Below are 1,097,476 nucleotides of genomic sequence, written 5' to 3' on the forward strand. Positions count from 1 at the left end.
AAAGTGAGTTATAGGTGATGCAATATATATTTTTTTCGGCTAGTACCCAAATCTATGTATTCAAGCTCAAATAACGAGAAAACCGTGCATTTTATAAAATATATTTACTGAACACTTTTCAAAGTACTTAGAAATATGTATCAAATGAGCTCCCGGAAAAGTTGATACCATTAAACATTATGCTACAAACATTTTTCAAAGTTTAGGCTCCAAAAATTTGGAGATTAATTATTATATTATTTATATAAGTTTTTAAAATTGTTTTAAGACATTTATATAAAATATAGCAAAAATGTATTTGAATATTATGTCAAATGTGCCCATTATTGGACACCCTCAGTCTCTGTCCATATTCAGTTTATACAGGGGCGGTTCTAGACCAAAAAAAGTGGGGGCAAGGGAACACAACCGGTGAATAAACAAGATAACGTGCCTTTTTAACGAAAATTATAGTACAAAAGTACTGTAAAAACTGAAGGGCGGGGCAGCTAAAGTGAAAAATAAATAGTATTTTCAACGAAAATTTTGATTTCGTTTAGAAATTCGCAAAGTCCGTTCGTTCGTTCCTGCGTTGCCACCCCTGCAATATCTGGAGCTTATGTACCGATGTCAATGTAGTTTTGTCTCCTGAATCCAAATCTGAAAACGGCATTTCGATATCTCAAACCATCTTCGAGATAACCGACCTCACAGACAAGTTGCATCTCGGGACAGCAATTTATGATTTTTTAGCAAATTTAGATAGCGAGATAATTCTACAATGGAGACACTGTACGTAAAATTGTTAATGAGTAAAATAAATTTCAAAAATATATTACTTCATATAAACTCTAAAAGAATTGAAATATCAAATAAATAAATATTACCTACTTATTAATTTTAATGTAAGTAATGTTAAATGGCAGGTTACAAATTTTTGGTGCTGTCTACCCAATAATTTATGTATTATGTATATTATATTGTATAGTATACAGTGTGTCTACGTAAGTTGGACACATATATTACGGGACACTTTTTTATTTTTAATTTTACGAAATAAAGTTATAATTCATAAAAAGTTCTGCATCGTCTAAAACCTACGATTCAATCATCAGATAGCAAATTTTATCTATATTATAGGAGGTATTTTAAAAAATATAAATTTCGCTCAAGATTAAAGTACCTTTTTTCACACTGTTGTAAATTATTGTTACTACGAAAAATTGTTTGGAATTAAAAACTGTGTTCTAATATATGCAATACTTGTTATTATAATTAAATAATTAATAATTATTATAATAATGTAACTATTATCTACATTCTTCTAATAAAAAGAAAATATTTAATTTTTTTCTCAAATTAGTGATACCTACCAATCATCATTTTCATTTATAACTCTTTTATTATTAATTTTACGAACAAAAATTATTCTTCATAAAAAGATCTGCACGGTCTAAAATCCAAGATGCAATCATAAACATAAGATTATATAAAATTGTATCGATTTTAGTCGATGTGTAAAAAATATGAATTTTGCTCAGGAAATTCGCTCAGTAAAGTGCCTTTATAGCTCACAATATTTAAATAGTAGGATATAATTGCACATTAAACATAATTTTTAATTCTAAACAACTTTTCATAATAGCAATTTTCCATATTAGGAATTTAAATACATAAAAAACAAAGTTTTCGTTATAATAATGCTCGCATTTTTAACTTGTTATATTTAAATTGTAATAAAACGAACTTGATAATAAATTATAATCCTAACTTCATTCTTGAAATTCCTTTAAAAATTATTTTGTTAACAAATTTCAAAATAAATATATAAATACCGTATGTTTTAATTTTCACTTTTTCCTAAAAACTCGAAACGGTTCTCTTATTTTCATCATCACTTGCTTAGCTTTGGTGTTATAAACTTCATCTGGAGCTCACTTGATAGGTATTCTTGAGTACTTTGACAAGTGTTCAGTAAATATATTTTATAAAATGCACTGTTTTCCCGTTATTTGAGCTTGAATACTTAGATTTGGGTACTAGCTGAAAAAAATATACATTCGATCACCTATAACTCACTTTTTATTAATTCTCAAAGATTTTTCGAACAATAAATCTCTTTTATTTTTTATTACCTTCAAATTTGGTAATCATAAATATTTTGATAAAACTTACAGTTTTTTAATTATTCACGAAAAACCGCTTTACATCATGCATTTATTTCACGAAAAATTCAAATCTTTGATCTTTAATAACTCAAAAAGTATTGATTTATTTTAATAATTAGAAGTAACAAATTTTGCTTAAAATTTGTACCTCTATCGATTAGTGGGGTTATTTTTAATAAAATAGTTTTTACCCACGAGAAGGGGTGGCATCCACCCCCAGGGTAAAAGCGCACGTTGGCACCATATCAGTTTTGTTTCTTGAGTTATGCTCTAACTACTCACCAATTTTCATGCAAATCGATGGAGGTTTAACAAAATAGAAGGTGAAAACATTTAATGACTGCACCAACTTTTCCCTTTCATCCCTTATTGCTACTTCCTGTAACCACTGAGGTGTCAGCCTGAAAGGGGTCATAGTTATCAATATACAATAGACACATTTCACATGCCAAACTCCATATTACTTATGACGATGATTTCTCGCCTCTAGCTCTCCGTCTAAAATCCGTTGATAGCTTTGTAGGCTATTGATTATGTCCAAAACAAGAGGGCTGGCTAAAAGGAACTGCAACGTTAAAGAGGTATTCTTGTTTTATATGTTCAATGAACTCCCAATTATGAAAAAAACCGCTGAGTGCGGTGATCAGCTACCATTTAAAGCGGTGCGTTTTTGAGAAGGGGGTGAATTACTCCTTATGCACTAGGGAGCATTAGAATGAATTCTACGCACTTTTCGTACATACCGGGTGGTGAATCGTAAAACGGGCCATAGGAAACTCAATGTAAAATTCTAAACTGTTGAATTCCTGCTTCCCTAATTATTTTACATCAAAAGTCATGAGAGAATATTTGTAGAGAATTGAAATGTGTATTAATTTAAAAGTTAAAATTGTTCTACGATTTAAATGCATTCCAAAATTTTGAAAAATATGATACATTTGTCATAGTAGGTATGTGTGTAAAAGATAGGCCACACGTTACTATTTAACTGACACCACACCATTGACTGAATAAAAAATCTTTATTATTAATACATTCTCCGTAATTGAGGGTATCTTATCAACTGTATTGTTTTTAAACAATAAATGATAAAATAAAAATATTGACAGTTCAAAAATGTGAAAATAATAACTTCATTGTGACACATTATTGCACTGTATGTGGCCTAATTTTGGGCTGAAAAACTGAAAAATGTATTACATTTTTACAAAATTTTGGAATATGTTTAATTCGTAGAACAATTTTAACAGTTGTTTTTAATTCAGATTTCAATCCTCTACAAATAGTTTCTAATGTCTTTTGATGTAAAATAATTAGGGAAGCAGGAATTCAACAGTTTAGAATTTTACGTTGTTTCCTATGGCCCGCTTTCCAATTCACCACCCGGTATACTTACATCTACAGAAAAGTTGTTCAAAATTAAATTTCGAAATGTCACTTTCTAAAGTCAAAAATAATTTTTCTTGACAAAAATATTCAAAAAACGAAGTAAAAACACCACGAAAGAACGCAATTTTTGCCTCATAACTGTTTTTCCCATATATATATACAGTGCGTCCATAAAGTAACGCATACATTCATTATTTCGTAAACCAACGCCTTTAACGAAAAATCCCGAAACAGGTCGATTTTTGTTTTTAAATTACAATTTTTTGGCATATATGTCACACTAGTGACGTCATTCATCTGGGCTTGATGACGTAATGGGTGATTTTTTAAATGAGAATAGGGATCATGTGATAGCTAATTTGAAAGGTTATTCAATTCTCTATTTAATAATATAAACATATTTATACAGGGTGTCCAAAAAAAATTTTAATTAAATTTATTTAAACAAAAAGAAGAATGTATGTAATTTATTTAATTAAAAATGCATTTTACTGTTATCAGAAAACAGGAAAAACGTGGTTATTGGACAAATAAATAATAAAATAAGAAAATCTACGGTTTCATCGGTTTCAATTAACGGGAAATTCATTTCAAATAAATAATACTTTTCGCTTAAATTCAATATTAAAGATGACGTCCATCTGCCTCTTGGAAATTTGAACATTTCGTTTAAGCAAAAATCAATGCTTACCCTATTTTTTAAATAAAACATTTTTATGTTTTCAGACAGCAGGAAAATGTATTTAGAATTAAACAAATTACATACATTCATCTTTTTGTGTCAATTAATTAAATTTAAAAAAAATTTTACACCCTGTATAAATAATTATGATGATGTTGATATTACCGAATAGAGAATTAAATAGCCTTTTAAACGAGCTATTACATGATCCCTAGTCTTATTCTTATTATTTAAAAACATCATCGATTACGTCATCACGCCCAGATGGATGAAGTCACTAGTATCGTATGTATGCCAAAAAATCGTAATTTAAAAATAAAAATCGACCTGTTTCGGTATTTTTCCTTAAAGTTGCCGGTTTACGAAATAATGAATTTAGGCGTTACTTTATGGACGCACTGTATAGGTATAGTTTTCACAATGACGTTTGGTACAATTCTTTAGGATTTATAGTATCCGAGATACAATTTTGCAAAGTTCACCGCTTACATCATTTTTGGGCCATTTTCCCTATTTTTCATATTTCATATGAAAATTATACAGAGAAAAGAAAAACAATGATAATGAAAACAAAGACACACGCAATAGAATTACGCGGTAAACAACTAGAGCAAGTGGAATATTTTAAATAACTAGGAGTAACAATTGAATCAAATGGTAAACAAGACATGGACATAAACGAGAGAATGGGACGAAAAGGGAGCTATTTACACTATGAAACAACATTTTTGGGAAAAAAAGAGATACAGGAGAAAGTAAAAACGGCAGTCGTTAAATCAGTAGTTAGACCAACAATCATGTAAAACAGCAAGACAAGGACATTGAAGGGGAAACAAAAATCCAGAGTCAATTCTTATACTTACCTCGTTCATTTAAGTATACTTATACATTTCTCAATAAGAAAGGGTCTATTGTAAAAGATTCTAGCACTAACGGCAACTAAAATATGGTTCATCCAAGTGTGATGCATGCAAGATGGTTGGCTGTTTAAGGTTCTCTGCTACAGAGTCTGCAATTCAAGTCTCCATGAAACACCCCCTTTGTATGCACTATGGAGGTGTTCCTTAACTGGCTCATACCCAGTAAAGAAACCTGTTATATCTCTGAGGTGATTCCTGCCTGTTTTCAGCAGTAATTCAGCCCTACTAGCACATGTCCGTCAGATACCTATACATCATGTCATGTCTTTGACCGGGTACACCGTCCCAGTATGAGTTGTGTTGGCTTCGAACCCAGGCTTTTTGACGTTCGCGGACGATGCTTTTTGGAACTCCCACGGCCGGCTCTGTACCCAAGTATTTTGTAGCTGATGCTCTCCTGGCAAGTCCATCAGCTTTTTCGTTACCGTATATGCCCCGGTGACCTGGAACCCATACCAGTGTAACACTGTTATGTTGCACCAATCTGCCGAGTTCCTGTTGACATTCCCACACTAGCCTAGTAATCACATTAGGGCTTATGAGAGCCCCAATGGCTGCGTGGCTATCTGTGCATATGTTAATCCGCTTCAGTTCAAAAGCCCTCCAGTTGTTTTCTCCTGCACACTGCAATATTGCAGAAAACTCTGCTCTTGATTGCAAAAATACAGACGTATATTTTTCATCTTCTTCTTCTTCACATAGCGGAGATTGGAAATCATCATCATGGCCACTGCGACTTTGTTAGCACCGTGCCTAAAAAGTTCAATCGAACTACACACTACACCCGAACCATTCTCGTAGATTGCGAAGATTGCGAAGAGGACAGTGGAATAGAAATCCTAGTGGAATAGAAATGTTGACATTATCATCACTACCAAATAATCCTACGCCTCGACCCTTCTGTAGTTTTAGAACCTTCCATATACCACGTGTAACCCTGCACTCTGGGTTGAGAGTATCCTCGGTCCCATTCATCTCGTGGCAAATGTCAAAAGATACCTCAGGCTTGTATCTGGATGTCATATAGTCAGATATCATCATCCATTCGGCATCTCTAGTTTCGTTTATTTTCTTCTTCTTCTTCTTCTTCTTCTTCTTCTTCTTCTTCTTCTTCTTCTTCTTCTTCTGGTAGCACTACAATCCGGGATGGGTCTTGGCTGACTGCACAACTCGCTTCCATCTCGAACGGTCGTCCATGATAGTTGGGTCAGTGGGTAGCCCCATTGTTCTTAGATCTGACCATATATTGTCGCTCCATCGCATTCGTCGGCGTCCTAAGGGCCTTCTTCCTGTGGGGGCTTCCTCCCAGATCAGTTTGGTAAGGCGGTTATTAGGGAGTCTATGGACATGGCCAGCCCATCTTAGACGCTGAGATTTAATTTCTTGGACTATGTCACTCGCCCTATACATCTGCTTGACCTCAGCATTTGTTCTCATTCGGTATTAGTTGCTAGGGTCGTGATAAGGTCGAAAAATTCTTCTGAGGATTTTTCTCTCAAAACATCTATTCATTTAGACTTCATTTATTTAAACTTATTTAAACAACTTATAATTTATTTAAACTTCATTTATTTTACTAGGTACTATGTCTTGATTTAACCGGTACGTTACTCAGGTTTTCTTGCAGTCTATTAGTGATGTTGATTATAGTTACTTTCGAGTAATCGTTACAAATCGTTACTTTTGTATAAAGTAATTATTTACAGTATTCGTTACTTTGATTACTATGATTACTTTTGTTACTTTTGTATTTGAGTACCGGTAATCATATCGAGAATCGTATTTCTAAGTAGCACCGATCTGTTTAATGGATAAAAATGATTTGATTACTATGATTACTTTTGTATTCGAGTACCGGTAATCATATCGAAAAGCGTATTTCTCAGTAGGTAGGTTTTATTTTTATTTTCATTCTGTGATTTTGTGAATTATCTACTATCTAATCTACATCGGCAAATCGCGTAGATCTAGATAAAAATATAGGGATCTCGCATTCGATTTTTGTTAATGACAATACATTACATATTTTACGTATACCATTATACCTCCCTCTGTTTCATCTTCTATCTTCTCCTCACCCTCACACCCTTAAAACGCTTCATACCGATAACGATATTCGATAACACTCGTAAAATACCGGTCCCGTCCGTTACTCGCTGGGATACGATTGGTAGAAAGTAACGAAGTAATCAAAGTAGATACAATAGTCGTTACTCGCTATGATACGATTGGTACGAGGTAATCAGAGTAATCAAAGTAACGATTTGCCTCTCTGTATAATAATCGTTACTTTCGGTATTCGTAAGTAACGAGTACTTTGTAACGAATAGATACTTTTTCTACATCTCTACAGTCTATTTGTCTTGAACAATTTAGCACCCAATGATATACCTACGTAGTAACTCCACTCTTTTACATTGGTTGGTGTATTGTTCCATCTGACATCTTTTCTTTATTTATTCTTTTTAGCATTTCTTCTTCTTGTGTGTGTTGGCGAATTATCTCTTAAGGTCAGACATCTGTCTTTTCCTTCTTTTCCTTCCTGTCTGTCTTCTCCTCTCCTGCCCTCAATATTTCCTTGGATGATTAGTTGAGGGATTGCGTATTTTTTCCCTCTCAGGATATGGCCCAGGTATGCAATTTTTCGTGCCTTGATCAAGTTGAGCAATTCTCTCTCAGTATTTGCTTTTCTTAAGACTTAATTCACCCCTGTCGCACCTCTCTTTAAATTTCAAATTCCTCTGTGTTCGCTGATTTGTTCAGCCTCACTCGTGCTTTTTGATTCCAATAGAGATTCTGGATAACTCTTATATCTTACTCATCAATATTAGCATTGTGTAGAATTTTTATCATTGCATCGTGTTTTACGGTGTCAAAACGCTTTTTAATAATCGAGGAATGTGATGATTATATTATCCTTTCGTTGGTCCATGCAGTTTTGTACAAACGTATTCGAGCAGAATGCTGCTTCTCCTTGTCCCGAGTCCGTTCTTGAAACCAAATTGTGTCTCGCGTCTCGCCCCTCAGATCTTCTAACTTTCTGAACATTCTTGTGTGGAGTATGCGAAGAAAAAGCATTTCTACCAATCGTATATATTTTTTTCGTAATTCTCCTTTAGAAATTTTAGTTCTAGCTTCTAGTTTAAAGTTATTCTATTACCATTAGTTCTATGCCTATATTAAGTTAGATATTTTTACTTTTGAAGTTTTTGTCACGTGCTGGTGCTGGGTTGCTTTATTCGCTAGGTAATTTATTAGTGAACAAATCTCGTCAATAATAATTGTAGATAATATCAGTTAAACCTGAAATAAAAAATATTTAACAGCACGTGTAATGTGTCCCCAACATGTTGATCGATCGCTTAAAACCCGTGCCTTGCCACTTACGACACCACATCAGCCTAGCCCGTCCTGTAAATGACAAATTTGACTTTGATCCAATCGCATGGAAATTGGAGATCGATTTGTAGTCGCTAATTATTCTGCTCGTCCATGCAAATATCAAATAATATATCGTTCCTTTATATCTCGTTAACATACGAAAACATCGAAATAATCACGAACTAATTTTAATATTACAATAATGATTTATTAATCTTCTTGAATATTTACAATTTGCTAAGAAGCAAATGATGTGTTTGACTAGTAAAATACATCAGAAGTAAGATATTGTTCTGCTACATTACTAGACATTGGTCAGGCCTTCGACAAGGTATGGCATGCTGTTCTCCTATTTAAGCTAAAGAAAAACCTTCCCCATCCTTTCTACCAAATCGTAAAAAGCTATATTTCCAACCTACATTTCCTAGTCAAGCAAGATAATGAATATACAAGCCTAAGACCAATAAAAGTCGGAATACCATAAGAAAGTGTCCTGAATTTTGTATTTGCTCTACACTGCTGAGCTGAGCTACCGATAAGTAACTGAACAACATATGCAACTGTTGCAATCACAGCGTCCATACCCTTCAAAAGACCTTAACAATATCCAACAATAGCGTAAAAAATGGAAGAGATAAGGGCAGATGAGAGTAAAGCCACACATGTAATTTTCACCATGAAAAAACAGACATGTCCAATTGTAACTCTGAACGAAACAAGGCTCCCACAAACCGATAGTATCAGTACCAAGTACCAAGGAATCCACGTAGATGGAAGATAAACTTGGCAAAAGCACACTTTCACAAAAAGAAAACAACTAGGAATAAAATTCCTAGAAATGTAGTGGATCATCGGTCGTAAATCTCAACTATTTCTTGAAAACAAACTACTGATATATAGACCAGGGCTGATCTGTGAAAAAACGTCTATTTTTGGATGTGAGAGGTGGCATTCGGATTTTTGCAGATAAAGTTAGGTGACAACTTCAATAATAATAATTGAAAAAAAAAAATCAATGGGAAAATTCCAGTAGCTGGCTGTATATCATAATTAAAAATCATACAGAACAAGTAAAAACTTCGTTTGTATAATGCTATAATACTCCATTAAAATGTTACATTTTTTAAGCCGTACCTTGCATTTGTTAGAGGAGTCAATTTTATTTCATTAATGTATAGGGGGGATCAGTAGAAGCTTAAGTTCAAGTTTTAGGGGTCGCCACCCTTGTCCCCCGGCCGCCATCTTGGAAATGGTGTGCAAAGGGGTTTCGCGCTATATCTCGTAAACTACTAACCCTACGGAAAATCTAATTAAACATAAAATGTAGCAAATTAAATTTTATACAATTTTATTTCTATTACTCTTTATCGTCAAGTGACCAACAAAAAAGATATAAACAAAAATATGTAAAAAATTTTTAACAAGATTCCTTTTAGAGGTTATAACTTTTTTTCAGTTCATTTTTAAATAAGATAACATTATAGTAATTTTGTAGAGGGTTTTTCAGCGAACAATTTCCACTATAAATTTGTTTAATTCTATTTATTTATATAAGTGTTACAGCGCTCCAAACTTGACCAGATTCTCGAATGCTCATAGGGATATAATAAAAACAAAAGTTAGGGTTACTTTTCTATCTATATATATTTTTTATTCATACAATTTATTATGATTTTAACATTCCTATGCTATTATTAATCTGTTTTGACCTTTCTCCTCACTATAAAACTTATAACCCGAAGCATATATAGAAACGGTCCAAGAAGTTGTTTGAGGACAAATTCGCCGGTTCAGAAGAAGAATGACGCAACCGCATATTGCAAAATTCTTAAGAAGAGCAAAAAACGAATTTTTGTTATCAAAATCATAAAGTATGATAAAAACTAGCCATTCACCACACTGTGGTCAGGATCTTAAGATATAAGCGTTTTTTTGGGGTGTTCCGCTTGTTTATGAAGTAACATAACTTTTTTCCTATTGTATATTTTGACTTAAAATTTTCCAAAAAACTTCTAAATGAATTATATTTTATTGTTGTATTGATTAAAATTATAAACTAAAAAGTTTGTCACTCAACTTTTTTAAGTAAACATGAAACTAACGAAATGTGATGACGAAATGTTTAAAAACTAACAACTCCTTTTTTAATGTGTTTAAACATTTTGGACAAATTTCATTGTTATCTACATACTTCAGATATGACACAGTAAAATTTTCAAAAGGAAATATTTACATCGACCAAAGATACAGCGAGGTAAATTTGAAAAATCATCAAAATTGATTTTCGGCATTTTTGTATAAAATTTGGTTTTTGAACATCTTCCACCAAATCTAGATAAAAATAAACTTCATATTCGGATTTAGCGACCTCGAAAACATAAAAATAGACCAACATTGGTCATTCACCTTAAATTTGATTTTCGTGGTCGGCATAAAGATTGCTGCCACTAATATTAGATAGAAAAGTATTTTTTTTTATTGTATTCCTATGAGAATTCGAGAATCTGAGATTCTGGTCAAGATTGGAGTGCTTTAAAACCTAGATAATAAATAAAATTAAACAACTTTATAGCGAAAATTGTTCATTGAAAAATCCTCTACAAAATCGCTATAATGTTATTTTATTGTGAAATGAACGGAAAAAAAGTTATAACATCCACAAGGAAACTTCTTACAAAATTTTCTGATATTTTTATTTATAACTTTTTTGTTGGTCACTTGACGATAAAAGGTAATACATATAAAATTGTAGAATATTTAATTTGCTACATTTTATGTGTAATTAAATTTTCTGTAAGATTGCTAGTTTAGAAGATACAGCGCGAAAACCCTTTGCACCCCTTTTTCCAATATGGCGACCGGGGGACAAGGGTGGCGACCCCAAAAACTTAAACTTAAGCTTCTACTGAACCCCCTACACATTAAAAAAATAAAATTGACTCCTCTAAGAAATGCAACCTAAATGTAACATTGTAATGGACTATAAAAAGTTTATTGAAAAACTATTAAAAAGTCATCCAAAAGGATTCGCAAAACGTTTTCGATCTAGATCAGATCATCTTCAGTGCGTTCTGCTTAGTAGATGAAACTAGCAACCTTATAGAATAGGTGACATCGAGAAATATGATTTACATTTCGAAAAAATGGTGTTAGTAGCGACTCTAAGTCGATGTTAATAGATGAATTTAAAAGTGCTCAAAGGGCAACATGATTCAATGCTCGATGATATATTGTGTGGTTCTTGCCAGTTGAAGGAGAAGAAGAAATATGCTTTATTGTCACTGAAAATTATACATGTTAGTAGCGACTCTAAGTCGATGTTAATAGATGAATTTAAAAGTGCTCAAAGGGCAACATGATTCAATGCTCGATGATATATTGTGTGGTTCTTGCCAGTTGAAGGAGAAGAAGAAATATGCTTTATTGTCACTGAAAATTATACAAATTTTATGAACAAAGCTTAATATAAAGTCAGAAAAAATAAATAATAACAATAACAATAACAAATACAATTTTCTGAAATTTGATAAATCGTCAATATAAAAAAAATACAAGTTAATAAAGTAAAGAAAAAAAACAAAATCGATATATTGCAACAATTAAAATTACAAAGTGAACATGTAGTTCAATGGACCTGTGTCCAATGGATTGGTCTGTGTTTGTCTTGATTTACACATTACACAATTTTTTTCGGAATTTATTAAAACTTACAATACATCAAGGTAAGATGATTACATTTACTCCAATTATTTTTTTTTGTTAGTTTAATATTAGTTAATATGTTAATTAGTTAATATAATACATTTTATGCAAATTAAACGGTAATTGTGTGGCAAACATAACCAACAAAAATGTGTTTTATTTTTAACGGAAAAATCCTAATTTAAGACACCTGTAGGTTCCAAATTTGAGAGTGTCTCAAATTAGGGCCCCGTGTAAAATTATTATTTTTATGTATTTTTTTTGTTTGTAGATGCCGCCAAAAAATAAAAAATGAAACGCAAATGATATGATGCGTGCTGTAAATACAGTAAGAAATCGAGAGATGGGTTATTTGAAGGCCTCAAAAGTTTTTGGAGTACCAAAAGGTACCTTAGAACGATATGTGAAATCAGACAAGACTCCAGAAGAACTCGTCGGGATATCAATTGGCCGCCGACCTATTCTTCTTTTTTGGAATTAGAAAATGAGTTGGTTGAGTATGCCCTAACTATGGAGCAACGTTATTTCGGGCTAAGAGCGCGTGATATAAAACGACTGGCGTTTCAACTTGCAATACGAAACTCAATACCACATCCATTTAGCGGAGTCAAAAAATCAGCCGGAAAGAAATGGTTGAGATCCTTTCTGAAAAGGCATCCGACGCTTTCAATGCGTACTCCTCAGGGAATGTCATCTGCACAACGTATATTCAATGTAGACGAAACAGGCCTTACAATTGTTCAGCACAAACATAGCAAAGTAATTTCTATGAGAGGGAAGAAACAGGTTTCGTCACTTACTTCAGCAGAAAGGGGCAAGCTGATTACCTACTGTTATTATATGTATGAATGCTGCAAGAGTTTTCGTACCACCATTATTAATCTTCCCTAGAAAAAATATGAAAACAGAGTTGATGCTAGGAGCTCCCACTGGAGCAGTCGCAGAATGCCATATGTCAGGTTGGGTACAGGCCGATATTTTCACTAGATGGCTTCAACACTTCATAAAATTCACTAAACCTTCAGCTGCAGACCCTGTTCTTCTCGTCCTTGATGGTCACTATTCTCATACGAGAAACGTAGCTAATAGATTTGGCCAAACAGAATCATGTGACGATTATTTGCCTCCCACCACATTCTACACATAAAATGCAACCGTTGGATGTTGCTTTTATGGCACCACTGAAAACCTACTATGCACAAGAAATAGAAAACTGGTTTAGAGAAAATCAGTTGAGTGTTGTGTTGCCTTATGCCGCTGCCAGTATTTTTTGTAAAGCGTATAACAAAGCTGCGACGACGGAAATATCTTGCAATGGTTTCCGAAAAACTGGACTGGTCCCTATTTGTCGCCATATTTTTAGGGACTTTGAATTTGGAATTCAAGAGCACTTAGAAACAAAACGAAAGGGACGAACAAATAATAGAACCAAACCATGAACAACCAAATCATCCAATGCGAGAACATAGAACTCCTAGTCCACCACTACCTCATCAACAACTTGTTTCTCCGAAAGACATCTGTCCGATCCCTACATACAAGAGAGATACCAATCAAAAACCACATGCCAGATCAGGAAATGCTTCAGTAATTACTCTAACACCATACAAAGAAGAATTAGAGCAAAGTTTGCAGAAGAAAAAAGCAAAAAACTAGTACCCCAGCTAAACTTGGATTGTGTATTAGCTCCAGAAAAAAACAATTCAACAAAAAGTGTTAAATAAAAAAAAGCAACGCCCGAAGAAGAAATAGCAGATGAAGACGTAGGTCAACCTTCTACATCAAACGTCAAAACATCAACAAGGAAACGAAAAGTTTCTTCGAGTTCAAGCTCATATAGCAGACTTTCCATTAGCTGATTCATCGTCCGACGAAAGTGAAGAAAACGACGCGGAATGTTTATTTTGCACCGGCAAATTTTCCGACGATAGATATGGCGAACGATGGGCAAAGTGTTACCAATGTGGCAGGTGGGCACATGAAGACTGTGGAGAAATAAAGTCCAGCACATTTATTTGCCTTTTCTGCGAAGGAAAGGGCTTTTTTGAATAGTATCTCAAATTGGGGTACCTGTCTCAAGTTTGACCTGGCTATCCCAAATTAGGGCACCTTTTATTTTTAATATTAAATGTCGCAAAAAAAATTAAATGTATTCTTTTGCAAAAAAATATGTTTTATTCTCTTTATTTTTTTTTTGTTGTGTTCTAGAATCATTAAATTTAAGTTTTCGAAATAAATATTTTAAAAACTTTTGAATATTCTGTTTTAAATTTGTTTTCTAAAAAAGTGTCTCAAATTTGGTGACAATTCCTTTACAACTCTCTCTTAAGCCGGGAAGATGGGGTGGTTTTCTTGCGAAGGGGTTGTTGCTCAATAATCGAAATGCACGTGAATTAACAGTTTATTCTTAGAATATATTTATAAGCTATAGGAATTATATCCGCGATACGATATATTTTAATTTTTTTCAGCATGTTTCTCTTAAGTTAAATGAATTAAAGGGTTGTTTGAGGGTGAAGGGGATGAGCTCAAAAATCGAAACTATATCATTTCAAGAGCTCATAAATAGCTCGTAATTCTGCCGCAAAGATTGATTCAATATCCCTGTTTTTAAGGGGGGGGGGCTGAGTCAGCCCCCACTAAAATATTAAATTCCTGCTCAGTGTAACGAGCTCAAAATTTTTAATTTGCGTAGTATGAAAGCTCATAAATCAGCGCTATTTGTTTTTTTAATTTTTGCAAGTGGGGGGCTGCTCAACTGGGGTAAAATAAAGCTAGAATGTTCTGAAAAATTCAAAAATTGGGTAATATACTAATATACAGGATGTTAACATGTATAAAAAATTTTGTTGAAAGAAGTATGTTTTCGGACACGTCCCCATTTATTTGTAATCAAATTTATTTGGCCGATAGACACTGTATGTAATTATAAGTTAATATTCTTTAGCCCTAACACTATGCAGCATCTCCCAAAGTATGCGTTACGTTTTGATAACTATGACGTTTATCTGTTTACAATTGATAGGAGTTTACTTATATCACACCAAGTAAATTATTCAACATAATACATGTCATAGACCTTGAACCGGCATTCGTTTCGTCCTTACTGTTAACTGTATAACAGCCACACCAATTTACAATGCCGAGTACTGATAACATCGCTTATTTTGTAGGTAAGACAATTTATTTACTACCGTCAAGACGTGGAATAAGGTACATATTGAAATAACTCTGGATTATTGTTATTGCAGGAGTGGATGTGGGTACTGGTAGTGTTAGAGCAGCTTTAGTCACGGAATGTGGTGAAATAGTTAGTTCTGCGGTAAATTGCACCAGAACTTGGAATATCCAACCGGATTTTTACGAGCAATCCACTGATGATATTTGGAATGCAGTTGTCACATGTGTCAAAGTAAGTGGAAAACCATATATCTTGTTCTAGCATTTTTTGATATTTTGAATTTTATATCATTGTTTACATGATCTATGATCTATGTGTAGATAATTTACATGCCTTGGTTAGTGGCGTAGCTGAAGATTGCGGGCCCCCCGCGACAATTTTTGTGGGCCCCCGTATTATAAACATAACGACAACTAATAACAGTATAATTACTAAAATAGGTGTAAATAACCATATTTGACCTTTCTTTAATAATTCTTCAGTATTTATTTATTTTATTTATTTAATCAGTTAAGCCCATTCGTAGCTTTCGGTGTTGGGCTGTTTACAACTAGTTCAATATATACATTTCTATACATTTTAATAATTATACAATACTTTTATTTTAACAATACAATTTTAATGAATATAAATTACTTATTTGACCCATCTTTCTGTCCATATATTTTAATCTTGTGGTGCTTCTTTGATAATTCTTTTCCATGCTGTTCTATTTTGAGCTAATTGTTTTGCCATACTCCATTGCAGTCCTCTGCTTCTTGTCTAACTTGTTCTTCCCATCTCATTCTTGGGCGACCTACTTTATTTTTCCCTTGTACTCTGACTTCATATACTTTTTTCGTTATTCTTGTGTCGTTTAGTCTGTGGATGTGGCCCAACCATCCTAACTGTCATTCCCCTATAATTGTCTCTATGGGTTTTATCTTTAGAGCTTGAGTTATTGTGTCGTTTCTTATTTTGTCTCTTCGTGTGACCCCTTCTATTTTTCTCAAGAATCTCATCTCTGTAGCTTTGATTTTTCTTTTGTTGTTCTTTGTTAGCGTCCACGACTCACTCCCATAGACGATTGATGGTCGAACCACTTTTTGGTACACTTGTGTTTTGACTTCTTTGGATACCTCTTTCTTTCCAAAGAACGTATTTCTTAATGTATTATAAATGGTCCCTGCTTTTTCTATTTTATTGTTTATTTCTTTGTCTATTTTACCATCTTCTTCAATAATTGTACCTAAGTAGTTGTAGCTGTTTACTTGTTCCAACACTTGTCCTTATACCTTAATTTTTATCACTTTTTTTGTAGTTGCCATAACCATTGTTTTACTTTTATCGGTGTTTATTTCCATGTTCATTTTTCTTAGTTCTTTTATATAAGTGTTTATTATTTGTTGCAGTTTCTCTTCCGTGTCAGCTAACAATACCATATCATCTGCAAATAGTAATTCTTGTATTTGTACATCGTTCATTTTCCATTTTCCCAATATCATGTCTTTAGATTTCTCCTTGCATTGCTTTATTGCGTCATCTAGTACCATTGAGAAAAGTAATGGACTTAGTACGCAGCCTTGTTTTAATCCTATCTTTGCCTGGAATTCATCAGATTCTTGATTGTGAGTCCTTATTTTTATTTTATTATTTTTATATAAGGCTTTAATTATTTCTATCATATCCTTTTCTATTCCATATTTCTTTAAACATTTCCATATATCTTCCCTTCTTATTCTATCAAAAGCTTTTTTCAGATCAATAAAGCATATGTGTATCTCTTTGCCTTTCATCAATAGTTTTTCTCCTATTTGTCTCAATATGAATATCAGATCTTGGGTACTCCTTCCTTTTCTGAAGCCATGCTGGGATTCTTCTAATTTTATTTCTAGTTTTGCCCTTAGCCTTTTTTCAATTATTCTATTGAATATTTTGGCAGGAACGCTTGTCAATGTAATACCCCTATAGTTTTCGCAATTTCTTGCGTCTCCTTTCTTAAACAGTGGTACTATTATATCTGTTTTCCAATCAGATGGTATTTCCTTTGCTGTGATTATTTCATTTAGTATTTCTCGGAATTTTTCTTTTGAATTGTCACCCATGTACTTTAACATTTCAGCTGTGATTTCATCTTGGCCTGGAGATTTTCCCAATTTTAATTTGTCAATGGCTTCTGCAATTTCCTCTTTTGTTATTTGCTGCATTTCCTCTGTATTTTCGATCATATCTTCCTCTCTTTCATGTTGATATTGTTTCCATTCTGTTAGTTCTTCAAAGTACTGCTTCCATCTTTGCATTATTTCTCTTTCTATAGTTAATATATTTCCTACTTTATCTTTTATGTTTCTTAATCTATGTGTTTTTTTTTGTCTTAGCTGTTTCAATGTACCATAGAATAATTTATGGTTATTAAAATAGTTTTCATTCATTTTGTGTCCAAAATCTTCCCAAGACTTCTTTTTTGCCGTTTTAATTTCTTGTTTAATGTCGTTTCTGGCCATTTTATATTTTTCGAAATCATCCTCCGATTTGGTTTTTAGATACTTTTTCCATACTTTTTTCTTTTCTTTCACTTTACGTTGTATTTCTGCTGTCCACCATTTACTTTTCTTCGAATATATGTTTGTGATTTTAGTTGTTCCGCATACTTCTTTTGCTGTTTTCAATATGATTTCCTTAAATTGCTTCCATTTATTTTCTATTCCTGTGTTAATTGCCTTTATAGTCTCGAATTGTTTGGTTAACTTCTTCTGGTATTCCTCATTACTATCTATTTCTCTTAATTTGTAGCTTTTCATTTTTCCTTTAGTTATCTTCTTTCTTTTTTCTGTTGTGTTATGTGTGTGCACTCTTAGTTCCATTATAAGCAGGTAATGGTCACTGCTTATTTCAGCCTCTCTTTTTACCTTTACGTCTTTTATCATCTTTAGGTCTTTTCTTTTTATTAGGAAATAGTCTATTATGGATTTTTCTTTTCTCGATGAGATTTCTCTAGTATATTTGTGTATGTCTTTGTGCATAAATATTGAATTCGTTATAACCATATCATTTGCTATACATAGGTCTATGATTCTGTTTCCGTTATCATTTTTCATTTCTTCTCCATGTTGCCCTAAGTATCGTTCAATCGCTTTATTGTCTCTTCCCACTCTACCATTTAGGTCTCCCATTAATATAATGTTTTCTCCTTCGTTATCCATCTCTGCTTGTAATATTTCAAAGAATTCATCTTTTTCCTCTTTTTTGGCATTATCATTTGGCCCATATGCTACGATTATGCTGGTTATATTTGTATTTTCTAGTTTTACTTCCACTACCAATAATCTTTCGTTTATATATCTTTCACCTATTATGTTATTTGTCTTTTTTGTTTTTACTATTAGGCCTACACCTCCCGCGCCCCATTCTTTTAAGTCAACTCCTGACCAATATAAGCGGTAATCCTCATTTAGATCTACTATTCCTCTACCTTTATTTTTTATTTCAGTTACTCATAAGTAGTCTATATTTTGTAGTTTCATCTCTTCATTTATTTCCTCTTCCTTACCGTTAATACCTCGCACGTTCCATGTAGCCATTTTTATGATTTCCTTTTCATTTTTCTTATGTTCCGTATTTTTATATATCTCACCATTTTTGTTCCTCGCTATATTTGTAGCTTCATATATATTTTTATTCGTGTCCGTTTTATTTGCCAGGTTCGTTGTGTTTGTTTTCATGTCGCTTTCAATTTCTGCTATTCGTTTTTTGGATTTATTACTTCTAGTTTTTTCATAGTCTTATTCCATTTCCATATCTCGCCATTTATAGTTATTTTATTGTACCCAATTTTCACCTTATTTCCTTTTAATTCTTCTTCTTTTGCCATTTTTCTTATTTGCTTGTTTTTCTCACGCTCCTTTATTGTCATGTCATGAATTCTTCATTAGTTAGTGTTAATAGATTTTTTGGGAATAGACATGAAAACCTATTATACATGTATCTTAATCCGAAAAAGTATTAGTATGTAATTTGTTGCAATATTATATCTAAATTTACATTGAAAACATTAACTACAAAACTTTTTTTGTTATAAGTTATTTTTTCGTCCCAGCTGAGCTCATCGTAAAATTTTTTTATATGTTTTATCCGTTTATTTTTAAATTCCGGTATAATACCCCAATATTATGATATTCCTGCTGCTTTTGCTAAAGTTTCGGAAAACGAATTTCTCATTTCTAGAAAATTATCACGAGTTTTTTCAAAAAGTTGAAGGGCGACCGTTAACTCTGCCGTTTCATATTGCAAAAGTGTTGATGATAGATTAATAAAGTTAAGTATTTTAGATTGAATAGTAACGTTAACGACAAATTCAAAATTATTCATAATATGCTCTAATAATGCATTAACTTATAATTTTTCATCGTTTTTAGATAGCAATGAAATTTTCGTTAAAGATTTCATTACTTGTCGGAAAACTCGACGCAAAGCCATTACAGCATCATGTCTGGATGACCACCGGGTTTCACATAACCTTTTAAGTGTTGGCAAACGCGATGGATTCAAAGTCATAATAGTACATAGTACATCCTATCTTTTAATACTTGCACTGAAAAAACATATTTTTTTCAATTATATCCTATAAAAACCAACTCCTGTACACCAACAACGGCATCATTCAACAACACTAGGTTCGGATTATGGGATGCACAATGAACATAAGTAGCTGTTTTTTCAATATCAGTTAATACGCCTTTGTACGCCTGAATACACACCACTCATAACGCTTGCCCCATCATACCCCTTTCCTCTGCAGTTGTGTACGGAAAGGTGCTTTGATTGTATAAATTTTAAAATTTCATTTATAAGACCTTCTGCACTTTGGTCTAACATGCGAATAAATCTCAAAAAACTTTCAACAACTTCTGCTTTAGAAGATAAATTGTTTTCATCGCAAGTTACACACCGGAAAATAAAATTAATCTAATCATGTTTCGAAATATCTTGATTGGTATCAAGAATTAGGTGAATAAAAACAATTTTTTTAAATTAAATTAATCAATTTGTTTTCAGTTTCTTGATTCAGCAAATTTATAACTTCGTTTTGTATTTGGGGGCTCAATTAATTGTTAAGCTCAAGTAATTGTAAAGTATGTAATAGCACTTTCATCTAAACTACCAACATGTCCACGAAAGTACGAAACGTTAAATTGCACCCGAAAAGAGTAAGAGTTACGTCAATTACCCGCTTCATTATTTCTTTCCAAATTCCCTATTTTGATGTTTATTAGGAAAATATGTTTTGGTCTCCAATTTAAAGAAAGTAGAAGTATTAAGCTTGAAGGCTCTAAGGGGCCCCTCCTAACGTCCCCCCCCCCCCGCCTTGCGTGCCTGTCAGCTACGCCACTGGCCTTGGTGTTACGTTAATTAATAAATAAAGTTTTTACAAAAAATTAAGGAAAAAGTATTAACTTGCCATTAACACCCTTGGTTCAAATTCGTATTTAACACTGCAGCATATTCACTAATAAATAATCCACTGCAGATAGTACCTAAGTATCGAATAAACATCACAACCAAATTTTTTAAAAACTATTATTATAAAGATATCTTATTTATTTTCAAATATATTCTATTATATTATAATCTATTACATGCTATGAGTTTATATTTATTGTGTAATATAATTTTTGATAATTTACTTGAATATTTTTTGGCATTTAAAAGTTTTCTATTTCCTGTTTTTTTTAATTACTCTTGGATTTTCCTCAGTGTTTGTAATATGTGAATGCTATTTCTTCCCTTTTCCATTTCTTACATAAAATGGGATCACAAATGGAATTATGAATGGTAGTTTCATCCAATTACTCTTTCTATCTCTCTGTTCTTCCTCTTTGTACTTTGGAAGAATCTCCGCTTTTATTCGTTTATTCTTGTCTTTATCTGAATCGGTCATGTAAATGTTTTGATTTTAGGTGTGAACTGTTCAATACTATGTCAAATTTATTAATAGATACTAATTAAAATTTGTTAGTAGAATGATATACAATGAAATTTATGAGTACATATTTAAATGGAAGTTTACATTGACAGATTGAATTCAAATTGTCGATGAAACGTCTACTTTTGACAAAGGTTCATATCTAAAAAATATACTCGTAGATGTTACATTGGCTATTGATTATATTCAAAATAAGATAGCTAAAAGGAACTACAACGTTAACGGGGTTTTATTATTTCATATGGTCAATGGACATCTATATATGAAAAACCGCGGAGTGCTACCATTTAAAGGGGTGCGTTTTTGAGAAATGGGTGAATTAGTCCCTGGGCACAGGTTACATTAGGGTGAGTTCTATGCACTTTTGGTACAAACATACCTACATAAAAATTGTTCCTGGTTAAATTTCCTATCTAAATATCACTTTTTAAAGTCAATGATACTTTTTTTTACAAAAATATATTCAAAAGAAAAAGCACAAAGAAACCCAAAAGTAAGAAATTTTGTTTTTTGTCCATAACTTTTGTCCACGAGGATATAGGTATAGACATTGCTTTACAGAAAAAAAACCTACATATTTCTTCTTTAAAATGTTGTTTAGTAGAGGTAATTAGGATTTATAGTTTTCGAAATATGATTTTTCATAATTCGCCACTCACAGCAATTTTTGGCAATTTTCCTTGTTATTTCGCAAATATTGTTCTGTAACTTTTTTCTACGTAACTTTAGGTATATAGGCAATGGTACACGTAATAGAAATAGAAATCAATTACCTTTACAATGGTCTACTGTATAACGTTGTACGACTTTTTTTAAAGAGATCATGGTTTTTCAAGATTTTATACTCTTAACGATTTTTTATAATATAATATAAAAATAAAATAATATTATTATATAATAAATAATATTAAATTATAAATATAATAAATTATTATATAATATATTATATAATATTATATATTATATAATACCTAACATAAAAAAATATTATTTTTTACATTTTTTACGATTATTTCTGAAATTTCTCATTATAACTTTTTTTTTCTTGTACATGAATATACTATATATTGCTCAATAAAGAGGGCTTACTTTCTGTCCTTTAAAATGGTGTATAATATATATTTAAATAATGGAAACCGAGTGATTATTTGATATTTTTTTACCTGTATTATTTAAAATTATTTGTTTTGCAAAAATTACACAAACATTATAGACCAGGGCCCATCTGTAAAAATATTAGTACATTTGGACGTTGAGAGGTGACTCAAATTTTTTTGCAGAAGTTGCTTGAAAATAAATCAAATAATAATATTTGAGTTATCCTCCCTCTCAAAAAGGTCCGGAACATTGTTTAAATAATCAAAATGTCAAAAAATTAAGGAAAAATTCGATTTTTTTCTTGGTTTTTTTATTATAACTTTAAAAGTATTCATTTCCGAGAAAAGTTGTACCAACATAAAAGTTGCGTAATTAAATTTTCTACAATATAGAATTGGTTAAAAATTTAAAAAATAGTCACCCTTGTTGCAAAATAGCAATAATTGTGAAAAAAACATACAAAAACAAGTATTCGTATTTTACGTTTTTCAACCATTTATGCTACACTTAGGACCTTCATATTTCATCCTGAAAAACTTTATGATACAGTAAAACAACACTGTAAATTTCATTAAGATCAGTTCAATAGATTTTGCAAAATAAATTTTGCAATCCGGCTTTCGTAAAAAAAATTCATTTTTTCAAAATGTTACAGGACTGAAAATAAAGCAGATAGCAAGTTGAAATTTTTTTTGCATATAGAAGTGTAGTGTACCTTTCATTTTCAATTTTGCAAAATTAAAATCAATTAACACCACGGCGTCAGGAATTTTTTTAAATAAACATTAATTATTGGTGCTACGCGCAGGACAGCGGATAGTTTGCTCTGATTGGGCATTCCAATGACCTTTCATAATAATTGATACATTTTAATTTTTATTACATTTCGATATAAATAAATAAATTTGTTTATTGCAAAATAAAAACACCTACTTTATCCTTTGAAATAACACTTTTATTAGCAAAAACTTTCTTTGTTCACATATTTTAACTTAAATAATAAAAGTTTATTATTTTTAAACATATGCAATTGTTTAAAGAATATTTCACAAACAATAATAAAATTAGTTTGATTTTTGTGGAATTAAAATATTAAAATACAACAAAATATAGAGTAAGAAAATAATATATTATATAAAGATTGGAAGAAATTTTGGTGGAAATCAACTTGTGTGAATTGAACACCGCTGTCTTGCGCGTAGAGCCAAAAATTATTTTTTATTTCAAAAATTTTCTGACGCGCCGTGATAATTAATCGATTTTAATTTTGAAAATTGCAAATGAAAGGTACAGTAAACTTCTATAAGCAAAAAAAAATCAACTTGCTATCTGCTTTATTTTCAGTCCTGTAACATTTTGAAAAAATGAATTTTTTTTGCGAAAGCTGGATTGCAAAATTTATTTTGCAAAATCTATTAAACCGATCTTAAAGAAATTTATAGTATTGTTTTACTGTATCATAAAGTTTTTCTGGGTGAAATATGAAGGTCCTAAGTGTAGCATAAATGGTTGAAAAACGTAAAATGCGAATACTTGTTTTTGTATGGTTTTTTCGCAAATATTGCTATTTTGCAACTAGGGTGACTATTTTTTAAATTTGTAACTAGTTCTGTATTGTAGGAAATTTAATTACGCAACTTTTATGTTAGTACAACTTTTCTCGGAAATGAATACTTTTATAGTTATAATAAAAAAACGAAGAAAAACATCGAATTTTTCCTTCAATTTTTGACATTTTGATTATTTAAACAATGTTCCGGACCTTTTTGAGAGGGAGGATAACTCAAATATTATTATTTGATTTATTTTCAAGCAATTTCTGCAAAAAAATTTGAGTCACCTCTCAACGTCCATCTCAAAACAGATGCGCCCTGGACTATTAGTCTTAGAAAACATCACTTTAGTTAAAATTATTTAAACGTTGAAATTTAAAAAATTTTCAAAATCAAAGTCCATCTCTTTGTTAGCATTAGCTTCAATATCTTCCTCTGGCACCTCAGTTATCTTAAAGTTCCCACACTTAGTACCCATACACATGCACCCTTTGCAGAATATTGAACAACTAATTCCTATCTTCCTACAACCGCAGTTTTTTGTACATCCTTTCGTACATTTACATGCTATTTTTTCAAGCAAAGCTTGTCGTGTGGTGCAGGAGGTTTGATAGTAAATATTGGAATTAATCCATATTTTGAAGTTTGCCCGGCCGAGTCAAGTGGATCCAAGTAGTATTACCTATAAAAAATAAGATTCAATCATAACACACAATCACATAAAAAAGTTATAATGAGAAATTTAACAAATAATCCTAAAATCAAAAATCGTTGCAAGTACTTATTACATTTTGAAAAAGCATATCTTATTCAAAAATAGTCCTAGAATTTTTTATAATACACCATTTTAAAGTAAACAGAATAAGCTTTCTTTTTTATTATATAATAAATATATACCTAAATGTAGAAAAAAAAAGTTATAATAGGAAATTTAAAAAATAATCGTAAAAAATAACTCGTTAAAAGTATAAAATCTTGAAAAAGATAACCTCTTTAAAAGAAGTCGTACAACATTATACAGTAGAACATTTTAAAGGTAATTGATTTCTATTCCTCTTACATGTACCACTGCATATGCCTAAAGTTGCGTAGATAAAAGTTACAGAACAATATTTGCGAAATAACAAGGAAAATTGCTCAAAATTGCTGTGAGTGGCGAACTTTGAAAAGTCATATTTCGAAAACGGTAAATCCTAATGACCTCTTCCAAACATCATTTTAAAGAGAAAATATGTAAGTTTTCTTCTGTGAAGCAATGTCTATAACTTTATCCCCGTGGACAAAAGTTATGGGACAAAAAACAAAATTTCTTTCTTTTGGGTTTCTTTGTGCTTTTTCTTTTGAATATATTTTTGTAAAAAAAAGTATCTTTGACTTTAAAAAGTTATATTTATATAGGAAATTTAACCAGGAATAATTTTTATGTAGACGTGTTTGTAGGTACCAAAAGTGCATAGAACTCACCCTAATGTAACCTGTCCCCATATTAAATAATAATACCCCGTTAACGTTGTAGTTCCTTTCTATAGTACATAATCAATAGCCTAATATTCGTTGTTTTCCAATGTCAGATCTCCATCATGTTCCCTTGAAGCAGCCTATTTTTCTTCTGGCTGGTGTTATTCGTTTTTTGATTTCTCTGTAATACTTCGCTATTGTATCAAATTCAACTATTAGGAGTGTGTAGGCACAATATGTTCGGCTCTAATCTAAGGCAAACTAGAGGGCATAAGGAGTCTCGCATTTTTCATAATGAAACTATTATCTTCGTCCTCATAATTGATTCGACAATCCTTGGTGGAGGATCTCTGCTTGCAGTGAAGCCACTCCCGTCAATTCCTAGCAACTTCCATCTTCTGACCCTTATAATCTTCTAGGTCGTATTCCACATCTCAATCCATATCAAGAAATACAAAACTTAACGAAAACCACCAAAAAAATAAAGGAAGGATCAAAATTTGGGAATAGGTAGTTAAAATTGTCTATTATTATAAAAGAAAAAGTTTAAAATTCTACATCCCCTCCATTTTACAAAAATGGGGGAATACCCTCTTCTCGGGGGTGAAAATATACATTTAAAATAAGTCCGGAATTGGATAAAATAACTAATTTTAAGCAACTTTTGTTCTATAGAGATTTTTCACTAAGTCAATACTTTTAGAGATATTTGCAAGTGAATATGTTCATTTTTAACAAGAAAAAAACATGCTTTTGGACGGTTTTTCGCAAATAACTCAAAAAGTTAGTATTTTATCGAAAAAAGTATTCTTAGCAAAAATATAGCTTATAAAAAAAATGAAACAAATGGTTTACGCATGAAGTCTGTTGACCCAGTAGAAGCAGAGTTGTAGCAAATTTCAAATCGAATATTTCGACGTGAAATAACTAAAAAACGGAGCACTTTTCAAGGAAAATTAATCACAACTTTTTGAAAGTGTTTAAAAAAAGGTTTATTTTTGTTTTTTAAAAGAACTTCTAACATTAAAAATGAGCGGGTTACGCTCAAAATATTGTTGGTCCTAATTAGCATCCCAAATAAATTTAATCGTTACCGCTTCACACTTTACTTTTCTTATGTATTATTTATATGATCTGTAAGTTTAATCGGTTCAAAGTGCTTCTTTTTGAAAAGGCTGTAGTTAAAATGGCTTGAACAAGTCACTAATCACTTTGAAAAAAAAAAAAGGAATTTTTTCAAAATCAGAAAAAAAATTTATTTTAAAACCAATTTTTTTCAAAACTGAACAGTTTGAACCAATAAAACTTACAGATCATTATAAAGAATACATAAACAAAGTAACTTGTGAAGTAGTGCAGTCACTGAAGGTGGATATGAGCTATTACCTCAGATTTCGTTGAACCTCCATCGATTTGGATGAAAATTGGTGAGTGGTTAGAGGATATCTCAAGAAATAAAGGTGACATGGTGCCAACTTGCGCCTGGGGGTGGATGCCACTCCTTCTCGGGGGTGAAAATTATTTTATTAAAAATAACCCCATAATTCGATAAAGGGACTAACTCTAAGCAAAATTTGTTATATTGAGTTATTGAAATGAGTCATAACTTTTTGAGTTATTAAAGGATTAAAACCTATAAGTTTAAAACCTATTAAAACCTATAAGATAAAAACCTATTTTTTACAAAAAAGTAGTTATTACCAAAATTTAATATAATAAAAAATGAAATAAATTCCTTACTAGAAAAACCTTTTAGTGTTAACTAAAAGTGAGTTATAGGTAATTGATTGTATATTTCTTTCGGCGACTACCCAAATCTAAGTATTCAAGCTTAAATAACGGGAAAATGTCAAATGATGCATTTTATAACATAAACTTATTAAACATTTGTCAAAGTATTTAAAAATATCTATCAGATCAGCCCATGAACAAGTTAATAACATTAAAATTTATGCTCCAAAAATTTTTCAAAAGTTACCTTTTAAAAAATTTTCCAAAAAATGTTATTGTTTTTTTTAAATAACTCCGTTAATTTTGAGACATGAGATTCGCCTAAAAACCATTTGAAAGCTAAAATAAAGAGCTTTTAAACCACGTTGAATTTAATCTTTTAAACCCCTTACTTTTTTAAAAATAAAAGTTTAAATTCGCCGGTTACATGGTTCTCGCAGGCAAAATTTAAGATTAAAACGTTTCTATCTCGGTTATTTTGTACCCTACAGAAATAGTAAAAGGTAAAATCTTTGATACAGAAAAAACTAAAATTTGGATATATAATTTTTTTCGTATATTGACTATTTTTGGAGTTATTAAAAGAAAATGAAAATTGCGATAATCTGAAAAATTCTGATTTTTTTAAATTACATCTTTTTTCAAAAATATGCATTCTAAACCGATCAAAATGGTTGAAATCATTACATATGCTAATATAAAGATACTCTTGTAAGGATTTCTATAAATTTTGATTTTTGTGGAAATGGCAATGTTTCATTTTTCACTTTTTCCAAAAAAATTCCAAAGGGTTCTCTTATTTTCATCATAACTTGCTTAATTTTGATACTATTAACGTCTTATTGAGCTCATTTGATGGGTATTTCGAAGTACTTTGACAAGTGTTTAGTAGGTAATTTTATAAAATGCATCGTTTTCCCGTTATTTAAGCTTGAATTCTTAGATTTGCGTACTCGTCGAAAAAAATGTACCTTCAATTACCCATAACTCACTTTTAATTAATATTAGTGTAGTTCTTTAAATAAAAAATTTATTTAATTTTTTATTATCTTTAAATTTGGTAATTGTAACTTTTTTGTAAAAGCTTATAGTTTTTGAGCTATAAGTGAAAAACAGCTTTAAAACATGCATTTTTTTAAGAAACAATAAAATCTTTGATCTTTAATAACTTAAAAAGTATTGATTTATATTAATAACTTTATATAACAAATTTTGCTTAGAATCTGTCCCTCTATCGATTTTTGGTATCTATTATTTTTAATGAAATAATTTTCACTCTTGAGAAGGGGTGGCATCCACCCCCAGGGTAAAATCGCAAGTTAGCATCATGTCACGTTTGTTCCTTAAGTATCCTCTAACTATTCACCAATTTTCATAAAAATCGATGGAGGTTCAACGAAATAGGAGGTGAAAATCTTCAGTGACTGCACTAAAGCGGTAACGATTAATTTTATTTGGGATGCTAATTAGGGGGTGATTTTCGCGATTGTTTTTACCAAAATATAAAAGGAAGCAACAATATTTTGAGCGTAACTCACTTACTTTTAATGTTAGAAGTTAAAAGAAAAACAAAAATAAACCTTTTTTAAACACTTTAAAAAAGTTTTAATGAGTTTTCCCCGGAAAGTGCTCCGTTTTTTGGTTATATCACTTTGAAATATTCGATTTGGAATTGGACGAATAAGGACCTAATTTTCATTAGTTACAACTCCGCTTATACTGGGTATACAGACTTCATGCGTACACCATTCTTTTCACTATTTATAAGCTATATTTATACTAAGAATATCTTTTTCGATAAAATACTTATTTTTTGAGTTATTTGGGAAAAGTCGTCGAAAAACATGTTTTTTGTTGTTAAAAATGAATATATTCACTCGCAAATAACTCAGAAAGTATTGACTTAATGAAAAAACTCTATAGAACAAAAGTTGCTTAGAATTAGTCATTCTATCAAATTACGGATTTATTTTGAATGTATATTTTTTCACCCCCGAGAAGGGGTATTCCCCTCCATTTTTGTAAAATGGAGGGGGTGTAGAATTGTAAACTTTTTCTTATATAATAATAGACAATTTCAAATACCTATTCCCAAATTTTCATCCTTCCTTTATTTTTTTTTGGGTCAGATTGTTCTCTGATCGGGCTACTACGCGGTCGTCCTCTACTTCTCTTGCCCTCTGGGTTTGAGAATGTCAATATTTTCGTGTAGGTACTCACTATTTAACATCCTAGCAATGTGTCCAGCACATCTTAGTCTCTCCATAATAATAATAATAAAGTTAATACTCTGTATTCTGTATCTGTGTATTGTATAGCTGATATAATCCAAAGTTATATATTTGACGCCATAAACCATTTTTATTTACGGGCCCCAAAAATCTTTAGAAGTATTTTTCTCTCAAAGATACAAGGTAGTCTCATATCGTTTTGAGATAAAGTCGATGTTACAGCCTCATATGTGAAATCCTGTCTTTTTAAGGTATTGTAAATGTTAAGCTATAATGTTCTTTGATGTCTTCGAAGACTATGGAGGGTTCTGTTTGCTATTGCTATGCGTTTTTCTACTTCGTTGCTTGTCGTGTTTGTTGTATTTAGTAGCGATCCAAAATATGTGAATACTTTGATGTTCTCAAAAGTATAGTTTTAAATTACGATTCTCTGTTGAACGTTTTGAGGGTTTTTAGCAACCAACATATATTTCGTTTTTTCCTTTGTAAAACACTGCACTGCACTGTACACTAAACTTTGTAAAACACTGCACTACATTGCTCATACTTCTGCTCACCATAATGACATCATCAGCGAATGCGAGAATTTGTGTCGATCTATTAAATATGCCGGACTGCCGTGTATCTACCGGACTACCTTTTCCAAAGCAATATTAAATAGGACGTCTGCTAGCGCGTCTCCATGTTTTCATCCATTATTAATATTAAAGAACGTAGAGTTTTCTCCTCAGATACGATACGATTTTCTTTACAAAAGAAAATTTAATTTTCACGCAGATTTTCCTAGGAAACCACACAGTGTTCACATATTTTACTCTCCTTGATTTTTTCTTTCAGTACTCTCCAAGGCATAAGAAATAGGCCTGGATCCCGCGTACCAAAAAAAGTTGATTAACAGCTGAAAATTTGTTAATAGCTTAACGGGTGTCTAGTCGAACAAACTGTGATGTATGGGAACACTAGAACAGGGGAAGTTTTAATTGTGGAACGCGATTTTAATTGTGGAACGTGTCATCCTGTCAAGTTTATGATTGTGAAAACTAGCAGGTCGTTTTTAAGTTTATTCAATAGCAAACTTTATGCAATATATGAAAAAAAAAATTGTCCGGCAAATATATGGGGTTTTAATAAGTCCGACACGTAGAACATTTCAAATGACGGGAATTATATTGGTGATAAATAGCAGTCTGATTTTTGCATGAAAGTTTAATGAAACGGTAACAAATCAATTGGAAGTTCTGCCCGACAAAATACATGGGACGTTTTCGTGCAATCTAACGTTCGAAACCTGTAACCTGTTCCAAAATTAAAACTTCCCCTGTTCCAGTGTTCCTGTACATCAAAGTTATTCCGACTAGACACCGCTAAGCTATTAATAAATTTTCAGCTTGCTTCAACTTTTTTTTGGTACGCGGGATCCAGGCCTAAGAGAAAATCGTGACTGGGACAAATAATAATTTGAGAATTAATGTATCATATTTATTCATATACAAAAAGTAAGTTAACCTTATATGCTAGTTTTGTTTGTGTTAAGTGGAAAGTTATTTCTGAAAAGAATTTATAACAGAATTTACAAAAGTGTGAACTACGTTATGTGGGAATCAAAGAGGCATTTAGTTTAGTTTCGTTCTGCTTAATACAAAAATGTCGAGATCAAGAAAAAGATGCATATTTGTGTTTCATAGATTGGGAAAAGGCCTTTGCTGAAGTCAAACAGGAAAAACTAATAGAATGTTTATAAACGAAGAGCAACGATTATAATGGTATAAACATAATACGTGAACTCTATTGGAACCGCAATGCATTATTATTACTGAGATGGGAGACACCGAGACCATAAAAATCCAAAGATAAGTTAGAAGAGGTTGTGTACTCTCGCCATTATTATTCAGCCTGTACTCGGATAAGATATTTGTACGAGCTCTGGATGAAGCACAGGAAGGTATTAAAGTAAATGAGAGTGAAACGAAAAAGGCGATGGACTACCCCAGCTAATTGAAATAATATTCGAAAATATTATCTCAATCATACAAGATAGCCATCGCTACACCCTTAGCTTAGTTCAGTCTCTCAAGGTGTGTGTTCGTCTTGCTCTAATCTTAGAAATGAACTATGAAAATTTGGAATGAAGCAAACAAAACAGTATTTTTAACTAATCATGTTTATTGTTCGATAAAGATATAATAAAAATATGACTTAGTAAATGCATTAACAAATATATTCAAATTCTTGCCAAAAACTAACAATTCTGGATTATACTTATGCATGGCTTGTGGTGTTGGTTCGATCGTAACTTGTTGGTTCGATGGTAACTTCTTGATGTCGAATGGTACTGCTGTAGACTTCTTATAGACCTGGGCAGATGTTCGGCCTCAGATCCCTGCAGCTGAAGATGCTGGGTGCTGTAGTCTAGACGATTTGGTTGCAGTTGTCAGCCTTGTAGTGATGCATCGCCGGCTGTGGGCTTCATTCTCCCGAAAGGAGAAAAGTAGATCTTATCCAAAAACTAGAAGAGTAAAAGACATATCATTCATCAAGAAACTAAACCAAAATTTGCCACGTCTGCCATTCTTTTAAGAAATAATCAAAAAGAGTAGCAGATGACAAGAATAAATTAAATGGAATTAAGATTGAATATTACTTAGTTAAAATTTGATTACTAAACGTCTCTCTCTCCTGTCGTTTCCCCATTACTGAGGATCGTGATTTCTTCCAATATTCCTAGCAATGTTTCTCCATTGGTCTCTATCTTCAGTTGCTCTAAGAGCTTCGCAGAATGAGTTTCCAGCTGAATGCTTTATTTGGTCAGACCATCTATTTGGTGAACGTCCTCTTGATCTTCTCCCCGGAACGTTTCCAGAAACAATTAACCTCTCCAAACTGTCGTCACCTCTGCGAACCACGTGACCAAAGAATTACTAAACGTGAATATATGTAAATTAAAAAGATATATTTAAAACTAAAATATCAGAAACCATGCTTTTAGATGGGAGGTTAGGTTAGATATAAAAAATATTAGAAAAATACAACTACAAATATTAGAAAAATATACGGAGTACGTTCAGTATGATGATTTAGATTTTAGATGAAAAGAGATATAGTAAATAGAAGATTATAAAAGAGGATAATAAAAGAGGGAGCCAACGAGTTTTTAACGAAGAAAACAGGTAAAACAAATAGAAGAAAATTATTACTAAGAAAATATTAAAGAAAATAAAGTAAAATATTTATTTAAAAATAAAATAACAAAGATGTGACGTTTGTAACGTTACAAGAGAATTGTTGGTATTCGCGGTGTGCAAGTACTTGGAAGGGGAAACGAGAAACGACCCTGCGCGAGTCGCGGAGAAATATTGCAACTATCTTAAATAATTCATATTGTCAATTGAAATTGTCAAATTGACGTATATTTCATACCTTCTGTCAGTGAAGCAGAAAAATTATATATTGCTCCACAATATTGATATGATATGCAGTGATTATATAAAGGTAAATTTAATTAATTTTATTTTGCTTGCAGTACTGCATTTTAATAACTAATTTTATTTACTACATACAATTGTTGACGTTTTCATAACATAACCTGAATCTTATTTTTTCTTCTTATTATTTTTTTGGACTATGGCCTTGACAATTATCCAGTAACCAGGACTAATATAATTGGCCAATATAATTAAAAGTGCGAATTTTAGTATAGAGCGTAGAAATAGGGGTCGCTTTGCCGAACTTGCACGGTCCAATACCCTATTCCACGAACATACGCCTGTTTTGGATTACTTCGACAACGAATATTTTACTGTGCAAAATAAGAAGAACGAAAGTAAATTGCAAATTACATTGTTGTTTATTGGAATAATTATTAGCGCCATTTACTTTCGTACTTCTTATGTTGCAAAGTAAAATATTCGTTGTCGAAGTAATCCAAAACAGGCGTATGTTCGTGGAATAGCCCATAGTATCCGTTGTGCCGGCGATGCTATTAGGTCTGGATCCCGCGTATGAAAAAAAAGTTGATTAATAGCAAGCTGAAAATTTGTTAATAGCTTAAGGGTGTCTAGTCGAATAAACTTTGATATGTGTGAACACTGGAACAGGGGTAGTTTTAATTGTGGAACAGGTTAAAAATTTGGAACGGTCACAGCACGAAAACGGCACATTTATTTTGTCCGACAGAACAGACTTAAACTCTTCGAACAGAGATTAAGCTCTCATGCAAAAATCAGACTGCTATTTATCACCAAATGGGCGTTTTAATGAGTGGAACATGTAGAATATGTCAAATGACAGGAATTATGACAGGTAATAAATAGCAGTCTGATTTTTTCATGAGAGTTTAATCTCTGTTCGGAGAGTTTAAGTCTGTTCTGTCGGACAAAATAAATGTGCCGTTTTCGTGCTGTGACCGTTCCAAATTTTTAACCTGTTCCACAATTAAAACTACCCCTGTTTCAGTGTTCCCATATGTCAAAGTTTATTCGACTAGACACCCTTAAGCTATTAACAAATTTTCAGCTTGCTATTAATCAAATTTTTTTTTCATACGCGGGATCCAGACCTAATATTAATTGCGGGAAGCGAACAAGAACTGCGGGATCTGCTGGATAGTGTAGTAAGCGAAGGTGAAAAATATTATCTTAAAATAAATGCCAAGAAAAGAAAAACAATGGTGGCCAGGAGAAAGAATACTCCAAATATAAACATATTAGTAAATGACAAACTAATTGAATGATTTAAAATGTTTGTCTGGGGTACTGGATACATGAAATCGTAGGCTCAGAACAAGAAGTAAAATGTAGGATATAACAGGTCAGAAAAGCATTTCTAAAAATGAAACAGGCCGAGATCTTGATCTAACTATATGATATCACACGATAATATTCTGCATACACAGTATCCTACTACGTGGCAGTGAAGCCTGGGTGCTAGTCTAGGCGCCAGAGGGGTCACCGTGTCCTTTTCAATTCTGATGGACAAACTCAACGGTTTCTTATGGATTTTTGGCTGCTGATTACAGTTTTTAAGGGTGGATATTGATCCGAGTGGTCAAAAACTTGTTATAAACAATTTAATTGTTTATAAATTGTATATAAGGCTCTGGCTCATAAACTAAAAGAGATAAAAAAATGTTTCAAATAAAATTTGTTCCTTAATAAAAAAGGAAGAAAAAACGTTTATTAATCTTAAATCCAACAATTATAACTCAAGATATTGTGAAATTGGTGCACAATGCAAATTGAAAATTGCAAAATAAGTATTTTTCGAAGCTCTATCGATCATAACTCGGATTCTACGCACGAAAATGAGCATTAGAAGGTATCATTTTATAGCTTAATTAATAGGCTTCCAAACAAAGTTTGTTAAATTATTTTATCTTCATTTGTTTTAAAGTTATACCCGCTTGAAGTTATAATTTTCTTTAAAAAATTGTACATTAATTTGTTTGTAAGGGTTTCAAGCAAATTTGAGCTCTAAACATTTATACTTTAATTAACAATAATAATAATAGAACTCAAAAGGAACATTTTGAGCTTAGAAAATGTTCGTAACTTTATTTTTGTCCAAGATATCGATATTTTAATAGCCCAAGCTCTGAGGCACAAGATCGGCTCACAGCGTAAAGTTGTTCTGAAGCCATGTGCCTTGTGGCATTAATTATTCTACATGGGAAATAAGCCACAATTTAACTAAAAAATGATTTTATTACCGTTTCCACGTCCAAATCTGACGTCCTTCTCAAAATACAAAATATTAATAAATTAAACAAAAATGTTCTTGCTTAGAAAAACATTCTTCTAATAATTTAATTTAATCTGACTCAAAAGTCTTTAAAATGATATTGCCAATATTTATGAGTTGCGTTCCTGGGACGACTTTACTGAAAGATAGTTCATTAAATCTTTAATGAAAAATTTGAATTAGGGTTGGTTTCATGTAATCGAATGAACTATCTTTCAGTAAAGTCGTCCCAGGAACGCCACTTATAAATGTTGGCAATATCATTTTAAACTACTCTAAAATGTATATGTCTGAATTCAGTCAGATTAATCAAGTATATTCAAATGGGAAATAAGCCACAATTTTACCTAAAAATGATTTTATTAACGTTTCGACGCCCAAGTCGGGTGTCGTTGTCAAAATACAAAATACATTTTTTGTATTTTGACGACACCCGACTTGGGCGTCGAAACGTTAATAAAATCATTTTTAGGTAAAATTGTGGCTTATTTCCCATTTGAATATACTTGATTATAAAAATGCCACAAGAAAATAGCTTCAGAACAATATTCAGTCAGATTAAATTAAATTATTAGAAGAATTTTTTAATAAGCAACAACATTTTTGTTTAATTTATTAATATTTTTTATTTTGACAACGACGTCCGATTTGGACGTCCAAACGTTAATAAAATAATTTTTTAGTTGAATTGTGGCTTATTTTCCATTTCTAATAATTAATGCCACAATGAAATAGCTTCAGAACAACTTTACGCTGTGAGTCTCGATCTTGTGCCTCAGAGCTTGCGCTATTAAAGTATCGATATCTTGGCCAAAAATAAAGTTACGAACATTTTCCTTAGCTCAAAATGTTCCTTTTGAGTTCTTCTATCATTATTGTTAATTAAAGTATAAATGTTTATAGCTCAAATTTGCTTGAAACCCTTATAAACAAATTAATGTGCAATTTTTTTTAAGAAAATTATAACTTCAAACGGGTATAACTTTAAAACAAATGAAGATAAAGTAATTTAATAAACTTTGTTTGAAAGCCTATTAATCGACCTTTAAAATTAGACCTTCTAAGGCTCATTTGCATGTGCAAAAGCCGAGTTACGATCGATAAAGCTTCGAAAAATACTTATTTTGCAATTTTCAATTTGCATTGTGCACTAATTTTACAATATCTTGAGTTCTAACTGTTGGATTTAAGTTTAGTAAACGTTTTTTTCTTCGTTTTTTATTAAGGAATAAATTTTATTTGAAATATTTTTTTGTATCTCTTTTAGTTTATGAGCCAGAGCCTTATAAACAATTTATAAACAATTAAATTGTTTATAACAGTTTTTTGACCACTCAGATTAAAATCCACCATCTAAATTCGTAATCAGCAACCAAAAATCCATAAGAAACCGTTGAGTCTGTCCATGAGTGAATTGAAAAGGACACTGTGACCTCTATTTGGCGCCTAGACTATGCTGACAATTAGCTCGTTACGACGCCTGGGCAGCTTTGAGATGTGGATACTTCACCGCATTCTAAAAATTTTAAGGACTGACCATGTTAGAAATGAAGAGCTGTAAAGACTCTAAGGTGTCTCTACACGGTGCTCTGAAGAGGGTAAGATTTAATTCGAAATACGTATAAGCACATAGTAGATGCCCTATTCTGTAATCAAATCTGAATCAGCTTTATTCTTCATTATATTTTTTTATTCTGAATAATTATAGAAAAAATCATGTACACTTCTCGCATTTAATTGCCATTATGATGCTCGTATTATATACAACATTCCCCCAATTCCCCGGTTCAAGGCTCACGTCGTATCCGTCATACTCACATCATAATGACCATCATTGAATGCTCGTTGCATAATATACTATTATGATTCTGCAGGTGAATGTTTCCTGCATGATGAATGAAGTATTCTTACCAGATGATGCTTGACTGAATAGTCGAGGAAATAAAACTGAAAAAATGGCAAAACCTCGCAATTTTTTCGTCCAGCATCGATTTGTACAAAAATTTGTGATTAGGCTCATTTCACCCTCTAGCTCATTTTATATATTGAGCCGTTGTACGCTTTTGGTTTTTTAAGGGTGAAAACTACCCCTAAAAAAACTACTTGTAGAAAATTATAAAACAACATTTTAAACTTTAATATTGTCAACATTTGATTCTTATTAGTTACATAATGATTGTTTTATGCTTTAAGATATACTATCATAATATTTCAACCCTTAAAACCACCTTTGTTGGAGCTATATATAAAAAATTACTTATTCAAAAGAATAATTTCGGCTTGCATCGATTTACATAAAAATTTGGGATTAGGATCATCTCACCCTGTACTTCATATTCTATAACATGCTCAAGGGCGTCGATTATTTTTAGGGGTGTAAACTACCCCTTATTGTCAAAAATTATATAAAAACATTGTAAACTTTAATATGGGTAAAATTTGGTTTTGATTGGCTAAAAATAATGATTGTTTTAGGCGTTAGGATATAATATCATAATATTTCAACCCTTAAAAAGCACCCTTAAGAACATTACAATTTTTATAACTAGATAATATAATAATTTATGATTAGGTATACAGAAAAAAAATAGAATTAAAGAATTACAAAAACAATTATTTACACAAAAATACGAATTTACAAATATGTAGAAGTCTAGAAATACAAATACAAATAGTTTTTAAGTCATCTTCCAGTATACGAACCAGTTCTGTGGTATTATACATGCATAAGCGGACTATTCGAATATTTCAAAAAAAAATTCGTTTTATAAACATAGCTCCTTCATTTTTGGCGACAAAAAGTTTTTTTCAAAAATTATTTTGTTAAATTTTTTAAGAACTATAAGACTGTGTAAATTAAATTCCGTTAGAATAAGGGGGTGTTTACTCGTAAATAGAGGTTTTAAACAGATATATCTCGGTAGCTATTCACTGTAATTAAAATCTATGCACAATGTAATTTTAGTTTTTAAAAAAGCTACAATTAAGTAGTTCATCATTTTTTTGGTATCTCCAGTATTTTCGGAGATATTTGGAAGTAAAAGGTGAAAAATACGAAATTGCAAAAAATCAATTTTTCTTTAAACTACAAATTTTCTAAAATTAGGCCTTTTAAATAGGTCAAACTTATTGGGTGTATTGACAATACAAATATACAAGGAACTACAGAAAGTTTAAGACCAATTTTTAATTAGGAGGGTAGTTAGGGGGTTATTTTCACTTATTTTTTCATAGAGAAAAGCAGGTACCGAAATTTTTTTGGTCATAAATCGCTGTATTTTCATGTTAACAATTTTTTATTATTTTTTTTGAAAGGTTTAATTGTATAATTAAAAAATAATAATTTAAGTTTTCCTCTAAAAATGCAAAGTTTTCATGTTATTTGGCTTTGAATATTTCAAATTATGCGTTTGACGAGAAAAGCTAACATTTAACATGCCGTATCTCGGTTTGTATTGGTCTTAAAGATATTGTAGAAAAATAATTTAGTTTGCGTTAGTAAAAGATACAATTTTGCTATCTGTAGTTTTTTTTATTAAATGCATATTTTTCGAGGTATTCTCAAGAAACCATCTAAAAAAGTCGATTTTTTCGACGAAAAACTCTTACTTTCAAGCGCGAATAACTCGAAAAATATTAGTTTTACGAAGAAAATGAAACATTTTTTTCTTAGAATTACTTTTTACATCGATTTACATGGTTAAAATGTAATAAAAAATTCCAACCCCCGAGATGGGGTGGCAACCACCGCGGCATAATATAGAAAATGATCCTTGGACTATTCCCTACCTTCTGTGAAAATTTCAAGTAAATCCATGCTGGACGAAAAAATTGCGAGCCAAAATGCTTCATTTCCTCGACTAGAAGTTTCCTTATAGGGAACGAATTTAAGTCCAGGAAAAAACCCAAACGATTGGTTTCAATATTACAACCAAAAATGAAAATTTTAACCGAGAAATACTTTTTCTTCTTAACGATGTGCCTATCCGTGACGATTGTTGGCGATCACCATGTCAATCTGTATTTTATCTGCAGCAGCGCGGAAAAGCTGCACAGATGTTGTGTTGAACCAGGTTCTGAGGTTCTTTAACCAGGGTGTTCTTCTTCCTGGACCTCGCTTTCCAAATCATTATTCTTGCAGATTGCTTGTAGAAGGGCCCATCTGGATTCATTTCGCGTACTGTGTCCATAGTATTCCAACTTTCGAGATTTGATGGTGGTCATGGTCAGTACCTCTCGGTTCTTCTTCATTCTTCTAAGGACCTCCGATATAGCCGCATCTCAAATGCTTCCAATTTTCTGCACATATCTTCGTTCAAGGTCCACGATTCAACTCCATAAGAAGGACAGGGAAGACGTAGCATCGTAGCATTCTTACTTTTATGCCAAGAGAGAAGTTGTGGCTCTTGAAGAAGGCCTCCATCCGGTTAAAGGTGGATCTAACTTCTCCGTTAAGTGAATTAAACCGACAGAGCAAGTGCAAGTAAAAAAAAACAAGGTTAGATATAAATAAACAGAATAATTAATTGAATTCGATAAGAAAGTAACCGCTGAACAATTTTTAGCGGTGTTGCCAAATCTGAAAAAAGAACTAGGAAATAGGGAAGGGAGAAATAAATAGGCCAGTCTGAGAAGGGCAAGAATCTCCGCGAAGTCGTTTCGAATTTTTGCACTTACCGCAGACATAGCCAAAACTATACGTGTGTAAAAATATACTTTAGTATCCAATTAACTACGATTGAACACAAACTTTATGGAAATTCTCCCTAAATCCACAATCAAATAGTAACAACATGGACGAATTCATAAAAGATTTGCGAGAAAAATTGGACAGAATGAAAGCAAGGGATACGAGGATAGAACAAAAATTGGATGGAATCCAAGAAGAGCTTAAAGAATTAAGAAATCAAAACCAGGAGCTCAAAAGAGAAAATATGCTACTAAAGCAAGAAATAAACCAACAGAGAGATAGAATGGAGAAAATTGAGAGGGAGATGAAGAGGAAAAACTTAATTATATATGGTCTTGAAGAAACAGAAAATGAAGATACCCAAATGTTGTCAAACAAAGTGCAGGAGGTCATGAACAAAATAGAAGTACATTGCAGAGTAGACCAAGAGACAACAGAAATTAGAAGATTAGGCGGTAAAACTAACAACTCGGAAAGACCGGTCCTTGTTGAACTAACAAGTGGAAGTAAAAAAATGGAAATCCTAAGCGGGAAATTAAAAGGAACAAAATGGTTCGTGAATGAGGATTACCCAAAAACCATCTTAGAACAAAGAAAAATACTTTTAAAGCACATGAAAGAAGCAAGAACAAAAGGATATAATGCGAAGATTAAATATGACAAGCTAATAATAAACGGAGATGAATACGGAATAGAAGAAATCAAAACATGGAATACTCCAACGGATGAACGAAGATAGGAAAATATTACACAAACTCCCATAGCTAAAACTGGAGCCAGAACAATGAGTGATAGATCACCACACAGGGAAAATGACCAAAGAGAAAAAATGATAAAAGTAACCCATCCAGCAAAAAACTAAGATTAAAACCAGAACAACATACGGAGACAGGAACGGACAGGAAAGGACATGGAACAACCAGTACTATGAAAGAGCAAACAACGAGGATAATAATTAATAACAAGGAAGAAAAGAAAAATAAAAACAAAAGTCAAACGAGAATAGGTACATGGAATATAACCTCGATAACAGGAAAGGAACGTGAATTAACAGAGGAAATGGAAATATTTGAGCTGCAGTTGATAGGAATAAGCGAGACGAAAAAAGTAGGAAATGGAATTGTCGATATCGGAGGGCAGCACATACTATACTATTCCGGAGTCCAGATAGGGCAAAGGGCAAAAGAAGGCGTGGGAATAGTTGTAACGAAAGAAATGAATAGAAGAATAACCAAATTCAAACCAGTATCATCAAGAACCATATACATAAAAATAGAGTTAGAAGAAGAAGAATGTCACATAATACAGGTATAATAATAAATAATAAATAATAAAATTTATTACACTTAAATACATAAAGTTTACAACAAAAGAAATGTAAAAAGCCAGTCGAAGATACAAGTTTCAAATTATGACATACATAAAAGTAAAAAACAATAATTAGCAAGTGCACTACTTACATAAGTTTATATAGGTACATTTAGATATGTTAGTTCCATGTACTATTCATAAAATCGTTTGTTGTATACGGTTCTAATTTGCACAAAAAGCTTACAATTTCCCTTTTTATCATGGAGATATCATCAGATATCTTCAAGTGTAGAGGCAGGTGGTTGTAGAATTGTATACCTGCATATAAAGCTCCTTTTTCCAGTAATGTGAGCCTATGGTAAGGAATATTGTAGTTGAACTTGTTTCTGGTATCAAAGTTGTGAGATATGTTAAATGGCTGAAAGTACTGCTTGTTGGTATATACAAGTTTGAGACACTCGTATATATATAGAGCTGGTATAGTTAGTAACTTTAGCGATTTAAAATGGCTCCTACATGATTCAGAGTATTTTAACTGCTTCATGACGCGTACTGCTTTTTTTTTGTATTATAAAAACTTCGTTAAAAGAACTACTACCTCCCCATACTATGATATTATATCGAGCTCTCGAATAAAAATTAGAAAAATAAAATGACTTTACTACATTGATGTTAACATTTTTTAATTTTTTACAAGAATTCTCAAACCATAGCAAGCTCGGCTTAGTTCTTTGCATAGATTCTCGATATGATATGTGAAATCTAAGTTTTGGTCAATCCAAACCCCTAAGCATTTGACATACTCAGAAAAGGGTATCAAATGTTGATTTAGGTTAATATTGTCAGGTGTGTCTGGACCTCGGTTTGTTTTAAAGAATACAGCTTTAGTCTTATCAGGATTTAAAACTAGTCTTGAATTCAAAAACCAGTTTTCTACTTCTGACATCAAATAGTTACCTGCCAGAACTAGTTCAGGTAAATTTCGGGCAGAAACCAACAGTGTACTGTCATCTGCATAGTTAATAATTAATTCCTTAGTTTTAGCAACTGATGCCAAATCATTTAAGTAGATAATAAATATTAGCGGTCCCAAAACACTTCCCTGTGGAACACCCCTAGACACTGCCAGAGGCTCTGACCGCACATATTGCATTGTTTTGTCCTTAATTTTTAGTGCATGTGCACGTCCAGTAATGTAGCTCTTTAACCAATTTAACTCCACACCTCTAACCCCGTAGTGTTCAAGCTTCACAAATAAAACATCAAAATCAACGCAGTCAAAGGCCCTGCTTAAATCCAGAAAAATCCCACATGAGACATTCCCAGCATCCAAACAATTATATATCTCATTAGTTAATTCAAATAGAGCAGTCTCGGTGCACCTACCTTTAAAGAAACCGTGCTGGCTATGGCTGAATAATTCTTCTTTAAGGAAAAACTGAAACAGTTGATCATGGACAACCAATTCAAAAAATTTTGAAAATGAGCTAAGCAGACTAATTGGTCTATAATTATCAAAAGAATCGATATCACCCTTTTTTAGGCAGGGTTTAATAATCGCAAATTTCAGGTTGGTAGGAAAGCTCCCAGTTTGAAGCGAAAAATTTATTATATGTCTAAGAGGTTTACAAATATGAGGAAAACATTTTTTTAACAAGTACATGTATACTTCATCATATCCTGTACTCTTTTTCGATTCAATTTTTTGCATTATTTCTGAAAGTAATTCATAAGTTATTTGCTTAAAAATAAAGGTGTTTTTATTGTGCGGAATGTCGCATTTATACGTATCTTGATGTGGAAGTTCATTAGCTATTAATGTACAAGCTTTTTCATTAAAGTAACGATTAAATAAATTTGCACCTATAAGAGTATTCTCAAAATATGGCTGATCATTCTTTGTTTTTTTATGTTGTGTAAGTTCATTTATGATTTGCCAAGAAGTTTTACTTTTATTTTTTGAATTAGCTAATCTATGCTCATAGTGTTTATTCTTCTCTTTTTGTAATAACTGATTATATATTTGTTGAGAATTTTTAAACAGTTGTTTGAATTCTAACGACTGAGCCGATAAGCGCTGAAAATTAATCATTTCATTTTTGGCAGCTATTAGTTCAGGTGTTTTAAATGTAAACTTAGGCTTTTTATTATTTGTGATTTTAAGAGGAAAATGTTTGTTAAAGTACAACAAGAAGGTGTTGATGAATGCATTGTATTTAGCATCTACTGATTGAGCACAGTAAACATTTTCAAAAAGTTCGTTACAAATGTCACAACAGAAATCTTCAATAGCTTCGTTCGACATAAATCGAATTTTATGTTTTGTTTCACTTTTTAGATTGTGCAGATCTAAAAACAGTACCTGGCAATAATGATCAGAAAAATGAGTTTTTAAATTTTTTGAAGAGAAGTCTTCCATTTTACTTATTATGAAGTTATCGAGACAGGAACCGCCACTCTTATTTTCACGTGTGATTTCTTTAAAAACAAGTTTAAGATCAAACGATTCTAATAGGTTAGAAAAATATCGAGAATATTTTGACGTAACTAACATATCTATATTGAAGTCACCTGATATATAAGTCTTTATGTTTTTTTGAAAAACTATAGTAAGTAGTGCATTCAGTTGTGTTAAGAATATATCATTATCACTACCTGATGCATGGTATATACATATGACAATAAAATTTAACTTACAGCTAGTAATCTTCACAGCACAACACTCAAAAATATTACTAATAATTAGATCATCAAACCAATGTATAGCACTAGCCACTATATTTTCATCACAATAAATTGCGACGCCTCCATGTAGATTCGGTGGACGACAAAAACTGGATATCAACTTAAAGTTAGCAATTTTTAATATTTGTATTTGCGAATCCGACAGCCAGTGCTCAGACAGACATAAAATTCGTTTACCTAAAAAATCTTCCAGAAACTCACTTAGTTCATTAACACAGTTATTAATACTCTGGATATTTAAATTGATAATGGATAATGCCGTATTCCTTTTCACTTGTGTCTTTTGGGTCGATTTAGGGAGAGGACCTTCTAAAAATCCTCATTTCGTGGACTATACTGATGGTACTTTTTAAAGTCAAATCTTTTATAGGCTACATTTTTTGGCCATACAGTGGATTTGTAGATCTCGTTTTTTAGTTCGAAATCTACGCCGCACATGAAACATTTATTCTGATTTTCAGTAGTGGGTAGCTCTTTCACAATAATATTAGCGTTTTTGAAAACTTCTTGTTTTTTTAGATAGTCTGAGATTCTTTCAGCGGTTATATCTCGCTTAATTCTATAAAGATAGAGCCATGCTCTTTTTTGGACACCAAAGTCTTCGGATACATTTTCCCCAAAAACTTTTTTCGTGTTAGCTTGACTTTGTTTCTTATTTTTCACTTGCACGTTTTGTTGTTGTTTGTTCGGCACGGAGGTTGAGGTTGATGAGGTTGATTGACTGGATATAGCGTTGGAACTATCAAGGTTGTCATTCTCTGTGTGATTTGAACTACTATGTCGTTTGGTAGCTTCAGAAAAGGACATTTGTATTTTTGGCAACTCTGGGTTCACTTTGAGTGTGTGCTGTGTATTTATCACTTCATCACAATCACAAACTGGTTTAATTATTCGATTATTCACTAAAGTAGGCACTGTTCCTCGATTGTTAGTGTTAGATTGGTTATTAAAATCGATCTTATTTGAGGTTACATTTAAGGATGATATTCTATCAACTAATAGGCGGTTATTTTCCTTTAAGATAAGATTTTTGTCATTCATCTCTTCAATTAATCTATTTAATAACTGCACTTCCTGTTTTAACATATGATTCTCAGATCTTAGTTCGTCTAATTGAGAATTGAATATAATATCCTTGTTGGCATTTTTTTCACAACATACCACATGATTCTTATTTAAAAACTTGATATTTTTCTTCTTTGCACAGCTATCATGATATAATTCATCGCAATTTATGCAGAAAAATGTCTTACATAGTTTTTTTGCACAACACTTATGTTTTTTAATCACAGAACTATTTAAATCGGTTTTAATACTACCAGTATCCGATACCACTTCATCATCCGACGCCATCTTGAATGGGAATGCAGAATATATGCACCGGTAGAAGGAACAGAGCATAAAAAAACAGATATATTCTATGATGAGATACAGAAACTTATTGATGAGATACAAGAGGAAAGCAAAAACATCATTTTACTAGGAGACTGGAATGCAAGAATAGGAAATGACGAAAATATGGCATTAGGCTGCTTGGGAAAGTATGGAGAAGAGACGATAAATAGGAATGGTAGAAGAATGATAAGTTTCTGCCAAATAAATGACTTGTTAATAGGTAATCGTAATGCGAGAAGCATAATTGATTACATAGTATATCCTCGAGACGCAGACCTAACGATACAAAATATAAAAACAGAGAACGAAGCCGAACTTGGTACCCAACACAGACTAGTGACAGCAGAGATAAACATGAAACTAATTTTTTTTTTTTTTTGAGTGAATTTGATGGCCTTGGCCGAGCCAATTAGCCAGACATTTTGTTATTTTAAAAGCAAACAAATTTGATTTTTCAATCAGAGGAATTTTTTCTGTATTTCTAACTCTAAATACATAACAAACTAACATTATTATCTACAATTATTATCTAAATAATCTGTTTTGGTTGTTCATTTTTTTTGTAAATTTTTATTTTTTTTTGTATTTTTTGTTGCATTTTTTTTATATTGTTAATTTGTTTTTTTTATTATTTTTTTATTGTTATTTTTTATAAATTGTTTTTTTTTTACTACGCTAAGACGTAAACCCGATTCATCCTCGCGGAGGTTTACATCTTCTTAGTTTTTTTTTTCTTTTTTTTTTGTTGCTTTTTTTATTTTTTCTGTTTTTTTTTCTTTTCTTTTCTCTTTTTTTGTTCTTTTCTTTTTTCAATTATAATATACAATAATTACTTAAATCTACAGGGTTTAAAACAAAATAACAACAAAACAAACATGTTTGTTTTGTTTTAACAAACACGCCTGCTTTGTTTTAACAAAATTTCTTAAATACAGGGTAAATTTTATTGCTACAATCTATATTTACAGTTTTTGATATGTTCGTAAATTGTTTTTAATATATTAATATCTTCAGAAAATATCAAATTGTTCAGGTAGACGGGAAGTGGAATTTTTAATATATTAAGATTATCATAAAATTTGTTTATATTTACTGATTGATGTGAACATTCGAGGAGAATATGTAGTAGATCACCTTCTTTTCCACACTCACAGTTAGGTGACTCTGTGAGACCCAAACTGTACATATGAAGGGGGGTAAGAGCATGATTACATCTCAATCTATTTATAACTCTTATGAAATGGCGATTTGATACAGAATGAAGCCATCTTTTAATGGGAATTTCAGGCTGCATTTGTTTGTAATTACTACCAGTTCTCGTGTTTCGATAATACCTTTGCCAATTTTCTTTTTGGTGTCGTCTACTAATAATATCAATATCCGAAATGGGTAGTAAGTTCAAGGGAAGTTCTTCGCCTATTTCTAGAGCGGATTTGGCTAGCCTGTCTACTATTTCGTTACCCCTAATGCCTGCGTGTCCCTTTATCCATGAAATAATGATGTTTTTTCCTAAATTTGCAATTTTATTATAAAGAGTCATAATTTCCAGTTCTATATGATTGAGTTGTTGGTACTTATGTACGTTAGTTAGTCTATCAACGACACTCTTACTGTCTGTAAATATTATGCAGCTATAGGGTTCGTTACTAAATATGTGTCTTAAAGCAAAAAGTATCGCTATCATTTCAGCGGTGTATATCGATGATTCACAAGGCAATTTGAATAATTTTTTAAATCCACTTTGAATATTGATTATTGCACATCCTACTTTGTTTTGTACTTTGGATCCATCTGTATAGTAAAACTGTTAATGTGGCCATTTATGACGTATAAATGATTGAAAAACGGCTGGATTTAAATTAATATCCATAAAAAAAGTATTAATTTGTTTTGAGAAAATTTCTTCTAATACATGGGAATACATAGGTGAAACTTGATTTTCATAAGTATAGAAAGTACTTCGGTATTGAGATATTTTCAAGTAACTATCTACAAGAAGGGGACATTTTTTCTTTGTCCAATATTTATGAGTTAGATCTAAAATTGATAACTTATGTATATCCTGCAGATAGTTTGTATTTTTTCCTATGGTTCCAGTAATAAATTTATCACTTAAAAACTGTCGTCGAAATTCCAGCGGTGGTTCTATCGCCTCAACTTCCATTATATTAACGGGTGTAGACTTCAAATATCCAAGACAAAGTCGAAGACATTTATTTTTTGTATTTCTAATTTATTCAAATGTGTGTTTGCAGCAGTTCCATACAGATGACAACTGTAATCGAAAATAGGACGAATCATAGTACGGTAAAATAAAAGTGCTATATTTGGATCGGCACCCCAATTAGTTCTACAAAAGGCTCTTGAAAAAGAGCAAAGAATATTCATTGCATTTTCAGACTTTTTTATGATATGATGCATGTGATCCTTCCATAGAAGTTTTCTGTCTAAATAAGTACCGAGATATTTTATACAATTTTTAATAGGATATTGAATTTGACCTACTGCCAAATGACCTTGTGGAATTTGACGATTTCTGGAGAAAATGCAAATTTCTGTTTTAGATTCTGATATTGCTAAACCAATATTTTGATAGTGATTAACAACAGCCTTAATTGAGACATTAAAATTATTTTTACATATATCCAATGATTTGTGGGATGTGTAAACTACTACATCATCAGCATATTGAATAATCTTTGTTGTGCTATTAATACAATTTTCTAAATCAATATTATATAAAATATATAACATTGGACTTAATATGCTACCCTGTGGTAGTCCTATATTTGTAAGACGTGGAGTGGAGATGGAATTGTTGATTTTTAAAACCGTCCATCTATTAGTGTACAGTGTCCTCAGAAATCTAGCTAAGTTGATGGGAAAACCAATGTCTACTAGTTTTTTATACATAATGTCCAAATTAACGGTATCGAATGCAGAAGAGACATCTAGAAAAGCAGCCATAGTATACGCATTATCAGTAAAGTTTATTAGTATAGATGAGACTAAGGAAGTAATCGCATCTTGAGTTGATTTTGATTTTCGAAATCCATACTGAGATTTTGGGAAAATATCTTCTTGCTCTAACCAGTGTTCAATTCTATTTTTTATTAATCTTTCTAACGTCTTTAGGAAGCAAGAAGCTAGGGATATTGGTCTATATGAACTATAAGAGTTTTCTGGTTTTCCAGGTTTTTTAATAGGTATTAGAATCCAACTCTCCGGAATTTGTGACGTGTCATTCCAAATTCCATTAAAAATATGTAATAATGATATTTTATATTGAAGTGGTATATGGTATATCATGGAATATGAAATATTGTCTTTACCTGGAGCACTGCTATTTTGTTGACTAAGTACTCGATCTAACTCCCACAATTTAAATGGTTGTTCTAAGCCAAACTTATCCCTTGAAACTGTTTCGCTGTATTCGGGAAAATATTGGGAAGGTACCCACTGAGGAGATATTTTATTATGAAATTTATCTAGCCAGCTTGAATTTGGATTTATTGGAAACTTGTTGGACTGTTTGCGGTTTTTAAAGGCGTTTACTTTCTTCCATACTTCACTGATTTTTGTTTTGGAATTAAGGCTTTCACAGTACTCTATCCAATTCTGTTTTTTCTTTTGCTTTAAGAGTTTTTTTGCGACAGCATCAAGTCTCTTAAATTCAAATAAATTATTCCTTGTAGGGTTTTGTTTATATTTTCCGTATGCAATTTTACGGTTATCAGCAGCAGTTTTACAACTTTCGCACCACCATTGGTTTGAAATTTGTCTCTTATGTATGACGTTAGATGAAAACTTCGGTATTGCTAAATTGGCTGCTTTATTGATGTTTGCTATTAACTGTTGATAATTACCGGGAGAATTTCCAGCTTCTAGTACAGAGGTGTATAAGTCCCAATCGGCCTTGTTAAGATTCCAAATCTTGTGAAAGTTTTCAGTTGGAGATGAAGTTGTATTATCTGTTTCCATGTTTATGATAATCGGAAGATGATTGGATCCATGAGGATATTGTAAGACATTCCACGTTAAAAAATTTGAAATATCTTGAGTACAAAATGTTAAGTCAATAGCAGATGGACTGTTACTAGTTGCTAATATGGGTGACCCATCATTCAGACATATCAAATTACAATGATCAATACTTTCTAAAAGTTTTTTACCATAATTGTCTTCAATTTCACAGCCCCATGCTATACTGTGGGGATTAAAATCGCCACCAATAATAAAAGGTTTAGGAATATCTGTAAAGAATTCCAACCATTGTCTTTCAGATATCTGGGTTTTCGGTTCAATGTATACTGAGACAATAGTAATAGGATTTTTGTTTCGAAAAATTTGAACTGAAATACATTTATGAGTGAAAGGATGTCTATTTTTAAGATTTATTTCTTCACATCTTATGTTTGATTTTAATAAAATGGCAGTTCCACCATACCCGTCTGCACGATCTGATCTAAAGCAATTATAACCTTTAAAATTATAATAGTATTTTGATTTAAACCAGGTTTCTGAGAGTAATGCTATGGAAATTTGATTTTGATATAGCAGATATTCTAAATTTACTTTATTAGCTACTGCTGAACGACAATTCCATTGCAGCATATTCATATTTGTGATGTCTGCGAATTTGAAGACAAGGGTTGGTTTACATGATTACTAATTAATTGAACTATTTCTGACTCTGATACATTAAAATTGTTTGTATGTTTTATATTATTTATAATATTGAGAACTACTTCTAAAACTAAACTTATTGTTGAATTTAATTCCTCTGATTGTGATTTTACTCCAACTGAGTTTTTTAAATAATGTTGACTATTAAAAATTCCTCCCGAGACAAAAGATGAGTTTGGTTGAGAAAGAATTTCTTGTCTCGAAATTTCAATGGGATTAGGGCTAATTGGCCTGTGCCTTTTGTTTGGGCTTGAAGATGTAGGAGAAGAAAACATGTAATTAGTAAAATTATTTTTATACGATTTGGGTTGTAAATTCTGGGTCTGCGAGAATTGGGGTTGAGAAGAATGAGACTGTATTATGCTAGATGGGGTAAGTCCAGATTGAATCCGTTGGGGATAATTTGTCGAGGAAATTACACTATTTTCCATGGCAGAGGTATTAAGAGCGACTATGTTGGCGTATGTATTTTTTGGGACCTGTTTATTTGCATCAAAGAAATTAACATTGGAAGAGCTCATGGTTTTCTTCACAATTTTTTGCCTTTTAAATTCTGGACAAGAAGATAAATTAGTTGTAAGGTGATTTCCTTGACAGCTAAAGCAACGTGGTAGGTAGTCAGTACTAGTACAATCTTTTGTGGTGTGGGATTCCTGACATTTACTACATCTCGGTCTACTTCTACACTGACTACCTAGGTGGCCGAAACGAAGGCAGTTATAACATAATAATACCTTTTGTTTGTAGGGTTCTACTTCCTTAATAAGCTTATTAATAGAAATATATTTTGGCAAAATTTGAGATTTAAAAGTAACAATGCAAGACTTAGTGGCTACATATTCTATTGACTTACCTTCATCTGTAATTTTTTCTACTTTACGGTTTATTCTTTTGACGTTAGAAACTTCAAAATTGCAATGTTGATCAAATGGTTTTATTTTATCTTTTATATACGCATCCGAAAAGTCTTGTTCAATATCTCTAATGACGCCCTGTCTATGAAGAATAAATTTTGGAATGTACAATACAAAGTTATTTTTAACAAAAATGTTATCGTTTTTATGAGTTATTAGAAAATTCGCTGATTTATAATCTTTTAACTTGATTCTAATCCTATTCCGACCTATAGAATCAATACTAATAATTTTGTTGTCTATTTGCGGGAAGTTAGAGAAAATTATATCTCCGATTTTAAGAGCATTTAATTTGCCTTTAAATTCAGCTGTATTATTTTCAACAAAAATATGGCATGGCCCTAAATCAGTACTTACATACAAAAATTCCTCTCTTTCTTTTGACATAATATTGTCGATTTTATCATTTGTTGACGAATTTTGATTAATTAATAAATTATTATCTGTACTTACCGGATTATTTTTATTGGAAATGCTATTTTTATTAAAGGTTGTCACCTGTCCGACTGGATAAATATCCATACTTACATCTTTAATTAAACTTATCTTTTTTTGAGGTATATCTGGGGGTACAGGGTCAGGGGGTTTCCCCCCGACTTGCAGGTCCATTTAATTGGTTTTGAACACTCTATCCAAACTTCCTTATATACCACCAAATTTCAACAACTATTTTAAGACACAATTTTAATCGGATACTGTTTAATTTGGTTTTACTCTTGCCGATAAACACGTCTGAATCGTAGGTGAACTACAGTAGAACTTTAATGAAAAAAAAAACGCTAAAAACCAATATTTTCTTCGGAGAAATTTAAAATATTGGTTTTCACTTTTGACGTTTTTTTGACATTGTGATGAAACTAATGGAAATAATAGAGAGTCCTCAATATACAAGATGAGAAATAAATAAGATGAAAAATATGGAAGTGAGAAAGTTATACCAAAGAGAGACAGATAAAATACTGGAACAGCATGAAAACAATGAGGAAATATGGAATATGGAAGAGAGATGGAAAAATTGAGAGACACGATATGGAACACTGCAAAACAAGTATGTGGAATAAGAAATAATGGGATTCCACGATTCAACTCCATAAAAAGGACAGAGAAGATGTAGCATCGTAGCATTCTTACTTTTATTCCAAGAGAAAAGTTGTGGCTCTTGAAGAAGGTCTCCATCCGGTTAAAGGTGGATCTAGCTTCTCCGATGGGCGTTCTTATCTCTTGGTTGTTGGTCCATTGTTCATTTATTATGGTGTTCAGGTACTGTATCACTATTTCTACAGGGGTTTGGTTGATGTAGAGGTGACCTTCTGTTATCTTTTTCTTGCTATGATTTTGAGCTTTGTCTTCTTTCCGTTTATATCGAGTCCTTATTGTTGACTGTAATACGTGATTTTGTTCATAAGGACTTGTAGGTCTTCTAGGTTGTCCGCAAATAGTATGGTGTCATCTGCGTACCTTATGTTATTTAGCCGGTACCCGGTTAGTAGAAAACTTTTTTTAGTTTTGTGCAAAGCTTGGATAAACATTCTTTCAGAATAGAGATTGAAGATTAGAAGAGACAAAATACAGCCTTGCCTCACTCAACGCATGATTTTAATACTAGTATGTACATTCTTTCACGGTTTTTGCTGTAAATTTTAAAGAACCGCTTGGATTGACATGAAATTTGGCATACGCATAGCTAACATGTCCAAGAAAAAAAGTGATATGGTGCCGATGTGTGCTTTTTCCCTGGGGGTGACTTTCACCCCATCTCGGGGGTGAAAAAATATATGTCCAAGATAAGCCCCGAAATGGATAAACTGGCTAATTTTAAGCAACCTTTGTTCTATACAGTTTTTTCACAAAATCAATACTTTTCGAGTTATTTGCAAGTGAATATGTTCATTTTTCAACAAAATACCACGTTTTTAGACGGTTTTTCGCAAATAACTCAAAACGTAAGCATTTTGCCGAAAAAATATTCTTAGCAAAACTATAGCCTATAAAAAAATGAAAAAAACAGTGTATATATTAGGTCTATATACCTAGCAAAAGCAGAGTTATAGCTAATGAAAAATAGGTTCATATTCGAAAAATTTTAAATGGAATAATTCAATGTGAAATATCCAAATACTGAAGCATTCTTGGGGAAAACACATTACAACTTTTTTAAAGTGTTTAAAAAAGCTTTATTTCTGTTTTTATAAAAAAAATTTCTAGCATCAAATGTAAGCAAGTTACGCTCAAAATAAAGTAGGTCCCTTTTGTTTTGGCAAAAAAAAATCTGGAAGATCACCCCCCAATTCTTCTTCTTAAAGTTCCCTCTCCTATCGGAGGTTGGATATCATAATGGCTATGGTCACTTTGTTGGCTGCTGCTCTGAATAGTTGTAATGAACTACAGTTAAACCATTCTCTAAGGTTCCTCAGCCAGGAGATGCGTCTTCTTCCTATGCCTCTTCTTCCTTGGATCCTTCCTTGCATAATAATTCTCAGCAACTCATATTTTTCTCCTCTGGTAATGTGACCCAAATATTCCAGTTTTCTAGTTTTTATACTTTTCATAATTTCTAACTCCTTATTTAAACGTCGTAGCACTTCAACATTGGTAATCCTTTGAACCCACTGAATTTTCAATATTCTTCTGTAACACCACGTTTCGAACGCTTCTATTCTTCTTATGTGTTGTCTCTTCAATGTCCAAGCTTCCATTCCGTATAGCAATATAGAAAATATGTAGCATCTTAGAGCCCTCAATCTGAGAGGCAACTGAAGGTCTTTGTTTGTAAGCAGTGTCTTCATTTTTATAAATGCTTGCCTTGCAGTTTCAATTCGGACTTTAATTTCTTTGCTTTGGTCATTTTTGTCATCAACCCAGGTTCCCAGATATTTGTATGTCTTAACTTTTTCTATTTGGGTTTGCTCTATCATTAACCTTTCATTTCCATGTTCTGTTTTTGAGACAATCATAAATTTAGTTTTTTTCTTGTTTATTTTTAGTCCGTATCGAATGCAATAATCGTTAATTCCATTTAGCAATTCTTGTAGTGATTCCAGGGTGTCTGCCATTATAACGGTGTCATCAGCGAATCTTATGTTATTTACTATTCTTCCGTTTATAGAGATTCCATCACTTAGCTCCGCTATCGCTTCCTGAAATATGGCTTCACTGTACAGGTTAAACAGTAGCGGCGACAGAACACAACCCTGTCTTACTCCTCTCTTTATATCAATATTCTCGGACTCCTGTTCTTCTATCTTTATATTGGCCTTTTGATTCCAATACAGATTGATGATAATTCGTAAATCTCGTCTGTCTATATCTCTGTTTTTCAATAATTCTATTAGTTTTTCATGTCGGACCCTGTCGAACGCTTTTTCGAAGTCGATGAAACAGGAATAAATATCCAGGTTCATATCTAAGCATCTTTGAGAGAGGACATTAAACGCAAACAATGCCTCTCTTGTTCCAAGTCCTTTGCGGAACCCAAATTGGGTATCATCCATATCATATTCTAGCTTTCTGTATAATCTTCCATGAATCACCTTTAGAAATATTTTGAGGGTATGGCTTATTAGTGATATTGTCCTATAGTCCGAACAATCTTTGGCGTATATTGTTTTTGGTATTGTTACAAAGGTGGACACCAACCATTTCTGAGGGATTAGCACTCCCCAATTAGCAACTTAAATGAAATTAATCGTTACCGCTTCACCAGTTACTTTATTTATGTTGTGTTTATATGATCTGTAAGTTTCATCGATTCAAATTGCTTATTTTTAAAAAAATTTGGTTTTAAAATAAAATTTTTAAAAATTTTTATTTTGAAAAAAATGCTTTTTTTTCGAAATACCTAAAAATTGTTAGAGATACCAAAAATCTTAAACAACAAAAAAGTTGGCTTTACTTTTCTGAATATTTTGTATTTTTTTGTTTTTTTGTAAGACAAAAATTGGTTAAGATTCAGTGTTTCTAAATTTGCATTTGAAAGAGCACAGCTCTTTCAAAAACAAGGACCTTGAACCGATGAAACTTACAGATCATATGATCAATACATACGCGAGTAAAAAACTTGTGAAGTGGTAACAATTAAGTTCATTTGAAATGCTAATTAGGGGATGATTTTCCCGATTTCTTACTGAAAAAAAGGGTTCAACTTTATTTTGAGCGTAACTTGTTTACTTTTATTGTTAAAATTTTTTTAAAAAAACAAAATTAAGTATTTTTTAAACACTTTAAAAAAGTTAAAATGAGTTTTCCCCAAAAAATTGCTTCGTTTTTTGGTTATGGTACGTTGAAATAATCGATTTAGAATTTGACGAATATGAACCTATTTTTCATTAGGTATAACTCTGCTTGTACTAGGTATAGTGACCTAATATATACACCACGTTTTTCACTTTTTTACGTGCTATATTTTTGATAAGAATTTTTTTTTCGACCAAATACTTACTTTTTGAGTTATTTGCGAAAAACCGTACGAAAACGTGGTTATTTTGTAGAGAAATTAACATATTCACTCGCAAATAACTCGAAAAGGAATAACTTGGTGAAAAAACTTTATAGAACAAAAGTTGCTTAGAATTAGTCATTTTATCCATTTCCGGGCTTATTTCGAACATATATTTTTTACCCCCAAAAGGGGGTGAAAATCACCCCTAGGGCAAAAGCAGACATCGGTACAATATCACTTTTTTTCTTTGACATGTTAGCTATGTGTATGCCAAATTTCATGTGAATCCAGGCGGTTCTTTAAAATTTAGAGGTTTTGCAATATTTTACCTTTAAAGAACGTACTATATATACAGGGTGTAACAAAAATACAGGTCATAAATTAAGGTACATATTCTAGGACCAAAAATAGTTCGAATGAACCTAACTTACCTTAGTACAAATATGCACATAAAAGAAGTTACAGCCCTTTGAAGTTACAAAATGAAAATCGATTTTCTCGAATATATCGAAAACTATTAAAGATTTTTTATTGAAAATGAACATGTGGTATTCTTATGGCAGGAGTATCTTAACAAAAAATTATAGTAAAATTTGTACACCCCCTAAAAATTTTATGGGGTTTTGTTCTCTTAAACCCCCCCTAAACTTTTGTGTACGTGCCAATTAAATTATTGTTATGGTTATTAGTTAAATTCAATATTTTTAAAACTTTTTTGCCTCCTACTATTTTTTCGATAAGGCAGTTTTTATCGAGATGCTGCTTCTTTTTTAATATGTTTACATAAAAAATTTATGGGGGTTTTGTACCTTTAAACCCCCCAAATGTTTGTGTACGTTCCAATTAAACTATTACTGCCGTACCATTAGTTAAACACAGTGTTTTTAAAACTTTTTTGCCTCTTTTTATTTTTTTGATAAGGCACCTTTTATCGAGATGTGGCTTCTTTTTTAAGATGGTTCAAAATATACCTAAAAATGTAAATCATAAATAAATTTTCATATTATTACTAAGTCTCCATAATCATACTTAACCATATACAAATATGTGGTGGATTTGACAAATATTCAAAATATCTCGAAAGAAACTGACTTTTCAAAAAAGTACTAAGAGGGAAAAAATGTTTTAAAACATTGTGTTTAACTAATGGTACTACAATAATAATTAAATTGGAACGTACACAAAAGTTTGGGGTGGTTTAAAGGAACCAAACCCCCACAAAATTTTTAAGGGGTGTTCAAATGTTACTATAATTTTTGTTTAAGATACTACTGCCATAAGAATGCCACATGTCCATTTTCAATAAAAAATCTCTAGTAGTTTTCGATATATTGAAAAAAATAGATTTTCATTTTGTAACTTCAAAGGGTTGTAACTTTTTTTATGTGCACATTTGTACTAAGGTAAGTTAGGTTCAATCGAACTATTTTTGGTCCCAGAATATGTGATTAAATTTATGACTTGCATTTTTGTTACACCCTGTATATTCGGTGTGTTCATCTTTAACCCTGAGATTTGCGGTCTGATTCCAGTAAAGGTTTCTAATAACTATTCTCAGATCTTATTTGTTAATTCCTGCTTCTTTTAGTATTTGCATCATCTTGGCGTGCCTTACTCGATCAAACGCTGTATACGTCGCAATTGACGTCTCTTCATCTCTGGAATAAGACTTGTATTGAGAACAAAGCCTCTCTCCTACCAACAGCATGTATGAACCCGAACTGGTTGGGAAAAATTTAGGGAAAAACTGTTTAAATATTTTCAAATCCAACCTTCCTTTGTATTTCTACCAATAAGTGGAGAGCTTCGTTTGCAGGTGGCAACATTTCCACCAATATAACATAATAAGATATTTTAGAATAGAATGACATAACATACCTTCATGAGGGGCATAGGAAGAGTAAAGGGTAATTGAACTGAAGTAGTAGAACATCGAAATAAAAAATAATATTTTTAGAAAAAAAAAATACACTCTGGACCAAAATTAACCGGCCACCTTAAAAATGGGTAATTTTTTATGTCTTATATCTCCTAAACCTGTTGTCCGATTTAAGTGATTTTTTTAATATGTTATAGCCTTATTCCTTGACAATATCGTTATAATAATATTGTGGCTAAACAGGTAAATTTTCATTGTATACCGGGAACACGAATCAAACTGTGTTTTTTTCTTAAAGTTTGCATCACCCTGTGGAAAATTCTAGCTTTTGTAGAATACTGAAATTAAAACCTAACTATAGCCTCATGATTTCTCAACATTTTGTTGTTTGATTGATTCGCTTATGTTGGATAATAAAAAAGTTAGGTGCTTTAACAACTAGACATGTTTTTTTATCAATACAGGATATTTTTAAAAAATGTTGGTAAAGTTTAAGGGGTAATTCTGCATGAAAAAATAATGACAGTTTTCTTTATAAACACATGTCCGCAAATGCGTCGTTTTCGAGATATGGGGTGTTGAAATTTTTCTGACAAACTGACGATTTATTTATTACTTTCAAACCGGTTGAGACGGTTATGTACTTTATGCACATAAAATTTGGTGATTAATTATTTATATGGGAAATAAGCCACAATTAAAATGAAAAAAATAATTTTATTAACGTTTCGACGCCCAAATCGGGTGCCGTTGTCAAAATACAAAATATTACTAAAATAAACTAAAGTGTTGTTGCTAAGCAAAAAAATTCTTCTAATAATTTATTTAATCTCACTCATTTATATTGGCAATTCAGACATATATTATACATTTTAAAGTAGAAGACTTTAAAATGATATTGCCAATATTTATGAGTTGCGTTCCTGGGACGACTTACTGAAAGATAGTTCATTCGATTACATGAAATTAACCCCAACTCAAGAATATCCGTCATAAAAAATTATAGCATGTGATATGTCTTTAAAAAGACAACCAAATGCAACGACAGTAAAATTCTCGCGTTAGAGACTTCATAGTAAATCACAAGGGAAAACCAGGAAAAAAACCTGTGATACTATCCCGACATCGTAAGTATTTGGTCTTACATTAATTTACTCTCAAAAAATAATACCAAATTCTGACTTGTAACATGTTTAAATTATAAATAATATTAATAATACTAGATATATAAGTAATACTAAAATATAAAATATGTACTAGCTCGATATTATTGACTTACTAATCTTGGTATTTTCTTTCTATTGACTTCCTCTTTCAGTATGGGTAACCACATCCTACTGCATTCTACCGAGGAATTTGCGACACAATTGGTTTCATTTAGCATAATTAGAGCCGCTTCTTTGATTTTTCTCTTTTTACTATCTGATTCTTTCAGGACTATACTTGAATCTCTCCACTGAACTCTATGTTCATTATCCCATGCGTGTTGACATATTTGAGATCTCTCAAATTCTCTATTTTTAATATAAGATTGATGTTCACTTATTCTAACGTCTAATGGTCTTGATGTCTCACCTAAATAAAATTGTTCGCATTCACAAGGTATTTTATAAATGCAATTCTTTGTTCTTTCTTAATCATTGTTAGGTTTAGTTTTAGATAGAATAGATCTCAATGTGTTTGTTGTTTTGAATGTTGTTGAAATGTTGAATTTATTTCCTATTGTTTTAAGTTTCTCGGATAGTCCTTTTATATATGGTATTGATATTTTCTTCGTATTATTTCTGGTGAATGTTGTAGGATCCCGTTCTAAGTTGTTCTGTTCCATTCGATCCAATCTTGACAATTCCTTATTTATAAACGATAAAGGATAATCATTTTTTAATAAAACAGATGTTAACAATTGTTTTTCTGCTAAAAAGGAATTTTCGTTAGAACAAGTAATTTTGGCTCTATCATATAAGGATTTAATGATTCCCTTTTTAACGTTGATGTTGTGATTTGACTTGTAATTGAGATATCTGTTGGTGTGTGTTGGTTTTCTATACACTTGAGTCTCATATCCAATATCCTTCTTTGAGATCAAAACATCGAGGAAAGGTAGGCTGTTATTGTATTCCTTTTCCATTGTAAATTTTATTGTCTCTTCTTGATCGTTTATAATATTCAGGAACGTATCCAACAATTCTGATCTATGAGGTCATATTGAAAACACATCATCTACATATCTCCACCATACTGTGGGTTTTAAATTTTGTTTAGAAATAATATTAGTTTCGAAATCCTCCATAAATATATTAGCCAATAATGGAGATAAAGAAGAGCCCATTGCTAGACCAAAATTTTGTTTATAGAATTCATTGTTTAGTTGAAAATAGGTATTATGGGTACATAATGTCAATAACTCCATTATAGCTGATACATTTAGTCTTGTCCTAGTTGCCAATGTATTATCATTCTCTAATTTCGTTTTGATTATGTTTAAAGTTTTATCTAATGGTACATTTGTAAATAAACTGTTTATGTCAAAACTTACTAAAATATTATTTGGATTAAATTCAATAGTTGACAATTTGTTTAAAAAATGTTTTGTATTTTTTATAAAAGTGTCATCATTATTAGCAAATGGTTTTAGAATGTTTAATAAGAATTTTGATAGTTCACTACAAGGAGAATTGATGGTACTACAAATGGGTCTAAGTGGTATGTTCGCTTTATGAATTTTCGGCACTCCATAAAAATGTGGTGTCTTACTGTAGTGAGGTGTCATTAATTTTCTTTGATAGTATGTTAGATCATTTTTAAATTTGAATAAAGTTCTATATATTTTGTTTTCCAGTGTCTTCGTTGGATCCTTCGTTAATTTGCTATAAGGTCCATTTGTAATTAGATCTGTAATTTTGTCCTCATATTGTATTTTATTCATTATTACAGTTGCATTGCCTTTATCCGCTGGTAGGATTGTTATGGAGTCATCATTTCTTAAAGTTTTTAAAGCTTTCATTTCCTCTTTGCTGATGTTCTGTTCAATTTGATTAGACTTTTCCAATTCAAGTTTACATAGTACCCTATATTGTTCTTTTTCATGAGTTGGTAGACATTGGGATATTTTCTCCACTGAGCTGATTATGTCTAATTTTGGAATAGATGGATGAGTAACAGCATAGTTTAAACCTTTTGACAATACCAAATTTTCCGTTGCATTTAAATGTCTATTCAGTGGAGAGATTCAAGTATAGTCCTGAAAGAATCAGATAGTAAAAAGAGAAAAACCAAAGAAGCGGCTCTAATTATGCTAAATGAAACCAATTGTGTCGCAAATTCCTCGGTAGAATGCAGTAGGATGTGGTTACCCATACTGAAAGAGGAAGTCAATAGAAAGAAAATACCAAGATTAGTAAGTCAATAATATCGAGCTAGTACATATTTTATATTTTAGTATTACTTATATATCTAGTATTATTAATATTATTTATAATTTAAACATGTTACAAGTCAGAATTTGGTATTATTTTTTGAGAGTAAATTAATGTAAGACCAAATACTTACGATGTCGGGATAGTATCACAGGTTTTTTTCCTGGTTTTCCCTTGTGATTTACTATGAAGTCTCTAACGCGAGAATTTTACTGTCGTTGCATTTGGTTGTCTTTTTAAAGACATATCACATGCTATAATTTTTTATGACGGATATTCTTGAGTTGGGGTTAATTTCATGTAATCGAATGAACTATCTTTCAGTAAGTCGTCCCAGGAACGCAACTCATAAATATTGGCAATATCATTTTAAAGTCTTCTACTTTAAAATGTATAATATATGTCTGAATTGCCAATATAAATGAGTGAGATTAAATAAATTATTAGAAGAATTTTTTTGCTTAGCAACAACACTTTAGTTTATTTTAGTAATATTTTGTATTTTGACAACGGCACCCGATTTGGGCGTCGAAACGTTAATAAAATTATTTTTTTCATTTTAATTGTGGCTTATTTCCCATATAAATAATTAATCATAAAAATGCCACAAGGAAATAGCTTCAAAAATTTCGTGAGTTTTAATACGTAGTGATTACACATTTTTGGCATGCAATTAAGCCTTTAATATTCACCATTGGCGCGCATATGAGTAATATGATGGCTCATACCGTATGCACGCCAATGGTGAATATTATATTCGTATTTGTATGTCAAAAAATATGCAATAACTACGTCGTAAAACCCACCAAATTGCATTTGCATGTCTCAACCGGTTTTAAAGCAATAAATAAATCGTTAGTTTGTCAGAAAAATTTCAACACCCTCTATCTCGGAAACGAAGCATTTGCGGACATAAGTTTATAAAGCAAACTGCCATTATTTTTCATGCAGAATTACTCCTTAAACTTTGCCAAAATTTTTTAAAAACACCCTCTATTGATAAAAAGCATGTCTAGTTGTTAAAGCACCTAACTTTTTTATTATCCAACATAAGCGAATCAATCAAACAACAAAATGTTGAGAAAGTATGAGGCTATAGTTATGTTTTAATTTAAGTATTCTTCAAATGCTAGAATATTCCACAGGGTGATGCAAACTTTAAGAAAAAACACAGTTTGATTCGTACACCCGGTATATAATGAAAATTTATCTGTTTAGCAATAATATTATTATAACCATATTGCCAAGGAATAAGGCTATAACATACTAAAAAAATCACTTAAATCGGACAACAGGTTTAGGAGATATAAGACATAAAAATTACACATTTTTAAGGTGGCCGGTTAATTTTGGTCCAGAGTGTAGTAAAAGAAAATAAAAGTTAACAAATGAACGAAATCTTAAGAAATTTGGAAAATATTCGAAGTTTAAAAATCTATATTTAAAATATCTATCGTTTATGACGTTAAAAAATGATACTTTCAAAACGTCAAATCAAAATAATTTTAAAAAGTAAAGAGACAATGTGGTTGTATCTCAGGTTCAAGATTACCAAATTCCTAAATTAATTATTAATTCTAGATCGTGGTCCAAAAGGTTCAGCCAGACAAAATAAAAGGAATTGGTTTTGACGCTACCTGTTCTTTGGCATGTTTCGACAAAAGTGGAGCACCACTTACTGTGAGCCCAAGTGGTAAGGAAAATATTTTTTTAATTATTGTAAGAGGAAAGTTAATGTATAAATCAGTAATAACAAACTTTGAAGTTTACCAATAGTCTTGCATTGATATTAACTATGTAGATCTCTATAAATAAATACACTAACAATAAAACATTTAAAAAAACTTTGGTTTTTAGTATCTCCACAAAATTTATCATAAGTAAATGTCACTACACCTATTTCGTCAGAGTGCCTGTCTCAAGTGATGTATTTTATTTTTACTGTATGTCTTCACTTTAAAGTCTTTAACTGAATAGGTTGAATAGTGGGGAGCTGTTTGTCTCAAGTTGGTCATTCAGAATTATATCCGTATTTTTAATTTTTTAATTTCCATAACTTCTAATAAAAATAGCTTAGGGCCTTTATTTTGAATATGAAGAATTTGAAAGTGTTCATTAAAAGAATGATTATGACTTAGAAGGTGAAGTGTGTACGTAGAATCTGATTTTCCATTATTGAAATTGTGTTCTGCTTTACATTTGTCAAAGGTTCTGCTAATTTGACCGATGGAACTAGTATATGTATAGTTAATTAAAAATGTTTTTTGAACTCGGGAGCGAACTAGTGAGCTTCGCGCTAGGGCAGTTTATTTCCATTACTTGCTCAATTCTAACTTTCATCCTCCATCAACTTCCAGTTTAGATCTTATTAATTCTTTTTATATTCTCATAATTTAATATGTCAATTATGATTTGACTACTTGTATCATAATGAGCTTCATTGATATGATACAGATTTTCATGATGATACAGAATTTTAACCAATAGAATCACGAGATGACATTTGCGATAAAGGTAACACATGCGCAGTGACCAACTGACCAATGCCGAGTCAAATACATACGAAATAATGGGGAAGAATTGTATGTTTTAAGTGTGTAAATTTATTTTAAATTCACACCCAAAAATCAGAATTGTGCATTTTGAAACTACATATTTGGCTTAAGGCCATCAGTACATAATTCGCAAATATTTTACGGCTATCCCTACTTTTTCTGTCTACACGGCAAAGTACGTGTAGTAAAATTCTCACTGGTATGGATTTGTAAACATTAGGTACTACTTGACCATGTCATCATTAACTTTAAAGAGATGGCTTTTGAATGTTCTTGGATAACTGTTACTTGTATAATTGCAAATTATTAATTCAGTTAATAACAAATATGATTTCACTAATTGTGTATTCAGTGATTGTAATAAGTAATTTATATACTATACAAAAAAAACTAATACTCAATTGAGAAAAGAGGAAAAGTGTTACAGTGATTTTTGAAGTTATACTTCTTTAGGCGCGATTGAGGGTGAAATTTTATTAATCTGCGCGCATGCGCACATAGACAGTATGGAGTTCGTTACTAAATGTTTTAATTTATGTATGTATCAGTCCAGAAAAGGTGTGGAAAGGATATATATTAGTGTTTTTAAATATATTTTTCTATAAACGTGTTAAAAATGCAATTTATAGCACTCCATAGGAGCGTTAAAAATGCTACTTTAAAGCACCAGTGCTTTAAAAATTTTAAGGCACTGCAGTTAAAAGTGAATTATCAAATTGTGAAACGTCAAAATATTTATACTTCATTTATTAACATTAATATTAATAATACAACTTGCGCAATTTGAAAAAGGTGGTTTAAAAGGTTTTTTTTAAATTTAATTTAAACTGTATTATTGCATTTTTAACACGTTTGTAGAAAAAATTTTTATAATTTGTTAGAATATACAAAAATAAAAGTAGATGTTATTCTATAGTTGTTATGATTTACGTATTGACAGTATAGGCAGTTTTGATGTAATGTCAAGAAAAATATAAAAATGGAATATCAGTCAAGTTCAAGTAAAAGTTTTTGTAGGTATTGTCCTGTAATTGAGAATGAATAAATTATAATTGTTGATACATAAGACGTTTGAAAAAAAATATTGTATGATATAGGTGTTAAAAAGTACATTTTTAAGGCACTCATGTGAATTGCAGAATGAGCGAAGCGAATCTTTCACATACGTGCCTTAACCTTCGGAGTACGAAGACTGGGTCAAGCGTGACCCGAAATTCACTTATTTCTTAATATTTTATGAAATAATTTTTTTACAAATCCGTTTGTTCGTAAGTTCTCCTTATTTTTTTCAATCTATTTTTTCGTATATAATTCGTGAACATGCAAATTACAGTTTTTCCTCTACGTAACATATATGATGCCGGGTCAGTCCTGACCCGGTCTTCGGATTTCGAAGAATATTTTCAATATGTTTGTAGGTACACGTAAATCGCAGCCGTCTCTGTTTACGGGTATACGTATTCAAATATATGGCCGGAGCGAATTTACCTATGCCCGTTTTCTGTAAGGTATTAAAATCTGGCCGCCGGAGCGAACTAGTATATGCCCATGGGGAACCATCTTAAAAAATTTAAATACAATAATTTAGGATTATAATTGTTATGTTTGTTTGTTTTTTGTTGAATTAAAATATTGTTTAATAATACTGACTATTTAAAACATCCTTCTAAATAAAATGAGAATGGGTCACGATTGACCCATCATCGTAATCTAAGTAAGTCAAATAATCTTCGTACTCCGAAGGTTAAAATTGTGCTTTTAACATTTATATCATAAATAACTATTATTATAATTTTTGTGTATTTGGACTTGTCTACCTCGGGAATAAGATAATAAGTAATATTTAAAGTATTTTATAATTCACTTCGTATATTTTTCACTATGTCTGAGAAATCTTGTAGCCCGTATAAACAAAATGGTATAGCTCAGTGGTAGAGCATTGGGCTGGAGATCAAGAGGTCCCCGGTTCAAATCCTGGTGTTTTCTAATCTTTTTTTAATTTTTGGTATTGTTTTAATAAAAATTTTTGGAAAGTAGTAAGTAAAAATTAATTTAATCTTTAAATAAAATACAAATAAACTGTCCGAAAGTATATTTATTTCATTGAAATCATATTTAGAAGTATAACTTCTTACGTGCGTAAAAAGTACACACACATTATTTTTTTATTAATATATTGTTACTATGGAACGCTTACAATTGTGAACATCTTTAACAACAAAATACTTGGATCACAGAATATATTATCCTGATGTATTATCTGCTTGCATCTTCCACAAATAATACACAATAAATAATTTTTTATTAAGGGGATAGGTACGTATTTTCGGCTGCAATTCTATTCAAATGGGGCAATTCATTTTTTTCGAATCCTGAAAAAACTAATAAGTATTTTTGAAAAATTTAAACGCAGAATGAAAGATTGCGTTATTAGCGAGGGCCGAAAGTCCCTGAAAACTTCTATAATGTTTATTTTAGTAAATTTAAATGTAGTGTGAAAATGTAGTGTGATTTTTAATTGCAAATATCTCATTCAAAAGAAACTTTTTATTTATTCTACGGCACTTTCGGCCCTATAATTTAGTCTTTCATTCTGCGTTTAAATTTTTCAAAAATATTTATTGGTTTTTTCAGGATTCGAAAGAACACAATGTCCGTGGTAATATTTTCAAAATCTATCTTTGTCTTATAACGTACTCAGTCGAATACAATATTGTCAGCATATTGTCAGGAATCGGGAATATTTTGAGTTGTTGATTAAATAATATTGATATACATATAGTGTATTTGATAAATAATTGATTTAAGACGTGAACTTAATAAAAAGTTATTTATTGTGTATTAATTGTGGAAGATCCAAGCAGAGAATACATCAGGATAATATATTTTGTGATCCAAGTATTTTGTTGTTAAAGATGTTCAAAATTGCAAACGTTCCATAGTACTTTAACACTTTTCCTCTTTTCTCGATTGAGTATTAGTTTTTGTTGTACATATAAATTATTACAATCACTGAATACATATTTAGTGAAAAAATTATCACATTTATTAACTGAATTAATAATTTGCAATTATACAAATAACAGTTATCCAAGAACATTCAAAAGCAATCTGTTTAAAGTTAATCATGACATTGTCAAGTAGAATGACATTCTAGTAATGTTTACATATCCATACCAGTGTGAATTTTACTACACGCAATTTGCCGTGTAAAGACGGAAAAAGTAGGGATAGCCGTAAAATATTTGCGAATTATGTACCGATGGCCTTAAGTTCACGTCTTAAATCAATTATTTATCAAATACACTAAATATCAATATTATTTAATCAACAACTCAAAATATTCCCGATGCCATGTCAAATATTTAAAATTGTCACTGATTGTTACTGTCTGACTGACAATATGCTGACAATATTCTATTCGACTGAGTGCGTTGTGATAGATTTGGAAAATATTACCACGGACAGTGTGTTCATTTTTTTCGAATCCTGAAAAAACCAATAAATATTTTTGAAAAATTTAAACGCAGAATGAAAAACTAAATTATTACCGAGGGCCGAAAGTGCCGTAGAATAAATAAAAAGTTTCTTTTGAATGAGATATTTGCAATTAAAAATCACACTACATTTTCACACTACATTTAAATTTACTAAAATAAACATTATAGAAGTTTTCAGGGACTTTCGGCCCTCGCTAATAACGCAATCTTTCATTCTGCGTTTAAATTTTTCAAAAATACTTATTAGTTTTCCCAGGATTCGAAAAACAACGAATCCCCATTTGAATAGCATTGCAGCCGAAAATACGTGCCCATCCCCTTAAATGTTAATAAAAAAAACCATAAGGCAGTACAAATTTCGATACCAACGAGATGGTACGCGTTTTATATTGACTTACCCTAGATAATTCCAGTTAAAAAATAGCGGCGAGTAATTTTTTCGATTTTTCAAGTAATTTTTCGGCTTCGTTTTGTGGAGTATATACCAATTACCTCTTTGTCATCAAACTTTTTTTACTTTGTCATAAATCATAAAGTATTAACAAAAAAATAAATTAAATTAAATCTAATTTGAAACTTCCGTTAAAGTTATTAATATTTTTAGGAAATAATCAACAGAACGTAATCCTCTGGCTGGACCACAGAGCCGTGAACGAAGCCGCGGAAATTAATAAATTGAACCATCCTGTTCTGCAATATGTTGGTGGAAAGATCTCTCCTGAAATGGAAACGCCAAAATTGCTTTGGCTCAAAAGGAATATCAAGGACACTTGGGACAAAGCTGGTTGGTTCTTCGACTTGCCCGATTTCTTAACATGGAGAGCGACTGGGGCAGATTCAAGGTAGTACCAAGTTTAAACAAAAGTTATTAATCCTTGGGCACACCATTAAAAAAATTATTACCTCCCTCATGAGACTTTCTTTATTCAGTTATTCATGTCAAATCGGACAAGTTTTATATTTTGGAAAATTTTCGGGAGGGGGCGCTTCGTAAATATAGAGGATTCTAAATTTTGGTGCATCCGACAACTGGAGTACCTACCCTTAAAATTTGTCGGACAATATTACCAGTTACTTAATTGTAAATATTTTTATCTAACAATCTTGAAAAATTCTGCTGTAAATCTGCTGAATAATTGAATAAAAAAGGTCTTATGAGAGAGGTATTTTTTTAATGGTGGGCCCAAAGACTATACGTTTATATTAGGTACACTAATATATTTAATGGATCTGGAAACCAATGTTAACGAGAATATTTTCAATTTTGCTTGAAATCATCTAGCAGCGAACATTAATTTCTTAAATATTACGAATTTTTCACATTTTTTGTCATCGTTTATCTTATGCATCCTACGATTCTGTTCTGAATTTATTTATATCTTGTTAAATTTTTATAATATCCAATCATACACAATAAATATGCAACATACAATACACAAACACCCACACATACACAATCGCGTAAAGCGCATACAAATAATTCAGAAACACACAGAATCATAATTAGAATTTGATGTTCCATAGGACAAACAATCCACCCTCAGATCTTTTCAGACAGGTTGTTGCCTACAACACCGCGGCCAAGTAAGTCAATTTTCGATATTGAAAAGACAACCTAAGTATGTGAAGATTATGAGAAACATGTATGAGAGAATCCTAACACGTTTTGGGACAGGTATGGGAGATACTGATAAATTTTATGTGAAAATAAGATTGCTCCAAGGCTCGGTACTTAGCCCTTATTTGTTCTTATAAAATTATTTGTTTGATCAGATAAAAGCAAAACTACAGGTTAGCATTCACTGGTGCTTACTGTATGCTGATAATGTAGTGTTAATAGTAAATACTGAAGGCGATTTAGAACAAAAAGTGGAACAATTTAGACAAGTGCTTAAGGTGATACGGTAGCGATCAACAGGTAGCCAAAACGCGTTCCAAGATTGCGGCTGTAATTTTGAATATTTTTTCGAGATATTTGGCACACGTATTCGTAATATAATAAAGAATAGCGGTACAGAGCCCAATTTTAAAAATATATTAATATGTGGAAATTACTCTCTAATTAAATACAATATTTAAAAAACGAGCCTGTACCGCCATTAAGAAGAACAAAAAAATACACTTTCTTCAAATAAACTTTTTTATCCGATGCATAGATTTTGTGTCATTTTGGAACTACTAATGAAATAAAAAATTTTAGTAGTTCCAAAATGACACAAAATCTAGGCATCGGATAAAAAAGTTTATTTGAAGAAAGTGTATTTTTTTGTTCTTCTTAATGGCGGTACAGGCTCGGTTTTTTAATATTATATTTAATTACAGAGTAATTTCCACATATTAATATATTTTTCAAATTGGGCTCTGTACCGCCATTCTTTATTATATTACGAATACGTGTGCCAAATATCTCGAAAAAATATTCAAAATTACAGCCGCAATCTTGGAACGCGTTTTCGCTACCTGTTGATCGCTACTGTTTCCTCTTAAGGAAAAGTTTAAAACTTAGTACAAAAACAGAGTATTCGGAATGTTCATTTAAAGATTGAGTTACTACTTATTCCAAGTAATATAACTTTGGTGAATACAAATATAAATATTGTGAATAATAATAGTTTTAAGTATCTAGAATCAGTTACGTTATTACAGATAAAGGGGAAACATATGGAGACGCACGCAGTAGAGTTAGGCTGGGGTGGATGAAATGTGAAGAATCGACGGGTGTGTTATGTGAGAGAAAGTTTCCAATAAAACAAAAGACAATTATATAAAACTGCCATAAGACTAGCTGTGATGTACGAAACTAAACGTTGGGGCGTTAAAAAAAGGGAAATAACGAATATATGTGGTGGAAACTAAATTGCTTAGTCTTAGATGGATCCGTGGAGTGACAAAAAAAGTGTGGTACCAATTAATGCCAAAATGAGGGAGTATATGTTAAGATGGTTAGGGCATGTTCAACACCGAGATGCTAATAAACCAATGTGAGAAGTTGCCGAGTTACAATTCCCTTCTAAGAGTAGAAAAGAAAGACCAAAGAAATGGCGCAGACCCTTAGGCACGATACAGTCTATGAAGGGAATTAATATCAATATCACCCAAGATAGAAATTTATAGAGAAATCAAATTAGGGAAACTTACCTGGCATAGAGATGAAGGCAAAGAGACTGATGATACGTGGAGATCTTCTTCTTCTTCTTCTTCTTCTTAACTCAGGCAAGATTCGTTAGTCTCTGGCACTTGGCCATAAGACCTTTGTACCAAACCCTGTTCTTCTCCTTAAACTTTAATAAGTCCTGTGGCCCCAAAGAAAGCCAACAGTTTTCTTATTGGTAGTTTTAGGATCTCTTCTGGTTCAAACCTCATTTGACCAGTGAAGTCCTGCCTTACATCACCTAGCACACTGCAATGGCATAGTATGTGTATGGCAGTTTCTTCTTCCATTTCGCACTTTCTCCACCATGGTTCATTCACCTTACCTAGTTTGTATAGGTGATTTCTTAAACGGCAATGTCCAGTCACCATTTCAGTGACGGTTTTGATCTCTCGTTTATTGAGGTTCAACAAGCTGTTCGAGAGTTTTTTATCAACATTCTTGATTATTTTTTTTAGTCTGGATTTGCCCTTGAGTGGTTCTCCATTTATTTTGATGATTCTTTATCAGCCATTTCTGAACCTCGTTTTTCATAGCATCTTTAGTGATGCCACAGAAAGGTTTTGGGCCTTCAAAAGTTTCTCTCGAGCTTTGTTTCGCTAACATATTTGCTCGTTCGTTCCCATGCACCCCTTCATGACCCGGCACCCATATTAAAGACACTTTATTGTCTTTTGCCAGGTTATTTCTTTGCAGTTTCTCACCAGTTTTGATTTGGTGAGAGGGTTTTTTACAGCCAGAATAGCCGATTGGCTATCTGTGTAAATGTTGATTCTCTTAGCTTTAGGGTCTTCATCAATGATTTCATCAATGCAGGCCACCAAAGCAAAAACTTCAGCCTGGAACACCGTTGTATGTTGACCTAGGCTGTAAGATTTATTATAGTTACATGTTTGCCCAAAGACTCCTGATCCAGTACCATGGGCAGTTTTAGATCCATCAGTGAACCATATTAAGTCCCCATTAATATTTGGGACTTTTTGTTCTCTAGATGGTATAATTGTGTTAATCTTCTCAGTGAAGATTAGTTCTGGTTCATCATATCTGAGTTCATCATAAAGATGGATTCCTCAAGTATAGTCCCAGTAATGTTTGTATGGCTATTCAATACATAATTTGGCCTCCAAGTATTGTTTGCTTTGAGTCTCAGGATGGTCATAAAGGCTACCGCCGAAATATATAATTCCAGTCTTAGATGGATCAGTGGAGTGACAAAAAAGGTGTGGTACCAATTAATACCAAAATGAGGGAGTATATGTTAAGAGGTTAGGGCATGTTCAACACCGAGATGCTAATAAACCAATGTGAGAAGTTGCCGAGTTACAATTCCCTTCTAGGAGTGGAAAAGAAACACCAAAGAAATGGCGCAGACCCTTAGGCACGATACAGTATATGAAGGGAAGTAATAATAATATCACCCAAGATATAAATTTATAAAAAAATCAAATTAGGGAAACTTACCCGGCATAGCGATAAAGGCAAAGAGACTGATGATACGTGGAGATGAAACGTCTCTGAAACTGTGGAGACAGTAACTGTTCAGACAGAAGACTATGGGAAGACCAAGAACCAATATCATTTGGAACTTCAATATAACAACTGTTGTTGGTTCTTGGTCTTCCCATAGTCTTCTGTCTCTTTTCTTAAGTATTGTATCCTCCCTTTTCTTTTTCATAATATTACAGGACTTGTTTAAAATTCTACTAGATAAATCATAATATTTGAATTTAATTTCAGATCCTCATGTTCTCTAGTGTGCAAATGGACTTACGAAATGAATATCGCCGGCACCGAGGCTTGGAATAAATCCTATTTCCAACAAATAGGCCTGGAAGATCTGGCTGAAAACAACTGGCAAAAGATCGGTAGCGTTGTATTAGCTCCAGGATCTGCAGTAGGCAAAGGACTGTCCCAACAAGCAGCTGCAGAGCTCGGACTAGTGGCTGGTACTCCTGTGGGTGCTTCCATGATAGACGCTCATGCTGGTGGATTGGGTTTGATTGGTTGTAGGGTTCCCGGAGTAGACCCTGCGTTTCACACGCGAGTTGGTAAGTTTACAAGTGTTGCTATAATCGAGGAAAGTAGAAGTATACAATGCTAGCCAAAAGTCCCCTCCCCCTTGTATCTTTTAAACAGTTATACTTAAGGGGGCCGGACGTAAAAGGGTTTAAGTGAAGTTTTGATAGTTCTGAGATAATCAGCTTCAAAGTTGTTTGTTTTATACATTCTAGGAGTCAATAAACTAAAATATGTGTAGTGTACAATGTACCTACTATAAAATGATAAAAATATGAGGATATATTATTACTCTTACTATATCCTTCCTTTTTTTTCAATTATTAAAAAAACGTACTTGAATCGGTACATGGTGTTAATAAATGTTACTGGAAAAACGGTATAAGTGCAGATTTTAACTACATATTACTAATCATTTTTGTCCCAGCTGTTATCCACAGTGTAACTACATCTGGCACGTTGCATAATACTTAATTAGTCTTCAAAATTTGTCACAAATCTAATATTTATTTACTTGAAATTAATCATGTATTAACATGTGTTTACACATTACCTACAGAATACTAAAAATAGTTTTGTGGTAAATGGTTCAAGCGCATTTAAACCCGTTTATTACTATTTGTTTTTACAGAATAGTAAAAATAGTTTTGTGGTAAAACGGTTCAAGCGCACGGTTAAACCTATTTACTACCAAAGCAAAATGCAATTGTTTTCAGTGAACTAAATTGAATGGTGATAGATGGCGACTGTAGGGCGAAATATGCTTAAATCATTTTACCACCAAGTTCTAATACCATTTAAGTATGCGAATGTGTACTTAGAGTAAAATTTTAAAAAAGATAACGTACCTAAACCCTTTTACTTCTAACCCCCTCACTTATAATAGTGAAATTTGGAGGGAGGATATAAACGGATGTAGGCTTCTCAAATAGTCATAACAAGTAACGTAATAGTGACATATGACGTTACAGAGCTATAGTTGGTTCGCTAAACTCAGACGCAACTGGCTAGATCTTTCAGTCGATATTTTTTTTTGTTTTTTGCCAATTTTGCAAAATTTGGCAAAATTACTAACTGTTTAGTGATTATTAACTATTTAGTAATTATTTTTTGCCAATTTTACTAAAATTGGCAAAATTACCGACTAAAACATCTAGAAAGTTGCGTCTGAGTTTAGCGAACAGACTATACTTTGACCGATCATTTTAAATGCGACCTTATGTGATATCTCATTTGAAAGGTATTGAAAATAGGTATTCACTCATACTAATTCTGTTTAGGTCTAAGTTGATTTTGAGGAATAAATTAAATAAATACTAATATTATATAAATTAACGCAATAAAACCAGAAGAATGGGTAACTCATTTCGAGAATCTATACAAAGACGATAACGACGATAATAATGAAGTACAAAGAAATGACCTACAAAACATTCACCAAGAAGAAACAGAGAATGACAACATCACCCAAGAAGAAGTAAACGAAGCAATCAACAGATCAAAAAATAGAAAATCACCAGGTCCGGATAATATACCAAATGAATTAATTAAATACGGAGGTACAAAAATAATAGAAGAGATAACAACATTATTCCAAAAAATTGTAAACAACATGACAGTACCAGAGGAATGGAGAGAGAGTATAACAATACCCATCTACAAGAAAGGCGTAAAGACAGATCCTACGAACTACCGAGGAATTACACTACTCAATTCTACATCAAAACTATTGACAAAAATTCTATTCCAAAAAATATATAAGAAAGCCGGTGTATCGGAAGAACAACAGGGTTTTCGCCCAAACAGATCTACAATAGACGCTATTTTCATAATGCGACAATTAGTTGAGAAATCAATAGAATTCGACAAGCCCATGTTCACATGCTTTGTAGATCTGAAACAAGCATTCGACAGAGTACGATTAAAGGACGTGCTCAGTATCCTTGAAAAGAAAAACATAGGTCAGAGGTATAGAAACATAATCAAAGAGCTCAATAGATCCAACAAAACACGAATTAAAACCACACACGGGCTCACGGAAGAAATCAAAATCAATGCAGGCATTAGACAAGGGGACAGCCTCAGTCCATGCCTATTTAATTTAATAATGGATGAAGTTATAGGTAGTGTTAACATAATGAATCAGGGATACAAAATGGGTAACCGAACCATGAGAATACCTTGCTACGCAGATGATGCAATCTTAATAGCCGAAAACGAAGATGACTTACAACGCCTACTACAAAAATTCAAAATAACCGCCGAAAAGTATAACCTGACAATATCCAAAGAGAAAACCCAATCGATGGTAATATCCAGGAACCCAATTAGATGTAAGTTAGTAGTGGACGACCATATAATCGAACAGGTAATGGATTGCAGATACTTAGGTGTGGAAATATCTAGCGACAGGCATCTGTGGCAAGAATCAAAACAGCAGGCAATGAAAGCAGCGAGAATATCTGGTTTCCTGAGGGATATAATCTGGCGGAATAAATATATGAGCACCGAAAGCAAAGTCCGCATTTATAAGACATGTGTTAGACCCGTACTGACATACGCAGCTGAGACAAGGGCCGAGACAACAAAGACCAAACAGATAATGAGAACAACAGAGATGAAAACCCTAAGATCCATAAGAGGTATCACACTCAGAGATAGAGTACGAAACGAAGACACATTGAGAGAGCTAGGCGTTCAGGACGTAGTGAGATGGACAAGAGCGCGACGACGCATGTGGAGGGACCACGTAGATCGGATGGACCCTGAACGTATGGCGCATTGGGCGAAAACACAGAAGCCCAACACCAAGCGACCCATAGGAAGACCCAAAAAACGATGGTACGAGAGTTGGAGCTCCGGATCGCAGCAAAGACTGCAACAGAAGAAACAGGACATAGTCCTATTACAAGAAGAAGAAGAAGAAGAAGAAGACTAATATTATAACTTTGCATTTAATTAATAGAGATCCAAACGTCCACCTGTGGTTATTTGTCGAAAAAGTTGACGTTGCCGTAAAAACAACTAGAGGATTTAAATACCTCAACTTTGTTGACAATTAACCATAGGCGGACTTTTGAATTTTTATTAATTAAATGCGAAACTAGAATTTTAGTCATTATTTAATTTATTCATCAAAATCAACTTAAACTAAACAAAGTTAGTGTGGTCGAATAGGTATTTTCAATACCTTTCAAACGACATATCACTTGTCATTAAGGTTACATTTAAATTATCGGTCAAAGTGGCTCTGTAACGTCATATTATGTCACTATTATGTCACCTATTATAATTATTTGACAAGCCTACGTCCGTTTATTTCCTTCCTCCAAATTTCACTATTATAAGTATAACCGTTCAAAAGATACAAGAGGGAGGTGACTTTAGGCTAGCACTGTATATTTACGAAACATAAATACTAGCCAGAGTTGACAACACATGTTTTAAGCTAAAAATTTAAAATATTATGTACCTACTTTAAAAGTAAAATGTTGACAAAAGTGTTTAAGATAATGTTCGGATACACTTTTAGCAGCGAGTTTAATGCAAAATAAAATCAACCCCTTTTAAAAGTTAACGTCAAATAAAGTCTAATCCTAAAGCCTTAAAGCATATTTTTATCGAGGAAACGAAGGAAGTCTATATACTTCTTCTTCTTCTTCTTTTGACTCATGACTCTGTATGTTTTCAATGTGCCTCTAGTAAACTGTTGTTCAATCGTTTACGTGGTCTTCTTACTAACCATCTTCCTAATGGGGAAAGTCTCTTGAATGGTGGAACAACTCCCCAGGACAGAGACAGGCCAAACAGTTCATCAAAGGACATTCGGCTAAATTTACAGCAGACTTACTTTCGCGCAGTCACAGCACTGTCAGAATGATAGTGGGTCTACTGACTGGACACTGTAGACAATAGACACTTGAGTCTCATAGGCCTGACAGAAGAGGACACCTGTCGGTTCTGTCTGGAAGAAGAGGAAACCGCTCTACACGTTCTGTGTCATTGCGAAGGTCTCGCACGAGTGCGGTTTCTAGAACTCGGGGAGGAAAAACCGGAAGCACCAGGCTACATGAAAGGCTAGGCTCACTATCAAGACTGTTGAGTCTCATTAAGAGGACCAAGCTAGATGAAGTGCTTTAAAAGAAGGGGGAAACACAATAGATCTGCAAAGGTCGCAGTGTATCAGGGGGGATGAATGGCGAATTCTCGGCGCCACAAAACGGGGACCTTTTGGCTATGGAATGGTAACCCAGACAGAAGAGTCCAGATGGAGAAAATCAGCTTTAAAAAAATCCGCAATCTAAGCTGGAAGACATCGCGGCGAAGGATGAATGGCCATGCGTAGTTGGTCGAGAGCGATTCCTGCGAGGAACCAGGCGACACCTCACAGTAATTAGCCTTACTCCGGCATGCGGGGCTCTGGTGGAGTGGACTGCAATTCCCTAGCTACTCGTGGGAACAATATGGACAAAAATATGGAAACCAATATTCACGAACAACCCGTAGTAGAAAGCCCCGAAGGCACTACTACGCAGATAGCGAAACCGACCACAAGGAAGGCAGTCAGAGTCACCTCCTTAGAGGAGGTGGATCTGATGACAGACAAGGAGGTCATTCAGGCCAGGCTGGCTGGGGCCTCCAAGAAGAAGGTAAAAGATCTGGTGGGAAAAGGCCAGGATTACATTGAAGCCAAACGCTCGGTGATCAAGGCCAATTTTACCAAGGTCTTTGGACGACAGGAGGGCAGTGCCGCTAAGTCTAAAGAGAAGGCGGAGCAAAAGCTGGAAATGGAAATGGCTACGCAAAAGCCTACAAAGAAACGGCAAAGGTCGGACCACAGCACGCCGCCAGCGGAAGTCAAAAAGAGGCCGAGAAAGTCAGAAATGACTTTTACACAAGCCCTTTGCTCGGCAAAGGTGGCGGTAGTATGTGATGGCTTCCCCGAAGTCAAGATGGAACCCACAAAGCTTAAGGCAGTGCAAACATCCATCTTGGAGGCTTTGGAGAGAACGCCAGAAGGAGGGCCGCAAATCAGGCTGCTAAAGAGCACGTTCAAACCCGGTTACCTGGTAATGACGTGCGCGGATAGTGCAAGCGCACAATGGCTCATCGACACTGCTCCCGCTCTAAAGCCTTGGGAAGGTGCAAACCTCCAGGCTAAGGACGAGAGTGAAGTCGAGAGGCCGTGTTCTTGCACTGTCTACATCCCAGACGAGGACGGAAAGAGGTTGGAGGCGGAAAGTGTGCTGACTCGATTAAGGGTCAGCAACCGAAAGCTCAACACTCTTTTATGGACCGTTTTGGGCAAAACACCTGCAGGAAAAGGGCAGGTATGGGTCCTCTCAATGGACAAAGAGTCCTTTGAGGAACTCAAAAAACTTCAAATGTGTCCTTACTTTGGCATAGGAAGAATTAAATTTCGTGTCAAGGATGATGGGCACATTGAGAAGGTTGCAGAGGCCGGACCAAGGGGGTTGCAAGGCGTAACTGCCACAACCTCGGCAGTTAAGTCTAAGCAAAAAAGAAAAGAAGTCAAACCTTCAGAGGCGCAAAGCTCTAAAGTAGCGTCAAAGAAGGTTAAGACTTCGAGCAAAAGCAAGGCTCCCCCTAAGGATGATAAGTCAAGGGAAGGAGCAAAAGAAGGAAAAATCCCGGAAGAAGTCCGCACCGACTTGCAGGGGAGTGCTACAGACCCGCCCAGAAGGCTAGAAGCCACTGAGCGTGTGGTCTCTCCCATGGAAGGGGTAGAGGACACGGGAAAACCCGAAAGATAGCCTTCAATTTAGAGGAAGGCAGAATAAAGATCCTGCAGGTCAACCTACATCATGCCAAATCTGCGTCGGCGGTTTTGTGCAGAAGGTTTGATATGGAAGGCCTGGACTTGGCCCTACTGCAGGAACCATGGCTCCACGGAGGGAGAGTTGCAGGCTTAAAGCCGCAACAAGGTAAGTTACTATACGATGCGAAAGGAGAGACACCTCGAGCATGCATTGTATATGGCAACGAAGTAAACTGTACACTGATTCCGGATCTTTGCTGCGGAGACTTTGTTACAGGTATTCTAACCGCTTCCACCGAGGAAGGTAGTAAAAGATGGTTGGTCTGTTCTGCCTACTTCGCTGGAGAGAAGGTCTTCCGCCCAGGCATAGTAGAGGACGTTATAACCTACAGTCGAAGGGAGAACCTTCATCTAATACTGGGATGTGATGCCAATGCCCACCATCTGGCATGGGGGAGTACGAACATCAATAGTCGAGGTGAGTCTTTACTACAGTTCATCTTAAGCATGGGTTTAGAAATAGCCAATATAGGAAATAAACCTACCTTCGTTACGGCCACGCGCAGAGAAGTCTTAGATGTAACACTTTGCAGTGAAAAAACGTATGATACTATAAAGAATTGGCATGTGTCAGAGGAACCTTCATGTTCCGATCATTGGCACATTCGATTCGATTTAGCTACTTCGATTCGAATGGTGGCAAGATTCAGGAACCCGAGAGAGACGGATTGGGAAGGCTATAGAGGCTCACTCGAGAAGTCTCTCGAGGGAGGAATCGGCACCATAAGAGATAGGGAAGATCTCGAGCTGGCAATTGAAACGGTGAGCGGAGCTGTTCTGGCCTCTTACCAGGAGAATTGTCCAGAGAGAGAAAAGAAAGGAAAGAAAAACACACCCTGGTGGAATGAACACTTACAAAAGCTTAGGGCAGATGTAAGAAGGCTATTCAATAAAGCCAAATTCAACCAGGAGTGGTCCATATATAGAGAAAAACTGACGCAATACAATAAGGAGATCCGAAAAGCCAAAAGAGACTCGTGGCGAAAGTTCTGCGAGGAAGTCGAACAGGCTCCCGCATGCTCCAGAATTCACAAGGTCCTGGCTAAGGATGGTATTGTGAATCAGGTCGGCCTCTTGAAGAAAGAGGACGAAACGTATGTGGAAACCCTGGAGGAAAGCTTAATAATGCTCACCAAGGCACATTTCCCCGGCTCATCTATTGACAATAATCCTCCGGTAGAGCTAGCTTATCCCAGAAGGCCTACTAAGGCGGACTGGAAATTAGCTACCGACATCACGAGACCGGAAAAAGTCAGGTGGGCGATCAATAAATTCCAGCCATATAAATCACCTGGAATGGACGGGATCTATCCAGCCTTCCTACAGAAGGGACAGGATGTGATTATCCCGCATCTAACAAAGATCTTTAAAGCTAGTTTGGCATGGAGATATATTCCAACTGCATGGCGAAGGGTGAAAGTCACATATATCCCCAAGGTTGGTAGGGTAATGGACCAGACCCCCAAGTCATACAGACCAATAAGTCTATCCTCTTTCCTAGCAAAAACGCTGGAAAGATTGATAGACAGGTATATTAGGGACGATGTGCTGATGGAAAAACCACTTAGCGATCGTCAATATGCATACCAGCCAGGAAAGTCAACTGACTTGGCACTGGATGATCTTAACAGACTGCTCTCAAAGTCGCTAGATGACACAGAGATAGCGGTGGCGACGTTTCTGGACGTGGAGGGAGCATTTAATAACGTCTCCTTCGAGTCTGTAACGGAAGCGCTTAAAAGGAGAGGAGTTCCTGCCTTCATATGCGAGTGGACAAAGACGACCTTAGCAAATAGGATCATGGTGTCCTCGTTAGGTGAAGCCACCATTGAAGCGAAGGCAGTAAGCGGCTGCCCACAAGGAGGAGTTCTATCCCCATTACTGTGGGCAACGCTTATGGACGACCTACTTAACACGCTGTCCAGGGAGGGTTTTTACTGTCTGGGATATGCGGACGACTTGGTAATTGTAGTTCGAGGACGCTTTACCAAAGTAATTTCAGAGAGACTTCAAGTCGCTCTGAGGATGGTGGACAGCTGGTGTGAGAAAGAAGGCCTGAAGGTTAACCCTCAAAAAACATCCGTTGTTCCCTTCACCAGGAAAAGAGCACTGCAAGGCTTACAGCCACTAGCGCTCAAGGGAGTAGAAATCCCATTCACAAGTCAGGCCAAGTACTTAGGTGTAATATTCGACCAGAGGCTGACATGGAATGCACACATTCAAAAAGTCACACAGAAGGCCATTATGGCCCTGAACAGATGTAGACGAATGTGTGGCAAGAATTGGGGGTTAAATCCTAAAATGAACCTCTGGCTATACACAAGGGTTATAAGGCCCATGCTAACTTACGGTTCAGTGGCGTGGTGGAACAAAACGCAACAGTCCGGGGCGATTCGATTGCTCAGTAGCACACAAAGACTTGCATGCTTGAGTGTTACGGGAGCCATGAGAACAGTCCCAACGGACGCGCTAGAAGTTATACTAAACCTACCACCTCTACATATATACATACAGAGTGAAGCCAGATCAACAGTACATCGGTTGATCCAGGGCCAAGCTCCAATAAGTATGATGCAGGGAACTGATAACTTAAGGCTATACCAGGACATAAAGGCAGACCCCGTTCTAGGAATGCCTGTAGACCGAATGGTTACGAGGTATAGCTTTAACAAAAATTTTCAAGTCACAATACCAAAAAGAGAGGACTGGGAAGCTGGTCCGCCGATAACGGCAAACTCAATATGGTATACGGACGGCTCCAAAACCGATATAGGTACAGGGGCTGGAATATATGGCTTAAAACCAAGGACGGAAGTCCGGGTATGTCTAGGGACATATGCGACCGTATTTCAAGCCGAAGTAGCTGCTATACAAAGGTGCGCTATGGAACTAATCAGTCGGAATCTAGATAACGACTCCATCGTTATCTATTCGGATAGTCAAGCGGCTCTGAAGGCTCTCAGTTCGGTACAGGTCGATTCATGGCTGGTATGGAACTGTTTGAGTGTCCTCTCTCAGGTGGGAAGTCGAAACAGATTGACACTTGCCTGGGTGCCGGGACATAAGGGTTATCGTGGCAACGAGAAGGCCGATGAATTGGCCCGAGAAGGCGCATCTACGCCACTGGTTGGTCCGGAACCCGTCTTTGGAATCGCAAATACGATAAAAAGAGCAGCTATACAAAAATGGGCGCAACAGAGGTCTCTTGAATGGTGGAACAACTCCCCAGGAAACTGGTGCCTCTAGTAAACTGTTGTTCAATCGTTTACGTGGTCTTCTTACTAACCATCTTCCTAATGGGGAAAGTCTCTTGAATGGTGGAACAACTCCCCAGGACAGAGACAGGCCAAACAGTTCATCAAAGGACATTCGGCTAAATTTACAACAGACTTACTTTCGCGCAGTCGAAGCACTGTCAGAATGATAGTGGGTCTGCTGACTGGACACTGTAGACTCAATAGACACTTGAGTCTCATAGGCCTGACAGAAGAGGACACCTGTCGGTTCTGTCTGGAAGAAGAGGAAACCGCTCTACACGTTCTGTGTCATTGCGAAGGTCTCGCACGAGTGCGGTTTCTAGAACTCGGTGAGGAAAAACCGGAAGCACCAGGCTACATGAAAAGGCCACTATCAAGGCTGTTAAGTCTCATTAAGAGGACTAAGCTAGATGAAGTGCTTTAAAAGAAAGGGGAAACACAATAGATCTACTAAGGTCGCAGTGTATCAGGCTCTATTGGCCGCCCCATTTTCTACATTCTACATTCTACATCAGGCTCTATTGGCCGCCCCATTTTCTACATTCTACATTCATTCCTATTAAGGAACGTTCTCTCGCTGTCTTTACTACTTTATTTGTTGTAATTCGAATTATATGATCGTTTCTACTCTTCTCTTCCTTAACATCGATTTACCCGTTTACCCCAGTTAAATCCATTTCTTACCCTGAACGATATCCAAATGGATTCTGAGTCTATACACCTTCATACACCACCCCACAAACCCGCCGACTCCAATGTAATTTAGAAATAACTATGTACTTCTAAACTACACTGCAGCCAGCGGGCCTGTGGGACAGTGTAAGAAGGAACACAGACCCAGAATCCGCCCAAATATCACTCAAGGTGAAAAATGGAGTTAGCAGGTTAATACTCTTAAGCCCAATTCCAAAGACACGTTGAAGTCAGCGGTTTAAAAATTTAAACGTCGGCAAAGAGAGATAGAGAATAATATATAATAGTGCAAAGGAAAGAGAACACGGTTAGCACCCCTTGTTATTGTGCAATTAATAAATATTTATTATTTGATAAAATCGATCGAACCCAGATACACTACCAGTGTGGGCGGTAGAAATTTTATTATTAAGTTAGTTAATTCATACAACGATAAATTTCTTAACACAACGTGGTAAGACCACTACATAATAAAATTGCTATGGCACTGATCGCAGCTCCATTGGAAGGTTTATTGGACGCTTTTGCACCTGTATGTTAAATTTCTTTGAACTGTGGCATTTTACCGACAATTTATGGAAAAAGATTCGACGCTCCATAGGACAATAATGTGGTACCGAGGCCATAAATTAGGGTTTAGTATTATAGGACTGGACCCGCGTGCCAAAAAAAGTTGATTAATAGCAAGCTGAAAATTTGTTAATAGCTTAACGGTGTCTAGTCGGACAAACTTTGATGCATGGGAACATTGAAACAGGAGAAGTTTTAATTGCGGAACAGGTTAAAAATTTGGAACAACAGACTACGAAAACGTCCCATGTATTTTGTCGGACAGAACTTCCAATTAATTAAACTCCCTTTCATTAAACTCTGTTGCAAAAATGAGACTGACATTTATCACCAACTGGGCATTTTAATAAGTGGAACACGTAGAACATGTCAAATGACAGGAATTCTTCTTCTTAAAGTCCGTCTCCTAGCCGAGGTTGGAAATCATCACAGCTATTCTTATTTTACTGGCGGCCGCCCTAAATAGGTCGATGGAACTGCAGCCGAACCATTCCCTCAGATTTCTTAACCAAGATATTCTGCGCCTACCGATACTTCTCTTACCCCTGATTTTACCCTGGATGATCGTCTCAGCAGCGAGTATTTGTCACCTCTCATAACATGGCCAAAGTATTCAAGCTTTCTTCTTTTAACAGTAAGTACATCCTTTTCCGATCCGACGTAAAATTTCGGCATTCGTCACGTGGTCTACCCAAGATACACGTAGCATTCTACGGTACATAACACCACATCTCAAAAGCTTCAATGTTTTTAATGCTGCCCATCTTCATGGTCCATGACTCAACTCCATATAATAAAGTGGAGAAGATATAACACCGCAGCATACGCACTCTCAGATCAAGATTTATGTCACGACTACAGAGAAATATTTTCATCTTGTTAAATGCTGATCTAGCTATTTCTATTCTTGCTCGTATTTCTTTTGTTTGATCGCCTGTATGATCCAGGCAAGCTCCAAGGTATTTATAGGAGGATACCCTTTCTATAACGGTGTTATTGACAACCAAATCATTCCTGGCGTGTGGATCTTTTGTTATTACCATCCATGTAGTTTTTCTGAGGTTTAATGTAGGTAAGTCCGTAGCTGTTGCAGTAGTGGTTAATGCGTTCCATCAGTCGTTGCAGATCTGCAAGATTGTCTGCTAATATCACTGTGTCGTCAGCGTATCTCACATTATTGATTGTATTTCCGTTGATCATTACACCACAACTAACCTCCGACAGAGCTTCTTTAAATATGACTTCGCTATAAAAATTAAACAAAAGAGGAGACAGAATACACCCCTGTCTTACTCCTCTACATATTTTGATCTCCTCAGTCATTTCATCATCGACCTTGACTTGTGCTGTTTGATTCCAATACAAATTAGTTATTATTCTAATATCTTTTTCATCAATGTTCTTTTCGATTAGAAGTTGTCTCAGTCGGTCGTGTCGGACTCTATCGAAGGCCTTCTCAAAATCTATAAAGCAGGCGTATACATCCTGATTGATATCCAAACACCGCTGAAATAGTACGCCCACACCAAAGAGCGCTTCCCTCGTACCAAGGCCGTTCCTGAAGCCCATTTGTGTTTCACTTATATCTTCTTCAAGTTTGCGGAAAATTCTATTATGAATGATTTTTAGAAAAACTTTAAGCATATGACTCATCAAGGCAATCGTTCTGTAATCCGAGCACTTTTTTACATTTGATTTTTTAGGTATTAAAATGAATGTGGACCTTAACCAGTCTTGTGGTATTATTCCAGTATCATATATGTTGTTAAATAACTCGAGTATCATGTTCATCACTTCTTCATCAATAAGTTTGAATACTTCAACCGGTATTTCATCAGGCCCTGATGTCTTACCATCCTTGGTGGTTTTTAAAGCATATTCCAGTTCTTGTTTAAGTATCCTTAAACCCTTCATTTCTTCTCGTTTCACTGTTATTAATTCTCTTTCGTCGTCAAAAAGTTCTTTTACGTATTCTTTCCATCTTGTGAGTTTTTGTTTGAAATCTATTATAATCTTGCCTTCTGAATCATTCACCATTCCACTATGAGGCTTCTTCTTTGTACCAGTCATTTCTCTGATCTTCTTATGCATGCCGAAACTATCGTACCTTCTCTCACATTCCTCAATATCCTTGCATTGTTCTGACAGCCATTTTTATTTTTCCTCAGGAACTATGTTGGTGGACAGGAATTATGTTGGTGCTAAATAGCAGTCTGATTTTTGCATGAGAGTGTAATGAAAGGGTAACAAATCAATTGGATGTTCTGTCCGACAAAATACAAGGGATGTTTTCTAAGTCTGATGTTCCAAATTTTTAACCTGTTCCGCAATTAAAACTTTCCCTGTTCCCGTACATCAAGGTTTGTCCGACTAGACACCGTTAAGCTATTAAAACATTTGCAGTTTGCTATTAATCAACTTATTTTGCTACGCGGGATCCAGGCCTATTAGCGTAAGGATAATAAATAACAAATGAGAGAAATTCGTCAACGTTCCGTGGGATTTCTTTTGAGACCAGGGCGCATCTGTAAAAATATTAGTACATTTGGACGTTGAGAGGTGACTCAAATTATTTTGCAGAAATTGCTTGAAAATAACTCAAATAATAATATTTGAGTTATCCTCCCTCTCAAAAAGGTCCGGAACATTGCTTAAATAATCAAAATATCAAAGAATGGAGGAAAAATTCGATTTTTTTCTTCGTTTTTTGATTATAACTTTAAAAGTATTTATGTACCAGAAAAGTTGTACTGACATAAAAGTTGCGTAATTAAATTTCCTACAATATAGAATTGGTTGAAAATTTAAAAAATAGTCACCCTTGTTGCAAAATAGCAATAATTGCGAAAAACCATACCAAAACAAGTATTTGCATTTTACGTTTTTCAACCATTTATGCTACACTTAGGACCTTCATATTTCACCCAGAAAAACTTTATGATACATTAAAACAATACTGTAAATTTCATTAAGATCGGTTCAAAAGATTTTGCAAAACAAATTTTGCAATCCAGCTTTCGCAAAAAAATTTCATTGTTTCAAAATGATACAGGACTGAAAATAAAGCAGATAGCAAGTTGAATTTTTTTTTTTCGCTTATAGAAGTGTATTTCTTTCATTTGCAATTTGCAAAACTAAAATCGATTAACTACCACGGCGTCAGGAATTTTTTTAAATAAACATTAATTATTGGTGCTACGCGCAGGACAGCGGATAGTTTGCTCTGATTGAGCATTCCAATGACCTTTGATAATGATTGATACATTTTAATTTTTATTACATTTTGATATAAATAAATAAATTTGTTTATTGCAAAATAAAAACACATACTCTATCCTTTGAAATAACACTTTTTTTAGCAAAAACTTTCTTTCTTCATATATTTTAACTTAGAGAATAAAAGTTTATTATTTTTAAACATGCAATTGTTTAAACAATATTTCACAAACAATAATAAAATTAGTTTGATTTTTGTGAAATTAAAATATTAAAATACAACAAAATATAGAGTTAGAAAATAATAAATTAGATAAAGATTTGAAGAAATTTTGGTGGAAATCAACTTGTGTGAATCGAACACCGCTGTCCTGCGCGTAGCACCAAAAATTAATGTTTATTTAAAAATTTCCTGACTCCGTGGTAATTAATCGATTTTAATTTTGCAAATTGCAAATGAAAAGTACAGTACACTTCTATAAGCTAAAAAGAATTCAACTTACTATCTGCTTTATTTTCAGTCCTGCAACATTTAAAAAAAATGAATTTTTTTTGCGAAAGCTGGATTGCAAAATTTATTTTGCAAAATCTATTATACCGATCTTAATTAAATTTACCATGTTGTTTTACTATATCATAAAGTTTTTCTGGGTAAAATATGAAGGTCCTAAGTGTAGCATAAATGGTTGAAAAACGTAAAATGCGAATACTTGTTTTTGTATGGTTTTTTTTCGCAATTATTGCTAGTTTGCAACAAGGGTAACTATTTTTTAAATTTTTAATCAATTCTATATTCTAGGAAATTTAATTACACAACTTTTATGTCAGAACAACTTTTCTCAGAAATGAATAGTTTTAAAGTTATAATCAAAAAACCAATAAAAAATCGAATTTTTCCTTCATATTTTGACATTTTGATTATTTAAACAATGTTCCGGACCATTTTGAGTGGGAGGATAACTCAAATATTATTATTTGAGTTATTTTCAAGCAATTTCTGCAAAAAAATTTGAGTCACCTCTCAACGTCCATCTCAAAACAGATGCGCCCTGGACTATTTTTAGCCAACGATATCAGTCTTTTCAAAAATATAATAGCTTATAAATATGTAACTACTCGTTTTAATTTAATTTTTCTTTACAATAAAATGTTGTATTTATGGTTTTACCTTACCATTGTTTTACCTTACTTGAAAATTTTAATATCGTACTAAAAAACAAGCTTTTTTAAATATTTTGATATATCAGATATAGGTCATTTTCGTTGTTTAATAACATTGAACCAAAAGCGTCGAATTTTTTATTATTTAGGTCATCTGGAACGATGGAAGTGTATGTTCGAGAAAGGCTTTTGTTGCTCCACTTTAGTCCAGTTTTATCAGTCACTGCACACGGAAGCTGTATCTGCACTGATTAACTAATATTTACATGACCCTAATTTTGAGCAAATATTCGCTCTGGCCGTATTCTGCTGTTCGTTTTTCCGTAAAAATTGACTAATTAGATCCACGAAAATGATTACTGACCTTTATTACTTAGTAGAAAATTTCTTGAAATCAAAAGTTTTTTTTTTTTTTTTTTTTTTTTTTTTTATTTAATGTTGTAATATTTACAATCTGTCCTCAACTGAGAACAATAGGTAAATTATTTGACAAAAATTGAAAATTTTGACCTGTAGAGGGAGATCCAGTGATCACCCTCTTTACATAAATTAAATTAAAACAAATTAAAATAAGTTTAGTTATCACAGATTATTCGAATCTTCTTGCTAGATCCACTACTTTGAATCTCTTCAGGCGTCGTACATCATTGTGGTCATCAGTAAGGTTGCTGGCTAACTCATTTGGATGAGATTCTAGTCTCTTGGAATATTTTTTGTAATATTCCGTTATTACTGTTTTTATGGATGGCACATTGAGGTCTTGCTCTATCACATAGTTTGGCACGTACCAAGGGGCATTCAGCATTGTTCTAAGGACTTTGTTCTGGAATCTCTGCAATATTTCTAGGTTAGTTTGACTGGCTGTCCCCCAAAGTTGGATACCATAGGTCCACACTGGTTTTAATATAGTTTTATATATCAGCAGTTTGTTTTCAAGCGATAGTTGAGATTTACGACCGATGATCCAGTACATTTCTCGAAATTTCATTCCTAGTTGTTTTCTTTTTGTAAAAATGTGTTTTTGCCAAGTTAATCTCCTATCAAGATGGATTCCTAGGTACTTGACAGTATCGGTTTGTGGGAGTTGAGTTTCATTTAGTGTTACAGATGGACATGTTTGTCTTCTCATGGTGAAGGTTACATGGATGGATTTACTCTCATTCGCCTTTATCTTCCATTTTTTAAGCCATATTTGTATATTATTAAGGTCTTTCTGAAGGGTTCTGGATGCTGTATTTGGATCATGGTGAGAGGCTAGTACAGCAGTGTCATCAGCAAAAGTTGCACACGTTGTTTTGTTACTTGTGGGTAGGTCAGCAGTGTAGAGCAAGTACAATATCGGTCCCAAGACACTTCCTTGTGGTACTCCGGCTTTTATTGGTCTTAGGCTTGTGTATTCATTATCCTGCTTGACTAGGAAATGTCGGTTGGAAATATAGCTTTTTAGGATTTGATAAAAAGGATGAGGAAGGTTTTTCTTTAGTTTAAAGAGCATACCAGCATGCCATACCTTGTCGAAGGCCTGACCAATGTCCAGGAATGCAGCAGAACAATACCTTTTATTTTCTAGATCACTTCTGATGTGTTTTACCAGTCTATGTACCTGTTCTATCGTTCCGTGTTGTGTTCTGAACCCAAATTGGTGTTGGGGAATTAGTTTCCTTTCTTCTATAACTGGGGATAATTGTTTAAGGAGAAGTTTTTCCAAAATTTTTGATAGAACAGGTAGCAGGCTTATTGGTCTGTATGAAGTCACCTGAGTTTTATTTTTCCCTGGCTTAGGTATGAGAATAATTTGAGCAACTTTCCATTGTTCTGGGTAGTAACCTAGCCTAAATATTGCATTAAATACTTGCGTTATCATTTTCAGACCTTTGCATGTCAATTGCTGCAGTACTTTCCCGTTGATCAGGTCATACCCTGGAGCTTTTTTTGGACTGATTTCATGCTGGATCATATTTCTAACTTCTTTAGTGGTGATTTTTTGTATAGGTAAATCCATCTGGTAGGGCGATTCCAGGAAGTCATTTATTTCTTCCTCTGTGTCACCATCTTCCATGGGATGTGGCTGGAATACATTAGTGAGGTGATTTGCAAATGCTTCGGCTTTTTCCTTATTATTTCTACACCAGTTTCCCTCTTGGTTTCGTATTGGTGGTATTTGTTGTTTCGGGTGTTTGATTTTTCTCGTGGCCTTCCAAAGGGTATATTCACTATCTGCGTTTGCTGATAAACCTGTAAGATATTCTTGTATTTTGTTATTTTTGATATTATGCAATTGTAGTTTAATTTCCTTGGTGATTTTATTTAATTTCGCCTTGTTCTCATGTGTTCTTTTTCTTCGCCACTCTTCCTTTATTTTTCTCTTTCTAGCAATCATTTCCTTTATTACAGTTGGGCAATTCTCTTTCAATTCTGTTTGGTAGCAGTCAGGGGTGAAATCAAAAGTTCTCAAACGCACGGGTAAGGCTTGTGCCTCACATAGGCCTCATTGTAATAATTAATAAACAACAATGCATAGAAAAGTCTTCAGATTCTTCTTTTTCTTTTATATAGACAGTACTGCCTGTTTTCTTCAACGGTGCATTTTATTCTGTCCCTAAATTGTCGTTCCATATTTTCCTTGGGCGTACTAAATATTTCTTTTGCCTAACGGTGACTTGTCCCTGGCTATTCTTACTATCCTTGATTCAGACATCCTGCTTATGTGCTGATCCCACTCTTCTTTTCTGTTTTGTACCCAGGTATTTGTATTGTCTACCCCACATCAGCTTCTAATTTCCTCACTTATTACCCTGTCCTGTAGTCTTTTTCCAGCATACCTTCTTAAGATCTTCATTTCGTTGGTCTCCAAATATCTTTTAGTCTCTCTAATAAATGATTCTTTTGAGAAAGGTAAATTTCCAGAGTGCCTAAAGACGGCCATCATTATTCCTCTTCATAAGGGTGGAGAAAAATCTATTGCCTGCAATTATAGACCTATTGCATTACTACCGGTACTCTCCAAAATTATTGAAAGACTCCTAAAAGCCCGACTTATGTCCTTTCTCGTTGATAACAAGATTTTATCACAAAATCAGTTTGGATTTTTAAATAATAAATGTACCACCGATGCCATGTTTTCTGTACTAAATGAGGTTTATCAAGCATTAAACAATAATCTCCACACTGCCACTGTTTTTTGTGATTATGCCAAAGCTTTTGATTGTGTAAATCACGACATTTTGATAAAAAAAATAGATTTCTATGGAATTCGAGGTATTTCTTTGAACTGGTTTCAATCTTACTTGGAAAATAGGAAACAACTGGTTAGAGCAAATGATACAGACTCTAGTCTCAAAAATGTTGTATGTGGGGTACCGCAAGGTTCAGTATTGGGTCCTCTACTTTTCCTTATCTTTATTAATGACATCACTAGTTTAAAAATCGATGGAAAAGTTTTTCTTTTTGCTGACGATACCAGTATCACTTGGAGCAACTCAAATATCGCAACTCTTCATGCTACTATAACTTCTGATCTACTCACAATAAAATCCTGGTCAGATTCTAATTTACTCTCTTTTAACGTAGATAAAACAGTAGCATTACCCTATAAAGGAACTCTTCAACCCTTACCTCTTCATAACAGCCAGATCAGTATCGTTGATTCTGTAAAGTTTCTTGGTATTTTTTTAGATAGCAACCTTAAATGGTCTCTTCATATCGATGTGTTAAGCAAGAAACTATCCTCAGCTTGCTTTACAATAAGATCTGTCTCTAAGGAAATGGATTTAGCCTCTTCCAAAATAACATACTTTTCATTGTTCGAGTCCCATCTTCGATATGGTCTGCCTTTTTGGGGTTTTGGTACAGCTGCCCAATCCGATGTTATTTTTAAATTGCAAAAAAGAGCAATCAGATATCTGTTTGGCCTCAGAAGAACAACACATTGCAGAAGCTACTTCAAAGATCACAGAATTCTAACATTACCTTCTTTATATATTTTAGAAACTGTTTGCTTAATTCGTAAACATCTACATGTTTTTCCAGAAAGACCTAGACATGACTATTCCACCAGAAATTCTACTTTTGACATCTATTTACCGATCCCGTCCAGTGAGTTAATAAAGAAATCTATATTATATTCTGCAAAAAAACTATACAACCATCTCCCTCTACAACTTAAATCTGCAACATCTTTCCCCAAGTTCCGTAAAATGACTAAAGCCTATTTATCTGAAAGACCATATTATTCAATAGCAGAGTTTCTTAACCAATAACTAAGAAATTACAGTATTGTTATGTATAAGTAGAATCTTAATTTATATTTGAGTGTCATATGCAGCAGCATAACTTATTAAATAACTTATTAAATTTCTTATTAAATTTCTTATTAAATTTCTTAAGGTAGATTACGCAATTTGCAAATTTTTTTTTAATTTTGCAATAGATTGTTACTGATTTTTATTTGACTTTATTATGTTTTATTTATATTGACGATTTGTATAATTTTAGTAAATTGTATTTGTTATTGTTTTTATTTGTTATTGTTTTTATTTATGATTCTTGTAAGCTTTGTCTATAAAATTGTTAAATTTTTCATGACAATAAAGCATATTTCTATTCTATTCTATTCTATAATCGAGGAAATGAAGCATTTTTGCTCGCAATTTTTTCGTCCAGCATCGATTTATTTGAAATTTTCACAGAAGGTAGGGAATAGTCCAAGGATCATTTTCTATATCATTCCGCTGTACGCTAAAACCTTGAGGGTGGTTGCCGCCCCATCTCGGGGGTGGGAATTTTTCGTTACATTTTAACCATGGAAATGGATGTAAAAAGTAATTCTAGGCAAAAAATGTTTGTTACATTTACTTCGTAAAACTAATATTTTTCGAGTTATTCGCGCTGGAAAGTAACAGTTTTTCGACGAAAAAATCTACTTTTTTAGAGGGTTTTTTGAGAATACCTCGAAAAATATGCATTTAATAAAAAAAACTGTGGATATCAAAATTGTATCTTTTAGTAATACAAACCAAATTATTTTTCTGTATTATCTTTAAGACCAATACAAACCGAGATACGGCATGTTAAAAGTTAGCTTTTGTCAAATGCATAATTTGAAATATTCAAAGCCAAATAACGAAAAACCTTGCCTTTTTCGAGAAAAACTTAAATAATCTTTTTTCAAGTATACAGTTAGACCAGTGCTTCCCAAAGTGGTCCAAGTGCACCCCCAGGGGTCCACGAGGGATTCAACGGGAGTTTACGTTGGCGTGAAATAAAAATGGGGATTCACAAGTTGCAAGTGGGGGCCACGAAAATTTTATAGCGATTTGGTATTTATTTAAACAAATTTGCATTTTTTTTATTGTAAAATATCAATGGAAAAATAATATTTTAATAGTTGTGACTCAAAAATGTTATTATAATTCATCATAACAAGTTATTTTGATTAAAAACAAGTTTTTGATCAAATTTTAGTGTAGAAAACTTTAAAATACCGTTTTTTACATTTTCCTCCATTTCCAAAACACATGTCTTTCGATTTGACTGAAAATTTGCTCAAAGATAACCAAAACACAGGACTTTAAGTGGTTAAAAGAATTTGTATCGTTTTCCAATACAAAAAAATACGTGGAATAATATCAGAGTCAAAAATATGGGCGTCTACCGTCTACTGTAAGTACAATTAATTCGGAAAATATCGACCATACTAAAAAATGGTTAAAAAAATTATAATAATTATTGTAAACACAATTTATTTGGATCAATTTAAGTTCCTAACATTTTTGTCGAAAATTTGAGAATTGCGGAGATATTGAACAAAAACCACTGCTATCAAATCAATCAGGGCTTATGCTAGCGCCTTTACTGCATACGTACTAGCTGAAATATTGATTTTAGCAAAAACATGAAAGAAATCAAAATTGTATAAAATTTAATTCTCTCCATTTTTGTATAGGTACATTTTTGTTATAAAACTAATAATAAACGGGATAATTCAATAATTATGCTGTAACTGGCACCCTTTCTTCCATAACTCGGAAAATATCGACGGCACAAAAAAATGTATAATAGAATATATTATATGAAATCATATTTTCCACAACTTCAGTCCTTACACTTGTTGTCGAAAAGTTAAATATGGCGGAGATATTGAGCAAAAACGGTTCTCCTTTATTCGCGATTTTAAATTTACACTACTATTGAACCCCTTAAGATTAGAAAAATAGAATCTTGCTTGGATAGCTCGGCATGTAAGATCAAATGCTAACCCGACTGTACCATATAATTTTGACTCTTTATTGCATGTAACTTTTCTTGTATTGTAAAACTATACAAATTCTTTTAACCATTAAATTCCTGTGTTTTGGCTATCAGTGGGCAAATTTTCAGCCAAATAGAAGAATATGTATTTTGGGAATGGAGGAAAATGGAACAGTATTTTATCGTTTTCTACGCTAAAGTTTGATCAGCAACTTGTTTTAAAACAAAAAACTTGTTATAATGCCTAATAATCACATTTTGGATAACCCTTCTATTAAAACACAATTTTTTCAATTGATAATTTACGATAAAAAATGCAAATTTGTTTAAATAGATTCCAAATTACTGTAAAATCGCTTAAAATGATATTTTGAGAAAAGAAAAGAAGACGAAAAAGACCTTCAATGTTTTATTTTTACCCCCCCCCCCCCCCGCACCCCCACCCACCATGTTTTTCATTGGAAGTATGGTAAACATGTAGCAGCAGGGGGTCCACAAAAACCAGTATATTTTTTAAAGTGGTCTACGAGAAAAAATAGTTTGGGAACCACTGAGTTAGACCTTTCAAAAAAATAATAATAATAATAAGTTTGTAGCATGAAACTTAAGCGACGACTACCCTCCTAATTAAAAATTGGTCTTCACCTTTCTGTAATTCCTTTTATATTTGTATTATCAATACACCTAAGAAGTTTGACCCATTTAAAAGGCCTAATGTTAGAAAAATTGGAGTTTAAAGAAAATTTGATTTTTTGCAATTTCCTATTTTTCACCTCTTACTTCAAAATATCTCAGAAAATACTGGAGATACGAAGAAAATGATGGATTACTAAATTGTAGCTTTTTTAATAACTAAAATTCCCTTGTACATATATTTTTTTTATAGTGAATAGTTAACGAGATATAGCTGTTTATAACCTCTATTTACGAGCAAACACCCCCTTATTCGCGCCTTTTAAACCCACCCCAATTAAAAACTAAGGGATTTTACGGAATTTAGTTTATACAGTCTTATAACTCACAAAACCTTTTTTAAAATTTTTTATCGCCAAAAATGAAGGAGTTATGTTTATAACGATTTTTTTTCGAAAAATTCGAATAGTCCGCTTATGGATCATTTTCAATGTATGTATAATACCACAGAACCGATCCGTTTACTGGAAGATGACTAAAAAACTATTTGTATTTGTATATTTGTACATATTTGTAAATTCGTATTTTTGTGTAAATAAATGTTTTTGTAATTCTTTAATTCTACTTTTTTTCTGTATACATCTATTAAATTATCTACTTATAAAAATTGTAATTGTATAAATGCCTCAGTGGAGGCTGTTCTTCAGAGAGAATGGAAATACCAAATAGTAATGCGAGAATTTATTAATGAGACCTACACTAAGGGTGGTTACCCCGGGAGAACTTTGAGTACTGACTTATGACTTATTCGCGTTTCAGTTGAAAACTCTATGATGCTACATATTGACTGAAGTCAAAGGCACATCTGGTCTGGTTGAATTGATTCTTGAGAATGATTCTAAAATGTGTATTCTTTCTCAGCGGTGGCACTTAATATTGGTGTCAAGCCACGCGCTGAGTATATTTACAAATATTGAGAACAAAGAAATATATTTGATCATCAAATTAAATAATGCAATTGCTCGAATTATTGTTTACAATTTACAATTCGTGAACTAAATTAGAAACCCGTACATGTATTATACCATAAAAAATTGGCTCATGTGATATATTTTTATCACCCCGTATATCACATGAGCCAATTTGTTATGGTATAATACATGTACGGGTTTCTAATTTAGTTCACGAATTGTAAATTGTAAACCCGTACATGTTTTATACCATAACAAATTGGCTCATGTGATATACGGGGTGATAAAAATATACTGTTCAATATCGGATATGAATAATGAATGTTTGATATTGGACAGTAATGTTATATTAAGGGTGATTTTAAGGGTTGAAATATTATGATATTATATCCTAAAGCATAGAACAATCATTATTTAACCAATCAAAACCAAATTTTACCCATATTAAAGTTTACAATGTTTTTACATAATTTTTGACAATAAGAGGTAGTCTACACCCCTAAAAATACTCAACCCCGTTAAGCATGATCTAGAATATATGAAGTACAGGGTGAGATGATCCTAATCCCAAATTTTTATGTGAATCGATGCAAGCCGAAATTATTCGTTTAGGATAAGTAAATTTTTTATATATGCTCCAACAAGGGTGGTTTTAAGGGTTATTATGATAGTATATCTTAAGGCATAAAGCAATCATTATGTAACTAATAAGAACCAAATGTTGACAATATTAAAGTTTAAAATGTTATTTTATAATTTTTCACAATAAGGGGTAGTTTTCACCCTTAAAAAACCAAAAGCGTACAACGGCTGAATATAGAAAATGAACTAGAGGGTGTAATGAGCCAAATCCCAAATTTTTGTACAAATCGAAGCTGGACGAAAAAATTGCGAGGTTTTGCCATTTTTTCAGTTTCATTTCCTCGACTATTTGTGTTTTGCTTGTGTCTGGTCATTGTTTCGACCGTGTAAGTCATAACTGGCCTAATAACGGACATATATTCGGGCATTTGTTTCCACTGTGTTTGTTTTTCCAAATTGTGTCGTTTAGGCATCTGGCCGTTCTACTGGCTTTAATTATTTGGTCTTTTACCTCTTCTTCGATATTGTTGTCGGCTGATAGATTAATTCCCAGATATTTGAAAGTCATTACTTGTTGTATAATTATTTGATTGTCTAACTACAATTTGCATCTTATTGGTTCTTTGGCTATTACTAAGCTTTTTGCTTTTTGGGCTGATATTTTCATATTCGTTCCTTTTGCGGTAATGTTGAATTCGTGCAGTAATCTTTGTAGGTCGTCTTCTCACTATGCTACTAACACGGTGCCATCAGAGTAACAGAGTATTTTTTATCTCTCTATCGCCCATTTTGTACTTTCTTTTTTTCCTAACTTGTTTTGAAGTTTCCTAGCTTATTATTGAAAAGACTTGCTTTATTACTAAAAAAAGTCAATACAGGTAATATTGGTAATCAAATTCGGGCAGCACATTCTCTGCAGCATGCAGTTTTACAGTGTATCAATTTGAAAACATACCATCCTCTATAATTTAAAAATGTGCAAAAACACGTCAAATTTATTTGTGATAAGGACATTTTGTAGATCAGTTTTCAACTAAATTATATCAACCTCTAGCGGGGGTGGACACAGCCTCCAAAATCTTTAATGAAAAGGGGGGTTGAGTGATACCTCATTTTAAAGGTCGTTCAACTATGTTTTCAAAAATGCCCCATACATAATATTTCCTTTCAGTATTTTTGTGTCTTTGTCTGTATAATTTTAGTAAAAATAAACTTATAGAATAATTAACTTTTAACGTGAAGTAAAAACTTCCTGGTGTAGTTGGTATACAATATAAATTTTATACCATCAAATTGGTTTAAAATTTATATTTTAATAAATACTCCAGGGAGTTTTTACTTCATGTTAAAAGTTACTTACAGTAGGAAAAATGAAAGAATACCCATGAACGAACATATAAAACACGCTGTTTTTTCCTGTCACCGTGTCAGACAAAAAATTGGCCAGCGCAAGTACATGTAATAATTATTGTTACATGTACTTGCACTGGACAATTTTCTTTGTGACACGTTGACAGGAAAATACAGCGTGTTTTATATGTTCGTTCATGGGTATTCTTTTATTTTTCCGACTGTATGTAGATGGTATACATCCAACTTTTGAGAACTATCCCGTTTTATTTTTTATTGAATAATCATTGAAGAGCAACGGCCAAAGTACTCCAACCTGTCTCACCTTTTTTAAAATATATTTTATTTTCATTGTTTACTTTTTTATAATATAGTAATATAATATCGAAATGAATTATAATTGCTTATAGGGGATCAGAAAAATAAGTTGGATACACCTAGTAAGTGACCGCTTTTAAAAAGAAACTATTTTTCAGATAATAAAATAAAAAAATTAATTTAGTACCTATTGTTTGTAAAATTTGCGACGAACAGATAAATATTTTAATTTTCTCCTTTAAACATCCTTAAAAAACCAATATTTATAATTTTGAAGTATGCTAGATCCGCCTTTTACATCTTAATTTATTTTAGGTTTGATATGTGGTACATCTACATGCCACATGGCTGTTTCCAGAGAAGCCACTTTCACTCCAGGCATATGGGGACCATACAAAAACGCCATGATACCTGGTATGTGGCTAAATGAAGGAGGGCAGAGTGCAACTGGAAAACTTGTAGACCATATCATTGATACTCATCCAGCTACTCCAGAAATTAAGAAGAAACTTGGTGATATGTAAGTTACTTAAAAGTTTTGGATTTATAGACATATTATAAAGAATTAGGTGATATAAGTAATATTGTTTGTTAGGAGTATTGTTCACATTATTGATTCAATGGTACTTATTCATTATATTTGATCTGTTAGAAGAAGAAGAATTGAAAAGTGTGCTGGAAAAGGAAATATAGTGCAGAAGCTACAATTTTGAGCACTATCACTGCTATATAGTGATGGCATTATTCGATCCATCGAAATAAACAAACTCCGATGGCTGGGTTAGGCGAAAGAAGAAGGAGATGTAGGTCCTTAGCAAGATTTAAAGATCAAGTGGAGAAAACCTCAAGAACATTAAAAGTGTGAAACGGGAAAGCCAAGGCAAGTAATGAAAACTTGTCCTGGAAAAGGTCAAGACCCACAATGGACTGTAGAACAAAGGATGTTGATAAATACTTGTTTGTTTTTATGTTTCCTTGAATTTCAGTTGAAGTCATGAAGTTTTCATTACTGAAAATTATATTTTTTTTTGTCTATTTTAGTCCTGTTGTTTTTTTTTATTCCCATTTTATTTTAGTCCTGTTGTTTTCGTAGCTTTTAAACAAAGTAGAATTTGTAATATGTAACTTCTCGAGTTAATTTTACTTATTTTTCTTCTTTTTTCTCATAATTCTTAGTACCCTTCAGGGCGTCGGGTTCCACCTTTTATCCATTTCTTCCATGCGCTTCTATTGGTGGCAGGTTCTTCATATCTCTTATATCTACTCATGTCTCTCCTTTCACCTATATTCTGGATCTGGTCCATCCATGTCTTCCTCGGTTTTCCCTTTTTTCTTTTGTTTCCCATTTTGGCTACATGTACCTTCTTTGTTAGTCTCTTTTGCTCCATTCGTTGTACGTGGCCAGACCAGCTCAATTGTTTATTTTCGATTGTCCTCATTATCGGTTCTTGTTCCAGCGCTCTCCTTATATCTTCATTTCTGAATGTTTCAAACTTCCTAACTGAAGCTATTCTTCTCATGTATTTCATCTCGGTCGCGTTTATCGATTGATTTATATTTCTTTTGTACAATCCATGTTTCCGACCCATATGTCATGTTATTTTGTCTATTTCTGATTTTCTAAAAATTGTATTATTTAAAGAGTAATACCTTCTTCAGTTTATTACTTATTGCCATGTCCGTTTTCCCATCATCTGTTGTTATTATATTTCCCAAATATTCAAAAGTAGATAGGTACGTGTTCTATTACTTATTCCCTTACTATTATAATATTAGTATTCCTTTCTTTTTTCTCATCTTCATTTATTATCATAAGTTTTGTTTTATTGAGATTAATTTCCATTTTTAAATTCTGTATCTCTTTTTGCTGAATATCTATTAGTTTCTGCATTTTCTCCACTATGTCTGTGGGTCCTTATTGCATTTAAATTTTAGTTCTTACGAATAAAAATTATAAATATGTTCCGTAAATTTCTACTTATATTCTAAAATTTTAAAAAATATTTAGGTATGGTTGACAAACACATAATTTGATTAGCTTAGTTATAGGTCAAGTTATAAAGGCTTATTGTACCTACATTAATTAATTTAAGAAGAGTAAAATATTACTTCCGTTGTTAAAAATTTCAAGCAACTGCATTATCGCATTTCAAGCAACTAGCGAATATTATTCGCTAGTAGTTGCTGAAATACCATACATCTACTGTAGGTTTAACTCCCAGTATTTCTTCCAACATTTGCAGTGTTTATTTCAGTATTTGAAAAACCAATATTTTCTATTAGCATACACTATAATTTCATGCTTTTTAGGCACATTCAAAAATATTTAAGTGACATCCTTAACGGATTAGCCAAAAAGGAAAATCTGAAGTCTGTTGCTTATCTTACTAAAGATCTGCACGTTTGGCCAGACTTCCACGGAAATAGATCTCCAATCGCTGATCCAACACTAAAAGGAATGGTAAGAGTCTTCATAGAAATTTTAAAGTCAAAAGGCAGATATCGAGCACTGAATTTAATTAAATCTTGCCCAAGTATACTTTCGCTCACAAGAGCACCCTCAGGGGCATTTCGTCAATAAAAAGAAGGTATCCTCGAATGTCATTTAATTATTATAGATCATTTTGGTGGCAAACTTAAATTAACAACTAACTCCACACTGACGGTTCTTCGTTCTGCCTCCATATTTAAAATGTAGAACCTACTGGCAATTTAATTTATATGTTTGTCCCTTGTTCAGTGTGTAGTTAGTTGTTAATTTAAGTTTGCCACCAAAATGATCTATAATAATTAAATGACATTCGAGGATACCTTCTTTTTATTGACGAAATGCCCCTGAGGATGCTCTTGTGAGCGAAAGTATACTTGGGCAAGATTTAATTAAATTCAGTGCTCGATATCTGCCTTTTGACTTTAAAATTCATTTATTCGAGCATTCAATAATTTCCTAATCTTCATAGAAATGTTGATTTGGTTGTAAATTATATTTATTATATTCACATATCAAAACTTACCTGGAATCATCTGATATTGTTCTTCCACTCTAACCTTTCCCATGCGTCACGATTCATTTTCAAACAAATTAAGTCAAAACATAAAGTGAAACGAACGTCGATGTGTATATACATTTTGTATACTGTATACCAACCAGCGTTTCACAAACTTATTTTTTCGTGGCCCGGTTATTTTTGTGCTTATCCTTCGTGACCCACTATTTACATACTACATACACTTGTGCGTGTGAGTGTGAGTGTGTGTGTGAATGCGAGTGCGTGGTGCGAGGTGCGAGGTGCAAGGTGCGAGGTCCGAGGTGCGAGGTGCGAGGTGCGATGTGCGAGGTGCTAGGTGCGAGGTGCGAGGTGCGTGGTGCGAGGTGCGAGGTGCGAGGTGCGGCGTGTGAGGTGCGGGGTGCGAGGTGCTAGGTGCGGGGTGCGAGGGGCGAGGTGCGAGGTGCGAGGTGCGAGGTGCGATGTGCGAGGTGCGAGCTGCGAGCTGCGGGGTGCGAAGTGCGAGCTGCGAGGTGCGAGGTGGGACGTGCGAGGTGCGATGTGCGAGGTGCGCGGTGCGCGTTGCCAGGTGTGAGATGATGCCTGCTAGGTGCGAGGGGCGAGGTGCGGGGTGCGAGGTGAGAGAGGCGAGGTGCGAGGTCTGAGATCCGAGGTGCGAGGTGCGCGGTTCCAGGTCCGAGGTGCGAGGTGCGCGGTTCGAGGTCCGAGGTCCGAGGTGCGAGGTGCGCGGTGCGATGTGCTAGGTGCGAGGTGAGAATTGCGAGGTGCTAGGTGCGAGGTGCGTGGTGCGAGGTGTGAGGTGCGAGCTGCGGGGTGCGAGGTGGGAGGTGCGAGCTGCGAAGTGGGAGGTGCGATGTGCGAGGTGCTAGGTGCGAGGTGCTAGGTGCGAGGTGCGAGGTGCGGCGTGTGAGGTGCGGGGTGCGAGGTGCAAGGTGCGAGGGGCGACGTGCGGGATGCGATGTGCGAGACGCGAGGTGCGGGGTGCGAGGTGCGGGGAGCGAGGTGCGAGGTGGGAGGTGTGAGGTGGGACGTGCGAGGTGGGATGTGCGAGGTGCGCGGTGCGCGTTGCCAGGTGTGAGGTGATGCCTGCTAGGTGCGAGTGGCGAGGTGCGGGGTGCGAGGTGAGAGAGGCGAGGTGCGAGGTCCGAGATCCGAGGTGCGAGGTGCGCGGTTCTTGGTCCGAGGTGCGCGGTGCGATGTGCTAGGTGCGAGTTGCGAGGTGCTAGATGCGAGGTGCGAGGTGCTAGGTGCGTTCTGCGAGGTGCGAGGTGCGAGCTGTGAGGTGCAAGCTTCGGGGTGCGAAGTGGGAGGTGTGAGCTGCGAGGTGGGAAGTGCGAGGTGCGAGGTGGGCGGTACCAGGTGTGAGGGGATACCTGATAGGTGCGAGGTGCGAGGGGCGAGGTGCGGGGTGCGAGGTGCGATGTGCGTGGTGCGAGGTGCGAGGTGCTGGGTGCGAGGGGAGAGGTGCGGCACACACACCCACACGCACCTCGCTCCTCGTACCTCTCACCTGCACCTCACACCTCGCACCCCGCATCTCGCTCCTCGCACCTCGCACATCGCACCTCGCACCTCGTACCTCGTACCTAGCACCTCGCACATCGCACATCGCACCTCGCACCTCTCACCTCGTGTGTGTGTGTATGTGTGTTTTTTTATAGAATTATGAGATACGTTTACGTATCATCAGGACTAGATGACCAGCCTGGTATATCGGACTCATGTGTTACAATACCGACTAAAAACCCCTCCCCTTTCTTCTACCTCTGTTTCCCCCGCGGACCTACCGTGAGGTATTACAGCACGGGGGGAGGATCTAGTTTTTTTTATTGCTCTTCCTTCATGCTGTCAAAGTTTTCTTCTAATCGTCTCTATTTTCTGCTCGTGTCCTTTCAATTCGACGAAGTTCTTGGAGAACTTGCATCGCAAAGGTGCTGATTGTTAAAGAAACAGGATATGTGTTATAGAGCAAAAAAATAACTTTTTTGCGACCAGTAGTATCATCTACACCAGCGTTTCCGAAACTTATTTTTCTGTGGCCCGGTTATTTTGTGCTTATCCTTCGTGACCCACTATTTACATACTACATACTCACTACATACACTGGTGTGTGTGTGAGTAGATGCGAGTGCGAGGTGCGAGGTCCGAGGTGCGAGATGCGAGGTGCTAGGTGCGAGGTGCTAGGTGCTAGGTGCGAGGTGCGGGGTGCGAGGTGCGGGGTGCGAGGTGCGGGGTGCGAGGTGAGAGGTGCGATGTGCGAGGTGCTGGGGGCGAGGTGCGAGGTGCGGAGTGCGGGCTGCGAGGTGCGTGGTACGGGATCTTCTTCTTCATGTACCATGTCCTTTCAGAACGTTGGTTACCATCATAGCTATCTTAATTTTATTCACTGCCACCCTAAATAGCATGCTTGTATCAACATTAAACCAATCTCGCAAGTTCTTCAACCATGAGGTTCTTCTTCGTCCTGGACTGCGTTTGCCTGCTATTTTTCAGTCAGTAGTCTTGCTGAGACGTTCTAGTATTCTCCACCCAGGAAATTTTTAAAATTCTTCTATAGCACCACATTTCGAAAGCCTCAAGGCGATTTAGATCGATTTTATTCACAGTCCAGGACTCGACACCGTAAAGTAAGACCGACAACACGTAGCAGCGAAGTAGGCGGATCCTCAATGCCAATTTTAGGTCTCTGTTACATAACACCTTGGACATCCTTCTAAAAGCGGCTCTAGCCTGCTCTATTTACTTTCTGCGTTACAATTTAATTGCTGTCCAAGGTAAACGATTTTATCAAGTTTGGTATTATTTATATATATAGACGGTTTTATATGGTGTTGTTTACTTATTACGAGTATTTTGGTTTTCCGTATGTACAGATCCAGACCTGCCTCCCTACAACTCTCAACGACACTATCAAGTAGTGTTTGCAGATCTTCTTGAGTAGGGTGCGGGATGCGAGGTGCAATGTGCGAGGTGCGTGGTGCTGGGTGCGAGGTGCGATGTGCGAGGTGCGAGGTACTGGGAGCGAGGTGAGAGGTGCGACACGCACACACACTCACACGCACTGCCTCTGTTTCCCCCGCATACCTACCTTGAGGAATTACTGCACGGGGGGAGGATCTAGCTTTTTTTATTGCTCTTCCTTCATGCTGTCAAAGTTTTCTTCTAATCGTCTCTATTTTCTGCTCGTGTCCTTTCAATTCGACGAAGTTCCTGGAGGACTTGCATCGCAAAGGTATTGACTGTTAAAGAAACAGGATACCTATGTGTTATAGAGACAAAAAATAAATTTTTTTCGACCAGTAGTATCATCTACTGTATACTATATCCAGCGATTCTCAATCTGTGGTACATGTACCACTGGTGGTACATATCATTATTTGTGGTGGTACACAAAACGCAAAACAGGCAAAATCAGCAAAACAATAATTATTATAGTTAATTAGATTACCTAGCTAGATAGCTATTTCAGTTAGGTAGTAACAACAATAATAAAGAGTATTGTGTGGTACATGACTCAAAAAGATTGAGAATTACTGCTATATACTATTCACATCGGCGTATGTTTCACTTTATGTCTTGATTTAATTTGTTTGAAAATGAATCGTGACGTATGGGTATGGGCAAAGATAAAATGAAACAACTATATTTCTTAGTATTTCAAGCAAATTTCAAAAAGCCAACATACGAAGTCAAACACTATTTATTTTAAAGCAATACATAGAAATTAAAGAAAAGAATAAAATCTTCAAATATGTACCAAATTGAAACTATTTTTTTTTTAAAGTGATTAGCAAAAAACATTTTAATCTACAACAAATAAATGTTTAAACTGTTTTTATTCACTTATGTTGTTTTAATAGTCAGTGTTACCACCCCTAGCCCTTATGCAAGCTTCAATAGGGAACTTGCAGAAAATTTTAAATTCGAAAAAAATGGTATAAATCACAACAGAACATAATTTAGAACCTGTATCAAAAATAGAAAAGTTTTGTTTGTCTTTCGTTTGGCCCCTAAAGACGACTAAAAATTCAACTTATACCAGCCACCCCAAAACGCGTCGTGACGTCACTGGGTTGTATGTTTACATTCTACACCAATTGTATATATAATTTTGGATTAGACATTATAAACGTCAGTAGAAAATACAGTTATGTGACGTTACAAATGTTTTTGATCGTTTGAACTATTCATAGAAAATTTGTACTTTTACAAAATGGTTTTATTTTCAATAGTAAACCTTCTTTCCTTTCCTTCAAAAACTGTATCAAACTGCAATCTCAACAAACTGGTATATTTTATTACAATGACATACGATAAATGTCATTAGAATATAAATATTTTTTCTTTATTCCCCGACGACGATCTGGCTAAATACCCAAGTAGATGGAGGCCAATAAACTAAAGAAGAAGAATATAGGTAAATATAACCATAAACTGAACCACATAGTCAAACTCTGTGACGTCATGGGTCGTTTGAACTATTTTAAGATAAAGAAGACTTTAAATTTGTACTTCTAAATTATTATGAGTATTTGAAGCGTGAAATTTTCGAAATCTCATTTTTATATAAAACTGAACATTATTATGTAATAAAAAAAAATACGCAAGTTCCCTATTGACGTAGGTATGCTCCTAATCAAATTGTTATCATTTTGTTGTGGTAGGTTGTTCCATTCTTGAAGAGCAGGTTGTACTACCCGTGTGGTATTTTATGGACTATCTCGGCGAGCTCTAATTTTTTTAAGCATACCCCTCAAATGCTCTATAAAGTTAAGGTCGGGTGACACTGCAGAATAGTCATATTTTCTGCCTCATTGAAATCTGTAGACGCTCTGCTGTTATGTGGAGGTGCAATATCATGCATGACAATTAAATTTTCATGCACCTCTTCAGAGCCTAACTACAAGTTTTAGAAACAAATCAACAAACCTGCGAGCTGTTAAAGTTGGTCGGATAAAAATTAAAGGAGTTTTATACCGATCATACGGTCTTAACAGAAAATGACACTTCCTCCTTTATATCTCTGAACAGGTCTGGCAATTTCCGTTCTTGCTCGTTTTCCTCGCCTTTTAAGTACACGAATGCGTCGGTCATTTGATTTTACACAAATCCTGGTTTCATCTTAAAATAGCATATTTTACCAATTTCCAATGTTTCCATTTGGTGTTGAAGACACCAATTTAGGCGATAAATCTTGTGTTGCCTGGATACCTTGAGAACCCGTTTCAACTGAAATACTTACACCTTTAGCTTTCAAAAGCTGCCTTTGGAGCAATGATAATAAATAACAGTAAACATTGTTCTCAAAATATATCACGACTTTTGTTTTATCAGTTAAAAAATTTTTTACCTATATCCAGTTGCTGTTCACCCTAAAGACAATATTCATATAGTTCTTATTCTGTTTCTAGATATGTGGACTTACACTGACAACTGACGAAGAAAATTTGGCTTTATTGTATCTAGCGACTATGCAGGCACTCTCAGTAAGTACCAACTGGTTATTCTTATTATTTTAATCAAGCTATTAGTATGTATCAAACTAAATGCATGTATTTATACTTTTCCCTCGGCTCTGTATCTGTATTAAAATGTTAGCTCTAAACCTGACGGTAATATTCTAATTATAACATACATATTTGTAATGTTGTAATAACTGTACTCCATGTAGTTTGACTTTGTTTTACCCTATATCTATTTGCACTGATGTACGGACAAAAAATCCCCACAAATAATCCCCCGACAAAAAACCCCCACAAAAAGTTCCGGTCAAATATTCCCCAAAGGTTTTTTTGGACAAAATGTCCCCACAACAATTTTTCCGTGAACGCAATCGACGCAAATGTTTTTCAGCCTCAGTTCATAAGAGTATAGCAATCGTCATGAAACCGCTTTTCGGCACGAAAATAATGATTAGCAATTAAGATTAAAAATGAATTGTAATTTCGCTTACCAAATTTCGAATTCCAATTTTCTATTCCAACTGGTTTTCCCCAGTACGGATTCATGCCGAAAACTTCAAATTTTACATGATAAGAAAGTGAAAGTTTTTTCAAAAATTCCCCATGTTTTTTACGATTTTTGAAAAAACTCACATCCTTTTGTCATGTAATTGAAAGTTTTTGGCATGAATCCGTACTGGGGAAAAGAAAATTGAAATTCGGTAATCGAAATTACAATTCATGCTGAATAGTAGGGGAGGAAAGTATGCTAAATTTGCAGTTACTCGAGCGTTATGGGGACCTATTGGGTTGTAAAGAGAAAGAATCAAAATCTACAATAAAAATTTCGGGCTCCTATTTAAGATTTTAAAGTAACCCCCCGCACCACCTCCGTGGGGGGTCGAGTTTGGTGACATTCGATAGATTTTTCAAAAATATTGAATACGTGCATTTTGCAGTTTTTCGATCTGATGTTCATTTCGCGAAATATCGCGGGGTTCGTATTTAAAATTTTAAATGTAGGTACCTATCCCCCATACCTCTCCGTGGGGGGTCGTGGTATCATTCGATAGATTTTTGAAAAATATTGAACAGTATTTATTAGTTTTTGAAGTTATACTTCTTTACGGGCGTAATGACGGTGAAATTTTATATGGGAAAACCTAGCGACCGGGCGCATGCGCATTATAACTTTGTTCTGATTGGATGTTCAAATGACATGAAAAAATTATCCAATATGGCAGTTGTGGCACAGCTGTGGGACTGTGCATGGTTTGGTTATAATGTATGCTTGTTGCGTTTTAAAATTTGTAGGAAGAGAAACAACAAACAAAAAGTTAGTTAATGGTTATACTGCCTTTTTAAATAGTTTTCATATTATATTTTTGGACTTATTTACATAGAAGAGATGATTGTTGCATGCCAATGTGAAAGCTCATCAAACTGTGCCTAGTATGAGTGCCGCAGATCTCGCTTATTCAAAGCTAAAGAATCTTTCACTGGTAAGTGTTTTATAAATAGTTGATCAAATTTTGTTATGATATTTGAACATAGCCACTTTGCACGACGCAAGTGATTGCGAAATTTATTAGTCGTTATACGGGCTCCGATAATTACCTTGAACCTACCAAAATACATAAGTAGTATGTAATACTTTTATTTTACACCTTAATATTCACCTAATATATTGTCGTCTTACTCTATGTTTTGTTGTATTTTTTCAATTCTAAATCATTTCAATTCAAAATCAAAATAATTTGATTTACATAAGTTAAAAATGTCAAAAGGTTAATCTGTTTAGTTAGACGATCTTCGCACATAATGACAAGCTGCCTCTGTGGCGAAGTTTTAATGCGGGTGAATCCCAATACAACGCAAATACCAGCCGCGTGGTAAGTTGGTTCGAATCCCAATAGAAACTTTTATTTTTTTTATTTTCTTTTATACATTTTATGATTGTAAGAATATTTATTATGTAATTTTATTTTCAGAAAATACGTATTTAGTTAAAAATTTTTCCGACAATTAATGTTCAGAAATCATTTGTGGCATTTTTAATGTGTTTTTTGGCACTGTTTTAATAAAAATTTTTGGGAAGTAGTAAGTATAAATTAATTTAATATTTAAATAAAATATAAATAAAAAGTATATTAATTTCGTTTATAATCATATAATCATATAATAGAAGTATAACTTCTTACGTGCGTACAAAGTACACACACATTCTTTTTTGGTCTGACGTTCATTTCGTGAAATATTCGCTTTTTTTTTTGTAAAATTTTTGCCCGCCTATTTCCTTATGCCCCGCTCAAATCGTCAGATTTTTGAAATATACACTCGTTTGCATGTACTTAACTTACCTTATCTTAATCTGACGATTTGGAGTTTTTCTAAGGATATATTTTTATATATTTTTTTCGGACCCTCCTTAACGAACTCCCCTGTATTAAGAGCCAATAATATGGTAGTGGTACATTTACAGGGTACAAGGTTTCTCCCCATGTGATAATCTGACGTGCTCGAGTAACTGCAAAAATCCCCACTTGGGATTCCCTACCATAATCTTAATTGTTAATCATTATTTTCTGGACGAAAAGCGGTTTCATGGCGATTGCTACACTCTCATGCACTGAGACTGAAAAACATTTGCGTCGATTGCGTTCACGGGAAAACTTTTGAGAACTATTCGGTAGCAAATATTTCTTGGGGATTTTTTATCCGGGATTTTTTGTGGGGATATTTTGTCCAAAAAAATTTGTGGGGATTAACTGACCGGAATTTTTTGTGGAGATTTTTTGTCCGGGGATTATTAGTAGAGATTATTTGTGGGGATTTTTTGTGAATATTCTTTGTAGAGTTTTTTCTCTGGTGATTTTTTGTCCAGGAATAATTTGAGGTGTTTTTTGTCCGGGCTTATAAACTTACGTGCATAGAAATCGGCCCACCTAAAAATTTGGTCATTTTTGAAGTCTCGTATTTCCTAAACCTGTTGTCCGATTTAAGTGATTTTTTTAATATGTTATAGCCTTATACTGCAACAATATCGCTGTAATTATATTATTGCTAAACAGGTAAGTGTTATTTTATACCGGGTGTAACAATGATAGTGTGTTTTTTCCTCAAAGTTCGGAACACCCTGTGGAATATTCTAGCGTATGTAAAATATTTAAATTAAAACTAAACTGTAGGCTTAGGATTTCTTAACATTTTGCTTTTTGATTCATTCGCTTATGTTGGATAATAAAAAAGTTAGGCATTTTAACAACTAGCAACGTTCTTCATCAATACAGGGTGTTTCTAAATAAGGGCGACAAACTTTAAGGGGAAATTCTGCATGAAAAATAATGACCGTTTCATTTATAACCATACGTCCGCAAATGCTTCGTTTTCGAGATACGGGATGTTGAATTTTTTTTTACAAACTGACAATTTATTTACTGCTCTAAAACCGGTTGAGATATGCAAATGAAATTTGGTGGGCTTTAAGAGGTAGTTATTGCGCATATTTGACATACAATTAAGAATTTTATATTCACCATTGGCGTGCATACGGGTCATATTACCCGGCCATATTACCCGTATGCACGCCAATGGTGAATATAAAATTCTTAAGTGTATGCAAAAAAATGCCCAATAATTACCTCTTAAAACCTACCAAATTTCATTTGTATATCTCATGCGGTTTTAGAGCAATAAATAAATCGTCAGATTGTACGAACAAATTCAACATCCTGTATTTCTGAAACGAAGCATTTGCGAACATATGATTATAAACCTAACGGTCACTATTTTTTCATGCAGAATTACCCCTTAAAGTTTGTCACACTTATTTAGAAACACCCTGTATTGATGAAGAACGTTGCTAGTTGTTAAAATCCCTAACTTTTTTATTATCCAACATAAACGAATGAATCAAAAAGCAAAATATTAACAAAGCCTAAGGCTACAGTTGAGGTTTAATTTTAATATTTTATATAAGCTAGAATATTCCACAGGGTGTTCCGAACTTTGAGGAAAAAACACACTATCATTGTTACACCCGGTATAAAATAACACTTACCTGTTTAGCAACAATATTATTACAGCGATATTGTTGAAGAATAAAGCTATAACATATTAAAAAAATCACTTAAATCGGCCAACAGGTTTAGGAAATACGAGACTTCAAAAATGACCAAATTTTTAGGTGGGCCGATTTCTGTGCACGTAAGTTTATGTCCAGGGATTATTTGTCCTAGGTTCGTTTCACTACTTAGTTATATCAGAATATATTTTTCATTCCATGGTATATATTCCAGATTTTGAAATCCTGAAAATACTGCTATTGCCATACTGTAATTCTGCAATTTGCAATACTTGCAAAAAATTGCAATATGTACTGCAATTTTGCAGTATGCAAGAGAAATTAGCATGAGGGCTTTCCAACTGAAACGGATCAATATAGGCACAGAAGATCAAGCAGCCATGGAGACACTCATAAGCACCAAGCTGAACTCAAAGGTAGAGAAACTCGACAAACTGACGGTACACACTAGTATGGATTCTAGGTTACCGGGGAATATACGGCAATGATAGATCTGATGCATTTACCCGAAGAGCATCACAAAATACTTCGGTCTAGAGCCGGCCGTAGGAATACCAAAAGGCATCGTTGGCGACCAAAAAATCTTGGATCCGAAGGCAGTCTAACTCTTACAAGGAAATATACCAGGTCAAACATGTGTCAAAATGTATATTTTAAATATTGCGGAAAACAAGCAGGAATTAGCTCAGATTCATAACAGGTTTTCTTACTGGACATGCGCCAGTCACTGGACACCTGCATAAAATGGTTATTTCATGGTATCATGAAGGAATGGAAGATGTGCAATAAGCCAATTGGCTAAAGTACGACCGGTTTATAACAAGCGGCATCAATGTAAAAAGAGAATGTATGTGTACTTTGTACACACGTAAGAAGTTATACTTCTATTAATATGATTTCAACGAAATCAATATATCTACTTTAAACAGTTTTTTTGTATTGTATTTAAATATTAAACTAATTTTAGAAAGAACTAAAAGAATACCAAAAATTAAAAAAAAAGAACATGAATTGTCCGGATTTGAACGCAGGACCTCTCGATCTCTAGGCGAATGCTCTACCAATGAGCTACCACGGTTCTCTTTACGTACGATCATTTCTCAGACATAATAATTACAATCACGGTGACAAATAGATCAATTGAATAAACATTTTCAATATTACTTATTATCTTACTCCTGAGGAAGACAAATCCAAAGACACAAAAATTATAATAAATATATTTACTAAAAACACTAATATATTCTTTTCACGCACACCTTATTTGCGCTACATAACTTAAATTATTTAGCAACTAACACCATACTGTCGGTGTGCGCATGCGCCCAGAATAATAAAAATTCACTCTCGATCGCGCCTAAAGAAGTATAACTTCAAAAATATTTGGAGACTATTATGACAATGCAACACATTATGTATCTATTTATTTGTTGCTTGTTTATTTTATCTAAAAACCCTGTTTAATTTCAAAATTGTCAGTCTTAGAGAATAAGTTTTTGGACTGAATAAACATTACTACAAATTAAGGTCTTCCCACCACCACAGAAAAACCCACTACCTTCTGCTCTTTCACATATTCAGGCAAGATATAACACATAACAAAAAATAGCCAAACACATAAGAAATAAAGGATTAACACCAGCCGTAACAACAACTTGGGCAAATGCATTAAGAACAATAAGATCCAAAAGAAAAAGCAAAAACAGAGTGGTGTACACAAACTGACATGTGGTGACTGTCCAGAAACTTACATCGGACAAACTGGCAGAACCTTTGACTAACACATAGTAGAACACAAATGGGCTTTCAACAATAAAAAAGCAAATTCTACGTAGGCACTTCGCCTTCTAGATCATAATCATTCTTTCAATGAACAGTATCAAATTCTTCATATTGATAATAAAGCCCTTAAGCTATCTTTATTAGAATCTATGGAAATTATTAAATTAAAAAATACAGATATAATTCTGAATGACCAACTTGAGACAAACAGCTATTCAGTTAAAGACTCTAAAATGCAAACACATAGTAAACTAAATCACTTGAGAAAGGCACTCTACTAGTGCAGCCGATATGTGAAACAATTGTGCATTTAATGATAGAAGCATATAATTTGGACCACATATACTACACATATAAAGGTTCAAATTTAGATACGAGGCCATCTCAGATTTTCCCTTTTACAAAAATGGCGGGCATTCAAAATGGCGACTATACATATGTGACTAATAGCACGATAACTTTTGAACGAGACGTCCGATTTCAACCAAAGGACATCGCACACATCTTATGGAAAATATAATGTCACTCAAATTCAATAAAATTTCAATACGATTAGATTCGTTTTAATATAACGATCAATTCTTATCATTGCGCCAACTCTTAATTATGATTAATTACGGCGCAAATTGCAATTAAAGTTTATCGAAATCACATTTTTGGAGTCCATAAAATGTTAGTTTACAATCATTATTGCTCTGAGTGCTATTCATAACAGCTTAAATCCCGCTGGGCCTAAGCGGATTAGTGAAACTAATCCGCTGATTTATGGAGTACCGAAAATCTGGGTATTTTAAAATATTTTTTCTCTCTCTAACTTATGTACCTACCCATTTGATTTCAGATTTATTTATATCAATTTCTGCTCTTATTTTTGAAAATAGAGTTGGCGCAATGATAAGATTTGATCGTTAATTTAAAACGAATCTATTGGTATAAATTTTATTGAATTTGAATGACATTATATTTTCCATAAGATGTGTGCGATGTCCTTTGGTATATAGGTTCTCTTTTTGATGTATAAGATCGAGGTCTTGAACGGGAAGAATCGGTTTACCATAAGTTGTGCTTTTCCTGGTTTTTATGTAAAAATATGTTGTTTTTTTTTCAATTCTTTCACCCTGTATATATTAATTTTTCAAAAAGTTAATACCGTCATTGAAACGACCGTAAAAATATTTTTTAGGAAATATTTTGAATTTTTTAATTATGTTAATTACCATTTAATAAATGCATAACGTATCTTCACATGTACCTATGTGCGGCAGATCCGTGCAAATATTATAAGAATTATTGTGCATTTAATGGTAGAAGCATATAACTTGGACCACATATACTACAAATATAAAGGTTCAAATTTAGATATAAGGCCATCTCAGATTTTGCCTTTTACAAAAATTGAGGGCATTCAAAATGGCGACTTAACTTATATGTGACTAATAGCACGATAACTTTTGAACGAAAAGTCCGATTTCAGCCAAATTTTTCATCAATGTTCTTTTTTTGATGACTAAGATCGAGATCTTGAACCGGAAGAATAGGTTTACCAGAAGTTGTTTTTTACTGTTTTTTATGTAAAAATATGTTGCTGTTTTTTCACTTCTTTCACCCTGTATATATTAATTTCTCAAAAAGGTAATACCGGCATTGAAAAGAGCGTAAACATATTTTTGAGGAAATATTTTGAACTTTTTAGTTATGTTAATTACCATTTAATAAATGCATAACGTATCTTCACATTATGTACTATGTGCGGCAGATTTATTTTGAATGCCCGCCATTGTTGTAAAAGACAAAATCTGAGATGGCCTCATATCTAAATTTGAACCTTTGGATGTGTAGTATGTGTGGTCCAAATTATATGCTTCTACCATTAAATGCACAATAATTCTTATACTATTTGCACGAATCTGCCGCACATAGGTTCATAGGTACATGTGAAGATACGTTATGCATTTATTAATTGATAATTAACATAACTAAAGAGTTCAAAATATATCTTAAAAAATATTTTTACGCCCTATTCAACGCCGGTATTGCCTTTTTAAAAATTTATATACAGGGTGTTTCATTGGGAAAGTAACATACGTTAACTGTAGAAAGAGGACAATTAGGCGGTCTTAAAAATACCATACTTAATGGGTCTTACTCCATTAATAACAAAGATACTGGGTGTTTTATCTATTTTGCCATTTTCTTAATTGGTTCATAACTTTTTAACCACACTGTATATTTATTTTATATTTGGCACGCAAATATCATTTAACGTGTACAATAAATTAATTTATTTACAATTGTAGAAAATCCAGGTCCGGATTAAAAAATATTTGAAAAATGTTCCGACCCAAAAAAATACCCTGTATATTAAATTTTTTTAAATGGATTTTGCATTTGAAAAGATGATGAAAAACTAAATTTAGTGGTATACTTTGAATTTTCGGCAAAATGATTTTTCTGGTAAAATTTTGAATTTGAATTCTGAAACTATGTCAATTGCGAGAGCTCTAAGCAGAAACAATTAAAATGCGACTTAATTTTAATTAATACCATTATTTAATCTAAATTGGTAAAATGTTAACATTTCAGTGTTTTTTAATTATGTGTGACAAATAGTTTATGGCGAATATTCATCTTTAAATAATGAATAAATAATAAAGAGTCAATAAAGAATACATCAATTTAATCAACAAAGTATCTTAAAATTATAACAAACAGCGAAAATTTGCAGTATAATAACTATTCAAAACTAAAGCACTTATTCAAAATTACCACCATAAAAAATTATTGTTATGTGTGCAAATGTTAATATTTTACCAATTTAGATTAAATAATGGTATTAATTAAAATTAAGTCATATTTTAATTTATTTTACTTGGAGCTTCGCAATGCACATAATTTCAGAATTCAAATTCAAAATTTTACCAGAAAAATCATTTTGCAGAAAATTCAAAGTATACCACTAAATTTAGTTTTTCATATTCTTTTCAAATGCAAAATCCATTTAAAAAAAATTTAATATACAGGGTATTTTTTTGGGTCGGAACATTTATACAATACTTTTTAATCCGGACCTGGATTTTTTATAATTGTAAATAAATTAATTAATTGGACACCTAAAAGAATATTCGCGTGTTAAATATACAATCAATATGCAGTGCGGTTGACAAGTTGTAAGCTGTATTTCATTTTTTTTCTACTTACAGCTCTCGCAATTCACATAATTTCAGAATTCAAATTCAAAATTTGACCAGAAAAATCATTTTGCCGAAAATTCAAAGTATACCACTAAATTTAGTTTTTCATCCTCTTTTCAAATGCAAAATTCATTTAAAAAAAATTTAATATACAGGGTATTTTTTTGGGTCGGAACATTTATACAATACTTTTTAATCCGGACCTGGATTTTTTATAATTGTAAATAAATTAATTAATTGGACACCTAAAAGAATATTCGCGTGTTAAATATACAATCAATATGCAGTGCGGTTGACAAGTTGTAAGCTGTATTTCATTTTTTTTCTACTTACAGCTCTCGCAATTCACATAATTTCAGAATTAAAATTCAAAATTTGACCAGAAAAATCATTTTGCCGAAAATTCAAAGTATACCACCAAATTTAGTTTTTCATATTCTTTTCAAATGCAAAATCCATTTAAAAAAATTTAATATACAGGGTATTTTTTTGGGTCGGAACATTTATACAATACTTTTTAATCCGGACCTGGATTTTTTATAATTGTAAATAAATTAATTAATTGGACACCTAAAAGAATATTTGCGTGTTAAATATACAATCAATATGCAGTGCGGTTGACAAGTTGTAAGCTGTATTTCATTTTTTTCTATTTACAGCTCTCGCAATTCACATAATTTCAGAATTCAAATTCAAAATTTGACCAGAAAAATCATTTTGCCGAAAATTCAAAGTATACCACTAAATTTAGTTTTTCATCCTCTTTTCAACTGAAAAATCTATTTTCAAAAAAAGTAATATACAGGGTGTTGTTTTTGGGTCGGAACATTTTTCCAATATTTTTTAATCCGGACCTGGATTTTCTACAATTGTAAATAAATTAGTTTATTGTACACCTTAAATGATGTTTGCGTGTCAAATATAAACTAAATATACAGGGTGTCCAGAAACTCTACCGACAAACGAAGACAGGAGATTCCTTAGATAATTTTAAGACAATTTAACCCAATTCACCTAGTCCGAAAATGCTTCTTAAGGGAGCTAGAGCTCTTTGAAGATGGCATCATGAAATTAGTTTTTCTTAAATACCTCTAGAACGCTTCTGTTTAGAAAAACGAAAATTGGTATGCATATTTACTTTTCAGAGATGAATCGATTCCATCCGTTGCAAATTGCTAGTACCGGTCATAGGCGTCCGTTTTGGGTAGAGCAACAGGTATTTTATCGCATAACTTTTTTGTCCTTAACTTTTATGCATTTCTGACACCGGTTTATTAAATTGTGAGGTATTCTAGTACTAAAGGGTACTCTTGCTTTAAGTCGATAGGACACACCGTTTTCTAGAAAAATCGACTTTAAAGTTTTTCGTTCTTGGAATTTGAAACAAAATTGAAAGACCTTTTCAACAAAAAACGAAGTATTTTACCAACATAAAGTAAGAGTAACTTTTAGTACTCGAATACCTCATAATTTAATAATCTAGTGTCAAAAATGCTCAAAAATTCAAGACAAGAAAGGTATGCTATAAAATAACTGTTGACCTACCCAAAATGGACGCCTATGACCAGTACTAGAAATTCGCAATTAATGAAATCGATTTATCTATGGACTATAAATAAATGTACCAGTTTTCGTCTTTCTAAACAGTTTTTTTTTTAATTTTTTTTTTAATTCATAAAGCGAAAAATTTTCAAATCGATTTTTCTAGAAAACGGTGTGTCCTACGGATTTAAACAAGAGTACCTTTTAGTACTAGAATACTTCACAATTTAATAATCCAGTATTAGAAATGCATTAAAGTTAAAGATAAAAAAGTTATGCGATAAAATAACCGTTGCCCTACCTAAAACGGACGCCTATGATCGGTACTAGAAATTTGCAATAGATGGATTAGATTTATATCTTGAAGATAAATACGCGTACCAATTTTTGTTTTTCTAAATAGAAGCATTCTGGAGGTATTTAAGAAACACTAATTACAAGACGCCATCTTCAAAGAGCTCTAGCTCCCGTAGGAAGCATTTTCGGACTAAGTGAATTGGGTTAAATTATCTTAAAATTATCTGAAGAATCTCCTGTCTTTGTTTGTCGGTAGAGTTTCTGGACACCCTGTATAGTGTGGTTAAAAAGTTATGAAACAATTAAGAAAATGGCAAAATAGATAAAACACCCAGTATCTTTGTTATTAATGGAGTAAGACCCATTAAGTATGGTATTTTTGAGACCGCCTAAGTATCCTCTTTCTACAGTTAACGTATGTTACTTTCCCAATGAAACACCCTGTATACAAGGTGAAAGAATTGAAAAAATAAACAACATATTTTTACATCAAAAATCAGGAAAAACACAACTTCTGGTAAACCGATTCTTCTGGTTCAAGACCTCCGACATCCGTCTTTTCGTTCAAAAGTTATCGTGCTATTAGTCATATATGTATAGTCGCCATTTTGAATGCCCGCCATTCTTGTAAAAGGTAAAATCTGAGATGGCCTCGTATCTAATTTTGAACCTTTATATGTGTAGTATATGTGGTCCAAATTATATGCTTCTATCATTAAATGCACAATTCTTATAATATTTGCACGAATCTGCCGCACTATACCGAAACAGCTGTGTAGTGGCATAATTTATAATAAATTTTGTTGAAGTATTGAAAACAAAAGTTTTTCTGGGTTTTATTGTTAGATCAAGGTTTACTCTATTCCTTTTTATATCGATTAACTTTTATTTGCATACCTTCTTCTTCTTCAGGTGCCATCCCCGCTACGGAGGTTGGCAATCATCATAACTATTTTAATTTTTGAGGCAGTAGCTCTAAATAATTGTTTTGAGCTGCATCACCATTCTCTCAGGGTCTTCAGCCATGAAATTCGTCTTCTTCCGATGCTTCTTCTGCCATCTATCTTTCCTTGCATTATATGAGCCGCAGGATGCCATACTTCTCGTTCTCGCCCCACATCACATGTCCGAGATACCGTAGTTACATACATACATACATACATTACTTGCATACCTATGACATATTAACCCATTGAAATAAATTTTTTAGTATGGAACTCGCCACATACTCGACACCCTGAAGGATTCTGGATATACAGATATCAAGTCAACTTTAATATGTGGCGGACTCAGCAAGAACCCAATTTTCACCCACAGTCAAGCTGACGTTTGCAACTTACCTACGGTGTGTCCCAACGAAGTAGAATCAGTCCTTCTCGGATGTGCCATTTTGGGAGCATGTGCAGCCGGGCATTTCGAAAATATGACTGCGGCCATTATGAGCATGGGTGGCGAGGGAAAAGTAGTGGAGCCGAATAAGGAATTGGTGGAGTACCACAATAAGAAGTACAAAGTATTTTTGAAAATGTATGAAGATCAAGTTGCATATAGAAATGCAATGAACTCCTAATTGTGTGTTAATAAATTACTTGTTTTTTTGTTGAAAGATATATTGGTTTTATTTATTCTTACCAAAGAATCGTATACAGGACTTAAACCTATTATAGCGGGATACATAAATTTAGATAATATCAATTAATTCAGTCTCTTGATTATTTAAAATTATTATGTTCCTTTTAAGTATGCACAGAAACATATAATGAATACAGTTTTTATTTTCGTAATACGGATGTGGTTTGACAATCGAGTCTAAATAAGATAATGCATTTGAATTTTCGTTCAATACCTACACTTGATAAGATTATTTTCCAACTTTTTTTTATTCCCCCCGAAAGGTAATAGGGAACTTGTACATTTTTTTATTACATAGGTAATAATGTTCAGTTTTGTATAAAAATGAGATTTCCAAAATTTCCCGCTTCAAAAACTCATAATAACTTAGAAGTACAAATTTAAAATCTTCTGTATTTTAAAATAGTTCAAACGACCCGTGACGTCACATAGTTTAACTATATGGTTCCGTTTATGGTTATATTTAGGTATATTCTTCTTCTTCTTTAGTTTATTGGCCTCCACCTACTTGGGTATTTGGCCAGCTCGTCGTCGCGGAATAAAGGAAAAATATTTATATTCTAATGACATTTATCGTATGTCATTGTAATAATATATACCAGTTTGTTGAGATTGGAGTTTGATATAGTTATTGAAGGAAATTAAAGAAGGTTTACTATGGAAAATAAAACCATTTTGTAAAAGTACAAATTATCTATGAATAGTTCAAACGATCAAAAACAGTTGTAACGTCACATAACTGCATTTTCTACTGACGTTTATAATGTCTAATTTAAAATTATATACAATTTTGTTTACTTTGTTGGTTCAGAGTGTAGAACATATAGCCCGATGACGTCACGACGCGTTTTGGGCTGGCTGGTATAATTTGAATTTTTAATCGTCTTTAGGGGCCAAACGAAAAACAAACAAAGCATTTCTATCTTTGATACATATTTTAAATTATGTTCTGTTGTGATTTATAACATTTTTTTCGAATTTAAAATTTTATGCAAGTTCCCTATTGTAGAGTGGGTATAAAAGGAGTGGTAGGTAAATACCAAAAGCTAAAAGTTCTTCTTACATTAGGGCGTAGCCTGTTCTTGTCCGGTAGTCTTATTTGAGTATCCTGTCATCTTATAAATGATCCTTCCTGCCTGGTAATCTGGAGCCTGTTGCTCTTAACCCTCCGTTAGTCGCGCGGTCTACAATCGTAGACCACTCTCCTTTGTGGTCGCCAAATGCAGAAAACTGCACATACGCCCCCATATCGCTTAGTAGCTGTCACTAATACTTCCAACTTACTCTTCAGTTTGCTAATCACCGCCGATCTGTTTGCTTTATTTTTATACCATTATTCAAAAAGCACTGGTCTACAACCGTAGACCGCGCGACTAAGCGCGTTCCAGTTTTTAGTTGTATATATAAAGCTAATATGTAGGCTGTGTATATAAAGCTAATAACATAAATGAAAAAGTTTCAGGAAGCGACTTCATTGAAAACTTAGCATGGGAACTAATCAAACCGCAAATTGAATATGGATCAACAACTATGTGGTTCATTCCACGAATATACGACTATTTAGAATGGGAAATAAGCCACAATATTACTGAAAAATGATTTTTATTAACGTTTCGACGCCCAAATCGGGTGCCGTTGTCAAATACAATAGTATTTTGTATTTTGACAACGGCACCCGATTTGGGCGTCGAAACGTTAATAAAAATCATTTTTCAATAATATTGTGGCTTATTTCCCATTCTAAATAGTTAGAATATACGACTGTTTTGAATTATCGCGACAACGAATATTTTAGTGGGGAACATAAGAAGTACGAAAGTAAATGGCTCTAATAATTATGTATTCCAATAAACAACAATGTAATTTGCAATTTACTTTCGTTCTTCATATTTTGCACAATAAAATAATCGATGTCGAGATAATTCAACACAGTCGTATGTTCGTGGAATAGGGTATACATACCTTCCCTGCTAAGAGAACTTAACGAAGAGCTCGCGTACTGCTCGGAGTTCAAGAAGTCGTACCCCTCCCCCTAATATTCCAACAAATTACGTTGGACGATGTTGTATTTGTGCACGAATTTGCAATATGTCAACAAGAGGGGCATGCCAAAGATGTGACAAATTTGCAAGGGATCATCTCAGGGATATTAGCACTGAATGTTTAACGGACTAAAATTGTGCCACTATTTGACCATTTAATAGTTTTGTTCTTTTTTTACTTTTTAGTTCTATTCTTTATTATTCATCCCTATTGGTCATTCTATAAGTTCAAAGATAAAAAATATTTGTGTTTTTTACTAAATTGAGCTTATTTTTGTGACCATTTTCATTTGCTTGCGAATAAACACCCAAAAAATCATGACCTCGTTTTTAATTTTACCACTGTCAAAATGAGAAAAGCCAAGGAACGAAACATAAGCTAATATCAAAGTACGGACATAAACAAGCATGTTATTAACCATTAATTTGTTAATTTTGTCAAAATCCGGTATTATCCAACAAGAAACTATTGGTCTACAACCGTAGACCGCGCGACTAAGCTCGTCAGCAATAACCGCGCGCCTAATAGTCTAGGCGCCAAATAGAGGTCACCGTGTCCTTTTCAATTCTGATGGACAAACTCAGTGGTTTCTTATGGATTTTTGGCTGATGATTACGAATTTCGAGGGTGGAATTCGTTCCGAGTGGTCAAAAAATTGTTTATAAGGCTCTGGCTCATAAACTAAAAGAGATAAAAAAATGTTTCGAATAAAATTTGTTCGTTAATAAAAAACGAAGAAAAAAACGTTTACCAAACTTAAATCCAACAATTATAACTCAAGATATTGTAAAATTAGTGCACAATGCAAATTGCAAATTAAGTATTTTTCGAAGCTTTATCGATCGTAACTTGGCTTCTACGCATGCAAATGAGCCTTAGAAGGTCTCATTTTAAAGTTTAATGAATATGCTTCCAAACAAAGTTTGTTAAATTACTTTGTCTTCATTTGTTTTAAAGTTATATCCGTTTGAAGTTAAAATTTTCTTAAAAAAATTGTACATTAATTTGTTTATAAGGGTTTCAAGCAAATTTGAGCTGTAAACAGTTATACTTTAATTAACAATAATGATAGAAGAACTCAAAAGAAACATTTTGAGCTTAAGAAAATGTTCGTATGTTTATTTTTGGCCAAGATATCAATATTTTAATAGCGCGCTCTGAGGCGCGAGATTGGCTCACCGCGTAAAGGTTCACGCGCTAACTTCTCGATGCAAATTATAATTTCTATGTATATATACGTCATCTTCATTTTTCATTTTTGAAGATCCTAATAAAATTTGATCATATAATTCTTATAATTAAATCATCATACTGTACCTCGCATCACCTTTCATTCTATTTACTTTGTCTTCTATTTTTTGTACTAAATGAGAAAAAAAACATTAAAAACTAATATTTCAGAAATATAACTAAAAAGTAAGTTGATATTATTTATTAGTACTACATATTTTTACAAACATTATCTTTCATGCATCTGCATCGAGATATACAGAGAATCTCAGCTTTTTTACATCTGCATAAGTTGTTAGAGCAATTTTTACAGTCATATGGTGGTCAAGTCTGTTCTTGTAGGCAGTAAAACTAAAACTTTCTGGGGCTTCAGAGTCTAATTTTCTATATGATATCCATATAAAGTGGATCTAGTTCTTTTGCAATATCATCAAGGCACGTCAATTGTGTGTATGCCGCCACAACATAAATGCTTGTTTTATATGCAATGATGATGCTGTAAAAGAACTCGATCCATTTTTATATGGATATCATATATTGGCTCATTTGCATGCGTAGAAGCCGAGTTGCGATCGATAAATCGTCGAAAAATACTTACATACTTGACTGTGAGCCGATTTTGCGCCTCATAGCGCGCCATTAAAATATCGATGTCTTAACCAAAAATAAACTTACGAACATTTTAAAAAGCTCAAAATGTTCCTTTTCAGTTCTTCTATCATTATTGTTAATTAAAGTATAAATGTTTATAGCTCAAATTTACTTGAAACCCTTATAAACAAATTAATGTACAATTTTTTAAAGAAAATTATAACTTCAAACGGGTATAACTTTAAAACAAATGAAGATAAAGTAATTTGACAAACATTGTTTGGAAGCCTATTAACGAAGCTTTAAAATGAGACCTTCTAAGGCTCATTTGCAAGCGTAGAAGTTAAGATACGATCGATAAAGCTTCGAAAAATACTTATTTTGCAATTTGCATTGTGCACTAATTTTACAATATCTTGAGTTCTAACCGTTGGATTTTAGTTTAGTAAACGTTTTTTTCTTCGTTTTTTATTAACGAACAAATTTTATTTGAAATATTATTTTTTATCTCTTTTAGTTTATGAGCCAGATTCTTATAAACAATTTATAAACAATTAAATTGTTTATAACAATTTTTTGACCACTCGGATCGAAATCCACCCTAGAAATTCGTAATCAGCAGCCAAAAATCCATAAGAAACCGTTGAGTTTGTCCATCAAAATTGAAAAGGACACGGTGACCCCTCTGACGCCTAGACTATAACGCAGGGTTAAATCTCCCTGCTAGTTTCTCGCCAACCATTACTTACTATAATATGCTGGTTCCACTTATGTCTTCTTTATATTCTACATCGTACAATATGCTGTATGTATTTTACAAATATCTATTATTTGGTTATTTGTTATTCTGTCTCTTAACGTTTTCCCTGTTTAAAATTAGTTTCGTTAAAATAACAATTGAAGAGTACGAAACAATATCCTTAGGAGAGACAATATCCTTAGAAATGTCAGAAACTAATACAGAAAATAATGGCAGAGAAAAAGAAAATGACTTTTGCAAGGGAAACAGAATGGAATTTAGGAAAACGGTTTAGTAACTGTGTGCGAATGAAGATGGCCATATGGAACGTCAGAGGAACCTACACAGTCGGTGCTTAAAAGAGATATATTAAAACATGAAAATATTTTCTAAACTTGAGGAAATGATAGATAATTGGGAACTGTAGTTTTCGTTGTAAAGCAGCTACAGGAGGAGATTATACATTTTAAGCCTATAAATAAGAGATAATGTGTCTTTTAAGAATAAGTGGAAGAAACTAAACAAAAACATTGTAAATGCACATGCACCGACCTAAGAGAAGGATGATCAGGACAAATGGAAATGGGAAAAAGTCACGCAGTTTCCGAGAAAAAAGATCTACAGAAGAAACATGGTCGTCCCCCGGTGGTAAAACTACTAACTAGATAGACTATGTCTTGATCGATTATCAACAGATATCTAGAATAAATCAGAACAGATACAACATAGTACAACATATCGTTACAAAAGCCAGGAGCTTGAGAGGGACGAACTGTGAATCTGAAAACGAAAAGGATGAAAACATAAGAAAATATGAGAAGCAAACACAATAGAGAACTTGCATAAAATTTTAAATTCGAAAAAAATATTATAAATCACAACAGAACATAATTTAAAACATGTGTCAAAGATAAAAAAGTTTTGTTTGTCTTTCGTTTGGGCCCTAAACACGATTAAAAATTCAAATTATACCAGCCAGCCCAAAACGCCTTGTGACGTCATCCGGTTATATGTTTACATTCTAAACAGACATTATAAACGTCAGTAGAAAATACAGTTAGGTGACTTACAAGTGTTTTTGGTCGTTTGAACTATTCATAGAAAACTTGTAATTTTACAAAATGGTTTTATTTTCCATATTAAACCTTCTTTCCTTTCCTTCAATAACTAGATCAAACTCCAATCTCAACAAACTGGTATATATTATTACAATGACATACGATAAATGTCATTAGAATATAAATATTTTTCCTTTATTCCGCGACGACGATCTGGCCAAATATCCAAGTAGGTATAGGCCAATAAACTAAAGAAAAAGAAGAATATACCTAAATATAACCATAAACGGAACCATATAGTTAAACTATGTGACGTCACGGGTCGTTTGAACTATTTTAAAATACAGAAGACTTTAAATTTGTACTTCTAAGTTATTATGAGTTTTTGAAGCGTGAAATTTTGGAAATCTCATTTTTATACAAAACTGAAGATTATTATGTAATAAAAAAATGTGCAAGTTCCCTATTGGAGTTGCAAAAATACGAATTAAATACAGAAGTAGAAACGAACTGGAAAATGGTGAAATATACAAGGCAGACAAAGAAGTGCTCTAGAAGGGGAGGAAAGTATGCTAAACTTGCAGTTATTCGAGCGTTATGTGGACCTATTAGGTTGTGAAGAGTAGGTCCTAAAACCAAAAAAAGCTAAGTTTTCCATAAAGTGGGGGACTTTCCATTTTTTAATTTAATTTTCCATTTTCAACAATCGTTTTTTCCGATTATAGCGCCATCTATCAATAATTCTAAAAAATGTCTCGAGTAAAAGTTACTTATTTTTACGCAAGGAATCCAAATCTGCAATATGGAGGATCTGCAAAAAATGGAGGCTCCTATTTTAAAGTAAACCCTCACCCCCACCTCCGTGGAAGGTCGTGTTTGCTGTCATTCGATAGATTTTTCAAAAATATTGAATACGTGTATTTTGCAGTTTTTCAATCTGATGTTCATTTCGAGAAATATCGCGGGGTTCGTATTTAAAATTTTAAATTTACCCCCCACCCCTCTCCGTGGGGGGCCGTGTTTGGTGTCATTCGATAGATTTTTAAAAAATATTGAAAACGTATTTTTTTGTTTTTCGATCTGATGTTCATTTCGAGAAATATCGCGGGGTTACTATTTAAAATTTACCCCCTCCCCGTGGGTGTTGTGTTTGGTAGCATTTGATAGATTTTTGAAAAATATTGAAAACGTACTTTATAGTTTTTCGATCTGACGTTCATTTCGCGAAATATTCTCTTTTTTTTTGTGAAACTTTGTGACTCACCCATTTCCTTACGCCCCACTCAAATCGTCAGATTTTTGAAATATGCACTGTTTTGCATGTATTTAACTTAACTTATCTTAATCTGATAATTTCGAGTTTTTCTAAGGATAGATTTTTTTCGGACCCCCTTAACGAACTCCCCTGTATTAAGAGCCAATATAATATGGTAGAGGTACATTTACAGGGTACAAGGTTTCTCCCTATGTGATAATCTGACGCGCTCGACTAAAGATCAACAGAACAAGAAAGAATGTAGAAATTCGAAACCTAAGGAAAAATAAAACATGGGGAACAAATAGAGTCAGTGCGGTGCAGAAATATTAAAAGCAGGTGGAGAGCTATTTAGGAATATTTAGCTGGTGTATTTAAGAATAAGTGAAGATGTCAGTAAAATGGTCCGATGCACGTATTTCAAAAGATATTATTAATGTAAATAACAAAAGAAACGAGACATTACCTGAAAAAAATCCAAGACTAACGTCGTGAATCAAGAAAAATGTACTATTTAGACGAAACTTGGCTAAACAAAGCCACATTGTCTCAAAGGTGTGGCCAGATTTTGCAGTTATAAATCGTCGACAACCTTTTATTGAAGGGTTATCATAGGGTCAGAAAACACCAGCGGGCAAAGACGGAGACTCATTTTACACGCATATGCATACTGATGTAAAATTTCCGGGAAGATTCAAACGCCGCAAATTTTCCGGAAACTTTCCAGGAATATTGGAAACTTTCGGAAACTTATGGAAGTATTGCATTTTTATTAAAATTATTTTAATAAATTATACACATCAGTAGTTAGCTTTACTTATTATTGTGGTATTACGACTACAGAAAAAATCTGGTAAAAATTAAATGTCCAAAATTTTAAAATTTAACTTAATAAAAAAAAATACTCCAAATAGTCGTTATAATTAAAACTAAAAAAGTTATTTTATTTAAAAATATATTAAAATAAAAAAGATAACATACAATAACCAAACCAAAATTGATTACTTACTTCAGGTAATCTGTATTCCTATATAGGAATACAGATTGGAACTTACTTCAGGTAATCTGTATTCCTATATAGTACTAAAACAGGAACTCTTTTTTTTAACAAATAATAACAAGACACTACAAAATTCTAAGGAATTATAATTATAAAATATATAAATAAGTAAGAGTCTATTCTTGTGAGTCAAATAAATTGTCTTCAAACAAGCTGGACTCCATATTATGAAGAGAATAAATGAAGAGTCTCTCTCCGTCTGGATTAATCTTTCATTTTTGATATGGATTTAGAGTCTTGCCCTGCTTCCAACAGAAGAGTTATAGAAATACCATTTTTCCATGTTTATGATCTTTTAGTGAGTTTTTCATTATGAACTATTAACTTCCCTGCTCTATCTATAGTCAGTATATGTATGTATTCTCCTTTTATTATGTATGAAAGAGTATGTGCTATAACTACGATCTGTTTCAGCGTAGGAAGCTGGTAACCCCAGTATTGTAATTGCCAAATCTTTTAAAGAAGTTTTGGTGCACATTCCTTGTCACCAGCTTACACAATCTACTGATCGTGCTGAAAGCCAAATAAAATCCATCGACCAAAGGTCTGCTTTTGCTCAGAACTTTGTTAGTTCTGTAAAATGTATTCTTTTTTGGTAATAAACTTGGGATGATTGGTTAATATCTTGTCTATACACTGCATAGCTAATATATATGGTCTTTACCAGTGAGGCTTTGTCCTGTTAAAGAAGAATCAAACAAGTTTCCAGCATAGTGCACAGCCTTCACTGTCATTTTTTTCTTTTTTCTAATTTAGATAAGCATTCCTTTTCCTCAGACTTATTGATTGGAAGTAATGGAATATTCTCGGTAAAAATATTTTTTGTATCCTTAAATGCCTCGACAACCTGAGATATTTTAAACATATTGCCTTCCAATAAAGTCTAATCCATTTCGCAATTGGCGTTAGCACAACTGCTACTTTTTACAACTTTATCCAAAATATTTCATCATCCAGACAGTTCTGTATGTTATATATACAATTAAGAATTTAACTCCATCTAGTTTTTACAGGAAGCTTTAATGATATAACTTTATTATATATGCATTATACCTATCCTACAATCACAATAAAGATACACTAGAAATAAACAAACCAAAACACATTGAATGTTCGAGGAGGACTCCCAAATCATGATTTGCAAAGTTTATACATTTTAAATCATGATTCGGGACTACTCCTCGTAACATTCAACATGTATTGGTTTGTTTATTTCTAGTGCATCTTTATTATGATTTTAGTATAGCTTTAGGCATTTTAGTATAAAAATAATGAAGTTAATGTTCAAAACAATGTTCCTTTTGTACTTGGCAGTGGTACAGGTTCGTCGGCCGTGTGAATTAAATAGCGCTACCATGTAAATTCAAAATAAGTCACTGACTCTTATGTCCAAAAGGCTCTTGGAAATATTATCAAAAGTTCACGGGAATATTATGGAAAGTTCTCGGAAACATTCTTGAAAGTTCTCGGAAATATTCTCGAGAATTTTCCATTGAAAGTTTCCGGGAATATTCGCGGACAGGGGAATATTTCCATTTTTTATAGGCGAATATTCTCGGAAACTTTCCAATGTTCGCGAATATTCGCTTGGAAATATTCTCGACTCACATCACTACATATGCAGTGATTAGGTTTCTTTGGAAAACGGCCTGTTAGTCTTCGAATCCAAGAAAACCAATAACGATCATGAAGAAATGGACGCCCAAAAATTTGAAAGTTGGGTTTTAAAGATTTTATTAAACTCAGAACCAAATTCACAATAGCCACGACAATTTTACCATAGTCGACAATTCGAGCCATCCCCTCACCAACTGCCTGGCGGAAAGCTGACATGAACTGGCCCTTTCAAAGAAATAAGTTTATCATTTGATGACAATTATGTTGAAAGTGCAATGAAAGTTATTAAATTTTGCAAGGAGGCATATATCAGAATACAAGAAATATGTTGTCGAAAAATTGGTTCGTGATAAGAACATAATTGTTCTCTGCCTCTCTCCTTATAATTGTGAGCTGACCTTATTGAAATTATATGCGGTCAAATAAAAAATTAAGTATAGAAGGGAAAAGTTAACTTTCAAAATGGACGATGTGAAAGATCTGCTAGCTACTGCTATAGAAAACGTCACACCGGACTCATGGAAAAACTACGTTAGACATATTGGAAAAGAAGAATGAAGAATGTGAGATAGTATATACCATAGAGAAATAAAAAAAAGAGAGACGTCAAAGGATAGGGAATAACTGGCACAATCTTTCTGCGCAGGTAAGTAGCACATAGGGGCGCTGCTGTTTCTGAAACTAAAATTTACCCATGGTACAATAAAGTATTTTGATTGTACCGTGAAGAAAATTTACATTTTTGACAATTGACATTGACTTTGTGTTTTTAGGACGCCATTTTGTTGTGAGAATTTGCAATTTCCCGGCCCGGCATAAATAGATAATTTGGCGGTTTGTACTGAATATTACTGAACTGGACATATTTTCATTACTGGATAGTGCCGGAATTGCTGAAATTGAATATCGGTAGGTGAAAATACAATTTTTTATATATTATATAATCGCCTTTTTCTGTATCCTAACACATATCTTCCTTCAAGCCTCTTTCTCTATATGTATAGTTTCCCATTTCCCTATGAATTTCTTCTATCCAGCTTTTCGTAGGTAATCTGTCGTCTTCCGTACGTTGTAGTGGCTTAAAACATCTTAGTTGCTTTGTTTTTATATTGTATGAATTGTATTGTATATCGTATCCATTATCTCCAATATTCTTGTATTTCTGATTTTATGTATTCTTGATATAGGAGCAGTTCTTCTCCAGAATTCGGATTTTCGGATTTTTCTTTTAGTGGTCAAAATTCGCTGCTATATGTTACAATGCTGTTATAGATGTTATGTTTATTTTCTTTGGAGATACTTTTGGTCCCATAGGATTGTGTTTAATAATGCCATAGCTTTCCTTCCTTGCGTGCACTTTTCTTGGCTATTCTTGTCCAATGTTCCATCTTGTGTAATTTTAAGACCCAAGTATTTATATTCCTGACAGTGATTAATAGTTATTTCATTTTCCAATGATAGATCCTGCTGTGTACCTCCAACACACATATATTCCGTTTTGTTGGTATTCATTTCCAAACCCCAGTGCAGGTACTCTTCTAAGATTTTGTGTGTCATATAATATTCAATATCGTTATAACCCTAGGCCGTAAGAATCTGATCATATGCAAAACATAGAGTGTATAGCATGTTATCATCAGTTTTATTTATTGACTTCTTAATTCATACCATTCAAGTTTAAATTATAGGTCTCTATGCATACCATATCTCTTTATTGATTTTTAGTTTTCATTAAAAGAAAATTGATTTGTTTTTTCGTTCTAGGATTGGGAGTATAGACAGACTCGACAAAGACATCAACTTTTGAAAAGGATAATTACGAAGTACAGCAACATTGAAGATAACATTAATGTCATTAGGTAGGTAAATAATTATTTTATTTATAATAAATATTTTTACTTTAATCCACAGAGACATAAGATAAAAAAGAACTTTGTTGGTAGGTAGGTATATGACAAATATTTTGTGTTTTATGGACCTCGATAACTAAAATCTCTGTTTCCTGCAGTGGGTTCGGTGGACTTTTTAAATTAATAACTATGTCCAAAAATGTACCCTTAAAATGGTGGTCAATAAATTTTAATAATTATTGTAAAAAATTTACATACAACCAAATTTTTAAATTACATTCATGTGGTGTTTACAACAAATCAAAATTGGTTTCTTTTATGAGTTAATTTCTCAAAAACTATGATGTGATTAATTACTGCATTCTACTAAAAGTAATGTTAATTCAATATTTTTCAGTAATTAATATTATTTTTTTCTTAGTTGCAAAATGCTATTTGTGTATTCTTAGAAATACTTTTACAAATTTAATAAGAAAATCACTTTACATTTTGAGTTAGTTTAACTCCCTAACCTCGATATTCACGCTCTATATGCATTGTATTAAAATTGCCTTCTGTTTTATTTTCAGGAACTTGGAATTACAGAGAAGTGATATAGACTAATCATCATCATCATCAGTCCCTCTAGATCCACTGCTGGACATAGGCCTCCCATGTTTGTAGACAAGTAGACTAATAGAATAACAAGTATAGTGTAAGTACATGTAAGTAGGTAGGTTAACACCTTGGCTACCGTGTGAGATGCCAGCATTTCACACAAAATATTGACTGTAATACCGTGTGAGACGCTGGCTTCCATTGTTATTAAATGATTTAAAATGCTCTAAAGCGAGAGTTTTTAGTTTCTCATATTGGTTTCAAAATAAGGATAAAATGGTACAAAATTACAGGTTATTAGTTTAAGTGATCGCTAACCAAGGTGTTAAACGTTAATAAAGGTATGGTAGTTATATTGTATGTAGGTACAGTTGAGTCCATGGTTCTCATTAATACCTGGAGAGATAAAACACATACTTTTTACTTAGCACCATTGTGTTCCACACATGACACTAAAGACAAACCAGCTACTGCCTGTTATTAAGTAAACATACATGTTATTTTTATGAACTTTCTAGATTCAGTACATCGAAAAAATAGAGGTGCAAAAAAGACGCTTGGGGACGTTTTCAGATTTAAGTACAATTTGCAACATTTCTGGTTTGTTTATTGTTTGTTTTTCACAACTAATTTTATTTTGGCATTAATTTACATACAAAGTTCACCTTATTCACACAGATTGTCATAACCACTTTCTGCCAATGGACTCAACTGTAAAATTAGTTTATCATTTTATAGTGTAAATACAAATAAAAAACTAGTATTGTAACAAAAGTCAGTGTTTTGTAAGTAGGTAGGTTAAATATCAATAAAGGTTCTGTTTAGTTACAATTTATAGTGGTTATATTGTATGTAGGTAATATTAGTTTATCATTTTGCAATGTCAAATTCTAAATCCAAACCCAGTAAATATGTTCACGGATGTTTAGCTTCCTATTGTAATAACAAGTATTTTCATCCTGTCACAGACCCAGAGTATACAAATAAAAAGTTTTTTAGATTTCCAGATAAAGATTTAAAAAGACGTCATGACTGGTTTGAAATTATTGGTATTGAATTTACTGAAACTAGGTGTTATTTATGTGAAGATCATTTTGAGGAAACACAATTTACAAGCAGTTTAAAAACAAAACTATTAAATAATGCAGTGCCCTCCAAAATAATTCACATATCCAATGTCCATGATCAACTTTTGCCTATACCTGCACATTCTTCTGATGAAATCTCTGTTTCAAATGTACACATTTTTAGTAACAAAGAAATAGTTCCTCCATTAATAACCCAGTCAAGAATAAACGCTCAATTTCCAGTCAGCATGATAATGAGTATAGTATTACACCTAATTTAGACCTAAACACCTAAACTTATTACACCTAAACATTAGAAAAAAAGCCGCAACTCGATAAAACTGCCTTGTCGAAAAAACACTAAGAGCCGAAAAGTTTTAAAAATATTGAATTTAACTAATGGTATCACCATAATAATTTAATTGGAACGTACACAAGAGTTTGGGGGGTTTAAGGGAACAAAACCCCCATAAAATTTTTATGGGGTACACAAATTTCACTATAATTTTTCTTTAAGATATTCCTGCCATAAAAATGCCACATGTCCATTTTCAATAAAAAATCTCTAATAGTTTTCAATATATTCGAAAAAATCGATTTTCATTTTGTAACTTCAAAGGGCTGTAACTTTTTTTATGTGTATATTTGTAATAAGGTAAGTTAGGTTCATTCAAACTATTTTTGGTCAAAGAATAGGTGATTTAGTTTATGACCTGTATTTTTGTTACACTCTGTATATATGTATCCTATTTTTCTAAAAAGTTCTGAGGGAAATGTAGAATAACTTATAAGGTTTTTTAGGCTACTAGACAAATTTGTAATATATATCTGCATTTTGTAAAAGATAAGATAATTAAAGAATAAAGAGCGGGGACATGCATGCATTTTGTGTTGATCTGTGTTTTACATCATTATTTCAAAACAATTTTACTGCATAGATTTTCTTATTTTGTTTTATCAGCACTCCATACATGCATGCGGTAAGTGGGGGGTCCTCGTGAGGATTAATAAAAATATAATATATGTAGTTTTTTTCCCAGTGTTTATATTATTTTCTATTTTTCTGAAAGTTCTGAAAAAAAATATTTTTCTTTAGATATTTTTAGGCTACTAATCAAACTAGTAATATCTGCATTTTGTAAAATATAAGATGAATAAAGAGGTCGCCGTGAAGATTAATAAAAATAAAATGTGTGTAGTTTTTTTCCCAGTGTTTATTCCCATGTTTTACGAAGATCTATTTACAAAACCAACATAACTGTATTTTTAATATTTTTTCTGTAATTTTTTTGTGTAAAAATATAATTTCTATGGAAAAATTTAAAATTGTAATATTATTTATGACATAAATAAAATAATGTGTAAATAATATTACAATTTCCAAATTATTTCATAGAAATTAGGTTTTTACACTAAAACGTTAAAGAAAACTTAAAAATACAGTTATTTTGTTTTTGTAAATTGATCTTCATAGCTAAGTGAAATCTAAAATAATTTTAAATATCCCGCCACGCCCGCTTTTAGCCGTGTAGTTCGGTAAGTAGTTCATCGAGTCGCTAGCGTCTAGTGTGACAATCAAATGTATGCAACCAAGCACTCTCTTCTCTTTTTATTTCTCTATGGTATATACCCTAAAATGGATTTTTTCGTTGAACCTTTAATTATTAATGTGAATAATAGTGACTGCAACAGTTCATCATCTGACGAGTTTTTTTCAGACGATAGTCGATATTTTGACCTTTTCTGGATGTCAAAATACTTTGTCAATATTGCTTCATAAACCAACGAACTGCCAATACTGATGGAATGGCCCAGTCCCATTCATCAGTGAAGCGAGATTGCGGCCAACATACAAGAGAGAGGTCCTAGAGAGAGACAGGGAATGTCAGGGAAAATTTTGCTTCAACTACCACCAGAGTTGCCAGATGTGATTTTATAAATTCCCCACTTTGGGGAAACTGAAGGTTTTATTCCAACACGACCGAGAACCCTCATGTAACGATCACGTTAATATACAGTGAGCACGTACAGGTTGGAATAAATTCATTTTCTCAAGAACGGACGATTTTGGAAAAAAATCCCGAAACAGGTCAATTTTTATTTTTAAATAACCACTTTTTGGCATATATATCATACTAGTGACGTCACCCATCTGGGCGTGATGACGTCATCGATGATTTTTTTTAATGAGAATAGGGGTCGTGTGATAGCTCATTTGAAAGGTAATTCAATTCTTTATTCAGTAATATAAACATTAACATAATTAAAAATGAATAACCATTTTCAATTTCGTTGCAAAACGAAAATACAGCCGAACCATATTCCAGCCCAATCAGAGAGTGCTGCAAGCACCTCTACCGGTTTCGAAACTTATTAGTCTCTCATCAGGAGGCACATATGCTGCTCTCCCTGATCCAACCAAAACAAACCCCAGCGTGCAGTCCCGAATTGCAACGAACGAAATGGCATAGATGCCCTAGCGGCAACTGCTAGCAAAAGACTAAGTTTTCACTCTAATGGCATATAACATATCCCACCAGAATGAAAACAATGGGAACCTTCTCTGGTTACACCTCAGAGGCTTCTACAATTTGCAAGCCATACGGATGCTGAGACTAAGGAAGATGAGGGAATTCTACAATTTACAATTCACGTCACATCTGCATCCGTCTCAGTCTCAGCATCCGTATGGCTTGCAAATTGTAGAAGCCTCTGAGGTGTAACCAGAGAAGGTTCCCATTGTTTTCATTCTGGTGGGATATGTTATATGCCATTAGAGTGAAAACTTAGTCTTTTGCTAGCAGTTGCCGCTAGGGCATCTATGCCATTTCGTTCGTTGCAATTCGGGACTGCACGCTGGGGTTTGTTTTGGTTGGATCAGGGAGAGCAGCATATGTGCCTCCTGATGAGAGACTAATAAGTTTCGAAACCGGTAGAGGTGCTTGCAGCACTCTCTGATTGGGCTGGAATATGGTTCGGCTGTATTTTCGTTTTGCAACGAAATTGAAAATGGTTATTCATTTTTGATTTACATTTACTCTGTGTGGAGTATGAAGGGAACCAGTCTCGTTGGAACTTTACCGCGCTGAGCAGATGTGACGTGAATTGTAAATTGTAGAATTCCCTCATCTTCCTTAGTCTCAGCATCCGTATGGCTTGCAAATTGTAGAAGCCTCTGAGGTGTAACCAGAGAAGGTTCCCATTGTTTTCATTCTGGTGGGATATGTTATATGCCATTAGAGTGAAAACTTAGTGTTCTTATTAACATAAATTTTGTGGCACACAGTGCCCAAAAATTTTTTTTTTTTTTGAATTAAATTTATTGACATAAAAAGGAGAATGTGTGTAAGTTATTTAATTCAAAATACATTTTACTGCTATAAGAAAACAGGAAAACATGTTTTTTTTGCAAATAAATATTGTTTTTTGCTTAAATTCAATATTAAAGCAGCCACCCACCAGCCTCGTGACAATTTGAACATATAATTTAAGCGAAAAGCAATGAATATTTTTCAAATATACATTTTTTCTGTTTTCTGAGAGCAGTAAAATGTATTTTGAAATAAATAAATTACATACATTCTTCTTTTTTATGTCAATAAATTTAATCCAAAAAATTTTTTTTGGACACCCTGTATAAATAATTATGTTAATGTTTATATTACTGAGTAGAAAATTGAATTACCTTTCAAATGAGCTATCACACGACCCCTATTCTCATTTAAAAAAATCATCGATGACGTCATCACGCCCAGATGGGTGACGTCACTAGTATGATATATATGCCAAAAAGTCGTAATTTAAAAATAAAAATTGACCTGTTTCGGGATTTTTTTTAAAAATCGTCCATTCTCGAGAAAACGAATTTATTCCAACCTTTACGTGCTCACTGTATAATTAACGTTCCATGGGAACGAAATAATGCGTTCCATGGTACTGCGCAGGACGGTGATCGTTACATGGACGGTTCTTAGTCGTGTTGGAACAAACCTTGAAATTCCCTCAAATTGAAGCTCAAATAACCCAAATTTAAATTTTTTCCGCATTTTAATAAATTAGTAGTCAAATGTAGAGAGCAGTAAAGCAAAATTATACTACTTATCAACAGAGGGCCCTGGAAATAATTCATAGGTCCTATCGTCTTCGATTATATGAGAGTATAATATACAGTTCAGTAGACAGTTCAGATAAGTAAGAAAGAGCTAACAAAATTAATGAGCAATATAATAAAACAAGCCAAAATTTTTGGTCTTCTCATAAATAAGGAAAAGACAAAGTACATGATAATGGGAGAAACAGATAAAGAAAAAGAAGACAATTTCACATTGGAGATAGAAGGAGAAAATGTATGTGCATTTAAAATAGTTTCAGAATTTACATACCTGGATGTAAAAGTAGATGAAAAGGGACATGGGGAAAGGAAGATAAAAACAAGGATAGCAAGAGAAAACAAAAAGTATGGAGCATTGCGACCATTAATGAAATCTAAATATATGTCTCAAGAAAAACAAAAATAAGAATCTACAAAACAGTTATCAGATCTACAGCTACATATGCATGTGAAACATGGGTGCTAAAAAAATCAGAAATAAGACCTTTTAGAAAGATGGGAGAGGAAAATACAAAGAGCAATATATGGAGGCGTGAAAATAGATGGTCAATGGAGAAGAAGAAATAATAAGAAACTGGAAGAACTATATAATGAATCAAAAATAACGTCAATCAAAGCACAGAAAATCCGATACTTAGGACACATTGAAACAATGGAAAAGGAAAGAATGCCAAAAATGGTTCTATCACGTAAACCAATACAAAAAGAAGAATAGGTAGACCAAGGAGATGGAAGGACAGCGTATATGAAGACTTACAAAAAAAGTAATATTGTAAACTGGAAAGAAAAAACTTTGGACAGAAAACAATGAAAGGAAGTGGTGAAGAAATGTATGGAAGGACTCTAAGATATATTAAGTGTAGTATTAAATGTTTTATATAAACAAATGTAATATTGTATACAGTGAGCACGTAAAGGTTGGAATAAATTCATTTTCTCGAGAATGGACGATTTTGGAAAAAAATCCCGAAAGAGGTCAACTTTTATTTTTAAATTACGACTTTTTGGCATATATATCGTACTAGTGACGTCACTTATTTGGGCGTGATGACGTCATCGATAATTTTTTTAAATGAGAATAGGGGTCGTGTGATAGCTCATTTGAAAAGTAATTCAATTCTCTATTCAGTAAAATAAACATTAATATAATTATTTATACAGAGTGTCGAAAAACAAATTTTTGAATTAAATTTATTGACATAAAAAGAAGAATATGCGTAATTTATTTAATTCAAAATACATTTTGCTGCTCTCAGAAAACAGAAAAAAAAATGTTTATTTGAAAAAAAAATCATTGTTTTTCATTTAAATTAAATGCTGAAATTGTCAAGAGGCAGATGGGTGGCTGCTTTAATATTGCATTTGCAAAAAACAAGATTTATTTGTCAAATAAACATTTTTCCTGTTTTCTGATAGCAGGAAAATGTATTTTAAATTAAATAAATTACACAGATTCTTCTTTTTATGACAATAAATTTAATTAAAAAAAATCTTTTTGGACACCCTGTATGAATAATTATGTTATTGTTTATATTACTGAATAGAGAATATAATTAATTAGGTACCTTTCAAATGAGCTATGACACGACCCCTATTCTCATTTAAAAAAATCATCGATGACGTCATTACGCCCAAATGGGTGACGTCACTAGTATGATATATATGCCAAAAAGTCGTAATTTAAAAATAAAAATCGACCTATTTCGGGATTTTTTTCCAAAATTGTTTATTCTCGAGAAAATGAATTTATTCCAACCTTTACGTGCTCACTGTATAGTAGTATAGGATATAATTATATAGATATGTAATAGTAATTGTAAAGAAAAATTAAATCTTTCAGCCCTAGGCCTTCAAGGCCTATTGAACTTAATACATAAATAAATAATATACAGTTATATGTATATTCATTAGAAAAATTCCCCTGGACGCTTTCAAATAGGGAACTTCCACATTTTTTTATTACATAATAATGTTCACTTTTGTATAAAAATGAGATTTCCAAAATTTCACGCTTCAAAAACTCATAATAACTTAGAAGTACAAATTTAAAGTCTTCGGTATCTTAAAATAGGTCAAATGGCCCGTGACGTCACTCAGTTTAACTATATGGTTCCGTTTATGGTTATAATTAGGTATATTCTTCTTCTTCTTCTTTAGTTTATTGGCCTTCACCTATTTTGGTATACCTCGTCGCGGAATAAAGGAAAACTATTTATATTCTATTAACATTTATCCTATGTCATTGTAATAATATATACCAGTTTGTTGGCATTGGAGTTTGATATATTTATTGAAGGAAAGGAAAGGTTTACTACGGAAAATAAAACCATTTTGTAAAAGTACAGTTTTCTATGAATAGTTCAAACGATCAAAACACTTGTAACGTCAAATAAATGTATTTTCTACTGACGTTTATAACGTCTAGTTTACTTTGTTGGAAAAATGTAAATGTACAACGGAGTGACGTCACGACGCGTTTTAGGCCACCTGTTTTAATTTGAATTTTGAATCGCCTTTGAGGGCCAAACGAAAGACCTAAAAAACTTTTTTATCTTTGATACACTGGCGAAGCGTCCATGTAACCATTGTTACCATTGGTAACAGTTAAAATTTGTAAATAAATATTTTATGACTACTATGAAATAATTCCATTTATATTTTTTAAAAATAGAAATATTTGTTAATAGTATCTACCTAATTCAGTAAAATAGCCAACTAGACGCACGAAAATATCAGCGAGTTTATGTAAAATCGGTTGCACGTTATTATAATACGCCCTTACCACAGTATAAAGAGGTTCCATATTTATTATACTGTGCCCTTACCGTGCGCCGCGCCGTTTACCACTTCTGTGAGTGGCAACGATAGTAGGATCTTTGACTGGATCGTCTCTGAAAATTTTGCGGGGGCGATGGCTCTGAAACCGCGTATTGGTGTTACCAAATTTTAATTTGGTGACGCTAGGTAGGGCCGGTGTCTATCGGGACAGAAAATACCGACCGTAAGAATATCAGACTTAATAAATGCAATTTTAATTATTATTATAATTATAGGTAATAATTATAATTCCATTTATGAAGTCTGTTATTCTTAGGGCCGGTATTTTCTCGATTAAACTCCGGTTAGTTAACCGTACCGGCCCTTTGGATTCGACTATTGCATAATATGCATTATTAATTATTAGTTTATAACTTGTAACTGTACTTGCTTATTATACAGATAATATATCTATACCTTTTTATCCTATATAAATCATATTAATCGATTTTAATTACTTGTCGAAATATATTAATTAACAACATTATTATAATATGACATATAATAATATTGATTATACAGTACATTGTAGTGTATAATCAATAAAATAAAAATTATTTAATATTTTAGGCTAAAAATGACAAATGAATGTACTGATTAGTATACTAATTATACAATTTGGATTTTTTAATAAAGTATAAAGGTGATATAATACATATTTTACCTAAAAACAACAAATATGTTTTTAGTTTGTAGATACTTTATATAATTTCTTAAATTTTTAATCTTTTAATTTTATTTCATCTATTTTTATAATAGACCTGGATCGCGCGTACCAAAAAAAAGTTGATTAATAGCAAGCTGAAAATTCACGGTGTCTAGTCGAACAAACTTTGATGTATGGGAACACTGTATATATAAAAATATTTATAAAATACATTATATATATATATATATATATATATATATATATATATATATATATATATATATATATATATATATATATACAGGGTGCGCCAAACCTCTGGTCTTCTTTGATTACGGCTAAACTATGAGATATACAAAAAAATGTTTATAACAAAACTAATGTGTATCAAAGAGGTCTATAATTTAAAATTATTTTTAATTATACAGGGTGAGTCAGAACGACGGTATGAACCAAAGTTGTATTTTTTTAAATGGAACACCCTGTATATTAAATCATTTTTGAATATATTATTTAAAAATATGAAAAATTTGTATAAGGTCTTATAGGCCTAAAGTTAATAATTTTCGAAATATTTACATTTTTATTGAGAAAAATGGTAATATTTATAGGGTTGTGGATTATGTTTCCAAGGAAATAAAAATTTAGGTGATAGGTCAAAGTTTTTAAAATATAGTGTTATTTTTAAATAATTTAATATTTTTTACTTTTAGCCATAAAATATACAGTGTGATCACTATTTGCAAATACAAAATTTTCTCATTTTTTTTAAATGGGACACCCTGTATATTAGTTTTGCGTTTTGTAGTAAATATTACAACCTTTCTTTTGGTATAAGGTTGTATGTACCTAGCATGTTTCGTTTTGTAGATATTTTAAAAAAACTATAGATTTTACGTGTTTGCGGATTTTTTATTTAATTTTTTTTTTGCAAAAAAAATAATTATAATCTGGTTTTAGAAACATACACTAAAATATAAAATATGAAAATAAAAACGTAATTAAAGATTAAAATAAATCGTATGCTAGTACAACTCAATTGAATTTAATAACTTTAAATTATTTTACAAAAAATATTTTACCATATTAATGAATGCATAAAATAGTTACTAAATTAAATAAACAACCAAATTTTAAATCAACCATAGTAATTTTTCTACTACAGCAACTTTCCTGTACCAAATTAATTGTTAGTTAAATTGTATTTAGTTAAACTTTTAAATTTACTTACATACATCTTGAGAATATAAAAATTATTATAAAGTATGCTTTGAAACAAATGAATGTTAAATGTATCATCCAAATTATTTATTAATATAAATAGTATTTACTGGTGTCACAAAAACTGGTAATACTTTTGTAGTTGAAATTTTGTAACAATTTTTTATATTTTAAATTTTAATTTTTTAACCGAAAAATGTTTGGATATGACATTTGTTTTGGGCGAAACCATTAGAAATTATTACCAGCTTTTGTGACACGAGTAGGTACATAGATACTATTTACTTCTTAATATACTTCCATAACGTTCATTTGTTTCAAAGCATACTTTATACGTTCTCAAGATCTAGGTAAATTAAAAAGTTATTAACTGATCTTACTCGTAAATACAATATAACTAACAATTAATTTGGTACAGGAAAGTTGCTGCGGTAGAAGAATTACTACGATTGATTTAAAATTTGGTTGTTTATTTAATTTAATAACTAATTTATGTATTCATTAATAAGGTAAAATATTTTTTGTAAAATAATTTAAAGTTATTAAATTCAATTGAATTGTACTAGCATACGATTTATTTTAATCTTTAATTACGTTTTTATTTTCATATTTTATATTTTAGTGTATGTTTCTAAAACCAGATTATAATTATTTTTTTTGCAAAAAAATTTTTAAAAAATCCGCAAAAACGTAAAATCTATAGTTTTTTTAAAATATCTACAAAACGAAACATGCTAGGTACATACAACCTTATACCAAAAGAAAGGTTGTAATATTTACTACCAAACGCAAAACTAATATACAGGGTGTCCCATTTAAAAAAAAATGAGAAAATTTTGTATTTGCAAATAGTGATCACACTGTATATTTTATGGCTAAAAGTAAAAAATATTAAATTATTTAAAAATAACACTATATTTTAAAAACTTTGACCTATCACCTAAATTTTTATTTCCTTGGAAACATAATCCACAACCCTATAAATATTACCATTTTTCTCAATAAAAATGTAAATATTTTGAAAATTATTAACTTTAGGCCTATAAGACCTTATACAAATTTTTCATATTTTTAAATAATATATTCAAAAATGATTTAATATACAGGGTGTTCCATTTAAAAAAATACAACTTTGGTTCATACCGTCGTTCTGACTCACCCTGTATAATTGAAAATAATTTTAAATTATAGACCTCTTTGATACACATTAGTTTTGTTATAAACATTTTTTTGTATATCTCATAGTTTAGCCGTAATCAAAGAAGACCAGAGGTTTGGCGCACCCTGTATATAGATAATATATAATATATCTGGTATATATTTAATATCTGGTTTTGGTAACACTTTAGAAAAAGTCACGCGTCGCCACTGCTTTGATACATGTTTTAAATTATGTTCTGTTGTGATTTATAACATTTTTTTCGAATTTAAAAATTTATGCAAGTTCCCTATTACTCCAAAATTGTGGGAAAATACCCCAATCTGGTAACCCTGACTACCACTATCAATTTTTTTGTTTACGAAAGATGGCGATTATCTTCTATCATTCCCTGACTATGCTCTCTCATCCTGGCCGCATTAAATTCGCTTCATGCCCATTCCATCAGTATTGACAGTTCGTTGTTCATATTAGAATTGTTATTAGAATTGTTTACAATTTGTAGTTTTCATAATTAGTAGTAGATTAGGGCTATTGTTAATTAGTCAAATATAGAAAATTCTTAAAGTAATAATAATGTAATAACTTATATTACAATCAAGTAGCCTCTATCCAAATTGGAGATAGTCGTACTGAAAAACTGCCGATAAAACGTGGAGTACGACAATGTTGTGTTTTATCACCCACCCTTTTTAATCTGTACTCTGAAGAAATCTTTAGAGAGGCTTTGGATGACAGACAAGAGGGAGTAAGGCTAGGCGGAAAAGTAATCAACAATATTAGATACGCTGACGATACAGCCATTCTTGCTGAAAATTTACAAGATCTTCAGACACTACTAAATCTAGTCAGTGAAGCAAGTTATCGGAGAGGCCTTAAAATCAACATTTCAAAGACAGAGTGGATGGCAGTTGGAAAGATTAATATAGATCAAGGTCAGCTTTCTCTTGATGGAGAGGAGTTAGAACGGGTAAATCATTTCAAGTACCTTGGCAGCTGGTTAAATGTAAATTGTGACTCTGATGAAGAGATAATAACTAGGATCGAAATATCACGGAAGGCTTTTATGACCTGGAAACCAGTTTTATGTAACAGAAACCTGTCGATGAATATTCGAAAGGTGCTGAAATGTTATGTGTGGTCTATCCTATTGTATGGTTGTGAGACATGGACGTTAAAAGCCACAATGCTAAAAAAATAGAAGCATTCGAATTGTGGTGCTATCGACGAATCCTAAAGATATCGTGGGTTTCGCACACTTCCAATGAAGATGTTCTTCAAATGGTGAATTCAGAACGTCTGCTCATAAGCATCATAAAGAGGAGAAAAACAGAATAATTCGGCCATATAATTAGAGGACCTAAATACCATCTGCTTCGCCTTATAATACAAGGAAAAGTGGAGGGAAAGAGATGGATTGGTCGAAAGAAACTTTCATGGCTGCGTAATATTAGACAATGGTGTGGCTGCACAGTAGAAGAATTATTTCGCGCAGCAGCCGATAGAGATTTCAAGAAATTGTAAACATGATGACGGCCAACGTCTGAATACAGACCCGGCACCTAAAGAAGAAGAATAATAATGTAAAGATAAACTACTGTCATCCCATCAGGAAACGACCTGGATTAGTCACAAGAGGCCAGGTCATTTGTATAGTACTATAAATAAATAAATAAAGTTCGTTGTTCATAATAGGTAAGTTAAAAATAAGCTTCACGTACTTATGTTTCAAATACAAAATAATTTTGGTAAAAATCTCCTGGTCAGCGTGGCCATGTTTTATGAGATACTTTATGACTCTAAGTGAATGCCTCAATTATCATTTCTCATAATTTAGTCTCTACATTTTGATACTCTAATATAGCTGTTCAAATTCCTGTAATGGTGGTTGTTCGGGGTTATCATATGGGAGGAATACTGATCTGAGAATTTGCCTCAATTATCATTTCTCATAATTTAGTCTCTACATTTTGATACTCTAATATAGCTGTTCAAATTCCTGTAATGGTGGTTGTTCGGGGTTATCATATGGGAGGAATACTGATCTGAGAATTATCTCCTTGATTCTTTCTCCCTCTATGATCATCATCTTTACGGTCGTTAAATCTCTGGAACAAAGATTGATTAACCGCAGTGTTTTGATGTAGTTGGACTATTATACAGGTCCTCGGGATTTCGTCTAATCTCGGCTCTATAGGCTTTCCACTAATGCCCGATAGACCTCTTATTATGCCCTTGTAAACCCAGAGATCTTGTATCAAGGCTACATCTAAAAATCGCTTTCTTTCGAGAATATTAAAACTTGACACATACTTTAAGAAGACTTTAAATAACACACAAAAATTTAAAGTGTCTTTTATTTTATTAACATGGAGGTTACAAGTCAGCATAGCTGAAATATAAAATTACATGTTTTCCCGACACATAGTGGGAGAAATAGTTGCTTCTAAAAAATAATCACAGTTCTTTTATTCACCTTGTAAAACGTACATATCTACAGTTTCAAGATTTTCTTAACACAACTGTACACAACGAATAAAACTAACACTAAAAAGTCTGTAACCCTAATTAGGTTACGATATCTTACTAAGTATTTGTCAAGCTTTCTGCACAGCTTTTGCCAATTTATTATCAGACTATCATGATAAAAATTGTACAATTAATTTTTAGGAATCAGTTTAAAAAACTACCACACATTTTTATTAAAAACTAGCCAACATTATGTTATTTTAAAAACAAAATAAGAAGGGTTCAATAAGGTCTCCTAAATAATTCAGATCTAGAAATATTGGTCCTACATATTTATGTGAGGTAATGATACAAGTCCACGTATTCGTTCGATTTTTAACGTGGTCGTACATCGGTTTTTGTTGATCGACGTCCAGGTGGATCTCGTCTTGGCAGAGCTGACACTTCATGAAATTTTTGGATCCTTAGTCCGGATAAGCGCAACCGTAACACCACTTAGGAGTGTTTGACATTGTTTACGTACAATCCGAAGATTTTGTGTTGTTTCGTGACTGACAAAGAAATATGGATCCTATTGTACACACTAGAGACTAAGAAACAGTCGACACGGTGGACTTCACCCGACTAATGCGCTCCGAAGAAGACAAAGTCCCTACCGGCAGGAAAAGTGATGGCCACTGTTTTCTGGGATTCAAAATGTATGATCTACGTCGACTACCTGCAGAGGTACAAGAAAAATTGCAGAAAAACGGCCCCATTTGACGAAGAAAAACATGCTCTTTGAAATTGGGCTAACAACTACGGCCCATCCACCGGATTCCACAGATTTGGCACCGTGCGACTTCTTTTTGTTTTCAAACTTAAAACTTGCTGGTCAGAAAGTTGAGTCGAATGAAATCATCGCCGCTACGGACACGGAAGCCTACTTTGCAAACTTCGAGAAAACGTATTTTTCAGATAAGTTAAAGCAGTTGGAACACCGCTAAGATAAAGCAAGTGTATCGAGCTAAAAAGAAACTATGTTGAGAAATAAATTGCCATTCTTCAAAAATTGAGAATTATTGTCAATAGTTATTCAAGAATTTAGGAAAATGTTTCCCTTACACTAGAGTTCCATGGGTACCGACTCTGACCCTCAAAGTTCTCGAGAAAAACTTGTATTGCTTAAATAGCTTACAATCATCGACCAATATAAATAGTTTTTTATTCTCTCTACATAAAATACCAGTCATTGACACATTAATGGTAATAATTCTTTAATTCTTACAATAATGCCTTCGACTCTGTGATTTTAGGAATAAAATAGTTTAATATAAATTTGTAAAAACAGTAAGATTTAGATATTCATTAACGTAATGAAACATGTGAAGTGTTTAAAAGCAAGTGAAATATATGGCCTCAAAACCGTTTCCTAAGAACTATTAATACATTTTTGTATCCGTAGCCTAGTTATTTCACTTGATATTTACTGGGAGGTTAAAGGTGACATGCCAACCTGTCTTGGATCAGTCGTAGCTGGGGAGTCGATATTTTTTAACAACTGGGACAGCCAATGAGTCGTAGATTTGTCTTCCTGTAGACAAACATTGAAAGTATTGTCCCTCAGCTGGTCTGGGAGGCACTGCCGTAAAGCTTCACGAGCCCTTAAATTTAATAAAACAAGTTATGTATTTGTTATTATATAAAAACGAATAATCCCTATTTCCCAATCTCTCGCCATAACATGAGAACGACTTTACCGATTTCAAGCATTTTTTTCTCAAGTTTTGTAATTTTGTGTAGAAGCTTCTTACAGAAAGAAAATGGCAAAGAAAATTAAAAAATTTCAGGAAACAACAATTATATATAATTTTGCGTTTGACAGGTACCACGATTCAAATGTTGTACTGGATAGTGTAGTGGAGAGTATGCCAGCCTATCATGCGAGGACCATGGTTCGTATTCCTAAGGCAACTGCCGGCTATCAGATCAACCTTATGGAATGAAAATTTGCTAAGAGCGAGAAAATAGGGAAACTCAGGTCTCTGCATTGGCTGAAACGACACCATGTTCTAGTAAACAAATTGTCAATGAAGTAGACTTCATTACAAAAACAAGTAGCTTATAGTAGGAATATTTTGAAAAGGAACACCTATCATTGTTTTAAATTGTGATAGAGATGTGCTACAAACATTAAATTCATTACTTTGGTCTCCTAAAATGAGTTTACGAACAAACATGACAATCTACAAGTTGATTGTACAGGGTGTTCGGTAAAGAATGGGCTATAGCTTAACCTTAGATTCCTGAGGTTAAAATAGGTCAATTTAAGCGAATTTAGTACAAAAATTGATAATAACCGAAATACAGGGTGTCAAAGTTAAACTTTTATTTTATTTATTTTTGAATATTTCCTGACAGGCATGGGACAACAACACGAAATTTGATACGTGGTGCTGGTATTGTACAATCTACTAAATAATGTTAAACAACGTTTCTGGCTACTACCAGAGGCGTACGACGGGGGAACATGAATGGTTGACCCTTCCCAAATTCTACGCCACTGGCGGAATTGCTATTTTAGTGCAATTTTTTGATTCTCTAATACTTTCTATGTAAAAAGCATACTCTTCATTCGTAAATATGAAGCCATTAGTTTTCGAGATATTTGAAGCTAAAAACGAAGGAGCATAATACATTAATCAAAATAAGTGTGCCTTTTCATTTTTAACTTCAAATATCTCGAAAACTAATGACTTTATCGTTACGAATGAAGAGTATATTATTTGCATAGAAAGTATTGCAGAATCTAAAAAATATGCTAAAATAGCAGTTTCATCAGTGGCGTAGAATTTGGGAAGGGTTAACCATTCACTTTCCCCTGTCGTACGCCTCTGGTAGTAGCCAGAAACGATTATTTCGCTGGTACCTATGATTAATGTGATTCCTAATACATTTCCAGTGAAAATAATAACTCTTTGATAAGTGTTGGCGATACAATTCTTTTTTATATGCGTGTCCGCGAAGACTATAACTCCCAAGATATTAGTCTGGGCTGATTATCGGAGAATAGGCCATTTTTGGGAAAAGTTATTTACCAGCAATTTTATTGCTGGAATCGAATCTTATGATTGTATATATTAATAATATAGGTATGCAAAGTCCGCAGATAGTGAGCTACTTTTTTTATAAACAAAATGGCGCCCGAAAATCGTGTTTTTTTTTCAATTTTTGCTCTATAATCCCAAAGATTTTAACTTTACACCAAAAACACTCAAATAAAATTCACCGCAATTAAATTCTGCATAGAGACGTGTTTTTTCCGATTTACTGCGACGAAAACTTTCCCCGGAAAAAGCGGGTTTTTCCAGCAAAATCTTTAATTTTCAACTAAAGTTTTGGATAAGTAATTGTTAATCAATAATGAAATAACTTGGTAATGCAAAAGTCCTTTTCATATAGATTATAATTCCAGAAGCCGATGGAAATTGAATGAACAGTTTAGCAACAATTGAATTGTTAATTAAAAATTTACGCTCGCTATAATAACGAAACTAATTATGATGCATAAGATGATTTTGATTTTTTCATAAAAAGACACCATACTTATCTAATGTACTTTACAGAATTGAAATTGGACAATTTAAGCGGCCTCAGGAATATTTTAAAATTATAAACAATTTTTTTGCTTATAAACAAATAGAATATCTCGGTAAATATTAAACCAAATTAAATTGTAAAAACGGTGTTTGAAAAACAGCGGCAAAACGCTTCTTTAAAAAAAACGTTTAATTATGATGAGTAGTTCCTGATATACAACCGGTCAAAGTTGACCGGAATTTACGGCAAAGATATAAACAATAGGATCATAATTTTCAAACCATCACCTTTTTATTTTTGTCCTCTTTCTTCACACCAATTTTCATATCCTTAAAATACTCATAACATATGTTATTATAATAAAAACTATCGATAATACGTGTGAAAATTGCCAAAAATAGCAAAATTCCAATCAAAAATTAGGTTGGAGAAAATGTAACCCTCAAAGTTCAAAATCGGTATACGTAAAAAAATGCATTTTCTCAGCTTTCCATGGAGCAATTTCCTTCATTCTTTTTTTGTTCCCAGGTAACTCGAGTAGAGCCATCGAACTAATGCATCATTAAATGTCAAACTTGCTTTTGTTTTGTTATAATAAATTTATTTATTTATTATAACACAAAATTTTAATTTGTTTAAATAAAAATTGTTTAAATAATTATACAACTTTCAAATGAGAATATTTATGTTTTTAACTTTAAAAGGTACACTTGTAGTAAGTTTATCTAAAAAAAGCCTACAACTGGAAAAAATATGTAGTTTTCTGTTCATATAAATAACTTAATCTATTATAACAAAACAAAAGCACGTTTGACATTTAATAATGCGTTAGTTCGATGGCTCTACTCGAGTTATTAGGGAACAAAAAAATAATGAAGGAAATTGCACCATGGAAAGCCGAGAAAATGCATTTTTTTAACGTATACCGATTTTGAACTTTGAGGGTTACATTTTCTCCAACCTAATTTTTGATTGGAATTTTGATATTTTTGGCAATTTTCACACGTATTATTGATAGCTTTAATTATAATAATATATATTATGAGTATTTTAAAGATACGAAAATTGGTGTGAAGAAAGAGGACAAAAACAAAAAGGTGAAGGTTTTGAAAATTATGATCCTATTGTTTATATCATTGCCGTAAATTCCGGTCAACTTTGACCGGTTGTATCTCAGGAACCACTCGTCATAATTAAAAGTTTTTCTTTTAAAAGAAGCGTCCTGCCGCTGTTTTTCGAATACCGTTTTCACGATTTAATTTAGTTTAATACTTACCGAGATATTCTATTTGTTTATAAGCCAAAAAATTGTTTATAATTTTAAAATATTCCTGAGGCCGCTTAAATAGTCCAATTTAAATTCTGTAAAGTACATTAGATAGGTATAGTGTCTTTTTATGAAAAAATTATAGTTATTCTTATGCATCATAATTATTGTCGTTATTATAGCGACCGTAAATTTTTAATTAACAATTCAATTGTTGCTAAACTGTTCATTCAATTTCCATCGGCTTAACAATTACTTATCTAAAATTTTAGTTGAAAATTAAAGATTTTGTTGGAAAAACCCGCTTTTTCCGGGGAAAGTTTTCGTCGAAGGGAATCGGGGAAATCAAGTCTCTATGCAGAATTTAATTGCGGTGAATTTTTATTTGGGTGTTTTTGGTGTAAAATTAAAATCTTTGGAGTTATAGAGCAAAAATTGAAAAAAACACGATTTTCGGGCGCCATTTTGTTTATAAAAAAAGTAGCACACTATCTGCGGACTTTGCATACCTATATTATTAATACATACAATAATAAGATTCGATTCCAGCAATAAAATTGCTGGTAAATAACTTTTCCTTGTATTTTGCTAATTAGCCCAGAGTATATTTAAAACGAAAATATTTAGTTCATAATAGATACCGCCGAAAACAATTATTTCCCTTTCTGTGTCTGTTTCTGCCGACGAAAACAATTATTTCTGAGAACTTTTAGTAATTATAATTTTCGTGGACCCAAAAACAAAATGATGTTTTTTGCTGTTACTCCTCAAAAAATAAATTTTTTCGCTAACAATTTATTAGGGATTATAATTTTCACAATCATATAATCAAAAATAATATTCTTCGCGGCGTTCATTGAAAGTTCTACTCTTACCGGCATTTTTCGGAGTTATACTTTTCGTAGGCGGCGGAGATGTAACATAATTTAGTAGGGTGTACAGTGCTTACACTTTCTGCCAAGTATCACACGGATATGTCAAATTATTTTAAAGTATTCTTTTTTTTTTTAAGTAATTTAATCTTTATTTAAAACTTTAAGAACTATGTGTGCCCGGTACTATAAAACTATTTGATATATCCTTATGGTACTTGGCAGAAAGTGTAGGTACTATACACCCTACTAAATTATGTGAAATAATCGTTTGTGGTTAATACCAGAGGCGTACGACAGGGGAAAGTGACCCTTCCCAAATTCTATGTCACTGATGAAACTGCTATTTTAGCATATTTTTTAGATTCTCCAATACATTCTATGCAAATAATATACTCTTCATTCGTAACGATAAAGTCATTAGTTTTCGAGATATTTGAAGTTAGAAATGAAAAGGCACACTTATTTTGATTAATGTATTATGCTGCTTCGTTTTTAGCTTCAAATATCTCGAAAACTAATGGCTTTACCGTTACGAATGAACAGTATGTTTTTTACATAGAAAGTATTGGAGAATCCAAAAATTGCACTAAAGTAGCAATTCCGTCAGTGACGTAGAATTTGGGAAGGGTCAACAATTCACGTTCCCCCGTCGTACGCCTTTGGTAGTAACCAGAAACGTTTGTTTAACATATTTTAGTAGATTGTATAATACCAGCACCACTTACCAAATTTCGTGTTGTTGCCCCATGCCTGTCAGGAAATATTCAAAAATAAATAAAATAAAAGTTTAACTTTGGCACCCTGTATTTCGGTTATTATCAACTTTTGTACTAAGGTAAGTTAGCTTAAATCGACCTATTTTAAGCTCAGGAATTTAAGGTTAACCTATGGCCCATTCTTTACCAAACACCCTGTATAACTAATTTTGACGTAGATTTTGAAGTTTGATTTTTGTAGACGTAGGATATTAATGTCAGCAAATGATGATGAAAGAAGAAAACACTGGAAGTGGTAGAAATGGATAATCTAAAAGGAACGTGTTGGATATCCAGACTTGATCACAACCCAAATGAAGAAATAAAAAGAAGAACAGGAAGGATTTATCAAAACATAGATACAATAGTGTAATAACAACTTCTATGATATGGGCATGTAATGAGAATAAACGACAAATGATGACCAAAACAGGCATGATTAAACTACGTCTCATGGAATAGAAGAAGGAGAGGAAGACCAACATTTGAACAGAGAGAAGAATCAGAGGAATAATGAGAGATAGAGCCATAAATGAGGAGGAATGAACCAATCGAAAAAGGTGGAAATTTAAATGCAGGATGTGGCAGAGGCTGTAGGACGCCCATAGATATATGGAGAATATTTTGTTTACAGACGAGTTATCCTTCACAATTTATAGGAAACATAATCCATATTTTTAGTAAGTTTCAGAACCTTTTTAATAGTTTGTTAACATTGTTGAGCATCTAATGACTGATTCCTCTCACTAATAAAAATCTTTTAAATTTTTGAGAAATAACTAGGTAACTAATATTTCTGTCTAAATATGTTTTTCTCATTTCCTACTGTTAGTTGTAAGTACGTGTAAGGTCATCATCATCAATGGCGCTACAACTCTTCGTGAATCTTTGACGCGTTTACTATTGCCTTCCATGTTTGTCGGTCCTGTGCCACTAATTCCCATTGTCACACTCCCATTTTCTCCAGATATTCTTTGACTGCATCTTTCCACCTTTTTATGCGCCGTCCTATAGACCTTTTTCTTTCTGGCCTTTCCCAGAACACATTGTTTATAAGGCGATTGTCGTTACTGCGTATCACATGCCCTGCTCATCTGAGTCTATTAGCCTTTATACATATCTGACTAGATTTTCTTTTCGGAATAGAGACTCTAGCTCGTTATTGTATCTGCGCCTCCATTCGTTTGTCACGCTGTCTCTGCAAGGGCCATATATCATTCGAAGGATTTTACGTTCACACGCCAGCAATTTATTTACTGCTCTTTTTGTTAGCGTCCATGTTTCGCTTCCATACGCGACTGCTGGTCGTATTATGGTCCTATATATCTGGATTTTTGCACCTCGTGAAAGAAGTTTTGACTTCATTAGATGTTTCATTGCAAAGAAATATCTATTTCCTGCCATTATTCGCGTTTCAACTTCTCGCTCTAATTTGTTGTCATTTGTGATTGTTGCTCCTAGATATTTAAATTCTTTAACCACTTCGAAGTTATGATCGTTTATAGTAATGTTTTGCCTAATTCGTCGTCGTTCTTGTTTTGAGACGGCCATGTATTTTGTTTTGTCTTCATTTATTTTTAGACCGATGTTTAATGCAGCTTCTTCAAAGCTCGAGAAAATATCCTTAATTTCTAATGTTGATTGTGCTGCTGCGTCTACGTCATCGGCAAAGGCGAGTATGTTAGCGCCCCGAGCAGTTATGTCTGGTTTGATTTTTGGATAAATTTTTCGCATGACATATAAGGCCAGGTTAAACAACAATGGGGACAACGGATCTCCCTGTCTCAGTCCAGAATTTACGCAGAAAGCATTTGATATCCCCCCCCCCCCTATTCTAACTTGTGCAAAGGAGTTACTTACACACATTTGTGTTACCGCAGCTAGTTTCTTGGGTACGCCGAGCTCGATCATTGCCTTCCATAATGTTGCACGATTAATTGAATCATAAGCCTGTTTAAAATCTATAAAGATCTAATGAACGTCCTGATTATATTCCCAATACTTTTCAAGCATTTGTCTTATTGTAAATATTTGATCAATAGTCAATCTGTCAGGCCTGAAACAACACTGGTAGTCACCAAATATTTCTTCGGCCTATCGTACTAATCTTTTTAATAATATTGAAGCCAATATTTTATACGCGTGATACAATATTGATTAGTGAGATTCCTCTGTAATTCATGCAATTTTTCCTTTCTTGTCTATTGGGTACAATAATACTACCACACCATTCTTTTGGCTTTATTTCTTGTTGCCAGGCCTTTTCTATTAATTGATGGATTCTACTTATGAGTTCATGACCGGCTGTTTTAATGAGCTCGGCATCAACATTGTGCAGACCAGGGGATTTATCGTTTTTAAGCGTTTTTATGACATGCGTAACTTCTTCCATGCTTGGTGGGGGTATTTCTAATTCGACCGTTTGATACTCATGTTCTCCGTTGTTTCCACCATTTTCATTGTTTTCATCAGTGACATTTTGGATATTCAGGAGCTCTTCAAAATATTCAGCCCATCTTTCATTATTTTGTTTTCGGCAGCCAGCATTTCTCCATTTTTATCTCTCACGAAGTTGGTTGTCCTTATATAGGGTGCGGCAGATAACTGGCCTATTAGACATATCTCGAGAACTAAAGGCAACAGAATCATGAAAATTTGAATAAAGGGGTTTTGAAGCATGATCTATTAAACGAAAATATTTTTATCTCTTTGCAACTTCCGGTTATACCGGAAGTTGCTTATAACTTCGTTTTTTTTTAAATGGGACACCCTGTATATTTTTACATTTTTGGATTCTCTTCGATATCTTCTTTCTTAAAATATGAGGTTTTGTAATATTATACAGGGTATTTTAAAAGATAATTACGTTTTTTTAATAATTTCGTAGCAATATTCACACCCTGTAGAATTGTAGTAGTTTGACATCTAAAACTCTACTTACGCTCAAATGATTTTTAATATACTCTACTATTGTTAAGAATCATTAGTATAGCTAAATTTTTAATTTTAGTATACAGGGTTGGTCGAAACTCGGAATGAGTATTTTCTGAGTTTTCTTAAATGGAACACCCTGTATTTTTGTATTGTAGTGAAATGATATTTTATAGTACTTTTTTATTTCTTAAGCATTCCCTATACCTAACTGCTTTAATTTGTGAGTTATTGGTGATTCAAGCTAAATATTAATTGCAACAAAAAATACGTAAAATGTTATTAGGTTGGCCGTGAAAATACTCAATCCCAAATAATTTTTCAGAATAAATACATATTAATCCAGACTGGTCCTTAAAATTACCAATAATGGTTTAGCTATCAAAATATCTACATAGTTAGTTGGTGCGATTAACAATTAAGCACAAAGTGCGATTAACAATTAAGCACAAACTAAAGCAGTTAGGTATAGGGAATGCTTAAGAAATAAAAAAGTACCATAAAATATCATTTCATTACAATACTAAAATACAGGGTGTTCCATTTAAGAAAACTCAGAAAATACTCATTCCGAGTTTCGACCAACCCTGTATACTAAAATTAAAAATTTAGCTATACTAATGATTCTTAACAATAGTAGAGTATATTAAAAATCATTTGAACGTAAGTAGAGTTTTAGATGTCAAACTACTACAATTCTACAGGGTGTTAATTTTGCTACGAAATTAATAAAAAAACGTAAATATATTTTAAAATACCCTGTATAATATTACAAAACCTCATATTTTAAGAAAGAATACATCAAAGAGAATCCAAAAATGTAAAAATATACAGGGTGTCCCATTTAAAAAAACGAAGTTATAAGCAACTTCCGGTATAACCGGAAGTTGCAAAGAGATGAAAATATTTTCATTTAATAGATCATCCTTCAAAACCCCTTTATTCCAATTTTCATGATTCTGTTGCCTTTAGTTCTCGAGATATTTCTAATAGGCCCTTTATTTGCCTCACCCTGTATACGAGCCTCTCTTATGTTGTCTTACCTCTCTGTAGAAATTTTTACTTTGATTGCCTCTGTGTTCTCCTTCTACTTTTTCAATTTGTTGTAGATATTGTCTCTTTTTGCCTAAGTGTTCTTCTAGCTGCGGCTCTCTCTTTGTGGAATCGTGTACGTTTTTCTTCTGATGGGTTCGACAGATAATCAATTCTTCTTCTGTTTCTTTCTTTTTGTGTTCTTTCACATTCCTCGTCGAACCATTTTTTTCTTTTTTGTTTTTTCGTTCTTCCGATCTGTAATAGTTGTTTTTATGGAGTTCAATCGCTGATCTACATCTTCAGTTTCATTTGCACTTGTTTCCAAAACCTGAAACCTATTTCTTAATTCTACTTGGTACTGTCTTTGGTTATTTTCTTCTTTCAACTTCGCCACATTCCATCTTTCGATCTTTGTGTGTTTATCTATTGTTTGTGTTGAAATTCTTGTTCTGAGCTTGGACTTTACGAGAAAATGGTCTGTGTCGCTATCTGACCCGTGTAAGGTAACCTAAATTATTGTGTATACAGTATGTGTTTAATTGAAGAAAATATTTTTACTCACCTTGGATTATCAGACAAACGTAGATAACACCGCACAACATGTTTTAATAACCGAGCAGATGGTTCTTTGGCTAAAGCGATGACCATTTTGCCCTAAAATATCCATATTTTCATTAAAATATTGTTTAAATATTTGCATGGTAAATATATCTTAATCTAGTGTTTAAAATCTAGTGGAAATTGTTTTATTCATTTATAACAATTACGAATTATAACGGATTCACTGCATAAGACAAATGTTTGTAAATGCTTGTTTTGGAAGTTATATCCCCTACAGTGGCGTAACTAACGCCAATGCAACCAATGCGGTGCATTGGGGCGCAGGCCTTAGGGGGGCGTAAAAAACTGATATTCTGGAAAAATTTTAGCAAAAAAATATGTTGAAGCAAAACTCCCTGTAGCTTCCCGAAAATAAAAAATGTAAAAAAATATTCCTGGTATTTTATTCCGTTAGCGCCATAACAGACGGGCGACTGTGGCCGGGCACTCTGTGGATCCACAAAAATAGTTTCCGATGATTGACCGTGGGTTCTTATGTGGCGTGGACGTTGCATCACAGATGAGCAACTGTGGCCGGCCACAAATACCCCTAGTTGATGGTATAGAAAATAACTTATATTTCAATAATAACTTTGAAATTTCATGTTTCAGGGTCTCTATCAGTCCCAATTACTGCAGCAGTGGAGCTATGTTTTTATTTTCACGGTGCAAGTAGATGGCGCATAAATCGTTTAATTTTCGAAATTTTTTTATGAAAATTATTTTACATGTACTTCTTTTTATAATAAATGCTCATGAAAATTTTCAAAACAATTGGTACAGTTCTTTTTATTTTAGAAATTAACAAAAAAGTATGTGAATTTCGTACTTTTACACTAGGATATCCCCTTAATTTTACTTTCAATTAATTTTTTGAATAATAATGTTTTTTAATAATTAACTTTAAAATTACTGTTATATTTCTTGGAATAATTGTTCTCTGATTGGACATTGCTTGTACAATGTCGTGTGTACTGAAAGTGTAGTATCCCCTGAAAGTACGGAGAAATATCGTTAGTTTCGTAGGAGGTTGTGTGGGGGGGGGGAATAAGTCTGGGAATAGGGGCGCACGAGGAATACTTGCATTGGGGCGCAGGTCAGACTAGTTACGCCACTGCTCCCCTATTGATACAATACTACATAAGCATTAAAACATCTATAAATACATGGTTGTTAATAAATAGGTATTATTTTATCTATATTGTCTATTTATAAAGTAAAACATTAGTGTATTTTTCTTAACAACAACTTAATTGTGGGTTGGCAATTTTGATAATGAACTTAAAAAATATTTTTTTACTCACCAATATCATGGCCACATGACTAAACCTATCATATGTTTGACAAATATATTGTAATCCACTATCATCCAATAATATCTTCTGCAATATAAATGTAGCAACAGTCTTACTTAGTTCAGAACCAGATTCCATAATTCTCAAACACAGTGGAATTATTTCAGTGGTAAGGAGAAAAGTGATCACTTCTTGTTCATCTGTCTATAACAAAGAAAATAGTTGAAATATTTTTTTTAATTAAATTATTTGTAACAAAGGGACCAGCATTATTCTTATTTTTATAATTAATAATAAAATTAACCACAGATAATTCCCCCTATCAAGATCTATGACCAAATCAATTGAAAGAACAATTATCATTAAAGACCTTTAAACAACAGTTGTACAGACCATAACAAAAAAAAACAAACGAAATGAGAATAATTTCTGAGAATCAAAATGTTAAAATTAACATAAGTATGTTCAATTAAATTTGTGGTTTATTCCTATTAAATCAGCTAATAATGTAGTAGAAAATAGAAAGCTTCAGAACGATATTAATTTAAAAAAATCTATTATTAATTGGTTGCTTTTTTTGGTTTCACCAATTTTACAACATTAAAATATGAAAACCTTGAATTATCCATGTCTATCTTTCCATCCGTCAACACAACTCCTCCGTTATTAGAACAGATAGAATGACAAATGAGTGCTTATAATTCAAGAATGGTGTTAAAGGTGAGAAATTTTACGTCAGACTTCTTATCCCAGAGTTGCAACCAGAAGTACTATTTTAGTAAAAATTATTTCGTTTTCCAAATTTCAAAATTTTACCTATACATAATTATCAGTTATATTGTTCTTAACCCAGGAGCAGTCGCGCTCACTTCTGTAACGTAATTAGTCGCGCGTAGAGAAAAAATCTCACAATATAGATTTAAATACGAATTTAAAACAAATTTCTATTTTATAATATTTTTATTTACTTGTTATGTTAAAAATATCTATTTCTAACAATTGCTAATTGGTTCTTACCAAAGCCATAAATTCCACAAAAAACAATAAAAAGAAATTAAAAAAAATTTCCACGCATTACTAAGATCCTCCTCGAAGCACTTATGAGTGGAAAGCAATGTTGCAAAAAATTTTATCAAGTTATCACGGAAAAGGTTAAAATGTGAAATTTTTTCTCACGGCGAGACTGCTCCCGGGTTAATGTGCAAATATTTCTAAAACTTATATTTTTGCATTTTTGAATTTCGATCTGTTCTATAAATAGATCACTGCGATTGCGGAGCTAATTCAAAATTAACCCAAAAAAGAAAACACTGTGGAAAAGATTCAGATGTGAAGCAGGCATTAGCCAAGTGGTTTACTGACAAGAGAAGAGGAATGTTCCGTTGGTGGTTTACGGAAACAATTATGAAATTAAAGTAAGTGTAAAACAACGAACAGTAATATACAGTACGTAAATTGTTCAGCTGGACATAGGAAACATACATCGTATATATTTAGATACATAAATCCATACATTGTATTATATTGATATAATTGTGGCAACTGAGCTACAAATACAAATTGTCAGTAATTGTTTATCCTGGATGTTAGCATTAACTTCAAAATTCGTTAAACGTCAAGTATTATTGGTTTGTCATCTGAACCCCGAAGCGAAGAGTATTGCTTTTTTTTTTCTCTGATTCTGGCCTTGGTTTAGAACTAGAACCTTTAGCCACGTAATTGTATAACTTATCACTAACTCAGATGTAATGTGTAGTGTGTGTGTTGAGTAAGTGTCTTGTTACTTTGCAAATTCGACGTCATTGTCTTTGCGAAGAGACGCTAATTGTATCCGAACGTCTGCGGTCCCTCCGGTGAGTGCCGATCCCACAAGGACAGAAACTATTTTCATTTATTAATTTATAATAAATGAAAAAATTCCTGACCCTGGTGAGATTCGAACTCACTACCATTCGGAACTTTCGATCCAAAGGTTAGGCGCTCTTAAGTATTGTTTAAAATGTTTATTTATACTTCTCCAGAAAATATGAAAATAATTAAATGACATTATCAAGGTAATTCGTTGGCAGAATGTGTAGATCTATTTGCTAATACTTTCGAAACTAGACCCATACCTTGTAGACAAACAATTGTAAATGTTATAAATAGTTTTAAATACAATATTGTTTAAAAGATTTACAAAATGTCACAAAATAAAAGAGATGTCCCCGGAAAGACAGCAGGGGATGAAGATATTTGTTCTACAATTGAGGTAGATAACTGCAGAACCACCAGAAGTGTCGCCAAGGAGTTGGAGGTTTCGCATACCACAGTTCATAAAATTCTAAAAAATATGGCTTTAAGAGTTTCAAATACTCGAGAACCCTGGAGTTATTTCGCGGAGATCGTTATCGTAGAATGAAGTTTTGTCAAGCTACAATGGATGCATCTCACGAAAATGATGATTTTTCAAAAAACATTCTTTTCACCGATGAATCGTCATTTTCTGTACGGGGTCATCACAATCCTTCCAGAACGCGGTATTGGTTTCAGGAAAATGAACATAGAAGCATTGAACATCGGACTCAACGCCCTCAAAAACTTAATGTGTGGACCGGCATTTTGGGTGACCATGTAATTGGTCCATTTTTCATTGAGGGAGTTCTGAATTCAGCTAAATATCTCTTTTACAAGATAGCATTATTCCAGCTGTTCAGAATCTCTCAGATGTACGTTTAGAAGATGTCTGGTACCAACAGGATGGCTGTTCCGTTCATAATGCGCGTATCGTGAAAAATTATTTAAGCACAATTTTTCAAAATCGCATTATAAGCGGAACAAGCAACCAAATTAAATGGCCTGCAAGATATCCCGATTTGGCTCCCATGGATTTCTTTTTCTGGGGACATATTAAATCCACCATCTATGGCAACGATCTCGAGAGGGCACATAGTCTAGAGGATTTGGAAAATAAAATAAGAAACGGTTGTGCTACGATTACGCCACAACAGCTTGAAAACGTGAGGCAAGCATTTTATGATAGACTAGGTTATTGTCTTGCAAAGCAAGGTGGTCTATTTGAACCTTTCATTTAGTTTACTTATTATTTTGTACCGTATAATGTTTTGTTGGATTTTCAATTACTTTAAATTAATTATTTGTTTGTGTTTAACTAGTTTGAATAATAATTTTTCGTTTTTCGTTGGGCATAGTACACAATAAAATTTTTGAAAGGTTTTTAACTGCATTTTAATAACTTTAAATTATTTACGTAGATTTACGTAGGAGAATTACCTCCCTCGATTCACACGTAATAGCGTCTTTTTCATAATTCTACATAGAGTTTAAAAACAATAGGCGTGGTTTCCTGTAGGCCTATTGAGGACGATCTTTCCACAATTGAAAAGATCAACGCACTGGCTAGCTTACCTCAAGTGGTGTGAAAACGGCTAGATATGTTTGTAAAGGAGAAATTTACTTTTCTCAAAGGATTGTGACCGATCAGAGGTCACAGGTCAAAGTATCCTCAAAATACTAAGGTAGCCACTTGAGGACACTTTTGACTTTGACCCCTTACGACACGCAAAGACCGCCGTTCGTGAAGTCACAATCTTCGTTTATATTCATTTCGACTGACACAAATAAACGTCAAAACATGACAATATAGTAGCTGAATATTTTTGGCCTGAGGGAATGAGAAAACTGTGTCTATTTAATTTTGTAATTAGTTTTAAATAAAAAATATTTTAAAAATTAAAGTAAAATTATTAACTCATTAATCATAATCTTTGTTTTTGAGTTATTTATGGACATTCTTGATTACAAATTCACTTATTCTATTCGTTGTAACAACTCTATTGCAAGTTACGCCACTGGATTCTGCAGATTCTAGGATACTAGAATCGCAATAACACCTTATAAATAGAGGGACTTTCATATCATAATAGCTTTTTGCTACTTGTATTCAACTTTTGCTTAACTTAGTTCAGTTTTGTTTAACACTTCTGTTGTTTCACATTTTTGATTTATATTTTGAAAATAAAATACTTTTTTAAAAACTCCTTCTCGAACATCAAATACATAATTGGCGCAGTCAGTAGGATACGTGCGGGATCGGAAAAGACAATTTTACGCATACAGTGATAAAACTTTTTCGGTCTTTGGTGTTTTACATCGCAGCGCGTATCGAAAGAATCTCTACCCTACAGTGGTATCCAGCGAGAAGCAGAGTTCCAGAAGAAGCAAAAGTTCGGAGAAGAGAACCAGGTGCTCCAGATAAACTGTAAGTGCCTTTCCTTTTCGCCTTTCCTTTCATATCTTTGTGAGGAAGGATAGATTAATTTTTTGAATTTTGAAAAAGAATACATTTTTGATACATTTTTGATATATTTTTATACTGTTGCAAATATTGAATTTTATTGAATAATTTTTTGAAATATTTGAAAAATATTTATATTGCATATATATTTTTATTTATTTACATACGTATTATTTTGTTAGATATTTTGAATTTGAATTTATATTTTATCTGACAATATGGCTACTGCAGCTCAAGCTCAAACACAAACTCCCCTTAATTGGGATTTTCTCAAATCAAAACTAAAAAATATAAGACCCTACGACGGAGATTCTAATAATCTGAACAAATTTATCTCAAGATGCGATGAATTAATGCGAACATATACTGTATATAAGGATGCAGATTTAAATAAACATATTTTGGAGTGCATACAGGATAAACTAGTTGGAAAAGCAGAAGCACTAGTAGGAAATCGCATGGAATTAACGACATGGGATAGTATAAAGAAAGCATTACAACAATGCTTCGCAGATAGACGTGATTTAGACTGCTTAATATACGAACAAAACCATATAAAAGTGAAAGCCTCCATAATTTTGGAACAAGGATACAACTCTTAAGAAGTAATGTAGCCCAAAGAATAAGTAACGATACTAGTATAGAACTTGCAGATAAAGTATGCCAAATTAACCATTCTCTAAGTAAGCCATAAGAAACCAAATTCTCTTGAAGATGCCATTGCATATGTCGACGAGTTTCATAATTTTGAAAATTTATATGGACATTCCAGTAATAATTTTCCAAAAAATAATCATAATTTTAAGCCACACAATTCTTTTAATCAATCTAACAGGCAAACTCAGCCTAACAACTATTATCGACCCCTAAGTTCGAACCCCACACATCAATACCAAACAAATCCAAACTTTACCTATCAAAATCAAAACCATTTCAATTCTAATTATTTTAATCGTAATCAAGGTTATCAAAACCAAAATCCTTCAGGACCCCGACATTTTGAAAATCGGTCCACATCTCAGAATCGGTCCACAAACTTTCGACCAGAAAGTAACGTCTTCAGGCCCAACCGAATTCCTAATGATAGGTTGTTGGAAATTGTTGCCTAAGCCACAACCGATGGAAATAGCATCCAGAAATACATTGAATTCAAACGCTAGATCAAATTCCAATAGATACAATAATTATCGAAAAAATTATTTCCCAAGAAGAATTCCCGATACTATAGCTGAAGAGCTATACACAAATAATTATCAAAACGAAAATATTAATTCAAGAGAACCTCAACATGGTAGTCAATTTGACTATTTTAGAAATCCTGAGTATGATGATGATCAAATTTTTTATATGGAAGCATTGGAAAGAAAACCGTCAACAGAAATATATTTCAATAATCCCCTACCATATATTGAAGTAGGAAATTCAAAAATAAAATTATTGATTGATACTGGTAGTTCCAGGTCCTTTATACGACCAAGTATTGCCAAAAAATATTTTCCTAATTGCATCTACCAGTCAAATGTAGATATAAAAACTGTTCTTAATAGTAAGACTATCAAATATCAAGCCGAAATACCAGCATTTCTAGAATTCGGAAGTGACTTTTATATCAATTATGTCCTATATGATTTTCACGAATATTTTGATGGAATCTTAGGATTAGAAGATATGATGAGAATGAATTTAGTTATAGATTTAACTAATAAACTAATTTATAACAACAATGTAATGATACCGATTAATTTATATCACCACAAAATAACGAGTATTAATATAAGAGAAGAAATGTATAATAATAAGAAGAGAAGATACAATAAAAATCAACATAGAAGAAATAATGGAAATAAAAGCAGAACATATAGAGGGTATAATAATTATAACGAAGGAATATATAATCAAAATTATGGTAAATGTAACGATAATGGAAGAAGATATTATAATAATAATGATAGAAGGTATAATGGAAATAAAAGAAGAATATATAGACGATATAACAAAAATACGAGAAGAACATATAGAAGATATAATGAAAATAAAAGAAACATATATAATCATGAAAATTTTCTAGACCAAACTTCAAGAAATATCATTGCAACGAAGAATACGAAGCCATAAGTAAATTATGTAATAAGGACAGATATTGTTTATACAAACTCGGAACGCCCTAGGTTTTACGATTAAAATAAAGCATAAAATAGATTTAACTAATGATACCCCATTTTATACAAGAAACTATAAATATCCAGAAGTTTATAAGAAAGAAGTTAGCAGACAAATAAACGACATGTTAAAAATGGAATAATACAAGAACCAAATCTTACTAACTTATGGAGAAATTAACGAAATAAAAACTAAAAGAGAAAAGATATTCGACAACACAAGACTATTTGTTATCTTACCCTAAAGATATTTACAAAAAGGAATAATAAATTTTGTAAAAGATTATATAGACCCAAGAAAATTATACGCCTTGTATTTTAGAGCACAGCTATCACCTGAAACATTTGTAGTTTCATTACAAAATTATTTTAAAAATTCTGCATTCAAATTTGAACACTGTACAAAAATATTAGATGATATTGAGACTACCGACGAACAAAAAGAAAAACTTAATTATTATCATGTTTATAAAAAAGGACATCGTGGCATGAATGAGCTAAAAATGTCATTAAGTTCACGATACTACTGGCCCAATATGTCAGAAGATATAGAACAGTATGTCAATAATTGTGAAGTTTGTTTAAAAAATAAATATGATAGAAACCCACCAGTCATTTAATTTAATCTTACGCCAACGGCTTCTAAGCCATTTGATCACATTCATATGGATGTATTTAGAATATCCAATACACCATTTCTTACAATAATCGACACATTTTCTCGATACGGACAAGCATATCAAATTCCTAGCATTAGTGGAATTTCAGTAGTCGATGGTTTATTAAATTATATCACACATCATGGATTACCCTATAAAATAACAACTGACTCCGGCACTGAATTCAAAAATTATGACTTAGAAGATTTTTGCAAATTACATAAAATAGAATTACATTTTACCACTCCTAAAAATAGTAATTCAAATTCTCCGGTAGAACGCTTTCATTCTTCCTTAATAGAACATTTTAGATGCCTTAAAGAAACAAATAAAGACATGTCAGTTGAACAATTAATGAAACATTGTATATTATCATATAATAATTCCATTCATTCTGTTACTAAATTTACGCCGTTCGAAATTATAAAAGGGCATATAAATAACCCAGATCCATTCGATAACAATGATCATCTTATTTTATCACAATACGTGCAAAATCATAAAGAACAATGCAATTATACGGGAAAATACACGAAAGGAATGCCAACGTGAAAACTCAGCAGATAGATAAACGCAATTTATCGAGGTCAGAACCTGATGAATACACAAATGAAGACAAAGCCTATATTAAAAGTGGAAACCGTAGCAAGGCACTTCCTAAGTTTAAACAAACAACTATTCTTAAAGACGATAAGCTGACATTACAGACTAATAAAGGAGTTTATCACAAAAGCACAGCTCGCAAACCAAGATCTAATAGAAAAAACTTTTTACAGGTTCAACAAAATGAAGACGATAATCGTGTTGACTCTGATACAAGTGATATACCGGACGTCTCACCAGGTTAAAGGAGATGACATCGACATCAATATAACGCCCCTTGAAAACCTCTTACTCCCAATTAAATTAGGCACATGTAGATTAATTTATAGTAAACATACATTTATCCATTATATTAACTTAAACGAAATAGTTAGGCAAGTAGAATCTCTTAAAGATAATTATCAAATAATAAAAACTAGTGTAGTAAAAGTTAATGCCTCAAATCATATTTCATACCATGGATTGGCAGAAAATATGTTAGAAAGAACAGAAGTTTTAATTAATACATTAGAGAAAAAATTAGAAAATATCTATCCCCATATTCGATCAAAAAGAGGCCTAATCGATGACATAGGTAAAGTTAATAAATATTTATTTGGAAACTTAGATTCAGATGACGGAGATAGATATGATAAAGCGATAGAAGTCCTGGAAAATAATCAAAAACATATTATCCATGAGACGAACTTACAAATATCTTTGTATAAAAAACTAATCGATCACTACAACAAATCTTTAGCCACACTTTGGCAAAACCAAGAAAAACTGCAACGTAACTTACAGAAATTTCAATTAGAAATCCAAAACACTATAAATAGTTTAGGAAACTATATTACTTTTCAAGGTACCATAAGTCAGATAAATTTAGATTGCCAAAATATGATAGATTTTATTGAGAATATCGCAAACGGAATTATGTTCTCCAAATTAAACTCATTGCATAGTTCAATTATTTCAAGTAAGGAAATTCAAGACATGATTGAATATTTGCACAGTATTTATCAACCTTCTCAAATCCCAAAATTTACAAATATTTTAACATATTACATGCTATTAGGGACACAAGTAACTTTTTCAAGTTCAAAACTGATCTTTGCTACTCACATTCCTATCCTAAAACCAAAAGTCCTTGATGTTTATCATATATACCCAATAATCCAAAATAACAAAATGTATACTCCCACATACCCTTATTTGGCACGAACCTCCGACGAAATGCACCTAGAAAAAGACGAATGCCCAATTTTAGAAGAAATATATTATTGTAAAGAAGACACCATACTACAAGACAATTGTACCTTACGTTTCCTCAATGGTCAAAGTTCAACCCAATGTTTTACCACAGAAGTCACTCTTCAAGAATCCATTATCGAACAAGTAACCAATAATGAAGTATTGATAATGCCATCCACATCTGAACGAGTCCAATCAAAGTGCAAGAGAGACCAAATTTTCGAAGTCCACAGTCCATCTCTCATCAGTATACCAGAAAATTGTGAAGTCACAATCAATCAATTGAAATTCAATAATAATATCAAAATACACAGAGGGAAAGCTCTAATTTTACCAAAAATAAAATATTTTTCTACAGAAAATCTACGAAAATTCCAAAGCCATAATATTACCAAAATTGATTTTGAAAATCTTTACGCAATTAATAATATGGCGAAACAATTAGTACCAATAAGAGAAACAAATACTACATGCATACAACTCCATTAGTGACAACCTCAGTCATAGCAGTTATCCTAATCCTGATAATTCTATATATATTATTAAACAAAGAAGACCAAAGCAACGGAACGAGAATGAAATAGAATTACAAGAAGATTCCGGCTTTGAAGAAGAAGATCCAGCAACCAGCAACCAGCATCCCAAAAATAACTCCATTATTTTTCGGACTCAGTGAGGGAGGAGTTACGCCACTGGATTCTGCAGATTCTAGGATACTAGAATCTGCGCAATAATACCTTATAAATAGAGGGACTTTCATATCATAATAGCTTTTTGCTACTTGTATTCAACTTTTGCTTAACTTAGTTCAGTTTTGTTTAACACTTCTGTTGTTTCACATTTTTGATTTATATTTTGAAAATAAAATACTTTTTTAAAAACTCCTTCTCGAACATCAAATACATAATTTGCACCAGAAACTCGAACTCGAACACAAGCTTCAACTAACACAGATTAGCGCAGTTGCCACACTCAACTTAGTGTACATTGCCTATGTCCAGCTGTACGATTTACGTACTGTATATATTTATTATGGGTAAACAAGCGTGCTTCGTTTATATCTCGTAAGGGTTTGTTATTTTAGCGAGGGTGTGACTGAACTGCGTGCCCGCTGTGACGATACTGACCGAGACCACAACACTATTATGTCATCATGTATGCGGTTCTACCATGTGGCCAGAAAAGGCGATAAATTACTAAATCTGGCGTTTTAAAAGCTGAGAACCTTTCTGTAGTTTTGAAGAAGTTGCCGAAAGAGCGTGGCCAATCTGGCAATTTGTGTTTCCCTGAAAAAGCCATTAATTTTATACAATCTGGTTTTGTATTTTAGGAACAAAACAAATGTGAATTTAACATGAGACGTATTCTTTCGTTTTGAGAAAAGTTAATATTTAAAATTAGCAATTAAAAAAATAATTCGAGAGTCCCAAATTAATACGGATGGTACTATCTTTAACAAATCAGTACAAATTGTCGGATACGCAGATGACATAGACATCATAATATGTAGATCTAAAGAATATCTGACTGAAGCATTTCGGTCGTTACGAGCATTTGCACAGAGAATGGGGCTTAATATAAATGTTCAAAAGACCAAATATATGTATTGCACTAGGTCAAGCAACCCGACACCTACAAGAATAATAATTGACGACCTAGAACTGGAATGTGTCGACACCTTCATATACTTAGCTGCTAACTAAAGATAACAATGTCAGTGAAGAAATTAAAAGAATAGTGCTCGCCAATAAGTGCTACTATGGCTTAAGAAAACAGATGGCCTCAAAAATACCTAGAAAAATTAAATTGACTGTCTACAAAACACTAATAAGACCAGTGCTAACATATGGCTCAGAAACTTGGTCACTTACTGAGCGAAAAATTCTAAGACGAATATATGGTGGCATAAAAGAACAAGGTTTGTGGCGCAGGCGTTACAACTTTGAGTTGTATAGAAGTTTTGGAGAACCTGACGTTGTAAAATTCACTAAGGTAGCACGCCTTAGATGGATAGGTCATGTAATCGGACGAGAGGAAGATGCCATAGTCAGAAAAGTTTTTGACTAAAGAGGGCCGATAGGACAACGAACAAGAGGAAGACCGAGACTTAGGTACCAAGACAACATAGAAACTGATTTAAAATCTATTGGAATTAGAGCATGGAGAAGAGTTGCCAGAGACAGTGGCGAATGGAGAATTGTTCTGAAGAAGGCTTTGGCTCACAAAGAGCTGTAACGCCACTGATGATGATGATGATAATTAAAAAAATAATAAATGAAGCGTGTCGCTATAGGAAATATTCCTATCAGCTGACGAGTTTTAGAAGAAAAAGCTGAAGAAAAAGAAGAAAAATTGGGTAATAAAACTTCAAAGTGACTGCAGATATAAAAATCGTTCAAAAATTATGAGCAAAATGTACAATTGTGATTAAACTGCACTTTATTGCCGAGCTACTTTAGATGGCACATTTTGTTTCCCAGCGGACAAAACTGTAGGCTGAAAAATGTTCCAAAGGACAAATTGATGATTATGTATTGAGTTAATTCAGACGGAAGTCATAAATTCTAACGTGTTATGTAGGTACTAAGAGTATAAGTCATAAAATGATTTTTCAAGATTCTTCTATATTTTAAATTATATACATATAAGTGTATTACCACAGTAGAAAGTAAAATAGTTAATTACTACATTATGAATCATATTTCATCACCATTTTGATATTTAGTTGTAATAGTTATTTCATCAGTGGTAAAAAAGACTTTGAAAAGTGCTAATGAAAAATTTTCATTTTTGACTTATACTCTTAGCTGCTCTTAGTACATAGCACGATAGAATTGTTACTTTTTATTATTGGAAAATCAAAAAGTTTAAAGTGTTTTAAATGACAATTAATAATAAGATTTGAATGTTTTTATTGGTTTAGTTAAATTTAATGAATATGAATGGATCTTGTAATGTGTGCTCCTTGGAGCTTGGTGATGATGAGAAACAATCCATAGCTTGTGATAGTTGTCGTGTACGTACGTAGGAGAGTTGCTTTGGATTAACTGCAACAGAAGCCAGAGCAGTGACCCTGCAAAAAAGATTACTTGTGCATTTCTGTGAACAGTGTCGTTCGGCATTTAAGAGTGTACCTATCATGGTTGGGAAGATAACTGCATTTCAACTGAGACTATTTTGTATGAGTCAAATCAAAGAATTTTATGGTCACAAAATCTGATGGTATTCAATGTGCCAGAATCTTATTCTCAGAATCTTAATAACCGTATACTACATAATAAGTCAATAAGATATTTACTAAGTTGGAGATCAATATGGAGTCGGTAAATAAAGTAATACATGTTGGTAAAAGGTTGGGGAATGGTGCAAAAGGGAGACCACTGAAGGTAATATGTAATAGTCCTGATATAGTGAAGACTGCTTTGAAATCTGGTAATAAGTTGCGGAACTCTAATATAAGAATAGCCAATGATCTCACAAAGATGCAATAAGATGCATATATGGCAGCCAAAAAGAATTTAGAAGCAAGAAAATCTGCAGGTGAAGAAAACTTAGTTATTAGGTATAGAAATGGGGTTCCTGTAGTGTTGGAAGCTAAACCAAAAAACTAGCTTCTCTCCCGTTAATGGTGTATTATCAAAATGTTAGATGTTATTAAAAATATTTCATGCTGTTCCTATGACATTATTATTATGGTCGAGAGCAATCTGGATGCTAGCATTGGTGATGGTGAGGATAATTATAAGGGTTTCAGTATCTACAGGTGTAATCGCAACCAAATGACTAGTACAAAGCAGAGTGGTGGTGGAGTAATAATCTTTATAAATATCAGAATTCAGTCTAAGCGTATAACTGTTGATGAAGTTTGAGTTGAACAATTATACATATTATGCCAGTGCAATAACACAGAGTTTGTGATTGGTGGTGTTTACATTCCTTCACAGTCTCCACATGAAATTTACTCTAGGCATTGTCAAACTGCAGAGAGCGTAGTTTTGCAGTATTCATCTTATACTATGTTCGTATTTGGTGACTACAACTTGCCTAATGCAGCATGGGATAATGATGAGTGTGGTGTGTTGGTGCATTGTCCTGGTGGATATCCTGAGGTGGATGTAGCACAAGCTTTTGGTTATTTGAAATTCTTCCAAAATAACAATGTCCCTAACAATGGTAATGTATTTTTAGATTTAGTTTTTTCTAATGTTAGGGAACTGAATGTCATCAAAGCGTTGATCCAAGTTTACACCATGTAGGATATGAATGTTCCATAGGTCTGAACCTAAATGACACTAAAACTAGAAAAGTGATTTATGAAGATTTTTTTATGATTTTAGGAACGGTAATTATTTTGAACCGAATAACTTTCTTTCATTCATTAATTGGGATGGGTGTTTAGATAATAACATTTATGATACTATGTCTCTTCTATGATATCCTTTTAACAGGGATTTCTCTTTTTATTCCTCTGAAAAAATATAGAACATCTACCTTTCCTAAATGGTTCTCCTCAGACCTAAGAAAATTAACAAGGGAGAAAAGATATGCGCACCTTCTTTATCTTAAAAATCATTCTGACACTGAGTATATGAAGTTTTCACGTCTTAGAGCTGAATGTAAATGTTTATCTGAAATATGTTTTAACACCTATATTAGAGGGATTGGGTTAGTCCTAATTAATAGAGAGATTTTGCACCTCTTATTTTGCAATTCCGTTATGGTTATCGTTATACTACGTCTGCGCAGTAGCGAATATATGATCCGTTATCGTTATTAAACATAAGGGATTCCGTAAGTTACGGAGGTTTAAAGTAGTGCTTATTGTTATCGTTATAGTAATGGTTAAATTGCTTTGTTGCCAGAATGTAAAAAAATCAGTAAAATTACATTTACATAGATTCTAATTTTGATTACCTATAAATTAAAATATTAGAAACTGTTCAAGTATATGCTTAAAATTACAATAACGTTGTGAAGTGAAGTTATGTTTAAATAACGATAAAACGATGACACGAAAAACCTACTTTACAGGCTGCAAAAACTCTGCTTTTAATGTTGCTGTAATCGTTATGCTTAATAAAGTTAACCATAGCGGAGCCAAAATGAATTGAAGTATTTATCTGAAATTGTCGATAATGGCAGTGTTGATTGTCTGTGCTAGTTTTTATTGATTTCATGTGGTTGGAAGTCGTTTAAAAATTTCGCTATTTCGCCAGTGATTTCTGTAATATTTTCTTCACTGGTCAAAAGAAAATTTATACATATTTATAGTGGTTATACAATACTGTTTTTGAACATATTTCTATCACTTTTTGCAATAAAAAGTGCAAAAACAAAACAATAAGCAAAACAGCTGATAACAGTTAATCACTTTATGGTTTTCTGTAATAGTCCAGGAGATAACTTATAATTTGTGACCTAGGCTGATTGATTCGCTGTAAATGGCTGACATTTGTTACTGCTGCAGGGACAAACTTGGGGATAAGTATGTCGCTTGTGACAGTTGTCATGTAGTCTCACATCCAACTGAAGATTGCACAGGATTAGCCGCCTCTGAACTTCGTGCAGTTATACTGCAGAAAAGAACTCTTATCTATTTCTGCAATGAATGTCACTCTTCTTTTAAAAGTGTACCGAAGATTTTACGTGAAATGGAAAGCCTTAAAAAGGAAGTCACTACTTTAAAAAGGGACATCTCTAAACTCAAGGAAAAAGCATCCTTCTCGATGGAGGAAGTAACATATGAATTTCACGAACGTCAAAAGAGATCAAACAATTTACTCATATTTAATCTTCCTGAACCAAACAATACTCCTGAAGACGTTGAACAAGTGAAAAATATTCTATCTACTGCTGATGATTCTGTTAAATTGGATGGTATGAAAATGGTACGTTTTGGCAAGAAAAACAAAAATGGGCATCGACCACTCAAATTAATATTATCTTCAAATGAGGATGTTCATTTGATAATTAAAAACAAGATAAAGGTTAGTCGAGAGAAAAAGATCTTCATATCTCTTGACCTAACACCTACTAATCTTAGGATACTGTTTGACACCATCAAGACTGAACTACTAGCCCGTCAAGATGCAGGTGAACAAGATCTAATGATTAAATATATCAATAACGTACCAAAAATTGTCCAAAGGAACCAAAAAACCACTAAATCCGGGCAAGCTATCTCTTTATTACCAAAACGTTAGAGGACTCCGTACCAAATTAACTTATTTAAGTATTAATGTGTCAAACTGTGTCTACGATGTAATCATTTTTACAGAAACTTGGCTTACTGCCGATTTCAATGATGCTGAACTTGGATTGACAAATTACAACATTTTCAGACAAGATCGTACACCTGAATCTAGCAAATTTGTAAGAGGAGGAGGAGTTTTAATAGCCACTAAGAAGAAATTTTCCGTAAAAATTATTCCGTCAGATTCCTCCATTGAGCAACTTTTTGTTCACTTGTGTGGTAAGTTTATCTTGGGAGCATTGTATATTCCACCAAAGTCTACACCTAACAAGTACCAAGTGCACTTCGATCAGCTTATTAGTATAGGTGAACAATATTCAAATTCTAAATTTTACCTCTTTGGTGACTACAACCTGCCATCAGCTGATTGGGAACTTGAAGACTTTTGCTCATCGGCAACTGCTATACCTAATACATCGTTTGCAGAAACGGAGGCGATTGGTGTTATCTCAAATATGTGTGCTCTTCATAATCTATTCCAATCAAATAACATTGTCAATTCTAGAGGCGCTATTCTAGACCTTGTTGTCTCATCAGAAGAGCTTGTGATAACCTCGGCAGTTGATATATTGATTCCTCCAGACTTATATCATCCTCCACTTGAAACTATCTTACAGCTACACTTTGATCAGAACACTACTGCAGGTGATGGTGAATACTACTATGATTTTCATAAAGCTAATCTTCCTTGCATTTATCAATACTTAGAAGCAATTGATTGGGACAGTCTTATAAGTGATAAAGAACTTTCCGAGATGACAGGTACTTTCTATGATATTCTTTACTGTGTGCTTAATATGTATGTTCCATTGAAAAAAGTTTGTACAAAGAAATTTCCTGGTTGGTATTCTAGTGAACTTACACAATTAATACGTGACAAAAGGACTGCCCATTTAATTTACAAGAGTAACAGGTCTCCTGAGAATTATGCAGGTTTTAGTCAACTTAGAGCTCAGTGCAAAATTTTATCAAAAAATTGTTATGCTAATTATATACATTCAACTGAGATTTCGATCCAAGCTAATCCACAAAATTTTTGGGAATTTGGAAACAGTAAGAAAGAAAATAATAGTATGCCTGTCTCAATGTCACATAACAATACACTAACCTCTAATGGCAACAATATTGCAAATTTATTTGCTAGCCATTTCTCTTCAGTTTTTAGTAATAAAACTCTTAAGCATAATGACAATTTAATACAGTCTAAGGCAGGGGTGGGCAAATACTTTTAAGCGCGGGCCAAAATGGAATTTTCAAAATGTCTCCCGGGCCGGAGACCTATACCATACCCAGTATGTACGCTGCGCACACGCTAATGTTTTTGGTGGATGTTTTTCTCTTCTCAAGAAATTTTTTTGTCAACAATACTATAAGTATCATTTTAAAGAATTTGGACAAAGACATTTGACTGTTAATAATAGATAATACTAATAATAAATTGTCATAGTTGGGTGTGGGTGTACATGAGAACCATTTGTTCCCAGTAAAATTACGAAATTTTTAATGTGGTCCATTATATTAAGCCATAGCAAGGATTTAGATAAAAAATGAAATTCAGAAATTCAAGAGCAGCCTTTATGAAGATAATGAAATTTCTGAGTAACCAAAGATTCAATCTGCAAATCTGATATTGCATGGTAAAACGTTATGTCAAGTCAACCATCATTGACGAAATTTAAAGGAGACAACTGATCTGGTATGGTCATGCAGAAAGAATGGACGACGACAGGCTGCCAAAACAAATTTTAAAATTGATGCCAAGGGAAAGAAGAGAGGAAGGCCGAAACAATCCTAGCTCTGTGGCGTTCAGAAGGTAATGTCAAGTCAAAAAGAAACCTTCACCCTGGCGAACGCAACGACGGACGAAGTAAGCTGGAAACTGGGAACCGGAAGGCAGAGAACCCTATAAAAAACCGGGATAATAATAAAAATGGTATGTCCACTCTATTCTCGTTTATTGGATTGTTAATGCTGACTTAATGAGAAAGCTGGAAGCTTTTGAGATGTGGCTTTTTAGGAAAATTTTGAAAACATCATGGACCGATCACATATTACGAACGAAATGGTGAGAAATCATTAAAAGGAGAAAGACAGCAAGGAGAACGGGCACATACTTAGAAATGATAAGTACGTTGTTGTAAGTTGTTGCAGCAGCTGATTATGAAGGGTAAAATCGAAAGAAAAGGGTCCTGGTAGACAACAAATACCCTGACCGAAAAATATTCGCGCCTGGACTGGATTAAACATAGATGCTTTTAAGAAAAGCAGAAGATAGAGATTCATTTCATTGAACACTACGAACACTAATACTGTTTATTTCAACAAAATCGCATAAAAGAGGTGAAGAGCGTAGGCGCAAAATTTCGGACCAATGCTTTTTAAATGCATTCCTTTTTTTCAAATCCTGAGAAAACGAAAAAATCTTTTTGAAAAATTTAAACACAGAATGAAAGATTACATTATTACCGAGGGCCGAAAATCCCTTAGAATAAACAAACAGTTTCTTTTGAATGAGATATTTGAAATTAAAAAACAAAAAAAATTTCCTCTTTTTTTTGACTTCTGTGACTTATTAAAATAAACATAGAAGTTTTCAGGGACTTTCGGCCCTCGGCAATACATAATGTAATATTTCATTCAGCGTTTAAATTTTTCGAAAATACTTATTAGTTTTCTCAGGATTCGAAAAAAATGAATGCATTTAAAAAGCATTGCGCCTATGCTCTTTAAAAAAATTGCTTGCGGGATTTCTCAACGGGCCGGATAAAGTAAGCAAAAGGGCCGGATCCGGCCCGCGGGCCGGCTTTTGCCCACCCCTGGTCTAAGGTCTGTGTATCTTCCTATATTATACCAATTTCAAAAATATACCAAAAACTTTCAACTCTTAATGTCAATAAGGGACCTGGGCCAGATGGTATTTCTCCCATTTTTCTTAAACGATTCTCTTTTATTCTGTCTCGGCCGCTTTATCATATTTTTAATAAATCCCTTCAGTTGGGGGAATTTCCTGACTTTTGGAAACTATCCTATGTCACTCCAATTTACAAAGCAGGTAATAAAGCTGACATAACGAATTATTGTCCTATTTCTATTCTCGGCACAATTCCCAAGGTATTTGAGAGTATTGTTACTGATTACCTTAATTATGACTGCTCTTGGATACTAAATTCTCAACAGTTCGGATTTTCTTGTGGTAAATCAGCAGAACTTAGTTTGTTGCTTTATGTTGATACCTTGTCTGAAGCTTTGGAGAGGGGGTTGCAGATTGATTCAGTGTATACTGACTTCTCCAAGGCTTTTGATAGGGTGAACCATGATCTTTTGTTACATAAGCTCAAATTATATGGCATAGAAGGTTCTGTGTTGAAGTGGTTGGGCAGTTACCTAACAAATATAACACAGCAGGTTAGGGTTAATCATCATTACTCCAACACTTTTCTAGTAACCTCTGGTGTACCTCAGGGCTCTCATTTGGGTCCACTTTTGTTTAACCTGTATATTAACGACATCGTCACCTGCTTCTCTAACACTTCTGCTCTCTTATTCGCTGATGATCTTAAATGATGATCTTAAATCAGATTTAGATAATTTAGCCAACTGGTGTCTTGATAATGGGATGGATTTGAATGTCAACAAGTGTCACATTATCCGGTTTTGTCGGAATCATCATTTATCAGTATTTAATTATACCATAAATGATCAATTATTGGATATGGTAGACTCAATTAAAGATTTAGGTGTTGTTCTTGATTCCTCTCTGAGCTTTAACCATTACATCAACAATATTACTCAAAGATCCATGAAAATGCTTGGCTTTGTTAAAAGGACAACTCGTGATTTCACGAATGTGTTCGCTATTAAAATGCTCTATTGTTCTTTAGTCAGGACGCACCTTGACTACTGTTCTCCAGTTTGGTCCCCACATTATTTACACCTCAAGAACAAACTTGATAGTGTTCAACATAATTTTCTTAGATATATTGGGTTCAAAAAACACATCAATTATAATTATACAGATATGGAACGATTTTTGAATCTCTTCTCTGGATGTCTGTAGGAAGCGTAAAGATCTTACAGTATTGTTTAATATTATCAATGGCATATATTACTGCCCTGAACTCCTTGCTAAAATATTGTTGTTTGTTCCACCACGATCAACAAGACAAATTCAAACCTTTCATATTTCTTTTCATAGATATAATTACTCATATTTTACTTTTGTTCCTATAACACTAAGACTTGCTAACTCCCTAGGTGACCTTTTACTTTTTGGTAACTCTGTTGATGTTTTTAAGAACCATTTAACCAAATTAAATATTTAGCAATGTTAATAACAAATAACCTTGTTATTTGTTAGTAATTAATGTTTTGTAATTATTTTACTTTGTCATGTCTTTTTAAATGTTTTGTACTCTCTCATTTTATTCTTATATATTCAACACTGTAATTATCAATATCTTAATAATGTATTACCGAATTGGGCTTGCCCATATAAATAAATAAAATCAGCGGCTATTTTAAGAGGTGCAAAATCTCTCTATTAATCCTAAATCCTTTTGGAAGTATGTTAATGACAAAAGGTCAGGTCATCATTTACCTAATTTCTTATTTTACCAAGAACATACAGCTTGTAATGGTCTAGATATAGCCAAGTTGTTTATGAATTTCTTTCAGACAGTGTACATACCTAACAACAATCACTCTCAATTGCCTACAATTTCCGCAATTAAAAACTCAAATGTAAGCATTCATACACATCCTATTTCTGTTTCTGATATTTTTAATTGTATTTGCTCGATTCCTAATAAGCTCACGATGGATCCAGATGGTGTCCCAAATTTCTTGCTGAAAAAGTCGGAATGGGACGTTTCGATGCCGCCGGTTCATCGCCGGCCGTTTCGATGCGGCCGGTTCATCGCCAGGTCATTTCATCGCCGTCATATCTCGCATTTCCTAGAATTCCTAATTAATACTAAAAATAACTAATAATTGTAACTGTCGAAAATTCGGAAATATATCAGATAGCGATTAATTGACTGGCGATGAATCGGCCGGCATCGGCATCGAACTGGCGGCATCGAAACGGCGGCGATGAAACGTCCTAGACCCTGAAAAAGTGTGTTTGTACGATTGTTGTGCCATTAATTTTATTATTTAATAAATCCTTGGAAACTTCGACGTTTCCGATGGCCTGGAAGGACAGTTATATTGTACCTGTATTTAAGAGTGGTCTGAAGGATAATGTTGAAAATTACTGTGGTATCTGCATCCAATCTGCTATTCCTAAGCTGTTTGACTGCCTTGTAGCTAAGCAGCTTTCTTGGTCTTGTCGATATTTACTATCTGAATCACAACATGGTTTTTGCAAAAATAAGTCCACTGCGACAAATTTGGTATGCTATCGATGCAATATACACAGATTTCTCTAAGGCCTTTGATCGTATGGATCATCAAGTTCTTTTGTGTAAGTTGGTCTTGTTTGGTTTTCATGCTGAATTTGTGGAGTGGATAAAAAAATTACTTAACGGGTCACAGTCAAAGGGTGAAGATTGGTAGTCATCTCTCCGATGAAATAAAAGTAAGCTCTAGAGTTCCTCAGGGTGGTCATACTTCACCTCTCCTTTTTAACATCTTTGTTAATGATATAATTGACTGCTTTCGTAATAGTAAGTGTTTAATGTTTGCTGATGATTTAAAATTCTGGAGTTATAGAAACGAATACAGACCAAGATTTGTTACAGGAGGATTAACACTGTCTACATGCCTGGTGCATTCAAAATAGACTTAACTTAAATACCAATAAGTGCTCTTTCATAAGTTTTACACATAAGGTTAGGAGGGTTGACACAAGTTATTCTATATGTAACCAACCACTCAATCACGTTTCTTCAATTAAAGGCTTAGCTAAGCTTCTAGGTTTTGTTATGAGAAATTGTAAGTGTTTTTCTGTGGTAGCAACGAGATTGGTTTATTGCTCAATTGTTAGATCCTTGTTGGAGTACTATTCGGTAGTTTGGTCCCCTTACTATCAAAACCATATCAATACAGTTGAGACGATCCAACATAAATGTTTACGTTACTGTGCATTCAAATCTTATCTAACCATAGTTAACCATCATTACTCACTGTAGAATCCCATCTCTCTCTAATTCCTCTCAGATTACATTGTGACATCTCTGGTGCGATCTTTCTACATATAAGTTGATTATCGCACAAATTGATTGTCCAAGTCTCTTGAGCCAAACTGATTTTAATGTTCCCTATCGAGCCCTGTGCTATCATAAAACGTTCAGTGCCTTTTATCACAGAACATCTTATGGTTTTCGTAGCCCAGTCAACAGGTATATTATGGAATTATTGAATAGTAGTAATGTTAATGTTTTCAATATTTCACTGGATCAACTGAAGAAATCTCTGGCTTTATGATGTTCATTGTTGTAAAAACGTCTGTTTCATTATTGTTAAATTGTTACGTCTTGTTAAATTTAGTGTTATATGTGTTACATTTTATATTTTAGGTATATTGTGATTGTTTGTATTATTGCATTGTATCTTCTTATGACTACTAGTTTTATTGTGTTGAGTGTTGATGCTAGTTATTATTATTATTTACTTTATAATTACACTATTAATGGAGGTTTCCTGTATGATTAATAAATAAAAATAAAATAAAATGAGTAAAATCATTGCCTGTAAAATACAGTTTCAATAAAAATGATTGAATGACCACAATCCTTATACTCCACCTTATATTCAGTAATTTTCATTTGGTGCCACTATGAAAAGAACCCTATTTACAGGTTATGAAAGCCTAGAGGCATTAGTAGCACCTGACTCATGCATGCAAAACACCTTTTGGCATCAGATGGCACCACATGTGTTAAGGTTGGTAAAATATGTATAACCATGAGATTACATTTTTTTAGTCTGTGTTACGAATAACATTACATAATACAAATAAATATTAACATTTTCAGTTTCAAATCAGAGACTGTTGGCCAAATATAAATTCTTAATTTAAAAAAAAAACTTACTTTGACTAATGCTCCAATAACTCCTAAACTTGTCAAGCGGAGATATTCAAATGACCTAGTTTTTGACGAAGTGTGTAGGAAAGGATACAAAAACAATGGTACATGTGCAAGTAGAAACTGTGATCTAGTTTCAGCATGAGACGCTACACACTGCAAAAGGGCAAGAGCATTGCACACTCTGAAAAGAGATAAATTTTTATGGTTATGCTAATTGGTTGATTTATGATATAATTACCTATTTGATTGATGTGCAGTAAGTGTGGGGGGATTGATAGCTGGATAAATGTTTATAATTTCTTGTAATAAGGCGGCAGTTGTTCCAAAACTGTTCCACAACATTGGTGCCAAATCTGGGACCACTTCTCTTTTTTTACTAAAAATATATGTTTAATGCTGTAATTTCTGTTAAAATATTTGTAAAGTAAATTTACCTGAGTTCCAATAAAGCATTTTCTCTAGTTTCTGGATTAGTTAGTTCCAAAATCCACATATAAACCTTCTCTCTTTCAACTGTTTGGTTTGCTGGACTAGGTTGGGTGCTCATACTTATAGTTGATGAAAAATTACGTATTATTCACAATGTTTTTGTTTTATATTAATGCACCAATCTAAACTACATAAAAAAATATTTATTTACTCTATTTTGTATTTTATAAGCTGTAATTTGTAATAATAATTACAATTTCGTTAATATGAAAGGTAAGTGACATTTGACAGCAAATTGACAGACAGCCCTGTCAATGACGTATTACGTCATGACGTCATTAGTCCTAACGCCATTGACCCTATCACGTGCTATCACTCTTTCGGACGGTTTCCTATATTTTTTTTTAATAAAAAACTAAAAATACAATTTACTTAATTGACTTATAATAGTCACTTCTTCTAAATAAATAAAATGTAAACAATATTGAAATTCTCTGTTATACCTTACAACAAAATGCCTAGATCTTAATTTATGACTTTGACAACTAACTGACAGTTTTGTGTTTTTCTTTTCTCCTCCATAACAGTTCTGTTTTCCTTTTGTGTAGTAGTTGCTGTGTCTCTGTTTTTATTTTCTAATTTTATAAACTCACTTTAATGAAAAGGGTGTATACTTAAAATGATTATTTAGTATTAAGATGTTTAATAAGTGCTAGTGATATTAATCAGTTCATTATTTAATCAATATACCATTGCCAAATATATACTGGAGCTTTTGTCTGGATTAGTATAAGAATATAAAATATTGTTATGTGCGATAATTAGTTATCCTTAAAGTCTGAATTAATTATGTTAACGCCGGGCGTAAGGGTTGTTAGAGGACCTGACTGGTGCTGGAATAATCAAGGTAAACAAACATTTAAATTTATCTATAATTTGTATAACTACTGGTCATCAAAACACCAGATTTTTATTTATTTATATTTGATCCCTGTGATATTATATATTTCTAAAGTAAAAATGTCTTGATTTGGGAACAAAATTAGAAATAAATGATAAAATAAACCTAAAATGTGTCTAAATAAATGAAAACCAGTACATTGTTTATTATCAATTTTGTCATTAATTTATTATTATTTGTTAAATATTATGACATGACTTATTTAGCTTCACTGGCATTAAAAAATATACTTCATATTACAAGTAGGATAGGATTATATTTTTATTGATATTTTATCACTTAAAACAGCCTAAGGTGTTTAGATAAGCATTAATTAAAAGTATTAAAATATTTCTTCATTTTGTATTTTGTACAAGTGAGCAATATAAAAAATTATTTTTGTTTTGCATGTTAGGTGGTTATGGCAATTATAGGTAGGTATCTGTAGTTACCTTTTATTAGCTTAAAAAAAATAAGTTATAGTCAGAAAAATGAAAGAATACCCATGAACAAACATATAAAACACGCTGTATTTTCCTGTCACCGTGTCACAAAGAAAATTGTCCAGTGCAAGTGCATGTAACAATAATTATTACATGTACTTGCGCTGGCCAATTTTTTGTGTGACACGGTGACAGGAAAATACAGCGTTCGTTCATGGGTATTCTTTCATTTTTTCTACTGTACGCTCTGAGCTTCGCTGGTGGCGCTCCTAGCGGATTACTGGAATTATCTTTCACCGGTAATTTTTAAATTTATTATTTAATTGTTATCGCTTAACATTTACAACGCAAAAATTAATTAAATTGTAATCGATTTTTTTAAGATTTTGCTAATCATCTTGACGTTCTATTGATAAAATATGAATTTCTTACTTCGGATACTTTCACAATTATCGTGTAGATGGCGCTAAGATTTTTAGATTAAATTATAATTACATATTACAGAACATTAAAAAAACTTAAATTCAGTATTTAAAACGTAAGTATATTTAAGGTAAAAATATATACCACAGCTTTGACCAACTAATATTTTTTATAATTAATGTTTTTAATTTTAATTTTACATTAATCACTTTGACATTTATGTCAAATTTCCGGTAAACGTTTACAGACTTGCCGCTACTGGCGCTCGAGAATTTGTAAATATCCCCTCTACGTACGAGCTCACAGCGGATAGGGGAGCCTTAGATGCTAAATTTGCAGTTACTAAAGCTTATTGGGTTGTGAAGATCAGTGGCGGATCCAAGGGGTGTCACGGGGATCGTAACCTCTCCCCTAGATGAAAATAAATATCGATTCATCTATCTATATAAGGATTTTTACAGCTATCGCTGCCTTACTTCTTTCAGCCAACATCTCCAGTTGTTTCTGTTCTGCCATTCTCCGTCTCTAATGTCTCGTCTTTCCATGGCCTCATCTACTTCATCCCTCCATGATCTTCGGGGTCAACCCCTTCTTCTCTTTTCTATTGGGCTCCAATCCAAAATCTGTGATATCCACCTTGTACAATCTACTCTTCTCACATGTCCATACCAAATTAAACTTTTTTCTTCGATATAGCTGAGCATGTCTTGTTCTACTGCCATTCTTTGTTTTATCTCCTCATTTCTAATGTGATCTATTCTTGTCACTCTGCAGCTTCTTCTCATGAACTCCATTTCAGTTGCTGTAATTTTGGACCTGTTTCGTTTGTTTGTTTGTTTTTTGACAAATCGAGGGGTTCGAGCGAAAACCTGGTAACTAACAAAACCATTATTTAGAGATAATCGCGATTAAAGATTTTAGGAAGTTTGAAGAAGATTTAAAATCGTCATAGGAAGTTTTATTAAATATTTGTTATAGCCAAATGGCATAGAATTTAATATTTAGTTAGAATAATTTATTGTAAGTTAAATTTATAAAAACGTATTTACAAAAAAAAATAAAACGTGATATTTATCGGGTTTTACCTCGTTGAGTGGATATAACATTTGACTTTATTGGTTTTTATTTTGAATTTTTTTAATTATAAAATAAAAGTTAATTGTATATTATTCGAACAAAAATAAATTAATCTGCATTCTTTTTAGAGAATTAAAAGGTAAAATGTGTCTCCTCCGATTCTTCTCACATCATTACGTCTGGAATTCAATCTACGATATAATTACCGGTTTTTAAATTTGTTATTCAAGCATGCACCTCTTCTGGAAAATATTTTCTTGGCACATCTTTATCAAATCTGATTTCTTTGCTTCACTTATTGGAAAGGTACTTTTATATAATTTTGGCAAATTGCCCGGAGTTGGTAAGTCTATGGTTGCTTTTTGGGATGAAATTTGTTTTAGCTTTTTATTGCGTAGAGTAGGAGTTTTTTTAATTCAAACCAATATCTTCTGATGTATTTATTAACTGGTTACTGTTTTCCGCTATGGTCTTCTTTAGAATATCATCCAGTAGAATCACTGTTAGCTACAGCATTTATAATATCATCTGAGAATATACACAGTGTTTTTTTAAAAACTTTTGACACACTGGAATTCATTCATGGTAAGCTAGTGGAAAGAAACATTTCTTACTAAATATTCGTTCCTTTCTTTGGGAAGTTTTAGGGACAAGTCTAGTCCTAATTAGTTTGACAGTTATATTGTACAAAATAAAAATTTTTCTAGACTAGACTACTACTACTAGATTCCAGTAATTTCCATATAGTTTCAATAATCTTCAGACAACTTTTCAGTACACTGAAATTTAAATTTACTACTTTTAGATTTACTGTGGTACCTTGGAAGCTCTGAGTTTGTTTTTCATTATAAATATGGGCCCCATTCTAACCGCTTTTTTTTGTTTTTGTAATATTCAGTTGTCAATTTAAGCCATATTTTACTGGGCTTTCACAGGAAAAAAGTGTGCTGAAATTTAATAAACTATCATAGTCTAAAATTCTTTACCGGATTTTCGCATGAATATATTTTGTCAAAATGAACAATTTTGTAATCTTCATCTCCGATAAAATTAATTATCAGTTTTTACTTTATACAGGAAAAAGAAGATAAATGATTCTACCGGATTCTCATATTGTAAATATGTTTACAACAAAGTATTTTTTATCAGTAAAGTTATATATCGGGTTGGTGTTATTTAAAAATATGAGTTAACGGTTTTTACCATGTTTGGTTTTTATAGGTTATTGTGCTTAAAAATGTTAATATCAAATAATAACATTTACCAGTGGTAAGAGACATGTTTTTCATCATCATCAGTGGTGTTACAGCTCTTTATGAGCCAAAGCCTTCTTCAGAACAATCCTCCATTTGCCCCTCTCTCTGGCAACTCTTCTCCATGCTCTAATTCCAATAGATTTTAAATCAGTTTCTATGTTGTCTTGGTACCTAAGCCTCTGTCTTCCTCTTGCTCGTTGTCCTATCGGCCCTCTTCGATCAAAAACTTTTCTGACTATGGCATCTTCCTCTCGCCTGATTACATGACCTATCCATCTAAGGCGTGCTACCTTAATGAATTGTACAACGTCAGGTTCTCCAAAATTTCTATACAACTCAAAGTTGTAACGCCTGCGCCACAAACCTTGTTCTTTTATGCCACCATATATTCGTCTTAAATTTTTCGCTCAAAACGTTTGAGCAGTTCTTGGTCATTCTGAGTAAGTGACCAAGTTTCTGAGCCATATGTTTATTTATTTATTTATTTATTTATTCACGGGCAAGCCCTATTCCGATATAAATTTTACAGTGTTCTAAATTATATAACATAATTATACAATTATATAACATTAATGTTAACCAATTATATAACATAAACTATCGTAATATAACATATAACCAAGTGGTTTGAGAAAAAATAACTCGTATGAGTAATACAGTTACAAAAAAGAAAAAAAAAAGAATAAGATAACATTAGGTCAATACAATTACAAACAAAAGATATCACCTAAATCAATTCGGAAATGTTGTAAGGTATAACGGTTTTAAGTTATCTAATACATACAGGTCATGTAACACTAATCACAATACAAAAGCTCTGGCCGAAAATATTAAAAAGTTAAAAAGTTAGGGAAGAAATTAGGTTTTTAAAGCGGGAAACTGATATATTAAAAATTTCGAGGTTATTTAATGAGTTAGCTAATCGAAGAGTTCTAGGAATAAATGTGTTGTAAGAATAATTGAATCTATGAAAAGAGACATAAAAGGTTTGCACCTGCCTAGTCGAAGGACTGGGGACAAATAGAGATATTTTGGAGAGAAGTTCGGGGCAGTTACACAGCCCGTTGATAATTTTAAATAAAATAATTAAGTCTCTTTGTTTTCTGCGTACCTCAAGAGGAGGTAAGTTCAGTATGCGCTCTAATACAGAATAGTCATAGTATACATGCAACTTACTGGCAGTATATCTCAGAAAATTGTGTTGGACAGCCTCAATCTTCAGTTTATGAGTGAAGTAATAGGGGGACCAAATTGTGGAACAGTAATCGAAATGAGATCTAACCAGGGAGAAATAAAGAGATTTAATAGCTGAGATGTTTGTAAAGTCTCTAGTGGTTCTTTTTATAAAGCCAAGCATCTTCATAGACTTCTGTATTGTACTGTAAATGTGTGATTTATAGCTAAGGGCGGAGTCAAGGATCACACCTAGATCCCTAGTTTCAGAGGCAGAATGTAAGGTCAGATTATTTATACTATATTCGAAGATGATTGGATGATGAGTTCGGTGGAAACGAAGAATATGGCATTTGGATGCATTCAAACACATACCATTTTGCATACACCAGTTAGATAGGCGATCAATATCACCTTGTAGCCTAAGTGAATCAGCCTCAGATGTGATTATTTTAAAACATTTTAAATCATCAGCGAATAACAAAGTTTCACTTACTTGGAAACAGGGTATTAGATCATTGATAAATATATTAAACAACAGAGGTCCCAAGTGTGATCCCTGTGGTACACCTGAGTTAACAGAGATGGTATGAGAATAGTGATGATTAACCCTGACAATTTGCGATCTTTGCGTAAGATAGCTCTTGAGCCACTTCAATATAAGGCCATCAACTCCGTATAAATAAAGTTTATGAATCAAGAGCTCATGATTAACTTTGTCGAAAGCTTTGGAAAAGTCAGTATACACAGAGTCAACTTGTAAACCCCTCTCAAGAGCATCTGTCAAAAAATCAACATATGTTATGAGACCCAATTCTGCTGATTTTTTGGATGTAAATCCAAATTGTTGGGCCCCTATAATTGGCGAGAAGTCATAACTTAAATAATCGGAAATAATGCTCTCAAAAACTTTAGGAATAGCACTAAGAATACAAATGGGACGATAGTTACCTATATCCGATTTTCGACCTGATTTATATATTGGAGTGACATAAGAGTTTTTCCAGTAGTCTGGAAATTCCCCTGTTGATAAAGACTTATTAGTGGGGGGAATTCCATCAGGACCTTAGCACTGTCTTATTATTACCAGTTAGCACTGGTCTTATTAGAGTTTTGTAGACAGTCAATTTAATTTTTCTAGGTATTTTTGAGGCCATCTGTCTTCTTAAGCCATAGTAGCACTTATTGGCGAGCACTATTCTTCTTTTAATTTCTTCACTGGCATTGTTATCTTTAGTTAGCAGCGAGCCTAGTATATGAAGGTGTCGATACCTTCTAGTTCTAGGTCGTCAATTATTATTCTTGTAGGCATCGGGTTGCTTGACCTAGTGCAACACATATATTTTGTCTCTTGAACGTTTATATTTAGCCCCATTCCCTGTGCAGATGCTCTTAACGACTGAAATGCTTCAGTCAGAGATTCTTTAAATCTACCTATGATGTCTATGTCATCTGCGTATCCGACAATTTGTACTGATTTGTTAAAGATAGTACCATTCGTATTAATTTGAGGCTCTCGAATTATTTTTTCTAATGCCAGGTTAAATAAGAGACACGATAGTCCATCACCCTGTCTTAGTCCATTTTTGCAATGGAAGGGTCTTGAGAAATTGTTCTGGATCTTTACCACGCTCTCTGCTCCTGTGAGCGTAAGTTCAGTTAATTGGACAAGATGAAGCGGTATTTTAAATTCTACCATAGCAAGTAGAAGTTTACCTCTGTTAACTGAGTCGTATGCAGCTTTGAAGTCCACGAATATGTGGTGGGTGTCGACGCCGAACTCTAGGGTTTTTTCAAGGATCTGCCTCACTGTAAATATCTGGTCCGTTATTGATTTATTAGGACCGAAACCGCGCTGATATCCTCCTACTATTTCTTCAGCATAGGGTAGAAGTCTTTTGTACAATACGTTGGACAACACTTTATATGCCATATTGAGTAGAGTGATGCCTCTATAATTATCACACACCATCATGTCTCCCTTTTTGTGTAGAGGACACAGTACACCCAACTTCCAGCCTGTGGGTGTTTCTTTCTGTTGCCAAATTGCAACAGAAAGGTTGGTGTTATTTAAAAATATGAGGTAACGGTTTTTACCATGTTTGGTTTTTATAAGTTATTGTGCTTAAAAATGTTAATACCAAATAATAACATTTACCATTGGTAGGAGACGTGTTTTTACTACAGCAGAAATAAAAATACCGGATTTCATAATTTTGGTATTTATGGGGTTTTCGCTCGAACCCCTCAAAATATCAATTCAATAATCCTAAAAAAAGAAAAACCGAGAGCCGTCAAAATATTGGAATAGAAAATTATTAGTGGTTAAAACAAGAAATTTGTTGTTTGTTTGCCCAATATCAAAACATACTATATCCGAAACTGTTTTACGACTTTACTGTTTGATGCCGAAACTATTTGATGAGATTATTACAATAATTATGTCCAACTTATCTAAATAATTGAACATTTTCTTGCATTTTCGAAATGTATTCTTGTCTGGAACCATTCTATTAGTTTAGTTGTAATAAAATATCTTTTTGTTTACAGATGGAGGAGAGGGACATGTAGGGACTGTATGTGAAATTGGCGAGCCTGGAAATGTATCTCCAGAGAAAACAGTTGTTGTTCAATGGGATAATGGTACTAGAACCAATTACAGAGTTGGTTATCTAGGAAAATATGATTTGAGGGTATTTGACAATGCCCAAATAGGTAATTAAAATTATTTAAGTATTTAATTAGGTAATTGTATACTTACTTATTTATTATTTCCATTGTTAAATAAACATTAGTCCATTAGTAATTATCATTCTTGTAAATTTTTTAATGGTAGCCATCTGAAATAATGGTGAATAAAGTAAATAAAAAAAACTGTAAGAAACAATTGAAATATTATTGGAAATCGTAAATTAAATTTCAAATTATGGAACTGAATAAAGAAAGGATATATAGTGCAACACCCAAGGGGACGTCCATTCGTACACAAATGGTAAAGATGGAAATAGGGAAAACATCTTCTCCATCTCAATGATTAGATCCTACCATAAAGGAGAGTTACACAAACCCAAAAAGATGGGACATAAAATCAACTTGGTATAGCTTACAAAGAAAATTAAACATCTTAAAACCATAAAAAATGGAAACAAAAGAGTTGAGTGGAAAGCTGAGGTTAAATAACTTAATAACTGTGCATCCTTGATAATACACCCATCTAGGGAAATCATGAAAGTAGAAACTTATGCATATATGATTCCACTTAAACATGGACAAAAGATATCAGAAACACAAGATTCTCATAATGTCCACTAGTAGAGATGTCAAAATGGTATGGGAATGTTTAGAGAAATTAAATTAAAATCAAGTAAAATTTAGTTAGCCTCCTATTCGTTCCGGAAGGCAGAGAAAGAAAGGGAAAAGAGAAGGAAAGGCAGACCAAGAAAAAGATGGAAGGAAACGAAGGTCTACGAAGACCTGAAGAAAAGTAACATTGAGAGATGGAAAGAACTAGCATTGGACAGAAAGAGATTGAGGGAGTTGGTGAAGGAGTTTATAAAAAGACTGAGGTGTAATTAAATAAAGTTTATAAGACTAAAATAAAATATAATCAGAAATGTAAACGTTTTAGCCCAAGGCCTACAAGGACTGTTGAGCTTAATAAATATAAATATATATTTCCTTAATGGCCCTATTCACATGCGGATCTGTCCGGCGGGTATGTCGGACGGACAAATCCGTTGTTAGCTATATACAGGCAGATGTGTCTTCAGACAAATTCATTGGTGCTACACATTCACGGACAAATCTCTCAGTTCTACTGGTTCCGCGTTGTGTGTTTACCTGTTTCCCACTGTGCTATGAATAATAATAAGCAACTAGCAATAATTGGAGGATATATAGTTTTATTTGATGATAGAAAGAAAAAAAGACTTGATGTGTCCGTAGATGACCCAGTTCTCTTACTCTTCCTCATTTCTCTTAACTCACGTCGAAATACAGCATGCAAGGAATCTACATTCTTTCTTACACATTTCTTCATATGCGTTTTTCGCAATTGCCTGTTACAATATTCTTTACTTTTTACATTCCACAAGCATGGCTTCAACTTATACAACAAAATAAAACGTTCCCAAAATACTTTATTATCCGCGAATATCATTTTAATGTAATACAAATACACATTTACTACCGTGGCTAGAATATAAAATGATACAAATTCAACAGGTACTCTTCGTCCGGCAAACAAATCCTCGGAACTATTCATACACGCGCGTATATGTCTGGCTCGCTGTCCGTGTTCGTCGTCTTAAACCACAGACGGCGACCAAGACACATCATGGATACACACATGCGGATCTGTCCGAAGGATCTATCCGTCGGACATATCCGCCGGACTATGGACCGGTTTATTTACATCTTTACTTGAAGCCACGAGATCGTCACAGTCATAGCCACAAATCCTTAATTTGACGTTGTCATATTATTTTGTTTTCAAGTCAATATTTAAAATAATTTTCAATTTTTAGTATAATTTACTTTTAATTTATAAATCAAAATATATTACTTAGTTACTAGAAACCATTTCTAAATATACTTATTCCGCAACCAAGGAATTAAAAGAAAAACATTAATTTTTTAATTATTAAATGAAACTATATTCTAATAATTTCAACTACAGTGGAACCCCGTTAACTCGGATTAATTGGGACCGCGGCCGATCCGGGTTATCGAAAATCCGGGTTAGCCGGAGAAAATGGTAAAAATTAATAAAATATGGTATGCTTACAGATAAACTCAGTTATAATTGTCACACAGACACTGGTAAACCACGTTCGCATTCCACACAAAACCACACATACAAAGCGTCGTCAAATGTCTCATTCTTAGCTTTATTAGCTTTGCACCGATTGTCCAAACTGTCTTTTGTTATCATTTTGAAAAAAAATTCTTCGATTTTAGTTCTATTTTTCTTCCAATCCGATACTGTAGATGTACCGACACCATAATTTAATGCTGCAAGATTCACCTTTATCAATTCTACTTAATGCTTCTAGTTTCTTTTCCATTGTCACTACAACATTTTTACGTTTTGTTGCCCTTATAGACAAAAGACACGCAAACACAAAATCTGAATAAATTTACGAACGATTACAAAACCGAAGCGAACAAAACGACTTTACTACACACAATACCGTCTCTGATGTTATGTTATTTAATAACAATGATAACTAGGACCATTGTTAAAAAAAGAATTTTAATAGTCTTTTCTAAACAATGCTAAGAAAGTTTCAAATAAATAAACGATAATACAGGTGCCTGTTTTCGATAACACCACAATGAATGTGGTGTGCCATGATGAGTCATTTTTACTATGGTATATGTAGTTCAATCCGGTTCCATTATCTCTCAAATATTATATTACATAGAGTTGGTACAAAACCTCGTGAACCTTGAAAATGCGTATGTATAACCGAAATAAAATGAAGCAAAAAACATACGACTATTTTATTTGCTGCGAATTGCGCGACAGGGTCCCATCTGCACCCTGATATTTTCAGTAATGTCGGATTCAATCGTTTCGTTCGTATATTGACGTCACCAAATGAATGAATTAGGTTCACGAGATTTTGTAACAGCAATACATTTTTATTGTTGAAATGTTTGTATGATAAAAATCAGTCCGGGTTAGCCGGAGTTCCGGGTTATCGGGGGCCGACTTATCGGGGTTCCACTGTATTTGTGAAACTTGGCACCACTGGTAATATCAACCAATCATAGTGCTTCAAGAAGAAGGAACGTGGCGTCTCGTGTTGTTTACGTTTATTTTGATAATTTCAGAATTTCCTTTTGTGTCATTTGAGTGAATTTGTTAGCGTATTTTGACTTTGAATTGAACAATCGTAATCGTTAAGTGTCTTAATCATGGTGCGTAACTGTGTCGTATGCAGGAAAACTGCATATTTACATCCACAACTGTCATTTCATTGGTAAGTAAGTAGATAGGCAAAGCGGTTTCTGGCGCAACCCCTAAATCGCAACCCTTAAATAGCAACCCCCGGTCGTAAATGCCAAACGGCTTAACGTAGGATGACGTGTGACGTATCGTTGGAAAGGGGATGAAAAAGGGGGTTGAATGCAGTATGTGGCGTGCGCATCAGAATATGCCAAAAGGGCATTACGTCATATCTTCGTTTCTATTGGTCCGATTGTGACGTAAGAGGGCTCGTTGGAACGGGGAGGGGATAACGAACACATAAAAAAGATGGCGGCAGTGCCAAAAGGGCATTACGTCATATCTTCGTTTCTATTGGTCCGATTTTGACGTAAGAGGGCTCGTCGGAACGGGGAGGGGGTAACGAACACATAAAAAAGATGGCGGCAGTGTCAAAAGGGCATTACAGCATATCTTCGTTGCTATTGGTCCGATTTTGACGTATGGGGTGTCAAATGAAAGCGGTGGCGACACAGAAGCCAACTGTCAATTCTTCTTCTTCTTTTCGTTTGTCAATTCTTCTTCTTCTTTTTTCGTCCGTTAAATCTTATGTCAACGATTGCGTGGAAAAGCCAACTGTCAATTCTTCTTCTGTCAACGTTCAATATTAACTGTCAGTTCTTCTTCTTTTCCGTATAGTGCCTAACAGAACGTGAGATTTGACGTATGACGTGACATTTATGTGTGACGTGGCAAAGCGCTGACATTCGACGCAGAACGTGACATTTGACGTAGATATGTGACATTGTTCAGTTTTCCGTCCGACATTTGACGCAGAACGTGGCATTTATGAGACATTGTGACACTGAGCATGTTCAGTACTGATATGAATCCCACCGAGTACATACATAGGGTTATGGAATTTCAAACTAAACTTAATCAGTTAAATAAAGATATTAAATCATATGAGGATATAAAACAAATTAAAAGACATTTCGATAGTTTGCATATTGAGGACAAAACGTGGAAGCCTGAAGAGTTGAATTTACAGCAGCAGCAGCAAGGTCTTTACGCTTTTAGAAAACTACCACAAGCTACATATCCATTGAGACGTATTCAGCCTACACCATGGGTGCCAGCAACAACACCAGCGAGTATGTGAAAAGTGAAATAGACAATGTCTTTGCAATGTCTTGTGTAATATTAGCATCTATATTTATCTTAATTTTAAAAATTATGTTTGAAATTGTAAAGAGAAAATTTGAATCTTCATGTAATATAAGACTTGATCAGTAAATAAGGTGTTTAAATAAAAAAGCAAAAATCTCTCTCTAAAAATATTTATTTATACATAGAAAAATTACAATGGTAATATTGTATAAGAAAACCAGTGACGTAGACGATCCACATTTCTTTCTGTACACGAAAATAGTCCAACGGCGTGACAGGGGTTTGTAGCAGGACCAACGTTTCCAGTAGCAAGAGGCGTGCCATCAAACTTGCAAACATCAATAATAAGGGGAAAAACTCCAAAAATGTGACATTTCTTGCTTAAAAATTCTGCTTTTTGTTCTCCTCGAACGTATATGTAATCGGCTGCATACAACAACTTGGTTTCTAGTATTTCATTTATTTTGGACAATTCTACTGCTCCATCAGAATATCGAATGCCAAGCAGTTTTTTCTCCACGTATGATGCTGTCTTCTTATCATCATTACTTAGCGCATTGAATGGTTTCGGAGGTAAAAAGATGTAATGACTTCGTTTAAAACCTATTTCGATGGTAAGTTCTTTGGGAACAAACCACCCGTCCACAGCGAATCCCTGAATATCTACGAATGCTACTCTCATGATGACTGCTCTTGTACTACTGACACTTTATGCGTCTAATTTAGACTTTTTACAATTTCGGTAAGTGGGTAGTACTCCATTACGCAGTCGTGAATTATAATGCAGTAGGCCTTGGTATTTTCGGGAAAACCATTATGTGCTTCAATATCTAGTTTTACGTCAACAGTGGATGCTTTCATGCTTTCTTCTTCTTGTTTTGAACAGTCGATGACGAACAATGCACGATTCTTGAAAGCTGAGAAATCGAGTAGAGGTCGCTTTTGGTGGGAATGTACGTAGCTGGGATAAAATCCGGTATAGTTGAAATAGGCCTCGTTGTAGTCAGTTTTGCTGAAATCCAACTGCATTCTCTCGTTTGGCCAATATTCTCCATTTAAGGATAATCTAATACTTTGGATGCTAACATTGTCAAATAAGGTAGGATCAGCTGTAATCGTGTTACGTTTGCCTGTTTGAAAGAAAACAATGACATAACGTGGTCTTTCAACTGATGTGCTAGTTTTGACGGCCCAAACTTCACGCCTAGCACCTTTGGTAATGGTAGGCAATTCGTGCAATTCCCACTTTCTAAATGGAATAACTATAGGTTGATCTTGTTGAATGGACTTCATTAGTTCTAGTTTAATTTCGTCATTTGGAAATATGTGCTTCACTCTGAGTTCAATGTTGGTGATGTTAATCTTTGCTTTTGTAGTTTCATCAGTAATAATTAAACAATCGTTGTCGTTTCGAGCTCGAACTAGTCTTATTGTTTGACGACCACACGTAATCATTGGATAATCGTTGAAAATGTTAAAAATATGCTTAAGAGGTATCTGTATGTTGAATGAATTATCTGCATCGTGTAGAATGGGATCATTAGGGTAATTCCAACCCGCCATAACCATATAATGGGAATCTTCTTGATTGTAACACGTCATGGCACGTACAGCACTTACGATACCAGGATCCCGCACTGTTTCCATCTCCCGTGCGCTTTCGCTGTACGTACACGAATCGAAAAGAAAAGCACCCACATTGTTGGCTAGTTTGACTACGCCAGATCCTTCTTTATCGACGAGTGATCCTTTAATGCACAACAAGGTTTCGCTCATTGCAAAAAACGAGTCAACTTGATTAATGCTAAATTCTACAATATCATTACAGTTGAATGATTTGATGAATGGTGCATAAGTTCGGTATTCGGCCTTTCGAATCGACTCATCAAACATTGGCTTACGATAAATATCGAATATTGGAGGCATTACGCTGCTGTCGTTTGAACGAGCTCGTTTTCCATACATTGTTGTCATTTTTTAGTTTAAAACCAAGTGATTGTAAAAACAATTTTTTTGCGAACGTAAGAGGTTTCCGCTTCGACACAACTAATGGTGTTCTTTTAATACGATATTGTCGCTTGGACGGTTGCACAACTAATGGTGTTCTTTTAATACGATGTTGTCGCTTGGACGGCTGCACAACTAATGGTGTCCTTTGAGCAGTAGATGACCTTATTACTAGTCCCATTTCCCTCTTGATCTAAGTTCCAGCACCAATGTGCTCTCTTCTCCTCTAAAGTTTACAGGTCGTCCTTCTTGATCGAGAGCCAAGACAGTGATATTGGTAAGTTCACGCTGCGGCACAACGGGTAAATACAACAAATTGTGAGGAGTTTCGTCAATTGCGTACCCAGGATTTGATTGTATGACAAATTCGTAGATCGTATGAGCAGGTCTGTTACCGTCGAAGGCTCCAGTACTAATGTTACATTCAAAGCGTATGCTAGATACTTTAATAATCCTAACAGGTAGATTCGAAGTATGTATCCGTCCAGGATTGAGTATTGCCGGAGAAAATCCCAATACTGTACCAAGGCTATCAGGTTGCTTAAACGAAATCCTATATTTGCTAAATATTTGACACTGCAACGTGTTGTGGTTAGGTTTTAGACTAAATATCGATTCTGGTTTAAGCTCATTGTCAGCACCCAGTTTCTTTTGTATGTATTCTTCAATATCGGCAATTTCATAACATCCATCGGGAAAAGCAAAGTTTTGCCATTTGTTTTTGTCATTGCAGTAATAAAACTTGTTATTTTCAATGTTCGGTATACTGTTGTAGGAATGGAAGGCACGAAGAGCTATTTCGTAATCTTTTTTCGGATCCAACACGATTGGTGTGGGTGGTTGAAATGAAAATGTATAAGTGGTGCTAACTACTCTCAACAACTGCGACATGATGACTGATTCAAGTCGATAGATTAATAGGTTTATATATATAGTTGAATAAACACCAATTTTTTTTTTCACATATTTTTTATTTGTTCTAAAGCAAGTTTACATAAATGACAAGATGCTTGAGAATCGGGTGGTCCATCCCAGTGAGTCCTCCAATCTGGTCTGTTGTAATGTACGAAGCACGGAAGTAGTATCTGCAAGTTAAATTCTCCTCGATATTCCCCAGGTAATTTATGCCATATACTTAACAATTCTGAAGGTCTAACAGTCCGTATAATATACTCTAGCGGTATGTGTTTTAGTTCTTCTTCACTATATTCCGTAAAACATTTTTCGCGAAACATATGGGACATAAGCAATCTACTACTGTCCATTATATAAAAATTTTAAGCATAAATGCCCACAAACGATTTGATTGTAAGTTTGATACTGGTGATTATTGTAGAAAATTCTGGCACGTGCACCCAGATATTTCACAAGTTCTTTGGTCGGCTTCAAATTACCAAATGAATCGAAATATTCCACGTCGTTGTTTATCTTTCTATATGCTACCCAATGTGTTCCGTTATGCGCGGACACATCCAAGTTAACTATTGCACATTCTCGTTGTCGAGGACCGTCTCTAGGCAGAGCGTCATTCATGAAAACTCCTCGAAAATGTGGTATGTTAAGTATTTTCGCGTAATGTGCAATGTCCAAGTCGTACAGCGGACGATTGGGCAGCTTTATTGGAAGTTTTTTTTCAAATACAAGCCGAATCCGCCTCTGGGTTTCTTACGTAGGTACAGACCCGAACCGATATGTTCCATTGCCTTATTATGACGTATATCCTCCTCCAATTTCTTTTGGGCATTTTTTGCGTCGACCACAGTTTTTGCCACCCCCGCAGCACCTCCTGCTAAAGCCCCCAGTGCCGAAAGACCAGCAAAGAGAGGTATGAGGGGTAGGAAACCTCCAGATTTTAGTGGTAGTACGCGAGGAACATCAATTTCTTTTCGGCCGCCAAGTCTTTTGATTATGGATTTTGCAATTCGTACAGCAGTCAAAGCAGTATCGTGTAACGATGCTCCTCTCTTCATGGACTTTGCAATTTTTGAGACAACATCGCGATTGAAAGAGTAACGCCCCTTTCTTCCACGACGTAACTGACATCCCATTCCCAATTTTCTTTTCGTCTTCATTCCACCGGTTACAAGTAAGGCAGCAGTTTTTTCACCAAAGCTAGCGTCTTTCGACTTGAATCGCTCCCAGGCTCTATTTTCCAATTCTTTATCGGCCTTGTGACGTTCTTCGAGAGATGAATGCTGCGAGTAAGCGATATCGTGTTGTTTACAATATCATGCAATATCATGTTACAGGTGTAATATGAGATTGGGAATGTGCCTTGCTTCCGCTGACACATTCGTTTTGTGTGACTAATGAAATTCTATTTAATACTTAGTATTAGATGTGAATTTTATGAATAATAAACTCGTATTTAATTTCTTCTTCTTCTTTGTGTCAAGCCATCTGTCAATTCTTCTTCTTTTCGGTGTGTCACTTCTTCTTCTGTTTTCCGGTTTGTCAATTCTTCATTGTGCTGTGCCATTGTTACTTCTTCTTCTTCTTTTCGTTTGTCTTGTTGCTATCAATTCTTCTTCTTTTCGGTTTGTTAATTCTACTTTGGGTCGAGCCATCGTCACTTCTTCTTTTCGTTTGTCACGTCACCTTCTTCTTCTTCTTCTTTTCCGCAGCCGTCAATTCTTCTTCTTTCCGGTTTGTCAATTCTTCTTCATTTTGTTAAGACATTGTCACTTCTTCTTTTAGTTGTCATGTTGCTGTCAATTCTTCTTCTTCTTTTCGTTTGTCATGTCAACTCTTTTTCTTTTCCGCAGCCGTCAATTCTTCTTCTTCTTTCCGGTTTGTCAATTCTTCTTCATTTTGTTAAGCCATTGTCACTTCTTCTGTTAGTTGTCATGTTGCTGTCAATTCTTCTTCTTTTCGTTTGTCATGTCAACTTCTTCTTTTCAGTTTGTCATGTTGCTGTCAATTCTTCCTCTTCTTTTAGTTTGTCATGATGCTGTCAATTCTTCTTCTTATTTATTTCGTTTGTCACGTCATACGTCAAATGTCACGTTCTGTTAGGCACTATACGGAAAAGAAGAAGAATTGACAGTTAATATTGAACGTTGACAGAAGAAGAATTGACAGTTGGCTTCTGTGTCGCCGCCGCTTTCATTTGACACCCCATACGTCAAAATCGGACCAATAGCAACGAAGATATGCTGTAATGCCCTTTTGACACTGCCGCCATCTTTGTTTTTTGTCTCAACTTATTCGTTATCCCCTCCCCGTTCCAACGAGCCCTCTTACGTCACAATCGGACCAATAGAAACGAAGATATGACGTAATGCCCTTTTGGCATATTCTGATGCGCACGCCACATACTGCATTCAACCCCCTTTTTCATCCCCTTTCCAACGATACGTCACACGTCATCCTACGTTAAGCCGTTTGGCATTTACGACCGGGGGTTGCTATTTAAGGGTTGCGATTTAGGGGTTGCGCCAGAAACCGCTTTGCCTATCTACTTAAGTATTTATCAAGTACATATTATAAACAACATCCATTGACGTAGCACAGGGATATGATATTACGTTATCCTTGAATTGAAATAAAATAAATAAATAAATACAACTTAATAATTTTGTGAAATAAAGTAAATTTTGTAGTATTATAAATACATTTATTTATTTATTCGAATCTACAATATAATTTCTATAAATTTTCTTGTATGTTATTATATTACCTATATAATAATGTAAAATTAAGGTTTAATGTGTTTTATACATTGTTGTATATAGGATTTGTTGTTTTGTTGTTTATGTACTGTTCAATAATAGTTTGTATGTTTTCTTACGTTTATTAATATTTTAATAATTAATATGGTTGACCATTCAACCAATTATGCTCCGTTTTTAAACCAGGAGGAGTAATTCAAATTTACTGCGCCGTAATCCTTATTTGAATTAGGTCCAATCGCAGGCAAGTGTACTCCACTGTTACGAAATTTTGACACTATTTACATTTATGAAATTTTAACACTATTGGCATTTTATAGGTTAATGTAGATATATTAGCGATTTTTTGTGTTTTCTGCGTTACTCCTTTAACTTTTGAATTTTTAGTCGTCCTTTTAAAAACACATATTTTTTTACCATAGCAGCCAAGTTTACTCCACTGTTATGAAATTTTGACACTATTTACATTTATGAAATTTTGACACTATTGGCATGTCATAGGTTAATAGGTGTTTTCTGTGTTACTCCTTTAATTTTTAGATTTTTAGTCTGCTTTTTAAAGCAGATATAAAAAATACATATTTATTTGCGACATCAGCTACCAGCTATACCTACCGTTTCTCTTTGTTCTTAAGAGTGTGAAACAAAGTTATCTATCTATACTATACATGTCAAACTCGTATTGTTCTATATAAAGTTATGTAAGATTTTTGTTTAATACATATTATAAATGCGTAGGTATATTAATTTGTAAAATATATTGGTATAATTATATACGGGCAATGTATAAATAACCTGCGATACCCTGATGACCCGGTTATTCTGCCAGATAATGCTGAAGCACTGCAACGCCTAATGGACCGAGTAACGACAGCCTGTAGAGAATTTGGAATGAAATTGAATACAAAGAAGACAAAAACGATGGTCAGCAAGCACCAAAACAGAAGGGTGAAGATCAATGTCGACGGAACATCTCGCCAGAGTGACAAGAATAACTTACCTTGGAAGTAATCTTGATGAAACTTGGGACCACTCACTAGAAATAAGAACACTTCTGGAAAAGTCACGTACAGTATTTTACAAAATGCAAAAAGTTCTATGCAACCGCCAGCTGGGTATTTCATTGTGAACTAGAGTACTTAAGTGCTAAGTTTTCTCCACCTTGCTCTATGAATGAAATCAAAAGTGAATGAATTGCTCCCACTTATAATCTAAGGCAAAATCAATAGCAAAAGAGGACCATGACCATAAGAGACATTTGCAATTGACAACATTTTAAGTTTTCTTTAATTGATCTCAGATCGAGTTATCACATATTTTATTCCAAATAAAATAAATTGAAATTTACATAAAAATCAGAAATTTAATAAAATTCAAGGTCGTTGGGGAGGCAGAAAATTTGTATAAAAAAAATAAAAATACTATGTAATATGCTAAAAAATAACACTAGCAACTTTTTCACACTATAAAGGCGGAGATACATATGCGCTCTGCTCGGTGTGCGAGCCGCTCGCGCGCAGCGTATTCGTCAGATTAGTACGTGTTTTCAAGTGACGCACAAACGGCACGCACACGGCGCACCACGATCTAAATTCTGTCGGTTTTTCAACAAACGCTTTGATGGTTCGCAATACGTATTTGGACGGGTTTGCGAGTGGTTTGTTGGTTTTGGCGCGCATGAGTTGAATATTTGTTAGTAATGGAATGGTCGGAACTGTCGGAAGGAAATTTATGTTTACCGTGGAAAATCATTATTGTGGGATCCTCAATAAAGAACCATTTAATTTAAAGAAACAACTTAAATCCGATCTGAACGGAAATAGAAGCTGAAATAAAAAAAATGTACATGCGGACCTTTTTAAAAAATGTTAGTTCATTGTTGTACTAAAAATAACATGTATTAAAAATAAGATTTACTATTTTATTTGGGCATAAGCCACAATTCGAGTTTGAAATCAAGTTTACTTGACCTTTCGACTTTCACTTCGGAAATAGTTATCAATATCAAAAAAACATTCATAAGCAGATATATTTTATATATTATGTGTCACCGGAAAGCGAAATAGGTAACGCACGACTTGGAGAACCTATAGTTTTCTAACTTCGTGTCTGGTGAAGCAACGCAGTTGAAACAAGCGGATATATTATAATTGTGTCACCGAAAAGCGAAAAAGGTAAGGCAAAACTTGGAAGACCCAATAGTTTTCTAACTTCGCTTCTGGTGAAGCAACAGAGTTGGAACAAGCAGATATTATAATTGGGTCACCGGAAAGCCAAAAAGGTAACGCACAACTTGGAAGACCCAATAGTTTTCTAACTTCGCTTCTGGTGAAGCAACGGAGTTGTAACAAGCAGATATTATAATTGGGTCACCGGAAAGCCAAAAAGGTAACGCACAACTTGGAAGACCCAATAGTTTTCTAACTTCGCTTCTGGTGAAGCAACGGAGTTGTAACAAGCAGATAGATTATAATTGGGTCACCGGAAAGCCAAAAAGGTAACGCACAACTTATAAGACCCAGTAGTTTTCTAACTTCGCTTCTGGTGAAGCAACGGAGTTGGAACAAGCAGATATATTATAATTGGGTCACCGGAGAGCCAAAAAGGTAACGCACAACTTGGAAGACCCAATAGTTTTCTAACTTCGCTTCTGGTGAAGCAACGGAGTTGGAACATGCAGATATATTATAATTGGGTCACCGGAGAGCCAAAAAGGTAACGCACAACTTGGAAGACCCAATAGTTTTCTAACTTTGCTTCTGGTGAAGCAACGGAGTTGGAACATGCAGATATATTATAATTGGGTCACCGGAAAACGAAAAAGGTAAAGCACAACTTGGAAGAGCCTATAGTTTCCTAACTTCGCTTCTGGTGAAGCAACGGAGTTGGAACAAGCTGATATATTATAATTGGGTCACCGGAAAACGAAAAAGATAAAGCACAACTTGGAAGAGCCTATAGTTTCCTAACTTCGCTTCTGGTGAAGCAACGGAGTTGGAACAAGCAGATATATTATAATTGGGTCACCGGAAAGCCAAAAAGGTAACGCACAACTTGGAAGAGCCTATAGTTTTCTAACTTTGCTTCTGGTGAAGCAACGGAGTTGAAATAAGCAGATATATTATAATTGAGTCACCGGAAAGCCAAAAAGGTAACGCACAACTTGGAAGAGCCAATAGTTCTCTAACTTCGCTCCTGGTGAAGCAACGGAGTTGAAACAAGCAGATACATTACAATTGTGTCACCGGAAAACGAAAAAGGTAACGCACAACGTGGAAGAACCTGTAGTTCTCTAATTTTGTTTCTGGTTGTAGGAACAAGCAGATATATTATGGTAGGGGAGCAAAGTATGCTAAATGTGCAGTCACTCGAGCGCTTTGGGGACCTATTGGGCTGTGATTATTAGGTCCTAAAACCAAAAAAAGTTAAGTAAAATTTTCCATTTCAGTGGGGACTTCCCATTTTTTAATTTAATTTTCCATTTCCTACAATCTTTTTTCCGATTACAGCGCCATCTATCCATAATTAGAAAAATTGTTTCGAATAAAAGTTGTTTAATTTTTATACAAACGATCCAAATCTGCAATAAGAAATAAGATTTTAAAGTAAGCCCCCCACCTCACCTCTGTGGGGGTCGTGTTTGGAACCATTCGATAGATTTTTTAAAAATATTGATAAAGTGTATTTTGCAGTTTTTCGATATGATGTTTATTTTGCGAAAGATCGCGGGATTTGTATTTAAAATTTTAAATTTACCCCCCCCCCCTCCGTGGGGGTCATGTTTGGTATTTTTCGATAGATTTTTGAAAAACATTGAACACGTAGTTTTTAGTTTTTCAATCTGACGTTCATTTCGCAAAATATTCGCTTTTTTTGTGAAACTTTTTGACTCACCCATTTCCACTCAAATCGTCATATTTTTGAAATATAGACTCTTTTGCATGTACTTAACTTACCTAATCTTAATCTGACAATTTCGAGTATTTTTAAGGATAGATTTTTTTTTCGGGCCCCCCTGAACGAACCCACCTGTGTTAAGAGCCAATAGATGGTGGAGGTACATCTGCAGGGTACAACGTTTCTCCCCATATGATAATCTGACGCGCTCGAGTAACTGCAAAAATCCCCGCTTGGGCTCCCCTACCATTATATTTGTGTCGCCGGGAAGCGAAAAGGTAGTTCCCGAAATGTTCGCAAACTGTGGCTTATTCCACATAAAATAGTAAATTGCATAAGATGACACAAGAAAATAGTTTCAGAATATGTAATAACAAAATAAGATGTAGTAGAAGTACAGGACAGAGACATGATTATCTACAATTACTAAACGTTCGTATGTTTCCTCTGGGTCGTCAAAATGAAAAATTTTAACGAACAATAACCGCGCCTCAAACGCTCGGCGCTCACACGGCGCGGAGTTCGCGGCGCGGATATGTATTTCCGCCTTTAGATATAACATTTCAAACTTTTATTTTTTCGATGCATCCTATTATGTATTATATTAGTTTGAATAAAATATTGTATAATATAGCATAATAGTAATTTGTGATTTTGAATACTAACTCATCTTTATTCTTTTGTGTAAAACAATGTTTGTAAATATATTCTATACATTGAAAATTAAAATTATTTATTTTTCGTTGTTTCTCACTTCTTTCAAATATTGTATATGTTTACGATACTAACAATACCATTAGTAATCATTTATTCAAATAAAAAAATTGTTTCAAATACCGTTCAATTATTGGAAGGTACGCCACTGACTATGAAGGAAATGTCACAGTCTATCACCTCGTCCCCTTCCTCGCGCCTATAAACTGTTTGGCTTCAAATTTCGGTGTTCATCTTTAGTCCATCTTTATTTATACGTCCATGCGCCGGACAGATCCGCATGTGAATAAGGCCCTTTAGTCGTCTCAATCTGACGTGATCTATATTTCCCTGGTTTCTTAAATTTGTTCTGCTGTTCATTACATTTTTTTATTTTCTGTTCCAATTTTTCGTTTCTTTTTTTTTGGCACAGCTTATTTTATGTTCTCTAGATTAATTTTTGACTACTAAACTGTTGAGAGTGTCTCGTGATTTATAATTTTTCCCGAGAACTATTAGTTTTTCTAGATCAATTTATACAATTTGTCTAGAACAATTTTACATTTATTGAATTTGTCCACGCTGTACCTCGTTTATTGTTTATCATCTTGTACTTCTCTGTTTTGGATGGTATTCTTACTTTTCTCTCACTATTTGATTATCGCTGTTCGTATTAAATCGACTGAGCATTGTAACATTATTGAACATTTTCTATTGTATCTGTTTCGAAGAAATAATAATATCGTATGGCATTTTTGTCGGGGAGATCGTTTCGAGTTTACTTAACTTTACTAACTTGTAGCTAGTGTCGATGCACACTAGCTCAGGGGGACCAATGGCTTTACATGTCTTCCGAAGCACGGTGTCGAGATACGGTCCTCGTATCGTTTTTAGAAATGAAAATGTTGTTGGTGCCGAGATTCGAAATGGAAACGAAACATTTGCGGACATAAACATATTTAGCAAATTGCCATTATTTTTTCACGCAGAATTTCCCCCCTAAGTTTGTTGCAGTTAGTTATGTATGCTTATGGTTTGCTAGATAGATATATTTAAAGAGGTGGCCTTCTAGCCTATTCCACTGCGACCTTTTCAGATCTATTGTGGTCCTCTAGTCCTACATTTCATTCTGTAGCCTGACTCTTTTTAAATAGTCTAATAGAGCCGCACATTTGCCAGACTGTCACACTGACATAGAATGTGCTCTGCTGTTTCTTCTTTCAGGTGACAGAATCTGCACAGCTCAACATCTGAGCTTCATCCATCAGCTTCAAGTGACTATTCAGCTTACAGTGTCCTGTTAGCAGACCTACTATGACTTTGACTGTTTTCCTGTGTTTGCTTATTAGGTCTGCCGTAAATTTTGGCGAATGTTCTGTAATGAACTCTTTCGCCTGTCTTTGTTCTGGTGAATTCCTCCAATTCCGCACTTCCAAAGATTTGTGAGCTACCCACTCTTGTATCCGTTCTTGTTACTGTCTTTGCAACGCCGCAGAAGGGTTCCGATCCAACGAATGCAACCACTTATGCTCTCTGGTACCCAGGATACCGTAACCTTGCTAGGGTCTCCTAGTTTATTTAGGGCAGTGTGCGTCGAGAGTGTTGCCAAGGTATATGTTAAAAGCTGATTGGCTCCGCCATTTTCAGGTATTATTTCCGTTTTAATGTGGAAGAAGTGAACAGATGATCAGTGTTGATAAATGTTTTGTTTATTTTGCGTTTACACTGGTTTTACTTCACTTTAGTTGAAAATAATTCATTAGACATAATATGTATTAATACTATAAATATACAGTGCTAGTCAAAAGTCCGTTGAACGGTTATACTTATAAAGGCTGTATGACACTATACATTTTCTTGTATCATTTCTAATATCGTTTCTGATATATCAAAAAAATGCATAGTGTCATACACAGATACAAGAAACGATATCAGAAACGATACAAGAATTTGAGTCAGACACAGATTCTTGTACAAGAACTGCGCCAATTTCTGCGCAAAGAGCAAAAACGTAAAACCTGCTGGTAAAACATCTAAAATGTCATAATTACTTACTCATAATGGCGGCTGAAATGAAAATGGGATCATGTATTGATGAATTTATTTCTGTTTTTGTAGGTATTATTTATAAATCTTATATTGATACTTAATATACCGTTTGGTATGGACTACTGTTCTACTAATAACCATATATTTAGCTCCTAGTAAAGTTCAAACTATAAATTTAGGTTTCATGGTGCATAATTTTTTACAAAATACAATAGCTCCTAATTTGGATCAAATTGAAGATAATTCTAATGCAAATATTTTAGCACAAATATCAAAACAAAATAAAAACACAAATAATCAACCTCAAACAGTCAACGTAAAATTCTGGTTAACATTAAAATGTTAATTAAAAGTTTATAAATTTTATAAAATCCTTAAAATCAGCTGTAGATGTAGATGCAGTACTACCATAACGTGACACGGGGTGACAAACAAAATATCGACCAATCACGTGCCGAATTTCATACAATTTTCGATAGAAGAACTTGCATAGTGTCATACAGGGCACAAATGTACGTACAAGAAATGATACAAGAAAATGTATACAAGAAACGATATCAGAAACGATATTAGAAATGATACAAGAAAATGCATAGTGTCATACAGCCTTAATAGTGAAATTTAGAACGAGGAAATAAACGGACTTAGACTTCTCAACTAGTCATAATAGGTGATGTAATAGTGACATATGACGTAACAGAGCCACTGTTACCGATAATTTTAAATGGGACCTTATGTCCAGTGATACCTCGTTTGAAAGGTATTCAAAATCCCTATTCATTCATTCTAATTTTTTATGGGTTTAAGTTGATTTTGATTTTAAGTATGGTCCGCATAAGTCCGCTTATGGTTTTTTTTTGCCAAAAAAGTTGACGTTTTTCAGTTCTCTAGCAGTTTTTACGTCAATGTCAACCTCTTTGCCAAGTAACCATAGACAGAAGTTTGATTTTTTTATTAATTAAATGCGAAACTACAATTTATGTTTATTTCATTTATTCATCAAAATTAGCTTAAACTCCAACAAAGTTTCTTCGCTCTGCACTTTTATTCGCTCTTTTAATTATATTGGCCAATCATATGGTCCTGGTTACTGGATAATTGTCAAGGCCATAGTCCAAAAAAAATAATAAGAAGAAAAAATAAGATTTAGGTTATGTTATTAAAACGTAAACAATTGTATGTAGTAAATAAAATTAGTTATTAAAATGCAGTACTGCAAGCAAAATACAATTAATTAAATTTACCTTTATATAATAATTGCATATCATATCAATATTGTGAAATAATCTATAATTTTTCTTCTTAAATGACAATAGGTATGAAATGTACGTCAATTTGACAATTTCAATTGACAATATGAATTATTAAAGAAAGTTGCAATATTTCTCCGCTACTCGCGCACGATCGTTTCGCGTATCCCTTCCGAGTACTTGCACACCGCGAATAGGTAGAAACGTTCAAAAGATACGAGGGAGGGGGGAACAGACTTTTGACTAGCACTGTGTAATAAAATTCTATAATAATGTAAAAATAATATCTAACAATAAAACACTGAAAAACCTTTGTTTTCGTTACTTCCACAAAATTTATTATAACTATGTGACTACAACTGTCTCGGCAGAATGCCTTTCTCAAGTGTTTTAGTTTACTATGTGTTTGCATTTTAAAGTCTTTAACTGAAGAGGTTGAGGAGTGGGGAGCAGTTTGTCGCGAGTTGGTCATTCAGAATTATATTTGTATTTTTCAATTTATTAATTTCCATAGATTCTCATAAAGATAGCTTAAGGCCTTTATTTTGAATATGAAGAATTTGAAACTGTTCATTAAAAGAATGTTTATGGTCTAGAAGGTGAAGGGCGTATGTAGAATCTGTTTTTCTATTGTTGAAAGCCCTTTTTGTTCTGCTATCCGTTTGTCAAAGGTTCTGTTCTGCCAGTTTGACCGATGTAAGATTTCGGACAGTCACCACAAGTTAGTTTGTAAACACCACTCTGTAATTGCTTTCTCTTTCGGCTCTTATTGTTTTTAATATATTTGCTTAAGTTGTTGTTAGTTCTGAAAGCTGGTGTTATTCCTTTCTTTTTTATGTATCTGTTTATTTTTGTTGTTATCTTGCCTCTTTATGTGATAAAGCAGAAGTACTGGGTTTCTTTCTGTGGTTGTGGATAGACTAATTTCAGGGCTTTCTTATGGAGTTTTTAGTTTAGAATTTTGTTAATTGTTTGTTCATTATAGCCATTGTTTACTGCTATTTGTTTAATGATGTTCAGTTCTATCTCGAAGTTATTTTTTGACATGGGAATTTATGTCAGTCTATGTATCCTGCTATGGTAGGCTGCTAATTTGTGTTGTGTAGGATGGGATGATGAATTGTGTATAGTTGTGTCAGTGTGGGTAGGTTTATGATATACAGAGAACTCATGTTTGTTGTGTAGTCTGGTAATTGTTACATCTAGAAAGTTTATGGACTTATTCTGTTCTGTTTCTATTGTAAACTTAATATTACTATGAAGTGAATTAATGTATGATAGAAATTGGTCAAGTTGCCTGTTAAAAACTGTTAGATATTATTGTAGAATACACTAAATTTTCACCTAAATTCACCGTAAAAAATACACCAGAACTAGTTAATAAAATACAACATTACAACTCCAGACTAATTTCATTTGACGTAAAAAATCTTTTTCCTAGTGTTCCTCCTACAGAAACTTTTGTTCTAGTTAAAAATCTTTTAGACCATAATAATAGTACAAAAAGCCGATCATTGCATCTGAAATTTTACACCTTCTTGAAATTTGCATAAATCAAACCTATTTTGAATTTAATAATCAAATATACACAAACAACAGTGCAGGACTTATTAAGCCTAAGCCCATTGCTATCAGATATATTTATGAATCAGTTGAAACAACAATTTCTAAACATCCCTTATTTAAACAGTTCTTATATTGGTTGAGATACGTGGATAATATACTAGTATGCTTTACATTAACTAACATGCAACTTGACCAATTTCTATCATACATTAATTCATTTCAGTGTAATATAGAGTTTACAATAGAAACAGAACAGAATAAATCCATAAACTTTCTATATTTAACAATTACCAGACTACACAATAAACATGAGTTCTCTGTATATCATAAACCTACCCATACTGACACAACTATACACAATTCATCATCCCATCCTACACAACACAAATTAGCAGCCTACCATAGCATGATACATAGACTGACAGAAATTCCCATGTCAAAAAATAACTTCGAGATAGAACTGAACATCATTAAGCAAATAGCAGTAAACAATGGCTATAACGAACAAACAATTAACAAAATTTTAAACCAAAAACTCCATAAGAAAGCCCTGAAATTAGTCTATCCACCACCACAGAAAGAACCCAGTACCTTCTGCTCTATCACATATACTGGCAAGATAACAACAAAAGTAGCCAGATACATAGAAAAGAAAGGAATAACACCAGCTTTCAGAACTAAGAACTTAGCAAATATATTAAGAACAATAAAATCCGAAAGAGAAAGCAACTACATAGTGGTGTTTACAAACTAACTTGTGGTGACTGTCCGAAAACTTATATCGGTCAAACTGGCAGAACCTTTGACAAACGGATAGCAGAACACAAAAGGGCTTTCAACAATAGAAAAACAGACACTTCTACATACGCACTTCACCTTCTAGACCATAATCATTCTTTTAATGAACAGTTTAAAATTCTTCATATTCAAAATAAAGGCCTTAAGCTATCTTTATTAGAATCTATGGAAATTAATAAATTGAAAAATACAGATATAATTCTGAAGGATCAACTCTAGACAAACAGCTCCCCACTCCTTAACCTCTTTAGTTAAAGACTTTAAAATGCAAACACATAGTAAACTAAATCACTTGAGAAAGGCACTGCCGAAACAGCTGTAGTCACATAGTTATAATAAATTTTGTGGAAGTAATGAAAACAAAAGTTTTTCAGTGTTTTATTGTTAGATAAAATGAACTTCCATTAAGTAACGGTAGAATCCATCAATTATAAAAATAATAATTAAAAATAGTATGAAAATATGTAATTAAAACATAAATTTGAATAATTTTTGCAATGTTATCTATATAACCTCAATCTTATTTTTACAACTGACAGTTAAGTAAAATATATATTTTCGTGACGTCAGTCGCGCGACTAGGGCAATATGGCGCTGTTTCCGGGATTGGCTATACTCTTCCTAGACGCACACTGATTTAGGGCACACACACAATCGCATACTAGCTTAAAATTGACCTCTACAGAATTGAGTGCCTTAAGCGCTGCCTGACTATCTGTGAAGATGGCAACTGAACGGAACGTTCTTTCCTGTTTCCTATTTTTTTAATGTCCTTAGATAGACTTACCGGGAATGGTAAGTCTATCTAAGGCTTATGGTTTGCTAAATAAAAGATATTTTAATTAAATAATTCGTTTTAGGTGTTAAACATCCAAATGTTATTTGTGATAGCTGTACTAGAGGACATGTAAGCGGAATGAGATATAAATGCACAATATGCTATGATTATGATCTATGCCAGTGGTGTTACAGTAGAGATGAACATGATATGACCCATACTTTTAAGAGATTTGATTCGACCACATCGTTGGGGTACGTTGTTCACATGAGAATGCCATTAATATTTACTTATATTGTTTTTGTTGTAGGGTTGATTTACCAGCGAGATCAGGCAGTCGGAAAGCTGAATTGCGTGGAATATTTTATGGAGCCAAAGTTGTGCGGGCACACAGTTGGGAATGGGGAAACCAAGACGGTGGAGAAGGTAACACAATTTGAATGTCATTACATTTTTTAAGAAAAATGAAATTTTGTGAAAATTTCCACTTAAATCAAAAGTTATTACCAAGATAGGTATAAGAGTAAAGAAATGTACAAATGTTCAGATATGTACCACCATTAAATCGAATCTAATCTAAAAAAAAGCCCCATTCAATAAATTTAAAATTATGAAATTATTTATGTTAATACATTTCCAATGTTTAATATGGAATGACAGTTACGACATTAGTGACTCACAAATTCGAGTAGGTAATAAATGTACAGGGTTATTCACTATATTTTGACCCCCCTGTAAACTGCTTTATTTACAGAATTATATAAAAAAATGTAAAATACAAAAGTTATTCTATTTTTAAATTAGGATTTTTTTCACATATACAGGGTGTTAGTAAATAAGTATGAAAAATTTTAAGGGCTAATTCTACATGAAAAATTAATGCCAGTTTGCTCTATAAACATAATATGCATAAATTTTTATTTCAAACTGCCAATTTATTTATTGCTCTAAGACCAGTTGTGTTATGAAAATGAAAGTTGGTGAGTTTTAAGAGGTAGTTACTACGAATTTTATGACATACAATTAAGAATTTTGTATTCATCATTGGCGCGCCTACCAGCAATGGTCTGAATTATTTTAAAGAAAAAAATAGTACGGCACTGAGATATTTCGAATTAGAAATTATTTTTAAATTCCACGTCTAATTTATGATAAAAAACCTTTCTTACCTTTTTTTCATATGATTCACCGTTTTTATGCAGAAAAATAAAACATCTTGGCGCATATTTTTCATTTCTTAATACGTCATCAAGAACTATCCAATATAATAATACTAAACTAGAACAATAACAGAAAATATTACTAATACCATTTCAACTAGGTACAAAGCTGCAAGAAATGTTTAAAATGATATCCTTTACAGGTAACAGAAGAATTTTATATTCATCATTGGCGCGCGTACGGGTAATGGTCTGAATTTTTTTAAGAAAAAAATAGTACGCCACTGAGATATGTCAAACTAAAAATCATTTTTGAATTCCTCGTTTAATTGACGACAAAAAATCTTTGTTGCCTTTTTTTCATATGCGGCGCCGTTTTTATGCAAAAAAATTAAACATCTTAACGTTTACAAAGTATTTGAACTAAGTTTCTATGCATATGGAAACTACCTCAAATACTTGGTAAGCGTTAAGATGTTTTATTTTTTTTGTATAAAAATGGCGCCTCGTATGAAAAAAAGGAAAGAAAGATTTTTTGTCGTAAATTGAAGGAGGAATTCAAAAATGATTTTTAGTTTGACATATCTCAGTGGCGTACTATTTTTTTCTTCAAAAAATTCAGACCATTACCCGTACGCGCGCCAATGATGAATATAAAATTCTTCTGTTATCTGTAAAGGAGATCATTTTAAACATTTCTTGCAGCTGTGCACCTAATTGAAATCTTATTAGTAATATTTTCTGTTATTGTTCTAGTTTAGTATTATTATATTGGATAGTTCTTGATGATGTATTAAGAAATGAAAAATACGCGCCAAGATGTTTTATTTTTCTGCATAAAAACGGTGCATCATATGAAAAAAAGGCAAGAAAGGTTTTTTATCATAAATTAGACGTGGAATTTAAAAATAATTTTTAATTCGAAATATCTCAGTGGCGTACTATTTTTTCTTTAAAAAATTCAGACCATTGCCCGTAGGCGCGCCAATGATGAATACAGAATTCTAAATTGTATGTCAAAAAATTCGTAATAACTACCTCCTAAAACTCACCAAATTTCATTTTCATAGCTCAACTGGTCTTAGAGCAATAAATAAATTGGCAGTTTGAAATAAAAATTTCAACACCCCGTATCTCCGAAACTAAGCATTTGCGGACATATGTTTATAGAGCAAACTGGCATTAATTTTTCATGTAGAATTAGCCCTTAAAATGTTTCATACTTATTTACTAACACCCTGTATATCATACTAGTAGTGACGTCATGCATCTGGGCGTGATGACGTAATCGACTATTTTTTAATGAGAATAGGGGTCTTGTGCTAGCTCATTTGAAAGGTTATTCAATTCTCTATTCAGTAATATACACATTAAGATAATTATTTATACAGGGTGCCCAAATAAAATTGTTTTTTTACTTAAATTAATTGACACAAAAAGAAGAATGTATGTAAGTTATTTAATTCAAAATACATTCTACTGCTGTCATAAAACAGAAATCAATGTTTATTGAACAAATAAACATTAATTTTCACTTAAATTCAATGTTCAAGCTGCCACCCATCTGCCTCTTGGCAGTTTGAACATTGAATTTAAGCAAAAAGCAATGTTTATTCGTGCAATAACCTTTTATTTCTGTTTTCTAACAGCAGTAGAAGATATTTTGAATTAAATAAATTACATAAATTATTTTTGTGTCAAATAATTTAATTAAAAAAACAATTTTTTGGGCACCCTGTATAAATAATTATCTTAGTGTTTATATTACTGAATAGAGAATTGAAGAACCTTTCAAATGAGCTGGCACAAGACCCCTATTCTTATTTAAAAAAATAGTCGATTACGTCATCACGCCCAGATGGATGACGTCACTAGTATGATATATATGTCAAAAAATCATAATTTAAAAATCGAATAACTTTTGGACTTTACATTTTTTTCTAATTGTGTAAATAAAGCAGGTCAAAATATAGTGAATAACCCTGTACAAATGTACAAATATTAAAATGATTTTAGAACAAACCAAAGTTAAAAAAATGTAGTAAAGTTATTTTTTACGTTTATATGAATCACTTTGTTTACGGAATTTTATTGTATCATCGTCAGACGATTGAAAATTTTTACTAATGAATGAAACAGAAAAATATTAGATTTTATTAGGGTTACATAGCCACGCGCCTTTACATCCGCGGCAATCCAGCCTGGCATTGTTCTTACTTAGGATTGACACAAGTCAGGGTTGAAACTATCCCGTAATTCGCCTAATTTTCTCTTCTAGCCGGCGAAAGTTCTCTTCTCTGCTGATCATTACGCAATTTAATTTTCATCTTTCGTCACAATATCCCAATAACATTAAGGTCTGGACTGTTCGAAGGCCATGAAAGGAGTTTAAGAGCACCCGAAGTCCCATTTAACGACAATGTTAACATTATGTCACATAGCTCTGTAACCAAAGCACTTAGAGACCTAATTTTTGTTTTATTTTGAAACTAGATGTATTGTTTAGTCCCTCGTAGATGTTTGTAAAGTTAGAGTAAAGGTAACATTTATTTTAAAATTTTTGAAAATACTCTTACAAAAAAGCTCAAAAATGTTTAGGTTTTATTTTTTATTTTACTTGTTTTTGTACATTTTTCAATAAAACTTTACGCGGGACTTGATATTATCTATCTACAACTACTTTAAAAATTTGGACCTTCTATCATCTAACGATCCAGAGATATTTGACATCAAAAGTTAAAAAACCTAGTATTCGGGAAATTGCAAAAATATAAAACACTCTAATAGACTATAAAGAAAGCTACCGGTACCAGTGGCGTAACCAAGAAGGGTTTTGGGGGTTATAACCCCTCATTGGCATGTACTTTGAGCTTAATCCATACCCCCCAGAGACCCTCCAGTAGTTTTAACTTCCCCCCTTCCCCTTAGATCATCCTGGTTACGTCATTGACCGGTACACGGTAAGTTGAGTGCGGATGTTCAAAAAACAAAAAATTTTGTAACCATATTTTTGGATATTTTCTACTATAATGTGTTATATATCGTTGGAAAGAGAAGATTTCAGAGAATAATTTTCAGTCATAACCCGAAAAAAACTTAAAAATTCAATTTTTGGACTTTGGCTGTCCTTAATGTTATTGTCTCCAAACCATTTTTTAGTTGTTTTAGCTGTATGGTTTGCAGTACCGTCCTGCTGGAATATAAAATTGAATACCGGTATAAGATTATTTTTCAACATTTCTTGATACTTTCTTTGTTAATTGTGCCTTACACCACCTCTTATCTTCCTAGATCCGCTGATGACATGCAGCCCCAAATCATAATTCCTTTGGGAAACTTTATAGAATGCTTCATTTTACTTCCGATAACTCGTTTTCGAAGGTTCCCCACGCAAACATCAAATTTCGATTTGTCATTAAATATGATTCTACATCAGTTATCAACGGTCCACGAAATCTTCGATCTTGCCCAATTGAAGCATTTTTTTGCGTCTTTGTTAACAGCGGATTTTCTTTCGCTTAAAAGGAAAAAAATACACATTCAATAAAAAATTACGATTCAACCTTATAAAAACTGAAACCTGATTTGTGTATCCATTTCCTCAACACTCTCTTGATACATTTTTTCCTGCTTCTGCGTTCCATTGTGCTGTGACAGCTCGTAAAGTGTTGGGGCGACCAGGTTTGCCATGACCAGGACCAATTTTCACTAATAGTCGTCGATCCCTATCAGATACATTTCCCGGTCTACCCTAATTTTTGAGTGTTTGCCAGATCTAATTTTTCAGCAATTTCCCGTATTTTTTACCCTAACAATATTTTTTAATTATCAATTTCAAAATGTAGTATGTGTCGCACTCCCTTTGGCCATTTTTGAATAAATATTTTTTCAGAGTTTTTCGCTGGAGGATTGTTACTGTTTTTAGTAATTGATGAGAAACTTACTACCTATGATGAGTTAGAGCCTCTGCAAACTGCAGACTTTTATCGGCCGATAGTTTGATGGGCTTCTTAATCAGGACAGAGAGGTATGCAGATGCGCACATTACACCGATTCAGTCTCGGCCGACAAAAAAGTTTGATGGGCATTCAATAGGCGATTGCATTCAAACTAAAAAGTCGGCCGACTGTTTAATCAATATTGGCTAACTACGACGTGCGCACACACGACATTTGTTTTATCGGCCGATAGTTCAGTTTGGAGAATTCTGGAACAATTTTCGGATTCGGGATGTAAATGACGCATGACGGTATGAATTTTTGAATACAGTCATGTTTAAGACAAGAAAGGAAGGAAGGAAGGTGACCTTTTGTTATCCTTTCAGAGAAGTAGAGAACTACAGTAATGTAAACAAAAATGCAAATATCCTAATATCCATTCCATTGTTGTAAGTCACGTACGTTAACAATATAAATAGAAATAGCCTTTCTTTAGAAAATATATTAGCGTATTTTGCTTTGACAATATAATTTGGTATTTCCATGATTCCACGCCAAAATTCCCATTAAATTTTCGTAGAAAAAAGAATAGAAAGATGGTTTAGGGCAGTGTTGCCAGGGCTACCGAAATTTTGGTAAGTCTACCGAAGTTGGCTCCTTCTTCTTCTTTAAGTGCCGTCTTCTAATCGGAGGTTGGATAGCATCATCACTATCTTTACTCTATCTACCGCTGCTCTAAAGAGTTCTATAAAACTGCATTTAAACCAGTCCCTTAAATTCTTCAACCATGACACTCTCCTTCTTCCTACACTCTTTCAGCCTCTTATCGTTCCCTGTATTATCAGTCTTAGCATTTCATAACGCTGTCCCCTCATTACGTGTCCCAGATATTGTAACTTTCTTATTTTTTATTGTGTTTATTATTTCGCATTCTTTGCCCATTTCTCGCAATACTTCCGTGTTCCTTTTCTTCTGTGTGCATGGTATTCTAAGCATCCTTCTGTAACACCACATTTCAAATGACTGTAGCTTATTTATGTGTTCTTGCTTCAATGCAATGTCCAGCATTCAAGTCCATATTGCAGTATCGAGAACACATAGCATCTCAAAGCTGTTACTCTCAGTTCGAATCTAAGGTCTTTGTTGCAGAGAATTGTTTTCATTTTTACAATCGCATTTCTTGGCATTCCTATCCTGGTCCTTATTTCTGTCGTTTGATCATTTTTCTCTGAAATCCAGGTTCCTATAGGTATGTGTCTTTGTCAACCCTTTCCATCGGCACATTTCCCAAATGTATGCTTGTTTGTATGTTTGTTTTATTGTTAGTTATTATCATGTATTTGGTCTTTTTTATATTCATTTTTAGTCCATATTCTTCACAGAAACTGTTTGTTTTGTTTAGCAGTAATTGGAGTTGTTCAGCAGAGATTGCTATAATGACGGTGTCATCTGCAAATCTTATGTTGTTAATAGATCTTCCATTAATTATTATTCCTTCACTAGGTATAGTAATGCTTCTTCAAAAATGACTTCACAATATGCATTAACGAGTAATGGAGACATAATACATCCCTGCCTAAGCACCGGACTCCACTTGCGATTTGTAGTCGCGCGATTGTTTTGTCGCGAAAATTGAACACATTGTTTCAAATACAAGTCAATCCACTTGCGACTAAATAATCGTGGATTGACTTGTATTTGAAACAATGTGTTCAATCTTCGCAACAAAACAATCGCGCGACTACAAATCGCAAGAGGAGTCCGGCGCTAACTCCTCTTCTGATTTCAATTTCTGGACTGGGCTCGTTATCTATTACATTTTGTGCTCTTTAATTCCAGTTGGCTCCAGTTTAACGATATACCGAAATGAAACAAAAATCTACCGATATTTAATAATGATATAGAAACTCAAAAAATCTACCGAAAATGAAAATATAAAACTTTTAGTAAGGCAAAATAAATAACTCGTTTCCAGAACAATGCATAAGAAACAGAGATGTTCGATACGTATCGATACAATGAGGTATTGATATTTTATATATTTCAATACTCGAAATCATAATATCGTATCGAAAATCTAACGATGCATTATGCAATTATACCTTTGCAACCAATTATACCTTTTGCAGCACCGGTTTAGGGTTACTTTTGTAAATTACTGCTTGGTATTTCCAGATTAATTACCTAAAATTTGGAAGGGGTTAAAAAGTAGTTGAAAATTCTAGATTCAGTCATTTAGTTAGTAGCTATCATTAGTTCAGTTTGCTCCCAGCTTTGGTGTAAGATACTGGTGCTGTGCGAATATTTTTGGATATTTTTGAGAGAAAATGGCGTCTAATTCACAATCGTTGATTGTAGAAAACTGCGTTGTGAAATTAATAGAACAAGTCGAGCAAAGACCTGCGCTTTATAAAAAAAGTTTGAAAGAGTCACATAAATAATCACATTTCTGGACAATTTTTTCATTATGCAACCACTCACTTCAACAGTCAAATACGAACTTTATTAAATCGTTCGAGAATAGTTGATCGACAGTTGTTGCTAGTCTGCGCCCCCTTCACCAACCCGACTCTTTAGTTGGCTCGGTATGCGCACTAACAGCCCAACCCGACCAAACTATCGGCCGATAAAAAGTCTGCAGTTTGCGGGGGCTCTCAATGTTAAAATTATTTATTTTATAGGCGGTATTAAAATAATTCCTAACATTTAGCTGCCATGATATTATCCAATATTTTCGTTATTTTTCCACCAACACTGCAATTTAAATTTTGTAGAAACCAAGACAGTTCAATATTTTATTATTTTTATTATAGACTGTTATTGTTTATCTCGTACTTTAATTCAATAAGTAAAGTTGTAAAAGATGAACGTATTCAATCAATTTTCGTTTGTCCGAACATTTAGTTCTTAGGGCCCGTAGTACAGTGGGAATCAAATTGTTAAAGCCACGTGATACAATTTAACTGTATTTTTAAGGCGTATATGGTTGAGCTAATTTTTGAGCTATGAAGCTCATAAGTACAAATGTAATTTATCAATTATAGTAGTTTACATCTGTTAAATGTGTATTTAACTGGCTGGTTTTATACAGGGTGTTGATAAATAAGTATGAAAAATTTTAAGGGCTAATTCTACATGAAAAATTAATGCCAGTTTGCTGTATAAACATATGTCCGCAAATGCTTAGTTTCGGAGATACGGGGTGTTGAAAGTTTTATTTCAAACTGCCAATTTATTTATTGCTCTAAGACCAGTTGAGTTGAGCTATGAAAATGAAATTTGGTGAGTTTTAGGAGGTAGTTATTACGAATTTTATGACATACAATTAAGAATTTTGTATTCATCATGGGCGCGCCTACGGGCAATGGTCTGAATTATTTTAAAGAAAAAAATAGTACGCCACTGAGATATTTCGAATTAGAAATTATTTTTAAATTCCACGTCTAATTTATGATAAAAAACCTTTCTTGCCTTTTTTCATTTGTATTTTTAAGTATTTTAAGTATTTTTAATAATACTAAACTAGAACAATAACAGAAAATATTACTAATACCATTTCAACTAGGTGCAAAGCTGCAAGAAATGTTTAAAATGATCTCCTTTACAGGTAACAGAAGAATTTTATATTCATCATTGGCGCGCGTACGGGTAATGGTCTGAATTTTTTTAAGGAAAAAATAGTACACCACTGAGACATGTCAAACTAAAAATCATTTTTGAATTCCTCGTTCAATTGACGACAAAAAATCTTTCTTGCCTTTTTTTCATATGCGGCGCCGTTTTATGCAAAAAAATTAAACATCTTAACGTTTACAAAGTATTTGAACTAAGTTTCTATGCATATGGAAACTACCTTAAATACTTAGTAAGCGTTAAGATGTTTTATTTTTTTGTATAAAAACGGCGCCTCGTATGAAAAAAAGGAAAGAAAGATTTTTTTTGTCGTAAATTGAACGAGGAATTAAAAAATGATTTTTAGTTTGACATATCTCAGTGGCGTACTATTTTTTTCTTTAAAATAATTCAGACCATTGCCCGTAGGCGCGCCAATGATGAATATAAAATTCTTCTGTTATCTGTAAAGGAGATCATTTTAAACATTTCTTGCAGCTTTGCACCTAGTTGAAATCTCATTAGTAATATTTTCTGTTATTGTTCTAGTTTAGTATTATTATATTGGATAGTTCTTGATGATGTATTAAGAAATGAAAAATACGCGCCAAGATGTTTTATTTTTCTGCATAAAAACGGTGCATCATATGAAAAAAAGGTAAGAAAGGTTTTTTATCATAAATTAGACGTGGAATTTAAAAATAATTTTTAATTCGAAATATCTCAGTGGCGTACTAATTTTTTCTTTAAAAAAATTCAGACCATTGCCCTAAGGCGCGCCAATGATGAATACAAAATTCTAAATTGTATGTCAAAAAATTCGTAATAACTACCTCCTAAATCTCACCAAATTTCATTTTCATAGCTCAACTGGTCTTAGAGCAATAAATAAATTGGCAGTTTGAAATAAAAATTTCAACACCCCGTATCTCCGAAACTAAGCATTTGCGGACATATATTTATAGAGCAAACTGGTATTAATTTTTCATGTAGAATTAGCCCTTAAAATTTTTCATACTTATTTACTAACACCCTGTATTTTATGACGAATAAGTTAAAATACGAATTTATCAATTATTTGTATAGCGTGTGTGTATATAAATAATTATGATTTTACGCTACCTTTGATGACTTCTGCCTCTTTTTTCTCTCAAACGCGCTGGACTGTATCTTGTGGTTGGACCTTATCGAATTACACTGTGGTGGTGGGTTATGTAAAAAATTAAGTGCTACTCTCGCGGTTGTTAGACGAATACTGAATGTGTCTATGCAGACCGAATATGTTTCTTATACGTATCCCTTAAGAATATTAGGGCGGTGTCTACACGACCGTATTAGGTTAAGTAATATAGTGCAGACATACACATACTGTAATTAAAATAAATATAAAAAAATAATAAAACATATTTAAAAAAAAAGTGTGTGTGGAGGGACGGAACAACCGTTTTGACAATACTTTTTGATTTTGTAGAAATCAAACCCATATGATTCGGCACCAAAGATGAATGCACTGACGTGTGAGCTACCTAGCTAGACCATTGTATAAATAAATGATAAGTAATTTGCCTATTTTCAGGTAATGTTGGTGTTGTTTTGGACATACGAGGATGGGACAACGAAAGTAGTAGGTCAGTAGCTAACGTCCGATGGTATTCCGGTTCAACAAATGTATATAGAATAGGTCATAAGGGCAATTGTGATATAAAATTTGTAGAAGCTGCCTCCGGTGGTCAGTATTATCCAGAACATCTTCCTATTCTAGGTAAGCATTAAATTTACGTTTTTAGGATAGATTTTAGTTGTTTCTTCTGACTTTAAATGGCTCAAAAAATGTTACCAGGACTCTGCTCCGTCGATTACAACCAGTAAACGATGGTTTGCTGAATTGAAACGCGATGGTAGCGACACCAATGATGCTGAGCGCTCCGAAAGACCAAATGATGCAGGTATTCCCGATAACTTCGAAAAAATGGTGAAAATTATTATGGAAAACCGTAATGTGAAGTTGTAAGAGATAACTGACACACTAAAGCTATCAAAGGGTAGAATTTTGACTATTTTGGGTATGGGAGAGCTGGTTTTCTAAATGGGTGCCCCGTTTTCTCACCCCAGAGCAAAAACAATAGCGAATTGATGAATCTCGGCGCTGTGTGGACATGTTTAATCGCAATAAGTCAGAGCTTTTGGGTCGGTATGTCATAGTCGATGATCCATGTTCACTTCACTCCGGAATCAAATCGGTAATTATCTGAGGGGACAGCATCCGCAGAAAGTCGTTTAAAGTGATCAAACACGCAACAAACCGCCGGAAAGATTATGGCATCTGTATTTTGGGTCCCGCAAGGAATTATTTTCATTGACTATTTGAAACATCAGCGACAGCAACAATCAACAGCGAATACTATATTGGTTTATTGGAGCGATTGATAACCGAAATCATAAAAGAAGATCTCATTTGTTCAAGAAAAAATTGTTGTTTCACCAAGACAATGCACCGCGTCACAAGTCGATGAAAACGATGGCAAAAATGCACGAGTTGGGTTTTTGAATGGCTTCCACACAAACCGTGTAGTCCATATCTGGCACCCAGCAATTACCACTTTTTTCCAATCTAAAAAAATCCATTCCAAGGGATTTCGCTCCAATGAGAAAGTAATCGCTGAAACTGAAGCCTATTTTCAAGGCAAAGTTTTACAAGTGCGGCATCGAAAAATTAGAAAAGCGTTGAAATTATTGTATCACCGCTAAAGGAGATTATTTTGATGAATAAAGAATATTGACGGACGGGTTATGAAGAGATAAGAAGAGCCTGGACAAGCTATAATAGAACTTAAGAGGAAAATATGCTAGCGAACATAAATATTACAAAGATTAAAATTAAATATTTTGTCAAAATTTTCAATTTTTGTATGTACATATGTATTTATAAGAAAATATTTTTAGGCCAAAACGTAGATCCAGTAGTTCAACCAGGTAGGCCTGGTCCATGTCCATTTAATGTGGGAGATAAAGTACGATTCAACGCTTCTGTAGAACAATTGAAGATCATGCAACAAGGTCATGGAGGATGGAATCCTAGAATGGCTGAGGTGAGTTATATTTTTACTCGATTTTTTTACGGCCATGAACTATTGTTTGTATTTTGAATTTTAATGTTGTCTAAAGGGATTCTAATTATTTTCAGATTTTGTTTGTTAATTCCAGCTTCTTTTAGTATTTACATCATCTTGGCGTGCTGAACTCCTTTAATCCCTGTAATTGACATCTCTACATCTCTGGAATAAAGCCTCTTGTACTGAGAAGCAACCTCTCCAACAGCCTCTCTCGTACCAACAGTTACCTCTTCTTTTAGCTCATAGGAGTTATATATTTGCTCTTCAAACAGTTTCTCTGGGTATTCTTTCCACGTTCTTCTTTAACTCTGTTTGTACAAGATGATGTTTTCGTCAGAATCAGTTAGATATCCTCTCAGTCTCTGTCTTAGTCGACCTGTGAGTTCTTTAACGTTCCTATGTACATTGTGACTATCGTACTTTGACTGTAGTCTCAATTTCTTCGCATCTTACTATTGTTTCTTTTTCTTTCACTTTTCTGATTTTCCTTCTTATTGTTATATTTATCGTTTTATATCTGTCGTGGCCATTTTTGTCTTTTCTTCTTTCGTCCGTTAGTTTTAGGATCTCATCTGTCTTCCATGATTTTTTCTTGATTGATTTATCTGCTTTTAAATGTTTATCCTTTACATTTTGAACTATTTGTGTAATCTTTTTGATCGTTTGTTCTTCGTCCGATTTGTGTCTAATTGCAGTCACTTGCTCGTTTAACGTAGCTTGCACCCTCATTTTTGTATTAAGGTCTTTTAGCATCGTAGATCGTATGATAGTAAGAATCAACCTAGCTAATGGTTATGATTTTCGAATGTTGCCGAGAAGTGGTTGATAGGTGATTTTCTTAACAAAGTATCGTGTCCTGATTGGTGTCAACACTCTTCTAGTTTAAACGGTACGAAAATGAGAATATACGCAGGTTTTTATTTGCTGTTGCTCACTATATAAACATGTATACTAGCCATGTAGCCATAATGGTATATATCACTTTTAGTATATGGGTAAGATAGGAATGGTTCACAGAGTAACTGATAAAGGGGACATTAGAGTCCAGTATGAAGAATGTAATAACAGATGGACTTTCAACCCCGTTGCTCTGCAAAAAGTCGACAGTTTTGCTGTAGGAGACATCGTTACACTAATAACTGACGTTGAAAAGGTCAAAGAACTTCAAAAGGGTCATGGGGAGTGGATAGGTATCATGCGAAAGGTAAGTTGATGTTACTAATTAAAAACCTTAATATTATTAAAAATAAAAGCAAAAAGATTCCCCTCCAAACAATAAACAAATATTTAAAAAAATACTAGATTTGTTGTAAAAGGTATATTTTAAAAATACCCTAAATAAGGGTCACATTAAAACAAAACGTTTTCGGATTAAGAAGTCCATCATCAGTGTTTCTAAAAGCCAAAAAATAGCATGCCTGAGCCACCAAAATGTTTTGAGTAAAAACCCTTTAAATGTGAACAATTATGTTATGTTACATGTTATTATAACAGTTTAAGGATATTGCAGATATGCCTGGATATTACCCAGGGCAACACAAGACTCTTCCCACGTGGTTGGAATTTTTTGGAGTTGGCCATTGAAATCCAATATGTGAGGTTTAATTCTCCAAAAAATTCCAACCACGTGGGAAGAGTCCTGTGTTGCCCTGGGTAATATTCAGGCATATCTGCAACATCCCTAAACTATTATATTAACATGTAACATAACATAATTGTTCACATTTTGGTGGCTCAGGCATGCTATTTTTTGGCTTTTAGAAACACTGATGATGGATTTCTTAATCCGAAAACGTTTTGTTTTAATGTGACACTTATTTAGGATATTTTTAAAATATACCTTTTACAACAAATCTAGTATTTTTGTGATTTATGGTATACAGCCAGCTACAGGAAGTTTATTTTCCTCGTGGAAACAAATATTTGTTATAGAGTTAAACATATCAAAAACACAAATCATGGTAGTGGACAGGCAACAAGGCAATCATCCACACGTATCCAAAATTGACCCGTTTGATGTTGTAAACTCATACTTGTATAAGGCACATTGATCACAAATACAGGGACACTGCAGGAGAAGATGAAACATAGTGATCTAGTAAATATCGTCATGGGGAAGATGACAAAAATATGGAAAGATATCTAAACTTCATTAACCCTAAAAATAAGATTGGTCAACTCTTTAATATTCTTAATAGTAACATATTTACGGATGCAACTCTTGGATACTAAGACAACCAGAAATGAGGAAGATGGATACCACCGAAATCTTCTGTTGAAAAAAAAATAATGTGTGTGTACTTTGTACGCACGTAAGAAGTTATACTTCTATTATATAATTTCAACGAAATAAGTATACTTCACAGTTTATTTGTATTTATTTAAATATTAAACTAACTTTAATACTTACCTACCACTTTCAAAAAATTTTTATTAAAACAATACCAAAAATTATAAAAAAAGAATGTGTGTGTACTTTGTACGCACGTAAGAAGTTATACTTCTATTATAATATAATATAACTTCATATTATGATTTCAACGAAATCAATATACCTATCTACTTTAAACCAACGAAGAATGCTCTACCAACGAAGCTATCAAGCCCTGTGTAGGTGACTTCTCGGATATAATTACACATCACGGTGACAAATAGATCAAGTGAAGGATAAAAATGTTCTAATAGATACTTTGTCTTACTCCCGAGGAAGACAAATCCAAAGACACAAAAATTATAATAAATAATATATATATATATATATATATATATATATATATATATATATCGGTTTTAAAACGTTCTCCTACGTCTTCCGATGCCTAGTCGCCATTCACTTCGGTCCATCCAAAGGCCTTCATCCAATTCTCTTTCTCTCATTTCTCGATTTATGCCTTCTCTCCAACTCAGGCGGGGTCTTCCTCTTTTTCGTCTACCATGAGGGGTCCACGTTAGGATTTGTTTCGGGAGTCGTTCTTCGGACATTCTTTGTACGTGTCCATACCATCTAAGCTGTTTGGTACTAATGTCATCTACTATTGTGTGTTTCACATTCATTATTTCCCTAATTCTGTTGTTGGTTACCCTTTCTAATCTTGATTTTCCTGCTGAGCGCCTCCAGAAATCCATTTCTGTTGCTTCAAGTTTTCTCTTGTATCTTTCTTTTATTTGCCATACTTCACTGCTGTAAGTGATTATACTCTTAACAATTGTATTGTATATTCTATGTTTGTTGTTGTTTGATATTGACTGGTCCCAGAGGATGCTATTGAGAAGGGTAATTGCTTTTCTTCCCTGGTTGTTTCTTTCTTCTATCGTCCGGTCTACGCTTCCTTCTTGTGTGATGGTCATACCAAGGTATTTATATGCGTCGCAATGTTTAATAATTTCGCCATTCCCCAGTGTAAGGTCCTGCTGTGTCCCACCGATACACATATATTCGGTCTTCTTTATGTTTATTTCCAAACCACCTTTTTTGTACTCCTCTATTAATTTCCTTGTCATATATTCTATATCATCGTAGTCTTGCGCTAGTACAAGTTGGTCGTCTGCAAATGACAAAGTGTATATTGTATTGTTGCTGATCGGTAATCCCATGTTCTTGCATTTGCGTTTCCAAAGTTTTAGAGTTTGTTCGAGGAAGATCTTAAATAATGTCGGTGAAAGGCAGCACCCTTGTTTTAGGCCTTTGCTAATTTGGAATCCTCTCGATAGCCTGCTTCCAACTTTCACCCTTGATGCAGTTTTGGTATACAATTGTTTCGTCGCTGTTATTAAATTTGCGCTTATATTGGTTTTCTCTAATGCTTCCCATAGTTTGTTTTGTGGGATGCTATCATACGCTTTTCTTAAGTCCACATATAACAGATGCACCTCCTGGTTGACGGCCAGTTTCTTATTACCATCGGCCAGACGGTTATTAATAAATAATACATTTACTAAAAACACTAATATATTCTTTTAATGACTTATTTGCGCTGATACATACATAACTTAAAAGATTAGCAACGAACTACATACTGTCTGTGTGCGCATGCGCCCAGAATAATAAAATTTCACCCTCGCGCCTAAAGAAGTATAATTGTATTTGTTTGACCGGATTGTGCAAGTAACTCATTTCAATTCGTAAACTTTTGTAAAAGTCAATATTGTCGACCGTTATATTTAATTTGGTCACACACTTTTCAGTGTCTTGGGAAGCGCGGAAGAGTTTTAAAAGTATATTCAGATGGTGATCTTCGAGTGCAGATGGACGACCATGCATGGACTTTACATCCACAATGTGTCAAAATAGTACCGGGAAGTGCTGCTGAGTTGGCAAACACAATGCACCCTGTCAAAAATCCGAGACAAGAACCGTCAAGTAAGTGGTTTTAATTGACATTTATTGAAAATCTCGTTCTTTGGTGCTCTCGTTTTGCATCATAGTGTATTCAGTTTTGGATTCATTATTGAGTAAATTGTACGGCAATTGGCGTTATCAATTACACAGTAACGCCAATTACAAGAGGTGAATAAAATATGAACCGACCTTTGCTAATAACTTTTGATTGATTGATAATTATTACAATAGTGGGGGAGGCAAGGATGATAAATTTGAAGTTACTAAAGCGTTATGGGGACCGATTGGGTTATGAAGATTAGGTCATAAAACCAAAAAAGTTAAGTTTTTCATTTTAGTGGGGATTTTCCATTTTTTAATTTAATTTTTCATTTCTACAAATCGTTTTTTCCAATTATAGCACCATCTATCCGTAATTCGAAAAAATGTCTTAAATAAAAGTTACTTATTTTTACGTAAGGAATCCAAATCTGCAATAAAAAATGGGGGCTCCTATTTAAGATTTTAAAGTAACCCCCACCCCACCTCTGTGGGTGTCGTGTTTAGTGTCATTCGACAGATTTTTAAAAAATATTGGAACACCTATTTTTCACTTTTTCTTCTGATGTTCATTTCGCGAAATATCGCGAGGTTTCTATTTAAAATTTTAAAGTTACCCCACCACTCTCCGTGACGAGTCGTGTTTGATATCATGCGATAGATTTTTGAAAAATATTGAACACATATTTTTCATTAACTACTCTAATTGGGAAATAAGCCACAATTTAACTTGAAAAAATAATTTTATTAACGTTTTAAGACCTGATTTCAAGGTTTCAAGGACCTGATGACAAGGTTTCTCCCCGTGTGATTTACTGACGCCCTCTATCACAACAATTAAACAATAAAATGAAGTATGTAGGTTTAATGCTCGAATATGTGGAATTTATAGGGATAAAAGGCAGATTTCGAGCATATAGTTTAATCAAATCTTGCCCAAGTATACTTTCGCTAACTTAGCATCATCAGGGGCATTTCGTCAGAAGATATCCCAGCAAAATTTAGATAACATTTGTATGGCAAGAACGTAATTCAAAGAATTTTGCAACTAATAAATTAATAACATTAAACACACACTGGACGAAGGACAAACAGATCAAAAATTAATTAAAATTTGCCGGATACTACATCTTGGCAAATTTTAATTAATTTTTGATCTGTTTGTCCTTCGTCCAGTGTGTGTTTAATGTTATTTATTAGTTGCAAAATTCTTTGAATTACGTTCTTGCCATACAAATGTTATCTACATTTTGCTGGGATATCTTCCTCTTTTGACGAAATGCCCCTGATGATGCTAAGTTAGCGAAAGTATACTTGGGCAAGATTTGATTAAACTATATGCTCGAAATCTGCCTTTTATCCCTATAAATTCCAATTAAACAATACTTCATTTTTCTATATATGTTCCTTCCTTCTGTATACATTTTTCCCAGCGGCTAGGAAGTTTCTGCATTATGTTTTCATAAATAGAATGAGGGCGGGTATCTAACCAATTTGATTATCATTACCCAACCATTTGATTATCATTATCAAAGGGCGCTCCGCCTAGTGCATCTTTTAATGGACCGAACATGAGGTAATCACATGGTGAAAGATCAGGACTGTATGCAGGATGTTCAATGACAGTCCAATGCATATCTGCTACTTTTTCTTGTGTTAGGGCAGTTGTATGCTGTCGGGCGTTGTCATGCAAGAGCAACACATCTCGTATAGGACATCCCCATCTTTTTGACCTATAGGCAGCTCGAATACGGTCCAAAAGATTACATTAATAAGCCGTATTAATGGTTCTTCTCTCATGAAGAAAATCCAGCAACAAAACGCCACGATAATCTCAAAACATTGTCACTACAACTTTGCCTACAGACAAACGAGTTTTTGCCTTTATCGGACAATTTTCACTTTTTTTTTTCTCCACTCTTTACTTGCTCTTTTAAACTCAGGTGTACAGTGATGTACCCAAGCCTCATCGCATGTCGCTATACACTGTAAAAATGCAATTCCTTCTGCTTCGTAATGCGTCAGCAGTCTTTGAGGAATTGCGTAACTGGAAGTTGTTGAACTTCGTTCGGAAGCCTTGGAACCCACCTTGCCGAAATTTTTCGAAACCCAAGTTTTGTTCTGATGATTGATTGGACACAACCATAGCTTATTCCTAATGGTTGTTGAATTTGTGGTATGGTTAGTCTACGATCTGTCGCAATAAGGTCACGAATGGCATCAATATTTTCCTGAAACGTGCTTGTTTTTGGACGTTGTTGATGACTTTTGTTTTGCACGGCATCTCATCCTTTACGAACCTGTCTATGCCAAAATTTCACTTGTGGACTGGACAGTGTTGATTCCCCATATTGACTTTTTAATCTTCGCCAAATTTCAGCGGGACCAACATTTTCTTTTGTAAAGAATTTGATGACAATGCGTTGCGTAACCGAACAGGGCACTACTCTCTCGCTCATCGCAACAGTAACTGACTGCACGTCATTAGAGAACAGGCGGTAGCGTGCAGTCACACATTAGACTATAACCTCCCAATACATAACTAATTTAGACATATAGCCAGTTTAAATGTTAAATGGTTAAATATCGGTTCATATTTGCACGTATTATTGATTCAGCTTTTTCTGAAATGGAATCACGGCTAAATATTGCTCGTGCTGCCGAGCTTGGTAACTAATATTCATTTTCTCTGCGATTTTGAAGGAAATGATTTACAATTGTTATCAAGAAACGAATAGCTTCGATTCCAAGCTCAGTAATAGGCTAGTAACCAGGCCCAAATACTGTAACACAGTAAATTTACTTTTTAGTATGGACCTCGCCCGCTAATCAAGCGGACATCCCTGGCAATGATTTGGCAGATAAGCTAGTTAGAGCGGCGGCGCAAGGTCATTCAGAGGCAGTTCAAAAACTTCTAGAGACTGTTCCTCGAGAAGCCATGGATGCTGGAAGTAGTGGAAAGACTGCTGGGCAAGTGGCTGCGCATCAGGGCCACGTACACATTGTCGGATTGCTCTTAAAACATGGAGCTTCTGTTAACGTTGTTGATAATGAGGGAGATACTTGTTTGCATTATGCAGCGTTTGGAAATCAGCCAGAGGTAAGTATGGTTAAAACTTTTTTTATTTTCATTTTTTGAGACAATATTTAGTATCATGTTTTGTGTATCCAGCTTCAAGGAATAGTGTCGAAAATTTCAAAGTTGAAGAGAGAGACGAATGAAATGAAAATCGTCGAATTTCAATGAGAGCAATTTCAGAGAATGTTGGTGTGAGTCTGTAATGTGTAGAAAAACCAATATTCTAAATAATCTATTTTAAAGGATACCGTTAATAACCCGATCAGGGAACACAAAATTTTACGAAAACCTTTAAAAAAATAAAGGAAGGATGAAAGTTTGGGAATATGTAGTTGAAATTGTGTATTATTATATAAGAAAAAGTTTACGATTCTACATCCCCTCCATTTTACAAAAATTGGGAAATACGGGGTGAAAAATATTTTCTCGGTAGTGAAAAAATATATGTTCAAAATAGGCCGGGAATTCGGTAAAATGACTAATTCTAAGCAACTTTTGTTCTATAGAGTTTTTTCACTAAGTCAATATTTTTCGAGTTATTTGCGAGTGAATATGTTCATTTTTAACAAAAAAAAAACATGTTTTTGGACGGGTTTTCTTAGATAACTCAAAAAGTAAGTATTCTAGCGAAGAAAATATTATTAGTGAAAATATAGCTTATAAAAAATTGAAAAAAATGGTGTACGCTTGAGGTCTGCAGGCCCAGTAGAAGCAGAGTTGTAGCTAATGAAAAGTAGGTTCTTCTTCGTCAAATTCCAAATCGAATATTTCAATGTAAAATAACCAAAAAACAGAGCACTTTTCGGGGAAAATTCATTATAACTTTTTTAAAGTGTTTAAAACAAGGTTTATTTTTGTTTTTTAAAAAAATTTCTAACATTAAAAATAAGTGAGTTACGCTCAAAATATTGTTGGTCCCTTTTATTTTTTTGATACAAAAATCGCGAAAATCACCCCCTAATTAACTTCCCAAATAAAATTAATCGTTACCGCTTCACAAGTTACTTGACTTATGTATTATTTATATTATCTATAAGTTTCAGTGGTTCAAAGTACTCATTTTTGAAAAAAATTGTGTTTAAAATAAAACATTTTTTTTTATTTTGAAAAAAAAATGGAATTGTTCATGGAAATAACTTAAAAATTATTAGTAATACCAAAAATCTTAAAGAGTAATAAAATGTATGTTTTACTTTTCTGAATATTTTTTATTTTTGTTTTCGTGTTAGACAAAAATTGGTTATGCTATGGCTGTTCAAAATTTGCCTAAACTCGTGATTAGTTACTCGTTCAAGCCACTTTAACTACAGCTTTTTCAAAAATAAGCACTTTGAACCGATGAAACTTACAAATCATATAAATAATACATACGCAAAGTAACTTGTGAAATGGTAATGATAAAATTTATCTGTGATGCTAACTAGGGGATGATTTTCGCGATTTTTTTACCAAAAAATAAACGGGACCAACAATATTTTGAGCGTAAATCACTTACTTTTAATGTTACAAGTTTTTAAAAAAAACAAAAATAAACCTTTTTTAAACACTTTAAAAAAGTTGAAATAAGTTTTCCCCGAAAAGTGCTCCGTTTTTGGGTTATTTCACATTGAAATATTCAATTTGGAATTTGATGAAGAAGAACCTACTTTTCATTAGCTACAACTCTGCTTCTACTGGGTCTACAGACCTCAAGCACACACCATTTTTTTCAGTTTTTTATAAGCTATATTTTGCTAAGAATATTTTTTAGCTGAAATACTTACTTTTTGAGTTATCTCCGAAAAACCGTCCAAAAACATATTTTTTTCTGTTAAAAATGAACATATTCACTTGCAAATAAATCGAAAAGTATTGACTTACGGAAAAAACTCTATAGAACAAAAGTTGCTTAGAATTGGTCATTTTATCCAATTCCGGACTTATTTTGAATGTATATTTTTCACCTTCGAGAGGGAGTATTCCCCTCCATTTTTCTATTCCCCTACATTTTTGAAAAATGGAGGGGATGTAGAATTGTAAACTTTTTCTTATATAATACCAGACAATTTCAACTACCTATTCCCAAATTTTCATCCTTCCTTTATTTTTTTTTTGGAGTCAAATTGTTCTTTGATCGGGCTATAAGGGTCGTCCAAGAATATTTCGGTCAAAATTCAAAAACGGTACTTTGGACAGACAATGTTTTGTGTGTATAAAAGCATCCACCCTTTTCATTTATTTTTATTTTCGTGTTTGGTATCAAGATATGAACGACGATTCTATATGTGTTCCGGACACCTTTTAGGGTAAGATCTTTTTTGTACCTTTTGTTTTTTCGCATATTTTATTTTTGCATTTTCTCATCTAATTCATCAAAAGGAAGTAGGTCGGTTATACTGAAAATGGGTTTCATACTGAATGGTCTTTTTATTTTTACATCAATTTCCAAGTCGGGAGATTTTCGTGCTGATATGAATGCGGAAAATAGCGACAAATGCTAAAAGAACCGTCTTACTCCCCTAATTGCCTTCAGAACCAGTAAGAAAGTCGAGCCATCTTTGCTCACTATTGTTAGCGAACGTTTTTTTGTCTCTTTATATGGTGAACATAAAGATGATTCTCCGGACAGCATGGCGTACAAATCATTCGCCAAGACAGTGACCAAAAATACATTTAACTTATCATCGCTTTCTACAACACAAGATGCAGCTCATTTCCGTAGTCTCAGATTTTATTACCAGCTTCGGTCATGGCTCGTCAAATACTGCGATCCTAAAGATTAGGCTGGAAAAAGCATTGAAAAATTTGGATACCAATCAAAACAGCACCCTTCTGCAGATACAACGGAAACTGTGGAAGTATATGAGGTTAAAAGCAGACCTCAAATGCTCTGCTCTGCAGTATGCCTCAATTGTTCTGAGAAACCTGCAGTATAACAGCATGGAACTATCGAAATGAATTGAAGAAAATTAATTCGAAGATGAATTACTCTCAATGACGCCCCTCCGATACTGAATTATATACTGAACCGGAGCCTAAACTATCAAAGAAAATGAAAAAACAATAGCTGTAAAAAACTTTTTAAATATATAATTGTGCTCAGTATTATCTTGCCCTCATGCTCAGTATTATCTCGCAATCAAATCTGCCAAAACATATCCAGAAGTCGATGTGTCAACAGACCATAATCCAGTTGTATGCAAGCTCGAAGTAAAACTGAAGCGTGTCAAGAAAAAAGCTTTAAGTGAGAGAATATAGGTCTGGATCCCGCGTATGAAAAAAAAGTTGATTAATAGCAAGCTGAAAATTTGTTAATAGCTTAAGGGTGTCTAGTCGGATAAACTTTGATATATGGGAACACTGGAACAGGGGCAGTTTTAATTGTGGAACAGGTTAAAAATTTGGAACGGTCAGACCACGAAAACGGCACATTTATTTTGTCCGGCAGAATAGACTTAAACTCTCCGAACAAAAATTAAACTCTCATGCAAAAATCTGACTGCTATTTATCACCTGTCATAATTCCTGTCATTTGACATATTCTGCATGTTCCACTCATTAAAACGCCCATTTGGTGATAAATAGCAGTCTGATTTTTGCAAGAGAGTTTAATCTCTGTTCGGAGAGCTTAAGTCTGTTCTGTCGGACAAAATACATGTGCCGTTTTCGTGGTCTGACCGTTCCAAATTTTTAACCTGTTCCATAATTAAAACTGCCCCTGTTCCAGTGTTCCCATATATCAAAGTTTATCCGACTAGACACCCTTAAGCTATTAACAATTTTCAGCTTGCTATTAATCAACTTTTTTTTCATACGCGGATCCAGACCTAATAGACATTAGGAAACTCTCTAATCCTAATATTAGAGAAAAAGTGCAAGAATCCCTACACAAAGAATTAAACAGGATAAAGAGAATATATCTGAAGTAAATAATGGGATGAAATTGAGCAGGCTATATAGACAACAGGTGCGCAGCTATTAAAACAAGAAAAAGTGAAGAAAAGGGAATGGATGACTGAGTATATCCTTGACATGATGGAAGAGCGACGGAAGTACAAAACCAAAAACGAACCACAGTATCGAGAAATACACAAAAGAATAAGGACAAAAATCAGAGAAGCTATAAACAGGGATTGGGACAGGACATACGAAAAGAAATACGATTACCAAAACATGCCCAAGAAGATAAAAGAAATGACAAATAAAAGAAAATACACATACACACACACATGCTCGTATCAACCCCAGCCCCAGGGGACATGTATGTTCCAATGGAAAAGTGGAACCCACATGTCCGAAGATCAAACCGGTCACACCCCGTAATAGAGTGGTACCTATCTGACCCCCAAGCTATACCTCCACCCCTCCCCATCGAAGGACATACCAAATGGGGAGGCGTTGACCTTAACGTTACTTTGGATGCCCTGGGTAATGGGACATCCTTTGTATTACTTCATGTGGTTAAGCCACCTGGTTTTAGGGGTAGCTAGAAGAGCTTTTCTCCCTATTAATGACTAAATTAATTTTTTACTTTACTTTGGACTTGTGTCCTAAAAAAAATGTGTTCCGGACATCAAGGCACCGATCTAAATCGGTGTCTCGCTGTCCAGACCGTGTGTGCTCGGTCACTCAGCCGGCGAATTGACAAAATAAATTTTGTTCTCCTCGACGGCTGAGCGCCCGAAAGGTGTGGCCATCAAGCCCACGTCTGTCGGTACGTGACCTCGATGCTCACATTCCGCGGCTATGGTCCATTTGACCTACCTGAAGGGTACTTAGTGCCTGAAGGGCGACATTTGTCTTTCGATATCATGTGGCTATCTCAATTTTTCATTGTTAAGGGTTTCCTCTATATCCAGCTAACTGCTGTGTAGGCCGTCTATGTACCGTTCTTTGGTTTTCGTCGTAATTAGTCAATTCTCTTAATAATCTGCTAGGATGGTTCCTGATATTATTAAATATTTCTTGTGCTCTTTCGATTATCATTCTCAGGACTTTCTTTTGTTGCGTATGTCCAAATACGTATATTAATGAGACATATCTAGGTATATTCAGAGCTTCTCTGATCATGTGATTTTGGATGGTTTGTATTTTTTTCTTGTTGGTATTACACGTGTGTCCCCATGCGGCTGAGGCATATGTTAGTGTTGGCAAAATTATACAATTTGCCATCCTAATCTTTGTCTTAAATCTCAGTTTACTCTTTCGACCTATTAGCGATGAGAGTTGACTCCTAAGGGCTTTAGCTTTGTTGATTGTTTGTTTTACGTGTTCTGTAAAGGTCAGCCTTTTGTCCAACATTACGCCTAGGTGTTTGGCTTGATTTGACCATTCAATTTGGGTATCAAATAGGGATAGTACCTCATTTGGCCTGCCTCTTCTTTTTTGGTACATGACGGCCAGTGTTTTGTCAGGATTGATAGCTATTTTCCACTGCACACACCATTCTTGTAGTCCATCAAGAGCTCTTTGTAGATGTCTTGTTGCAAAATCTGGGTGGGTACTGCTAAAAGCTATCGCTGTGTCATCTGCGTATAGACTTAGCAACGATCTGGGTTCAGTTGGGGTGTCTGCCGAAAAGAAAATACAACAGCTTAGCAACGGACATACTTGATACAAACGGAATTTTAATCGCAGAACCAACAGAGATTCTAGAAACAAACAAAACCAACACCAATGCTAACATTATCGAGATAAACACTTGACTCTCCGTCGCCGAAAATATTAATGTTCCTTTGAAAATATGCCGCCATTTAACGTTTGCCACAACGAAATGGGAATCCTCAAAGATAAAATATAAAGAAATATTCATATACACATCCTAATTCAGATATGAACTGTGAGAAAATTTACGGTTTTCAAATGGGAACCAGTAGGCTAATAAGTAAAACTTCCCTTATACCGGGGGGCGTTCAATAAATACGGTCTTATAAAATCGGATATAATTAAAAAGAAATAAGTAACGATAATTAAAAAAAAAAATAGGTGGAACGATCGTATCTTTGGCACCGTTTCAACATTAGTAACACCATGAAACTAGTTTCGCCGAAATCCACGAGAGGTCGTCATTGTGACTTACATCGCGAATAGATGGACCACCGATCGACTGCCCGCGCGTTACACTACTTTGCTCACTGAGCAATGCTAAGTATACCTATTAGGTCTCTCTGTAAAACCCAGAAAAATTAATTAAATTAAACAAATTTGTAGTTAAAATTATTTATTGAAAGACCCTCTTGATGTTATTTTATTGGAAATGATCAGAAAAGAAGTTATAAAGCCCTAAAGAAAATTTGTTCAAAAATTTTTAGTTACTTTTGTTAATTTTTTTATTTTTCCATTTTGCTACAAAAGTAATAGGAATAAAGTAAAGAAATAATGTCATAAAATTTCTGCAGGGTTGCTAGTTTGCGAGATACAACAGGAAAACCATGTGCACCCCTTTTTTTCAAGATGGCTGCCGGAGAACAAGGATGGCGACCCCATAAACTTAAACTTAATCTTATACTTGTACCCACACTTAAATAAAATTGTGACCTCTGAAAAATGGAGCCCAAGGTCTAAAAAAATATAACATTTCTGGACGTTATTTTTGGAATTACTGTTCCGAGGTATTCTCGCCATTGCATTTGAAACCAGTTATATTTTATTCAGATGTTGTTATAAGTATTAAACATTTATCATCGATGAATGTTTTTAATTTGACATTTATACACTAGATTACATAAATGGCCTTGTTAGATTTTAGAAATGTTGGTGAAATCTGGAATGGATGTGAACGTAAATGCAGTAAACCGCAGCGGATGTACAGCTTTACATATAGCAGCTCACAAGCAATCTCCAAAATGTATACAGATATTATTGGCAGCAGGTGCGGACCCCAATTGTCCTGATCTCTATGGAGATACAGCTCTTCACGACGCAATTGGAAAAGATGACCGACAAGTCATAGAATTACTATGTGAAGCACCAGGTGAGTCATTTTTTAAGTTGTAATTATTGTTGACAATTCTTTAATATTCAGATTATATTGATGATATTGAAACAACAGAAATGAACGGGAAACGATTATTGACAAATATCGAGAAATTGTGGTACGCATGGAATTTCCAACGAATAGAATATACATTGTCATGCCATCGTCAGTAATAGTTATTTATGTACCAAGTCAGTAATGTGACTCTTTATCGAAGCGTAGCGAGCGAGACGAGTTCGATAAAGAGTCTTTACTGACGTGGTGCATACAAAATTTTATCGCCAACATAATTTTATATTGGTTTTAACACTTACTTGCAATTTATAATTGAAGAACTTTTGAAATTTTAGACGTAATAATAATTTCATGACAGTGATGACAGATAACTTTTTGAAGATGGCCGCTTTTGATTTTTAATCGATAGTTAGCAATATTGAGTAATTACTAAATTGGTAAAGTAAAATACCAGCTTTTCGAATACGTAAAAATATTTTTTCTACCGATAATATTTTTATATGAATATAATTACAAAATACTACAGAATTTCACTTTTTGACATAAATTTAATTGATAATATCGCAAATTTTGTACAATATTTTTTAATAAATAAAGTAAATAAATGTTAAGTTCATTCAAATAAATAATCGATTACTGCCATCGACCACTTTACCTTAGGTTTGTTCCAACTCATCGAGAACCGTACAATGTACGGTAACGCTTCTGCGCAATAGATAAAATACGTTCCAATTGAAAATGGACCGTTCTTGTACCGTCCCTTTGTCGTTTTAACCCAACTTGGGATCGCCCGACGTACGGTTTCTGAATCGTAATTTCAGTACCTGGTCAAAAGCTATTACCGTTTAAACTGACCGGCGCATTATGCAGTACCTCCAAAAATTCTCATTTTAGTTCAGTGCTTTCAGCCGCACTTTTATATTATTTATTGTTAACATTTTATTATTATTAAATTATTACCCTTCTTTTCAATTATTAGATTATTTTTGCTTTAATTTGATTGATTCTTCTTTTAATTTGTTGTTTGTTTTTTTTAAGTATTTCTCATTATTGGTCAATCGTTAATTATCTATAATATTTCACACAATTCTAATTTGACAGATTTATTTGGTGTTTATGTACATGGAATTTCTTTGTTCTGTTTTATTATCATTTAAATATTGGGGTATTTTTATCCTCAGTACTTTGGTATTTTTGATTTCTGAAGTACCAAGTTTGCATTATTTATAACCGAACTTGATGTTTGTGTTTTGTGAAGATGGTTGATGGTTCTGGCATGGATGGATAAACAATTACGTATTCTCATAAATATAAATAGGTATTACGTATTCCTATGCACAATGTTTCAACTATATAGGTAACTATATATATTTTTCAAATTAATTAAGAAAAATAAATCACTATTTCTGGTTAAAATACAGAAAAATGAGACAAAGTGGCAAACAAACAAATGACAAGAAACCAATTGTTGTTTTTATATTTATTTTTTGGCCTATTTTAAACAAATGACCAGAGCCTTCAAACAAATAACCAGTACTTAGGATAGTGTCAAAATCCGTTCCAACACGTCTCACCTTCGCCACAGCCTTCTTCTTTCAGTACAATAAAGTGTTACTTTATTGCCGCAAATGGCGTCAAGTGAGTACAATAATGAATGACTTTAGTGACGGTTGGCGATAATAGTTATTTATGTACCAAGTCAGTAAAGTTACTCTTTATCGAACGAGTCTGATATTATGAGCAGAGCGAGCGTTAGCGAGCGAGGCGAATAACAGACGAGTTCGATAAAGAATCTTTACTGACGTGGTGCATACAAAATTTTATCGCCAATCATAAAAAACGTTAACACTTACTTAATTACATCCTAATGAAAGAAGAGTGTGTGTACTTGTTACGCACGTAAGACGTTATACTTCTATTATTATAATTTCAACGAAATAAATATATTTTAAACAGTTTAATCGTATTTTTATTTATATATTAAACCAATTTTAACACTTAAAATAAAATACAAAAAAAAATACCGTTAATAGTTACGTTATTGTTTATGAAGTGTAGCCTTCGCAGCGCAGTTGCTTTTCCCTTGATGAATAGTAGAAAATCTAAATAAATATATTTGCTAACAAATTATCATTAATATCGGTCACCGTCCTATATCGAATTAACAAAAACACCATTTCATAATATATTTGCATTAATACAAAACTTAAAAGATTTAAGAATTTTATTAATTTTAGACGAAATAAAAATTTCGTATGACAGTAATGACGATGACAGTTTACATGATGGCCGATTTCGATATTTAATCGATAGTTGTTCAAGTAATCAATATTGAATAAGTACCTAATTACTAAATCTGTAAAATTTCGATTTATGTTTTATGAATATAATTGCAAAATTCTACAGAATTTCACTTTCTGACATAAATTTAATTAATAATAACGTAAATGTTGTACAATATTTTTAATAATTAACGTAAACAAATTTTAAGTTCACTCAAATAAATAATCGATTACTGCCATCGACCGCTTAATCGCGGCAGGTAAAGTAAAATTCTTCTTTCAGTACAATAAAGTGTTACTTTACTGCCGCAAATGAGGGCAAATGAGTACAATAATGAATGACTTTAGTGACGGTTGGCGATAAAATTATTTTATACGTTTTGATGTCAAAATTTAGAACTATAAATGATTTCACTGTACGATGCTATTTGTCAAACCATGTACAGTGGAACCCCGATAAGTCGGCCTCCGATAACCCGGAAGTCCGGCTAACCCGGACCGATTTTTATCAGACAAAACAAACATTTCTTCACTTTGACTGAGTTTTTTACCAAGAAATAAACAATACTGTATACAACTGTACGTAATTTAGATGTATATATATAATGGATTTCTACGGCTGTCGCCGCCTCTCCATACCCAGCTTCCAATTTTTTCTATCGTAACACGTATCTTCATCTAATTGCCTCGAATCCATTGCGTCCTGAATATTGTCCCTCCAGCTTCTCCGTGGTCGTCCCCTTCTTCTTCTCTCCAGTGGGACCCACTCTAATATTTTTCTCGGCCAGCGAGTCTCATTCATTCTTTTAACGTGCCCGAACCATGTCAGCTGTCTCTTTTCAATATCGTCCATTATAGTTTTTTCCACCTTCATACGTTCTCTAATTGTTTCATTTCTTACATGTTCTAATCTGGAAACCTGACAACTTCTCCTCAAGAAGTCCATTTCTGTACTAAGTAGCTTCTTTTTATTTCTTGCACTTATGTCCCAAACTTCTGCACCGTAGATTGTAGCGCTCTTCATTATACTTTCATATATTCTTTTCTTTGTTTCCTTTCTGATATCTTTGTCCCATAAAATTGAATTGAGGGATCTAGTGATGCTTCTACCTTTATTGATCCTGTGTTGTATTTCATCTTCACTATTTCCTCGTTTGCTAAATATAGCTCCCAAATATTTGCATTGTTTCACACCAATTTAACAATTGATGTACTGTGTTATTACAATTTGATGTATTAACAATTGGTGTGAAACAATTTAGATGTACTGTGCATAATATATTCCATGTTTTTGCAATTATAATGTGTATTTTTTTATTATTTATATGTATTTTATTAATTTTTACCATATTCTCCGGCTAACCCGGATCGGCCGCGGTCCCGATTAATCCGACTTATAGAGGTTCCACTGTACTTAGTATTATAACATTATTACTTCCATTCCTAAATATGCGCTTACATGGACAACAAAAAATTGCTCAATTATGAGCAGTAATGGTCGATTGCGAGGTGACAAAATATCAAGCAATTTACGGCAACTGAAACAAATAACAATTTGGAAAAGTGTTTAGCAACTACAATATTGAGCAACTACCGATTGAGCAACTCAAAGAAATTAGACAATACTTTCATACATGAAAACAGTACATACGATCAATCCAGTTAAAAAACTTCGCTCGGCATGCAAGAACGACATTTTTGCAGCGGTGGCTGCAAGAATTTCATTTATTTTCATGAGTCAAAAGCAAAAAAGGAAGAAAAGGAATAGACGTATGTGCCGAACTTTTTTAGCAAGACGGCAGCAAACTTCGTTGTGTAGTGAATTATATATTTGATTCAAAAACTTTATTAGAATGTCCCTAACTCATTTTGAATTTCTTTTGAATAAATGTAATTACGACACAGACGACCAATATGAGAGAACGACGTCCTGCATCAATAAAATTGCCTTAACCCTTCGATTCGTAGCAAGTGGAGATTCATACAAAAGTTTAAAGCATCTGTTTAGAATTTCTGATAGTTACATTGTACTATTCATCTCCACTTAGTGAATTTATAGAGCTAGGGAATTTTGGAATGGACTGGGAACCCGGGAAACTCTTTGCACTAAATGTATTATTGCAGAAATACCGAAATCAAAGGAAATACCTCTTTGCTGTATTTATTGACTATTAAAAGGCCTTTGAGCGTGTACAGCATCACTAATTAAAATATTAAAGAATAAAGGAGTTGATAATCAAGAAATACGAATCATAGAAAAATTATTACGAAGAAATTAAACACTGCGATGAATACAAGTACCTGGGCATGAAGATAACTCAAGATGGAACACTCGACGCTGCTATAAAAGACAGAAACATACAGGGTAGAAAAGCCATATCCATGATGAACGGCATTCTGTGGGACCAGACAATATCTAAAGCGAACAAACAGCTCATATACATTAGCATACTTAAAAGTATAATCACATATGGCAGTGAAGTTTGGCCACTGAAACAAAGAGCTCAGAAAATGTTACTAGTAACAGAAATGGACTTCTGGAGAAGAGCAGCAGGCAAATCAAGAAGAGATCGGATACCGAACGAGAGAATACGAGAAATGATGGGAGTAACACATACAATAATTGATGACATAAAAACAAAACAACTGGTGTGGTACGGCCATGTACAGAGAATGCCAGACGACAGGATCCCTAAACAGATTTTGGCATGGACACCACAAGGGAGAAGAAAAAGAGGAAGGCCGAGAAGAAGCTGGAGGGAGGGAATTGAAAAAGAACTAGAGGAAAGAGAAATCCCTCCAGGTCTATGGTTAAACAGAGAAGAATGGCGGTTAGGAGTCGGAAGGCGTCGGAGAACGCTGTAAACCGATAGTAGTAGTAGAAAAATTATACTAGCGTCAAACAGCGACAGCTTGCATAAATGGAAAATCAACAGAAATATGTAAAATTTAAAGAGGTGTCAGACAGGGTTGTATACTGTCCACAGTGTTATTCAATCTATATTCAGATAGAATATTTAAAAAAGCGCTGTATAATTTGGAATGAGGCGTGAAAGTTAATGGAATCCTGATAAATACAATCAGAGATGCAGATGATACAGTTATTTTAAGTAATGACATGAATGGATTGCAATGCCTTTTAAATGCCATTGACACAGTAGGAAGAGAGGTTGGCCTAAACATAAACTGTTCTTCAGAAACAAAATACATGGTGTTTAGCACATCAAGATTCACGGTTATATGTTGATGGTCATATAATTCAAAGAGTACCAAGTTTTAAATATCTTGGTTGCCATATTACTGAACAATTAGATCCAGATAAAGAGATAAAATGTAAAATCGAGATAGCCCGCACATTTTTAAAAATGAGGTCATTCTTTTATAATGACAACTTACAACTTCAACTTCGAAAGCGTATGATTAAATGTTACATTTGGTCAGTCCTCTTATACGCTGTCGAAGCATGGACATTAAAAATATCTACCATTAATCGTTTAGAGACCTTTAAAATGTGGCTGCACAGACGTTCACTAAAAATACCATGGACGGCTATGCTGACAAATGTGGCAGTCCTTAAGAGAGCAAATGCTACTCGCGAGCTGCTTGATAATATGAAATGTAGAAAGATGGCCTATTTTGGACACGTAGTAAGGGGAGACCGATATAATATTCTTCAATTTATTATGATGGGTAAAATCGAATGACAAGAGGAATTGGTAGAAAACAGGCCGCTTGGTTGAAGAATATCAGGGAATGGACAGGTATAAAGAAAGCAGAGCAACTATTTAGAAGAGCTCGAGACAGGAGACAGAGACAGTTTCGCCATGTTAATCGCCAACGTCAAGGGGACTTTATAAGGCACGTTGAATTTTGACTCGATTGTATATATATATATATATATATATATATATATATATATATAGCTTAATAGGTCTTAAAGACCCATGGCTTGGAATTTCTCCAGTTTTCCTCCATTTTCTTCTGTCCAAGGCTGCAGTTCCCCAATTTGATATCCCGATTGTTTCCATTCGATTCTTCCTTATACGCTTCTAGCCTTCCTTCAGCCATTCTCGCAAGATATCCTAACCAAGTCTCTTTGTTCTGACGATCTGGTTAATTGCTGGCATTCTCGCAAGGTGGCCTAACCAACTAAGTCTCTTTGTTCTGACGACCTCGCTAATTTCTGGTTTCCGGTACAACTCTCTGATATCTGCATTTGTTCGTCTCCTCCAAATGTCTGGCATCGACTTTTACTCCCCTGAATATCTTCCTTAGGACACTCCGCTCTCAGATGTTCAGCATATTTTCTTTGGTTTTTGTTTATAACTCATATTTTGCTTCCGTAAAGGACTGTGGACTGGATCACAGTTCGGTATAGTCTCAATTTTGCCTCTCTGGAGATGTTTTTAGTTAAATAAAATTAACATGAAGTAAAACTCCCTAGTGTAGTTGGTATATTTAATAAAAATTATAAAAATTTTTAAAAATCCAAACGGATTACGTTCAAAACGTTTTCGGACTTATCAGTCCATCATCAGTGAACCTAAAAGTAAGTAATCTCACTTAGTAAAATTGAAAAGGGTGAAATTTTGAATGTTAAAAATTGAAAAGTGTGGTTACGATTACTTACTCTCTGTCCTTGCTAAATAGCCACAATGCCAAACACTGGTCAAGATGTATGTTCTAACTACATGGTGAAATCTGATCTACAATTTGGCTTACATTGGATGCCAACGGATTAGTACTAGGAACATGATGCTCTACTCCATTAATTAAGAGATTTTTTTATAATTAGGTCTACATTGAACTACGTTTAGTCTGTCAATGATTTAGAAGGAAGTTGAAATACTTCAAATGTCAGTAACATTGACATCCAGGAAAGGGAATTTTTAAGGTATTAACCAAGGTCAAGATCCAATGTGGTTACGGAACTTTAAGTTTAAGACTGTGTTGGAATTTTAATTTTTAATATTAGAATTTAAAATTTACTATTTTTATAAAAATATTACAACCATTACCATAAACTTGACTATAAAATTAAATTTGATCGAACTTATTGTCATAATATTGTAATGAAAAAAATGTAGGATAGAATTATTGGTTAATGAAAGTTAATAATTTTTTTGGCCTAAAATAGCCTTGTGGGTGAAAGTTAAAACGTTGAAGTGATACAACCGTTGTTTAGTGTGTATAGAAATATAAATTTGTTAACTGTAATGTTGGTTGTATAAGTCTAGTAAGATATTGATTCTGTATGAAATTAACCAATTAAAAAATTTGGTGAGAATTGAGGTAACTGATATAAGATTGTTAAGTGAAAAATATAAATAATTGACGGGATGTGAAAATGTGTTAGTTATAGTCAAAAATATAGGAAGTATTATAACATTATGCATATAAAAGAAAATGGAATTATTTGATTGTTAAATTAAAACTAAGTTGATAAAATGTGTAAATGAACAAAAGATTCAAAAGAAGTGCGTCAACCGCATGCACAAGACACAAACTGTATTTGGAAAATAATTAAAAGTTAAAAATAGTAAAATAAGAATAAAGTTGTAAAGTTAGAGATTAGAGTGGCTAGAAAGATAGATGCAACATATTAAAATTTTTTGAATTTTTAAGAAAAAATGTTTTTTAAAAAAGAAGAAAAATGAAAAATAAAAGAAAAAGAAAGAGAAAAATAAACTAAAAAGGAAAAAGGACCTGTATGAAAAAGGAAGAATTAAATGAATAGCGTAGTAAAACATTTTGGAAAAGATCAAGGAACGAAGTAAAGACCCAAGCGGCGAATAGACAAATAGATAAGGTCAATGATTTATGAAGGGAAAAGTAGGGTGAGAAAATGGCAAAGGGTGAATTAGTTGTGTTGGTGTTACTGGGGGTTATAGAGTAAATGATTAGTATGAAAGGAGATTTTGGAAATAGAAGGAAGTGAAGTATGAAAAAGAATGAAAAAGAAGGTTAAGTTAAAGGTTTTGGGTGAGGTCAGGAAAGTTGCTAAGAGTGAAGGATAAATTGAAAAAACAAGGAATTTAGGAAAAAAGTTGACGGTGAATGGGAGTAAAATTGCGATTAAGGGAGGTTTGTCTATTCACACAATTGGGACTGGACCTCAAGTCTCGGACAATCTCCAAATCCTCATACAAGTCCAATCGGAGTGTGTTTTTCTGCTGTATATTGTGCACCAACTGGACACCCTCAGGAATCTTAAGTTCATGTCTATTGACTTTAAGGTGATGTGAGAAGGAGGAAGTAGTATCTCTCTTACTATGTTCTAGGGATCTGGTGGCAAGAGATCTACAAGTTCTACCGATGTAGGTAGCATCACAATCTGAGCAAGAGAGTTTATATACACCACTACGGTTCATGTAGTTGATTGGATCCTTAGTATTGGTCAAACTCTTGTTAAGGGTGTTATTAACTTTAAAAGAAATTTTTATATTATCACAGGAGTTGGTAATAATGTATTTAACTCTTTCAGATAGATTAGGGTTATGGAAAGGCAATGAAGCATAAATCGGAGTTGTTGTAGATGAAGTAGAAGAAAAAGCTGACTGTTGAAGTAATCTGAGCTCTCTTTTATGTTGGAGTTTATTGATGATATCAGGGTCATAACCATTGTTTATAGCAATCTGTTTAATGATGTTTAATTCTTTGTTAAATTCTGTTGATGAAAGAGGAATAGAATTTAATCTGTGGATAAAACTACGGAATGAAGAAAGTTTGTGGGAAAGAGGATGATTAGATGATGAATGAATTACCTGATCTGTTTGAGTAGGTTTACGGTAGATCCCAAAGCTGAAATGGTCATCTAGTCTGGTGATAGAAAGGTCTAAGAAATTAATGGAGTTAGAAGTTTCTAGTTCCATAGTGAAAGTGATTTTTGGATGAATTTGATTTATTTTATGAAGTAAATTCTGTGCTGAGTTGGAATCGCCTGAGATCAGAAGTAAACAATCATCTACAAAACGGAACCAGTGTAAAATCTCAGTATTTTTTATGATATAGTTGGATTCTATTTTGTTGGATTTTAGAATCCAACTATATCATAAAAAATACTGAGATTTTACACTGGTTCCGTTTTGTAGATGATTGTTTACTTCTGATCTCAGGCGATTCCAACTCAGCACAGAATTTACTTCATAAAATAAATCAAATTCATCCAAAAATCACTTTCACTATGGAACTAGAAACTTCTAACTCCATTAATTTCTTAGACCTTTCTATCACCAGACTAGATGACCATTTCAGCTTTGGGATCTACCGTAAACCTACTCAAACAGATCAGGTAATTCATTCATCATCTAATCATCCTCTTTCCCACAAACTTTCTTCATTCCGTAGTTTTATCCACAGATTAAATTCTATTCCTCTTTCATCAACAGAATTTAACAAAGAATTAAACATCATTAAACAGATTGCTATAAACAATGGTTATGACCCTGATATCATCAATAAACTCCAACATAAAAGAGAGCTCAGATTACTTCAACAGTCAGCTTTTTCTTCTACTTCATCTACAACAACTCCGATTTATGCTTCATTGCCTTTCCATAACCCTAATCTATCTGAAAGAGTTAAATACATTATTACCAACTCCTGTGATAATATAAAAATTTCTTTTAAAGTTAATAACACCCTTAACAAGAGTTTGACCAATACTAAGGATCCAATCAACTACATGAACCGTAGTGGTGTATATAAACTCTCTTGCTCAGATTGTGATGCTACCTACATCGGTAGAACTTGTAGATCTCTTGCCACCAGATCCCTAGAACATAGTAAGAGAGATACTACTTCCTCCTTCTCACATCACCTTAAAGTCAATAGACATGAACTTAAGATTCCTGAGGGTGTCCAGTTGGTGCACAATATACAGCAGAAAAACACACTCCGATTGGACTTGTATGAGGATTTGGAGATTGTCCGAGACTTGAGGTCCAGTCCCAATTGTGTGAATAGACAAACCTCCCTTAATCGCAATTTTACTCCCATTCACCGTCAACTTTTTTCCTAAATTCCTTGTTTTTTCAATTTATCCTTCACTCTTAGCAACTTTCCTGACCTCACCCAAAACCTTTAACTTAACCTTCTTTTTCATTCTTTTTCATACTTCACTTCCTTCTATTTCCAAAATCTCCTTTCATACTAATCATTTACTCTATAACCCCCAGTAACACCAACACAACTAATTCACCCTTTGCCATTTTCTCACCCTACTTTTCCCTTCATAAATCATTGACCTTATCTATTTGTCTATTCGCCGCTTGGGTCTTTACTTCGTTCCTTGATCTTTTCCAAAATGTTTTACTACGCTATTCATTTAATTCTTCCTTTTTCATACAGGTCCTTTTTCCTTTTTAGTTTATTTTTCTCTTTCTTTTTCTTTTATTTTTCATTTTTCTTCTTTTTTAAAAAACATTTTTTCTTAAAAATTCAAAAAATTTTAATATGTTGCATCTATCTTTCTAGCCACTCTAATCTCTAACTTTACAACTTTATTCTTATTTTACTATTTTTAACTTTTAATTATTTTCCAAATACAGTTTGTGTCTTGTGCATGCGGTTGACGCACTTCTTTTGAATCTTTTGTTCATTTACACATTTTATCAACTTAGTTTTAATTTAACAATCAAATAATTCCATTTTCTTTTATATGCATAATGTTATAATACTTCCTATATTTTTGACTATAACTAACACATTTTCACATCCCGTCAATTATTTATATTTTTCACTTAACAATCTTATATCAGTTACCTCAATTCTCACCAAATTTTTTAATTGGTTAATTTCATACAGAATCAATATCTTACTAGACTTATACAACCAACATTACAGTTAACAAATTTATATTTCTATACACACTAAACAACGGTTGTATCACTTCAACGTTTTAACTTTCACCCACAAGGCTATTTTAGGCCAAAAAAATTATTAACTTTCATTAACCAATAATTCTATCCTACATTTTTTTCATTACAATATTATGACAATAAGTTCGATCAAATTTAATTTTATAGTCAAGTTTATGGTAATGGTTGTAATATTTTTATAAAAATAGTAAATTTTAAATTCTAATATTAAAAATTAAAATTCCAACACAGTCTTAAACTTAAAGTTCCGTAACCACATTGGATCTTGACCTTGGTTAATACCTTAAAAATTCCCTTTCCTGGATGTCAATGTTACTGACATTTGAAGTATTTCAACTTCCTTCTAAATCATTGACAGACTAAACGTAGTTCAATGTAGACCTAATTATAAAAAAATCTCTTAATTAATGGAGTAGAGCATCATGTTCCTAGTACTAATCCGTTGGCATCCAATGTAAGCCAAATTGTAGATCAGATTTCACCATGTAGTTAGAACATACATCTTGACCAGTGTTTGGCATTGTGGCTATTTAGCAAGGACAGAGAGTAAGTAATCGTAACCACACTTTTCAATTTTTAACATTCAAAATTTCACCCTTTTCAATTTTACTAAGTGAGATTACTTACTTTTAGGTTCACTGATGATGGACTGATAAGTCCGAAAACGTTTTGAACGTAATCCGTTTGGATTTTTAAAAATTTTTATAATTTTTATTAAATATACCAACTACACTAGGGAGTTTTACTTCATGTTAATTTTATTTAACTAGATGGTATACAGCCAACCTTCGGGTATTATCCCGTTTTATTTATGTTTTTAGTTCTTAGTAGTTTGTTTCAGTTCTCCGACAGTCTTCCTTCCTCTCGAAATTCGCTTCTCAATTTCTTGGCTTTGTTCACCTTTACTTGTTAGAGTTACTCCTAGATACTCAAATTCCTTCACATTTTTTAAGCAATACTCTTTACTTTCGTTGTTTGTGGTAGTTTTCAGATGTGGTCTGCCATATTTCCATATACTTCGTTTCTTGCTCATTGATACTCAGTCCATCCTGCTTAGCCTTCGCTTCAAAGAGTTTAAATATCCTCAGCAGTTCCCTTTCAGTTCTTGCCATTAACACTACGTCATCCGCAAAGGCCAGAATCTGGCTTCTGTTGTTATAGAGCATACCTTTCGTTTGTATTCCACTCTTTCTTAATATTTGTTCCAACCAGAAGTGGAGTATTGTGGATAGCGGATCTCCCTGCTTTAATCCCCTTTTAACTTCGAATTTTCCTGTTAAACTTCCTTATATCCTTATTCTATTGTCGGTCTTCATTAAGGTCATTTTTACTAGTTTGAGCATCTTTTCCGTAATTCCAAGTATTATTAGGGCTCAAATATAATGTTAAATGTTGGGTCTAGGGAAAAAACAAAAACCCGACTGCTAAAAAACAAATTAAGTGAAAAGAAGAAATTTTGTGCTGCCAAACAAAAATCACTTCCATTCGCTGTCCGCGCGGAAGCGACGCGTTGCCGCAGACAAGATCTGTAATACAAGATATAAACAAAGTACACCGCACAAACCTTATAGAAATTAGGTCCCAGTGGATTTAGTTCATATACCCTATTCCACGAACATACGCCTGTTTTGGATTACTTCGACAACGAATATTTTACTGTGCAAAATAAGAAGAACGAAAGTAAATTGCAAATTACATTGTTGTTTATTGGAATAATTATTAGCGCCATTTACTTTCGTATTTTTTATGTTGCACAGTAAAATATTCGTTGTCGAAGTAATCCAAAACAGGCGTATGTTCGTGGAATGGCCCATACTTTGGGAAAATACTCTTTGAAGCATTGTGATAAAAAGTTCTCATGGACACAACTCGACTGTATGGAGGATTTTAGAGGCACAAACTCGGAAAATTATAAGATTTACTGGGTATTCCAATTCCCTGAGTTACTGGTTATCTGGCAACATGTAGAAGTTTGGATCAAAGAAAAGTAATTGTAGTCTAGGATTTTTTCCTGGCTATCCAATGGCGACCTTTACTTTGACATTGACCTTCAACGGACATCATCTTCTAGAGTTTCGAGGGTTTCCGGCATTAAATTGATATAAACAGATTACTCATGGGTTTTTGGGATCGCTAAACACGAATATGCCATCAGAATTGACCTCAGGAGCACGTGGTGGCCAGGGCCACTGCAAGGGACGTCATCTTCTAGAGTTTCGATGGTTTTCGGCATTTAATTGATGCAAATGAATTACTGGAGGGTTTTTGAGGTCGCTAAACACGAATATGTCACCAAAACCGACTCACGGAGCACCTGGTGCCTAAGGCACGTCATCTTCTGGAGTTTTGAGAGTTTTCGGTACTAAATTGATGCAAACGGATTGGTACACACTGAGTACTCGGTTGTTTCTGAGTTGCTGTTCAAAGAAAGCGTACAAATTGGTGAAAAGTTTTTTTTGCTATTTGTAGATTTTTATTAAAATAACTATGTTGTGCTATTCAGTTGTTTTAATTATTTATAAATATAAACTCAATTTATATCTGACAATGTTTTTGCTTCATTTATTTTAAGATCGATTTACTATATTCTATTTTGATAGTGTTATTCATCGTGGTCACTAGATACTCTAGAATCTTTTATCTAAGTCATATTCGTGTTTAGCAATCCCAAAAACGCAAGAGTAATCCGCTTGCATCAATTTAGTACCGAAAACTCTCGAAATCCCAGAAGATGACGTGCCTTAGGCACCAGGTACCCCGGTGTCTATTCTGATGGCGTATTTGTGTTAAGCAGCCCCAAAAACCCATGAGTAATACCCATCTGCATCAATTTAATGCCGAAACCTGTCGAAACTCCAGAAGAAGACCTGCCTTATGCACAAAGGTGCTCCGTGGGTCGGATCTGATGGTGTATTTACGTTAAGCAGCTCCAAAAACCTGTGAGTAATCAGTTTACATTAATTTAGTACCGAAAGCTCTTAAATGTCCAAAGCAGACGTGCCTTAGGCACCAGGTACTCCGATGTCTGTTGTGATGGGGTATACGTGTTCAGCAACTCCAAAAACCTATGAGTAATCCGTTTGCATCGATGTAGTACCGAAGACCCTCGTAACTCCAGGAGCGCCTTTCATTGACCTTGGAAACTAGGTGCTCCGGGAGTCGGTTCTGGTGGCATATTCGTGTTTAGTGACCTCAAAAAACCCTCCTGTAATTCATTTGCATCAATTAAATGCCGAAAACCATAGAAACTCTAGAAGATGACGTCCCTTGCAGTGGCCCTGGCCACCACGTCCTCCGGAGGTCAATTCTGATGGCATATTCGTGTTTAGCGATCCCAAAAAACCATGAGTAATCTGTTTATATCAATTTAAAGCTGAAAACCCTCGCAACTCTAGAAGATGACGTCCGTTAAAGGTCAAGGTCAAAGTAAAGGTCGCCATTGGATAGCCAGGAAAAAATCCTAGACTACTAGTACTTTTATTTAATCCAATCTTCTACATGTTGCCAGATAACCAGTAACTCAGGGAATTCGAATACCCGGTAAATCTTATAATTTTCCAAGTTTGTGCCTCTATATCTTAAAAATCCTCCATACGATCGAGATGTGCCCATGAGAACTTTTTATTAGGATTCTTCAAAGAGTATTTTCCCAAAGTATGAACTGATTCCACTGGGACCTAATTGCCATAAGGTTTGTGCGGGGTACCTAATAGCAGCGACATTGAGCAATATGGAATATTACCACATTTTTTTGACATTGCTCCATATCGATTATATCATATTGTCGAGCAATGATTGCTAAAAAATTGCTCGTATAAGCGCACTTTAAGGTTTGTTAAAATTTATTTTTTTTTGTTTTTTTAATATTTTTTAGGATTCGACTTTACTATTCGGAATAAGCGCGGTTTTAACGTTCTACACCACGCGGCACTAAAGGGTAAAACTTTCGCCACCAGGAAGTTACTGAGTGTCGCAAGGCAGCTGGTAGACGTGAAAAAAGACGACGGATTTTCCGCTTTACATTTGGCTGCCTTGAATGGTCATAAGGATGTGGTCGACACATTGGTTAGAGTAGGCCAAGCTGATATCGATTTAAAAAATAACCGAAACCAGTCTGCTTTGCTTTTAGCTGTGAGCCAAGGTATGTTCTTTATCAATATAGTGTTAATTATTTTTAAATTGAGTTGTATGGTTTATAGACCTGGATCCCGCGTAAAAAAGTTGATTAATAGCAAGCTGAAAATTTGTTAATAGCTTAACGGTGTCTAGTCATACAATGGCTGCGAAACATGGGTGGTGACACAAAAATCTGCCAATGCATTAGATGTGTTTGAAAGAAAAGTATTACGTAGGATACTGGGCCCAATAAGTGAAAATAACAACTGGCGAATTAGGTATAATAGAGAAATATACGAGCAATATAGCGAACCAACTCTAGCACAACACACTAAACTGCAGAGATTACGGTGGGCAGGGCACGTGGTCCGCATGCATGAGAGTAGAATCCCCAGAAAATTGCTGAATGCAAGAATGCAGGGAAGAAAACCTGTTGGAAGACCTAAAAAGAAATGGGAAGACGAAGTCGATGAGGATGCCAGGAACTTTCTGGGAACGCGTTCATGGAAAAGAACAGCGGTAAATCGAAATGATTGGAGAAGCTTATTGAAGGAGGCCAAGGCTCGATTTGGGCTGTAGTGCCATTGGATGGATGGTCTAGTCATACAAACTTTGATGTATGGGAACACTGGAACAGGGGAAGTTTTAATTGTGGAACAGGTTAAAAATTTGGAACGTCAGACAACGAAAACGTTCCATGTATTTTGTCGGACAGAACTTCCAATTGATTTGTTACCATTTCATTAAACTCTCATGCAAAAATCAGACTGATGTTTATCCTGAATAAAACTTTTATTTCTACTATACTCTATTTCACGTTAAGAATAGAACGTTACGCTTATGGAGATCAGTGTTGACAAACTTCTTAGGCACGGGTGGCTACTCGACTGCCGATATACGATTCATTTTAATCAGTACGGCATGGCATCGGCGCGCTTCTATCGTTCATAAGAAATGCATGGGGCTATCTTCGCAATGTTCTATTCTTAACGTGAAATAAAGTATAGCAAAGATTTTAGTTACAATTCAAGTATACAAAAATCAGACTTTAAAATAACATTTTCAATCAGACTGAAATAAATGTGGTTTTTACATGATCTTTTATAATTTTTACAATTGCTGATAATGCTGTTCCAGTACGTCGCGATTAGTGTTGTAAGAGTTCAGAATGTTAAACGCTAACAGGCGGTAGCCTCAGCGGTAGCGGTCATTGTACTGTAAGCGTCATACCCGGTAGTTAATATATTGCTTTTTGTTTCCTTTTTTGTTGATTGGTACAATATCTCCTTATTTTCATTGATCTGTCATTGTGTCTTCTTGTCATATACCTTAAATTAGCTTATATATAGATCTGCATAGTGCTTCTTCTCCGTGTTTTAGACACTGCAGGTATGCCATCGCTGTCTGGATCCTTATTATTTTTAAGTTTTTTAATTGCTTATGTGACTTCCTAATGTAGTGTTGGTCTTCTATTTCAGCTGTATGCACCTCTATATTTGGTGATTTGAAATAAACTGTTCTCCAACTTAATATTGTCGCCTCTCGGATACTTTTTAATTATCGATATTTTTTTTGCAGTGCACATGAAACGCTAATAGGTACAGTCGAACCCGCTTATTGGAATAGCCTTCGTGCCCAGCAAAAGTATTCTTATTACCGGGATATTCTAATAACCGATCATTGGTGGCTAGTAAATAATTTCGGAACCTCAAATTTCTATTCCTTAAACCGGGATATTCCTTTAAGAGGTATTCTTATAAGCGGGTTCGACTGTATATTCATTTTTTAGGTCATTGCGGCGTTATAGAAGTACTTATCGAACTGAAAGCTAACATAAATGCCAAAGATGAAGACGAAGACAACGCTTTGCATATAGCATTAACAAAGAAGAACCAATTAACCGGGGAAGTTTTACGGGAAGAGAGCCCAGCGATCCATTCTATTTACAAGAATCTCGGACAGTTTCAAGAATGTCGTCTAGCTCTTGCTATAGGATGTTATCTAGTACAGAGAGGCATCGATCCAGACGGGGCTAATAGTAAAGGACAGTCTGCTTTGAGTTTGCTTCAGGTAAAGATAATTTCTTATCTAGGATTTAAGAAATTTGTGTCATCTAGTAACATTGTGGGACATCAGTCTTGTTAAAATGTTCGATGCAATCATTTTAAATCATCAATTTTGGCTATATATTTTCAGACATTTTCTGCGGGTGTCCATACCAGCTCAGTATTTTAGCTCAAATTGTGTCTAAGATGTCTAGCTCAATTTCTAATTCTCTCAGAATATCTTCATTCCTCACCCTGTTGAGTCTAGTGAGCCGCCAACATCGTCTCCAGAGTTCATATCCATGGCCCTGATGTTTTACTTGTTTCTGTTCGAATAAATCCATTCCAACATGCAAAACAATTTAAATATATTTTTATGCCTGGTTGCACCAACATATCTTAAGCTTAAGACGTGCCTTAAGGGGATGGGTAAAATTTTCGGTTGCAATGGTATTCAAATGGGGATTCATTTTTTTCGAATCCTGAGAAAACAAGTATTTTTGAAAAATTTAAACGCAGAATGAAATATTACATTATTACCGAGGGCCGGAAGTCTCTGAAAACTTCTATAATGTTTATTTTAATAAATTACAGGGGTGAAAAACTAAGAGAAAATGTAGTGTGATTTTTAATTTCAAATATCTCGTTCAAAAGAAACTTTTTATTTATTCTAAGGGACTTTCGGTCCTGGATAATAATTTAGTGTTTCATTCTGCGTTTAAATTTTTTAAAAATATTTATTAGTTTTTTCAGGATTCGACAAAAATGGACATCATGTCCGTGGTGATATTTTCCAAATCGAACATTCGCTATCTTTGTCATACAACGCACTGAGTCAAATAGAATATGATGACAAGGCAGTGTCAGTTTTAAATATTTGACATGGCATCGGGAATATTTTGAGTTGTTGATTAAATAATCAACAATAATATTGATAGTGTATTTAATAAATAATTGATTTAAGACGTGAACTTAAGGCCATCGGTACATAATTCGCAAATTTACGGCAAATTACGTGTAGTAAAATTCACACTGGTATGGATATGTAAACATTACTAGAATGTCATTCTACTTGACAATATCATCATTAACTTTAAAGAGATGTCTTTTGAATGTTCTTGGATAACGGTTATTTGTATAATTGCAAATTATTAATTCAGTTAATAAATGTGATAATTTTTTCACTAACTATGTATTCAGTGATTGTAATAATTTATATTTACAAACAAAACTAATACTCAATCGAGAAAAGAAGAAAAGTGTTAAAGTGATTTTTTAATAATATATATTGTTACTGTGGAACGCTTACAATTTTGAACATCTTTAACAACAAAATACTTGGATCACAGAATATATCCTAATGTATTCTCTGCTTGGATCTTCCCCAAATAATAAACAATAAATAACTTTTTATTAAGTTCACGTCTTAAATCAATTATTTATCAAATACACTATCAATTTATTTAATCAACAACTCAAAATATTCCCGATGCCATGTCAAATATTTAAAACTGTCAGTGTCTTGTCATCATATTCTATTTGACTCAGTGCGTTATATGACAAAGATAGCGAATGTTCGATTTGGAAAATATCACCACGGACATGGGGTCCATTTTTTTCGAATCCTGAAAAAACTAATAAATATTTTTTAAAAAATTAAACGCAGAATGAAAGACTAAATTATTATCGAGGGCCAAAAGTCCCTTAGAATAAATAAAAAGTTTCTTTTGAATGAGATATTTGAAATTAAAAATCACACTACATTTTCTCCTAGTTTTTCACCCCGGTAACGGGTCTAGGACGTTTCATCGCCGCCGTTTCGATGCCGATGCCGGCCGATTCATCGTCAGTCAATTAATCGCTATCTGATATATTTCCGAATTTTCGACAGTTACAATTATTATTTATTTTTAGTATTAATTAGAAATTCTAGGAAATGCGAGATATGACGGCGATGAAATGGACTGGCGATGAACCGGCGGCGATGAAACGTCCCATTCCGCCTGTAACTTATTAAAATAAACATTATAGAAGTTTTCAGGGACTTTCGGCCCTCGATAAAAACGTAATCTTTCATTCTGCGCTTAAATTTTCAAAAATACTTACTACTTTTCTCAGGATTTGAAAAAATGAATCCCCATTTGAACAGCATTGAAGCCGAAAATACGTACCCATCCCCTTAAGGGATGGACTTATGGTTTGAAATCAACGAATCAAGCACATTTTTGTGAATTTTTTTCGAAGCTATGGTACAATTATTTTATTTTTAAATTAAATAGGCATATTAAGTACAATTCAAAGAATATTTAGAAAAAAATTAAATCCAAAGTATTGAAAAATAAGCCATTGGTGACAAATTTTGACAGGCAGCTCACAAATAATGGATTTTGCGATGGACATCAGAACTCGACACTCGATCATACGAAACAAAAAATTCAAAAAGATTTAATTAGCTTATGAGTTTCACGAGGTCACAACGTCGAGTTTTTTTTTTTATTTTTAATGATTTTTGAATTTTTGGTATCACTCAGAAATCAAAAAAATGAAATTTTTGGTAAAAATTTTGTGAAAATCAACAGATTTATTATTGTTGAACAAAAAATAAGCAAAAAAAGAAAAATATCTCGACGTTGTTACCTCATGAAATGTCTAAAGAAAATCTGTGCAAAATATGAGGTAGATCGGCCGAGTAGTTTTTCAGTTACAATGCATTTGAAAAAGCAGTTTTGAGAAAAATGCGTTTAAAGTTTTGACAACTGCATCTTCATCTTCTTATTTGTCTGCCAAATCGTAAAGTGATGCACATTGGAATATGTTTTTTGAATCGAGGAGTAATCTACAAAAGAGAAGACGAACAGTTGTTTAACGTTTCTCACTACGCTCAAGCGTAGTCGAAGGTAGGGATATTCAACACCCTGTATCTCTGGTAATCTTACTCCGATTATTTTGAAATTTTCAGAGTGTATTCTTGAAAGTATGCACTTTTATTTTAAATAATAAAAAAAATTAAATATTTCAAACCATACCCCCCCCCCCTTAATAAAAAGTTATTTGTTGTTTATTATTTATGGAAGATCCAAGCAGAGAATACATCAGGATATATTCTGTGATCCAAGTATTTTTTTGTTAAAGATGTTCAAAATTGTAAGCGTTCCATAGTAACAATATATTATTGAAAAATCACTAACACTTTTCCTGTTTTCTCGATTGGGTATTAGTTTTTGTTGTACATATAAATTATTACAATCACTGAATACATAGTTAGTGAAAAAATTATCACATTTATTAACTGAATTAATAATTTGCAATTATACAAAAATAACAGTTATCCAAGAACTTTCAAAAGCCATCTATTTAAAGTTAATGATGACATTGTCAAGTAGAATGACATTCTAGTAATGTTTACATATCCATACCAGTGTGAATTTTACTACACGTAATTTGCCGTTTAAAGACAGAAAAAGTAGGGATAGTCATAAAATATTTGCGAATTATGTACCGATGGCCTTAAGCTCAGATTACTAAACATACGCGTTGCACCATTGAGTCTTAGACCAATCTTCAGCTTGAGACAATGGATGGCCACGTCGATTGCATCTTAAACTTCGTCTCAGTTAAGACGAGCTTAGATAAAAATTGAAAATTATTGATCTATAAGCTGAGCTTAGCTAAGCTGGAGCTAAAGATGTGTTGGTGCCACCAGGCATTAATTTAGTTATAAATACGTAGAATGTAGAAAATGGGGCGGCCAATAGAGCCTGATACACTGCGACCTTAGTAGATCTATTGTGTTTCCCTTTTCTTTTAAAGCACTTCATCTAGCTTAGTCCTCTTAATGAGACTTAACAGCCTTGATAGTGGCCTTTTCATGTAGCCTGGTGCTTCCGGTTTTTCCTCACCGAGTTCTAGAAACCGCACTCGTGCGAGACCTTCACAATGACACAGAACGTGTAGAGCGGTTTCCTCTTCTTCCAGAACCGACAGGTGTCCTCTTCTGTCAGGCCTATGAGACTCAAGTGTCTATTGAGTCTACAGTGTCCAGTCAGCAGACCCACTATCATTCTGACAGTGCTTCGACTGCGCGAAAGTAAGTCTGTTGTAAATTTAGCCGAATGTCCTTTGATGAACTGTTTGGCCTGCCTCTGTCCTGGGGAGTTGTTCCACCATTCAAGAGACTTCTGTTGCGCCCATTTTTGTATAGCTGCTCTTTTTATCGTATTTGAGATTCCAAAGACGGGTTCCGGACCAACCAGTGGCGTAGATGCGCCTTCTCGGGCCAATTCATCGGCCTTCTCGTTGCCACGATGAATCTTATGTCCCGGTACCCAGGCAAGTGTCAATCTGTTTCGACTTCCCACCTGAGAGAGGACACTCAAACAGTTCCATACCCGCCATGAATTGACCTGTACCGAACTGAGAGCCTTCAGAGCCGCTTGACTATCCGAATAGATAACGATGGAGTCGTTATCTAGATTTCGACTGATTAGTTCCATAGCGCACCTTTGTATAGCAGCTACTTCGGCTTGAAATACGGTCGCATATGTCCCTAGACATACCCGGACTTCCGTCCTTGGTTTTAAGCCATATATTCCAGCCCCTGTACCTATATCGGTTTTGGAGCCGTCCGTACATCATATTGAGTTTGCCGTTATCGGCGGACCAGTTTCCTAGTCCTCTCTTTTTGGTATTGTGACTTGAAAATTTTTGTTAAAGCTATACCTCGTAACCATTCGGTCTACAGGCATTCCTAGAACGGGGTCTGCCTTTATGTCCTGGTATAGCCTTAAGTTATCAGTTCCCTGCATCATACTTATTGGAGCTTGGCCCTGGATCAACCGATGTACTGTTGATCTGGCTTCACTCTGTATGTATATATGTAGAGGTGGTAGATTTAGTAGAACTTCTAGCGCGTCCGTTGGGGCTGTTCTCGTGGCTCCTGTAACACTCAAGCATGCAAGTCTTTGTGTGCTACTGAGCAATCGAATCGCCCCGGACTGTTGCGTTTTGTTCCACCACGCCACTGAACCGTAAGTTATCATGGGCCTTATAACCCTTGTGTATAACCAGAGGTTCATTTTAGGATTTAACCCCCAATTCTTATCACACATTCGTCTACATCTGTTCAGGGCCATAATGGCCTTCTGTGTGACTTTTTGAATGTGTGCATTCCATGTCAGCCTCTGGTCGAATATTACACCTAAGTACTTGGCCTGACTTGTGAATGGGATTTCTACTCCCTTGAGCGCTAGTGGCTGTAAGCCTTACAGTGCTCTTTTCCTGGTGAAGGGAACAACGGATGTTTTTTGAGGGTTAACCTTCAGGCCTTCTTCCTCACACCAGCTGTCCACCATCCTCAGAGCGACTTGAAGTCTCTCTGAAATTACTTTGGTAAAGCGTCCTCGAACTACAATTACCAAGTCGTCCGCATATCCCAGACAGTAAAAACCCTCCCTGGACAGCGTGTTAAGTAGGTCGTCCATAAGCGTAGCCCACAGTAATGGGGATAGAACTCCTCCTTGTGGGCAGCCGCTTACTGCCTTCGCTTCAATGGTGGCTTCACCTAACGAGGACACCATGATCCTGTTTGCTAAGGTCGCCTTTGTCCACTCGCATATGAAGGCAGGAACTCCTCTCGTTTTAAGCGCTTCCGTTACAGACTCGAAGGAGACGTTATTAAACGCTTCCTCCACGTCCAGAAACGTCGCCACCGCTATCTCTTTAAGATCATCCAGTTAAGATCATCCAGTGCCAAGTCAGTTGACTTTCCTGGCTGGTATGCATATTGACGATCGCTAAGTGGTTTTTCCATCAGCACATCGTCCCTAATATACCTGTCTATCAATCTTTCCAGCGTTTTTGCTAGGAAAGAGGATAGACTTATTGGTCTGTATGACTTGGGGGTCTGGTCCATTACCCTACCAACCTTGGGGATATATGTGACTTTCACCCTTCGCCATGCAGTTGGAATATATCTCCATGCCAAACTAGCTTTAAAGATCTTTTTTAGATGCGGGATAATCACATCCTGTCCAGGTGATTTATATGGCTGGAATTTATTGATCGCCCACCTGACTTTTTCCGGTCTCGTGATGTCGGTAGCTAATTTCCAGTCCGCCTTAGTAGGCCTTCTGGGATAAGCTACCTCTACCGGAGGATTATTGTCAATAGATGAGCCGGGGAAATGTGCCTTGGTGAGCATTATTAAGCTTTCCTCCAGGGTTTCCACATACGTTTCGTCCTCTTTCTTCAAGAGGCCGACCTGATTCACAATACCATCCTTAGCCAGGACCTTGTGGATTCTGGAGCATGCGGGAGCCTGTTCGACTTCCTCGCAGAACTTTCGCCACGAGTCTCTTTTGGCTTTTCGGATCTCCTTATTATATTGCGTCAGTTTTTCTCTATAAATGGACCACTCCTGGTTGAATTTGGCTTTATTGAATAGCCTTCTTACATCTGCCCTAAGCTTTTGTAAGTGTTCATTCCACCAGGGTGTGTCTTTCTTTCCTTTTTTTTCTCTCTCTGGACAATTCTCCTGGTAAGAGGCCAGAACAGCTCCGCTCACCGTTTCAACTGCCAGCTCGAGATCTTCCCTATCTCTTATGGTGCCGATTCCTCCCTCGAGAGACTTCTCGAGTGAGCCTCTATAGCCTTCCCAATCCGTCTTTCTCGGGTTCCTGAATCTTGCCACCATTCGAATCGAAGTAGCTAAATCGAATCGAATGTGCCTATGATCGGAACATGAAGGTTCCTCTGACACATGCCAATTCTTTATAGTATCGTACGTTTTTTCACTGCAAAGTGTTACATCTAAGACTTCTCTGCGCGTGGCCGTAACGAAGGTAGGTTTATTTCCTATATTGGCTATTTCTAAACCCATGCTTAAGATGAACTGTAGCAAAGACTCACCTCGACTATTGATGTTCGTACTCCCCCATGCCAGATGGTGGGCATTGGAATCACATCCCAGTATTAGATGAAGGTTCTCCCTTCGACTGTAGGTTATAACGTCCTCTACTATGCCTGGGCGGAAGACCTTCTCTCCAGCGAAGTAGGCAGAACAGACCAACCATCTTTTACTACCTTCCTCGGTGGAAGCGGTTAGAATACCTGTAACAAAGTCTCCACAGCAAAGATCCGGAATCAGTGTACAGTTTACTTCGTTGCCATATACAATGCATGCTCGAGGTGTCTCTCCTTTCGCATCGTATAATAACTTACCTTGTTGCGGCTTCAAGCCTGCAACTCTCCCTCCGTGGAGCCATGGTTCCTGCAGTAGGGCCAAGTCCAGGCCTTCCATATCAAACCTTCTGCACAAAACCGCCGACGCAGATTTGGCATGATGTAGGGTGACCTGCAGGATCTTTATTCTGCCTTCCTCTAAATTGAAGGCTATCTTTCGGGTTTTCCCGTATCCTCTACCCCTTCCATGGGAGAGACCATACGCTCAGTGGCTTCTAGCCTTCTGGGCGGGTCTGTAGCACTCCCCTGCAAGTCGGTGCGGACTTCTTCCGGGATTTTTCCTTCTTTTGCTCCTTCCCTTGGTCGCATATTGTTCCCACGAGTAGCTAGGGAATTGCAGTCCACTCCACCAGAGCCCCGCATGCCGGAGTAAGGCTAATTACTGTGAGGTGTCGCCTGGTTCCTCGCAGGAATCGCTCTCGACTAACTACGCATGGCCATTCATCCTTCGCCGCGATGTCTTCCAGCTTAGATTGCGGATTTTTTAAAGCTGATTTTCTCCATCTGGACTATTCTGTCTGGGTTACCATTCCATAGCCAAAAGGTCCCCGTTTTGTGGCGCCGGGAATTCGCCATTCATCCCCCCTGAGGGTAAGGGCTAGTCGGTGATGCATGCTGATATGCAGTTGGGCTGGTCTTCTCTTCTACTGGTATTTATCGGGGTCACTTATTTGGCGTCAGTGATCCCACCATTGCCCCGCCGACAATTTCCGAGCTACGAGCTCCTGTGGGGTATGGGGGGGGGTGAAGTTGGGTTGGGTGAGACATGTCGGCTACTCCTAGATAGTGCGTTGAGAAAGACTCGAAAAAGTGTGTGTGTGTCGGGGGCGAGGGCGGGGGCCCGCGCACCGACAGATGCGGCCAATGCGCGGGACCCCACCGCCGCTCCCGGCGGCTTGGTTTTGGAGCTTGGCGACTGAGATTAGGGTGATTTGGAGTAGCCGTAGGGAAGTTGGAAGGGTAAACTAAAAGCTGAAGGCGAAGGCGCCGCAACTGTTCGCCTCAATTGCCACGCCTTTTTGCGTCCAGCGGCGGTGTCCGGCGGCCACCCGGTGCACAGGCGCTGGACGCTTAGGGACTGCGTTTAGTTTCACTGGTCGTGCTCCCCTCACAATTTCAAGGACCAAGACCAGTTACTCGGCCCTCCCACCGACGTCGAGGAAAAATTGCAGTCCCGGGGAGGGTAATAAATACGTAACTCCACCTTTGACAAAATTTGCCAACGTGGCAAAACACATAAATATGTAAATGGCAACAGTGTAGTGTTCCGTTTGCATAAAAGAGATATATCGTCGGTGATGTGACAATACCTCCTATCCAGGCGCGGATACAGGGGGGTCAACGAGTCCATGGACCCTCTATTGTATTTAGTCTATAAGTATTTTTTTATTATTTATTATTTTTTTCTGTTAACTCTAAACTTTAAGTCATCAGTACAAACTAAATTACACGACAACCGCTTCCAAAGAATTGAAAGAAGCCATAAAATCTAATAAAACACTCTTCTCTGAAAAATAATCTGCAGGCGCATTTGTTTGGGTACCGATGGAACCATAAACAATGGAAATATTTTTCTCAATTCAAAGAATAACAAAAATTATATTTTAAAATGCAAATACATTACACTGGGTATAAACCTTATCTTATGAAAAGTCACGTTTCAAATTTGCGATACAATAAAGATATAAAAATTTGTATTTTACTAGATACCATGCATACCTACCCATTGATGGTAAAAAGGTTAATCTTTATGGTAAAGAACGACCAGTGAGATTAATAGTCGTGAATTCTCTATCAATCCTTTTGATACCGTGGGTATCTGGGATTATATATTGTATTTTATCCTTAGAGTAAGTGTGAGTCGTATGGCTAAATCTGAAAAATATAATATTGGAGCAGTGTTGCCACAGGTCTTGGGCAAAATTTCGGGAGACTGCTCCTATTTTTCGGTAGAAATCGTCAAATTTCGGTAGATTTCATTTTTTGTTTCTTTTGCTATCACATTGCAAAAAAATGATATTTTAGGTACGAGTATTCAAAAATAAACTACATTCATCATCATATCATGATCAATAATCACCATTCATCATAAAAATCATTCAAAGTTCAAAATCGGTATACGTTCAAAAAATGTATTTTCTCGGCTTTCTAGGTATTATAGAGCAATTTTCTTCATTTTTTTTAATCCAAAGTAACTCGAGTAGAGCCGTCTAACTAACGCAATACTAAATATCAAGGATGCTTTAGTTTTGTTATAAGGAATTAATTTATTTATAATAAAATAAAACTGCATATTTTTTCCTGTTGTAGACTTTTTAAAAAAACTTACCACACGTGTACCTATTAACGTTCAAAATACAAATATTCTTATTTGAAAGCTGTATAATTGTTTAAACAAGTTAAAAATTTTTGTTATAATAAATAATAGTTATAAGTTATTAACATTTATAAATTACTGCAAAAATAAGGGTTTTTTGCAATTATCTCCAATTGTTTATGTATTTCAAATCAGAAACTATTAAGATCTAGAATATTTATTTGAAACATTTTTCTCTAAAATCTACTAGGAATGTTTTATAGGCAAAAACATGAGTTTTTACACTTTATAATCGTTTAAAAACAAAACAATGTCGGATATTGAAGTAATTGAGAACGAGAAAAAATTTTAATGTTCTTTAGTTATGTCGAAAAGGTGCAAAATAAATTTCTCCTGTTTTAACATTTTAATATAAATACTATTTTTAGTTTGGAATTATCTTCTATATCAAAATAAGCCACAGTCCTTTAGTATTCACTATTCAGATTCAGGTAGATACATTTTACTCCCAAAATCATAATATAAAAGGACAAAGGACTGGTCATAAAATTGATATTTGTGTCACAAGCTAGTAAAAGCAATTCAAGAATTCTTGAAAATGGACTAAACACTGTTGCCAAATCTATCCCCTAAAAAAAATTTCTAATAATTTTGATTTTTCGGTAGAAAAAAAAATCGGCAGATTAATTTGAAAATTAGGAATTTTGATTTTTCGGTAGAAAAAAAAGGCTAATTAGGTACATCGGTAGATTTGACAGGTATTCGGTAGATCTACCGAAAAATCAGGTAGCTGTGGCATCACGTATTTGAGGTAAGTCTGGCCCCCCCTATTATGAATTTCTAGATCCGCGCCTGCTCCTATCTGCTTTTTCATGAATTTTGCAAGAGAGATTTCAAACTTTTCTTAGGGTCATCTAAAACAAGTCATTTTGACTTGTTTTGTAGTAAATTCAACTATTTATTTACTACAAAACAAGTAAAAACTTACATATGAAAACAGCAGGTGTCCCTAAAAAATTTTTGAAATCTCTCTTACAAAATTCATGAAAAAGCAGATAGGATATATTGTCACATCACCGACGATATGTAGTTTTAAGAAAGACTCAAAAAACACTAGGCATCCGCCTATAGATCAGAGCAAATTAAGACTTGGACCAAGCCAGGTAGATTTGGTTTGGATTCAGAGCACACCACAGGCTGTTCCAAGGGGTTGGATGATACCAAGCGTTGAACCATATTTAAACAGATGGTGATGGTGGTGGGTTTATTTACCTTCGTTCTCACTCACAAAATGAGTACTAGGAATCAAAATTGGTTGATCTTTACCTATATAAATTGACGTATTGTGGGATGCATATTTTAAATCCTCCATGTCTATGCATTTATCGCCCTTTTTCCTTGCAAATTATAGAAGGATAGGGTATAGGTGATAGGTGACAGTGAGAATTTGTTTCCGACCCAAAAAGTCTTTTAGATCTTTGTTTTTAAATATTATTTATTTAGAAATGTAGTCTCTTTAAGTGTCGCCTATAAAATGACTAAATATTTTATAATTTAAAACATTTTACTCATCAGTTAAAATTGTTTAATTAAAGTTTCAAAATCATATCCACCGCTGTTCGAAATTACGACGAACATTTTGAAGCATTTCAGGGCTTACTAAACTACATTCATTCACTATTCATCGTTTTAGTTGTTCCAATGAAGCAGGAATGGTATTATAAATTTTGCTGTATAAATAACCCCATAGAAGTCCAAGAGTGTTAAATCGGGAGATCTTACTGGCAGGCAACGTTTAATAGCAAACGAAATCATAATAGAGCCGATTTTTTTCTTTGCCATCAATTGATTCTGTGGTTATTCGAAAATATTCTTTATACCTTAAATATTTTAGGAAGAAAATTTGAAGGAACTAGTAAAAAGCTACAAACCCGCCATCGAAGACAGTAACCAAATTGATTCGAATATACCGAACATTATTAATTTGGAAAACTTATCATTAGATGACCAGAGAGAAGGATATAACTTGACTGGTACTCCCTCTAAAACTAACCCCGGATCTGATGGAAGTAGAAGAAGTCGAGCAAAACAAGATCGAGGTAAGTCGGGTTTTCATATCGTCTCATTTCAAATGGTACTTCTTCTTCTTCTTTAGGTGCCGTGTCTGTATTCAGACGTTGGCCGTCATCATATTTACAATTTCTTGAAATCTCTATCGGCTGCTGCGCGAAATAATTCTACTGTGCAGCCACACCATTGTCTAATATTACGCAGCCGTGAAAGTTTCTTTCGACCAATCCATCTCTTTTCCTCCACTTTTCCTTGTATTATAAGGCGAAGCAGATGGTATTTAGGTCCTCTAACTATATGGCCGAAGTATTCTGTTTTTCTCCTCTTTATGATGCTTATGAGCAGACGTTCTGAATTCAGCATTTGAAGAACATCTTCATTGTAAGTGTGCGAAACCCACGATATCTTTAGGATTCGTCGATAGCACCACAATTCGAATGCTTCTATTTTGTTTAGCATTGTGGTTTTTAACGTCCATGTCTCACAACCATACAATAGGATAGACCACACATAACATTTCAGCACCTTCTTTCGAATATTCATCGACAGGTTTCTGTTACATAAAACTGGTTTCCAGGTCATAAAAGCCTTCCGTGATATTTCGATCCTAGTTATTATCTCTTCATCAGAGTCACAATTTACATTTAACCAGCTGCCAAGGTACTTGAAATGATTTACCCGTTCTAACTCCTCTCCATCAAGAGAAAGCTGGCCTTGATCTATATTAATCTTTCCAACTGCCATCCACTTTGTCTTTGAAATGTTGATTTTAAGGCCTCTCCGATAACTTGCTTCACTGACTAGATTTAGTAGTGTCTGAAGATCTTGTAAATTTTCAGCAAGAATGGCTGTATCGTCAGCGTATCTAATATTGTTGATTACTTCTCCGCCTAGCCTTACTCCCTCTTGTCTGTCATCCAAAGCCTCCCTAAAGATTTCTTCAGAGTACAGATTAAAAAGGGTGAGTGATAAAACACAACCTTGTCGTACTCCACGTTTTATCGGCAGTTTTTCAGTACGACTGTCTCCAATTTGGATAGTGGCTACTTGATTGTAATATAAGTATTTCAGCAGTCTTATATCGTAGTGGTCAAGTCCTGCTGCCTGCAGGCAATCGAAAAGTGTATCATGTTGTACTCGGTCGAATGCCTTCTCGAAGTCGATGAAACAAACATAAACGTTCTTTCGAATTTCACAACTTGTTTGTAATAGAACGCGCATACAAAATAGTGCTTCTCTAGTTCCTAGACCATTTCTAAATCCAAATTGCTTATTACCCATTCTAGTTTCGCACAGAAGGAATACTCGGTTTTGTATAATACGTAAAAGTATCTTAAGTGTGTGACTCATCAAACTGATTAGTCTAAAATCGCTGCATTTGGTGGGCCTGCTTTTCTTTGGTAATGTTATAAACAGTGACTCCAACCAATCATCTGGTATTTTTCCTTCGTTGTAAATTTTGTTAAAGAAAGTAGTCAAGTAGGTAATGTTTTCCTCATCTAAAAGTTTAAGTAGCTCAACAGGGATTTGATCTGGTCCAGGTGCTTTATTGTTTTTGGCTTGTTGTATTGCTTTTATGACTTCTGACTTCAATATACTGGGACCTCTGTCTAATTGGTTGTCACAGGTAGTATTTGGAGTATTTTCTCGAGAAGCATCGTCAAAAAGGTCACTTATGTATCTCTCCCATTCTTTGCACTGTTGTTCGTGATCACTAATTTTTCCGTCTGCGGTTTTAAGTACGTGAGCATTTTTCTGTTTTCTAATTCCGGAGGTATATTTAAGTTTCTTGTGGAGGTTGAAACTGTCATGCTTTTTTTGGAGGTCTTCTATTTCTTTACATGAATTCTCGAGCCAGGATTCTTTGGCCTGTTTAATTTTTCTTTTTATGAGTTTGTTGATTTCACGGTATTTGATAATATTTCTATTTTTGTATTTTCGTCGAACTTCCATCAGGTCTAGAATTTCTTGGTTCATCCAGTCATTGTTTGCCAACATTGTAGGTGTTTTTAAAGATTCCCTTACGTCCTCTAAAATCGGGTTTTGAATATCGTACCAACATTCGTTAATAGTTCTGTTTTCGTTTGATATATTTGATTTTACTATTTATCTGCTGTGATATGTGTTCGCGCGTTTGGGTGTTTTTAAGGGGGTCGAGGTATATCTTACTAGGCTTAGTTGGCTTTGTTAGTTTCTTTAATTTAATTTGTATTTTGGAGCAGAGTAAATTATGATTTGAGTTTATGTCGGCGCCGGGGTAAGTTTTTACTTCTTAAATATTGTTCCGAAATCGATGGTTTATTAGGATGTAGTCTATTTGATTCCGTACTATTCTACCTTGATGTCCATCTTGAGGGGATTTCCACGTGTAGAGACGCCTTTCTGGAAGTTGAAACCAGGTATTTGTAATTACGAAGTCATTTTCTTGGCAGAATTCTATTAGTCGCTCACCTCTTTGATTTCTCTCTCCCAAGCCAAACTTTCCGGTGATGTTTTGTGTCATCTTTTGCCCAACTTTAGCGTTAAAGTCTCCCATAATTATTGTTGTTTCGTGTTTCTTTGTTGTTTTTAGCACTTCTTCTATTTGATGGTAGAATTCTTCAATTTTCTGCTCATCTGGATGATATTTATATTTACAGGTTTAGCATTCAGCTGTATTAAAATTACTCTGTCTGACATTGGGTTGAAGTTAGTCACATATTTACTAATATGCTGTTTCATAATTATTGCTAGTCCGTTTCGATGTATATGGTCTTGATTTCCAGAAAAATAAACGGTGTATCCGTCTGCTATGAATTTCCCTGTATTTGGCCATCTTGTTTCACTCACCCCCATGATAGTAATGTTTAGTCTGTCCATTTCAGAGAGTAGATTTCTCAGCTTACCGGCTTCATATAAAGTTGTTACATTCCTTGTAGCTATTTTATACGGATTCTTCATTTTCATCTTATGTCTGGTGATGTTTTGCTCACAGGGATTTCGCTGGCTAGCGACCTGGGAAGCCCTGTAGTTTAATTTTGTATTCCTTCCCCTGCCGGATCTTGAGTTCCGCAGCCCATGATCAGTAATGTTATTCGTTTCACTAATTGACTTCATGAGAACTTTACTAGGGATTATAATGGGGTGGTTTCCCGTTGCCTTCCCCATCGCAGTGTTTTAGCCGTATCAATCTAATATAGTAATTGTCGCCTAAAAGTGTCCGTATTAAACTGTTCCGAAACTTTTTCTCCACCTTAACACAGTAATGAAAATGCTGCTTCCCATTTCCATGTGTTAGATTTTATACTAACCCTAAAATCCGGGGTCGCCACTTCCGCCATCCTCGCCGTACCGAAGGCTTCCCTCTCCGCCGTGCCTGCCGTTGTGGTCTTCATCCGTAACCCTGGACAAGGGACCCTAAGCAGGTACTAGTTTCCCGGGCCAAGAAACACCTGGAATCTGTGGGGGGCAGGGAATGATTCAGTTTCCCTGATAGGACTATCCAAGGAGTTCCAAGGAGTTCCTACCCACTACCCGTACACACATGTACACATTAAAAAATGGTACACATTAACAAAACTCCTGCATCTATCAATTATAAGGCTGCCACGGACCATTTGAGAAATATGTACTGCAACATTATTACTCACTTAATCTCTTAGTTCTTCTTCGTGTGCCTCATCCTCTAAGGACATTGGCGATCGTCATCGCCCATTTTACTGTGTGTAGCAGTTCTGAAGAGTTCTATTGTTGTTTTTCCACTCGACTACTTTACATTTTTCAACCAGGACGTGCGTCGTCACTTCGACGGACACTTTGCACTATCGGATCCACAAAGTGCAAATCTTGAGTTATCAATAAAAAGGATATTAGCCCAGTCGTTAATATCCCAATCGACATATTCTGGTGCAAAACTTATACGTGCCATACGGTGTGTCCTTGTTAACAGTGGAGCAGTAGCAGACATTCTGTCTCTGATTCCAAATTCCCTGCATCTATTTCTAACCGAATTGGCACTTCATCAATTGGAAATAACGTTCATCTACGGGGTTCGTGCATCTGGGACGTCCTAAAACTGGTCTTCTTATATATCCTCCACTTTCTCTATACCTTCTTAAACACTTGAAACGCTGGATTTGTGGTTTCTCATAACATCAGCAAGGTTTTGCTGCGATCGTCCATTTCCAATTAAAGCTACAATATGGGCTGCTTGTTCTGACATTATGTATATGTATTACTAATTTTTTGTAAGAACGCACCTCCTCATTGTAAACTCAATCAGACATATCGCACAGATCAAATTCTCGAACACAGATGTCCAAATATTCTCTTTTAACAACGTTTTGTTTACTGTTTTTGTTTTCTGCAAAAACACGCTTTAACTTGAAATGTTATGGGTTTGTAGATACCTAAAGAAGGCGATAGATGAATACTATAACATTCTGCTAAAAATAAAAAAAGAATGTGTGTGTACTTTGTAGGGACGTAAGAAGTTATACTTCTGTTATATGATGTCAACGAAATCAATATACTTTAAACAGTTTATTTATATTTTATTTAAATATTAAACTAATTTTAATACTCACTACTTTCCAAAAATTTTTATTAAAACAATACCAAAAATTAAAAAAATAAAAGAATAAAACACACGCAAACACATTGAAAAATGAAACAAAGAAATGATTTCTGAACAATAATTGTTGACAAAATTTTTAACTAAATACGTATTTTCTGAAAAGAAAATATAATAAATATACTTACAATCATAAAGTGTATAAAAAAATTAAAAATAAAAATTTGCATTGGGAATTGAACCTGCGTCTATAAGGTTGTTAGATTTTGAACTCACCGCACGCAGAACTTAGCTAGCAAGACATTTGAATGATGTGGGAAGATATAGCAACTAAACGTTTTAAACTTTTTTGACAGTTACTTATTCTCTTAGTTTAATTAAATAAGTTTGATTCTTGCGGAATTAAAATATTAAAATACAACAAAATATAGACTAAAAAGCAATTTATTAGATATGCAGATTGGTAGAAATTGTATTGGTAATCAAATAGCTAGGTACTAGGTAAATAATAGCTAGGTACCTACATTTTCCAAATAGGTATGTAGGTCCTAATCTTTTATTACAATACTGAAACATTAAAAATTACTTACCTGTTGCTTTTAAAAACTATTTAAAAGTCACTACAATTATAAACTTGCTTTTTGTGTCTGTCCTCACAACAATAAAAACTAATATACTACATATAATTTGTTTACCCATAACCATTGACGTCAAAAGTTGTCAGAAAAACGTCAAAGTGAAAACCGATTTTTTAAATTGCTCTTTAAAAAATATTAGTTTTCGACTTTATTTTCTACAGTTTATAGTAGTAATCATAGAAATCGGACGTACCTTCAGTACAACGATAATTGAGACTACAGATAACCCCCATTGTCTTAATTTAGTTTAAATTTTTTACGGCTGCAATATCGTTTGCTGAACGTTGTAAAACTACAATATGAGTTTTAATAGCGGAGGTACACCGCCTGATCCACCACCCATAAAATCTAATATATTTGATAGTCAAAGTGATGCAGAAATGGAACATTCTGTAAGTACTCCCATTCCTATAAGTTTGACAACCAAAAACAACAACCAGTATCCAAATACACCGAATATGAATGTTTGTAATGAAACAAAACTGATCTCAAAAGAGGTAAGGCAAGCATTTTTATTTAATAGTAATGACCTAGGCCCATATCACGTTTATATCGAAAATAGTTCTACGGATTTTAAAGGTAAACTAAATTCTTTAAAAATTGGTGAAATTATTTTGTCTAACTTTCCTGAAGCAGACAATATGATTTCCAGTATAGACGCCATCGGCGGAAATAGAATTAGAGTCAAATGCAAAGATTATAAAACTGCAAATAATCTTATTAAAAACAAATCTCTGGAAATTTTTAGATCAAATAATTTAGATCTTTATATTCCAAAATTTATTTTACACAGACAAGGAGTTATTAGAGACATAGACATAGATTTCTCTGAAGAGTATATAAAAAATAAAATAAAACAGTATGATAGTCATTGTGTATTTGAAATTGCAAACGTTAAAAGAATTACGCGTAAATTAGAAAAAATTGTGAAATAAGGAAAAAATTTTCGAATATGTCCCTACTAAATCTTGTATTGTGACCTTTAAATCGCAAACGTTACCTAAATATGTAGTCATAATTAAGGTTATTAAAGAAATTGAAGTGTATAAGCAGAAAGTTCTGTTATGTTTCAACTGTCTTAGGTACGGCCACTTAGGAAATCAGTGTAGGAGTCAGCCAAGATGTAACAGATGCCAAGAATCTCATAATTCTAAGAATTGTACTAAAGTTGAGTTCACACAAGTATGTTTCAGCTGTAAGGGGAATCACTTGACTACGAATTTAAGCGCGTGTCCAGAATTCACACGACAAAAGTTAATAAAAGAGACAATGGGTTTAACAAACGTTAATTTTTACGATGCAAATAAAAATATACCAAAGAATTCTTATGCTAGTATTGTTAGAACCAATGTAACAAACAATGATACAAATTTTTCACAAAATTCACGACCTACTTCTGCCCAAGGAAATAACTTTGTTAAATTTATATTTAGTCCTCACACCAACACCAGTAGGCCAAATAAAAGGCAGAAGCCAAATAGTCCAGATCCAACCGATATAGCCAGAAAAGAAATAATATCTGTAGTTTCCCCCAAAACATTCTGAGGGAATAGTTAAAAGTCAATTCTACCAACAAAACTTAAACGTTGCAGATTCACAGTCAGAAGAGTTAGATTATTCTGTAATAAATGTCATTTTAGAATCAGTTCTTACAATTTTTAATTCAATTAAACAAAATAATAATTTTAATATTTCAAAATCTGATGTAATTCAGTTAATTAGTGACCATTTTAACCAAAATCTAACATCAAATCGCAGGCCTAACTAAAATAAACATATTACAATGGAACTGTCGTTCGGCAGTTGCTAATAAACAGAATTTAGAATATTTACTTCATCAGAACGACATCAGTATAGCTCTATTATCCGAATCCTGGTTCAAACCGGGAAAATATTATAATTTTAAAGAATTTAATTGTTTTCGAGCTGATCGCTCTGATGGATACGGTGGATGTGCCATCCTTTTGAAATTCAACATAAAATGTGAAGAAATAATTTCTCCAAATACGTATTCGTTTACATATAAATGTATTTCAATTAAAATTTCACCTTTCAGAAAACCTTTACATATAATTTCTCTATATAATGAACCCAATATAATAAACTTGCTGGACTAAATTGCGAAATCACCCACTTCTTCTGAACAACACTTTATGTTTATTGCATTAATATGATGATATGTTTTAGACAAAGGTGGTACTTCCCAGGATAACCGCACTGCCAACTTAATTCCCAACAAACCAGTAGAATGCCAAGTATGTTCCGAATTATCCGAAGAAAACGTATTACTAGAACCCTGCAATCACAAACCAGCGTGTGAAGACTGCTCTTCCCGAATGAAGAAATGTCTGGAATGCGGCCAACCCGTCCAAAAGCGGGTCACCAAAGACGGGCGTGTGATTCCTCCGAAGAGCCGTCAGCCCAGCGCCGAACGGATGCGGTATTTGGAGTGTAAAATTCAAGAGATCGAAGAAAGTCACGCTTGCAGCATTTGTATGGAGAGAAAGAGGAATGTCGTGTTTCTTTGTGGGCATAGCACTTGCTCGAGATGCGCCGATACGTTGAAAATCTGCCATATGTGCAGGAAAACTATTACCAAGAAGATTCCTATTTATTAGTGGACTGTAAGAGTGGTTCTATAGTTTATTTCGATTAATGAACAGGAGTGTAGGAGATTATTTTAGGTATGGGGTTTTTATATAAAGTTGAGAATTTTACAAATAGCAGATGGCAGCGTTTACAAATTCGAAGACCACTGCGGTTCCAAATGCTGAAAACGTGGTTATTAGATAAAACCCTATCTAAAGGATTTTTATGTTTACAGTTTACAGTCGTTATGTAGGTATAAGGGTCAGACTGGATGTGCTCTTATTCATAGTTCTGGGACAAGTGAGTCTTGGTCGGCAGTGAAAAAGAACGCGTATATTTTAACCTTTTCACTGCGGGAACCGGACATATACGTAAAATAATTTCGGGCCCGTACAACGGGAACCGGCTAAATACGCGTAGCCTTTTTCGGCATTCGCTGCGGCAACCGCATGAATCAGATATTGTTTGCGTATTGTATGTTGCCCATAGAAGAGAGTTTGGCATGTTATATCAAAATTTACATTACATTTAAAAATTCATACATTTCAAGAATCGAACACTTAACAGTCACAACCGGGTTGATCAGCACAGGCATGAAACAGCCGTACCAAAGATCATACTACTTTTATAACTAGCCGCAGTGAAAAGGTTAAACGCTGTAAAACGTTTTGTAGTTCATCAATTTTATCGCTATAAAGCAGATTCTTCTTTTTCAACTATATATTAATGTAAGATAATAGCTGGCTTAAGATTTTATAACAAATGCATAAAAATTTTTAATGAATAAAAAATATTCTTGAAATAATAAAAATTTTGCAAAAATACATTCAAAAGGTACATAATTCTGCAATTAACTTTTATTAATCTCAAAACGTATAGTGAAAAGGTACAGAATCACATTGGTTTAACTGTCTTTGCATTGAATACAAAAGTGTGAAATGTCGCTGTCAGTATATGTAACGTTACGTTTACATATTAGTTTTTAACTACCAAATTTCAAAAAATTCTTTTATTATATATTTCGAAAAATTTCCGCCATATTGGATTCGCCATCTTGTTTTTTCTGAGAATGACAGATTCGTAATCATAGATCTTAAAAAGCTCTTAAATTAGCAAACTTCAAAAGAAATTATGCATTTTAATTAGTATTTTTAATTCTTTTCGATATACTGGATCCGCCATTTTGTTTTTATTTCAAAAAGAATTTTTATTCTTAATCAGCTATTTCAAAAATCTGTTATATTATAAAATTTTAAATTTCATATTGGATCCGGTATTTTATTTTTCAAAATATACTGACAAATTTGTAATCAGCGATCTTAAACCCTTTAGATTATAAAATCAAAAAAAATATATTGCGTTTTTATCGATATTTCCAATTTTCCGCCATTTTGTTTTTCAATAAATAATTTCAGATTTGTAATCAACGATCTTAAAAACTCCTTAAATTACCAAATTTGGAAAAATATTGCTTTTTGATTGGTATTTTCGATGTCTTTCCGCCATATTGGATCCACCATTGTAACAAAACAAAACCCTTAAGTACGAAAGTAACACCGAAGTGTATGAACAATTTACTCTTTTAAAGTTTCGTGACCATGTTTTTGGCATTTGGAACCACAGTGAGACCGTATGTCGAACTTTCTGAGACTCATAGGGAATATATCGAGGTTTTTTTTATAATTGAGATTTGCAAGCAAGTACTGTTATTTTTGTCACTGGTTACAGTCGATACTTTTATTTTAACTAGTTTAATAGTTCTCACACATTTACATAAAAACCTTATACTTTATTTATTTTATACATAACATAATTGAAAGTACAATTTTATAATCAAAATGTTTTTTTACTTTTACAGATAAATATTATATTTAAAAAAGTGTGGTAACATATCGATATATTAATAAGGTTTGTTTATTTGTTAAACTGTATTTACACTAAACTTTTTACTTCTTCTTCTTAAGGTTCCATCTCCTAGCGAAGGTTGGATATCATAATGGCTATGGTCACTTTGTTGGCTGCTGCTCTGAACAGTTGTAATGAACTACAGTTAAACCATTCTCTAAGGTTCCTCAGCCAGGAGATGCGTCTTCTTCCTATGCTTCTTCTTCCTTGGATCCTTCCTTGCATAATAACTCTCAGCAGCTCATATTTCTCTCCTCTGGTAATGTGACCCAAATATTCTAGTTTTCTTGTTTTTATACTGTTCAAAATTTCTAACCCCTTATTTAAACGTCGTACCACTTCAACATTGGTAATCCTTTGAACCCACTGAATTTTCAACATTCTTCTGTAACACCACATTTCGAACGCTTCTATTTTTCTTATGTGTTGCCTTTTCAATGTCCAAGCTTCCATTCCGTATAGTAATATAGAAAATATGTAGCATCTTAGAGCCCTCAATCTGAGAGGCAACTGAAGGTCTTTGTTTGTAAGCAGTGTCTTCATTTTTATAAATGCTTGCCTTGCAGTTTCAATTCGGACTTTAATTTCTTTGCTTTGGTCATTTTTGTCATCAACCCAGGTTCCCAGATATTTGTATGTCTTTACTTTTTCTATTTGGGTTTGTTCTAGTATTAACCTTTCATTTCCATTAACTTTAATTTCTTTGCTTTGGTCATTTTTGTCATCAACCCAGGTTCCCAGATATTTGTATGTCTTTACTTTTTCTATTTGGGTTTGTTCTAGCATTAACCTTTCCATTTTGTGTTTTTGAGACAATCATAAATTTAGTTTTTTTCTTGTTTATTTTGAGTCCATATCGAATGCAATAATCGTTAATTCTATTTAACAATTCTTGTAGCGACTCCAGGGTGTCTGCCATTATAACGGTGTCATCAGCGAATCTTATCTTATTTACTATTCTTCCGTTTATAGAGATTCCATCACTTAGTTCCGCTATCGCTTCCTGAAATATGGCTTCACTGTACACGTTAAACAGTAGCGGCGACAGTACACAACCCTGTCTTACCCCTCTCTTTATATCAATATTCTCGGACTCTTGTTCGTCTATCTTTATATTGGCCTTTTGATTCCAATACAGATTGATGATAATTCGTAAGTCTCGTCTGTCTATATCTCTGTTTTTCAATAATTCTATTAGTTTTTCATGTCGGACTCTGTCGAACGCTTTTTCCAAGTCGATGAAACAGGAATAAATATCCAGGTTCATATCTAAGCATCTTTGGGAGAGGACATTAAATGCAAACAATGCCTCTCTTGTTCCAAGTCCTTTGCGGAACCCAAATTGGGTATCATCCATATCATTTTCTAGCTTTCTGTATAATCTTCCATGAATCACCTTTAGAAATATTTTGAGGGTATGGCTTATTAGTGATATTGTCCTATAGTCTGAACAATCTTTGGCATATATTGTTTTAGGTATTGTTACAAAGGTGGACACCAACCATTCCTGAGGTATTTTTCCGGTTTTATATACTTCATTAAACAGATCCAGTAGTACAGGTAGAGTTTCATCGTCTAGATATTTCAGTAATTCTGCAGGTATTTCGTCTGGACCTACAGTTTTTCCGTTTTTTGCGTTTCGTATTGCTTGTTCGATTTCCTCCATTATGATCTCTGGTCCCGTTTCGCTATCGATTTCTTCCGGTTCTTGTCTATTATCTTCAAACAGATCTGTTATGTACGCCAGTACGCCTTCTACTTTTTTAATTTCTCTTTGACTTCTATAATAAGTTTTCCATTTATGTCTTTAATAAGGCCATCTTTCTTTTTTCGCTGTGTATTTGTGATTTCCTTTATTTTCTTATGCATATTAAAGCTATCATGTTTTTTAGAATATTCTTCTATTTCACTGCATTGATTTGTCAGCCAGGTGGATTTGGCCTCTTTTATTTTCTTTATTATTACCCTCTGTATTTCTTTGTATTTTGCCTTATTCCTGCCTTTGTTTCCTTCTTTCCTCCATTAACTCTAGGATTTCTGAAGTCATCCATCTCTGTTTTTTTCTTATTTTTGTCTGTAATCTTTTCTTTCCTGCCTCTACTAACGTTTCTTGTATCATGTTCCATTTGTCATTAACATCTGTTGTCTTTATCACGTCTTGTTTGATTTTCTTTAAGTTATCATTTATTTCTTGTTTTAAACTCTGACGTATAGGTTCTTCTTTTATCTTTGAGACATCGAATCGTGGTATATTTGTTTGTTTTTGGATCTTTTTTAATTTTATCTTCATTACGCCTACTAGTGGATTATGGTCTGAATTTATGTCAGCTCCGGGGTATGTTCTCACAGACTTTATAGTGTTTTTATATCTGGATTTGATTAAAATGTAATCTATCTGGTTTCTTACAATGTGATCTTCCGAATCCGCCGGTGATTTCCAGGTATAAAGTCTTCTTTTTACACTTACAGACTAATATGTTGTTTGCTCTTGTAATTTTCACATTACATAAAACATTCACATTACTAATAACCAGTGATATGCCATATGGTGGATAAAAGAAGAAGAATTTTAAAGACGAATGTTTAAGACTCAAGTTTTCAATCTTCTTCTTCTTTTAGTGCCTATTCGTTTCGAATATTGGCGATCATTCTGGCTATAATTATTTGATTAACTGATGCTTTAAATAGATTATTTGGACGGCGTTATGCATAACTCGACCAAGCGCCATTTCTTTAAAATCGAGATAACAGCGGATTCTGGTGACACATAACTAAAACTATCTTGGAAAATATCCCTGTTATTGTCACATTAACGGTTACTAAGAAAAACAAAATTAAACCAAGCGACATTCTGTCTATTGAGGGTTTTTAGTTTTGCATAACAAGACTATATCCATAACGACCATTCTTAGTTTCGCAATAGTAGACTAAGCGTCTTTGGTCTGGTTATGCTAAACTAAGCGTTTGACCAGAATAACATTTTTGTACCCCTTAATGTACACATTAAATTTGAAGTTTCGGTCAAAAAATTATCGAATTTTTTTAAAGTGAAAATGTTGTGTTTATGTATAATTAAATTGAAAAATACAAATAATCTATATAAATATATAAGTAGTGTGACCAACTAGCCCGAAAAATCCCGGACATGGCCCGAATTACGAAGTCGTGTCCCGGCGTCCCGGACAAGGCTTCCGGGCCATCCGAATTTTCAACGTTTTGGTAAAATTTTATTTTTAAATTTTGAATATGTTATTCTTTTAAGAATTCAAATCAAATTGAATTGGTGGGACGCAAAAAAGTCGACAATTTCTAGAATGTAATACTATTTTTTTTTCTTCTACGGCACTATAGCCCAAATTGAGCCTTGGCCTCCTTTATTTTTTGCCTTCACCCTTGTTTGTCTGTGGCTGCTCTTCTCCATACACGGACTCCTAAAAGTGCTTGTGCGTCGCTGGTGTCTTCCCAGAGCTTACTTGGCTTTCCAACCGGTCTTTTTCTCAGCATTCTAGCGTTCAGTGCTCTTTGTAATACTAGTATCTAGTATCACATCAAAAATTTCCTTTTTTGAGAACGATTTCCAGATTGGAAGTCGGAACGTCAAAAACCAAGAAAAATGTAATTATTATTACGACCATTTGTCGCTTAATCCCAACAAAAATGTCATTGTCAACATAAAAATGTTAAATAATCGATAAAATGATGGTATTAAAGTTCCATATATTTAAAAAAATGGCCCGATTTTCATTGAAAAGTCCCGGATTTTAGATATTTTTTTCAGCTTTGTCCCGAGTTCAAATGAATTCTAGTTGGTCACACTATAATATAAGGCATAAAATAGTTCTAAGAATAAAAAAAACACGATTCACTTCAGACTGCTTCAAATACCCTAACGCTTTGTATAAAAACAAAATACTGAAAATTCTACAAAATTCAATTCATATCGATTGTCAATTGTTGGGACTGCAAGTTATTAAACAATAAATCTCATTGGCTGAGCCATAAAAAAGGTATCTATGTACTGCTATTTAGTACACTAACGCTTCGAATAACAACAGATTTTTAACAATTCAACAAAATTCAATTTATGAATTGTCAATGGTCCCTACTGCAAGTTAATAGCTAAATAAATATCATTTTACAACGACAACACAGTCTTGGCAATAAAAAAAGGTACAGATGTAAAATTAGAAGAAGAAAAAATGTAGAAAAAATTTTACGTATTTAGATATTTATATGCTTTTATACAAATAGCAACATCTTTTTTTTTATTTTTCCCCTGTTTAAAAACTCTGTATACTCCAATTTTTTATTGATATAATTTTAACTGCATTGGAATTAACGCTATTGAATGGTAAAATAAATTTAGAGCAATAAAATGCAAAAAATATATTTAATGATAATTGAATGGATTATGTTGTAGCAATATACGTTTAATATATAAATTAAAAAAATACTAGTTTATTAATTTAGTGTTTGCAAGAGGCATATCGCAAAATTTTGTTTTGCATTAATAGACCAAATGACATAAAAATGGTAGTTGGTCTAGTAATGTATATTAGCTAAACTTCCTAAAATATATTTAAAGCATAAGTAGACCAAGCGACATTTTATTTTGTTTCTAGAATATGGTAGGTGCGATTATATTGAAACTTTGCAACCAAAAAGAGTTATAGGTGATCATTCTTCTGTTAAAATTTTGTGCAAATATGTTAATAAATGCATTTTTAAGAAACGAAAAACTTTAAAGCCATTTATCCCAAAACTATGTTTTGGCGCTTGGTCGAGTTATGCATAACGCCGTCCAGTTGTTGTTGTGGAGAACCATTTCCTCAGGTTCTTTAACCATGATGTTCTTATTCTCCCAATTCCTTGCTTTCCGAATACTTTACCTTGAAGGATTACCTTCAGTAATCTGTATTTAGTGCCGTTTCTCATTATGTGTCCGAGATATTCTAACTTTTCTAAAAATGTGCTAAAAAGTTCTGCATGGTACGGTCCAAAACTTATGATACAACTATCAGATATGAAATATTATCAATCTTGTAGGAGGTATGTTAAAAAATGTGAATTTTTAAAGCAAGAATCAACATCAAATATGATTATGCGAATAAAACGTCAGATTTTGCAGTGAATATCTCAACCACACATACATTTATTTATTTTTCCTTAATCTGCAAAATAAACTATACAACTATAAATAAAATGCCTAAAAAAATATAGAATAAATAGTATTAAAAAAATATAACAAATCATTGAATTTATCATAATAAACCTCATATTTGGTTCATATTCATAATATATGCTGATAATTCTCCATACAAAATGTTATTTATGCTGATCATTGTCAATAATTTCCTACCAACATAAAAGAAATAAAACAAAACCCCTGTTAACTGACCATAACTGAATCTGTGGATGTGAAACAGCAACTGCCAGTTAGACTGAAAGATTGGTTAACCCCTAGTAAACTAGAAATGTTAGTTAACCCCTAGGGTTAACCACTGTTTGTGAAACTGACCGTTAGGTGGCCTAACCAAGAAAACTATTTTTTTGACAAAATACAGCAAACGTCAATTCTTTTTGTTTGAATTCGCAGCGCAGGTTTCAAGCACCATATTTTAATGACATATAATGACAATTTGCCCTATAATAAAACTATCCACATAAACTAAGCCGTTGTCGATCAACTGAGCTCTCTCGTTTGGTACCTGACAGTATGTCAAATATACGCTGACACTTGGTCCTATTGATATTAGGCTTCACCTACGATGCGCAGTCAAAAGCAACAATAATTCACCGAATGCGTTCCCACTTATTTTTCATACGCAAGTATACAAAATCTCCACGTGTCACTGTATATTTGACAAGCTGTACGAGGTTTGTTAAAAAATATAAACACAAAATTCATATTTTTTGACAAACTACGTATATGGCTAAAAAATTAATATATTCTGATAATTGCATTTTAGGTTTTAGATCATTCAAAACTTTTTATGACTTTATTACTTTTTTTCATAAAATTAAAACTAAAAAAATGAATTGTCCAATACAGTCTGCACCATATGGAAAACATTTTTATTTTTAATTTTATGAAAAAAACTTATTTTTTTATCAAACGTTCTGACTGATTTAAAAGCTAGAACTTTTTTATTAATCATTTTATGAAAATAATATTCTTCATAAAACGTTTTGCATGGTCCAAAACTTATGATGCAACCATCAGATATCAAATTTTATTAATCTTGCAGGAGGTATGTTATATGAATTTTTAAAGCCAGAATCAACATCAAATATGATTATGCGAATGAAACATCAGATTTTGCAGTGAATATCTCAACCACACATACATTTATTTATTTTTCCTTAATCTGCAAAATAAACTATACAACTATAAATAAAATGCCTAAAAAATATATACAATAAATAGTAAAAAATATAACAAATCATTGAATTTATCATAGTAAAACTTATATTCGGTTCATATTCATACTATATGCTGATAATTCTCCATACAAAATGTTATTTCTGCTGATCATTGTTAATAATTTCCTACCAACATAAAAGAAATAAAACAAAATCCCTGTTAACTGACCATAACTGAATCTGTGGATATGAAACAACAACTGCCAGTTAAACTGAAAGATTGGTTAACCCTTAATAAACTAGAAATGTTAGTTAATCCCTAGGGTTAACCACTGATTGTGAAACTGGCTGTTAGGTGGCCTAACCAAGAAACCTATTCTTTAACGAAATACAGCAAACGTCAATTCTTTGTTTGGATTCGCCGCGCAGGTTTTAAGCACCATATTTTAATGACATATAATGACAATCGGATCGGCCCTATAGTAAAACTATCCACATACACAGCTAAGCGGTTGTCAATCAACTGAGCTCTCTCTTTTGGTTCACATGTACAGTATGTCAAATATACGGTGACACACTTGGTCGTATTGATATTAGGCTCCACCTACGATGCGCAGTCAACAGCGACACAATTCACCGAATGCGTTCCCACTTATTTTTCATATGCAAGTATACAAAATCGCCACGTGTCACCGTATATTTGACAAACTGAGTACCTATATGGCTAAAAAATTAATATATATGATTATTTCATTCATAGGAGATTCTGGCCAATAGAAAGCTACAGAAATACAAATTAAACTGATAATTTTTGATAATTTTCCGTCGTCGAGTATATTACGTCAGATGCCCTTCGTTGTTATGAAAAAATACATTCAGTGACATTAATGACAATTAATGTTTTAAAAATTATAAAAGTGATGACTTTCAACCGTCAAATATTTATAACAACTGTGTGTTTAATTGTACTAATTTGTACTTACATAAATAAATTACAATAAAATTTTGGTTTTTTGAACAGTTTTATTCATGAAATAATCGCAACAAATTGCACTCGATCTCTAAAATTAATATAGAATTTTAGAGCTCTTGTGCAATTACTACTGATAATTGCATTCTAGGTTTTAGATCATTCAGAACTTTTTATGAAGAATAACTTTTCTTCATAAAATTAAAATTAACAAATTAATTGTCCCGTTAAGTCTGCACCATATTATGGAAATCATTTTTATTTTAAATTTTATGAAAAAATTTATTTTTCATAAAACGTTCTAATAAAAACTAGAATACTGAGCTAAATCCTATAGTGTTTGTCACTCTAGGTTTTGTGAGAGTTATAGAGTTGTCAGTGCGGCTTGCATATGGGAATGCTTTTCAAATGAGAAGTAAAGAAACCGTGTTGCCACATAATCGGTACGGACACCAGAGGTGGATTTTAAATACAAGAATTTAACCGGTGCACTTCGCTAGACGCTTACTAAGACGCACGATCTTCAAAGCTCGCTGATTCTTCGAACTGGCATCGTTGCGCTTCGTAAGAACCTGTACTAACTTCTCGGAGTGACAAACGCTATAGAATAAAATCATCACATATTAAATTTTTTCAGTCATATACTTGGTTTGTCAAAAAATATGAATTTTATGTAAGAGTAACAATATTCATACGTAAGAAATTTTTAGATCTCCGGATCTGTGGATTTCGACAAAGTTCCTTTGTTATATTAATTAAATATAATGTTATTATACGATTAAACCACAAAATTGTAATAGATATGTTACGATGTGTACTCCTGTTCATTATTATAAATTACGTGATATTTTGTGTGTATATAATTATATAAAGTATGATATCGAATTTATATTATATTGTGTACTTTAGTTGATGTCCGTACACATTGTTATTTTTTTTTATGATAGACTTCTACCAATGATTTATAAAAATCAAAATTTATATACTGATAGCTGAATGTATATTCTTAGAGGAGTTCATATTTAAATACGTAGAAATTAAAAAATCTTTTTCATTTATAATTTTTTTTATTACCAAACATAGAGAACGTCCATAATGTGGACGTATATGAATATGGACGTATGTAATTTAATATGAATTACATTATAATCAGCATTCCAGGATCATACTGGATAATGAAAACCAAGATAAGGATCAACAAAAATCATACCATCAACTATCAATTATTTTAAGCAATGAGAGACTAGCTAGAGTTCAGATTTACACATATCTGGGCTGAACGAAGATCGGGATCACTCGCGTGACATCCATATTAGAATCGGGGCATCCAGAAGAGTGATCTTGAAAAAGTAACTATTCGTTACAAAGTACTCGTTACTTACGAATACCGAAAGGAACGATTACTATCCAGAGAGGCAAATCGTTACTTTGATTACTCTGATTACTTCGTTACTTCATACCAATCGTATTAGAGCGAGTAACGACTATTGTATCTACTTTGATTACTCTGATTACTTCGTACTTCGTGAAGGTCGTTATTATATCGGAATACCTATACAAAATACCTACCTACTGAGAAATACGATTCTCGATATGATTACCGGTACTCAAATACAAAATATGTACTCTAAATACAAAAGTAATCATAGTAATCAAATCATTTTTATCTCTTAAACAGATTGGTGAAGGTCGTTGTTATATCGGAATACCTATACAGACCTACCTACTGAGAAATACGATTCTCGATATGATTACCGGTACTCAAATACAAAAGTAGTCATAGTAATCAAATCCTTTTTATCTCTTAAACAGATTGGTGAAGGTCGTTGTTATATCGGAATACCTATACAGACCTACCTACTGAGAAATACGATTCTCGATATGATTACCGGTACTCAAATACAAAAGTAGTCATAGTAATCAAATCCTTTTTATCCCTTAAACAGATCGGTGAAGGTCGTTGTTATATCGGAATACCTATACAAAGTACCTACCTACTGAGAAATACGATTCTCGATATGATTACTGGTACTCAAATACAAAAGTAATCATAGTAATCAAATAATTTTTATCCCTTAAACAGATCGGTGAAGGTCGTTGTTAAATCGGAATACCTATACAAAATACCTGCCTACTAAGAAATACGATTCTCGATATGATTACCGGTACTCAAATACAAAAGTAATCAAAGTAACGAATACTGTAAATGATTACTTTATACAAAATACCTACCTACTGAGAAATACGATTTTAGATATGATTACCGGTACTCAAATACAAAAGTAACAAAATTAATCATAGTAATCAAAGTAACGAATACTGTAAATTATTACTTTATACAAAAGTAACGATTTGTAACGAATACTCGAAAGTAACTATAATCATATAATTGCGTATGTCGGTAAAGTCAGCAGCACCATTTTATAAGACTGAATTCAGACTAAGACTATATTTTATTGCTAATTTATTACGCAAAGAAAAAATTTATTGCTGTAGCCGTTTCCGAGAAACAGTGGGTGCTACTAGCTTTACGGTAAAGCTAGCAGCACCCACTCTATATCTCGGCAATGAAACGGAGTACAGGGATAATTTTAACGGCATATTTTATTGCTATTTAATTGCTCTTGATTGGTATATTAACCAATCCTGAAAAACTACCCCATCATCCCCTAGCGTAAAACTCACCCCCAAAAAGATGATGAAAATCAAAAATTCAAGCCCAAGGAATTACTTGCTAATTTATTACGGAAAGAAAAAATTTATTGCTGTAGCCGTTTCCGAGAAACAGTGGGTGCTGTCAGCTTTACGGTAAAGCTAACAGCACCCACTCTATATATCTCGGCAATGAAAAGGAGTACAGCAGGGAATATTTTAACGGCATATTTTATTGCTATTTAATTGCTCTTGATTGGTATATTAACCAATCCTGAAAAACTACCCCATCATCCCCTAACGTAAAACTCACCCCCAAAAAGATGATGAAAATCAAAAATTCAACCCCAAGGAATTAATTGCTAATTTATTACGGAAAGAAAAAATTTATTCCTGTAACCGTTTCCGAGAAACAGTGGGTGCTGCCAGATTTACGGTAAAGCTAGCATCACCCACTCTATATCTCGGCAATGAAAAGGAGTACAGCAGGGAATATTTTAACGGCATATTTAATTGCTCTTGATTGGTATATTAACCAATCCCAAAAAACTACCCCATCATCCCCTAGCGTAAAACTCACCCCCAAAAAGATGATGAAAATCGAAAATTCAACCCCAAGGAATTAATTGCTAATTTATTACGGAAAGAAAACATTAATTACTGTAGACGTTTCGGAGAAACAGTGGGTGCTGCCAGCCTTACGGTAAAGCCAACCTATATTTCGCCAATGAAAAGGAGTACAGGCCCCAATTTAGCTCTTGATTAGTATATTAGCCAATTCCGAAAAACTATCCCATCATCACCTAGCGCCAAACTTACCCCCGAAAAGGTTCTTTGGTATTAAGAAATAAAGATGTAGATGGAAAGCAGTTTAAATGTTTGGATAAAAGGTGGCTTCGCCATGATACGGAATTTGGAATGGTTTCTTACAAAGAGACCTTACAAATGGAATCGGAATTTCATAAGATAAATTTGAGATGGAGGGCTCATTTATACCTAGTAACATCCCAGTTATATCATTATTGCCTTAACTATATCAAAAGAAAAAAAAGATAACTTAGTTTCTCTACTGACATCAATAATAAGAAAAAGGTTTTCCGTAAATATTTAGATTTGCTTAGTAAGGAAAATGTAGCTAGTATATTGTTATATTGCTAGTACATAGTAGTAATATTGATCCTGATATCATAATGTGTGTTCTTTTGAATAATTCGGGAAAAACAATTTTTCATACTTTTTTATAAAGTCATACTTAGCTACTAGTAAGTAGTTTTACACACTCTCATAACAAGCAATACGAAACGCAAAAAACGGGAAAAACTAGGTTCAGACGAAATACCTGCGGAATACTGAAATGTCTAGACGATGAAACTCTACCTGTACTACTGGATCTGTTTAATGAAGTATATAAAACCGGAAAAATCCCTCGGGAATGGTTGGTGTCCATCTTTGTAACAATACCAAAAACAATATAATATGCCAAAGATTGTTCAGACTATAGGACAATATCACTAATAAGCTAGAAGATCATATGGATGATACCCAATTTGGGTTCCGCAAAGGACTTGGAACAAGAGAGGCATTGTTTGAGTTTAATGTCCTCTCTCAAAGATGCTTAGATACGAACCTGGATATTTATTACTGTTTCACTGTCTTCGAAAAAGCGTTCAACAGGGCCCGACATGAAAAACTAATAGAATTATTGAAAAACAGATATAGACAGAAAAGATTTACGAATTACCATTAATCTGTATTGGAATCAAAAGGCCAATATAAAGATAGAAGAACAAGAGTCCGAGAATATTGATATAAAGAGAGGACTAAGACAGGTTTGTGTTCTGTCGCCGCTATTGTTTACCGTGTACAGTGAAGCCATATTTCAGGAAGCGATAGCGGAACTAAGTGATGGAATCTCTATAAACGGAAGAATAGTAAATAACATAAGATGAAACGTGGAAATGAAAGGTTAATGCTAGAGCAAACCCAAATAGAAAAAGTAAAGACATACAAATATCTGGGAACCTTGGTTGATGACAAAAATGGCCAAAGTAAAGAAATTAAAGTCCGAATTGAAACTGCAAGGCAAGCATTTATAAAAATGAAGACACTGCTTACAAACAAAATAAATACCTTCAGTTGCCTCTCAGATTGAGGGCTCTAAGATGCTACATATTTTCTATATTACTATATGGAATGGAAGCTTGGACATTGAAGAGACAACACATAAGAAAAATGAAGCGTTCGAAATGTGGTGTTACAGAAGAATATTGAAAATTCAATCATTCAAAGGATTACCAATGTTGAAGTGCTACGACGTTTAAATAAGGAGTTAGAAATTATGAACAGTATAAAAACAAGAAAACTGGAATATTTGGGTCACACTACCAGATGAGAAAAATATGAGTTGCTGAGAATTATTATGCAAGGAAGGATCCAAGGAAGAAGACGCATCTCCTGGCTGAGGAACCTTAGAGAAAGGTTTATTAACTGTAGTTCATTACAATTGTTCAGAGCAGCAGCCAACAAAGTGACCATAGCCATTATGATATCCAACCTCCGATAGGAGATGGAACTTTAAGAAGAAGAGGAACTCTCATAAAGTGCAATAAATGTTTTAAAGAAATATTGAATTATTTTTTTATATACCTAGTTTTATTCAATTTCTGAAAATCTATAGTTTTTGACTTATATGCTGGTCTGCCGACTCTACAATTTATTGTTTCAACCGTTTACAGATTAATAAATAGTTTACAGTTTAATAGTCGTGAGACAAGCAATAAAGAATGACAAATGTTTTTAATGTAAACGATTGGTATTGGTGACTGCTAACGTAACGTATTCTCAGGTCGCGCTGACTGCTGATACTGCAAATGCAGGAATTCTTATCTCTCCAAGTTAGAATCTGATACCCTGGGAATATGTAGTCCTTAAAGTCACATTTGTTGACACAACAAATATTATTATATTATTGGCTTCTCGTTTATTTTAAGTCATTCTCTTAGCAATTGGCATTATTTAAAGACGTCTTATTGCTTAAATTGTTTAAAATTACGTTCACTATGAGACGCGGGACGCGGTAGACCTGCAAAAGTTTTAAAAGAACTTTTTATAGAAAAAGTGTTCCCATTTTCTAATTTTATATTTATTAATAATGACATTACATAATCAAATTATTTCAAAATCGAACGAAGTGTGGAGTGAAATTAGTTTATAGAAGGAATATACCTAATACAGCAAGTTTTATACTAAAACCAGGTTTCTCGCCAGATTTATATCTCGCCCAGAGATAGATTCCGGCGATAGTTCGAAAAAAGCGAATAACTTGACCGCTAAGGTCAAATGATAGTAATTTTTTATAAAATCTATAAGGAATATTTCGCTAGGGATAAGATTTAGGTCCTACATTATGGGAAAAACCTAGCCGTTATAGCTTAAAACCGGTTTTATTAATTCACAACCGGTTTTACCGGTTGTTTTTTGTCCCGGTTATAACCGGTTTTTCTTTTTAAAGTAATAACCGGTGAAAAATCGAATAAGCTACCTCTGGAAAAAATAATTAATTCAGAGAAAAAATGAAGAGATTTCTATCTTTTTTGGATCCCGACCATATCTATTATAAATAATATGCGAAATAATTAACCCAAACAACCATAATTCAAATGTTATTTACTAATAATAATCTGGACGAAAGTGCCACATCAGCTTTTATGAAACAATTAAGTTTTAATAGTTTGGGAATAGTTATTTAGAGATGATAAAATTGATCTTCTTGAAATCGATGTTCCAACCATCATCTAATAATACAATTGTTTATATGTATTTGAGTACTTGAGACTCTTGTCTTGTATGTTATGATTGTGAATACCAACAAAATGCGATTATTATTAGGAATCTCCATTATGTAATTTATAAACAATACATAATTCTTAGGAATTAAAAGGTGTTGTACAAACGTATTAAAGATACTACTGAAATTTTTCTGATGGTAGTAGAAGGAAAAGATGAACTGGGTTATCGAATTTATTTTTAAGTAAAATATCAGTGCAATATTTGGATATTTTTTTAAACTCGGTAGATCCAAGGGGCATTTCGGTAGATCGGTAGCGACGAATTCGCTCAATTTTAGGGTAATTTGATAGCGCCTGGGAAAACTCTTATATGTTGAAATGGTTGTGGAATTTGTCGGGAGGAAATTTGAGCAAACTAAAGTCCAATATAAATTTACTATAAAAGTATTTTAACCTACTATCTATTAATTAAAAAAATCGAAAACCGCTTTTGGGAATAACCGGTTTTTTGACCGGTTATAACCGCCAGATTAAACCGTAAGTAAAAAAGGTATAAACGAAAACCGGTTTTTGTCAACAACCGCCATCATTTACATTGAAGATTGATGGAAACACTTTAGTGATAAGTTGAAATTAATTAATTAGCAATAGGTAGGTAGGTACAATGTGAAGCTAAAATAAGTTCAGTAATCATTATTTTGCGAAAACGGTTACAGCAATAAATCCTTGACATAAAACTTCAGCAATAAATGCAATAATTAATTTTTTCCCGTTCAATTTTTTGGTTGCAACTTTTTTGTACGATATCTCGATTTTCTCAGAGTAAATTTGTAGTTAGAAGATTAATGGGGTAGTTTTGGATACCATACTAATCAAAGAAATTAAATAAATATACCGCTTAGATGGACACTGTACCCCTCATCCTTGCCGGGATATAGTTTGGCGGTGCTAGCTTTATTGTGGGTGCAGTACCCACTGTTTCTCGGAAACGTCTACAGCAATGAATGTCATCAATCAATCAATGCAATCATCTTTTTGGGGTGAGTTTTACGCTAGGGGATGATGGGGTAGTTTTTCAGGATTGGTTAATATACCAATCAAGAGCAATTAAATAGCAATAAAATATGCCGTTAAAATGATCCCTGTACTCCTTTTCATTGCCGAGATATAGAGTGGGTGCTGCTAGCTTTACGGTAAAGCTGGCAGCACCCATTGTTTCTCAGAAACGGCTACAGCAATAAATTTTTTCTTTCCGTAATAAATTAGCAATTAATTCCTTGGGGTTGAATTTTTGATTTTCATCATCTTTTTGGGAGTGAGTTTTACGCTAGGGGATGATGGGGTAGTTTTTCAGTATTGGTTAATATACCAATCAAGAGCAATTAAATAGGAATAAAATATGCCGTTAAAATTATCCCTGTACTCCTTTTCATTGCCGAGATATAGAGTGGGTGCTGATAGCTTTACCGTAAATCTGGCAGCACCCACTGTTTCTCGGAAACGGCTACAGCAATAAATTTTTTCTTTCCGTAATAAATTAGCAATTAATTCCTTGGGGTTGAATTTTCGATTTTCATCATCTTTTTGGGGGTGAGTTTTACGCTAGGGGATGATGGGGTAGTTTTTCAGTATTGGTTAATATACCAATCAAGAGCAATTAAATAGCAATAAAATATGCCGTTAAAGTGATCCCTGTACTCCTTTTCATTGACGAGATATAGAGTGGGTGCTGCTAGCTTTACCGTAAAGCTAGCAGCACCCACTGTTTCTCGGAAACGGCTACAGCAATAAATTTTTTCTTTGCGTAATAAATTAGCAATAAAATATAGTCTTAGTCTGAATTCGGTCTTATAAAATTGTGCTGCTGACTTTACCGACATGATTTTTTCGACGAAAAACTGTTACTTTCAAGCGCGAATAACTCGAAAAATATTAGTTTTACGAAGAAAATGCAAAAAACATTTTTTTCTTAGAATTACTTTTTACGTCGATTTACATGGTTAAAATGTAATAAAAAATTCTCACCCCGAGATGGGGTGGCAACCAACCCCAAGGTTTCAGCGTACAGCGGCATGATATAGAAAATGATCCTTGGACTATTCCCTACGTTCTGTGAAAATTTCAAGTAAACCCATGCTGGACGAAAAAATTGCGAGCCAAAATGCTTCATTTCCTCGACTATAGAGGCACATTGAAAAAAGACAGTCATGTCCATACAAAAAGAAGCTGAAGAAGAAGACCTACATGATTCATATCACAAGTTCATTTTTCATGGTCTTATTTTTCGTTCATCATCATTATAATTGGCTGAACAATCCTCTGATTCCTAGCAACTTCCCTCCATATTCTGACCTTTAGAATCTGAAGGTCTTTTTCCATATCATCAATCCATCTTCTACACGGTCGTCGTCTACTTCTTCTGCTCTCTGGGTGTGAGAATGTCAATCTCTTCGTGTACTCATAATCTGACATTCTAGCAATATGTCCAACCCATCTCTGCACATTAATAAATTTCACAATATATGGATCTGTGCATAGTTGGTAAAATTCAAAGTGATATGTTCGACGTCATAGACCATTTCAATTTACGGCCCCAAAAATATTAAGTATTTTTCTCGCAATGATAGTCTCTCGTTGTTTTTGGATAAAATCCATGTTTCATCAACCGTATATCAGAACCGGTAATAATATTTAGATCTTATAAAGGAATGTTAAGCTTTACTATACGTTTTAGGTTTTTATTTCTCAGATGTTTTTGAAAATCATGGAGAGAGAGAGAAAACTCTGTTTGCTATTGCTATGCGCCTTTTTAGTTCGTCGCTTGTCCTGTTTATTGGATTAAATAGCGATCCAAATGCAAATGAGTGAATATTTCGACTTGTTCAAAGGTACCTATAGTTCTTCAGTTATTTCAATTATATACTCCATCTAATTTACTTACCGTTGCACGTCATCCGCGTCATAGCCCGTGACGTCACATGATACCAACACGAAATATTTAGGCGGTAGGTGTGTTCTTTTTTAGAATCACTTTGCCGAGTACACTGGCATTAGAGCCTCTAGACATATTTTATTATATACGGGTAGAAATAATATTTAAAGATTTCTGTTAATGTCAACTTAAAGAAATACACAATAATATGTTTCATTTAATTTGTATAAATGGATTATAAAGCGTTTTTATGAAGCACATTTGTTCGGAATACAGTAACTATAATCGAACGCAGGTGATATTTTGGCATAAATTGGTAACATTTATTTGACAGTTGCGGTGATGACACTTCATATTTGTTTATATTCTTTAGTATAAGTATTTGTTTCATTATATGTATTTACTGTTTTTATTATGTACTTTAACGAAAGCTTATAACTTAATTCTTGTTTTCTGTTTCTAAAGTTTTTATTTATTTTCATTGAATATTAATTTGTTTTTCTGTATAATCTACTTCCGCAAAAATTGTGTGATGTATTTGATTTAAAATGAATTCAAGAATTTTTTGTAATTGGGCAACAATGTCAACTTAGATCTCTAACGTAGATAATGACGTGCAACGGTAAGTAAATTAGATGGACTGTACATTTCGTTGTTTTTTTAGGCAAGCCGCACACCAAAGAAACATGAAACGTAAAACACGTTTCATGAAAATAAAACACAGGTAAACAAATCTTGAAGTCCGCCTACCAATGAAACGAGTGTGATTCATGCTCATGCTCATAAAACATTTTTATTTTCGGACAGTTTCATAAATGGCCGGACGTCTATTTGTTTAGCAGTGTTTTATTTCCATGAAACGTGATTTACGTTTCATGTTTCTTTGATGTGCGGCCTGCCTTAAAAATACTTGTTATTCTATTTACTTTTGTAGGTAATTGTCAGTTTGTTTGTTAATCAGTTAATCAGTTTGTTCTTCTGTATCGTATACTTCATCTGAGCTTTCTTCTTCATCTCTGTTCAGTGGCGTTTAAAAAAAATCCAATTCTAACGTTTCTTTTGGTTCGCTGACTAAATTTTTCTCTTTGTTTTTAGGTAGTGGATAGGTAGCCGGTACCGGTGGCATCTAAACATTCCGTATATGTATTTGGAACCTAGGAGTTTTCTATTGGTTCGTTGCAGCACGCGGTAATATTTTAACCAATAGGCGGCGAGGTTCCAAACGCATATACGGAATGTTATTCGGTCTAAAAATCCATATACGGAATGTTAAATATTCGTACATCGAAAAAGATAAGTTTTTATTGGGGTCTGTTAAAAGGGGATTGATTTTAAAATACTTGTTACTGTATTATTTAATAAAAATAAAACACCTATAGTATTTGGAATGTTATTTGGTGCGAAATTCATATACGGTATGTTAAATATTCGTAGAACAAAAAGACGATTTTTATTAAAGCCAGTTAAAATGAGACTGGTTTTTAATAGTATATTATGTAACGAGCATTTAATGATGGTCGTTATGAAGCGAGTATAAGGGATACGAAACGAGCCGCCTAGCGGCGAGTTTCGTATAGAGTACGAGCGTCAGAATGATAATTAAATGCAAGTTGTATACACGATTTTTTCTATGATCATTCACAAAAAAAATATATTAAAATTTATTAATTTTGTAACGCAAACAAATTAAGTAGTTTGTCAGACTGACAGTTTGTTTACATATTGAGAACTGTCAAAGCGTATATATTTGACTCGCCATTGGTTACTGCGCTTGTGCCACCTTTATCGCGAATGTCATATCGCGATTCTATTGGTTAAAAATCTGTATCTTAATGAAAATCTCATCTTAATGAAGTTCATTATAATACAGGTAGTGACATCATAATTGATATATTATAGTATGAGAATAGAAAAATTATTGTTAATGTATTATTAAAGATCCACAAGGAAAAAGGTTTTCCTGTAGTTGGCTGTATACCATATAATATAAAAAAAAACGAATAAAGTCCTTTATAAAAGGTATTTAAAATCCCTAAAAAGGGCTACATCACAGAACTAGTTTTCGATTGGTTGACCAATCATTAATCAGTGCTTTCCTGAAATGAATATTACCTGATAAAATGATGCAAAGGTTTTAAAATTTTGACTACGGTTAAAAAAGTTGTAGGTTATACTCACGTGACCTTACCATGCTAACCACCAAATTATAATATTACAAATTTTATTTACATATATTACATAATTACAAATATTTTGGTGGTTAGCATGTAAGATCACGTGAGTATAACCTACAACCTTTTTTGACTGTAGTCAAAATTTTAAAACCTTTGCACCATTTTATAAGGTTAAATTCATTTTAGGAAAGCACTGATGATGATTGGTCAAACAATCGAAAACTAGTTCTGTGATGTAGCCCTTTTTAGGGATTTTAAATATAGACCTTTTATAAAGGGCTTTATTCGTTTTTTTGTATTATATGGTATACAGCCAACTACAGGAAAACCTTATTCCTTGTGGATCTTTAATAATACATTAACAATAATTTTTCTATTCTCATACTATAATTTTATATCAATTATGATGTCACTACCTGTATCATAATGAACTAGACAAAATCGTGTATACAACTTGCATTTAATTATCATTATGACACTCGTACTCTATACGAAACTCGCTTCATAATGACCATCATTAAATGCTCGTTGCGTAATATACTATTAAAAACCAGTCTCATTTTAACTGGCTTGAATAAAAATCGTCTTTTTGTTCTACGAATATTTAACATACCGTATATGAATTTCGCACCAAATAACATTCCAAATACTATAATTGTTTTATTTTTATTTAATAATACAGTAACAAATATTTTAAAATCAAAAGTTTTACTTCAACTTTGAGTTAATTATTGTGATCTGTTTTATTACTTTTTCATGTGAGCGGCCGTGGAGTAACGGTATAATCGCTGGCCTCATACGCCAGTGCACGTGGGTTCGAGTCCTGCCAAAGACAAACCATTTTCATTTCCAATAATGACACGAGCCGTCTTACTGTGCCTCAGAGAGCACGTTAAGCCGTCGGTACCCCTGGGCTAGTGTACATCGGCACTAGTTACTTGAAACAGGGTTAAAGATGTAAATGGCGCCGGAACTGTCCGAAAGGATCTCCCCGGCAAAAATGCCATACGATATTATTATTATTATTATACTTTTTCATAAAAATGCAGACTACTTGAAAATAATTATTTAAAATAAAATGCACTTATTTCGCACAATCATTGAAAATGTGTAATGTAAATGCAACTATTTTGTATAATTTTCGTAATTAATACACATGGTAATACATCATTACCTAATGTATTACCGGTGCCGACTACCGGCAACCAACTCATTTATTGTTCAAGCAATCTATATAGTGTAATAGGTAAGATTTGTAGCTTTCTTTGGGTTGTTCTTCTTTAATATTAGGCCGACAGCTGGTGTTTTCTGGTAATTAAATATGTAGTTAAAAATATTTATTTATACTTAGGTAAATACCGTTAAAGCAGGACATAATATTGTGTGTGTTAAAATTAATTTTATCAATTTTTTATTAACATTTAATCTCACAGGGACCTCCTTCTTACCGCATGCTTGCATTAATAACTGATGTAGAATAGCTTTTATAATTAATCTTGTTATTGTTAGAATTACTGATACTAAAAGAACTTTATAAAAACACAGTTAGATCTAAAATTACTTTAGGTATACAGTTCAAAACTTTTAAAATTCAGCACAAAATGCAAGCATGTCCCCGCTCTTTTTTTTATTAAAAATACAAAATCTAAAAATATTTTTATAACCGAGTCTTTTCATTAGTACACTTATGCTTGGAAAATGAATTGCACAACACAACAATTAAAATACTGATACACTTAACTCATTTTCTCCTTCTTCCGTAATTTCTTCGTCACTATCATCGCCCAATTCAATAATAAATTTATTTCCACCATTAATGTGGAAGTGCCCAATCTTCTTATAATATTCTTCCACTTTGATCACTTTGGCGATTCTTTTCTGCCAGTCTACTTTGGTAATATTGGCTACTTCTTTTTTAATTATCTCAATTACCTTTTTGTCAAATTTAGGAAATTTATTTGAACGCCTTATACTTGATTTTAATTGTCCCCAAATTAACTCAATAGGATTGAAAACACAAAAGTAGGGGGGAAGTCTCAATATAGTGTGTCCATGCTTTTCGGCAATACTCTCTAGAGCGTATAATTTTCTAAATTGCTTCGTGTGTAGAACTTCAATAAGTTGTTTTTTTGTGTAAAAATCTTCGAAATACAAATCATTTTCCATTAAAAAATTTTGCAGGTCAGCTTTCTTTGAAGATGTATTTGGTATTTTAGTGAGCTGTCGGGAATGATAGGAAGCGTTGTCAAGCACTATTACGCTGTTTTTCTCCAAGTTTGGGATCAGCGAGTTTTCAAACCAATCTTCAAAAATGTCAGCTTCCATATTCTTGTGGTAGTCAACGTTACAATCTTCCATTTTCTTCCCACATAATTTTAAAGCATTCGGAACCCATCCCTCACTTCCTCCGCAATGTACAATAATTAGTCGCGAGCCTTTATTTGCAGGCATTTCTGGTATGCACATTCTTGAACCATCTGTCCATCCTTTCTTTACTGTATCGTGGGTATCATACCAAGTTTCATCTAAATAATAAATTCTCCTATTTTCTTGCCTATATTTAGTAATTTCTTCTAGGTACATATTACGTCTGTTGACTATTCTTTGGCTTTCCATAATTGCTTGACGTTTATTCATTTTTTTGAACTTAAAGCCCATTTTTTATCCAATTTTGAAGAGTTTTCTCACAGCAGTTCATATTTCGACCGGTTGTTTCCAATTTCTTTCTTATTATTTCTATTGTAGGTATTTCATTGCTTTTGTAGCAGTCGTATATTGTGGTTTTCAATAGTTTTACAAGTGAAGTATTTAAAGGTCTTGAAAATTTGTAGTCACATCGTTTCTTGCGATGATAGGGTTCATTTTTAACTATTTTATATACAGTAGAAAGTGGAATTTCTGTTAAATCAGAGGTGGCTTGTGCCAATAGTGTTTCATCGAAGCCGAATTTCGTACGGTGATTTTTGTATACATTCAAACATACTTGCTGTGTTTCTGCATTTAAATGCATTCGAATCTTCTTTACGATCTCTTTTTTTTTAGTAATTACATTCACACTAGCACTGGCAATTTCTACAATATCAGCGTTATCGTACGCGATATTTACATTATCCCACGGGCGCCACATCACTATTCACATTAATTAAATTACAATAATCCACACTTGACACTCTCCAAACGAAATACTAAACCAATATTCAAAATAATTACAGCAAACAAAACACTCGTATCACTTAACACACGTACACTCCAGTACTAATACACTGCTAGGCTACCGAACTAAAACTAATGTTTTGCACGAAACTTGTGAATAGATATGCGGGAGGTCTGGCCGTAAAAACACAGATGCTTTCACAAAGGGCCGCTTCTTAAACGTTTGACCTAACATCTATATTTGAAGAATATCATATTTCACCGGCTTAAAGCTATTCTACAGTATTTTTTACTTGGACAATACCGGTAGTTCCGCCCACCCGGCGCTCACTTAATCGCTTACCCAATAAAAGTCAACTACCGGCTACGGAAGAAGTCACCGATACCGGCTACCTATCCACTGCCTTGTTTTTAATGTATACTATACGTCAGGGGTGGGCAAACTTTTTTTAGTAAGGGCCACAGTATATTACATACCTAGCGGGAAAGTACTCTATTTCAGCCGAGCGGCAAGGTAGTTTACCGAGGTGCGAAGCACCGAGGTAAACTACAGACGCGAGGTTTGTATACTATTTTACTCACAATCGGTTAGTAGTTTATGGATTTCTAATACTCACAATCTACCAATAATAATTTCGTTTCAAATATCTGTATCCATTTTCATTATGTGATAAGATGAATTATTTTAAGTAATTTTAACCTGTGAGATCGTTGCTAGGTAACAAAACAAGTTTGTTGAATCTGACATTTAGGCGATACACGACGCCATTAATTGTACATATAACCAAATTGTGTTTATTTTACAAAAATGTCTAATAGTGAATTTGAATGTACGCCACCAGAACTGCGGGTAGCTGCAGAAAAAGCTACTGAAGGAATAATTCCTGAAAAAAGCAGGAAGAGGTATGAAAACACCTATGAACTATACAGTAAATGGTGCGTGGTTAAAGGTGTGCTAATGTAACTATTAATATTTATAATTCCAAATAGTTTTCTTTTTGTTATTGTTGTTTTTGTTTCTTATTTAAATAAATGTTGAGTGGATTCTATTCTTTCTAAACCATCTTTTAATCAAAAATGACATTGACATTTGCAGGTAGAAAAGTGACAGATGCTAGCCGGGAAAGTACTTTCCCGGCTAGCTGGGAAAGTAAAGTAAGTAATAAGTCGCTTCCTGATTACTTCAAAGGTTAGAAATCCATAAATTACTAACCGATTGTGAGTAAAATGTTTTTAGTCTATTACCGAGGGCCGCAATATTTGTTACCTTAACACATGTTTTCGAATTTTTAAATTTTGTTTAAGGGGGGGGGGGGTGTGGTTTGAAATTATCATTTCAGGCACCTTTTTTAAATTTCCTTTGAAACTATGGTAGAATTATTTTATTTTTAAATTTAAATAACCATATTCAGTACAATTCAAAGAATACTCCAAAATAATTTCAAGACCAAGTATTGAAAAATAAGCCAAAGGTGGCAAATTTTTACCAACATCCAAAAAAATGGATTTTGCAATAGACATCAGAACTCGTCAATGGATCATATGAAACAAAAAAATTAAAGATATTTTATTAGCTTATGAGTTTTGACGATTTTTGAGTTTTTGATATCACTCAGAAGTCAAAATACCGAAACTTTTTGTAAAAAATGGTTAAAATCAACATACTGGTTATTGATAAACAAAAAATAAGCAAGAAACAAAAAAATCTCGACAGAGTTACTTTACGAAATGTCGAAAGAAAATATATGAAACATTTCAGGTGGATCTGTCAAGTAGCTTTTGAGTTACAATGTCCACCGCCTTTGAAAAAAGCAGTTTTGAGAAAAACACGTTTAGTTTTGCGAACTTTTATTTTCAATTTCTTTTGTCTATCAAATCGTAAAGTGATGCACACCAAAATATGTTTTTGAATACCTAGCAGGGTAATTTACAAAAGGAAAAGGGACAACTGCTGAACGGTTCTCACTGCACTCAAGCTGCCGCAAAGCGAGTCGAAGGTAGAGATATTACACATGCTGTATTTCTGGTAATTTTCCTATAGGAAACTGAAATTTTCAGAGAGTATTCTTGAAGTTATGTTCTTTCATTTATAAAATAATAAAAGAATCGAACTTTTCGAAATTTTCAAACCATACCTCTTCCTATTAAATAACATTCGCACTTATTTAAGCATGTTATTTCCCTGATTTATGCAAGAGTATGTAATTTATTTATTTTTAGTTTATCTATGAACCTATTTCTTTTTTCACTAATATTGTTCTGAAGCGATTTCCTTGTTGCATCTTATCCAATTGACAATTTTATTTGAGAATATGCCACAATTTAAGTTTGAAATTAAATTTACTTGACGCTTCGATTTCCCTTCGATTGATCTTGATTTCTTTCATTGTTTTTGTTTTCTTTGAAATAATTAAACAATAAAAAGATATTTACAAAAAATGTTCTTCATAAATTCTAAACTTATTTTCTGGTACATTATTTAATGATTTTAATGAGCGAAATAATTGAAATAATTATTTCTTTTTTATATGATCAATGAATAGTTTGAATTTCATTTTAAAAGTTCATTTTGCGTTCAAAACTTGTAAATTTAGCAAATTTCTAGCAGTTTTTCATTTCTAAAAATATAGCAATTTCCTCCCCTAATTCACAGCATCTTTTAAGAACCTTTTCTAAACTTAACCTTCGAATTATAATTGAAATGACGTTGTCTACTTTCAAAATATTTTTGCATAATACCTGTTCTGGAAATTGTTCATGAATGTAATCTTTAAGTTTTCTCAACATTACAATATGTATTTGCTCCTCTAAATTTGGTGCTCCGTCAGGTGTTACACTTACTAGGTGGTTACGGGTTAATTTAAAAATTTTCAAACAGTTTCTGATTACTTCAAAAATATCGTTTCCATTTGTTGAAATTTCATGGATTTCATTGAGGGAGCCGACAAAATTCTGTACCGGAAACCCAAAAAATTGCCCGCGTTATGTTGAAAATTTGCGGAAAAATCACCCGCTGCGAAAGGGTTAATTAATAACTGCATTATCAATACCTATTTAATTATTAATATTAGCAATAATTGAAAAAATCTTTAAATGAAAATAATTCACTTTTTTTCGCGGGCCGCATGCGGCCTGCGGACCGCACTTTGCCCACCCCTGCTATACATACTTTATGCCCTTTTTAATGTACATGTTACAGTTCAAGTTGATTATCCAGTTGGAGTTGACTCCAACTAGGTTGACTCCAACTAGTTGGAGTCAACTCTAACGGCTGGTTTCAGTAAAAGTTGAATATAAATATAAAATGAAGATTTATATTCAACATTTACTAGTAAAAGTAGACTCCAACTAGGAAAAGTATACTCTTCCCAATGCCATTTAGTAAAAGTTGATTCTGATTCACACAAACAGCCGATTCTAGAAATTAAATGTTACTGAATATGTTCAAATTAGTCTAGGCTGTATCGTCGCCCCCGTTAGTTAAATTACTCCGATGCGAATTTTTTGCACAAACTTACTAAAAAAGAGGTCCTTATAACAAATCTACTGGGTGCCAGGCAGTACCTTGATCGATAAATTGTTTAAACAATTTTTTTAGACTCTTCTTCTTCGGGTGCTATGTCCGTTTATCGAACGTTAGCGATCATGTTGGCTATCATAACTTTATTCGCAGCAGATCTGAAGAGCGATTCCGAAGTGTGACCAAACCATTGCCTCAAATTTCTTAACCAAGATGTTCTTCTTCTTCCTCGACTTCTTCTGCCTAATATTTTACCCTGCATAATTAGATGTAGAATGCTATATTTTTTCGGACGTCTACAAACATGCGCAAAATACTCGAGTTTTCTAGACTTTATCGTTTTTACCAGTTCTCTGCCTTTCTTCATCCTGCTCAGAATAATATCATTACGCACCCTGTCCATCCAGCTTACTCTCAGCATTCTTCGATAGCACCATAATTCAAAGGATTCAACCATCTTAAGCATTCTTCCTGTTAAGGTTCATGACTCAACTCCGTAGAGAAGAACGGAAAACACGTAAAACTTTAAAATTCTTGTCCTAACACTCAAATTTATGTCATGACCGCATAGAATTTTCTTGTAACGGAAAAATGCTGATTTGGCTTGAGCAATTCTGCAACGTATTTCGGTGGATGGATCCCAATTATCAGTGATTCTGCTTCCCAAGTATATTATAGCTTCAACTCTCTTAAGTTGTACATCATTAACGTGAATTCCAGCATCGATGACATTATCCTTACTGACGACCATATATTTTGTTTTTTTGATGTTAAGGTGGAGACCATAATTACTGCACTGTGCTACCACAGAATCCAATAGATATTGTAATTCGGTATCACTACTGGCAATCAGTACAGTGTCGTCTGCATATCGGGCCCGATCAAGGCCCAAGTCAATCAAGGCCCGATCTTGTCGTAACACACCCACACATTACAGGGAAGACCAGTGTAACCCTCCTGGACGACGCAGCAGGCTGTGGTCACCGCGCTCTGCTAGTGACATGCAAACTGGCAAAGGACAAAAAAGCCCAAAATCGCGCCCCGCGCTGGAATTTTAAAAAGGCGAATTGGAAAAAGTACAGGGAATGCACAGATGAAGTCCTTACTCAACTAACACTACAAGAACCAGAAGAAGCAGCAAAGAAAGTAACCGAGGCCATACTTAGATGTGCAAAAGAGTGCATACCGCGAGGTCAAATTAAGGGATATAAGACTTTCTGGTCCCCAACGCTATCCAAATTGAAAGCTGCCAGAAATAAAGCCAGGGGCAAAGCTGAAAAATCCAGGCAAATGAACGATTGTGTAGAGCTTCGAAAGAGACAAGCGATCCTAACTCAAGCCATTAAGTCAGGGAAAAGAGAAGCTTTCAAATCCTTCCTTGCTAAGCTCGACTTCCGAAAAGACGGCGTCAAAGCGCACAGGTTCGTTACTACGCTAAACAATGATGGAAACAAGCAACAGCAAATGCCAATGAGAGGCATGGCTAGAGAACTCACCACACATGCCGATATAGCAAACGAACTCTGTAAACACTACACAAAAGTGAGTAATATTAAGATAAATAAGAGGGAGAGAGCAAGACTGTTGCGCTATCCCCCTCCCCGGCGGATGAGCAAAAGTATAAAGGACATCTGTACAGAAGATTTCTCGATATCGGAGCTGGAAGCGGCTCTCTCTGACACAAAAACGAAAAAGGCAGCAGGGATTGACGAGTTGTACCCGGAAATGCTTAAATATCTGGGAGCCGCAGGCAAAAACACCATTCTGAGCTTGATTAACCTAACATGGAATTCAAGAGTCCCAAGTCAATGGAGGAAGAGCGAGGTTATACCCACCCTAAAGAAACAAAAAGACCCGAGCCTGACTGATAGCTACCGGCCAATATCCCTCACAAGCTCCTTATGCAAAGTAGCCGAAAAAATGGTTCTGGACAGACTGAACCGAGCCATAACCCATCTTGAACTGATTGACGACGCACAAGCTGGCTTCAGGAAACACAGGAACACCATGGACCATGTAGTCGAGTTTGCTCAAAAAGTCAAGGATGCTCTCCACCGTAAGATGTCAATAGTTGCAGTGCTAGTAGACCTCAAAGCTGCATACGACACAGTATGGAGAGGTTTGCTGTTACACAAGATAGCGAAGTCTGGAATTGACGGTAAACTGTTCAATTGGATAAAATCTTTTCTCGGTGAAAGGTATCAGAGAGTCAAATTTCACAACCATTGTTCCAAATTCAGACTACAAAGACAAGGGCTGCCACAAGGAGCTGTCATCAGCTGTCAATTGTTCAACCTAATGATAAACGATGTGCTCGCAATGATTAGAAAGACACCTGGTGTTGATGCCCTCCTGTATGCCGATGACCTCCTAATATGGGCATCAAGTAGCAGTCTGAAAGCGCTCGAGGGAGTAATGAACCAGGCTCTCAAAAATCTAGAAAAATGGGCAGATAAAAACTGCCTAACTGTCAGTACAACCAAAACCGTATATCAAGTACTTACCCTTTCAACAAAGCAGACTGCTGTCAAGCTGACATACAAAGGAGTCGACCTGGAAAGAGAGGATGTAACAAAATACCTGGGGGTGTATATAGATAAGAAAATGACGTGGAAACCTCAAATCGACGACATTGCAGAGAAAGCCACAAAGAGATGTCGACTGCTCAAACGTCTCACAGCAACAAAATGGGGCGCCACGCAAGATGTCTTGGTAGCAACATGCAAAACCTATGTCCGGCCGATACTAGAATATGGGAGTGAAGCTACAATAACTGCGAGTGCAAACACCACCTCCAAGCTTGAAGTCGCCCAGAACACTGCCCTTCGCGTCATCACCGGTGCTCCAAAATCAACACCGATTACATCAATGGAAGCCCAGACCGGTATTGAACTAATACAATGCCGCAGAGAGCAACACGCGTTAACCTTCTGGGAAAGGCAAAGACGAATACTTCCACAAAAATGGGACGAATATAGACAAGCAGCCTCACGTCTTAAAACACAAACCACTCCGCTTACAGTAGCAAATCAAATTATGGAAAAATACCACATTGACCTGTCGAAAGCCGCCCCCTTCCCAGCGCAAACTACACTCGCCCGCTGTCTACCAAACACAGAATTGCGTCTTGAAAACCATAACGACCCGAAGCACTTATCGTCAGACATTGTCCTAAGGAAAGCCGCCCTAGAGACGATACACACCAATTACCCAGCGCATGAGTGGCTCCACATCTACTGCGATGGCTCCTCGATGCCGGACTCGGGAAGAAGAGGAGCAGGATATGTCTCAACGTTCTCCAAAGGCTCCGTAGCTGTGGGTGCCCCTCTCACCAACTATGATGGCGAAATTGCTGCTATACACGAAGCCGCTAAAAGTCTCGAGAATCTCCAACACCCCCAAAAAGTTGCCTTCTTCATCGACTGCCAAGCCGCAATCCTCGCCCTGTCGACAAATCGATATACCGACTGTGCCCAAACAATATCTTGCCGCGTCCAACTATCGAACTTGCTGCAAAAAGGGTGGCTGATTACTTTACAATGGATCCCTAGTCATGTCGGTGTTGAAGGGAATGAAGCGGCGGATGAACTTGCAAAAGAAGGCACTACTCTTCCACAGCCCCCTAGCTTCCAATCGTACACATCAGCAAAGTCTACCATTAAAAGAGGAATCAAAGCGAAGATAAAAGACCAGCAAATACAAGCCGGTGCTGGAAAATCTTGGGCCCACCTAATAGAGTCACCAATCCCTCACAACTTGCCGAGACCCATCAGTGTAGCCGCGTTCAGAACAACTACGGGGCATGACTACCTGGCCTCCCATCTACATCGCATCGGCGTCCGTGAAAATGACAACTGTCCACTATGTAATCAGCCCCAGATGGATGCTGCTCACCTCCCAGAGTGCCCAGCCCTGATAACAGACCCACCCGAGGAGGATGAAGATCGCCTACGAGAAACGGCTCGTCTATACTGGTCAGCGCGCCGCCAAATGGCTAACATGCCAAGGGTGGGCGTTGGCTAGTAAGTAAGTAAGTAAGTAAGTCTGCATATCGGAGATTATTTATCAGTTTCCTTATCACAACTCCACCTTGTGTAGTACTGAGTGCCTCTTCAAACATCTTTTCTGAATAAATGTTAAAAATTAATGGTGAAAGAATACATTCCTGTCTTACTCCACGTTGAATTTAAATCTCTTCTGTGTGATCACCGTCTACTCTAACTGTGGCTTTTTAATTCCAGTACAAGTTAGCAACGATTTTTAGATCTTTATCGTCAATATTAGTTGACCTTAGAACATCTAACATCTTAGTATGTGATACTTTGTCAAATGCTTTTTCGAAATCAAGAAAACATAGGTACACATCAGCATTTACATCTCTACTCCTTTGTACTAATACCTGCAACCCAAACAGGGCCTCTCGTGTACCTAGTCCATTTCTAAAGCCAAATTGAGTTTCGCCCAAATGTTCTTCGATTCTTTTATATATTCTCGCATGGATCACACGCAGAAAGACCTTAAGTACGTGGCTCATTAGGCTAATGGTTCGATGATCATGACATTCTTTTGCCTTCGCTTTCTTGGGAATTGGTATAAAAGTAGATTTCAGCCAATCATGTGGTAAGTAACCATGATTATATATAGCATTAAACAAGTCAACCAATACTTTACTTCCGCAATCTCCTAGCAGTTTTAGAAACTTTGTGGGTATTTCATCAGGTCCCATGGCCTTCTTTGATTTTGACAAGCGTATAGCATCTTCCACTTCGCTTTTAGTTATAGGTGGTCCACTATTCGCGTCCGTTATGTTTAGACAAATTCACAAAAATAATTTTTTCACTTCGAGTAATTTTTTTTAGATCATTTGGGTTATTCTGAGCAAAAAAAGGCATTTTGTGATTTTTCTCTAAAATTGATTGTTGTCGAGTTATACGCGATTTAAAATTTGAAAAATGCGAAAATAGCCATTTTCAAGGCTTAATAACTCGGTTAAAATCCATTATTATGAAAGTCAGAAAGTGACCAAATCAAAGTTTATAGCCCCCTCTACAAGATCCAGCAGAAATTTTTTGTCACTATTTTATTACTAAGCTTTATCTATAATTATTAACAATGAGCGCTAAGTGCGTATTAGGCGGCCGTCAATGGTGAGTGCTAAAGAGATGAACCATTCCGGCCGTCCAATGGTGAATCTCACTCGCACTCACATTGACGGCCGCCTCAATACACGCTTAGTGCTCATTGTTGATAATTAAAAATAATATCTTATTAATCAAATAATGACAAAAATTTCTTCAGGATCTTATAGAGGTAGCTTTAATCTTTGATTTTTTTTAGTTTCTGACTTCACTAAAATCATTCATTATTGTACTCATTTGCCCTCATTTTCGGCAGTAAAGTAACACTTTGTTGTATTGAAAGAAGAATGTTACTTTACCTGCCGCGATTATTAGGCAAATTAACCGAGGTTGAATGTAAGTGGTCAATGGCAGCAATCGATTATTTATTTGAGTGAAATTAAAATTTATTTACTTTAATTATTAAAAATATTGAACAAAATTTATCTTTAAAATATATGTCAAAAAGTAAAATTCTGTAGTGTTTCGCAATTATATTCATATAAAATAGATTGTTACTTCAGACACACTTTAAACCCTTCATGTACTACTATCTATATTTACAATTTTCACACAATAAAACCTTTACATCAGCGGTTCCCAATCTTTTTGAGTCATGTACCTTCTAAAGTTTCTTTTATTATATTTGTATATTTTTAGATTGTATAATCAAGACTTACTATGTACTACTATTTTAAGTTTTTGTGTGTTTTGTGTACCACCGCAAATAATGATATGTACCACCGGTGGTACATGTACCACAGATTGAGAACCGCTGCTTTACATAATATGAGATAGAGTAGATAAAAATTATTTTTGTGAATTTGGTTAACAAAAATTGGTTAAACAATTTTTCGACCGCGGTACCGCGTGACCCCCTGTGTATTTGTTATAAGGATTGTTATACGGATGTATTTCTTTGAGTAAGTTTGTGCAAAAAGTCGAATCAGAATAACTTACCTAACGGGGGCGACGGTACAGCTGGACTAATAAGTAGTTGAAACGGTCAAAACAAAGAAACGCACACTCGTCAAAAATGCACTTGAGATTCTCGTATAATCAACATTTACTGAATCGATCCAGGAAGAGTCAACTCCAACTAGTAAAAGTTGATTTAAATTTTTAAAATCAACTTTTACTGCTCGTTTCAGTTGGAGTTGACTCCAACTAGTTGGAGTCAACTCTAACTGAGAATCAACTTGAACTGTAACATACATATATCTAATGAGAATGATCTCTTTACATTCGACAACCAGCAATACGCCACTCACAGTCCCACAGATAAGTAAGTATGCGCTTGATTATCTTTTTGCAGCGTTTTGATCCTTGATAGAACTACATTATCCCTTCTTTTTTTAAATTTACCTTCAATTTCCTTTAGTTTTGTTTCACTGTATTTTTTTACGTCTGCATGTATTTTTCAATATTTTTCTTAGTTGTTTATACGTTGTGCTAGATAATGTTTTGTTTGTACTCTTAGTTTTTTTTTTTATTTTTTCTACTAACGATTCACACTCTTCTTAGAAACAAACAAATTAGCGAGTTATTAATCCAGGGTACCACATGTTTGGCTGAAAAGTACAAAGTGCCTATCAGAAAAATACTTTTCTTATTCTTCTCGTAGCACTATCTGGGGTGGGTCTTAGATGACTGCACAACTCGCTTCCATCTCGCACGGTCGTCCATACTAGTTAAATCATTGGGTAGCCCTATTGTTCTTAAATATGACCATATGATATTTCTTTATCACATTCGTGGATGTCCTAAGGGGCTTCTCCATGCCGATGCTTCCTCGTAAGGCGGTTATTAGGGAGCCTATGAACATGACCTTCTTCTTCTTCTTTAAGTTCCATCTTCTATCGAAGGTTGGAAATCATCATGGCAATGCGGACCCTGTTGACTGCCGCTCTAAATAGCTCTGCACTACTGCATTCGAACCATTCCCGTAAGTTCTTAAGCCAGGATGTTCTTCGTCTTCCCACATTTCGCTTTCCTCGGATTTTGCCTTGCATAATAAGTTGTAATAATGAGTATTTTTGCCCTCTCATCACATGTTCCAAGTACTCAAGTTTTCGTCTTTTGATAGTTAGTATTATTTCCGGTTGATTTCCGGTTGATTTAGATGAACATGACCATACCAGTCTTAAACGTTGGAATTTAATCTCTTGGACTAAATCACTAGCCCTATACATCAGTTAAACCTCGATATTTGTTCTCATTTGATATTGGTTATAACAGACAAAAGGGACGAGATAGAATACGACAAAATGTTACGATACACCCATAATAACTTTGAAAGAGTGGAGAGTTTTAAATACCTCGGAGCAACAATCACTGCAGATAACGATATCACGAAAGAGATTAAAGGGAGAATTCAGGCAGCAAACAGATGTATGTATAGCCTCCACAATACTATTAAATCTAAGAGCCTAACACCAGCATCAAAGATCAGAATATTTATATAAAACAGTGATTAGACCGGTGGTCATGTATGGGTGTGAGACGTGGACTCTGACCAAAGCAATTGAAAGTAAAAGAAAACTTAGATGTTTTGAGAGAAAAATCCTCAGAAGAATCTTTGGACCTTATCACGACCGTAATAGCAACCAATACCGAATGAGAACAAATGCTGAGGTCAAGCAGATGTATAGGGCGAGTGACATAGTCCAAGAAAATAAATCTCAGCGTCTAAGATGGGCTGGCCATGTCCATAGACTCCCTAATAACCGCCTTACCAAACCGGTCTGGGAGGAAGCCCCCACAGGAAGAAGGCCCTTAGGACGCCCACGAATGCGATGGAGAGACAATGTATGTTCAGATCTAAGAACAATGGGGCTACCCACTGACCCAACTATCATGGACGACCGTTCGAGATGAAATCGAGTTGTGCAGTCAGCCAAGACCCACCCCGGGTTGTAGTGCTACCTACCAGAAGAAGAAGAAGAAGATATTCGTTAGTATTCTGGTCATGATCATATTTCGGTCTGGGATTAAAGATTCTTTCAATTCAATTCAAATTTCTTGTGTCAGCGTCCACGTCACACCCATACATGAGCACCGGTCCAATCACTGTTTTATTATCTATCCTGATTTTTTTATTCGTGTTAGGCTCTTGGATTTAATAGTGTTGTAGAGGATATACCTACATACATTTGTTTGCTGCCTGAATTATCCCTTTTATCTCTTCCATGTGATAATATGAAGTAATTGTCGCTCCGAAATATTTAAAACTCTCCATTCTTTCAAAGTTATGGGTCTATTATTACATTTTGCCCTATTCTATCTCGTTTCTTTTGTCTGGTAATGCAAATATATTTGAGGCCATGAGAGCCAGAGTGGCCTAACTGATTTTAACATTATATATTTTACATAATCAATGAAAATGATCAGACGCTAACAATGTCCGATTGTTTTAGTAGTTTTGTTGTAGTTGTTGTAGTTTTGTAGTAGTAATGTTGACCAAGAATCATTATTGGTCAACATACAATTACTAAAGCAATCGTACATTGATAGATTTTGATCATTTTCTTTGATTATGTGAAGTAAACTGGCGAAGCGTTCATGTAACCACTGTTACCGTTGATATCTAACAGTTAAAAAAACTTACAAATAAATATATTATGACTACTGTGAAATAATTCCATTTTATTTTTTTTTTAAATAGAAATATGAGTGTTAATAGTAATTCAGTAAAAAGCCAACTAGACGCACGAAAATATTAGCGAGTTTATGCGACTGCAGTTCGAGGTTACTATGTTGTTACCACTTTCAAATGTGGATACATACGCAAAATGGTCTATCGACTATCGCTCGAAAATTTTGAAAGGCGACGACGCGACGTGGGCGCGATGTGGTGCTGTGGATTAGTTTCTTGGTACCACTTTTTGTATTGGTAACTACTTGAGCAATACCATACCTAACAGTGGATGAGTGTCGTCTTTTTTTTTGGAATTTTTGACATTATGATTATTCAACTTTAAAATAAGTTTTATAATTTAAAGCATCTAGAGTGTTTGGCACTATTTATGATTTTGACAAAGGTCAAGGTTACTATGTTGTAATTAAAAATTATACAAAAAATTCCCAGATCGGACCTTTCATCAATTATTTGTAAAGCTATATAGACAAAAATTTGACACAGTAAAGTTAAAAACAGAATTGACAGTTCTCTATAATATTCCAGATTATATTAAAAAAATGTACAAGAATTGTATCAATATTAAAGTCTTCAGGACTTAATAATCCATTTCAGGAAGCTATTTTTAACAATCCCGGTTACAAGTGCACCCGTTGAAAGAAGTTTTTCAACAATGAAGTGGATTAAAACATGCCAAGTACATACCCAATTGCAAGCTCGAATGTCGTCATTTTCTTTAATTTCCATTGAGAATCCCTTTTTAAATGGATTAATAATAAAACCCAAGGCCGCCGCTACCATGTGTGCAAAGTGTGCATTGCACACAGGTGGCCAAAAGCAGGCCACTGATGATACTACTTTTTTTAAAACGCAAATAAGTTTAAACAATTGATGGATTCGACCGTTACTTGATGGAAGTTCATTTTATTTAACAATAAGCTTTATTGTTAGACAAACCATAATTATTATTATTATTACCTGATAATACTAAAATGCGCTTCACTTAACATTTATAGTGCTTTTTTTGCGAATCTAAATATTTTTTTATTATATTAGATTGTAGCCCAGATATAACGCACGTAGAACAAATAAATAACAATAAATTATTGTAGTAAGATGTGTTTCAACTTCAACGCCAGTTCGGATATTTTTTTCTCCTGAAACTGACGTAACTGGACAAGGTCTCTTTGAATTTATAGAGAATAAACTTGAAGAATTAAATATAAATATTATGGATGATATGCGTGGACAGGGTTACAATAATGGAGCCAATATGCTTGGTAGACACATTGGACTGCAGAAAATCCTCGAGAGAAATATCCTCGATCATTTTTTATTCCCTTTTCTGCACATAGTTTAAATCTGGTGGTGAATGATGCAGTAAAATTAAGTTTTGAGTGGGTGGAATTTTTTAATACTGTAGGTACAGGAACTATATGTATTTTTTTCTTCTTCGAATATTTGAAGGAAAATTTTATTAAAGCACCTTCCAAAGTGGACATTAAAAGCATTGTTGGACATGCGATGGGAGAGTCTGATCGATGTAATCGCACTAATAAAAACCCAGATAAGTAAAATATATGATGCTTTAGAAGAATTGCAAAATGATAACAAAAGGGATATGAATTTGGAAATTCAATGGATAAACATATTCAATTGTAAGAAAGTGTATAAAGTCCTTACAGACATTAGACAGCTCGGAGACTGACATTAGTGCAACCGATTTATATGAAGAAATTAAAGCTATTCCACCATATGTTACCGCAGAAAAACGTCCTGGTAATATTCTTGAATACATTTATGAAATAATATATCAACATTTCCAAACTTAACTATATATACATATAATCGTACCAGAGGCGTGCGGTCCATGGAAGCGGGGGAAGCACCGCTTCCCTATACTTTCATATAAGAAAATACATATATTATTAATTAGTATTTAATTATCAACAATGTTTCCCTAATCTAAGTAATCTACATATTATGTAGGCAATAGGCATTGAAATATTATTAAAAATTAATCGCATACTCAAACGGACTCAAATAATCACACAATTCAACGACTCAGTCCGCTCCTGACGGAAGCGCATCTCAAAATCGCTGCTTGTCATGCATTTGTCCCGTTCAAAAATTGGTCAGTGTTTAATACCCTCACCCGCTAGTCATGTTCCTTTTACGCGAATTTTGAAACCCTGTGGAAGCGATCGTCCGACCGCCTTCCGATTCCGAAAACGAGATGCGGAGACTGTTACTGCTGCTATAAGGGGTAGGTATTTAGGTACAATGGCTTAAAGAAAATGTCGATTTCAATTTTTTGCTTAATATTTTTACTAATATTTTATTTAGTTGGCTTTCACCTTTCTCTTTGTGAAGACAGAGAAATCAACTCAGCCACCCACATACACGTGGTAGAGTCATATAATGCTGTGAGGTATATCTTTTTCATTTTCACCCATCACCAGGGTTTAACATAATACACGCCAATGTAAGACTTTTGGTCGGCGTTTTAAGGGTTTTAACCTATGTATTTTTGGTGGCTTAGCATGTAGAGCTTGCTTAGAACACTGATGATGCTCTCTTTAGAGCGAAAACGTTCTGTCTTTTAATGTAGCCCTTTATTGGGGTTTTAATAAATATACCTTTTACACAGAAGTCTTTCTTCAATTTTTGTAATTAATGGTGTACAGCCAGTTTTTTTCCTTATGGATTTTAAAATTTTATTTGACATTTTGAGATTTTTCCTTTTACTGCTATTTTATAATACCTACGAAATTTTACAGACGAAGTCTGTAAAAATTTTGTATAAGACAATTTGATGACTTATGATGATTAAAAAATGAGCTGTTTAAAAATAATTCGGATAAAGCTGAAAATATAGGCTTCGAACGTAAAAGAAAAATAATGATGATTGATAATGTCGGCGAAAGAGAGACCTATCGACGATTATACATCGAAATTTTTGATAACATTCTACAACAAATGAATTATCGCTTTGAAAATTTTAAAGAAATCAATTATGTAGAATTATGTAATTTTAATATGTCTAATTATAATTCATCAAAATCTCCCACAGGGGTGTTTAATTCAGTACGATTAAATTTTTTTTGATATCCTAGCTTTGCATTCTCAGTTAAATGTCATTTATAAAACACCTGAAATTAGTGATAAAGAAATACTTAGGAATCGGTTGAATTTTTTGAATACTACTGGTTTAAATAAGTCTTTGTGTGAAGTGGTCAAGTTGTGTGAATTAGTAGGTACTAACTATCCCAGCTACAAGTGCATCAGTTGAACGAAGTTTTTCGGTATTAAAACGCATTAAAAGTTTTACAATAAATTTCACAAGCGAAGTCGGACTTTCCAAGTTAGCCCTATTATCCATTGAAAAAGAGTGCATTAAACAATTATCAGAAAATCCAAAATTTTACGACGATGTTATCAACAAAGAATTTGCATTGGTTGGTAGGAGGATAGGACTCAAGTATAAGTAAATAAGTGTCATATTGTTGAAAGTTGTGTGTTGTGGAAGGTGATTCGAAATCGGAATATAAAAACAATTTTGAATAGAATTCTTCTTTTTAAGTTTAAAGAAGCCAAGCCTGGAGCAGGGACTCGAGCCTGAGCAAGCAGTACAGATCGATGATAAGTCACTAGATATACGATATACTGTCACTAGAGTCACTAACCTGCATTGATTGGAGTAGGAAGTGGATGGTATGGAGCATTGGGGCGGGATGGAGTGACACCCGCTTATGAGAGTAAATCCTCCTTGCCTCAATGAATTGGTATCACCCGAATCTCATTCTCAAGGCGTGTGCATGTCTCTCAGACTGGGTTAAACACTATACCTAATTTTTTGTAGTTTTTGTTTTTAGTCGATAAAAGTTAACAGGTAATACATTAGGTACCTATATACCTATTAAGTAGGTAGATATATATTTTGATCTCGACCCTCGTAAGAAAATATTTGTTAGACCCTTATTGAATCGCTTCCTCTTCCGAAAATGTCACCGCACGCCACTGAATCGTACGTATATTCCTAACTCTACCCTTTACTGCAGCTAAGGGTGAGCGGTCGCTTCAAAACTTAAAATTATTAAAAATTATTTGCGATTTTCAATGAAGCAAGATAGACTTTCTGCTTTAGCAATGTTATCTATCGAACATGAAGTGTGTGCGACATTGGATATTAAAAACAAAGACATTGTCAAAATTTTTCCCGAAACGGAAGCCAGAAAAGTTTGTTTTTAGTTTCTTTATATGTTTATGTTATATTATTCACGGTTTATTTTAATTAAATGGAAGTTTAAATTAGGATATACAATATACATAATGGGCGTTTGATGATGGATATTACTCAAATTGTTCAAGTAGTTATCTATTTACAACTTATTATTGTTATGCATCTTCTGCACATTTCTTTAAATACTAGTATGTACAAATTTCTAAAGTGTTGGAAGGGGGGCGGCAAATATTAAGTTGCACACGGGCGGCCAACATCTCAGCGGTGGCCCTGATAAAACCCTCTTTATATGATTCTGTTATTCACATTTTTGCCAATAAAGTAAACAAAAACTTATATTTGGGAGGTTCAAAATATTTTGTTTAAATAAGATTTTTTACATCTGGTTTTGGTAACACTTTAGAAAAAGTCACGCGTCGCCACTCTGAAGTAATAATAATATCAGTTAAGCCACTCTGGCTCTCATGGCCTCATTTGGTTTTCTCTTCATTGACCATTAGACCAGTTTTCTGCCTCTATCTCTAATTTATTGAAATGCTAGTAGTAATTTTGGTCTATTTACTGTGAGTCGTACTATTCTAATTTGTGTTGTTCTTACTATTTTTTCCAGGATTCTCTTAAAAAGGAGAGGTGACAGCCCGTTCCCTTGTTTCAGGCCACTGTTTAGTTCAAATGATTCTGAAATTTTTTTATCCGTACTCTGGATCTACAGTCATTTACACATTTTATCGAGCTGGATAAGTTTTTCTGGAACTGAAAATCTTGCCATTATGTTCCTCATCTGATCCCTTTTAATGCTGTTGTATGCTAGTCTTTGCTGTAGTTCTTTTGAATTCCCTTCCTATTTCAAGCAGCTGCCTTAAAGTAAAAATCTGATTTATGGTCGATCTATCTTTACTGAATCGGGCTTGTTATCCCCCTATGAAATTTTCTACAATAGGTGTTAGCCAGTTAATAAGATGTTCGATAAGATTTTATACGCCGTGTTAAGTAGGGAGATGCCTCTTTAATTAGAACACATGGTTTTGTCGCTCTTTTCATCAATAGGGATTATTACACTTTTGTGTCATTTTGTTGGTATTTATTTTCTCTTCGTTCCATATAAGTTTTATTACTTTGTGGAATTGTCTACGTAAAATTTCTAGTTTCGTGTTAAGGAATTTGCCCGGCATATTGTCGGAGCCTGGGGCTTTTGCGTTCTTCAATTTGTTAACTGCTTGCAATGTTTCTTCTATTTTTGTGTCCTCTACCGGTAGATCCACCTCAAACTACATATATATTACCTCCATGTTCTTCCAATTGATGTATGTTTAGTACATTTTTGAAATTCACCCAGAAGAAGAATCCGAACAAAAAAGGGCTACCAGGAGCCAAACGATGATATTAAAAAGAAAACAGTGCAGATACGTAACGAAAAAAATGAAATTTAATAAATTGTAGGTATGTAATACTTTTTAAACCTTAACTACAGACGTCCCATTATTTTCACGGAACAACAGATCCCCGGTATTTTTTACTTTTCATCCTCATGGCCTATTTTACCACTAGGCCCATGAGGCCCTGCCTCGAGCCCGCATTTTAACGGGGCCCGAAAAGATCACTAAAAGAAAATTTTGATTGGAAAACAAAATAAATTTTCAAAATTATTTCATTTTACGAACAGGAAATGATAAATGATAACAAATTAGGTTAGATCATAAAGCATAAACCGTTATTATCATAAAACTGCAATAAGGATAAGGTAGGTTGCCTTGTCGGCATATACAATAAGCAAAATTTAGACACCACTCCGAAGGATTAACAAGAGGTAGGATTAACAAAAGGTATCGTCACGTATTAATTATCATGATTTTTATTCAAAATGCACTTTAATATTTATTTTGATGTTCATGCCGTTTTCTGCAAATATAACGTATTGCTTGCTTATGCTTGTATTAGTTTTCAGTCCTGTACTTTTTAAGTTAGTTCAACTAATATATTCATTAATCATTAGCCGTTTTATTAAATTCCTTTAAACACTTATTTTCGTTTCGTTATTATTCTGAGTTAAAAACATTTAAGTGGCAGTGAAAAACGAAAAAAGCAAAAATTAAGAGAACAGGAATGGCAGGCACAAAAAGATGCAATATTATCATATCTTACACCCCACAACAGTACGCAAAAAGAAATTTCGTCCTCCCATCCTGTTCTTCTTCTTCTTTCACGGCACTACAGCCCAAATTGAGCCTTGGCCTCCTTTATTTTTTGCCTCCACCCTTGTTTATCTGGCGCTGCTCTTCTTCATACACAGACTCCTAAAAATGCTTGTGCATCACTGCTTATTGTGTCTTCCCAGCGCTTTCTTGGCTTTCCAACCGTTCTCGTTTCCTGCATCCTAGCATTCAGTGCTGTTTTTGGTAGCCTATCCTCTCCCATTCTTATCACATGTTCGGCCCATTGCAATATTTGTATTCTAATGAAGTCTGACAATATCTTGGACATGTGATTCGGGGCGAGAAGTATGGCATCCTGCGACTCAATGCAAGGAAAGATAGATGGCAGAAGAAGCATCGAAAGAAGACGAATTTTATGGCTAAAGAACCTGAGAGAATGGTTTGGATAAAGCTCAAAACAACTATTTAGAGTTACTGTCTCAAAAATTAAAACAGCTATGATGATTGCCAACCTCCGTAGCGGAGATGGCATCTGCAGAAGAGAAGAAGTCTGACAGGGGTGTTTCCTTACAAAGTTGATAAAGTTCGTTGTTGTAACGAATTCTGAAGATTCCGTTTTCCCTCATAGGTCCTAGTATTCTCCTCAGTACTTTCCTTTCGAATGTGTCGAGTTTGTTTTTTGATGATTCTTTCAGGACCCATGCTTCCCTGCCATAGCATGCTATTGGTCGAATTAAGTTTTTATAGATTCTCATTTTTGTATTTCGGTGGACAATTTTATACCGAAATATATGGGAGAGGGCAAGCTCTGTTTACTGGGGTTATTCTCTTCTGTATTTCTCCATCTTCTGATCCGTCGGCATATATTTCTACTCCCAGATATGTAAACTTTCCAACCGTTTCAATATCATCTTCATATTTAATGTTTTGTGGGACTATATTTCTTCTCGTCTGTACCATTATTTTTGTTTTTTCTTTGTTAATTTCAAGACCTAGCCTCTTCGTTTGCGTTTTTAACTCTGCGTATGTTTCATGTGCTCCTGTTGATGTTCTACTCATGATATTAATATCATCGGCACATTCGGCCGGTTGAACGGTTCTGTTGGTCAGTAGGTTTCCTCGTACAGTTTGCATTTGCCTAACCGCATACTCCAGTGCCAGGTTAAACAATGTTGGGGCCAGTCCATCTCCCTGCTTCAATCCCTACGAGATTTTGAAAAAGTCTCTCCGGTGGTTTTGTACTCGTACAAATGCCTGAGTTTCATCCATTGTGGCTTTAATGAGTCTAAATAGCTTGTGTGGTATGCCAATTCAGCCAATATACAGTATAGTCTGTTCCTTTTGACTGAGTCGTATGCCTGTTTGAAGTCTACAAACACATTGTGAACATTAATGTCGTGCTCCCATGATTTGCTTAAGACCTGCTGGACTGTAAATATTTCATCCATTGTCGGACTTCCCCGTCTGAAGCCCGTCTGATACTCTCCAATAATATTTTCTGCTAGTGTTTGGAGACGGTTTGAAACCATCAGCGAATAGTGGACCAGCGCGAGTAGAGGAGATAGTACTGGTGACTGTATTATGTTCTCTCACTGACCAACTGTTTGCTGACGGTTTCTGACTAGTTTGACTGTTTGCTAGAACAAACCTAATATTACTATTAAATTTTGGTTAGGGGCCCGAAAATTATGTAGTGCCTCGGGCCTGATTTGAAGTAAAATAGGCTCTGGTCATCCTAAACAGAGTCAAAATATAAAGTTAATAATAAAAAACGAAAAAATATGTGTTATGTGTTTTTCTGGAATCTCTAGATATGAGAAAAATGGTAAAATAAGTGATTTTAATAATATAATACAAGATTTTTAAAGAATAATCTATTAAACGAAAATTTTGGTAACATTTTTGGTCTATTGAAACAAACGGCCATAAATGCAATGAACAAAAATTTTGACTTTTTTTAACAAATAAACGTAACATGGAATCACAAAGGAAACATAAAATAGCATTACGAAAATTTTTACATCCATGAGAAAAAATCTGCAAGGGGTAAAATTGTCACAGAATTAAATGGCAATTCCATTTTTGCAAAGTTGCCTCAAAATTTTTATCTTCAAATTTAACCTTCATTGAAGGTCCAGGATCAGCTTTACACCTAAAGTTAGAAAGGCTTAGGACTAAGTAAGTAAGTAAGTAAGGTCCAGGATGACTACCACAGTCTATTTCTTTACTTTTTCCCTAAAAAACACAAAAAAAATAATATAAACATTTCACATTTACAAATATAGTACCCACATAAGAATACTTACTTAAAACAGACTTCCGGTAATTTTTTCCGGTTAAGATTTTTTATGTGTGCTACAAAAGAAAATATTGATAATACCCACTACACGCTTTGACTAGCACTGTTATAGAAACTGCCCGAGAGGTACTAGACGGAGAGCTAGAGGCGAGAAATCATCGTCATAAGTAATATGGAGTTTGGCATGTGAAATGTGTCTATTGTATATTGATAACTATGACCCCTTTCAGGCTGACACCTCAGTGGATACAGGAAGTAGCAATAAGGGATGAAAGGGGAAAGTTGGTGCAGTCATTAAATATTTTCACCTTCTATTTTGTTAAACCTCCATCGATTTGCATGAAAATTGGTGAGTAGTTAGAGCATAACTCAAGAAACAAAACTGATATGGTGCCAACGTGAGCTTTTACCCTGGGGGTGGATGCCACCCCTTCTCGGGGGTGAAAACTATTTTATTAAAAATAACCCCACTAATCGATAGAGGGACAAATTTTAAGTAAAATTTGTTACTTCTAATTATTAAAATAAATCAATACTTTTTGAGTTATTAAAGATCAAAAATTTGAATTTTTCGTGAAATAAATGCATGATGTAAACCGGTTTTTCGTGAATAATTCAAAAACTGTAAGTTTTATCAAAATAAATATGATTACCAAAATTGAAGATAATAAAAAATAAAAGAGATTTATTATTTGAAAAATCTTTGAGAATTAATAAAAAGTGAGTTATAGGTGATGAAATATATATTTTTTTCGGCTAGTACCCAAATCTAAGTATTCAAGCTCAAATAACGGGAAAACGGTGTATTTTATAAAATATATTTACTGAACACTTGTCAAAGTACTCAAGAATACCTATCACGTGAGCTCCAGATGAAGTTTATAACATCAAAGCTAAGCAAGTGATGATGAAAATAAGAGAACCCTTTCGAGTTTTTAGGAAAAAGTGAAAATTAAAACATACGCTATTTATATGCATAGGGATTTCGGGAATGAAGTTAGGATCAGAATTTATTATCAAGTTCGTTTTATTACAATTTAAATATAACAAGTTAAAAATGCGAGCATTATTATAACGAAAACTTTGTTTTTTTTGTATTTAAATTCCTAATATGGAAAATTGCTATTATGAAAAGTTGTTTAGAATTAAAAATTATGTTTAATGTGCAACTATATCCTACTATTTAAATATTGTGAGCTATAAAGGCACTTTACTGAGCGAATTTCTTGAGCGAAATTCATATTTTTTACACATCGACTAAAATCGATACAATTTTATATAATCTTATGTTTATGATTGTATCTTGGATTTTAGACCGTGCAGATCTTTTTATGAAGAATAATTTTTGCTCGTAAAATTAATAATAAAAGAGTTATAAATGAAAATGATGATTGGTAGGTATATCTAATTTGAGAAAAAAATTAAATATTTTCTTTTTATTAGAAGAATATAGATAATATTTACATTATTATAATAAATTATTAATTATTTAATTATAATAATAACAACTATTGCATATATTAGACCACAGTTTTTAATTCCAAACAATTTTTCGCAGTACCAATAATTTACAACAGTGTGAAAAAAAGGTACTTTAATCTTGAGCGAAATTCATATTTTTTAAAATACCTCCTATAATATAGATAAAATTTGCTATCTGATGATTGAATCGTAGGTTTTAGACGATGCAGAACTTTTTATGAATTATAACTTTATTTCGTAAAATTAAAAATAAAAAAGTGTCCCGTAATATATGTGTCCAATTTAAGTAGACACACTGTATATTATACAATATAATATACATAATACATAAATCATTGAGTAGACAGCACCAAAAATTTGTAACCTGCCATTTAACATTACTTACATTAAAATTAATATTAATATTATTTGATATATATATATATATATATATATATATATATATATATATATAATATTATATATATAATATTATTTGATATTTCAATTCTTTTACAGTTTATATGAAGTAATATATTTTTGAAATAATATGAAATTTTCATTAACATTTTTACGTACAGTGTCTTTATTGTAGAATTATCTCGCTATCTAAAATTGCTAAAAAATCATAAATTGCTGTCCCGAGATGCAACTTGTCTTTGAGGTCGGTTATCTCGAAGATGGTTTGAGATATCGAAATGCCGTTTTCAGATTTGGATTCAGGAGACAAAACTACATTGACATCGGTACATAAGCTCCAGATATTGCAGGGGTGGCAACGCAGGAACGAACGAACGGACTTTGCGAATTTATAAACGAAATCAAAATTTTCGTTGAAAATACTATTTATTTTTCACTTTCGCTGTCACATTCACTAAAATCGCTATCATAATTATTTTCATCATTTTCGCTATTATGAATGTCATCATCAGCTTGCTCATCATCCATCTCATCGTCTGTTTCATTCTCAAAAATAATATCTCTAACAATCTCTGGCATTTGAGGCCCTTCAAACCATTTGAATTTATATGTGTTATCTTCAGCAAGTTCCCAACCATTTTGTTCAATAACCAGATCTGTTGGATTTTTTTTATAGGCGTTCAACCAAATACTTGTAATGTATCGTGCTCGTAAAAGATGTTGATATAGCTCAGATTGAGATGGTGGTAAAGTTGATGCATCAAAATTTTTCAGATATTTTTAAAAAAATGGTTCATTTACGTCTTTTAGTTTATATCGACGATTAAATATTGTAAGCCGTATGTCATTGACTTTTCTTTGGAGAATTATTTTTGTAATCCCTGTACCGTATATGTGACAAATATATGTTTCTAGAATTTCAAAAACCGTCTCTTCGTCAAAATTGATATCTCCAAGAGCATAAAATGCTTCCTTATATTGCTCAAATGATTTTATAATATTGAATGGTCTCTTTTTTCCCTTTCTATGAAAACATGGATTATAGTCACAGCCAGTTAGAGCGTGGAAACCAGCTAAAGCTTTGCATATTGAATCTCCAAAATGTTCGTAAATTTTAGAGATATCAATATAATGTTTTTTTCCTGCTGTTCCAGACTGTATCCAAATGTGTAAATTACTGTTCAAGTCATGCATATTACTTAACATAATAACCAGAATATCTGTATCTGAGCACTTTATGATTACATTGGCATCTTTCTGTAGTTGACATACGTGGTATATTATTTTAGTGTCTGCCTCCTCATGAACTGGACAACTAAAATGTGGAGCTTCGTCTTTCTGCACTTCTCCATTTTTACTAACGAAAAACTTGTGACACTCAACAAAATTAACATATATTATTTTACCTTGCAGAAAAGGTGCTATTTCGTTATCAGCCCAATAAGTCAAAAAAAAAATCGAACCAAAGCCTCTTTGAATTTGTTATTTCTTAACTCTTTAATAAAATCGACTCGTCTCTTTTGATTGGGTCCTGATATACAGAAAACGCGATCGGCTTCTTTGTTACCTCTTGAAGATCTTTCATAGTCTTTAATTGACGGTTGGAAATATTGATCAAATATCATCAATCCGTCAGTTTAAGAGCACATGCGTGAAGTTACGAATGATAAAAAGAACATATTATTATTAATTAAATGTATGTTACTAAAATATTATTTTTATATTATTTCGATATTTAATTGAATTTTTTCTATCGATATAAACTTAGTGGCGGTTCTAGCCAGGGGCAGGGGGGCAGCTGCCCCCCTTCAGTTTTTACAGTACTTTTGTACTATAATTTTCGTTAAAAAGGCACGTTATCTTGTTTATTCTCCGGTTGTGTTCCATTGCCCCCCACTATTTTTGGTCTAGAACCGCCCCTGTATAAACTGAATATGTACAGAAACTGAGGGTGTCCAATAATGTCCATTTGACATAATATTCAAATACATTTTTGCTATATTTTATATAAATGTCTTAAAACAATTTTAAAAACTTATATAAATAATATAATAATTAAGCTCCAAATTTTTTGAGCCTAAACTTTGAAAAATGTTTGTAGCATAATGTTTAATGGTATCAACTTTTCCGAGAGCTCATTTGATACATATTTCCAAGTACTTTGACTAGTGTCAGTAAATATATTTTATAAAATACACCGTTTTCCCGTTATTTGAGCTTGAATACATAGATTTGGGTACTAGCCGAAAAAAAAAAATAAGTTCCATCACCTATAACTCACTTTTTATTAATTCTCAAAGGTTTTTCGAATAAGAAATCTCTTTTATTTTTTATTATCTTCAATTTTGGTAATCATAATTATTTTGATAAAACTTACAGTTTTTGAATTATTTGCGAAAAACCGCTTTACATCATGCATTTATTTCACGAAAAATTCAAATCTTTGATCTTTAATAACTCAAAAAGTATTGATTTATTTTAATAATTAGAGGTAATAAATTTTGGTTAAAATTTGTCCCTCTATCGATTAGTGGGATTATTTTTAATAAAATAGTTTTCACCTCTGAGAAGGGGTGGCATCCACCCCCAGGGTAAAAGCGCACGTTGGCACCATATCAGTTTTATTTCTTGAGGTATGCTCTAACTACCAAGCGCGGCTCCTCCTTAGGGTCAATTGGTCAATGACCCCCCTAAAATAATCTCATAAAAATACCAATTTTATTAAAAATATCTTTTATCTAAAACTTCACTCTGAAATATAAAATTCTCTCTCAGCAGTCTGCATTGGCAAAACAAATATAATAGATATAATAACGTCGCGCCTCGCGCTATACACAAGCCCGTGGCTGGGCCGTATTTTAAATTGTCTATATACAGTTCTTATGGCTTATGGACAAATGCATGTAAAATAGAAAAGAGACGGCAGATAGCAATTTCGTGGGCGAGAGTGGGAGTGACCTTTCCGTCGTATACCTCTAGTAGAGTCGACGGCCTCACGTTTAGTTAGTTACCGTCTGCTGACCGCACTTCACGGCAGGTCTATATCGATCGCGGCGTATTTGCGTAATTTATTTTGTTTTGTTGGATTTTTTTGTGATTGTAACAAAAACAAGATGAGTGTTGTTGACGAAATAATTGCCTTAAAATCTGCTGGAACACTAAATTATGAACGGCGGCTTGAGAAAAAAGAAAGTGGTCGACCAAAACCAAACATGAATTTAAAACAAACAACAAAGGATAGGGGTAAGGACATTCAAAGATATTTTAAAGAATCAATGTACAATTTGTGTGATTGGATTTGTGGCTGCAGTGTGAGAAATGCATTTTTTTGCTATCCGTGTTTACTGTTTTCGAATGACGCTGTATGGGCGAAAAATGGAGTAACTGACATTAAGCATTTAAAAGTGAAAATTACAAAACATGCCTCTTCAACTACTCATATAAATTCATCAATGAGTTACGCAAGTTTAGGACGTGTTAACATAAGACAGCAACTTGATAGTGTATATCGTAAATCTGTGCATGACTTTAATGAATTGGTATCTAAAAATAGGTATATTTTAAACAAACTAATCGACTGTGTAAAATTTTGTGGAGTTTTCGAAATTGCATTGCGCGGTCATGACGAAAGTGACAGCTCCAATAATCGTGGAATTTTTCTGGGCCTTATCGATTTTGTTTCTGAACTGGATTTAATGTTTAAAGAACACATTGAAAAAAGTACAGTATTTAAAGGAACATCGAAAACAATTCAGAACGATATTTTAGAATCAATGTTAGCCATTGTGCATACTCATATCATGAAGGAGATTGGCCAGACAAATTTTGTGGCCATTCAAGTAGATGAGACCACAGACAGCTCCAATAAAACGCAGATGATTATCATATTGCGATATGTATTAACTGGTATTGTACATGAAAGATTTTGGAAATTTGTTAACCCCCTAGGTACTACAGCACAACATTTAACTAATGTAATATTGGAAGAACTTCAATTATTAAAAATTAATGAAGCACCTGAAAAATTGATTGCCCAAAGTTACGATGGTGCATCAGTCATGAGCGGTAAACTGGGAGGAGTACAAACAAAAATTAAAGAAATATACCCAAATGCACACTTCATTCACTGCTATGCCCATCAATTTAATCTTATCCTCCAAAAAGCGGCGAGTCAACACAAACCGATAAAAATATTTTTTGCAAATTTACACGGATTTTCGTCCTTTTTCGGCCGATCTCCAAAACGTACGATGGTTCTGGATAGAGTGGTTAAAGTAAGGCTACCTAAAGCTGCGCCTACTCGATGGGCTTTCAATACAAAATGTGTTGAAATTGTATACACTTATAAAGATGATTTAAAATCTTGCTTAGAGGAAATTATTGATGAGGAGCAAGATGGTAACAATATAAATCAAGCAACTGGTTTAAAAAGACATTTGGAAGATGAGCATTTTTTATTTTGGTTAAATTTTTTCCATAAAATAATGCCCCATGTTGATATATTGTTTAAACAATTGCAAATGCGAGACATTGATGTTATATCTGTCAAAAATTGTATCCTGTCTTTTAACAACAATATCCAAATAATTAGAAATACTATTTTGGAATCAGAAGTACCAAGCACATCAACAGCAAAAAAAAGAAAAACTACTGCAGAGGATCCAAAGCGACGAACTGCACTTGAAATTTGTGATATTATTATATCTGAAATAAATCACAGGTTTAGTTTCAATGATCATCTCATGATTTCACAGTTATTCTACATAGAGAAATTTGAAGCATACACTACCAACTTTCCGCAAAATATTTTAAAAATGGTGACGGCTAATTATCCCACAGTGAATATTTCCAAACTAAAATCGGAACTTGAAGTCTTATATTGTCGTGAGGATTTTCGCAATAGTGCTGGTGCAGTAGCCATACTTCAGCTTTTTATTAACATGAATTTGTCTGAAACATTTTCTGAAGCAGTGAAGTTATTAAATATTTTGTGCACACTCCCTATGACAACCGTGGAAAGTGAGAGATGTTTTTCTACTTTAAAAAGAGTAAAAACATTCCTGCGTAATACGATGGGACAACCTAGACTTAGTGCCTTGTCTATGCTGAGCATCGAGAAAACGCTTGTCAAGAGCATTCCAAATTTCAATGAGAAGGTCATAGACTATTTTGCAGAACTAAAGGATAGAAGAATTGACTTAAAATATAAAAATATTTAAAGTAAGTTTCGTTTTAATAAATTTACAATTTATTATACTATAAATATTCCTATCTATATATCAGTCAATAACCTGTTCATACCATTTTTCCTATATTTTTTAAAAGATTTACTCTAAAAAAAGACAAATTTAATTTTCGGAAAACTAGGGTAAATAGTATTGAGTTTTATCTAAGTCTGTATTTTTTATCTAAAATATAAATGCTAAAAGATCTTTTAAATACTTTAAAAAATCAACAGTTTGAAGTTTTCAAACCAAAATGACCCCCCTGAAGATTGACCCACGAGCCGCCGCTGCTAACTACTCACCAATTTTCATGTAAATCGATGGAGGTTTAACAAAATAGGAGGTGAAAACCTTTAATGACTGCGTTAACTTTCCCCTTTCATCCCTTATTGCTACTCCCTGTATCCACTGAGGTGTCAGCCTGAAAGGGGTCATAATTATCAACATACAATAGACACATTTCACATGCCAAACTCCATATTACTTATGACGATGATTTCTCGCCTCTAGCTCTTAGACTATACAGAGACACATGAACTTGTAAGTGGTGAGGTTACCACGAAATCCGCATTTTGGGAATGCCCACCGGTAAAAAATACCGGATCTCTGTACTTAGTTAAGGGTTAAGAAAACACGTGGCTATAAATATTTTTCTTTTTTTTTTTAATTTCTTTTTTTGGTATTAGTAGTCCTTTTTCTCCCAATAATTTGTCATTTCACCATGACCAGTAAATTACTGTGTTTACCAGTTATCAAAGTGTTTTGTTGTTTTCAAATAAATGGTTTGTATATTTCTCCCCCTTCCTGTCGGAATTTTAATACCCTATTGATTTTATTGTAAGGATCTAAGTGGCAGTTGATCAAATTATTCACCCTCTAAGAACAAAGAGATTTTTTTCTTCGGATCCTGTTAATAGCTTAAAAAATTATTACACGAAATATTCCAGAATACTCGTAGGACATTCATGCCTAACTGTCCATCTTGCGAGTCTGACTATTGATTTCTAGAAACATCTCCAGCCAACCACCTCACCATAAATCTAAAATTAAGTTAATTCTGACTGGGAGTATATATTTTTATTATATCTATATTCCCACCCTCTCACTTTCTCAAATTCGGTGTGTATATTTTTATATATTAATTAGCAACTTTTCCTTTCGGTTATAGTAAGCACCACCTCTAACACAGAACAAATAATCGATATAGAGTGGCTTATATCCGAACACAACCACAAACGAAAAAAGGGAAGGCCACAAATGCGATGGTCAAATGACGTGAAGAAACCCGGGTTAAAATAGATTCAAATGCTCAAGATAGAGAGGAATGGAAGAAGGAAGAGGATACCTATGTCCAAGCATGGATGTTTAAAGCTGATTAGATAGGTATCCAAATACTACAGATAAAACCACAATTAGAAGAGGAATTTCCTTCTATGATATGGCAACAAGGCAACATGGTATATTAAATTGATCTATGTCATAGCATATATATAATTTTATAGATATTTTTGTAGAATTTTTTTTTTTAATTAAAAAAAATTATAGTTCATTTAAAAAGAAAATTAAATTTATATCAAAGACCATTAGATCATAGATTCTCATCCCAATCTAATTTAGCTATTAGACAGTGTTTCGGGAAAGTGAAAACGATTAGTGATAATGATTCGACGAAATGAATTGGTACACTAACAAACGATTTCGGGTTTAGAAAGTGGACATATAGTTTTGGCGAGAACAATAATGTTTTGAAAATGTTTCCGGGAAGGTTTGATGATTGTAAACACTTTGTTTTAGTTTTTAGAAGTAAAAGTATGTAGGAAAAATCTAATTATGATATTTCTTAAAATGTGACAAATTGGAAAGTTATATAGAAAAATATTTGGTTCTTGAGAAATGGGTAGGAAAGGTTTTGAGAGAGTCTTGTTTTTGATTGGGTGGAAAAGAACGGTAGAAGGGATAAGAAAGTTGGAGTCTGAATTTGCGAGAGAAGAGAGGGTAACTGTATAATGGATATCTAAAGAGAGCAGTCGAGTTTCCAAAAGTGAGAGATCAGTGTATAGTGTTGTGATCGGCCTTTGCGAGCAGAATCAAGTTGAAACCGAATTGTCGACCGGTTGAAAAGTTAGTTTTTCCTGGTCCGAGGGAGATTCCTTTGTTTTGTCTAGAACGAGTAGCTGATTGATATCTATTTGCACAAGATATCGAGCAAGGAGAAAATTGAGTAACAGAATTCGAGCAAGTTCCTGTTTGTTGTTTTGGAAGCGGTTTGGACGAGAGGGACCTTTTCGCAACATCCAGAGAGTACGTTGGGAGAATCGAGAACCACGCAATCCGGAAAAGGAGGAAGTGAAGAAACAAAAAGGTTATCAAATAATTTGTCGGAAGGGAGAGAATTTGTTTATATCAGAACCATATTTCCTTAATTTTTTATTAAACATTACTATAACGCAGTTAGTCATTTCAAATTTAAGAATTCAATTCAAATAAATAAAAGTAAAATTTATTAAATTTAATATGAGAAAATAATAATTTATTTAAATAAAATTTTTGTTAAAACAAAGAGATATCAGAATTAAAGTTTGATTTATTAAGAAATTGTTGCAACAAAGTTAAATTTAGTAATCAAGTATATTCAAATGGGAAATAAGCCACAATTTTACCTAAAAATGATTTTATTAACGTTTCGACGCCCAAGTCGGGTGTCGTTGTCAAAATACAAAATAATACTAAATAAATAAAAATGTTGTTGCTTAGTAAAAAATTCTTCTAATAATTTATTTAATATATTATTTAATTAATTTATTTAAACTTTAATACTAAATTTGTTAAATTTAGTATTTTTGAATCATATGTACACGGCTTATTTGGTAAATGAATAATATATTACATTTATATGATATTGAATGTTTTTTAATTTCCCTGTTTCCATCCTGGAAGAAGTAAGCAACTAGAAATACTAGAAGCCACAAATCATAGGTATTGTATCAAACACAGAATTAGCCCTGAGAATAAAATTTATTGGAATATTTAATTTGAATTTAGTTTTTGTTTTACATAGGCAGTGATTAAAGTAATTGAATAATTAATTGAATTAAGAATTTGCCAATCAATATAAATAAATAGTTAAAGTAGAGCATAACAATATATAGATATATCTATTAACCTATACCATATTAAAATGATCGATGTCATGCAGAAAATCTAAAATAATATCCCTGTTAAAACTAGGAAATGATGACGAAAGTCCCAATAGCTCCAGACGTTTTCCCTGTTGTTCACTATTTAGTAGATTATCCTTAAAGCTAGACATCGATAACCAGGTGGTAAGTTGATATTGTTACGAAAGTTCCGTAAGATTCATTCCATAGAGAAAAAGTCCCTTGACGAAAAAGAAGAAGTTACATGAGAAGATAGGTATTCTCGTTTTTAAGAAATTGAAAATAACAGTATAGCATTGCTTCGAGCAACACGATCTGCAATATAACCAAATGTACTGGAAGATGCACAAGAATAAAAGCAAATAAAAAGAGAAATAAAGAAAGTAATGGCGTTTTTAAAGGCAAGTTAGTCATTGAGTTAAAGTTGTAATACTAGTTGTGTTTCAATAAAAGTAATTTAAAGAAGTGTAACAATATGTTAACTTTTCATTATTTATTTGGTTTATAGTGTCGATCTTTTTGGTCTGAACCCACATTTCAAGTCTTTTGTTTTCCCTTCTTTTACATAGAATTTCGAATTTCCAGTCCTCTGGGATGACTTTTAATTTCCATATATTACAGATTAATCTGTGGATACGCTTCCATAATTTTTTATTACGATATGCGGCAAAATAAACAGTACTGAACTGCGTATGTCTCAAACTTGTATGTGTCATGCATCGAAACGTACTGAGTGGTTTCCAAACGAAGTTATAACGTAGGTACCTATATGAACCTCGGCGTCGTGTTAATCTTAGGTGCACTAGACTAGAGAGGGACTATTTTGAACGTGCGTTCTCTTACAAAAAATTTGTGTGTTCCGAAATATCGTTTATGTTTGTTTCATCGATTTGAAGAAGGCATTCGACCGAGTCCAAAACTATACACTATACACCTTTCGATTGCCTGCGGGCAGCAAGACTTGAACACTACGATATAAGCTAATAATACTTATGTTGTACTGAAAAATTACCCATCAAACGTGGAGTACAAGTGTGTTTTGTCACCCAGTGACATTTTTAATCTATTCTCTGAAGAAATCTTAATAGGCGCTTTGGATGACAGACAATGCGGAGATTTAATCAAAATATTAGATACCCTGACCATACAGCCGTAAATATAGTCAGTGAACCTATTTATCGTAGAGGCCAAAAAAAGACAAAGTGGGAAAGTTCGAAAGTTTAATATAGATCAAAGTTTGCTTTCTATTACTGGAGAAGAGATAGAACGCGTAAACCATTTTAAATACCTTGGCAGCTGGTTGAATGTGAATTGTGGCTGTGATGAAGATATCATAACCAGGATCGAGATATCATGTATGGCTTTTATGATAGGGAAACCACTTTTATGTAACATAAAACCTGTCAATGCATATTCGCAATACAGTCCTGAAATTTTAATGTTATATCCTGACATAGACATTAAAAATCACAATGCTTAACAAATTAGAAACATATCACAAGGAAAAATAAGGTTTTTATTTTTTGTAAATTAGAAACATTCGAATTGTGGTGCTATTGGCGGATCCTAAAGATATTGCGGGGTTTTCAGAATTCCAATGAAAATGATGATGAAGATGAAGAAAAACAGAATACTTCGGTCGTATAATTAGAGAACCTAAATACCATTTACGTATGTGTGTGCATATCTAGGTATAATATACATATTTTTATTATGTTAGTTAAATATATGTATACTTATATCATATACTTATTCTAGTTATGTAATATTATACTTAGATGTAAAAATTGTCTGGCTAATTGGTCTTTACCAAAGCCATAAAATTAAATAAAAAAAAAGAATGTGTGTACTTTGTACGCACGTAAGAAGTTATACTTCTATTATATGATTTCAACAAATCAATATACTTTAAACAGTTTCTCTACTACTTTCCAAAAAATTTTATCAAAACAATACCAAAAATTAAAAAAAATAAAAGAATAAAACACACACAAACACATTGAAAAATGCCACAAATGATTTCTGAACAATAATTGTTGTCAAAAATTTTAATTAAATACGTATTTTCTGAAAAAAATTATATAATAATATACTTACAATCATAAAATCTATAAAAAAATAAAAAAATGATATAACTTGCATTGGGCTTGAACCTACTTTCCGTGTATCCCGCCGTACGAGAGTCGAAGCGATTTCAAACTGCACCACCTTCGCGTATACGTCATGTGGGAATATACACAAACTGAACAACTTTCTGACATTTTGTTTATATGAATTTTTATTAGTTTGATTTTTGTCGAATTAAAATACAGCAATATATAGAGTAAGAAAACGATACATTAGATGAAAATTTGTAGAAAGTTTGTTCGTAATCAGATTATGTAAATTAAAGCATTGCCTACTAGGGGTATAGCATAGCAAGTACTAGGTAAGTACATTATTTTTTTTACATTTTCCAAATAGGTATGAAGATAATTTTTTATTGGAATACAACTGAAACATTTAGAATTAGGTACCTGTGGCTTTTCAAAACTATTTAAAAAGTCACTATAATTATAAATTTGATTTTATTTCTGTCCTCACAACAATAAAAACTAATATATTATACAACATTTTTGTTTACCGATAACCTCCATATTGAACAATTATTGACAGATCATTTCAACACCCAATCAGAGCTCGTATAAAGACTAATACCAAACTGTCGGTGTGCGCATGCGCGCAGATCAATATAAATTTACCCTCAATCTCAATCGCGCCTAAAGAAGTATAACTTCAAAAATACCATTTACTTCGCCTTATAAGGAAAGGAAAAGTGAAGGGAAAGAGATAGATTATTCGAAAGAAACTTTCTTGGCTGAGTAATATTAGACATTGGTGTGGTTCCACAGTAGAAGAATTGAAGAAGAAGCAGAAGAAAAATGTCACAAAATCTATTTGTGACAAAACAAAACCCTATCGTACTCCACTTTTGATGGGTAGTTTTTCAGTACAACTATCTCCAGTTGGGACACAGGCTACTTTATTGTAATATAAGTATTTTAGCAGTCTTATATCGTAGTGGTCAATTCTTGTTACCTGCAGGCAAATGAAGAGCGTATCGTGTTGTACTCGATCGAATGCCTTCTCGAAGTCGATGAAACAGACATAAAGGTTCTTTCGGAACTCAAAACTGTTTTGTAAGAGAACGCGCCTACAAAATAATGCCTCAATCCAAAAAACTTATTACCCATTCTACTTTCTCACAGAACGAATACTTGGTTTTATTTAATTCGTAAAAGTATCTTAAGTGCGTGACTTATCAAACTGATTAGTCTAAAATTGCTGCATTTGGTGGGCCTGCTTTTGTTTGGTAATGTCATAAACAGTTATTCTAAAGCTATTTCCTTGTGGCATTTTTATGAGTAACTATTTTTATGGGAAATAAGCCACAATTAAATTGAAAAAAATTATTTTATTAACGTTTTGACGCCCAAATCGGGTGGCGTTGTCAAAATACAAAATACTACTAAAATAAACAAACATGTTGTTGCTAAGTAAAATATTCTTCTAATAATTTATTTAATCTGACGCATTTATATTGGCAATTCAGACATACATATATTATACATTTTAAAGTAGAAGACTTTAAAATGATATTGCCAATATTTATGAGTTGCGTTCCTGGGACGACTTTACTGAAAGATCATACCATAGCATTTCACAAAAAATCATAGCATGTGATCTGTCTTTAAAAAGACAACCAAATGCAACGATGTCAGTAAAATTCTCGCGCTAGAGATTTCATAGTAAATCACGTGGGAAAACCAGGAAAAAACCTCGTGATACTATCCCGTCATCGTAAGTATTTGGTCTTACATTTAATTTACTCTCAATACCAAATTCTGAGTTTAATATGTTTAAATTATAAATACTATTAATAATACATAGATCTACAATAAGTAATACCAAAATATAAAATTTCTACTAACTCGATATGTTATTGACTTACTAATCGTGGTATTTTCTTTCTATTGACTTTCTCTTTCAGTATGGGTAACCACATCCTACTGCATTCTACCGAGGAATTTGCGACACAATTGGTTTCATTTAGCATAATTAGAGCCGCTTTTTTGATTTTTCTCTTTTTAACAAATGAACATAGAGTTCATTTGTTAAAAAATGTAAATGTCAACATTCATGGGATAATGAACATAGAGTTCAGTGGATAGACTCAAGTATAGTTCTGAAAGAATCAGATAGTAAAAAGAGAAAAATCAAAAAAGCGGCTTTAATTATGCTAAATGAAACCAATTGTGTCGCAAATTCCTCGGTAGAATGCAGTAGGATGTGGTTACCCGTAGTGAAAGAGGAAGTCAGTAGAAAGAAAATACCACGATTAGTAAGTCAATAACATATCGAGATAGTACATATTTTATATTTAATATTACTTATTGTATATCTATGTATTATTATTATTATTATTTATAATTTAAACATATTAAAGTCAGAATATGGTATTAGTTTCTTAAGAGTAAATTAAATGTAAGATCAAATACTTACTATGACGGGATAGTATCACGAGGTTTTTTCCTGGTTTTCCCTCGTGATTTACTATGGAATCTCTAACGCGAGAATTTTACTGACATCGTTGCATTTGGTTGTCTTTTTAAAGACAGATCACATGCTATGATTTTTTGTGACGGATATTCTTGAGTTGGGGTTGATTTCATGTAATCGAATGAGCTATCTTTCAGTAAAGTCGTCCCAGGAACGCAACTCATAAATATTGGCAATATCATTTTAAAGTCTTCTACTTTAAAATGTATAATATATGTATGTCTGAATTGCCAATATAAATGCGTCAGATTAAATAAATTATTAGAAGAATATTTTACTTAGCAACAACATTTTTGTTTATTTTAGTAGTATTTTGTATTTTGACAACGCCACCCGATTTGGGCGTCAAAACGTTAATAAAATTATTTTTTTCAATTTAATTGTGGCTTATTTCCCATAAAAATAGTTAGTCATAAACAGTGACTTCAACCAATCATCTGGAATTTTTTCTTCGTTGTAAATTTTGTTAAAGAAAGTGGTTAAGTAAGTAATGTTTTTCTCGTCCAAAAGTTTAAGTAGCTCAGCAGGGATTTGAGCTGGTCCAGGAGCTTCATTGTTTTTGGCTTGCTATAATTATGTGGAGCATCGTCACAAAGGTCACTGATGTATCTCTCCCATTCTTTGCACTGCTGTTCATGATCACAATTTTTTCCGTCTGCGTTTTCAAGTACCTACGTGAGCATTTTCCTGTTTTCTATTCACGATCACGATTCTGGTGGTGTGTTTCTTGTGGAGGTTGAAACTGTCATGTTTTTTGCAGGTCTTTGGATGATAATCATACGAGATATTAAAAAGATTTGAAAACATTTTAATCTATGACATTCTATTAAATTTTAAATCAAATAGATTTAAGTACATACCTATAAAAAAGCTATAAGACTGACATCTATATTTTCTCCATAATATTTTGTCTTCCAGATGGCACGGAGTATATTTAGTTTCACTTTCAGTTTGTAGTACGCGTACGATAACCCTGCGTCGTCGTCGGGGTGGAATCGACCCCTCGATCGCCTCCCCTACAACCCCTGACGCGCCCCTTCTCCTAGGTGCGCCAGGAGCGGAGGGAGAGGCGGCCATTACAAAACGGGCGGGAAGGTATAGTCATTCACCCCGAGTCGAGACGTCTATAATTTAAAATATCTTTGTATTAAACCAAATGAATTTGGGTTTGAATTCGGGTGCTCTCACTATTTTTTGCCGCTCTTTCGACGACTACTGCGTTTTAGTAAAAAATATATCAAATTTTAGATATGGGAGGTGGTTAATGTAATTAAAATCGGGATGGAGAGTTGGGTTTTTTTTGTGAAATCCCTTTTTTATGAGTAATTAAGAGGATTACATGATGGCACCAAATCATTCCACCACAATACCAAACAAAACTAATCCAACCTTGTGAATTTGTAGGAAGTAAAGAATATAATATTATTATTTATGACTATTTCCCATTTTCAATAAGCACTTTAATTAGGTGTACATAATACACTTTATACAGAGTGTCCCGAAAAGATTGGTCATAAATTCTACCACACATTCTATGGTCAAAAATAGTTCGATTGAACCTAACTTACCTTAGTACAAATGTGCTCATAAAAAAAGTTACAGCCCTTTGAGATTACAAAATGAAAATTTTGTACACAAACAAACGTTTGTGTACGTTCTAATTAATTCATAATTGTAGTACCATTAGTTAAACACAACGTTTTCAAAACTTTTTTGTCTCTAGTATTTTTTAGATAAGCCAGTTTTTATCGAGCTGCGGCTTCTTTTTTAATATATTTACATAAAAATTGTATGGGGGTTTTATTCCTTTAAACCCCCCAAATGTTTGTGTACGTTCCAATTAAACTATTATTGTGATACCATTAGTTAAACACAGTGTTTTTAAAACTTTTTGGTCTCTTAGTCTTTTTTGACAAGTCACCTTTTATCGAGAGTGGCTTCTTTTTCAAAATATACCTTAAAATGTAAATTATAAATAAATTTTCAGATTATTAACAGGTCTCTATAAAATCGTACTTAACAATATACAAATATGTGGTGGATTCGAGAAATATTCAAAATATGTCGATAAACACTGGCTTATCGAAAAAGTACTAAGAGGCAAGAAAGTTTTAAAAACATTGTGTTTAACTAATGGTGCCACAATAATAAATTAATTGGAACGTACAGAAAAATTTGGGGGGGGGGTTTAAAGGGAACAAAACCCCCATAAAATTTTTATGGGGTGCACAAATTTCACTTTAATTTTTTTTAAGATGTTGCTGCCATAAGAATGCCACATGTCTATTTTCAATAAAAAATCTCTAAGAGTTTTCGATATATGAAAAAAAATCGATTTTCATTTTGTAACTTCAAAGGGCTGTAACTTTTGTTGTGTGCACTTATTGTATAAAGGTAAGTGAGGTTCAATCAACCTATTTTTTACCCCAGAATCTGTGGTATAATTTATGACCAATCTTTTCGGGACACCCTGTATAATGTAATGGTAATTGACTATAGAAAGGAGAAATCCAGAAGCAGTTATAAAGAAAATCCAGTGGCGGATCTATGGGGAGGGAAAATGGGGAAATTTCCCCTCCTAAGAATGTCAAAAATTAAAGAAAAAGTTGTTGAAATATAAAAATATATTAGCTGACGTGAAATTGAAACCACATACAGACAAATTCAATCCAATAAACACGATAAATTGGAAAATTAAGGGAACTTAATGCATATGGGTTATCATATTATCTCTTTTATGTAAAGTTTGGGTTTATCTTTTATACATATATGTCTTTTGATTGGTGTTTCAATGGAAGTTCCCCCTAAGACAAATTTCCCCTCCCAAGGCAAATGACTAGATCCGCCACCAAGAAAATCAGCAAATGGAGACCGGTATCAGGCAGACTACGAGGAAGACCCAAAACCAGATGGGACAACCAGATAGTCGTGGACCTTAAGATGATGGGACTTAGATAATGGGTAACCATAAGCAAAATCAGGAATGAATGGAGAAATATTGTAGAAGATGCCAAGCTACAAAACCAATTGAAAAATCAAAATGTTAATGCGGACATATTCCCGATAAGAAGGCGACAAATCACTACGCTAGGAGTGTAGATGCCACAATGATAATATATTTGAGAGATCCTTGATGTTTGTCTTGTTATTGATACAATTTTGATCTTTATATTTGCATTATCTCCAATGTGCATCTTTTGTTGTAATTCTGTTCATTTTCAAAATCGAAAAGTATGGTTATTTACTATAGAATGCTTATCTATGGCTGTAGTATTTAATTTGTTGGTTTGTACATTATGTTTATGTGCAACAATCCTTCCATGTAGATATTGGTCTGTTTGTTCAATATATTATGTTGAATTATTGCAGTATTTACAATTTACTTTATAAACAACATCCGACTGCTGATCTTGAGTAATATTGGATTTAAATTTTGAAAAATAATTTCATGTCATATTTTGCCAATATTTTCGACACTTGTTCCGAGAATCCATTAATGTATGGTAGGTATATGTAGTACAGTAGATTTCCTCTATAACGAGAACTGAAATGGCGGACCAATTACCTCGTTATAAGCGGATCTCGTTATATCAGACAACAATAATATTAAAATATTTTGATGCCTCTTACGTAGTTTATTAGGTGACAATGGTCGACCTGAACTATGAGCGCCATTGTAAATTTCTTACAATGTTCAATATCGGTCGATAAACAGGATAACAGGCGGCAGAGTTTATTACAGCATGGCCTCGATAATAACACAGATGTTGGGCATTTCTATATGCAGGCAGTTGGGGTATTTATTTATAGCCATTACTGCGCTAATAACAGCTAAAAAACATATTCTTCGATTTCATTTTTCCTCGTTATAACCAAATATGCCTCGTTATAGAAATAGTTTAATAGGAATTTCATGGGACACCTAATGTACCTCGTTATAAGCGAAACCTCGTGATATCCGTGTTCGTTATAGAGAGAGTCCACTGTATTTATTTGAGTTGGTGACATTATTAAGTATGTACTATTATTATTGTTAAGTTTAGTTTGGGTTTGTTTTGGATTGGTATAGGAATTAGATTGATTATTGATAAAGCAGTTTCGTTTTTTAAATAGACCTTTGTAACATTCTGGTGGAGTGGATAATTATTTTTTTCTAAAATATCGTTAATTTTTTTACATCTTTGGAACGGTATTGTGGTCTTTCGTCTTTCGTGGTTACCAATCTAAAACTAACCCAAACGGGTCTACCCCAAAATCCCGACAGCCAAAATCCCGATGGCCAAATACCGAAACGTCAGAATCCCGACAGACCAAAATCCCGACACGCCAGAATCCCGACATGTTTGATAAGTTCCTTTTTAACATATAATTACATTTATTTCTGGTTTTTTGTTTATGGCCATCTGTTTTTTATTTTTTGTAACTAAACAAAAGTATTTACCATTTAATATGAACTAATTTTCTAAATAAAATTTCTAACATGGGTATATGAATTAAATTATTTTTTTTGCCAATATATAGTCCAATAATATATGTATAATCAAATCCTGAATTCGAGTTTACTTTCATATAATAGATATTATCATATCACTTACAGCCTTCCATTTCAGTAAGTACAGCTTTTATATTATAAAATGAAGTGTTTAATGATTTTTTCTTTTAAAATACATAATAATTAGTACCCGTACTTATTAGTATGTAATTAATTTTTCAATTTCAATACTGTATCTGTATAATATGATTTGGTATTGCATTTGAAAAGGAAACAATAAATATTCAAAATGTAGTGGTCGGGATTTTTGGTTATGCGAGGATTGTTGCATGTCGGGATTTTGGCCTGTCGGGATTCTGGCGTATCGGTGTTTTGGCCGTCTGGATTTTGGCTGTCGGGATTTTGGCTGTGGGGATTTTGGCTGTGGGGATTTTGGGCGCCACCGAACTCAAACTATGCCCATCAATAATAATAGTAATGTCACCAACTCAAACAAATACTAGATGCATATCTGTATAATACATTATGGATTCTCCGAACAAATGTCGAAAATATGGTAGGTATACAAAATATCTTGTAATAAATAATAAGTTCTACGGACTACACACTCTATTACAACAAAATAAGGAAGACTCATTTGTCATGTATTTCTGTGTTTATTTCCTACCAAACAACTAAGCCCTATAAATATAAATAACAAAAGTAAAAAAGACAAAGAAAATTAACAGCAATACAGGGAATTATGTATTTAAATAAGTGTAGATAGTATGTTTGTACGTATAAATAACAAATTGTAGAGTTAAAGATGTAAACCAGGACATCTATGTCTGCTTCCTAGATTATAACAAGGCATTCGATACGATGAAACATAATCCGTTAATAAAACTACTGAGAACAAAGAACATCGACACACGGGATATAAGAATAATAAATAATCTGTATGTTGCAACCAGTGAAAAATTTGGTCTGTCACTAAACATAAAGAAAACAAAATTCATGGTTATGTTATATCAAAGAAAAATATTGGGAACATCAATCTACACGTAAATAATAAGATGATAGAACGAGTTCAGAATTATTACTATTTAGGGACAAACATTAGTGAAACAAGCGAAATCAGAATTTGAATAGAAAAGCTAGAAGTGCATTCACTAATATGAAACAACTAGGTATTATGTAGTAGAGACATCAGCGTAAATCTTAGAAAACGAGTACTAAAGTGTTATGTATTTTCTGTTCTTTTGTATGGTGTGGATACATGGACTATTAATAAACAATGTCTCAATAGATTGGAAGCATTTGAAATGTGGACATATCGAAGAATGCTGAGAATCTCTTGGAGAGACAGAATAATTAATGAAGAAGTACTAAAAAGAATAGAGAATAGCATGGAGATACTAGATTCCATAAAAATAAGAAAACTGTAATACTTGGGTCATATAACACGTGGTGACAGATATGAACTCGTAAAATTAATAATGCAGGGAAAGATTCAATGAAGTCGCAGCATAGGTAGAAGAAAAATGTTCTGGCTGAGAAATCTCAAAGAATGGTTTGGATGCAACTCAACTGAACTCTTTAGGGATGTAGTGTCAAAAGTTAGAATAGCAATGAGGATTGCCAATCTTCGTCGCGGAGATGGCACGTAAAGAGGAAGAAGAGTTAAAAATACAGAAAAAGTCCTGTGATTGCAAAAAAAATATTTTTTTAATATCAAAACGTCTGGCTAATTGGCTCGGCCAAGGCCAAGGCTATCAAACTCAGAAAAAAATTATTGCGTGTTGTAGACCATGCAGAGGCGCACGTAATAGCTCTCGTTAATGATGCTCAAGCCACCGTTATGTGGTTTATTTGTTAGGCGTTAAACCGTCACCAATAAGTTGACCAAGTAAATGTTTTTATGACTCGTCGGTATACTACGAAAACCAGGTAAATGTCGAAATACCGAAATCGAGAAAAAACGTTTTTAAAGTTTAGTGCTTTATTTTGAACTAAGCGTACCAGTTGTGTTTGATATTCGATATGCTAGTGAAAGATGCATATATCAGAAATGATATTCTATCATTAGTTTGAAATAGTTAAGAGACCTAGCTGTTTAAACCTAAATTTAAGATCGAGGTGCGATCATTTACCTGGTTTTACCTGTAAATCAAAATAAATCACACTGTATTAAAGACACTTATCACCTTTTTACTGAATATGGTAGATATACAGCAGTAGAAATATATTGTTGCCCGGCAAATATATATGTGCTCTTAGTTGGTTTTACATGCAACAGAACTTTGATTTTATGGAAGTAAGTAATATATTGTTTTATTTGAAAATGAAAAGTTGGTTAGGTGTAACTTATTTGTTTATTACACAAATTATCTGCTGAATGGTAAGTCGTATCATTTATTGGGTTTTACCTGTATGTAGAGCGTAAAAAGCTGAGAATTTTGGTATACATAATTCAAAATTTTAAAATTTGTCATTTATCTGGTTTTCGCAGTATACCGACGCTTTGTTCTTTTGAAAAAGACAAAATATCTAAAATTGCCGGTGATGATAGATTTCTAGGTAACGTCGAGTGGCTAAATTGGGTTTTGCTAGAGTTCATGCAAACTGTTGATAACTGGAAACAAGTTGTAGTATTTCAAGATAAAATACTACTACAAATAGAAAAATAAATACAGATTGTAATTGTTATATAAGGAGTGTTTTCCAAAGAATATTCCGGTCACCATATGTATAGCCCAGTAAATGAACGGGTAATACGACGATACCGTGTAATTTTCATGGTCAACTCCGAATTGCATGAAAATTTGGATTTAGGTTCTACTTACTCTCTACTTCAAAGTTGATCTTGTGTCGTTGGTTCCTTTTACTTGGGGGGGGGGGGGGGGGCGGTGTGACAATCAGTCACCCTTCTCGGGCGTGAAAAAACCTGCGTTTAAAATAAGACCAGAAATGGATAAATTGACTAATTCTAAGTAACTTTCGTTGTATACAGTTTTTTAACTAAGTCAATACTTTTCAAGTTATTTCCGATTGAAGATGTTCATTTAGCAACAAAAATAAACATGTTTTCAGGCGGTTTTTGGCATATAACTCAAAAAGTAAGTATTTTATCGAAAAAAATATTCTCAGCAAAAATGTGGAAATGGTAATTTTGTCAAGATATTTGCGATGGGCAAATAAGCAAACACTGCAGAAATAAATATAAATGGTATAATATTTTTAACAGTCGTTCCTAATTTATTATGGATTTGTAACAATTGTAATTAGTAATGGTTATTTAATTAAAGTGCTTGTTGAAAATGGCGAAGATCGCCGAAACGTTTAAGCAATAATAAAGTAAAACAAAAACAACTGAATTAACAAACCCACCCACCAGACAGGAGATAATGGATGCCATTAAAGCACTGAAGAATAATAAAGTCCCAGAGATTGACAACATAACAGCTGAGATTCTCGAAATTGGAGGACACACACTGATTGATTCTACAACCTAATAGACCTGGATCCCGCGTACCAAAAAAAAGTTTATTAATAGCAAGCTGAAAATTTGTTAATAGCTTAACGGTGTCTAGTCGGACAAACTTTGATGAATCGGAACACTGGAACAGGGGAAGTTTTAATTGTGGAACAGGTTAAAAATTTGGAACGTCAGACTACGAAAACGTTCCATGTATTTTGTCGGACAGAACTTCCAATTGATTTGTTACCATTTCAATAAACTCTCATGTAAAAATCAGACTGGTGTTTATCACCAACTGGGCATTTTAATGAGTGGAACACGAAGAACATGTCAAATGACAAGAATCATGTTGGTTAGTAATAGCAGTCTGATTTTTGCATGAGAGTTTAATGAAAGGGGAACAAATTAATTGGATGTTCTGTCCGACAAAATACATGGGACGTTTTCGTAATCTGCCGTTCCAAATTTTTAACCTGTTCCACAATTAAAACTTCCCCTGTTCCAGTCTCCAGTGTTCCCGTACGTCAAAGTTTGTCCGACTAGACACTGTTAACCTATTAACAAATTTTCAGCTTGCTATTAACTTTTTTTTTGTAAGCGGGATCCAGTCCTATAATACTAATAACAGACGTGTGGAACACAGAAGAAATTCCACGAGACTGGAAAAATGCAATTATATGCCCAATCCACAAGAAGGGAAACAAACTCAGCTGCAAAAACTATAGAGGAATACCTTTTTCAAATCTGTCGTTTAGTTTGCCAAATTTAAATTCATAGTCAAAGATTATTTTCAATAACTAAATATTAAATAATCGTGTGGAGAAAAAATAAAGATGCCACTTTATTTGCTTATTTGTCTAATTTGTAAAATTCTTATTAGAGCTTTCAAAAACCGTATGCAGGGTCAAATTTTCGCTATGAACAAAACAAAATTTTAAAACCGGAGCTATTTTTTTTAGTTTGCATAAATGCCTTGATAACGTTTGATCAAAATATGAGACACATCGAATTGACCGTTCAAAAGTTATGACGAATAGAGATCTCAGCCAAAATCTACTCTCGTCAACTCACCACTCACCATGTACATTATAAAGCAAATGGTGCAGATACCTCTTAATGGTCATTTGTTATTCCTAATCTGCTAATAGGGGCCTCCATACGAAGTAGGAGTATGTACAGGTCCTCATGACCTCGGAAACAGCTTGCACGATTTTTATAGGTTTTAGTGAGTAAGGGCCTTGTGTTGCGGCCGATATTATGGTGGTATTTACATTGTTGTCAGATCTTCCGTCTTTCTGGAAATCTAATGAACTTTCTAATTTCAAATGGAGCACCCTGTATAATTTTTGCGTATTGCGTATATGTTCCCTATAGCTAAATGACATAGATTTGGAGTTATTGCTACATTTATTTAAATAATTTTTTAATAATTTATAAAAATCAATTTTTTTGGTCCAGGCAGAAATTATTTTAGATTTTTTGGATTATTCGGAAAAAAAGACCTCTTGTAATGTTTCTCTAAAATTGAACGTTTTCGAGTTAAATTGTTAGTAAAAGGTTACGATCAACTTAAGAGAAAAACTACAAGAGACCTTTTTTTGTTTCGAATGATCCAAAAACCCTAAAATAATATCTGCCTGGACCAAAAAATTTGATTTTTTTAATTTGGTTAAAAAATTGTTTAATTAAATGTCAGCCATAACTCAGAAATTATGGCATTTAGGTATAGGAAACATTATATACTGTCCCCACTGTTATTCAATTTATATTCAGATATAATATTTAAGGAAGGGCTGCATAATTTGGAATGGGGTGTGAAAGTTAATGGAATTCTGATAAATACAATCAGATATGCAGACGATACAGTTATTTTAAGTGATGATATGAATGGATTACAACACCTTTTAAATGCCATTGACACAGTGGGAAGAGAGTTTGGCCTAAATATAAACTGTTCAAAAACAAAATACATGGTATTTAGCCGTTTGGCCCATCAAGATTCACGGTTATATGTTGATGGTCATATAATTCAAAGAGTACCCAGTTTTAAATATCTTGGTTGCCATATTACTGAACAACTAGATCCAGATAAAGAGATAAAATGTAGAATCAAGATAGCCCGCACGACATTTTTAAAAATGAGGTCATTCTTCTGTAATGATACCTTGCAACTTCAACTTCGAAAGCGCATGATTAAATGCTACATTTGGTCAGTCCTCTTGTATGGTGTCGAAGCATGGACATTAAAAATATCCACCATTAACCGTTTGGAGGCCTTTGAAATGTGGCTGCACAGACGTATTCTGAAAATACCATGGACGGCTATGCTGACAAATGTGGCAGTCCTTAAGAGAGCAAATGCTACCCGCGAGCTGCTTGATAACATCAAATATAGAAAGATGGCCTATTTTGGACACGTAGTAAGGGGAGACCGGTATAATATTCTTCAACTTATTATGATGGGTAAAATCGAAGGACGCAGAGGAATTGGTAGAAAGCAGGTTTCTTGGTTGAAGAATATCCGGGAGTGGACAGGAATAAAGAAAGCAGAACACCTATTTAGAATAGCTCGAGACAGAGACAGTTTTGCCATGTTAATCGCCAACCTCAAGGGGACTTGATAGGGTACGTTAAGAAGAAGAAGAAACATTATATGAAAAATAATCAGTATTTCTTAAGTACTTCAAAACGCAAAATATATAGGATGTTAAATTTGAAATTAGAAAGTTTATTAGATTTCCAGAAAAACAGAAGGTCTGATAACAATGTAAATATCACCATAATATTGGCCGCATCACAAGATCCTTACTGATTAAAACCTATAAAAATCGTGCAAGCCGTTTCCGAGATAGTTAAGGAATTCCATTATACAATAAAACTCACTCTGTATACTACAGGCAACAGGTAGAGGAGACCGGGGCAGAACGGGATACTTAAGAAAGAAAAAATCATAGAAAGGAAACTAAACTGTATTAAAAAATAAAAAAAGTCAGACAGGATCACTTGCTATTAAACTTCACATAACTTACTTTATTTATAATCCAAATTGCTTAGTTATTTGGTTATAAAGAACTTAACATATCAGTCCGAACGGGGCAAAATAGAAATGTACTTAAGTCAGGCTGGCAGAGTTTACAAATATGAGCACCGTCGTCTCCATCCTCAATACCTGCGCAGGAATTATGAGCCCATCCATTGCAGACACTACAGACTTCCCATCCTTCAGTTGACTGCAAATATAAGTATCCACAGTAGATGCAGCCACAATCTTCATCATCTTCTGATGAGTTAGTGTCCATCTCGTTTTCTTCTTTAGTTTTCTTTGATTTTTTTTTATTAGTTTCAGTTTTAGTCAGATTCTTCTTACAAAGTTTAAATGCTATAAAGTAGTGGCAATTTAGGAGAGAGGGGCAAGATGGGATAATATCCCGTCTTGCCCCGACCGCTTTTCCCCAACAGACATCATTTCAAATAAAATTAGTAATTTCTAACGTAAAAGATATAAAACGGTTCACAGCACGCAATATTAAAATTCAGTAACATATCTATGATATTTGAATGAAAAACGTGATAAAACTTGCTTACTCACCTTATAGTTCTTCTATTAATATCACCAAAACTTTTAACAAAATAAAAGAAAACGGATTTTATGTCTGTAGAGAAGCACACTAGAAGTTTCTTTCTAATGACTGGAGTGAGTCAACCCCAGTGTTGCCAATCGCATTTCTCTAGATTATCCGATGATCGCTCGAAAAATATCCGATTTGTCAGGAAAAGGTACGCTAGGTTAAAAATTTGTTATTAAAATCAATGTTGCCAATGTTATTCTTTTAGTCCACTTAACAACCATCAAATAACAAAATCCATTGTTCGTACGCCAATCAGTTGATTGTTATCAATTATCATTATGATAATTAACATAATTGATTGATTCATTAATTATTAATTATCAATTAACGTAACAATTATTAACATAATTGATTAATTAATCAATTAATCTCATAATTGTAATCAATTATGTTTTCAGCAACCCAATCGAAGTTGACATTGACAGTAAGTAAATATTTGATAATGATCAGTTGATTCCATTTCTGATTAGCGTTCGAACAACCGGCCCTTTAATCTACTGGATTCTCTATTTCACAGTTTAAAAAATTTTGTTTATAGATGAAAATCTCGTATCCTAGCTGATTATTACCTAATTCATGTATGTAAATACTATTTACTATTAAGTATTATATTATTCGTATTTTGTATTATCGTAAGTGTTAAATTCAAATAAATAAATAAATCTAAATATTTCATTATTTGGATCCTTATATTAATTTATTATAATTATTTAAGTAAAAAAAACATTTTTAATATTATTTTATTAAAACGTAATAACTACCTAAAACTAGGTACCTACTGGAAAAATAAATAATAAATAAATCAATACAAAATAAAATACAGCTACATTAATTGCATAGGCGCAAAATTTCTGGGCAATGCTTTTAAAATGCATTATTGTTTCGAGTCCTGAGAAAGCTAATAAGTATTATTTAAAAATTTAAACGCACAATGAAAGATTACATTATTGCCGAGGGCCGAAAGTCCCTGAAGACTTCTATAATTTTTATTCTAATATGTTACACGGGTAAAAGGAAAAGAGAATATTGAGTGTGATTTTTAATTTCAAATATCTTATTCAAAAGAAACATTTTTTTTATTCTAAGGGACTCTCAGCCCTCGGTAATAATGTAATCTTTCATTCAGCGTTCAAATTTTTAAAAAATATTTATTAGTTTTCTCAGGATTCGAAAAAAAAAAGAATATGTTTAAAGATTATTGGTCCGAAATTTTGCACCTACGCTCTTTTAACAACTAAAGATTTATTACAACTAAAACAATAGAAATGTATTTGACAGTCTTGTAGTTATTAAGGTATCAAAGTTATTATCCATAATACCCGTGGTGCGTTCAACGTTAATGCCCGACTCAATAATTTTTATAGGCAAAAAATTTGAAGGATTTTTGAGTTTATTAGTAGACATCTAGCTACATATTACTAGTTTCAAATAAGTAGATTTTTCTACAACCACTATTCCAAATGCATTTTTCTGCACAATTTTATGTTAACAAACTTAATATTTTCTCACAGAATAACTGACAGTAGTGTGCAGAAAAGTGACGTTTCTGTGCCGGAAAGTTCTTTTCTGCATAGTACCTTACCCACCTTAACGTTTTTTATTAACCATTTATCCATTATAAAAAAGTATTTTCACAAACCAAAACTTATTTCAACAGACGAGACGTTTACTTAAGCACTGCACTATACCCGTGTTGAGCTGCCCCCCCCCCACTTGCAAAAATTAAAAAACGAATAGCCCTGATTTATGAGCTATTTATGAGCTCTCATATTCCGCAAACTAAAAATTTTGAGCTCGTTCCACTGAGCAGGAATTTAATACTTTAGTGGGGGGGGGGGGCTGAGTCAGCCCCCCCACTACTTAAAAATAGGAATATTGAATCGGTTTTTGCGGCAGAATTACGAGCTATTTATGAGCTCTTGAAATTATATAGTTTCGATTTTTGAGCTCATCCCCTTCACCCCCAAACAACCCTTTAATTGATTTAACTTAAGAGAAAAATGCTGAGAAAACTTAAAATATATCGTATTGAGGATATAATTCCTATAGCGTATATACTCTAAGAATAAACTATTAAATCACGTGCATTTCGATTATTGAGCTACAACCCCTTCGCAAGAAAACCACCCTATCTTCCCGGCTTAAGAGAAAGTTGTACTTGAAATGCATTAAATTAATTATTTGGCGACTACATATCATTTAATAATTTATAAGCTTTCAAATTACGCGCATTTAAATCAGTAAATTGCAATTTATTTTATATAGTGCAGTCACTGAAAGTAAAAATCAACGATTACCTTCAATTTCGGTGAACCTTCATCGATTTTCACGAAAATTGGTCAGTGGTTAGAGGATATCTCAAGAAACAAAGGTACATGATACCACCTTGCGCCTTTACCCTGAGGGTGGATACCGCCCCTTCTCGGGGGTGAAAAATTATTTTATAAAAAATAACTGCACAAATCTATAAAAGAACAAATTATAAGCAAAATGTATTATATAAACTTATTAAAATAAGTTAATACTTTTTAAGTTATTAAAGATCAAAAATTTTCATTATTCGTGAAAAAAAATGCATGTTTTGAAGCGGTTTTTCGTAAATCACTGAAAAACTGTAAGTTTTTACAAAAAAGTTAATAGTAGTTTTATTCGTATAGCTTATATTCTAAGAATAAACTCTTAAATCACGAGCCTTTCGATTATTGAGATACAACCCCTTCGCAAGAAAACCATCCCATATTCCCGGCTTAAGAGAGAGAGTTGTACTTAAAATAATTAAAAATTAATTATTTGTCGACTAGATATCGTTTAATAATTTATGAGCTCGCAAAATATACGCATCTCAATTATTGCATTGTCATTTTCTTTCTATAGTGCAGTCACTGAAGGTAAAAATCAACTATGACCTTCGATTTCGGTAAATCTGCATTCATTTTCACGAAAATTGGTGAGCGGATTTTGATGCTATCAACTTTTTCTGGAGCTCATTTTGGATAGGTATTTCTAAGTACTTTCATAAGTATTTAGTACCTAAGTGTTATAAAATGCATCTCTTTCCCGTTATTTAAGCTTGAATCCTTAGATTTGAACAGTCACAGAAAAAAATATACATTTAATTACCAATAACTTACTTTAAATTAACATTAAAGGGTTTTTCAAGTAAGCAATTTATTATATTTTTTATTGGCTTCAAGTTTAGTGATGAACACTTTTTTGTAAAAACTTACAGTTTTTGAGTTATTTATGAAAAATCGCTTTAAAACATGCATTTTCTTTCACAAAAATTAAAATATTTGATCTTTAATAACTCAAAAAGTATTAATTTATTTTAATCACATTATATAACAAATTTTGCTTACAATTTGTCCCTCTCTCGATTTGTGGGGTTATTTTTAATAAACTAATTTTCACCCCCGAGAAGGGGTGACATATACCCCAGGTTAAAACCCAAAGTTGTTATTGTTAATTCGTGAAAATGAATGGAGATTTACCGAAATCGAAGGTCATAGTTGATTTTTACCTTCAGTGACTGCACTATAGAAAGAAAATGGCAATTCAATAATTGACATGCGTATATTTTGCAAGCTCATAAATTATTAAACGATATGTGGTCTCCAAATAATTAATTTAAATTATTTTAAGTACAACTCTCTATTAAGCCGGGAATATGGGATGGTTTTCTTGCTAAGGGGTTGTAACTCTATAATCGAAAGGCGCGTGATTTAAGAGTTTATTCTTAGAATATAAGCTTTACGAATTAAACTACTATTAACTTTTTTGTAAAAACTTACAGTTTTTAAGTGATTTACGAAAAACCGCTTCATAACATGCATTTTTTTCACGAATAATTAAAATCTTTGATCTTTAATAGCTTTTTTAATGATCTTTAATAACTAAAAAGTATTGACTTATTTTATTAACTTTATATAATAAATTTTGCTTTTAATTTGTTCTTTTATTGATTTGTGCAGTTATTTTTAATAAAATAATTTTCACCCCCGAGAAGGGGCGGTATCCACCCTCAGAGTAAAGGCGCAAGGTGGTACCATGTCACCTTTGTTTCTTGAAGTATCCTCTAACCACTGACCACTTTTTGTGAAAATCGATGAAGGTTCACCGAAATTGAAGGTAATCGTTGATTTTTACCTTCAGTGACTGCACTATACAAAATAAATTGTAATTTACTGATCTAAATTCGCGTAATTTGGAAGCTTATAAATTATTCAATGATATGTCGTCGCCAAATAATTAGTTTAATGCATTTTAAGTACAACTTTCTCTTAAGCCGGGAAGATAGGGTGGTTTTCTTGTGAAGGGGTTGTAGCTCAATAATCGAAATGCACGTGATTTAATAGTTTATTCTTAGAGTATATAAGTTATAGGAATTATATCCGCAATACGATATATTTTAAGTTTTCTCAGCATTTTTCTCTTATGTTAAATCAATTAAAGGGTTGTTTGGGGGTGAAGGGGATGAGCTCAAAAATCGAAACTATATAATTTCAAGAGCTCATAAATAGCTCGTAATTCTGCCGCAAAAACCGATTCAATATTCCTATTTTTAAGTAGTGGGGGGGGGGGGCTGACTCAGCTCCCCCACTAAAGTATCAAATTCCTGCTCAGTGGAACGAGCTCAAAATTTTTAGTTTGCGGATTATGAGAGCTCATAAATAGCTCATAAATCAGGGCTATTTGTTTTTGATTTTTGCAAGTGGGGGGGGCCAGCTCAACACGAGTCTGCACTACATAAAATGAAAATAAAACAAAATCGTGCGTGAATTAGCTTTCATAAGTTTAAAGACTAAAAACTAAAAACTCATAAATAACATCGGACGGCAGACGGTTTTTGAAATTTGAATTGGATTAGTATGCCTTAAGTGGATGCACTTGTGCATTTAAATTCTAAACAAAAGAATCGGCACATGTCCCTTTTGTCAAAAGATGAAAAGTATCGGATGTCACTAACATTCATCCAGTATAGGCTATTTATAAAAATTTGGGTGGAACCAAACAAAATTAATGTGTTGTTGGTGTTGGGAAAGTTTTAGTAGATGGTAGATACACTGAAAAATATCCGCAAATATCCGATTAATTTAAAGATACGAAGAAGATACGTCAACTCTCAAAATGGTACGCAAATCGGATAATTATCCGCTGATTGGCAACACTGGCAACCCACGTTCGTTCGAATGGCGCTATTATCGATATTATGACGACTATAAGTTATGCACACCGATACATTTCCCGTTCCGCCCCGAGCCTCGTTTTGCCCTGGTCTCCCCTAATACTAAAAACTCAAAATATCTAGTTACGTAGACAGAATCACCAACGAACAATTATTTTTATCAATAAATAGAAATATAAAATATAACAGATATAATCGATAGAGATGTAAAGTGGCGTTTAGACGCAGCGATAAATGCTAGCAATTTATTGTGACGATAAATTGCTACGATTTATCAATTTTTTTAAAGATGTTAGACGCTGCGATATATTGTCGCGATTGATTAAAAACTGAAACAACTCGATCGTTACAATAAATTGGTGCAATCCGAGACCAACTCCAATCCAACTCCAATTCCGATAAATCGCTGCTATGTACCGTTTACACACAACGATAAATTGAAACAACTCAATCAATATCTATAAATTGCTCGGATTTATCGTGGTGTCTAAACGCTGCCTAACAGACAAAATTGTAAAAGATTTACATAGATTATTACGTGACGAGAAGCAGATCGTAAATGCTTATAATATAACGCTTGTTATTATATGTATAATATTAATATTAGATATAACGCTTATTATGTATAATATTGGAGGTGATCGTATTGCAATAAAAAGGGGAGTGTGTTACCTAGGGCGTTTAAAAAAGGGATTCAATATTGGTCTTTAATAAATCACAGCTTTTCATGAAGCACAAATAATAATTTATTAGAAAACTACATCCCTTCACTTGTTTCAGCTTGGCGTTAAACTTTCCTCCAAATTTCTATTGTTTATATTATCCAGATATCTTCCAAGTTCCAATAGTACTGTTATTTTTATATTGTGGTTCAATTATATCAGCGAAAATGTTCAAATAGATACAAGGATTATATAAAAATTAAATAATAATCTTTGTCTGTTATCTGCACTACGAAAAAGCCTTCGACGAAGTAAACTATAACAAACTGTTCGATACTCTCAGAAAACCGCAGATAAGAGAGAAAGTTAAAATGATTATAGCAACCTTAGATGCACAACACAAATTAATTGCTATCCGATATGCTGTTAAGACTATCCTACAATTGCAGATTGCATCCTATAATTATTGCAGATATTACAGAAAACTTTAAATCTCTAGTTAACCAAATCAAGATGTTTAACGCGTAATTAATCGAATCACAGTGATTACCAGAAATGTGTAAAACGAAAACCAAAATAATCAGCAATAATCTTAATGTTAATTATCGTGTCTTCATAAACGGGAAAACAGGAAGATTTCATATATCTGTATTCTCATATATTTGGAATGGAAATTAATTTGAATTGGGATTACTATAGAGTAATTCGTATCAGTATTGAGTAAGCCAGAAATATGTGTTGCTTTATGCACATACGATGACCTCTATATTAACATATGGGCACATGAGAAAGAGAGTCTGGATATGACAATTCCATCTAGAACACGCTGGTTCCTCTCTTTCGACTTGATTATGTATATTACGGTATACAAAGAAAATAAGCAAGTAGACTATAAGTAAACTCTATTTAAATCAAGTGAAATAAAACGGAGATAATATATATACATTTAATTCTAAATCATTAAAGCCTACAAAATTCAAATATGCGATGTACTCAAAGATATGAAAACAAATATTTATTTATAGTCGAGAATAAGGCTACAAAAGGTAGTTAAACAAATGACAATAATACAAAACAGTCAAAATCTTAAAAATTAAACAATAGCTTAGAAAGGAATAGATACCCATCGCAGGACGTGAATAAATTAACCACCAGGTGAAGTATGTCGATGAATAGGCGTTGAAAACACATAAGTGATAAAGGAATTAGAGAAATCGGTTATTATGGTTGAGTAGCGTAAGAAATGATAGCATAAAATAATATTATACACGTTAAAATGGTAAAAAATATCCATATATTATATTAAAGCTTGTGCTTTCCTCCTCCGCAGAATGAAAGCTAAAGAAAAACTCAAAATTGGTGGAATTTAAATATATTACTACACTCAGCAAAACCTAAAAATTTTGGAGTAACTATAGAGCAGTCCATCACAGCGTCACAGATAATATGTTTCTCGATTGCTAAATATGCGTCCCTCATTGGGAACAGATCTATCCACACCAAACGAGTAGAGATAGTGAGTAATCACATTTGTAGGATAGTATTGATATTCACAAAACCGACACCACGAACAAATCTATAGGTATAAACCTGAAATTACCCGAAAATGTCTCTCTTCTTCAATTTCCATAGACTGGCCATACTTTAAAATAGGAAAATCATTAATATAATAAGAACAAGGATTCCTCCAGTTAATACAAATTATAGTAAAATGGGGAAAATAGACCGAGAGAATGAAAACTGTGGTATGGTTTCACTCCCGAGAAGGGATATACTCACCACCAGGGCAAAACACACATCGACACAATATCATTTTTTTTTTCACTTTGACATGTTAGTCAAAATTGCATGTCAATCCATGCGGATCTTTAAAATTTAGAGGTTTTGCAATATTTTATCGTGAGTGAATGGACTACTATTAGCGAACCAGATAGAGACATAAACCATTTCGTGGTAAATCATAAATCTTATTAAAATAATATCTAAATAAGTAGAGGAAAATCGAAAGATTAACTGAAGCAAAATTGGATGAAAAAGAGATGGAAAACTAGAAAAACTAGTAATAGGATAATATATTCCAGATTTTGAAAATAAATTAAAATGAATGTAAAGATTTATATTCGAAATGACACTCCATAAAAGGAACTAAAATAAAATGTACTGGAAGAGAAATGAAACCAAAATGGTTCATGAAGAATGAAAAATAGTTCTAAGAGCAATAAACAGAAGAATGGATTACCTATCGAACACACCTCAGATAAAAATTCACAATTCAACAAATAGACAGCCGCAGCTCGAAGAATACTACGGTCAAAAGAGGGGACACCCAATTCTGTGAGGAATAAAAATGAGGAAATGCTTACTGTCCCCAATGTCCAAAATACCACAGATAGTTAGAACGGAAATAATTAATATCAAACTATTTAAAAATCTATAAAAATGAAAGATAAAAATGAAGCTAAAAACACATGGAAATAGGACCTTCGAGATGGTCAAATAATTCGAATACATAGAAGCAAAAATCACCAATCACAACAAAGTAAAACCGAAAGTTGAAACGCGAATACTGGTGGGAAACAGATCGTTCCATCCAATTCAACATCCAATGAGGATTCTCTAGAGAATTTTGAATTCTCTCACGAGGTGTGTAAATCAAAATCTACAATACGACCATCATAACATCCATGTACGGAAGCAAAACATGGACGTTAACAACAAACCATAAATAAATTGTGTGCCTCCTGATGAGAGACTAATAAGTTTCGAAACCGGTAGAGGTGCTTGCTGCACTCTCTGATTGGACTAGAATATGGTTCGGCTGTATTTTCGTTTTGCAATGAAATTGAAAATGGTTATTCATTTTTGATTTACATTTACTCTGATTGGAGTATGAAGGGAACCATTCTCGTTGGAACCTTACCGCGCTGAGCAGATGGGACGTGAATTGTAAATTGTAGAATTCCCTCATCTTCCTTAATCTCAGCATCCGTATGGCTTGCAAATTGTAGAAGCCTCGGAGGTGTAACCAGAGAAGGTTCCCATTGTTTTCATTCTGGTGGGATGTAGAATAGCATTATGTTGTTTTATATGCCATTAGAGTGAAAACTTAGTCTTTTGCTAGCAGTTGCCGCTAGGGCATCTATGCCATTTCGTTCGTTGCAATCCGGGACTGCACGCTGGGGGTTTGTTTTGGTTGGATCGGAGAGAGCAGCATATGTGCCTCCTGATGAGAGACTAATAAGTTTCGAAACCGGTAGAGGTGCTTGCTGCACTTTCTGATTGGACTAGAATATGGTTCGGCTGTATTTTCGTTTTACAACGAAATTGAAAATGGTTATTCATTTTTTTCTCATAAATAAATTATTCGTATCGGAACACAAAATCCTACGAATTATCTCTGATCTTTTTAGAGATAGTGTGACAAACTATAATAAATACACATAACAACGAATTACTCTCTTCCTCTTCGTAAAGGAAAATCTGGTTATATACATAATAAAGGCCAATAGAGTAAAATAGACAGGTGTCGTGTGGTACTGACAACCGTCTTATAATTTATACAATCACCAGAAACCAAACAAATGAAAAGCGGATTTAAGGAAAACTTTCTAATTAATATAAAGAGAAAAATCTTCAATCAGTTTGTGCTGTGGTATCAGACAAGGTTGTGTGTTATCCCCAACTTTGTCTAACGTGTATACAAGGAAAGAATATTCAACGAAGCCTTAGGCTTTAGGGGAGAAACTATTAACAATATCAGATTTGCAGATGACATAGCGATCATGGCTGAAAGTATCGAAGATGTTTAATTTCTTATAAATCGAGTCACTAGAGAATACTAAAAAATTATTAAAAATTATTGAGAGGCTCATAAAAACCCGACTTATGTCCTTTCTCTTTGATAACAATATTTTATCACAAAATCAGTTCGGCTTATTAACTAATAAATGTACAACTGATGCCATGTTTTCTGTACTTCACGAGGTTTACCAAGCACTAAACAATAATCTTTATACTGCCACTGTTTTCTGTGACTATTCCAAAGCTTTTGATTGTGTAAATCACATTTTGATTAAAAAACTTAATTTCTATGGAATTCGAGGTATTTCTTTGAATTGGATCAAATCTTACTTAGATAATAGGAAACAACTGGTTAGAGCAAATGATACTGACTCTAGTCTCAAAAACATTGTATGTGGAGTACCACAAGGTTCAGTATTGGGTCCTCTACTTTTCCTTATCTTTATAAATGACATCACTAATTTAAAAATCGATGGAAAAAGTTTTCTTTTTGCTGATGATACCAGTATCACTTGGAGCAACTCAACTATTGCAACTCTTCATGCAACTATAACTTCGAATCTTCTTACGATAAAAACCTGGTCTGACTCTAATTTACTCTCCTTTGACGTGGATAAAACGGTAGCATTATCATATAATGGTGCTCTTCAACCCCTGCTTGTGAATAGCAGCCAGATCTCTACCGTTGATTCTGTAAAATTTCTTGGTATTCTTTTAGTTAGACAGCAACCTCAAATGGTCCCTTCATATCGATTTGTTAAGTAAGAAACTCGCCTCAGCCTGCTATGCCATAAGATCTGTTTCGAAGGAACTCAATTTAGCATCTTCTAAAATAACATATTTTTCTATATTCGAGTCTCATCTTCGATATGGTCTTCCTTTTTGGGGGTCTAGTACAGCTGCCCAATTTGACGTTATTTTCAAATTACAAAAAAGAGCAATAAGATATCTGTTTGGCCTCAGAAGAACAACCCATTGCAGAAGTTACTTTAAAGATCACGAAATTTTAACCCTTCCATCTTTGTATGTTTTAGAAACTGTTTGCTTAATTCGTAAACACATGCATGTCTTTCCAGCAAGGCCTCATCATGACTACTCCACCAGAAATTCAACTTTGGATGTCTATTTACCGATCCCGTCTTCTGAGTTAGTAAAGAAATCTATACTATATTCCGCAAAAAAACTATACAACCATCTCCCTTTACAACTCAAATCTGCAACATCCTTTCTCAAGTTCCGTAAAGTGACAAAAGCTCATTTATCTAAAAGACCATATTATTCAGTAGAGGAGTTTCTTAATGACTAACTAAGAAATCACAGTAATGTACAAGTAACTAAAGTGTATTTATCTATATTTGGGTGTCACATACAGCAGCTTAAACTTATTAGTTCCTTTGTTTGTGTTTTATTATATTATGTTGTATGTTCAATTTTGCAATTTATAGTAATTTTGCAATATATTGGTTTTTGTTTTTTTACTTCACTTTTTTAACTTGTTTATATTTTTTTTATTGACGATTTATCTAATTTTATAAAATTGTGTTTGTTATTGTTATGTATATCTTTTTCGTGACTCTATGTTAAGCTTTGTCCATAAAATTGTATAATTTTCAGTGACAATAAAGCATATTTCTATTCTATTCTATTCTATACTCCAATAACGGTATAAACACATCAAAGACAGAGTTGTTCGTGTGTGGTTAATGCAATTAATTGTCAACAATGAGCCTATTACAAAAGTTAACCATTTTAAATAACTAGGATGTTGGATAAACGAGACACTAAATCCGAATGAAGAAATTAAAACTCGTATAGAAATTGCAAGATGGGCATTTATAAAACTTAGATCTATTCTGAGCAACTCTCAGCTGAATTTACAACTAAGAATCAAATTCCTAAAATGTTATGTGTATCCTGTATTACTGTATGAATGTGAAACCTGGATCTTGAAGGTGAATATAATGAACAAATAATTAAAAGCCTTAGAGATGTGGTCATATCGTAAAATGCTTAATAACTTATGGGTTCAACGCATTTCAAACATAGAAGCCTTAAACAGAATAGGTCAAGGCGAAGGTGACTCGATGAAAATAATAAAAAACGGAAAACTTGAATATCTAGGGCATATAATGAAAGGTAGCAGATACTGGATACTAAGGATACCTACTGCATTTAATACTCAATGGAGTGATCGAGTACAACAAAAAAACAGGAATTGATAGGAAGAAATGTTCATGGATTAGAAACCTTCGTCAATGGACTGGCTTAACAGAAGATGAATTGTTAGGTACACCCACGCTTAGCACGAAGCTACCCACGTCTAAAATTTTTGCACGATACTTAAAGAAGAAGAAGTTTGTGCTGCCAGTAATGATCTATCTATGGTGTAAAAAACTCACATTTAAATATATTTTACTCAAGAAAAAAATGGTTTCAGGACTATAGGTATTATAACAGTAATACAAACAAGAATGGACCGATCAGTGAAATATGTTACGCTAGAAAACAAAAGCAAAACCGAAAATATGGCAATTTTGAAAAATTTGAAATGAATTTCAATAGACAATAGAAAGGGTTCATTCAGTCAATGAGGACTACGGCCTGAGCCTCAACTTCAAGAAGACAAAATGAATACTGATAAGCAAAAAGCAACAACATGCCCGAGAGTTACGGACTACGGATAAATAACATACATACTAATTGACCGTGTAGAACCTTCTGCATATCTTGGCATCAACGTAAATGCAAAATGGGATCAGGCCACAGAAATAGCCACCAAGCTACTCATAAAACTACGACTAGTACAGAGACTTCGTCTCTGCATCTAAAACTACGACTAGTTAAATTTAAATATTTTCCCAATCTTACTATATGATGTGGAGGCCTGGACGCTGACAGAGATGCTCATGTGGTTGTACCAACGCATTATTCGTATATCCTGGACCGAACATTTCACCAACATAAGTAATCCACATTTAGAAAAGGAAAATGTATCATGCATGAGTACAATTCGTGAAACAAAGCAAACCGGTACAGTGAAGAAAAAGAGGATACCAGAGAAAGACATGACTACTTTGAATTTAATATAATCAAATAGGTATACACAAACAACAGTACATGACGTATGATAGGCAATCCTCTAAGCCCATTGCTATCAGATATTTTTATAGAGCATCTATTATAGAAGCAACGATTTCAAACCACCCCATATTCAATTCAAACAGTTCTTATATTGGTGGAGATACGTGGATGATAGAACAGTATGCTTTACAGGAACTAACAGGCAACGTGACATATTTTTTTCATACATTAGTTTACTCCATAGTAATATTGAATTTACAATAGAAACAGAACAGAATCATTCTATAAATTTTCTAGATTTAAAATTTATTAGACTGCAAAACAAACAAGAGTTGACATACTGACAAGAGACATACTGACACAACTATGTATACACAATTCATCATCCCATCCTATACAACATAAATTAGCAGCCAACCAGAGCATGTTACATAGATTGGCAAAAATTCCCATATCAAAAAATAACTTCGAGACAAATAGAATTTAATATCATTAAATAAATAGCAGTAAATAATAAGTACAACAAACAAACAATTAACAAAATTTTAAACCAAAAACTGCATAAGAAAGCCCTGAAATTAGTCTCCCCATCAACACAGAAAAACCCAGTACCTTCTGCTCTATTACATATTCAAGCAAGATATCAACAAAAATAGCTAAACACATAAAAAAAAAGGAATAACACTAGCTTTCAGAACAAACAACAACTTAAGCAAATACATTAAAAACAATAAGAGCCAAAAGAAAAACCAAGTACAGAGTGGTGCATAAGTACAAACTGACGTGTGGGGACCGCCCAAAAACTTACATCGGCCAAACTGGCAGAAACTTTGACTAGCGTATAGCAGAACACAAAAAGGGTTTCAATAACATAAAAAGAGATTCTACGTACGTACTCCACCTTCTAGGTTATAATCATTCTTTTAATCATCGTCATCATCAGTGTCGTTACAGCTCTTTATGAGCAAAGCCTTCTTCAGAACGATCCCCCATTCGCACCTGTCTCTGGTATCTCTCATTCTTTTAATGACCAATTTCAAATTCTCTATACCTATTCAGAACAAAGGCCTTAAAAGGTTTTTATTTGAATCTATGGAAATTAATAAATTAAAAAATACAGATATAGGTAATTAAGGTAATTCTGAGTGACCAACTTGAGACAAATAGCTCCGCACTCCTCAACCTATTCAAATAGATATTTAGAGATAGAAAGTGCACACACATAGTAAAACAGATATAATTCTTCCACTCTAACTTTTTCCATGCGTCACGATTCATTTTCAAAGAAATTAAGTCAAAACATAAAGTGAAACTAACGTCGATTTGTATATACATATGTATCTACATTTTGTATACTGTATACCTACTATACCTATACTATACACATCGGCGTACGTTTCACTTTATGTTTTGATTTAATTTTTTTGAAAATGAATCGTGCTACATTGGCAAAGATAAAATGGAATTAGTCCTATAACTGGAAGTTATACATCACTTGAGAAAGGCACTCTACCGAAACAGCTGTGCAGTATTAACTTATGATAAATTTTGTGGAAGTACATACCTATCTATTAAAAACAAAAGTTTTAGGTGCTTATAATAACTGTTCCTTAAATTTTTTCACTCAAAATATAAGACATTTGTCTTTAATAATCTATGAAACGCATATTCATCTACTTCGATACCTTTATATTCCACGTGTTGTATATTTTTTACAGTTTATTTAAATATGTATCCCAATTGATACCTTTCGAGTGTCATATACAGAGTTAAATAGCATGCTCATGCTAAATAATGAGATATAATTAGTATTGAAGGTGTAAAATTGAAATAAGAGTCGGGTAACCATTACGTAAAGTGCATCACTTGCACATGTATTACACCGCGTGCATAAAAGCGTAGCGGTGATTGGTGGTCGCGCCCGCCAATCGGCGATTGCAAGTACTGCAATTCGCGTGTATGACTCGAAATGCACACTCGCCAAAGCCGAGATACACGTAGATGCGTGGATTGCAATTTGCTATTGCCCGATGCAATTATTTGCAGTTATTGCACTTGGAACGTGCAATAAGGGAGTGACGGACGGGATGTCGCCGTAATGAGTGGTTAGTTCGCCGATGCGATCTCAAATGTGCAATTGCATTGGTTGGAAACTTTCGATTTTTATTTATACGCGTTCTCCACTTCCACTTGCTCTTAACAAGGGGTGATTTTTCACTCTTCTAAAAGGTTTTACTTGTTTCAAATTCTCACAAAATTTGTTTAAAAACTCACAATTTCTGGTTAAATGAGAATAAATATTTCTTACAAAAGTATTTGAACATCTACTCTATATACACAGTATTAAATAGTTTGTAAGTCAAAAGGTGAGTTAGCGTCCGTGATCTTTCCCTAAGTATTATTGTGGTAGGTCGTCTGGCCATACTCTCTTCAGTCTTCTTTCAGCAAATGGTTGAGTGAATAAATTATTTATCAGTTTGTTGTTGTGGTCAGTGGTGCGATTTTTATATTTTATTGAACTATTCTTTATTATGTTCTTGATTAGTGGGATGTCCAGAACATCGTGTAAAGATAGTGTACCATAGTGTATCATGGAGCTTTACTTATAGTCCAGGGTAATAAGCTAGGAATATACCATGTTCGGGACACTCAAAGATCCAGGTAGCTGACTACTTTTTAAGTTATTGTATACCTATAGGATGAAAACCTACCTGTTTCCTGCCTAGAGTTCGCGTCCGTTTTTTAATTATTAACAATTTAGTGCAAAAATCGCGATTTTTTCTATTTTTTGCACCCCATTCAAAAGTTAAACAGTTGACATAAAACTACAAAATTTAATTTTTTAGAACATTGAAAAACCTTCAAAATGCCGATTTTTGAAAGTTAAAAAGTTAATTTGTTGCTACGCAAACTGCAAAATAAGTGAAAATCGTTATTTGTTAATAAGTTTTACTAAAACTACTTTAGAATTTTAGTGTTTCACCCAAAGTTGTGTATTGGGGTACTTAATAAACCCTCAAAATTTGAGACCGATCTATTAATTAGTTTAAAAGTTATTCTATTTGTTTATCCCACACAGCTTTATTTTGAAATAACAAAAGACCGAAAATCATGAAGATAAGGCAATTCTGCGTATGTCAAATGAAAGTAGAACAGTGAATGACAGTGATACTATCAAAATGTACTAAAAAACGATAAAAAAATTATCTCATATAGTCAAAAATACTAATGCCAAATTTTTGAAATTTTGTAGTTTATAAACATTTAGAACAACTTTAAAAATATTGTCCGTAGAAAAATCATTTTACATATTCGAAAAGTTGGCATTTTACACGAATTTTTAAAAATATTGTTCAGTTGGTGACTAGTCGTGGTAAATGAAGGGGGAGCTGGGAGCCGACAAATGCACGAGTTCAAAAACTAAAAAAGGCAAACTTACAACTACTATCATTTTCTATATCTCGGGATCTGCTGAATATATTTTGATCTATCTTTTTTTAATTTGTATGTAATTTTTCTATACATTACAAATATGTAATTCGTCTATTTGCAATTTGACATTGATTAATTAATAAAAAGTTTAATTTGTTTAAACAATTTTTGAAAAAATTATTTTTTCCCAAAAATCCATGTTTTTAATCAGACTATCATTATTAATCATACAAAAAGTTAAGGTATACTTTAATAAATAAATTACCTTCAATAAATAATTATCTAATAAAAATATTTTATTTATTAAAATGAACTTTAACTTTTTGTATGATCATTAATGATACTATGATTAAAAAAATAGATTTTTGTAAAAAATATTTTATCAAGTATTGTTTAAACAAATTAGACTGATTATTAATTAATAAATTTATAAACAAATTGCATATTTGTAATGTATGTACATAGAAATTACATACAAATTAAAAAAATCCATTAGATGAAAATCCATTGAGTTCATCCGGAGATACAGAAAATTGTATTACAGTAGAACGTCGATTATCCGAACGTCGATCAACCGAACGCTTATCCGAACTCCCAACTTGTGTAAAAACTCGATTGAAAACGCCTAAACGAAAGCGTATTGTCCTTTCTATGAAATTTTTTAATGCTTAAAAATCTTCATTTCGTTGCAAATACAGCACTTTTTTTTTTAATTTCTATCCTATTTGTCACTAAAAACATATAAATAAGGCTTTCATTCAAATATGGATAAATAATATTGCTATATCAATACAGTTCGATTATCCGAAAAAATCGATTTTCCGAACACCCCTGTCCCCCAATTAGTTCGGATAATCGACGCTCTACTGTAGTTTGAAATTGCTTTTTCGGTATTTTAACTCGGTGGATTCGTAGGTTCCGTTTGAACTACAATTTTGAAAAATCGTAGAGGGTGCTGTTATAATACAATGTTTATGCAAATTTTTTAACAAAAAATACAAATCCCATTATTTAAAATGGCATCAATGAAATTCCTTAATTATTATAAACAAATTAGCTGTGAATTAAAAAAAACACATGGCTAACTTTGCCCTAATGAACTCAGGCTATTTTTTTATTTGAAAATTCGTGTTAAAATACTAGCTTTTCGAATATATAAAAAGATTGTTCCTACGGACAATATTTGTAAAGTTATTCTAAATGTTTATAAACTATAAAATTTCAACAATTTGGCATTAGGATTTTTGATTATATTGATTAATTTTTTTATCTGTTTTTAATACATTTTGATACTATCACTCTTCTACTTTCATGTGGTATACTTAAAATTGCTCTATCTTCATTATTTTCTGTCCTATGTTATTGCAAAATAAAGGTCTCTGAGATAAACAAATAGAATAACTGTTAAACTAATTAATGGATCGGTCTCAAATTTTAAAGGTTTGTTAAGTACCCCAATACCCAACTTTGGGTGAAACACTAAAGTTCTAAGATAGTTTTAGTAAAAGTTATTAACAAATAACGATTTTCACTTATTTTTCAGTTTGCGTAGAAACAAATTAACTTTTTAATTTTCAAAAATCGGCATTTTAAAAATTTTTCAATGTTCTAAAAAATTGAATTTTGTAATTTTATGTCATTTGTTTAGCTTTTAAATGGGGTGCAAAAAATCGAAAAAATCGCGATTTTTTCATTAAATTGTTAATAATTAAAAAACGGACGCGAACTCTAGGCAGGAAACAGGTAGGTTTTCTTCCTATAGGTCTACCATAACTAAAAAAGTAGTCAGCTACCTGGATCTTTGAGTGTCCCGAGAAAATCCTTATTACCCTGGACTATTATCATACGAAGTATTTTGGATTGGAATGTTTGGAATATCTTCGTATTCGAAGGTTTACTGCAGCCTCATAGTTCTATTCCGTATGCCCAAACTGGTACGAGTACAGCTTTGTATAGAAGCAGTTTATTTTCAAGAGATAACTGAGACCTTTTGTTAAATAGCCGTTCATGTTTTTTCGTTTAAGATCTACTTAATTGATTCCGTTTAGTTTTAATGTCCGTTTTCCATATGAGTTTTTCATCCAGATACGATCCCAAGTAAGTCAACAGGTTTTATGGGAATCGGGGTATTATTTATAGAAACTTGAGGACATGCAGATTTTCTTGTTGTAAAAGTATTTTGTACTGATTTGCTGGCATTAACATTTATCTTCCATTGCTTAAGCCAGTTTTGTAATTGGTCTAAATGATTTTGTACTTTTTGTGATGCTACATTAGGGTCAATATCTACTGCTAAAATTCCCGAATCACCGGCAAAAGTAGCTAAGAAGGTATCAGTTTTGATTGGAACGTCGACTGTTAATAATATCTGTTAGAAACTTGGAACATCAGACTACGAAAACGTTCCATATATTTTGTCGGACAGAACTTCCAATTGATTTGCTACCATATCATTAAACTCTCATGCAAGTCATGCAGTCTGATTTTTGTTTGAGAGTTTAATGAAAGGGTAACAAATCAATTGATGTTCTGTCCGACAAAATACATGGAACGTTTTCGTAATCTGACGTCCAAATTTTTAAACTGTTCCACAATTAAAACTTCCCCTGTTCCAGTGTTCCCATACATCAAAGTTTGTCCGGCTAGAGACCGTTAAGCTATTAACAAATTTTCAGCTTGCTATTAATCAACTTTTTTTGGAACGCGGGATCCAGGTCTAATAAGTACATTACATAACTAACCGAAATCCTTCTTCAGGTATTAAACCATATATACTGGAGCTTTTTTAATGTTCAGATTTTTAACTACATCTTTAATTTTATTAATTTTGCTATTTTCTATAGGAGTGGGCATCTGATAGGGTGCATCTAAGTTTTCGTGAATGAATTCTTCTTCTTCTATTGGGGATGCATATGTCCAACATTAAATGTTTCAAGGCTAATAGATATAGCCTTAACTAATAGATATAGAGGCTTATTATTAATAGCGGTTACTCAAAATATGTAAAAGTCGAAATGCTAAAACTATTATAACTTTTTCGGTTAGTTTAATCAATCTATTTTTCACATTATCTGCAAATATACTATTTAAACAGGGAGACTGTTTACTTAGACGTCTTGGATTATAAAACCATAGTTATATGTATAATAGTATTTTACGTGCATCTGCGTCACGTTCACATGAGAAACTTTCTAAAAAAAATGTAGTTGTGGTTGGGGTCCCGTTTGGGAATAGAAATATATACGTACGTATAGGATAGGGCGGTTAGTCACATATAAGACACAATAAGGGATTCTTTTCAACAAAACTCGCTGCAGGTAATTCGAGGGTGAGTGCTCTCGATGCCATTAAAAAATTAACGGTTTTCTCTTTCTAAACTTGGATCATCAGCTGTACACTGGTTAAGCTGCATTCGGAAAGACATTCGGCACTTTTGATTAATTTGAAAGTCTTTAAAAAATAATAAAGGCATTTTTCTAAAGAAATATATGTGATACTTAAATATATGCTTAATTTAAATAGACTAATATTGAAGACGAAACAATCTTTAGGAGCCTATTAGGGCAGTCAATGAGGATATTTGGCTCCGAATTCCCTCTTACTACATCGATTTACTTGATATTTTCAGAGTAAGTAGGGAATAGATCAGGAAATAAAGTCTACCCCATGCCGATATGTGCTTTTATTTTGGGGGTGGTTCCCACCCCATCTCGGGGGTGGAAATTTTTTTGGTTAAAATAACCACGGAAGTGGCTAGAGAACCTAATTCTAAGCAAAAACTGTTCCATATATTTTTTTTAAAACTCAATAATTTTTGAGTTATTCGTGGTTGAAAATTGGCCATTTTTATTGAAAAATTACACCTTTTCGGACGGTTTTTTGCACCTTAAAAACTATGCATCTAACGAAAAAAACTATATAAAATGTTTTTGTAGCTTATAAAAAAACAAAGAGACTCGTTCCTTCATAAATCTTCTAGATATAATACAAAAGGAGATATGGTAGGTGAGAGAAGTTTGTTTTTTTGGTGAATGCTCAAATCGCTGTATTCAACTTGAAATAACAGAGAAACGGTAGATTTTAGGTGTATAATAATAATAATACCTTTTAGAGTGCTTAAAAAGACATTTAAAGTGAGCAATATTAAATGTCGATTACATTCAACCTAAGCGAGATATGCTGCAAAATATTGATGGCTAATGTATATTAAGAAAAACATGGGAAGTATATTTTTCACCCTCATCCTTCAGAGTTTAAATACATCGTTTTCCTTCTACAATACTTTTATTATAGTTTTATTTCTATGTTTAAAAAGTTAGACGGGATTAATATGGATGATTTTAAAAAAAAATATGCTCAAATGATAGAGGGCATTTTCAAATTTTCATAAAAAATCTTCCTTTTTCTCCATGTAACTCGAAAATGATAAGAGATACGAAAAAAATATGTTAAACATAAACGTAGGGTTTTTTTAGCGAAAAATTGTGTTTTTGCTTTTCATTACTGTATCTCTTGTTTTCAAGTTACAGGGAGAAAAAGGAAGGATTTTATTTTATTTCAAAAACCATTCATTTTAAACCCGTCCAACTTTTTAAACATAGAAATAGCACTATAATAAGAAGTATTCTAGAAGGAAAACGATGTATTTAAATTCTGAAGGATGAGGGGTGAAAAATATACTTCCCATTTTTTCTTAAAATACGTTAGCCATCAATATTTTGCAGCATATCTCGCTTAGATTGAGTGTAATCGACATTTAATATTGCTCATTTTAAAGGTCTTTTCAAGCACTCTAAAAGGTATTGGTAGCATTATACACCTTAAATCGACCATTTCTCTGTTATTTCAAGTTGAATACACCGATTTAAGCATGAACCAAAAAACAAACTCTTCTCACCTACCATATCTCTTTTTGTATTATAATTAGAAGATTTATGAAGGAACAAGTCTCTTTATTTTTTATAAGCTACAAAAATATTTTATATAGTTTTTTCGTTAGATGCATAGTTTTTAAGTTATTCGCAAAAAACCATCAAAAAATGTGTCATTTTTCAATGAAAATGGCCAATTTTCAACCACGAATAACTCAAAAACTATTAAGTTTTCAGAAAAAATTATAGAACAGTTTTTGCTTAGAATTAGGTTCTCTAGCGACTTCCGTGGTTATGTTAACCAAAAAAATTTCCACCCCGAGAAGGAGTGGGAACCACCCCCAAAATAAAAGCACACATCGGCATGGGGTAGACTTTGAATAAGGAGATAAGTAGAGGCTATTCCCAAAATTTCATTCGTCTAATTACAGATTTTTTAAAAATTCAGTATTGATACTGTGGTATAGAAATATTTTTAATATTTCTTCTGCTATATTATCACTGTAAGGTAAGAAAATAATAGACTTCAAAAAGTCTGTTCCGTTATGATCCAGAGTCTAGAAAACAATATGTAGATTGTCTCTGTAATAACAAATTTACCAACGTTTTTTATTATGAACTAAGTATTCTGAGTTATGATTATGTTAGGTACTGGCTTAACAAGCTGTAAGGCCAGGGTTGGATTCTCGGCACATACACCAGAAATTTTTCAATTTCTAATTTAAATGAGCCGCTCGATGCTTTGGAATGCATGTAACGCCATCTATATTGTAATGGTGATCCTGACAGGATCGCCATATCATATACTTTTATACCTATTATTTTATTTTTTAACTGAGTCTGATTCTATTAGCAGGTTTCCAGGAATAAATATAAAATACATTGACTTACATTATTTATTAATCACTACATCACTTAGGTCACTACTTATACAGGAGATAACGTACATTGTGAAATAAACCAAACGGGCATACGTCAACTCTTATCTTCGAATAAATACTACAATGTCATATATTTCTTAATTAAAAACAGCTTATGTTTCATTTCAGTTCAAAGATGATCCACCATCCCCATACGTTCGTCTCGGTCTCTCCAGACCTCTGAACTGAAATGAAAGATAACCTGTTTATAATTTTTTATTTTACTCATATTTTGAGTACACGGAATCAACTTTCGTTGGATTTTTTTCTAGAAGAATAGACGGAATTTGACTGCATATTGTAGAGTCTCTTTCGTCTCCTTTATTCGTTATAGTCTATGTGGTGAGACCGCTCCCGTCTGAAAAACATTTCTAATTCGGTTTCTCTGCGGATTCATATTCAAAAATGTCCCCTTTAAACAAATCTGAAAGGTGCCGGACGGAATTTTTGGGCAGAAATTGTTTAAACAATTTTTTTAAACAAATACATAAGCTCACCTTTTATTGCTCCAAAAAATATACATATTTTTAGGTTTTTTGGGTCATTCTAAACAAGAAGGTATCTTGTGATTTTTCTCAAAACTTGACAGTTTTCGAGTTATAGACGATTTAAAATCTAAAAAATGCGAAAATTCGCATTTTCGAGGCTTAAATACTCATATTTAATTAAATTAGTATTTTTAAGGGTGCCAATACTGACCGATTGCACGGCTGAGCTGTGTCTATGAACTGTTGGAACCTTAATCCACATCATAATTAGTGACACCATATTGGGGGTGATAACTATTGAGCAAGCAGGGTTCAGACCTAACCGCAGCTGCACAGATCAGATCCTATCCCTAACAACACATATTGAAGCAGGTTTTCAAAGAAAGCAAAAAACATCCGTTGCTTTCATTGACCTATCAGCTGCATACGACACCGTCTGGAGACAAGGACTAATCTGCAAACTGATCCGTGCCATCCCATGCCAAAAGGTAACCAAACTCATTGATAGCATGCTCACCGACAGACCTTTTCACGTCACAATGGGCAACTTAAGAAGTGTCCAAATGAAGCTCAGCAATGGACTGCCACAGGGATCTGTTTTGGCACCCTTACTCTTTAATTTATACATCGCGGACTTACCTAAGACAACTTCGCAGAAATTTGGCTACGCTGACGATTGGGCCATTGCAGCAAGACATAATAACATGAATGTTACAGAAACAATACTGACGGATGACCTTGCTGTTATGGGTGAATATTTTCGCAAATGGAGGCTACAGCTCAATGCAACGAAAACTGAAGTGTGCTGTTTCCATCTGAATAATGCCCAAGCCAACAAAAAACTCTCCGTTCACATTGAAAACAGACTACTCACTCATAACTCAACACCAAAATATCTTGGAGTGACTCTTAACAGAACCTTAAGTTTTAAGGAACACATACAAAGAACGGCAGAAAAACTGAAGACGCGAAATAATATAATCCAAAAGCTATGTGGCACCACATGGGGGTCCTCAGCCTCCGTACTCAGATCATCCGCTCTCGGACTCGTATACTCGGCGGCTGAATATGCTTTGCCGGTATGGCTCAATAGCAAACACACGAAGATCATTGACATCCAATTAAACCAGACAATGCGAATGATCTCAGGTACAATTCGACCAACACCGAACTATTGGCTTCCCATTCTGAGTCACATTCCACCGCCGAAACTAAGAAGAAGTCATTCTCTTCTCAGAGAATAAAATCGAGGCTAACCATCAACTACCCATCCACCATGATAAGCTTGCTATCGAAATGAACAGACTGCGCTCCAGATATCCCCATTGTTAAGGACCACCTCCCTACATCAGGAACATTTCGACCTCACCAACGCTTGGAGAAGACAATGGGAGAGCGACTCACCACAGGAATCACACCAAATGGCCTGTATCGATCAGAAACCGCCAGGCTTTGAACTGTCCCGCAATACATGGACGGCGCTGAACAGAATAAGAACAGGTACCGGTAGATGTGCTGACAGCTTGCATAGATGGGGAAAGGCCCTTACTCCTGAGTGTGACTGTGGTGCGCAACGGCAGACAGTCCGCCACATTATTGAGGAATGCCTCCGAAGGCGGTACCCTGGAGTTTTCGATGAGTTCCTGAATGCGACCGAAAATGTTTTAATTATATTAATACATTAGATGTTCGTTTGTGATACTTCATGTAATGTTTTATATACTTTTTTTAAATTATGTGTTCTTATTGTATCTATGCCATACGATAAATAAATAAAATAGGGTGCCAATAACTTGGATTAAAGTTTAAACATTCCTTTTCAAGATTCCGAAGAGTGATCGGGTCTAACTTCAATTTATACCGTAGTTTTTAATTGTTAATTATGCGTGTCCATCCGGTTTTTTTGCCGGTGCGGCGCGCACTATTTTCAAAAATCTCCTATTTTCCTCCGAAAAATATTTTTTCTAGATTCTTTGGGACATTCTAAATAAAATAAGTTTCTTGACATTTTTCTCAAAAGTTAATAGTTTTAAAGTTATAAGAGATTTAAAATCCGAAAAATGACAAAAAAAAAACAAAATTCTCGCATTTTAAATTGCTTATAACTTTAAAACTCACTTTGACTTTTATAGACGTCAACTACAGTCATATAAAAAACAGCTCCTGAAAATTACTATTTAAATAGTGAAATAATATATTTTGGGCTTGTAAAACTCGATCTATTACATCCTTAATAGTTTTTTATTCCCCGTGACCAAGAAAAACCTAGAAGTTAATTGTATTTGAATTTATTTTACCCCATTGGGGGTTTCCGTTTGGAGACGTCAATAATTGGAAGTGACAAAGTGTTCAGCAGTGGCGTAACAAACTCCGTCGGGGCCCCCCCGCAGAATTGGAAATGGGGCCCCTTTAAAAAATTACTAAATGCGACATGTGTAACAAATAATACCTATATGTGTTACAGCTCAGTAAATGAACGTAAAATATGGCGATGCTGTGTAATTTTCAGTGTCACCACCGAAGTGGTCAACTCAAAACTTTTTGAGTTTTATTTATGAGTAAAAATGTTTATTGTTCAACAAAAAAAAACACATTTTTAGAGTAAGTATTTGATCGAAATAGTTATTTATGAAACAGTTCGTGAAGTATGCTTTTTGCGAACGCACGCGATGTTTAGAGCACGAGCGACAACGGAGTGAGTGCTATACATCGCGTAAGTTCGCAAAAAGTACTTCACGCACAGTTTCATACAATATTTTATCTACGATAAACAAATAAAAAAACTAACTCTTCGTCACTGGAATTCATTTCTATTCTACAATTTTTAGAACTTTGACATTTAAAATTCTAATTTCTTTCAAACCACAAAACTGTCAAAATTTTTGTTGTAATTTATTGCTCATTATGTCGTCACCATGACAACGCGAAAGTTAAGGATATTTGATTATATGAAAGTGTGTCAAAAACAGTGCGAAAAAGTAAATCCCATTTAACATACATTGTTACTTCACGCACACTTTAAACCCTTCACGCACTGCTATCTATAATGACAGTTTTCACAAACTAAAAACTTATACATAATATGACATAGAGTAGAGTATATAAAGAATATTGTTAGCAAAACTGTAGCTTATAAAAAAATGAAACAAAAATAAAGTCTATCGACCCAGTAAAAGAAATATTGTAGCTCATGAAAATTTTTCTTTTGCGTCAAATTATAAATCGAATATTTCAACGTGAAATAACCGAAAAATTAAATATTTTTAGGGGAAAACTCATTAGAGCTTTTTTAAAGTGTTTAAGTAAAAAAAGTTTTACTTTTATTTTTTACAAAAGTTTTTAGCATCAAAACTAAGCCAGTTACGCTCAAAATATAGTTAATCCCATTTTTTGGCAAAATGTGAAAATCTCCCCTTATTTAGCACCCCAAATGAAACTAATCATTATCGCTTTACAAATTACTTAAGTTTTTTATATGACCTGTAAGTTTCACCGGTTCAAAGTGCTTATTTTTGAAAGGGTTCTAGTTGAAAGGGCTTGAATGAGTTACTAATCACGAGTATATGCAAATTTTAAACAGCCACATCTTAACCAATTTTTGTCTTACAGAAAAACAAAATAAAGCCAAATTAACAGCAAAACCTACATTTCTTTACTCTTTGAGATTTTTCGTATCACTAATACTTTTTAAGTTATTTTGAAAAAAAGGCATTTTTCCAAAATAAAAAAACTTTTTTTACTATGAAACCAAATTATTTCAAAAATAAGATCTTCGAACCGGTCAAACTTACAGATCATATAAACAATAAATATTTAAAGTAAATGGTAAAGCGCTAACGATAAATTTTATTTGGGGTGGGAAATAGGAGGAGATTTTCACGATTTTTTTTTACCAAAAAAGGGGCCAACTTTATTTTGAGCGTAATTCGTATAGTTTTAGTGCTCGAAACTTTTATAAAAAATAAAAATAAAGCTTATTTTTTGAAACATTTAAAAAAAGTTTTAATGAGTTTTTCCCGAAAAGTGCTTTATTTTTTGGATATTTCAGGTTGAGATATTCGATTAGGAATTGGACAAATAAGAATAATTTTTCATGAGCTTCAACTGGGCTTTATTGTGTCGATAGACTTCATGAATAAGTACACCATTTTTTTGTATCTTATAAGCTATTTTTTTGCTACCAATAATAATTCGATAAAATACTTATTTTTGAGTTATTTGCGAGAAACCCATCTGAAATCGTGTTTTTTTGTTGACAAATAAACATTTTCACTCGCAAGTAACTTGAAAAGTATTAACATAGATAAAGAAACTCTATAGAACAAAAGTTCTTATAGTCAATTTATACATGCCTGGACTTACTTTAAACGTATGTTTTTCACCCCAAGATGAGGTGTCAACCCCCGAAGTAAAAGCAACCAACAGCATAAGTCCAACTTTGAAGTGGAGTGTAACTAGGACCTAAATCCAAATTGTCAAGCAAATATGTCCGTCGTGACGCTGATGATTTCACTCCAAAACTGTCATTTACTGAGCTATTAGTGTATTCAGCCATTGTTTATGATGACTTACATTTTTCATCTTTATTAGTAGAGAATAAAATAGAACAAAAATTACTAAATTATTACATTAGTACATAGTATTATTCCATGAGATGAACAACTTACTTCGTGCACTACTATCAGCGAATATAAATATCTACAATTTTATTAATTCGGATGGGCAACTTCAATTTCAATACTGCACTGCTTAAAAAACTTATGCATGCGAATAATATAACAACACAGTTTTACATACTTACATATATTAGGTAACAAGATGGAGCCCCTAACATATTGCCCCCCCCCCGTAAGCTTCATGCTGCGGGGGCCTCTGGTACGCCTCTGGATAATTGTATCCAAATACTAAACGTAGGTAAAGATTAAAGAGAAAACCCATTTCTAGATTTAGAAATATTGTTCTAAAATTCGACAAATTACAATTCTCAAATCTTTCAATAGTCACGTATAAAGCATTATAGTTTATTGTCGTCACCATAAAAGTTCGGGAGACCAGAAAGCATTAAGTTTCTAAATATGAGATGATTCACTTGCCGAATACGCCTATTTAGAAATTTACGTTTTTAAATTTAAACACACAACGTAAATAATATAACAATAACAGATTTTTACATAATATCAGACGACAAGATGGGGCCCCTGATCGATTGGGGCCCACCCGCAAGCTTCATGCTACGGGGGCCTTTGTTACGCCCCTGGTGTTCAGTTATTAAAAACTTTAAAATTTAATATGGACTATGCAGGGAGACCTCCAGATAAACCTCCAGATATTAACAGGATGGATCAAGATGATAATATAGAGAAAAGTAACATCAATATAAATAACACATGGGACGGTAAATCAAAAAATAAAGGAGAAACTGTAAGTAATAAATCTGATATTTCTACAGACAATTTAAGAGAACATTTCCTATACGTAGGACCTTTCCATATATATATATATATATATATATATATATATATATATATATATATATATATATAGAAAATAATACTCCAAACTTTAAAGGTCAGATTAATGCTATCAAAATTGGCGACATTATAATCTCTAATTTTTCGAATTTAGATAACAAAATTACTAGTATTGATTCAATAGGCAAGAATATAATTAGAATTAAATTTAAAGATTATCAATCAGCCAATTTTTTAATCAATCAAAAAACTTGCTCATTGTTTACAAACAACAATTTAGATGTTTACGTTCCGAAGTTTATACTCCATAGACAGGGTATAATTAGGGACATAGATATAGAATTTTCAGAAGAATATATCAAAAATAAAATTAAACAATACGATATGCACTGTAAGTTCGAAGTAGTTTCGGTTAGAAGAATAAATAGAAAGGTAGAGAAACATATCGAAGATAAAACAATAATAGACAAAGTTCCAACAAAATCATGTATTGTTAATTTTAAAGCACAAACTCTTCCTAAATATATCACAATTAATAAAGTGATCAAAGACGTTGAACCCTATGTTCAAAAAGTTCTATTATGTTTCTCTTGTCTTCGTTTTGGACACCTTGGATTTAATTGCAAAGCACGTCCCAGGTGCAACAAATGTCATGATTTCCATAACACAAAAGATTGTACAGTAAATGAATATACTCCAACTTGTTTCAGCTGTCAAGGTAATCATTTGACTACACACCTAAGTTCATGTCCTGAATTTTCTAGACAGAAACAAATTAAGAATACGATGTCATCATTAAATCTAAATTTCTTTGATGCATGTAAACAAATTCCGAAAGTTTCATATGCCAATATTGCTGCCAGAAATAGTAGTTCTTCCTTGCCAACCAATTCTAATCAGAATGAGCAATCTTATCAAGTAATTCCAAATCAATCAGCTTCATCCGCAAAGAAATTCTCCTCACAAATGTTCTTCAGCAGTAATAACCCAGAAAAAATAAATTTTAAGCGACACCGGCCAAGTTCTCCCAATACTTTGGAATCAGCTAGAAAAGAAATACTTTCTCAAGAAAATATTCCTAGACAAAAAGGTGGTATTTATAATACGTCTAAATATACAGAGCATACACATACAACAAACTTGAAAACACAAGGAGTACCATCACAATTAAATAATGTAATTTTAGAATTGGTTCCTAATATAATTAGTTCATTAAAACTCACTGAAAATTTAGACAAATCAAAAACAGAGATTATACAACAAATTAATAGATACTTAAGTACGGCAGCGATCTCACAAGAAGACTTACTATCTCAAACATCATGTCAGACACAACTAACCCTTTAAACTTTTTACAATGGAACTGTCGCTCAGCAGTTTCTAATAAACCAAATTTAGAAGCCTTACTCATTCAAAAAAATGTATATGTGGCCATGTTATCAGAAACATGGTTTAAACCAGAAAAATTTTATAACTTCTCAGGATATAATTGCTTTAGGTCTGATCGCACTGATGGGTACAGAGGCACAGCAGTTTTAATTAAAAATAAAATAATTACAGAAGAGATAAATTTATTGGATAATTATAATTTTACTTATACTTGCATGGCTGTTAAAATTTCGTGTATCAAGAAACCAATACATATAATATCCGTATATAAAGAACCAGGTATTAGAGTAACGGTTGAAGAATGGGTCAATTTTTTTCAAAACATTCCTTCTCCATTCATCATTGGAGGGGACTTCAACGCTCACAACATGGCATGGGGTTGCGAAAATAATGATACTCACGGTAAAGTTTTATTAGAGGCGATAGAACAATGTAATCTATTATACTTAAATGATGGTTCTCCAACTCTTGCACTAACTTCCAGCCCATCAGCAATCGATAAAACAATATGTACCCAGGACATTTTATCTAAATTAACTTGGTCTGTTATTCAAGATCCACATGGTTCTGATCATCTACCCTTGATCATAGCCTTGGAAAACTCGGAACAAGCAATACAACCTGGTGACAATACACACAAAAGATGGAATTTACATAAAGCAGATTGGAATTTGTATTCATCGAACTTTTATTCGGGAAAACAACCACAAACTTATGAAGAATTAGTTACCGAAATAAACCGATGCGCAATCATTTCAATTCCAAAATCATACAAAAATAACACATATCCTACAAACAAGATACCAAAACCATGGTGGGATAATAACTGCGAATCAGCTGCAAATAACCGCAAAACAGCATATAGACATTATAAAACCAATCCTAATCTTCACAATCTAATTGAATACAAAAAATTAGATGCCTTAGCAAAGAAAACTTTTAAAATTAGAAAAAAACAAATTTGGATAAATTACTGCGAAAGCTTAAACTCCAACACTCCAATCAGCGACGTCTGGAAGAAAGTAAATCGATACAAAAACCGAAAGCAGTCCAATCAACTTCCGATAAACACCGAAGCTGCATGGATAGAAGAGTTCCATTTCAAGATTTCACCTCCTTGGGTTCCAAGTCAGATAAATGAAGCTACAGTTACCGTACCCAGAGAAAACTTCAATCTAGAGAAACCATTTGAATTATGGGAATTAAATCATGGACTCAAGCAAAATAATAGTTCATCTCCAGGGATGGACTGTATATCATATTCTATGCTATATTTTCTACCTACAGAATATAAACTATTATTACTACAAATTTTTAACACTATATGGCAAAACAAAAATTTAATTCCCAAAGCATGGAAGGACTATATTGTATTACCTATAAAAAGCCAGGAAAGCCAGATAACAAAGTTGAATCTTACAGACCTATATCTTTAAGTTCCTGTATACTAAAAACTCTAGAGAGATTAATCAAAAATCGGCTTGAATACTGGCTTGAGTCCGAAGATATCCTTCCCAAATCTCAGTACGGCTTCCGAAAATCCAGGTCTACACAAGATGCTCTCACTTCCCTAGTCTCTTCTTTACAGGTCAATTTTACAAATCAGACGTCGACGGCTGCAGCATTTATAGATGTAACTTCAGCGTTTGATAACATAAATTTAGATATTCTTTATAAAAAATTAGTAGATCTTGGAATGCCACTTAAAATTTCAAATTTCATTGTATCCTTGTACAAGAATAGATGGACTTACTTAAAAATAAACGAGAACCTTTTACCACCAAGGTTAACGAGTATAGGTATACCACAGGGTAGTATTTTAAGTCCACTTCTCTTTTCATTGTACAATATAGATTTAGAACATATAGTACCTCCACACTCTAATATTTTACAATTTGCAGATGATGTTGTGTTGTACACCTCCCATTCTTCCCTAGACATTTGTAGACGTCAACTTGAATTTACATTAGATTGTGTAAAAAATGATTACCATTCTCTAGGCTTATCCATATCAACCACAAAGACTGAAATTTGTTTTTTCTCCAAAAAACGCCAAATTCCTCAAGGCACCTTCAAATTAGGTAGAATAGAATTTCCGATAAAAAATTGTGTTAAATATCTTGGGACGTATTTGGATCGTAAATTGTTATGGAAGGATCAAATTCATTCTATTATAAAGAAATCAGAAAATTCTATGAATATCCTTAGAGCTTTTTGTAGAACCGGTTGGGGAGCTGACCCGAATATTGCATTGCTATTCTATCGCTCAATGATTCGACCAATTTTCGACTATAGTTGTCATTTATATGGGTCTGCGTCAACAGGATATCTTAATAAAGTTGAAATCCAAAGGAATAAATGTTTGAGACTCTGTCTCGGTTACTTAAAATCTACTCCTATTACTATTATTGAGATTGAAGCTAAGGAACCACCACTTACTCTACGTAGACAGTTTTGTACAGATAAGTTTGTAGCTAGAGCTATCTCAAAAAACGTCAGCTACTTAAGGACTATTGGTAACTTGAATATATTAGATTTAAGCCATAAATATTGGTGTACTAAAAAAACCCCCATATACGTTGAAAGCTACAGGAAGTTGACAATGAATGAAAACCAAATGTACAAAAATAAAATACCTTTAATTTACACTAAACCTCATGAAACTCTCTTTTCCAAGGTAATACAAACAAACTACATGGATTCAAACCTTCCAGGCAATATTATCAACAAAATAATTAAAGACAGGTGGCCTATGTTTCAATATATTTTTACTGACGGCTCCAAAATTCAAAATAAAACCGGATGTGCAATATATCACTGGAATTCTGAATACAAAGAATCATGCCGATTGCCTAATGAAGCTTCAATATATACTGCCGAATTATCAGCTTTATTACTTGCGTTAAAATATATAGCCTCTGTTGGTATGGACAATTATATCATTTTCACCGATTGTAGAAGTATTGTGGACAAACTCACTTCTATCCAATCGACAAAAAATCTAAACTACATTGAGATAGAAATTAAGAGTCTATATTAAGATTTTACTTCCTCGTTTAGTTCAATTATTATTTGTTGGGTGAAAGGACATTCTGGAATATTAGGAAATGAAGAAGTCGACAAATTAGCTAAATCTGCAGCTTTAACCAAACAAAACATAAGCAACATACTTCTACCAGTAACCGATATAGATAATATCAGTAAAAACCATTGCAAACAAAATTGGCAACGTGTATATAACCAAAGTACAACGGGAATAAATTTTAGAAATTGCCAGCCACTAATTCCCAATGAGAGATGGTTTAAACAAGAATCAAATAGGCTATTTATAAAAACAATAAACAGAATGAGGTCAAATCACGCACTAACCCCAGCATACAAACACAGCATAGGTATCAGTGATAACCCATATTGCGCCTGTGGTGGAATGGGAGATCTACAGCACCTCATATTGGAGTGTGGACTGTACAGACAAAATATTAAAGTAATGTATGAAAAGTTAATTGATCTAAATTGTCCTTTACCTGTCAATTTAAACGAAATTCTTTTTCCAAAAAATAAGCAGACGTTACAATGTCTTTACGAATATGTAACGTCCTGTAAATTTAAATTTTAAATAGGCTTAGATAATAAAATTATAAAATTGTAAAAATATCACACAAAATTGAAAAATGTATCCATTAAGATAGTATAACACTCTGTAAATTTAGATAATAAGTAGGCTTAGATATTAACTTAAAATTGTTATCGTAATACCATACAAAAAAACACAAATAGTCTGGCTAATTGGCTCCGTCAAAGCCATTAATAAAAAAAAAAAAAAAAACTTTAAAACTAGTAACTTTTGTGAATAATGTCAAGAAACTTATTTTATTTAGAATATCACAAAGAATCTAGAAAAAATATTTTTCGCAGGAAAATACTAGATTTTTGAAATAGAGCGCGCCGCACCGGCCGAAAAATCGGATGGACATGCATAATTAACAATTAAAAAACTACAGTCTAAATTGAAGTTAGACCCGATAACTCTTCGGAATCTTGAAAAGGAATGTTTAAACTTTAATCCAAGTTATCGGCACCCTTAAAAATACTAATTTAAATATGAGTTTTTAAGCCTCGAAAATGCGTATTTTCGCATTTTTTAGATTTTAAATCACCTATAACTCGAAAACTATCAATTTTTGAGAAAAATCACATATCTTTCTTGTTAAGAATGACCCAAGAAACCTAAAAATATATTTTTTGGAGCAATAAAAGGTGATCTTATGTATTTGTTTAAAAAAATTGTTTAAACAATTTCTGCCCAAAAATTCCGTCCGGCACCCTTCAGATTTGTTTAAAGGGGACATTTTTTAATATAAATCCGCAGAGAAACCGAATTAGAAATGTTTTTCAGACGGGAGCGGTCTCACCACATGGACTATTATAAATTGTAAAAGGCAGAGATTAAGGATAGATTGTAGGATGTTACTAGAAAGTGGTTCCACGAGAATTTTCAGATTTATTGTTTAGATCTGGGACTTCTCATTTCTCTCATATATTTCTATATTCTCTTCGTCAGTTTAAATATGTTTGATTAAATATCAGGTCACATAAGGTTACACTAACTATACTTTTTACTACAATCCTTGCTGATTTGAAGAATAAATATAATGTGTTAACTTAACAAGTAACTTCAAGTGGATAATCGATTTTCTATACGTGAATTATCTTATTTCCCCATTCTTATTTCGCGAAAAAGGAAATGTAGGTACGCCTGTCGGATACAAGCATAGCTTGTAGCTGATTGATAAGGTTTCCCGGATTTGACTTTATTTTATTTTATGCTTTCTGAACAGTTCTATTAAATTTACATCGACTCTTGCCTGCTGCTTTCAATACTTCCCATAGTTTACTGCAATTAAAATTTTCAATTTGAACTTTGGAAATCCATTAATGAGATTTCCTTAATCCTACGTCAAAATTGACAGTGAGACTTAAGTTTTATAATTATTTCATTATTGAACTGTGCCTTTCAATAAAGGTATTTCCAAATATTGTTTGGACAAATATGAAATTGAGATAAATGGGTGTGTGTTCCAAACATATTTGACCCGTGTTGAGCTGCCCCCCCCCCCACTTGCAAAAATTAAAAAACAAATAGCCCTGATTTATGAGCTATTTATGAGCTTTCATATTCCGCAAACTAAAAATTTTGAGCTCGTTCCACTGAGCAGGAATTTAATACTTTAGTGGGGGGCTGAGTTATTTAAAAATAGGAATATTGAATCGGTTTTGCGGCAGAATTACGAGCTATTTATGAGCTCCTGAAATTATATAGTTTCGATTTTTGAACTCATCCCCTTCACCCACAAACAACCCTTTAATTGATTTAACTTAAGAGAAAAATGCTGAGAAAACTTAAAATTATCCGTATGTCCGTATTGCGGATATAATTCCTAAAACCACCCTATCTTCCCGGCTTAAGAGAAAGTTGTGCTTAAAATGCATTAAATTAATTATTTGGCGATTACCTATCATTTAATAATTTATAAGCACCCAAATTACGCGCATTTAGATCAGTAAATTGCTATTTATTTTCTATAGTGCAGTCACTGAAGGTAAAAATCAACGATTACCTTCAATTTCGGTGAACCTTCATCGATTTTCACGAAAATTGGTCAGTGGTTAGAGGATACCTCAAGAAACAAAGGTGACATGGTACCACCTTGCGTCTTTACCCTGAGGGTGGATACCGCCCCTTCTCCGGGGTGAAAATTATTTTATAAAAAATAACTGCACAAATCAATAAACGAACAAATTAAAAGCAAAATTTATTATATGAAGTTATTAAAATAAGTCAATACTTTTTAAGTTATTAAAGATCAAAGATTTTAACTATTCGTGAAAAAAATGCATGTTTTGAAGCGGTTTTTCGTAAATCACTAAAAAACTGTAAGTTTTTACAAAAAAGTTAATAGTAGTTTAATTCGTATAGCTTATATTCTAAAAATAAACTCTTAAATCACGCGCCTTTCGATTATAGAGCTGCAACCCCTTCGCAAGAAAACCATCCCATATTCCCGGCTTAAGAGAGAGTTGTACTTAAAATAATTTAAATTAATTATTTGGCGACTACATATCGTTTAATAATTTATGAGCTCGAAGAATATACGCATCTCAATTATTGAATTGCCATTTTCTTTCTATAGTGCAGTCACTGAAGGTAAAAATCAACTATGACCTTCGATTTCGGTAAATCTCCATTCAATTTCACGAATTGACAATAACAACTTGCGGTTTTAGCCTGGGGTATATGTCACCCCTTCTCGGGGGTGAAAATTACTTTATTAAAAATAACCCCACAAATCGAGGGAGGGACAAATTTTAAGCAAAATTTGTTAAATGTCATTAAAATAAATCAATACTTTTTGAGTTATTAAAGATCAAATATTTTAATTTTTGTGAAAGAAAATGCATGCTTTAAAGCGATTTTTCATAAATAACTCAAAAACTGTAAGTTTTTACAAAAAAGTTTTCATCACTAAAATTGAAGCTAATAAAAAATATAATAATTTGCTTAATAATCTGCTTACCCTTTAATGTTAATTTAAAGTAAGTTATTGGTAATTAAATGTATATTTTTTTCTGCGACCCCCTTTGGGGGTGAAAAAATATACGACCAAAGTAAGTCCAGAAATCGATAAACTGACTAATTGTAAGTAACTTTTGTTCTATAGAGTTTTTTCGTTAAGTCGATATTTTTCGAGTTATTTGCCAGTGAATATGTTCATTTTTTCAACAAAATAGCCACGCTTTTAGACAGTTTTTCGCAAATAACTCAAAAAGTAAGTATTTTGTTGAAAAAAACATTCCTAGTAAAAATATAGCCTGTAAAAAATTTAAAAAATGGTGTATATATCACGTCCTTATACCTAGTAGAAGCAGAGTTATAACTAATGGAAAATAGGTTCATATTCGTCAAATTCCAAATGGAATACTTTAACGTGAAATAACCAAAAACGAAGAACATTTCGGGGAAAACTCATTACAACTTATTTAAAGTGTTTAAAAAAGCTTTATTTTTGTTTTATAAAAAAAAATTTTAGCATCAAAAGTAAACAAGTAAACGCTCAAAATAAAGTTAGTCCCTTTTTTTTTGGTAAAAAAATCGGGAAAATCACCTCCTAATTAGTATCTCAAATGAACTTAATCGTTACGACTTCACAAGTTTCTTGACTCGTGTATGTATTGTTTATATGATCTGTAAGTTTCATCCGTTTAAAGTCCTTATTTTTGAAAGGGCAGAAAAACAAAAGAATACAGGATATTCAGAAAAGCAATGCTGACTTTTTTTGTTTTTTGAGATTTTTGGGATCTCTAACAATTTTTAAGTTATTTTGAAAAAAAAGCATATTTTTCAAAATTAAAATTTTTCAAAATTTTAATTTGAAACCAAATTTTTTCAAAAGTAAGCACTTTCAATCGATGAAACTTACAGAACATATAAACACAACATAAGTAAAATAATTTGTGGAGCGGTAACGACTAATTTCATTTAAGTTGCTAATTAGAGGGTGGTCTTCCCGATTTTTTTTTGCCAAAACAAAAGGGACCAACTTTATTTTGAGCGTAACTTGCTTAAATTTGATGCTAGAAACTTTTTATAAAAACAGAAATAAAGATTTTTTAAACACTTTAAAAAAGTTAAAATGGATTTTCCCCAAAAAGTGCTTAATTTTTTGGATATTTCACGTCGAAATATTCTATTTGAAATTTGGCGAATATGAACCTATTTTTCATTGGGTATAACTCTGGTTCTACGAGGTCCAGAAACCTCACGCGTACACCATTTTTTTTACTTTTTTACAAGCTATATTTTTGCTAAGAACGTTTTTTTCGGCAAAATACTTACTTTTTGAGTTATTTGCGAAAAACCGTCTAAAATGTGGTTATTTTGTTGAAAAATGAACATATTCACTCGAAAATAACTCGAAAAGTGTTGATTTGGCGAAAAAGCTCTATAGAACAAAAGTTACTTAAAATTAGTCAGTTTATTCATTTCCGGACTTATTTTGGACATATAATTTTTCACCCCCAAGAGGGGGTGAAAGTCACCCCCAGGGCAAAAGCACACATCGGCACAATATCACTTTTTTTTCTTTGACATGTAAGCTATGCGTGTGCCAAATTTCATGTCAATTCAAGCGGTTCTTTAAAATTTAGAGCAAAAACCGTGAAAGAATGTACTACACGGCCAACCAGTAAGGAAGGTACTAAACAATTTGGAAGCGCATAGACTACCAATTTTTTTTTGAGCTTACCGAGTCTCTCCAAGGCTGAGCATTCGGATCAAAAACAAAATCAAATTCAGGAAGATCATGCCAACAGGATTTAACCACTTTAACTCAGATCAAAAAATGTTGACATAGCTTGATGAGCTGGAATGCAGTACGGAAAAAAATATGCATAAATGATATTAAAGAGAAATGATTACATGGACACCCTGTATAAATAATTATCTTAACGGTAGGGGAGCCCAAGCGGGGATTTTTGCAGTTACTCGAGCGCGTCAGATTGTTACATGGGGAGAAACCTTGTACCCTGAAAATGTATCTCTACCATATATTGGCTCTTAATGCAGGGGAGTTCGTTAAGGGGGGACCGAAAAAGAAAATCTGTTCTTAGAAAAACTCGAAATCGTCAGATTAAGATAAGGCAAGTTAAGTACATGCAAAATAGTGTACGTATATTTCAAAAATCTGACGATTTGAGCGGGGCGTAAGGAAATGGGTGAGTCCCAAAGTTTCACAAATAAAGCGAATATTTCGCGAAATGAATGACAGATCGAAAAACTAAAAAATGCGTGCTCAATATTTTTTAAAAATCTATCGAACGATACTAAACACGACTTCCCACAGAAAGGGGTGGGGGGTAAATTTAAAATTTTAAATACGAATCTCGCGATATTTCGCGAAATGGACATCAGATTGAAAAACTGAAAAATACGCTTATTCAATATTTTTAAAAAATCTTTCGAATGGCATCAAACACGACCCTCCACAGAGGTGGGGTGGAGGGTTACTTTAAAATCTTAAATGGGAGCCCCCATTTTGTATTGCAGATTCCTTACGTAAAAATAAGTAACTTTTATTCGAGACATTTTTTCGAATTATGGATAGATGGCGCTATAATCTAAAAAAATGATTGTTGGAAATGGAAAATTACACTAAAAATGGAAAGTCCCCACTAGGTTAACGGATATCAATTTAAGGGAACAAATAATAGAAAATCAATTAAAGCACAGTTTTTGTCAGTTCACACAAAGAAGTTATATTTTGACATTTATACCACCTTTCTTTTTCTTCGTTTTCTTTTGCATCATAGTGTTTTAAGATTTTTGCCTTCTATTGCGTAGTCAATACTTTTTCTTTTTCATAATCCTTAATGCCCTTTAGGGCGTCCAATGTAGGGTTTCGGCTCTTATCCATTTCTTCCATGCACTTCTATTGGTGGCCAGGTTCTTCATACCGCTTATATTCATGTCTATCTTTTCACCTATATCATGGATTTGGTCCATCCATGTCTTACTCGGCCTTCCTTCCTTGGCTTCATGTACCTTCTTTGTTAGTCTCTTTTGCTCCATTTGCTCCATACATATTCAACACAATTGAAAATAAATGACATAAGCTAAACGCGTCAGCAAGAAGACATAATGTTTCTCAAACCTTAAATTCATCATCTGTAGTATGTTTGATTGAATCGGAAACGAAGAAGAAACCAAATGACAAGTGGAAAATCTTCTTATTCAAGTGCTATCTCTGCGACCGAGGTCGGCAATCATCATAGCTATTTGGATTTAATGGACGGCTGCTCTACGGTGTAATAGCTGAATTGTACTGATTTATCTACATCAGTACTATTCTCTTAGATTGCGCAGCCATGATATTCTACGTCTTCTTATGTATCCTTTTCCTTAAATCTTTCCCTGCAAAATCAGTTGGAGAAAGTCGTATCTCTCTCCACGTATAATATGTCCGAGTCCGGCACTCAAAAAAATTTAGTTCGTAATATTGATTAACAGTGATTATTGAATAGTATTTCGTTCTCACAACAATTTAATTTGTTGTTTCAACGAACTTTTAGACATTGACGAATGTACTTGGTTATTGTCACAATGATTGAATAATAATTGTGAGAATAACTAGAGTACATTAATCAATAACACTCAATTTATTCAGCCAATAACTTAGTTTCGTATATTTAATAAATACTGTTAATTGTGGCAGCAACTCACGTTCTTGATTTCGTAGATGACAAGCAATTACCTTGGTTTATCGTGACAACGTACAGATTTCATTAAAACAATGTACAAATGTTGTTAATATAGAGTAATATATGATTATTGAATAGATGTACACTGATTGTTGTGCCAACGAATGCATTAATTAATCTACTACTGCCTTTAATTCCCACAATCAATGCGTTAATTGTGACAATAATCGTGGTTGTTGAGACAATAAATGTTTTGCTTGACCATTTGAAATGTAACGGCTTTTCCTTAAAGGTGCCGAATAATAATTGCATTGTGTTTCCAAGTGTAGTCCGTAGTAGAAGGAAGATAAGGATAAGATATTACTTATTTTTTATATTTGAATAAAAGTAAGTTTTTTCTGATAAGGTAAATACGGGAGAACATTCTAATTAAAAATAAACTTGTCAGTGTCTTATGTTTGTAAGTGTTTACTTTTAATATTGTCTTGTGATGTTATTTATAAGATGAACTGAAAATGAATTTTGGAATCCTGAATGAAAAAAATCATTAGTATTTTTGAAAATTTAAACGCAGAATAAAATATTACAGTATTATCGAGGGTCTGACGCCCCTGAGAACTTCTATAATGATTATTTTAATAAGTCACAGGGGTGCAAAAGAGAAAATTTAGTATGATTTTTTTATTTCAAATATACTATTCAAAAGAAACTTTTTGTTTATTCTAAGGGACTTTCAGCCCTCAGTAATAATGTAGTCTTTTATTCTGCGGTTAAATTTTTCAAAAATACTTATTAGTTTTCTCAGGATTCCAAAAAAATGAATGCGTTTAAAAATAATTCGATCGAAATTTTGCCCCTGCGCTCTCAAAAATGATTAAAGTGTTATACATTTTTGAAATCACCATTTCAAACATTTTTAATTGAGCTGTCACATGATGTACTTTCCCATTAAAAAAATCAAAGTTACGCCTGTCACCTGAAGAGGGATCGTGTAAAGTTCGAAACATTGATGTTATAATATACTTTGATAATTTTAAAAATCGACCTATCTGAGCGTTTTGCTTATGTGCTAAAAATGAATAAGTTAATAAGGGGGGGGGGGAGTGTAACACTTATTCCAGTGCACTGTATAAGCGATATAATAATTATGAGAAATCAAACAGTGTAAAGTCCTAAAGGTTAAGGACAAAAAAGGGGATTTAAAAAATTATTATTAATCAATTAATATGATACATTGGGCTAATGCATTCAGTAATTATTAATATAAAATACGTTCATAGTAGGAATGAACGAAACTGATTGTAAGAATGAATAGAATTGGTTGTAAGAATAACCGTATTTATTGTGCCAATGAACGGAATTAATTGTAACAATAAACGGAAATAATTGTAGAAATAAACGAAATACGTTAGGAGAAATAACACTGTTATTGGCACAACGAATTGTCTTCGTCGGTCAATTAACGACGTTGTTGTGTCAATAAATAGTGTTCGTTGACTCAATGAACTGAGTTCGTAATATCAATAAAGTGATATTATGGTATACATAATGAATGTTCGTCCATTCAATAAACGTAATACATTGGCTCAACTAACGAAAATAATGAATTGATTAACATCGCTTTGTTGTTCCAATAAAACCAAGAATTGGACAAATTTTAAGAATTGCGTTTGTTGTCTGAATTAAAATTTTTATTGATATTACGTACCTTTTTCGTTGAGTGGGGATATTCCAATTTTCTTTTTTTGATTGTATTTAAGATTTCCATTTCTTTATTCATATTTCTCATAACCTCTTTTTTTGTGACGTGTTCTGTCCACGATATTTTCAGAATTCGTCTACATATACACCTACAACTCGAATGATTCCAGTTTTTTCATAGATGCCTCATTTAAGGTCCAAGCTTCCACTCCATAAAACAAAGTCAAGAAGACGTAGTACTAGCTAACCTAATTCTTAGCTCCAACTTAACATCTCTTGAGCAGAGCACTGTTCTCATTCTACTAAAATTTGATCTAGCCTTCTATTCTAATTTTAATTTCTTGGAAGTAATCATTTGTGGAGTTGATCATTGTTCCAAGATATGAATATTGGTCTACTCGTTCGACATTGGTTCCGTTTTTGAGAAGATTCTTGTTATTTCTTTGAGTTTTGGATATTCTCATAAATTTGGTCTTCTTGGCGTTCATTGTTAGACCATATCTATTCTTGTCCATATAGTCCAGGGCGCATCTGTTTTGAAATGGACGTTGAGAGGTGACTCAATTTTTTTTGCAGAAATTGCTTGAAAATAACTCAAATAATAATATTTGAGTTATCCTCCCACTCAAAATGGTCCAGAACATTGTTTTAAATAATCAAAATGTCAAAATATGGAGGAAAAATTCGATTTTTTTATTGGTTTTTTGATTATAACTTTAAAACTATTCATTTCTGAGAAAACTTGTACTGACATAAAAGTTGCGTAAATATATTTCCTACAATATAGAATTGATTAAAAATTTTAAAATAGTCACCCTTGTTGCAAAATAGCAATAATTGCGAAATAGACCATACAAAAACAAGTATTCGCATTTTACGTTTTTTAACCATTTATGCTACACTTAAGACCTTCATATTTTAGCCAGAAAAACTTTATGATATAGTAAAACAACACTGTAAATTTCATTAAGATCAATTTAACAAATTTTGCAAAATAAATTTTGCAATCCAGCTTTCGAAAAAAAATTCATCTTTATTAAATGTTGCAGGACTGAAAATAAAGCAGATATCAAGTTGAATTTTTTTTGCTTATAGAAGTGTACTGTACCTTTCATTTGCAATTTGCAAAATTAAAATCGATTAATTACCACGGCGCGGCGTCAGGAAATTTTTTAAATAAACATTAATTTTTGGTGCTACGCGCAGGACAGCGGTGTTCGATTCACACAAGTTGATTTCCACCAAAATTTCTTCCAATCTTTATCTAATATATTATTTTCTTATTCTATATTTTGTTGTATTTTAATATTTTGATTCCACAAAAAACTAATTTTATTATTGTTTGTGAAATATTGTTTAAACAATTGCATATGTTTAAAAATAATAAACTTTTATTTTTTAAGTTAAAATATATGAACAAAGAAAGTTTTTGCTAAAAAAAGTGATATTTCAAAGGATAGAGTCTGTGTTTTTATTTTGCAATAAACAAATTTATTTATTTATATCGAAATGTAATAAAAATTAAAATGTATCAATTATTATCAAAGGTGATTGGAATGCCCAATCAGAGTACCAAACTACGCCGTGGTAGTTAATCGATTTTAGTTTTGCAAATTGCAAATGAAAGGTACAGTACACTTCTATAAGCAAAAAAAAATTCAACTTGCTATCTGCTTTATTTTCAGTCCTGTAACATTTTGAAAAAATGAATTTTTTTTGCGAAAGCTGGATTGAAAAATTTATTTTGCAAAATTTATTGAACCGATCTTAATGAGATTTACAGTATTGTTTTACTGTATCATAAAGTTTTTCTGGGTGAAATATGAAGGTCTTAAGTGTAGCATAAATGGTTGAAAAATGTAAAATGCGAATACTTGTTTTTGTATGGTTTTTTCGCAATTATTGCTATTTTGCAACAAGGGTGACTATTTTTGAAATTTTTAACTAATTCTTTGTTATAGGAAATTTAGTTGCGCAACTTTTATGTCAATACAACTTTTCTCGGAAATGAACACTTTTAAAGTTATAATCAAAAAACGAAGAAAAAAATCGAATTTTTCCTTAATTTTTTAACATTTTGATTATTTAAAGAATATTCCGGACCTTTTTGAGAGGGAGGATAACTCAACTATTATTATTTGAGTTATTTTCAAGCAATTTCTGCAAAAAAATTTGAGTCACCCCTCAACGTCCAAATGTACTAATATTTTTACAGATGCGCCCTGGTCTAATACTCCACTTTTCTGATCACCGGTCTTGTAAAAGAATAGCCGTTCAAAATATTGAAAAATTGTATGTAAATATAAATCTGTTACCCAAAAAAGTATTTTTTACTGCTAAAAAACACCCTAGAATGGAAAAATCAACCAGAAGTAAATTTCTAGAATATTTCAAATTTATACGAAATACTTGATAAAAAATTTAAACTGGTAAGTAAGGCTATGTTTTACGAGATTAAAATTATCGTGTTAAAAAACAAACTGGTTAAAGAGCCTCTTATTGAATGTTTATAAAGATAAACCAGTAACAAAAAGCACTCTACATGAAAGACCTTAGAAATATCAACCATAAAAAAATAGTAAGCTAGTGATTATTATTCCTATTAGATTTGCAAATTTTTTCAACATATAATTTTACCCCTTTTATAATAGCGCCCATGAATAGATCCTACTTTTATTGGCCTATTTACTAACTATATATTATCTAAATATATTCCTTTACGAAGAATAGTAGAATAGAAATAAAAACTAGATTCACAGGAAGCCTATTGTAACATTGGACATTTAATCTACATATTTCATCATCCTGTATTGTATTTATTTGACCACCTGGCACCTACGTCTTCATCTGCTGATTAATTTGCAAATTTGTAAGACATTTTTAATATTGTTAAAAAATTGATAACAAATGTTGAAGGAGGGAACCATTTGGCCGTTGATTATAGTGGGTTTTTATTTTTTATGAAGTGTCTGTTGCAGTAGGTGATAAAGATATATTTTTTGTTTATTTCTGCATAAATCAGCAGTTTCTGAATATTCTATTAGGCCAGGGTACTAACACAAAAATATACCCTGTTCGTGACAATTCAGCAGCCAAAGTACTGAAGCGTTTTTTCGACAGGTAATACCTATAGGAACAAATTATAACTATTTCCTGCGTAGGATCTGGCGGCCATTTTTATTTATAAACAATTAACTGTCAAAAAATGGCATTTTCTCATTTTTTCTCAAATCAACGAAAAACAGTTAAACTTATGATTTTTTTAGTACAAATATCTTCGAGATTATGGAAAAAGCTTTAAAATGACGTATTACAAAGTTTGATATACTCATTTATTGTTAATATAATTGCGAGAAAAGGTCGGAATTGCAAAAAAAATATTTTCTCAATAACTGTTGTAAAAATTAGTGTACAGCTTTGAAATTTTTGTCAAATGAGGGTTCTTTGGTGCTTAATATGTGATAAAAATTTCAAAGCGATTCATTCAATTGTTTAAATTTTATTCAAATTGTTTATCCCAGAGAGCATTTTTTGTCAGAAAAGTCAGAAAAAAATGACCTTAGAACCATTCCACAGGTGTCAAATGAAAGAGCATGAGCTACATTTTCAACATGGTTTAAAAAAGTGAATAAAAAATGCATTTATTAGTCATAAATAATTATGCAAAAGTATCGTCAATTTTTCTTTATAAACTTTTTGAATAACTTTTTCCAAAAAAAAAAAATAACTTTTTTACCCTGTTTTAGGTGCACAACTACCAAGTAATGTTATCTACACTGCGCTTCATAGAAAACGGGCACCCTAAAAAATGGGTCATTTTTGATGTCGCGTATCTCCTAAACCTGTTGTCCGATTTAAGTGATTTTTTGAATATGTTATAACCCTATTCTTTGCCAATATCCCTGTAATAATATTTTTGCAAAACAGGTAAATTTTCATTGTATACCGGGTGTACGAATCAAACTGTGTTTTTTTCTTAAAGTTCGCAACACCCTGTGGAATATTCTAGCATTTATAAAATACTGAAATGAAAACCAAACTATAGCCTTAGGTTTTCTTAACATTTTGTTTTTGATTCATTCGCTGATGTTGGATAATACAAAAGTTATGTACTTTAACAACTAGGCATGCTCTTTATCAGTACAGGGTGTTTCTAAAGAAGTACGACAAACTTTAAGGGGTAATTATACATGAAAACATAATGACCGGTTGCTTTATAAACATATGTCCGCAAATGGTTCGTTTCCAACATACAGGATGTTAAATTTTTTCTTACAAACTGACGATTTATTTATTGCCCTAAAACCGGTTGAGATATGCAAATGGAATTTGGTGGGTTTTAAGACGTAATTTTTGAACATTTTGTTGACATACAATTAAGAAGTTTTTATTCACCATTGGCGTGCATACGAATAATATGATCGGTCATATTACCCGTAAGCGCTCCAATAGTGAATACAAAATTCTTAGTTGAATGTCAAAAAATTTGCAATAACCATCTCTTAAAACCTACCAAATTTCATTTGCATATCTCAACCGGTTTTAAAGCAATAAATAAATCATCAGTTTGTAAGAAAAAATTTAACATCCCGTATCTCGGAAACGAAGCTTTTGCGGCTATATGATTATAAAGCAAACTGTCATTATTTTTAATGCAGAATTACCCCTTAAAGTTTGTCGAACTTATTTAGTCCCTAAAACCCTTTAGACTTATAACACCCTGTACTAATGAAGAACATGGCTAGTTGTTAAAGTACATAACTTTTGTATTATCCAACATAAGCGAATGAATTAAAAAACAGAATGTTAAGAAAACCTGAGGCTGTAGTTAGGTTTTAATTTCAGTATTTTATAAATGCTAGAATATTCCACAGGGTGTTGCGAACTTTGAGAAAAAAACACAGTTTGATTCGTACACCCGGTATACAATGAAAATTTACCTGTTTTTCAAAAATATTATTAGAGGGATATTGACAAAGAATAGGGCTGTAACATATTCAAAAAATCATTTAAATCGGACAACAGGTTTAGGAGATACGCGACATCAAAAATGACCCATTTTTTAGGGTGCCCGTTTTCTATGACGCGCAGTTTATATCATAATTGATAAGAAATTGTAATAAATATGTATAATTTCTTATATAACAAAATAAAAAGTTTATAAGGAAAGATTTACCATACTTGTGCATAATTATTTATTACTAATAAATGCATTTTTTATTCACTTTTTTTAAACCAAGTTAAAAATATAGCTCATTCTCTTTCATTTGACACCTGTGGAATGGTTCTAAGGTCATTTTCTTCTGACTTACGTTATTGCAAAAAAAATGCTCTCAGGGATAAACAATTTGAATAAAATTTAAACAATTGAATGAATCGTTTTGAAATTTTTATCACATATTAAGCACCAAAGAACAAAGAACCCTTATTTGACAAAAATTTCAAAACTGTAGACTAATATTTACAACAGTTATTGCGAAAATAATTTTTTTTGCAATTTCTACCTTTTTTCGCAATTATATTAACAATAAATGAGTATATCAAACTTTGTAGTACGTCATTTTAAAGCTTTTTCCATAATCTCGAAGATATTTGTACTAAAAAAAACCATAAGTTTCCCTGTTTTTTCACTGATTTGAAAAAAAGTGAAAAATGCCATTTTTTGACACTTAATTGTTTATAAATAAAAATGGCCGCCAGATCTTACGCAGGAAATAGTTACAATTTGCTCTTATAGGTATTACCTGTCGAAAAAACGCTTCAGTACCCTGGCTGTTCAAGTGTCATGGAAAAAACCTTATTACCCTTGACTATATGTAAAATACATAAATACAACTGTTGCATGAGTTAATCCATTTTAACTGGTTCTTTTATTTTTAGTGCTATTAATTGAACTCTTTGTATGTTCTCCAGGGAAATAAGCAAGAAATAGACCATGTTTGGTACACTGAAATATCCAGGAAGCTGATAATTTTAAGTTATTGTAGACCTATAGGATGAAATTTATTGCAAGAATCGGGATTTTTTCGATTTTTTGCACTCCATTAAAAAGCTAAATAGTTGACATAAAATTACAACTTAAAACTACTATCATTTTCTATATCTAGGGATTTTGAACTACTCAATGGATTTTGATCTTTTTTTTTTTAATTTATCTGTACTTTTTGTATACATTCTTCTTCTTCTTCTTGTATACCGCTTCTCTATTCTACCAAACCGGCAAAGTGTATATTTTTGTCAGAAGTCCTGAGGTCATAGTATATAATATACGGAACCGGAACTTGTCTCGGTAACAATCAGATCGCCAAAAATGAAAAACAAAATTTTACCCAGCACTGTTGCGGATCAGATGCGATATGCCCTTCATTACATAGAGAACTGGTGTCTGAAAGAGAACCTCTCCGTGAACATTTCCAAAACTTTTTGGTAACATTTACAAGTATTGATAACCTTTACAAATAAGAGGAAGCTTACTGGACTGAGTGAGCTGAAATTATTTGGAGAGGTATTGAAAAGAACCCATAAGGTTAAGTATCTAGGGGTAATCCTGGATTCGAAGCTTAATTGGAATACTCATATTAACAATATAACCAATAGGGATAAGTGATTCTTCTGGAACTGCAGAAGAGCTGTAGGTAAAACCTGGGGATTGAAACCAAAGGTAATCTGTTGGTTATACACATTAGTGATACGACCAACAGTTACTCATGGTTCAGTACTATGATGGAGAAAGACAGCTTTGCAATCTTGTGTGACCACTTTCACCACCCTACAAAGACAAACGCTTCTAAATATAACAGGAGCCTTGAATAGTACAGGAACGGCTTCATTAGAGGTTGTCACAGGTCTCCCTCCGCTGGAATTATATATTTCGTCGGTAGTATTTATGACCATCCTGAGACTCAAGGCAAACAATACTTGGAGGCCGAATTATGTATTGAATAGCCACACAAGCACTACTAGGACTATACTTGAGAAATCAATCTTTAAGATGAACTCAGATATGATGTCACCAGACTAATCTTCACTGAAAAGAATTATACCATCTAGAGAACAAAAGTCCCAAATATTATTGGGGACAATATGGCTCACTGAGGGATCTAAAACTACCCATGGACTGGATCAGGAATCTTTGGGCAAAGATGTAACTATAATACATCTTCCAGCCTAGGTCAACATACAACTGTGTTCCAGGATGAAGTTTTTGCTTTGGTGGCCTGCATTGATGAAGACCCTAAAGCTAAGAGAATCAACATTTACACAAATAGCCAATCGGCTATTCTGGCTGTAAAGAACCCTCTCACCAAATCAAAACTGATGAGAAACTGCAAAGATCTCCTCAACCACCTGGCAAAAGACAATACAGTGTCTTTAATATTGGTGACGTATCATAAAGGGGTAGGAAAGGAAGATATAAACAAGGACGTAGCTGGTAAGGAAACTCTCCACACAACTACGAATACTAATGGGAGAATGCTTTGTAACCTAGCAGCAGCAACAGACACATTTATAATGAGTACACACTTCAAACACAAAAAAGAACATAAGGTAAAAAGGCTAATACCAGGATCAACGGAGGGTAATCAAATCGATCATATTTTGATTTCAAAAAGTGGAGGAGAACAATTCAAGATGTCAGGTCGTATCGTGGTGCAAATGCAGATTCTGACCACTTCCTAGTAATAGGAAATATGGAAATGAAAATAATTAAAGACACAAAGAAATTCACGAAAAGAAATAATTGGAACGTAAGGAAACTTGATTCGGATACTGTTCAGAAAGATTATTCTAAAGAGTTTGAAGCAAATTTAAAAATTTTGAACGCTAATAACATAGAAGAAACGTGGAAAGAAATAAAAGGCCACATTTTGATAGCAGCAGAAAAAGTAATAGGATACAAAGAAATAAAAAGGCAAAAAGAATGGTATGACGAAGACTGCGAAACAGCAACCAGGGAAAAAACCTAACCCGAAAGAAATGGCTGAAGACAGGTAGACAAGAAGATCTGGAAGAGTATATGAGAAAAAAGAAAGACTCAGACAAATGCTGTACAAATAAAAAAAGATATGGACTGATGAAGTTATAGAAGAGTTGGAAGTAAATAGCAAAAATAATGTAAAGCTTTACAAATATATAAAATCACAAAGCAAGAAGAAACCCACAGTTAAGATTGATGCCAAAATATGGGAGAAATACTACGAAGAGTTATTTAAGGCGAGAGAAAGTTCTCTCGAATATACAGAAGAAACAGACCTTGATGATGAAATCGAAATCGAAAAGCCGTCATATGAGGACTTTTTACATGTGATAAGAAATCTAAAACAAAAGAGAGCAGCAGGCCCAGATGAAATCCCAAATGAGCTAATAAAACGAGGCGGAGAAGAATTACAACGGAAAATATACGACCTAATATTAAGGATTTGGGAAGAAGAAAGAATGACCGAAGAATGGAAAACTGGATGGATATTTCCGATTCTTAAGAAAGGAGACACCACAAAATGTAACAACTATAGAGGAGTAACACTGTTAAACAGCTGCTACAAAATATTGACATCATTAATCAGACAAAAACTCTCAAAACACATTGAAACTAAAATAGGAGACTACCAGCACGGATTTAGGGAGGGAAGGTCAACAATAGAAGCAGTTCACATAATCAGACAGTCAATTGAGAAATGTTACGAACATGATATCGACTTACACATCCTTTTCATAGACTTCATAGACTTCATGACAGCTTAACAAGACCCGACCTAATAGAAGACATGAAAAACCTAGATATACCAATGAAACTTATAAAGCTTACGAAAATGAGAATGAGACGATCGACTGCAGCAATAATTACAGATAATGGAATCACCAAAAATATAGAAATAGCAAGTGGAGTACGACAAGGCGACTCTCTATCAACGTCACTATTTAATGTCGCTATAGAAGGAACAATAAGAGCTACAGAAGTTTAGAAATAAATTAAAACAAAACAAAATACCTAATATGCTCAAGAAAAAACCCAGTTAATATGATAAGCTTAAATATTGGTGAATATGCATTTGAAAAGATAGAACATTTTAAATATCTTGAAGTCTCAGTTAATGGAACTAATGATAGAAGTATCGAAATTATTGAAACAATCCAGGCAGGAAACAGAACCTACTGGAAATACAGTAACTTCCTCAAAGATAAGAAGCTTACTCAGAATACAAAACTCAAAATTTACAAAGCAGCAATTAGACCAGTAATCACATATGGTGCTGAAGTAATGTGTCTGACACAGAAAGAGGAAGAAAGATTGAGGATCCTAGAAATGAAAATAATTCGGAGAATAGCAGGACCACTAAACTTAGGTAATAATGAATTTATAAAACTCATGAACCACGAAGTAAGAGAACTTCTGAAAGGAGAAGACATCGTCAGATTTATCAAGGCACAGAGACTCAGATGGATGGGACATATAGAAAGGAGGAATCCAGAAGCCGTTATCAAGAAAATTTACAAATGGAGACCTGTATCAGGCAGACCACGAGGAAGACCCAAAACTAGATGGGAGAACCAGATAGTGGAGGGCCTTAAGAAGATGGGAGTCAGAGAATGGGTAACCAGAAGCAAAAACAGGAACGAATGGAGGAAAATTGTAGAAGATACCAAGTTACACAATCAATTGTAAAACGAAAATATTAATGCGGATTGATTCACCGCGACAAACGAATCGGAAGAGCCCAAAGAGGGCGGCAATCACTCCGCTAGGAGTGTAGATGCCATGATGATGATGATCATGAAGGGGTGCATGGGAACGAACGAGCAGATCTGTAGGCAAAACAAGGCCCGAGAGAAACTTTTGAACCCCTAGAACCTTTCTGTTGCATCATCATCATCATCATTGGCTCGACAGCCCTTTCTGGGTCTTGGCCTGTTCCAGGATTCTTCTCCACTCTGATCTGTTTCGTGCTTTTTTTCACCAGTTTTTTATTTTTAAGGTTTTTATATCATTTTCTATTTGTTCTAAATATCTCAGCTTCGGTCTTCCTCTTGTTCTTTTTCCTACTGGCATCTGTTTGAATATTTTGTCTGGTATTTCGCCTTCTTCCATTCTTTCTTTCTTTCTTTCTTTCTTTCTTTCTTTCTTTCTTTCTTTCTTTCTTTCTTTCTTTCTTTCTTTCTTTCTTTCTTTCTTTATTTCTTTCTTTCTTTCTTTATTTCTTTCTTTCTTTCTTTCTTTCTTTCTGTTGCATCACAGGTACGAAAAACTAGGTTCAGAAATGGCTGATAAAAAATCATTAAAAGAAAGGGAGAAATACTCCAAGGCAAATCCAGGCCAAAAAAAGAATATTGATGAAAACTCTTGAACAGTTTGATGAGCCTCAATAAACGAGAGATCAAAACGGTCAATGAAATGTTGACTGGACATTACCGTTTAAGAAACCACCTATACAAACTAGGTAAGGTGAATGAACTATGGAGCAGAAAGTGCGAAATAGAAGAAGAGACTGCCATACACATACTATGCCATTGCAGAATGTTAAGTGATATAAGGCAGGAATTCACTGGTCAACTGAGGTTTGAATCCGAAGAGATTCTAAAACTACCAATAAGAAAACTGCTGGCCTTCGTTGAGGCCACAGAACTTATTAGAGTTTAAGGAAAAAACAGGGTATGGTACAAAGGCATATGACAAAGTGCCAGAGACTAACGAGTCTCGCCTGATCTTAGAAGAAGAGAAAACTTATTTTAAAGTAAAATTGTGGCTTATTCCCACTAAAAATAGTCAATAATTTATATTAGTATGTATCACAATTGTTATTTTTCGAATTTAATTAAAATTTTGCAGAAACTTTATTCAAGCAAAAACATTAGATCCTATTTCTTGCACATTTACAAACAACAAAGGATTCTTTGTTGAAAATTAGGACAAAATAGGAAAAACCATCGGGCACTAATTGTTGCCAACTTCCAATATCGGGAAGTCACAAGAAAAAGAACGTGTAATGTTGTGTAGATAAGTTAACGCGATAAAGCCAAACTGGTTCACACTTTCCAATAAGTATTCTCGTTTTCAAGGGATATATTTAGAAAAACATTGGCGTTAGCATCTAGCTCTAGGAATAGATCACTCCCCGCACTAATAGAGTACAAAGCAATAATAATTATTCACGAAAATAGTCATGTCACAAAATGAATATGCCTTGAGCAAAGGAGAAGTCACATATTCGTAACGCAACAAAACCTTCTACCGAACTGACAAAGGGTATTTCTTTTGTCAAAGGTCCTAAGGTCATAGTATGTAATGTACGGAACCGGAACTTGTCTCGGTAACAATCGGATCGCCAAAAATGAGAACAAGTTTTTCTTTTTGAATATTCGTTTCTGAGGTACACAAAGAACCGCGCGGGGTGAAATTTAGAAGCCGATATCTAATTCTTCACATTTGGCAGCTTCTGTTCAAGACAGAGGCGCTACGATGTATTTTCATAAGGCTTAAATCATGTCTTGTCTTAGACAAGCGTTCTCTTTGTTAAGTCTGTATAATCATTTTCAAGCGTTCCAAGTAAAACATAGGATAGCAGAATTTTAGAAGACAACGAAAAACCACCTGATGAAATACTTTAAAACAGTACCGGATAAATGTTCAAAAATGAGACGGTTAGAACTTAGAACAATATTGATAAAAGATAACATTTTCTGTTTTTTCTTAATATGTCAGATATTAACTTATAATTACAATTTTACTGTTGTTTCATTAAAAGAGACTAGCAGAGTTTTATTAGAAGTCGAGATTCATACATTGTCCAACTATCTCCCAAGTGTTTTTTTCATAATTTTTTCAAATAAAACATATTGTAAATTGTTTAGTTACTGGTTATTGTTGGTTCTAATTATCTCCTTGTTTATTATATAAATTATCTAAATATGTTTGATATAATATTTACCAGAATACCTACAATAACCAATTACACTGATGGTATTATTGGTATGCATTCCAAACACATTTGGTAAGACAATTAATAGCGTCATCACACTTCGTGGGTGTTTGTCCCCCTGTACATTTTCTCCATATCCTCCCTGACTTCATCTTTCCACCTTTTTCTAGGCAGTCCTACAGATCTTCTCACGTCTGATCTTTTCCAAAACCCATTGTTTATAAGGCGATGTCGTTGCTGAGTATCACATATACTCTGGGCTAATTAGCAAAATTCATGGAAAAGTTATTTACCAGCAATTTTATTGCTGGAATCGAATTATAAGATCCTATATATTATTAATATAGGTATGCAAAGTCCGCAGATAGTGTGCTACTTTTTTTTATAAACAAAATGGCGCCGACAAATCGTAATTTTTCAATTATTGCTCTATAACTCCGAAGATTTTAACTTTACAACAAAAACACCCAAATAAAAATTCACCGCAATTCAATTCTGCATAGAGATATGTTTTCACGATTTGCTCCGACGAAAATTTTCCTCGGAAAATGCGGGTTTTTCTAACAAAAACTCTAATTTTCAAATAAAGTTTTAGGCAAGTAATTATTGATCAATAATTAAATAACTTTAGTGACATCAAAGCTTTCTTGGTATATATTGTAATTCCAGAAGCCGGTGAAAATGAAACAAACGAATACTTTAGCAACAATTCAATTGTTAATTAACAATTTACAGTCGCAATAACAACCAAAATAATCATGAGACATTGATCAAACTTAGAAAGATTATAAAGGTGTGATGCCTATTTAATATTTTGTCGACAAAATATAAATTTTTCATTTTTTTGCATAATCTTTAAATGTTTAAAAAAAATTGTTATAAACAAATTAAAATTTACAGAAATTGTTTACTACATTCTAATTTTAAAAATACTTAAAATGCATATTTCATAGGTCTTGAAAATTAATGCTTTAAAAAAATTTTCCAACCATTTGCAAAAAAGTTATGAAACAGCAAAGTAAACATACGATTACTCCGTTGTTTAAAATTTGTTTTAATTGTTTCAAAGCTTAAAAGTGAGTTTATGGTACAAACTAATTACTCTCAAAAAATACCAAACATTAGTTCAATGGTTATATTTTAATCAAAGATTAAAAATATTTTTTTTTGTAATTTTTAGCGGAAAAGTAGGCCTGATAAGAGTCGGAGCTAAAATGTTCACTCGAAGCGACTGACACGCATTATTTATTAAAAGTGTACGTCGTGCGGCCGCTGCGCGCTGGTCGTCGCTCCGAGTGAAAATTTTAGCTACACTACTGTATTATTCTACTTTCGCGCGCGTAAATTACAAAAAAATATATTTATAATCTTTAATTAAAATATAACCATTAAACTTATAATCGATATTTTTTTGTAAATAATTAGCTTGTACTTTAAACTCACTTCTACGCTTTGAAAGAATTAAAAAAAATTATAAACACCGTAGTATTCGTATGTTTACTTTGCTGTTTCATAACTTTTATGCAAATGGTTGCAAAAAAGTTTTAAAGCATTCATTTTCAAGATATTCGAAATGCGCATTTTGGCTAATTTTTAAAATTATAATATAATAAAAACTTTCTGAGAAACGTTAATTTGTTTATAACTATATTTTTTAAACATTTAAAGATTATGCAAAAAAATAAAAAATTTATATTTTGTCGACAAAATATTAAATAGGCATCTCATCTTTATAAGATTTTAAAGTTTAATCAGTGTATCATAATTATTTTGGTTATTATTGCGACCATAAATTATTAATTAACAATTGAATTGTGGCTAAAGTATTCGTTTAATTTTCACTAGCTTCTGGAACTATAATATAAACCAAGAAGGCTTTTAGGTCACCAAATTATTTAATTATTAGTAGATAATTACTTATCTTAAACTTTATTTGAAAATTAAAGATTTTGTTGGGAAAACCCGCATTTTCCGAGGAAAATTTTCGTCGGAGCAGATCGGGAAAAACACGTCTCTATGCATAATTTAATCACGGTGAATTTTTATTTGAGTGTTTTTGTTGTAAATTTAAAATCTTCGGAGTTATAGAGCAATAATTGAAAAAAACACGATTTTCGTGCGCCATTTTGTTTATAAAAAAGTAGCACACTATCTGCGGACTTTGCATACCTACATTATTAATATATAGAATCATAAGATTCGATTTCAACAATAAAATTGTTGGTAAATAACTTTTCCCAAAAATGGCCTATTCTCCGATAATCAGCCCAGACTACCTATACTACCTATCTTAGTTTATTGGCCTTTATGAATCTCACTAGATTTTCCTTTCCGGAGAGAGACTCTAACTCGTTGTGTCTGCGCTTCCACTCGTTTATCACGCTATTTCTGCTAAAGCTATATTTTATATTTCTCGAAGGATTTTACGTTCATCAAATGGGAATAGAGGATCTCCGTCACCAGGGTCCCCGCTAGCATATGTGCAAAGTGTGCACATCCATCCTTTAGGGACGCCAAAACCCAGGGTAAAAAATTGCAAAAAAATTTGAAAAAAAAATAACAAAAATTAATTTTAAAATAAAAGTTGAGAAATTAAATAGGATTACGTATAAATAGAAGAAAAACGAAAAAAATAGAATACTTCGGCCATATATTAATTAGAGGACGCAAATTCCATCTACTTCGCCTTAGACCTAATAAAAGAAAAAGTGGAGGAAAAGGGATGGATTGGTCGAAATTAACTTTCATGGTTGTGAAATATTAGATAAAGAAGACGGAGGTATAATAAATACACACATTTTATTAGTAGGTATATCATCCAGTTACTGCCGATTCCTATATGCAAGACCATGTCGGAAGTCAGGCATTTTAATTTATTTTGTTATGATTTTATTATTTGTTTCATTTAGATATTTTAGTCTACAAATAATAGTCTATTTACTCACGGTTTTTGCTGTGAATTTTAAAGAACCGCTTGCATTGACATGAAATACACATTGGCATACACATAGCTTACAAGTCAAAGAAAAAAAGTGATATTGTGCCCATGTGTGCTTTTGCACTGGGGGTGGATTCCACCCCTTCTCGAGGGTGAAAAACATGCGTTCAAAGTGAAAAACATGCGTTCAAAATAAGCCTGGAATAAGATAAACTGAGTAATTCTAAGGAACTTTGTTTCTATAGAATGTTTTCACCAAGTTAATACTTTTCGAGTTATTTGCGAGTGAATATGTTCATTTTTTAAAACTCTGTTTTAGACGGTTTTTCCCAAATAACTCAAAAAGTAAGTATTTTATTGAAAAAAATGCTCTTATCAAAAAAATAGCTTACAAATAGTTTAAAAAATGGCTGGCATATGAAGTCTGTAAACCCAGTAGAAGCACAGTTGTAGTTAATGAAAAGTAGGTTCTTATTCTTCAAATTCCAAATCGAATATTTTAACGTGAAATAACCAAAAATTTTTTTTTTTTTTATTAACTCCCAGTATATTTACAATCTGTCACATATATAATATTGAAGGACAATAAGTAAATGGTCGGATATTTACATTGGACATGTAGGAAATATTTCCAGTGAATTATTTCCTTTACATAATTAACCTATTTATTTAAAACCGTTATTTGTTTGTTATTCTGAGTACACTTAGTTAAACCTGCTTATCAGGTCCGTTGGTTTAAATTTTTTTAAGCGGCGCACCTCACCTACTGTGTTAAATAGATCACTCGCGAGGGGGTTCACATGCGTATTTGCTCTATCCCGATATTTTTCACTATGTCGTTTTATTTCACTTTTGATGGTGGGGATTTCCAAGTCTCTTTCTATTGCTGTATTTGGCACGTACCAAGGGGCATTGACTATTATTCTTAAAACCTTATTTTGGAACCTTTGAAGTATTTCTAAGTTTGAATTTGACGCTGTGCCCCATAGCTGGATTCCATATGTCCAGATTGGTTTTAGAATTGATTTATATACAAGTATTTTGTTTTGAATGGTCAGTTTTGATTTCCTGCCGATAATCCAGTATAGTTGCTGCAGTCTAAGTCCTAGTTGTTTTCGCTTGTTGAATATATGTGTTCGCCATGTGAGGCGTTTGTCTAGGTGCATGCCTAAGTATTTCACACTATCAGCTTGTGCTAATTGGCTGTTATTTAGTTTCACTGGTGGACACTGATCTCTTTTCATCGTGAAAGTAACGTGAATTGATTTGGATTCATTCGCTTTTATTTTCCACTTTTTTAGCCATACTCCTATTTTGTTCAAGTTTGTTTGTAGGTTTCTTGTAGCTCCTGCAGGATTGTGATGGGAGGCTAGTATTGCTGTATCATCAGCAAATGTTGATACTGTTGTTTGTTCTGTAGTGGGAATGTCTGCCGTGTACAATAAATATAATATTGGGCCCAAGGTACTACCCTGTGGTACTCCAGATTTTATGTGGTAGATGTTAGTATATTCATACTGCTGTTTTACTAAGAAAAATCTGTTAGTTAGGTATGATTTTAATAATGGATAGAAGTTGTGAGGTAAACCTTTTTTTATTTTATACAATAGTCCAGGATGCCACACCTTATCAAAAGCTTGGCTAATATCTATGAATGCGGCTGAACAATACCTTTTCTTTTCTAAGTCATTGCTAATTTGTTTAACGACTCTGTGGACTTGTTCTATTGTGCCATGTTTTGCTCTAAAGCCGAACTGATGATCTGGTATGAGCTTTTTTTCCGTTAATATTGGCTGCATTCGCTTGAGTAGAAGTTTCTCAAATATTTTTGATAAGATTGGCAAGAGACTGATGGGTCTGTACGAGCATATTTCATTAGGGTTTTTACCTGGTTTGGGAAGCATTATTATTTCTGCTACTTTCCACTGATTTGGAAAGTAGCTCAGCCTTAGCATTGCGTTAAAAATTTGTAGTAATGCTGTGATTCCTTTTCTAGTGAGTTTTTGCACTATAATGCCGGTTATTAGGTCATAGCCCGGTGCTTTTTTTGGTTTAATTTGGTGTACAATTACATCTCTTATTTCCTTGTATTTAAAGTTGCTTATGGGCTGTTCCATTTGGAGAGGTGACTCCAGGTAGTTTTGTATGTCGTCCATGTCTTCTTGTGTACTCTCTACTTCATTTGGTTTAAACACATTTGATAGGTGAAGTGCAAATGCATTGGCCTTTTCTTTGTCGTTTCTGGCCCATTTCCCCTGTTGATCTTTTATAGGGGGAATATGTTGTTGTGGCCTGTTCAATTTTCTTGTTGCTCTCCAGAGTGAGTAGTCTGTTGCTTCCGTTGGCGTTAGGTTTTCAAGATATGCCTGAACCGAGTCATTTTTCATCGTTAACAGAAGTTTTTTAGGTCCTTACTTGCTTTATTGAGGTTTTTCTTATTTGCTGCTGTCCTTGTTTGCTGCCATTTCTTGCGTAGTCTTCTCTTTTCAGCAATTTGGTCTTTTATTATGATTGGGTTTTCGTCGATTTTATCACTGTCTTTTTGTATCGGGGTTGCAACCCAACCCGCAGTTTGAATGGAAGTTGTTAGTTTTTTTAATGCTACTTCTATGTCCTCGGTTGTTTTAAGAGGAATTTTAAGATCTATACATGCATCCACCCGTTCCTGAAAGGTGTCCCAATTTGTTTTATGATTGCATACTATAGGTTTTTTTGGTCGCCCTACTATTCCCTCAAACATGGTTAAGAGTATTGGTGAATGATCAGATGACAGATCAAAGCTGGACTGTATTTTGAGTTGTTTAGTATTAATGCCTTTTGTTACGAAAAAATCTATGGCATCTGGTGTTTTCTGTGGATCACTGGGCCAGTATGTAGGTTCTCCTGTGGCGAAGTGCTTTAAGTTACTGTGATTTATAGTTTGAAGTAATTCTCTACCTTTCGTGGTTATTAGTCTGGAGCCCCAGGCTTTGTGTTTGGCATTATAGTCTCCTCCTGCTATGAATCTGTTTCCAAGCGTTTCGAAGAATTTAGAGTATTCTTGTTTTTTATTGTTATGTTTTGGAGGACAATAGACTGCAGAAACTTTTAGAATACCGCTTCCAGTATTTAGAGCAACTGTTGTTGCTTGCAGGTGATCTTTCGCATAGTTTGTTTCTTCGTTGTGGTTTATATTGCTGCGAATTAAAATGGCAGTTCCACCATGGGCTGCTCCATCTGGGTGATTTGTTTGGTAGATATTATATTTTGCGATTTTCATATAAGACTTTTTAGTAAAATGCGTCTCTGCTATTAACATGATGTCTATTTTGTTTTCTTTGAGAAACGTCTTTATTTCTTCTGCATGTTGGCTCAGTCCGTTTGAATTCCATTGAGCTATTTTTAGTAACTGTTTCATTTCGATAATTGGTTAACTAGGGCTGTGATAAGGTTCATCATGGTCCCCATCTGTATGATTAGGTCCTTCATCATTCCTTTTAACTCGGTTATATCGTTTTGCTGTGAAGGTATCATTTGTAATGGTATCTGAGTTTGAGTATTACTTACTTGCTGTATTTGTTGCTGCTGTTGTCCCACTGTTGCTTGAGCATATGATATTCCAGGTCTGATGTTTGATTGGTTCTCTCCATTGGTCTTTTCTCGTAGCTTCGGGTAAAGTTGTTGTTGTAACTGTTTGTGCACTACACAACCCCTGTAGTTAGCGGGATGGTTTTCTAAGCAATTCGCGCACTTCACTGTGTTGTCTCTTGTTTTCCGGAGGCACTCTGCTGTATTATGTGAACCCGCGCACTTCACACACTTATGATTTCGCTGACAGAAGTTTTTTGTGTGACCGTATTGTTGGCATCTCGTGCACTGGGGTATTATCCGTTTCTTGCGAGGTGGTTCAATTATAACACTGCAGTTCATGAGCTCTTTTATTTCATAAATGGTTTTATTGTTGTCCTTGGGTTTCAAGTCCACAAAAAGTCCACCAAAAAATAAAGCACTTTTCGAGAAAAACTCATTAAAACTTCTTTAAAGTGTTTAAAACAAGCTTTATATTTGTTCTTTAAAAAAGATTCTAGCATCAAAAGTAAGTTATGCTCAAAATACAGCTGGCCCCTTTTTTGGTAAAAGAAATCTTTTGGACAAAATTTTTTTAATCTTGAAAAAAATTGCTTTTTTTTAAAAAAGCTTAAAAATTATTGGTGATACCAAAAATCTCAAGCAGTAAAAAATGTAGGTTTTTCTATTCTGGATATTTTGGATTCTTTGTTTTCCTGTAAAACAAAAATTTGTTAAGATATGGCTGTTCAAAATTTGCATACACCTGTGATTAACGACTCGTTCAAACCCTATTAACTAGAACTGCCTTTTCAAAGAAAGCACTTTGAACCGATGAAACTTCATATCATATAAACAATACATAAGTAACTTGTAGTGAAGCGGTAACGAATAATTTCATTTGGGACGCTAATTAGGGGGTGATTTTCACGATTTTTTTTTATCAAAAAAGGGACCATCATTATTTTTAGCGTAACTTACTTGCTTTTGAAGTTAGAAACTTAAAAAACAAAAAAAAAATGTTTCACTTTAATATTTTTATAAGCTTTATTTTTGGTAAGAACATTTGGTTCGATAAAATACTTACTGAACTTACTGAAAAAACTTTATAGAACAAAAGTTGCTTAAGATTAGTCATTTTATCCAATTCCTTTTTTGAACGTTTCTATGATTTTTTACCCCCGAGAAGGGGTAAAACTCACATCCAGGGCAAAAGCACACATCAGCACAATGTCACTTTTTTATTTGACATGTTAGATATGTGTATACCAAATTCCATGTCAATGCAAGCAATTCTTTAAAATTCGGAGGTTTTGCAATATTTTACCGTGAGTGACTGGACTATAAATATGACTTATAAAGTTCAGCTTTTTGCTTTATTTCAAGCAGGTACCTACCTACCTACCTACCTACCTACCTACCTTAAAAAATAAATAGAAAAACATGATCCAAAATGCCTTAAGGGGCGCCAAAATTCTTTTTTGCACACAGGCGCCAGTTACTCTTACAGGGCCCTGTCCGTCACAGTTCAGAATTTAACCAGAAAGCATTTGACGAAAGAAAGCTTTAGATTTAATTCGATTCAGTGGATGTATTATGTTTCTCCTTTTTAGAGTCATTAGAACTATCTGTGGTACCTACACCTGATGGTGGTGGCCCCTGAATCGAATTAAATCTAAAGCTGTCTTTTCTTATTTTACTCATATTTGAGTACTAATAAGGAAGCAAAACTCTGTTGGATTTTTATCTAGATAAGCGGACATGAGATGAATACAAAATGTAGATTCTTCCATGTCCGCTATTTATCGGTCTATACTAGGTTCGCTTTCAAGATGCAGTAGAAATAAACAAACCAAGACACGTTAAATGCTACTAGGAGCACTCCCGAATCATAATTTACAATGTATAAACTTTGGAAATCATGATTTGGGATTTACAATGTATATACAACTATGTAAATTATGATTCTGGAGTCCTAGTAGCATTTAACGTGTCTTGGTTTGTTTATTTCTACTGCATCTTGAAAGCGAACCTAGTGTAGTTGCTTTATAAATTTTAAAAAGCTCAGACACTTGACTGTGTTGGAGACAACTGTGGGCGACAAATACCTTTATGAAGTACGTGAGGGGGCAAGGAACAAGGAACCAACCATAATGTGTCCTAAGTGTGTGTTCTCGAGAACAGGGAGTCCTTTAACTAAACGTATCAAACCATCTAATAATAGTTCGCCATATATGTTACTGGCAGGAAGAACATCTATATTTCCAGGGACATAGTAGGAGGAGATTGTCACCAAGGATTCTGCATTTCGACCTACAAGAGAATTTTCTCTTTTCTAGTTTGATGAATTTTACTTAGAAATTCATGGCCGCCTTTTTTTAATTAACTCTGATTCAATATTTTCCGGATGAGGGAATTTATTATTTTTTATTGTTTTTGGCATTTCTGATTTCTTGTAAGCTTGGTGTGGGTCTGTCTTGGCCATTTGATATTCATTTTTTGCGTTGTTTCTATCGTTTTCATTGTTTTTATCAGTGACGTTTTGGACATTCTTAAAGAAGAAGATGATCTGTACTACAAACGCAATCGCAAGTCGCTCAATATGGGACAGCTAAATAGGAAAAAGAATTATACGAATCGTAGTACAGAAATTCTTACATGCTTGAGTGGAGTGACCAAACATGATAAATGAGTAATGCATATTAGGGGAAACGTGTGATACCAATTGATGAAAAAAGGAAATATGTAATTGATTTTCATTGACTTGCCTGTTTGTGGAAGGAAAAGAAGGGTAACACAAAAGAAGACCTGACCTGATGGTAAACTCTTAGACAAAAGACATGTCTGTGAAAAGGATTACTCTTAGTATGAACCAAGATAGAAAATTGTGATCAAGGATGATGAGGAGATTTCTAGGCAGGATAAAATCGATCTTATCGATCAATTGGTATTATTTCGTAAATAACTCAACAAAATAATATTTTACACATGCCCTGTAATTCAAAATATTTTGTGCCGCCTCTGCATATGGGTCACTTTGTTAGGACGTTAATAAACGTTAGAAATATATGATAATAACATTTTACGTCGTATAACCTGTCTTTGTGGATTTAATCTGGCCGCTATTATATTTTTTAGGCCTTAACCGTGTGAAAAAATACAATACCTTTTTCGTATAACCAAGCATGTGTTCAAAATTTGGATAATACATCAACACATTTTTTGAGGTCACATTTGTTCTTTACAAAAGTCCCGTGATGGATGGATAAGCGATACGGCGTTATAATAACCCTTCAAGAGAATTTCTTCTTTGCACCTTGTAAATATGAAATAATATGACCAACTTACTTCTTTACTTTAAATCACCGATTCTCTTACTTTCGCGTTATATTCTTCGTTTATATTATCCATTAATAATTTTATTGCGAATTTCACAAATTTTGAATCCATTTATGTATTCCTCGTGGTAGTCTTGTCATATAGTATTGATGTAATATCGTCAGAGCTAAAGACACCTTAAAACACCATGTTACCGACTAAGTCACATACTCACCAGGCGTCCCAGAAACAAAGTTTCCTTCCATCCAGCCAATCTTCTACAATTGGCCAGAAACGAACTTTCTGATGAGTATGAGTATTATAACATCCTAGGCGAAATCCCCCTTAGATATCGCAGATAATACTCTCCTCGTAATATGTGCCCCAAGTATGTAGTCTTCTTACTTTTAACATAACTAAAAAGTTCCCTATCCTGTAAACCCGCTCTTCTTAGTACTTCCTCCTTTCTGACTCTGTCCATCCATGATATTCTATGCATTCGACGTAGGCACCACATTTCAAACACATTCGACGCCCAAATCGGGTGTCGTTGTCAAAATACAAAATATTACTAAACTAAACAAAAATATTGTTGCTTAGTAAAAAATTCTTCTAATAATTTATTTAATCTGACTCATTTATATTTATATCGGCAATTCAGACATATATTGTACATTTTAAAGTAGAAGACTTTAAAATTATATTGCCAATATTTTTTATGAGTTGCGTTCCTGAAAAATTACTAAACATTTTATTTCGAAGAAAAGTATAATATCTACTAAATAAATTAATTTTCAAACTCTTTCAAACTATGTAGTTTGACAAACAGTTTGAATTTTCAAACCTGTAACCATTGACCAGTTTGACTTGACTTGAATTAATTCCAGAAGGTTTGACTTGAAATTAAGTCAAACTCAAGTCAAGTTCAAACATTCAAGTCAAACTTGTGCAACTCTACTCTAAATCGAGGATTCCTCAACACCAAAGAAATATCAAGGAAAACGAAGATGACAATATATGAAACAAGATACGAGGCCAACGTTGACATACGGAGCATAAAAGTGGATCTTAAACAGAAGACACAAGAGTAAGATACAAGCAACAGATGTGAAATATCTCACCTAAACGATAGGAGCAAGATGGACAGACTCAGTGGCGTACTGAGCATGGTTCCGCGGAACCAGGGCCCGTTCCCCGCAGTGGCCCGCTTTAATGCGCTTTTTGCTCCTTTTGTTTCTAATTTGAATGTGATCTAATTTGAATGTTTCTAATTTGAATATGACTTTATGTACTTTTACTGATTGGAAACAAGTCAACCAGGCAGTGATTATGGTGATAAATTCAAATACTGCCCTGAAGGTAACAAGTCCACTTATTTCCTTTTGCACAAATTAAATTTTTCATATTTAACTTGTTACATTCTACATGTAAAAAAATGTAGCCTTTCAGTGGCAGTGGACTTGTTTCTTTTTGCACAGAGCTAGACATTGGTAAAACAATGAATATCACATGATAAAAAAAATCCTAAAAATGACTTGTTACCTTTTGCACTGAGGCTGTCCAGTTTTCAGACGAGTTATTGTCGCTGTCGTCTTCTTTGGCATTGCGTATTTATTTAAAAATATTCTTGTGGTAAGGTAGGGTGGATCCTAATACTGATTATTTGAGTTTGCTGCCATTTTTTCCATTTTTCTGTCCTTTTATTAAAGCACCCCTTGCTTTTTGTAATTGTTAACAAGCTAAATTACATATGTATACATATCCATCGGATCCTCTACTATCATGCAATGGCGAAGGAAATATTGTGAAACAGGTCAAGAATCACAAAGGGTTGTAGGGCCATTAGAAGAAGAAGAAGATAATATATAAATATATATAACTATAAGATAAATAATAATAATATTAGTTTGATGGTTTTTATCTTCTAATCCTGCGATTTGACTAAAAAATAGTATATAATGTGTATACCTATTTCGCGGAAAATCTGACCATTATTGAAAATATTTTATTTCGGCACTTTTATCCTAAAATAGAAAGGTTTTTATTGAGTACATTGAGGATATTATATTGATAATAAAAATATACAATACCAAATTATGCACCCATAAACATGTACGCCTAAGCCTAAAAAATGTCCTCTTGACAGTGATTTATATTTTTTTCTCAATTGCAAAACCATTATTTGACAATAAATCAAAAATATCAATAAAACGAAATTTTAAAATACCTCATAAATAAAAATCCGAAAGTATGCTCGATTCAAACTATAAAAAAATAAAAAAAGGTTGAGGCCCCGACGAGATTCGAACTCGTGATCTCCTGTTTACTAGACAGGCGCTTTAACCAACTAAGCCACGGCGCCGTTGAATTTTTGTAGTAAAAGTTGTGATTAGTCGTGCGATTTTAATTTTGTTTATTTTCCTATTTATTGATAAGAATATTATTAGTATTAGAAATCTTTTATCGGTGTATTTTTTTATATAAATTGTAATTTTGATTATAAATTATTTTGTGTAATATGACAATAAATTTAAATTTTCCAATAGACAAAATTAAATCACGTGTCAAATCCTAGTCCAATCAGAATCGTTAGAGAGTGTTATTCTTCCCGGTGCGGGTGCATGCATTCCAAGCATAACGCAAAGTGTGCGCATGTCATAAAACTTTATAAGCGTTGCGGACGTGGTGTTTAAGACTTTTCCGCAAGTTATTTGTTGATTTTCGTTAATTTTAAGTAATATCATTTAATTATTTAAGACTCTAACATGTCGACAACGGGTAAAACTCCTCCCATTACCATGAGCAAGCTTTATGTTGGTAATTTACCGAATGATACCAGTGAAAATTCTCTCCGGCAACTCTTCACTGAACAGAATTTGTCTTGTACGACTATTTTGATAAAACGTGGAGGATATGCTTTTGTTGATTGTCCTGATCAATCATCGGCAGATAAAGCCATCGACAATCTAAATGGTAAGTACCTATATATTATCATTCCGAAAATAATACAATAATTATAATGTTTTCAATGTCATTGACAAACTTGTTGGTGTCATCCTGTTTAACAAAAATAATACATTATTTACGAAGATATAGTTTAATTCTAGATAAATGTTGAAGGGTGAATGGGATTTAGAGCATATATTTCAATAAAATAGGTGTAAACACGTGTTTATTAAAAAATTGCCGAAAAAATGTTAGGTTAGGGCCCTCATATTGTCAAATTCTTTTCTAACTAGCCGGTACCAAACTGGTTTTTAGGTAGAAGCAGAGGCATCTAATTTTCAAACCAGGGTTGTATTCAGAATGTTTATGAATTTCTCTAGTATTATCCTATAATTCACCATTCTTACTGTTGTCTTACGCTCTTTAAACTTTTTAAATATGAACGGTACTCCCATGTTTAAATGCCTCTGATCAGCATGGTTTTTATTATTTTAAATGTGATTGTATTTGATACTATTGTGTACCTTTTTAAAATGCTCTTTCATTTTGCTTCTGAATCCGGTACTTTTGAGTGATTTCCTAGAAGTCGTATTTTTTGTAGGTATCTGGGGAAGTTGGAAATCTTTGTATGTGAGAATGTGAGCAATATATTGTTTCTTTTTACCTACATAATATTTTGTACCTGTACCTGTATGAAAAAATCAAAAAATATTTGATTTGGTGTCATTTTTTGTACTTATGGGACTAGAAGAAGAAGAATATTAGTAACTTTCCTGTTTGGTTACTTGGTTTTTATTACTCAACTAGCAAAACAACCAATGCAATCCATAATTATTATCATGCATTTTTATTATACTATTTACCTAAACCACATATTCTGGATACAATATTAGGTGCATTAAACCTAATTTTTTTTTTTTATTTTTTATGGCATTGACTTGGGTGTCATTTAGCCAGTCACAACTTTTTTTTTGTTTTCTGTTCATACATAAGGAAGGCAATGAGGTCCTTAGCCTTAGAGTTCCATAGCAAACTCTTCTACAGCTCTCTACTCAGTTCAAAAGCTGGCCGCTATGGACTGTCCAAGTTGCTCACCACATTTTCCATTATGTATCTTCTTCTTTTTCTTCTTCTTCTTCTTTTTTCATATGTACATAATATACCAAATTATCAGGATTAACAAGTTTAGAGATTAATTTTAGTTTCATAAACCTAATTTACCTTTTTACAAATAGTGTAGGAAACAGAGGTTGAACCTTGCAAAATGGACACAAGTCCGGTTTTATTTTTTTTCTGGTATATCAAGGGGTGCTTATTATAAGACCAACTTTTTCTGAAAAAATTTCGCCCCGGAACCCCCCTTTTCACCCCTTTAAAGGGGGTAATTTGTGGTTTTTGCGGAAGGTAGCCCTTCCTGTACCTTTTAAAAAATTTTTTTTTATAGATATATGAAGAGGACTGTATTTTCTACGATTTATTTCCCGACAGCATATGTCTATCATCCACCGTTTAGCGGGGGTGGCGCCCGAAAGTTTACAAGTTTTTAAAAAAGATGTTTTTAAAAAATATATATTTTTCCCTAATTGTAACGGAAATTAAGAAGAAATCCTGCGGCAATTATTTAGTCCTGTCGCCAGGGGGGGTACAACGGCCTCCTTTATTCAGATGGACTTACCCAAGTTTTTTTCATGTATTTTGACCCGTAGAATACGAATTTTTTGGGTAACAGTTGATCCGGATGTCAATAAGATTGTTATTGACCAAGAACTTGAGGAATTACATAACAGAGATTTCTCGCAAAACAAAACATTTTTTTGTATTTTTTGGGTCATTCTAAGTAAAAAATGTTCTAACAAGTTTTCCCGTAGGATGCTCAGTTTTCGAGAGAAACGCGGTTGAACTTTCAAAAAATCGAAAAACTGCAATTTTTAAACCCGAATAACTTTTGATTAAAAAATAAAATAGCAATTCTGCTTAGCACCTTTGAAAGTTCAAGTCAAATTATATCGGTTTTGATTATTTGCATTGCTAAAAATTTATTGTGTTATTGTTAAACAAAGCTACACCTAGTGCGTGAGTGATGCTTTCTATGATTTCTCATTTAAAATCGAACGAGTAGGTAGAATAGGTACTAGTGCAATCGAGGCTATTTCTACGTAGCATGCGTTAAAACGCATGTAAAGGCACGGGAAACACCATGTGTTTATAGCTTTGTTAAACAATAAAAAAATAAATTTTTAGCAATGCAAATAATTAAAACCGATATAATTTGACTTAAACTTTCAAATGCGGTAAGCAGACTGGCTATTTTATTTTTTAATCAAGAGTTATTCGGGTTCAAAAATTGCAATTTTTCGATTTTTTGAAAGTTCAACCGCGGTTATCTCGAAAACTAGCCATGCTACGAAAAAAATTGTAGAAACATGTTTTGCTTAGAATGACCCAAAAAATACCAAAAAATGTTTTGTTTTGCGAGATATCGCGGTTATGTAATTCCTCAAGTTCTTGGTCAATAACAATCTTATCGACATCCGGATCAACTGTTACCCAAAAAATTCGTATTCTACGGGTCAAAATACATGAAAAAAACTTGGGTAAGTCCATCTGAATAAAGGAGGCCGTTGTACCCCCCCTGGCGACAGGACTAATTCACAAAAAAGTGATTGATTTTTTGGTATAGGTTTCACTTAAAAGTAATTGCCCTATTTTTAATTACAGGGTGTTACATTTTAAAAAACCCCTTTTTATACCATCTGAACCGTTTATGCTAGAGTAAAAAGACTTTCAGCGATTACCCCTGTACTGGTGCTATTTACAAATTTGTATAATGCATCCCCATTTTTTCCCCGGAACAACCCCAAAAAAAGAAGAATTGCCCTTTATTAATATGCTTCATATGTCATTTTGTACACGTTACTATTACCCATGCATGGATACCAAAAGCGATTTCCTAGTGCAACCCCTGTAGCAATAAAATAATAAATAAAATAGGGGGTTGAAATTTTTCTTTTGTTTTTTGCTTTTTGATCCATATGGGCATATGCTTCATTAATAGTGCTTTTCAAAAATATATATGGTTATTGCAACATCCCTGCGGAAACCACCCCTATCCTTGAAAATATACTGCAGAAACTACCACTATCCCTTGACCAGGATGTTTTTACGATTTTCTCATTACCTATGTATTCTTTTTAAACAAAACTTATACAAGGTTAAAGACCACTATTTACTCTAAAAATTAGGTCCTTTTCATTTTTTTCGTATAAGCAACCGTTACGGCACAGTGGCGCCGTAAACCTCATATATGTTTTGGCGGGCTCCAGTTTTTGTTTTTATTTCGTCATCTGTTCGTTTTATTGATAAAGTCCTTATTTAAAATAAAACAACACAGTGTAACCTACAAATTATGACCTATGCACATTTTACAATCTTTGCGCCCCAAAGCCACAGTGGTGGCCCAAAGTCCATTTTTGCATATTTTCGCCACCTACACGCATTTTATTGCATTAATGCTACCTTAATAGCACAATATTTATAGTCTAGTAAAATAAAATTACACTACATGTAAATCAAAATGTAAATTCGTACAGGTTAAAACAAATTTTATATCAAAGTTTAGGTAGGTACAAAAGATATTTTGAAGAAAGTATCCAAATCATACAAGGGGATCATTGTTTAAATAATTAAAAAGGGGTCATTTTTGCAAAAAAAATACTTTTTTAACTGCTGAGGTCATTCAGTTACTAATGAAGGTCTATAGGATTTTTTTCTGCAAAGTTGAAGGGTAATTCTTTCACATAAGACTTACTAAATTAAATTTGACCCCCTATTTATTTAAATAATTGTATATAAATCTTTAAAAACAAATTTGCAAACAAATATTTTTACCGTTTTAGATAAGCACTATAAAATATCTTATTTTACAGGCTAAGTTGCGCTATCTTATCAGTATTAAGCAAAAAAAAAATTGGTCCAAAAATATTTAATATTTTTTGAGATATTGAATTTGTTTATTAAATGTTACTATATTTTAAATTGCAAAAACGCGGTTGTTGCCAAAGAAATGTACACCTGCCTAAGATGTTATTATTTTTATTTTTATGTATATTTTCGATAAATGTATTGATAAATTCAAAAGTCAATTAAACTCCCCCCTAAAATGGCATTTGAAAAGTATTCAAATTTGTTTATAATTTGTTTTTTTAATAACGAAAATACAAATTTGTAAATAGCACCAGTACATGGGTAATCGCTGAAAGTCTTTTTACTCTAGCATAAACGGTTCAGATGGTATAAAAAGGAGTTTTTTTTAAAATGTAACACCCTGTAATTAAAAATAGGGCAATTACTTTTAAGTTAAACCTATACCAAAAAATCAATCACTTTTTTGTGAATAATTGCCGCAGGATTTCTTCTTAATTTCCGTTACAATTAGGGAAAAATATATATTTTTTAAAAACATCTTTTTTAAAAACTTGTAAACTTTCGGGCGCCACCCCCGCTAAACGGTGGATGATATACATATGCTGTCGGGAAATAAATCGTAGAAAATACAGTCCTCTTCATATTTCTATAAAAAAATTTTTTAAAAGGTACAGGAAGGGCTACCTTCCGCAAAAACCACAAATTACCCCCTTTAAAGGGGTGAAAAGGGAGGTTCCGGGGCGAAATTTTTTCAGAAAAAGTTGGTCTTATAATAAGCACCCCTTGATATACCAGAAAAAAAATAAAACCGGACTCGTGTCCATTTTGCAAGGTTCAACCTTTGTTTCCTACACTAAAATGTGCACACAAAAAAGGTACAACAATGAGTTACAAAATGAAAATAGATTTGTATTCAATAGGTTATCTATCTCATGAACTTGTAACTTGTTGACATTTTATGAAGAAAATTGACAAAAAGTTTTCTTAGAGAAGCCTTTAAATTTTATGGGAGCTGTGATTCCCCAAACTTCTCTAAATTGTTGTATACGTTACTTACCTAATTACCTATATTAGTCTAAGATACGATATAAGGTCGATTTGCACCGATCTGTTTAACCCTTAAACGCCCAATCTTTTATAGGTTTCATGTAAGCCCAAGGGTGGGTAAAAAATGTCCACCTCGAAAATAGCTAATACAGGGTGAGTCATGAGGAACTGTACATACTCCTACCTCGTATAGAGGCCCCTATGGGGAATAACAAATGACCATTAAAAAGTGTCTGCTCCCATTGTTTAATAATATACAGGGCGAGTTTCGCATTTTGACAGAAATTTGTATTCGTCATAATTTTTTAACGGTCAGATCGATGTGTCTCTTATTTTGGTCAATCGTTACACTATTGCCACCTAATCAACTGATTTATTCAAACTAGAAAAAAATCAGGCCCGGATTTAAAAAATAAGTTCGTTTTGGTCTTAGAAAAAATTTCACCCTGTATACGCTTTTTGAAAACTCTAATATGATTTTTACAAATTAGACAAGTAGGCAATTAAAATGGCATATTTATTTTTTTCCCGACACGATTACTTAATTTTTTATATAAAAAAAATCAAATTTGACTATGAATAATTAAAAGTTTGGTAAAGTGAACCATAGAATTAAAAAAAATAACTTTTATTACAAAAATGAATTTTTTTTGAACAAATATTTAATTTATGTTATCACCCAATCAACTGATTTATTCAAACTAGAAAAAAATCAGGCCCGGATTTAAAAAATTAGTTTGTTTGGGTCTTAGAAAAAATTTCACCTTGTATACGTTTTTTGAAAACTCCAATATGAATTTTACAAATAAGACAAATAGGCAATAAAATGGCATATTTATTTTTTCCCCACACGATTACTTATTTTTTTATTAAAAAATCAAATTTGACTATGCATAAAAAGTTTGGCAAATTTTTGCATAGATTTAAAAAAATTAACTTTTTTTACTAAAATTAATTTACAAAAACAAAGTTTTTCTTAAAATTAAAAATTTTACCATTTTTTTTTCTATAACACGTCTAGATCTAAAACTTCCCATAACACTTCTTTTGGACTCTATAGTTTAACATAGACGTGATCAAATTGATAAATTTTAAATTTTTCTACCTAATTTTTGCGATTTACAAGTTTGCAACTTTTACAAGAAGAAGACTGAAAGTCTACAACAATTTTCATAGTCTTCACAATGGTAAGAGGTATGTGCTGTAAAAATTTCAGAAAAAAATATTAAAATGGAACAGAGTTGTAGCGAGTTAAACCGTGAGTTCATTTTTTTTCATTTTTAGGTTAAAATTCCGATTTTGACAAAGGACCAGGCAACACTCCTTATGGAAAAGTGGTCCCGGTCAAATTTGATGAAAGTTTGGTCAATGATATTTCTTGATGTGTAGATTAAAAAAGTCCATGGCACCTGGGTCTGAATAACTACTATTCTCGAGTTACAGCCTTCTGAAGTTATTGGATTCGAGTGCTCGGTTTACGTTAAGTGCACTAATTTACGGTCAAGTGAACGAAAATATTTATTATTAGAAGAAGAGAAATTCATGTTCTTCATACATACTTGCGTGTTGTATATGAATTCGTGGTCAAAAATAGTTTGATCGTATTTTAGTCTTCAGAAAACCTCCGAAAAGTCTTCAGAAAACTAAAGAAGTGCGGTATAAAAGGTGCTGCTAGATCGATATAAGCATTATCATGTTTTCATGAATGCTTCTCAGTTATGGAGTACCAGCAAAACTACAGTTCCGCCTTATCTTTAGAAAACAACTGAACAGTGGCGGATCTAGGGGGATGCGGGTAATTCCACTCGTAACATGTTCCAGAATAATTAAAGAAAAAATTGTTGAAACATAAAAAAATACATTAGTTGACATGAAACTTGTGCCGCATATCAGATATAAGACAGGTAGAGAACATGGACTTGATTTCAGTATAAAAAAAATAAAGTAAACGGTAGTTTGTAAATGCTAAATATTAATTACAATTGTCTATGGAAAAATCGGGTTTTAATCATCTTCGACTATTCGTATGTTAACATTTTGCTGATTTCGGTTAGCTGCATCATACGTCGTGTTAACTAACGACCTATCAGGATACTTAACATTGGGTTGATGTCTTGCAAAGCTTAAAAACCATAACACACTGGTGATATGAGCACAAGTACCTACAGTTCTCGCACCAGATTGACAGGTACAATAGTACCCGTTAATCGCTTCTCTACAGGCTCATCTTCATCATTATCTTCATCAACCGTATAGGAAATGAATACTTGGTGTTTTGTAGCTTGCCGAAACCTAGAAAATATTCGAACTCTTATGAATCCCGGTTCATCCATATTCTTATCAATTTTAAACTCTTCGTCATTTTCTCTTATTATTTTATCTTGTATGTAAGATGGTGTCAGTTTAATTTGATATATCCCAATCGTAAGGTCTTTTAGGTAGTCTAAGTCGAAAACAGGAAAGTTAGCAAAATCATGATTATGAAGCCTTCTCCATTGACCATTTCTTCTATATGATTATACCTAAGTATGAATATTATAGTTGTTATAAAAATAACCCTACAAAATTATTCTCCACAATATTTTGTATTAAAAAGCTCATCATCATTGGCTGTAGAACCCCTGGTGGACCTCGGTCTGTTCGAGAATCAACTTCCATTCCATTCTATCCTCCGCCTTGGTTTTCCAATTTCGTACTCTTAACACCCGTAACTCATCTGCTCTGGTCCTTAAATCGTACTCTGGGCCATAGGCGCCCATACCCATGGGCAGGGGGGGCGTGACCTCCCTGGCTTTTCGGGGGCTTTAAATTATATATGGTTATTCAAAGTATACAAAATGTAATCTGCAACATTTTCACGTTTGCCACCCCCCTAAAAATTTTTTTATGGGCGCCCGTGCTCTGGGCTTACGTCTTTTCGTCACACTATCCGCTCTTTGGTTATAAATGTGTTTTGATGGCTCCATCTCGTTTATTTTCGTTAAATAAAGTTATTTCATTAATTCTGGAACATGTTACCGGCGGAATTACCCCTATCCCCCTAGATCCGCCACTGTTCAGTAGTTTTGTAAAGATAAAGCCGAACTGCGGTTTTGCTGGTATTGCATAACTAAGAAGCATTCATGAAAACATGATAATGCTTATATCGATCTAGCAGCACATTTTATACCGCACTTCTTTAGTTTTCTGAAGACTTTTCGAAGGTTTTTTGAAGACTAAAATACGATCCAACTATTTTTGACCACAAATTCATATACAACACGCAAGTATGTATTAAGAACATGAGTTTCTCTTCTTCTAATAATAAATATTTTCGTTCACTTGACCGTAAATTAGTGCACTTAACGTAAACCGAGCACTCGAATCCAATAACTTCAGAAGGCTGTAACTCGAGAATAGTAGTTATTCAGACCCAGGTGCCATGGACTTTTTTAATCTACACATCAAGAAGTATCATTGACCAAACTTTCATCAAATTTGACCGGGACCACTTTTCCATAAGGAGTGTTGCCTGGTCCTTTGATTTTTTAATAAAAAATGAAGTAATCGTGTGGGGAAAAAATAAATATGCCATTTTAATTGCCTATTTGTCTTATTTGTAAAATTCATATTAGAGTTTTCAAAAAGCGTATACACGGTGAAATTTTTTCTAAGACCAAAACGAACTAATTTTTTAAATCCGGACCTGATTTTTCTCTAGTTTGAATAAATCAGTTGATTGGATGGTAACATAAATTACTTATTTGTGCAAAAAAAAATAAATTTTTGTAATAAAAGTTATTTTTTTTAAATCTATGGTTCACTATACCAAACTTTTAACTCATAGTGAAATTTGATTTTTTTATAAAAAATTAAGTAATCGTGTGCGGAAAAAAAATAAATACGCCATTTTAATTGCCTATTTGTCTAATTTGTAAAATTCATATTAGAGTTTTCAAAAAGTATATACAGGGTGAAATTTTTTCTAAGACCCAAACGAACTAATTTTTTTAAAGCCGGACCTGATTTTTTTCTAGTTTGAATAAATTAGTTGATTAGGTGGTAATAGATTGGCCAAAATAAGAGACACATCGATCTGACCGTTCAAAAATTATGACGAATACAAATTTCTGTCAAAATGCGAAACTCGCCCTGTATATTATTAAACAATGGGAGCAGACACTTTTTAATGGTCATTTGTTATTCCCCATAGGAGCCTCTATACGAGGTAGGAGTATGTACAGTTCCTCATGACTCACCCTGTATATTTATTGACAGTTGTTACAAATGTTAGAAACGGATTAATCAGAAGAAATGGAAAGAATCGTATGTATAGTAAACACAGCATCTTATAAAATATGAATATAAACGATGTACAAATTACAAATCTTACAACTAAATTACGATGTACCGATATCAAAACGACGATATCAAAATTAACATACCAGTAAAAGCCAGTAATTCAGATTTGTCGATTTTTTCGACATTCTTCCTTTACGTCCTCATTAGTGTGAGTGTGACGAATAATTATGTCGATTATGTAATTATACGTCGATAATTATGTGCTTTATGTTTCTGCCAACGAGAAATTATATTATAGAAACCTTTACCCAAGGATGGACATTTTGTGCCCACCCATATTTTGAATTCAAGATATTACTTTTATTTTTAAAAATATCGTTATGGGAGCGTTTAAGTATTACGTAACACGATTTTTGAAGATTTTTGACCCCCCCTCCCCCACTCCCTACCTAACGCACTCTAATGGGTGTTTAACTATTGCGTAATGCAATTTTTGAAGATTTTTGACCCCCCAACCTGCGTTACGTAATACTTAAACGGTCCCTACAGCCCGATCAAAGAACAATCTGAACAAACATTTTATTAAATTTTTAATATTAAAAAACGGTTTAAAAAAGGGCTGACCTTTTAGCTTATAAACATTTATAATAACTTTAACATTTTTTGTGTCAAACGCTTGTAAGTAGGCTCAATGAAAAACTGGTGAAAAAGCACACTTCAAAAAAAAATTTTTCTGTAATGAAGAATTTAAGAAGATTTCAAATATAAAATAAAATACAGGGTGTTCTATTTAAAAAAAACATAAGTTTGGTCTGCCACTATGTTATCGAACACCCTGTAATATTCTAATTAATTTTGAAATGTGAATGAAGCTCAACGTTGGCTACAATTTTTGTTATTAACTTTTATTGCTATCTATTACTATAACGGATCTACGGAGCTTTACCCCACTAATCAATCACCCTGTAGAGTGATACTTTTCGCTATAGTTTGATTGGTCTCATAAAATACTGTTTAACATTATGATAGCTTTTCTACCTGACGTATTTCTTTCACTTATAGTCTGGGCTGATTATCGGAGAATAGGCCATTTTTGGGAAAAGTTATTTACCAGCAATTTTATTGCTGGAATCGAATCTTATGATTGTATATATTAATAATATAGGTATGCAAAGTCCGCAGATAGTGTGCTACTTTTTTTATAAACAAAATGGCGCCCGAAAATCGTGTTTTTTTCAATTTTTGCTCTATAACTCCAAAGATTTTAACTTTACACCAAAAACACTCAAATAAAAATTCACCGCAATTAAATTCTGCATAGAGACGTGTTTTTTCCGATTTACTTCGACGAAAACTTTCCCCGGAAAAAGCGGGTTTTTCCAACAAAATCTTTAATTTTCAACTAAACTTTTAGATAAGTAATTGTTAATCAATAATTAAATAACGTGGTAACGTAAAAGCCCTTTTTATATAGATTATAATTCCAGAAGCCGATGGAAATTACGTAAACAGTTTAGCAACAATTGAATTGTTAATTAAAAATTTACGGTCGCTATAATAACGACAATAATTATCATGCATAAGAATAACTATGATTTTTTCATAAAAAGACACTATACCTATCTAATGTACTTTACAGAATTGAAATTGGACTATTTAAGCGGCCTCAGGAATATTTTAAAATTATAAAGAATTTTTTGGCTTATAAACAAATATAATATCTCGGGAAATATTAAACTAAATTAAATTGTAAAAAACCATATTCGAAACACAGCGGCAGGACCCTTCTTTTAAAAGGAAAAACGTTTAATTATAATGAGTAGTTCCTGAGATACAACCGGTCAAAGTTGACCGGAATTTACGTCAAAGATATAAACAACAGGATCATAATTTTTAAACCATCACCTTTTTATTTTTGTCCTCTTTCTCCACACCAATTTTCATATCATTAAAATACTCATAACATATATTATTATAATAACAACTATCGATAATACGTGTGAAAATTGCCAAAAATAGCAAAATTCCAATCAAAAATTAGGTTGGAGAAAATGTAACCCTCAAAGTTCAAAATCGGTATACGTTCAAAAAAAAATGCATTTTCTCGGCTTCCCATGGAGCAATTTCCTTCATTCTTTTTTTGTTTCCAAGTAACTCGAGTGGAACCATCGAACTAACGCATTATTAAATGTCAGACTTGCTTTTGTTTTGTTATAATAAATTAATTTATTTATTATAACACAAAATTTTAATTTGTTTAAATAAAAATTGTTTAAATAATTACACAGCTTTTAAATGAGAATATTTATGTTTTTAACTTTAAAAGGTACACTTGTAGTAAGTTTATCTAAAAAAAAAGCCTACAACTGGAAAAAATATGTAGTTTTCTGTTCTTATAAATAAATTAATCTATTATAACAAAACAAAAGCAAGTTTGGCATTTAATAATGTGTTAGTTCGCTGGCTCTAAAAAGAACAAAAAAAGAATGAAGGACATTGCTCCATGGGAAGCCGAGAAAATTCATTTTTTTAACGTATACCGATTTTGAACTTTGAGGGTTACACTTTCTCCAACCTAATTTTTGATTGGAATTTTGCTATTTTTGGCAATTTTCACACGTATTATCGATAGTTTTTATTATAATAATATATGTTATGAGTATTTTAAAGGTATGAAAATTGGTGTGGAGAAAGAGGACAAAAACAAAAGGTGATGGTTTAAAAATTATGATCCTATGTTTAAATTCCGGTCAACTTTCACAGGTTGTATCTCATGAACCACTCGTCATAATTAAACATTTTTTCTTTTAAAATAAGCTTCCTGCTGCTGTTTTTCGAACACCGTTTTCACAATTTAATTTAGTTTAATATTTCCCGAGATATTCTATTTGTTAAGAAGCCAAAAAATTGTTTAGAGAAAGAGGACAAAAGTTTTTGGTGTGGAGAAAGAGGACAAAAATAAAAAGGTGATGGTTTAAAAATTATGATCCTGTTGTTTATATCTTTGCCGTAAATTCCGGTCAACTTTGACCGGTTGTATCTCAGGAACTACTCATCATAATTAAACGTTTTTCCTTTTAAAAGAAGGGTCCTGCCGCTGTGTTTCGAATATCGTTTTTTACAATTTAATTTAGTTTAATATTTCCCGAGATATTCTATTTGTTTATAAGCCAAAAAATTCTTTATAATTTTAAAATATTCCTGAGGCCGCTTAAATAGTCCAATTTCAATTCTGTAAAGTACATTAGATAGGTATAGTGTCTTTTTATGAAAAAATCATAGTTATTCTTATGCATCATAATTATTGTCGTTATTATAGCGACCGTAAATTTTCAATTAACAATTCAATTGTTGCTAAAATGTTCATTCAATTTTCATCGGCTTCTGGAATTATAATCTATACAAAAAGGTCTTTTACATTACCAAGTTATTTAATTATTGATGAACAATTACTTATCTAAAATTTTAGTTGAAAATTAAAGATTTTGTTGGAAATACCCGCTTTTTCCGGGGAAAGTTTTCGTCGAAGTGAATCGGGAAAAACATATCTTTATGCAGAATCTAATTGCGGTGAATTTTTATTTGAGTGTTTTTGGTGTAAAGTTAAAATCTTTGGAGTTATAGAGCAAAAATTGAAAAAAACACGATTTTCGGGCGCCATTTTGTTTATAAAAAAAGTAGCACACTATCTGCGGACTTTGCATACCTATATTATTAATACATACAATAATAAGATTCGATTCCAGCAATAAAATTGCTGGTAAATAACTTTTCCTTGTATTTTGCTAATTAGCCCAGAGTATTATGGCTTTGTCTAATGTTCCATCGTGCGAAATATTGATACCTACCTAGATATTTGTAGTCGTGGCAGTGCTTTACCAAACTCACTATATTTACATTTAGTGAGCTTTCTATTTGCTTAAAACTTTTTAACAAATTAACATAGTTTTGGCCGTTTTACCAATACGCTTGATATTTTTTTCTTATTAACTATTAATTCACACAACCACAACTTTCATCATAAAATGTCAGTAAACGATTACAGAACATTCATATTTAACATTACAATCAACAATCCTGTACCGATATACACTGAACCAAAAAAGTACGTAAATATAATGAAAAAAACATTGATTCAAAAACGGGGAGCATTAATTTTCGTCCAAAGATCAGTATCATTGGTCCAATGTAAGTAGATACATGAACTAATGCTCAAAAACATTAATTTTTATGAATTAGTACGTTCATTCAATGTACTTTCTAGTTAAGAATCAATGTATCGGTACATTGAATCAATGTATCGGTACATTGAATCAATGGATCGGTACATTGAATCAATGTATCGGTACATGAATTCTTAACTCGAAAGTACATTGAATGAACATACTAATTCATAAAAATTAATGTTTTTGAGCATTAGTTAATGTATCTACTTACATTGGACCAACGATACTGATCATTGGACGAAAATTAATGCTCCCCGTTTTTGAATCAATGTTTTTTCATTATATTTACGTACTTTTTTGGTTCAGTGAATGTCATCTTCGTGTATATTTGTACATATATAACATACAAATAGTTAATAGGTAAACAAAATGACGACTTAATATCTACATAAATATTACAAATATAGGTTGAAGCAACGATTTTTTGACGATTCTCAAACAAACGTTAAGTAATATCTTTAAGTTTAAAGAAAAAAAAACATATATTTTTAATTAACACAAACAACTTTTTATAATGTAATTTGGAAAAAACTGAATAACTAAATATAACAGAAATTGATTCTTCTTATAAAATATATAAAAATATATTTGTATTATATAAAAAATGTGTACCGGATATCGTGAAAATAAATACATCTACAATAACATCTCCATAAATACAACATCTCTCTGGGATTAATTATCACCACCCATACAAAAAACAAATGGTTGAATGGCATTTTTCTTTGATTTTAAAAATCTAATATGATCTTCGACCTCTTGCTGGTATGGTGGCTCCCGCCTTCTGAGCCACCCTGGATACTGAGGGGTGGTTACCCCGACTATGAGGGTTGATGTAGTAAATATAGTTCGTTGTTAAGACATTTATTTACACGTTAAATATATCACAGAAAATAACTGGTGGTATATTATTTACTTGAAATCGATGTTACCCCGTCGAATCTCAACTGCTGATTGATTTATCTGTTCTCGTAAAAATATAATTAAAGTCGGTTATTGTTTATTTACTGTTTTGGTAAGACGAAGTGACCGTGATTTAAAGTGCTGACTGTTAATAAACACCCACTGAATATTATTGCAACTCGACCTTGTATCAAATACTAGCATGCAAAACTAGGTTACTCGTATTTATTAAACAAACATTACCACGGGCATTTAATTATTAAAAGGTTTATTTGTAATATGATGTTTATTGAGATGCTGTGTATCCCAATTCATCTTCCCCTTCCCCCGAAAATTTTCTGACTACGGAAAAGGAAGAAAATTTTTCTAATAGTACCACTAATTACTTGCTGCGTTTTACGAAGTACAATATATACATTTTTCCTATAAATACTAATTAGATACAAAAAATAAAAGTGAAAATGTTCGTTATCTAGACTGTTCCCGTTTCACTTGTCACTCACGGTGTTCTCGGATTGTAAGCATATAGTCTATTCTTATGTATTTCCTTGATTTTATTGTTTTCCGATCTGATCTTACAATTAACATTATTTACCTCTGTTATTGTGAAAGGGCCTACATAAAGACTATCAAACTTACCATTCTCTTCCCTTTTTACCAGGACTAGGTCTCCTATTTTAAATTGTTGTGGGGTTGCTTTGAGCTTATTCTTTTCTTGTCGCTCTTTTTTGTGCTTTAGTAAGAAGGTTCTAGCTCTCTCGTGTGCGCTTTGTAGTTTGTAACGTAACTCATTGTAGTAAGCATCTATATTGTAACATGGTTGAACCTCCTGTGTAAGGTCTTCTGGTAGGTTAACCTTCCTGCCATATAATAGTTCAAACGGTGTGTAACCATGGTACGCGTTAGGGGTTGTATTGTAGCAGTATGTGAACATCCTGCAACACACATCCCAATTTTCTCTGTCTTCATCTATGAATGCTCTTACGTACTCGTTTAATGTTCTGTGTAGTTTTTCGCAACTTCCAATGGACTGTGGATGGTATGCCGTTGAGAAGTTGTGCTCTATTTTTAATAGCTTTGTTAGTTCCTGCATTACTTCATTTTTATATTCTGTGCCTTGGTCTGTTCTTATTTGCTATGTTGGTATGAAATGATCAAAAATTCCTCGGGCTATTGTATCTGCTTCTTTATTGCACACGGGTATGCTGACCGCGTATTTAGTAAGTTCACATAACATTGTTATACAGTATCTATTACCTTCGTTACTTTTAGTGAATGGACCTATCGTATCTATATATACTATGTCCCATGGTTTGGAAGAAGTGTCCGATATCACGAATTCTTCGACATGTGTTTTTTTCGGTTTATTAATTTGACATTTATGACATTGTTTAACGTATTTTCTTACGTCTTTTTCCAAATTTTTCCATCTAAATCTTGCTTTTAGCTTCTTTATGAGTCTGTTATTTCCTACGTGTCCTCCAAACATCGGATGATTGTGATATTCTTCTATTAGCCTGTGTTTTTCTTTGTCTTCTTCTATTGTTTCTGGTACTTCACATATGTATATTTCAACATTCTTTAATATTTTGTTTCCTTGTTTAATAAATTCCTCAATTGTGCACACTTTAAAAATAATATCGTTTACGTATATTTTTACTTTACGTACTGCATTCTCTACCGCCAGCTTATCAAGCTGTGCCAACATTTGGTTTAAATCGAAATGATTGAATCCTGTGGCTATGCTCTTGCTGCACTTTATTTTGTTTTTGACCCTAATGCTCAGCCTTGGTGAGATTAGTTCTGCTCCAAAAGACAAAATTGGTAGTCTATGCGCCTCTAAATTATTTAGTACCTTTCTTACTGTCTGTTTGTGGGCTTCTGGCTGTAGTGCGAGTTCGCTTTCTGCCTTCGTTTGCCTTGCTTCCTTCTTATTTTCTCTTGCTTGAGCTCGTGTTATAGCTAATATATGGGTATTGTCTTTGTATAGGTTCTTTAGTTGATGTAATGTTATTCTTGAAAGACTATCTGCATAGTTATTTTTCCCTGTTATGTATTCTATTTCGAAATCGTATTCCTCTAAATCTAATCTGATTCTTGTAAGTTTCGAAGTTGGTTCTTTCATTGCAAATAAATGTGTTAGTGGTTTATGATCCGTTTTTACTAAAAATGTTGGTGCTCCATATAAATAACATTTGAAATGATTAATTCCCCAATGAATCGCTAGTAATTCCTTAACGATTATAGGTTTATTACATTCTCCTTTATTAAAACTTCTTGATGCGTATGCTATAGGTAGGTCTATTCCGTTATAATCTTGACTTAAAATTGCTGAACAACTCTCGTTGGATGCGTCTGTTGTTAGGATGAATTGTTTATTGAAATCTGGATATTTTAGGATCGGTGGCTTCATCAGAGATGATTTAAGCTTATTGAATGCTTTTTCACATTCTTCTGACCAAAAAAATTCTACTCCTTTTCTTGATAATCTGTTGAGTGGTCTGCATATTTCAGTAAAATTTTGAATAAAACGTCTATAATAGTTACAAAATGCTACGAATCTTTTTGTTTCTTCCGCTGTCTTAGGTGTCGGGTATTGTTCAATCGTTGCATATTTCGCTTTGTCCGGTGATACTCCTTCCTGAGAAAGATCATGTCCTAAATATGTTACTTCTCTTCTAAAAAATTGACATTTTCCTGGGTTAAGTTTCAAATTGAATTTTCGACATGTCTCAAATGTCTTTTTCAGGTTGTCTAGGTGATGTTTTTCAGATATTCCTATCACTACTATATCGTCCATGTAAAGAAATGCTTTGTCTGGTGTTAATCCCGAAAATGCTATTGACATCATCCTTGAAAAGCTATTTGGGCTTACATTTAATCCAAAAGGTAATCTGGTAAATTGAAATGCTCCATTTTCTGTGCTAAACGATGTGTATTTTCTCGATGATTTTTCTAATGGTATCTGGTGAAAACCTGACATTAAGTCTATAACTGAAAACCATTTTGCTCTTCCTAGTTGATCTAGTATCGAGTCTATCCTTGGTAAAGGAAATTTGTCTGTGACTATTTTCTTGTTCAGTTGTCTAAAATCTATGCATAATCTCCATGCTTTATTTCCATCTATCGCCTTTTTCGGTACCAGTACTACTGGGCTGTTGTATTCTGATGTAGACGGTTCTATTATTCCTTGGTCTCTCAGTTTTTGCACTTGCCGGTTTAATTCCTCTGTTTGTGCATGAGGTGTCCTATAGTTTTTAATGTATACCGGAGTTTGGTCTTTAACTCTCAGTTTCTGCTCGTAGATGTTGTTACATGTTAGCATGTCATGCCTTAGAGCGAATATATCTGAATAATCTTCACATAAAGATACTAACTTATCGCGTATGTATTCTGGAATGTCTAACTTCAATGATTCCCGTAATTCCTTTTTCCTATCCTTGCTGTCGTTGATCAGTCTATATATGTTGAATAATTTAATGTCTAATGTTTTGATTTCGTTTGTCTCTACTTTTACTGTTTCGTAGGTTGTGTTCAAAATTTTGATGTACGGATTATTACTTGAAATAATTGCTCTCGCTATGAATATTCCTGGTTGTATTTCTTGTTGTTCCACTATCCTGTCGTTCTTCAGCGTTTGAAAAATTTTTACGATTCTGTAAATTTCACATCTGGGCGGTATTATTATCGTGTCATTATCTATATTATCCAAAATGTTTGTACTAATGTAACAATCGTTGTCCTCTTTAATGTGCATTTTAAGGTTAGCATAGTCTAGTATGCATTGAAAATTTGAAATGAAGTCTCTCCCAATGATTCCGTCGGTTGGAATAGGAAAGCTAGGTTCCACTAATTGAAAGATATGCTCAAATCGAGATCCTTTTACTTCTAGTGTTGTTTCAACTTCTCCCATTGTTTGTAATTCTCCTTTAGTTACTCCTTTTATTTTCGCTTTTGTGTTTGGTTTCACATGTTCCTTCATAAAATCTTGTGAACATTTCAGTATTGAAATATCAGCTCCTGTGTTTATGATAAAGGTATTTGTGTTTTCTAGGATTCCTGTTTTCATTCGTACAAAATTCGTTATAGGTCTGGATCCCGCGTATGAAAAAAAAGTTGATTAATAGCAAGCTGAAAATTTGTTAAAAGCTTAAGGGTGTCTAGTCGGATAAACTTTGATACATGGAAACACTGGAACAGGAGCAGTTTTAATTGTGGAACAGGTTAAAAATTTGGAACGGTCACACCACGAAAACGGCACATTTATTTTGTCCGACAGAACAGACTTAAACTCTCCGAACATAGATTAAACTCTCATGCAAAAATCAGACTGCTATTTATCACCTGTCATAATTCCTGTCATTTGACATATTCTACATGTTCCACTCATTAAAACGCCCATTTGGTGATAAATAGCAGTCTGATTTTTGCATGAGAGTTTAATCTCTGTTCGGAGAGTTTAAGTCTGTTCTGTCGGACAAAATAAATGTGCCGTTTTCGTGGTGTGACCGTTCCAAATTTTTAACCTGTTCCATAATTAAAACTGCCCCTGTTCCAGTGTTCCCATATATCAAAGTTTATCCGACTAGACACCCTTAAGCTACTAACAAATTTTCAGCTTGCTATTAATCAACTTTTTTTTCATACGCGGGATCCAGACCTATTAGGTTTAAGTCGAAGTTGTAAATATTATATTCCACTTCTGACTGTGTACTTTCCTTGTTTCGTTCATTCAAAACCCCCAACTGCTGGTTTTCTGTTTCCTCTTGGCTGTCTTCTAACTCAAGTAGCCTTACGTTTCTGTTTCGTCCTCCTCTCTGGTTTCCTCTGTACGTTTGGTTGTTGAATTGTCTATATCCTCTGTTGGAATAATTCCGTTGGTTTCCTGTTTCTTCTCCTTCGTTCCGTTGTCCGAAGTTATTTCTTCTTCCTCTGTCGTATTTGTTGTGGTATCCTCTTCGGTATTGCTGTTGTCCTCTCCTATTTTCATAATTCGTCCTATAATTGAACACTCTTCCCTGTGTGTTCTCCTCTGTCGTATCAATCGATAAAAATTTAGATACTACTTCCTGCGGTGTTGTGAAATTACCTGCCTCCAGTATTAACTTTGCTCTATCCGTATTAACGTTTCGCTTCATTGTTGCTACAACTGTTTCCGTTGTGTATTTTTTCGCTAGCTCCAATGGCATTCCTTCCGCTATGTATGCTACTTTCAACTGTTCCGCTAATTCCTCTACTTCGGATGCGTACACTGCTGCATCTTTGTTTCCTTGCCTTTTCTTTGTTAACTTGTCTATTATCGTTTTCGGATTGTCACCTCTTAATTCTTTCTTCAGTGCCGCTGCTATAAGTGGGATCGTATCCTCTGTAGTTATCAGATTTCTAGCCTTATTAGTCAATCTTGTTTTTATTAATGTTATTGCTGTTTCTTCATGTCCTTCTGCTATTTTTCCAAGTAACTCTAATGCGTCTAAAAATGGTTGTAATTTCCCTGCGCTTCCATCAAACTCGTTGGGCAATACCTTGCTTGCAATATTCAAAAATTCGTTGATTGACAGAGCCGTGTTTAATATTTTTATCTCTTGTTTTATGTCGCTTTTTCCCTCTTTTATTTCCTCGTCAATTTTTTCCTCTATCTCCTCGTTACTTTTTTCCTCTTCTACTTCTTCGTCGCTTTGTTCTTCCTCTATTTCCTTGTCGATTAGTTGATGTATTGAACTTGGAACTACTGTCCTTAAGTTTACAGCTTGAAATGAGCGTATAACTTTGTCTCTTATTTTTCCGAAATATTTGTTGCACGCTTCTCTTTGTTTGTCCGATAGCGCTTCCCAATTTTTCTTCGTTAAATGTGTGAATTTGTTATACAATTTAATTAGCTGTGTCGTTACTTCTTCTTGTATATCCTTAGATTTAGGTACTTTCTTCTTCAAGACCCTTCTACTTTGTCTTGTTACTTCTTGCGTAATCTCCTCAACTATTTTGATGAAATCTTCCCAAGTAACTTTGTTGCTACTCATTTATTCATAATTTTCTTATTCCTGTACCCGTAACGAACGCATAAATTTGACAGTCTTACGAGGTATAGTAAATATATATGAAAAATATTATGTCAAAAATAGTAAAAATATAGTAAATTGCCATAAAAATCAGTATATCACTCAATATAAATCACCATTAAAAAGGGGTCTACTGCTTAGCCAATAAAAGTGTAATAAAAATCAGTAGTCAAATAATAAATGGATAAAAATCAGCAAAGATAAAATATGTTAGTAAATATATAAAAAAATTATATAAAAATCAGTATCAAATAAAATGTATCATTACGTCCTATAATAACTAATATCAGGGTTAAAAAAAAATTCTGTATATTTTGATAAATATCGGTATCATAAGGAAATTAAAATAGAATAATTAAGTGAAAATAGGTAAAACTTAAAAGGTAATGTGCGTCTTAAATTATAATTACGTTAATATTACTTTATACTTTATACGAATCAGGAAATACCATAAAAATAGCTAATATGGACTTACCACTTTAAACGTCTTTGTTCGTATCACCCAAAAGTTCTCGCTGCACGTTCCGTACTACTGTCCATTTTCCATTGTCCCACGATGTTCCATATGGTAGTTCCGTCTCCATTCCATTCCATTCAGCTCCGCGTCGGCCTGATGTCTCCATTATTTCCATGTAGGTACCACACTGTTGTCTAGGGTGGTCGAGGTGCCGGAACATTGACGTTTTTCTCCATTTCTATACTCGTCCTAGACTGCTAGTTCTGAGTTCTCGCCTGGTCTTGGATCGCCTTATGGCGGCTCCCGCCTTCTGAGCCACCCTGGATACTGAGGGGTGGTTACCCCGACTATGAGGGTTGATGTAGTAAATATAGTTCGTTGTTAAGACATTTATTTACACGTTAAATATATCACAGAAAATAACTGGTGGTATATTATTTACTTGAAATCGATGTTACCCCGTCGAATCTCAACTGCTGATTGATTTATCTGTTCTCGTAAAAATATAATTAAAGTCGGTTATTGTTTATTTACTGTTTGGTAAGACGAAGTGACCGTGATTTAAAGTGCTGACTGTTAATAAACACCCACTGAATATTATTGCAACTCGACCTTGTATCAAATACTAGCATGCAAAACTAGGTTACTCGTATTTATTAAACAAACATTACCACGGGCATTTAATTATTAAAAGGTTTATTTGTAATATGATGTTTATTGAGATGCTGTGTATCCCAATTCACTGGGTCTTCCCGATGTAAGAATGATTACTGGAAATCTCTGATGGTATATTTTATTAGTTCGTACAAAATATCGATGTAGAACCCAAAGAATAACTGCATGTTAGCCATCTACAATTTATATTAATAATTATTATAACAAAAAAAATCCTAATAGTGAACATAGTTGTATTTTTGGGTATCACTTTTTTTATAGAAATATTTTAATTTATCCTGAAAAAAATTGCTAGATGTTGAGATGTTTATTTTTACTTGGTAGATACTACCATTACTACCGACTGCAAGAGGTAATAATATTTTTCAATTATTTACGGTTTAATCACCTAAAGATTTAATTTACTAATCTTTTATAAGATTCTACCATTTAGAAATATTTTCAAATGGTTCATATTTTCTTTTACCTATGTGTCGAATTAGCTTTTGAAAAATTTACAGAGAATAAAAATTAATTAATACTAAATATGCAGGATTGAACAATGAAATAGGTACTTACATTCCGTAATGTCTTCATGAGTAATCTTTTCAAATAAAAATTTATTTGTTTTATTCTTGATATGACAACACCGAAGAAAGGAGATAATTCTTTCGAAATGATTGCTGTCCCATCCATCAATAAGTCCATTTTCATTTCCAAATGCCACTCCAAAGTCCATATCAATCTGCAAAAGTGGAAATAGAAGTACAACTTATTTTTATAGAAATCCAACAAAATAATTTATAAATAGTTAAAAATATATGTAAATACATACCTTAGAAAAATCAACCAAATCACTAGTGCCAAACACCGCTCCTCAGAGTCTGCAGGCTGACTGTCTGCTAGGAGGCTGCAACTGTTGTCACGTGATTTTTTTACACCAATAAAAACACTTATAGAGTTTTAAGAAATGTATCGGTTTATGTACAAGATCATTGCTACAATGAATTGATCATTGATTCAGGTATATTACATTAATACAATGATTGCGTTACATCAAAACAATGTATGTTAATCAAAGTCGAAAACATTGATTTGAAGTTACGAAAACATTGGTTCAATAAACGAGGTCGTAATTTAAAGAACACTGTTCATTAGTGCAACGTTTTATATTCATTAATTTAACCGCATAATCCTGATGTATAATTTCATATATACAATGAACAAATTATTAGTATTATGAAAAAAGTCATTGGATAGATAAAAAGATTCATTGGGATAATGATTCTATTCATTATTTTTTAATGAATAGAATTACATTGTAATAATGAATATGGTCGTTACGTAATGACTACATGTTTATAGTATTAACGAGATTTTCATTGAATCAATGTAAAAAAAGTCAATGATTGGCGTTCATTGGTACTATGTACAATATTTTTTTCAGTGTACCGTCCTTATATCTTACAAGAAAAATCTATCCTTACTTACGGTCAAGAAACACGAAATACATCTCCAGACTAAAACCAGAATTACCTACGCCATTTCTATTCTACCTACCGCACAAGTGCTCCTCGTCACGATCTAAGAACGGACGGAACTGCAATTTCCTTCAATCCCTCGGGAACATAGGTGAATGTGTTGTGGGAATTGAGGCACGAATTAAATAAAGATCCCGGTTACTCGTAAGATCTTATATACATAGATAATACTGATATATGGTATTAGTTCTTCAACATTGTTTACACACGTTAGTTCGAAAACAAGAAGTTGGTTTTTGTTATGTAATTGGTGTATACTTTTTGTTTCCTGAAGAAATAATTATCTATCATTTATACTAAATTTACAATCAAGATGCAGTAGAAATAAACAAACCAAGACACGTTAAATGCTAGTAGGAGCACTCCCGAATCATAATTTACAATGTATAAACTTTGGAAATCATGATTTGGGATATACAATATATATACATACATTGTAAATTATGATTCGGGACTGCTCCTTGTAGCATTTAACGTGTCTTGGTTTGTTTACTTCTACTGCGTCTTGATTGTAAATTTAGTATAGATTATTTATTTACAGATTAAATCGAATAATTGTGTACTATTAGTAGGAATCTACATTAATGAATTATTATTAAACCTACTTGTTTTTGAAAATGCTATTTTCTCCAGGGAAATAAGCTAGAAATAGACCATCTTCGGGACACTCAAAGATCCAGGTAGCTGACTACTTTTTTAGTTATTGTAGACCTATAGTAAGAAATCCTACCTATTTCCTGCCTAGAGTTCGCGTCCGTTTTTTAATTATTAACAATTTAGTGCAAAAATCGCGATTTTTTTTTGATTTTTTGCACCCCATTCAAAAGCTAAATAATTGACATAAAATTACAAAATTTAATTTTATAGAACATTGAAAAACCTTCACAATGCCGATTTTTGAAAGTTAAAAAGTTAATTTTATGCTACGCAAACTGCAAAATAAGTGAAACTCGTTATTTGTTAATAACTTTTACTAAAACTATCTTAGAACTGACTTAACAAAACCTCAATTTGAGACCGATCCATTAATTAGTTTAAAAGTTATTCTGTTTGTTTATCCCAGAGACCGTTATTTTGCAATAACATAAGACAGAAAATAATGAAGATAGGGCAATTCTGCGTATGCCAAATGAAAGTAGAAAAGTGGTACATACTATCAAAATGTACTAAAAAAAGATAAAACAATTATTATCTAATATAGTCAAAAATCCTAATGCCAAATTTTTGAAATTTTGTAGTTTATAAACATTTTGAATAACTTTAAAAATATTGTCCGTAGAAAAAATCATTTTAAATATTCAAAATGCTGGTATTTTACACATATTTTTAAAAATGTAGTTCAATTGGTGACTAGTCGTGGTAAGTGAATAGTTCAGAGAAATAAGGAAAAAAAATATATATAGCTTAGTAGATCCGCTACAGTAATAGATAGCAATAAAAGTTAATAACAAAAATTATTAGTCCAGAGAAATAAGATTTTTCTCGTGGAACATCCCCCTCCAGGCCGAAACTAAATTTTTTGAGTAGTATGGACATCTATCTATATTAATAACCTATATGTTTCCTGCAGCCGATTTTGATGGTATACATAGCTATAAACAAATGAAGATCAAAAAACGGTAAATTTTCGCTTTTTTCGTCTATAACCAAAAAGTTAAGTATTTTAAACAAATTTGAGAGTGAGAAACTCATAAATCGTATAAAAAACTTCAATGTGGCGTTCGCTGAATATGTCTATTCTTATTGGTTGCTTAGAAAATTGCAAAATAAATCATACATTTTGAGTTTTTATAAATATTCATAACTTATGTAAAAATTAACTTAGAACGTTCTTATTACACAGAATGCTGAGACTTCTGGTGCTTAAATCATACCCTAAATTTCAAAGCAATTGGTCAAATAGTTTAAAAGGTATTTAATTTGTTTATCCCAAATTAATTTTTTTGCAACGCTATAAGTCAGAAAATGATGAAGTTACACTAATACTTTGGATAGTTTATGAAAGAAGAAGATTTATACTATTAATTTAATTAAAAAAAAATGACCAAAAATAATTCTAAATACTGCAAAATTATTTTGCAAAAACATGTGAATTAAAAAAGTTCTTTTTCATCAATTTTTTTGATGAAAAACAAACAACAAAGTTGTTTTCAACAATTGTTTTTCTTTCTAAATGTGTATAAAAATTCAGTCTTTCCAAATATGAAAAAATAATCTTTCTACGGGTAACGGTTAAAAAGTTATTCTAATTGTTTATAAGTAAGCAAAAAATCGATGTTTTTGCCAAATAATTTTACACTGTTTGAAATTACTTTTTGTCATTTTTTTTTAATTAAGTCAATAGTATAAACGTTCTTCTTCCATAAACTGTCAGAAGTCTTACTGCAACCTCATAATTTTCTGACTTATAGTTTTGCAAAAAAAATAATTTGGGATAAACAAATTAAATAACTTTTAAACTATTTGACCAATTGCTTTGAAATTTAAAATATAATTTAAGCACCAGAAGTCTCAGCAATTCGTGTAATAAGAAGGTTCTAAGTTAATTTTTACATAAGTTATGAATATTTATAAAAACTCAAAATTTTTTATTTATTTTGCAATTTTCTAAGCAACCAATAATGATAGACATATTCAGCGAACGCCATATTGAAATTTTTTAGACGATTTATGAGTTCCTTACTCTCAAATTTGTTTAGAATGCTTAACTTTTTGGTTATAGACGAAAAAAGCGAAAATTTACTGTTTTTTTAATTTCCTTTGTTTATAACTATGTATATCATCAAAATCGGCTGCAGGAAACATTAAAGTTATTAATATAGATGTCCATACTACTCAAAAAATTTCGGCCTGGTGGAGGATGTGTCACGAGAAAAATCTTATTTCTCTGGACTAGAAGGGGGAGCTGGGAGCCGACCATGCACGAGTTCAAAAACTAAAAAAGACAACTTAAAACTACTATCATTTTCTATATCTCGGGATCTACTGAATATATTTGGACCTTTCTTTTTTTAATTTGTATATAATTTTTCTGTACATTACAAATATTCAATTTGTCTAGACACTTATTTATTTATTTTATTTATTGGTACACATCACAAACACCAGTAATAAACAAAAAAAATGTTACAATGGTAATCACAGGTGATGGCAACTTACAAACTAACAAACAAAACAACAGACTAACAATAACAAAAGAAAATACATATATATATATATATATATATATATATATATATATATATATATAAATAAATAAGCAAAATCATTGGCTAATACTATTTAATAATTTAATAGCTAATAATTTTATATATATATATATATATATATATATACATATATGATATAGATCTATATGTTATATAACTTCTAATTGCATCTGAAAATTATCCCAGCCCACCAGAAGTTTCTGAATATCTTTACAACTTGCATCGAAAAAATCCAGTTCTGGATGCTGGTCTAAAAATTCATTACAAACTCTGAGCATATTATTGATAGGACTGTTCCATACAAAAAAGGTTTCCTATTTATAATTCTCAGCCTAATCTTTGGTATCTTAAAATGTACAAAATTCACCATTCCACAGCTTTTATACTTAAAATTATTTACAATATTATATATGAACATCACAGACTGCCGATCCCTTCTAGCAGAGAGTCTTTCGACTTTGAAATACCTTAGCATTGAATAATATGAGATTATATAAGGGTACACTCTATATTTTCTGAAATAAAGATATCTTAAAAAACGCTTTTGAACCTTTTCAATTAAATCCGTTTTAAAAGCTGTTGTTGGGGACCATATGACTGACGCATATTCTAGATTTGGTCTTACAATGGCATTGTAGAGCCTTATAATTGTGTCAATATCAAAGTCCCTAGAATTACGTATAATAAAACCTAATATTTTATATGCCTTATTTACAATACTATAAAGATGTTTATGAAAGCTCATGTTTGACTCAAAATTGACCCCCAGATCCCTAAATTCATTTTTCCTGTCTATAACTACACCATCTATATGATAATCTTCAATGATGAAATTTAATTTACGAGTAAATGTGACAACTGAACATTTGCTAATATTAAGTGACATCTTATTAATTCTAAACCAACCAGCCACATGACTTAGATCAGACTGTAACACATGACAGTCTTCATTACATGAGATTGTTCTAAAAAGTTTAAAGTCATCAACATACAGTAGGCTGCTTGAAACAGTTACTGATGCTGGTAAATCGTTGATAAAAAGTAGGAATAGTAAAGGGCATAAATTACTACCCTGTGGGACACCTGACATGGCATTAAACTGACCTGAAAATGTTCCTCCCACCTTTACTATCTGTGATCTGTGAAGCAGGTAAGATTTCATAAAGTTATATGCATTCTCAGATAAACCATATTCAACCAACTTATTTAAGAGTATACCATGGTCCACCCGATCAAAAGCTTTTGCGCAGTCTGTATATATGACATCTAGCTGTTTTTTATTGACTATTGCATTACACGCATGTTCTGAAAATAGGCAAAGATTAGTAACTGTAGATTTATCTGGGAGAAAACCATGTTGTGAAATTGTTATTGATTCTTTTACAAAATTATATATATTTAAATATAAAATATTTTCAAAAATTTTAGCGACTCCATTCAAGATACTAATTGGTCTATAATTACATGTCACATTTTTTACCATTTTTATGTACAGGAGAGATCACAGCATTTTTTAAATAGCTAGGAAATCGATTTTGTTCAATTGCTAAATTAAATATAAAAACTAAAGGCTTAATTATAAACTCAGCACAACCTTTATAAATATAAGACGGTATCTCATCAGGTCCTGTGGACTTTTTTGGTTTAAATTTTTTAATGCTATTTAATATATCAGAATCTACAACTCTAGGAAACTTAAAAAGCCCCCAGCTTTCTTTATTTGAACTATAATCAGTGTCATCAGTTTCTGCATATACAGACTGAAAAAACTGTGCAAAAGCGTTAGCTATATTCTGAGAACCCTCGTAGCTCTCGGTGCCAAATACCATCTTCATTGGTACCCCACTAAGACCTGCTTTTCCTTTTAAAAATCCCCAAAAACTACTGGGATCATTTGTTAGGTTCTTTTCTATATTTTGTTTATATAATTTGTAATCATTTTTTGTTTGAAATTTTATATTTTTTCCGAGTGTTAAATACATACTCAACTCTTCTGCATTTGCCTTACCTTTTTTAACTAAACAATGCAGACGATTTTTTAACCTAATATTTTTAACCAGATCAATGGAGAACCAAGACGGGAATTTTGCCACTGATTTATTCATTTTAACCTCAAATTTTGGTACTGATACATCCATAAAATCATACATCTTTGCATAGAAAATACCCAAAGACCTGTCCACATCATCACATGTCAGTAGGTCAGACCAATCACATTGCTCAAGTAGCTTATATAACATCAAAAAATCACCTTTTGAGTAATCATATTTATAGTTTTTCATACAGATTTATCGATAGTGAAAGTAAGAGCAGGATGATATTTGTCTTCAGCAATCAGTGGACTATCTGACCTAATAACATCTGATACTGTAAGGTTTGACAATATGAGATCCAACAATCTATTCATATGATTATATACTCCATTACATTGCTGCAAGTTGCCCATATTCAGAAACTGATGCAAAAGAATGTTTTTATCACAGTCATAATTATTATTTTCAAAACTTGGCAAGTTAAAATCCCCTATTATTAACATATTTGAATTTTGATTTAAGATAACATCTTCAAAGAGATTTAAAAATGTTTCATACTTATCTATACAACAGTTAGGTGTAAAATAAACAACAGACATATAAAATATGGTTCTTCTAAAATCTATGTTGACAATAATACATTCAATATCACAGCTTACTTCAATTATTTCATAAGGTATTTCTTTTTTGAGTACCATCAGTACACCTCCGCCTCGATTCAAATCACGATCTCTTCTTACCACATTATATCTATCATCAAACAGCTCATTGTCATAAAATTCTGCATTCAACCAAGTCTCTGATAGTGCAATAATATCATAGTCTTCAGATAATATGCTTGTGTATAATGTATCAGTTTTTGTCCTTAGACCACGAACATTTTGGTAATAAATACGCAGTTCCTTCTGTAGATTATAATTCTTTAATATGAGATTAGTACCTATACCTGAGGATCCTCCGGTGCTGTCGGCACCCTCTTCTTTGCTAAAAACCGTGATACAATTGCCCCATTGGGCCATATCTCTTTTCGCCATGCTTTTTTTAAATTCTCTTGACTAATAGTCACTTTCATTGATGCATAAATCTGGTCGTTTGGACTCATGTTTCTCGCAATTTACTTCGGGAAAATCATTTATAAGCATTTGCTTCAAATCTTCAGGTCTCGTATTAGGTGCCAATCGAGACACATGAAGTGATACATACTTAGGAATTACTTGGATACCAGTATCAACTTCATTTCTTCCAATAACGAATCTGCGGTTCCGTTGTTTATTTCTGGGTTTAACTGTTTCCCAGCCAACATTATCGTCGTTGGTTGATCCAAGCGCTTGTATTTTAATAATTAATAGCGCTTATTAATTAATAAACAGTCTAATTTATTTAAACAATTTTTTAAAAAATATTTTTTTTCCAAAAATCCCTGTTTTAATCATACTATCATTATTAATCATAGAAAAAGTTCAGGTATACTTTTATAAATAAATTATCTTTAATAAATAATTATCTAATAAAAATAATTTATTTATTAAAGCGTACTTTAAATTTTTCTATGATCATTAATGATAATATGATTAAAAAAATAGATTTTTGTAAAAAAAAAAATTCATGAATTGTTTAAACAAATTAGACTCTTTATTAATTAATAAATTTATAAACAAATTGCATATTTGTAATGTACGTAGAAATTACATACAAATTAAAAAAAGAAAGATAAAAATCCATTGAGTTGATCCGAAGATACAGAAAATTGTATTAGCTTGAAATTGCTTTTTCGGTATTTTAACTCAGTGGATTTGTAGGTTCCCCCTAGTAACCGTTTAAACTATAGTTTTGAAAAATCGTAGAGGGTGCTGTGAAGGTACTATAGTTACGATCACTGAATAGTTTACGCCTAATTTTTATATTGTAATATGTACTCTACAATTGCAGTGTTGTACGGATTTATGCTTTTCAACAATTTCGCTAGTGTTGGAAAATAAAATAAAATAAAACGATATCAAACTCCTCCAAACTGGTTAGAATGCATTTGAGTGATATCGTGATATGCAAAAAGCAAGAGCAATTGCCAAACTCGAAGAATGTTGTTCACTAAGGAAAGTTGCTGCAGATTTGTACGTGAGCCATATGTGCATATGGAAAATCAAAGAAAGATGGGATAATTATCACTCTATTATAGCAAGGTTGGGCGATTCAAGAGAGCAGAAGATCTCCACAGATCAACAGGATGAGTTGTTAGTAGATTATTTGAGAGAATCTCCTTTTGCCAGAGCTCAAAAAGCTAACGAAGAGACAGCGTTTCCGGGCAGTATTTGCACTGCACGTAAAAGCATTACACACATTATTGTTTATTATTTAACATTGTTTATCATTATTTAATATGAAATAGAGTTAAAATAAAATAGATATTTTAAAACCATACTTCCCTATTTGTAAAATGTATTTATATTATTTTGATTTTTTAAGTTTAATCAACCTATTGTAGATACACTACTGTTTTACGTCACTTTGACGTAAAAGGTGGGTTTAAACGAGGTAAAAATTTAAAAAATTGGCTACTATATACGTAAGCCTGTAAACTATTCAATGATCGTAACTGTACAATGTTTGTGCAAATTTTTTAACAAAAAATACAAATCCCGTTCTTTAAAATGGCATCAATGAGATTCCTTAATTGTTATAAACAAATTAGCTGTGAATTAAAAAACACATGCTAACTTTGTCCTAAATGAACCCAGGCTAAATTTCTTTATTTGGAAATTCGTGTTAAAATACTAGCTTTTCGAATATATAATAATATTGTTTCTACATTTATAAACTACAAAATTTCAAAAATTTTGAATTAGGATTTTTGGCTGTATTAATTAATTTTTTATCTTTTTTTAATACACTTTGATACTAGGTACCACTTTTCTACTTTCATTTGGCATACGCAGAATTGCCCTATCTTCATTATTTTCTGTCTTATGTTATTGCAAAATAAAGATCTCTGGGATAAACAAATAGAATAACTTTTAAGCTAATTAATGGATCGGTCTTAAATTTTGAGGGTTTGTCAAGTACCCCAATACCCAACGTTAAGTGAAACACTATAGTTCTAAGGTAGTATTAGTAAAAGTTATTAACAAATAACGATTTTCACTTATTTTGCAGTTCGAAAAGCAACAAATTGACCTTTTAACATTCAAAAATCGGTATTTTGAATCTTTAATGTTCTAAAAAATTATATTTTATAATTTTATGTCAACTAGGTTAGCTTTTTAATGGGGTGCAAAAAATCGAAAAAATCGCGTTTTTTGCACTAAATTGTTAATAAATAAAAAGCGGACGCGAACTCTAGGCAGAAAACAGGTAGGTTTTCTTCCTATAGGTCTACAATAACTAAAAAAGTAGTCAGCTACCTGGATCTTTGAGTGTCCTGAGAAAATACTTATTTCTCTGGACTAATTGGCATTTACTTAATAGAGTCGGTTCAATAGATGTCTAAGGCTACGGCTCCACGGGCGAGAAATTGACGCTAGCAGTAGCAGTAAAATGAACTTAAGGTTCCGCGGAACGGAATGGGAATAGCCGAACTGTACCGACTACAGGACTTGTGCGTAGTCGGTTCAGTTCGGCTATTCCCATTCCGTTCCGCGGAACCTTAAGTTCATTTTACTGCTACTGCTAGCGTCAATTTCTCGCCCGTGGAGCCGTAGCCTAAGGCTTTTGTCTCCAATAGACGCTGTAAGCTGCGTACAACGTAACGCCTAGGAAAAATGTTCATTTTCGTTACTTTTAATAAACTTTGAAGGACAAAAACTATCTTACAACCGAAAATAGTTAAAAAAGAGTAATTCTAAAACAAATTCAAATTACGGGGTGAATTGAAGTGACCACCGACTTAGCCGGTGGTATCTAATAGACGCCGTAGGCTGCGTACAGCGTGTATCGGAGACCATCGACTAAAATATACATATAGGAAACTCGAACAGTATACACTGTACAGCTAGCTATTCTTTTAATACAAAGTCCGACGATCATGTCCATTTCGGAGATTGTACATTGCTGGAAGTGGATAATATTTTCTGAGCAATGCTAGAATTGCACGATTTCGGGCATTGCTCGTATAGTCCAGAGAAATAAGAGTTTTCTCGTGACACATCCTCCACCAGGCCGAAATTTTTTGAGTAGTATGGACATCTATATTAATAACCTTTATGTTTACTGCAGCCGATTTTGATGATATACATAGTTATAAACAAATTAAGATCAAAAAACGGTAAATTTTCGCTTTTTTCGTCTATAACCAAAACGTTAAGCATTCTAAACAAATTTGAGAGTAAGAAACTCATAAACCGTCTAAATAATTTCAATATGGCGTTCGCTGAATATGTCTCTCCTTATTGGTTGCTTAGAAAATTGCAAAATAAATCATAAATTTTGAGTTTTTATAAATATTCATAACTTATGTAAAAATTAACTTAGAACCTTCTTATTAAACCAATTGCTGAGACTTCTGGTGCTTAAATTATATTTTAAATTTCAAAGCAATTGGTCAAATAGTTTAAAAGTTATTTAATTTGTTTATCCCAAATTCATTTTTTTTGCAACACTTTAAATCAGAAAATTATGAGGTTACAGTAAGATTTGTGACAGTTTATGGAAGAAGAACATTTGTACTATTGACTTAATTTAAAAAAAAAGACAAAAAGTAATTTTAAACAGTGTAAAATTATTTTGCAAAAACACGTCGATTTTTTGCTTACTTATAAACAATTAGAATAACTTTTTAACCGTTACCAGTAGAAAAATTATTTTTTCATATTTGGAAAGACTGAATTTTTATACACATTTAAAAAGAAAAACAATTGTCACAGGATAATTAGGGACGAAGTTAGCCCCCCCTTTTTTTAATTCACATGCTTTTGCAAAATAATTTTGCAGTATTTAGAATTATTTTTTTTATTTTTTTTTTTAATTAAATTAATAGTATAAATCTTCTTCTTTCATAAACTATCCAAAGTATTAGTGTAACTTCATCTTCTGACTTATAGCGTTGCAAAAAAAATTAATTTGGGATAAACAAATTAAATACCTTTTAAACTATTTGACCAATTGCTTTGAAAAGGGTATGATTTAAGCACCAGAAGTCTCAGTATTCCGTGTAATTAGAACGTTCTAAGTTAATTTTTACATAAGTTATGAATATTTATAAAAACTCAAAATTTATGATTTATTTTGCAATTTTCTAAGCAACCAATAAGGATAGACATATTCAGCGAACGCCATATTGAAGTTTTTTATGCGATTTATGAGTTTCTCACTCTCAAAGTTTAAAATACTTAACTTTTTGGTTATAGACGAAAAAAGCGAAAATTTATCGTTTTTTGATCTTCATTTGTTTATAACTATGTATATCATCAAAATCGGCTGCAGGAAACATATAGGTTATTAATATAGATGTCCATACCACTCAAAATTTGGTTTCGGCCTGGAGGGGGTTGTGTCACCAACAGGATAATTTTTTCTTATTTCTCTGAACTAGTAACATATACATATACTTGTAATCCTTTGGTGTTTTGCTAGAAGAGGATTTGATCACAATACTGAAATTACGCTAATCTTCATTATTTTCATTGTTCTTCAATATTTTATAGACTAGAAATTGTACATAGTAAAAATAATTTGAGGAGCCAAGATTCAGACAAGTGGCACTATTCTAAACAAAAGACAACATTTCTGACCCGTTCAAGAATAGAATTTCGAAAAATATTCACGAAATTTGAAGAAACTAGAAAATATGACGACTGTAAATTAAGAAAGAATAGGGAACTTGCACGTTTTTTTATTACATAATAATGTTCAGTTTTGTTTAAAAATGAGATTTCCAAAATTTCACGCTTCAAAAACTCGTAATAACTTAGAAATACAAATTTAAAGTCTTCTGCGGTATAAAAGAGTTCAAACGACCCGTGACGTCACATAGTTTTATTATATAGTTATGATTATGGTTATATTTAGGTATATTCTTCTTCTCCTTCTTTAATTTAATGGCCTCCACCTAGGGGAGCAGGGGCTAGTTGTAACAATTTTCATAAAATCAAATATATCTTGACAGCTATTTTCCCAATTATCACTAATTAAACACTAAACGCTAGTTTAACTCTTTCTGAATAAAATTGAACTGAAGAAAAGTTAAGAAGACTGTTATTTTTTAATCAACTAGCATTTTACCAAAAAAAAGTGCATTGTTACAACTTACCCCGCGCTTGGGGCTAGTTGTAACATCTATTGGGGCAGGTTGTAACATTACGAAAATTCGAATTTTTTTGGATATTTCGAAGAAAATGCCATCGTTGGTCCTGTTGAAAGATGTTGCTCGACTTAATAAGGTGGCTTCTGGTGTTCTTAAATATAAATGTAGATTTCTACGCATAAAATTTTGGACCCAATCTGGACCAACTGTATAATTTTGATACCAAGAAGCTTAGCAGTGAGTTTCACAGCATATTGGTAAGGCAGTTTTCGCATCTTCATGGGAATTAGTCCAAAATATACTTCAGTGCACCTCAGAATATAGAAGCCACTTTACTTTCTTCTTCGGCTGTAAAAACTATCCCTGGTTTAGTACAGCCCACTTGTAGACTCTTAATGTTTTTCTTTTTTTCTATATCGTTATAAAGATACATGAGACAGTTGCTGTTTTACTTGCTTGCTTTATGCTACATTGATTATCTAAAATTTCCGCTGAACCTAACTCGTAGACTTCACTTCCTGGCTTTGAGTTGCCCTTTCTGATTTTCTTTTATGTTATCTCGTTCTGGACTATTACTAAACTAAATAATACGTTTTTATATTGTAGATCATAAATTTAGTAAGATTCAGCGAAATTTGTAACATGTTACAACAAGCCCCCAACGTTTTGTTACAACATACCCCGTAGCACACTTTTGTATATTTATTAAAATATCTGTAAAAATATCTTGCTAATCGTAAAATTGTTAAGCAACATCAAAGTATAACTAAATTTATAAAATAAATGAACACCTAAAGATTCATTTCCGTTTAAAACAATAGCAATAACCAAAATTTTATGAGAGTCAAATTTTAAATTGCCTCATCCAAATGAAGCAAGTGCACAAAACTACTATTGGCAACTATCGGAGGATGGCTGACTAGACGGTGTCATTTACAGGGTGATAAGAGAATATGATTGAGTCAGCTAAATTAGTTAAAAACGGTCAAATAACCTACGAAAAAGCCCCTATGTTACTACTTACCCCTGTTACAACAAGCCCCTTGTTCCCTACTTGGGTATTTGGCCAGCTCATCGTCGCGGAATAAGGGAAAAATATTTATATTCTAATGACATTTATCTTATGTCATTGTAATAATATATACCAGTTTGTTGAGATTGGAGTTTGATACAGTTTTTGAAGGAAGGTAAAGAAGGTTTACTATGGAAAATAAAACCATTTTGTAAAAGTACAAGTTTTCTACGAATAGTTCAAACGATCAAACGTATTTTCCACTGACGTTTATGATGTCTAATTTAAAATTATACAGGGTGTTTCATTGGGAAACGGAAATACTTTAACGGTGAATAGAGGTCACCAAGCCGGTTCTAGATATACAACATTTTTTGCCCTGCCGACTTTTATAACCGAGTTGCAGGGTGTTTTATCGATTTTGCCCATTTATTTCCTAAGCCATAACTTTAGAACCACCCTGTATATTTTTTTGATATTTGGTACACATATGTCTCATTCAAAACCCAAATGACCGACATTCTAACCATAAGAAAAATCCAGGTCAGGATTAACAAAAAGTTATAAAGTAATTGTGACCTTAAAACAACACCCTGTATATTCAAATTTTGAAAATCTGTTTGCATATTTGAAAAGAGCACAAAAAAGTAAATTTAATGGTTTGCTTCAATTTTTCGGCCAGACAATTTTATGACTTTAATTTTGAAATTATATTGAATTTTTTAAGAACTCAAGAACTTAAGACATTAAAAAGCAGGTATTATTAACTTTTAGTTACAAATTATTAAAGTTAATGAATAAATACTCATTTTAAAAATAATCAGTACTAATTTACCACATTGCAACGACCCAATTACTAATGGCAAGAAAAATCCAGGTCCGGATTAACAAAAAAATATAAAGTAATTGTGACCTTGAACCAACACCCTGTATATTGAAATTTTGAAAATTTGTCTGCGCATTTTAAAAGAGCATAAAAACTGTGATTAAAGGTTCATTTTAATTTTTTCGCCATTGATTTAATTACATCAATTTTGAAATTATATTGAAATTTTAAAGAACTCTGAGATTAAAAACCAGGTATGTATTATTAACTTTTAATAATTTAATGTTAATGAATCAATACTTATTCTAAAATACTTAATACTTATTTACTACGCTGGCTTCATGGATTCTCTGGGATTTGTAGCTGTATGCACATCATTAAAAATTAGAATTGCGAGAATTGGGATATTTTAATGATTTAGTATGTATATGTATGTATATAAGCTGTACACTTCCGTGGAAGTTATAGCTGTTTTCACTTTAATGATCCGTTAAGACATGGGGGGTCAGTCCACTTTTCTTCTAATCTGTCTCCTCAAAGCTTCTGGTGTGTCTTCGTTTCCGTCACTACTTTTCTCCACTCATTTCGGTTCTCAGTCTTTTTTTTTCCAGTTTCGAATTCCCATAACTCTTAAGTCGTTTTCGACTTGCTGTTTCCATCTTGCTTTTGGCCTGCCTCGTGCTCTTGTCTCTAGGGGTATCCAGTTGGTAACAACTTTAATGGGATCATCTTCACTTTTTCTACTTACACATATGACCATATTACCACCTTATTCTTCGTGCTTTTGCTTCTTTCACTATGTTTTCTCCTTCCATGCATTATTCTATTTCGTGGTTCATCCAGGGTCTTCTTTCGTTTTCATTTATTACTTTTGATCCCAGAATGTTGCTCATTATTTTTCTTTCAAATACTTTCAGCTGTTCTTCTTCTTTTAACGTTAGGGTGTTGGTTTCTATGGCATACATTACCACTGGCCTTATGGTAGTCTTATATATTTGAATCTTTGTATTTCTGCTTAATTTTTTATCTTTTATTATTTTTTTATTTTTGTGGTAAGTTCTATTTCCTGCTTGTAGTTTCTCTTTCAGGTCTATTCTTTCATTATCTCTACTAATCATCGTTCTTAAGTATTTGAATGTATCTACTTCCTCAAATCTGTAATTATCTATTATCATTTGTGTTAGTCTTGTTTTCTTGAATCTGCTTGCGTTCATGTACTTTGTTTTTTCCATATTTATGTCTAGTCCGCTTCTTTTTGCCCCTTTTTCTATTTCAGAGAATGCCTTAATTAATGATCTTTTGTCCCGGGCTATTATAACGATATCATCTGCATAACCTACTATTTGTACTGCATTTTTATTAATTATTCCGTTATTTGTTGCTTCTTTTATTGCACAATCTAGAGATGTAATGAATAACTCAGTTGACAGGGCATCCCCTTGTCTGACTCCGTTTTGGACCCTAATCTTGATTTAGTAAAGACTTGAAAAAACAGTTATATCTAATAAAAAAAAAATCGTTTAAACAATTCAACAATTTAACAAATTAAAAATATTTGAACTACAACAGTTGCTCAAAATGTCCACCATTTCGAATTCGAATCGATTTTCTAATTACATTGGGATTGTTCTTCATTTTTCTGGCAGCTTCTTGTGACCTTGACAGAATTAATTAATATGATTTCAAAATTGCCGTAATTAAATTATCTGCGCAAAAATTTGACATGCATCTTTTAACGCAGTTTTTGATGCTCCTTAAACATACGCAGACAAATTTTCAAAATTTCAATATACAGGGTGTTGTTTCAAGGTCACAATTACTTTATATTTTTTGTTAATCCGGACCTGGGTTTTTCTTGTCGTTAGTAATTGGGTCGTTCAAATGTGGTAAATAAGTATTGATTATTTTTAAAATGAGTATTTATTCATTAACTTTAATAATTTATAACTAAAAGTTAATAATATATGCTTCTTAATGTTAGAGCTCTTAAAAAATTCAATATAATTTCAAAATAAAGTCATAAAATTGTCTGGGTTTTGAATGAGACATATGTGTACCAAATATCAAAAAAATATACAAGGTGGTTCTAAATTTATGGCTTAAGAAAGAAACGGTCAAAATCGATAAAACACCCTGTAACTTGGTTATAAAAGTCGGTAGAGCAAAAAATGTAGTATATCTAGAACCGGCTCGGTGACTTCTATTCACGATTAAAGTATTTCCGTTTCCCAATGAAACACCCTGTATACAAGTTTGTTTACTTTGTTGGTGCAAAATGTAAACATATAACCCGATGACGTCACGACGCGTTTTGGGCTGGCTGGTATAATTTGAATTTTTAATCGTCTTTAGGGGCCAAACGAGAGACAAACAAAACTTTTTTATCTTTGATACATGTTTTAAATTATGTTCTGTTGTGATGATTTATAACGTTTTTTTCGAATTTAAAATTTTATGCAAGTTCCCTATTAAATATATGGAAACGAGAGGGGAAAATGCAGAAGAAAATAAAGAGATCACTCTAAGGACAGAGGAGAGAGAGAGTATAAATTTGAGAAACTGATAGAATTTGACTATCTTGGAGTAACAGTTACAAATACCTAGAGGGAGGCGAAGAGAGAGAGAAATAGATAAAACGGTCGTTGAATGGTAGCAAAGTAGTAGGATCTTTAAACACACAGTAGAACGTAAAAACAATTTCATGACAGCAAAGATTTGAACTTAAGAAAGAATAGTGAAACCAAAGTGTTGTATGCATGTGAAACTTGGATAATGAATCAGACAGAAGAAAAAAAGTTAGAGATTTGGAGGAGCAAAATATTAAGAAAAGTTTTTCGTAGTATGTATAAAGGAGGCTGGCGAGGAATGGCGTTGGCGTAGGTGTAGATCAACAAACAAACTTCTTCTCACTAATGTCCCCCTCGTATATGGTCAAGTTTTGGTTGTGCAAAATTTTAAACAATTTTATTTTTTTTTTAATTTAGATTGCAAAATTATTATGCGTAATCTATTAAGTCCATTTTAATAAAATTTGGTGTAGTGTTTTAATATATTATAAAGACTTTTTAGGCGAATTATGAAGGTTCTAAGTGCAATCTAATTGGTTGAAAGATATTGATTAAAAATATATTTGCTTATGACTTTGCTCCAAAATGAATCGATTTAAAGGATAGTAAAGGATAGTAAAAAAACGACGTTTTTAGTAATTTTTTAATAAACTTACGTGCATAGAAATCGGCCCACTTAAAAATTTGGTCATTTTCGATGTCTCATATTTCCTAAACCTGTTGGCCGATTTAAGTGAATTTTTAAAAATATTATAGCCTGATTATTTAACAATACCACTGTAATAATATTGTTGCTAAACAGGTAAATTTTCATTGTATACCGAGTGTACTAATCAAACTGTGTTTTTTTCTCAAAGTTTGCATCACCCTGTGGAATATTCTAGCATATATAGGGTGAGGCAGATAAAGGGCCTATTAGAAATATCTCGAGAACTAAAGGTAAGAGAATCATGAAAATTGGAATGCAAAAGTTTTGAGGTATGAACTATTTAATGAAAATATTTTGGTCTCTTTGCTACTTCCGGTTATACCGGAAGTTGATTGTAATTTCGTTTTTTTAAATGGAACATCCTGTATATTCTTACATTTTTGGATTATGCTCGACGTCTTCTTTCTTAAAATATGAGGTTTTGTAATATTATACAGGGTAGTTTAAAAGATAATTACGGTTTTTTATAAATTTGGTACCAAACTTCACACCCTGCAGAATTGTACTGATTTGATATCAAAAACTCCATATTATGTTCAAGTGATTTTTAATATAGTCTATTATTATTAAAAATTAATAATATAGCGAAATGTTTAATTTTAGTATACAGGATTGGTCGAAACTCGGAATTAGTATTATCTGAGTTTTCTTAAATAGAACACCCTGTATTTTAGTATTGTAATGAAATGATATTTTATAATACTTTTTTATTTCTTAAGCATTCCCTATACCTAACTGCTTTAATTTATAAGTTATTCGTAGTTCTTTAAGCCAAACATTAATTGCAACAAAAATTACGTGAAATTTTATTAAGTTTGCCGTGAAAATATTCAATCATAAATAATTTTTTGAAAATAAATACATGTTCATCTAGAATAATCCTTAATTTATTAATATTGGATGAGATACCAAAATGCCTACGTTGTTAAGATTGTTGGTGCATAAAATATCAATAAAAACAAACGATATTATAGTTGGCTATGGCTTTGACACTAAACTTGATTAAACATTAGACATTATATATTATTTTTATAGCTTCAGTTGCTTTGTTACCAGGACTAATATAAATTTTTGTAATGGGGAACTGATTAGTAAAGTTTTTGTTCTCGGAGGGTATAACAAAAATGTATTACTAGACAATAAGAAGTTATCATCTGCAACTCCCTGATAGACGACAGCCAAGAAGAGAAACTTTTCAAAGTTTACTAGAATAGTCTCGACGTACTAGACACTTAGATTAGGAGAATGTTCATACTAATATGCAGATTCTCAGTGACACTAACATTGAATTAATTTTAATCATTTACAATAGTTTTTGTTCGATCAGATTTCTCGTAATCTAAATGTCCAGTTCGTTGAAACCGCTTTAGTAAATTCTGAAAAGTTTTTTGATTTTGGTTGTCACCTATCATGGAACTGCTGATGATAAATTTAAATAGTAGCACATTTTTATTTGTTATACTCTCTTAGAAGACAAAAACATATGAATCAGTTCCTCATTAGAAAAATTCATATTAGTACCTAATGGTAGCAAAGCAACTGGAACTTCAAAAAGAGTATAATGTTTAAGCAAAGCAAATGTTTAAGCATATTTAGTGTCAAAGTCATAGCCAACTAGATATAATATTGTATGTTTTTATTAAAATTAAACACACCAACAATCTTACCTACATAGGTATTTTGATATATCAACCAGTATTAATAAATTAAGGGTCAGTCGAAGTTAATATGTGTTTATTTTCGAAAAATTATTTATGATTGAATATATTCACGGCACACCTAATAAAATTTCACGTAATTTTTGTTGCAATTAATGTTTGGCTTAAAGAACTACGAATAACTTACAAATTAAAGCAGTTAGGTATAGGGAATGCTTAAGAAATAAAAAAGTACTATAAAATATCATTTCATTACAATACTAAAATACAGGGTGTTATATTTAAGAAAACTCAGATAATACTCATTCCGAGTTTCGACCAACCCTGTATACTAAAATTAAACATTTTGCTATACGCTGTGAGCTTCGCTGGTGTCGCTCCTGGCGGATTACTAATCAACTTTCACTGGTAATTTTTAAATTTATTATTTAATTGTTATCGCTTAATATTTACAACGCAAAAAAGTAATTAAATTATAATCGATTTTTTTAAGATTTTGCTAATCATTTTGACGTTCTATTGATAAAATATGAATTTCTTACTTCGGATACTTTCACAATTATCGTATAGATGGCGGTAAGGTTAATATATTAATTTATAATTATATATTACGGAACATTAAAAAAACTTAAATTCAGTATTTAAAACGTATTGTATATTTAAGGTAAAAATATATAACACAGCTTTGGCAAACTAATACTTTTTATAATTAATGTTTTTAATTTTAATTTTAAATTAATCACTTTGACATTTATGTCAAATTTCCAGTAATCGTTTACAGACTTGTCACTACTGGCGCTCGAGAATTTGTAAATATCCCTTCTACGTACGAGCTCACAGCGTATAACATTAATGTTTAATAATAATAGACTATATTAGAAATCACTTGAAAATAAATAGAGTTTTTGATATCAAATCAGTACAATTCTACAGGGTGTGAAGTTTGCTACAAAATTTATAAAAAACCGTAATTATCTTTTAAACTACCCTGTATAATATTACAAAACCTCATATTTTAAGAAAGAAGACGTCAAACAGAATCCAAAAATGTAAAAATATACAGGGTGTCCCATTTAAAAAAACGAAGTTACAATCAACTTCCGGTATAACCGGAAGTAGCAAAGTGACCAAAATATTTTCATTAAATAGTTCATACCTTAAAACCCCCGTACTCCAATTTTCATGATTCTCTTAGCTTTAGTTCTCGAGATATTTCTAATAGGCCCTTTATCTGCCTCACCCTGTATAAAATACTGAAATTAAAACCCAACTATAGCCTCAGGTTTTTTTAACATTCTGTTTTTTGATTTATTCGTTTATGTTGGACAATAAAAAAGTTAGGTACTTTAACAACTAGACATGTTCTTTATCAATACACGGTGTTTTTAAATAAGTGCGACAAACTTTAAGGGGTAATTCTACATGAAAAAATAATGACAGTTGGCTTGATAAACGTATGCCCGCAAATGTTTTGTTTCCGAGATACGGGATGTTGACTTTTTTCTTACAAACTGACGATTTATTTGTTGCTTTAAAACCAGTTGAGATATGCAAATGAAATTTGGTAGATTTTAAGAGATAGTTATTGCGGATTTTTTGACATAAAATACGTTTATAAAGCCAACTGTCATTTTTTTTTCATGCAGAATTATCCCTTAAAGTTTGTCGCACTTATTTAGGAACACCGTGTATTGATGAAGAACATGTCTAGTTGTTAAAGTACCTAACTTTTATATTATCAACATAAACGAATAAATCAAAAAACCGAATGTTAAGAAAACCTGAGGCTATAGTTGGGTTTTAAGTTCAGTATTTTTTAAATGCTAGAATATTCCACAGGGTGATGCGAACTTTGAGAAAAAAACACAGTTTGATTGATACACCCGGTACACAATGAAAACTTACCTGTTTAGCAACAATATTATTACAGTGGTATCGTTCAAAATAATATCTATAACATGTTCAAAAAAGCATTTAAATCGGCCAACAGGTTTAGGAAATATGAGACATCAAAAATAACCAAATTTTTAAGTGGGCCGATTTCTATGCACGTAAGTTTAGTTTAATTTTTTTATTAATATTCCCGACCTATTTGGGAAGGAGGATAAGTAAATTATTATTACTGAAATTATCACTTAATTTTTTCTGCAATCAGAATGCCCCCTCTCACATCCAGATGTAGACGGTTTTCACAGATCCGCCCTGGTCTATTATCACCTTTTCGTGTTTTAAGTTAACTATGTTAAAAACAGGCTTATATACTAAACCAGTGAGAAGTTTATGCAAGAATTTAGAGAACAATTATGGAGTTATGGTAATAAGGCCGTATAATCAAAAGCCACAGGACATTGTTTTGCATATCTAAGTATTTTTCCTTTGATATAATGATTGACTTCCTTACCTATTTCGTGCAAATTGTTTCTAATATTGAATGCAGCTGTCTGTCACTTAATTCCCTAACCATCGAATAATTCAAATAAACAGAAATTATGCAGCTGTCATGTCAGCGTTAATTTTTATGATTATTGGTAAAGATAACAAAGGTTGCTAGTTAGAAAAATCGCGTTAACATTTTATGAAATAAAAATGAGATTTATTCCACGAAATTAGAGTTTTTAGTTAATTTTATTGTAGATTCCAACATGAACAGTTAGATATTAACGAATATACATAGTATAAGTCCGATATAAGAACGAACTTCACCGATATGTTTAAGGGATAAAAATTATTTGATATGTAATTTAGTATGTCCACAATTATAAAAAACAAAGGGTGCCTTATATTAGGCCTGGATCCCGCATACCATAAAAAGTTTATTAATATCAAGCTGAAAATTTGTTAATAGCTTAACGGTGCCTAATCGTACAAACTTTGATGTATGGGAACAGGAGAAGTTTTAATTGTGGAACGTGTCATTCTGACATGTTTATGATTGTGAAAACTAGCAGGTTGTTTTTAAGTTTATTCAATAGCAAACTTTATATAATATTATGAAAGAATATTTGTCCGACAAATATATTGGTCATTTTAATGTCCGAGACGTAGAACATGTCAAATGACAGGAATTATGTTGGTGATAGCAGTCTGATTTTTGCATGAGGGTTTAATGAAAGGGTAACCAATCAATTGGAAGTTCTGTCCGACAAAATACATGGGACGGTTTCTTAGTCTGACGTTCGAAACCTGTAACCTGCTCCACAATTAAAACTTCCCCTGTTCCAGCGTTCCTGTACATCAAAGTTTTTCCGACTAGACACAGTTAGACTGTTTCAGCTTGCTGTTAATAAACTTTTTTGGTACGCGGGTTCCAGGCCTATATAATTTTGTCCAGACTATAATTATTAATAATTAAAAAATTAATTCACAAAATTCGAAACAAAAAAGGTCTTGTAATTTTTCTAGTTGATCGTTTTCCAGTTATAAATAATTTAAAACTAAAAAAAAGAAGAAAAATGACGATTTTTCAAGGCTCAAAAACATACGAAAAAAATATTATTTTTGAAATTATGAAGTATTTACCTAAATTCAAGTTCAAACCTTATTCTATCAGATCGTGATAAGTATTTTGGGCTTATTTAATTTTAAAACACGCACGTCTTCCCATAAGAAAAGTTGTAGAATAAAACATGGCAACGATTTTTATCGGGACCTGATAGAAGAAGGTTTGAACTTGAATTTAGGTACTTGATGATTACAAAAATATTATTTTTTGTTTGTGTTTTTGAGCCTTGAAAATAGTAATTTTTCGTTCTTTCAGTTTTAAATTGCTTATAACTCGAAAACGATCAACTTAAGAGAAAAATTACAAAAGACCCCCCTTAGGACACTCCTTGTTTTTTATAATTTTAAACATACTAAATTACATATCAAATAATTTTTATCCATTAAACAGATTGGTGAAGGTCGTCCTTATATCAGATCCTCTACTAATACTCTACTACTTTGTCAAAAATTCAGAATTCTCTTAGATAAATTGCATCAAGTGTCAATATTACTGTTTAATTTTTGTGATATCTTTGTCTTTGTTTATTGTTTCTTTATTTGCAGGTTTTACTTTTAATGGTGCAGCTTTGGTTGTGGAGCCTTCAGTGGCGTCTGGCAAAAAGAAGTAAGTAAATACTTATCTGTCATAGCTATTAGAAATAGAAGATAATAAAAGGTACAAATAAACGTAAACAAACTATTTATTTTATTTTAACCGAAAAACCGTAATATTACAATATACAAAGAAATTAAGATATGTGTTTCTACTATGAGATATTCTTACAGACTAAATATCGAACGCAGAACTAACATACATTAACATCCCTTGTAACATGTGCAATCTTACGTAAGAGTGTGTTCGACCTAATAGTTTCGGAGAATCGGCCCACCCACTAAGACTGCGTGTGTCCATTCTAACACTAATAAAAATACCTAATAATTTATAGTTGGATATATTCTAACAATAGCAATATCCATTTAATATAACCACCGACAGCATATACGTTTTGAGAAAACCTATATCAGTCATTCTTAAAAAAATAATGAAATTTCATTAAAATATTAATACAGATTTTACATAATTTTAACAACACAAAACATTACTTGACAAAACTAAATGTGGAACATGCTTCTTGGTGTCATTCAATTATTTCTAGACGTAACTGGTCCAGTCCCCGAATTCCTTTGTACATACATTATTTGGCATTGAAAGTTAATTGTAAACTCCCATTATAGGAAGTGACATAGAAAAAGAACACTCAGTAATAGTGAATTTCTCACAATATTTTGTGATCTCTTAGATTTAGTTAAGTCATCATCAAGGCCTTTAATTCCGGATGGAATGTTTGCCGCTCTTAGTTGTCTTGTAGTTCATGGTTCATTCTTCTCATTTCTCCGTTTTCCATTCTTATCGGGCCTATAATCCGTCTGAGGATTTTCCTTTCGAATATTCTTAATTTTTCTTTATCTTTTTCTGAGAGCCATATTGTCGCAGATGCGTATGTAATTGCTGGTCTCATTGCAACCCTGTATATTTTCAGTTTTGTATTTCTGGAAAAGTTTTTGTCCTTCGTTAGCCTATGATATCTCCAGTATGTTTTGTTGCATCCTAGTATTCTCTGCGTTACTTCTTCACTTCTCTTATCTTTGACATTCACAATTACTACCAAGTATTTAAATTGTTGAACTCTTTCAAAAGTGTAGTTTTCTACCTTGATTTCTCTCGTCCTGTTATCTTCTCGTCTAGAGCAGAGTAGATATTTTGTTTTTCCTTCGTTAATTTCTAGACCTCTTTTCCGTGCCTCATTTGTCAGGATTGTTACTTCTTCTTTTAACCTTACGTCTCTTCCCATAAGAACTATGTCATCTGCATATCACACGACAGTATCACACAACAATACCACACGACAGTAAGAATAAATAAGAAAATAATGCTTCATTTTTACTCAAATTTCTTGTCATTGGGCAATAGCCACTCGAGCCCTGCGGGCTCTCGTGTCTATTGCCAGACAACAAATTTTCGAAAAACTGTCGCATTATTTTCAATTTATTCTCACTCTCTTGTGATATTATACCCGATAATTTCCCGTCGTCAAGTATTACGTCAGGTGCCTTTCGTTGCTACGCAAAAATACATTTAGTGACATTGATGTCAATTAATGTTTTACAACTTGTCACAGAGAACACCAAGAAACAATTTTAGCAAATATTCTCGCGAAGATATCAATAAAATATTAGTTAAAATGATTTAAAAAGAGTTTTATTCATGAAATAATCTTACCGAATTACTCTCGAGCTCTTAAAAATTATCGATTTGTTTTGCCCTCGTGACACTTTGACATAATTTCCCTCCCCTTCGGGTCGTAAAATTAAAACTGTCAAAGTGTCACTCGGGATACAAATCGATAATTTTAGAGCTCTCGTGTAATTACTACTGATAAGCCGATAGCCGCTACACTGTCTGGCATTCCTTTTCTTGGGAATAGTGTTGTAAGAAATCACTTATATAAAAATATTTCTCCACTTAACATTCGGTCGATCGCAAGTCCAGCTGTTTCGACTTGCCTATTGATGATAAGTATTTCCGAGCTACCTGTCAATTTTGTGCAAAACGAATCATTATAATCAAGTGCGAACCACCCCGAGGAATACCACCAACTACCACCACGCCGGTAGTAATAACAAGTAATAATAAAAGGAGCATAGTTAAAAAAATAAAGCAGAAAATTTATGCGGCACGGGTCAACGCGACCAAATCTGCAAGGTGTACTTTAAATTGAAGGAGATGGAAGTGTTTTCGACGACGAGTCGGTGCACTGCACTTTTCGAATGCATCATCAGGTGCATCTGCTCCCGTTGCGTCCAGTTGCATTGGCATCGCGTTACATTTATTGCAATCTGCGCCCCGATGTGTTTTTCAACCAAAGACGTACGTCCGCAAAGGGAAGGCATTTTGTATATTATCACATTCTGAAGTCAAAATAGAAATAGAAAAGTCAAAATAGAAAAATGGGTGGAAATGCATAATTATTGTACGTGTTTAGAGTACATGAAGAGATAAAATGTAGAATCGAGATAGCCCGCACAACTGGACGTGATGACGTAATCGACTGTTTTTTAAATGAGAATAGGGGTCATGTGCTAGCTCATTTGAAAGGTTATTCAATTCTCTATTCAGTAATATAAACTATAACATGAGTATTTATACAGGGTATCCAGAAAAAAAATAATTAAATTAATTGACACAAAAAGAAGAATGTATGTAATTTATTTATTTCAAAATACATTCTACTGCTGTCAGAAAAGAGAAATAAATGTTTATTGAACAAATAAACATTACTTTTCACTTAAATTCAATGTTTAAGCTGACACCCATCTGCCTCTGGGCAGTTTGAACATTGAATTTAACCTTTAACCACACGCGCTGGCGTATTTTGTACGCCAGATATAAGAATTCTACTGCAAATATATTTAAAAATTTAATTTTTGACCTTGGTTATCTCTCTAACCTATCACTGGAATGTGCTTTACAATTTGGTTTTAGTTTCGTTATAATCGGCGTTCTGGGAAGATCGTAATTTACAGTTTATTATTAATTTGTTGTTTCCGGTGGTGGACAATATACGCCACGATTATATTAATATAAGTAGTAATATAAGTACATATTTCAATTGTTTTTTAGTCATTATGGCAAAAAATATATTTTTCCTTATAAACAATAATTTTCTCTCCTGTAAAAAATCACATTTCAAAAAATTTTTTATTAGTAATTTTATTTATCATAGAATCCAGTTATTCCATGATTCCAGTTATAAATCCCAATTGGCTTAATAAGAAGGAACTACAAGTATTCACTGATGCCGAATAAGGTTTATAAGAAACAACTAAGTATATTTTTTCAAAAAAAAAAAATTAAACAAATCCGCTGTTTTTAAGTGTATTTAGTTTCTTTTGGCGTATAAAGTACGCCACGCGTGTAGTTATGTTATAACTTGATGCGTGGGTAGTTAAAGGTTAAGCAAAAAGCAATGTTTATTTGTGCAATAAACTTTTATTTCTGTTTTCTAATAGCAGTAGAAGATATTTTGAATTAAATAAATTACATACATTCTTCTTTTTGTGTCAATTAATTTAATTAAAAAAAAATTGGACACCCTGTATAAATAATTATCTTAATGGTAGGGGAGCCCAAGCAGGGATTTTTGCAGTTACTCGAGCGCGTCAGATTATCACGTGGGGAGAAACCCCTGTATCCTGTAAATGTACCTCTACCATATATTGGCTCTTAATGCAGGGTAGTTCGTTAAGGGGGACCGAAAAAAAAGTCTATCCTTAGAAAAACTCGAAATCGTTAGATTAAGATAAGGTAAGTTAAGTACATGCAAAACATTGTATATTTCAAAAATCTGAAGATTTGAGCGGGGCGGAAGGAAATGGGTGAGTCCCAAAGTTTCACAAGAAAAAAGCGAATATATATTTCGCGAAATCAATGACAGATCGAAAAACTAAAAAATACGTGCTCAATATTTTTCAAAAATATATCGAATGAAACCAAACACGACTTCCCACGGAGAGGGGTGGGTGGTAAATTTAATATTTTAAATACGAATCCCGCAATATTTCGCGACATGAACATCAAATCGAAAAACTGAAAAATACACTTATTCAATATTTTTGAAAACTCTATCGAATGGCACCAAACACGACCCCCCACGAAGGTGTGGTGGGGGGTTACTTTAAAATCTACAATGGAAGCCCCCATTCTTTATTGCAGATTTGGATTCCCTACGTAAAAATAAGTAACTTTTATTCGAGACATTTTTTCGAATTATGGATAGATGGCGCTATAATCTAAAAAAAACGGTTGTTGGAAATAAAAAATTAAATTAAAAATGGAAAGTCCCCACTAAAATGGAAAACTCTACTTAACTTTTTTTGGTTTTAAGACCTACTCTTCACAACCCAATAGGTCCCCGTAACGACCCTTATTGACAACGATGCAAACCTGAATTTGAGCTTAAGCCTGGATCCCGTGTACCAAAAAAAAAAGTTTATTAACAGCAAGCTGAAAATTTGTTAATAGCTTAACGGTATCTAGTCGGACAAACTTTTATGTACAGGAACACTGGGGAAGTTTTAATGGTGGAACAGGTTACAGGTTTCGACCGTCAAACTATGGAAACGTCCCACGTATTTTGTAGGACAGAACTTCCAATTTATTTGTTATCCTTTCATTAAACTCTCATGCAAAAATCAGACTGATTTCGATGCCTCAGAAGCCAATCGGTGTAAGTCAATAAGTGTTTAAAATGAGATACTAAGATTTTTCTGACAATAGTTGCAGAAATTTAAGTAGTTATTAAAAACAAATAAACTGTCTTTATCTATCATAATATGGGTAACATAATATTCATAAATACAAACAAGGAAATAATAATATTATTATATACAGTGCGGTGAATAAGTGTTACCCCCCGTTAACTTGTTTATTTTAAGAATATAAGCAAAACGCTCGGACAGGTCGATTTTTAAACTAACCATAGTATATTATAGCATCAACGTTTCGAACTTTACGCGATCCCTCTTCAGGTGACAGCCATAACTTTGATTTTTTTAAATGGGAAAGTACATCATGTGACACCTCATTTAAAAGCTCTTAAAATACTGATTTCAAAAATGTATAATACTTTAATCCTGTTTGAGAGCGTAGGCGCAAAATTTCGGTTGAATTCTTTCTAAATGCAATCATTTTTTTTCGAATCCTGAAAAACTAATAAATATTTTTGAAAAATTTAAACGCAGAACGTCCAAAGTCGCTGAGAACTCCTATAATGTTTATCTTAATAAGTCACAGTGGTGAAAAAAAGAGAAAATTTAGTGTGAATTTTAATTTCAAATATATCATTCAAAAAAAAACTTTTTGTTTATTCTAAGGGACTGTCAGCCCTTGGTAATAATCTAATCTTTCATTCTGGGTTTAAATTTTTCAAAAATACTTATTAAAAAAATTTCTCAGGATTCGAACAAAATAAATGCGTTTAAAAAGAGTTCGACCGAAATTTTGCACCTACGCTCTCAAAAAGGATTAAAGTATTATACATTTTTGTAATCAGTATTTCAAAAGCTGTTAAATGAGGTGTCACATGATGTACTTTACCATTAAAAAAATCAAAGTTATGCCGTAAAGTTCGAAACGTTGATGCTATAATATACTATGATTAGTTTAAAAATCGACCTGTTCGAGCGTTTTGCTTATATTCTTAAAATATACCAGTTAACAGGGGGGGGGGGTAGGTAACACTTATTCACCGCACTGTATAATAAAGTGTTATATCTCAGAAGTTATTTTTAGGGAGAATGTGACTTACACCGTTTGACTTCTGAGGCATCCATTTATCACCAACATAATTCCTGTCATTTGATATTTTCTACGTGTCGGACTTATTAAAATGCCCAACATATATGTCGGACAAACATTTTTTCATATATTGTCTAAAGTTTGCTATCGAATAAACTTAAAACCAACCTGCTAGTTGTCACAATCATAAACTTGTCAGGATGACACGTTCCACAATTAAAACTTCCCCTATTCCAGTGTTCCCATACATCAAAGTTTGTCCGACTAGACACCATTAAGCTATTAAAAAAATTTCAGCTTGCTATTAATAAACTAAGGTTCTAAAATCTATGTGGTGTAACTTTGTTTTGTTAAGAGTCCTGTCAATAAATCAACAATTCCGTGCTTCCACCTGCCATAGCCATAATACCTGCCCAAAACCTAACACTGTCACCAGCGAAAGGAATAGGGAACTTGCACATAAAAATATTTTTGCATAAAATTGTTAATTATTGTTTAAAAATGCTATATTCAAAATATTACGTCTTAACAATGAATTGTGTACGTACAACAACTGATAATAGTTCCGCGCCCAAAATTTCCGTTTCAAACAACTTTAAAAGCGCGAGCTGGGGTCTGACGTCACCAACCACTGTGTTCTCGCTCGCCCGTTAATGGATTGAATGCATTTTGCCATTGCGAGTTGTGCGTGTCGAATAACTGTCTTATTTGCTCGGTGTTTATATTATTGTATTTAGTGTACATATTTAGTGTATAATATACTTTATCAAAATGGAAAACAAATCTGCGCAATATAAGTACTATATTGTGCCGTAATGCCAAAACACAACTGTCAGAACATCCAACAAATATTTTTTACTCTACCATTAGAACCGAAAACGTTGACTGAAATGGCTAAAGGCATGCAGGCGAGATAAAAAGGATATTTCACAAAGTAGCAACGGTCTTTATGTCTGTGAGGATCCTAGTTATTAAGGTACCTAATACTAATATGACATTTCCTATTTCAAGAAAAAATATTAGGTAGTTGTCATTTCATGAAATGTGCCTACTTAAACTTGTTTATTTCTTGCAGTTGGAACAAGACATGGATAACTATATAAATTCAAGATTATGGGTGGTCCCAAAATTATAAAGTCAGGTGTTGTCCCGCACATATTTGATTGTTAACCAGATAGAAAACGAACTTTTTCTGAGTCCATGAGGGAAGCAGCCCTTAAAAGGGCTAAACGACAGCCTCTTGAAGATGTCGCTTCTACATCTAACTCTGTTCTAGAGGACAATGATGATAAGTGACTGTGTGATCCTTTTTTGACAAACTTAGTTCAACCAGGACCTGAATTAAACCAACCAGCTTTACCTCAAAAAATGAATAATGCATCAACACAGACTCACATCAAAATTAGAAGTAAAGGTATTCAGTGTAAATTTCAAAGGGGTGTTACAGTCGGGTTGTCGCCATTGAAAATACATAATAAGGATGCAGGAACTTCACCTATAAAAGGCTAGCAAATATTATTTGAAGATAGAAGTGAATCAGGACGTTCTGCATTTGATGATAATAGTGAATATAGTTGTACATAGTGATGACTTTTGGTACAATCAAAGTGATTCTTTATCTTGTGATGAAGATGCGAAAGAAGACGAAGCAAAACAATTTAATAAAATGTTGCCTCTGAAGTGTACAGTGATAAAGTTACAATACAGACCCTGATTGTATACGTTTCAATTAATGGAAATATATTGTAAAACACAAACATTGCATCTATTTTTAACTCTAAAAAAGAACAGGACACACATTTATGTCTCTTGGAGATGATTTCGGCATAAGCGACAGAAATGCTTCGAGAATATTTGCAAAATCTGTTCCATTAATTAATAAATATTTAAGATCTTGCATTTTTAATCCCCAAGTTGGTCCAGTTAAATTAAACTTATCCTTACCATTTCAATTAAAGACAATTAAAATGTACTATACAATCTGCAGAATAGCCTAATCGCTTTCTTTTGAAAAACCCTCGTGAGTAATAGTATCTACTTATGCGTTTTAAGCACTTTAGAAAGTAGCAATTTCTAAAGATTTATAAATTTCTATTTGAAACTGAATAAACTGATTGTAGACCTATGCAAGAATACAAATAATATCTGGTAATTTCCAATTAAATACGATTAAACTGTTATACATACAATTCCCGTAATACTCTAATCGCGTTTTTAACCGGGCTCGACTCGTAGCCGTAGCCCGGTTGTGGTCCGTGACGTCAGACCAATAGAAGAACGTTCCAGCGCTTCCTAAGAAATTTGAATTTTATAGCATTTTCAAAGCCTCTTAATAAGCGTATGGGTTAAAAATATTTTGTTCTTTTCCTTGCAAGCGTTTTAAGATCATGTTACCTTATGTTTTTTAATATTATTTTCATATTTAAAAATTTATGCAAGTTCCCTATTATGGGACGCGGACGGGTCAAAGCGACTAGTTGGTTATGCAGCTTTTGTTGGCTTTCGCCAAACCCGAATTCGGGGCCTATAACTATTTAAACGGATTCTAGTCTCATCTGAAAATGCACAATATTCCAAAACTGTTGAGGGAGCTGTATGTGTTCTTGAGTCAATTTGAGGCGGCGCAAAACATGTCTAGGTTGTAGCTAAGAAACTCTTATTGGTCGATGACTCCTCAAACTTGACTCTAAAATTCCTCTTTTTATTGTAGACAACGATTATTATCTGACTCCTGTAGCATGTCTGAAGTCTCTTTGTAGGGCTGATACAGACATAGAAGAGTTTCTAAGAATGGAAATTCTAATATGTATATCTATTATGTCTGTATAATTTGGCTCCAGAAACCTATTCAGATTTCAGTTGAGAATTCAAAAAGAAAAAGAGCTGTTAACCACATTAAAAACAGCCAAAATCGAATACCTCGGTCACATAATGAAGAACAGCGAGAGATCTGGACTGCTGCAATTAATCTTACAGGGAAAAGTAGAAGGAAAACGTGGACCAGGAAGGCGAAAGATTTCCTGGCTGAAAAATCTACGTACGTGCTTCAACACAACAACCACAAATCTTTTCAGAGCAGCAGTGTGCAAAGTACAGATTGTCGTGATGGTCACCAACATCCGAAACGGATAGGCACTACAACAAGAAGATACAGATTTATAAAAGTGTAAAAATCGTAAATACGAGGGTTATGCATGTTGAAACTATGTGTATTTCAGTGATGAGCAGATTCAAAAATCATACGAATATAGTCATCGTCAGGTTTCCTTAATCTAACTGCTGTATGGGCCGTCTATGTACTATCCTTTGGTTTTCGTCATAATCCGTCAGTTCTCTTAATAATCAGCTCGGATGGTTCCTGATATTGTTGAATATTTCGTGTGCTCTTTCGTTTATCATTTTCAAGACTTTTTTATTGCGTATGCCCAAATACGTACATTAATGGGTCGTATCCAGATATATTCAGAGCTTCCCTGATCATGTGGTTCTGTATGGTCTGTATTTTTTTCTTGTTGGATTTACACATGTGTCCTCATGCAGCTAAGGCGTACGTTAGTGCTAGCAAAATTATACAATTTCCCATCCTAATCTTTGTCTTAAATCTCAGTTTACTCTTCCGACCTATTAGCGATGAGAGTTGACTCCTGAGTGCTTTAGCTTCTTTGACCGTTTGTTTCACGTGTTCTGTGGTCAGCTTTTTGTCAAACGTTACGCCTAGGTATTTGGCTCGGTTTGACCATTCCATTTGAGTATCGAATAGGGATAGTACCATGTCTAAAGTCGTCTTGAAATGTTTCTGTCCAGTATCCAAGGCTTTGTGATCGGTTCTATTAATATTTACTTTTTTTATCGAGGCGAGGGCAGGTTTAAGGCAGGCGAGGCAATTTAGGATTTAATGATGACACTACACTTATAGCAGCAAATGAGCAAGGAATTTTTGATCTTCTGCGAAGAGTTGAGTACGAAAGCAATAAAGTTGGTCTGAAAATCAATAAAGCTAAGACAAAAATAATGGTGGTCGACAGATTCGACACTATTCAATTGACTAACATGTTACAAGAATACCAGATAGTAAACACCTTTATATATCTCGGGTCTAGTATAACTAACGATGGCAACTGTGAAGCAGAAATTCGGAGACGTATTGGTACGACAAAAAATGCGATGAGTCGCGTAACTAAAGTTTGGAAAGACAGATCTATCTATCAAAATATCAAGATGAGACTGGTGAATGCCCTTGTATTCTCAAAATTTCTATACGGAGCAGAGACTTAAAGTCTTCGCGCATGCGAGCGCCAAAAAATTGATGCCTTTGAGATGTGGTGCTGGAGGAGAATGCTGCGCATACCTTGGACAGCTCATAGGACAAACGTTTCCATTCTAAACCAACTCAATATTAAAAAGAGGCTGTCCACAATATGTCTGCAACGAATTCTGCAATTATTTGGTCACGTGGTTCGCAGAGCTGACGACAGTTTGGAGAGATTAATTGTTTCTGGAAACGTTCCGGGGAGAAGATCAAGAGGACGATCACCAACTAGATGGTTCGACCAAATAAAGAATTCAGCTGGAAACTCATTCTGCGAAGCTTTTAGAGCAGCCGAAGATAGAGACCAATGGAGAAACATTGTTAGGAATATTGGAAGAAATCACGATCCTCAGTAATGGGGATACGACAAGAGAGAGAGAGGGTAGGTCGCTTTTATTATTTTAATAAAAATTAAAAATAAATTATTTCAATAAATTTGAAATAAACAAATAAACATCCCTACCATCCTTTAGCTACGTCATTGGTTAGCCACGAGCGTTGCGGTACACTGCTGACGCCTACCGGCGGCCACGGGCGCTAATTCCAAACGGCCACGAGACACAAAATTTCTTTACGCTCCTTATTTTCGGTGTTTTAAGGCCCTTTCTGGCTCCGTCTCTTCCACCGGATAAAATAGCTCCATTAATTTCGTACGAGCAGTTAATGGCTCTATTACTATGCATGTGGAGCCGCTTAAAAAACACGAGACGAAAAATTACAGTGGTCGCAGAATTTTTTCGTATGTATTACAATTTCCGAAAATGGTAGTTGTTGGGAAGAACATGTAAGTAAATGAAAAACGGAAGCAAAATCACCCAATTAAAATAATTATCCTTAATTTTCACCTCCGGTTATTGACATACTCGTGATCGTTATCTCCTTTTTTATAAAATGTTGAACAAATGAATAATATCCAAACATTTGATTGTTTCTTGATAAACATCATCAAAACATCAAGTTCTCTTACAATCCGTAGTTAAAATTAAAGAGTAAAGTTTATTTAGATGTCAGACCAATTGTGTTGTATACTACATATCACTAAAAACAACGGAATAAATCGATTTTTAAATGCAGCACCCAGAGACTTAGCTTTTTGCATTGTGTTCAGAATGATGTCAGGAAAAAAGTATACAGTAGAAAAATGAGTGGAAATGCATAATTGCATTTTAAAATCCATAAAATGCATCCAAAATTGCATAAACATGTCAAAATAAGTATATTAAGGGCCAGATTTTGTTACTCAGAGGTTTTTGGGGTCGCTGAACACGAATCCGTCATCAGAACCGACACTTGAGCGACTGGTGCCTAAGGTTATTCATCTTCTCGAGCTTCGAGAGCTTTCGGCATTAAATTGATACGAATCGATTACTCATGGCTTTTTGGAGTTGCTGAATACGAATACGACATGAGAACCGATCCCCGGAGCACTTGTTGCCCAGTGTCACTGCTATGACACGTCATCTTCTGGAGTTTAGAGGATTTTCGGCATTAAATTTATGCAAACAGATTACCTAGAGGGTTTTTGGGGTTGCTGAACACGAATACGCCATCAGAACTGACCACCGGACCACCTGCTGCTCAAGGTCACTGCTAAGTCATGTTATCTTCTAGAGTTTGAAGGGGTCTTACCGGGGGTCAATTCTGATGGCGTATTCTTGTTCAGCGACCTCACGAACCCCCGAGTAATTTGTTTGCATCAATTTAGTGCCGAAAACCCCCGAAATTCCAGATGACGTGCCTTAGCAGTGAACTTGGCCACCATGTTCTCCGGTGGTCGGTTCTGATGGCGTATTCGTCTTCAGCGACCGCAAAAACCCCCCGAGTAACAAAATCTGACTCCTAATTCACTTATTTAGACATGTTTAGGCATGTTTCGATGCATATTATGCACTAAAATGTAACTATGCATTTCCACCCATTTTTCTGTTGTAGACTTTTTGAAGTTATACTTCTTTACGATCGAGGGTGAAATTTTATACTTCCCTGGCGCATGCGCAGACAGACAGTATGTAGTTCGTTGTTAATCTTTCAAATTATGTATGTATTCGCGCAAATAAGTCATTAAAAGAATATATTAGTGTTTTTAGTAAATAATGTATTATTTATTATAATTTTTGTGTCTTTGGATTTGTCTTCCTCGGGAATAAAATATTTTATAATAATAGTAAGTATATTTACTTTGAATTTTAAAGTATTTTTATACCTCACTTGGTCTATTAAATTTGTCAGTATGTATGAGAAATCTTGTAAGCTGTCAAAGCAAAGGGAGTTTAGCTCGGTGGTAGCGCGTTCGACCGGAGATCGAGAGGTCCCTGGTTCGAATCCGTGTGTTATCTAACTTTTTTTTTATTTTAGTATTGTTTTAATAAAATTTTTTGGAAAGTAGTAAGTAAAAATTAGTTTAATCTTTAAATACAAATAACCTGTTGAAAGTATATTTATTTCCCTAGTAAAATTCCCTCATCTTCCTTAGTCTCAGCATCCGTTATGGCTTGCAAATTGTAGAAGCCTCGGAGGTGTTACCAGAGAAGGTTCCCATTGTTTTCAGTCTAGTAGGATGTAGAGTAGAATGACATTTTTGGATGTTGTTTTATGTGCTATTAGATTGAAAACTTAGTTTTTTGATAGCAGTTGCCGCTAGGGCATCCCTGCCATTTCGTTCGTTGCAATACGTGACTGCACGCCGGGGTTTGTCCTAGTTGGGTCAGAGAGAGCAGCATATGTGCCTCCTGACGAGAGACTAATAAGTTTCGAAACCGGTAGAGGTGCTTGCTGCACTCTCTGATTGAACTGGAATAATGATGCGGCTGTAGTTTCGTGTTGCAACGAAATTGAAAATGGTTATTCATTTTTTTTATATTTATTTCGTTGAAATCATTATAATAGAAGTATAACTTCTTACGTGCGTACAAAGTACACACACATTCTTTTTTCTTGACATCATTCTGAATACATTGCAAAAAGGTCTCTAGGTGCTGTATTTTTTCCTAGATACTTTTCACTCTCTAGATTCACTCTAGATATCGTCAGCAGCGTTGTAAAATAGTACCGTTTCACTGAATCACCTTGTAAATGTGGATAGACACTTTGCCAAACAGCGTAGTCAAAAAGTATCACTTATTTTATTGCTGAGTCGATTTTTTTGCTCCCAAGTGTCTATATCGTATTCATGAACGTTTCCTGAATCGTTCTTAGTATGAATATTGTCTCTGGTGGCTCTATTTGGCCTGAATCTATTTTGATAATGACCGTTTATATTCTCGGAATAATCTCGGAACAATCTATTATAGATAATACCAGAAAGAATTTTGTATACTTCATTTGCAATATAATTGGCCTATAATTCTGGCATTTCCTCTTTTTATAATGGCTTTGGCAGAGCCAATTAAAGAGACTTGTTTGTGATTGATTTCCAGTATAGACGCCATCGGCCGAAATAGAATTAGCGTCAAATGCAAAGATTATGTGTGTGTGTGTTTAGATTTATGACCTTGGTTTGAACCAATTGGCCAGCTCAAATTTTTTTTTTTTTATTTTCATAGACACAATTTCCTAATTTTAACTGATATACATTATATTTTAATAATCACAAACATATATTACATACATTACATTAAAAATACATACTAATAAAACACTATTACTAAATACTTATACTAAACCACTAATTGATATTAACTTTTTTTTTTTCTTTTTTTTTTCTTTCGCGCTAAGACCTAAACCCGATTCATCCTCGCGGAGGTTTAGGCCTTCTTTGTGATTTTTTTTGTTTTTTTTTTGTTTTTTTTTTATTTTGTTTTTTTTTGTTTTTTAATATTTATTTATTTTTTTTATTATTTTTTTTTCTTTTTTTTTATTATTTTTTTTCTTTTTTTTTATATATATTTTTTTTAATTTTTTTTTATATATATATATTTTTTTAAATATCAATTTTCATATTTTTTAAGTGGTTATAAACAATTTTATACAAATTTATATTTCGTGTACATAAAATGGAATTTAAATTGGTGGGGAGAGTAACTCCTACTGTTTGTAGATTCTTATATAACTGTTGATTCAGCATCTGGAAGTTTGTGCAATCGAAAATCACATGCTCTAAAGTACCCAACTCCCCGCATGTGCAGTTTTGAGAAGTGGCCAACCCTAGTTTATTTTTGTGAACTGGATATAAACCATGTTTGTTCCTTGCTCTATTTAAGGTTTTAATGAAGTGCCGATTTGTAATGTCGTTAAACCACGGTTTTCTATAAATTTTTGGTTGGATATCATGAAATTGTACACCTTTAAGAGAGATATCATATTCCAGTTGCCATTGCTCCATTTGTTTTTTCTTAAACCATTGTCGTAGATCAGTGACTGGCATTAATGGTTCTTCTATCGTTTCCCCTGTTGTAGTAGCATCCTTGGCAAGTCTATCCACTATTTCATTTCCGTTAATTCCATAATGAGCCTTAATCCAAACCAAAGAAATTTGTTTACCTGTATTCGTAAGTAACTGGATTGTTTCTAAAATTTTTATAATTACTACTGATGAAGATTATAAAGATTATATACTACAAAGATTATAAAGCTGCAAATAATCTTATTAAAAACAAGTTTTGTTATGTTTTAACTGTCTTAGATACGGCCACTTAGGAAGTCAGTGTAGGAGTCAGCCAAGATGCTACAGATGCCAAGAATCTCATAATTCTAAGAATTGTACAAAAGTTGAGTTCACACAAGTATGTTTCAACTGTAAGTAAGGGGAATCACTTGACTACGAATTTAAGCGCGTGTCCAGAATTCACACGATAAAAGTTAATAAAAGAGACGATGGGTCGGATGGGTTTAACAAACGTTAATTTTTACGATGCAAATAGAAATATGCCAAAGAATTCATATGCTAGTATTCTTAGTACCAATGTAACAAACAATGATACAAATTTTTCACAAAATTCACAACCTTCTACTTCTACCCAAGGAAATAACTTTGCTAAATTTATATTTAATCCTTACACCAACACCAGTAGGCCAAATAAAAGGCAGAAGCCAAATAGTCCAGACCCAACTGATATATCCAGAAAAGAAATAATATCTGTAGTATTTATTTCCTCTTATCTCCTTTCTTATAATATATTTGCTGTATAAGGCCAACTGCTCATTACTCCGGCATTTGCTCCTTGGTCCATATTGATATTAGATAATGAATTCCTCTGCAGAGCTCGTATTCTCCACGTTTTAAAACGTTTCTGCCGAAATTTCGTCCGTCCCTGCCGCTTTATTGTATTTTAGTTTCTTTATTATCTGAACCACTTCTTCATAACCCGGATTTTCAATGTACTGCTCCTCCGTATAATATTATTTATTGTCTCGTTTTGTTCATTTTCTTTGTCTGCTTTTAGGTTTTCTTCAAAATATTCCTATATATTCCTTCGAAATACATATCTTCTTTCCACGAAAAATAATTTTTTGCTTATCTGTTTAGTTCTTTGTACTAGTCTTTGAATATCGTCAATTTTATTATAAATGACTGTGCTTTCTTTTATTCTTTTACAGAATTTTTTTGGTTTCGTGTCTCTTGTCTCTAGGATTTCGTGTACTTGTTTTTTCAAAGCCACTCTTTTTTTTCTTCTGCATATTCTAGTCGCTTGTATTTTTTTTCGTTATACCTTTCCCTGTTGTTTCTCATATTTATAGGTCTGGATCCCGCGTATGAAAAAAAAGTTGATTAATAGCAAGCTGAAAATTTGTTAATAGCTTAAGGGTGTCTAGTGGGATAAACTTTGATATATGGGAACACTGGAACAGGGGAAGTTTTAATTGTGGAACAGGTTAAAAATTTGGAACGGTCACACCACGAAAACGGCACATTTATTTTGTCCGACAGAACAGACTTAAACTCTCCGAACAGAGATATAACTCTCATGCAAAAATCAGACTGCTATTTATCGCCTGTCATAATTCCTGTCATTTGACATATTCTATATATTCCACTCATTAAAACGCCCATTTGGTGATAAATAGCAGTCTGATTTTTGCATGAGAGTTTTATCTTTGTTCGAAGAGTTTAAGTTTGTTCTGCCGGACAAAATACATGTGCCGTTTCCGTGGTCTGACCGTTCCAAATTTTTAACCTGTTCCACAATTAAAACTTCCCCTGTTCCAGTGTTCCCATATATCAAAGCTTGTCCGACTAGACACCCTTAAGGTATTAACAAATTTTCAGCTTGCTATTAATCAACTTTTTTTTCATACGCGGGATCCAGACCTATTATTTGAAGTTGGTTAAGTCTAGCTTTCATTTTTCCCTCTAGTGCAGTTCTGGATTTATCATTATACCAGTTCGTATTTCTTTGTCTCTTTTTTTCCGACAGTTTTCTCTGCCGATTGCGTTATTATTGTTTTTAATTGTCTCCATTTCTTCTATGCTGTTCATTATCAGAGATATAATCAAGAAACATTATATTACTAGGAGTTGACAGGCAGAGTTTTCAATTATTTTTTGCATTAATATCGAAATCCATCCATCGATATCCAATTCTTTAAATCTGATACCACGAACGAAAAACTTAATACGGATTGTAGATTGATTTTTGCAGTTTATATTTTGTTTTGCAAAAATTTTAATTGGATCTTACAAAATTGGTAAATTGGTTTTCATAAAATACGAAAGTCGGTAACTTTTTTGCTAGCTGTCGGTTCTCAAAAAGGAAACAATTAATATATTAATGAGGAATTCGTGATTTTGGTTTTGGACTTATCGAATCGTTTACCGTTTAAAGATTAAAGATAAGACGATTATGTCTGTTGTGAGGTCGGCAATTAAACTTAAAAAATACACAACGGTTAGAGGTGATCTAACGAAATTCTTTTGACCGATTTTAAATTGCTTATGACATGCGATGTCTATGTTACTAATGCAACCCTACTAAATTCAATATATTTGTAGGAGACGGTTAATATATTCGTTCTAGTCTTCTTACTTAAGTTCCACCTCCTTTACGAAAATTGTGAATCATCATAACCACTCTAACTTTAAAAACAACTACCTACTCTCACGAGTGTTTTCAGCTGCAATCAGACCATTACCTTCATATTTCAGCTAAGATATTTGTTAAAACTGGAAGTGTGTGTGGTTGCCGAAAGCAGACCTCAAATGTTTAGCAGTGTGCCTGTATTGTGGTGGTGAAAAGTTGTAGCAACATCGTGGACATATCAACATTAATTATTGAAGAAAATAAATTGGTAAATGAATTACCGACACTGACGCCAACTCTAACTCTCATTATACTACAAACATTCACCTCGGATACTGATTCAGATCTTGACTCGCAGTCTGGACCATCGAAAAAAATGAAAGAATAATAACTGTGATAGATCTTTTTCAACATATAATAATAAATAATATTATTTTGTCTAGAAATTGTCCGTGGATTAGGCTTATTGGGGATACCACACAAAAAACGCGCCTCCAGACTCTACCTCATAGGTGGCCGGGAAAAGGGTCAATAAGAGCTTAATAATAGCATAGGAATCTTAAAGGCATAATAAATAAATATACAGATAGAAAAGTAAGCCCAAGGTTTTGTTTTTATTGTATTCCTATGAGAATTCGAGAATTTGGTCAAGTTTGGAACTCTGTAAAACCTAGGTAAATAAATAAAATTAAACAACTTTATAGTGGAAATTTTTCGTTGAAAAATCCTCTATAAAATAGCTATAATGTTATTTTATTGTAAAATGAACGGAAAAAAAGTTATAACCTCCAAAAGGAAACTTCTTACAAAATTTTCTCTTATTTTTGTTTATAACTTTTTTGTTGGTCACTTGACGATAAAAAGTTATAGATATAAAATTGTATAAAATTAAATTTGCTACATTTTTTGTGTAATTAAATTTTCTGTATGTTGGCTAGTTTAGGAGATACAGCGCGAAAGCCCTTTGCACCCATTTTTCCAAGATGGCGGCCGGGGGACAAGGGCGGCGACCCCAAAAACGTGAACTTAAGCTTCTACTGAACCCCCTACACATTAAAAAAATAAAATTGACTTCTCTAAGAAATGCAACCCTAAATGTAACATTTCAATGGACTATGTACAGATAACTTTAAAATATTCGTCACTTTTACCTAAGGATTTAACACATTGAATTACTATAGAAGGGAATTAATCGTAATTGTAAATTTTAAATTACTTTGTGAATCCTTTTTTAGATTGACCAAAATTTTATGAAATGTTTTCTCGTCCGGTGTTTTTCTTACGGATTATTTTTATGGACCAATATCGATCTCTTGCTCTCCTATTACATTCTCATATAAATATGGAAACTTTGTCCATTTTGTTGACCAAGGATCAAGTAAACAACTTTTAAAGCTCCAAAGTTCAGACAATCGTAAGCAAGATAGTTAATTTTATTGACATTAAATCGAGATTTTCATAAGTTCATGTTTTATGGACAGTATTATTAATGGAATTATTAATTAAGTTCGAGACATTTGTCCCAAGTGAGTCAGTCAGTAGTAGGATAAGAAGACAAAGTCTAAAACAAGTCCAAACTACAAACATATAAAGAGTGTTTGGTAACGAATGGGCCATAGCTTAACTTTAGATTCCTGAGCTAAAATAGGTCGATTTAAGCTAACTTAATTTAGTACGAAAATTTATAATAACCGAAATAGAGGGTGTCAAAGTTAAACTTTTATTTTAATTATTCTTGAATATTTCCTGACAGGAATGGGATAACAACACAAAATTTGGTAAGCGGGGTTTTTTGGGACGAGAAATCTAAATTCGCCACCAAAAATTATGTATTATCCAGAGGGCGCCACATACCATCGTTCATTTAATACGTTAAATTTTTTTTATCCCCCACTCTACATACTTTTTGAATCAAAACTTATATTTTTACTTAAAAAAGGTATACTACATTAATCTCGCTAAACTCAACGGTTTTCGAAATAAACGCATTTTAAATCTGCGATGCAACATAATTTTTGCATTAGAGCATTGTAGTTACACCCGAAAAATAAACTTGAAACCATAATAATAATTGTGCAAGTTCTCATATTTATGTCATTGCATCGCGAATTCCATTTGAAGGAATTTGCGATACATTTTTGGAAATTATTATGGTTTTAAGTTTATTTTTCGGGCGTAACTAAAATCCTTTATGCAAAAAATTATTTTGCATCGCTGATTTAAAATGGCATTTATCTCAAAATTGGTTGAGTTAGCGAGATAAATGGAGTATACCTTTTTTTAAGGAAAAGTAAAGGGGAATAAGTTTTAAAAAACTATGTAGAGTAGGTAATAAACAAATTGAACGTATTAAATGAGCGCTGAAAGGCGTATGACGTATGTGGTTTGGTGGCGAATTTAGATTTCTCGTCTCAAAAACACCTGCTTACCAAATTTCGTGTTGTTATCCCATGCCTGCCAGGAAATATTCAGGAATAAAATAAAATAAAATAAAATAAAAGTTGAACTTTGACACCCTGTATTTCGGTTATTATCAACTTTCGTACTAAAGTGAGTTTAAATCGACCTTTAACCTCCGGAATCTAAGGTTAACTATGGCCCATTCGTTACCAAACACCCTGTATATAAAGTTAAATGAGACTACACATTATATACATAGTGTGTCAATTTGAAAATTTATTTGTGGAGGGGACAATGTGTAGACCAGTTTTCAACTAAATTATATCAACCCTCATACTTTCAACATGTGAACAAGTCAAATCCACAGCTCAGATGTTACCTGGGGCAGATTAGCTAAATATTTTAAACATCCACACTTAATTTAGCATTTTAAACCAATGTTTCCTTGACGGACTACTTTTACTGGGCTTTGACCCACATATTTTTGTTAAATAATATCTTGGTGGTTAGCATGTACATTGCACGTAAGCACTGACGATGACTGGTAAACCAGTCGAAAACTAGTTATGTGATTTTGATGTGGCCCTTTTGAGGGATTTTAAATATACCTTTTATACAGGATTTTACTGTTTTTTTATGTCCCCCCCTGTACTAGCGGGGGGAACACACTCCCCAAAATCTTTAACGGAATGAGGGATTGATTGATACCTCATTTTAAAGTTGTTCCACTACCTTTTCAAAAATACAACATACATTATATTTTTTTAGTACTTGGAAAAATCTTGGACTCAATACTCCAAAAAATTTTTGGAGTTCTGAATTCGCTACTTAATATCTACGATTTTGCTTGATTTTTCCAAAAATACTCCAAAAAATACTTAAAGTACTCCAATACTCCAAAAAATATTAAATTTGGAGTTCAATACTAAAAAAACATTGGTGTTCTGAACTCGATACTTAATACCTTTACGGTTTCACTTGATTTTTCCAAAAATACTAACAAGAAATATAATGTATGTGGTATTTTTGAAAAGGTGGTTGACCGATCTTTGAAATGAGGTATCACTCAAACCCCCTTCCGCTTAATGATTTTGGGGGTTTGTGTCCGCCCCTGCCAGAGGGTTGATGTAATTTAGTTGAAAAGTGGTCTACAAAATATCCCCCTCACAGATAAATTTGACGTGTTTTTGCCTATTTTTAGATTTTCTATTGGGACCAAATTATAAAGGGTCCCTCTATTTTTGGAGTTCTGAATTCGAGACTCAATATCTTTACATAGTCCAGAGAAATAAGATTTTTCTCGTGACACATCCCCCTCCAGGCCGAGACCAAATTTTTTTAGTAGTATGGACATCTATATTATTAACCTATATGTTTCCTGCAGCCGATTTTGATGATATACATAGTTATAAACAAATGAAGATCAAAAAACGGTAAATTATCGCTTTTTTCGTCTATTACCAAAAAGTTAAGCACTTTAAACAAATTTGAGAGTAAGAAACTCATAAATCGTATAAAAAACTTCAATATAGCGTTCGCTGAATATGTCCATCCTTATTGGTTACTTAGAAAATTGCAAAATAAATCATAAATTTTGAGTTTTTATAAATATTCATAACTTAGGTAAAAATTAACTGAGAATCTTCTTATTACACGGAATGCCGAGACTTCTTGTACTTAAATTATATTTTAAATTTCAAAGCAATTGGTCAAATAGTTTAAAATTTATTTAATTTGTTTATCCCAAATTCATTTTTTTTTGCAACACCATAAGTCAGAAAATTATGAGGTTACAGTTATACTCCGAACAGTTTATGAAAGAAGAACATCTATACTATTACCTTAATTAAAAATAAATGACAAAAAATAATTTTAAACAGTGTAAAATTATTTTGCAAAAACATGTCGATTTTTTGCTTACTTATAAACAATTAGAATAACTTTTTAACCGTTACCCGTAGAAAAATTATTTTTTCATATTTAGAAAGACTGAATTTTTATACACATTTAGAAAGAAAAACAACTGTCCTAGGACAATTAGGGACAAAATTAGCCCCCCCAATTTTTCATTTCACATGTTTTTGCAAAATTATTTTGCAATATTTATATTTTTTGTCAATTTTTTTAAATTAAATTAATACTGTAAATTTTCTTCTTTCACAAACTATCCAAAATATTACTGTAACTTCATCATTTTCTGACTTAGTGTTGCAAAAAAAATTAATATTGGATAAACAAATTAAATTACTTTTAAACTATTTGACCAATTGCTTTGAAATTTAGGGTATGATTTAAGCACCATAAGTCTCAGCATTCCGTGTAATAAGAAGGTTCTAAGTTAATTTTTACATAAGTTATGAATATTTATAGAAACTCAAAATTTATGATTTATTTTGCAATTTTCTAAGCAACCAATAAGGATAGACATATTCAGCGGACGCCATATTGAAGTCTTTTATACGGTTTATGAGTTTATTACTCTCAAATTTGTTTAAAATGCCCAATTTTTTAGCAATAGACGAAAAAGCGAAAATTTACCGTTTTTTGATCTTTATTTGTTTATAACTATGTATATCATCAAAATGGGCTAGAGGAAACATATATGTTATTATTATAGATGACAATACTACTCGAAAAATTTGGTTTCGGCCTGGAGGGGTTTGTGTCACCAACAGGATATTTTTTTCCTTATTTCTCTGAACTAACAGTTTTACTTGATTTTTTCAAAGAAATACTTAAAAAAGTACTCAGAATATTCCAATACTCCAAAAAAAATTCAATTTGGAGTTCAATACTCAAAAAAAATTTTAGATCTGAACTCGATACTTAATATTTTTACGGCTTCACTTGATTTTTCCATAAGTACTGAAAAGAAATATAATGTATGTGGTATTTTTGCAAAGGTGGTTGAAGGATGTTTAAAATTAGGTATCACTCAACCCCCCTTTCCAGTAATTTTGGAGGTCGTGTTCGCCCCCGCTAGAGGATTTGATGTAATTTAGTTGAAAACTGGTCTGCAAAATGTCCTCCTCACAAATAAATTTGACGTGTTTTTGCCTATTTTTAGATTTTCTATAGGGACCAAATTACGGGGGGTGGCAACTTTTCAAATTGACACACTGTACTGTGTACTAAAACTAATTATTTTAATGTGAGGTCAACAAAGAAATTGATGGAAAAAAATTGATGGTCAACTTAAGGACAAAAACCAATACCAGGAGAAAATCCATGAATTGGTCACAAGTGGACCTTATCAACCTAAAAAAGGACCCGACGAAATCACTGGAAAATAAACTTTACAAAACACTGCCCAAATTTAAGAAATATCTGACAAATTGGCAAAAAAGAGCCTTGACACCGCAGTACAGCAGGACCCCACGTTTATACGGAGTTCCAAAAATCCACAAAGAGAATGTACCCCTCGGACCAATTTGCAGCAGCATGGGTTCTCCTTGTAGCAGACTGTCAATATTCCTTCTATTCTAGACATAATTCAGCCTCTAGCACATATTTCAACATCTTTTATCAAAAACTCACAGATTTCTTAAAAAAACTAACTAATAACCAAAATTTATGGGTATGGTTAGCTATGGGCTCTTCCTTATCTCCATTATTAGCTGATATATTCATGGAGAATTTCGAACACAACACAGTGCACAAACAAGGCCAAACCCATAGTATGGTGGATATATGTATGTAGATTATGTGTTCTTCATTTGGCCCTACGGACCAGACATTGAACAAATTTCTGATCACAAAATAACACACAAACAGTCAGAATTTGATATTACCTGGGCTGGAGTAATAATATTATTTTCAAAAAATTTTCTTAACCACACATTGTTATGGGCCATAAGATCGAGACCAAAATTTTCATTATTTGAAAAGAAATACATAATTAAAAAAAATCAGATTATAAAATCTTCTCAGAATTTTTTTAGAATAATTTCTTTATCGTTTTGGACAACGATTTCAGGAGTGGAAATTTAAACGTCAAATATTGGTTAATTAAAAATGTAATTTTCATTACAGGAATAATTGTGGCTCAATTCCATATAAGCATAATATTATGTACTAAATTAGACATGCCACATAGCCCGATCAGGGAACGCAAAATTTTACGAAAACCTCCAAAAAAATAAAGGAAGGATGAAAATTTGGGAATAGGTAGTTGAAATTGTCTATTATTATATAAGAAAAAGTTTACAATTCTACATCCCCTCCATTTTACAAAAATTGGAAAATACGGGGTGAAGAAATATACGTTCAAAATAAGTCCGGAATTGGATAAAATGACTAATTCTAAGTAACTTTTGTTCTATAGACTTTTTTTACTAAGTCAATACTTTTCAAGTTATTTGCGAGTGTATGTGTTCATTTTTAACCAAAAAAAAAAAATGTTTTTGGACGGTTTTTCGGAAATAACTCAAAAAGTAAGTATTTTAGCGAAAAAAATATTCTTAGTAAAAATATAGCTTATAAAAAATTGAAAAAAATGGTGTCTGCGTGAGGTCTGCAGACCCAGTAGAAGCAGATTTGCAGCTAATGAAAGGTAGGTTCTTCTTCGTCAAATTCCAAATCGAATATTTCAATGTGAAATAACCAAAAAACGGAGCACTTTCCGGGGAAAATTCATTACAACTTTTTCAAAGTGTTTAAAAAAAAAGGTTTATTTTTGTTTTTTAAAAAAACTTCTAACATTAAAAGTAAGTGAGTTACGCTCAAAATATTGTTGGTTCCTTTTATTTTTTGGTAAAAAAAATGGCAAAAATCACCCCTTAATTAGCTTCTCAAATAAAATTAATCGTTACCGCTTTACAAGTTACTTTACTTATGAATTGTTTATATTATCTATAAGTTTCATTGGTTCAAAGTGCTCAGTTTTGAAAAAAATTCGGTTCAAAATAAAACATTTTTTTTTTATTTTGAAAAAAATCGTAATTGTTTATGGAATTAACTTAAAAACAATTAGGAATACCAGAAATCTCAAAAAGTAATAAAATGTACGTTTTGCTTTTCTGAATATTTTTGATTTTTTGTTTTCTTGTTAGACAAAAATTGGTTATGCTATGGCTGTTCAAAATTTGCCTAAACTCGTGATTAGTTACTCGTTCAAGCCATTTTAACTACATCTTTTTCAAATCGAAGCACTTTAAACCAATGAAACTTACAGATCATATAAATAATACATAGACAAAGTAACTTGTGAAGTGGTTATGTTAAAATTTATATGTGATGCCAATTAGGGGGTGATTTTCGCGATTTTTTTACCAAAAATAAAAGGGACCAACAATATTTTGAGCGTAATTCACTTATTTTTAATATTACAAGTTTTTTTAAAAAACAAAAATAAACCTTTTTTAAACACTTTAAAAAAGTTGAATGAATTTTCCCCTAAAAGTGCTCCGTTTTTGGGTTATTTCACATTGAAATATTCGATTTGGAATTTGACGAAGAAGAACCTACTTTTCATCAGCTGCAACTCTGCATTTTTGTAAAATGGAGGGGATGTAGAATTGTAAACTTTTTCTTATATAATAATAGACAATTTCAACTACCTATTCCCTAATTTTCATCCTTCCTTTATTTTTTTTTGGGTCAGATTGTTCTTTGATCGGGCTAACAAGAAAACAGTTTCAGAACCTTGCTAAAGAAATACTTTATTGAAGGTAGTACTTTCCAGGTGAATTAATTTAACTCAAGAATATATTGGATGAAAAAAGTTTTCATTTAATTTTTAATTTTATTAGGTATACATTTTTCTTCAAAAAAGTTGACTGGTATTAGCAATTTATAATTATTAATATATAAAATTGATCATTTTTTCGCAGATATATAATTAAACGAACCATTTATATTCCATTAGGATATCTTTAAATAGGTATGATTCAAAAGATTGTACACTATATCAAACCAAAGTACCAACTAACAACTATAATAGATACATCCATCAGTTGTTTTTGGAGGACAGTCATCACCTGCCGCAGATGCCCTAAACTTAGCAAACGCTTTTCTTCGGCATTTTGCAACAGTTACCTCCGTTTATGATTATTGCCAGGGCCGCAACGACACACAGCGTCTTCTTATGATAGTTGAAAAATTAGTTTTTATAAAAGGTAAAATGTATGTTTTTAGAATACGACACATATTATTAATTGCTTTAAAACAATTTTAAATCCCAATTCGATGACCTATACTGGGTTGGGATAAAGTATGGAACCAAGCAAATATCTTTGAAACGAAAAGAACAATATTTATGAAACTTTGCATGCAAGTACAGTGACGCAAAAGGCATATGTTGCCATATTTTTGTTACTATTCCACTTCCGGTTTCACCGGAAATACCCCTAACTTATTTAATTTAAGTGGGACACCTTATATATTTTTGCGGATTTTAAAAGAACTTGTTATTTTTAATTCATACATACCAAATTTGGTAGAGAAAATTTGTTAAAAAGTGTCTGTAGATAATTTTTTGTATTAATACAACGTAATAGGAAATAAACGAGTACCATCTATACTGTAGACTAAAATTGTCGTTTACATGCACTCCATGACTTATTTGAATTTAGTATAGTAGGTAAAACTGTTACTGAACTATATATATATATATATATATATATATATATATATATATATATATATATATATATATATATATATATATATATAATCGGTTTATAACGTTCTACGACGTCTTCCGATTCCCAATCGCCATTGTTCTCGATCGTAGCACATGTCTTCGTTCAAGCCTCTTTCTCCGATTTCCCTATGGATTCCTTCTATCCAGCTTTTCCTAGGTCTTCCTCTCTTCCGCCGTCCCTTTGGTGCCCATCGTAGCACTTGCTTGGGTAATCTGTCTTCTTCCATACGTTGTACGTGGCCAAACCATCTTAGTTGCTTTGTTTTTATATCGTCCATTATTGTATGCTTTACATCCATTATCTCCAATATTCTTGTATTTCTGATTTTTTGTATTCTTGATATACCAGCAGATCTTCTCCAGAAGTCCATTTCAGTTGTTCTGAGCATATTTTCGGATTTTTCTTTAAGTGGCCAAACTTCGCTGCTGTATGTTATAATGCTCTTAACAATGCTGTTATAGATGTTACGTTTATTTTCTTTGGAGATACTTTGGTCCCATAGGATTTTGTTCAATAATGCGATAGCTTTCCTTCCTTGTGTGCACCTTTCTTGGATATTCTTGTCCAACGTTCCATCTTGTGTAATTGTAAGACCCAAGTATTTATATTCCTGACAGTGATTAATAGTTATTTCATTTTCCAACGCTAGATCCTGCTGTATACCTCCAACGCACATATATATTCCGTTTTCTTGGTATTCACTTACTGAACTAATTGACACAAATAAGTTGTATTAAAAATGGTTCATTTAAGTAGAAAAGATCGTATTGAAATATTAATGATAATAGGTTATGGTGAATTTTCATTTTTTGGAAGTGAATTTTCCAAATCCATGAATTGGACGTAGAGTTCATAGAGTGGCCTGCTCGTTCTCCGGACCTCAACCCGTTAGATTTTTTCTTTGGGTTATCTAAAATTACGTGTTTACGTTAGGCGACCAACATGCTTGCAGGATTTGAGACAAAGAATAATAATTGATGAATGTGAACTAATACGTGGAGAAATCTTGCAAAAAGTGACTCACGATATTATTTATAGGCTTGCACGCTGTCAGGAGGTGAACAGCAAACATTTTCAACATTTGAAATTATTTTTTTTTTATTTTTAATATCATTGGTCTAACGTAAATAAATTAACCTATTTTTTAACTGCAAAGAGATTTATTTCTTGTTTTAATACTTTTTTCTTCCAAACTTGGTATGTATGAATTAAAAATAACAAGTTCTTTTAAAATCGGCGAAAATATACAGGGTGTCCCATTTAAAGTAAATAAGTTAAGGGTATTTCCGGTGAAACCGGAAGTGGAGTAGTAACAAAAAATATGGCATCAGATGCCTTTTTCGTCACTGTACTTGCATGCAAAGTTTCATAAATATTGTTCTTTTCGTTTCAAAGATATTTGCTTGGTTCCATACTTTATCCCAACTCTGTATATCATTTGTTGAGTGTGAAACTTATCAGTTTTGTGAAATTGATACCTGGGAAAAAGAGAACTTACACGAGAGACAAGGATAAAAATATATAGTGATACCGACTGTGCTCTATGCAAGTGAAAGCTGGACAGTTCTGGAAAAACATAAGAGCAGGATAAATGCAATGGAGATGAGACACCGAAGAAGGATAGTTGGAAAGACAAAATGAGATAGATTAAGCAACGAGACTTTTAAGAGAATGGTCAACCAAGAACCAATAATGAATAAAATGACAAAGAGACAACTGAACTGGTATGGCCATCTGATGAGGATGCAACCCAACAGAATTACAAGAAAAGTCCAAGAAGCAAACAGTCCACGAAGCAAACAACACCGTAAAAAGAAGAAGAGGTTAACTAAGAAAAAAATCTTCTTCTTCTTCCTCTTTGTAAGCAATTCTGCTTGTTCATTGGCGGATTGATACCTCTATGGAAGGTTGTCACTCCATCTTTTGCGCGGTCGGCCGATACTTCTTCTACCGATTGGTGATTTATCTCGTGCTATTTTCATTACACGTGTCTCCCCCATTCTGGTTATGTGGTTGTTCCATTCTTTTTTTTATTTAGTATCCATTCGTTTATACACTGTACGTTACATTGTTTTCTGATATCTTCGCTCCTCTTTCGATCTCTCAGTGTATTTCCTGTAATTCTTCTCAGTACTCTCATCTCTGCCGTTTCCAGTAGTCTTTGTGTTGTGGCTGTATCGGGTCTTGTTTCTGATGCATATGTCATTATTGGTCTTACACTGGCTTTATAAATGACTTCATCTCAGTGTTAATATGTAGGTTTCGCCATATAGTATATAGTGTTATTAAGACATCCTGCCAATCTATTTGCTTTTTGTACTTGATTTCTCACTTCTTTGTCTAGGTCTCCGTAACTTGACAACATAATTCCAATGTATTTTACTTCCATTACTTGTTCAATACTGATACCATCAATTTCCATTTTGCATCTGATTGGTTCTTTACTGATTACTATTGTTTTGGTTTTCTGAGATGAAATTGTCATATTGAATTCTTTTGCTCTTATGTTAAATCTGTGGACTAATCTTTGCAGACCATCTTCATCTTGGGCTATCATTATTGCGTCGTCTGCGTAGCAGAGTATTTTTACTTCTTTGTTTCCCATTCTATATCCTCTTCCTTTGTTGACGTTTTTGATGATTTCATCCATGATTAAATTGAAAAGCATAGGACTCAATGAGTCTCCCTGTCTTATTCCGCTGCCTATATCTATAGGTTAATGCTTTCTTTAAGTCAATCAGACATAGAAATGCTGGTCTATTATACTCTAGTGATTTCTCAGTAATTTGCTTTATGACGAATATTGCATCTGTACACGATCTAGAAATACACGAATAAGAAAAAAATGGATACAGCAAGTAGTAGAAGCAGGAAAAAGTTAAACAAAAATTACTCGAGAAATTGAAAATAATGGCAGGAAATAGAAAAGAATGTAAGAGATGGTTGAATGGAAATTAAAATAGCTAGCCCAAATCAGACACCTTGGTAGGGTAAAAGGAAGGGGAGAAAGAAAGAAAGTGATATCGATACTGAATAACATTTTTTCACCGTATTACCCTGAAATCACAAACATTTAATTACAAGTAAATAAAAATTAGAAATATTTTAGTCCATTTTTTCACGGTTGTTGCTCTAGATTTTAACCCGGAAGCAGTCGCGCCGTTAGAAAAAATCTTTTATCCTTTTCCGTGATAACTTGATGAACAATTTTGCAACATAACTTTCCGCTCGTAAGTGCCTCGAGGACGATTGTAGTAATGTGTGGGAATTTTTTGTGAATTTTATGGCTTTGGTGAGGACCAATTAGCTTTAACATTTTTAAAAATGGATAATTTTAACATAACAAGTAAATAAAAATATTATAAAATCGAAGTTTGTTTTAAATTCGTATTTAAATTCGTATTGTGAGATTTTTTCTCTACGCGTGACTGCTTACGTGACAGAAGTGAACGCGACTGCTCCCGGGTTTTAAATAACCGCCTGTATGGCATGAGATTTGGCATAAACTTAGCTAACATGCCATAGAACAAAAGTAATATTGTGCCGGCGCGGCGTGTGCTTTTGACCAAGGGGTGAGTGTTCGTCTTGTCCTAATCAAAAATATGAACGATGAAGATCTAGATTGGAAGCAAACAAAACATAAAATCCTTTATAAAAGGTATATTTGTTAAAATCCCTATACAGGGCTACATCAAAGACAGAACTAGTTTTCGATCGGTTGACCGATCATCATCAGTGCAATCCTAAAATGTGTACAACCAGATAAAATGATGCAAAGTATTTAAAATGTTGACTAAGGTTATAAAAAGTTATAGGTTATACTCACTTAGAATCTACATGCAAGCCACCAAAGTAAAAATAACAGGGTAAAAACCCTTTACAATTGATCCGTCATCGGAACATATGACAAAGATGTGAATTATAACATGGATGATTAAGATATCCAATGTTTTTCGCCCGAGGTACCAATGAGCTCTATCTGACAAGTTCACATCATGACTGTATGGAAGCAAGTGATTTTGATAACGGAGATTCTGAATGGTGACATGACAGGAATGACAGTTCCAGAGGAAGTTATAATTTCCCTGTTGTTTTGTGGTATTTATTGTAAAATTTGTTAAATTAATAACAATAAAAACAGTCGTTCCCACTGTGGTAGATAGTCTGTAAAAATGGAAAATCTACCACTATCTACCACAGTGGGAACGACTGTTTTTATTGTTATTAACAAATTTTACAATAAATACCACAAAACAACGGGGAAATTATAACTTCCTCTGTAACTGTCATTCCTCTCATGTCACCATTCAGAATTTCCGTTATCAAAATCACTTGCTGCCATACAGTCATGATGTGAACTTGTCAGATAGAGCTCATTGGTACCTCGGGCGAAAAACATTGGATATCTTAATCATCCATGTTATAATTCACATCTTTGTCATATGTTCCGATGACGGATCAATTGTAAAGGGTTTTTACCCTGTTATTTTTACTTTGGTGGCTTGCATGTAGATTCTAAGTGAGTATAACCTATAACTTTTTATAACCTTAGTCAACATTTTAAATACTTTGCATCATTTTATCTGGTTGTACACATTTTAGGATTGCACTGATGATGATCGGTCAACCGATCGAAAACTAGTTCTGTCTTTGATGTAGCCCTGTATAGGGATTTTAACAAATATACCTTTTATAAAGGATTTTATGTTTTTGTAATCGTATACAGCCAACTACAGGAAAATTTTTACAAAACAATATTTTAACTAATCATGTTTATTTTTCAATAAAGATATACCTAATAAAATATAACTTACTAAATTCAATAGCATACATTAAAAATTCTTGGATTGGTATTGGTTCGATGGTAACTCCTTGATGTCGAATGGTACTGCTGTTGGTTCTGCAACTGGCTCTGGGGTCGTAAATGTTGGGGGCCACCAGGCCTACACGTGTTGGTTAGTTGAAGTTTAGATGATATTCATTCTAATGGTTGCAGTCTAGATGGTCATTAATATGGTCCTCATGGTTGTATCGCTGGCGATGGAGGATGCTTGAGGCCCCCGAAGGGAGAAAGGGGATTTGTATTTCCAAAAAACCCAAGAGAAGATTTTGTTTGGAATTAAAGATAGCTATTATCAGCCTGTAATGGCTTTTATAATAAAATTAGTTTTTCCCTCTCCATTATTAATTCTCACTGTCATTGACATGACAGCGCAAAGAAGGAGATGGACAGGCATGTTCCGCCTTAAAAGACAGCTACCTAGAGAGTAAGGGAATATGAAATATGTTCAGTATGACTTAGATGTTAGATGAAAAGAGAGATAGGAAATAGAGGATAACAAAAGAGGGTACAACGGCCTCCTTTATTCAGATGGACTTACCCAAGTTTTTTGACCCGTAGAACACGAATTTTTTGGGAACACTTGATCCGGATGTCGATAAGATGGTTATAAACAAAGAACTTGAGGAATTACATATCAATGATTTTTCGCAAAACAAAACATTTTGGTTATTTTTTGGGTCATTCTACATGGGGAGAAACCTTGTACCCTGAAAATGTACCTCTACCATATATTGGCTCTTAATGCAGGGGCGGCTGAAAAAAATCTATCCTTAGAAAAACTCGAAATCGTCAGATTAAGATAAGGTAAGTTAAGTACATGCAAAACAGTGTATATTTCAAAAATCTGACGATTTGAGCGCGGCGTAAGGAAATGGGTTAGTCCCAAAGTTTCACAAGAAAAAAGCGAATATTTCGCGAAATCAATGACAGATCGAAAAACTAAAAAATACGTGCTCAATATTTTTCAAAAATCTATCGAATGATACCAAACACGACTTCCCACGGAGAGGGGTGAGGGAGAAAATTTAAAATTTTAAATACGAATCCCGCGATATTTCGCGAAATGAACATCAGATCGAAAAACTGAAAAATACACCTATTCAATATTTTTGAAAAATCTGTCGAATGGCACCAAACACGACCCTCACGGAGGTGGGGTGGGGGGTTACTTTTAAATCTTGAATAGGAGCCCCATTTTTTATTGCAGATTTGGATTTCTTACGTAAAAATAAGTAACTTTTGTTCGAGACATTTCTTCGAATTATGGATAGATGGCGCTATAATCTAAAAAAATGGTTGGAAAAATGGTGTTGGAAATGAAAAATTAAATTAAAAATGGAAAGTCCCCACTAAAATGGAAAACTTTACTTAAATTTTTTTGGTTTTAGGACCGACGCTTCACAGCCCAATAGATCCCCATAACGCTCGAGTGACTGCAGATTTAGCTTACTTTGCTCCCCTACCATAAGCAAAAAATGTTCTTACAAGTTTTTTCGTAGGGTGCATAGTTTTCGAGATAAACGCGGTTGAACTTTCAAAAAATCGAAAAATTTCAATTTTCGAACCCGAGTAACTTTTGATTAAAAAATAAAACATCAATTCTGCTTACCACATTTGAAAATTCAAATTTGAAAATTTGAAAAGTCAAATTATACGGGTTTTGATTTTTTGCATTGTTAAAAATTAATTTTTTTATTGTCAAACAAAGCTATAAACACATAGTGCTTGAGTGATGTCTTCAATGTATGTATTTACTCTCTCGAGGTTTTACTCTCATTTAAAATCGAACGAGTAGGCGCGCCTACAAACAGGCTATTTCTACGTACATTAGCATACATGAAAACGCATGCATTGGGCACGGGAAACACTATTTGTTTATAGCTTTGTTTGACAATAAAAAATTTGATTTTTAGCAATACAAATAATCAAAATAGGTATAATTTGACTTGAACTTTCAAATGCGGCAAGCAGAATTGCTATTTTATTTTTTAGTCAAAAGTTTTTCCGGTTCAAAAATTGCAATTTTTCGATTTTTTGAAAGTTTAACCGCGTTTATCTCAAAAACTATACATCATCCTACGAAAAAACTTGTAGAACATTTTTTTCTTAGAATGATCCAAAAAATACACAAAAATGTTTTGTTTTGCGAAAAATCGCTGTTATGTAATTCCTTAAGTCCTTTGTTTATAACAATCTTATCGACATCCGGATCAACTGTTACCCAAAAAGTTCGTGTTCTACGGGTCAAAATACATAAAAAAACTTGGGTAAGTCCATCTGAATGAAGGAGACCGTTGTACTCCAGCTGGCGACAGGACTATACGTTTCGTTTAACGAAGAAAAATAGAAACGAATGAAAAAAGTAGCTTATCAATTTATTTCTGTATACGTTGACTTTCACTTTACATAATTCTACTATCACATTAATTATCTTAAAATGTACAAAAGAAACAATAATAGTAGTAAGAACATCATAATAGTCGTGATTTACATAACACAAATTAACATATTAATTTATGTTCCTTTAATTGTCAAAAATTTAAATCCGTCCCTTTAAATTTGCCTGTTTGTGTGGAAATAAAAGCAAATAGCGAAGAATAGGTTAAATTTGAGACGATTTTGTCGTATTTTAATACTACATTCTGTTTTTTAGTTTTTTACCACGTTATACTGTTGTATACTATGCACCTTCACGTCAAAACAATTATCCACTTTTCAAATTTATTACTTAAACTATAGGTCATTGTTGTTACCTGTAATCGCACATCAGTTACGGTCCTGATAATTACAGCTCTTAAATGGGAATTCTCTCTTGATTTCCGTTTTTTTAGTCATGTTTTTTATTTATTAATTTATTTTCGTTTTTTGGCATCATTCTCATCTGGCAGCTGTTTGTCGACTCGACTGCCCCAAGTAAATAACTGTTTACATTGAAAATGGTACATTTGTATCTGTAATGAAATGTTTTGATTATTAATCGGTAGGTATTTGTCTGAAAAAAATTTAATTGGTTTATGAAAAAACACTCGTCCAGGAAGAACAACAGTGAAATGGAGATGTTTAAACAAGGTGAATCCACTGAATCTTTAGAAGCGAAGGCCAATTTTTCATCGAAAAACAGACAGAACAAAGACAGGCACGTAGTAGTTCCTAAAATAAAACAACGGTTAACAAAAATGGGAACTAATAAAAAGATAGAGTATAAAAAGAAGATAAAGACATTTTACAGTTGTTGCTATAGTAAAGTTTTTCATTATGACTAAAAAACTATTATCGATAACTGATACTGAATAGTCCTAAATATCGTAATCTTATAAATTCCAAATTATTAAGGTGATACAGTAGCGATCAAGAGGTAGCAAAAACGCGTTCCAAGATTGCGGCTGTAATTTTGAATATTTTTTCGAGATATTTGGCACACGTATTCATGGCGGTACAGAGCCCAATTTGAAAAATATATTAATATGTGGAAATTACTCTGTAATTAAATACAATATTAAAAAAACGAGCCTGTACCGCCATTAAGAAGAACAAAAAAATACACTTTCTTCAAATAAACTTTTTTATCCGATGCCTAGATTTTGTGTCATTTTGGAACTACTAAAATTTTTTATTTCATTAGTAGTTCCAAAGTGACACAAAATCTAGGCATCGGATAAAAAAGTTTATTTGAAGAAAGTGTATTTTTTTGTTCTTCTTAACGACGTTCTACACCTTCGGCAAAGAATTAAGGATTTGCATGAAATTTTAGTATGTTATAGTTTACTTAAAAAAACTAAGACTTGATTTTTTAAAAATTATTTTACCGTGCCGTTTAATTACTGTTAAGGGTCAAAGTTAAGTTTTAACATGGGCTCTTATGGGAATTCTTAAAAAGTTAATAACTCTTGACCCTTTACGATTTTTATTTATTTGTGCTTAAATTAAAGGTTTTTTTGTAAGGAATAACATATTAAAAAATGAGGATTGTTTACCGTACCATTTATTTTTAATTTATTTTATTATAATTAAATCCGTAATTTATTCCGTAATTTATTATAATTTATTTTTATAAAGTATTCAATACTGAAACATATGATTTGAGTATTCTGCTATAAATGCATTGTTACCCTTTCCACATATTAATATACTTTTCAAATTGGGCTCTGTACCGCCATTCTTTATTATATTACGAATACGTGTGCCAAATATCTTGAAAAAATATTCAAAATTACAGCCGAAATCTTGGAACGCGTTTTCGCTACCTGTTGATCGCTACTGTTTCCTCTTAAGGAAACATGTTAAGAAGACTGTTCTGAGAAAGAGATACCTAAAAAAATTGTAGTCAAAGATACCTTTTAAAAAACGGATATATATGTCAGGCAATACTATAAAAGAAACTGTGTTCATATTGATTAAATCGTACGGAAAACAATAACTCGGGGTCAACAAGACAAGAATTTTTGTCTTAATGACAATTTCTTGTTTTGTCTTGTGAAAAAATCAAGGAATTTAAAAAAAATCTTGTCTTGACGTTCTATTGACATCTTATATCTTGTCTTGACTCGAGAAATTTCAAGATCTTGAAATTTCTTAACTACCCGGTCCGGTGACCCGGCGACCTTTTTACTGCGTTGCTTGCTGACACGGCCTAATAAATCTCAGAATGATCTACACAATCTACAGAATCAATAACGAATTTGATTTAGGTGTTAATTATCTATTTAAGAAAGCTGATAATGATAACTTACAATCTTGGAAGTATGAAATTGAAAAATACTGAAGTGAGCCTATAGTCCAGGCGCATCTGTTTTGAGATGGACGTTGAGAGGTGACTCAAATTTGTTTGCAGAAATTGCTTGAAAATATCTCAAATAATAATATTTGAGTTATCCTCCCTCTCAAAATGGTCCGGAACATTGTTTAAATAATCAGAATGTCAAAATATGAAGAAAAAATTCGATTTTTTTATTGGTTTTTTGATTATAACTTTAAAACTGTTCATTTCTGAGAAAAGTTGTACTGACATAAAAGTTGCGTAATTAAATTTTCAACGCTATAGAATTGGTTAAAAATTTAAAAAATAGTCACCCTTGTTGCAAAATAGCAATAATTGTGAAAAAACCATACAAAAACAAGTACATACTCTCATTTTACGTTTTTCAACGATTTATGCTATACTTGGGACCTTCATATTTTACCCAGAAAAACTTTATAATATAGTTAAACGACACTGTAAATTTCATTAAGATCGGTTTAACAGATTTTGCAAAATAAACTTTGCAATCCAGCTTTCGCAAAAAAAATTCATTTTTTTAATATGTTGCAAGACTGAAAATAAAGCAGATAGCAAGTTGAATTATATTCTGCTTATAGAAGTGAACTGTACCTTTTATTTGCAATTTGCAAAATTAAAATCGATTAATTACCACTGCGTCAGGAAATTTTTTAAATAAACATTAATTTTTGGTGCTACGCGCAGGACAGCGGTGTTCAATGCACACAAGTTGATTTCCACCAAAATTTCTTCCAATCTTTATCTAATATATTATTTTCTTACTCTATATTTTGTTGTATTTTAATATTTTAATTCCACAAAAATCAAACTAAATTTATTATTGTTTGTGAAATATTGTTTAAACAATTGCATATGTTTATATATATATATATATATATATATATATATATATATATATATATATAAAGCAGTTAGGTAATATTGACTGACACTATGTAAAATCTTGTTAATTTTGAGGTTGCAGTCATAAATTTCAGGGGGCAGGATAAGTAAAACTCTTAGTTATTATCAAGCTTTCGCAAAATTAAAACTTTTTTAGCATATCTTGAAGAAGCAAATAAATTTTGCGAAAGCTTGATAATAACTAAGAGTTTTACTTATCCTGCCCCCTGAAATTTATGACTGCAACCTCAAAATTAACAAGATTTTATATATATATATATATATATATATATATATATATATATACGGGGTGTCATATCGGCTGACGCCGCATCCCCACACCTAACCGCCATCTATTTCTATCCTGGGCATCTTCCTCTTCCAAATCTCGGTGTTCCATGGCCTTCCTTATCGTGTCATTCCAGGATAGTCTTGGTCTTCCCCTTTTCTTCCTACCTGGGGGTTTCCATTTCAGGAGTTTCTTTGGCCATCGTTGGTCGTCCATTCTAAGTAAGTGACCGAACCATTTTAGGCTTCTTCTCTCGAGCCTGTCTACCGCTGTATCGTGTGCCTGCATTCTTCTTCTTATTTCTTCGTTACGTATTCTGTTCAATCGGGAGATTCCAGCACTTCTACGTATGTAGTCCATTTCCACAGCATTGATCCTTCTTCTGGACTCTGCTGTTAATGTCCAGACTTCGCTTCCATACATGAGTACCGATTCCACAAATGTCTTCCCTATTCTTAATTTTGTAGTTCTGGATATATTTTTATCCCACCACACGGAATTCAAGCAACCTACTACCTTCCTACTTTGTTCAACTCGCCTTTGAATTTCTTTGTTGCCTAGGCCTTCTCTGTTTATTACAGTTCCCAGATATTTGAATTCTTCAACCTGTTTAATTGATGTGTTCTCTGTTATTAGGATTTCAAAGTGGGCGTCAGAATTCACGACTAGATATTCTGTTTTTTTCTATATTTATATTTAATCCCCATTTTTTGTAGGTTGAATACAGGCAGGTTAACATGAATTCCATGTCATACGAATCTTGTGCCAGTACTGCTTGATCGTCAGCAAAGTGGATGTTAAACAGGCAGTCATCTCCGATCATGATTTCCATTAGTCCACAACTTCTTTTCCATTCTTTTAAAGCGACTTCCAAGTATATGTTAAATAGCAACGGTGATAAGCTACACCCTTGCTTCAGTCCTTTTTCTATTTTTATTCCTTCAGATAGTTGTGTGCCAATCTTGACATATCCCACATTATCGCTGTACAATGATTTGATAATATGTATAATAGCCGGACTAACTTTCATTTCAACAAGGGCATGCCACAACTTGTTTCTAGGGACGGAGTGATATGCCTTTTCCAAGTCTATGAAGGCAATGTGGGTTTCTTCATTTACGCTCGTCCTTTTCTCTATAAGTTGTTGGATGACGAAAAGGTTGTCCACACATGAGCGTCTCGCAGTAAAACCACTTTGATCTTCACTTATTCTCCCTCTTGTCTTTACGTCTAATCTGTTCTTTATTATTCTGCTAAATAGTCTACTAATAGAACTGTTAACACTAAGGCCTCTGTAATTAGACGGATTACTATGTTTCCCTTTTTTGTAGATGCTCGAAATGTAGGATATTTTCCATTCTCGAGGAAAATAATTAGTAACACATCTATTCATTAACTTAGTTAAGCGTTCTATAAGCATTTTCCCTCCATATTTAATCATCTCTGTCATGATTCCTCCTGGGCCTGGAGCCCTGCCGTTTTTCATCGAATTAAGTGCTTTAACTAGTTCTGCCTCAGTTATTATAAGGCTATCTTCTTCTCTACGTACAACCTGTGTCGCCTGCTTTATAAATTCTTGTCGATCTTCACTAAACAAGGCCTGATAGTATTCTTTCCAGTCTTGAGTTCGGATTGTGGATGGGCGTCTATCTGTTTTATTAGTTTTCTTAGTTCGTAATAGTCTCCAGGCTTCTGTCGACTGGGTGCCACCTAATTTGCTTTCTACTTCTCACACTTCCTAGACCACATTTCATTCTTGAATTTCTTTATTTCATTTCGAACTTGCCTTTGGATGGTTTTGTATTTTATTCGATTTTCTTGTGTACTATTTGATAGCCAAGTATTATAAAGCTTGTTCTTTTCTTTTATTTTATCTTCTATTTCAGGACACATCCAGAGCGGATTGTATTTCGTTTTACTTTTTTGTCCAAAGGCTTCATTGGCGGCTTGATGTAATGCTGTTAACAAATTATTATATTCTTCTTCCACGTCGTCCACCACTTCACGATTCTCCAGCTGCTGTTGAAGTCTATTTTCATATAGCTTTTTAGTAGTCTCGTCTCTAGTGAGGTGTATATTGTATTGTGGGATATTTATATCATTACTTTTTCCTTGAGCATTGCAGGGGTGTAGTTGCCTAAAGAAGGGAAAAACTATTTCTGACCGTACTAAGAGATGATCAGACCCGCAATTAGCCCCTCTTCTTACCACTGTGTCTTTGACCACTTCCTTCGATACTTGTCTCATAATAACAAAGTCAATTATAGACTTCTGATTAAGTGATGGCCGTGTCCACGTATATTGATGTATACGCTTATGTGGGAAGAATGTATTGCTAACCTTTAAATTGTACTGCTTACATACATTTATTATTCGTTCACCATTATCATTGAATGCTGGGTTTCCATATTGTCCCACAACATCGTCGTTATCTCGTATACCTACTCTCCCGTTAAAGTCTCCCGCTAGATATAAAGACTGTTCATTTTTTACAGTATCCAATTGGTCGCATAATTCCTGGAAGAAATCGTTTTTTACTTGTATTGAAGCGTCATCGGTAGGCGCGTATATTGAGAAGATTACAATTTGCCTTCCAAATTTCTGTAGCACGATTCGTAAAATTCGTTCATTTACATGTTTTATGTCAATAATGTGCCGAAACAAAGTCTTCCTAATTAGAAAAGCTACTCCAGCGCTTGCTCTTTCTGACTTGGGAACCCCTGACCAAATATGTACGTAATCTTCAAGATTTTGATTTCCTTGTCCCTTCTTTTTAGTTTCCGTTAGGCAAATGCAGTCCATCTTATATCGTTTCGCTTCAGTCACCACTTCCTTGTATTTTGTGGATATTCCCTGGACATTCCAGGTTCCAATTCTCAATGTCCTTTGTCGTTGCGTGTGTCGATTACCATTAACATCAGATCGATTCCGAGGCTTCTCGTTAGGTTTTTTAGCAATAAAACTTTTTAAGAGTATTAGAGAGCTAGTCTAACGCCTCAACCTCCATCCTGTAGGAACGGGATTTTCTGTCAGGGTTTTCTCCCTTAGTCCAGCTGCTCCTGTTTTTAGGCGCCGGAGACTCGCCTTTCACCCTCCCCCGTCAGCTACACGACATACATCCATTGCATGCCGTGCATTGCCCAGCGACCACGCGGCTCATGCCTTCTTGGACGTGGGGGTAGGGTTTATCGGTTAGTGTTTGCTACACTGTGGGCATTTCTCAGAGTTTTAGTGGGGTAGAGGCCTGGGCATCCTCTACCCGCTCCGAGGCCCTCCCGACCATTTAGTCGCCGCATATGTTTAAAAATAATAAACTTTTATTCTCTAAGTTAAAATATATGCACAAAGAAAGTTTTTGCTAAAAAAAGTGTTATTTGAAAGGCGAGTATGTGTTTTTATTTTGCAATAAACAAATTTATTTATTTATATCGAAATGTAATAAAATTAAAATGTATCAAGCATTATCAAGGGTCATTGGAATGCCCAATCAGACCAAACTATCCGCTGTCCTGCGCGTAGCACCAATAATTAATGTTTATTTAAAAAAAATCCTGACGCCGTGGTAGTTAATCGATTTGAATTTTAAAAATTGCAAATGAAAGGTACAGTACACTTCTATACGCAAAAAAATTGCAACTTGCTATCTGCTTTATTTTTAGTCCTGTAACATTTTGAAAAAATGAATTTTTTTGCGAAAGCTGGATTCCAAAATTTATTTTGCAAAATCTATTAAACCGATCTTAATGAAATTTACAATATTTTTTTATTGTATCATAAAGTTTTTCTAGGTGAAATATGAAGTTCCTAAGTGTAGCATAAATGGTTGAAAAACGTAAAATACGAATACTTGTTTTTGTATGGTTTTTTCGAAATTATTGTTATTTTGCAACAAGGGTGACTATTTTTTAAATTTATAACCAATTCTATATTGTAGGAAATTTTATTACGCAACTTTTATGTTAGTACAACTTTTCTCGAAAATTAATACTTTTAAAGTTATAATCAAAAAACCAAGAAAAAAAATCGAATTTTTTCTTCATTTTTTGACATTTTGATTATTTAAACAATGTTCCGGACCTTTTTGAGAGGGAGGATAACTCAAATATTATTATTTGAGTTATTTTCAAGCAATTTCTGCAAAAAAATTTGAGTCACCTCTCAACGTCCAAATGTACTAATATTTTTACAGATGGGCCCTGGTCTACTAGGTCAGAAGATTCTGAGAGTATACTTGATTGGTGGAGAAGACACGAAAATGTCTACGCGTCATTATCGAAAATGGCCAAAAATGTTCTCGGAATGCCAGAAACCAGCAACATCTGTACCTGTGGAAAGCCTATTTTCAAAAGCAGCTTTAACAATAACAAAGCCAAGAAATCGACTAGTCTCCAAGAAATTGACTCCATAAGAAGTGTTACATGCCTTAATTCATGGCTGAATTCCCCTAGCTACTATTTTCTGTAGAAGAATATTTACTAGCCTGGTAGAGTATACTAGGTAGTCTTGTCTTTGGGATTCCTTGGATATCTCCCAACCACCTTAATCCTTTTGGCATTACGACTCTTGAAATATTCGGTTCTTCAGATATCTGTACCAACTTGTATTGTTTCGTATTACCCAAACTGCATTCCATATTTTCCTCCAAATAACTTTATCTATATTCTCACACTTATATCCTGGTATGATCTGTTTTTAAACCTGGAGGAGTATTTCAAATTTACCGCGTCGTATTGCTAGTTTGTCTTTGGTCCAACCTCAGGCAAGTTTCCTCTACTGTTATGAAATTGACACTAATGACATTTATTAAATTTTGACGGAAAGACGGAAGTTTTTTTTCTGTGAAGCAATGCCTATACCATACCTATATCCCCGTGGAAAAAAGTTATGGGGCAAAAAACAAAATTGCTTTCTTTCGGGTTTTTTTTGGCTTTTTTATTTGAATATATTTTCACAAAAAAAATATTTTTGACATTAAAAGGTGATATTTCGATAGTAAATTTAACCTGGAATAATTTTTCTGTAGATGTGTTTGTACCAAAAGTGCATAGAACTCACCCTAATTTACCACGTGCCTAGGAACTAATTCACCCCTTTCTCAAAAACGCACCCCCTTTAGCACTCCGCGGTTTTTTCATATTTAGAGGTCCATTGACCATATATATAACAATAAATCCCCGTTAACGTTGTAGTTCCTTTATAAAGTACATATAATAATCAATAGCCTATTCTGAGAGTTATATTAATTTGGGCTTTATAAACTCTGGTAGTTGATTTTTAGTGATAATTAACCAATCGTTAGTATCTACATCTTAAATCTGACCGAAGACTATTAATTTTCGACGGTTATATACACGACAAATACACAAACACATATAATACACGACAAAATGATTTCGATGGCAAAAATAATATAACCAAATTGCCAAATAGACAAGGCGATTTTTTTGCATAATCATATTCGTCAGACATCCCAGAATAAGGTTCAAGAAGTCGCCCACTTGAAAAGTGGGCCAAATTTTTTTTCAATTTTTTTAATCAAATTGCAAAAATCAATATTTTTGGCCCGGATAAATTTTTTTAGGTTTTTTGGACCATTCTGGACAAAAAAGGTCTCTTATAATTTTTCTCTAAAGTTGCTCGTTTTCGAGTTATAAGTAATTTAAAATTGAAAAAAACGAAAAATGACGATTTTTAAGGCTTAATAACTCGGTTAAAAGTTATTATTCTGAAAGTCAGAAAGTGATCAAATAAAAGTTTAAAGCCCGCCCTACAAAATCCTGGCGAAAGTTTTGTCATTATTTTATCACTAAGCTGTTATTTTTAAATAAAAAAAAATGAGCGACATGCACCTATTAGGCGGCCGGCAATGATGAGTGCGAGAGAGATGCCATTCCGGCAGTCAATGGTGCATCTTACTCGCACTCACATTTACAACCGCGTCAATACGATCTTACGGCTCATTATTAATAATTAAAAATAACAGCTTAGTAATAAATTAATGACACAAATTTCTTCAGGATCATGTAGTAGAGGCTTTAATCTTTGATTTGGTAACTTTCTGAATTTCGAAAACGAGCAACTTTAGAGAAAAATTATAAGAGACCTTTTTTGTCCAGAATGGTCCAAATAACCTAAAAAAATGTGTCCGGGCCGAAAATATTGATTTTTGCAATTTGATTAAAAAAAATTGAAAAAAAAATTTGGCCCACTTTTCACGTGGGCGACTTCTTGAACGTGAAAAGTGGGCCTTATTCTGGGATGTCCCACGAATATGATTATGCAAAAAAATCTCATGGGAATATTTTTTCCAACGAACCCGCCGGTTTCGCCTTATCTAAAAGCATTGTAAATAACTATAGAAATAATAAAATATTATTTTTTAACATGTAAATTTAATATTTTATTCAAATTGTAGGGGAGTGCAATTAGAACGAATGCATTGTTTCGGAAAAATTCAAACAAGCTTATATTTTTCTAAAACGTTTTTTGTTACTTTATATACTTGTTAAAGTAAAAAGTTCTACTCGCAGATTTGGCCGCTAATTGTGTATTAATTGTTTAAATAATAACAATTGTTTTGTATAAATAATTTTAAAAATATCGTTAAATTCATCATTTAACTTTGATCAAATATGCTTCTATTTTTTTTTTGGATGATGCTGAATCCGAATATGGCATTGCAATTTGAAAATTCTTATACAGAAGCTCTTATACACTGTGTCTGCGTAGCTAGGAACCACATGGAAAACTTTTTTATTATCAATTTTACGAAAAAAAGTTATTCTTTATAAAATACTCTGGATAGTCAAAAATCTAAAACTCAAGCATCAGATATCAAATTTTTTATCGTTATGTCAAAAATATGAATTTCGTTAAAGAGTAAAGTACCTTTATATTCCAGAATATCAAAAAATGATATTATGAAAAGTTGTTTGAAATTAACAACTATGTTTAAATACACAATTACATCATTCTAATCGGAAAAAATTTTTAAATTTTTTCTCAAATTAAGGATACTCATCATCATTTTATTACAATTATGAGCACTATTTTATTATCACTTTTACGAAAAAAAGGTATTCTTCATAAAATACTCTCTCTTGTCTAAAATCTAAGATACAATTCATAAGATATCAAAATTTTTTAATTTTATACGAGATATGTAAAAATATGAATTTTTCTTAAGAGTTAAGTGCCTTTTTTATTCACAATATTTTAATTAGAAGAATGTAATTGAACACTTAAACAAGATTTTTAATTCCAAACAACTTTTCTTAATAACAATTTTCGATATTGTGAAATGTAAAGGTACTTTACTCTTGAGTGAAATTCATATTTTTTGACATATCTCGTATAAAATTAATTAAATTTGATATTTGATGATTGCATCTTAGATTATATATAATGCAGAGTATTTTATAAAGAATAACTTTTTTTCGTAAAACTGGTAATAAAAAAGTTATCAATAGGTTCCAAGTTACGCAGACATACTGTATAAGAGCTAAAAAAAATTGCTGAACATTTATTATTGTTGAAGCTTATTATTAAATGTATTTTAGGTAAGTTTTACAGAAAAAAGTTTTGATAATTTTGTATAAACATTTTTTTAGCTGGTAATTTTCGGGTTTTGTATTACATTTTTGTTATCTTTCTTAATTTTCTCAAAAAGAAATAGTGTATTTCATATCTAAAGTAAAATAATTTAATGCGTTTTAAAGATTACATCCCAAGCTTTAAAAAAGCACTTATAAAACTGTAATAGATCTGTTCAAACTTGAGTAATACCGTCTTAAAGTGGTGGTAATTCTATAAAACTACGAAGATTTCAAAAATTGCATTTTTGAGACGTCATATCATTTGAACTAAATTTTTGAGATTTTTTTTGAATGAAACATCATTTAGTAAGATGCTTGAAAGGTAAGTTGTGCAAACGTGAGAGTTTTATAAGAAAAATTGTATTAGTTACACATTTTTAAATCATTTTTAAACAAAATTCATGTAAGGCTCATTTTCCGCCCACACCGTACTTATGCCCATACATTTTATTCCTTTTTATTATAGCGATAAGATAGCTTAATTATTCTTCTTTCATGTTCAATTTGTAAAATTTCATTTGATCTATTAGTTAAAGAATTACATTAAAATAACTCAACCGTGCACTTCACCGTACGCTAGTTTACAGTGCGCCAATGTTTGTGAGAAGGGTGACTTTAGCGTTATAAATAAAAAATTATAGAAGATACAGATTTAATTTTAGAAAATTCTTTATATAAGGTTTTTTTTGTAAAATTTTCTGAATTTTTCAATGGTCAAGTCAGTTTTTTTCTAAAATTTATATTTTCGGAGTTATTTAAAAGAACATCTAATTTCGTAGTTCATTTGTTTAAAAATGAAGCACCCACTTCTCGAGTAGAACTTTTTGATATGGTGTTTATTAAACATTTCTTAATGAAATTACAAAAACTTCTGTCTTGTTTGATTTTTTCCGAAGTGAAAATTATATGCACTCCCCTATTGATGGTTATCGAGTAATTTTCTTGCTAAAATCCGCCTGGAAGTGTCTGCTGAATCACACTTTGTTGTGTACATGATATAAAACAATAGTTATTTATGTACCAAGTCAGTAAAATTACTCTTTATCGAACGTGTCTGATATTATGAGCAGAGCGAGCGAGGCGAATAACAGACGAGTTCGATAAAGAGTCTTTACTGACGTGGTGCTTACAAAATTTTATCGCCAGCAATTTGATATTGGTTTTAATACTTACTTACAATTTACAATTTAGGAATTTTTTAAATTTCAGACGTAATAAAAATTTCATGACAGTGATGACAGGTGACTTCTGCATGATGGCCGCTTTTGATTTTTAATCGATAGTTATCAATATTGAATAATTCTAAATCTGTAAAGTGTTGATTTATTTTATATAAATATAATTACAAAATACTACAGAATTTCACTTTTCGACATCAATTTAATTAACAATGTCATAAATTTTGTACAAGATTTTTAATAATTAAAGTAAATAAATTGTAAGTTAACTTAAATAAATAATCGATTACTGCCGTCGACCACTTACATTCAATTCCGATTAGTCGCGGCAGGTAAAGTAAAATTCTTTTTTCAGTACAATAAAGTGTTACTTTACTGCCGCAAATGAGGGCAAATGACTACCATAATGAATGACTTTAGTGACGGTTGGCGATAAAAATTTATATCCCGTCTTGGTCTTCTTCTTCAGGTGCCGTCCTCGTTCCGAAGTTTGGCTATCATCAAGGCTATGCGTATTTTTGATACCGTAGATCTAAATAATTGGCAGCTGCTGCACTTGTACCAATCTCTTAAATTCTTCAACCATGAATGTTTTCTTCTGCCAATGGATCTTTTACCTATTATTTTTCCCTGAATAATTAATTGTAGTAGCTGGTACTTTTGTCCCCTCATTATATGTCCCAAGTATTGCAGTTTGCGCTTTTTAATAGTAAGCGCAAGTTCTTTTTCTTTCTGCATCCTTCGCAACACTTCCATGTTTGTCACTCTCTCTGTCCACGATATTCTCAGTATCCTGCGGTACATCCACATCTCGAATGCTTCTATTTTCCTTGTATCGATCTTTTTCAGTGTCCAAGCTTCCATTCCATAGAAAAGAACTGACAGCACGTAACATCTCATGAGGCGAATTTTAAGATTTAAACTTAGCTCTCTTCCGCATAAAACTGTTTTCATTTTGGTAAAAGTAGCTCTAGCTTTTATGACTTTAGTGACGGTTGGCGATAAAAATTTTCTCATCTTTTCAAATAAAAATAATTAATATTTTTTCAAATATTTTTAGTTGCGAAAAAGGTACCAAAAGGTATCAATAAATGATAAAATATAATCAAATACATTCAAGCACCCTTAAGAGGCCGTTTATATGCTAACGACCTGGTGGAGTATTGGTATCTATTAAAGGTAAAAATATCTCCCTGATACCTTCAATTCTTTAAAACTTTTTAGGTACTCTCGAAAAGTGGTCGGTCCCACCTTAGTCGATGGTCTCCAATACACTCCGTAGTTTGAATTTGTTTTAGAATGACTCTTTTTTAACTATTTTCGGCTGTAAGGTAGTTTTTGTCCCTCAAAGTTTATTAAAAGTAACGAAAATGGACAATTTTCCTACGGCGTGAGCTGCACGCAGCCTACAGCGTCTATTGGAGACCCCGGTTAACAGGTTTTCAATTTTCAGTAGAAAAATCAATAGGTGTTGTGTTCTCTTCAAGCTTCTTGGATGCAAAAATAATATATCCTAATTGCAAAATCGTTATAAATTATAAATAACTGTAGAAATAATAAATATACTAAATTTGCAATCAAGATGCAGAAGAAATAAACAAACCAAGACACGTTAAATGCTAGTAGGAGCACTCCCGAATCATAATTTACAATGTATAAACTTTGGAAATCATGATTTGGGATTCACGACGTATATACATTGTAAATTATGATTTGGGAGTTCTCCAAGTAGCATTTAACGTGTCTTGGTTTGTTTATTTCTACTGAATCTTGATTGTAAATTTAGTATAGTTATTTATGAAACAGTTTGTGAAGTATGCTTTTTGCGAACGCACGCGATGTTTAGAGCACGAGCGACTACTATACATCGCGTAAGTTCGCAAAAAGTACTTCACGCACAGTTTCATACAATATTTTATCTACGATAAACAAATAAAAAAACTAACCCTTCGTCACTGGAATTCATTTTAGGCCATTAAAATGTTACATTTTTTAGGCCATACCTTGCATTTGTTAGAGGAGTCAATTTTATTTCTTTAATGTGTAGAGGGGATCAGTAAAAGTTTAAGTTTTTGGGGTCGCCACCCTTGTCCCCTAGCCGCCATCTTGGAAATGGGGTGCAAAGGGGTTTCGCGCTATATCTCGTAAACTACAAATCCTACGGAAAATCTAATTAAACATAAAATGTAGCAAATTAAATTTTCTACAATATTGTTTCTATTACTTTCTATCGTGAAGTGACCAACAAAAAAGATATAAACAAAAATAAGTACAAATTTTTTAACAAGTTTCCTTTTGGAGGTTTAACTTTTTTTCAGTTCATTTTAAAATAAAATAACAGTATAACAATTTGGTAGAGGGTTTTTCAGTGAACAATTTTCACTATAAGGTTGTTTAATTCTATTTATTTATATAGGTTTTACAGCGCTCCAAACTACCAGATGCTCGAATGCTCATAGGAATACAATAAAAACAAAATGTTAGGCTTACTTTTCTATATATATATATATATATATATATATATATATATATATATATATATATATATAAACAAATGAAATAGAGAATGCGGAAAAATCACCTTACGAACAATTCACACATTATATAGTCCAAACCAGTACCTGTGGATCTTTTGATCACTGAGTGTGTTTCAAAGATCTACATCTTTTGTTTTTTCATATATATATATATATATATATATATATATATATATATATATTTCTTATTCATAAAATTTATTATGATTTAACATTTATATGCTATTATTAATCTATTTTTGACCTTTCTTCCCACTATAAAACTTATAACCCTAAGCATATATAGAAAAGGCCCAAGAAGTTGTTTGAGGACAAATTCGCCCGTCCAGAAGAAGAATGACGCAACCGCAAAATGCAAAATTCTTAAGAAGAGCGAAAAAACGATTTTTGATATCAAAGTCATAAAGTATGATCAAAATTAGCCATCCACCACACCGTGACCAGGATCTCGAGATATAAGCGTTTTTTGGGGTGTGCCGCTTGTCTATGAAGTAACATTACTTTTTTCCTATTGTATATTTTGACTTAAAATTTTCCAAAAAACTTCTTCATGAATCATATTTTATTGTTGTTGGTTAAAATTATAAATTAAAAAGTTTGTCACTCAACTTTTTTAAGTAAACATGAAACTAACGGAATATGATGACAAAATGTTTTATAATGTGTTTAAACATTTTGGACAAATTTCATTGTTATCTACATACTTCAACGATAACACAGTAAAATTTTCAAAAGGAAATATTTCTAGCGAACAAATATACAGTGAGGTAAATTTGAAAAATCATCAAAATTGATTTTTGTCATTTTTGACCTCAAAAACATAAAAAATGACCAAAATTAGTCATTTATCTTAAATTTGATTTTCGTGGTCGGCATAATGTAATTTTAATTAAAGTATTGTTTTTATTGTATTCCTATGAGAATTAGAGAATCTGGCGAAGTTTGGAGCGCTGTAAAACCTAGATAATAAATAAAATTAAACAACTTTATAGTGAAAATTGTTCATTGAAAAATCCTCTACAAAATCGCTATGATGTTATTTTATTGTGAAATGAACGGAAAAAAAGTTATAACCTCCAAAAGGAAACTTCTTACAAAATTGTCTCTTATTTTTGTTTATAACTTTTTTGTTGGTCACTTGACGATAAAAAGTAATAGACGTAAAATTGTAGAAAATTTAATTTGCTACATTTTATGTGTAATTAAATTTTCTGTAGGGTTGCTAGTTTAGGAGATACAGCGCGAAAGCCCTGTGCACCCCTTTTTCCAATATGGCGGCCGGGGAACAAGGGTGGCGACCCCAAAAATTTGAACTTAAGCTTCTACTGAACCCCCCTATACATTAAAAAAAATAAAATTGACTCCTCTAAGAAATGCAAGGTAAATGTAACATTTCAATGGACATATTCTACAATTTTTAAAACTTTGGCATTTAAAAATTTCTTTCAAACAACAAAACTGTCAAAACTTTTGTTGTAATTTATGGCTCACATGTCATCACCATGACAACGCGAAAGTTAAAAGATATTTGATTATATGAAAGTGTGCCAAAAAACAGTGCGAAAAAGTAAATCATAGTTAAAATACATTGTTACTTCACGCACACTTTAAATCCTTCACGCACTGCTATTTATAATGACAGTTTTCACAAACTAAAATTTTACATAATATGAGATAGAGTAGATAAATATTATTTTTTAACGCGTAAATTAAATATTTTATTCAAATTGTTGGTTGTGAAATCGTGTAATTTTTGTTGCTAAAATCCGCCTGGAAGTGCCTGCTGAATCACACTTTGTTGTGTACATATGAAACAAAGATTTATATCTCGTCTTTGTAGATAGTCGTAATGCCGGAACACCCTGTAAAAGGTACGCGCACGCATTCAAACAGATTTAACGACAACAAAATCCATTGAGTACTTTTTTTATTATGGAGATGTTGATCGAACGAGGTTGCATTACTGGGCACGTGACCAAAGAGCAGGTGTTTTTTTCGGTCTTTTCTTTCGTTTTCTTCGGTTGTATACAGGGTTCTGAAACAATATGTCGGATATTCAAAGAACGGACGTTTTGAATCGTTTTATTTTGATATTAACCATCACGAATACTACTTGAGACTTTCGATGTACGGTATGCTTTGAATTTTTTACTAACCCTTAAACAAGGGGAGCGTATCTGTCTGAAGTCGGTAATAAAAAAATGTTTTGGGGAACTTTCAAAATCAATTAATGAAATGGATTTGCTATTTAAATATTAGGACATTATTATTTTAATACATAATTGACAGTATATATAACAAAAATAATATGATTCCCAATTTCTTTAAAACTCACTTTCTTCATGCTCTCACGCAATACAAAAATTACCTTCTCATATACACGGACGCTTTTAAGACCATAAATGGAGTAGGAGCATGCTTTTTGACATCACATGAACATTCCATCTATAAATTGTCCCCTGAGACAAGTATTTTTACAGATGAACTATCTGCCATAATTAAGGCCCTAACCTTTATTCTAAAAAAGAAACTTCCCAAATCTCTGATTCTCTTAGCTGTCATGACATCAATTTCTCAGGTCTATCCCTCTCATCCAACATTACAACAGATTAAGTTAATTTTATACCATATATACCAAAACAATTTGACAGTAGAATTCTTCTGGGTACCGTCACACGTTGGAATAAATGGTAACGAAAAGGCAGCTAGGTCTGCAGTAACCAGTACAGCCTCATCAGTGGAAAATCTAACGGTGCATTTAGATTTAAAACCATACCTAAAAGCAAAACTGCACGATGTTTGGCAAAACCAATGGAATACAAGCAACACTAAATTAGTAGAAATAAAATCATCCGTCCTTCCCTGGAACTTCTGGCCTCCAAAGCGTTAACATCAAGCCGTAATATCACGCCTCAGGGCCTCATATTAGGACACACGGCTGCAACGCACGAACATCTATTGAAAAGAGAATAGGAACCAGTGTGTTTTGTTTGTGACTGTGAAGCACATCTTGATTGACTGTCCAACATATGCAGTCGAAAGAGTACGTCATCATCTTCCAAAAACATTAAACAACTATTAAGATACGATATAAGGTCGAATTGCACGGATCTGTTTAATGGATAAATTTTTTTGGATATTATGTAATTTAGCATGTTAACAATTACAAAAAACAAGGGTTGCCCGATCTAATCTTGTTCTAACTATAATTAATTAATAATTGAAGACCTAAGTGGAAGAAGGGGGTATGTAACATTTTCTAAAATTTGGAGTTTCTTAGTAAATGAATGTGGTATGTAACTTCACTAGAATGACACTTATACTGTACCTCTAAAAAGCTTAATAAGAGATATTCTAGTGGATGAAGGAGGTATGTAACATGTAAAATACAATTCTTGAATAGAAGAAGGAGGTATGAAACATGCTTCGTCTTTTTCAAGTTTAAATTTTTTATAACTCGAAAACTATTAACTTTTTGAGAAAAATTACAAAAGACCTTTTTTGTTTCCAATGATCAAAAGAACCTAAAATAATGTACCCGGGTTGAAATTTTTGGGATTGTACCGGATTGATTTTTTTTTAATTTGTTTAAATGTTTTTTAAATAAATGTAGCTAAATAATTATGGCATTTAGATATAGGGAATATAACACGAAAAATAATCAGCATTTCTTGAGGACTTCAAAACGCAAAAATATACAGGGTGTTCTATTTGAAATAAGAAAATTCATTAGATTTACAGAAAAACGGAAGTTCTGAAAACAATGTAATTGTCACTATTATATCGTCCGCATTAGAAAACCCTTTGTCACCATAATCTATAAAAAATCTTGTAAGCCGTTTCCGAGATAATTGAGGCTTTCCATACATAAAACTCACTCTGTATAATATACTCCATTTAATAATACAAGGCCAGGTAGACGGAAGAAGAAAGGCCAGGTCGAAGACGAAAGGCCAGGTCGAAGAAGACCGTCATGGCTTAGACACATGTGAGAATGGTTTAACAGATCCTCTGCATCCCTTTACCGAGCTGCCATTAACAAAATTACTTTAGCCAATTTGATAGCCAACTCTCAATAATCGAGCACGGCACATGAAGAAGAAGATTATTTTGTGTTCAATTACATAAATTTCTCTAAAACTGATTATAGAGTATTATTTCATGCCACATACCCCCTTCATCCATTCAGATAAAGGATAGTTATACAAACTAAAATTAATGGAAGAAGGCGGTATGTACAGTTTTTATTTATTTTTAGAAAAAATACTAAAAATAAAAACAAATTATTAACATTATTGTATAGGAATGCTTATAGCAATATAAATAAAGCCAAATAACACAAACAATATTTTCATGATAAAAGTAGAGGAATAAAAACTTTAACTGCCCATATCTCAAAAGGTAGGCTTTGTAACATACCTCCTTCTTCCACTTAGGTCTTCAATTGAAAAATGACATTTTTTTTATAAATTCTAAAAAAAAATTTTCGACCCGGGCAGATATTATTTCAGATTTATTAGGTCATTCTAAACAAAAAAGGTCTTTTGTAATTTTTCCCTAAACTTGATCGTTTTCTAGTTATAAACAATTTAAAACTGAAAAAAGAACGAAATATGACGATTTTCAAGGCTCAAAAACATAAGTATAAAATATACTTTTTGAAATTACGAAGTATCTAAATTCAAGTTCAAACCTTATTCTATCAGTTCTTGATAAGTCTTTTGGACTTATGTCATTCTGAAACATTGTTTTTTAGTTGTTAATGCCCGTCTCCCCATAAGAAACCTTCCTCATTAACAATTAAATAAATATGTTTTAGAATAAAACATGCCTAAAATTCTTATCGAGACCTGATAGAAAAAGGTTTGAACTTGAATTTATGTACTTGACAATTACAAAAATGATATTTTTTACTTGTGTTTTTGAGCCTTGAAAATTGTCGTCTTTCGTTCTTTTTTCAGTTTTAAATTGTTTATAACTCGAAAACGATCAACTTTAGAGAAAAATTACACAAAACCTTTTTTGTTTAGAATGATCCAAAAAATCTGAAATAATATCTGCCCGGGTCGAAAAAATTTTTTTTAATTCATAAAAAAAATGTAATTTTTTAATTATTACTTAATTATGGTTAGAACAAGATTAGATCGGGCAACCCGTGTTTTTTGTAATTGTTAACATGCTAAATTACATACACAATAATTTTTATTCATTAAACAGATCGGTGCAAATCGACCTTATATCGGATCCTCTACTATATTAGGAGAACTTAAGTGCACAGCGAATTTGGTAGAATTTCTAAAATCTATAAGCCTCTTTAATAAACTTGAATATAATACCTTCATCAATAATTATTAAAATGTATACTGTATAATGTAATTAATATTTTTAATGTCCGTATTATGGCAGTGTGCCAAGATGGCGGAAAGTGTGAGTACATGTTTAAAGTGCTCTGATAATTTTATTGTGAATTCAAAAGCAATAAAGTGCGACAAATGCGGGTTAAAGTATCACTTAATGTGCGTGTCAGTTAAAGATGCCTGGAGTAAAATTATTAACGAAAATCCTAATATTTTATGGGTTTGTGACGAATGCATTGACTGTCCTATAACCTTAAAAACATTGGATATTAGTGAAGTGAATTTACTTAAAAAAGAGATAGAATGTCAACAACTTTAATATAGTTTAACTAAAAAGCTATTAGAAGATCTAGAATATACAGTAAATATACAAAAAGTATTAATAAAGATGCAAGAAGATAAATTAAAAGTCGCTGAAGAAGCAAAAAATGGAATCTCAATCTCCCATCTCTCTCTCCCAACACCATCAACTTCAACAGTAAAAAGTAACCTTCAACCTGTGCTTCAACCACGTCACACTGGAGAAGATAGCAACACAACACCATTAAATCGAATTAACAAAAATATCAATGCTGCAACCAGTAATGCGTCTGCTAGTACAGCCACCAATAACCAAAATAAGTCAATGATTAAGTCAACTGTCAGCAGTCAAACATCAAACTATCAGATGAACCAAAATAAACAAATAATAGATCCAAAATTGGTTAATGCTGCAATTCTAAATGCCCAAACCAGCAGTGTAATGGAAGAATTACAATATATCGCAAAAGATAATACAAAAAATGAATGGGAAGAAGTTCGTAGTAAAAGAAAAAGAAATTTTGTAGTAGGACGAAATGATAACACGAATATTCAAGGTGTCCCTAAATACATTTCATTACATGTTACGAGATTAGATCCTCGCACAAAACCAGAAGATTTGAAAGAGATGTTAGCAGCAAATTTCCCAGAAGTAGAATGTGAGATACATCCATCAAAACACCCACATTTATACGCATCCATGAAGGTAACCATTAAGCAAGAAAACTTCAAAAAGGCTTGGCGAAAAGAAATTTGGCCAAATGGAACACTAATATCGAAGTTTTTAACGAAATAGAGGACACTACCGCAATCACTGGAGGTAGGTCCTCAAGAAAATTGAATCCACATAAGAGAAATAACAAAAACTCCCTTAGCATTTACTATCAAAATGTACGTGGAATACGCACGAAACTAAGAGAATTCTCATCATCAATAATATCAGATGAACTTGATGTTATACTCCTAACAGAAACATCTTTACATTCTGAAATCCATGATAAGGAACTAAACATTGACGATTACGTTATTTATCGATGTGATCGTTCAAAAGAAACAAGCAATGCTCAACGATTGGGTGGATCACTAATTGCAGTTAAGAAAACACTACAATCTTCAGTTTTAAAATCTACTATATCAAATATAGAAAATGTTTTTGTACAAATCATATGTGCTACTAAGAAAATTCTTTTTGGGTGTGTCTACATTCCTCCAGATGCGTCATTGGAAATTTATGAAGACTATGCAAGATCAGTGGAAGAAATATTGGCAAGTCAGAATTTCTCGTCAGTATTTTTATCTGGTGACTTTAATCTATCAAAGATAAGATGGGAAAGTGATGAATTTGGTTCTAGAGCTATTGGTATGTTAACGGATAAAGTTGAATGCATATCTGACCTTTTTGCTTACTTAAATTTTTTTCAAGTAAATACTATACCTAATTATCTCTGTAACTACCTTGATTTGATTTTCACAAATGTTGAAAATATAAAAACACGAGTCAAGACCGTACCAATTGTTAAATGTGACAGACATCATCCAGCCTTAATTTTTGATCTAAATCTTGATAAGATATCTTTGCTAAAATTTGACTATGTTTATACTGATTTTAGAAATGCTAATTATATCCAAGTGAATGAATTTTTAGGTTCTTTTAATTGGGATGATATTTTTATGAGTAATAATATTAATCAAGCTATACACATGTTATATGAAATATTACATTATGCTATAGACGTTTTTATACCAAAACATAGATGTAAAAACCGCAAATTTCCAAAATGGTACTCACCCGAATTGAAAGAACTTATTTTTTCTAAAAAACAAGCTCACAAAAAATATAAGTTAACAAAATTACCTGAAGATTATAAAATTTTTTCAAATCTTAGAAAAGAATGTAAAACTCAATCAGTAAATAGCTATAATGTATATGTTAGGGATCTAGAAGGGATTGTGTCAAATAAAAAGGAATTTTGGAAATTTGTAAATAGTAAACGGAATCATTATGAATTACCTAGTATATTATGGCGATATTTCAACGGATGATCCTCAACAAATTTGTAACTATTTTGGAAGTTTTTTTGCCTCTGCATATACAATTTCGAATTCTAGTTTAGATACAGCAAAATCATTTCTATATAATAATTATGTCGATATTAATAGTTGGGATATTAGTGAAGTAGATGTATATAATAGCATAAAAAAATAAACCTTAATCTAAAATGCGGCCCTGATAATATTTCACCCATATTTGTTTATAATTGTAGATTCATCCTTTCTCAGGTTTTATGTAAAGTTTTTAATTTGTCGTTGTCTCAAGGTGTTTTTCCTGATAAATGGAAAGATAGTTATGTTACCCCGATACACAAAAATAACGATAAGAAATCTATTGAGAACTACAGAGCAGTTTCAAAAATCTCTATTTTTGCTAAAATCTTTGAAATGTTAATAACTGAAAAATTATATCCAAAAATAAAATCCATACTAATAAATGAACAACATGGTTTTATGTCAGGTAGATCTACATCTACAAACCTACTTGTATTGGAGGAATTCATTTTAGAGGCCTTGGAGAGCCGGTGGCAGGTTGATGTGATCTACACCGATTTCTCCAAGGCATTTGACAGAGTGAATAAGGATATATTAGTTAAAAAATTATCTGCATTAGGAATTCATGGATCATTATTATCATGGCTTGAAAGTTACTTAACAAATAGTAGACAATTTGTCAAAATTCATGATTGCTTATCATCAGAAATTAAAGTCTTATCAGGAGTTCCTCAAGGAAGTCATCTCTCTCCAATGCTTTTTAATTGTTTTGTCAACGATGTTTTAAACTGTTTTTCCGATTGTAAAATATTACTGTATGCTGATGATTTAAAGATATTTAGGGTAGTTAAAGATATAAATGACTGTCTTCTAATACAAGAGAATCTTGATAATTTTTTCAGGTGGTGTTGTGACAATAAACTGAATTTAAATATTGATAAATGTAAAATAATGAGATATCACAGAATCTTACAACCTACACCTACACTCTTTAACTATTCGATTGACAACAGAAACTTAGAAATTTTAACATCCATTAAAGATTTAGGCATTATTTTTGACTCATCTTTGAGTTTTACTAAGCACTTTGAGTTTGTTGTTAATAGAGCTTTGAAGATGCTTGGTTTTGTAAAACGTAGTCTTTCTGATTTTAATAATATAAATTGTCTTAAATCTGTCTATTGTGCATTGGTTAGATCAATATTAGAATATTCAAGCTGCATATGGACACCCTACTACAGATGCCACATCGATAATATAGAGAAAGTCCAAAAAAATTTCTAAGATTCATTGCATATAAACTAAATATACCATCTGAAAACATCAATTATAGTGAAATTCTCAACTTATTAGATTTATCATCACTAGAAAATAGAAGATCATTTCTTGATTTAGTTTTCTTATATAAGATTGCTAATGGATTGGTTGATTGCTCAACACTTCTTGAGAAGATAAAATATAGAGTTCCTCATTGTAATACTCGTAGTAAAGAACTATTTTTTGTAGACTTTCATTGCACCAATTATGCACAGAACAAAGCAATTGGAAGAATGTCTAAGAAGGCCAATAATATCGATATTGACTTTTTTGACTGTTCATTGCCTAGTTTTAAGAAAAAATTGAAAAAAAAAATGCTAAATTGTATTTAATATATGTGTGTATATATGTGTGTATATGTGTATGTATGTATATATATATGTATATATTTTTGATTTTTCAGTCTTTATACAGGGTGTCCCGAAAAGAATGGTCATAAATTATACCACACATTCTGGGGTCAAAAATAGTTCGATTGAACCTAACTTACCTTAGTACAAATGTGCTCACAAAAAAAGTTACAGCCCTTTGAAGTTACAAAATGAAAATCGATTTTTTTCAATATATCGAAAACTATTAGAGATTTTTTATTGAAAATGGACATGTATAATTCTTATGTCAGGAACATCTTAAAACAAAATTATAGTGAAATTTGTCCACCCCATAAAAAATTTATGGGGATTTTGTTCCCTTAAACCCCCCCAAACTTTTGTGTACGTTCCAATTAATTCATTATTGTGGTACCATTAGTTAAACACAACGTTTTTAAAACTTTTTTGCCTCTTAGTATTTTTTCGATAAGCCAGTTTTTATTGAGATGCGGCTTCTTTTTCAATATATTTACGTAAAAATTTTATGGGGGTTTTGTTCCTTTAAACCCCCCTAATGTTTGTGTACGTTCGAATTAAACTATTATTGTGGTACCATTAGTTAAACACAGTGTTTTTAAAACTTTTGTCTCTTAGTCTTTTGTTCATAAGTCCCCTTTTATCGAGATGTAGCTTCTTTTTCAAAATATACCTAAAAATGTAAATTATAAATAAATTTTCAGATTATTAACAGGTCTCTATAACCGTACTTAACCACAAATATGTGGTGGATTCGACAAAAATTCAAAATATCTCGATAAACACTGGCTTATCGAAAAAGTACTAAGAGGCAAAAAAGTTTTAAAAATAATGTGTTTAACTAATAGTGCCACAATAATAATTTAATTGGAACGTACACAAAAGTTTGGGGAGGTTTAAGGGAACAAAACCCCCATAAAATTTGTATGGGGTGCACAAATTTTACTTAATTTTTTTTTAAGATATTGCTGTCGTAAAAATGCCACATGTCAATTTTCAATAAAAAATCTCTGAGAGTTTTCGATATATGAAAAAAAATCGATTTTCATTTTGTAACTTCAAAGGGCTGTAACTTTTTTTGTGTGCACTATTGTATATAGGTAAGTGAGGTTCAATCAACCTATTTTTGACCCCAGAATCTGTGGTATAATTTATGACCAATCTTTTCGGGACACCCTGTATAGTGATATTGTTCTATATTTTAATATGTATTTATGATTGTGATACTACCTATACCTATTGTGATATGTGGTATTTTTGTAAATGGTATTTTGGCCGTAAATAAACTATTTATTTATTTATTTATTTATTTATTTATTATTTGACAAATAATGACATGATTTCGAAGTCAGTTAAATATGATATATTGCCCTATAGACCAGGGCGCATCTGTAAAAATATTAGTACATTTGGACGTTGAGAGGTGACTCATATTTTTTTGCAGAAATTGCTTGAAAGTAACTCATATAATAATATTTGAGTTATCCTCCACTCAAAAAGGTCCGTAACATTGTTTAAATAATCAAAATGTCAAAAAATGAAGGAAAAATTCGATTTTTTTCTTCGTTTTTGATTATAATTTTGAAAGTATTCATTTCTGAGAAAAGTTGTACTGACATAAAAGTTGCGCAATTAAATTTCCTACAATATAGAATTAATAATACACATTTTTTGGGTGCTACGCGCAGGATAGCGGATAGTTTGATCTGATTGGGCATTCCAATGACCTTTGATAATGATTGACAAATTTTAATTTTTAGTACCTTTCGATATAAATAAATAAATTTGTTTATTGCAAAATAAAACACATGCTCTGTCCTTTGAAATAACACTTTTTTGGCAAAAACTTTCATTGTTCATATATTCTAAGTTAGAGAATAAAAGTTTATTATTTTTAAACATATGCAACTGTTTAAACAATATTTCACAAACAATAATCAAATTAGTTTGATTTTTGTGGAATTAAAATATTAAAATACAACAAAATATAGTGTGAGAAAATAATATATTAGATAAAGATTGGAAGAAATTTTGGTGGAAATCCACTTGTGTGAATCGAAAACCGCTGTCCTGCGCGTAGCACCAAAAATTAATGTTTATTTAAACAACTTCCTGACGCCGTGGTAGTCTAATGAAAGGTTCTTATATACGTAAAAAAATTTCAACTTGCTTTATGTTCAGTCCTGCAACATTTTGAAAAAATGAATTTTTTTTGCGAAAGCTGGATTGCAAAATTAATTTTGCAAAATCTATTGCACCGATATTAATGAAATTTACAGTATTGTTTTACTATATTATATAGTTTTTCTGGGTAAAATATGAAGGTCCTAAGTGTAGCATAAATGGTTGAAAAACGTAAAAAATGCAAATACTTGTTTTTTATGTTTTTTTTGGCAATTATTGCTATTATGCAACAAGGGTGACAATTTTTAAAATTTGTAACCAATCCTATATTGTAGGAAATTTAATTACGCAACTTTTATATCAGTACAACTTTTCTCGAAAGTGAATACTTTGAAAGTTATAATCAAAAAACGAAGAAAATAATCGAATTTTTCCTTCATTTTTTGACATTTTGGTTATTTAATCAATGTTCCGGACATTTTTGAGTGGGAGGATAACCCAATTATTATTATAGGAGTTAATTCCAAGAAATGTTTGCAAAAAAATATGAGTCACCTCTCAACGTCCATCTCAAAACAGATGCGCCCTGGACTACTAGGGCATTATTTTGAAAAATAACGCCATAAATTAACATTAAATTTAAACAACTAGTTAAATACTGTCAAGTTGACAAATAAAAATCTAAGTGAAACTATGGTTACCACAATTACGTTATGACTACTGCTGCTAAATGTACTTATTTGAAAACTAATTAATTCAAAATTCGTTCAAATTATGTATTTGCATATAAAAAAGAATTTAGTCGGACATTAAACGTTGAAGGTACCACGGGTATTATAGATAATAACGCTTTCGGTCAACGTATTGTTATGCTCTGTATTTCTCTCTTTTATGAGATTGATGAGCAAATTCTTAATTTAATTAATTACTCAATTATTTTAATTACTGCTTATGTAAAACAACCAAATTTAAATTAAATTTTCTAATAATCTTTATTCTCACGGCTATTTTATTTTTGATGCTTTACCTTTGGTTTGTGGTTTCTGGTATCTCTAGTTGCTTACTCCATCCAGGAAAAACAGGGAAATTAAACACACTCAATGTCATATAAATGTTAAAAAATATTATTTATTTATTCAATATACCATAAACATAAGATTTTAAAATATGCTAAAAATTTAGATTTGTTGCAACTACACTCACCGGCAGAAAAAACCGCCACCCCAAAAAATGGGGTCTTAATGTCTTGTATTTCCTAAACCTGATGTCCGATTTAAGTCATTTTTTTAATATTTTATAGCCTTATTCTTTGACAATACCGCTGTAATAATATCGTTGCTAGACAGGTACATTGTCATTGTATACAGGGTGTACGAATCAAACTGTGTTTTTTTCTCAAACTTTGGAACACCCTGTGGAATGTTCTAGCTTTTATAAAATACTGAAATTAAAACCCACTATATCTTCAGGTTTTCTTAACATTCTGTTTTTTTTTATTCATTCGCTTATGTTGGATAATAAAAAAGTTAGGCACTTTAAAAACTACCCCTGTTTTTCGTCAATATCGGGTGTTTTTAAATAAGTACGACAAACTTTAAGGGGTAATTCTGCATGATAAATTAATGACAGTTTGCTTTATAAACGTATGCCCGCAAATGCTTTGTTTCCGAGATAGGGGGTGTTGAAATTGTTCTTACAAACTGACGATTTATTTATTGCACTAAAACGGTTTGTGATATGCAAATGAAATTTGGTAGATTTTAAGAGGTAGTTATTGCGCATTTTTTGGCATATAATTAAGAATTTTATATTCACCATTGACGTGCATACGGGATATATCTAAAATGTTTATACCCGTATGCACGCCAATGGTGAATATAAAATTCTTAATTGTATGCCAAAAAATGCGCAATAACTACCTCTTAAAATCTACCAAATTTCATTTGCATATCACAAACCGTTTTAGAGCAATAAATAAATCGTCAGTTTGTAAGAACAATTTCAACACCCCCTATCTCGGAAACGAAGCATTTACGGGTATACGTTTATAAAGCAAACTGTCATTATTTTATCATGCAGAATTACCCCTTAAAGTTTGCCGTACTTATTTAAAAACACCCTATATTGACGAAAAACAGGGGTAGTTGTTAAAGTGCCTAACTTTTTTATTATCCAACATAAGCGAATAAAACAAACAACATAATGTTAATAAAACCTGAGGCTATAGTTGGGTTTTAATTTCAGTATTTTATAAAAGCTAGATCATTCCACAGGGTGTTCCAAAATTTGAGAAAAAAACACAGTTTGATTCGTACACCCTGTATACAATGACAATGTACCTGTCTAGCAACAATATTATTACAGCGATATTGTTCAAGAATAAGGCTATAACATATTAAAAGAATTACTTAAATCGGACATCAGGTTTAGGAAATACAAGACATTAAAAATGACCTATTTTTGGGGTGGCGGTTTTTTTGTGCCAGTGAGTGTATTTCTCCTCTAATAAATTAAGCTTTAATTCTGATATCTCCTCTGTTTTAACAAAAAAAAATATTTAAATAATTCGTTATTTATTCTTACAAAATTTAATAAATTTTACTTTTTTTCTTTTGAATTGATTACTTATTTCTTCTTTAAAATTTGGAATGACTGATTATGTTATAGAACTGTTCAATACAAAAATTAATCAAATATGGTGTGGATATAAACAAACTCTCTCCGTTTCACAAATGATTTGACTAACCTTTTTGTTTCTTCTCTACTTCTTTTCCCGGATTGCGTCGTCCTCGATTCTCCCACACGTACTCTTAGGATGTTGCGAAAGGTCCCTCTCGTACAAATTGCTTCACAAACAAACAAACAGGACTCGCTCGAATTCTCGACTCAGTTTTCTCTCTACTCGATATCTTGTGCAAATAGATACCAACCGGCTACTCATTCTAAACAGAAACAGGAATCTTCCTCGGACACAGGAAAATTAACTTCTCAAACCGGTCAACGATTTCGTTTCAACTTGATTCTGCTCGCAACGGCCAATTTCACCACTTTCCACTGACTTCTCACTTTTCAAAAACTGGACTGCTGTCTCCAGATATTCATTACAGAGTGCCTATTTTTTCTCTCGTCAAAATCAGACTCAACACTCTCATCCCTTCCATCCATCATTTTCCACCAATCACCAAACATCTTTTCTACCCAATACCCATATTATCATTTCTCAAGAACCAATTTAATTTGTATACAACTTTCATTTTTGTTAAATTCTCGGAGACACCAAATTACTTTTCGTTGTTTCAATATGCTAAACAAAAACCTTATATTCTAGACTTAAGAAATTTATTTATTGTCTTTCCTTCTACGAATCATTTACAAATGTCCTATTGTCGATTCCAATGAGAAATTAATGTTATTGCCTAATCGGACCGCACCATTGTGCGTTCAAAAACCCATTAAGAAAAACCAAACACTGATTACCAACTAAATTATCCTATTACAATTTTTGGTCATATACAGGGCGATGAAAATCTATAATTTCGTGGTCACTGATATAAATTTATTTACTAAATTTTTCCCACAAAAAAATTATACAAAAATAAAAACAGTATATACCTCAAGCGTTATTATCCTTATAATACCCTTGGTACCTAACTAGTACTTATCTGTTTTTCTTTACCACTTCATCACTTTTTGTAATTTTTTTTCTATACCTACTTTGTTATGCTAATAACCCTAGTGGTTGAAGCAAAAAAACCAATGAACGTTATATATAAAAATACAAATGGTTGAAAATTGAAACATTGTTAAGTATATTAATGATTTTAAAGAATTTTACCAAATTTTCAGTTTTACTCTCCTAAGATTTCACTTGTTGATCCGATGATGAGGTTGGTGCGTCTGGTATCTCAGACACTCTATAAGGACATGCTTAACACTAAGTGGAACATTACAGTTGTCAGGTAAAGTAGAAATAGTTTGACCAATTAGGTATATGCCCGTGGGTAAGTTGGTCATGTCCTAGTCCTAGACGAAGCCGAGTAACAACGACTTGATGAGTTCTGTTTAGAGGAGTTACTTAAGGTTTTCACCTCCGATTTCGTTGAACCTCCATCGATTTTCATGAAAATTGGTGAGTAGTCGGAGGATACCTCAAGGAACAAAGGTGACATGATGCCAACTTGTGCTTTTACCCTGGGGGTGGATGCCACCCCTTCATGGGAGCGAAAATTATTTTATTAAAAATAATACTAAGAGTCGATAGAGGCTAAATTCTAAGCTAAATTTGGTATACAGTGAGGACGTTTGAGTTGGAATAAATTCATTACCTCTAGAATGGGCGAATCTAGAGAGAAATCCTGAGACAGGTCGATTTTTATTTTTAAATTATGACTTTTTGGCATACCTATATCTCATAATAGTGACGTCATCCATCTGTGCGTGATGACGTAATCGATGATTTTTTTAAATGAGAGTAGGGGTTGTGTGATAGCTCATTTGAAAGGTTATTTAATGCTCTATTCAGTTATATAAACGTTAACATAATTCTTTATACAGGGGGTCAAGAGAAATAAATTTTGAATAAAATTAATTGAGACAAAAAGAAGAAGGTATGTAATTAATTTAATTTAAAATACATTTTAGTGCTGTCAGAAAACAGAAAGAAATTTTGATTTCACAAATAAACATTGCTTCTCGCTTAAATTCAATTGTTTGTCAATGTCAATTATTTATCTCAGTGACTTACATCCATAATGGCCTAGTGGTTAGAATATCTGGCTTCTGGCTTTCACCCAGGCGAGTCGGGTTCGATTCCCGGCGTCGGAAATCCTTTTTGTTTGTAAAATTGACATTTGTCAGATTTTTGAAAAAATATAGACTGTTCTTCATGTACTTAACTTACCTTGTCTTAATCTGACGTTTTCCGACGTGAAATTTTTTTACGGACTGCCCCCGACGCACACCACTGTATTTAGAGTCCATATGTGGTAGGGGACATTTACAGGGTACAAGGTTCGTTCCCATGTGATTTTCTGATGCGCTCGAGTAAGAGTAACTGCAAAAATCCCCCTTGGGCTCCCCTATCATTATGGTCTGATTCACCAAACTATTTTAAGATGTAGTGCCAGCTTTATGGAGTTCTCTGTTTACTTTTGTTGATTAAGTTTGGAGGTCAATACAATTCAGTACCCTGTACATATCTTAAGTAACGAGCCACTTCTCGATTTATTATGATTCTGGCGAATTTCTCGACACCAGGTGAAAAGGACGTCGATGATCGAGATTATTATGATTACATTGAATATTGCAATTTTACGAGAGTGGAACGCGTCGTGGATGTGACGGTTAATAATTCATTATTTGGTTTTAAGAGGCTAATGATTGTGCCTCCTGGAATACGGGAGTTACAACTTTTTGAAATTTTTACGCCACGTTAAGTAGCAGCAGTTGGATTTGGGGCTGATAAGAAGGTACTGTTACAGCCTAAAAGGCTATAACTTTTAATTGCGAAAATGACTACTTGTCGAATGAATAGAAAATGAATAAAAATTATATTGCCTTGTTTGATTCCTTTCAAATCTTTTTGTATATGTAGAATTTAATTTTTTTTTATAATATGTATGTATAAAAAGCGTGATGTCCTGATATTTTCTACTAAAATCCCGTTTGGAGAAATATATTATGTAAATGGCCTAGATTTACTCTTGCCATCAAGTTTTAGAAAATTAATGCGTGCATATTAAATAGACGACAAGATGCAGAAAAGAATTGCCACTTTCATTTTAGAAGTGAAATTGACATGACCGAACTCAAAAATCCAGAGTTGCCAACAGCAAAATAAACAGTACTGAAGTGAATATTGAAATGTTTATGATTATTGATTATTTATACAGGGTGTCCAGAAACTCTCCTGACAAACGAAGACCGGAGATTTCTCAGATTATTTCATTTATAGGAGATTCTGACCAATAGAAAGCTACAGAAATAAAAATTACAGCGATTATTTTTTAATGATTTTAACCAATCTTATAGTTAGATTTTTGATCACGTGTTTAATTCCGTCCAATCAGATTATTATTTCATCGGTAATTTTCTACTGTAGAAAATTACAGTGATTATTTCATTCATAGGAGATTCTGACCAATAGAAAGCTACAGAAATCTAAATTAAACTGATAATTTTTGAAAATTTCCCGTCGTCACGTATATTACGTCAGATGCCCTTCGTTGCTACGAAAAAATACATTCAGTGACATTAATGACAATTAATGTTTTAAAAATTATAAAAGTGATGACTTTCAACCGTGAAATATTTATAACAACTGTGTGTTTAATTGTACTAATTTGTACTTACATAAATAAATTACAATAAAATTTTGGTTTTGAACAGTTTTATTCATGAAATAATCGCAACAAATTGCACTCGATCTCTAAAATTAATATAGAATTTTGAATTTTGGCCTTCGTGACACTTTGACATAATTTCACTCGTCTTCGGCTCGTGAAATTAAAACTGTCAAAGTGTCACTCGGGAAAAATTCAATAATTTTAGAGCTCTTGTGCAATTACTACTGAGAATTTTTTTAAGTAGATTTTTTCTAAAAAATGAATAACCATTTTCAATTTCGTTGCAACACGAAACTACAGCCGCATTATTATTCCAGTTCTGTTCAGATTTTTTCTGTTTAATTGCAACCAGTTTCCTAGTTTTGACAACTGCCACATTTAAGAAAATATCCATAATATACTTTTAGTTCTGCATCTAATGTCAAATTGTCACGAGGAGAACACCAATAGGTAAATTTAAGCGCTCGATTTACTTCAGTAAGATTATTTCATGAATAAAACTGTATTTATATGTAAATAAATTAACTGATATTTTATTAATATCTTTATCTAAATATTTGCTAAAGTGTGCTTTTCACTTTGACAAGTTGAAAAATGTGAGTCACATCAACTGGGATCAATGTCACTGACTGTTTTTATATAAAGACTTGAATTGTATATAGGTTTGTTCCAACTCGATACAAAACCGTTCTTGAACGGTTGCGAGTATGCGCAGTAACGAAAAATGTGTTACTGCGCATAATTCTTCGTCATTGCGCATGCGCGTAACGATTCAAGAACGGTTTTGTATCGAGTTGGAACAAACCTTATGTAAGTATTAAAAAAGAATCTTGCGAATATCACACGACAGTAAGAATAAATAAGAAAATAATGCTTCATTTTTTCTCAAATTTGTTGTCATTGGGCAACAGCTACTCGAGCCCTGCGGGCTCTCGTGCCTATTGCCAGACAACAAATTTTCGAAAAACTGTCGCATTATTGTCAATTTATTCTCACTCTTTTGTGATATTATACCCGATAATTTTTGATAATAACCCATCGGTCGTCAAGCATTACGTCAGATGCCCTTCGTTACTACGCAAAAATTAACATTCAGTGACCCTAATGACAATTAATGTTTTACAACTTGTCACAGAGAACACCAAGAAACAGGTTTAGGAAATATTCAGGTGAAGATATCAATAAAATATTAGTTAAAATGATTTAAAAAGACAGTTTTATTCATGAAATAATCTTAGCGAATTACACTCGATCTCTAAAATTATTATCGACTTATTGCCCTCATGACACTTTGACATAATTTCACTCCCTTCGGGTCGTGAAATTAAAACTGTTAAAGTGTCACTCGGGAAACAAATCGATAATTTTAGAGCTCTCGTGCAATTACTACTGACAATTTAACCCAATTCACCTAGACCGAAAATGCTTGTTATCCCAAGGGAACTAGAGCTCTTTAAATATGGCGTCTTGTAATTAGTTTTTTTTTAAATAGCTCCAGAACACTTTTTATAGAAAACCGATAACTAATAGTCCTATTTATCTACTAAAAAAATCTAATTACAAGGCGACTAATCTTCAAGGACCTCTAGCTCCCTCAGGAAGCATTTTCGGACTAGGTGAATTGGGTTAAATTATCTGAGGAATCTCCAGTCTTCGTTTGTCAGGGGAGTTTCTGGACACCCTCCTGGAGTATATTTAGTATACATAATAGCCTTGCAAACATTATTCACGACGACGTTCCCGATAAAACAGGTGTTAAAATAGCCTCCGTCGCGAAAAAAATCTTTAATCCTAGTCTGCAATTCCAGAATGTCAGACGGTGGATCGGTCTGCCTCCTTCAGCATTCCCCATATGTACACATCAGGAGGCGTTAGATCTGGAGAGTGGCGATCTCCCAAAATGATAGTTGTTTTGACAGTAGCGACGATTAGAGTGTAAATAATAATGGTAATTAACATTTTACACCAAGTAGCGAATGATCTATCTAAAGACTTGTATCGGACTGACCGAAAGTTTTCCAGTGACGGTTGGTTTGCATCATTGCTCTTCATTGAGTCCATACCGAAGGGGGCAGACGGTAAAGGAGGGGGCTCCTTGGTCAACGCTTTTTATTGATGATATCGTGTTAGTAAAGGAGAGCAAAGAAATGTTGGAGAAGAAGTTGTAGGGTTGGAGAACAACCAACCCCTCTTCAATAGACTATTGAAGAGGGATGACTTTAGGTTAGCAGGTCAAAAATGGAGTATACTATGTGGTTGAGAGGAAGAGGAATAGTTTGGGACATAGAATTGCTTACAAAAAAACTAAGGAGAGTAGGAGAATTTAAATACCTTGGATCCTACATATCGGAAAGGGGGACACTAGATTGAAAAATTGTCCATAGGATAGAAGCTGGTTGGTTGAATTTGGAAGCGAATGAGCGGGGTTCTCTGTGATCGAAAAACCGGGGAAAGTCTGAAAAGAAAAATATACAAAAGTGTCGTGAGACCTGCGTTAGTGTACGTGTTGTTTCACATTATAAGAATTTAAACGTGCGAGGGTTAGAACGCACGACAACATTCCAATGGTGGCTCATGTAATAAAATGGGCTGTTTCACAGTATAAGAATTTTGAACGTGCGAGGGTTTTCTGGTGCGATAGTTTTGACGCACTTGTCCTTTTCACACAATAAGAATTGAGTCGCACGAAGATATTTTGCTGTGTTGTTTGGTATATGATTTTTATTTACACTATATTATTATATAGAAATATATAAAGATAGAAACTTGACGAGAAATGCTTGGAATGGTGTATACCGTGCACTTAACAGTGAATTTGACGAATTAGGTGGTAAAGAAAAAAACACATTTGGTAAGCACAGCAAAATTAATTATATGTTACTGATAACAACAGTGATTAAAACTGCTAAGTATATTATAATAAACTTTATTTTACATAGTAGCAATTAACGTTGAGTACAGAGGGTGTTCCATCAATATGTGTGAATATAAAAATCTATAAATCGTATATTTTTGCGTTCATAGGATGGACCCAATGAACTCGGTTCCTCTTATTTTTCTTTCTTCGACAATAAAGTAACTACAACGCTATAATGTGATTTCGCTCCATATAATATAACTATACCTTTTATTCTACGAAATTATATTTAGTTTTTTAGGGTAAACGACTCGGAAGACAGTAGGGCGGCCGTCGCGTCTGGCGTGAAATTATCTAAAAACAACATTTAAAACGAAGGGAACAACATTTAAAAACGAGTGGATGACGGAGGGTCTTTTAAATTCTGTACATGAAAAACATAGATTCTAATGTTGTTCTGAAGCTATTTCCTTGTGGCATTTTTGTAATAAACTATTCTAAATGGAAAATAAGCCACAATTTAACTAAAAAATGATTTTATTAATGTTTCGACGCCCAAATCGGATGTTAAAACGTTAATAAAATACTTTTTTTAGTTAAATTGTGGCTTATTTCCCATTTAGAATAGTTTATTACATATATTGTATGAGCTAATTAGATGAGCTAATCCAAGATCCCACAAATAACTTAGTAGAACAACGGTTATAAAAACAAATTAAGACTTTTAATTAAAAACACAAGAAATAATAACCGACAAAATAGAAATTGCAAATGAATTAAATACGCATTATAGTACATTAGGACAAAAGTATGGACAAAAAATACCCATTTGTAATGATACATCGTAATGATACATATCAGACATAGTATCATGTACCGACCTGAGCCACAAAGTGTAAATAAAACTAATATACCAAACAACACAGCAAAATATCTTCGTCCTACTTAATTCTTATTGTGTGAAAATGACAAGTGCGTCAAAACTACCGCACGAGAAAACCCTAGCACGTTCAAAATTCTTAAAATGTGAAACAGCACTTAAGCTGTGAAACGTGACCTATAAAGATGATTCAAGAAAAGAAGTTGGAGGTAGCTGAAATGAAAGTGTTGCGGTGAACACTGGGTAAGACTAGCAAGGACAGAATCAGGGACAACTTGATTATGAAAAGAGCTACAATCTCAAAGAGATTCAAGAACAAGGACTGCAATAGTTTGGTCTCTTACACGTAGTAATGAAAACTATGTGGGATGAAGGATAGATCTGTTAGAAGTTGATGGAAGGAGATGTAGAAGAAAACCAAGGAGAAGATGGAAAGATTGGATGGAAAGAAGACGCGATGGACAGAAATTAGTGGCGAATAAGAGTAGTAAACAGAGCAAATGATATACACTCAGATACAAAAAAACGCAACGGAGAAAATTTTGGTCAAATTCAAAGTATTTCAATTTTTTTTATTTTTAGCCCTATTTTTTATTTAGCACACTGTGTACAAATTTATAAATTTTAATTTGGTATAGTCAGTTTTTTGATAAAATTTTATATTTGACTTATTGTACAGGGTTAATTAAAACGTGGATTTTTTATCCCAACTTTGAAACATACTGTGGAATAATTCCGTTTGCGAATTTTCGTAAAACCTTATTTTTCGGTTGCAACCATGTCTCCTAAGCAATGTGTTTTTTTTTTGTTTCATGTCAAAATATGCCTTGGTTCATTTTTAGAGCCAAATGAATTTGCCACCCACAATTTAGGACTTTTTTAATTATATGATTATTTTGGAGTTATTTTGTAATACGACGAGATGGCTTTGGTGACTGTTATCATTATGTCATATTGACACTTACATTTTGTTTACCTATGATTGATCATGGTTACACACTCATCGCTCTACCATCCAAAGGGTAGTGGAACGTTTTATACGCACTGGAACAAACAAGCGTAAAGCGGGAAGTGGCAGGAAGCGCAAAACTACTGCTTTAGAAGATCGTTTTATACGAGTCAACGCTTTGCGGGATCGTCATTTAACAGCGCAGTGGTTTAAACAAGAAATCAGCTTCAAGAGGTTCGAGGCAATAATGTAAGTGTATTTGCAGTTCGTCGAAGATTGCATGAATTTGGTTTGCAAAGTTGCAGACTAGCAACTGGGCCAAAATTACTTCCACGGCACAGAGTGGCTAGACTACAATTTTCCAGGGAACATTTACATTGGAATTTAGGACAATGAGTCGAAATGCTGTCTTCACTCATCAGATGGGAGAGAACGAGTATAGCGTCGAACTGGAGAGTTAGCCATGGAGGGGGTTCGGTGATGGTATGGGCAGGAATATCCCGAGAGGCGCACACAGAATTGGTATTTATTGAGGGTTCGTTGACTGCACACCGGTATATTGAGGAAATTTTAGCGAATCACGTATGTAGTACCTTTTTCTCAATATATCGGTGATGATTTTCTATTAATGCAAGATAATGCGCGATCCCACTCTGCAATGTGTGTCACGCAATATTTAGAGGAAGTTGGTATTAATAAAATGAACTGGCCAACGTGTTCACCAGATCTGAACCCAATAGAACACGTTTGGGACATGCTTGGTAGAAATATTAGAGATCGCGAAGTCGCACCAGCCTCAATTAACGAACTTCGCTTGGCTATTGGGACCGTGCAAGTTCGGTAAAGCGACCTCTATTTCTACGCTCTGTACTTTTATTCGCACTTTTAATTATATTGGCCAATTATATTAGTCCTGGTTGCTGGATAATTGTCAAGGCCATAGTCCAAAAAAATAATAAGAAGAAAAAATAAGATGCAGGTTATGTTTAGCAAACGTAAACAATTGTATGTAGTAAATAAAATCAGTTATTAAAATGCAGTACTGCAAGCAAAATACAATTAATTAAATTTACCTTTATATAATAATTGCATATCATATCAATATTGTGGAGCAATATATAATTTTTCTGCGTCAATGACAGAAGGTATGAAATATACGTCAATTTGACAATTTCAATTGACACTATGAATTATTTAAGATAGATGCAATATTTCTCCGCGACTCGCGCACGATCGTTTCTCGTTTCCCTTTCCAAGTACTTGCACACCGCGAATAGAAGAGGAATGGCAAAACATCCAGCAGGATAATATTCGCAACCTCACAGACAGCATGAGCCGACGTGTACAGTGTACAGGCAGTTATAGAGGCTAGGGGAGGCAATACAAAGTATTAAGTTATTTTTTAGTAGCTTTTCTTTGTTATTTGCGTACTTAGGTTAAGTTATATTTAAGTTGTTTTTTTATGTTTTGTTATTGTTATCATTGCTCATTAAAAAAAAGATCATGTCGTTGCTTTTACTCATTATTTAAACACAGTGCTTCTGGGATGTCGATATGACATTCCTTCGATATCAGTCACCAAAGCCCCCATCGTCGTATTACAAATTAATACAAAAGATAATAGTAATAATAAGAGAAGTCGTAAATTGCGGGTGGCAAAGTCATTTCGCTCATAAAAATGAACCAATCCATATTTTCACATGAAACAAAAAACATAATACTTACAAGACATGGTTGCAACCGAAAAATAAGGTTTTACGAAAATACACTAACGGAATTATTCCACAGGATCTTTTAAAGTTAGGATAAAAAATCACCTTTCGATTAACCCCGTATAATAAGTCAAATACAAAATTTTATTAAAGAACTCCCTATACCAAATTAAAATTTATAAATTTTTACACAGTGCGCTAAAAAATCATAAAAATTCTGCTAAAATAAAAAAAACTGAAATACTTTGAATTTGACCAAAATTTTCTCCGTTGCGTTTTTTTGCATCTGAGTGTACTTACTCAAATGAGGAAATATTCTTTTTAAACTGTGGAAATTTCAATAGAAATTAGACTTTAATAGAAGTGGCTACCCGTTAATGTGCTTTAGAACTGGTGAGAAATCTTTTAAAACATGATTGTTAAGACAAAGTACAAAATGTAAATTTTCAATGTAGAATGTAAAATTAGAATGCTAATCAATAAAGAAAAGTCTGGAGGCTAATTAACTTAATACGTTTTGAATGTACATTTCAATCTGATACCAGGACGAGCATTAAAAATTAAAAATTTCTTTTTCACGATTACACGCTAAGATAAACGGCGTATATTTTAAATTCATTAAGGGGATATAAGATACACTCTAATCTCCCTTTTAATCGTTTGGACGTATTTACACAGGCAGAATAAGGACGAAAAATATGTAATACCCTTAAGCTAGAGGGTTTATCTTGGCTTCTCGGTTGCCAAAAATTCGTTTTGTGTCCGACGTGTGACGAATATTTCGGCCGAGGTTTAGAAACACCTGTAAGGAGGAAGACGTTGCAAGATTTTTAAAAGCTTTTCAAATTAGATTTTAATTTATTTAGCATTTTTAAGACGTATAATTATGTTGTACAACTACACGATAAGAATTACCCCAAAAAGCCGAAAAAGCACTTGAAAAATTACTATCCAATATTTTTCAACTGAAATATCTGGCGGAAGTCAATAGAAAAGGCGTACCGTATCGTGGAGATCGTAATTTTTACTGCGTCATGATTTTGTATTTAGATTTAAGCAAAAAAGTGACCTTTTTCATTAATTGCAATATTGTGAAACAACTATGAATTGTAGATGAAAACGTTTAACGGACGATTTTCTTGAAAATACTCGCTCTTTAAAATAAGACTTTCTAAATTAAAAAAATATTTATAAACAACAAAGTTATTGCAAATCAAACCCCAAAGTAAGTATTTTTTTTCGATTCTGTATAATTATTAAAATACAAATATATAATTTATTATTCTAAATGGAAAATAAGTCACAATTTAACTTTAAAAACGATTTTATTCGGCTGTCCCACTTCCACTTCGGACGTCGTTATCGAAATACAAAATATTACTAAATTAAACAAAAATGTTCCTCTGTAAAAGAATGCTTCTAATAATTTTATTTAATCTGACTCATTCGTATCAGCAATTCAGACATATATTATACATTTTAAAGTAGAATACTTTAACCAATATTTATGAGTTGCGTTCCTGGGACGACTTTATTGAAAGATAGTTCATTCGATTACATGAAATCAACTTTAATTCAAGAGTATTCGTCGCAAAAAAAACATAGCCTGTGATTTGTCTTTAAAAAGACAACCACATAATGTAATGGTGACAGTAAAATTCTCATATTAGTAATTCCATAGTAAATCATGAGGAAAAACCAGGAAAAAAACCTCATGATACTATCCTGGTTTTTCCCCCTGACTTACTATGGAATCACTAACATGAGAATTTTACTGTCACCATTACATGTGGTAGTCTTTTTAAAGACAAAACTATCTTTCAATAAAGTCGTCCCAGGAACGCATCTCATAACAGAAAGTAAATAGGTTTCACTTACTAGTAGTATGCCTATGAAATTTTGTTCCAGAAATATTTTTATATTGTCTTTATAATTAGGAAGACCATTGGCATTCCATTGGGCAATTCTTATGAACTTAGACATTGTTAGTTTACTTTATTTACTAACATGGTAATCATGTTGAGCACCATATTGTTTTGTTGCATTAGCTGGTTGAATAAATTTTTAAACTCTTCTAGAAATTTGGTAAGTATACTCGATGTATCTTCGTTATGGTTCTGATTATTTGCTGTAGCTTAATTACATAAATGCCACAAAGAAATAGCTTCAGACAATACAAATATATAAAACACCTTTCAGAATTAGACGACCGGCACACCCCAAGAAAACGCTTATTTCTCGAGATACTGGCCACGGTGTGGTGAATGATTAATTTTGGTTATAATTTATGTTTTTGATGGTGCTGAAAACGAAAATGAGGTTTATTTTGAATTTTATGTGGAGGAACATTGTGGAAGGGGAGCCTAAGCGGGGATTTTTGCAGTTACTCGGGCGAACTTCGGGGTGTCCGAAAAAAAATCTATCCTTAGAAAAACTCAAAATTGTCAGATTAAGATAAGGTAAATTAAGTACATGCAGAACAGTGTATATATACGAACGTCAGATCGAAAACCTGAAAAATATGTGTTCAATATTTTTCAAAAATCTATCGAATGATACCAAACACGACCCCTCACGGAGAAGGGTGTTTATCTTTAAAATTTTAAATAGGAACTTGGCGATATTTCGCAAAATGAACATCAGCTCAAAAATTGAAAAATAAGTGTTCAATATTCTATAAAAATCTATCCAATGACATTAAACACGACCACCCACGGAGGTGGCGTGAGGGGTTACTTTAAAATCTTAAATAGGATCTCCCATTTTTATTGCAGATTTAGATTCCTTGCGTAAAAATAAGTAACTTTTATTCGAGACATTTTTTTGAATTATAGATAGAAAATTAAATTAAAAAATGGAAAGTCCCCCTCACTAAAATGGAAAACTTAACTTAACTTTTTTTGGTTTTAGGGCCTAATCTTCACAATCCAATAGGTCCCCATAACGCTCGAGTAACTGCAAATTTAGCATACTTGTCTCCCCTACTATTGTCAAAATCGCAATTTTACCCTAAAAATAAAAAAACTGAAATCACGTTTTTTGCGTTTAACTCGGTACACGACAATTAGACCGAAATAGAGATTGCAATTGCTGGATCCAGCATCCAGCAATCCAGCTGGATCCAGCGCTTTTTTTTTACATGCTGGATCCAGCAAACCGTGCTTGGTCCAGCAGCGCGGATCCGCAAACGTGTCCAATTCGAAATAAGTTACTTAATGTCTTCATTAGCCTCTTTATTCAAAGCCGTGAGTCGTCAACTTGCCATTCTATCGCGGTGGCAGTAGCTCCATATGCTGGAAAGTTTCTATAGCTTAAAAGTTTGCATCGATAAACCGTTGATATACATTGATTCTGCGATAAAATTCTCTGCTGGCGAGTGGTCAATAATCAATGAGTTAATCGCCACTTTTAACCGACTGTAGAAGCTCTTTGCAGAATAGAGTCCACTTTGATAACGGCCAACACAACCATGAAATTTGTCTTAGACAAACTAAATAGCCAGGACTCTAGCCTTAATGACGATCTATCGGAAGCACTACACAACAGAATCAGGGAACGGCGCCTCCATGATATTACAGGTACATTAGTGTATTTAGAAAATCAAAAAAAGTATGACGAAGGACTAAACAATCCTGGTTACTTCCCCATGCCGAAAAAGAATGCAATGCGATAAGAGATGCAAAATTTGTTGATTCGTATAAATAAACAAGTAACTGTGGAACCAGTGCAAGAGATAATGGAAGAAGATGGGCTAACTAATCCGGAGCCCGTGAATTTTACTTTGGAACAAGAACTTGAGATTAAATTGAAACGAGAAAGACAAAACAGTTATAGCCAAAAAAAACTGGTTCTCAAAAAGATTACGAAAATATTTTGGAAAAGAAAATGGTGGTTTATGAGACCGAATGAGTGAAAGGCGATCGTTTGTCAATGGTCTATGACTGTTTGATGACCTTAAAACCGACCAGCACAGAGGCCGGAAGGGCTTTCTCTACAACCGGCTATATGTGCAGTTCTGTGCGAAGTAGGTAAGGCCTATGTTTTTAAGGTCAAAGATCACTTTCAAAAAACTAAATAATTAATGTTTCTGTTGTTTAGAAATTTAGCATATAGACAAAAAAAAACATTAAAATCGTGTTTTTATTTTGATACCACATTTTGCTGGATCTAGCTGGATTCAAGCCAATCTTGCTAAAATCCAGCTGGATTGAAAATGCTGCTGGATTGCAATCCCTAGACCGAAAGCAGTAGACCGAACTCATTGGATCGAAAAGCACTTCACCGAAACCTCACTAGACCGGACAGTGTTAGACCGAAATGGTACATAAATTAAAAAGATTGCAGTAAATTATGCTTTGTATATCTCTTTTTTTTGTTTATTGTATTTTTTTTGTATTATTTTATATACACTCTTCTTCTTCTTTAAGTACCGTGCCCAAATTTTTAGGCGTGGGTAGCTTCCATAACAATTTGCCGATATCGTTCTCGATCTTGTGCGGCATGTAACAATTATTGATCTGCTGATAAGCCAGTCCATTGACGAAGGTTTCGGAGCCATGAATATTTCTTTCTACCAATTCCTCTTTTTCCGTCGATCTTTCCATTGAGTATTAACTGCAGCATCCTGTATCTGCTACCTCTCATTATATGCCCCAGATATTCAAGTTTTATACACTCACCGGCACAAAATTCCGCCACCCAAAAGTTTTGATTAAGTTTCTATAAGATCTATAATTTTATTATTTGTACTCCGATTTTAAAGATTCTTGCATCAGTTTGTAGGTACATGTATTGATGTCGTTTTATTATTCCGGTAACAACAATTTTTTGCTTAGATGGCATTATACGGGGGTGAATGGACGCGTTGTATTTTCTCTTAACTTTAAAAAATTCTGTGGAAAATTTTAAGGGCTGATTTAAGGACTTGTTTCATACTCCTTTTGTATTATCCTGGAAGTATAACTAAGGTTTTGCTTTTTGAATTATCCAAATATCTCTTGTCTTGTAAGAGCTGTAAATAAAAAGACTGCTTTGAAGGTTTTTTTAATTAAAAATATCAAACTCACTAAAATTAACAAAACACAAAATTAACAACAAAACCAAACAGTTAAATAGCGGGTATGTCCTCCTCTTGCAGCAACAACTGCTCGCAATTCTGTTTGGCATCGAATAAAGATGTGTTATCCTTGTCTCGGGAATAGCCCGATATTCCTCTACCAGGGCCATAACTGTACCAAATTTTCTGGAGGCATAGGATGACGGCGAATAGCTTTTTTTAATTCATCCCATAAATACTCAATAGGATTGAGATCTGGTCTGCATGCTGGCCATTCTAATCTTATCAATCCAACCTCTATTTTATGAGTCAATCAGTGTTTTTATTTACAAAAAATGGTACAGCTCTTACAAGAAAAGAGATATTCGGATAATTTAAAAAACAAAATTTTAGTGATGCCTCCAGGATAATATGACAGGATTATGAAACAAAACCAGCCCTTCCATTTTTTCACAGAATGTTTTAAAGTTAGGAGGAAATACAACACTTCCATTCACCCCCGTATAATGCAATGCAAGCAAATTTTTTGTGTTGCCGGAATAATACCAAACGATACCAATACATGTACCCACAAACTGGTGCAAGAATCTTGAAAATCGGAGTACAAATAATAAAGTTATAAATTATCAAACTTATCAAAAATTTTGGGTGGCGGAATTTTGTGCCGGTGAGTGTATATAGACTGTGTAAATTGTTACTCTGTACAGTCTGATATGAAATAATTTTCATCCGTTAAACAAATTAGTGAAGCTAAAAAAAGCAAAAAAACATCCTCTTAACTCGCCAGTACTTTGTGCTGCCAGTCCTAAGCCTGGATAAAGGGTGAAGGTAGGTTGATGTTACCCTTGCTCAGATTACAATCCTGTTTGAGCACCCTGTATTATGTACCTAATCCTTTTCGGTCTCCTACTGTTCGGTCTAGTGAGGTTTCGGTAAAGTGCTTTTCGGTCTAATGAGTTCGGTCTATTGATTTCGGTCTCTTTACAGTAAACCGTTTAACTCGCTACAACTCCATTTAAATATTTTATTCTGAAATTTTTATAGTATAATATATTTCTCACATTTGTGAATACAATGGAACACTTATTTCAAATATTTTTCAAATGATTTTTTTAAAGTAAATGGTGCAGATTCCTGAATTGCAAAGTTTAATCACAAAAGTTGAGTGGCGAAATTTGAAACTTAGATTTTTAATCACGTTTATGTTAAAATATAGAGTACAAGAATCGAGTTGATACAAATTGTATTTAATTAATTTCGTGCCCGTAATTGACACTTAAAATCACCAGTCGCTTAAAGCGTTGTTTCTGAGAGAACGGTTCGTTCTAAAAAAGTGTTTAAACATTTTTGTTCAAAATTATCTCAGGTACATATCTTGTTTGAAATATTTTTTCCATGGTGTACATACAAGTGTGGTTTTTAGAGGGAAACCCGGGGTAGAAGTGACCAACTTTTTTGCATCTTTTTTGGGGTCCCAAAATTGACATTCTCAGTAAAAGTCAGCCTGTTCGTATGCGTATGATTTTTAAAGGTTCATTGTCGTTTTTGTCTGTGACGACTGGACTATAAGTGGAAAAAGGCATATTAGACAACAGCGTGTTATAAATAGTAGGGACTAAGTATCAATTGATATGGGGATAATCATGAGAAACAGGTAATTACGAAACAGAAGACCATTGAGCACGACTTTGAAATATTTTTTTGACATTTTTTCTTTCTTGCCTTTCCTGTAATGTTTAAAATAATGTGTTTTTATGGTACCCAATTTGGAACAGTTTCAGTTTTCAGTGAAAAAGGATTTGGAACAAGAGAGACATTGTTTGCGTTTAATGTCCTCTCTCAAAGATGCTTAGATATTAACCTGGATATTTATTCCTGTTTCATCGACTTCGAAAAAGCGTTCGACAGGGTCCGACATGAAAAACTAATAGAATTATTGAAAAACAGATATATAGACGGACGAGATTTAATACGAATGGTCATCAATCTGTATTGGAATCAAAAGGCCAATATAAAGATAGAAGAACAAGAATCCGAGGTTGTGTTCTGTCGCCGCTACTGTTTAATCTGTACAGTGAAGCCATATTTCAGGAAGCGATAGCGGAGCTAAGTGATGGAATCTCTATAAACGGAAGAATAGTAAATAACATAAGAATCGTTGATGACACCGTTATAATGGCAGATACCCTGGAATCGCTACAAGAATTGTTAAATAGAATTAACGATTATTGCATTCGATTCGGACTAAAAATAAACAAGAAAAAAACTAAATTTATGATTGTCTCAAAAACAGAACATGGAAATGAAAGGTTAATGATATAGCAAACTCAAATAGAAAAAGTTAAGACATACAAATATCTGGGAACCTGGGTTGATGACAAAAATGACCAAAGCAAAGAAATTAATGTCCGAATTGAAACTGCAAGGCAAGCATTTATAAAAATGAAGACACTGCTTACAAACAAAGACCTTCAGTTGCCTCTCAGATTGAGGGCTCTAAGATGCTACATATTTTCTTTATTGCTGTACGGAATGGAAGCTTGGACATTGAAGAGACAACACATAAGAAAAATAGAAGCGTTCGAAATGTGATATTACAGAAGAATATTGAAAATTCAGTGGGTTCAAAGGATTACCAATGTTGAAGTGCTACGACGTTTAAATAAGGAGTTAGAAATTATGAAAAGTATAAAAACTAGAAAACTGGAATATTTGGGTCACATTACCAGAGGAGAAAAATATGAGTTGCTGAGAATTATTATACAAGGAAGGATCCAAGGAAGAAGAACCATAGGAAGAAGACGCATCTCCTGGCTGAGGAACCTTATTAGAGAATGGTTTAACTGTAGTTCATTACAACTATTCAGAGCAGCAGCCAACAAAGTGACCATAGCTATTATGATCTCCAACCTCCGATAGGAGAGGGAACTTTAAGAAGAAGAAGAAGTTTCCATGATCTTAGTGGTGTTTTTAATTATTATTCTTTAATGTTAGTTAAGCTTATTATAATTGGGTAAGACACACTTTTGTGTTTTTTGTTTTAATTTGTCCGAAAAACGTTAGAAACTATAAAACGTTAGTCTGCAATTTGGCCGTCTACTTCCGAGAATTCGTTAAGGACCTCACCACCAATCAACAAGAAAACATAACATATGTGTGGCATTGACCACCGTCTGACTTTATGCGTTTTAGATGCAAAATAGTTCTTTGGAACAAAGGGGTACGTCGGCGTACTTCTCCTTTAACAATTCCTCGCACTTTGACGCTGCTGTAGCGATAGTACAGGTTGTCCAGTTATTAAAGAAAATGTTGAAAATTTTAGATAGTCTTTATACAGTGTTGAGTGCGCTAATAACCGCTAATAAGATAACGTAAAAGACGGGAAACAATACGTTGTGAAATAAACAGAGATGAAACTAGTAGGGGTGGGAAATTATCAATAGAAACCTATAAATTTACATTATATTGATAATTTCCCACCTTTAGACGTATCGGAGGAGTTTGGCAACTACCACTGTGACAATGACAGTTTTAGTTCCAAATTAGTTTTAGTTCGGAGTTGACCCTGAAAATTACACTGCAAAACAGTCATTTACTGGGCTAAAAACAAAAAATCTGATCTTTACTGGATAAGGACATTCCAAATTAATAATTTATCCACTATAATCGTGAGAAAGGATGATTTTTCAATTAGAAAAATATGTACTACGTGTGTGTATATGTGTATGTATGTGTGTGTTTATATACAGGGTGATTGATTAGTGGGGTAAAGCTCAATAGATCCGCTATAGTAATAGATAGCAATAAAAGTTAATATCAAAAATTTTAGCCACCTTTGAGCTTCACATTACAAAATTAGTTAGAATGTTACAGGGTGTTCGATAACACAGTGGCAGACCAAACTTATGTTTTTTTTTAATGGAACACCCTATATTTTATTTTAAATTCGAAATCATCTTAACTTTTCCATCACAAAAATATAAAGGTTTGTTGTGTTATACAGGGTATTTACAAAGTTATAACCAATTTTATATGAAAATCGTAACAAGTTCAACTCCCTGTATAAATAAAAATAAGCAAAACAGCAATGGGTTATTAATGCCATATTTTTTACTTATTGTCAAAATTTTCAAGAATGATTGGTATTGCTAATTTTCTTTATATCAAATACAGGGTGAGTCAAAACGCAAGTACATTATTTTCTCGGTAATTTTAAATGGAACACCCTGTATTTTATATCACTATTGAAAAGTACCATTACCCAAACATGTTTTTTGCAAAGTGTATTACTGATAAATTATTTTTCGTTCTTTATTTGTTATATTGTTACATTTACATACAAAAGTAGTGTTTAATTATCTTCACAAAATGTTGTATTTTGTGTTAGTGTGTTTTTGTAAAATTTATTATTAATTTTCTTTCTGTATTTGTTACATTTACATAAAAAAGTAGTTTTTAATTGTTTCAAAAATGTTGCATGTTTTGGTTGTATTTTTTTTGTAAAATGTATTACTAATAAATTATTTTTATTTCTTTATTTGCTACATTGTTACATTGATTATCGGATTGATAATCAGTAATCGTCAATTATCAATTCAGTCATGGGTCATGGCTTACTTAAAATTTAGATAAATTTAGACACCTAAAATAATTTGCTCTGAAAATAATAAAAATTAAAGTACGGTAATGTTACTTTTCAATAATGATATAAAATACAGGGTGTTCCATTTAACATTACTGAGAAAATAATGTAGTTGCGTTTTGACTCATCCTGTATTTGGTATAAAGAAAATTAGCAATGTCAATAATTCTTGAACATTTTGACAATAAATAAAAAAATATGGCATTAATAAACCATTGCTGTTGTGGTTATTTTTATTTATACAGGGAGTTGAACTTGTTACGATTTTCATACAAAATTGGTTATAACTTTGTAAATACCCTTATAACCTTTATAAATACCTTTGTAAATACCCTGTATAACTAACCTTTATATTTTTGTGATGCAGAAGTTAACAGGTTTTCGAATATTAAATAAAATATAGGGTGTTCCATTTAAAAAAACATAAGTTTGGTCTGCCACTGTGTTATCGAACAACCTGTAACATTCTAACTAATTTTGTAATGTAAAGCTCAAAGTTGGCTACAATTTTTGTTATTAACTTTTATTGATATCTATTATTATAGCGGATCTATAGAGCTTTACCCCAATAATCAATCACCCTGTATGTGTACGTATGTGTGTGCATATACAGGGTGTCCCGAAAAGATTGGTCATAAAGTATACCACAGATTCTGGTGTCAAAAATAGGTTGATTGAACCTCACTTACCTATACAATAGTGCACAAAAAAAGTTACAGCCCTTTGAAGTTACGAAATGAAAATCGATTTTTTTTTCATATATCGGAAACTTTTAGAGTTTTTTATTGAAAATGGATATGTGGCATTCTTGTGGCAGCCACACCTTAAAAAAATTAAAGTGAAATTTGTGCACCCCATAAAAATGTTTAGGGGTTTTGTTCCTTTAAACCCTCCCAATCTTTTGTGTACGTTCCAATTAAAATATTATTGTGGCACCTTTTAATTATAGTTATATATCATATATTCTAATTATGTAATATTCTTGGTCTTGTAATAGTTGGTCTTTACCAAAGCCACCAAATTAAATAAAAAAAACAGGACATTTCATGTTTCTAGATGTATCTGATATCGAAGGTTGAGACGATCTCATCCAGTCTGTGTCCTGCTTGGGTTGCCTAGTCGCTCATATCCACAGGCCTGGTTGAACATTTCTTACTTATCGACCCAAAATCGATATAGCACCGATATACCAACAATCACTCGGTCCAGACCATCAAGTTAGAATCCCAGGATTAGGATTCTAATATCGATGGTCCAGACGTATGTTATCCATCAAATTGGATGTTGCCCGTCTTCTACGACAGGGGTCACCAATTAGCGGACCGCGGTCCACATCCGGACCGTGAGCTACTTTTGTGCGGACCGTCATTAAATTCAGAATATAGCGTTTGGCAATTTTAAAAATGTTTGGCCATGAAATTGTATAAATATTATGTTTGAGTCAACTTATGTGTGCGAAGCCGCTTTATCAAGAATGAACTTTATTAAAACTCGGTACATATCTCAGCTAACAGATGAATATCTCAACTCCCCAATGAGAATCAGTTGCACCAAACTCACTCCAAACTTCAGACAGGTTGTACATAATAAAAAATGTAATTTTTCTCACTGATAATTTAATTTTGTAAAGACAAATTTTCTGATGCGGTTTTTTTGTGGATTCCTGTTCAAAAATGTCCCCTTAAACAAATCAGAAGGGGCCTGAGATGCCGGGCAAAACAATCTTTTTATACAAATTTAAAATTCGCTTTTAGCCCAGAAAATTGTATTTAAAAAAAGGTCTCTTGTCATTTTTAAGTTGATGGTTTTCGAGTTATAAGCGATTTAAAATCTGAAAAATGTGAAAATACCTAGGCATTTGCGAGGTTTGAACACTCATATGAAAATTATTAGTTTTCAGGTTGCCAAGTGCCTAAATTGAAGTTTATAAATTCAATTTCAAGATTCTAACGAGTAATCGGGACTTACTTCAATATAGACCGTTGTTTTTTAATTGTTAATTATGCGAGTCCACTCGACTTTTAAGTCGCCGCACATCGCAATTTATGATGCGTCTGTGTCGCACTTATTATACATGTTATACGTACTTATGAAAAAAAGCCCAACAAATAGTCCACATTTATTAAAATTTTATAGTTTATTATTAACATATTTTTTTCTTAATGATTTATTTATTTATTCAATTAATTATTGCCAATGTGCTAATTAAATACGCCAATAAAAACAAATGGTCGAAATTGAAAGAAACCCCGATAACGCATCATAATCTTGAAATTTAATGTTTAAACTTTAATTTAGACACTTAACAACCGCAAAAATAATAATGTACACATGAATTTTCAAATTTCGAAAATGATTATTTTCGCATTTTTCAATTTATAAATTGCTTAAAACTTGAAATCTATGAAGTTTTGAAAAAAATGACAGAAAATCTTTTTTGTTTAATGGTGATCCAGAAATGCTAAAAACATATTTTCGCGAGCAAAAAATGTGATGTTTTGGATTTATTAAAAAGCTGTTAAAAACAATTTCTGCCTAAAAATTTCGCACTGCACCCTTCTGATTTGTTTACCGAATTGGAACAACCAGACAGGTAGTGTTAACTCCGGACCCCGGAAGTGTCCTAGGTTTTCGAAACGGACCCTCAGGAAATATAATTGGTGACCCCTGTTCTACGACTTGGATTGGCAGATATGGATTTTTCTTTCATTGGGTACTTTTTGACATTTCCTTATCTCTCTAGAGCTTTAGAAGTTTGACCTTTTTTAGTGTTCTTTAAAGTGATTTAATTTTATTTTAAATTTAAAATAGTTAACTAAGATTTGTTTGTTTCAGATCTCTTTCTGGAAATTCAGATACTGCAATGCAGGTCGGCAACGGTTGGATGTGAGTATTTACTGAAACCTTTTTTAGTCACTTTTATACAAAAAGAAATTATGAACTAAAAAAGTAAGAAAAACAGCTTATCCAAAAATGTTTCATATTTTTTACTTAGTACTGTAAACGTTAATGCTGGCACACATCTCATTACGTCTTTTTTGAAAGAAAATTTCACGGGATATTCCATTGTAGATTCATCATTTTAAAAGAGGGAAATATAAGATGTTGCGTTACAGTAATCTAACTATTAGGGGAGTGCATATAGATTTTCACTTCGGAAAAAATCAAACAAGGTAGAACTTTTTGTAATTTCATTAAGAAATGTTTAATAAACAACATATCAAAAAGTTCTACTCGAGACGTGGGTGCTTCATTTTTTATTAAACAAGTGAACTACGAAATTATATGTTTTTTTTTTTAAATAACTCCGAAAATATAAATTTTAGACAAAAACTGACTTGACCATTGAAAAATTCAGAAAATTTTACAAAAAAACCTTATATAAAGAATTTTCTAAAATTAAATCTGTATCCTCTATAATTTTTTATTTATAACGCTAAAGTCACCCTTCTCACAAACATTGGCGCACTGTAAACTAGCGTACGGCGAAGTGCACGGTTGAGTTATTTTAATCTAATTCTTTATCTAATGGATCAAATGAAATTTTACAAATTGAACATAAAAGAAGAATAATTAAGCTATCTTATGGTTATAATAAAAAGAAATAAAATATATGGGCATAAGTACGGTGGGGGAGGAAAGTGAGCCTTACATGAATTTTGTTTAAAAATGATTTAAAAATGTGTAACTAATACAATTTTTCTTATAAAACCCCTTAATTTTGCACAACTTACCTTTCACGCATCTTACTAAATGATGTTTCATTCAAAAATGTAATTCAAATGATATGACTTCTCAAAAAATGTAATTTTTGAAATCTTCGTAGTTTTATAGAATTACCACCACTTTAAGACGGTATTACTCAAGTTTGAACAGATCTATTACAGTTTTATAAGTGCTTTTTTAAAGCTTAGGATGTAGTCTTTAAAATGCACTAAATTATTTTACTTTAGAAATGAAATAGACTATTTCTTTTTGAGAAAGTTAAGAAAGATAACAAAAATGTAATAAAAAAACCGAAAATTGCCTGCTAAAAAAATGTTTATACAAAGTGATCAAAACTTTTTTCTGTAAAACTTACCTAAAATACATTAATAATAAGCTTCAACAATAATAAATGTTCAGCAAAAAAAATTTTTTTTAACTCTTATACAGTATGTCTGCGTAACTTGGAACCTATTGATAACTTTTATATTATCAGTTTTACGAAAAAAGATGTTCTTTATAAAATACTCTGCATCGTATAAATACTAAGATGCAATCATCAAATATCAAATTTAATTAATTTTATACGAGGTATGTCAAAAAATTTGAATTTCACTCAAGAGTAAAGTACCGTTGCATTTCACAATATCGAAAATTGTTATTAAGAAAAGTTGTTTGGAATTAAAAAATTTGTTTTAGTGTTCAATTACATCCTTCTAATTAAAATTTTGTGAATAATAAAAGCACTTAACTTTTAAGAAAAATTCATATTTTTTACATACCTCGTATAAAATTCAAAAAGTTTGATATCTTATGGTTGTATTTTAGATTTTAGACCAGGGAGAGCATTTTATGAAGAATAACTTTTTTTCGTAAAAGTGGTAATAAAATAGTTATCATAATTATAATAAAATGACGATGAGTATCCGTAATTTGAGAAAAAATTGAATTTTTTTTTTTCGATTAGAATGATGTAATTATTATTTAAACAACTTTTCATAAAACCTTTTTTTATATTCTGGAATATAAAGGTACTTTACTCTTTAACGAAATTCATATTTTTGACATAACTCGTATAAAATTGATAAAATTTGATATCATATGGTTGAGTTTTAGATTTTTGACTATCCAGAGCATTTTATGAAGAATAACTTTTTTTCGTAAAATTGATAATAAAAATTTTAACTATTTAGAATGGGAAATAAGCCACAATATTATTAAAAAATGATTTTTATTAACGTTTCGACGCCCAAATCGGGTGCCGTTGTCAAAATACAAAATACTATTAATATAAACAAAAATGTTGTTGCTTAGTAAAAAAAATTCTTCTAATAATTTATTTAATTTGACTCATTTATATCGGCAATTCAGATACATATGATACATTTTAAAGTAGAAGACTTTAAAATGATATTGCCAATATTTATGAGTTGCGTTCCTGGGACGACTTTACTGAAAGATAGTTCATTCGATTACATGAAATCAACCCCAACTCAAGAATATCCGTCACAAAAAATCATAGCATGTGATCTGTCTTTAAAAAGACAACCACATGCAACGGTGACATTAAAATTCTCGCGTTAGAGATCTCATAGTAAATCACGAGGGAAAACCAGGAAAAACCTCGTGATACTATCCCGACATCGTAAGTATTTGGTCTTACATATAATTTACTCTCAAAATTAATACCAAATTCTGACTTTACTATAATTTTGTTTAAATTATAAATAATATCAATAATACATGGGTATATAAGTAATATTAAAATATAAAATATGTACTAACTCGACTATTGACTTACTAATTGTGGTATTTTCTTTCTATTGACTTCCTCTTTCAGTATGGGTATCCACATCCTACTGCATTCCACCGAGGAATTTGCGACACAATTGGTTTCGTTTAGCATAATTAGAGCCGCTTCTTTGATTTTTCTCTTTTTACTATCTGTTTCTTTCAGGACTATACTTGAATCTCTCCACTGAACTCTATGTTCATTATCCCATGCGTGTTGACATATTTGAGATCTATCAAATTCTCTATTTTTAATATAATAACACCCTGCCTTTCCTCGATGTTTTAGTCTTAAAGAAGGATACTGGATATGAGACTCAAGTGTATAGAAAACCAACACATACCAACAGATATCTCAATTACAAATCAAATCACAACATCAACGTTAAAAAGGGAATCATAAAATCCTTATATGATAGAGCCAAAATTACTTGTTCTAACGAAAATTCCTTTTTAGAAGAAAAACAATTCTTAACATCTGTTTTATTAAAAAATGATTATCCTTTATCGTTTATAAATAAAGAATTGTCAAGATTGGATCGAATGGAACAGAACAACATAGAACGGGATCCTACAACATTCACAAGAAATAATACGAGGAAAATAGCAATACTATACATAAAAGGACTATCCGAGAAACTTAAAACAATAGGAAATAAATTCAACATTTCAACAACATTCAAAACAACCAACACATTGAGATCTATTCTATCTAAAACTAAACCTAACAATGAACAAGAAAGGACAAAGAATTGTATTTATAAAATACCTTGTGAATGCGAACAGTTTTATATAGGTGAAACATCAAGACCATTAAACGTTAGAATAAGTGAACATCAATCTTATATTAAAAATAGAGAATTTGATAGATCTCAAATATGTCAACACGCATGGGATAATGAACATAGAGTTCAGTGGAGAGATTCAAGTATAGTCCTGAAAGAAACAGATAGTAAAAAGAGAAAAATCAAAGAAGCGGCTCTAATTATGCTAAACGAAACCAATTGTGTCGCAAATTCCTCGGTGGAATGCAGTAGGATGTGGATACCCATACTGAAAGAGGAAGTCAATAGAAAGAAAATACCACAATTAGTAAGTCAATAGTCGAGTTAGTACATATTTTATATTTTAATATTACTTATATACCCATGTATTATTGATATTATTTATAATTTAAACAAAATTATAGTAAAGTCAGAATTTGGTATTAATTTTGAGAGTAAATTATATGTAAGACCAAATACTTACGATGTCGGGATAGTATCACGAGGTTTTTCCTGGTTTTCCCTCGTGATTTACTATGAGATCTCTAACGCGAGAATTTTAATGTCACCGTTGCATGTGGTTGTCTTTTTAAAGACAGATCACATGCTATGATTTTTTGTGACGGATATTCTTGAGTTGGGGTTGATTTCATGTAATCGAATGAACTATCTTTCAGTAAAGTCGTCCCAGGAACGCAACTCATAAATATTGGCAATATCATTTTAAAGTCTTCTACTTTAAAATGTATCATATGTATCTGAATTGCCGATATAAATGAGTCAAATTAAATAAATTATTAGAAGAATTTTTTTACTAAGCAACAACATTTTTGTTTATATTAATAGTATTTTGTATTTTGATAACGGCACCCGATTTGGGCGTCGAAACGTTAATAAAAATCATTTTTTAATAATATTGTGGCTTATTTCCCATTCTAAATAGTTAAAATTGTAAAAATGCCACAAGAAAATAGCTTCAGAACAACATTGATAATAAAAAGTTTTCCATGAGGTTCCTAGCTACACAGACATACTGTATAAGAGCCTCTGTATAAGAATTTTCAAATTGTAATGCCATATTCGGATTCAGCATAATCAAAAACAAAATAGAAACATATTTGATCAAAGTAAAATGATGAATTTAACGATATTTTTAAAATTAGTTATAAAAAAACAATTGTTATTGTTTAAACAATTAATAAACAATTAGCGGCCAAATCTGCGAGTAGAACTTTTTACTTAACATGTATATAAACTAAAGCGTGTTTGAATTTTTCCGAAACATTGCATGTTTTCGTTCTAATTGCACTCCCCTATATGAAATCCTGCGCTTTTTGTGTTTAATATTGTATTGTCGAATACTTTTATATCAAAAATGAACTATCATTAACAATCATAGAAATTGCGCTGATAATTGCAAATTATAATGGTTATTGATCCAAATCTACTCAACAAAACACATTGCTCAAATTCAAGATGTTTTTTGTTGTCTACATTCTAGTACATGACTTTTACCACGTTTTTATATACTTCGTCTGTTATCTGTGTGTCTCTTTGTCACTTTGTCCTGGAAAAACCTTGTAATAGATTTTAAACATACTTCCCGACTAGCTAGAGATCTGAATATGATTTTTAGGATAGCTCAGAACTCGATGACAATGCAATATTTAACAGCTTTTACATGGATGCATTGAGTTTTATTTGGAATTTTAAGCCATTTTAAATTTTATATGATAAAATTAGTTCTCACTTTTCTTAAAAGATGACGCTACTAGCTTTCTCATCAGATGATTTTCTCAATAGATGGCCTTACTTTCTAAGTCATGTAAAATGTTCTATTCATTTGTAACTGCTACTGAGAATATTTAAAATTGCCTCGCTAGTTTGTGTGCATAAAAAGTTCTCAAAAATAAATATTTTATTAAAATTAAAAATTCTAAAGTTCTTGTGTCAGAAAACATAGGAATTTAAACAACAAAATAGTTTATAATTGTATACTCTGTCCTATAAATAATAAGAACGTGGTACTATAAAAAGTTCTTTTTTATAAACTTTAATTGTTTAACGCCAACTTATAACCCGTATTAGTTCCCAGTGTTCATAAAAATATTAAATACTTCTTCTTCTTTTTGTATAGAAATGCCTGTCTATGCTTCATTGTGACCCCAGTAAATTTTCGTTCCATCGTTTTCCTGGTCTTCCCACTGATCTCTATAAGGGAATCATCCCTCGTAGTTTTTACGTCCCTATTGGGGTTGTAATTCGGCTTTGGTCGTTCCATTCTACTCTTCTATTTCTTACCAAGTCCTTGATGTTATCCTCCTTGCACCTCCGTCGTATTATGTACTTATAGCTATGTCCCATTGTCCCTTACCATCTGTTCTATTTCTATCTAAGTATTGACTTGTGTCTTCCTCTTTTTCTGGAAGACAACAAATGAGATGAAGTAACAATTTTAATACACTTCATCATAATCATGCAACCTCTTCTGTCCACTGCTGGACATAGATCCCTCCCATTTTTCGCCACTCTCCACGGTTCTGTGCGTCTTGTTACCATTTCTTGGATATCCGTTTAATGTCGTCCATCCAGCGTGTTGGTGGTCGTCCTCTGCTGCGTTTGTCTTCTCTTGGGCGCCAGTCAATTAGTTTTCTGGTCCATCTTGAGTCTTTCAGTCTCGCTATGTGACCTGCCCAATTCCATTTCAGCTTGGCGATACGTTCGACATCAGGTTTGTTCCAACATGAACTTTTGGACGGCCCAGAAACCGTCACGAAACTACTTGTACCGTTTGTTGTGCGCATGTTCGTAATTGTATCGCCCAGTTATCGTCCCATGACGGTAATCATATATTTGTCATTTTTGTTGGTGACAGCTTGTGTGCTTTTAGTCGATCAAAGGCTCAAAAAATTTAAAGAATTAAATCCTAGTGCTCAAGTCAGTCCAACCAGCACATTATGCATTTGCCCGATTACTGAAATGATCATCACGAAACCGTCACCGAAAGATCACAATTCTTGTTGGAACAGTGGGAAGGACGATCCGATGACGATCATATTTTTGTTGGAACGGATTTTCTTTACTGCGCAGGAGCGTTACCGTTTCGTGACGGTTCTCGGTCGTGTTGGAACAAACCTATCAGTGATACCTGTTCTTTTCCTTATTTTGTCTTTTTTTGTCACACCGAGAGTCGATCTTTCCATGCGCCTTTGTGCCACTCACATTTTTAGTGCTGTTGTTTTTGTGATCGTGAGAGTTTTTGCTCCATATGTAATAATAGGAAGAACGCATTGGTCAAATGTCTTCCGTTTCATGGCTATTGGGATGTTGTTCTTAAAGATGTCTCTTAGTGAACCATACACCGCCCAAGCAAGTGTTATTCGTCGTTGAAATTCGCAGGTCTGATTGTACTTGCCTGAAATATATTTGCTTCCTCATTATGTCTTCATATTGCTGGCACAATCAATGAAATATTTTGACAACAACTTTCAATTTTGAAACCGAAACATTAACTCATTAAAGCATTTACCAATTGTTGGTTTATTCCCGACGAACTTTGCGATAAAGATGTGTTGTCACAAAGAAACAATTTCAGGACAATGTCACTTTTCAGCGGTCTCTCATCTGGTGTCAACTGTGCTATTCTGTTCCATATTTCCATAATATGACTCAGCAATTTTATGGCCCTAATCCAAATTATGTGATCAGCGTAAAAGTTCTTCTACATTCCAAAAGCAACAAGTAGCTACTTGAAGTATAGCTTCTTAAACTTCTTGTTCACAATGTGACAAATTTGACCGTTGAAAATATATAGACTGTATTTAATGATAGATAGTCTTAAGTTTAAAAGAAAAATGGGAAAATTCGTTAGTAATCTGTGTCATCGTCCTTGGAGACGGTGTGACGAGGGCGAGGCTGTATGATATCGATCGTCTGTGATCCCCTTGCTCTTCTGAGCGTTTCCCCCGATCATCTACCTTCTGGGAATGTACGCGTCGTTGCCGGGCCTACCGAAATATTGATAAACGTTGATAAATACTTCATTATTTGTCTTTCTCTAAATTTATGGGGTCAATAGCAGATTTGATCTTTTAACATCGAGTGTCCTAAGAAAGACACATAAGCGGATAATATTAAGCATGTAGAGAGTGTTTTTATAGTCAACCGATACGCTCTATCTCAGACAACCCTTACTAATTCTAATTGATTAATTTTATAGAAACATGATCTCTTAAAGAGCTTAATCGCGTTTAGAATCAAAATGAAGAATGTATCAAGAAGGCTGATCAACGTTTTTTTTTCAAAGGAGAAAAAAATGCTCTACGAAAATAATAGTTTGGCATCAGCCAGATTTTGGAAAATTTTAGCGTGCTATCAGTTTTATTGGCAACAATTTTCACCCTATGATTAACGCGACAGGGACAAAATAACGTTAGTTTCTTGTAAAGTTTAAACTTTTCCATTTTTTGATAAACAAGTAGTAACCTTTTATACAGCTAAAATGAAATTTATTGTATAATATGTTGTTTCTGTTTAACTGTGCAGAAATGCTGGCAATTAAGTTTTGTGCTCAAGAGTGCCTGAAGAAGTTCTTCTATTAAGCCAAAATGCACTTGTCTCGGACAACCAAGCTGCATAGCTTGTCTACATAGTCTACAAATTATGGATCGGTAACAGCTTGGAATTGCGATCAGTTCCATATTACGCAACTGGTAGAGCACAACCATAGGCGCACATACCCATGGGAAGGGGGAGCCGTGGTCCCCCTGGCTTTTCGGGTGCTTTAAACTAAACTTACGTGCATAGAAATCGGCCCACTTAAAAATTTGGTCATTTTTGATGTCTCATATTTCCTAAACCTGTTGGCCGATTTAAGCGATTTTTTTAACATGTTTTGGCCTGATTCTTTAACAATACCACTGTAATAATATTGTTGCTAAACAGGCAAATTTTCATTGTATACCGGGTGTACCAATCAAACTGTGTTTTTTCTCAAGGTTTACATCACCCTGTGGAATATTCTAGAATTTATAAAATACTGAAATTAAAACCCAACTATAGCATCAGGTTTTCTTAACATTCTGCTTTTTGATTCATTCGTTTATGTTGGATAATAAAAAAAAGTTAGATACTTTAACAACTAGACATATTCTTCATCAATACACGGTGTTTTTAAATAAGTGCGACAAACTTTAAGGGGTAATTCTGCATGAAAAAATAATGACAGTTGGCTTTATAAACGTATGTCCGCAAATGTTTCGTTTCCGAGATACGGGATGTTGAATTTTTTCTTACAAACTGACGATTTATTTACTGCTTTAAAACCAGTTGAGATATGCAAATGAAATTTGGTAGGTTTTAAGAGCTAGTTATTGTGGATTTTTTGACATAAAATTAAGAATTTTATATTCACCATTAGCGTGCATACGAGCATACGGGTAATATGATCGGTCATATTACGCGTATGCGCGCTAATAGTAAATATTAAACTCTTAATTGTATTTTAAAAAATGTGCAATTACTACGTCTTAAAACCCACCAAATTTCATTAGCATATCTCAACCGGTTTTAAAGCAATAAATTAAATCGTCAGTTTGTAAGAAAAAATTCAACATCCTGTATCTCGGAAACGAAACATTTGAGGACATACGTTTATGAAGCCAACTGTCATTATTTTTTCACGCGGAATTACCCCTTTGTCGCACTTATTTAGAAACACCGTGTATTGATGAAGAACATGTCTAGTTGTTAAAGTACCTAACTTTTTTATTATCTAACATAAACGAATGATTCAAAAAATAGAATGTTAAGAAAACCTGAGGCTATAGTTGGGTTCTAGTTTCAGTATTTTATAAATGCTAGAATATTCCACAGGGTGATGCGAACTTTGAGAAAAAAACACAGTTTGATTGGTACACCCGGTATACAATGAAAATTTACCTGTTTAGCAACAATATTATTACAGTGTTATTGTTAAAGAATCAAGCTATAACATGTTCAAAAAATCACTTAAATCGGCCAACAGGTTTAGGAAATATGAGACATCAAAAATGACCACATTTTTAAGTGGGTCGATTTCTATTTCTATGCACGTAAGTTGTTTATATTGTTATCCAAAGTATACTAAATTAATGTAATGTGCGACATCTTCACGCCAGCCCCCCTCCCTAAAAATTTTTATATAGGCGCCCATGGGCACAACAAAATAACTTTGCTGTATGCCAGGCAGGGTTTCACGGGGGACAGGCTCTTGATGCGTCCCGCTTCTATTTTCACTGTCCTGTTTCTTGTCCCGCGGGACCTCCAGCTCTCTCGTTACGTCCCGCTGTCTCGCAAAGCTAACTTAAATTACAATTTCTAAATAAGTAAATATATTTTTATTGATAATGGTACAAAGGCAAATGGTATTTTGTTTTTACAAATTGTCTTAACTAAAATAAACATCAAAATCATATATTATTATTAGATCAATGTAATAATTACTTTAGTATGTATACAAGTGGCACATTTTCCTGTACAAACATTTCTATTTGTTTCAAGTTGCTCCCATTTAAATTGTTTCAGACGGTATACTATACACTGCAACAATTCAATTAGAAGTTTTCAATTTTTTATTGTCGTATATTTCTGAAAATTTAGACCAGGGGGGGAAGTAAAAGATGCTCCATCTTCTTTTTTTGCGCCAACACTGATAATGTAATGTCCAACACATGTATACCTCGTCCAATTTACTTACCGTTGCACGTCATCCCCGCCATAGCCTGTGACACGATACCAACAGGAAATATCTAGGCGGTACGTGTGTTCCCCTTTACAATCATTTTGATTCTAAAAAAGAACACACCCACCGCCTAAATATTTCGTGTTGGTATCGTGTCACAGGCTATGGCGCGGATGACGTGCAACGGTAAGTAAATTGGACGAGGTATATAGTAATTGATAGTCATTCAAAAATTAAAATTTGGCTAACAAAGATCGCAGATTGAATTAAAAAACAATTACGGCAATTAAACATTACCCTGCTAAAGAAACGCGTACACTCATTTTTTAAGACCAAGGATAAATAGTAATGACTTTCGTGATAAGTACTTGCGATGCAACTCAATAATGCTTGTGGAAAATTTTGAAACTGTTAGTGACAAACTGTCAAACCCTTGTAGCGCTTGCTTAGATTTTATCCCAATTCTGTATATTTTAATCGATTAAGAGCCGGTACTTTCTGTCCCGATTAAACCCCGGTTAAGGAATTTTGTCATGTAAAATTCCGCTAACCGGGGTTTAATCGGGACAGAAAGTACCGGCCCTAACAACAATATGAATATTACCATTTTTATTACTGTAATAAAATGAAACATGGCGTGTAAAGAGGATTTATAGGTTATGTAAAAAAACATGTTGGGCATGAATGCGTTTACTCCAAGAGCCGGCAACGCCGGCTACGTGTCATTCTACTCCCGATCCCGGTCCCGGTCCCCGATGCCCACCACTCCCCCAACTTGGCCCACCTCGCATTCTCTCCGTTTCATATTTTAAAACTTTCACCCTCCAATACGAAAAACGACGACTGTCTTGAAACTGATTGAATAAGATCGTCTGGCTTGCTGGTTGCATTTCTTTTAGGATATCCTATCTGTTGAGAGATATTGATGTCTGTCTGAACAGATTTGTATACTCCCTTACCTACGTAATTTTTTTGTGTCACTTGAAGAAATTTTTAAAAGGTGATAATCTTTATTGTACAATGTGCTTCAACTTGTCTTTTGTATTACAAAAAATACATGAGATGATTCAACCTAGTAAGACAAGCAAAAAAATTGGTAATGTAAACATTCATTCACAAGCTTTTTTAGCCTATAACATTTCCCTTTGTCTTTAGGGTATCCATTTCATGATCTGATCTGCTAGTTTGTCCTTTTCCAACGTTTGATATATCTTATTTCATTTTAACTTAATCTTCTTCTTTGAGTGCCTCTCCTATCGGAGATTGGATATCATTAGGGCGATTCTAATTTTATTTACTGCTGTTTTGAACAATTCGTTAGTGGTACAGCCAAACCACTCTCTCAAATTTCTCATCCAGGACATTCTTCTACGGCCTGGATCTCTTCGTCCTTGGATTTTTCCTTGCATTATATTTTGTAGGAATGTGTACTTCTGTCCTCTCATCAGGTGGCCTAAGTATTCAAGTTTTCTCTTTTTTATACTCCGTAGAACTTCTGGCTCGTTATTTATTCTGCGTATTACTTCTTCATTTGTAATTTTATCCACCCAACTTATTCGTAGTATACGGCGGTAGCACCACATCTCAAAGCTTTCAAGATTTCTAATATTCCTCTGTTTAAGAGTCCATGACTCAACACCGTAGAGCAAAGTACTGAATACATAGCATTTTAACATTCTAGTTCGTAGATGAATACTAATATCACGATTACAAAATAATTTTTTCATTTTTATAAAAGTAGACCTGGCAATTTCAATACGTCTTTTTATCTCGTGATTTTTAACTTAATGCTAATCTCTAATTCTCCTCTTTTTTGTTTATTCATTATGCATTGTTATCATCATCATCATCATTGTTAGTACTGTCCATCATACACAACGATAAGGTTTTCCGCAAACTTCCAACAATTAGCATTGCGATTACTCCTAGGAAGACATCCTCCTTTGTATGTTTCCTTAATGCTCGTTGCTTCAATGGCATTCTTCTTCTTTTGGTGCCATATTAGGTCCCTCTAACGTTGGCATTGGGAGATATTCACGATCTTCAGATAATCGGAACAGCATTTGCTCTATTTAATACACTTTCGTTACTCTGTATCGCTGTCCAGGGTATTTGGAGCATTCCTCTATGCAAACGTATCTCTAACGCCTCTAGGCCATAGATCGTATCAGCTTTCAGAGTCCAGGTCTCTGTGCCATGTAACAACGCCGACCAATCATACTAACCGACCATACAGTATTTGATCATTCTTCGACGTAATTTTAAGGCGCATTTAAATCAAAGTGAACACGAACGAACGAACGAAGGAACGAATTGTTAGGTGTTCGCTTGGTTATTCGTTCGCTACAAAGTAGGGCCATTTACACTGAAGTGAACGTTCGCATTCGTTGATGATCCGTCCGCAATGTAGGATACAGATGAAGATATAATCATTAGCGCTGCTTCATGGTTTTATAGTTATTGCAGGACTTGCCGAAAAAAAATGAAGAAGAGAGTGTGGTGTTTGAGTTTGTTACAATAGAGAAAAAAGGAGGAGGTGATGCCTTGTTAAGTGATTTAATGACTTAACTTACGACTATTTTTGAATATTTGTAACGATTCCTTACTTTTACTATCAATGCCAGGTACTTTATACTCCTAATGGTAATAGTTTTATTAGTCATCTATCAAATATAAAACTACCAAAGTGTACTTCTGGACCACCGTTCTGCCAATTCGTTTTCATAATAGTTTAAAGAATAGTCCTTTTCAATTTCATTTTGTCCTGTCCCTATTCTATAATTATTTAATTTAAAAAAAATTGATGTTAATCAGTTTTTCTGTTTATTATTTTATATACCTTCTATTTCGGGTAATAGGCATTCTTTATTTCTATATAACTCAATTAATTGAAGTAGCTTTTCATTGGTCCATTCCATGTTGTAAAATTATGTTTTCACGACTACACAATAAACAACCCTCTCAAACTAATTTTTGTAAATAAATTAAATCCGTACTTCTAAACGAATTCGTTCGCTACCGTCTATCCACTGTCCACATTGAACAACGATTTCCTTTGATGATTCTTTAACTTACCGACATCGGTTGGAACATGTGCGAATGCGAACGAATTCGTTCGGTCGTGCTCTATTCGCTGTACAAATACAATAATGTTAACGAACGAATTCGTTCGTTCGTTCGTGTTCGCTTTGATTTAAATGCAACTTTAGATTTTAGCTGTGGTTACAGAAGAATAATTTCATTAAGTCCGAGCTGCTTCAGTTCTGCGTTTAATCCCTTTAATTGGGTCTAGTTCTAGTTGGTCTGTAATTTAGCATCCCAGATATTTAAAGTGAGTAACTCTCAATCTTTTGTTGACCTATCTGTAGTGTAGGGAAGCGTTGTCGTGACGTTGGCGACTAAATATCATAAATTTTGTCTTTGTCTTTTGTCTAATCCGATCCGACGTCGGATTGAAAACAATCTCAAGGTATTCCTACACTGCAGAGGGAAGCCCGATCCGATATCGGGCGATTGATAGGGGAAGCTACTCAGTTCGACGTCGGCCGATATCGAATATGATCGGAGAAATACGGATCCAATGTAGGTGCAGTCTTTTTAATAGAATGAGTTTGTTTTTTAATCCGACGTCGGATCGAATCGGAGAAATACGGATTCAATGTAGGTGCATCCTTAGAAGCATTCATTTTTAGTATTACAGTCCAGTTGGATTCTTCGCTGACCCTGGCATCGGTGAATAAATGGTTGTAATCAGATGCAATATTATCTGCTTCATGGTATGTCGTAACTCTACTGATAGAGTTCCTAAATCTGTTGTTGATAAGAATGTAATCTAAATGTTGAATATGTGGTTTCTTATTATACGTATTGGGTTATCTTTATGGGCTCTCCAAGTATACAGCCTGCGAGGATGTAACTTATAGTATGTGTTTGTTACTACCATATTTTTTGTGTTCTTAGCAAAAATCATAGTGTCTATTCCCTAGCTGTTGACATACACATTTTACCAATTTTGTCATTAAAATCGTCCATTATGTATGTGATTTCGTTGGATTTTAAACTTTTTAATGTTGCTCTAAGCTTATTAAACATAATTTCTACTTCATTGTCATATTTTCTATCTGTAGCAGGAGCATATACTTGTATTAGGTTAATATTAAATGGTGTGGCGTTCAGCTGTAAGAGATTCTGTCATTTATCGAGACAAATATTTTTCCAATTCCGATGTTACAATTCTTCGTACTCCATTTCTATATTCTGGGTCGCCGTTATCATTCCCACTATAAAGCAATATTCCTTGTCTAATAAGCCAAGACCATCCAACTTTGGACGTAGACTTCCCCACATTTTTTTCAGTTTTCTCTATCTTGCATCATTTGCATCCATGTCGGTTCAGAATATGTTGTTTTGTATCATCTGACCACCTAAATTGTGGACGTTCTCTTTGACGTTTCTAATTCCTTGCTATCTAATCTATAATTATTGACTAAAATTCATTCATTATATGAAAATACTTCTGTCATCCTGTAATTCATTTTATAGCGTGCGGCATATTAGTCCCCAAAATGTATAAATGCCTGAATTTGCTCCGTAAAAGTCTCAAATCAATTATTATTTGACATCTTTTATCAATAAAGGAATGCATCTAATTTGTGGACAAAAGGAAAAAATAACGATTGCCTGAATTTAATAGCAGAATCCGTTAAATAATAATTTCCTTGACGATAATTTTCTTATTACGTGGTATTACACAAATCACCTACACTTCATTCAATATAATATATGCCCTTCATTCAATTTATTAACCTCGTCGTTTCTCCTGATTTTCTATGTGCCGTCTTCCTCTTGCACCGAGCCATATATGTACTTTACTTAGTACCTATCTTTCTCTCGAATGTCATGAGTTGGGCTTCATATTTTTTCGTCATTACCCAAGTTTCACAACCATGGGTTATTACGGGTCTAATCAATGTTCTGTTCATTTTGGTTCTTTTGTCTAACAATTTCGATGTTATCAATCTTTTATTAGCATAGTATGTACTATTCCCACTGGAAATACGTACATTAATTTCGCTACTTACCATTCGCTACTACTGCCATTAGCCGTGGCTTGCTCCTACTAATGATAGCAACATCGTCTGCATATGAAGTAATTTTGACGAGGGCATTTAGCAGAATATAAATAGATTTTTAAATACCTAGAGACTTGCAGTTTTTTTGCATTATGTTCAGGATGATGTCGGCCCTCGAAACTCCAGATGACGTCCCTGGCAGTAACCTTGGGCACCAGGTGATCCAGAGGTCTGTTCTGATGGCACATTCGTATTTAACCACCTCAAAAACCCCCCCGAATAGTCCAGTTGCATCAATTTAGTGCCGAAATCCCTCGAAACTCCAGAAGATCACGTGCCTTAGTAGCGACCCTGGGCACCAGGTAATCCGGAGGTTAATTCTGATGGCATATTCGTATTTAGCTACCCCTAAAACCTGTGAGTAATCCGCTTGCATCGATTTAATGCCGAAAACCATCAAAACTCCAGAAGATGACGTCTCTTGCCGTGACCTTGGGCACCAGGTGATCCGGGGGTCAGTTCTGATGACCCCAAAAACCCCCCAAATAATAAATTTTGTTCCTTAGTATACTGATTTTCGCTTTATTTTTATTATTTATGCAATTTTGGATGCATTTTAGTACCTTACAGTGCAATTATGCATTTCCATCCATTTTTGAATATTAGACTTCAGTCTCTAGGTGCTGTATTTAAAAATCTATTTATTCGGGTGTTTTTAGTGCTAAATGCCCTGTTCTATTGGTACTGTTTTATTAGGTATTTTTTCTACGAGCGTGCAAAAATGTCTACTTTCGCGCACGTGTTTTAGTTTAGAAAGTTTTACTTTTCCGCACGCGTTTTACTTTTCCTCACGCGTTTTACTTTTCCTCACGCGTTTAGATATTTTAATATGGCCTTAAAATAATTATAATACATGCAATAAACTAATATTTAGATATTATTTACTATTTTATTTCAAATGTATCTTATTGTGTTTCTGTTTTAATGAAATTAACGCGACAATTCGATGAAATAAAATGATTTTGACATAATATTCGAAAGTCAAATCGGTAGACAATAACCGTCGTTTTGAATCATCGTCATGGAAACCAAGATCGTCGTCATGCTAACTAATTATATTGAAAGTTTGGTTTTGACAACCTTGTCAAAGAATTAATTTGTGTATGTATTTTCATATTAATTAAATTAATTGATTAAGATTTGGTAATTTTTTAAAGACTCGTAGAAAAAATATTGTTCCTAACTCTTGCAGAAAGTCTCTTTTCCGCACTCGACTGTTTGCCGAACTCCCGCTTCGCGTCGTTCGGCAAACTGCAGTCGCGTGCGGAAAAGTATGACTTTCTGCACTTGTTAGGAAAATAACTATATTGTCATGTTTGGTATATTGATGTAAAACATAGGAGTCAGTTCTCCATCTATTCTAACTGCTGCTTTTGAAGCCTGCAACGTTATTTTTATGAGGCTGATATATTTTTTAGATATAGCGAGGGTACGAAGATCTTCCAGCATTTTGTCTCTTTTCACACTATCAAATGCTTGTTTAAAGCCTATTTATGTAAATACATATTATAATATAGTTCTATGAAAGAAAAATGATAAGTCTGAAATCCATTATTTAAGATCTTTTATCAATAAAGAAATGCATCTAATTTGTGGACAACAGAAAAAATAGTAATTGCCTGAATTTATTAAAAGAATCGTTTAAAATAATCATTTTCTGGACGATAATTTTCTTATTACATGATATTACACAAATCACCTATTATAGGAGTATATATTATAATAGTAGGGGTGGAAAGTATGCTAACTGTGCAGTCCCTCGAGCGTTATGGGGACCTATTGGGTTATGAAGATTAGGTCCTAAAACCAAAAAAAGTTAAGTTTTTCATTTTAGTGGGGACTTTCCATTTTTTTAATTTAATTTTCCATTTAGAACAATCGATTTTTCCGATTGTAGCGCCATCTATCCATAATTCGAAAAAATATCTCAAATAAAAGTTACTTATTTTTACGTAACGAATAAAAAATGGGGGCCCCTATTTAAGATTTTAAAGTAACTCCCTACCCCACTTTCGTGGGGGTCGTGTTTGGTGCCATTCGATAGATTTTCCAAAAAATATTTAATACGTGTATTTTTCAGTTTTTCGATCTGCTGTTCATTTCGCGAAATATCGCGGGATTCGTATTTAAAATTTTAAATTTATCCCCCACCCCTCTCCGTTGGGAGTCGTGCTTGGTATCATTCGATAGATTGTTGAAAAATATTGAGCACGTGTTTTTTAATTTTTCGATCTGTTATTCATTTCGCGAAATATTTGCTTTTTTCTTGCGAAACTTTGTGACTCACCCATTTCCTTAAGCTCCGCTCTAATCGTCAAATTTTTGAAATATACACACTGTTTTGCATGTACCTAACTTACCTTATCTTAACGATGTTCTACACCTTCGGCAAAGAATTAAAGATTTGCATGAAATTTTAGTATGTTATAGTTTACTTCAAAAAACTAAGACTTACGATTTTTAATTATTTGTGCTTAAATTAAAGGTTTTTTTGTAAGGAATAACATATTAAAAAATGAGGATTGTTTACCGTACCATTTATTTTTAATTTATTTATTATAATTATTTCCGTAATTTATTCCGTAATTTCCGTAATTTATTATAATTTATTTTTATAAAGTATTCAATACTGAAACATATGATTTGAGTATTCTGCTATAAATGCATTGTTACCAACTTTCGCTTGCATATAAGTTTCCCCCTTTTCCTCTGACAGGCATACCCCGCAACGAAGGTGTAGAACGTCGTTAATCCGACGATTTCGAGTTTTTCTAAGGATAGATATTTTTTTTCGGCCTCCCTTTTTTTCAACCTTTTAACTAACTCCCCTGTATTAAGAGCCAATATACGGCAGAGGTACATTTACAGGGTACAAGGTTTCTCCCCATGTGATATCTGACGCGCTCGATTAACTGCAAAAATCCCTGCTTGGGCTCCCCTACCACTACACTATAATCACATTTAACACATTTATCAAGTATTCTTATTAGAGGCGGTGGAAGAAACAGAGAGCACACGCATAGACAACCACAAACTGGTCCCGGACACACAATTTTCCCGAAAACCGAAATCTGTACGTAAATAAAAAAATCTAATAGTGACAGGTGCATCGTCCCATATGGTACTCTTTTCACTCTAGCGTGGAGCGCAGGACGGGCCAATTATTCTTCTTTTGGCATCATAACCCTGGATGGGTCTTTGCCTGTCTGACTATGTCATTCCATTCGGATCTCTCTTGGACCCTTCTCCTCCATTGTCTTATATTCATGGTTTTCAGGTCGTCTTCCACGTCATCCAACCATCTCGTCCTGTGCCTTCCTTTTTTTGGTCAAAACGGCAAACAGGTGATGTTCTCAAAAAAATTTGATAGTGTGTAAAAATGTTTTATTATCAGCTAAGTACTTTCAACTCTTCGACACATAACGTGTCATCATCAGAGCTTCGTCCTCTTACAAAACTTTCATAGAAGAGCAATTGCTAAACAACACAATAAAAAACATGGATGCTGGGCAAAAGCCACAGATATCGGGTATAACAACCCCTTAAAATGAATAAATTTACATCTAAATTATTTTTTATTTTAAAAAGACAACATGGCTGAGTCAAACCATTTTGAGCCCACGTGAACAGCTGAGGAAGACTGTCATTCATTAAAAATAATGAATGAAATAAATAAATAAATAAGAAGTGTGTACAAGTCTTACAGTCTTTTCCAATTCCTTTTTTGCCTTTTATCGGCTACAATTGTAATATTTTCTTTGTTGTTTTTTTATCTTCTTGTCTCGACATGAACCGGCCATGACAGTCTTTGACTTTTCTCAAAGCTTACAATATCATACCCTTCATTCAATGCAGTAACCTCGTCGTTTCTCCCGATTCTCCATGTGCCGTCTTCCTTTTGCACCGAGCCATATACAGTAAAACCCATTTATCTGCAACCGAGAAGAGAAGACACGACAGACTTTCGTTAATGCGCTGCAAGTGACCTTGAGGGTTTCAGTTAAATCTGTTCAGATATACTTATCTTTCTCTCGAATGTCCTGAGTTGGGCTTAATCTTTTGTCGTCATTACCCAGGTTTCCAATGTTCTGTAGATAGTCATGTTGGTTCTTTTGTCTAATAATTTCGATGTCATCGATCTTTTATTAGCTGGAACGATTCCCACTGGAAATACGTGTATTAATTTCTGGTCGTCTTCCACGTCACCCACCATTTCGTTCTGGGCCTTCTTTTTTGTTCGCCTTCCTATCGGCTTTTATTGTAATATTTTCTTTGTTGTTTTTGCATCTCTTTGTCTCTGTACGTGTTCCAGCCATTGCAGTCTTTCCAGACTTTTGTGTGCCGTCTTCCTCTTACACCGGACCATATACTTTTCTCAGCATCTTTCTCTCGAATGTCGTGAGCTGGGCTTTATCATTTTTCGTCATTACCCAGGTTTCCAATGTTCTGTAGATAGTCATGTTGGTTCTTTTGTCTAAATAATTTCGATGTCATCGATCTTTTATTAGCTGGAACGATTCCCACTGGAAATACGTGCATTAATTTCTGGTCGTCTTCCACGTCACCCACCATTTCGTTTTGGGCCTTCTTTTTTGTTCGCCTTCCTATCGGCTTTTATTGTAATATTTTCTTTGTTGTTTTTGCATCTCTTTGTCTCTGTACGTGTTCCAGCCATTGCAGTCTTTCCAGACTTTTGTGTGCCGTCTTCCTCTTACACCGGACCATATACTTTTCTCAGCATCTTTCTCTCGAATGTCCTGAGCTGGGCTTTATCATTTTTCGTCATTACCCAGGTTTCACAACCTTAGGTTACTACGGATAATCAATGCTATGTAGATAGTCATGTTGGTTCTTTTGTCTAATAATTTCGATGTCATCTATCTTTTATTAGCTTAGTATGTACGATTCCCACTGGAAATACGTGCATTAATTTTGATCCTTAGGGTAAGAACAGAACAAGTGGGTCGCGGTGGAGATGGAGGTCGCGGTCGATGTCGATATCCATGTAAAACAAACACATTGTAGTGAATGGAAGGGAACAGAGCAGGTGTGGAGGTTTAGCGCGATGCCATCAAGGAGGTTTACATCGATGCTTTTGAAAATAAAATGAGTTTGTTTTACATGGATGTCTACTGCGCGGCCTACAAGGATGCTTCCCTGTGATTGGTCCGTTCGAAGCCAAGTTGTCATTACCTGCGCTATCTGAGTGGATACTTTTTATTAATGCCTTTTTTGTATTCAGTTTATTTTTGAATTTCTAAAGTAATTAAATTCAGTAAATATTTGAAATATGAAGGAGGATCTGATTATTTACAACTGACATTTCATCACTATCATCACTTGACTGACACAACATCGCAAATGCACAGTCTTTTTGTCATTCAAATTTCATTAAACTACTTCACTTGATAGTGTTTCTAGCTCGACTGACAGCGCAGGTGACCTCCTTGCTATGTGCAGTCGACATCGCATCGACCGCGACTTAACTAGTAGCATCCACCGCGACCTACACATTCACCTCGACCCACTTGTTCTGTTCTTACCCTTACGGATTTCTTCTGATTGATTTCTGTGATCTTATTGACAGGTGTTCTTTTGATGGTCATGTACTTCGTTTTTGTTTCGTTTATTTTAAGCCCTCTTTTTCGTGCTTAAACGCGTCCATTATTTTGCTCCTACTAATGATCATTTTTATGAGGCTGAATATATTTTTTAGATATACGTAGATTTCGAAGATCTTCCAGACTTCCAGCATTGTGTCTCTTTTAGCCCAGTAAATGATCGGGAAATTCGGCGATACCGTGTAATTTTCAGGGAGGGGCAACTCCGAATTGCATGAAAATTTGGATTTAGGTTCTACTTACCCTCCACTTCAAAGTTGAAATTGTGCCGTTGGTTGCTTTTACTTGGACTGTGACAGTCACCCTTTCTCGGGGATGTTATTTTGAGTTATTTGCCATTTAAAATGTTGATTTTTCGACAAAAAAACTACGTTTTCAGACGGTTTTTCGCAAATAACTCAAAAAGTAAATATTTTATCGAAAAAAATATCCTTAGCAAAAGTTTAGCTTATAAAAAACCCAAAAAAAAATTATGTATCAGTAAAGTCTATCAATCAAATAAAAACAAAGTTGTAGCTCATGAAAAATACGTTATTATTCGTCTAATTCCAAATCGAATATTTCAAGGTGAAATCACCGAAAAATTAAGCACTTTTCGGGAAAACCCCATTTAAACTTTTTTAAAGTGTTTATAAAAAGCTTTGTTTTAATTGTTAATAAAAGTTTTAGCATTAAACATAAGCGAGTTACGCTCAAAATAAAGTTGGCCCTCTTTTTTTTTTTTAATCATGAAAATCTCGCCGTGTTTAGCTCCCCAAATGAAATTAATCGCTACCGCTTTACAAACAATTTACTTACCTATTTATTTTTTATATGATCTGTCAGTCTCACCGGTTTAAAGTGTTTATTTTTGAAAGGGTTATAATTGAGAAAACTTGAATGGGTCACTAATCACGAGTGTATGCAAATTTTGAACAGCCATATCTTAACCAATTTTTGTCTTATGAAGAAACAAAATAAACTAGCATATTTATAAGAGCAAAACCTACATTTTTTTACTCTATAAGATTTTTCTTATCACTAATACTTTTTAAGTTATTTTGAAAAAATGAAATTTTTCAAAAATTTTTAGAATTTTTTTTTTATTATTTTAAAACCAAACGTTTTTAAAAATAAGCACTTCAAACCAATCAAACTTACAGATCATATAAACAATATACATACAGTTAAAATAGATGGTAAAGCCAAACGATTAATTTCATTTAGGGTGCTAAATAGAGGGAGGTTTTCACGATTTTTTTTTTACCAAAAAAAAGGGACCAATTTTTTTTTCAGTGTTCGTTTATTTTTGATGCTGTAAACTTTTGTAAAAAACAAATAATAAGCTTTTTTCCATACTTTAAAAATGTTAATAGGGTTTTCCCGAAAAACGCTTATTTCTTCGGTGATTTCGCGTTGAATTATTCGATTTGGAATTAGACGAATAAGAACGTATTTTTCATGAGCTACAACTTCGCTTCTACTCAATTTGTAGACTTTACTGGTACACCATTTTTTTCGTTTTTTTTTATAGGCTACACTTTTGCCAAAAATATTTTTTTCGATAAAATATTTACTTTTTGAGTTATTTGGGAAAAACGGTCTGAAAACGTCATTTTTTTGTCGAAAAATCAACATTTTAAATCGCGAATAACTCGAAAAGTATTGACTTACGTAAAAAACTTTATAGAACAAAAAGTGCTTAAAATAAGTCAATTTATCCATTTCCGGCCTTATTTTAAACACGCGTTATTCACCCCCCGAGAAGGGGTAAATGTCACCCCTTAAGTAAAAGCAACCAACGGCACAAATTCAACTTTGAAGTGGAGGGTAAGAAAAACCTAAATCAAAATTTTCATGCATTTCGGAGGTGCCCCTGGAAATTACACTCCAAAACGGTCATTTATTGGGCTATTTTCACACTATCAAATGGTTGTTTAAAGCCTACATAGTACATAATGAAAGTCTGAAATCAATTATTTGACATATTTTATCAATAAAGAAATGCATCTAATTTGTGGACAAGAGAAAACAATAACGATTGTCTGAATTTATTAACAGAATCGGTTAAAATAATCATTTCCTGGACGATAATTTTCTTATTACGTGATATTACACAAATCACCTATATACTACACTATAATCCCATTTAACGCATTTATCAATTATTATCCTTATTATAGGCGGTGGAAGAAACAAAGAGCACACGCATAGACAACCACAAACTGATCCCGGACACAATTTTCCCGAAAACCGAAACCTGTACGTAAATAAAAAAAAATCTAATAGTGTCAGGTGCACCATCCCATATGGTACTCTTTTCACCCTAGCGTGGAGCGCACGACGACGAGCCAATAGAATAACAAAAAAAGAATAGGTAGAAGAGAACCGAAATAGCGGTAATTAGCGACTTCGTTTCCAGGAAAGGACTCCCTAAATACAGGGCCCAGTGCACAGACTTATTTATTAGTCGTATGTTATGTCGTGTCGCAACTGAAACACCAAAATCGTTTCCGGGTATCGTGACTGACGAGCCACCAATAAATACTGGCTATAATAGAAAACGCAGATACCTCATTTTTCGTAGTTATGTTTTTCTTTTGTGCTGATTGAAAGTCGAAGACTTTGCGAAAGCGGGTGACGGATTTTTTTCAAATGCCGACACGGTATCACGTGCCACGACATACGACCCTTGTTTATTCAATTTATATAGCGGATTATATCATTCGGACTGTTTGTTTAGGATAAAAGAGAAAACGTTCTTGAAAAGTTTTGCGAAAAGGGATAAAAGGTATTTGAGCATTTGTAAAAAATGGGAATACTAGACCCATAAATAGTTATTGGGAATGCTAGAGCCAAAAATTTGAATTAAGTATACAGTGCTAGTCAAAAGTCCGTACCCCCCCTCTTATCTTTTGAACGGTTATACCTATAATAGTGAAATTTGGAGGGAGGAAATAAACGGACGTAGGCTTCTTAACTAGTCATGACAGGTGACGTAATAGTGACAGATGACGTTACAGAGCCACTGTGACAGATAATTTTAAATGGGACCTTATGGCAAGTGATACCTCGTTTGAAAGGTATTCAAAATACCTATTCAGTCGTACTAATTTTTTTGGGTTTTAGTTGACTTTAATTTTGGTGAATAAATTAAATAAATATAATATTGTAGTTTCGCATTTAATTAATAAAAATTCAAATGTCCGCCTATGGTTTTTTTGTCAAAGAATTTGACGTTTTTCAATTCTCTAGTAGTTTTTACGACAACGTCAACCTTTTTGACAAGTAATCATAGGCGGAGTTTAGAATTTTTATTAATTAAATGCGAAACTACAATTTTATATTTATTTCATTTATTCATCAAAATTAGCTTAAACCCAAACAAAATTAGTATTACTGAATATATATTTTTAATACCTTTCAAACGATGTATCACCTGCCATAAGGTCCCATTTAAAATTATCTGTCACAGTGGCGCTGTAAAGTCATCTGTCACTATTACGTCACCTGTCATGACTAGTTAAGAAGCTTACGTCCGGTTATTTCCTCCCTCCAAATTGCACTATTATAGGTGTAACCGTTTAAAAGATACGAGGGGGGGTACGGACTTTTGACTAGCACTGTATAATTGTTTCTAATACCACACAGTCTATTTAGTCAATACTTGCTTAATGCAGCTGGAGTTTAACTAATATTTTTTTTTCTTAAGAACCCTACGCTTAACTTCTTACTTAATCTTAACGATCAACAACATTAACTCTGCTTTGTTCATGACCGTCCCAGATATAAAGCAGTCAATGAGGGTAATTGGCTCCGAATTCCATCCTACTACATCGATTTACTTGATATTTTCACAGTAAGTAGGTAATAGCTCAAGAAACAAAATCTACCCTATGCCGATGTGCGCTTTTATCTTGGGGTTGGTTCCCACCCCTTCACGGGGGTGAAAAATGTTTTGGTTAAAATAGCCATGGATGAGACTAGAGAACCTAATTTTAAGCAAAAACTATTCTATAATTATTTTTTGAAAACTCGATAGTTTTTGAGTTATTCGTGGCTGAAAATTGGCCATTTTCTTTGAAAAATGACACCTTTTGGGACGGATTTTTGCGAATACCTTAAAAACTATGCATCTAACAAAAAACTATATAAAATATTTCTGTAGGTTATAAAAAAACACATAGATTCGTTCCTTCATAAATCTTCTAGTTAAAATACAAAGAGGGATATGGTAGGGAAGAAGAGTTTGTTTTTTTGCTGTATGCTCAAATCGGTGTATTCAACTTGAAATAACAGAGAAACTGTCGATTTTAGGTGTATAATGATACTAATAACTTTTGTAGTGCTTGAAAAGACCTTTAAAATGAGCAATACTAAATGTCGATTACATTCAAACTAAGCGAGATATTCTGCAAAAAAGTTGATGACTAATGTATTTAAAGAAGAAATGAGAAGTATATTTAACCCCTCATCCATCAGAATTTAAATACATCGTTTTCCTTCTACAATACTTTTTATTATAGTGTTCTTTCTATGTTCAAAAAGTTGGACTGGATTAAAATAAATGGTTTTTGAAAAAAAAATAAGATCAAATTATAGAGCGCATTTTTAAATTTTCTTAAAAATATTCCTTTTCCTCCATGTAACTCGAAAAAGATAAGAGATACGAAAAAAAGATACCACACAAAGATGTAGGGCTTTTTCAGGTAAAAATTTCCTTTATATTTTTCATTACTGTACCTCTTATCATTTTCAAGTTACATGGAGAAAAAGGAAGATTTTTAAGAAAATTTAAAAACGCTCTCTATAATTTGATCTTTTTTTTTCAAAAACCATTCATTTTAAACCCGTCCAACTTTTTGAGCATAGAAATAACACTATAATAAAAGGTATTGTGGAAGCAAAACGATGTATGTATTTACATTTTGGTGGATGGAGGTTAAAATTACTTCTCATTTTTTCTTAAAATACATTAGTTATCAATTTTGTGTGCAGCATATCTCGCTTAGTTTTAATGTAATGGACCTTTAATATAACTCATTTTAAAGTTCGTTTCAAGCACTACAAAAGGTATTAGTAGCATTACCCACCTAAAATCGACCGTTTCTCTGTTATTTTAAGTTGAATACACCAATTTGAGAATGTACAAAAAAAACAAATTATTTTCACCTACCATATCTCTTTTTGTATTATAACTAGAAGATTTATGAAGGCAAGTGTCTCTTTGTTTTTTTATAGCCTACAAAAATGTTTAATATAGTTTTTTTTAGTTAGATGCATAGTTTTTAAGGTATTCGCAAAAAACCGTTCGAAAAGGTATTATGTTTCAATGAAAATGGCCAATTTTCAACCACGAATATCTCAAAAAGTATTGAGTTAAAAAATATATAGAACAGTTTTTGCTTAGAATTAGGTTCTCTAGCGAATTCTGTGGTAATTTTAACAAAAAAAATTCCACCTCTAAAAAGGGGTGGGAACCACCCCCAAGATAAAAGCGCACATCGGCATAGGGTAGACTTTGAATTAGGAGATAAGTAGAGGCTAGGCCCAAAATTTCATTAAAATCCATGCAGTAGGATAGAATTCGGAGGTAATAATATCCTATTCTTGCTCCCATTGACTGGCGTAATAATATAATCAACCGATGGAGAACTTTGTACAAATCATTGTCTTAGGTTTCTTATGTATGTGTATACAGGGTGTCCCCGAAAATAGTGCGTTCCTTAAAGGTATAGGTAGAAGGCACAACGCGGAGCAAAAAAGTCTTATAACATTTTTCTCTAAATTCAGCCATTTGACCAAAAAACCAAAATACATTTTGATATGCAAATTGAAGTCTGACAACAACGTGCTATTCAAAAATTTAAAAATAGACAGTCACAATTAAAAATAGTAGGTTTGTAGGTCAATTGTATCTGGTAGGTAAAGTAATGTAAATATCAACCACTTCTGCAGGGGTCTAGTGTTTACATTTTTTCACCCTGTCCGTGGTCGTCCCCTCACATCAAACAAACCAAGAATTTGGTTTGTTTGATGTTATTGTCATTGGATATTTTGCATAATTATTGGTTATCTAGTTTTATTCTATACCAAAAGAAAGGGTATTTCTTATTTCTTAACAAGTAGGTATTTTGGGTATTAAACAAATATTATATCAGTTACTTTGTAAAGCATACAGAACGGGTAAGGGTACAATATTTTATGAATTACCCAGAGCACTAAATGGAGAGACCTATAAATTTCTTGTAAAATATTTTGCCGTTACTTCTTGAAGTGCATTTGCAAACACGACGTGAAATGTGGTTTCTTCACGACGCGCGTCGGAGCCCCAGAGCTGTGAAAAATCTTCTGGATACCACTTATCCTCATCGTTGTATTGGTAGGAATTGACTCCTGTTGAATTGGTAGGAATTCTGTGGCCACCAAGTAAACAAACTACTGATAGTCCGAACATAATGTAAAAAAACTAAATTAGAATTATTAAACGTTGTCTGTTGTATTTAATTTCCACTGTAAACTATGTAATTTAGTTAAAACCCCTTGTATTCAACACCTTTAAAGCTTAATAAACACATAATACTAGTTTAGTAAAACGATATAAAGTGTTTCTTATTGTAAATAATTGACATTTTATCAATTTGTATAAAATTATTCCCTATTTCAATAGATTTCAGAAAAACATTAGGTACAACATGAGAAATATATTCACCCATTCCGACATAATATCTCTCCCACTAAAAATACGGCTGCTAAAGTGCTTTGTATTTCCAGTCTTGCTGTATGGCGCAGAGGCATGGACACTAACGGAAACATTAATGAGGAAGCTGGAGGCATTCGAAATGTGGGTGTATCAGCGTATCCTCAAAATATCCTTGACGACTCACACCACCAACGTAGAGGTATTTCGCCGAATGGGAAAACAAAAAGAAATCTCTTTCACAATTAAGAAACGGAAACTTGAATACCTCAGTCATATTATGAGACATGATAAATATCATTTTTACAATTTTAACTATTTATAATGGGAAATAAGCCACAATATTATTAAAAAAAATGATTTTTAATAAGAAATAAAGAAAAGATAGAAAAATTTTCCATACTGAAAGAGGAAGTCAATAGAAAGAAAATACCACAATTAGTAAGTCAATAGTCGAGTTAGTACATATTTTATATTTTAGTATTACTTATATATCCATGTATTATTGATATTATTTATAATTTAAACAAAATTATAGTAAAGTCAGAATTTGGTATTAATTTTGAGAGTAATTTAAATGTAAGACCAAATACTTACGATGTCCGGATAGTATCACGAGGTTTTTCCTGGTTTTCCCTCGTGATTTACTATGAGATCTCTAACGCGAGAATTTTAATGTCACCGTTGCATGTGGTTGTCTTTTTAAAGACAGATCACATGCTATGATTTTTTTGTGACGGATATTCTTGAGTTGGGGTTGATTTCATGTAATCGAATGAACTATTTTTCAGTAAAGTCGTCCCAGGAACGCAACTAATAAATATTGGCAATATCATTTTAAAGTCTTCTACTTTAAAATGTATCATATGTATCTGAATTGCCGATATAAATGAGTCAAATTAAATAAATTATTAAAAGAATTTTTTTACTAAGCAACAACATTTTTGTTTCTGTTAGTAGTATTTTGTATTTTGACAACGGCACCCGATTTGGGCGTCGAAACGTTAATAAAAATCATTTTTTTAATAATAGTGTGGCTTATTTCCCATTATAAATAGTTAAAATGATAAATATCATATACTCCAACTGATAATGCAGTTAACAGACCTCAGGCAAAGCTGTAATATAGAGAATATAAATGACTGGACACTGAAAAGAAAAAAAGAATGGTATAGCCATATAAGCAGAATGGGAGAAGGAAGACTAGTAAAGATAGCACGAGATAAATCACCAAACGGCCGAAGGAGTATAGGAAGGCCAAGGAAGAGATGGAGTGACAACCTGGATATCTGATGAGGAGGCATCGGAAGATGGAACAGGTGCGAGCCTATTAAGGAAGCAGGAAGAAGAAGAAGATTTTTTGGATTAGTTTTAATAGTTTTTATTCAGATCTTGTCTTCCAAACTTTAGGAGTTTATTAGATATTCTGCATTTTGTGAACATTATTTACTAACATAATTTAACAAAACTTTCTCCTTGAGAACCACTTTCGATAAGACTTGAAAGAATTTGAAATTTCGTCTGATAGTACTAGTTAATATTTCGGGGACTTATCATCAATCTTTCAGATTCTGAAAAAGTGAAGCATAAAATGATTTTTTATCGAAATCCTTGTGTACCAAGCGGTCGAGATAGCCCAAGGGAAATCAATAAAAATCGACAAAATACGGTTTTTTGATGGTATATTAACGCCGCTATAATTTAGCTGATTACTGTGCTTCCTGTTCAACACCTTTAAGAAATCGTTTTCGCCTGCAGCGTCCACATATTCCCACCCGTTCACTGTAACTGCACTGTTTTTACAGCAAAAAAACCATTTTTATAACATACCAAGATGTATTACGTAATGACAGGTAGCTGTAATCTTTGAACAACTCACAACAGCTACTTGGAAGGAATTACATACCTATATTGGATTGCATAAGTAAAAGCGAAAAAACAAATAAACAGTAAGAATTATTTTTGAAATTTTTATAAAATTTATTACAAACTTACGACAGGAATTTTCTTATAAATGCTTCTGTCTTTCTTAAATGAAGAATTTAAATGTAAATCACTCATCGTAGTCGATCCAGAATCTTTAAAATCTATATTATTTTTAAAATATTGAGAGAGGTATCCGAGTGCCAAAGACCAAGTCGGAATTCGATGAGATGAGTGCCACAGAGGGGAAACTAAAGACGGCTAAATTCTGGATATCAAACGACATCCATATTTTAGCCCGATCAAAATTTTACGAAAACCTCCAAAATAATAAAGGAAGGATGAAAATTTGGGAATAGGTAATTCAAATTGTCTATTATTATATAAGAAAAAGTTTACAATTCTACATCCCCTCCATTTTACAAAAATTGGAAAATACGGGGTGAAAATTTTTTTCTCGGGGGTGAAAAAATATACGTTCAAAAAATAAGTCCGGAATTGGATAAAATGACTAATTCTAAGTAACTTTTGTTCTATAAAGTTTTTTAAAGTCAATACTTTTCGAGTTATTTGCGAGTGAATGTGTTCATTTTTAACAAGAAAAAAAAGTTTTTGGACGGTTTTTCGGAGATAACTCAAAAAGTAAGTTTTTTTGGCGAAAAAAATATTGTATGCGTGACGTCTGCAGACCCAGTAGAAGCAGAGTTGCAGCTAATGAAATGTAGGTTCTTCTTCGTCAAATTCCAAATCGAATATTTCAATGTGAAATAACCAAAAAACGGAGCACTTTTCCGGGAAAATTAATTACAACTTTTTTAAAGTGTTTAAAAAAAGTTTTATTTTTGTTTTTTAAAAAAACTTCTAACATTAAAAGTAAGTGAGTTACGCTCAAAATATTGTTGGCCCCTTTTATTTTTTGGTGAAAATGGCGAAAATCACTCCTTAACTAGCTTCTCAAATAAAATTAATCGTTACCGCTTTACAAGTTACTTTACTTATGTATTGTTTATATTATCTATAAGTTTTATTGGTTCAAAGTGCTCAGTTTTGAAAAAAATGGGTTTAAAATAAAACATTTTTTTTTTAATTCTGAAAAAAATCGTAATTGTTTATGGAATTAACTTAAAAACAATTAGGAATAATAAAAATCTCAAAGAGTAATAAAATGTACGTTTTGCTTTTCTGAATATTTTTGATTTTTTGTTTTCTTGTTAGACAAAAATTGGTTATACTATGGCTGTTCAAAATTTGCCTAAACTCGTGATTAAGTTACTCGTGATTAAGTTACTCGTTCAAGCCATTTTAACTACAGCTTTTTCAAAACTTAGCACTTTGAACCGATGAAACTTGCAGATCATATAAATAATACATAGACAAAGTAACTTGTGAAGTGGTAATGTTAAAATTTATATGTGATGCTAATTAGAGGGGGTGATTTTCGAGATTTTTTTACCAAAAAATAAAAGGGACCAACAATATTTTGAGCGTTATTCACTTACTTTTAATATTACAAGTTTTTTTTAAAACAAAAGTAAACCTTTTTTTAAACACTTTAAAAAAGTTAAAATGAATTTTCCCCTAAAAGTGCTCCGTTTTTGGGTAATTTCACATTGAAATATTCGATTTGGAATTTGACGAAGAAGAACCTACTTTTCATCAGCTGCAACTCTGCTTCTACTGGATCTACAGACCTCATGTATACACCATTTTTTTCAATTTTTTATGGGCTATATTTTTGCTGAGAATATTTTTTCGCTAAAATACTTACTTTTTGAGTTATCTCGAAAAACCGTCCAAAAACATGTTTTATTTTGTTAATCATGAACATATTCACTTGCAAATAACTCTAAAAGTATTGACTTAGTGAAAAAACTCTATAGAAGAAAAGTTGTTTAGAATTAGTCATTTTATCCAATTCCGGTCTTATTTTGAATGTATTTTTTTCATTTTCGAGAGGGGGGTATTCCCCTCCATTTTTTTAAAATGGAGGGGGTGTAGAATTGTAAACTTTTTCTTATATAATAATAGACAATTTCAACTACCTATTCCCAGATTTTCATCCTTACTTTATTTTTTTTTGGGGTCAGATTGTTCTTTGATCGGGCTATTTCATTAGCCTGCTCTGGTAAGTGGGACTGAACCGAGAGTGGCCATCCATTTCCTATATTATTACGAGACAAGATTGTTCCAGGAACAAACGAAAAAATTAAGCAAGGAGGACACCGCAGCCTCAGTCATCCGAAAACTATGGAACTGGATTCCGTACAAGCCGTACTTCTGAAAATGAAGAACTTTAGCGAGCAAGCATGAGTGGCACAGCGAGGAAAAGATTGAAGTATATTATGTTTTAATATCTGAAAGCGACAAACTTGATACAGTCAAACCCGCTTATTAGAATACCTCTTAAAGGAATATCCCGGTTTAAAGAATAAAAATTTGAGGTCCCGAAACGTTTCTACTAGCTACCAATGATCGGTTATTAGAATATCCCGGTTATAGGAATAGTTTTGATTGGCACGAAGGCTATTCCAATAAGCGGGTTCGACTATGTATCTAGAAAATATATTACAAGAAACAGAAACTACATATTTATCTAGGTGCCGGAATCCTACAACTTCTTGTTCTCCTACAGAATCATACTGTACCCAAAAAGAAATCTCATGAACTTGTTTCAAACGCAATTGATGGTTAAGTAACTGATGTCATATTAGTGCAGTCAGTGAGGGTATTTGGCTCCGAATTCCATCCTACTGCATCAATTTACTTGATATTTTCATCAAGTAAATTGATGCAGTAGGAAAACATCAATTTATCAAGAACGCAGTAGAAAAAAATTTTTCAAATAAGAAATATAGCTGAGGTAATATTGAACAAAAATTTTCATTGGCACTTTTTGTGTAGAATGAACAGTTCTCTCAGAAACAACGCTTGAAGCGACCGACGATTTTGAATGTTGAATGAAGTTATGGCGAAAATAAATTTCTTCTTCTTTCTCATAATCCTTAGTGCCCCTCAGGGCGTCAGATGTACCTAGGGTTCCTTCTCTTATCCATTTCTTCCATGCACCTATTGGTGGCCAAGTTCTTCATATCTCATATATTCTTGTCTCTATTTTCGCCTATATCATGGATTTGGTCCATCCATGTCTTCCTCGGCCTTCCCTTTTTTCTTTTGTTTGCTATTTTGGCTTCATGTACCTTCTTTGTTAGTCTCTTTTGTTCCATTCGCTCTATGTGGCCAAACCAGTTCAATTATTTTTTTTTATCTTCCTCATTATTGGCTTTTGTTCCAGCTCTCTCCTTTATATCTTCATTTCTAAATCTTTCAAACTTCGTAACTCCAGCTATTCTTCTCATGTATTTCATCTCGGTCGCGCTGATCATTAATTCATGTTTCTTTTGCACAATCCATTTTTCTGACCCATATGTCATTATCGGATTAACGATGAGGTTATATACTGTGAGGAAAATAAATGTTTTTATAACATTTTGATACTGCTTACTTAAAATATTGTAGAAAAATTATTCTTATTAGTACAAAAGACTTCTCCTTGGGTGTATATGTTACACTCAAACTCAGAATTCGGACAATGTCTGAAATTTTTACTCACTTCGCGATGTGGACAACGTAAATTACCCACGTCGCAGAGTGAGCATGTTAATCGGACATTGGCCGAAGCGAAATACCCAGAACGCGTTGTGGGTAAACGAAAGTACTCAATTGCCGAAATAAATACGTTCACCGGAGATTGAGCAAAACCGTAATACCCATAACCCGACGTGGGTAATTTATTTTACCCACGTCGGGTTGTGGGTATTTGTAATTTGCGCAATCGCCGAAAAGCCTCCAAACACAACCATACCCTAAACTAATTCCATAATAATAAGTAAAATAAAATCAAATTTTCCTTGAAATTCCATTTATTTTAATTAAAAAAAAACTAAACAGTAAAATAAAACAAGTGACTTATTATTAAAAATAGAAAAAAAAATAATTAAAGGTTTTCATACATATACGTCTTTTATATGAGTCGTTTTCATACATGTACCACTTTCAATGTTTATTACAGTTCTTTTCAGAAAATATTCACTTGTTAGCTACACAAGAAGTGCTACCGTGACTTTTAGGGTCGATTTCTCAATACCTGCGTTAATCTATGGTTCAGTTGAACCAGGTTCACCGGTGATCTTCGGTTTTGTTTGGAATGCATTTCTCATTGCACGTTCATGTCAGCGCTCGTTCTACAGCTTTCGAGGAATGCCAATAGATGGCAAAAGGTAAAAAACTGTCTCCATTTTGAACTACCTTTTTTATGCTGTTCTTGAATAAAGTTAAATTTAAGTATTTATAGTCAAATAGTCATTTTAATAATTATAAATAAATATTATAAAAACAAAAATAATGTTATCGTTTATGGTTAGGCTTAATATAATAAAATAGGATATATTTATATTATGACAGCGTTTCGTGTTAATACAACGCATGCGTAGTCCATGAAATCATCTGAATTGAGTTCTGAAATCTTTGAACGGCCGAATTCCACCGTTCAAGCATCGTTCAAGTTTAAACTGCCATCGGTTGAACGTGCGAATTGAGAAAGACGATTTCGACTTTAAACTGACGTTTACTAGAAGTCAGGTTAAACTGGAGTTGAACTCGATATGAGAAATTGGCCCTTAGAATTGCATTTTATGTTTGATTTTACACATTTGCAAGATTTGCCCGAACAGTTCTTCTTGCATCCACATCTGATGAAGCCTTGTTTGAACCCGGATAACATCATTGCTTCTATAGGGACATTGAGCTGTTCATCAAGTACATCGATATTATTAATAAATTTTTTAGGAGCTACCTGGAACTGGATTCTAGAAAACTGTTTGTTAAGAACTCCATGCTTTGTACCTTATAGACTCAAAAACTCATATAAAAGACATAATATACAGGGTGTCTGCGTAACTTTGCACCATATAGGAAACTTTTTTAATATCAATTTTACGAAAAAAAGTCATTCTTTATAAAGTGCTCTGCATAGTCTAAAACCTAAGGTTCAATCATCAGATATCAAATTTTGTCTACAGTATACAAGGTATGTCAAATAATATTAATTTCGCTCAAGAGCAAACTACCTTTATATTTCAAAATATCAAAAAAATTTATTATGAAAAGTTATTTGTAATTAAAAACCATATTCAAATATGCAATAACAGCCATCTACGAGAAAAAAAATTCTGCGATTTTCCTAAATTACTGATTCCGAACATCATTTTTATTTATTAGACCTGTAATAACTCTTATTAATAATTTTAGGAAAAAAAGGTATTCTTCATAAAAATCTGTGCATGATCTAAACCTCAAAATGCAACCATCAGTTTTCCAAGTTTGTTAATTTTATACGAGGTGTATCAAATAATGTGAATTTAGAAAGAATTCTTTCTATATTGTTTCTAAATTCACATTATTTGATACACCTCGTATAAAATTAACAAACTTGGAAAACTGATGGTTTTGTCTTGAGGTTTAGACCATGCACAGATTTTTATGAAGAATAATTTTTTTTCCTAAAATTATGAATAAAAGAGTTATTACATGTCTAGTAAATAAAAATGATGTTCGGAATCGGTAATTTAGGAAAATCTCAGAAATTTTTTTTCACGTAGAAGGCTATTATTGCATATTTGAATATGGTTTTTAATTACAAATAACTTTTCATAATAAAATTTTTTGATATTTTGAAGTATAAAGGTAGTTTGCTCTTGAGCGAAATTAATATTTTTTGCCATACCTCGTATACTGTTGACAAAATTTGATATCTGATGATTGCATCTTAGGTTTTAGACTATGCAGAGCACTTTATAAAGAATGACTTTTTTTCGTAAAATTGATATTAAAAAAGTTTCCCATATGGTGCAAAGTTACGCAGACACCCTGTATGTATGAAAACCTTTAATAATGTTTTTTCTATTTTCAATAATAAGATACTTGTTGTATTTTACTGTTCAGTTTTTTTTTTAATTAAAATAAATGGAATTTCAAGGAGAATTTGATTTTATTTTAATTGTTATTATGGAATTAGTGTATGATTGTGTTTGGAGGCTTTTCGGCGTTTGCGCATTTACAAATACTCACAACCCGACGTGGGTAAAATAGATTACCCACGTCGGGTTGTGGGTATTATGGTTTTGCTCAATCTCTGGTGAACGTGTTTATTTCGGCAATTGAGTACTTTCGTTTACCCCACAAGGCGTTCTGGGTATTTCGCTTCGGCTAATGCCCGAATAAAATGCTCACTCCGCGACGTGGGTAATTCACGTTGTCCACATCGCGAAGTGAGTAAAAATTTCTGACATTGCCCGAATTCGTAGTTTGAGTGTAACATATAAATATATTGCACATAATCTTGTTATTAGAAAAATGCTTTCTCACTTTATTTGGTTTTATTCGTAATCAAATACCATTAATGATATTTCCAGTTTTATTTTTTTCATTTAATCATTGATAAGGTTGTTGACTGCTATTAAGAGCTGATTAAGGGCTCAATAAATAAACGTCGTAATCGAAGTTACATTATATTTGAGGAGCTGGAACTCTAGAAAATGACACCACCACCACTAGCCAAACAGTCATAAATCAATAGGTGGTGGATATTTTGTAATCAATATGTGCGAGTGCTATTAATCATCAAATTAATTATATATTGGGTATAAGAATGGAATACATAAAATCGGAAGTGGATTCGATACATTGTTTTTTATTACACCATTAAATTTATAATCTGCTTCAGACAAAGCACAAGATATGTAGTTTCAACTGTTATACGGGGTGGTCTAAAAACTTGCACGCTTTCTTCTTCTTCCTCTTTACAAGCAATTCCGCATTTCTGCGGATTCATACCTTTATGGAAGGTTATCACTCCATCTTTAGCGCGATAGTTCTTCTACCAATCGGTAATTTATGCCTTGGTATTTTGACCACACGGGTCTCACCCCATTGTGCTTATGTGGTAATTCCATGCTTTTGTTCTATTTAGTGTCCATTCGTTTATACACTGTACGTTACATTGTCTTCTGATATCTTCACTCCTCTTTCGATCTCTCAGCGTATTTCCTGTAATTCTTCTCAGTACTCTCATCTCTGCTGCTTCCAGACTCCAGTAGTCTTTGTGTTGTGGCTATATCGGGTCTTGTTTCTGATGCATATTATATCATTATTGGTCTTAAGGCGGCCACTTACGATACTGCGGCGTTGTTCAATTTTGTCGAATTCGACTAATTGACAAAAATGTTTATCGTGTGTGACCGTGCATCCAGCAAAATCGTTTTTACCACACAGAAACTGGATTATACAGCATGGTGTAAATTTGTAAATGAAAGGAATAAATTCGTTATTTCGTAAACCGGCGACAATAAGGAAAAATCCCGGAACAGGTCGATTTTTATTTTTAAATTATGAAATTTTGGCATATATGTCATACTAGTGACGTCATCCACCTGGGCGTGAAGACGTAATGGGTGATTTTTTTAAATGAGAATAGGGGTCGTGTGCTAGCTCATTTAAAAGGCTATTTAATTCTTTATTCAATGATATAACCATTTACTTAATTATTTATACAGCGTGTCCAAAAAATTTTTTTTAATTAAATTATTTGACAAAAAAAAAGAAGAATGTATGTAATTTATTTAATTTAAAATACATTTTATTGCTGTCATAAATCAGAAAACAGTTATTTATGTACCATGTCAGTAAAGTGACTCTTTATCGAACGAGTCAGATTACTGACGTGGTGCATACAAAATTTTATCGCCAATCATAAAAAACATTAACACTTACTTAATTACATCCTAATGAAAAAAGAGTGTGTGTACTTGGTACGCACCTAAGACGTTATACTTCTATTATTATGATTTCAACGAAATAAATATATTTAAAACAGTTAATCGTATTTTTATTTAAATATTAAACCAATTTTAAAACTTAAAATAAAATACCAAAAATTAAAAATACCGTTAATAGTTACGTTATGTTTATGAAGTGTAGCCTCCCGAAACGCAGTTGCTTTTCCCTTGATGAATAGTAGAAAAGAAAATCTAAATAAATATATTTGCTAACAAATTATCATTAATATCTGTCACCGTCCTATACAGGGTGATTCATTAAGAATGTCCAATCTTTGAGATGTAGATTCTAGACCTCAAAATATTAAGATTTAACCCAAATCATTTAAATAAAATGTGGCTCGTTACTGAGCTACAGGGTGTTTTATTTAAAAATTTAATAACTGTTTTTACCCAGGGCTTTAAAACTATTTGACATATCCTTGTCATACTTGGCAGAAAGTATAGGTACTGTACATCCTACTAAATTATGATAAATAATTTTTTCTGGCTACTACCAGAGGCATACGACAGGGGAAAGTGAATGGTTGACGCTTCCCAAATTCTACGCCACTGGCGAAATTGCTATTTTAGCACAATATTTCGATTTTCCAATACTTTCTATGTATGTAATATACTCTTCATTCGTAACGTTAAAGTCATTAGTTTTCGAGATATTTGAAGTTGAAAATGAAACGGCATAGCTATTTTGATTAATGTATTGTGCTCCTTCATTTTTAACTTTAAATATCTCGAAAACTAATGATTTTATCGGTACGGATGAAGAGTATATTATTTGCATAGAAAGTATTGGAGACTCGAAAAATTGCAATAAAATAGTAATTCCGCCAGTGGCGTAGAATGTGGGAAGGGTCAACCATTCACTTCCCCTGTCGTACGCCTCTGGTACTAGCCAGAAAATTTTATTTAACATATTTTAGTAGGTTGTACACTATCTACACTATCTGCTAAGTATGATAAGGATATGTCAAATACTTTTAAAATACTGGATACAAATAGTTAATATTTATGTAATAGGGATGTTTGATTTAAAAATTTAAAAATTATTTGTACCCAGTACTTTAAAAGTATTTGAAATTGCCGTATCATACTTGCCAAAAATTGTAGGTACTGCACACCTTATAATTTATGTTAAATAAACGTTTCTGGCTATTACCAGAGGCGTACAGGGGAAAATGAATGGTTGAACCTTCCCAAATTCTACGCCACTGATGGAATTGCCATTTCAGTATAATTTTTAGATTCTCCAATACTTTCTATGCAAATAATATACTCTTCATTCGTATCGATAAAATCATTAGTTTTCGAGATATTTGAAGTTAAAAATGAAGGGGCACAATACATTAATCAAAATAACTGTAAAGTTTCATTTTCAACTTCAAATATCTCGAAAACTAATGACCTTAACGTTACTAATGAAGATTATATGTATTATTTACATAGAAAGTATTGGAAAATCGAAATATTGTGCTAAAATAGCAATTTCGCCAGTGGCGTAGAATTTGGGAAGGGTAAACCATGCACTGTCCCCTATCGTACGCCTCTGGTAGTAGCCAGAAACGTTTGTTTATCATAATTTAGTAGGGTGTACGGCAACTACACTTTCTGCAAAGTATGACAAGGATATGTCAAATAGTTTTAAAGTACTGGGTAAAAATGGTTATTAAATTTTTAAATAGAACACCCTGTAACTCAGTAACGAGTCACATTTTATATACGTGATTTGGGTTAAATCCTAATATTTTAGGTCTAGAATCTACAACTCAGAGATTGGATATTCTTAATGAATCACCCTGTATATAATCTAATTAACAAAAACACCATTTCAATATATTTGCATTAATACAAAACTTAAAAGATTTATGTTTGAAAAACAAAAAAACAAAAGATGTAAATCTTTGAAACACACTCAGTGATCAAAAGATCTAAGTTATTGGTTCACCGACCAAACGTAACCAAATCAAACGTAACCAGAGAGGTTGAAGAGGGCGAAACACATTTCTAAGAACAGGTGTTTGGATCTTTGATTCTATTCAAGAAATTTTTCCCAACCTGAAATGGTGGATGTGTGAATTGTTCGTAAGGGTATTTTCCACATTCTCTATTTCATTTGTTTGATTTAAAAGATTTAAGAATTTTATTAATTTTAGACGAAATAAAAATTTAGTATGACAGTTATGACGATGACAGAAAGCTTTTGCATGATGGCCGATTTCGATGTTTAATCGATAGTTGTTATCAATATTGAATAACTACCTAATTACTAAATCTGTAAAGTTTTGATTTAAGTTTTATGAATATAATTGCAAAATACTACAGAAGTTCACTTTCTAACATAAATTTAATTAATAATAACGTAAATTTTGTACAATATTTTTAATAATTAAAGTAAATAAATTTTAAGTTCACTCAAATAAATAATCGATTACTGCCATCGACCACATTCAATCTCAGTTTATTTTGATTAATCGCGGCAGCTAAAGTAAAATTCTTCTTTCAGTACAATAAAGTGTTACTTTACTGCCGCAAATGGCGTCAAATGAGTACAATAATGAATGACTTTAGTGACGGTTTTCGATAAACATATTTATTTTACAAATAATCATTTCTTTTCGCTTAAATTAAATGTTCAAATTTCCAAGAAGCAGGTGGCTGGCGGGAGCTGGCTTGGACATTGAATTTAATCGAAAAGCAATGTTTATTTGTGACATAAACATTTTCTTCTGCTTTCGGGTAACAGTAAAATGTATTTTGAATTAAATGAATTACATATTATTCTTCTTTTTTTTGTCAAATAATTTAATTAAAAAAAATTTTTAACACCCTGTATAAATTATTATGTAAATGTTTAAATTTCTGAATAGAGAATTGAATAACCTTTCAAATGAGCTAGCACACGACCCCTATTCCCATTTAAAAAAATCATGGATTACGTCATCACGCCCAGATGGATGAAGTCACTAGTATGACACATATGCCAAAATATCATAATTTAAAAATAAAAATCGACCTGTTTTGAAATTTTTTCTTATTGTCGCGGGTTTACGAAATAACGAATGTATCCCTTTCATTTGCAGAATTGATATCATCAACGATTTTTTCGAACGACACCGCAGTATCGTGAGTGGCCGGCTTTACGCTTTATAAATTCTAGACTTCATCTCAGTGTTAAAAATGTCGGTTTCGCCATATAGTGAATTAAGGCATCCTGTCAATCTATTTTCTTTCTGTGCTTAATCTCTCTCTTCTTTGTCCAGGTCTCCGTAGCTGGACAAAGTAATTAGTCTAGGCGCCAAATGGAGGTCACCGTGTCCTTTTCAATTCTGATGGACAAACTCGACGGTTTTTTATGGATTTTTGGCTGCTGATTACGAATTTCGAGAGTGGATTTCGATCCGAGTGGTCAAAAAATTGTTATAAATAATTTAATTGTTTATAAATTGTTTATAAGGCTCTGGCTCATAAATTAATAGAGATAAAAAAATGTTTCAAATAAAATATGTTTCTTAATAAATAACGAAGAAATAGCTATTTGTATAACAAGGGAGGAAAGTGCTACTTTTCTCCCGAGAATGAAGTTTACTGCCCGACGCGTAGCGGAGGGCAGTAATCATTCAAGGGAGGAAAAGGCACTTTACTCCCATGTTATACATATGGTTTTTCCACCTTCCTCAAATAACAAGCCATTTTTTCATTTTTACTTAATTTATTTATGTAACTAACCAACAAAATTTATTAAAACTAAAACTAACAAGTAGGTACAATATAACTGTCAACTGTCAAATATAAGGCAAATTATTAATGTAAACATTGTTAAATCAAAATAACAATTCACTGTTTTTTACCATTCTACAAAATACAGGGTGTTTTATAAATAAACGTTAAAATGTATAGATACTTACGTAATAGAATATAGACATTGTACAGGGCGTCAATAAGTTATATTTCATGAATGAAATACCATGACGTCACTTTTACTTTTCCTCCCTAGGGAGGAAAAATTTTTTTCTCCCTAGGGAGGAAAAGTACAACTTTGCTCCCTACAATCAGGTCCGGAAAAGTATACTTTCGGTAGAGGTAGGTGGAAAAAAACGTTTACTAAACTTAAATCCAACAATAATTAGAACTTAAGATATTGTAAAATTAGTGCACAATGCAAATTGCAAAATAAATATGTTTGAAGCTTTATCGATTGTAACTCGGCTTCTACGTAAGCAAATGAGCCTTAGAAGGTCTCGTTTTAAAGCTTAATTAATAGGCTTCGAAACAGAGTTTGTTAAATTAATTGATCTTCATATGTTTTAAAGTTATACCCATTGGAAGTTATAATTTTCTTAAACAAATTGTACATTAATTTGTTTATAAGGGATTCAAGCAAATTTGAGCTTTAAACATTTATACTTTAATTAACAATAATGATATAAGAACTCAAAAGGAACAATTTGAGCTTATGAAAATGTTCGTAAGTTTATTTTTAGCTGAGAGGTCGATATTTTAATGGCGAGCTATGAGGCGCATGATTGGCTCACAGCAGGATCACGCGCTAACTTCTCGATGCAAATTATAATTTCTATGTATATGTTGTATATATACGTTATATTCATTTTTCATTTTTGAAGATACTAATAAAATTTTATCATATAATTTTTATAATTAAATCATCATACTGTACTTCGTATCACCTTTCATTTTATTTAATTTGTCTTCTATTTTTTGTACTAAATGAGAAAAAACCATTAAAAACTAATATTTCAGACATACAACTAAAAACTAAATTGATATTATTTATTATTACTATTTTTACAGACATTTTCTTTCGTGCATCTGCATCGAGATATACAGGGAATCTCAGCTTTTTTACATCTGCATAAGTTCTTAGAGAAATTTTTACAGACGCATGATGGTACTAAATCTGATCTTAAAGGCATTAAAATTAAAACTTTTTGGGGCTCTAGAGTTTCGTGATCTATATGATATCCATATACAAGTGGTCCAAGTTCTTTTGCAGTATCTTCCAGGCACGTTAATTGTGTGTACACCACATAAAATGCTCGTTTTATATGCAATTGGATTGAGTTTGATGTTGGTGGCATATCTTGCGAACTTTGTTTGGAAGTCTATTAGTTAAGCTTTAAAATGATACCATGAAAAGCTTATTTTAATGCGTAGAAGCCGAGTTACGATCGATAAAGCGTCGAAAAATACTTACTTGACTGTGAGCCGATCTTGCGCCTCATAGCGCGCCACTAATATATCGACATCTTGGCCAAAAATAAACTTACGAACATTTTCATAAGCCCAAATTGTTCCTTTTGAGTTCTTCTATCATTATTGTTAATTAAAGTATAAATGTTTATAGCTCAAATTTGCTTAAAACCCTTATAAACAAATTAATGTACAATTTTTTCAAGAAAATTATAACTTCAAATGTTTATAACTTTAAAACAAATGCATAAAAAATAATCTGTCTAACTTTGTTTGGAAGCCTATTAATTAAGCTAGAAGCTTAGATCTATTGTGAGCAACTCTCAGCTGAACTTACAACTTGGTATTACTATATGGATGTGACACCTGGATCATGAAGGTTAACATGATGAACAAATTAGAAGCCTTTGAGATGTGGTCGTATCGTAGAATGCTCAGAATATCTTGGGTTCAACGCATTTCAAACAAAGAAGTCTTAAACAAAGTAGGTCAAGGCGAAGGTGATTTAACCAAGATGATAAAAAAGAGAAAACTTGAATATCTGGGGCATATAATGGGAGGTAGCAGATACAGGATGCTGCAGTTAATACTTAATGGTAAGATCGACGGAAAAAGAGGAATTGGTCGGAAGAAATATTCATGGCTCCGAAACCTTCGTCAATGGACTGGCTTATCAGCAGATCAATTGTTACATGCCGCACAAGATCGAGAACGATATCGGCAAATTGTTATGGAAGCTACACACGCCTAAAAATTTTGGCACGGTACTTAAAGAAGAAGAAGGCTCATTTGCATGCGTAGAAGCCGAGTTACAATCGATAAAACTTCGAAAAATACTTATTTTGCAATTTGCATTGTGCACTAATTTTACAATATCTTGAGTTCTAATTGTTGGATTTAAGTTTAGTAAACGTTTCTTTCTTCGTTTTTTATTAAGGAACAAATATTTGAAACATTTTTTTATCTCTTTTAGTTTAAGAGCCAGAGCCTTATAAACAATTAAATTGTTTATAACAATTTTTTGACCACTCGGATCGAAATCCACCCTCGTTCGTAATCAGCAGCAAAAAATCCATAAGAAATGAGTTTGTCCATCAGAATTGAAAAGGACACGGTGACCCCTCTGGCGCCTAGTCTAAATTGCAAGGTATTTTATTTGCATTAATTGTTCAATAATGATGCCATCTATTAGATGCCATCTATAGATTTAAGACTAAATAACACACCTCATTACAATCAGCGAGCAATAGTAAGAATTGAAAAAGAAACATCTGAAGAAATGGAAATAAAGAGAGGAGTCAGGCAAGGCTGCATACTATCACCTCTATTATTTAACGCTTATTCTGAAGAGGTAATGCGAGAAACTCTGAAAGATGAAACAGTCGGCATAAGAGTAAATGGAGTTAACAACATCAGATATGGAAATGATGCAGTAATAATACCCGATAGTTTACAAGACCTGCAAAGACTCATGAGTAAAATAGTAAGGTGTAGTAGAGAGTACGGACTCTCTCTCAATATCAAAAAGACGAAGTTTATGAAAATTAGTAAAAACAACTATAATACTAACGAAATCTTGATAGTAGAGGGCCAGCAGATCGAAAGAGTAAAAAAGTACACTTACCTAGGAACACTTATAACAGAAAATAATGACTACACTGCAGAAATCAAAGTCAGAATCGAAAAAGCACGTTCTAATTTTATGAAAATGAAAAAGGTCCTATGTAGCAAAGATTTAACATTAGCTCTTAAAGTACGCCGAACAAAATGTTACGTATACAGTGTTCTATACTAGTGGAGTCATGGACGTTAAATGTAGAGACAATGAGACGACTTAACGCCTTTGAAATGTGGACCTATAGAAGAATTATGAGGGTTTCCTGGGTAGATAGAGTTACGAACAATGAAGTTGAACTTACAGTTAAAAAAAGAAAGCATCCTGCGACTCATAATGCAAGGAAAGATAGATGGCAGAAGAAGCATCGGAAGAAGACAAATTTCAATGCTGAAAACCCTGAGAGAATGGTTTGGATGCAGCTCAAAACAACTATTTAGAGCTGCTGCCTCAAAAATTAAAATAGCTTTGATGATTGCCAACCTCCGTAGCGGAGATGGCACCTGAAGAAGAAGTTGCCATCAATTTCTATTTTACATTTCATTTACAGGAGTGGTTTTTTACTGATTACTATTGTTTTAGTTTTCTGAGTTGAAATTGACATATTGAATTCTTTTGTTCTTATTGAAAATCTGTGGACTAATCTTTGCAGACTATATTCATCTTGGGCTATCAATACTGCGTCGTCTACGTAACAGAATATTTTTACTTCTGTGTTTCCCATTCTGTATCCTCTTCCTTCCTTGATGCTTTTGATGATTTCATCCATGATTAAATTGAAACGCATAGGGCTCAATGAGACTTAAATCCGATTGAGTTTAATTCTTGTTATAATATATGTATTGATAACTGATAACTGTAATCATCAGTCAAAGAAGTTTTATTCCTTAACATAATCTACTATAATATAGATAGAGGAATCTGTTTAATGGTAGAGGAAAAAGCAAAATTTAAACGGTAAAAAGATTTACTGGTGTAACACAGATATAGAAGAGAAAATGAACCTATTTATTTTTCTATTTAACGTAATGACTACATCACTGTCAAGTTTTGTGTATAAACAAAAAGGGCAATAGATTATAAGAACTAAATAATAATGCTTAATTTTTATAAACAAACATTGAATTGACAAATTTATACAATTAACTCTTTGGTCGGACGGATTGCCACTTTAGAATCTGATCATGCATTGCTACATTAGATTTTTGACCGTTTGCCTTGCAGCACCGTAATAGCAATTTGGGGAGACTATTTTTCCCCACCTGAAAAGTGAATTGTTCGTTTTCTGTTCAATGTAGTACTTACTCGTTTTGGTTGATTGAAATCCTCTGGCTTGCTTGCAATAGTGATCAGGCTTGTCTACACGAGTTTTTAAATTCTAGATTTTCAAGTGTTTCAGTCCATTTCTCGCGCCTAACGGTATCATTGCTGTGGAGCAATTCGTCTGTGATTTTCTGTTTTCCGTCTTCCCAGAATTTTCATACAGTTTTTGCTATTCTCAGACTATCCAAGAATATACTCTCTGCTATACCCTCTAGGAATTACTGCTTTTACTGTCACTATTGTCCCCGTCAAACTCTCGTAGTGTGCGCTTTTTGGTAGGACCAAGCAGACCAGTTAGCTTTCCTGTAGTTCCATCTGAGGTGTGGGAACACCATGAGGATACCTAACCATTGAAAATGTTTATACATACTTTTCAAAAGTACATATCTTCAAAATGTTATAAAACCTATGAACGAGTACTTTAGTTCAGTTTTTTTTATTTTAGTTTATTTTATTTTAGAGAGAGGAAGACTTTAGATCAACACTGTATACTAAAGTCAACTTGTCTAGGCATAACTAAACATAAATGGAATAGCTATTTGTATAACAAGGGAGGAAAGTGCTACTTTTCCTCCCGAGAATGAAGTTTACTGCCCGACGCGTAGCGGAGGGCAGTAATCATTCAAGAGAGGAAAAGCACTTTACTCCCATGTTATACATATGGTTTTTCCACCTTCCTCAAATTAATAACAAGTCATTTTTCATTTTTACTTAATTTATTTATGTAACTAACCAACGAAATTTATTAAAACTAAATCTAACAAGTAGGTACAATATAACTGTCAACTGTCAAATATAAGTTAAATTATTAATGTAAACATTGTTAAATCAAAATAACAATTTACTGTTTGTTACCGTTCTGCAAAATACAGGGTGTTTTATAAATAAACGTTAAAATGTATAGATACTTACTTAATAGAAAATAGATATTGTACAGGGCGTCAATAAGTTATATTTCATGAACGAAATACCATGACGTCACTTTTACTTTTCCTCCCTAGGGAGGAAAAGTACAACTTTGCTCTCTACAATCAGGTCCGGAAAAGTATACTTTCGGTAGAGGTAGGTGGAAAATATTGTTGTAAAGCTATTTTTTTGTGTCATTTATGTAATTTAGATACTATTCTAATTGTGAAATAAGCCACAATTCAAGTTTTAAAATGATTTTATTGAGGTTTCGACTTCCACGTCAATAAAATAATTTTTCCACCTGCCTTTACCGAAAGTATACTTTTCCGGACCTGATTGTAGGGAGCAAAGTTGTACTTTTCCTCCCTAGGGAGGAAAAGTAAAAGTGACGTCATGGTATTTCATTCATGAAATATAACTTATTGACGCCCTGTACAATAACTATTTTCTATTACGTAAGTATCTATATATTTTAACGTTTATTTATAAAACACCCTGTATTTTGCAGAATGGTAAAAAACAGTAAATTGTTATTTTGATTTAACAATGTTTACATTATTAATTTGACTTATATTTGACAGTTGGCAGATATGTTGTACCTACTTGTTAGTTTTAGTTTTAATAAATTTTGTTGGTTAGTTACATAAATAAATTAAGTAAAAATGAAAAATAAATTGTTATTAATTTGAGGAAGGTTTAAAAACCATATGTATAACATGGGAGTAAAGTGCCCTTTCCTCCCTTGAATGATTACTGCCCTCCGCTACGCGTCGGGCAGTAAACTTCATTCTCGGGAGGAAAAGTAGCACTTTCCTCCCTTGTTATACAAATAGCTATTTCAATTTAAATTGTGGATTATTTCCCAATTAGAATAGTAAATTACATAAATGGAAATATATCTAACAAAACAAAAAATATATAATATTATGCCGATGATTTAGGAAATATTATATTCAATTCATCAAAAAAAAATCCTTTTTTTTTTCTTCCTATTGTAGAACATTTTTTAATTTGTTTGATGATTTCAGTTCTTAACGATGCTCATCTTCTTCTTTGTTAAGGTTCATAAAATGTTAGTGGGTGATTTCTTTGTACTGAATCAACTTACGGCGAGAAAACATTCTTTCTAATTACTATGCATGGGAAGGAATCTGAATAATTCTACCTAGAACATCCGCCAAAAATTAGAAAGTGTTAATGAGTATATCACCGCCGCCTACGAAAAGTGTAACTCCGAAAAATGCCGTTAAGAGTAGAACTTTCAATGAACGCCTCGAAAAATATTATTTTCGATTATATGATTGTGAAAATTATAATCCCTAATAAAGTGTTAGCGAAAAAATTTATTAATTGGGGAGAATCGGCAAAAAACATCATTTCAAAAAGTTCTCAGAAGTAATTGTTTTCGTCGGCAGAAACAGAAAGGGAAATAATTGTTTTCGTCGGCATCTATTATGAACTAAATCTTTTCATTATAAATATTTTAGTAGTTGCCACGCATATAAGAAATTGTAATCGCCAATACTTATCAAAGGAATCAAGGTATTAGGAATCACATTAATCATAGGTACCAGCGATATGAGTGTATTATGAGCAACATTATATTAGTTTTAAAATAACTTTATATTTAATATTAGTAGTAGAAGGGCGGACTCTTCCAGATCATATGTTTAAAAGGTCCAAATGTTCTAGCAGTTTCTTACTTTTTTTTTTCCTTGGGTTTGTATGACTGCGGACCTTAGGGTCCATTCGCCCATCTAACCGAGTTTGCTCATTTTTACATTAATTTCAACTACTCTATGTTTATTTTACTTCCCTATTTATACATTACAATATCATCATATCATTATCATTATTATTATTTTACATTCACATTTTTTACATTTAGTTTTCATTATATTATTCATCTTTTTATTCAATTATATTTTTTTTTCTTTTTTTTTGTATTTTTTATTTTTTTTTTTGTTATATATTTTTTTGTTTTTTTTTTTGTTTTTTGTTTTTTTTTGTTTTTTTTTTTTTGTTTTTTTTTGTTTCTTTTTGTTTTTTTTTTGTTTTTTTTTTGTTTTTTGTTTTTTTTTTGTTTTTTGTTTTTTTTTTCCATTACGGTAAGACTAAAACCCGATTCATCCTCGCGGAGGTTATTCGTCTTCTTAATGGTTTCTGTTTTTTTTTTTTTTATTACATTGTTTTTACATTTTTTTTTACAATATTTATCTAATTCTAAATACAGATAGTTAACCATAGCTACTCATATTTCCAGTTTAATATTTTTAATATGCTCACATAATAAAATGACCAGTTGTGGATTATTACTTTGATTTAATAAGAATTTTAAATTAATTGGATGTATGATATCCTTTAACTTATAAATTTTGTCCAAAAAGATTTTCACTTGAGCTTGTATTAGAGAGCAATTTAATATTTGATGCTCTGCGTCTCCTATTTCTCCACAATTGCAATATGGATCGGTTTTTAAACGAATTTTAAATAGAAATTTGGGAACCGGTACGTGATTAAACCTCAAACGACAAATTTTTCTTATTGCATTTTTGGAAAGATTCCCCTTTATAAACCATGGTTTTTTGGGAATCGTTTCTTGAATTTCTTTGTAATGTTTGCCTTTTTGATTGTTTTTATTATCTTCTTCCCATTTTGATTTCCAAACGTTGTTAATAACTTTTTTTATTTCATTTGTTGTACATTTGTATTTTGTTCCTTCTCCTTCGTGTATGGCCCTTTTAGCTAAGACATCAACTGTTTCATTGCCCAGTATTCCACAATGGCTTTTGACCCATATTAGATGTATTGTTTTGAAATCTTTATTTAATTCTTCAACTTTTTGTAATATTTCTAAGATGATATAATTTATTTTAGATGTAGATTGAAGGTGCTTAATTTTTTGCAAAGCACTTTTACTGTCAGAAAAAATATAAATTTTCTTGTTTGGAAGATGTTGGCAGTATTTTAGGGCTTCTAATATGCCTATTAATTCAGCTGAGTATATGCTACTATTTGCGTTTAATTTAAACATCTTACTCTCATTTATTTGAGGATCGTATATTGCACATGCTGTTCCTTTAGTACATTTGGAAGCATCGGTGTAGATTTGATAAGCATTTGATGATAGTTCTTTAATATCAGCTTTAAACATCACATCTCTAATACATGTTGGGTAATTGGAATAATCTCTTAGGAAGTTTATTTTTAAATTTTTTAATTGTACTGTATTAAAAATATAATTTAAATTAATTGGGGTTGTATGTAAAGTTTCTTTATATTCTGCCAGTTCTCTATAACATTCAGCAATACAGGGAGATTTCTTTTTTTTTCCAATAACCTTTTATTAAATCATTTATCGAAAGCCAATGAATTTTATTAATTATTTCTGATTCTTTATGTGATAAATTTACTAAGAATTGACTACACAGTTTATTTCTTCTTAACCTTAATGGCATCTCTGCGCACTCCACATGTAGATTGTTTATTGGAGTAGATTTTAAAGCACCTATGCAAAGTCTTAAACATTTATTGACAACATTTTCAATTTTTTGTAGATGAACATTTGCTGCATCTGCATAGAAAATAGATCCGTAGTCTATTATTGATCTAATATAGGATCTATACATCAGTAAGGAAATATTAGGATCTGCTCCCCATTTAGAATGTGAAATGGTTCTCAACGCGTTCACTCCCCTTTCTGCTTTCTTAACTGTGTTTTCTATATGTTCCTTCCATAAGAGTTTCTGGTCCAAAATCACCCCAAGATATTTTATTGATTTTTTAACCGGAAATTTAATACCATCTATTACTTCTATTTCCTTTGGAATGCCTTTCCTACGTTTGGTAAATATACATGCTTGTGTTTTTTTATTTGAAAGGGACATACCATTTTTAAACGCCCAATTTCTAATTGCAGTGTAGCTCTGTTTTACCTTTTCTACACCTGTATTTATTTCTGTTTGGTCACTATAAATTACCAAATCGTCTGCAAATTGTAATATTTTAGTATCTGTCACCGATTTTTCCAAATCATATGTATATATTAGGTATAAAATTGGACTTAATATTCCTCCTTGTGGTAATCCGTCTTGAGCTATTTGTGGTCCTAAGCGTTCGTTGTTAATTTGAAGATATAATTTTCTATTACTATACAACTTGATTATTTTTGTGTTAAAAGACTCTGGTAATCCAACTTCAATCATTTTATTATACAATATGTTGAGGTTAACATTATCGTATGCACTTTCAATATCTATAAATAGAGATGTAACTGATTTATTGTTAGTGAAGGATAAATTAATATCTGTTATTAAATGACTTAGATTTTCTGTACCAGAATAACCTTTTCTGAAGCCGAATTGGGTCATTGACATTTTTTTATTAAGTTCTAGCCACTTCTCCAATCTGATTTTAACCATTCTTTCAAAAGTTTTAGCAATACAAGATCCCAAAGAGATACCTCTATATGAATCTGGTGATTCAGGATTTCGATCTGGTTTTAGAAAAGGAACAACTAAGAATTCTTTCCAACTAGAGGGGTAACTTTCAGTTATCCATATATCATTGTATATTGCCAAGATCATCTCCTTTGCAGCCATCCCTAACTTATTAAGCATAACATAGTGTATATTATCTATTCCAGGAGCTGTATTTTTAGTTGTTTTAATGGATGACTCTAATTCGTCCATAGAAAAATTTTTAGTTAGACTGTGTCTTTCTGTATTTACTGGATACAATATATTTTGTCTCGGACCTGGCGGTGCAATTTTATTAAAGAAAGTTGTTGTCCATTCCCCTTCTATTGTTGAATTTATTGGTGGTTTGTACACATTCTTTAGCTTTTTAACCTGTCCCCAAATATTTTTAATATCTGTGTTTCTGTTTAAAGACATGCAAAATTCTTTCCACGTTTTCTTTTTATTCTGTTGTATAATTTTTTTCGTTTGGGCTACACATTTATTATAATTAATGTAGTTTTCCATTGTTCCTTTTTTCTTGTACCGTCTTAATGCTACCTTTTGTTTTTCGACTGCCCTACTACATTCCTGATTCCACCAATGTTTATTAAATTTTGGATTAATCGATTTTCGCTTCTCTGGTATACTGATTGCATTGACCTCATTTAGTTTAGTAATAAAATCTGTATATCTGTGACTGCCTTTATGAGTTTGTGCATATTGTTCCATATGGTAGGAAAAAATCTCCCAATCTGCTTTATCAACATTCCATTTTTCCAATTAGTTTTACAATCTATATTACTTACACTAACGTTTATATTCATTTTCATACAAATTACATAATGATCTGAGCCTAGTGTTGTATCGTCTACATCCCATTCAAATAAATGAGCAATATCGGTTGTACAAAAGGTAATATCTATAGCTGATTTATTAAAAAATCCCGGCCTTGGTAATACCGTTTCTTTACCAGTATTTAAATATACAGTACCACTCTCATCGCATGCTTCTAATAGATTTTTACCCGCTCGATCCGTAGTACTACAACCCCAAGCAATATTGTGACTATTAAAGTCTCCACCAACTAAAAATGGTTTTTTTAAACTATTAAAAAAATTTTTCCAATCATTTTTAGATATAGATAACCCTGGCTTTACATAAATAGAGTATATATTTATCTTTTTTCCTAAATTTAAGTGAATGGTTACCTGTTTGCACATTACATTATTGATTTTATGAAATGCTGGAGCTGGAGAAAAACGTATCCCTCCTTTTAGCAGTACAGCCACTCCTCCATATCCATCACCTCTATCTTCTCGAAAAATATTATACCCTGTGAATTTAATATTTATGTTTGGTTTAAACCAGGTTTCTGACAAAAAGCATACAGATATATTCTTGTCAAAAAGATATTTCTCTAAAGTACCTTTATTTGATAATACTGATCTACCATTCCATTGTAGGAAATTTATATTAGCCATTTCTAGTAAGAATTTTCTCTATACTATTTTTTAAAACCAACAATGTATTTGCTTCTAAAGATTGATTTAAATTATTGAGAATAGTTGTAAAGCATTCCAAAATATTATCACACACATTTTTTTTATTTATTTGTAAATTAGATGAAATATTATGATACTGTGGTACATTATGAAAATTACTATATACTGTTTGTGATTGTGGTTTCGGTTTACTTAGTATTTCTTTACGTTGTTCAAGCGTTGCCGTGTCGTTTGTTATCGAATTAACACTTTCTGTTCTTCTACGTTTTGTTATTGTATAATGATTCGATGTTTGACTATTTTTTACTGCCGATGAGAAATTTTTTTGATATTTTGTTTTAGCCTCATAATAAGATATTTTTTCTACGTTCATTATATTTTTAATACTCTTTTGTTTTTCTCTTTCTGGACACTCAGCCCTTATATCTGTTGCGGAATGATTCCCGTTACACAATATGCATTTTACTGACTCTTTATCTAAACATTTTAAACTCTCATGTTCTCCAGCACAAAACCTACACCTGTCTGTTCCTCTACACTGAAAACTAACGTGTCCGTACCGTAAACATTTCAAACATTGAATTAATCTCGGTTGATACGTTTCTACTTCGTACACTAATTTTTCTATAACTACCTGATGTGGCACTATTTGCCCTTTAAATGTAACAATTATGGTAGATGTGGGTACAAAATCTGCATTTCCTTCTGAATTTATAACCTATCTATTTATTCTTTTGACGTCTATAACATCAAAATTATATCCGTATCTTGGTTTAATTAATGATTTCAATTCTTTTGTATCTACATCTTTATCTACCAACTTAATTACGCCCTTTTTTTGAATAAGAAAATTCGGTAAATACGCATTATAATTTTTAATAGCTAAATTTTCTGACAATATTAATTTATTTGCACTTGCTCCCTAATTTAGTTCTACCTTAACTTTATTTCTACCTATAACGGTTATTTGTTTAATATTATTTTGAATCTCCGGAACCGAATTATTTATAATTTTTGCTGTCCCAATCCGATAAAATTTTCCAATGTTGCCTAGACTATTTTCAATATAGACATAATAAGGTCCATTATCAGTTGCAGTATACAAGTTTTTGTTTGCGTTCTTAATTACCTGACTATTATTTACGCTCGGTGTGGTATTTACCTCACCTAACTGACTGTTATTTGTAAAATTAAATCTTTTTGATATTACTGTATTTTGATTAGAAATATTATTTTGACTTACCGAAGCCTCTGAATATTTATTTTTATCATGATTTTCCGTTACCTGCGTATTTTTCTGAATACTACCTAATCCGGGTGTTTCCAATTCTGTTTCCATAATCTCGCCTTCGTTGTTGAATTTTACATTTTTTCCTCGATCTGGTGGTTCAGGAGGTATATCGTTATCCATATTGTCCATTAATGACTATAAAAAACCTGTATAATTTCACTCACTCGATACACGACCGATTCTTTTGAAATCTTTACACTGAATGGAATCACGTTTTATTGCGTTTAACTCGCTACAACTCTGTTCTATTTTAATATTTTTTTCTGAAATTGTTAAAGTAGGTATGTATTTCTCACCTTTCTGAAGTCAATGGGATCTGCAGTTTCTTACTTAATAACCATACTAATAGAATTTACAACTTCAGTTTCAAAATTCAAATCTCACACTAATTTGTTTTGACTGTTGACCAAGTGCATAGGATCACTGACTGACACTGACATTGTAGAAATGGCACTAGAAGAAAATAAAGTCTGAACCACCGTCTTCCTGGATGTGACCAAACCATTCTACAAGGTGTGTCACAAAGGATTAAGACATAAACTGCGCCTATCACCTGCCAAAACAGTACGCTTAATTTCTAGAATCATACGAGTACATATCAGACAGATGCTTCAGAAAGAAGCAGGAGGAAGCATACTCTAATTTGAGACAGATTAGAGCTGGTGTTCCACAAAGAAGTGCCCTTAGACCAGTTCTGTGCATTTTACACACCCTATATAATATAGAGATATCCCTCAACTAAATCAAGGTACTATTGCCACATTTGCATATGACACGGCAATTATTTTAGCTGGAAATAATCATCAAGAAGCAGTGCAGAACCTTCAGAACTCCATAGATCAGATCGATAATAAGACTAAAGCATGGAGAATTAAGTTGAATGAAACCAAATCGATACATATTGATTTTACTAATAAAAGGAGACAATACATACATAATAAATGATATCAACGTTCCATATGAGAATACTGCAAAATATCTGGGTATCACTCTTGATGCAAGACTCAGATGGAAAGTACACATTAAAAAGAAAAGACTGCTTTGGAATCAGATATAAGAAAAATGTATTGGTTGCTTGGACGTGACTCCAAATTTTCAATTCATAATAGGTTACTACTACTCTACAATCAAATCCTCAAGCCTGTTTGGAGTTATGGCATACAACTATGGGGGTGTTCCAGCGAAAGCAATGTACAAATAATTCAACGCTTCCAAAACAGGGAACCAAGGAATATCGTACATTAGAAATAATAACATCCACAAAGATCTGGGGATCGATACCGTTTAAGAGACTACCTCTAAACTTGCCTGGAACCACGAAGAGAGGCTCCATCGGCACCTGAATGTTAAGTCACTCCAGCTACTTGACAACACGAACCAACAAAAGAACTAAAACTAAACCATATGAGCTAGTTTAGTGCACATAGTGCGGTAGTGCACACGTTAATTGTAGTGTAAATAGGCGATATAGCAAATATACGGTGATAGTAGGCTCCACCCCACCTTCGATGCGCAGTCAACAGCAACTTAATTCACCGAATGCGTTCCAACTTATTTTTCTAAGAAAGTGGATAAAATTGTCAAGTATCATCACCGTATATTTGACAAGCTGTATAAACTAAACAAATACTCCTGACTAAGACTTTAGCTTAGAAATATTTCGCCACAATTTAAGTTTGACATTAAATTTATTTAACGTTTTGACTTCCACTTCGGAATAGAGATGCATCAAGTCGAAACTAGTTTGATTTTATTCAACAAACTTGACTTGAAAACCAAACTTTTTTTGTAAAAAAGTTTGACTTGACTTGATTTCAATATCTTTAGGTTTGACTTGAAATCAAACTTCTTCAAACAGTTTGAAGTTTGAATATCATATTTCGCAACGTGTTTATTTCCAATTCTAATTGAGAACGTACCGACTTTTGTTTTGACTTATTTGGATAGGTCTGAATCTGCTACTCCGCAAATTAGTTTGTAGTTCATATTATTAAGAAGTATATGCTTGGCTTGTTTATTACGTTCGTTTTGAAGTGTGTGCTTTTTGAAATAATATCTGAACCAGAATATTTTTCGGCTCAGAATAAGTACCAGATCAAATTGAGTCTGATTTTGAAGGTATTCCCAGTGCAAAAATTAAGAGAAAAAATCTGCATACTTGTATTATGTAAAAATAAAGAACAGCGTTATAAAATGACAAATAGTGAACTAATTCTTTAAGACGACATTGCAAAGTCGCAAAAAATTCATTACACCTACTCTATCAAAAATATATTTTGTTGTTCCTTCATAAATTTTTGTTCAAGGGACCGTTCAAGGAAACGCAATTTTTGAAGCTCTTACAACCTCTTTATCCCATCTGTATCTTTTCTTCTTTTGTTTTGAAGAAAGGTCCAGCTATTTATTGCAAACACGTGTTACTGTGCTTGATCTGGTTAATACAAATTTTAAGATTTTTTCACTTGAATACTATTGTCCTATTGTAACATAAGCGGAGCGTGAGAGGGCAATATAATACAATCCAGGGGTTCTATGTAAAATATAAACGAAAGTTGAAAAGTTGGGAGATTGTGATTCCGTAGTTTTTTTATTTAGGTTAAAAACAATGTTAAGTAAGGCGCTGTTCGAACCCCCCTTCCCCCACTCCCCGTATAACGCGTCGTAACGTTTTACATGGCCCCTTGCGTTACGTAATACTTGAAAGCTTTCAAAGTAGATTAAATTATACTTGGTATGATAAAAAAACTATCCAACGAATTCTTTGTTTTAATCTAGTAACACTCAAGTATAAAAAAGTTATATCGATAAAACGAAACTTGCCAGCAAGCAATTCTAAGCATACAGGAATCATTTTCAAAAAATTTACCTTATTTTGATTATAATCGCTTCCTGTATCAAGATACTTTTATGTGGCACTCATTGTATTATTAATGTTCTTATCTTAATTGGCAACTAACATGTCAATCTCGACAAAAAAGTATATCTACTAAATAAATTATTTTTCAAACTCTTTCAAACTAGTTTGACAAACAGTTTGAATTTTCAAACCTGTACGATTGACCAGTTTGACTTGACTTAAATTATTTGTCAGAAGGATTGACTTGAGTTTGACTTGAAATTAAGTCAAACTCAAGTCAAGTTCAAACATTGTGCAACTCTACTTCGGAAATCGTTATCAAAATAGTAAGTATTACTGAATTATTAAACAAATTTTGTTTTTGTTGCTTGGTTAACAAATTCTTCTAATAATTTAATTTTATCTGAATTATTTAAATTTAGCTGGATTAAAGAAAATAAATGTGTTTAGTTTCTCACAGTTTATCCGTTCATTAACCATTTTCAAATCCGGAATTTATCTCTTTGAGTCCTGTGCGAAGAATTTCTTTGAGTTTTTGTTTCTGCTTTATCCTCAGATGGATGTGTGCGTGCCTGTACCTTCTAATGCTTGTTTGGCTGTTGCGTTCACCAATTTTCTAAATCCGTTACGAATCGCTTGAGCGGATGAATTAGAAGGGGCGTTCGTTGGCCAGGAGTTTTGTGGGGCAGAGGGTGAAAGGTGAGGAGGAGAGCTCTTTGGCCATATTATACACGAGAGTAATATGTATGTAGTATATGGCACGCCGTGTATATACCTTGGCTTGGATCGGCCGGTCGGCGTTTTGTCTAAAATGCCTAAACTAAACTACTTCCTGTTGTGCCGCTTCAGTGGCGTGTCTAACGATTTTTTCTAATTTCTAAGAAACTTTGTTGGTTCTGTTTAAAAGCAGTCGACTAAAACACAAAACACTAACCTATATTTATAATTGGCTTTATAGTAATTGGCTTTATAGTGGGTAATGATATACCAGGACTAATCTGTAAAAAACGTGTATTTTTGGATGTGAGAGGTGGCATTCGGATTTTTGCAGATAAAGTTAGGTGGCACCTTCAGTAATAATAATAATTGACTTATGCTCCTTCTCAAATATGCCCGGAACATTAATAAAAAAAAATCAAACTGGAACATGAAGTAAAACCACTTCTATGTAAAAGGTATATTTACTAAAATTTTTTTTTAAATCCCAATGGATTGAATAAAATGTGTTCATCAGAACGTTTTCGAACCTATCGGTCCATCATCAGTGAATTTGAAATACTTGCAAAATAGCCCCAGAACGAAACAATGGTTGTGATTATAAATCAATCTACATTGTGTTATAATAATATTGTAAAGGCTAATCGCCGATGTTCAAAGATATAACTTTACAGCGTTATAAGCAAGATATAACGTTTAGCCTTTACAATATTATTATAACACAATGTAGATTGATTTATAATCACAACCATTGTTTGGTTCTGGGGCTATTTTGCAAGTATTTCAAATTCACTGATGATGGACCGATAGGTTCGAAAACGTTCTGATAAACACATTTTATTCAATCCATTGGGATTTTTAAAAAAATTTTAGTAAATATACCTTTTACATAGTTTCATGTTCCAGTTTGTTTAACTATAAGGTATACAGCCAACCCAGGGAACTACCCCTTTTAGATTAATAAAAAAATTAAAATATTTAAAAATTTTCGAAAAACATCGATTTTTTTCTGCTTTCTTTGCTTATAACTTTAAAACGGTTCATTTTGGAACAAAGTCGTACAGAAATAAAATAAATATAATTGAATTTTGTATAATGTACTACTGGTCAAAAATGTCTTACTTAATGTATTACCTTTTCTGCAATATAGCAATAAATACAAAATAAGGGGGCAAAATACGCCTGTTGGCACTTAGAACCTTAGTAATTCGCTTAGAAAATTCTTATAACTTACTTAAATGGTCTACCAAATTTTAATAAAATCGACTTAATAGATTTTGCATAATAAATTTGTAATGTAAATGTTTTTAAAAAAGTTATTTTTTAAAATCTTTCTGAACAAAAAGTAGACCATTTAGAAGTTGGCTAATTTTTTTACATATAAAGAGGTGCTCTACCTATCTAATACACTTTACAGAATTAAAATCGGATTATTTAAGGGGCCTCAGCAATGTTTTAAAATTATAAACAATTTTTTGGCTTATAAACAAATAGTTTTGTTTAATAATAAAAAAATTAATTTTTAGCAATGCAAATAATTAAAATTGGTATAATTTGACTTAAACTTTCAAATGCTGTCAGCAGAATTGCTATTTTATTTTTTAATCAAAAGTTCTCGTTCAAAAATTGCAAATTTTTCGATTTTTTGAATGTTCCACCGCGTTTATCTCGAAAACTATGCATCCTACGAAAAAATTTGTAAGAACATTTTTTGCTTAGAATTACCCAAGAAATACAAAAAAAAATGTTTTATTTTGCGAAAAATCGATGTTATGTAATTCCTCAAGTTCTTTGTTTATAACAATCTTATCGACATCCGGATCAACTTTTACCCAAAAAAAACTTGGGTAAGTACATCTAAATAAAGGAGCCCGTAGCACCCCCTCCTGGACACAGCACTAACTTGTTTATAAGCCAAAAAAATTTTTTATAACTTTAAAACATTGCTGAGGCTGCTTAAATAATCCGATTTCAATTGTGTAAAGTGCATTAGATAGGTGGAGTGCTTCTTTATATGTAAAAAATTGACAAATCTTTGTATGTTCTAGTTTTTGTTGTGCAAGATTTTAAAAAAATTTAATTTTTTAAAAAAAGTTTAGATTGCAAAATTATTATGCAAAATCTAGTAAGTCAATTTTAATGAAATTTGGTGGACGGTACGGTTTTAGCACATTACAAAAATTTTCTAAGCGAATTAGGAAGGTTCCAAGTGTAACCTAAGTGATGGAAAAACATTGAATAAGGACAGGCTTGTTTTGCCCTTATTTTATATTTATTGCTATTTTGCAGCAAGGGTGTTAAATTAAGACATTTTTAACCAATCGTATCTGATAGAAAATTTAATTATCTTTATTTTATTCCTATACGACTTTGTTCCAAAATAAATAGTTTTAAAGTTATGAGCAAAGAAAGTAGAAAAAAACGAAATTGTTTGAAATTTTTAAATATTTTATTTTTTTTATTAATGTTCCGGGCATATTTGAGAAGGAGCCTAAGTCAATTATTATTAACGAAGTTATCACCTAACTTTATCCGCAAAAATCCGAATGCCACCTCTCACATCCACCTAAAAACAGATCCTTTTGGTCTATGATTCGAGGAGGGTGATCCATAATTTTAAATAAAAAATTATTTTTAGAAAAATCTTGAATATCTGTTTGTTTCAAACGATATAAGCTCCATTGTATTTCCTTTTCAGTGTCAACAAATAAGAGCGTTTAAATCTAACAAGAGTACTTACTGGTAATTCCAACAATCCTTATAGACCAAGAGGCAGTGCTGAAAAATCTCTTTGAATTTACTAAGGCTAGATTTTTCACAGTTGATTACTGTGAGTGTAGAGAAACATTCTGCGGTCGGTCAAGTGAAACGTAGAACAGGGGTTACTGAGAGGGTATCAAAGTTGCTTTCCTACGAAGATATTAAATCCATTTACTAAGGCTGAAAATCAGTACACACATTCTAAATTGAATATAAATAAAAGTTATTATAGTCGGTCAGCTGTATGACGGTACAGAGCCGGTCGGTCGGCCCCAATAGTTGATTGAGGAAATGAAGCATTTTGGCTCGCAATTTTTTCGTCCAGCATGGATTTACTTGAAATTTTCACAGAAGGTAGGGAATAGTCCAAGGATCATTTTCTATATCATGCCGCTATCGTACGCTAAAACCTTGGGGGTGGTTGCCGCCCCATCTCGGGGGTGGGAATTTTTTATTACATTTTAACCATGTAATTCGATGGAAAGGGTGATTCTAAGAAAAAAATGTTTTTTACATTTTCTTCGTAAAACGTAATATTTTTCGAGTTATTCGCGCTTGAAAATAACAGTTTTTCGACGAAAAAATCGACTTTTTTAGAGGGTTTTTTGAGAATACCTCGAAAAATATTCCATATATTTTTGGCGACAAAAAGTTTCTTCAAAAATGATTTTGTAGGATTTTTAAAGAGCTATAAGACTGTGTAAATTAAATTCCGTAAGATCGCTTAGTTTTTCATTTGGGCGGTTTTAAAGAGCTCGAATAAGGGGGTGTTTGCTGGTAAATAGAGGTTTTAAACGGCTATATCTGACGTAACTATTCACTGTAATGAAAATCTATGCACAGGGTAATTTTAGTCATTAAAAACGCTACAATTTAGTAGTTTATAATTTTTTTCGTATCTTCAGTATTTTCGGAGATATTTTGAAGTAAAAGGTGAAAAATACCAAATTGCAAAAAATTAATTTTTATTTAAACTCCAATTTTTCCAAAATTAGGCATTTTAAATAGGTCAAACTCCTTAAATGTATTGATAATATAAATATAAAAGGAATTACAGAAAGGTGAAGACCAATTTGAATTAGGAAGGTAGTTAAGGGGGTTGTTTTCACTGATTTTTTCGTAGAGAAAAGCAGGTACCACATTTTTTTGATTATATGTCGCTTAATTTTCATGCTAGAAACTTTTTATTTTTTTTTGAAAGGTCTAAGTGGATACTTGAAAAAAGATTATTTAAGTTTTTCTCGAAAAATGCAATTTTTTCCCATTATTTGGCTTTGAATATTTCAAATTATGCATTTGACGAAAAAAACTAACCTTTAACATGCCGTATCTTGGTTTGTATTGGTCTTAAAGATATTATTGGAAAAGAATTTGGTTTGTGTTACTAAAAGATACAATTTTGGAAATTATAAATAATTGGAAATAATAAAAGATACAAAATGCATATTTTTCGAGGTATTCTCAAAAAACCCTCTAAAAAAAGTCGATTTTTTCGTCGAAAACTGTTATTTTCAAGCGCGAATAACTCGAAAAATATTAGTTTTACGAAGAAAATGTAAAGAACATTTTTTTCTTAGAATCAATTTTTCCATCGAATTACATGGTTAAAATGTAATAAAAAATTCCCACCCCCGAGATGGGGTGGCAACCACCCCCAAGGTTGTAGCGTATGATAGGAACATGATATAGAAAATGATCCTTGGATTATTTCCTACCTTCTGTGAAAATTTCAAGTAAATCCATGCTGGACGAAAAAATTGCGAACCAAAATGCTTCATTTCCTTAATCAACTATTGGAGCCGACCGACCGGCTTTGTCCCGTCATACAGCTGACCGACTATAATAACTTTTATTTATATTTAATTTAGAATGTGTGTACTGATTTTCAGTCTTAGTAAATGGATTTAATTGCCTTCGTAGGAAAGTAACTTTGATACCCTCTTAGGAAACCCTGTTCTACGTTTCGCTTGACCGACCGCAGTATGTTTCTCTACACACTCACAGTAATCAACTGTAAAAAAATCTAGCTTTAGTAAATTCAAAGAGATTTTTCAGCGCTGCCTCTCCGTCTATTACATTCTTGAAATATTTAAACGTTTCACTTGGCCTATGTAATGTATATTACTTATTAAATATACACTCCTGGCAAAAAAAAATCCAGACACTTGCATTTTGTATGTTTTTTAAATTATGTCCGTGTACAATGTATAGGGGTTTTAATGGGGAGGAAGTAAACATTAACAATAAAAAACGTTCATTCATAACAATAAAAACGATTCTTTTAATGTTTTTAAATGATCGCGGATCGCGTCACCATAAACGCATTTTGGCAAAAAATGATATAATATAAATGATATACAGAGTTGGGATAAAGTATGGAACCAAACAAATATCTTTGAAACGAAAAGACCAATATGTATGAAACTTTGCATGCAAGTACAGAGTACAGTGACGTAAAAGGCATCGGATGCCATATTTTTTGTTACTACTCCACTTCCGGTTTCACCGGAATTACCCTTAACTTATTTACTTTAAATGAGACACCCTGTGTATTTTTGGAGACTTAAAAAAAACTTGTTATTTTTAATTAATGCATACCAAGTTTGGAAGATAAAACTATTAAAACAAGAAATAAACCTCTTTACAGTTAAAAAATAAGTTAAATTATTTACGTTAGACCAATGATAATAAACATTAAAAAAAATCATTTCAAATGTTGAAAATGTCCGCCGTTCATCTCCTGAGAACGTGCCAGCCGATAAATAAATTCAGAGTCACTCTGCAAGATTTCTCGTCGTATTAGTTCACATTCATCAATTATTATTTTGTGTCTCAAATCTTGCAAGCATGTTGGTCGCCTAACGTAAACACGTCATTTTAGATAACCCAAAAGAAAAAAATCTAACGGGTTGAGGTACGGAGAACGAGCGGGCCACTCTATGAATCCGCTACGTCCAATCCATCGATTTGGAAAATTCACCTCCAAAAAATTAAAATTCACCATAACCGACTATCATTAATATTTCAATACGATCTTTTTCAGTTAAATTAGCCATTTTTAATACAACTAATTTCTGTCAATTAGTTCAGTAACAGTTACCTACTATACTAAATTCAAAGAAGTCATGCAGTGCATGTAAACAACAATTTTAGTCTACAGTATAGATTAATGTTATTCTGAAGCTATTTTCTTGTGGCATTTTTATAATAAATTACTTTTAATGGGAAATAAGCTACAATTTTACTTTAAATGGTAAATAAAAAATTTTATCTAAAATAAAATCATTTTTTTGGTAAAATTGTGGCTTATTTCCCATTAAAAGTAATTTACAGTACAGATGGTACTCGTTTATTTCCTACTACCTATGTTGTATTAATACTACTATATACTATATACATTATTTCCTACTACGTTGTATTAATACAAAAAATTTTCTACAGACACTTTTTAACAAATTTTTTCTTCCAAATTTGGTATGTATGAATAAAAAATAACAAGTTCTTTTAAAATCTGCAAAAATAGGCAGGGTATCCCATTTAAAGTAAATAAGTTAAAAGTATTTCCGGTGAAACCGGAAGTGGAGTAGTAACAAAAATATGGCATCAGATGCATTTTGCGTCAGTGTACTTGCATGCAAAGTTTCATAAATATTGTTCTTTTCGTTTCAAAGATATTTGCTTGGTTCCATACTTTATCCCAACCCAGTATAGTATGTACTATCATATAAATGATGTATTATTCGCCGTGTGCAAGTACTTGGAGGGGATACGAGAAACGATCGTGCACGAATAGCGGAGAAATCTTGCAACTTTCTTAAATAATTCATTGTCAATTGAAATTGTCAAATTGACGTCTATTTCATATCTACTGTCAATGAAGAAGAAAAATTATATGTTGCTCCACAATATTGGTTTGCAATGATATGCAATTATTATACAGGTTGTCCCGAAGAGATTGGTCATAAATTATACCACAGATTCTGTGATCAAAAATAGGTTGATTGAACCTTACTTACCTATACAGTCTTATACAGGGTGAGTCATAACTATAGGGACATAGACTAAGGACAGGTTATTTGGACCAAAATATGGCTATTAGGCCAAATATGCCTTAATAAAATGTTGCTGAGAAAAAAGATACAGGGTGTTAAAGTTAATTTTTGTTTTTCGTTTTTTGCTAATAGTTTCCCTGTATATTTATAAATTGCTATCAAAATTGGCACAGAGGTATAATCTTAGACAAGAAATAGTATTTTATCTACAATTTTACGTTTTGTCATAGAGGGCGCCACGTGGATCATTCCTGATGATCAAATTGATTCTAAACTTTTTCTGATGAAACTTTTTAGTAATTTTTATTAGAAAATATGACGTAAACATCATTTTTACGTAAAATTGGTACTCTTGTTTAAACATGATAATTTCAACCGTTTTCGATAAAAAACGCAATTGAAGATTTCAGGAACTCAGAAGGGGATATCGAATACCAAACTAATAAACAAAGTTGCAACTGAAATGATTGTGACGAGGCATTTCAATCAAAAAAGTAATGATTACTTTTAAAAAATGCAACACTACACTACACTGTCACATCTAAAATAATTTACTCTGAACAAATGACATTTACCAACAACAATTATCTGACAGTCCAAAGCATACTTTTCATAAATGAAATAATATTTGAAATCCTTTTTTAAGACTCTAAGCAGTTCGACTGCATTTTTATCGAAAACGTTGAAATTATCATGTTTAAACAAGAGTACCAATTTTAGGTAAAAATGATGTTTACGTCATATTTTTTAATAAAAATTACTAAAAAGTTTCATCAGAAAAAGTTTAGACTCAATTTGATCATCAGGAATGATCCACGTGGCGCCCTCTATGACAAAACGTAAAATTGTAGATAAAATACTATTTCTTGTCTAAGATTATGCCTCTGTGCCAATTTTGATAGCAATTTATAAATATACAGGGAAACTATTAGCAAAAAACGAAAAACAAAAATTAACTTTAACACCCTGTATCTTTTTTCTCGGCAACATTTTATTAAGGCATATTTGGCCCAATAGCCATATTTTGGTCCAAATAACCTGTCCTTAGTCTATGTCCCTATAGTTATGACTCACCCTGTATACAATAATGCACACAAAAAAAGTTACAGTTATTTGAAGTTACAAAATGAAAATCGATTTTTTTTTCATATATCGAAAACTTTTAAAGATTTTTTATTGAAAATGGACAAGTGGCTTTCTCATCGCAACAGCATCTTAAAAAAAATTAAAGTGAAATTTGTGCACCCCATAAAAATTTTATGGGGTTTTGTTCACTTAACCCCAAACCCAAACTTTTGTGTACGTTCCAATTTAATTATTATTGTGGCACCATTAGTTAAATACAATGATTTTAAAACTTTGTTGCCTCTTAGTACATTTTCGATAAGCCAGTATTTTTCGAGATATTTTGCATATTTGTCGAATCCACCACATATTTGTATATGGTTGAGTACGATTATAGAGACGTGTTAATAATCTGAAAATTTATTTGTAATTTACATTTTCAGGTACATTTTAAAAAAGAAGCCACATCTCGATAAAAGCTGACTTATCAAAAAAGACTAAGGGGCAAAAAAGTTTTAAAAACACTGTGTTTAACTAATGGTACCACAATAATAGTTTAATTGGAACGTACACAAACATTTGGGGGGTTTAAAGGAACAAAACCCCCATAAAATTTTTATGTAAATATATTAAAAAGAAGCCTCATCTCGATAAAAACTGGCTTATCGAAAAAATACTGAGAGGCAAAAAAGTTTTAAAAACGTGTTTAACTGACGGTACTACAATAATGAATTACTTGGAACGTACACAAAAGTTTGGGGGGTTTAAGAGAACAAAACCCCCATAAAATTTTTATGGGGTGGAGAAATTTCACTATAATTTTGTTTTAAGATGTTCCTGCCATAAGAAAGATACGTGTCAATTGTCAATAAAAAATCTCTAATAGTTTTCGATATATCGAAAAAAAATCGATTTTCATTTTGTGAATCAAAATTTGTGAAATTTCAAAGGGCTGTAACTTTTTTTATGAACACATTTGTACTAAGGTAAGTTAGGTTCAATCGAACTAATTTTGACCCCCAGAATGTGTGGTATAATTTATGACCAATCTTTTCGGGACACCCTGTATAAAAGTAAATTTAATTAATTATTTTTTTTTGCTTGTAGTGGTGCATTTTAATAATCAATTTTATTTACTACATACAATTGTTTACCTTTTAATAACATAACCTTAATATTACTTTTCCTTCTTATAATTTTTTTTGGCTATGGCCTTGACAATAATTGTCCAGCAACCAGGACTAATATAATTGGCTAATATAATTTAAAGTGCTAAAAATGTTGCTGAGCTATGAAACCAGGTGTCGCTTTTCCGAACTTGCACGGTCCCAATAGTACTTTATCTTGTTTACTAGCAGCAGATTTTTGCATTTTTTATTGCATTTAAGACAAGTTTTACTTTTATTTTGATACATTTAGATACTGTTCATTAGTGTTTTCAAAACGTGTTAGTATGACTCCTGAAAATAATGCAAAAGTTGTGGCATTGCATGAAGATGGTCGCTGTATACGTTATATTGAAAATCATTTGAATATTACCAAGAGTACGTTCATGATGTTCTTACGAAGTATCGCCAGACTGGAAAATACACAAGAAGAGCAGGATCAGGCAGAAAAAGGTGCAGAGATCAGTGTGATGAATGTTTTTTAACGATTTCCACATTACGCAAACGCTCTTTCGCCAAATAATGTTCTCGCGAGTCGTTTGTTAGAAGCTTGAGGAACTCATATTTCTGTACGAACTATAAGAGAAGTCCTACATGAAAGTGGTTTACGTTCTCATAAGCTAATAGCATGCCCTAAATTAATATTCTTGTTCTCATGATCATTTTTCAGTGCGTCACAGTTTTTCGATTTCTCTCTAATGCATTAAGTTAGATGAGACGGAAAAAACGGTAGCTCCGTGATTAAACACAAAAATAATGCAGCATTACAATGGTTATATACATAAGATGTCTATTCCTAACCTACGTTTGATTCGTTGATATTTAGAATGCGCGTTTTTTCTAGCCAATAAAATACACGTATTACGAACATTTGACGAAAACTTTGTCCATTTTGGCCATTTTTTAGAAGTGTCAAAGAGTCAAGTGACGGTTATTATTCAGGTCAGTATTTTGTGTACCTGTCATTTTGAAATTTCGAATTCGACTTCCCTTGTGTTTCACAACGTTTTTGTGCATTATTTTGTGTTTTGGTTTAGAATTTAGTTCGTTAAAAGTTAGTCATTGGCGTGAGGAGACTAAAGACATTCGAGATGTACCGAAGAGTGCGAAATATCTCATGAGTAGATAGAATAGCCAACGTGGAAGTAATGAGACTTACGCATAAGGAAGGAGAAGAACTAACAAATAAGAAGAAAACTGAGATATATGGGACATGTGATGAGAGATGTATATCTAATACTCCAGGTCATTATGCAAGATTAAGATCCATAGTAAGGAGACGTAACTCATGGCTGAAGAACCTTAGGAACTGGTTTGAATGTAATAACAATGAAATATTTAGAGCCGCGGTTTCAGAAATAAAGATCTTTCTGATGATTGCCAACTTTTGAAGCGGAGACAGCACCTAGAGAAGAAGATAAAAACAGTTTATGGATAGTTTTGTGTCATTTTTTAATGTTTCTATATTTATAAATTTAATTACCAATATTGTTTACTTTTTAATTTTATTCCCCTTTATAAAAAATATGTACCTACACGTTAACATATTGTGTAAAAATCAAATCTACTAAATTACTAATTAGTTTAATTCCACAAGCTTTTCACCTATGGCTAAGTACGATTCTGGCATCTGTCAGATTCGTCAATAATTACATGAAATAAGTCTCGACACGCCCAAAACAGTATATGACGTCATAATTAATGACGCACTGAAAAATGATAATGAGAACAAGAATAGCAGCCCATCGAACTTACAGGATGAGATTTACGAATAATCACAGAGACTGGACTGCTCAATGGAGTGTTGTAATGTTTTCCGACGAGGCCCGTTTTTGCTTACGATCTCCAAACGGACGCAAACGTGTAATCGTGTAATGAGGAGACCTAGAGAACGATTTGCACCTTGCTGCATTTCACCCAGAACGCCGCTTGGTGGTGGAGGTGTTATGGTATGAGCGGGCGTTTCTCTTTCAGCGGACGCGCACAGTGGTCCAAAAACCCGAAAAGATGGCCAAAATATGAAAGCGTTTTTTGATTTGCATGAAATTAGGCATCCAGGGGTTTTTGAGGTCGCTAATTATGAATTCGAAGTCTAAACTACAAAAAACAAAATGGCGGATGTAATCTGGCGGGTTTATGTATTTTAAATATATTTAATACCGTCGAAATTTGACATCGGGGGTTTTTGAGGTTGCTGATTACGAATCTGAAATCGAAATTTAAAAAACAAAATGGCGGATGCAATCAGCCAATTTTTTATTCCAACGTTAAATTCGTTTATTAATCATAGGAAAGTCAACACGATTGTAGCACACAGTCACAAAGACGATTGTAGCAACATCTTGGAATTCGATGGAATACATAACTATTTGGCTATCTGAAAATTTAAATTTTTCAAAATATATACTTTCTTATTACTTGATTTCAACTTAAAATCTACTAAAGATAACACATATACAAATATTTTGATATTATCGGCTTTTATTTAAAATGCCTCCACGAATATCCTCCATTTTGCAGAATTGAATTTGCGCACTTCGTTTTCGAGATACACGCACATGACTGTGCGTATAAAATATTCGTTATTCTTAACTGCGGGTATGTTCCGTACGAAGGTCAACTTTGAACTGAACTGAAATTCTCTTTTAGAAATTGTAATAATATTCCCGAAACGTCGAATTTTTTTTACTTTTGGCCATCTTTTCGTGATTTTGGACCCCTATGGGACGCACCGAATTAATTTTTATCGAGCATGCAACTATAACTGCAGACATTTACATACGCCAATGCCTGGAGGACAATGTTGTCTCCTACGCCTCTTTCGTTAGAGATAATTTCGTATTTATGCAGGATAATGCGCGTCCATATAGTGCGCGAATCTTCATGGACTACCTAAATACTGTCAGAATTCCCGTTTTGGATTGGCCCGCTTGTAGTCCTGACATAAATCCATTAGAACATTTATGGGACATTTTAGGGAAAAAGATTAAAAAGAGGCAACCATTACAAGAAACGATTCAAGAGCTGAAAATAGCGTTGAATAGAGAATGGCAACATAATATACCGCAAGAACACATTTAGCAGCCAATTTTTTTGTGATACGTATTACTTTCTTTTGGGATACTTATTTTTTCTATTATTGCTTTAGTATTTTAAATAAAAGATTTCTATATTTAATGTTTATTTCTTTTGTCCGGATTCTTTTGACCAGGAGTGTAGGTATTATTTCTTATTATTAATTATTTTTTCGTGTATTAGCTGCCTTATTTTCTGGGTTAAGGATGTGTATTTTATATAATGGTAATTTTTTAATATACCTACAGATTATACAAGATTTAATGTCTCCTTAAGAAACCACTATTTCAAATCAAACTCTTTACATGTACTCTGGGCTAATTAGCAAAATGCAAGGAAATGTTATTAACCAGCAATTTTATTGCTAGAATCGAATCTTATGATTGTATATATTAATAATATAGGTATGCAAAGTCCGCAGGTAGTGTGCTACTTTTTTTATAAACAAAATGGCGCCCGAAAATCGTGTTTTTTTCAATTTTTGCTCTATAACTCCAAAGATTTTAACTTTACACCAAAAACACGCAAATAAAAATTCACCGTAATTAAATTCTCCATAGAGACGTGTTTTTCCCGATTTACTTCGACAAAAATTTTCCCCGGAAAATGAGATCCAGTGATCACCCTCTTTACATAAATTAAATTAAAACAAGTTAAAAAGTTTAGTTATCACAGATTATTCGAATCTTCTTGCTAGGTCCACTACTTTGAATCTCTTCAGGCGTCGTACATCATTGTGGTCATCAGTGAGGTTGCTGGCTAACTCGTTTGGATGAGATTCTAGTCTCTTGGAATATTTTTTGTAATATTCTGTTATTACTGTTTTTATGGATGGCACATTGAGGTCTTGCTCTGTCACATAGTTTGGCACGTACCAAGGGGCATTCAGCATTGTTCTAAGGACTTTGTTCTGGAATCTCTGCAGTATTTCTAGGTTAGTTTGACTGGCTGTCCCCCAAAATTGGATACCATAGGTCCACACTGGTTTTAATATAGATTTATATATCAGCAGTTTGTTTTCAAGAGATAGTTGAGATTTACGACCGATGATCCAGTACATTTCTCGGAATTTTATTCCTAGTTGTTTTCTTTTTGTAAAAATGTGCTTTTGCCAAGTTAATCTCCTATCAAGATGGATTCCTAGGTACTTGACAGTATCGGTTTGTGGGAGTTGCGTTTCATTTAGTGTTACAGATGGACATGTTTGTCTTTTCATGGTGAAGGTTACATGGATGGATTTACTCTCATTCGCCTTTATCTTCCATTTTTAAGCCATCTTTGTATATTATTAAGGTCTTTCTGAAGGATTCTGGATGCTGTATTTGGATCATGGTGAGAGGCTAGTACAGCAGTGTCATCAGCAAAAGTTGCACACGTTGTTCTGTTACTTGTGGGTAGGTCAGCAGTGTAGAGCAAATACAATATCGGTCCCAAGATACTTCCTTGTGGTACTCCGGCTTTTATTTGTCTTAGGTTTGTGTATTCATTATCCTGCTTGACTAGGAAATGTCGGTGGGAAATATAGCTTTTTGGGATTTGATAAAAAGGATAGGGAAGGTTTTTCTTTAGTTTAAAGAGCATACCAGCATGCCATACCTTGCCGAAGGCCTGACCAATGTCCAGGAATGCAGCAGAACAATACCTTTTATTTTCTAGATCACTTCTGATGTGTTTTACCAGTCTATGTACCTGTTCTATCGTTCCGTGTTGTGTTCTGAACCCAAATTGGTGTTGGGGGATTAGTTTCCTTTCTTCTATAACTGGGGATAATTGTTTAAGGAGAAGTTTTTCCAAGATTTTTGATAGAACAGTTAGCAGGCTTATTGGTCTGTATGAAGTCACCTGAGTTTTATTTTTCCCTGGCTTAGGTATGAGAATAATTTGAGCAACTTTCCATTGTTCTGGGTAGTAACCTAGCCTAAATATTGCATTAAATACTTGCGTTATCATTTTCAGACCTTTGCATGTCAATTGCTGCAGTACTTTCCCGTTGATCAGGTCATACCCTGGAGCTTTTTTGGACTGATTTCATGCTGGATAATATTTCTAACTTCTTTAGTGGTGATTTTTTGTATAGGTAAGTCCATCTGGTAGGGCGATTCCAGGAAGCCATTTATTTCTTCCTCTGTGTCACCATCTTCTTTGGGATGTGGCTGGAATACATTAGTGAGGTGAGGAAGGCCACGAAAAAAATCAAACACCCGAAACAACAAATACCACCAATACGGAACCAAGAGGGAAACTGGTGTAGAAATAATAAGGAAAAAGCCGAAGCATTTGCCAAAAATAGCAAAATTCTTATCAAAAATTAGGTTGGAGAAAATGTAATCTCAAAGTTCAAAATCGGTATACGTTAAAAAAATGCATTTTCTCGGCTTCCCATGGAGCAATTTTCTTCATTCCCAATTTTTTGTTCCCATTTTTTGTTCCCAAATAACTCGAGTAGAGCCATCTAACTAACGCATTATTAAATGTCAAAGTTGCTTTTGTTTTGATATAATAGATTAATTTATTTATAAGAAAAGAAAACTACATATTTTTTCCAGTTGTAGACTTATTTTAGATAAACTTACTACAAGTGTACCTTTTAACGTTAAAAACACAAATATTCTCATTAGGCTATTGATTATGCTCAAAATAAGAGAGCTAAAAGGAACTACAACGTTAACGGGATTTTATTGTCTTGTATGGTCAATGGACCTCTAAATTATAAAAAACCGCGGAGTGCTACCATTTAAATGGGTGCGTTTTTGAGAAAGGGGTGAATTAGTCCCTAGGCACAGGGTGAATTAGGGTGAGTTCTATGCAACTTTAGTACAAACACGTCTACATGAAAATTGTTTCAGGTTAAACTTACAATCGAAATATTATATTTTAATGTCAAAAATAGTTTTTCTTACAAAAATATATTAAAAAGAAAAGCAAGAAAAAAACACGAAAGAAAACAATTTTGTTTTTTGCCCCATAACTTTTTTCCACAGGGATATAGGTATAGGCATTGCTTTAGCAGAAAATAACTTCCATCCTTCCTCTTTAAAATGAAGTTTGGTAGGATTCTCTAAGATGTATAATTTTCGAAATAGGATTTTTTTAAATTCTCCGCTCACAGCATTTTTGTGTAATTTTCCCCATTATTTCGCAAACATTGTTCTGTAACTTTTTCCTACGCATTTATAGGTATATGTAATGTTACATTTAGTAGAAAGAGAAGTCAATTACCTTTAAACTGGTCTACTGTATAAGGATATAAGGCTCTTTTTAAGCAAGTTATGCTTTTTCAAGATTTCATACTTTTAATGATTTTTTATATTTTTAATGATTATTTTTAAAAATTATCATTATGACTTTTTTTCTTGTATATTTAGGTATATACATTGTGGAATAAAAAAGCTTATTTTCTTTACTTTAAAATGCTGTATTGCAAAAAATTCTAGGACAATTTTTAAACACGATATCCATAGGATATCCAAGAGTATCCGTAATTTGAGAAAAATTTTAATTTTTTTTATTGTTTTCAATTAGAAAAATATGATTGCATATTATAACATAATTTTTAATTCCAAATAACTTTTCTTAATAACACTTTTCGATATTATGAAATATAAAGGTACTTTACTCTTAAGCGAAATTCATATTTTTTAACATACCTCGTACACTATTGATAAAAATTTATATCTGATGATTGCTTCTTAGGTATTAGACTATATAGAGCATTTTATAAAGAATAATTTTTTTTTATAAAGTTAATAATAAAAAAGTTTTCCATATGGTTCCACGTTAGTGGAACCTATTGCATGTGTATAATATGTCACATTTTGATATCTTATTTTAAAATAGTCCCAGAATTTTTTACGATACACCATTTTAAAGTAAAGAAAATAAGCTTTCTTTTTTATTAGACAATGTATATACCTACATATATACAATAAAAAAGTTATAATGAGAAATTTAAAAATAATCGTAAAATATATCAAAAATCATTACAAATATAAAATTTTGAACAACCATATCTTGCTTAAAGATAGTCAGACAGCCTGTTACGATATACCGTTTTAAAGGTAATTGACTTTTCTTCCTATTAAATGTAACATTGCATATACCTAAAGCTACGTAGAAAAAAGTTACAGAACAATGTTTAAGAAGTAACAAGAAAAATGGGCCAAAATCGCTGTGAGTTGCGAACTTTGAAAAATCCTGTTTTGGAAACCATAAATCATATAGACTTCTTCTAAACGTCATTTTAAAGAGTAAGGACGGAAGTTTTTTTCCTGTGAAGAAATGTCTATACCTATATCCTCGTGGAAAAAAGTTATGGACCAAAAAGCAAAATTGCTATCTTTTGTGTTTTTTTCTTGCTATTCTTTTGAATATATTTTTGTAAAAAGAAATATTTTTGACTTTAAAATGTGATGTTTGGATAGTAAATTTAACCTGGAACAATTTTGCTGTAGACGTGTTTGTACCAAAAGTGCATAGAACTCACCCTAATTCGCCCTGTGCCTAGGGACTAATTCACCCCTTTCTCTAAAACGCACTCCTTTAAATGGTAGCACTCCGCGGGTTTTTAATATTTAGAGGTCCATTGACTATATGAAACAATAAAACCCCGTTAACGTTGTAGTTCCTTTCTAAAATACATAATCAATAGCCTACATTTGAAAGCTGTATAATTATAAATATAGAGCCGCTTAAATAGTTCAATTTCAATTCTAAAGTACATTAGAGAGGTACAATGTCTATTTATACAAAAATCAATGTTATTCTTATGTATCATAATTATTGTGGTTATTATAGCGACCGTAAATTTTTAATTAACAACTCGATTGTTGCTAAACTGTTCATTCAATTTCCATCGGCTTCTGGAATCATAATCTATAAGAAAAAATATTTTATATTACCAAGTTATTTAATTATTGATAAACAATTATTTATCTAAAATTTTAGTTGAAAATTAAAGATTTTGTTGGAAAAACCCGCATTTTCCGGGGAAAATTTTCGTCGAAGTAAATCGGGAAAAACACGTCTCAATGCAGAATTTAATTACGGTGAATTTTTATTTGCGTGTTTTTGGTGTAAAGTTAAAATCTTTGGAGTTATAGAGCAAAAACTGAAAAAAAAACGATTTTCGAGCGCCATTTTGTTATTAAAAAAGTAGCACACTATCTGCGGACTTAGCATACCTATATTATTAATATATACAATCATAAGATTCGATTCCAGCGATGAAATTGCTGGTAAATAACTTTTCCCAAAAATGGCCTATTCTTCGATAATCTGCCCAGACTAATGGCAGTTCGGCCTTTACTTCGGATAATTAGAATACATTTTTTTAATTAGTGTTACATCTTTTCTGCAAAACATGCTGTGAATGACGAAGTTAAAGACATAATGCTACAATACGTATTTACAGTCCGTCTAATATAGTTATCGTTGCATGTCATTATCTACGTCAGAGATCAACAATCTTTGAAAGCTTTTGTGTCTTATTAAACTTTATGACTATGATTATGAATTCAGTGAGTATGAATCGCTGTCGCCTGCTTCATAGTCAGTTTTCATCTAATTCATTGTAACTAGCTTATTTCATCGTCTTTATTAGTTATTTTTAATGAAATTTAAAAATAAATTAAAAAAAGTATCAAAAAAAATACTTAAAGAAAAAAATTTTAAATGAGTAACTCGGACAGTTCATAGCAAAGTAGGTAGGTATCTAATTAAGTAGAGAGCTGCAGAAAAATTTACTGTGAAACTCTGGGGATCTCATCGTCTGTTTTATATGAAAATAATTTAAAAAAATACCTAAGACAAAGAAAATAATTGTAAATAAATTACCAAAAGACTTGCCAAAATAAGTGTTCGATTTGTCCACCATTTTCTTCAATGCATTTATCAATACATACCATAAATTCCATAAAAGATCGTCTCATACAGTGGCGGATCTACGGGAAGGGAAAAAGGGGAAATTCTCTGGTGTCAACATACGCTAGCATCTGTAAATGAACTATTTTTCCAAACCCTAACTGATTTCTACACCCTGGTGTCTACACACGCTAGTATCTGTAAATATGCGTCCCGTTAATATTTGACTTTGACTAACACTATTATTATGAAGAATATTTTTATAAGAAAGTGCCAAAGAATTTTCTGCAAGCAGGTGCTCCAATTGGGAGCATCTGTTCCAAATTGAGATGTTTCCTGTTGTGTTTGCTCTAAATTTATACTCCTATTGTTCGATTTGTTTCCTATATAAAACGCAGTGTTTATCCTCATTATTACTTTTAATATTTTTTTCATTTACTTTAAAGCAAATAATAGCCCCATCAAAGAACAATCTGTCCACAAACAAATAAAGGAAGGATGAAAATTTGGGAATAGGTGGTTGAAACTGTCTATTATTATATTATAAGAAAAAGTTTACAATTCTACACCCCCTCTCGAAGGTGAAAAATATACATTCAAAATAAGACTGGAATTGAATAAAATGACTAATTCTAAACAACTTTTGTTCTATAGAGTTTTTTCACTAAGTCAATACTTTTCGAGTTATTTGCGAGTGAATATATGTTCATTTTTAACAAAATAAAACATGTTTTTGGACGGTTTTTCGGAGATAACTCAAAAAGTAAGTATTTTAGCGAAAAAAATATTCTTAGCAAAAATATAGCTTAAAAAAATTGAAGAAAATGGTGTTTGCATGAGGTCTGCAGACCCAGTAGAAGCAAAGTTGTAGCTAATGAAAAGTAGTAAAAAAAAAGTATTTGTCAAATTCCAAATCGAATATTTCAATTTGAAATAACCCAAAAACGGAGCACTTTTCGGGGAAATTTAATTTCAACTCTTTTGAAGTGTTTAAACAAAGGTTTATTTTTGTTTAAAAAAAAAAAACTTGTAACATTAAAAGTGAGTTACGCTCAAAATATTGTTGGTCCCTTTTATTTTTTTGGTAAAAAAATCGCGAAAATCACCCCCTAATTAGCATCACAAATAAATTTTATCATTACCACTTCACAAGTTACTTTTTTTAAGTATTATTTATATGATCTGTAAGTTTCATCGGTTCATAGTGCTTATTTTTGAAAAAGCTGTAGTTAAAATGGCTTGAACGAGTAACTAATCACGAGTTTAGGCAAATTTTGAACAGCCATAGCATAACCAATTTTTGTCTAACAAGAAAACAAAAAATCAAAAATATTCAGAAAAGTAAAACGTACATTTTATTACTCTTTGAGATTTTTGGTATTACTAACAATTTTTAAGTTAATTCCATAAACAATTCCATTTTTTTTTTCAAAATTAAAAAATAAATGTTTATTTTAAACCCAATTTTCTTCAAAACTGAGCACTTTGAACCAATGAAACTTATGAGATAATATTATACACAATACATAAGTAAAGTAACTTGTGAAGCGGTAACGATTAATTTTATTTGGGAAGCTAATTAGGGGGTGATTTTCGCTATTTTTTTACCAAAAAATAAACGGAACCAACAACATTTTGAGCGTAACTCACTTACTTTTAATGTTATAAGTTTTTTTAAAGAACAAAATTAAACCTTTTTTTAAACACTTTAAAAAGTTATAATGAATTTTCCCCGAAAAGTGCTCCGTTTTTTGGTTATTTCACATTGAAATATTCGATTTGGAATTTAACGAAGAACCTACTTTTCATTAGCTACAACTCTGCTTCTACTGGGTCTGCAGACCTCACGCATACAGGAATACACCATTTTTTTTTCAATTTTTTATAAGCTATATTTTTACTAAGAATATTTTTTCGCTGGAATACTTACTTTTTGAGTTATCTGCGAAAAACTGTCCAAAAACATGTTTTTTTTTTCATAAAAATGAACATATTCACTCGCAAATAACTCGAAAAGTATTGACTTTTCTTAGCAAACTTGCTTAACAAAAGTTGCTTAAAATTAGTCATTTTATCCAATTCCGGACTTATTTTGAACGTATATTTTTTCACCCCCGAGAAAATATTTTTCACTCCGTATTTCCCAATTTTTGTAAAATGGAGGGGATGTAGAATTGTAAACTTTTTCTTTTACAGGGTGTCCCGAAGAGATCATAAATTATACCACACATTCTGGGGACAAAAATAGTTCGACTGAACCTAACTTAACTTAGTGCAAATGTGCTCATAAAAAAAGTTACAGCCCTTTGAAGTTACAAAATGAAAATCGATTTTTTTTCAATATATCGAAAACTATTAGAGATTTTTTATTGAAAATGGACATGTATCATTCTTATGGCAGGAACATCTTAAAACAAAATTATAGTGAAATTTGTCCACCCCATAAAAATTTTATGGGGGTTTTGTTCCCTTAAACCCCCCCAAACTTTTGTGTACGTTCCAATGAATTCATTATTGTGGTACCATTAGTTAATTTTTTACTTTTTTGCCTTTTAGTATTTTTTCGATAAGCCAGTTTTTATCGAGATGCGACTTATTTTTTAATATATTTACATAAAAATTTTATGGGGATTTTGTTCCTTTAAACCCTCCAAATGTTTGTGTACGTTCCAATTAAACTATTATTTTAGTATCATTAGTTAAACACAGTGTTTTTAAAACTTTTTTGCCTTCTAGTATTTTTTTGATAAGTCACTTTTTATCGAGATGTGGCTTCTTTTTCAAAATACATATACCTTTTTTTTTTGTTTTGATTCTGGCCTTGGTTCAGAACCTTTAGCCACGTACTACATATAAAATTATTATTCGTTCATAAGTATAAAATTGCCCAGTATACACTTAAAAATAAAGAATAATAAAAAATAAAGCTTACAAATAACAATGCCTACTTACTATGTTAATAAATACAACTATATTAATTTTTGTTTTTTTTTTTGTTTTTTTTGTTTTTTTTTGTTTTTTTTTTTTTTGTTTTTTTTTACTACGGTAAGATCTAAATCCGATTCATCCTCGCGGAGATTTAGAACCTCTTAGTGATTTATTTATTTATTTTTTTTTATTTTTTTATTTATTTATTTACTTATTTTTTTAATTATATACCTAATCATATACCTAATAATGTAAATAATAAATAAATTTTCAGATTATTAACAGGTCTCTATAATCGTACTTAACCATATACAAAATATGTGGTGGATTCGATAAATATTCAGAATATCTCGATAAACAGTGGCTTATCGAAAAAGTACTAGGAGGCAAAAAAGTTTTAAAAACATTGTGTTTCACTAATGGTGCCACAATAATGATTTAATTGGAACGTACACAAAAGTTTGGGGGGTTTAAGGGAACAAAACCGCATAAATTTTTTATGGGGTGCACAAATTTCACTTTAATTTTTATTTAAGATGTTGCTGCCATAAGAATGCCACATATCCATTTTCAATAAAAAATCTCTAAGAGTTTTCGATATATGAAAAAAAATCGACTTTCATTTTGTAACTTCAAAGGCTGTAACTTTTTTTGTGTGCCTATTGTATATAGGTAAGTGAGGTTCAATCAACCTAATTTTCTCCCCAGAATCTGTGGTATAATTTATGACCAATCTTTTCGGGACACCCTGTATAATAATAGACAATTTCAACTACCTATTCCCAAATTTTCATCCTTTCTTTATTTTTTTGGAGGTTTTCGTAAAATTTTGTATTCCCTGATCGGGCTATAATATGTTAAGTAATGCTGTTTAACGGTAGTCAGAGCTAATCAGATGTATTAGAGACTTCGACAATGAAGTCTTCAGTTTTTTTTTTATTTTTTCTTATAGGCAATCTATTCGCCATTTTTTATCGTCCATTATCCTCTTGACATGGAATATTTTTTGTACGGTTATTAATGGCCGTTGACCTCCCTTATAAACGCCTCAAATTGTATGTGTATATCGAGTGGACCGAAACTAACCCCTCGTTCAATCGGGTTCTTTTGTCAATCCATCCTGCTCTCATAAAACAGCAAGGTATTTGGAGTTTTACAGGTGATACTCTCTCGTATAGAGCACGAGTTCTCTTTTTTTCTTCATGATAATTATGCCATATAAGGGCTATTTATCAACTGGAATAATAGTCCTGTGGGATGAGGCACACAGTGCCATCCGTTCGTTGTGTATGTGTATCTCTGCTGCATGGTCGAGTCCGAAGACTATTTCAACAAGTGGACCCACCGTCGCCGCCATCCTTGTCAACTCTCCCTTTTTTGCCTCTTGCACCTCTTATACCCAAATTGAGTTCATTAATTTTAGTCGTGTCATGTACGTCAAACATCGTCGTAATTCATTAATTAAAATCACCAAAAACTAACGACAAATTTGATGAGATTTCAAATTTGTGATTAACTTTTATTCAAATACTTAAATATAGACCTGGATCCTGCGTACCAAAAAAAAGTTCATTAATAGCAAGCTGAAAATTTGTTAATAGCTTAACGGTGTCTAGTCGGACAAACTTTGATGTATGGGAACACTGGAACAGGGGAAGCTTTAATTGTGGAACAGGTTAAAAATTTGGAACGTCAGACTACGAAAAAGTTCCATGTATTTTGTCGGACAGAACGTCCAATTAATTTGTTACCGTTTCATTAAACTCTCATGCTGAAATCAGACTGGTGTTTATTAGGCTATTGATTATATTCAAAATAAGATAGCTAAAAGGAACTACAACGTTAACGGGGTTTTATTATTTCATATGGTCAATGGACATCTATATATGAAAAAAGGGTGCGTTTTTGAGAAATGGGTGAATTAGTCCCTGGGCACAGGTTACATTAGGGTGAGTTCTATGCGCTTTTGGTACAAACATACCTACATAAAAGTTGTTTCTGGTTAAATTTCCTATCTAAATATCACTTTTTAAAGTCAATGATACCTTTTTTTACAAAAATATAATCAAGAGAAAAAGCACAAACAAACCCAAAAGAAAGAAATTTTGTTTTTTGTCCCATAACTTTTGTCCACGAGGATATAGGTATAGACATTGCTGTACAGAAAAAAAACCCACATATTTCTTCTTTAAAATGTTGTCTAGTAGAGGTAATTAGGATTTATAGTTTTCGAAATATGATTTTTCAAAGTTCGTCACTCACAGCAATTTTACTTGTTATTTCGCAAATATTGTTCTGTAACTTTTTTCTACGTAACTTTAGGTATATACAATGACACACGTAATAGGAACAGAAATCAATTACCTTTAAAATGGTCTACTGTATAACGTTTTTTAAAGAGTTATAACGACTTTTTTTAAAGAGATTATGGTTTATCAAGGTTTTATACTTTTAACGATTTCTTATAATATAATATAAAAATAAAATAATATTATTATATAATATATTATATATTATATTATATAATATTATATTATATATAGTACATATATATAATATTATAATATATATTATATAATAAAAAAGCTTATTTTGTTTACATTAAAATGGTGTATCATCTATATTTAAATACTGGAAACCGAGCGATTCTTTGATATTTTTTTACCTGTATTATTTAAAATTATTTCTTTTACAAAAATTACTTAAACATTAGTCACAAATCAAATTTTCAAAATCAAACTCCATCTCTTCGTTAGCAGTAGCTTCAATATCTTCCTCTGACACCTCAGTTATCACCTGAGTTCCCACAATTAGTACCCATGCACATGCACACTTTGCAGAATATTGAACAATTAATTCCTATCTTCCTACAACCTCAGTTTTTTGTACATCCTTTGGTACATTTACATGCTATTTTTTCAAGGAAAGTTTGCGGTGCAGGAGCTTTGACAGTAAATATTGGAATTAATCCATATTTTTAAGTTTGCCCGGCCGAGTCAAGTGGATCCAAAGTATTATCTATAAAAAATAAGATTCAATCTTAACACACAATTACATAAAAAAGTTATAATATGAAATTTAAAAAATAATCCTAAAATCAAAAATCGTTGCAAGTACTTATTACATTTTGAAAAAGCATATCTTATTCAAAAATAATGCTAGAATTTTTTATAATACACCATTTTAAAGTAAACAGAAGAAGCTTTATTTTTTATTATATAATATAACCTAAATGTAGAAAAAAAAGTTATAATGGGTAATTTAAAAAATAATCGTAAAAAATCTAAAAACTCATTAAAAGTATAAAATCTTGAAAAAGATAACCTCTTTAAAAGAAGTCGTACAACATTATACAGTAGAACAGTTTAAAGGTAATTGATTTCTATTCCTCTTACATGTACCATTGCATATGCCTAAAGTTGCGTAGAAAAAAGTTTTAGAACAATATTTGCGAAATAACAAGGAAAATTGCCCAAAATTGCTGTGAGTGGCGAACTTTGAAAAATCATATTTCGAAAACTGTAAATCCTCATGACCTCTACCAAACATCATTTTAAAGAGAAAATATTTAAGTTTTTTTTCTGTGAAGCAATGCCTATACCTATATCCCCGTGGACAAAAGTTATGGGACAATAAACAAAATTTCTTTCTTTTGGGTTTCTTTGTGCTTTTTCTTTTGAATTTTTTTTTTGGTAAAAAAAGTATATTTGACTTCAAAAAGTTATATTTAGATAGGAAATTTAACCAGGAACAATTTTTATGTACACATGTTTGTACCAAAAGTGCATAGAACTCACCCTAATGTAACCTGTGCCCAGGGACTAATTCACCCATTTCTCAAAAACGCACCCATTTAAATGGTAGCACTCCGCGGTTTTTTCATATATAGAGATTCATTGACCATATGAAATATTAAAATCCCGTTAACGTTGTAGTTCCTTTCTATAGTACATAATCAATAGCCTATATCACCAACTGGGCGTTTTAATGAGTGGAACACGAAGAACATGTCAAATGACAGGAATCATGTTGGTTAGTAATAGCAGTCTGATTTTTGCATGAGAGTTTAATAAAAGGGTAACAAATCAATTGGATGTTCTGTCCGACAAAATACATGGGACGTTTTCGTAAACTGACGTTCCAAATTATTAAACTGTTCCAGAATTAAAACTTCCCCTGTTCCAGTGTTCCCGTACATCAAAGTTTATCCGACTAGACACCGTTAAGCTATTAACAAATTTTCAGCTTGCTATTAATAAACTTTTTTTTGGTACGCGGGATCCAGGCCTAATAGCTATTTACTTTCGATAAAGTAAAAGATACAATTTAAAGCTTCCGTTTTGTTTAAATATTAAGTCCACAACTAATAATTGTAACTACATAATTTTCTATGTAATTTGTATTACTACGTAACTTATTCAATCGACAGATAATCTTCTTTTTTGGTATCATAATCCTGAATGGGTCTTTGCCTACCTGGCTACGTCCTTCCATTCGGATCTATCTGGTGCCCTTCTCCATTGTAGTCGGAGAGATAGAAGCGGATTTTGTGCGTGATAAGTAATATGGAAAAACTATACGGGGATATGTTGAATTAGTTGTGTACATGACTTTCACCAACGGCCGGAATCCAGAGTTGGGGCCGAGGGTAGTTATAAGGGGTCAAAGTCGCGGATTTTATTATTTTTTTATGACGCTCATGATCGAGATAGTGCACCAAAATTTGGGAATAAGTAGGTCATGACGTAACTAAGTAAAATCTCTAGGGGCTCAACGCTGCGTGGCCGACAAAGGGGTGGGGGTAGGGGTGAATATAAAAAATATAAGGGGTTTTTTGCGACGTTCGTGATTGAGGTAGTGCACCAAAATTTGGGTATAAGTAGATCATGACATAAATAATTAAAATCCCCAGAGCCGAACTTCTGCTTCACAGTTACCATCGTTAGTTATACTAGACCCGAGATAGACAAAGGTGTTTATAGTCCATTCTTTCACGGTTTTTGCTCTAAATTTTAAAGAACCGCTTGGATTGACATGAAATTTGGCATACGTCTAGCTTACATGTCAAAGAAAAAAAGTGATATTGTGCCGATGTGTGCTTTTGCCCTGGGGGTGACTTTCACCCACTCTTGAGGGTGAAAAAATATATGTCCAAAATAAGTCCGGAAATTGGTAAACTGACTAATTTTAAGTAACTTTTGTTCTATAGAGCTGTTTCGCTAAGTCAACATTTTTCGAGTTATTTGCGAGTGAATATGTTAATTTTTCAACAAAATAACCACATTTTTAGACGGTTTTTCGCAAATAACTCAAAAAGTAAGTATTTTGTCGAAAAAAAACGTTCTTAGCAAAAATATAGCCTATAAAAAAGTAAAAAAAAATGGTGTACACGTTAGGTCTCTGGATCTCGTAGAACCAGAGTTACAGCCAATGATAAATAGATTCATATTTACCAAATTTCAAATAGAATAGTTCGTCGTGAAATATCTAAAAAATTAAGCACTTCTTGGGAAAAACCCATTATGACTTTTTTAAAGTATTTTAAAAAAGCTTTATTTCTGCTTTTACAAAAAGTTTCTAGTTTTCTTTTCTTTACAAAAAGTTGGTCCATTTTGTTTTTGCAAAAAAAAATCGGGAAGACTACCCCCTAATTAGCAACTTAAATTAAATTAATCGTTACCGCTCCACAAATTATTTTACTTATTATTAGTAGTTGCCATTAAGTCATTGAAATGTAATCAACTCAATTTGGATCCCACGTGTTGGGAAACCTGTATACTTTACCTTAGGGCATTATCCTGTTTGCCATGTGACCATCACAGGCCTTTTTATTGAAGTATGCACTTTTAAGGCATCTATATTTTATGTAAAGGGTTTTTACCCAGATATTTTTCTTTTGTGGCTCAACTAGCATCCAGTTTATCGAACACTGATGATGATTTTTTATAAAAATCGAAAACGTTTTGTTGTGATGTAGCCCTTTTAAGGGATTTTTAATAAAAAAATTTTATACCTTTTACAAAGGATTTCTTTCCAATTTTGTGATTGATGGTATACAGCCAACTACAGGAAAACTTTTTCTTTTCCTTGTGGATTTTATTTTACTTATGTTGTGTTTATATGATCTGTAAGTTTCATCGATTCAAAGTGCTTATTTTTGAAAAAATTTGGTTTCAAAGTAAAATTTTGATAAAAAAAATTTTGAATTTTTAAATTAAAAATTTAAATTTTGAAAAATATGCTTTTTTTCAAAATAACTTGAAAATTGTTAGAGATACCAAAAATCTCGAAAAACAAAAAAAGTCAGATTTGCTTTTCTGAATATCATGTATTTTTTTCTGAATATCATGTATTTTTTTGTTTTTCTGTTAGACAAAAACTGATTGAGATTTGGTGTTTCTAAATTTGCATACATTCGTGATCAGTGACTCGTTCAACCCCTTTTAACTACAGCCCTTTCAATAATAAGGACTTTGAACCGATGAAACTTACAGATCATATAAACAATATATACACGAGTCAAGAAACTTGTGAAGTCGTAACGATTAAGTTCATTTAAGATACTAATTAGGGGGTGATTTTCTCGATTTTTTACCAAAACCAAAAAGGACTAACTTTATTTTGAGCGTAACTTGTTTAATTTTGATGCTAGAATTTTTTTTTTTATAAAACAAAAATGAAGCTTTTTTTAAACACTTTAAATAAGTTGTAATGAGTTTTCCCCGAAATGTGCTTCATTGTTGGTCACGTTAAAGTATTCCATTTGGAATTTGACGAATATGAACCTATTTTTCAATAGCTATAACTCTGCTTCTACTAGGTGTAGAGACATGATATATACACCATTTTTTAAATTTTTTACAGGCTATATTTTTGCTAAGAATGTTTTTTCGACAAAATACTTACTATTTGAATTATTTGCGAAAAACCGTCTAAAAGCGTGGTTATTTTGTTGAAAAAATGAACATATTCACTGCCAAATAACTCGAAAAGTATTGACTTAGTGAAAAAACTCTATAGAACAAAAGTTACTTAAAATTATCCAGTTTATCCATTTCCTAACTTTCTTTGGACGAATATTTTTTCAACCCCAAGAGGGGGTGAAAACCACCCCCAGGGCAAAAGCACATATCGGCACAATATCACTTTTTTTTCTTTGACTTATTAGCTATGTGTGTGCCAAATTTCATGTCAATCCAAGCGGTTCTTTAAAATTTAGAGGTTTTGCAATATTTTACCGTTAAGAAACGGACTATTACTATCTGGTATTCTTGTAACATGTTAGTCAGTTGAATAGTGTCGAATCTGTCGACCACCATTATTTTTGTCTTAGCTTTATTGATTTTCAGACACTTTATTGCTTTCGAACTCAACTCTTCGCAGAAGATCAAACATTTCTTGCTCATTTGCTGCTATAAGTGTAGTGTCATCAGCAAATCTTAAATTGGAGATTTTCCTACCAGCTACTGTTACTCCACCGGCCCATCGTTCTAAAACCATCCTCATGACATGTTCACCATAAATGTTAAATAAGTCAGGTGACAACACGTATCCTTGTCTAACACCTCTCTCGGTCTTGAATTGGTTTGAGAACTTATGATCTAGTCGTACTGTCGCTATTGAACTGGTACAGATTTTTAATAAGTGTCATCAGGTGCATTGGTGCGCCCATTTCTATAGGCGCATATAAGTTACTAGAGCTCTAATCAATAATCTGTAGATAGTCATTTTGGTTCTTTTGTCTAATAATTTAGCCGTCATCAATATTTTATTAGCATAGTACCTACCAGGGCGGTCCGATAAGTACTTAGCCTTCAAAAGAAAAACGAATAATTTGAAAAAATGGTGATTTATTTCTGAACGTAGTCTTCTTTTAACTCGGTACACTAGACCGAGCTCCACCTTCTTCAATCCGTCTGAAAAATTCTTTTACTCAAGGTCTGCAAAGTAGGCTTCCGTGGCGGTGATGAACTCCTCTTTCTACTTAAATTTTTGCCCGACGAGTGACTTTTTCAAGTTTGGAAACAAAAAGAAGTCATATAGGGCCAAATATGGAGAATACGGTGGATAGGACAGCAGTTCGTAGCCCAATTCGATTAATTTCGCCATGGTGACGGCGGATGTGTGAGCGGGTGCGTTTTCATGGTGGAAGGGTACTTTTTTATTGCCCAATTGGGGCTGTTTTTACTACAATTCGGCGTCGAATCGTCCCAATAATATGGCATAGTCATGTGACCGTTTTGACTATTTTCAGGAAGTTGATATTAGTGTTGCCCAAATGCAAGACCAAGACGAGACTTAGACAGTCTTGGTCTTGCGCCAGTACACCTGGTCTTGGTCTTGGTATTGCGCTCCCGGTCTTGGTCTTGGTCTTGCAGCAAGAGTCTTGCAAGTCTCGCAGTTGCCTATTAGCCTATTGCATATCTTTGAACAACGTAACAGAGAGGTAATACATTTTTCCACCTACCTCTACCGAAAGTATACTTTTCCGGAGCTGATTGTTGGGAGCAAAGTTGTACTTTTCCTCCCTAGGGAGGAAAATATTTTTCCTCCCTAGGGAGGAAAAGTAAAAGTGACGTCATGGTATTTCATTCATTAAATATAACTTATTGACGCCCTGTACAATTTCTATTTTCTATTACGTAAGTATCTATACATTTTAAGATTTATTTAAAAACACTCTGTATTTTGCAGAATGGTAAAAAACAGTAAATTGTTATTCTGATTTAACAATGTTTACATTAATAATTTGACTTATATTTGACAGTTGACAGTTATATTGTACCTACTTGCTAGTTTTAGTTCTAATAAATTTTGTTGGTTAGTTACATAAATAAATTAAGTAAAAATGAAAAAATGACTTGGTATTTGAGGAAGGTGGAAAAACCATATGTATAACATGGGAGTAAAGTACCTTTTCCTCCCTTGAATGATTACTGCCCTCCGCTACGCGTCGGGCAGTAAACTTCATTCTCGGGAGGAAAAGTAGCACTTTCCTCCCTTGTTATACAAATAGCTATTAAGCTTAAATATCATAGCCATCAAAGACCAGCCAAATTAATAAATATCTAGTCCAGCGGTTCTCAATCTGTGGTGCATGTACCACTGGTAGTACATATTATTATTTGCGGTGGTACACACAACGCAAAAACAGCCAAAATCAGCACCACAATTATTATAGTTAATTACCTAGCTAGATAGCTATTTCAGTTAGGTGGCAACAAAAATAATAAAAAGTATTTTGTGGTACATGACTCAAAAAGATTGAGAATTACTGATCTAGACAACTGACACCGGGTGGGGTTTGAACCCACGATCTAAGTGATCCATGTCTATGTTTTAACTAACTAAAGTTTATTAGAAACTTATGTATTTTATTATCCAGTATAAGCGAATGAATAAAAAAACGTAATGTTAAGAAAATATAAGGCTATCGTTTTAATTTCAGTATTTTATAAATGCTAGAATATTCCACAGAGTGAGAAAAGAAAGAAAAAACACAGTTTGATTGGTACACCCGGTGTACAATGACAGTGGTTGACCTGTCTAGCAACAATATTGTTACAGTGATATTTATAAAAATAAGAGAACATATTAAAAAAATCACTTAAATCGGATTAAAACAGGTTTAGGAAATTCGAGACATTAACAATGACCCATTTTTAAGGTAATGCGCAAATTTTTTGGAGAAGTGTATATCGTTATTAAATAATATTTCGGTATTTTGTTTACACGGTATCCGGCATTATCTGTTCTTTTGTCTCGTTATCAAACTTTTAAATATTAGCCGCGCTGTTTCGGCAAATTTTGTTTAACCGAGTGATCTCATACCACATTCAGCAAAAACAATACATTATAGTCTTACTGTTCTATATACCGATAAGATTTGTGGTGTTTAAATTCCTAGAAAACTAATAATGAAAAAAATTAATTACTTATTAGGTATATTTTTTATCAGCTAATGTGACATATTTTAAAAAAGTTTGACTATAATATTCGATATTATTATCAGCGTCGCAAAGCAAGAATGTTATGTTATGATTAGAAGGCAACTATTCTCATAACCCGGAAAATTAATTTCGGAGAAGTCGTCTGCTGGGAAGGAATGTACAAAATATTTTATTTTTGCATTGTTATAATGACCTCTGAGTACATGTCAAATGTGTCAAATGTTCTTTAAATGTATATTTTGATCCGCTATGTATATTTATGGTATTGTTCGTAATGCGCAAAGTCCAATTGTCAAAAAATTGTTACAAATTTGTTTGTTTCTCATAGAGTATCTAAGAATATAACCGAACTAATATACTCCCTAAAACGGCCGTCAGTTCTAACTGCAAGACGCAAGAGTCTCGCAGGCTTAGTCTTGTTCTTGCTCAAGTCTTGCACGGTAAGTCTTGGTCTTGATCTTGCTAAAATTAGGCGGTCTTGGTCTTGCGAAAACGCAAGAACAAGACCAAGACCGATTTTGAGCAACACTAGTTGATATAGATATCACACCTTATGAATCCCAGAAAATGGTGGCTGTCACCTTTACATTCGGAGCGCGTTCGCGTGGTGACATCCATTATATTGACTGTTCGTTGGTCTCTGGTGTATATTAGTGGAACCATGTTTCGTCGATGGTTATGAAACAATGTAGAAATTCATTTGTACACTGCTCTGAGGTCTTATGGTTGTGTTTACTGTCCGGAGTAAGCAATCTCTCTTATGTCCAAAGTTTCATGCAGGATATGACCCACGCGATATTTTGAGATGTCTACTGTCTCATCTATTTCGCGCACCTTCAGTCAGCTGTCTGCCAATACAAGATCATGAATCACGTTATCCTCCGTGGTAGCCATTTTAGGGGCACCTGGACGTGACTTCAAAAACCGACGGGCGATGATGTTAAAATGGGATTTTCGCTGCAGGATTTCTCTTCCAAAAACAAGAGTCGAAGCACCGACCGATATTGCTTTTTTGTTGTAAATTTTTCTAAAATCCCCATACACACCCGCTTACATACCCGGTCAAAACAAAGCTAGACGTCTGATTAGGCTGATATTTTAACTTAGGCCTTCTATAGGAATGTATTACACGATAGTAGTACATTTCTCTTGCGATAGTGTCGCCATCGGCCGGAGAGGCTCATAGACCGGGCTGTATCGTCACCCCCGCTAGCGAAATTATTCCGATTCGATTTTTTTGCACAAACTTACTCAAAAAGATGTCCTTATAACATATCCACAGGGTGCCGGGCGGTACCGTGGTCGAAAAATTGTTTAAACAATTTTTTTTACACAAATTCACAAAAATAATTTTTTCATTTCCAACAATATATTTTTAGATAATTTGGGTCATTCTGAGCAAAAAAAGTCTCTTGTCATTTTTCTCTAAAATTGATTGTTGTCGAATTATATGCGATTAAAAAATTGAAAAATTCGAAAATGGCCATTTTCAAGGCTTAATAAGTCGATTAAAAATTATTATTATGAAATTCAAAAAGTGACCAAATCAAGTTTCAAACCCCTTCTTCAAGGCCCTGAAGAGATTTTTGTCATTATTTTATTACAAAGCTGCTATTTTTAATTATTAACCATTAGCGCTATAGTCCAACTATATCGTCGCTCCCGTTAGCGAAACTATTTCGATTAGATTTTTTTGCACAAACTACTCAAAAAGAGGTCCTTATTGGGACCATGCAAGTTCGGAAAAGCGACACCTGGTTTCATAGCTTATCAACATTTTTCGCACTTTTAATTATATTGGCCAATTATTATATTAGTCCTGGTTGCTGGACAATTGTCAAGGCCATAGCCCAAAAAAATTATAAGAAGAAAAAGTAATATTAAGGTTATGTTATTAAAAGATAAACAATTGTATGTAGTAAATAAAATTAATTATTAAAATGTACTACTACAAGCAAAAAACAATTAATTAAATCTACTTTTATATAATAATTGCATATCATATCAATATTGTGGAGCAACATATAATTTTTCTTCTTCATTGACAGTAGATATGAAATATACGTCAATTTGACAATTTCAATTGACAATGAATTATTTAAGAAAGTTGCAAGATTTCTCCGCTTTTCGCGCACGATCGTTTCTCGTATCCCCTCCAAGTACTTGCACACGGCGAATAACACAAACACATCCACAGAGTGCCGGGCGGTGTCGTGGTCGAAAAATTGTTTAAACAATTTTTTTAAACAAATTCACAAAAATAATTTTATCTTTGCGGACGACTTTTTTTAATTGATAATTTGGGTTATTCTGAGCCAGTGTTGCCAATCGCATTTCTCTAGATTATCCGATAATCGCTCGAAAAATATCCGATTTGTCACGAAAAGGTACGCTAGGTCAAAAATTATTCTGTAATTAAAATCAATGTTGCCAATATGATTCTTTTAGTCTCATAATCTCATAATTGTAATCAATTATGCTTTCAGCAACACAATCAAAGTTGACATTGACAGTAATTAAATATTTGATAATGATCAGTTGATTCCATTTCTGATTAGCGTTCGAACAACCGCAACCGGCCCTTTAATCTACTGGATTCTCTATTTCAAAGTTTAAAAATTTTCGTTTATGTATAGATGAAAACCTCGTATCCTAGCTGATTATTACCTAATTCATGTATGTAAATACTATTTACTTACTATTATTAATATTATTATATTATTCGTATTTTGTATTATCGTAAGTGTTAAATTCTAAATAAATAAATAAATCTAAATATTTCATTATTTGGATCGTTATATTAATTTATTATAAGTAATTATTTAAGTAAAAAAAAAACACTTTTAAATATTATTTTATTAACACGTAATAACTACCTAAAACTAGGTACTGGAAAAATAAATAATAAATAAATCAATACAAAATAAACTACAGCTACATTAATAGCATAGGCGCAAAATTTCTGGTCAATGCTTTTAAAATGCATTATTTTTTCGAGTCCTGAGACAGCTAATAGTATTATTTAAAAATTTAAACGCAGAATGAAAGATTCATAACATTATTACCGAGGACCGAAAGTCTCTGAAGACTTCTATAATTTTTATTCTAATATGTTACAGGGGTAAAAGGAAAAGAGAATATTGAGTGTGATTATTAATTTCAAATATCTCATTCAAAAGAAACATTTTGTTTATTCTAAGGGACTTTCAGCCCTCGATAATAATGTAATCATTCATTCTGCGTTCAAATTTTTCAAAAATATTAATTAGTTTTCTCAGGATTCGAAAAAAATGAATAAGTTTAAAGATTATTGGTCCGAAATTTTGCGCCTACGGTCTTTTAACATCTAAAGATTTATTACAACTAAAACAATAGAAATGTATTTGACAGTCTTGTAGTCATTAAGGTATCAAAGTTATTATCCATAATAGCCATGGTGCGTTCAACGTTAATGCCCGACTAAATAATTTTTATAGGCAAAAAATTTGAAGGATTTTTGAGTTAATTAGTAGATATCTAGATATTACTAGTTTCAATTAAGTAGATTTTTCTACAACCACTATTCCAAATGCATTTTTCTGCATAATTTTATGTTAACAAACTTAATATTATCTCACAGAATAACTGACAGTAGTGTGCAGAAAAGTGACGTTTCTGTGCCGGAAAGTTCTTTTCTGCATAGTACCATTACATTCCTCAAAAAAATCATAAATATAATTAGGTATAACATTAACTTCTAATAACACAAAAATATACTGGGTGATTCATTAAAACTAAAGATCATGGACTATGCTAGACTTTCGTGACGCACCCTGTATATTTAAATCTATGTTTATAAAGCGCCCATTTGAATTTAAAAGTTAACGGGTCACAGCATTTTTTAATAATTTTCTAAAATAAGTACACAAACAATTTTATTCCATAAGTAGTTTCCATACTTTCTAATTTCAAAATTTCACCCTGTATTATTGTTAATTATATTTCGTTAAAATTGGTTGTTAAGCAGCTTTTAAAAATATAAAAATATATAGGGTGTTCCAATAAAAATAAAACATATGGACTCTGCCAGGCTTGCGTCAATCACCCTGTAGATTTAAATTTATATTTAAAAAATGCACATTTATATATAGGGTGTCCCAAAAGTAGCGGAACGGTCGAATATTTCGCGAACTAAACATCGGATCGAAAAACTAAAAAATACGTTTTCAATCATTTTCAAAAATCTATCGAATGACACCAAACACCAATCCCCACTACACCCCCTGGAGGTGGGGTGGGGGATAACTTTAAAATATCAAATGGAAACCCCCAGTTTTTCTTGCAAATTTGGATTCGTTACGTAAAAGTAGGCAACTTTTATTCAAGATATTTTTTCGAACTGTAGATAGATGGCGCTATAATTGGGAAAAACGATTTATCCTGATACCATAGGTAAATTATAGAAACGGTCTAATATCTCACGAAATACACTTATAAATGAGACACCAAAAGACAGATTTTTAATCTTTTTCGAAAACCTATCGAATAACACCAAACATGACCCTCCAATCCACCACTTGGAGGTGGGGTGGGGGGTAATTTTAAAATCTTAAATACTTTGCAGTACTTTTTATTGCAGATTCGGATTCGTCATAAAAAATTAAGCAACATTTATTCGAATCATTTTTTAAAATTGCTGATAGATGGCGCTAATAAATCGTTTTTTCCATTTAAAGCGCCATCTATTAACAATTCTAAAAAATTTTTCGAATAAATGTTGCTTATTTTTTCGTGACTGATCCGAATCTGTAATAAAAAAGTGGTGGTTGCTATTTAAGATTTTAAAGTTACCCCCCACCCCACCTCCATGGGGTGGGTTGGAGGGTCACGTTTGGTGTTGTTCGATAGGTTTTCGAAAAAGATTAAAAATTTGTTTTTTAGTTTCTCATTTGGAAGTGTATTTCGTGAGATATTAGACCATTTCTATAATTAACCTATGGTATCAGGATAAATCGTTTTTCCCAATTATAGCGCCATCTATCCACAGTTAGAAAAAATGTCTTGAATAAAAGTTGCTTACTTTTACGTAACGAATTAAAATCTGCAAGAAAAACTGGGGGTTTCCATTTGAGATTTTAAAGTTACCCCCCACCCCACCTTCAGGGGGTGTAGTGGGGGTTGGTGTTTGGTGTCATTGGATAGATTTTTGAAAATGATTGAACACGTATTTTTCAGTTTTTCGAGCCGATGTTTAGTTCGGGAAATATTCGACCGTTCCACTACTTTTGGGACACCTTCTATATTAAAATCGACGGGTCCCAGCGCTTTTTATAATTCTTTAAAACAAGGACACAAATAATTTTATTCCATAAGTGCCTTTCACACTGTATAACGGTTTTTGAAATTTGAATTGGATTAGTATGCCTTAAGTGGACGCACTTGTGCATTTAAATTCTAAACAAAAGAATCGGCACATGTCCCTTTTGTCAAAAGCTGAAAAGTATCGGATGTCACTAACATTCATCCAGTATAGGCTATTTATAAAAATTTAGGTGGAACCAAACAAAATTAATGTGTTGTTGGTGTTGGGAATATATGAATGAAAAAGTTTTAGTCAATGGTAGATACACTGAAAAATATCCGCAAATATCCGATTTATTTAAAGGTACGAAGAAGATACGACAACTCTCCAAAAGGTACGCAAATCGGATAATTATCCGCCGATTGGCAACACTGTTCTGAGCAAAAAAGGTCTCTTGTGATTTTTCTCTAAAATTGATTGTTGTCGAGTTATATGGCCATTTTCGCATTTTTCAAATTTTAAATCGCGTATAACTCGACAACAATCAATTTAAAAAAAAAATTCCAAGAGACCTTTTTTGCTCAGAATGTCCCAAATTATCTAAAAAAAAAATTGTTCGAAGTAAAAAAATTATTTTTGTGAATTTGTTTAAAAAAAATTGTTTAAACAATTTTTTGATGTTTGTGCAAAAAAATCGAATCGGAATAATTTCGCTATAGTCCAGGGCGCATCTGTTTTGAGATGGACGTTGAGAGGTGACTCAATTTTTTTTGCAGAAATTGCTTGAAAATAAATCAAATAATAATATTTGAGTTATCCTTTACTGACATAAAAGTTGTGTAATTAAATTTCCTACAATATAGAATTGGTAAAAAATTTTAAAAATAGTCACCCTTGTTGCAAAATAGCAATAATTGCGAAAAAACAATACAAAAACAAGTATTCGCATTTTACATTTTTCAACCATTTATGCTGTACTTAGGACCTTCATATTTCACCCAGAAAAACTTTATGATACAGTAAAACAATACTGTAAATTTTATTAAGATCTGTTCAATAGATTTTGCAAAATAAATTTTTCAATCCAGCTTTCGCAAAAAAAATTCATTTTTTCAAAATGTTACAGGACTGAAAATAAAGCAGATAGCAAATTGAAATTTTTTTTACTTATAGAAGTGTACTGGACCTTTCATTTGCAATTTGCAAAATTAAAATCGATTAATTACCACGGCATCAGGAAATTTTTTAAATAAACATTAATTTTTGGTGTTACGCGCAGGACAGCGGTGTTCGATTCACACAAGTTGATTTCCACCAAAATTTCTTCTAATCTTTATCTAATATATTATTTTCTTACTCTATATTTTGTTGTATTTTAATATTTTAAATCCACAAAAATCAAACTAATTTTATTATTGTTTGTGAAATATTGTTTAAACAATTGCATATGTTTAAAAATAATAAACTTTTATTCTCTAAGTTAAAATATATAAACAATAAAGTTTTTGCTAATAAAAGTGTTATTTCAAAGGATAGAGTATGTGTTTTTATTTTGCAATAAACAAATATATTTATTTATACCGAAATGTAATAAAAATTAAAATGTATCAATCATTATCAAAGGTCATTGGAATGCCCAAAAAAGCAAACTATCCGCTGTCCTGCGCGTAGCACCAATAATGAATGTTTATTTAAAAAAATTCCTGACGCCGTGGTAGTTAATCGATTTTAATTTTGCAAAATTGCAAATGAAAGGTACAGTACACTTCTATACGCAAAAAAAAATTTAACTTGTTATCTGCTTTATTTTCAGTCCTGTAACATTTTGAAAAAATGAATTTTTTTTGCGAAAGCTGGATTGCAAAATCTATTGAACCGATCTTAATGAAATTTACAGTATTATTTTACTGTATCATATAGTTTTTTCGGGTGAAATATGAAGGTCCTAAGTGTAGCATAAATGGTTGAAAAACGTAAAATGCGAATAATTGTTTTTGTATATTTTTTTCGCAATTATTGCTATTTTGCAACAAGGGTGACTATTTTTTAAATTCTTAACCAATGCTATGTTATAGGAAATTTAATTACGCAACTTTTATGTTAGTACAACTTTTCTCGGAAATGAATACTTTATAAGTTATAATCAAAAAACGAAGAAAAAAATCGAATTTTTCCTTCATTTTTTGACATTTTGATTATTTAAACAATGTTCCGGACTTTTTTGAGAGGGAGGATAACTCAAATATTATTATTTTATTTATTTGCAAGCAATTTCTGCAAAAAAATTTGAGTCACCTCTCAACGTCCAAATGTGCTAATATTTTTACAGATGAGCCCTGGTCTACTAGCGGAGGCGACGATACAGGCCGGTCTATAAGTACTTATCGAACCACCCACGTATGTAAGATTCCTACTGGAAATACTTGCGTTAATTTCGCTACTTCCGAAATTCTTCTGATTGATTTCTGTTCCCAGATATGTGAAGGCATCCACACGTTCACTGTTATAGTTGTCTATTGCGATATGATTTTTTATTGCCAGGTGTTCTTTTGACAGCCATGTAAATACTTCGTTTTTGTTTCGTTTATTTTAAGCCCTCTTTTTCATGCTTCAGTATCAATATCCTTGAACGCTTCCATTAGTCGTTGCTTGCTCCTACTAATGATAGCTACATCATCTGCATATGCAGTAATTTGTACTGTTTTTGTGGTATTTATGTGGCTGGTTACATTAGTTTTTCTGATGACTGTCTCAAGAACTAGGTTAAACAGCATGGTTGATAGCGCGTCTCCCCGTCTCACTTCCACATTGATGTCAAATAGGAAAGTCAGTTCTCGATCTACTCTAACTGCGGCTTTTGTAATGGACAGATATATATTATTTACCAAATTCAAACACACAGAACACTTCATCAACTTGAAAATATAAATGTAACAGAAATTGACATCTGCAGGAAAAGAAATATATGATCGGGAGTATAGGCCGGGGTAATAAGTCAAAAATATACCCTGCTCGTGACACTCGAACCGCCAGGGTACTGAAGCGTTTTTTCGACAGGTTATACCTATGAGAACAAATTGTAACTATTTCCTGCGTAGGATCTGGCGGCCATTTTTATTTATAAACAATTTAATGTCAAAAAACGGCATTTTTCCTTTTTTTTTCAAATCAATGGAAAACAGTGGACCTTGTGGTTACTTTAGTACAAACATCTTCGAGAGAATGGAAAAAACTTTAAAAAGACGTATTACAAAGGTTGATATACTTATTTATTGTTAATATAATTGAGAAAAAAGGTCTAAATTGCAAAAAATTAATTTCGCAATAACTATTGTAAAAATTAGTGCACAGCTTTAAAAAAAGGTTGATATACTTATTTATTGTTAATATAATTGAGAAAAAAGGTCTAAATTGCAAAAAATTAATTTCGCAATAACTATTGTAAAAATTAGTGCACAGCTTTAAAATTTTTGTCAAATGATGGTTCTTTGGTGCGTAATATGTGACAATGATTTCGAAGCGATTCATTCAATTGTTTAAATTATATTTAATTTGTTTATCCACGAGAGCTTTTTTTTGCAATAACATAAGTCAGAAAAACATAATGTTAGAACCATTCTGCAGGTGTCAAATAAAAGAGCATAAGCTGAACTTTCAAACTTGTTTAAAAAAAGTTAATAAAAAATGCATTTATTAGTAATAAATAATTATGCAAAAGTCTCGTCAATTTTTCCTTTTAAACAATTTGAATAACTTCCTTTTTATGGCCATTCTAAAAGATGGCCTTTTTACACGAACTTAAAAAAAATAAGTTAGCCTAGGTCAATTTAGGCCAAAGTTAGCAACATTTTTTTAAAACTCACAGCTAATTTGTTTCTAATAAGTAAGGATCGAAAATTGCGCTCTTTCGCTTTCAAAGACACGAAATATTCATAAAAAAATTTTGGTTTTATTTGCAACCGATGAAGTAGAAGCATAAAGTAAAAGCATAATCCGTGCGACCTAAAATTGAAATAACTTCAAAATCCTACAGTTTTTTGTATCTTGGAAACCAACCAATGGATTTTAATATTTTTTTAATTTGTATGTAATTTTAGAGTACTTTACAAATATAGAGTCAGTTGATTCGTAAATTATAATAAACAATTTAATTTGTTTAAACAAAAAAAAACGTTTTATTTAATTTTTTACCATGTTTTAGGTGCACAATTATAAATGTAAAAATAAAAAAGTAAACACTGTACTTATTTGAAAATAAAAAAAAATTAAAATGAAATGTATGTTTTTATAATAATTTCATAACGTTTTCACATATCTTTTTAATTTAAGGCATGTTTTTTTTTTATTTAGCTAATGCCTCGACAACTAATGGCCATTAGCATGGTAGGTAGGGTGAATTTTTGCAGTTAGGTACCTAGTGTCATGTGTAGTGTGTGTGTGTTGAGTAAGTCTCTTGTTACTTTGCAAAGTCGACGTTATTATCTTTGCAAAGAGACGCTAATTGTATCCGAACGTCTGCGGTCCCTCCGGTGAGTACCGATTCCACAAGGACAGAAACTATTTTTATTTATTAATTTATAATAAACGAAAAATTTCTGACTCGGGTGAGATTCGAACTCACGACCATTCGGACCTTTCGATCCAAAGGTAGGCGCTTTTACCACTGAGCCAGAGGGGGTTTTAAGGCATGTTAATGATTTGTTAAATCGTCAATTAAAAGGTTCAAATTACTGCAACTCTAAACAAATTTATAGAGTAAAAGTCCCACTTTTATTAAAATTTTTCTTTTTTAAATAGTAATTTATACAGAGTGAGTCAGTAATTTGGAATAAATTCAATAGCTCTAATACTAATTGTTTTTTTTTTTGAAAAATTCTCAGACCTGTTGAATAGTATTTCAAATCGAAATTTTTTACATACAGTAATAATGTATAGAGGGTGTCCCAATTTAGAGATATGACGTCATCGTTGATTTTCTTAAATGGCAACACTGTCATTTTGATAGCTACTTAATAGGGTGTGTCAAGTTATACATAACTGCAATATATCAAATTTTTATTCCCTACCATTTACAAGATAATAAAAAATAAAAAAATTATATGTCTGTAATTTGGAATAAATTCAATAGTTCAAATACTAATTGTTTTTTTGAAAAATGCTCAGAACTGTCCATTAGTATTTCAAATCGAAATTTTTTACATATAATAATAATGTATACAGGGTGTCCTAATTAAGAGATATGACGTCATCATTGATTTTCTTCAATGGCAACACTGTGATTTTGATAGTGTGTAAAGTTATCCATAACTGCAATATATCAATTTTTTATTCCCTACCATTTACAAGATAATAAAACATAATTTTAAATCTCTAAATTGGGACATCCTGTATACATTATTATTGTATGTAAAAAATTCGATTTGAAATACTAATCGACAGGTCTGAGCATTTTTCAAAAAAAAAACAATTAGTATTTTAACTATTAAATTAATTCCAAATTACAGACATAACTTTATTTTTTATTATCTTGTAAATGGTAGTAAATAAAATTTTGATATTTTGCAGTTATGTATAACTTTACACGCCCTATCTAAATCAAAATAACAGCGTTGCTATTTAAGCAAATCAACGATGACGTCATATCTCTAAATTGGGACACCCTGTATACATTATTATTGTATGTAAAAAATTTAGATTTGAAATACTAATTGACTGGTCTGGGTATTTTTCAAAAAAACAATCAGTATTTGAACTATTGAATTTATTCCAAAAAAAATTACAGACTCACTCTGTATTTATATTTATTACAATTTTTTATCAATTATTACATACACAACATTATAGTTGTGCACCTAAAACACAGTAAAAAAAATGAAAAAAAAATACGGTTATTTGAAAAAAATAATTATTTTTAAACAAATTAAATTGTTTATTACATAATTTATGAATCAACTGACTCCATATTTGTAAAGTACGCTAAAAGTACATACAAATTAAAAAAAAATACGTTAAAATCCATTGGTTGGTTCCAAAGATACAAAAAAGTGTAGGATTTTGAAGTTGATATTTCAATTTTAGGTCGCACGGATTTTATGCTTCGTCGGTTGCAAGCGGGTCGCGTTTGTACTTCATTTTTGAAGCTTTATTGACGACTCCCTTGAAGAGAAAATAAAACCAAAATTATTTTTTAATATTTCGTATCTTTGAAAGCGAAAGATCGTTATTTTCGATCCTTATTTATTATAAACAAAGGGCCTAGCCGGGTAAGATGATGAAAAGTGCCCCCAACTCGATTCGAATTCCATATAGGTCACCGTTTAGCATATATAGTGAAACTAACTTTCTGAAATTTTTAGCCCCCTAGGTGGTCATGTGACCCACCTAGAGCCTAATTAGGCTTTTTAAGTTTTTATTTTTTATCTCAGCCGCATCGAGAAATAGCAAAAAACTTTAAATAAAAAAGTTGTAAGCTTTGAAAAGTTCTATCCAAAAAAATTTATTTTTTTAAATTTTGGCGGGAAATTTAAATTTTAGGACGATTTTAAAATTTTAAATGATTATAAAAAAATAACTAAAACATTCGTTTTTACGAAAAAAATATATAACGTGTATTTTTGCATAATATTTCATCCAGAATTTTTTCAAATTTTTAAAATTGGTGAAACGCACCTTTAAAAATAAAAAACCGCATATTTTCGGTTATTTTCCGTTTTTTGATATAATTTTATACATATTTTTCAAAAAAGGTAATACCGTCACTAGAATAGATAAAAAACTGAAAAATAATTGGGGTTTGCTTAATAAAAAATTTTTGTAATGCCATCCATTTTCAAGATACAGGGCGTTGAAGAAAACAAAATTTTACACATTTTTTACGATTTTGCAGAAACTACTGGCAACATTGTAATAAAATTTGGCAAGTTTTAAGAGGTAGTTGTTCTGCACTTTTTGACATACAATTAAGAATTTTATATTTATCATTGGCGCGCATACGGGTAATGGTCTGAACTTTTTAAAGAGAAAAGATAGTACGCCACTGACATTCTTCAAATTAACAATCATTTTTGAATAGTTTAAATAAAAAATTTGTAATATTTAAAAAGTTCCGTGCGAAATTTTTTTTTTTTTAATTTTTGGCGGGAATTTTAAATTTTAGAACTATTTTAAAATTTTAAATGAGTATAAAAAATAACTAAGACATTCGTTTTCACGAAAAAAATATATAACTTTTTTCAAATTTTTAAAATTGGTGAAACGCACCTTTAAAAATAAAAAACCGCATTTTTTCGGTTTTTTTTTTCGTTTTTTGATACAATTTTATACATATTTTTCAAAAAAGGTAACTCCGTCACTGGAGTAGGTAAAAAATTTCAAAATAATTGGGGTTTGCAATAAAAATTTTTTGTAACGCCATCCATTTTCAAGATACAGGGCGTTGAAGAAAACAAAATTTTACACATTTTTTACGATTTTGCCGAAACTACTGGCAACATTGTAATAAAACTTAGCGGGTTTTAAGAGGTAGTTATTGTGCATGTTTTGACATACAATTAAGGATTTGATATTCATCATTGGCGCGCTTAGGGGTAATGGTCTGAATTTTTCAAAGAAAAAAAGATAGTACGCCACTGACATATTTCAAAATAACAATCATTTTTGAATTCCTCATTCAATTTGCGATAAAAAGCTATCGTATCATTTTTACGCTTCCAAAGTATTCGAATTAGTTTTTATCATAATGGATGTATGAGTTTATGTATGTAGATGTACGAGTAGAAACTATGTACTAATAGAAGTTCGAATACTTTGTAAGGGTTAAGATGTTTTATTTTTTGAATAAAAATGGCGCATCGTATGAAAAAAGCGGAAGATAGATTATTTGTCACAAATTGAACGAGGAATTGAAAAAGGATTGTTAATTTGAAATATGTCAGTGGCGTACTATTTTTTTTCTTTAAAAAGTTCAGACCATTACCCGTATACGCGCCAATGATAAATATAAAATTCTTAATTGTATGTCAAAAAGTGCAGAACAACTACCTCTTATAACTTGCCAAATTTTATTACAATGTTGCCAGTAGTTTCGGCAAAATCGTAAAAAATGTGTAAAATTTTGTTTTCTTCAACGCCCTGTATCTTGAAAATGGATGGCATTACAAAAAATTTTTATTAAGAAAAGCCCAATTATTTTTCAGTGTTTTACCTATTCTAGTGACGGTTTTACCTTTTTTGAAAAATATGTATAAAATTGTATCAAAAAACGAAAAAAAAAAACCGAAAAAATGCGGTTTTTTATTTTTAAAGGTGCGTTTCACCAAGTTTAAAAATTTGAAAAAATTCTGGGTGAAATATAATGCAAAAATACACGTTATATATTTTTTTCGTGAAAACGAATGTCTTAGTTATTTTTTTATAATAATTTAAAATTTTAAAATCGTCGTAAAATTTAAATTTCCCGCCAAAAATTAAAAAAATAAATTTTTTTGGATAGAACTTTTTAAAGCTTACAACTTTTTTATTTAAAGTTTTTCGCTAGTTCTCGATGCGGCTGAGATAAAAAATAAAAACATAAACAGCCTAATTAGGCTCTAGGTGGGTCACATGACCACCTAGGGGGCTAAAATTTTCAGAAAGTTAGTTTCACTATATATGCTAAATGGTGACCTATATGGAATTCGAATCGCGTTGGGGGCACTTTTCATCATCTTACCCGGCTAGGCCCTTTGGCCCTAATTGACGTAGGCTAACTTATATTTTTTTAAAGTTCGTGTAAAAATGCCATCTTTTAGAATGAGTAAAAAAAAATTTTGTACCGGCCATAACAAGAAAGTTATTCAAATTGTTTATAAGGAAAAACTGACGAGATAGGTCTGGATCCCAGGTATGAAAAAAAAGTTGATTAATAGCAAGCTGAAAATTTGTTAATTCCTTAAGGGTGTCTAGTCGGATAAACTTTGATATATGGCAACACTGGAACAGGGGCAGTTTTAATTGTGGAACAGGTTAAAAATTTGGAACGGCCAGACCACGAAAACGGCACATTTATTTTGTCCGACAGAATAGAGATTAAACTCTCATGAACAAATCAGACTGCTATTTATCACCTGTCATAATTCCTGTCATTTGACATATTCTACATGTTCCACTCATTAAAACGCCCATTTGGTGATAAATAGCAGTCTGATTTTTGCATGAGAGATTAATCTCTGTTCGGAGAGTTTAAGTCTATTATGTCGGACAAAATTTTTAACCTGTTCCACAATTAAAACTGCCCCTGTTCCAGTGTTACCATATATCCAAGTTTATCCGACTAGACACCGTTAAGCTATTAACAAATTTTCAGCTTGCTATTAATCAACTTTTTTTTCATACGCGGGATCCAGACCTAAGACTTTTGCATAATTATTTATTACTAATAAGTTCATTTTTTATTAACTTTTTTTAAACAGGTTTGAAAGTTTAGCTTATGTATGCTCTTTTATTTGACACCTGCAGAAGGGTACTAACGTTCTTTTTTCTGACTTATGTTATTGCAAAAAAAAGCTCTCTGGGATAAACAATTTGAATAAAATATAAACAATTGCATGATTCGCATCGAAATGTTTGTCACATATTACGCACCAAAGAACCCTCATTTGATAAAAATTTCAAAGCTGTACACAAATTTTTACAATAGTTATTTCAAAATTATTTTTTTTTGCAATTTAGACATTTTTTCTCAATTACATTAACAATAAATAAGTATATCAACCTTTGTGATACGTCATTTTACAGCTTTTTCTATGCTCTCGAAGCTGTTTGTTCTAAAGTAACCATAAGGTCCACTGTTTTCCCTTGATTTGAAAAAAAAAAAAGGAAAAAAGGCCGTTTTTGACACCAAATTGTTTATAAATAAAAATGGCCGCCAGATCCTACGCAGTAAATAGTTACAATTTGTTCTCATAGGTATTACCTGTCGAAAAAACGCTTCAGTACCCTGGCTGCTCGAGTGTCATGGAAAAAACCTTATTACCCTGGACTAGTAGGTATTCATTAAGAGACAAGAATGGTACCTTCTTTACAACTTGCCTCTTTCACCAAAACATTTCAAAACTTTTGAATAACCTTTCAAATGAACAAGCACACGACCAATATTCTCATTTAAAAAAATCATTGATTACGTCACACCGCTCAGATGGATGACGTCACTAGTATGATTTATATTATGCCAAAAGATCATAATTAAAAAATATAATCCCTTTGTTTGGGAACCCAAAAGCCATTGAAATTCTTCCTTTATTTAACTGAAACATTATACAGTGATGAGCACGCTAATAACCGGCAAAATAGCGCAAAAGATGGAAAACATATTAAATTGTGAGATAAAAAAAAATAAAACTATTGGAGGTGTTAAATTTAGCGATAGTAACCTACAAATTGACATTATATTGATTGTTTCCCACCTTTAGACGTATCAGAGGAGTATGTCAACTAAAACTGTCAATGGGACAGTGGCATTTCTCAAACTCGTCCGATACGTTTAAAGGTGTGAACAATCAATATAATGTTAATTTATAAGTTACTATCGCTAAATTTAACACCTCTATTAGGTTCATCTCTTCTTATCTCACAACTTAATATGTTTTCCATCTTTTGCGTTATTTTTCCGGTTATTAGTGCGCTCATCACTGTATTTATTTTTTATAAATATAACACCAAATAAACGTTATTGATAAATAAATAAAACTTTGGAAAGACAGCTTTAGAAATCCTATAGAGAATTTTCTCTGTCTCTAAATAAAACTTTATTGATTTATACAACCAAATAAACAATTAATGCAGATAAACCAATAAACACGACAAACGCGCTAATGTCACTGTCACTGAAAATGATAAACACCAAAATTCATAGTAAACAAGGTGTCAAAGACATACCGTATTGTTTATCCTTAATGTTGTTCTGAAGCTATTTCCTTGTGGCATTTTTATAATTACGTATTTTTTATGGGAAATAAGCCACAATTTTACTAAAAAATGAATTTATTAACGTTTCGAAGCCCAAATCGGGTTTCGTTGTCAAAATACAAAATACTATTAAAATAAAATTATCGTTAGAGATTTACTATGGAATCTCTAACGCGAGAATTTTACTGTCATCGTTGCATTTGGTTGTCTTTTTAAAGACAGATCACATGCTATGATTTTTTGCGACGGATATTCTTGAGTTGGGATTGATTTCATGTAATCGAATGAACTATCTTTTAGTAAAGTCGTCCCAGGAACACAACTCATAAATATTGGCGATATCATTTTAAAGTCTTCTACTTTAAAATGTATAATATACGTCTGAATTGCCAATATAAATGAGTCAGATTAAATAAATTATTAGAAGAATTTTTTTACTTAGCAACAACATGTTTGTTTTATTTTAATAGTATTTTGTATTTTGACAACGAAACCCGATTTGGGCTTCGAAACGTTAATAAATTCATTTTTTAGTAAAATTGTGGCTTATTTCCCATAAAAAATACGTAATTGTTTATCCTTGTTTAAGGTACTATTGTCCTTTTCATGAGTATTTTTCAGTGCGTAACAAATGATAGGAAAAAGGGTAAGTCCGTGATAATACACATTTATGACATTTATTCTAACATGACATTTTAGTTAAATCTGACAGTTGTCACATTTTATTTTCAATTTGGAATAAAAACAAATCAAATGTGTTTCTTGCATTTATAAAATGGTATTTTCTTTGATTTGTATAGTCTTATAAATTATACAGATTATATTTATAATATTATCTAATTAAAAAAATTATTTTTTTATTATGGCGCCATCTATCGACAACTAGAATAACTAGAATAAATGTTGTAAATGTCTGTAATCACGGACGTGCCTTTTTTCTGTCACATACAATTTATTGCGTTAGAAAGACATCGAAAAACTGTGACGCACTGAAAGATGATCATGAGAAAAAGAATACTTTAGAAGACCAAATATTGGCATTTTTTCAAGATTTTTTTTCTCAGAACCTTTATTAAAAATGAACATAAAACTTTTTACATATTAATATGTAACTATTAGAGAATACAAAAAATATATCTTTTTTCATTTATGCACGTACACTAATATTGTACAGGGCGCCAAAATCGAGGCCTCGAAAAAAAGTAGTTCCAATGGCGGACAGTTAATCGCAGGATTAGGATCTCTGAAACAAAAAAATCGTACGGCATTTGAAAAAGGAAGGTTTCTTACTTGACAATTTACCACCGTTAGTAAAAAATTCCGCAAAAAAAAGATTTTACGGAAATTTGAAAAATTTTTGTGAAAAAATCGTCTGTTTTTCTTCAGTTTTTCATGGTTAAAAAATATTTATTTTTTATTTTTTGGTCATATTGTGGTAAATTGTGGTCACGTAAGAAACCTTCCTTTTTCAAATGCAGTACGATTTTTTTGTTTCAGATATCCCAATCCTGAGATTAACTGTCCGCCATCATTTTTCGAGGCCTTGACTGTTGCGCCCTCTACAATATTAATGTAAGTGCATAAATGAAAAATGATATATTTTTTGTACTCTCTAAGAGCTAGATATTAATATGTAAAAAGTTCTATCTTCATTTTTGATAAAGGTTCTGAGACAAAAATTCTTGAAAAAAAAATATTATTTTTGGTATTCTAAAGTGTACTAGTACCTTAACTTATTGTTATCTATGTGGACAAACGGCTTAATTTTGCGATACTAGGTTCTGTGAGTAAAAAAGAGACCTAGCATAAGAATAATTCGTGAATAATTTCATGCTTGGGATTGGGAAAAGATAGAGTGGAAGAAATGTATCTAATATTGTGACGATGATTAAAATGAATGAAAACAAAAGTGTATAGATGCTCTATCATGATGTACACTGCAGAAACATAAGGACTGACACAAGTAGAATAAAACGAATAATAGAAACAAAATTAAAATTTTATGATGAATAAATAATCAGCAAAACCTATATGATAGGAAAAGGAGTGAAAACATTAGAAGAGAATAGTTTATAGCAGAGGTTCTCAATCTGTGGTACATGTACCACTGGTGGTACATATCATTATTGGCGGTGGTACACAAAACACAGAAAAAATTAAAATAGTAGTACTTATTAATACAGAACAATATCATTAATAAGTCACATTCTCAAATTATTCTTGAAAATAATACATGGTCGTATAAATAAAAAACTAGAAGAAGGAATAGATGATAGTCAGTTTGGGTTCAGAAACGGACTAGGAACCAGAGAGGCGTTATTTGCTTTTAATGTGTTAGCTCAAAGATGCATGGACATGAATGTGGATGTGCATGTTTGTTACGTTGATTTTGAGAAAGCTTTTGACAAAGTTAAACATGGAAAATTAGTCCAAATTCTAAAGACAAAAAACATAGACAAAAGGGACTTACGAATAATAACAAACCTTTACTGGAATCAAAGAGCACAAATTGTAATAGATAACGAACCCAGTCCAGAAATTGAAATCAGGAGAGGAGTTCGGCAGGGATGTATTATGTCTCCATTACTCTTTAATGCATATAGTGAAGCCATTTTTGAAGAAGCATTGCTATCTCAAAGTGAAGGAATAATAATTAACGGAAGATCTATTAACAACATAAGATATGCAGATGACACCGTGATTATGGCAAGCTCTGCTGAACAACTCCAACTACTACTAAACAAAACAAACAATTTCTGTGAAGAATATGGACTAAAAATGAATATAAAAAAGACCAAATACATGATAATAACTAAGAAAACAAACATACAAACAAGCATTCATTTGGGAAATGTACCGATAGAAAGGGTTGATAAATACAAATACCTAGGAACCTGGATTTCAGAGAAAAATGGTCAAACAACAGAAATAAGGACCAAGATAGAAATAGCAAGAAATGCGTTTGTAAAAATGAAAACAGTTCTCTGTAACAAAGACCTTAGCTTAGAACTGAGAGTAAGAGCTTTGAGATGCAACGTGTTCTCGATACTACAATATGGACTTAAAAGCTGGACATTAAAGCAAGAACACATAAATAATCTACAGTCATTTGAAATGTGGTGTTACCGAAGGATGCTTAGAATAGCATGGACACAGAGGAAAACGAACACGGAAGTACTGCGAGAAATGGGTAAAGAATGCGAAATAATAAACACAATAAAAATAAGAAAGTTACAATATCTGGGACACGTAATGAGAGGACCGCGATATGAAATGCTAAGACTGATAATACAGGGAAAGATAAAAGGCGGAAGGAGTATTGGAAGAGGGAGAGTGTCATGGTCAAAGAATTTAAGGGACTGGTTTAGATGCAGTTCTATGGAACTATTTAGAGCAGCGGTGGATAGAGTAAAGATAGTGATGATGATATCCAACCTCCGATTAGGAGACGGCACTTGAAGAAGAAGAAGTACTTATTAAGTATTGATAATACATTTTGAAAATATAGGTGGTACCAAAAATAATAAAAATAACTGTAAGTGGTACATCACTCAAAAAGGTTGAGAACCGCTGGTTTATAGTTTATATGATGATAGAGAAAGGAGTGAAAACATTAGAAGAGAAGAAAACATCTTGAGTTGAGACAAATTACTAACAATACAAAGAAGCATTGATCGACACAAAAGTCGCTGGTGTGACTGTCCAGAAGATTCCGAAGATTGAACAGGCACTTTGCGTATTAACCCTAGAAGGACCTAGGAGGGTTAAAAAGTATCCACAACATTGCATTACATCCGATTTTCTAAATACCTTTGTTCCTAAAAATCTCGAATAATTAGTAGTTGTCGGCGTACTACTGCCCTATTAGATGACATAATTAGCATTTCTATAATTTAATTCATGTCCTCATACTTTTATAAAAGTGCACTATAAATAATCCCCTTGAATACCTTCAACACCATCCCAAAATGGAAAGAGACGATATCATTCATGTGTCAAATTAGGAAAATCTAAAAGAAAAACGGCTAATAAGTGGGCAAAAACAACCATAGTTTGTTCAAAATGCAAGTATGTACGATAGTATGCGGTAAGCACAGCAAGAAGTCAAAAATGTTTGTGTATCCTACGATGATGCCAATTCCACTGAAGCCGAAGACTCCGGGTAAATTATAAATAACAACTGTTCCATTAACGTCTAGGAATATTATAAAAGTGTTGTTTTTAAATTAGTTTAAATAAAGAAGCACGTTTTTGATTAATTTATGTGTGGACATTTATTGACCCTCCTTGGTAATCGCTGTTTCTACAAAAAGGTTGGTCCTGCGAGGGATAAGAAGATTCAAGAAGAAATTAAAAACGGTGTTTTATTTTATTCTAATAAAGAAACATGAATTTTCACTAAATAACCACCCAATAATTCCATAAACAGTTTAAAAATATTTAAAATTCTCGTTTAACTGCTATTGTTGCGTATAACAGGATCAGCTTTAAACGCAATAGCTGTACTTTTGAGATCTAATGGCCTAATTAATTCACCATATGCAGTAAATGAGCAACTTAACTAACTCATATATATTATTAAAGCTATTATAGGTATATTGTATGAAAATTACTTTTGCTACCGACTTTTCGCTATTTTGCGCATCCAATAAAATAGATTCGTTGTTCCTTATACTTTCAACATACACATACTGCTCTTTCTCTTTCCCTAGCTCAATAAAAATTTGAAGCAGTACTCTTATGAAACGAGTGGCACTTACCATCCATCCCTTCGACGTTAGTTTGATGCATGTTGCTGTAAAATCTACCTGAGATGTAAAAACAGTTATGGATCAGGTATATGTTCGACCTTTCAGAATGCCATTTTATTCTTTTACATTCGATTTACTGAAAGGTTTTTGGGCCCTATTTTAAAAGCTCCAATTCAAATAGAAATATATGGATGAGAAGTGGTATAGAAATTGCCTATTTTCAAATTCGAGGTCTTGCATACATACGAGGACTGTTCTGAAAATTTTTAGTAAACGTCTTGCATTGCTAGGAGAACGATAACAAAGTCACCAAAGTACCAAACTAATATAATATTGGGACAGGGGCTTTGGAAATAAAAACTTTTTATTTATTTATTATAGTTATATATGAAGTGGTCAGCATTATCCTCTAGTATGGTCTTTTTATAACTTTACCTTATTTTATTCATGGGGCACCAATCGGAGCTCTTAAAATGACACATCTAATGTGCACCTGATGTTCAATCAGGTGCAAACGAATTCAGTAACTGAAAATTAGTCATTATATTATTACGTGTTAAATGAGACGTTATGCAATGGCATTTTCTGACTTTAATCAATATCTTGTAGCCCGATCAAAGAAAAATCTGACCCCAAAAAAAATAAAGGAAGGATGAAAATTTGGGAATAGGTAGTTGAAATTGTCTATTATTATATAAGAAAAAGTTTACAATTCTACATAATACCCCCCTCTCGAAGGTGAAAAATATACATTCAAAATAAGTCCGGAATTGGATCAAATGACTAATTCTAAGCAACTTTTGTTCTATAGAGTTTTTTCCCTAAGTCCATACTTTTCGAGTTATTTGCAAGTGAATATGTTCATTTTTAATAGAAAAAAACATGTTTTTGGACGGTTTTTCGGAGATAACTCAAAAAGTCAGTATTTCAGCAAAAAAAATATTCTTAGCAAATATATAGCTTATAAAAAACTGAAAAAAATGTTGTATGCTTGAGGTCTGTAGACCCAGTAGAAGCAGAGTTGTAGCTAATGAAAAGTAGGTTCTTCTTCATCAAATTCCAAATCGAATATTTCAATGTGAAATAACCCAAAAACGGAGCACTTTTCGGGGAAGATTCATTTCAACTTTTTAGTGTTTCAAAAAATGTTTATTTTTGTTTTTTAAAAAAACTTGTAACATTAAAAGTAAGTGAGTTACGCTCAAAATATTGTTGGTCCCTTTTATTTTTTGGTAAAAAAATCGTGAAAATCACCCCCTAATTAGCATCACAAATAAATTTTACCATTTCCACTTCACAAGTTACTTTGCTTATGTATTATTTATATGATCTGTAAGTTTCATCGATTCAAAGTGCTTATTTTTGAAAAAGTTGTAGTTAAAATGGCTTGAACGAGTAACTAATCGCGAGTTTAGGCAAATTTTGAACAGCCCTGCATAACCAATTTTTGTCTAAAAAGAAAACAAAAAAGCAAAAATATTCAGAAAAACGAAACGTACATTTTGTTACTCTTTAAGATTTTTGGTATTACATACTAATAATTTTTAAGTTAATTCCATGAACAATTCCATTTTTTTTTTCAAAATTAAAAAAAAATGTTTTATTTTAATCCAATTTTTTTCAAAAATGAGCACTTTGAATCAATGAAACTTATAGATAATATAAACAATACACGAGTAAAGTAACTTATGAAGCGGTAACGATTCATTTTATCTGGGAAAGCTAATTAGGGGGTGATTTTCGCGATTTTTGTACCAAAAAATAAAAGGGACCAACAATATTTTGAGCGTAACTCACTTACATTTAATGTTAGAAGTTTTTTTAAAAAACAAAAATAAACATTTTTTTAAACACTTTAAAAAAGTTGCAATGAATTTTCCCCGAAAAGTGCTCTGTTTTTTGGTTATTTCACATTGAAATATTCGATTTGGAATTTGACGAAGAAGAACCTACATACTTTTCATTAGCTACAACTCTGCTTCTACTGGGTCTGCAGACCTCACGCGTACACCATTTTTTAAAAAATTTTACAAGCTATATTTTTACTAAGAATATTTTTTTCGCTAGAATACTTACATTTTAAGTCATCTGCGAAAAACCGTCCGAAAACATGTTTTTTTTTTGTTAAAAATGAAGATATTCACTCCCAAATAACTCGAAAAGTCTTGACTTAGTGAAAAAACTCTATAGAACAAAAATTGCTTAGAATTAGTCATTTTATCCAATTCCGGGCCTATTTTGAACGTATATTTTTTCACTTTCGAGAAAATATTTTTCACCCCGTATTTCCCAATTTTTGTAAAATGGAGGGGATTTAGAATTGTAGACTTTTTCTTATATAATAATAGACAATTTCAACTACCTATTCCCAAATTTTCATCCTTCCTTTATTTTTTTGGAGGTTTTCGTAAAATTTTGTGTTCCCGGATCGGGCTATTGTATGAAAGCAATGTTTAACATGTTAATTTCGTCAAAAAATACAAAATGCATGGTTATAACAGCAAATCCAATAAGATGTAAATTGGAGCTGGAGGGTCAGATAATAAAACAATAATTGATGTAGTTTAAATATCTGGACATCACACTATCTAGCTACGGAAGGCTCGAAACAGAACAAGTAAGTAAGTAAGATCAAGTGAATAGAGTCGCAGGTTGCCTGAATGACACAATATAGAGAAATAAAAATATCGGAAACGAAATGAAAGGCAGAATTTACACAACAGTCATCAGACCAATAATGTCATATGCGGCAGAAACAGGACCTTACACAGAGAGGACAAAAAGATTGCTCGAAACAGCGGAGATGAAAACCCTTCGAAAAATCGATGGTAAGACAGATGGTACAGATATTATACGACGGAGATGCAATGTGGAGAACATTAATAACTGGCTAAGAAACAGAAGAGTAGAATGGAATGACCACATGAGCCGAATGGCAACAAATAGGGTAGTAAGGACGGCGAGAGACGGTTCCCCAATAGGAAGACGATCAGTGGGAAGACTACGAAAACGATGGAACGATAACTTACTGGAGGCACATTGAAAAAACAGACAGAGTCATGTCCATACAAAAACAAGAAGAAAAAGAAGGAGGAGAAGAAGAAGAAGAGTAATGTCATATAAAGTAGAAAATCACTTTAATCATTGATGATTATCATTATCTACTGTTAGCTACTGTCACAAATACACAGCGAAAAAAGAAAGATGGCCTTCTTAAAGACATAAATGGAAAAATTATTATAGAAGTCAAAGAGAAATTAAAAAAGTGGAAGACATACATAACAGATCTATTTGAGGATAATAGACAAGAACCGGAAGAAATCGACAGCGAAACGGGACCAGAGATCATAATGGAGGAAATCGAACAAGCAATACGAAACGCAAAAATCGGAAAAACTGTAGGTCCAGACGAAATACCTGCGGAATTACTGAAATGTCTAGTCTAGACGATGAAACTCTACCGGTACTACTGGACCTGTTTAATGAAGTATATAAAACCGGAAAAATCCCTCAGGAATGGTTGATGTCCACCTTTGTAACAATAACAAAAACAATATATGCCAAAGATTGTTCGGACTATAGGACAATATCACTAATAAGCCATACCCTCAAAATATTTCTAAAGGTGATTCATGGAAGATTATACAGAAAGCTAGAATATGATATGGATGATACCCAATTTGGGTTCCGCAAAGGACTTGGAACAAGGCAGGCATTGTTTGCGTTTAATGTCCTCTCTCAAAGATGCTTGGCTTATACAGGTAACTAAATCAATATACAGAGACACTAGAAACCGTGTGATAAGTAAAAATATGATATCTGACCAGTTCAGAACAACTGAAGGTGTAAGACAAGGGGGAAGCTTGAGCCCGTTACTATTTATTACTTTTATGGACGAAATAATAAAAGAAACAAAAACAAAAGTCAGACCATTACACATAGGGTATAGAAATCTGAAAAGCACGGAGATAGCAGATTGTACATTTGCCGACGATGTAGTAATTTTAGCAGCGACTGAAGACGAGCTACAAAGAAGCGTAAAAACATGGAACACAGTTTTAAAAAAGTATGGTATGACTATGAACAAAGAGAAATCGAAGGTAATGGTAATAGCTAAAGAAAGAGAGGATGTGCATGTCCAGGTAGATGATACAGAGATTAGACAGGTACAATCATTCGAGTACTTGGGAGTAACCATTGAAGAAACAGGCAGACAGGGAGCTGAGATCAACAAAAGAATTGATAAAGTGAATAGACTGTACCACGCAATAGGAAAAACAATTATTAACAAGAAAGAAGTATCGAAACATACGAAAATCAAGGTATTTAAGGCTATATACAGACCAGTACTTACATACGGATGTGAATCCTGTGTACTAAATAGACAACAGAAAAGTAAGATACAGGCAGTAGAAATGAGGTATCTACGCAGAGTTCAAGGAGTCACTAGAAGGGATAGGGTAAGAAATAACTACATAAGATAAGAACTGAAAATCGAGACAATGATGGAGTATGTTGAAAAAAGACAATTAAGTTGGTGGGGTCATCTACAATGACTACAGAAAGAAGTACCAGTTAAAAATATATGGGAAACGAAGGTGCAGGGAAAAAGAAGTAGAGGAAGACCGAGAGAGACATGGAACGAAGTGATGACAAGGATTCTGAACAAAAACATGGCACAGGACAGGAAACAATGGAAGAGATTTGTGCACTGTTAACAGAGCACACGTTAATACCTACACCCGAGAGGGTAGAAGGTTTAAAGATTATATATATATAAAAACTAGAAAACTGGAATATTTGGGTTACATTACCAGAGGAGAAAAATAGTAGTTGATGAGAAGTATTATGCAAGGAAGGATCCAAGGAAGAAGAAGAATGGGAAGAAGACGCATCTCCTGGCTGAGGAATCTTAGAGAATGGTTTAACTGTAGTTCATTACAACTATTCAGAGCAGCAGCCAACAAAGTGACCTTAGTCATTATGATTTCCAACCTCCTATAGGAGAGGGAACTTTAAGAAGAAGCCTGTTAGCTGTTGTTGCTTCAGAGATAGAAGATCTATCTATTTAGATTAGCTCTTCGTTTATATTCCCACGGTCTCCAAGAATTTTCATCTCTAACTTTTGCTTTCACTCTTATCTCTTATCCACATGTAAGAGTATATGGGCACATAATAGCCCGGATTCCGTAATCTAGCACGATAATTTCGGATTCTAACAGCGCCGAAGATAAAAACAAAGAAAAAACTTGCTATGGAAGTTTGAGGACGTCACCGTCTTGTTTATTATTCTTATATTATTATACTTATATTATTGTTATTGTTATTAAATTTTTGTAGATCGTTTTTGAACACACCTATGATGTTGAAAGGAAGCTATAATTAGCTTACTTTAGCTTAGTACCATCGTTTTATTTCAGTACTTAAATTACGTTTCAATAGCTACTGAACTAATTTTTCTTCGTTATTGATATTTTATGGACTTACGGTCTTTAAATATTTATTCTTCTTGATATAATAGTCATGTTGTGACTGGCTGATTGACATAAAGTCCATGCCATTAAAAAAAATCTAACAGCGCAATCGGTGGGAATGAGAAGGCGAGGTAGACCAAAGCTGAGGTGGATAGACGTGGTAACACAGGATACTGAGAAGATCTGTGTTATCAACTGGATTAACCCAGCAAGGGACAGAATGGCGCAGAAATCTTGAGAAGGTCGAGGCCCTTTAAGGGTTGTAGCACCATGATACTGATGATGAAAGATCGGTGTTGATTTGTCATGGTTACAATATTTTCCTTTCCTAATTCTTTCAATTCTGTGGTTTTTCTTTTAGTCTGTCACATTTTCCATTATGTTCTGTGATTCTTTTTTTATTTTGGATATCTTTTTCTGTTGGGGTTGATGGCGTTCAATAATTTTTTTACGACTTCATTAAATTCATTTAAATTATTCCATATTTAACGTTTAAGCTGTTTTTAATTTGCTTTTATGTTGTTCTTTTTTTGTTTTTTGGTTATGACATATTCTTCTATTTTTACATCCTGTCTTTCCTTTCTTCTATTTTTGCTGTGCTTGATCCTTTGTTTGGCTCTAACCATGCTGTGGTCGCTGCCTACGGAATCTATGTATTTATATTTAATACAGTTAATTATATCTAAAAAAAATACAAACCTTACCTTGTAAAAGGTATATTTAAAATCCCTAAAAGGCGCTCTATCACAACAAAACGTTTTCGGAATCAATAATCCATCGTTAACGTTATCACAGGTTTACATGTTTTAAGCCACCAAAATGTACGGATAAAAACCCTTAAATTGATATTAAACAGTTGGGGTTACATTATATTATCTGATTTTAAAGGATGTTAAAAATATTTCCAGATTAACCCCTGGCATCACATGACATCCTTAAAAATCCTTGGATGTCATGTGATGCCAGGATTGCCAGGGGTTAATCTGGAAATATTTTTAACATCCTTTAAAATCAGATAATATAATGTAACCCCAACTGTTTAATATCAATTTAAGGGTTTTTACCCGTACATTTTGGTGGCTTATTGCATGTAAACCTGTGTGATAACACTGATGATGGAATATTGATTCCGAAAACGTTTTGTTGTGGTACAGCCCTTTTTAGGGATTTTAAATATACCTTTTACAAGATAAGGTTTTTATTTTTTGTGATTTATGGTATACAGCCAGTACAGGAATTTTTTCCTTGTGATATTTTTAGTTATATCTGTTTTGTTACGCAGTACGTAGACTACATCGTTTTTGGTTCTTTTATCAGGAGATAGTCACGTCTATTTGCTTTACCGGTGTTTTGTCATAAAATTTGTTCACAGTATAGTATTTTTTACAAAGTTCTCCAGTGCTTTACTTGTTTTCGTTATAACGCGATTTGTCAATTTGTCTATTTGTCAATTTATGTCAAGTAAATGCTTTATACCCGTTGTAAGAGTTTTCTTTTATTATTCTGTCTTTTAATCGAAGTATGATATAATTTTTGAAGATATTTTTTATGCTAGAAAAGCTTTTATTGAATTTTACAAGTAGACTGGATTACACGTAGACTGACACCCCTTTGAAAAGTAAAAGACATTTTAATGAGGAATTTTAAATGAAAATTTCGCTTTTGTGCTAAAAATAATATTGGAAAAGGAAATATGCAAATATACAGCCAATGGAATTCTTAATTAAAGTTAGTATGCATTAGTCTTAGTCTACTGTCTGCGTCTGAACATCCCGATTCCGTATAAACCTGATGTGACGGGAGAGGAACGCGTCAGCATCACTAGCGTCGTTTTCAGAAGGTTCTAATCACTTTAACGCCAACAGGAAATAATCAAATTGGTCGAACGTTGATTGTCATAAAAATCATACAGATACCGACATGCAAAAATACACAATGTATCGAAATTAAAGCAATAACTAGGCGGTGGGGTGAGGTGTACGACTTACCCCGCGTGAAAGGGTAGGGAGAAAAAAGCCGCGCGTTTCGGGGGGAGGGCGTGGCGTGGAGTGCGCGAAAGACCAAAATGCAGACGCACGGCGCTGTCTTTTCGGGCTTTAGTACGCATTTAGCTCCTATCTAGAGTGATATGTTGTGTTACGTCATTATAAAGAAAAACACATTTTGGTTTCGCTTTCAAAAGTGACCCTTTTCGGCGATTTTCGAACACCTTTTCGGCAAACGTTTCATTTCTTTGTCTTTGAACGCATTCTTTTCGATTTTGATTTTAGCATTTTATTATTTTTAAATATATTTAGTTGCTCACGAAATTAAAATCGTTTTTTTAGTAATTATAATATTAGCTACTTTTTGCTTTACTTTTTTTTGGTTTTTGGTAAATGCGGGGTAAAAGATCGTATTCCTAAGACTGACTAATTTTAAGTGTTGTGCTATTGTTGTGGTTTTCCTGAAGGAATATATTGTAGTACTACTCGGTCGAGATGGAGAAGTTTCAAGAAGCTGATGACGATCACGATCAAGTCTTCGAAGCTGAAGAACCGGAACCAAGGTGAGAATTATTGAATAAAATATGACAGGAAGCATAAGGGGATTCATTCAATGAGATTCATCTTAAACAATTATATTGGATGTACTTCTGTATTAATGGATATTAACTTTAAATATAAATGATTATTAATTAATTCGTTAAAATTAGTTACACCTTTTTTTGTCAGTAATTCATAATTTATTCATCTACAATTTCTTTTCCCTATCTACCGCATAACCGGCTTTTCCAAGTATTGTTTAAATATATACCAGTGTAAAATATATCTAAATGTATGTGTGTGTGTTTGATATAAAGGGACTAAATCCGGTGAACCAGGGGTGTGGTCACTCGATGATATTAAAACTCAATTAGACAGATCTTTAAATGCAATAAAGTACCGGTTTTCAAAGGTATCGCATACATCCTTACATTTATACTACTTATTATTAGAAATCATTAGAACATCATCAGGATGGGTAAATTTTATGGCAATTGCATACGTACTTAAATTCTTGATACATTTAACGTTTTGGGTTAGCTCAGTAATCAGCTTAATTTATTTTTTATACCATTATCAAACTTTGGCGATAGTTACGGCTATTTATTTATCGATAGATGCAACTGGTAATATCCATAGATGTTTTACCAAGGCCTTCTAGTAGGATCTCTTTTTGTAATCGTTCCTTCTAGGATTAATGACAATCAATGATTTTATTATGTGAATGGGATACTCAAAATAGTCTTTCTTGATTTCCTGGTGCTTAGGTTTAGCCCATGAGGATAGTTCATTCAGCTCTTCCAAATAGAATAGACATAGAATGATAGAATGTATATATCCTTATATGATGTATCGTATTTGATATAGGTTATATTATATTGTAAATATAGTAGTGTTTCAAGAAACCAGTGACTAAGCTGAAATATTTTATTAGCTATATTAGCTCAAGTTTGAATTAATGATGGTTTTTTGATACCCCTATACTGACGTTATTTCCACCATAGGATTTAGGCTTTTTATATTGTTTCCTAGATAGCAAATTGTCATAAAAATTCAGATACAAAGAATGGTTCGTGTCTGTAGATCGCTCTGATACACAGAACCGCAAAATGCATATTTTTCCATAAACACAAAATTTTTAGATTTGACCTAACATGAATGAAACAGATAAAAGAAAACATGAGAAAGATGGAGACCAGAAGCATGAACTGAAAATGAAAAATAGGAAAGAATAAAGGATAGTACTATGAAGCTTATATATTGTGTTACATTATTCCTAGGAAGGTTCCCAAGGAATTTGTCTATGAGTCCTAATATTTTAGGTTATTTAACTATGTGATATGTAGCTTCTAATCTATCTTATCTATTCCCTACGCTAAGCATCCATCCAGCTTTTGGGCATAGGTCTCGTTTTCTTTCTTCCATGCCTCTTGGCCATGAATCTTGGGCGTTTTGCATCCGTTTTGACTCGGCGTGGTTTTTTCAGATCATCTGACCATCGCATTTGTGGCCTTCCCTTTTTTGGTTTGTGGTTTCACGGTCTCCATTGTATAATCATCTTAGTCCATCTTTCATCATTCTGTCTTAGGGTATGACCGACCGGCGAACTTCCATTTAAGCTTTGCTACTTGGGTTGAGACATCTCTCACTTTTGTTTATCTCTAGCCTCTAATATCCTGTAAAAATACAAAGGTATTTTTCATCTCATCTTTTTATATTACAGTTATACTTCATATTCATTTTAATGGTAGGGTTGCTCACTTATACAAACCCCAAAGTATTATAACAATATAATTGACGTCGTCAACAAAGAAGCTGTTATGAATGACTTGTTTCCGTTGAGGAAAAAGATATTAACCGAAATAAAAAAAAAAGTAGGAGAATTGATGTATTCATTACCTTTCTGGTCATGTTTTATATAATTTAACTCAATTATTTAAACCGATTCCAGTTTTTTTGTGGTGTTTGGTCGTATCAAAATGTCATTATTCGAAAATCATACGTCTAATTATGACGGCTTAACTGTACCCGAAAAGTTTACCTCAACCAAATGGCTCCTGTTACTCGAACACCCCGAGGAAGTCGAATTTTGTAGGACATATCGTTCTTTCGTTAACTAACTGTCGACGATAAGGAAACGACTATATTATTGGTCATGTTCTTTAGGACAGATGGTACCCAATTAAGTGAAATATAAAAATTCGGCCGATCATCGGGGTCTTGGACCCCCTTGCCATTGTTGTTCGATTTTTACATTAAAATATCAACTGTTGTGTCGATATTCGCGAAATAATCCACTTAAATTAAAAGTTTTAATGCAGTGTTTGGTATTCAGAAGTTTCTGTACAAAAATCGATGCATAGAAGAAAGAATACATGATTTATAATTTTTAGACCACTATTTCACTCGTTCTAACAAATTAAATAATTCTATGATATGTGTTCTGTTTTTACACTCAGTGTTAATATGTCGTTTTCGCCTTATAGTGTTGTTAAGGCATCCTGCGAGTCAATTTGCTTTTTGTACTTGATTTCTCAGTTCTTTGTCTAGGTCGTAGCTAGACAATGCAATGTAATTCCAAGCTATTTTACTTCCATTACTTGTTCAATATTCAATACTGATACCATTAATTTCTATTTTATATCGAATTAGTTTTTTACTTATTAGTGTAGGAAACAGAGGTTGAACCTCGCAAAATGGACACGTCCGGTTTTATCTTTTTTTCTGGTATATCAAGGGGTGCTTATTATAAGACTAACATTTTCTTAAAAAATTTCGCCCCGGAACCCCCCTTTCATCCCTTTAAAGGGGGTAATTTGTGGTTTTTGCGAAAAGTTGCCCTTCCTGTGCGTTTTACATAAAAATTTATTTAATAGTAAAATGAAGAGGACTATATTTCCTACTATTTATTTCGCGACAGCATATGTCTATCACACATCGTTTAGCGGGGGTGGCGCCCCAAAGTTGACAAATTAAAAAAAAAGATGTTTAAAAAAAATATTTTTTTCTACGATCGTGCAAAAATGTCTACTTTCGCCCACGCATTTTAGTTTAGAAAGTTTCACTTTTCCGCACGCGTGTTACTTTTCCCCACGCGTGTTACTTCTCCGCACGCGGTTTTTACTTTTCCGCACTCGTGTTAATTTAGATATGTTAATATGGCCTTAAAGTAATTATAGTACATGCAATAAACTAATATTTAGATATTATTTACTAATTTATTTCAAATATATCTTATTGTGTTCCTGTTTTAATGAAATTCACGCGACAATTCGATGAAATAAAATTATTTTGACATAATATTCGAAAGTCAAATCGGTAGACAATAACAGTCGTTTTGAATCATCGTCATGGAAACCAAGATCGTCGTCATGCTAACTAATTATATTGAAAGTTTGGTTTTGACAACCTTGTCAAAGAATTAATTTGTGTATGTATTTTCATATTAATTAAATTAATTGATTAAGATTTGGTAATTTTTTAAAGACTCTTAGAAAAAATATTGTTCCTAACTCTTGCAGAAAGTCTCTTTTCCGAACTCGACTGCTTGCCGAACTCCCGCTTCGCGTCGTTCGGCAAGCTGCAGTCGCGTGCGGAAAAGAATGACTTTCTGCACTTGTTAGGAAAATAACTATTCCCTAACTGTACTGAAAATTAAGAATAAACCCTGCGGTAGTTAATCACAAATAAGTGGTTGATTTTTTGGTATAGGTTTCATTTAAGGGCAATTGCAAATTTTTTAATTACAGGGTGTTACATTTTAAAAACCCCTTTTTATACCATCTGAACCGCCGAACCGCCTATGCTAGAGTAAAAAAACTTTCAGCGATTATCCATGTACTGGTGTAATTTACAAATTTCTATAATGCACCCCCATTTCTTTCCGGAACCACCCAAAAAAAAAGGAGAATTAATAAAGAAAGTGATTTTTTTGGAATCCTTCACACACCCTTTATTAAAATGCTTCATATATTATTTTGTGCACGTTCTTATTACCCATGCATGGACACCAAAAGCGATTTCTTAATGCAACCCCTGTAGACAAAAAAAAAATAAATAAGGGGTGGGGTTGAAATTTTTTTTTTGTTTTTTGGCCCATATGCTCTATCAATAGGGTTTTTCATAAATATATATGATTATTGCAACGTCCCTGCGGAAAGTACCCTTATCTTTGAAAATAAACTGCAGAAACTACCCCTATCCCTTGGATAGCATGTTTTTACGATTTTCTCATTACCTATGCACTTTTTTAAAACAAAACTTTACAGAATCAAACACCACTATTTTCTCTACAAATAAGGTTCTATGCATTTTTTTCGTATAAGCAACTGTTATGGCACAGTGGCGTCGTAAACCTCAGAAATGCTTTGACGGGCACCAGTTTTGGTTTTTTTTTCGTCACCTATTCATTTTATTCATAACGTACTTATGGAAAATAAAAGAACACACTGTCTGCTATACATTATGACCTATGCATATTTTATTTTCTTTGCACCCTAAAGCCACAGTGGTGGCCCAAAATTTTTAATTATTTTCTTTATTAATTCTCCTTTTTTTAGGGGTAGTTCCGGGGAAAATATGGGGATGTATTATAAATAACACCAGTAATGTTACCAAATGGATAATCGCTAAAAGTACTTTTAGTCTAGCATAGGCGGTTCAGATGGTATAAAAGGGTTTTTTAAAATGTATCACCCTGTAATTAAAAAATTTGCAAGTGCCCTTAAATGAAACCTATACCAAAAAATCAGCCACTTATTTGTGATTGATGCCGCAGGGTTTCTTCTTAATTTTCATTACAGTTCGGAAAAATAACGTTTTTAAAAAACATCTTTTTTAAAAAAGTTGTCAACTTTGGGGCGCCACCCCCGCTAAACGGTGGCTGATAGGCATATGCTGTCGGGAAATAAATAGTAGGAAATATGGTCCTCTTCATTTTACTATTAAGTAAATTTTTTGTAAAACGTACAGGAAGGGCTACGTTTCGCAAAAACCACAAATTACCCCCTTTAAAGGTATGAAAAAGGGGGTTCCGGGGCGAAATTTTTTAAGATAATGTTAGTTTCATAATAAGCACCTCTTGATATATCAGACAAAAAAATAAAACCGGACTTGTGTCTATTTTGCGAGGTTCAACCTCTGTTTCCTACACTAGATTACTATTGTTTTAGTTTTCTGAGATGAAATTGTGATATTGAATTCCTTTGCTCTTATGTTACATCTGTGGACTAATCTTTGCAGACTTCATCCAGATCTTCATCTTGTGACTGTCAATATTGCGTCGTCTGCGTAACAGAAACAGAGTGCATATTTTTGACTCTGTTTTTGAAGTTTTAGGGTAGTATTTAACAAGTTGATACCTCTGTAGTTTTCTGGGTGTTTTTATCTCCTTTTTTGAATAGTAGAATTAGTTTGCTCGTTCTCCAGTCTTCCGGTATTTTATGATCTTGTTAATTAATGTTGTTATAATTGTTCTGTCATTATTGCTGATCCACAATATTTCAGTAATTCGTTTGGTATTCCATCCTTACCTGCACCTTTTCTGTTCTTCAGCTTTTCGAGTGTTTTTCGTACTTCCTGTGTACTTATATTAACATCTTCATTCGTGGTAATTTCCTGTTTCCGGTCGTTTCCGGTTCTACCATCATTTATTCTTCCTCTGCATATAGAGCTTTTTTAGATAGTCAATCCATGTATCCTTTTCTATGTGCTTTGGTTTTATTAGTTCCTTTACCTCCGTTCTTTGACCTCTTTAAGGCCCCATATTTCCTTTTGGAGACCATAAAAATCAATTCAAAAGTGTCTGGAAAAGGCAATAAAAAATACAGGTGTAAAATATTATGACGAAAGTCATAAACAACCTTGACAGGAGACACTTGGCGAGTCTAATGGATCCGGCGTTATCGAAATGCCTCCCACTTTTTCAGGTAAATGTTTTCATACATGAAATGCCTCCCAGGTACAATCGAAATGCCTCCGTTTCGTTAATCATTTAGGCTGATATTTTGTCTAATTAACTCTGTATAATGATACAATGTTGCCAAATCATAATTTAAATAGGTAGTATTTATCTATTTTGATTTTTCTGATTCTTAATGCAGTGTTCATAAAAATACATAAATATTTCTCAGTACGGCATATTTCTTTTTAGAAAAGAAAGTTGTTACCCGACAATCTAATATCCAGCTTTTCTGAGTAATTTCAATTCCGATTCTAATCTCTTCTCAATGATTCCATAAATAGGTACTTTTACCTTAATATTTTTTATTCTTTATTTTTCTGAGTATTTTCTAGGTAATTCCGATTCTAATCTCTTCTTAACGATTCCATGAATAGGTACTTTTACCTTAACCTTTTTGTTTGTTTATATTTTTTTTGGAAATTGGGCTAATGGGGTAAATGTTGTATAAATACTTGAAAGTTTATTAGTTCTTGCATCAGTCAGTTTGTCTACTTCAAGCTTGTGAGTTCGTCGACTTCAAGATCAAATTTTGTTTAAGTCATAACATCCAAAGTAATGGAATCAACGATAAGTGTCAGTCAAAAGGGAAAACCTTTACTATCAATTATTGATGGTTTTACATTCGGTTTTCAAAACGGGGTGGGCATGTACTAAAAAACCTGCAAAGCATTTGTAAAAACACAGGGATGTGAACATGCTCACCCCGTTTTACAACAGTAAAACGGGGTGGGCATGTACTAAAAAAACCTGCAAAGCATTTGTGAAAACACAGGGATGTGAAAATACGATATGTAATTGAATCAATATTAGATCATAACCACGAGAATTTGTCTGCCGAAGTTTACAATAGAAAAGCCGTAAGCAATTCAATAAAAAGAGCAGCCGTGGAAGATCTCAGCGAAAACCCAATGAAGCTCATCTGTAATGAACTTAAGAAGACAAATATACATACATTTACTATCAATGATATCAATAGGGCGAGACAAAATTTATATTATGCTAGAACCACTAATTCTTTAATTAATCTTACCAAATATATATCTGAATTTCATAAAACTCTTGATTCATCTTCTATTATTACAAATAGAAATGAAAATTTTATAATTAAAAATGACAAATATATTGTTATATTAACATGTTTTTCAAATCTTCGTTTTCTTTCGACTGTTTCCGATTGGTATGTTGACGGAACTTTTGAACTGTCCTCGTTTTTTCACTTAATTGTTTAGTATACATCGCTTGAAAAATGGACATTATATTCCTCTTGTCTTTTGTTTACTTCAAGAAGACAAAAAGTAATCTTCATATTATCTCGCTTTTAAATATATCATAGAAGAATGTTTTAAAATTAATTGTCATGTATCCCCTAAAGTAATAACTTCAGACTTTGAAATTTCCATTCATAATGGTATTCGTATGGCATTTCCTGAAGCAGATCTTCATGGATGTCGTTTTCATTTGGATCAGGCATGGTATAGAAAGGTTCAAGCACTGGGATTAGCTCCAGAATACCGGGAAAAGGTGTTAACCGAAATTACGCATTTTCTTATTTATATTTTTGGTATTTCATTCTTACATTTTGAAGATATTATCGATTTTTTGGCTATAGATTTGGCAGAAATTAAACCAGTCGGTGAAAGAGTCAGCCAGTTTTGTGATTATCTTGTTGATAATTACATATCTGAAAATTCGACATTTCCTCCACATCTTTGGGCTGAGCACTTTTCATTCTTACAAAGAACCTCAAACCCATGCCAAAGTTTTCATTCCAAGTATAATTCTTCTTTCTACTGCCCTCATCGTAACATTAATAATTTTATTGATATAATTTTACAATTTCAAATAAATACCTATGTACATTAAAATGAATTATGTTTCGACACCAAAAGAAATTGTTGCGAAAAGTACAGCAAAAAATAATTTTCTAAATGAAAATATTTTAGAATTAAGAGAATGTAAAATAAATAGATTAGAATTTGTCAAAGTAGTATCCTATAAAGGACATCGCACACATCTTATGGAAAATATAATGTCACTCAAATTCAATAAAATTTATACGAATAGATTCGTTTTAAATTAACGGTCAAATCTTATCATTGCGCCAATTCCATATTTTCAATAATAAGAGCAGAAATTGATATAAATAAATCTGAAATAAAATGGATACGTACATAAGTTAGAGAGAGAAAACATATTTTATAATACCTAAATTGTCGGTACTCCATAAATCAGCGGATTAGTTTCACTAATCCGCTTAGGCCCAGCGGGGTTTAAGCTCTTTTGAATAGCACCCAGAGCAATAGTGATTGTAACTGACAGTTTTACTGACTCCAAAAATGTGATTTCGATAAACTTTAATTGCAATTTGCGCCGTAATTAATCATAATTAAGAGTTGGCGCAATGATAAGATTTGACCGTTAATTTAAAACGAATCTATTCGTATAAATTTTATTGAATTTGAGTGACATTATATTTTCCATAAGATGTGTGCGATGTCCTTTAGGAAAAATATTTTGTAATTTTACATTTCTATACACATTTTGTAATATTTTCCAAATAAGTTTTTTGTGATGTTATTTTTAATAAATCTATAAAATACTTATTATGTTTTTGTATTTTTTGTTAAATTATTAATAACAAAAAATAATGCTTATTATAAAATATATTATAATGGTTATAAAACTAATTGGGTATGTATAAGTTAGTTGAAATTTATAAATACCTCCTAGTGTGAATAATGTTTAATACATAAAGGTTGAAAATAAAATAAATTAAATAACAAAATACCAATTTTGCCAAAAATTTACAAAGGGACGAAGATGTGGCAACGTCTCACCTTCACATAATGATTAGAAGCATGTAATTTATTTAACGCTTGGGAGGCAATTCGTATGTGACCATTTTAGCGACAGGTAAGAAACCCTTTTTCGGGAGGCATTTCATATGCGGCCAATGGATCTGAGCAAACGAGAGCTTAAACAGAAATGAGTGGCCATTGTCAGCTGTGGAAACACTACAACTTAGTAGCCTAAACGAACGAATGGTGCATAATATAAGATCAGGAACAAGAAACTGTTACATATCATTTGTAAATTAATGTGAAATGCATAGAGATGGATATTGGATATACACCAGCAAAACATGCATTAGGCCAGAAGACATCCTATCCAACTAAAAATTTGATGGTGTTTATTAAGAGGACATGCCTTCTTCGCAGAGTTGAATGGAAGGATAGGATCTGGTATAAAGATTTCACGATCAAGTGCTATCCAGGTAGTGTTAGTCTGATGAAACTAACAAGAAGGTAAAATAAAATAGTAGTGAGAAATCATGGACTTGAAAAACACTTGTACTGATAATAAATAGGTTGTTGGTCGAAATAATGTGGCTTTTGGTCTTTAGTTAGTTAAATGAATAATAAAACTTCAATTTAACTACATTATATTTTAGTCAACAATAATATCAAGGATCTATTTAACAATATTTCGATATAGCCATTACTTTAGTAAACACTAAATTATAATTAATCTTTTTCACAAGAAGTTCTGTTTATACAGTGCTAGTCAAAAGTCCGATCCCCTTGGTATCTTTTGAACGGTTATAGTTATAATAGTGAAATTTGTAGGGAGGAAATATACGGACGTAGGCTTTTCAACTAGTCGTAACAGGTGACGTAATAGTGACAGATGACGTTACAGCTCCACTCTAACAGATAATTTTAAATGGGACCTTATAGCAAGTGATATCTCGTTTGAAAGACATTGAAAATACCTAAGTATTCAGTCATACTAATTTTGTTTGAGTTTAAGTTCATTTTGATGAATAAATTAAATAAATACTAATATTGTACTTTCGCATTTACTTAATAAATATTCAAATGTAAATACTCTGGTTAGTTGTTAAAATGTTGACATTTTTCAATTATCTAATTGTTTTTACGTCAACGTCAACTTTTTTTGACAAATAACAAGATGTAGATTTTAGAATTTTTGTTAAGAATTACATGCCAAACTAGAATTTTAGTATTTAGCTAATTTATTCATCAAAATCATCTTAAACCCAAACAAAATTAGTATGATTGAACAAAATTATAGTTTACATTTAATTAATTTTCGCATTTAATTAATAAATATTCAAACGTCGGCCTCTGGTTATCTGTCAAAAAAGTTGACGTTGACGTAAAAAAAAATAGAGAATTGAAAAGCGTCAACTTTTTGTCAACTAACCAGAAGGTAGACGTTTGAACATTAATTTATTTGTTATTAACTTATTAGTTTGAATATTAATTAACGTTTGAAACTACAATTTTAGTATTGATTGAGCTTAGTATAGTTGAGTATTGATAGTATAATTTATTATTATACGAGGGGCAGACCGGACTTTTGACTAGCACTGTACACAACAACAATACCTGACATTCCAATGTTACTTCAGGTTATTAAATCGTTTATACTACAATTTATATTTGTGTGCAATATTTCTCTTCAATGACTATGACTATAGCCGTCCACTCAACGATATTACAGTGTCGTTCGATAAAATCGTCAATAGGGATGTTCACTAATTTTTAAATATGGTTAAATTCAATAGATTACAAGGTATATAAAAACGTAACAATCATAAAACTGTTTAAAAATGTATATTTTTTAAGATAAATGAGTTCATAATGTTGATTTTCTTGGAGGCTAGAAAAACGGTACCCTGCAGCGAGGCTACGGTCTGTGACGTCAGCAGTCGTAACGTCTTTGATCGACAACTAGTTTTGTATACTTATTTACTCAGTGTATTTGAATGTGCGCAGTTTTTTACGTATTTAATTATTAAAGATAAAGCCAAATAAGTGGTGTTTTGTTCCTGGGTGTGTAAATACATCAAAAAACAGTTCTGACAAGATTTTTATTACCGTTCCAGCCAATTTAAAACAGAAAAAGAAATGGTTTGTTGCAGCTAGAACTTAAAATAACTAACTTAAAGAACTAACTTAATAAAATAAACATTATAGAAGTTTTCCAGAGACTTTCGGCCCTTGGTAATAATGTAATTGTTCTTTCTGCATTTACATTTTTCAAAAATACTTATAAGTTTTCTCAGGATTCGAAAAAAATGAATGAATTTAAATAGCATTGGACCAAGATTTTGCACCTACCCCCTTAAAGAGTAAATGAAAAAGTTTCGGGACCTCAAATTTGTATTCCTTAAACTGAGATATTCCTAAAAACGGGATTCTAATAATACATACAGTAAAAGTAAACCTTGAAATAACTACATGTGGATGTAGGTATGACTTTATATTATATTAAAATCATTAATAATTTAGTGAAAAGATTGGTTGAAATGAAAATGTATAATACTCAAGTTCAAAAATATTTTTTACCTTGGAACAGTTGTCAACTGGAAATACGAAACAACCGAAATAAGATCTAGAGTTGAAAAGGACATAGCAACATTTAACAACATGCATGAGAAATATTTTCACCCATTGCGACATAATATCTCTCCCACTAAAAATGCGGCTGCTAAAATGTTATTATTTCCGGTCTTGCTGTATGGCGCAGAGGCCTGGACAATAATGGAAACATTAATGAAAAAGCTAGAGGCATTCGAGATGTGCGTGTACCCACGTATCCTCAAAATATCCTGGGCGACCCACACCAACGTACAGGTATTGCGTCGAATGGGAAAACAAAAAGAAATCTCTTTTACAATTAAGAAACGAAATCTTAAATATTTCGGTCATATCATGAGGCATGATAAATATCGTATACTCCTACTGATAACGCAAGGTAAAATAGAGAGCAAACGCGGACCCGGAAGAAAAGACACTCATGACTTAAAAACTTACGCCAATGATTTGTACAAAAATCGATCGAGTTATTCAGAAACGCCTCAAATGAAATTAAAATTGCCATGATGATAGCCAACGTCCACAACAGACAAGACACATGAAGAAGAATAAAAATATTTTTAATACACCTAACCAAGGTAAAGTAATAACCAGCCAATGTATGTATACAATATGCATGCGTACAATGCATGCATACAACTTTCTCTATTTTTTTTTGTGGAGTATTAAGCATTTATTTTTTTAGCTTAAAGAAGACATGGAAAATTATATGGAATATACACTCAGTAAAGCTGTAGTAGATTTATTTTTTTACAAGACGCCAATAAATCATACACCATTGTTACATCTACACTACAGTCGGTAGTTTATACGAATCGGCTTTCTGAAAACCTTCTTCCCTTGTATTTGTTTATTTTTGTAAAACCCAAAATATGTCCTTACAAACAGTCTATCCACTTTAAACTAAACAAATTCACTATAAAACTCCACTTTAACCCTGATAAAACAAGAACAAAATAAAATGACCTGAATCGTCAAACAGGTAAACAGTAACACTATGAGAATGGCGCGCGCTTGGGGTATGCAACTAGTGACGTCAGGCCAATAGAGAAGCGTTCTTGAAATTTAAAATAATGCTAGATTTCTAATAAAGATTTTTTATAGAAAGGCTTTTTCAATTTTGTTGAAATTTTGGACAATTATTCCTAGGGTGTTTCTTAATCGTTTTACATGTTTGAAATGACTTTTTAATTTTTTGTGAACATCCCTATTATATCAATTCTGCACTACTGCAGCATAGAAACAAGTTTCTCTGTGGTAAAATTGTAACGACTTTGTGGAATGCACGGTCACACACGATCAAAATTTTCGTCAATAATTAATTAATTAATTAATAATTAATATTTTCGTCAATAATTAATTAATAATAAATTAATTCGTCAATAATTAATCGAATTCGACAAAATTATGCCTGGTTGCACCAACAGATCTTAAGCTCCAGCTTAGCTAATCTCTACTTATAGATAGGGCCTCCTTGAGTATCACTTACGTTGCACCATAATTTTAGATTCTTACCTTATTATCAATTATATCTATTATTTTACAGGGTGTAACGAAAATACAGGTCATAAATTTAATCACATATTCTGGGACCAAAAATAGTTCGATTGAACCTAACTTACCTTAGTACAAATTTGCACATAAAAAAAGTTACAGCCCTTTGAAGTTACAAAATGAAAATCGATTTTTTCGAATATATCGAAAACTATTAGAGATTTGTTATTGAAAATGGACATGTGGCATTTTTATGGCATTAGTATCTTAAGAAAAAATTATAGTGAAATTTAGACACCCCATAAAAACTTTATGGGGGTTTTGTTCCTTTAATCCCCCCAAACTTTTGTGTACGTTCCAATTTAATTATTATTGTAGTACCATTAGTTAAACACACTGTTTTAAAAACTTTTTTGCCTTTTAATACTTTTTCGAAAAGTCAGTTTTTATCGAGATATTTTGAATATTTGTCAAATCCACCACATATTTGTATATGGTTAAGTACGATTATGGAGACTTAGTAATAATAGGAAAATTTATTTATGATTTACATGTTTAGGTATATTTTAAACCATATTAAAAAAAGAAGCCACATCTCGATAAACGGTGGCTTGTCGAAAAAATACAAAGAAGCAAAAAACTTTTAAAAACACTGTGTTTAACTAATGGTATCGCAGTAATAGTTTAATTGGAACGGACACAACCATTTGGGGGGTTTAAAGGAACAACACCCCCATAAAATCTTTATGTAAACATATTAAAAAAGTGGCTGCAACTCGATAAAAACTGCCCTATCGAAAAAATACCTAGAGCCAAAAAAGTTTTAAAAATATTGAATTTAACTAATGGTATCACAATAATAATTTAATTGGAACGTACACAAAAGTTTGGGGGGGTTTAAGGGAACAAAACTCCCTTAAAATTTTTATGGGGTGCACAAATTTTACTATAATTTTTCTTTAAGATACTCCTGCCATAAGAATGCTACATGTCTATTTTCAATAAAAAATTTCTAAGAGTTTTTGATATAGTCGAAAAAATCGATTTTCATTTTGTAACTTCAAAGGGCTGTAACTTTTTTTATGTGCATATTTGTACTAAGGTAAGTTAGGTTCGTTCGAACTATTTTTGGTCCCAGAATATGTGGTTTAATTTATGACCTGTATTTTTGTTACACCCTGTATTATGGTATTCTTATTGTAATATATTATTATTATATTATATTAATTCTTATGATATTCTCGACTTAAGCTTAAGATCTGTTGGTGCAACCGGGCATTAAACGACGCCGCAGTTTCGTGAGTGGCCGGCTTAAGGGTTAAAACCTTTATACAGTAAGGTCTCGTTTTATGCGGTGGATACGTTCTACAGAAAAGCGCATATAAAACAATCGCATTAAAAAAGACTTGACCTTGCATTGAAAAAGTAGGGATACGTTCCGTAGTTTTCTAAAATCACATAAAACCAAAACGTTTGTCCACCAAAATTTCAAATAAAATTTTAAAAGAAAAAATAAAAAGTTAGACTTACGATATTGAGATGGCAAAAACCTCTTCTAATGAAAAATAAAACTTTACGACACTCACTTTAAACGTTTCAATGCAGAAATCAAAATGGTCAAATCGATGGTAAATTTTTACGTGCGTATTGAACTAATGGTTTGTCGCAAAAAATTGCGTCGCGAATTTAATTGCTTGACCATCGAAAATTTGTTTATCGTTCGTTCACACTGCAAAGCTTATGCGACGCAAATCCTTTTATCTTCGCTCAAAAACCGACAACCGATGGAGCATATATGCGTTGTGTGCGTCGAATATTATTGCATCCGATGTATGCGACGAACACGTTCTAATTAGCACAATTTACCTCGAGCACGCAAATATTTGCGACGAACAGCTGTTCAACAGATGGAGCACAACGTCAACAGATGGAGCATAACGTCAACAGATGGAGCGTGTGCGTCGAAAATTCTTGCGTCCGATTTATGCGACGAAAACGTCCACATTGGCACAATTTACCTCGAGCACGCAAATAATTGCGACGAACAGTTGGTTCGTTGCAAATTTATACCAGTGAGGACGCGGCTTTATACTGCAACTTGAAATCAGCCAAATTTAAACTACATAGTCAGTTATAAAAATGAATGAAGCACCTCTAAGAGAAAATTTAATTTTAAAACAACTACAGGTTATACCTTTCAATGTGAGACTCAGAATGATGTCATAGCGACATCATGTAACAAGTGGAATCCCCAAATCGAATTGCAAACGCTCACTTTACCGATATCTGGATGTGAATAGTTAATAATATTAATTATAATAGTTGTTAATAATAGAAATGTTTGAATGAACTACAAACCGCACAACTTCAAAATCACATTAAAAAAATCCGCATAAAAAGAGACCTTACTGTACACACTTAATCTGTAGTCAAATTCATTATAAATTTTTAATCAAATTAGAATATTGTACCAACATATCTTAAAGAAAAATAATGTATATTTTGGAAACAAACTCAACACCACTCTTCAGTAGATTAACTACATATATGTATATTATGTATGTGATTTAGCTTACAGAGTTGTACTTTCTGGGCGTATGCTTACCTTGAATGCTTTCATAGCTATCTATCTTGTGCACTTTGTATCCGGTGTGGGTACTGTGTGTGTATGCATCATCGCAAATCGTCGGCTTATCTTGTTGGAAAACAAGTTTTCCAACAATTTCCTCTGATTGTTGAATATGTGTGGGAAAAACGACCATTTCATAGTTTCTATCTTTGTTTTTGTAATTATTTCCTTTTGATTGAAGAAAGTGGTGTAAAGTAAATTACATTTTATTTAATTTTGTATGCTGGACTACTTCTTCCATTTTGGCAGATCTACTTCTTTTCTGATTTTCTATAGTGGCCTTTCAATTAATACTCATATTTTGTAGCTTAATTTTCTTATTTGATATTAATATTACCTAAACATTTGGCATGTAGTTTATTTATAGTAAGGGAGAAAATGTATGCTAAATTTGCAGTTACTCAAGCGTTATGGGAACCTATTGGGTTGTGAAGATTAGGTCTTAAAACCAAACAAAAGTTCAAGTTAAGTTTTCCATTTTAGTTGAGACTTTTCCATTTTTTAATTTAATTTTCCATTTCCAACAACCGTTTTTTCCGATTATAGCGCCATCTATTCACACTTCAAAAAAATGTCTCGAATAAAAGTTACTTATTTTTAGGTAAGGAATCCAAATCTGCAATAAAAAAGATTTTTTCTACAACCGTGTTAAAAATGCAATTTTTAGCACTCCATAGGAGCGTTAAAAATGCTACTTTAAGGCACTAGTGCTTTAAAAATTTTAAGGCACTGCAGTTAAAAGTGAATTGTCAAATTGTGAAACGTCAAAATATTTATATTTCATTTATTAACATTAATATTAATGGTACAACTTGCGCAATTTGAAAAAGTTGGTTTAAAAGGTTTTTTAAAATTTAATTTAAACTGTATTATTGCATTTTTAACACGTTTGTAGAAAAAACAAGTTTATGTACCGGTATAATATTTTCGCTAAGAATTTTTAGACTTCCCCTCGAGTGTAGACAACCAGTTCTACCTTTTACGGGTCATAGGCTTCATGGTTTCAGCAATTAACAAAAATATTGTATTTTATAAATTTATAACGTTTGTAGAAAAAATATTGTATGATATACGTGTTAAAAAGTACACTTTCAAGGCACTCATGTCACATGTGAATTGCAGAATTCGCTTCGCTCATTCTGCAAACTTCCAAATGCGTGGCTTAAAATTGTACTTTTAACACTTATATCATAAATAACTATTAAATGTTCCTATTTAAGATTTTAAAGTAACCCCCCACCCCACCTCCGTGGGTGGTCGTGTTTGATGTCATTCGATAGATTTTCAAAAAATATTAAACACTTATTTTTCAGTTTTTTGATCTGATGTTTATTTCGCGAAATATCGCCGGGTTCCCATTTAAAATTTTAAAGTTACCCTCCACTCCTCTCCGTGGGGGGTCGTGTTTGGTATCATTCGATAGATTTTTGAAAAATATGCAACACGTATTTTTCAAATTTTCCAATCTGACGTTCGTTTCGCGAAATATTCGCTTTTTTTGTGAAACTTTGTGACTCGTCCATTTCCTTACGCCCCGCTCAAATCGTCAGATTTTTGAAATATTTTCTGCATGTACTGAACTTACCTTATCTTAACTCGCAATTTTGAGTTTTTCTAAGGATAGATTTTTTTCGTATCCACCTTTATCTACATTTACAGGGTATGAAGATTTCTTCCCATGTGATTTTCTGACTCGCTCCACTAACTGCAAAACCCCCGCTCGGTTCCCCTACCATTATTATTTTTGGCAGGATGGAATACTGTTTGGTCATAGACCTATTTTAATAATATATTGGAGAAAACAAATACGACATGCCACATGCCTCACTGCTTTTGTTTCCTCAAATTTGTTCTTAAAATTACCGGTTTTTAAGAATAATATTTAGTTTTAATGTTAAAATTACCACTGTTATGTAGTAGATGGTAAAATTATTATTCCTTGTTGCTTTATATCTTTTTCGATTAATGTATTTAACAACATCTTCCGAAGACTCCTCTTGTCATCTCGAACAAATCTCTTGGTCATATCGAAGTCATTCATGAGAAATAATCGTGATTCATATTTCATCGTAAATGTTGTTTACGAACTTTGACTTTGGCTCCGATAAAAGAATGTGGATTCGATAACTGAAGTGGCTGATGTCGATATGTTTTGTTTTGTTTCTTTCGGGCATGGACCCATTACGAGATCATCGACTGTCTCTTCTACCAGAAACTTATTTTACTTCTCATTTAATGTATTTTAATTTAATAATATAATATGTATAATATTTTTTCTGCAGCCGTTCCGAAAATAAAACTTTCGTTATGATTTATTAAATCGAAAGTACCATTTTACACAACTCGTACTAGGCCAGGGTAATAAGACAAAAATATACCCTGTTCGTGACACTTCAGCAGCCAGGGTACTGAAGCGTTTTTTCGACAGGTAATACCTATAGGAACAAACTACAACTATTTCCTGCGTAGGATCTGCCGGCCATTTTTATTTATAAACAATTAACTGTCAAAAAATGGCATTTTCCCCTTTTTTTTTCAAATCAACGGAAAACAGTGAAACATGATTTTTTTAGTACAAATATCTTCGAGATTATGGAAAAATCTTTAAAGTAACGTATTACAAAGTTTGATATGTTGGAATTCAACTTTATTATTTTTAGAATACACATGTGGGGTCTCTCTTCATGGCTGGGCCAGTTCTCCGAATGCATTAGGGCGATAAACTTTTACCTAAAATTGCACATGTTACAAGGGATGTGAATGCCAGAACTGTATGTTAGTGTTAGTTGTGCGTTCGATAAGTAGTCTAGAAGAATATCTCGTTGTAGAAACACGTATCTTAATTTCTTTGTATATTGTAATATTACGGTTTTTCGGTTAAAATAAATAGTCTGTTTAGTATTATTTGTACCTTTTATTATCTACTATTTCTAATAGGTTCTGGGCTCAGTTACGTTGTTAGCTCACCTGTATTAAGATAATAATTAAAAGTGTACAGTCGCGAAATTTTCGTGTTAACCGAATATATAATGGCGGAGAGTGCGAAATATAACGTCGAAAAGTTGAACGGCAAGAACTATCAATCTTGGAGTTATTTAGTGAAAATGTTACTCATCAATGCTGATCTATGGGAAATAGTTTCGAGTGAGTTACCATTAGAAGCAGATCGAAGCAGTTCTTGGAAAAAACAAAATGATAAGGCTTTGTCAACTATAGCCTTACTTGTTGACGTTAATCAATTAGTGCATATCCGGAACAGGGAATTCGCGCGCGATGCGTGGATAGCGCTAAGGGAGTATCATCAGAAATCAAGTTTGTCTAGTATGGTGTTTTTGTTAAAGCAAATCTGTAGGCTATCGCTAGAGGAGAATGGTGATATGGAAGCACACATTAGTTTATTCCTAGAATCGTTGAATAAACTGGCCGCCTTAGGGGAAGAAATTAAGGACAGGTTCTCAGCAGGAATTTTGCTGGGAAGTCTTCCAGACTCATACAGTTTTTTGATTACAGCGCTGGAAAGTAGGCCATCGAGTGAATTTACTCTAGAATTTGTTACGAGTAAATTAATAGATGAATACAGGAGACGTCAGGGAGCTTTGGGAAGAAATCAGGAGGAGTCGGTGATGAAGTCAGTATACGAGGGTAACAAAAATAATGGTACTGCAAGGGCAGAAGCAAGGCAGTGTTATTTTTGTAATCGGAAGGGCCATTTTAAACGAGATTGCTTTAAGTACAAAGCGTTTAAGAAGGAAAAGGCCAATAAAGTCACTGAAGGTACTGATGATGCATGTTTTATGGTCAATTATAGCTCAAGGGACGGAAAAAGGGATTCTGCTTCGTGGTATGTGGACTCAGGAGCTTCGAGCCACATGGTTAATTACAAAGGATTCTATACCCAATTTGACGGTAGCAGAAAAGGCGTTGTAAGTTTGGCGGAGAAAGGGCAATACTCCGAGGTTCAGGGTATAGGAACAGGACTTATTGAGTGCGTGACTGGATCGGGAGTGGAAAATTTAAAAATCGACGAAGTGTTGTATGTGCCGGGATTAGACTCAAATCTGCTTTCGGTGAAAAAGCTAACAAGTGCGGGACATAATGTGCAATTCGATAAAAACGAGTGTAAAATCGCTTTACACGGAAAAGTCGTCGCGAGTGCGGTGCCTTCACCGGACTTATACAAACTTTCAACTGTGGACCATGGATTGAGTGCTGTGGAGCACTCCAGCAACTGTCAACATGCATGGCATAGACGGTTTGGACACAGGGACATGGATGCAGTCAAACACTTAATGGAAAAGAAAATGGCAGTCGGGATTGATATGACAGACTGTAGGATTAGGGAAACTTGTGAATGCTGTATGAAAGGTAAAATTTTACGTAAGAGTTTTCCAAAATTTTCTCATAGCAATACATTTAATATTCTTGACTTATTACATTCGGATATTTGCGGGCCCATGAAGACTGTTACTCCAGGGGGTAAACGTTATATTTTGACTTTAATTGATGATTTTTCTAGATATACAACTATATATTTATTAAATCATAAAAATGAAGCGGTAAAATGTATAAAAGAGTTTATAGAATTTGCGAGTAATCAGTTAGGTAGGGTTCCAAAAGTAATTAGGTCGGATAGGGGTGGCGAGTACGTAAATAATAATTTAAGGGAATTTTTAAAGGGTAAAGGTATAAAAATTCAATATACAGCGGGGTACTCTCCAGAACAAAACGGGGTTGCAGAAAGAAAGAATCGATCTCTAGTTGAAATGGCTAGGTGCATGTTAATCGATGCGGGTTTAGCAAAGAAATTTTGGGGGGAAGCGATAGTGACAGCCAATTATTTGCAAAATCGATTACCTACTAAGTCGAAAGAAAAAACGCCCTATGAATTGTGGCATAAAGTAACACCGAATGTGTCGAATTTGCAAATATTTGGGTCTACGGTTTATAGCCACATTCCCAAAGAAAAAATGAAGGATAAATTTGATCCAAAAGGTGAGTCACTGATATTTGTAGGTTACTCTGATGAATCAAAAGCGTATAGATTGTTAAATGTAGATACAGAACGTATTACAATTAGCCGTAGTGTGGTGTTTTCCAAGAGAAATATATGCGTCGAGAAAAAGGAGGCAAAAAGTGAGGAAATATCCATTGGGTCCATGATGGAACGGGAAAAAATAGAGCCAAACGACGTAGAAGACAGAGAGGTTGCAAATTTTGAAAACACGGAGGAAATAGAAAATTCTACGGACACATCTAACACGTATGAGAGCTTAAGTTGGGAAGAATCCCATGACGATGACGGTGATTCTAACTATCAATTAGATACAGATCTCGATATAGAGAATTCAGGTGATCGTAGATCTAGCAGAATAAATAAAGGTATTCCACCTGAGCGCTACATAGCAAAGTTGACAGAACTCGAAGAAGTAGAACCTATAAACTTTAAAGAAGCGCTTAAAAGAAGTGATAGTGAAAAATGGAAGCAAGCTATGGAAGAGGAAATCACGTCATTAAGGAAAAATAAAACTTGGGATTTAATACAAGCACCAAAGGGAAAGAATATAGTCTCATGTAAATGGGTATTCAAGTTAAAAACAGGCGAAGATCAAAGCTCGAAGAAGTACAAAGCACGGCTGGTAGCAAGGGGTTTTAGCCAAAAGTTCGGCGTAGACTACGATGAAGTGTTCGCTCCGGTTGCGCGGCAAGCTACTCTTCGAATTTTATTGACAGAGGCATGGAGAAAAAATCTCATAGTAAGGCATATAGATGCAAAAACAGCCTTTCTAAATGGAGAACTGTCAGAAGAAATTTTTATGAAACAGCCTGAGGGATTTGAAGAAAAGGATACAAGTTGTGTTTGCAAATTAAATAAAAGTTTATATGGTTTGAAACAATCTGCCAGAACTTGGAACAAAAAGCTTGATGAAGTTTTATCTAAAGAGAATTTTTGTAAAAGCAATATTGATACATGTTTATATATCAAGGTAATAAATAATGAAAGGGTTTACGTACTTATATACGTGGATGACATTTTAATAGCAGCAAAGGATACACAGGTAATTGATACATTTGAAGAGAATCTAAAATGTAATTTTGAAATAACGAGTTTGGGATTATTACAAAATTATCTAGGTATGAAGATTGAAAGGTGCGATCAAGGGATATATAGTTTAAATCAAGCCAGTTATATTGACAAATTGCTGAACAAGTTTAAGATGAAAGATGCAAAAGAGTCCAATATACCGCTGGATGTTGGATACTATAAGCTTAGCAGAGAGAAGCCGATGAAAAACAGTGAAATATACCAACAACTGATTGGTGGTTTATTATATATTGCGGTAAATACTAGACCGGATATATTGGCAAGCGTCACCATACTAAGTCAACAGAATAAAAATCCAAAAGAAGTAGATTGGAACGAAGCAAAGAGGGTGTTAAGATATTTAAAGAAAACTAAATATAAAAAGCTTATTTTAGGACAAGAAGGAACAGATAATGCATTATACGGCTATGCAGACGCTGACTGGGCAGAAGACAAGGGGAACAGAAAATCCAATAGCGGGTATATATTTTTATTACGGGGTTCGCCTATAAATTGGGGATGTAGAAAACAGAATTGCGTGTCTCTATCATCAACTGAAGCAGAGTACATAGCATTGGCTGAAGGCTGTCAGGAAGCAATTTGGTTAAAACAGGTTATAAAGGAATTTGTGGGTTTAGAGCCGGAAATAGTTATATACGAAGACAATCAAAGCTGTCTAAAACTTTTAGGAAATCTCTCTTCATGGCTGGGCCAGTTCTCCGAATGCATTAGGGCGATAAACTTTTACCTAAAATTGCACATGTTACAAGGGATGTGAATGCCAGAACTGTATGTTAGTGTTAGTTGTGCGTTCGATAAGTAGTCTAGAAGAATATCTCGTTGTAGAAACACGTATCTTAATTTCTTTGTATATTGTAATATTACGGTTTTTCGGTTAAAATAAATAGTCTGTTTAGTATTATTTGTACCTTTTATTATCTACTATTTCTAATAGGTTCTGGGCTCAGTTACGTTGTTAGCTCACCTGTATTAAGATAATAATTAAAAGTGTACAGTCGCGAAATTTTCGTGTTAACCGAATATATAATGGCGGAGAGTGCGAAATATAACGTCGAAAAGTTGAACGGCAAGAACTATCAATCTTGGAGTTATTTAGTGAAAATGTTACTCATCAATGCTGATCTATGGGAAATAGTTTCGAGTGAGTTACCATTAGAAGCAGATCGAAGCAGTTCTTGGAAAAAACAAAATGATAAGGCTTTGTCAACTATAGCCTTACTTGTTGACGTTAATCAATTAGTGCATATCCGGAACAGGGAATTCGCGCGCGATGCGTGGATAGCGCTAAGGGAGTATCATCAGAAATCAAGTTTGTCTAGTATGGTGTTTTTGTTAAAGCAAATCTGTAGGCTATCGCTAGAGGAGAATGGTGATATGGAAGCACACATTAGTTTATTCCTAGAATCGTTGAATAAACTGGCCGCCTTAGGGGAAGAAATTAAGGACAGGTTCTCAGCAGGAATTTTGCTGGGAAGTCTTCCAGACTCATACAGTTTTTTGATTACAGCGCTGGAAAGTAGGCCATCGAGTGAATTTACTCTAGAATTTGTTACGAGTAAATTAATAGATGAATACAGGAGACGTCAGGGAGCTTTGGGAAGAAATCAGGAGGAGTCGGTGATGAAGTCAGTATACGAGGGTAACAAAAATAATGGTACTGCAAGGGCAGAAGCAAGGCAGTGTTATTTTTGTAATCGGAAGGGCCATTTTAAACGAGATTGCTTTAAGTACAAAGCGTTTAAGAAGGAAAAGGCCAATAAAGTCACTGAAGGTACTGATGATGCATGTTTTATGGTCAATTATAGCTCAAGGGACGGAAAAAGGGATTCTGCTTCGTGGTATGTGGACTCAGGAGCTTCGAGCCACATGGTTAATTACAAAGGATTCTATACCCAATTTGACGGTAGCAGAAAAGGCGTTGTAAGTTTGGCGGAGAAAGGGCAATACTCCGAGGTTCAGGGTATAGGAACAGGACTTATTGAGTGCGTGACTGGATCGGGAGTGGAAAATTTAAAAATCGACGAAGTGTTGTATGTGCCGGGATTAGACTCAAATCTGCTTTCGGTGAAAAAGCTAACAAGTGCGGGACATAATGTGCAATTCGATAAAAACGAGTGTAAAATCGCTTTACACGGAAAAGTCGTCGCGAGTGCGGTGCCTTCACCGGACTTATACAAACTTTCAACTGTGGACCATGGATTGAGTGCTGTGGAGCACTCCAGCAACTGTCAACATGCATGGCATAGACGGTTTGGACACAGGGACATGGATGCAGTCAAACACTTAATGGAAAAGAAAATGGCAGTCGGGATTGATATGACAGACTGTAGGATTAGGGAAACTTGTGAATGCTGTATGAAAGGTAAAATTTTACGTAAGAGTTTTCCAAAATTTTCTCATAGCAATACATTTAATATTCTTGACTTATTACATTCGGATATTTGCGGGCCCATGAAGACTGTTACTCCAGGGGGTAAACGTTATATTTTGACTTTAATTGATGATTTTTCTAGATATACAACTATATATTTATTAAATCATAAAAATGAAGCGGTAAAATGTATAAAAGAGTTTATAGAATTTGCGAGTAATCAGTTAGGTAGGGTTCCAAAAGTAATTAGGTCGGATAGGGGTGGCGAGTACGTAAATAATAATTTAAGGGAATTTTTAAAGGGTAAAGGTATAAAAATTCAATATACAGCGGGGTACTCTCCAGAACAAAACGGGGTTGCAGAAAGAAAGAATCGATCTCTAGTTGAAATGGCTAGGTGCATGTTAATCGATGCGGGTTTAGCAAAGAAATTTTGGGGGGAAGCGATAGTGACAGCCAATTATTTGCAAAATCGATTACCTACTAAGTCGAAAGAAAAAACGCCCTATGAATTGTGGCATAAAGTAACACCGAATGTGTCGAATTTGCAAATATTTGGGTCTACGGTTTATAGCCACATTCCCAAAGAAAAAATGAAGGATAAATTTGATCCAAAAGGTGAGTCACTGATATTTGTAGGTTACTCTGATGAATCAAAAGCGTATAGATTGTTAAATGTAGATACAGAACGTATTACAATTAGCCGTAGTGTGGTGTTTTCCAAGAGAAATATATGCGTCGAGAAAAAGGAGGCAAAAAGTGAGGAAATATCCATTGGGTCCATGATGGAACGGGAAAAAATAGAGCCAAACGACGTAGAAGACAGAGAGGTTGCAAATTTTGAAAACACGGAGGAAATAGAAAATTCTACGGACACATCTAACACGTATGAGAGCTTAAGTTGGGAAGAATCCCATGACGATGACGGTGATTCTAACTATCAATTAGATACAGATCTCGATATAGAGAATTCAGGTGATCGTAGATCTAGCAGAATAAATAAAGGTATTCCACCTGAGCGCTACATAGCAAAGTTGACAGAACTCGAAGAAGTAGAACCTATAAACTTTAAAGAAGCGCTTAAAAGAAGTGATAGTGAAAAATGGAAGCAAGCTATGGAAGAGGAAATCACGTCATTAAGGAAAAATAAAACTTGGGATTTAATACAAGCACCAAAGGGAAAGAATATAGTCTCATGTAAATGGGTATTCAAGTTAAAAACAGGCGAAGATCAAAGCTCGAAGAAGTACAAAGCACGGCTGGTAGCAAGGGGTTTTAGCCAAAAGTTCGGCGTAGACTACGATGAAGTGTTCGCTCCGGTTGCGCGGCAAGCTACTCTTCGAATTTTATTGACAGAGGCATGGAGAAAAAATCTCATAGTAAGGCATATAGATGCAAAAACAGCCTTTCTAAATGGAGAACTGTCAGAAGAAATTTTTATGAAACAGCCTGAGGGATTTGAAGAAAAGGATACAAGTTGTGTTTGCAAATTAAATAAAAGTTTATATGGTTTGAAACAATCTGCCAGAACTTGGAACAAAAAGCTTGATGAAGTTTTATCTAAAGAGAATTTTTGTAAAAGCAATATTGATACATGTTTATATATCAAGGTAATAAATAATGAAAGGGTTTACGTACTTATATACGTGGATGACATTTTAATAGCAGCAAAGGATACACAGGTAATTGATACATTTGAAGAGAATCTAAAATGTAATTTTGAAATAACGAGTTTGGGATTATTACAAAATTATCTAGGTATGAAGATTGAAAGGTGCGATCAAGGGATATATAGTTTAAATCAAGCCAGTTATATTGACAAATTGCTGAACAAGTTTAAGATGAAAGATGCAAAAGAGTCCAATATACCGCTGGATGTTGGATACTATAAGCTTAGCAGAGAGAAGCCGATGAAAAACAGTGAAATATACCAACAACTGATTGGTGGTTTATTATATATTGCGGTAAATACTAGACCGGATATATTGGCAAGCGTCACCATACTAAGTCAACAGAATAAAAATCCAAAAGAAGTAGATTGGAACGAAGCAAAGAGGGTGTTAAGATATTTAAAGAAAACTAAATATAAAAAGCTTATTTTAGGACAAGAAGGAACAGATAATGCATTATACGGCTATGCAGACGCTGACTGGGCAGAAGACAAGGGGAACAGAAAATCCAATAGCGGGTATATATTTTTATTACGGGGTTCGCCTATAAATTGGGGATGTAGAAAACAGAATTGCGTGTCTCTATCATCAACTGAAGCAGAGTACATAGCATTGGCTGAAGGCTGTCAGGAAGCAATTTGGTTAAAACAGGTTATAAAGGAATTTGTGGGTTTAGAGCCGGAAATAGTTATATACGAAGACAATCAAAGCTGTCTAAAACTTTTAGGAAATCTCTCTTCATGGCTGGGCCAGTTCTCCGAATGCATTAGGGCGATAAACTTTTACCTAAAATTGCACATGTTACAAGGGATGTGAATGCCAGAACTGTATGTTAGTGTTAGTTCTGCGTTCGATAAGTAGTCTAGAAGAATATCTCGTTGTAGAAACACGTATCTTAATTTCTTTGTATATTGTAATATTACGGTTTTTCGGTTAAAATAAATAGTCTGTTTAGTATTATTTGTACCTTTTATTATCTACTATTTCTAATATGATATACTCATTTATTGTTAATATAATTGCGAAAAAAGGTCGGAATTGTAAAAAAAATATTTTCTCAATAACTGTTGTAAAAATTAGTGTACAGCATTGAAATTTTTGTCAAATGAGGGTTCTTTGGTGCTTAATATGTGATAAAAATTTCAAAGCGATTCATTCAATTGTTTAATTTTTATTCAAATTGTTTATCCCAGAGAGCATTTTTTTTGCAATACCATAAGTCAGAAAAAATGACCGAACCATTCCACAGGTGTCAAATGAAAGAGCATGAGCTACATTTTCAACAGGGTTTAAAAAAGTGAATAAAAAATGCATTTATTAGTAATAAATAATTATGCAAAAGTATCGTCAATTTTTCTTTATAAACTTTTTGAATAACTTTTTCCAAAAAAATTTACTTTTTTACCCTGTTTTAAGTGCACAACTACCCAGTAATGTTATCTATATCATAATTGATAAAAAATTGTAATAAATATGTATAATTCCTTATATAACAAAATAAAAAGTTTATAAAGAAAAATTTACGATACTTTTGCATAATTATTTATTACTAATAAATGCATTTTTATTCACTTTTTTAAACCATGTTGAAAATGTAGCTCATGCTCTTTCATTTGACACCTGTGGAATGGTTCTAAGGTCATTTTTTTCTGACTTATGTTATTGCAAAAAAAATGCTCTCTGGGATAAACAATTTGAATAAAATTTAAACAATTGAATGAATCGCTTTGAAATTTTTATCACATATTAAGCACCAAAAAACCCTCATTTGACAAAAATTTCAAAGCTGTACACTAATTTTTACAACAGTTATTGAGAAAATATTTTTTTTTGCAATTCCGACCTTTTTTCGCAATTATATTAACAATAAATGAGTATATCAAACTTTGTAATACGTCATTTTAAAGCTTTTTCCATAATCTCGAAGATATTTGTACCAAAAAAATCATAAGTTTCACTGTTTTCCGTTGATTTGAAAAAAAAGGGAAAAATGCCATTTTTTGACACTTAATTGTTTATAAATAAAAATGGCCGCCAGATCCTACGCAGGAAATAGTAACAATTTCCTCTTATAGGTATTACCTGTCGAAAAAACGCTTCAGTACCCTGGCTGTTCTAGTGTCATGGAAAAAACCTTACTACCCTGGACTATACCGAAAGTAGCTACTTTCGGGACTAATTTTTTCACTTTCGAGACGCTTTTTTACTTTCGGGACGATTTTGGGTAGCTAGGTAACGGCTTTGACAATAACATTAACTTTGTATTTTATTATGACAACGCTTGTCATAATTAAAGTGTTTAATAAAAGTTCATAAGTAAAGTTTATACATAATATATTCAATTTTATACACGTATTCTTATGGAGTAACTGACTTCATATGCAGTCATGACCGCGAATGTGTTACAAAACGGCTGCAGAAAAAATATTGTACGTAACACGATCCAAAAGTGATTTTACGAGACTCGCAGGATTCCAGGACTCGCCTACGGCTCGCCCTGAATTTTCCTACTCGTCTCGTAAAATATCACTTTCGGAACTTGTTACGTAAATTAATAATACATACATCGGAAAAGTCTAGGGATATTTTTAGAAAGAGACGTAAATTCTTCTTTGTTTTGAATAAATAATAATCGATTTGTAGTGATTAGTAATATTTAGTATTCAACAAAAGTTGTATAATTTATATACAGAGATTTATATATTACATAATTTATATAATTAATATACAGAGTGGCCCAAAGAAAAGAGTCCACCTCGATATTTGGCAGTATTTATTAGATTTTAAGAAAATAAAACAACAGGTTAATTTTTGATGAAAGGGGGACACATTTTTACGCTACAAACATCTGTCATTTGTCAACTCCCTTCCTTCCACTTCCCCACCCCTTATTTTTAAATAGGGAATAGGGGTCGTGTGCTAGCTCATTTGTCTATCTAAAGCCGGCCGCTCACGGTACTGCGGTGTCGTTCAATTCGATTAATTGGCAAAAATGTTGATCGTGTATCGTGCATCCAACAAATTCACACAATTTGACCACAGAGAGACTGGCCGGTCTGCTACAGTACTGCAGAATTTATATCATCGTTGATCTTGTCGAACGACACGGGAGTACCGTGAGTGGCCTGCTTGAGCAATTTTTAGACTTCAACGTCTTAAACTTCCAAGTTTTAAATTGTTTTTATCTTAATTTTTTTTTAATAAAAACACTTTTTTTGAAAACCTTCTGGATTGTAAAGCGAAACTTCAAAACAAACGTAAAATGTAATTCTAATTACAATAGGGAACTTGCATAAAATTTTAAATTCGAAAAAAATGTTATAAATCGCAACAGAACATAATTTAAAACATGTATCAAAGATAAAAAAGTTTTGTTGTTTTTCGTTTTGCCCCTAAAGTCGATTAAAAATTCAAATTATACCAGCCAGCCCAAAACGCGTCGTGACGTCATCGAGCTATATGTTTACATTCTGAACCAACAAAGTAAACAAAACTGTATATAATTTTCAATTAGACATTATAAACGTCAGTAGAAAATGCAGTTATGTGACGTTATAGTTTAAGTAACCAATACAGTGAAACGGGTCAGATTTGTAAGTCTTGCTAGTTCCCCTTTAATATAGTTCGGAGGCTGGTTGTTTTTTCTGGTGATTAAATATGTAATTAAAAATGTTTATTTTTACTTAGATATACCGTTAAAGCAGGACATATCGTATGTGCTAAAATTAATTATTAATTAATTAATTAATCTTAAATTAAACAACATTTTACACTCCATTATCGAGCTTTAAATCACACACCTATACTCCAGTAAGACATACTACTGAACTAAAAGTTTTGTAAAACTTGTAAATTTCTGAGGGGACCGATTATGTGAGTGTGAAAAACAGATGTCATCAAACGAACCGCCTCTTAAAACATCTTTGACAAAGAATACCAAATTTTGCCGACCTTAAAGCTGTTTCACAATATAAATTTCTCGAACTATACAAATGTTTTTGATCGTTTGAACTATTCATAGAAAATTTGTACTTTTACAAAATGGTTTTATTTTCCATAGTAAACCTTCTTTCCTTTCCTTCAATAACTATATCAAACTCCAATCTCAAAATACTGGTATATATTATTACAATGACATACATAGGGAATAAAAATTTGAAATTTTGCAGTTGTGTATAACTTTACACACCCTATCTAAATAGCTATCAAAATGACAGTGTTGATATTTAAGAAAATCAACGATGACGTCATATCTCTAAATTGGGACACCCTGTATACATTATTATTATATGTCAAAAATGCAATTTGAAATACTAATCGACGGGTCTGAGCATTTTTCAAAAAAACAATTAGTATTTTAATTATTGAATTTATTCCAAATTACAGACATTTGTTATTTTCTATTATCTTGTAAATGGTAGAGAATAAAAATTTGATATTTTGCAGTTGTGTATAACTTAACACACCCTATCAAAATAGCTATCAAAATGACAGTGTTGCCATTTAAGAAAATCAACGATGACGTCATATCTCTAAATTGGGACACCCTGTATAAATTATTATTGTATGTCAAAAAGGAAAATTTGAAATAGTAATCGACGGGTCTGAGCATTTTTCAAAAAATCAATGAGTATTTGAGATATTGAATTTATTCCAAATTACAGACTCTCTCTGTATAACCATAAACGGAACCATATAGTTAAACTATGTGACGTCACGGGTCGTTTGAACTATTTTAAAATACAGAAGACTTTAAATTTGTACTTCTATATTATGAGTTTTTGAAGCGTGAAATTTTGGAAATCTCATTTTTATACAAAACTGAACATTATTATGTAATAAAAAAATGTGCAATTTCCCTATTAGGTACCCGTGTGTCTACTAGCGTTGTGCTTACAGTTTTCAGTTTAATGCAAGCATGCGACAAAAAAGATTTTCAAGATTGAATTATATCTCTAAAAACAAAAAGTTGTTAACCAATGTGTATTTTTACGAAATGACAAAATAAAGAAAACACATAGTGATATGCAAAGGCAAGGCCATTTGAAAATGGGATAAACAAATACAATTGTTTAAAAACTACTCGACCGACCGAGTCCATATTTTGCACATAATAGCAACTACATAAAAACTCACATTGTGAAATGGGTTTTAAAACTTTTTATTGTTTATTGTAATAATTAGGAACAATTGAAAAAAATGTTTACTTTCGAATTTAATTTGCAATTACTTTTTTGTTTACAAACATTTTTTAATTAGAAGATCTCATTTTGAAAAGCAAGTATTTTCAAGAAAGTTAACTGTTGAACGTTTTCATCTACAATACGTAGTTTTTTCCCAATATGTACTGAAATGAATTAAAAAAAGTTGAACTAGGAAGACGACGAAAAGACTCAGACTCAGATGCAAAGTTTACTGTGATAAAACAATTAAAATAATTGAAATAAAACAATAGACAATATTTTAAATCCAAGACTTTTCGTCGAAACAAACTGCTTTCTGGTTACATCCTGAATCTCCGGCTTTATAAGCACGGATACGACGAATATAGAAGAAAGTAGAAAGGACAACTGTCACGTATCTACTTTCTTTCGTCTAGGAAAAGGGCCGAAAGACAGTTTCGAGTACTTACTCAAAAATCTGAGTAAAGAAGAAGGCAGTTTTTGTTTTTATTTGATTCAGAGTTGGACCACCATCTACAGATAGCTATTTCTGTGATGCTTCATCAGTGTAGCTATGCAGTCCCAACTCTGAAACAAAAATCAATAAGCCTGCCCTTTAAGGGAAATCACCGCGATGCAGTAATTCCACCTTTGAGACGCAAAACAGCGACATCTCTAGTAAAACAAGGAAGACGACTCAAATGAAAAGTTTACTGTAATAAAACAATTAAAATAATTGAAATAAAACAATAAACAATATTTTAAAGTCTTCGCCTTCCTAGTTTTACTAGAGATGTCGCTGTTTTGCGTCTCAAAGGTGGAATTACTGCATCGCGGCGATTTCCCTTAAAAGACAGGCTTGTTGATTTTTGTTTCAGAGTTCGGACTGCATACAGGGCCGTAACTACCATTGGGGCAACCGGGGCAGTGCCCCGGGGCCCCCGGCCAAGAGGGGCCCCGCAGGGGCCCTCCTTTGGTTCGCCGTGCATAGATTTTAACGAAAAAAATAAAAATATGTATTTTAAAAGCCGATCCTAACGAAATAGTTTCAAATGACACAATTTTAAAAAGACCTTACAGATGCACCCTAGACCTCAACATAAAGTTTGAGGGGGCTGAGCTGGGGCCCCGAGACCATAACATAAAAATTTAAATGATAACCTAGGAAATTAGTTATTTTGGCGTAATAAAACCTAAAATACCATTGGAAGAGGAGGCCCGGGCTAAGCTGGGGCCTCCGAGACCTTTCGTAAAGATATAAATTGTTACTGAGAAAATTAGTCATTTTGGCGAAATAAAAACTAAAATGCAACCGGAATATGGGCCGCCCGTCCCAGCTATATTGTCTTAATCAATTCACCCCAGGCCATATATTGGTACGTGAAAGGCATCGTGAAAGGAACCACATTGTAGCCGAACAATGTACTTGTAGCCCAATAAATGACCGTTTTGGAGTGTAATTTCCAGGGGCAACTCCGAATTGCATGAAAATTTGGATTTAGGTTCTACTTACCCTCCACTTCAAAGTTGAATTTGTGCCGTTGGTTGCTTTTACTTGGGGGGTGACATTAACCCCTTCTCGGGGGGTGAAAAACGCGTGTTTAAAATAAGGCCGGAAATGGATAAATTGGCTTATTTTAGGCACCTTTTATTCTATAAAGTTTTTTACGTCAATACTTTTCGAGTTATTCCCGATTTAAAATGTTGATTTTTCGACTAAAAAACTACGTTTTCAGACCGTTTTTCCCAAATAACTCAAAAAGTAGATATTTTATAGAAATAAATATTTTTAGCAAAAGTATAGCCTATAAAAAAACGAAAAAAATGGTGGACCAGTAAAGTCTACAAATTGAGCAGAAGCAAAGTTGTAGCTCATGAAGAATACGTTCTTATTCGTCTAATTTCAAATCGAATAATTCAACGCGAAATCACCGAAGAAAGAATCGTTTTTCGGGAAAACCTTATTAACATTTTTAAAGTATCGAAAAAAGCTTATTATTTGTTTTTTACAAAAGTTTACAGCATCAAAAATAAGCGAGTTACACTGAAAAAAAAGTTGGCTCTTTTTTTTGGTAAAAAAAATCGTGAAAACCTCCGTCTATTTAGCACCCTAAATGAAATTAATCGTTTGGCTTTACCATCTATTTTAACTGTAGGTATGTGTACATATTGTTTATATGATCTGTAAGTTTGATTGGTTTGAAGTGCTTATTTTTGAAAACATTTGGTTTTATAGTAAAAAAAATTTCTAAAAATTTTTGAAAAATTTAATTTTTTCAAAATAACTTAAAAAGTATTAGTGATAAGAAAAATCTTAAAGAGTAAAAAAATGTAGGTTTTGCAATTATAAATATGCTAGTTTCATTTTGTTTCTCTGTAAGACAAAAATTGGTTAAGATATGGCTGTTCAAAATTTGCATACACTCGTGATTAGTGACCCATTCAAGCTTTCTCAATTATATCCCTTTCAAAAATAAACACTTTAAACCGGTGAGACTGACAGATCATATAAAAAATAGATAGGTATGTAAATTGTATGTATGTAATTGTTTGTAAAGCGGTAGCGATTAATTTCATTTTGGGGAGCTAAACACGGCGAGATTTTCATGATTTTTTACAAAAAAAAAGAGGGCCAACTTTATTTTGAGCGTAACTCGCTTATTTTTAATGCTAAAACTTTTGTTAACAATTAAAACAAAGCTTTTTATAAACACTTTAAAAAAGTTTGGGGTTTTCCCGACAAGTGCTTAATTTTTCGGCGATTTCACCTTAAATATTCGATTTGGAATTAGACGAATAAGAACGTATTTTTCATGAGCTACAACTTTGTTTTTATTTGATTGATAGACTTTACTGATACACAATTTTTTTTGGATTTTTTATAAGCTACACTTTTGCTGAGGATATTTTATCGATAAAATATTTACTTTTTAAGTTATTTGCGAAAAACCGTCTGAAAAAGTAGTTTTTTTTGTCGAAAAATCAACATTTTCAATGGCAAATAACTCTAAAAGTATTGACTTACGTAAAAAACTCTATAGAACAAAAGTTGCTTAAAATCAGTCAATTTATCCATTTACGGTCTTATCTTGAACGTATGTTTTTTCACCCCCGAGAAAAAGCAACCAACGCCACAATTTCAACTTTGAAGTGGAGGGTAAGTAGAACCTAAATCCAAATTTTCATGCAATTCGAAGTTGCCCCTGAAAATTAAACGGTAACGCCGAATTTCCCGTTCATTTACTGGACTATTGCATAAAACAGATAAGATGGTATGTACTTGCAAAATTATTTAACTGTGGTAATTATTTAAAATAAGGTGATTTCAAAATTTTTTGTGTTGGTCAACTAAAATAGCAATATGTAGGTACAAGAAAGTTCAGTCATGAAATGCATTAAAATGAGTTTTCAAGGGGTTAAATATCAAGCATTTTTCCGGACCCCCCCCCCCATTCCGCTGGAGGATAAACACCAGACCCCACGGTAGGAGCCCCCAGATCACGTTTGCCCCGGGACCCCCAACATCGTAGTTACGGCCCTGACTGCATAGCTACACTGGTGAAGCGTAAGATGCAGAAATAGCTATTTACCTGCAGTTGGTGGTCCAACTCTGAATCAAATTAAATCAAAACTGCCTTTCCCCCTTAAAAAAAGTTGCTTTTTTGCATGACGCAGTAAAAATTTCGATGCCCACCCTTTTTTATTGACTTCACCCAGACACTCAAGTTAAAAAACAGCGGTCACTAATTTTTCGATTTTTAAATGCTTCTTTTCCTGTGGTAACAGTGATTTTTTATAAAGTAACAAAATAATTTTTAATTTTTCCTTCTTAAACCACCATATCATTTAAAATTCGAATGAATGCAAGGGAATCGTGAAAGTGAATACCTTCGAAGGTAACGCCGCTCGACTTTAGAATATGCAAATTCACAAAACAAAATATCTTTATAAAAAAATACCATCGGATGGCATTACAAAAGGCTCTTCTTTCCTATGTCCGGCCGAAATTCGTTTACCGCTTTTTCTCTTCGGTCCCCCTTCGAGCTTTCGGTAACTTCGAGTTACCCTTTGCTCGCTGCTGTCATTTTCGTAATGTTGCCTGTGTCTTTTCGGCGTTGCCAAATATTAATGGAGTACATACCTGTTAATTACGGGGTGTCGATTTCATGTATGTAATTAATAATGAAGTTATCTTGATTATTGGAATTTTTAACAAAATGTTAGATAAAGTTCAAACCGAACCTTTCATTGCGTTATTAATTACTACGTCATATAGGATTTTAAGAAAGTCGCGAATCATTGCATGATATTTTACTTTTTGCCAGAGTATTCATATTTAAAATATTTTAATGAAAAAAGAAATAAATATAAAATAAAATTTTTACTATACAATACCTGAAAATACTAAACTAGAATGACAAGTGTCATTTTACCCGTTGACATTGTGAAAGTACTGTCACATTCGAGTACTTTTGCGTCAAATTATCTTTATTCGCATATTATAAACGTCAACCAATTATACATCCATAATAGAAGTCGCTTTATTATGCAACTACCAGTGAACGAATAGGTTACTTAAAAAATCTCAAACAAATAAACATATTATCCGACTCATTATCAGGTTTAAAAAGTTTCTCTAGTCAGCTAGACGAAAATTCTGTTAACGTAAATCCCTACATAAAATAATTAAAAATACTAACCTAATCTAACAACTATGCGGTGTAATATAATAGTATTCACATGGATAAAAGCTAATATTGGTCTTGAAAATAATGAAAAAGTAGATCAGTTGGCAAAAGACAGCATTTTCAGTGGCGAGGAAACATTGAATGATATTGGACTTCAAGAATGTATAACCATAAGTAAAACCACACTACATGATAACTGGAAACTTTAATGGAATCAATACTGTATAAATTGTCCGACAAGGTATACTCTTTTACATCCGAAAATCCCGACAGATAATTGGCATAAATAATTTAGATTTTTCAAGACACGATATTGTTACTATGGGTCTATTGAATAAAAAGAAGTATTTGCTTTTACACAAGTATTTACTTAATAGTAATTGAATAAAGTCATTTCTTTAATGCTTTATTTAATTACTATTAAGTAAATACTTAAATACGAGGAAGTAAAAGCAAATACTTCTTTTTATTCAATAGACCCATTCTCTCGACTAAAATTTGGCCATGCCTGTTATCCCGCACATCTATAGTGCGGATCTGTTATCTTGTCAATGTAATACAGTCGGATTTGTGCGAAAATTACAATACAATAAGTGACTTGGATCATATATTTTTTGCATGTGACAAATATGTGACACAAAGAAATCTATTGAATATGCAGCTATTTTAAGAAAACGTTTATCCCCCATATAATCTGATGAACTTACTAGCTTTGAACAAACCGTCAGTCTTTAGGATTCTTCTAGATTATGTTAAGTCGTGTAAATTAATAATACCCTGTATCCCTACTTAGTTTTAGTGGTTAGTCACCCTGAACGACTTGGGTGCGAAAAGTTTTTTTTCCCTTCCCTACCCTTGATTGTTCGATTGGATTCGTAATGGTCTTGATGTATTGGCGTTGATTTAAGAAGTGTTGCTGGCTAAATGGGCGCAGTTTCCAAAGGCCATAAAAGAAGAAAAAAAATAATAAGTTATAATATGTACCTATAATAATCATGGACGTACCTTTTTTCTATCACTTCCTACTTAATGCATTAGAGAGAATTCGATAGACTATGACGCACTAAAAGAACAGTTTAGTTTGAACTATAAGTCAGTTGGTGGGTTTTCTAGGTTTGCCGGAACTTTTTAATAATGATACACTTCAAAAAATAAGTGAGTACAATACTGTACTAATCTGATCGTCGTTAATATTCATATTCCTCTACTTCAACCATCGTTATTTTTTGGCTCCTGAATTTACAGGATATTTTGGTGTTGACTGAGAGGCCAAATTAATCGTCTTCATCTCACAGTTTTTTGAGCGATTTGAATGAGTTAAAAATAAAAAAAAAATTCAGCTCACCTTTGGAGAAGACTAATACTTTATTAATAATTGATGGATTCGATCGTTACTTGATGGAAGTTCATTTTATCTCACAATAAAACACTGAAAAACGTTTGTTTTCTATACTTCCACAAAATTTATTACAACTATGTTATTACTACAGCTGTTTCGGCAAAGTGTAACTTTGACATCACTTGAGAAAGGCACTTTGCCGAAACAGCTGTAGTAATAACATAGTTGTAATAAATTTTGTGGAAGTATAGAAAACAAACGTTTTTCAGTGTTTTATTGTGAGATAATACTTTATTGTCGATTTCGGCCAAACAGATATACAGCGTGTCTACTTGAGTTGGAAACATATGGGAAACTTTTTTATTATTAATTTTACGAAAAAAAGTTATTCGTTATAAAAAGTTCTGCATGCCCCAAAACCTAAGATTCAATCATCAGATATCAAATTTTCTGAATATTATACGAGGTATGTCAAAAAATATGAATTTCGGTCAAGGGTAAAGTACCTTTATTTCTCTCAATATCGAAAATTCTTATGATAAAAAGTTGTTTGGAATTAAAAACTAAGATCAAATATGCAATTACATGCTTCTTATTGAAAAAAATTTTTTTTTCTCAAATTTAAGGATACCCAACATTGTTTTTAATTATTACAAATATGATAACTCGTTTATTATTCATTTTACGAAAAAAAGTTATTCTTCGTAAAAAGCTTTGCATGGTCTAAAATCTAAGACACAACCATGATATATCAACTTTTATTAATTTTATACGAGGTGTGTCAAAAAATATGAAATTCGCTCAATATTATAGCACCTTTATATTTCACAGTATTTCAATTAGAAGGATGTAATTGCATATTGACACATAGTTTTTAGTTCTAAACAACTTTTTTAATAACTGTTTTCAATATTGTGAAAAATAAAGGTACTTTACTCTTGAGTGAAATTCATATTTTTTGACATAACTCGTATAAAATTAATAAAATGTGATATCTGTTGGTTGCATCTTCGGCCTTATGACCTACAGAGCTTTTTATAAAGAATACCTTTTTTTCGTAAAAGTAATAATAAAAGAGTTATCGTATGTGTAATGAATCAAAACGAAGTTAGTATCAATAAATTTGAGAAAAATTTGGAAAATATTGTTTTCCAATTAGAAGCATGTAATTGCATATTTGAGCTTAGTTTTTATTTCCAAACAACTTTTCAGAATAAGCATTTTCGATATTGAGAGAAATAAAGGTACTTTACTCTTGAACGAAGTTCATATTTTTTGACATACCTCGTATAATATTCAGAAAATTTGATATCTGATGATTGAATCTTAGGTTTTGGGGCATGCAGAACTTTTTATAAAGAATAACTTTTTTTCGTAAAATTAATAATAAAAAAGTTTCCCATATGTTTCCAACTCAAGTAGACACGCTGTATATTACGTCGGTTTAAGGTTTTGTTGGAAGCATACCAACTATTATTTTCTTACATTCAAGTGTACATGATTCCGGAAAGATTTGGTGGGTGTCTCGGTTTTATCTTGGGTCAACATCTTCATTAGTCAGCACAGCAACTGCAGGGATACATATTATAAACTGCATTTATATCTTCCGCTTCTTGTAAATCAGAGTCTTCCTGCCAATAGGGCCTACAACTCGTTTATTCAAAGAAAAGGTTTTTAATTTCATGTTCGGAAAATCTAAAAAAAGAGTATCCTTCCAGAATAGCTGCATATAATTAGGCATCCCTGATAATATACCAAAATAAATATAATTATTGTTAATACCTCCTACACTAATAAATTCAGTCATTCATCTTATTTCTATAGCAGGATTTAAGCTGCTATCTATCCAACATGCCAGGTACTTGAACTTGTTGACTTGTTCTAAAATGTGCCCGTATATTGTGCAATATTGAGGTACATTTGGGTTTTTTGGGATTGACATCATTTTGATTTTCTTAATGTTTAATTTCATTCCAAATTGCTCATAGACCCAGTTGGTCCTGTCGATGGGTAGTTGTAAGATTCAAGTTACAATCAGCAATCAACTGCGTGTCTGATGCTGTTGATCTTTACGCCATTCGCCTTGACTCCATCCTTGAAATCCTCCAGTGTTTCTTTAAATAGAAACTTGGAATAAAAATTAAATAGAAGAGGCTACAAAACACATCCTTGTATACCTTCTTTCCATATTTTGATATCTGCTAGCGTGGAACCTTCGATATTAACTCTGGAGTTTTGGTTACAGTACAAGTTTTTCGTAGTTTGATGCCCTTCCCATTCAATCCGACTTCTTGCAAACGTTCTAATAGTAGATCGTCTCTTGCTGTATCATATGCTCTTTGGTCTATGTAGGACAAAAATATATCTCTGTTCGTCTTAGCATTTTTGGACCAGAACTCGTAAACTGAACTCCCATTCCCATGCCCTATTTGAATCCAAACTAATCGTCTGCGATGATTTTTTCGCACTTTTCCTAGATTTGGTTATGTACGACTTTTAATAGGACTTTTACTGCATGACGCATAAGGCTTAACAGACGGTTGCAGAACTCGTTGCAGTTGTGGGTTTGGCTTTTTCGGTAATGGGATCAATATTGATTCTACCCAGCATATTGGGGCATTTTTCCTGTATCATAAATGCGATTGAATAATGTTTTTCTTCGCCGATTAATTTTAACGTTCTGGCTATATCCCAACTGGACCTGGGCTCTTATTTGTCTTGAATTGATTAATGACATTTTTTATAATTTCGGTTTTCAGAATTTCTGGTCCATCGTTGTTGCTATCCAATCTTTTCGTATGCTGTTAAATAGTATTTTGATTATGATATATGTAGTTTTACCATTCTTTCAGTTTACCTTCGTTCGATTCTAGCAGTTTGCCATCCGTGTTCAGCATGGTCTGTAGGAATGTTCTCTTGTTAGTCGATTGAAACTCTTTTACCTTTTTACGTAAATTAAACAGAATAGTGCCACGGTTATATTATTATTTCGACGCATTTTGCGTCCAGTTATTTCAAAGGCATATTTTATTTTGTTTGTTTATGTTAAATTTTGTGTTTTTCTTTTCTTGAATATTTTTAAAAATATCTAAAGGGGGAAACCGTGTTTCCAAACAAACACCCAAACAAACAAACAAACACACAAAGTTAACAAACAAAAGCACACGTTGGCAACATTGTATACCGCGGTTCAGTCGCGAAGAATGTAATATTGTAATGCGACACGTGTTATACCCTAGAAGCCGGGTTGGTTAGAAGGAAGCCCAAAGAAGGCCTCATTGATGAAATAAGAATTCCGGACTTATTGGAATCGATATTTTTTTTACGTTTTCGTTGATGATTTTTTTTATTTTTAATTTGTCCGTAATACTGACCTTGTTTGTTGGGTGTTTTGAACGATCGCATTAAAACTACCTGTTGAGAGAGATAGAGAGGATCGATTAAAGAGTTTTTAAGTGTTTTCGGAGAGCTTCTTCACTTCCGGTATCAGGTAACATAGTACGTTGAGCGTGTGTGCCCTAAAAAGCGTGTACATCGATGCTAACAAGCTTATTAATTTGCAACGAGGTAAATACTGCACTAAAAATACCAAAATATCATGTATTTACTACATGTTCATTAAAAAACAATTATTGTAATGCTAATTAACATTACACTGAACCCCGCTATAATCGTCTGAAGTTGCGAATAAACAAAATTTTTGTACATGTCTTAAACTTTTAAAGCTCTTACACTACTCACTGCTGTAAGGGGGGGAGTTAGTATCAGCGTTTCAAGCAATTTTTTTGAAACTATAGTAGAATGATTTTATTTTTAAATTAAATAAACATATTCGATACAATTCAAGGAATATTGAAAAAATAAGAGAACGGTGGCAAATTTTTACGGCACTTCAAGAAACTGGATTTTGCGGTGAACAACAGGACTCGTCATTGGATCGTGTGAAAAAAAAAACATTTAAAAAGAATTTATTAGCTTATCAGTTTCTCGGGGTAACTCTGTCGATTTTTGTTATTTTTTACGATTTTTGAGTTCTTGGTATCACTCAGAAGTCAAAATAACGAAATTTCTTGTAAATAAAGGGTAAAAATAAAAATATTTATTATTGTTAAACAAAAAATAAGCAGAAAATATCTCGACAGCGTTGCCTCACTAAATGTGTAAAGAAAATATATCCAAAAATTCAAGTGAATCGGCCAAGTAGTTTTTGAGTTACAATGTCCACCGCCTTTGAAAAAAGCAATTTTGAGCAAAACGCGTTTAAAGTTTTGACAACTTTTCTTTTGAATGTCTTTTTTTGTCTCTCAAATCGTAACGTGGTGCACACCGGAATATGTTTTTGAATCGCGGAGTTATTTACAAAAGAGAACAGCAACAGCTGTTGAACGTTTCTCTTTCTCACTACGCTCGAGCGTGCTTGCGCGAAGCTGCTACAAAACGAGTCGAAGGTAGGGATATTTGTATGTTCGGTAATTTTACTTTGATTAATCTGAAATTTTCGGAGAGTATTATTGAAGTAATGTATAAACCATAATTTTCAAACCATACCCCCCTCCCCCCTTAAATAAAGTATTTTCTGTCGTTTAGTATTCGTTTTAGTATGAATTATGAATTTATAGGAACACTTACTATTTTTTTTATTTAGCTTAAATGCCTCGACAACTAATGGCTATTGGCATGGTATAGTTGATTTCGCAATCAAATAGTGTAGTGTGTGTGTTGAGTAAATATCTTGTTACTTAGTAAATTCGACTTCATTGTCTTTACAAAGAGACGCTAATTGTATCCAACGTCTGGGTTCCCTCTGGTGAGAACCTACCTATCCCACAAGGATAGAAACTATTTTCATTTATTAATTTTTAATAATGAAAATTTTCCTACCCAGCTGGGATTCGAACTCACAACCCTTGGATCCAAAGGTAATCCCTCTTACCACTGAGCCACAGAGGGGGGACTTACTATTTTTAACTTAGTAACTGACAGAATTGCAATATAAACAACAATTATTGTGGATGTAAATAAGTGACATGGTTTATACAGAGGGGCACAATTTTATTGTATTATTATTAAATTAATGTTTAGCTATATCCCTAACTTATGCCTCGCAGTTTATATACTAAAAAAGTTTATATTCAGTGCCATGTACCGGTGTGTTTTTAGTTCTGCTGTATGGGTATGACTCAAGTAATTGACTAATTTCAACACTTTTTTGCCGATGTATTTTTCCACATCTACATGCGACGACTAAATGCGCCACATGCACATATTTCGGCCATTCTATAATTTAAATAATATGCGTAATTATAAATTCAAATTCCTACATACATTTTACTGCAATTATAATTACAGTTACTACAAAAAAGGTACTTAAATACAATTACACATTACACTACACCAAAAAAGAGTAGATAATTGTAATTGATAATTACTTTTTAATTATGAATCGCCTAGTAATGACACTAGTATGAATGAAGAAGAGGTCAAATATAGCAAAAAAATGACATCATCATCCGGAATAAATTGAAAAGTACTCTCTTGCTTGAGTATATAAAACAAAGTTTAATGCAATTTTTTTTTATTTAAAATTATTTTGCAATCTGTTGAGTGTCAACAATAAACAAAAGGAATTACATTGACTAAGGACAAGGAAGATTTTACCCACTGGCAAAATCAAAGTACAATTTTTATAAAGTTGTGTACAAAATAATTACATTTCATAACTACTAACTCATTAGTTTAAAAGTTTACTCTAAATGGTAAGTCCAATGGTTTGAACCTCTTTAACCTACGCTGTTCTTGGGAATTGTCTAGGAGGTTAAGTGCAAACTGGTTTTTATGATCCTCCAACTTGGCAATGTAAGCAGCGCTACGTTTTGTGATGACTTCTTGTACCGTATCAGTTTTAAGGTCTCGATGAATAATTCTGTTGTTGATGTACCAAGGTGCATTAGTGATGGTTCTGAGGGTTTTTGATTGGAAGCGTTGGATGATTTCGATGTTGGAGTGACTGGCTGTCCCCCATAGTTCCAACCCATATGTCCAGATTGGCATAAGTATTGCCTTATAGAGCAGCAATTTATTATCCAGAGATAGTCTTGATGAACGGCCCATTAACCAATACATATTTCTGAATTGGAGACCTAGTTGCTTTCTCTTGGTCCAGATATGTTTCCTCCATGTGAGACTTCTGTCCAAATGAATACCAAGATATTTTACCTCGTTGGCTGATGGTAATTGGTGATTGTTTAAAGTTACAGGAGGACAAGTTCCTCTTCGTGTTGTAAATGTAACTTGAATAGATTTTCCTTCATTCACTTTAATTTTCCATTCCAAAAACCAAATTTGTACTCTGTCTAGATACGCTTGAAGGATATGCGAGGCATAAATAGGGTCTGTGTGTGAGTCTAGGATTGCAGTATCGTCGGCAAATGTTCCTAGCATCATTTCTTCTGTAAGTGGTCTCTCCTCTAGTGGTTCCTGAAGAGGTGGAGGTATATCTGCGGTAAACAAGAGATACAAGGTAGGTCCCAGTACGCTACCCTGTGGTACGCCAGCTTTGATAGAATAGAGTTTGGAAATTGCATCTTGGTATTTAATAAAGTAACACCTACCTGACAAATATGACTCAAGAAGAATGTAAAAGCTGTACGGTAATGTCTTTTTTAGCTTGTATAGGAGGCCTTCATGCCATACCTTGTCAAATGCCTGCCTAACGTCAAGAAATGCCGCTGAACAGTACCTTTTGGCCTCAATCAGCATTTATATGTTTTACCATTCTGTGAACTTGTTGGATTGTTGAGTGATGGGATCTAAATCCAAACTGGTGGTCTGGAATTAGATTTTTGATCCAGGGTTCGAGTTTTTTTACTAATAGTTTTTCGAAATAATGCAATTAATAAGAAATATTTCTTTTCGTTCTTACTTACTCACTCCATGGCGTGGGGTTTAGCCGATTCGACAACATGTCACATGCCTCCACTCTTCTCTGTCATGAGCAATCTCTATCCAGTTCTCCACGCCCATAGCTTTCAGGTCACGTGGTCTCCTTCCAGTTGTGACTTCTTCCCACACCAGTCTTACTGTTCTTTGGTCAGAATGTCTTCTGAGGTGTCCTGCCCATTGGAGTCTTCTGGACTTTATTTTTTTTATGATGTTGGCGTCTGGGTATAGTTTTTCGAGCTCTTTGTGAACTTTCTTAGGATTTTTCTTTCTTTTCGTTCTGTTTAGTACTAATCCATTTATGGTCTCTGTTGCCAACTAATTTTACTTTTGATTTGATAATCAATAAAACACTGAAAACGTTTGTTTTCAATATGTTCTTCTTCTTCAGCCTTCAGTAATTCAACTTTGGACATAGGCCTCCCCCCAATTCAATCCAGTGCTGTCTATTTTGCGCCACCTGTTTCCAGTTGTGTCCTCCAAACTTGTTTATGTCATCGGACCATCTCATCTGTGGCCTTCGTCTACTTCTTCTTCCTAACCACGGTCTCCATTGTTGTATTTCGTGATTCCATCTTTTATCCTTCAGTCGGGCATTGTGTCCTGCGAAGCTCCATTTTAATTTGGCAGCATGTTCTCCTGCGTCTTTTACTTTGGTTTTGCTTCTAATCCATGTATTTGTTTTTTTGTCTATGAGCCTCACCCCGAGCATTGATCTTTCCATCGCTCTCTGTGCCTTTACTATTTTATCCATATTGGCCTTGGTGAGTGTCCACGTCTGTGAACCATACGTAAGTATAGGGAGGATACACTGATCATAAACTCTGGTTCTCAAATATTGTTCTATTTTAGTGTTTTTCAAGATCCAACTCAGTTTTCCAAATCCTGCCCACGCTAACCTTATTCTTCTAGTAAGTTCGGCAGTTTGATTTTCTTTGTTAACTTTCATTATCTGTCCCAGATAGATGTATTCGCTTACTGTTTCTAAATATGTCATTCAACGTTATTTTTGTAATGTTCGGTGTATTCGTCATTACTTTTGTTTTTTCCAAGTTCATCTTAAGACCTACTTTTTCCGAAGCTTGAAATAGTTGCGTCATCATGGTCTGTAATTCTTCGAAACTTGTAGCGAATATTACAATGTCGTCAGCATATCTTAAATGACTCAGTTTTCTTCCATTAACATTTATTCCTTTATCTACCCAGTTAATAGTAGCGGATAGATACACTTATACAATCCCGTTTTAAGTCAGATCTATTTCAGGGACGCAACCCTGCTCACGCAAGCCATGGCTATCCCCCAAACCCAAATAGGGGAGGTCATGTCCCGATCCAAGTTTCCTACCAAATATCCAAAAATCCTTTCCGATTATCCAACCCACAGGAGTAAACCTAATGCCAGAAAAATCATTGGGGAAGGCAACGGGAAACCACTCCAATTATTTCTCCCGAGTAAAGTTAACATGGCGCAATCCAAACATATCAACAGAAATATGCAAAATACAAAGAGGTGTCAGACAGGGTTGTATACTGTCCCCACTGTTGTTCAATTTGTATTCAGATAGAATATTTAAGGAAGCGCTGCATAATTTGGAATGGGGTGTGAAGGTTAATGGAATGCTGATAAATACAATCAGATATGCAGACGATACAGTTATTTTAAGTGATGATATGAATGGATTACAACACCTTTTAAATGCCATTGACACAGTGGGAAGAGAGTTTGGCCTAAATATAAACTGTTCAAAAACAAAATACATGGTATTTAGCCGTTTGGCCCATCAAGATTCACGGTTATATGTTGGTGGTCATATAATTCAAAGAGTACCCAGTTTTAAATATCTTGGTTGCCATATTACTGAACAACTAGATCCAGATAAAGAGATAAAATGTAGAATCGAGATAGCCCGCTCGACATTTTTAAAAATGAGGTCATTCTTCTGATACCTTGCAACTTCAACTTCGAAAGCGCATGATTAAATGCTACATTTGGTCAGTCCTCTTGTATGGTGTCGAAGCATGGACATTAAAAATATCCACCATTAACCGTTTGGAGGCCTTTGAAATGTGGCTGCACAGACGTATTCTGAAAATACCATGGATGGCTATGCTGACAAATGTGGCAGTTCTTAAGAGAGCAAATGCTACCCGCGAGCTGCTTGATAACATCAAATATAGAAAGATAGCCTATTTTGTACACGTAGTAAGGGGAGACCGGTATAATATTCTTCAACTTATTATGATGGGTAAAATCGAAGGACGCAGAGAAATTGGTAGAAAGCAGGCCTCTTTGTTGAAGAATATCCGGGAGTGGACAGGAATAAAGAAAGCAGAACACCTATTTAGAATAGCTCGAGACAGAGACAGTTTCGCCATGTTAATCGCCAACGTCACGGGGACTTGACAGGGCACGTTAAGAAGAAGACCCAGTTAATGTTTTTGAACACGTCTTCAAGTCCCAGTGTGAACAGCTTTGGTGAAATAACGTCTCCCTGGCGAACTCCTCTGTTGATTGGTATAGCTTTGGTTTTCTCATCTATTTGTATTTTCATTGTAGCTTTCTTATAAATATTATGTATGAGCATTCTGTATCGAGAATCTATCCTGCAGTTGTTCATAGCTCTCTCTATTGTCCAAAGTTCTATGTATAAGTTCAAGTGATATTCATTGGCTTTCTCTATTAGCGTTCTGACTGTAAGAAGATGATCCGCTGTACTGTAACCCTTTCGGAATCCTGCCTACTCTACCGGTTGATAGCTATCAAGCTTCGACGATAGCCTATTAGTTATTACTCTCATAAACAGTTTGTACATTTGGGACAACAAGGAAATTGGCCTCTAGTTCTTCAGATCTCCCCTGTCTCCTTTTTTGAAGAGAATTATTGTCAAGCTTTCTTTCCAATCATCTGGGACTTCTCCTTTGTGAAGGCATTCGTTGAAAAGATTTTTCAATTCTTCGCGAATAATTTCACTCCCCTCCTTTAACATTTCGGCAAGTAGTCCATCTGGGCCCGGAGCCTTATTGTTCTTTAGTTGTGCCATAGCTTGTTTTATTTCGAAGGATTCTATATTAGGGAGTACTTCTGAGTTGACATTTATTATCTTTTTCTTAAGATTTTCCTTTGCAGTGTTATCTGGGTCTTTGTTTGAGGAATATAAATCACGGTAAAATGTTTGTGTAACTTTTAGGATTTTGTTCTTTTCTCTTGTTTTCAAGAGAAAACAAGAGAAAAAAAGTTTTCAATAGGTACTTCCACAAAATTTATTATAAATTATTGTCACTATAGTTGTTTCAGCAGAGTGCCTTTCTCAAGTGAAGTATTTTACTGTGTGTCTGCACTTTGAATAAAGTGTCAAACTGAATAGATTGAGGACTGGCGAGCTGTTTTCTCAAGTTGGTCATTCAGAATTATAGGGTCTAGGACGTTTCATCGCCGCCGTTTCGATGCCGCCAGTTCATCGCCGGCCGATTCATCGCCGGCCGTTTCGATGCCGCCGGTTCATCGCCAGTCAGTTAATCGCTAACTGATATATTTCCGAATTTTCGACCAATTTTCGACAGTTACATTTATTATTTATTTTTAGTATTAATTAGGAATTCTAGGAAATGCGAGATATGACCATTCCCGTTGCCATACTTAATCTTTTAATAGACTTTTAAACTTTTATAATACAGGGTGTCCCGAAAAGATTGGTCATAAATTATACCACAGATTCTGGAGTCAAAAATAGGTTGATTGAACCTCACTTACCTATATACAATAATGCACACAAAAAAAGTTACAGCCGTTTGAAATTACAAAATGAAAATCGATTTTTTTTCATATATCGAAAACTCTCAGAGATTTTTTATTGAAAATTGACATGTGGCATTTTTACGACAGCAATATCTTAAAAAAAAATTAAGTAAAATTTGTCCACCCCATACAAATTTTATGGGGGTTTTGTTCCCTTAAACCCCCCCAAACTTTTGTGTACGTTCCAATTAAATTATTATTGTGGCACTATTAGTTAAACACATTATTTTTAAAACTTTTTTGCCTCTTAGTACTTTTTCGATAAGCCAGTGTTTATCGAGATATTTTGAATATTTGTTGAATCCACCACATATTTCTATATGGTTAAGTACGGTTATAAAGACCTGTTAATAATCTGAAAATTTATTTATAATTTACATTTTTAGGTATATTTTGAAAAAGAAGCTACATCTCGATAAAAGGTGACTTATGAACAAAAGACTAAGAGACAAAAGTTTTAAAAACACTGTGTTTAACTAATGGTACCACAATAATAGTTTAATTGGAACGTACACAAACAGTAGGGGGGTTTAAAGGAACAAAACCCCCATAAAATTTTTACGTAAATATATTGAAAAAGAAGCCGCATCTCAATAAAAACTGGCTTATCGAAAAAATACTAAGAGGCAAAAAAGTTTTAAAAACGTTGTGTTTAACCAATGGTACCACAATAATGAATTAATTGGTACGTACACAAAAGTTTGGGGGGGTTTAAGGGAACAAAATCCCCATAAATTTTTTATGGGGTGGACAAATTTCACTATAATTTTGTTTTAAGATGTTCCTGACATAAGAATTATACATGTCCATTTTCAATAAAAAATCTCTAATAGTTTTCGATATATTAAAAAAAATCGATTTTCATTTTGTAACTTCAAAGGGCTGTAACTTTTTTTGTGAGCACATTTGTACTAAGGTAAGTTAGGTTCAATCGAACTATTTTTGACCCCATAATGTGTGGTATAATTTATGACCATTCTTTTCGGGACACCCTGTATAAAATATAATTTAACACTACAAATTTAATACTGTTTAGTACCAAAATAGAACAGTAAATTAATATAATAATATTTTTTATCTATTTATTTGTCATAAGTTTTGAACTGAATTTAACGTCGTGTGGTGTCATCTCCCATAATACAAGATCAACTGACTAACTGGTGATGAAACGACCGGCGATGAAATGGACTGGCGATGAAATGGACTGGCGATGAACCGGCGGCATCGAAACGGCGGCGATGAACCGGCGGCGATGAAACGTCCCATTCCGGAATTATATCTGTATTTTTTAATTTATTAATTTCCATAGATTCTAATAAAGGCAGGTTAAGGTCTTTATTTTAAATATGAAGAATTTAAAACTGTTCATTAAAAGAATAATTAGCTATGATCTAGAATCTAGAAGATGAAGTGAGTACGTAGGATCTGTTTTTCTATTATTATTATTGAAAGCCCTGTTGTAGTTCTGCTATACGTTTGTTAAAGGTTCTGTCAGTCTGACCAATGTAAGTTTTTGGACAGTCACCAACCACGTCAGTTTGTATACACCACTTGGTAATTTAATTGCTTTTTATTTTAGCTCTTATTGTTCTTAGTGTATTTGCTTAACTTATTTGTTCTGAAAGCTGATGTTATTCCTTTCTTTTTTATGTTTAGCAATTTTTGTTAATATCTTGCCTGTATATGTGATACGAGTAGAAAGTACTGGGTTTTTTCTATGGTGGTGGGAAGACTAATTTAAACGCTATATGCCGTTTTTGATTAAAAATTTTTTTAATTGTTTTGTTTACTGCTGTTATTTTGGCAGGGGAGCCCCAGCGGGGATTTTTGCAGTTACTCGAGCGCGTCAGATTATCATACGGGGAGAAACCTGGTGCCCTGCAGATGTACCTCTACCATATATTGGCTCTTAACACAGGGGAGTTCGTTAAGGGGGGCCCGAAAAAAAATATCCTTAAAAATACTCGAAATTGTCAGATTAAGATAAGGTAAGTTAAGGACATGCAAAATGGGCGAGTTAAAAAGTTTCACAAAAAAACCGAATAATTCTCGAAATGAACGTTAGATCGAAAAATTAAAAAATACGTGTTCAAAATTTTTCAAAAATCTATCGAATGATACCAAACATGACCCCCCACGGAGAGGGGTGGGAGGTAAATTTAAAATTTTAAATACAAATCCCGTGATATTTCGCAAAATAAACATTAGATCGAACAACTGCAAAATACACTCTATCAATATTTTTGAAAAATCTATCGAATGGTACCAAACACGACTCCCCACGGAGGTGGGGTGGGGGGTTACTTTAAAATCTTAAATAGGAGCCCCCATTTTTTATTGCAGATTTGGATTCCTTACGTAAAAATAAGTAACTTTTATTCGAAGCATTTTTTCGAATTATGGATAGATGGCGTTATATTCGGAAAAAACGATTGTTGGAAATGGAAAATTAAATTAAAAATGGAAAGTCACCACTAAAATGGAAAACTTTACTTAACTTTTTTTGGTTTTAGGACCTACTTTTCACAACCCAATAGGTCTCCAAAGCGCTCGAGTGACTGCACATTTAGCATACTTCGCTTCCCTACTATTTCCTTAATGATGTTCAAGATATTTTTTGACAATGAAATAACTTGAGAATAACACGGAAATACTTTTGAATTTTCGAGCATCGGACTAATTTTCAGTTTAGGAAAAACGTAGCCTAACACTTTGATTTGCTAGGTGTCACCGAGGAAGAGATCCGTACAAAAATTAATCCCTTTAAACAAAATCAAAGCTTGAAAATACACTTTGTTTAAAATTGCACGCGAGGTCTTTACGATTCACAAAAGGTAACAGTGCCCACAAATCACCCCTCACGTCGAAGTGTAAGATGTAGAAGTAAAAAGCATCCCTTATATAATAGGAGGATCAGGATCGCTTTGTCAATTCAAGTAGGTATTAAAAGACGGAATATTGTATAGATCCCGTCCACCTATATACAAAATGCATCACATCGAGTCCGGTGGCTGCCATTATCAGGCCTACCAACCAAAAAACTCGGGGCTTGAATTATAGGGATTACTGACCCACGCTACATCCGACAGGTTCGAATTTGCGTATGGCACAAGGGGTGGTTTTTGCGACCAGAGCAGGTTATTCAACTGGTTCATATGTCCTAGTTTCCAATTTCCAAAAAAAATACAGTCACTGTGTTTAGAATTTTGTCGTCAACACTTGTTTTGTTGGTTCAGTTTAGGGGAATAAAATTTATCAATTTATTAAAAATTAGGCAAGAATTCGTGTTCAAAGTATCCTTTGTACCAGTCATATGTAATGGAATAACAACAAAGTATATCTGCGATTTCTTGAAAGATAAACTTTGATCTATATTAAGAAATCTAGAGTGCTATGTATTAAGAGTATAAGTCAAAAATAAAAATTTTGTATTAGGACTTTTCAAAGTCTTTTTTACCACTGATAAAATAACTATTACAACTAAATATGAAAATGGTGACGAAATATGATTAATAAATTAGTAATTAACTATTTTACTTTCTACTTTGGTAATACCTTATTAATTATAAAATTCAAAATATAGAAGAATCCCGAAAAATCTTTTTTATGACTTATACTCTTAGTACATAGCACGTTAGAAATAGTAAAAAAGTCAGTTTAAGAGGAATCTAAAAACGAGATTGGCCATTGTGTGGTGCTACACTTATATTTATTGTAACGTACATTTGAAGCTGAGGTATGAAAATGAAAACATGCTACCTACTTCAGAAAAATGGTGGTTTATATTCTAAATATAGAGAAAACCAAACTAAGCGAATTAAAGCTAAATTTAATTTTCTTCCATAGCACCTCTCCGGAGCCTAACTGCAGGTAATAGAACTTTCTGTTATAGAACTGGAACTGCATTGTTCCAGTTTTGGTGTTGAAGACACTAATTTACGTGATCAATCTTGTGCTGCCTGGATAACTCGGGATCCCGTAACTTTCTCCTGCTATATAGTCCTTGGGCACACGAACTCTCCTTCTTATCGTTTCAACTGAAATACTAGAGAGATATCGCAAAGGCATTTTTATCGCACACTAATAGCGGAATACGTTATTTTGACATGTACGCAAGCGCAGATTGAATGTTACGCTAATACCGTATAACGTGTCCCGCTATTTAGGTCGAAATAAGGGACGGTAATAACGTTAACACTAATTTGACATTTGAGATGAAACATAATAATTTATAGAATACATATTTTATAAAGTAAAAACTGTGAATCATCGTGTTTCCTGTATAAAGAAAAACGTGTGTTCTTATTTTGTCTACAATAGACTACTTTTTGTGGTTAGGATATTCAGATATTTTATATTATTGTTACTGATTATTTATATTTATTGTTGGTTAAATCATTAAAATTAAAATGCAAGTCAACCTGCTCAGAATCCAAATTAATTTTTCAATAAAAAACATTTATAGTATTCCTCAACATTAATTTCTAGGTTACATTCCTAGTTATATATACCTTATCTATGGTTACATTTACTCCCAAACTTCGGTTGTCATAATAATAACGTTAAACCCCGCCCCAAACCATTTGCGATAACTCTCTTGATGCCTATGTTGAAATAGAACGTTATCCCTTATTAACGTCTTGACACGGTATTAACGTTAGCCTTTGCGATATCTTTCTACTTATAGTCCGTCCGCTATAACTTTTCCCATGCGGTACGATTCATTTTCAATCAAATTAAGTCAAAACATAAATTGAAACGAACGTCGATGTGTATATACATTTTGTATACGTATACTGTATACTATATACTGCATCGGCGTACGTTTCACTTTCTGTTTTGACTTAATTTGATTGAAAATGAATCGTACCGCATGGGAAAAGTTATAGCGGATGGACTATACACGTATATCTTCCAAAAGCTGCAGGTTTCAAATATGGTGATACCATATACATAAGTTTGGTTGTGTATACCTACTTATTATATAGAGTTGGAATTAAAATAAAATATTAAGACTCATAGTGAAAGGATCATCATCATAATCATCATTGGCTCTACAACCCATGGTGGGTCTTGGCCTGTTCGAGAATCAGCTTCCGTTTCTTCCTATCCTTCACCTTGGTTTTCCAATTTCGCACTCCTCACACTCGCAAGTCGTCTTCAATCTGGTCCTTAAATCGTGCTCTTCACGATTCACCGGCTCTCCGGACGGCTCCGCCTCATTCATTCTCTCTAAGTGGCCTAGCCACCGCAGCCTGTTTATTTTGATAGATCTACCAATACTAGGCTCACGATAAAGGTGGTAAAGTTCAAAATTATAGCGTCTACGCCATAATCCGTTTTCCTCCACGCCTTTATAGATATGTCTGAGGATTTTTCGTTCAAAACAGCCTAACCGACTTCATCACTTTTTGTTATTGTTCACGTTTCTGACGCGTAAGTGAGGACGGGCTTGATTAGAGTTCTGTATATCAATATTTTTGTTCTATTTGCTAGATAGATACGTGTGTTAATTTCTGCAGTTACTGTATTACTTTGGTTGATTTGTGAGCTTAGATATACGAACTCTCTTACTCATTTGAAAGTATATGTTCCAATCGTTAGATCGTCAGGTTCTGCTACTTATTATTATTTGAGACCCTCATATTACTGTTTCATTAATAGTTCAGAGAAATAAGGAAAAAAATATCGTGTTGGTGACACATCCCCCTCCAGGCTGAAACCAAATTTTTCGAGTAATATGGTCATCTATAATAATAACCTATATGTTTCCTGCAACCGATTTTGATGATATACACAGTTATAAACAAATGAAGATCAAAAAACGGTAAATTTTCGCTTTTTTCGTCTCTTACTAAAAAATTGGGCATTTTAAACAAATTTAAGAGTAATAAACTCATAAAACGTATAAAAAGCTTCAATATGGTGTTCGCTGAATATGTCTATCCTTATTGGTTACTTAGAAAATTGCCAAATAAATCATAAATTTTGAGTTTTTATAAATATTCATAACTTATGTAAAAATTAACTTAGAATCTTCTTATTACATGGAATGCTGAGACTTATGGTGCTTAAATTACACCCTAAATTCCAAAGCAATTGGACAAATAGTTTAAAAGTTATTTAATTTGTTTATCCAAAATTAATTTTTTTTGCAACACTGTAAGTCAGAAAATGATGAAGTTACAGTAATATTTTGGATAGTTTATGAAAGAAGAAAATTTACAGTATTAATTTAATTAAAAAAAATGACAAAAAATAATTATAGATATTGCAAAATAATTTTGCAAAAACAAGTGAATTAAAAAAATGGGGGGGCTAACTTTGTCCCTAAATGTCCTAGAACAGTTGTTTTCTTTTTAAATGTGTATAAAAATTCAGTCTTTCTAAATATGAAAAAATAATTTTTCTACGGGTAACGGTTAAAAAGTTATTCTAATTGTTTTTAAGTAAGCAAAAAATGGACATGTTTTTGCAAAATAATTTTACACTGTTTAAAATTACTTTTGTCATTTATTTTTAATTAAGGTAATAGTATAAATGTTCTTCTTTCATAAACTGTCCGAAGTATTATTGTAACCTCATAATTTTCTGACTTATAGTGTTGCAAAAAAAAATGAATTTGGGAAAAATAAATTAAATAACTTTTAAACTATTTGACCAATTGCTTTGAAATTTAAAATATAATTTAAGTACAAGAAGTCTCGGCATTCCGCGTAATAAGAAGATTCTAAGTTAATTTTTACCTAAGTTACGAATATTTATAAAAACTCAATATTTATGATTTATTTTGCAATTTTCTAAGCAACCCATAAGGTTGGACATATTCAGCGAATGCCATATTGAAGTTTTTTATACGATTTATGAGTTTCTTACTCTCAAATTTGTTTAAAGTGCTTAACTTTTTGGTAATAGACGAAAAAAGCGATAATTTACCGTTTTTCGATCTTCATTTGTTTATAACTATGTATATCATCAAAATCGGCTGCAGGAAACATATAAGTTAATAATATAGATGTCCATACTACTCAAAAAATTTGATTTCGGCCTGGAGGGGGATGTGTCACGAGAAAAACCTTATTTCTCTGGACTATAATATTAACTTGTAGCCCCATTCTTTTTGCTGCTGCTTCCAATGCCGTGAACGATTGAACCAGGTCCGCCATTCTTCTTGCTATGGTATCGATGTCATCTGCATACTCTAGTATTTGTACACTCCTATTAATAATGGAGTGTTGTTATTCCCAACTCCCTCTTGTTGTTATTCCAGACTCTCTAATAGCTTTGTTTAGGGTAATATTGAATAGAAGGCAGGATAGGCTATCTCCCTGTCGAAGTCTTGATATTCCATTCTGAACTCTAACCGTAACCTTACACTCGACTGTGAGAGGGTTGATTTCACCAACCTAGTGAAAAGATCAAAATATGAAATTTTGACATACACATAGTCTAGCAACATATTCGAGGAAAAGGATAGATGGGTAGAAAGAGCTCCTGGTTAAAGATACTTTAGGAACTAGTATAACTTGCCACATAAAAAAATAGTATGTATCAGAGGCAACCAAAACCAACTAATGTTTTCGGAAATAGAACTGCGAAACTTGTAGCAGCTCCTAGCTCCTTATCGTAATTGATCAATATTATCGAATGAAAAAGTCCAGATTTTGAAATTAGAGATATTGTAATTGACTGTATATAACATATAAAGGGCAAAATCATTCAGAAAGCTACAATTAATAGTTATTTATGTGCAAAGTCAGTAAAGTGACTCTTTATCGAACGAGTCTGATATTACGAGCAGAGCGAGCGAAGCGATTGAGGCGAGTAACAGACGAGACGAGACAGAAAAGGCCTTTATTTTGAATATAAATATAATTTAAAACTGTCCATATAATGATTATGATCTAAAAGGTGAAGTGGGTACTTAGAATCTGTTTTTCTATTATTGAAATCCCTTTTGTGTTCTGCTAAACGTTTGTCAAAGGTTCTGTCAGTTTGACGGTGTAAGTTTTTGGACAGTATACCTTTGATAAGCGTTTAGCAGAACACAAAAGGACTTTTAATAATATAAAAATAGATTCTACATACTCACTTCACCTTCTAGATCAATCTAGATCTAATGACTTTTTTAATGAACATTTTCAAATTCTTCATATTCAAAATAAAGACCTTAAAGCTAGGCACGTAGCCAAGGGAGGGGTCCATGGGGTCCGGACCCCTCCCAAAACTACCAACTACCTCGGCTTTTGTACCAAGGCAGCAAGTTTATCCATAAGTTATTATTAACATTTTTGAAAAAGTGAACGTAATTATTATTATTTTTCACTAGAATTATTTCTGTTTTTATTCAGTGTACGGATCAACTTAACATCCAATTTAAAAATCAGATTTAGCAAACAAATTCTTTTACCTGCATTTGCCTCTACAGAAAAAGCAAAATTGCTAGAAAATTTGCCTGCCTATTACTCCCTCGACACTTCCCTTGCAGCAATAAAAGCTGAATATGTATATGTTATGGTGTAACTGTAATACAATATCATCTTTGGAACCAAATAACGAAGTTCTCCACGTAATGAAACATTGTAATAAAGATTTGTTCTCTAAACATTTACAAATTCATTACAATTTTGGCACTTATACCTGTCACAACGGATAGTGTAGAACCTTCGTTCTCAACAATGAAGCGAGTAAAAACTTTACCCAGAAACAAGATGGGAAACGAAAGACTCCGTTGATTGGCTTATTGTTCCGTTCATTGGAACGTCGAAAGCCAGATATATAGATATCAAATCATCATCACAGATGTCATAGAGTGAATAGCATAGCTGAGGTGGAATTGGGCGGGTCATGTAGCCAGAATGGAGAACGGTGGTGGACCCAAAAAATTAGAGTGTGGAGACCAGAGACCACGAACGGACAGAAAAAGTAGAGGTAGACCATCTACACGATGGACAGACAACGTCAAAAGGGTTGCTGGGAATTGGTTGCTGGAAGCCCAAGATCGACAGAACTGGAAGAAATTAGGGGAGGCCTATGTTCAACTGTGAATGCAGAAGGCTGGATGATGATGATATATCAAACAACCCAAAATTATTGAGTAGACAGCTGAATAGAAGACCAGGTGTACTCTTTTCTACGGAATTCTATATTTCGTTAGTAGTCACTAACATCATCAGGGAAGCTAAAATGAGATTAAAGATACAATGGTGAAATTAGCTATTAAAAACAACTTACTTTACTAGGGTGAGATTGTGGTCATTTATATGTTATATCTTAGTAAAGTAGTAAACACTTGTTATTGCAATTTTTAAAATATTAAAATAGTTTTCTCAAATTTTGCATATGGCTCTAAAATTTAATCTGAATATTTTTTTCAATACCTTACCGTCTAACCTGACAAAAAATTTGAGTTGTATTTGGACCCCCTCAAGAAAATTTCCTGGCTACGTGCCTGCTTAAAGCTATATTTATTAGAATCTATGGAAATTAATAAATTAAAAAATACAGATATAATTTTACATGACCAACTTGAGACAAACAGCTCCCTACTCCTCGACCTGTTCAGTTCTTCTTCTTCCTTAAGTGCTGTCTCCCATCATCACTATCTTTATCTACAGCTGCTCTGAATAGTTCCATAGAACTACATTTAAACCAGTCCCTTAAATTCTTCAACCATGACATTCTCCTTCTTCCTAAACTCCTTCTCCCTCTTATCTTTCCCCGTATTATCAGTCTTAGCATTTCATATCGCTGTCGCAGATATTGAACTTAACTTTCTTATTTTTAAGTAAAATTTAATAAAAAATTTTTGACTTGGTAAAAGGTATATTAGTTTAAAAAGCCCCTATAGGGCTACAAACATAGAAACAAAACGTTTTCGCTCTGTAACAAGAGCATCATCAGTGTTACAAGAACATGGTGAGCCAACCAAAAAATACAAAGGTCAAAGCCTTTTAAAAACAGACTAAAAGTCTTATATAGATGCCAACATGGCAAAATCCAAAGGATGGATAAAATTCCTATGGCTACGGCCCTAGGGCAACATATGACTCCCACACGTGGTAAGTGGGTCAATAGGTAGCAATTAGGTCATTATGTTACTAATATTGTGTATTATTATGTAGGTCATATGTTATTATTTCGTATTCTTTGCCCATATCTAGGAATACTTCTGTGTTCGTTTTCTTCTGTGTCCATACTAGTCTAAGCATCCTTCTGTAACACCACATTTCAAATGTTGTGTTACTTGTTTATAACTTTTTTATAAGCTTAAAGAGCTTAAAATGCAGACACATAGTAAAATGCACGTAATAAAGGCACTCTGTCGAAACATCTGTAGTGACATTAACTTATAATAAATTTTGTGGAAGTATTGAAAACTTTGTGGAAGTGTTTTATTGTTAATATTTCCTTTGCATAATAATTACTTATACCCAGTCAGTAATGACATTTTATTCCTTACGATGTTTTGATGAACTAGCTTGCCATTAAATCCGAGCCTGTATGACCGAATCGCTATAGATATAATAGAATGACCGATAAGAAAAGTAGCTCCAATTTGAATGAATACGAGCGAGATGATTACTTTTTGGTTTTAATGGGGTTGTTTTATTTGACGTGTTGCGGGGCCGGTCGCTTCGTCGTTGGAAGAGGAGCCTTTACGTACCCGTGCCCGGGCGGCAGGTGACTCTTGGCGTGTGTCTAAAGAGACGCCGACCGCGTCGTAGCCTTATTTTCTGGCCCTGATGAATGTGCGTTTCGGCTTGGCCCACCTCGCAGCTGCTTCCACAATCCATCCACAAGGCACACACACATATATTTATATATCGTCCGTAGGTACTCATACGAAAAAAAAACAACATGAGAGAAGAAAAAGGAATAATGTTACAGGGTGGATGACCGGTAGTTGTCTATTACGCTCTTTTCTTTAGGAAAATCTTCGCGTGTCTTATTTCCTTGTGACTAAATTTTGAAGTAACGAGCATTTTAAAAATCATTATATATTTATATAGTTTTTTGTGTCCCTTTTACATGTCAGTGTCGGGACTGACAGGTCTTTTCACGTGTGTACAAATGTTGACCATTGTTTCTTGTTATGTGCTTACTTCTGATATTTTTCCCTTTGAATGATTTTCGCGACTGCTGTATCCCAATCTTCTTTAGGTCTTCCTCTATTTCTTTTCTTTTGCATTTTTACACTAATTGACTTTTCTAATTTGATTTTTAGGCACTAATGTTTAATATTAATTGACTTTATTTATTTTTAATAACTTATATCTAAACAAATAAAAAACACTGAATTTATTATTAAATAAATAAAGACTTACTGTATAAATCCTTTATTTTACAACCACTTAACATTTAACTACAATACTAATAAAACAAATAACTAAGGACTCAGTAAAAAGCTATGGTGGACCGAAGACATACAAAACCTAATAATGGAGAAAAAGAAAGCGTACGCACGGTGGCTAAGTACTAAACATCCAGTAGACAAAGACAAATATTTGGACCTACGAAGAACAACAAGAAGAGCAGTAACAGCAGCAAAAAAAAGAAATGTGGGATAGGAAATGCCAAGAGATCAACACTTATATAGGCGGAAGGAAGTGTTCAGAGACGTGGAAATTTTTAAACAAAATATAGAACACAGAAAGAAATACTACTTCTATTCAGTTAATATCAACAGAAAAATGGAAAGAATACTACGAGAGTTTGCTAACAGAAAGTAGAGCCGAATATACCACACAATCACCAACAGAAGTATTCGTTGAAGGCGAAGAGATAGTAGTGGGAGTTGATATGGTGAAGAAAGCTGTAAATGGACTAAAAAATGGTAGAGCTTCAGGGCCAGAAAATATTCCTGCCGAATTAATAAAATGTGGCACAGATAAACTCTTTCAAGCACTTACTTGGTGTATGAACAAATATATAAACGGTGTCACACCACCCAGTTTATGGAAAGTAGCTTATATTTCTTCCATTCATAAAAAAGGAAATAAGTTGGATTGCTCAAATTACAGAGGAATATCGGTAACTAGTACACTAAGCCGGGTGTACGGGCGCATTCTTAGAAATATCATTGAGATGGAGTATAGGGAACAAGAAGAAGAAGAACAGGCTGGTTTTCGCGCTGGAAGGACTTGCACAGATAATGTCTTCTGCCTAAAACACAAGCTAGAAGAACAATTGGCTGCCTAAATGGAATACTTTGGAGCTCCGAAATAGGAATACAGCGAAAATACAATATCTATGAAACACTTATTAAAAGCAGCCTACTTTACGGAGCAGAAACTTGGAGAATAACCGAGAACAACAGGAAAAAGTTAGAAGCTGTAGAAATGGATGTGTTTAGAAGGTCGTTAGGTATATCCCGTAGGGAAAGAGTTCGAAATGAGGAAGTAAGACGACGAATTGGAATAGATGGTTACTTAACAAGAGACATTCAGAGGAAACAGTTGATTTGGTATGGTCATGTTCAAAGAATGGAAGACACAAGATTGCCCAAAAAGATCATGCAGTGGGTACCACCAAACCGCAAAAAACGAGGAAGACCCAAAAAGACATGGAAAGAAGGGGTAACCAAAGCAATGAGTGCAAGGGATCTTCGAGATGGCCAATGGGATGATAGAAGGACGTGGAAGTTAGGCATCGGACAACGTCGAAAGACGTTCTAAAACCGATACATACATACATACTAAGGACTCACACGTAATTTATTTTTTTTAACAATTTATTTGATCGCGTACAAGAATCGTAAACACACTGGAAAAATCATCTTGCCTTAAAACCAAATACAATGTTCTCGATTATTCATGAAACAAATAGCCTTAAATAGCTATTTGTGTAACAAGGGAGGAAAGTGCTACTTTTCCGCCCGAGAATGAAGTTTCATTCAAGGGAGGAAAAGGCAATTTACTCCCATGTTATACATATGATTTTTGATTTTTCCACCTTCCTCAAATAACAAGTCATTTTTTCATTTTTAAATAATTTATTTATGTAAATAACTAACACAATTTATTAAAAAGTTTTAAACTTTAAAATGTATAATATACGTCTGAATTGCCAATATAAATGAGTCAGATTAAATAAATTATTAGAAGATTTTTTTTACTTAGCAACAACATTTTTGTTTAATTTAGTAGTATTTTGTATTTTGACAATGGCACCCGATTTGGGCGTCGAAACGTTAATAAAATTATTTTTTTCAATTTAATTGTGGCTTATTTCCGATCTAAATAGTTAATCATAAATATACCTATCGAAATTATTGTGGGTGTTCTCAAAGTTCTTAAGTTCGACATAATTTTAAAATTGAAGTCATTAAATTTTCTGCGCAACAATTTGAAGCGACCCATTAACTCGCTTAACAGTGACGTTTATACAGGGTGATTGATTAGTGGGGTAAAGCTCAATAGATCCGCTATAGTAATAGATAGCAATAAAAGTTAATAACAAAAATTGTAGCCAACTTTAAGCTTCACATTACTAAATTAGTTAGAATGTTACAGGTTGTTCGATAACACAGTGGCAGACCAAACTTATGTTTTTTTTTTAATACATACCCTATATTTTATTTTAAATTCAAAATCCTGTTAACTCCTCCATCACAAAAATATAAAGGTTTGTTATGTTATACAGGGTGTTTACAAAGTTATAACCAATTTTGTATGAAAATCGTAACAAGTTCAACTCCCTATATAAATAAAAATAAGCACATCAGCAATGGTTTATTAATGCCATATTTTTTATTTATTGTCAAAATTTTCAAGAATTGACATTGCTAATTTTCTTTATATCACATACAGGGTGAGTCAAAACGCAAGTACATTATTTTCTCAGTATTGTTAAATGGAACACCCTGTATTTTATATCATTATTGAAAAGTAACATTACCGTACTTTAATTTTTATATAACATTCCCTATGTCCAAATTTATTAGTTTTCGAGATATTTTCATTTTTCAGAACAAATTATTTTAGGTGTCTAAATTTATCTAAATTTTAAGTAAGCCATGACTGAATTGACTGATTATCAATCCGGTAATCAATCTAACAATGTAGCAAATAAAGAAATAAAAATAATTTATTAGTAATACATTTTACAAAAAAAAAACACACAACCACAACATGCAACATTTTTGAAATAATTAAAAACTACTTTTTTATGGAAATGTAACAAATAAAGAAAGAAAATTAGTAACAAATTTTACAAAAAAAAACACACAAACACAAAATACAACATTTTGCGAAGACAATTAAACACTACTTTTGTATGTAACTGTAACAATGTAACAAATAAAGAACGAAAAATAATTTATCAGTAATACATTTTGCAAAAAAACATGTTTGAAAAAATTAGAAGCTACTTTTAATAAAACATTTTTAATATTTAATCACATAAGGTGTTCAAAATTACCTCGCTAAAACATTACTTATTTATGCTCGCCTAAAAACGATCATTGAATGAGCTACTTACTCTACGAAGCATTTGTAAATTAACACATCGAAATACACTTTGTATTATATTTTTCATCTCATCCCTTGTTGTTGGAGGTATTTTATAAACTCCATTATTAACGTAACCCCAAAAAAATCAGTCCAGTTTATTAAATTCTGGTGATTTGGGTGACCACGCTACTGGTCCATTGAAAAATAAAATATCTCGAAAACTAATAAATTTAGACATAGGGAATGTTATCTAAAAAGTAAAGTACGGTAATGGTACTTTTCAATAGTGATATAAAATACAGGGTGTTCCATTTAAAATTACTGAGAAAATAATGTACTTGCGTTTTGACTCACTCTATATTTGATATAAAGAAAATTAGCAATACAGTAATACCTCGACTTACGCTACCCCGACTTACGAGAACCCAGAGTTGCGCGATTTTCAAATTAGTCATTTGAGCGCCACACAATCACTCGATTATCGATGAAATATAATTACGGCCCACATATTATTGCTCATCCAATGTAGATATTTGGACTTTTTGCACGAAATCAACACATCACTAGAATTTATTATGTACATATATTAGGTATTTCTTATCTACAGTTTTGTCTGCGAGTGGGTCAGTGGGTGTTTGTTATTTTTATGAAATTAGTAATGCGATTAAAGAAGTTGTTGATAGTGATGACGTTGGATTCCCACAATCGGGAGCTAACTATTGATGACCTCATAGAAATGCATGAAGAAGAACAAGACATTGAAAAGCTTGATGGTTTGGATCCAGTTTAAACTGAAGATCAAATAACGGTTGGAAACTTGACTAAGGGCCGGTTGTTCGAACGCTAATCAACAATGATCACTATCAAATATTTAATTACTGTCACCAACTGTCAATGTCAACTTTAATTGGGTTGCTGAAAACATAATTGATTATAATTATGAGATTAGTTAATCAATTAACATAACAATTATTAACATAATTGATTAACTAAGTTCATAATTGTAATCCATAATTATGTTTTCAGCACATAAATTAACAGTAATTAAATATTTGATAATGATAATTTTTGATTAGCATTCGAACAACCGGCCCTTTAGGTCTCATCAGTTTAATTGAAAAGGGCTTACAAATTTTAGAAAATATAAACTATAACAAAGATCGCATTTCTTCTATCAAACAAGGGATAAAAAAATTATTAGCCTGCTATAAAGAAATTTTGCGGGAGAAAACAAATCTTTGAGTTGTCTCTTTGTTAGATTTTATGCAGCCTTCTACATCAAAATAAATTAAATTGACAATTTTATATTTGTATATGCTATTTTTCTTAGCTTCCGGTCCCAATTAAAAATAATTTATATACACACATATGTGAAATTACACCCCGACTTACGCGAATTTGACTTACACGGTTATCGCTCGGTCCCACCTATCGCGTAAGTGCGGGGTATTACTGTATCAATCATTCTTAAAAATTTTGACAATACGTAAAAAATATGGTATTAATAAACCATTGCTGTTTTGCTTATTTTTATTTATACAGTGAGTTGAACTTGTTAAGATTTTCATATAAAATTGGTTATAACTTTGTAAATAGCCTGTATAATATAACAAACCTTTATATTTTTGTGATGGAGAAGTTAACAGGATTTCGAATTTAAAATAAAATATAGGGTGTTCCATTTAAAAAAACATAAGTTTGGTCTGCCACTGTGTTATCGAACACCTTGTAACATTCTAACTAATTTTGTAGTATGAAGCTCAAAGGTGGCTAAAATTCTTGTTATTAACTTTTATTGCTATCTATTACTATATCGGACCTTTGAGCTTTACCCTGTATCACTAATCTTTTTACCTTTTATATACCTTTTACTAATCAATCACCCTGTAAAGGTCTTGGGTCCATACTTAAAAAAAAATTATTACATCTCTTAGAGGTTATAACTTAGTTGATAAAGAGGCGATTTTACCTTGAAAAGTAAAAATAGTTTTGATTAACATGTTAAATGGATCGTTGAAAGATAGTTCTTATTCGGAATGTATGTATTTCATAATTAGCTTTTATTGTTACATCCTGAACAACATACGGGTCATTATACGATTGATGTTCGGTTTTAGTATAATTCACTTTTATAGACGCTTATTACAAGACTGGAAATTCTTTAACATCATAACTATTCATAATGAACAAATCGTATTAAATGTATAACAAGCTGATATTTTTAATATCAAGGCAGATGTTTCGTAACAATAAAAAAGTTGTCATCGACTTAATGAAGATTACAAAGTAAAAACCAAAGTACAAAGTATGACACGATTTTGACTCTTCAGTGAGGTGTCTCTCAGGCCCGGCCCCAGAGGTGGGCGAACTGGGCGGCTGCCCAGGGCTGCAAATTTTAGAGGACACCCAAATTTTAAATGGAAGAAATAATAATCATAGATTAACAGATAACAGATCATAATAACAGATAAAAGATAACATATATATTTACAACTAACTACTACAGTTACAAAATGTGCATTGGTGAAAATGTTGAGAGAAAGTCGTTAATTTATTCTAAGACAAACAATTATGTGTATTGTTTTTTCTATAAAATATTTTCTAATGTCGAAATTAAATTTACTGAAAATGGATAAATAATTGGAAACATATGGCTGAAGCCTTGTCCAGCCACGCTAAGTCTCCAGCTCATCTACAGTCACAGCGACAGTGGGTAGAACGAACAATTAGACTAGATTCGAGCAAAACCATAGACGAAGAAACACAAAAAGTTCTTAATTCAGACACTCGTCATTGGAAAAATGTAATAAAACGACTTATATCAATAATACAGTTCTTAGCACAAGAATGTCTTCCATTAAGGGGCGATTGTGATGAACTGTTTCATCACAACAATGGTAATTTTTTAAAGCTTGTTGAGCTCTTTGGAAAAACTGATTGTTTTACAAGAGCACGTTAGGAGAACGACGAATGGTATAGTAACAAGCAGCATTACTACTGGGAAAACGTATTCAAAACGAAATTATGTAGCTCCTCCATGACCAAATCAAAAATAAAATACTTTTTGAAATCAGAACAGTATTTAGCATAATTTTAGATTGTACACCTGATATTTCTGGGGTGAAAGAGATGACTATTGTTGTACGTTTTGTCAATTTAAGTCCTGTTCACAAAATGTTAAAATTGCAGAACATTTTCTTGCATTTGTGCCTGTACTGAAAACCACTGGCTTGGGATTACAGAAGTTATTTTGCAAAAACTGAATGAACTGGGAATACCTGTGGAACATATGGAACATATGGGAGAACAAGTGTATGATAATGGGCAAACATGAAAGGGAAGAACTTACGTGTTCAGAACAGAATTTTGAAAATGAATCCTAGAGCATTTTTTATCCCATGTTCTAGCCATTCACACAACTTAGTCGTGAACGATGCTGCTGAAGCCTCACAGTTTGCAGTTTATTTATTCATCTTAGTGACAAAAATTTACAACTTCTTGCAGCATCTATTCATCATTGGGCTGTACTGCAAAATCATATTTCTAGCCTAACATTGAAACCTTTGTGGTTCAAACTACGAAAGGTGAAACAAACCTCGAAACTAGATGGGAAAGTGGAATTGATGCAATTACTCCCGTCAGATACCAAATTAAAGAAATCTACGATGATCTTGTAGAAATCACTCTCAAATAAACAACGATAAAATGGTTGCTCATGAGGCAAGCTGTTTGGCAAATCAAATTCGTGATTTTACTTTTCTTTGCCCTGTGGTAATATGGCATCTCAGGAGTCTACCAAGGGGGGCGGGGTTGCCGATCTTGCCCAGGGCGGTAAAATCCCTAGGGCCGGGATTGAGTGTCTCTATTTAGTCAGATACAAGGTCTCACAGTTTTTTACAGCATTTCTCTTAAAACCACTTTTTTTTAACTAAAATTGAGAAATGATAATTATATCTTCGGCAGATAATCAAGGCCGTAATCAATGACTTTATGACGCCATTACAGTTGAATGAATGAGTAGACTGATTAAGGTGATACAGTAGCGATCAACAGGTAGCCAAAACGCGTTCCAAGATTGCGGCTGCAATTTTGAATATTTTTTCGAGATATTTGGCACACGTATTTGTAATATAATAAAGAATGGCGGTGCAGAGCCCAATTTAAAAAATATATTAATATGTGGAAATTATTCTGTAATTAAATACAATATTAAAAAAACGAGCCTGTACCGTCATTAAGAAGAACAACAAAATTCACTTTCTTCAAATAAACTTTTTTATCCGATGCCTAGATTTTGTGTCATTTTGGAACTACTAATGCAATAAAAAATTTTAGTAGTTCCAAAATGACACAAAATCTAGGCATCGGATAAGAAAGTTTATTTGAAGAAAGTGTATTTTTTTGTTCTTCTTAATGGCGGTACAGGCTCGTTTTTTTAATATTGTATTTAATTACAGAGTAATTTCCACATATTAATATATTTTTCAAATTGGGCTCTGTACCGCCATTCTTTATTTTATTATATTACGAATACGTGTGCCAAATATCTCGAAAAAATATTCAAAATTACAGCCGCAATCTTGGAACGCGTTTTCGCTACCTGTTGATCGCTACTGTTTCCTCTATTAATAATTACTCACATTTAAAAATATATCACATTTATTTATTTATTTAAAAAGCTCAACACAGGCCTTGAAAAATACAATTAATACAATACAAGTGGGGGGAGGGGGGGTTCTTGTCCAATCATGCGTCCCTGTTTGTTACTTGTTACTCTTTCTTCCCAACCAATAATTCCCTCATTTCTGAGATCTTCCTGTCCGCTATCAAACCATCTTTGTCTGGGTCTTCCTTTCCTACTGTGCGTTTTAGGATCATCTTTGGCATTCTCTTCTTTTCCATTCTTATCACATGTCCCATCCATCTCACTCTCTGTGCTTTGATGAAGCGGCTGATGCTTGGTTCGTTATACATTTTCTCTAGTTTCCCGTTTGTTCGTCGCACCCAACCTTCCTCCGTATTTTTGCCTCCATATATAGCTCTGAGCATTTTCCTTTCTCATCTTTCCAGTTTCTCTGTATTTGCTTTTTTCATTGTCCATACTTCGCTACCATACGTCACTGTGTTAAAATCGTGTAAAAGATCGTTATTATTATCCAATAACCTGAGTACCGAATATCAAGCCGAGAATTATACTCTACTTCAAGAAATTAACGTACCACCTTAAAAATAGTTCATTTTTGATGTCTCAGTAATAATATTGTTGCTAGAGAGGTAAATTGTCATTGTATACCGGATATCGGGTGTACCAATCAAACGGTGATTTTTTCTCAAACTTTGCATCATCCTGTGAAATATTCTAGCATTTATAAAATACCGAAATTAAAACCCAACTATAATCTGGTGTTTTCTTAACATTCTGTTTTTTGACTCATTCGCTTGTGTTGGATAATAAAAAAGTTAGGCATTTTAACAACCAGTCATGTTACCGCGCCAATGGCGAATATTAAATTCTTAATTGTATGTCAAAAATGCGCATTAACTTCCTCTTATATATTATAATCTTTAGACCTACCCTCTCGGGTGTAGGTATTAACGTGTGCTCGGTTAACATTGCACAAATCTCTTCCATTGCTTCCTGTCCTGTGCCATAGCCTTTGCTTCATTCCATGATATTCCTTTTTTGTCAAGAATCCTTGCCATCACTTTGTTCCATGTCTCTCGCGGTCTTCCTCTACTTCTTTTCTCCTGCACCTTCGTTTCCCATATCGTTTTAACTGGTACTTCTTTCTGTAGTCGTTGTATCCCCACCAACTTAATTGTCTTTTTTCAACATACTCCATCATTTTCTCGATTTTCAATTCTTCTGTTATGTAGTTATTCCTTACGCTATCCCTTCTAGTGACTCCTTGAACTCTGCGTCTGCGTAGATACCCAGTGCCGGATTTACCACTAGGCCGACTAGGCCGCGGCCTAGGGCCGCAAACAAAAGGGCGCCGCAGCGTTTTGTAAAAAAAACGTTTTTGGTTAAAAAAATTTGTAAAAAAGCCATGTCCGAATATGGACATGGCTTTGCGCATTTTACTATGCATGATGACATCTAATACATCTGGAGAAAGATCATTCAGCGTGTTGAAAATAATTTTTATTATATTTATTTATAGTACTATACAATTGACCTGGCCTCTTGTGACTAATCCAGGTCGTTTGCTGATGGGATTACAGTAGTTTATTACAATATTATTTAAGAATTTTTTCTATTTGACTAATTAACAATAGCCCTAATCTACTACTAATTATGAAAACTACAAATTGTAAACAATTCTAATAAACAATACTAATGAACAAATAATAACAAATAAACAAAAACTAATAAACAAAAGATAAATTATTACTTTTTTTTTTGAACATATAATTTTTATAAAAGTGCTCCCATTTCTCATTCTCAGATGAGAAATTCCAGCACTATTCATCTAAAAATAGTCACGAATAATTTTAAGTGCAGGTCTAATCGTTCAGACCATTGAGTTTTAAAATTTCAGGTTTTTAGTTTAATTTTTTTTTGATTAATATTTTTTTTTTGATTTTTGATTTATTTTATATTTGATATTAATTTTTAATTATTTATTATATAAATATTTATTTAATTATTCCAATATTTTATTTTATATTTTTATATGTAATTTTATTTTTTTTTGTATAATTTCTTATTCAAATTCATAGAGGTTGGATATTATTTACTTGATTTCTTCTTCGTCTAATATTATATAATTCTAATTGTTTCTTTGATATTATGATATTTTATGTTGAAAAGAATCAAAAATTGACGAAGATTCTAGATTGTCTAGTATGGTTAGTTTTGTTTCAAATGTTAAGAGATTTTTCAAGCCTTAGACTTTAAGGCCATCGGTATCGGTACATAATACGCAAATATTTTACGGCTATCCTTATTTTTACGGCTATTCTGTCTTTACACGGCAAATTACGTGTAGTAAAATTCTCACTGGTGTGGATATGTAAATATTACTACTTGACAATGTCATCATTAACTTTAAGGCAAGCCGCACACCAACGAAACATGAAACGTAAAACATGAAACGTAAAACACGTTTCATGAAAATAAAACACGGCTTAACAAATCTTGAAGTCCGCCTACCAATGAAACGAGTGTGATTCATGCTTATAAAACATTTTTATTTTCGGAGCGTTTCATAAATGGCCGGACGTTTATTTATTTAGCAGTGTTTTATTTCGATGAAACGTGATTTACGTTTCATGTTTCTTTGATGTGCGGCCTGCCTAAAGAGATGGCTTTTGAATGTTCTTGGATAACTGTTACTTGTATAATTGAAAATTATTAATTCAGTTAATAAATATGATTATTTTTTCACTAATTATGTATTCAGTGATTGTAATAATTTATATACTGTACAACAAAAACTAATACTCAATCGAGAAAAAGTGTTAAAGTGATTTTTTTAATAATATATTGGTTCTATGGAACGCTTACAATTTTGAACATCTTTAGTAACAAAATACTTGGATCACAGAATATATCCTGGTCAATTCTCTGCTTGGATCGTCCATAAATAACAAAAAATTCACTTTTTATTAAGTTCACGTCTTAAATCAATTATTTATCAAATACACTATCAATATTATTTAATCAGCAACTCAAAATATTCCCGATGCCATGTCAAATATTTAAAATTGTCACTGTCTTGTCATCATATTCTATTTGACTCAGTGCGTTGTATGACAAAGATAGCGAATGTTCGATTTGGAAAATATCACCACGGACATGGTGTTCATTTTTTTTCAAATCCTGAAAAAACTAATTAATATTTTTAAAAAATTTAAACGCAAAATGAAAGACTAAATTATTATCGACGGCCCCGAAAGTCCATTAGAATAAATAAAAAGTTTCTTTTGAACGAGATATTTGAAATTAAAAATCACACTACATTTTCTCTTAGTTTTTCACCCCTGTAACTTACTAAAATAAACATAACAGAAAATTTCAGGGACTTTCGGCCCTCGGTAAAAACGTAATCTTTCATTCTGAGTTTAAATTTTTCAAAAATACTTATTAGTTTTCTCAGGATTTGAAAAAAAATGAATGTAATTTAAATAGCTTTAGAGCCGAAACTACGTACCCATCCCCTTAACGATTTGATTAAAGATTTTGCAGCAAAAAAAGCTAGAAAAGTGAGTTTAGATATGAGATTTGTTATGAGTATGGAGTGGAGTGAGTGTCAATGTTAACCACTAATCCAACTTTATCCAAATTAAGAACATGAAATTGACGTTTTTCAGTATAAGAGAATAATGTGACAGTTTAACGATCTAAAACTTTATTTGTGGTATTCTTAATATTTTTATTTTTCAGTACCGTAGCCTATTACTGTTATACAGTTCATATTATTTTGATTGTTCTTTTACATATAAAGTCTTTTCAACTCGGCTTTTTTAGTCTTTTGCTGTCACCTGTATCTACTTTTCTCCCGGATGAAACAAATGCTATTTAATTTTAACAATTAAGGGCAGAGGCGCAAAATGTCGCCTGTCAAAATGTTCAATGTGATTTACCAATGTACTTTTTGTAGTACCAATTTTAAAAAGTAAAATTAAAACAAACGTTACGTATTAATATTATGTGCTTTATGCTTTAATTATATAATCGTGAAGTTATCGGGGGCCGCTCGGGGTAATTTGGCCTAGGGCCGGAAGTACCCTAAATCCGGCACTGTACCTCATTTCTGCTGCCTGTATCTTATTTTTGTGTTGTCTATTTAGTACCCAGGGTTCACATCCGTATATAAGTACTGGTCTGTATATAGCCTTAAATACCTTTATTTTCGTATGTTTCAATAATTCTTTCTTGTTAATAATTGTTTTTCCTATTGCGTGGTACAGTCCATTCACGTTATCAATTATTTTATTAATCTCAGCTCTCTGTTTACCTGTTTCTTCAATGGTTACTAGGTTACTCCTAAGTACTCAAATGATTGTACCTGTCTAATCTCTGTATCATCTATCTGAACATGCACATCCTCTCTTTCTTTGGCTATTACCATTACCTTCGATTTTTCTTTGTTCATAGTCATACCATACTTTTTTTAAAACTGTGTTCCATGATTTTACGCTTCTTTGTAACTCGTCTCCAGTCGCTGGTAAAATTACTACATCGTCGGCAAATGTACAATCTGCTATCTCTGTGCTTTTCAGATTTCTGTACCCTATGTGTAGTGGTCTGACTTTTGTTTTTGTTTCTTTTATTATTTCGTCCATAAACGTAATAAACAGTAACAGGCTCAAGCTTCCCCCTTGTCTTACACCTTCAGTTGTTCTGAACTGGTCGGATATCATATTTTTATTTATTACACAGTTTTTAGTGTCTCTGTATATTGATTTAGTTACCCGTATAAGTTTCTCTGGTATGTTTCTGTTCTTCAGACTTTTCCATACTTTTGATCTAGGTACTTTGTCGAATGCTTTTGCCACATCAAGGAAACTGAGGTACGTCTTTTTCTTCGTATATAGATAATATTTTATTTATTATATCGTTTAACATAAAAATGTGATCTTGTGTAAGGTCTAAAACCACTTTGCGATTATTCTAATATTGGTTCTATTATTTTTCTCTCTTTTTCTTATTGAGAAAAAATAACTACCTCTTAACACCCACCAAATTTCATTTGCTTATCTCAATCGGTTTTAGAGCAATAAATAAATCATCAGTTTGTAAGAAAAATTTCAACTCTTTATTTCGGAAACGAAGCATTTGCAGACATACGTTTATAAAGCAAACTGTAATTACTTTTTCGTGCAGAATTACCACCTAAAGTTTACCATACTTATTTAAAACACCCTGTATTGATGAAATACACGGCTAGTTAAAAAGAAAAGGTACCTAACTTTTTTATTATCCAACATAAACGAATGGATAAAAAAACAGAATGTTAAGAAAATATGAGGCTATAGTTGGGTTTTTCAGTATTTTACAAACACTAGAATATTCCAAAGGGTGAAGCGAACTTTGAGACAAAACAGAGTTTGATTTATTTCAATACTTCCCCATCCGGTTGAAGGTGAATCTAGCTTTTCCGATGCGCGCTCTTATCTCTTGGTTGTTGTTCCATTCTTCATTTATGTCGAGGTAATTGTAGTGCGTCACTCTTTTAACAGGGTTGCTTGTCTTGGTCCTCGCGTATTAATCTAGTGATATATCTTTTACGTGGCTTTTGGTTAGTCCACGCAAATGTTTACGTATAAAAAGATGAGTTTGCTTATATTTTTACAACTTCTTAGCATTAGTTTGATCCAATTATGAAAAACTTCACACCCTTTAAAGCCTCTTGACTGTTGCAAGGAATATACATAACATATACACATGGGTCTTCCAATTCCAAAGTACATATCTCTTAATATCTCTTCTATATCTTCTAAAGAGATAGATATCTCCTCTAAAGTACTTCAAAATGAGGCTGCTGGTCATTCAAAAATTGTGTAAGTTGTGGCAATGTTGCAATGATAAAGCTTCTGGTATTTTAAATTGATAAATCAGGAATCAGGTGCCTTTTTTCGCCTTTTCGGACTTTTGTCTTTCATTTACAAAAATGTTATTAAATTAAATGACTAACTACTACATTCATCTCGTAACAAAGGATAATATATTTTTATTTACATACTTATAGAAATAAATGTTCATCAGTATGGTTTAATCTTCATACCTCACTAAATAACATCACATCAATCTCAAACCCAATTTAAATTCCAACATTATCCATCCACTTATACTCGCACAAAAAGCCCTACCGCCACCCCAATTCCTTAAATTCAGGTAGCAACAGCGTGAGTTTCAAGAATCGGATCCACCCTGTACTCGGAGCACACTCGCCGATTAACTAAACGTGCGTCATCTTCTAATGCACGCCTCAATCGCATACGTTAGACGGAGACAGACAGAGGATGGTGATGTTTATATGGTGAATGTGTGTAGGGGTGGCTTGACCTTGAACTCGCTGGTTTCAAGTGAGATGGAAGTTGAACGAAAGAAAGAGAAGCCAAGAGTGGCCTACCCCGAAAATGTTATCGCGCTGGGGTCGACATAATATATAAAACTTTTTGGGCTGGGGTTCTTGTCGACGACCGGATTTAGAAATTTGGCAGTTGTTATGATTCTAAGAATTTTGGCCACCCTTTGTTTGTAGTCCAGTTAGTATAATAGTTAAATGGGCCATAACGTATAGGAGACCTATTTACATAATTCGGCCAAAAATAAAACGGTGCTGTGCTTTTTAACCACAAGTATGTATATTAAAATTTTGAGTTCACTCAATTATATTATAAACCATAACAGATGCATGTGTTTGATTAGTGTTTTTGAAAAACTACTTAGTTTTCTTACCTTCTGTTGTTCTTTTAATGTCTTTTAATAGAAAAACAGATTGCTATTTTTCTAGCTTTTCTAGAAGAAATCAAGAGAATACAAAAATATTACGAAAAGGGAAAAATTAATAAAAGGAAAAATCAAAATAGGGAGTTCAGAATTTGAAGAAGTAGGAAAAAATACAAGGGAGTGACAATAAGCGCAATCGGAGAAAGAAATCAAAAAATAAAAGCTTATTTTGAAAATAAAAGGTTACTTAAAAGCAGAATATGTACTAACTAAAAAATCTAAGATGAACATAGGCTGTTTTGCGGTTCGATATGAAAAACACAATTTTATTGTTTGAAATACATTTTATTATTCACTATCATCTGCCTGAACATCAATATACTTGTTCAAACGAGATTACAATTTATGAATTTCATCCATGAAGTGAGAAACTTTACCATGATTACTCTTCCATGGCTGTTATGATCTCATCATTTGATAATGTAATAACAGACAGATGATGGAAGTCGCTAGGAGCTAAATCTGGTGGATGTTCCAACAATTCGAACTATAATTCATGGATTTTAGCCATTGTCAAAATGCTCATATGACACGGGGCATTGTCCTGATGAAAAAGGATTTTGTCTTCTGCAAGCCGGGTCTTCTTCCACGATTTTTTTCCTTCAGATAGTCTAAAAGTTTCACCTCGACGATTTTCCAGTACGATATCCCATTTTTTTCTACGATTTCTGGTTAGCCTTATAATTTCTTTTTCGCTTTCGTTCTGCTTTTAACAACCTTCACCCCTCCCCCCTGTTCTGTTCAATATTTTTTCCACTAGTCTGGTGTTGTGGTCTCAAGTACGTCTTGTTTGGCCGTTTCTCTTTCAGTTTTATTTAGTTTTGTGTACTCGTGTACTTTAGTTGTTGTGTTAATTTTTTCTATTTGTATAAGTTCTCGTTGGTTTTCTAGAAGATGTTTTGTTTTTGGAAATAGTTTATCAATGCTGTTCTTTTTATATAGATAGTAATAGTAGTTTTATTTGCTGCTTCAGTAGTAGAAGTAGACTATTTTGTGGATGTCTGAGATTCTCATTAAGTATTTTCTCTACCTGTTCTTTGTATTTTTCTTTGTTAGATAGAGTTGTATTATATCGACGGTTAAATACAGAAACTTCATAAGTTAAAATCTACAACTTTTCAGGAGAGCGAAAAAACTTCGCTGCTTAATACCTACATGTTTTTTCTTTCCTGTTGAAAAATGTATTTTGGCATGTTTTTTTCAAAGTAATAATTAAATAAATACTGAGAAATAAAATACAAAAGTTGTAGATTTTGACTTTGAGATTTCGGTATTTAACTACCTATCGATATAATATATAATTATTACATGTACCTACCTACATATATGTATTAATATGAAGGAAGTTTTGTTTATTTGCTTTTCTTTTTTTTTGCTAATAACTATTCTTCAACTAGCACAAATTTTAATATACTATCAAAATGAATAGTTTTCTTTTTTTAACATTTAGTTTTCTTTTTGTAACTACCTTAAATTGAACTCAAAGCTACACAATTACCCACTCCACATAATATGACTCAAACTGGATTTTGTTTCAAAATAGGCACAAAAAATACTACTGTAAAAGTAGGTTATATAGCTTTTAATACCTACCTATTAAAGTGGAGATTCCAGTATTTCTCATTCCTCCCCAAATATTGCACAGGTACTACCATTCGGCGTTATCGAAATGCCTCCCACTTTTTCAGGTAAATATTTTCATACATGAAATGCCTCCCAGGTACAATCGAAATGCCTCCGTTTCGTTAATCATTTAAGTTGATATTTTGTCTATATAATCTCTGTATAATGACACAATGTTGCCAAATCATAATTTAAATAGGTAGTATCTATTTATTTTGATTTTTCTAATTCTTAATGCAGTGTACATAAAATTTGTTTTACATAAATAATTCATAGTACGACATACATATTTCTTTTTAAAACAGAAAGTTGTTACCCGACAATCTAATGTCCAGCTTTTCTGGGTAATTCCGATTCTAATCTCTTCCATATTTATAATACCATTTTATAATTCCATAAATAGGTACTTTTACCTTAATCTTTTTATTTGTTTATATTCTCTTTTGTAAATTGTGCTAATGGGCTAAATGTTGTAAAAATACTTGAAAGATTAGTTCCTGCATCAGTCAGTTTGTCTATTTCAAGCTTGTCAGTTCGTCGATTTCAAGATCAAATTGTGTTATAACATCCGAAATAATGGAATCAACGATAAGTGTCAGTCAAAAGGGTAAACCTTTACTATATATCAATTGATGGTTTTACATTCGGTTTTCAAAAAATGTTGGCAAAAGATACAGTAAAACGGTGAACATGTACTAAAAAAACCTGCAAACCATTTGTGAAAACACGGGGATGTGAAAATACGATAATTGAATCAATATTAGATCATAACCACGAGAAGTTGTCTGCCGAAGTTTACAATAGAAAAGCCGTAAGCAATTCAATAAAAAGAGCAGTCGTGGAAGATCTCAGCGAAAAACCAATGAAGCTCGTCTGTAAAGAACTTAAGAAGATAAATATAGAGACATTTACTATCAATGATATCAATAGTGTGAGACAAAATTTATATTATGCTAGAACCACAAATTCTTTAATTAAACTTCCCAAAAATATATCTGAATTTCATAAAGCTCTCGATTCATCTTCTATTATTACAAATAGAAATGAAAATTTTATAATTAAAAATGACAAAGATAATCATATTGTTATATTAACATGTTTTTCAAATCTTCGTTTTCTTTCGACTGTTTCCAATTGGTATGTTGACGGAACTTTTGAATACTGTCCTCGTTTTTTCACTCAATTGTTTAGTATACATGGCTTGAAAAAAAAACATTATATTCCTCGTGTCTTTTGTTTACTTCAAGATAAAAGTCATCTTCATATTATCTCGCTTTTAAATATATCATAGAAAAATGTTCCAAAATTAATTGTCCTGTATCCCCTAAAGTAATAACTTCAGACTTTGAAATTTCCATTCATAATGGTATTCGTGTGGCATTACCTGAAGCAGATCTTCATGGATGTCGCTTTCATTTGGGTCAGGCATGGTATAGAAAGGTCAAGCACTGGGATTAGCTCCATGATACCAGAAAAAAGGTGTTGACTCAACCGATATTAGGCATGTTCTTATTTATATTTTTGGTCTTTCATTCTTACATCCTGAAGATTTTAGTGATTTTTTTGCTATAGATTTGGCATAAATTAAACCAGTCGATGAAAGAGTCACCCAGTTTTGTGATTATCTTGTTGATAATTACATATCTGAAAATTCAACATTTCCTCCACATCTTAGGGCTGAGCAGTCTTCCTTCTTACAAAGAACCACAAACCCATGCGAAAGTTTTCATTTCAAGTAGGTATAATGCTTCTTTCTACTGCCCTCATCCTAACATTAATAATATTATTGATATAATTTTACACCAAAAAAAAAAATTGTTGCTGAAAGTACAGCAAAAATAAATTTTCTAAATAAAAAAAATTTAGTATTAAGAGAATGTAAAATAAATAGATTAGAATTTGTCAAAGTAGTATCATATAAATTTAGGAAAAATATTTTGTAATTTTATATTTCTACACATTTTGTAATATTTTCCAAATAAGTTTTTTTGTGATGTTATTTTTGATAAATCTATAAAATACTTATTATGTTTTTGTATTTTTTGTTAAATTATTAATAATAAAAAATAATGGTTATTATCAAATATATATTATAATGGTTATAAAACTAATTATATATGTATAAGTTAGTTGAAATATATAAATACCGCCTAGTGTCAATAATGTTTAATACATAATGGTTGAAAATACAATAAATTAAATAACAAAATACCAATTTTTCCAAAAATTTATAAAGGGACGAAGATGTGGCAACGTCTCACCTTCACATAAAGATTAGAAGCGTGTAATTCGTTTAAAGCTTGGGAGGCAATTCGTATGTGACCATTTTAGCGACAGGTAAGAAATCCTATTTCGGGAGGCATTTCATATGCGGCCCTACCATTAATCACCCATATTTACGAGCCCCATCCCATATCAGTTGGTCCAATGTAGATTGAAAAGAAATTCTAACTTCAGAGGAAAAAAACACAAGTCCAACACAAACTTTAAAGGTTTTAATCCGTCAAGCATTTTTTAATTTCCATAATATTCGTAAAAAATATATTTGAAATTAATGAAAACGATAATTAAATAGACTAAAAACAAATTAAAAAACGCGTAGAATAAGCCATATTAATATCTAAAAAAAAAGTTTACTATTGAGTGACATCCCCTTTATTTTTAACCCTTAGCTGACATGACCAAAAACAGTAACATTTATAGCATGGCGGGGTCAGGTTTGACCCCATTGTTTTCGTAAAAAAATCTTACATTTTAACTTGCTTTTATTTTAAATTTTTATGGAAAAAAAACGAATTTGGCTAAAAAACTTTATTTAAAAAAACCATTGGTATCCAGTTAACTTAACATATTATTATGTACTTTCCAGAATTATAAGGATAATAATAATAATGTGCAGTTTTTTTATATCCAGTAGTGAATTATAGGTATCGTAGGTCCTTCCTAAAAACTCATGCATAACGTCTTCATGCGGACGTGATTTTTGCATTTAAAATCTGGACATGTATCGCACATTGAGCTTTCTTTCTGTTGGTTTCTGGAATATGAACATATTTTACACTTTTTTCTAATTTTGTTCGTCATCAACGTCCCATTACTCTTCACTGTCTGTTTCGTGATCACTGTGTTCACTACCCTGGTCTAAAAGCTCGCTGTCAAAATCTAGTCCATTGTACATAATTTTTAGCCACTCCGCTTCAAGTTCTTTCTGTGTCAGAGGGTGTGTATAGCGATTACACCCCGCCATTTCAAATTACTCGCTAATCGCACTAAAAACACTTACACCATAAGTGGGTCAAATTTGACCCTACGCGTGCTTAACTCTGAAGATTAGCAGAACGCACGTAACGGCCAATCTATATTTCGGTAGCAAAACTTGGCATTAAAAACGTGGAGGGTCAAATTTGACCCCGCCATGGGACATACATCTGCTTGACCTCAGCATTTGTTGTCATTTGGTATTGGTTGCTATTAGGGTCCTGATAAGGTCCAAAGATTCTTCTGAGGATTTTTCTCTCGAAACATCTAAGTTTTCTTTCAGGAAGAAAAGTTTACATTATCGAAGTCATTATCCAGTCATGAATATAGGTCTGGATCCCGCGTATGAAAAAAAATTTGATTAATAGCAAGCTGAAAATTTGTTAATAGCTTAAGGGTGTCTAGTCGGACAAACTTTGATATATGGGAACACTGGAACAGGGTAAGTTTTAATTGTGGAACAGGTTAAAAATTTGGAACGGTCAGACCACGAAAACGGCACATGTATTTTGTCCGACAGAACAGACTTAAACTCTCCGAACAGAGATTAAACTCTCATGCAAAAATCAGACTGCTATTTATCACCAAATGGGCGTTTTAATGAGTGCAACATGTCAAATGACAGGAATTATGACAGGTGATAAATAGCAGTCTGATTTTTGCATGAGAGTTTAATCTCTGTTCGGAGAGTTTAAGTCTGTTCTGTCGGACAAAATAAATGTGCCGTTTTCGTGGTGTGACCGTTCCAAATTTTTAACCTGTTCCACAATTAATACTGCCCCTGTTCTAGTGTTCCCATATATCAAAGTTTATCCGACTAGACACCCTTAAGCTATTAACAAATTTTCAGCTTGTTATTAATCAACTTTTATTTCATACGCGGGATCCAGACCTAATACATTAATTTTCTGGTTTGAATTTGTTTCTAGTTTTATTTTTTCTATACTTTCTTTATAAATACCTGGTTTAAAAATACTCTTATGCTTCCACTCCGAGTAAGAAAGTAAAAATACCGTAGTATGTAGTATAAGGGCACTTAAGTGAACATGCCTCATTATAAAGCTTGCAAATATCAATGTAAATACTTCGTGAAAAATCATTCGCTACAACTGCTGTCATTGTAGCCCGTGGATCGCTTCTATCTCCCCTAAAAAGTCACGTTCGGGGTATTCATTAGGAACATTCGAAATTTTGGCGGACACGCACTACAGCCACATACGTTAACTTAATATCAGATAACGAAAAACAACAAGGTCGTTGAACTCCCCCAATGTTTAGGATGTTTCCTGGCGAAAATTCTAAAAAATATGTCTGTCTGTTTTCATAAACATAATTGAAGTATACATATCGAAAGTTATATTTATCGGAGGTGAGTTTATACTTTGGTGGGAATACAAACTTTTTTAAGAAAACAATTAGCGTGCAGTTTGATTAATGCTTTATAATAATTTTCAGGTGCAAGTTTTTTTTAGGTTTACCATTGAAGTTGTTTTAAGGGCAATTTTTATAGAAAAAGTGTTTGAATTTGATAAAAAGATCAGTAATAGGCTTCATTTAACATGAAATGAAGGATTTCTTTTCATTATTGGCTGCTTAAATATTCGAATAAATAAATATAGTGGAGTCACTGAAGGTGGATATGAGCTATTACCTCCGATTTCGTTGAACCTCCATCGATTTTCATGAAAATTGGTGAGTAGTTAGAGAATACCTCAAGGAACAAAGGTGACATGATGCCAACTTGCGCTTTTACCCTGGGGGTGGATGCCACCCCATATCGGGGGTGAAAATTATTTTATTAAAAATAATACCATAAATCGATAGAGGGACAAATTCTAAGTAAAATTTGTTATATAAAGTTATTAAAATAAATCAAAACTTTTTGAGTTATGAAACATCAAAGATTTTAATTTTTCATGAGAAAAATCCATGTTAAATGGTTACTTTGTAACCATTAGAGGTTTTATTTCTCCGGAAATAAAACTTCGAATTGAAAATACAATTTATTTCTTTGCAAAAAAACCTACAAAATGATATTTAATAAATCTTGATTCAATGATTAGAACCAGAGATATTGCAAAATTAGTGCAAAAGTACGGCATTTACGCGATTTTTCACTTGTAACTTGGCCGCAGTATTATTTTTTGTCTGTTAAAATAGCTTGATGAGCCCCTGGTTACGAAGCGAGTGACCTTTCATATTCTTTTAAGAGTTTCCACCTATTAATTTTCTATCTATAGCATGAGTAACCTTTTCTATCTGTCCAATTAGAAATCTATGAATCTACTGGAATTGGCTGAATAACGTAAATCTAAACTGATTAAATCTAGAAGAATTAAAAAACTACGTCTGTTTTATGTTGCCTTTTTGACTTATCTTATCACCGCTGCAATATGTCTTGGCGTAGTATTAACCAAAGACATTCCAGTGGAATGAAACCATTCCATCCATTGCTTGAGCAGTCCTTTGAGGTTATGATCTCAATATTTGCTTCATGATGTCATAAGTTTCTATTGATCATAGTAGACTGGGAGATATTATACAGAAGTTCAGCCACGATTTTCTAAGTCCTGCCTTTTGCAATACTGGAAGGGTAGACGATGTACTTACAATCTGTGGAAACATCCACAAATTTCCTATGACATTTTCCTGTAAAACTTAGATTTTCCCAAAAAATAAAAATAGGGTTTTGCGATGAATTTTTAAGTCCTGCCATATCCGTAGATAGACAGGATACTATCGATTTTATGACGAAAATTTTTTGGACAGGAGGGTTGCAAACGGGGTAACGGAGTATATATGTATACAAACATGTAAGGAAAATAATGAAATTTTCATGATTTTCTAGGTCCTGCCAACTAAATAAACTAAACATATTTATTTCAAAATGATAAAAAAAAATATTGGCATGACGTCTCCTAATGTTTAAGTATACTTGTCCCTTGAAAAATTCTGCGGAAAATTTTCACCCTGATTCCGTGATTTTCTTAGTCCTGCCTTTAAAAAGTTATAATACTCAAATACAATCAATACCTTTTCGGTACTCGGCAGGAAGGTTAAACGGTTCTTGTAAGACGGCAGGAGTCCTAGATTTGTAAGAAAATTCGTGAAAAAGTCAACGATTTTCTGAGTCATGCCATTTTGCACATGTTTCAAGAATCTTAATATAAGTATATTTACAAAGAGGCAGGATGGTTTTATGGTTATTTTGTATACAGGGTGGGGCATTAGTGTGACAAAGTCCAATTACTCGTTTGTCGTAAGATATACGAAAAAAGTTATTTAGGTAAAACATGGGCCACAGATAGGACTATGATTTAACAGTATTTTCTAATAAACCCGTTTTCACAGGGTGACACAAATTTAGTTTTTTTTAAATGGAATACCCTGTACATATATTTTTACATTCTTGGATTCTACTCGATGTTCTCTTTAATAAAATATAGTGTTTTGAAATATTATACGAGGTAGTTTAAAATATAATTACGTTTTTTTGTTAATTTTGTAGGAACATTCACACCCTATACATATTGTTAGTGATTTGATATCCAAACTTCTATTAATTTATGTTTAAACGATTTTTAATATAGTCTACTATTGTCAGTTATTAATAGTATACCAAAATGTTTAATTTTAGTATACGGGGTTGGTTGAAACTCGGAATGAGTATTTTCTGAGTTTTCTTAAATGGGACACCCTGTATTTTAGTATTATAATAAAATGATATTTTATGGTATCTTTTTATTTGTTAAGCATTTTCTGTACCATATTTATATATTAATTTCGGCAGTAAATTGATACAGACAGATTACTCAGGTGGTTTTTGGGGTTTCTGAACAAGAATGTCACATTAGAACAGATATTTACCTTGTGCTCGGGGTGACTAATATACACGCCATATTCTTAAATTTCGAGGCTTTCAGACACTAAAGTGATGCAAGTAGATTACTCGAGGAGTTTTGTGGTTGCTGAACATGAATACGCCATCAGAATCGACCTCCAAAAACTCTCTAAACTCGAGATCAGTCACCCTGGGCACCAGGTGCTCCGAGGGTCGGTTGTAATGTCATATTCGTGTTCGGCCATCCCAAAAACCTTCGAGTAATCTGTTTTCTTTAATTTATTGCCGATATCCCACGAAACTCCAGATGACGTGCCTTAGCAGCAACTCTGGGCACTAGGTGATTCGGAGGTCGGTTCTGCTTGCGTATTCGTAACTCCATAAACCTCCCAAATAACACAATTTTGCCCTTAATACACTGATTTTGACAGGTTTATGCACTTTTGGATGCATGTTATGCACTAAAATGCAATTTCCACCCATTTTTATATTGTACACCTTTTATTTGAATTTGAAAAAAATTTAAAAAAAAACGGTGTATTTGCCGACTTAAAGCAAGAGTAACTTTTAGTACTAGAATACCTCATAATTTAATACTCTACTCTCAAAAATGTCTAAAAATTTAAAGACCAATAAGTTATGAGATAAAATATCCGTTGATCTACCCAAGACGGATGCCTATGACTAGTACTAGAAATTCACAATTGATAAAATCGATTCATCTCTGGAAGAGAAATAAACGTAGCAGTTTTCGTTTTCCTAAATAGAATTTTTCTAAATTCTTTTAAACTCAAAAAACCAAAAAACGAAAAATTTTTCAAATCGATTTTTCTAGAACACTGCGTATTCTTCTGAGTTAAAGCAAAAGTACCTTTTAGTACAAAACTATCCCAGAATTTAATAATCCAGTGTCAGAAATGCTTAAAAGTTAGACAGAAAAGTTATTCGATAAAATATCCGTTTCCGTACCCAAAACGGACCCCTATGACCGGTACTAAAAATTGACAATTGATAATTGACATTTGACAATTGACCTCTGGAAGATAAATAAGTGTACCAGTTTTCGTTTTTCCAAATAAAAGCGTTCTGCAGCTATTTTAAAGAAACTAATTACAAGACTTCGATATGCTTCTTCTAGACGAAGCATATCGAAGTAGAGGTCGTCCGCCAACCAGATGGTCTGATGACATCAAACAGATCGACAGACACTTGATGCAGACAGCACAGGACAGAAATGCATGGAGAAGACTAAGGGAGACCTATATCCAGCATTGGATAGATCCGGGTTGAATTATGACGAGGATGAATTACAAGACGCCATCTTTAAAGAGCTTTAGCTTTCCACGGAAGCATTTTTGAACTAGGTGAATTGAGTTAAATTTTCTTAAAATTATCTGAGGAATCTCCGGTTTTCGTTTGTTATGAGAGCTTATGGACACCCTGTATAATATAATGGGTAGGTAAATTCCCTACTATAACCAATAAATTGTAAAAATTGTTTATTTACTTTTATTGCGTTTACTTAGATAAAAATATGAACTAATCACTTAAAATAAAGATGTTACAATTTGCTATTAGATTTGAAAAGTGTGTAAAAATTCCGAGACATTATTTAGGAAAATAATATTTAATAGGATACGATTGTTTTAATGATATACAAATTAATTGTTTGTATTATTCAACTTTGCGGTTATCCTGCCAAGTTGTAAACGGTTTTAGATTAGTATTTTTTAAGCATACTCGACATGGTATGACTCAGAAAATTGTGGTGATATGAATATGTTTGTATAACACCCTGAAATAATTTTACAGACACACAATTTAATTTTTTTATACGAAATAACTATACAACCATCCTGCCTCTTTGAAAATAGATTTATATTAACCTTCTTGAGATATGTGCGAAATGGCATGACTTTTCGTGTATACTAATCGTGTGACTAATCGTGTAATTTTCCACGAATTTTCTTACAAATTTTTTAACTATATAGTAAAAAAGGTGTAACTAAACATCCTGCCATTTTGAATAATGTCTACTGAAATTATTTATTTTATAACAAAATTTATTTTATGACTTAGAAAATCACGGAACCAGAGTGAAAATTTTATACAGAATTTTCCAAGAAACAAGTGCAGTTAAACATTAGGTGACGTCATGCCAACATTTTTTTTGGTCATTTTGAAATAAATATGATTAATTTATTAAGTTGGCAGGACTTAGAAAATTATGAAAATTTCATTATTTTCATTACATGTTTGTACCTATATCTGTATACTCCCTTAGTCCTTTTGTAACCGTCCTGCCCAAAAAATTTCCTTCATAAAATAGATAGTGTCCTGTTATTCTATGGATATGGCAGGACTTAAAAATTCATCGCAACTTCCAATTTTTTTTTTCATGGAAAATCTAATTTTCACAGGAAAATGTCACAGGAAACCCGTGGATTTTTTTACAAATTGTAAGTACCTTCTCTAACCTTCCAGTATTGCAAAGGGCAGGACTTAGAAAATCGTGATTGAACTTCTGTTAATATCTCCCGGTTTATAGATCTAGAGGTGCTGATTCCCATTTTGTATTGTTTGCCACGTACGTACGTTGCGCCCAAACTGCTTGTCTTGTTTTCTGACCTATAAATTATTACTTTTTAGCTATGTAGCAGACACCATCGTAGTGGTGAAACATAAATTCAGAGCATTATTCAAAACATTTCTTGTTATTTTTGAAACACCCTCATAAGTTGACAAGCAGCCCCAGGCCATAACGGAAACAAGAAACTTGACTTTATTTTCATCACTCCACAAATAGTATTTCATTGATTTTGGCACATTCTCCAGCCCAGAAAAATATATTTTTCTTTTGATTACATGTCAGAAAAGGTTTGCTTTTTTCTTTTAAGACTAAAGTTGAAAATGGATAACAAGTAAAATATGTGTATCCTATCTTGTACGTAAAGACTGGATTATAAGCATGACAGAAAGGTCATATACAGTGCGCAAACGCTCGGACAGGTCGATTTTTAAAATAATCATAGTATATTATAGCATCAATGTTTCGGACTTTACGCGGTCCTTCTTCAGGCGACAGTGATAACTTTGCTTTTTCTAAATGGGAAAGTACATCATGTGACACCTCATTTAAAAACTTTTGAAAAACTGATTACAAAAATGTGTACCACTTTAATCCTTTTTGAGACCGTAGGTGCAAAATTTCGGTCGAATTATTTTGAAGTGTATACATTTTTTTCGAATCCTGAGAAAACTAATAAATATTTTTTGAAAAATTAAACGCATAATGAAATATTACAGTATTATCGAGGACCTTCTAGAGAACTTCTATAATGATTATTTTAATAAGTCACAGGGTCGAAAAAAAAAGAAAATTTAGTCGGATTTTTAATTTCAAATATATCATTCAGAAGAAATTTTTGTTTATTCTAAGGGACTTTCAGCCCTCGGTAATAATGTATTTAAATTTTTATTCTGTATTCTGTATTAAAAATTTTCATTATTCTGTATTTAAATTTTTCAAAAATATGTACTTATTAGTTTTCTCAGGATTAAAAAAAAGTAATGCGTTTAAAAACAATTCGATCTAAATTTTGCGCCTACGCTCTTAAAAAGGATTAAAGTATTATACATTTTTGTAATCCGTATTTCAAACGCTTTTAAATAAGCTATCACATAATGTACTTTCCCATTTAAAAAAAATCAAAGTTTTGCCTGTTACCTGAAGTTAGATCGCGTAAAGTTCGAAACATTGATGCTATAATATACTTTGATTATTTTAAAAAACCACCTGTCCGAGCGTTTTGTTTATGTGCTAGAAATAAAGGGGTTATTAAGGGTGGGGGTAACACTTATTTCAGCGTACTGTATAACCACAAAAATTACAAAAAATAAGCAAAGCATTATATTATGTAAAATTGGATTAAAATACATTATCAACATTTTTTATTTGATACATATTACTTAATAAGAAAATTAATTTGATGCCTAATATCTACAATATATTTTCCAATCTTTCGTTATTACTGGTCATCAACATAAAAACAATCAGCAATAACATGTTTTGAAAATAAGACACCAAATTAAATAACAAAAAATAAATTTAGAATTGACCAAATGGTCACTAGAAGGTACAAATCAAAAATGAATAATAAACTAAATTGCACCAATATAATACCTAAATCCATTCATCATCATCATCATCAATGGCGATACTAACTCTTTGTTTTTGCCACGTTTACTATTACTTTCCATGTTTATCGGTCCTGTGCCCCTACTTCCCATTATCTCACTCCCATTTTCTCCAGATCTCCAGTTCAGTCCGGGCTCCGGACAAATAATCCTTGGACAAAGAATCCCGGGCAAATAATCCACGGACAAAAATCCCCACAAAAAATCCCGGACAAATAATCCCCACAAATGTTTTTATACAAAATGTCCCCACAAAAAATCCCGGACAAAAAATCCCCAAGAAATATTTGCTACCGAATAGTTATCTAAAAGCTTTCCCGAAATTTTAACAAATTTCGAATTCCTATTCCACTGAAAACTTCAAATTTTACATGTCAAAAGAGTGTGAGTTTTTTCAAAAATCGTGGAAGATATGGGGAATGAGCTAAGGCCCCGTTTTCATGTCAGGCGCTTAACGCACGTTTTGATAACGCGCGATTACAACTACATACATTTTACTGAAGACCGCTCACACGCTAATGCGCGTTTTAGGTCATTAAAATGCGCGTTGGCATGTGAATGGTCTCAAGTAAAATGTATGTATGTAGTTGTAATCGCGCGTTATCAAAATGCGCGTTAAGCGCCTGTCATGAAAACGGGGCCTTAGCTCATTCCCCATATTTCCCACGATTTTTGAAAAAACTCACACTTTTTTGTCATGTATAAAGAAATAAAGTTAACAAAAATATAACACAAATAAAGTTTTCAGCATGGAATTGGAATTCGAAATTTGTTAAAATTTCAGAAAAACTTTTAGAGAACTATTCGACAGCAAATATTTCTTGGGGATTTTTTTGTCCGGGATTTTTTGTGGGGATGTTTTGTCCAAAACAATTTGTGGAGATTATTTTTCCGGGATTTTTTGTGGGGATTTTTTGTCCGGGGATTTTTTGTCCAGGGATAATTTTTGTTAGGATTTTTTGTCCGGGATTATTTTTCCGGAGATTATTTGTCCTAGCTTCGTTCAGTTCATAGTACCTATGAATAGGTACTAACAATTGGTGTTCCCATTTTACCTATTCATCATAATTAGCAGTTTTGAGTCCACTGCTGAACATAGGCCTCCCTTAAATAATTCCATTACATCCGATCCTGAGTACCCTGAACCCATTTGTGCTAGATGCGCTTGATGTCGTCTGACCACCTTGTTGGGGGACGTCTTCCAAATTAAGATAAGCATATTGTCTAGGCCTCCATTCTAAAATTTTCTTGGTCAATCTTCCATCTTTGAATCTGACAATGTCTCGCCCAGCCTTATAATCATTTTAATTGCTTCCGTTACATCAGTTTTTCTCCTACCCATTTTATTTAAGAGGGGGGGGGTATGGTTTGAAATATTAAAAAAAAAATTGTTACATATTTCAAATAAAAGTGCATACTTTCAAGAATACTCTCTGAAAATTTCAAAATAATCGGAGTAAAATTAACAGAGATACAGCGTGTTGAATATCTCTACTTTCGACTCGCTTTGCCGCGACTTCGCGCCAGCACGCTTGAGCGTAGTGAGAAACGTTAAACAACTGTTCGCCTTCTCTTTTGTAGATTACTCCTCGATTCAAAAAACATATTCCAATGTGCATCACTTTACGATTTGGCAGCCAAATAAGAAGATGAAGATGCAGTTGTCAAAACTTTAAACGCATTTTTCTCAAAACTGCTTTTTCAAATGCGGTGGACATTGTAACTGAAAAACTTCTCGGCCAATCTACCTGATATTTTGCACAGATTTTCTTGAGACATTTCATGAGGTAACAACGTTGAGATATTTTTCTTTTTTTGCCTATTTTTTGTTCAACAATAATAAATCTGTTGATTTTCACAAAATGTTAACCAAAAATTTCATATTTTTGAATTCTGAGTGATACCAAAAATTGAAAAATCATTAAAAATAAAAAAAAACTCGACGTTGTGACCTCGTGAAACTCATAAGCTAATTAAATCTTTTTGAACTTTTTGTTTCGTACGATCTAGTGACGAGTTCTGGTGTCCACCGCAAAATCCATTTTTTTGTGAGCTGCCTATCAAAATTTGTCACCAATGGCTTGCTTTTCAATATTTTGGATTGTATTTTTTTCTAAATATTCTTTGAATTGTACTTAATATGTTTATTTAATTTAAAAATAAAATAATTGTACCATAGCTTCGACAAAAAATCACAAAAATGTGCTTGATATGTTGATTTCAAACCATACACCCCTTAAAATTCTGTCTCTGAGGGATATATTCAACATTGACCTCTCCACTGCTCTCTGTCCATCTGTATTTTATTGATTACTTTTCTGGCAAGAGTCAATGTGTCTGCTCCATACGTTAGAACTGACTTCCCTCAGTTTTCTGAAAGCTGCCCATAGTCACATTCTCCTGTTTAACTGTGTTGTTTGATTGTGTGTTCCTAATTAAATTTCGTAGCCCAGATATTTATAGATACCTATACACTTGTTCAATTTTGCCGGTCCGGAATAAGAATGACGTAACTACAAAAAGCCAAATTTCTCAGGAGAGCAAAAAAAAACGATTTTTAAATATTTAAAACAGGGATTAAATGAGGAGTAATCGTCCAGGAACATCGGTAAGGCGTTTATTCTTAAAGTGATGGCTTTTATTTTTATCCTTATTGGTTCGAATTTCATTATCTTAATTGAATCCCCCCTTTTCAACCCTTTTTACAGTTGCGTCACTCTTTATCTAAAACTTTTTAGATATTTAAAATAGTAATTAAATAAAGAGTAACCGTCCGGAGCATGGGTATGGCCTTGTATTCTTACAATAATGTTTAGTTTCATAAATATTGTTTCGAATTTCATTCTCTTAATTTAATCCCCCCATTTTCAACCCTATCTACAGTTGCGTCATTCTTGATCTTAAAATTTTTCTGTACAAAAAAACTATTTTTAAATATTTAGTATGCCGTTTATTCTTACAGCGATGGCTTTTATTTTCATCCCTATTGGTCCGAATTTCATTATCTTAATTTAGTCCCCCATTTTCAACCCTATTTACAGTTGCGTCATTTATTCATCTGAAACAAGGTATAAAGTGATACGTATTTCAATAACAACGCCACTACCCTGTAGTAGCTCAGCACATAGTTACAGTTATGTCACTTTTGTATCATCTTTACACAGTATTTTAGAAGTTAATTACGGAATAAACAGAAATTAACAAAATTTGCAGTTACGTCATTCTTATTCGGGACCGGCGATATGTTGTGTTTTGGAGAAGTTAATTTTAAGGCCAACTCATGGATTATATGGATTTCATTGTACCCATTGATGAATGAAAATTCTTAATGGCCCTGTAACGATTGGACTTAATTATACTTCAGCCGAAGAGTATTTAACTAGTTTATTAAAAGAAATAAGATAAGCAAAACATTTGTAAAATAAGCATTTTTACTAAAAATCCTAAATAAGTAAAAAACACAAAATGCTTATAATTCAGCCCTTATTTATAAGTCTTAAATTAATTATATTTTTTGTTTAGCACTTCCGTGTAAAGTTTCTCTTGAAGAACGTTCACTCATTTCCTTACTCCACAAAAGACTTAATTCTCCATAATTATCGCGGCGATTTTACCTAATTGCCCTTCTTAAACCTTCTAGATTTATGTTGGAATAGCGTGGCTTGTTTTTATTTCTTTGTTTCTGCACCACAGTCTTTAGTAAAGTTTAATAATATTCCGCACCGTATATTGATCCATAATTGACACTGTCAGCGATGTAAGCCGCATATTTTATTTTAAGAGCAATTGAATAATCTTCTTCTTCTTATGGTGATTGTCCGTTCCGAACGTTGGCGATCATTCTGGCTATGATGACTTTGTTGGTTGCTTTGCGGAATAGTTGTGTTGAGGTCTTTCTATACCATGCTCTCAGGTTAGCAAGCCAGGATATTCTTCTTCGTCCTGGGGCCCCTTTTCCCTCAATTTTACCTTGTAAAATGCACTGGAGTAGCTCGTATCTGCCTTGATTTCTCATTATATGCCCCAAGTACTGCAGTTTACGGCCCTTCACGATGTTGACTAAATCTGCGGTTGTATTCATCCTCCGTAGTACTTCTTCATTGGTGACTTTGTCTGTCCATGGTATCTTCAGGATCCTTCTGTACAACCATAGCTCAAAAGTTTGAAGTTTCGATAGAGTTTCCGCCTTCAATGTCCACGTTTCTACTCCGTATAGAAGCACTGAGTACACGTAACATTTAAGGAGCCTTATTTTTATTTTTAGAGTGATGTCATGGCTCTTGAACACTGAGCTCATAGTCAATAATGCACTCTTTGCCTTTCCGATGCGACATTTAATCTCTTGAGTATTGTCCCACGACTCATTGATTATAGTTCCCAAATAGTTGTATTGTGAGACACGTTCAATTCTCATTTGGTTCACATACAGATTTACTCCAGTTATGTTTTGCTTGCTGATGATCATTAGAAGTAGGTACAATATAACTGTCAAATATAAGTCAAATTATTAATGTAAACATTGTTAAATCAAAATAACAATTTAATGTTTTTTACCATACTGTTTTTTACCATTCTGCAAAATACAGGGTGTTTTATAAATAAACGTTAAAATGTGTAGATACTTACGTAATAGAAAATAGATATTGTACAGGGCGTCAACAAGTTATATTTCATGAATGAAATACCATGACGTCACTTTTACTTCTCCTCCCTAGGGAGGAAAAGTACAACTTTGCTCCCTACAATCAGGTCCGGAAAAGTATACTTTCGGTAGAGGTAGGTGGAAAACACTATTGTATCATCTGCATATCGCAGGTTACTGAGCACTCCATTTATTGAGATGCCTTCATCAATATCTTTTAGAGCCTCTTCAAAAATGTGCTCTGAGTACAGATTGAATATCAGCGGTGAAATTATGCATCCCTGTCTCACTCCCCTTAAGATTTTGACCTGATCTATATATGTATTCTCCATCTATTCGGAGCACTGCTGTTATTCGTTAGCTATTATTTTCAGGTTTCTTCTGTCAATCCCTGTCCTCTTCAGCACTTCCATCATTTGTTTATGTCGGACTCTATCGAAAGCCTTTTTGTTGTCAATCAGGCATGCAAAAACATCACAGCTGACATCTCTACATTTCTGAAACAACACCTGCACGCTAAATAAAGCCTACCTCTTACCAACGACGACGTTCACAAATCCAAACTGATTGGGCGCAATTTGTTCTTCGCATTTTCGGTAAATTCTATTATGGATGACTTTCAAAAACAGCTTAAGAAGATGGCTCACTAGGCTTATGGTCCTATAGTCTTCACAAACCTTTGCTCCTGGTTTTTTGGGCAACGGTACAAACTCAGATTTGAGTATCTCTGCTGGTATTTTTCCTGCCTTGTATATGTCATTAAATATTTCAGCTATTATTTTTATTTGTGCTCCATCTAATAGCTTTAGCAGTTCTGCAGGTATTTCATCAAGTCCCCAAGTATTGAATAATCACTTTTCTTTAACTTTCTCAGACAGAGTTTTACCTAGAGACCTATTTAATTCTTTGTAGCCAAAAGATTTGTTCAATTTGAATTGACGTGAATGCCATTGTTAGCTCATTTGTGGTTATAGAACGTCAACCGTCAAATATTATCATCTGTTTCATAAAATAATAAGTATCACTTACAATTACACAAGAGCTCTAAAATTACCGATTGGTATCCCGAATGACACTTTGACAGTTTTAATTTTGACCCGAGGGTAGGGAAATTATTCAAAATGTCACGAGGGCAATACAAATTGGTAATTTTAAAAGCTCTAGTGTAGGGATATGGCAGTGTAGGAGCATATGACTTGCGACATGACGACGGGAAATCGTCAAAAAAAAATTATCAGTAGTAATTGCACAAGAGCTCTAAAATTATCGAATTTTTCCCGAGTGACACTTTGACAGTTTTAATTTCACGACCCGAAGGGGAGTGTCGTGAAATTATGTCAAAGTGTCACGAGGGCAAAAATTCGATAATAATTTTAGAGATCGAGTGCAATTTGTTGTGATTATTTCATGAATAAAACTGTTCAAAACCAAAATTTTATTGTAATTTATTTATGTAAGTACAAATTAGTACAATTAAACACACAGTTGTTATAAATATTTGACGGTTTAAAGTCATCACTTTTATAATTGTCAAAACATTAATTGTCATTAATGTCACTGAATGTATTTTTTCGTAGCAAAGAAGGGCATCTGACGTAATACACTTGACGATGGGATATTATCAAAAATTATCGGGTATAATATCACAAGAGAGTGAGAATAAATAGAAAATAATGCGACAGTTTTTCGAAAATTTGTTGTCTGGCAATAGACACGAGAGCCCGCAGGGCTCGAGGTGCTATTGCCCAATGACAACAAATTTGAGTAAAATTGAAGCATTATTTTCTTATTTATTCTTACTGTCGTGTGATATTCGTAAGATTATTTTTTATTACGTATATTATGGATATTTTCTTAAATGTGACAGTTGTCAAAACTAGGAAACTTCTTGCCATTAAACAGAAACAATCTACTAAAAAAAATTCTGTCGGTAGTTTTCTACAGTAGATAATTCTCAGTATAATTTTAATCTGATTGGACAGAATTAAACACGTGATCAAATATCTTACTATACGATTGGAAGTTAAAATCGTCAAAAAATAATCAGTTTAATTTTTATTTTTGTAGCTTTCTATTGGTCAGAATCTCCTATGAATGAAATAATCAACTTTAATATCACATGAGAGTGAGAATAAATTGAAAATAATACAACAATTTGCGAAAAAACTGAAGCATTATTTTCTTATTTATTCTTACTATCGTGTGATATTCGTAAGTTTATTTTTTAACACTCACATACAAAATTCAAGTCCTTGTAAATAAACATTCAGCGACATTTATAACAATTAATGTGATACACATTTTTCAAATTGTCAAAGTGAACAGCATGAGCAGGTTTAGCAAATATTCGAAGATATCAATAAAATATTAGTTAAAATTATTTATAAATACTGTCAAAGCGTCACTCGGGATACTAATAGATAATTTTAGAGCTGTTGTGTTTATTAGTTTTATTATTTATAAATCTTAGTTTTATTCCTGAAATAATCTTACAGAATTACACTCGAGCTCTTAAACTTACCGATTTGTATTGCCCTCGTAACAATTTGACATTAGGTGCAGAGCTAAAAGTTTATTTTGGTTAATTTTCGTTAAGTGTGACAGTTGTCAAAATTATAAAACTCGTAATTAAACAGAAATAGAATACTTTCTAAGTATAATAATGTAAGTATATGTATAATGTAAGTAGATTATTCCAGTGTAATACTAATCTGATTGGACAGAATTAAACACGTGATGAAAAATCTTACTACATGATTGGAAATTAAAATCATTAAAAAATAATCTCCGAAATTTTTATTTTTAATATAGGTTTCTATTAGTCAAAATCTCTATGAATGAAATAATCATTCGTATCATATCTTCTTAGATCTTGTCTAATTTCTGCTGAAATTCTTGCATTCAGTTTCCTATATTCTTTTATTGTATTCTCTATTCTTCTTAGTTTCTCTTTTCTTTTTCGCTTCGAGTTTCATCGTATTTCCATTAGAGCTTTTGTATCTTTGCTAATCTTTTCAGATTTGTTGATATTTTTCTAGCCAAATTTGAGCTATGCGTTTTTAACCGAGTCTGTTATTAATAAATTTAATGTGATCGTTGATACTGTCTTTTTTCTTTCTTACTTTCTTACAAGAAAGTGTTTGTATCGGTATAATACCAAGATTCATGTCATGGCCACCGTTAGGTATATTTGTACGACCGAATACTAATATTGAGTTCATTTCCGTTAATTATTTCCAAATTACAAATTGATTATGTTTCATCACTTCAAAATGCACTTTGGAAAATGCATTTTCCTTGTTCAATACCGCCATTTTCATTTCGACATCATCACTTTACTTCACACACAATTTTCCTAACGCACTTACGAATCGAATGCAACAAGTTTCATTGAGATCCATCAAACTGCAAAAAATTGGTAGGTTTATTACTTTATTGTCTCGCCGGATAGATCTTATTTTTTTGCCCATATTTTGCCCAGAAAACAGTTTCGTTTGACGAACAGATTTTATTTGAATTATTTTTAATTGTTTTACGCTCTGTTTCATAATAAATTAAAGTGGACTTTAAATTTTAAGTTGGTACTTTTATCAATGCAATTGAGGGGACCGGATGTTAAGGGGTACAAGTGACAAAATATTGAAAAATGAGTTAAGCGCATAAAATAATACTAGATAGTAGTAAAAATTTAGTGACAAAGAATTTACAGTTGAATTAAACTACTGGTGGCGATATATCGCAAGTTCTAGTTTGACTACTTACAAAATATTCGAAAAGAGTTGGTGGCAAACCGGTGTAAAATAACTACATTTGTATCCCTTTGCCTGTAAGGTGTTGGATATTATTTTTAGTGAATCATTTAGCATCTTTGTAAATCGTGCTCTTAAAAAACTGTCCAAAATGAGTGAAATAATAACACAAAATGTACCAAGTAATTTTTCATAAATAAAAACGTTTAATTTTTACGTAATTTTTATTTTATGTTAGTTTAAGAATTTAAGAAATTCGTAAGGTACTAAGTGGCAAAGAGAAATAAGTGCAAAATTTGAAGCAGAGAGGTACAAGTGCGAACATTTTTTTCCAAATTTTTTTTCAAATATTTTGAATGAAAATAAATACTAACTTTACAAAACCTTTTACAATTAGATAAATAAAAGGTATAAAATTAATTCAAAATAAGTCCATAAGTGATTAATTCGCTGTAGAATTTACTATGTAAATTTAACTTTGACTTTGTTTTTCTCAATTAAACCATGTTTTCACTTGTACCCCTTAGCATCTAATCCCCTCAATTCATATGGGTAAATGTCAACTTTAAAGTGAATTTTAGTTAATGTTCACTTTAAGTTGATTATGAAACCGGGCGTTATTACAGTAAACTTTTTATCTGAGTCTTTTCGTCTTTCTCGTTTTTAGATCTTATTTTTTTTCTAAAACTTCCCTGAAACCCGGTAGTGCACCACTTTTTTATTGTGCAATATGTTTCCAAAGTTCACAAACATAAAATATTCTGTGCTTGAATTACCTTCCCAGTTACAGTTAAGGTTTTCACTGTTGCAAATTTCTTTATACATAATTATCAAGAAGGTATTGTGAGAACCCACCTGAAAGACACGTCGATTCTTCTCAAGAGGATCTTGCCTTTTAAAGATGGCATTTCAAAAGCAATCGATCGAAAGAAACAAAAAACATTTTTTGATTATCTCGTGAAGGTAGTGATGGAATCTGAAAGAGTTCCGGCTCCTTACAAGTCGTAGAGTTGAACGAACAAAACACGAATAATAAAATACCGATAACGACCATTCTTCTGGTTTGTGCGATTTTTTTACAAATGGAGGTCTACAAATACGTCAATAATGTTTTGACACTGTAAGATTCTAAATTAGAATCAACTATTTTTAATGGGAATAAGCCACAATTTTACCAAAAAAATTATTTTATTAACGTTTCGAAGCCCAAATCGGGTTTCGTTTTCAAAATACAAAATACTACTAAAATAAACAAAAATGTTGTTGCTAAGTAAAAAAATTCTTCTAATAATTTATTTAATCTGACTCATTTATATTGGCAATTCAGACGTATATTATACATTTTAAAGTAGAAGACTTTAAAATGATATCGCCAATATTTATGAAACGTTAATAAAATAATTTTTTTGGTACAATTGTGGCTTATTCCCATTAAAAATAGTTGATTATAAAAAATGCCACAAGGAAATAGCTTCAGAACAACATTGTTAGATTAGGTTTAATAAAACGTCATTTTTTAATTTTAATGTTTATTATTTTTATATTGTAATTAAAATAAAAAAATTAGTGTTTATTCTCACATGTTGAGGCATTATGGCATATAGGGTTGCACAATACGTTAGACCTTTTACACTTACATAATTTTGAAGAGCATTTCTTTTTTCAATAGCATTTTATAAAGCCTTGTCCTCCAAATTTAGAATCTTTTGTACTAATTTCTCTTAGAGACAGCTTAACGTCTGTAACATATTCGAAATTAAGAAAATTCTAAAAATGGTATACATTTTTATTTTAAGAAAATTCTCTTTGCATTCTCTTATTTGATTTCTTGAAAAAAGTGTGTTTATTGTTCCGTATTTCGTAGCAGCTCTATATAAAGCGTCAATTGTTTTTCTTGTATGATACCCAAAATATTTCGAGCATCTCCTATGGCTCTATCAAAGCTGGGGATAGGTATTGTTACAGTTTTTCTGATCGAAATTGGAGGAAATTTTTTTTTTCACTTAATTGTTTCATTGCAGTAGCCTGGGCATGAAGACTTTCAATCGCCTTTCCTTTATTTATTTTAATCTTTTCTGTCTGCGCATGTAACTTTCCTTTCAAAACCTTCATAGTATGCACCAAGTGTGCTGTCAGCGCACACAACATGTACCATCTGATTACAAATAAGTATGCACGTATGTGCGTCAGAGCTCTCTTTTTTACAAATATGTACAACAAACCACATCTGAAGAAGTCAAGAAGTACATAATCTGAATTGTAAAAACTGAAATAGTGTTTGTACACAATTATGGCTACTGAATGATAGGGAGAGAAGAGTACTTTTGAAGTGTGTAAAATATTTAATTCCTAGCTGCGCGCTTTCGGCTTATAAAGAAATCTACAGTGCGATGGTCAATTATTTGAAAATACCACTATGAAGAGAGAGGGATCTCGTGTAAGATTGAAAAAGACTTTTTCTTTTTTTGAAAAGTTTTTTGAAAAAAAACTGACAACAAGATTTTTTCCAAACCTCGAACAAAGTATTTTCAATCAATAAAAAACTGCATAAGAAAAAGTCTTTTTCAATCATACATGGGATCCCTCTCTCTTCGTAGTGGTATTCAGTATTTGCCAAAAAGAAAGCTCTGACGCACATACGTGCATAATTTGTAATCAATTAGTATATGTTCCAGACGTTAAACCGTCTTTAAGAGAAATTAGTACAAAAGATTCTAAATTTGGAGAACAAAGCTTTATAAAATGCTACTGCAATAAGAAACGCCCCTCAAAATTATGTAAGTGCAAAAGGTCTATAGGAGGTGTTCAAGTATTACGTAACTCGATTTTTGAAGATTTTTGACCCCCCTCCCCCCTATGTAACGCACCGTGATGGGACGTTCAACTATTACGTAACGCAATTTTTGAAGATTTTTGACCCCCTCCCCCCAACCTGCGTTACGTAATACTTGAACGGTCCATAACGTATTGTGCAACTCTAAATGCCATAATGCCTCAACATATGAGAATAAACACTAATAATTACGACAATATAGAAATAATAAACATTAAGATTAAAAAAATACGTTTTATTAAACCTAATCTAATAAATTACGAAATTTTAATAGCTGATCGGGGTTTAACTAGTCAAACCCCGATTTCATAAAATTAAATTTCGATCTTTGCCTGACCAACTTAGTCTCTCCTAGGTTTGACTAGTCAAAGGCCGAAACTGTAATTTATTTCGGGCTCTGACTAAGACCTGAGGATTGCCTAGTCAAACCTAGGAGTGCCTGAAATTCGGGTTTTGACTATAACATATATACAGTGTATCGTATTTAAGATGAAGACAGTTTCTATATTTCCGCTATCAAAATAAATACAGATTTGAAATTTTGCACAGTCATACAGGTTCACATTTTTTAAGATACTTAACTGAAATTTAAATTTTAATCGCGGCCTACTGCGAATCTACAAACAAGGTAATTTTTTTATATTCTACTTCGCGTTAGATATATCGGAAAAAGTTATTTGGAAAAGTTGTTCCAAATATTAGTCTAATTCCACATACCAAATTTCACGACAAAATTCGCACTTTTAGTTTTTTAATTATTTGTAGTCAGGACCCTAAAATTCTGGTGTGGGTCTGCATCTCGGCTGTCCCGAGACAGCCTAATCTTGCGACAGCTAATTTTAGGTTTTAGGGTCCTGACTACGAATGATGAAAAAATTAAAACTGCTATTTTGTGATCAAATTTGCCATGTGAAGTTGGAATAATATTTGGAACAACTTTTTCAAATATCTTTCGGATATCTTTAAACGCGAAGCAAAATATCGAAATTTTACCCCGTTAGTTGATTCGCAGTAGGCCGCGATTAAAATTTAAATTTCAGTTGAGTAACTTAAAAGATGTGAACATTCAACCTATATGACTGTGCAAAACGTCAAATCTGTATTTATTTTGACATCCCAAATATAGGGGGCTGTCTTCATCTTAAATGCGACACACTGTATTTGCTGCAAGTTCATAATATGTACCTGTTTGTTTATTGACGATTTATTTTGACGCATACGTAATTAATGAATGAATTAAGTTTGTAAGAAACCAGTACTTCCCTTCTAGATTACGTTCGTCTTATCAGTATTTAAAAACATTTTTACACACAAACAGATGCTACATCAGTGGCTCCATTATAGCGGAAGTAATTTTATTCGAAGAACAGGCTTTAACTGAAATTTAAGAGGTTTATGTTGACAAATAAAAAAATATTCGGAAGAACTAAATTTATACAAAGTGTGTTTAAAAATTCGAAAAACTAACTGATAAGGTGGTGCTAGAAGCTAGATATGGTACCAAAAGTAGAATAAGCTGATGAATAAATTCCACAGCCCAAAAAAATGCATTGATCAAATAAAAATTATACAAGTACATATGGACAAAAATATCGAATTTTTGGAATTTTCAAATTTTTTTTTTTTTAATAAATTCTTGTCAATCAAGTCGTTTATTGTGAAGAAGAGTTTATTTTAACAATGTTTAATGAACAATTTTAAGTTTTTATGCGGAGAAAATTGCGAAAAAATAATGCTTAATGTTAGGCAATTATTGCTATTTTGCAACTAGGGTAACTATTTTTTAAATTTTTAACCAATTCTATATTGTAGGAAATTTAATTACGCAACTTTTATGTCAGTACAACTTTTCTCGGAAATAAATACTTTTTAAAGTTATAATCAAAAAACGAAGAAAAAAATCGAATTTTTCCTTCAATTTTTGACATTTTGATTATTTAAACAATGTTCCGGACTTTTTGAGAGGGAGGATAACTCAAATATTATTATTTGATTTATTTTCAAGCAATTTCTGCAAAAAAATTTGAGTCACCTCTCAACGTCCATCTCAAAACAGATGCGCCCTGGACTATAACATGAATCTGTCATATCAAATGTAACCAACATTATGGCAAAACATGATCTTGCAGGATCATTTGAACGTAATTTTATTTTTTGTGAATTGGTGAAATATTTTATATTTAATTAAACTGAATAAATTAAACCGAAAATAACCGAATTACTATGGTTTTTTCTTTACGTGAATGTTTTTATGATTAAATGCACGACTGACACTAAACGATGAGTAAACGTCAAAATATTTCAAACCAATTGAGTATATCAGCCTACTACATATATGAGTAACATCAGTAATTTAAAATTATTTTGAAATAATGGTAACTACAAAAAAATTGGAAACCAAAATATGCGATAGGTATGTTTGTCCATGAATGTATAAAATAGATGTTTCAATATATTCACTTTTCGGTTGCTTACAGAAAAAAAACGAACATGACAAAAGCCACGCTCAGATTTCTCGACTTTACACTAATGGGATCAAAAGACACCAGGGCCGCCGCCAGAAAAAAATTTAGGGAGGGTCAAAATCTTTGTCTCTTTTCTATTCTAGAAATGAATGAAAGAACAAGATAAATTTATATTTTAATAATCATAATATATATATAATATGTACAAAAAAAAGATTAATCGATAAATAAAAACTATAATCTCCTTTGATCTTGACCAAATTTATCAATAACCTTGTTTATAAAATTATGTTTATTTTTTAATACCATTTGTCTATGTACACTTAACAAACACAAACCAGATAATCTATCTTCGATATACTTGACCGTAACCAGGTTTTAACACGTCGTATGGTGCTGAACGACCTTTCAATGGTAGCACTCGTTGGCGGTAACGCTAAAAATATATGTGTCGCTTTTTTAATTGATGGGAAAAATGTACTTCACGATTTAGAATTTCTTGAAATCCTAGGTTTTCAAGTTTCTGCTGCAAAGTTTTCAAGATTATATTTCTGAGAAATTTCATCTTGCTTAAGTATGAGTTATTTTCCTAATTTTCTGGGATGTATTTCAGAGAGCAAAAATGCGGTACCTACTAGTATCTGCAGAGAATCTGAGAGAAATATACTATGTATATTATAGAGTTCATATACGGGATAAACAGGGCCACTTTATAGTATTCTTCAGATCCATTTAATAAATAGCTCTTTGTGTTTGTTTATATGCTATTCGTGCTACTGTAATTTCTAATTTAAATTTATTGGCTTAATCCACACATTTTTCATATGTTTCATGAAAATCTGAAGAAGTTCGTCTACATGCTTTTTTACCAAAAGTTTTGATAGCGGTCCTTGGCGCCACCAATGTCTTTGTGGAAGTTTTGCACAATGCATTTTATGTGATTTATTTTCTGTTAACATTTTAACCAAAGGAGCGTTCAAGTATTACGTAACGCAATTTTTGAAGATTGTTGACCCCCCCCCCCCCCCCTCCAACCTGCTCCAACATTGTCGTACAATATTGCAAAATTTATAAATTGAGACGGATTTGTTTTATCTTAAGCTGTAATTATCCAGGGGGGGGTCGGCGGACCCTCCCTGGCCCCCCTTGCCGGCGGGCCTGCAAGACACTATGAAATCCAAGAAGTCAACTGACTGTCCTATGTGCTTTTTTGAGATTAGATCCTGATCAAAATAAAAAATACTAAAATATTAATTGTTGAAGATAAGAACGAACGGATGAAGAAGTTAAATAATAACATGTGCCAACCAAGGTATACAAGGTTCTTCAGGAAGTGTCATTAATCAAAATCAATAATTAATCATTTCGAAAACAATGTCGAAAGTCGTCCTGAACAATTGAAGAATCAAAACCTCAATTTAATTCTCGGGCTATACGCCTACTGGTAGAGGATCCGGTCCGGTAGTGAATAATTGCACATCCTGTAGATGTACTACATTGACCAATAAATGAAGAATCGGCCGGGTGTCATTCCTTTCGCCTCTCCCCGTGAGCCATGAAAAGAAACCCTTGAACTTGCCAACCTACCGTTCACCTCCTTTTGCGTTCGGTTTTTAAATTCTACAAGTGTACCCGTACGTTCCGTGTGTGTGCGGTACAGTAGTGACGTAATGAGTAACTACCAAAAATATGCTTAAATGTAGAGATGCCGTGAGGACGAATCACCGAATCGTCAGTAGCAGTTACCAAAAACCGATCAGTGTGAATTGGGTACACTTTTCCTATCCTCTATCTGGATACTTTTCTTATAGAGTATCTTATAAGTGGATATTCTTCTTATAGAGTATAGAGTGTCGCCAATGGGCCAATTTCTCTCTACTTCCATCCCTCTTTGTGGCACAAAAGTGTAAGATTGCTGTCTGGCCAGGACAGCGCATCTTCTTTTGTTTTTATTCTACAGATAAAGTGTGTGCTAGTTCCTTCCATTCTTTTCAATTTTTTGCTCTGTTTTTGACTTCACCCCATCTTAGTCCAATTGTTTCGTGTTCTCTCGTTGTTGTTTTTTCCCCTCTGGTTGGTATTTCTGAGAGACTATAATTATTAATAGTGTCGCCAATACGCGACTATATTTAAACGTGCGGCGTTTTACAATGACCTTGTAATAAAACAAGGAAGATTAGTTTGTGTTACTTATCACAAGCTGTAGAGAGAAAAAAATGTGCAATTAGTGAATTTTTGAAATTAGTACAGCGTTATAGGAAGGGCAATGCTGGAATAGTAACCTCCAATTACGTTCAAGTTCAAATTGTGGGTTATAATTTTTTTATGTCATACTGGTTTAATATTGTATATTTATTACTTAGTTACGAACCACATAAAGTATGTCTCCAAAGTATGCCAGTAGTACGGTCTCATTTACGCATTCAGTATTATTTTCTGCCATCCCTTGTTGACAATTAGCGTATTCTTTGTCGTACGTTTCTTTGATCGTACGATATCGTACGATATTCTTCTTATAGAGTATAGAGTGTCGCCAATGGGCCAATTTCTCTCTACTTCCATCCCTCTTTGTGGCACAAAAGTGTAAGATTGCTGTCTGGCCAGGACAGCGCATCTTCTTTTGTTTTTATTCTACAGATAAAGTGTGTGCTAGTTCCTTCCATTCTTTTCAATTTTTTGCTCTGTTTTTGACTTCACCCCATCTTAGTCCAATTGTTTCGTGTTCTCTCGTTGTTGTTTTTTCCCCTCTGGTTGGTATTTCTGAGAGACTATAATTATTAATAGTGTCGCCAATACGCGACTATATTTAAACGTGCGGCGTTTTACAATGACCTTGTAATAAAACAAGGAAGATTAGTTTGTGTTACTTATCACAAGCTGTAGAGAGAAAAAAATGTGCAATTAGTGAATTTTTGAAATTAGTACAGCGTTATAGGAAGGGCAATGCTGGAATAGTAACCTCCAATTACGTTCAAGTTCAAATTGTGGGTTATAATTTTTTTATGTCATACTGGTTTAATATTGTATATTTATTACTTAGTTACGAACCACATAAAGTATGTCTCCAAAGTATGCCAGTAGTACGGTCTCATTTACGCATTCAGTATTATTTTCTGCCATCCCTTGTTGACAATTAGCGTATTCTTTGTCGTACGTTTCTTTGGATTTTTTCGGTAAGATTCTCAGTCGCTTTTTTTACTTTTTTTACCTATTTCTTTAGAGATATCGAATTTCTCTTGTATTCTGACTTTTTTTTGACAATTTCACATAGAAAAACTTTGTTTACGTTAATAACAAATTGCTAACCAACATCACTTTCCTAGCGACGGTACTAAAAACCTACTGCGATACAATATTACTTCTAATTAATATAAAATAAAATTGAAACTTTAATTGATGCAATGTTTTGTGTGCACCACGTGCATTATTAGATGTTTATACCCTCGGGCGACATATAAACTCTCGGGCCAGAGGCCCTCGAATTTATAAGCTTGTCGCCCTTCGGGTATAAACATCTATTTAATGATCTTAATACTAACCATTATGGCACTGTTAAGGCCCATTTATACATATCAGGGCCGTGTCCGTTCCGTGTTAAGACAGGGCCCGGTCTAAAAAAAAACAATATGTACTCTTATGAGCATGTTTATACATTGGCGTTTCCCGGACGGGGCCCGTCCGGGCCCGGTCTGAAATTAATCCCAGCCGATATTTTTGCTGTCGGCACTGGCGATGCACGAAAATGACACGGATCGCAGGGACTTGTATAAACACGATTTTATTGTTTTGTGAACGCGACTGCTGGAAAACAGACAAGCAATAGATATTGTGAGGTGAGATCTTCTATCCAAGCCGAAATATTTTCAACTATCTTTTACACAGAGATATGTAATAACATTTTCCTCTCTTATTCGGCCCGGTACGCACACTGCCACAACCCGGTTGTATGTGAATATCGCAATAAAAATACCCGGACTCGGCACTGACCCGGAACAGACACGGCCCGGCTATGTATAAATGGGCCTTTAAGATGCAAAAAACGGTGTTTTTTGATTATTTTTATTGTTATTATGTCAAATCAATAGTTTATGGGAAAACGTACAATATTATCAAAGTTCATAAAAAAGCTTTAATTTGAGCTCATCTAAATTAAATTTGACCCAATAGTTTATGCGAAATTAAGAATTGAAGGTCCAAAAATGTTAATTTTTGGCCATTTTTAATTTTTTAAATAACTTGGGTAAATAGTTATTTTTTCTACGAGCGTGCAAAAATGTTTACTTTCGCGCACGCATTTTAGTTTAGAAAGTTTCACTTTTCCGCACGCGTGTTAATTTTCCGCACGCGGTTTTTACTTTTCCGCACGCGTGTTAATTTAGATATGTTAATATGGCCGTAAAGTTATAATACATGCAATAAACTAATATTTAGATATTATTTACTAATTTATTTCAAATATATCTTATTGTGTTCCTGTTTTAATGAAATTAACGCGACAATTCGATGAAATAAAATTATTTTGGCATAATATTCGAAAGTCAAATCGGTAGACAATAACAGTCGTTTTGAATCATCGTCATGGAAACCAAGATCGTCGTCATGCTAACTAATTATATTGAAAGTTTGGTTTTGACAACCTTGTCAAAGAATTAATTTGTGTATGTATTTTCATATTAATTAAATTAATTGATTAAGATTTGGTAATTTTTTAAAGACTCTTAGAAAAAATATTGTTCCTAACTCTTGCAGAAAGTCTCTTTTCCGCACTCGACTGCTTGCCGAACTCCCGCTTCGCGTCGTTCGGCAAACTGCAGTCGCGGGCGGAAAGAATGACTTTCTGCACTTGTTAGGAAAATAACTATTCCTAACTAGTGCGGAAAGTGATACTTTCACGCACGAGACTGCCGTTGACCCGAGCGACGCGATAACGGAGTTCGGGCAAGCAGTCGAGTGCGGGGAAGACACTTTCCGCATGAGTTAGGAACAATATTTTTTCTAGGGCCGTACGTTTGGAAAAAAGCCACAAAAAATAGAGTTATATCAATTTTTATTTAGAAGTGAAAATGCACAAATTAATTCTTTGACAAGGTTGTCAAAACGAAACTTTCAATATAATGGGTTACCACGAGGACGATATTGGTTTCCATGACGACGATTCAAAACCATTGTAATTGTCTACTGATCTGACTTTTAAATATTATGTCAAAATAATTTTATTTCATCGAATTATCAGTAGTAATTGCACAAGAGCTCTGAAATTATTGAATTTTTCCCGAGTGACACTTTGACAGTTTTAATTCACTTTGAAATTATGTCAAAGTGTCACGAGAGCAAAAATTCTATATTAATTTCAGAGATCGTGTGCAATTTGTTGCGATTATTTCATGAATAAAACTGTTCAAAACCAAAATTTAATTGTAATTTATTTATGTAAGTACAAAGTACCATTAAACACACAGTTTTTATAAATATAATATGACGATTGAAAGTCATCACTTTTATAATTTTTAAAACATTAAGGGCCGGTTGTTCGAACGCTAATCAACATTGATCACTATCAAATATTTAATTACTGTCACAACTGTCAATGTCAACTTTGGTTGGGTTGCTGAATTCATAGTTAATTATAATTATGAGATTAGTTAGTCAATTAACATAACAATTATTAACATAATTGATTAACTAATTTCATAATTGTCATCAATAATTATGTTTTCGGCAACCCAACCAAAGTTGACATTGACAGTTGTGACAGTAATTAAGTATTTGATAGTGATCAATGTTGATTAGCGTTCGAACAACCGGCCCTAATTGTCATTAATGTCAATGAATGTATTTTTTCGTAGCAACGAAGGGCATCTGACGTAATATGCTTAACGACGGGATATTATCAAAAATTATCACCTTAATTTGCATTTCTGTAGCTTTTTATTGGTCAGAATCTCCTATGAATGAAATAATCAGTAGTAATTGCACAAGAGCTCTAAAATAATCGAATTTTTCCCGAGTGACACTTTGACAGTTTTAATTTCACGACCAGAAGGGGAGTGAAATTATGTCGAAAGTGTCACGAGGGCAAAAATTCGATAAAAATTTTAGAGATCGAGTGCAATTTTCTGCGATTATTTCATGAATAAAACTATTCAAAACCAAAATTTTATTGTAATTTATTTATGTAATTACAAATTAGTACAATTAAATACATAGTTGTTATAAATATTTGACGGTTGAAAGTCATCACTTTTATAATTTTTAAAATATTAATTGTCATTAATGTCACTGAATGTATTTTTTCAGCAACGAAGGGCATCTGGCGTAATATACTTGACGACGGGATATTATCAAAAATTATCACTTTAATTTTTATTTCTGTAGCTTTCTATTGGTCAGAACTCCTGTGAATGAAATAATCGCGCTAATTTCATTAAAACATGAACACAATAAGATAAATTTGAACTAAATTAGTAAATAATATCGAAATATTAGTTTATTGCATGTATTATAATATATTATAATGCCATATTACAAGGTATTTTACTTTCCCGCACGGCGTGCGGAAAAGTTTACTTTCACGCACGCTGTGCGGAAAAGTGCAACTTTTGGAAACGAAATGCGTGCGTGAAAGTGGCTCTTTTAGCACGGCCGTAGAAAATAGTTATTTTCCTAACAAGTGCAGAAAGTCATACTTTTCCGCACGCGACTGCAGTTTGCCGAACGACGCGAAGCGGGAGTTCGGCAAGCAGTCGAGTGCGGAAAAGAGACTTTCTGCAAGAGTTAGGAACAATATTTTTTCTATGAGTCTTTAAAAAATGACCAAATCTTAATCAATTAATTTAATTAATATGAAAATACATACACAAATTAATTCTTTGACAAGGTTGTCAAAACCAAACTTTCAATATAATTAGTTAGCATGACGCCGATCTTGGTTTCCATGACGATGATTCAAAACGACTGTTATTGTCTACCGATTTGACTTTCGAATATTATGTCAAAAAAATTTTATTTCATCAGAATTGTCGCGTTAATTTCATTAAAACAGGAACACAATAAGATACATTTGACATAAAATAGTAAATAATATCTAAATATTAGTTTATTGCATGTATTATAATTATTTTAAGGCCATATTAAAATATCTGCACGCGTGCGGAAAAGTAAAACGCGTGCGGAAAAGTGAAACTTTCTAAACCAAAACGCGTGCGCGAAAGTAAACATTTTTGCACGCTCGTAGAAAAAATTATTTTTTATGCAAAAAGATTATTGTAGCTGTTTTAATTACAAATCGTATGAGACTTCGTAAGATCCGATTGCTCAATTCCTTTTCGAGGTAGGTACGTTTAATCATTTATAAAAATTCCTAAAGACCGATAAAAATATAAAAAAAATAAATATTTGGGTACAATAATTAATGAAACTAATGAGTACACAGAAGAGATTGAAAGCAAGAATAGGACAGGCAAGAAATGCTTTCAACAAACTGAAAAAAGTGCTCTGTAGCAGGGACATTGCAATTTCTTTAAAGATAAGACTTCTGAGATGCTACGTGTTCTCCGTATTATTATATTAATAAAGAAGGATGTTTCGGACAGATTAGAAGCCTTCGAGTTATGGGCCTACAGAAGAATATTAAGAATAAGTTGGGTGGATAGAGTCACGAATATCGAGCTGTTGAGAAGCATGGGAAAAAATAAAGAGGTTTTAAATACAATTAAAGTCAGAAAACTGCAATATCTGGGACATGTTATGATAGTCCTGTCGCCAGGAGGGGTACAACGGCCTCCTGTATTCAGATGGACTTACCCAAGTTTTTTTTATGTATTTTGACCCGTAGAACACGAATTTTTTGGGTAACAGTTGATCCGGATGTCGATAAGATTGTTATAAACAAAGAAGTTGAGGAATTACATAACAGCGATTTCTCTCAAAACAAAACATGTTATTGTATTTTTTGGGCCATTCTAACCAAAAAGTGTTCCTACAAATTTTTTCGTCAGAAGCATAGTTTTCGAGATAAACGCGGTGGAACTTTCAAAAAATCAAAAAATTGCAATTTTTGTACCCGAATAACTTTTGATTAAAAAATAAAATAGCAATTCTGCTTACCGCATTTGAAAGTTCAAGCCAAAGTATATCGGTTTTAGTTATTTGCATTGCTACAAATTTATTATTTTATTGTTAAACACAAGTATAAACACCTAGTGCTGGAGTGATGTTTTCAATGATTTCCCATTTAAAATCGAACGAGTAGGTAGAGTAGGTACAAATGCAAGCGAGGCTATTTCTACGTCGCATGCATGTAAACGCATGTATTAGGCACGGTAAACACTATGTGTTTATAGCTTTTTTTAGCAATAAACACATAAATTTTTAGCAATGTATATATTCGAAACCGATAGAATTTGACTTGAACTTTCAAATGCGGTAAGCAGAATTGCTATTTTATTTTTTAATCAAAAGTTATTCGGGTTCAAAAATTGCAATTTTTCGATTTTTTGAAAGTTCAACCGCGTTTATCTCGAAAACTATGCATCCTACGAAAAAACTTGTAGGAACATTTTTTGGTTAGAATGGTCCAAAAAATACAAAAACATGTTTTGTTTTGCGAGAAATCGCTGTTATGTAATTCCTCAACTTCTTTGTTTATAACAATCTTATCGACATCCGGATCAACTGTTACCCAAAAAATTCGTGTTCTACGGGCCAAAATACATAATAAAAACTTGGGTAAGTCCATCTGAATACAGGAGGCCGTTGTACCCCCCCTGGCGACAGGACTATGAGGGGCGAGCGTTATAACTCGTTACAATTAATAATACAAGGAAGAATATAGGGTAGGAGTCGCGGAAGAAGACGCATCTCCTGGTTAAACAATTTGAGAGCTTGGTTTAATTGCACTTCTGCTTGATCTCTTTAGAGCAGCGGTATCGAAAGTGCGAATTGCCGTGATGGTTGCCAACCTTCTTAGAGGAGATGGCACATGAAGAAGAAGAAAGCCCGATTCTCATTAGATGTGCAAGGAACCGGCCCGGCAACGGTAAGGCATGGGCAAGGTTTTCGGATTCAATTCACACTGGCAGTATGAATTGATTTCGAAAACCTTGCCCATGCCTTGCCGTTGCCGGTCCGGTTCCTTGCACATCTAATGAGAATCGGGCTTAAATGTTAAATTTTGCAAGGCAAGGCCAGAACCTTTTTTTTAGATGGAGATCTAATTCTAAACGGATTCTCTTATTGGTGGATTATATTTTTTTGTCGGGATAAAAATATTTGTTTAAAAAATTTGTCAACCTCTTATTTATTGATTTGAGGTAGGGGCGACATTGCGCTATAAATTAATTAAACTGCAGCGCTTCCTATACATTACACACATTTTTAACTTATTGATTAATTATTATAGCGGAAGTCAACACAAAGATTAAAAAACGACCAATAGAAGTGAAGTTACTTTTGAAGTAAGATATTGAAAAATACACTGGGGTGCAATATTAACCGGACACAAAATGGTTCATTTTTGATGTCTGGAATTTCCTAAACCTGTTGTCCGATTTAAGTAATTTTTTTAATATATTATTCTTATTCTTTAACAATATCGCTGTAATAGTATTGTTGCTAAACAGTTAAATTTTCATTGTATACCGGGTGTACCAATCAAACTGTGTATTTTTCTCAAAGTTCGCATCGCCCTGTGGAACATTCTAGCATTTATAAAATACTGAAATTAAATTCCAACTATAGCCTCATGTTTTCTCAACATTTTGTTTTTTGATTCATTCGCTTACATTGGACCATGAAAAAGTTAGGTACTTTAACAACTAGCCATGTCTTTCATCAATACAGGGTGTTTAAATAAGTATGGCCAACTTTAAGGGGAAATTCTGCATAAAAAATAACGAGAGTTTGCTTTATAAACGGTATGTCCGCAAATGCTTCGTTTCCGAGATAGGGGGTGTCGAAATTTTTATTACAAAATGACGATTTATTTATTTCTTTAAAACCGGTTGAGATATGCAAATGAAATTTGGTCGGTTTTAAGATGTAGTTATTGCACATTTTTTGACATGAAATTAAGCATTTACTATTCACCATTGGCGCGCATACGGGTAATATAACCGCTCATATTACCCGTATGCGCGCCAATGGTGAATATTAAATTTTAACTTGTATGTCAAAAAATGTACAATAACTACGTCTTAAAACCCACCAAATTTCATTTGCATATCTCAAGCGGTTTTAATGCAATTAATAAATCGTCAGTTTGTAAGAAAAATTTCAACACCCTCTATCTCAGAAACGAAGCATTTGCGGACATAGGTTTATAAAGCAAACTGTCATTATTTTGTCATGTAGAATTACCCCTTGAAGTTTGCCACACTTATTTAAAAACACCCTGTATTCATGAAAAACATGGGTAATTGTTAAAGTACCTAACTTTTTTATGGTCCAACATACGCGAATGAATAAAAAAACAGAATGTTTAGAAAACATGAATCTATAGTTGGGTTTTAATTTCAGTATTTTATAAATGCTAGAATATTCCACAGGGTGATGCGAAGTTTGAGAAAAAAACACAGTTTCATTGGTACACCCGGTATACAATGAAAATTTACCCGTTTAGTAACAATATTATTACAGCGATATTGTTAACGAATACGGCTATAACATGGTAGAAAAATCACTTAAATCGGACAACAGGTTTAGGAAATTCGAGACATCAAAAATGACCCATTTTTAAGGTGTCCGGTTAATTTTGCATCCCAGTGTATATTGAGACACATTTGCGACAATGGTATGTGGAAATACGGGGCACGCTGGTTTCCGAGTCAGAGAGCAAGCGCCGAGTCGGTGCGAATTATCATTCGCAGTTAGTTGTCAGCGAGCTGATGCACTTTGAACAGGCCCATTTGAAGGATTTAGCTACACCGACACGGCGTCGGCTTTCAAGGTGCACCAGCGCGCTGACAACTAAATACGAAGGTGTATTCGCACACAGACTCGGCGCCGGCTGTCTGACTCCGAAACCAGCCTGCACCTTGGACGTACCCTAAGGTTCAACCACGAGTTAAATCAATATTACAAATGACCCTCTATATAAAAAATTATTCAAAAATAGAAAGATTGCGCTGGGCGGCAGATCGCCTTATAATAGACCAAGAGGCAGCGCTGAAAAATCTCTTTGAATTTACTAAAGCTAGATTTTTCACAGTTGGTTACTGTGAGTGTGTAGAGAAACATACTGCGGTCGGTCAAGCGAAGCGTAGAACAGGGGTTACTGAGAGGGTATCAAAGTTGCTTTCCTACGAAGGTAATTAAATCCATTTACTAAGGCTGAAAATCAGTACACACATTCTAAATTAAATATAAATAAAAGTTATTATAGTCGGTCAGCTGTATGACGGGACAGAGCCGGTCGGTCGGCCCCAATAGTCGATTGAGGAAATGAAGCATTTTATCTCGCAATTTTTTCGTCTAGCATGGATTTACTTGAAATTTTCACAGAAGGTAGGTAATAGTCCAAGGATCATTTTCTACATCATGCCGCTATCATACGCTAAAACCTTGGGGGTGGTTGCCACCCCATCTCGGGGGTGGGAATTTTTTATTACATTTTAACCATGTAATTCGATGGAAAAAGTGATTCTAAGAAAAAAATGTTTTTTGCATTTTCTTCGTAAAACTAATATTTTTCGAGTTATTCGCGCTTGAAAATAACAGTTCTTCGACGAAAAAATCGACTTTTTTAGAGGGTTTTTTGAGAATACCTCGAAAAATATTCTATATATTTTTGGCGATAAAAAGTTTCTTCAAAAATGGTTTTGTAGGATTTTTAAAGAGCTATAAGACTGTGTAAATTAAATTCCGTAAGACCCCTTAGTTTTTAATTGGGGCGGGTTTAAAGGCGCGAATAAGGGGGTGTTTGCTGGTAAATAGAGGTTTTAAACAGCTATATCTGGCTAACTATTCACTGTAATGAAAATCTATGCACAAGGTAATTTTAGTTATTAAAAAAGCTACCATTTGATAGTTTATAATTTTTTTCGTATCTTCAGTATTTCCGGAGATATTTTGAAGTAAAAGGTGAAAAATACCAAATTGCAAAAAATCAATTTTTCTTTAAACTCCAATTTTTCCAAAATTAGGCATTTTAAATAGGTCAAACTCCTTGAGTGTATTGATAATATAAATATAAAAGGAACTACAGAAAGGTGAAGGCCAATTTTGAATTAGGAAGGTATTTAGGGGGTTGTTTTCACTGATTTTTTCGTAGAGAAAAGCAGGTACCGACATTTTTTTGATTATAAGTAGCTTAATTTGCATGCTAGAGACTTTTTATTATTTTTTTAAAGGTCTAATTGTATAACTACTACTTGAAAAAAGATTATTTAAGTTTTGATCGAAAATGCAAATTTTTCCCATTATTTGGCTTTGAATATTTCAAATTATGCATTTGACGAAAAAAGCTAACCTTAACATGCCGTATCTCGGTTTGTATTGGTCTTTCTTGGAAAATAACTTGGTTTGTGTTACTAAAAGATACAATTTTGATATTTACAGTTTTTTTGATTAAATGCATATTTTTCGAGATATTCTCAAAAAATCGATTTTTCGAAAAAGTCGATTTTTTCGTCGAAAACCTGTTATTTTCAAGCGCGAATATCTCGAAAAATATTAGTTTTACGAAGAAAATGTAAAAAACATTTTTTTCTTAGAATCACGTATTCCATCGAATTACATGGTTAAAATGTAATAAAAAATTCCCACCCCCGAGATGGGGTGGCAACCACCCCCAAGGTTTTAGCCTATGATAGCGGCATGATATAGAAAATGATCCTTGGACTATTCCGTACCTTCTGTGACAATTTCAAGTAAATCCATGCTGGACGAAAAAATTGCGAGCCAAAATGCTTCATTTCCTCAATCGACTATTGGGGCCGACCGACCGGCTCTGTCCGGTCATACAGCTGACCGACTATAATAACTTTTATTTATATTTAATTTAAAATGTGTGTACTGATTTTCAGCCTTAGTAAATGAATTTAATTACCTTCGTAGGAAAGCAACTTTGATACCCTCTCAGTAGCCCCTGTTTTACGTTTCGCTTGACCGACCGCAGGATGTTTCTCTACACATTCACAGTAATCAACTGTAAAAAATCTAGCTTTAGTAAATTCAAAGAGATTTTTCAGCGCTGCCTCTCCGTCTATAAGAACGGATAGTGACAGAGCACCTAGAATTCTTAATGGAACTAAGGTGCGTGGTGGATAGATGAAATGAGAACCGACCGGCACAAGAGATATTGAGGGTGGATAACTAAAGGAGAGCAGCCAGGGACAGAAATACTTAAAGGGGAATGCTGGGGAGACCAGGGCCCGAGGTGGGTTGTAGCGCCATAGGAGAGAGAGATTAAGATACTAGGGTTTCGATAAATAAAATGACACTAAAGAGCTGATGGCTGTCAAAATACAGAAGCATAGATGCTCCCAACTCAACGTAAACAAATCTTCTATGGGAAAAGACCAAAACAGCTTTAAACAAGACTCAAAACTTGAGAAATGTTCAATATCTTTAATAAATTTCAGCCTAGCAAAAAAAAGTCGATACCATTTTTGTGTAACTAATCTGGTTCATTGGTATTTTATGTAACAGGTTTGGTACGTTAGTGAATAGTGAGTCCGAAGAGACACCTCTACCTAAAGGGAGAAATATTCGGCATTTTAAATATCCAAAAAATGCCGGCCGGCCGGTCCTTGGAGTGGATCCTCCGCGCCAGCGCCAGCGCTGCTTCGGCTTCGGGCTTCGAGTGAGAGAGTGGAGAGTGTGCGCATTTCAGTTGCTACCGAAAGAATCTGCCGGTACATTTCGAATAGATCTTTTTCTTCTCTCTCGTTCCGTGTCTTTTGTCTTTGTCGTAAACGTCGAGCGGTGTTGTCGAATCGTTCCAAATTTATATGTTCTTAAACTCTAAATAGTACTCTTACTTTTTAAATTGATAGGATGTTCCTCACTGCGTTTTTAATATTGTATGAATATATACACAGGTCTGTCAAATCTCACGTCATTAACTCTACAAAATAAATATGTTTGAATTCTAATTAATCAAGACAAAAGTGTTCAAGGCTGGATTTATGTTATCTAAAACGATAACAACACGATAAGAACTCATACCTCATACTACTACTACTACTACTACATACTACACTGTTCCTACTACACTGTTTCTACTACACTGTTTACTGTTTACACAAAAGGTTTGTTCCAACTCGTCGAGAACCGTACAATGTACGGTAACGCTTCTGCGCAATAGATAAAATGCGTTCCAACTGAAAATGGACCGTTCATTGTACCGTCCCTTTGTCGTTCCAACTTGGGATCGTCCGACGTACGGTTTCTGAATCGTCATTTCAGTACCTGGTCAAAAGCTATTACCGTTTGGACTGACCTGCGCATTATGCGGTACCTCCAAAAATTCTCATTTTAGTTCAGGTTCAGGTGGTCGTTTTATTTTTATTTCAAAGTATTCAAAGTGAAGTTAAGTGCTGTCAGCCGCACTTTTATATTATTTATTGTTAACATTTTATTATTATTAACTTTTTTTTTCAATTAGATTATTTTTGCTTCAATTTTATTGATTCTTCTTTTAATTTGTTGTTTGTTTTTTAAGTATTTCTCAGTCTTGGTCAATCGTTCATTATAATAATTCACACAATTCTAATTTGACAGGTGTATTTGGTGTTTATGTACATGGAATTTCTTTGTTATGTTTTATTATCATTTAAATATTGGGGTATTTTTAGCCTCAGTACTTTGGTATTTTTGATTTCTAAAGTTACCAAGTTTGCATTATTTATATTTTATATACATATAAATCTAATAATAATTTGGTATCGTTTTCGTTCCATTTTATAACCGAACTTGATGTTTGTGTTTTGTGAAGATGGTTCTGGCATGGATGGATAAACAATTACGTATTCTCATAAATATAAATAGGTATTACGTATTCTTATGCACAATGTTTCAACTAGTAACTTACTAAGGTAACTAATATACATTTTTCAAATGTATTAAGAAAAATAAATCACTATTTCTGGTTAAAATACAGAAAGAGGAGACAAAGTGGTCAACAAACAAATGACAAGAAATAAATTGTTGTTCTTTATTTATTTTTTGGCCTATTTTAAACAAATGGCCAGAATTCAAACCGTCAAACAAATAACCAGTACTTAGGATAGTGTCAAAATCCGTTCCACCTCTCACCTTCGCCACAGCCTCCGTACCGTAAGCGAACGATGCTAAGTCAAAGCATGCGCATAAAATCGATGCCAAACAGTTTCGTGATCGTTTTAAAACCGTACAAAAGTGGAAGTTGGAACAAACCTAAAACAAACTGGTGATATTATTATAGAAAGGGGAAACGAGTTTTAAGTAAGCAATAAAACGAATATGGATACATCACGTTGTAAAGAAACGAAAGGGGTGAAGAGTATGTATATCACACTTAAAAAAACTTTTTTTTTAATAGTTTAGAAACCTTGATATTGCAATTTAATGCACATCATAGGCGTAACCAGGGGGGTTTTGGGGGTTGTAACCCCCCATTGGGATGTACTTTGAGCTCTATACGCTTAACACCATAGCCCTCAGAGACCTTCCAGTAGTTGTAACCCCCCCTTAGGATCATCCTGGTTACGCCTATGATGCACATAAGAGCTTTAATAGGTCAAAAACAGGCACGACACGATCCAAAAGGAATTTAAAAAGATAGGATTAGACAGAGGATGGGGAAACGAGTTTTAAGTAAGCAATAAAACGAATATGGGTACATCACATTGTAAAGAAACGAAAGGGATGAAGAAGTTGAATGTTGATATTGCAATTTGATGTACATAAGAGCTTTAATAAGTGAGAAACAGGCACGATCCTTGCCACTGTGGCGTCCATTACAAAATCATTGGTGCTACAAAATCGCCTGTTTCAGCCACTTTGTGGATCCACAGAGTAGCGCTGCAAAGTGGTTCGTCTGTTTTTGACCTGACTGCCTGAATTGGGATAAAGCGCGACCTCCCCTTGCCAATGAAAGAGCTATCCGTGTGGTGGAGTATTGGAAAAACATAATTTAGAAGCCTCGTGAAATCCAGACATGGAAAATAAAAGCACGTATCCATACGTTGGTGCTCCATGCTCCGTGTAACTGCTCCAATGGATACGGCATGCGCTTCTCTACATATAAACCGCCACCGATTTGATCGTCGAGGGTGAGCGCCGCTCTGGGAGCATCAATATATTCACTAAGTGGAACAGTTACACGGAGCACCAACGTAATGGATACGTGCCTTCAGCGTTCCGCATTTATATTGTGCTATCGCGCTCTACAATACGAAGTAAACATTAAGATCTGACTCTAGAATCATTCCTTCAAAATTTTTTTTTTCGTAAGCCGTTTATAATCTGTCGTACTGTATCCAATTACTTAGCTTTTTGCACATCTTCCATTAGTGTAACATTCTGGCTCAGGTTTTAGCATGAACGCCACTTACGTAGCCGGGATTTTGTTCTCCTAATGTGCGGTTCTTTGCATTAGGAGAACAAAATCCAACGGCAAATAGCTACATGGAAGGTTCAGTCTCGAAGCTATTAGACCTTTTAAAAAGGGTCCACTATGTTATCTAAAAAGTCTATGTTATCTAGGACTAGAGGACCACAATAGATCTGAAAAGGTCGCAGTGGAATAGGCCAGAAAGCCACCTCTCTAAATCTATCTATCTATCTATCTATCTATTTACGTAGCCGAGACCGACAGCTTTTCGTGTCCTGCGAAGCACGATGGAGGCTCGATTAAATTTCGAGGATCGAGCACGGTGTGTCAGCCCTACCGTAGTCACTGAGCTACGGCCGCCATCCCTGGTGTCTTTACTTTCGCTTCTTCTCTTCTGGCCTACAACCCATGCCTGCTTTAACACTTTCACCCATTTTTCTTTATTCTGAACAGGTCACCTACGTGGAAACATCCATGTTTCACAAATTTTATTCGATGTCAGTAAAATATTGTTTTTTTGTCTTCATTTTTTTTTCTCTTTCCCACTGGCTACTGCAATAATGTTACTATTGTTGGAGCCGTTTCTTCGATACCCATTACATATAGTGTTGGAAAATTCTCGAGAATGAAAAATCAGAGAATATTCTCGAATTGGAGAATTTTCTGAGAATGAACCCTACGACGCACTTGTTGTTGAACAAGTGGGAAATTGTTGAAGATGAAATAGGGTATTAAAAATCATGAAATTATATACAAAATTATGAGACTAAACAACAGTTTTCTTTATATATAAACAAAATACAAAAACAACAGAGAACACAAAATTTATTTGATAAAAAAATGAAAGTTTCTTCTTAACAACAAATAATGCGAGTAATGGATGTGGCGATTTAATCAGAAAAACATGAGGTCTCCTCAGGTTCAGAATCTATTTCTATCATTAGCTCATCCTGGTCATCTACATTCTGCATTTCAATCTACTGATGAGAAGTTGTGTGATTTTATTTTTCACGAGTCGTCAGCTTAGTCATGGATTGGTCTACGTCTAAAGGGTCATTTAGACGGGCTAGTTTTTGAAGCAATATGTTGCCGAAAATATATATTTGGTATGTTTCTGGCAACATTACAGCCATCTAATGAAAATATCGCCGTTTTGCTGAGCCATGTGGCCGAAATTTTACTGGTATTTGAACACTATTGCAGTGCCTAATGCGTTGCCGATAAAGTCGAACTGCTGTGGAAAATTTTGCACGTTGTTCTGTATTTCTTCTTTATTTCCTGTACTCTGTTGAAATTTTATTTGGTTTTGTCAAAACATACAAAGAAAAGATGAATACGTGGTCAAATGAAATCACAATAAGGTTTATTAATGCAGTACATTTACGTCCAGAGTTGTGGAACTTGGCATACTTCTAGAACTATAAGACAAATGGAAGAGTAGTGCACCCTGAATAAATACATTAAACTAAAACTGTTAATCTTGTTGAGATTGGTATTGCATTTCTCATGTTTGATATTTCTTCTCTATTGTTGGCCCTATCATTATTTATTAATAGTTCGAAATCACTTTTTGACATTCTTGTAAAATTCTTAAACAAATAATTGTCTAGCATTATAATATTTCCATAGTTAAATTACTCATTGTTTCGCGTTTACTTAGAAAAGCCGTATCCACATTTTCCGTTTTTCATTTTTCTTTTTTATGTATCGTCTGAGCTCGATTAAGGACGCAGCAACTCTTAAGAGAATATTCTCGAGAACGAGAATATTCTGGCTGAGAATATTCTCGAGAATATTCTCTTGAGAATATTCTCTTCTTACATTACTAATTACATGACCATCTTACGCCAACCATCTTACGGCCAACTCAAATTGATGTATTGTACAATGTCAGGCTCTTTAATATATTTGGTATAGTTTAAAGTTAAACCTTCTTCTCCAGTCACCATTTCCTCTTTTTGGTTATTTGGTTTACCATGTGAAGCCATCTAATCGGCGAAATTTAAATCACCATACAATCAAATTAATGAACATAGTTGTTTATTTTTCGTTAAGATATTTGCTCCAAAAGTTGTGTAACCTTAGTTGTTGTGTTGTGTACAGTTAGAACGTCCAAAAAACTACAAATTGTTTTGGATGTATCACACCATTGTACTCGTTTACTTATATTATAAAACTTCTTTATTTTTGTAGTGAACTAATGAAGCTTTGGAAATTTTAAAACAACGAAATATATTTATTAAACCATTGAGGTAGCTGAATTTTTCAATTAAATAAACCTCTGCATTCGCTTGCTGAATACATTTTAAATTAAATTTGACTGTCTTCACACGGAACTTCACGGAAGTAGCGCCACAATCGGTTTTTTGTTCGCACCGACAGTAAACAGTAGGAAGATTCCATTTAAGCGACGACGGGAGTCTGTTATACAAGATGTCTCTATAAAATCTTTGTCCGTTATACAATCTATAAAAAAATAATAAGTAAATAATAAAATTACTTACAAACTGTCAAACAACTTACATCGGTCAAACCGGCATAACTTTTAACAAACGTATAGCAGAACATAAAAGGGCTTTCAATAATAGAAAAACAGATTCTACGTACGCACTTCACCTTCTAGATCTAGATCATAATGATTCTTTTGACCAGTTTCAAATCCATATTGGATATTGTCCATATTCAAAATAAATGTCCTAAGCCATCTTTATTAGAATCTATAGAAAGCAATAAATTAAAAAATACAGATATAATTCTCAATGACCAACTTGAGACAAACAGCTCCTCACTCCTCAACCTATTCAGTTAAATAGTACAAAGTGTAGACACGAAGTAAAATACATCACTTGAGAAAGGCACTCTGCCAAAACAGCTGTAGTGATATAATTTGTAAAACTTTTTGTGGAAGTATTGAAAACAACAGTTTTCAGTTATTGTCAGTAATATAATAAGCTAGTCTTCTACAGCTGTCGCCGCTTCTCGCATCCTAATTTCCATCGTTTTCTGTCGAACCAATCTTCAGTTTTTAGGTCTCTGGCGGTCATTGCATCTTCGACATCTTCTCTCCAGGATCGTCTTGGTCTACCTCGTTTTCTTCTAGTGGATGGAGTTCATTTTTCTATTTTTTTCGGCCATCTATTTTCAGGCTTTCTTTGAAGGTGTCCATAACAGTTGAGTCTTTTGGCTTTGATTGTGTCTATTATATCTAGATCAATTTCCATTTCTCTCATAATATCTTCGTTTCTCACCCTATCAAGTCTAGTGAGTCGGCAACATCGTCTTCAATAGTTCATTTATATGGCCTTAATTTGTGACTTTTTACTTTGCTTGATATCCCAGAGTTCGGCGCCATACAACCCAATACTTTCTATTATTGTTTTATAGATTCTTCTTTTATTTTCTTTTGTTATTTTATTATTCCACAATAGTCCGTGTAGCTGTCTGGTGGCTGATCTTGCTTGGACAATCCTGGAATGTATTTCGTCGTTACTCCCTTAAAGTTATTTGGACTCCTAAAATTACTTATTCAATTTTAAAAGTATGTGTTATTTAAAATTTGAAAATACAGACACCAGTATGAAGCTTCGCTCCAGTATACAGTACTGTACCACTTTTTGCATAGGTTTAAATAAAATAATTTTTGACACTCAGTGTTCTTAACTCTCTCTGATTTCTATTATTGAATAAAAGTATGTTTTAACTCGAATTATACAGGGTGTTTGGTAGGTCGATGGAAATTTTTTAAGGGATAATAGGAGACGCCATTTGCAACACTTTTTGCTAATAATGTATCGCTCAAACTGTTAGGTTTCCGAAATAAAGTTAAATTTGTCAATATTCGAAAATAAGGCTGCTCGTCTATTTTATTTTTAAAAATAATTATCTAAGCGAGATACTTCCCTGACATACAAAATGCCTACGTTATTACTTGCTCAGATTGCAACAACCCTTCGTTGTTAATGCAACTCCAAACACAATTCGGATGTCAAAACAGTAAAACGCACCTTTCATACGCATACAATAACCATGTTTATAAACCAAAATAAACCACTTCATAGCAGGTAGATTGTTTGTTAGCATAGCAGGTAAATTGTTTTTTGTTTGTTATGCGTTCGGAGAATGACGATAGCTGATGGAAATTGTATGCGAAGAGTCAGTGTTGTAGGTTTACATTTTTATTCCATTCGTAAAACAGGGAAGTAGTACGCCTAGATAATTTTTAAACGTGAAACAGACGGTTGTCGAATATTGACAAATTTAACTTTATTTCGGAAACCTTAACAGTTTGATCGATACATTATTAGCAAAAAATGTTGAAAATGGCGTCCCCTATTATCCCTTAAAAAATTTCCATCGACCTACCAAACACCTTGTATATAATTATTCAGTGTCTCAAAGAAAACTCGAAAAATCGAAAAAATACTAAGACGCCAAAAAAGTTTTAAAAACGTTGCGTTCAACTAATGGTACCACAATAATGAATTAATTGGAACGTACTCAAAAGTTTGGGGGGGGGGGGGTTTAAGGGATCAAAACCCCCATAAAAATTTTATGGGGTGGACAAATCTCACTATATTTTTGTTTTAAGATGATCCTGCCATAAGAATGATACATGTCCATTTTCAATAAAAAATCTTTAATAGTTCTCGATATATTGAAAAAAAAATCGATTTTCATTTTGTAACTTCAAAGGGCTGTAACTTTTTTTATGAGCACATTTGTACTAAGGTAAGTTAGGTTCAATCGAACTATTTTTGACTCCAGAATGTGTGGTATAATTTATGACCAATCTTTTCGGGACACCCTGTATAATAAATATACTAGATATTTCCACACTTTTCACTGTATTCCTTCACTCAACCGTTCTGCCCAATTCTTTCTGTTTTCCCAGTTCTCTTACTATAGACTTCTTGTTTCCATTGCTTCGCCCACTTCATCTCTAAAAGATCTTCGGGATCTTCTTCCTATCGGGATCCACTTTGTTATTATGTTTATTCAACGTTTTTGGCTTGCTCTTCTGACATGTCCGTACCAGATTAATCTCTTATGTTCTATGTAGTCTATTATATCTGAGTTCATTCCCATTCTTTTCTTAGTCTCTATGTTATTTATTTTATCTCTTCTTGTTACTTCCCAGCTTCTCCGTAGAAATTCCGCCTCTGTTGCTCTTATTTTGTTATGTTTACCGAATGAATTTGTTTAAATTAATTAATTGAAAAAACAAAATTTGTTTAATTTATTAATAATTTGAGTACCCCTCAGTGTCGCTTATTTTAGGTGCGCCACCCACAGTTTGTTATCAAGAAATTGTATCTTACGGACATTAAATCGATCCGGCAACACTGCATGGCACTCATCGCCGCTTATTTCCAGCAGTCGCTGACGTACTATAGTGCCGTGCCGCGCGTGTTAGTTCCATTGATACTTTTATGTTTTTGGATGAAAATTTCTCAAATTATTTGAGTTTTTGTTGATTGTTTTTTGGTTTTCGGTTAATTTTAAGAACGCTCAAATGTCGAGGAATCCGAAGTAAGTACTATCACGTTAAAACAACATTTTTTTCAACCAGAAACGTTTTTTTATTGTGTATGTGTATTGTTAAATCAACAATTTGTATGAGTGCGAGTGAGCACTGCCTAGACGTGAGATATCAACGGTGCCAACGTTGTTATCAACTTTTTTCAAAATAATTTTTGCGTTCACACGTCTATACACAGAGATTAAGTAACGTTATCATTTTTTCCACATTTTTGAAAAAGCCGAAAGCGATAGTAAACAATCTTTCACCTTGAGTTTGAAATTTCCATTCATAGAATGTATCCAGTCATGATGAGGTCATTGGCACTGTTATTTTCCTTCTGCTTCAGAATGTGACAAGCATGGGTGTATGCTAATGGGGATCGTCGGGTATATTATTAAAATTCATATTTTTTGCAAATGTTAATAACTGTCAACAGCAAAAAATGATCTCCAACCACTTGTTGAATGTGTTTACGAAAATCTACTGTTTGATAAAAGAGATTAATTTATATTTTTGCATCAAAATGTCATTTATTCGTAGGTATAGAAAAATATCTTCCATCCCTTTTTGGATCAGAACTCATTAGTTTCGGGTCTCATCAGGGCAAGATAGTTAGTAACCACTATCGCACTATCTGCCACTAGTTGCTTTTAATCTCTTTTAATCACTTGTTTTTTGTATTTTGGCACAAACTGCAGATCAGAAGTACCTACCTATTCTTATTGATTTGAGCGTTCTGTTTATTGAAGCTTTATATTAGTGAATTCTTTTTAAAACAAGTAATTGGACTTCGTAAGTCCTAGGTTTTCACCCAAAGTAATCGAAAGTAAAACTGGAAGTCGATATTTGAACTCTTCAATACGCTTAGATTGATGTGTTACAAGTACTTACTATTTCTGCGACGATAATGGCACTTCTGGTTAGAACTTTTTAACCGGAAATAATATTGAAACCAAAATTTTACATTTTTCTCATCTTGCTAAGGCACGTCGAATGATGTATCGCTTATACCAGTGGTTTTCAATGTTTTTGAATCATGTACATACCACCAAATTATTTTAAAATTATTCTTGGTACCACCTAACTGAAATACCTATGGAGCTTAGTAATCTAACTAACTGCAAATATGCTGGGTTTTGGCTGTGTTTTTGTGTTTTGTATACAACCCCAAATAATGATACATATGTACCACCAGTGGTACATGTACCACAGATTGAGAACCCCTGGCTTATACTATTTCGGTGACTTTAAAACAGTACTTACGGTTGCAACTCTAAAACCGGAGATCTGATGTCAAATTTCTTATCCATAATACCATCCTTGGGATATAAGCTTACATTCGACACCTCATTTGTCATTATATCTGTATTAATAACGGTGGAGTTGTATTCGCCGACGGACAGACAGTCATGTAACCGGAAGTATATATTTATTCTCGTCTTGCGAAGGCGCGTCGAATAATATATCACTCTTACTATTCCGGTGACTTTAACACAGTACTTATGGTTCCTTTTCTAAAACCAGAAGTCATAGGTTAAATTTCTCTCGTTTAGTACCATTCTTGGATTATAAGCTTTCATTCGACACCTCATTTATCATTCTACCTGGTATAATGACGAAGGAATTATATTCGCGGTCGGACGGACAGACGGGCCGACAGCCTAGGTCAAATCCTTGGATTATAAGCTGTCATTTGACACCTCATATTTGTCATTCTACCTGGTATAATGACGGAGGAGTTATATTTGCGGTCGGACAGACAGCCTAGGTCAAATTTCTCACCTTTAGTACCATCATTGGATTATAAGATTTCATTTGACACCTCATTTGTCATTCTACGTGGTATAATGACGGAGGAGTTAGGCTACGGTTACTTTGGACGCGTAGTCTGACGACCAATCAGTCGGACATAAACGGACGACATTCGTAGTGCGACTATTAGGTGGTCGGATTACATGCGTTTACCTGCGACGATGTATTCAGACAACATGGCTAAAAATGAAGAATATTTATTAGAAAATAATTTTTTAGGTCTTTTAATTATAGAAAACTTAAGAATATGGGTAAATGATATAATAGAAATAGAGAAAAAAATGGCGAGTTTCACTTAATATGTAATAATTTTTTACGCCAACCACAGAAGATTTTTGAATATTTTCGAATGTTAGGTACCTGACACATTGAATTATATTTTTTTATCTCATATTTCCGAAAGACTGGAAAAACTGTCGAACTTTCGAAAGCAGAGAAGCTGGTAATTCGTACTGGCAATTTTTGGTATTCGGGTATTTTTTTCATGTACTTCATGTATTCAGACTCATGAAGAAATGAAAGTCACTATCTTCTTCCTTTGACCTTCCTTACAGTTTTCTTTGTATGCTTTAAGTTTTTCTACTTCTATAGCAACCATTTTCTCATATACCGAAGATTTAGCTTTTTTCCCTTTGTACCCGTTTCCTTAGACATGTACGGCGTCAGACTGCTGAAGAAATGAAAGTCACTATCTTCTTCCTTTGACCTTTCCTTACAGTTTTCTTTGTATGCTTTAAGTTTTTCTACTTCTGTAGCAACCATTTTCTCATATACCGAAGATTTAGCTTTTTTCCCTTTGTACCCGTTTCCTTATTTATCAGTTATCCATTTTCAGACGCACGTTGCCCTAGGAAAAAACAAACAAGTTTGTATTTTGTGTTTGTGTTTTGTAGTTTGTTTATGCACAAACGTGCATAAACTGACTTCTATTACTTATTCAATATAACCGTTCCTATTTATCTGCCCGTGTTTGTTTCAATCATCCGACTACGCACGAGTACGTCCGACTCGTTAGTCTTTAGAGTACGCGTCCAATGTAACCGTAGCCTTATATTCGCGGTCGGACGGACAGACGGCCAGACAGACTAGGTCAAATTTCTCACCTTTAGTACCATCCTTGGATTATTAGCTTTCATTTGACACCTCATTTGTCATTCACGGAGGAGTTGTGATCACAGACAGACAGACAGACGGACGTGGATAATTCAAAGTTTTCACATTTTTTCAAAATTTCACAACATCTTTGTTTGTGACATGTTCTGTCCATGATAATTTCAGAATTCTTCTATAGGGCTTTTCATTCAGTCATTTGTTTTGAGCTTCTGTCATATTTCGTATAATCCGTGTATATTAATATTATACACATATTTTACAACATAAATATGACAGAAGCTCGAAACAAATGACAATCGATCAAAAGCCCTATACTCCCACAAATTGAATGATTCCAGTTTTTTCATTGATGTCGCATTCAAGGTCCAAGCTTTCATTCCATAAAACAATGTCAAGAAAACGTAGCATCTAGCCAACCTAACTCTTAGCTCAAACGTCAAATCTCTGGTGCAGAGCACTCTTCTGATTGTGTTAAAATTTGCTCCAGCCTTTCCTCTTCTAATTTTAATTTCCTGCAAGCAATCATTTTTGTGGAGTTAATCATTGTTCCAAGATTTGAAAATTGGTCTATACTTTCGACATTGGTTCCGTTTATGAGGAGATTCTCATTATTTCTTTGATTTTTAGATATTCTCATAAATTTTGTCTTCTTGATGTTCATTGGTAGTATAACCGCTATTCTGTTCAGTCTCTGAAGATCTTCAATATTCTCGGTTAAGGTGACAGTGTCATCCGCATATCTAATGTTGTTAATGGGCACTAAAGTTACCTTTATTCCAGCTGTTTCACCCTAAAGAGCTTTCAAGAACTTCCGAGTAGGCATTAAAAAGAATTGGCGATAATACGCATCCCTGTCTCACCCCACGTCTTGATTTCCTCGTCTTTCCTTTACTTTTACTATATTCCAATTTTCCATTGATATACTCCTTTGGTATTGAAGAATGAGCAGTTGTCAAACCTGAGAGGAATGAATAACGTCTTTATTTAATCTAGCTGTATCGAAGTCGCATACATCAGATGGTGAGCAAAAGTTTCTTGCCAACTGCACGAAATTCGCAAAATGGAAATGTTATTTATTTTTTGTTTACCAACACAAGAATGCCATCTTCAGCTCCCCACGTTCTGCCTCCGGAATCCGGAAAGTATAACACGAGAGGATTGGATTTAGTGAGGTTCAGATTCGCATCTTTCATGCCACGTTTCTTCTTCAAGAAAGTCCTTTGTTGTGTTACAAGATCCTTCTTCAAAAAATGAATTGTCTATATTTCATAGCAAAGTAACTTATGCAGTACAATTTTTTACAGTTTTAGATCATTTTTCTTGAGTTGACGACATGTTTCAGTCAAGACAGATCTTAAAACCAAAAGGATATTCTGTCTCCATGTTTTTATACTTTTCTAAAAACAACTATAGAAGTGAAAGATTTATTCTTGCATTTTTTTATACTGCGAATATGTTTATGTTCAAATAATTCAAAATTCTTCTCTTCAATACATTCTACTCCAGCAGTAACTACAGACAACTCGTTCGAATTCGGCATTATCGTAATAATAGTTATTTATGTACCAAGTCAGTAAAGTGACTCTATCGAACGAGTCTGATTGCTATTACGAGAAGAGCGAGCGTAGCGAGCGAGGCGAGTAACAGACGAGTTCGATAAGGAGTCTTTACTGACGTGGTGCATACACAATTTTATCGCCAACATATATTTTTTAAATCTAATGTCGTCCAAACCACTGGGGTTATAAACGACAACAATGGAAAATACATATTAAAAATAAAAAGAGATTGTAATATTAAGTAAATACACATGTACTAACAAAAAGTATACCTGAAAAATTTGTGATTCAATTAAATGTCTTTTATTCCTATTTCCTATAAGAATCTCAGATACATATGTCCCTATGAAGGTTGAGTTTACTTCTCGTTTGCTGGTATATTTGACAATCGGTTTATGTTTTATTGATATAAAATAATATTTGCCAACATAATTTGATATTGGTTTTAACACTTATAGGTCTGGATCCCGCGTATGAAAAAAAGTTGATTAATAGCAAGCTGAAAATTTGTTAATAGCTTAAGGGTGTTTAGTCGGACAAACTTTGATATATGGGAACACTGGAACAGGGGAAGTTTTAATTGTGGAACAGGTTAAAAATTTGGGACGGTCAGACCACGAAAACAGCACATGTATTTTGTCCGACAGAACAGACTTAAACTCTCCGAACAGAGATTAAACTCTCATGCAAAAATCAGACTGCTATTTATCACCAATTGTGCGTTTTATTGAGTGGAACATGTAGAATATGTCAAATGACAGGAATTATGACAGGTGATAAATAGCAGTCTATTCTATATATAGAGTTTAACTCTATTCTGTCGGACAAAATAAATGTGCCGTTTTCGTGGTCTGACCGTTCCAAATTTTTAACCTGTTCCACAATTAAAACTGCCCCTGTGCCAGTGTTCCCATATATCAAAGTTTATCCGACTAGACACCCTTAAGCTATTAACAAATTTTCAGCTTGCTGTTAATCAACTTTTTTTTCATACGCGGGATCCAGACCTATTACTTGCAATTTACAATTTAAGAACTTGTTAAATTTTAGACGTCATAATAATTGCATGACAGTGATGACAGATAACTTGCAAGATGGCCGCTTTCGATTTTTAATCGATAGTTATCAATATTGAATAATTATTACTAAATCTGTAAAGTTTTATTTATTTTATATGAATTTAATTACAAAATACTACAGAATTTCACTTTTTGACATAAATTTAATTTAACAATAAAAAACTGAAAACGTTTGTTTTCTATACTTCCACAAAATTTATTATATCTAAGTGACTACAGCTGTTTCGGCGGAGTGCCTTTCAGCTGTAGTCACTTATATATAATAAATTTTGTGGAAGTATAGAAAACAAACGTTTTCAGTTTTTTATTGTTAGATAAAATGAACTTCCATCAAGTAACGGTCGAATCCATCAATTATAAATTTAATTGATAATATCGCAAATTGCGTACAATATTTTTAATAATTAAAGTAAATAAATTGTAAGTCCACTCAAATACTCGCCATTTGATTACTGCCATCGACCACTTACATTCAATCTCAGTTAATTTGATTAATCGCGGCAGGTAAAGTAAAATTCTTTTTTCAGTACAATAAAGTGTTACTTTACTGCCGCAAATGAGGGCAAATGAGTACAATAATGAACGACTTTAGTGACGGTTGGCGATAAATTCTATTACACTCCTTATGTACCAAACTAGCCATAGCCAGCTTCAGCTCTTACGCGCTGGAATGCATGACACCAAGCTACATAAATTATTATGAAATAATCATATACCCAATCAAATGAATAGTTCAATTAATTTTACACTTTAAGGTGAAACAGTAGCGATCAACAGGTAGCGAAAACGCGTTCCAAGATTGCGGCTGTAATTTTGAATATTTTTTCGAGATATTTGGCACACTTATTCGTAATATAATAAAGAATGGGGATACAGAGCCCAATTTGAAAAATATATTAATATGTGGAAATTACTCTGTAATTAAATACAATATTAAAAAAACGAGCCTGTACCGCCATTAAGAAGAACAAAAAAATACACTTTCTTCAAATAAACTTTTTTATCCGATGCCTAGATTTTGTGTCATTTTGGAACTACTAATGAAATAAAAAATTTTAGTAGTTCCAAAATGACACAAAATGTAGGCATCAGATAAAAAAGTTTATTTGAAGAAAGTGTATTTTTTTGTTCTTCTTAATGGCGGTACAGGCTCGTTTTTTTAATATTGTATTGAATTACAGAGTAATTTCCACATATTATTATATTTTTCAAATTGTACTCTGTACCGCCATTCTTTATTATATTACGAATACGTGTACCAAATATCTCGAAAAAATATTCAAAATTACAGCCGCAATCTTGGAACGCGTTTTTGCTACCTGTTGATCGCTACTGTTTCCTCTTAACTATAACATACGGAATAAGTAAAACTAATTTACATTGTTGATGGATTCGACCGTTAATTTACATTGGCCTGGATCCCGCGTACCAAAAAAAGTTTATTAATAGCAAGCTAAAAATTTATTAATAGCTTAACGGTGTCTAGTCGGACAAACTTTGATGTATGGGAACACTGGAACAGGGGAAGCTTTAATTGTGGAACGTGATTTTAATTGTAGAACGTATCATTCTGACAGGTTTATGATTGTGGAAACTAGCAGGTTGTTTTTAAGTTTATTGCATAGGAAACTTTATATAATATAAGAAAAAGTGTTTGTCCGACAAATATGTTGGGAATTTTAATAAGTCCGACACGTAGAATATGTCAAATGACAGGAATTACGTTGGTGATCAATTAATAGCAGTCTGATTTTTGCATGAGAGTTTAGTGAAAGGGTAACAAATCAATTAGAAGTTCTGTCCCGACAAAATACATGGGACGTTTTCGTAGTCTGACGTTCGAAATCTGTAACCTGTTCCACAATTAAAACTTCCACTGTTCCAGTGTTCCCGTACATCAAAGTTTGTCGGACTAGACACGGTTTAGTTATTAACGAATTTTCAGCTTGCTATTAATAACCTTTTTTTGGTACCCGGGACCCAGGCCTATAATAATATCTTAATATACGCCCAGGTGCAAAATAAACTCAACAGGTTAAAAGCTGGTTTAGACGCTGCGATAAATGCTGTTTCAATTTATCGTCGCTTGTAAACGGTACATAGCAGCGATTTATCACTGCGATGTATTTATCGTTACGATAAATTGTTCACATTTATCGCAGCGTCTAAACTAGCTCTAATAATTGCTAAAATTTGACGTGTATTTTTTATTTTATTTTTAATCCAGTTTTAAGAATCTTTTGGGCAAACTGTAGACAAAATGACCAATTTTATAAAAGTTGTAGAATGTTAAAAAGTTCTTTAGTTTGCGAGTGTGCTTTTAAAATATATAAACTATTGACCGAGATAATTGCAAAAAACTCATATTTTTGCAGGAATTCGTAAATGTTGGTATATTTTCATTCAGTTTCATTTTGAATAATCACATGTAATATAAGTAGGTATGTACTTCAAATTATGCCAATTAATGGGTTACTGAAGTGTGCTAAATCGCAGCTTAAATTTCAAGTACATACAGTCGGAAAAATTAAAGAATACCTATGATCGAACATATAAAACACGCTGTATTTTCCTGTTACCGTGTCACAAAGAAAATTTCCCAGCGCAAGTACATGTAATAATAATTATTACATGTACTTACTTGAGCTGGCCAATTTTTTGTGTGACACGGTGACAGAAAAATACAGCTTGTTTTATATGTTCGTTCATGGGTATTCTTTCATTTTTCCTACTGTAGTTATATTACGTCAATATTCAAAAAACAAAGTTGTTAATATAAATTCCTGAAAAAATAATAGTTTTTTTACAATAATCTCCGTCGATTGTTTGTGTTTTAATTCAGATACTTGCAAATGAACGAACTTTTTAATATCTACAACTTTTATTTGAACCATTTTTCTAAATTGGGTAAGAAACGGTTTACAGCCAAAAAATGATTTTTTTCACATATGTTATGATTCTTAAAAAAAAACAAATCAAAATCATCTGTGGGACTTCAAGGATTTGTCATCAGCTGTCCCTCTTAGGCTACGGCTCCACGGGCGAGAAATTGACGCTAGCAGTAGCAGCAAAATGAACTTAAGGTTCCGCGGAACGGAATGGGAATAGCCGAACTGTACCGACTACAGGACTTGTGCGTAGTCGGTTCAGTTCGGCTATTCCCATTCCGTTCCGCGGAACCTTAAGTTCATTTTGCTGCTACTGCTAGCGTCAATTTCTCGCCCGTGGAGCCGTTCGCTTAGCGTTTGGCCACACGGGCGATTTTTTACGGCTGCCGTAAGAGCCGTAAAAATCAGCGCGAAAATGGGTCCCACGGTGAGAACAGTAGATGGCCAGACTGTTGCTGCGCGATATTTTACAGCTTTTACCCTAATCACCACCCTAATTGAAATTAGTATTGACCTTATTTGGTCTTCTTTATTTATGTATTATTAATAGGTTATAGAAGTTTTGGTTAGCGGTGTTTTTAGTCATTAGCCTTATTTATTCTTATTTATTTATATATTATTAATAAATTCTAGAAGTTTGAATGGCTTGGAATGATTAGTTTTTAAAAAACTGGAGTTAAAAGCGAATAACGAATTTTTGTAGTTTGGTAAAAAAATGGCATTTTCTTCAGAATAGAAAGATTAGCATCAAAGATACGAAAAAATCTTTAAATATATAAAATTGTAGATTATTTAATTCCCAAGAACTTGGTTTGAAAAACATTTTTCTACGGTGAAAAATTGAGTGAATCGTAAATGAGTACATATATCGAAAAACATTGATTTTTTCGATATAAAATTAAAACTTTCGATAGCGAATAAATCGAAAACTATTAATTTTATCAAAAAAATGTATAGAACATTTTTTGCTTAGAATGAATGTTTTTATCAACTGCGGTCAAAATATAATAAAAAATGTCCACTCCCGAGATGGGGGTGGCAGCCACCCCCATGGTAAAAGCGCCTTTCGGCATAATATAGATTTTGATCCTTGGACTATCCACTACTTATTCTCAAATTTTCAAGCAAATCGATCCATTCTGTAAAAATTGCGAGGTGAAAAGCTTCCGTTCCTGGACTAAGATAGATTGGGGTAGTAATGCATGATATCACTGGTTTTGTGGTAGAAGTTTACATCGGTCTTTAGTCTTTATACAGAACTGTTCAAAGAATAAAAATTGTAAATGTGGATACCTTCTTGTACCAGTATTGTAAAAGAATTTATACAAATAGTATGCCCATCCCCTCAAACTTTGAATTAATTTTCATTTGATATATTTCATATTTTAAAACATTGTTTTTAGTTGTTAATGATCGCCAGTCTTTCGAAAAACCTTCCTCATTAAAAATTAAAAAAAAATATATTTTAGTATAATACATGGCAAAAATTCTTATCGGGACCTGATAGAAGAAGTTTTGAACTTGAATTAAGGTACTTGATCAAGTATATTCAAATGGGAAATAAGCCACAATTTTACCTAAAAATGATTTTATTAACGTTTCGACGCCCAAGTCGGGTGTCGTTGTCAAAATACAAAATAATTATTTTGTATTTTGACAACGACACCCGACTTGGGCGTCGAAACGTTAATAAAATCATTTTTAGGTAAAATTGTGGCTTATTTCCCATTTGAATATACTTGATTATAAAAATGCCACAAGAAAATAGCTTCAGAACAACATTAAGGTACTTGATGATTACAAAAATAATTTTTTTTACTTGTAGTTTGAAGCCTCAAAAATCTTCATTTTTCGTTTTTTTTTTTAGTTTTAAATTGTTTATAACTCGAAAACCATCAACTCGAGAGAAAAATTACAAAAGTCCTTTTTCGTTTCGAATGATGCAAAAAATTTAAAATGATATCTGCGCGGGCCGATTTTTTTTAATTTATAAAAAAAAGTTATTTTTTTATTAATCATTATGGTCAGATCAAAATAATATCGGGCACCCCTTGTTTTTTTATAATTTTTAACATACTAAATTACATAATATCAAATAATTTTATCCAGATTTTTATCCAGAATTTTATACAGATCGGTGTAGATCGACCTTATATCGTATCCTCTACTCCAGCGGTGCTCAAAGAGTCGATCGCCAAAGTTTTTGCAGTCGATCACGGAGCTGCAAGCAGTTCATAGCGAGTTTGAAAGACGCTTCGCTGATTACTAGAGACTGGAAAATATGCACTAAAAAATGTCTAAAATATGCATGCAATATGCATTTTAAAACAAGCTGAATATGCACAATTAACATGCAAATATGCATTTATATATGCACTTATTTTTATATGAATAATTTTATGGTTTACGTTAAATACATAAATAAATAAAAAATAATAAAAATAAATAAATAGGTTTGAATTTAAACCAAATTGTATTATTATTTCTTAATATATTTTTTTAACTTCAGGTTTTGTGACAAATAAAACGGCAAAATATTTTATTTTGACCACAAGATAAATAAGAGTACAATAAAATAAATGTACATATTTTTATTGTTACAATATTGATTCATATTTTCTAAACTAATATTATAAAAAGAGTACAATAAAACAAATTTACATATTTTTATTGTTACAATAAATAATCATATATTGATTCATATTTTCTAAACTAATATTATGTCTTCTATCTGTTAATATTTGTTTATAGGCAGAAAAAGATCTCTCAACGTCACAAGATGTAATTGGGGCATATTTAAACTTTGCTATTAGAGACGGATCCATATTAATATTTTCATCGAAGTTTCCAAAATTGATTATATTATTTATTGAACGCAATAAAGTGAAACCCTCATTTTTGTTTAAAACGTCATCAAGTTTATCTTTAATTTTTACTCCAATTTCCCCATTCAGATTTGTTATTTTCTGTTTAACCGAATCAACAATAGACATACTATTGTGAAGACATAAATTTTGAGCCTCTAATTTTGTAATTGAACTTTCAATGATATCGAAATTCGATTTTATATACAACAATTGATTTTTAATAGACTTTTCTTTAAAAATATTTTGACAGTTATCAATAGCGGTACAAGTCGGATCAAAACTTGAAATAACGCTTTTGATGTCGTCGTAGTGTTCAGATAAAAATATAGCACTTTTAAGCCAAGTTCCCCATCTGGTTAATACTGGTTCTGGTGGTAAAGGAATATCGGGAAGCATCTCCCTATATACCTGTACACGTAGTGGTGCTTTCAGAAATACTTTTTTTACATTATTTATTAAGGTGTTTACATTGGGAAATTCAATTCTAACTTTCTCTGCAACTCTGTTTAGGCCGTGCGCCAAACATGTACAGTGAATTAAATTAGGGAAAAAGATTTTAAGATTGGATGCAGCTTTCATCATATATGAGGCGGCATCACTAAGCATTAATAATATTTTTTCAAATGGTACTTGATCAGGTAAAAAAAAATTTGTTAGGGATTCGTTAACAAATCTAGCTATTGTAGCATAGTTTGTTTTTTCCAAACATTTTACACTAATTAAGTATGAGTTTTTAAAATCGCCAGAGTCGTTAAGAACTCCAACAATTAGATTCGCAATTTGTCGACCCTTTGTATCCGTTGTTTCGTCGACGGAAATCCAAAGATAATCGGCTTTTAACTGATTTTTAATACTCGTCATCACATCTTTGTAACATGCACTGACATATTTTTTCCGAAGAGTTGAAGAACTTGGTATTTGAGCTGGTTTATCTTTAATCTTGCAATAAGTTTTTAAAAAGTTTTGACACGATTTATGTTCTAACTTGTGCAGAGGGATATTGCAGTTCAAAAAAAAATGGCATAAATCCTTTGCAAAGGTTTCTTGCCCAACTGACGTATTCTGAATCTGCAAACTGTTCTGTAGAATCTGCTGGCGAGGTTTATTATCATTTTTTGATAGCTTAGTTTGGTGAAGTGAAGTTTTTATGTGTTGAACTACTTGGAATTTCTTTTGACATGGAATCTGGAATATAATGATAATGATGTTTTAGATGTTTTCGTAAATAGATACCTACATTAAAATGATCAAACTTTTTAAACCTCCCCCAATTTTTTTTTATTTCTCAAAGTGAAATTGAAATCGTCAAACAATAAAGTACAGTCAGTGTACCGTAGTATACAGGGTGGGCCACTCTCAACACCTCGCTCTGTATAAGCCAAACCGTTGCGAACTTTAAAAAACAGTTTTTGAAGAAATGGGACGGTTTGTCATTTTAGAATAGACAGACACATAGATGTGCAAAGAAGTTTGATAAGTTTAAAAATCTATTGAAGTGGAGAACTTACCTTTTTATCACAAATGGTGCAAAACATACTTTCACTGTCGATAACTTTTAGATGATTGTTACTTCCAATCCAACTTCTGAGAAGACTTGATTTTTCCCTTGCTACTTTAGGCATTTTCACAATAATAATAAAATGATTTTTTTACACAGTATAGTCAATAACTTGCAATCACAAAAGTTGAATAATCGGCGATTGATTTAAGACTAACCATTCATAAAATAAAATAATCTATCCTACCCTTAAAACAGTGTTGCCAACTCGACCAATATAGTATTTGCCAAACCTCACAAGAATGATGGAATGATCAGTTCAACAGTAGGTATTCCATTATCAACTAATAAAAAATCCCTATAGCAAGCATAACCCAGTACAGATAAATTATTTGTTTTAAAAAATGCTGAAACATGATCCTGTAGTTAATAGTAATCTCATGGTCCACAGACATAAGTACTAATATAAACATTATTGAAGGCGAAGGGATTTGCTGATGTAGGTGTGTATGTGTGAATGGTTAAACATTTTTTGTTAGGAATCAGATTTGACTCACTGATATCAGTTTCAAGTTCCTGTGAGAGAGTTCCTAAGTTGTTTTAGTAATTGTAAGGCCAACATAAAAATTTGTTCTGAATTAGAAGATTTTCGATTTTTACTAAATAATTTTTATATTATTTAATATGCTAGAAAATATGCTATATGCTAAACAAGAAATAAATAAGCTAAACAACACAAAAATATGCCAAATCTAGCATAAAATAAGCTAAATTGGCAACGCTGCCTTAAAATTTCGTTTTGGTTGGTTTTCCCAGAATAATTCATAGTTGGCCGACACCAGCAGAAAGTACAGGTAATATTTGTAATGTTATTCAAAATATAATCGGTATTTACTTAGGTAATTTGTAAATTCTGAGAAGTCTATAAATCTTAAATATCCGGATAATGATACCTGCAGCTATAAATAACGCCCATTATGTTTATGGGTACAACAACAAAGGAGCTTAACAGCAAAATATTTACTTTCACATTTTATTTTAATGGATGTTGATGTTACTAATATATACCTTATTTTTAAATGGGGTAGAGTAAATTCCCATCAAAATATGCATTTATATGCTCTTAAATCTCCAAATATGCAAGGCATATGCATTTATGAAAAACATGAGAAATATGCAGCATATATATGCATATGCATTTTGCATATAATCCAGTCTTTACTGATTACACAGTGACAGATATTGCAACATTCCTGTCTAATCCATTTTCTATTTATTTTCTGAGCATCTATTCCTTCTATTCCTATCTTCCTATCTTCATATTGCCTTTTCTAATCATCATCCCTACTTATTTTGATCTACTGTCTTCGACAGGCATGAAAATTGCCCGTATCCATCCTTGAGTATCAAGTTGTCGTTCACTTGCATATCGAGCTAGTCTAACTCCATACTCTTATTTATTATCAGTTTATCTCACTCCCTTCATCTTATCATTTTCTTTCTACAAATACTACTGCAAAGTAGTATTTTGTTACAATTGGCAATAAAAAATTGGCAAATTGGATATTTCAATGACAATAATTTGTCATTGAAATATAGCCCAATAAATGACCGTTTTGGAGTGTAATTTTCAGGGGCAACTCCGAATTGCATGAAAATTTGGATTTAGGTTCTACTTACCCTCCACTTCAAAGTTGAATTTGTGCCTTTGGTTGCTTTTACTTGGGGGTGACAGTCACCCCTTTTCGGGGGGCGAAAAACGCGTGTTTAAAATAAGGCCCGAAATGGATATATTGACTTATTTTAAGCACCTTTTGTTATATAAAGTTTTTTACGTAAGTCAATACTTTTCGAGCTATTCGCGATTTAAAATGTTGATTTTTTGACAAAAAAACTGCGTTTTCAGACCGTTTTTCCCAAATAACTCAAAAAGTAAATATTTTATCGAAAAAAATATTTTTAGCAAAAGTGTAGCCTATAAAAAAATGAAAAAAATGGTGTACCAGTAAAGTCTACAAATTGAGTAGAAGCAAAGTTGTAGCTCATGAAATATACGTTCTTATTCGTCTAATTCCAAATCGAATAATTCAACACGAAATCACCGAAGAAAGAAGCGTTTTTCGGGAAAACCTTATTAACATTTTTAAAGTATCGAAAAAAAGCTTATTATTTGTTTTTTTACAAAAGTTTACAGCATCAAAAATAAACGAGTTACACTGAAAACAAAGTTGACCCCTTTTTTTGAAAAAAAAAATCGTGAAAACCTCCTTCTATTTAGCACCCTAAATGAAATTAATCGGTTGGCTTTACCATCTATTTTAACTGTATGTGTATTGTTTATATGATCTGTAAGTTTAATTGGTTTGAAGTGCTTATTTTTGAAAACATTTGGTTTTATAGTAAAAAAAATTTTTCTAAAAATTTTTGAAAAATTTCATTTTTTCTAAATAACTTAAAAAGTATAAGTGATAAGAAAAATCTTAAAGAGTAAAAAAATGTAGGTTTTGCTATTATAAATATGCTAGTTTCATTTTGTTTCTACGTAAGACAAAAATTGGTTAAGATATGGCTGTTCAGAATTTGCATACACTCGTGATTAGTGACCCATTCAAGCTTTCTTAATTATAACCCTTTAAAAAATAAACACTTTAAACCGGTGAGACTGACAGATCATATAAAAAATAGATAGGTAAGTAAATTGTTAGCGAATAATTTCATTTTGGGGAGCTAAAGACGGCGAGATTTTCATGATTTTTTCCAAAAAAAAAGAGGACCAACTTTATTTTGAGCGTAACTCGCTTATTTTTAATGCTAAAACTTTTGTTAACAATTAAAACAAAGCTTCTTATAAACACTTTAAAAAGTTTAAATGGGTTTTTCCCGCAAAGTGCTTAATTTTTCGGTGATTTCACCTTGAAATATTCGATTTGGAATTAGACGAATAAGAACGTATTTTTCATGAGCTACAACTTTGTTTTTATTGTTGTTCTGAAGCTATTTCCTTGTGGCATTTTTATGTTAATTATTTATATGGGAAATAAGCCACAATTAAAATGAAAAAAATAATTTTATTAACGTTTCGACGCCCAAATCGGGTGCCGTTGTCAAAATACAAAATATTACTAAAATAAACTAAAGTGTTGTTGCTAAGCAAAAAAATTCTTCTAATAATTTATTTAATCTCACTCATTTATATTGGCAATTCAGACATATATTATACATTTTAAAGTAGAAGACTTCAAAATGATATTGCCAATATTTATGAGTTGCGTTCCTGGGACGACTTACTGAAAGATAGTTCATTCGATTACATGAAATTAACCCCAACTCAAGAATATCCGTCATAAAAAATTATAGCATGTGATAAGTCTTTAAAAAGACAACCAAATGCAACGACAGTAAAATTCTCGCGTTAGAGACTTCATAGTAAATCACAAGGGAAAACCAGGAAAAACCCTGTGATACTATCCCGACATCGTAAGTATTTGGTCTTACATTAATTTACTCTCAAAAAATAATACCAAATTCTGACTTGTAACATGTTTAAATTATAAATAATATTAATAATACTAGATATATAAGTAATACTAAAATATAAAATATGTACTAGCTCGATATTATTGACTTACTAATCTTGGTATTTTCTTTCTATTGACTTCCTCTTTCAGTATGGGTAACCACATCCTACTGCATTCTACCGAGGAATTTGCGACACAATTGGTTTCATTTAGCATAATTAGAGCCGCTTCTTTGATTTTTCTCTTTTTACTATCTGATTCTTTCAGGACTATACTTGAATCTCTCCACTGAACTCTATGTTCATTATCCCATGCGTGTTGACATATTTGAGATCTCTCAAATTCTCTATTTTTAATATAAGATTGATGTTCACTTATTCTAACGTCTAATGGTCTTGATGTCTCACCTAAATAAAATTGTTCGCATTCACAAGGTATTTTATAAATGCAATTTTTTGTTCTTTCTTGATCATTGTTAGGTTTAGTTTTAGATAGAAAATAATTTTCTTAAAAATGCCACAAGGAAATAGCTTCAGAACAACATTAAGAAACCGGTATGGGCCTATCGTGTGTCAAAATTTTAGGAAATTGGAAACCTACGAGAAACTGGCACATTGTCAAAATTCAATAAAATTTTTAAGAAGATGTAGAAATAACAACATAATACCAAAGGGCTTGAGGTTACGGCCAGCATACTCAAGCAGAAGACTCCAAAATATTCTACATCGAGCCAGTTTGTCGATGATCCGGGAAAGGTTGCAATTTCACAGGTCAAATTTATTTTTTATCGAACAAGACATCGTAAGTATGTATTGAAGATTTACTTTTCGGAATGATATCAAATTCTGATTTTGATCGAATTATTTTTAGTTTACACATAATTTATGAAAATTCATATCAGAAACAAAGAAATATACATTTAAATAAATTTAATAATCTTTTAGAACAAAATAGTTTACATACTTTTGATAACCTAAATAGAAATAATGACATATTAGCGACAATTGTCAATCTATCAAATAGACATTTAAATGCAACGGAAAATTTGGTATTGTCAAAAGGTTTAAACTATGCTGTTACTCATCCATCTATTCCAAAATTAGACATAATCAGCTCAGTGGAGAAAATATCCCAGTGTCTACCAACTCATGAAAAAGAACAATATAGGGTACTATGTAAACTTGAATTGGAAAAGTCTAATCAAATTGAACAGAACATCAGCAAAGAAGAAATGAAAGCTTTAAAAACTTTAAGAAATGATGACTCCATAACAATCCTACCAGCGGATAAAGGCAATGCAACTGTAATAATGAATAAAATACAATATGAGGACAAAATTACAGGTCTAATTACAAATGGACCTTATAGCAAATTAACGAAGGATCCAACGAAGACACTGGAAAACAAAATATATAGAGCTTTATTCAAATTTAAAAATGATCTAACATACTATCAAAGAAAATTAATGACACCTCACTACAGTAAGACACCACATTTTTATGGAGTGCCGAAAATTCATAAAGCGAACATACCACTTAGACCCATTTGTAGTACCATCAATTCTCCTTGTAGTGAACTATCAAAATTCTTATTAAACATTCTAAAACCATTTGCTAATAATGATGACACTTTTATAAAAAATACAAAACATTTTTTAAACAAATTATCAACTATTGAATTTAATCCAAATAATATTTTAGTAAGTTTTGACATAAACAGTTTATTTACAAATGTACCATTAGATAAAACTTTAAACATAATCAAAACGAAATTAGAGAATGATAATACATTGGCAACTAGGACAAGACTAAATGTATCAGCTATAATGGAGTTATTGACATTATGTACCCATAATACCTATTTTCAACTAAACAATGAATTCTATAAACAAAATTTTGGTCTAGCAATGGGCTCTTCTTTATCTCCATTATTGGCTAATATATTTATGGAGGATTTCGAAACTAATATTATTTCTAAACAAAATTTAAAACCCACAGTATGGTGGAGATATGTAGATGATGTGTTTTCAATATGGCCTCATAGATCAGAATTGTTGGATACATTCCTGAATATTATAAACGATCAAGAAGAGACAATAAAATTTACAATGGAAAAGGAATACAATAACAGCCTACCTTTCCTCGATGTTTTGATCTCAAAGAAGGATATTGGATATGAGACTCAAGTGTATAGAAAACCAACACACACCAACAGATATATCTCAATTACAAGTCAAATCACAACATCAACGTTAAAAAGGGAATCATTAAATCCTTATATGATAGAGCCAAAATTACTTGTTCTAACGAAAATTCCTTTTTAGCAGAAAAACAATTGTTAACATCTGTTTTATTAAAAAATGATTATCCTTTATCGTTTATAAATAAGGAATTGTCAAGATTGGATCGAATGGAACAGAACAACTTAGAACGGGATCCTACAACATTCACCAGAAATAATACGAGGAAAATATCAATACCATATATAAAAGGACTATCCGAGAAACTTAAAACAATAGGAAATAAATTCAACATTTCAACAACATTCAAAACAACAAACACATTGAGATCTATTATATCTAAAACTAAACCTAACAATGATCAAGAAAGAACAAAAAATTGCATTTATAAAATACCTTGTGAATGCGAACAATTTTATTTAGGTGAGACATCAAGACCATTAGACGTTAGAATAAGTGAACATCAATCTTATATTAAAAATAGAGAATTTGAGAGATCTCAAATATGTCAACACGCATGGGATAATGAACAGTGGAGAGATTCAAGTATAGTCCTGAAAGAATCAGATAGTAAAAAGAGAAAAATCAAAGAAGCGGCTCTAATTATGCTAAATGAAACCAATTGTGTCGCAAATTCCTCGGTAGAATGCAGTAGGATGTGGTTACCCATACTGAAAGAGGAAGTCAATAGAAAGAAAATACCAAGATTAGTAAGTCAATAATATCGAGCTAGTACATATTTTATATTTTAGTATTACTTATATATCTAGTATTATTAATATTATTTATAATTTAAACATGTTACAAGTCAGAATTTGGTATTATTTTTTGAGAGTAAATTAATGTAAGACCAAATACTTATGATGTCGGGATAGTATCACAGGGTTTTTCCTGGTTTTCCCTTGTGATTTACTATGAAGTCTCTAACGCGAGAATTTTACTGTCGTTGCATTTGGTTGTCTTTTTAAAGACATATCACATGCTATAATTTTTTATGACGGATATTCTTGAGTTGGGGTTAATTTCATGTAATCGAATGAACTATCTTTCAGTAAGTCGTCCCAGGAACGCAACTCATAAATATTGGCAATATCATTTTAAAGTCTTCTACTTTAAAATGTATAATATATGTCTGAATTGCCAATATAAATGAGTGAGATTAAATAAATTATTAGAAGAATTTTTTTGCTTAGCAACAACACTTTAGTTTATTTTAGTAATATTTTGTATTTTGACAACGGCACCCGATTTGGGCGTCGAAACGTTAATAAAATTATTTTTTTCATTTTAATTGTGGCTTATTTGTTTTTATTTGATTGATAGAGTTTACTGATACACCATTTTTTTGGATTTTTTATAAGCTACACTTCTGCTAAGGATATTTTTTTCGATAAAATATTTACTTTTTGAGTTATTTGCGAAAAACCGTCTGAAAACGTAGTTTTTTTTGTCGAAAAATCAACATTTTCAATGGCAAATAACTCAAAAAGTGTTGACTTACGTAAAAAACTCTATAGAACAAAAGTTGCTTAAAACCAGTCAATTTATATATTTCCGGTCTTATCTTGAACGTATTTTTTTTCACCCCCGAGAAGGGGTGACTGTCACCCCCCAAGTAAAAGCAACCAACGGCACAATTTCAACTTTGAAGTGGAGGGTAGAACCTAAATCCAAATTTTCATGCAATTCGGAGTTGCCCCTGAAAATTACACGGTATCGCCGAATTTCCCGTTCATTTACTGGGCTAATATCCATTACTTTCAATACGGAGATCATTTTCGTCCAAAATGAGGTACTGAAAATAATTTCGGATATACACCTTAAGTTCAGAGCGACCCATACATTTTGATCTTTCACATCTTCTGACAAATATCCATCCTTTGAGCAAGTATCTCTGCAGCTCACAGCATTCTTTGCATCAACGTACTTGTATGAGTTTCCATTTTCCCAAATGTAGGTAGTGAAATTAAAGTATCGTAATCGGCTAACTGACGAACATCTTTCATCATGCTTGCGTTTGGCCCTCGGTAATTACATATTCTATCATATGAAAAACTTGTGGACGATATGCTGCGTGCCATGCATCAACTTTCAAATAAAATTAAGATGAAAAACCTGACTTTAATTACAACTCTCTGTAGTTACAACTTTTTATCAAATAGAAATGTGCAATGAAGTTTTTTCTTATCAAAATTGTTTTTTTTACTAGCAGTCGATCGCTGGACGCTTGCAGTTTATGTGGTAGATCCCACGCAGTATAAGGCCGCGTTCAGAGTGGACGAGCAAAGAGCAAAGCGGAGAAATCAAACTCATACAGGGAAATGGAGGTACACAGAGTGCTAGCAAAGAGCAAAGCGGCGAAACCAAACAAGTTTGATTTCTCCGCTCGCACTCTTTGGTCCATGTGGTGAGACCGCTCCCGTCTGAAAAAATTTTTGATTCGGTTTCTTTGTCAATTCCTATTCAAAAATGTCCCCTTTACACAAATCTGAAGAGCACCGGGCGGAATTTTTGGGCAGAAATTGTTTAAAAAATTTTATCTGCTCTATGTTATATTATGTGTAAGTTTTTAGTTTGTGAAAACTGTCATTCTAGATAGCAGTGCGTGAAGTGTTTAAAGTGAGCGTGAAGTAACAATGTATTTTAAATGGGACTTACTTTTTCGCACTGTTTTTAACACACTTTCATATAATCAAATATCCTTAACTTTGGCGTTGTCTTGGTGATGACATAATGAGCAATAAATTACGACAAAAGTTTTTACAGTTTTGTGGTTTGAAAGAAGTTAGAATTTTTAAATGTCAAAGTTTTAAAAATTGTAGAATAGAAATGAATTCCAGTGACGAAGAGTTACAGTTTTTTTATTTGTTTATGATAGAGTAGATAAAATATTGTATGAAACTGTGCGCGAAGTTCTTTTTGCGAACTTACGCGATGTATAGCACTCGCTCCGCTGTCTCTCGTGCTCTAAATATCGCGTGCGTTCGCAAAAAGCATACTTCACGAACTGTTTCATAAATAACTATTTTTAAACAAATACAAAAGATCACGTTTTTTTGCTCCGGAACATATATTTTTAGGTTTTTTGGGTTATTCTAAACAAAAAAGGTATCTTGTAATTTTTCCCAAAAATTAATAGTGTTCCAGTTATAGGCCATTTAAAATCTGAAAAATGCGAAAATACGCATTTTCGAGGCTTAAAAATTCATATTTCAATTAGTATTTTTGAGGTTGCCAGATACTTAAATTGATGATTAAACATTCAGCTTCGATTCTGAAGAGTGGTCGCGTCTAACCTTAATTTATACCGTTGTTTTTTAATTGTTCAATATGCGTGTTTATCCGATTTTTTTGCCGGTGCGGCGCGCTCTATTTCAAAAATCTCCTATTTCCTCCGAAAATTATTTTTTCTAGATTTTTTGGGACATTCTAAATAAAATAAGTTTCTTGACATTTTTCTCAAAAGTTAATAGTTTTAAAGTTATAAGGTAATAAAAAACTCATTTTTGGATTTTAAATCGCTTATAACTTTAAAACTTTTGAGAAAAATGTCAAGAAACTTATTTTATTTAGAAAATCCCAAAAAATCTAGAAAAAATAATTCTCGGAGGAAAATAGGAGATTTTTGAAAGAAATAGAGCGCGCCGCACCGGCAAAAAATCGGATAAACACGCATATTTAACAATTAAAAAACAACGGTATAAATTAAGGTTAGACGCGATCACTCTTCGGAGTCTTGAAGCTCAATGTTTAAACTTCAATTTAAGTATCTGGCAACCTCAAAAATACTAATTTAAATATGAGTTTTTAGGCCTCGAAAATGCGTATTTTCGCATTTTTCAGATTTTAAATTGCCTATAACTCGAAAACTATCAATTTTTGAGAACATTTACAAGATACCTTTGTTGTTTAGAATGACCCACAAAACTTAAAAATATATGTTCCAGAGCAAAAAACGTGATCTTTTGTATTTGTTTAAAAAAAATTGTTTAAACAATTTCTGCCCAAAAATTCCGCCCGGCACCCTTCAGATTTGTTTAAAGGAAATTTTAAAATATTTTTAAATAAGAATCCACAAAGAGACCGAATCGGATATTTTTTCAGACGGGAGCGGTCTCACTACATGGACTACTGTGAGAGTAAAGAGCAAATATCCTACCGCTCCTATCCATACTGCCGAGTGGAAAAGAACTAAACTCTCGTCTAGCTTAACTACCCGCTATTAGCACTTCTTTGCTCTTTGCTCTTTGCTCGTCCACTCTGAACGTGCACTTTTTCTCTTTGCTCTTTGCTCGTTGCTCTTTGCTCGTCCACTCTGAACGCGGCCTAAGTCTGAGCACCACTGCTCTACTCTATTAACCCGGGAGTAGTCGCGTTCACTTCTGTAACGTGAATAGTCGCGTGTTAGATTCTATCTCAAAATACGAATTTAAATACGGATTTACAACAATTTTTTATTTTATAGTATTTTTATTTACTTGTTATGTTAGAAATATTATTTCTAACAATTATTAAAGCTAATTGGCTCTCCCCATAGCCATAAATTCCACAAAAAGACGAAGAAGAAGAAGAAGAAAAAAATAAATAAAATAAAAATAAAAAAAATTGCTACGTATTACTACACCCTTCCTCGAGGCACTTACGAAATTTTTTCAAAATTGCAAAATTTGTCATCAAGTTATCGCGAAAAAGGATAAAATGTGAGATTCTATCTAACGGCTCGACTACTCGCGGGTTAATTATTATGTAAACAATAAATACACTCTTCACAAAAAAATTTAACATGCATAATGATGAATGATGTATACTTACCTAGATATATATTTTCCACTTTTTTATTTTCGGAGTAGAAGAAGCTATGTATTTGTTTTCTCTATATTATATAGATATTTGTTTTCTCTTATATTATATAGTTTAAGTTTTTATAAGTTTATATATAGTTTTTAACTCATGCTGTTCAGAAATTCATTTAATTTCCATGCAATTCATAGATTTCATTCGTTATTTTTGATAGTTCCATTTCTTAAGATAGTTTTAATGAAACATTTAGATCTTTTTCCTATTCCTCTGTTTTTATTCTCTCAAATAATTAAAAATGAAACGAGACCTTTACCTGCAGACTATTCATGTGATCAAAAATATTGACATTATTACCCCCTATTGCTTTTTTGCAGGTATACCCGCAAACCTTTTGTAAAATTTATATGACTTGACGTTATTTTTTGGGGGTTTTCATCCTCTGGTCATTTAAGGAGATCATAAAATGATAAAAGCGGAACTGTAGATTTATTGGGTTTGAGTAGAAGATAATAATCATAAACTTTTGTTGAAATAATTGCACAAGATACACCACAATGCTTTAGAAATAAAATATTGCTACAATAAATTACTCTGCCAATAAAAGTTCGGTACTTTGGTGATATTGATATCATTTAATACTTAATGGACTCACTGGCCCACTGTGGTAATGCCATAAATCACCAATAGAATACTCTTTTTTAATTCTAAAAGAAAATATTCAGTCCATTATAAATAGGGATTCTACAATAAATGGTTCACAGAGTGATGATAAGTTAACGAAAAAACGGACTGTTCTGTTTCTTTGATTTGTTGCCACATGCAATTCAGGTGGTATTTAAATTTACATTAATTGTTCTGTCATTTGGTATTCAATCTCAAGTTAGCACCTTATTGGTTGTTTTGTATTGAAAAGATATTACATTTTTTGTAGATCGTCTTAATTCTTCCATCAGAATTTCGTCGTCTGTCTAATTGCATACTATTTGTATTTCCTTGTTTCCCATTTGGTATTCGTTTACCTTTTTTCTTATTTTAGATTAAATATTAGTAACCTTAATGCGTCTCCCTATCGATTTCAATTTTTTAGTTTAAGGAGTATCTACTATTTTTGCTGTTAGCCCAGTAAATGAACGGGAAATTCGGCGATACCGTGTAATTTTCAGGGGCAACTCCGAATTGCATGAAAATTTGGATTTAGGTTCTACTTACCCTCCACTTCAAAGTTGAAAGTGTGCCGTTGGTTGCTTTTACTTGGGGGTTGACAGTCACTACTTCTCGGGGGTGAAAAAACATACGTTCAAGATAAGACCGGAAATGGATAAATTGACTGATTTTAAGCAACTTTTGTTCTATAGAGTTTTTTACTTAAGTCAATACTTTTCGAGTTATTTGCCATTAAAAATTTTGATTTTTCGACAAAACTACGTTTTAATACGGTTTTTCGCAAATAACTCAAGAAGTAAATATTTTATCTAAAAAAATATCCTTAGCAAAAGTGTAGCTTATAAAAAATCCAAAAAAATGGTGTATCGTAAACTCTATCAATCAAATAAAAACAAAGTTGTAGCTCATGAAAAATACGTTCTTATTCGTCTAACTCCAAATCGAATATTTCAAGTTGAAATCACCGAAAAATTAAGCACTTTCCATGAAAAACCCATTTAAACTTTTTTAAAGTGTTTATAAAAAGCTTTGTTTTAATTGTTAACAAAAGTTTTAGCATTAAAAATAAGCGAGTTGCGCTCAAAATAAAGATGGCCCTCTTTTTTTTTGTAAAAAATGTTTTCTATATGATAAAACTAAATGTTTTCAAAAATAAGCACTTCAAAAAAATCAAACTTACAGATCATATAAACAATACACATACAGTTAAAATATATGGTAAAGCCAAACGATTAATTTCATTTAGGGTGCTAAATAGAGGGAGGTTTTCACGATTTTTTTTTACCAAAAAAATGGGCCAACTTTGTTTTTCAGTGTAACTCGTTTATTTTTGATGCTGTAAACTTTTGTAAAAAACAAATAATAAGATTTTTTTCCATACTTTAAAAATATTAATAAGGTTTTCTCGAACGGAGATTTCGCGTTGAATTATTCGATTTGGAATTAGACGAATAAGAACGTATTTTTCATGAGCTACAACTTTGCTTCTACTCAATTTGTAGATTTTAGCGGTACACCATTTTTTTCGTTTTTTTATAGGCTACACTTTTACTAAATATATTTTTTTCGATAAAATATTTACTTCTTGAGTTATTTGGGAAAAGCGGTAAGAAAACGTAGTTTTTTTGTCGAAAAATCAACATTTTAAATCGCAAATAACTCGAAAAGTATTGACTTAGGTAAAAAACTTTATAGAAGAAAAGGTGCTTAAAATAAGTCAATTTATCCATTTCCGGCCTTATTTTAAACACGCGTTTTTCACCCCCCGAGAAGGGGTAAATGTCACCCCCAAGTAAAAGCAACCAACGGCACAAATTCAACTTTGAAGTGGAGGGTAAATAGAACCTAAATCCAAATTTTCATGCAATTCGGAGTTGCCCCTGGAAATTACACTCCAAAACGGTCATTTATTGGGCTATGTGTAATTTTATCAGTTTTACTTACCTATGTATGTTGTTTGTGTTTGTTTTCTATCATTTGCATGGCATCCAATGATACTTGACTGTTGCATGGCATTTCATCCGAAAGCCGTACTTTGTCGAACGAATTTTCTAATGTATATGAAACGTAGGTAGGGTGGTTTGTTAGTTTTTATTTATCAGCTATTATTCAGATTAAAAATATTGCAAAATATGGTTGTTAACTATTGTATTACTATGGAATCTCTAATGCGAGAATTTTACTGTCACCGTTGCATGTGGTTGTCTTTTTAAAGTCAGATCACATGCTATAATTTTTTTTTGTGACGGATATTCTTGCGTTCATGTTCAATTTTCTTCAATTTTTAATATTTTGTATTTTGACAACAGCATCCGATGTGGACGACATGCTATAATTTTTTTTGTGACGGATATTCTTGCGTTCATGTTCAATTTTCTTCAATTTTTAATATTTTGTATTTTGACAACAGCATCCGATGTGGACGTCGAAACGTTAATAAAATCATTTTTTTAGTTATTGTGGCTTATTTCCCATTTAGAATAGTTGATTGTATTAATTAGCTGTGGTCCGCCATTTTTTGTATAGGTATACTTAATGGCTATTCTGCTTGTTCCTGGAATATTTTTCAGTTTTATTGTGGCTTTTTTTGTTCGTTTTCTGTTATTTGGGTTGATTCGTTATAACTTGCTTCAAATTATAATACATGAGAAAATACATGGAAGAAGCAACCGAGGAAGGAGACTTATTTTTCGATAGGTATAAAAATATGAAGAACTGGTTCCAATATAGTTTAATTTTGGTGACTTTGTTAAAACAGCGGCCTTGATGATCGTTTATGATATTATGATAGTAGAAACCAAGTGTTTGCACTCATGACTTTCTTTTTGGCAAAATTGAACCAGTGTTTCCCCGCTATCATTTCTTTGGTCCAAAGCAAAGTTTCCGACCTCGGTCCGCCCTTTCTTTACAAAATTTTTCTTTGTTATCTTCATTAGCTGTTTGAACTTTCGGTAGAATTCATTTATTCCTCTTTGTGGCTTTTTCTCCTATGGGAACATATACATTGAATAAAGTTAATATCTCGGGGAGTGATATTAATTTGCAGCACAGCTGCTACTCTATCAATTATAAATAAATTTCGTGATACATTTTTTGCTTTTCTCGTCAACAATAAATGCCTTCTTTTTCTTTAGATACCGTGTCTGTATTCAGACGTTGGCCGTCATCATGCTTACAATTTCCATTTCCTTACGATTTCCATTTCCTTACGATTTCCATTTTTATTTATAAACAATTTAGTGTCAAAGAACGGCGTTTTTTCCTTTTTTTTTTTCAAATCGATGGAAAACATTAAGACATGGTTTTCTTAGTACAAACACCTTCGAGAGAATGGAAAAAGTTTTAAAATGACGTATTACAAAGTTTGATATACTCATTTATTGTTAATATAATTGCGAAAAAAGGTCGAAATTGCAAAAAAATAATTTCGCAATAATTGTAAAAATAAGTGTACAGCTTTGAAATTTTTGTCAAATGAGGGTTCTTAATACGTGCTAAAAATTTCAGAGCGATTCATTCAATTGTTTAAATTTTATTCAAATTGTTTATTCCAGAGAGCTTTTTTTGCAATAGTATAAGTAACAAAAAAAGATTTTAGAACCATTCTACAGGCGTCAAATGAAAGAGCATGAGCTAAACTTTCAAATTGGTTTAAAAAAATTTAATAAAAAATGCATTTATTATCTAGTAATAAATAATTATGCAAAAGTATCATTAATTTTTCCTTATGAACTTTTTGAATAACTTTAGGTGCACAACTACCAAGGTGCACTTCACCATAATTGATGAAAAATTGTAATAAATATATATAATTCATAATATAAAAAAATAGAAAGTTTATAAGTAAAAATTGACCATACTTTTGCATAATTATTTATTACTAATAAATGCATTTGTTATTCACTTTTTTTTAAAAGTAATTTGAAAGTTTAGCTCATGCTCTTTCATTTGACACTTGTAGAATCTAACATTCTAGGTTCAAACATTATTTCTTTCTGACTTATGTTATTACAAAAAAAGCTCTTTGAGATAAACAATTTGAATAAAATTTAAACAATTGAATGAATCGCTTTGACATTTTTGTCACATATTAAGCACCAAAGAACACTCATTTGACAAAAATTTCAAAGCACTTATAATAAGTACACTTATTTTTACAATAGTTATTGCGAAGTTAATTTTTTTGGAATTTCGACCTTTTATTATATTAACAATAAATAAGTATATTAAATTTTGTAATACGCCATTTTAAAGCTTTTTCCATTCTCTCGAAGATGGTTCTACTAAGAAAACCATAAGTTTTACTGTTTTACATGAATTCGAAACAAAAAGGAAAAATATCGTTTTTTCACTAAATTGTTTATAAATAAAAATGGCCGCCAGATCCTACGCAGGAAGTAGTTACAATTTGTTCTTATAGGTATTACCTGCCGAAAAATCGCTTCAGTACCCTGGCTGTTGAAGTGTCATGGAAAAAACCTTATTACCCTGGACATGCCTAGACTAAAGCCGGAGATAACACATGCCTGTTACTAGCACACTGGCATACCAGTACCTAGCACGCACCAGCTACTGTTAACTGGCATCTGGCATGCTAGCTAATCGCAAAGAATTTGATTTTTCTTGCTAGTAGCGTGATGAAAGTGAGATGCAAGGCGCATGCGTGTGAGTATCACTGGCATGTGTGAACGCGTGTTACCGCTACGGGCATGCCAGTAGCTATCAATTAATCGTTTTATTTTAAACTTGTTTTAAAAAATGTTTCGTTGCGGTGATGAAGAAATCATCAAATTTATTTCTGTGTATATCTATGTAATTACATAGAGTGTATTTGCAATTTACCTAAATCATCTCTATATAAAAATAAAATAGCCAGTGACAATGCTTACACCAAAATTTAAGAAGAAATGGGTCGGATTAATTATTAAATTTCTAACAATTTTCCATGGCCATAAGCAAAATTTGCTTGTTTAATTTATTCCGAATACCTTCCATGGATCGCTTTTTTTTGTTGGAAACTCAAAAATGTCTAATTATAAAACAAATACTTTAACATAAAATCCTTTATAAAAGGTATATTTGTTAAAATCCCTATACAGGGCTACATCAAAGACAGAACTAGTTTTCGATCGGTTGACCGATCATCATCAATGCAATCCTAAAATGTGTACAACCAGATAAAATGATGCAAAGTATTTAAAATGTTGACTAAGGTTATAAAAAGTTATAGGTTATACTCACTTAGAATCTACATGCAAGCCACCAAAGTAAAAATAACAGGGTAAAAACCCTTTACAATTGATCCGTCATCGGAACATATGACAAAGATGTGAATTATAACATGGATGATTAAGATATCCAATGTTTTTCGCCCGAGGTACCAATGAGCTCTATCTGACAAGTTCACATCATGACTGTACGGAAGCAAGTGATTTTGATAACGGAAATTCTGAATTGTGACATGACAGGAATGACAGTTCCACAGGAAGTTATAATTTCCCTGTTGTTTTGTGGTATTTATTGTAAAATTTGTTAAATTAATAACAATAAAAACAGTCGTTCCCACTGTGGTAGATAGTTTGTAAAAATGGAAATAGACTTAATGTAAATGTTAAAATATTGTAATGGAGGAAGTAGGCAAACCACATTACACATAATACAGAAAACTTAATAAACATTATCAAACCCTTTATATGTGATATCTAGGGCTTAGAAAAGCAGTTGTGTGTTTATTTAAAAGTTATCAATTATATTAGAATAATTGGAAGTTGTTATAGTATGTGGAAGTACCATAAAAATCACTGTGTGGGTGACAAAGGTGTAGAACTGTTTCCTGATCTGGGAGGGATATATAATACAAGCTAAGATACATGCCACCATTTCTCAAGATCCCTGCATATCGCCTGGAACTCTAAGGGTTCGACAAAACAGACCAATATATGAGATAGCTAACATAGGGGAGAGGGGTGGTGTTATAAATTTATGAGAATATAATTAAAATGTAACATGAATGGGACCCAGAAAGAGTAGTGAGACTATTAAATTTAGTTGCAGTATGATTATATGGGGTGGATATAATTAAATTATTGATGAAAATTTAGAGATGAAACGGTATGTATGTGGGTGATGATAGCAGCTATTGGTTTGTGTGTGTATAATTGGATAGTGATAGTGGTTGATGGATAGAGATGAATAAGGAAAGAAAATCATTATGAATTGTGTCAAATCAACTGTAAATGTGGCTATGTGAAAGCGATAGAGTAATAAAGAGGTGAAAAGTACTATTGTAATTAAAAAGAAGTTAAGAAAAAAGTTGTCGATGAAGTGGATGGAAGTCCCGGTTTCCCGGTTAAACGAAACATGGCGGTTGACACAATTTGGGCTTTTTTGTTTTTCTCTGACTATTTCCAGGTCCTCGTACAAGTCCAACTTCAGAAAGTCTCTTTGGGGGATATTGTGTAGAAGAGAAACATCATCTGGGATGTTCAGAGTATGATTTTTCTCTTTGAGATGTTGTGAGAAGGTAGAGGTATTCTCTCTCCTGATGTGTTCAAGAGAGCGAGAAGCAAGTGATCTACAAGTTCTTCCTATGTAGGTGGCATCACAGTCAGAACATTGTAGTTTGTAAACACCACTACGATTCATATAGGTGATAATATCTTTGGTGTTAGATAGAGACTGTCCTATGTTGTTGGATACCTTAAAAGAAATTTGGACGTTATCTACTGATCTTTTTATAATATTTGAAATATCCCCAGATAGTCGATCTTCGTGAAAAGGTATGGAAGCATAAGTAGGTTTGGTTGTCAAACCCATAGGGAACGCGGCATGTCGTAAGACCCTGAGCTGTCTTTTATGCATGAGCTTGCCTATGATATGTGGATCGTATCCGTTGTTGAAAGCAATTTGACGTATTATATTTAATTCTTTACTGTAGTAGGATTGTGATAAGGGGATGGTTTCAAGACGGTGTATGTAACTATGAAAAGCAGCAAGTTTGTGTGACATTGGGTGGTTGGAAGATGCTGGGATAACATGGTCGGTCTGTGTTGGTTTCCTGTAGATACTGAATTCGAAGTGGTCATTTAATCTGGTAATAGTAAGGTCGAGAAAATTGATTGATTGAGAAGACTCTAATTCCATGGTAAATTTAATGTTGGGGTGGATTTGGTTGATTCTAGAAAGTAATGAGTCAGCTGTATTTGAGTTACCTGAGATGATCAGAAAAGTTTAGTTTTACATGAAAATCACTCGATTGTTTACTAGCACTGGCATGTGTAAAAATCTACCCTGCTTTTTCGCCTTGCCAGTAAAGGCATGAGAGCTACTGGCATGCTAATTACTCGCAAATGTATTTTGTGCATGCAACTAGCAACTAGCATGCCAGCTACTTTCCTAATATACAGGCATGTCTGTGTGTAGCCGGCTTAGGTATGTGGTATGTGGGATCTTTGGTTATGTACTTACTCTCTTTGCAGTGCTAACTAGCTCTAGCAAGATCTTTTGTAGAGACGTTTTACATTTCTATTCTATTATAGTAGTAGATTAATGTTGCAGATAAAACATTTAAAATCATTTCTTTATTTAATTAATTTTTGTAAAACGTAAATTTCGCACCGCTGAATTTGTATCACAGTTGCCAGTACTGGGTAATTCCTATAACAAATTAAATATGTATTACTGACGTCTTGAAATTTATTTCATGTCCACATACCAAAAGTTGCCTGTTCGTCGGTCTCATAAGAACGAAGCGGGTCTGATAAAATAGAAGGAAATTAGTGAGTCATTCATAATCGTCAGCGTCAGTGGCCAGTGCGTTCACCTAAACACGAATACAGAGAGCGTTGTTCGTTCTGCAATTTATTTCTTAATTTATTTATTTGTTAATAATGTTAATGGTTATAATTTGCACCGAAATAGCAAATAGTAAAGGCGTTTCTTTAATAATACTGAACAGATAGATAGAGGTGTAAGATGTACCGACGACGGTTTTTGTTCATTCGTAATTTCAAAAATTAGTTTTTACTTGTGTTTTTGAACCTTGAAAATCGTCATTTTTCATTTTTTTTTCAGTTTTAAATTGTTTATAACTCGAAAACGATTAACTTAGACAAAAATTACAAAAGACCTTTTTTATTCCCAATGATCCAAATAATCTAAAATAATGTCTGCCCGAGCCGAAAAAAAGGTTTTTAGAATTTGTTTATAAAATTGTTTAAAAATAAATGTAGTAATAACTCCGAAATCACGGCATTTAGGTATAGGGAATATTATATGAAAAACAATCAGTATTTCTTAGGGACTTAAAACGCAAAAAATATATAGGGCAGGGCTTCCCAAACTTATTCGTCCTATGACGCCCTTGGGACTTTGCTATTTTTTTGCGATGCCCCTCAACCGAATCCCCAGTAATACTTACCAATTTTAGATTTTAGTACTAGCCTAGTAACAGGTTATAGTTATATCAAATACATTATTTAAACAGTTATAATTTTTATTAGAAATTGAAAACGAAATCAAGACATAGGCACAAAAAAAGAAATATTTATTTATGTAACAGTCTGGTTAATGTGAGGGAAGTGCTTGCTTGTTTGAGCATAGCTATGAAACCAGGGCTCCAATATGGAAATTGTCACTCTAATTTCTTTTTCTAAGTTTATGTTTGACCTGTACTTGTTTTTAATTACTGCAACTGCAGAAAAGTCCGTTTCGTACAAGTACGAAGTCGCAAATGGTAATAAAACCTTAATGCAGCAGTGCTGATGGCATGATATTCATGAGAAACTGAGCTCAAAAATTCAAACAGTTTGTCTTTGTCGTATTGAAGCTTTAGGCTGGAATCACAGGACAATTCTGTCAGTTGTTCTTCTTCCTTTGGTCAAAGTGTCGATGGTGTGGATGGAAAGGATTTCTAACCCAGTCACATTGCTCCAGATCTTCGGGAAAATATTTCTCAAAGTGTTCGCTCAGTGATAATATGTGTTGTGTAAACATAATTTTAAAGAGGGATAGAGGATTTCTATCGATTTTTCTTGTAGAATACCTTGTAAAGCAGGGAAACCATCAATTTCTTGATCTTCTAATTTTCTCTTTCATACAAGCAACTTCTTCTGAAACCCAGTAATTTTCTGCAAAGTTTCCCTGCAAAGACTTATTAAGATCATTTAATTTGTCAAATATGTCACAGAGATATGCTAATTTTATTATAAACTCTGAATTAATAAAGTTTTGTGCATTTCAAGGGTCTATCGACTTGATGTTATATTTTTTATTTGATTTATTTATTAATACATCTTTTTATATTTTTTACACATTTAAAATCAAATAAATATATTTTCTGTATTAAAAGTCCGCGCTGACAGGCGACGCCCCTGGGACAACGCCGCGACGCCCCAGGGCGTCGCGACGCACGGTTTGGGAAGTCCTGATATAGGGTGTTCATTATAAAGTTCATTAGATTTCCAGAAAAATGGAAGATCTGACAACAATGTAATTACGACTATAATGTCGGCCGCATTTAGTGATGTAAGAAGAGAATATTCTCAAGAGAATATAATAATATTGTAAAATAATTAATTCAACAAAAATAGTTCAACACTTTGTAACTTTTTCTCAGAGGCTTCTTTCAGTTCGTCACAGTTTTTCGATTTCTTTCTAACGAATTATGTTGGAAGTGACAGAAGAACTTATTTACTTATTTATAACATTTATTCTAGTTGTTGATAGATGGCGCTATAATAAAAAAATGATTTACGTATTATCTATACGACTATAATTTGTACAATTTATACGATTACATATTATACAATTCAGAGAACATACCTTTTTATAAATGCAATAAACACGTTGATTTCTTTTATTTTTATACCAAATTGCAAAAAAGGGTTACACTACAATAACCTTTTCATATACAGTGATGAGCGCGCTAATAACCGGCAAAATAGCTCAAAAGATGGAAAACATAATACATTGCGAAACAAAAAGAGATGAAACTAGTGGAGGTGGAAATTATCGTTATAAACGTATTAATTAACATTACATTACATAGTTTCCCACCTTTAGACGTCTGTGACAGGAGTATTTTATGAAATTCTACTGTCACAGTGACAGTTTTCATACTCCTCTGATACGTCTAGAGGTGGGAAACTATGTAATGTAACGTTATTTAAGACGTTTATAACGATAATTTCCACCTCAACTAGTTTAGTTTCATCTCTTTTTGTATTTCGCAATGTATTATGTTTTCCATCTTTTGAAATATTTTGTCGGTTATTAGCGCGCTCATCACTGTATATTTGGCTGATTAGGATTCTGACAACTGTCAGATTTAACTAAAATGTCATGCAATGATTCTCTACATTCTTAAAATCATATATTGACGTCAAAATTAATGACACACTGAAAGACAGAGAAGAACTTTAGATTTTATTCTTATAGATAATAAATGTAATAGTGGTAATAGGTAAATCATTTTTTTCCGATTATAGCGTCATCTATCAACAACTAGAATAAATGTTATAAATGTGTATAATCACAGACGTACCTTTTTTCTGTCACTTTTGACGCACTGAATAAAGCCTCTGAGAAACACCATATAGTCCAGAAAGCCACTTCGCATCCGCTAGGAAAAATATTCTAATTCGGATTTTTTGCACAATCTTACTCAAAAAGGACTCCTTTTAACAAATTTGCATGTTGCCAGGACCAAAAGGTGGTCAAAAAGTTTTTAAACGTTTTTTTTTGTTTTTTTCCTAAAATTATTTTTTTTGCATGGAAAAAAGTTTTTTTAGGTTTTTTGGATCATTCCAAACAGAAAACGTCTTTAGTGACTTTTCTCTAAAAATGATAGTTTTTGACAAATAAGCGATTAAAAATTGAAAAATTGCGAAATCAGCCATTTTTAACCCTCAAAAACTATGTGACAAACTGACAATTTGAATGTTGCCAAGGTAGGTAGATATTCTCTAAACATCGGTTGATGAAATCCCGAAGAGTTTTTTGCAATACAATATTTAAAACTCCTTTGTTTTTTATGTGTGGTGCAAATGAAAGGAATAAATTCGTTATTTCGTAAACCAGCGACTTTAAGGAAAAATCCCGAAACAGGTCGATTTTTATTTTTAAGTTATGATATTGTGGCATATATGGTATACTAGTGACGTCATCCATCTGGACATGATGACGTAATCGATGATTTTTTTAAATAAGAATAGGGGTCGTGTGCTAGCTCATTTTAAAGGTTCTTCAATTATCTATTCAGTAATATAAACATTTACATAATTATTTATACAGGGTGTCCAAAAAATTCTTATTAAATTAAATTATTTGACAAAAAAAGAAGTAGAAGGACACCCTGTATAAATAATTATGTAAATGTTTACATTACTGAATAGAGAATTGAAGAACCTTTCAAATGAGCTACCACACGACCCCTATTTTCATTAAAAAAATTAATCGATTACGTCATCACGCCCCGACGGATGACGTCACTAGTATAACATATATGCCACAATATCATAACTTAAAAATAAAAATCGACCTGTTTCGGGATTTTTCCTTGAAGTCGCCGGTTTACGAAATAACGAATTTATTCCTTTCATTTGCACCATTGTGTCGGTGGAAAATAGTGTCGCGCACGCTTGATTAGCAATTAAAAAACAAAGGAGTTTTGAATATTGTATTGCAAAAAACTCTTCGGGATTTCATCAATCGATGTTTAAAGAATATATACCTACCTTGGCAACATTCAAATTTTCAGTTTTTCACATTTGTTTTTGAGGGTTAAAAATGGCTGATTTCGCAATTTTTCAATTTTTAATCGCTTATTTGTCAAAAACTCTCATTTTTAGAGAAAAGTCACTAAAGACCTTTTCTGTTTGAAATGATCCAAAAAACCTAAAAAAACTTTTTTCCATGCAAAAAAATAATTTTAGGAAAAAATCAAAAAAAAAAATAAAAAATTTTTGACCACCTTTTGGTCCTGGCAACATGCAAATTTGTTAAAATGAGTCCTTTATGAGTAAGATTGTGCAAAAAATCCGAATCAGAATATTTTTCCTAGCGGATGCGCAGTGGCTTTCTGGACTAATATCCGATTATTTATTTGGATCAAAACTATTGTGATACACTTTATATCTCGCTATATTTTCTTTAAAAGGCTTTGGCCACACGGGCGTTTTTTTACGTCGCGATAATTTAAGGCCCCCGTTGGTTTGACTACCTCCTCCACCAATTTTAAAAACTGAAGATTTTTTTTTCACAAAAACAAAAAAGATATGAAAGTTTATTTCTGTGTATTTAACTTTAGTTTATTTGTATTTTTTTGTCATTTTGGGTTGTTTTCGATTTACCCAAAAAATTTAAAATGCCAATAGTTTGCGGTCCTTGGCAATTTTGTCATTTAAGCGACTTAGAAAAAGTAGGCATGAAAGAGGCCCGGCCGGCTTTGGTTTATGGGAAATTTAACAAAGAGTTGAAACCATGGAGTTCAAACAAGAATCTGGTACTATAGAGACTTTGGCGTAGCCATCAAGATCAGCTGATTTGTCACCCATCGAACATGTGTGCGATATGGTAGATTGAAACCTAAATCGATTGATACGTCCTCTAGCAAACTTAGAAGACCCGTGGGGTGCCACAAGCCACTTAATTCGATGGATACCCCATAGAGTAACAGAGTGTATAGAAAATCAAGGAGGAGCCACTCATTACTAATTTTATCAAATAATAAGAATGTTATAGTTATAATCAGAACCTATTTTACTTCAAATCAGGCCCGAGGCACTACATAATTTTCGGGCCCCTAAATATAATTTAATAATAATATTAATTAAGTTAATTAGTTAATATTGACATCAAATTTTTTAATTGTTCTAAGACCTTCTTCTTCTTCTTAACGTGTCCTATCAAGTCCTCTTGACGTTGGCGATTAACATGGCGAAACTGTCTCTGTCTCGAGCTATTCTAAATAGTTGTTCTGCTTTCTTTATTCCTGTCCACTCCCGGATATTCTTCAACCAAGAGGCCTGCTTTCTACCAATTCCTCTGCATCCTTCGATTTTACCCATCATAATAAGTTGAAGAATATTATACCGGTCTCCCCTTACTACGTGTCCAAAATAGGCCATCTTTCTATATTTGATGTTATCAAGCAGCTCGTGGGCAGCATTTGCTCTCTTAAGGACTGCCACACTTGTCAGAGTAGCCGTCCATGGTATTTTCAGTGTACGTCTGTGCAGCCACATTTCAAAGGCCTCCAAACGATTAATGGTCGATATTTTTAATGTCCATGCTTCGACAACATACAAGAGGACTGACCAAATGTAACATTTAATCATGTGCTTTCGAAGTTTAAGTTGCAAGTTATCATTACAGAAAAATGACCTCATTTTTAAAAATGTCGTGCGGGCTATCTCGATTCTACATTTTTAGCCCTTTATCTGGATCTAGTTGTTCAGTAATGTGGCAACCAAGATATTTAAAACTGGGTACTCTTTGAATTCTATAACCATCAACATATAACTGTGAATCTTGATGGGCCAAACGGCTAAATAACACGTATTTTGTTTTTGAACAGTTTATGTTTAGGCCAAACTCTCTTCCCACTGTGTCAATGGCATTTAAAAGGTGTTGTAATCTATTCATATCATCATTTAAAATAACTGTATCGTCTGCATATCTGATTGTATCTATCACAATTCCATTAACTTTCACACTCCATTCCAAAATATGGAGCGCTTCCTTACATATTCTATCTGAATATAAATTGAATAACAGTGGGGACAGTATACAACTCTGTCTGACACCTCTTTGTATTTTGCTTATTTCTGTTGATTTTCTTTTTATGCAAGCTGTCGCTGTTTGACGTCAGTATAATTTTTCTATGATTCGTACATCTTGACTATCAACTCCTTAATGCTTTAAGATTTTAATTAATTTGTGATGCACTCCATCAAAGGCCTTCTCAAAGTCAATAAATACAGCAAATACGTCTTTCCTTTGATCTCGGCATTTCTGCAATAATACATTTAGTGCAAAGAGTGCGACCCGGGTTCCCAGTCCATTTTTGAAGCCAAATTGTGTTTCATCCTGGTCTTCTTCACATTTATCTCTGATTCTACTGTGGATGATACGTAGAAAGATTTTCAAAGTGTGTCTCATGTGGTTCTAAAACCACAGTTGACAAATTTGAAAATTTATCTTGTTTTATTGCAATAAAAAATTTTTGATGATCTTTCCGGGCCCCATTAAAATGCGGGCCCGAGGCAGGTGCCTCACTGGCCTAGTGGTAAAATAGGCCCTGATTATAATATAAACTTCCATAAATAAGGATCAAAAAATATTTGTTCTTCTAGGTGTTGCATTTTTTTTACCATCAGTACATATATTTAAAATTGTTTGTTTATCTAAACTAAAGCCATAAATATAAATATTCGAAATAAATGACAACCGCACTGTAGAAAATCATATATTCTAGCTTTTTAACATTTTAACTAATGACTTGAAAAAGCAAAGATAAAAACCCAATTAGAATATAAAAAGAGTGCGTTAACTAGGTACCTTATAGTAACTTATGAATAATAAAGAATTCGTTTCAACACAAAACCAACCAAAAATGATTAAAGAGACATCAACTATGTATTTACACCCGATAAGATACGCCTTATCGCCCCGATTAGGTATACATGGCTTTTGCTTTATCGTGGAGAGAGAACGCCAGAGATAAAAAAGCAGAGAGACTATTCAGACCATTTCCGGAACTGTATTATTTGCCTAGAGGAAGTTTTATTAACGTTATATAAAATCTGCTTCAGATAAATAAGGTCTTAAACAAAGTTACTAAACAAACAATGAATTATTATCCAAAAGGAATTCAAAGAATCATTAGAGTAGTAGAATAATAAAATATTGATAGTCGCACATAATAAACATAAATAAATACTGAATTTATATAGCAGCGGCCAAAATAATGGGGCTACACGTTACTACTACGAGAATGTAATGACCAAAGTCACACACTGAAAATATTCTTAAAAATTATCCATTTAAGAATTTTCAGAAAAGTGGAACAAGACATCACTGAAACCCAATTTGGATTTAGGAATGCCATGGGTACACGAGAGGCATTATTTGGATTTAACGTCCTCATGCAAAGATGTATGGATGTAAACCAAACACTCTGTTTGTTTTATTGATTACAATAAGGCGTTCGATAAGGTCCGACACAACCATCTTATACAGTTGCTTAAAGATAAACACATTGATAAAAGAGACTTAAGAGGAAACAGTAGCGATCAACAGGTAGCAAAAACGCGTTCCAAGATTGCGGCTGTAATTTTGAATATTTTTTCGAGATATTTGGCACACGTATTCGTAATATAATAAAGAATGGCGGTACAGAGCCCAATTTAAAAAATATATTAATATGTGGAAATTACTCTGTAATTAAATACATTATTAAAAAAACGAGCCTGTACCGCCATTAAAAAGAACAAGAAAATAAATACACTTGCTTCAAATAAACTTTTTTATCCGATGCCTATTTTGTGTCATTTTGGAACTACTAAAATTTTTTATTTCATTAGTAGTTCCAAAATGACACAAAATCTAGGCATCTGATAAAAAAGTTTATTTGAAGAAAGTGTATTTTTTTGTTCTTCTTAATGGCGGTACAGGCTCGTTTTTTTAATATTGTATTTAATTACAGAGCAATTTCCACATATTAATATATTTTTCAAATTGGGCTCTGTACCGCCATTCTTTATTATATTACGAATACGTGTGCCAAATATCTCGAAAAAATATTCAAAATTACAGCAGCAATCTTGGAACGCGTTTCCGCTACCTGTTGATCGCTACTGTTTCCTCTTAAGAATAATAACTCATCTCTACTTTAACCAAACAGCAAGTCAGAGTAGGTAAAGAACTTTCGGAGGAAGTAGAGATAAAAAGAGGCGTAAGACAAGGTTGCATACTCTCCCCATTAATGTTCAATCTATACTCAGAAGAAATAATTTAAAAAATCACTCGAAAATGTAACAATTGGGATAAAAGTCAACGGCAGACCCACCAACAATATCAGATATGCCGATGATGCTACACTAATTGCAGAGAATATATAAGACCTACAGGCACTCTTAGATAATGTAGTAAATGCTAGTGAGGAAAGAGGACTAAAGCTTAACGCTAATAAAACAAAATTTATGACAATTTCCAAAACACAACAAGACATTTTAAATATAAGAGGGGTGCCAATAGAAAAAGTAAAAAACACAGATATCTTGGTACAATTATTAATGAGAATAACGAGTATACAGAAGAAATAAAAATGAGAATTGGACAAGCTAGAGCAACATTTAACAAAATGAGAAGAGTATTATGTAGTAGAGACTTTAGTTTGCAACTCAAAATACGAGTACTACGTTCATATGTGTTTTCGGTGCTGCTGTATGAGGTGGAGGCCTGAACCTAAAAGAGAGAAATAAGCGATCGACTTAAAGCATTCGAGATGTGGACCTACCGAAGAATATTAAAAATAAGTTGGGTAGATAGAATAACAAATGTTGAGGTCCTCAGAAAGATGAAAAAGGAAAAGGAAATCATGAATACGATTAAAATAAGAAAGTTACAATATCTCGGCCACGTTATGAGAGCGGATAAATATGTGTTGCTACAAACCATAATGCAGAGAAAAATATAGGAAAAACGAAGTATTGGAAGAAGACGCATCTCCTGGTGTAACAATCTGAGAAAGTGGTATAATATTGCAGTTCCGTCGACTTGTTCAGAGCTGCAATCTCAAAAGTGAAAATAGCTGTGATGATTACCCACCTCCTTAGAGGAGACGGTACCTAAAGAAGAAGAAGACGTTACTACTAGTAAAACTAACTGTAGAAATATAGTGAAGCGTCGCACCTTCCAAGGCACATTGTAAAACGAAGGACGCAGAGGAATTGGTAGAAAGCAGGCCTCTTGGTTGAAGAATATCCGGGAATGGACAGGAATAAAGAAAGCAGAACACCTATTTAGAATAGCTCGAGACAGAGACAGTTTCGCCATGTTAATCGCCAACGTCAAGGGGACTTGATAGGGCACGTTAAGAAGAAGATTATTTACAATCCGGTTACACAAATAATTTCGGACGGGGTCGAGTTCGCTCCCAATGGTAAGAATTTTACCTGAACTAAAAAAGGTAGAGTCCGAATTGGCTCCCATAGACAAAATTTATTTTACCTAAACATGTCGAAAATATCACCCAGCGTTGTCACTTCTTTCAAATTTTCTCTTTTTGTTAGAAACAGGTACCTTCCTAGAAATATCTATGGGAAAGGAGGAAGACCTAACCCTTCGGTCCTAACTTAACTTTCGGGTATTAGAGTGTAGAGCGCAAACCGGCCGATTTCAGGTAAGAGCGCAAAACGGTCGAGCGTATTAGAAATAGTAGATAATAAAAGGTACAAATAATAGTAAACAAACTATTTATTTTAACCGAAAAACTGTAATATTACAATATACAAAGAAATTAAGATACGTGTTTCTACAACGAGATATTCTTCTAGACTACTTATCGAACGCAGAACTAACACTAACATACAGTTCTGGCATTCACATCCCTTGTAACATGTGCAATTTTAGGTAAAAGTTTATCGCTCTAATGCATTCGGAGAATTGGCCCAGCCATGAAGAGCGACCCCACATGTGTATTTTAACACTTAACAAAAATAATAAAGTTGAATTCCAACATCCCCTCGCAACTAAAATTATTTTTGAATTAGTCAAACAGACCCCCTTTACTACTTAAGTACTCTAACTTAACCCTATTCAGCGGTTTAGTCAACATATCGGCTATCATATCCTCGGTAGGACAATACCTAAAGTTAACAACCCCTTTTTCTATATAACTAATTCCGGCTCTAAACCCACAAATTCGTTTATAACCTGTTTTAAGCAAATTGCTTCCTGACATCCTTCAGCCAATCCTATGTACTCTGCTTCAGTTGATGATAGAGACACGCAATTCTGTTTTCTACATCCCCAATTTATAGGCGAACCCCGTAATAAAAATATATACCCGCTATTTGATTTTCCGTTCCCCTTGTCTTCTGCCCAGTCAGCGTCTGCATAGCCGTATAATGCACTATCTGTCCCTTCTTGTCCTAAAATAAGCTTTTTATATTTACTTTTCTTTAAATATCTTAACACCCTCTTTGCTTCGTTCCAATCTACTTCATTTGGATTTTTATTCTGTTGGCTTAGTATGGTGACGCTTGCCAATATATCCGGTCTAGTATTTACCGCAATATATAATAAACCATCAATCAGTTGTTGATATATTTCACTGTTTTTCACCGGCTTTTCTCTGCTAGGCTTATAGTATCCAACATCCAGCGGTATATTGAACTCTTTTCCATCTTTCATCATAAACTTGTTCAGCAATTTGTCAATATAACTGGCCTGATTTAAACTACATATATCCCTTTATCGCACATTTCAATCTTCATACCTAAATAATCTTGTAATAATCCCAAACTCCTTATATTAAAAATTACATTTTAGTTTCTCTTCAAATATATCAATTATTACCTGTGTATCCTTTGCTGCTATTAAAATGTGATCCACGTATATAAGTACGTAAACCCTTTCATTATTTATTACCTTGATATATAAACATGTATCAATATTGCTTTTACAAAAAACTTTCCTTAATGACGTGATTTCCTCTTCCATAGCTTGCTTCCATTTTTCACTATCACTTCTTTTAAGCGCTTCTTTAAAGTTTTTAGGTTCTACTTCTTCGAGTTCTGTCAACTTTGCTATGTAGCGCTCAGGTGGAATACCTTTATTTATTCTGCTAGATCTACGATCACCTGAATTCTCTATATCGAGATCTGTATCTAATTGATAGTTAGAATCACCGTCATCGTCATGGGATTCTTCCCAACTTAAGCTCTCATACGTGTTAGATGTGTCCGTAGAATTTTCTATTTCCTCCGTGTTTTCAAAATTTGCAACCTCTCTGTGTTCTACGTCGTTTGGCTTTATTTTTTCCCGTTCCATCATGGACCCAATGGATATTTCCTCACTTTTTGCCTCCTTTTTCCGTCCCTTGAGCTATAATTGACCATAAAACATGCATCATCAGTACCTTCAGTGACTTTATTGGCCTTTTCCTTCTTAAACGCTTTGTACTTAAAGCAATCTCGTTTAAAATGGCCCTTCCGGTTACAAAAATAACACTGCCTTGCTTCTGCCCTTGCAGTACCATTATTTTTGTTACCCTCGTATACTGACTTCATCACCGACTCCTCCTGATTTCTTCCCAAAGCTCCCTGACGTCTCCTGTACTCATCTATTAATTTACTCGTAACAAATTCTAGAGTAAATTCACTCGATGGCCTACTTTCCAGCGCTGTAATCAAAAAACTGTATGAGTCTGGAAGACTTCCCAGCAAAATTCCTGCTGAGAACCTGTCCTTAATTTCTTCCCCTAAGGCGGCCAGTTTATTCAACGATTCTAGGAATAAACTAATGTGTGCTTCCATATCACCATTCTCCTCTAGCGATAGCCTACAGATTTGCTTTAACAAAAACACCATACTAGACAAACTTGATTTCTGATGATACTCCCTTAGCGCTATCCACGCATCGCGCGCGAATTCCCTGTTCCGGATATGCACTAATTGATTAACGTCAACAAGTAAGGCTATAGTTGACAAAGCCTTATCATTTTGTTTTTTCCAAGAACTGCTTCGATCTGCTTCTAATGGTAACTCACTCGAAACTATTTCCCATAGATCAGCATTGATGAGTAACATTTTCACTAAATAACTCACAAGATTGATAGTTCTTGCCGTTCAACTTTTCGACGTTATATTTCGCACTCTCCGCCATTATGTATTCGGTTAACACGAAAATTTCGAGACTGTACACTTTTAATTATTATCTTAATACAGGTGAGCTAACAACGTAACTGGGCCCATAACCTATTAGAAATAGTAGATAATAAAAGGTACAAATAATAGTAAACAAACTATTTATTTTAACCGAAAAACCGTAATATTACAATATACAAAGAAATTAAGATACGTGTTTCTACAACGAGATATTCTTCTAGACTACTTATCGAACGCAGAACTAACACTAACATACAGTTCTGGCATTCACATCCCTTGTAACATGTGCAATTTTAGGTAAAAGTTTATCGCCCTAATGCATTCGGAGAATTGGCCCAGCCATGAAGAGCGACCCCACATGTGTATTCTAACACTTAACAAAAATAATAAAGTTGAATTCCAACAGAGCGCATACCGGCCGACACCGATAATTTGTGTTAAAATTGCCACATATGAAAATGTTGAACTAAAACAAACTCTAAAAGTATTTGTCTAAAAGTATAATTTTCCTATAAAAAGTCTATATCACTATGTAAATTTCCTAAGCAGTATAAATATTACACGATTTGGCAACAATGTCTAATGTTTCCGCGATTATATGAGAGCCTACCCGCATTCATGCGGGAGCCAATTCGTACCCTTCTAAAATATACCTGAACGAAGCGGAGCGAACTCGACTTCACCCATAATTTCGTTTAACTTGAGTTAATATTGTGTCAGTAAATAAGTACCACTAGCATTTAGAAAGAATAGAATAATTTGTAATTTTTATACTACATATTGTGAATGTACAGAATGTTATCGCTTAAATCCGTACTTCTACATCTCGTTTTCAACAATGCTTCAAATATTGGGAGAACTTCATCCCTTTGAATGCAGAAATCCTCGTTTATTTTGTATTTAAACTCAGGTACATAATATTATGTACATATGTAGTTGCAAATCTTGTATTCGTCTGACTATTCTATTTAAAATTCTGCATAATGCCAACACGATCTTTCCAAAAATGTTTCTAATCCGATACATAGGTCAATATTTTGGTTTTGTAAAGACATTGTTTTTTAACTTGTTGAAATAATTCTATTCTAGGATATTTCCTCTTTTTATCTTGCAGATTTGATTAACGTCTCTTATCGTAAATGTGTGGCTCAAAAGTTCCATTTGTGTATTGATTATGGATATTTTATGAACCGAACAAAGTTTTTACCAAACCTTGATTTGTAAAAGCATGAAAGCACTGTTTTTATGGCAGACAATTACAACGATACGTATACAAGACTCCAAATCAGAAAAAGTATAAAATATCGATACCTGCATATTTTTTGTGCATGAATTCATAAAAATAATTTCGACAAACTTCAAATACATACAACATAAAATTTAAATGAGCTGTATCACAATAATTTTGCTATCAATAATTTGAAAATGAGTATAGCAAATGATAGTTTATATAAGAATGTGGAACCAGTCTGCAAAGGGTAATATAATTCCAATTTGGGAATTGTCTTTTAATTAGTTTCTTAATGAGGTATTTTTGTAAATATTTTAAGCGAAAGTTGACTGGCCGATAATGATGAAATCAAAATCAAAAGTTACCTCTTTACTTCATTTTTATTGTCATTATTTATTTTTTTCCTTAGCGCCATTTTAATTCCTAATAATTGTAGGTATCCATATATTATAATGTGTATGTTCCCTACCTAAATATAGGTTAATGAGGGTTTTAATTACTAATTGTGCGTTTTCTTGACTTTGTTTTATGGAATGAAAGCTTGGACCTTGAATGCCGCATTAATGAATAAACTAGAATCATTCGAGTTGTGGGTGTACAGAAGAATTCTGAAAATATCGCGGACCGAACACGTCACAAACAAAAAGGTTCTGATAAAGATGAATAAATAAATGGAAATCTTAAATTCCATCAAAACAAGATAATTAGAATATCTCGAACATTTACACGTGGAGAGAGATACATCTTGCTCCAATTGATTATGCAGAGAAAGATTAAAGGAAAAAAAGCACAGGGAGACGCAAAATATCGTGACTGCACAACCTGAGAAAATGGTACGGATGTATGGTTTGTTCAACAGTAAATGGTTTGAATTCAATTAGTGCGGTCGTAAATATTATTAAATTTATCTGACCTGGCCCATTGTTAAGACCCACCCGGAGCGATAAGCCACCGAGGTAGACAGAGTTGGTCTTTTGCAATTAACACTGACTAGACGGTACTCCCATAATAAAGCCTAAAATAAATTTTACCTGAAACCGGGCCTTTTATACTATTATCGGTTAATCCGGGCTGTTTATAGTGGTAACTAATTGAACTTAACCATTTACTGTTTAACATACCATACATCAAATGAACTTTTCAGATCAGCCGTCTCCAAAGTCCGAATAGCTATGATGATTGCCGACCTCCGTCGCGGAGGTGGCACTTAAAGAAGAAGAGGTATAATTGATTCTAAACCAATGCCATATTTTTGCCAGTAGAATACAATAACATTATGATAGGTGTAGGTATAAACAAAGTTTTCTTTTTAAATGATTCACCGCTTCGTGTGGTATAAAATCTTTGGCCACGTGATTGATTTTTGACTTTTGGAAACGTAAAGCGTAAAGAAGTCCATTTTTGATACCAAACTAATGGACCAACGTCGGAAAAACAAGTATTTTATGACAACTGGTTCTTTAATATATTATTCACTATGCTTCCTCGAACACCGTATCGGTCATCTGGCTACTGATACAGGTTGCGTTCATTACTGCGCAGCACACTTGTACAGGTAAATATATCGAATTTAAAATTACCTATTTTAAGACCATTTTTTTGTCATTACTTTTTAAACATTATTAGAAATATGAATTATAATTGCCAGACATTTCCGCGGTTTAAAAAGTAATGACAAAAAAAAATTTTGTCTTAATAGTTATTTATGATATAAGTGTTAAAAGTACACGTTTAAGGCACGCATGTGAAAGTTTGCAGAATGAGCGAAGCGAGTTCTGCAATTCACATGAGTGCCTTAAAAATGTACTTTTTAACACGCATACCATACAATATTTTTTCTACAAACGTAATTACAGGACAATATCTACAAAATCTTTTACTTGAACTTGACTGACATTCCATTTTTATATTTTTTTGACATTACATCAAAATTGCCTATACGGTCAATACGAATTGCAGTGCCATAAAATTTTTAAAGCACTAGTGCCTTAAAGTAGCATTTTTAACGCTCGTATGGAGTGCTAAAAATTGCATTTTTAACACTTTTGTAGAAAAAATAATTTTAAATTCAATATACGATCGATTAGTGTGATAAAGCTCAGTAGATCCGCTATAGTAATAGGTAGCAATAAAAGTTAATAACAAAAATTTTAGCCAACTTTGAGCTTTCACATTACAAAATTAGTTAGAATGTTACAGGGTGTTCAATAACATAGTGGCAGATCAAACTTATGTTTTTTTTTAATGGAATACCCTATATTTTATTTTATATTCGAAATCCTCTTAACTTCCCCATCACAAAAATATATAAAGGTTTGTTATGTTATATATAGGTCTGGATCCCGCGTATGAAAAAAAAAAGTTGATTAATAGCAAGCTGAAAATTTGTTAATAGCTTAAGGGTGTCTAGTCGGATAAACTTTGATATATGGGAACACTGGAACAGGGGCAGTTTTAATTGTGGAACAGGTTAAAAATTTGGAACGATCACACCACGAAAACGGCCCATTTATTTTGTCCGACAGAACAGACTTAAACTTTCCGAACATAGATTAAACTCTCATGCAAAAATCAGACTGCTATTTATCACCAAATGGGCGTTTTAATGAGTGGAACATGTAGAATATGTCAAATGACAGCAATTATAACAGCAAGGGCGAATCCAGAGAGGGGGCCATGGGGGCCATGGCCCCCTCCGAGAATTTAAAGGAATATAAATTTAAATATTTGCAGTTCAAATGTTTTTAGTTCCAAGCACATATACATATATGTACAAAACAAGGGATAAATATGTCTTCTGGAATAGAATTGAACAAAAGCAGTAACGGAGGCTTCAAGAATGACATAGGATGTTTTATAAATCAAAATGTTGATAATTTTACAAAGTGCCAATTGTTAGAACGACCTTGGCAGCCATCAAAACAAAATGATATCAATTTCCATATTATGTACACACAAAGAATAAAAAGAAGAAGAATAAGAAAGAAGAATGAAAAATATGGTCCCAATAAAGGAACGACAGCCCAAAGCCTTGCCACGAAACCTTAAACATCTTTCCCCAAACTCATGGGCACAGACGAGGCCATACAAACTCATGAAAAAACATCGTAGCACAAGGAGTGCGTTCAGGTTGGACTGGAGTTTCTACGAAGTTATCGCAACCCGCAAAAGTCAGTCATTAACCAGATATACTCTCAGAGGTCTAAACAGATACAAGAAAATAGAGAAAGACTAAGACCAATATTAGAGTCTATAGTGTTCTTAGGCCGACAAAATATTCCTCTAAGGGGCCATCGTGATGATGGCCTTCTGCTTCTGGACGAAGATGCTGGACCTATCAATAAGGCAAATTTCAGGGAATTGTTAAGGATTAAAATCGCATCAGAAGATGAGACATCATCTAAAACAACATCTATCCACAGCATCTTCCCGAGCAACATACACATATTGTGGTGAAGAAATAATTGAACAAATAATGAACCAGGTTCAAACTTCAAATTATTACTCTAACATATTTGACGAAAGGACCGGCGTATCTCACGTGGAACAGCTTTCTCTAAATTGGAGGTACATACACAATAACAACATTCGTGAAGATTTAATCAAGTTCATTGACGCTTATGAGAACATAAAAATACTTAGTGAAAATGAAGAAATAGGGGAGAACAACGCCTGACAGGAGAAGCCTTGGGAAAAATAGTATTAAACTTGTTGAAAGAACTGCACTTGGATCCCAAGAAATGTGTAGTGATTGGTATTGACTTTAATAGTTATTTATGATATAAGTGTTAAAAGTACACGTTTAAGAGGCGCATGTGAAAGTTTGCAGAATGAGCGATAGCGAGTTCTGCAATTCACATGAGCGCCTTAAAAATATACTTTTTAACACCCATATCATACAATATTTTTTCTACAAACGTAAATACAGGACAATATCTAAAAAAAACTTTTACTTGAACTTGACTGACATTCCATTTTTATATTTTTTTGACATTACATCAAAATTGCCTATACGGTCAATACGAACTGCAGTGCCTTAAAAATATTTTAAAGCACTAGTGCCTTAAAGTAGCATTTTTAACGCTCGTATGGAGTGCTAAAAATTGCATTTCTAACACGGTTGTAGAAAATAGTACTTTAATAACGATAAGTTTTGAGTGACTTTATGCCACTCAAAAGTGTGTGAAAATGCCTTAAAACTCACCACTTTAGCCATAATTAAAAAAAAATTAATAAAAAAAAAGACAGTCCCTCGTTACTCCCCAAAAAAGGCCATGGCCCCCACCGAAAATCGGCCCTGGATCCGCCCTTGTATGACAGGTGATAAAAAGCAGTCTGATTTTTGCATGAGAGTTTAATCTCTGTTCGGAGAGTTTAAGTTAGTTCTGTCGGACAAAATAAATGTGCCGTTTTCGTGGTGTGACCGTTCCAAATTTTTAACCTGTTCCACAATTAAAACTGCCCCTGTTCCAGTGTTCCCATATATCAAAGTTTATCCGACTAGACACCCTTAAGCAATTAACAAATTTTCAGCTTGCTATTAATCAACTTTTTTTTCATACGCGGGATCCAGACCTAATAGGGCTTTTACAAAGTTATAAAAAAATTTCTAACAAGTTCAGCTCCCTGTATAAATAAAAATAAGCACAACAGCAATGGTTTGTTGGTGCCATATTTTTTTGTTGATTGTGAAAATTTTTAAGAATTGTTGATATAGTCGGTTTGCTAAACTCAGGTACCTAAGTAAGTTTGCCAATTTGGTAAATTTGCCAATTTCTTCTTTTAGTTTCTGACCAGCACCTAAGAAGTTTTACCGTAACTCATATATTGGAAACAAACATTTATCTTTATTCAAGGTTTTGTTAAAAGTTAAGAAAATGCTGTTAGCTTCGAAATTTCAGGTTAAAATACTCAACCAAAATACACCACGAAAATAGACCAATTTCTACAGTTTATACTCAGTAGTTTTAATAAATTATTATCGTATTTGAAAGAGAATCATTTTTGCGGTTAATTTTTATTCGACGACGAGCATGACCATACGTGTTAATGATTAAAGAGCATATTACTCTACTATTACATTAACATATCACCATATTTCAAGGCTACAACTATCACGAGTAAAACACTAGTGCTAGTGCACATATTTAAATATGGAGCCATGGTGTGTGGTATAATATAATAGTGGAAATCCATTTTTGGAGTGTAAGTCTGACATGAATTTAATAAGCGTATACCTTCCTTGTGCCAATTTATAAACAATACAATCATTAAGAGGCAACAGTAGCGATCAACAGGTAGCAACAAACGCGGTCCAAGATTGCGACTGTAATTTTAAATATTTTGCCGAGATATTTGGCACACATATTCGTAATATAATAAAGAATGGCGGTACATAGCCCAATTTGAGAAATATATTAGTATGTGGAAATTACTCTGCAATTAAATACAATATTAAAAAAACGAGTCTGTGCCGCCATTAAGAAGAACAAAACAATACACTTTCTTCGAATAACTTTTTTATCCCATGCCTAGATTTTGTGTCATTTTGGACCTACTAAAATTTTTTATTTCTAACAAGAAATCGAACATATAACTAATAACTAATTAAGCAACACAGAGAAATTGTCACTGTCATTTTGACAAACCTGCGTCAGATTTCTGAGTATAATAGCCGTTGTATTTTGGTTTATTCTCATAAATATTTATTTACAACAAAATTGTTTTCTATTACTTCCATTTAGCGCGCCTATGATTATAATTGTCAAAATATTGATCTTAAATAATGTCAAAGATTACCACTGTTGCAAAAGTTTCGCAGACCTTACGAGAAAAGGTATGATACTATCTCCCGAAGTTATATCGATGAAGCGCCACTGTATGATCTTAAATAAAACTACATATAACTGGTCAGAACAAAAATCAGTTGTAATCTGGTAATGGCCGGTCAAGAACCACAACAAGCAACTAATATTTATCATGATTAATAATTGTTGATTCCTTTGGGAATAAATAAAAATGAAAGTAAAAGTTACTCGAAGGTACAATCTCTCGAGAATTCTATGATATACTTTCCCCAAGATCAATGAATACACTATGAGCGTTTATTGTTGCATTGCATCTGTTTTTAATCTGCCTTATATAAAACAAACTGATTATTAATTTAATTACTCTCTTCCATATTTTCATGGTGTGACTAAGTAGTTTTTTGGCCTTTAGTTTGTGAATTGTTGTATTCTCTCTTGTTTTTGTAAACTGGTACTAATATCATTGGCCTTTTCCAAATTCTGGAAACTGGCTTTTCCATTCGTCTGGCATTTGTTTCGATTCTATAAATCTATTAATATAGTACCTGTTGAACAACTTGTTACCGGGTGCATTCTAAAGCCCCAGGAATATCATCTGGTTTAATTGCTGTACCCTTCTTTATTTTTTGAAGTGCGATTGGGTTGTCACCCAAATAACAAATTTCCTCGTTTGTTATTTGGGTGACATGAAGATGTAATGTACATAAAATGTACTGAATAAAATTAAGCCAAAACCTATGATTGGAGGCAGGCTCTTTAAAATAATATTTAAAATAATATTTATAGGTCCGAAACGTAAGGTCTAACTTCAGTACATTTGAAGTTGAGCGACTGAATTATTTTAAAAATTAATAGTTGTGGGTATCTAAGATTGGTATTACACAATAAGGAAAGCCACGAAGGAGTAATAGACGAAATACCAGTAAGGCGTGGTGTAAGACAGGGCTGTGTCCTGTCAGCCCTGCTATTTAACAGAAAACATCTTTCGTGAACCCTATATGACAAGACAGAAGGAGTAAAAATAAGAGATCAGATCATAAACAAAAAATACGACGATGACACGGCCATAATCGCAGTAACCATGGAAGACTTGCAAAAACTGCTGGATAGAGTGCATGAGGCAGCTCGCAGATGGGCCATTAATATTATTGACCGGTCCACCTGAAATTTTGCATATATTTTCTTTCGTCAGGTAACGCTGTCGAGATATTTTTTGTTTTATGATTATATTTTGTTTAACACTAATAAATATGTTGTTCTGAAGCTATTTTCTTGTGGCATTTTTATAATCAACTATTTTCAATGGGAAATAAGCCACAATTTTACTAAAAAAATGATTTTCTTAACGTTTCGATGCCCAAATCGGGTGTCGTTGTCAAAATACAAAATAATATTAGATTAAACAAAAATGGGCGTCGAAACGTTAATAAAATCATTTTTTTGGTAAAATTGTGGCTTATTTCACATTGAAAATAGTTGATTAATAAATATGTTGATTTTCACCTTTTTTTTACCAAAAAAATTCGTTATTTTGATTTCTGAGTAATACCTAAAGCTCAAAAATCGTTAAACAAAAAAACAGCATCGTTACCTCAAAAAAATGCAAATTTCAAGGCAAAATTTTGCTTTGGATTGAAATGTTGATTTCAAACCAACCCCCCCCCCCCTTAAGACATAATAAGGTTTTCAGCAAAGTTTTAGTTCTTTTGGATTAGTTTACTATTTCGCTGAAAGTAATAACAAAAAAATTATTTTTTCTATTTACCGAGACTTCTATATTCTGATGTGTTTTCTAACAATATAAAAATCTAATTAAAACGTCATTAGTACCGACATAACAAAAAATGTTTGAAGTGATACCATATGTCGTTGTTGTTGTCGAGAAGCTAGAACATCATTCCGAATGATATATCGTCAAAATAGCTAGTTAAAATAGAAGAGACAATATTTACAGGTTATTTTTGTCTTCTATTTCCGATGCATCCGTTCGATGAGAATAGAAACGCGCATATTTTGCATCGTCCGGCGTCTAGCCACATTACGGGGGACATTCCATTAATTCTTCGATACGCAGGGTCAATTACCCCTCGATATGCATCCAAGAGAAATTATTTATAAAGGAAAAATAAAACAGGCCAATTTTTGTATAGTTCACAAGTTTTTAACATCGTTCTAGTATTTATTTTTAACGATTGAGTAATGAGAATTACAAATGAGTAATAAGTATAACGTCAGAACAAGCAGCCCAAATTGTAGGTTTAATTGGAGATGGCCGATCGCAGCAATATCTTGGGAATGTTATGGGAATCCGCCAATCCAGCGTTTCAAGAGTTTTAAGAAGGTATAGAGAAAGTGGAGGATACACAAAAAGACCAGTTCCAGTACTTTCCAGGTGCACGAACCCAGCAGCTGAACCTTATTTACATCTGCAGACTTTGCGTACACATTATGTTACAGCTAGACAACTGCAAAATGATCTTTGCACAGCCCGTGGCCCGTTATGTTCGGTTCGTAAAGTGCCAATTCGGTTAGAAACAGATTAAGGTAATTTGGAATCAGAGTCAGAAGACTGCTATTGCTCCACTGTTAACCAGGGCACACCGTATGTCACGTTTAAGTTTTGCATCAGAACATGTCGATTGGGATATTAACGACTGGACTAATATTCTTTTTATTGATGAGTCAAAATTTGCACTTTTTGGATCCGATAGACACTTTGCACTGTCGGATCCACAAAGCGCACATCTTGACCCCTCAGTAAAAAGAATATTAGTCCAGTCGTTAATATCCCAATCGACATGTTCTGGTGCAAAATTTAAACGTGTCATACGGTGTGCCTTCGTTAACAGTGGAGCAGTATAGTCCGTTCTTTAACGGTAAAATATTGCAAAACCTCTAAATTTTAAAGAACCGCTTGGATTGGCATGAAATTTGGCATACACATAGCTAACAAGTCAAAGAAGAGAAGTGATATTGTGCCGATATGTACTTTTGCCCTGGGGGTGGTTTTCACCCCCTCTTGGGGGGTGAAAAAATATTCGTCCAAAGAAAGTCAGGAAATGGATAAACTGGCTAATTTTAAGTAACTTTTGTTCTATAGAGTTTTTTCACTAAGTCAATACTTTTCGAGTTATTTGGCAGTGAATATGTTCATTTTTTCAACAAAATAACCACGCTTTTAGACGGTTTCTCGCAAATAACTCAAATAGTATGTATTTTGTCGAAAAAGCATTTTTAGCAAAAATATAGCCTGTAAAAATTTTTAAAAAATGGTGTATATATCACGTCTCTACACCTAGCAGAAGCAGAGTTATAGCTAATCAAAAATAGGTTCATATTGGTCAAATTACAAATGGAATACTCTAACGTGAAATAACCAAAAATGAAGCACATTTCGTGGAAAACTCATTACAACTTATTTAAAGTGTTTAAAAAAAGCTTCATTTTTGTTTTATAAAAAAAATTTCTAGCATCAAAATTAAACAAGTTACGCTCAAAATAAAGTTAGTCTCTTTTGGTTTTGGTAAAAAAATCGAGAAAATCACCCCCTAATTAGTATCTTAAATGAACTTATCGTTTCGACTTTACAAGTTTCTTGACTCGTGTATATATTGTTTATATTATCTGTAAGTTTCATCGGTTCAAAGTCCTTATTATTGAAAGGGCTGTAGTTAAAAGGGGTTGAACGAGTCACTGATCACGAATGTATGCAAATTTTGAAACACCAAATCTTAATCAATTTTTGTCTAACAGAAAAACACAAAAATACATGATATTCAGAAAAGCAAATCTGACTTTTTTTGTTTTTCGAGATTTTTGGTATCTAACAATTTTTAAGTTATTTTGAAAAAAAGCATATTTTTCAAAATTTAAATTTTTAAAAATTTTATTTTGAAACCAAATTTTTTCAAAAATAAGCACTTTGAATCGATCAAACTTACAGATCATATAAACACAACATAAGTAAAGTAATTTGTGGAGCGGTAACAATTAATTTAATTTAAGTTGCTAATTAGGGGGTGGTCTTCCCGATTTTTTTTTTCAAAAACAAAAGGGACCAACTTTATTTTGAGCGTAACTTGCTTAAATTTAATGCTAGAAACTTTTTGTAAAAACAAAAATAAAGCATTTTTTAAACACTTTAAAAAAGTTATAATAGGTTTTCCCCAAAAGGTTCTTAATTTTTTGGATATTTCACGTCGAAATATTCTATTTGAAATTTGGTGAATATGAATCTATTTTTCATTGGCTATAACTCTGGTTCTACGAGATCCAGAGACCTAACGCGTACACCATTTTTTTTTTACTTTTTTATAGGCTATATTTTTGCTAAGAACGTTTTTTTCGACAAAGTACTTACTTTGTGAGTAGTTATTTGCGAAAAATCGTCTAAAAATGTGGTTATTTTGTTGAAAAATGAACATATTCACTTGCAAATAACTCGAAAAGTGTTGACTTGGCGAAAAAGCTCTATAGAACAAAAGTTACTTAAAATTAGTCAGTTTACCCATTTCCGGACTTAGTTTGGACATATATTTTTTCACCCCCAAGAGGGGGTGAAAGTCACCCCCAGGACAAAAGCACACATCGGCACAATATCACTATTTTTCTTTGACATGTAAGCTATATGTATGCCAAATTTCATGTCAATCCAAATGATTCTTTAAAATCTAGAGCAAAAACCGTGAAAGAATGGACTAGTAACAGACATTATGACTCTGATTCCAAATTCCCTTAATCTGTTTCTAACCGAATTGGCACTTTACGAACCGAACATTACTGTGGAAAGGTCATTTCGCAGTTGTCTAGCTGTAACATGATGTGTACGTTAAGTCTGCAGATGTAAATAACGTTCATCTGCTGGGTTCGTGCACCTGGGAAGTCCTGAAACTAGTCTTCTTGAGTATCCTCCCCTTTCTTTATACCTTCTTAAAGCTCTTGAAACGCTGGATTGGTGGATTCCCATAACATCAGCAAGATATTGCTGCGATCGGCCATTTCCAATTAAACCTACAATTTGGGCTGCTTGTTCTGACGTTATATTACTAATTTTTTGTAAGAACGCACCTCCTCATCAAAAACTCAAGCAGACATAGTGCACAGATCAATTTCTCTAACACAAATGTCCAAAATAAATATTCTGCTTTTTGTTTCTTGTTTTTTTTTTCGGCAAAAATACGCTTCAATTTGAATGAAATGTTATGTGTTTGTAGAAACCTAAAGAAGACGATAGACGGGGATTTTAACATTCTGCTAAAAATTAAAAATTATTTTTAAACTTTTTTTCAGTTTCAAAAATTATGCGATACTTTTTGCGTTTAGTGTACCTATTTCTGTGGGTTACACACAATTTAATGCAGAATACACCTAAGTCCCGTTAGCATAGTTGATTTTATAACGATTTAAAATATTCATGTATTTCTGAAACCATCTTAGTCCCACAGAAATACATCTTGATATAATAAACTCAAAAACGCCAAAATGTGACTTAGGTTGTTTCTGAAATAAGCGATTCAATTGCATTCTTTTTTGTATTTTGTTTTGTTTTGTTTTTTTTTGGTTCTTTTTTTTGTTTTTTTTTTGTCACTACGATAAGATGTCAACCCGGTTTAACAGCTCGGAGGATATCCTCATAGTGATTTTTTTCTTTAAATTTTTTTTTGTATTTTTTAGATATTAGAGATTATTTTAGATAGTAGATTTTTTTAATTTTTTTTTGTTTAATTTTTTTATTATTTTTTAAAAATTTTTTAAACATATTTTACAAATATAACTAATTACAAAAATATTTTACTATCTATTTATTCATTTACTTTGATTTCTCAACCATATTTTTATTTAGTTTTGATTAAAATAAAACATAGTATGTTTATTATTTAACAAGTATATTATACTTATAATATACATAATTAATATATCTTAGAGGTATTGACTCAAGGAATCCATAGAAATGTATCTATACTAATTTATGAAGGCGGAAAGGGTAAGGGTACCCACGTCAAGATAAGAAAAATGCCAACATACCCAGAATTCAATTTTTTAAATTTCTTTTATGTTCTGTCTGATTAAAAATAAGACTTAACGCAATTTTAAACCTCCACCTCCAAATACGTAATTTTTTGTTTTTTACGCGAAATGCAAACAATTTAAAAATTTCAAAAAATTCACACGTATCATAACCTCAAAATGAGTTTTGTAAAAATAGCCTAAAACTTTTTTTGGTGATGGCTACTTCAGGTCATTTTTTTTAATTTGTGTATTTTATCAAAAATTATATTTCTATTTTTTCAGATTTTTCCGTAAGGTGCGCTATCTTCAAAAATTGGAAAACTGTTTTTTGGGGATTTTCCCCATTTTATAGACTTCAAAAGAGACCAGATCAATGTTTTTTAAAATTAAAAAATGGGAGGAATACATTCTTTGGGAGGCCAGGGATTTTTTGAAGGGTCTTTTTGAGTGTTTCTCCCATTTTTGATTGTCCTAAAGGACTCAGTTAATTCAAATTATATATAAAACTTACCTTGATATAATCTATTTTGAAATCTATTAAATGGGGAAAGTCCCCAAAACCCCTTAAAAAACCAGATTTATTAGACCTGCAGCCATCTCCAAATTTCCAACAAAATAAAATTGAAAAAAAATATAAAATTAAATTAATTGCATCTCACCTAAAACAAAAAAATAAAAACGAAAAAATACGTTTTACGTAGAGAGGGGGAATTGGGTAGAGGGTTAAAACTGGGCTGAGTCTTAATTTTTAATCAAATAGAATGTACGAAAATGAAAAGAATTGAATTCTGGAATGAGCGCATTTTGCCTATCTTAACGGGGGGCCCTTTTCATTGTGAAATAGGTGAAATTTTAAACACTAAAATCTTTCTTAAACAGTTAGAACTTTATTAAACACATATTTTACCTTACACATATATACCAGCATTTGCAATATTGAAATAATGTTAGTAAACGACATCAAATAAAAAAACATTTTTACGTAAATTCACATGTCTACTATTGCCATACCCGTTCATTGGAATACATACTCATATCGAGAATATGCCTCTACTCTGCCTACTAGAGATATGAAATCGAATTACAAAAAATATTATGTTTACCGCTTAAGTTAGAACCAAATATTTGAATAACAGTGATTTTTGTTGTTCTTATTACTAGTTCCTTCTTACACCTGTCACATTTTCAGATGTTTTTTTCCTTTTTGGCTTAGCCAATTGACCAGACTGCCAGACTATTTTATAATTTGTATGCACATATTTAGAGTTCGTGGATGCCTTCTTGTTCCAGGTCGTTCCTATGTCGTCGTTTTCAAAAATTTTATTTGCGTCCATTTTATTTTAGTCTTTTCTGAAGTACTTTATATTATTGGTTGCAACAATTCTTTAAATGCTTATGTTTTGCTATTTTCCGATTATTTGCGAATTCTTTGTTTTCGTTTTGATCATTTTACCAAGCTGTTATCACTCACCGTGCTCGATAAGTCAGAATCTTACATTATAGTAGGGGAGGAAAGCATAGATATAATAACACAATAGATTAGGCCAGGCCCGAAAAATGGCGTAAAGCGGAGCAGTTCGAGTCGGTGGTCTATCTATCTCTCTCTACAGGCGCTTAGCTTTCTCTCTCTAGCATATGATGGCTGCCGCCTCTGTGTCACTGTCGTTCCATTACTCCCACCTCTTGGTAGATACGCTCACACTCGCACGACAGACAAAGATAGCTAGACCACTGTACTTGATATTGGCGTTACACCCCGATGCATTGAGTGGCATATCCCTAGCCTGATCTAATGTTGACATATCTCTGGAGGAAAGTATGCTAAATTTGCAGTTACTCGAGCATTATGGGGACCTATTGGGTTGTGAAGAGTAGGTCCTAAAACCAAAAAAAGTTGTTTTCCATTTTAGAGGGGACTTTCCATTTTTTAATTTAATTTCCCATTTTGAACAATCGTTTTTTCCGATTATAGCGCGATCTATCCATAATGCGAAAAAAAGTTTCGAATAATAGTTACTTATTTTTACGTATCTGCAATAAACAGTGGGGGCTCCTATTTAATATTTTAAAGTAACCCCCACCCCACCTCCGTGGGGGGTGGTGTTTGGTATCATTCGATAGGTTTTTGAAAAATATTGAATACGTGTATTTTGCAGTTTTTCGATCTGATGTTTATTTCGCGAAATATCGCGGGTTTCGTATTTTAAATTTATTCCCCACCCCTCTCCGTGGGGGGTTGTGTTTGGTATCATTCGATAGATTTTTGAAAAATATTGAACAGGTATTTTTTAGATTTTTCGATCTGAAGTTCATTTCACGAAATATTCACTTTTTTTGTTAAACTTTGTGACTCGCCCATTTCCTTGCCCCCCCTCAAACCGTCAGATTTTTTAAATATACACTGTTCTGCATGTACTTAACTTACCTTATCTTAATCTGATGATTTCGAGCTTTTCTAAGGATAGATTTTTTTTTCGAACCCCCTTAACGATCTCCCCTGTGTTAAGATCCAATATATGGTAGGGGTACATTTACAGTGTACAAGGTTTCTCCCCATGTCATAATCTGACGCGCTCGAGTAACTGCAAAAATCCCCGCTTGGGCTCCCTTACCATTAGTATATAAAATATAATACAGTAGGTAATACTTGAGATTTATGTGTATGAGATGTGCGTATTACTAATAGTTCTATAGGTTATGTGAGATTTTTGACCTTCCTTATTATGAAATGTGAACCATCCATCGTTCATTGCATTGTATCAGGTGAGATGTCAGGATTAAATTGCTCTGTTTTTAGCAGCACTAACATTTTTATTTCTTAGACTTCGCTTACGCTTTTTCCTATGTTCTAGCTAGAGTTATTTTCTGAAAGTATCATATCACTACATGAATCGGAGAAAACATTGATAACAGGTTGCCAAACAAAAAGTGGGCGCAAATAGTTTTAATTAAATTAGTAGTATGTAATTCATTTTTGAAAAAAAAAACAAATTGTTCATGCTTCAAAACCTAATTTATTTTTTTAAGATAAAGCTGTCTATGAAAAATGGCCGCAAATTCGGGTTGCCAGCTGTTAAAAATGCGAGGTATCAGTGATAAACTTAAAGAAAGCTAGCTAAACCAGTAGCGTTGCGCGCTAGCTTTCTTTCACTGTATCTCATGACACCTCCCGTTTTTAACAGCTAGTAATCCTAATTTGCGGCCATTTTTTACAGGCAACTTTATATCATCGTGTTAGAAACTAAATTAGCTTTCATCATTCAATCTTCGCTTGTCCACTGTTGGACATAGATCTCCCTCATATAGTCCTGTCGCCAGGGGGGGGGGGGTACAACGGCATCCTTAATTCAGATAGACTTACCCAAGTTTTGTTTATGTATTTTGACCCGTAGAACACGAATTTTTTGGGTAACAGTTGATCCCGATGTCGATAAGATTGTTATAAACAAAGAACTTGAGGAATTACATAACAGCGATTTTTCGCAAAACAAAACATTTTTTTGTATGTTTTGTGTCATATCATATGTCTCAGGAAAAAATGGTCTTACAAGTTTTTTCGTAGGATGCATAGTTTTCGAGATAAACGCGGTTGAACTTTCAAAAAAATCGAAAAAGTGCAATTTTTGAACCCGAATAACTTTTGATTAAAAAATAAAATAGTAATTCTGCTTACTGCATTTGAAAGTTCAAACAAAGTCATAAACACATAGTGTTTCCCGTGCACAATGCATGCATTTTAATGTACGTAATCTACGTAGAAATTGTCTGTATGCGCGCCTACTCGTTCGATTTCAAATGAGAAATGCATTGAAAACATCGTTCAATCACTATGTGTTTATAGCTTTGTTTAACAATAAAAAAATTAATTTTTAGCAATGAAAGTAATCAAAACCGATATAATTTGACTTGAACTTTCAAATGCGGTAAGCAGAATTGGTATTTTATTTTTCAATCAACAGTTATTCAGGTTCAAAAATTGCAATTTTTCGATTTTTTTTAAGTTTAACCGCATTTATGTCGAAAACTATGCATCCTACGAAAAAACTTGTAAAAACATTTTTTACTTAGAATGACCCAAAAAATACAAAAAAATGTTTTGTTTTGCGAAAAATCGTTGTTATGTGATTCCTTAAGTTCTTTGTTTATAACAGTGGATCCCAACCTTTAATGTCTGGCGACACACGTTCTGATGTTTTCTCATATTCGCGACCCTTCCCTGACCCATGATATACGCTATTCTGTACTCTGTACGCCACTCAGCTACTAAGAGCCACGCCGCCACCCACCTGAAATCTGTCCACGACCCACTAGTGGGTCGCGACCCACCGGTTGGGAAACGCTGGTTTATAACAATCTTATCGACATCCGAATCGACTGTTACCCAAAAAATTCGTGTTCTACGGGTCAAAATACATAAAAAAAACTTGGGTAAGTCCATCTGAATTAAGGAGGCCGTTGTACCCCCACTGGCGACAGGACTAATAATTGTCCATCTATTTCGATCTTGTGCCTCTTGTATCCAATTCCTATGACAACGTTTAGATTTGACAGTTTAACGTGTTGGTGGACGACCTCCTCTGCTTGGGTAGGCATAATCTCGTGGTCTCCATTCCAGTATCCGCTTTGTCCATCTGTTATCAGTCATTCGAGCCACGTAACCTGCCCAGTTCCATTTCAGTGTTGGTATTTGCTCCATCGCCCTTTGAGACGCACGGATCTTTTGCACTGTTTTCCTTGTCATGGTCAACGTTTCCGCTCCATAAGTCAACACTGGCAAAACACATTGATTGAAGGTTTTTGTTTTAAGGCATATTGGTATGTCGGACGATTTGAAAATATGGTTCAGCTTGCCGAAGGCTGCCCAAGTCGGTCTTATACGACGGAGAAACTCAACGGTTTGGTTGTCTTTTCCTATGCGAATCTCATGAGCTACGTATTTATAGGCCATTACCTTGGCCTTTGTAGCCCATAATATACCAAATTTGCTTTAGTTTATTATAACAAACATACATCTTCGTCATGATCGATTTTTTTTCCAAAAATAAATTACATACTATTAATTTAATTGAAACTATTTGTGGCCACTTTTTGACTGGCAACCTGTTATCACTGTATTCTCCTGTTATTAAATTTATATATAAACAAACGATTTTAATTAACTACATTATGAACGAAGTGATTCTGCAGTGGGACCTTAGACTATGTAGAAATAATTGAATATGCCTCGAATATTGAATCTGTATAGCTGTTTTAATATAACTAGCCAGAAGATTCTTCCCCTTACGATATACCTAATCAATTTACTTGCGAGAGCACAAGTTTTCTGCTATAAAGGCAATTAAGCTTTCAATAGGGCTAATAATTTTACAAGGTGCTTACGAAACAATAACAAAGCACAAAATGTTTCGTAACAACAACTAACATTGGAGCTTTTGAGAGGTACGCAACGAGCAGTAAGCAGTAAGCAATAACAGCAGCCACTCTCGTCTTTACTTTCTTCCGACCGTTTATTGTTTTCCTATCAGATCTCGTTTGATATTTTAACAAAGGGCTCTTTAATTGATACACAAAACTTTTATAACGGTGCCGGTGCCGGTGGTTACTGTTCATTGTTTCTACATCAACTACGTTCTCTTTGATGTCTCGGTCCGACCTTTGTTGTTACTAACAAATACTACACAGTGAAAAATTCATCTAAACACACAGAATTACAGAGGTTTATCACTTTAACTTATAAGGCTAATTTGTATAAATCCACAAGGAAAACGGTTTTCCTGTAGCTGGCTGTATACCATATATCACAAAAAATTAATTAAAATCCTTTATAAAAGGTGTATAATAATTTATTAAAATTCCCTTAAAGGGCTACATCACATATGCAGAACGTTTTTGATCTTAATACAGATCATCATCAGTGCTGAGCAGGATGTTCACATGCTAAGCCACTAAAATTGACCCATATATTTACCCATACTGCGCGTCAGAAAAAACGGGCTACCCACAAAATGAGTCATTTTTGATGTCTCGAGTTTCCAAAACCTGCTGTACGATTTAAGTGATTTTTTTAATATATTATAGCCTTATTCTTTAAGAATATCGCTGTAATAATATTGTTGAAAAACACCATTGTACACCAGATATACCAATCAAACTGTTTTTTTTTTCTCAAAGTTCACCACACCCTGTTGAATATTCTAGCATTTATAAAATTCAGGTTTTCGTAACTGTCTGTTTTGCGATTCATTCGCTTATGTTGGATAATAAAAAAAGTTAGGTACTTTAACAGCTAGCCATGATCTTCATCAATAAAGGGTGTTTCTAAATAAGTGCGACAAACTTTAAGGGGCAATTCTGCATGAAAAAATAATGACCGTTTGCTTTATAAACATATGTCCACAAATGCTTCGTTTTCGAGATACGGGATGTTGAATTTTTTCTTACAAACTGACGATTTATTTATTGCTCTAAAACCGGTTGAGATATGCAAATGAAATTTGGTAGGTTTTTTAGAGGTAGTTATTTCGCATTTTTTGATATACAATTAAGAATTTTATTCACCATTGGCGCACATAAGGATCATATTACCCGTACGCATGCCAATTGTCAATATAAAATTCTTAATTGTTTGTCAAAAAATGCGTAATAACTACCTCTTAAAACCTACCAAATTTCATAGTCATTATTATTTAAGTTATTATTTTTTCATTTAGAATTACCCCTTAAAGTTTTTCGCACTTATTTAAGAAACACCCTGATTGATAAAGAACATGGATGGTTGTTAAAGTACCTAACTTTTTTATTATCCAACATAAGTGAATGAATAAAAAAACCAGAATGTTAAGAAAACCTCAGGCTATAGCAGGCGTGGATCCAAGGGTTAGGGGGTCAATGGAGTCAATTGCCCCCTCCTTGAGACCTCGCCTGGTGTCTACTGATACTTTTTTTAAGAAAGAGATTACGGTTGAAAAAAAATAGTGAGTTTCGTGTTCTGTTTATAACTGAATAACTGAAACATACCTAAATATGGCAGAATTCCTTGGAATCGAAAATTATTAAAAGTCTTTGGAACATAACAAATGAAAAATTCCCACAATAAATCTGTTTATTACCATCTATTCAATTCAATGCCAGAGTCCAGATAAAAATAATAATTGCCGCTGCTATGTTATGGTAATTTGTTTTCTAGAAAGGTTTGTATTGTCAACTGCAATAAAGTAAGACGGTGGTCTCCAATAGTCGCTGTAGGCTGCGTACAGCATCACGTCGTAGGAAAATTATTCATTTTCGTTATTTTTAATAAACTTTGAAGGACAAAAACTATCTTATTTTCTAAAATGGTAATTCTAAAACAAAGAGCCCGAATAAGAGCCATTTTAGAAGGATGTCCAAAGTGTCACATAAACGAGACCTAAAATTGGCATTAAGGACCTACGTTTCTCGCCCTTACTGTATGGTGTTGAGTCTTGGACTGTGAATAAAGTCGATCTAAATGGCCTTGAGGCTCTCTAGATGTGGTGCTTAAAAAGAATTTTAAGAGTTTCTTGGGATGAGAAGATTCAAAACTCCACAATACTAGAACGTCTCAGCAAGACTACTGCGATTATAAAAAAATAAAAAGCATCAAGAAGACAAAGCTGGAGTATTTCGGACATGTAATGAGAGATCCCAAATATAGGTTGCTACAAAAATAGCAGGCAAAGGCAGTCCAAGACGAAGAAGAACTTCATGGTTGATTAGGGTGGCAGTGAATAAAATTAAGATAGCTATGACGGTAACCATCTCTGTAAAAGGATATGGTACTTACATGAAGAAGAAGAAAATAACAGACCATCCCGAAAAAGAATCCTGCGTACGCCAGTGACGAGAAATTTTTTATTTCGTTGCCCTCATCTTCCAAGGTTGCTGGATCCGCCGTTGGGCTATAGAAGAATAAGGCTGTATCATATTAAAAAAATCACTTAAATCGGACAACAGGTTTAGGAAATTAGAGACATCAAAATTGACCCATTTTGTGGGCGGCCCGTTTTCTCTGACGCCCAGTTTACAGACCCATATACATATTTTCAATTTTGGTGGCTTAGCATGTGAACATCCTGTTCAGCACTGATGATGATCTGTATTAAGATCGAAAACGTTCTGCATGTGTGATGTAGCCCTTTAAGGGAATTTTAATAAATTATATGCCTAAAGGATTTTAACTATTTTTTTGGTAATTTTTATGACTTTTAATTATTGTAGTACTTATATTATTTGATACATTATTGTACAATCAAATCAGCAGAATATGGGAAGAATATTACGAAACAATGCTATTCACTAGGGAGGAAACACACTGCGATGAAGAAGTAAGACCAATAGTACAACATAACAACGAAGCTGAAATTCCCACAGAAGAAGTACAAAAAGAAATTGAAAAATCACCGAAACGGAAAAGCAGCAGAAGATGAAATAGCAGTGGAATTAATAAAAAACGAGGTGAATTACATAAAGAAATACACCAGCTAATACAACAAATATGGACACAAAACACACTACCGGACGATTGGAACACCTTGGATACCCATCTATAAAAAAGGAGATCGGGAGGAGTGCGAGAGTTATAGAGCAATAACCTCATTAAACACCTCGTATCAAATTCTAGCAAACATACTAAACATGAGACTTATCATGCGCTGAACGAATATTAGGAGAATACCAGAACGGTTTCAGACCTGGGAGATTGACAATTAATTCCATACATACAGTGGAGCAAATAATTCAAAAATCAACTGTATTCAACATTGTTGTATTCAAGAGAATACAACAGAGAAATGTACGTAATATTCATAGATTTTAAAAGCGCTTTTGATATAAATAATCGGACGAAAATGATGGAAGAGCTAGACCATCTTGGAACATCAGAAAAATTAAGGCATTATAACAGTAAGCCTAAAGAACCCACTGTAAAGGTCAGTTTCAACAAAACAACTTCTAGCTAAAGAGATCAAGGTAAATAAAGGCGTGTAACAAGGTGACTCGTATCTCCTCGTCACTGTTTACTCTGATATTGGAAGCAAGAATAAGGAGGACAAACTTTGCAAACAAAAATATTATTACATATCAACTTCAAGTAATAGCATATGCAGAGATCTAGTCATCATAGCAAAGACGAAGATAACACTTATATAAAAGCAATTGAAAAATTAGATAAGGACGCAAAGATAATAGGGCTAGAGATAAACCAGCACAAAACAAAATACATGACGATAGGGAAGGACGACACAACCCAGAAATATCTATTAACACAGAACCATAAATTTGAAACTGTATCCACCTTGAGCTACTTGGGAATAACAATAGGGAAAACCTGAAAGAGAGGCCAGAGAAGAGAAAGGCAAAAACATATGGAATGAATTTAAATCTGCTGAGAAACAAGACTCTAAGTATAGGAACAAAAGGTGAACCTATATAACACCTTAATAAGACCTGTTGTTACATATGAGACGGAAACAACGACTATTAACAAGAGAGAGGAAGATAGCCTTGTGAAATTTGAAAGAAAAATGATGAAAACGATTTTGGGCCATAATGTAACAAGAGAGGGAGAGAGAAAAATGAAAACAAATGCCGAAATTGAAGAGAAATTAAAGTCACTAGACCTAGACCAATGAGCAATTTACAAGAGCGGGTAACTCAGTACTTGATATTAATTTTGATTTTTGATTTCACTAATAAATATTTTTTTGGGGAATTTTGTCACATTACCTCATCATAATGGATCCATTTAACAACATGAGAAATATATTCACCCATTGTGACATATCTCTGTAAAAATACGGCTGCTAAATTGCTATGTATTTCCAATCTTGCTGTATGGCGCAGAGGCCTGGACAATAACGGAAACATTAATGAGGAAGCTGGAGGCATTCGAAATGTGGGTGTACCGACGTATCCTCAAAATATCCTGGACGACTCGCACCACCAACGTAGAGGCATTGCGCCGAATGGAAAAACAAAAAATGGGAATGGAATGGGAAATCTCTTTCACAATTAAGAAACGGAAACTTAAATACATCGGTAATATTATGAGACATGATAAATATTATATACTCCAACTGATAATACAGGGTAAAATAGAGAGCAAACGGGGACCCAGAAGAAGAAGACTCTCATGGATTCAAAACTTACGACAATGGTTTGGACTAACATCGATCGAGTTATTCAGAAACGCCGCAAACAAAATTAAAATTGCTATGATGATAGTCAACGTCCGCAACGGATAAGGCACATGAAGAAGGATGGATCCATTGTTTTTGTCCAAGAGTTTTTTTATTGGTTCCCTCTTCATAAATAAAACCGAAGTACATTAGATTCTTATCTGGTGTATTACGCATGAATGATACAAATAGAACAACGCAGCAACTCTAATATCCTGTAAATACAATTTTATTCAGCGCCGTGTTGGCTTTATGAGTATTTATCTTTTATTTATTTAACTCTTAGGTAAATAGCAGATAAAGCTAACTTTGAAAGTAAAGCTACAGGGTGAATCTTCACGTTATAGACAAGTCACAACTTTAAGCACTTCTCTGGTATTACTTTAATTAAAAACTTTTTATTATAATTATAATCAGCTAATGACACCAGTAAGCAGACAACGAAGAAAAGCCAGGACTTGATAATAGACGTATTCAATTAGATATACGACACAGGAAATACCACCGGACTGACTAAAATCAACATGCGTAACATTACCAAAAACTCAACTTGCGTAACATTACCAAAAAGCCCAATTAAACCCAAAATTCGAATATTAAGCTTGATTTTCACGTCCTTAAAACTTTTCTCAGAATCATCCATAGACGAAGTTACATGAAGTATGAATTTCAGATGAGTGACCCTAATATCGGATTTCGAAACGGACTGGGAGCATGACCAGCTCTTTTTATGCTAAATGTCTTACCACAACCACGCAGAGACATGGAAATAGAGATAGTATGTTGTTTTATAGATCATTGAAAAACATTTGACTACGTTAACCATCAAAAGATGCGAACAAAAATTGCGAAATATCGAACGAATTATATTTGCAACAATAGAAAAAGAGCATTATATGGTATCCGAAGATATACGAATCCGACAAGGAATGCGACAGAGTTGAATCTTATCGCCGCTATTATTTAATCCGACTTTATCTATATTCAGAGGAGCGTTAGTTAAAATCTAAGGTAGAATCAAGATCAGCAGAACCAACATAGATTGGTACGCTGATGATACGATCCTAATAGCAGAAAGCAACGCACGAGACCCTACAAAATATAATAAATTCGGTAGTTCGTCATAGCAAAATGTTCGGATTAAATCTAAATGTTTCCAAAACTAGAATTCTAGTATTTTCAAAGATACAAATAAACGTTTATTTATATGTCAAGGATCAAATAATAGAACAAGTAACTTACATAAACTATTTGGAACAAGTATCAACAGCCAGTGTAACCCAAAAAAAGGAAATTCTATCAAAAATCGAACAAGCCATGAAAACACTCATGAACATGAAAGAATTTTTTACAAGATCAGACCTTAGTAGGGTATAATCAGAATGACCAGATGGTACATTTTCTCTTGTTTTCTTGGCTCTATTGCTGAAAAAGTTAGACAATGGACTCTGAAAGAGAAAAAAGAACATAATGCTTTGCATGGACACAAAAAGTTATCAACGATGAGGTACTTCGGGGCATGAATAAACATAAAGAATTAGTAAGCATAGTCAAAGGGAGGCAATGACAATATTTGGGTCATGTGTTGAGAGGTCAAAGATATGAATTACTTTAATCATATTTGAAGGTAAAGTACAGTAGTCCAGGGCGCATCTGTTTTGAGATGGACATTGAGAGGTGACTCAAATTTTTTTGCAGAAATTGCTTGAAAATAACTCAAATAATAATATTTGAGTTATCCTCCCACTCAAAATGGTCCGGAACATTGTTTAAATAATCAAAATGTCAAAATATGAAGGAAAAATTCGATTTTTTTTATTGGATTTTTGATTATAACTTTAAAACTATTCCTTTTTGAGAAAAGTTGTACTGGCATAAAAGTTGCCTAATTCAATTTCCTACAATATAGAGTTGGTTAAAAATTTAAAAAATAGTCACCCTTGTTGCAAAATAGCAATAATTGCGAAAAAAATCATACAAAACAAGTATTCAAATTTTACGTTTTTCAACCATTTATGCTACACTTAGGACCTTCATATTTTACTCAAAAAAACTTTATGATATAGTAAAACAACATTGTAAATTTCATTAAGATCGGTTTAATAGATATTGCAAAATAAATTTTGCAATCCAGCTTTCGCAAAAAAATTCATTTTTTTAAAATGTTGCAGGACTGAAAATAAAGCAGATAGCAAGTTGATTTTTTTTTCTTATAGAAGTGTACTGTACCTTTCATTTGCAATTTGCAAAATTAAAATCGATTAATTACCACGGCGTCAGGAAACTTTTTAAATAAACATTAATTTTTGGTGCTACGCGCAGGACAGCGGTGTTCGATTCACACAAGTTGATTTCCACCAAAATTTCTTCCAACCTTTATCTAATATATTATTTTCTTACTCTATATTTTGTTGTATTTTAATATTTTAATTCCACAATAGCCAAACTAATTTTATTATTGTTTGTGAAATATTGTTTAAACAATTGCATTTGTTTAAAAATAATAAACTTTTATTTTCTAAGTTAAAATATATGAACAAAGAAAGTTTTTGCCAAAAAAAGTGTTATTTCAAAGGATAGAGTATGTGTTTTTATTTTGCAATAAACAAATTTATTTATTTATATCGAAATGTAATAAAAATTAAAATGTATATATCAATCATTATCAAAGGTGATTGGAATGCCCAATCAGAGCAAACTATTCGCTGTCCTGCGCGGAGCACCAATAATTAATGTTTATTTATTCCAGACGCCGTGGTAGTTAATCGATTTTAATTTTGAATTGCAAATGAAAGGTACAGTACACTTCTATACGCAAAAAAAATTTCAGCTTGCTATCTACTTTATTTTCAGTCCTGTAAAATTTTGAAAAAATGAATTTTTTTTGCGAAAGCTGGATTGCAAAATTTTTTTTGCAAAATCTATTGAACCGATCTTAATGACATTTACAGTATTGTTTTACTGTATCATAAAGTTTTTCTGGGTGAAATATGAAGATCCCAAGTGTAGCATAAATGGTTGAAAAACGTAAAATGCGAATACTTGTTTTTGTATGTTTTTTTTTTCGCAATTATTGCTATTTTGCAACAAGTGTGACTATTTTTTAAATTTTTAATCAATTCTATATTGTAGGAAATTTAATTACGCAACTTTTATGTCAGTACAACTTTTCTCGAAAATGAATACTTTTAAAGTTATAATCAAAAAACGAAGAAAAAATCGAATCTTTCCTTCATTTTTTGACATTTTGATTATTTAAACAATGTTCCGGACCTTTTTGAGAGGGAGGATAACTCAAATATTAATATTTGAGTTATTTTCAAGCAATTTCTGCAAAACAATTAGAGTCACCTCTCAACGTCCAAATGTACTAATATTTTTACAGATGCGCCCTGGTCTACAGAACAAAGGATCAGTAGTAAGATGCCAGAACTCATTATCGTTATTACATAAATATAATCGCTGAAATTAATTTTTTTACACTGTCTCAAGTTCTTGACTATTCTTTCCGTTGTCATGACATTTTCTTAAAAATCTACACTTGCTTTTCTAACCTTATGGCCGCATTTAGTTTATTAATTCAAAAGTTCCAACAAAATCACCAAGCAAATAAAAAAGTCACCTGGTAAATAGTATCTATCGACACTTTTACAACTGATAACCATTTACGTTATGGCGACAGCAGCTTTGATAGGATCCATATCTTTGTTTATTTTGAAGCTAAGTTCTCTATATAATGTTTAATACATAATGTTTAATACAAAATTCGTATCTATCAACGTTTACCGAAAAAGGTTTGAACAATTTAGTGTCAACTTAATTAAATATGTTAGAAAATACATATTAGCATAATACTTTCAGTTAAGGGGATGGGTACGTATTTTCGGCTGCAATGCTATTCAAATGGGGATTCATTTTTTTCGAATCCTGAGAAAACTAATAAGTATTTTTGAAAAATTTAAACGCAGAATGAAAGATTACGTTATTAGCGAGGGCCGAAAGTCCCTGAGGCCGAAAGTTACAGGGGTGAAAAAAAAGAGAGAAAATTTAGTGTGATTTTCAATTTCAAATATCTCATTCAAAATAAACTTTTTATTTAATCTAAGGGACTTGCGGCCCTCGGTAATAATTTAGTCTTTCATTCTGCGTTTAGATTTTTCAAAAATATTTATTGGTTTTTTCAGGATTCGAAAAAAATGAACACAATGTCCGTGGTAATATTTTCCAAATCTATCTTTGTTATGCAACGCACTCAGTCGAATAGAATATTGTCAGCATATTATTGTCAGTCAGACAGTGACAATCAGTGACAATTTTAAATATTTGACATGGCATCGGGAATATTTTGAGTTGTTGATTAAATAATATTGATATATACTGTATTTGATAAATAACTGATTTAAGACGTGAACTTAATAAAAAGTTATTTATTGTGTATTATTTGTGGAAGATCCAAGCAGGGAATACATCAGGATAATATATTCTGTGATCCAAGTATTTTGTTGTTAAAGATGTTCAAAATTGTAAGCATTCCATAGTAACAATATATTTAGTCCTGTCGCCAGGGGGGGGGTACAACGGCCTCCTTAATTCAGATGGACTTACCCAAGTTTTTTTTATGTATTTTGACCCGTAGAATACGAAATTTTTTGGATAACAGTTTATCCGGATGTCGATAAGATTGTTATAAACAAAGAACTTGAGGAATTACATAACAGCGATTTTTCGCAAAACAAAACATTTTTTTGTATTTTTTGGGTGATTCTCAGCAAAAAATGCTATTACAAGTTTTTTCGTAGGATGCATAGTTTCGAGATAAACGCGGTTGAACTTTCAAAAAATCGAATAAATGCAATTTTTGAACCCGAATAACTTTTGATTAAAAAATAAAATAGCAATTCTGCTTACTGCATTTGAAAGTTCAAGTCAAATTCTATCGGTTTTGATTATTTGCATTGCTAAAAATTAAGTTTTTACTTGTTAAACAAAGCCATAAACACATAGTGTTTCCCGTGCCCAATGAACGTTTTAATGTACGTAATCTACGTAGAAATTGTCTGTATGCGCGCCTACTCGTTGGATTTCAAATGAGAAATGCATTGAAAACATCATTCAATCACTATGTGTCTATAGCTTTGTTTAACAATAAAAAAATTAATTTTTAGCAATGAAAGTATCATTCAATCACTATGTGTCTATAGCTTTGTTTAACAATAAAAAAATTAATTTTTAGCAATGAAAGTAATCAAAACCGATAGAATTTGACTGAATTTTTGAACTTTCAAATGCGGCAAGCAGAATTGAATTTATTTTCAATCAAAAGTTATTCGGGTTCAAAAATTGCAATTTTTCGATTTTTTGAAAGTTCAACCGCGTTTATGTCGAAAACTATTAATCCTACGAAAAAACTTGTAAAAACATTTTTTGCTTAGAATGACCCAAAAAATACAAAAAAATGTTTTGTTTTGCGAAAAATCGCTGTTATGTGATTCTTCAAGTTCTTTGTTTATAACAATCTTATCGACATCCTGATCGACTGTTACCCAAAAAATTCGTCTTCTACGGGTCAAAATACATAAAAAAACTTGGGTAAGTCCATCTGAATTAAGGAGGCCGTTGTACTCCCACTGGCGACAGGACTAATTATTAAAAATCACTTTAACACTTTTCCTCTTTTCTCGATTGAGTATTAGTTTTTGTTGTACATATAAATTATTACAATCACTGAATACATAGTTAGTGAAACAATTATCACATTTATTAACTGAATTAATAATTTGCAATTATACAAATAACAGTTATCCAAGAACATTCAAAAGCCATCTCTTTAAGTTAATGATGACATTTTCAACTAGAATGACATTCTAGTAATGTTTACATATCCATACCAGTGTGAATTTTACTACACGTAATTTGCCGTGTAAAGTCAGAAAAAGTAGAGATAGCCGTAAAATATTTGCGAATTATGTACCAATGGCCTCAAGGATTTTCATTTTGATGTGCCCACAAAAATCTACGATTTCCATGACAACATGGGAACCCTCAAAGGACGTATGACGTGCAGGGGTGCAGGCCAGCTTCATGTAATCTATTCCTCAAAGTTTGGTCACATACAGTAATGTTGTGGGTATTTCCTATACCTTTTCTACCTATTCCTTTTAAGAACTGAATATTCGCATTCGTCTCCGCATTCGCGAATGTCGGTAGCAGATATTCGTATTCGCGAATGTTCAAAAAATGACGTTAGTTGCATTAATAGTGTGCATACGCGTATGATCGATAAGAACAGCATTGGAATAGTAACCAAGCGAAGGAATAGGGGTCAATATAATATTCAACTTGAGATTAAAAGTGATATTGTTATTGGTACACTCTTCAAATTAAAAAAAAAATTCTTTAAAACGTAGAAAGTGTTACTTAGAAGAAAAAACATGATTTAAAGTTCTATGTTCTAATATTTTCTTTTTGTTGCAGCCAAACGTCAAAAATCATAATATCAAATTTGGGTCTACATGTAAGGTTCGAGGACATCGAACACCTCCTCAACGAACATGGACGTGTTGTATCGTGTGACAAGTTGACATCGAAAGATCAGAATACACAGACCGTCGCCGTCACGTACGACACCCCTGAGCAGGCTCAGATGTAAGTTTTATTGCTTATTTTTGTATCATATGTATACGTCATCACGCTCAGATGGATGACGTCACTAGTATGAAATATATGCCAAAAAATTATAATTTATAAATAAAAATCGACCTGTTTTGGGATTTATCTCCGAAATCCCGTTATAGAGAAAATTAATTTATTCCATAATTTTGCCCCTCACTATACCTGTTAGTGAATTGGAAAACGGGCCATAGGAAACTCAATGTAAAATTCTAAACTGTTGAATTCCTGCTTCCCTAAGGGAAATTTGTAGAGGATTGAAATCTGTATTGAAAACAACACTGTTAAAATTGCTCTACGAATTAAACATATTCCAAAATTTTGTAAAAATGTAATTAATTTTTCAGAGGATTACGCCAAAGTTAGGTCACACATAGTGCAATATTGTGGGTAACGGTTGCGTTCGGTCACAATGAAGTTATTAAGATTAACCATATTTGAACTGTCAGTATTTTTATTTTATCATTTATTGTTTAAAAAATAATAAAGTTGATAAGATACCCTCAGTTAGGAGAAAGTATTAATAATGAAGATGTTTTATTCAGTCAATAGTGTGCGCACTGTCAGTTAAATAGTAACGTGTGACCTCACTGTTACACACATACCTACTGTGGCAATTAATGTATTATATTTTTAAAAATTTTGGAATGTGTTTAAATCGTGGAACAATTTAAACTTTTGTTTTTAATACAGATTCCAATCCTCTACAAATATTTTCTCATGACTTTTTATGTAAAGCAGGGAAGCAGGAATTCCACAGTTTAGAATTTTACATTGAGTTTCCTATGGCCCGTTCTACGATTCACCACCCGGTATGTAACATGGCTTATAGACGGAGAGGCAGCGCTGAAAAATCTATTTGAATTTACTAAAGCTACTATTATATTATTATTTATATTTACTATTAGAACAGGGGTTACTGAGAGGGTATCAAAGTTGCTTTCCTACGAAGGTAATTATTTCCATTTACTAAGGCTGAAAATCAGTACACACATTCTAAATTAAATATAAATAAAAGTTATTATAGTCGGTCAGCTATATGACGGGACAGAGCAGGTCGGTCGGCCCAATAGTCGATTGAGGAAATGAAGCATTTTGGCTCGCAATTTTTTCGTCCAGCATGGATTTACTTGAAATTTTCACAGCAGGTAGGGAATAGTCTAAGGATCATTTTCTATATCATGCCGCTATCATACGCTAAAACCTTGGGGTGGTTGCCACCCCATCTCGGGGGTGGGAATTTTTTATTACATTTTAACCATATAATTCGATAGAAAAAGTGATTCTAAGAAAAAAATGTTTTTTACATTTTCTTCGTAAAACTAATATTTTTCGAGTTATTCGCGTTTGAAAATAACAGTTTTTCGACGAAAAAATCGACTTTTTTAGAGGGTTTTTTGAGAGTACCTCGAAAAATATGCATTTAATCAAAAAAACTGTAGATATCAAAATTGTATCTTTTAGCAACAAAAACCAAATTCTTTTCCAATAATATCCTTAAGACCAATACAAACCGAGATACGTCATGTTAAAGGTTAGCTTTTCTCGTCAAATGCATAATTTGAAATATTCAAAGCTAAATAATGGGAAAAATTTGCATTTTTCGAGGAAAACTTAAATTATCTTTTTTCAAGTATATAATTAGACCTTTCAAAAAATAATAATAAAAAGTTTCTAGCATGAAAATTAAGCGACTTATAATCAAAAAAATGTCGGTACCTGCTTTTCTCTACGAAAATATCAGTGAAAACAACCCCCTAACTACCTTCCTAATTAAAAATAATTGGTCTTCACCTTTCTGCAGTCCTTTTTATATTTGTATTATCAATACACTCAAGGAGTTTGACCCATTTAAAATGCCTAGTTTTGGAAAAATATGATATCTCACTGTGTACTGATTTTCAGCGTTAGTAAATGGATTTAATTACCTTCGTAGGAAAGTAAGTTTGATACCCTCTCAATAATGAGACCCCTCAAAAATGATTTTGTAGGATTTTTAAAGAGCTATAAGACTGGGTAAATTAAATTCCGTAAGATGCATTAGTTTTAATTGGGGCGGGTTTAAAGGGCTCGAATAGGGGGGTGTTTGCTGGTAAATAGAGGTTTTAAACAGCTATATCTGGTTAACTATTCACTGTAATGAAAATATATGCACAGGGTAGTTTTAGTCATTAAAAAAGCTACAATTTAGTAGTTTATAATTTTTTTCATATCTTCAGTATTTTCCATGGAAAAATCCAATTTTTCCAAAATTAGGCATTTTAAATAGGTCATACTCCTTGAGTGTATTGATAATATAAATATAAAAGGAACTACAGAAAGGTGAAGACCAATTTTAAATTAGGAAGGTAGTTAGGGGGTTGCTTTCACTGATTTTTTCGTAGAGAAAAGCTGGTACCGACATTTTTTTGATTATAAGTCGCTTAATTTTCATGCTAGAAACTTTTTATTTTTTTTTAAAGGTCTAATTGTATACTTGAAAAAAGATTATTTAAGTTTTCCTCGAAAAATGCAAATGTTTCCCATTATTTGGCTTTGAATATTTCAAATTGTGCATTTGACGAAAACAGCTAACCTTTAACATGCTGTATCTCGGTTTGTATTGGTCTTAAAGATATTATAGGAAAAGAATTTGGTTTGTGTTACTAAAAGATACAATTTCGATATCTATAGTTTTTTTTTATTAAATGCATATTTTTCGAGGTATTCTCAAAAAACCCTCTAAAAAAGTCGATTTTTTCGTCGAAAAACTGTTACTTTCAAGCGCGAATAACTCGAAAAATATTAGTTTTACGAAGAAAATGTAAAAAGCATTTTTTTCTTAGAATCACTTTTTCCATCGAATTACATGGTTAAAATGTAATAAAAAATTCCCACCCCCGAGATGGGGTGGCAACCACCCCCAAGGTTTTAGCGTATGATAGCGGCATGATATAAAAAATGATCCTTGGACTATTCCCTACCTTTTGTGAACATTTCAAGTAAATCCATGCTGGATGAAAAAATTGCGAGCCAAAATGCTTCATTTCCTCAATCGACTATTGGGGCCGACCGACCAGCTCTGTCCCGTCATACAGCTGACCGACTATAATAACTTTTATTTATATTTAATTTAGATTGTGTGTACTGATTTTCAGCCTTAGTAAATGGTAATAATTACCTTCGTAGGAAAGCAACTTTGATACCCTCTCAGTAAACCCTGTTCTACGTTTCGCTTGACCGACCGCAGTATGTTTCTCTACACACTCACAGTAAGCAACTGTGAAAAATCTAGCTTTAGTAAATTCAAATAGATTTTTTAGCGCTGCCTCTTGGTCTATTAGGTGCAAAATATTTTTATGAAAAAGAAAACTATTGAGGAGAAACAAAAAAATTTTGAGAGAAAAAAAAAACTTTACAGAAGTTAACATTTTTGTCTTCTGTGTTGTTGAATTATTATTTGTAAAATATTGCTCAATAAACATTTCATTATTTTATTTCTAAGAAAGTGACATTTGGTTTGAAATATTATTGTGACATACAAACCTATAAGTAAAGGTCTAAAACCGAAATACAGAATAGAAAATTTTACTACATACTTCCCCCGGTAGAAGGTAGAATGCAGTAGGATTTTGTTAACACTATTAAAAGAAGTCAAAACATTAATAAGTGAATAATATACTTAGAATACAATACATCATTAATTTGTCATGTTTTTCTCTTTGCCTTTCACTCCAGTTAATGCATGGATTTTGATGAAATTTATGGGTATATGTTTTACTTACCTCCTAATTCAAAGTCTAGCCCGTGCCGATATATGCTTATTATTTTTAGGGGTGAAAACTATCCCTTATTGCCAAAATTGAATAAAACTATGGTCTGTTTTTAAACCAGGATGAGCAATTTAAATTTATCGCGCCGTAATGCTTGTTTGTAATTGGTCCAACCTCAGGCAAGTTTACTCCTCTGTTATGAATTTTTGACACTATTGATATTTACGAAATTTTGACACTACTGACAATTCATAGGTTAATTCAGTTATATCGCTGATTTTTTGTGTTTTCATTTTTAGTCTTCTTCTTCTTTAAGTACCGTGCCCAAATTTTTAGGCGTGGGTAGCTTCCATAACAATTTGCCGATATCGTTCTCGATCTTGTGCGGCATGTAACAATTGATCTGCTGATAAGCCAGTCCATTGACGAAGGTTTCGGAGCCATGAATATTTCTTTCGACCAATTCCCCCTTTTCCGTCGATCTTTCCATTGAGTATTAAATGCAGCATCCTGTATCTGCTACCTCTCATTATATGCCCCAGATATTCAAGTTTTCTCTTTTTTATCATCTTCATTAAGTCACCTTCGCCTTGACCTACTCTGTTTAAGACTTCTCTGTTTGAAATGCGTTGAACCCAAGATATTCTGAGCATTCTACGACACGACCACATCTCAAAGGCTTCTAATTTGTTCATCATGTTAACCTTCATGATCCAGGTTTCACATCCATATAGTAATACAGGATACACATAACATTTTAGGAACTTGATTCTTAGTTGTAAGTTCAGCTGAGAGTTGCTCAGAATAGATCTAAGTTTCATAAATGCTCCTCTTGCAATTTCTATACGAGTTTTAATTACTTCATCCGGATTTAGTGTCTCGTTTATCCAACATCCTAGGTATTTAAAATGGTTAACTTTTGTTATTGATTCATCACTGACAATTAGTTGCATAGGGCCGACGTCTTGTTTACTAACCACAAGTAACTTTGTCTTTGTTGCATTTATGTTAAGTCCGTTATTGGAGCATTCTCTAGTGACTCGATCTATAAGGAATTGAATATCTTCGATATTTTCAGCCATGATCGCGGTGTCGTCTGCATATCTAATGTTGTTAAATCCGAAGTCCGTTAAATAGAGGTCCGTTTTATCGAGGTTTTACTGTATAATAAAATATGTATGGATTACCGTCGAAAGCCGATATGATCAACCAAAAAAGAAGATATCTTCGGTAATTTTTCTAGTGACTTTTTATATTTCAACACATTTAACCGAGCGGCGGTAACTCCTAAAATTACGTAATACCGACCACGAAAATCAACTTTGAGGTGAATGACCAATTTTGGTCATGCTTTATGTTTTCGAGGTCGCTGAATCCGAATATGAAGTTTATTGAAGTTATACTTCTTTAGCCGCGATGTGGGTAAATGTATATGTGCGCGAATTCATCAAAAGTCTTGGTCCTGGGCGCAGCTCAAACGTTATACGGGCTCTGATTGGGTGTTGAAATGATCCGTCAATAATTGTTCAATATGGAGGTTATGGATAAACAAATCTTGTGTATATTAGTTTTTATTGTTGTGAGGACAGAAACAAAAGCAAGTTTATAATTGTAGTGAATTTTTAAATAGTTTTTAAAAGCCACAGGTACGTAATTGTAAATGTTTCAGTATTGTAATAAAAAATTATCTACCTACATACCTATTTGGAAAATGTAAAAAAATAATGTACTTACCTATTAGTAGGTAATGCTTTAATTTACATAATTTGATTATGAACAAAATTTCTACAAATCTTCATCTAATATATTGTTTTCTTACTCTATGATTTGTTGTATTTTAATATTTTAATTCCACAAAAATCAAACTAGGTAATTTGATTAAATTCATATAAGTAATAAGCAACTGTCAAAAAGTTTATGGTGTAAACGTTCAGTTGGTGTATATTTCCACATGACAGATACGTGTAGGTGGCACAATGGGAAAGCGCATTGATTTACAATCTAAGCAGCCCTATAATACGCGGGTTCAATCCCCAATGCAAGTTTTTATTTTTTTTATACATTTTATGATTGTAAGTATATTATTATATAATTTTTTTCAGAAAATACGTATTTGGTTAAAATTTTTGGCAACAATTAATGTTCAGAAATCATTTCTTTGTGGCATTTTTCAATGTGTTTGTGTGTGTTTTATTCTTTTATTTTTTTAATTTTTGGTATTATTTTAATAAATTTTTTTGGAAAGTAGTAAGTATTAAAATTAGTTTAATATTTAAATAAAATATAAATAAACTGTAAAGTATATTGATTTCGTTTAAATCATATAATAGAAGTATAACTTCTTACGTTCTTACAAAGTACATACATTATTTTTTTGTTTTATTTAGAAGTGGTGGAAAATGTTCAAAAATCTAATTTTATGCAAAAATGCGAAAAATCAATTTTGATGAGTTTTCAAATTTACCTCGCTGTATTTTATTGTGAAAATTTTACTGTGTCATCTTTGAAGTATTTGTATAACAATGAGATTTGTCCAAAATGTTTAAACAAATTAAAAGGGGAGTTGTTAATTTTTAAACATTTTATCGTCATTTCGTTAGCTTCATGTTTACTTAAAAAAGTTGAGTGACAAACGTTTTAGTTTGTAATTTTAACCAACACAGCAATAAAATATGATTCATGAACAAGTTTTCTGGAAGTTAAAATATGCAATAGGAAAGAAGTTATGTGACTTTATAGACGAGCTAAGATAGAATGGCTAATTGTATCATACTTTATGTTTTGATGGTGCTGAAAACGAAAATTAGGTAAATTTTGAATTTTACTTAGGGAACATTGTCAAAAGCGCAATTTTAACATAAAAATTAAAAAAAAAATGAAATTACGTTTTTTTTGCGTTTAACTCACTAGAACTCTGTTCCGTTTTAATATTTTTTTCTGAATTTTTTATAGTATATATTTCTTACCTTTCTGAAGACAATGGGATCTGTCTCAATCTCTCTGTCTTATTATAATAAAAGTTATGAACTGTTTAAAGTAAAAGATGCAGATTCCTGAATTGCAAAGTTTAATCGCAAAAGTTGAGTGACCAAATTTAAAATTTAGCTTTTTTTAAGTTTATGGAAAAATAGAATACAAAGAACAAAATGTTTTATAGAAAAAAAATGGTGCAAAACGTGATTTCATTTTTTTTTTATTTTTTGGATAAAATTGCGATTTTGATAATGTTCCCCCATCTAAAATTCAAAATCAACCCAATTTTCGTTTTCAGCACCATCAAAAACATACGGATTGATCAGAATTAACCATTCACCACACTGTGCAGTATCTCGAGAAATAAGCGTTTTTTTGGGGGAGTGCCACTCGTCTATAGTCACATAAGCTTTTTCCTATTGCATATTTTGACTTAAAATTTTCCAGAAAACCTCTTCATGACTTATGTTTTAATGCTGTTTTGATTAAAATTATAAGCTAGAAAGTTTGTCACCCAACTTCTTTAAGTAAACATGAAACTAACGAAATTTACAACAAAAATTAACAACTTTTCTTTTAATTTGTTTAAACATCCTGGACAAATTCTATTGTTATCTAAATTCTTCAAAGATGACACAGTAAAATTTTCAAAAGGAAATATTTACAGCGACCAAAGATACCTTGTTTAGAATGACCCAAAAAACCTAAAAATATATTTTTTGGAGCAATAAAAGGTGATCTTATGTATTTGTTTAAAAAAATTGTTTAAACAATTTCTGCCCAAAAATTCCGTCCGGCACCCTTCAGATTTGTTTAAAGGGGACACTTTTGAATATGAATCCGCAAAGAAACCGAATTAGAAATGTTTTTCAGACGGGAGTGGTCTCACCACATGGACTAAATTGATTGGGGATGGAATACTGCTGATTGATATTTGTAGCCCACAAAAATGCAAAAATCAGCTGCGTCGCAGGAATTACTAGAAAAAAATTTTTGGTACTGCAAAAAAGGCTGCAACGAGTCATGTCACTATAGAAAGATAGGGCTTTTTTGTAACGCTATTACATGTGGAAGATGTGCAGGTGCTAACTGCCGAAACAGTGGTCCAATCTCTGACAAATATAAGGAAGGAACGAATGACAGTGGCGACAGTGATGAAGATTAGAAAAAGTTAGTGACAAGACCTTTTTTTTCTTTAAATGTCAAATTGTTTTACATATTTTTCTATACACCTTTGTATAAATTGTTTTTTTTTCTACAATGATATTTTTTTCCTACACTTATATTTTTCATTATGAGGGGTGGTGTTAAGGGATGTAAAATTACAAGAAGATATTCTTATTGTAAATGACAAAAAAGTATCAGTAGCATCTAATTAAAATGAAAAATAAATGACGTGTTCAAATGTATTTTTTATTATTTTTATTTTATAAAGATATGGGTTGTTTTTAAGGGTTGAAAATGAAAAAAAAAAGATAAATAACATTCACTCAAAATACCGATTTCAGATTGATTTAAATTATATAAAAATAAAATAAATATTAGTAAATCACTTTTTTGAATATTTTATTATTAAAGAGGGTGGTTTATAGAATAAATTATTCAGCCAACCAACAATAATTAGGCGAGCGGCACACCCCTTATTTGAGGCTTAGAAATCGAAAAAGCTACCATGATAGGTGAATGGAAAATTTTGGTCATTCTTTATGTTTTCGAGGTCGCTGAATCCGACTATGAAATTTATTTTTATCTAGAATTGGTGGAACATGTTCAAAAATAAAATTTTATGCAAAAATTCGAAAAATCAATTTTTATGATTTTTCATATTTACCTCGCTGCAATCGTTGTCGGAATAGTACGGGTTTTCGCCATTAACTCAAAAATTAAGTATTTTAGGAAAAAAAACAGTCCTAGAAAAAATATGGTATATAAAAAAGTGAAAAAAATGATTATGAATGCATGAAGTCTGTAGACTCAGTAGTGACAGAGCTGTAGGTAATGAAAAAGTAGGTTCATATTCGTCATATTCCAAATCTAATATTTCAACGTGAAATAACCAAAAAATGAAGCACTTTTTGAGGAAAACTCATTACAACTTTTTTAAAGCGTTTAAAAATAGCTTTATTTTTGTTTCTTTTTTAAGTTTCTAGCAGCAAAGGTAAGCAAGTTACTTCTCAAAATAAAGTTGGTCCCTTTTGTTTTTGGTAAAAGGATAGTGAAAATCACCCCCTAATTAGCATCCCAAATGAAATTATTCGTTACCGCTTCACAAGTTGATTTACTTGTGTTTGTATTGTTTATGTGATCTGTAAGTTTCTTCACTAATCACGAGTGTATGCAAATTTTGAACAGCCGCAGCTTAACCCATTTTTGTCTTACAGAAAAACAAAAAATCCAAAATATTCAGAAAAGTAAAATCTATATTTTTTTACGGTTTGAAAATTTTTGGTTTCACTAATACATTTTAAGGGGAAAGGAACAAAATGCAAAATTTTGACGCCTGTCAAAATTTTCAATGTACTTTAAATGTAATCATTTTTTTCGAATCCTGAGAAAACTAATAAGTATTTTTAAAAAATTTAAACGCAGAATGAAAGAATATTTTATTACCGAGGGCCGAAAGTCCCTTAGAATGAATGAAAAGTTTCTTTTGAATGAGATATTTGAAATTAAAAATCACACTAAATTTTCTCTTAGTTTGTCACCCCTGTAACTTATTAAAAATAAACATTATAGAAGTTTTCAAGGACTTTCGGCCCTCGGTAAGAACGTCCTGAAAACTTCTATAATGTTTATTTTAATAAGTTACAGGGGTGACAAACTAAGAGAAAATTTAGTGTGATTTTTAATGTCAAATATCTCATTCAAAAGAAACTTTTCATTCATTCTAAGGGACTTTCGGCCCTCGGTAATAAAGTAATCTTTCATTCTGCGTTTAAATTTTTTAAAAATACTTATTAGTTTTCTCAGGATTCGAAAAAAATTATTACATTTAAAGTACATTGAAAATTTTGACAGGCGTCAAAATTTTGCATTTTGTTCCTTTCCCCTTAAAATGTATTAGTGAAACCAAAAATTTTCAAACCGTAAAAAAATATAGGTTTTACTTTTCTGAATATTTTGGATTTTTTGTTTTTCTGTAAGACAAAAATGGGTTAAGATGCGGCTGTTCAAAATTTGCATACACTCGTGATTAGTGAAGAAACTTACAGATCACATAAACAATACAACCACAAGTAAATCAACTTGTGAAGCGGTAACGAATAATTTCATTTGGGATGCTAATTAGGGGGTGATTTTCACTATCCTTTTACCAAAAACAAAAGGGACCAACTTTATTTTGAGAAGTAACTTGCTTACCTTTGCTGCTAGAAACTTAAAAAAGAAACAAAAATAAAGCTTTTTTTAAACGCTTTAAAAAAGTTGTAATGAGTTTTCCTCAAAAAGTGCTTCATTTTTTGGTTATTTCACGTTGAAATATTAGATTTGGAATATGACGAATATGAACCTACTTTTTCATTACCTACAGCTCTGTCACTACTGAGTCTACAGACTTCATGCATTCATAATAATTTTTTTCACTTTTTTATATGCTATATTTTTTCTAGGACTGTTTTTTTTCATAAAATACTTAATTTTTGAGTTAATTGCGAAAACCCGTACTATTCCGACAACGACTGCAGATAGCAACTGCAGACAGCAACTGCAGACGGCAGTTACAGTTGTCACCTTGACAAATGTCATTACTTCTTCTTCTTCATGTGCCATCTCCTCTAAGAAGGTTGGCAACCATCACGGCAATTCGCACTTTCGACACCGCTGCTCTAAAGAGATCAGCAGAAGTGCAATTAAACCAAGCTCTCAAATTGTTTAACCAGGAGATGCGTCTTCTTCCGCGACTCCTTCTACACTGTATTCTTCCTTGTATTATTAATTGTAACAAGTTATAACGCTCGCCCCTCATAACATGTCCCAGATATTGCAGTTTTCTGACTTTAATTGTATTTAAAACCTCTTTATCGTTTCCCATTCTTCTCAACACCTCGATATTCGTGACTCTATCCACCCAACTTATTCTTAATATTCTTCTGTAGGCCCATAACTCGAAGGCTTCTAATCCGTCCGAAACATCCTTCTTTAATGTCCAAGCCTCCAACCCATAGAATAATACGGAGAACACGTAGCATCTCAGAAGTCTTATCTTTAAAGAAATTGTAATGTCCCTGCTACAGAGTAGTTTTTTCAGTTTGTTGAAAGCATTTCTTGCCTGTCCTATTCTTGCTTTAATCTCTTCTGTGTACTAATTAGTTTCATTAATTATTGTACCCAAATATTTATATTTTTCAACCTTTTTAATTTGTTCTCCATGTACTGTTATGCTTTCTTGGCACTGTTGAGCTTTTGTGATTACCATAAATTGTGTCTTTTTTGTGTTTAGGGACAGTCCGTTTTCTTGGCTGACTTCTACCACTCCGTCAACCATTTGTTGTAAATCCTCAAGACATTCGGCTAATAAAATAGTGTCGTCGGCAAACCGTATATTATTGATTGGTCGGCCATTTACTTTTATTCCCGTGGTTAGGTCTTCTAGTGCTTCCTGGATTATTTCCTCTGAATACAAATTGAACAAAGTAGGAGACAGGACACAGCCCTGTCTGACGCCCCTCTCAATCTGAATTTCATTTGAAAAGGCGTTGTTCTCTTTTACCACAACGATTTGATTATAATAGATAGCACTAATGATCCTGATGTCCCTCATATCTAAGTTTTTCTTTTCAAGTAATTCGATAAGGCGGTTATGTCTGACCTTATCGAAGGCTTTGTTGTAATCCAAGAAACACATATATACTGGCTGATTAACATCCATGCACCGTGTATAATTTTTAAAAAAATTTTGAGTGTATGACTCATTAAACTTATTATCCGGTTGTCTTGGAATTCTTTTGCATTTGGTTTTTTTTGGCAGTGTTATGAACGTTGACAGCAGCCAATCTCTGGAAATGATTCCTGTAGTGTATATTGTATTAAATAAGTCGACCAATATTCCAATTTGCTGTTCTTCTATTAACCGTATTATGTCTACAGGTATTTGGTCAGGACCGTTGCCTTGTTGTTCTTTGTTCGCTTTATCGCCTCTAATACCTCATCTTCTGTTATGTCTGGGCCGTTGTCGAACTTTTCCTGCTCTAGTACTAGAATAGAATAGAATAGAAATATGCTTTATTGTCTCTGAAAATTTTTACAATTTTATGGACAAAGCTTACATACAGTCAAAAGAAAAACATAATATAAATAACAAATAACAACTACAATTTTTACTAAAATTAGATAAATCGTCAATAATATACAGTATAAGATATAAAAGCCAAGACAAAAACAGTTAATTGCAAAATTTATATATAAATTGCAAATTGAACATACAACAAATAAAATAAAATAGGTCCTACTATCTCAGTCCGTTCGTCTTTAAATAGCTCTTGAATATATTCCTGCCATCTTTTAAGCCTTTCACCGACGTCTATAATTATTTTGCCCTTTTTGTCCAGCAGTATGTTTGACTTTTTCTTAATAACGTCATTACTATGCACTATTAATTTGTATAAATATTAACAACTGACGTTCTGTCGGACAACATTGTTACAGTGAGATGTTAGAATTAGTATCATACACATTAATAGTGCAAAGTAGTGACGTCCGTCACGGCGACAACTTCAACTGACATCTGCAGTTGCCGTCTGCAGTCGTTGTCGGAATCGTACCTTCTTAAAAACGTGGTTTTATTGTTAAATTTATTTAAAAATGAACATTTTTACTCGCAGATAACTCGGAAAAGTATTTTAGTGAAAAAACGCTATAGAACAAAATTGCTTAGTATTAGTCAGTTTATCTATCTCCGGACTTATTTTGAGAATATATTTTTTCACCCCCGAGAAGGAATGAAACTCATCCCCAAGGCAAAAGCACATCGCCACAATATCACTTTTTTTCTGACATGTTAGCTGTGCCAAATTTCATGTCAATCCAAGCGGTTCTTTAAAATTTGGAGGTGTTTCAATATTTTACTGTCAGTGAATGGACTATTAATGATTATTATTTTTAGTAGTATTATTTGTTATGAATATTATTATTCTCAATTAGTAAATCTTCATGTTTATTATTTTACTCTATAATTACCGATAATATGCAAAAGTAACAGCTCTATTTATTCGTCATTTGCGCCAGCTAAAATTGCTATTTCTAATTGCTTTTCCTTATTGTAAGATGAGTATTTTGCATTATGGCATTCTTTAAATTACCAAATAATTAAACCTAACGTTTTACTCTTTCCAAGTAGATAATAGCCTTCGGGAAATTAAAAAAATATATCAAGGAAGGTAGAAAACAAAACCGATTAAATGGAATAGAAAAATAAATAGACAGATCTGATCAGAGATTAATCGTATAAGTTAATGCATTGTTTTTTGTTTTGTTTAGCACCTTTAACACTTAGCATTTTGGTACGCTATAACTCAGTTGTCACAAAATACCGCTTTTTATGGATTTATAAATTATAAAGAGTATGTCCTTTTATCTTAAAATATGCCCACGCGCTAGGGTAAAGTTAAAGTGGTTAAAGACAGCAACGTCATAAAATCTTGCTTTTAGAAGCTTAAAAAGTCCTTTTGATGATAAACGTAATTTTTTTTCTTATCTTGTTTATATTATTTTTGTTTTTAGAGCTGTAAATCAGTTAAATGGTGTTGAAGTAGAAGGTAAAGCATTCAAAGTAGAATTGGCTGTGGAAAAACGGGGGAAACGTAATCCTAGAGGACCAGGTGCTGCTTTTGGAGGTCTACCCGGACAAAACAGACAAACTGACTTCCCCTTAAGGATATTGGTACAAAGTGATATGGTAAGTAAACTTTTTTAAATTATCCTCCGAATTACACTAACACGTATTGATTAAATTTTGGAATAAACTTCTATTTACCCTTAACTATGCCGAAGTGTGCTTGTACCTTGGGATGAAATCCAACACAACTGGGGGGCTGAGATTCAATCCAACTGGGGGTTGGAACCTTTATATTGAAAATATCCTCAATGGTAGGGGAGCAAAGTATGCTAAATGTGCAGTCACTCGAGCGCTTTGGGGACCTATTGGGTTGTGAAAAATAGGTCCTAAAACCAAAAAAAGTTAAGTAAAGTTTTCCATTTTAGTGGGCGCTTGCCATTTTTTAATTTAATTTTCCATTTCCAACAATCGTTTTTTCCGAATATAACGCCATCTATCCATAATTTGAAAAAATGTTTCGAATAAAAGTTACTTATTTTTACGTAAGGAATCCAAATCTGCAATAAAAAATGGGGACTCCTATTTAGGATTTTAAAGTAACCCCCCACCCCACCTCCGTGGGATGTCGTGTGTGGTGCCATTGTATAGATTTTTCAAAAATATTGAATAAGTGTATTTTACAGTTTTTCGATCTGATGTTCATTTCGCGAAATATCGCGGGATTCGTATTTAAAATATTAAATTTACCCCCACCCCTCTCCGTGGGAAGTCGTGTTTAGTATCATTCGATATATTTTTAAAAAATATTGAGCACAATTTTTTTAGTTTTTCGATCTGTCATTTATTTCGCAAAATATTCGCTTTTTTCTTGTGAAATTTTGGGACTCACCCATTTCCTTACGTCCGGCTCAAATCGTCAGATTTTTGAAATATACACTCTTTTGCATGTATTTAACTTACCTTATCTTAATCTGACAATTTCGAGTTTTTTTAAGGATAGATTTTCTTTTTCGGGCCCCCCTTAACGAACTCCCCTGTGTTAACAGCCAATATATGGTAGAGGTACATCTGCAGGGTACCAGATTTCTCCCCATATGATAATCTGACGCGCTCGAGTAACTGCAAAAATCCCCGCTTGGGCTCCCCTACCACAAGAATTGGTAGAAAAATATATTCTGTGAAAGAAAAAAAAAAGTGTTCCATAGAAACAAGTTTTTGAAAAATCAATACTTTTAAACTTATTCTTCATTGAAAATTTCAATTTTTCTTATGTTTTCCGATCGCTTTTTCACTATTTCACGAACCAAAAACTTTCCATTTTTTGAAAGAACTGTTTATGGATAAGATGCAGCTTCTAAACAATGAAAGAGATTTTTATTTTTGCTGCAAGCATGATACAAACCGAGTTATAACTTATTGACGGGGGCAATTTCGTATTTAGCAAAAATTTTTAAAAACTCAAAACTTTTGCGAAAAGAGTTGTTCTGGAACTGTTTTCTTGTGGCACGTCTAAATTAAATATTATGTTTACATTTATGCGAGTAGCCACAATTGATTGTAATGAAAATTACATTTTTAACTGTTGTTTGACGTTTTTATTTCTATTCCGATTGAAAACGATTTCCGGAGTGGAAATCGGAACGTCAACTAGTTAAAAACGAACTTTTTCTAATGTCCTTCAACTTCTTGTCAGTTTCCGTTGCCACAGTCGTTTTCCGTTGAGGCTGTCCTTTTTAGCAAAGTAAGATTTTACAAAACGAGTCTGTAGACTCTAATACAGAGTATGGCATTAGTAAAATAAGAAAATCTACGGTTTTGTTTTGATTCAAATCTGTCTCCCTCCATCCTCCGTTAGTACTTTTTCTAGGTTTACCAACTTGAATCGAGTCGAAATTAATTTCACTTATTCCCCGTTAGAGGGCGTTCTAACCATACTGCGATATAAATAGTTTTAATTTATATCGAGAAACTACGGCCGTGTTGGTGTAAATTTATCTTCCTCAGAGCCTCCTTGACAACAAGTAGACCTAGAAATAGTACTATCGGAGGATGGAGGGAGACAGATTTAAATCAAAACGAAACTGTAGATTTTCTTATTTTACTAGGATTTTACAAATTATGATATACAGGGCCATGGCTCCAACCCCCATTCTTCCGACCTCTGTTCTTGGAGAACCAGGATTTTTCTATCGGGTTTGTCTCCCTTAGCTGATTTGTTTCAGTTTTCAAGCGCCGGAAACTCACCTTTAACACATTCGCTGCCACTTACATTCAGTCACTTTCGTTATGGACTCAATACGAAAAGAACCCTATTTAATTCCACAGGTTACGAACGCCAAAAGGCGTCAGTGGCAGCGAATGTGTTAAACCTTCCTCGTCCGCTACATAAGGGTTTGCTCACTACGGAGACCAAAGGATGGTATCCTCGCCTAGAGCATGGTATCGTACCCTTCATATTCGTGAATTCTCGCATTTAAAATAATGTATTTATTTTACCTGGCGATCGAAACTATGTTATCGATCGCTATGTAAAATAAATGCATTATTTTGAATGCCAGAATTCACGAATATGAAGAGTAGGATACCATGCTCTAGACTAGGATACCATCCTTTGGTCTCCGCAGTGAGCACACCCTAACGTACGCCCACTGCACGCCATGCATATTTTGGTACGTTGCTTCTTTGCTAACACTTACTAACTATTTTTTTTTGTAATTCTTACCATTAAAAAGATAAGTATTTGATTGAAGTAAAATTCCAAAATTTTGTGTTTTAAATAATTTAAAAAGGTAAAAAAGGGTTCAAGGCAGGTTTTGTTTATATTCGATTCAGAGTTGGACTACAATCTCCATATAGCAACTATTTCAGCATCCTTATGCATCATCAGTGAAGTTTATGCAGTCACAACTCTGAAGGGAATATAAACATTCTGCCTCTTTTAAGGCAAACCATCGCGAAGCAATGAACCCACCTTTTGAGACGCATCTAGCGACATCTCTCGTATTACGAGGAAAACAACGAAAAGCCCCAGATACAAAGTTTACTACTTTTTAAACAATTAGAATAATTGAAATAAAAATATAATAAACAATATTTTAAATCTAAGACTTTTCGTTAATAAACTGCTTTCTGGCTGCATCCCATATCTCCGGATTTTACAATATATAATCACGTAGAGACGACGAAAATAGGAGAAGGCAAATAGAGGACACTTAGGCCACGCATTTACCTTCTCCTCGTCTAGGAAAAGGACCGAAAGACAGTTTCTAAATACTCAAAAAATGAGTAAAATGAAAAAGATAAAAAAGGGTTCAAGGCAGGTTTTGTTTATATTCGATTCAGAGTTAGACTACAATCTCCATATAGCAACTATTTCAGCATCCTTATGCATCATCAGTGAAGTTTATGCAGTCACAACTCTGAAGGGAATATAAACATTCTGCCTCTTTTAAGGCAAACCATCGCGAAGCAATGAACCCACCTTTTGAGACGCATCTAGCGACATCTCTCGTATTACGAGGAAAACAACGAAAAGCCCCAGATACAAAGTTTACTACTTTTTAAACAATTAGAATAATTGAAATAAAAATATAATAAACAATATTTTAAATCTAAGACTTTTCGTTAATAAACTGCTTCAAATTTAAAAAGGCTTCAAAATGGCGTATTTTATAAGTTGTAAAATTAATTTGTTATTGCAAAATCGTTAAAAATTAGTATTAAGTTTTCATACATAAATTGTGAAAAATGTTACACTGCAACGGGATTATTTGTAGATTTTTATGAAGACTAGTCGAAGTAAGGGGATCCTGTAAATCTATGTTTAAAAAATAAAAGAAAACTTCAGGTAGGTACTATTTACGTACATTACAAATATGTAATTGAGTGCAATTTATTTAAACAATTTTTGAAAACCAAGTTTCCCCAAAAATCGATATTTTTAGGAATATTATTTTGATTGATATTAGCAACTGTTGATAACAGAATTGAAGCATTGGAAATGTGAATTCATTGACGGATGCTGACGATACCTTTTACAACAAGAAAATCTAATGAGGAAGTACCAAGGAGGGTCAACAAAGATAGACAACAAACTGCTAAAGACTTAATCACCGGATAATGTCTTATCTGGCAGGGGAAATCGATATGGAATACTACAACTGATTCGTAAAGGTAAAATAGAGGACTGTAGAAGTGTAGGAAGAAAACCAGTTTCTTGATTAAAAAATATTCGTGAATGGACGCAGATATTATCAAATCCAGGACAATTATTATTATACCATATTGCACAAGATCGAAAAGCCGTCGCTATGTTGATTGTCAACGTCCGATAATTCTGATATGGCATGTAATGAAGAAGAACTGTTAATAGTATGTTTTGAGTATGCTTTTGATTTTATGTATGTAGAAATTGGTCTTTTAACTTTATTTCTGAACTTATTACAGGAATCATGCATTTTTGTCCGGTAATTTATTGTAATAATGAATAGCATTATTATGCGGAATGATGTTTTTTTGTAATATTCAAAAATAACTTATTTATATTTTTAGAAAAATGTGTTTTCTATAGAATATACAGTCCCTGGCCATATTATTATGACCACCTATGAATTTTTACAAAAATCAACTATTTCACTAGGTACGTTTTGTTTAAAATATGATTTTTAAATTTAATTTTGTTATGCAATGTTAATGTTATTCATTAACTATAATATATTTCATAATAAACAGCAATAAAATATTTGAAAATGTTACATATTTATATTTTTTTAATATTATGTTCAACTTCTGACCTTAATCAAATGGAAAATATTTGGGAGCTGTTAAGACAAGAAATTTCCGATGAAAAGCTCACTAACGAAATTGTTTTGATTAAAGGACTAATATATTGTTGAAACCACAATGACAAATTGAAGTAAAAAAAATTTAACTGCATTCAAAGTATGCCAAGACGGGTACTAGCGGTAATCAAAGTTAGAGGGAGCCCAGCAAAATATTAAAAAAACACAAATATGTGATATTTTCAAATTGTTTATTGCTGTTTATTATTCAATGTATTATATTTAATAATAAACACGAATAAAACATTTAAAAACATCACATATTTTTATTTTTTCAATATTTTGCTGAGCCCCCTCTAACTTTGATTACCGCTAGTACCCGTCTTGGCATACTTTGAATGCAGTTCAATTCACTTTGCTTCAATTTGTCATTGTGGTTTCAACGATATATTAGTCCTTTAATCAAAACAATTTAGTTAGTGACCTTTTCATCGGAAATTTCTTGTTTTAAAAGCTTCCAAATATTTTCCATCTAATTAAGGTCAGAAGTTGAACAAAATATTAAAAAAATATAAATATGTAATATTTTTAAATATTTTATTGCTGTTTATTATTAAATATATTATAGTTAATGCATAACATTAACATTGCATAACAAAATTAAATTTAAAAATCATATTTTAAAAAAAACGTACCTAGTGGAATAGTTGATTTTTGTAAAAATTCATAGGTGGTCATAATAATATGGCCAGGGACTGTATTATATTCAGTGACATTAGAAGTGTTACACCCAGAAAGAATCATTTCTGGAACTTAATTTTTTGGCGACAGGTTACATTTTCATTAAGAATAAAACGATAACATTGGCAAGACTTTTTATTGACATGTAATCAAAAAAAATTAATAATGTGTTTGGCGACCCCCTAGCTGAATACACTCCTGTACACGTCTAGACTGGGCATTGACAAAATGAGATGATCGATGTCTGTTTGTGGCACCTCGTTTCAAGCAACTTGAATTTCATGGATTAAGCGTTTGGCCACACGGGCGATTTTTTACGGCCGCCGTGAGACCCGTAAAAATCAGCGCGAAAATGGGTCCCACGGTGAGAATAGTAGATGGCCAGACTGAGCTGTAAAATATCGCGCAGCAACAGTCTAGCCATCTACTATTCTCACCGTGGAACCCATTTTCGCGGTGATTTTTACGGCTCTTACGGCGGCCGTAAAAAATCGCCCGTGTGGCCAAACGCTAAAACTGTGCCAGAGTCTGTGGAGGATGGTGCAAAGTGGACAGTCTCCTCCCCATTATATCCCACACATGTTCGATAGGATTTAAACCCAGTGAACGGGGTAGCCACGGCAAAAAATGAACGCCAGCTTCTTGAAAAAAGTCCATAGTTTGACGAGCAATATGGAGACGCGCGTTGTCTTCCTGAAAAAGGGCGTTTCGACGGCCGTCTAGATAAGGCAGTAAACTGGTTTGTAAGATGTCATCAACATCTGTCAGACTGCCTCGAATAAACAAAAGTGATGATCGGCTACCACAGGCATTAACCCCCCAAACCATTACTCCAACTGTCCTGTGTAGATGCCTCTCAACAGCAAACCCGATATCTCGTCGACTTATCGTCTGGCGAAAAGGCGTCGTATGGCGGCGTCTTATCATCTTACGACCATCATGCATACCAAAACAAAATCGCGGTTCATCGCTGAATGCTGCATTATGCCATTCTGCCACCCAATGCTGCATTATGTCATTCTGCCACCCAATGCTTCCGTTCTCTGCACCAATTCAAATGTTGAGGACAGTGGTCCGCAGTCAAAGGAAGCACTCGTGGTGGGCGGAATGAAACCAGTCCAAAGGCTCAAATGCTACGGTATAGGGTACGTCTAGTAACAGGTCTACGTTCTACTCCAAACCATTGGTCAGCTATTTGACTCGTAGTAGCAAAACGGTCTCTCAGACCCAGGAGTCTAAAGCGTTGATCTTGACGCCCTGTGGTACGCCTCGGTTGACCAATTGGTCCTCTTCGTGTTCCCCTACCTTCGTTTGTCCACACACGACATACTCGCATAACTGTCATTGCCTTACAATTAACACGACGGCCAATTTCGCGATACGACAAACCCATATATCTATCGACAATAATTCTACCCCTGTCAAAATCGCTAAAATGGTGCTAATTTTGGTGTCTTCGAACACCAAAGCATATTCTTTGCATATTCGAGGCATATTCTTGCACTGAATACAATTAGACTGAGAAATCATAACTAAAAATATCCTGTACTAACCGGTCTTCATAAATTGGTCTTTTCCCAAAAAAATTTAAAGATAAAACTTTATTTTTACAAAAACTATAAAAGATAAAACATTGATATTGTTATCATAGCATGCTTTAAATATATTCATTGTGCTGCTAAAAAATTAAGTTCAAGAAATTATTCCTTCTGGGTGTAACACTTCTAATTTTATTGAGTATATAAAAACTTAATAGTAGGGAGTCTTGGATGACAAATTTGCAGTTACTAAAGCATCATGGGGACCTATTGGGTTATGAAAATTAGGTCCTAAACCCAAAAAAGTTAAGTTTTCCATTTTAGTAGGGATTTTCCATTTTTTAATTTAATTTTTCATTTCCAAAAATCGTTTTTTCCAATTTCATTACCATCTATGCATAATTTGAAAGTATTTCTCGAATAAAAGTTACTTATTTTTACGTAAGGAATCGAAATCTGCATCTGAAATGGGGGTTCCTATTTAAAATTTTAAAGTAACCCCCCACCTCACTTCCGTGGGTGGTCATGTTTGGTCTCATTCAATAGATTTTTGAAAAATGTTAAATTCGATCTGATGGTCATTTCGTTAAATATCGCGGGGTTCCTATTTAAAATTTTAAAGTTACCCCCTACCCCCTCCATGTGGGTCGTGTTTGGTACCATTAGATAGAGTTTTGAAAAATATTATTGAACAGGTATTTTTCGGTTTTTCCACCTGATGTTCATTTCGCGAAATATTCGCTTTTTTGCGAAACCTTGTGACTCGCCCATTTCCTTACGCCCCTCTCAAATCGTCAGATTTTTGAAATATACACTCTTCTTCATGTACTTAACTTACCTTGTCTGAATCTCACGTTTTCGAGTTTTTATAAAGATATATTTTTTTTACTGATTGCCCCCAACGCAAGCCCCTGTATTAAGAGTCTATATATGGTATGGGTACATTTACAGGGTACAAGGTTTCTCCCCATGTGATTTTCTGACGCGCTCGAGTAATGAGCGCAAAAGGGAGCTTAAAATCCCCTTTTGAGCTCCCTTACCATAATATATGCTCCAGTAAAAATATAAGTAATAACAGTGAGTGCTTTTGTGACTCCTGTATTCAATCTTAATTTTTTTATTATCTGAAAAGTAACATTTAACGAAAACGTATATTTTCTGTAATACTGTTGAATATTTATTGTCAAATTAAATTCCCCAAACACAGATGTTTCTCTTTTTAGATTTGATGTTTTAGTAAAATAAAGTAGATAGAGAATGTCAATATATATTATCTTAGTCAACAAACACGCAACCAAAAAGTTGGTTCAGCTTTCCTGATCAAAGTTCATATTTTTGGCATTTAAGTTTCACAAGGTCGCTTTATTAAATACATTGACACTTGTAAAAATATATCATTTCCAGTACGTATATAAATATATATTTCCCTCTCCTTCGACGTATACATTTTCCCTTGATGTAACTGTCCTAAACAAATTCTATACAAGTAGTGATCATCGAATGGTACACACTAAAGTTAAAATATATCTGCACAAACATATCTATTATTGAGAAAAAATTAAATACACGCATGGACACAACCCGGTGACGCGAAATGTTCCAGCAATACATTGAAACCAAAATTAAAATCAAACATAAAGGACATCTTATGCTGAGAAACTCAGCAGTGAAACCAAAACTCTAATTAAACAGAGAAAAATTAATATAAACACAAGTAAAACAGACATGATGATGAATAAATAATTACACAAAGCAATCAGAAAAGATTTGAGAAAATGTAATAACGAAAAAAACCAACAAACGATACAGGCAAATAAAAGCATGAAGATACTGCAAAGACAATTAAAAACTGGAAAGAGTCAAATAATCAAATTAAAAAACGAAAAGGGTGAAATAATAACCAACAGGACTGAGTTGTTAAAGACTGTAGAAGATTTCCATTTAAGAACTATACTTAAGAACAATAGTAGAGCAACTGAGAAAACCATATTAAATCAAGGTTCTGAACTAATGTCAGACATAACGCTTCCAAGCGTTAGGAGAATTTTTTTTTGCTAATTCCTCGACAACTAATGGCCATTGACATGGTGATGGTACTGTAAGGATTTTTCCAGTTAGGTACCTAGTGTCATGTGTAGTGTGTGTTGAGTAAGTGTCTTGTTACTTTGCAAAGTGGACGTCATTGTCTTTGCAAAGAGACGTTAATTGTATCCGAACGTCTGCGGTCCCTCCGGTGTGTACCGATCCCACAAGGACAGAAACTATTTTCATTTATTAATTTATAATAAACGAAAAATTTCTGACCCTGGTGAGATTCGAACTCACGACCATTCGGACCTTTCGATCCAAAGGTAGGCGCTCTTACCACTGAGCCACAGAGGGGGTTGTTAGAAGAAATTAGACGAGCAATGAATCATGGATAGATGAAATGGATATCGAATCACTCAAAACGAGGGCACAAATAGTAGTTGTTGTCTATATTTAGTCTATTTAAAACTTTTTCATTTGATTCTCATGCATTCCAAGCAATTTGTAAAATTCTCCGGTCCACTCACATTTCCAATGCCTCTAATTTATTTAGACTCTTTATCCATAAGGGCCTGATTGACAGGCGAGTAAAACCGCGGTTTCATGGCTCGTCAGTAAAGCTTGCCAGTGTATCATTGTAACTACATGATACTCTACTCCACTCTATCTTGTTCCATGCTTGAAATTATTCACAAATTACTACTTATACTAGCTCTCTTTCTTTATTCACAGAAACTAGTATCGCCTGTCCATAAAATCCACAGTAAGTTAAACAAGGATAAACAATATGGCATGTCGTTGATACCTTGTTTACTATGAATTTTGACGTTTATGATTTTCAGTGACAGTGACATTAGCGCATTTGTTGGGAATTATTTGAATTTATTGTTTATTTGCTTTTATAAATCAATAAAACTTTTATTTATTTATCAATAAGGTTTATTTGGTTTTACATTTATTATAAAAAAATAATATATTTCAGTTAAATAAAGGAAGAGTCGCAATTCTGAGTAAATATTTGAGTACTAGGAACTTTCTTTCGGACCGTTTTTCCTAGACGAATGAAAGCGGAATATGACTGCATATTGTAGAGTCCTTTTCGCTTTCTTTATTCATCGTCTTTTGTCTTATAAGCTGTAAAAGGCAGATATTAAGGATGTACCAGAAAGAAGTTCCAACAAGAAAAGTTTTCAGATTTAAATAATTATTTATTATTATTTTAATAATAAATTTTGTATCTGGGACTTTTCGTTTTTCTTAAATAAATTTTGTTGCTTAGTAAAAAATTCTTCCAATAATTTGATTAATCTGACTCATTCATATCGGCAATTCAGACATATATTATAGGTCTGGATCCCGCGTATGAAAACAAAAGTTAATTAATAGGAAGCTGAAAATTTGTTAATAGCTTAAGGGTGTCTAGTCGGATAAACTTTGATATATGGGAACACTGTAACAGGGGCAGTTTTAATTGTGGAACAGGTTAAAAATTTGGAACAGTCAGACCACGAAAACGGCACATTTATTTTGTCCGACAGAACAGACTTAAACTCTCCGAACAGAGATTAAACTCTCATGCAAAAATCAGACTGCTATTTATCACCTGTCATAATTCCTGTCATTTGACATATTCTACATGTTCCGCTCTCATTAAAACGCCCATTTGGTGATAAATAGCAGTCTGATTTTTGCATGAGAGTTTAATCTCTGTTCGGAGAGTTTAAGTCTGTTCTGTCGGACGAAATACATTTGCCGTTTTCGTGGTTCCATAATTAAAACTTCCCCTGTTCCAGTGTTACCATATATCAAAGTTTGTCCGACTAGACACCCTTAAGCTATTAACAAATTTTCAGCTTGCTATTAATCAACTTTTTTTCATACGCGGGATCCAGACCTATTATACATTTTAAAGTAGAAGACTTTAAAATGATATTGCCAATATTTATGAGTTACGTTCCTGGGACGACTTTATTGGAAGATAGTTCATTTAATCACATGAAATCAATTTTAACTTAATGAATTGCCGATATGAATGAGTCAGATTAAATTATTGGAAGAATTTTTTTACTAAGCAACAACATTTGTTTAATTTATTAATATTTTGTATTTAGATAACGATCTCCGAAGTGACAGTCAAAACATCAATAAAATCATTTTCAGGGTTATTTCCTAATTATAATAGTAAGTTAATGTTCTGTAAAGATCTTAACATTTCGTTATGATCTACGCGATCAAATGTCTTTTGGAAATTGACAAATCATAGGAAAATCTCCTTTTGTTGGTCGTAACACTTGTGCAACAGTACCTGTAGAGAAAACAAAGCCTCTCTTGTTCCCATTCCGACTCTGAATCCAATTTTTTTTGTATAATGTATTCGATAATATTCCAAAATAAAACTATATAAAATTTCTAGTTGCTTACTGTTAACCGTTCCGAAATTAAAATTGAGAACGTTTTTTTATAGGTAGGAGCTATTATTGGTAGACAAGGTTCAACAATAAGACAGATAACACAACAGACTAGGGCAAGAGTTGATGTTCATAGAAAAGACAATGTAGGTTCCTTAGAAAAAGCTATTACTATTTACGGTAATCCAGAGAATTGTACGAATGCATGTAAAAGAATCCTAGAAGTTATGCAACAGGAGGCTAACAACACGAATAAAGGGTAAGTTAAATATATAATACATATGTAATTTATGTATGGTTTCAATATTTCTTAATAGATTAAGATTCTCACACTCAGAGATAGAATACGAAACGAAGACACATTGAGAGAGCTAGGCGTTCAAGACGTAGTGAGATGGACAAGAGCGCGACGATGCATGTGGAGAGACCACGTAGATCGGATGGACCCTGAACGTATGGCGCATTGGGCAAAAACACAGAAGCCCAACACCAAGCGACCCATAGGAAGACCCAAAAAACGAGGGTACGAGAGTTGGAGCTCCGGATCGCAGCAAAGACTGTAACAGAAGAAACAGGACATAGTCCTATTACAAGAAGAAGAAGAAGAAGAAATTAAGATTAATTTATTAAGCATAGGGAGACGCAGAATATTGTGGCTGCGCAACATGAGAGAATGGTACGGATGTACATCAAATGAACTTTTCAGAGCAGGTGTCTCCAAAGTCTGAATAGCTATGATGATTGCCGACCTCATTCGCGGAGATGGTACTTGAAGAAGAAGGTCATTGTCGCTCCGAGATATTTAAAACTCTCTTTCTTCGAAGTATGGATCTATTGTTACATTTTGTCCTATTACATGTCGTCTTTTTTGTCTGTTAATGCACAATATGTTTGATTTTCTCTTCATTGACCTTTAGACCGTTTTTGCCTCTATCTCTAATTTGTTGAAAGTTTTCTTTACATTGGTGACGGTGTTTCCCCCGGATGTCAATGTCATCCGCGTATGCAATGTCAGTTCTACTAATTTTCGTCCATTTAAAACAAAGATGTTGGAGCATTAGAGCATTTTATTGTCTCTCTTTTTATGGATAGAAATTATTACACTTTCGTGCCATTTTGTTGGTATTTTCTCTTTGTTTCGTGTTTGTTATTAGTTTGTGTAAAGTTTGTGCTCCATACTTAAGGATTTCGGCTCGTATATTGTCGGAGCCTGTAGCTTTTACGTTCTTAAATTATTTGTTAATTTAATTTAAATAAAAATAAAATAAAAATTTTATTTTTAATTCGGTTGCAATGCGAAGGCAAAACAATCTTACTTTTCAGTTTTCAATTAGAATGCGGAGCGCAGTCCAGTCCTCTGAATCGCGATTTTCGGCTCTTATTGGAGCCTCATCGGAAAGAACGTAGGCTTGTTCTCCATACCCCAATTGATCAGCACTGAGAGGTTTTCGTTTTCCCACCCATTGCAACTGAAGTGAAAATATTAGGTGACTAGCGTCATCTGGCAATTAAAAGATGAAGTTTTCGATCCTAATAGCATTATTAATAATATTTAGAAAATATTAAAATATTACTAAAAGATAAGTTTTCAATTTAAAAATCTTTTAGTAATATTTTAATATTTTCTAAATATTATTAATAATGCTATTAGGATCGAAAACTTCATCTTTTAATTGCCAGATGACGCTAGTCACCTAATATTTTCACTTCAGTTGCAGTGGGTGGGAAAACCTCTCAGTGCTGATCAATTGGGGTATGGAGAACAAGCCTACGTTCTTTCAGATGAGGCTCCAATAAGAGCCGAAAATCGCGATTCAGAGGACTGGACTGTATTCTAATTGAAAAGTAAGATTGTTTTGCCTTCGCATTGCAACCGAATTAAAAATAAAATTTTTATTTTATTTTTATATTGGTCTTTACTCCTTCGAGTAAATAGGTCCATTTTCTGTTGGAATTTACCAGCTGAACAGACGGGGGTCGTGAATTGTAAGTTTTTTGAATTCCCTCTTGTCTTCTTCGCTTCAGCATCCATTTGGCTTGCAAATTTTAGAAGCCTTGGAGGTGTTACCAAGGAAATGGACCAATAAGTTTTCAATTTAAAAATCTTTTAGTAATATTTTAATATTTTCTAAATATTATTAATAATACTATTAGGATCGAAAACTTCATCTTATAATTTAATTAATTAAATTTAATTGTAAAATTTTTAAAATATTCTTGCCATTTTTGGAGCTCCTCCCGTGGAACATTGAGAAAATTACGACCACAAAATATAACATCAAAATATAGTAAACCAGAGCAATGTTGTCGAAATGCTGTGGCAATAAATAGAAAAAGGGGATAATGTATGATGGACAGTACCCAAATGATACCCATCAACATCAAACAACGGGGTCGCAGTGAAAATCTTTATAAGGCCCTTTAAAAACTGGCACTGCTCGCGATGCCAGGATGCTTACAATTTTTTTGGGAGATAATCCAGTTTACCAGGTGGACCCAGTTATGCAACAAGGAACCAACTGACATTAACATAGTTTTGAGAAAATCAAGAAAAACGTTTTATATGTTTGATGAAATTATTTGGATACAAAAATAATAAGAAACGACACAAAAGTAAACACGTTTATTAAAACTTATGGGTATTAATGCTATAATCAAATTAACAACTAAACAATTAACTCCTAAAGTAGACAAAAATCACGTGGTTCTTTGTTGCTAAATATAACATTAAGTCTGCATCTGGTTCGAAATCTGGATTTCCGCCAAATCCGTCTATATCCTCGACTATAGTACTATCTGCTATAAGATTTTTATAAAAATGGTGGTAACTTAAGGGGATTAAATGCAGATAACTTTGTATATCTTTAAGTTTTGCGTCTGAAACTGGCTTTCCTTTAGGCCACAATTGCAATGGTTCTAAATATATAGCAAACTGTGGCCCAGTTGAAGGTTCTCTTCCTGTTTCCTTTTTTATGCTTACTTCTGTATAATCGTCCTGGCCTTGATACGTCGTTTTATTAAAAATTATGCTATAAGGCTTTTCCTTACATAATTTAATTTCTTTGTTTTTTAACCAACTTATTGTTTGGTTGGTTTTACTTTTTTTCTGTTGGTGATTCTTTTTCCTAATTTTGCGTTTCTCAAAAAATCTTCCTGTATTTACATTAATTGGTCGTTTTTGCCCACAACTTTTCATTATCTTGCAATATTCGCCAGGTGAAAATATTATAATATTTTGTTGCTTTTTAAGAGCACATTCAACATCTCCAAAATCACCATCATTTGGAAGAAACGTGTGACCTGAAACTAAAAATCTCAGCCTAATAGTCTTTAAATGCTGTGATTCCTCTAGAAGACATTTTAATAGAAGTACGATTTTAATATTCCTGTTTTGACCTCCGCAAAAGTCGCTCCACAGAATAATGTGCTCAACTTTATCGCTAACATTACTGATATAATAATATATTTTCTTAGACAAGACCCCACTTCTTGAGCTCCGCGGCCTGCCTCTCCTTCGAGCCATAAGTTAAAAGTAGATTTTTTTTTAAAGACTAAATTTTCACTCTAATGGCATATAGAATAACATAATGTTACTCTACATCCCACCAGACGGAAAACAATGGGAACCTTCTCTGGTTACACCTCAGAGGCTTCTACAATTTGCAAGCCATACGGATGCTGAGACTAAGGAAGATGAGGGAATTTTACAATTTATAATTCACGTCCCATCTGCTCAGCGCTGTTAAGTTCCAACGAGAATGGTTCCCTTCGTACTCCAATGAGAGTAAACATGTAAATCAAAAATGAATAACCATTTTCAATTTCGTTGAAAAACGAAAATACAGCCGCACCATATTCTAGTTCAATCAGAGAGTTTTTGGTTTAACCTAACCAAATTTATTTTGGTTAGGTAACATTTTCACAAATTATTGATTCCCAATGATAATCTGGAACCTACTGAAATTTGACTGAAATAAATCTACAACATGGAACCAACTGTTGCATGTTACAGATTGATACCTGCAACAAGGAACCAAAGTTACTTGGTTCGAAATTGAAAACCTGTATAACCGAATTTATTAATCTGCAATATGGTTCTATCGTCCACTAGATGGTGCTGACGCGCCAGAACGTTTGGATCGTTATTGCAGAACTTGAATAATATTATTTACAGTCTATAGGAACCAATAACTCCATTTTCGAAAAAATGTTAGTTGGTTCCTTGTTGCATAACTGGGTCCAGGTTATTTAGGGCTCATAATACGAAGAGATTCTCCACCGAGCTTAATCCCTTGATATCGTAGGTATCTTGGATGTGGATGTTGCTAGGGAGAGTGAGAGCCGTATGGCGTGATAATAACGTTATCGACCATGGAGTGCGATTGGAGAGCCATTGGTAAAAGTTAATAATTCTTCAAGCAGAATGGAACCCGACAAGGATGCATAAATATTCAGAAAAGATTGCGTTAAGGACGCAAATATCACCGTTTTTTATTTATAAAAGTACAACAATAGTATATTAAGTATGGAGAACGGTAAGGGTTTTATACCGATCGAAGACAATTGTTTGAAGGAGGAGCGAAGCGACGACTCCAATTATTGTCTCAGATCGGTTACCCTTAACGTTCGACATGCTTATAACGTTTTTTGCACGATTGATACCATTATAAATTATAAAATTAAACATTTTCGTCATATTGACTAGTTTCATTCATTTTATCAAGATAGATACTTTGGTTGTTAGGTAGTAACTAGGGTGCATAACAACAATGGAGAATTGAGTTTTTATTTAGTTGTCAATAATTTTAAGTACAATTTTGATTATTATAAATTAAAATATGAGCGAAAGTGAATTTGAAGAAATTGAACGGGCTTGGGAAGAAGGGTGTTCCGCAATTATTCCCGAAAAATCCAAAATCCGTTATCAAAATACCTACCAAAGTTTTAAAAAATGGTGCGAAGGCAAGAATTTAAGAATCGAAGAAAATACTCTATTGGCATATTTCGTTCAAAGACATATGCAGTTGAAAGCTCCTGGAAGCCTCTGGGCAGAATATTCAATGATTAAATCCACCGTTTTTCTTTATGATGGCATTGATATTTCCAAGTTTTCAACTTTGATCGCGTATTTGAAGAGAAAAAATGTTGGCTATAGGCCTAAGAAAGCGAGCATTTTTACACGGGAGCAATTTGAAAAATTTCTGATGGAAGCACCGGATGAAGAATTTCTAGTTCACAAGGTAATATAAGCTAGTTTAGGTAAAAGAAATACTCTAATGAAGATTTTTTCATAATTTGTAGGTCGCAATGATATTGGGAATATCTGGTGCCTGTAGAAGAGAAGAATTATATAATATTACTATAAAGGACATCCAACAAACCGATGGTTTAATGATTGTAAAAGTACCCAATACAAAAACGAACATCCAGCGTACTTTTACAGTCGTTAATAAACCAGACGTTAAAATTCCATATTTAGAAATTCTGCAAAAATAAATTAAAATTAAGAGATTTTTTAACTCGACCGTAAGTGAATTACTTACCGTTGAGTTGAAGTACTTACCGTCGAGTTGGATTACTTACCGTCGAGTTGCTAGTAAATGTCACCTAATGACGTAAAATCTGTCACGGTAAACAGTCAAAAATGATCAATCGTGCAAAAAATATTTTTTATTGAAATTCTTGGCATAAATATCGCTTGATTGTGACTGCACTTTATTTGTACAAATAAAGTAGTTATAGTACAAATATAATAAACTTTTTTCGAAGTTGTCTAAATAGTGCACCTACTTGTTCTTCAGGGTAGTCACCAACTCTTATGCGGCGTCCTCACTGGTAAACATTTGCGTAGAACCAGCTGTTCATCGCAAATGTGGATGTGTTCGTCACATAAATCGGACGCAAGAATTTTCGACGCACACAACGCACACGCTCCATCGGTTGTCGGTTTGTTTTACATTTTCGCTGGTCGAGCACCGCGTTCTCACTGGTAAAAATTTGCGACGAACCATTAGTTCAATACGCACGAAAAATTTACCAGTGAGGACGCGGCTTTAAGTGAATTTTTCACCGTGTTTCCGGTTACATTATTTTATAATACATCTGATTCTAGCCTCAATATTTCTCCCAAATAAAAGATTGGTTAGTCTTTTCTTTTGTTCTGATTTGTTTTTACCTGTTTTTACGCTGAAACGTGTGTTACCCCATCAGATGGTTGATAAATAGTATTTATTTAGGATCATACATTAGACACTGATACAAAATTACAAAAAAGTAAACATTTTCAGAAAATTTTATTTTAAAACTTTATCTACATATAAAATTTAAATATTTCACTTAAACAACATCAAGATGATTAATCCTTTCTGTCTTTTGTAGGGAAATTTCTTTAAAGATCTTAGCTCATAATAATCTGATCGGAAGGATAATAGGAAAAGGAGGTAATACCATCAAGAGGATAATGCAGGAGACCGATACCAAGATTACCGTATCTAGTATAAATGATATCAATTCTTTCAACCTAGAACGTATAATTACTGTCAAAGGATCCATCGAAAATATGAGTCGCGCTGAATCCCAGATTAGTTCTAAATTAAGACAAAGCTACGAAAACGATCTGCAGGCCATGGCACCCCAGACCATGATGTTCCCGGGGTTGCATCCGATGGCGATGATGGCCACAGCAGGTAAAAACAACCTAGGTACAACAATTTTTCATTACATTTTTTTATCATTATTCTCATTAAAATCTTATTTAAAGGATGTATTGGCTTTCAATTTAGTAACAAACTCTATATGAAATTATTTGAGGCTATTTTAATCAAATTCTATATAAGAGAATATACACTCCTAGTCAAAAAAATCCGGACACTTGCATTTTGTACTATTTTGTAATTTTGTCAGTGTATACTGGCTTTAATGGGGAGAAAGTAAACAATAATAATAAAAAACGTTCAATTTTTTGCATTTTTATTACATTTGCAGGATGCTCTTACAAAGTATCGTCAGATTGGAGAATACGCTAGAACACCAGGATCAGGCAGAAAAAGTTGCAGAGATCAGCGTGATGAACGTTTTTTTAAGATTTCCGCATTATCGAACCGCTCTAACGTCAAATGTTCTCGCTAGTTGTTGAAAGAGTCCTGCATGAAAGTGGTTTACTTTCTCATAAACTAGTAGCATGCCCTAAATTAAGAGCAACTCATCGAGTTAACAGGATCAGATTTACGAAAGATCACAGATACTGGACTATTCAGCAATGGAGTGATGTAATGTTTTCTGACGAGTCCCGTTTTTTGCTTATGATCTCCAGGCGGATGCGCACGTGTATGGAGGAGAACTGGAGAATGCCCCATTTAAACCACTTGACACCTACAGAATTTAAAAAATCATACAAAATGCAAGTGTCCGCATTTTTTGGAAAGGTGTATTATCAGCAGAATTTCATTTATTTAAGGTATAATTACATTTAATATACATTTTCATATACATTCCAACGGCATAAGCAAACGAATGATTAAGCTATGGTTCTCTATGACTGTATTCTAGAAAATGAGTGGAAAATGAATCGGCCACCAACTGTTCGGTTGCCGGGTCTTGCGAAGTTAGTTTCCTAAAACAACGATTTCCACAGATAGTCGAAGCAATAAAGCACTGAACCACTGAAAAAAACAACCACAAGACGGATCTTTGTGATCCCTAGCCATGAGATAATATCGAAAAACTGCATACAAAAAATACATTCTTAAAGTGCATCTCAAACAGACAATAAAAAATTCAGAACTCGTCAATAATTATCGACGGAAATGAGTTCATTTTGTTACTCGGGGGTTTTTGGGATCGCTGAAAACGAATATGACGTCGTAAGTAATCTCTGGAGTACCTGGTGCCCAGGGTACCTACTGTTTACCTAGTCTTCTGGAGTTTTCGGTAAATTCATTAAAAAATTAGTCAAAAATCATTACTCGGGAGTTTTTGGGGTCGCTGACGACGAATATGACATCGGAAGTGGTCTCCGGAGTACCTGGCGTCCAGGGTACCTACTGTTTATGTCGTGACTAATGATTTTTGACTAATTTTTTAATGAATTTGACGAGAAAACTACACAAGACGAGGTAAACAGTAGATACCCTGGGCACCAGGTACTCCGGAGATCACTTCAAATTTCATATTCGTCGTCAGCGACCCCAAAAACCCCCAAGTAATGATTTTTGACTGTTTTAATGAATTCGCCGAAAACTCCACAAGACGAGGTAAACAGTAGGCACCCTGGGCACCAGGTACTCAGGAGATCACTATGATATCATATTCGTTTTAAGCGACCCCAAAAACCCCGAGTAACAAAATTGAATTTATTTCTGCCGTTAATTGACGAGTTCTGAATTTTTTTATTGTCTGTATGAGATGCACTTTTCAGAATGCATTTTTTGTATGGAGTTTTTCAATATTATCTCATGGCTAGGGGTCAGAAAGTTTCCTGGCCCATTCACGAATCGAATGCAAAAAGAATTATTAAGATCCGTCTTGTCGGATGTAAGGCCGATTTTAGTGCTTTATTGCTTCGCCTAAGAATTATGCCAGTCGAAATGGATATTAAATAGAAAAGTGTGCTTGTCATTGTTATAGGGTCATTCCATTTCAAATCGCTCAATTTTGGAGCAAAAAAAATTTTGGACCTCCGATTTGTCTGAAAATTGGTATATAGCTTCTGCGGGACGTAAAAATAAGATATTTAAGGTCAAAAAATCTTCTTCTTCTTTTTTTCTCAAAATGTTATTTTATGCGATTTTACAGTGATTTGGTGTTAATTTATACAAATTTGCATTTTATATTGTAAAGTATCAATGGAAAACATAATATTTTAATAGAAGGGACTCAAAAATGTCATTATATGGTATTATAACAAGTTACTTTGATACAAAACAAGCTTTTCATCAAATTTTATAGTGTAGAAAACGTTCAAATACCGTTTTTTACATTTTTCTCCATTCCCAAAATACATCATAATCGATTTGGCTGAAAATTTCCCCACATATAGACAAAACATAGGACTTTAAGTGGTGAGAAGGATTTGAATTATATTACAATACCAAAAAATTTACATGCAATATTATAGTCAAAAATATAGGCGTCTACTATAAGTACAATTAACTCGAAAATATCGACCTCACGACAAAAATTGTTAAAAAGAAATTGTAATAATTGTAAATAAGATTTATTTGGAACAATTTCAGTTCCTACCATTTTTGTCGAAAAGTTAAAAATGCCGGAGATATTGAGCAAAACAGGTTCTCCTTTAAAATCAAGATGGCGGCTAACGTAACGGAGGAATTCATTCGTGATTTTAAATTTAGGCTACTATTGACTCCCCTAAAGATCAGAAAAATAAAATTTTGGGCAGCTCGGCATTCAAGGTCAAATGCTATCCCGACTGGACTAATATATACTTTTGAGTCTGATATTACTGCATGTAACTTTTTTGGTATTGTAATATAATTCAAATCCTTCTAACCACTTAAAGTCCTATCTTTTGGCTATCTGTGGGCGAATTTTAAGCCAAATCGATGATGATGTATTTTGGGAATGGAGAAAAATGTAAAAAACGGTATTTTAGCGTTTTTTACACTATAAAATTTGATCAAAAACTTGTTTTGATTCAAAATAACTTGTTATAATGCCATATAATGACATTTTTGAGTCCTTTCTATTAAAATATTATGTTTTTCATTGATACTTTACGACAGATAATGCAAATTTGTTTAAATAAACACCAAATTACTGTAAAATCGCATAAAATAACATTTTGAGAAAAGAAGAAGAAGAAGATTTTTTGGCCTTAAATATCTTATTTTTACGTCCCGCAGAAGCGTTATACCAATTTTCAGACAAATCGGAGATCCAAAATTTTTTGCCTGAGTGATTTGACATGGAATGTACCTATAAGAGAAAGTTGAAGAGGATGACATATTTATTGCTGCACTTTAGAACACAATACTATTAATTGCACCTATATCCTACAGTGATGAGCGCACTAATAACCGACAAGATAATGCAAAAAATGGAAAACATATTAAGTTGTGAGATAAAAAAATATGAAACTAGTAGAGGTGGAAATTATCGACATAAACGTATAAATTAACATCTCAAGATGTATGTTATAAAATTCTCCTGTCATAGTGACAGTTGTCATACTCCTCCGATACATCTAAAGGTGGGAAACAGTGTAATGTAATGTTAATTTATCCGTTTATATCGATAGTTTCCACCTCTACTAGTTTCATCTCTTTTTACTTCACAATGTATTATGTTTTCCATCTTGTGCGTTATTTTACCGGTTATAAGCGCGCTCATCACTGTAAAACAATAAAAGATTTGTAGTTATAAAGTCAATTAACAATTTTTGACTCTATCACTCTTAAATTTTACACATAGGCGTGGATTCCGCGTACCAAAAAACGTTTATTAATAGCAAGCTGAACATTTGTTAATAGCTTAACGGTGTCTAGTCGGACAAACTGTGATGTAGGGGAACACTGGAACAGAGGAAGTTTTAATTGTGGAACGTGATTTTAATTGTGGAACTTATCTTCCTGGCAAGTTTATGATTGTGAAAACTAGCAGGTTGTTTTTAAGTTTATTCAATAGGAACCTTTATTTAAAATTTTCTGTTCCTTGACTCTATCTTTTGTCATTCTTGGTAAGTACAGTGCCACATAAATTTTTGTCTTAAGTTAAGGCAGTATCAGACGTTCACTTTTTGTTAATTTGTGTTTCGTACTCGAGATGAAACGTCCAAATATAAAATTAAATAAAAATGTCGAATGAATTCACTAGCGAACCGATCAAACAGTGTTGGATTTTTTCATTCGGCACCATACACTCTTTCTCGGAATGAACGAAAAGTGAAACGTCTAAACATCTTAATGAACGTTCACTCGTGCTGTCATTCCGTAGCATCTCTTGTAGCGAAAGGACGTGAAACTTGCATGGCATTTGTGATGTGTTTGAGGCTCCCAGGAGCTTTCTTCTTAAAATCCATCGTCGCACCTATCCGCGTCGACGATTTCTTTCCTTCTATTTTTGTTAATTCTGTGACCAGATGATCACAAATTATACGAATCCCAAAATGCAATACATCATTAGACGACATATTTGAGGGAAATAACGGATGAATAGTCATATTATTTGTTCCGGGTGAACGCAAAATGAAAGAAAAATTAACATTCCTTAAGGGAGAATATTCATTCGAATAAAATAATAGTGAACCGTCTGATTCCGCCTTTGTGGTAGGGGAGCCCAAGCGGGGATTTTTGCAGTTACTCGAGCGCGTCAGATTATCATATGGGGAGAAACCTGGTACCCTGCAGATGTACCTCTACCATTGGCTCTTAACACAGGGGAGTTCGTTAAGGGAGGCGTTAATCCCGCGATATTTCGCGAAATGAACATCAAATCGAAAAACTGTAAAATGCACTTCCTCAATATTTTTAAAAAGTCTATCGAATGGCACCAATCACGACGCCCAACGGAGGTGGGGTGGGGGGTTACTTTAAAATCTTAAATAGGAGCCCCATTTTTTATTGCAGATTTGGATTCCTTACGTAAAAATAAGTAACTTTTACTCGAAATATTTTTTCGAATTATGGATAGATGGCGTTATAATCGGAAAAAACGATTGTTGAAAATGGAAAATTAAATTAAAAAATGGCAAACGCCCACTAAAATGGAAAACTTTACTTAACTTTTTTTGGTTTTAGGACCTACTCTTCACAACCCAATAGGTCCCCATAACGCTCGAGTGACTGCACACTAGCATACTTTGCTCCCCTACTATTAGGTTTCTTGAGATTATTCGGTTTCATATATCGGCTACCGGATTGTGGTGCTAGTTTATATTCCAGCTTTGATATGTTTTGCGTAATCTACTGGTCATTGGAAATTGAAAAAATTACTATCTTGCGAGGGTATAAATCCATAACGAATAAGCTAATAATATGTATGGTTTTTGAAAACTTGAATTACCTATTCAGTAAGTAATTGAAAGTTTTTTTTATATTAACATACAAAAACAAATGCCAGAAGACAGAGAAAACTTATTGTGATATCATTATAGCAGCCAATTAACGGCAGTACAATCAATTTTTACAAATTATGCCTTCTTCTACTAAATTAATGATTTTATTCAGTCACCTAAAGAATTTTAGAGTGATAGCCTATATTTTCTCCTATTTTAAAATCGTAAATACGGTTTAAATTTCATTATTATAAGTATTATATAATTCAAATTATTCAATTTTGTAACTCTACATCCTTTAACATAAAGATAGATAAGACTTTTGAATCATTTTCTAATTTACTTTAACTAAAAACAGTTGAATTTACATATATCTTTACAACTTTTTAAGTTTATTAAACAATTTTATAGGAGCTATATATAAATTAAAAATGTCTTTTACGTTTACCTCCAACAAGAAAAATGAACTTTTAATGTTTTGCGATTTACAAAAAATATTAATTTAAACTTCTTTGCTATCAGTTATTAAAGAATTATTTATATTGTTCATCCGCTATAACTTTTCCCATGCGTCACGATTCATTTTCAAACAAATTAAGTCAAAACATAAAGTGAAACGAACGTCGATGTGTATATACATTTTTTATACTGTATACCTACTATATACTACACACATTGGCGTACGTTTCACTTTATGTTTTGACTTAATTTGTTTGAAAATGAATCGTGACGCATGGGAAAAGTTATAGCGGACGAACTATATTAAAGTAGCGCAGAATTGTTGCTATATTACTACAAAAACTAGACATGGAAAAGCAGAACAATAAAGAAATTTGAAAACATTAAAATGTATTTAAATTAAAACCTTATGGACAGACGTAGTCAATATCATAAGGCCGTGGCATAGGAAGAACGAAGTACTCTAGGTTACCCATGATTGCTTCCAATCTTTGTATAATTGTAACATTTGGTTACAATAAAACTATTGTAACCAAATCTTGGTAAAACGAGCTGTTTGAGTAAAAAAAACCTCGCATTTTTATGGATCCTTATATTTTAATATCAAGAAGCTATATGGTACAATTTTAATGTTGAGTGTTAATGTTTACTGTTCTGGATATTTATATGCTGTGGGAATATTTTTGTTAAAAAAAATATAGAAAATGTAAATTCAACTGAACTACTTTAAATTCTAAACGCGTCAGAGGTTTATTATTTAAAGTATCTATAACCGTCCTTTTGGTTGTTTAAGGAATTGGTTATGGTTCAAGAGGACTTTATTCAGGTCAAGCTCCTTACCCCGGTATGTACCCCGCAGGGTCCCAATCTGGTGGCGATACCCAAGAAACAACCTACTTGTATATCCCTAACAACGCTGTAGGCGCTATCATTGGTACTAAGGGATCACACATTAGAAATATCATTCGGTTTTCCGGAGCGTCCGTCAAAATAGCACCTATTGATGAAACCAAACCACAAGAAACACAGAACGAGAGGAGGGTGACCATTGTCGGATCACCAGAAGCACAGTGGAAAGTAAGTTTCCTTTTTGTTTCTAATTAAACTCAAGCCATCGTTACCGTCGATGCCATGCTGAATGGCGTGACATATTTTCCTGGCATTGTCAATGTAAAGTTTGGTTGGAGCTATTTTTTTAATGAATATTTTTGAGATAATTCACTTAAATAAAGATCAGAATTACGGCTAAGCACATTGTAATATGCACCAGAAGATAAACAAATATTTTCAAAATTAAGATTGAAAGAAAATTCTGCACCAAAAGTAGAAGGGCAATAAGAGAACGGGGGTATTTTCCCATGTAAAATCCCATAAGAAATCGCTAAGGTCCATTCTGCTCATTTTTGTCTCGTTTTGTGGTGGAGGCGCGATCTCTTACGTCGCAGCAGAGGGTAGCAGAGAGATCACAGCAGAGGGTAGCAGAGAGATGCTGTGGGTAACGTTGGACGTTCTGCTACCCTCTGCTGCGACGCGAGCGATCGCGCCTCCACCACAAAACGAGACAAAAATGAGCAGAATGGACCTTAGCGATTTCTTATGGGATTTTACATGGGAAAATATCCCGTTCTCTTGTTGCCCTTTTACTACCACACTTACCTCATTTTTGTTTTTGTCGCATTCTAAAATTAGCAATGTATATACTCTATAAATTAAAATTTGTCTAGCTATATTTGATTAACTTGCATTAAGTTTGACTAAACATGCTCTCTTGCTGGCAGATTTTTTATAAAATGGACAACAATTATAAATTTAATACTTGAGCTGCTTAAAACAAAGCAAAAAATGTATAAAAACTGAACCAACATTAAGCTTTACAAACATGGTAACATGCCTACCATTCTTACATTCTTACCTGTTTTGAGCAATCTCCGTCCATTTCTCCACGCCCCTAACTTTAAGGTCTGCTGTTGTTTCGCCGCCGGAGTAGAGGTCGTTCACGTGGCCTTCTTCTAGTTGGGACTTGTTCCCCTACCAGCCTTACTATTCTTTCATCAGAATATCTCTTGAGGTGTCCTGTCCATTATACTCTTCTGGACCTTATTTCTGTTATTATGTTAGCGGCTGGATATATTTCTTCGAGCTCTTAGTTCTTATCCTATATTATCCTGCTGTTCCATGAAACACAGGCCCAAAGATCTTCCTTAGGATTTTTCTTTTCCGAACACGTAGTTGCTCTTTGTTTGCCGTTCTTGTTTGATGGTTACTACTCCCATATTTTTATTTCCAGTTGTCTGTTGTCAGCATGTGAACTTGCGTTCAGTTGATTTCATAAAGTTTAGTTGGTTTATATGAAGGAAAATTTTCAGATTTATAATTTTTGTTACTATTGTCACCATTAATATATTTTTGGCGGGTAAAAATGAAACATTTTTGTGTCGCTTCCATATCAATTTTACAATAGCTTATTTCTTTTGTAGTAAATTTGCTGTTAGTTCTTGTAAATATTCTAAAGTACATTTGTTAGGTTTAAGATTCGATCCAAGCTGTATTAGAAGAATTTAAGCAAAGTTATTCTCTCATGTAGTTCTTCACAAAAAAGCAATTGTTTTACTGAAATTTTCAATTATAAGATTATATTAGTACATTTTCGATTATCTACGTAATATATGCTTCAAAACGTTTGAAAATGGTTAAAATATACCACTTTTAGTCAAATGAGGTTTGAGTTTGAATAACCATGTTGCAAAAGTAATAAAAACTGCCTAAGGGCGTAGACGCAAAATTTCACGCCAATATGTTTTAGTTGCCTTCATTTTTTTCGAATCCTGAGAAAACTAATAAGTATTTTTGAAGAATTTAAACGCAGCATGAAAGATTGCATTATTAAGGAGGGCCGAAAGTCCCTGAAAACTTATATAATGTTTATTTTACTAAGTTACAGGAATGAAGAGAAAGAGGAAATTTAGTGTGATTTTTAATTTCAAATATCTCATTCAAAAGAAACTTTTTGGTTATTCTAAGGGACTTTCGGCCCTCGGTAATAATGTAATCTTTCATAATTTTTAAAAAATACTCATTAGTTTTCTCAAGATTCGAAAAAAAAAATGAATTTATTTAAAACACATTGGCGCGAAATTTTGCGTCTACTCCTTTAAACTTCTTTTACATTAAAAATATTATTTTCTTTAAAACTGTGTTTTGAAGATATCAAACAATTGTTTACACAAATCTGATTGTGTAATATACAAGGTGTTTCTAAATAAGTGTGAAAGACTTTAAGGAGTAAATTCTATATGTAAAAATGATAATTTGCTCTATAAACATATTTGTCCGCAAATGCTTGGTTTCCGAGATTGGAGTGTTGAAATTTTTCTTACAAACTGCCGTTTTATGCAAAAAATAAAATAATTTGACGCTTACACAGAAATCGAAATAAGTTTCTATACATTCATAATATAGATTTATTCATATATGTATATTATATAAATAAGCTTCCATAAATTCATGATATATGGGCCATTCCACGAACATACGCCTGTTTTGGATTACTTCGACAACGAATATTTTCCTGTGCAACATAAGAAGTACGAAAGTAAATGGCGCTAATAATTATTCCAATAAACAACAATGTAATTTGCAATTTACTTTCGTTCTTCTTATTTTGCACAGTAAAATATTCGTTGTCGAAGTAATACAAAACAGGCGTATGTTCGTGGAATAGGGTATAGAATATAGAAACTTATGACGAATACTTTTTGTAAGCGTAAAGTTTTTTTTTGTATGAAAACGGCGCGGCGCCTCGTGTGAAAAAAAGGGAAGATTAGATTTTTGTCACAAATTGAACTAGGAATTCTAAAATGATTTTTAATTTGAAATACATCAGTGGCGTACCTTTTTTTTTTCGTTAAAAAATTTTAAACCATTACCGTATGCGCGCCAATGGTGAATATAAATTTTTTAATTGTATGTCAAAAAATACGCAATAAATAAAGCGTCAGTTTTTTTAAGAAAAATGTCAACACCCCGTATCTCGGAAACGAAGCATTTGCGGACATATATTTATTGAGAAAACTGTCACTACTTTTTCATGTAGAATTGCCCCTTAAAGTTTGTCACACTTATTTAGAAACACCCTGTATATTTTGAATACCTGTTGGATATTTATGGTAATGCCAAAACAATGTGATTATTCCAAGGTCTGCTCTAAATTACGATTTTCTCTCGATTGCTCTTTCAAACAAAGCTTTTTCGAAAATATGTATAATTGGCAATGGTCTACAAAAATGTATGAATAATGATAGCACTATAATTTATTACTTACCTTTGTTTTTAGGCTCAATATTTGATTTTTGAAAAGATGAGGGAAGAAGGTTTCGTCGCTGGATCCGACGATGTACGATTAACTGTTGAAATTATGGTACCAAGTTCTCAAGTTGGGCGAATTATTGGTAAAGGTGGTCAGAATGTAAGGGAACTGCAACGTGTTACCGGCAGCGTTATCAAGCTACCCGAACAAGGGGCGTCGCCACAAGAAGACGAAACAACAGTTCATATCATAGGTCCATTCTTCAGTGTCCAGGTAAGTTGAAAAAGAATCTAGCTTGTTACAAAATTACTTATACTCCGTCTAATTTACTTACCGTTGCACATCATCCGCGTCAAAGCCCGTGACGTCACATGATACCAACACGAAATATTTAGGCGGTAGGTGTGTTCTTTTTTAGAATCATTTTGCCGAGTACACTGGCATTACAGCCACTAGACATATTTTTTTATGTACTCGTAGAAATAATATTTAAAGATTTCTATTAATGTTAACTATAAGAAATACACAATAATATTTTTCATTTAATTTGTATAAATGGATTATAAAGCGTTTTTATGAAGCACATTTGTTCGGAACACACTGTAACTGTAATCGAACGAAGGTGATATTTTGGCATAAATTGGTAACATTTATTTGACAGTTGTGGTGATGACACTTCATATTTGTTTTTATTCTTTACTATAAGTATTTGTTTCTTTATATTTACTGTTTTTATTATGTACTTTAACGTAAGATTATAACTTAATTCTTGTTTTTTATTTCTAAAGTTTTTATTTATTTACGTTGAATATTAATTTGTTTTGTTGTATAATCCACTTCCGCAAAAATTATGTGATGTATTTGATTTAAAATGAATTCAAGAATTTTTTGTAATTGGACAACAATGTCAACTTAGATCTCTAACGTAAATAATGGCGTGCAACGGTAAGTAAATTAGACGGACCGTAATTATTTTATAGATGAGCCTTTCGCTAAGGCCACACGGGCGATAATTTATGTCGCCGTAAGAGCAGTAAGCGCTGTAAAATTACGCGGCAGTAAGCGTTGTAAAAAGCATGACCAGACTGGGATGTAAATTACGGCGTATCGCGAGATGAAAATACAGGGTTTTGGTCGTTCTCGTTTAGTATACTGCATATTAGGTATCTTTGTGTGTATTTTTTGTTTCGTGCACTACGCGACGGCTAATAAAATGAATTCGTCACTTCGTTTGCGACACGACGCGCGACGCCAAAGTTGGGCCCGTTCGATGTTTATGCGCGATATTTTACAGCTCAGTCTGGCCATCTACTACTCTCACCGTGGGACCCATTTTCGCGCTTCATTTTACGGCGCCGTAAATTATCGCGTGTGTGGCCTTAGCCTTAGCGAAAGGCCACACGGGCGATAATTTACGACGCCGTAAGAGCAGTAAACCCATTGGTTGACTAACTCCTTCACGAATTTTAGATGAAATAGGAGTTAGTCAACCAATGCCTCGGCAGGTTTACTGCTCTTATAGATGGAGAGGCAGCGCTGAAAAATCTATTTGAATTTACTTAAGCTAAACTTTTCACAGTTGATTACTGCGAGTGTGTAGAGAAACATACTGCGGTCGGTCAAGCGAAACGTAGAACAGGGGTTACTGAGAGGGTATCAAAGTTGCTTTCCTACGAAGGTAATTATTTCCAAAAATGAATAACCATTTTCAATTTCGTTGCAAAACGAAAATACAGCCGAACCATATTATAGTCCAATCAGAGAGTGCAGCAAGCACCTCCACCGGTTTCGAAACTTATTAGTCTCTCATCAGGAGGCACATATGCTGCTCTCTCTGATCCAACCAAAACAAACCCCCAACGTGCAGTCCCGATTTGCAACGAACGAAATGGCATAGATGCCCTAGCGGCAACTGCTAGCAAAAAGACTAAGTTTTCACTCTAATGGCATATAAAACAACATAATGCTATTCTACATCACACCATAATGAAAACAATGGGAACCTTCTCTGGTTACACCTCCGAGGCTTCTACAATTTGAAAATGGTTATTCATATTTGATTTATATTTACTCCGATTGGAGTATGAAGGGAACCATTCTCGTTGGAACTTTACCGCGCTGAGCAGATGGGACGTGAGTTGTAAATTGTAGAATTCCCTCATCTTCCTTAGTCTCAGCATCCGTATGGCTTGCAAATTGTAGAAGCCTCGGAGGTGTAACCAGAGAAGGTTCCCATTGTTTTCATTCTGGTGGGATGTAGAATAGCATTATGTTGTTTTATATGCCATTAGAATGAAAACTTAGTCTTTTTAGTAGCAGTTGCCGCTAGCGCATCTATGCCATTTCGTTCGTTGCAATCCGGGACTGCACGCTGGGGGTTTGTTTTGGTTGGATCAGAGAGAGCAGCATATGTGCCTCCTGATGAGAGACTAATAAGTTTCGAAACCAGTGGAGGTGCTTGCTGCATTCTGTGATTGGACTATAATATGGTTCGGCTGTATTTTCGTTTTGCAACGAAATTGAAAATGGTTATTCATTTTTGATTTACATTTACTCTGATTGGAGCATGAAGGGAACCATTCTCGTTGGAACTTTACCGCGCTGAGCAGATGGGACGTGAATTGTAAATTGTAGAATTCCCTTATCTTCCTTAGTCTCAGCATCCGTATGGCTTGCAAATTGTAGAAGCCTCGGAGGTGTAACCAGAGAAGGTTCCCATTGTTTTCATTCTGGTGGGATGTAGAATAGCATTATGTTGTTTTATATGCCATTAGAGTGAAAACTTAAGTCTTTTTGTAATTATTTCCATTTACCAAGGCTGAAAATCAGTACACACATTCTAAATTAAATATAAATATAAGTTATTATAGTCGTTCAGCTGCATGACGGGACAGAGCTGGTCGGTCGGCCCCAATAGTCGATTGAGGAAATGAAGCATTTTTTTCGCAATTTTTTCGTCCAGCATGGATTTACTTGAAATTTCCACAGAAGGTACGGAATAGTCCAAGGATCATTTTCTATATCATGCCGCTATCATACGCTAAATCCTTGGGGGTGGTTGCCACCCCATCTCGGGGGTGGGAATTTTTTATTACATTTTAACCATGTAATTCTATGAAAAAATTGATTTTAAGAAAAAAATGTTTTTTACATTTTCTTCGTAAAACTAACATTTTTCGAGTTATTCGCGCTTGAAAATAACAGTTTTTCGACAAAAAAATCGACTTTTTTAGAGGGTTTTTTGAGAATACCTCTAAAAATATGCATTTATTCAAAAAAACTGTAGATATCAAAATTGTATCTTTTAGTAACACAAACCAAATTTTTTTCCAATAATATCTTAAGACCAATACAAACCGCGATACGGGATTTTAAAGGTTAGCTTTTTTCGTCAAATGCATAATTTGAAATATTCAAAGCCAAATAATGGGAAAAATTTGCATTTTTGGAGGAAAACTTAAATAATCTTTTTTCAAGTATACAATTAGACCTTTCAAAAAAAAAAATAATAAAAAGTTTCTAGCATGAAAATTAAGCGACTTATAATCAAAAAAATGTCGGTACCTGCTTTTCTCTACGAAAAAATAGTGAAGACAACCCCTTAACTACCTTCCTAATTCAAATTTGGTCTTCATCTTTCTGTAGTTCCTTTAATATTTATATTATCAATACACTCAAGGAGTTTAACCTATTTAAAATGCCTAATTTTGGAAAAATATTATATCTCACTGTGTACTGATTTTCAGCCTTAGTAATTGGATTTAATTACCTTCGTAGGAAAGCAACTTTGATACCCTCTTAGTAATAAGACCCCTCAAAAATGATTTTGTGGGATTTTTAAAGAGCTATAAGACTGTGTAAATTAAATTCCGTAAGATGCCTTAGTTTTTAATTGGGGCGGGTTTAAAGGGCTCGAATAAGGGGGTGTTTGCTGGTAAATAGAGGTTTTAAACAGCTATATCTGACTGTTCACTGTAATGAAAATCTATGCACAGGGTAATTTTAGTCATTAAAAAAGCTACAATTTAGTAGTTTATAACTTTTTTCATATTTTCAGTCTTTTCGGAGATATTTTGAAGTAAAAGGTGAAAAATACCAAATTGCAAAAAATTTTTTTTTAACCCCAATTTTTCCAAAATTGGGCATTTTAAATAGGTCAAACTCCTTATTGATAGTATAATTATAAAATGAACTACAGAAAGGTGAACACCAATTTTAAATTAGGAAGGTAGTTACGGGGTTGTTTTCACTGATTTTTTCGTAGAGAAAAGCAGGTACCGACATTTTTTTGATTATAAGTCGCTTAATTTTCAAGCTAGAAACTTTTTTTTATTTTTTTTTTGAAAGGTCTAATTTTATACTTGAAAAAAGATTATGTAAGTTTTCCTCAAAAAATGCAAATTTTTCCCATTATTTGGTTTTGAATATTTCAAATTGTGCATTTGACGAAAAAAGCTAACCTTTAATGCCGTATCGCAGTTTGTATTGATCTTAAAGATATTATAGGAAAAGAATTTGGTTTGTGTTACTAAACGATACAATTTCGATATTTACAGTTTTTTTGGTTAAATGCATATTTTTCGAGGTATTCTCAAAAAACCCTGTAAAAAAGTCGATTTTATCGTCGAAAAACTGTTATTTTCAAGCGCGAATAACTCGAAAAATATTAGTTTTACAAAGAAAATGTAAAAAACATTTTTTTCTTGGAATCACTTTTTCCATCGAATTGCATGGTTAAAATGTAATAAAAAATTCCCACCCCCGAGATGGGGTGGCAACTACCCCCAAGGTTTTAGCGTATGATAGCGGCATGATATAGAAAATTATCCTTGGACTATTCCCTACCTTCTGTGGAAATTTCAAGTAAATCCATGCTGGACGAAAAAATTGCGAGCCAAAATGCTTCATTTCCTCAATCGACTATTGGGGCCGACCGACCGGCTCTGTCCCGTCATACAGCTGACCGACTATAATAACTTTTATTTATATTTAATTTAGAATGTGTGTACTGATTTTCAGCCTTAGTAAATAGAAATAATTACCTTCGTAGGAAAGCAACTTTGATACCCTCTCAGTAACCCCTGTTCTACGTTTCGCTTGACCGACCGCAGTATGTTTCTCTACACACTCACAGTAATCAACTGTAAAAAATCTAGCTTTAGTAAATTCAAATAGATTTTTCAGCGCTGTCTCTTAGTCATTATCTTACATACATATTACCTATATAAACCTTACAATATATAAAAATTAACACAGACACCAAATTAGAAGATATGAAATCAATGATGAAACAACATTTTTTAGAAGCGAAATGTGAAAACCATAAATTAAAATATCCAGAGGCTTCCACATCTTTTAACTATTGACCAGTCAAATTTTAGGAGGGCTTGGCAAAGAGACATCGGGCTCAGCTGATCATAGAGTTCTAAGATTTTTGTCAGCAAAAGGATGTCACTACCGGCGAATGCAATAGTAATGCCAAATTGAGCGATCAAGAAAGTTCATGTGAAGACCTACTTGAGGTTAGAATATATCACCAAAATCGATGGGAAACTTTTGACAGAATTCAAAAGGAAATTCAGTGCCTCATAGCATGTATTGCAGGATGTATGTATAACTGAGCATTGGAAATCTAAATTACAACTTGAGAACTACGATTTTGCAAAGCTTGGGCTGGTCTCTGCTTTCTGTAGGAGTGAAGGGCATGAGGGAGTAGCTGTTTATCTTATATTGTGGAAGACAAGATGTGATATCGATCAGATAGCTATAGCTTTAGTTTTTGCGTGTTGTTTTGGCCATGTTGTTTTTGATCTTCCTAGTTTTTTTCGTCAAGTGGTTGCCAATCCAATACTCATTTCTGTTAGAGCAATGGTTTGTCATTCTCTGTACATGTTCGTACAAAATAAGCTGTTTTTGCTATGGTTGTTCTGTTCATGATTTGTCTTATTCTTTTTATTAATTTGTTATGTGCATCATTCTAGATATACATGCTGATATGCCCAAAAAATCAATTTCCAGAACAGGAATTTTTAATCCGTTCTTGTAGTGACTTGCCAGGTCTCACATCCATAAAGTGAAACGCTTTTAAAATACTGTTAATATACCCCATTTCGCGAATATACGACCGTTTTAAATTATCGCGACAACGAATATTTCGCTGTGCAAAATATAAATAACTAAAGTAATTTGTAAATTACGTTGTTGTTTATTGTAATAATATTATTAGAGCAATTTAATTTCGAATTTACTGTGTTACTAAAATATTCGTTGTCGCGATAATCCAAAACAGTCGTATATTCGTGGAATAACATATAAATGACTATCTTTTTATGTTATCTAGAGATAGTTTTTGATCAGAGTAGTGAGTTCAACGCGCCTATTATTTTTTCTTTTTATAATTTGTTATTCAATTTCTGTTTTAGTGCTACCATTTCTTTTTATCTTTGCTCCCAAATGGATGTATTCGGAACATAATGAAATTACATTTCCATCTTCGTTTAATTTCATCGTTTTTAACTCCTGAAATGAAGCGTGTATAAAGTTGTTTCGTCGTTAAATGGCATATCCATTCGAGAACATGATATCCATTTCTTCATTGCATTTAGGTAGATTTTGAAGAGTGTTTGAGATACACTGCAGTCTTGCCTTGGTGTCTTATTTACCATTAAATTCCCGGAGAACTGAATGCTAATCTTTATTTTTGATTGAAGATCGTTGTAGAATAATTGTTGTATTGCTTAGACAAGTGTAATATGGTATTGTATCATAAGCTTTTCGTCAGATCCGCAAATAATAAATGAGTTAGCCTATCCCTATAGAGCGTTTCACGTGAGTCTATCCCTAAGAACGGAGCGTTGCGTAGTTAGAGCTATGTATTTCTTATGGACGATAGAAGCGCTCCGATACCACGCCTTCTGAGTCTGATTAGACTGAATCGTATATCGACAGTCTAGTAGCGACACGTGCGTGATAGTTTTAGCAACACTGTTTGCATTAGCAACACTGTTTGCATAAGCCAAACGTTCCGTTCTTAACGTGAAATAAAGTATAGACATTATTTTTCATTAAGGCTATCGGTACATAATTCGCAAATATTTTACGGCTATCCCTACTTTTTCTGTCTTTACACGGCAAATTACGTGTAGTAAAATTCACACTGGTATGGATATGTAAACATTACTAGAATGTCATTCTACTTGAAAATGTCATCACTAACTTAAAGAGATGGCTTTTGAATGTTCTTGGATAACTGTTATTTATAAAATTGCAAATTATTAATTCTGACCAATAGAAAGCTACAGAAATCTGAATTAAATCGATAATTTTTTATAATCTCCCGTCGTTAAGTATATTACGTCAGATGCCCTTCGTTGCTACGAAAAAATACATTCAGTGACATTAAAGACAATTAATGTTTTAAAAATTATAAAAGTGATGACTTTCAATCGTCAAATATTTATAAAAACTGTGTGTTTAATGGTACTTACATAAATAAATTACAATAAAATTTTGGTTTTGAACAGTTTTATTCATGAAATAATCGCAACAAATTGCACTCGACCTCTGAAATTAATATATAATTTTTGCTCTCGTGACACTTTGACATAATTTCACTCGCTTAAGTATATTACGTCAGATGCCCTTCGTTGCTACGAAAAAATACATTCAGTGACATTAATGACAATTAATGTTTTAAAAATTATAAAAGTGATGACTTTCAATCGTCAAATATTTATAAAAACTGTGTGTTTAATGGTACTTACATAAATAAATTACAATAAAATTTTGGTTTTGAACAGTTTTATTCATTAAATAATCGCAACAAATTGCACTCGACCTCTGAAATTAATATAGAATTTTTGCTCTCGTGACACTTTGACATAATTTCACGAGCCGAAGGCGAGTGAAATTAAAACTGTCGAAGTGTCACTCGGGAAAAATTCAATAATTTCAGAGCTCTTGTGCAATTACTACTGATAATTTTTTCACTAACTAAGTATTCAGTGATTGTTATAATTTAGGTATATAGAGGAAAAGTGTTAAAGTGATTTTTTAATAATATATTATAACTATGGAACGCTTACATTTTTGAACATCTTTAACAACAAAATACTTGGATCACAGAATATATTATCTTGATGTATTCTCTGCTTGGATCTTCCACAAATAATACACAATAAATACCTTTTTATTAAGTTCACGTCTTAAATCAATTATTTATCAAATACACTATATTTCAATATTATTTAATCAACAACGCAAAATATTCCTGATGCCATGTCAAATATTTAAAATTGTCACTGATTGTCACTGTTTGACTGACAATTATGCTGACAATATTCTATTCGACTGAGTGCGTTGTAAGACAAAGATAGATTTGGAAAATATTACCACGGACATTGTGTTCATTTTTTTCGAATCCTGAAAAAACCAATAAATATTTTTGAAAAATTTAAACGCAGAATGAAAGACTAAATTATTACCGAGGGCCGAAAGTCCCTTAGAATAAATAAAAAGTTTATTTTGAATGGGATATTTGAAATTAAAAATCACACTAAATTTTCTCTTAGTTTTTCACCCCTGTAACTTATTTAAATAAACATTATAGAAGTTCCCAGGGACTTTCAGCCCTCGCTAATAACGTAATCTTTCATTCTGCGTTTAAATTTTTCAAAAATACTTATTAGTTTTCTCAGGATTCGAAAAAAATGAATCCCCATTTGAATAGCATTACAGCCGAAAATACGTACCCATCCTCTTAAGTTGGTTTACAATGAATATAATATACAGACTTTCAAATGGCGCTTTGTCCATTCTCTACCATTTTTCAGGAAATGAGAAAAACTGCCACTCCGTTTTTAATAAAGTTAAAAAAACACACAAAACATGAAAAAATGTATTTTTTATTATCAATTTGGCCTGTTTATAAGTAACAACAGACTTTATTACTTTTTTCAAAAAACAAATTTTTTTTTTGATGGAGAAAACGCCATTTGTTTTCTTCAAAGGACAAAATGTAGTTTGATTGTCCCTAAATGATTAAAATAAAAATTTGAACTAAAGATGCATTTCTGTGTGTTTGGAAAACAATATAGAAAATTAAATAATAATCATATGACATGGATGTCGTCCTCCAGAAGGCAGCAACTTTCTTCTTTATCTTCACAGTTTTTTCTTAACAGCATGCTTCATTGGCAATTCCGGTAGAACTATGAACTATGTTACTTTGGCTGAATTAAACTTAAAAAACTTTTTAGAAGAGTTATTATTTCTGTACAAAACCTCTGTTTTAAACAATACTTACATATTTTATTTTCCCAGCAGTTTGTTTGCACTGAGTTATGATTATTCTTTTGGTTTTATTGATGCCTATAACTTTTTTGAGTGAAAGTGCTGCATGTTTTACGTCATACAAAGTCCAATCAGAGCCTAGCTTGCGGACTTGTCCTTTCTTAAATCAGTTTTTTTAGAAAGTCAGTCAACGCGGAACTTATTTCTACCTCACCTCTTCCTGCTTCATGCTCAAGCCATGTATAAAAAGCAGGAGTTTTTGTTAAAGTATCTGCTACACAAAATGCAAAATAAAGTCAGCATTGTAAGACAAACGAATTGCATTTTATCCAAAATAGTGCTATCTGTTTGTCTCTCGGTAATGGACAAAATGCGTTTTGTTTGTGTAGGTGTTTTTTGATATATATGAAATAGTACGCTTAGAATGTCTAGGAGTGTGTAAATTAATAAATGATGTTTTGACGAATCCAATGCCACCTCTAAGTCAAAATGTCGAAATATGGACAAAGTGCAATTTGAAAGTCTGCTCCTCATATTATTATGTCCATGCAATATCCTCCAACTCGATATACAGCTTATTTTAATTTCAGTGGTTGATATTCATTTTCAACTAGAATTTTCATAACTTCTCCACTTCATAACAACTACTGAGAGTGCTAGTAACTGAGATATAGCAGTAATTCTTGGGGTCTTTAAGAATGCAAGGAAATATCTGGACGAGAATATGAAAGTAAATGTCATTGAAGGGGGGTATAGTCTCATATATCAACAGCTTTTGTGCCTAAAAGTTGTACGTTTAGAGAAGGTGGCCATGGAATAAAGGTGTTCCTTAAGAGGAAGCTCTCGTGCATACATTTTATGCTTATAAAATCTGTAACGGGTAGCTCTTTCAAGACGACAGACTCAGTAAAACATATATAGTTTAAAATTAATAAAATAAAATATATTTTTATCTTCTGCAAATGAAAAGCAATATTATACTTCTTACTGCCATCCGAACATAATAGTAATATTAAAATGATACGATAAACAATATAATATATACCAGGGGTGAGCTAACTTTTTTTAGTAAGGGCCACAAAATGTGTTTGGAATATTACCGAGGGCTGCAATATTTATACCTTTACATGTTTTCTAATTTTTAACTTTTTACTAATATTTGGGGAGGGGGGGGGTTAAAATCATCATTTTAAGAGCATCATTTTTTTTCAAATGATGGCACATTTTTAACGACACCAAAAAGATTATAGTTAAAATAAATTATTTTTGTCGGACAAAAAAAGGGCGCGATCGTAGATTCCGACACCCACAAGATGTCACTCTAGCGCGGAAGTTTTGTTATTACAAAACTCTTAATTTTCAAGTGAAAGTACTTACATTTAATTGATAAAGATGGTCGATCTCTTGTCCGACAAATTTACAGCCTCGTTTCGTTAGTCCGACAACGTAAATAAGTTAGTGACGCGGGAACGCGTCCAACCTGCACTCTGAAATTTTTCAGAAAGTGGTAGACTCGCTCAAACGCTCAAACGAAGCAGTTAAGACCATTTTTAAGACTTTTGTAATAATCTTCCGAAAAGCACGATGTGGACTATTCATAAATTTTAAATTTATTTTCTGCTACATTATTTAACCCCTAAACGCCCAACCTTTTTTAGGTTCCATGTACGCCCAAGGGTGGGTAAAAAATGTCCACCTCGAAAATAGCTAATATATTTATTGAGAGTTGTTGTAAATGGATTAAACTTGAGAATCTTATGCTTCATAAACACAGCATCTTCTAAAATATTAATATAAACAATTTACAAACCTTACAACAAAATTACAATGTACATCAAAATTAGCATACCAGTAAAATTCACTAATTCAGATTTGTCGATTCTCTCCACATCCTTCCTTGCAACCTCCTCATTGGCAGATAATTATGTCGATAATGTAATTATACATCGATAATTATATGGATTATGTTCCTACCAACGAGAAATTACAGAGAAACCTTTAGTAACAAGTTTTACCAAGGGTGTAATTTTTATGCCCACCCATATTTAACTCAAAATATTACTTTTATTTTCAAAAATATAGGTAAAACCAAAATAACATTCGATAAAGGGTTGTATTTGTAACAATAAATAATTTTTGAAAAATTTTTAATCACGTAATAAATATGTTACAAGGGAATACGCATTAGGTGGACATTTTTTATCCACCCTTGGGCGTTTAAGGGTTAATGAGGGTAATAATTGGACTAATTCTTTGTTTTTTATATGATCAATGGATAGTTTGAGTTTCATTACAAAAGTTTTATTTTGCGCTGAAAACTTATAAATTTAGCAAATTTGTAGCAGTATTTAATTTCTAAAATACAGTTATTTCCTCCCCTAATCCCCCTAATCTTTTAAGAACCTTTTCTAAACTTAACCATCGAATATGATTGTCGATTGTGGTATAAGACATCAGCGTGTTCTGTTTCTAACTCTTCCAAATTTGAATTCACGATAACTTAATCCTATTGAACGAGTATAACTAACAATATTAGTTATAATTGGAATGACGTTGTCTACTTACAAAACATTTTTGCACAATACCTGCTGATGGATTATGGAGTGAAGAACAATAAATCATGTTCAATATATTTAATTATAAATATTACCAATAAATAAAAATAATTCATTTTCTTCCGCGGGCCGCAAAAAAATGTCTAAAGGGACTCATGCGGCCTGTAGGCCGCACGTTGCCCACCCCTAATATATACAATAACAATCTCGCTACGTTAAATCAACATAGCCATATATCCCGACACGGAGACACCGCATTTCACTTCAATGCGGCACGGTTGAATAGCGACACGCAGTCACTCGTTCCTCGCTACTACCGCCTACTGCGGTAACGGTTACGGTCGACGCCACGTCACTACGGTGGCGTCCGCCTAGGCACAGTTCCACCTCAAATACGGTGCATCTCTGCCAATCGAGCTATTGCTAATTCAACACGTTAGCAACAACTGATTTTCTCATTCTCCTGGCTCGACTCGTCTTAAATATGCTCTCGATGCCACTTCTCCTTCAGTTTCCCCCAGCGGTGTTATGAAGAAGGAATGCGCCAACACGGACATTCCTACGGTCGTCTCTGGTAGACCAGCTCATCGCTTGCCGTGGAATCATATCGTTACAAATCATATAATAGTAAAATTAGTCAAATGATTTTCTGGTTTTATTTAAGTATTTATCTACGATCTAGTTGATAAAAATATTTCGATAGTATTTGAAAACAATTTTTGTAAACTTTGCTGATGAATATTAACTTGTTTTTTTGTTTCAGTCTGCACAAAGACGTATCCGAGCGATGGTCCTCCAATCAGTAGCTCCTCCACAGGGCAGACAGCGCCAATCAAAGCAGAAAGATACCAGTCAATCGGAAGCTACCTCATCCGAGCCACAACAGTAGTACTAACTAGAGCAACATTCATACACACTGCCTGTGCGCATGGGTTTGTTTCTGCATACCCTATTTTTTATAAGAAACCTCTCTCGATGCCTTCCACTTGTACCATGTTGAAGATTATTTAAAAGCAGCGTTCGAGCGTCGACCTGGCTGCTCCACTTGGTTACGACAAAGAAACCGAGGCGTCGGTGAAGCCCCCTAGTTGCGCAAAGCGTTGAGTTTTTCGCGATAACTTCTTTTTCATGTCAATTATTTTTTGTTTTCTCAAGTTTTTATTTTTCTTGAATAGTTAGTTTGAATAGTTTATAATTCAGTTGACCATATTATATATATCTATAGGTATTGATAGTGGAAAGTTTTGAGAACTCTCCAGGAATAAGGTATGCGTCGAACTACGTGCCTATTGAACTTTAATCTACCTCAAATAATCAAAATATATTAGATTTTATAGCCACTGAAATTTCCGTTATTTACACACAATTACCGAACACACAGTATATATATCGTATACATTTTTGAACCGAAAATGAACATCAACATTCCTAAAATACTTCCATCTTTTGATTTTTCAATCCAGTCACATAAATTGACACTAGTATCATGTTTATTAACCTTAAAATAATCGCTTTTTTTGTTTTGGTTACACTGTAAGTCGTAAGAATCCGTTTTTAAGAATGTTTATGTCCGTTCCGGTTCCCCTTAATATTAATTGTGGATTTTTACCAAAGAAAAATCGCAAGGAATGCGACCTAAGACAGATGAGTCGCATTCTAAAACCTCACATCCCGATGTTCGACGATCAGCCAGTCACAATTGAAACAAAAATCTGAAAGAATCTGCACTACATAAAAAATAAACAAAAAAATATACGAAAAGGCGTACAGTTCCTTCGGAGTTAAAATGTGGCTGTTACTATTATTATTTTACTGTATTTTGAGTGTGAATGTGGAAACCGAAGAGCTTTAAATAATTTTTGTAAGTTAGAAGTATTTTTGCGACTAAGGCTAAGGATTTCGGATATTCGTATATATTTACAGATATTTCACTCTTTCATTTCAAAACTTTTTTCTAGAGGAATAATTTATTTGATTATATTTTGGGATTCGTAATTATCTTTGCGTTTCAAACTAGTGTTTTTCTTTATTATGTTCGGAAAACGTAATGCAATTAACAAAATACCTCTAGGTCTATGATTTCGATCTTCTTGGCCTGTAGCAACATAAGGTGACATCTAGCGGAAAGATATACAAAATGAAAATGAACAATGTACCGTGTGTGAATGTGTTGGTAAGCAAAGACATTTTTTTAACTATTATATTATAATTGTTAGGCGATTTGTTGAAATAATGTTGTTTTTGCGCGAAATGATCAGCCGATAGCTCGGTCCCTTGTATAATATATTATTTGTTGGTGTTATGGGACCGTCTTCGGTTGTTGATCTTCGCGTTGAGAAACAAAGACGTGGTTGTTGTGGAAGAAAAAAATGTATTATACCAAAACGTGTAGGACGAGTGTTGCGAGAAAGAGAGAAAGATAGAAGAGAGTGAGATGTATCGATTCTCGGAATGCCTTGTGTCAAGGCGAGTAGTATCACTTGTCCCTTATAGTACAAACTCGGGAAGTATAGAATGGTGTTATAGGATATAACGCCTTTTGCCTGCAAATATTCGATTTGGTTACTTCTGTTGCTATAATAATATATACATTATCCTTATGAAATCGTTAGTTATTCACTATTCTAGAATACAAATATGACTATAGAAAGTTATTTTAACATAAATAACTATTCCCGGATGTTTTGGCAGTATCTTAAAAGACTTAATTCGTTTCTGCAAAGTTCGTAAGAATTCTCCTCCCATTTAAAACAAAAACCTTTTGTAGCCTATTCGCTACTTGGATATCAAGTTTTGTAAATACTTGGCATTCTTTATTTACTTCAACAAACGTTTTGACTCATTGAATGTGCGTGGATGTGTTTTTTTATAATCCCGTAATAGATCCCTTTGAGATTTAAAACAATGACATTCATTTTCCGAAAGACAATCAAACAATCAAACATCAATCCTAAAATCATCACAATATTGGTTCTAGAAGGTTTTCCATTCCTGTCTATATCGAAGAAATATCTATATTAATATTTAAGAAAATCGTATACATCAATCAATACGTTTCAAGGAAGTTGTCTGTGCATTATCATCTGTAATATATTTTTTAATGTGGGCATTAGTTGAAATTGTGGGTTTAGCAACATAGACAAAAGGAAGTAACCAATCGAGTATTGGGGAAATGTAAAAAAACTATTTTTGATAAATATTGTTTGTTGGGGAGGATATTTTTTTTTGTTAGATTTTTAAAAAATTTAAAATGTAGCGGGGTCGCTATTTTAAATTGAAATTAAAAAAATTGTGAAAAAATGGATATAAATTATTTTATTGAGAATATAAATATATTTATTACTTTTGTGTATAAAAAAAATGAAGAGAAAAAAAAATTAAAATCGTTTGTACAGATTTTATTAAAAAAGTGTGCCAAAGTGCAAGAGATGTTACCAAGAGAGCTTGCTTTATTTATGATGAAAAAAAAATGTTAAGATTTAAAAAGGGTACATATATTTATTTTCGGTTAAGAGGAAGAATAGTGAACAAGTGAACAAACGCTCCCCAAATAGTAACTTGCATACGGGAAAGATATCACACACTTAGAAGCCGTCACATATTAAGTATTAGGAATAAAAAACATCAACGTATCGTACAAACTGAAAACGACTTCAAGTACAAAGTGAACAAAAAAACACAACTTATCGGCTACAAATATTTTTTTACTTAGCCAAACATTAGTAACTTAAAATGCTGTATTTATAATATATTTTCACAACATATTCCCAGCTAAAATAAACGCTCCTACAGTTGATCTTGTAGTAAAGACACTATACACGTAATTCCTTACAACTAAATGATCTACAAAAAAATAATAGTCACTTAAACAATGTTTTAAAGTAGTATTATTGTTTGTTTAAGCTTGGGAATATGTTGTCTCAATAGTGTATAGATTTTAGGATTTTGAAATTAGCTATTTCCAATTCCATTGCGTTTAAATGAAAGGAAATAGTTAATTTTCTGATACCATATGTCAAAAGTTGTCCTCGACTGAAATAAATCTAAAAACATTTACAAAAGTTTGATAAATGGTTTTTAAATTGTTAATTTCTCAATTTAGGATCTTCTTTTGTCACATCCTATATGTATATCTATTTAAAATGTATATTAATTTAAAAATGTTTGTACTGGTTGAGAATATCCGTAGCCACCCCTGTAGAAAGAAACACATTCATCCAATCCATTTTTCACATACATTTTTAACATCTATCTGTCTATTTGAAAGAAAAAAATCTAACGGTAGTCAAAACTGCGTGCTTCAAGTAATCCAAAAATCCAAAAAGAAAAAAAAATACACATTAACTTGGTCCTTCTGTATCATCGAAAAATTTCCCTTCGTCTTAGATATTACTACCACTTCATTTTGGCTTTTGATATGATTTTTTATTACTCGAAGCAGAAATTTTTTTCAATTTCCCACTTTTCCTCCAAAAGTGACAGTAAGAAATGTAAAATTCGAACTGGGCTCTCTCACACGACATTGTTCAAGGTAGATTTAGAATGTAGTGAGTCTATAAAGTTTTGGAGTGTAGATATCTCCCTTCAATACAGGAATTGCCACCCGAGTACGTGTTCCCTTTCTGAAACCTTACTGGGAACAACTTCGAACTAGTTTTTCGTGGTCAATCCATTAATATTCTTAACATTTTACTGAACGTGTTGATAAGATCATATCATTGTAATTCCTACTACATTTATCTTCTTCTAAAGGTGCGTATCTTCTAGAGATGTTGGCGACCACATTGACCCATCTTATTCTATTCACAGCAGCTCGAAATAGATCAGTTGACGTTAGACCAGTCCACTTTCTAAGATTGCCCAGGATATACGTCTACGTTGGGGGCCCCTCTTGCCCTCAATCTTACCTTATGAATAAACGGTAGAAGTAATTTATTATTATGCATAATGTGGCCGAAGTAAGCCAATTTTCTGTTAATCACCGTTTTATTAATTTCTTTGTCTTTTCTTGGCCTCTGGAGAATAGTTATGTTAGTTGGGTGTTGTATATTATGAGACCCTCAACCTGTATTTCAAATGTCTGTAATATTTTTATGGCATCTTCTGTAAGACTCCAGCTTTCAACTCCGTAGAGGACACTAAAGACGTAACATATACAGGGTGTCCCCGAAAATAGTGCGCTCCTTTAAGGTATGGATATAATACTTAATGTAGAACAAAAAGTCCTATAACATTTTTTTCTAAAGAGAACTTTTATTTTCATAAAATTGACTAATTTGGCATCACTGTACAAGAACTGTTTGTGATTTAGTTGATTGACACCACAAATGTAGGTCAGACAGGTACACCTGCAAAATAATTGTATCACCCCATGTTTGAAAATCCAACAAAACAAGAATTTGTTTGCTTGTTTAGGATGAAGACAGGGTTTAATGTAAATACTTATGGCTAAAATGCTGGAACTATTTTGCATACCAAAACGTATTTTGGTTTTTTAGCCAAACGGTTGCATTTAGAAAAACATGTATAAGATTTTTTTGCTCTACATGGTGCCTTCTACCTATACCTTTAAGAAACGCACTATTTTCGGGGACACCCTGTATATTTATAATAACTATTTTAAACAATCTTTCTTCCAACTTTTCATGCAACCATGTTTTTAAATATTTGTAGCTAAGACAGGATTCAAATTGTTACACCATTCACGTTGTTTTTTCTTTTCCTTTGTATCTAAGCGCCAAACAGTTCGTACTAGATATACACGCTTTCAGTTTCTTATTTTTCCATTTTTTTAGCTTCCATGCTTTCTAGAACTGGTCAACAATATGTATTCATCCTTCAACAGTATTCATTAATTGTGCGCATCACATAGAAATACTTCAAAATCTTTTGATATTCCGATGCCAGGTATGTTATACATATTGAAGCATATAAATACTGGCAATGTCCAGATGCAGTTTCAAACGTTCACTAACTAAGCGTGTCATAATTTATATGTTGCACGTTTCTAAACAAATCTACCTGGAATCTTGTCGATGTAAGTGCCCAGTTGTTGTTTCATCCCCAAAAAACAAGAGAAAATTCGAGATAACAGTTTATCCGGTATTTAAACGGCACCCGACTTTTTTGAAAATATATACCATAGTCGGTATTTGATTTTGAAAAAGATGCGTGCCAGCATTCAATAATTTTCTCATTCTGCCACCACAGAAATTGTCATTATCTTTTCAAAGCAAAGTATTACCCAATTTACAATTTATGAGTTTCGATAAAAATGTGTAGGTACCTGACAGTGGACAAGTTCATATATATGTATATCGGTTTTTGGCAGAACTAAATGTCTTAACCTGCCAAAGTATATAATATATAGTTTTTAGATGTTTTGATGTTTTTATAACAACTTGTCCTGTGTGATTGTCTGGTTCCACACATTTTTATCGACTCGTACAGTAACACATCAAAAGTCAACCTAAACAAGTTGATTCATATGCAAAAAAAAAACAAGGAAAAGAAATCAGTTAGTCACTGTAATCAATATAACCACTGACTGACAATCCATTACATATACATATTCAAAAGTTACGGTATTTCTTAGTGCCTAACTAAAACTCCTATCGGAAAGATTGAATTTGATCTGGAACAGTTGTTTATGGGACAAAAGATTGACCTCCCTTTACTGTGTCAGTAGTGAATGAGTTGATACTGATTTTGAAGAAGTTTATATATACAATGGATAATATATATACACCCCCCTCCCCTCCTGAGGCAACCTTTTGTTTGTTTGTTTAAATTTAAATATTCGTAATTAAAGATTTGAAAATAAGTAGACATCGGTCAAATTCAATCATCGAATAGGAATCGAAAGTTATTCTATAGTTATAGTTTTTCTTGGAGTTATGCATTTTTTCATATTATTACTATTATGTTTTTTTTGTAGATTTCTGATGTCCGTGAAAGCTACTACTTACAGTATGTTTCATCATAGACCCGAATATATGATACTTTTGTGTGTTTAGTCCTATCATGAACCATACTGTATATATTTACATTGCTGTGAGAAGGTAATTTCCTGCATTTCCTATTTTTTTTTGCAAGTGTTATCTGTAAAAATGATATTGATTTGGAATCGACACTGTTGTTCAAAATTACATAGAATCTGATGTCTTTTACCTAACGAAATGCAGGAATAGCCTCTCGATATAAAAATCAAAGTCATTCTATAGTATATAGTACATATTATATAATCATCTGGTATTTTTTATTTAAATAGGGAGGTGTAACTCTGTCGGAACGATTTTGAACGAATCTAGACCTCAAATATAGTAAAATATGTTGTCAAATCAACTTTTATTTTACTACCGTCTCGATCACACTGTAAATTTAGCCCTTAACTATTGACGTGGATGTTTCAGAACGTAGACACTGACATGCGGTATGTCATACCGTTGCCTATTCTTGTTTGTTTTTTACATTAACTACGGAATGATTCTTCACACTGCTGTAGAATAAAATACTGTTTCAAATAAAATAAACTTCATTTTTTCAAGAAAATTATGAACGCATTCATGATATTAAAAAATGGTGGAGATTCTTGGAAAATCCTGTAGAACTGAATAACAAAAAAAAGTAGCATTGGTAACCAAAAAATAGTAAACTAATGTTGAAAGCACTGAAAAGTAGAATAACTGGATGAACTTGCTGCCATACTAATAGCAGAACAATACTGAATGGACTGCTTTTAACTATAGAAACGTAAACACTGACATGCGGTACGTGATACCGCAAGAAAACTTTACGTCAACGTAGTTTAACCATATTAAAACTGCAGAAGTTGGGAGCAGGTACAATTACACTCCACTTGAAAGTACACATCGCTCATCCGGAAGAACAGTGTCTCAACTCAAAAAAGCACGTTTTTCGGGGAAGACAAAAATAGATTTTTTAGATCTTAATTTAACTATAAATTTTAGACGGTAACTGCTAAAATCTATAAATTAAAAACGAAGAATGTGGATAAGTGAATGTTTCTAATTGTGTAAGAGGCAAATCCAAAAAAACTATGATATCTGATTTAACAAAGAAAAAAGATCAGAATTTTGAGTTATGTCACTTTTCTTTTGAAATATTGACCACTTTTGTTAAAAATAACGAAAAATACTTTACGACACTTCTCGAAATACAACAGTTTTTGTGTTAAATAACGATAAATTCACGTCGAATGTCAGAGCATAACTGAAAAGTGTCATTGTTCCGGAATAAAAGTATTCATTTTACCAAACCAAAGAATAATGACACTACTGCCATCTTTAGAAGTTGGAAGTAAATATCTATGTGACATTTTTCCTGATAAAAGTATAGGATATTTGGAGTCAATTTAACAAGATAACTGGATTTATGCATTTTTTGAGTTATGTCACTTTTCTTCCGGATGAGCGACATATCGCTCATCCGGAAGAAAAATGTCCCAACTCAAAAAACCACGTTTTTCAGGGGAGCTAAAAACAGATTTTTTAGATCTTAATTTGATTATAAGTTTGAAACGGTAACTGCTAAAATTTATAAATTAAAAACGAAGAATGTGGATAAGTGAATGTTTCTAATTGTGTAAGAGGCAAAACCAAAAAAACTATGATGTCTGATTTAACAAAGAAAAAAGATGAAAATTTTGAGTTATGTCACTTTTCTTTTAAAATATTGGCTCCTTTTTTTAAATTAACAAAAAATACATAGGACACTTCTTGAAATACAACGGTTTTTGTGTTAAATAGCGATAAGTTCACGTCGAATGTCAGAGCATAACTGGAAAGTGTCATTGTCCGGAATAAAAGTATCCATTTTACCATCAAAACAATAATGACACTACCGCCATCTTTCGAAGTTGGAAGTAAACATATATATGACATTTTTCCTGATAAAAGTGTAGGATATTAGGAGTCAATTTAACAAGATAACTCGATTTATGCATTTTTTGAGTTATGTCACTTTTCTTCCGGATGAGCGAATATGGTTTTCTAAGAATCTTGTATAAAACAAGTTTTACAACAAAATATATTTTTGGCGTGGTATGGCATATTGTATGCCAGTGGTTAAGGGTTAAACGAAATTGATAAATATGCAAATTATATTTAGCGGTTTACAGCCACTTTTTTAACGAATACCTCAAGATATCTGATTGTATTTGTAAATTTCTCCTGTAGACGTTGTAATTATTGCCATCAAAATTGTGCCGAGCAGAGTTTACATTCCTTGTACAGATTGATTTATCTCAAAACTTCTAGATTCCCATCTGTTAAATAATGTATAAAAGATAATCCCTTCGGCTATTTGCTAGAATGTCAAGATGTTGTAAGGGAATCTAGCGAGACCGATTGATTTAAGTCACTTTGTACATTTTTTATTGCAACACTATAGTTTATAGTACATGTTACACTTTGCTAGACGGAGACTGATGTGCAAACAACCAGCCCGCTGTAGAATTAGTACCTTAGTTCTGGATCTATGATCATTTTCTTCTTTTTCGATGTCTGTTTTGCACAATAGGGCCACCCATTTATTTTTATCGTCATATCAACACTTTATCCAACCTAACGCTTTTTAAGAAACACGGCAACATTAATATCGCGATCAATTCAAAAAATTTGAATTTTTTGTGAACAATTCTGTTTTTTCTAAAAATCATTAACCTCAAACTTTCTTTGTTCAGAATTAGTGAATATTATGGCATAGTTAGTTATTCATTATTATTTTGGCTTTTTAAATTTGTTTCTATACTCTTTTCCAAAATCACAATGTGAATTATTTATAGTTTTTTGTTCAGTATTTGGGACTTTTTGTCCCAGTATTTGCGTAAGACAAATATTTCGTTAAAATTTTGCCGAATGTTTCTTGAAGCGTCCACGTATTTCTATTACTTGTCCGATCTAAGGTAACCATTAAAAAATAATAAAAAAAGATGTAAACTACCTCAGTAATTATATATTTGTTGTTCATGTTTTAACTTGGGTATCAATATAAGTTTATATTTTACTTAATGGTGAATACTATTTGTATACAACACAGTTTATATATAGTGCTAGATAAAGTTTTGTGTCAGTGTGCCATTTGCTTTTTAAAATGAAACGGATGAATGGTCCAAAATTTCCGCACCTTCTTCGTTTACGAAGTTGACGAAATTTTGTTACTATTATCTTGGAAACTACCATTTTCTGTACAGGACATTTTAGAGCCTCGATCTAGATATTTAGACGTGGCTAGCACACTGTAAGCTATTCTTCTACTGTTGTTTCTGGTGCTAACTATACTATATTCCCGAAGGTGCTTGGTAACAATCTTTGTTACCTTTAACGTTGGGCCTGCAACATTAGTAGTTAAGCCTTTGTTACTGCTGTTTTTATTCACTGTGTCTATGTACACGCCAACTTGTACGCAAATCAAAAAGTTAGATACACGCGAACGAAACTTCATCAAACCAGTGACGTCATAATTTAGCGTGCGCTCTGACTCTATTTTTGGTACACGCTAATTTTTCGATTTTTGCGAACTTTCAGGAAAATTTTTCTCTTTATCGTTTTCGTTACTTTTTGTAGCTAAAACTAATTCCCCTTCGTTAGTTACTAAATTTCATAACATCTAGAAAAGAAGAAATAATTTTATTTTAACAATAATTTCAAATAATCAACAAACCAGTTACATCAATGCTTCTACCATGTAAGCACATTTTTGCCACTAGAATAGTGGAAAAAATAAAGTTATTTGACCAAAGTTTATGCCCAAAAGAATTTTATATAAAACATCAAAGGGTTGCTAAAGAAGTTACCACTACAAGCGAGAACATTTCTTTGCAACGGTTTTCTGTGACACAGGCTGTTCTTTTAGTGTTATAGTGTAGTGTAAGAGAAAAAAAGGCTCTTTTTGTGACAAACTCGTTGGCAAATTTAGCTAGTCTATCTTCCCGGTAGTTCGTTCAGTTACAAAATAAAGATACTGGAAGCAACAGAGACTGTTTGGAGAGAAGGTCATGAAGTACTTTAATGTAATTCCTAGTGGCACTGACGAAAATACAGATCAAGGCATTAAAAATAATGAAGATCCAAATGATGTTTGTGATATTTTATCTGTAAATTGGCATTGGCGATTTATTACAATTGTTTGAGACATCTCAATAATTCTGCTTCCGTTCCCTTAATAACAAATATTTGTCTATCAAACAAACCATAAACACACCAAAAAATCGGAAAATTTGTTTTTTACCAAAAATACAGTCACAGCGCATGCTAAATAATGACGTCACTGGCTTGATAACGTTTACTTCACGTGTATCTAACTTTTTGATTTGCGTACAAGTTAGCGTGTACCTGGACACAGTGGTTTTTATTATACATCAATATTTTAATAATTGTAAGGTTGTTTGCGAAGAGATACGATTTCCCAAGCCATCCGTTAGTTGGTTTAATACATCGATGCCACAAAAATAGTGATGGAATATTATGTATCTCTTCTCCAAATACTCCAGAAATATTTCGACAATGATTTACTCAGGAAGTGCAGCTCAGGTAATGATTTAAATAATTGGCATTTGGTAATTTTTTACATTATAAATATAAGGCTTCCGTGAACAAACAGATTTTTTGTATTGAATGTCCTGTAGATGATGATGATAATGGCGTAAATTAAGGCGAACAGTTGTCATGTGGTCGATGTAATGTCAAATCGTTTTCTAAATAACCAAAAATTGTTTTTCGGTATGGCATACTTGAATCTAAACTAAATTAAATGAAATACAATGTCCAAATATTTCAGTTAAATAAATAGTGTTCCCTTGAATATGTAGTTTTATTTCATAGTCATATGGTTAAAAAACAATTGAATTCTATATAAACATAAAAAATATAATCAACTGTTTAAAATGGGAAATAAGCCACAATTTTACCAAAAAAATGATTTTATTAACGTTTCGACGCCTAATAAAATCATTTTTTTGGTAAAATTGTGGCTTATTTTCCATTTAAAATAGTTAATTATAAAAATGCCACAAGGAAATACCTTCAGAACAACATAAAAAATATGTTTTCCACCTACCTCTACCGAAAGTATATTTTTCCGGACCTGATTGTAGGGAACAAAGTTGTACTTTTCCTCCCTAGGGAGGAAAAGTAAAAGTGACGTCATGGTATTTCATTCATGAAATATAACTTATTGACGCCCTGTACAATATCATTTTCTATTGCGTAAGTATCTATACATTTTAACGTTTATTTATAAAACACCCTGTATTTTGCAGAATGGTAAAAAACAGTAAATTATTATTTTGATTTAACAATGTTTACATTAATAATTTGACATATTTGACAGTTGTATTGTACCTACTTGCTAGTTTTAGTTCTAATAAATTTTGTTGGTTAGTTACATAAATAAAGTAAAAATGAAAAAATGACTTGATATTTGAGGAAGTTGGAGAAACCATATGTATAACATAGGAGTAAAGTGCCTTTTCCTCCCTTGAATGATTACTGCCCTAAATTAATTTTATTCATTTTAAGTTCAATTCTCTCTTAAGGCTGGAAGATGAGTAGGTTTTCTTGAGAGGGGGTTGTAGCTCAATAATCAAAATGCGCGAATTTTAAGAGTTTAATCTTATACTTTATATGCTATATGAATTATATCTGCGGTACGATAAATATTTTAATCTTTCCCAACGTTTTTCGCTTTGTTGAATCAATTAAAGGGTTGTTTGGGGGGTTAAGACAACGATGACAAGACTACGATGATATCTGTTACATGACAAGAAAGCTAATAGAGGAATATAGGAAATGGAGACTAGAGAGCAAAGAGACAAATATATGAATGTCGATGGAACGCAGCAGGACTTGCTACTAGACGGAGGAGAAACAATTAGTAAATGTAACGATTATAAATACCTGGAGCTAAAACCACGAAAATCACGAACACTGGACGGAGCCATTAAAAACGGAATATTCAGGGCAGGAAAGCAATTACGCTTTTAAACTCAGTACTCTAGGACAAGCAGATAAACAATCAAAACAAGAAATAGATCTATAATGCCGTAGTATAAAGCATTATAACGTACAGCTGCACAGTATGGCATATGAAGGAAAAATCAAAACAAATGTTAGAGGTCACCGAAATGGATTTCTGGAAGATCAAGACGAGAACATGTCACCAATGAAAGGATACGAGAAATAATGAAGGTCACATACAATAAATGAGGAAATCAACTAAATATAAGTAAGATGGTTTGGTCACGTACAAAGAATGGATGAGGATAGAATCCCAAAACAAGTACAAAACTCTCATATATAGCTCGTAATTTATCGCAGTTGTTTTTTAATTTGTGCAAAGTGGGGGGATCAGCCCAATAGGGGTATGACAAATACATACCACAAGAATAAAGAGAACTTATGAATAAAAAACTGATGATGTTTTCTAATAGAATCTTACGAGCTTCCAGGATCTGATTATAATACACATATTTATAAATATAATAGATGCCTATATTCTTTATAAGTATGGATTTTTCTAGTTGAAGAATTAATGTTTTATCAATAACTTTAAGATTCCAAACTCGTTTTAGGGCAAATGCTGAAGTAATAACATAATTTACTAAAATATCTTTGTTATGTTGATTCAAATTTACGGAACCCGAGTTAAATAACAAAAGAATAAACAAAATTTACACCTTACAGACATTAATATTATTTTAGAAATCGACTTTTTCATTAACGAAAGTAGGTACATAACGCAATTAAACTAAAACAAAATATACCTATAACATTTTAAAAACAGAGATAATAATATATTTATAATAATTATTATCAGATTCACCACAAGTATTCATTTCATTTAAATGTTAAAAACCACAAAACAAAACCAAATTAAAGCAAAGGTATAACATCAAAAATAAAACTTAAACAAACGCATCACTATGAACAAACAGGTGATTTCATGACGTCACAGTTCTTTTAAAATTTTGCCATGGCGAGACAAACTTCTAAATCTGGCAACACAGGTTGGTTAATCTATTAAATGCATTTTGTAACAAAAATATACTCAGGAAGACCGAAACCTGTTAGAAATGGTTAATGTAATTATACACGTGGAAGATTCAAACATTGCACAATGTAAGGAGGAGAGAAAAATAGTAGATTAAAAAAATAATAAAAAAAATGATTTATATTTTTCCACACTGCATATCATAAAATGTTTCAAGCGATATACTCAAATCGAAAAGTACATATACTCACTCCTTCTGGGAGACGACTTATAGCTGCTTTCCGAAAGGAGGAGTTAAACATACCGGGGTGTATATATATATATATATATATATATATATATATATATATATATATAAACAAACAAATGAAATAGAGAATGCGGAAAAATCCCCTTACGAACAATTCACACATCCACTACTTCGGGCTGGGAAAAATTTTTTGAATAGAATTGAAGATCCAAACACCAGCTCTTAGAAATGTGTTTCGCCCTCTTCAACCTCTATGGGCTCATCGGTGAAGATGAGAGGTTGAATATCTTCAGACACATTCCAATCAAAAAACAACATTCGAGACCTAGACATAGCAGGAACGTAAATCTACGCCCAACCTGACAATGCCATTCTCAAGTTTTAATTCCCTAATTACTTTAGAGTAAGTAAGATAATGTTTATGAAAAAACAAAAGATGTAGATCTTTGAAACACACTCAGTGATCAAAAGATCCACAGGTACTGGTTTGGACGACCACTCGTACGAAAACAAACAAATGAAATAGAGAATGCGGAAAAATCCCCTTACGAACAATTCACACATCCATAGATGAGCCCATAGAGGTTGAAGAGGGCGAAACACATTTCTAAGAGCTGGTGTTTGGATCTTCGATTCTATTCAAAAAATTTTTCCCAGCCCGAAGTAGTGGATGTGTGAATTGTTCGTAAGGGGATTTTTCCGCATTCTCTATTTCATTTGTTTGTTTTCGTACGAGTGGTCGTCCAAACCAGTACCTGTGGATCTTTTGATCACTGAGTGTGTTTCAAAGATCTACATCTTTTGTTTTTTCATAAACATTATCTTACTTACTCTAAAGTAATTAGGGAATTAAAACTTGAGAATGGCATTGTCAGGTTGGGCGTAGATTTACGTTCCTGCTATGTCTAGGTCTCGAATGTTGTTTTTTGATTGGAATGTGTCTGAAGATATTCAACCTCTCATCTTCACCGATGAGCCCATAGAGGTTGAAGAGGGCGAAACACATTTCTAAGAGCTGGTGTTTGGATCTTCGATTCTATTCAAAAAATTTTTCCCAGCCCGAAGTAGTGGATGTGTGAATTGTTCGTAAGGGGATTTTTCCGCATTCTCTATTTCATTTGTTTGTTTTCGTACGAGTGGTCGTCCAAACCAGTACCTGTGGATCTTTTGATCACTGAGTGTGTTTCAAAGATCTACATCTTTTGTTTTTTCATATATATATATATATATATATATATATATATATATATATATATATATATATATATATATATATATATATATATATATATAACATTTTAAACTTTAGTATTGTCAACATTTGGTTCTTATTAATTACATAATGATTGTTTTATGTTTTAAGATATAATATATTTCAACCCTTACAACCACCCTTGTTGGAGAGCTATATATAAAAAAATTGACTTATCCTAAAAGAATAATTTCGGCTTGCATCGATTTACATAAAAGTTTGCGATTAGGATCATCTCACGCTGTACTTCATATATTCTATATAATGCTCAAGGATGTTGATTATTTTAGGGGTGTAAACTACCCCTTATTGTCATTAATTATATAAAAATATTGTAAACTTTAATATGAGTAAAATTTGGTTATGATTGGTTAAATAATTGTTTGATGCTAAAGGATATAATATAATATTTCAACCCTTAAAAACCACCCTTAATAACAATGCAATTTTTATACATAGATAATAACTTAATAGATCTAAAAAAAGTAGAATTAAAGGATTACAAAAACATTTATTTAAACAAAAATAGGAATTTACAAATATGTACAAATACAAATTGTTTTTTAGTCATCTTCCAGTATACGAACCGGTTCTTTGGTATTATATAGGGTGAGGCAGATAACTGGCCTATTAGAAATATCTCGAGAACTAAAGGCAACAGAATCATGAAAATTGGAATAAAGGGGTTTTGAAGGATGATCTATTAAATGAAAATATTTTCATCTCTTTGCAACTTCCGGTCATACCGGAAGTTGCTTATAACTTCGTTTTTTTAAATGGGACACCCTGTATATTTTTACAGTCTTGGATTCTCTTCGTTGTCTTCTTTCTTAAAATATAAGGTTTTGTAATATTATACAGGGTATTTTAAAAGATAATTACGTTTTTTTATTAATTTCGTAGCAACATTCACACCCTGTAGAATTGTAGTAGTTTGACATCTAAAACTCTACTTACGTTCAAATGATTTTTAATATACTCTACTATTGTTAAGAATCATTAGTATAGCTAAATTTTTAATTTTAGTATACAGGGTTGGTCGAAACTCGGAATAAGTGTTTTCTGAGTTTTCTTAAATGGAACACCCTGTATTTTTGTATTGTAGTGAAATGATATTTTATAGTACTTTTTTATTTCTTAAGCATTCCCTATACCTAACTGCTTTAATTTGTGAGTTATTGGTGATTCAAGCTAAACATTAATTGCAACAAAAAATACGTAAAATTTTATTAGGTTGGCCGTGAAAATACTCAATCCCAAATAATTTTTCCGAAATAAATACATATTAATCCAGACTGGTCCTTAAAATTACCAATAATGGTTTAGCTATCGAAATACCTTCTTAGTTAAGATTGTTGGTGCGATTAACAATTAAGCACAAATTAAAGCAGTTAGGTATAGGGAATGCTTAAAAAATAAAAAAGTACCATAAAATATCATTTCATTACAATACTAAAATACAGGGTGTTCCATTTAAGAAAACTCAGAAAATACTCATTCCGAGTTTCGACCAACCCTGTATACTAAAATTAAAAATTTAGCTATACTAATGATTCTTAAAAATAGTAGAGTATATTAAAAATCATTTGAACGTAAGTAGAGTTTTAGATGTCAAACTACTACAATTCTACAGGGTGTGAATGTTGCTACGAAATTAATAAAAAAAACGTAATTATCTTTTAAAATACCCTGTATAATATTACAAAACCTTATATTTTAAGAAAGAAGACATCGAAGAGAATCCAAAAATGTAAAAATATACAGGGTGTCTCATTTAAAAAAACGAAGTTATAAGCAACTTCCGGTATAACCGGAAGTTGCCAAGAGATGAAAATATTTTCATTTAATAGATCATCCTTCAAAACCCCCTTATTCCAATTTTCATGATTCTGTTGCCTTTAGTTCTCGAGATATTTCTAATAGGCCAGTTATCTGCCTCACCCTGTATACATTGAAAATGCTATACAAGCGGACTATTCAAATTTTTCGAAAACAAAAATTCGTTTTATAAACATAGCTCCTTCATTTTTGGCGATAAAAAGTTTTTTCAAAAATGATTTTGTAGGATTTTTGAAGAGCTATAAGACTGTGTAAATTAAATTCCGTTAGATCTCTTAGTTTTTAATTGGGGTGGGTTTAAGGGCTCGAATAAGGGGGTGTTTGCTCATAAATAGAGGTTTTAAACAGCAGTATCTCGCTAACTGTTCACTGTAAGGAAAATCCATGCACAAGGAAATTTTAGATATTAAAAAAAAGCTATAATTTAGTAGTCTTTTTTTTCGTATCTACAGTATTTTCGGAGATATTTTGAAGAAAAAGGTAAAAAATACGAAATTGCAAAAAATCTATTTTTCTTTCAACTCCAATGTTTCTAAAATTAGGCCTTTTAAATGGGTCAAACTTCTTGGGTGTATTTAAAATGCAAATATAAAAGGAATTTCAGAAAGGTTAACCAGTACAGAAAAGGACCAATTTTTAATTAGGAGGGTAGTTAGGGGGTCCTTTTCACTGATTTTTTCGTAGAGAAACGCAGGTACAGACTTTTTTTGATCAAAAGTCTCTCAATTTTTATGCTGGAAACTTTTTATTATTATTTTTTGTAAGGTCTAATTGTATGCTTGAAAAAATATTATCTCAGTTTTCCTCGAAAAATGCAAAGTTGTCCCGTTATTTGGCATTAAATATTTTAAATTATGCATTTGATGAAAAAGGCTAACCTTTAACATGCCGTATCTCGGTTCTTATTGGTCGTAAAAATATTATAGAAAAAGAATTTGGGTTCTGTTACTAAAAGATACAATTTTGATATCTACAGTTTTTTTTGATTAAATGCAAATTTTTCGAGTTATTCTCAAAAAATCCTCAAAACAGGTGGATTTTTTCGTCGAAAAACTGTTACTTTCAACCGCGAATAACTCGAAAAATATTAGTTTTACTATGACAGCCCTGGGCACTAAGGCTATCTTCTCCCGGTGAGGGTGGTTATCCCTTATCCGAGGGGTGGAATAATTGATACGCTTACTTGTTGAGTTGGTTTATTTACACTCGCATTAGTATAAGCTGGTAGCACCTCACCCAAAGAACATCTCGTGTAGAAAGAGACACTATCTTTAATGTGGAAATATTACGTCTGATCACCAAAACAGAATGACGAATGTCTAATATAATAATAAAGAATTCCCTTGTTATAGTTTAACTGTTTATATATTTAGAATTGCCTATTCAGCATCGACCATGAAAAGTGTTTATAATTGACTCTGCAATTATTAGTGAATCGTGATCTTGGCTAACAATATTTATATAATCGAATGAAGGTTGTAATGTTGTTTTGATGACATAAATAACTGAAAGTAATTATCGTAGATAATTACAGGGTGTTTTTAAGATATATCTACTGAGTACAGATGAATTCTTGTACACCTTCCCTTTTTAGGAATTTTCCGACTACGGGGAGGGAAATATGCAAGTCGTGCTACCAACCCATACTGTGTTGTAATCAATACAAAAAAATTTATTTTATATACAACTTCCTAAGCCTACGCAAATACATAAATAATATAAAATGTTCGTTTAACAACATTGTTTCGTAACACTTGTCACTCACTGTGTTTTCGGATTGTAAGCATATAATCTATTCTTATGTATTTCCTTGATTTTATTGTTTTCTATTCTGATTTTACAATTAACGTTATTTACTTCTGTTATCGTGAAAGGACCTACATAAAGACTATCAAACTTACCATTCTCTTCCCTTTTTACAAGGACTAGGTCTCCTATTTTAAAGTGTTGTGGTGTCGCTTTGAGCCTATTCTTTTCTTGCCGCTCTTTTTTGTGTTTTAATAAGAAGGTTCTGGCTCTCTCGTGTGCGCTTTGTAGTTTGTATTGTAACTCATTGTAGTAGGCATCTATATTGTAACATGGTTGAATCTCCTGTGTAAGGTCTTCCGGTAGGTTAACCTTCCTGCCATATAACAGTTCGAACGGTGTGTATCCATGATACGCGTTAGGGGTTGTATTGTAGCAGTATGTGAACATTCTGCAACACACATCCCAATTTTCTCTGTCTTCGTCTATGAATGCTCTTACGTACTCGTTCAACGTTCTGTGTAGTTTTTCGCAACTTCCAATGGACTGTGGGTGGTATGCCGTTGAAAAGTTGTGTTCTATTTTTAATAGCTTTGTTAATTCCTGCATTACTTCGTTCTTATACTCTGTGCCTTGGTCTGTTCTTATTTGCTTCATGAGTCCGTATGTTGGTATGAAATGATCAAAGATTCCTCTTGCTATTGTCTCTGCTTCTTTATTGCACACTGGTATGCTGACCGCGTATTTTGTCAGTTCGCACAACATTGTGATACAGTATTTATTACCTTCATTACTTCTCGTGAATGGACCTATTGTATCTATGTATACTATGTCCCATGGTTTGGAAGATGTGTCCGATATCACGAACTCTTCGACATGTGTTCTTTTCGGTTTGTTAATTTGACATTTGTGGCATTGTTTTACGTATTTTCTTACGTCTTTTTCCAAATTTTTCCATCGGAATCTTGCCTTTAGCTTCTTAATTAGTCTGTTATTCCCTACGTGTCCTCCGAACATCGGGTGATTATGGTATTCTTCTATTAATCTGTGTTTTTCTTTGTCATCTTTTATTGTTTCTGGTACTTCACATATGTATATTTCTATATTCTTCAATTTTTTATTTCCTTCTTTAATAAATTCATCAATTGTGCACATTTTAAAAATAATATCATTTACGTATATTTTTACTTTACGTACTGCATTCTCTACCGCCAGCTTATCAAGCTGTACCAACGCTTGGTTTAAATCGAAACGATTCAATCCTGTGGCTATGCTTTTGCTGCATTTTATTTTGTTTTTGGCCCTAATGCTCAGTCTTGGTGAGATTAGTTCTGCTCCAAAGGACAAAATTGGTAGTCTATGCGCCTCTAAATTATTTAGTACCTTCCTTACTGTCTGTTTGGTGGCTTCTGGCTGTAGTGCGAGTTCACTTTCAGCCTTTGTTTGTCTTGCTTCTTTCTCCTTTTCTTTTGCTTGAGCTCTTGTTATAGCTAGTATATGGGCGTTGTCTATGTATAGGTTTTTTAGTTGATGCAATGTTATTCTTGAAAGACTATCTGCGTAGTTACTTTTCCCTGTTATATACTCTATTTCGAAGTCATATTCTTCTAGGTCTAATCTGATCCTCGTGAGTTTTGAGGTCGGTTCTTTCATTGCAAATAGGTGTGTCAAAGGTTTATGGTCTGTTTTTACTTTGAATGTTGGTGCTCCATATAGATAACATTTAAAATAATTAATTCCCCAATGAATCGCTAGTAATTCCTTAACGATTATAGGTTTATTACATTCTCCTTTACTAAAACTTCTTGATGCATATGCTATAGGTAGGTCAATTCCGTTGTAATCTTGACTTAGGATTGCTGAACAACTCTCATTGGATGCGTCTGTTGTTAAGATAAACTGTTTGTTGAAATCAGGATATTTTAAAATTGGTGGTTTCGTCAGAGATGCTTTAAGCTTTTTGAATGCTTTTTCACACTCCTCGGTCCACGAAAATTCTACTCCTTTCCTCGATAATTTGTTGAGTGGTCTGCATATTTCCGCAAAGTTTTTAATAAAACGTCTGTAATAGTTGCAAAATGCTACAAATCTCTTTGTTTCTTCCGCTGTCTTAGGTGTCGGATATTGTTCAATTGCTGCATACTTCGCTTTGTCTGGTGATACTCCCTCTTGAGAAAGATCATGTCCTAAATATGTTACTTCCCTTCTAAAGAATTGACATTTTCCTGGGTTAAGTTTCAAATTGAATTTTCGACATGTCTCGAATGTCTTTTTCAGGTTGTCTAAGTGATGCTTTTCGGATATTCCAATTACTACGATATCGTCCATGTAAAGAAATGCTTTGTCTGGTGTTAATCCTGAAAATGCTATTGACATCATTCTTGAAAAGCTATTTGGGCTTACATTTAATCCAAAAGGTAATCTGGTAAATTGAAATGCTCCATTTTCTGTGCTGAACGATGTGTATTTTCTCGATGATTTTTCTAATGGTATCTGGTGAAAGCCTGACATTAAGTCTATAACTGAAAACCATTTTGCTCTTCCTAGTTGATCTAATATCGAATCTATTCTTGGTAATGGAAATTTGTCTGTAACTATCTTCTTGTTCAGTTGTCTAAAATCTATGCATAATCTCCATGCTTTTCCTCCATCTATAGCTTTTTTCGGTACCAGTACTACTGGACTGTTGTACTCGGATGTAAATGGTTCTATGATTCCTTGGTCTCTTAGGTTTTGTACTTGTCGATTTAATTCCTCTGTTTGCGCATGAGGTGTCCTATAATTCTTGATATATACCGGAGTTTGGTCTTTAACTCTTAGTTTTTGTTCGTAGAAATTGTTACAGGTTAACATATCATGCCTTAGGGCGAATATGTCCGAATATTCCTCGCATAACGATACTAAGTTGTCTCGTATGTATTCTGGTATGTCTAATTTCAGTGATTCTCGTAATTCTTTTTTTCTGTCCTTGCTGTCGTTGACTAGCCTATATATATTGAATAGTTTAATATCCAACGTCCTGATTGTGCTTGCGTCTACATTTACTGTTTCGTACGTTGTGTTCAAAATTTTGATGTATGGATTATTACTTGAAATAATTGCTCTTGCTATGAATATTCCTGGTTGTATTTCTTGCTGTTCCACTATCCTGTCTTTCTTTAACGTTTGAAAAATTTTTACGATTCTGTAAATTTCACATCTAGGCGGTATTATTATGGTGTCATTGTCTATATTATCCAGAATTTTCGTACTAATGTAACAATCGTTGTCCTCTTTAATGTGCATTTTAAGGTTTGCGTAATCTAGTATGCATTGAAAGTTAGAAATAAAGTCTCTCCCAATGATTCCGTCTGTTGGAATTGGAAAGTTAGGTTCTACCAATTGAAAGATGTGTTCGAATCGAGTTCCTTTTACTTCGAGTGTTGTCTCAACTTCTCCCATTGTTTGCAACTCTCCTTTAGTGACTCCTTTTATTTTTGCCTTTGTGTTTGGTTTCACCTGTTCCTTCATAAAATCTTGTGAACATTTTAGTATTGAAATGTCAGCTCCTGTGTCTATGATAAAAGTGCTTGTGTTTTCAAGAATTCCTGTTTTCATTCGTACAAAGTTCGTTAGGTTTAGGTCGAAGTTGTAAATGTTATATTTTATTTCTGCCTGTGTGCTTCCAACTTGTTGTTCATTCAAAACCCCAACTGCTGGTTTTCTTGCTCTTCTTGACTGTCCTCTATTTCTAGTAATCTTACGTTCCTGTTACGTCCGCCTCTCTGGTTTCCTCTGTATGTTTGATTGTTAAATTGTCTGTATCCTCTGTTCGAATAATTTCGTTGATTGTCCGTTGCTTCTCCTTCGTTCCGTTGTCCGAAGTTATTTCTTCTTCCTCTGTCATATTTGTTATGATATCCTCTTCTGTATTGCTGCTGTCCTCTCCTATTCTCGTAGTTTGTCCTATAATTTAAGACTCTTCCTTGTGCATTTTCTTCAGTCGTATCGATCGACAAAAATTTAGATACTACTTCCTGCGGTGATGTAAAGTTACCTGCTTCCAGTATTATCTTAGCTTTCTCTGCATTAGCGTTTCGTTTCATTGTTGTTACTACAGCTTCCGTCGTATATTTCTTTGCTAAGTCAAGTGGCATTCCTTCCGCTATGTATGCTACTTTTAATTGTTCTGCTAACTCTTCCACTTCAGATGCGTACACTGCTGCATCTCTATGCCCTTGCCTTTTTTTTGCTAATTTGGCTATTAAATTCTTCGGATTATCACCTTTTAATTCTTTCTTTAGTGCTTCAGCTATCCGTGGAATTGTATCTTCTGTGGTTATTAGGTTCCTAGCCTTATTGGTGAGTCGCGTTTTTATTAGCGTTACAGCTGTGTCTTCATGACCTTCTGCCAATTTTCCAAGTAGTTCTAATGCGTCTAAAAATGGTTGTAATTTCCCTGCGCTTCCATCGAACTCGTTGGGCAATATCTTGCTTGCGATATTCAAAAATTCATTGATTGTCAAAGCCATGTTTAATATTGTTATATCTTGTTTTATGTCACCTTTTTCCTCTTTTATTTCGTCGTTAATTATTTCTTCTTCTACTTCCTCGTCGCTTTTTCCTTCTTCTGCTTCCTCGTCGCTTTGTTCCTCTTCAACTTCCTCGTCGATTGGTTGATGTATTGAACTTGGAACCACTGTTCTCACATTTACTGCTTGAAATGATCGTATAACTTTGTCTCTGATTTTTCCAAAATATTTGTTGCACGATTCCCTTTGTTTGTCCGAAAGTGCTTCCCAGTTTTTCCTAGTCAATTGTGTGAACTTGTTATAAGCTTTAATTAGCTGTGTCGTTACTTCTTCCTTTATGTCCTTAGATTTCGGAACTTTTTTCTTTAAGACTCTTCTGCTTTGCCTGTCTATTTCTTGTGCAATTTCCTCAACTATTTTGACAAAATCTTCCCAAGTAACTTTGTTGCTACTCATTTATACATAATTTTTTTTCCAGCTTCTGCACTTCTTAGCGAAAATATAAATTCGATAGTCTTACGGTGTATATAGATATGTAGTATATAGATATATAGTAAAAATATAGAGATAAAATAATACGTCAATATATGGTAAAAATATGTAAAAATTGCAGTAGTAATAAAAATTCAAAAATAAATAACGTTATATTAACCCTTGTAAATAAGTAGTTAGAATAATAATTTAAATGTATTATGCATATAGCGTATATTTGTTATATCGTATATTTATTTTGATAGGTATATTTACGATAGCAAATATTAAAATCATAAAATTGCAAAAATGTACTGAAAATCAGTAGTCAAATAATAAATGAATAAAAGTCAGCAAAGATAAGGTATACGTTGATAAATATGTAAAAAAATCATATAAAATTGTATCATTGCATCCTATAATAACTTAATATGAGGGTAAAAAAAATCTTTGTATATTGATAAATATTGGTAATAGAATAGAATAATTAAGTAAAAATAGGTAAACTTGAAACATATATTAATGTAATTAAGGTAGCACATAATGTTTATACTTTATACTTTATATTAATCAGGAAATACCATAAAAATAGCTAATATGGACTTACCACTTTTACGCGTCTTTGTTCGTATCACAAGTCCTCGCTGCACGTTCCATAGCATTGTCCATTGTCCATTGTCCCACGATGTTCCATCTCCATCCTATTCCATTTTCAGCTCCGCGTCGGCCTGATGTCTCCATCCATTTTACATACCACACTGTTGTCTAAGGTGGTCTAGGTGCCTGAACATTGACGTGTTTCTCCATACCTGTCCTGTTCACCAGTCCTGCGTTCTTCCCTGGTTCTGGATCGCCATATGACAGCCCTGGGCACTAAGGCTATCTTCTCCCGGTGAGGGTGGTTATCCCTTATCCGAGGGGTGGAATAATTGATACGCTTACTTGTTGAGTTGGTTTATTTACACTCGCATTAGTATAAGCTGGTAGCACCTCACCCAAAGAACATCTCGTGTAGAAAGAGACACTATCTTTAATGTGGAAATATTACGTCTGATCACCAAAACAGAATGACGAATGTCTAATATAATAATAAAGAATTCCCTTGTTATAGTTTAACTGTTTATATATTTAGAATTGCCTATTCAGCATCGACCATGAAAAGTGTTTATAATTGACTCTGCAATTATTAGTGAATCGTGATCTTGGCTAACAATATTTATATAATCGAATGAAGGTTGTAATGTTGTTTTGATGACATAAATAACTGAAAGTAATTATCGTAGATAATTACAGGGTGTTTTTAAGATATATCTACTGAGTACAGATGAATTCTTGTACATTACGAAGAAAATGTAACAAACATTTCTTTCTTAGAATTACTTTTTACATCGATTTACATGGTTAAAATGTAATAAAAAATTTCCACCCCCGAGATGGGGTGGCAACTACCTCCAAGGTTTTAGCGTACATCGGCATGATATAGAAAATGATCCTTGGACTATTCCCTACCTTCTGTGAAAATTTCAAGTAAATACATGCTGGACGAAAATATTGCGAGCCAAAATGCTTCATTTACTGGCCTAACCAGGCTGTCTGCAAAACAATTTCTAACCAACAAGTTGTAATAAATTTGGCAGATTCAAGGTGAAGGTCTGCCTTATTTACTTTAGAATACTCACGTTAACATTTATATAAAAATAGTCTTGTCGCTAAAATTTTAGAAAACCAACTAAAGCTGCTGTAATTTTCGGCTGGGTAAAGAGATTTCGGTATTTCCTGTAAAATCAACGCCGATTTTTTACTAAAGAGGCCATCTTAAAAGGATCAAAAATAACTTGGCTAGACAGAAGCTAGCCAACAGCTACACGCAAGAAAAGTCTGTAACAAAATTGGGATATTGAGTGGCCCGCTTTCTGTTAGCGCAAATCACTTTTGCCGCTAGATATTTAAATTTAAACTTCAAAAACACACAGCTGAAATTTCTACGCATAGGGTACAGAAGAACTGTTATTGCGTATATGCGTAAGAAAGCAGTACTAGCAATTAAAAAAATGAAAACGAAGAACGTACATCGTACCGTCCGCGAATAGCACAAATTTCGAATAAATCAATAATGGGCGTGATACAAAAATTGTCTGATTTGGTGCATGGAAGAGTGCAGAGGTGACAGGAGACACAGATGCGGAGACGAAGACAGAAAACAGTGAGCACCCTATTTTTCATCAGTTGTGTGTTTACCCGTTCATCATCATGACATGTATCTCATCAATATGTATGTTTGAAGCATCTAATGAGCTTCTGACTGATGATTAAGGTCGCTGGGTTTAATTAATTTAAATAAGTGATGAAAGCAAGGCAGTGGACAGTAAGTACAGTTAATTAAGATATAAAGTACTGAGTGTTCAAAACTGAATAAATATGTGGGTTCATATGTAAATGTGAAGAAATTCACCTGGCTTTATTCATAAATTGTATCAATTGTCCCAGGGCCGGACTGGCTCCTAAAAAAGGCGCCAACCCAAATTCTAAAAAAGGCGTCAACCCAATCTCTAAACAAAGGCGCCAGACCCCCTTCTAGGCTTTTGCATCAAACTTTTTGGAAATCCTAGTGCATTAGGCCTGGATCCCGCGTACCAAAAAAAGTTGTATAATAGCAAGCTGAAAATTTGTTAATAGGTTAACGATGCCTAGTCGGATAAACTTGGATGTATGGGAACACTGGAATATGTGAAGTTTTAATTGTGGTAACAGGTTAAAAATTTGAAACGTCAGACTACGAAAACTGTCACATGTATTTTGTCGGACAGAAGTTCCAATTTATTTTTTACTCACTCATTAAACTCTCATGGAAAAATCAGACTGGTACCAACTGAGCATTTTAATAAGTCAGACACGTAGAACATGTTAAATGACAGAAATTATGTTGGTGATAAATAGCAGTCTGATTTTTGCATTAGAGTTGAATGAAAGGGAAACAAATTAATTGGAAGTTCGTCCGACAAAATACATGGGACGTTTTCGTAGTCTGACGTTCCAAATTTTTAACCTGTTGTACATTTAAAACTTCCCCTATTCCAGTGTTTCCAAACACAAGTACATCAAAGTTTGTCCGATTAGACACTGTTAACTTATTAACAAATTTTCAGCTTGCTATTATACAACTTTTTTTGGTACGCAAGATCCAGGCCTACATGTAAAGTAAATTGATATTACTTGTGAATTTTTTTAAGTTTAATATTAATTTAAAACAATAAAGTAATTTACCATTTTTCAACTGCTTCTACAGAAGAATCTACTGGTTCAAAAACATTGATCAACAATCATGATCATTGGTGTTCAACAGAAGGTACTTTTAAAATGATTTCGAATTCTTAGAGCGCTCTAAAATAGCAGAGTAAACCTCGATAAAAAAGCCTCAATCACACTGTTTCAGGTGATCCGTAAATGAGCAGTGAATGGCCTAATGTCAGTCGCTCGCAAACGGAGCCCTCGGAGAACTGGCGAAAGTCCTTTGTAATTCAAGCCTTAGCCTGGGCAAGGGCTCACTGCCTCGCCGGACAGTATAATTCTCTCCCAATCGCGGGAACTATATGGATAAGTATTTAATCACTTAGGAAAAAATAAAACAAAACGAAGTGAGAATAAAGCGTGTCACCGGTGGTGGTGGTGCAGCTTTAACAAGGTATGAATGAGATGATAAGGTGTTCATTCTAGTAAAGGGAACAAAGGAAAAATTCTAAGCGAAGAGGGAAAGAGGAAGAAAGAGACTATGATCTTCGGAAGAATGGGATCTGTTCGAAGATCTCCGGTCAGTGGTAGGGACCTGACCAAGACGGATCTCCCAGGGGAGACAACCTTGCAAAGGAGCTCCTCACTTGGGGAGAAAAGACCTAGAGAGAAGGAGGAGAGCTCCGACATAACAGTCATGGTAAAAACAATGGATAAACTTACCAGAGTTTCAAATAATTTAGTGAAACTAATGTCCGACCATACAAACACGAAGGTCGAGATCAAGAATGAGGTAAAAAACTTAAAGATAGTCACCAAATACATGAAGAGCAATCTCAGACAAGTCGCCCTCGGCAGCATTGAGAAGCGAAATAGAATAGTAGAGCAAACCGGTGAGGAAAGAACGACTAAGGAAACGGCAGGAGTGTCCACACAGGTCGGCTTCGAAGAGTTCTTTCCCGAAAAACTTAGTGAAGAAGAGATAGAAATGATCGCAACGGTTCTGAACTCAGGAGAAAGAGGCTTTAAAAAATAAAGGACATCATAAAGATGGGAAGAAGCTCACTATAGGGTCGCCAAACCGGGAAGATAGGATAAACCTACATGCAACTTAGTAGTGGTCATGGATTCAGTGAGGGGGAATGGTTCCACGACCTGACAAGGAAAAACAGGAACTGGGAGTATGTGCAGGAGGTACATACAGACCAGAAAAGGTGGAGTACTTCCAACTTAGTATTATGAGCACGATGACAAGGACGGGTCAGAAGGAAGAGAACCGGGAAAACAGTCAGAATATTTTCATGGTCCCTGTAGAGAAAGGGGTGACGGAAATCGACGGGGACAAGAGACTACTGGCAATTATTTCTAAATTGAGGAAAGACATTGAGATACTGGAGACCAGAGAGGCGTCCCTAAGAGTAGTGGGGGCTACAAAGGTAGGAACTTCAGGAAGCTCCTGGAAGTTACATTTATGGGTATGGACTTTCACCTCGCGCAGGTGGAGTATGAATGCGGGGAAAGTAGGATGTAGACGCAGAAGGTGATCATGAAGGAAGGTAGAAAATCCCATGCCGAATTACTCAAGCAAATCAAGGGTAGCCTAGACACAAAGAAGGAGGCGATTAGCATCACAAGCGCTAAGAATACTACGGACGAAGACTTCACCCTCAAAGTGGCAGGGAAAGAACAGGCCAAGCGCCTGAAGAAGAATATCGTGGCCCTCACGGAGGAAGGGAAAATAGAGAAGGGAACACAAACGTCATGGTCGGACTGACACGCATCACAGCCAAGAAGCCCCTGGAAAGAATATACCAATTGACTGGAACTCGTGCAAGATTCGAGAGAGACTGCATGCCCAGCGCTGCTTTAGATGCCTGCAGTTCGGGCATAGTAAAACCGACTGCAAGGGAGAAGACATGACGGACTCCTACTACAGATGTGGCAAAGGGGGCACCAGGCACGATAGTGTAGTAGTAAGGCGACTTTTTGCCTCACTTGTAAAGAATCCGGTCACAGAGCCGACAGCTTACAGTGCCCGCAGTATAAAAAACTCATCCTCGAAAAGCGGGGGCCCGCAGTATAAAAAACTCATCCTCGAAAAGCGGGGGCTTAAGAGACACCTGGCCACAAGGGATGAGGAAAGGGTGGATGAAAGCACCTAGGACCAGAACTCAGACAGCCTATAGGTATGTTAGAGAGATAAGAACCATCTAATTCGAAGTTCCTTTAAATAAATATGGGAAGGGCGAGGGCCGCTCACGACGTTGCAGAGGTACTCACACGAAGGGAATGTTATCACATTTAGTCTCTCAACAAAGAATCATTAAAGATAAGAGATCTAACGTGACCATATACGTGATGAACCGAGGAGTTGGCATCACCAGACACTTTGTTAAGAATCGGTATGTTGAAGTACAAGTTTGATACCTGATGGTGTGCAATTGTTATGTTTCACCAAATGTCCCGCTTTGAGTATATGAAGAGTATATTGACCCGATTATCCAAGAGGCTGGGACGGAGAGTGTACCGGTCTCCGGTTACCGATGGTAAAACCCATCGTCTATTTGTTGACTTCAAAGCCGCGTACGACAATGCTAAGAGAACAGTACTATACCAATCAATACATGAGTTTGTTACACCAGAATAACTAGAATGACCAACTCCGACCAACTAGAATGACAATGTCTGACTTAAAAGAGTGCGTAAGTATAGAGAAATATAATTCTAGAACTTTTGAAATAAAGGATGGACAAGGGGATGCGCCGGTAACCTGAATGTGAACGATCGTCCATGGAACCAAAGAATTCAAGATGGGAGAGGGAAATACCTATGATAATGGATCCATGCACCTACGTTCGTAGGTAATAGTAAATACTTTCCGGACATCTCGCTGGTTTCAACGTTATGTACTTATAAACAGGGTCGTAAGCTGGATTGTTTTAAAAGAAGAATCACTCAGCTTACATAAATATGTGAGTTTTGAACTAGCGAGCAAAAGGAAGAAAGGGAAAGATGAAGATATCGATCTAAAGAGATTTTTAAATGAGTAAGTCTTTGTGGGTGCTTTTAGCTTGATTGGTCTGAGATGCGAGGATGTGAGTGAGTTGATCGAGGATCTGAGTGGGGCACCGGAGTTGGCTTGTGTTAGGTCAAATGGGTGGTATGAAAGAAAATAACCGTACTGGTAGAATGAGGGCCTTGAATGTCAGAGAACGAATTGTATGAGAGTAAAAATGGAGTGGAAGAGGTTATTAAAATTTCAAGCAGGAAAAAGAGAATCAATGAATTAAAGCGAATGCAGAACCAGTACAGAAATGAGATTACATGATTGAAGAGAGAAAAGTGGAGTAACCTGCTTCAGGATCTCAAAAGAGGTATCTGGGGACAGTGTTTCAAGATGGTGTGTATCTAACAAAAGGGGAGAAGACACACTATCCCCTGCCCGAGGAGAAGAGACTGTTTAATACGGGAGCGCTTTCCTCAAGTGGAGAACAGACGTTTAAGTGTTTCATAGAGGCGGTACCCTTTACTGAGTTGGAATTCGGCGAGGCCGTTGAATGGATAAAGATCCGAAAGGTACCTGGCATAGACGGAGTCATACCGGAGAAGCTAAGGCTCGCCGCACAACTGAACCAAAAGAGGTCAGAAAACCTGGGTGCCATTTTCGAGCTATGTGTGTTGGCCTTTGATTACCTGATACGAGTTGAATTTTGTTGTACCCACTGGCTTCATTATGATGTATGATTCTAGGGTGCAAAAATCCTGTATGTATGATTTTTATGGCGCGCAGAAAACTGCACTCATTAGGCCAATTGTGGGATGTAACACTATTGTAATATAATATAAACAGATGACATTGATACCTACGAAAGGCTCCTGAATCGTAAAATAGCCGCGCGACTCATCTAAGCTATTTATTATAACAAACCGTGGATACGAAAGGCGCCCGAATCTTAAAAATGCTCTTCGAGGGCGCCGCGCGTCCTCGGAGCAGATATTGATACCAACAAAAGGTCTTCGAGGGCGCCACGCGTTGCATCTAAGCTTTTTATTATAATAGAAACAGCGAGAATTAATACCCACGAAAGGCGCTCAAATCGTAGAAATAGTCTTCGAGGGCGCCGTGCGTTGCATACAAGCAATTTATTATAATAGAAACAGTGGATCTTGATACCTACGAAAGGCGCCCGAATCGTAAAAATTGTCTTCGAGGGCGCGCGCGTCCTCGGAGCAGATATTGATACACACAAAGGCGTTCGAATCGTAAAAATGGTCTTCGAGGGCGCCGTTCGTCTCATCTAAGCAATTTATTATAACAGAAACAGCGGACATTAATACCTACAAAAGGCGCCCGAATCGTAAAAATGGTATTCGAGGGCGCTGCGCGTTCTCGGAGCGGATATTGATATCCACGAAAGGCGCCCGAATAGCCTACATTATTTGATTATCTGATATCTGGTATTTTGTTGTACCCACTGGCTTCATTATGTAGGTTTCTGGTGCCAAACGGCGAAATCACAAGCAAGTAGAAACATTTTTTAGGCGAATGGTAGCTGCATCATATTTGTGTAACAGTTCAAAAAAAAAAATTTTTTTTCAGCGTTTAATTTTTTTTAATGGATAGATAGTAACCAAGGCAAAAGGCGCACCGGCCCGATGGCCGGTGGGCCGGCGGGCCAGTCCGGGCCTGAATTGTCCGAAGAAAGTATCGCACCTACCTGGATTATGACTGGATTATCTTAATTCGCGTGGAGATTCTGCTGGACGCCCACTATCTGGTACCGGTACGATGTCGAAACGCCGGCTAGGGCACACGTACGTCGCGTTCTTGGAGATGTATCCAGCTTCGTATCAGCTTCTAATTTCGTAGTGTCTGATGTTGTCTTCCTTCACCCTAACCAGCGGTACTTACAGGAAGAGAATTCTTTGTTCGCTTGAAGTCAGGGCCGGATTTAAGGGGGGCAGGCTGGGCAGCTGACAGCTGCCCGGGGCCCCCACATTCCGGGGGCCTCCACAAAGCGCCAAACATAAAAAAATCAGCAATTATACATATAATAATTTTTAGCAACCAATTAACTGTGATATTTCGTTACGTGGAAGGTTTCACTCCTGTTAGAAGGTTTCTCATGTTTTGTCAAATCACGGTCATAGAGCAGAAGACATATTTAATTCTCTAATGAAATTCTTGCAAGAACATGATATCGATTCGAAAAACTGCAGGGGACAGTTCTACGACAACGCGTCAGTTATGAGTGGAAAATACAATGGTGTTCGGGCTAAAATTAGAGAACCTAATATCTTGACGTTGTGGATTCCGTGTGCCGCCCACTCTAAATTTAGTTGCAAAAGGTGCAGCTGAGTGTTGTCCTGCTGCCATAGCATTCTTTGGTGTCTTAGAAGAACTATATGAACTAAATGTATCTTCACTTTTCACCTCCTTTTCGCTTCCTCTACATAATATACAAAGATACAACTTGTTAATCGAATATTTAAAAGTTGGGTCTCGAGAGCAACGCCGACCATGCCAAAAATAATATTGGTCCTAAAAGAGTAAATACCTACTACTACATGGTCATCTAGAAGTGATGCCGCAAAAGCGCTAGTTGGGTTGTAATCAGATTAAAGGAGCATTATCCAAAATTTCACAGAAGACGATGAGCAACAATTTAAAACTCTTAGCGATGCACATGGTTTGTATAATCGAATGTGTTTACTGGAAACAGGAATATTTGCAATATTTTGGAATGAAATCTTAGAGAGGATAAACAGCAGAAGTCGTATTCTCCAAAATCCAAATATTGACTTTAATTCAGGAGTGGCGGCACTTAAATCACTTAAAGAATTTATATTCATTTAAGTAATTCATTTAAGGAATATTCGACTGACTCCACTGGATTATGGAACATATCTATCGCTATTATAGATCACTTCATTTCCTCTTTAAGTCAGAGACTTCTGTATATGAATCCATTCATTCCAATTTTGGATTTTTACATCATTTGGACAATTTAACTCCCAATGAAATTGAAGCTCACTCACTAAAGCTTACCGAAAGTTACATCAATGATTTAAATGAAAACCTAGGTGTCGAACTGGTACAATTTGTAGAATTTTTAAATTCATTTAAAGAGGAAATCGACTCGTCAAATAAGTTAAGAACTTCAAACGTACCGAATGCTAAAAGAAAAGAATGTGAATAATACGTTTCCAAACGTTGAGGTGACACTTCGTTTATATTTAGTTCTGATGCTAACTAACTGCAGTGGAGAGATCATTCTCAAAACTTAAGTTAATTGAAAATCTACTTCGGTCTACGATGGGTCAAGAGCGTTTAAATCATCTCTCTATAATGAACATTGAACACGATATGTTAAAGCGACTAGACATGTCCGACATAATCAAGGAATTTTCAATTAAAAAACCTCGAAATGTACCCGAACTTTAACCATACATCTTACTATGTTTATTTTTAATATTTTACTCTAACTATATTTTTTACTGTAGTTTACTCTTGTATTTTTTATTATTTAAAAATATATTTTGTATAAAAGTAAATCCACATTTTTTTTTAATTTCTAAAAGGGAAAACCGTGTAGTTGGCTGTATACCACAGTTGTTATAAAAACAATTTTTTTAATGGTAGGAGGTAGGGCCCCACACCAATTCTGCCCAGGGGCCCCCACTGCCTTAAATCCGGCTATTTGAAGTGATAAAGGTCGAAACATGTTCTTCCTTGAAATACTTTCTAACTTGATACATGTGCCAAGCAAGCTTGATCCCCTTTTGTCAAAGTGAGTGCGTTTTTAACAAGAAAATATTTATGAACAGCCAGTGGTGTGGTCACTTTACAGGGAGGTGTTAAAAATACGAAAGTATAGGGTGAATATCAATAAAATTATAGGTTTTTAAAAGAAAATAATCATATTACATAATTAAGTAGTCATAGAGCAAATATAAAACTAATAAAGTAAAATAAACTGCGCGTCATAGAAAACGGGCACCCTAAAAAATGGGTAATTTTTGAAGTTGCGTATCTCCTAAACCTGTTGTCCGATTTAAGTGATGTTTTGAATATGTTATAGCCCTGTTATTTGTCAATATCCCTGTAATAATATTTTTGCTAAACAGGTAAATTTTCATTGTATACCGGGTGTACGAATCAGACTGTGTTTTTTTCTCAAAGTTCGCAACACCCTGTGGAATATCCTAGCATTTATAAAATACTGAAATTAAAACTTAACTATAGCCTCAGGTTTTCTCAACATTTTGTTTTTTGATTCATTCGCTTATGTTGGATAATACAAAAGTTAGGTTCTTTAACAATTAGCCATGTTCTTTTTCAGTACAGGGTGTTTCTAAACAAGTGCGACGAACTTTAAGGGGTAATTCTGCATTAAAAAATAATGACAGTTTGCTTTATAATCGTATGTCCGCAAATGCTTCGTTTGCGAGATACGGGATGTGGAATTTTTTCTAACAAACTGACGATTTATTTATTGCTTTAAAACCGGTCGAGATATGCAAATAAAATTTGGTGGGTTTTAAGACGTAGTTATTGCACATTTTTTGACATACAATTAAGAATATACATACGGGTAATAATATGCATACGGGTAATATGCACGCCAATAGTGAATATAAAATTCTTGATTGCAAGTCAAAAAATTCGCAATAACTATCTCTTAAAACCTACCAAATTTCATTTGCATATCTCAACCGGTTTTAGGGCAATAAAATAAATCGTCAGTTTGTAATAAAAATTTAACATCCCGTATCTCGTAAACGAAGAATTTACGGACATAATTTTATAAAGCAAACGGTTATTATTTTTTCATGCGGAATTGCCCCTTAAAGTTTGTCGCACTTATTTACAAACAACCTAACCTATACTGATGAAGAACATGACTAGTTGTTAAAGTACATAAATTATGTATTATCCAACATAAGAGAATGAATCAAAAAACAAAATGTTCAGAAAACCTGAGGCTATAGTAGGGATTTCTAGAATATTCCACAGGGTGTTGCGAACTTTGAGAAAAAAACACAGTTTGATTCGTACACCCGGTATACAATGAAAATTTACCTGTTTAGCAAAAATATTATTACAAACATATTGACAAAGAATAAGGCTATAACATATTCAAAAAATCACTTAAATCGGACAACAGGTTAAGGAGATACGCGACATCAAAAATGACCCATTTTTTAGGGTGCCCGTTTTCTATGACGCGCAGTGTATTAAGATACATTGCATACTTTCCCAAACAATGTTAGTTCACGAAAATAAAATTAGCAGACCTATAAAACTGCAGTTCACGAAGGAAACAATCAAATCTAAATATCGTGCGCTAACAGCTTTTTGCAATCGAAGCAACAATCTCTACCAAAATGCATCCTATTTTATTTACTGAGTTTTTTGCCCTCATAAGTTACCCCAATAGAAATATCTATTCCATGTTATTAATTATTTCAATAACTAAAAGACCTAAAAGAGTCTGAATACAGTCAGTACGAAAATGAAGAACAAGGTAGATTTAGAGCTGGCTCCTACACAGATAATCAGTCGGAAAAATGAAAGAATACCCATGAAAGAACATATAAAACACGCTGTATTTTCCTGTCACCGTGTCACAAAGAAAATTGTCCAGTGCAAGTACATGTAACAATAATTATTACATGTACTTGCGCTGGCCAATTTTTTGTGTGACACGGTGAAAGAAAAATACAGCGTGTTTTATATGTTCGTTCATGGGTATTCTTTCATTTTTTCTACTGTATTTTGCTTAAAAGAGAAATAGAGAAGAAAACATACAGAAACAGAAATTCATCTAACGCCCGTATACTTACAAAAAGCTTATGATAATATCTTCTTCTTCAGGTTCCTTCCCCTATCGGAGGCTGGAAATCATCATCGCTATTTTAATTGTATTGGCCGCACTTCTGAATAATTCTAATGAGCTGCAACCGAACCACTCTCTCAAATTTCTTAGCCAGGATATTTTGCGTCGTCCTGGGTTTCTCTTCCCTTGTATAATTAACCTAAGTAATACGTACTTCTTGCCCCTCATTATATGACCCGGATATTGATTTTCTAATTTTAACAGTTTTTTGATAATATACCTCTACATAAAATGTGGGAAGCTTTACAGTCATCTCCAATAAAATACACTCTCGCCAAGGCATTGAAATATGTTAGTCACGAGTAAAAAATCGGAAACTCAAGCTAGCCAAGATTATAAATACCTGGAAGTAATATCGGATCAAACCGGAACCGATGGCAAAGAAATTAACTACCGAGTTATACAAGCAAAATGAGCAATTTATTATTTTATGCAGTAAACAGATCTAACTACTTAACCGGAAAACATAGAATAATAAATGAAGACTGAAAAAACACTAGTGCGGTCCCAATATAGCTTGTAGTTGCCATCCTCAAGCATACTCTCAGGGACGTATTGATAATATGGGAGATGGTCCGTTTGGAGAAGTCCCAGCTTGATAGCTATCTCTTGATGAAGGATTTTTCCCACTGCGTCATGCCGTTCCTTGTATTCAGTTGCAGCAAATGCCTGACACCCCTTGTAAGATGTTGGATGGTTTCTTGGGCTTGACATCCATATCGGCATCTGTCGTTTTGAACCTGAGGGTATTTGACGATATATTTCAGGTAATTTCTGGTTGGTATAACCTGATCCTGAATGGCCAGTAATGAACCTTCCGTTTCAGGTAACATCTTTCCTGATCTCAACCAATAGTTCGACGCTGTATTGTCGACATAGTCTTGGCTGACCTCATTGGGATGTCGCCCGTGTAGAGGTTTACCCATCCAGGTGCGCATTTTCTCGTCCTTAGTGTGGTGGTTTATGCGCATTTCTGGTTCCCTCAGTTTAATCGGAGTTGTGTCATCTACTGCGCAAATAGCGCGGTGTAGAGTAGATGTCTCAGCCTGCATCTGAAAATAAGTTCTTAAATTATTAGCAATCTGTTTGTCTAATTGCTCACCTATATCCATAAGTCCTCTTCCTCCTAAATACTTTCGAGGAGTGTTCGTACTTTTAGAATTATTATTATTATTATTACATATAATATTATGTATATTATTTTATATTATAATATATTATTAATATAATTTTATAATATTTTAAAATAATGCATAAAATAGTCAAGTCAAACATTACACTCTGAGTTTCTAGATATACCCAGAAGAGGATTCATCAATCCACAACCCAGTTCCAAACATTAAAGTTTTAAAATTTAAAAATTTATCACTGCTATAAAACCCCTGACTGATGAGCAAATTCTTGATTGTTTTTTAAATTGTAAATTTGGTAATTCAGTAATTTGCAGAAGTCAGCCTGTTGTAAATTGTTATACCATAAGAGTTTGGTCCGTCTCTACTTCTTTGGAGCCTGGTGAAGGACATTATTAAGGCATGCATATTTCTGATTTCATATCATCTTCTAAAGTGCCCTCTACTCAATGGAGGTTAGCTACTACAATAATTGTTCTTCTCTGTCTTCAGCTGTTCAAAATTTAGCCCTGTCCATTGTCGGATGTTTCTGAGCCACGATAGTCTTTTCCATCTAAACCGACTTCTGGCAAACGCTCTAATAGTAGGTCGTGTCTTAGTCTATCATATGCTATTTAGAAGTCTGTAAAGCATATAAATACACTGGGGTGCAAAATTAACCGGACACCTTAAAAATTGGTCATTTTTGATGTCTCGAATTTCCTAAACCTATTGTCCGATTTAAGTGATCTTTTAAATATATTATAGCCTTATTCTTTAGCAATATCGCTGTAATACTATTGTTGCTAAACAGTTAAATTTTCATTGTATACCGGGTGTATCAATCAAACTGTGTTTTTTTCTCAAAGTTCGCATCACCCTGTGGAATATTCTAGTATTTATAAAATACTGAAATTAAAATCCAACTATAGCCTCACGTTTTTCAACATTTTGTTTTTTATTCATTCGCTTATGTTGGATAATAAAAAAGTTAGGTACTTTAACAACTAGTCATGTTTTTCATCAATACAGCGTGTTTTTAAATTATAATTGGCAAAATTTAAGGGGTAATTCTGCATGAAAAAATAATGACAGTTTGCTTTATCAACGATATGTCTGCAAATGTTTCGTTTCCGAGATAGGGGGTGTTAAAAGTTTTCTTACAAACTGACGATTTATTTATTGCTTTAAAACCGGTTGAGATATGCAAATGAAATTTGGTGGGTTTTAAGAAGTAGTTATTGCAGATTTTTTGACATACAATCAAGAATTTAATATTCACCATTGGCGCGCATACGGGTAATATGAGGGCTTATATTACCCATATGCGCGCCAACGGTGAATATTAAATTCTTAATTGTATGTAAAAAAATGTACAATAACCTTAACACCCACCAAATTTCACTTGCATATCTCAACTGGTTTTTAAGCAATAAATAAATCGTCAGTTTGTAAGAAAAATTTCAACACCCTCTATCTCAGAAATGAAGCATTTGTGAACATAGGTTTATAAAGCAAACTGTCATTATTTTTTCATGTAGAATTACCCCTTAAAGTTTGTCGCACTTATTTAGAAACACCCTGTATTAATAAAGAATATGGCTAGTTGGTAAATTTCTTAACTTTTTTATGGTCCTACTTAAGCGAATGAATCAAAAAACAGAATGTTGAGAAAACATAAGGCTATAGTTGGGTTTAATTTGAGTATTTTATACATGCTAGAATATTCCACAGGGTGATGCGAAGTTTAAGAAAAAAACACAGTTTCATTGGTACACCCGGTATGCAATGAAAATTTACCTGTTTAGCCACAATAGTATTGCAGCAATATTGATAAAGAATAAGGCTATAACATATTAAAAAATCACTTAAATCGGACAACAGGTTTAGGAAATTCGAGACATCAAAAATGACCCATTTTTAAGGTGTCTGGTTAATTTTGCACACCAGTGTATATCATTCTGTTGGTCGTAGCATTTTTGGGCGAGAACTAGTAAACTGAAGAGGGCTTCTCTCGTTCCCATGCCTCTCTGAATCCAAATTGATCGTCTCCGATTATTGTTTCGCACTTTCTAGAAATTCGATTATGTAAGACTTTTAATAGGACTTTTCTGCATATCGGTATACATTATCATGACTTTGATGACGATCTATATTTTGTTTTACGTGAACAATACTCTCTAAAATAAATAGTAAAGTTAGAGTAAGTATGTGTAGTGCAACAAATGCTTGCCAAGATTTTTTGTGATAGGACAAGCCAGCAATTATTCGTACCATTCTTCTCCAAATGTGAAAGACATCTTTGGTTCCAGCACTGGTTTGGTTTGAACGATACAGTGCAAATTAGGCCTGTTTTAAGTGAATTGAGGTTTGAGGTACACATTCAGAAAGTCTTCTCATCAGAAAAGTTGCAGATCCTAATTTAGCAACAAAAGACCTTGTAGGGGCTTTACAACATAGTCCTGCATTCATGTAAATTTCCAAAAAAAATTTTTGTGTGCATCCCCGAAAGTATGCTATTTTGTTGAAAAAATCGAAGTTTGGGTTTTTCATATAATACCCCAGGATGTTGATATGGCATAGGTTTCTAAATAAAAAGCGTTATAGATTAGGACATATTTATTAGAAATTTTTAAAATATTTATATAATATGTAGTTCTATATACAAGGAACTCTGAAATTCTTCCATTTAGTATTCATAAATCTATATATACTTCTTAGTTAAAATATATACTGTTAAGGGTTAATTCAATCAAGGAAGGCATGTTTCGATTTAACTTTTAGTCAAATTATTAGATAATAAATAAGTGAATCATCAGACTTTGTTTTTTATAAACTTTTAAATAAAATTTGCATATTTCATAGAAATGCACCGTACAAAATGACACTTTTTTGATATGCTGAATTATACATTATTGTTCAATAGATATTTTCTTAAATATTCCACAGTAAAAGATGGTTCGTAGAATCTTCCCTTCCGGCTACCTCTGACATATTAGATGTCCTAAAATCTTCGTATCCATCGCCACCAGATATCACCAAAAACTTCGCACTAGATCGCGTCTCCTGTTTTGACTTATACGAAATTCTATGAGATAATTCATTGGCTGGCATTTCCACCGACGTCAAGAATCTTACGTGGCCAGTATGGCCATGAGGCACTCCATTAACTGTAGGTACTGTAGTAAGTTTGGTCGTTGTCGAAGAAATGTGAGGAAGAGGCATGGTTAGCAGTACTCCGGCCGAAGTACCAATCCACAAGAGGTCTTTGCATGCTACCAAAGATGTCACTCGCAGACAAGCTGCTTTGTGTTGTCGAATTATATCGTCGCAACCTGGAATATAGGGAATGTTAATTTTTTTCTATACATGTCCACTACATATTTAAAATCATATTTTATTAAAGGATTATACATAGGTATACAGGGTGAGGCAAATAAAGGGCCTATTAGAAATATCTCGAGAACTAAAGGCAACAGAATCATGAAAATTTGAATTAAGGGGTTTTGAGGAGTCATCTATTTAATGAAAATATTTTCATCTATTTGCTACTTCCGGTTATACCGGAAGTTGCTTATAACTTCGTTTTTTTTAATGGGACATCCTGTATATTTTTACATTTTTGGATTCTCTTCGATGTCTTCTTTTTTAAAACATGAGGTTTTGTAATGTTATACAAGGTATTTTAAAAGATAATTACGTTTTTGTATTAATTTCGTAGCAATATTCACACCCTGTAGAAATGTAGTAGTTTGACATATAAAACTCTACTTACGTTCAAGTGATTTTTAATATAGTCTACTATTGTTAAGAATCATTAGTATAGCTAAATTTTTATTTTTAGTATACAGGGTAGGTCGAAACTCGGAATGAGTATTTTCTGAGTTTTCTTAAATGGAACACCCTGTATTTTAGTATTGTATGAAATGATAATTTATGGTACTTTTTTATTTCTTAAGCATTCCCTATACCTAACTGCTTTAATTTGTGCTTAATTGTTAATCGCACCAACAATCATAACTACGTATGTATTTTGATAGCTAAACCATTATTGGTAATTTTAAGGATTAGTCTGGATTAATATGTATTTATTTCTGAAAAATTATTTGTGATTGAATTTTTTCACGGCCAACCTGATAAAATTTGACGTATTTTTTGTTGCAATTAATGTTTAGTTTAAATCACCAATAGCTCACAAATTAAAGCAATTCGGTATAGGAAATACTTATAAAATAAAAAAGTACCATGAAATATAATTTCATTACAGTACTAAAATATCCATTTAAGAAAACTCAGAAAATATTCATTCCGAGTTTCGACCAACCCTGTATACTAAAATTTCAAAATTAGCTATACTAATGATTCTTAACAATAGTAGAGTATATTAAAAATCATTTGAACGTAAGTAGAGTTTTAGATGTCAAACTACTACAATTCTACAGGGTATGAATATTGCTACGAAATTAATAAAGAAACGTAAGTATCTTTTAAAATACCCTGTATAATATCACAAATCCTCATATTTTAAGAAAGAAGATATTGGGGAGAATCCAAAAATGTGAAAATATACAGGGTGTCCCATTTAAAAAAACGAAGTTATAAGCAACTTCCGGTATAACCGGAAGTTGCAAAGAGATGAAAATATTTTCATTTAATAGATCATCCTTCAAAAGATCCCTACATTCCAATTTTCATGATTCTATTGCCTTTAGTTCTCGAGATATTTCTAATAGGCCAGTTATCTGCCTCACCCTATATACACTATCTGATGATCTCTAATGAGAGTGAAACTAGTAAGGGTACTTATGGTCCTCTCTGAACGAAGTGAAATAAATAATACGTCCCTTGATTTCGTTTTACGGCGAATTCTTCTGTATTATAAGTTAAAAGAGTCGGGAGCTCTGTACAGTAATCAAATATGAATCATCTTTACTTTTAGTTTATATTTTTATTCACTTTTGTGGGTATAAAAGGAACTAGTTCGCCAAAGATTATTATCACGGTGAACGACAGGTCGTAAATGCACTTATAGATTCCCTTATAGAGTATTTCACCACTCACTTGTGCTTTATTTTTCCATCTTAAAAAGCTCGGAGGATAAATAATTCGAATTTTAGTTCCTGACTCATTTGACTTACGATTCACAGATGGTGCTAGTTGCATCTTTGCTAAGTATTTTAATAATTACACCGAAAAGATGAAACTATTGGATTCCAGTTCAGTGCCTCTACACAGGTGCTCTGATGAGGATAAAGTAAATTCGAAGTACGTATGTATATGCACATTAGTCGAGGCATTGAAGGATTGACGTGTCGATTTTTTTGCAGTAAGACGGATTTTAATGCGGATTGGTGCGTTGGATTCGTGAGAATGTCAGGAAATTTTGTGAACTAATGTAATGAATAAGAAATCTCAAATTGCATTTGTGCATAAGAAAAATGCATTTCGGTAAATAGTGGAAAAAATTGACTCAATTTTCTTACTCGGGGGTTTTTGGGGTCGCTGAAAACGAATATGAGGTCGGCGAGCGTATGCAAACTACCTGGTGCCTGCAGCGGGTGTAATAAACGTCTTCCTCTGGAGTATTATGGTAATTTGTTAAATAATTGGCCCAAAATTTTAACTCGGGGGTTTTTGGGGTCGCTGAAAATGAATATGAGGTCGGCGAGAGTGTGCAAAGTACCTGGTGCCTGAAGCGGGTATAATAAACGTCTTCCTCTGGAGTATTATGGTAATTTATTATATAATTAGTTTAAACTCGTTACTCGGGGGTTTTTGGGGTAATCTATTTTCTTCGATGTAACTGTAGTGATCGAAAAGGGTGGTATTTTTATTATAAATAAACATAAATTTTTATTATTATAATATATTTATGGTTAAAAAAGTTCATTATACAAAATTTATCGTAATTTATCTTTAAAATTCATTTTCTTCATCATTATCACCTTCTTCTTCATTATTGCCTTCCTTTCTCGAGTCCAATGCAATATTTGTGCAATCAGAGCCTGCACAATTTTTGCAGGCTAAATTACAAACTAACCCATGCTTCCGCACCCGCATGAGTTGCCACAGTCTGACTTACAACTACAGAATATTAAATTTAAAATGTTTGGAGGACCAGGTGGCTGAGTCATTATAACTGGAATTAATACATTATTTTGTAATTCCCATCCCAAATCGGTTGGGTTCATGTTACTGTCCTCTCCATGCAGCCAAATTTGTGTTTGTAAATATACCCTTTTTAAATGCTGGGTAAATGCATCAACAGATGAAAGAATTTTTCCAATGACAATCTTTTTATTTTTGGCAATAGCCATTAAGTACATTCTGTATCTAGTAATTTTCTCTCCAGGCAAAACCACATCATCCACTTGCGCCTTAATTCAAACTGATTTAAATGATATAAAATTAGAATTTAGTCGTTGTGATATTTATTTTCAGTGACCCCAAAGACCCCCGAGTAACAAGTTTGGGCTAATTATTTAACAAATTACCATAATAGTCCAGAGGAAGACGTTTATTACACTTGCTGCAGGCACCAGGTAGTTTGCACACTCTCGTCGACCTCATATTCATTTTCAGCGACCCCAAAAACCCCCGAGTAATGAGTTTAAGCCAATTATATGATAAATTACCACAATACTCCAGAAGACGTTTATTACACCCGCTGCAGGCACCAGGTAGTTTGCACACTCTCGCCGACCTCATATTCGTTTTCAGCGACCCCAAAAACTCCCGAGTAAGAAAATTGAGTCAATTTTTCCCACTATTTACCGAAATGCATTTTTGAAATGCATTTTTCTTACGCACAAATGCAATTTGAGATTTCTTATTCATTACATTAGTTCACAAAATTTCCTGACATTCTCACGAATCCAACGCACCAAACTGCATTAAAATCCGTCTTACTGCGCCAAAAATCGACAGTAAGGCCTTTTTTTTGTGCTTCAATGCCTCGACTACATAGTGGATAGCTCTATACGGTAATCAAATCTAAGTCATCTTTACTTTTATTAGGGCCGGTTGTTCGAACGCTAATCAAAAATAATCATTATCAAATATTTAATTACTGTCACAACTGTCAATGTCAACTTTGATTGGGTTGCTAAAAACATAATTATTGCTTACAATTATGAAATTAGTTAATCAATTATATTAATAATTGCTATGTTAATTGATTAACTAATCTCATAATTATAATCAATTATGTTTTCAGCAACCCAAACAAAGTTGACATTGACAGTTGGTGACAGTAATTAAATATTTGATAATGATCATTGCTGATTAGCATTTGAACAACCGGCCCTAAGTCTTCTGTATTAGTTTTACTCCTACATGAGTATCTAAACCAAGTTTTCATTGGAATTCGACCATGATGAATAGACAGGTAGTGAGGTGAAACTTTTAAACTTCCCCGTGTCTTCTTTCATTCATCATTCGTTTGGTTTGCAAGTAATAGAAACCACGAAGGCGTAACCAGAAACTTGGTCTTATTAGAAGTTTATTTCTATGGAAATAAAACTTGGAATTGAATTGTCATATTTTATTATTTACTATTTTTATTAGGAATCAACTACAATTTCAGTTCAAAATAAGTTTATTTTTAAATAAATTTTATACGCTTCGGTCATTCAATTTTTGTGTGTTGAAGTGTTCCAACCGTTGTAAATTCATACGAAAATACAAGCAGTTGGAAACACATGTTTTGGTGTCGAAAATTTAGAGTGAAAGAAAGGACACGAATTAAAAGTCGAGACCAGGTGCATTGATTAACTCGGCAACGGGCAGGGATGTAAAATGGCGTGTGAAAGGCTTGATTAGAGGAAATCATCGAATTTCAATTAGAACAGTTTCGGAAAATGCTGGTGACAATATAAAATATGTGCATAGTATCGTACACAAACTGGGTTACAGCAAATTTGTGCATAATGGGTTCTTTGCCTTGGATCAGATGACCAAAAAACCTTACGAATGAGGTTTCAGTGCCGGTTTATCCACTGGGCGCTTGGTGCGGGCGCCCAGGGGCCCGTTCCTTTTAATTATAGAAAAATAAAGTTGCTAAATAATTTACATATTCTCCGAAAAAAATCTCATACGCAGATACGCCAATACACTGCAAACGCCTTTGTTCTATTGTTACATCTCTTCACGCCTATACACAGTGCCGTAGTGCCACACAGGGGCCCCGTGTCAGTGTTTGTGGCGGGGCCCTTTTCCAAAAACTACAGAAAGTTGTCAGATTTCGCCATGTCATTGATTAAAAACTACCCAGGTAGTGGGTAAAAACTTTTAAAATGGGTAAAAAAAAAGTTCTTTTAAAATAGGAACAAAATAAGTCTTTTTAAAATAGTTAAACGAAAGACAAAAATAACAGTGGCGCCCAAAATCCCGACAGCCAAAATCCCGACCGTCAAAATCCCGACGGCCAAAACACCGACACGCCAGATCCTGACAGGCGAAAATCCCGGCATGCAACAATCCTCGCTTAAGTAAAAATTCCGACCACTACATTTTGAATATTTATTATTTCCTTTTCAAATACAGTACCAAATCATATTATAGAATATTGAAATTGAAAAATTAATTACTTACTAATAAGTACGGGTACTAATTATTATGTATTTTAAAAGAAAAATTATTAAACACTTTCAATCACTTAAAATCATTAAACATTATTTTAAAATTTTATGATTTTTATATTATAAAAATCATATTTTATAATATAAAATATTGTATAATATAAAATATGACTTTTATAATATAAAAGCTATACTTACTGTAATGGAAGTTTGTGTATAAGAGCTGTGAGACATTTTTGAGTAGGTATTTTAGGCAACCTGAAAATTTTTCAGGTGACTGTTCCATGATAGCCTAATACAAAAATGCCGGTCTGGCTGGAGGGTAGCGGTTATTTTCCCCAAAAATCCCCCCCAAAGTTAAAAAAAGGGTAAAAATTGTTATTACAAAAAATATCATTAACGTGACTTTAAAGTAAATTTAAATATTCAAATATAAAGAAAATAAACAGGCCAGGCGATTTGAGGGCGATTTTAACTCTGCAAGATACTTGCATGGGCGCCCCAGGATTATTTTCAGGGGATGCATCTGAACTTCAGAAGATTTCATCTGAATCTGTACATACTATTAACGAGTATAAAATATACAACTATACATGCAAAGCTATGTACATTCCTTCAGGACAGGGAAGTACAATTATTATTTTGACAGGGTATTTTTTAATATTAAAAATAAATATTCTACAAAGACAGGTTTTTTTTGGTGAAATTTTCCAACTGCCATGTGATCGAACAAATTACGCGTGCATATAAATGAAAAGCGCTATAGGTAAACAGGAGTGTGAGAAAGAGCGTATACCGATAGCTGTTTGCGTCCTCTGTTGTACCTGAGCGAGTCCGTTCGCTCGAGAAAAATCACGTGACCTGGCGATCCCATGTTGTTGTGCTTCGAAACGTCAGAGTAATTATTATATATTATAGTTTTTTAAGTAAAGTCGGGTCCATAGATATTTCGCCCGTCGGCAAATTCAAACAGATAACATTTGTATTGTTATGAAATTCGAGTAAATCAATGTCCCTTTGATTAAGCACACGCCGGTATTTTTACAACCGGGTTACTCATTGTAAATCAATCAAGTTTAACACTTGAAAATGTATACTTGGGCATTAGTACAGTTAAAATTGTTAGACGATTATATTTAGATGAAATATTAAGCAATAGAATTGAAACTTTTTTCTACTTTTAAGGACAAAAAAGCAAGTTCATTAGCGGAACGTGATTCAAAATTATTCTGCAGATTATATTTGAAGCAATATTTGATTAAAACATCTCATTTTTGGTGGTAAAAATATATTAAATACATATATTAATTTGTCTGGACTAAAGGTGGTCAAAGATGGTCTGGAGTTATATTTTTGTTTGAATTTGCCGACGGGCGATAGATAGATGGTGTTTACTTTAACTTTTTCTTAATTAAAGGAAAATAATACGTACTATACAATAGATTTTGCAAATATAATAGAAACAGACAGATTTATTATTATACAGATATAGGTAGAAAAGTATAAAAGTATAAACTAAATTGATTCTGTGTCCGAATCTTGTACTTCTTCTTCAAACTCCTCATCTGAGCTTAAATATTCACTGTCTTCTTCTTCGTCAGACTCCCCTTGAGACTCAGATTCCTCTTCTACATGATCTGCAAATAGTTGTAATATGTATTTAGAATTAATTAAAAATTAATTAGTGATTAATTAATTGAGTTGCTACGTATTCTCTGTCCTTTTATACGGAGTCGAAGCCTGGAGAATCACGGGCGCATCTGAAGATAGACTTGCCATTGTTGAGATGTGGTGTTATCGAATAATGTAAAAAATATCATGGACGCAACACGTAACAAACACGGAAACATTAATAAAGATAAAAAGTCAAAAAAATACTCAACACTATGAAGGAAGGAAAAATGAGCTACTTTGGTCATATACTAAGAAATAAAAAACATGATGTAATTTATAATATAAGGAAAAGTATTAAGTATTAGTTATACATTAATTTTTAATTAATTCTAAATACATATTTACAACTATTTACAGATCAGGTAGAAGAGGAATCTGAGTCTCGAGGGGAGTCTGACGAAGAAGAAGAGAATGAATATTTATTTTGGCTCATCTTTCTTTCCTTTATAGTGTTGAGTATTTCTTTTGCCTTTTTCATCTTTCTTAATGTTTCCGTGTTTGTTACGTGTTGTGTTCATGATATTTTTTACATTATTCAATAACAGCACATCTCAACAATGGCAAGTCTTTCTTCAGATGCGCCCGTGATTGTCCAGGCTTCGACTCCGTATAAAAGGACAGAGAATACGTAGTAATTCAATTAAATTATCGCTAATTAATTTTTAATTAATTCTAAATACATATTACAACTATTTACAGATCATGTAGAAGAGGAATCTGAGTCTCGAGGGGAGTCTGACGAAGAAAAAGACAGTGAATATTTAAGCACAGATGAGGAATTTGAAGAAGAAGTACAAGATTCGGACACAGAATTAATTTAGCTTATACTTTTATACTTTTCTACCTATATATTTATAATAATAAATCTGTCTTTTTCTATCATATTTGCAAAATCTATTGTATAGTACGTATTATTTTCCTTTAATTAAGAAAAAGTTACTTAAAAAACTATAATATATAATAATTACTCTAACGTTTCGAGACACAACAACATGGGATCGCCAGGTCACGTGATTTTTCTAGAGCGAACGGACTCGCTCAGGTACAACAGAGAACGCAAACAGCTATCGGTATACGCTCTTTCTCACACTGCTGCTTACCTATAGCGCTTTTCATTTATATGTACGCGTAATTTGTTTGATCACATGGCAGTTGAGAAATTTCACCAAAAAAAATTCTGTCTTTTTTAGAATATTTATTTTTGATATTAAAAAAATACCCTGTCAAAATAATAATTGTACTTCCCTGTCCGGAAGGAATGTGCATAGCTTTGCATGTATAGTTGTATATTTTATACTCGTTAATAGTATGTACAGATTCAGATGAAATCTTCTGAAGTTCAGATGCATCCCCTGAAAATAATCCTGGGGCGCCCATGCAAGTATCTTGCAGAGTTAAAATCGCCCTCAAATCGCCTGGCCTGTTTATTTTCTTTATATTCGAATATTTAAATTTACTTTAAAGTCACGTCAATGATATTTTTTGTAATAACAATTTTTACCCTTTTTTTTAACTTTGGGGGGGATGTTTGGGGAAAATAACCGCTACCCTCCAGCCAGACCGGCATTTTTGTATTAGGCTATCATGGAAGAGTCACCTGAAAAATTTTCAGGTTGCCTAAAATACCTACTCAAAAATGTCTCACAGCTCTTGGACCATAATATCTATTATATGAAAGTAAACTTTAATTCGGGATTTGATTATATATTATTGGCCTATAATATATTGGCAAAACAAATAATTTAATTCATATACCGATGCCATGTTAGAAATTTTATTTAAAAAATTAGTTCATATTAAATGGTAAATACTTTTGATTAGTAACAAAAAATAAAAAACAGATGGTCACAAACAAAAAACTACAAATAAATGTAATTATACAGTGAGCACGTAAAGGTTGGAATAAATTCATTTTCTCGAGAATGGGCGATTTTGGAACAAAATGCCGAAACAGGTGAAATTTTAGTTTTAAATTGCGACTTTTTGGCATATGTATCATACTACTGACGTCACCCAACTGGGCGTGATGACGTCACCTATAATTTTTTTAAATGAGAATAGGGGTCGTGTGATAGCTCATTTGAAAGGTAATTCAATTCTCTATTCAGTAATATAAACATTAACATAATTATTTATACAAGGTATCCAAAGAATTTTTTATTAATTAAATTTATTGATATAACAAGAAGAATGTGTGTAATTTATTTAACTCAAAATACATTTTACTGCTATCAGAAAACAGGACATAATGTTTATTTGACAAATAAATATTGTTTTTTGCTTAAATTCAATATTAAAGCCGCCACCCAACTTCCTCTTGACAGTTTGAACATTTAATTTAAGCGAAAAGCAATGAATATTTTTCAAATTAACATTTTTTTGTTTTCTGAGAGCAGTAAAATGTATTTTGGAATCAATAAATTACATGCATTCTTCTTTTCATGTCAATAAATTTAATTAATTTTTTTTTGTATATGTTTATATTAATGAATAGAGAATTAAATTACCTTTCAAATGAGCTATCACACTACCCCTATTCCCATTTAAAAAATCATCGATGACGTCATCACGCCCAGATCGGTGTCGTCAAAAGTATGATATATGTGCCAAAAAGTCGAAATCTAAAACCAAAAATTGAACTATTTCGGGATTTTTTTCCGAATTCGTCCATTCTCGAGAAAATGAATTTATTCCAACCTTGACGTGCTCACTGTATGTTAAAAAGAAACTTATCAAACCTGTCGGGATTTTGGCCTGTCGGGATTCTGGCGTGTCGGTATTTTGGCCGTCAAGATTTTGGCTGTCGGGATTTTGGCTGTCGGGATTTTGGGGTAGACCCCAAAAATAGATATACATAAATCTAATGTTTAGATAAAGAATAGATTATTCTCGAAAATGCCAATACCCAAACAATTGGTACACATTCTTTCAAACATTCAAAAATAAAGCGATTACAAAAATTGCAATTTGGCATTATACAGTGGAGTAAGGCTAGCATTCCACTTGCGATTTGTAGTCGCAGCGACAAAAAAATCGCTGTCGCAGAAAATCTAGAGTCTAGAAAATTAGTCGCTGTTTTCAGCAAGGATGTAACATCAGCTTTTAGATGTTTTTTAATCTAGAGATAAAGAAGAAGTAAAGACGTCAATTAATACTTTATGCGAGAAACATAAAAATGATGTTGATGAAACCAAAGAGAACTTGCATAATGAAATTAGCCATTTTGTAACGTTATGCCAAAATTTGAATAAACATCATACAATTTATGAAAAATTTGATTCTTTCAGGATGTAAAAGCAACTTTTCCCAATATTTTAACTTTACTGCAAATTTATTTGACGATACCAATTTCTAATGCGTCAGGCGAGCGGTCTTTTTCGGCTTTAAAAAGAATAAAAACATATGTAAGGTTAAATTTGGGTCAAGAAAACCTAGACGCATTATCACTATTGTATATAGAGAATGAACAACTGGAGAAACTGAATTGTGATAATATTATGGCAGTTTGCGAATGCCAAGTCAAGAAAAAAAGTGATCTAATTTTTGTCTTTGTGTATTTTTTAGAATGTTTTTTTGCTTGTCATGTGTTGTTTTGTGGAACTTTCTGTTTTTTATTTATGTTTTAAAACGTATTTTTTGGATTATTTTTTACGTTTGCTATTCTTCTTGCTTGTTTAAAAAAATATTTTATGGATTTTACAATAAACCTTTATAGTTAATGCACGTGTTTTCTTGTTAAAAAACTGACAACGAATAGCAATGAAGGGGCCCCTAAACCTCCAGCGCCCAGGGCCCGAAGTTAGGTTAAACCGGCACTGGGTTTATCTTTGCAATATCTCACGGAATACAGGCAAAATCGCAATGACTTTCTTTCACGTCAATAATTGCCAATAATTGTCAATGTCAATAATTTTAACGTCAATAATTGTTAGTAAGGAATAACGTTTGTTCCAATTCGATAAAAAACCGTTCTCGAACGGTTACGAGTATGCGCAGTAACGAAAAATGTGTTACTGCGCATAATTATTCGTTATTGCGCATGCGCGTAACGATTCAAGAACAGTTTTGTATCGAGTTGGAACAAACCTTTAGCGTCATTATTTTGAACCATCGGGGTAAGTTGTCATCGATGCAATGGAAATACGAACATTCTCCGCCACCAAGTAGAAGGACCTTTTTCGTAGAGTTAATAGAACCTAGAGGTTAACCAATAAGACGAAAATCATCCAGGAAAGCTCTTATGTGGCGTCATTCTTAGTACCACTATGCTCTGTATTAAGTTGTAAAAATAGTGAAAGAAAATCTACAACGAAAAAATAAACAATATTAGAGCATCCAGCCTACAGTCCCGATTTATTGCCTTGCGAATTTTACATCTTTGGGCCACTAAAAAACGCGTTGAAAGGTAATCGTTTTCAGTGGGACAAAGAATTACAAAATGCCGTAAAATAATTATTTAGGTAACAGCCACAAGAAGTCTTTAAGCATGATATACATGATATACATCAATAGGTCTCAATTGAACAAGCCTAAAGGCGCAATTCCATTGAGGCATGCATCATTGTCGCATGTTACACAAAGTCTTTCCATTCAATTCAAGAGACAGAAAGCGACACGAATCAAGTCACCTTTCCGCATACCACATGTTTAACTGTTGTTACTGGGACGCATGCATTACCGTTCGGCAAATTTCAACGTGTTGAACAGTGTCGCCGCTATCTAGCAGTCAACGGATCGGTGCGGCCTTTATCGTGCGACATGGAGTGGAATATTGAAAAAACAAATATTATTTATTGAAGACTGCCATAACTAACCTGAGTTACGGAATAAGAAAATTAGTTTTTATAAAGACGATAGGATAAAGATTGATAAGTTGAAGCAGTTATCAGATAAATATGAATGTACTGTTACGCGATTGACTCTACTATTTTATTTATTTATATCTTTAGGCACTAAGTTTAATTTAATTGACTTTATTTATTTTTAATAACTTACACTTAAAGAAATAAAGAACACTGAATTTATATCCTTTAATAACACTAATTTACAAACTTAACATTAAAATACTGCATTATTTTTATTCGTTACAAAATAACCACGGCTTTATTAAAGATTACACTAAAACAACAATTTATCTAAATGTCTAATATGTACAATTTACATTTACATTTATTTCGCGTCCAAACATCGAAAATATTACTCGACCGACGACTACAAATTTATAACTAACTCTAATTTCAAAAATGTCTCTTTATATAGTTATAAAAATTATTCTACTGATTTCCAGAAAAAATCGAAAGATATGTATTATTTACAAAGCAATAAAAAAGGTGTATTCGGTGATCTTCTAGATATGCCGATAGGTAAATAGCTGTCTCGCCGACGAACAGGGTTTCAGACACTTCGGCGCCAGAGAGTTCTGGCGTTGACAGGACCGGCCTGGGACCGTGACATTGCCCCCTCCTCAAAAGATGGTTCCTCCTGGAACCTTGTCGGGACTGGAACTGGATGCTGGTATCTGCAACTGGACCCTCTTTTACAACTCCCAGTTGTATAAAAGTGACAGGGGACGGTCTTCTCTCCGCACCAGTAACTATGCGGATTGCAACAGACTAACACCTGGACCTCGGTGTCTTGGAAAATTTCTTCTACCATATTTCGGATAACTCTCCAGTCTAATTGGCTGCATTCTAACTTTGGCATGGCTAACTTTTGCACGTCGGACTCCAACACGTGCTCTCTCAATTGAATTAATGCATCCCATACATCTTGGTAGGTAGGTTGGTCATGGACAGTGTCTTTCGTTACAAGATAGAATAGGTAACGTGATGCATCTTGGAGTTTCAATGCTTTGCCAGGAGCTGGCAGTTGGCATTGAAGTTCTGCAACTCGACCAAACTTCATTCGGAAGGCGGATGCCAACCCTCGTGCGTCTTTGACACTGGCCGGGATGGTATGGGCCAGTGAATAGTCATCGGGAAGTGCGAGAAAATCTCGCTTTTCTTCAGTGGTAACACCATGTCTTGCTTTACCGGTACCTCCGTAAACACCCATGAACTCTTCAAAGGTAAGGTCAGGTATTTCTCGAACTTGGTTGACTTCCACTTCTTCATTTACGTCGTGGTCTCCCTCGTACGGCGCCAACCGGTTATGGTGGACTATCATCGGCTTTCCCCTAGGAATCTTGCTTATTCGGTAGATAACGTCATTGATTTTCTTGACAATGAGGTACGGACCTTCCCAGAACTGCTGCAACTTGGGAGAACAACCTGTTCGCTTCTTTGGATTATAAAGCCAGACTTTGTCGTTCTCCTTGAAACATCCCTTCTCAGCTTGGGTATCGTATCGTTTCTTCATTCGGTCGCTAGCGATCTGAAGATTAGAACGGACCAACTCATGTATATCGTCCATTCTTCTTCGTAATTCATTCACGTAATCCTCACCAGCAACATCTTCTCCAGGTCGACATCCAAACTCTAGATCACAGGGTAGACGCATCTCACGTCCAAATAGGACTTTTGCTGGTGTTTGGCCAGTTGATTCATTAACAGCAGATCTATAGGCCATTGCGAAGAACGGAAGGTACTGGTCCCAGTCTCGTTGATGATTGGACACCATCTTTGTCAAATACTTGCCGACTGTCCTATTCATACGCTCCACCATGCCATCCGATTGCGGGTGATAGGCCGTGGTTCTTGTCTTCTTCATGCCTAGTTTATCACAGATTCCTTGAAATAGATCGCTCTCAAAGTTCCTTCCTTGGTCACTATGGATCTCCAGAGGTACTCCAAATCGGCTGATGCAGTCTTTGATTAACACATCTGCAATAGTGGCGGCCTTCTGGTCTGGAATTGCGTAGATCTCCACCCACTTCGTGAAGTAATCCATTACCACCAACATGTATTTGCATCCATTGTCACTTTCTGGAAATGGCCCGGCAATATCCAAAGCTATTCTTTCAAACGGACTTCCAACATTGTACTGCCTCATAGGAGCCTTTCTTTTCCGGTAGGGTCCGTTACTTGTAGCACAGGTAGTACATTTCTTACCCCAGTCCTTCACATCGTCGGAACTATTCATCCAATAAAATCGTTCCCGAATTCTCTGAAGGGTCTTCTTTACACCAAAATGCCCTCCTCATGGACTGTCGTGTAACTGACGAAGTACTTCGGCTACTCTGCTCTTTGGAATCACCAACTGTGTTCTCCTCACTGAACCATCAACATTTTCTATTATTCGTTTAAGCAAGCTGTCTTCCAAGATAAATGAGTCCCACTGGGCCCAATACGTCTTAACTACTGAGCCTAGGCTTGATATTTCTTGCCAAGATGGTCGACGATTTTCTTCTTTCCATTTTCGAATCTTCTGTAAAACTGGATCTTTTTCTTGTTCCTCCTTGATCTTGGTAGGCGTCCCCTCGTCGTTGACCACTGTTGTTCTTAGTACTGCTGCTTCCTTTGACTCTGTTTTGTTGCAATGGGAACATTCTGCTGGACACGGTCTTCTAGATAGAGAATCAGCGTTCCTGTGGCTAACTCCGGCCCGATGCTTGATCTTGAAATCGTATTCCTGAAGTCGTTCAATCCATCTGGCTATCTGACCCTCTGGATTCTTAAACTGCATTAACCATTTAAGGGCGGCATGGTCGGTTCGGATTAGAAACTTCCTTCCATAGAGGTATTGATAGAAGTGTTCTACTGATTTCACTACTGCTAGAAGTTCTCTTCTCGTGACGCAATAATTTCGTTCAGGTTTTGAAAGCACTTTACTAAAATATCCAAGGACTCGTTCCTGTCCTTCTTGAATCTGCGACAGCACTCCTCCAATTCCCACATTACTTGCATCCGTATCTAAGATGAACTCTCCTTCTGGCAGTGGATACCCTAATATTGGCGCTGTAATTAAATGCCTCTTCAAAGTTTCAAAGGCTGTTTGGCAGTCTCTATCCCAGCAATAATCCCTTGCTTCCTCTGTAAGTCGCGTTAATGGCTTAGCGATATCTGCAAACTTCTTAATGAATCTCCGGTAGTAAGTACATAGTCCCAGAAAACTTCTCACTTGATGTTTATCAGTTGGTTCCGGCCATTTCTTAATAGATTCGATTTTTCCTTTGTCCACGGCCACTCCTTTGCTGACTATATGGCCTAGATAATTGACTTTACTTTGAAATAGCTGGCATTTCTTGGGGTTCAACATTAACTGGGCAGCTTTAAGTCGATTAAAAACGTCTTCTAAATTCTTCAGGTGGTCTTCAAACGTCTCCCCCAAAACGATTATGTCGTCTAAATATACCAGGCACGTTTTCCAAGATAACCCTCTCAACACATTTTCCATAAGCCTCTCAAATGTCGCAGGAGCATTACAGAGTCCAAACGGCATAACGTTGAATTCCCATAATCCAGATCCTGTCGTGAAGGCCGTCTTCTCCTTGTCTACTGGATCCATTTCTACCTGCCAATATCCAGACTTCAAGTCCAACGTAGAAAACAATTTACTTCCAGCCAATGTGTCCAACGTGTCGTCGATCCGAGGCAGAGGATAACTATCTTTCTTGGTAACATTATTCAACAAACGGTAGTCCACACAGAACCTCGTGGTTCCATCTTTGTTCTTGACCAGGACCACTGGAGAGACCCATGGGCTCGTAGAAGGTTCTATCACCCCGTCTTTCCTCATTTCTTGAACAATCCTTTCAGCTTCCTCTCTCTTCGCCTGTGGTAATCGTCGAGCTGTTTGACGAATTGGCCTAGCGGTACCAGTGTCAATTTTATGTTTGACAACTGTCGTTCTTCCTGTCTTTCCTCCTTTCGGTACGAATATGTCACGATATTGCCGAAGAAATTCCCTTAATTTCCTTTTTTCCATTTGATTTAGAGATTGGCCTGCAACTGCAACCATTTGGTCGAACTTATTGTTGGAATTATCTGATGTTGTCGTCTGACGGATTATGGACGTCACGGGTACACAAGTTCCTACTTTTGTCTCCTTCTTGATGGTCACTGGGTAGTCATTGACATTAATCAATCTCACGGGAATTTCTTTAGCAGAAGTAACCAATTCCTTTCCAATTATGATTCCTCGGCCAACCTCCTCGTCGTGGTTCCATGGCTCCATTATAACAGGTGTTCCTTCTTCCACAATTCCCTGTAGCCGCGCTACGATGATCGTTTCACTCCTCGCAGGCACAACTGTATCTTCTTTAATGGCTGCTAGCACAGTGCTGTCATCATGTGGATGAAGAAATACCTCCTCGTTGCCAACTTTGATTACCCGGTTCTTAAAATCCAACTGAAATCCATGCAAATTCAATACGTCCATTCCTAATATAACATCTTCTTCGATGTCTGCAACTATGACAGTATGGACGAACTTTTCTGCTCCGATCCCCAATTGTATCTGGATTTCTCCGTGGATGTTGGCATTTTCACCTGTGGCAGTCCGCAGTCGCAACCTCGTTGGTAAGAGCTTCTCATGACTGTTTATAACTGACGGTCGTATAATGGTCCTGGTCGCTCCGGTATCCACCAACAATGTATACTTTTTACCATTTATTTCTCCATCCACATATACACTATCTTCACGACATTTCAAAGAAGCTATTAGTATGAGAGGGTCTTTGGAAAAGTTGCGGGTCGAAGCTGCCCCCCTAAGGCCGACCCGTTCTAGTTTTCCTGCTGGTGAGTCTCTTGACTGTTATTGTACCTAGGGTACTTACATGAACTCCGTACGTGTCCCATTTCCCCACAATTCCAGCACCTTATGGTCTTTGTTTTCTTGTATGAAATGCCCTTTATCATATTGACAATCTGGTCCAGTTTGTCTTCATCCTCTTCCTCTTTCACAGTCCTAACTTTACTGTACCCGCCAGAGGCCTGGGTAGTTGATTCGTATTCGAGGGCGGCAGACAAGACATCAACCAGCGTCTTGTGACGAGCTAATCGCAGTGTTCTTTGCATTTCATGATCACGAAGGCCATCAATGAATGTTTGAACAGCCAACTTTTCCATCATGTCTTCGGGAGCTGTTGGATATGCATATCGTACCAACCTGGCAATATCGACCTCGTATTCTTGAAGAGCTTCATCTTTCTTTTGTCTTCGATTTTTAAACTGCGACTGATAGACATGCTCTAAATGTTCGTGTCCGTATCGCATATTCAGTCTCTTTTTAAGCTGCTCGAAGTCATCTGTCTCCTCTACGGCTATGGTCTGGAGGACATCCAAAGCGTCGCCTCGAAGAGCAATAGTGAGGTTTACAGCTTTTTCTTTTTCGGACCATCCGTTCGCTCTGGCCGCCGATTCGAACTGTTTCATGTAGTTGTTCCATGATGACTTTCCGTCAAAATTTGGCACCTTAACACGAGCAAGACTCACACTCCCTTTAACTATCGACTGTGGCTCCAATTTGTATTTGGTTTCATCATTTTTAATGTCTGTTAAGATGGGTTCCATACCTTTGTCTACTTTTTCCGTTTCCTGCATTTTCTTTTCTATTTCCTTGATCTTTTCTTCAAAAGTAGATTTTATGGACAATATCTTGTCGTCAAAATCCGAAGTGACCTTAGAGATGTTAGCAGAGATCTCGTTAGTCATTTTGCTTTCAAGGGATGAGATATCACCCGAAACTTTCTTCTCTAACGATGCAATGTCTGTCGAAACTTTCAAAACATCCGAGGAAACTTGAGAGATTTCACTAGAAACTTTGCTCTCTAACGATGTAATGTCTGTCGATACTTTGTTCTCTAACGATGTAATGTCTGTAGAAACTTTCAAAACATCCGAGGAAACTTGGGAGATTTCACTAGAAACTTTGTTCTCTAACAATGTAATGTCTGTCGAAACTTGGGAAACATCGGAGGAAACTTTCGAAATCGACGAGATCACAGCAGCATGCTTGTCTTCAAACAAATAGGTTTCTGGATCTTGACCCTCTTCCTGAAGAGCGTTCTTTAGACGTTCGACCAGATCAGCCTTTTTCCCAGTAGAACTCAGATCCCTTTCTTCCAATTCAAGTCTCAGGTCTGCAATTTTTAGCTTACACAAGGTAGACATGATCACACACTTTATTTATTACGATTTATATTTTATTTATTTTTAAAGTATCCTCACTTCTGCACCATTTTGTTACGCGATTGACTACTATTTTATTTATTTATATCTTTAGGCACTAAGTTTAATTTAATTGACTTTATTTATTTTTAATAACTTACACTTAAAGAAATAAAGAACACTGAATTTATATCCTTTAATAACACTAATTTACAAACTTAACATTAAAATACTGCATTATTTTTATTCGTTACAAAATAACCACGGCTTTATTAAAGATTACACTAAAACAACAATTTATCTAAATGTCTAATATGTACAATTTACATTTACATTTATTTCGCGTCCAAACATCGAAAATATTACTCGACCGACGACTACAAATTTATAACTAACTCTAATTTCAAAAATGTCTCTTTATATAGTTATAAAAATTATTCTACTGATTTCCAGAAAAAATCGAAAGATATGTATTATTTACAAAGCAATAAAAAAGGTGTATTCGGTGATCTTCTAGATATGCCGATAGGTAAATAGTTGTCTCGCCGACGAACAGGGTTTCAGACACTTCGGCGCCAGAGAGTTCTGGCGTTGACAGGACCGGCCTGGGACCGTGACAGTACTGTAAGTGATATAAAAAAGAAAATAAATAATTTACGTTGTGAATTTCACCGTGAGAGGAAAAAACTAAAATTAAAGAGCTGTTCATCTTCTAGTAAAAAAGGGAAAAGGTTTGCATTCGAATCTTGTTAAGGCGAGTTGCCTCAACTTAAGATGGTGGGTCTTTGAACACTACCATGATTAAAAATTTGAATGTATTTTTGTGAAAGCCCCATGTGCTGTACTGGTGTTTTTAACCTTTTTACAACTTTATTAAATTCAAAAAGCTTGCAAAAAACAACGAGAAATTTTTTCAAATTTTTTTAACACAAAAAATGGGATCCCTTTCTTTTAGTGGTACTTAAACATTTGACCATAGCTCTGAAGATGGCTTTGTGAGCCGAACGTGTTCAGCTAGGAATTAATACATTTTACACAGTTCAACAATACTTTTCTTTTCCCAGTCATTCAAATACATAAGGGACTCACACGTGTGTTGGTATGATTCGCAAAAGTTGGTATCACCTTTTTTATTTTTGGTCACACTTTCTCAAGTACTCAAAATTTCGAAATAATCCTTCATCGCCTGCAATTAATTTTATATAAAAATTATTCTGCGCCTTTTGACTAGTAACATATTAAAGCTCTCTTTTCCACCACCGTGGTTTACTTCATTTTCTTTTTACCATTCAAAGCAATTACTAAAAATATGATGCTGCCGCGACTGCTTGCAAAGACATAGCATACTAAACTGAAGTCGCCTGAGCCTGAATGGAATCATGTCTAGACGCATGCGACAAGACGCTTGCGGTCTAGGGAGACAAATGACGCATGCGACCTTTTAAAATTTGTGCCTCAATGGAATTGCCCCTTGATAAATTATTAAATTAAAATTTAATAAATTTTAAGTCAAGTTGTGATTAATTCCTAATAAAAATAGTAAATAACCTATTTTATATTATGTGCGGAATAAAAATATTTTATCAATCCTTCTGATAAATGGGACCCTTCCTCCTCTGAAACAGAATACAGTGAAACCAATATGACGCACACTTCTAGGTCATAAAAGAAGGTATGAGGCTGGTGTCCAAAGATTAGAGGACAGTGGTTAAATGAGTATAATTTTCCCTTTCTATGGCTTAAGATATGATTAATTGTGGAAAGTGTGAAGAAATAAACTAAAAACATAACATGGACTGACATAGCTGAACTGAGGATAGCCTTAATAGGAATCTTTTTAACATGTACATGGAAAAGCTAATAGAAAGCGTAAATGAAACCAACATTGGTTAAAAAATGTGAAATTTTTTTCCACCTTTTCAGATTCAACTCAACAGCACACAAGTTAAAGATGTTGATATCCCACGAACAGAATATAGGGCTATTCTATTCTCTGTATAGGGATCTATACAGAGATATATAGATCAAGAAAAAAGATAACAATACGAAACCACCAATTACATTAAGAAGTGGGGTATTAAACCAAAGATGAGATTTAATGCCCGATATATCACAATCAGAAATCAAAGAGGACCTGAAGAAAATGAAAAATAACCGAGCCCTAGGCTAAGATGGAATACTATCAGAAGCAGTAAAAATTGGTGGAGACAATACTTGAAACAATTAATCTACTTTTCAATATCTGCCTTCACAGCGTCAATATTCCAACAAACTGGAACAACACTATGTACTATGATTCTATTACACAAAGCACGAGACAAAGCAAATTTAGAGAATTACAGACCGATTAGCCTCCTCAGCTATATTTAAGTTGTTTAAGCGAACAGTAGTTAAGCTAATGGAAAGAAAATTAGAGATATCAAGCAAGAGAACAGGCAGGATTCCGACAAAGTTACGGAACTAATGACCATCTACACAGTATAAAACCCTAATAGAAAAAGTAGTGGAATAGAATAAACCTCTAAGCTTGAGCTGTAGTTGAGCTAAGCTCATCATCATCATCATTCTCTTTGCCTTATCCCTATGCGGGGTCGGCTTCCCTAAATGCATTTCTCCACACAATTCTATCTTGGGTCATATCAATGTTAATCCCCTTTACCAACATGTTCTGCCTTATCGTCTCCCCCAGGTCTTCTTTGGTCTTCCTCTCCTACTCCTTCCAGGAATCTGCACTTCAGCTATTCTTCGTATTGGGTGATTAACGTCTCGACGTTGAACATGACCAAACCATCTTAACCTATGCTCTCTCATTTTGGCATCAATTGGTGCCACACCTAGACTTCCCCTAATATACTCAATTCTAATTTTATCCTTCTTTGTCACTCCACTCATCCATCTAAGCATTCTCATTTCCGCCACATGCATTCGTTGTTCCTCTTTCTTTTTCACTCCTCAATATTCAGTTCCGTGCATCATAGCCGGTCTTATGGCTGTTTTATAGAATTTTCCCTTCAGCTTCATTGGAATTTTTCTGTCACACAACACACCACTCGCTTCTTTCCACTTCATCCATCCAGCCCTAATTCTACTGCATGCATCTGCATCTATTTCTCCATTACTCTGTAATACCGATCCCAGGTACTTAAAACTATTGCTTTTCACAATCATTTCACCATTCAAAGATACCATTTTATTTGTAGTAACTCCATCTTTAAATGAACATTCCAAATACTCTGTTTTTGTCCTACTAAGTTTTAAACCTTTTTTCTCCAGAGCTTGTCTCCACTGTTCCAGTTTTTGTTCTAAGTCTCTTTCACTATTTCCTATTAACACTACATCATCAGCATACATTAGGCACCATGGAATACTACCCTGTAGTTTCGCTGTTATCTGGTCCAAAACTAATGAGAATAAATAAGGACTAAGCACCGAGCCTTGGTGCAATCCTACTTTCACCTGAAATTTATCAGTCTCTCCCACACCTGTCCTAACACTAGTCGTTACTCCCTCGTACATATCTCTCACAATCTTTACATATTCGCCAGGGACTCCTTTCTTATTGAGTGCCCACCACAGAATCTCTCGAGGAACTCTATCATATGCTTTCTCAAGATCAATGAATACCATATGAGCGTTGGTCTCTTTATTCCTTTATTTTTCCATCAGTTGCCTTACAATGAAAATCGCATCTGTTGTTGATCTGCCCTGCATAAAGCCAAATTGATTAGTTGAGCTTGAGTAGTTGAGCTAAGCTATGTAGGTTTAAATATAAACATCTAGATAACCAGAACATCAGTATTGGTGAGAAATAATAAAACTCGTAGATAGATATAAATATCTTAGAAATGAAATTATGATTGGCAGGGATAATCAGACGCATGAATTGAAGAGATGAATCGGTCTTGGGTGGGCAGCATAGAGAAACTTTTAAAAGTGAGCTGCATACATGCCTGAAGAGAAATGTATTTGATCAGTGCGTCCTCCCAGTCGTGACATACGCAGCAGAAACACTTACCCTAACAAAAGTCTCGGTTACCAAACTGAGAGTCACACAGAGAAGAATGGAGCGGTCCATGTGAGGAATAATTTTGCGGCACCGAATAAAAAAGAACGTGTGTGTACTTTGTACGCACGTAAGAAGTTATACTTCTATTATATAATTTCAACGAAATAAATATACTTAACAGTTTATTTGTATTTTATTTAAATAGTAAACTAACTTTCTCACCTACCACTTTCAAAATTTTTTTATTGAAACAATACAAAAAATAAAAAAAAAGAATATAAATCGTCCGGGATTTGAACCCGGGACCTCTCGATCTCTAGTCCAATGCTCTACCAACCAAGCTATCAAGCCCCGTCTACGTGACGTCTCGGATATAATTTCACATCACGGTGACAAATAGATCAAGTGAAGTATAAAAATATTATAATAGATATTTTATTTTCTTACTCCCGAGGAAGACAAATCTAAAGACACAAAAATTATAATAAATAATACATTTACTAAAAACACCAATATATTCTTTTAATGACTTATTTGCGCTGATACATAAATAATTTGAAAGATTAGCAACGAACTACATACTGTCTTTGTGCGCATGCGCCTAGCATTATAAAATTTCACTCTCAATCGTAAAGAAGTATAACTTCAAAAAACGAAGAGATCAGGAGAAGAACCAGGGTGATTGACGTCATCGAAAGGATAGCCAGAATAAAATGGAGATGAGCAGGACACATAGCCAGAACGACAGATGGGCGATGGACAAAGAGGTTACTGGAATGGAGACCAAAGGAAGACAAGAGAAGCGTCGGTCGATAACCTACAAGATAGACTTACGATTTAAGTAGGCTAAATAAAAAGTGGATGAGAGGCGCAAGATAAACGGGGTTGGAAACATGAGGAAGAGGTCTATGTTTCGCAGTGTTTTTTGAGGCTGGATGATAACGATGAGAATCGACAGAGAGCCACATCCACTATCTAATGTTTCAGTTTGGCGGTAGAGTTTCTCGACATCCTGTATATTGCTAGAAATACTTACTTGTCAACATTTTAGTCACAGACGGAGCAACATTAATTTCACAGATTAATTCGAAAGTAGTCACTTGGTAGCATTTAATAATGGCTGAATTCTGAAGTGATAACCACACTCCGTTTCCACTAAGAACTATACACGTAATTGACTTGTTACTATCATTATTAATCACAAAACTGTTCTCAACTGCTAAGGAATGGCCATCGAATATTTTCACGCTGCTGCCACATCCGCACCAGAGTTTTCCATTATAAGGTACTATTTTGGAAACTGGAGAACTCAACGATCCCACTGTACATACTGCCGAACTAGATGAGTTCCAAGTTCCAGCTGAAAAGAATAATTTTTAGTATAGGTAATAATTCTTATATACAATAAATGAGAAAATATAAAGGAATATGACTAGTTTAAATATACCGTTATATGAAAACATTAGTAATAGCCTTATTTTCCTAAAATATTTGTGTTTACAAGTGGTTTTGAGCTCTGTTCCTGTCATGTCAGTTTCGCTTCAATGGAAATGGGACATTTTTATAATATCTCTCATCTATTTAAAGTGATATTTTTGTCCATAAATTCATTTATATTATTCAATATCTTCTGGAATGAGTAGATACATATTGACATTGTTTTATGTTAATATTTATGCTGTTGTTTACGTAAGGTTTTTCGTTTTTTTGGGCCTTATTTAAAATTTTTGTCCACCTTTGTGGGTAGGATTTCCCGAACCATGTGGTACCACAGTGAATAAACTGCAGTATAATAGTATGGTCGCTACTATGAAGAACTCAATATCTGCCTGAAATTACATACATCCACATAGTCAGCCTACATTAAAACTAGTATCTGAAGCCAACAACCACATTAACTACATTCAACAAGGTATCCAACTATGTATGTACATGAATCCAACAATATATGCAAGAATAATGCCATATGTATTATTTTCTTATTTTTATAAAGCTTTAGGTAGGCTTGGCTTCTTTTCTCTTAATAGTAAATTCATTTCTGTATAATAAACATAATTAGTTATCGCAGCGTACCTAGCCTTGACCCTAGCTTCGCTGAAGCAAAGTAAATACAGATACAGGCATTACCGTAAATGCGCGTGGCCACAACGACGCACTGCACCGCTCTTCGCACATCGCTGGGTACCAACGCTTCGCCTATGTAAATTGAGCTTAATATTTTCTGATCGCACTTCAAACCCTAATCAAGTTTGTTATATCAAGTTTGTATGAACTTTGAAAAAACAAACTTCATGCAACAAAACAAAACAAACCTTCAGCAAGTTTGTTATATCAAGTTTGTATCAGGTTTGAAAAAACAAACTTCATGCAAGTTTGTCACACTGTAACTAGAAAGTTTGATTAAAACTTGCTGCAAGTTTGCAGAGTTGCCATGGCAAACTTGCAGCAAGCCTTCAAGTTTGATGTATCAAACTTGTTGCAAGTTTGAAACAAGTTTATGTTGTTATCTGGGAATGCATTTTACAAGGTAAGATTGAAGGAAAAAGGGGCCCCAGGACGAAGAAGAATATTCTGGCTTGCTAACCTGAGAGCATGGTATAGAAAGACCTCAACACAACTATTCCGTATAGCAACCAACAAAGTCATCATAGCTAGAATGACCGCCAACGCTCGGAACGGATAGGCACCCTAAGAAGAAGAAGAAGGTAGTGAAGGTATTGTGCTGTGCGTTGTGCGGTGCTATGTGCCGTGCGCGTTTGTGGGCGTACCCTAAGCTATCTATGTCGCAATGAAATAGTTCCCCAAATCTTTGACGTGGGACAATAATTACAAGAAAGTTTTGGTGATTTTTGAATAGCAGTTTTCAGAAAGTTATCTCTTCAGTGATCTTAAGAGATTGAATGTTGAATCATGGACTTATTACTATATTAAAAACTAAACAAAATAGCATACTAACTTTTGTAAATAGCTTACCAGAATCTCTGTCATATACAGTAATATCTCCGTTTGCTAATGATACATAAACCCTGTTATCCAGATATCTGTAAGAAATGAATAAATCGAAAAATTAATGGAACGGACTTACAAATGTTAATAAAATAAGCAATTGGACTTCGTAAGTCCTATGTTTCTATGTCTATAGGAGACCATTTTGCTTTCACCCTATTACATTAAAATGTGAAAACCTTGAAATATCCACGTCTGTCAGTCCGTCCTTAATCACTTCTCCGTTATTTGAACGGATATAATGACAAATGAAGTGTCGAATGATAGTAACCCAAACATGGTATTAAAGTTGAGAAATTTGATCTCGAACTTCCGGTTCCCGAGATTCAATCGGAAGTAATGTTTTAAATTTGCCGACATAGTACAAGCGATATATTATTCGATGCGCCTTAGAAAGACAAAAACGAATACATATATACTTCTGGTTATTATATCACTTCCGGATAAAAAGTTGTAATAGGAATTGACACATTATAGTCGCAGAAATAGTACATGTGACAATCGTATGCGTATTTCCGGTTTTGATGTCATTTCCGATTAAAATCTTTGATGATCGGAAGTTTGGCAAACATGACTCAAAATTTGTGAAATGAAATGGTATTCTTTTTCTCATGATCATCTTTCAGTGCGTCACAGTTTTTCGATTTCTTTCTAACGCATTAAATTGTATGTGACAGAAAAAAACGCACGTCTCTGATTACAGACATTTACAACATTTATTCTAGTTATTCTAGTTGTCGATAGATGGCGCCATAATAAAAAAAAATAATTTTTTTTTAATTAGATAATAATATTACAAATATAATCTGTATAATTTATAAGACTATATAAATCAAAGAAAATACCATTTTATAAATGCAAGAAACACATTTGATTTGTTTTTATTCCAAATTGAAAATAAAATGTGACAAGACTGTGTCAGATTTAACTAAAATGTCATGTTAGAATAAATGTCATAAATGTGTATTATCACGGACTTACCCTTTTTCCTATCATTTGTTACGCACTGAAAAATGCTCATGAAAATGACTATATATCAATCGATGCAAAGGTATACGAAGTGTTTAAATATCAAATTCAAGTTTTATTTTCTGTCATGTTATGTGAAAACCTAGGACTTACGAAGTTCCATTGCTTGTGTTACTAAATTTTTCTTTATATAATAGTATAGACATTTATTGTCCTCTGTATTGACTTATTGGATTAAGTCTAATATTAGTAATGACAGGGCCCCGATACCATATGTGCAAAGTGTGCAATGCACACGGGCGCCATCCTTTAGGGGCGCCAAAACCCGGGGTCAAAAATTGCAAAAAAAGCAAACAAACAAAAATAAAAACAAAAATTAATTTTAAAATAAAAGTTGAGAAATTAAATAGAATTCAGTTTAAACACACACTAAATTTGATTAGTCTATCATCCAGTTACTGCCGATTCCCATTTGCGAGAACATGTCAGAAGTCAGGCATTTTAATTTATTTTTTATGCTTTTATTCCGTTTGTTTCATTTTGATATTTTACGCCCGGTTTCCGAAAGGATGATCATCTCAAAAATTATGTAATCGACGATTAACAATAGATTAAATGCGTCAGAAACGTCAACCAAACTAGTTTTAACAACAGTCGATCACCTGACAAAAGATTAATCGTTAGTTAACAGCCAATCATGAGTGTTTTGAGTCTCCGAAAGGTCGATTAACCAGTTTCGCTTGTCAAACCGCGGTAAAAACGGACTGTTACCTAATCTGCGACTATCCGTCGATTAACGGGCTATTAAGAGTTTTTTTTTTAGTTTTTTAATTACTGTAATTAACAAATACCGGGAAAAAATTGTCAAATAACACATATATAAATGATTTAAAACAATTTATTTAATAAAAATAAGATTTTTGTATGGAAGAAATAATTTATTTAACTTGCAGAACATGGATATCTCGGACATTTTTTATATTTGATTATATAATTTATATTTTTTTACTTTTAAAAATGTAAGATAACAAGGATGCTAGACTCATAGAGCTATTTTTTGAGAGGCCAGAGCTCCAAAAAGCAGACCATAATGATTATAGCTATGTAAATAAGAGAGAAAACGTGTGAGAAATTATAGCAGCTAACTTTGAAGACAATAAAAGAGCCGGTAAATAAATTAAAAATAAATATAAAAAGTAAATATATAGACCAAAAATAAAAATACGATTATAAAATATTATAGATCATAAATAAACTGTTTTATATCTCCAACTCTTGTCACATTACCTAGCCTCATTTTTAAAATGCTCTCGTTCAATTCTTGCTCCAAACAAAAGTGACAGTATGTAAGAGAGAATGCACCTTTAGAATCTAAAGATACAAGTTTGGATTTAGAGATTAATATAATTGAAATTTTGAAGGATAATAGCCAATTGTGACAGTATCGCTACCAAATCGTATGTCAGATCATCGATTACATGATCTATGATCATGCAATTTTACAATAATTGGCGTTTGAGAAACCTATCACAGCTTAACAGTTGATCAAATCTGACAGCCGATTAGATGATCGGAGATTTGAATAACGTTTCGGAAACCGGCTGTTAGCCTATTAATAATAGACCATTTACTCACGGTTTTTGTTGTAAATTTTAAAGAACCGCTTGGAGTGACATACAATTTGTCATACACATAGCTAACAAGAAAATAAGTGATACCTACTGTGCCGATGTGTACTTTTCCTCTGGGGGTAAAAAGGGTATTCTCAGGGGAATACGCCCGAGAATATCTGTGGGTATTCTCGGGGATGAGAAAACATTCGTTCAAAATAAGTCCGGAATTGGATTAACTGTCTAGTCCTAAGCAACTTTTGTTATATAGAGATTTTCACTAAGTCAATTCTTTTCGAGTTATTTGCGAGTAGGTATGTTCATTTAAAAAAAAACCCCCCGTTTTTAGATGGTTTGTCGCAATTAAAAACTAATTATTTTATCGACAAAATACTCTTAGCAAAAATATAGCTTACAAGAAAGTGAAAAAAATAATTTATATATGAAGGTTGCAAAACTCAGTAGAAAGCAGAGTTGTAGCTAATGAAAAGTAGGTTCATATTCGTCAAATGCCAAATCGAATACTTCAACGTGAAATAACCAAAAAATTAAGCACTTTTCGGGGAAACTCATTACAACTTCTTTAAAATGTTTAAGAAAAGCTTTATTTATGTGATCTGTAAGTTTCATCGGTTTAGAGTGCTCATTTTTGAAAAAATTTAGTTTTAAAGTATTTTTTTTTTCAATCTTGAAAAAATTTGTTTTTCCAAATAACTTTAAAATAATTAGTGATACCAAAAATCTCAAGCAGTAAAAAATATAAATTTTGCTTTTCTGAATATTTTTGATGTTTTGATTTCCTGTAAGACAAAAATTGGAAGATATGGCTGTTCAAATTTTGCATACACTCATGATTAGTGACTCGTTCCGCCCTTTCGCCCTTTTAAATACAGCCTTTTCAAAAATAAGCACTTTGAACCAATGAAACTTCAGATCATATAAACAATAGTAACTTGTGGTGAAGCGGTAACGATTAATTTTATTTGGGATGCTAATTAGGGGGCGCTTTTCATGATTTATTTACCAAAAAAAGGGACCAACATTATTTTTAACTTACTTTTGATGTTAAAAAATATAGCTTCTTTTAAACACTTTAAAAAAGTTGTAATGAGTTTTCCCTGATAAGTGCTTGATTTTTCGGTTATTTTACGTTGAAATATTTGATTTGTAATTTGACGAATAAGAACCTCTTTTTCATCAGCTACAACTCTGTTTCTACTGGGTCTGCAGACCTCATATAGGTACTTACACCATTTTTTTCACTTTTTTATAAGCTATATTTTTTTAATAAAATACTTACTTTTTGAGATATTTGCAAAAATCCGTCTAAAAACTTGTTTTTTTTTGTTGAAAAATGAACATAAATTTACTGGTAAATAACTATTGAAAACGAAACTAACGAAAACTATTGAAAAGTATTAACAGAGAAAAATCTTTATAGAAGAAAAGTTATTTAAAATTAGTAATTTTATCCAATTCCGAAATTTTTTGAACGTATGTTTTCTCACCCCCGAGAAGGGGTGAAAATCACATTCTAAAGCTCAGTTTTCTGGTTTATTGCAAGCACCTACCTACCTTTAAAAAATAAATAAAAAACATGATCCAAAATGCCTTAAGGGGCGCCAAAATCCTTTTTTGCACACAGGCGCCAGTACCCCTTACGGGGGCCCTGAGTAATGAAGTTATTTAAATATAATGTTCTTAAAAATACATATACATACATTATACTTAAAATAGAAGCTCCTAATTGTAATTTTCCTTTATTTTTCTTAATCCTAATGTTGTCACTACAGTTGTATATGTATATACAACCATCTTCAGTGCCCAACCACATGGTCGATTGATAATTGTCTGATTCATCATTTTCTACACTACACACTTCTGAATCTACTATATGTTGGGGTTGTTCGTTTATTTCATTATCACAGTTTTCGTCTTCATCACTCGATGAACTGCTATCGAAATTCATCATCTTATGTTCCTTTGGTTCTCCTCCCACCTTTTTATTCCCATTTGTCGATGTTCTAAAAAATAAGTTATTTTTTCACATTTTCAAATCTGTATTTTAAACGTATAACTATACAACTTAAAGAAAAACAAGAAGCAAAGAAGGGATAAATTTCAAGAAGAAAGGAAGAACAAGGAATTTTCTTGTTGAATCATAGCTGGTTTGGTCATGTTCAAGGCCGAGACGTTAATCGTCCTGCCCTTAGGCAAGACATGTCGGAAAAGGAGATTGATGTTGATATGGCCCAAGATAGAAACTTATGGAGAAATGCAATTAGAAAACCGACACCGCATAGGGATAATGGCAAAGAGAATGATGATGATGTTTTAACTTTTATTGTTTCTTCCTCTGGTTTAATGCATTGATAGTTACCTGTTATTAATACCTGGTACTGATGCAATGCACACTATCTTTCTGTTGCACACTCCATTGCAGGACGTAACATTAGGCTCTGGCAATAAACTTAAAACACAAACTTGGCCAACGTATCCATCGCTGTTGCACACCCATACGTCTTTAGATTTGTAACCTACAGTAGGAGCAGCACAGGTAAACTGGAGACCTGCTCTAGTTTTCCTTATAGGTACTGTGGCTAGTAATTCAGGACTTGGGACTCGATCAGTTGAAGTTGCTAAAAAATTATAATTGTAAAGATATAGTTTTAATTTATTTACACTAGATCGAATTTAATGCTCTAAGATGCTCAAAGCTTTCCACTTTCCATAGTTCGGTAATGAAAATGTTTGTAATTAGATTTGTAGATTGTTAAACCTCTTAACGATAGTTGTCAATAATGTAACAAAATGATTAAGTTAGTAAAAATTGCACTCTGGAACGCTAACGGGTTTTCCAAACGTTTCCTAGAGGTAAAAACTTTTATCATCAGTCATGAAATTGATATAATGTTAATATCAGAGACTCACTTCACAAGAAGAAGTTACTTTAAAATACCCAACTATACAACTTACAATACTAGACACCCAGATAGTACAGCCCATGGTGGAACCGTTATTATAATTAAGAACAATATTAAAACAGATACGAGATTAATGACTTTAAAAAAAGACTACTTGAAGGCTACTAACATAGTTATTCAAGACTGGCATGACTTACTAACAATCTTGCAGTCTATTGCCCAATACACAAGATAAATAAAGAACAATTTGAAGATTTTTTAAAATATTGGGTAATAGATTCCTGGCTGGAGGAGATTATACCTCTAAACATACGCACTGGGGATCAAGATTAATCACCCCAGGACAGCTTCTTGCCGCTATGAACAGAATAAACTACTCATATATCTCCAGCGGTGAACCTACTTATTGGCCAACCGACAAGAACAAAATATCAGATCTACTTGACTTCTGCGTAACAAAAGAAATTCCAAAAAGGTCGCAAATAATTGAATCTCGCTTCGAGGTTTCTTCAGATCACTCGCCTGTACTGGTCACAATAAGTATTGAACCTGTGGAGATATAGCTACCACCGAAATAGGATAACAAATATATGGATTGGGAAAGGTTTCGGCGGGTGATTTAGGACAGCTTGAACCTAAAAATACCTTTAAAAACAAACTACGAAGCAGATGAAGCCATACACAATTTTAAGGGCGTAAGCGCAAAATTTGGGCTCCAATGATTTTTAAATGCATTCATTTTTTTCGAATCCTGAGAAGACTAATAAAGATTTTTGAAAAATTTAAACGCAGAATGAAATATTACATTATTACCGAGGGCCATTGTACTGGGGTCAAACAGCAAAAATCAAGGTTGATAATGAGTTAACCGAAGAAATTGAGATTCGTCGAGGTGTGCGTCAGGATTCTCCACTACTATTCAATATATATAGCGAAACAATATGTCAGGAAGCGCTCCTAGAGCAAAACATTGGTATGAACATTAACGGAGAGTTAATTAATAATATACGATATGCTGATGATACGCTAATAGTAACAGATAACCTAGCAAATTTACAGTATTTGATGGAAAACATAAACACTCATACCAATAAGTATGGTCTAAAACTGAATATCAAAAAGAATAAATTCATGATTGTAACAAAGAAGCTATACACCAATGTGAATTTAACCATAAATAATCAGCCAGTTGAAAGAGTTACGTCCTACAAATATTTAGGGGTTTGCTTCACTGATACTAATGACCAGACAAGAGAAATCAAGAGGCGAATTGAGATAGCGAGACAATCGTTTCAAAATGAAAAAGTTCCTATGCAGCCGGGACATAAATATAAACTTAAGAACGAGAATGTTAAGGTGCTATGTTTTCTCCGTTCTGCTGTACGGCATGGAAGCTTGGACACTGAAAAAGGATAAACATCAAAAACATTGAGGCATTCGAGATGTGGTGTTACAGGAGAATGTGGAAAATACCATGGACAGAAAGAGTAACAAATCAAGATGTTTTGCTGAAGATGGGGAAGGAATGCGAAGTCATAAAAACCATACAAACGAAAAAACTGGAGTATTTAGGACACATAATGAGAGGAGAAAAGTACTCTCTGCTAAGACTCATAATCCAAGGAAAAATCTCGGGAAAAAAATGTGGGACGTAGGAGGATTTCCTGGTTGCGAAATTTAAGGGAGTGGTATGGGTGCAGTTCAATACAGTTGTTCAGAGCTGCAGCCAACAAAGTTAAGATTGCTTTGATGGTAGCCAACCTCCGATAGGAGACGGTACTGCAAGAAGAAGAAGACCGAGGGCCGAAAGTCCCTTAAAATAAACAAAAAGTTTCTTTTGAATGAAATATTTGAAATTAAAAATCACACTAAATTTTCTCTTTTTTTTTCACTCCTGTAACTTATTAAAATAAACATTATAGAAGTTTTCAGGGACTTTCGACCCTCGGTAATAACGTAATCTTTCATTCTGCGTTTAAATTTTTCAAAAATACGTATTAGTTTTCTCAGGATTCGAAAAAATGAATGCATTAAAAAAGCATTGAAGCCGAAATTTCGCGCCTACCCCCTAAACGTTACGTAATGTCAGATATTAGAGAAACTGATACTCTCAAGAATTCAACCACTCCTATCAGATCGATAACTAATCCTTCCCACCAGTTTGGATTCAGATCCCAACATGCAACCATAGAACAGATTCATGGGATATGTTACAAATAATATTATTAGACATCACTTGGAAATTACAACGTTAAAAGAAAAAATTAGTAACTTTTGCTTAGAAAAAGGAAGACAGATTAACACAACATCCCAACGTATTAGCGAGAAACCGGATGAGACAACCAGTTAGACGCAGACTTAGACGGAATGCACCCAGTGATCCACCATCACGATTATAATTATGTGCCTTAATTCCCAGAGTCAAACAATTTTATAGTTATATACAATATATATAAAGGAAATGGTTAAAGAATCATTTTCTCCAAGACACGTACACTAGTGGTCGTCACATTTGTTTATTGTTTGCACCTAGATCATTGATACTATGGTCTGTTGTTTCAACTGAGTTGTTTAAGGAATTGTTTGCAATTCATAGTCTACGTACATAATCATTGAAAAAGTTCTATAATATCCTTATCTATAGTATAGATAAGGAGATATGGTCAAGTAGCATCAAGCATGTAAACATATAAACAATTAAGAACCCTGTGACGTTAGATGGATGAATGCCAATGAAGACGGCACAAAATGCAATGTTAAGAAAAGGATAAAATGAATTTTTATTATGGAGGAGCTATGAAAGATTAAGTTGAATTGATTCACGTAAACAAATTTCAAGAAAAACACTGATGGCAATAACTTACCACAAAACTAAATTCAGTTCAGTGTCCGGAAAAGAATTTCAATAACGTTTTTAAACATAACCAGTTTAAACTGAAAGAGAAGATTTGGCAGATTTCATCTGATCAGAAAACACCTTCTTTATAACTGAAAAAAATTTAGGAAATACTGATGAGTTGATAAGAATAAATGAATCTAATAGTAAATCCAACAGTAATTAAATGGTATTTTGGATGATATTGTAGGTATATTACATGATCATCAGACATTTATTTAAGAATAGATACAATATACACAAAATTAAATATGACTAAACAAATAAGATACATATAAGTAGATTTAAGGAAGCATCTGAAGCTTAATGAAGTTGACCTAAAGAATGAGCACGTGGTAATTAGTTCTTACTCTTTCTCCTCCTCTTTCTCTTCCACCTCGCTCTAACTCCCCTTCTCGCTCTATCTTCTACTCTCTCACAATATCAAATGAAGTTTAGAAGGAAACTGAGAAATTAAAATGGGCATAAATTTAAGGATTAATGCATATGGAGGAACAATGAATCTCTTAATTCAAAAATATCAGCTGGACACTTAAGATGTGAAAGAGACAGCCAAATTATTGACTTCGTACTCTTGCTTAATCAAATACTAAAAAATGGCACATACACATTGTATAAATGAAGAACTATGCTTTATGTTATCAAATAATAATTACCTAATTTTTGTTTAGCTTCAGTCAAGGACTCCTCCCAAGATGTTCTTTTCTCTACATTTGTAAATATTATGGAAACATTTTCAGGTCCGTTACTAAAAAAAATAATTTTAAGTAACCATAAAATGTTTTTTATTTTAAGCTAATGACATAAAATACAGTATAACAAAATTAACAACATAAAAAAGTTTTTTAAGAGAAAGTTTAAAAAAGCACGTCAAATCAATCTATAAAGAAGTAGGTATAAACTGTTTAAGAAAATGTAGTCTGAGAAACTTGGTATATCCGAGAACGACATTATACATATTGAAATAATGGACACAAAATTTATATGGACAACTGGTATGGCAGTCCATTAGTGGCTGAAGCTTAGTCGAATAAAATGTGTAAGCTTGTTATTACGCACGGGGACCTATACTATAATATATTTTATATTATATTATCTCAAATATTACATCTAATATCGCTCACTATAGTACCTAATAGTAATAAGTGAGCCTGCATACACAGAACCATAATATACAGAGTGTCCCGAAAAGATTGGTCATAAATTATACCACAAATTCTGGGGTCAAAAATAGTTCGATTGAACCTAACTTACCTTAGTACAAATGTGCTCATAAAATAAGTATAGCCCTTTGAAGTTACAAAATGAAAATCGATTTTTTTCAGTGTATCGAAAACTATTAGATTTTTTATTGAAAATGGACATGTATCATTCTTATGGCAGGAACATCTTACAAAAAAATTATAGTGAAATTTGTCCACCCCATAAAAATTTTATGGGGGTTTTGTTCCCTTAAACCCCCCCAAAACTTTTGTGTACGTTCCAATTAATTCATTATTGTGGTACCATTAGTTAATCAAAACGTTTTTAAAACTTCTTCGCCTCTTAGTATTTTTTCGATAAGTCAGTTTTTATCGAGATGCGGCTTATTTTATAATATATTTAAATAAAAAATTTATGGGGGTTTTGTTCCTTTAAACCTCCCCAAAACTTTTGTGTACGTTCCAATTAATTCATTATTGTGGTACCATTAGTTAAACAGTGTTTTTAAAACTTTTTGTCTCTTAGTCTTTTTTTGATAAGTCACCTTTTATCGAGATGTGGCTTCTTTTTCAAAATACACCTAAATATGTAAATTATAAATACATTTTCAGATTATTAACAGGTCTCTATAACCGTACTTAAGGTGATACAGTAGCGATCAACAGGTAGCAAAAACGCGTTCCAAGATTGCGGCTGTAATTTTGAATATTTTTTCGAGATATTTGGCACACGTATTCGCAATATAATAAAGAATGGCGGTACAGAGCTCAATTTGAAAAATATATTAATATGTGGAAATTACTCTGTAATTAAATACAATATTAAAAAACGAGCCTGTACCGCCATTAAGAAGAACAAAAAATACACTTTCTTCAAATAAACTTTTTTATCCGATGCCTACATTTTGTGTCATTTTGGAACTACTAAAATTTTTTATTTCATTAGTAGTTCCAAAATGACACAAAATCTAGGCATCGGATAAAAAAGTTTATTTGAAGAAAGTGTATTTTTTTGTTCTTCTTAATGGCGGCACAGGCTCGTTTTTTTAATATTGTATTTAATTACAGAGTAATTTCCACATATTAATATATTTTTCAAATTGGGCTCTGTACCGCCATTCTTTATTATATTACGAATACGTGTGCCAAATATCTCGAAAAAATATTCAAAATTACAGCCGCAATCTTGGAACGCGTTTTCGCTACCTGTTGATCGCTACTGTTTCCTCTTAATCAAATACATACAAATATGTGGTGGATTCGACAAATATTCAAAATATCTCGATAAACAGTGGCTTATCGAAAAAGTACCAGGAGGCAAAAAGTTTTAAAAACATTGTGTTTCATTAATGGCGTCATAATAATAATTTAACTGGAACGTACACAGAAGTTTGGGGGGGGGGTTAAGGGAACAAAACCCCCATAAAATTTTTACGGGATGCACAAATTTTACTTTAATTTTTATTTAAGATGTTGCTGCCATAAGAATGCCACATGTCCATTTTCAATAAAAAATCTCTAAGAGTTTTCGATATCGAAAATATAAATCGATTTTATATTAAAATCTATAAAAAAAATCGATTTTAATTTTGTAACTTCAAAGGGCTGTAACTTTTTTTGTGTGCACTATTGTATATAGGTAAGTGAGGTTCAATCAAACTATTTTTGACCCCAGAATCTGTGGTATAATTTATGACCAATCTTTTCGGGACACCCTGTATATTATGGACACAAAAAAATTATATTGAAAAAAAAAATGGGATGGTTAGGATATGAACTCGGATTGCCCGATCACCACTAGACCATTCCGGCGATAATGGTTTACAACGCTTAACTTATAATCGAATAACATTCAGAAAAACTACTGTTAGAAGAATAAAAACCGGTAAACGCGGTAAAAATAAGTGGCACACACAATATTCCAACTACAAAAGAGCTGATATGAATATTACGTGGCACAAAAATGTATTTTCATTTTGATGGAAAATAAATGTCTAGTTTTATTTTGAAAGATTTTTCCCTAATATTTGCTAAATTTGAAGTAAAATGCTCCACAAAAGAGTCTCAAACTGCACTTTATCAAAGGTATTCTTTTGGGTCTATACCATCTATAGTCCAGGGCGCATCTGTTTTGGGATGGACGTTGAGAGGTGACTCATATTTTTTTGCAGAAATTGCTTGGAATTAACTAATATAATAATAATTGAGTTATCCTCCCACTCAAAAAGGTCCGGAACATTGTTTAAATAATCAAAATGTCAAAAAATGAAGGAAAAATTCGATTTTGTCTTCATTTTTTGTTTATAACTTGTAAAATATTCACTTCCGAGAAAAGTTGCACTGACATAAAAGTTGCATAATTAAATTTTCTACAATATAGGATTGGTTAAAATTTTTAAAAATTGTCACTCATGTTGCAAAATAGCAATAATTGCGTATAAACCATAAAAAACAAGTATTCGCAATTTACGTTTTTCAACCATTTATGCTACACTTAGGACCTTCGTATTTCACTCAGAAAACTTTATGATGTAATAAAACAACGCTGTAAATTTCATTAAGATCGGTTCAATAGATTTTGCAATCCAGCTTTTGCAAAAAAATGCATTGTTTCAAAATGTCGCAGGACTGAAAATAAAGTAGATAGCAAGTTAAATTTTTTTTACATATACATAGAAGAATACTGTACCTATCATTTGAAATTTGCAAAATTAAAATCGGTTAACTACACGGCGTCAGGAATTTTTTAAATTAATATTAATTTTTGGTGCTACGTGCAGGACATCGGATACGTTTGCTCTGATTGAGCATTCCAATTACCTGTCAAAAATTATCGAATATTGCTGCTGTGGACAAACAAATGTGTTGTTAATAATTGTTAAGTTGGTGTTTTATTTTTAATTGTTTGAGAACAGAGACAAAAGTAAATTGATACTTTTTTTAATAGTGACTTTTTAATTAGTTTGACATTTCCACCAAAATTTCTACCAATTTTTATCTAATATACAGTGAGCACGTAAAGGTTGGAATAAATTCATTTTCTCGAGAATGAATGATTTTGGAAAAAAATCCCGAAACAGGTCAATTTTTATTTTTAAATTACGACTTTTTGGAATATATATCATACTAGTGACGTCACCCATCTGGGCGTGATGACGTCATCGATGATTTTTTTTAATGAGAATAGGGATCGTGTGACAGCTCATTTGAAAGGTAATTCAATTCTCTATTCAGTAATGTAGACATTAACATATTATTTATACAGAGTGCCCAAAAAAAGTTTTTTTGGATTAAATGTATTGACAAAAAGAAGAATGTATGTAATTTATTTAGTTTAAAATACATTTTACTGCTCTCAGAAAACTGAAAAAAATGTTTATTTGAAAAATAATCATTGCTTTTCGCTTAAATTAAATGCTCAAACTGTCATGAGGCTGGTGGGTGGCGGCTTTAATATTGAATTTAAGCAAAAAACAATATTTATTTGCCAAATAAACATTTTTTACTGTTTTCTGATAGCAGTAAAATGTATTTTGAATTAAATAAATTACACACATTCTTCTTTTTATGTCAATAAATTTAATTAAATTTTTTTTTGGGCACCCTGTATAAATAATTATGTTAATGTTTATATTACTGAATAGATAATTGAATTACCTTTCAAATGAGCTATCACCCGACCCCTATTCTTATTTAAAAAACTCATCGATGACGTCATCACGCCCAGATGGGTGACGTCACTAGTATGATATATATGCCAATAAGTCGTAATTTTAAAATAAAAATTGACCTGTTTTGGAATTTTTTTCCAATATCGTCCATTCTCGAGAAAATAAATTTATTCCAACCTTTACGTGCTCACTGTATATTATTTTCTTACTCTATATTTTGTTGTATTTTGATATTTTAATTCCGCAAAAATCAAATTTGATTAAAAAAAAATTTATTATTGTTTAAACAATTGCATATGTTTAAAAATAATAAACTTTTATTCTCTAAGTTAAAATATATGAACAAAGAAAGTTTTTGCTAAAAAAAGTATTATTTCGAAGGACAGAGTATGTGTTTTTATTTTGCAATAAAAAGATTTATTTATTTATATCAAAATGTACTAAAAATTAAAATTTATTAATAATTTAAAAACAAAAATGTATACCATTTTTATTCAGTTGCAATGCGAATGCAAAACAATCTTATTTTTCACTTAGAATACGGAGCACAGTCCAGCACTCTGAATCGACGATTTTCGACCCTTATTGGAGTCATCATCGGAGAGACGTAGGCCTGCTGCTCCATACTCGAAGTGACCAACCATGAAAGCTTATCCCCACATTGCAACTGACGTGTATGGATTAGGTGACTAGCGTCATCTGGCAATTGAAAGGTAAAGTTTTCAATACTAATAGCAACATTAATTATATTGAAAAATATTAAAAATATTACTAAAAGATTTTTAAATTGAAAACTTATTGATGTCTATTAAGCCAGATCATCCATTTCATAAGTCCATATTTGGAATAGTTTCATATTTTTTTGCTAATTTATTACCACAAAAACAAATTTTTTGCTCCACCCCTAACCGAGAAACAATGGTTGATGTAGCTTAATATTATGTCACATCATCGATAGCCATATCTCGCGAACCTAAAGAGCTAGAAAATCGTACGACGCGGCATATTTTTTTGCTAATTTATTGCTGTCGATCTGCATATGTAACATACCCCAAAACCACCCCTGCTTCCCTTACAGCTAAACAACACCCCCAAAAAACAACGAAAAATCTTGAAAAATGATTTTTGTGATATAGTTGACGGTTGATATTTAATTGCTAATTTTTTGCTGTCATTAGCCGTAAAAAACAAATTTTTTGCTCCACCCCTAACCGAGAAACAATGGTTGATGTAGCTTAATATTATGTCACATCATCGATAGCCATATCTCGCGAACCTAAAGAGCTAGAAAATCGTACGACGCGGCATATTTTTTTGCTAATTTATTGCTGTCGATCTGCATATGCAACATACCCCAAAACCACCCCTGTTTCCCTTACAGCTAAACAACACCCCCAAAAAACAACGACAAATCTTGAAAAATGATTTTTGTGATATAGTTGACGGTTGATATTTAATTGCTAATTTTTTGCTGTCATTAGCCGTAAAAAACAAATTTTTTGCTCCACCCCTAACCGAGAAACAATGGTTGATGTAGCTTAATATTATGTCACATCATCGATAGCCATATCTCGCGAACCTAAAGAGCTAGAAAATCGTACGACGCGGCATATTTTTTTGCTAATTTATTGCGGTCGATCTGCATATGCAACATACCCCAAAACCACCCTGCTTCCCTTACAGCTAAACAAAACCCCCAAAAAACAACGAAAAATCCTAAAAAATGATTCTCATGATATGGTTGACAGTTGATGTTCAATAACAAATTTTTTTCTATGATAAGTTCTATCGATCCAAAGCTTATTTTAAATGTTTTTTAATGATACTTATGCACGTATTATAAAAATTGAGTTATCCATCGCATTTTTTCGGTATGTCAAAAAAAAAGTGTTTAATTTTTTGTTTATTACATTTTCTGTTATATCTCGAAAACTGCTCGATGGATTTTAATGATCCTCATCTCTTTTTATTTTGTTAGACGTGCAAAAATATGAATTTTTCATTTTACCATATTAATGTATATCGAACCATATCTCCGAGATTTATCGATCGATTTTTGACTATTATTAAATATAAGTCACTTCGATACCACTCCGGCTACACTCATAAAAAAAGTAGTTACCGATCTTAGAAAAAGCGTTCTTGAACGAAGAAAGGCTGTTTTCTACAGCAAAGAGTAAAATAAACTATAGCCAAGAACTTATTCTTCATAAGAATGTATTGAAAAAAAATTCTTGGTTGTAATTTATTTTACTCTTGGCTCTAGAAAACAGCCTTTCTTCGTTCAAGAACGCTTTTTCTAAGATCGGTAACTACTTTTTTTATGAGTGTAGCCGGAGTGGTATCGAAGTGACTTATATTTAATAATAGTCAAAAATCGATCGATAAATCTCGGAGATATGGTTCGATATACATTGATATGGTAAAATGAAAAATTCATATTTTTGCACGTTTAACAAAATAAAAAGAGATGAGGATCATTAAAATCCATCGAGCAGTTTTCGAGATATAACAGAAAATGTAATAAACAAAAAATTAAACACTTTTTTTTGACATACCGAAAAAATGCGATGGATAACTCAATTTTTATAATACGTGCATAAGTATCATTAAAAAACATTTAAAATAAGCTTTGGATCGATAGAACTTATCATAGAAAAAAATTTGTTATTGAACATCAACTGTCAACCATATCATGAGAATCATTTTTTAGGATTTTTCGTTGTTTTTTGGGGGTGTTGTTTAGCTGTAAGGGAAACAGGGGTGGTTTTGGGGTATGTTGCATATGCAGATCGACAGCAATAAATTAGCAAAAAAATAAGCCGCGTCGTACGATTTTCTAGCTCTTTAGGTTCGCGAGATATGGCTATCGATGATGTGACATAATATTAAGCTACATCAACCATTGTTTCTCGGTTAGGGGTGGAGCAAAAAATTTGTTTTTTACGGCTAATGACAGCAAAAAATTAGCAATTAAATATCAACCGTCAACTATATCACACAAATCATTTTTCAAGATTTTTCGTTGTTTTTTGGGGGTGTTGTTTAGCTGTAAAGGAAGCAGGGGTGGTTTTGGGGTATGTTGCATATGCAGATCGACAGCAATAAATTAGCAAAAAAATATGCCGCGTCGTACGATTTTCTAGCTCTTTAGGTTCGCGAGATATGGCTATCGATGATGTGACATAATATTAAGCTACATCAACCATTGTTTCTCGGTTAGGGGTGGAGCAAAAAATTTGTTTTTTACGGCTAATGACAGCAAAAAATTAGCAATTAAATATCAACCGTCGACTATATCACAAAAATCATTTTTCAAGATTTTTCGTTGTTTTTTTGGGGGTGTTGTTTAGCTGTAAGGGAAGCAGGGGTGGTTTTGGGGTATGTTGCATATGCAGATCGACAGCAATAAATTAGCAAAAATATATGCCGCGTCGTACGATTTTCTAGCTCTTTAGGTTCGCGAGATATGGCTATCGATGATGTGACATAATATTAAGCTACATCAACCATTGTTTCTCGGTTAGGGGTGGAGCAAAAAATTTGTTTTTGTGGTAATAAATTAGCAAAAAATTAGCAAAAAAATATGAAACTACTCCAAATATGGACTTATGAAATGGATGATCTGGCTTAATAGACATAACTTATTGGTCCATTTCCCTGGTGACACCTTCTACAATATGCACGCCAGAGGGATGCTGCAGTGAAGACAAAAGGGAAGGAATTCTACACTATGCAATTCACAACCCCCGTCGGCAGCTTGGTAAAGTTCCAACGGAAAATGGACCTAGTTACTCTATAGGAGTAATACTAATATAAAATAAAAAAATGTATACCATTTTTATTCAGTTGCAATGCGAAGGCAAAACAATCTTATTTTTCACTTAGAATACTATCATCATATATATAATTATCAAAGGTCATTGGAATGCCCAATCAGACCAAACGTATTTGCTGTCCTGCGCGTAGCACCAAAAATTAATGTTTATTTAAAAAAATTCCTGACGCCGTGGTAGTTAACCGATTTTAATTTTGCAAATTGCAAATGAGAGGTAAGTTTTTTTTCTATATGCTAAAAAAAATTCAACTTGCTGGAAGCTTTATTTTCAGTCCTACAACATTTTGAAAAAATGCGTTTTTTGGAAACGCTGGATTGCAAAATTCATTATACAAAATCTATTGAACCGATCTTAATGAAATTGTAACTGTAAACAGTATTGTTTTATTATATCATAAAGTTTTTCTGGGTGAAATATGAAGGTCCTAAGTGTAGCGTAAATGGTTGAAAAACGTAAAATGCGAATACTTGTTTTTTATGTTTTTTTCGCAATTATTGCTATTTTGCAACAAGGGTGAGAATTTTTAAAATTGCTAACCAATCCTATATTGTAGGAAATTTAATTACGCAACTTTTATGTTGGTGCAACTTTTCTCGGAAATGAATACTTTTAAAGTTATAATCAAAAAACGAAGAAAAAATCGACTTTTTCCTTCATTTTTTGAAATTTTGATTATTTAAACAATGTTCCGGACGTTTTTTAGTGGAAGGATAACTCAAATATTATTATATGAGTTATTTTCAAGGAATGTCTGCAAAAAAATATGAGTCACCTCTTAACATCCAAATGTACTAATATTTTTACAGATGCGCCCTGGTCTACTAGACTAACTAGACAACAAAAGTCCCAAATATTAACGGGGATACGGTTCACTGATGGATCTAAAACTGCCCATAGTACTGGATTAGGAGTCTTTGGACAGACATGCAATTATAACAAATCTTAGAGCCTAGTTTCTATACAAAACTGTGTCCCAGGCTGAAGTTTTTTTTCTTTGATGACCTACGTTGATAAAATCATGGATGAAGATGCAAAGTAATTTAACATTTATACAGATAGCCAAGCGGCTATTCTACCCGGAAAGAACCCACATATTGACAGAAGACAATAAATTGCCTTAATATGGTTTCCGGATAATGAAGGGGTGCATGGTAATGAACGAGCACTGTGTTAACCATTGTGTGGCATCACTAAAGTTGCTGCAAGAAGCGAGGTTCAGAAGTGGTGACAAGGAGTTATAAAATGAAATGGAGAGCCACTTAAGGACAAATCCAGACTATTATAATCAGGACTATCGATAAAAAATCTCTGATAATCTGACGAACCTCAATATACGAGATATTAAACCGATCACCGAAATGGTGATGTACACAAAAAATGTTATTAAACATCAAAATACATCTTAACACGTGGTTATACTTACGGTGTAGATATCGTGAGATCCAAACACGCTAATTGCGAATCCGAATTTTGTTGTTCTATTAGATGCTTGTTCAATGAACCCAACATTTCTTTGACGACTTCATCTAAATTTGTATGACTATAATGTAAATTACATGCCAGTTCATGTATCTGATTCAACAGCGATATGTCATCCGTTAAGTTATCAACTTCCGTCATAATTTGCCTCATGTTATCATCTTTGGATCGATTCAGTTCTATATCCTCCAACGGTATTTTCATCAACAACTTGTACTTATTCGCTTCTAACGTGCTAGTAATACCCCCTTGGCCTGTAGTCGGTCTTCGTATAGTCCCGCTTTTCCTCTTTATACCCGTGATTACTAAGAGATCACTGAAAAGAAATAAAGCCCTTTCTTTTCTATACCCTGTACGGTGAGACATCGATACGTAATCATGCCTAAGATACTGCCTTTCCGCCACCGCTAGATTTATTAACCCATCTATCAATCCTTCTATTTCCCTCAGTTGTTCCAAGTCTAATGCTTCTTTTTCAGTACAATTTATTTTTAGTAATTGTTCATGGACTTTGCTTTGTGCCGCTAGAAGAAGGTCGTGGTCCGGGTGACTCTCGTCAGTGTGTTTGATTATTCTTTGTAATAGAAGTTCGTATTTGGGAAATTTTTGTATAGGCTTTATCAAAAGAGAATCTAGAGTTAATTTGCCACTATTTTGTCTTGCAGTCACCTACAAATATAAGTAAATGAAACATTACTAATTTTTTTTATTAAAATTCACTATTTTTTTTGTAAACTACGTGGGTCATTCGTAAAAAAGGTTCCCTATGCCGCTGAGAAAAAGTGCGACCTTCTCCCCATCACTTCGCCTCGCTGCATTGCTCAGTGATGTGGTTCAGTGTCGGCTTAGCAGCCTTCTAAGATGGAGGTCTTGGTCACAACTGATGATGAATGTCAATAGGTGAAATCCATTTTGCATTTAAAAAACGTGTCACAGAAGAATTTCACATTGGCAGTAGCAGCGACCGTGATCTCCATCTTCGAATGCTGCTAGGCCGACACTGGTCAATGCAGAGAGGAGAAACTGGTGGAGAAAGAGAGAGGGAGAGTTGATGTGTAAAGCGTTTTTGCCAGATTTCTCTCAGCACGTCGCACTCTTACTCAGCGGCACAGGGAACGTTTTTTTATGAATGACCCCCATTCTATGTTGATTGATCACATTTTTTTTGCACTAGATTAAAGAATTTAAGCAACATTCTTGTCCTGCTTGAACATTAATGTCTGAATTTTTGGCAGTTTGAATAGATAAAGACAACTCAAATTTATGTTGGAAAAAGTAGAGAAAGAATTATTATTAACAGTTATAAGTAAATAAATTAAAACTGAAGTCTTTCATTCTTGTGTGGGTGAGATTTTGGTTCGCCTACTCCAGAAGTGCTTTTATAGACGGGAGTTTTTAACAACGTAGAACGGGATCCTATAACATCCACAAGAAATAATACGAGGAAAATATCAATACCATATATAAAAGGACTATCCGAGAAACTTAAAACAATAGGAAATAAATTCAACATTTCAACAACATTCAAAACAACAAACACATCGAGATCTATTCTATCTAAAACTAAACCTAACAGTAAACAAGAAAGAACAAAGAATTGTATTTATAAAATACCTTGTGAATGCGAACAATTTTATTTAGGTGAAACATCAAGACCATTAAACGTAAGAATAAGTGAACATCAGTCTTATATTAAAAATAGAGAATTTGATAGATCTCAAATATGTCAACATGCATGGGATAATGAACATAGAGTTCAGTGGAGAGATTTAAGTATACTTAGTCCTGAAAGAATCAGATAGTAAAAAGAGAAAAATCAAAGAAGCGGCTCTAATTATGCTAAATGAAACCAATTGTGTCGCAAATTCCTCGGTAGAATGCAGTAAGATGTGGTTACCCATACTGAAAGAGGAAGTCAATAGAAAGAAACTACCACGATTAGTGAGTCAGTAACATATCGAGTTGGTACAGATTTTATATTTTAGTATTACTTATTTTATATCTATATATTATTAATATTATTTATAATTTAAACATATTGAAGTAAGAATTTGGTATTAGTTTTATGAAAAGTAAATTAAATGTAAGACCAACTACTTACCATGTCGGGATAGTATCGCGAGGTTTTTACCTGGTTTTCCCTCGTGATTTACTATGGAATCTCTAACGCGAGAATTATACTGTCATCGTTGCATTTGGTTGTCTTTTTAAAGACAGATCACATGGTATGATTTTTTTGTGACGGATATTCTTGAGTTGGGATTGATTTCATGTAATCGAATGAACTATCTTTTAGTAAAGTCGTCCCAGGAACGCAACTCATAAATATTGGCGATATCATTTTAAAGTCTTCTACTTTAAAATATATAATATACGTCTGAATTGCCAATATAAATGAGTCAGATTAAATAAATTATTAGAAGAATTTTTTTACTTAGCACAACATTTTTGTTTATTTTAGTAGTATTTTGACAACGAAACCCGATTTGGGCTTCGAAACGTTAATAAAATCATTTTTTTTGGTAAAATTGTGGCTTATTTCCCATTAAGAGGAAACAGTAGCGATCAAGAGGTAGCAAAAACGCGTTCCAATATCGCGTTCCTTTATTCGTAATATAATAAAGAATGGCGGTACAGAGCCCAATTTGAAAAATATATTAATATGTGCAAATTACTCTGTAATTAAATACAATATTAAAAAAACGAGCCTGTACCGCCATTAAGAAGAAAAAAAAATACACTTTCTTCAAATAATACCCGATGCCTAGATTTTGTGTCATTTTGGAACTACTAAATTTTTTCATTTCATTAGTAGTTCCAAAATGACACAAAATCTAGGCATCGGATAAAAAAGTTTATTTGAAGAAAGTGTATTTTTTTGGTCTTCTTAATGGCGGTACAGGCTCGTTTTTTAATATTGTATTTAATTACAGAGTAATTTCCACATATTAATATATTTTTCAAATTGGGCTCTGTACCGCCATTCTTTATTATACAGTATAGCCCGAAATAAACAGTACTGAAACTGAAACATAGATTTCTCTTTCTGCACGCTGTCATACCCAAATTAACTTATATAGACCTGCCAAGTAATTCTTAACAATTATTAATAATTAATAATTGTTAAGAATTACTTGGCAGGTCTATACAAGTTAGTTTGGGTCTGACAGCGTGTAGAAAGAGAAACTTATGTTTCAGTTTCAGTACTGTTTATTTTGGGCTATACTGTATTACGAATAGGTGTGCCAAATATCTCGAAAAAATATTCAAAATTACAGCCGCAATCTTGGAACGCGTTTTTGCTACCTGTTGATCGCTGCTGTTTCCTCTTAAAAGTAATTTATAGACGGAGTTAGTTATCAAGCCATTCCAATACAATGGAATTGTTCCAAAAAATGCCTCAGTTCTTGGTGATGAACCACTCAGTTATGAATGAGATAGTCCAGTTTGCGAATGACATAGCCCTAGTTTGTTTACTAGTCCAGTCGGCATGTCATTTGACCTTACATGTCGAGCTATGAGCTACCCCCAATTTTATTGTTCTAACTTTTACGGGTGGTCAATCGTAGTGTAAATTTGAAATCGCGACTGAACCCCACGCGATGTTAGTCGCCATCATGAATTTAAAAGAGAACCGTTTTTGCTCAATATCTCTGCCATTTTCAACTTTTCGACAAAAAACTGAAATTGTTGAAATGCAAATGCGATTTCCTATAATTTCTTTTTTAACAAATTTTGATATTTTTGTATAAAATATAATTCTCTCCAATTTTTTATGTAAATTTATGTCGTCTAGTAATAATAAACGAGATAATTCAATAATTATGCTTTGTCACTATTTCACCCCCTAACACGGAAAATATCGACCTCATGAAAAAAATGTGTAAAGAAGAAAGTGTAGGAAATCGCAATTACAATAATTTAAGCCTTTACCATTATGTGGAAAAGTTTAAAATGGCCGAGATATTGAACAAACATTCCTATAAAACCAATCCCCGCAAGGTCTTACGCTCGAAGAGTGACAAAGAAGCATATAGCTAAAATGTTAAAAACATCGGCTTAAAACGCATGTTTCAAGATAATAGTGTTTATTATTTAAAAAACTTCTTACCTCTAAAAATCTACTAAATGCTGGTTTTGATTGTTGAGCGTTTTTCATAATTTCTCGTGCCTTTTTCCAATTGTTCACATAGTTTGTATAACTTTCTATAACAGCAGTCTTAGTGAACTAAAAGAAAAACCATTTAGATTAGGTACTAAAACAAATAAAAACTAAGTATGCTACTGCGATGGTATAAATTATTAGGAACTGTATTAAGAGGAACCAGTAGCGATCAACAGGTAGCAAAAACGCGTTACAAGATTGCGGCTGTAATTTTGAATATTTTTTCGAGATATTTGGCACACGTATTCGTAATATAATAAAGAATGGCGGTACAGAGCCCAATTTGAAAAATATATTAATATGTGGAAATTACTCTGTAATTAAATACAATATTAAAAAAACGAGCCTGTACCGCCATTAAGAAGAACAAAAAATACACTTTCTTCAAATAAACTTTTTTATCCGATGCCTAGATTTTGTGTCATTTTGGAACTACTAAAATTTTTTATTTCATTAGTAGTTCCAAAATGACACAAAATCTAGGCATCGGATAAAAAATTTTATTTGAAGAAAGTATATTTTTTTGTTCTTCTTAATGGCGGTACAGGCTCGTTTTTTTAATATTGTATTTAATTACAGAGTAATTTCCACATATTATTATATTTTTCAAATTGGGCTCTGTATCGTCATTCTTTATTATATTACGAATACGTGTGCCAAATATCTCGAAAAAATATTCAAAATTACAGCCGCAACCTTGGAACGCGTTTTCGCTACCTGTTGATCGCTACTGTTTAACCTTAAGAAAGAAAGTCTTTTGTTGAAAGTTTTCATCTACAATGCTTAGTTTTTCACAATATTGAAATAAATGAAAAAAGTCGCTTTTGTCGGGATAATGTTGTTTTGTTGCTACAGTATTGTAGGTATGCTTGTCTCTTCTAGGATGTCGAATCTTTGATTAGGAGTTTAATCATGGTTTTGATATTTTTGTTACAATCCGACAAGTGATAGCTGGCGGGTGACTTTGAGAGCAAAAATACACAACGATAAATACACAATACGAGAAGGTCACTCGCCAGGTCTCACTTGTCGGATTGTACGTGAAGGTTAATTTTTCCTCTCACTCTTTCTTCTGCAGCTCGTAATAGTTTGCCTTTTATTTTTGTTCACAATTGTTGTACATTTTTTGTTTTTGTTATTAGGTTTGTCTCAAACTTTTTTAATGCCACTTCCACAACATAACCGTCACTACCTCTAACAACTGAAGGATTTGTCAAGTCAGTTATCTCCTCTTACGATTGATCTGGACATAAAAAGTTTGTCTCATAAACTTCTTATTCTTCGTTCTCTTTATAAGCAATTCTGCTTGTTCATTGGCGTATAGATACCTCTATAGAAGTTTGTCACTCCATCTTTTGCGCGGTCGGCCGATACTTCTTCTACCGATTGGTGATTTATCTCTTGCTATTTTGACCACACTCTCTCCCCCATTTCGCTTATGTGGTTATTCCATTCTCTTTTTCTATTTAATCTATTCCTTTATACACTGTATATTACATTGTCTTCTAATGTCTTCATCCCTTTTTTGATCCCTCCGCGTATTTCCTGTAATTCTTCTCAGTACTCTCATCTCTGCCGATTCTAATAGTCTTTGTGTTGTGGCTGTATCGGGTCTTGTTTCATGTCATTATTGGTACCTATCTCATAAATCGTGGTCTTTTAAATTTTATTTTCTTGTAAATCTTTGGTAAAAAATATTTGAAACAAGAGAAAGTGAAAACAGAATATGAGAACGTGGTTCCTTGGAATATAACCACGACACTCATTTTTGTGTTGCTTGTAACACATGTAATGACAACAAGAAATAATAATGCCGTTTTTTTAGCTATTAATACTCTTAATATTCTCATATGAAAAATTAAATATCTTAACTACACATATCATCAAAAAATATATTTCTTACCATTTCTAAAAAGACATCGCCCACTTTCTGTTTTATATCCCATTGCTCCAGCCTCTTTTGAAGTTCAGTTAAAAAATGCTGATGGTGACTATATAATTCGGGAATCTACAATAAATATATAATAAAAATATAACACTAAAACCTACCATTTTTCATAAAAGTTATTACCAACCTGTAGCAAACAAAAATATAACAGTCATATTGCGATTTATAAAATCTATTTCCCTTTTTTGTCATATGTGCTGGTTTATCAATGATTTAAGAAGCTTACTTTGGCAGTCCCATTCCTACCAGGAAGATTACATAGTATACACAGAGAATCTTTTATGTAAGAGATCTTCCAATAATTACTAACAAAAGCCAGCCCATTCAATATACAGAGTGAGATTTTTATAGATTTTAGTGAGTAAGGGTTTTGTGGTGCGGCCGATATTATGGTGGTATTTGCATTGTTGTCAGATCTTCCGTTTTTCTGGAAATCTAATGAACTTTCTTATTTCAAATGAGTATTTTCTATATCTGTAATATTCCGTTTCCCTAAATGCCGTAATTTCGGAGTTCCGTGGAATTCAAGATATTTGGCAGGGTCAAATTAGGACGTTCTCTACTTACTAGCTACGAAAGCTAGCTACGGAAGTCTAGCTACGAAAAGCTCGAAACAGAAGAGCAAACAGAGCTGCAGGATGCCTGACTGTAAGAATATGGAAGAATAAAAATATCGGGAAAACATGAAAGGCAGACTTTACAAAACAGTCATAAGACCAATAAAGACACACGTAGTAGAAACATAACCCGACACAGGGAATACAAAATGAATGCTAAAAACAGCAGATATGAAAACCCTTTGAAAAATTTAAGGTTAGACACTATTGAACAGAGCTTGGAGTACAGATATACGACGAAGATCAAGAAGATATACAAGGTGGAGAACATCAAAGGCAGGGTGAGAAAGAGAAAAGTAGAATGGAACGATTATACAGGGTGTAACAAAAATGCAGGTCATAAATTAAATCACATATTCTAGGATCAAAAATAGTTCGATTGAACCTAACTTACCTTAGTACAAATGTGCACATAAAAAAAGTTACAGACCTTTGAAGTTATAAAATAAAAATCGATTTTTTCAATATATCGAAAACTATTAAAGATTTTTTATCGACAGTGGACATGTGGCATTCTTATGGTAGGAACATCTTAAAAAAAATTATAGTAAAATTTGTGCATCCCATAAAAATTTTATGGGGGTTTTGTTGCTTTAAACCCCCCCAAACTTTTGTGTACGTTCCAATTTAATTTATATTGTGGTACCATTAGTTGAACACAATATTTTTAAAACTTTTTTGCCTCTTAGTACTTTTTCGATAAGCCAGTGTTTATCGAGATATTCTGAATATTTTTAGAATCTACCACATATTTGTATATTGTATGGTTAAGTACGATTAGAGAGACCTGTTAATATAATATCTGAAAGTTCATTTTATAATACATTTTTAGGTATATTTTGAAACATTTTAAACAAGAAGCCGCATCTCGATAAAAGGTCGCTTATCTAAAAGATACTAAGATGCAAAAAAGTTTTAAAAATACTGTGTTCAACTAATGGTACCACAATAATAGTTTAATGGGAACGTACACAAACATTTGTGGGGTTTAAAGGAACAAAACCCCCATAAAATTTGTATGTAAACATATTAAAAAAGAAGCCGCATCTCAATAAAAACTGACTTATAGAAAAAATACTAAGAGGCAAAAAAGTTTTAAAAACATTGTGTTTAACAAATGTTATCACAATAATAATTTAATTGGAACGTACACAAGAGTTTGGGGGGTTTAAGGGAACAAAACCCCATAAAATTTTTATGAGGTGTACAAATTCCACTGGTATTTTTTTCTAAGATACTCATGCCATAAGAATGCCACATGTCCAGTTTCAGAAAAAAAATTTTTAATAGTTTTCGATATATTGAAAAAAAAACCGATTTTCATTTTGTAACTTCAAAGGGCTGTAACTCTTTTAGGTGCACATTTGAACTAAGAAGTTAGGTTTAATCGAACTATTTTTGGTCCCAGAATATGTGTTTTAATTTATGACCTGCATTTTTGTTACAGTCTGTATAAGCAGAATGACAAATAGAGTAGTAAAGACGACGATAGACGGCTCTCCAATAAGAGGACAAACAGTGAGTCGTGTCTACATAAAAAAAAAGAAGACGAAGACTCCCGTATATCCCGGAATCTATTGAAGAGTAACTCAATTTTCTTTGCTTAGACCATTTAACTTCCCTAAAGATTCCCATACCACTTTGGACCGATTTCTTTTAGCCCAGTCGGGATAGCATTTGACCTTGCATTACGAGCTGCCCCAAATTTTATTTTTCTATTCTTTAGGGGGGGGTCAATAGTAGTATAAATTTAAAATGTCGACTGAATTTGACCGTTGCGTTAGCCGCCATCTTGGTTTTAAACGAGAACCGTTTTTGCTTAAGAGGATCGGTACGTATTTTCGGCTGCAATGCTATTCAAATGGGGATTCATTTTTTTCGAATCCTGAGAAAACTAATAAGTATTTTTGAAAAATTTAAACGCAGAATGAAAGATTACGTTATTAGCGAGGGCCGAAAGTCCCTGAGAACTTCTATAATGTTTATTTTAGTAAGTTACAGGGGTGAAAAACTAAGAGAAAATTTAGTGTGATTTTTAATTTCAAATATATCATTCAAAATAAACTTTTTATTTATTCTAAGGGACTTTCGGCCCTCGGTAATAATTTAGTCTTTCATTCTGCGTTTAAATTTTTCAAAAATATTTATTGGTTTTTTCAGGATTCGAAAAAAATGTACACAATGCCGTGGTAATATTTTCCAAATCTATCTTTGTCTTACAACGCACTCAGCCGAATATAATATTGTCAGCATAAATATATTGTCAGTCAGACACTGACACTCAGTGACAATTTTAAATATTTGACATTGCATCGGGAATATGTTGAGTTATTGATTAAATATTATTGATATATAGAGTGTCCCAAAAGTAGTGGAACGGTCGAATATTTCGCGAACTAAACATCGGATCGAAAAACTGAAAAATACGTGTTCAATCATTTTCAAAAATCTATCCAGTGACACCAAACACCAATCCCCACTACACCCCCTGGAGGTGGGGTGGGGGTAACTTTAAAATCTTAAATGGAAACCCCCAGTTTTTCTTGCAAATTTGGATTCGTTACGTAAAAGTACGGAACTTTTATTCAAGACGTTTTTTCAAACTGTGGATAGATGGCGCTATAATTGGGAAAAACGATTTATCCTAATACCATAGGTAAATTATAGAAACGGTCTAATATCTCACGAAATACACTTCCAAATGAGAAACCAAAAAACAGATTTTTAATCTTTTTTGAAAACCTATCGAATAACACCAAACATGACCCTTCAAGCCACCCCTGGATGTGAGGTGGGGGTAACTTTAAAATCTTAAATAGCAACCCCCACTCTTTATTGCAGATTCGGATTCGTCATAAAAATAAAGCAACATTTATTCGAAACATTTTTTAAAATTTCTGATAGATGGCGCTAATAAATCGAATTTTTCCAATTAAGGCGCCATCTATTAACAATTATAAAAAATGTTTCGAATACATGTTGCTTAATTTTTCATGACGGATTCGAATCTGTAATAAAAAGTGGAGGTTGCTATTTAACATTTTAAAGTTACCCCCCACCCCACATTCAGGGGGTGGGTTGGAGGGTCATGTTTGGTGTTATTCGATAGGTTTTCGAAAAAGATTAAAAATCTGTTTTTTAGTTTCAGATTTGGAAGTGTATTTCGTGAGATATTAGACCGTTTCTATAATTTACCTATGGTATCAGGATAAATTGTTTTTCCCAATTATAGCGCCATCTATCCACAGTTCGAAAAAATGTCTTGAATAAAAGTTGCTTACTTTTATGTAACAAATTAAAATCTGCAAGAAAAACTGGGGTTGCCATTTGAGATTTTAAAGTTACCCCCCACCCCACCTCCAGGGGGTGTAGTGAGGGTTGGTGTTTGGTGTCATTGGATAGATTTTTGAAAATGATTGAACACGTATTTTTAAGGTTTTCGATCCGATGTTTAGTTCGCGAAATATTCGACCGTTCCACTACTTTTGGGACACCCTGTATATATAAATAATTGATTTAAGACGTGAACTTAATAAAAAGTTATTTATTGTGTATTATTTGTGGAAGATCCAAGCAGAGAATACATCAGGATAATCTATTCTGTGATCCAAGTATTTTGTTGTTAAAGATGTTCAAAATTGTAAGCGTTCCATTACAATATATTATTAAAAAATCACTTTAACACTTTTCCTCCTTTCTCGATTGAGTATTAGTCTTTGTTGTACAAATAAATTATTACAATCACTAAATACATAGTTAGTGAAAAAATTATCGCATTTATTAACTGAATTAATAATTTGCAATTATAAAAATAACAGTTATCCAAGAACATTCAAAACCCATCTTTTTAAATTAATGATGACATTTTCAAGTAGAATGACATTCTAGTAATGTTTACATATCAATACCAGTGTGAATTTTACTACACGTAATTTGCCGTGTAAAGACAGAAAAAGTAGGGATACACGTAAAATATTTGCGAATTATGTACCCATAGCCTTAATATCTCTGCCATTTTCAACTTTTCGACAAAAAGTGTATAAACTGAAATTGTTAAAAATGCGATTTTCTATAATTTCGTTTATTATAATTTTTTTCGTGCGGTCGATATTTTCCGAGTTATGGGGGAAAATAGTGACAGTTAGAGCATAATTATTGATTTATTGAATTATCTCGTTTATTATTAGTTTTACAACAAATTTGAACCGATACAAAAATGAAGAGAATTAAATTTTGTACAATTTTGATCTCTTTAATTTTTTTTATAAATTCAATATTTAAGGTAGTACGTACCTATGCGGTAAAGGAGCGAGCGTAAGACATGATTGATTTTATAGCAATTGTGTTTGTTTAATATCTCCGCCATTTTAAACTTTTCGACAAAAAGTGTACGGACTGAAATTGTTGCAATTACGGTTTACTACAATTTTTCGAGAGAACCGGTGGCGGGTCTACGAGGGGGGATATTCCCCCCAACAGGGTAAAAAAATTAAAAAAAAAAAACATTGTTGAAATATTAAAATATGTTAGCTGACATGAAACTTAATGACAGACAAATTCAACCAATAAAACCTGCTAGTTAATAAAATTAAGTGAACTTAATGCATATATAAGTAATTATTTATGTACTTAGTTTGGTTGGTGTTTCATTGGAAGTTTCAAAAATTGTATAATATATAATTCTCTTTATTTTTGTTTATGTACAATTATGTCGTTAAGTTAATAATAAATGAGACAATTCATTAATTATGCTTCCCCTCCTCTTCCACTAGTTTCCCCCTTAACTGGGAGAATGTTGATCGCATAAAAAAATTGTGGAAAAGAAATTGTAGGAAATTGTGTTTGCAATAATTTTAATTCCTACCGTTTTTGTAGAAAAGTTGAAAATTGCGGAGATATTAAGCAACAACGGTTCTCCTTTAAAATCAATATGGCGGCTAATGCAACCGCGGAATTCAGTCGAGATTTTAAATTTACACAACTATTGATCTCCACTAAAGGATACTTTCATATACAAGAAATATACATGTTATAGTACATTGTTTACCGGGTAGGAAAAGCTTAACATTCCTGGACGACTGTGAAGATTGCTAAGTCGAGGCGCAAGCCGAGACTTAGCAACACAGAGTCCAGGAATGTGGCTTTTCCTACGAGGTAAACATACTATTTTTCCGCAAATCGTTTAAAATTCGACAGATATTGATTGATTTAAAAAAAACGCGATAATTTTATTCCCAAATAAATGGTGCTTTGAAATTCCTAATAAAATTACTTGGGTTACTATGGAAACGTATTGAGGTTGAATTGTCAAACTTGACGCTTATAAATAGAACACTAACAACTGTACGGAAATATCATTTCCTTACAGTAATGTCATTTCCTTACTGTAAGGAAATGATATTTCCGTACAGTTGTTAGTGTTCTACATAAATGATAATTCAACCTCAATACGTTTCCATAGTAACCCAAGTAATTTTATTAGGAATTTCAAAGCACCATTTATTTGGGAATAAAATTATCGCGTTTTTTTTAAATCAATCAATATCTGTCGAATTTTAAACGATTTGCGGAAAAATAGTATGTTTACCTCGTAGGAAAAGCCACATTCCTGGACTCTGTGTTGCTAAGTCTCGGCTTGCGCCTCGACTTAGCAATCTTCACAGTCGTCCAGGAATGTTAAGCTTTTCCTACCCGGTAAACAATGTACTATTATTCATTTATATTTAATGACAGTGACAACATTATATTAATCTAGAAACATAAAAACATTAGTAACTAAGGTAGACATTAGTAGCCTTAGATCTTAACTACTAAATATATAACAGTCCTCCGCCCCAATTCCCAACTACAAGACTAGAGGTGCTGGCAGCAGCTGATCTAAGTGACGTTTCCAAAGTAGACCATCATCTGTTCGTATTTCATAATGTAAGTAACCTATGCGTCTGATTACCTTTCCAAATACCCATCGTTGATCACTGCAGTACTTTCTAGCCTGAACTCTGTCTCCCAAGGCAAATTCCCTACCAGGTGTAGGCCTGTCTGATGGAAAGAAAGTTGTGTGTTTGCAAGGTTTTCTTAACATTGCATGAAGATCCGTTCTAATTTCTCGTCCGAACATAAGCTCATACGGGGTGAAACCGTTAACACCTGGTGTACGACGTAAACGTGTTCGTACTTTAAGTAGTTTATCAGTTAAGCTATTGCTCCGCCAATTTTCATATACAAGAAATGGACATGTTAACAGTATTTATTCATTTATATTTAATGACAGTGACAACATTATATTAATCTAGAAACATAAAAACATTAGTAACTGAGGTAGACATTAGTAGCCTTAGATCTTAACTACTAAATATATAACAGATACAATTATAAAATTTGGGGCAGCTCGGAAACAAGATTCAATTCAGTAATTATGTTCCCCCCACCACTTTTTACTATTTTTCCACTAACTCGGAAAATATCAACCGCATGAAAAAAATTGTTAAAAAGAAATTGTAGGAAATCATATTTGGAACAATTTTAGTTGAAAATGGCGTAGATATTGAACAAAAATAATTGCTACAAAATCAGTCGGGTCTTACGCTCGCGCCATTACCGCATACGTACTACCTTAAATATTAACTTTAGCAAAAAAATGAAAAAATCAAAATTATGTAGAATTTAATTCTCTCTATTTTTTGTATAGGAACATTTTTGTCGTAAAACTAATAATAAACGAGATAATTCAATAATTATGCTCGCCTATACTTTTTTCTATTTCTATTTCTATTTCTACTAACTATTTTCCGCCATAACTCGGAAAATATCGACAGCACGATAAATTTGTAAAAATAGAAATGATAGAAAATCATATTTTCAACAATTTTGGTTGTTATACTTTTTGTCGAAAAGTTGAAAATGGCGGAGCTATTGAGCAAAAACGGTTCTCGTTTAAAATCAAGATGGCGGCTAACGCAACGGCGGAATTCAGTCGAGATTTTAAATTTACACTACTATTGACCCCCCTAAAGATAAGAAAAATAAAATTTGGGGCAGCTCCTAATTCAAGGTTAGGCCTGTTATTCGTCTAATCCTACTGGACTTACATGCGATTTCAATGTTTTGATGAGTGAGTTTCGGCTTGGAATATGCTTGGGATTTTGAAAAGTTGAAATGTCTACTAGTAGAGACACGTATACTGCCCTCCTAAGCCAAAAGGGCTTATCTCATTTTGCCATATTTTCGTAAAAGGTTTTTTAATATGGTGTTTATACCAATACGCATCAAATTTACTAAGCGAAACAGACGTATCTCGCGTTGTTGAAGCTGTTTCATTCGAGATACGTCTGTTTCGCTTAGTAAATTTGATGCGTATTGGTATAAACACCCTATTAAAAAACCTTTTACGAAAATATGGCAAAATGAGATACGCCCTTTTGGCTTAGGAGGGCAGTATAGTGATCTTAATAGAGACTCTTAATAGAGTCGATAGTTGGATGGATGGAAAATTTACAATCAAATTTTAGAGGGAGAAATTATTCACTAACTACAATCTACAATATTATTTTATTATAATATTCTGTTACATAGTACATACTACCCTTTAAAATTACTTTATTTTTACACATAATAAATCCATCTAGATGCTGATTAACATTTACAGTAACGTTTAATTACCTGGTAAAATATCTCGTCCACTAGGTGGCCATCCAATAAATTCACATTTTCTGGAGATTTTAATGGTTCCAAATATTCCTGAAAAACATTGGGAATTTCTATATTATAAAAAAAAACATATTTCAATGTAATATCAAAGAAAAGTCATATTAAGAAAAATATAATTACTTAATAAAAAATGGCATTATTGTAAGATCAGGAAAGAAAAAAATGTAGACGTTGTAGTTGTATAATAATTAATAGGCCTGGATACCGCGCACCAAAAAAAGTTGATTAATAACAAACTGAAAATTTGTTAATAGTTTAACGGTGTCTAGTCGGACAAACTGGAACACTGGAACAGGGGAAGTTTTAATTATGAAACAGGTTACAGGTTTCGAAGAAAATGGCCCATGTATTTTGTCGGACAGAACTTCCGATTGATTTGGTACCCTTATATTAAACTCTCATGTAAAAATCAGACTGCTATTTACCACCAATTAAATTTCTGTCATTTGACATGCTCTACGTGTCGGACGTATTAAATGCCCAACATATTTGTCGGACAAACATTTTTTCATATATTATATAAAGTTTGCTGTTGAATTAACTTAAAAATAACCTGCTAGTTTTCACAATCATAAATTTGTCAGGATGACACGTTCCACAATTAAAATCACGTTCCACAATTAAAATCACGTTCCACAATTAAAACTTCCCCTCTTAAAGTGTTCCCATACATCAAAATTTGTCCAACTAGGCACCGTTAAGCCATTAACAAATTTTCAGTTTGCTATTAATCCAGGCCTATATAGTGCAGTTACTGAAGGTGGATATGAGCTACTACCTCCTATTTCGGTGAACTTTCATCGATTTGAATGAAAATTGGTGAGTGGTTAGAGGATACCTCAAAGTACAAAGGTGACATGGTGCCAACTTGCGCTTGTACCCTGGGGGTGGGCGCCACCCCTTCTTAGGGATGAAAATTATTTTATTAAGAATAACCCCATAATTCGATAGACGGACAAATTCTAAACAAAATTTGTGATATAAAGTTATTAAAATAAATCAAAACTTTTTGAGTTATTAAAGATCAAAGATTTTAATTTTTCTTTAGAAAAATGCTTGGTTTTAACTGATTTTTCACCAATAAACAAAAAACTATAAATTTTTACAAAAAAGTTATAATTACCAAAATTGAAGCTATTAAAAAACTAAATAAACTCCTTTCTATAAAACCCTTTTAACTACAAGTGAGTTATAGGTAATTGAATGTATATTTTTTTCGGCGCGTACCCAAGTCTAAGTATTCAAGCTTAAATAACGGGAAAATGATGCATTTTATGACATAAACTTATTAAACATTTGTCAAAGTACCTAGAAATATCTATCAAATGAGCTCCCGAACGAGTCGATAGCATTAACATTTATGCACCAAGAATTGTTCAAAATTTATCTTTTAAAATTGTTTCCAAAAATGTTATTGTGTTTTTTTTTAAATTAACTCCGTTAATTTTTACATCAGATTCACCTAAACACTATTAGAAAGTTAATTCCAGGGGCTATTAAACCACGTTGAACATAATCTTTTAACCCCCTTATTTTTTTTTAAATAAAAGGTTAAATGGACCCGGTTACATGGTTCTCGCAGCAAAATTTGAGCTTTAAACGTTTCTATCTCAGTTAATTTGTACCCTACAGAAATAGTAAAGAAAGTAAAATATTTGTTACAGAAAAAACTAAAATTTCGATATATGTAATTTTTTACGTATATTGAGTATTTTTGGAGTTATCATCAAAAGAAAATGAAAATTACGATAATTTTAAAAATTCTGATTTTTTTAAATTATATCTTTTTTTTCAAAAATATGCATTCTAAACCGATCAAAATTATTAAAATGATTACTTATGCTAATATAAAGAAATTCTTGTAAGGATTACTATAAATTATAATTTTTGTGGATATGGCATATGTTTTATTTTTAACTTTTTCCTAAAAAATTCGAAAGGGTTCTCTTATTTTCATCATAACTTGCTTAATTTTGAAGCTATTAACTTCTTATGGTGCTCATTTGATAGGTATTACGAAGTGCTTTGACAAGTGTTTAGCAGGTATATTTTATATAAAATGCATCGTTTTCCCGTTATTTAAGCTTGGATACTTATATTTGAGCAGTGGCGGCTCGTGACCTCACTATCCGGGTAGGCAACACATATGGTGTATAATAATATGTACAGGTACAGGGTGTTTGGTAAAGAATGGGCCATAGCTTAACTAACAGTGTTGCCAATCCACGCTGTGCTGGTGACAAAAACGGTTGTGCGCATAGGCAACCCAAATAACATTTAAAATCTTAAACGAATATCTAAAACGACGACAAAATTTGTTTTAGTGACCAATAAATAACAAAAATCTAAGTAAAAATAATTAATGAGGGTAGTTAGCTATAACTTAAAAACAAAAGCTGTTAGAGAAAAATAATTGCCGTATTTAAAAAATCTGCGCCAATTTGAGATATAAACATAAAAAAAATCACAGGAAACAAACAATTTTTTTTCTTTTGTTGACCAGTGTAGTCAACTGAAATTTAAATTTTAAACGCGTCCTACTGCGAATTCACAAACAGGACGAATTTTCAATATTTTGTTTCGCGTTAGAGATATCGCAAAAAGTTATTTGGAAAAATTGTTAGAAATATTATTCTGACCCCACATACCAAATTTCATGACAAAATTCGAACTTTTCGTTTTTTTCAGAATTGGTAGTCAAGATCCTAAAACATGCAATTGGCAGTTCCGAGATGCAGCTCGACACAACCAATGTCAAAGGCTCAAAAAATCTAGCCTACCTATAGCCCGAAAATACACGGCCAGGCAAGCGACAATACAGTCGCTGTGCTTAGCGTAAAGAGTGAGACAAATGCGAATTCTGTTCGGCTACTTTTTAGAGAGCCTGCCCTAGGGTAAAGCCGTCGTAGTAATGCTACGCTACGGGGAGCGTACAATAATTATTACAACTTCAGAAATGAATTAAAAAGTAGCTTTGCTTTATTTTAGATTTTTAGATACTTCGGTATTGTCTCAAAATTTATAAATTACAGTTTTGAAATAAGTAATTTATATTAATAAATAATTTATCATTGTACATTTGAAGAGGTTAGGCGGCGCCTACCTTGCCTACCCTGACGGGCCGCCCCTGTATTTGAGTACTCGTCGAAAAAATATACATTCATTTACCCATAACTCACTTTGAATTAACTTTGGTTTAGTTATTTAAGTGAGAAGTATATTAAATTTTTTATTATCTTCAATTTTGGTAATAATAACTTTTTTGCAAAAGCTTATAGTTATTGAGTTATACGTGAAAAATAGCTTTAAAACATGCATTTTTTTTGTGAAAAAATAAAATCTTTGATCTTAATAACTCAAAAAGTATTGATTTATGTTAATAACTTTATATAACAAATTTTGCTTAGAATTTGTCCCTCTATCGACTTATGGTACTATTTAAAAAAAATAATTTTCACCCCCAAGATGGGGTGGCATCCACCCCCAGGGTAAAAGCGCAAGTTAACATCATGTCACCTTTATTCCTTGAGGTATTATCTAACTACTCACCAATTTTCATGAAAATCGATGAAGGTTCAACGAAATCGGAGGTGAAAACCTTCAGTGACTCCACTAATAATAACTGTAGCAAAAATGCTAAACATATAAAATATAAACAAAAATACATAGAATTAAAATATTCTAATGGTTTTGTATTTTGTATATTATAGGGTGTGTTAAAAGAAACGGGACGGACGAATATTTCGCGAAATTTACATCGGATCAAAAAACTGAAAAACACGACCCTCCACCACCACCCTCTGGGGGTGGGGCGGAGAGAAACTTGGATATCTTAAATGGGCTCCCCCCTTTTTATTGCAGATTTACATTCCTCATGACAAACTAACATTTACTGGTGACATTTTTTAGAATTATTGATAGATGGCGCTATAAACAAAAAAAAGGTGAAACTTACCCTAAAAAAATTATCGAAATGGTCTAATAACTTGAGAAATACACTTCCAAATGAAAAACCAAAAAACATATTTATTATTTTTTAAAAATATATTGATTGACATTAAACACGATCCCCAACCCCCCTACCTGAGGGTGGGGCAGGGACAACTTTAAAATCTTAAAACGAAAACTCCTTTTTTTACTACAGATTCGGATTCTACATGAATAAGTAAACAAGTTTGACTTGAATTTTATTTTACAATTCACGATAAATGGTTAAATACCAAATGGATGAAGCACAAAAATTAAATTACAACAAAAATATTTCACTTTTTTTACGTATCTATTAATAAACAAAATAATTTGCTTACAAGCGGAAAGAATAAGAAGTAATATGATGCATTTTATTATTTTTGTTTAATCGATGTTTTTTATAATTTTGAAAAATAAATAATTACACTTTCATAAAAAAGAACTTTTTATAATAAAACCTTTTTATTATTTATAGGAAAGAATATAAAATGATTTAACGATAAACGATTTAACGATAAAATGCTTAAAATTCCAAAAAATACACTCTAATAAAAATAGTTATTTATGAAACAGTTCGTGAAGTATTCGATATTGAGAGCACGAGCGACAACGGAGCGAGTGCTATAAATCGCGTAAGTTCGCAAAAAGTACTTTACGCACAGTTTCATACAAAATTTTATCTATGATAAACAAATATAAAACTGTAACTCTTCGTCACTGGAATTCATTTATATTCTACAATTTTTAGAACTTTGACATTTAAAAATCCTAACTACTTTCAAACCACAAAACTGTCAAAAATTTTGTTGTAAGTCATTGCTGATATTGTCATCACCATGACAACGCGAAAGTTAAGGATATTTGATTATATGAAAGTGTGCCAAAAAACCCATTGAAAGTGTGCGAAAAAGTAAATCCCATTTAAAATATATTGTTACTTTACGCACACTTTAAACTCTTCACGCACTGCTATCTATAATGACAGTTTTCACAAACTAAAAACTTATACATAATATGACATAGAGTAAATAAAGTACTTTACTCACAATCGGTTAGTAATTTATGGATTTCTAACTTTTGAAGTAATCAGGAAGCGACTTATTACTTACTTTACTTTCCCAGCTAGCCGGGAAAGTACTTTCCCGGCTAACATCTGTCACTTTTCTACCTGCAAATGTCAATGTCATTTTTGATTAAAAGATGGTTTAGAAAGAATAGAATCCACTCAACATTTATTTAATTAAGTAACAACAACAACAATAACAAAAAGAAAACTATTTGGAATTATAAATATTAATAGTTACATTGGAATTATGATTACTATTAACGGTTAAAGTAAGACCATGTTGCTCAAAATTATATGTACAATTAATGGCGTCGTGTATCGCCTAAATGTCAGATTCAACAAACTTGTTTTGTTACCTAGCAACGATCTCACAGGTTACTTAAAATAATTCATCTTATCACATAATGAAAATGGATACAGATATTTGAAACGAAATTATTATTGGTAGATTGTGAGTATTAGAAATCCATAAACTACTAACCGATTGTGAGTAAAATAGTATACAAACCTCGCGGGAACTCGTTCTAGCCTTGGGTCTGTAGTTTAACTACCTTGCCGCTCGGCTGAAATAGAGTGCTTTCCCGCTAGGTATGTAATATACTATTACTAAGTAACTCTCTATGTCGTATTATGTATAAGTTTTTAGTTTGTGAAAACTGTCATTATATATAGCAGTGAGTGAAGGATTTAAAGTGTGCGTGAAGTAACAAAGTGTTTTAAATGGGATTTACTTTTTCGCACTGTTTTTAACTTTCGAGTTGTCATGGTGACAATCCTTAACTTTCGCGTTTTCATGGTGATGACAATATGAGCAATGAATTACAACAAAAGTTTTAACAGTTTTGTAGTTTGACAGTAGTTAGAATTTTTAAATGTCAAAGTTCTAAAAATTGTAGAATAGAAACGAATTCCATTGACGAAGAGTTACAGCTTTTTTTATTTGTTTATCGTAGATAAAATCTTGTATGAAACTGTGCGTGAAGTGCTTTTTGCGAACTTACGCAATTTATAGCACTCGCTCCGTTGTCGCTCGTGCTCTAAAAATTGCGTGCGTTCGCAAAAAGCATACTTCACGAACTGTTTCATAAATACATATTTTATAAGATCAAGGTTTTGTTATTGTACATGTACATATGTAGGACACATGACAAAATATGAATTTTTATTGGATGTATTAACTGTTATTTATAATTATGATTCTAAAAATTACACTAGTATAAAATTATAGTATTTTTTATCATACCACGGTTGTTTAAAATGGTATATATAATTTTAAGCATATTTTAAGTATATAAACTTTTAATTATTTATTAACACAATTTAAAAAAAGATACGCAACAGCCGGGTTCCAACTGGGGACCTCTCGATGTGCAGTCTAATGCCACTGAGGCACCATCAATTTGTAGATATCGATTTATTAACGTACTTTAAAATATCATTGCATTCGTCACATTTTTAAAATAGTTTGAAATTAAAAAAAATCGATTTATCCATACAGTGTGATTGGTCAGTGGGGTAAAGCTTTGTAGATCCGTTATAAGTAATAGATAGTAATAAAAGTTAATAACAAAAATTGTAGCCAACTTTGATTACAGATTGATAATCAGAAATCGTAAATTGTAAGTTTTAGACAATTATTCAGCCATGGCTTATTTAAAATTTGGAAAGATTTAGACCCGTAATTATTAATAATTTTGCTCTGAAAAATGAAAATATCTCGAAAACTAATAAATTTACACATAGGGAATGTTATACAAAAATTATAGTATAGTAATGGTACTTTTCGATAATGATATAAAATACAGGGTAATCTATTTAAAATTACTGAGAAAATAATGTACTTGCGTTTTGACTCATCCTGTATTCAATATAAAAAAAATTGGCAAAACAAACATTTACGAAAATTTTGACAATAAATAAAAAAATATGACGTCAATAAACCATTGAAATTGTGCTTGCTTTTATTTATACATGTAGTTAAACTTGTTACGATTTTCATAGAAAATTGGTTATAACTTTGTAAATACCCCGTATAATATACCAAACCTTTATATTTTTGTAATCGAAAAGTTACAAAGATTTCGAATATAAAAAAAAATACAGAATGTTCTATTTAAAAAAACATAAGTTTGGTCTGCCACTATGTTGTCAAACACCCTGTAACATTCTAACTAATTTTGTAATATAAAGCTCAAAGTTCGCTACAATTTTTGTTATTAAGTTTTATCGCTATACATTACTACACCGGAACTACGGAGCTTTAACCCACTATATAATTAATCACCCTGTATAATAGCAGTTAACTATTGCATTGTTAGCTAGTCCTAAGCTATCCTGAAAATTTCAGGTGTCTAGGTAGCCTAGAACTATTTTTAAAATGGATTACAAAATTTGCGGAGTCCGTGACACCAACCAAGCCAAGTATATAAAAAGATTTTAAAATACTATCATTGTTAGATTTTTATCTCATCTTATTTTTCATGATAACAAAACCACCTATGAAGAATTAAACAATATTATTACAATATTGCATTATTGCAGTTTGGGTCTCACAGTCACCTAACTGTGAGTGTGGAAAAGAAGGTGATCTACTAAATATTCTCCTCGAATTAATATACTAAAAATTCCACTTCCCGTCTACCTGAACAATTTGATTTTTTATAAAGATATTAATACATTAAAAACAATTTACGAACATATCAAAAACTGTAAATATAAATTGTAGCAATAAAACTTTACCCTGTATTTAAGTAATTTTGTTAAAACAAAATAGGCATGTTTGTTAAAACAAAAAAAGACATGTTTGATTTGTTGTTATTTTTTTAAACCCTGTAGATTTAAGTAATTATTGTATATTATAATTGAATATATTAATATATTGAATATATTGAATATATTGAATAATATATTGAAAATATTAATACATTAAAAACAATTTACGAACATATCAAAAACTGTAAATATAAATTGTAGCAATAAAACTTTACCCTGTATTTAAGTAATTTTGTTAAAACAAAATAGGCATGTTTGTTAAAACAAAAAAAGACATGTTTGATTTGTTGTTATTTTTTTAAACCCTGTAGATTTAAGTAATTATTGTATATTATAATTGAAAACAAAAGAAAAAAACAAGAAAAAAAACAAAAAAAAAAGAGAAAAAAAAGCAAAAAAAAAGAGAAAAAAAACTAAGAAGATGTAAACCTCCGAGATGTTGAATCGGGTTTATGTTTTAGCGTAGTAAAAAAAACAATTAATAAAAAATAATAATAAAAAACAAATTAAAAATGTTGGTAATAAAAAAATACAAAAAAATAAATATTACAAAAAATATTTTTTACAACCAAAACAGTGTATTATTTAGATTATATTGTAATATGTTAATTTGTTATGTATTTAGAGTTAGAAATACAGAAAAAATTCCTCTGATTGGAAAAAAAAAATTGTTTGTTTAAAAATAACAAAATGTCTGGCTAATTGGCTCGGCCAAGGCCAACAAATTCACACAAAAAATATTGCAATAAAATATTGATTATTTTAATTATGTTAATTGCTTTAGGTAAATATTTTCATCGAAACAATTGACTCTTTTTATACACCCGGAGTTGGGAGAGGATGGAAATGTTTATGTTATTTAATACCTCATCGAAAATAAAACAACGATACAACAATACCGATGGGGGTTTTCATATATGATTTCAAAATTACCCTTTGCCCCATCCCAGTAGGTGGGGTAGGGTGTTTAATGCCATTCGATAGGTTTTTGAAAAATATTAAACACTTGTATTTTAGTTGTTTTTCTTTGAAACTGTATTTCTTGACATACGAGTATTAGACCATTTCCAAAAATTTTCTTAATAATTAAAAAGAAGAGGTTATTTATTGTTACGTAAGAAAGTTAAATTTGCAATAAAAAATGGGCTCTCTATTTAAAATGGTATAGGCGCAAAATGTCGCCTGTCAAAATTTTCAATGTGTTTTAAATACACTCATTTTTTTTCAAATTCTGAGAAAACTAATAAGTAATTTTGAAAAATTTTAAATGCAGAATGAAAGATTACGTTATTACCGAGGGCCGAAAGTCCCTGAAAACTTCTATAATCTTTATTTTAATAAGTTACAGGGGTGAAAAAAAAAGAGAAAATTAGTGTGAATTTTAATTTCAAATATCTCATTCAAAAGAAACTTTTTGGTTATTCTAAGAAACTTTCGGCCCTCGGTAATAATGCAGTCGTTCATATAGCGTTTAAATTTTTCAAAAATTATTTATTAGTTTTTTCAGCATTCTAAAAAAATGAATACATTTAAAACACATTGAAAATTTTTATAGGCGACATTTTGCGCACATGCCCTTAAACACCCACGCGCCACTCTCAGAAGGTGGAGGTAAAGGTGGATGTGGAGGGTCGTGTTTGGTGTCATTCGATTGATTTAAAAGAATATTGAACACATATTTTTCAGATTTTAGATCGAATCTAAATTTCGCAAAATATCACACATCCCCCTAATTTTAACACACCCTGTATAATGAGAAGGAACCAAAATATTACATTGCAACAACCTTATTTGATGGTTCGATCAAATAAAATAGTTCGAATTGGTTACGTTGGTCAAAGATTGGTGTAAGTCCCACTTACTGTTAGCAAACTAAACAATAATTGAATAGGTAAAGCGTTAGCTAGAGGTCCCGTTATTTGGGAAGGCACTAATTTGCATATTATGACGCATCTAAAAATGGTCTAATGCTGGCCACTCACTTACGGATAACGAAGAGGCCTGGCGCCTGACAAGCCCTTAACCGAAGGTCAAAACTACCACCCACACGCAGTTGTCATTCAGACCTTGGCGCGATCGCTTCACAAAACTGCAAGTGTGTGACATCTGGACTGCAGATCGTTAACTTAACTGGCATCGATCGGCAAATCGGATTTTTAAAGAGAAAATGGCAAACAAGAACGCAAAGAATTCTGAGTTTTTACGTAAATTTATTGATATTTATCAATCACATCCTTGCCTATGGAAGGTTAAAGATAAATATTACGCGAATCGGGATTTAAGAGAGAAAGGTAAAAACCTTAATGCTGCAGTTAGTCTCTCTTCCGCACTAATGGCACTTCTCATTCGAGTGTTTTGTTTCTTTATTAAAGGTGTCACTAGTTTTAATAGCTTTTTAAAACATGTTTCATCCATTTTTAAATATCTTTTATAATCTTCCGTACAGGAAAGTTTTAATTCTGCCATAAATGCCATGTGAGATAAAGATAACCTGTTTCTTTTCATGAGCCAATCTTTAACCCAGTACGCTCTTTTCTTTTTCTTCCGGCTTTCTAGCACAAACGCACACGCTTTTTTTCGTGAGAGGGACATGCTTTCTCGTCGATAATTGCACTGTGTGTGGCAAGAGTTACGATTCCCTACAGATCTTTACCTGAAAAAAAAGGTCGTCAGATAACGAATTGATTCTAGTGTGTGTCGGTTTTCGATAACGGCCTTCAGTCTTGGCCTGCATGCCATATCCTCTTCGTTATCCGTAAGTGAGTGGCCAGCATTAGAATTGTCTTTACGTTAATGATTGGTTAGTGACATTGAAGAGGCAGGGTGTAAGCTGCACAATACAACGACAGATGGAAAGAGCTGAGGGAGATCTATGTTCAGCAGTGGGCGCTTACAGGTAGATGATGATAATGAAAATTACAAAGAATAGTATCTAGAGAAAAGACAACAACTGAATGTTATTTTATTTTTATTTTAATAGGATTATACATGGAAAACAATGTGAAAGACATAAAGAAAAAATAGTACAACAATGGACGAAATGTTGATGAATGCAAAGCAAAAGAAATGAAAAAAAAAATCCTGGACGAGCGTTCATTCTGAAAACACCCAGGAAGATAGGAACTTGGCAATTTACTTTAAAAAAACAGGTATGTACAACATCCGAGTTAACAGGCCGTATAAGCAGATCTACAGGTAGGTACTTATTTATTGGAACGAAAAAAGAGAAAGATGAGGTGAAGAAATCGATACTTTATTTAAAAAGTTTATTTTTGCAATATCTTGATTGGCCTTGAAATAACAACAATTCAATAATCCAAACCGAACCAAGTCAATAAATTAGCACATATAAAAAAATATTTTCAAAATTAAAACAATATGAATACATGAATCTACATCTTCCCAAACTAATAGGCTATTGATTATATTCAAAATAAGATGGCGATGGCTAAAAGGAACTACAACATTAACAGGGCTTTATTATTTCATACGGTCAATGGACATCTATACATGAAAAAACCGCGGAGTGCTACCATTTAAAGGGGTGCGTTTTAAAAAAATGGGTGAATTAGTCCCTGGGCACAGGTTACATTAGGGTGAGTTCTATGCACTTTTGGTACAAACATATCTACATAAAAATTGTTTCTCGTTAAATTTCCTATCTAAATATCATTTTTTAAAGTCAATGATATTTTTTTTTACAAAAATATATTCAAAAGAAAAAGCACAAAGAAACCCAAAAGAAAGAAATTTTGTTTTTTGTGCCATAACTTTTGTCCACGAGGATATAGCTATATGCATTGCTTTACATAAAAAAACCTACATATTTCTTCTTTAAAATATTGTTTAGTAGAGCTAATTAGGATTTATAGTTTTCGAAATATGATTTTTCAAAGTTCTCCACTCACAGCAATTTTGGGCAATTTTCCTTGTTATTTCGCAAATATTGTTCTGTAACTTTTTTTTACGTAACTTTAGGTATATGCAATGGTACACGTAATAGGGATAGAAATCAAGTACCTTTAAAATGGTTTACTGTATAACGTTGAACGACTTTTTTTAAAGAGATTATGGTTTTTCAAGTTTTTATACTTTTAACGATTTTTTATAATATAATATAAAAATAAAATAATATTATTATATGATATATTATATATTGTAAAATATTGTATTATATATAATGTATATAATATAATATATTATATATTATAATATATTATATAATACCTAATATAAAAAAATATTATTTTTTACATTTTTTACGATTATTTTTGAAATTTCTTATTATAACTTTTTTTATTATAATTTTTTACATTTTTTACGATTATTTTTGAAATTTCTTATTATAACTTTTTTTCTTCTACATTTAGGTATATATTATATTATATAATAAAAAAGCTTATTTTGTTTACTTTAAAATGGTGTATTGCAAAAAATTCTAGGAATGTTTTTGAATAAGATATTATTTTTCAAAATATAATAAGTACTTGCAACGATTTTTGATTTTATGATTATTTTTTAAATTTCTCATTATTACCTTTTTTATTCTTGTACATGAATATACTATATATTGCTCAATAAAGAGGGCTTACTTTCTGTTCTTTAAAATGGTGTATCATCTATATTTAAATAATAAAAACCAAGTGATTCTTTGATATTTTTTTACCTGTATTATTTAAAATTATTTCTTTTACAAAAATTACATAAACGTTAGTCTTAAAACACCACTTTAGTTAAAATTATTTAAACGTTGACATTTAAAAAATTTTCAAAATCAAAGTCTACCTCTTCGTTAGCATTAGCTTCAATATCTTCCTCTGACACCTCAGTTATCTTAGAGTTCCCACAATTAGTACCCATGCACATGCACCCTTTGCAGAATATTGAACAACTAATTCCTATCTTCCTACAACTGCAGTTTTTTGTACATCCTTTGGTACATTTACATGCTATTTTTTCAAGCAAAACTTGTGGTGCATGAGCTTTGACAGTAAATATTGGAATTAATCCATATTTTGAAGTTTGCCCGGCCGAGTCAAGTGTATCCAAAGTATTACCTATAAAAAATAAGATTCAATCATAACACACAATCACATAAAAAAGTTATAATGAGAAATTTAAAAAATAATCCTAGAATTTTTTATAATACACCATTTTAAAGTAAACAGAATAAGCTTTCTATTTTATTATATAATATAAACCTAAATGTAAAAAAAAAGTTATAATGGGAAATTTAAAAAATAATCGTAAACAATATAAAAACTCGTTAAAAGTATAAAATCTTGAAAAAGATAACCTCTTTAAAAGAAGTCGTACAACATTATACAGTAGAACATTTTAAAGGTAATTGATTTATATTCCTCTTACATGTACCATTGCATATGCCTAAAGTTACGTAGAAAAAAGTAACGGAACAATAGTTGCGAAATAACAAGGAAAATTGCCCAAAATTACTGTGAGTAGCGAACTTTGAAAAATCATATTTTGAAAACTGTAAATCCTAATGACCTCTACCAAACATCATTTTAAAGAGAAAATATGTAAGTTTTTTTTCTGTGAAGCAACGTCTATACCTATATCCCCGTAGACAAAAGTTATGGGACAAAAACCAAAATTTCTTTCTTTTGGGTTTCTTTGTGCTTTTTCTTTTGAATATATTTTTGTAAAAAAAAGTATCTTTGACTTATAGTTTTTAGATAGGAAATTTAACCAGGAACAATTTTTATGTAGACGTGTTTGTACTAAAAGTGCAGAGAACTCACCCTAATGTAATCTGTGCCCAGGGACTAATTCACCCATTTCTCAAAAACGCACCCCTTTAAATGGTAGCACTCCGCGGTTTTTTCATATAGAGAGATTCATTGTCCATATGAAATAATAAAACCCCGTTAACGTTGTAGTTCCTTTCTATAGTACATAATCAATAGCCTATAAATTAAAAAATTAAATTTATAAAAAATGTATCAAATCAAACAAAGATATTTGACAGATTTCACAGTTTCGTCCATTATTTTGTCTTAAAAATTTTGAAATTTTTTTGAATGATTTTTTGTTATATTATGTGTGTTGATAGGGCGAAATTTGTAATAATTTATAAATTGTATTTGTTGACTATTTTTAAAAACCAGCTAAATCCAATGTTTCTATACAGGGTGTTTGGTAAAGATTGGGCCATAGCTTAACCTTAGATTCCTAAGTCTAAAATAGGTCGATTTAAGCTAACTTATCTTAATACAAAAGTTGATAATAACCGAAATACAGGGAGTCAAAGTTAAACTTTTATTTTATTTATTTTTGAATATTTCATGACAGGCGTTGGACAACAACACGAAATTTGGTAAGTGGTGCTGGTATTGTAAAGTCTACTAAATTATGTTAAACAAACGTTTCTGGCTACTACCAGAGCCGTACGACGGGGGAACGTGAATGGTTGACCCTTCCCAAATTCTACGCCACTGGTGGAATTGATATTTTAGGGCAATTTTTTGATTCTCCAATACTTTCTATGTAAAAAACATACTCTTCATTCGTAACGATAAAGTTTTCGAGATATTTGAAGCTAAAAACGAAGGAGCATAATACATTATTCAAAATAAGTGTGCGTTTTCATTTTTAACTTTAAATATCTCGAAAACTCATGACTTTACGAATGAAGAGTACTTATATTTTTTGCATAGAAAGTAATGGAGAATCTAAAAATTATGCTAAAACAGCAGTTTCATCAGTGGCGTAGAATTTGGGAAGGGTCAACCATTCACTTTCCCTTTCGTACGCCTCTGTTAGTAGCCAGAAACGATTATTCAACATAATTTAGTAGGGTGTACCGTACCTACACTTTCTGTTAAGTATCACAAGGATATGTCAAATTATTTTAAAGTATTCTTTTTTTAAAATAATTTATTCTTTATTTAAAACTTTAAGAACTATGTGTGCCCGATACTATAAAACTATTTGACATATCCTTATGGTACTTGGCAGAAAGTGTAGGTACTGTACATCCTACTAAATTATGTTAAATAATCGTGTGTGGTTAATACCAGATGCGTACGACAGAGGAAAATGAATGGTTGACCTTTCCCACATTCTACGCCACTGATGAAACTGCTATTTTAGTATAATTTTTAGATTCTCCAATACTTTCTATGCAAATAATATATTCTCATTCGTAACGATAGAGTCATGAGTTTTCGAGGTATTTGAAGTTAAAAATAAAAAGGCACACTTATTTTGATTAATGTATTATGCTCCTCCGTTTTTAGCTTCAAATATCTCGAAAACTAATGGCTTTATCGTTACGAATATGCTTTTTACATAAAAAATATTAGAGAATAAAAAAATTGCACTAAAATAACAATTCCGCCAGTGGCGTAGAATTTGGGAAGGGTCAACCATTCATGTTTCCCCGTCGTACACCTCTGGTAGTAGCCAGAAACGTTTGTTTAACATAATTTAGTAGATTATACAATACCAGCACCACTTACCAAATTTCGTGTTGTTGTCCCATGCCTGTCAGGAAATATTCAAAAATAAATAAAATAAAAGTGTAACTTTGACACCCTGCATTTAGGTTATTATCAACTTTTGTACTAAGGTAAGTTAGCTTAAATCGACCTATTTTAAGCTCAGGAATCTAAGGTTAAACTATGGCCCATTCTTTACCAAACACCCTGTATAGTCCATTTACTCACGGTTTTTGCTCCAATTTTTAAAGAACCGCTAGGTTTGACATGAAATTTGGACACATAGCTAAGATGTCAAAGAAAAAAGTGATATTGTGCCGATGTGTGCTTTTGCCCTGGGGTAAGTATCCATAGTGGAGTATTTTGCTCCATAGCGTTTTTTCACTAAGTCAATATTCTTCGAGTTATTTGCTAGAAGTCCAATCTTTCACGGTTTTTGCTCTAAATTTTAAAGAACCGCTTGGATTGACATGAAATTTGGCATACGTATAGCTTACATGTCAAAGAAAAAAAGTGATATTGTGCCGATGTGTGCTTTTGCCCTGGGGGTGACTTTCACCCCCTCTTGGGGGTGAAAAAATATATGTCCAAAATAAGTCCGGAAATAGGTAAACTGACTAATTTTAAGTAACTTTTGTTCTATAGAGTTTTTTCACTAAGTCAATACTTTTTGAGTTATTTGGCAGTGAATATGTTCATTTTTTCAACAAAATAACCACGCTTTTAGACGGTTTTTCGCAAATAACTCAAATAGTAAGTCTTTTGTTGAAAAAACATTCTTAGCAAAAATATAGGATGTAAAAAGTTTTAAAAAATGGTGTACATATCACGTCTCTATACCTAGTAGAAGCAGAGTTATAGCTAATGAAAAATAGGTTCATATTCGTCAAATTCCAAATGGAATACTCTAACGTGAAATAACCAAAAATGAAGCACATTTAGGGGAAAACTCATGACAACTTATTTAAAGTGTTTAAAAAAAGCATCATTTTTGTTTTGTAAAAAAAATTTCTTTTGTTCTATAGAGCTTTTTCGCCAAGTCAACACTTTTCGAGTTATTTGCGAGTGAATATGTTCATTTTTCAACACAATTTTTGGACGGTTTTTCGCAAATAACTCAAAAAGTAAGTATTTTGTCGAAAAAAACGTTCTTAGCAAAAATATAGCACATAAAAAAGTAAAAAAAAATGTTGTACGAATTAGGTCTCTGGATCTCGTATAACCAGAGTTATAGCCAATGAAAAATAGATTTATATTCACCAAATTTCAAATAGAATATTTCGACGTGAAATATCCAAAAAATTAAGCACTTTTTGGGGAAAACCTATTTTAACTTTTTTAAAGTGTTTAAAAAATGCTTTATTTCTGTTTTTACAAAAAGTTTCTAGCATTGCATTTAAGCAAGTTACGCTCAAAATAAAGTTGGTCCCTTTTGTTTTTGCAAAAAAAAATCGGGAAGACCACCCCCTAATTAGCAACTTAAATGAAATTAATCGTTACCGCTCCACAAATTATTTTACTTATGTTGTGTTTATATGACCTGTAAGTTTGATCGAGTCAAAGTGCTTATTTTTGAAACAATTTGGTTTCAAAGTAAAATTTTTAAAAATTTAAATTTTGAAAATATGCTTTTTTTCAAAATAACTTAAAAATTGTTAGAGATACCAAAAACCTCGAAAAACAAAAAAAGTCAGATTTGCTTTTCTGAATATCATGTATTTTTTTGTTTTTCTGTTAGACAAAAATTGATTAAGATTTGGTGTTTCTAAATTTGCATACATTCGTGATCAGTGACTCGTTCAACCTCTTTTAACTACAGCCCTTTCAATAATAAGGACTTTGAACCGATGAAACTTACAGATCATATAAACAATATATACATGAGTCAAGAAACTTGTAACGATTAAGTTCATTTAAGATACTAATTAGGGGGTGATTTTCTCGATTTTTTTACCAAAACCAAAAGGGGCTAACTTTATTTTGAGCGTAACTTGTTTAATTTTGATGTTAGAATTTTTTTTTTATAAAACAAAAATGAAGCTTTTTTTAAACACTTTAAATAAGTTGTAATGAATTTTCCCCGAAATGTGCTTAATTTTTGGTTATTTCACGTTAAAGTATTCCATTTGGAATTTGACGAATATGAACCTATTTTTCATTAGCTATAACTCTGCTTCTACTAGGTGTAGAGACGTGATATATACACCATTTTTTAAATTTTTTACAGGCCATATTTTTGCTACAAATGTTTTTTCGACAAAATACTTACTATTTGAGTTATTTACGAAAAACCGTCTAAAAGCGTGGTTATTTTGTTGAAAAAATTAACATATTCACTGTCAAATAACTCGAAAAGTATTGACTTAGTGAAAAAACTCTATAGAAGAAAAGTTACTTAAAATTAGCCAGTTTATCCATTTCCTGACTTTCTTTGGACGAATATTTTTTCACCCCCAAGAAGGGGTAAAAACCACCCCCAGGGCAAAAGCACATATCGGCACAATATCACTTTTTTTCTTTGACTTGTTAGCTATGTGTATGCCAAATTTCATGTCAATCCAAGCGGTTCTTTAAAATTTAGAGGTTTTGCAATATGTTACCGTTAAAGAACGGACTATAGTGAATATGTTCGTTTTTCAACAAAAAAAAACACGTTTTAGACCTTTTCTCGCAATAACTCAACAGCTTATAATAAAGGGAAAAAAAGGTGTATGTATGAGGTCTCTAAACCCAGTGGAAGCGGAGTTGTAGCTCATGGTGTTGTAGCTAATGAAAAATAGGTTCATTTTCGTCAAATTCCAAATCGAATATTGCAACGTGAAATAACCAAAAAATTAAGCATTTTTTTTGGAAAACTCATTTCAACTTTTTTATAGTGTTTCAAGAAAGCTTTATTTTTGTTTTTTGAAAATGTTTCTAGTATCAAAAGTAAGCAAGTTATGCTCAAAATAAAGTTAGTCCCTTTTTTGTTAAAAAAAATCAGAAAAATCATCCCCTAATTAGCATCTGAAATGAAATTAATCGTTACCGTTTCTCAAGTTGCTTTACATATTTATCAATTATGAAGATTATCTGTAAGTTTCATCGGTTTAAAGTGCTTATTTCTGAAAAAAATTGGTTCTGAAGTAAAATTTTTTGATTTTTAATTTTGAAAAAAATGTTTTTTTTAAATAATAAATTTTTTCAAAATAAATTTATTAGTGATACCAAAAGTCTCAATGTGTAAAAATGTAGGTTTTGCTTTTCTGAATATCTTGGATTTTTTGTTTTTATGTAACACAAAAATTGGTTAAGATGTGGCTGTTCAAAATTTGCATACTCTCTTAATTAGTGACTAGTTCAAGCCCTTTCAACAACAGCTCTTTCAAAAATTAGCACTTTGAAACGGAGAAACTTAGAGATCACAGATCATATAAACAATACATACACGAGTAGAACAATTTGTGAAGCGGTAACGATTAATTTCATTTGGGATGCTAATTAGGCGGTAATTTTTCACGATTTTTTTTAACAAAACAAAGGGAGAATATTTAGTTTTAGCGTAACTTGTTTACTTTCGATGCTAGAAAAACAAACTTTTTTAAGAGACAAAAATTAAGCTAACTTAAACACTTAAACAAATTGTAATGAGTTTTCTCCAAAAAGTGCATAATTTTTTGGTCATTTCACGTTGAAATATTCGATTTGTAATTTGACGAATATGAACCTACTTTTCATTAGCTACAACTCTGCCTCTACAGGGTCTAGAGACCAGTTTTTTTACCTGTTTATAGCTATATTTTTGCTAAGAATGTTTTTTGATAAAGTACTTAATTTTTGAGTTATTTCCGAAAAACCGTCTAAAAATGTGTTTTTTTTGTTGAAAAATTAACATAATCACTAGTAAACAACTCAAAAAGCATTGACGTAGTGAAAAAACGATATACAACAAAAGTTGCTTTGAATTAGTCAGTTTATTCACTTCCGGACTTAATTTGAACGTATATTTTTTCACTCCCCCCTGAAGGGGTGAGAAGGGGTAAAACTCACCCCTAGGGCAAAAGCACACATCGACACAATATCACTTTTTTTGTATGACCTGTTAGCTATGTTTATGCCAAATTTCATGTCAATCCAAGCGATTCTTTAAAATTTGGAACAAAAACGATGAGTATATGGACTAATTATAAAATGTAAAAATAAAATCTTGATAGATAGATAAATATATTATACAAAAATATATTACATACCGTAATCATAATACGGAGAGACTCAACATAGCTTTTCTCATTATCGAACAGTTCTACCACCACGTGTGTCCGGGTGTCCTGCAAACAAAACATAAAGATATAGGTACATTTCACTTTTAAAAATAAACATCGTGTTAGGTACCGAATCGGAAGCGTCAAACGACGAAGAACAAGCAGAAATTCGAGGTGGGCCGTAGAGCTCTTCATCGTGGTACCCGGGCGCACAACCCTCCAATGTCAACCTCAATTCACTTCTCAAATTTGGAGAATTTTTACTCATTTCTGGCCCGAAAACTTTACATCATCGACACTTTGCCACACCTCGGCCTCAGCAATTTTAGTAACAAACTGTGACTGAACGGAACAGTATCAAGGTTTGATGCGCGCCGACGCTGAATCGACGGCGACGCCTGGCGTCCATTGGATACGGAGTAAGGATGAGTTGGGATTTTACGATCTGTTACGAATTAACTGTTATAAATTTCTGGACAAAAGTGAAGCGCCCTTTTATTTATTTTCCTAATAAATGGAGATACGGACATATTATTATCTACTAGTTAAAACTTTTTAAATGCTAAATGCCAGGACATATTTAAATCAAAAATATTATAACTTTTGCTTTTAAAAGATAAAGGCATTCGTTAACAGGTTTTTAACGCGTATTCAGCAATCTATTAGTTATTATAGTCATTTTAATAATAAGCGTCTTTGGGGTTCGAAGGAAAATTGGCTGTATAGAGTTCAGTCCAATGACCGGAACTCTAGTATGGAACAAACATGACATTCCGATAATATGCTATGTAGGTACAAACACTTCACATTTAATTTATGGTAGGGGAGCCCAAGCGGGGATTTTTGCAGTTACTCGAGCGCGTCAGATTATCATATGGGGAGAAGCCTGGTACCCTGCAGATGTACCTCTACCATATATTGGCTCTTAACACAGGGGAGTTCGTCAAGGGGGCCCGAAAAAATATATCCTTAAAAAAACTCGAAATTGTCAGGTTAAGATAAGGTAAGTTAAGTACATACAAAAGAGTGTATATTTTAAAAATCTGACGATTTGAGCCGGGCGTAAGGAAATGGGTGAGTTTCAAAGTTTCACAAGAAAAAAGCGAATATTTTGCAAAATTAATGACAGATCGAAAAACTAAAAAATATGTGCTCAATATTTTTTAAAAATCTATCGAATGATACCAAACCCGACTTCCCACGGAGAGGGGTGGGGGTAAATTTAATATTTTAAATATGAATCCCGCGATATTTCGCGAAATGAACATCAGATCGAAAAACTGTAAAATACTTATTTAATATTTTTGACAAATCTATCGTATGGCACCAAACACGACCCCCCATGGAGGTGAGGTGGGGGGTTACTTTAAACTCTTAAATAGGAGCCACCATTTTTTTTACTGCAGATTTAGATTCCTTACGAAAAAATAAGTAACTTTTATTCGAAACATTTTTTCGAATTATGCATGATGGCGTTATAATCGGAAAAAACGATTGTTGGAAATGGAAATTTAAATTAAAAAATGGCAAGCGCCCACTAAAATGGAAAACTTTACTTAACTTTTTTTGGTTTTAGGACCTACTCTTCACAACCCAGTAGGTCCCCAAAGCGCTCGAGTGACTGAACATTTAGCATACTTTGCTCCCCTACCATTACAAACAATACATATCTATTATATCTAAAATACAGGGTGAGTCATGAGTAACTGTACATACTCCTACCTCGTATGGAGGCCCCTATGGAGAATAACAAATGACCATTAAAGAGTGTCTGCTCCCATTGTTTAATAATATACAGGGCGAGTTGTTCATTTTTACAGAAATTTGTATTCGTCATAATTTTTAAACGGTAATGAATTATTTTAAATGGGAAATAAGCCACAATTTTACTAAAAAAATGAATTTATTAACGTTTCGACGCCCAAGTCGGGTGTCGTTGTCATTATTATCATCATTATCACAATAGAAAGAAAATACCACGATTAGTAAGTCATTAACATCGAGGTAGTACATATTTTATATTTTAGTTTTATTTATATAATATCTATGTATTATTAATATTATTTATAATTTAAAATAGCATACATACATTAAAGTCAGAATTTGGTATTAGTTTTGAGAGTAAACTAAATGTAAGCCCAAATACTTACGATGTCGGGATAGTATCACGAGGGTTTTTTCCTGGTTTTCCCTCGTGATTTACTATGGAATCTCTAGCGCGAGAATTTTACTGTCATCTTTGCATTTGTTGTGTTTTTAAAGACAGAGATCACATGCTATGATTTTTTGTGGCGATTATTCTTGAGTTGGGGTTGATTTCATGTAATCGAATGAACTATCTTTTAGTAAAGTCGTCCCAGGAACGCAACTCATCAATATTGGCAATATAATTTTAAAGTCTTCTACTTTAAAATGTATAATACATGCCTGAATTGCCGATATAAATGAGTCAGATTAAATAAATTATTAGAAGAATTTTTTTACTAAGCAACAACATTTTTGTTTATTTAGTATTACATATTTTGTATTTTGACAACGACACCCGACTTGGGCGTCGAAACGTTAATAAATTCATTTTTTTAGTAAAATTGTGGCTTATTTCCCATTTAAAATAATTCATTATAAAAATACCACAAGGAAATAATAGCTTCAGAACAACATTTTAAACGGTAAGATCGATGTGTCCCTTATTTTGGTCAATCATTACACTATTACCACCTAATCAAACGATTTATTCAAACTAGAAAAAAATCAGGTCCCGCTTTAAAAAAGTAGTTCGTTTTGGTCTTAGAAAAAATTTCACCCTGTATACGGTTTTTAAAAATTCTAATAAGAATTTTACAAATTAGACAAATAGGCAAGTAAAATGGCATATTTATTTTTTTCCCCACTCGATTACTTAATTTTTTATAAAAAATCAAATTTGACTATGAATTAAAAGTTTGACGAAGTGAACCATAGATTTAAAAAAATTAACTTTTATTACAAAAATTAATTTTTTTTGAACAAATATTTAATTTATAAGTAATAATACTACCACTGCTCGTGTTATACCTTTTAAATAATACAACCCTTTTAGCCAATTTCCAGAATTTCAAAAGGAACCGGTAGTTTTGAATAATACTAAAACATCACCCTGTATAATATCTGTTTGTAAAAAGGAGTCAAACAAATAAACCTACATTAAACAAAAACAAAAAGAAATATTTTTCCCTCGTTTTTTGCATCACTACCTTCTCACCATGTATTAATACTATGTATGTGTATAAAAATGTAAGTGAATGTGAATGTTAGGAGGCTATGATAATTTGACATTTTCGTTGTTTGAGTACATCATTTGACTTTTCGTTCGCCATCGTTATTATTTATTTGTGCATATTACGCTATTTTTACTTTTTTAATAATAATAATAATAGTCTCTCGTTTTATACCGTTCACGTGGCTTTGGGAGTATAGCAGGGTAGTCTGCTATATCTAGAGCCTACGGTATACAAGGAAGGTAACAGGGCCAGTGCTACGCTTCAACCGCCTATTATTACCCCTGGTTTTACCCAAAGTTCTCATTTTATTCAGGCTGAGTAGACTTGGGGCCTATACCTTATCATATTTTACAAAATATTTTGCCGAATCTACTTGCCAATGTAGAGGGTATGTACTTTATGCACGATGGGGCATCACCACATTTCTCAGTTGCTGTTCGTCAACATCTTCATGTAACTTATGGAAATAGGTGGATAGAACGCGGAGGGCCTCATGCATGGCCACGTAGATCGCCTGATTTTAACCTTGTCGACTATTCCATATGGGGTTGATTAAAAGAAATGGTTTATCGAGATAATATCAATACGCGGCAAGACCTAAGTAATTGATAAACTTATTGATTCTTGTAACATTATTAGAAATGTTCCCTTAACTCTCAGGAGGTCTATTAGACAGTTCATCGCCCGACAAAGATTGATTTCATTTCGAAAATCTACTATAAATCTCAAAAAAATTGTTTTATTATTTTATTTGTTTCTTAAGTTCTTTTATGTATGTATACAATTGCTGTAGACACCTACATATTCATAAATTTACATAAACATGTAAATAAATCCGTTTTTCTACAAACGTGTTAAAAATGCAATTTTTAGCAATCCATAGAAGCCTTAAAAATGTCACTTTAAAGCACTGGGTGCTTTAAAATTTTTAAGGCACTACAGTTAAAAGTGAAATGTCAAATTTTGAAAATAAACGTCAAAATATTTATATTTCATTTATTAACATTAATATTATCTAATAGTACAATTTGCGCAATTTGAAAAACGAATTTCTTGCACTGCTGTTTTACCGTTTGTAGAAAAAATATTGTATGATATACGTGTTAAAAGTACATTTTTAAGGCACTCATGTAAATTTCAGAATGAGCGAAGCGAATTCCTTCACATGCGTGCCTTAAAATTGTACTTTTAATAAATATAATATATCATAAATAACTATTATATTTAATGTTCTACATAGGTATTAGTATATTAAGTATGGAGAACGGTAAGGGTTTTATACCGATCGAAGACAATTGTTTGGAGGAGGAGCGGAGCGACGACTCCAATTATTGTCTGAGATCGGTTACCCTTAACGTTCGACATGCTTATAACGTTTTTTGCACGATTGATACCATTATAAATTATAAAATTAAACATTTTCGTCATATTGACTAGTTTCATTCATTTTATCAAGATAGATACTTTGATTGTTAGGTAGTAACTAGTAGGTCTGGATCCCGCGTATGAAAAAAAAGTTGATTAATAGCAAGCTGAAAATTTGTTAATAGCTTAAGGGTGTCTAGTCGAATAAACTTTGATATATGGGAACACTGAAACAGGGGTAGTTTTAATTGTGGAACAGGTTAAAAATTTGGAACGGTTACAGCACGAAAACGGCACATTTATTTTGTCCGACAGAACAGACTTAAACTCTCCGAACAGAGATTACACTCTCATGAAAAAATCAGACTGCTATTTATTACCTGTCATAATTCCTGTCATTTGACATATTCTACATGTTCCACTCATTAAAACGCCCATTTGGTGATAAATAGCAGTCTGATTTTTGCATGAGAGTTTAATCTCTGTTCGAAGAGTTTAAGTCTGTTCTGTCGGACAAAATAAATGTGCCGTTTTCGTGCTGTGACCGTTCCAAATTTTTAACCTGTTCCACAATTAAAACTACCCCTGTTCCAGTGTTCACACATATCAAAGTTTATTCGACTAGACACCCTTAAGCTATTAACAAATTTTCAGCTTGCTATTAATCAACTTTTTTTTCATACGCGGGATCCAGACCTATAGGGTGCATAACAACAATGGAGAATTGAGTTTTTATTTAGTTGTCAATAATTTTAAGTACAATTTTGATTATTATAAATTAAAATATGAGCGAAAGTGAATTTGAAGAAATTGAACGGGCTTGGGAAGAAGAGTGTTCCGCAATTATTCCCGAAAAATCCAAAATCCGTTATCAAAATCCCTACCAAAGTTTTAAAAGATGGTGCGAAGGCAAGAATTTAAGAATCGAAGAAAAGACTATTGGCATATTTCGTTCAAAGACATATGCAGTTGAAAGCTCCTGGAAGCCTCTGGGCAGAATATTCAATGATTAAATCCACCGTTTTTCTTTATGATGGCATTGATATTTCCAAGTTTTCAACTTTGATCGCGTATTTGAAGAGAAAAAATGTTGGCTATAGGCCTAAGAAAGCAAGCATTTTTACACGGGAGCAATTTGAAAAATTTCTGATGGAAGCACCGGATGAAGAATTTCTAGTTCACAAGGTAATATAAGCTAGTTTAGGTAAAAGAAATACTCTAATGAAGATTTTTTCATAATTTGCAGATCGCAATGATATTGGGAATATCTGGTGCCTGTAGAAGAGAAGAATTATATAATATTACTATGAATGACATCCAACAAGCCGATGGTTTAATGATTGTAAAAGTACCCAATACAAAAACGAACATCCAGCGTACTTTTACAGTCGTTAATAAACCAGACGATAAAATTCCATATTTAGAAATTCTGCAAAAGTAGATATATAAAACTTCGTCCGTTACAAGTCAAATCAAATCATTTGTTCTTAAGATACGCCAAAGGAAAATGTTGTGCTCAAGTAATAGGGAAAGGGACAATCGGGGGCTGGCCTTCTCAAATTGCCAAATTCTTAAATTTGCCTAATCCCGAGAACTATACTGGCCATTCGTTCAGGAGGACATCAGCAACGCTTTTGGCTAATAAAGGTGTTGATGTCCTCGGATTAAAGCGTCATGGAGGTTGGCGTTCATCGACAGTGGCAGAAAGCTATGTAGAAGATTCTCTTCAAAATAAAATAGATTTTGCCGAAAAAATATTGTGAAATACTAGTAATACTACTAATGTATGCGATTCTGCAGGAGTTTCTGTTAGAAGTGAAACCACAGCCCAAACAAGTGGGATTTCATTAAATAATTTAACAAATTGTACCATAAGTTTCAATATTAATAAATAATTCGTTAGTTTTCTTTATTCTTTCAAAAAATAAATTAAAATTAAGAGATTTTTTAACTCGACGGTAAGTGAATTACTTACCGTCGAGTTGGAGTACTTACCGTCGAGTTGGATTACTTACCGTCGAGTTGCTAGTAAATGTCACCTACTGACGTAAAATCTGTCACGGTAAACAGTTAAAAATGATCAATCGTGCAAAAAGGTATTTTCTTTTCGTTAATTTAAAAAATAAATTAACTGTATTTTGCCTTTTAAAATAAAATTCTGAGAATTCAATAAAACGACAATACCAATGAATCACTAAACAAATACTATACAGGGCGATATTTTAGTATTTATTATTCAAACAACCTGTCACTGTTTAAATTCTGGAAATTAGCTAAAAGGGTTTTATTATTTACAACGTATAGCACAAGCTGTAAGTATTAATACATATATGTATAAATTTAATTATTTGTTAAAAAACTAGATTTTGCAAGAAAAGTTTTTTTTATGGTTCACTTCACCACACTTTTAATTCATAGTAAAATTTGATTTTTTTTATAAAAAATTGAGTAATCGTGTGGGGAAAAATAAATATATACCATTTTAATTGCCTATTTGTCTAATTTGTAAAATTTTAATTAGAGTTTTCAAAAACCGTATACAGGGTGAAATTTTTTCTAAGACCAAAACGAACTAATTTTTTAAAGCCGGACCTGATATTTTTCTAGTTTGAATAAATCAGTTGATTGGGTGCAGTGTTGCCAATCCGCGGATAATTATCCGATTTGCGTACCTTTTTGAGAGTTGTCGTATCTTCTTCGTATCTTTAAATAAATCGGATATTTGCGGATATTTTTCAGTGTATCTACCATCGACTAAAACTTTCTCATCCATATATTCCCAGCACCAACAACACATTAATTTTGTTTGGTTCCACCCAAATTTTTATAAATAGTCTATAGGTACTGGATGAATGTTAGTGACATCCGATACTTTTCATCTTTTGACAAAAGGGACATGTGCCGATTCTTTTGTTTAGAATTTAATTGCACAAGTGCATCCACTTAAGGCATACTAATACAATTCAAATTTCAAAAACCGTCTGCCGTCCGATGTTATTGTTTTGATGAGTATTTCGATGAGTATGAGTTTATTGCCGTCCGATGAGTTTTTAGTTTTTAGTCTTTAAACTTATGAAAGCTAATTCACGCACGATTTAGTTTTATTTTCATTTTATGTAGTGCAGTGCTTAAGTAACTCAGACTCGATAAAAATAACGCATTTTAAAAGCATTGACCAGAAATTTTGCGCCTATGCTATTAATCTAGCTGTAGTTTATTTTGTATTGATTTATTTATTATTTATTTTTCCAGTACCTAGTTTTAGGTAGTTATTACGTTTTAATAAAATAATATTTAGATTTATTTTTTTATTTAGAATTTAACACTTACGATAATACAAAATACGAATAATATAATAATAGTAATAGGGGAGTGCATTTAGATTTTCACTTCGGAAAAAATCAAACAAGATAAAACTTTTTGTAATTTCATTAAGAAATGTTTAATAAACAACATATCAAAAAGTTCTACTCGAGAAGTGGGTGCTTCATTTTTTATTAAACAAATGAACAGCGAAGTTAGATGTTTTTTTAAATAACTCCGAAAATATAATTTCTAGAAAAAAACTGACTTGACCATTGAAGAAATCAGAAAATTTTACAAAAAAAAACCTTATATAAAGATTTTTCTAAAATTAAATCTCTAGCTTCTGTAATTTTTTTTTAACGCTAAAGTCACCCTTCTCACACACATTGGCGCACTGTAAACTAGCGATGGAAGAAATGCACGGTTGAGGTTTTTTATTGTAATTCTTTAACTAATGGATCAAAAGAAATTTTACAAATTGGACATGAAAGAAGATGAAATAAGCTATCTTATGGTTGTAATAAAAAGAAATAAAATGTATGGACATAAGTACGGTGTGGGCGGAAAATGAGCCTTACATGAATTTTGTTTAAAAATGATTTAAAAATGTGTAACTAATAGAATTTTACTTATAAAACTCTCAAATTTGCACAACTTAACTCTCAATCATCTTACTAAACGATGTTTTATTAAAAAAAAATCTCAAAAATTTAATTTAAATAATACGATGTCTCAAAAAATGTAATTTTTGAAAACTTCGTAGTTATACAGAATTCCCACCACTTTAAGACGGTATTACTCGAGTTTGAACAAATCTAATACAATTTTTTTTCTATTTTTTTAAAGCTTAGGATGTAATCTTTAAAAAACACTGAATTATTTTAGTTTAAAAATGAAATAAACAATTTATTTTTGAGAAAACTAAGAAAGATAACAAAAATGTAATACAAACACCGAAAATTACCAGCTGAAAAAATGTATATACAGAGTGATCAAAACTTTTTTCTGTAAAACTTACCTAAAATACATTTAATAATAAGCTTCAACAATAATAAATGTTCAACAAAAAAATTTTTTTTAGCTCTTATACAGTATGTCTGCGTAACTTGGAACCTATTGATAACTTTTTTAATATCAGTTTTACGAAAAAAAGTTATTTTTTATAAAATACTCTGCATCGTATATAACATAAGATGCAACCATCATATATCAAATTTTGTTAATTTTGTACAAGGTATGTCAAAAAATATGTATTTCACTCAAGAGTAAAGTACCTTTATATTTCACAACATCGAAAATATTTATAAAGAAAAGTTGTTTGTAATTAAAAACTATGTTCCAATATGTAATTATATCCTTCTAATCGAATATTTGTTTTTTTTTTAATATTCTTTCTAATACATTTTAATTTTTAATATTATTGTGAAAATTATTTTTTTATCTTTTTTTAAGAATGAAATTCTATATTTGTTTGATTGGATTCTACTTGTTTTTCATTTAAATATCCACCATTTTGGATCCGCCATTTTGAAATTTAAATTTTTAATCTTTAATTCAGATTCAACAACCTGTTAAAAATAAAGACAATAAATGTTTTAGAAAAATGTTCTTTTTTATGTTCTTTTTAGAAAATCCTCATTTTGGATCCGCCATTTTATAGTTTATAATGTTAACATTTAAGTTAGGTTTATCAAAGCACTCAATAATAAATATATGTAGAAATAAATACATTTTGTAAAGAAATTATGATTTTACAACTATTTTTTAAGTTATCCGCCATTTTGGATCTGCCATTTTATGATTTAAATTATCAAAATTTGATTCAGGTTCATCAACCTCTCAAAAATATCCACATATATGCAAACAAACACGTTTTATAAAAAAATCCGGATTTTACAACTACTTTTTAAGGATTTTTAGGAAAAAATCCGCCATTTTGAATCCGATATTTTGATTTTGCAAATTGTAATGTCAGATTCGGGTTCAGCATAATCAAAACTAAAATAAAAACATTTTTTATCAAAATAAAATGTTGAATTCACCCATATTCTTAACATTATTTATACAAAACAATTGCTATTGTTTAAACAATTAATAAACAATTAGCGGCGAAATTTGTGAGTAGAACTTTTTACTTTAACATATTTATAAACTAACAAAAAAAGTTTTAGAAAAATATAACCTTGTTTGATTTTTTCCGAAACATTGTATCTTTTCGTTCTAATTGCACTCCCCTATAAGTAAATAGTATTTACATACATGAATTAGGTAATAATCAGCTAGGATACGAGATTTTCATCTATAAACGAAAATTTTTAAACCGTGAAATAGAGAATCTAGTAGACTAAAGGGCCGGCTGTTCGAACGCTAATCAGAAATTGAATCAACTGATCATTATTAAATATTTAATTACTGTCAATATCAACTTTGATTGGGTTGCTGAAAACATAATTGATTACAATTATGAGATTAATTGATTAATTAATCAATTATGTTAATAAGGGAGCGTTCAAGTATTACGTAACGCAGGTTGGGGGGGGGGGGGGTCAAAAATCGCGTTACGTAATACTTGAACGCTCCCTAATTGTTACGTTAATTGATAATTAATAATTAATTAATCAATCAATTATGTTAATTATCTTAATGATAATTGATTACAATCAACTGATTGGAGTACGAACAACGGATTTTTTTATTTGATGGTTGTTAAGGGGACTAAAAGAATAACATTGGCAACATTGATTTTAAGAACAGAATAATTTTTGACCTAGCGTACCTTTTCGTGACAAATCGGATATTTTTCGAGCGATCATCGGATAATCTAGAGAAATGCGATTGGCAACACTGATTGGGTGGTAATAGTGTAACGATTGACCAAAATAAGAGACACATCGATCTTACAATTCTAAAATTATGAAGAATACAAATTTCTGTAAAAATTAACAACTCGCGCTGTATATTATTAAACAATGGGAGCAGACACTTTTTAATGGTCATTTGTTATTCCCCATAGGGGCCTCCATACGAGATAGGAGTATGTACAGTTCCTCATGACTCACCCTGTATATACACAATTACGGTGAGTTAGAACACTTTTTTATGAATCAGGTGACAAGTCTTATGGATTTTTACGTTTTGGTTGGTCTTTGAGTTTGTTGACTGTTATCAAGCAAGTTTATTACCAGAGCATTTGTATAGTTTTCCAGACGTTTTATGTACCAAACACTGCACTGAACTATCACTTTACTGATCGTAGGTATTTCTAGATCACAATAAATACCTTTGTTTGACACGAAACATAGGGCGTCTGTTATAGAGCGTAACATTTTGCCTTGTAATCTAACCATTACGGATATGTTGGATTTTGCTGCTGTACCTCATAGCTGGATCCTATAGCTCCAGACCGGTTTGAATATTGTATTGTATGTATACCAACAGTTTGTTACGAATGGATAACTTCGATGTTCTGCCTAGTATCGAATAATGTTGACGGAATTTTAAGTTCAACTATGTCCAGATGCATTCCAAGGTATTTAACGTTTTCAGCTTGTGGAATTGCTTTGTTATTTATTTGTATACTAGGCGATATTTTGCGACATTTTGCGAAAATGATATCAGATTCATTGATCTTTATGCGCCATCTCTTTGTCCTCTTTTCAATATCCCTAATATGCCTTTAAAGAGATTAACTAGCTGTTGTGGAATTATCATCTGTGACTAACATAGCAGTGTCGTCTGCGAATGTTGTAGTCGTTACATTTTTTGATATGTCGTCTGTACCTAAATATCAGATATAATATAGAACTCAGAACACTAACTTGAGAAACTCCATATCGTATAGGGTAGATTTTTGATGTTTCTGATGATTCATACTTGACACGGTAGTATCTTCCTTCTAAATATGATTTCAGTAAACATTGACTCTGGAACGTTCATTTTTATTTTCAAAAGCGACCCTGCATACCAGACTTTATCAAAAGCCTGACTTACGTCAAGAAAGAACGCGGAGCAGTATTTTTTTTTCAAAAGTGTCATTCGCTATACATATAGTTCAGAGAAATAAGGAAAAAAATATCCTGTTGGTGACACAACCCCCTCCAGGCCGAAACCAATTTTTTGAGTAGAATGGACATCTATAATAATAACCTATATGTTTCCTGCAGCCGATTTTGATGATATACATAGTTATAAACAAATAAAGATCAAAAAACGGTAAATTTTCACTTTTTTCGTCTATTACCAAAAAGTTAAGCATTTTAAACAAATTTGAGAGTAAGAAACTCATAAATCGTTTAAAAAACTTCAATATGGCGTTCGCTGAATATGTCCGTCCTTATTGGTTGCTTAGAAAATTGCAAAATAAATCATAAATTTTGAGTTTTTATAAATATTCATAACTTATGTAAAAATTAACTTAGAACCTTCTTATTACAGGAAATGCTGAGACTTCTGGTGCTTAAATCATACCCTAAATTTCAAAGCAATTGGTCAAATAGTTTAAAAGTTATTTAATTTGTTTATCCCAAATTAATATTTTTTGCAACACTATAAGTCAGAAAATGATGAAGTTACAGTAATACTTTGGATAGTTTATGAAAGAAGAAGATTTACACTATTAGTTTCATTAAAAAAGATGACAAAAAATAATTCTAAATATTGCAAAATTATTTTGCATAACCATGTGAATTAAAAAAAAAGGGGGGGGAGCTAACTTCGTCCCTAATTGTCCTCGGACAATTGTTTTTCTTTATAAAAATTCAGTCTTTCTAAAAAATATGAAAAAATAATTTTTCTACGGGTAACGGTTAAAAAGTTATTCTAATTGTTTATAAGTAAGCAAAAAATCGACATGGTTTTGCAAAATAATTTTACACTATTTAAAATTACTTTTTGTCATTTTTTTTTAAATTAAGTTACTTAATAGTATAAATGTTCTTATTTCATAAACTGTCCGAAATATTACTGTGACCTCATAATTTTCTGACTTATAGTGTTGCAAAAAAAAATGAATTTGGGATAAACAAATTAAATAACTTTTAAACTATTTGACAAATTGCTTTGAAATTTAAAATATAATTTAACCACAAGAAGTTTCAGCATTCCGTGTAATAAGAAGGTTCTAACTTAATGTTTACATAAGTTATGAACATTTATAAAATCTTAAAATGTATTACTTATTTTGCAATTTTCTAAGCAACAAATAAGGATAAACATATTTAGCGAACGCCATATTGAAGTTTTTTATATGATTTATGAGTTTCTTATTCTCAAATTTGTTTAGAATGCTTCAATAGACGAAAAAAGAGAAATTTACCGTTTTTTGATTTTCATTTGTTTATAACTATCATCAAAATCGGCTGCACGAAACATATAGGTTATTAATCTTGGTAGGGGAGCAAAGTATGCTAAATGTGCAGTCACTCGAGCGCTTTGGGGACCTATTGGGTTGTGATTATTAGGTCCTAAAACCAAAAAAAGTTAAGTAAAATTTTCCATTTTAGTGGGGACTTCCCATTTTTTAATTTAATTTTCCATTTTCAACAATCTTTTTTCCGATTATAGCGCCATCTATCCATAATTCGAAAAAATGTTTCGAATAAAATTTGCTTATTTTTATGAAAAGAATCCAAATCTGCAATAAAAAATGGGGGCTCCCATTTAAGATTTTAAAGTAACCCCCCACCCCACCTTTGTGAGGGGTCGTGTTTGGTATCTTTCGATAGAGTTTTCAAAAATATTGAATAAGTGTATTTTGTAGTTTTTAGATCTGATGTTTATTTTGCGAAATATAGAGGGATTTGTATTTAAAATTTTAAATTTACCCCCACCCCTTTCCGTGGGAGGTCATGTTTGGTATCTTTCGATAGATTTTTGAAAAATATTTAACAAGTAGTTTTTAGTTTTTCGATCTGACGTTCATTTCGCGAAATATTTGCTTTTTTTTGTGAAACTTTTTGACTCACTTATTTCCGTACGCCCCACTCAAATCGTCAGATTTTTTAAATACCTATACACTCTTTTGCATGTAGTTAACTTACCTTATCTTAATCTGACAATTTCGAGTATTTTTAAGGATAGATTTTTTTCGGGCCCCCTGAACGAACTCCCCTGTGTTAAGAGCCAATATATGGTAGAGGTACATCTGCAAGGTACCACGTTTTTCCCCATATGATAATCTGACGCGCTAGAATAACTGCAAAAATCCCCGCTTGGGCTCCCCTACCAATAGATGTCCATACTACTCATAAAATTTGGTTTCGGCCTGGAGGGGGATGTGTCACGAGAAAAACTTATTTCTCTGGACTAATACAAAGACTCTATGTACTTGTTCGATTGTTGAATGCTTCTCTCTGAAACCAAACTGATGAGCCGGAAAAAATTATTATTAATTATTATCTTCATAAGTCTTGTCGCTAATAGCTACTCAAAAAGTTTAGCTAGTACTGGTAAGAGACTAATAAGGCAATAAGAGGTATGTTCATGAGCTGGCTTATCAGCTTTATGGATCATTAAAATCATTATTATATCAGCATTTTTCATTGTGTTGGTACAACTTTGAGCCTTAGTGAGGCGTTGCAAAGTCGTGTTATTACAAATATTCCTTTATCTGTTAATTATTTTAAGATAGTTCCTGTTATATGGTCATAGCCAGGAGTTTTCTGGATTTTAATCTATATTTAATATCAATTTTACTTCTCTTTTCGATAAAGCCTTTTGCCTAACAAAAACGCCCGTCTTCTGTCTACATATTCAGCTATCTCAATATTCAGAGATAAGAATCCTGAGTTAAGAATAAGAAGATGAGAGCCAAGAACTTTCTTAAGAGGAAGAAGAAGAATTGGTAGAACAAGAAAAAGTAAATATATTTTCTGTATTTTTAGAAGTTTGATGATTTTGATGTTTTGCGAATCAACCAAAGAGTGTCTACAACAATACAACGATGTTCGAAATTTTCGATGTTTTGCCTTACTGATTCTTATTTAATATATGTATGTGCGACGTCCTACATTAGTATATAATATGTATATAGTTATATAGTTAATCATATTGCAACCCTAGATACATAAATTGATTTACAACAATGTTAGCGTTTAGTTTTACATATCTTACGTGTTACGTACCTTATTAGTAAAAATAGGAAAGTAAACGTGTAGCCACGTAAAATGAGACCATTAGCTATTGATGGCACACTAAAAACCCGTTAACAGTATAATAAAATAATCTATATAAATAAAAATGAATGTTTGTATGTATGTAGGTATATACCTTATAGACTCTATAGTATAGTAACTAGGCATTTCATCGTATTATTATGATGACTAATCAAAGTTGTTATACATGAAGCCGGGAAGGTTTCTGAGTTGGTACCACCAACCTTAGTGAAAAGGGGGGTTGTTCTCCGACATTTTTTTTATTTTTTTTTTGACAAACTGTTTTTTCTTAATTTCATATTATGTAGAACCAAAATATACATTCAACCCTAAATTTTAACTTTTCTATCGCCAACCGTTGTTTTTTAATAGGCATCTAAATATATTACCTCTTCTATATAAATAAAAATGAATGTTTGTATGTATGTATGTACCTTATAGTATGATGAACTATGCATTTCATCACATGATGGCCTTAATCAAAGTTGTTGTACATGAACCCGGAAAGGTTTCTGAGTTGGTACCACCAACCTTAGTGAAAAGGGGGGTTGCCTCCCCGACATTTTTTTTTATTTTTTTGGACAAACTGTTTTTCTTAATTGTGTATGTTGTAAAACCAAAATATACATTCAACCCCAAATTTTCACTTTTCTATCACCAACCGTTATTTTTTAATAGCCATCTAAATATTACCTCTTCTATATAAATAAAAATGAATGTTAGGTGATAGGCGAGGGATAGGCGAGGGATAGGCGAGGTGATAGGCGAGGTGAGAGGCGAGGTGCATGGCGAGGTGCAAGGTGCTAGGCGAGGTTATTGGCGAGTTGACAGGCGAGGTGATAGGCGATAAGATACGGTCAGGGCAGACGAAGAAGGAAGAAACCAAAGCTTGTTCAGAAGCCATACCCAGCAGCCCTGGCACTGAATTCGGGTGCAATAGACTGATAACCTTCTCACCTTAAACTCAATTACCACGAATGCTACGAACAATTAACAAACCGGATGAGCCAACAGACAACGACCAAAGCTACGGAATAAGGACCTCACAACAGATTTACAATTGGGAACCTGGAATGTCTAAAAATGCTACAGAGAGGCCAACTGCAATGTATTGCACAGGAACTGCATAAGTACGAAGTAGACAAAGCAGCTCTTCAAGAAATGAGATTTAAAGGGCATGGATGCCCTTTAAATTTCTTTTATTTATCGAGGGCATGGATGCCCTGGATAAATAAAAAAATAATACAGTATGTAGTACTGTGGAGCAGAAAGACAAGGAGACTTTGGAGTGGGTTTTATGGTACACCCTAAATGTCGCAGGTCGATATTGGGTTTCACTCCAGCTAATGAAAGTATATGTAAAATATGTCAAAGGGAAAAATTTTATAATATGTATTACAATTATTAATATCCATGCCACAACAACAGCAGCACATGAACTAAATGGTAACCGATCAAATCTATGACCAACTACAAGTAGAATGTGAAAACGTACAGAAGGAAGATGCAGTGATAGTCTTGGGTGATATGAACGCCAAGCTAGGAAAAGAGCCAATAAATGCAGAATCAAACAAAAATATTCATAGAGGAACTTGGATGATACCTGGTACTTATCAATAAAAGAAGAATGAGTACCAGTAGAAAATAAAAGTAATATTAAATGAAATAGGAGTACAAAACAAAATCGAAGAAGAATGGAGTGTCATCGAATCGACAATTACGAATACAGCAGAGGAAACATTAGGTAAAACCTCAAGCAAAATAAACGGGGAATGGTTTGACCAAGATTGCCAACAAGAAGTAATAAATAGCAAAAATATAGCTAGACGGAAATGTCTACAAAGGAATTCCCAATTGAATAGAAGGGCATATGAGGAACTGAGAAAAGATGCAAAGATAATATGTACAAGAAAAAAGAGAGAAATGTTGAATAGAAAAATACAACAAATTATAGATGATAATAACAGAAGAAAGACTAGAAAATTTTACAAAGAAACCAAGCAATACGCACAAGGAAACATGACAAGAACAACAGTTTGCAAGGACAAAAATGGAGCAATTTTCAGCGAGAAGGAGGAACTAATGAAAAGGTGGAAGGAGCATTTTTAAGAGCTCTTTAACGCAGAAAAAGAACAAAACCAAGATGAAGAAATAATTTACCACACAGCAGAACAACTAGTTGAGCAACCAACATTGGAAGAAAATATAAACGTCATAAAACATCTAAAAAATAACAAAGCACCTGGTACAGATGAAATAATTGCAGAACTGATAAAGAATGGTGGACATGTGCTATGGAAGCGTATCCATGAACTAATCTACCCCATATGGACACTAGAAGTCATCCCAGAAGATTGGAAAATCTGAATCATACTTTCTATGTACAAGAGAAGGGAGAGACAAACGACTCCGCGAAAATTATAGGGGAATAACAGTTTAAAATGTTGTCTACAAGATGGTTTCAGACCAAAGAGGTCAACTATAGACCAAATACATATGTTAAGAGGTATAGGTACATGAAAAATGTGTTAAATATAACATACCAATTTACAACTTGTATATCGATTTCAAACAGGCGTTTGATGCAGAGCCGATTTAAGGCAGTGGGGGCCCCTAGGCAGAATTGGTGTGGGGCCCAACCCTTCTACCATTAAAAAAAATTGTTGTTGTAACTATGGTATTCAGCCAACTACAGGGTTTTCCCGTTTAGGAATAAAAAAAATGTTGATCTACTTTTATAGATATATTTTTAAATAATAAAAAAGAGCTGTACACTCATACCTCGCTTTACGGCCTAGATACGTTCCACGAAACATGGCCGCAAAGCGAAATGCCTTATAACGAATCAATTATTCTAATACAAATTCATAAATATTTGATGGGATCGGTTCTAAATTTGTTAAATATGTGACATGGTTAATCGTTAAAAATGCATTTTATCTGTTTATTCCATTTAAATAAAAAATACATACAAAAAAAGCACATACACTGGTATATAAAATAATAATAATAGGTTCCAAAAACCAAATATTTATAATCTACAAACTTTAAGCTTTCTTGTTGGATCTCCATATAACGGGTAAATGATTTTTATTTAGTCCTGTAATAAGCCTTGGATTTTCGGACAAATATATTAGAAGTGGTTTTAGCTTAAAATCACCAGTGGCATTTGCACCAAGTAGCAAAGTTAATCGTTCTTTAGACCATTTTATAACCAGGCGCAGATTTTTCGGTTTTTGAAATGTACGTGCGATCAAGCATTTGCTTCCAATAAAGTCCTGTTTCGTCTACGTTAAACACTTGTTGAGGTTTATAACAACCTTTCTCAACAATTCCCTTTAAAATGTTGAGATATTCTTTAGATGCGGCCTCATCTCATTTTATTTTCAAATTATGCATAAACAAGTGGAAATAGAAAAGAGTGTGAGACCGAAGTGAGAGACCGAAGTCGATTTTTAGTTAACTTAAATTTTGAGAATGATCTCTCTCCACCGCATTTAGTAAGCATCAGAACTAAACAAACGAAGTGTCACCACAACGTTTGGAAACGCATCATTCACATTCTTTTCTGTTAGCAGTCGGTACATTTGAAGTTCTTTACTTATATTTGATGAGCCGATTTCCTCTTTAAATGAATTGAAAAATTCCTACAAATTGTACCAGTTGGACAAATAGGTTTCCATCTAAATCATTGCTATCAATGTCGGTAAGCTTCAGTGAGAACTTCAATTTCATTGGAAGCTAAATTTTCCAAATAATGTAAAAATCCATAATTGGAATGAATGGATTCACATGCAGAGAGCCTCTGATTTAAATAGGAACTGAAGTGAACTATAACAGCGATCAAGTTTTGCGTCCTAAATTTCTCTGATGTTGCCATTTCAGTCTCTGAAATATTCCTTAAAATAGAAGATAAATTCTTTCAAATGATCGAAGTGCCCCCACTCCTGAATTAAGGTCAATATTTAGATCTTCGCGAATACGGCTTGTGCTGTTTGAATATTGCAAATATTCCTGTTTCCAGTAAACACATTCGATTGCCTCAACACATTGCATCATTACGAGTTTCAAATTGTTGCCCATCGTCTTATGAAATTTTGGATAATGCTCCTTTAATCTGATTATAACCTTTAACTAGTTCTTTTTCGGCGTCACTTCTAGATGGCCATCTAGTAGTATTTACTCTTTTAGGAACAATTATATTTCTGCCACGGTCGGCGTTGCTCTCGATTAAAGACGCGTTTAAACATTCGATTAACAAATTGTATCTATATATAGAGGAAAAATACATATAGTTCATATAGTTCCTCCAAGAAATCAAAGAGTGCTATGGCAGCAGGACAACACTCAGCTGCAGCTTTTGCAACTAAATTTAGAGAGTGGGTGGAATCCGCAACGCCAAGATATTATGTTATCTAATTCCAGCCTGAAGACCATTGTGTTTTTTACTCATAACTGACGCGTTGTCGTAGAACTGTCCCCTGCAGTTTTTCAAATCGATGTCATCTTCTTGCAAGAATGTCAGTAGAGATTTAAATATATCTTCTTTATGATGACCGTGATTTGGCCAAAAAAAATTTTCAACAGGAGAGAAACCTTCCATGTAACGAAATATCACAGTTAATTGATTGACAAAAATTATTCTACGTATATAATGTGCTGCTTTTTTTAAGTTTGGGACTTTGTGGGAGCCCCCGGAATGTGTTGGCCCCGGACAGCTGCCCAGTCTGCCCTCCCTTAAATCCGGCCCTGGTTTGATGGAGTAGATAGACAAAAGATGCTAAAGTAACTATCTATGTTAGGGATACCCAATAAGTTAGTTAAACTTATACAAATGACTTTGGAGGGTTCCAAAGCTATGGTGAGAGTAGATGGAGATATGACAGCTGACAGGGCAATTGATATTGAAAATGGGTTTAGCAAGGTGATGCCTTATCAACACTTTTAATGCAACTTTTGGAAGCTGTTGTTAGAAAATTGGATATGAACGGCTGTATTAATACAAGATAACCTAAGAGATGGATAGACGACGTAGAGGACGATATTAAAACCAAGAACATCAGGCAGTGGCGAAGGAAAGTATCCGGCAGGGCAGAATGGAAGAACAATTTTAAGCAGGCCAAGACTCACAAAGGATTGTATAGCCATTAGAAGAAGAAGAAGAAGAAAAAGAAGAAGAAGAAGAAGAAGAAGAAGAAGAAGAAGAAGAAGAAGAAGAAGAAGAAGACTTGTTCGTTGTGCTACATAAATAAAAGACAGATAAACGGAAACCACATGAAATAGTTTTTACATAAATAAATATAACTATTATATATATTTTGTATATCGTCTTATTATTCAAAAAAATCATTCCCATCTCTATAACGAATATGAATTTTCTCATCATAATTCAGAACGATCGTTGTTTATTCAGTTAAATTTTTTATCGTTTATACTACTTAACCGAAAATATACAAGCAAAATTTCCCAAATTTAATAAAAGCATTTACGATTGGACAGTTACTGAAATACATTTCAATAATTTTAAGGGAACCTTTCAGTCCATGTTGTGAGCCGCTCTCGTATGAAAAAATTTCTGATTCGGTTTCTTTAAGGATTCTTGTTCAAAAATGTCCCCTTTAAACAAATCTTACGGAAATTTATTGAAAAATTTATTTAAAATTCTTCATAAAAGGTATATAGTTATTAAAATAACTTAAAGGGCTACATCAAAATCACAGAGGGTCAATCCATGCCAATTGGTCCAATATAAATTAATTAATATGGTTGCTTCACTATATTTTCCTACCTTTTAAACTTCAGTTTGTAGGTAGAGAGTACCAAATTGCATTCATTTTATTTTTTAAAAATTTATTTTGCCGATGACGGTCATTTTTCTTAAAGCGTATCGATCATTTTCACGGAAAACATGGCTTCGCTCTTTAGCCAATATTTTTACTGAGGTTTGTCCTAGAACAATAAATCAAAAACCAAACTTCTTAGAAAAGTATGCTCTAAAAAAAGGCCTTAGCACTATTTAATTTCAAACTACCTTTAAGGCCTTAAATGAACCTTAAAGTTCGAAAAGGTAAACTGATAAAATTCCATTTTCAGCATTTTTTTAACAGCATAAGACAAGAAGAAAATGGTTTGTAATTTTTTTCTGGAAAATACATACGTACATACTTTAAATACAAAAAGTTTGAGCTTTGAGACTTAAATAAATTTAAAAAAAAAACTCAAAAATGTAATTTTTTGAAAAATCCTAAAGTTTGACCCCTTATATCTCTGATGGGCACGCATGAAAAAATTTGAAATTTGGCTGAATGTTAGCCCCTAGCAAGTGGAATAAGAAGTAAAAATTTGGAGTTGTAGACTTACGTCATATAGGAGTTACAGGCCTGGAAAAATGGTCAAAATTCAAAATGGTCAAAATTTGAGCGTTTGCGAGCAGGGTAATTAAAATTCAAATAAACTGTCTAATGAAATAAAAATTAATCTATTTTTACCAGATTTGACAATGAATACAAATTTATACAGGGTGGGCCAAAGAAAAGAGTTCACTTTGATATTTGGCAGTTATTAGATTTTAAGGGAATGCCGAAACAGGTCGATTTTTATTTTTAAATTGCAATTTTTATGTATATATTTCATACTAGTGACGTCATCCATCTGGGAGTGATGACGTAAACGATGATTTTTTTAAATGCGAATATTGGTCGTTTGTTATCTCATTTAAAAGAGTGTTAAATTCTCTGTTCAGTAATATAAACAATAATATCATTATTTATACAGGGTGGCCAAAAAAAATAATTTTTGAATTAAATTAATTGATACAAAAAAAAGAATGTATGTAATTTATTTAACTCAAAATACATTTTATTGCTGTCATAAAATAGAAAAACATTATTATTTGGCAAGTAATCATTGCTTTTCGCTTAAATTAAATGTTCAAACTGTCAAGAGGTAGGTGAGAGGCTGTTTGTGATTTAGTTTAAGCGAGTAGATATGTTTTTTGTGAAATAAACATTTATTTCTATTTTCTGACAGCAGTAAAATATATTATGAGTTAAATAAATTACATTCATTCTTCACAAGTTGTATGTACAACTTCAGTGAGGAACTGAGTTTATTTTATCATGTACAATTTATTTGCTACAAATAAACTCCATTATTATTATTATTATTATTCTTTTTGCGCCAATTAATTTAATTCAAAAAATAGTTTTTTGGCCACCCTGTATAAATAATGATAATAATGTTTATATTACTGAATAGAGAATTGAAGACGCTGTCAAATAAGATACCACACGACCCCTATTCCATTTAAAAAAATCATCGATTACGTCATCACGCTCTGATGGATTACGTCACGTAGTATGAAATATATAAAAATAAAAATGGACCTATTTCGGCATTTCCATAAAATCTAATAGGTAGTAGCTATTGCCAAATATCGAGATGGACTTTTTCGCTTTGGTCCACCCTGTATAAATTTGTATTCATTGTGAAATCTGGTGAAATACATTAATTTTTATTTCATTAGACAGTTTATTTGAATTTTAATTACCCTGCCGCAAACGCTCAAATTAATGATTTTTGACCATTTTCTCAGGCATGTAACTCCTACATGACGTAAGTCTACAATTCCAAATTTTTACTCCTTATTCTACTTGCTAGGAGCTAATATTCAGCCAAGTTTCAAATTTTTTCATGCGTGCCCATCAGAGATATAAGGGGTCAAACTTTGAAATTTTAAAAAAGTTACATTTTTGAGATTTTTTAGAAAAAATTTACTCAAGTCTTAAAGCTCAAACTTTTTTTTATTTAAAGTATGTACGTATGTCTTTTCCAGAAAAAATTACAAACCATTATCGGTTTGCCTTATGCTGTTAAAAAAATGCTGAAAATGGCATTTTACCTGTTTAACTTTTCAAATTTTGAGGTTCATTTACGGCCTTAAAGGTAGTTTGAAATTAAATAATGCTATGGGCCGTTTTTTTAGAGCATACTTTTCTAAAAAGTTTGGTTTTTGATTTATTGTTCTAGGACAAATTTCAGTGAAAATATTGGCTAAAGAACGAAGCCATGTTTTCCGTGAAAATGATCGATACGCTTTAATAAAAATGGCCGTCATCGGCAAAATACATTTTTAAAAAATAAAATGAATAAAATTTTGTACTCTACATAGACTGAAGTTTAAAAGGTAGAAAAATAAAAAATATTAAAAATAGTCAAGCAACCACCTTTGGACCACTTGGCTTGGATTGACCGCAGAACGTTTTGGATCTAAAAGATCATCATCAGTGCTGATACCTAAAATAAATCTTAAGGGTACTGGACGATATTTTGGCAGAAATTGTTTAAACAATTTCTTTAAACAAATTTAAAAGATCATCTTTTTTGGTATGGAAAATATTTTTTCAGGGTTATTGGGTCTAAATAAATAAAAAAGGTCGCTTATCATTTTTCTCAAAAGTTCATGGCTTTCGAGTTATAAGCGATTTAAAATCTGAAAAATGCGAAAATAGGCATTTTTGAGACTTAAAAGCTCATGTTATAGTATCCGGTCGTCCATTGGAAGCGTAGTCGCGCGACTCGTAGGTAGCGCGTATACGTCCGTGTATGTGCGATCATGCGACTGAGCGACTGGTATCATCCACTGCAGACGACTGTATACTACTTAGTTCGCGACTGTCAAACTGACTGTCATCATCAAAGGAAAGTGTATTTTTGTGAATATCGTAAAATATACTGTTGTGATCTTGATTATTGATATGAGATAATAATTTTATATGTCATTTAATTTAATCAATGCTTTAATAATAATCTAATTAATTAACCAGATCACATATCAATATGTTTTCAATCTCAGGGCGAATTATAAATTAATTACTTACTTTCGTGGCTTCTAGTATTTCTTAATGGTTCCTAATCGGGATAGAAAAGAAAAGAGTAAAAAAAAATACACATATGGGTTACAATTGTAATCAAAATATTGTTTATTTTATTTAAATGGCAATCACTGCTTAATATTTGCTATATCTTATTATTCTTAAACATAACATTTATACATGGGAATCTTATTTTCTTTTGATTTCCAATTGAAAGTTTTTATTAACATTTAACTATTATGATTTATCAGCAACAATTCTATTTAAGTTTGATGAAGCTTTTCTGATATTATTGATTATGTTTTTTCAATTTTACATGTGGTATTTACTACGAAAAACCCATACATTCATGTCCAAACAAATGAGACTGACCTTTTTCTGGTGCACTGAGAATGTCTTCACACAAGACCCGTTTCCTGCTATCCTTGGCTGCAATCAAAACCTCGTCCTGGCTTCCAGTAATGTTCTCCTCCGAAACTAGCTCGTATAGCTCTCGTTTCCTGCTTCTGTCGTGATGCTGTGTTCTACCTTTTTCGAAACTGCAATCAGCTACCGGAAACTCTTGGCTCAAGGAGGTTCTTTTACTCTCGACCTGGCCTACTTCTCGTTCCACGATAGATACTCCACACTCACGGAACTACAACGACTTTCTCACTCCTCGAACACTACCGTCTACTACTCGACTTCACTTCTCGACAGCTCAAAACATTCTGATCTCTCTTTGTCATTCATTCCCCTCCTTTCTAAATATCCCTTCCAGATTCACAAATCAAAATTCCACCACCAACTCTCATTCGCAGTATTCCTCAAAACCAATTTTTAAACTTTCTAAATATGCTTAATGGATTTCAAAGAAAATAGTTAATTCCCATTCTAAAATTACTTTCTACTAATTACAACATTTAATGATCTATTATCTACTTTCACTAAGTCTTCTTTAGCATCGGCTAATGATTGAACCTTCCGCGAACAACGATAATGACCTATTTTCGATTTCACTTTAGTTTTATTTTAAGCGCATTGTTCCGAGTATCGTTTTAATCACTTCTTAAAATTAAATATAACAATTTGTTGTATACAGGTTGTTCTAAATTTATATGCCCGTGGTTGAGAAAATTGAAAATATTTTATATTAAATTGAATTCTGTTTATAATTATCAAATTTTAATTTTCATATCAAATTGAAATATAACAAATCCCCGCCTTGTATTCGATAAAATTTATCTGCATTTTAAAATAAATTTTCTCGAGGCAAAACCAACTCCCTGTATATTTCCTTACTTTAATCTACGTCTTATACCCCTTCTTCTTGTATTACTCTAATTAGTCCCACCTGTAGAGTAATTGTTTCCTTATTTTCAGTGTCCTCATCCTGTGTTAGAGTGTCGGCTATTATGTTGTCTTTCCCTTTTTCCCATATCAATCTTCTGTCTTTTTCCTCAGATTTTTCACATACTTTTACCGTGTATTCTGCATCCTCGTTTTCATATGCCTCCTCTTCAAATGCCACTGTTTCGATCATATCTTTTTCGCTTTCATTTGTTAGCTTTATTTCTTCTTCTCCTGAGCTCATCTCTTCTTTTGAGGAATCCCAGTTTTCTTTTGCTTTTGATACTCTCAATTTTTCTTCTTCTGGGCTCAACTCTTCTTTTGAGGAGCCACAGGTTTCATTTTCTTTTGTCTTTTTCTGACTTTTTCTCCCTTTTCTTCTTTGTCCTTGCTTCGTTGCCAAATTCATTTCCACTCTTTGTTCTTTACCTGATTCGTCCGTATTTTGTTTCTCCTGTTCCTTGTTCTGTTCTTCTTCTTTTTCTTCTGTTAGATTCATCGTATTATTTTTAAAATCTATCACTACATGTTTTTCTGCCAATTCGTCAACTCCTACTATCATGTCATGTGACATGTTTGGCATTATTACACATTGTAGTGCATACATCTTCTTACCCAGTCGTACCATTACTCGTATGCCTTCATTTATAGTTGCCAATGTCCGTTTGTTTGCGCCCACTAAATTTACCCTAGGTATTTTGTAAATTAAATTTGTTAAGTTAACTTCTTCTATTAGTTTTCTGTTGACCAATGTTATTTCAGATCCAGTGTCTATCATAATTTTAATTGGTTTCTCGTTGATAAATCCATCCACAAATTTTAAATTAACTCCATTTTTCTTTTCGTTGTTTCTTGCCAATTTAATAAACTCCTTGGGGTTACAAAAGATTCCTGTTTGATTTTTGGTTTTTAGTGAGCGCCGTCGTGAAAAAACGTCGGTTGCTCATCGTAGTTTATATTTTCGTCATAATGTCTCTCTCCGTCATATTCATCTGTCTGGGTATTATTTACTTCTCTTCTATTTTCTCTTGGTCTGTCGGATCTGTTTCGGTTTTCTCGATATCCCTGTTCATTTTGTCTACCATTATTTCTGTTTTCTTGATTTGCGAGTGTGGTGTTTCTATTCTGGTATTCTCGATTTCTGTCCTCATTCCATTGCCTATTTCTTTGTTCATAATTTCCTCTTCCGTTGTCTCTATTTTCGTTTTCCCTTCTGGGATTAAATTCTCGTCTTGTATAGTCCCTCCTATTTTGATTTCTATCTCTGTAATCCTGTGTTTCTCGGAGCCTGTAATCTTCTCGCGACCTTCTTGATTTTCTTTCTCTTAAACGTGATTCTCTTATTTGTAGGAATTGGCATAAACTATCTATGTCTTTGTAGTTTTGCAATGTGATATGGTCTTCCAGCGTTTCTTCGAAATGTCTTGCAATCAGTTCGACTAATTGTTCCGATGAGTAATTATATTGTAGATGTTTTGCGTTATAGTATATTTGTAATGCATATGTCCTTTCTGATATACCCATCCTATCATTGTATTTCCCATTTTGCAATTCCTTGTTAATTTCCAATTGTTGGACTTTTCCCCAGAAATAATTCAAAAATTTTTGTTCAAATTGTTGCCAACTGTCAAATTCTTCTTCTTTGCAATCGAACCATAGGCTTGCTTCATATTTTAGATGGTTTCTGATAGTTTCTTTTGCTGTTTCGAAATTTCCGATGTGCTGTATTTTCTTTTTCAGGCTATTTATGAACGGCACTGGGTGTAATCTTCTTACATCCCCGCCAAACCTTATCTTCACGTCATCTGTGCTATGTATAACCATTTCTCTTCTTTCTCCGACATTCTGTTGCGTCCTGTTTTCGGTGACTTGTTTTTCTATTTCTGTGATTCTTTTTTCCACTTCTTCTCTGTCTACTTGAATAGCATTTTCTAACTTATTTTCCAAATTTTCTAGTTCCTTTTTCTGGCCATTCGTTAACTCCTCCATTTTGTTTTGAATTATCATTTCTTGTTCTTTCATGTGGTCCTTCATTCTAATTTCTTGTTCTTGCATGTGATCTTTAATTTTCATTTCTTGCTGTTCTATCTCGTTTTTCATTGTTGTCAAACATCCTTTTATTTCCTTTTCATACTTTTCTATGCGTTCCTCTATTTTCTTATTGTTCTCTTCTATTGCTTGTTTTGTTTCCTTTTGGTTGTCATCCATTTTTTGATCCACTTTATCCATTTTCTTTGATGTTTCTTCCATGGCTTGTTTCGTTTCACGTTGATTTTCATCCAGTTTTTGTTCCATTCTTTGTGACTGGAGTTGCATCATTTGTAATATTTTATCTATTCCTGATAATTCTTGCTGTTCTGATGCCATGATTGTCGTGTCTAAAATGTCTTCTTGGTCTGAATTATTCTCTTGATTTGAATGTTCTTTTTGTTTTTTGTTGTCTTTGCTTTGGCTTCTTGTCACAGACATTTGTTTTCAAGAAGTACTGTCCCCGCCAAATATGAAATTTTACTAGTATGTTACCAAGACGACTTTTTCTCACCCAAATATTATAAATTGTCAATAAATATATCAAATGTAATATCGTAAAAATAAAATATTAAATCAGTTATGTAAAATTTGTACCTAAAGAGATCTAAAATTTTATGTTATCAAATGTAAGTATCTCACTTTTTACCACAGGCATATAAATTTTCAAATACCGGCTTTACTCTTTCTATCCTTCAAATTTGCCACCAGAAATACTTTACAATGCCCTCCACGTTGGACGACAGTTGTTGTGATCTTGATTATTGATATGAGATAATAATTTTATATGTCATTTAATTTAATCAATGCTTTAATAATAATCTAATTAATTAACCAGATCACATATCAATATGTTTTCAATCTCAGGGCGAATTATAAATTAATTACTTACTTTCGTGGCTTCTAGTATTTCTTAATGGTTCCTAATCGGGATAGAAAAGAAAAGAGTAAAAAAAAATACACATATGGGTTACAATTGTAATCAAAATATTGTTTATTTTATTTAAATGGCAATCACTGCTTAATATTTGCTATATCTTATTATTCTTAAACATAACATTTATACATGGGAATCTTATTTTCTTTTGATTTCCAATTGAAAGTTTTTATTAACATTTAACTATTATGATTTATCAGCAACAATTCTATTTAAGTTTGATGAAGCTTTTCTGATATTATTGATTATGTTTTTTCAATTTTACATGTGGTATTTACTACGAAAAACCCATACATTCATGTCCAAACAAATGAGACTGACCTTTTTCTGGTGCACTGAGAATGTCTTCACACAAGACCCGTTTCCTGCTATCCTTGGCTGCAATCAAAACCTCGTCCTGGCTTCCAGTAATGTTCTCCTCCGAAACTAGCTCGTATAGCTCTCGTTTCCTGCTTCTGTCGTGATGCTGTGTTCTACCTTTTTCGAAACTGCAATCAGCTACCGGAAACTCTTGGCTCAAGGAGGTTCTTTTACTCTCGACCTGGCCTACTTCTCGTTCCACGATAGATACTCCACACTCACGGAACTACAACGACTTTCTCACTCCTCGAACACTACCGTCTACTACTCGACTTCACTTCTCGACAGCTCAAAACATTCTGATCTCTCTTTGTCATTCATTCCCCTCCTTTCTAAATATCCCTTCCAGATTCACAAATCAAAATTCCACCACCAACTCTCATTCGCAGTATTCCTCAAAACCAATTTTTAAACTTTCTAAATATGCTTAATGGATTTCAAAGAAAATAGTTAATTCCCATTCTAAAATTACTTTCTACTAATTACAACATTTAATGATCTATTATCTACTTTCACTAAGTCTTCTTTAGCATCGGCTAATGATTGAACCTTCCGCGAACAACGATAATGACCTATTTTCGATTTCACTTTAGTTTTATTTTAAGCGCATTGTTCCGAGTATCGTTTTAATCACTTCTTAAAATTAAATATAACAATTTGTTGTATACAGGTTGTTCTAAATTTATATGCCCGTGGTTGAGAAAATTGAAAATATTTTATATTAAATTGAATTCTGTTTATAATTATCAAATTTTAATTTTCATATCAAATAGAAATATAACAATACATAAAAAGCATAGTTTGAAAGGAATAATTTATTACACAAATATGTATGTTATTTATTAACGTTGTTCTGAAGCTATTTCCTTGTGGCATTTTTATAATTAAGTGTTTTCGATGGGAAATAAGCCACAATTTTACCAAAAAAATGAATTTATTAACGTTTCGACGCCCAAGTCGGGTGTCGTTGTCAAAATACAAAATAATACTAAATGAACAAAAATGTTGTTGCTTAGTAAAAAAAATTCTTCTAATAATTTATTTAATCTGACTCATTTATATCGGCAATTCAGGCATGTATTATACATTTTAAAATAGAAGACTTTAAAATGATATTGCCAATATTGATGAGTTGCGTTCCTGGGACGACTTTACTAAAAGATAGTTCATTCGATTACATGAAATCAACCCCAACTAAATATTTATTTTACTGCCATTTTATTAAATATATTTTACTGCCATCGTTGCATTTGGTTGTCTTTTTAAAGACAGATCACATGCTATGATTTTTTGGGGCGGATATTCTTGAGTTGGGGTTGATTTCATGTAATCGAATGAACTATCTTTTAGTAAAGTCGTCCCAGGAATGCAACTCATCAATATTGGTAATATCATTTTAAAGTCTTCTACTTTAAAATGTATAATACATGCCTGAATTGCCGATATAAATGAGTCAGATTAAATAAATTATTAGAAGAATTTTTTTTACTAAGCAACAACATTTTTGTTTATTTAGTATTATTTTGTAGTTTGACAACGACACCCGACTTGGGCGTCGAAACGTTAATAAATTCATTTTTTTGGTAAAATTGTGGCTTATTTCCCATCGAAAATACTTAATTATTTATTAACAACTTTAAAAAGGTTTGTACCTTTGTACAATGGCCTTCCCCTTTAACGGGAATCGACTCTTCCATATATATTGTTGTCGATTCAAATTTACACGAAATATTTACTATACTTTATCAGTATTTAATTACATTTTTCACCAAACTGAAAAAAAAAACATTAAGTAATTTGTTAATAAAAATAATTTAAAGATTTATATAACTTTATATTTACTTGGTTTGGATGTAAGACGTTTATTATTGTAAAAATTTCAAATAAAAATTCTTTCGAAAGTTTGTTAATCCTAAAACTATAAGAAGTATTCACTTCTGTCGGCACTCGCAAGTGCCACGCTCTATTTTTTTATTTTTCGTTTACATTGTAATTATATATTATAATATAATAATATTAAAAACTCTTTATCACTAGCACCTACTTCTTCTGCAACTTTCGACCAGAATTTCCTTTGAACATCACGTGAATGATATCTTGTGTCTTTCACGTTTTGTCCCACAACGGAGACTTTTCATAAACGGCACTAATCAGTTTTTCTAATGAACTATTTTAAATGGGAAAGAAGCCACAATTTTAAGAAAAAAAAATGAATTTATTATTTTTTTTTTGGTAAAATTGTGGCTTATTTCCCATTTAAAATAGTTCATTATAAAAATGCCACAAGGAAATAGCTTCAGAACAAAATCAGTTTTTCGTTATCAATTTCCATATCGAAAATAACACAATTATCGAAAATTAACACAATATCAAAAATACCTGCACAGATATTTATTGCAAACCATTGTAGCATCAACATGCGATTACCAGCGACTAATCCCATTCTAGTGGGATCGGTCGCCAGTCGCCTGTGGTCGGCCGAGCCCGGTCGCTCAAAGTCGTTTGCAGTGGACGTTGTTTAGTTACATTTTATTTGTTAGGAGTAGTCGCTTCTATACGGGCGTATACGCGCTACCTTCGAGTCGCGCGACTACGCTTCCAATGGACGACCCAGGGCCGTGCCGTGCTATGACGCGGTGAGGCAGTCGCATCAGGCGGCATCACAAGGAGGGCGGCATAATCATTAAAATCAAAATACAAATTGAACCATTCAATATTTATAGGACCAAGTGCCAGCTGAAAGTATATAAATATTATACACATACAACGTTTATCTTTTTCTATAAGTTCTTTGTTATTCCGACACTGAGGTACTTATACGATTTATGGATTTTTATGGTTTCTTAAAGCAGTGATTTGTCTAAGCGAAAAAATGAAAAGCTATAGACAAATGAAATTACAGAAAATCCTGATATAAGTTGATATATTGATATGTTGATTACGAAAAGTCAGTGGATGAGCTCGTAACAGTGGAAGATAAATTTAAAATAAATTTTTTCATCTATATTTTAGACATTGTCATTACTGCTTTGATTGATCGATTTTCGCTTCTAGAAACACTAAAAATTTAAAAATTTTATATGATATTAAATTGAGAGAAATAGATGATAAAACACTAGAAAAATATTGTATGAATCTTCTTCAATACTGAAATATTCAATACTTTCAATAGAAAAAGAGAAGAAAAGAAAAAGAATCAGATATAATAAAAGTTAAGTTTCAATAATATTTAAGGGCGCAGGTGCAACATTTCGGGTCCAATTATTTTTAAATATTTTTGAAAAAATTAAACGTAGAATGAAAGATTACATTATTACCGAGCGAGGGCCGAAAGTCCCTTAAATAAACAAAACGTTTCTTTTCAATGATATATTTGAAATTAAAAATCACATTAAATTTTCTCTTTTTTTTTCACCCCTGTAACTTATTAAAATAAACAATATAGAAGTTTTCAGGGACTTTCCGGCCCTCGGTAATAACGTAATCTTTCATTCTGCGTTTAAATTTTTCAAAAATACTTATTAGTTTTTACAGGATTCGAAAAAGATGAATGCATTTAAAAAACATTGGAGCCGAAATTTTGCGCCTATCACCTTAAGGGGCGGGATTTCGAAGACTTGCATCATATTGAAAAGATGCACCGCACGGCTCTGGGACGACCGGCCTTATTCTTGAGGTTGCCAAGTCCTAAATTGAAGTTTAAACATTAATTTTCAAGATTCTGATGAGTAATTGGGGCTTATTTCAATTTAGACTGTTGTTTTTTAATCGTTAGTTATGATAATTAAATATATGGTTGGTCTCTGTGGCACTATATGATTGGCGTATTAGCATATTGGCAATAAAATTAATTGAATTAATAAATTAATAAAGAGCGTAGGCGCGAAATTTCGGACCAATGCTTTTTAAATGCCTTCATTTTTTTTCCTGAAAAAACCAATAAATATTTTTGAAAATTTTAAACGCAAAATGAAAGATTACAATTATCGAAGACCGAAAGTCCCTTAGAATAAACAAAAAGTTTCTTTTAAGTGAAATATTTGAAATTAATATTCACACTCAATTTTCTCTTCTTTTTCACCCATGCAACTTATTAAAATAAGCATTAGATAAGTATTCAGGGACTTTCGGCCCTCGGTAATAATGTAATCATTCATTCTGCGTTTAAATTGTTCAAAAATACTTATTAGTTTTCTCAGGATTCGAAAAAAAAAAGTAATGCATTTAAAAAGCATTGGCCCGAAATTTTGCGCCTCCCCTTTTTAAAAAACTATATTCATAATAAATTATAAAATTTTAATAAAATGTTCAAGTATTTGTTGGGAATTTTTCGCATAAGTAGTTATAATACACTTCTGGCCAAAAAAATCGGGACACCTTAAAAATGGGTCATTTTTGATGTCTCGAATCTCCTAAACCTGTTGTCCGACTTTAGTGCTTTTTTTTGGTATGTTATAGCACCGGGTGTAACAATAATACTGTGTTTTTTCCTCAAAGTGAGAAACACCCTGTGGAATATTCTAGGATTTAAAAAATATTGAAATTAAAACTCAATTGTAGCCTTAGGCTTTCTTAACATTATGTTTTTTTACTCATTCACTTATGTTGGATAATAAAAAAGTTATGTACTTTAACAATTAGCCATGTTCTTCATAAATACAGAGTGTTTCTAAACAAATGCGACAAACTTTAAGGGTTAATTCTACATGAAAAAATAATGACATTTTTGCTTTATAAACATAAAAACGTTTGTTTTATGAACATATGTCCGCAAATGCTTCGTTTTCGAAATACGGGATGTTGAATTTTTTCTTAAAACTGACGATTTATTTATTGCTCTAAATGAAATTATATAGTATACTATATAAGTATAAATAATAATATAATAATATAATAATATAATAATAATATAATATAATAATAATAAATAATATAGTATAAACTATATGGTATACAAATGAAATTTGGTAGGTTTTAAGAGGTAGTTATTTTACCTTTTTTGACATACAACTAAAAATTTTATATTCACCAATGGCGTGCATACAGGGTATATGACCGGGTTATATAACCCGTATGCACGCCAGTGGTGAATATATATACGCCTCTTAAAACCCACCAAATTTCATTTGCATATCTCAACCGGTTTTAGAGCAATAAATAAATCGTCAGTGTGTAAGAAAAGATTCAACATCCCGTATCTCGAAAACGAAGCATTTGCAGACATATGTTCATAAAACAAACGGTCATTATTTTTTCATGCAGAATTACCCCTTAAAGTTTGTCGCGCTTATTTAGAAACACTCTGTATTGATGAAGAACATGGCTAGTTGTCAAAGAAGCAACTTTTTCATTATCCAACATAAGTAAATGAGTCATAAAGCAGAATGGTAAGAAAGGCTAAGGCTAGAATGGAGTTTTAATTTCAATATCTTTTAAATACTAGAATATTCCACAGGGTGTTCCGAACTTTGAGCAAAAAACACAGTATTATTGTTACACCCAGTCTATAATGACATTTAAATATTTAGCAACAATATTACTACATCGAGATTCTTAAAGAATAAGGCTATAACATACTAACAAAATCACTAAAATCGGATAACAGGTTTAGGAGATTCGAGACATCAAAATGACCCATTTTTAAGGTGTCCCGATTTTTTTGGCCAGTAGTGTATGTATAAATACGATCCAGACGCACAATACAGTGCGACGCTCAGCGGCGCGCAGTTACTGCAAAATAATAAAAAGGATGTGAAAATAGTAAAAAGGATGTGAAATTGTAAAAAGCTTTTAGCTTTTTTGGGCTTAAGCTTCCTGAAGCTTAACGACGTTCTACACTTTCGGCAAAGAATTAAGGATTTGCATGAAATTTTAGTATGTTATAGTTTACTTCAAAAAACTAAGACTTGATTTTTTAAAAATTGTTTTACCGTGCCGTTTAATTACTATTAAGGGTCAAAGTTAAGTTTTAACATAGGCTCTTATGGGAATTCTTAAAAAGTTAATAACTTTTTAGCCAAATTTACGATTTTTAATTATTTGTGCTTAAATTAAAGGTTTCTTGGTAAAGAATAACATATTAAAAAATGAGGATTGTTTACCGTCCCATTTATTTTTTATTTATTTATTATAATTTATTCCGTAATTTTTTCCGTAATTTCCGTAATTTATTATAATTTATTTTTATAAAGTATTCAATACTGAATCATATGATTTGAGTATTCTGCTATAAATGCATTGTTACCAACTTTCGCTTGCATATAAGTTTCCCCCCTTTCCTCTGAGAGGCATACCCCGCAACGAAGGTGTAGAACGTCGTTAAATTAAATAGACAATGGTATTTTAGTTATGAGGCAAATCATTTGTATTTATAATCGAAAAACAGTATAAATAAAATAAGTTTGAATAGTAAAGCAAGTTCGATCACTCTGAATAATGTAGAAAGCTTTATTTAAAAAAGGTAGTCATAGATAAAAATAAAACACTTACCATTTGAAAATTTTGGTTAGCATCATTAGTTGTTAATTGGTCGAAACTTCGTATCAACAATCGTTCCAATAGATCACTATTTTCTTCAGCATTTATATAGTCTAATTTAGATGGACTAGATGTTGTTCTTTGTTGATTTACTCTATTTTTTATGTCAACATCGGTTGAAATAACCACATTGTTGTTACTAATTTTCTTTTTGTGTTGTTTTGGTGTATTTAAATTAAAATTAACGCAAACATCTTTATTGTTAGTTTCATCTGAAAAACTTGAAAGAGATCCTCTAGTTCTACGATGCTTTGGTTTCGATAAATTATTTAATGATGCACAAGGAACTGATGGCAGGTTTTGTGAGATGCTAAGTTCACTATTTAAATTGTTTTTTGAGGCTAATAAAGGAATGTTTTTAGGATTTGAATCAGTATTTAAACTAAGTATATTGTCTTTATCTGATTGCACTAGTATTTGATTTGGTTTATTGTGTTCTAGCGATACTGGCGATAGATTTGCTTTAAATTCATTATTATCTGTTACTTCTTTTAAATTTTCAGATATTATCTTTGGCCCGGCTAAGTCATTCTCATCAGAATGAACCAGCTTCTCTTGGGAGCTAATCCAAATTGAATACTCCTTATTTCTTTCATCAGAAATGCTTATTTTCGATATTTCAACCAAAGATTCTTTGATAAACTTGGAAGTGGAATCAATACAAGCAAAATCTCCATCGTGTATCAATTGAGGTATAATATCCTCAGTAGATTGATAAGTATTTGGCCATTGGGAAATATAAATCCCCTTTCTTCGTCTCGCTTTTCGTTTTTTCTTGTCGTTAAGACTGTTTTCTAGATGTGTCAATTTATCTTCCGTTATATCACCTTCGGGAGTTCTTGATGCTTCTATTAAAACATTTAACGCTTTAAGATCTTCCGATATACCGTCGACTTCGAATACAGTCAGTTCCCCCTTAGAAGCTTCCGTTGAGTCTACCAATACATTTTGTGGTTTATTCAACGAATGTACCTCTGTTATAGATATTTGACTTTCAAATTCTTGAAGTCTATGAGACGGTTGGTGTTGCGAATATTTAGTTTGACAAAAAACATCTGAGGATACTGAACTATTTCGCAATACTACCTCCCTTTTTAAATCGTCAGCTGGACAAGATATTGGAATAGATGGTGTCGTAGGATTAGCCTTATTTCCATGTCGTAATCTGGCAGATGGAACTGTTGTAATATCTCGTTTCAATCGAGAAGTTAGTTCTTTATACTTGTGATGTTTATTTCTCTTTTCCGCTGCAGATGTACGATTTCCGCCAAATCGAAATCTGGGCAGTCGGTCCAGAGTACTATCTCGATCATTGATATCTCCATAGGCAGCGATTCTTTTGTAAATTTGACCTGCAGGTCGCACTAGGGTACATTGTTTCAGTTGGTTTTTTACCAAATACTTGTTTGAGTAAATTGCAGTACCACGCACAGTGACTGAAGTTTGCTGAGGAGCCAGTTTGTTTGAAGGATTTTCATCGCTTAAAGGAACTCTATACTCGCAACTACTTCGATCTAAATTAATAGATGTTCTCGGAAAAAGGGGAATTCGGGAGAAGAGAGCGTTGTCATAACCGCTATCACTGCAAGGTGTTGACGGCCAACAGCTTTGGTGGGAAAGATATCGAAGCCCAACTCCGGGTGGAGGCGGGGATACAGCTCCTACTCTCATTCCTGCATCCATGAGTTTTATCGTCATGAATCTACAAATAGAAAGCAATATGATATAATATGTTCTCAAGCAAATTTTAAGAAACAGAGTTAAATTTTCATTTGTTAGTTTTTAGGTAGCAAATTTTATTAGTGTGGCATATTAACTCAAGAGTAGTTGCTAACAAATTTATGGTCAACGATGTAGAATTAAAAATAAATACAAACATAACAAAAATAATGCTGAAATCCTAAGAAATAAACTTATCAGTAGGATAACATAATAATTAATAGGGAAATCGTGGTACTTCAATCGTGGAAATCAATATTCAACAACAAATCAATACAAAAACAAATTCAAATTGACAAAAAATTCAAAACTACACCTATAAGCTTGATGTACAAGACCTTATATCCAATCTTACTAGTCATCCCACAAATATAAATGAAAGATGGCTGCAATTAGAAAGTAAAATAAATGAAACTATAAACGAAGTAATAGGAAAGAAAAAACAACAAAAAGAAATAAAGACTGGTACGATCAAGAGTGCGAAACAGACAGAACACTAAGAAACTCCGCCAAAATGACATTGATTAACAATCCGTCAGAACAAAACAGGGAAGAATACAAAATAGCGAAAAAATAAGCCAACGCAACAAATACAAAGAAGAAAAATGACTGGTTAAATGAAAAGCTGGAGACTATTGAGAAAGACAGAAAAAATCATAAAATAAAACAATTTTACAAAAAAGTCAGATAAACAAAAAATACGCCCAGGATTAAAACAAGAGGACTAAAAAACCAAAAAGGAGAAACTGTATTTGAAGTCAAACAGATCAGTAGAATATGGGAAGAATATTAGGAGAAAATGCTATTCACTACGGAGGAAACACACTGCGATGAAGAAATAAGACCAATAGTACAAGATAACGATGAAATAGAATTTCCGACAGAAGATACAAAAAGAGGTTAAAAACCTCCGAAACGGAAAATCAGCAGGAGAAGATGGAATATGGAATAAGAGTGGAATTAATAAAATACGGGGAAAGAGAATTACATAAAGAAATAAACCATCTGATACAACAAAAAAGGACACAAAACAGACTACCAAACGATTGGAACAGAGGTACTTATATATAAAAAAAGGAGATCAGAGGAGGAGTGCGAGAACTACAGAGCAATAACCTTATTAAACACCACATATATAAAATTTTAGCACAGATACTAAATATGAGACTTAAATCATGCGCTGACCGAATATTAGGAGAATACCATAACGGGTTCAGACCGGGAAGATCGACAATTAATTCCATACAAACAGTGGAGCAAATAATTCAAATATCGAGAAAATACAACAAGCAAATGGATTTCAATAGCGCTTTTGATACAATCAATCGGACGAAAATTATGGAGGAGCTAGAGAATCTTGGAATCTCAGAAAAATTAAGACATATGCTAACAGTGAGCCTAAAGAACACCACAGCAAATATAAGTGTCCGGAACGGAACAACTGCTAATAAGATCAATGTAAACAAATTTAACCTGATATTGAAGTACCTAATAATAAGGAGGACACACTTTGCGAACAAAACTATTATTACAGATCAACTTCAACTAGTAGCATATGCAGATGATCTATTCATCTCAGCGAAGACGAAGATGACACTTATAAAAGCAGTTGAAAAATTAGATAAGTAAGAGAAGAAAATAGGGCTAGAGATAAACCAGCACAAAACAAAACACATGACGATAGGGAAGGACGACACAACAATTCAGAAATATCTAATGACACAGAACAATAAATTAGAAACTCTATCCACCTTTAGCTAGGTACTTGAAAGCAGCAGTAGGGAAAACCGGAAAAGAGAGAATAGGAGAAAGAATTCTGAAAGGCAAAAAAACATATGGAATGCATAGAAATCTGCCGAGAAGCAAGATTATAAGTAAGAGAACAAAGCTGAACCTATATAAGACCTTAATAAGACCTGTCGTTACATTTGGGATGGAAACAACGATGATTAACAAGAAAGAGGAAAATGCTCTTCTGAAATTTGAAAGAAAACTAATGAGAACAATACTGAGCCACAATGTAACAAGAGAGGATGAAATAAGAATGAAAACAAATGCCGGTTGAAGAAGAATTAAAGGGAGGAAATATAGTCAGATACATAAAGTCTCTTCGCTTAGAATGGATAGGACATATACAGAGACGCCAAAAATATGTTGCCAGATATATGTTGAGAAGGATAAGTAATTGGACACCACTGTGCCCAGATGTAGAGGAAGATAATTGGATTATGTAGAAGAAGACATAAAAGCAATGAATGTGAAAAACTTTAAAGTTCAGTGCGAGGACAGGAAGAAATATAAAAGAGTCACGACAGTAGCAAAGACTAGTAGCAAGGGGTCGACCCCAAAATCCCGAAAGCCAGAATCCCGACAGCCAAAATCCCGACGGCCAAAATACCGACACGCCAGAATCCCGACAGGCCAAAATCCCGACACGCCAGAATCCCGACAGGTTTGATAAGTTCCTTTTTAACATTATAATTACATTTATGCACGACCGGGCGGTAAAGTCCATATTACGTATACATTTGGCGGGCGTAAAGTGCCACTTTAGCGCCCGAGGGCTTCTTTATCGCCCGCCGGACGGTAATGTTAGATGGCGGGTGTGGTTAGAATAGAAATATGCTTTATTGTCACTGAAAATTTTTACAATTTTATGGACAAAGCTTACATACAGTCAAAAGAAAAATAATATCAACAAGAAATAACAAATAACAACTACAATTCAATAAAATTAGATAAATCGTCAATATACAGTAAATAAGATATAAAACCAAAGACAAAAACAATTAATTGCAAAATTTATATACATTGCAAATTGAAAGTTGAACATACTTACAACAACTAAAATACAACATTAGGAATTGACAGTTTAAGCTACTGCGTATGAAACCCAATTTTCTTAGTTATTCATTAAGAAATTCTTCTATTGAATAATATGGTCTTTCAGATAGATAGGCTTTTGTCAGTTTACGGAATTTTGGGAAAGATGTTGCAGATTTAAGTTGTAAAGGCAGATGGTTGTAAAGTTTTTTTGCGAAATATAATATAGATTTCTTTACTAACTCAGTGCATGGGATCGGTAAATAAATATCAAAGATTGAATTTCTGGTGGAGTAAAGATGATTGGGCCTTGCTGGAAAGGCATGAAGGTGTTTACGAATTAAACAAACCGTTTCTAGAATATATAAAGATGGAAGTGTTAAAATTCCGTGATTCCTGAAGTAACTTCTGCAATGCGTAGATCTTTTGAGGCCAAACAAATACCTTATTGCTCTTTTTTGCAATTTAAAAATAACATCAAATTGAGCAGCTGTACTAGAACCCCAAAAAGGAAGACCATACCGAAGATGAGACTCGAATAATGAAAAATATGTTATTTTAGAAGATGCTAAATTGAGTTCCCTTGAGACAGATCTTATTGCAAAGCAAGCTGAGGCGAGTTTCTTACTTAACGAATCGATATGAAGGGACCATTTGAGGTTGCTGTCTAAAAAAATACCAAGAAATTTTACAGAATCAACGGTACTGATCTGACTGTTATTAGGAGGCGAAGGTTGAAGAGCTCCTTTATAGGATAATGCTACTGTTTTATCTACATTAAAAGAGAGTAAATTAGAGTCAGACCAGGTCTTTATCGTCAGTAGATCCGAAGTTATAGTTTCATGAAGAGATGCTATAGTTGAGTTGCTCCAAGTGATACTGGTATCATCAGCAAAAAGAAAAATTTTCCCATCGATTTTTAAATTAGTGATGTCATTTATAAAGATAAGGAACATAAGAGGACCCAATACTGAACCTTGCGGTACTCCACATACAATGTTTTTGAGACTAGAGTCAGTATCATTTGCTCTAACTAGTTGTTTCCTATTATTCAAGTAGGATTGGAACCAATTCAAAGAAATACCTCTAATTCCATAGAAATTTAGTTTTTTAATCAAGATGTCGTCATTTACACAATCAAAAGCTTTGGCATAGTCACAGAAAACAGTGGCAGTATAAAAATTATTGTTTAGTGCTTGATAAACCTCATGTAGTACAGAAAACATGGCATCAGTGGTACATTTATTAGTTAAAAAGCCGAACTGATTTTGAGATAAAATGTTGTTATCAACGATAAAAGACATAAGTCGAGTTTTAATGAGTCTCTCAATAATTTTGGAGAGTACCGGTAGTAAGGCAATAGGTCTATAGTTGCAGGCATTAGATTTTTCGCCACCCTTATGAAGAGGAATAATAATGGCTGTCTTTAGGCACTCTGGAAATTGACCTTTTTCGAAGGAATCATTAATTAGTGAGACGAGGATTTCCAACACATTTTCTGTGAGATTAGAGAAAATTTTTATAGATAGTCCATCAGTACTACAGGATGATTTGCTTTTGATACTATTGATTGTTTGGGTCAGTTCAGAGTTATCGACTGGTTTTAAAAAGAATGAATTCGAGACCTTTCTTGAATTAGGGAGATAGGAAATGGGATCTTTTTGCGGCAAAATAGTTGATGTTATATTTTTACTGACATTAACGAAGTAATCGTTTAGACTCTCAGGGTTTGGAAGGGAAAATGATTGAGCTGTGCGAGTTTTATTTCGAAGATCGTTTATTATAGACCAGGTTTCTTTTGCAACACTTTTAGAGCTTCCCAGACGATTTTGATAATAGGCTTTTTTAGCTGATTTGACAAGTTTTAGATAAGTTGTCCTGTACTTCGTGATATATTCAGTGACAGAAACATTGGTAGTAAATTTCTTGATGTATAGAAGTGAACGCATATTCTTGGCTGATATGTGGATACCTTTCGTAACCCAAGGTTTTCGATGTTTTGGCTTAATCGGAATTAAAGGAAAAGCTTTATTGAAGATGCGGATAAGCTTATCTAGAAAAACACTGAAATTATAGTCCACGTCCATAGAAGGAAACTGCCACTCAGAAGTTAAGCATACATTTTGGAATTTACGAAAATTCTGGGCGGAAAAAATCCTACCTAAACGTCTGGGTTTTGAGGAGGGTTTGTTGAAGATGTTAAACTTCGTATACACTGCTTCATGATCAGATAGTCCCGCATTAATAACTTTAGAGCAGACATCAAGGGATGAGAAATCTGAGACAATATAATCGATTATGGTAGATGTAGTTTTTGTAATCCTTGTAGGAGAATTAACGTGAATTGAGAGACCATACGATTCAAATATGTTGACCAGGGATACTTGGGTAGCACAAGCAGCAGCATAATTAATGTTAAAGTCACCGCATAGAATTTTTCTGCTTTTATGAGGCAGGTCATCTAACAAATTTAGCAGGTTCTGAAGTGATTCACGGCAGAGTCAGGTGATCTATAAATGCAAATAATGTAAAGACTAAGATTTTTATTATAAACTAAGCAAAACTCAAAGACGGATTCACTTAACAAAAAGTCGTATTTTGTTACCGGAGAAAAATCATTATTTCTAGAGAGAATTAGGGTGCCTCCATGGTTAGTGAAACAAAAGTAGTAAACTTAATTTTGCATCTTCTGCTGCGTTAAAAGTTTCCGGTAGTGTTCCAGAAAATGTTTCATCGTCACTAGTTTCCATTATAAAAGAACTTCCTAAAAAATGTGTTATGAAACTTTCAATACGATAAATAATGGCGAGTTACTATTCTTGACTTATTTACTTTGTTGCTAGGGTAACGCGAACATAGGTATAGAGATTACTATTCTATCATATTATTATTTCTTACACATATTTCTTTCAATATGACATTTTTTATTAACTAACCAATACAAATGATTCGGTGAATTGTTATACAGGATGAGTTTTAATAAATTGAGCTATAAAATTCATGCAACTTTTGAAACGGTATTTATAATAAATTGCTCGCAAAAGGTGGAAAGAAAAAGAAGCATTAAAAAATAATCAATAAGACGATCGTGCAAGGAATTTTGTATCTTTATTAATAAATGGTCATTAAAACAGTCGTGCATAAAAATTTGTATGTATTTCGGGCGTAAACAGCGCAGCGTTTATGTACCTTACGTGTTAATAGCCCTCGCGTATACGTCGCGGTCCATGAACGCCTATTTTACGCCCTTGATACATAAATAACTATTATTTCTGGTTTTTGTTTATGGCCATCCGTTTTTTACTTTTTGTTACTAAACAAAAGTATTTACCATTTAATATGAACTAATTTTTTAAATAAAATTTCTAACATGAGTATATGAATTAAATTATTTTTTTGCCAATATAATATAGTCCAATAATATATGTATAATCAAATCCTGAATTCAAGTTTACTTTCATGATAATAGATATTATCATGTCACTTACAACTTTCCATTTCAGTAAGTATAGCTTTTATATTATAAAATGAAGTGTTTTTCTTTTAAAATACATAATAATTAGTACCCGTACTTATTAGTAAGTAATTAATTTTTCACTTTCAATACCCTATAATATGATTTGGTATTGCATTTGAAAAGGAAACAATAAATATTCAAAATGTAGTGGTCGGGATTTTTGCTTATGCGAAGATTGTTGCATGTCGGGATTTTGGCCTGTCGGGATTCTGACGTGTCGGTGTTTTGGCCGTCGGGATTTTGGCTGTCGGGATTTTGGGCGCCACCGAGTAGCAAGCTATAAATTTAATGACAGAGGAGTAATCCACCTCACCCAAGAATAGGATTTTTAACGCCATGTTACGTCGATGTAACGCCGGTTAAAATCCCTAGGGATTGTAATTCTTAATAAATGAATGAATGAGAAGACAAAAACTTTGTAGAAAACACGAGAGTTTGTAGGAGAATTGTAGAGATATTGTTTTGTTGGGATATTGTTTGTAGGATTTAGAACACGTCTTACTGATATCTACATATAATAACATTACTAGTTAGGTTGAAGAAAGTGAAAGCAAACAAAATAGCATCAGCCCAGAAAATATACAGTATGATTAAAAAGTATGGAACAAATTGATTATTTCAGAAACAGACAACTTTTAAAAACATCTTAAAATACATATATTTTAATTTTTGAATGGCCATCAATTAGTATATTATATGTATTGGACATTACGTCATCGGTGTTGACGGCGAAAATTACACGAAATATTAAAATTGACGACCTTCAGCCTTCAGCAATGATGCAATAAGAAAAACGGGCAGTAAATTGGTTCCTAAGATAATTTAGTTTACTAAATGAGTATTTATTGTAATTCCATTTTAGTTAACTAAGTATGAACATAATTTTGGTTAACCCCAGAGGCGTAGCTACCGCCGTATCAGCCGTATCAATTATATGGGGCCCCCGACATTCAGGGGCCCCACGCGGCATGTACAAACAAAAGTCTATTTACAAAAATTAAACAAAGTATTCTACAAATATTTTACTATTAAAACGCAATTTCACAGTGTATGTTGTTTTCATCGTACTTATCCTACTTAATTTATTTACGGATTGTGTAACAACGAATGAGCCTTAAAGGGCCCGTAGTAATATAACTCCAAGAAAAAAAAAAGAAGAAAAAACGACAAAAAATTTGATAATTAGTCAAAAATTTGCAGATACCCGATTATCAAAACGGTATTTAAAAATGTTTAATCCCGGCGACGTTATTCAAAAAAGAAATAATAAACAATATAGAACAATTTTTAAATGACATTTTAGAGGAGAGTTTAATTAAAATTTGAATTTATCAATACATTTATTGAAAATATACATAATAAAAATAATAAGACCTTATACAGCTGCATATTCTTTTGGCAACAACCGCGTTTTTGCAATTGAAAATATGGTAACATTTAATAAACAAATTCAATATCTAATAAATTATTAAACATTTTTCGACCAATTTTTTTTGCTTAATACTGGTAAAATAGCGCAACTTCTCCTATAAAACAAAATATTTTATAGTGCTTATTTAAATCGAAAATAATATTTTTTTGCAAATTTGTTTTTAAAGTTTTATATACAATTATTTAAATAAATAGGGGTTCAAATTTAATTTATTAAGTCTTAGGTGAAATATTTATCCTTCAGCTTTGCAGAAAAATGTTCTAAACACATTCATTAAAAAGTGAATTACCTCAGCAGTTAAAAAGTAAATATTGTGCAAAAATTACCTCTTTTTAATTATTTAAACATTGATCCCCTCATATGATTTGGATACTTTCTTGAAAATATCTTTTGTACTCACCTTAACTTTGATATAAAATTTGTTCGAACCTGTACGAATTTACATTTAGATTTACATGTAGTGTGAATAGTATTTTCAGTGAAAATAATAGTATATTGTACAACAAGTGAGAAAAAAGACATATTTCTCACGAGCGCAGAAGTTTGTTGGCACGAACCGAGGACGAGGCGAGTGCCGCAAATCAAGCGAAGAAGAAATATGTCATTTTCTCATGTGTTGTACACTGTAGTTTTTCTATTGATGCGGTTTTGCCAAGATTTCAAACCTTAAAAATTAAATAATTTGGGTGCTTTTAGGTATATTATACGCATAAATTGAAATAAAATATATGTATATACATGTAAGCATTTAATATTCTTAAAAGTTATATACTTACGTTATTTATTTAAAATTCTAATTAACAGTTATTTTTGATCAGTTTTGAAAGGTAATTCCTGGTAAGTTTCGCTTTAACACATTTTGTTGACAACACATTTTGTTGACAACATTAATTGTGTTTGTATTGTACATGTTACCATGGAAACGGCGATCATATGTATTGGAAAACCGGCGAACCCGTGAGAAAAAATATTTCTCACTGCAATGGCCGACTTTTCTCACTGTGTGAAAAATTGTTCGTTTTGAATGTATGTAAGTAGTGAGAGAAGTTGCACATTGTGTAGCATCCATAGAAAAAACATATTTCTATTCTATTATATACAAGCGTTTTTTGCTTCTTTTGTCGCGGGGAAAAGGGCCCCGCGACAAACTTTGATATGGGGCCCCCGTGGGGCTAGCTACGCCACTGGTTAACCCTATAGAAATAGACACTGGAATAATACATCGTTGCAAAGCCGATTGGAAGACCTTAAAAATGAAGTGTCCCGCGAATTCGGTTTGTATTAAAAAACGTATTTATCATTACCATAATATATTATAGTAATGGATGGCCATTCAAAAATTATAATTAACATGTTTACGATTTTTTTAAGTTGTTTCTAAAATAATGAATTTATTCCATACTTTTGCATCATACTCATACTGTATAAGAGAAAAATACACAACAAAAGTCAACTGCAATATAGTCAGCTGTAGGCGGTAAACAGAATATTTACTCGGTAAAACATCAGTAAAACTAGCGTTATAACTTATTATTAGCCTAAGCTTTCTTCTGCCGAAAAATTTTCTTACTGTCATTTATTCCTCTCGCCTGATTATTGTTTATGTGCCATTTGCGGTCTACTACCTTAATAAATTTTACAGCTAGCCTTATTAGTATCTTATAAATGGTTAGTTTAACAAAAAAAAAAAAAAAAAAAAAATGACTATCTACATTTATTAGACCCGTAGTAACCTATGGTTGTGAGACCCGGGTAATGACAAAAAAATGAAGCCCAACTTAATGGTAAAAACATGCCGAAGATACATGGATGAGCGCGGTGTAGGTCGCGATCGCGGTCGCTACATCGATATCAAAACAAACCTTCATTTTCTTATGAGATCGCACATACCAAGGATGTGTCACCCGTTCACCCTCGCGGCCTTGCATCGCGGTTTACAGCGATGTCGATGCCAAAACAGGATACGGAAAGTATCTTCGGTATGTTCTGCCCGTCATCGATGTAAACCTCGACCGCGATCGCGACCTACACCGCGCTCATCCATGTATCTTCGGCACAGTATAAAGAGGGAGAGTAGAACTACTCTCCGAAAAATTAGAAGTACTAAAATCTTTCAACGCGTATGGCGACCGCGCAAGGTTCCCAGTCGCTAGACCACCACTCTTGATTTGTTAGTCGCGTAGAAATATACGGGTTTTAACAGGGAAACCCGCATCCACCACTGGTGAATTACCAAATGCGTACTGCCGGTATTACTTCTTGAGATCAAAGTGCCGATATAGAAGAGGTTTTACTGTCCCTCTTTATACATCTAATACTGTGTCTTCGGCATGTTTTTACCCTAAGGCATCCGAAAGAAATATACTGAGAAAAGTATACAACCTGGTGCAAAAGGAAGGCACATCAGAAGAAACGATATTATTGAATTAAACGTTGGGGTAGGTACGATTTTGTAAGATTTGTGAAAAGTCAAAGACTGCCATGGTTGGGACATGTACAGAGACAAAAAGACATGTCGAGAGACAAAAACAACAAAGAAAATGCTACAATGGAAAATGAAAAAACGGAAGACACAGAACAAGATAGTTGGATGACGTGGAAGACGACCTGAAAAGTAGGAATGTAACACAATGGAGAATAAGGGCAAGGCTATAAGAGAGGTCTAAATGAAAGGACATAGCCAGACGTCTTTGCCAGGGGTATGATGCCCGAAGAAGAAGAAGATGGTAAGTTTATTTTTTTGGCACTTTTATTTTTTCAAAAAGATCATTATAGAAACAGCACTATGATGGGATCAATATACTATTCTTTTTCTCATGATCATCTTTCAGTGTGTCACAGTTTTTCGATTTCTTTCTAACGCATTAAATTGTATGTGACAGAAAAAAAGGCACGTCCGTGATTACAGACATTTACAACATATATTCTAGTTATTCTAGTTGTCGATAGATGGCGCCATAATAAAAAAATATTTTTTTTAATTAGATAATAATATTACAAATATAATCTGTATAATTTATAAGACTATACAAATCAAAGAAAATACCATTTTATAAATGCAAGAAACACATTTGATTTGTTTTTATTCCAAATTGAAAATAAAATGTGACAACTGTCAGATTTAACTAAAATGTCATGTTAGAATAAATGTCATAAATGTGTATTATCACGGACTTAACCTTTTTCCTATCATTTGTTACGCACTGAAAAATGCTCATGAAAAGGACAATATATAAAATATATAGGCTACGTCTAAGAAGAAAAGAAATACGGGAAGACTTAGGAAGACATAAAAAATATATAGCCTATGAAGCGCTAAAGAAATAAGGATAAAAATATGGATCAAACGATAAATAAAAAGGAGCTACTATAGTACGCGGTCTACCATCGCGTTTATAAACGAATAAATAGGAAGAATTATTATTTTAATTCTACAAATAATCCTTTTTTAAATATATTATGTATCTATATTTACTATTCCCAATTAAAATGATAAATTGATATGTAGTCCAGGGTGCATCTGTTTTGAGATGGACGTTGAGAGGTGACTCAAATTTTTTTGCAGAAATTGCTTGAAAATAACTCAAATAATAATATTTGAGTTATCCTCCCACTCAAAATGATCCGGAACATTGTTTAAATAATCAAAACGTCAAAAAATGAAGGAAAAATTCGATTTTTTTTCTTCGTTTTTTGATTTTAACTTTAAAAGTATCCATTTGCGAGAAAAGTTATACTGACATAAAAGTTGTGTAATTAAATTTCCAACAATATAGAATTGGTTGAAACTTTAAAAAATAGTCACCCTTGTTGTAAAATAGCAATAATTGCGGAAAAAACTATACAAAAACAAGTATTCGCATTCTACGTTTTTCAACCATTTATGCTACACTTGGGACCTTCATATTTTACCCAAAAAAACTTTATAATATAGTAAAACAACACTGGAAATTTCATTAGGATTGGTTTAATAGATTTTGCAAAATAAATATTGCGATCCATCTTTCGCAAAAAAAATTCATTTTTTCAAAATGTTGTAGGACTGAAAATAAAGCAGGTAGCAAGTTGAAAAATTTTTTACATATAGAACAATACTGTACCTTTCATTTGCAAAATTAAAATCGGTTACCTGCCACGGCGTCAGGAATTTTTTTAAATAAACATTAATTTTTGGTGCTACGCGCAGGACAGCGGTGTTAGATTCACACAAGTTGAGTTCCACCAAAATTTCTTCCAATCTTTATCTTATATATTATTTTCTTACTCTATATTTTGTTGTATTTTAATATTTTAATTCCACAAAAATCAAACTAAATTTATTATTGTTTGTGAAATATTGTTTAAACAATTGTATATGTTTAAAAATAATAAACTTTTATTCTCTAAGTTAAAATATATGAACAAAGAAAGTTTTTGCTAAAAAAAGTGTTATTTCAAAGGATAGAGTATGTGTTTTTATTTTGCAATAAACAAATTTAAGTATTTATTTATATCGAAATGTAATAAAAATTAAAATGTATCAATCATTATCAAAGGTCATTGGAATGCCCAATCAGAGCAAACTATCCGCTGTCCTTCGCGTAGCACCAATAATTAATGTTTATCAAAAAAAAAATTTCTGACACCGTGGTAGTTAATCGATTTTAATTTTACAAATTGCAAATGAAAGGTACAGTACACTTCTATACGCAAAAAAAAATTCAACTTGCTATCTGCTTTATTTTCAGTCCTGTAACATTTTGAAAAAATGAATTTTTTTTGCGAAAGCTGGATTGCAAAATTTATTTTGCAAAATCCATTGAAACGATGTTAATGAAATTTACAGTATTATGTTACTATATCATAAAGTTTTTCTGCGTGAAATATGAAGGTCCTAAGTGTAGCATAAATGGTTGAAAAACGTAAAATGCGAATACTTGTTTTTGAATGTTTTTTTCGCAATTATTGCTATTTTGCAAAAAGGGTGACTATTTTTTAAATGTTTAACTAATTCCATGTCGTAGGAAATTTAATTACGCAACTTTTATGTGAGTACAACTTTCTTAAAGTTATAATCAAAAAACGAAGAAAAAAATCGAATTTTTCCTTCATTTTTTGACATTTTGATTATTTAAACAATGTTCCGGACCTTTTTAAGAGGGAGGATAACTCAAATATTATTATTTGAGTTATATTCAAGCAATTTCTGCAAAAAAATTTGAGTCACCTCTCAACGTCCAAATGTACTAATATTTTTACAGATGCGTCCTGGTCTAATGCCAAAGTATCTTTACAAAGTGAATAAAGCGCCTAAATCCGAAAAAATTTTAATTTAATTTTACAAATGAATACTTTGTCATATTAATTTACTATTTTAGTTGGGAATAAGCCACAAAATTGGCCTATTTTGCACACTATAATAGATAGGGATAGGTAGACCACATAAAATAGTAGCAAAAATTTATCAATCATGCACCTTATCAATAAGGAGTTTATTGGAGAAAGTAATACAGTATTGTTTGTTTGTAAAGTAAATAGGAATAACTTACATTTTTCAAGTAACTTTCACATAACAAGTTTGGGAAATTATAGTTGTATTAGTTCCCATTTTCATCTTGATGTTCAACTGGTAACAGTTTAACAGAAAAAATGTCGTTTAAAAACACGTCATTACATATTTCTCCCATTATATGTCTGGTACTATTGTACTATATTCATATGTTTAAGTTTTATTTAACATATCTTTTAATAATATTCGCGTATAACGTAATAAAGTCCCGTATTGTCTCGGTACCACTTCACAATATTTCCGTCGTGTTAAGAATGCACTTCTTTACAGTCGGTGTCATCGACAGCAAACTTTTGACGTATGCAGTTCCGATAACCTTGTAGTCACCCACATGGTGATGGTGGTACTAGTGGTACTGTCATACACATACATAGTATTTTAGTAGTCTCATAGACAGACCGGTCCGGTAAGAACTCAATTCTTCGCACATTCGTGTACTTTCGACTTTCGCCTTACAGGTAGGTTTACCTGGAGAAGCTGTTGCCAGCTTTGTAGATTTCGTTAAACTTATATATACAGGGTGCGGTATTAGTGCGAGGAAGTCCAATTACTCGTTTGTCGTAAGAGATACGAAAAAAATTATTTAGGTAAAAGTTGGGGCATAGATAGGACCATAATTTAAAAATATCTTCAAATATACAGGGCACAGGGCCACCCGTATTGACAGGGTGACACAAACTTATGGTTTTTAATGAAGCACCCTGTATATTTTTACATTTTTGGATTCTCCTCGATGTCTTCTTTCTTAAAATATAAGGTTTTGCGATATTATACGAGGTAGTTTAAAAGATACTTACGTTTTTTTGTTAATTTCGTAGCAACAGTCACATCCTGTAGAATTGTAGTGATTTGACATCAAAATTTCTATTATGTTCAAATGGTTTTAAATATACCTTGTTTGCTATTGTCTGCTATTGTTAAAAAATATTAATTTAGCGAAATGTTTAATTTTAGTATACCTACAGGGTTTGTCGAGTCAGAATGAGAATTTTCTGAGTTTTCTTAAATTGAACATCCTGTATTTTATTATTGTAGTGAAATGATATTTTATGTTACTTTTTTAGTTCTTATCTTCCCTATATCTATCTGCTTTAATTTGTGATGTATTCGTGATTCTTTAAGTCAAACATTAATTGCAACAAAAATTACGTCAAATATTATTAGGTTGGCCGTGAAAATATTCAATCAAAAACGATTTTTCGAAAATAAATAGGCTTTATAATAAATTCGCTTATAGGGAATGTTTAAGAAATAAAAAAGTACCATCAAATACCACTTCATTGCAATACTAAAATACAGGGTGTTTTATTCAAGAAAACTCCTTGTTTTATTCAAGAAAATTTAACAATAGTACCTAGACCATATTAAAATTCATATGAACATAAATAGATTTTTTAATGTCAAATCACTACAATTCTTCAGGAATGTTGCTACGAAATTAATAAAAAAACGTAATTATTTTTTATTATTTTAAAACCTTATATTTTGAGAAAGAAGATATCGAGGAGAATCCAAAAATATAAAAATATATAGGGTGTATCATTAAAAATAACATACGGGTGACTCTGTATATTTGAAAATATATTTAAATTATGGTCCTATCTTTTCCCGAACTTTTACCTAAATAATCTTTTTCTTATCTCTTACGACAAACGAGTGATTGGACTTCCTCGCATTAATGTCGCACCCTGTAGATACAGTGGTCAAAAAATAATTAAATAATTATTACTTTTATGATTGTTTTGATATTTATTTAGACCGAGCAGTATCGTCGCCCCCGCTAGCAAAATTATTCCGATTCGATTTTTTTGCACAAACTTACTCAAAAAGATGTCCTTATAACATATCCACAGGATGCCGGGCGGTACCGTGGTCGAAAAATTGTTTAAACATTTTTTTAAACAAATTCACAAAAATAATTTTTTCATTTCGAACAATTTTTTTTTGATAATTTGGGTCATTATGAGCAAAAAAGGTCTCTTCTCATTTTTTTCTACAATTGATTGTTGTTGAGTTACATGCTATTAAAAATTTGAAAAATGCGAAAATAGCCATTTTCAAGGTTTAATAACTCGATTAAAAATTATTATTATGAAATTCAAAAAATAACCAAATCAAGTTTCAAACCCCTTCTTAGAGGTCCTGAAGAGATTTTTGACATTATTTTATTACACAGCTGCTATTTTTAATTATTAACAATTAGCGCTATTATCCAGAATGTATCGTCGCCCCCGTTAATGAAATTATTCCGATTTGATTTTTTTGCACAAACTTACTCAAAAAGAGGTCCTTATAACATATCCACAGGGTGCCAAGGCCAAAAAATTGTTTAAACAATTTTTTTAAAACAAATTCACAAAAATAATTTTTTCACTTCGAACAATTTTTTTTAGATAACCTGGGACATTCTGAGCAAAAAAGGTCTCTTGTGATTTTTTCTCTAAAATTGACTGTTGTCGAGTTATACGCGATTTAAAATTTGAAAAACGCGAAAATGGCCATATAACTCAACAACAATCAATTTTAGAGAAAAATCACAAGAGACCTTTTTTGCTCAGAATAATCCAAAATATCTAAAAAAAATCGTGCACAATGAAAAAATTATTTTTGTGAATTTGTTTAAAAAAATTGTTTAAACAATTTTTCAACCACGGCACCTCCCGGCACCCTGTGGATAAAGACCTCTTTTTGAGTATGTTTGTGCAAAAAAATCTAATCGAAATAGTTTCGCTAACGGGGGCGAAGATACAGTTGGACTATAGCGCTAATTGTTAATAATTAAAAATAGTAGCTTTGTAATAAAATAATGCCAAAAATCTCTTCCGGACCTTGAAGAAGGGGTTTGAAACCTGATTTGGGCTGGAATTTCGTAATAATAATTTTTAATCGAGTTATTAAGCCTTGAAACTGACCATTTTTGCATTTTTCAAATTTTTAATTGCATATAACTCGACAACAATCAATTTTAGAGAAAAATGACAAAAGACCTTTTTTGCTCAGAATGAACCAAATTATCTAAAAAAAATTGTTCGAAATGAAATAATTATTTTTGTGAATTTGTTTAAAAAATTTGTTTAAACAATTTTTCGACCACGGCACCGCCCAGCACCCTGTGGATATGTTATAAGAACCTCTTTTTGAGTAAGTTTGTGCAACAAAATCGAATCGGAACAATTTCGCTAGCGGGGGCGACGATACTGACCGGTCTAATTGCGAATTTTTCTTTGATTACTATCATTTATTAACAACGTTAATAAAAATTTTGTGTTTATATGGAGTAAAGTCCGTTCAGGAACTCCGTATTTGCATATCGAATCGAAATACAGTGCATCAAGAACCGACAGAATAACGCAAAAAGACGAAAAACATAATATGTACGTTGTAAAACAAAAAGAGATGAAACTAGTAGAGGTGGGAAATTATCAATAGAAACCAATTTGGGAAATCAATTTTCATTATATTGATTATTTCATTCATAAGAGATTCTGACCAATAGAAAGCTACAGAAATCTGAATTAAATCGATAATTTTTGATAATCTCCCGTCGTTAAGTATATTACGTCAGATGCCCTTCGTTGCTACGAAAAAATACATTCAGTGACATAAATAACAATTAATGTTTTAAAAATTATAAAAGTGATGACTTTCAATCGTCAAATATTTATAAAAACTGTGTGTTTAATGGTACTTACATAAATAAATTACAATAAAATTTTGGTTTTGAACAGTTTTATTCATGAAATAATCGCAACAAATTGCACTCGATCTCTGAAATTAATATAGAATTTTTGCTCTCGTGACACTTTGACATAATTTCACTCGCCTTCGGCTCGTGAAATTAAAACTGTCAAAGTGTCACTCGGGAAAAATTCAATAATTTCAGAACTCTTGTGCAATTACTACTGATAATTTATCATCTTTAAACGTATCGAAGGAATATGGCAACTAAAACTATTACTGTCACAGTGACAGTTGTCTAAATATAAACAATGCATAATTTGGAAAATGATCTGCAAGGACAAAATAACTAATATCAAGTACTGCTACAGGTAAAAAATAAGAAAAAAGCTAACAGTGACAATTAAAACAAAGAAATAGAATGTCCAGGACATCGTATACTTACATGATGACTACTGAAATTTTACAGCTGATAGTAGAGATAAGACTACAAAAAATATCAAAGTAGGATATAAAAACATCAGCAAAATAATCAAATCATCATAGAAAAAAATAGGACAATTAATACGAACAAAACGTGTTATGGTCAAATTGCGGGTTTCTCCAATTGCTTTAAAGCAGTAATAGCCCAATAAATGACCGTTTTGGAGTGTAATTTCCAGGGGCAACTCCGAATTGCATGAAAATTTTGATTTAGGTTCTACTTGCCCTCCACTTCAAAGTTGAATTTGTGCCGTTGGTTGCTTTTACTTGGGGGGTGACATTTACCCCTTCTCGGGGGGTGAAAACGCGTGTTTAAAATAAGGCCGGAAATGGATAAATTGACTTATTTTAAGCACCTTTTGTTCTATAAAGTTTTTTACTTAAGTCAATACTTTTCGAGTTATTCGCGATTTAAAATGTTGATTTTTCGACAAAAATAACTACGTTTTCAGACCGTTTTTCTCTAATAACTCAAAAAGTAAATATTTTATCGAAAAAAATATTTTCAGCAAAAGTGTAGCCTATTAAAAAACGAAAACAATGGTGTACCAGTAAAGTCTATAAATTGAGTAAAAGCAAAGTTGTATCTCATGAAAAATACGTTCTTATTCGTCTAATTCCAAATCGAATAATTCAACGCGAAATCACCGAAGAAAGAAGCGTTTTTCGGGAAAACCTTATTAAAATTTTTAAAGTATCGAAAAAAAGCTTATTATTTGTTTTTTACAAAAGTTTACAGCATCAAAAATAAACGAGTTACACTGAAAAAAAAAGTTGGCCCCTTTTTTTTGGAAAAAAAATCGTGAAACCCTCCCTCTATTTAGCACCCTAAATGAAATTAATCGTTTGGCTTTACCATTAACTGTATGTGTATTGTTTATATGATCTGTAAGTTTGATTGGTTTGAAGTGCTTATTAATGAAAACATTTGGTTTTATAGTAAAAAAAAATTTTCTAAAAATTTTTGAAAAATTTAATTCTTTCAAAATAACTTAAAAACTATTAGTGACAATAAAAATCTTAAAGAGTAAAAAAATGTAGGTTTTGCTATCATAAATATGATAGTTTCATTTTGTTTCTCCGTAAGACAAAAATTGGTTAAGATATGGCTGTTCAAAATTTGCATACACTCGTGATTAGTGACCCATTCAAGCTTTCTCAATTATAACCCTTTCAAAAGTAAACTTTTTAAACCGATGAGACTGACATATCATATAAAAAATAGATAGGTAAGTAAATTGTTTGTAAAGCGGTAGTGATTAATTTCATTTGGGGAGCTAAACACGGCGAGATTTTTTACAAAAAAAGAGGGCCAACTTTATTTTGAGCGTAACTCGCATATTTTGAATGCTAAAACTTTTGTTAAGAATTAAAATAAAGCTTTTTATAAACACTTTAAAAAAAATTAAATGGGTTTTTCCCGAAAAGTGCTTAATTTTTCGGTGATTTCATCTTGAAATATTCGATTTGGAATTAGACGAATAAGAACGTATTTTTCATGAGCTACAACTTTGTTTTTATTTGATTGATAGACTTTGCTGATAAACCATTTTTTTGGGTTTTTTATAAGCTACACTTTTGCTAAGGATATTTTTTCGATAAAATATTTACTTTTTGAGTTATTTGTGAAAAACCGTCTGAAAACATAGTTTTTTTGTCGAAAAATCAACATTTTCAATGGCAAATAACTCGAAAAGTATTGACTTACGTAAAAAACTCTATAGAATAAAAGTTGCTTAAAATCAGTCAATTTATCCATTTCCGGTCTTATCTTGAACGTATGTTTTTTCAGCCCCGAGAAGGGGTGACTGTCACCCCCCAAGTAAAAGCAACCAACGGCACAATTTCAACTTTGAAGTGGAGGGTAAGTAGAACCTAAATCCAAATTTTCATGCAATTCGGAGTTGCTCCTGAAAATTACACGGTATCGCCGAATTTCCCGTTCATTTACTGGGCTATAAGTAGGTAACATTTATTTTTGACATCTTAGTTTAAAACTTTCATCATTAAATACTCCATATAGCGCACCCATAGATTATTACTTTCGTCAACTATAAAATAAATCGAGTTTTCTGCAACAATTTTTCAAATTTTTCTTAGGCGGTGGACTCCAACAGACGCTGTAGGCTGCGTACAGCGTCACGCAGTAGGAAAATTGTTCATTTTCGTCACTTTTAATAAACTTTGAAGGATAAAAACTATCTTACAACCGAAACTAGTTAAAAAAAAGAGTAATTCTAAAACAAATTCAAATTGCGGGTTGAATTGAAGTGACCAACGATTTAGCTGGTTGTCTCCAATAGACGCCACCTGTACACCTAGACACGCTGTACGCATCTGTACGCTGCATGCGTACAGCGTGTATTGGAGACCACCGCCTTATAGTCTCGTCGTAGCCAATTTCGACATATTTTGCAAAATATTTCTGCAAAATGAGGTAAAAGTGACATTCTTCACTTTTGAAATTGAAATTCACGTAGATAACAAGGCATCGCAAAGGTCCTGGTCTGGTTAAAAAGTTACCGCTCGGTTTCTTGTGTCCCTAAACACTGCGCCATCGTCAATTGCCCTTTTGAATAGGGCTCTGTAATATGGTCCGAGAGCTGTTAGACATTTTTGAGTAGGTATTTTAGGCAATCTGAAAATTTTTCAGGTGATTCTTCCATGATAGCCTAATACACAAATGCCGGTCTGGCTGGAGGGTAGAGGTTATTTTCCCAAAAAATCCCCCCCAAAGTTAACAAATGGGTAAAAATTGTTATAACAAAAAATATCATTGACGTGACTTTAAAGTAGGTAAATTAAATTATTCAAGTATAAAGAAAATAAACAGGCCAGGCGATTTACGAGAGATTTTAAATTTTAACTCTGTAAGATGATTGTATGAGCGCCTCAGGATTATTTTCAGGGAGTGCATCGAAACTTCAGAAGATTGCATCTGAACCTGTAAATACTATTAACCAGTGTAAAATATACAACTATACATGCATAGCTATGTACTTTCTTTCCTAACAGGGGGGTGCACTTGTTATTTTGATTTTTTAATATTAAAAATAAGTTTTTTTGGTGAAATTTTTTAACTGCTAGGTGATAAGGTGATCAACCAAATTACTTGTGCTTGTGAATAAAAAGCGCTATAGATAAGCAGCAGTGTGAGAAAGAGCGTATACCGATAGCTGTTTTCGACCTCTATCGCGGTGCATGAGTCCGTTCTCTCGAGCAAAATCACGTGACCTGGCGATACCCATGTTGTTGTACCTCAAAACGTTGGAGTAATTATTATATGTTTTAGATTTTTAAGTATCTTTTTATTAACTAAAAAAAATAATACGTACTATACAATAGATTTTGCAAATATTATGGAATAAAAAAAATTATTATAAATATATAGGTAGGCAGAAAAGTTTAAAAATAAACCAAATTAATTCTGTATCCGAATCTTGTACTTCTTCAAATTCTTCATCTAAGCTCCAATATTCATTTTCTTCATCTTCTTCTTCTCTCCTCTAGACTCGGATTCGTCTATATTATCTATAAATAGTCATATGTCTCTGTCCTCTTATATGGAGTCGAAGCCTGGACAATCACGGACATAAGTAAAAAGACTTGCCATTTTTGAAATGTGGTGTTTTCGAAGAATGTAAAAAATATCATGGACCCAACACGTAACAAACACGGAAATATCAAGAAATATGAAAAAGAAATACTCAACATTATGAAGGAAAGAAAAATGAGCTACTTACATCACATATTAAGAAATGAAAACATGAGTTGATGCGATTAGTTATACAAGGAAAAGTGGAAGAAAGAAGAGAACCGGGAAGACGACGCATATCCTGGTTGAAAATTTTAAAGGATTGGAGTGTAAAAACAAAAATAGAACTCTTCTAAATCGTTGCAGGCAGAATAAAATAGGCCGTGATGATCGCCATCGTCCTGAAATCATGAGGCACACGAAGAAGAAGAAGATTGAATTAATTCAATAAACACATAACTATTTATAGATCATATAGAGGAATCCGAGTCTCGAAGGGTGTCCGACGAAAAAGCAGAAGAAAATGAGTATTCTAGCTCAAATGAAAAGTTTGACTCAAACTTCATATGAAGTTAGCGAAACATCGAATATTAAAAAAAATAAAAAAGCGGCAAAATAATTTTTCCACAACTAATGAGCGGAAAATTCAGCACCAACTCGATTTGAATTTGAAACATTTTTTGCTGTTGTGATTCGATAACTTATTAATAACATATTATGAAGTTAGCAAAACATCGAATATTAAACAAAATATAACAGCGGCAAAAAAAGCGGCAAATTCAGCACCAACTCGATATGAATTTGAAACATTAATCGCTGTTGTGATTTGCTAAGTTCATATGAAGTTAGCGAATAATCTATGTTTTGGTTTATATTTTACGCGCCAACAATCTTGTACGTAGGTATTTTGATATATTTCCAATTAATAAATTAATTAATTCAAAAATTAATAAAGTAACGACCAGTCTAGATTAATATGTTTTTTTTTCGAAAAATTATTTTGATTGAATATTTTCACGGTCACCTAATAAAATTTCACGTACTTATTTTTTGTTGCAATAAATAATGTTTGGCTTAAAGAATCGCGAATAACTCACAAATTAAAGCACGCAGGTATAGGGAATACTTAAGAAATAAAAAGTACCATAAAATATAATTTCATTACAATACTAAAATACTATTAAAAGAGAAATACAAACTTTAAGAAAACTCACAAATACTCATTCCAAGTTTTGACCAACCCTGTATACTAAAACTAAACGTTTCTCTATAATAATAATGTTTAACAATAGCAGACTATATTAAAAATCGTTTGAACATAAATAGACATTTTTATGTCAAATTACGACAATTCTACAGAGTGTGAATATTGCTACGAAATAAACAAAAAAACGTAATTATCTTTTAAACTACTTCGTATATTACTACAAAAGCTTATATTTTGGGAAAGAAGACATATAAGAGAATCCAAAAATGTAAAAATATACAGTGTGTTCCATTAAAAAAAAACATAAATTTGTGTCACCCTGTCAATTCAGATAGCCCTGTATATTTGGAAATATTTTTAATATTCGATATAGAGCCAAATGAAAATAACAAAAATATACTTAACCTGCAAGTCCTACAAAACTGTATAATAACAGTAGAACCACCCAGAATAAAAATACAATAGTACAATGCACCAGGTGTCAAAAATACGAGCACTCGAAAAGTTACTGCCTGAGGCCATTCGCCTGTGTTAAATGCGCTGGATCGCATGACACAAAAACCTGCAAAAAAGCACGCGACACACCAGCAACATGTGCCTTATGTAATGGCAATCATATCCAGCAAACTATAAATAAGGATGTGCTATATATCAAGACCTAGTAAATTCGAAAAACAAAAATATAACAAGCAGCATTCCTATACCTAGAGTTGCTAGTCTAAATAATAACACTAATACTCACCACATTCATCAATCACATGTAACATAAATATGCTCAAGTTGCAGCAACTAATACTTCTTCACAAGACAACAACAATAATTCAGACCTGTCAAATAAACTTACAGAATTCCTCAACGAATTTAAAAATATGTTTGCACAATTGATAAACCAAAACAGCATGATACTAAGCATGCTTACAACAGTGATAAATAGAATGTCATAATGGCTAACTCACTTAGGATAACAGAGTGGAACGCAAATGGTCTAACAAACCATGTGCAAGAAATTATACTATTTCTAAAATTATACAAAATAGACATCCTACTTATCTCTGAGAGTCACACAACTGAGAGGTCTTTTATAAAAATTCCACACTACTCTATTAAGCAAAGCATCCAGATGGAACAGCACATGCTGGTTCAGTTGTAATAATTCTTACAGCTATAAAACACTTCGAACTTGCTCCATATATCACCAACAAAATTCAGAGTACTATTATAAAAGTACATGCCTCACCAGTCCAAACAATAGCTTCTATCTACAGCCCACCACGCCACACCATCAATCTGGAGGAACACAGAGAGTTTTTTGAACAACTTGGCTCACATTTCCTAGTGGCAGGGACTGGAATGCAAAACATACAACCTGGTGAGCAAGACTGATATCTCCAAAAGGCAGAAATCTATTAAAGGTCATACAAGATAATAACCTGAAATACCTAACAACTGGTACCCCCACATACTGGCCCACTGATAACAACAAAATTCCTGATCTATTAGACTTCACTATAACTAAGGGAAAAGGGAATACCTGGAATACACAGCGACATCACCCCTAGTTTTGATCTACATTCGGACCACAGCCCCATCTTGATTACCTTAAGTACCAATATAATTTGGAAAACTCTTACACCAAGGCTATGTTCCAGTAAAACGAATTGGGTACAATTCAAATAAGAAATCAATGAAAAAATATCTCTTGACATTCGGTTTAAACACAAAAACGATATTGAAGAAGCTGTAAAATATCTAACGGAACAAATACAATAGGCCGCTTGGAAAACTACTCCTATAAAGAAAAAAACCATTGATGAAATATAGTACCTATACCCCTCCACATTAGAACATTACTAGAAAAGAGAAGAAGAGCCCGTCGCAAGTAACAAAGAACAAGAAATGCGATAGATAAAACAGATCTAAACAGGCTCACACACAGACTTCATTCCGCTATCCAAAAACGAATCATTTGAAAGATATGTCACAAACCTTTCTCTTGACGACAACTCTCTTTGAAAAGCCACAAAGAAATTAAAAAAACTAGTAGTAATGAAATCATCAATTAGGGAAAATGATGGAACCTGGGCTCGATCAGATATAGAAAAATCAAACAGATTCGCAGAACATTTATCAACCGTCTTCTCCGCCCCACAGGCCAACGATCTTAACGACGAGAAAATTAGAGACTTCCTTAATGCACCCTGTCAGCTATCATTACCACTAAAATACTTCTCACCAAACGAAGTCCGTAACGAAATCAACCTACTTAACCCTCATAAAGCTCCAGGATTTGACCTTATAACTGGCGAAATCTTAAAAAATCTCCCAAGAAAAGGTGTCGTCTTAATAACTATTATTTTTAATAGCCTCCTGAGACTATGCTATTTCCAGTGCAATGGAAGTATGCACAAATCATAATGATACCTAAACCTGGTAAACCTCGAACTGAAGCCAGTTCGTACAGACCAATAAGTCTCCTTCCGACTTTATCAAAAGTCTTCGAAATGTTAATCCTTAACAGAATAGAAACAATAATATAGGTACATATAGAAAACCTGATCCCAGATCATCAGTTTGGTTTTCGCTCAAATCACTCAGCCATACAACAGTGCCATAGATTAATCAACAAAATAAAAGAGAGCCTAGAAGGGAAACAAATCTGTCTATCAGCATTCCTCGATATACAGCAAGCATTTGATAGAGTGTGGCACGAGGGTCTTCTCTTCAAAATAAAAACTCAGCTAACTGACCAAATCTATCTCCTCCTTAAATCATACTTGTCCGACAGATTCATTCATTCCTTTAACAAATCTTCACTGCTGATATTTCTGTTAGAGAAAATACACTAATGGCAACATTTGCGGATAACACTGGTATACTAGCATCAGACATCAACGAAATATTAGCATTTAACAAATTGCAAAATCATCTCAATGAACTAGAAGTCTGGTTTAGATGCTGGAAAATAAACGTCAACACAAACAAATCTTGTCAAGTAAATTTCACAAATCGAAGAATTAGATGTCCACAATTACACCTAAATAATTCACCGATACCAATAAAAACAGAAGTACAGTACCTGGGCCTTCATCTAAACGAAAAACTTACTTGGAAATCACATATTGCGGCCAAACGACGACCCCTCGACCTAAAAGTTAAAAATATGAGCTGGCTCATCAATAGAAGATCGCAACTTTCATTAGAAAACAAACTGACCATCTATAAAACAATACTCAAACCAGTGTGGACATACGGAATCGAGCTGTGGGGCTGCAGCAAACCATCCAACACCAAAATACTACAGACATTCCAGTCAAAAACTATTCGTATGCTAGCTAAAGCCCCATGGTACGTGTCAAACCAAACCCTTCATACAGACCTCAACATTCCCTTCATCAATGATGTGATTGCTGACCACTCCATAAGACACATGAATCGCAGCGCATACCATCCAACCCACCATCAGCAGCGCATACCATCCAGAAGACCTAGCTGCTAGGTAAATTCCAGAGAGTCGTCAATGGACGACACCTGCCACAAGCCAAGAACATACATATTTACTTATTACTTTATTGAAGTAGATTGTAAATGAGCAATAAATAAATAAATAAATAAAAAATATATAATCTTTATGTTACATTTTTCCCGACGTCAATCCTTCTCGTTGCTTCCTGGGATCACTGGCAGATGCTTTCCCAACTTTATGAAGCCCATGTGCATTTCAATGTTTATCTCGATGACTTATTTCATTGCATGATCTGTAATTATCTGTGTTGTTCTATTTTATCTCTTACTGCTGCGAAAAAGATTCTAGAAATTGAATAAATTACAGTAATCCCTCTGTAGTTTTTATTCGATATCTTGCCTCTCCTCTTTCAATTCTATTGAATAACACTGGAATAAAAACGACCGTTTTCTGGTCCGGAGCTTTGTTGTTTTTGGCTTTTTTAAATGCTTTGTTTATGTCTTCGTCGTGATTTCAGCTTCGCATTAGAGCAACAGAACAATATAGGGTGAGGCAGATAACTGGCCTATTAGAAATATCTCGAGAACTAAAGACAACAGAATCATGAAAATTGAAATAAAGGGGTTTTGAAGGATGATCTATTAAATGAAAATATTTTCATCTCTTTGCAACTTTCGGTTATACCGGAAGTTGCTTATAACTTCGTTTTTTTAAATGGGACACCCTGTATATTTTTACATTTTTTGATTCTCTTCGATGTCTTTTTTCTTAAAATATGAGGTTTTGTAATATTATACAGGGTATTTTAAAAGATAATTACGTTTTTTTATTAATTTCGTAGCAACATTCACACCCTGTAGAATTGTAGTAGTTTGACATCTAAAACTCTACTTACGTTCAAATGATTTTTAATATACTCTACTATTGTTAAGAATCATTAGTATAGCTAAATTTTTAATTTTAGTATACAGGGTTGGTCGAAACTCGGAATGAGTATTTTCTGAGTTTTCTTAAATGGAATACCCTGTATTTTTGTATTGTAGTGAAATGATATTTTATAGTACTTTTTTATTTCTTAAGCATTCCCTATACCTAACTGCTTTAATTTGTGAGTTATTGGTGATTCAAGCTAAACATTAACTGCAACAAAAATACGTAAAATTTTATTAGATTGGCCGTGAAAATACTTAATCCCAAATAATTTTTCAGAAATAAATACATATTAATCCAGACTGGTCCTTAAAATTACCAATAATGGTTTAGCTATCAAAATACCTACGTAGTTAAGATTGTTGGTGCGAATAACAATTAAGCACAAATTAAAGCGGTTAGGTATAGGGAATGCTTAAAAAATAAAAAAGTACCATAAAATATCATTTCATTACAATACTAAAATACAGGGTGTTCCATCAGGCGCGGATCTAGAAATTCATAATAGACAAGAATCTACAGGTCGAGCAAGTCTCGTAAATTTCACGATTGCGAGCCACGCTTCACGCAACCGTGTTTGCGTACTTGTGTTTCGAGTTGCGTGGTCGTGCGGAGTAAAATCCGTTCCAACATGCTGTCAAAATTAAATCAATATGTCAATATGGCTACTGGGTGTAAAAGATAAATCTTATTCTATCTGTTCTTAACGAGTTTTAGATAATTTTAGTTGTATTTCTTTGTAATTTTGTGTTGTACAAAGATTAATTTAACATTTTCTCTGGAAGTATTAATTTAGGAAGATAATATGCTTCATTGGTGTTGTGTTTTGAAGTGTGAAATGCAAAGTACCTAATTGTGATAAAGTCAAGATAAAGTTCACTTTTAAACTGAACTAAATAAGGTATCTGAGAGACAACAATGGTTAAATGCAATACAATGTACAGGTTTTACTAGCGAAATGAAAATTTTCCTGTCCTGTCTGCTGAAATCATTTTATATCTGGTAAGTTACAATTACAACAGTAACGATTTTTGAAGATGTTAACATTTTAATCTTATAGGAAAACCAGCCGACTTAATCGATAATAACAATCTCCAGATTGGGTTCCTTCAATAAATATGGGCTATAAGCACAATGAAATAAGTTCCCCAAAATCTAAAATGGAGTGGTATCAAAGGAGAATTAAAGGAAAAAATATTCATATTGAAATTATTTATAAGGCACTGGACTGCCTTAAATTCTACAATAATACTAGGTGGGTAAATGATTTTAGACATTTTTCATTAAGAGTAGATTAAGATTAAGTAGATTTTCATTCAATAGATTTAAGACTTGTTTACACAGGTAGAGTAATGATGCAAGTACTTGACAGAGTAGAGTAACTCTACCTGTAAAAATGCTCAGCACAGTAGAATAGCTGGTAGAGTGTATAGTTGGAGTTAAAGTAGAGTGACTAGCAACCTATGGCAAAGTAATTACTCTATGACCACCACTACTGCCGAAATGTCTACTTGGCTGCACACTCTACCCATGGAACACGCTCAATTATGGCAGAATAGAGTAGGTAGGAGAGTACATGGGGGCGCTGTCATTCTGGCTGGAATTGTGTTTTGTGTAAATAGTGAAAATGAAGTTCACCGAAGATGAAACTTTAAAACTTGTAGAGCTATAATACGGCGAATACCAGTGTTTATGGAATTTAGGTAGTGTATACTACAGAAATAAAAGTTTGCAGCAAGCTGCGGAGGATGAAATCGTCGAAAGAATGGCAAAGGGGGCTTTGGAGTAAACGAGCTTAAGCAAAAAATTAAGAATTTAAGGTGCACTTATAATCAAGAGTGTTTAAAAATACAAAAATCGGTTTCACTATACTAGCATCAGTACTATACTTGTACTCTCCTCATGTGAATGGTATCAAGCCATTTTTGGTAGAGTACTACCGCTACTCTACTCCCCTCAAAACTCTACCCATGTAAACAAGTCTTTAGAAACAGTGGAAAATGAGGTAGCTAGTAGAGTAGTAGTAGAGTAAAATATACTGGTTTAGCAAATTACAATGTTTTAAGGTAATACAGTAGCGATAAACAGGTAGCCAAAACGTGTTCCAAGATTGTCACTGTAATTATGAATATTTTTTCGAGGCATTTGGCACACGTATTCGTAAAATAATAAAGAATGGCGGTACAGAGCCCAATTTGAAAAATATATTAATATGTGGAAATTACTCTATAATTATACAATATTTAAAAAACGAGCCTGTACCGCCATTAAGAAGAACAAAAAAATACACTTTCTTCAAATAAACTTTTTTATCCGATGCCTAGATTTTGTGTAATTTTGGAACTACTAATGAAATAAAAAATTTTAGTAGTTCCAAAATAACACAAAATCTGATAAAAAAGTTGTATTTGAAGAAAGTGTATTTTTTTGTTCTTCTTAATGGCGGTACAAGCTCGTTTTTTTATATTGTATTTAATTACAGAGTAATTTCCACATAATATATTTTTCAAATTGGGCTCTGTACCGCCATTCTTTATTATATTACGAATATGTGTGCCAAATATCTTGAAAAATATTCAAAATTACAGCCGCAATCTTGGAACACATTTTCGCTACCTGCTGATCGATACTGTTTCCTCTTAAGATAGTTTTAATAGTTATTTATGATATAAGTATTAAAAGTACAATTTTAAGACGCGCATGTGAAAGTTAACTTGAAAAAATAATTTTATTAATGTTTTGACTTCCACATCAGATGTCATTGTCAAAATACAAAATATTTATTATTATTAGGTTTGTTCTAGCAAACAGTCAAACTAGTCAAAAACCATCAGCAAACAGTTGGTCAGTAAAAGAACATAATACAGTCACCAGTGCGATCCCCTCTACTCGCGCTGGTCCACTATTCGCTGATGGTTTCAAACTGATGCTAGAACAAACCTATTATTATTATGCATATCATTATCTGTAAATAATATTTCTTCTGATTGTTAATTGTAAAGGATAGAAAAATTACCATTTATTTCATTTTTTTTAGAATCAGCTGAGAGAAGTGGTCTACAAAAAACCAGGAAGGAAACGGAATATGTGGCTACGAAAGGCAAAAGAAAGGTTTACAAAGCAAATGTGACACATTTTTTTGAAATATTTAGGAATATCAGTAAATTGCATTAAAAGAATGTATGAAAAGATTTTGTTCAATAAAAATGTTTATATTTATCAAGGATGTATTATTTGGTATGGCCACATATCGTCAGTGATGTAATAATACATCCTATCTGTTTTTTCATGAGTTTTGTAAGAGAGACTAAAAACTTGTCTTAGGGTCACCTCCTGTTTTCATATGATATTTTTTGACTTGTTTTGTAGTAAATTAAACTATCTATGAACTACAAAACAAGTCAAAACTTACATATGAACACAGGAGGTGACCTTAAAACATGTTTTTCCATCTCTCATACAAAACTCATGAAAAAACAGATAGGAGGTATTGTCACATCAGCAAGGATGTACAGTGATAAGTGCCCTAATAACCGGCAAAATATGGGCAACATATTTAGTTGTGAGATAAAAAGAAATGAAACTAGTTGAGCTGGGAAATTTAGCGAAATTAACCTTTAAATTTACGTTATATTGATCCCACCTTTACACATATCGGAGGAGTATGTCAACTAAAACTGTCACTGTGACAGTGGTAGTTTCCAAACTCGTCTGATACGTCTGAAGGTGGTACACAATCAATACAATCTAAATGTATAAGTTAATATCGCTAAATTTCCCAGCTCAACTAGTTTCATGTCTTTTTATCTCACTACTTAATACATCTTTTGTGCTATTTTGCCGGTTATTAGAGCGCTCATCACTGTATTTCTGGTATATCCAGGGAATGTCTACAAAATATATTTTGAATGTCCAGAGAACATTCGTGGACATTCATGGAATGTTCCAATAAGACATTCAGGTAATGTTTAAAATACTGACACAGGATTTTCCTGGGATGTTCAGGGAACATGTTTTCGGGGATATTCCAGGAATTTTTCAATGTCTGTGTACCTTCTATGGACCTATATGGAATATTTTGGTGTTATTACCGCCGCACTCCACTTGTGATTTGTAATCAGGAAGATTGAACACATTGTTTCAAATACAAGTCAATCCATTTGTGACTAAATAATCATGGATTGACTTCTATTTGAAAGAATGTGTTCAATCTTCACAACTACAAATCGCAAGTGGAGTCCGGAGCTTAGGGCTACTTCCTCTTCGGTATTATGTATTATACTACAGAAATCAGGAACTTTCCTTCTAAATATATGTATGCATCTTGGCCATCAAACATATTCTTCCAAACATTTTTTTAAGGGGTTACATAGGTCTTGTGGGTAAAAAAGTGACTTTTTAAAAAAATTATATCTCGAAAACTAAAATTTATTTTTATTTATAATTGGAACATGTAAAAGTATAGTACTTAAGCTAGTCTCAAAAAAAGTTTCAGCCAAAAATATTCATTTTTGTAGAGTTTAAGTTTTTTTGCGTTGGCAGCATAACTAGTCTCATCTGAAATCAAAAAGTTTCTTGTAGTTTATACCTCTGGCTAGAATATGAACGAAGGAATTAAAAAAAAATGAAATTTGAAGATTTTACATAAGTTTAAACACATTTTTGACCCCAATTTTTCTCATTTTTAAAGTAGTTTTTTTTATAAAACAAAAATGACCTCATCTAATAAAAAATCCTTTGTTCATTCACTAGCCAGAGGTATAAACTACAAGAAACTTTGATTTCAGATGAGACTGGACTTGTTATGCTGCTCACTGCAAAAAAGGGCTGTTGTCGAAAAATTGCAGTCAACTCTACAAAAATGAATATTTTTGGCTGAAATTTTTTTGAGAGTACTATACTTTTACATGTTTCAATTATAAATAAAAATAATTTTTAGTTTCCAAGATATAATTTTTTTAAAAAGTCACTTTTTTTACCTGCAAGACAACAACTTAACAAATTGTTGATTTCAAATTGTAACAATTGTTTTGCAAAGTATGCTGCCCTCTTGTATTTTCTGTGTTATCTTCATCATACAATTACTTCATCTAAAAACTTTCTGCGATATATTCGCAACAACAAAAACAAACAAAACAAAAAAAATAAAACAAAAGTTTAACCACCTTCACACCACAGAATCAAGTAATCAAGTTACACAAATTTTCAAATTCAAACACCTCACCTGACACAGCGTCTCAAGTACGATTGCGCGAATTGGTAAATATAACTCCGCACGACCACGCAACTCGAAACACAAGTACGCAAACACGGTTGCGTGAAACGTGGCTCGCAATCGTGAAATTTACAAGACTTGCTCGACCTGTAGATTCTTGTCTTTTTCCATCAGTTTAAGCCGCGCTGTTTCATCTAATGCCCAAATTCCGCGATTTAAAGTAAGCTCTCGGCTTGTGTCTGAAAATAGGTTCTTAAATTAGCAACCAGCTTTTCTATTTGCTGGCCTATGCACATAAGTCCTCTTCCTCCTAGATACCACGGTAATGTTGTTCTCTCTACTGCACTCAGTGGATTGAGCTCTAGTATGCTGGAGTATCTCCCAAAAATAAAATTTGTGTGTATATCTGGTCGATGAAAGTGGTACAGCTTTCAGCATGGTCTATACAGATGTTCATTCAGACTTTCAGACCCAACTATTTTATGTTTTCTAGAAGGTTCTTCGGAATGACTCCAGTAGTAGAGAGAATAATAGGTAGGTATTGTTTCGGTACTTCCAAATCTCCGTACTTGGCTTTTTTTTCATTATATTTGACACGCAGATTATTGTTGTTAGGTATCGCCACATTAATTAGTGTTTTGTATCATGAATTTATTATTAAAAAGATTAATGTTTTTCGTATTTTGACAATGACACCCAATTTGGGTGTCGAAACGTTAATAAAATCATTTTTTTTAGTAAAATTGTGGCTTATTTCCCATCAAAACTAGTTAATTGCAAAAATGTCACAAGAAAATAGCTTTATTAATATTTTTTGTATTTTGACAACGACACCCGATTTGGGCGTCGAAACGTTAATAAAATAATTTTTTTAGTAAAATTGTAGCTTATTTCCCATCAAAACTAGTTAATTGCAAAAATGCCATAAGAAAATAGCTTCAGAACAACATTATAATATGGGAGATGGTTGGTTTGGAGAAGTCCCACTTTGATACCTTATCTGATATACCCGATCTCTTAATGAAGGATCTTTCCCAATGAGTCATGCCGTTCCTTATTCAGTTGCAGCAAACGCCTGGCATCCCCCGGTAAGATATTGGATGGTTTCTTGGGATTGACATCCATATCAGAAATTGTCGTTTTGGATCTGATTGTCTTTAAATACCGCTAGTTTTGCTACACCAAAACCGAATTATAACAGTGAATAAACTGTATTGAATGTTCCAATGTTGCCACATAGGCTCGACCGTTGTGTGAATGCATTCGGACATATTGTTCATTGTTTAAAATGTGGAAAACATATTGTTGCATAAATTAATAATTCAAATCAAACATTCTGCGTAAAACAGTTACACAAAATGATAATTTATAGCAGTAATGTTCCTTTGCTTACGTCGGGACAATTGTAAAACTGTAAAAAAATAATATTTAGAGACTAAGTACAATAGGGGGGTCTAAAGCCCCGTTGACCCCCCTCTGTATCCGCGCCTGTGTTCCATTTAAGAAAACTCAGAAAATACTCATTCCGAGTTTCGACCAACCCTGTATACTAAAATTAAAAATTTAGCTATACCAATGATTCTTAACAATAGTAGAGTATATTAAAAATCATTTGAACGTAAGTAGAGTTTTAGATGTCAAACTACTACAATTCTACAGGGTGTGAATGTTGCTACAAAATTAATAAAAAAACGTAATTATCTTTTGAAATACCCTGTATAATATTACAAAGCCTCATATTTTAAGAAAGAAGACATCGAAGAGAATCAAAAAATGTAAAAATATACAGGGTGTCCCATTAAAAAAACGAAGTTATAAGCAACTTCCGGTATAACCGGAAGTTGCAGAGATGAAAATATTTTCATTTAATAGATCATCCTTCAAAACCCCTTTATTCCAATTTTCATGATTCTGTTGCCTTTAGTTCTTGAGATATTTCTAATAGGCCCTTTATTTGCCTCACCCTGTATATTAAACATTCGTTATTAGGATGTTTTTAAACCAGGAGTAGTAAACTAAAAAGACAGATTCACACCCAAGAAAGTCACTAGAAAAATCACCAAATATATCTTCTCTTCTGATTGATCATGTCAGTCTTCGACGGTAATCCATAAGTATTATAGATACATATTATATTAAGTCGCTAAAGAGTTCTAATAACAGATGTTTTCTTTTTATATAAAACTGACTTCAAATAAAAAATTCGCCGATGTAACTTCATTAACCTATAAAATACAAATAGCGTCAAAATACCTACATAAATGTCATTAGTGTCAAAATTTCAGGATTTAGTGGAGTTAAATTATTTGTCTGAGGTTGGATCAATTACAAACAAGCATTACGGCGCGGTAAATTTGAATTACTCCTCCTGGTTTAAAAAACAGAGTATAGTAGGAAAGGAACTAAAAATGAAAATAGTAAAAGTAGAACTTTTAAAAAAATCTAACTTTATTTATCACAATTAAGTATATCCTTATAAAAATCATTCGCAAAGGTATCTCTTACTTTAAAAACTGCAACAGATGAACGTAGATTATATAGTGGATCTTATTGGAGTGAGTGCTTTTGATAAATTTGATATGGTGATTTGCGATTCAATTAAAACGGGCCCTTATTGTTTAACCCACATACTACTACTGTTACTGTCCTTTTAAAAGGCAATCGATCTATTTCCCTTAAATTGATAACTTAAACTTACCGTTGATAGATGGCGCCTGTGGGGTTTACTGTCAAACATATCGATAAGATATTTCATCAGTAACTCAAAGCAATATTTCCACTATAATTACACGTAAGTAAAACAATGACTAGCAATCTTGTAAAACGCCCACATTTGATTTGTAATTAAAAAAAACTTATTAGGTACTTGTAACTAAACCAATTAGCACTATCCATGTTTAATTAAAAAACAAAACAAAACAATGCTATGTCGCTACGTAAACAAACTTTTAAACCGAGCAACTGTTGCTTCCTTCCATCATTGCATGGTCGCGGAGATTTATCGTCCTTTCTCTTTTAACCATCCTAGCAATATATCGTGGCGATAAAATGTCGCTTATCGGCTGTCGTCCGAGTATGAACGCCGCCTTACTGCCGCGTAAAAAATTCTTGGAATTGAAGACATGTATGATACATTACATTCACTTGGAATGTCTTCTCCTCTTTCAATTCTATTGAACAACACTGGAATAAATAATTCGACCCTTTCTCCTCCATATTTCAACAATCTCGTTTTTATGTTTTTTGGTCCCAGGCTTTGTTGTTTTTGGCTTTTTTAAATGCTTTGTTTCTGTCTTCGTCTGTGATTTCAGCTTCGCCATAGAACAACAGAACAATATATTAAACATGAGTTATTAGGATGCTAGTAGGAAAGGAACTACAGTTGAGTCCATGGTTCTTTAACAGTGCATCATTTAAAGCATACGAAGTAAGTCGGAAATTTACTACACGCAACAGCAAGTGACAGAAAGTGTATATTATTATATGTGTATTATCAAATAAATGTATTGTACACTCGGGTGCAAAAAAATCAATCCACTGAAAATTTGGTCATTTTTGATGTCTCGAATTTCCTAAACCTGTTGTCCGATTTAAGTGATGTTTTAATATATTATAGCATTATTCTTTAACAATATTGTTGTAATAATATTGTTGTTAGACAGGTAAATTGTCATTGTATACCGGGTGTAACAATCGAACTGTGTTTTTTCCTCAAAGTTCGCATCACCCTGTGTACTACTCTAGCGTTTATAAAATACTGCGATTAAAAACCAACTATAGCCTCAGGTTTTCTTAACAATCTCTTTTTAGATTCATTCGTTAATGTTGGATAATAAAAAAGTTAGGTACTTTAGCAACTGGCCATGTTCGTCATCAGTACAGGGTGTTTCGAAATAAGTGCGGCAAACTTTAAGGTGTAATGTTACACATGAAAATAATGACAGTTTGCTTTATAATCATATGTCTGCAAACGCTTCGTTTGCGAAATACGGGATGTTCCATTTTTATTACAAACTAACGATTTATTTATTGCTTTAAAACTAGTTGAGATATGCAAATCAAATTTGGTGGGTTTTAAGACGTAGTTATTGCACAATTTTTGACATACAATTAAGAATTTAATATTCACCATTAGCGCGCAAACCGGTATTATGACCGATCATATTACCTGTATGCACGCCAATGGTGAATATGAAATTCTTAATGGTATGTCAAAAAATGTGCAATAACTACGTCTTAAAACACACCAAATTTGAATTGCATATCTCAACTAGTTTTAAAGCAATAAATAAATCGTTAGTTTGTAATAAAAATGGAACATCCCGTATTTCGCAAACGAAGCGTTTGCAGACATATGATTATAAAGCAAACTGTCATTATTTTCATGTGTAACATTACACCTTAAAGTTTGCCGCACTTATTTCGAAACACCCTGTACTGATGACGAACATGGCCAGTTGTTAAAGTACCTAGATTTTTTATTATCCAACATAAGCAAATAAATGCAAAAGAGAATGTTAAGAAAACCTGAGGCTATAGTTGGGTTTTAGAATAGAATAGAAATATGCTTTATTGTCATGAAAAATTTAACAATTTTATAGACAAAGCTTACAAGAATCATAAATAAAAACAATAACAAATACAATTTACTAAAATTATAAAAATCGTCAATATAACTAAAACATAATAAAGTCAAATAAACATCAGTAACAAGCTATTGCAAAATTTAAAAAAAATTGCAAATTGCGTAATCTACCTTAAGAAATTTAATAAGTAATTTAATAAGTTATTTAATAAGTAATTTAATAAGTTATGCTGCTGCATATGACACTCAAATATAGATTAAGATTCTACTTATACATAACAATACTGTAATTTCTTAGTTATTGGTTAAGGCTATGGGTACATAATTCGCAAATATTTTACGTGTATCCCTACTTTTTCTGTCTTTACACGGCAAATTACGCGTAGTAAAATTCACACTGGTATGGATATGTAAACATTACTAGAATGTCATTCTACTTGAAAATGTCATTATTAATTTCAAGAGATGGGTTTTGAATGTTCTTGGATAACTGTTATTTTTATAATTGGAAATTATTAATTCAGTTAATAAATGTGATAATTTTTTCACTAACTATGTATTCAGTGATTGTAATAATTTATTTGTACAACAAAGACTAATACTCAATCGAGAAAAGAGGAAAAGTGTTAAAGTGATTTTTTAATAATATATTGTTATGGAACGCTTACAATTTTGAACATCTTTAACAACAAAATACTTGTATCACAGAATATATTATCCTGATGTATTCTCTGCTTGGATCTCCACAAATAGTACACAATAAATAACTTTTTATTAAGTTCACGTCTTAAATCAATTATTTATCAAATACACTATATTTCAATAATACTTAATCAATAACTCAACATAATATTCCCGATGCAATGTCAAATATTTAAAATTATCACTGATTGTCAGTGTCTGACTGACAATATATGCTGACAATATTATATTCGGCTGAGTGCGTTGTAAGACAAAGATAGATTTGGAAAATTTTACCACGGCATTGTGTTTATTTTTTTCAAATCCTGAAAAAACCAATAAATATTTTTGAAAATTTTAAACGCAGAATGAAAGACTAAATTATTACCGAGGACCGAAAGTCCCTTAAAATAAATAAAAATTTTATTTTGAATGATATATTTGAAATTAAAAATCACACTAAATTTTCTCTTAGATTTTCACCCCAGCAGTGGGAGCACGCCAAATAGAATTCTATTTTGCTGACGTCACAAAATAGAATTTCATAATGGGAGAATCGACGGTTGCTAGGCAACGTGACGTCACTAAAATAGAATTCTATATGGCGTGCTACCGCACCTGTAACTTATTAAAATAAACATTATAGAAGTTCTCAGGAACTTTCGGCCCTCGCTAATAACGTGATCTTTCATTCTGCGTTTAAATTTTTCAAAAAT

The 1,097,476-nt window shown here is 33.1% G+C and overlaps 5 protein-coding genes, 2 long non-coding RNA genes and 1 other non-coding gene across 14 annotated transcripts; 5 read left to right on the plus strand and 3 right to left on the minus strand.

The window, feature by feature from the left end:
- The first annotated feature begins 15,243 nt into the window (after nt 1-15,243).
- LOC114326390 (FGGY carbohydrate kinase domain-containing protein) lies at nt 15,244-117,651 on the plus strand. Its single transcript, XM_050642733.1, has 9 exons — nt 15,244-15,394; nt 15,473-15,633; nt 62,227-62,338; nt 67,305-67,542; nt 71,589-71,899; nt 97,022-97,226; nt 99,017-99,167; nt 105,126-105,200; nt 117,262-117,651. Exons 1-9 carry the CDS (start codon nt 15,361-15,363, stop codon nt 117,619-117,621), a joined length of 1,647 nt encoding a protein of 548 aa, XP_050498690.1. The 5' UTR covers nt 15,244-15,360; the 3' UTR covers nt 117,622-117,651.
- Nucleotides 117,652-127,843: 10,192 nt separating this feature from the next.
- LOC126879569 (uncharacterized) lies at nt 127,844-131,980 on the plus strand. Its single transcript, XR_007696126.1, has 3 exons — nt 127,844-128,185; nt 129,041-129,135; nt 129,696-131,980. It is a non-coding gene; the product is annotated as an uncharacterized LOC126879569 (long non-coding RNA).
- An 11,106-nt stretch (nt 131,981-143,086) lies between these two features.
- On the minus strand, nt 143,087-178,508 carry LOC114326391 (CCR4-NOT transcription complex subunit 9). The gene is made up of 6 exons (XM_028274751.2): nt 178,223-178,508; nt 178,027-178,164; nt 177,792-177,969; nt 155,563-155,757; nt 154,221-154,312; nt 143,087-144,859 (listed from the first exon to the last, which is right to left on the minus strand). Exons 1-6 carry the CDS (start codon nt 178,333-178,335, stop codon nt 144,682-144,684), a joined length of 894 nt encoding a protein of 297 aa, XP_028130552.1. The 5' UTR covers nt 178,336-178,508; the 3' UTR covers nt 143,087-144,681.
- Nucleotides 178,509-178,784: 276 nt separating this feature from the next.
- LOC114326392 (E3 ubiquitin-protein ligase MIB2) lies at nt 178,785-280,616 on the plus strand. Of its 2 annotated transcripts, XR_007696125.1 has the most exons (15): nt 178,785-179,124; nt 186,080-186,244; nt 207,423-207,594; nt 207,651-207,766; nt 217,627-217,812; nt 218,994-219,139; nt 220,152-220,367; nt 223,349-223,523; nt 226,352-226,641; nt 233,341-233,572; nt 248,626-248,892; nt 250,657-250,937; nt 262,363-262,567; nt 269,916-277,823; nt 279,015-280,616. XR_007696125.1 is itself a non-coding variant. In XM_028274752.2 (14 exons), the coding sequence occupies exons 1-14, from the start codon at nt 179,067-179,069 to the stop codon at nt 270,344-270,346; spliced, it is 2,940 nt and encodes a 979-aa protein (XP_028130553.1). In that variant the 5' UTR covers nt 178,785-179,066; the 3' UTR covers nt 270,347-280,616. The 2 variants fall into 2 exon arrangements, 1 of the variants encoding a protein (XP_028130553.1); XM_028274752.2 differs by having other exon boundaries at nt 269,916-280,616.
- A 126,311-nt stretch (nt 280,617-406,927) lies between these two features.
- On the minus strand, nt 406,928-407,001 carry Trnat-agu (transfer RNA threonine (anticodon AGU)). The gene has a single exon. It is a non-coding gene; the product is annotated as a tRNA-Thr (tRNA).
- A 297-nt stretch (nt 407,002-407,298) lies between these two features.
- Nucleotides 407,299-916,457, plus strand: LOC114332504 (insulin-like growth factor 2 mRNA-binding protein 2). 6 transcript variants are annotated; one of them, XM_050642734.1, is made up of 10 exons: nt 407,299-407,612; nt 452,971-453,031; nt 537,941-537,991; nt 850,823-850,993; nt 864,460-864,634; nt 876,067-876,269; nt 882,389-882,711; nt 889,276-889,559; nt 892,816-893,061; nt 905,398-916,457. In XM_050642734.1, exons 1-10 carry the CDS (start codon nt 407,405-407,407, stop codon nt 905,521-905,523), a joined length of 1,848 nt encoding a protein of 615 aa, XP_050498691.1. In that variant the 5' UTR covers nt 407,299-407,404; the 3' UTR covers nt 905,524-916,457. The 6 variants fall into 6 exon arrangements, with proteins under 6 accessions (XP_050498691.1, XP_050498693.1, XP_050498692.1 ...); XM_050642736.1 differs by having other exon boundaries at nt 889,342-889,559; XM_050642735.1 differs by having other exon boundaries at nt 882,389-882,696.
- A 28,094-nt stretch (nt 916,458-944,551) lies between these two features.
- On the minus strand, nt 944,552-1,073,337 carry LOC114332502 (rho guanine nucleotide exchange factor 17). The gene is made up of 13 exons (XM_028282303.2): nt 1,072,964-1,073,337; nt 1,057,897-1,059,646; nt 1,022,787-1,022,864; nt 1,003,243-1,003,320; nt 994,922-995,026; nt 992,965-993,081; nt 988,798-989,522; nt 979,319-979,410; nt 975,223-975,481; nt 974,564-974,866; nt 970,231-970,298; nt 968,294-968,617; nt 944,552-945,285 (listed from the first exon to the last, which is right to left on the minus strand). Exons 2-13 carry the CDS (start codon nt 1,059,640-1,059,642, stop codon nt 944,885-944,887), a joined length of 4,296 nt encoding a protein of 1,431 aa, XP_028138104.1. The 5' UTR covers nt 1,059,643-1,059,646; nt 1,072,964-1,073,337; the 3' UTR covers nt 944,552-944,884.
- A 13,599-nt stretch (nt 1,073,338-1,086,936) lies between these two features.
- Nucleotides 1,086,937-1,089,498, plus strand: LOC126879575 (uncharacterized). Its single transcript, XR_007696129.1, has 3 exons — nt 1,086,937-1,087,281; nt 1,087,340-1,087,534; nt 1,089,317-1,089,498. It is a non-coding gene; the product is annotated as an uncharacterized LOC126879575 (long non-coding RNA).
- Nucleotides 1,089,499-1,097,476: the final 7,978 nt, after the last annotated feature.

The sequence above is a fragment of the Diabrotica virgifera genome, chromosome 2 (assembly GCF_917563875.1).
Source record: "Diabrotica virgifera virgifera chromosome 2, PGI_DIABVI_V3a".
NCBI classification, from domain to species: domain Eukaryota; kingdom Metazoa; phylum Arthropoda; class Insecta; order Coleoptera; family Chrysomelidae; genus Diabrotica; species Diabrotica virgifera.

Excerpts from the sequence above, each read along its gene's own strand:
- LOC114332502 (XM_028282303.2), bottom strand. The coding sequence starts at position 1,059,642 with ATGACGATAAAACTCATGGATGCAGGAATGAGAGTAGGAGCTGTATCC. Across the intron at positions 1,022,865-1,057,896 it reads CTAACCAAAATTTTCAAATG|GACACCCGGACACACGTGGT; the intron begins GTAAGTGTTTTA and ends TTTTGTTTGCAG. Across the intron at positions 974,867-975,222 it reads GTACCAGGTATTAATAACAG|AACATCGACAAATGGGAATA; the intron begins GTAACTATCAAT and ends CTTATTTTTTAG.
- LOC114332504 (XM_050642734.1), top strand. The coding sequence starts at position 407,405 with ATGTCGACAACGGGTAAAACTCCTCCCATTACCATGAGCAAGCTTTAT. Across the intron at positions 407,613-452,970 it reads AGCCATCGACAATCTAAATG|GTTTTACTTTTAATGGTGCA; the intron begins GTAAGTACCTAT and ends CTTTATTTGCAG. Across the intron at positions 882,712-889,275 it reads AGCAGGTAAAAACAACCTAG|GAATTGGTTATGGTTCAAGA; the intron begins GTACAACAATTT and ends TGGTTGTTTAAG.
- LOC114326390 (XM_050642733.1), top strand. The coding sequence starts at position 15,361 with ATGCCGAGTACTGATAACATCGCTTATTTTGTAG. Across the intron at positions 97,227-99,016 it reads AAGAAGAAACTTGGTGATAT|GCACATTCAAAAATATTTAA; the intron begins GTAAGTTACTTA and ends CATGCTTTTTAG. Across the intron at positions 99,168-105,125 it reads ATCCAACACTAAAAGGAATG|ATATGTGGACTTACACTGAC; the intron begins GTAAGAGTCTTC and ends TTCTGTTTCTAG.
- LOC114326392 (XM_028274752.2), top strand. The coding sequence starts at position 179,067 with ATGTTAACGCCGGGCGTAAGGGTTGTTAGAGGACCTGACTGGTGCTGG. Across the intron at positions 219,140-220,151 it reads GGAATCCTAGAATGGCTGAG|TATATGGGTAAGATAGGAAT; the intron begins GTGAGTTATATT and ends TATCACTTTTAG. Across the intron at positions 248,893-250,656 it reads GCTTTTAGCTGTGAGCCAAG|GTCATTGCGGCGTTATAGAA; the intron begins GTATGTTCTTTA and ends TTCATTTTTTAG.
- LOC114326391 (XM_028274751.2), bottom strand. The coding sequence starts at position 178,335 with ATGAGCACCCAACCTAGTCCAGCAAACCAAACAGTTGAAAGAGAGAAG. Across the intron at positions 177,970-178,026 it reads ACTGCACATCAATCAAATAG|AGTGTGCAATGCTCTTGCCC; the intron begins GTAATTATATCA and ends ATCTCTTTTCAG. Across the intron at positions 154,313-155,562 it reads GTCATGTGGCCATGATATTG|GGCAAAATGGTCATCGCTTT; the intron begins GTGAGTAAAAAA and ends TGGATATTTTAG.